Genomic DNA, 1,048,713 nt, shown 5'->3' on the forward strand with positions numbered 1-1,048,713 from the left:
CCAATGTGGTAACGGGGCAAGCCCTCGCTCTGCAACGCGGATGGTTCAGGAAAGAGGGAGGTATGCTATGAATGTCGACATCGCTTCGAAGCGAAAGATTCAGAAAGCTCCTGACCAGTGGTGCAAAGAGCTCAAATGGTTCTAAGCTCATCGAGCCTAAGAATGAGAGGTGTTGGACAGTGTTACCCCTAACGTGGTGTGATGTGATTCTAGTTGGTGATCTGAATCTCAACGTGGCTGATGACGGCGGAAAATGGCTTGACACAGTACGTAGCCTAAAGCGGCATATATCTCGCCTGATTGGCCCTTCTGGTGAGAATGGATCTAATCCGGAGCAACCCAAGTCTCGGCTAAACCTGCTGTCACATATGCTGAGCCACAGATGCACATACATCGAACTGAAGTGTCATCTCTATCTGATATCAGTCAAGAGGCCGGATATACTGGCGATGTTGTCAAAGTTGCAATACTAGCAATGTCTTACAAGTTGTGAGTTCTTGCCTTCCAAACACGTGTTGGTTGATCAATTGAAATGGAGAAGTGCGTCTGTTTCAAGTTTCAGTAACTTTTTTCTGTCATGAACTACTTCTGGGCATTTGTTAAAGAAGACTCATGTCCCTATTACCGTATACGCCTTTGCGGTGTTTCTCCAAATCAACTCCTAGAATAACTTTTCATTCATAGAAATAAGGTTGACACATCTACCATAACTTCTAATTTGTCATTACTCTCCATGAATGTATGTGCGAATGTACTTCTCCAATTCGCACTCGATGGGATATCCGTTGTGATATTCATGTTCCGACAGCCGCAATAGGATCATAATCACACCAAGCTACCCTGGCTATCTACGTGATTTCAGATGTCCAATTTCTCGTCTTTCAAGTGCGCGAGATTTGAATTGAATATGCAGTTCTATCTTTACAAACCAGACAGATAATGAAGTGCCCCTTGAGGGATTGGATGTGGAATCTCGTGAGCAGATGTGCGTAATAGACGTATTAAGTTTGGGCAACCTTCAGCTTGATCTATATCCACAAGCCAGACACGTTACATCTCGTAGGACAGAGTGGATTATGTAAATGTGTCATAAGCCGCATAACACGGGAGCCTACAATCAAAGGCCGAGACATTTTTCAATCGATGGTGATACATGATTCTGATATTACATTTCATGTCTCTATGGTTCCCCATCTAAGGCCGATCCCACAAGCCAGTAAAAGCCTTGCCAGCTCGATCAATTGCCCCCAACACCAAAGCGCCCGCTGTATCCCAGGTTTCGGTCACAAACAATTCGTGTTATTCTCTTCCCTCATTCAAGCCAGCTCCTCCAATTCTTGTTCCCGCCGCGCCTTGGCAATAGCGCACTTGCCCAACCGGGTGAGCTCCGCCACAAAATTGTCCACAATCTTGACGTGGGCGACTTCGTTCGGTGTTAGATGACGGTTACGCATGCTCTCGATGAGTTCCGGGACTGAATTGAGGAGCTCGATATCTTCCTCGGATTGGGGGTTCAGGGGCTGCAGAAGGAGACTGCAAAAGATTGTGAGGATTGCTGACATGGGGTAAAACACCACCATCCTGGAAATCAGACGTTAGCAACTTGACTCAAATTGTCCAAAGCTCAAGGTAAGCAACCCACCAGAATGCCACCTGCTCCACGCCGTGGATCGCTGCGCGGAGGAAGTAGAGCGTAGATCGGCTGGCCTGCACAGAGAGGGCATGGCTCGAGCTCACGCCTTCCAACCCACTGCCTTCGCGATTTGCCCAACAGCGGCATCGACCACTTGCTCGATGTATCATTGCCATCAAGTAATGATATTCAAAGTGAAGGATGATCTCCTCCATACTCAGCCGTCCCTTTCTAACGACCGCCGTGCCCCGAGGGAACGTCAAGGTCGGCCGGTAGGATGGTGGAACCGACGACCGCCATCGTTCGAGCTCATCATCGAGTTCGCGGATATCCCTGAGCAATTCCGCATCACCCTTTCTGAGGGCTGATTGAGAGTACAACTTTGTGGAAATCTGAGACTTGATGATGGTCAACTGCAGGGAGTCGGGTGCCAGGGCCGACGTGATAGTTGCCTCGTCGAGGAAAGACGGCGAGCCACCCGTGAGGTCATCTATACTCCGGATCCACCAATCCATCTTTGGCAAAGTCAAGTCGCAATGCTCATCATGGATACTGGGAGGCTGTCCCGTTCGAAGGGAGATGTCTTTGTCGAGCTTGTAGGATAACCAGAAGAGTCTACGGAGTTGATTCCTCACACGCGAGGTGTGGTCGTCTTCAGCCTGAGGCGTCTGACATGGAGTGGGACGGCTCGATCCGGGCTCGAGGTGTCCACCAAGCATGAACAAGACTCGACATGTGGCGGACTGGAACATGGCACCTTGTTGCAGGTGGCCGCAAAAAAGGTGATACATGCCCTATTGATAAGAAGCGTCAGTAAGGTTTAGAGTTGCAGACACTGTGGAAGATAGTGCTTACCAGCATGAAAACTGTCTCCAGGGCAGTGATGTTGGTGCCCTGCAGGATGACTGCCACCAGTCTCTGGGCGGCACCCGCGCAGGCCTCGCCGTCAATCTCGGGTGTTGAGTTCCATTCTCCCTGGAAGAGGGAAACGACGGCGAAGAAGGCAAAGACACATGCCTTTGCCGTCACGGCCTCGAGAGATGGTTTGCCATTGGATTGCTGATAAGCCAGCTCGATTGTCTCTTGGAAGAGGACAAAGTCGATTACTGGAAACGATAAGCCGAACTGGGATGCTCGGAAGAGGGCGAGATACTCTTCAACAACTGTCCTATCAGGAAGCTCTCCAGTAGCATTCCCTTCTGGGAAGTCTATAAAGATTGGGACTGGATGTTGTGTCTGCCACAACGGACCCATACCAAACAAGGTGTGAAAGGAGGCATCTTCTCCAGCGCGAGAGCGGATCCACTCTTGGCCGTCGGCGGAGAAGAAAGGAATACCATTGTAGGAGCTGACATCGCCCAGATAGTAACCGGCAAAGTGTAGCTTACCCACGGTTGCGCCGGAAGCAGCCCGGGCTGATGAGTCATAAGGTCGGTCTTGGGTTGTGTCCGGATTGCCGTCGGCGGCCAGCGGATCCGGACCAACAGTTGACATGGGCGCCGATGATGACGATGGGGAAGCGGTGGAATCATCCCGGGTCCCCCCATCCCCCCCTGCATCTTGGGTACGCCGAGCCGCTTCCAAGGCCTTTTCGATACGGTTGAGGCGTTCGACTAGGTCTTTTTCTGATCCCGCCCTGCACGGGTCGTAAATCTTTTTGTTAGTCTTGGCTACTTTCCATGGCACAAATTACTCAACTCTCCCGAACGGGTGGATACCTTTCAGGGATCCACGGGGACGGGACCGGAGGGGCGGAGGTTCTCTCACCTCGCTGTGGCCACACGCTTCTTCACCTTGGTGGCCCGGTTGAAAGTGCACGCCATTCCGTGGTGTTTGCACCAGTTGCATTGTGGGACTGCTCCATCACACTGAATCTATCAAAGTTGGAAGAAAACAAAAAAGATCAGCATTGTGTTTGTGAGACTGGAAACCCCAACATAACTCAACCTGAAAACGGGCCGGAAAGCATACCTTTCGCCTGTGACAGGAATCACACGCTCTCTTCCTCATATTGGCCTCTGATTCGACGAAAGGCCGCCGCTCAACGCGGCACGCAGCTTTTTCCAAGGAGGGAATAGAGCAAATGAAAAAAAAAAAAAAAAAAAAGGAAATCAGCCGCGTCGGGAAGATAGCCGATATGGCAACGTGTGTGTCTCTCACGCCAAAAAGTGATTGAGGAACCTGGAATTGGCTGACACCGGGACTGTCGTTCCCCCCTTTGGTTGATGTATCGAAATCCCCGCTGACTCAGCGGCAACTCGCCCTATATGACTAAGCGGCGAAGATGAAAAGCGGATAAACCTTAAATATCTCTCCGTGTTTGATTGGTTCCGAAACACAAAACCTTGACGCAAAACTTCAGGCGACTCCACCGTCATCTCCAGAACCAACGCCCGTGCCCGGCGCTTCAACACACGCCGCGCCGACCATGTCGGTGGTTGACACCATCCACACCGGTCCAAGCTAACAATCAATCCCTTGGCCCCCCTTCAAACGCTGGCAGCGCGGCCCCGACTTTCCACAAGGACCCCAATGGACATTTCACTTTTGACGAACTCGCCGCTGAGTCAGCGGACAAGATCTAATCAATGACACGTTTGGTCCGATCTTAGACACCAGATTATGAGGCTCTCGGGGACCATCCAAGGGATGGACCCAGTCTGCCGGCTCTGGCACGCCTGGCCCAACTTCTGGCTCCACGGCATCCCGCACACCTCGGACAGGGTCCAACGCCGAAGGAGCCACATGCCACGACTTGAGTTGACGTGAATTGCAGGGTTCGTCCAACAAACAATTTTGTTTTTTCGTCCTCTTATCAAGTCACAAGTGGGACAAAAACCACATTATTCAGCGGACCAGAGACCCCCAGAGACCGTGTTACCGCGCACTTCGGACTATAGCATGGGGTTCCAGAAGCTTTTTCGTCCGCACATCTCGTCATCATGGACGGGATGATGGGATACCTGGGACCGCCTAGGACGCCTAAGACGCCTTGTTACCAATTACCAATGGCCACTATGACCTGTCTGCCTACCACTATCTCTCCGTAGGGCCCGATTGGGACCCGTATTATACGATCAAGGGGGTTGCACAGAGATCTCAGGTAGTAATGAATCGGCATCCCGTCAGTCCCCATGAGGCCGAATCCGACTTGACTTTCAAGTCCGGCCGGAGCTAAGGGGCAAAAGGGGATAACAAACACAGTCAAGAACAAATAAGTGGCCCGGCACCCTTGATATACATACCATAAGCCTCTGTTACAACCTTCTTCTTGCCATTGCCTTCTCCCTTCAATGGTGACCCTTCACACCTGACACCTAAAGAGATACTATCAAAGCTCTTTGTCAACACGTGGCAGGCATCATGGAGTCAGACGGCACGCTGGGAGGCGGCTCAAACTATGAGCAATCTCTCGAACTCAGCAACCTACCCGACGATACCACTTGGTCCCTCAAACACAAGGTCGAAGCCGTTCGACAGAGAGATGAACGCTCAGGGTTCCCTGCCCGCGAGCTGGGCGTGACGTGGAAGAACCTCACCGTCCAGGCCGTCAGCGCCGATGCGTCACTTCACGAAAACGTCATCTCCCAATTCAACATTCCCAAGCTCGTCAGGGAGTCTCGTCACAAGCCTCCTCTGAAGACCATTCTGGATAACACCCATGGCTGTGTCAAGCCCGGCGAGATGCTCCTGGTCCTCGGCCGTCCAGGATCAGGATGCACAACGTTGCTCAATATGTTGGCGAACCACCGCCGAGGATACACCTCAGTCTCTGGCGATGTTCACTACGGGTCTATGCCCGCCGAGGAAGCGGAGCGATATAGGGGTCAAATCGTCATGAACACCGAGGAGGAACTCTTCTTCCCTACCCTGACCGTCGGCCAGACTATGGACTTTGCAACTCGCCTCAAGATCCCTTTCAACCTTCCCGAGGGTGTTGCCTCCAACGAGGAGCTGCGCGAGGAGAACCGAGATTTCTTGCTGGAGTCTATGGGAATTCAGCACACCTTCGATACTAAGGTCGGAAACGAATTCGTCCGTGGTGTGTCCGGAGGAGAGCGGAAGCGTGTGTCCATCATCGAGACTATGGCAACGAGAGGATCAGTCTTTTGCTGGGATAACAGCACCCGCGGCTTGGACGCCAGCACGTAAGTCTTTGCACGCTGTCGTGATGACCATGAAAGCTGACCCCCTTCTAGGGCCCTCGAATATACCAAAGCGGTCCGTGCCATGACCGACGTCCTCGGTCTCGCATCCATCGTCACCCTTTACCAAGCAGGCAACGGCATCTACAACCTCTTCGACAAGGTTCTCGTGCTCGACAACGGCAAGGAGATGTACTACGGACCCATGAAGGAGGCTAAACCCTTCATGGAGCAGCTCGGCTTCATCTGCTCCGACGGCGCCAACGTAGCTGACTTTCTCACTGGTGTCACCGTTCCCACAGAAAGAGCGATTCAATCAGGAAAGGAAAAGACGTTTCCTCGCACACCCGAAGCTCTGAGAACCGAGTACGAAAAGTCAGACATCTACCCCCGGATGATGGCAGAATACGACTTCCCGACCCTGGAAGAGACCAAGGAGAGGACGAGACTATTTCAACAGGGTGTTGCCGGCGAGAAGCACAAGCAGCTCCCCGCCAACAGCGCTCTCACGACGAGTTTCTATACCCAGGTCAGGGCCTGCATCACCAGACAGTACCAGATTCTATGGGGTGACAAGGCAACCTTCATCATCACGCAGGTGTCCACTTTGGCTCAAGCTCTCATCGCCGGTTCCCTATTCTACCAAGCTCCCAACACGTCGGGCGGTCTGTTCCTCAAGGGCGGTGCCCTCTTCTTCGCTCTTCTCTTCAACAGTCTGCTGTCCATGTCCGAAGTCACCAGTTCCTTCACCGGTCGTCCCGTCTTGATCAAGCACAAGTCATTTGCCTACTACCACCCTGCCGCCTTCTGCATTGCGCAGATCGCTGCTGATATTCCGGTTATCCTGTTCCAAATCTCGGTCTTCTCTATAGTACTGTACTTCATGGTCGGATTGAAGACGTCAGCTGCGGCGTTCTTCACCTTCTGGGTTGTCGTTGTGGCAACTACCATGGTAAGTAGCGTTGCTCTTCGGATTTTATGACTCCCAACTAACTCGCCTGTAGTGTATGACTGCCATGTTCCGCTCCATCGGCGCCGGCTTCCAGACTTTCGACGGTGCGTCAAAGGCCTCTGGTTTCATGGTTACCGCTTTGATCATGTACTGTGGTTACATGATTCAAAAGTCTCAGATGCACCCGTGGTTTGTCTGGATCTTCTGGATCAACCCTCTAGCATACGCTTTTGATTCTCTCATGTCAACCGAGTTCTACGGACAACTGATCCCCTGCGTTGGACCCAATCTGGTCCCGAACGGCCCAGGATACACAGACGCAGCTCATCAATCGTGTGCTGGTGTCGCCGGTGCCATCCAGGGATCAACCACCCTCACTGGTGACCAGTACCTCTCTGCCCTGTCCTACAGCCACAGCCACGTCTGGAGAAACTTTGGCATCGTCTGGGCCTGGTGGGTTCTCTTCGTTGCCCTCACCATCATCTCCACCTCGAGATGGCGCTCGACCGCCGAGGGCGGAGCATCCCTGCTCATCCCCCGCGAGAACGCCCATGTCACCAAGGCCATCCGCGACGACGAGGAAGCCCAGTCGTCCGAGGAGACCGCCGCCGAGAACGGCAAGAGCGACAACGAGAAGCAGGACAGCAGCAGTAACGACGACAACCTCGTCCGCAACACCTCCATCTTCACCTGGAAGAACCTTACATACACCGTCAAGACTCCCTCTGGAGACCGCATTCTGCTGGACAATGTCCAGGGGTGGGTCAAGCCCGGTATGCTCGGTGCCCTGATGGGTTCCTCTGGTGCCGGAAAAACGACGCTTCTTGATGTTCTGGCCCAGCGCAAGACCGACGGTACCATTCATGGATCCATCATGGTCGACGGTCGGGAACTTCCCATGTCCTTCCAGCGATCCGCCGGATACTGCGAACAGCTCGACGTTCACGAGGCGTTTGCCACTGTCCGCGAGGCCTTAGAATTCTCTGCCCTGCTCAGACAAAGCCGTGACACCCCGCGCGCCGAGAAGCTCGCCTACGTCGACACCATCATCAACCTCCTGGAACTCCACGACCTCGCTGACACCCTCATCGGAACCACCGGCAACGGCCTCTCCGTCGAACAGCGAAAGCGCGTCACCATTGGCGTGGAACTCGTCTCGAAGCCCAGCATCCTCATCTTCCTCGACGAGCCCACCTCGGGATTAGACGGCCAGTCCGCCTTCAACACCGTCCGTTTCCTCCGCAAGCTCGCCGACGTAGGCCAAGCCGTTCTCGTCACCATCCACCAGCCGTCCGCCCAGCTCTTCTCCCAGTTCGACACCCTCCTCCTGCTCGCAAAGGGCGGCAAGACTGTCTACTTTGGCGATATCGGCGACAACGCAAAGACCATCCGCGACTACTTTGGCCGCTACGGCGCCCCCTGCCCCGAGGAAGCCAACCCGGCCGAGCACATGATTGACGTCGTCTCGGGCCACCTCTCCAAGGGCAAAGACTGGAACGAAGTCTGGCTGGCCTCGCCCGAGCACGACAACGTCACAAAGGAACTCGACCACATGATCCAGGACGCCGCCGCCAAGCCCCCTGGCACCGTCGACGACGGCCACGAGTTCGCCCTTTCCATCTGGGACCAGATCAAGATCGTCACCCACCGCATGAACGTCTCCCTCTACCGCAACGTCGACTACATCAACAACAAGTTCGCGCTGCACATCTTCTCCGCCCTCTTCAACGGCTTCTCCTTCTGGATGATTGGCGACTCGGTCGGCGACATCCAGATGCGCCTCTTCACAATCTTCAACTTCATCTTCGTCGCCCCCGGCGTGCTCGCCCAGGTCCAGCCCCTCTTCATCGACCGCCGCGACATCTTCGAGACCCGCGAGAAGAAGTCTAAGATGTACTCCTGGATCGCCTTCGTTACCGGCTCCATCGTCTCCGAGGTGCCCTACCTCATCATCTGCGCTGTTCTCTACTTCGTCTGCTGGTACTACACCGTCGGCTTCCCCGGCGACTCCTCCCGCGCCGGATCAACCTTCTTCGTCATGCTCATGTACGAGTTCGTCTACACCGGAATCGGCCAGTTCATCGCCGCCTACGCCCCCAACGCCGTCTTCGCCTCCCTCGTCAACCCACTCATCATCGGTATCCTCGTCTCCTTCTGCGGTGTCCTCGTCCCGTACTCCCAGCTCCAGACCTTCTGGAAGTACTGGATGTACTGGCTCAACCCGTTCAACTACCTCATGGGAAGCATGCTCGTCTTCGACATCTGGGGCACAAAGGTCGAGTGCAAGAGCAAAGAGTTTGCCCTCTTTGACCCGGTCAACGGCACGACGTGCGCGGAATACCTGGCGGATTACATGCAAGGCATGGGCTCCAGCAGCAACCTCATCAACCCGGAGGCCACGTCCGGCTGCAGGGTCTGCCAGTACACCGACGGCAGCGATTATTTGAGGACGATCAACCTGATGGAGTACTACTATGGCTGGCGCGATGCTGCCATTGTCGTCATCTTCGCCATCAGCTCGTATGCCCTGGTATACCTCCTCATGAAGCTCCGAACCAAGACCTCCAAGAAGGCCGAGTAAACTCACTCGCTCACTCTTTGGGTTCCGAACTTTCATCTCTCTCTCTCTCTCTCTCTTATATCACGTAACACTAGATACCTCGTACGCAGCTGCAGCATCTTAGATTGCACCACTCTCGCGGGTAGATCTCGGGATCGGCAATGGGTGGTCTTCATGTGTATTTTGTCAATCGTATGCATCTAAGCCAATGCATCAAATATTTCTCTCTCATCTTAGGGCCGGAGTAGATCTCATTCGGGATGGATTCATTATTATTGGGTAAATATAATAGACATCAAGGTCAATAGAATGGGACAAATCAATGTCAATCATATCAAATCGTCAAATTCATTTGAGTTTCTTCCCACGCAAATTGAACCCCTTTAGTCAAAGATTTCTCGATGAAAGTGACTGCTTGGCGATGAGAGGGTCCATCTCATCAAGTTTGCTTCATTGTATTTCAGTACGTGTAAGGGGCTTCGCCGGCCCCACCTTTCCGAAACGGGCGTGGGGACCTTCACCTCACCGCCAACGACATCAAGACACCTCACACACAGACTCAAGACCAAACTCTTCACAGTTTTCAACCTTGCTTCATCGTTCATCACTCTCAAATCCCCAAATCAGTCGAAAATGCCTCTCAAGGGAATCTCCCCCGTCATCTCGCCTGACCTCCTCAAGGTCCTGGCCGAAATGGGCCACGGCGACGAAATCGTCCTTGCAGACGCCCACTTCCCCTCTCACTCTATCTGTCCGCCTCACATCCCCGTCCTCAGGGCCGACGGTAAGTTTATCACTACTTCAACTTTTGCACCCCTTTTTTGCGAGGCAACACGAGAGATTCTGACGAGGAATAAGGCATCACCGTCTCACGCCTGCTGGCCGGCATCTCCCCTCTCCTCGAGCTGGACAACTACGGCGTCGTGCCCGTCATCATGATGGAGGTCGTCAAGGGCGACACCTTTGACGCGAGCGTCGAGTCTGATTTCAGGTCTTCGCTCAAGTATGACGGTGAGATTGAGAAGCTGGAGAGGTTTGCGTTTTACGAGCGGTCCAAGAAGGCCTTCGCGATTGTGGCGACGGGGGAGACGAGGAAGTACGGCAATATTATCCTCAAGAAGGGTGTTACTCCCATCACTGAGTAGATCTTTGAATCATAAATACCCCATTCAATGAAGCAGACTCCCTTATTATTGCAATTAACTACATCACCTCCACTGTATTGACTCCAAGCTAGAAGCTAGAAATAAGGTAATCAGAGAAACCCGCGAAAGCCAAAAAACGAGTGATGGGTTGAGCTAAGTATATCTATGCTCTTGACATGTTAAGTAAGTATGCTCGGGCCGTGAAAAGAAGAAGAATAAGAATAAAGGCCCCCAAAACGCTGGTTCCAAGATTGATATTGATATTGAAGCCCCCCACGGGCACCTCGGCCCGCAGCTTCAGGCCCTCCTAGACCTGTTGGGCCGCCCCGACCAGAAATTCCCCCAGCCCCCCCCCCAGGCCAGTTCGGCTCCCCCCCGTCGCCGCGCCGCCCATTGCACTCGATCCGTGCCTAAGTCAGTGTTAGTGTGCAGCTGGAAGTCGGTAGGTAAGGCACTACGCAGCACGTACTGTTGGGCCGACGAGGGGGACTGGCCCGGCTGGATGGAGGCCGGGTTCCTTCCTTCTTCGGTCACGATGAACCCTGGGAGGGCTCCGGCTTCGGCCTGAGGAGTTCTTTTCTCTATATTTATATTGAGGCGAATCAGATTGAAGAGTCGTCTAAGAACAAGCGTTAATCCCAAGCGAAATACTCAGCAGACAGTGGGGAAAGACGGCTAGGGCAATATGGCTTACTCCATGATAAATGATAGGAGATTGTGGTAGATGTCGTAGATGGTGATAGTAAATACTTGGGGAACGAATTTTGGGAGCGAAAGTGAATGGTTATTGATGATTTTGATTGGAATAACCAAAAAAGCAGCGAGTGTGAGTGATGAGAATGCTTGAAAAGGAGAAAAAGAAGAAGAAGAAGAAGAAGAGGAGGAACGGGAGAGTGGGATATGGTGTCTATATAGTCTCTTTGTGACCTGAGCAATTGCCTTCTTCTCAACAGGTGCTCCCATGGCATCCGGCTCATCTGAGGAAAGTCAACGACACAATCGCGCCGGCACCTTCTGCGGCTCTTTGGAGATATCTCAGCACCGCAAAGGTGCTGCGTGCCGAGCAGCCCAAGCTCACCTTCCGCTCTACCAAGGTAATAGACCTCACAGCCCTGTGGCACCGTGCATGCTTTCTCCGTTGGGTCTGCCCTGTCCCACTTCTCTCTTCCCAGTGACTCCATAAAATGGAAGTGGCCAGCCACTTCTGACTTTCACTTACACCCATTAGCTCTTCATCCATCCAAAACAACACACGGCAACATTCACGGCAGCAACCCAACTCGGCCCTGCATCAATCACAACAACATCGAAGCACAACCTTCGAGTCAAGATTGGAAGAAAGAGCCTAGCAGCATGTCTCATCCTTGTACTTCCGCAGATGTCAGTCACGTCACCCATGAGCCTCCTTCTTACGATGCGGTTCAGCAAGACAGACAAGTCCAGAACTTCGACGCAAAAGAGTGGGAAAGCGTGCCGAAGAACCTGGTCATTGTCTACTCCCCTGTTCCCATTGGAGCAGGTGCCAATGTCAGCAGGAAAGGAATCAGCTGGGAAGCCAGGCTCCGAGTAAAGTCCAAGGATCTTCCGCGCCTCATGAGAGAGGGCTTCCACTGGACAGTCGCCAACATCCACCGAGAAGCCGGCTACATCGAACACCAAGCTAAGGAGCCCGCCATGGTTGGAGCTGGCTGGAACTGCACACGCAACTATTATCTCTCCGACCTCAGCCCGGATCAGAACTGGACGGCCAAGTTGACAGTCTGCGCCCGGGATATATGGGTCCTCTCGCAGTTTGACGTCGCCAAACTTCGCACTGAGCAAGCCTACGCCGCGGTTGCGTGGACAAATGTCCAGCCAAGCCAGTACATCTACAACTTTGACTGTCTGGATCCCAGAAAGAATTACAATGCGATTTACGACAATATGCCGCTGGAAGGATGGTGGCCATGGCCAAAGAAACAACCCGACGCTGGCGATAAGTCTTGAGTCCTGACGAGCTACAAAGAACCCATAACAGAGGTTGGGTGTGGTGTGAGAACTGAGAACACACCAACCTCTACACTCCTACGAGGACAAATTACACGTCAACAACAAATAGAATACAGTGAAGACCAAGAGTGATGGGACGTACGCATCACAGGGGAAGATCGTGGCACAGAGAACCGCAAAACATCTGTTGCATCCCTTGGGGGACAGTCGGCACGCGGTGGGAGGTGGAGAAGGATGGTATCTCGGATTCGGTTTGGAATGGCCGGGCATTAAGGCTGCGTTGGATATCCCTCTGCATATTACAACCGTTGTGTGGTGCCTAGAGTCAAAGGAGACATGAAGACCAATAAATCAAAAAGACAACAGTGGTCCGACCGACCGAGGAATCGAAGATAGACAAGATACTTCACTGTCTAGCCGGGGCTTTTGCAGCTCGATTAACCCCTCGACCATACTGCCCATGTGATTGTTGTTGAGATGCTGGTGATGATTCGTCGGCTATGAAGTCTCGCAGGCTGTCCGATCGTATTCTTGAGACAGTACGAGATACGATGCGAGGATCTTTTCTTCTAGATATTCCTTCTTGCTGATATCAAATTGAAAATGGGATACCCTGAAGTGCTCAAATGAGAAGCTCTCGCTATCGCGCCACCTTCCTCACATTGGCATACGTCTGCGTGCTTCCAGCACCAACGTTTGCTTCTTAAGGTCATATCGGTCAAACACCTGACCGCTTTGATGACCGGTCTTGCCCGTCAAGATCAGGAGCACAGATGGGACTGTAGCTGCCCAAATTGCGTAGACGCGCATTCCTGCCATGCGGTCGATGTATCTGTGACTCATGAAAATCCTGCTTCCTTAACATGTCAAAGGCTAAACGATAAATATCAAGATTTCTAACGCGCAAGCGCATACCAGGGACATCAAGAAACAAAAGAAGTGAACTTCAAAGGCATCTCAGTCCAAGGGTCCAGGCCTCATTCTCAATTCTGAAGAAGGCCGGGACACGATCTCTACGAACTGACCAAGCCATCCACAAAAGCCAGAAGAAATGGTAATCACAAATCACTCATTTGACGCTGAAAATTCGGCACACAAGTTCCTTGGTCGTATTGAGGGCTTTGATGAGCGTAGCACGAGCATCAGACTCACCCGTCTTTGTAGCAGCCAAGGTCTGGTAACGACCTAACATAGTAGTAGTTAACCCGATCAGTATCTTGGTACATGATTCTATCCTGCCGTCCGATACCCTCGTTAGGGCGTTCGTATTGTGCATCTAATATCCCCTTCATGATGAGGTACTTGAGGGAGCGCTTGAGTACTGAGACATGTAAGAGAATGAAAGCATAGGAAGTCTTAATGACAATTTATGCCGGTACTTGGTTTTCACTAACCAATTACTTCATATCATATTACCATTATATCTGGCATTTCGGTCTGTATGGCTTTTGCCAATCAAAATTTGTCTCTCTTGAAAGAGATAAAGTTGTTCAGCACCGTTTTCAACGTTTAGGTACGCCTAGATCTCATCACATATTCTCTTGGCATCCCCGTCTTGCTCAAGATACCTTGCCATAAAGATCAAGCCCGCCTTCCCGATACAGCCTCCTTTCCAGGGACATCTTCGTTAGTACGGTCGTACTCAGATTGAACGAGGCGCAAACCATATGTAGGCCGCATCCGAACTACCCGTTCAACATCCCAATTAAGCTCAGGGGGTCGCCAGCCATTGCCGCCAAGCCACACATGCGGAAGGTCCAACGGCTGGGCGCCTCAATGGTCTAAAAGGCTGCCCTCGGTTCAATGCACACTTGTGGTGCAGTCTGTCCAATGATGATCGGTTTGAACAAAATCAAATCTAGAGGCCTCAGATTTGTTTGGTCGCGGATGATATCGAATTGAAAGACACAAGATGCATGTGGCGTGCTTAGCCCTCGGAGGAAGTGGATCAGACTCAAGACACGGGTTCAGCAACACTCGACTCGTGCTGTATTTATAGCCTGGCCTAGAGGTCGGCCGAGGCATGTTGATTGATGCAAGACGGAAGTTGGCGGGATGTTTGCTTACAGCGTCGCCTTTACTGCCCACATTTGCGACTGAGGCGCAAAGCCAAAGGTCTGGTATGGTTCCGTAAGCTCAGTGAGACAACGTCGCAGTAAGCTCAAAAGGTTCCACCGAACAGGCGCAGTCGCAGAGCTCCAATGCTCCATCGCCAAGCTGATTCCTTGCCACAGTGGACACTGGAACACGTTTTTGTTGCGCAGACCACCCAGCGACCCGTTGCCGTCTGAACAGAGTTGTGTTTTGTGGATGGCGAGGGGAAAATCTGGGGATTTGGTGTCAAGTACGTAAAAGAAACTGATGTTACTTGGCATGCGGACCAGCGATTCAGTTCTCATCTCGTGTGCGATTCCACTTCCCCGGAGCAAAAGGAGCGTTGTCAATCGTGGCGTGCTTTTTCTCTCCTTGCGCGGTGGTGTGTTCCTTGACACGCTATTAGTAACGATAACTCCCCGCATCTCAGTCTCTAGGCGAACTCGAACTCGAGCAATACCTACCTAATGGCAGGCTACAGAAGATCCTTTGGCGCCTTGGGTATCCGTAATTAGCTGCAACTTGTTAGCCAAGAGGATGGACGCTGTTGGAAGCTCGCTTGGGTCGCCAATCGCAAGCCGACTGGGCAAGTACCCGTCAATATGGTATGGCCAAGGTGCCGTGATTCCATGGCTTTGCTCGGCGCATCCAATCGAGCCTGCACACCAAGACGATCGGAAGTCTTTGCTCTGGGTCAAGCTTTGGGCCCTGAGATGCCATGAAATGCCATGAGATGCCAAACTCTTGGATTTTGGGGAATCCCCAACGACATGTCTTGGAAGCTTGCCATATCGAACAGGACTCGCAGTCTCTCAGGGTTCTCATCACGGATGCGCTCCAAAAACGACTAATTTCGCAGAGTTCTTTTTAGACCTTTTGGCGAACCATTCTTTTTCTTGGGTGATGGCTGTGTGATTTTGAGTTGGAAGCAAGCGAGTGTGCCTTCCCGAAGCGTCGCTAGCCTAAGTGGATTGACACTCTTGGCGTCAGCGGTCGTGATGGTGAGAGAGAACTCGAAAGTTCGTATGCGCAACGGTCGAGATTTCAACCAGCTCAGGTATCTGGCATCTGGCGCATATTAGTAGGTCTTGGCTCGCGTCAATCGAAAACGCCTCATTCAATGAATATGACCGACGGATAGCCCGTTCCTAACCGTGACACCGTGGATGCCACTGATTGTCCAAACAAACCGCCGCAGTCTCGTAGCCACGGGGGAGAAATGGTGCTGATAAGCGTCGCCACCCCTCCCCGGATGCGCCCCGAGCGCTTCACGGATCACATACGCTAGATAAGGCCACAAGAGGGCACAATTGCCAGCCAAGACAATTGTCATTTTGGGTCAACCTTCAATGACATATTGAGGCAGATATCCGAAGCCACGGAACGCCAAATGACATTAGGTGCAGTCGCGAGTGGGTTGGCGTGCTCGGATGACACGACGGGAGAGAAAAGATGGGCCGTTTCGACCAAATTGAGACGATTCTGGTTGAGATGTCCTGAATCGTGGCGACGAAGTGGGCACGTTGCGAACTTTCGACCAACGAGGTTATCAAGACAGCACCGAGCGACAGAGCGAATGACGGCAGGGCCGACTCTGGTATCAGTGGCAGATATCGTGACAAGGGATAGTTGATGGTGGGCGAGGAGGAGCGCCAGGTTCGCCAGCGATGCTATCACTGTCTCTGTCTCTGTTTTGTTAGCAGATGCGTATGACACACGCACATCATGTACCATGTAGGATCGCCCATGAAGGACTGTTATCTTTGCCGAGACTTTATTCCCCATATTTCCCGCCAGAGAGGGGAATGTTGTGTGTATTGTAGACCAATTGCAGCACATGGTGATGCAACCCCCAGGGATGCGGACGGGCAAGGAAGAAGCATTGCGTGGGTATTCGTAGGCCCTTCCGTCAACTGGCAACCACCAAATAACGTAGCTCGAACAGTTTGGCGGTGGGTTGGGGTACACAGCGCGGCACAATCGAGTCGTGTCGCCCCAGATAGGCCAGGGATCGGATAGCCAGAGTTTTGCGAAATCAATCAAAACTTTGAAAAATATCAAAAGCGCCCCCAACTGGCAGTTGGAGCAGGGTGACAGGGTTGCGGCCGGAGATTGAGTGTCTTGTGTGTGACGCGATGGGAGGTGTGTGGTCCGTTTCGTTCCCTGAGTGGCTCCCCCTCAAAATATTACGGTTGGCTGTACGGATTTCTCGCTGTGGGAATAGGCGTATCGCATCACGAGACGGTTCCTCGAGGAATCGAGGGTGAAAAGGTTGATGGTGTGGTTTGGCGGCCTGGCGGCATTCTAGAAGGATTCCTTCGCATGATTAGCGGCGGCCTCCCTGTCCCGTGGCGCCCGCCCCTGCGAGGCCAAAGGAGGCGCCGAAAATCAATCAGCGATGAGTGTGACGATTCCCGTCAGCTCCCAGCAGACGATCGAGGGTCTGATACTGATAGGTATCCGTCTTGATCCACCGCAAGGGAGCTGCACTTTGCAGAGACGCGCCGACATGATGGAAGGCATTGGCAGCAGATGCTGGGCAGCCCTGGTCACGAGGCGCTGGGCCAAGAAGCGCAAAGAGGCAGGAGAGAAGCTGGAGACCGGTGACCGGGAACCGAGGAAGTTTAGCCGCGAGGGCTGGGCTGGTAGCCAAGGCGTTGCATCTGAGGATTTCGGTCGAGATTGGCTACAATAGGATTGAATGGGGATTCGTCTTCGTCGCCTCGCCTGTCACGAGCTGTTGAAACTTAAGAGTCGGGGAAGGGAGGCCCAGACAGAGAATAGCATTGAACGGTGTCCGTACATAAGACTGTATGTGAGAGGGTCGGACTGCTTCGAGGTCCATCAATCAAGCAATAACGCCCCAGTTCTTGGTCCTTCCCAAAGAGGAAGCTCGTCAGGATGGACTTGGATCGTGAGGTACGGCCAAGAGACACCAAGCCGCACAGCCCTGTTCCAGAAGACCTTGGCTGCAGGTCGGTAGCTCCAGGAGGGAGCCACGGCCTTGGCTTGAGTAGACGACTTCGCGTAAAGTTGAAGAGTTGTGCGTGTAAGAGACGGCGAGTCTCTCATGCCGAACTGGGAGTGAAAGAGCATGGATAGAGGAAGGGAAGAGAAGAAGCTAGATTCTGTGTGCTTTCTGTACCCAAGGTAAAGGTATTCGGAGGTGAGTACGAAGATACGTACATGTACAAGTGTACCTTTACCTCAAGTACGTATCGTGGTCTGCAGGAAGGATCGAGGCAGGCGGGCACTTGTTTAAGGTGAGGAAGGCATGCGGCGTGCAGGCGGCAGGTCGCGCATTCCAGTCTTGGGGAAGGTGTGGTGGAGCACCGTTCATCCCTTCAGTGCCGTCGCTGCTTCTCCAAACTGTCCAGGACTCCAGTGTCGTCGAAACGGCGATATACCGGGTCAGTTCATCTCACAATCTCACTCCTCATCTTGAAATCTTAAGAGTCTCATCTCAATGTTTGTTTCCCTCATCCCACCTCGATGGATCTTGCTGGCTCACAGACAAAGAATATTATATGGCTATCGCATGGGCCATTCCTTGCCCCGTCCGAGTTCTCATTGTGCCCCATCTCGCTCCCAGTCTCGTGGGTCACTCCTAGCTTGGGACGGATCTCCACTGATAGCGTGCCAGTGGAGTGAGATGGGTGTTTGTAGTGAGTGTGCGCACCCTGCTCATTGAAACGTCCCGCCCAGGCCCCGAACGAGTGAGAGTGAAAGTGACAGTGAGAGGAACAGTGAGACTGAGAGTCCGGGCCAGTCGAGTAAAGGGCAAATGCCCGGCAAGGTCCCACCCCCGCGCGCCGCTGCCAAATCACTCTCTTCCATTCTGCCAAATCAATTTCCATCGCATGGATCCATCAATACATTTTCCAACCTGAACATACAAATATCGCAACCCATCTCCAGCCGGCACCGTCCACCAGCCAATAGCCCTTCTGCCAAGACTCACCAAAAACCATGACCGGTTCTTCTAATCACTTGGCAACCCCCCAATTTGAACCGTCTGGCATCAGCAATCCCCACCGAGCCCACCTTCTGCTCTCAGAAAGCTTACTGGTTCCGCCAAGCCGCTGTGTTGCCTCTGATGGGACATATCCGCCGGCCGTCGACGTCTCTAGACCAAGAGACCCGAGGGAGACGCATCGTAACCTTCAAGAGGCATCGGGCCACGCGCCGTCGAGCGAGCACACTGTATTCCTCCCAGCGGGCAGTGAACAGCATGCGAGCCTTCGGATCAAACCTCTTGTCACAGATCACCGGCCTGCCTGATGGAGCCACCTGAAATGCCGCGTCCCACAGTCTGATGTCTGAATGGCAAGGCTCAAGGCTGAACCGACAAAAGCGGTGTTTGCCTGTCTACCGAATCTGCCACGTCGAGTGACACTGATGCAGCCCTTGGATGTGAGGCGAGTTGACGACGTCGCGCTGGGCTAGATATGTGAGATGCTTCGACGATCTCGTCCATCCCACCATCTTCCAAGCCTTGCCATCTTCGCCTTCCACGCAGCTTCCATTGCTTCCGAACACCCACATGATACCTTACATCCGCCATCCGCATCCGCATTCTCATGTACGATGGAAGTGTAGTGTAAACCTCTACCGTGGGCTTTACCTAGCTGTGCTACACTACACTACTGCTAGATGCCGGGCGTCCCCTTTCACCCCCCTTGACCTACCCTTCCTTCTCTCCCGTCTCACGGCTGACCGACCGGTCCAATCGCCTGCCAAGACTCTGCCGGAAAGACTCATCTACCTGTCCAGACCTCTCAAACTCTAGGTCACCTTCCTACTACCTCCTGGCATCTTCTGCAAGCTAGCGGCACAGCTATCATGGGTGATTTCCCGGGGAGAATGTATCCCGGAAACGAAGAAGCAGACGAAGAAGACGGAGAAGAAAAATAACAAGGGACTAACGTAAGACAGGCAAGGTGCCCTTGGCAACTTTTGTACTTTGTAGAAACAATGTACTCCCTCCATCGGGAAATCATGTACAATGTAGGCAAGGTAGGGTCACGGAAGGAAGAAGAGGAGGGGGCGTTGGGTCGTTCACTCAAGCCGGGGTCTCCCTGGTCTCCCTAGTCCATGTTGCAGCTTCCCATCTGTTGGATTCGCGCCGGTGAGCGCGTTCAAGTTGGTTGGTCCCCTTCTCGTCCAGGTCCAGCTCACCAGCTCCTCGCCCGAGCCATATGCTGCACCTCCCTATGTCTGCCTCGATGTCTCTCGAGTCCCGGCGTAAGTCTCGAGGGTCTGTCCCTCCTGTTTCCTTTCTGTGTATCCGTAAGGTTACCCTCCGTATCTTACCAACTGCCTGCCTGCCGTACCCCTACCCATCCCGCCAGGTAGTCCTGCCCATCCCACACACCTTCCTGTCTTTGGTCTGGTCCGTTTCTGCTTGTCCAACATCTTTACACGGTACCTTTACAGATACCTTACATGGTTTCTTTGCATGGGGCAATGCACCTGCATATGTCGTCGTCGTCGTCGTTGTTGCGCCTGGCTTGCTTCTCCCCTCTGCCTTAGCTCCCCCGTCCCCGTCCCCGTCTCTCATTCCGGGTGTTGTCTCGAACCTTTATTAAACGGCATCCCGCGCCGCCTCCCTCTCCATCTCGTCCCTTCCTGTTGTCCCTCCTACCCCTCATACTCTTGTAGTCCTTTACAGAGTAACATCAGCTTTGTTACTCTCCCGTCGTTGACAAGGGCAAAGGTCACGGCAAGCGCCAACGCGCACTACTTCTTCTTTTCAACCAGTCTCTAGCCTCTGTCCAGAGCTATCGAGCGATATCTTCATCATGACCAAGGACGCTGCCCAAGTCGGCGTGGTTCCGCCCACGTACGACTCCGAGAAGGGTGCCCGCCACACTGCCGGTGATGGCCACGTTCCCGAGAACTTTCGCGAGGATGACTTCATGACCCGCAATGGCTTGAATCTCAAGAGTTTCCAGCGTCGTAAGTCTAAACTCTCAATATCACCGGCATGAACTGCTTTCGGGCCTATCTCCTCACCCCCGCCTTGTGCAGAGATCTCTTCGTAGCTGGATCGCTAACATGATAACGTTAGGTGACTGGGGAACCGGTGACACTGAACTCGACCGCTCCATGAAGCCTCGTCACTTGCAAATGATCGCCATCGGTGGCTCCATCGGTGCTGGTTTCTTCGTCGGTTCCGGTAGCGCTCTTACCAAAGGTGGCCCCGGCTCTGTCCTCATCTGCTTCCTGATCGCCGGTGTCATGATCTTCAACGTCGTCTACGCTCTCGGTGAACTTGCTGTCCTGTACCCTGTCTCTGGTGGTTTCTACACCTACTCTATCCGCTTCCTCGACCCTTCCTGGGGTTTCGCTATGGGCTGGAATTATGTAAGTTACTTCTCGCGGCACAGCGCATCGCATCGCAAAGCTCTAACAAAATGTCACAGGTCTTCCAATGGGTTATTGTCTTACCACTCGAACTAACAGTCTGCTCGTTTACGATACAATATTGGAACAAGGATATAAGTGTCGCTGTATGGATCACCATCTTCTGGCTCTTCATCATCTTCATCAACGTTTTTGGAACCTTGGGCTTCGCCGAGGAAGAGTTCATCTCCTCTACCTTCAAGCTCTTTGCCACCGTCATCTTCATGGTCGTCGCCCTCATTCTTATCTGCGGTGGCGGCCCTGAGGGTGGAAAGTACGATGAGTACTGGGGTAACCGTCTATGGAGCGACCCCGGCGCGTTCCAGAACGGATTCCGTGGCTTCTGCTCTGTCTTCGTCACTGCCGCTTTTGCCTTCTCCGGTACCGAGCTTGTCGGTCTCGCTGCCGCTGAGTCCGCCAACCCCGCCAAGTCCCTTCCCGGTGCCATCAAGCAGGTGTTCTGGCGTATTACCCTGTAAGTATCTCCCACATCAAATGTCTTGGGCCCTGACTGATCATGATCATTAGTTTCTACGTCTTGGGACTTACTTTTGTCGGCCTTCTCGTCAGCTCTACCGACGAGCGTCTCCTGAATTCCGCCAACCCCTACGCCGATGGTGTTTCCCCCTTCGTCCTGGCCCCTCTTGATGCCCACCTCTACGGATACGACAGCTTCATGAACGTCGTCATTCTCGTCTCCGTTGTCTCTATTGGTGTCTCTTGTGTCTACGGTGGTTCCCGTACCTTGACCGCCCTCGCCCAGCAGGGATACGCACCCAAGATCTTCACCTACATCGACCGATCAGGCCGTCCCCTGCCTTCTGTCGTCTTCAACCTTGCCTTCGGTGGCCTGGCTTACGTCCGCATGGCGTCCTCCGGTGGTGTCGTTTTCGACTGGCTTTTGTCGCTTTCTGGTCTTGCCGCCCTTTTCACCTGGGGCTCCATCTGCGCCGCCCACATTCGGTTCCGCGCTGCGTGGAAGGCTCAGGGTCACACTCTTGATGAGATTCCTTTCCAGGCCATTGGTGGTGTTGCCGGCTCTTGGCTCGGCCTATTCCTGATTGCCATCTCTTTGATCGCCCAGCTTTTCGTCGCCATCTGCCCCCCTGGTGGTGGTTTCGCCTCCGCCGAGGACTTCTTTAAGGCTTATCTTGCCCTGCCTGTCGTTCTCTTCTTCTGGGCCTGCGGTTACCTGTGGAAGCGCAAGGGCTTCTTGAAGCTTTCCGAGATCGATCTCGATGCTGGTCGCCGTGAGGTTGACTGGGATGAGATTAACGCCTACCGCGCGAAGGTTGCCGCTTGGCCCAAGTGGAGACGGTGGGCAAGTACCATCTTCTAAAGGACTCGCTGCTCTTCAAACTTGCTGGATTATCTAGCACCAAAGGGGAGGAAACATCTGGGGGAAGATGTAAATAGGAGATGTTGGCCTATGAGCAGCTTTAGCTCTCGGCATTTCTCACTATCATGATACCTATCTATTTTCTGAACTTGTAATCAGCCATGATATCTCTATTAAGGGCATTAATACATGGGTTGTATTAAACCATATCTACTCTACTGCCATTTATGTGCCTTTCAAGATATTTAGTGGACGCTGATCTAGATCCATGCGTTCCTGATAGAGGACCTCCTGAATAATGATTGGAGAGGTTCTTGATTCCGAACTGGGTCATTTCTGTGATCTTGTGGTTTACAATGATCAAATCAGCGATGGCCAGAGCACCCTGAGATGACGACCACAGTCATGAAACCATGGAGGCCTTCGCACCGGAAGAACGTGTCTGCAAGGGTTCTTTCCATGGAAATAGGCTCGAATTCACATGTTCAGTCGCTGGTCGTTGCAAAAAGGTTTTGTAAGCGGTTTAGCGTGGGCTGACTGATGCCGGCCTACCCCCCGGAGCATGGAGGCTCCACAACGGCCCGAGGTGGACGACGCTATCGACGGGTGGCGTGGATATGTCGCGTGCCGAAGTTCCGGATAAGTTTCATGGGAAAAAAATACCGGGGTGGAGTTTGGCTTGAATTACTGGGAATTTGACTCTGCCTTGGAGACTTTGCTGGTCTAGTCTTACTCTGAAACTGAAGCACTGATTTCACGCGTGGAGTATGATGGTACAGGAAGGGGAGGTGAGAGTCCGAGGATGTCATGGATTACCTACTTATGAGATGTTCTTGCAATAAGACTCTGTTGTAATGCATACACCTTCACCCTTGACTTGTCCCTCCATTACATTCAACCTGCGAATAACAGTGTTCGGATTTGTTCTCTGATCGATCTTACGCACATCAAGCAGCTTTTCTCAACTGATTCTTTGTTTCCGGGGGAGTTTCCTCGGTCGGCCGGGGGTAGTGGATCCCTTTCCACATCGGCAGTGGGGCCGGGCCCGTTGGAGCTCCGGTACCGAACCAGACGTCAAGGGTCAGCGTCGACGTTCTAACATCGAGATTGGCGCCGAGATTCAACCTCTAGCGATAATCATCAAGTTGAAAGTAGCTGCAAATGCAATTGAAAGCTCTAACAATTGCTGCTCTGATCCTCGAAAAATGACCTCAATCATCACAACCACGACGAAGAATGTGGCTGCGAAGCAGAGCAGGCGCGTGTTGGCCTGCACCTTCCATACCTGCCACGAGAAGCCCTCATATACCCCTCCGAGTCCAATTCTGTCACCAGCATAGCAGGCACCTTCCTAGGTCGGTTGGTCAGGTCAAAGTGGCTAGGTGGTGGAGTGGTTTATGGTCAACAATTAAATCGCCAACCAGCCTACTCGACGACAGGCTAAGCGCATACGAGTCCCCGAGTTTGAATCCCAGCATGAGCACCAAGAGATGTAGTCACACCGGTGGTGAACTCTTTTTTTGATTTCTTTCGAATCAAGATCAGTCTGGGGGCGGCCTCAAGATGCTACAAGTCTCGACTCGTACCAATTCAGTTCATTCCTCCTACGTACACCGACTAGGAAAACGAATTCATATAGCCATTCACCTCTCAAAACAACTATAACCAACACACACTCACCCTCAAAGCTTCGACCCCTCCCGCAGCCCAACCTCAATAACCCCCTGCACCGCAGCCGGCACCCTCCAAATCTTGACGACCCTCAACCCAGCCGACTCGATCAGCGCCCGCCACTCCTTCTCCGTGCGCTCCTGCGCGGCGCCAAATGTCATCATGCTGATGTCGAAGACGGCAGCGTGCGGGTGGACGGCCTGGACGTTGTCATCCATGATTTGGTCGTGGATCAGGATGCAGCTGTATCCCGGTTTCAGGGCGGCTTTTTGAATCTCGAGGATTTTGCGGGCTTGTTTGTCGGGCCAGTCGTGAAGGATGTGGTGCATGTAGTATGCGCGGGCGTCTTCGTGATGTTTGTCAGTTTTCGTTAAGTACTTGAGGTTTGCCTAGTCGAGCAAGGAGATGGATGAAACGTACGCTTGATCGGCTGAGGCGTGTAGAAATCATACGCCACCTTATTGATCCCCTTCAACACGGAAGTTTTGTTATCCGCTATGACGGAAGGTAGATCCTCCAAGTACAACCTCGAAGCCGTCTCCGGATGCAACTCGTAAAACGCCTGCAGATCCTGTCCCACGCTGCCACCGATGTCCACTAGCAACGGTGAATTCGGGTCATCGCCGGAGCCGCTGTCCAAGAGCATTTGGCTGGGGAATATGGACGTCCATCTGGCCCTGTTGAGCGTCGTCGTGCGTTGGAGTGTGTTGAAGGCCTCGCCTTGCGCCGGGTTAGCTTCGAGGTAGGTGAAGAGGCCGCCTTGCCAGCCGTGGGCTGAGTCAAAGACCGTTTTGCGGGCGCTGCGAGGGTTTTTATAGGATGTTTCTTGGAAGAAGGTGGGCATGTGGGTGAACATGGGAACTGTGTGATCGTAGCTTTACTTGAAAGTTAGAAATTGTGTGGAAATCAAAAGGTTTAGCAGAGGAAAGGAGGGGGGATAGGGAATCTCCTTACTAGAATTTTGCGGTGGTGCCAAAGTCCGAGTTTGCGAGCTGAGTGCAGAATTCTGTGGGTTTGTAGGTCCCGTCGGAAGTCATCTCGACTATGTTGTTTGAGACTAGTAGACGGAGGAGTCGGTCTCGGAGCAATTTAGATACTGTTGCAATAAATTAAAGACGGCGGGTCTTACAGAGTAAAGCAGTATCACAGGGACCATCCGCGAGGCCTGAGAGCTCAGCGCAACTCATGGGTCTGCTCCCATTGTCTTTCCATTTCCTAAAGATGTTGAGATCTTGCAGTATTTTGACTGATGCTAGGACGGCCGACTAGTACATGAATCAGGAAGCTTCTTTCTAGAGCCATCGTACGGTAGGCACTTACGTTGCTCAAGAAGAGCCTGACAAACGTCTCCCAAGGAGATTCGACTTTACTTGTGAGCTCGTATAGCTTGAGAAGGACTCGCGATCTATCATCATCGCTGACGTTTTCAAAGGATATAGCGAGAGCTTCAGCTGAGCGCATGAAGTTCTCGACAGCATCATTCCTGTTCATCTTCGATGCCATTTTGAAATTTAGATCAAGTTCTTGCGTGTTTACGTCAAACCTCCGATCAAATTATCTGGTAGTTTCCTCGGTTTGAGAAAGGAATAGCTTGGAGGAGAGTGGAAAGCAGCGTAGAAATATCTGACGAAGCCCGTATGTTGAATATAACACCCAGACTGAGAGGTGGACACTTCCGAGGGTAGTGAGCTATTTATCATAAACAACCCACAACGTTGCACCAAGTCCTAGATCCCCGCCAAACACAGAGACTTGATTTGTAAGTATCATATGCTGTGAGTCTGTGATGGTGTCACCAATATCTACGCCAAGTAAATCCATTGATAAGCGGGGGTGAAGCGTTTGAAGCGGGAACGGAGTTTTACTACCAACCTTGCTCGAGAAAGTCAATTATCCCCGGAGCTTGGACACGGTTCCAAACTCAATGTCCGACGAAATGTTTTTTCATCGCTCTTGATTCGCTGGAAGATTAGATTAGAGATTGACAGACTCTTGATTTTGGAGAAGATGGCGTAGTGTGCGTATACAAACGTTTGTGATTGATGCCGGTGCCCGTTAGCTCCTGATAGAAGGCATGTGGCATCAACAAAGCCTTGCAGATCGGACGAGAAGGAACCGGAGGCTCGGGCAAACATAAAGAGGACTAGTTTGAGACCATTAGACACATTTTGATAACACATCTCAACGGGTGAATACGCTATGATTAGAATAGGACTCATTCTGATTCCGTGTATCAATTTAATTCTACAGACCCAACGCGGAAAACGAAAGGCGACTACGGCATTGCTGGTTTGGGCCACCCGAAACTCACCAAGTCCTTTTACGAGATAGTAGGAAGATCCTATTCGTGATTAGAGAATGTCATAAAGCCTATCTCAAACAGTTGATCTCGTTGTTGCATTCGCAACCCTAGGACATAGTAGCCACTTACACAGCTGCTTCTCGACAAACGGCAACACATTTCTCAATATACACGTCGAACTGGTTTCCCTTACGCATACTACAACATGAACGAGGCCTACCTCAAGTCTAGGCTCCGAGACATACAACTAAAAAATTCCTCAGCGAAAACACCAAGGCTAAAGTAAAAATGAGACCGGGCGCTAAAGAAAAAGAAAAAGGGAAAAGAGTTTGCCTCGATAGGCTATATCTCTTGGGCGCTCACGCTGGGATTCAAACTTGAGTACTCGCTGAGCCTGTCGTGTAAACGTATCATTAATTGTTGACCTTAGACTAATCCACCACCCATCTAGTCTCACCTGACCCGTAGACCTAGACGAGCGCCTCCTGGCTGGTGAGAGGAACGGAAGTGACCTGACCTCTATTACACCTTGGGTCTCCACTCTTGTAGTAATGTTTACCTGAGTGTAGGAAGCAACGAGTCAGCCACTCTTGATATTATCACCTTATACTGGGGAACGAATATCATTTCGGCACAATGGGAGTTAGTTGATCTTCCTCGTCACAGCCTCCGGTACTCTCTTTGCCGTCATGGGAAGTTCGCTACCTTTTCCCGGTAGGAGATGCGGACCTGCCCCCCCCCCCAAAAAAAAGGGGTCGCAACGGCCGCTATTATCCAAGGCAATAGCAGTCAGCACATATTTCTCATCGAGCACAGTCGTGATTTAGGAAGGCAAACGAGGCATTCATTCCGAAAAGAAAAGAGGGGGTGGGGGGGAAATAGCGAATCCTCTACCTACAGATCCATCACCTAACTTTCCTCTGGCCCGAGAAAAGTTTGAAAGAAGAAGAAAAAGATAAAAGAGTTCACCCCCCCGGTGGCGAACGGGGGCTACATCTCTGGACGCACAAGCTGGGACTCGAACACGAGACCTCTCTCTCTCAGCCTTCACCGATTAGGCTGTGTGGACTCGAACCGCCCCTCCACGCAGCCAATTTTGACCTGACCCCCAAAGGGGCCGCCCGCTGTGCTGGTGACGAGAATGGAGTTGAGGGGGTATATAGAGGCTTTGCACAGCAGGTAAGGGAAGGTATGGGAAGGAGCGACTGAGCCAGCGCCTGCTTTACGGTCACGTGGTTGATATTAAGCCTCTTCATGATATTGGCGTCAGATACTGTGGAAGGAGGGCATATGTTATTATCTCTATTCTCCGAGAGGCAGATAAGCCATTTTGTTCTACCCCGTGTTGACAGTATTCAGCTATCAACATGCGCTATCCGAATGGTAAAGATGGAATCTAGACCTCAACACCGCCTGATGCACAAATTGAGATGCCTCTATCTTGCCTTTCCATAGTCAACTACCCGTATCCTGACGCCACCTTCCCAAATCACTGCGTCTTCGGCTTTCTAAGCGGAGCAGTGATGGAGAAGGCGACTATGTTATACTCAGTCTTCTCGGCATCCCGCTTCTCGATAGCCTTCTTCTCCTCCGCGGTCTTCTCTTCTTCGTCTTTCTTCTTCTTTTCATCATCCTTCTTATCCTCATCCTTCTTAATCTCCTTCACAACGTTGCCGTCTCCATCGAGCTCGACGACGACGTCGCGTGTGTCGAGGCTGCCGTCCTCGGTGTATATCCACATTTCCTTGAGTTCGCCGCGCACGAGGCCAGTTAACCAGAGGGAGCTGAGAACGCCGGGGACGAGGTACAGCAGCGCAGGCTGGCCGTGTTTGAAGACGACGAGCATGACGAGGGTAGTCACCATGCCGATAGTGTAGCCGACCAAGGAGGCGTTGAAGTACGTCTTGCTGAAAGTCGATCCGCGCACAGTCGGCGGCGCCGTCTCCGTCGCAGCCTTGAAGAGGCCCAACCAGGACGGGGCGGACCAGAACCAATCGCCCCAGCAGTTGGTGATGTCGAGGTACGGGGCCTTTTGCGCGATGTGCTGGGTCTGGCTCACGGTGACCACGTCGCCAGATGTCGCGTCGTGCTGGTCGGACTTGAGATCGGTCGGGATGTACTTGATCTGGCGCTGGTAGTGACGCCACATGTCGAAGCGGAGGGCGAGACACATGACGATACCCGGGACGACGATGTCTCCGAGTCCGAGGATGCTAGAGCGAGCGGCGGACTGGAACTGTAGCTTGATTGGCACGTCGAGCTTGGTGGCGACTGTGATCATGTAAGGGCTGGTGAGTTGTTAGATGACGTGCGTTGAGGGGTTCGTCACAACTAGGTTGAGGGACAGCTTACGTGTAGAAAACCATGACAATGTCGTAGAAGAAGAGTCCGATCAGCACTAAGCTACCCGTCGCAAACGTCGTCGGGGACATAATGAGGAACGAGCCGTAGCAGAAACCGTAGCCCATGAAGTTGGACAGGAAGGGCGAGCCTGACATGAAGTAGGCCACCACGGTCGCGACAGCCAGGTTGAGACCAACGACGTGGAGGATGGTCATGTTGAACTTCTCACGGAAGACGCCATGGAGCTTCGCCTTCACCGTCCACTCGTCCGTGAGAACGTGGCGCAAATCCCACAAGAATCGGTTGATCTTGATGGTGTTCAGGCGCATGATGCTCCGTAAAGCAAAGGGCAGCGGGTTGCTCTTCTGAAGAAACTGCGCGTTGCTTCGGTCCGCCTTTTCGCCAGTGACCTTGACGAAGGACTCATCGTCATCGTCGACGTTGTACAGCGAGCCATCGTGGCGGAAGTAGTTGGGGAAGACGAATCCGGAAGCAATCCGCAGTGAGTGTGCGATGAGAGTCGTCAAACTGGCGATACCCATGACGGACATGTAGACTCGAAGAATCTTATTGAGGATGGCGGGGTCCTGGAGCCACTGAATGAGGTAGTAGAGGCCGATGAGCATGGTGCCGGCCAGGAGAGGGAAGAGAATTGCGTCGGTAGGCATGAGGCCCTCCGTTATAGGCTCATCCTCCTTGCGTTCCCGTCCATCCTTGCGCTTCTGAGGAGCAGCCGAAGGCGGGCGGCGGAGTGAGCCGTGGGCGCCGATGTAGATGATGGCCAGGGCGCTGAAGATGAGCTTGGCCTCCATCGTCAGGAAGCTGGCATACTGGGTGAAGCCCCATTCCACGACGGCAGCGGCGACATTTGCGGCTGTCGAGTTGCCCGTGAGGTTGTCCGTGAGGTTCTGGGTGAGCTCATCAAATGGAGGGTTGATGGGGCTGGGGACCGGCGAAGCCATGTTGCCGCTGTTGCTGTTGCTGTTGCTGTTGCTGTTGCTGTTGCTGGCAGTGTCGCTGTCATTCCCGAGTGCCAAGATGAAATAATCGGCCCAAGGGTGGTGATGAGGACACTCGTCCACGGCAAGTGAAGCTCGTGGTGGTGATCGAGATGAGGAAACAGAAGCTGAGTCTGAATAAACGAGTCAATGGCCGCTGTGAGTGGCAGGTAGAGAAGCTGGGTGCCAGTAATTTTATACCCTTGGATAGAGCCACTAACAGTCGAATGCTGTAGAAGAAATTAGAGAGATGTAATTCTTGCCATGAGTAAAGTGATCCTCACCAACTGATTAAAGAGAAGAATTGAAGCCACCTGTTTTGGAGATGGGGTCGGACCGGTTGATGAGGATGAAAGACGACACGGTGTTTCCTGCGCTGCGCTGCCCAAAGAAACAAAAGGTGAGAAGTCAATTCTGAGAAACGGTCTCTGCCCTAGCCAGGTCTTGCTTCAGGTGACAGGATTTTGGAGGTAAGATGGTGAGTTTACCTTTGGTTGAAGATGGAAAAGTGACGACCGGACCGGACGTCTTATGGAAATAAATTGCACCCTTTTTCCGTCTTTCCTCTTCAAGAGAGAAGACGCACCTTCCCCGTGTCCAAACTCTTGAAAGGCTGTATCGATATCCGTGCGGCGTGAGCGTTGCTGCAGGAGGTTTTCAGAGCGTGCGGGGAGAGATGGGCCCTTGAGGCTTCAGCTCCCAGGGGCCCCACCTCGACGCTATAATCCATCTGTAAGGTACCTACCGCCTCAACTTGAATGTCCATCATTGAATTAACATCTACAAATAAACCACAACCACTCCACCCGTACCGCTGTAGGATGGAAGTCGTTGAATGAAAGGCATGAGCAGCGTCTGAAATGTATACGACCTAGTGGTGGAAGTAATTGAGCGTAATTGGGTCCTGCAAAGGTTGCGAGTTCGAATTTGGTGGTCCTACATAATGTCACAGACAGCTCATTTTTTTTTGGCTTCTGTATTACCTACTTTGGAGACCTGCCCGGCTTCCAGTGGCGCACCTTCGCCCCGGAAGTGGCTGAAGCTACCCCCTGGCCACCCACCACTGACGGTCTCAATCGAAAGCGCAACCCGCAATCGGGCGCGCGATCCGCGAATTGGACCTGACGTGCGACCGCAAATCCTCAATCGCATCGCATCGCCAGCCTCGCCCCCAAATACTCCTTCGTGAACCCCTCCACCATCATAGCAACACCACACTCTAAGATACCCCGCGCAGCAAGCAAAGCTTGCCAATTCCTCCAAAATGACAACCAACGTCTCCCTCGAGACCTCACTAGTACGTCCATACATCCTTCAGTCCACCCTTCCCACGATCCATACATCACCATCAATCCATGCGACAAACCAAACCAAAAAACCCCCAAGAACCCCCCAAGAAGCCCAAGGCTAAATCCCACCTCCCCTTGAACAGGGCACGATCATCCTAGAACTCTACACCACTCACGCCCCCAAAACCTGCACAAATTTTGCGACCCTCGCAAAGAGAGGCTACTACAACAGCACCATAATCCACCGCATCATCCCAAACTTCATGATCCAAGCCGGCGACCCGACGGGCACAGGCCGTGGCGGCACCTCAATCTACGGCGAGAAATTCGCAGACGAGATCCACGCCGGCTTGAAACACACCGGCGCCGGCGTTCTCTCCATGGCCAATGCTGGCCCGGACACGAACGGCTCCCAGTTCTTTATCACCCTGGCACCGACGCCTTGGCTTGATGGGAAACATACCATCTTTGGACGGGTCAAGAGTGGATTGAGCGTTGTCAAGAGGATGGGACTTGTCAAGACAGGGCCGGAGGATCGGCCGCTTGAGGAGGTCAAGATTATCAAGGCTTCTGTCGTTGAGGAGGGCGGCGATGAAGCCTGAGGGATGGTGAGGTCCTACTTTTAGAGGGTCATATTGTCAGCATCTACGTGGAGTTTGGCGTTTGGTCGAGCAGACCGTACACTGGGGACAAGGTATATCCAGTTCTTCCCGTCTACCCTTTCACGTAGCGGCCTTAAGTGATAAACCAAAAATAAAATGGGAGATCACAAACATCCAAGTGATGGGGGGGAATCAATATCATTTGTCACAATGCCTATAAAATGTAACCGCAATCTCTAAACGCCGCCATCCGCCTCGCCAGGCGATGCACACGAATATGGAGGGAGGAAACCTCCTCATTCCTAGAAGACCTTCCCGACTGACTCCCTGACCATGCATTGTTGAGTATCGTGTATCAAGTGTCGATCTCTCGTCGACCAGGGCTTCAGTTTTTTGATGAGTACAAAGTGAAAGAAGAAGACGGCTAGGGGCCCGGCTCTGTGGCCAGTCCCACAACCTATTCTTTCGTCGTAAAATGCGGCCCAGAGAAGTAAGATATGCCCATCCCGGCTGATATCTGAAGCCGGGCCTGGGACATTGAAAGTAAAATGGGTGGTAATGAATACAAAGGAGCGATATTAAGAACGACGCCGTTTGGCGGGTTGTTTCTCATGCTCATCCGAGGCTCTTTTTTGGCCTCGAAATGGCGGCTGGGCCTCCACGGCAGATTGGCTTTTGACGGGCATTTTGCCGGCAGTGGGAGGCGCTTGACTTCTAGTTGTTTGGGGCTTTGAGACTCGTCCCGTGGAGCGAACTGTGTCTTGGGAAGATCCCGGCGACTTTGGCTTTGCAGAAGAACGACCAGAAGAGCTGCTTTGGCCAGGAGAATTGCTCGAGACAGAAGCCAGTCGCTGTCTAGTCGGCTGCGACTGCGGCTGCGGGGGTGAGCGTTTGATTGTCGAAGGCGGCGATGTGCCCTTCATACCCAACAACTCGCTTGGTCTCCTCAGACCGCAGCCGGTCGATCTTTTGATGCTGGTCATTGCGCTAGTCGTTTTGCCGCTCGTCGTACCGCTCTTGGTGCCGCTCGTCGTGCTGCCAGGCTTCTAGTTTGGCGGCGACGACAATGTGCCGGACGATTCTGACTCTGCGTCTTCATCCTTTTCTTTTCCATTCCGGCCATTCTTGGATAACGGCGAGGACAAGGGCGGCTTGGCGGCGCCAAGCTTGAGCTTTTTGGCCGGACTAATGCCCTTGGCCTCCTTCTTCTCCTTCTTTGGCGCGACCTCGACAGTAGAGTTGTCGCCATCGTCCGCCTTTGCCTCACGGCTCAAGAGTGAGTTTGTCTTCACCTTCTCCTTCTTAGGGCCTTTCGTTTTAAGGATGACCTTCTTTGTCATCAAGGGTGTCGACTTCAGCTTCTTCTTCTTATGGCTGTCTCCTGATTCATCCTCGTCCTCAGGTGCCGCCACCTCCTCGCTGTCGCGCTTTTTAGGGCTTGAGGCCCGCGATGCAGGCGCGGGTGTGGCCTTTTGGCTCGACGGGGGCGTTCCGTCGTGCTGGCTAGCGCCGTTGCTGCCATTTGATATCTTCGCCGCTGCAGCGCGACTGGCATTGCGTCCGCTATTTCCAATGCAGGAGCCCATATGGTTGTTGAGACGGGTGACAAGAATGCATCGTTTGCACTTGCTGCAGGTGGCGGAGGGGAACGAGAGCACGTTGGGTGGCCGCGCTTCTCCGGGGCCGGCTGACTCGATGTTGGGATCAGGCTTCATGTCCTTCTTCTTCTTGCCTCGACCGGGACCAGGCTGAACCCAGGTCTGTCCGTAAATGTCGAAGCCCGGCTTATCAATGTAGGGATGTTTCTTGCAGTAGATGACACTCGGATCGGGCTTTCGCGCGCCTTTGCCATCGGTCGGGTAGAGCAGGCGAGGCAGGTGGCATCGGGGGCATAGAATCTCGGATGTGGTCTTGAGGGGGTTGCCCTTGAGTAGAACCTTGCCGTCTTCGTATATCGCGGCGTCGGTTTCTATCCGTACGTCTGGCTTCGAATCGGGGGTGGAGCTCTCTGATGCATCGGAAGCCAGCTTCTCGACACGAATGGCAGCGGTGGACGCTCTCGCCATTTTCTCGTCGCGGTGGACTTTGAGCAGCAGGTCATGGACAATGTTGTACATGAGGTCGTCGAGGACAGCGTGTGCCTGTTGCCGAAGAACAGACTATGGTCAGCATCACGTCAAATCATCAGCCATGGCAAACAGTCGCCCAGCCCACCCGCAGCGATTCGTAGAAAGGCGGCGATGGGTTGACTGAGACTGGGGAAGGAAGGAAGGAAGGAAGGCAGAAGGTGAATGAAAGGTTGAGGGCAGGGGATGGGGGAGGACTTACAAGCTTGTCCATGTTGCCAGCGTCGTCGGGAGCGACAATCACTCCAGCTTTTCCAGTGTTGGAAGCCATCTCGACGAGGCCGACGGAACGGCGCACAGAGGCTGAAGGGAGTAAGATGCCGTCGTGATCGCAGCCTCGGAGGGCGGATAGCTTTGTGGTCGTGTGCAGGAAGAAATGTGGTTTGTGGAATCTGAATCGGGTTGACGGGTAACTAAAATAAGGTGCCACACGGCCGGTCGAGGGGCGGGTGAAGTGGTGGTTCAGCAGCCGCAGCAACTGAGCAGTGGGTGCAGTTGTAGGAGGTAGTAGCGGCAGGTGCAGGGGAGATGAGGTCAAGCTGAGCAAATGGAAGGAACGACTGACCGACGCCGCCGCCAGGGAAGGGTTAGGGAAAAAAAAGTTTCGGAACCTTGCTTTGCTGAAGTAATAAGGGTGCAACAACGATGGCGAACAAGCAACGGACACAAGGATTTGCGGTTAAGGTGTAGGTAGGTTGTCTCCGACGAGCTAGGGGGTCGACTTTCCCTTTGTCGTACCATGCGAGAGGCCCTATGCCGAATCTGGATAGGACTGGGGGGGTTGAAGGTGCGAGGCGAGAGAATCCGATGGTCGCAGCCAATGTCGGCAGTGTTGGTTGACGGCCGAAGAAAGGAGCTGGGTTTGACGTCTGAGTTGACAGGTAGACAATTGCTCGGGGTGAAGTCCACCGGGTAAGGAACCTCAGACTGTTGGAAGGCGAGGTGATTGATGATGGGGGGCTGGAGAGGAAGAGAGAATGTGAATTGGGAGGGTTTTCCGGATTACCTTAGCGAATTGCTCAGGCATCATTGGCAAGGGGATTTGCGGCAAAGAGCGACTTTGGTAAGAAGCCCGGAAGCAACTTCCCAAAAGTGTCAACGTTGATCTGCGGGCCACTAACGACCACTCGCAAATGGAGCAGGGACTCAATGGACCGCCTTACCTCCCTACACCTCAGCACCTTCCTTGCCTTTACTCAAACAGTGATAAAGTATAATTTGCAATGGAGCAACTCACAGTAGCCGACTTGCTTAGATCAAGCCATTGATCGTCCTTCCGAAATCGAAGCAAAATCAACAGAGACGTCATGAAATGGTTGAAGACATAAGCGAAGTGGGTGCAGATAACTGAGTACATTCCCCGGACTTTTAGTCTACCTATCTATCTCACGATCCTATGCGGAACCCAGAGTCTTTGTAAAGAGCAACGAAATGGCAATGCGCCAAATGCACTTGCAGTTACATCCACGCTGCCGAACACACTCGCAGAAGTTCGAGCAGGGAGACGGGGTTTGGATGTCATCCCATCGCATCCAAGGATCCCGTCATAGAAAACCACGGGCGGATACAGTGTCCCCATCGGCGCATGCATGTGCCTGACTTTAGTCCCCTTTTCGCCTAGGTACCATGGCCAAGGTGCACAGGGGTCCAAGTGACGAGACACCAGCCAACAACTATTATCCTCATCATTTCTATCCTTCTTTCCCACTAGGTATCTAACTAGAATATTCTAAGTATACCATTGAGTGGAAATGCCTAGATAACTCATTGGAAAGAGCAGTAAGCAGTACCACAGAGGTAGTGATATAGGGAACAAGATAAGTATAGACATAGGTAAGGGTAGTGGCAATGGCAATGGTAATGGTACCGATAGCAACAGCAAGAAACTTAGGAAGGGTTAAGCGGCAGGTGATTCTGTCATCCACCTGGCACTCTGGGGCTGAAGTCTCGAGCAGCATTCTGGGCAAGGAATGGACTTAGCTACTGGTATTCACTTCACAACACTTTTGACTGCCTTGCGTCTTCTGTTTATTTTTTCCGCCGGCACACTTCCAATGCCCAAGATAACACCCTGGCAAGCACACTGCAGATATCGTCACTATCGAGTCAAGACGACGGTTTACCAGGGGTTTGCCATTGCTTCATGATTCGTTCATAGAGTTTGACCATCCACCAATCTTGGGACGCCTCACTACCCTTCCATAGCTGATGCTGTAGTTCTAACACTACCACTCCCATCAGCCCCTCTAGTTGGTCTAGGTAGTCCACGGGTGGTCTTTTATATTGGATGGAAAGGAACCCAAGGTACATCATGTACGGGCATATTTAGCAGCAACACCGCCTCTGGCATTCGTCGCCCTGCCATTGCTCCTGGGACGAGCCGGTGGAGCCGTCGCTCTCCCGCCGGAGCCTCCAGAGCCGTGTCTGACCGCATCGGTGCTGCCCGAACGCACCTGCCCGTCTGAGCCTCAGAGGTTGTGCCTGTCTCTGTGTCTCCCTTTTCCAGAGACAGCCCCAGGGAGAAGGAGCCACCAAACCTAAAGCGAGTCACGACTTGCACCAGCTTCCGTCTCGCTGCAAGGAACCGTCCACCTGCCCTGCGTCCCGAGAAGAAGAAAAAAGTCGCACGCATTCAGAGACAGTGCTTCCGAAACCTCTTTCCCAACTCGCCTTTTCCCCTTTCCCTGCATTCAGTTACCGGATTATCGAAAAAAGACATCATCGCGTTCCCAAAACCAAACTTCTCACTGCACGCGTGTGAATGCCTACGCCTACGCGCACGCACGCGCATCTAAATTTCCATCCGCTCGGGAATTATTTCTTAGAGTGACATCCCTCCAGCTCGACCTACCTAGCTACCCTGCCAGCTTGCTTCTCCACACTTGCTTTTCCCGCCATCCTTCCCTCGTCAACTTAACTTCGAATACTCCCTACTACGTACATTTCCCTCATTCACAAGCCAGCAAACGAACGATCCTCCGCTCCGCTCAACAACAGCATGTCTCTCCCCCAGACTACAACAATGAAGCAACCACCGACCCAATCCTCCATCAAATCCTTCTTCCAACCGCGGCAGCAACCCTCCTACGCTCCGCCGCCCCCATCGTCAAAGTACACCCCCGCGCCGTCATTGACAGGAACAGCTGCAGCTGCCCCTCCTACGACCAAACCCCCACCATCGTCAACATCAACACCTCCTCCCCCTCCGAAATCCTCCGTGACGACGACAAACACAACGATATCACCGCCGAGAACATCGCCCCCAGCAACGACGCCGCAAACATCACAACCGCCAGCCTCGACGCCCCTTCACCCAAGCGCCTCGATCCGCCCCGTCTCAGACCAAGACCTACAACCTCTCCGCCGCATAAACTCCCTCCTCCTCCCAGTAGCCTACCCAGAAACCTTTTACGCCGCAGCTCTCACAGGCCCCTTCTCCCGCGTCGTCACCTGGCGCGACCAACCCACCACAAACTTCTCCCAGGAAATCGTCGTCGGCGGCGTCGTTGCCCGCATCGAACCCTCCCCCTTTCCCTCCGCGACCCCGACGCCGACCCGCCTCGAGCACGCCCTCTACATCCAGTCCCTCGCCCTCCTCTCGCCCTACCGCTCCCATGGCCTCGCTACCGCCGTGGTAGACCACCTCATTGCCGCCGCCGCCAACTCCTCCCCCGACGTCAACCTCCGCCACATCTACGCACACGTCTGGACCGACAACGAGGAGGGCATGCGCTGGTACGCCGCCCGCGGCTTCGAGCGCTACGGCGAGCCGCTGCAGGGGTACTACATCAAGCTCCGCCCAGACTCGGCTTGGATCGTCCGCCGCGCCGTCGGGCCTCTGTCCATCGGCGGGCAACAGCAATCGTTGTCTTCATCCTCGTCTGAGAGAGCCACCGCACCTCCGATGCCGGGTCCCACCGCCGCTGTCGCGAACCTGCCACCCATGAACGGAAGCAATGGCGGCGGCCCCGCTCCTCCACCGCTGTCGAGATCGGGCACATCCTTTCAGAATCGCCGCGCCGCGACAGAGTGGAACGACCTCCCCGACGAGATGGCCTCTGCCAAGCTTGCCCCTCCCAAGAGCAATGGCGGCTCAGGCGCGAGTTCCAGGAGCAGCTCCACAGTGAGGAAGAAGAAGGATAGGTCCTACCCGGCTGCTGCGTTCCAGGGCTAGGCGTGAGAGGGAATCCTACACTTCTATTGTGTCAGGGATGAGGAATTCCAAGACATTCAGACTCAAGAGAACTGAAAAGTCCCTATGGAGATCGGTTTCCAGGTATACGACAAGGTACAGAGTTGCAATCACATGCAAACCTGAATCCTCAGGAGTTCTCAGCTGGCCTCCAGGACAGGCAGGTAACTGCTTCATGTCCGACTTCGAAGCATCCTAAGTAGGCGAGGCCACTCGCACTCACTGTCGACATCACAGGATGCGAAAATAAAGACACACAAGATGCTAGAAAAGATTCGCCCCCAAAGTAGAGGCTAGCCAGCTATAGACGTTTTGAACTTTGTTTAGATAAGAAAAAAAAAAGAGACACAGTATTTAAACAGTTATGCATTTGAACAAAAACCTTCCCACGCAAGTTTTTTTTGCTTTGCTCAGGCCAAACTCCGGTATTTTCCCCTTTGTGTGTGGAATCATGAAGAAATGAAACAATTCCCCAATGCCAAAAAAAACAACAAGATGCTCACACGGATGGGGGCAAAAGCCAGCGAAGAGAGAGAAAAAACCCCCTCTTCCCTCGTCTATTGTCCCAAATGACACTTCCAGCCTTTCTCATTCCTCAGTCCCCACCCCATTCAATCATCTCTCTTTATACTTCGTTCATCATTGACGGTTGTACCGAGACCACCAGACGGCCGCAATGGCTGCAACGCCAACGAGGCCTCCGATTATCAATGCGGTGTTGGTTGTCGATACCTCTTCGCCTGTAACATACGCACAAAATGTGATTAGCCAACAGTCTCGCAATGCATGGCAGCAGGAAGTTCTTCACGCTCAAAGTCGCCCTTCGTCTCGACAACTCCAGCGACTAGCAACTTACGTTGTTCGGGGATGGAGTCGAGTTCCTTCTTGACATTCTGTCTGAACTCCATCAAGACGTCACCCTCCTTCTCCATGCCAGCTGCCACGAGGGCAATGAGGGCGGCGCCGACTCCACTTCCGTCCTTAGCGATGCCAATGCGGATCTTGTCAGCACCCTTGGGGCCGATGCTCTCAATGGAGCGGAGAGCCTCGTAGATCATGTCCCGGAAGAAAGGGTAGTGTTCAACCAAGCTGCCATCGACACCGACGTCAATGACCTCTTCCGTCTCGTCGTCGAGCTTGCCGGATTGGAGAACAATAGCACCAATGGCAACAGCTGACAGACGAGCTGCGCGGCGGCCGACGGAGCCGGCAACGGCCTTGAAGGCCTGGGCGTCCTCGAGGGAGGGGCTGTACACCTGCATCTCGGTCTCCAGCTGCTGTCTCAAGGTTGAGAGCTCGGGGGTGTTGTCGGCAGCGGCAACGGACATGATGGAGCTGTCCAGGCCCCACTGCTTGAACATGCCAGACTGAGCGCCGATGCTTGTTGTTGACTTCCAGTCGTTGAAGCTAGAGTTCTGGTCCTTGAACAGGGAAAGCTTCTCGTCCTTGAGCATGTCAAGGATGGTCAGGCGGACAATCTCGCCCAAGAACATGCCAGAGACACGCTTCTCGAACATCTGAATGCCGGGGTTGACACTGGCCTTGTCGAGGGCATCGTCCCAAGGGGTGTTGGGTAGCACGTTGAGCTGGTTGTCAAAGGAACCCCACTCGGTATTGACAACCATCTCGCCAGTCGCAGACTCGAAGTCGCCGACAATGGGCTTCTTGATGTTGGACAGCTTCTCGAGGTAAGCGCCGTTGGTGCCAGTGCCGAAAATGGCACCCAAGATGGAGCCGGACTTGCCGGTGGAGGTGTAGGATCTCGCCATCAGGGTTCCAACGGTGTCGTTGACGAGAGCAGCAACCCGGACGGGGAGGTGCAGCTTATCGATCTCGACCTGCAGCAGAGCGCAGACATCCTTACCGACGGCGTCGGGAATATCGAAGCCCTTGGTCCATCGGATCAGGTTGCCCTTGTTAATGCCAAGCTGCTGAACGGGGAAGCTGAAGGTGAAGCCCAGGCGGAAGACATGCTCGTCGCGGTAGCCCTCGGGGGCGCTGTAGGTTTGGCGGCGGCGAACGTGCTGCTCGAAGTGCTCGGCGTGGTGTTCGCGGAGGAAGAGCTCAATCTGCTTGGCGAGGAAGGAGAAGAGTTCCTCGGCGGTCTTGGCGACCATGAGCTCCTTGGGGATCGCGACCTTGCTGTATGTGAGGTTGAAGGTGGTGTCACCATTGAGCTGGACGGAGCACACGCGGAAGTTGGTTCCGCCAAGATCGACGGCGAGGTACAGGCCCTGCAACAGGTGTCAGTGAGTGGAATCCGGGGAGGGGGATTTTGCAAATTGCAAAGCTTCGTTGCTGCGCAATTTACCTTTTCGGTGCCATTGGGCACGCCAGTGACGTAGGTCGGAATCTGGCTCATGCTGGATCCATCCTTTTCCAGGCCAGTTTCTGTGAGATGCCGAAATCAGCTCAGTGTTCTTGGTGTATAAGCTGTCCAGCTCCAGCAGGCAGTTTAGTATTGCCGCGCAGGATTATTGTTCGCGCACAGTTTTGGAAGGCAGTGACAATGCAGTGATAATCCCCGCAGGCGAACACTCGCAAAAGACGAGAGCGTGAGGGAGATGGGGCAAGCTTACGCATTTGGCCAAGGAATTCGCTGACGGCGCGGTTGAGGTATGCATCGGACAGTTCGAACTGGTCGACGACGCGTTTTGTCTCTGCTTCGAGCGCCATTGTGAGAGGTATGGAGATTGGAGGCGTTGTTGGAAAAGGCGCTGGATTTTCGCAGACGGGCTCCTGGAAGATTTGAGCCGAAGGAGAGTAGAAGGGAGGAGGCGGGTAGAAGAAGTTGTGAGAGGGGGAGAAGTAGGACCGAAGCTGCAGTTGGAGGTGCGGCGGAAGGAGCTTGGCGTCTCGGAGGAGGAGCTGCGTGAGCTGTTTTTGGTGAGAGTGGGAATTAGTACTAAGTAAGCTTCGTCGTAAGAGGAGCACAAAGTGATTCTCCAAGTATAAGGGAATATAGATGTGAGGAGAGAAGAGAGTTTGATCTTGGGATTTCGAACGAGGCAGAGCCAGGTAAGGTAGGGTGAGGAAGGAAGAGGGAATGGGACAATGGGAGGAGGAAGGTCGGACAGAGCGAGGATGAGGAAGTTTTTGGGGGAGCTCTTCGGATGATGTATGTGACGAAATCGCAATGGAATGGACGGGGGATGGGGTTCAATTGGCATGGGAGCGAACATGGAGCATGGAGCAGATGTGGAGCACTGGGCACTGGAGTCTGGGACTCTGGGACTCTGGGCTGCTGGTCCAATGGAACAGGGCGACGCCGCGACAGGCATTGCTATGTATGTACTCCCGTCGGTACCTTGTCAGCAACCACCAGAGCAGTGAGGTAATGTCGTGGTGGGGTGACTGAGGTGGCCTGCCTTCGTGCTACTAGACACGATTGATTTTTTGCCATCTCCAAGCCTCCAAGACTCTTGTCTTCCACCTTGGGAAACATGACAATTGGGGGAATGTTGGCCATTATGACAGAGGTCGCCCAGAACAGCGAAGCCGAGGCCAAGGATACGGAGCAGGGACAAACGAGGACCAGGAAAAGCACAGCTGCAAAGCTACCTGCAGAGGGATTCCTGTCTAGGACCCTGCTACTGCAGTTGTCGTTGACTAACTCTCAGCAGTTGATGATTCCCCAGGTAAGCATGCGGGATGCAAATGCCATTGGGTCACATCCACCACGTCTGTCAAGTCTTCAGGTCTCGAGACCTTTTTTTACCCCTTCTAGATGTCGAACCGGGCGGAGCACCAAGCTGCGTGACGAGAATAGGCAGGGTCTTCTGCAGCAACTTACAGAGTAGACCCAGCCAGCATGCTGAACGGACGGCCTGGGCTGCTACAGCTGCGTGGTGTGAGGCGAGGTGTGTGGCCGCGGAAAGCTGGAAATGGAACTGAACCTTGGAACCAGCTGGGACCTGGGGGGGTGTTGACTAAGGTGCTGCGGGGAATCGTCCGCCCAATGTATCCGTAAGTCTCCAGACGCCTCCAGGACTCCAGTGTGTACGGATATTTCAGCGAGAGAGACCACCTAGAATTTGGCATGACGACAAGGCACCGGGCCTGAGGCTTACATTGCAATTGCACTCAGCGCAGGCGACGGCGACGGCGGCAGAGTCCGGTGAGGTGAGGTGTTCCCGTCCAGTTCCTTGGCCTTGGCCCTGCTGGCAAAAGCTCGGGAGCCGAAAGCAGCTCTGTTCGCCTGTCATTGGATCTTGGGATGAAGTTCGGCCCCGCCGTTGGCCCCAATCGGTTCCGGCGAGATCCCGATCATCGATGCCTCTCAATCTCATCTCTCGTGTTGCTCGCTCGCTCGATTTTCTCGCTTGTCGCTCACCGATTGCCCAGCTCACTGCTGTTTTTTCGGGTCTGGTCTGCTGCAGCTGTGCGAAGTTCAAACATGGCGGCAGACGGCCAACCGCTTTTCGTCCGTCATCCGTGGTGAACATTCACTCTCAGTCTCCAATGCTTCTCCCGGCGCAAGTCGTCTGCATGCTTCCCCCGTGGGCCATGCCATGTTCCCTCCCAACAAGCAGATTCCCCAAAACCTGGGCCCCCGTGGAAGTCCGCATGATGCCCCAGGGGACAAACTCCCCCAAGTTTGGGACATGGGATACTCAGACAACCACACCCTAAAGCCCCCCCGGCAGCCAGGCCACCACGCGCGCGACTGACGCTCGCGGCGGCTCACCACCACTGCACTCGCAGGGACTCTGACAGGCGACACTATCAACCCCCGGTCCCACGGTGGCCCACTTCTACGCCGAAGAAGCTCCCGTCCCCATCCACAATCGTCCACACCCGGGCGGGCCACCGAACATGCCGGAAATGGAGAGACTTTGGTAAAACACATAGGTACGCAGTAGGAAAAAAATCGAACGGAAAATGAGCGCATGCAACTAACACCACGCCGTCACCGGGGAGAAAACAAGGGGGTGGGGACGTTGAGAAAAGTATGTGTGGATTCAGGGCATTATGGATTGGCGTTCTGGGATTTAGGGTGCTGTGATAGGTTTGTCTGATGAATTGGATGGACAGGAGAGAAGAGAGAAGAATCTGCGCTGCTGCAGAGGTACTTACTAGGACGAGTGCTAAAAACACCACCGAGCAAAGGCCGTACCAAAATGAGGAGACCCCATGGGAGACCAGGAAGCTGCTCCTCCTTCTCCGGTGTCTTGGTCCGTGGCCTTTGACGTGACCGTCGCTTTTGTTGGTCTCGCTGCTGTTAGTTTCGACGTTGCCGCCATCGACACCACCGCCATGTCTCAACACCACCCCATTGTTGCTTATACCCTGGGAATCGTCGTCAAATGCCTCGTCTGATACAGCCATGACTGAGATGTTTTTCTGGCTGCCGACACTGTCTTCCCCGGCTTGTCCTTGACCCTGCTGCTGCTGGTCTTTGACGTCTTGATAATCGACACCAAGACCACCCGCGCGCCAATCAGCGCCTCGTCTCCGGACGTAGCCCGACAATGTGCCGGTGTTCGACAGGTTGAAAACGAACGGGTTCTCGCTGCGGGCGCGATGCTGCACCTCGCTGCGAAAACACTAGCGTTTTGCTGAGATAAGGTGATAATAGGCGCACTCCTAGATGGAAGAACGGCCAGGTGAATCCTCAACTCTCTCTTCTACGAGACCCAAACAAAAGTGAGGTTGCCCGGGACAGGATCTGGCTCCGGTGAAGCGACCGAATTCACCTTGGTGCGTGCAAGTGCAAGTGCAGCCTGCGAGAGGGTGCACGGCGTTGAGGTGCGGAATAACAGCGGCGAGCCGCGACCGGTGGTGGTAACTTTTGGTGCCGAATTTCTCCCTCTCGGCCCTTTGGAGGAGACAGCCTACGTTTAAACGGCCCGTCTGTAATTAGTTTCCCGGGTGTGACGCTGCGGATAGACGAAGAGGACCCAGGCCTGGTGCCCCAATGAGGTCATATATGGGGATCCCTGGTGTACTCCGTACCTGGACTGGATTCTCGCAAAAGGTGGGAAGACGCCTGCAGGGTTTGCGCCAAATTCTGATGTCCTCGTGTGCCGTATTCTCGTGGATTCGTGGGTTGCGCCAGGCGGCGGGGGCTAGCGGGGAATAAAATCAAAGGATGATAATTGTGGAATTATGTGATGAAGAGGAGTACGGAGTACTGGAGAAGAAAAAGTACGGAGAAGGCAAGGCTCTGGAAGAGTCCTTTCTGGCCTCGTGAGGAAATCGTAAACGCTTTGTCTCGTTCAATTGCTCGTGATAGTCGTGCGGTCGTCACCTTAGACCGATGATCAGGGTCCCTCGGTTATGAATCTGAGCTGAGCTGCTGGGTTCTGTGTTCTGGTTCTGGGTTCCCGGATCTTTGGGGTCTCAAATCTGAGTCGGTCGGGAGGTTCCCTGGTGCGTCTTGATGTTCGACTCGGATTGTTGGTGGCTTGACTTGGTATTAATAAACTGGGCTCCTCGGCTTGCGGCTGCTTCTTCCCTAGCTCTAGCACTTCATGTGCCAAACAAACGTCGCTCGGTCTCTGTCCTCTTTTTCTTCGCAGCTGCTTCCTCAGCTAGTGTCTGCAGTTGTATGTCATGCGACCGCGATGGATTTGGCTATCCTAGCTGGTCTTGTCTGAAGGAAGTTGGCAGACGCCGTAGTGTGAGGTGACGCAGTTGCCCAAGACGCAGCGGTCTAGCCCTTTTACAGACTGGGAGGCACGTCAAGGTGCAGAAGCAAGCTTGATAGCGAGGCGTATGAGATTGTTTCCTGGTGTAACGACCAGCTTCCCGGTTTATGTTTTGGAAATGGTGATTAGTAGCAGCCGTGGTGGTGGTGCGGATAGGTAGATAGGTAGTGTATAATTCTGATCAGAGTGTGAAGATCGAGCGCCGTTGTTCTGATTTGCTAGCGTCGACTGTCGCACAACGTGTAGTCGCCGCCGGCACTACTTATTGTCGACGTGGAACAAATTGAAGGCGAGATAAGACGGCCAGGTCTTCAAAAGTTGGTGGTTTCAGGAGGAAACAAAACAGTCAAACGAAGAGGCGACGGGTCAAGTTCAGGTCAAGTCGAGACAAGACTAGAAAGACAAAGAGCAAAGAGGAGGTTGGCGCGCAAGTCGATCCTTCTCTTGGTCCCCTCCACTCTGTCTCTCTCTCTCTGTCTCCCCTCGTCTCTTTCTCGTCAGCCGAGGCGGGTTCTCCTTCCTGAGCGCTTCTGTCGCATAAGAAACACTCCTGGGATTGGATTGGAGGAGGGGGTGCGCCGGATTGAGATTTTGGGTTGACCACTCAGATCGCTATCGAACCGTTGCAGGGTCCCGCCCAACTGTGCGGTGTGAGCTGCAAGGCCGGGGTGCTTGTCCAAAGTAGAGTCTGGATCGTTGGAGAGAAGAGGATCTTCAAGCGATCTTGCTGCGAATGACAGCCGGCCACGGGAGGGGAAGAGAGATGGCGCTTGGCCGTCTTGAGGATGGCTAGGTGCCGTTGGCCTGACTTCTTGGACGAGGCTTGAATAGAGGGACAAGACTGGGAAACAAGGCCAGAGACAAAGCACAGGATATTCCATGGATCGTGGAGGAAGTCACGAACCTTCCGTACATTAAGTAATTCACTGTGCATGGGGGAGTATGGGACTCTTGGACTGCACTGCAGGAACGGCTCTCCCGAAAGGGGAAGGAAGCTGGGAAGCTGATGAAACGGAACCCCCAGCGTGAACGGGCCGCCCCTGCCTCCAACTGGCAACAGCGATGGGGGGTATTTTCCAGTCTCTCCCACGACGTCGCTCCCCAGCATTTGGTTGGCGGCTATCACAAATTACCCGGCACTCAATATATCCCCTCTGGCTAGGGGAGCCTCGCACACGAGCCATGGCCTGCATACCTAGATATGACAGGACACTTTGTCTTCTTTTTGTTTAACTTCCAGAAATTTCCAGTCTATGTACCACACTGTATTCAGCCGTAGTCTTAATCATGTATCATCTACTTTCCTCAATGGTGTCCTCTACCCATCGCTGACCAACTTCGTAACTGCATTTTTGATCCCGTGATACTTCCTTGCTTGTCAATCTTTCCACTTCGCTCCTATGACGCGAACTCACTCTGCTCATGTGATATCGTGTCAATCATCAACATCCATCCAGACCTAGCCCTGGGCAAAGTTCCTCTTGACAATGAAGAAAGACATCATGAGAAGCGCGGCGCAAGTCATAAAGACGGTGTTTCGGTGTCCGTCACCTGGTTCTTCATTAGCAGCGACCTTGATACTTGGACGTGTCCCAGCAACTTACCTTCTTCATCCAAACTATGCGCAACGACAACAAATACGTTGAGGGGTAGCCTCAGCAGACTGTACACGCGACCACGAACACCGTCCTCAACAACCTGACTCTTCAGGAACGACATGCTTGGGAAGTAGGCTCCAATGCTGGCCTCAACCATGCACAATGCCCAAAACAAGAGCTTCTCATTGTCCAGTACGACTGCTCCAGACAGGCAACAACTCACCACGAGCACAACTAGCATCAGAATAAACGATGTCGTCTCCTTGGAGTGCGTCTTGGTGTAAAGCGAGAAGAAAGAAGATCCGGCCATCATCGCGCACATGAAGCTGGAAAAGATGAGTCCAAACGGCAGTTCCTCGTCTGAGCCAGCCTTGGTTCGTGCGCTTTTCAGCGCAGCAGACCAGAAGAACACAAAGAGGTACATGGCGCCCTCGAAGAAGGTCGATGTCAGGCCCAATGACAGGATTCGCATATCGGCCAAGATCATCTGGATACCGCTCTTGACATCGGCTAGTGAGCTCGTTGCCTGACCGTTCTGCTTCGCTCCGAAGTTCTCGCCCCATCCCTTGAAGATCAACCACATGGCAGCCCCGGAGCAGACCACGCTTGCCATGAAAGGCCAGACGCGGCCGCCCAGCGAATTGACCAAGATGTCACCAATGACACCGGACAGGATTGCAACGATGGAGCTGATGGTGGTCATGTTGCCGAAGATGGAGCCCAGCTTGAGGTTCGTCCGCGAAAGACCACGCTGGTTATACTCCGTGATCAGCCAAGCCTCGAACACGCTGTACAGCAGTGTCGTCGAAACGCCACCAGCGAATCGGCCGAGGAACAGGATGTATAGGTTGTCGGTAAGCATCGTCAGGCAGGTGAGGATGTAGGTAGCGCAGTACGTGAGGCAGGCAAGGCGGCGGCCATATCGATCTGCTAGCTCGCCAGCAAAGGACGCAGAAATGGCACCGGACACGAAGCCTGCAGCGTACAGAGCAGCCACAACCTTCTCGGGGATGTTCTTCTCGTATCTGTAGATGGCATAGATATGGGGACCCTATCCCAACGTCAGTCTGATTCCATTGCAGCGGTCGCAGGGCGCATTACCTGGAGCCAATCCGCCGCCATCGCCAGAGCGTAGACCGGGAAGAAGTCCAGCTGGAATTGACGAATGGCATTTCGAGATTCGCCAGGGGAGGAGAGCAATTGCTGATGCTCTACATCTTCTCCATCAGAACCCTCCTGCGAGTCGGCCGCCTCCTGCTTCAGCTCCTCGATGACTTCTTGTCCCTGGCGCTTGTACTGCTGGTAGAGCAAGTATCCGTTGCCCGCCGCGAAAACGGCCAGATTTATCTGGTAGAAAGCCATTTCGTCGCGAATGTGATTTTCCGAGCGATGTAGAAAGGTGTAGTCTTGCTCGTAGTTTTTGCGGGACGTTGAATTGGTATAATAAGGCTGTCGACGCGGGAGACCAGCATTCCACGAGCCAAGTATCAGCAGGCGTCACGTATCTTGGGATATCCTGACATTCGTGGTGTCTCAGCTGCCCTTTGTTCGGTGGCGCCTCAGCTTGGCAATAATTGGAGGACTCTGGAGCGGACCGAAATGATAGAAGAGACAGAGGCCGAGAATTGTTGGCGAAGGACGACTATCACATTGTAACAAGAATGGGAAGGGACACCTCACTTGGTTCCTTCTCTCCCATCGGCACCTACGGACCTGCGTTATCCCAATGAAATTGCTAGAACATCAGTCGGCAGCTGCGAAGGCTGAGGCGACCCTGTCTGGAAACGGATGAAAAATAGGGCAGGTTCGTCAACATGGGACGCCATGCTGATTCAGTGGCTTGGCTGCGCTATTGAATCTGTAACGCAGCCCCTACAGTTGTACCTGCCACGAATGCTATTTTGTGTGTGCAATCTGCCGGTCCCCTAATTGCCCTTCTCGATAGAGTTTGGCTGGCCTGGTATCCTGAGTTTAACCCAAATGCTGCTGCCACCGCGGGTGTTCCAAAGCAGCGGAGACAAATGCAGCGTGGAGGGACGGGAGGGAGAAAGCTGGGGCCAGTGAGAGGTCGGCCGTAGCTTCCTCCAGCTCTCGGCCCGAGCTCGAACCAGGAAGTGATGATGGCGGGCACTCGCCATACCCGACCCAGCTGCCAACATGGAGCTACAGACTGAGGTGACCAGCAGATACTTGATCGTACCTGTACATTCCTCTCCATTGACACTTGTGAAGGAGGCGTGTTGTCTCACGTACTAGAGCCTACCTTAGAAAGGGACTGGAAGGGAGAGAAGTGGCACGCAAACCCATGAGAAAGGCCTCCCTCGAACGGTCCTCCGCACTTACACAGAGCCAAAGGAAAACACGTAGGGCAATTTCACCACCCCTTGGCTTGATTGCAAGTATGCGAAACCACACGATGCATGAAATAAACAGGGGAAAGAAGCAGTTTCAAGGGATGCAAAAGACTCGCTGTAAACCAGATTTGAACCTTCACCAAGCCATGTCTGATACCTATATGTCTTGTTGCACTGACATCCGGTCGCCGGTATGTCAGAATACTGCCGGCCATAACGGCTCGGGTTTCAGTCGACAGGTCTCCAGTAATTCCCACTCGCGGGGAAGCGATTGGACACGGGCCCAACTTGTTCGGGAGCAACGGCCGGAGCCCCGAAGGGACCCAACGGCGCTCTTCCGGGGCACGTGGACATATCCCGGCCCACGGCGTCACGGCGACAGCGATACTAGGGCCTGTCCACGCGGCAGATACAGCCCATATTCTTCCATGTTCCTGGTAAAAGCTACTCGGACCTGGCCGTAGCCAGTCCGGAGCCTTCAAACTGCTCCGAGGAACGTGGGCCCACCGAGCGGACGGGATTGGGGGGGCAGTGCTTCCATTGGAATTACGCGGATTCGAGAAGCTTAGGTCGCAGTGGGCAAGGCGGAGAAGAATTGGCGGTGTCCAGGACGCGTGGGACCCTCGCAACGATTGTCCGCCGCACGAACAAAGACGACGCAATGAGAGCGTGCCAGCAACTAGGATCCGGGACATTGACAGCCCGACCGGAGCGACAGCATGCCGGGATGGGAATCGGTATGTCGTAATAATCACCAACCTAGCAAAACAACTCCAACCATCAGACCATTCGGAGGCTGGGGCGATGGGCAGTGGACACCAAACCATAGCGCCCTGTATGCTCCTACGGCACCGAGATACAGTTCAAACTTTCGAGAATTCTTGAGAAGGTGAGGCTCTCATTCAGCCGTGCTCAGCTCACGCCCCAATTGACGGGGGGCTTGGAGACTGGCAGGACTTCCACGAAGCCCACTCGATAGGACGCAAGTTTGGCGCCGACTCGGTAAAAGCTGATGAACCTCAATAGCGTTGCGGCTGAGCTTACGGAGGCCGATCAGAGGTGGGCGGCAGTAGGGGTGCTCCCTGTCTGGCCTATTACACGACCACGGGGCTTAGCATGGCTGTTGTGCTACGCCTCGCGACGGCTGGCTTCCATTCAGTATTGTGGGAACAGGATTGTCTCGTGTAGCGTTAGTACGATATGAGGATGGTTCGCAACGAGAGAGGTCTCCCTCATTTGTCTGTATCTGTCGATGGTATCCTCGGGACCAACTTTTGATGCATGTCGTAGTCGTACGAGGATGGGATCGGAGGTGCAGCTATGGCGTCGGCTGGTCCCAAAGCTGGTGCTTTCGAGACGGGAAATGATTGGCACGAGCAAGGCTTTCTTGCTTCTTTGATACCAGGCGAGCACTTGAAGTAAGCACTTCGAGACTTTTAACGGTGGCTGTTCTCGAGTCTGGAGTCTGGAGTTTGGACTGGGGAAGCAGAGTAACACGACCGCTAAAAGATGAGAGCGAAGAAGGGGATGAGGGATCCATTGGCCCCACCTTGTACGTCAGCATTCTGCGGGACTAAAGCAGAATTGCTCATGTACCTAACCTAGGGGTTTCGGGCATGGATTTCTCGTTGCGAACTGAATGTTCAGTTCGCCGCGCAGCCATATGTAATGTATCGAAGGCTCCCACAAGGAGACAGAAAGGTTGAGAGCAAGATATTGGATGGGAAAAGGGAATCTTGTTGTTCTTGCTTCCTGTCGTCTTACAAAGCCATAACAGAATGGGCAGGGACCCGAGGTTCTTGAGTGCTGACGAAGGAAGGCGTCCCGGGCAAAGAGGAAAGCGGCAGGACGGGCAGGCCCAACCAACCTTTTTTAGGTACTCTAAGTAGGCACAAAATACGTGCTTACCTTGATCTGGCGGGGTAGGCACGAGAGAAAGAAGGAAAGAGAGGGGAAACGTCCCGTCTGGTGCTTGCCTACCCTACCAGTACCTAAGGTATCTAAGCGTAGGTAGGTACCACCAACCCCCACGTTCCTCCCCCGATACGCTGACCAAGACAAAGGAAAGAGCCATGGATTGGCGATTGATCTGGTGTATCTTACCTACGGGCACTTCTAGACCAGACTCGCTAAGGGAAGATGATAGAGAGACAAAGGCGATGGCAACACTTTTCGACTTCCACTTCAAACCATCTCTCTCCGACTTCCCAGGTTGTCAAGACCTAGAGAGGGAGAGAGAGAAAAAGAAGCTACCAACCAGGTAAGCTCACACAGGCGGCGAGCTGCATGTGCGGAAGCCCTCCCCCGGCATCGAGGGCACATCATGTACCGTCGAGGTACTTCGTACTCCGTATCTGTACACTCAAGTCAGAAAGTCCTACGCCAAAAGTCCTGCATTTCGATCCTTGGTCCAGTCAGACTCATCCCTTCAATCGAATCCCGGCCCTGCCTTGCTTGCGTGCCCCCATCAATGATTCTCAGGGTTTGATGTGCTAGCATCCAGATACATACTCATCATGGTAGGTTCCATGGGTGGTACCTACACAGTAGTGGCCGTGTTCCTCTACGAAGAAGGCAAGCTGTGCCCCATGGCGCTTCCATTTTGTCCTTGACTGACCCTGACTACAGGCATCTGATGGGTGCCATCATCTGAAGCCCTGGAGTTCCTGCTAGAGGACATTGCCAAAGATGAACAGAGCTTGCCAGATTTCCGGGTCCCAACTCCCCGCAGCAACGTATTGTCGCAGACCGACGATTAAGTCCATACCTTGTCTTAGTTGTCCCGACTTCCCGACGCCTGGCAGAATACCCACGCACCGGGAATCCCGTCCCCATTTTTCTCCACGAGAGTCGCATCAGCCTGTTCCCTGCCCTGGCGGCGGGCGCTGGTTTGTCACGACATGTCAGCTGTCAGGCACATTTGACGGGAACGGCAGGGCTAAGGGAATTATTGTTTGTTCCTTTGTAGGCACCAAGATTAAAAACCTAGAACTGACTGTCCTTGACATTATGTTCGGTTTTCCCACAGGCTGTCTCAGTGTGATTGCTTGCATCCTTCATCATCAAGGTACAGCAAGTAGGAATCCGTCCGGGGGTTGAGACATTGATATTCAGCTCGAGGTTCGCCGTCAAGCTTGTTATGCCTTGTCACTGCAGGCTGGAGATGGGTAGACAAAGAACCCCAACAGACATCGTCCAATGTTTTGGGGTTCTCTGAGTCCTGACACAGGCACCGGCGAGAAACCAGTCTCGAGATGCCTCGTGTAAATGGCTACGGCCCCCTCCTCTGCCCGGGTCACAGACGTTGACAACGGCGACGGAAGACTGGACGAAACCCGTCGGTGATCTGATCTGGCCGCAGACGAGACGAGACCTGGCTAGTCAAGCACCCCAACGTATCTTTTCAGCTATGTCACGATGCTTTGTGTGCTGACATGCAAATACCTAGTGAGCGTCCTGTGTCACTAGGAGGTGAAAGTCCTACAACACATGTGCGTACAGATGGATACGTGCGAGGGGTACAAACAGAGGGTACTTTGTGCTTCAGAGCTCCGCACCGCACACAACTCGCCCTGCAGCCAGTTTAAACCCGCGCAGTCCAATCCAGAGACAGCATTGGGGCCATTGGGCACATTCTCAGCCTTACACTGCCTAGAAAGCGACCCGAGGGAGGTTCCTCCACCTAGCGCACCCGCAGTCTCGTTCTAGTGCCATCAGCTGGCTGGCGCGAGTATGTAGGTCCTCCGTACTCGTGGGTACCTTGGCAATACCATCACTTCTCAGCCACCGACCGGACCACCGCCTGGCTGAGGATCCCGGTCGAGGTCACTTTCACAGTTAACGGCGGCGGAGAGTGACATGTGTCGGATGGATTCCCCACCCCCAGGCAGACATCGCACAGGACTTCCTTCGCACCTCACTTCAAGGTTTCCTTCCATGCTGGATGCGCGCCAGAACGGGGGGCACAGAGCAGCGAGCAAGCGAGCAAGCACTCGTTGGAACTCGGAAACAGAGCAGCAGTAGCTTTTCATGGCAGCGGCAGCGGCAGCGTTAGAAGCAGAAAACAGAATGAGCAGGGGCAAACGGTGTGGTTCTTTGAAGCAAAGCGAGGCCGTAAAACAGAACGAAACAAGACGAGACAAGTCAACCTTCTGTGTGCTCCATGTACACAAGTAGACAGGAAATTCAAGTAAGAAAGGCAAGTATACAGCCAACCACACACTCGAATGCCCTTTGATTACGAAGTAGATCAAGATGAGATGATTCTCGTCATGTTGGCCCATCACGCCTCGACTCCCGATTCCTTTACCAGAAGAATCTGGAAAGCAAGACCAACAGCAGGCTGTGGTTTCTCTCCCTCTCTCCCTCTCTCCCTCTCATCCGCTTCATCATGTCTACTAAGGTATGCCAGTGTGTGCTACCTACCTCCTGCTCGTGTTGCTTTGCTCTTACGGATTCCATACCTACTAGGTACGCAGTACCATGGAAGGCACCCGACCCCGCGTCCACCCCGTCCAGCCCAGCGTGAGCCTCTTGTCATTAGGTAGAGACTAAGGTACCAAAAGAAGGAGCGTCTCGTACCGCCAACCCCCGTCGTTTTCCTCGTCGCCCTCCTCTGCATGCCTAGCCTGCCTGCCTGCCTGCTTCATCCACATCTTCATCCTCCAGCTCATCGTCACCGTTTCCGACTTCCGAATCTTACTCTCTTCGTCTTGGACACTTCAAATCTTCGTCTTCTTTGCAGCAATTGCACCCTTGCTTTTCCCTTCTCAACCCGCTGACAGCAAGCGAAGCGACGCAAGCTTACCATTCCGCGCCTGGGGCTACCTTACATCATCAACGTCTTGTTTTAAACGCCAGACAGCTTCCTCACCAAAGTAAGTAAACGAAGGGGGCAAAGGTACCTATCCGTAAGTAACTATCTGTACATCTCGTTGGTGCCTCTTCTCAAGTCTTCCTCTTGCTGCTTGTCGTCCTCCTCCATTTGGCAAAGAAGAAAAAAGAACTCGCATCCAATTCACCATCCCAGTCCTCCATCCCACCTTGCCTTACCTTATCGAATCCTCTCTCTCACATTTGCTCGCGTTCACTCTCACACAGTCTCCTCCCCAAGCAACTCTCCCGCGCCTCTCTCTCTCACTCACACACGCATTTCCCCTCGCTCTCACTCTGCGCATTTGCTGTGTGCCCGCTGCTACCTCACATTGCGAATACTGTTGTTGCTCCTTCTGTTGCACCGCTCTGCACTGCACCTTAAGCCCAACCCGCATCATCCCAGAAACGGCGGATTCATTCAAGCGCCCACGGTCCACGGAGACGGCCCACGCTGCACGCTCCACCCCCTCCACCCCCCCATTCCCAGCACCGCATTCTATTTTCTCACTCCTTCCCACCTATTTTTTTTCTCCCCCTTCGCCTTCCCGCCTTTCGTCCTCGTTTTCGTCCTGTCGAGCTCCGGACCCGTCCCAGCAGCAACAGCAGCAGCAGACAGACCCAGCAGCTAAGAGGAAAAAGTCCTAGACTTTTGGTCTCTTTCCCAGTCCCGGAAGAAAGTCTTAGCCAAGTCCTAAAAAAGCTCTTGTCTTCTGCTGACCTAAGGCTTCATTTCTCTCGTCCTTGGACCGTGACTTGACCTACGGATACCTGGTCTGACTTGACCCGGACCGGACCAGCTACCACCAAAAAATCACCACCACCTCACCCCCCCTCCCCCTCTTCACTCCCCCAACCCCGACACCCCGGCCCAAAAGTCCAAGCCCAAGCCCAGCAGCCGCAGCAACAAGTCCTAAAAGTCTAAGCCCAGGCCATCCATCATCCCGCCGATTATTACTCGAGTACGACCAAAAGCACGACCACCGCAAACCACCGCTCTCCTCTCTGCTGCTGCACCGCACACCCGCACCCGCACCGCACGGCTGCCGACGCCCTGCAACCCAAATCGATATACCCTCTGCTGGTCCTGCCCACCTTGGGCCCTCGCTTTTCTCCCTCTTCTTCTCCCCGACTCAGTAATCCCATATGAGCTTTTCCAATTCCCGCCTGAAAGGCTTTGGTTTCGGCAAACGCAAGTCAACTGCTAGTATCCAGACACCCGATCCGAACCAAACCCCAAGCCCGACCCCTCCTCCTCAAGGTGGTCACCCCTCCGGTGCCCCTCAAATACCGCAACAGATTCCCGTCCGCCCAGGCTCCATCGCTTCGACTTCTTCCGCTTCAATCGCTCCCATGAATCAACACCCAGGCGCCGGTAACCGGCCTCCGAGCTACTCGGCCAACTTTCCCCAGGGCGGTCCTCCTCCCATGGGTCGCACCAGCCCGATGACGGGTCAAGGTCCGGCTCGCACCCCGCCTTCTCAGATGGTTGGCGGTCCTCCCCCCATCAACACTGGTGCTCCCGTCGCCGGCTACCCCCCTCAGCTCCCTCCCATCGGCGGTCAAGGACACCCCATGGGTGGTCCTCCTCAGTACGGCGGCGGTGGCGGCGGTGGCTATCCTCCCCCGGGTCCTCCTCAGGGTGGCCCTATGGCACAGTACCAGCGAGGCGGCAGCGCGGCCGAGGTTGAAGGTAACAGCAGGAGTAAGGCTCAGCTGATTGTCGGTATCGATTTCGTACGTGGATTCCTTGGATCAAGAGAATGTCTGTCATATTTCGCGTTGCTGACATGACCCACAGGGCACAACCTTCTCCGGTGTGGCGTTTGCTTTTGCGACAAACAACGAAGCCAAGGAAGACATTATAACAGAGTGGCCCGGCGCTGGTTCATACACAAAGCAGAAGGTAGGAAAATATACACATCCCCAGAGAGACTAGGGTTCTTTTCGTTCTTGTCCTCGGCTGACACGGTTTGTCCCCAGATTCCCACAGTGCTCTACTACGACCAGTACCAAAAGGTTGTTGGCTGGGGTCCCGACATCGCCGATGCCCTCGCCCCTACTGGATACCCGAAGCCCGGCGTGCAAAAGGTCGAATGGTTCAAGCTGCAGCTCATGTTGTCCGGCAACACATATATCGACCCCATCAACCTGCCCCCTCTGCCTCCTGGAAAGTCTGAGATCGATGTTGCGGCCGATTATCTTTTCAAGCTCCGCCAGGCTATGCGCTCGGCTCTGCAAAAGACGCTCGGCGAAGTCTTCAACCGTGAAGAACGAAACATCCGTTACTACCTCACCGTTCCTGCCATTTGGAACGATGCAGGAAAGGCCGCCACCAGAGCCGCCGCTATTCAAGCCGGTTTCCTGAGAGACGAAAACGACAACCGGCTGACGCTAGTTTCCGAGCCTGAGGCCGCCGCCATTTTCTGTTCCAAGACAGGACTGCTGAACCTCAAGGTCCACGACGCCGTCCTGATTGTCGATTGCGGTGGTGGTACTGTCGATTTGATTGCGTACGAAGTCGAGGAGGAGAACCCCTTCACCGTTGCCGAGTGCACGGCAGGATCTGGTGATTCTTGTGGTTCAACAGCGCTGAACCGCAACTTTAGCAACATCCTGCGCACCAAGATTCGCAAGATGAAGCTGCCCGACGGATCCAAGACGGCGGGCCGCGTGTACGCCAAGTGTATCATGGACTTTGAGAACCGTATCAAGGCCGATTTCCGCAACAACGGTCAGAAGTGGGCCGTCGATGTTGGTATTGAGGCCGAGTTCCCCGAGGCCGGCATCGAGGAGGGCTACATGACGTTCACCAACGAGGAGATTCTGCAGTGCTTCGAGCCCGTTGTTAACCGCATTCTCGAGCTCGTCAGAAACCAGATCATTGCCATCCAGGCCCAGAACCGGACATTGCAAAACATTCTCGTCGTTGGTGGTTTCGGTGCCTCCGAGTACCTCTTCCAGCAGATCAAGCTCCACGTTCCTCCCCAGTTCCAGTCCAAGGTCGTCCGCCCCATGGACTCCGTGGCTGCCATCGTGAAAGGTGCCGTTACTGCCGGCATCACCGAGCGCGTCGTCACACACCGTGTTGCCCGTCGCCACTACCTCATGGCCACCTTGCAACCCTTTAAGGAAGGATACCATCCTGAGGCCTACCGCGTCCCATCCCTCGACGGCAAGGACCGCTGCAAGTTCACCCGTCAAATCTTTGTGCAAAAGGGTCAAAAGGTCAAGATTGGCGAGCCCGTCAAGGTCTCATTCTTCCGTCAAGTCGCTCCCGGCGCGACGCTCATGTATGAGGACATTTTGTACGCCTGTGACGACGATGTTTGCCCCGAGTATACTAAGGATCCTCGTAAGTTTAGAGATGTCCTTTCGCAATTGACCACTGCTAACCTCAGACACAGGCATCAAGGAAGTTGTCACCCTGACGTCGGATTTGTCGCGGAAGAACCTCGAGAAGGACTTTGAGAGAATGGACACACCACAGGGCACATTCTACCGTGTCTACTTCGATATCTACTTGACGCTTGACGGGTCCGAGTTCAGCGCAGAGTTGGTGTGCCAAGGCGAGGTCATGGGCCGCTGCAGAGCGCGCTTCAGGTAAAGAAGGCGGTGGACGAAAGAGAGAGATTGATAATGTTTGCTTGCTTGCATTGGGCATTTCGTTTCCATACACTCGGATGATACCTCGAAAAGGTGATAAGGGGCCAGAAGGACAGCCGAGGCTAATAATGGCCGAGAGTACATATCACGAAGAGACCTCCCAGAACAGATGACTGGAAGACGAGGATTGGATTTGGGAGGTTTTTATGACGCGGAAGGATTATGGCCTATTGTCAAGTGTTGTAGACGCACGACATTCCCCGCTTGGGAGAAATCAAGATTTTTTTTCCAAAAGAAAGCAGTGTCCTGGTCCAGATGAGGTCGTATGGAGCTCCAACAGGGTTCGGGGTCAGGTCGTATGCAAACCTGATGAGGCCATCACCCTTTCATCCCAACCTCCAACAGCCTCAGGTTCCCGGACACACCGCCCGCCGCCGCCGCCTCGATGCCTCGATGCCTCTATAAATTATGGCTTTATTCGACATTATCACCAAGGCTCATGGCGTGGCATGTTCAAGTCCCGTCATCTTCATGTGAAAATCCTTGCATCGTTACACCTGGGGCTGGTAGAAGTCTCCTCGGAATTGTCGCAAGTCCCCTTCCCCCTAGTGAGGAGGGCTGACCTTCTGTACTTTTTGGCTGTAATTGTAGACTATGTGGGTAGTATCTAAGCCAGCGCTTGACCAAGTCTTGGTCTGATTAGAACAAGACTTGCCAAGAATTGTGTTTTGCAAACTCGGTGCGCCACGTGGGATGGAGGATCATGGATGCCGGGCTAGCGGTTCTCGGAATCAAGACACACCCACCCAAACAACTTATCCTGTACTTGAGAGATGGTTCCATGTTCTATCTTGACGAGGCTTCCTAAGCTTCCTGGCCAAGGTCATGACGGTGAAGAGCAACGTTGTGGGGGCTATGTCGAGAGATAAGACAAGGACTGGAATGATGTAGTCCTCAGTGGAAGAACAGCGAGATAGTACTTGCAATGCTGACCGGTCCTAGCATGCCTCGACTCAGCCACAGCAACTTCATTGTGGAGACCGAGTTGCGCCCACGGCTCAGTTGGCAAACGGCGCGGGGAAAGGAAGAGAGCCAAGCAAGGAAGGCCCTGGTCGCTAAGGAGCCGAAGTAGACCAGATCAACCCCCGGTCAGTGCCAGCGGGAAACCGGGCAGCCAGTTGCGTCTGCGTCATCGTCTGAACATGAACCGCTGGGAGGTTCGACCCAAGGTCGGGCCCTGCATTTTGCACCATCGACTACTGACAGCGGCAGCAGGTAAATGGGACGGGCCAATGCCCCCTCAGTTGAGGGCAAGTATGTGGTGAATTCATGTGAGGTAAATAGGCATTGTACGGATACCTACTGATGAGATTGTGTGTTCTTCCCTCTTCTTGAAACTCGACATCTCACCAACCTCGCTCACTCGAGGCTATTCCTACAAAACTCGGCGACGTCCCTTTCTGCATCACTAGTGTCGGATAACGCTTGTAGATTAAGCGCGAAGAAAAATAACCTACTTTTCCTTTCCCCTGCCCTACGACCCAGTTCCTGTTCCACCCTTCCACGCCCGCCCAACCAACCTGCGTCTCCCACCTGGTCGACCTCTGACGCTACATCGCGTGTGCAGGGATAATCAGGAATTGGCCCCTGGATCAAGCAGGCCGATCGCCCTCTGGGCAATCCCGCCGCCCCTTGCTTTTGCCCATTCGCTCTCACGTCGACGCTCCCGTACGTCACTCGGCGCAGGTCCGTCGCAGACTATTGGTGGCGTCTAATTGCTCACCACTGTTGGGCGCTGGGCGGTTGTTATATCTACTCCAGATCGTCGTTCGTCCAGACCGCGGAAGCCTGGATCTCTCCGAACCATGAATTGTCACAGCATCCCGGCATAAAACATACATTGGATCCTTCGAATCGACGAATTACACGACGTGTTGTCACCATCATTTTGCTACTTCTCTTGGATTACACCAAAAGACTGTCAGAGACGACCAGCTTACGGAACCATGAGGCCGTCGTCTTCAAAGAGAGGCGAGAAGCGGCCTTCGAGAACAGGCCAGAGCCTCTTCGTCGCGCTGGCTATATCCTCGCAGCTACCCACAGCCAACGCAATCGTGTTCCCCAGCTATCACCCCAACTACAAGACCGACTACCTTCAACTAAACAAGCGGTACAACCCCGCCAGACGAGGCCCGCCCGAGGACTGGAATGGGAGAATCCCCTTGAAGGTCACTAACTCGTGCCCTAACACGATATGGCCCGGCATCACGACGCAGCATGGCATCGGCCCCGGCATCGGTGGTTTCGAGCTCGCCTCAGGTGACAGTCGAGATATGTGGGTTGGGCCAACATGGCAAGGCCGCGCTTGGGGAAGAACCAACTGTACCGTCAATGGAGAGTCGGCAGGCTGTGAGACGGGTGATTGCTTTGGAAAGCTTGACTGTGAATTCAGTGTAAGTCTCGCTATCCTAAATGAAATAGACAAATGCTGATCAACCCAGGGTGCTGTTCCCGCAACTCTCGCCGAGTTCAACTTGGCCGGTGGTGTCTCTGGGCGCCAAACATTTTACGATATTTCCCTTGTCGACGGCTACAACATCCCTGTGGGCATCAACTACATCCCCGCCGAGAACACAACCTACATCCCGCCAAACCTGACCAACTGTGCCTGCATCGCAACGACAGGCTTCCTCTCACAACGCGCGGCAAGCGGCACCGTTTACACCAACAGCACATACCCCGTCCCTTGGGAGCCAACTGAATCCAACGAGAGTTCTAAAGACTGGTGCCCGTGGCCTTTACTTTCCAACCCGCCAGACAAGCCTGGTGATGGTGTCTACCCGTACCCTGACGACAACATCCAACGTCCGACCTTCAGCCCGTGCAAGAGTCAATGTGCGGCCACGAATAAGGATTCCGACTGCTGTATAGGGAAATGGCATGACCCCAATAAGTGCAAGCCGGGCTTGTACTCCAGACACGCCAAGTCCCTGTGTCCTGATGCGTACAGCTTCGCCTTTGACGACCAAACATCGACTTTTATCATCCCGTCGGGCGGCGGCTGGGAGGTTGTGTTTTGTCCCGCTGGACGGAGCACTAACATTCTCCGCACCATGGGACCGCAGCTGTTTGAGCTTGCGAGCGCCGGCTTCTTGAGTCAGAAAAACCTGGATCTGGTTAAGAATCAATCCTACATAGAGTCTGAGAGTGAAAAGAACGCTGCTCCAGGCCTGGCTTCTTCGTCTCTATGGGCGATCTGCGCGGCGGCCGCAACCGCTACTATGCTGTTGGGTTGGTAGATTCCTTTGGGCTGTTTGCACTTGCTTTCTCTGGAATAAGCACGACGGGCTGGACCCACGCAATCAGACGTGCTTCTTTGCAACTTTGGATTTTGGCAATGGGATACCCTGGAATGATTGTACGAGGCATGGATGATAGATGCATGGCGCAGAGGCACGGCGATACAGTGGCTCAACAGTGTGAGCTGGAAGATGGCATAGCCGCAACCTTCCTTTCGAGTACCTAGAAAGCTTATACCCATGATAAATACAATATACTTCATACTTTGACTGATTAGACCGTGGTTTTCAGCGTGATGGAACGATTTTGAAGAGCCGCTGCCAAAATCTTGATGTGGAATGGGTATCCTGAGAACATACACTAGACTTCCTTCATCCTTTGGAAAAAAAAAAAAAAAGAAAGAAAAAAACCCCCACACAAACCAATGCTCAGTTACTTTTGTAAGGTAGCCGGTAGTTGTGTAACAAGCGGAGAGTTGTAAGCTTTTCGGAAGGGAAAGCGACGGAGACGGGGATGCGCCGCCGTGCAACCGGGAGGCCGTCCAGAGCTTGCATCAACTAATAGCAAGTTTAGATAGGTATTGCATCCAAAGCCAACCGAGTATGCTTTCCGACTCGTAGGACTTTTTGGTGGTGAGATCCAATATTCCAACACGAGAGACAGGAAAGTTTCCATGGCTTAAACCTGAAGAGATACAACTTATCAACGTCTGGAAGTTTTGATTGCAAATCGTACCTAGAAAAAATCAGCCCCGATGTCCCGACTCCGTTGTTCTATAACCGCCTCATTCCATCTCTCAACCCATGGTCCTCACCCCGTGTTCGTCAAGAGGTGGTTTTCTTCTCCATTTCTTTCTCGCTTTCTTTTTTTTCTTTTTTTCGTGAGATGATGCCCAGCCTGAAAACCCCTTGACCCCCATGATTGTGACACTTGAAAAGTCTAACATTTGTGGATTGTTTTTTTCTTTCTCTCTTCTTTCCTACATCGCCTGTTCCCCTCTCCATACTCCGTACTGGCCGTGTCATTTTTTGTACGTTGTCTTGACCCTTGCCCCCTCCAAGCATCTGCCGTCGAATGGGTGGAGGGTATTGGAAAGAGGCGAGGGGTTTGACATGGAAACAGATGTACCGGCGAAAGAAAACAATAAGTGCAACCAAGTTTGTGCTCAAAATTTGCAAAGCCCTCCTTCCCTTTCTCTCTCTCTCTCTCTCTCTCTCTCTCTCACTCACTGGGAGGTAATCAAAACGCCCCTACAGCCGGAAAGTATTCAACCTTTGCGCGCGGCACGCTCCTTGCGTCTCCGATCCCACTCGGCCCTCTCCTCGTCGTCGCTACCACTGAACTCGGCATCATCGTCACTCTCGTCGTCGTAAGCGTAGCCAGCAGACGGCACAGGCGGTGCGGCGGAATTAGGAATGGCAGGAGGCGCACCAGGAGGCGCCGACGCCGGAGCGGCACCGCCCTTACTCTTCTTTCCAGCGGATGAAGAGTCCACGTTGATGAAGTCGCCGGCGTTGAGCGAGGCGTACTCGTGCTTCTGGATGAGCTCGCGAAGGGCCGGGTTACGGGGGTCGACGAGCTGGAGGGGCGTGAGGCCGCCCTTGTTCTTGATGCGTGGGCTGGAGCCGGCTTCGAGCATCATGTCGACGAGGGCGTTGCCGAATTCGCGGTTGGCTTGGGATTCGTTGTTGATCCAGCGGATGGCGGTATGGAGGGGTGTGTCGCCTTCTTGGCGGTTGATGGGATCGCATTCAAAGTTTGGTTGGTCGAGGAGGAGGTCGATTATGTCGTCTGTGGGAGAGGGGTGTTGGAGTTAGCATGTTTCCTTTATTTGTAGGATCTCAGAGATGTGGGCAAGGAAGGGGGAGTCGGGCGTGTTAGAGGAAGGTTCGAGTGGTCGAGAGGAAGGGTGCGAGGGCAGGCGAGACGTACAGTTTCCGCGGGAGGCAGCTTCGTGGTAGAGGTGGTTTCCCAAGACGGTGGTAGTCTCGTTGAGGATACGAGAGAGCTCGTTCTCGTCCTTGATGCCGGCGATGACGTCGTTGAAGAGTTCGGTGTTGTCGCGCCGCGCGGCCTCGATGAGGAGTTCCTGGACGGAGGCGCCCTGCAGGTGTCATGTCAGCTCTTTACATTTTCTCACGGGAGGGTTGCCTCTGTGTGGCAGAGAGGTGGGCAAGACGGACCTCGTGCTCCTCGTGATCCCCTGCCATAATTGTGGTGGAGTCGTGCGTGGATGGGTGTGCGCGCAGTTTTGTTCACGATGAGGCTATCGTGTCGAAGGCGGGAAGATGTAGAATGACGAGGGTCTGCTGTTGCCGTGCTGTGCTGTGCTGGGTAAGGAAGGTGGTGTTTCGAATTGGCCTTCCGTGCTGGGCCGGGGAGGAAGTCGCTTTGGTGGGGTTCGTGGATCGGAGGTCACGGCGGCAAGGTAGAAGGACGGTGAGGGGTTAAAAGTATTTAGTGGTACCCTGGCGGTACTTCTTTTTTCAAGGTGCGTTATCGTGGGGGAAAAGGGTGAGGGGCGGCTTGGACGATAGGGTAAGGTACGATGGCTTCGTCCAAGGCGGTGAACGTGTGAGGTTGCGGGAGAAGAATACCAGTAGACTGGAGAGGAAGAAAGAAGGTGAGTCGCGCAACGTCCGATCGCGCTGTAAGGTAGATCTGGGTTCGGGGAGATGTTGCGAGTCGTCACTTGAACTTTGGGCTGCGTTTGGCTTTCGGATGAGGTGAGGTGCAGCTACGTAGGTACCCAAACTTAGGTAGGTTCCTTTGCAAACCTGAAGGCTCGTGGGGCTGAGAGGCTACGCGGCAGTTTCCAGGTTTGGGGGTGTCAAGGAGGTGGCGGTGATCGCCAAACCCCTGATTCACTCGGGATACGTAGCCGCCAGCTGCTGCCCATGTACCTACCTATTCTACGCCAGGAACCTAGCGTATTTGCCAGAGTATCCAATGCCTGAACCTCAGCAACCGGTAGCTTGTTGCAGTGCTTACAGTGAACAAAGGGCCAGCGATCCTGGAAACAGTCCGTTGACCCCGCTATTCGCACTTCGAGTGGACGGACGGGACGGGTAAGGCGGGGTGAGGACGGGAGCCTCTTGGAGGGGCACGGAACATTATTGCGGCGAGCTTCCGGCGGGACCGTTTCTCAGAGTTGTGCCAAGACCGTTTTTTTCCTGTGACGCTGGTCGATGGTGACTGTTCCGGCCTAAGGTACTAGTCAATCGCAGCTTCGTCCCCCACCGTCGCATCCGAGGCCCGCTGAATTTTCCAAGACGATCACACCGAGAGACGAGGTTCGCGGTGAGCCGAGCACATCACCAAGAAGCAAAGCACATTTCCGCGACCACACAATCGTTCACACGAACAACCGAAAACCACACCTCCCGCCAAGATGTTGCTCTGTAAGACCCTATCCCACTCCAAAGCTCACATCCTCTACCAGGCGCATTCGCTAACCAGACAAAACACAGTCTGCCCCAACTGCGCCAATATCCTGACCGTCTCCGCCTACGCGGGCGTGCGCAACCGCCTCGAGTGCCGAACCTGCCCCTTTGAGCATGCCATCACCGAGCCGATCTACTCCCGCCGCGACTTTGAGCGCAAGGAGCGCGAGGACGTCTTTGGCGGTCCCGGCGAGTGGGACAATGCCGACAAGGCGCGCGCCCAGTGCCCCAAGGACGGCTGCAACGGCGAGGAGGCTGCCTTCTTCCAGGTCCAGATTCGCAGTGCTGATGAGCCTATGACTACGTTTTACAAGGTATGCTCTGTTTTGGTCTTGTCGAAAGGGAGGGAATAGTAGAACGCTGACTTGATGTGATTGCAGTGTATGTCGTGCGGAAACAGATGGAGAGAAAACTGATGCTGGACGAGGAAATATTCTGGGATTTTCACTGGGCATTGCGAGGCGTTGGGGACAATTGGATGGGTGTATTTGTTCTTGTTTTATCTGCTACACGCAACCCGCTGTAACTGCAACTATCTGTTTCTAGAACTTGTTTAGAAACATGCCTTTCCTCTTGGGCCGCTCCGTAAAGCGAACCTTTTTCTGCGACTTTTTTGGATTGTACGTTGGCACTTTCCTGTGGGCCTTCCCTATCTAAGTCGTAATTTCGTGATATGTCTGCTGTGATGCTGCTTCACAGCCGCGCGCGATTCTTGGCTCCTCGATTCCACTTTCTCCATCTTGGCCGTGTTTGCGCGGCACATCTCTTGGGCGCCCAAGGCTTGTCATCCCAATCCATGAAGGGATATAAGTCGATCGCCGTGTTTTCGTGTACTCCCAGAACCGAAGGCGCATTCCGTTCAAACCCTTCAAAAGCCTCACGCATCGCTCCGGTGCCAGTCGACCGCAGCCCGCATCCCGTCGTCCATCAGCCTCTGCACGAGATCGGGACTGATGACATCCTGTCGGAACTGCTCCTGCTGCAGGAGCTCGAGGTGCTTGAGCGTCGGGCCGGGGTACATGAGGTACTTTAAGTACGGCGGGCGGGTCCAGTATTGCAGGTAGGCGAGGTAGGCAACAAAGTCGGGGCGTGTGAGGAGTTTCTGGGTCGCGAGATGGTTCAGGTAGAGGGGGTTCGCGAGGGATTGGACGAACTGCGCGCGCGCGAGGAGATTAGCAGGAACTCTTGAGAGACGGAGTGGAGCATGTTACCTCAAGTTCGATTTCGAATCGCGTGTAGCCGCCGTACACTGGTTCATTGTCGGGCGGCGGGGGCGGTTGGTCTGGTACTGTCGTCGTCATTGTCGCAATTGATGGTGTGTTCTGCGGGATGCGATTGTGAAGTTCGGGGAGATTGAAGTCGGTGGATGAAGTGGGAATTGGATCTGGAGCTTGGACAGGGGTCCACAACTTGCTCCTCCAACAGCCGATGGACAGTGACAAAACGGTTCTTAACGGAGGTACCTTGGCTTAATCCAGCCAGTCTTGCTCACTCTTGAGATTAAATCCAACTCAACCCTTAGCACAACGGAACTCAGCCTTCACAAGACGTGGTTATTAATTTGGAGGAATTAGACTGTAACAATCTGTTTCTTTGATATAGAAGCTAGTCAGCTTGGTAGCTTTCTCGGGCCACTTAGGTCTCCTGCCATCAAACTTTCATACGCAGTAGTTTCCGCGGGGAAGCCGCAAGGTCCCCTGCACCTCAACACCGCTCACTTATATCGATCGTTTGTATGTGTGTAACTACCTAGGCAATTGACAATTCTACTACTACAAATTCAACGAATTTCTTTCAGCGAGCCACAATCGATTGAAACATATCTCAACATTCCTAGTGATGAATGCATTTCTGAGATACCAAGGAAATGGGTGACGAGAAAGTCCGATCAGGCCCTTCCTCATCAACGTAGCCCTTGATGCTACCTCACTGGGTTTCTTGGAAATATTATGTAAGGAATACACTTGGAAAAATGCATAGAACCGATATGTTAACCTGCCCCTTTGGCTTATGGGGAGAACATGAAGGACCTAGAGCACTTAGTCGCCAACACAGGGGTCACTTCAGCGACCTGCCTTACAAAGCTGAAGTACCACAGGGAAAAGCCAATGTGCGTAAGGTTGACGAAGCGTATCTGATATTTGATGCTCCAGCGGAGCGGACCAGCTCGGCGAGCTCACGAGGTAATATATACTCCCGCCACGTCTCTATCCTAGCGATTTTACCCTCTAACATCTCACAGCCGGGAGTATGGGACTACAAGATCGATCGTGTCCCAAACGTTACCCAATAGCTACCAACCGAGAAAACACTAATATTATATTGGTACACGTATGTTGACGATGGCAACAGCACACTCGTGGAGGCCACAGATCTGATCTGTAAGGAGTGACTGATCCACGGAGCCCGAAGAACCAACATTGAATGAAGAAGTCGAGCTCATGATGTGCTGAGCGGCAGATCATTCTCTCCCGCTGGCGTCCAGGCATATTACCTTGGGCGTTACTCTCATTGTGTCTTTAGATATTCTGAGAGAATGAGTGCCCGAAGATGCGATAGTGAGAACCCATGACCAACTGGCCTGTTCAGTTAGAATGTGGCTGGATATGTTAGCTATAAGATTGTTAGTATGAGCTTTTTCAAGTCAGAATTGGAAGTATGAGGGAACAAATCGCACAAGTCGGCCAAGGGAGCGGAAATCCACTCCACTCAAGGGCACATCTTCCTATTTATATCTATAAAAGGGAATGTGTATTTTATAGGTACTTAGATTAGCCAAGATACCCAACCCAGTGATAAATACGAAAACCTTCTTAATCTCAGATTCCACAAAAAGGAAAGCAGGAGGGAGGGGGATAACATATTGTAGAACTCACGTCCCTGCCCGGGATCGGCCAGAGCGCCCCTCAGTCAACCCATACTCTGACTTCATTGAAGTATATGTTTACTTAACCACTACACCACGCACACAGCTTGACCTGACCCGTCAACCCAGACGGAAGCCGCTGTGCTAGTAACGGGTACGACGCTGAGTTGGTATGTATACCCTTAGGGTAGGGCCAGATCATTGGAGGTACGTGGCGGGTCTCGTGGCTGGATGAGAAAGGCTGAAGGCGTTGACCGATGATTCACCCAACGGATCGCGTTCAGGTCACCGCATGCAATAGTCCTTCTGGATCATCTCAAGTCGCATACTGTGCGTACAGTGCCATAGTGTTGCCGTTCCGGCAAATTACTCTAGCATCGTGGTCTAGCATGAGACAACACAGAGCTCGGAATGAGAGGAGATTCGCTGCAACTCCAAGATTCTGTCTCTTTAAGCCTTCTTCATTCTTCTTTTTAGACCAAATCATAGAATAACATGGTAGTCATTATCGGAGAGAGCAGAATGCAGTGTCATAATGAGTCAATATACCTCTAATCCTCTCGACAGTTCTAAGATCAAGTTGGTACGTATTTAATGCAATCTATTGTTCAGTGAAAAGTAACGAAACTGCAATGATTGGGCTTTATGACCATGATTGTTTCCAACAACCAACAAAAATTTGCAGCTGATGCCCCAAACGAACTTCAGGCGTTTAATATTGATTGAGCATGCCCGGCATACGATAGTGTTAGTATTGACGTGCTCCTGAAGACAGGACTGGATGTCGGAAAAGCAGCTTCAATGTCCCGAAGCCAGTCGGAAGGCTTTAGCCCGACGGCGCCGTTAACGCGGACCCCACTGAATAAAGACATTTCTCCACTGAAAAGTTAGGGATCAGCGCCAGGAGGCAGAAGCTCCAACCAGGGGGAAATTTCGCGACTCGTCGTCACCTTTCCCGAACACCAGCGCTGCACTAGAATCACGTCGCCAACTTTTCCTTGGCCCAATCCAAAGACATAGGCCTGGGCCCAGCGCAATAGCTCCAAAATCTCCTCGAAAGTATGGCCTCGAAACGTAGCTACGATGCCTCCGACGGCAACGACGTCGCGCAGCCCGCGCCCAAACGCAACAAGAACAAGGCGCGCGACCACCAAAACGCACATATCGACCCGACATGGGGACAGAAGTACGTCTTCTCGTCCGCCGCGGGCTCGACGACGGTGCCGGTAGACCCGGAGCTGGATTTTGAGGATGACGGAGATGCCATGGCGTATCTCAAATCAGTGAGGTAAGGAACCGCTCCCCTTTCCACTAGACTGTCTTCTTCCAATGTGCTGAACTGGTCTTCGAAGTAGCGCAAGGTGATGCTGATGTGGTGAGTATTCTAGGACGCAAGCAAACGGCATACCGCACCTACTCGTCGCGCCAAAAGTCCCAATCGGCCCGCAACTACCGAGAGAGCTCCAGTACGATGACGGTCACGGCGAAGACGCAGAGGAGGAGAACCGCGATCGCGACATCTACACCACAGGCGAGGGCGACTTCAGAGGATACTACGCCGACGGCGCATACACAGCACGACCCGACAACTGGGACAAACCACACACAACCAGCCACGGCGACGAAGTAGAAGAGGGCGAGTGGCCCGGCAACGAAGGCCTCTACGATGACCAAGACCAAGACAGCGATGCCGGAGGAGACCCCGAGTCCGCCATCCGCGAAGCCTACTTCGTCGCCATCCTCACCCGATTCAACATCCTCCGCAAAACCCTCCACTCCACCCCGCCCCCCTCCGCCGTCGCTGCCCTCCACCCCGGATCCCCCCACGACTTCCGCGTCGGTGCCTTTGCGCCCAAATCAGCAACCTACACAACTTGGTCCAACCGCCTCCGCGACGCGGACCCCTTACCAGCACAAGTCGCCTCCATGGACAAAGAAGGCGTCCTACGCGTCCTCCGCGTCCTCCTAGGCGGCGGCGCGTTCCTCCGCCGCGGGAGCGAGATGAAGGAGCGCACGAGCCGGTGGTTGTGGGCTTTGCTCGCGCGGCTGCCGGAGCGCGGGGAGATGAACCATGTGGAGGTTGGGTGGGTTCGGGATCTGGGGCGGCGGGCGGTGCTGATGATGCAGAGTTTGGCGGATATGGCGGCCTTGAGGGATGCGTTGGAGGGGGAGGGGATGGATTTGGGGGTGAATGATGCTGTCGATGAAAGTTCTGATGATGAGGAGGCGTTGAGGGAGATGGAGGTTGATGAGAGGGATGGGGAAAGGGAGGGGGAGGGGAGTGGGGAGACGACGCCGAACGGTAAGGGTAATGTCCGAGTCGTGGCCTCGAAGCGTGAAGAAGATCAAGTCGGTGATGGCGAAGTCGAGGACAGAGAAATCGACGACGACGACCAAAAGTCAGAGCCAATGGACGTCTCTGAAGACGGCGAAATCGACGAAGGCGAGATCGTGGAAGAAGAACCGGCACCAGCACCAGTTGAAACGCTCGAGGAAGCGCGCGCTCGACTCCTTGCCCAGATAGACACTGCCGCAGCCGTCGAGGATGCGCCGTCCGAGGCACCATCAGAGGAACCCATCGCGGAGGAGGCTATCCCAGACGGCGAGGGCGATGGTGAGGACGTAGCGGATCAGCTGCGGGCGCGGATGAACATGCGGGCCACGCTCAACATGATTCTGACCGTCGCTGGTGAGTTTTACGGGCAGCGCGATTTGCTCGAGTTCCGGGATCCTTTCACAGGTATGTAACATCAAGCAACGACCTTGAGCGAGGTAAGGTCAACGGATGGAGGGGTTCCGAGAGATCTTCTATCAAAAAGGGACTCGAATTTGCTGGGCCGCAAGGGGTCCGGGGTAACGTGCTAGCCTATGATACCAATACAATAAAAACACAATGGCGCAGACCATTAGCCATAGAAAGAGGCGTAGTACAATCCAGACTATTCATACCACCAACGAGCAAGAGACGACAATCTTTCTCGCGGTTCCTCCACGCACCATACTGAACAAATGTCCTCAAAGCAGCTCTTGCCGAGTACAAGTGAAACAGAAACACGCTCCGTGATTCTCTGCGACCTAAACTCCAGGCGCCCACTTCCGTACCGTCTCGGTACTCAGAACAATATCATAGCATGGAATTCACTCCCTTCCAAAAACCGCATAGAGGGAGCCCTCTCCCCTATGCGTCGCTCATATCAGTGTCAGGCGTGACGAGGAACTCCGCGTCTTCGAAATCGTCAAGGACGACGTTCTCCTGTCCCAGCCTAGTCTTCACACCGTGACGGCTCTTCCTCGGGACCGCCAGCGGACGGGCATTTGCCCATCCAGACGGTGCCAGGCTCCGCGGGCTCACCTCGCCCTCCAACCACGCCGCGCGGTCCGCCCACATCTGAACCGGCTCGTCGCTCTCCTCATCGTGAGCAAAGAAGCGCTTCTTGCTCCGTCCGTCGCTGGCCGTGCTCTCGACGCTTTCCACGCTCTCTTGGGAGCTGCACAGGCCCGGCATATCGTCCAATCCAGGCACGCCGCCACCGTTCTCGTCCTCGTCCTCGTCGCTGCTGGAGTGGACCGGCTGGCTGGATAGGCCACCGACCTTGTTGATGCCGCAGAAGGGCAGGAGTTCGCGCTGGGAGGCGGCGCTGCGGTTGCGGTGGGTGTTGCTGGTGGTGGTCGTTGTCCGGACGACGGGGGTGCGGCGGTCCGTAGCGTCGGTCCACAGCTTGAAGCTGCTGTAGGAGCCCGTTTTGTAGCCCTCCGGCACGGACTTGCGAACGCGCATGCCGACGGAGAGGAGGTTGGATTGCACGTCTGAGGGGATGGTTTCTTGGATGTTGGGCGAGGGACCGGCTGGAGGAGGAGCTGGGCCGGATTGGGTGCTGAAGAAGGAGGTGATTTGGCGCTGGGAGGGGTCGCTTGATGCCCCGGCGAAGGGACGTTTCGTTCTCGGGGCCGACATGGTTGCGTGGTCGTTGAGGAGATCAAGAATCTGGGTTGACGTTCGCACTGTCGGCCTTTTGAAGAGGTCGGAATTGACGTTGAGGAAGAAGTGAGGTTCGTTTTGGTGGCTGTGGTCCAAGCGTTGATTTCTTTTGGGTCGGCGCAGGTGAAAGTATCGTGAGATACGGGAGTTCGGTAGTGTAGAGTGGAGAGTTCCAATTCGTCGTCCAAAAATAGTCGGAGGAGATGGTAATCCTAGAAACGATCGCAAGCGAGGAATGACGTATAGAAGCGAGAGGAGATGTCGTGGAAGAAAGATGAGCGGGGGGGAGGGGGGAATAGAAGCGGTTGGGAAGATGATGGGAGATTAAGTTGATATGAGAGAAGGGGGAAGGAAGGGTTTGGTGGACTGGTGGTGGTGGGGGATATGACGGACCTGGGCCGCTGCTAGGTCGGGCGGTTTTCCAAGGTTGCAAGCCTACCAAGAGAGACGGAGGGACAACGCATGGGACATCCGACGATCCGCGGCAGCTGCGATTAGGCGAAAGAAAGCGCGTCTGGGCGTGTTTTTTCGCGAGACTCGCGCGGCCTGAACCCACTAAAAACCACTTTAGCTGCGCTGGTGGGGGACCATGTGCCCTGAAACTGACATTGACCGGCGGATGATTGGCGCCCCTGCGTTTCCATTCCCCCTTCCTTGGTTTCTTCCAGGTTTGCTGCTCCACGGGCCATACTCCAAAGGACGGGAGCCCGTTTGACAACGGGCGACACGGCCTTTTCAGCATCGGCCGAGAGGGCAAAGGAGGCGGAGTTGTATCTCAGCTGTGTTTTGTGTTGTATTCAGCTTTCGAACAATGCTTCTCATGATCATCGTTTCTCGATTCCATTCTTCGTCTTTTTCAGCGCCTGTAGGTGCAGTGTGTCCAGCATTGGCTTTGGATATCATGGTGCCAATTGACATGCCACTGCAGCAAGGTGACACATTTGATAGGCGATCATCATTGAGAACGGTCTTGATGTGCGCCTCCATCGTCCAATTGAGGCAACACACAAACAGGGCAGTATGCAGGCCGTGAGGAGAAGGAAGCTCTAGCGGTGTAACAGCAAAAGCGTTGTTCATGGCTCAATTCTTATCTTGTTCTGGTCTCAAGTTTCGGTATGTTTCCTATGGGTAGACGTCTCGTTCCATACAGAGACAGCTGTCAAGGCATCCCTAGACTACTACAACTCCGAGCCCCAGAGTGAAGCTCTACAATTTAGTAAGGTGTGCCATTGACACTGTCATTATGTTGCGGAGAGCATTGTCGCACAAACTTAAGATATGTCTGACGGTCTAGCCTCTTGGAGAGCCACGGAGAGGCCGGTGAGCTGAAACAAATCTTATGGTCGAGACACACAAGCCTACCATCACATCACACGAGCATCTACTTCGCCAGCAACTTCAACATAGAGAATAAGTGGGCGCCTGGTGGGGGCCGTCACAGATCCGTCAAGGTACACGCGAGCACGTCACTTCACCACATCAGACACATCACGAGAAAACACGATTTCAGAGGCCGGCCGGGGCGTTTGTGGAAACCATTGAATTTCGCAAGCAGTGCTGATTCCTCCGAAACTCACTGCACTCCGGGTATGAAGCGATCCTCAACCAGCGGTTCCACGTCCTCACGTCCAGGTCATCCCGTGGACCACCCAAACGCTCATGCGGAAAGCCATTTCCAGCTGTCCACCCCCCATGCAGAGAGACGACATAAAAACTCCCATTGTGTCGTGTACTGACTGAGCAAACGCAACGCATCAGAAGAGACGGGCGTCGAAACAAGACAGAGTAGAGGGAGTGTGTGTGGTGAGCGATTGGTTGCCTTTTTGATTGTTTGTCGGCCGCGCGAGGAAAGAGAAGAAAACTGAGGAAAAGATGCGTCGATTGGTGATGCAAAGGATATCCGGAGACCCCAAACGCCCCTGTGTTTTTTGGTCAAGAGATTTTTTGGAAGCTCCATCTTCTATCCGCAAAGGTGTCTGATTATGTTCTGTTCGAAGACAGCAGACTCTAAGAGCCCGTGCCAGGGTTGTCTATACGCCCATGCCCAGGTCGCTTGCTTTTGCAGATCCGAGATGTCCCACCAGTGATGAACCGTCCAAGTCGTTAATACCCAAGGGCTAAAAGAAAACCGTCGAGGCGAACAGTTTACTTTCTGCGGAAAGAGCAGCCCTCAGTGAGTCTCGCCTTACCACCGGTAGGCTGGCAGAGGACGGTGGTGCATCCCTGGCAGATGACGACGGTCTGGGCGTGGGAGAAGACGGTGGTGATGGTGAAGCAACCGGGGCACTTGACGTCCATGAAGAAGGAGCGGGGCGCGGGCACAAGGGTCTGTCCAATGTGTGAGCGTCATCATCTTCTTTTTCACCATGTCCATGGTGTGGAGGGGTAAAGGTAAGGTGTAGATGTCGTGAAGGCATCGTGGGTATTATCGTACCTTGAGCTTGTGCTTGCGGGCCTCGGCGGCCGGGGAGGGGTTGAGGAGATCAACGGCGAGAACCTGGGGGAGAAGCCATCAGCATGATGGTTCCTTCATCAAATATCGCATGCGCAATCGTCGTGTCCTTCCTCCACAGCCCAGCCGTAACCATCTTTTCCTTCTCTTGCTATGATTTTTTTTCTCGCCACTCGCGTGTTCCCAATGCGGTCGGTTTGTTCGGATTTCGTTTCGTCGGGGAGGAAGACAACATCACACGGGTGTTGCCAGGCATGAAATACCATAGCAGCAGGAGGGCCTTACCATCTTGACTGATCTGTTCGAGAATTGATTGATCGGTTATCGGATGCGAGTGCTGTCGGGCTTGACGGGAATCTGGTGGTGTTGAGAGAGCAGATTGTAGCACTCGCAAAAGAACGGTGATGATGGGGTGGTGGAATTGTGAGCCAGAGAGGGGACCCGTCCGCCAAAAATCCTCTCTCCGACGACCCACATTAAAAATTTAGGGGAGGACAGTGTGCCGAGGAGGGCTGGATCACGGGACCTGACGCCTACACTTCTGCCCCGCCTGTGATTGGCTCTAGACTCGCTGCCCCTACATCTTACCTAATACAAGCGCGTCCGCCAACAGCTTGGTGAGGGCGGGGTGTCAGTGTTGGGCTGGCCGCTGGTCACCTTCAGCCGTTTCCATGTTCCATGTCATTCTTTCCAGGCAGTTGGGTACTTAGGCATCTGCGACATTAACCTGTAGCCTGAAGTCACTGGCCATATCATTGATAGTCGCATCCATCAACTTACATTGAACTTCTGACTATCATCAATCACCCCTCTCTCGGACTCATTTCACCCACAATTGTCGCACACAAAACACCGTCACAATGGCAGCGCCAATGGACCAGAGGATACAAGTACCAATCGATGATCCCAATGCAGACACCGAGTGGTATGTTATCTCACGACAACTACTCGGCGACTCCTGACACGTGCTGCCAGGAACGACATTCTCCGGAAACATGGCGTCATCCCAGAGAAGCCTCCCAGTCCGACACCTATGATCGAAGAGGCCATCGCCGAAGGACGCAGATTAGCGCATGAGAACCGACTGGAGGGCAAGGATCTCGACGAGCTGGACGAGCTGGAGGACGACGAAGATGAGGCATTCCTGGAGCAATATCGTCAGCGCAGGATGCAGGAGCTCAACGAGCTTACCAAAAAGGCTCTCCACGGCACCGTCTACCCGATTTCGAAACCCGAATACTCGCGCGAGGTCACAGAAGCGTCCAACAACGGTCCGGTCTTTGTCAACCTGACGTCATCGCTGGGCACAAACGTCGAGTCCCGGGTGCTGTCGGAGCTGTGGAAACAGGCAGCGCAGGAATATGGAGAGGTCAAATTCTGCGAAATGCGCGCGGACAAGGCCATCGAAAACTACCCCGAACGGAACTGCCCGACGATTCTAGTCTACAAGAACGGCGATATTGCCAAGCAGGTCGTGACACTGATGCAAATGGGAGGCGTCAAGGTGAACATGCTCCAACTTGACAACCTGCTGGTCGAGGTAGGCGCTGTACCTGAGACGGACATGCGCGTGGCCAAGCGCCGGAGGCAAGCAGACGACGAAGAGGAGGAGAGGGCGATGGGCAAAGGCATCCGGCAAGGAAACGTGTCAAAGACCAAAGGACACGACAGCGACGATGATGACTGGGACTAAGAAATGTCCTCGAATTATCAGCGCGAGTGCCCCGTCATGGGCGGAAGTGGCACGGATGGTATGGATGGGAAGCTGTTGATACCTTGATCATCCGTAGGATCTACAGTACGCGCAACTTGACTCATTATGAGTTTTGCGTCACCATTCTTGCGAAGTAATGGCACTTGCAGGCCTCATGAGCCTTCCTTTTACACTGAGGTATCATGCTCTGCAAGACGAAGCTCGGCCTTTCAAGACTTGCCTCAATAGAAAGGTTCAGGCCGCACGTCGGTGCGAAATTGACACTGCACAAGAACCAAAGTTTGATCACCATATTCCTCTCGACCTCTAGGCGAAAATGAGATGGAGTGCGGGTTGAAGGAGAGCAATTTGGGCAGCTGGTGCTGAAGTGTCACCACATGAAGAGGGGCTAATCTTGGTTCCTGGATTTCGTGCATCTGATGCCCCGCGTGTTACCGCTGCGGAGACCCTGAAGACTGAAGATAACGGCTATCGATTGGCGTGTGCATGGGTGGAGTCCAGGGTGTTCCTGACTCCCGGGGAAAAAGCAGGCTAGGCCTGTTTGGGATAGCAGCTTTTCAATGCGGGAGGGCCACTGTGCAGAAGTTGGTCGCGTCCAGACGTAAACAATGCCCTTTCACGGCTTCTTGAAAGACAGAGCAAGTTGATGATTCCGAGGTCTTCTCAGCTTGAACTTTAAGAACACTCAGAACTTAGTACAAGGGTGTTCGGAGCTATCTTCGGAGATCGTGTGAGCGGAATACCCCTGTGGGACTTGATCCTGGCCGAACGCGTTCGACCCCCCCACTTGCGTCACGACGCGCTGTCCCACTCGCGGGCGAGGGTCGTGGTGGCGGGCCTCAGACGGGAGCTTCCCAATCTCTTGATGCCGGCTACCTCGCACACATTGCAGACTCGTTTCTCTTACATCTCTTTTCCAATCTTTCGCCATGTCCGACGAACCCAGTCTTCCCAGTCTGTTGCCGTCCATCTCATGGAACGCCCAGACCCAGAGTTTTAGCAACAATCCGAGAAAGCGGAGGTACAACTTTAAAAGCCACTCTGTCGCGCCTCCATCATGGTCCAACTCCAGTGACCCTGCCGTCTTTTCCAGCGATGACGACCCAGGTCTGGACAACTATGTCGAGGGACGGCGAAAGAAGAAGAAGTACGTAGGCTCTTGGTTCCACCAGCAGCCTGCATCTTCCGACTCTGCAACCGGAGAGCCGCGGCCAGCGCTGAGGGGCAAGCGAACCTTGAAGCGTGACCTGGACAGTGGTGTCTGGATGGGCAGCGACAGCACGGATGGCGACGAGAGCGTGATGATGCCCGATATGCCGACCCAGTCGAAGCTTCCTCAGATCAGCCGAGTGATGGCTCGGCGGCGCAATGTCATCTCGACCGAGGAGCTGGAAGCGCGGGAGAGGGTACAGCAATGTCTGGACTCTGGAACCGAGTACATTGATCTATCGTGAGTGTGCGATCCATTGCAGAGACCTGACTAGATCTGACTAGAAACAGCATGATGGGCCTCAAGACTCTCACCGATGCTACTATTCGACCCTTGTCCGAATTCTCCTGCATTCCGGTCGTAGCTGAAGGCGTGCCATTCGAGCAGAAGGATCCTGCTTTGCAGCTGTATCTTTACCGTAACCCTCTGCAGCGGCTGCCAGGGGCGATATTTGATTTGGAGCACCTGACAGTGCTTTCCCTGCGGGGATGCCGACTACGAGAGCTGCCTCCTGCGATTGGCAAGATGCGAAGTCTTCGCACCCTGAACCTCGCCCAGAACCTGCTTAGATACCTCCCGGCTGAGCTTCTGGATCTCATGGCAGCTCCCTCCGCCTTGGAAGAGTTGCTTCTGCAGGGCAATCACTTTTTCCAGGCGGCTGAGCGACCTGTCCTGGCTGACTTGGAAAGTCTCGAGAGCGACGCTTCGGGAGGCTCGGAACTGGCCGAGGCATGGAAACCTGGGTTTGACGGTGTTGCAGGCAGGTTCTTTGTGCGGTCCCCGGTCCACTACCTCGATAGCTCGGGCTTCTCGCACTCTGACTTCCGCCTTGATCCTGAGGGAGTTATTGTGCAGACAGAGCGACTGGAGAACGCCGGGGACAGCACGTCACTCATCTCCCCACCGTCATCGGCACCCTACCACTCCAAGTCCGCTGGAAGAAGCGTTTCGAGTGCAAAGGGTAGCCGCGTTCCCAGTTTGATGGAACTGGCGTTGCGCAGCGCTTACAAGAGCTCTGACCTCTGCGAGCTGCCCGACTACATCCCTGATTCGCTGCCTCACTTGCAAGCCCTCCTTGAGCGTGCTGCCGACCAGCGAGAGGTCGGCGGGCTTACCTGTTCTGCGTGCAAGAAGTCCTTCGTGGCACCCACAACACAGTGGCTGGAGTGGTGGCAGGTTTGCCTCGTTGAGAGTAGGCAACCCCAAGATGGCCACATCGTTAAGGCTCGTCCATGGACGGACCTGGATGAAGAGAACGAGGGGGCTGTTCCGTTCTTGAGGAGAGGGTGTTCGTGGAAGTGCGGCCCTGCCAGTCTGAAGGAGGGACAGTGGACAATTGCTCCCGCTGACAAGGCAGAGTGAGGACTGGAAAATCAAAGTTTGTTTAGGGGCATCTATTATATGGCGCTTGTCGTTGGCATGGAGTTGGAGGCAGACTGATTTTGCGTGCTCGAGTCCTTTCTACTTAGGTTCCAGTTGCGTTATTCGATATCCAGTTTTCTTAGCTGAAGCTCGTTCCAACACCTTTGCATACCGTCCCCTTGTTATACCATTCCACCGTAGGCAAGATCCCCGACGCCACCCATCTCGCCGTCTGAGCGTGCAAGCTGCCGTATCCGAATGGTTTATCCGTCTTGTCCTTCCTCATCCTCTCTAGATCCAACTGCGCCATGTCTTGACTCGCAACATTCACGTCATCACCACTGCCAGCTTTCGGCGCAGCAGCACGCGGGAACGACGTCGTCCCCTCCGCCAAAGCCTGGAAGATGACGAGCTGATCTTGCAGGAAATTGTCTATCGTTGAGCCCGGTGTCGAAAGCTCATCGACGAGTTTCGAGACAACACTGCGGCTGATTGCCCCGACAACATACGACATGTCAGACGATCTATGCTTCCCATGACAGGCGTGCCTGCGCGGTGGCCCAGACACGTAATCGTCCCTGCCCCAACATAACGTTCCGGAGGCGTCGCGGGCTACGAGGAGGACGTATGTCCGCTTCTCATTGTGAGAGTCCTCAAAGGGCTTGAAGGTGATTTTGGCATCGGGGAAAGCGAGTGCGATGTCCTTTGCCAGTGTCTCTTGCAAGGGAGCCTCCGAGTCTGAAGGGGCGATCATTGTGACGTCTATGCAGTGCACCACGTCGCGAAGGCCGGTGGGTGTGCCTTCGTGTGGGTTCTTCGGGGCAGAGGTCTGACGTAGAGTCTGACCTGGCTTGAGAGGATGAATCGTGAGCACGATGGAACCCTTGCCCTGCGGACCTCTACTCCATCCGCGCCTCACCAGTTCCCGGCCGACGTGTACGCCCTCGAACGAAGATTCTAGGCGCGGGATGAGGACTTGGTCTAGGTACTCGTACGAGAGCGAGAAGTCTACATTCGTCCCGCCCTGGATTTCTAGCTCTGTGGGTTTGGGCTTTGGCGTCGACGAGGTATCGCCGGTGGGCCCAGCGTCTGCGTCTCCGCCCGCGAAGAGAAGAAAGGGGAGGACGGCTTGGATAATCAGCAGCGTGCTCGCCGCGGTCGTGTCCGCCACGATCTTGATCTTGCGGGACTTGTACTTGTCTAGAGCGGCGGAGGGCGGTAGACGGGGGTTGAAAGTCAGGGTACTGCTGCCTACGGATAGGCCTTCTACCTCTGCGTCTGTTGCTTCTGCTAGCCAGCGGATCGCGGTGACGTGTTGTGCTTTGAGACCTGTTTTTTGTTGGTGTTAGTTTACCACGTTGGTTGAGACTGGGCTGTGTATGAATGAACGCGTGGTGCTCACCGCCTCCTTTTCTGCTGCCTTCGCCTGTTTTGCTGCTACGGCTTCTTCCTCCATCACTCGAATGACGGTTGCCGCGCACATTGGTGATGCGTACTGGTTGGGTTGTTACTGCTGCGAGGGCTATGGCGACACGGACTAATTGTCCACCTCCTTCTCCGGTCCGCCCGTCGATTTCGATGGGCTTGCGGGGCATGTTATTGCCGGATTCAGAGTGATTGAGTATATCGCCAGACTAGAAGTATGTTTCAACGAGGGTAAGCTGGCTGCACCAGTGATTGGGTGTGTTCCAAGACCTGTCGGCACGACCGTCTCACGTATAGCAAAGTCTCCGAAACCTAACGGCTTGAGTGAGATGTGAGTGATGCGATTGAAGTAAATAGATGAATCATGAAATGGCCTCGATGAGTCTTTATGAGAACATGAGGTTGAAGAACCTGGCTGAATAAGGCATGTTGATGGAGATACCGTCCGCTTTGAGCTCGAACGCCTGTTGACTCACACACCGAAGGGGTATTCGCGATCTTCCAATGTTGGTACAGTCCACTTGCACGGCCCCTGCGCCGCCAACTGGAGCGGCTAATCACAATGAAGGGACCTTTGCAAATAGGCAATTAGGCTTCCGTCAATTGATCCGACATGAGTCTGATCCTTCGTAGAAGGAATGTTGGAAGGAAAATCTTTTCGCATCCGTCTACTAAAACTAGAGACTCAGCCCCTGAGTGGGATGCTTACGAGGTAAAGTGAGGCAACGCTTGCATGTGTGTCCTGACGGATCTCGTATGTCCCGATACAAAAGAAGCCTCAATTGCTGATTTCTGATAAAGCCAGCGCAAACCGGTCTCTTTCATACCCGTGGACATCTTTTGTCATCAAACGGTTTGGTGCATTGTTTACCCGTTTGTAGCGCTAAGTTCCTTCCTTCCCTAGGACCTTGTTTAATGAATGACACCTGCCCCTGCAAACAGACAAAGTTTGCCCCGGCGTCAAAGGTCCGCCTGCCATCGGGGGCCGCTTTGACCTCGCCGACTCGCCGGAGATTATTTCAACTTCACCTCTTCTTTCCCTCAAGTCCTCTCGAGGCCTCCTGAGACTACATTTCTCGTCATTGTGTCTTTGATCCACGATACTGGCCATAGCACAGGCTACATCTTCAGCGCCGGCTTTTTTCTAGGCTCTACCGACGCACCCACGAAGATCTTGCTGCAGAGACAGGGGTTCACAGAGCCAATCATCGCTGTTCACCACAGCCTTTTTGAATGGTGTGCACCGCATTCTCAGGGTCGGCGTACAACCGAAAGGTAGCGGTTGTCTTAGCTGCGCCTTACAAGAATTACGAGGCCTCGGTCTCTGGCCTTACGAGATACCTCGGCAAGGCCTCTTCTGTGTAACTCGCGGACACGCGAGGACCGACTGCCGACGCTGCCGGAGGGAACGACTTTGAAGATAAGTAGAGAGGACGAATAAGTCGAGAGATGGAGGTGAGAAGCAAAAGAATCGGGAAGACCACTCAGCCTTCGATATAGAGAGCGACACATGGTTTTTATAAGCCACAGACTCCACGTAGTCTGCCCGGGACCCGACGGATTCTGATTCGACCAACGCAACTCGATGGCCCCAGAACAACCCTAAGAAACCTAATTGCAGCCACTCAGTACTCCAAGGCAGCATGGCATCAAGACGACGCATCTTAGGCTTCAATGCAGGACACGACAGAGCCACGCTGGGTGACTCACCCGTGTGACTACATAGCGGGGAGTCAGGAGAGTATAAAGACTCGGCCTACCTGACAAACATGTCGACGTCCCAGAGCTTGTGAGGTATGTGGTACAATTCTGTGGATCTACTGATCAAAACGCGTAAAGTGACGTTTAGTCAAGACAGACTAGGAGAAGCAAATGGACTAGCAGCCAACTTTCCAGAAGCTAGACTTTTGGCGAAGGCCACATCAGCCTCAGTACGAATAACAACTTCTTTCCGTTCACATAGTCATAGAATCAGCAAATGGGACACGAACGAACAGATACTGACAAGATAGAGAATCTGCCACTACCCGTGCTCTAGGAAGGCAAGGACGTGGGGTGGTGGGGGGTCGATGAACACCCAGGCAACAATGGTATTTGAATGCAATCACATTCACTTCGATCTACATAAAGCCCCTTTTACCTTTGATTCATGTCAGTATTGGGTTGGACGGAGCAGATGGATGGCACTTCAAGTTTGGATACGTGAATTCTCTATGGTAGGTGCATTCTTGTCCTTAGTTTCATCCGTCAATCCTTACTTCCGCAAACAGAACTCAGAGTCCGCTTGCCAACCAAATTCGGCTTCCGGTGATCCACCGGAACCTCTTGCGGGATCCTCTCAACTACATCTCTTGTCTAAGGAACTTCACGTTTCTTTCTGCTATCACTTCAATCATCGCGCTCTCTGAGGATTTCTCTAGACTTGCAAGGGACCCTGACTGCATCGCAAAACGGCCCAGGTTTCTTTTTCACCGGCACAGCCGAAACCTCATGCATCTACAGAAAGTTCAGCCAATCATGGAGAGCGACGCTCGTCGAGACACAGCGCAGATCGGGGCCGAAGGGTGGCATACCCGCTGCAGCCGGGTCCACAGCCCGGGAGATCTGCATCGGAGGGCCATATCACGATTCCATTCGATTAGACCGCCACCCGTAGTGCCGTCGCACTGCCTCGAAGATTTCCTTGGATTGGAAATTAACCCTACCAGGTAAGTCGCTCTAGATTCCCTTCAATACGTATGTCAATGGCGATAATGCGAAGCCGAGACCGACCATGGGGGCAAAGGGGCGAATTCTAGCAGAGGGGGGACGGGGCTTTATAACAACAAGGTGGCACTGGCGACTTCTCACACGAGGCAAGACAATGAATGATTCGACGTCGACAGCCATCAAAACAAGCTGCTTCCTTGCCTGACACGTTGCGCAGAACAATAATGCCCTCCAAGCAAGTCAAGACGGTCTGGGCATCAAGGTCATAGTCATTGAAACAAGAAAACTGATCCATGTCACCATGGTCTGATTTCGCCCTCGGCACTGGAAATCGACAGCAAAGAACGCCTCATTGTTGTGTCTGACTCAAGCCGGCTGCCCCGAATGAAACGTTGCTCATCAACATGGAGAAACCCTAGAGTTATAAAAGCCCTAGGTCATCCTGCTTCGCACTTCAGTGTTTTGGATTCGAAGTTCAAGTATGGTATATTGCAATACGGAAACTCGACGACATGATCAAGCAAGGACGCCTCCTGCCCGAACAATGAATCAAAACAGTCTAACCGAAGCCAACTCTAAATCGACAACTCATCTCGTTACATGCGATAACCACCGTCTTGGTATGCATTGTATTGTTTTCTTCTGTCAATGCTCTCGTCTTTATCATTGTCTTCTCCGTTTGCCCTTGCGGGTGTTCTTTATTACAGATGTCGAAGTGCATTTTTACTCAAAGAAACGCTCTATCAAACAGGGGTATAACATCGATGAGGTCGAAAGGAAAAGAATGGAGTGGATGACGATGATCAACAAAAGTTTGTGATCATTGGTTCCTATGCCTACAGAGCATGTCAGTCCGGGTATGGAAGCGACTAGTGGACCACTACCTACTCTGCCTCAAGCGATGCAAGAAGTACATATTCTGCCCGACGCCTCTACTCTCACCGCCGGGAAGACCGACTGGTAGTATCCCGGCGAGATGATGAGCTATTCTGGCGGCTGCTGCTTGGGATGTCCAAGTCATCGTTGAGCTCTGTGGCATAGGGATACGTCTGTGTCGACGGGGGCCGCTGGCCGTAGCCGGACACTAGAACATTGACATCTCTGAGCACCGCATCGTGGTTTCGCTGAGGTGGCTGGGCACGGGATATCGGCAGTCCAGGATGGCCTTGAGAGTAGGCTTGTCGCTCTGCCGGAGACCAACCTGGTTCTTGCAGGCGTGGCTGATTATTGGAACTACTATCAACATGTCAGAGTCACTCTTCAAGATGAGGACACATGGTGCACTCTTACCCAAAGCTGCCAGCTCCAGAGGCCTGAGAGTCGTTTGAGCGGTAAGAGTTGGCGTGGTTGCCCGCCTGCTGCCCGTACCCACTCTGAGATGGGCCGCTTGATTCCGGATACCAGTTTCCAGACCCGTTTGGACGAGCGTAGGACCCAGGATTTCCGTGGCTGCTTCCCATGGAGGAGTGCTGGCCATAGGAGTAGGAGGCCGATGATGAGGAGTGGCTGCTCGAGACATGAGACCGCTTGTTTGATGCCGAGTGAGTTTTGTTGCTTCGAGTCATGTTTGGATTGATGAGTACGTGTGGGAATGTGTGGTGTGAGTTGGATCTTCTGTCTTGGTGAGTAATTTCGTCAGGCGAAGCCGTGATATTTAAGGTGTTGTTGGAATACTGGTGGTACGCTTATGATTCTATATCGACACAAATGCGGACGCGGGGTTCTGAGGATCAAATAGGGGCCTGAAAGAATAGGAGTCACCCAAGGCAGCGACGACTAACCTTTGGCACTAGTCACTCCCCAAGCCGCAGACTTTGTCAACTTATTCTACTTCCTAGGACCCGTGCCGCCTTGTCTACTCGCCTCCGGGGGGCCGTGCAGACAAAGACAGCGGGGCCGGCTTCTTGCCAAGCTATCATCCGGCGGTGTTGTCACCAAGGTAGCTGACGTATCGCTCTCAGTTGCACGGCCTGAGTGTATGGATGCCATGACTAGGTAGCGAGCGTGGGTGGGTAAGTTCGTCGAGGCGACAGTGGTCGCCTAGGATGGTTCGCAAGGGACGATTCCCCTTTGGGCCCCCGAGCTGCTGACAGGAAGACAGATAATTGGTCGCGCTGAACGTTCGACACGAAGTCCTGGGCTGATGGGACTAGTTCTTAGACGAGTCTAGAACACGCGGAGCGAGAGACTCGCTCGGGATGCCAGAGAGGAGGAAAGAGAGGAGGCACCAACTTGTGGCCGAAAGACCGCCCACCGCTGTCGAAGCTTGCGGATAGCATCATAGTACCTGGTTAGGCCCAGCTGGTGCCTAGGATCCAGCTCGAGCACCGCCACACGGGGCAGGGCCTTGGAGGCTTGGGCACCCCGGAAGCTGCGAGTCGGCCCACGAGAAGAAGCCCGGCGGAGTGCCTCGGTGAACAGTCATGCTGCCGCTGCGGCGATGCATCTCGTGGCAGAGTCAAGCAAGAAGGTCGGGACGGGTGGCGAATATTAACTGCGTCAGAACAGACACGATGGCGGACGGGCGAAGTTCTTTATGCCCTCAAGTTTGCATTTGTTTGGCGAGAATGCGGGGTACATCACGCGTTCACCGGTGGAATGCGTGAATGGACGTTGCAGCATGCATTCCAACAACGCATACCTGCATGCACAGTACTGGTGGTTGGAACTGTCTTGGTAGAACCATGATCACCCGCACGACGGCTTATCTTGCGGAGAGAGTCACCGACTGGCAACATTATGGAAATCCAGTCTCAACAACGAAAGCAAGGGGAGATTCGTTCAGGTGCTGTCCGCTTCCTTCCTTACGCCCTGACAGCAGAGACATAGTTTACCTGTCTGCCTTTACCTAACATCGAGAGCCCAGCCGGCACACTCTCGACTTCGCCAGGGTCAGCCATTCGCTTACCACGAGCTCCATCTCACTGCTTAGACACACCCTCATAGCACAAGTGCACAGCCAGCAAGGCCGAATACGAGAGCATCGTCGTTAGGCTGAATTTGGACGATTGTACACTAAGAGCCATCGAGTCTCGGTGTCCAGCACAGAGCAGGCTGCAGGATCGGAAACCCTGTGCCCTGTCAATCAGTTATCTCTCGTCAGGGTGCTACGGTGTGCTACGGCGTGCTACGGCGGACTTGAAGACGACAGAGAAGCGCCCGCAGCATTGTACAGAAAGCCTGGGCTCAGCATGCTGATTTTTTGCCCTTCACTACTGTCAACCCACACACACATACTGTGGGTGCGCTAGACATGTTGAGCGAGCAAGCAAGGTATGGTACATCGTCATCACCGCCATTGCATGAACACATTGGGGGGAGGGTCATAAAGCGCAGCAAGCAGCCGTGTTCTGCATTGATCCCCAATGCCCACGTTGATCGGGCGTCGAGCTGGGCTGAATCGTCCCTTGTGTCACTCGTTGACGAGCTTCGCTGAGGGGAGACAGAATTGGAGAATGAGATTGGGGGCCGGGGGGCCACCCCGCTCGATGGCCTTATGTCCGGCCACGGCGTTCCGATCGAACTCGGCTTGCCCAGTGATGGATGTGGAAATTAACACCTAGACATCAGATCAGAGGCTGCCAGACGTCCACCTTAGGCTGATTGAAGCTTTGAAATGTAGGGATGTGCAACTGGATATGCTTGGAACGAGGCCCCCGAAGGACTAGACATGTGACAAGCACGACATAAGCTGATTTTGGACCCCAACGCGCCTTGGGAGAATCCGGCAACGCCAACTCTTCTTGACACGAGAGTGTCTATGGTATGTGGTATTCATGAGCCTAACGAAAGCCTTACCTTTATTTCCTCTGAAATAATCTGAAGTAGTGCGGAACTTGAGAGTTGACCGAATTTATGAAGCAATGCTTCCTTTCGGCCTCGCTCCCTACATGTACCATTGGAGGCTGGCTTGTTGGCACTGTTCTTCCCCGGCAGTTTGCAGAAGCTGAGAACACATACACACACCTGCAGCTTGGCGAGCTTATGTCATTCAAGATTACTCCTCAATCTTTTCGGCGCTTAACTCCTGAGAGCCTGGTTTCAATCTCACAATTCATCGTTATTGACAATCAAGCTAGGCATGGGGCAACGTTGAGTGGGACCAGATTCTCAGGGCAAGTATGAAAGGATGATAGCCGCCATTCGATAGAGAACTTTGCTATCTACATGCGCCCCCTACTATCTGATGGCGACGCGCCGTGTTCACGAGATGCTGTTAGGAAATGTCATCTAGCTGGGAGCCCTTTATGTGGTAGGGCGAACATGGTGAAGCATCTAGGCACGACAAGCCACAGGTGCTTCAGCCACAGCACAGCACAGCCACGCGACGTCGGCAACAGCGGACAACGTCGGCCGAGAAGCTTCAGTTTCGACAACGACAGCGGGTTGGGCAGGAATACACGAAAGATGACTGAATCGATTGGAAACTTTTAAAGGCTTCATTCTCAGTAATAAGGTACGAAAACTAATGGCTGCTCTACTCACGGCGCGATTTCGAGAATGCATCTGTCACTCGACCACGCGAGCTCGCATCTCACGATGGACAAGAATCAAGATCTTATCTCTGACTCCACTTAATTCAAAAGTCTAAAACACCACCACTCCAAACGCGACGCGTCGAGAGCACTTTAACACATCACGCCATGACGATAACCGAAATGAGATCATGGAGCAATCTGTGGATCAATTGATACAGAAAAGTATCCACAACTTCCGGGATCTGAGTCGGAAGCTTGAAACATACGGATAGATAAGGAAAATTTCCGCCTCCTGGCGCAAAACTACCGACACTGTCATCATCTCATCCACCATAGCTCTCCTCCTTCCCGTTCCACCTTCAAATCCGCAAAGATACACGTTACTGCCGTCACCATGTCTTCTACCGCCTTCGTTCAGCGCCCTGCTCCCGCCTTCAAGGCCACCACCGTCTTCCCCGGCGGCGAGTTCAAGGACATCCAGCTGTCCGACTACCTGGGACAATGGTATGTGGACACACCCTGAATTAGGCGTGCCAAAACGGCGGCCGAAAATGAGACAACCTAAAGCTAACATACCTTTGCTAGGGTCGTCCTCCTCTTCTACCCCCTTGACTTCACCTTCGTCTGCCCTACCGAGATCATCCAATACAACGACGCGCTGCCCCGTTTCAGCGCCATCAACACCACCGTCCTCGGCGTCTCGACCGACTCCCACTTCTCCCACCTGGCCTGGACCGAGAAGCCCCGCAAGCAGGGCGGCCTCGGCTCCGACCTCCAGCTGCCCCTCGTCGCCGACAAGTCCCACAAGATCTCGCGCGACTACGGCGTCCTGATCGAGGAGGAGGGTGTCGCGCTTCGCGGCCTCTTCATCATCGACCCCAAGGGTATCCTCCGCCAGATCACCGTCAACGACCTGCCCGTCGGGCGCAACGTCGAGGAGACTATCCGCCTCGTTGAGGCTTTCCAGTTCACCGATGAGCACGGCGAGGTCTGCCCCGCTGGATGGATGAACGGCAGCAAGGGCATGAAGGCTGACCCCAAGGGGAGCTTGGAGTACTTTGCCGCCCAGGGCGAGACCAACGGCACCAACGGCCACACCAACGGCAACGGCCAGAAGAGAGCGAGAGTCGAATAAGTATCCTTTTAAGTGGAGAAAAAGTGGTGAACGAGAGGACGAGTGTATAGACTAAAGATGTAGAGACTAGACTTGTAGAACATTAGAACTACTACTGCAGACATAGATGTAAAAACTACCACACTGGCTGCAACAAGCGGCAGCGGATTTCCCCGCGCCAAAGATTACCAGTCCCCTGATTGGCATCCAAGCAAGTGTGACGTGATGTCATATCGGGGATTAATGTAAGCTAAGGTGCTTGACTAAGGTGCTCAAGGGTCAAGTCAAGCAGAGGGCCGTGTCGGTGTAGACCCACCGGTGCCATCCCAGACCCATGTGTCCATGATCAGAAGCTTGAATTGTACGAACAGCAGTGTTGACCTGACTTACAACTACTGTAGAAAACAGCTATGCTATGCTGGGCAGGAAGGGGCGTTGTGGATGACGTGAAACACAGTAGTACTAAGTATACATAAAAGCATTTTACAGACACAAGGAGATACCGTCGAAAATACGTGCAATCTGCCATGCAGAAACAAGAAAAGACCCAAAATAAAAGCAGCCCGGCATTCGTGTGTACCTTGACAAAACGCAATGGTGGTTTGCTCAACCCCCCTTGACCTGGTATCTTGACCTCCACTCCACCCTACTAGGCTACTTCTGCTGGAATGACTTCAAAGTCTCCTCAATCTTTTTCTTTGTCTCCTTCTCATGTTTCCTCCGGGAAGAATGCCCACCCCTGCGCAATTGCTCTCGATGTCTTTGTTCCCTCTCTTGCTTCTTTACATATTTGGCCGTTTCTTTTTCTCCAGTGCGAGTGGAAGAAGAAGCATTGGTGAAATTGTCATCGCCATAAGGGTCGGTTCCTCCGTGGAAACTATGACCATGTGTGAGCAAATATCTTAACAACTGAGGAAGAACAACGTTGACTACCTTCCAGCTTCCGCTGTGTTGTCTGCATACTGATGGTAGCTTGGGCGTTGCTCGACGTATTGGACTTGGTGATATTGCTGAGTTGACGTCTGGATTGCGTTCGAGTAGGATGATTCTGTGTAAGGATACAGTTTTTCATCGTTTGCATTGTAGTACTGCCGGCCGTCTGTGCCGTAGTGGATAGGAGTCGACATGACTGCAGGATGAAGCGAGAGGAAGAAAATAATTGTGTTCTTGAGTCAAGAAGCCGCGTGGCACTTATTCGAAGAATCGTACTGAAGCAACGATGACCGAAAGGACGGTTCGTCATCGCTCGACGAAGCGTCGCCATATTTATAGTCCGATGAGTGGCACCAAGCTTGATGTGTGTCCGTGACAACCTTGAGCATTCTGTCTATCCATCACCAGGATCTGTAAAGCCCTTCCAGACATGGGTGATCGTACTCGAGCTTCGACATCGAATCGGCAGAGCAAGGCTAAAGGCTCTTGCCATGGATGAAGGGAAGTGTCGTTTGAGATTAGGGATGATCCCGGCCTCTTGTCGGTGTGCGAAAGCGTCGAGCTTCCTTGAATCAAATGTGCTAAGAAGGGGCAGTACCCGCTGCCAGGTTGATAGGTCAGTTCTTGCAAAAGGCAAAGGCAGAATTCAACGCAAGACAACGGAGGCTTACTGGCGCATGGGAGTTGATCAACAGCTTCATTTTTAGGTGCACTGGTAGCACTGCCGAGGCAGACTACTGCGGCCCTTCGACATGGTATTGCATGGTAGAAACCTACCCCCTGACCAAATCACTCTGCTAGAGAAGGGCCCGTCTTGCTATTTGCAACAACAAGGGGGGACGAGTGTTCACCGGTTGCTGACATTTGTGGACCGCCAAATCGCTTGCTCTATTATGACGGTACCCAGCCACAGGTAAACGGAGTTCTGTGCCGCAGATGAAGGAGCCGTGTTCGTTCCCGGTGTTGATGCTCTTCCGGGGGTATAGTAGGTTCGGAGAAGAATAACGGCCAGTGCGGGGGGTTCACCGCAAAAGAACCACCGAGCCCTCCTTGGTGGTGATACCCTCGATGCCGAGCCGTTGTGGAAGATGGAGAGTCGGGAAGGCCGAAGGTGAACCTGGAAAGATAATTTGGGACAACCTGGGGCCGTTGGGGTCTAATAACGAAGAACAGCAAGCATTCGGTAAGCTCTGCAGCCAGCGACCCGGATGTTGGAAAGAAATCAGTCGATCTTGCAGCAGGCTGGCGAAGGATCTGTGTTGGCGCCCATCACATGGATGTTTTCCTCCCTGCTAATGTAGCAATGAGCGGCTGGTAAACCCGACTCTGGATAGTCTCCCGGGCAGGGAACACGGAAATCTTGAAACGAACTTTCCATCAGCAGCTGCCATCCTTTGCGCCGGGAATAGTCAACTGAAAACATTGATCGTTAATGGTGTAGCCTGCAGGCATTGCGATCAGGGGGAGTACCAGACTTGGCCATGGTGGCACAGCAAACGGCAGAGCAAGGCCGTCTTAACTGACCGGCGAGTTACAACTGCCTGAAGCTCCCTGGGATGTTTGCGTCGTTGTAAGGAAAGTCTTGTTGAGTACATCTCAATCTTCCCCTCCAGCCCTCAGGCTGAATAATGGCAACAACCACGACGATCTTGCATTTGCTATTCCCCGCATCGATATCGAGACATGTCTCTCAACAACAGCTACGCGCGTGGGAGCCGTCGATCTAGCTCATCTTAGCGTTCCAGCTCCGCAGGCGCCTCAGCTATCTGCAAGTTTTCGGAGATCCTGCCCTCTGTCGGCAGGCTGGCATTCTCAATCGGTAGACCGATGTGACATGAGCAAGGAGGTTGAAGGAGACACAAAAGTTAGAGTTGATCATTCATCCTGGGAGCGGGAAGCCCCAGTGCCATGCCATCGGGTTTCTTCCTCCAGATTGTTTCAAGATCAACGAGGGTGCCTTTTTTCCGTGGGTCGGAATATTTTACGACTGTCCTTTTCTGATGCGATGTCTAAATTCCATGTTGTTTCCAGGAGAACGGGCCGCGGTGTATCAAGGGAGCCACGGGCCGGCCGCCGCTAATTATTGCGTGCCGAGATGAAATGTGGAATAGACGCAGGCAAAGGAGATCAATCACATTTATCGATTTCTTTTTGAACATAGCTGAGCTCTCTCAGGCGGGAAAATTGGGGGCTGTCTAAGTCAATGCAACCCTTATCGTTTGCAGTGGTGGTGGCGCCGAGCTTCCAACAAGCGAGAAACCTCTGCAGTCCATCATCTAGCCTACAGCTCTGAAGTATGCCGCGAGAGGTCCGTCGTCCGTTTTTCTGGTGGTGGTGGCCCAAATGATCCAGTAATCACGACGCGGAGTTTTATGATGTGGAAGCGAATTAGGCAGGTAGTTGGATACACATTGTATTGATCTTGATTGTTACACTGCTGTTAAGTTTAAGTCTGATGCATCTATCAAAAGAGGAATATCTAGCCGCGAAGTCTCGCCTTTCCACAGAAGATGTCCTTACAACACCAATCCATTATTATGAACCTCCTCTTCAGAGTCACGTTACATTCCAGCAACCACGCATCCCTCTTCCAACCCCCAATGCCTCGGCTCCATCTGCCTCGTAGGCGGATGGACGTAGGTGGATCACACCAGATATCATGCGCCATGGGACTGCGGCCAACATCTTGGACAGACTCCTGAAAGTAAAGCCCTATGGCTGCAAGTCAGTACAACGAAACGCAAGGTCACTTGTGTTGTGTCTACCCTTGCTAGCGCCCGGTGGAATCTTACCTGTCGGAGTGGTCTCAGCCTGATTCGAATCATTTGATGCGCAGCATCAGTGGCCCCCTTTCCCAGAGTCTCCCTTGTTTTCTCCACTGAGTCCAGTCATCTGCTGAGACTTTTGGCCGACCGATGGCTTGAGAGGTTGTAAAAGAGAATCCAACCCGGGGATGGCGCTCAACGCGTTTGCTGCAGCAAGTTTCCTTTCCATCCTGGCCTGCTTGCCAGAGGTGCTTCGATCTGCAAGCCTCTCATGCGAGCTCTGCACGGCATCCACAAATTCTGTGAGTGAAGGCGATGGGTGCCACATCTCTGCAGACCCATGCTTGCCATGGCTTGAACTGTCATCCACAGTGGTATTCCTAGATGATCTGGAAGGGTTTTAGACAAGCACATTTGTCAAAAGGGGTGTTACCCACGCTGCGGATCCAGCTTGGGCCCTGATACAGCTACCAGTACTGAGTGAATGACCTTGCGAGGCTGGAGTGGAATGACGAGTGTTCACCATCTTTCACCGCTAGATGTTCGTGATGGTGGGTGGGCGAGACTCTTCAGTCTTGGGGTCCAAGAAACGCGAAGCCACCTTGGATGAAAGGGTGTGAACGGGTTATGTATTGCCCGCTGTCTGCAACCACTCGCTCTCCCTATGAGACCAAGCCCGCTTCCAAGCCCACTTCTACCGACTGGAAATTCCCATGTATTCCTGATGGTTGAGGGGTGAGACGCACACCCCCATCTTGTGACTGACCTGCGTGAAGTCAGAATGGCTAGAGGCCTGATCCTGACCAGCGGCCACTCTTCCGTTGTGTTAGAAATCCACCTAGGAAACAAGCAGGTTGGCTGCCTGGGGAAGTCCTCAAAGGCGACATGTAGACGCGAATGAGACTAAGAGTACGCCAGAAGTCTTCAGATGGGAAGTTCCTGCCTACCACTCTGGCACATCAACGTCCCCCTGCCACAAACTTGATAGCCAGGCATGATCGAGCTAGTTTCGGAGTGAGGAGAGTGAGGCGATGTGTAGATAGAATACGAAGGTTGCCTTACCTTGGTATCATGGAACGAGCACCAGTATTGGATGAGGTAGAATGAGGAAGTACCTGCACCCTTTCTCGCACTGCCTCTAATGACATATATACATAGATGCTGAGACAGCTCTCACCGCTCCTGGTTGTTGTCACCTCCTAGTCTCACCCTCTGGGTCACAGATACTCAGACACTACGAACATTCGGAGGTGCGGTCGTGCATCCGAGCCGCCAACAAGGTCGGAAGCCCCATCCTTCTGCCTCGTTCTGGACCCCCTGGAGGGTCTGGAAGGGATGCTGAGCGCTTTTTCGCATTGCCAACACATCAGTGATACCTGTCCAGCCAAACTTGCTTCCCATCTTCACCGAAATATGATCCTCTTCCTGTCCGAACACTTCTCAGGGCTGGCGCTGCAGCGCCTCGCGCAGCGCCTCGCGCAGCGTCAAGCAAGGCGGCCTGGCCCTCTGGCATTACCAATCGAGCACTCGTATTGGCGTTGTTCGTGGTCGAGTTGAGGTGAACTCTCCCTCCCTGGCTAGAACAGTGAGCAGAGAACTTTGGGGCGTCGGTGGAGAGAAGGCTCGCGAGGAGGGGTGTCGATATCTCTGGGCTCTCGCAACGGATGGCAACACCCTACTGTCTAAAGTCACCAGGTACCTACGTAGTTACAACGCAGCTTTCAAGCGCTAGTCTGGCCAGGACACCAAGTCACGAGAGGCTGAAGGATGATGTCACCTTCCGAACCAAAATGACTGGTGATGTAGAAGTATCTGCCCTTGTGGTGCGAGACACGAAGTGGCGCCTATCATGGAAGCATAACAGGGCCCTGTACCTCCGAAATATTATATATAGGACGGAGAGAGCTTAACAAAATCTCATAAAAGTGCCTTATATACTATTACTACCAGCAAAGAGTCACAGCATTCACACAAATTGCGGAGTATCTGGTTTCCAGGAGATGCACTTTTTTAAAATTTGTTGCTATACCAAATACAAGAAACCATCTCCACTGTCTGATGCGCTTCAGCGACGGCCGACTTCTGAGATATATTTAGTCGAGATGACCAAACTGATGATTCATCCATCGAAACCGAGAAAAAAGAGCTTGGCCATGGTTATCTCCAAGTAACCGTCGTATTCTAGCCTGAGTAGCATCTAAGGGGTAATCTAAGGGGTAATCTTGATGACATCGCCAGGGCGCATAACACTTCCAAGGTTGTAGCGAGTGTCGTAGGTGTAGTCTCTGAGAGGGAAACCACCGCCAATCGGGTCGTCGAAGGCGAGCGGGATGCTACCAGGAGCCGGAGTCGTGCCGTCAATAGTCCAGTAGAAGACGACGTGGTTGACAGCCAGGTCGTAAAAGAGGTGAAGCAGCATGACGGCACCCTTGTAGGCGACGCGCTTGTAGTAGCTGGTGTTCGCAGAGAGAGTGATATCGGTAGCACGCTTCTCGATTTCGCGGACTTCAAGATCGACGATCTTGTCGGCGTCGAGGTTGGTGATGTCTCCAAGGGTGCGGATGTCATGGGCTTAGCTGTTAACAGGCGCAGCGACATCTCTGTTGGAGAGAATAGGACTGGCCTGATCGAGGCCAGCGACCTGCAGAGTAGCGATGAGGGCAGTGGTTTAACGCATCTTGAACGTTGGACGTAAGGGATTCTGTAAAAGCGTGAGTATAAGTGAGCAGTAGGGCCTGCAAATAAGAGTTCAAGAACAGGGAGCAATCTACCCTTTAAGCTGTGTTTAGAGGTAATCAGTAGTGATCGGATAACCGACGAGCAGAGAGTGAATGAAGAATGATCAAAGAACGACTGATGGATGAGAAGTGCCTGATGTGGAATGTGAAATACCAATATTGGCCGTGAAGAAAGATGCCTTATATACTAAAGCCATGTCATATGCCACGTGCGGATTCTCCGTGCGAGTCCCTGATATGCCCTTGACCAAGTTTCCAGACTTTCAAGATGGCACATGAAGTCAAAGATCACGCAACCTTGGCTCGAATCTAGCTCACGCTAGAATTCAGCCACCGTTTCTCAGTGCAAGGGGCCGGTTCAATTACTTAGACTTCGCTCTAGAAGCCGGGGCGGTTGTTGTTAAAACGGGCAAGGCTTAAGTTCTGAACTAAGATATACAACTCTTTCAACAGCCGGTGACTTTCGAAATTTCTAGTTGGAAATGGACTAATCCCATCGCATAGTAGGTTGTGAGGTAAACAGCCGATCGACACCTAGATAGCACAGAGACAGCAATCCATCTTTCAACCCTGCCACCAGTCAGTCACTTTAGTGTGAGAGCACATAGATTCAATTAGGCGGAACCTGCCTATTTGGGACCCAGACCATCGTGCATAGGCCACCTTCTTGGTCATCAACGTCGCTGACGCTCGATAATGGATGCCATACGCCTGATGTGCGCTCTACCAACTGGCGGTCATAACTTAAACTCCAGCTGCCCACGGTGATCAAGCAGATGATAGATCTGAGACAAGGCCTTCTGAAATTTCCTATTGAGTCCGAATGACGACATTGGCTCATGACACGGTATACTTAGGAGATCGATCGGTCAGTCGGTCGATTCGAGGTTTGGCGCCATGATGCCTAATTCGGAAATCTTACATGCAATCTCACGATGCGGGCACAGGCCGACTCTGGCAACCCTCCAGACGTCGGCAAGACCGTAAGCAATAGCGAAAACTTATACTTCAGCCTAATTGGAAAAGGCAACTAGACAGAAAGCTTGATTGAAGATCCTCTGAAGGCACTAAAACATAGTAGTTCATCTGGCCGTCCGGACTCCGGACAACCCCAGGCCCCTGTCTACGCCCTACTTACCCAGTAAGGTACTCATAGAGACCATTGCGATGGCCTAGGTAGGACTCGATCCAGAGTATCTGCACAGTTTTCCTAGTCGTAAAGTTAAGCAATCCCGCCAAGTGACCCCTACAGATCATCCTTCGGGAGCGAGGAAGGTCCGAAGGCTGGACTGATTCTCCTACGCGCGTGCTCCACTCATCGGTGCGTGAGAGCTCAGTTGAAATCATGTTCGTAAAGAAGGAAAGAGTTAAGCACATGTACGGATAGTTTTGCCGAATTGAGCACGTCTTAAGGATCCAATCTCCCTATGAAACCTTAGTATTCGTACTCCGTACAAAATAGGGATTCGCGGAGTAGTCCTGTTCCAAAGTTTTGATTTGTGGCTAAGATGGGGGTTCATGCTTTGTCCGGTGCCACCAGAGGCCCGAGCTGATTGATACCGAATATTAGGTTTAACCGGATCCTGTCTTCAATTAACTACCAGATGTTGGCAATTATATCAAAGTGTGCCTTCTCAGCGGATTTCCATGACACCAGGTTGTACATGGGCTGGAAGTTTCTGGACTCTGTCCTCAGCCTCGCACATTTGGCAACGTTGGAGTGATTGGCAGTGCTTTGCGCAAAGCTCTCTCAATCACATGATTGATAGGCCCAATGGTCACAAACAACCCCGGAAACTCTACCATTGTCTTCAGGGGTCAGGTATGGAGAGTTCCAGATTCCGGTCTCGTTCAACCCGCACCAGGCGGGACGCAGCGTCACCGTTCGGCCCGCGCCACTCATCTTGCTTCTCTTTCCTTGATTTCCAACCTGTCAAGTGCTATTTGGTGGACCAAGCCCACTCATATTTGTATGGAAAGAGGAAAAGCTTCGGCAGCAAGGGTTTCTTTCGGGAAAAAGGCCTACTGACTGGGCGCGAAGAGCAAGGGTGGCGATGCGTGCGAAGTCGAAGTTCAGGCCATTGATTGGGCCCCCATCTCTGCGTCCTGCCCTGGGAAAGCTTCTATGGGAACTAGGCAAGGTTCCGAGCCAATTGCATGAGAAGCGCCATGCAAAGAAAAGCAAAGACATTTGGTTGGGATGAGTCGAACGACGGATACCCAGGCGGAGAAGACGTATCCTGCTTGCTCCGCCTCACTTTCTTACCAGCCTTAGTCCAATCAATCACTTCAACTTCATGGGTCTTCAAAGCCTCGCTAGGACAAGGTGTCCTATTGGACAAAATATATGTGCTTGGCCGAGAGTCGCTTAGTATCTGACAGCTTCATTTCTTTTGACCATATAGCGCTAGCAGTTGTGGTAAGAGCCGAATGCCGATGTGTCATTTCATCCAGGAATGAAAGTGGAAAAACATTTTCAAGTTACATATGCTTCTGAAAGACAAAACCCAGGAGAATTGCGCTTTGAAACTCTACGGATAGTGCTAATGACAAAAGAAGAAGAGAACTTTTATCCTAGCCAAACCGTGTAAAGTGGATCTGAATACTATGGTGACAAAGGCGGAGCGAATCCGCAAAAGGAACCCGCGCCCGCCGGATTGGAAATCCACCAAGCAAGATTAAATTCAAGGAGATACAATCCAAACTAGTAAGTTCTTGTCTCACGCCTATTTGAGCCACTGTATTGTCTCCTTTCGCTGCCTTTCCTACTATCGTCCTTATCGTCATCTTTGCGATGCCGAGCATTGCTATTCTTTCGGTCATCATTGCACGATGCGGAAGAACGGCCGCCGTTTCTCTTTGTGTAGATGTCTACCTCTCTGGAATGACTGGGGAATCAATTAGAACAGGTTACTCAAGAGAGTCAATTTTGGAGATCTTTACCTGCTGGATCTATTTACCTCTGTCGATTCGGATCGCTTCGACTTGGATGGGAACTCGGTATGGTGCAGCCTACGCCCTTCGCGATGGTTTCGTTCAACTCGCGGCTCTTGATCATCTTCTATGGGTTGCCTATGGTCCCAGGCACCCACCCCCACGAGTGTGGGTGACAAGGGCTGCGTAGGCGTATTCGCTGCGCTGGGTGTTGTTGTTGCAGAACTGGCGGCATAGGCATAGCCGTAAGAGCTTGCGGCAGACGAGTGACCTGAAAAATCAGAATAAGACATCAAAGGGCTATTTGGATGACTGTGGTGCGGCGAAGATGACACGAACGCCTGAGTCGAGGCTGGCTGAGACCCGTACGACGGGCCACCATAGTTGGGGACCGGCGGCATGGGCGGGTAGAAAGTCATACTGTATGCTGGGGCGCTGTGTGAGTACAAGTACGCCATTGTGTTCATGTTATGATATGCAGGGGGGTAACGATCCGACTGCGTATATCCAACAGCGCTTTGTGTGCCAAAAGCAGGGAAGCCTTGCCCGGAATTCTCATGGTAGGGGGGCAGAGCCGATGGATTCGAGGGGTAGATGGATGATCCGGTCTGCACTGGGACTTGAGCGTATGGGGAGGTTGCCGTTGAGCGGTGCTGAGGTTGAACCCTGGCTTCGGAATGTCGCCTGGAGTTTTGTCTCTTGGAAGGTGAGTCCATACTGGATGAAATAATCCTTGAAGACTTCAGGAGACAATCAACGAGTACTACTTGGAAAGATCCTAGAGAGGGATGGGAAAGCATTATTGCCCAACTGCCGGGCTTTGTCAATATCTTAAAGTAAGTTGGCTGGCTCATGGATCAGACTGGCTTTGATACCTTACGCATATCACTGACCTCGAGACAACAGGGCCAATGAGTGGGCTCGATACGTTGGGCCTCACTCTACGTCCAAGATGCTCGTCGGGCCCAAATCTTCATGTCGTTAGCTTTCTGGCCCCTGGACCTATCATTCACTAATCAGCACCCAGCGACCTTTGATGTAAACCTATGTCAGCCTGCATGACGCGTCTTCGAAGGTTTAATTCAGTTTTCTGCCTAGACAAGACCGGGCGAGCAGTTGGCCGCCTTTTTTCAAATGATCAGGATTGTCATGGGGACATCTCAAGCCCTGGCGGCCCATGGCGGCTTACGGCACTAGAATTCTAGCTCGGAGAGAGTTGTGTACAGTATGCGGGCGAGAGCATCTTCAAACCCCTTACTTTGAGCTGGGACTTGTAGAAAGACAGGTCAGGGGATAGATCGTGTGAGAAGCATCAGTTACACTCCGGCCTAGGCCCCTTGCCATGCAGGGCTGTTCTTCTATTGAATTGTTATCAGACCTTTGGAGGACATGCCTTTACTTCTTCGAGGCGAAAATGCGAAGGAGCTGACCCTTTTTGAAAATCTTCGACTGAGCTAGAATTTGGGGTAAATGCCTCAATAAACAGCACTTCAAACCCCTCTATCGCGTCGGGATTGGCACTTCCAAGTAGGAGAAAGTGCCCTTTTCTGCATCTACCCGCTCGCTGACTGCGCGGAAACAGGGAAATTTTCTTCGCGCAAAGAGGTCCAGCCCAGTGCACAGCGGATCAGTTTCCGCTGCGGAGTTGGCAGCAGGTCTCATAACGTGGCATCAGGGTACAGGTAGGTAGGTACGTGATTCTCAATACGGCTCATCATCGAGATGATATTTTGACTGACACAGTACTGCCATAGCAAAGTCCGCAGGAATTTTCTGCAACGACAACACATCGCATTATCCCTTACCCTGTAGAAATATGTATCTGAACCCCATCAGGGTAGGTTAGATAGCTTATGTTGCTTCTCTATCAGTCTAAGTACCTGATGGTATGATTACCCCGATATCAATGATCGAAAACCGAGGTGCATCTCGGCGGGCCACTTTGGCTTGCAGGAAAACCAACACCATGGGGGCTTTTCGCATGGCCCCCAAGAGACCCCAAAGCTGGAGCCTCCGTGTCTACAAGTGATATCGCAGCCGGCCGACACACAAGCAGCAGCGTCGCAGATTTTCACCGCCTTGTCAATATTGTGTTCTTCTGGCGGCATGAGCGCTTGTCGCGATCACTTCGTTTTATTTCTCCCTGGGTGCCTAACCAGTTGAAGAGGTGATGGATTTCGTGACACATATGTACGGGACTTTGTTTGTGTGCCGCTTCAACAGCCCGCTGAGCGAGGTGATCTGCAATGCAGCTAAGAGAGAGAGAAATTGCTTACCGAGCAATGCCTTTTCACGTTTCTCTCATGCATTATCGTCGATCTAACGCCAGAAAATAGCTAGGCTTTGTCCAAAAAGTTACAGAGACACATCCGTGTATAGAATACCAAGCCGGCGACCCCGAGACGTCTTGAGAAGAGTGTATTGGTTGATGCTGCCCAAACCAGGCGGGCGGGCGGCACAGCATGTATGATTGTCGTCATCTAGAACACCTAGATGACGCTGAGAGGCACCTTACTCAATATGACTGGAACAGCGTTATGAAAAGTCTAGCTTCAAGACGACGGAAGGATTGAGATATTAGGACAAAAAGAACGGACGTGGCACCTCAGCAGTGGCCAGTCTTTCAAGCAAAGCCATGGTATGGAAGCCCAACCCGCCGTAGCCTTACTGAAAAGGTCACTTTGATGACATGAAAAGATTAGGGAAAATCCTTCCGTCCCGGTCGCCGGTTGAAATTCAGTGGCGTACCGTGTGTGTGTGCCCCTTGCATGCTCAATTATTAGCCAACGCACCGAGGCGAAGCAGTTCAGCTGGGCCACCATAGGAGCATTTACTGGACTAAGGAATCTTTTATATGACTGAAACTACTCATATGAAGGCTCATAAAGCAAAGCAAACTAATAAGCCATGGCTCGTGGGAAACTAAGTGCGCGTAGAATCGGGGTTTTAGCTCCATCTGTGAATCGACGCTCTGCTGTAAAACAAGCTGTCTACGGGCTTAGTCTTGTCTCAATCGTGTGGCACACTTAACGGCCCGATATATTCTAGCTAAGCAGGTATCCGATCCGAGCATGGCTTATACCTAGTCTTCATTACCGCTTCAAGAATGTCTCAAGCTATCTAGTGGATGTTAAACCGTGATGAGATCTTTTCTAACAGCAAAGGGGCACTCTATTAAAGCCTTGTAATAAGTTCAGGCCGCAAGAAGTAGGACGGGTGTCAGAAATGCTAGAACCTACGTAGAGAAGCAAACTACTGTTTTCCACTTCCTGCCTTTAGTCTTCAACAACGACAATGGAGGTGCCATATCAAAGGATATGCAGGTATCGCCGTGGAAACAGCCAATACCCCCATTCAACGTTACTCACCTGATATCATCGGTGTTTCCAGGCTCACATTGCTTTTGCGATTTTCTCAAATCGTCCAAATTGAGATCGCAATAGCCCAGTATTCAAAACTACCTGTAAAAAACAGTAGATGTCGGAAAGCAAACAAAAACCCGATGTGGTGTTCCTAAAAACATACAGCAGAACCTGAAACTAAGTTACTTAGTTTCGCAAAGGTGCGTATGACCTCAGTAATACAGCATAGTCTAGCAAGATTAAGAGACAACTGAATGTCAAAGCAGAGTCTTGTGACATCACCAAAATGACATATTTGAAGCTACAACCCGTGCACAGAACTAGAGAAAATATTAATTTGCGGTTCATGGTAAAACCAAGGAAGACTCCCAGAAAGGCCGCGCGGAAACGGCCATGGTTATTAGCGCCTGTTTTGATAGTATTACTCCTCGCAAGGGCCTCTGCAATATTCAGCACCAGGAGGAGGCGGGCAGCGCGCTCCGTCCGGCACTATTCCACTCGCACCCCCAGAGACGCCCTCTCCGTTGAAGTAGCACTTTCCAAGATCCTTCTCACATGGGTTACCCGGGCCAGGACAACAGTATCCATAGGCATTAATGTCAAAGTTGTAGCAAGCAACGGGGTTGACGGGAGCGGCAGTAGGTGTGGCAGTAGGCGTCACCTCAACGGTTGTCTCAGGTTCGGGCACGTCAGTGATAACCATGAGTGGCGAGGATGTAGAGCTCGAGCTGCTCGCTCTGCTCGTGCTACGCGCTTCCGCGGCAAGACCATCGTATACTGCCTGAGGGAACCCATCTCTGTCTGGTGATGCATCGCCTCCAGTGGGTACTGACAATGGTGGTCTAGAAGAACATCGGGTGGCTGGTTCCGACGAGGTAGGTGGTGGCCTCGAGGACGATGTAGGTGGAAACGACGTAGGAGAGGATGGAGGCTCTGAGGTCATCGGAGGATTTGATTCCGCAGGCTTCGAGTTCTCACCGTTGTTGCCATTATCACCGCCATTTCCGCCGCCACCACCACCGCCTGGGGGTACGATCGGGGGGACTGGCGCAACTGGTGCAATAGGTATGGGGATTGGAACAATGGGGACAATAGGAACTCCACCTTCCTCAGTCGTTGGCGGGGCTGTAGAGTACGAGTACGAGAATGAAGCGCCTGAGAAGGAGCTCACTGGGACAGGTGGCCTGGTGGTAAAGACAGGTCTTTGGTTGCTGGATCGAGGCCCTGAAGATGGTGGTCGCGCTGGGTTGCTGGACTTAGGTGCTGAAGATGATGGCCGCACTGGGTTGCTTGATCGAGGTCCGGACGATGATGGTCGTACTGCGTCATTGGATCGAGGTCTCGAAGATACAGGAGGCACAGGAGGCTTTGAACGAGAAGCCGACGCCGACCCGTTAGGCTTCTTCGAAGATGGCGAGAGTAATTTGCTCGAGTGAGCGGTCGAGACACGAGAGCTTGTGCCATTTCGGTGTGTAGTGATCCAAGTTGACGATGCCTTAGCCTGCCTACGAAGCATCGCCTCGTATTTTGCATCTGGGCTGTAATCTGCTCTGGCCATAAGGTCCTCAGGCCCTCCGAGCAAGACGCTGCCTGTGTCTCTCTTCATGATGGTGCATGACTGTCCGGGTGCTGCACCACTCTGGGGATCTGCCATGACCTCCAATGCAAAGAACGCCATGTTTTGAGCGTTTCTAATTTTATCGGCGCCTTTGAGCCTCGAACAGCTGGTGTTTTATTAGCAAGCTCTTGACAATACGAACGTGAAGAGACAATTGAGCAATCGATGCTTACCAGTTTGCGTCATAGCAGCCGCTGCCATCTGTTTCATTGGGATCAGGAACATCGACGCATCGTCGGCCATCACTTACGATCGCCCCCAAGTGCTGTACTTCGTGTAGCAACCAAAAGCCGGAGGAGGCGCTAAGTCTTCGCGTGTCCTTCCAAGTCCGCAACATGTCTTGCTGTGAGTTGGCCCCGAAGAACCTGTCACATAAGACAATGGAGTGGCCTGATAATCCTCCGGCTCCATGTTGGTGAGCCGCTGCAGCCATCCCGCCGGCGCACATGCTGTCATCTGCAGCAGCGCACATGTACGTAAGCCCGGTAGGGCTGAGGTTGTCTATTCTCATATCATCGACGCGGTTGCGTGCGCCTGGGGCTTTGAGAAAATCTTGGACAGGGTCGTAGTTAAGTGTCTTTATGGAGTTCTTTGTGGCGGCCTTGGTGTTGTCCTCTGCATTCAAATATTAGACCACCATAGTCCTACAGGCACTGTCAGATGCAGAAGTCTTGACTTACCACCAAACCAAAAGATGTAAGCGTCAGAGAACTCAGAATCTTTTTCAGCAAGTACGGTAGAAGCCATGAACGCCAATGCTTGCGTATCTCTGACGGCTCCCTCCAACGCGGCGATCTTTTCCTCGCTGCAGCCCCATTCACTTCCAGCCTGTTGGTCGATGACATAGAAACCATCTAAAGCCCGCTTACTGGACATGTGCATTGTTTGCTCGATCGATCTCTTGGCATGATCGGAAAGGCCATGACTCAAAGCGCCATGACCCGAGGCCAGGAGAAGCGAGCCTAACAGAGTCAAAGGAGTGAGTGACTGTAACATAGTGATAAACGAATGTGGGTTTGGAACGAGTGTTGGCTCCAAAAAGACTGATCAAACTTCTTAGCTTTCTTTCAGTCAGTCACCCGTTGATATTTGTATCTGGTCTCTCCGCTTCGTAATCGACATCTTTCATCAGATGATCCGGAGGAGCCGCAGGGCCAGATATGATCAGCTCAATCTATCCAGGCGGTTCAGCTTCTGGTAAATGAAAGGAAATTGAAGATCAACATTATTTTCACTTATTGTTAGAATCTGTTCTGTTCAGGCAAGGACAACCTGCGTTGTCAAAAAGTTTAATCAACTTAATCGAGGAGCGCGCGTGTCATGAGGCGTGGGTTGCTGCTAATTATGGGGATTGATGCGCGGGTTCCCTTGCCATCCCGTCCCAAGACTGCAGTAACGAACGGTGGGACGGCTACCGCGGCCGGAAATGTAGCCGACAATCCTTTCCGGTTCGTCTGGGGGCGTAACAGGTAGAGCATGATTCGTCTGAAGTTCTTCATCGCATCCACGGACATTGTCTTGGCTTCATTCCTCGTCATGCCTCCTCCGCAGGGCAAGCCCAGTTGAAGTTTGTGGATATTCTGTCTAGCTCCCTAAGATTTCTTCTTGTTTTCATTTTAGATGTAAAATAGGCTTTGAGCTGCGTTGTCTTGGCCTCTACTGCCATCCCAAGATCAGACGATTCGTACGGAGTACACCGGCTATCGAGACTGACTCGATATCATAGCGTGGTGGGGGTTTTGCGACGCAACGCCACACCAAGCCGCTGTTGTCCCTGTTTCAAAAATACGAGAGGCTAGAGAGTTCTGGTCCTGCGGCTGGAGTCGAATTTGATCACTTCGGTTATGTCATTCATTGGCTGCTCAATAGGCAATGTCATGGAGTGACGGCCTGTTCAAAGGCCTGGGTGCACTTCGATCTAAGATCTATCATCTAGTGGGGCGCCGATAAGTCGCATATTGTAATCTCTTTAGACTCTTGTTATCGTGAGCTTGTTTGCCAGTTGAGAAACCGAAGTGTCGGATCCGGCCCGGACTCGGGCCAGCCCCTCGGCAAATGTTCTTTGCCTTATATATAGGCGTCGTGCGCTGGAAGAGATACTTAGGGCATCGTTCAGCTGCATCGTGCAAAGTAGTGCCCTTAACAGTTCGAATTTACACAGAATGTACTTGTGAGCATGCAGCTAAGTAACTTCCACAATTGATGCGAGTTGTAGCACCTACCAACAGCTTGCCAGTCTTTTTACCCGAAACAGTAAATCCTCTACCTTCCATGAGAGGCCTATTGAAATCATTTTTCAACCAATAGTCAAAGTTGACTTCTATACGTGCTAATGTGAATTAATCCAAATCCTTCAGTGTCTCTCGCTCAACTTATCATCACTGTGATCTCTTATTGTACACGATCAGGCCTTGTATCTCCTTTCAACAGAGAGTTCGAGAACATCTTTCGGAGTGATGGCCTTGACTCTGCTGCCCCTGATGTCCTCTCTATCCAGGAGTTGCTGGTACAAGGGGGCAAATTCATCGCAGGTGTTTATGTGATATCCTGCCCACGCCTTCCTGATTTCATCGTCGACTTCGAATTGAACTCGGTAGGCGAGGTAGACCTCGTTGAAGCGGATGTTTGTCTTTTCATTCTCCCGAGACGCAGCAATGGCAAAGCTGAAGAGAGCACCTTGCGTCACTGCGGGAGCGGCGCGGAAACCATAGTCGCCTTGCGCACCTGTACACAAGGTCCAAGTGCTGTCGGCAAACCCTTGCTCAAGCAAGTAGGGCACTGTCGCACGATAGGCATCTGGGTGCATCATTAGTAACCAGGAAGTGTTCTACTCTTATCGTTGGAGCTCTCTTACAGAAGTATGACTCGAAGTTCACTTTCAGAACCTCACGAAGAGCCGCAGAGTCAATGTCCAGGATAGGAGTCTCCCAGTATATTCCTCCAGCTGGCATACAAGTCAGTTTAATCTACGTGAACCCAAAGTAAGATCGTCTCGTAAAATACTGAAATATAAGGTACGTACGCGAGGCCCACACATGCTGGAAAGCAGGGAGTTTACCAGCCCGAACTTGGTCGACAACTCCTCGGAGAGAGTCTTCAGAAGTAGGATCGGCTTCCACCACAGTGATGTTGTCACGACTGCCGACGTACTTGAACATCTTTTCAGCACTGGCTTGACTGCGCACAACGGCAATAACATGTCGCTTGGCTCGCAGAGCACCAATGATGACGGCCACGCCGATGTTGCCCGTGGCGCCGAAGACAAGAACAGTCTCAGTCATGGTGAGTTCGAAGCTTCGAATTAGTCAATTGGTCTAAGACTGTTGAGTCGATATTGGGTAGTGTACAGAGCCGTTGAGGAAATGCTGGTTGGTGATTGTGCTGTCTCGAGCAACGTGTTTCGAGATGAGAGGTGAATCTTTGGCTTTATAGATAATTCCTGTTGATAGGATTACCATGCTGCTACCTGTGAATCGTCTGATCCCTCGGATATCCTCGAGACCGAGCCTCATCACCGAGCGGAGAAGTGCATACAGATGTCGACTCTCCACCAGTTAGGAATTCCATCGTATCTCAAATCGGACCTGTAACGAAATTTAAGCCTGGTATCAGGCCGTTGAATACACTTTGCTGACCTTTTAGTCGTCAATTGGATAGTCAAAGTGTAGCTATTGCTGCAAAAGTTATGTAAGCGGGGTTGATTTGCCGTTTCATTTCCCTAAATTCCTGAATCTAGATTCTTCATTACTAATTGCACGCAGCTGCGTCATTCAGTGTGGCCTAGCTCATGGGGTTCAAGGTGCTCTAGTCACCCGAGTCGGGGTTCCAGCTCCGCCAATACCCGTTAACTGTCCGATGTCCTAGTCGCCACGATCGGACGCTGGAGCCCGGAGGCGGCTCATGCTGAGTAAGAACGGCACAACGCAGGTTCTGAATTATCGTGTTGCTCCGTTGATTCTATGTTGGGCAGGACTGCAGTTATTTCGCTGTTGATACTGCTCCTACAGGCTGATGCAGTAAAAGAAACTCTGTTAGCAAACTACTCGAGTTGAAATGATGATCAGTGCGAGCTTAAGGTAAAATGGATGCGTATGGGCTATGTAGTAAGTTTGCTGATATCGGACGTGGACATTGACTCGTTACCCGGTAGCGACATTATCCGCAACGCGGACTGTTGAAAAAATCTCAACGGGCCGGTTGCGATTTGTCTTGGCCACCGTTGGCCTTCGCAATTCTTGACCTTCCCCTTGCTATAAATCGGGATTCTCGAACTCCAAGTTAATATTTACGAGTTTTCTTGAACTCAATTCGTTCTTCGGTATCTATAGCTGACCAGTGATGAGAGTTGCGTCTGGAATTAGAAGTAATTCGATTGGAGCACGTTTCAGGCAAAGACCTTGCCGGGAGGATCAGAGTAGATCGCGGAAACAATCTCGTCACCCAGAGGAAAAGTGTAGAAAAACGGGGCACTTCGAAAGCATAACATTCTTCAGAGATGCCGAAACAGACCTTCATTCAGACCTACGAAGGTGATAATATCACTAGGTGAAATGAATTAGCTTGGCTAACCTTTCCTCATACTTTAAGCAGCTTGAGTTTCGCACATGTGAATGATATGTAATAATTGACGTTGGAGGACGAAGGCACAGAATACGAACAGGTTTTGACACCCTAGTAGTCTTTGCAGATAATAAAATCAACGAAGTGCTGGGACTCGTTCGTAAGTCACCGAGAGAACATGATCCACCAACTCTATCTAATCTAGTACATATGTATGTCTTGTTCGTCACTTAGGAAAGAGTACTTCTACTGTTTATTTCATTTGAAAGCCAGATAACGACGGTAGTCGATGAGTGAATGTAGCATAGTTGTAGCCCACTCTCATTACTCAACTTACAGAACTTTGGGGCCCTCCCAGAATCTTGCGATGCCAATTGTCGCAGAACAAGGGCATCTATAGCCCAGACATAGATGAAGACGAAATGATGGGGTATAATTCCTTCATCGTAAAGAGCCCATGCGCAGCTAGCAGGTGGTTTCTGAGTACTCTGAACTTTGTGAATCCGACTAAACTTCTAAGGCAGCACCCTGCTACTAGAGACCAACCAAAGTGCAGGAGTATGGTCTGTAATTAGGCCCCGCATGCATTGAGAATAGGGCACCTCGCACAGTCCAGATGGCTGGTGTGTTAGTTGTCACTACAGCCCACATACGTTCATGCTCTGAGCGAATCTCGTTCATTGAGAACTCTTATGCGAATTTTCCACGATAATTATTCAACTAAACACATACCATCATGGAGGAGGAAGAGATTAATACCCGCTATCTATGCCTATGACTGCACGATGCTTGCTTCCAGTGAGTTAGGGACCTCCTGTGAAAGATGCAAGTGCCGGCAACGATCCAGCACCACATCAACCATACTTTGTCAATGCATGTGAACGTACGAACCTTCGCAGTGACGGACTGGAAAAGACCCAGCCAGAGAGGGGCTAAAGTATCAGCTGACCGTCAATGACTAAACGGTGCCGACAACTAGGAGCACCGATCCAAGGCCTAGGGGCATCGGCCACAACCCCTGGTCCCTCGCGCGTTCAAGTATATATCCCGGAATTGAATGCACGTAAACTTGGCACACATGCCAATCCGACAAAGAAGAAATAAGCTACCTAATTAGAGGATCCCGGGAGGTGATGGGTCATGATACATTGGTCAGAAGAGTGCTGAAACTACATGTACTGAAAGAACGTCTCAGTAGTGCATCCCAAGAAGACGGGAGAGCCAGCCATGGTCAGGTAGTCTCCTCGGTTTAGATTTGTCAAGCTGTCTAGGATGTAAAATGTCGTTGCATGCATATGGAGCTATGGGCATAACTATGTTCCGATTGGATCACGCATCTACGGTAATCACGGACTGGCGTCTTTAAGGGTGGTATTTTCGATCGGATTCGAGGATATGAGGTCCGGCCTCGATTTCACACGGCACCCACCTAACATAACTTGACTTCGGTGCCATCTGGGAGACAAGGAAGCGAGCAGTCTCCTGAGCCATGTACCGAGATATGTCAGGCGGACCATGCCTGGATTGAGTAACCCATTACATGCAGCGAGCTTTAACACTCCGAAGGCCTCAAAGCAAGAGCTTCGCACGTATCCATGACCGCAACGCGCTAGTTTATTAATGGAGCTAATGGCATATACTGAGTCATTATTCTCCCCCTTTCTTTCTCTGACTTTCAATCTGAGCATGCTCTGCCATTACCCAGAGAAATTCACAACACATTACTGGTCTGGTCTAGGCTCTTGGTCGCACTTGATTATCAAGGCACTCCTTTCGGCACTTCGAAATATCCATCAAGCTGCGCTCGGATGATGTGAAGGGCTTCTCAATAGATCATGGTGTGTCGGCGCATCGAATTTCTGTCGGCACCTTAGCGTCGGCACCCGAAAACGACAGACTAGAAATCTTTGCTTGGCCATGTTTGCCTGGGCACGTGGAGTAACTAGACTAATTGAGAACGGTCTTCACCTTTCCTCAAGCGGAGGTTTCTCGGCAAAGTTCAAGGTGTTCTGCAATGGGACTCTCCGCGCGCTTATTTCCTTGCAACGTAGATTCAGAGTGAAACGGTGATCAAGAAGCTGTCCTCGTGAGGTTTAAGGGAGCCGCGGTCTTATCAAAGCTTGATCTTGGCCCACAGACGTGCTGCGCGGATGAGCATATCAACTGGTACCGCAGCAATCGCCAAGAAGTGCGCGGGCTTTTTCCCACGGAATGATGAGTCTCCTTCCAAAGAAATGCTGGCAATCGGGTGTGATATTCCCTGTCTTCATGCCGGCAACATGGTGCCGATTTGGATGTATAGGACTGCTGCTAAGCTGTCGGCACACCCTCCTCAAAGACGGTGACGAGATGATTGGCCAACCCCATGTAACACTGGGTTGGCTGCTTGACCTTAGCTCCAGTGATAGATTTCGTGAGAGCCTGTCAGATGAGCTGAAGTTCACCATACCCCATCTAGGCCTCTCTCCAGCTTTCCCCGCATTCTTACCCCCTGCCGTCGCGTGGGGAGAGCTCATAGAGTTCAACCTAGTGGTTCGGCTTTTGGTATCTGAGCATGGGCAGCTGCCGCGACGACATGCCGAATGTTTGAGGTTGGTCGACCCAGGATCATGGTAACACTAGACGCGTAGTTATACCGCCGACAGGTTGATGTCGCAGATCGCGTCGGTAATTCGACTGTATCGGTCGATGTGGCCACGCTGATGTCTACATTTATTGCCCACCTCCTCGCTCCGATGTTACAGCAACTGATCTCCTTCACCACTGTGACTTTTGATTGCATCACTATCCGAGACGCAAAATTGCTAGCCAGAAATACGAAACCATGTCGAAAGATCCGGAGAAGACAGCAAGTCCACCGCGTCTCGTAAACGAACTGCCGCTGATATCATTATTCTAGACCCGCGAGGAGATTGAACATGAGCTCCATATCGAGGTGGTGCCTGGCACCGAGGTCATGGCGGATGTTTTGAAGCATCATCTCATCAAGAGCGAACATTCTACAGTGGTTCTCGTCCCTCAACCATCCCAGGATCCGCACGATCCTCTGAATTGGAAAGCGTCTTGGAAGTGGTCTACATTGGGCGCGGTCTCTTTGATGACCTTCTCGCAAGGCTTTGCCCCATTGTCACTTGCGTCTATGTTTCCATACCTCATCCGAGACTACAACAGCAATCTTGAGGACGTCATTCAGTTCACGGGAGTCACAATTTTGTTACTTGGCTTCAGCAACTTTATCTGGTGAGATGGCAAGAGAAACTTTCGAGGCCATTGCTAACATTTGGTAGGGCTCCAATTTCTTCCTCATTCGGTCGACGCCCCGTCTTTATTGTTTCTCAGCTAGTCTGCCTTGCATCCCATGTCCTTCGAGCGAAAGCTACAACATATAGCTCGTTCATGGGTGCTTGCGTGTATGTGCCGCTTCTTTACCCACTAATGAAATCGATATTTGTATTGACAGTATTGCAGACTCAACGGTATCGGCGCTGGCCCTTCGGAGACTCTGCAACCGCAAGTCATTGCTGATATTTACTTTCTGCATGATCGTGGCCGCTGGAATACGCTATACTGGGTTGTGTATATGGGATCTTTGATGGTCAGTCTATCATAAACAGCAACAGCCAGGATTCCTGACTAATCTTCTCAGATTGCACCAGTTGTTGCGGGCCCGATGGCGGATCATGTTGGATGGCAGAACTTTTGGTGGCTCAACGTTGCGCTTACGGCCGCCTCCATTGTCTATGCCTTCTTTGGCTTCCCAGAGACAAGATGGCTTCGTTCTCAGCCAGCCCAAGACGCTGTCACGATTGAGGTTGCCGAGGAGACATTGAACCAAACTCGAACAACAGACATGGACCCGTACCTTGGCAAGGGAACACCCTCGAAACAGCAGTGGTACCTGTTCCAGCGCAACTCTTCGCCCCTCAAGACCATTTGGTTCGACCTCTGGACTCCCTGGAAGCTCTTTGGATTCCCCATTGTGGTATTTGCGTCGTTTGTTGTGAGCTGGAGCTGCAGCAACTTCCTCATTCTTAACCTCACGCAGTCTCAAGTCTTCGCTGCACCCCCTTATAACATGAGTTCGCAGTCCATTGGTAAGCCTCTAAACTCGTATCGGCATTCTAGCATCATTGTCAGAAATTGACTCTTGCAGGCTTTACCAACCTAGCTGTTCTTGTCGGTGCGCTGATCGGACTAGTCACCGCTGGCCCCTTCAGTGATTGGGTATCCGCACGTGCGACGGCTCGAAACAACGGCATCCGCGAGCCTGAGATGCGTCTCCCCGCCATGATTCCCTTCGTCATAATCATGGTGTTTGGCAACATTATCACGGCGGTTGGGTATCAGAATCACTGGTCCTGGCCTATCATTGTAGTCCTCGGCTACGCAAGCGCGGGCATTCAGGTAGCTGCTTTACCCAGTATTGCTAGCACCTACGCCATCGACTGCTACAAGCCAGTGACTGGTCCTCTTATGGTTGCCATCACGGTTAACAAGAACGTTTGGGGATACGGCATGGGCAAATTCATCACCCCTTGGACGATCGAGGCAGGGTTAGTCAAGTCACTCGCGCTGGGCCGATGACATATACTGACGTGAACAGTTTTATACCGGCCTTCATGACCAACATGGCGTTGACCGTGTTTTTCTGTGCTTGTGGAGCAATATTTTACTACTACGGAAAGACGTTCCGTAGGTGGACTAGGAACAGCACCGTTCACAACTTGTAGAAGATGAAGGATCTCTGCTAGAAATCGTGACCTGAGCTAGGCTCTAGAGACTATAGTTGTCAATAAGAAGCTGCATGGCGAAGATTTGCAGATTACCAAGTTTCCATTTAGTTCCTTTCGGTTTACGAAGTCGTGAAATAAGTTGACTCCCGGACAATCAAGGACAAAAAAAGGGCTCCATAGGTTGTTCGGTTCCATTCATGACTACCGGGAACAACCCTATGCAAGTGAGAACGCAATCCCGACTTGGGTCTTGAACTATTTCTAGGATCGTCACTCTCATGACGCTGGTGGTGCTCTCAAGGGAAATACATCGTCAAAGTAGTCGGGCTGGCGGGAGCTGGGAGAAAAAGTGCCACATTAACCAAACCAGGTAACGCAATCAGACATCCGATCACAGCCGCCTTGCACTTCGCCATATTGGCCTCGGCCGGGACTCGATTATCGGTTCATCGGTTATATCGACAAAACTATTCAGCAGGGGAAGGGGGCCTTCTACCCGAGGTTGTGAAAACCGATTAGAATTAAGGCTAGTCGCAGAAGCTTTCCGGGCCCATGGCGGATGACACCTCGGCCCTGATCTGACGTTTGCGTAGTGTCAATGTCCAATCTTTGCTCTCTGGAAACCAGTCCTATAGAGGGCATTTTGACACTCAACATGCTCTGAAAGGAAAATAATGATTCCAGTTACTAGATCATCCAGTCATTATGCCTAGATCTATGCTTGCTCAGAATCTGTGTCGCTGTCGCCGCTGTCATCCTCTGCCCCCCCTTCTCCATCTTCGTCGTCGTCGGTGCTATTTTCCGAATCAGCAGGCAGTTGGCTTATTAATCCAGCAAGAATTGAGTTGAGACCCGTCTTGACTTGCGGATTCGGTGTGGCATCGATGCGCTGCTTTAACTCGGCAATCCTTGCTTGAAGCTCCTCCTTATTCTTTTGAGCGATATCAATCTCCTCATCGGATTCATCCACCTCAGCTTCTACGTCTCTCTCAATGCCCTTTCCGAAAGCCTCTTCGAAGGCATCGGCCATGCCAGTATCCTTGATGGCGAAGACGACTTCTTCGATCCCGCTCCACGTCTCTTTGTGCCCCTTCCTTTTCCCTTTTCCGTCGTTTTTCGGTAGCAGTGCCTTCTTCCACGCCTTGGCCACTTCGGCGACTGGATTTCCGTAGGCGCCACATCCCCAAGCACCGAGCACGATCTTCTTGATACCTTTTAGCTGGCATATCCGCAGCACAATCTTCATTTTTTCCAGGATGAGTTGCCTATCTCTTTCTTGCACGTAGTGGCTGAAGCCAGTATCCTCGTCTCGCTCAATTTCCGGATTTCGCAACATGGCAGCGCTGACGCAATCCACGAACCAACGATCTTTTTTCTCCAACACGTCGTCCGCATCTCCATCTCGGAAAACCAACACATCTGGGGTATAAACAGCACCGAGCTCCGGCAGACGGTAGTACTCATCTTTAAGAGATGGCAGCAGCGTAGTCCGCATGCATAACGACTCTTCCTGACTACCGGCTCCGTTGACGAAGCCACCACCAGGCGTGAGAGGTGAGGCCATGTTGAGAATTGCGACCCGTGTTTCCTTGTTGCTTACGTCTGTCGGGCGATCTGTCCCAGCGTCCTTGGTCACTAATGCGTGAGCGGCTGTGAGAGTTTCGGCTACTTGAAGTCTGATATGAAGTGCCCCATTGGTCTCCGGAACATCGGCGCCTTCTGTCTTGAGGGGTCGGGTCTCTTTTGCCGCTGGCTTTGGCTCAGTGATAAGCTCAGCCGAGTCGATTCCGCGACGAGCCCGTGGGTGCGTAGAGAGGAGCGACGGAATCAGCTGGTTCAAGGTGACCTTGGCTTTCTTGGCTCGGGCGGCTTTCCGAAATGCCGCCGGTGGCTGCCCAACTGATGGTTGTGTTCGGCCCATTTTTTTTTGGTATGAAAGACAGCTGATTTTGTTTAGATGATGTTCTATCGAAGATTTGCTTTGATACGAGAGGTCTTCGCCGCGTCTTGAAGTCCGCCTTTAGTAGGAACCCCTTGCGGTGGGGCTGCAAGACACCTTGATGGCCCTAAGGCAGATTGCAGAGATTATGTCAGACTAGCACGTGTTGTGCGCTTTCCGACTGTTCTTCCCAGTATGATGCCTTGACCGGTGAACGGTAGGTCTTATGGTGAGATCGTGGGAGTGAGCAAGTTTACGATGACGATGAGTGACATGTTTGTGCTCGGATTTTCACCCAGGTGTTGCCAAATGGCGCCAGCTGCGGTAGTATGGTCAACGTACGGCTGATGAAGGCCGAGCCAGGACTTGCATGAGATATTAATAGGTGATCGATAATTCACTTTTGACGAGTTGAAAATTCTGCTTGTGGATTTATGTTTCCGAAACCTTTCTATTTTTCCTAATTCCAGATGCTCGCGTAGCTATTGCAGACTTCTTTCACACCTCACGGCAGCTTGAGACTGAGCGAAGTCGTCGGGACCCACCTGGGAAACATTCTCGAAATGGACGTGGCGCTCACTCAATATCATCAACTCTCATCTAAATTTACTCATCTCATCGTTCAGGCACCGTTGTCGGGGATCATCATCGATAACACTCAACTTGTCCTTGCGGCTGCCACGCTTTCCATCACCATGGCGTCCCTCCAGCAGCCTCGTCGTGTCGCCGAAATCATGCTCTCATGGCTGGGTCTCGAACTCGTCTCCCTCACTGAGCTTCAATCGCTTTGGGCAGGCTACGGCCACATCTGTGCCCTGACTGCAAAGCTTGCCGACACTAATGGTGCCGCCAATTCGGACCAAAAGCCGCTCCCGATACGCTCAGAAGAGGATGGAACATATCGCCTCATCATCAAGCTCATCTCACCGCCACGCGCAAAGGGAACAGATGAGGGCCACCTGCGCAAGATGTTGAGCTACGAGGTCGAGCAATATTTCTATCAAGAGATAGCACCAAAGCTATCAGATGATGTCGCTGTCGCAAAGGGACTCGCTTCCACTTTAGACATGGAGAGCAAACCCCGCAAGAAAGAACTTGAGGGTCTCACTGCCACCATCATCACGGATCTGCGACCAGAGTTTCCTGTGGCCGGTGAAAAGAGACTGGTTCTCAACCGCAAGCAGGTCAATGCTGCGCTGGACTGGCTGGCGAAGTATCACAGCATCTCTTGGACATCGTTGCCAGATGACCTTGGGCAATTTGTGCTACCCCCGCTTGAAGAAGCGAAACGAAGGGAGGCTGGTCATGGTGTCGCCGAGCCCAAGATATGGTTGAACGGAGGTTACACATATCTCGCTACCAGACGGAAGGAATACGGGTCGCTATGCCGAGATGACTATTCCGAATGGTCTTCGGCATTCTGTGACCCCGTCGAGGGTTCATCTTCCTCAATTGCCGAGCTAGTTGCCAGCTTCCTCACACCCTCCGGCAGGCCCTTTGAGACATACATCCACGGCGACGTCAAGTCTGAGAACCTCTTCACAACTAAAGCTGGTGATAAGGTGGCTTTCTTCGACTTCCAGTACGCCGGACTGGGGGTTGGCAGCTGCGATCTTGCCAAGCTGTTCACCTGTTCGGTACCCGTTGAGTTGCTCACCCACTACGAAGAAATACCGGATCAGTTGGCCATGGGCAAGGGCGAGAGAGCTATTCTGAAGCAGTATTGGACCACCCTCCTGAGCCAGAAACCACCAGGGAAGGGACCCGATGATTATGATTGGGATCAGTTTATGCGTCACTGGGAGACTGCCTTGGTAGATTGGTGCCGCTTCCAGGCATCTTGGGGCTTCTGGGGAAATACAGAATGGCTTGAAGCTAGAGTTAGACATATTCTTGCTGACCAAGAATGGCGAGATTGGCTCAAGAAGGAGACAATAAAGCCTTAGAGCGAGGCTTAGATGGTCATTGTTCTCTGGTAGATGATAGAGAAGTATCGTCAGAGTCATTGATTATTTTTGCCAAACTGATCTTTGGTACGAAGCTCTTAATTTGGGATATCTATTGCAATTTTGCGCTAAACGGACAGCTAGGGCCGCTCAATTGAGACATGATGAACTGCTCAAAGGACTTGTCCAAGGCCCTAGTCTCCTCTTTTCGCTTTCGTGCCTCCATCTCCGGAAGCGTCTCCAACCTTTCGAAGAATGGAATTTTGGGATCGGGTAACAAAACATCCGTGACGAGGAACACCATTCTGACGATGAAGATGATGATGGCTGCTAGCACGGGGTTGGCCGGCTCGATACGGAATGCGCTCAGCGTCGTTGGCAGAGACAGCGTCCGGGGAAACGCCATGCCGAACCATCGCAGGCCAGGGGGAAAGTATCGATAGGCAAAGAGGTTGAAGATAGAGAGACCGATATATCGAGCTTTCTCGTTATACTCTCGGGGAGAATGCTCGTACGCCTCGCAGAAAGCGATACACCCATCAAAGTCTGCTGGGTAGTCCTTCACAGTGCCTTTGCCTTCGACCTGGAATAGAGGACCCATATCCCGCCAGAAGTGGTGAGCAGCAATCTTTTGCTTTTCTGTGAAGCCAGAGAAGCCGAGCCGTATCCTCAGACGATGCATCAACACGGCGCTGAAGGTGAGTGTGTAGACGTAGTCCTCGTTGTGAGAAAACCTTCCAGGATACTGCCCTGCGAGGCCAGCGTGTAGCTGATTGATTCTCTCAACAGCGTTGCGGCAACGTTGGTCACTAGGACCGTAGTACCACCATGCCATGTTGTAGTGCTCCGTCTTTTCGACTCGGTCGACGGCTTTATGGACGACTTTGCCGCCGTCAGAGCGCCATACCACTTCTGCTCCATGCATAGGGATGACAAAGTTGGGGAAAGTGAGGGTGTAGACCAAGTTATTGGCGAAGTCTGAAAGCTGATAGCTTGATGTCAGACGCCATATATTCTCGTAGTCTACTTCGGGATCCAAAGTGTCGATTGCTTTTGAGATCCAGTGATAACCATCTTGGGAGATTCGGGAGTTTAAAGGCTTCATGGTGCAAATGTTGGATTTGAATGGTCTGGTTTCGGATCTGAGATAGTAAGAGTTGACAGCTCTTCTGAAATCAGTATCAAAGGTGGTCCTCAGTACATCTTATAACACGAGACAAAGGTAGCGGTGATCGTGTCCGGGGACTTAGGAGATAGGCGTGCTCCTCGCCTGGGAGATCAACTCGACTATCCTTAGCGACGGCATTGTTGCCTGTCCCGACCTCCGCACCCGACGCACCCCACAAAGTCTACCGGGCTTAATTTTGGCAAGGCTTTAATGGGACTTTGGACCCAGTTCAAAGGTTGCTTGAGTTAGCAATATGGTTGTATTCATTCGTCGGTTGGGTGAAGGTCTCTTCGACATTCCGACGAACCCGCTTAGTCATGCAACCACCATTTAATACACGAAGAACTCGAATCGTTCTCCAACAATCTACCCCCATAGATCGTGGTCTTGAACATACCATTCTCTGGTGTATGGATGCGTAGTCTAGAGTCATCGTTTCTGATATGGCCAAAACTTCGTAAAATCCGATACACCATGTTAGTACTGATGTATGATTCTCAGAACTACTGATGTCTTACCTATAAGCACGTTCAGGCCGTGGAGGATTCAGCCCACCGGATCTCAGTGATATCTCTGCTGTCAAAAAGATATATGCAGAAATTTCAAACCATCAATATGGGCTTCTTAACCTCAGTATCGAGAATGACTATCTATCCTGCACTTGAACTTGCCCAGAAGTTGTTATTCTCGCCGAGCTCCAGAATCATTTTAAGCAAGTGTTGGGAAGCAAACAAGTATATTTGAAAGCCTTTGAAAGCTAAAGTAGCAGATAAAACCCCTGATCGCGAATCGAACCCATTCTTTTGTCTTGAACTCTTACAACCACCCTATTCCTTCAACATGTGTCTCAGCGAGCTAACCCCTTAGTCCCAGAAAGTTATCCAACCATGAAACTGAAGAGAGAGACCTTCGAATTCTCTTACAAAAGGCCAGAGATGGGGATGCAAGGAAGCTGAACAGCAACGAGACCAGAAGCCTAAAGTGAAAAGAGTTAGCCAAATTCTGTGGCATATCATGTATTACTCAGTCAAAACTTACGGTGTTGCCATCGGACTTGCAGCAGGCAACATTCTGCTTGCACTTGCTGTTCAAGAGGTCATTGGCAACTAGTGGCTGTTAGTATTCGACAGAAATGACGGTATACCAGAGAATCCTCACTTCCGCCTCCAATGGAGGAGCATCCGTCGAGAAGCTTCAAGCCGCCGTTTCCGAGGACGCCGCCCAGGATACCGGAGAGGATTCCAGATCCGGAGTTGTCGTTGACATTGGTGTCGGCGCTGGCCTGGTTGCAGCAGCTGACGCTGAGGTTCTCACCGCAGACGTTCTGGGCTTCACCGTAGGTGAGCGTGTCGAGGGTCCTCTTGACCGGAGCAGTGGTGCCGGGTGCGGCGGTGACGGTGAGGGCCATGGCAATGGCAGTGATGGCGGCGGCGGAGAACTGCATTTTGAGAAGATTGAGGTTGACTTGAAGGTCGTTTTGGAAGTGGTAGAAGATGCTGATTAGAAAGGATGAGGATTACTTGAGAGTAAATAGAAGATGATGAGATGAGATGTGCTAGCTGAGTGTGATGATGAAGGGAAAAGAAGTCTTGTGAGGAGGGACAAGCAACGCTTTTTATACACTTCAATCCTACCTTCAGAGGGCTGGTTCAAGAGATACTATCCCCATACATTCGCATTGAAAGGACTCAAAAATCACCAGTAGATGCTCCGCTTGTCTCTCAGATCGTATGGAATGAGGGTCATCGACTCATCCCTGCATGGACTGTGTTCCTTAACGTTTCGGCGGTAAAGTGTCAAGATGACGGAGTTGTCGATGATCTACGTCGGTCCATAGCAGTCTCTCTAATCATTATGATTTTTCAATTCCAGCATCATACCGTGTGATGAAGCTTACTCCACACAGCAACAGTCTTGTCCCTTGCCTTCATTCCACGTACTGGCGTTTTACTCCCACCATCATGCCGAAGACCGCGCAAGGAATAGTAAGAGTATCCCAGTCACCTATTCGACTACTCCTGCACTCATGTATACCCAAGCAAATAGAAATCTCCTCTATTGAGGCTCTGAAGAGCATGTCAGAGCGCAGGGGACGAAGCAAACATTGACATTCTCCTTCTCATTCCGAGCAGATGTGTCCACCTTGAATTTTAGAGAAAGATCTACACAGCCGCAAGGGCTCCATTTCGAGTGCATCTCTGCATCGAACAGCAAGGGGCCGGCAGTCGGAAGGATCTTGTCCATTGCAACCCGCCATCATCCTCATCCAGTCATTACGAAGTATACAACAGGAACATCGATCGCAACGTGATGTCGGAGACTCGTCCTAGCGCTGGTTTTCAGCTGGGAGTATAGAATAATTGAGACACAACTAGAGTTCTATGAGAAGTGACAAAAGCCTAAGAACCCCCGAACGCTCCATGCGGCGAACGTTGAATTTTGCTCCTACTATCACTTCCATAGGTAGTTGTCAAAGTTCTCGGCACTAAGATTTAGGTAACGCATTCGGCCTGTAGCTTTCTTTTTACAGTAGGCTGGGGTTCACAGGATCCTTGAAGATTTAGCAGATCTTGGCGATCTGGGGATTAGCTCTGCCGAATGCGTTGAGACACCCATTCCCAGAGTTGTCGATCTCACCGTCTCAACTCTTCAACGTCTGCCCGGAATGGATGTGCACGGATGTCCAGTTACCGCAGGGCATTTTGAAAAATGTTTTATTGAGTACCGGCGTATCGGATCCAGGCCTCGCCGGCGCAGAGTCAGAATTCTGCATGACCCAAGTTCCGTTTACCAGGAAAGGCAAAGATCTGCGTCACGTCCCTTGGAACAACGTAGGGGAAGCTGCAGTCTGACTCTACCGTATATCTCATTGATTCCTGGGCGAGTATCATTAAATATGTTAGTTGACGTCAAAGCAGAAGAGTAATGCTGACGAGGTGATGTCTAACGCCTCGATGGGCCAGGCCGAGTATCCTGACCGTATTCGGGGCTGCTTCATTCGCCGTTAGAAACCGTAAGTTGTAACGGAAGCAAAGAAGAGTCTCACTTACTAAAAGCAATGACACGGAGGAATGCTGCTCATGGAAATGTTTGGACTATTGCTCCTTGATGCATACAGTACGGAGATTGAAGTCTTTGCAAGGCCTAAATTCTTGAGTGTGATTGGAGGTGATTCGTCAGGAGGAGGATGCAGACCAAGAATCCATGCCAGAGTTAGTTTTGTACAGGACACCCAAGCTGCTAAAGACAGGCTGCTAGAGTGCTAGGCAAAGATAGTTGCATGTGGTCCCGTTGGACTTTGGAGGCGTCTGGTGGCTTGCTCATATTTTGGAAATGCCAATGTCGGCGGGCAACTTGCTTCCCGAAAGTGAACATTCGAATTTCATTTGATTCTATGGTCATGGGAACAGCGCGTGGGGGCGATGAGCCCATCGATGCCTAAAGGGTCGAATGCGCCTTACGGCCGTGTTTACGTGCGTAGCTATGCCGCCCATGTGCAGTTATGCAATTGTTGGCAGCACTTCTTATCTTCAGCCGGGCCAATTGCGATGTTATTCTGGCACGTAGTTCTCTCTTCCCGTGTTGATTCAGAGGACTTGACATGTCGTTGTTGTTGCCTCCAAATGTCAGTCATATCCTGCATATGCAGCCCTAATAATGACGGGAAGAGCGAAACTTGAGCACCAAGATTCGAGCAGGGTGGGTACATGGAATTATTTAGTACACTTTCCTGCCAGCTCGTATCTTACAGTGGCTCAGTCTCACGCCGATAAGATATGACCCAAGTCAGATAGATTCCTTCGACTCCTTTCCGAAGCGTTGAAATTCCTCCTCAATCAGTGCCCAGCTTTCTTTTCTCAAAAACCCCTGAACCCAGTAATTTCCTGATTCGTCCTTGCCGTAGATCATAAAAGCGTCGCGCGTCTTGTCATCTGCGTTCATGGTGGCGCCCCAGAACATGACTGGTCTGACATGATCTTGCGCCGCATCCGCCGCAGAGTCCCCCACCACTCCAGTGCAGGGATTGTCTTCGCCAACGTCGCCCGAGGCAGCAGAGCTGATATCGGCGGCGTCCAAGAATCTTGCCTTGGTCCAGTTGGAGCAGGCAATCACTCGGGAGTCCCACCGCGCAAATAAGGGCATCGTGCCTAGAGCTGCGAACCACTTACGTGCGAGACGCAGGAGACTTCGAGTCTGCACGTCGCCAGTCTGCTCTGTGATTGCTTGGCGCAGATGTTGAGCAATTTGTGCCGTCGTGGCGCTGGCAGCCTCCTGTCTGGACAGGACAGTTGTTGCTGGCAGGATCAAGTTTTGTAGGTAAGGGCCTTCGGGAGCAAACGTGTTCTCCAAACGCCGTCGAATATCGAATACGTTGCATATTACTGCACTGCACCTCTTCCATGGTCTTGACGACATTACAAGGCGAGAACCCCAAGCTGTGATGAGATCCCCGTCGCTGACGAAAGGAGCCACCCCTCCATGTGTTTCCTTGAGCTCCTGCTCGACTCCTTGACGCAGATGCCTCAGATAGTTGGCGGGCAGATAGATGTGTCGGGACTGCACTGTCCGACGAGTCGCAATATCCCATACATATCGGGCAATGAATGAAATCAAAGCCAAGCCACGGGTTTGCTGACTTTCTAGAGCGAACTTTCTCTGCGAGGCTTCCTTGTCGAGCTTTGTCCCTGCCCAGTCAAGCACGTCTCGATAAGTGCCCTGGAGAGGCTTCACCAAATGACTCTTGCCCACTATGATGTTTGACCATGCTTTGAGCAACTCTGATATGCCCATGGCATCGGCGAGTGAGTGCGGATAGGTGAGCCCTACTAGTGTAGAGTCTGCAAAAGATGTAACCTGAAGACACAACAAGGGCTCGTCGCTCTTCAAATAATGGTCGGTGCTCTTGGGCAGATCAACAGGCGCAGCGAAAGACTTGAAGGCATGGCTACCCTCCTGTATAGATGGCGTAGAGCCGGTTGATTTGGGAAGTCTCGATGCAAGAGGGTGAGAATCGATGTTAGTGTTGAGGTGATCGACGTGAGAGAATCTCACAGCCGGACGTGTCTCGTTGAAAGTGCGTGGTACATGGATCTCGAGCTTTCCCTCGCTCTACGCAATAGTCAACACTGGCAAGAAAACAACTTTTTGGTGTTCAAGTTGAACATCATGACTTACATTGGCACGTAGACGACCTCCAACTTTACGCCACCCAGGCGTATGCACGAGTTGGACAAGACTTTCGTGAAGCTTTTTTGCGTCGAGTACTTTATCGTAGCGAAAGGTGTAGTTGAAGACGATCTTGCGAACAATTGCCGCTTGGTCTATGAAGTGAACGGGCAGGATTTCATCTTCATATAGAAGACGTTCGTCTTTTGCCGATTCGAGATCTTCGTCTCTCGTGAGCTTTTCGTAGTCACGCATTGCAGAGAGAAGACTCAAGATTCCCAAGAGATTATGACAAATTATGTTTCAATAGAGGGGCAGCCTGACAGCAAGACTGAGCAAAAGTGACCTCTTTGTGTGAAAGAACAGGTTGGTTTCCGAGGCCTAGTATCACTGCAAGTCGAACAGGAGGCGAGACTGCTCTTTGATTTATATGGCCTCAAGGAGAACGTTGTTGTCCGCCATCTTCCATCTTCGGTCGGGCTGGCTCTGGGGGCCAATCCTTCCGCCTTGATGCTGCCTCTTTTCGAGGTCATACGGCCTTTCCACAGCCATGTATCTTGACGCCATTTTGGGCAATGTCAGCCCTACTGGGCTAATACTTGTTAACTTTTGAGAAGCCAACGAGAGACGAGAGTGACGAGATGGGACATTTGGGTGTGGTGGAGAGACTCCTTATTGGCGATCCTACGACTTTGTCGGCTTGATGCTAACACAGAAGAAAATTCCTCTTTGGGAGTGTCTCCGGTGTGAGTCTTCACAAATCGCCCCGCCCCCCAATCGTCTGACAACACAGCCTTGCTCCGCGCCGCATCCGTCGCTCGTTGATTTTGCCAATTATCTCCCAGTATTGAGTGTGCCTGCCTAGAACCTCCGGTTTTAGTTGGACATGAAAAGAGAAAAAGGCGTGCCTAGTGCTCTTCATACCGTGTGACGGATTACTGTGCACCCTAATGATTGGTGTGTGGGCGACTTTCTTCCAGCCTAACTACCTTGAGTTAGGAGTCAGCCAAGTGTTTGTATCAAGTAAAGTTCCTGGGTGAAGGTTTTTAGAAGAGCGGTAGCGGAAACAGACCGAAGCACTTTGAATCCTGAATCTCGCTGAACTAATGCCATTGAGAAACGTGTGTATCGTCCACATATTAAGGCGGGAAGTTTGGAATTGTATTATTATCAAGACCATGGTAACATGTAATCGTTAGTCAGAAGCCAAGTACTGCCCTCATTAGGTCTGCATCCTATATTTGAGCATGGCGGCCAAAAGGTATTCTGCCAGAGAATACTGCCTTGAGACTTTCCATCATCACCCCGTCACTTGCTCTCTGCGCACCCTGTACTGTACTCGTCTCATCATTACATCTTTCGTGTTTCCATTTCATAATCTTCCACCCTTGATTCGTGAGTGATTGGCTTTGTAAGCATTTCGGTGTCGTCGCCGACGTAGGACTCGAAGCCCTTGATGTTGTACTTGGCGGCAAGTGGGCCAAGTTCGATCAATCCAGCAATGATAATACCGATGCTGACCTCGATAGCAGACCAGTTGAATACGGGGGCTGCGTCGACTGTGACCACAGTTAGTTTACATCAGCCAGACTGGAGACATCACCACATACCAAGTTGGTCCTTTGAGCCCTTGAGTTTGACCAGTGCCACAAGGCGAATGATATTCGCAATCGTTGCGCTAGCAATCTTGTCAGCAACGGCTTCATGAGCCCCTCGAGATAAAACTCACAGAATTCCCAATCCGAAGATGCCGTAGATGTACATCTTCAACCTTGAGTTCAGGTTGCGGCCTCTCATCATGAGCCACGGTGAAATCATCAAAAGACCATCCAGAGTTGCCGTTACAATGGACAGCGCATATCCCATATAGAGCTGACCAGTGAGTGGCAGGCAGTGTCCCCTTGCATCCGCATCCAGCATTCTCCATGCGAAATCAATCGGCTGGCACTGGACCAACAAGTAGATGATGAAGGCAAGGCTGATGGCCACGTCTAAGCCAATTGATACCCAAAAGAGTTTAGTCAGGATCCTCGAACGCGACAGCCGAATGAAGGTCAAAGCAATGCTTCCTTTCATTGCGGAAGTAAGAACAACGTAAATAATTTCCAGGAAAAAGAGTACTTTGAGGGCGCTAGCGATCCCGGGTAGCGTCGCCTGAAGGATGCTGCCACCAATTCCACCCTGGACGCCTAGAATCAAGAGAGCATAAAGAGCTGCAAATGCGGCCTGTAAACATCGCGTTAGACAAGACGAATCCATACACTGCGAGTTGGGATACGAACCAGAGCCGTGAGTAGTAGATAGTCATTGGGTCGGACATGCTTCGTGATAAAGATCCGAGTGTACATTCGCAGACCGACGAAGAAGGTGTTGAGGAACATCAATATCGCCCCCACCACGATCATAACCATGCCCTGTTCCGGAATCGCCATCTTGACGGTAGTGAATAGGCGTTCCGATGATAAATGGCGCGAGTAGTAAGGAGTTCGGAAATTGTGGCCAGCACGCGCAAATGTCTGACTTTGAGACCTGACCAGATTACTACTGATGTGAAGGATAAGAGGTGTGAAAGAAGTCGTGATGTCGTTACTTCCACGACGATGTAAATGGACAAATATCCAGCGGCGATACTTTGGGATTGCAGTTTCTGACATGAGTCCACACCAACAAATACAAATCGCCGCTACAGCACAGATCAAGGATCTGGCACACAAAGAAACCCTTACATGAGGAGGTAATTGGGGCTGAACAGTATTCGTATTAGAGTGTCGGGGCTCGCATGGTTTCGTGTGGTGTTTCAAAACCTGTAGAAATGGGAAACCAGTAAGCTTTCAATTGACGTCTGACCGAGGCTGACACAAGCTAGATGGCAGGCCGACAGCAGCAGTTCCCTGTTGAACACTGACCAAAATGAGTAATCCATTCGCGGCAGTGATGAAGATGGGACGAAAGAAATGCTGAAAATACGAAAACCCGATACCGAAGACGGCAGCAGTATGTGCGGGCCGATGCCGTGCTGCCGTAGGGGTCGATCCGTTCGCATTGCTCGCCGGTGACAGGCACGGCACGGTGATGAGAGGCAACCACTGGCAACCACAAGAAACAATAGTCCAATCTGCTCATGGAGGTCGGAAAGTTCAAAACATATCATATCACGAGCAACTGTTGGCCGGAAGACTGGGCGGTTGAGACATGCTCTTACAATGCCATAAAACCCTCCCCACAGATCGTCTGAACAAGTGTTCCAACAGCGGCTCGATTGTTCATTTCTTCGTAGCACTTTCTCTTTTTGAAGATGCGATACCGAAATGTCCTGGGTTCCTGTGCTGGGTATTGCAATTTGTCAACCTCTACTAAGATAAAGCTTCCTCCGTCATACCAGTTACTCACGCACTAAGCTCTTCCAAGGTGCAGTCTCGCCTTTCCCCTCGACACAACAAGGCCTTCATATTGCACTCTTTATGCTCATTTCTTTACCCATGTACATAAATTCTTCGTCACCTAAGATCCCAATAGTGAAGTATTTAGCTTGATCTATGGTTCTCTGAAACCAACTCATTCGGAAGCTCAAATCATCTATGCGACTATAGAGGTCGCCCTTTGATAGCAGATGAACACTCTGTGGTAGGTGCATGTGGCTTGAGATATTCGAGCCATGAAGCAGTGCAGCCATAGATTTCATGCTATGGAAACCATCAGGTGCCAAACCTTTCACCTCCATATCAAATGACCACGGTCTTCCGCTAAGGTACCCCGTAGTCAGTGACGCTAAAGCGATTCTCTAAGTTGGCGAGTTGAGCACCAATGAACCCCAAGTTATGTTTGAGGCCATCGAGAACGTTGCTTTCCTGACTAGGGTCACCCAATGCGCTGAGTGGTAGTTGACCGTATGGCTCCATCAAGACTGTGAATTGCCTTTGCATTGATCCAGCGAGGGGTTCGTTGAGGCCAACGCTTGGGAACGCATCACCCGCTTGAAAGTTGATGAATTGATAGTCGAAGTGAGGGACGTCAAATGGAGGATCCCAGAGCTTCGTCGCTGATAAATCGGGTTCCGGCGGTCTTTCGGGGTCGAGGATGTATATACTGTCTGACTCCATGGATAATGACACCTTGGTGCTCAATTCAACCCAGGTGTAGTTACATCTCCAGATAGAAAGGTGATCGAGATCGTTTTTGTCTTTGTTGAACTCCCCCCAAACGTAAGTCTGGAACCGAAATGGGGAGTGTATGTAGTCAAGAGCACTCATGTTCAGCCCAAGTTTACAAAGACCGTTGATAGAATACGTATTTTCCGGTGATTCGAGGATGTCCGAGAAGTATGAATGGCCGAGCCGGTTCGTAGCAGCACTCATAGAGATAATGCCCGTAAGCTGCCCTCGATTTCCATTGGGGCAATCGAACGACTCAACCATATGGACTTCGAAGAATTTGTCCTCCTCGGTGTAATTCTGGAACGTGATGTTGTAGGTACTGGCAGGCAACTTGGCGCAGATCGGGGCCAGTTTGGCAGCCGGAACACTGAGCTGGAAAGAAATGTTTGGAGAAACCTCTGTTCCTTCCAGTCCGTCAAGGATCGGGAACAGGAGATCATCGTAGGTGTTCCGCGGGTAGGTTAGAGCGCCATCGCCCTTGCGCAGAAGTAGGCTGCTCAACGAATTTCGCGTGGCTGTGAAGGACCCAGCATCATTCAACGTCATCTGGCGGAATCCGAACCATGTTGTCTGTCGTAGCTGGATATTCGTGGAGCTAGGAATCGGGTCTACGGTAAACATAACCGAAGCCAGAGTTGTAAGAAACCCGCAGAGGAAGATGAGCAATTGTGACAGGCTGACTGCCCAAACACGCTTTCGGATAGACCAGTATAATGCCCTCAGTCCCATCATATCGAGAAACGACATATCAAGTAGTCGTGCGCTGCACGGTCTCGGAGACAGGCATGAAAGTGTCGCTAACCCTCGATATGCGGAGTCGCAGCAGCCGACGTACAAAGCAACACAAAGCATTACCAGCGCTGGAACTGATGTCCAAAGCAAATGTAGGTACCCATCAGCGTCTATATAGGCAAGCCCTTCTTGTGTTTCGGAAATGCCCAAGGTGTAGTATAGTCCACCGATTATCCCAAGAATGAAGATAGAGATCGGCACTCGTGTCCACGTCCTCAGTAGTAAAGGGGTAAAATCGCAAGAGCTCCATTCCTTATCGAAGTTACGCAACTGAGATTCCATGCCATTGTTCGATAGACCCATGTTGTCGCGGAAGAAGAGCATATTGCCGAGAATTGTAGCGGGATCTCTATACCATACTGACATCCTGTTCCTGTAGCGAAGTAGGGCGACCAAGGTCAGGATAGCAAGTAGGAAGAACAGCGCTGTCATCAACAGTGAAACCCACTGGTTGATAACCAGTCTCTCGATGGTAACAATTGCTTTCCCGGTTGCTTGGGAAACACTTTCTTCTCGTAGACGGTAGTGGCCAATCAAAGGGGCCAGGATAGTGCTTGTGTTCATGACCGCGTCATAAAGAACTTCATTGGTGAACAATAATGGATCAGTGTCATTGTTCGTTCCTTTGCCGTTGAACTGGAAATTTGTAATGATCGGTCCAAAAATCACACCGGTCCCTGAGCCACCCCAAAGACCAGATGTCTCGGGGATGGAGCTCCCCAGCATGGACCAAAGATCCGCGTTGACTGTTGTTCTGGATCCGCCCGGTATTACCGTCATATTCGGGCTCACACCGTCGTCGACTATCTCCACTGGGGTTACCCAGGCCGTTGAGGAACACAAAATCGCCGCAAAATTGAGAACAGCAGGATGTGACGTATTTTTTGCTGACGGCCCGATACGAGTTGCGTAGTACAAAGATTGGTTGTGTTGTTGCGGCAAATTCGAGCAGGGCTTTGGCTCATCAATTAGGTTGTTGACATTCCAACTACTCTGCAACGTCATGTCATTAGGACTGGAATTGATCCACATCATTCGATCGGTGGTGACTGAAACTGGCTGATCACAACCCTCGAACAAAAGACTGGCGTTGAAAGCATAGTAGCTTCTGGCAGGACCTGTTTCCTTGAGGTCCGTATGCGAGTAGTTCCTAAGCTTCAGGCATTGCATCTCTGCAAAGTACCCATCGACAGTAACTGTGATCGGTTCTGTTTCTGTCCCTCGTCCAGAGCCCTGACGAAACGAGAATGTCTGATAAGCTCCCTTCTCGGTAATGCCAAATGGTAGCTTCATTTCAAAATTCTGCAGTGCTTTTGCAATGTAGTATGCACTCGTCTCTCTGTTTGACATCGCTGGAGTGCTGACGTTGAATGAGTTGAGCACACGAACCTCGACGGGCTGTTCAGCCTGGAAGCTGACCAGGCTGCATAAACTGGGGGCAAGAACAATCTGGATCTTCATTAGAAGAGACACCACAGCGATGATGAAGACAAGAAAGTGTCTTCTCCGCAAGGATTCATAAAGAATCGAGGGCGATAACATGGCCGTATAGTCGAGGGAGTATCCATCCTTGCCGATCGAGGGGTTATCGCGGTAAGCGATCCAAGGCATGTACCGGATAGCCTGTAATTCAACTCTAGACCAAATGATGGACAATAGAGTAAGGACTTGAAGATTATACATTAAATGTTTGAACTTCAAGTCTTCGCTGGTTTCACTTACTTGCAGTTGGGCCAAACCGCCACAAATAAACGAAGCTCTGCCGTGTGGTGACCAACCCATTATTCTGCTGAGAGAACTGAAACATCGCAAGGAGGGAAGCGCCGAAGAGAAGAAAGAAAGCGGTGAAAGTTAACAATGTCCCTGATCGAAGCCATGCTGGACACCAAGCTGCTGCGTGACTGGAAGTATCGTCTGCACTTCTGTCCTCGCCGCTAACGGACGTCTTCCCTAGGAAGCTATCAAGCTCAACGTCCCGTTGGAGAAGTGGTTGTGTTCCAACGACAAAAGCATTCTTGTTGTTCTCCGTAAAATCCTCATCAAAAAGACCTCGGATGTTTGTCGAAGACTGCGAATACTCCGACCTCGGCGCCATCTTGAAAGTAGCAGAGAAACAGGTCCTACCACGAATTGAATGAAGGCAGAAGGCTTTTCTCTGAAGGTGTTATTCATCCCTTGATGACGATCCTGGAAAGACGTTGCACCGTCAAGAGTGCCGAAGACTGGTTGCGTCAAGTGACATCAACAATTCTGCGATCGCCTGTTACAGTCGGGCGATGTCGATACTTATCTAGGTATATAAACAGTACAGCCCATGGTTCTCCGAGCCAGAACTCTAACCATGGCTGGTATTTCAATATGACCACGGGCATATAAACCCTCAATACTGAAAGAACCTTGTTAGATTTGTGTCAACCTAGGGGCAAACTCCGGGAGCCTTACATTAGTTTCCGACACTCTGATTTCAGCTCCCATTTTTTCTGGTGGCAGTTCCAAACTGGCACGAGTAGGCGCGTAACGGGCGCTTAAAGATGACTGCGTGATCCTTCGATGGCTGGTGGTTGGGGGGTAATTGGGTGCCTGATGCAACTTCGTTTAGCGGCGGGGGTCACTGATTACAGTACACACCCATTGAGTTTACCAAATGTTCGTCTCACCGCGGTTTGATCTCCCGCAAACTTCACAGTACAATAAGGAGGTAATAGTCTGAATAGACTGTAGAAGTTGGTATTGTACTGTCTCTCACTCAATTATGCCAGATATCCTTTCTGCCGTAACCACGCCTCAGCCAGAGACGGCCATTTCGAAACCGGCAATCCTTCAGTGTCCAAAGCAAAGCCGTGGGGCGCGTCAGCAAAAACGTGGAGCTCGACAGATCCATCCGCTGCTTGCAACCCCTGCGCAAGCCGGTATGCGTTTACTACAGGCACCACGGGATCGCTGGCAGAATACACGATGAAAGTCGGCGGCGCCGGGCGCAAAATCTGCTGATCGGGGATGACGACATCGTAAAGCTCCTGTTTCGCCGGCGGGTCGAGAGGCGCCTTGTTGGGAACGATGGTGTGCCCCTTAGCATTGGTAGAGATAGGTCCGTATCCGATAATGGCAAACTCCGGCTTCGGTACCGGTGCCCCGGAAGAAGACGCCCACGATGCCGGGTACTCGGCTAGCAACGCGGACGCAAGGTGTCCGCCAGAGGACAGGCCGCATACTGCCAAACCCGCCGGCGCCGCCTTCTTTTCTTCGATCAAACGCAACGCCTGTCTGGCATCGTCGACTGGAGCTTGAGGTCCTGTTTCGGCTGTCGGGAATCGGTGCACAAGTACGAAGGCCTCGAAGCCAAGGGAAGCGAGCCAGCGTGCGACGGCGACACCTTCGCGGCCAACCATGAGCTCAATGTAACCGCCGCCGCCCAGAATGAGCACCGCGCGCCCGTTGGGCTTCGTTGTCGGTTTATAGCCAAACACCCATGGTCTTGAGACTGCTCTGACGACTCCTTGATCGATGGTCCCTTGTGGAAGATTGAGTTCGAATGCCCCCTCGACAGGTTCGGTGTCCCATAGCGGCCATGCGGAGTCCGCCGCAAACGATGCCGAAAGGCTCATTTTGTGGAATATTCAACTTCGAAACGATACCGTTGATGGCAGAGCTCAGCGAAGCAAAGTGAAAATGTCAACCCCGCGTTTTTGGGTTGAGAAATGTGGCCTGAAGAGATCAATGGAGTGGTGTGTCCACGAATTGCAATGAGGAGGTTTTTCGTGTATTTGAACAAGCGCTCGGTTTGCTTTGCCCCGATCAACCGAATTCACCGCAATGTTTAACCATTGGAAAAGACAGCATCGTCATTCCAAACGATACACAGTGACCAAGAACAACCCTAAGATATCACGTTTCAATTTTCCGCGGTCTTTCCATGTCAGAATAGCGAAGCTCTACATGAAGATCGTGCCACAGATCACCTACGACATCCGAACTCCAAACAGAAGCCTCAACTCCCACAACGTTACCCCTACGCACCCAGCTTGCAGAGCTCGCAGCAGCCTAGCCGCTTCATAATACATAACTTTAAGAAGGAAAGATCAGAATGTGAACCGAGTTGACTCAACATAAGTTAACGAAGCACTATTTCCGCAGGACCAAGCCAGGTGCGGCGGGCATCAACGCTCCTGAAGCCAGCGTGTTCTTAAGCCTGAACTCATCGGCCATCTCAGCCATCGTCACAAACTCAACACCTTCATGGCTCTTCAAGTGTTCAATCAGCCTCAGAAGTCGTCAGTAACCGATAAGCCGTCAAATTCTGTTCCAAGGCCGAATGATTGTATCATACCTTTCGTGCATTAAGATAGCATGAGGTCTCCCTGAGACATCTGGGTGACATGAGATGAGGAAGATGAATTCGTCGTACTCGCGATAAAAGTATTCGAAGTGATCACGCCAGATATCTTCAACTTCACGCGCATTGACGAAGCCGTGGCTGTTGGGTGCCGACTTGATGAACATCATCGGGGGCAGGTCGTCGATATACCAATTGGATGGGATTTCGACTAGTCCCGTGTTCTTGCCCCGAACGAGAGGTTGCATCCAGGTCTCAGCCTTCTGAGAGTAATCGATCTTGGTCCAGGATTCACCTGTGTTGAGGAAGTAGGCCTGGCAGTCATGATGTGCCAAGCTGTGGTCGTAGTCGATGCCGTAATCGAGGAGAAGCTGAGCGCCTTCCGCACTGGTCTCCCACCTAGCTGCTAGTTAGGGACCGCACATTCTATCAAAACATCGGATACAGTCATACCAAGGTGCGACACATCCTCTCGGTGGTTTGCCGTCGCAGAAGTCGTTCAACATCCTGTAAGTCTTGTCTAGTACATCTTGTTGTTGCTCAATCGTCATGTCGGTCGGGTTTTCGTGTGAGTAGCCATGCAGGCCGATCTCATGTCCCGCATCTCTGACAGCAGCCATATCATCTGGAAACGTTTCGAGGCTGTGGCCAGGAATGAACCACGTCGTCTTGATGTTGTACTTTTCGAACAGCTTGAGCATCCTCTGAGTACCAACGGTGCCTGCAAATATTCCTGTCGCAATAGTTATTATCAACGATTGCCACATGAGGTTGAAGATTCTCTTATAGAAGCCTCGCCCGAGCTTTGGAGTGGGCAACTCCAGTAACGAACCTCTGCTGATGTCATTGGGCGAGTTGTCGCCGCCGTAGGAGCCCAGCCAGCCTGAGACAGCATCAACGTCGACATCATAACTGATGAGAACTCTCTTTTTGCCCATGGTCGTCTGAATTTTTTCGAAAGGTTCAGCTATGTTATCAGGTCGTAGGGACAGGTCAAACTGATCACGGAGAGTGAGAAGGGTTTATGGTGTCTCGGTTGAGGAGGATTTATACTTTTGAAGGCATCTTCAAGCCAGCTTAAACTGTCTTATCGCGCGAGCGGGGGAACTTGGGGTCGAACCGCGGGGTGTGAATGTCTTTCACGATGTACAACTTCAATTTGGAGATCCTAGCTGGGACACAGAGGGTAGGCGATTTCTCGTTCATACTGAGGCCTTGTGAGTGATGATAATGTACCAAGTGTAAGAACACGACCTTATCTTGTTGTGGTGCTCCACCTGCTTCACTGAAGCTTCATGGGCGCCGCCCTCCGGATTGGGCGATTCGTAATACCGGAGATCCGCCAGGTTGTCCTGGGACAAATGTGTACATCCTCGACTGAATGGACTCTTCAAATCACAACAAAATAGTCGCAGGTGAAACTAATCTTGCAGCAGTGGACTTTTCGATGTTTCTTTTGTAGTCCTTTGGAAATTTGTGATCTGTGCGAGATGCGGACGGTCTTTTTTTCGCTGTTGGCCTAGACGTCCACTGTGTAACTTCGGTATTGAGATCCGTGGCGCCAGACCTCACTGTATCTTCGGACCCTCTTTCACAGTCGAGGTTGCTCACTGATGATACACTACTACAACCCCATTCTTGCACAGATCTATCGAAGCCTCGCCAGTAAACCATTCAATCTTGGCTTGCTTATTTCGCGTCAGTATGCTAATAATTTGGAGTTATTCTCCAAATTCTTCGCATGAGTTTGTCTCGTGTTCCAAGATGGCGTTTAAACTTCGCTTTTCATAGTCGGCTACTACTTATCACTACTAAGTTACCGAAGAACCCGACCAGACAAGATAAGACTCAAGACAGCACGAGGAATTCGATAAACACAGTAGAAATGTATATTGATCAGGAGTTTCTCGTTCCGTAATTCAGATTGCATCAGTAAAGAAAACTTGATAAGAACGAAGATTCAGCTGCCTGCGCCAATTCTGCATTTGGGGGCCCTTTGCGATCTGGGAACGGACATAACCGTTACTGCGGGCAGTATCGATTTTAACTATGTCCTACGATAGGATTATAAGCGACAGAACTGTAAGCGCAAGGCCCGATTTTCGTGAGACACGCTCGAATGCCAGGCATTGATCCATATCATGGCATCATGATGGAAAGCAGCCGTTGCCAATGTTTTACACGAGGGGCGCTCTTACAAGAAAACAACTTTAGCGGAGGACACCAGTCAGCGCAGCAGCGGAACTTTTTCCGAATTCCGACCTAGCTCTGCGTGTTAGGAACCATCGGAAATTCCGCCAAGAACCCCGCCATCCCACCTTAACAGAGGCATTTTGGACACCGATGACATTCGATCGTTAAGAAGAACCTTCGATCCGCGCCTGCCCATGGTATCAGATCTCCTCGATTTGGACGAGAGTAATGTTTGGAAAGCCCTTTAGGAGTTACACGTGGCATTGACAGGACGTTGCAGAAAGTGTACATACCCATGACAAGCTGTTCACGCCTTTGTTTGCATGGGAAGTTCTTCACGATTGGATCGACCAACCTGCGAGCGAGACTTGTGTCTTTGTGGATGTATTATTATTCCAGTGTTAAGCTACACGTATATCTGATGCGCTCAACGAAATCTGAGGAATACTTAGGTACGAAAAGAGCCATATTGCGGCTTTCAAGTCGCAAGAGTTTTTAGTGAGGTGAAACCTGCGGACGCCGCCATTCCGCAACTGTTTAGCACGGGACTATCCATCCCTTCCAAGCTTAGTCCGGCTAGCAACCGAGTCATATGGGTTCCTGCACTTATCTCCGTCCCCATACGACCATCCAGTAAAGAAACTCCAATTTCTGAGTCTGTGTCTCCCTGTGGAACAAGACCTGGAGACTGAGGGATCAATCATAGCATCCTGATTAGCCAAATGGTAAACGCATGCCGGGAAGGATTTCGGCTGTGATGCCGGCTTTGACGGATAGTGATCAATCTCCACTGAAAGCCACCTTACCCCAGAGATCTAGCGCCTTTAGTTTGCGGGGTGGCGGGGGTTAATGTCCAGCCAAGATCCTTCAAAACCCCCCGGAAACCCTACCTCTCAAATTCCGCCCCTTTTCCCTCGACCTCTTTTATCGTTCGATTATCATTCGACTGCTTCGCTCAAAGAAGCAGGTCCCAGGAAAAAGAACGAAGAAAAGAAGAGAGCGGAAGGCGATCACGTGCTATTATTTTCACTTTCAATTGGAACATGGATTCTCCAGAATCTCCCAGCTCGGTCGGCGGCGGCGACGGCCCGCAAGCCGGATCCCCCGGTTCTCAGAAGAGCGGAATTCCGAGTGCTCCAAAGGCCCGGACCACTCGAGGGAAATACATTTCCAAGGCCTGGTAAGAAGACCCATATTCGGGATTCCGGTGTAAGCAGACGTTGGTTGCTGGGCTGTACGGAGTACTGATTACGTTTCGAAAACCTTGCAGCTTTGAGTGCCGGAAAAGAAAGAGCAAGTGCAATGGCAAGAGCCCTTGTTTCCGTTGCGCTCGTCAAGCATTGACTTGTGGGTTGATCGATTCCACACAATGCCGGAGCGGAGCGAGGAAGACTAACAGCCTCAGGTGCATACCCAGCCTCGAAGAAACCACGCAAAGACCGAGGAAATAGCGCGTAAGTCTATAGCTCGATATGGACACGGTACTTTATGTTATTGACTAACTTAGTAGTGATACCGATGCACAAGCCATTCAATCCCTACGGGATCAAGTCGCTTCTTTGCAAGGAGGCCTTGACCAGCTACGCCGGCACCAGTCCCAGCAACCGTCGGAAAATCAGTCAAGCCCTCTACATTCTGAGGTTGCACCAACAGTGATCCAAGATCTCCCTGTCTCATTGGACAATCCAGATGACCAAGTGGTGGACCCGGCACTGCAACCTGGCCCCATTGTCGTGGACGTTGAATCCTCCGCTAGCCAAGACGAGCCTCAACCATCAGCTAGTTACACTTTTAACATCAGTCTTGCAAGAACACATCTACGAGCACGCGGTATCGGCACCGCCGATCACGAATCCGGCGGTATGCCTGGATCTGTCAATCCAACTCGCCCACCTTCACCATCTATCCAAACAGCCTTTGGGTTAGACGTCGGGTCAATAGATCCTTTGTGGCTGATCAACGAAGAAGAAGCTGTTCGGCTGTGCAATGTGTATGAAGAAGAGATTGGAATTCAGTACCCCTTTCTCGACATCGGGTGGCTTACCGAACGAGTTCGAAGCCTTTACCATGCTATGAACAGCGGTTCTCGGCTTGGATTCGCCTTTGCTGCAATCCCAGGACCGACAATTATTGATCCTCAGGATCTGAGCTTGGTCAAGATGGTGCTATCCACAGCCCTGACCGTAGAAGCGGGAGGCTCAAGTCAGCTTGGCAGATCCCTATTCCTCGATGTGAGGAAGTCATCACATGACAAGCTATGGGAATCGGCGAGCATTAAGTCGACTATGCTCTACATCTTGCTCGTAAGTGGCGCCCACAGTTGGACTAGCTTATACAAGCTTGCTAACAAAAGCCTTCAGGCGGTTTACAGCTTCATGACTGGCGACGATTTGCAAGCCTGGAGACTTGTCGGCATTGTTGCCCGATGGTGTTTGGAAATGGGACTTCATCAATCAGCAACCATCAGCAAAACTTTCAAGGATGCTGGAAAACGTAAGATGGCTATGCGGCTATTCTGGTGTGTCTACACATTAGACCGGCGTTGGGGCTTTGGCGCAGGACTGCCTTTCGTGATGCACAACTTCGATGTTGACCAGCAATTACCAGAGCCAGTGAGTCACGCAACGATTAAGTGCGAATGTGAGAGAGACAAGTATTGACCTTCTCAACTGCAGGATCAAGATGTTCCGTATCTCAGAGCCATGGTTGAGTACAGCCGAATTGGCGACAAAGTTTGGGCGACATCGTACAACTCGGCGAGAGCCACGGGCGCCATTCGAGACGACGAAATCTCCTACCTGTTGTACCGCATAGATCAGTGGTATGAAGACCTCCCGGAAGATTTGAGGCTTTCCTCAAACGAGCAGACGGCGAGCCCCAATACGAACTCTACAACGTCTAGAGGTCTTCAACGGCTGCAGGTTCTGCTTCACCTGCGAGCCAACCAGATGAAGATCCTTCTGCTTCAACCATTCCTCCACTCAACATCCAGTCTCAAGTCCAACAAGTCCAAGGTCCAGTCACTTGTCAACCTGGCCAAGGACACCATCCAGATGCTTGACTCTCTCAACAAGTCAACAGACATCTACCAAAATCAACAAATGTGTTTCAACCATTTCCTTGTCTCAGCTCTGGGAGTCATCTTCCTAGTGGTAGCCCTGTCGCCAATGGAACACGGCGCTTCAGTCCGCGATGAATTCCATACCGCACTGGACTTGATCAGAGGTCTAAGTGCTCGATCGTATGTCTCTAGCCGGCTGTGGAGGAGAATAAGCGACCTACGGCTCGCTTGGCGAAAGCTGGGACTAAACGCTCCCCAGTCGAGGGAGACCAGGGAGCCTAGTACGCAGCATGGTCACGCGCTAGTCACACCACCCACCTCATCTGGAGGTATGGACATCCCACCTGGAAGCGTGCCGACAGCTGTCGATGATGGTTTGCGCGCACCGGAGCTCGACACATGGCCAGCAGGCTCGGGTGAGCCTTTCACCGAGGCTCAGATGGCGCAGGAGCTGAACGACTTTTTCAACTCGATAGATGGCGGGGGAGATTTTGGGATTCTTTTACCTGTTCTGGGTACTGACGGTGACGGCCTTGATCCAGAGCGAGGGCCAGAGGATTCGTTTCTCGTGGATGATATGAACACCTCCATGGGTGTGTCACACTTATTTGTCGATATGCTATAAAATGACCTGATGTATTACGAACCATGCAACCTCTCGACATCCTTATAAATCAGAATCCAGTGAACGCTAGTGTATTCGTCGACTCCTTTGAAGCTTGCCATACTTAACCACCATACTAGTAGTGATTCGCATGATGTTGGCAATAACTAATTGACAACAAGGCTGCTGCAACAACTCAAGCAAATGACATGCATTTCTAATAATTGACGAACTTGTGTAACATGCGATTCGGGCTGAGAGTCTGAAGCCGGCGATGAACATTCAGGATCCCGGCTCACTCACGACCAGTTCTCACCAAGTTCCTCGCCTTACAGCTTGCTCATTCTGCGGAACGCATGAAAGCCAATTGACTATAAAACATGATTCCGACTAATGCCTGCCTGTTTCCACCCCGAACTACCTTACTCCGTCCAATCCCACGTCATAGTGTGACCTGTGCGGCCTCCGCGCAACGCCGGGACGCGGGGGCGGAATTTGGAACTGCCATTCCGACGCCAAACCATGTCCTCGGGACCCCGCGATTTGGCCCAGGCCAAGGACAAGACAAATCGCGGGGAACTGTGAAATCTACTGTGAGATTTCCGCCCAATGAGTTATCTTACATTATAAATGATTTTGCTCATCTAGTCTGTCGTTGCCATTAATACCAACAAAGTCAACGATCCCTCTCACCAACAGCAGTCTGCCCATCATGCTCGTCGCAGAACTCGTACAAGGCCTCGTCCACGAGGCAACTCACCGACCAACCGAGTTTCTCGCCAAATTTCTCGGTGTCGCCGTGTTAGTGTACTTCATAGCAAATGAGGTTGTCAGATCGAAAGCCCGTCTATCCGCTTGGCATGGCCCAAAGGGACTCCCCGTCATAGGAAATCTGCACCAGCTCGGCGGTAATGCCTCGCAGGTGTACAAGGATTGGGCAAAGGAGTTTGGTGCCGTTTATCAGGTCCAGCTCGGCAACCTCCCGGTCTTGGTTGTGAACACTGCCGCCGCGGCCAAGGTCATGTTTGGAAACAACTCTCAAGCGACTGCTTCCCGGCCAGAGCTCTATACTTTCCACAAGGTTTGCATCACTATTAAAGCGCATTCAAGATGGGATCTCTAATATCCATGCTATAGATTGTTGCTAATACTGCCGGTACCACCATTGGCACATCTCCCTACAATGAGTCTCTTAAGAGGAGAAGAAAGGGCGCAGCATCCGCTCTCAACCGCCCGTCCATTGAGACTTACATCCCCCACCTGGATCTTGAGACCAGAGACTTCCTCAAAGATGCTCTCAACTACGGCAAAGCAGGCAAAGTCACCGTTGACCCCTTGCCCCTGGTCCAGAGACTCAGCTTGTCGCTGGCAGTCACACTGAACTGGGGCATGCGATTCCCCAGCCACGACGACGGACTCTTCAAGGAAATCACGACTGTCGAGGGCGAGATCAGCCGCACGAGGAGCGTCACGGACAACATGCAGGACTACATCCCCCTCCTCCGCTACAACCCCTTCTCGGCAGGGAAGCGCCACGCCGTAGAGATGAGAATCCGCCGCGACAAGTACCTGTCCAAGCTCAACGGTGACCTCGAGGAGAAGATTCGCACCGGAACGCACGAGCCTTGTATTCAGGCCAACGTTATGCTCGACGAGGAGGCTAAGCTGAATAAGGTCGAGTTGACATCGATCAGTCTCACGATGCTTTCTGCCGGCTTCGAGACGTTTACTGCGGTATCGACGTGGGGCATTGGGTTCTTGGCGACGCACCCCGAGATTCAGCAGAAGGCGTTTGAGGCGATTAGGGAGACTTACGACGAGGGAAACCCGTTGTGTGATGCGCACGATGACCAGACTATTCCCTACCTTCGCGCGTTGGTGCGCGAATGCTTAAGGTACGACTTGGACATGACATGCTCGACGACCTGCAACTCTGACTGACTTTTAAACTCAGATTCTTTACTGTCCTTCGCCTCTCATTGCCTCGTGCCACGAACAAGGAGTTCATGTACGAGGGTAAGCTGGTACCAAAGGGCACCGTAGTCTTCCTGAACTCTTGGGCTTGCAACATGGGTCAGTCTACACTCTCCACTTGGAAGTGAATAATTCATGAAACTATTTGCTGACTCTTCCTCAGATGGCGATCTCTGGCACGATCCCGAGGTCTTCCGCCCCGAGCGCTGGCTGGAGAACCCCGAAGCACCCATGTTCACCTACGGCATGGGCTACCGCATGTGTGCCGGAACCATGCTGGCCAACCGGGAGCTGTACATCACTTTCCTCCGCATGTTGGCCAGCTTCGAGCTGTCATCGACGGACAAGATCGACACTGATCCCATCACCGGCGCTGCTGATTTGACCAACCTGATTATTACGCCAGGCTCCTACAAGGTCACCTTCACCCCCCGCAACGAGGCAGCTTTGAGGAGCGCCTTGGAGACTGAGGTCGAGCACTGATTTGAGTTGAGATTTGGCATTAGCTAGCTAGGTATTGAGGCTGCTTTGGCATAGGTATATGGATGAATTGCAGAACGGAACGCAGTCCCGCTTTTGAACAAGGGTTGAAGATGGTCAGCGTCATGAGACTGGAGAATTCTCGCTTTGGTACGGAACCATGCATGGATTGACACAAAGGGAGGAAGCAAGGTCAAGTAAGATCTTCTAGGTAGTATTCTATCTATGTAAAATAGGTCAAAAAGCAAAAGATGAGATTCAATTTCCGAAACCGAGAATCGAACTCGGGGCTATGCCTAACCTCTCACGGAGATGAGAGGGCATCATGTTGGCCACTACACCATATCGGATTATTTGTTGCTAATTTGCCTCGAGATGGGACTCTTACCTCGCAGGCTAGGAAGCGGAGTTCTGAGTGCACGATGGGGTTCACATGAAAATTTCACTGTGGGTCAATCTCTCGAAGTCATGGCAGGGCGAGGCCTGTCTCGTGGTGGGGGCAGTCAAGATGTGGATAATCTCGAACTAGAGGAATCATGAAACCTCCAGCTCAGAAGAGACAATGAATGTCGTGTATTTGCTCCAAATCATGCAGCGCTTCTAAATCAAACGCATGCTCTCACTTGGTCAAGCTCTTCTCCGGGTTCTTCTCGTACCGATTACACCACTTCCGCCACTCCTTCGCGGCCTTGTGCATCACGACCTTCAGATCCTCCTTGACATCGTTCACCTCCCACGCTTCGTCTTCCCAGTTCTTCTGACCGCGTGTAAGAGCGGGAGACCAGCCGATCGCCTCTAGGCATTCCCTGAATCCATATGTTAGCTTTACTTTCACCGATGGACTGAGGTTTGGTGGGTAAGTTGGGGGCAAGAACTTACACTTCTGTGGGTGCAGACGTGTATCGGGGGAACAATCTCGAATCCACGCGGTGACACTCAGCCTCCAGGTATCGCGTCAAGACGTCGATGCGATTAGCCGGCTTGAAACTGAGATGGAGCTTGTCCTCCTTGGCCAACTCGGCCTCTGATTTTTCGGGGTCGATGGACTCGGGTTTCTTGGAGGAGGAAGTAATACGCTTGGTGACAGAGCGCGCCGTCTTGGAGCCCTTGATCGTGAAGTATGCCCATACAGCTATATGAGAGTCAGTAAGTAGATCACAAAAGGCTGGATGTTGAGTGAAGAAGACTTACCGTTGACCTCAAAGAGCCCAGAGACGGCAATCATAACCAAGTCAATAGCCAGCGAAACAGGAAGCAGACCAGTCGCGATGACGGCGTCGCGCTGTGCCTTGGACTTCGTTCGCATCATCGAGTTGACGAATTCCTCCCTCATGGCCTCGGGGGTCATGTTCATCGAGGGTGAGTACACAAATACAATCTCCTCTACGCCGACCGTCTTCTTGGTCTCATGAGACGTGTGAGCCGGGTCATCCTCTATGAGCTCGTCCTGCTCATCCTTGTCGACTTGCTGCGACTTGAAGTAATCTTCTTCCTCCCTGTCGCCCTTCTCCTCGGCCAACTTCTCATCCCTCACCCTCTCATCGAGATCCTTGTCCTCGGAGGACTTCTTTTCGTCATCGTGAAGGAGCTTTTCTGCATCGTCCCCCTTGACGTCGGAACTCTCACGCTTCTTCTCATCGAGGCTCTTCTTGGTCTCCTTCTCATCCCCTGAAGCGCTCTTGTCCTTCTTGTCCTTCTTCATCCTCCCCTTCAATGAAAGCTTGCGCGATATCGCTGAGGGTGGCTTCGCCGGAGGCGTAACGCGAGCTAAGTAATCCAAGTTACTTGTGGTGGTATATTGCATAGCCTTATCCACCCCGCGCGTACACTTGGCTTTGAATCCCGCCCAGCTGGTCGTCTTTGCGTCGCTCATCTTGGCCTGTCTGACCTCAGTCTGCCACTTCCGCTGCACCTTGTGGGTAACGCCCTCCTTCACGCCCTCAGGCGGCGCCTGGAGAGGCGGAGGCGGGGGTGTGTAGATGAGGAAGCGGGTGGGGATGGCGTCAGACGGCGCCTTGGAGCCCAGCCAGGGCTTGGGGAAGGGAACGAGGTAGGTGATGAGCTTGTGGGGGTCTCGGCTGTAGTGAATCGGGTTTGAAGGGTCGTCGTTGCCAAAGTCGGAGCCCTGACGCTTTGGAGGCGGCATGATGCCTTCTATGGAGGGCGTCCTTGAGAATGGAGGAGGTTCCTGACTCTGAGAGAGGAGTTCTGCCACGGCTTTGGGGTGAGGGCGGGCTGGTAAGGGGGGCGGGGGCCCGTTTTCTTCTTCTTCTTGGAGACGCTCAGCGAGGGCGCGGTCCTGATCTTCGGGTGATGAGAAGGGATTGGAGGAGAGGGGTCCGTTAATGTTCCATGCTGGTTGGGTGTGTCGTTGTGGAAGGGGCGGTGACTGGCCTTCTTCCTCTTCCTGAAGTGCTAAGGCCATTGCATAGTCGCGGTCTTCTTGCTCCTGGACCGCATGATCTCTACCGTAGCCACCATGTTCTTGAGCGTAAAAGTCGGGAACTTCTGATACTGGCCTGGGATTTGGTGCGGGCGGCCGTTCTTCATACTCCGGGTACGCCTCTGCGGCTTTGCCCTTGTCGATCGATGAACGGTGCTCATTGGTGTTTGAGTGCTCAGTGTTGTGATAAAGTACCGCGGGCTCCGGATGCGTCTCAACGGCTTTTCCTTTATCAAATGAAGAAGGGTGCTCATTTTGAGGAGAGTATGACGCATCGTAGTACCGTTCAGCGTCCGCAGTGTCAACTGAGTCTGCATGAGAGAATCCCGTGTCGTTGTGTAAAATAGCAGGCTCGGTCATGGGCGATACATTATAATCCTCATCCACTTTCGTCTGAGTCGGCGAGTCAAAGGTTGACGCCGTGTGGTGAGCAGAAACCTTGGACTGGGTGGGCGGTGTTGCCGGTCTATGAGTGCTCGGCGGATCGTAAATGTTATCTTCCTCCTCAACTTCGGGCAGCGCGCCGGCCGCCGCCGCCTGCCTCTCGGCATCCCTATCCCGCCAAGAGAGATTTGAGCGTACACTGTTTGAACGAAGGGTAGAGGGCGTAGCCGGAATGACATTCACAGCCGGAACTCCGCTCCTTGGTTCGACGGGTGAGTCGTCTTGGGCGTCATCGTGCCATCGGGGCTGATATTGCTGCTGCTGCTGCCGCCCAGACTGAGGCTGGCCTTGGCCTGATGGCGATGAGCCAAAGAAGAGCTCTTGCTCCGCAATGGAGCTCGTCGTGTGACGCTCCCGTTCCTGCGTGGTGTCCATCTTGGTGAAGACGATGTTCTCTTGGCGATGCAGATGCAACGTGTTTCAGAGAAGATCTTCCAAGTTTTCGAGAATTCTTAGAGGTTTACAGGCATGAAGTAAAAAAGGAAGAAGGTTCTTTGGATCACGTTTGACAACATAGGCGCGCATCACTGATCTGTCTCTGAACTTTAATATTGCGCCTCCCCATGAAGAAGGCGAACACACTTTCCAGTCTTTCAACGGCCTGGAAGGGAACGCGCAACACGGGCTGCGGCGTGGGCGAGGAAGGGGGCGGATGACGTGTTTTCAGATATTGAGGGTGTGGCGCAGTGCCATGGATTGTGGCACTGGCCCAGCAATTGGACTTTTGTTCCTAGCATTGAAGGCGATGGATCATGGCTGATTAAACGAGCTTACCTTGGATGGCAAGGATACAAGCAGCGGATACTGTGGCTAGAGAAAAGACGTTTCATAGCAGAGAGGGGGCGATGCGTTGTTCATTGTTTGTTGGGCAAGGCATAGTGATGTGATCCTAGACTCACTTGAATCTCAGAGCGGCCTATTCTCAAGAGTTGAGAAACCGTCACGTGATGGTCTCTAGATCCGACGCGACGGGCATCCCGTTTAAAGGTCTTGCCGTTCATGGAAACTCTGAAGGAAACCTGCTCGGTCGATCTTGGTGATATCGCGCCCCGATGGCCCGGAATCTTCACTACCGAATCTGCAGCTTTGTCGGAAATGAGTATATATAGTGACTTGGTCACCAGAAAGCAGCCAAGGTCTTGGTGGGTTTCGAGTGGGTTGCGATACGACGGCTGGGCTTGGTGGAAACGCGGGCGAAGCCAGAAACCCCGTGGGGATGCGACGTGCATTGGCAACGTAGTCCAATCGCTCAACAGATTTCGAGTTGCGATTGAAGACAGTGAGGCCTCACGATGAATCGAGAAGAGTTGCGGGAGAAAGTTATGAAAGGTCGGCGCCTATTGCAACACCACCTTTGCTTCCTGGGGAGTGAGCATTCAAAGATCTGTAAATAGACCGCCAGAGCAAGGCAATATGTGTGAAAAGCCAAGGAAACCCGCAATCTCCCTCCGATATCCTCCGTGCCTATCACCGACTAGATGTTGGAACTTTGGATGTCGTCCGGAATCAACTATGCAGGTAGCCCTTGGTAAGAGGCCCCTTCTGCCGTCTGCGTATAGGAACCGCCAAATATAGTAGTTCATTTCATCAAGCTGAGAACTCGCCGTGTCAATCAGTACCTTGTTACTTTCCGTACGAACACGCCATTCATCAAGCTACTAGTGGCGGTCATGGCCTCGACATCGGCTGTAGCTAAAGACCGACGTTCAGCGCAGGAAAGGGCCAAAACCAAACAAGCCTCCAACTTGAGGCGACAGCCAGCGTCCTGCGTGCGGAAGGTCGATCCTTGCTGCTGGCCACGGAACGTGTTTAAGCTTTGTCGAAAGAGTTACCGACGCTGCCGTGATAGCCATGCGCTCGGTCAACCGAAGTCCAGCATACCTCTACCACGGCGAGCAATAGATGAGATTGCTGCGGTGCATTGTGCTACAGCAAGACGGGCAAGGCGACCGGGGATGCAGGCTTGGTTGTCCGCGGGAGTGTGGAATTCAAGACAAAATAGCTAGTTGCAGGCGGTGCGGCGCGGTGCGATGCATGTCTGTCAGGGAGTGGAGTTTCTGGGAATTGCACCAAATTTAGCTGAGTCATCCCTGGATCTTGGGCCTTAGGTAAGGCAGGCAGCACGGTCCACTATCTTTTTGCACCAGGGACCGCCCGACCGGGCCCACTCCGGCCATCTCCACCCGGGGCTTCGATCCGCGAATAACTTCAACCCCCAGCATCGTTTTCCATTTTGGAACCTGTCAGTGCTTGTCTCAAGCCTCTCAAGCATCTCGAATCTTTCCGGTCTCTCCCGCTAGGTTTCATGGCAAGTGGTTCCAGTCTTTACAGGTTTAGATCATGAAGTTCCTCTCCAAGTTTACACGAACAGACTCCGTGGTCTCTGTCAATCTCACCGGTGTGACTTGGCACTACCTTTATGATGATCTCTAATAAGTCAGTGCAGCTCAACCTAATCTCTGTCAGTTTCTATGGTAGCCTTCTCGAAGATGCGGCTCTACCGTGGCACGCCTCGCCCTTCCTGAAAATAACTTTCCCTGCCTCTGTCTGAGAAGGGCCCCCCCACTGCGCATGGATGCGTTTCCGCCTGTTGCTCTGAGGCATGTTTCACCGTCATCCCGCCGCTTCTACTCGTCGATCTCCCGCACAGCACCTTTCCTTACCGCCGCACCGCTATCCTAGAACGAATGAGAGCAACAGAATCCACCACCACTTCCCGTCAACCTTTACACAGCAGCCACCGTAGAAGGGGAAAATGGATGGTCAGGATGTGTTCAAACATCTTCTGATTCGCCCACTACGTTTTGGCCCCCCTCTCTCCCGGCGCAAGAGCCTCTGTATCTCCTCTTCCACGTTTCCCTGGTATCGTGAAAAGGGATGTAGTAAGGCTGATGGGTCCGCTATGCTTCGGGACGGCCGCGCGCCGGGAGACAAGTGTCAAGCCTGCTTCCCGCGGGTCCTCCCACGACCAAAGGATCCACGCGTCCTGCACAGATAACGGGTCGTTACGAGGGTAGCAAAGAATGATGAAGTTGCATCAGGACACAAAACATAGCCGGGTCCATAAGAGACCCACCTCCGGTGCTTATTTTGGTAGTCGTATTGCAATGCTGTAGATGACAAGCCGAAAGTATTATCCTATGTGGTGGTGAACCGTCCGACCTTGGCAAAAAGTGTCAAGACAAGCCTCCCCCGCCTCTCGGACCCGGAAGGTTGGGTTGAGACTTGTCAGTATAAGTATTACTAGACGGCTCGTTCCCGTAGATCGTCGTTCTGGTTCGAACCTAAAATCCAAGTATTCAACCTTCCTTTCTTTTCTTCAACACCACCACCGGGCTGGCTTCCCGTTTCTCTTCGCCCGCTCCCGCACAATGCAGCCGACGAGCTTCCTCACGCTCGCCTTTGCTGCACTGGCGGCAGCGGCTCCACCTCTCACTGATGTGCTCAAGACCAACAACGATACCTTGAGTACTCTGACCTGTATGATCTTCCATAGGATAGGCTGTGTATGGGTAATAGAGTGGAACCACTAACACCAAGCAGCACTCCTGGCGATGGTACCAGCCCTCAACCAGACCCTCGTCAAAGCCAAGGACGTCACCATCCTCGCTCCATCCAACGATGCCTTCGCGAAGATGATGCAGGCGGACCCCACGTTTGCCCAAAAGGCGGCCAACGCAACCTTCCTCGCCGACCTCCTTAGCTACCACGCCGTCAGCGGCAAGACCACGGCCACGATGTTCTATGAACAGCCCAAATTCGCCCAGACTCTCCTCGAGATGCCCACTGCCAACGTCACGGGCAACCAGAAAGTCGAACTCATCAGGAAGGGTGACCAGGGCAGGGTTTTCAGCGGATACAAGCAGATGAGCGTCATCACAAAGGCCGACGTCGCTTTCCAGAACGGCGTGCTGCACATCATCGACACCGTCTTGACGTTACCCGGATCTCCTGCCGACACGGCTATGAATACGGGTCTCACGAGCATGGCGGGCGCGCTGATCAAGGCTGGGCTGGTCGATGGTGTCAACTCTTTGCAGGCTGCGACTGTCTTTGCGCCGACGAACGCTGCGTTCCAGGCTGTAGGGGCTACGGTTGCGTCGATGGAGCCTGCGGACCTTTCTAGAATTCTACAGTACCATGTTCTCATGAACCAGGTCCGGTTCACCACGGGCGTGGCGACCAAGATGGGATATAAGAGCTTGATGGGCGAAAAGGTTTCGCTGCGGAAGGAGGATACCACAGTCTTTGCCAACTCTGCCAAGGTTACCATCAAGGATATCATCACCAGCGACGGTGTTATGCATGTAATTGATAGGTAAGCCTCTTCTTGTTCTATTTCCAGCTCACAATATTTCAGGTTTACTAACACATGACAGTGTCCTCAACCCAGCGTCGCCCAAGTTGAGCCCGGGAACCTCAACGGCTGCCTTTCCCGGAGCAGTCCAAGCTGCCAATGCCCCCTTTGTCGACGGAGTCAAGCCGACTGCCAATTTCACTCCGGCCGGGGCCAGTCCGAGGAGCTTTGATGTCTCACTCAAGTTTGCTATGATGGGGTTCTTGGGCTGTCTGGCTGTTGCGTACCTGTAAGTAGAGACAACGTAGTGTCTCACAACAACTTTCATTCTTTGAAGCTCTGGTGAGCAGACATTATACTCGAGAAGAAGAATCATCTTGTTTCTCACATAATTACATTTAATTGGAGTGGCATACTGCGATGATTGACGCTTTAATCGTCCTTGGCAAAAGTTCAGGGTGTCATTGTGAGTGAGATGTCATGCACGAAAGAGGGTCGAATTCTGATAAGCGCTTTCCTGCTCCCCAGGGCTGTGTTGGACGTGAATGCCCAATCGCAGTTGTGGCAGCGTGAGACGGAAGGCACAGTTGGTAGTGAGGTACTTTACATCACCTCCACTGATGTCAAGTTGATGCCGTTCGGTGCGATTTCAACTTCACCACATCTTTCACCCCATCAATATCATTAGCCCTCACGCGCGCCCTCAAATGTGGCTCATCGATATGTGGTCGCGCCAGCTCGAAGATTTTACCGGCAGTCACATACCTTCCTACGCGATCCTCTATCACACATGGGGAGATGATGAAGTATCCTCCCAGGACATGGGGAATCCAACGTACTCGACTTGGAGCGATACCACTAGCAAGGCCGGCTTCGTCAAAATTCTAAGCACTTGCGAACTAGCTAACCAGGAATGGATCCCGGACGCCTGGATTGACACATGCTGCACCGATAAGTCGAGCAGTGCGGAGCTCACCGAGGCCATCAACTCAATGTTCAAACGGTACCGGCGCGCGGCTATCTGTTATGCCTGGTTATCTGACCTTGATATCTACGCCGACTTCGACAGTGATATCGATGGCAGCAGAATCTTTGACAAGTGTCGCTGGTTTACGCGGGGTTGGACCCTCCAAGAACTCATCGCGAGACCACCCGTGCCGAGGATGCCACGTAATGTCTCATGGGCATCTTCGGCATCAATATGCCTCTCTTCTACGGTGAAGAAGACAAGGCATTTCAAAGGCTTCACAAGGAGATTCTGCGCGAGAGTGACGACGTGACGATAAAAAGCTTTCTTGATAGTGCTGCTAGGATTCCCCGAGATAGAGGCTTCTGCCTACGATAGACTGAGCAATGTAAGCTCTCCTTTGCACACCTCTGCACCCACCTATCGGTGACAACACGAGTGCTTCTAGGCAGTGAATGCTGAAGAAGCAATGAGGGCGTCACTTACTGGTAGGGAGCAAGTGGAAGTCGCACGGGGGGCTTCGGCCCATCCATTCAAGTTAACCATCCTACATGCCACACCGTTACCTAAACTGAGCGGCCTATCATCTAGCTCCATACCGAGGGCAGACATCAATGATACGAAATACATAGTACTCAATTAGAATACACGTCGTGGGCAGAAGACGACATCTACCTAATCACATCGACAGGATCATACATGCATTATCATCACGATATTTCTTCAAGCAATGCTTTAAATCTGTATAATTACCTCTTTTAACTCGTAACCAGGTATATACATACATACGCAACTCACGTCATGCGAGACGGTCCCCACGGAACGAACGACCCGCCCCCGGGGTCCCCCGAAGAAGCAGGATGACAATAAAGAAAAGTCTGAGAGCCCCCGATCGTATCCAAAGGGGGGAACTGGAGGTAGAGTGAAACAAGACCACGCAGAAAAGAGAAGCCAAGGAGAAACAAGACTTGGAAAAAAGGGAAAGTAAAATGGGAAGATGCTTTTTGAACCGGTTATGACTCCAGATAAGTTTGAGTGTCCGCGCCGAGCCTTTTGTGAATCTAATCCGCTCCTTGATCATTGGACGCCAGTGCCCTTTACATGGTGGGAATACCCTCGTACTCGGCGTAGCCGAGGGCGAGGTTCATGTTCTCTGTAGTCAGAAATTAGTAAACGTGCTTTCATCAAATATCTCAAGACGCCAGGGTTGACTTACGAAGACATTGAGTCGCCGCGCCCTTGAGCAGGTTATCAATGGTAGCGCAAACAACAACGCGCTTGCCGCTGCTGTGGACAGCAAAGCCACCAATCTCAACACCGTGCTTGTTCATAATGTTCTTGACCTGCGGTGAGTCGCCAATGACCTTGACGAGCTTCTCGCCGGCGTAGCGGTCCTGATAGATCTGGCGGATGTCGCGCGAGGTGATGGTCTTGTTGAGGGGAATGTGGATGGTGGCCTGGATACCGCGGAACCAGGAGGCGACGTGCGGGGAGAAGGCGACATCGGTGCCGAGCTTGGCGCTGATCTCACGCTCGTGGATGTGATCCGTCAAGCTGTAAGGCATGAGGTTGTCCTTGAGCAGGTTGACGTCGTTCTTGGGGGAGGGCTTGGTGCCGGCGCCTGAGTAGCCGGAGATACCGAAGACGGACGGGGAGCCGCCAAGGTGCTCAACCAAGGGCGCGATACCGAGCTGGGCGGCGGTGGCGTAGCAGCCAGGGTTGGAGATCTTGTCGGCCTTGTAGATCTCGGAGCGGCCGGTCAACTCGGGCAGACCGTAGGTCCAGGTGTTGTCGAAGCGGTAGTCGGCGGAGAGGTCGACGATGACGCTGCGGTGGTCAGCGCCGGCCTTGCGGGCATCGGCGATGGCCTCGATGTAGGGCTTGCAGACACCGTTGGGGAGGGCCATGACCCAGCAGTCGATGGCGCCCTTCTTCTCGAGCTCGGTGACCTGGTCGGGGCTCAGGTTCTCGTAGGTGATCTCGCGCTTGGTGTAGCCCTCGAGCTTCTGGCCGGCGAGCTCACGGGACGAGACGTGTCTGAGGTCCATGTTGGGATGGGCGTTGAGCATCTCAATGAGAGCCTGGCCGGTGTACCCGCGGGCACCGATCAGGGCAACGCGGGAGGGGACGTCGTTGGAGGCGTTCTTCTTGCCCAGGGGAGGGTTGGGGTTGGTGGTCGTGTACGTGGCAAAGGTGCGCTTGCCGGAGAGGGCGGCAGCGGCCGGAGCCCATGTCGGGCGGCGAGCCATCGTAGAGAAGCCACGGGCCTGGGCAGGGGTGGAAGACTGGTTGAGGTTGCGGCTCGAAGTCTGGGCGGCGCGGCGGAGGCGGGCCTCGAGGTTGGAGTCGCCGAGCATGGCTCTACCATGGGCGTTGAACTCATCGGTCAAGACGCCGAGCTCCTGGAGGTTGTCGATGCCGTACCAGAAGAGCTGGTTGCCCTTGCTGGAGAAGCTTCCGTCGGCCTTGTCGAAGAACCAGGTGAGGTTCTCGTCCTCCTCGCTGACGGTCCAAACGAGCTTGGGGTGGTCCTTCTTGATGGCGTGGAACACGTTCTCGGTAACGTTACTCAACCATCCCTCCTTGGTGACGGTGAGGGTGGCCAGGGTGGGGTGGGATCGGTTCTCGTTGGGGGGAAGAACGATGGCGAGGCAGTTCAAGGGCTCGTCGTAGTAAGCCTTGAAGGGAGTGCCCTTAAGGAAGTCGATATAGCGGTCGACGGTGGCCTCGGCGTCCATGCCCTCGCGGTCACGAATGAGGGTCTGCTTCAGCTTGGCGAGGTCGGGGAACGATTCGATGCTGTCGGAAAAGGCGATCTTGTCTCCGCGGCGGATCAGGGTACCGGCACCGGAGTCGGTGAACAACTCCTTCTGAAGATCGCTAGGGTGGATGATGGCAACGCTGGAGCTGCGGGGCAGGGTCTCCAGAAGCTCCTTGATCTCCTTGATCTTGAGGCGAGTACCGTAGCGGCACCAGGACTGAGACATGAGGTGATCGTACTCCTCGTCAAGGTTGATGTGGGAGATCTTGTCGCCAGTCTCGCCGTTGAATAGGCCACCCTTCTCGGAGAGGTAGACGATCTTCAAGGGCTCCAACGCGCGGGCCAACTCAGCCGCGGCGACATCGGCGTTGACGTTGAGGATCTGGCCCTCGGTGGTCTCGGCCATGGAAGTGAGGATAGGGACGTAGCCCTGGGAGATGGCGAGCTCTACGGGCGCCTTGTCGACGCTGCTGATCTTGCCGACAAGGTTCCACTTCTCCTTGTCGAGGTAGTCGGCGGTGAGGACGGTGGTCAGAGGGCGGGTGCGGACGCCAAGGCTCTCGAGCTTCTCGACGAGCTTCATGTTCTCCTGGAGGAAGAGCTTGCGGGCGACGGTCAAGGTCTTGCCGTCAGTGACGCGGATACCCTCCTCGAATTGGGGCTCAACACCGGCCTCCTCGAGTAGACGGTTCAGCTGAGGGCCCGCGCCATGGACAATGACGGGGTACAGGCCAACCTCGTAGAGGAAGGCAATGTTCTCGCAGAGGTCATCAATGTAGTCTGTGAGAATGGCACCACCGACCTTGATAACGGCGAACTTCTGGGAGGAGACGGAAGTGAAGTATGAGAGGTATTGCTGGCCCTCGCGGCGGCTGCCGATCTGACTCAGTGTGCGGATGATGATGGCGCGGGTACGGTCGCGGTTGGCCTGCTCGGACTGGGAGCTGGTGGAGGAGAGGGCGCGGATGGCATTGAGGCGCTGAAAGGGGTTGTTGAGTCGGGTAACGGCGAGGTTCTGGCGACGAGCGACACGAGGCACGGCGCGGCGGGCGCCGGCCCGAAAAACGGCAGAGGTTGCGGAGAGCATCGCGGCTATTTGGACTTTTGGTGGGAAAACAGGTTAGCTAGGTTTGCGACGTAGGCGGAGAAAGCAATTGAGAAGCACAGGTATATAAGTCGTGCTCTTCCTCCCCATTGTCTACTCTTTCTCCTCATGCTCTCCTCTATCTGTATCGTATTCCCTCGTCCGCGTGCTGTTTGCGGTCGGCATGCCGAGGAACGGCGGTAGAGCAATGCGAACGAGGACAGACTCGACGATAGGTATAGAGGGGAAAGGGAAGACGTTTGGGTACAATTCAGGGCAAAGAAGCTCCTTCACGAAGCATTGAAGACCTCGAAAGGATAGAGAAAGACTCACACACACAAACACCTCACAACAGACGCAGGTAGATTAGCTTCGAACTCGGTCTGACTGACTGACTCTCTCTGACTCTTCTAGCTGCCGGGGAGAGTGTCCAATTCCAGTTCAATTGAACAGCCCGGGGGGGGGGGGGGGGGTATAACGGGTGATTGACGGGGAAGGGAAGAAGGTAGGAGAGAGCAAGAGAGTAAAGGAAGAAAGAGAGAGAAGGGAGAAGCGTAGGTGTAGAGAAATCGGAGAGACGAGGCTTTTTACTTTTTGAGGCCTGCGAGACTGTGACTGGACGTTTTTGGTGGTGTGGTGGGCGGTGGTGCGGTGCGTGGGCGACAGAGCCGGTATGATGCAGTGGAGGTGTGGAGGAGGGGCAGGGGCACCGAGCACCCAGCAACTGTGCCAGTCCCGTCACCCAGTGCAGTGCAGGGCCGCCGCAGGAAGGACCTGAGCGGGAAGCAATTGGTGGGCGGGCACCTTCCAAGGGAAAAAATCGACCGGTACCGCTCTGCTCTGTCATTGGCAGTCTGCATCGGTTCGCCGCCGGCCGCCCACACTTTGCAATCCGCATTGGAGACACCATTTGGCAGCTGGCAGGTTGTCGGTGACATGCGATCGCGGCCACGGGGAAAGAACAGACTACCTATGCGCCATCTACCTCAGCTATTCTCTCAACTTCCACGATGCCGTAGTCTTTTCTTGTCGTAATTCCTACTCTACAAACACCCTTCCACTGAGGGTTCCCTCTTTCTCAAGGCCACGAGAACCTCGAGTAAGTCAAATCCCGACCCAAGAAACACTCCCGCTGCACCCTCAGTCACCACTTTCCCTCATCCACCCGCAAACCTCAAAACGGGAAGAAGGGCCCCATCACGGTGGACACCACGGTTATTGGTCGGATCTGATAAGGAATCACCCCAGTACGTACAGATCACCAAATGCGTGCTGGGCCGCCGGGATCTGCAACAGCCATGCACTTTTTTCTTTCTCTCTCTTGCTGCACTGCAGACGGGACTAAAAGAGGCATTTCTGCAACCTGGAAAATGTTACTTGAAATTTTCAATTCTCTGGGCTAGGTGGAGCCATGGGGGAAGAGCGAGGTAACTGCAGCTTGCATGCCTGACACGAGCCGAGGCAGAACCAGACATCTTTCATCTATGATCTGTCGAGTGCTCCCGTTGAGGATGTTCGGGGGAAGGGGAGGGGAAGGACTGTTGACGTTGACTGTTGACTACCTACCTTTTTTTTTTTTTAACATCGTGACCGTGCATATGTAGCCCGGCAAATGTCTAGACCACACATGAAGGAACAGACTGACAACCAACCAACACGCATCTAAAGCAAACCATCATCTCTTTTCCAAGTTCCAACAAGTCTGATCCTCCAAAAAAAAAAAAAATAACAAAGACAACGGTTCAGCTTTCTGTACCCTCCCTCCTCTTTAATCGTTCCTGAACCATGTGGAAACGAAGGAAAAAAGAGTGGACATGTCAACTCTAAACGCCTTCTCGGATCCGTACTTTCGTACCACCGCTGGGCCCAAATTCCGACGCAATCCCGGGGACCGGCGCAGAGATCGCCGAGCTTGAGATGAACCATTCAGGACCTGGAACCTGCCCTTGCCGTGGGTTTACTGCTACCTTATTTGGCATGGCCCAGGGCAGTATGCAAGACTTGACTGACTGGCTGACCGGCTCTGATCTTTATTAACCTGCTACCACACATATATACACACCCATACGCACACCGCTCGAGATCGTGGCCCCGATCGCAGTCGTAGTAGACCCGGCCGAGCCCATTCTTCATTCTTTAAGAGCGGGCAGATCAGCCGAGACTGGCGAGAGTCGCCGTTTCAAAACTCCTTGTGGCCCCATTTGATAAGCCCCGAGATCATTGACCAAATTCTGACCGATTTGGCTCAATGACACCATTCTCTCTAGTCGAGACGTAATGAGATGCACGAATATGGATTCACAGATCAAGCATCAACGATGAACTAGAACCTCATAGTCACAATCCAAAGGATCACGGAAAGTTCGGACGCCGATATAAGATAGCTCGCAGTATTTCTGTGGAAAAAGACTCGTCACTTCATTCATATACAACAAGCGACCAGACTGGATATCAAAACCAGGGCCAGTGAGAATTCAAATTACGCAAACGCCTGCCATCCCTCATACATACATGCGGTTGATCCGCAGCCGGGCCGATGCGGCTAGCTAACTTCCTCGGAACGAATTCCGAAGCCGGCCAGCTGCAGGCCTTTGCATGCAGACCGTTGAAGTAGATCAGAGTCCGTTTCGAACAACCTGCGCGCTTCCCAAGTCATTAACCCATAGAGGTGGCTCTGTGTGCCGCCTCATCCCCTCGTCTCTCACGGTTGCTCGAAGCCTGCGAGATATCTGCGATTCATTTCCGTATCATGAGGGCGAACCATGAGCCCAAGGGGCTAGTATAATGCAAAAAGTGTGGTATCTGTTACTTGCGAGTAGCAACAACTGAGGTGGGGGTTACGTTAGCGCGTTGCGACGACTACAGTCATGACGATGATTAGAGCCACAGAACAGACAGACAGAAAGACGCGACCCAAAGGAATAGCGCTCGAGGAAATGGGGAGACATACCGGCTGGAATGACAATGATGAGAATGAGGATGATGATGCCGGCAATCAAGCACATGCGCATCTTGACGTCCTTCCACCACATCTGCTTGCGGACGCGGTTGGCGCCTCGGCGGAAGCCCTGGGCTGAAACGGCCAGGTTGTCGGTCTTATCTTGCAAAGCATCCAGACGCTCGCCTCTTTGGGAGACCTTGTTGATGTTCTCACGCATCACACCAACAGTGTCGTCGATTTGCTATAAATAGATCATTAGCACATGACTCTGGTGACACGGTTCCGAGTACGCAATAAGCGAAACAAATTTGCCCCTGATTGCAACGCCGACAACGAGCGACGAAAATCGAGAGCGATTGGTGTTCTTATTACTGAGTTACTGAGCGGTCGCAGAGAGTCGTCGAATTGCGGCGTGTTGAATTCGCTGAAGATTTCCAAGTTGCTGGCATCGATTGCGTTGGCCAGGAGACACGGTCGGCTTTCTGGCGTTCGTCACGGGGACGCAATTGACGTTGCCAGGTATGACGACTGTCTATCTCCTGCTCAACGGCGTACAATAATATTGCTTCTGATCAAATTCCCGCCGCCGAGCTGAAGAATTGATGCGATGGCCCAATCAGGCGTAGTTGGCGACAGCTTAGGTCGAACGGGTAGCTCGGTCGGTCGTCGTCATCAGGCGTCGGGCAATCCGGGGCAGAGAGTCGAACCCAAAAAAAAGACCACCTCGCGATGGAAACATCAAGAAAAAGTAGCGCGACTTACAGCTTGCAGAGCCTGGGTCCTCGCATTGCCGCCAGCTCCTCCTTGCTGTTGCGTACCGGCTGTGTTGGCAGCCTGGCCGCTGGGGATGTACGGGTCGTAGGGGGCGTCTTCGGGCATTGTCGCTGTGGTGACGGAGATGTGAGAAGGTTGAAGTTGGGGTTTACCGGCGGAGCTCGAAGCTGCAGCTAGCGAAGAAAAGTCTTGTTTCGGACGAGCAAGATTGAAGTGTGAGTTGAACGAGGTTCGGAGTTTGTTGGAGGATGTAAATGGCGATCAGTCGCGGTTTGTTGATTGATGGTCGAAGAGTGTGTGAAGTGTGGTTGGGAAAGAGGAGAAAAGGTGGTTGGAGCCTTGGAGGGTGTAGGCGGGCTGATGAGGTGGTTAAGTTCAGGTTCAGGTGATGAGACGCCTCCCGCTTGGGAAAAGAGGCGAGAGCCCAGCCGAAACAAGGTGCCCGTCTGAGGATTTGGGGGGGGATGCGCTGCGGTTTCTTGCCGGGGGGTGGCACGGGGGCACGGGGGTTTTCCAGGTTGGGGGGGAGGAAGACGGGACTCAAGACGGTCGGAAGGGGACAAGTTACAACCACGGCCACCTTGGGATGCTAGACCACTAATTTTAGTCGAGCTGGGAACGACCCAGCCACTGGAACAAACTAGTAGCAGGACCTTCAAAGGGTTGGAAGAGGCGCAAGAGGCGCGCGAGAAGGCAATAAACCCGGCCGATAGCAACAAAAAACGGGTGATTCCAGTGGGTGAGATGGGAGGAGGACGTTGGCACGGCCGCCAGGACGGAGACGGGGCATCGGGGGGGGGGCAGGAAGAGGGATGGTGGAACCGTGGATGAGGGCCAATCAAAACAGCCGTTTCGAGCAGGTCAGAGACGGAGTGCGCGGTACGTATCTTTCGTCCGGTGCCTGGGGAACCTGGCAAAAAGTGGAAATGCGCAGTCAGTCACCAACGCAGTGGCTTTCTCTTCTCTTTTCCCAACTCAAAAGTCTGCTGTTCTTTTTGACTCTCCCTGCCTGCGGGTGCCCATGAACATGACAAAGGTCCAGCAAAGGTTGTTCCCTGAATACGAGAGAATCTGGAAGAGTCTCCGGGCCAGCACTGCCATTTCCTCGTCGGCTTTCCCTGAGAGAGGAGAGGACCACTGTCGTAGTCACGCAGACTCGTTCCAGGGACTATGCCCATGGAGACCTTTGCTCCGACCTTCCCAAATTGCTATGCTGCTGCACTGCTGAGAAGGCTGGGCATTGGCGTCAGCTTTCTGCGCAGCAAGGTGTTTTCTGGCGCCTCCCAAGCATTCGGAGCCAGTGCCACGGACTCGCGGCTTCTGATGTAATCATCGAGGCAGTGCTGCAGGGTCGTCGCGACTCACAGCCTGGACCCCGACGGAACTGAATTGCCCCGGAGCCATGACTTGCACCATGCCACCATCTCATCCGATCACATCCTCAACTTCAAGGTTGGCTCCTTGGCGGCACGTGAAAGCTGATCACGTGATTCGCGCATTGTCCCCGAACACGATAGGCCTCTCGGAACCGAAGATTACCCGCTGAATGGTGCTTGACGCTGAGCGATGACCTTACGTAAGGAACACCTGGGTTTACGTTGTGGCGCGGCATCGTGGCGCAGCATCCTACAGAGCCTAATATCACAGGCCAGAGTTCCTCGAATGCCTTTCCTACGCAAAGATGCCCATCTTGGCGATTCGATTCGTTCTTGGCCACTGAGCGAAATGATAATACAATCCCCGTCAAAGAAGTTCACTGGATGGACGTCAGAAACACATGCCGCTACTCCAACATTCATCACGGGGACCTGAGGCCTAGATGAAGCCGGAGACATCAACACTACAGCACCTGTTACATCGCCACGAGCGCAAAGAAGGCGACGATATGATACCCTCATTTTTATCTAAGCCCGTGCCGCTTCCGCACGTCCTGTGTCGCCGTTGCAGGAACATCCCCCATGAAGCACGCTTCGAAGCTGATCTTACCGCTTGCGATATCTCGACTAACCCTGGACGGTCGCAACCTCGTTTCATCGGCCTACCGGTCGGGCTGGCACATGGCCATGAGCGTTCAATGGGGACAACTGGCAAGTCAACCTGATCAAAGTCGGTCGAACACATCACAATCTCAGGCTCGCTGTCAAGGAATGGACTTTCCGAGGGCAAATTGCGCTCTTCGTAATTAGCAATGCGGAATGATGAGACTCAATGCCAGCGAACCAGCCGGTGACAAAGCGGTCCACGTACCACGATGTTCCGCTGGCATGCTACTTTACCGTTGCCTAGGTCGAATGAAAACGCATTCCTGAGTTCCGACGGCGATGTTCGGAGAGGCTCAGAATGCGAGCCTGGCTACGTTCGCCATGCCGATGGCTTAATCACGGCCAGGTCTGTGAGTGGACCTTTTCATAAGATCGGCTCCGAATTTGTGTCTCTAAGCGCGCTGGCGGCTGACCCGATGCACAGATGGAATGGAGCGACCAAGTGCTGAAGCTAAATCGTTCGCGGAAATGGGCTCACTCGTTCGAGCAGCCGCCAAGCTTCATGTGTTTGAGTCTCAAAAACGGGCAGGGAACATGAGAACGAGACCATTCAACAACGCAGCGGGAAACGGTCATCCAATGTTCTTCGATTGTCTGCCCCGAAAGCATCACATCGCTCCAAGCAAACAACATCCGAACCTGAAGGAATCAAGACCCCTAGGTATTCTCGGCAGTAAACTTGGGAGATTCTTGGCGGCGGCCTGCGGCGATTCCCCCGCTCGCTACCAATTCTTACTTCCAGCCCAGCAGCAGGGCGGCGGCGGCCCGGACAGCTTTGGACTGTTTTGGTGCTTGCTGATTGGACCTAGTCTAAAGTCCGGGACCAGCGGCATATTGGCCCTGTCGCTTCCTAGCCACCCCAGAAGCTCTGCTGATCAACGACGTCAGCTAGCCCCGTTTTATTCAAGTTATTCATTCAAGTTATTCAAGCGGAACTGCAACAAGTGGCATCATGCGGTATGCCGCCGCCCAGAAGCAGAAGCAGCAGCGGCTGGCTACTTGCTCCACGCCGTCTAGCTGGGCAAGGTCGTAGCGCACGACCAAGGGACCGGAATAGTAAACGACATTGAGAAGACATTATGGTGTTCACAAAGTCAATTCACTCGAGTGCCGTCCGGCTTGGATCAGATACAAAGTCTAATTCGGATTTGAATAGCCACAAAGTCAATGATTGAAAGATGAACCAGTGGGCCACACGGCATTGAAAGCAGGCTTCAGGCCTGAGAGACAAGAAACACAGGTTGGAAAACACTGATAATTTAGTGTTTCTCGCAATAAACCTTGGGTCGGCAGCAGCACATGAGGATCCAATAGCCCCAGCGGCTCCCATCTTGGTCCGGAAACGTCACCAAGTTACCTCCCGCGATGCGAGCTGGGGGATGCCAGCGAACGGGTCAGCATTGTGCAGCACCAAGCTCATAGGATGGCAGGGTTCGGGCCACAGCCGAACGCGCTGTGGATGGGACGGTTGCACAAGCATCACAAGCATGTTGAACAAGCTTAGTTGCCATTTGCCAATGCTAACGCTAGAAACACAAGCAAGGAGGGATGGCCAAAGCCCAAGGGCAGACTGGCACTTTGGCACCTAGAAAGAAACAAAATACCTACCAATAGGCCACTGGCACTGAACGGCATCAAACCACGAAACCACAACAAGCACCCACGGCGGTGAGACATTGTTACCTGTAAGACTGGGTCTCGTTCAGCTGGTTTCGCGATTGCTTGATTACCCAGTCTTACCAGTCCCAAAATGCACTCGGCTCCCATGCCTCGGTGTCTGTCCTATTTGTTGTTCCCCAGGTCAACTTAGGCCAGAAACGAAGGCGAATCTCGTCTCGCTGGATCCTCTTTGCAAAGTTCGTATTGCTTTTTGGGAGCTATTAGTGGGCCTCCGCCGCTCCTCTACTTCCCTCGGTTTCTCGACTGAGACGGTTCCGTCTTTGTTGGTGTCTTCAACTGCTCCTGACCAAACTCGTATTTGCTTGGGGCTAGATAGAAGCTGCTTCTCCCCTCCCACCTTCGGTTTTTTTTTTCTTTTCTCATGAACGACTACGGCAGACGCAGACTTTTGATAGACACGGAAGCAGCAGTCAAACAGCACGGGCAGCAGCACGCGTGCGCAACTCCACCGTCATCGCTCCTCCTCGATCCTCCCCCGGTTACTTCGGTCTGGACGACGCGAGCCTGGATTCTGAACCTGGCAAACTGGGCTTGCCTGACCACCTCGGAAACTGTCAAGGTGCTACTGCTTCTTTGAGGGGTGTGTTCAACCTGCATGCACGTACATGCCAACATACAAGTAGACGCACTTTCCCAGGCTTAGAGCAGTTGTTGGTGTGTGTGTGTGTGTGTGTGTGTGTGTGTGTGGTGTGGACAACCCAGCCGTCATACGAATTCACCTCTCGTTGGGGAGGGGAAAAAACGCCAACCAACCTTGCCGGTTCTTAGCTCGCATCATCGGAGCTACTCCATTACCTCACGAACGTGGCTCGACTCCCATGCGCACCGTCTGCCCGGTTTATGCCAGAAAGTCTTGACATTGTGCAAGTTTTGGCCGCTGTCTTATTCTTACCTTGCGGCATCCACTCGTTCTTAATTTTGACACTTAATCGACGCTTCCCCCGGATTCCTGAATCAACAGTCCAACCTTTTATACGGTCCGTCCATCGAAGCCAAGGAACCCTCACACTCCGACCTCCCGCATCATGATCGCAATGCGGGGCCGGCCAAAATGGTCTGTAAGCCGGCTTTTGCCGGCATTTCTTCTGGCGACCATCCAGTTCACCACAGCATACAACTTGGACACAAGTGACCAAGGTGAGCGCAAGTGACAATCTAATGGCGATCTCAACTCACAAGTGTTATGCATAGCCGGTATCAAAACCATTGCGAGGTCAATGACTGAAGATCTGATGTCGTTCTACGACGGAGACAAACCTGGCAAGACCCCAGGTCTTCTTCCCGATCCATACTACTGTAAGTGCATATTCTAGTCCTTGGCCTGCTCCCCACTAAAACTGTGTCAGGGTGGGAGGCCGGCGCGATGATGGGCACCATGATCGATTACTGGTACTACACAGGTGACAGCACTTGGAATGATGTTGTCACTCAGGGTCTCCTCCACCAAGTCGGCAAATTCAACGATTACATGCCAGAGAATCAGACGCGAACCGAAGGAAATGACGATCAAGGATTTTGGGGACTCGCAGTGATGTCAGCTGCCGAGTATGGGTTCCCCAACCCACCGGATGACCAACCACAATGGCTCGCCCTGGCGCAGGCTGTGTTTAACACCCAGGCCGCACGCTGGGATCCCGACCATTGTAACGGAGGGCTTCGATGGCAGATCTTCCAGTGGAACAACGGTTACGACTACAAGAACACCATTTCCCAAGCCTGCTTCTTTGCTCTTGCCGGGCGCCTGGCTGTGTACACTGGCAACTCGTCCTACTCCGACTGGGCAGAGAGAACATGGGAGTGGATGGTTAATGTCAAGTTCATTTCCGACGATTACTACGTCTACGACGGCGGCCACATTCAGTACAACTGCACCAACATTGTACCATATCAATGGACCTACAATGCCGGCGGTATGATTCTTGGCGCTGCCGCCATGTACAACCACACCGGCAACGAGGTGTGGAAGAATCGACTTGACGGGCTGGTCAAGGGTGCAGATGTCTTCTTTGTTGGCGAGGAAAATAATATCATGCAAGAGGTGGCCTGCGAGACGGTTGAACTCTGCAACCTTGATCAGCAGTCCTTCAAGGCATACCTCAGCCGCTGGCTTGCGGCCATCACCAAATGGGCCCCGCACTTGACAGATGGCATCATGTCCAAGATTCGCGCTTCATCTATCGCAGCTGCTTCGCAGTGCAAAGGCGGTACGAACGGACGCATGTGCGGGTTGAAGTGGACCGAAAACGGGACTTGGGATGGAATGCAGGGTGTCGGACAACAGATGGCCGCGCTCGAAATCACGCTTGGCAACCTCATCGAAACTTCCAATGCACCTCATACTGCAGACGTTGGCGGCACTTCTCAGGGCGATCCTGGAGCCGGAGGTAACGACATCGGCCGGACGGTCCCTGCAGTCTCAACTTTACCACCATTGGGCGGTGCCGATACGGCCGGCGCAGCAATCTTGACGATGGTTGTACTGGGTCTCCTGATTGTGGCTGTCATATGGATGATGCTAGACGAAACGTCCAAGAAGCCCATGAAGGAGCGCTTCTTCGATTTCCGTTCCGCGCTCCTCAGTGGCGGTGGCCTTGCCGCGCTGAATGTCAGGCGGAAGAACGAAGAGATGGACGAGAAGGGCAAGGGTATCGACAATGACGCTTCCAGTGACAGTTCGCATGATAATGGGATATTATCTCCTTTACCGACGAAAGGATACACAATGAACAGCCACCAAGGCCTCCCACAGCGAGGAAGCGTGCTCTCTCAGATAAGCGGGACGACGGCGGTCACGGATCCGCCTCCAGGAATTCCCATGGTTCGAGAGAAGAGATTGAGCAGGAAGAGCCGGAACCCTGCGTTGCGCAACAGCATTGCGTCACAGCGATCGGCTCGAATTGAGTAGAATTTGGCTGGTTTCACGGTCGGGAATTGGAGCAAACTGCATTCAACATTAAAGGCGTTAATGGCGAGGACGAAAGGAGTGATGGAACATACTTGGATTTGACATATGCATTGGGTTGGCATCATCTGGCATTCATTGGAGAATAAAACCGAATAGCCATGGCCGGCTATTACGACACAATCGGGTCCAGAAAATCGAAAGCTGGGGAAGAGCCCACGACATTATGACGAATTGTACCTACATAGATGATGCCAATTGTAATTGAAGCCACTATTGGCCATTCTGATAACGAGAGACTCGCATAAAGTAACCCTGAGGATACCTAGGTGGTGTAGTGGAAGACTGCAAAGGCGTTACGTTCCGCTTGACGGAGCCGGCACGGCGCTGCTTTCACCTCCGTCCGCCGACTTGGCGGGCGAGTCTCACTGCGAATTCTGTGGCGTAGCTCTCCACATAAGCTTGGCATCAAAGCGACATCCGTAGAAGCTCCAGATAAGAATGAATGGGAACGAAGGATAGAGTTTCCAAGCCTTCCGGCAGTTAATTGAACCAAGGAAACGCCAGAACTTAGAACGGCGGAATGCTCCTTGAGTGAGGTAGCAAGACTTCAAGATACTACGTAATTGGATGGGGGTTTCTTGCGTCTCTCGGATTTGACCTCCAGGCGAGCTTGTCACTTTGAAGTCTGATAGCTCAACTTTGAACTCGCCGACTGACAAGACTGCACCCCTTGTCAGTGGTAAAACTTTCCCATGGATGTGCAAACACCAAATATCCGTACACACACTCGCACGCAGTTAAATATCTCCCCCGCTCCTAGGATATGTAGTTCGGCCAATGAATGGCTTGGTATTTCCGTTCACATGCCCGAACACGAGGGGGACCAGGAGGGATGTGGGGTGCGGTGGTGTTGCGTGTCTCAAGGACGTGGTTGTGTAACTGTGCAGGATCACACTGGCGGCACAATTACGGTATTTCTTTGGAGAATTGATAGGCTATGCCGAGGCAGTTCTCGTTCTTTAGAGGTGGTCTTTAAAGTCTTTCTCAGCGCTACCAAAGAGTATGGAGTGATCCGGTTGATCGGCCCTGCATGGCCATTTTGTTCACCAGTTTCATCGCCATCTTCGGTGCAATAGTAGTTTTTGCGGAGGAATCTTGGCTGTCACATCAATAGGCTATCTCAAGACTGTACGGACCACGAAGGCAAAGGGATTGGAGGGGTCAAGAGCTAGCTTGGTGGTCGTAGCGTAGCGCTGCCGCGTGAAAGGTTCCCGGTGGTGCTAGTTGAGCCAAACTGCCGTTCTTGGAAGGGGGTGGGCACTGAGATATTATGTCGAGAGCTAATTTAGGTCTGATTTCTGGACATGGGGGGATGAGGGGAAACCTGGGGATATTCATACGTACTACGAGATGGCGATGTTACATCATTCTACGGACTTGCCCCTCCTCGCGGGACGTATGTAGATGCACGCACATGGGATTGGGATGGGATCGACTCGGCGCGTCAACCATGTCTTTGATGGAGACATTTTGTATGAGATATGCACCTCTGGCCAGTCTAAGTTCTACGGTGCCTAGGCAATTCTAAGTTTTGGTCTTTTAAAGATTACTGATTATTTTATCTAGTGGACTGCTCCGTACCGAAAGCGAAACACAAACAAACTGGAGCCCTATTCTTTGGCGAGAGGAAACCCTTGGGCTACGCAGTCGGAGACCTTTTCCGTCTGATGTGGTACCAGCTTTCGTCGGACACACCGGCACGGACATTGGAAACGTGCGAGAGCTTTACCTGCGATTCAGTCTTGTTCATAAGCGTTGAGGGGTAGAGCTTCGATTTGAAGACGAGGGCCCCGACCTTGACCTCACTTCAATCTTCAACAGACGGTTAAACTTCTCGAACAGCATTTTGAACAACATGGCGCGAGAATACCTCTACGCAACTTCATCAGCTACTCTCGGGGCTTACATCCTCTGGACGCTGACAGAAAAGTACTTCACCTGGACCCACGGCTCCCATCTCACAGCAAACCACGCCCTCACCAGCCCCCTCCTCGCAACGCTCCTCACCCTACCGGCCCTCATCTTATACAAGAAAGCATGGTACCTCTTCAAGATGAAAGCCCTCCACTGCCGCCCGGCGCCCATGTACCCACACAAGGACCCGATCCTAGGCAGCGACTGGATCCGCGCCTCGCTCGCCCGTCAAAAAGAGCACAAGCTCCTCGAGTGGTGGCAGGACCTCTTTGGCGCGCTGGGAAATACCTGGTGGGTGAAGACACCCGGCGGATGGGTTCTCATGACGAGCGAGCCTGAGAATTTAAAGGCGATTTTGGCCACGTCGTTTGAGGCGTTTCCCATCATCGGGCCCAGACGGGAGGCGGTGCTGCCGATTTTGGGCGAGGAGGCGATTTTCTCGGCGAATGGGGAGGTGTGGCATGGTGCTAGGGCGATGATGAGGCCTAGTTTTGTGAGGAATCAGATTGCGGATTTGAAGTGTTTTGAGAGGCATGTTGGGGATCTTATTGGGAATATTCCCAAGGATGGGGGTACAGTTGATTTGCAGGCGTTGTTGTATATGATGACGATGGACTCGGCGACTGACTTTATGTGAGTGCTCAGAAAAGGGAAAGTTGGCGAGAGAAAGACAGATATACTAACTATACCTCGAAAGGTTTGGACACTCTACCAACATGCTCACAACACCTTCACCAGAAGCCCGCGACTTCACGTCGACATTCGAATACATCACCACCCGCTCCGCCATCCGCTCCCGCCTCGGCCTGCTCACCTTCCTCGACAACGACAAGAAGTGGTACGAAGGTCTGAAGATGATCCACGACTTCTGCGACAACTACATTCGCAACATTCGCGAAGCTGACCCGGAGAAGAAGGAAGACCCTGAAAGGGGCTACGTGTTCCTCAACGAGATGATTGGGAAGCCCGGCATGACGCCGGACTACATCCGCGCGCAGCTGCTGTCCATGATCCTCGCGGGACGGGATACCACGGCCTCGACGCTGTCTGCGCTGTTTTGGATATTGGCTAGGAGGGGGGATGTAGTGAAGAGGTTGAGGGGCGAGGTGGAGGCTTTGGAGGGACGGAGGCCTACGTGGGAGGAGATGAAGGATATGAAGTACCTGAACATGGTGCTCAAAGAAAGTGAGTTATCGAATTGTCCGAGAGGAGGGGACTTTGGAGATAGAGTGCTGACGGTGCGTCTTACTAGTCCTGAGACTGTACCCGACTGTCGCGAGCATGTCGCGCGGCGCGGCGCGCGATACGACGCTACCCGTTGGCGGAGGGCCCGATGGTAAATCGCCCGTCTTCATTCCGAAGGGCACATCCGTGCGGTGGTCTCTGTTTTGTCTTCACCGGAGGAAGGATCTGTACGGCGGGGATGCTGACGAGTTCCGTCCCGAGCGCTGGGAGGAGATACGGCCGTCGTATGTTTTAATCCCTTCTTCCCCTTGTCGATCTTTTTTTCCCTCCCCCGAATCTCTGTCTCTCTTGGTAAAATACTGGCTCAAGATGAGAGTTCTTGCTGACGGGATAACCTCACACAGATGGGATTATCTCCCTTTCTCCGGCGGTCCGCGGATTTGCATTGGGCAGCAATTTGCGCTGACGCAGATGAGTTACTTTGTGGTGAGGATCTTGCAGACTTTCAAAGACATTCAACCGAGGGATGAGAGGCCTATGTTGCAGACGGTGGGCATCACGACGAAGCTGCCCAACGACGTCTTGTTGAGCTTTACGCCGGCTTAGAAGCCGTTCAAGATACGGAAGGCTGGTGAAGATTGGTGGATTGGATGCCAGAGCAAAGAAACTTTAGAGGCAAAACACAAAGCACCGACGGATTGGTTTCCTTGAGCATTACATCTGTATCTGTTGCCTGACAATATGAGGACTTCGGCCGAAGAGAGCCATTGCTGGAGATGGTTTACTTACACCCCAACATTGAGTCAGGCCTTGGAGAATGAAAGAAGTACTTTGTCTTCACATCTATTACCAAGCGGCCGGGATTTTGGCTGAATTGTGTATGAGACTTAATCACCATGATGCATTCAATCTTGTCGTCGTGAGTGAGCGCCGTCAAATCTTTTATTCCCGATTTCCTATCAGTTACCCTCGAACTTCTATCTGCCCAGTCCTCCAACCTGATCCAACGTCTTTGATCAACTTCCATCATTGCTTTTCATATTAATGATCTTGCTGTTTCAGAGGTGATCCGTTTCGTTTCGACTGTGAGTCGTCCAAAGAAGAACTAAACAATTGCTTCATCAATTGTAACCCCCCCCCCCTTTTCGGCTCCTCAAAGTGTCACATTGAGGAACCACCCAAACGACTGCCAAGAGTGTCGACGCGGCCAGACGAGCTTCGGTCTGTCTGAGATCCTGTCCAATCTGCCAAAGATCTCGCAGCACCAAGGGCCTCGAAAGCGACAGGCGGGTCGCGTAAACGGGCATGCAGGTATCCCGCCTGCATACCCAAGCCAACGACTGAAAGTGATGCGCCGCGCACTGAGGTGGTTCGACCCCAGATACCACGATACCGCCAACTTGCACGAACACCCGCAGATGGGACGCACCGGTGACATGCTGGATCTCTTACACGCCATTTCGTTTCTCTCTCTCTCTTTTCCCCCTCATCTCAAGAAGAGTGATGAGTGGTGATCAGAGGTGCGTCGCATGGTGCCGGTGGGAGGTGATTCTGGTGGCACCTTCGTGCATATTACATGTCTTCTGGAAGCGAGAAGTTAATGAAAAAGAGTCTCACTTCTTCGTCTATCCCCAGCACGATCGGGCCAGGAAAAAAAGTTCCATGCTAATGTTGGTCACGCTTTGGCAGCTGCGCGGTCGGCGAGTTTGCGGATGCAAGGGCTTGCAGCAACCGAAGCCATGTCTCAAGCCCACCGCCTTACCCCCCCCCCCCCCCCCCCCCCCCCTGGTCGAGAATAAGAAAAGGATGATGGCCAATCTCCATCTCGTCCTCTGAACCGGTGTTTCTCCCTCGAACTTTTTTCTGGGACCATGACGATCTCGACCGAAACTCCTTCGTTCAACGAGTCATTAAAAAGGACGAAACTTTTCGTTCGGGTCAGACATGTAGGGGGACCGACGTATTGGTGCAAGGGCTCAGTAGACCAGATTGTGACTCGTTGCGTGACGGGCTAGAGATGACAAGCGGGAGAGGCTTTTAAATTTGGGCGGTGACAGGCTCCCGTTCTAGGAGAGGAGGCGAAAAGGCCGGCTCTTGACATCCACCTGTCTCGTGGGACCGGGAACGTCGATGCGTGTAGCCGACTCGACAGCTCTCACCAAGATCTCTTGTTCCAAGCTGGGGTATCACAGAATGAAGGGAAGCTGATTCGGTATTGCGAGGCCTGGCACCAAGGGGGAACTACGTGTGTCTTTCGTCTGGCATTTACTGATTCTTTGGAAAGAGGCCCGTCTCCTTTGGGCTTGTGCTCAGGACCTTCAGAGTCCACGGGAAATGTCTGTCGAGGTCCTTTTGCTAGGTACGTGGAGGACCCTCTTCCAAAACCGCCAGTTTCATCGTCCCGCCGGAGCAAGACAAGAGAAGTCAAGGCAATATCTTAGCTGGCAAACATAAACAGCCTGGCATTTTATATGATGGTGGAGAAAAGGTGGAAACCGCGTAACGGACAGCGGACGAGATCTAAGGTTATTGTTGGGTTGCGGAAAGGGAGGTAGACACCCATGCTCCAACATTTCTTACATGCCCCTTTGGGAAGCAAGCAAACCAACATATTTCTTCTTCCAACGCGATCTACAATTTTCGTTTGTCACGTTTTCTCTACCAAGGCTCCAGTCAAGAGAGTCCAGCGGGTAGACTAGACTCACTAGAGTCCTAGCCAGGCACAAAAAGATACGTTCTGTTAGTTAGCAGACAAACACCGCAATCTAGAGCCGCACAAACGACGGACCACCAAGCGGGAGTGCCGTCTCGGCTAGCCGCAGGTGGATAGGTTCCCATTTGGTGAGGAATTCCTCAAGCCGGTTCGTCGTTGGCGACAGAAGGAAAGATGAAGGGGTAACCGTAGATGGATGAGACCAAACTCCCTCACCCCCCTTTCTCGGGAGAAGGGGGTGAGAAGTACGTTCGGGTGCTCGCGTACGTAGACTAGAGAAAGCCGGGGTTGCTGAGAGACATGAACGGATAGTCCAACTTAACATGATCAATTTCCACAAGGAACTGTAGTCCGCCACTTCTCTCTTCAATCTACAATTCCGCTGCTGTGGGACGAAGAAGAAGCAGAAGAAGCGCCTTGTTTTCTCCCGGGACAATCCTTCATTCCTACAATATTCCCGGGCTTATGGTCCTGCTTCACCTACGGATACCCGTGTACGCGAAGAGCACCAGGACGCCCGCCCTTGAGATAGCTCCCGTCTCAATCCATGGTTGCCGGTGCCCCCCCTTCCATCCCCCGGACCGCCATCGAACGCCTCTCCCGCAACCCACGCTCCCTAGACCACCATCCGAGCGTCACTGCCGCTCAACGGGGCAGAACAAGAACACAGCACCTCCCTCACTCTCTAGCCGCAAGCCATGTCTTTCTATGAGGGAGACAGCCGCACCGGCCCCCAACCAGCGCCGCCACCACGAGCCCTCCAACCCGGCGAGATCGGAGCCATCATCGGCACTGTGACCGTCTTCATTGGCGTCGTCGGGGCGCTGTTCTTCTACCGCGCACACAAGGCCAAGAGGCGTCGGGCGGAGCACGGCGAGAGGGTCGACGACGACGACGACGAACATCGACTGCACGAGACGAGGCACCACAAAACCGAAGACGGGTTGTTTGGAGGAGGGAAAGTGGTGACGAAGCCGCTCCCGGCGAGGAAAAAGACGTGGGACCCCTATGAAGGGGCGAAGACGGATGAGTCGGATGGTAAGTTGTCTCTGTTTTTGGTGTCCGGATCATTGTAGGCTGACTGCTGTGAAGCTGAGAGAGGAGAGAGCCATGAGATGCGCACCCAGGATAGGGTGCGATCATAACATTCGGGAGACAGTCGTTGGATACCGCGCCACTGCTTTAGTTTTTGAATGCATCTAGCAACGTGTAGTTCGTCTTTGGTCTGTCGCGAAAATTGGGCTAAGATGGGGTCTCGTTCTTGAGTGCTTTAGAAGTAACTGTATGATAATTGGAATCAGCATTTCTTTGAGGGCACTAGCGCCTATTTTGTTTTCACGCAGTCGAGGATAGATGGGCGTGCTCGCGGTCTCTTCTGAACACCAAAGGCGTTGTGCTGTGATTCAGACATGGTCAGTCTTTGCAATAGTCAACCATGAAGACGCCTAAGTAACCGAATTGACACTTCCAAAAACATATTTGTATTAAACGCCAAATCTTATTCCAACAAACATCATAGACTAAGCAAAATGGACATTCTGACCCGCTTCGTGATCTTACCTAAAACGCCAGAGATGCTTCTCAACCCAACCGATTCATGTTCTACCGTAAAACAAGTTCTGATGCACATGCTGTTACTGTTGACCAGGTTTGGGCATGTAGCGGCTTCTAAACGCTTGACTGATGCTGAATCTGCTCCCGATGCCGCCGTCTTGCATCTTACTCGCGAGGGCTTCCTCGAGAGCGGACTGTGTCACAGAGGCGTCTGCTGTCTATTAGCGTTGCTCATCAGTAACGAGTGATCGCGGAGCTTACCGTCCAAATCACTGAAGCTGCTGCCCATGCTTGGCGTACCGTCGCTTCCGTCTCGCGAGTACCCCTTCCGACTTGGACTCTTACCAGACAGTTCAGCCGGGCGGCGCGGGGAGAGAGGACCAGTCGGGCGTCTCTCCCCTGTCGAGGGGCCCCTTGACACCATGGCAGGTGAGCTTGTCGACGAATCTGACGTCTCGGAGTGGTGAATCTTCTCTTTACCTTTCGGTGTCCGTCGGGCTTGTCGGGGATCGCCCCGTAATGTCGAACCCATGTCTTGTGCTGATGTGTTGGATGATTGTGGCTTATATTGGAGGAAAGCGGGCTCGGTGTCTTCATCTTCGTCTTCGAGATCGGTCGGTCCGTCGCGCTGCTGGAAGCGAGGTGGGCGACGGATGATGCGCGATTGCGCTGGGCTGGACTCATCGTCGGAGGAAGTGGGCGAGCTCAGCTCATCTGCGTCAGGCGACGTCGGTTCGGGGCTCCTGGGGGTGCTCTGAATAGGAAGCGATGATAGACGACGTCGCTGATTGTCGTTGGATGGCCGTGAGGTGGCGGGCTTGCTCTGGCGGGTCGTAGAGCCGCCGCCCAGGTTGCGTGTGATCGTACCTGAGGAGGCATTGCGTGTGATATTCGGCCGGAGAGAGCTTGTTATGGGCGTCGCTGGCGTGCTGGTATCGGTTCGAGGAAGCGGCGAATCGCGTCGGATGGATAGCGCAGAGACGGTTCGTTGGTGCGTGTGTGGCTCGGCGCCAGGAACGGGGGATGGAGCAGAGGAGCCCTTTGCGGCGGCTGTGGCTTTCCGGACCTGGGCTCGAAGCTGCGCAGTATGCCGCTCGGTCAAGTAGGCTACTTGTTGAAGAAGGAAATCGACGGTCACATCGAAATGTGCGGCTCTGAAGAGTGGATGAGCTCGATAGATTGGTTCCGGTTCCTGGGAAAGGACTTACAGTTCATTCCCTGAACAAGACCAAGTTAGCGATATTTAGAAGGTGAAATACTAGCCAGAACTTACAGTCAATCTCCTGCTTAGTTGCGCCTGAGATGATGTTCCATAGCACATCGTCCTTGGCGGAATCCCAGTTAACCTGCATCGTGGAGTCGCATCAGTGTCGGTCCCGCGGCTAAAGGCACCCGGACGGCTATGGGCGGATGGGCTCATGGACTCACCGGAGGGGGATCCGTGAACTCGCCCCGCAGAATGGGCAGTCTGACAAAGACTGTGTACGTGGGATCAGTCATTCCGATCGTGCGGTCGTCATGCTTGCTGGATCAGCTCTAGGAATGGTGACAGGCTTGGGTGAAAGCTTGGGAAGAGTGCGACTTGAAGGAGTGAAGATGACGGAAGAAGCCTGGCTCCCGTCGTCGTTGAGAGCCTTATCGGAGCTGCGGGAGCGATAAGGATCCCGTGGTGGGGCGGCTGATGACGGCTGGGGCCGGGTGGACCGTAGCTTTAGGCAAGCGTTTCGGGGGCAGGGCGACCGCTGGCTTTCGTCTCAGGTTCTCAGCATCGTCCCTTGTCCAACCACATGCACTCACACCAATCGCGACGAACCACGATGTTTATAGCAAGGTGCTCCTTGCGAGGTAGAAGTAATATCATCGACACCATCAGAAGAGCATCGTCAAGGGGTCTTTGCTGCGAGCGCGGCATTTACAACTTCAGTATTAGTACCTCTTTGTCTACATAATCAGGTCCCTCAAGGGGATGTTGATATCTGAAAGTCTTTAGAGACCGGACAACCCGTTCCTGAGTAGATCTTGACTGCCTGCACCTACCTCGGGAGTGGAGTCGTAGTTGAGGCCAGCGTTGTCATCACAGACTCACCTCTTGAATAACCAGAAGACACACCGGCAGGAGCCTTCACATACCCTCTCAATCCCATTCCCGTCACCACAACCAGCAGGCGCCCGTCTAGGCCGACAAGTCAGGTCAAACTGGGATAGGTGGGGGAGTGGTTAAAGGTCAACAGTCAATTACGCCCACAGCCTACTCGACGACAGGCTTCGAGTCCGAATCCCAGCATGAGCACCAAGAGATGTAGCCACACCGTTGGTGAACTCTTTTTTTGTTCAATCTTCTAGATTATTCAATGCAGCGTTGCCTGCTACGCAATACGAGCTAGCGTGGGATATCCAGGTCAGCTCACTAAGCACCTAGCTGCTGTCACCAACAACAGGCCGCGACGGCCATTGCTTCTCGTATAAAGAGGACAGTTAGTCTGTCAAAAGCTTAGTAGAAGCTAGACTATACTTATGGCATTAATAGTAGCAAGGCTAGATCGTCATCGCGTCTATTGCTAGAAGTGTTTGCGATACTTCAAGTCCTCTGCACTTTCGGCAGCCTGACACGATGTACAAATTGGAGCTGTTCAAGATGCCGTCTTATTCAAAACGGCATAAAGCCATGAGTTTCGGTCTTCTCGGTGGTTTCATCTTGTCTCTATCGCTAGTATACTCTGGTGCATCTGCATTCGAGGTCACTGGCTGGGGCGCTGAATATGACTCTGATTACATGTCCATTGTGAGTGTCCTACCAGAAAACAAACGCACTCATGGACGCCGTAATTGATGAAAGTTGTGTTATGAAGAGCCTCGGACCTTCATACTCAAGCGTGGGCATAATTCAACTTGGTGCCAGGAGGATACCGTATGATGGACAGAGTAAGCTTCCCAAAGAGGTTCTAGGAAAAGAGCTGACGACAGATGTATTTCAGGCTTTACCATCATGGGGTCAGATGAATCAGCACATCACACACAACATGATCCAAGTCTTTCAAGTGCTCTATTCGATTACAGGTTAGACCAAGGCCTGCCGTACTCTCTCTATAATGATGGTGAGCGCTAACTTCTATCAGTCATATGGTTTGCGATGCCACGGAGCCCGAGTACTTTTTACATCGAGCCATGAAACGCCAGATTTCTCGAGTAGACTTAAGCGCGAACTCTCACGAAGCTCACGTATTCAAAGACACCGTGATCGAAGCTCTCCAGAAACTCAAGAAGACGGCCGAAACCTGGACACTTGGGCCCATTGAACAGGCGGTCGTGACTGTGCCACAGTATTTCACTACGGAAGAGCGCATTACCATCACGGAGGCTGCTTACTCAATTGGATTAGAAGTGCTTCGCATCATGAACGCACCTATCGCCGCTGCTATCGGGTTCGGCATAGATAAGCTGGACGATGAGTTCCACTTCATTGTCTATGACCTAGGGAGAGAAACTTTCGAGGTATCTTTGTTCGAGTTCGATGCAGGAGTATTTGGATGTCTGGCCAGTATCAGTGATAACCAGCTTGGCAGAGAGGTAAGCGAACTGATGCAGAAAAAGCGGCTAAGAGGGAGCTCTGAGTTCGACGCAACCGAGATGGAGATATTGGAGAAGACACTACCCCTTCTGGACCAAGTCATCAAAAGAGCGAATCTTTCTAGCAACGATATCTCAAAAGTCGTTATTGTGGGCGGCTACACAGGAGCGCCACAGTTACGATCCATGGTAGAGATCATGTTCGGCACCGGAACCTCTGCGATCTCTGACTATCCAGGAAGTCTTCGGTCGATACCAGGCCTGGGGGACTACGACGAAATTGTTACGTTTGGTACCGCTGTATTTGCCGAGAATCTGTGCGGACGAGGAGTGTATGGTGACCTAGTCGGTACGCTTGAGTTGAACCCACGATCAATCCTGATCGAAACCATCGGAGGCGAGGCGCTGCGGGTGTTGAATCGGTACACAGTACTCCCATTCACTCGGACCATGAATATCACCACGACTGTCGACGGACAGTCGAGGGTCGTCATACCAGTCTTCCAAGGCGAGCTTGAAGACGCGAGAAAGAACGACAAAGTGCTCGTTCTCAGGCTGGAATGCATCCCGCCTGCACCTCGCGGAACTCATACCATCGAAGTTGCTCTGGAGGCGGGCGTTGACACGGCGAATGATGCGTACAGATTTCTACTCAAGGCGTCGGCATATCTCAAGGGTGGAAGGGAGCAGTGTTCGGACAATGCTTCCGGAGTTCTTCATGATTTCGGCGCAGTTGACGCACTCACTGGCGAAGATATTGAACTTGAAGCTGCTTATGTTTATGGGAGAGCTGAGCCCACCAAGTCCGGTACATGTATCAATAGCCGAAGCGAAGTTGATCAGCATTACGTCGCGGCAGCTGGTGAAGTCTCTTAGTAAAATACAACTAGCATCACCTCCTTCAGGGGCTGGCTGACTGATCCAAATCTCCTTCACGTTCCTGCAGGCTCAATCTTCAAAACCTGCCAACAAGGCACCTTGTCAAACCGTCGAGGGGAGTACTCAAAGCTGCGCGTCTCGCCATCCCTTTCCACCAGAACTTTGACTTCGCGATCTGGGCCGAGCATGGAGAATTCAAATCCGTCCAAACGCAGAATTCGGTCACCATCCCGGAGCCCACTGAGCTTTGCTCTTGACCCAGGCTCAATCGCAGAAACAACTCCCCTTTCCAGACTCTTCATCACATCGAATCCAAAGCACAACATCTCCTGGTCAACCTCGACAACGCGACTAGTGCCTTCCTTGGCACCGAAAGCTTCCGTCATGTCGTCAAGCCACATGGGGTTCCCGTTCATAATGGTGTCCTGAAAATAAGGTGCTGCAGCAACATCAATCATATCCAACCAATGCGCGACCCCATTCAACCAATCTACTGTTTGCATTTTGAGGCCACTTCGGCGCTTCTCGGTAAGGTCTCCAACAACTCCATCGAGAGGCCTCAACACGCCTGCTTCCGTTTGCACAGAGGCGCGGCGCGTGTAGCAATCCATCTTGAGCATGTAGATCCAGCCGCGGTTGTAGGGGATTGATGCGGTGTAGGAGTCTACCTGCGCGGAAACCTGGCCTTGACCTAATCTCGCTGTGAGTCGAGGACTGGTGTAGTACGCGGACAGAAACCCGTTGAGTGTCGCACGGAAGTAATCTGGACCCCTTTGACCAAACCTGTAGGGGAAGAAGATGGTGTACATCTGGGACAGGCCTACGCAAGAGTTGGTTAGATGATCTTGTATCGGGGCCAGAGGGAAGTTCAGGGCCAAACCTTTCGAGAACCACTCAGCCTCGGATCCGTTGTCTTGCGGGCCTAGTCGGGCCCATGATCGTACCATCAAATGGTTGAAGAGGCGCACGAGATCAAAGTCAGACACGCCCTCCGCTTGAGAATCGTACTCGATCAAGCTGCTGGCCTGGAACCCTGTTCCACCAAAGCCGTTGGGAACTTTGCGAATGAAGGCTCGATAGCTTCCTCGAGGATCTCGAAAGAATGCCGAAATATTAGGGAAGATCTTGCTACTGTATTCGGATAACTTCTCGAGATTCGTCGGAAGTTTGCCAAACCAGAAGGTCGAACCGGCGTTGGGAGAAGCATCTCCGGTCATGGCGTCAACACGTGCGGGAAAGCTCTGAACCGGCCCGACCATGTAGACAGAATCCAGCAGCATGTCGACAGTGCCTTCTTTGGTAACGGGCTCGGGTCCTTCCCCGTGACTCCAAACCGCCCGTGTTCCCGGAGGCGAGGAGGAAGTATCCCACTGCACTGTGATCCGGTATAGGATCTCTAGGTCAGCGGCTGGTCGTGGGATAAACCACTTTCCAGCACCCATCAGCCCCCCTTGGTCTTCCAATAGCTCTGCTCTACCGAAATCGAGACCAAGAGGAACAATGGATCTCCTGTGATCCTTCGCAGTGACCTGTACAGGCTGTACGTGGAGATGGAGCGATAAGTCACCCTCCGTGTTGCGCAAACCGTGCCATTCCTGCAGGTTTGCGTCGCTGGGGTTGTCGACTATGTTGATGGGGAAGTGGCCTTGGCTGTCGTAGGCCTTGATACTCGACAGATGGTATTCATGCGATGGCGCTCCTGTGCCATTGTCTCGTCTATTGTAGAGGAAAACTGGCTCGCCAGCTGCTTTGTCTGGGGATTGAAGAACCAATGTGACGTCGAGACCAGATATATTATCGCTGTCAACAGCGGGCGTTAGGGTCAGGGTTATGCTCGAGCTAGCTTTGGTAACCATTTTGCGTCCAAGATGTGATTCATTGGGATTGACTGAAGGTGATGTGTGTCTGCTGAATGCCTTATCAAACCTATTGGTGCGAGACGAGACCCTAGTCAAGATTCGGAGTTGTTGTTATCTGTCCCCCCGCCACCGATGCCAGCGTGTCAGCAGGCCAAAAATGACGGCTTCCTAAACTGTGTAGCTAACCGCCGCTCTCATACCTATTGAAGTATGAGTCGATTCATGAAATACGAAATGATAACAACGGTACATTCAATAAGAGTACCCTACATATAAAGAACCTGATTACGCTCTCGATTCAGGGGAATTCGAGCAACCTTCGCGGTTTTTGAACCTGGTTCGACGTTAAAATACTACTCGACATAACGTGAATCATCAAGCTGCACCTCATCTGAGAGAATCTGTCCCCTGAAATCAACTTACTTCTCACCTCCAACCTGGAAATGGTTGATGTGCCTCGCACTCTTCTCATATCCCGGCACATGACAAGCCGGCGATGATACCACCTATCCTTCATCTCCGAGTGCACCTCTACGCTTCATCATGACTTATCCACCAAAACTACATGTAGTTTCCAATACCAAATGACGCCATATTCCTCATTAGTATATCAAATGATGGTCTCTCAACTCACACGGTACATACATGACTCTGCTACAGCGTCTCACAAGCAGGAGTGCCAGGTTTGTTACCGCGAACGAGCTCTGGTCCGCTCTCAGAGTCGACAAACTTGACCTCCAAAGTCCGCGCCTGGGCGGCGATACGAGAACTATCGCTTGCCTCTCTCAAGAACACTCTAGACTCCACATCGAGGCCGTGGACTAGCGTCGCCAGCGAGCTTCCCCTCCATGCTGGGAGGCTCAGCCTCCTCGTCTCCCATATTGACAGTAAGCAGAAGACGCAACCCCCTATCAAGGCACCCATGGGCAGCGACAAAAATGCCCAGTTCACTCTGATCTTGACTACCCATTCTTTTATTGTACCATGGTGTGGTTCGCTCTTCATCGAACGATTTCGAATCCATTTCTCAGACTGGCGGCGACCATTTCAAAAGTTCTCGAGATATTCTGCGAAGCTGCAAACCCGGCAACAAGTTCCGTCGGTTCTTGACGACCCGAATCCGAAACCCAAGGCTACACAAGTAGTTCTGCGTCATCGGGTACGCTTGAAGCCGTATTGCCGAGGCCCACCAGTCTTACTACTATCCATTGGGTGAGGCTTACAATAGTGTTATGTGAGATGTTGAATTTCAGGTCATCCTCCAAGTTCAAGCCAGTAGCGGCGAGATAGTCGGCTCGGGAGACGACGAGCTGCAGATCTGTGCAGGGGGCATCCCAGTATCCGACAAATAGTGAGTGGTTCACAAAAGTGTTGTAGGCCTGTGACAAGGCTGGGTTGTTGGTTTTTATCGATCCTACTGATAGGAAAGAGTCCAGGTTTCGGTTGGCGTGAGAACCGACAACTCTTTCGTGTAGGACCTTTGGCTCGACTACTGTTTGATAGATGTTGGCACAGAAGTATAGAGCGCATTCTATGGCAATCACATCACTGTCTTCCCAGGTTGCCTTTCATAGGCGGAAGTCCTGGCTGGTTATCATAATTGAGGAGTATATCAGGGACTGGAGATGACCAAACGTCAATGTATGCTCGGGGTTGTACGTTGACTGCGCAGTAACTTCGGCACCTAACGTTCTATTATGATCAAGATAAAATCCCCTTAACTTGAGACCAGAAGGGTTAGATATGCTCAGATGCAGGTATGGGATCTTGAATGTAATGGCGCCGCCTTCATACTCCATCGTTGGTCCGATCGACTTGTTCATCGCATGCGATACATCGTTGCAGGAGCTGCAGACCGCAACGGATGCGAAAGTATCCCAGCTACAATTACCTGTTGGACAATCAAATGATGGCTTTGTATTTTCGGCTGAGCTGATGTTGGATAGGCCTTCCCAAAGTCACACTCAGACTTGATGGGTACCTTGGTGAAGACACCCCACAGCTCTGGCAACTCTTGGTCTGTGTGAACAAACCCAGAGACTGAATATTCGCCTGCGTCTAATCTCTCCGTTCTTCCAATACCGCTTATCATTGCAAGGTTTTCGTAGCTGACATCTTCTCCCGAAAAGGTGATGACAGCTTGCAGAAATGGTTCAAAGCCTACTAGTATGACCGCGGAGAGGGCTCCAAGAGCGATCCAGTGTCTAGAGAAATTAGCTTACGCGCCGTGGTCTGAATAAATGAAGTTTTCGTGCGTTAACTTGGTCCACCATAAGAGACGAAAACTTCCCCAAGGTCCTCGACTAGCTTCTTCGAAACGATCGAAAACCATGACATTCTCATTTCTCCTTCGGAACCAGTTCCACTTTCCCTGACTAATACAAGCGCTGATAGAGAATGCCAGGGAGGCCCGAGAAGTCGCTCCAAGAACAGAGACGACAACATTAAACGATACTGGAAAGGTCCAGGATGATAAAGGCTTGTTCACATAGAGGGGGAGGAGAATAAGAATTGCGGAAAAAGACGTTATACTAAGAACAATTGCTGATAGCTCAAGCGTCCAGTGGTACTTTCAGGACGGAAACAAGTGATATCGCTAATTACTAAGTCTTGGTTTCGCATCCCGTGAAGTTGACTCAGTATCTCCGCTAGACTCTGCATTTGTGAGCAGACTATAACGAGGCGCCGGGCCACTTGGTTCATGCTTTGGCTCAGTAGTTGGCGCACAGCGGGGAGGTATGATTATTTCTTCAGAGGAAGAAGAAGAGAACGTGTAGAAAGAAGCGGGTGAAAGATCAATGAGAGGTAATTGCGGTACATCAAGGCTGCCGATTCGGCCGTCCCGTGAGTTGCGATCCGATGAGATGGTTCCCCCCTATGCCGTTCCGTGACGCCATACAGAGTACGAAGGTATGATAGAGTTTGGCAGACCGTGTGGCATTCGAGCCATCCGTCTTGGAATGGGGACCAGCCTTATACTCATCTGTTCTCGGTCGCTTCCTCAAGTCAGGTCGTACAGCATGCTGACCTACTCTCGCCCTGCTTTCTGCAACACTTTTTTAGGTCCCGGGCTCTGCCTGCACCCTCGCCACACTTCTTCTCTATTGATACCGCCAATATCTCACTGCATTCTCGGGAGTGTATGCTTAGGTGGCCTCCAATAACCCCCGAACTAATCTGTTTGGCTGCCTCGTCGATAATGATGACACTCGTTCCCCTTGGAAGCTAGTGCCGCGTTTTCATGCTGTGCAACATCACGCAGGTAGTCGTTTCCGGGTTGACCTTCATCTTGAGTGAAAGTCGGGCCCCAGCCTGATTTCAAGTGGAACAAAGTAAGGTATGTGTTTTTGATATTTGTTTTTTTTTGGGGTTCAAATGGACAATCTTCAGCACGCAGTGTACAAAGTTAGTTGCCGGTATTCGAGTATATAAGTTCCAGTCGCCGACAAAAGCAACACGAGTTGGTCAAAAAGGAACAGTTACGGTCGAAACAGGGTTACTGGTATTAGTACATCAAGCACCCGCTTGGCTCGTATATAAAAGCGTGGGAGATCAGACGACAGCATCTAGTCTCGGTAGACCACCACTTTCGGTCCGGCTCCGAAGAGCAAACCCCGCCCCCGGGTCATCGTTTACGGGCAAAAACAAAACAAAAGTCTCTTGTCAAGGTCTTCTGCTAAGGATCTAAGTTGTTTTCTTCTTTCCCATCTCCACTATCCCCCATGATTGAATGCGGGGTAAACCCCTGCTTAGAGCTTTCTCCAAGACTCCACCAGTTCAAGCGGCCCAATGCCGTCACCAGATGCACCTCGGGGAAGTCGTTTCCATGGGGGGAATCCTGGCCTCGACCGGCCCCAAACCTTGGTTGAAATAGTTTCGGTAAAAAGCCCACCGCCCTTCGCCCAGGACCAACCCAAACGTAGCTTGGGAGCCGATGTTGGTCCATGATCGGATCGGGGTCGAATGACGATGCTCATTAAACACGAGGAAAATAACGGTGCGGGGGATGCGGAGCCGAATGAGCCATTGCCCAATGGCTCCGGGCCATCCATAGATGCGCCTAGCCAGTAAGTATCTTTGATGGCTGTTACGTCCTTTTAAGAGAGAGACCGTCCTCCTCTTCTTCGCCAGTGTAACCTTCTCTTTTCCCATTGCAGCTTTGCTTCTCACGTAGGTCTTTACGTGAGTCTCTGTTTCCGCAATGAAGGGTCTTGCCATCGCCTTTGCGGCGCTTGTGTCGTCGACATGCGCGCAGTACATGAAGACTCCCGCTTCGCCTCGTTATGGCTCTCACCAAGCCGTGAAGAGACAGGCCGGTAACCAGACTAGCGGCTCATGGCCCTACGCTCCCTTCAGTACCCGCGGACGTGACATCGTCAATGCCCGCGGTGAGGTCGTGACATGGGCTGGTACTAACTGGCCGATGAGTGGTACGTTCAACATTTAGGACAGTTCTGAGAGGCCACCAGACTAACAACCCACGAAGGCGAGACTATGGTTCCTGAGGGCCTGGAATGGGCCTCGGTTGATCAGATTCTCGACGATGTCGAGAGCGTCGGCTTCAACTACATTCGCATGTAAGCCTCCTTAACTCTCATCGTACAACTTGAACAACCCCTAGCTCACACTCTTTTCAGGGGCTACGCCATCGAGATGGTCGACCAAATTTACGACCGCGCCGGCGAGGACGTCCCCCTCGAGGTCGCCATGATCACAGCCCTAGGCTTCGTCAACGGCACAAAGGTCACCAACGAAATCATCCGCAACAACCCGACCTGGACCCGCGAGACGACCCGCTTCGAGATCTGGTCCGCCATCACCGAGGCCGCCTACGAGCGCGGCATCTTCATCTCCCCCGACGTCCACGTCGGCAAGGCCCAGTGGTGCTGCTCCCACACGGACGGCAACGCCTGGTTCGACGACGTCAACTTCAACACCACCCACTGGCGCCGCGGCCTCTCCTACGTCGCCAACTGGGCTAAGTCCCACCCCAACATCGTCTCCCTCTCCCTCCGCAACGAGATGCGCGAGTCGTGGAACGTGACGAACCTGTACTACAACTGGGAGACGCTCGTCGGCAACTTCTCCGCTGGCGCCGACGCCATCCACGAGGCTAATTCGGACGTCCTCATCCTCTGGGGAGGCATGCAGTACGGCCAGGACTTGTCTGCTCTCACATCGGGCAAGAACTACTTGACGGCGCCGTGCTACAAGTGCACCGCCATCCGCGATGCCTCTCGCCGCGAGCCAAAGGTGTTTGACCTCGACAGCCACGCCTGGGCGGACAAGCTTGTTTGGGAACTGCACTTGTACAAGATGAGCGAGGACGTTGACACGGGGACGTGTCCCATTATTGAGGCTGGTCTCTACCGCAACGGCTTCAACGCGCTGGGCATCAACAAGCCCGCCGCTTGCAATGTTACGAATGACTGCCCCAAGGCGAGCCGGTTGACGCCCGTCATCTTTTCCGAGTTTGGCAATGGTCAAGACGACACGCTTCGCAACGACACACTTCAGGTTTGTCTGAGGGATTACACCGTCAAGCACAACGTCAGCTGGATGGTCTGGGGTCTTGCTGGTAGCTACCGTGTGCGCTCCGGCGCTCAAGGTGTGCCTGACACGTGGGGTTTGACCAACTATGAATGGAACGGTTGGAACTCGCCCGAGACTATCGAGGATATCTGGAAGCCTTGGGTGAAGGCTATGAACCCGACTAGAAAGTCATAAACCACGGCTATAGAGTCCAAGTAGACCTTAATCCGAATTTTCATTAGATCTTATTGTCATTGCCACGAGGTCCATTGAAGTGATAGAATAGGAGTGACATTATCCAGTCTTGGTTCTAGCCTGGGAACGGCAATATTACGACGAACACGACTTCTGAGTGTGTCAGCCTAGATTCTGCAAAGCCGCCCATCGCTTCTCTGCTTCCACCCCTCGTTTCCAACACAAGGCTGGCACCAGAAGACGTCATCTGGGTCGACGGTCTTCTTGATCTCGAGAAGACGCTCGTAGTTCGTGCCCCAAAAGGTGTGTTGCCAGTCATCCTCGTACGAGAGACCCTGTACCATGTTAGTAGGAGATTCGAGACTGTTCCTTTCCCATGCTGTGTCTGACTTACCTCATTCAAATAGGATCCCCCGCCAGGTGTCAACTGTCGGAACCCTTCGACCGAGTCGTAAATGCTCTTCTCGGCCTCGCTGTTGGACGTCTCATTGAACGAAGTCCATCCTACAGCAGTGACTGTGGGAAACAATATTTAGCTCGGGTAACGCCTCTTAGACGAATAAATTCGACTTACTCGCATGAATATAGGCAGTCCTCCATGCCGGGTGAACCGCATCACTTCCGCCTCTAGGCTTCGCGTTGTGTACGCCCCTACCTGATACCAAAAAGGCATACATGCCGCCCACATTATCAGTGGCCGTCTTCACCGCGCTAGCAAGAGCGTCCAGATCTCCCGTCAAAGCCTTCTCGTCCAGTAAACGAGAAGCTAGCAGTTTGTTGATGCCCCCTTTATTCATGTCATAATTCTTATCGTAGAAGTCAAGCCAGGACGGATACTCGGTAGTAATCTTGGCAAAAGTGACGTTGGGCCAGCGTTCCTTGACAGTCTGGTTGATTGACGTCCAGATTCTGTTGACTTCTTCTCGGTCCGTGTCATCCTGCATCAGAGAAATGCCGATGACGCCAGCCGCGTTCGGTGGGAGGCCTGGGGAGCTGACGGGATTCGGCATGTGCGAGTTGATCAGGGCGTAGCCCGCGAGGCCCGCCTTCTCGAGGGAAGGGACGTTTGAGAGGAAGTAGGCAGCGAGATCTGGGATAATGGATGACCTGAGCTCAGTGAGCATCGCCCACGCTGTGTGAGTAATTGGGGGCGAAGGGTGTGTCGCGAAGGTGATGGAGGTGAGAACACCAAACGTTGACCCTCCTCCCTGATGAAGTGAGTACTGGTGCCAGGCTCTCAAGAGTGAGGCGCACTTACACCGCGCATAGCCCAAAATAGGTCAGAGTTCTGGGCCTCGTTAAGGGTCAAGATCTTGCCTAGGGGCGTGACAATCTCCATCTGCAAGACGTTGTCCGCAGCCAACCCGAACCTTGGCGCAAGCAGCGAGTGACCACCTCCGGTAGCGTATCCGCCGACGCTCACTGTCTTGGCGGTGCCGCCGACAATGGCCTGGCCGTGTTCGGCGGTAGCTTTGTAGAGGTCGTACATCTCAGTGCCGCCCCCAGCAGTCACTGCGCTTCCCTGGATGGTGATATCGCTCCCTACGAGCTTGAATTCATCTGCATGGTACTCGATGCCTGTCATGTAGTGCACCCAGATAGAGAGTGAGCCAGGAGCAAGCGATCTGCCCAGATAATCGTGGCCAGTACTCTTAACAACAAGCCTCACATTATTCTTCCTCGCTACATCCCGAGTCAGCACACAGATACCAAGCGAACACAGGAACGGAGGTAGATGAAGAGAAGGCAAACATACCAAAATCGATACCAATCTTGACATGCTCCGGCGTGGTAGCATTCACGACGTACGCAGGGTATCCGTCAGCGCTGCACAGATAAGCCGGGTCAGGAAGGCAGGAGTCATTAGCGAAGTTGCTCCAGACGACGGAGACGGGATCATCGACGTGGAGCTCGTACGAGCTCCAGCGGGCCTCGATGTCGGCGCAGACGGTTTCGTTGTAGGAGGCCTGTCCGGGATGACAGACAGCTCCCGGAGGAGACGGGCGGAGAAGTCGTCCCCCGCCTCCGAGGGACTCGCTGAGGCGGGCCCAGGTTGCTGCGGAGGGCCAGTCAGCGGTGCCGGGGTAGGATTTGCATGTTGGTTTGGAAGAAGAGTCTTGAGCTTGGATGATGCATGCGAGGGATGCGGTCAAGAGAAGAAGGTGTTTTGTGGCGTACGGCATCATGGTTTCAAGTGATGGGACTGAGAGTCTGAGATTCGAGGCTTCGGTCTTACCTGGACGGAATCATGAGTTTGAGGCAGAGGCATCATTCCTTTATAACGGTGGTGATCGTCGAAGGAAGCCTGGAGTGGGTGATGTTTGTGTAGCAAACAGGTCTGCCGAAGCGGCACGGAAAGGACTGGGGCTGAGACAACGAGGTTGCAGCGGGCGTTATGAGGCGTCGTCTCTAAAGGGAAGTCGTCCGAGATGGAATCTTGTTGGACGAGATGCTAGACATTGATCTTGCCAATCAAGGAATTCTTATTGTGAGCATTAAGCATCCCAGAAGATGCCGGTTATCTTTCAGCTCCTGCAAGACGAGGAGCGGTCACATTGGTGCAATCCCATCCACCTTGTATCGGGGCGCTAACGTGGTCTTGATGCGGAGTGAGATTCATCTAGCCGTAATCAATTGCAAACCATCAGACCGTTGGATCTGGCTGTGACCTGGTTTGCCCGACTCGAATATGGCACCATCGTGTGCTCGACCAGAGCCTTATAGATTTCCTTCTCAATCACGACCTATCTTGATCCACGGAATTGATGACAGGAGTACCACATCGCGTCAGCGATCAGGTTTCTCAACAGTGCAACTATATGGACATCGGATACATCGAACTCATTCATCACTAGACCCGAAAAACCGGATGAAGAAGTGAAGAAGTGAAGAAGTGAAGAAGTGAAGAAGTGAAGAAGTGAAGAAGAAGAAGAAGAAGAAGAAGAAGAAGAAGAAGAAGAAGAAGAAGAAGAAGAAGAAGAAGAAGAAGAAGAAGAAGAAGAAGAAGAAGAAGAAGAAGAAGTGATCAAACTTGGCAAACCAGTGACTGTTGGGGCATTATCGTCGTTGGCTGGGACCATCATATTACCGACGTCGACAAACTACATGCAGACACATCTAATCGGGCATTTCAAATCATGTCGGCAGTTGGAATTTCCTAGGATCTCAACCGCCCTTTTGTAACAATGATAAGGTGCATGAGGACACTTGCGATTGTTGTGCAGCCCCAATTACACATACCGAAGACTAACATGAAGACTCTTCATCGGCCGCGTACTACTGAACAATTTATACTAGGACCATCTTCTAGGTACACAATCGTAAGCAACCCTGTGCAAAGTGCCACTTTGAGGACTCTTCCCCATGGCTATGATCGTTAGACATACATCTATTACGCCCCAAAGTGACACAAATGACTATCACAATGCCTTCGATCCATCTCATCTGCTACGGGCCCGCAGTCTTGATTTCGCAACTACTCGAGCAACTCACAGTCCGCTGCGTCTACCTTTGAAAAGCCTGGGCAAGAAGGCCCCTCGGGCGATGCCTCGGTACAATCTACACAGAAGCTGCCTCCGCATGTTCATCACTATAAGGTGACTCATCCTCAACCCTCAAATCTGCGCCAGTTTCTTTGTCATCTAACGCGGGCTCGAACAGCATCCCTAGGAAGTAGTCTGTTGCTAGATCTCCCTTCAGTACAAAGACAAATGCTTCTCGACTTTAAGTACTTACAGATGTGTTTGGTTGTAACAGATGGGGTCCACTCGCGACCTTGACCATCAGGAACCCAAGAGACGTCGGAAGATGATGGTGAAGCCGGGGTAGGTGGTGGCGGTGAAGGCGGCGGAGACGGCTCCGGAGTCTTAACATATGGAATACCTACCAAAAGATCACAGCTTGCGTCCGTCGAATCTCTCAGCCGCGCCCGCTGGAGCCGTACTCCCAGCGGAATAACTAGACATACGCGTTCTAGGTGGTCCAAAAAGTACCGCTCGAGCACCGAACTGCCAGTCTCGCTTGTGACGCGGTCCCAGTTTGTCGCAGCAACAACGGCGTGTCGAAATCGACGAGACCTAAAGACGTTGAGAAGGCGTCCAGGTTACGAACTGCGTAGTTAGCATTGTTTAGATCCATGGCACGCTGGAGCTAGATGACGCCGTCCATTTGTCTGTCCATGGGTTTAAGCCGGCTCTTGATGTAGATGATTGTCTCTGTGTCTGGGATATGTCGCTTGTCGAGGGAGAGGCCGGGCGTGTCGATGAGAGGGATCTGGAGGTTCTCTTCATCGAGATTGGCTGTGTGTATGCTGATGTCGTCGTCTTGGGCGTCTACATAGTCGCCTGCATTTTCGAAAAGGGAACGAATGTAGGATGTCTTACCACAGCCTTTGGGGACGATAACTGCTAATATGAGTGTTTTTATTTTGCTGTTTTTGTCAGACTTTTTCTGTTTGCGAGTGCCTACTAGATGCGAATAAGGAAGGGTTGCCAAAGTCAGAAGCGACTTTGGGGCGTTAATTATACGACGAAGCATTCCTAGCTGTGTCTCTCTTGTCAGTTGTCAACAAAGTCAAATGCAATAAGTTGTTTTCTTCACAAGGGGTCTGAGTGGCGGACGACCTCAAGGCCAGACTGAACGGGTAGACCTGAGGAAGCCAGCAGTCTCTCTTGGGCCCGGAACAGATTCTATGATAGATGGTTGTGTTATTTCCTGTTGATAGTTGAATTTAGACAAGAAGGAGTAGACAAAGACACACTGCGTTTTTGAAGCTGTTTTGTCTCGAATACAAAGATGGTAACCTGAAGCAGTCGTTTCTGTCGACTTTGAACTTTACAACCTCCGACATTGTTTCCGTCGAAAGGAATATGATATACACTTTTGACTCTACTGGGAAAGCTTGAGGAGCCAAACAACTAGGCCTCGAGCTTGCTTGATACCCGAGCGGCAGAGACGGAAAAAGCCGATAATTTCGAGCGCCCGTAGGCCTGCAGACTAGTTAAATTGCATTCTGAGCTACACGGGCAAGACGGACATCTGAGATGTTCTCAATTGTCTGGCCGGTTGGCCCAATGGCAAGGCGTCTGACTACGATACACCGTGGAATCAGGAGATTGTGGGTTCGACCCCCATGCTGGTCAAAATCTTTTGCTTTTCCAAGCAAATCTACATTTTTGGCCTCTCTTTTCAACGGGCAATCGGTTCGGAGGTTCACTTTTCTCAAATCTCTTTGATTTGGGAGTTGGTGTGGGCTTAACCAGTGGTCTTGTGACTGTGGAAAGGGGAGCTCTTTTGGCCGACAACTCAACACCACTAAACTCTGACAATGGCGTTGTATAGTCGTTGCGGCCGCTGAAAAGACATGTTAGTGACTTCTGTATGCCCCCTCTATGCATCAAATCTACTTAGAGAGCACTTGCCAACTCATTCAATTCTCTTAGTTCTAAACTCATGATTAAAGTAGCGTATCGACCGTTCCATTTCCGAAGATAAGGAAGGTTTAGCTACACTACGTTGATTGCCGGAACGAGCTTGACTCGCTTGAGCATAGCTAGTTAGTGGCCGTTACTAGCCCTGCGCGGCAGACTTTCTGCTAACCCGGACTCAACTCTATCAGGGCCCCAGCTCGAACTTTCTTCTTTCTGTGTCTTCTAAGACACACTTGGAGGCCGACCAGCTCAGCCTTTCTGGATAACTCGGCAAGTCGACCTTCCCAAGAGGGTGTACGCCGAGCCCGCAACTATTGCACCAGACAGGGGGTGGGGGGGTTGGTTTCGTTGAGGAACTTGTGAGATGGGCTGCTGTGCCGCAGTGACGTACGACGTTGGCAGCTTGGTATTAAAGCGCCGCCCGGAGCCTTGAGGATAGTGATGCGGAAGCAATAAGCAGAGAGAGCACGGCTGCATGTATTACGAACAGTCCCTTCAAGTGGAATTTGGGAACAGAATCAGAGGAATGTTGTGTGAAGGGTTTGTGTCTCAGTGAAGAAACTCAAGGTTGGGGACTCAGCCCTGCCGATCGTCAGCAGTAGGCTGGCTGTAGCGATTGAAGATCACCTCAGGATTACTCCAAAGACTAGCCTAGACTCTATGTAGAGTCTAGAGAAGAAGCAAGTCTGAGTTGGATTGAATGATGGACGTTGTGGTAAAAGAAGATGGACGTGTCTTGAGCTTCCGCCCGGCTGCCCCATCCCCGCCCCGCCATCGTCCTTTTCCTATCAGCCCGAACCAATTGCAGACCTCAATGGGAGCGAGTCCGCCCACCTTGATCCTTCGCCCACCCACGGACTGCTGCAGTGATGGCTTCCATGTAAAAGTGAAGTGTGTGTAGGTACGAGAGAGTTGGGTCAAATGGGGTGCAGATCAGCAAGGTGCAGGTGCTGACGCCGCTGACGGGACAGGGGAGGCGCCCAGCAGGAAGTCGCAGGGGTCGCATGCCACGTCGCGTGCCGACTTTCCCAGAGTCGTCGAGCAAATTGCACCAAATTGCGGCGGATTACACCGAATCTGCACCAAAAATACTCGACTTGGCGACGCAAACAGCCCACCTCGGCTCCTAAGCCTTGAAGTGAGTCTGCCTACCCTACCAGTACCTAGGTAAGGACTTGGGTTGCTAAAGTCCGGTCATTTGGTGGTCAGTGAGGTGGTGGTGTCTTTTCGGATTTCTCTCCTCTTGGCGAAATCTGCACGGCATCCTCCATTCATCCTCCCTCCTCCCCTCGTTCCCGCCCAGACGTCTTGGTATTTTCTTTCCCTCATGTCCTGTCAGCCTGTTCCTTTTCAGTTGGCTTCCTCTATTGTTTGTTTCTTCCTATTCTTTTTTCCCTTCCTCTTCCCCTCTACGGATACTGAGAAGACGAGACTTTGGAGGCAATACATCTCCGACGACCCTAATTCTCCTAAAGATCCACGCATGCGCAGCCACCCCTGCTGGACGACGACGACGACTGCCCCCTTTCCGTCAATGCGATAAGATCGACCTCGACAAAAAAGATAGCGACATCCTATTTCCGTACACGCGGCCCCCTCCCAAGAATCCCATACTCTTGAACTTTCCCACTCCGGGGGAAAACCTTCGACACTGTCAAACCATCCGCATACGTCAAAAAACGATCCCGTCCCGTCCCATCTCCAATTCGTTCATTCCGGCGGCGCCACAAACCCGCACGCGTAAACCCAATCTCGAAACGAAAGCTTGCGGCGGTTTAAGCTTGGGTCGATAACTACGGCACGGGTAGGGAAAGGCGTAACCGCCACCATTCCGGATTACAAAACCCACGAGGCCCTCATCCTCAAAGGTTCAGGGTAGCCCGCTTCGATACCCTTTCTCCGAAAGACGACAAGAATCCCATATAAGTGGTGGTTCTCCCCTGTCTTGGGTTCAGCGATCAACCCCAGGCTGGTTCGTCTCGTCTAAACACTTTGCGTAGCGGGAACCTTGACGGCGAAAAAGGGGAAGACCTACATACACACATACACACATACACACACACACCACAAAATCCACAGAAGAACGAAGGTCACCATGTCGTTCCCGGCTCCAACCCGCCCGCGGCGTGCCGTAGTCTGCGTCGCCGCCTTCTTCATCCTCACCACAATCTTCCTCGCGGCAGCCCGCCTCGCCTCCCTAGACCTCACATCAGCCATCCGCCGCCGTCCCGCCCAGACCGTAGCCGAGCCTTCGCCCGCCGATGCGCCCATGTCCTACGGCGAGACCGCCCGCCCAGGCTTCACCGACCTCTCAGTTCACATCGCCACCCTCCCAGAGCGTCACCTCCCCTCGCGCGAGAACCCCAGCCGCAGGCTCGTCGTCGTTGGCGATGTCCACGGCATGCGCGTCTCCCTCGACAGGCTACTCGAGGAGCTGCACTTTGATACGTCCCGCGGCGACCACCTCGTTTTCGCTGGCGACATGATCAACAAGGGGCCCGACTCCCGCGGCGTCCTCGACCTGGCCATGCGCCTCGGCGCCTCCGCCGTGCGCGGAAACCACGAAGACCGCGTGCTGCTCGCACACCAGAACATGAAGACCACCTACGTTACCGACTCGGACGCCCACGGCAACCCCGTCACCAAGAGAGAGGAAGGGGAGGGACAATCCAAGGCTGAGGAGAATAAGGAGGACAAGAAGATAGAAGAACTCACCACCGACAGCGCCTCACCCGAAGACCAAGACCAAGACGAGGACGTCGACTCCGAAGACGAAGAAGCATCCCTCGAAGAAACCGAACAAGACGACCTCGAACCGTCAATCTTCCCCCACGGCGACTCCAAAGAACGCGCCACCGCCCGCTCCCTCACCCGCAAACAACTAAAATGGCTCTCCCACCTTCCCGTCATCCTCGACGTCGGCACCGTCGAATCCATCGGCGGCAACCTCGTCGTCGTCCACGCAGGCCTCGTCCCAGGCCTCTCCCTCAAACACCAAGACCCCTGGGCCGTCATGAACATGCGCGGCCTCGTCTACCCGCGCGAAGAGCTCCGCCGCCAAGAAGCCCACCGCGCCCTCGAAGACTACCGTCGAACCCACACCGCCGCTCCCGGCGTCACGGAGACCATGATCCAGCGCGAGCACGAGCGCCGCAGAAAACCCCACGATCGCAAGATCGCCATCCCCACCGACCGCCGCGACGGCTCGAGCAGCTGGCCCAAAGCGTGGAACGCGCACCAAAAGGCGCTTCCCGAAAAAGAACCCCGCACCGCGGTCGCCTACGGCCACGATTCGAAGCGCGGCTTGCAGATTGACAAGTTTACGTTTGGTCTCGACTCGGGCTGCGTCAATGGCGGGGAACTGACCGCGCTCGTCATCGAGGCTTCTGTCGACGGCGGCGTTACGCATTCCATCAAGAGCACCAAGTGCAACAAGGACGAGGGGCACAAGGAGAAGAAGAGGAACAAGAAGCACAAGAAGAGCAAGAAGGGCAAGAAGAGCAGCGAGGAGGTGGACGAGGCCAAGTCATAGAGAGAATACGTCTTCCTGGTGCAGGGGAATAGGGAGGAAGAAACTCATCAAAGCATATCAAACGGCACGTCCAAGACGGACACCCAGAAACGAAGGAGAGAGGCAACTGCATGTGTGTGGGCTGGCTGCCCAACACTTCCCCATCTCAAGGGGGGGGAACGACGCAAATGGATATACCTAGAAGTCATCGCCAACGTCTACACCACCGCCTGGAGGCGTTTCACTGTACAAAACAGGTTGCATCCAACACCAGGTTGGAACGTAACCAGCAGTTATTACCATAATGAAGGAAGCATCATCATCATGTTACTAGGCGTTTAGTCATTAGAGCAATACAATGTTCACATTGTGAAAACTTCAAAAAGACTGGGAGACCAATTTTCTCGGATTTTTTGCTACCAAGCAGTCTATCTTTGTGATTTTATGCCTCCCTCCGAAAAAAAAATAAGGTTGACTTCCACACAACTCGGCGCCCCTTCCATCACTTGACGCGCCGTTTGCTAGGGGTTTGCTATGTGTGTGATTGGGGGATTTGTTTGTTTTCCTTCTCATTAAGTCATTCTCACATCATGATATATATCCTCCTCCTAGCGGGAAAGTTGTCTCACCCGCAGGCGTGGTTTTTTGTTTTTTGGGTTACATCGCTTCCGCATCAGGACAGACAATTTATGCCTGGACCTTCTGCTTGATGATATCCTTGAGGGTGACAGCATCAGCGGCGAACTTGGAGATACCCTCACGGAGCTTCTCGACAGCCATCTGCTCCTCGTTGAAGTCGAAACGGAAGAGGGGCTCGTTGCTGATGTAGGACTTCTTCTCAAGGTCGAGGCTGGAGGCCGCGGCGGCATCGAGCTTCTTGGGGACGGAAGCGTCGGAGTTGAGGAGCTCCTCAAGCAGGTTGGGCTGGTGAGCGTGTTAGTTACTAGTTCTTTGCAGAGCACGTGGGAAGCAAAACTGGGTGGCAAACATACGGAGATGGTGAGGTAGTCGCAGCCGGCAAGCTCGGTGATCTCGCCAATGTTGCGGAAGGAGGCACCCATGACAATGGTCTTGTAGCCGAACTTCTTGTAGTAGTTGAAGATGGTGCCGACGGACTTGACACCGGGGTCCTCCTCCTTGGTGTACTCCTTCTTGTGAGCAGCCTTGTACCAGTCGAGGATACGGCCGACGAAGGGGGAGATGAGGTAGGCACCGGCCTCAGCGGCGGCGATGGCCTGGGTGATGGAGAACATCAGGGTCAGGTTGGTGTTGATGCCGTGGTCGCGCTGAAGGATCTCGGCGGCCTTGATACCCTCCCAGGTGGAGGCGATCTTGATCAGGACGCGGTCCTTGGAGATGCCCTGAGCCTTGTACAGCTGGAGTGGTTGTTAGCAAAGCTGCTCAAATCTGTTCAAAATCGGGAAAGTAAACATACGTCAATGATGTGAAGAGCCTTGTCGACGGAGGCCTTGGTGTCGAAGGAGAGGCTGGCGTCAACCTCGGTGGAGACCTTGCCGGGGACGACCTTGAGGATCTCCTTGCCGAACTCGACGAGGAGAGCATCAAGGGCGTTGTCGACCTGCTCGTCGACGGAGCCACCCTGCTTCTTGGCGAAGGCAACGGACTCGTCAATCAGCTTGGCGTACTCGGCCTTCTTGGAGGCAGCGAGGATGAGGGAAGGGTTGGTGGTGGCATCCTGGGGCTTGTACTTGGCAATGGCTGTAAAGTCGTAAAGTCAGCAAACGTCCTTTGGGGATTGGTATCATGCCACGACCCATTGACCGTGTTGGCCGTGATGGATTGAGGCTGTGGTGGCAAAGTGGTGATCAGGAAGTTTTTGAGAGATTTTGGGGGAATGGCGGGGAGGAAGAAGGCGGGGTGGACTGACAGGCAAAGTCGCCAGAGTCGCTGACGACGACGGTGCCGGTGGCCTTGAGCTGGTCGAGAGAGGTAGACATGGTGATGTTGGATGAAGGAATTGTGGCGGTTATTGGTGGGAGATTGACTTGAAGAGGAAGAGAAGAGAGAGGAGGGAGAAAAGGAAGAATGGGAAGAGAGGACGTGAGGTCGTAGAAGTAGTAGATCTTTGTTGAGGAACAAGCGTACCGTACCGTACCGTACCTCCCCCGGGTGACGGGGCGAGGGGTAATTTGTCCCTCATCCTCACACCTCGCATCTCACACGCCCGGACGACGGACGGTAGCCGCCCCCCCTAGTGTGGGTCCAAAAGTGTCACGTATCTGAGAGTACAGAGTACATCGCACCTTTGGACCTTGGTACATGACATGAGCGAAAACCGCCGCGCCTTCTCCGAAGATGGGAGAAGCTGACGGTAGGTATCTATTCTGAGATGGGTACATGGCTGTGGTGATGCTGCAGAATCCGTATCCATGAATATGGGCCCTGGCCGTTTAAAAACATGGACCCAATGTTCCTTTTTGCCATTTCAACTAACTAGGTTATTCAATGCAGTTTTCTTCTTCTTCTTCTTCTTCTAGAATGTCGATCAAATTCGTCTTCGACTTCTTAGAGACTGCTTGTACAGGCAGGTTGTTGGTTCATCTCTCGGCCCCTACTCCGTACCCCGTACCGTTTTGGATGCTGTCTGCTTCGAGTGCTTAGACTTACTTACATCAGCCATCGACCGTGACCGTCATGTCTTCTTTTTTTTCTCTTCCGCCCGCGTCCCACCTCACCGTTTGGCGGGGTATTATTACGTCGTGGTGACCCACACCTCGAGGACGGCCGTGAGTAAGGCTGCTGCAGACTTGCAGCCAGCCAGTGCCAGTGCAGGTGCTGGTGCAGTGCTGTGCTCTGTGCTGGTGCTGCAGTTGCTGCTTCAGCTGCAGCGATAGAGGTATCCGTAAGGTAAGGAGCCCCCATCTACATCCGCCCCTCCACGACCCAGAATCATCGTCATACCCCCAGTCTTTTGCGTGGGAACTTGATGCCAAATTATCAAAATAGGTGGTGATGCTGCCTCGCTGTCGGTGGCTCTTTGCTCTACTCATGTCACTTTTGCTGGATACGTTTTGCAATCGCATCGGCGGTTCCGCTTTTTGGCTGTCGCAAGTCCCTGTCGGATATCCTCAATGCTAGCCAAGGCTGGTTTCTAAAAAATCGCTCTCACGCTTCTGAATACCCGCTTGCTGCGAGGCTGCCGGCTCTACTCATGTACGGATACCTAGACTATTCGTGCACAGGCCCAGAGAGAGAGGGAACCGACGTAATGATACCCATAGAAAACGGAGAAAAATCGCGAATCGCGATCCGTGGATGGGAATTTCGAGTCGCTCAGGACAACCAACCCCATTTCACCAAACAATAACCATCCACCCATCGATCGTTCCTGATAGACAAAACCAAGGAAGACGTCGGCTGAGGCGTCAAAAAGGCAAATAAAGCAGCTTGCCCGGCAGCCCGGGCTATCACGAGATGGGGCAAAACAGAAAGAACCTGGATAATGAGAGATATGCTCTTTTGTAGGCCCGACTCGAGATTCGAGGTACCGTATATGTATCATCTCTTCGGTGTTAGGCGATGTTGTTACAACACTGGACGCCCGCCGTTCGCCATCGCCGTTCGCCATCGCCGTTCCCCTCCCGCCTTCGCCGCAGGTGGCCCCCCGTCCGTTCCGGCGACCTTCTAATCAGCACCCAGCCTCTCAGCAGGAAAGAATGCTACCTCATTACAGGCATCTGGCTAGCTACCTTAGCCTGAGACGTCCGTTGCTGTCGTTTCTTCGTCGTCGGAAATATGAGCCATCTCCTTCGGCCCAAATAACCCACCATCGCCGCAACCGTTGCCCCCATCTATCCGTACTAGACATTGGTTACCGTAGGTGAAGAGGCATACCGCCCGAAATCGTTTCAAAAGTCTCTAGTACGCTACTTGGGCCTGCATTCGTCTCAACCAAAGAAGTGACCCCAAGATTGGGCAAACCCCAAGTTAATTTGGCATTGTGACTCAGCCCATCCTCCCAACTACGAGAGTCCATCGTGCTTCTCGCCTTCAACCACGTGCTCACCATCGCTCTTCATTGGTTCCAAATACCTAATCCCATGTCAGAGACGTCGTAACAAGGTCCCGTACCGTATTGGCCAGGTCCTCGTCCCCCTTGGACTTTATCCGTTAGATCCGCCCGCCGCCTCAATTGCCCCTCGGTTGTCAAGGCGGGTTTATCTCGCAGACTTACTCTCACCGCGCGCACCCCCATGCCAGGACCTCTCAGAGAGAGACCACGGGTACAGTAAAAATTTCCAACAGAGGCAAAGCCCGTTATCGTGGGATTGGAACCATTGGATTGGGAATGCTCATTTTTACCGCCATTTAGTTCCCTTCATTTCCGCGCCAATGCCCGACGAGCTTCAGGCCACCACCAGCCAGTAGCCAGTGACCAGCACCCGGACTCTGCCCCCGAAGTCGCCCTCTGAACCCATCCATACCTAGAATGACCCCCACCTCGAATCAGGAAACTCCGGTTCCCGGTATTCTCTGACCTTCCACCGCCTACCAAACGGTTCGTTAATGCTTCGCCCTCGCCATTTCGCGGAGAGCGGCCAGCGCATCCAGATTCCGGGGCTTCTAAGCGCACTGTTGGCGGGCATAGTAACAATGGGAAGGGCCACTTCCCGCTCGGGACTCGGGACTGTAGGCCCAATTCCCAAGGCCGTACGTAGGTTCCAAGTCTGGTAACACTCCTCCTCACGATTCTCTCACCAAGATACGGAGTACTTATCCGCTTCTTCTTCAACCTGGTGCTGGCATTCTCTTCCAAGCCAAGTATACCAATCATCAAGAACGCCCGCTTCCGAAAAATGATGTAGCATTTCATTGCGGTCAACAATTGAACCTGTTGTACCGGCCAAAGCGGTATTCAACAGTCCTCGACGGTATACCCAGACTTTTAACCCGTCCCGTCATCTACCTACCCTGTCGAAGCACATCCCTCACCTGGGACTCTTTGAGCCGACCGGCCGACGATCCCGACCCAAACCCACCGCGGCACCGGGAAATTGGAACCCCCCTCCATTACGTAATTCCGAGGGCAGCTGCTACGAACATCGCAACATTTCAACTCAACGTCTCTGGAACATTATTATAATACATCACCTCTTGTTTCCATGATTGCGAGAGAGGGACAAGACAGTTTGACAAGGCTCCCATACAGCCTATTGATTCATGCAAGGCTATTGTGAATTATGTAGTGACTTTTGTGTTTTCCTAAAACCGCCGCCACCCTCCAAAGACTTTTCCTCCCAATGCCCATCCCACACCCGATGCATTTAGTCCTCAGTGATATCACCATACTCCCACATGCCGAGGCGCTCCTCCTTAGCCTTGGCCTCAACCTCCTTCAGGTGCTTCAGGTACGCAGCGTGTTGGCCGCTGCGCTCCCACGCCTTGAGCTTCTTGGGCACCATGGCCTGACCGTTGGCAACGACCTCCTTGTTGATCGAGTCGTTCGGGCCCGGCTTCTTGTCGCTTGCGTTATAGTCAAAGAGGGTGATGTAGCTGACGCCCTCCTTGGTGTCGACAAAGTCGAAGCTGGCAACTAGCTCCTTGCCCTCAGTCAACTCGGCAATGAAGCCGATGGATTCCGAAAAGTACTCCGGCGCAGTAGGCAGTTGCAGGAACGAGAGCGAAGCGTCGATTGCCTGGGCCTTGAGCTTCTGGGTGGTGAACTGAGGCTGGTCCAGAGGCCTCAACTTAGACCAGGGCTGCTTCTCTGTGTTACCGTAGTCAATGTAGACGACTTCGGCAACCTTGGCTGCGCGGTCGTTGGAGCGAATGCGGCCTCTGTACCATTCTCCATCGGCAGAGAACTTGGCGGCGACAAAGTCACCGGCCTTGGGCGCATCGCCGATAGGCTTGCTGTTTGACGAGTTCAGGTGGAACTTCTTGAAGTCGTTCATCAGGGTCGTCAACGCAGCAGTGCCCTTGCCGATTTCCTGGATCTTGATCTTTCCGTTGCCATCAATGTTGGTAATAACAACATCGCGGTAGTCCTTGGGCTTGTTCTCGTACGCCTCGGGGGTATCGTTGGTAGCCTCGACGGCCTCAACCTCCTCTTCTTCCTCCTGAGACGGGTCCCAGCTGTGCCACAATCCCTTGCGGCCCTCCTTGGCCTTCTTCTCGGCAGCAAGCAGCTCGGTAGCGTTGCCAGACTTCTCGGCGGAGTAGCGGTGGACAGATGCTAGACCCTCCTCGACAAGCAACTTTGCGATGTTCTCGCGGTTGATATACAGGTCACCTATGAAACCTCCAACCTTGTCAATGTCGTAAATGTCGACCTCAACATCGCGCTGGTTGCAACGACGGCTGGCAAGGTCAATCGCCTCCTGACCAAACTCCTCGCCGTTGTCGCCTCCACGGCCCGGGGCACGAGGAGCACGAATACCGCCCAATACCAGCGTCAGCTTAACGCCCTCGCGGGGGATCAGGATGGTGAAGCGAGAGCCAGACTTGACGAAATCAACGATAGCGGGCACCTTCTTTTGCCTTGACAGGCTACCGAGCTGAATCTTTGCCTTTTGCAGAGACTCGGAAGCGTCTGCGTATTGCTTAATCTTGGGGGCCTTGCCAGACCAGATGCCCTTCTTCTCTTCCTTGGCCTTCTCCTGGGCAGCAAGGAGCTCGTCATAGTTGGGAGAGCGGTCAGTGTCGTCCTTGCGGTGACGGATGACAGACGCGTACCCAGCCTCAACCAGCTCGAGACCAACGTTCTTGCCCTTCTCCGTGACCGTGGCAACCTCGCGAGCCTCGTAGCCGTCGGTAGCAGGCTTAGAGCCATCGATGCTAATCTTGACATGTTTGCCGATAATCTTCTTGCGCAGGAATTCCTTGGCCTCCTCCTTGTAGGGAGCTTCTGACGCCTCGTTTGTGCGAGGGCCGCGGATACTGCTAAGGTTGACTCTCTGCTCCTTGTCACCAGCCTTATTGCGAACGACAATGGTGTCTGCGCCGATAATCTTTGCGACAATCATGTCGGAGGAGGCGCCATCAGCCTTGGCAACGTGGTGCTGGTGAAGGCGCAGCTTCTTGCCCTGGGCCGTCTTCTCAGCAGCACGGAGGCTGGCCATCTTCTCGCCGAGCATGGTAGAATGGAAGTCGTTGCATCTCGCGAAACCCTCGGTAAGGAGGAACTCGGCAATGTTCTTGTTGCCGTTGGGGTGGATGATGGCTGCCACCAATTGTCCTTGAGCGCTGGCGCCGACAATATCAACCTTTACGCGGCGCTGGAGCAGTCTCTCCTCGACGAAAGCCTTGGCCTCGTTTCCAAACTCTTCAGCAGCCTGGGTCTGGCCGGTAGACTGTATCGTTCGCTCGGTGGTAGGAGTACGGACTCCTGCCAGGAGTGTCATGACCTGCACGTGCTTCTTATCCGAAAGGAGAAGTCGCACGAGCAGACGGTCGCCGCTCAGAACCCGCTCGACAATGCCGTCAACGGTCTTTCCCTTCCACTCGTTCATGAACTGAGGGCCGCCGAGGTCATTCTGGACCTGGATGTTGCCGCCGGTACCAGACCAGAGACCCTTGCCGGCATTCTTGGCTTCGGTCTCGAGTTGGCGCAGGTTGTCGAGACGCTGAATAGTAGCCTCGTCGTCATCCTTGCGACCAGCCTCTTCTCTGACCTTGAGCCATCCAGCCTTGAGAGCTTCGTCGGGGAGAGAAGGACCATCCTTAGAGAGCAGAGCAGTGCCGAACTCACGACCGGAAGGTACAGTGTAAGCTACTGTGCATTGGATCTGCTTGCCTACGACGAGTTCTCTGAGGTATTCTCTTGACTGAAAAGCGAATGGTTCATCGCCTTCCTTGTTCAGGCGAGGGGCCGTGACGTATGCGAGGGAGAAGGTCTTTTCGGCTCTTGGGTTGTTGGGAGCGGTCAAGACGAGGGTGTCGCCGCTAAGCACGCTCTTAACCTTGGCGAAAAAGGGCTTCGACATGATGGGAGAATCAAGGAGTGACTGGATGCTATTCAGAAGATATACTATAGAGAACCATAGGTCATTAGCCCATTGCCCGTATCAAGCTGTTTGCGGTGACCGTTGGATGTCTCGTGCCTGCCTGCCGTCTCAGACATTCTGAAGCAACAAGCTCCAGGCATTGGAAGGCAACACGGTAACTGCAATTGACAGCTCCCATTGAAGGCACAAGAAAGCTTTCCAAGATGACTGTGACTGTAAGTGCACAAGTGCATCAAAGACAAAGCCATTGTGCTCAGGTGAGGTTGTCTAGGAAGTGCATGGATAGGTGCAGTTCCCCCCGGGTAGGAGCATCAGCTTGCCGCCCTCCCTGAAGAGGGAAGCTTGATACCCGGATTGGTAGAAACCATTGGAAAGGGAGAAAACAGTAAACGTACCGGTAGATGAGGAAGAGCTTGGTAAGGGAAACGGAGAGAGAGGATGTAGAGATGATTTTCGGGGGATAGAGAGAGGGAGAGATGTTGGGTTGGAAAGGAGAGTTAGCAAAGGCGATTGTTCGATCAAACGTTCGACAGTCGTACCGCCTTTTTGACAGCTTGCCTCAATTTCGCCCGGTCTCGAGCAAGCAAGTGTGGGGAAAGGAGTTCAGGGACCACAGTCCACACGGAGGCATGGGTAGCAGCTCGCCGGTGGCCAGTAACAGTGGCGGGTGCTCTTAAGCGAGAGCGGGGTTGCAGCTACCTTATGTAAGGTGTCGCACTTGCGGTTTTGGTTGCTAAGGACAGCTTCCCCCTTGAACAACAACAATCCGTCACTTGAGCAAGGAATGACTGGTTTTTGAGAAGCAAACTACCTTACCTTATCTGTCAATGGCAGTGTACATAATTCAGGTTTTTTTTCTTCTTTTTTTTTCTGGTTTTTGGTTCTTGTTGGCGTACAATTCCCCACCTCTCATATGCCTTATTCAGAGATTGCCAGATGAATGGCGGCGTGTCGCAGCTGTTACCAAAGAAAGGCACCATCATGCCAGTATTAGCAGCGTTCACGTCATTTCCTACCCCTCACAGTGCAAGGACCAGCCAGCCCCGCAACTCCCGCTGGCGTTTAGGTTCAGGTCTGATGCCATTCACCAAGCCAATTCAGAGAGACGTTTTACAGTGATTTTTTTTGTATTACTTTTGAGGATGCCGTACTAAAGTTGGAAGCCTGCGACTATCACCATTCAGCTGCCTTCAATACAGTCGGCCAGCTTTGTGGAATGAAGCAGATAGGGAGCTTGATAACCCCACCTCAGATGACAATCCGTCCCAAAACAGTAGCTATTTAGGTACGACAAGCTTAGTTGGAGATACCAATAACACCTGCATTGAATGATTAGTATGGCCCGTCTGGTAGAAAGCATTGGTGTGTACATACCGCAGGCGGGACGGGGACCGGCGTTGCCAGTCTTGAGGGACTCCTCGTTGTCACCCTTGCCGAGGTCGTCGGTGCCGCCGTGGACAACGACGGTACGGCCGATGACGCTCTCGGGGCCGATCAGCTTAACGTGCTTGTCGGTAACGGTACCCTTGGAGTTACCCTGGGCATCGGTCTCGATGTTGCCAAGGTCACCGACGTGGCGGTTCGCGTCCTCGGGGGCGCCGTGAGTCTTGTTGTGGGGGTTGACTGCAGCGTTCCGTGGTTAGCGACCACGTCTAACTTGCTTCTCGCTGACTGAAGGCGTTGCTTCGGATATAACTCTCGAGAGTACTTACAGTGAGGGCCGGCAGAGGTGCAGCCGTTGGTGTTGTCACCGAAAGTGTGGATGTGCATGCCACGCTTGGCGCTGGCGTCGTTACCGGTGATATCCCAGGTAATGGTGGTGGGAGCGGACTCGGACTCCTGCTCGAAGACGACGGAGCCGGTGACCTTGGAGTCACCACGGACGACAGCGACTGGGAGCCAAAGTTAGCCAACTGATTCATCCATCATCTTGACAAAGCATGTGCCCCTTTGCAACCCTTCCTCGAGGAAAGCCATCTCCCCCCCTTTGGCTTTCTCCACGACGGGAACGACGGGAACCATCTGGATTCGAACCAAACGGATCGACAGTGGACAGCGCAAGGAACACGAGGATGGAGTTCGATCGAGCTTGAAGATTGGCCAGCGGTAAGCTGATTCCCAGTCGTAGGCACGTCGCGGAGCCATCAGGGTGTTTGCTTCTCCCACGTCGTTCCAAAACCCGCTCAATCCAGCGCAAATTGGATGGTCGGACTGCGGTTACCCCTCCATCCCCGGCACTGCGGCCCTGCACTAGGCCGACGGGGAAGGTTGGTATCCGTGTATATAAAGAGTGACACTTACCAGCCTTGACCATTTTGAATGACTTTGGTGTTGTTTTGGGTTTGAATTGGTTTTGTTGTTTTGCGGATGTGTTGCTCAAGCAGCGGATGTTGAGGAGAAGAAATGATGAAAGTTTAAGGTGCAAAGAGGGGAAGAAGGGGAAAGTACCTTATGGAGTCTCTGAGACGAGCCAGCCACCCAGCTCAGACGGGGAGAACACTGGGGAAAAGAGAGAGACACACAACACCTCACCTCAATACGGAATACCTCACTGTGAATGGATAGGGGCGGGCACTTACGGCCGGCTTGCACGAACTCTGTGGACGCCCAATGAGGGACGAGAAATGTGGTATTCCGTAGCCAGGAAAATGCACAATTCGGAATTCCGAGGGACAGAAGCTCGCCTCGCCTCGCCTTGTCTTCCCTCAGAGAACCGCTGGATCGCAGCAGCACGGCAAGGTTGCTCGTCTTCTCGCCCGCTGGCATTTCCCCTAAAGTCCGGCCAGTCACCCAGTCTACCCCTCCTCTCCGACTCTGACAGGTATTATGCCGTGGTCCAAGTCCCGATGAATGGACAGCCGCATACGCTATCACGCCCAGCTTGCGCTTGGATGGTGGGGGAAGCTGCTGCCCCGCTCCCACAATATCTCATTGCCGTCATCTTGGTCCAAGTGGGTTCGGGTTGAGCTTCATGAGCATCTGGTTGGCTAATGGTCTGGCAGTTCTCCGGGATGCTTACAAATGAATGGATGGTGCAATACGATGGTGAACGGGAAGGTACTGCGACTACGGGCATTCAACAAAGGAAGTCGCTACCTTGCCGTACCTTACCTTGCCTTGGATAGCTCAGGTGCCGTATTCTTGGTCCTGCCAGTTCGGTCTTTGGACATGCCTTCGAAAAGAGAGCCGGTGCTCGGCCTGCCATGCCCTGAGCATGGCGCGCGCGAGTGCCACAGTTGACAACTTGATAATCCAACAGAAGCCGATCCAACTGTGGCTTGAACAGCGGCGAACTCGGCGAATGGCTGCTGCAGAGTCAGCGGCGCCGTCAGCAACACGGCGGCGCACCTTACTTTATTGTCCGAAAGTTACGGGAGTGGCTCGCAGAAAAACCAAAGGCCACGGAGCCAGCCTCTTCACTCGGTACCGACTTGCAACTCGCAGGGTATAAGCCACAGTACAGCTTCTGGATGATGATACGGGAGGCAGCCAGGTGCATTCAAAGACTGGTCTGTGTTGATAGCCGACCCGGCACCGTGCGACTATAGTCAGATTTGGTCGATAGAGTTTGGGTGCCATCGAGAGCTTCAGCCATTATCCATTATGCGCCATACGTTATCATCAACGCTAGCGTGGAGCTCTGGCCATATGGCTGGCGGGGTCGTTTCGAGGCCTCTCTTGCGGACAACTTCTTTGACATCATGACTGCACTGCAGAGATCATGAACATGTCAAATTTGAAACATCCAAATCTGACAGACCTGAATGATGATCAGTCAAAGTCTGCGCTTCGATTATTCTGGCGCGCAGGAGAGACGGTTGCGAGCGCTCATTGAATCGTCGGGTGAGTCCATAGAGGTCGATATCAACTACCATCATCCCTGGAACCTGTGGTCAACCTCGGCACATAGCTGGAGGTTGACTATCAAGTCCCTATCATCACGCAAGTCGACATCCGCTTGGCCAGCACCGGCTTGTTCGGAACTAGCTGCAGTCGTGTATGTCGAGCAATGAAGACGGAGTTCCATAGAAGGACAATAGCGAGCAGCTGGAACAGACTTGAAGCATCAGGGGTGCCCGCCATGCCTCCTGCATGAGTCTGAACCATTCGACCAGTCAAGAAAGGCAGTTTGATGGCTAGGGAATGTAATGTTGACGGCTGCGGAGACCAATCCCGTGGCGCCCTGCCCTCCAGATGCAGTCAGCCCTACGGACCAGAGCTTACACAGTCCGGTCGCTTCTTGTGTTAGTTGGTCGAGTAATACCGGCTGTACAGTCTTTCCTCGCCATACTGTAATACAGAATAGCTGGTGCGCGTAAACGCAAGATGCCGAGAGAGATAATGCTCCATATGGCATCTCGTTTCCGAATGTGATGGGGCTACCAACTGAATGAGATAATACAGGAGATAGGCGGGCCAAGTATACGCGACGCGCGGGTTAGCAGCCACGGCAGCGATCCCGGTGGGACACGTGGTATGTATTACTTGACATTCTCCTTGCCATGCTTGCAGAGGTATGGTGTTCACTGTTAGGTACGTAGGAATTCCAGATTTTAGTCTGTGGTCGGTGCCAGTGGAGGAGAATCGCAACCGACCGAAATTCGGATTTCCAAATGGTCCATTCCACGGCCGAAATGTCTTCAGCGAGTGCGTCTCTGAGTGACTGGGAACAGAAAAGTTAATCGAGAGACGAGACGTTGGAAAAGCATGCGGATAAGTCGGGCATGGTCATTATGTTTCCTTTTTTTCGTTTCCAAAACGACGATTGATGAAGCTGGACCTCCCGCGGGCCGCGCAACACATTCCCCCTGTCGGACGTTGTGGGAGAATATACGAGAATGGGGTTCGCTAGCAGATTAATATCCACCCGGCAGGGACCCCGAATTGTAGGAATTTTCCGTGCGGCCAGGTTTTGGACAGGGTCATCCAACCGTCGTGCAGCCCAAGTGCGCGGTTAGTCGAAATACGAGACTGGAAGAAGGAGGTGGTAAATCGGGGGAAGCCGACGTGATGTGTTGCTGCTGGGATCATATGAGTACCTATAAGAGACTTGAGTGATCATTTGCTGAAGTCTTGTGCCCTCATTATTTCGTACTCATCGTCTGTCTGTCAGGTTGTCAGCAGTGAGCACAGCAGCAAACACCAAAAGAATGCGAAACCACCTAAGCGGGTGAGAATGTAGTGGTGAGGTGGTGAGGTGGTGAGGTGGTATTCTTCGGTGGTGAAGAAGGCGTGAATGTCGCAAGGCAGGAAACGAAACAGATCAACGTACGGATAGGCCATTGGCTCGCAGCCCCCGAGTACACTACTGTTCCAACTTGTCCATCCTGTTGGTAGTCTGTACGGGATACGGTCGTCGAGAATCACACGTACTCCGTACTCGAGCCAATTCAGCATTGACTTTGAGACTGGGCCATTGTGTTCATCTGGGACCGGAACGAAGTAAAGTTGATGGGAAGTTAGACTGGGAACATCAGACGGCTACTGAACCCCACGGTCCTCAATGTCTGAGAGTCGCTCACCTCTAATTCTACCTTGCCTTAGGTACACCCGGTCCTGCCGTCTTCTTCAGTGTCCCTTCCTTCCTTCCTTCCTTTTTTCCTTCCCCCTCTATTCTGAGTAGGTACGTAGACACTATGTATTCCAAAAAAAAAAAAAAAAACTTGGGAAAGAGCGATGAATGAAGTGATGAGTGGAAAGAAGTAAGTACGTATCTGGGCTCGTACCTTAATTGGACGTATCAATCAAGTCAGCCCAGCCCAGGCCACCTAGCTACACATGAGCAAAGTACCATCCCACTGCCCACAAGCCCTGAAGGTACTTCATTACACCCAAATGATCCAGTCAAACGTCCTCGCTCATCTTCCCCATCCTGTCCGTCCCAGTTCATTCTGGTGCGGCCAAGCCAAGACTCTCTCGGCCCAGCTTCAATTTCTTCTTCACCTGGGGCCTTTTCACAACACATGACGGCCCGGATTGCTAGGTACCTGGCTTAATTCCTTTTCTGGCCAGTTTGTTCCTGTTGGTGCCTCATATTTTGGACCCAGCGCCGCTCCCATACCTGCACTCACAACTTCTCATCAGGTACCTTACCTTACCTGAACCTGACCTTTACCGAACCTGGTACCCAATTCATCATTAGCGAAAAGAGAGTGAGATGTGCTGTCTCTCTTCTTCTACACACCTCACACCACAAAGCGACCGACACGAAACCATCGCTCCTCGTCGTCTGACTTGGGAAATATAGTCGGCCAGCCCACGGAAATTTCCCACCCGGTCGCCCACCCCGCAAACTCCCACGGGGGGTCAGACATCGAGGGAGAGGGTAAGAGCGCAACACACCGACGAACGCGGAACTACGTGCGACTTGACTTCCTGGTCTACGAGGAGAGGGGCTACGAAAGACGGGAAGAAAGAAACCAAAGACCTCAGGAAGACCAGCACTATCCTAGGAGAGAACCTCAGACACTCACTTTCGGGATTCGCAAGATTACGCTGCCCTGCCTGTACAGAGCACTGCACCACCGCCAGCCGCAGGCCAACCCCGACGATTCTGACCTTGCGACGGGACTCCTGTGACGACTCTCCAGCCCCGTTCTTGTGGCTTGGTTTTCGCTCTCGCCTCCAGGCAGACGCACCGTGTCGCACCGTGTTATTCGTCAGGTTGCTTCACTGCTTCACCTCTTCTCATCACCCGCCCAGCGAACAGACGGAGAGCCCTTCTGACAGCAGCCGACCATTATTTTCACTGGGCACTTGTTGGTCGAGGTCGCACCGCTCTTTTCACCACCTGACGCCCTTTCGACTGTTCAACGCCCCGTTTGCCGCGCGACGGTCGCCTTGAGCCTGCCAGTCCTAGCCCAGATCAGCCCGACAACCTTCTCCAAATTACTGTCGCCGCACATCACTGCCCAGAGGGTAGCCCCAAAGACGTCAGTCCTATTACCAGGCCCGCCTGCGCCGCACAACAGCACCACCCGCGAGGCTCACCCCGCGACCATCCGGACAAACAACTGTACTACTTACCATCATTCACTTCCCATCCCGGCCACATCGCCAAACATACAAAAACACTCTCTCCGGCGCATGTACAGACGAACCCGCGAACAACGAAACCGCACCGTATAACGAGCAACTGTCCGATCGAGCTCGCCGCGAACAGATGCAATCGAGCACAACCCGGCATTCTGCTTAGGTCGACGACGCAGCAGCTTGTCGCAGAGACGGATTTCTACAGCCAGTCACGTCGTCATTGTACTCGTCCTGCGCGATCACCATGTCTTTTCGAGGCGACGGTCAGCGCCGTTATGGCCATATCCCCCCGGTACAATACCCCACACCCGACCAGTCGCAAGATCAGTCGGCTTACCTCGGGCGGCGGCCGAGTTTCAACAACGGCGACGATGCCGCAATGTTCGATCAGGGCCGGGCGCAAGCTCGTGGTCATCAGCAGTCTGCCTCGAGAGGAGGCGAAGACGAACTCTTTTTGACAAGCCCGACAACTTCAAGCCATTCTGGAGGCCGGCACAGCTACGGATCGACAAACAATGCGCTTTCCGGTTACCAACACCAGTACCAAGCTTCCTCGCCTCCAACCTCTTCGCATTCTAGCTACAACCCGCAGGCCTTTGCGCGGACGCCTTCGACGGCCTCGACGTCTCTCCCATACCACCCCGGTCCCCCGAGTCGATACGGATCTGCCGCTTCGCCGACATCATACACAGCTCCAACACAATCTAGCTACCAGCCGGCGGCCTACAACCCGGCTGCATATGCGAGCGCAACAGCCCCCAGCGTCAACCGACATACTCCGGCTATAACAATTACAGTCAAAGCTACGGTTCTCCGACGGCTCCTCAATCCTCTCAGGGGTTCGGCCACTCACCTACCTCCTCATACCAGGGCACTTTCCCCTCCGCGCCATCCGCGACTTCGCCGGCACCGACCTATGACTCGACTTTTTCGCAGTCTTATGGCAACAACTATAACTCCTATCCAACAAATGGTAACAGCTCGGCAGCGTCGTACGCTTCGGACAACTCGCAAACACCCTACCCGATCCAGTCATCGATGCCAATCGGGCCAAACTACGCCGATCCCTCTTCCTTTTACAGCAGGTCTGACTCGGCAGCATCCCCGATTCCGTCTCCGCAGATTCAACAGCAGCACTCCCCCGGCTTGCAACGACACCCTACAAATGCCCCTCTACCCAGCCGGCCGATGGATGAGCCCACCTGGGACCCGAGCGCCATCACTCCCACAGACGAGGACCAAGCTCAACTACAAGACTCTCTGCTCCAAGACATTGAGGCTGAGTTGGGCGGCCGGCACCGCCCCATGCCCATCAACGGACAATTCTCCGACGACGAGCTTCAAGGACTCCGGCGATATAACTCAGATCTGGCTTCCGCCGGCATGGCACCCACCTCGAACGCGCCGCCTGCAAACCGGGCTCCGATTCCGACATTCGATTATGACGATGATGACGACGACCCAGAGGGAACTGCGGGGGTGTTGGCAATGCAGCAAGCGGAGCTGGACGACAAGAGATTCAGCAGCGTGCCATTTGCTTTCCCCGAGCCAGTCAATATGAACCCTCTTCCACCGCCACCCGAAGAACAGAGTGATGATACCGACTACGGCGGGATGGACTTGGGTGCGCTCGCTGGCGGGTATGCTGGCAACTTGGCATACGGCAGCGAAGTTGGCCCAACACCGGCCCAGGACGGATCACGGCCGCTGCCCAACCCCAACGACTACGATGTTTCTCACGAGGCCTACGAACGGGCTCCTGCTTTCCGAGATGCTGAAGTCGACTACGGCGGTACTGGCGGCCTGCAGGCACCGTCCGCTCACCGGCTGAGCTTCGATGATGGCGATGAACACGTATCGCTGCACTCGAAACAGAGTGGCAGCGAGTCACCGTACAAGGAGGACTACCCTGACCTCTACTACCATCCAGGTCTTTCCAATAGACCGCTTCCGGCGCTTCCCCCAGGCCCCGGTAGCGACACAAGCTCTCTACTCTCAGTTCACCCAACAACTCGCAGCTACCACTCCCACTCGCTCAGCACCGACTCGAGGACACTGCATGATGGCGGTTCGGACTACTATGGAGGAGGTTCTACTACCGGCCTCAACTCTCCATTCCCGGAGCGATCCATTTCCCTGTCGAGCCACAGTCACACGCCCCAAGTCCAAGCCCCGGTTCGGTCACGGACAGACGCCGCAGAAGAGAGGAGGAAGATGGCCCGCTACCAGACTCAGCAACAACAGCTTGCGGCGCAACAAGGCCTTCCATACGATGGGTATGAGTCGAATACTCCGTCCTCAATGACGTACGACGTAATTACACTACCTAGCGGCCGTAAGAGGAAGTTTGTGCCGTCCAAGCTTACTTCTGGCGATATCAGGAGGTGCTCTGAACCTTGGGCTCTCAGTGGAATCGCCTCATGGATTCGCGAAATGGCCGATGGCGAACCGGACTTAAAGCAGAAAACAGTCGAAGAGGCATTGCTCAAGCTGTTCACCGAAAAGGTTCCTACCATTAATGTTGCCGATGCTGAGCTCCTGAGCACACTCGTCTCACAGCTGATGCTGGACGCTGGAGTTCTTGTGCCAGAGGAGGAGTGGGTCAAGTTCGGAAGCGGTACAATATCCGGAGTCCTACCTCAATTGACGGGCTATGGCTGTTATGCTTCGAAATTGCATGATGACGACTCGCAACCTGGACGCTGCTACTCGCATCATTGCATGAGGACGCTTAGAAAGGCCAACCTGGATGATATGCTCCTCGAAGAGGTTAAGCCGGCGGATTGGAATGTTCATTATAAGATACAAGACGCCGAACTCGCCGAAAAGCCGAAGAAGGAGATTGAGCGTCAGCACGTCCTCCATGAGATCGTCAACAGCGAGGAGTACTTTGTCAATCAACTCGAGGTTCTCCGGGTACTTTACCGAGACCATCTGCGGAACTCCCAGCCTCCCATTATTCCACCCAACAAGATCGATAAGTTCCTTCAAGTCGTGTTTGGGAAGGCAGACGCCGTCCAGCTCGTCAACAAGGACAACCTTCTGGCACAGCTCAAATACCGGCAGCAAGAGCAGGGCCCCTGGGTGTCAGGATTCTCTGATCTCTTCCGTGAATGGATCCGGAAGGCCAAAGATATCTACATCGACTATGCGTCTCAATTCCCGTATGCAGAGTACATGGTGCGGAAAGAGTCTGACCGAAACCTTCTATTCCGCAATTTCCTGGAACAGGTCATGAGACACAAGCGCTCCGAACGTTTGGGATGGCAGCATTTCCTCAAGACCCCCATCACACGTCTACAGAGGTACTCCTTGCTTCTAGAAACGGTTGAGAAGAAGACTCTTCGAGACGATGAGGAGAAGGCCAACTTGGCCAGGGCAATCGCCGAGATCCGCAATGTCACAATGGAATGTGACACAAAGGTTGCCGAGATGCAAAAGAAGGTTGAAATGATGGAGCTCAACTCAATGCTCGTCCTCAGGCCTGGTTTCCACTCCGTCCTCAACCTTGACCATCTTGGTAGGGAGCTTATCAAGCAGGGCGATCTGCAGAGAATGGGCTCGAAGGGTGTCAGATGGGTGGACACGCACGCCTTGCTGTTTGACCACTATTTCATCCTCGCAAAGGTCGTGAGTCCGAAAGACGTCAGAGGGGAGAAGAAGTATGACGTATCAAAAGAGGTAAGTTAGTTATACCACCGACCCAAACATTGATGCTGACAGTTGTAGCCCATTCCTATGCCTCTGTTATTCCTCGACAGCATGAACGACGACCCTATTTCGAAGCAGAAGGGCATTACTGCTCCTTTGGCCCGCGCTGGCGGCGCAGGTTCAGATCCAAGGTTGAATCGGATTGCTACCAACGGCACTGAGCGCCCGGGACTGGAACATGTCGCAACAAGCTCTTCGATCGGATCGACCTCAGCGGCCAGGCTTACGCCGACAATGTCCAACGACCCTGAGGGCAAGATCCTCTACCCTTTCAAGATTAAGCACCTGGGCCACGAGACATACACACTGTATGCTACATCAGCTCAGAGCCGCGCTGAATGGGTTGAGAAGATTATTGAGGCCAAGACACGACACGCCAAAGCTCTGTTCTCTCAGAATGCTGAGCCATTCCGTCTACGCGTACTGGCAGACAGCGCATTCGTATATGATGCGGCTTCAGCTGTTGGCAGACAACCAGGCGTTCCCATCCGCGGCACCCCTCTCGACCGAGCTGTTCGGGAGATTGAGGAAGTGTATGGACCAGGCAGAGGACCAGCTCCCGTATGTAGAGCCCAGGTCAATTGTGCTTGCGGCTTCAATGCATTTGGCAAGTCGATCGTTGCCATCGGAACAGATTATGGCGTGTACATCTCCGATGCCACGAATCCCCGAGGCTGGATGAGGGTAAGTTGAAAGTTTGAACGCATAGCATAGCTGATTGCTAACAAGTCTACAGAGTGTGCAAACAAATAGAGTGACACAAATAGCTGTTTTGGAGGAGTTCTCCGTGTGTCTCGTTATTGCAGATCGCTCTCTCATCGCTTACCCCCTCGATGTAATTGCGCCAGTATCGAACTTCCCTGCCCCTGCTCACGACAACCCGAGACGGGCGCCACAAAGGTTAGCAAAGGATGTTGCCTTCTTTGCCACGGCGCGCATGAAGGAACGCATGTTGGTATTCTTCAAGCGGAAGGAAGGTATGCATAACACCTTCAAGGTAATTGAACCCGTCTTTCAAAAGGCTTCAGAAAAGAGACCTCGTATCTTTGGTGGCCGTAAGGGTTTGGGAGGCAGCACCGACTCCTTCCGCGACTACGACGAATTCTACCTTCCGACGGAATGCTATTCTCTCAATCTCTTCCAGAGCTATATCGCCGTATCAACGGCAAAGGGATTCGAGTTGCTTACCCTCGACAAGAAGCAGACAATGTCTATCCCCGACCTGAAACAGCCTGCCATTGCGAACATTGCAAGCAGGATACGGGATCAAAGACCTCTAGGCATGTTCAGGTTGAACGACCAAGAGTTCTTGCTGGCGTACGAGGATTGTGCAGTCTACGTAGACAAGCACGGCGACGTGAGTCGCACTTTGATTATGGAGTACTCGGGCAAGCAGAAGAAGGCTACGAGCGCGACAATGTATGGCCAGTACCTTCTCCTTTTCAACGGAGACTACGTCGAGGTGCGCAACGCCGAGAACGGTCGCCTCAGACAAATCATTGCAGGTCGCGATGTTAGGTGCCTTGACTTTGGCGTTAGAGGCCCGACTGGTGGCAATGCCTCTGCCTCACAAAACAGTTGGCTCGGCGGGCAGACACCCGCAGGGGAGGACTCCAAGGGAACAGTTAAGATATCCATGAGTCACCCAGAACAACACGGCGTCCAGGTCGTTCTCGAGATGCTTCTCAACAACGGGCATATGGAGAAATAGAACAGGACAGTACGGTGGTTCATATCGGACGAGATGCATCGGGATGCCATGATTGATGAGAGGAATACTTTGACGCTTCCCATGGCTGGGCTGGCGGTCAATGTCTACTGGCAAATTTCACAACCTTTGGAAAAAAAAAAGTAGCTCAGAGAGCCGTTTGTTTCCTGACTGGCGAGGATGAGTGTGGATATGATACTGTGCGCAGACCGCAAGGCGTTTTGGGTCGACAAGAATCATGCGAGGGTTTTTACCGTCCGTTGGAAAGGGTTGACTGGTGGCAGCGGCGGTGGCAGCGGACTAGGCGGATCATGTGCTTCCCAGGCCACGGCTTGGTTTATTTCTTCTCTTCTTCCTCTTTTCTTGTTCGATGTTCAAGTAAGGCAACCTTTTTTCAACTGATATAGCCTCGGGATGTGTTGTCCCCGTAGAGGAGGAATATAACGATTTCCACGTTGATTTACCTGTGTTTTTTTTTGATGTGTTGGTACCTTGAACTCGCACTTGCAGCTGAAGGGGCTTCGGATCCGAGCTAGACAACGAGATTTACTTGGTTAAACATACAATTGAATCGTACACGACCTGTCATGGACTAGAAGTCAAAGGTTGACATGCCCGGTTTCTGGTCAAAGGAGATCTTACAACGACTCGGATGGAATGGGAGAGCCTTGGCTTTACGAGAGACATGTACGAGTATTTACTTTGCCTCTTTTTTTTTGCTATCACCTGCCCTATCACCTAGGGAAGTACTTACCAAGATGGGTAGGTGCAAGTAGACAGGTTGCGCAGCCGCCGGGGGGTCATGGTTTCTTGGCTGCATCTAGGTACGTCAGTTGTCAGCATAAGCATCGGGGGTCGCGGGCAAGCAAGGTATTGGTATTCGGGAAGGTGAATCTGCCAACCTGGTGTGTGGGCAGCTCGCCTGAATAACTACAAATTGCTTGAAGGCTGGACTGGTGCTTGTTAATACAACTCGTGCTTTCATGAAGGGAATTGAGCGGCCTTGGTGTTGTTGTTCGGGGGTGGTCAACCCAGGTGAGGAACACTTACAAGGTTAGCTCAGCTGCAGTCACCTTGGAATACAGATCAAATTGAATTGAAGGAAGCTAATAGGGCTGCTCAATGTCGTTGTATCATATTTGTGCTTTCCATCGTGTCGTTTGGGCATTACCTACGCCACCGACGGGCCTTTTGTCAAAATGAGCCCCCCCCCGAAGAGGGTATTAGGTTGAGAGTCAGGAGAGGATCAAATGAGCAGCAGCCTTGGCATCCAAGTGACGTTCCATTTCCGCGCCCGGTTTCCGTGGGGTTTTTAGGGTCATTTTGTTCGAGGTAAGGCTGGTAAGCCCGCCGGGGTTTCGGCGGCGGGCAGCAAGCACGTCAAGGGTTCGGATCCTGCTGCAAAGTGCTGTGTGCAATGCAACGTGCATGGCATAACGAGGACGGGTATTTGGGCGCTGCCGCCATGGCTCGGTGCGGAAGGTCGGGAAGGACGGGCGGACTTCTAGAATGTGTGGGATTGTCTTCCATGCTTTAGTACGGCGTGAAGGAGGGTGGAAGCATGTGGCTAGAACTGTGTATATAACAGATGGATGCCCTTGGAACCATGATTGAGATAAGACTTGAGTTACGAGAGTGAAGTCGGAACGAAGTGAGTGAGTGAAGCACCACTCCCGTTCTTCATCTCTTGAGAAGTAGTGAGTTTCGATCTAATAACCCAAGACTTTGCGTACAACACTCGAGATGTATCTGTCAGACTAACACAACTTAAAGACGAAACCTCATCTCCCAAGAAAACCAAACCCCAACCTCATCCAACAATGCGCACCTCACTCCCCCTCCTAACAACCCCCTCCCTCCTAGCTCTTGCTCACCTCGCAACCGCAACACCATACCAATGCCCTCCCCTCGGCGCCGTCCTCCCCGCCGCAAAATTCCCCTCAACACACCCCTCCGTCCGCGCCGCCGTCGCAACCTTCCTCGCGGCCCTAGAAGCCGAGACGGCAGCCTACAACGCGTCCGCCATCTCCATCGGCGTCAGTTCCGCTTTCGAGACTGTTGGTACGGAACCGCTGGTGGATTTCCATTTTACGCCGCGGGATCGCGATGCGCTGGGCGCGCAGGCGGTGGATCGGGATACGGTGTACCGGCTCGCGAGCGTGAGTAAAGTGTTTCCGGTGCTGGCTGCGTTGCAGAGGGATGATGTTTTGCGGTGGGATGAGAGTGTGGTGAAGTATATCCCCGAGTTGGGGGAGGGTACCGTAGGAAGGAGTAAGGTTGAATATGTGGATTGGGGGGATGTTAGTGTTGAGGCTGCTGCTGTTCATTATGCTGGCGTTGGGGCTGATAGTAAGTCAAACCAAGAAGGAGGAGGAGGAGGAGGAGGAGAAGAAGAAATGGCCTTTGCCTTCTCTTCCGTCGGCTTTGAAGGGGATTGTTGGCTGACCTTTGAGTGTAGTGATGACGGATGGAGCGGCGTATTCTGGTGATTGGAAGTCTCTCGGCCTGCCTCCTGTCTCTGAGGAGGAGAAGCCCAAGTGTGGAGGATTCCTCGGTGTTCAGAGTTGCTCCAGAGAGGGTATGTGTTCCCGGATGATATTTCCAAAGTTTTTGGATCCAAGTTTCTTTTTCAAGCGCCTGCCCTAAATAACTAACACAACACGCTAGAATTCCTAGACGCCATGAAGAACCGCCGACCGCCCGTCTACCCAGCCTTCCAAACACCAGTCTACTCAAACCTAGGCACGACTCTCGTAGGCATGGCAGTCGAAGGCGCCACAGGCAAGCCCTTCGAGGAAGTCCTCTTCGAATCCATCCTGAGACCAGCGGGAATGAGCAACACCACATACGGCAAGCTCCCCGCGAACCTGGAGACAATGTTCATCCCCGCCAACGACACCGAGTGGTTCAACTTCAACCTCGGCGCCCTGAACCCAGCCGGCGGCCTCTACTCCACCACGGCCGACATGCTCCGCTTCGGCGACGCCGTCCTCCAGAACCGCCTCCTCAGCCCGGCCAAGACGCGGCGGTGGCTCAAGCCTTCGGTATTTACGTCTGCGCCGGGCCAGTTTGTCGGTGCGCCGTGGGAGGGTATACTCTCAGATAACGTCACGGCGGACGGGAGGCTCGTGGAGATGTATACCAAGGGCGGCGACCTGATACTCTACCATGCCGGTTTGGCCCTGGTCCCGGAGCACGGCATTACCATGTCGATCCTCGTTGCCGGGCCGGAAGTCAGCGCCGCCGCGTTTTCGTATTACACGCTCAAGATGAACGAGTTCCTGCCCCCTTTGCTCCGCGCCCTCGACGAGGCGGCAAGAGACGAAGCCAAGGCGAGGATCGCGGGGACGTATGCGGATGAGGTGAGTAATTCCACCCTCACAATCTCGTTGGACGACGGGTGGGGACTGTTGTTGGAGGATTGGTATATGAAGGGGTTCGATGTCGTGCCGAATCTGGCCCGGTACTCGTTTTTGGGGGTCAACCTGACGGATCTGCCGCCTGCAACGGGGCGGACAGCGAGGTTGTATCCTACTGGGCTGGAGGAGGGGAATGTCACGGCGTGGAGGGCGGTGTTTGATACGTTTACGGCGGAGCAGCGGGATGTGATTGATGATATGTTCTTCTTTCCTAACGCGTCGTGCGTGTCGTGGTTGTCGATGGATCGGACGACGTATAACTACAAGGGGCTTGATCATTTCGAGTTTACGTATGGGGATGATGGGAGGGTTGAGAGTGTATTGCCGAAGCCGTTTAAGCTGAGCTTGAAGAGGGTTGACTAGGAGGATATGGAGGAGTAGAGATGGGTTGTTGATAGGCACGTCTACAATAGAGCGAGGTAGATATCAAGACTAGTAGAGATGAGTTGGTCCTTTGAAGAAGATATGTTTCTAGCGAAATACCTACCTAGGTACGGTTCGCATAAGATCAAAAGGTGACTGCAACAGCTGTCAGCATGAGTTAGATAGGCTCGAAGAAGTCTTGGTGTTTGTTTTCCGTGGCTTGCCTAATCTTGCTCGATAGGTAGAAAGGCATTAAGTATCAAGTTCCAACAGGCCTTGGGTTAGCTAAGAGTATGTTGTTGCTATTTTCTCATAGTAAGACCAACCCGGCGTTTACTCTAGTATTCTAGCACAACGAGCATGCAAGAGTGGCCAGAGTAATAACGGTGCCGACAGATGGTGTGAGACCTGCAATTTACACATAACTACTCGAAACTTCAGAGCTACAAGACTTCCGAAGCTGCCTCGATGATACGAAGTCGGTCGGCACGTGAGTTGTGTCATTACGAGCTAGAAGCTATAAAAAGACCAATTTGTGACAATTCGCCCAGAGATCTCTACACTAGAGTAAGTAGTTCTCGACTCTGATGCTGGGAAGCAGTGATCCTGGGTGACAACTCGAAAAGGTGCTCAAGGCAAGTCGTCGTAAAGAGATTAGTGAGTCAAAGTAGCCAATACGTCACGAAGCACTGTCTTGCCGCTAGTATCTCTCGTCCAATCCCTCGTAATAGCTGTTGAATACGTCAGCGATGAGGAAGAGGTGTTAGGGATATGGTTAATGATGAGCTGTATGCCTCCTTCTCGATTTTACATACACTTGCCACTAGCAGCTAGCCTCGAACAACCACCACTGCAAGTCATCATTGTTGCAAACCATACACCACGATCAGGTCCTGGCGTCATGCTCTGGTGTTTCTAGGATTCCAGGAATGGGGCGGAGGATTGCTGTTTAAATAGTACCGGAAAGTCTGTCTAACGCACCAAAGTGTCCGGTCTTCATCTCTGGTGCTTCTTTCGTCTGGAAAATCTAGTGCTAGTCACTGTTCTGTACGATAGGACATTTAATTATCTGATTACTAGAGTCAACCGACGAGGAACATACCTTAGGCTCAGACGGCCATCCAAGCATGAGGTGGACAGTGACATGCATGGACAGATGTGAACGGAAACGCGGCACAACCCTAGGAAAAGCTTAAGCCATCATAAGCCCCCTCGATCATCCACCTCAGTCATCATCAATTACACAGCAAAAACACACACACCTTGTACTCGAGGAGAGTGGGTGAGCATTTGATATCCAGCTCAGCCCCCTGACGACAGCCGCGAAAACAAATCACCAATCAAAATATGGATACGAACGATCGGCCCTGCAGGTCAGAAGCCCTGCCTTGCTTTCCTATCCCCATTTCCCCCAGGCTTCCACTTCATTGCCCAGGCTGAGTTCAGCTGGGGGGGGGGGATTTCAATATCCCATTTCCGTATCCGTATCTTTCTTTGCAATTCATCGGCTTGGCCAAGTAATAGTAGTAGTTAGATAGGCAGCAGAACAAGAAATCATTCATCCCACGGTAATAAGAATGAGAACAGGGGACGGAGAGTCCAAGAGGACCAAGACTCCGGAGTAGGATCAACTGGGGTGTGCTGCGTTGGTTCCAGGCTCCAGCTCTAGGTTCACACGGCAGCGCTAGGGGACTTTTTTTTTCCTGATACTCATTTGCCATTTACGTGTAAAATCCCTGACGTCCTCTTTATTGAAACTCCATCGGCCCATCGGGAACCCGTTGAAATTGACAAGAGACGAGCCGTCTAACGAACCCTTGAGGAAGCTAAGCGATTGCGAGATTTACCCCCCACCGGATACTTGACGGTGGGCCGGCCGTAGCTGATGTCCGAACCCGAAAAAGATGCAGCAATAAATTAACATTGCTCGTGACGGGAACGATTGAACCGGGGTTCTGGGAAGGGGTCAAGGGGTAGAGGGGCACGAAGGAGGATCTCCAGGCTGCACACCTCACACATTCACGAGCAGTGACAGCGCAGCTGCACAGCTTTGAATCCAAGCACCAGCAATCATCAGAAGCTAGGCCGAGAAGAGTAGAGGGCGCTGCGGCTGTGTGTGTGTGTGTGTGTAAGGTGATCTGTAAGGCTAAAAAATAAACCTTGGCCCTTCTCCCAACCATCTCTCATTCCTTCTTTCTCACTTTCTTCCTATTCGATCCTTCGTTCCCAGCACAAGCAAGAAAGCAGACGGAGAGGAAAGCGTGGCAGGAGGAAACTCACGAGGGAGCAGCGACAGCATCACAGACAACATCACCTTCATGAGACTGCAGAAGCAGCAGCGCCGGGCAAGTCCAGACGCGACAATGGGCACCGGCCAAGGGAAACGACCACCTCCGAATCAGCAGCAGCAGCAGCAGCAGCAACATCAAGAGCAGCAGCGGGCGCATTCGCCTTACCCGCCGCAGCAGCGCTACTACGTCCAACAACCACAACCACAGTCACAACCACAGTCGCAACCACAACCTCAATATCAGCAGCAGTTCCAACCATACCAACCGCCGCAACAACAACAATACTACAACCCTCCCAAACAGCCTCAATACGCCTCGAGGCCTACCTCTCCGAACCCGCCTCATCGCAAGCAACCCCAGCCGCAGCAAAGGCAGCAGTACCCCGCACAGCAGCAGTTCCTCGCCGAGCTAGAAGTCCCAATCTCAGCCCCGAGACCATCTTCACCATCGACGTCATCACCCAACACTACCACAGCCGCACCGGTGCCGAGTGCCGGAACAGCCCAGCATGGCCCCATTGCCTACGAGATGCCTACCGACGACGCCGTCGTAGCCAAACCCGCGAACCAGATCCATAGGAAGCCACACAGGATAGCCTCTGCGGCTTCCGTCACCGCATCCTCATCAACGTCACCGCCTCCTGCATCTCCTACCGCAGCCGCAGCTGGAACCAAACGCGAAGACTCGGTCCAACCAAAGGACGAAGAGAAGGCCCAGCCGCCACCGCCGTCGCAGCCACCGCTCATCCAGGCAAACCCATGGGGGTTCTTTCTGGAAGATGACCTCCCCTCGCCGAGCAAGGAAGACGCTCCACCAGAGGTCCAGAAGCTATCAGTGCAGCCGTTGCGCATCGTCAAGACCGGTTCTACTGAAGAGTCTACTGGTCAGGGGAGCAGACCCTCGAGCAGTACCGCGGAAGATGTGACGCCAAAGCCGTTGCAAATTGCAGCAGCAGTGCCGACAAGGCGGGACAGTCCTGATACGGCCCAGCTCACACCGGCACCACTCAAGCTCGCTCGGCCGCAGTCCCCGGCTGTACAGCAACGTCCCTCTCGGACCCCGAGCCCGGCCATCACTGCCGCTCCGGCCCCTGAGGCACCCCAGCTTCCGTATCCGGCCGAAGGTCCGTCCATCCCCACGCCGGACTCGCACCCTCAGCACCAGTCAGCAGCACAGCCGGGGGCTCCGACGACGCTCCCCTTTGGCATTCGTCCCGCTGGCTCCCCGCCGCCTGTATCCCCTTCCTATGCGCCATCGCGTCTCTCGCCAGCGCCATCGGGCACTTCAGCACCGCAACAGCAACAACCGCAAAACCATCCTCAACCGACTCACACCCAAACCGCCCCTGTGTCTCCAGTCTTCGTCCAGGCTGCTCTGCCACCAACCCTCCCTGTGAGCTCCTACTTCCCCCAGCAGCCCTCCTACGTCAAGAAGGAAACCACCTCGCCCAATCTCTCGGCCCACCACAACCCAGTAGCCTCGACATCGAGACCGTCAACATCACAAGGAATTTCGCAGGCCTCCCAGCAATCACCGGCCCAGCCCTATGCCTCCCCTCCGCCTTCTTACACTCAGGCAATGTCCCAAATGCACCTATCGAACACCTCACCGCCGCCCACACAGACACAATGGCTCCCTCCACCGCCACCTCCGCAAGGCCTATCACCAAACCCGACCGGCGTTCCGCTGCCCCTGAGCCCACCACCGACGCAATACCCTTGGTCTCCCAACAATGTCGGTCCCCAATCTGCTCCTCTTCAACAGCAGTTCACGGGCTACAACATGCCGCCCCCCATCCCCCAGCCAACCTATGTCAACGGGACTCAAAACTTCCAACCGCAGCCGACGCAGACACCGCCGCCCCTTCCGCCTCGCAACTCCCCGCCCGTGCCGGGTACGCCGCACTCGGGCTTCGGTGCGCTCACACCCTTCGGCGGACCTCCTCCTCCGACCCGGCTAAACTACCAAGCCCCGCCACCCAAATCTGAATCGCGCCTCTTCAGCAGCGCCACGGCGCGAAAGCTACTCACCAAGACGACCGAGCTCGTGGACCAGACCATCACGCCTTATCTCCAGGACAACAAGTACTACCGCCCGCCCTATAACTGGTATCAGAACCAGAATCCCCAGAACCAGAATCAGAACCCTCAGAACCTGAACCAGAACTACCACAACCACAACCAAAACCAGAACAATCAGTACCCGCCCCGGCCGCAAACGGCAGCGGGATATCCGGCCCAGCAGCAGCAGTACTACTCGCAGCAGCAGCAGAGCTACGCCCCTTCTCAGCGTGTGTAACCTCGCCTTGGGTGTTCCTTCGTTGGCTACGAGACTGACAAACATGTAGCAACATACGCGAATTCCCAGTCACCACAGCAGAGCCAGGGGGTCACTCGTCCATCCTGAGAGTCCTGAAAGGAGTTTCTTATAAGAAAACAATAGCTGAACAAGGCGAGAAATTGCCCAACACTGCCAATTCCACATCAACACGAGCGAGATATGCAACATTTACTGCTACAGAGCTGCTAGAGCAATCACATCCGTCCCGAATTCGCTATGGTGGAAAATGTGGAAAGCCAACACACGACATGCCGATGATGTAGCTACGTCTCGTAGGAGTTCTTTGCCCTTCCCAGGGAGAAAGATGGAACGCTCCACAGAAGACGAGTTGTTCACAGACAGGGCGCAGCGATGAAGTTGTAGCCGCCGGATGGTTGTCAATGTTCAGACACAAAACTCTACGCCGGTGGAGCGTGACCGTTGGACCGAGCGAGACGCGCGCTTCCGTGGAGTGACGTCGAACTCACCAGGGTGTCGGCGTAAGCCACGCAACGCGACTCAGGATCTGACGCGACAAGTTGCGTCCAAAGCAAAAATTGTTTTGGGTTCTGTCCTGGCTGTGGGCGGCCGAGGAAATACAAATTCGATGTATTAATGTACCTTGCGGTCTGCTGGGGTCCATCTAGTGTATCGTAGATGATGGCTATCATGATGGCTGCAAATTCCATTTGACTGGAGGGACATATACTGAGTATATCACAACTATCAAGCATCATCTGCAACAATGAACGATGTTTCTGTGATGCAAGTCTGTAAGAGATAATCTGCCGCTCAGCAGATCCTAGGTTTCTATTTCTCCTACTACCACTGTCACTACTGCTACTTCTTTCGCCATCAGTCTCACTATTGACATCTTTTCCAACATGTTCTCTGAGTGATTTGAACGATACATCTAAAGAATCCAAGTGAGATAGTAGTAAGGATATCAATAATAAGGATGATTATGATAAAAATAGTAAAGGAAACATAGGTAAAGGGCCTATCTGCTAGTCGGTCAATTATTCTGTCACCGGTCGCAAGGATATAATGCCCGAAGGAATCGAATATCCATTGGGATCGAATTTCGAAAGGATTGGAATTCCTACCCTCTCTCTGAGTTGCGCACATGAATAGGAAAAGGAGGCCCATCAAGAGGATTAATACCAAAGACCCTGGCATGATGTCATCGATAACACCCCGAAGATCAGTAAAGAATGACACGATCCCTTTTAATCAGCGATAGCAACTCAAACTTTCGTACCTTTTTTGTAAGTCAGCGAGCCGCGCCAGTTCACGCGGTCCCGATATGCAGGGCCCAAGGCTGAGGTAGGGCCATCCCGGGCAGAACCGAGGTCCTTGGGAAAGTATCCAAGAAAATCATGGAAGCGGCCTCAATTAAAAGTTCGACGTTGGAATCGGGGTGGGTTTGGTTCCTTCCATAGCACCCGTGCATGCCGTGCAAACTATGCCAAGGCCATCGGGTAATCCCTCATCAGTCGGTGCCCGACGAAAAAGAGGGCAAAATGGAAACTCTCTTTTCTCTTCCTCCGTATCGCGTGGCCGTAGAGTTCATCTCAAGTTTCGAGGCGAGGGTACGGATATGATCCGTGTCAAGGTGGGCTTGACCCGAGTCAGTACGTTAGTAGGTCACCGGCAGATGATCTGGCAGATGATCAACCTCATATTTGCTGCCTTCTTTTTTCCGGAAGAGGTCACCGAAAAACACGTTACCCCGGCATGCGGCGATGTGGGATGTCGTCGTCGTTGAGAAATGAAATGGGCGCCGCAAGGGTTCCCGCGGAGCAAAAAGGAAGAAAGTTGACTGTTGAACAGAGTCGGGTGCCGGCGAAGGGAAATGGCAACCTCGGTGTCCATTGTAGCCGGCCTGAGCCGGCTTAGGACCCCCGGCCATGCTCACGTTGACCCCATCTTCCCGGTGATCCGGAAGGGTGGGCAGAGGCGTTCATGGCTTTGTGATGCGGCCCGGAGCTTAGGGGGGGATGGTCTGACGGCGTTTCAAGGCCCATACACCGGGCATGGGATGTGACTGGACCACACTGTGGACGTGGTAGACACCGGAAATCCAGAGGCAGCTTCAGGAGGCCGCTTCGGCGCTTGTCTTTGTTCAGAGTGCCGCCGTGAGTGCTTCGCGCGTCAGCCACCGCAGCGCAATGCACTTCGGCCATGGCCCTGTGTTGTCAGGTTTTCTCTGCCCCGTTCTCGCGAATCAGTAGGTATTCAGACTGAGATTGCCGTACCATGTCAGGAGCTATTCTGTTACCAAGCTCGGTGACATGCAGCCGCAGAGATCTTGTGACCTTAGGGTTCCAGTCGAATGGCTGGAAGCAGGCAAGATCAGGCAACTCGCACACGCTCAGTGAGGACAGCGCCAAGCGCCTCCCAGAGCCATTGGAACCAAGGGGCGGGCAGACCAGGCGATCGAAGGGCGGTGATGTGATGGAGGGCGTGAGGGCCCATTGATGTCGTCCAAGCTACGGGTGGATTGGCAGATGCGGGAAACCCGAGAGTGATCGGCACTGGCCAGAAGCCCATCGGCCTTTGCTCTTGAAGGGTGTTCTTCCACAGTAAGCCCTCGATTGCTTGGCTCTGCGGGGGTCTTGGAAGCATCGGCAACAGTGTGCTCATGGTTGGTCAAGTAATACGCAAATACGCAACAGCCTCTTTTAGCCTCGATATCTCACCTTCAAACCGTTTTGGTGAGACGTACTCCGTACGTCAATTCCGAAAGGCGGTTGACTGGTGACGAGTGCAGATCCATATCTCAAAGCCATGCTGGACAATGGAATTGACATGCCAAACACTAGGCTCTCTTTCCTGCAGAATCCTGCTGTCTTGCCGTTGGTTGGTGCCAGACCCCGGAATTAGAAGCTCTGCTGACGTTGGAATCCGAATGACAAGTTCTGGGAAGAAGTAAAAACATTGATCTCTCGGCCGGGACCAGTCTAGATTTCGGTAGTCTGGGCATCTCCGTCGTCCCAACTAGCCCAAAGGACAAAGCGAAGGGAACGCCCGTTGGCCTGTGGAAGAACGAGTGACATTCCTGAGCCGATACTACGGGGACGGTGCGAGGGACCGTCTCCTGCTTCGAGACGTGCGTGCGGCCTAATGTATCAAATTGTAGCCAGGGCGCACCATAGCGCCGCTAACGGCGGTGAGCTTCCAGAATTCCAATCCACCATTTGCCGCTTCTCGAACGTCTCTAATTTAGGATGTCAATATGCAAGTCACTGGAGCTGCCTTCCGGGGTTTGAGGCACGCTTACTCACAACTGACAGCCGAGAAGATATGGGGAGAGGCATTTAATTGCGTTTCCGCGGCCTCCTAAGCTCGTTTATGCCGATTATCGCACTGCACCTATTCAAGGCTAACAAAGCGCGGGTGTCGTTACTGCCACAAAGCCGTAGCTCACTCACAAATGTTGGTGAACGACAACTCGCCATCAGAGAATCATGCTGGCGGACGGCGGCTCAAGTTGATTGCCAAACGGACATGGCACCTCAGCCAGCATTCATGATGGGATAGGCCATCCTCAATTGTCTACTCTGTAAGTATCTTCTGGCCATGGCAAGCACTCGCGAGGCACCAGTCCCGTCGGGAGGCAGGGTAAGTAGGGTCGGGGATAGAGCCCAATTGCTCGGAGAGAAAGTGAACAAGAACTAGGGATCGTTGTCCAAGGGTTGGTGCCCAACTCCGACACAGTTGGCCAAATAGCGGACGGTTCGGACGTCTGAGTCGCGAGCTGAGGGCAAAATCCATATTTTGGCTGCCACTCAGGGCCAAAAAATATTGATCAGCAGACAGCGATGCCAGAAAATGCTGGCTTGTTTGCTCAAATTGCTCTGCATCCAGGGCCTTTGAAGGTTGACCTGCTCGTTATTCGGGCCCGATCGAAAGACCTGGGACAAGAGTGACGTGGGCGACGTCGAATAGCTTCCATGGCGTTTGACCCCATCCAACGCCACAGAGCGCTCCTCTAGCGCACGGCGCATCTGAAAGGCGGCAACGCCAGAGATGAGATGCTGTCCACGATGGGCGGTTACATTGCAGGCCATTCCTTTTCTTTTGTGCATCGTAGTCTGTAGACGAGGGGGTGGAGGGTCCGAGGAAGACTTCCCTTTTTACCGCCCCTTGCGGGAGATCCTTTGCTGTTTTAAGGAGAGATGGCCAAGGGGGCCTCTGGGTATCGGAATATAATATCTCGGATGTCAGCAGCGACATCCGACAGGTCGTTGTTGCATGACGAAGAAGGTGGTATTGTGCTGACTCTGGTATGCCTCCGAGCTGATGATAATGCCATCTAAAGGTACTTGCTTAATCTGGTCATTTTCACCTTTGCATTGTAAATTTGTAATGTCGACTTGAGGCTGGAGGGGTTAGCCCCTGTAGAGTACTGAAAATAGGCATCTCGATCTTGCAGCGTTGGTGCCCTCAACCGTCCGATTTATGACTGGTCTCCTGACCGATAGTCTGGAGTTATTTTTCCTGGTGGGTTCGAGCGTCGTGATCTCGTTGCGGGGGAGAGGACTAAGAGCGGTGAGGCTCTCGCTGGTTGATGATTAGCGCATCCTACTCTTGTGGGAGCAGTGTCACCTGAGGGATTAGTAGGAGTTGCTGGTAAATGCGGCAATGTCGAATTACGAGGGGTTGATATTGGTCCAGGACCTATATGCCGACTACGATTGAGATTGACATGACAAAGGCCTTGGGATTGCAGATTGGTGAAGTTCAGATTGATGCTGACACGCAAATGGCAAGTCGAGTCGATTCAGTCGAGAAGTCAAGGTTGACTTGCAAGGGCGTACGCCCGAAATCTCTAGCTCCTTGCGGTCCGTCGTAGGAACTTCAAGGCATTGCTTCAGGAGGGGGGTTCAAGCAAGGATCCTGAAGATGTGGTGGTTCGCGCTCTGCATGTACCCGCAGCCGTAGCCCGGCGACAAATGGGTCTTGGTCGGCTGCAGGTAATTTTCCACGTTGGAGCTGATTGCAGTTTGGCATGTTATCTCGAAGGAAGCCACTTGGTTCCATGGTGGGTATCGGGTTGCGATGACGAAAGCCCTGGCTATCTTGGGAATGCTGAAGAAGAACCGGTGCCGGACATGTTCTGCAATTCTGAAAGCTGTTCCGCGGCAGTGTCTCCATAGCAAAGAGCGTTGAGGTCGGAGATCAGCAGGTTTTTTCTTTGAGGAAAAATTCAGAGAGTATCTGTTCGGTGGGTTGAGTGGTCGATTCAGGGTCCTTGCCGCCGTCATGGTGTCGCCCCTCTCGCATCATTCCGTGTCATTGAAAGGGCCCATTGAGCGTGTTCAACTCGCGCTCGTTCGGTACGGAGTAACTTACAGAGTACGAAGTAGTCTGCCAGTGCAAGCTCGTCTTCCGAAAGCAGTGATTTGAGACAGGGTTCCTGGGTATTGTCGAGAAGGGTTGGGGGCGGCGGTAGCGGTTTTCAGGCTTCGAAATTTCCCCTTTGGAGCGGTGGAACGTTGGGCGGGTGGACCGTGGGACTCCAGGTCGGGCTGGCGAGGTGCGAGGGGAGGGGCCTACATGTCTCGACCAGGTATTTCCCCGTCGTTGTCCAGTTACCCGGCGGAGAGAGGTTCATTGCATTGAATTGCATGGCCAATGCGGTGTTCCAATTTCAAGATGGGCTCAAGATGAGGATGAGCCGGTGCTTGGCCAGGCCACAGATCAGCCTATGCGTACGGTACGGTACGGTACGGAGTACAGATTACTTTGGGCTCGGTTGACCGGCCAGGATGTGACGAGTGTCGCAATTGTAGTGGTTGAGCCTCCGCGGCTGTGTTTGTAGCATTGTGTCGGTATGCCGGTATGCCTTGGTAAAGACGTTTGGGTGAAGCTGTGCCTTGGTGAAGTCACACTTGGCTCGCTTTCTTTGCCGGTAGTTCTTTATCTGGGGTGATGCGAGAAGTGAGGTGAGGTGAGCTGAAGTGACCGGGGCATGGCATCTGCGACAAGCGCGGAAGCACGGGAGCTCAGGAGGCTGGCTGAGGCCATAGACCGGCTTGGATATCGGAACCGGCATCTGTAGGCAAATAGATGCTTCGTGATGGCGGTCGAGCCGGGTAGAGAGCTCGAATGTTGCTGTCGATGAATGGTTCAATAGACAATACGAATAGTCTACCACAGCAGGGTACCTTGGCTGACGTTATTGATGAAAGACAGGGTTACCTTATGGCTTATGGTGTCCGAGGTAGGTTAAGGTAGGCGGGATGTCGCCAGGTAGGTTGAGGGCGGGTGGACGGCTGGACGGGTAGCCACGAACCACCAAGTTGGCACCAGAGAGGCTTCCTTCCAGGTGCTGTATGAGTATCGGGTTGCTGCCGTCTCGTCAAGCATAAAGTACGGAGTAATAGGTACTATTAGGTGCCTTATGTAATGCCGTGTGGGAGACACCCGGGGATGGAAGGAAGGCCACCTGAAGTCAGGTAGAAGAGAAGTATTCGGACCTTGGGCTGGAGGGAAAGAGCATGGAGAGGGTACGTGCAACTCTCGGCAAATTTGGCGTGCATGGGTATGTACCTGCCACCGGAACTCTGACGAAGAAGATACTTCTCAGGCTGCCCAAGATAGGTACTTAGGTTGGAAGACACCGACCTACGTTAGGTACCTTCCCCTTACCTCAGGCCGTCTCCTTGGGGCCTTCTCTTTCCTTGGTTCTATTCTCCCCCTCCCCCTCCCCCGTCCAGTCTCCGTGTCCCATTCAGCTCCCAGCGCCTGTCCGCCCCAGTGAGGTGGTCCGCCGCCCGCTGCCCGCCGCCAGCCCTCCTGCGCCCTTTGCAACTCAGTGCTTGGGAAGGAAGTACTCCGTGGAGAGCGGGAGAGCCTGCCGCCTGAGGTGAGGGAAGGTCCATTTGCCTTGTCGCCTCCACTTTTGGGCTCCCATCCCATTAAGGTACCCTCCTCCCATCCTCTCTCGCTCCCTCCTTCCTGCCTTACTCTTCCTTTCTTCACCCCACGATCTCTTTTGCGAGCCACTTGATTGCCAAAGGCTTCTTGCCCGAACAGCACATCGTCACTGTCCCCTTCACTTTGGACACGGCTTTGGCATTTGGAGATTAAGGTACGCATACATATTCCCCTTCCATCACCATCAATTACAAATTATCCTCGACCGGCCCCCATCAATCTATCCGCCTCTCTGTCCATCAAGGCTTCGAAGAGAGCCCATACTGACCCCGTCCACCTCTTTCGTCACACAGGTATCCGTACCTTCAAACCATCACACACACACACACACAACCTCGCAGAGCCATCGACTCTTTCCTCCCCGCCGACAATACATACGCACAAACTCTCGACAGGTGAGCCACTTTTGTTCCTTATTAGCTATGTTTCCTCAACCTTCAATTACCTGGAACCTCAATCCATCGACAATCGTTGCATCCTCACACTGCACCCCTCTCGCTCTGCCTGGGGTTCACTCTTCGTCCGTTTTGCCCAGCCTAGCCTCGGGCTGACCGTGGGTTCTGGCGGTGGATCCGAGCTTTGCCTCATTCCATCCTCTCTCCCAAGGCCTCGACCAACTCTATCCACTCTGCAACCTTCCCACCTCTCTCGGTTCACACAACGTCCTCGCCTGCATCCACTGCCCTAGCGACACAGTTCAAAGGCTTCTTCTGTCTCATGCATCAATACTAATCTTTTACTTCTATCCAGCCCATCGCTTCGCTGTCGATAAAATTTTGACTCGTCCATCGACACCCAACCCACCAAACCAAAATCTGCATCCGAAAGGTGCAGAGTCCGCACACCAGTCAAGATGACCACAATGGTAAGCGAATAGTCGGGGGGACGGCTTCTTTCGACTTGGGATACAGGCTTGCCAGGAGCTACACATGCCCTAGCTCAAAGCGCCCAATGTGTCGACTGAACCGCTCTGTACCAATTGTCATCATTGCACATGGCTAATGAACCATGACAGGATCTTCGTGTCGGTAACAAGTACCGCATCGGTCGCAAGATCGGTTCTGGTTCCTTCGGTGATATCTACCTCGGCACCAACATCATCTCCGGTGAGGAGATCGCCATCAAGCTCGAGAGCGTCAAGGCCAAGCACCCCCAACTTGAGTATGAGGCCAGAGTCTACAAGTCCCTGGCTGGCGGTGTCGGTATTCCCTTTGTCCGTTGGTTCGGTACAGAGTGCGACTACAACGCCATGGTCCTCGATCTCCTCGGGCCCAGTTTGGAAGATCTCTTCAACTTTTGCAACCGCAAATTCTCCCTCAAGACCGTGCTGCTTCTCGCCGATCAGCTGATCTCCCGCATCGAGTACATCCACGCCAAGTCTTTCATTCACCGTGATATCAAGCCCGACAACTTCCTCATGGGTATTGGTAAGCGTGGCAACCAGGTCAACGTTATTGACTTTGGTTTGGCCAAGAAGTACCGTGACCCCAAGACGCACTTCCACATCCCTTACAGAGAGAACAAGAACCTTACCGGAACCGCCCGCTATGCCTCCATCAACACCCACTTGGGTGTCGGTATGTTATATTTCCACGCACTCGGCCCCGTCCCATTTCCCTCGTGGCCACTGACAACTCCGCAGAGCAATCTCGCCGTGACGACATGGAGTCCCTGGGCTACGTCATGCTCTACTTTTGCCGTGGATCTCTTCCCTGGCAGGGACTTAAGGCTGCTACCAAGAAGCAGAAATACGATCGCATCATGGAGAAGAAGATGACTACCCCGACCGAGGTCCTTTGCCGTGGCTTCCCCAACGAGTTCGCCATCTACCTCAACTACACCCGATCCCTCCGATTCGACGACAAGCCCGATTACAGCTACCTCCGCAAGATCTTCCGTGATCTCTTCGTCCGCGAGGGCTTCCAGTACGATTACGTCTTCGACTGGACCGTCTACAAGTACCAGAAGAATGCTCAGGCAATTGCTCAGGCTGCAGGAGCCACTCAGGAGGAGGATGAAAAGGCGCGGGCATCTCGCACGAACGCCGCTACTGCTGGTCAGCCGACCCCTCAGTCTGGCGCTAATAAGCCTAACGCCCTTCCCAGCTCGCGCCGCAAAGTGATTGAACGAGGATCTGGTGCTGGTGTAAACACCCCAGATACCAACCGTGCCGTCGGTGGAAGTGACAGGATGTAAGTAAAGCCGCCCAAGCAGCTCATCGACCGCTGGCTGTTGAACCCGTTGCTGACAAACACATGCTGACCTAGTGGACGATGATCTAGTTTGCGCTCGGCTACGAAGGGCGCAAGTCCAGCATATGGTTCAAGTTCCTTTCTGCCGAATTGATCCTCGACGGCGGTAAATCACATGCTTTCTGTCCAACACGTTGGAGTATGACCAGACCGGCTTACCGGCTTCATTCCTTCCGTGGCATGGCTCCCAGACATCACGATTGGTACGGGTTCTGCTCACCAGCAGGGTCTTTTGATGATACGCCTTGCCACGCGAACTGGTCGCATTCTCCTTACGCTTTCTCAACTTCGTTCTTCGACATATTTGGGTTGATTTCACGAATGACTCGATTCTTCATAACAGGACACTCGATTTCACAGACGCCCCGGTAGATCTTGCTGCCGAAGCTCTATGGTTCGATATCCATGGTAGGAAGAACTCGAACGGCACTTCCGGTACCTCAAGTTTGCGAGGCACCGTCGTCGGGCCGCCCCGCGAGACATTCCCCCCACCCCCAACTTGAGTGCCCTGGTCTTAGTACCTTGCACCTGGTCGATGCGTTGGAGCTGCGTTTACCGACGGACTTTTCTTTTTTCTTCTGTTCTATTTCTCCTACTTTTCCTTCGGTTATGCGCATTACGAGTTGATTTTTCATTCGAGGCTTCGCACTTGGTCAATCACGCGTCGAGGCCCGCTTCTGGGGAGGTAGTTAAAGCGAGAGGGGTCGACAACAAGAGAGAAACTTTTGCGAGATATCGGCCCTGCCGACACTGTCTGACAACATCACGACTCTTGTCAAGTCCGCAAAGACAGAAATCAGCAAGGGAACAACGGTTGCAAAGCTAATGAGGAAGAGCGCACCATCTTTTCTTTGACTTTTGGTTCGGTTTGGTTGGTTGGGAATTCGTTACTCCGACATTACACGAGGGGGAAATCAGGGCTGGTGACTAGTCGCCAAAACTGGTTCCTGGCAACTATTATGGGCTCTAGGGGATGGTCTAGCAAAGCTCTGGGACATCGACAACGTCTACATGGCTGCCTTGGCAGTCAACGGAAATTGTTGTCCTCAGGGCACTGTTGGACTCTCAACACTGCGCCTCCATCATCCGCGGGCTTTTACCGGCCTGGCAAGCTTGTATATGGTGGAGGCGGAGCACGAGTAGCTGTGGGCATGTCGATAGGCAGCGGAACCAACCAAAATACGCATGGTAGCTTTTCAATTTAACATTGTTGCGCGAATTTCGTCACCCGGAGCTTGTGAACTCGGCGGCGCAGCTGTCAGAAGAATACTGCAACAGTCACAGACTCACAGTCGTCGTATCCTATCGCCGCACAGCCTTGACTCTCATGCCTAAAGAGGCATGCTGTCTGAACAACATAGCCGTGGATATTTTCTAGAGTTTGGTGTGAAATGGTGTCGAAGTCATGAGACTGGGTTGCATAGCGGGTCAGGTGCGTCGTCGCTTGACTCCGTTTGGCAGGGCACGTATAACAGCTGACTGCATGAAACGCCAGAAGCCATACCGAATGGATGTCGTCAGGTACGAAGTATATCCGCACACATATGTTCGAATCATCGCGGCATATTCTTATCGTACTCAGTAAGATCTTGCATCACGATAAAACCTTAGCATCCTACACGAAAATTTGCAAAGGTAGCTGGAAAACCGAAGGGATGGGGACTTTCTTAGGTGAGTACACGGCGATTATTAGAATGTCGGGAGTGTCAGGGATGTCCCCCGAACTTGAAGATTCCTCAACCCCCCTTCAACTTCATAATCATCACTTTCTAGTTTGCACATGAAGTTGGCTTTGGCATTTGACAGCCTCTCATTGTGAGATTTTGGCAAGAACCAAGCTTGGAAGCGGGGCAGTTAGTGTGAGGTGAGCTTGTCTCGTTCTGATCAATGCCATTTGAAAGCTACTGGGCAGCTACCGGGCAGCTAGCGTGTGGCTGAGTGAGTGTTGACCGCATTTGCAACCACCCAACTAACACTTCTCAGGCGATCCTGCCAAACCATCTTGATGAGGACGGACAAGGACAACGTCAAGTCCTAACGTCGCGTGTGCTCTTTCCAACTCCGTAGTCTCCTCCTACATCTACTTCCTGAGCTCCTCTTATTCTTCTACATCTTCTCCTCCAAAAAATTTCTCAGTTCACTATTCTCCCTCATTACTCTAGCTCACAGTATCGATTGAGGCAACATTCTAACGAAGAGGAGGGGTAGAGAGCTGACTAACAAGGTAGACCAGTGACCTCCTCTAGCCGAGTAATCCCAGCACACCAAACTCGAGAATCGTCATCGGCGGCTATTACCTCCGACAGCTTTCAATGGCGACCCTTGTCGACGTCAACTCCACCGCACCCGCCGACAAGATGGCTCCCTCAACGCTTGACCTGTTCATGTTGACGTTCAATTGTGCCAAGAACTTCATCGATACTCACGTCTTTGCGACAAATCTCCACACAGCTTTCAAGCAGAGCGCCGCTCCCCTCCCAGAGGTTGTGGTCTTGTGAGTTGCGGTGGCCCCTCCCCTCGTGTGAATGATCTTGCAACAACGCTGACTAGAAATCTTCTCCCAGCTCCTTGCAAGAGTTCGCGCCGTTATCTTATTCCTTCATCGGCGGCTACTTCCTTAGCCCGTATCTCACGCGCTTCGAAGAAGCTCTCAACCTCGCTGCCACCAGATACACCAACGAACCCTCCTCGAGTACCGATAGTCACGATGAGGCGGACGACGAAACGATACTGGTTAAGCCTACCGCTCCTACCCCTGTGCGACCTTATACCCTGATCCGGACTCGCAATGTCGGTATGACCGCCATTATGCTCTTTGCGCGGAACCCCGAATCAATTTTGCGCGTGCAAGAGGCGGAGGTCGGCTTCGGCGCCGCAGAAATGGGCAACAAGGGCGCTGTGGCACTAAGGGTCTTATACGAGGGCACAACGGGCGATGGTGGGAAGAAGGAGACGGAGCTCACTTTCGTGGCTACCCATCTCGCAGCAATGGAATGGAATCTGCCTAGGCGAAATGCCAACTGGGCAACCATCATGCGTGGCCTGACATTCGAGAATCCGGAAGACATCCTGCACCCGAAGAAGAACAAGCCTAATACCCCTACACAGGGAGAGGGCCAAACCGACGGTGCCAGGGATGAAGCAGTGCACCTCTTGCACGACGAGCATCACGCACAAACGCTCGCTCTTCAGGAAAGGCTACAGGAGATATCTGTGTTCAAGCCAAGCTCCCATCTTTTTGTCGGCGGCGACCTCAACTATCGCATCTCAACGACGAGTCCGCCGCCAATGGCAACGTTTCCCAGTCTCGACCCCGATAGCGAACACCATTACTCCCGCTTCTTCCCCTTGGACCAACTCACGAGAGAACGCCAGGCGGGACGCACTTTGCACGGCATGAGTGAGGCAGAAGTCAAATTTCCCCCGACGTACAAGTACAATGTCCTGCCCACAGACAACACCCGCCTGAAAGTTGATGGTGTGGAGGATGTGCCTTGGGTGTTTGCGCCTCATCGATACCCCAGCTGGACGGATCGCATCTTGTACTTGGATGTCCCGTCGTGGGTCAAGGCCAAGCCCCAAAAGGTCGATGTCAAGACCTACGATGCCATGCCTGTGGTCCGCAGCTCAGATCACAGAGCCGTGTACATCAGAGCTGCAGTTCCCCTTCTCACTAAGAAGGAGCTAGCCCGATCATCGACAGAAGCTTCGACATCCAATGTGGTGGATCCTCGTCTCGTTCTCCCCGTAGCCATCGATCCCGAGGCCTGGGAACGACGTGCGGCAGCAAGGCGGAAGGAAGTCCTCGCTGGCTGGAGCATGTTCCTGTGGTCTACTAAGCAGGGGGCGATGATACTAGCCACACTGTTGGCCATCGGTGCAGGCATATGGTGGCTGACTTGAGCTGAGAGCTATTGGGCCAGCATGAAGGGAGGCGATTCGTAGTGGAGCTTGGAGATATACCCTGGCCTTGTTTGTCGTTTGGAGCTTCATGTACGTACACGAAAAGACGAAGGACGGGGACGGCTCCCAGCGATGGCGGGGTTGAAGGACCGCGAGCGATCTTATTTAGAGCGGAAGCATTAGTTACAACGCATCATGAACCTGAATATACTTAGATCTAATTAAGATTCTGGTTCTCGTATCGCAACAGCATTCATAATCTTTTGATTATCATTCGGTCTCAGTGGCTCAGCCTCAATAACTTATCCTTACAACAACAAGACCCTGAGCCAATGAGACCAAGTTAAAGGGTCAGCTCTTCTCGCTCACTATTGCGAAGTAACTATACCTCCAACTCAAGAAAGGACAGCGGGACCAAGGCATATCCGACTGACACGAGGAGCGAGTCAAAGTGTTTCCGACAGAATGGACAGAACGGGCTCGTCTTCGTCAGCGGCGTCGTGGCGTTATACGGGACTGGGGGGTTGGGGTTTCCCCAAGGCTACCGGGACCCGGGTCGAAGACCGGGACTTGAGATGGTGGCTGCAAGGGTTATCCCGAGACGAGTAAACGCCCACTCTTTGGGAGGGCAGCTGGAGGCGAGGGTTCTTTTGTTCAAGAAAGAGGAACGATGAGAAAACAAAGGACAAAAAAGACAGAAAGGGGCCCCGAGTTCCGGCCCGGGTCCGGGTCCTCCGTTTGCATTTCCGTATTGAAATATGGATAGGAAGTGAGGAACTCCTCCCGAGCATGGATGGATGTTGCTCTTGCCAGTCTTCCCTTTCTGAGCCGCGCGTCTCCGGAGAAGCCCACATCCAAAGACCGTATCCGTTGAAGAAGAACACGGACTGGCGCTGAAGGCTACTTTGGTCAAGACTACCCAGCCTAGAATTCAGGCTGTGAGGTTTGGGTCAACAGTGTCCCAGCTTGGCATCTCGTAAGTCGTGACAAATTTCTTCACGATGCATTTCTGTCTGTTGATTCAGTATGGCGTTGCATTCGCATTCGGCGGTTCAGCCGGAACTCTGCCAAGAGAGACACTGCGTGGCAGAGTGCACATAAGATCGCCAGAGGTTTTAATATTGTGCTTGAAATCCACTCGGGCTCCGAAGTAAAGACCTTGAAAGCCGGAGTACGCACGGAGTCGGGCCTCAAAATAGGTGAGGCTTCTCAACAAGACGTGAGGTTCGTTTGGACAACATATAAAGCGTTAGTTGATCCAACCAATCGCCGGATCAGGACGTGAGACCGAAGGCCCTAATCGAGCGTGATGGGAACTCATCTCAGCCTTACGCCTACACCGACCGTCAAAGGACTTTTCGAAACGCACTAGATTGCTGCAGACAATCGAAATCTGGCGTGCGACGAACGCCGCGATCCTCGGAAGCGAACGGGGGGGTTTCCACCTCAACAATGAACATCTTCATCTCTGCATTTGGGGCTGGAAATTGGTGCACATTTTAGTGACTACCGGCCGGGCGACCTGGGAATCCGGAAGAAATTTTCAATGAGAAGGAAACAGCGGTTCATTGGGGGCTGAAGTGACATAACTGTCGGGCCTTTGCCGCACTCAGGCATGGGCGCGACTCATGTAAAGGACGTAAAGGAAGCAAGACCCAGGCCAAGCCGCATGGCGCTGACGAAGGGCTGATGGAGGATCTTAGTGATGCGTTTCTGGTTGACTGGTTGTCGGCATACCAAGGTTTCGTAGTCCCCGTAATTGCCATTTTTGACATGTTGCCGGACAAACTCTCTGGGGATTGTTTTCAGGGTATAATTCTTTTCTTTTAAGCTCGGCCATGACGAGATATTGAGATCTAGTAGAGGTTGTTGCATTGCTGAGCATGGCAGAGCGGCTATGCTTCCCCGTGCGGTGGACAGTACGCGGTTGACTTGCCAGGCCATGGTAGATACGGCTCGGATTGCGAAGCCGAAAAGCATGGCGTACCGGATGTTCGTTGGAAAAGAGTCATTGAGCGAGAGGTGTGGGCGAGAGGTGGGATGAGATCGAGACGTTGCGTCATAGCCGCCGATAAGAGTCGCTTGCATGCAAGGTGTATCACTGATCAGGCCCTTTCCCTCCCCGCGGGACCGGATTCCGCATGGCCTGGGCGAGATCTGACTGACGAAGAGGCGGCCCTGTGTGAAACTGAATGTCTTGGATGCGATGAAAGCCTCGGGGGAGCAGCAACGGTTGTTGATGCAACAGCAACACCTCGATCAGCCGTAGTCCAGGCACATGCTCCGTACAGTAAGACTGTCTCTGTCAGTTGGTGTTAGGTCTTCTTTTTTGCCTTTACCGTCTTTTCATCGGCCTTCAAACGTCCGGAGCCCCGTCAGAGCCACTTTTCTTTCGCGCTGGCAGCCACATTTGCTACGCCACGGTGGTATGGTGAGGAAGACAGAGCATGATACCACCGCCGCCGCTTGTTTGTGGCCGATGGAACGCCGTAAATGCGCTACCAAAGAACCGGGAGCACGGAGACCGACCAAATACGGAAGATTATACGGCAAAGCTAGGTCGTGTCTGAGTCCGGGAGACTGTCCGCTGCGATACGGGCTTTGAATTAGAGCGGTGGGCATGATGGATGTCTCCTCGTTGCCTCGGAAGGCCCTATATCTGACATTGGCCAAAAGGCCCCTGAAGGCTAGAGAAGCATATAATCCACAGTCTCGGGGCGTAGCAGGGCTTCGGAGATTTACTCGGCTGTGGAAGTCAGGGTGTCTGTTCGTGAAAGATATCGGATTGAGAGCAGTCTTATGGATAGCTGGGCTGATATCAGCAAATCCGAGTGCAGATGGCCAACAGGGGGCGGCGGAGCTTTCTTGGTCTGGGGCTGACGGGGTGAGGACTGTAGGAGACTCGAGAATCGACAGCGAGAAAGTGAGACTGGCGGGCGAGATTTCAATATGATGAACAAAGCGAGATAGGTAGGTATCCGTAGATGGTCGGTGCTGGTAACGAATGTTGCAGAAAGAGGTGAACGGACCAGCAAGAAAGGGGGCCACGGGGCGGGTAACCCGTAATACTGCCGTGATGCGAGCTGAGTGCCAGAGCCCAAAGCTGAAGCGGTGCCATGTGGGGGGGTGACGGACAGCCTCCGTAGCTGACGGTCCCAGGCGGATGTTCCAGACGGAATGGAATGGTCGTGGCGATGTGTAGGGGGACCACGCGAGGAGTCGAGGAAGATGGTACTGTGTAGAGACGAAGAAGTAGCAGAAGCAGCAGAGGAGTGCGAGTGTGACCGAGGCGGGCCGAGTCGAGACATGGGCAGAGGAGTTACCGGATTTCCACCGGGTGGACAGTAGGCTATTCCCAAAGAGGAAAGACCATGTCGGTGGTTCCGCTGGATTACACGCCGCACCCGCTGCAAAGCTGCAAAGTCGAGACTTGTTTCTCCATCGACTCTACCGCAGTATCTGGGCGGGTGGCTAACATAGTTAGGTAGCGTACCTACGAATGATAGTCGTGGATTGGGATTGGACGGGCTGTAAGAGAGAGCGAGAAAGGCGGCAAAGATGCCCGTCAAAGTGCAGCTGTCGGTGAGGTTACAAGTGCAGGTTGAAGGAGCGACCGCCCCATCCGCACAATGCAAGTACCCATCCACACGGCCTTTCTACTTACCTAGGTTCCATAGGTTGTCCACGCGGTGAGGTGAGTGAGGGCAGGAGGTACTCGGGATACATCTTGCCTCATTTTGGGTAGTGGTGTCTAGGGTGAGAAAGAGGTATCACGAGGTATCGCGGTTGCAAAGTGGGAAGGAGTGAAAGTGGGCGGCGTGGGAGGGTACCCCCGTGTTGTCGGGTAGCAAAGAAGGCAAGAACCCACGCCTCTTGCCTGCCCATAACGTGGTGTTCCACGTCCCATCCCGGCAATCACAACCCAAGAGGCTAGCGGTCCCAGCAAGCAACAATTGGGAAGCAGCAACCCTCCCCCTCCTTCCTGGCCCTGCCCCATAAATGCTCCTACCGTATGTAGCTGTCTATTCTGCTGCCTTTCGTCATTGCCACAGCCATTTCGTCTGAAGGTTTTCCCTCTCTCTGAAAGTGAAAGCTGAGAGGCCCCAGAAGTCACCACCAACAAGAAGGAAGAGAAGCGCTCTCCTTCCACCGCATACCTGACCGATCCAGATACAGACACAGAACACCGACGGAGAGAAAGAACGGTATCATACATTACCCTCGCTTATATCAGACGCCGCGAACTATTCTTCGTTTTATTCGCGTTCGCAGTACCTAGTCAGCTGTCCCAGAGGGAGAAACGGTGCCTCCCGCCAGCTCCAGTTCTACAGCTCCGAACCACACATATCGATCCCCAGTCCTGGGCCTAGACCCAGCACCAGACGAAGCCTCGATCCGAACCGAACCCCTTTCCACCACCACAACTCTTTCCCATTGACCACTTACGAGACGCAACGAACACCACCTACCTCTTTCCCTCTGTCACTCATCTTCCAAAACCAAACCCACGACGGCTGGTCTACCTTGGCCTGTCTCCAACCGACTGGATCAGCATTTTGGGCCGTGATGGTGACGATCGACGTGCTGTCCAGTTGAACGATATCCATACCAAACAACTTCTCCTACTCGAACAGAACTCACCCTACTCTCTATGACGGGAATATCGGTCATCAACAAAAAACTACATGATATGGCGGCTACCGTTGCGCATGCGAGTCCCCTGTCGAATCAGGTTGGCGGGGGTTTATCCAAGATGATGGGCGGAGGCAACAGCAGTAATGGCCATGCTCAGGCGCAACAGCATTCCGATGCTGGAGCTGGACCTATCGCAAGTCGGATGTTGACCCCTCAGGATTTTCGCGTCGTAAGAACGCTTGGAACTGGTTCGTTTGCGCCCTATTTCCGTCCCGGTGTCTCTCTGCACCTACTTACTTTTGTCTCGGAAACCCGTTTGCTAATCTTGGACTACCGCCTTGCAGGAACATTTGCACGAGTGTGTCTTGTGCGCCCAGCGAATGCGACTGAAGAGGAGCGCGACACCGTTTTCGCGTTGAAAATCCTGCGGAAGACAGAGGTTATCAAGCTTAAACAGATCGACCACGTCCGTCACGAACGTTCAATTCTCGGCGATGTTGCCGGCCACCCCTTTATCACGAATCTTATCTCGTCCTTCGCCGATCGCGATCACTTGTATATGCTGCTGGACTATGTTCCTGGTGGCGAGCTTTTCAGCTATTTGCGCAAGTTTCGGCGCTTCGAGGAGGAGACGGCGCGCTTCTACGCCGCAGAGATTGTTCTCGTGCTGGAGTATCTGCACGAGCAACAGGGTCGCGTCGCCTATCGTGACCTCAAGCCCGAAAACCTTCTACTGGATGGCGAGGGCCATATCAAGCTGGTTGACTTTGGCTTCGCAAAGAGGCTGAGCAATAGCTCGGGTCAGCCCATCGAGACTTACACCCTCTGCGGCACTCCCGAATACCTCGCTCCGGAAGTGATCCATAACAAGGGTCACACGACAGCTGTGGACTGGTGGGCACTGGGCATTTTGATTTACGAGTTCCTGACGGGATACCCGCCATTCTGGCACCAGAACCCCATTGAGATCTACAAGCAGTGAGTTACTCCGCGGCCGGTAGGCCCCAGCTGTGGCTTCGCAGCAGCTACTAACAAAATGTTGCAGAATCGTCGAGAAGCCCGTCATGTTCCCGCATGACCCGCCAGTATCAGCCGAAGCTCAAGATCTGATCAGATCCTTTTGCACTGTAGACCGATCCCGACGACTAGGAAATGTCAGCGGGGGAGCGGCCAAGGTCAAAGAACACCCATTCTTCCGAGGGGTCAACTGGGAAGACATGTACCACCGACGAGTACGTGGCCCCATCATCCCGCCAATTCGATACCCTGGCGATGCGCAATGCTTCGACATCTACCCCGAGGACGACGGCAAGAGGGAAGCGTACACGGACGACATGGTCCAGAAATACGACCACTACTTCAAAGATTTTTGACGCAAGCTTTGTCAACCTTTTCGACCCGTCATTGTATGAATCATGCGTTCGGAGTTGGTCTTTACTCGGGGGAGTTGGCCTCTGTAATTCTTTCATGTGTTTTTTTTTATGATACTCCAACCTGTAATTGTACTGAATGTGAAATTGGTAGCGAGGGTCACGAGAGTGAGCGGCCCTTTCAGCGGCACTCCAGAGGCAGAGCTCGGACAAGGGGGGAGAGCTTTTGGGCTTTGGTCTGGACTTTATGTGTGAGGGAAATTCTGCTGGTCAAACCCTGGATAGGCATTGCTTGCGTTGTTTTGTTGATCCCATTTCACACGGGTATTTGAAGGCGTTAGGTTACGGTTGAAGGATTAGCCTACCTGCACCAGGGGCGATTCAGGAATTCAGGAACCTTGTATTTCGGAGGTAAGAGATACTCCGATCAAGGAATAGAAGACATATCTCGTCACTGTACAAGACACTGCGGTCATGCTACCGGCTGTTGTCTCTTCTAGTTGCCCCAGTGTCATAGCTACTTATGCGAGCGAGCTGCTATGCCTACTGGAAAGAAGCAAGTCAAGAGACAAAAGCAAATCGCAAGATGCTGCTGGTTGACCGGGTTGTCAAAGCGCCCCGTGAGCAGCGACTACAAGTAGATTGCTTGCCATGACAGCACGGGGGAGTGTCTCAGCTCCTTGAGAAGCTAACCGAGTTGGGCATGACACATGCTCGTGGGTTGTCACTCTGGTGATGGGCCAATCTCACGTCACCTGGACCAGGCGATGCGTTCCCTTGTTCTCAAACTCATCTCACTTCCATTGTGACTTACTGATGTGAAGCTGCGGGCACTTCTTATTTTTTTGCCCAAAGAATAGTGCCCGAGGGCCGATGAGGCTCCTTTTCAGCTGATGGAGGGAAGTGACATCATACGCACTTGATCTGAAGAGTTGACCAAACTGGAATGTGGAAGGTGGGAAAAAATGCCATCGTATTCGTCCTGCGGAAAAGCTAGTGAGCTAGAGTAGATCAAGGGGTTCCGAACCAAAGTGCGCATGATAGGTAGGTAAGTATGACCTCTGGTTGAGTAAGGGGGGGGGGGGGGGGGGGGGGGGGGGGGGGGGGAGGGAGCAGGAGATGAGAATGAGACTGACAAGGGAGGTGGAGCGCGGTGACCTAAGAATGGCCGGCGCAGGCGGGTTGCGAATAAGGTGCAGAGGGGTTAGGTACCCCTCTGCAGGGGACTGCCGGGCTGCGAACCGCCCACTATGAGGTGCCTCCCGTGCAGTCCGATTAGGGGTAGCCATCGTCTCTTGCCTTGCCTTGCCTTGCCTTGCCTTACCTTACCTTAGATAGCGATAGTGATAGTGACTGAGGACCCCGACTGCCGTTCACAAGCACCTAAAGTGCCCAGCTAGTAGGAACCTGGAAGTAATAGGAGGTGGGAAGTGTGAGGTGTGAGTGGTGCACCTCAGGTGGGCTGCCATGGCTGCAGGTCACTAGCAGTTCAGGTAGGGCAGACTGGCTCAGCAAAGGTAGGGTGGGTACGTACCGTGACCCTCGAGGCATGGACGGATGGAATCCTTGGCGGGAAACCTCCAACTATCCACTCCATTGCATTCAGCTCCAGTCCTAACCTCTGGCGCGCAGCTGCTTGCTTACCTTACTGCTTCTCTCCCGATCAAATCATCCAACGAAATCCTACTCTCCAGACTCTTTCCCACTACCGAATCGAACACTGCCTTTCAGTACTGAGACGTACTGATGCTTCAAGAACCATCTTCTCACTTGCTGTGACGCCAAAACATCCCTTCACTCCTTTGGCAGCCAGCACTCCGTTTTGGGCTCGAACCCCCCTCACCCTTCTAGGTCTGCGAGCCTCCGACCAAGACCCGACCTTACCTTACCTCACGCATCCCGCGAATCTTTATCTATCCGGCCCAAGCCGAGCCCTTCGATCCGCGGCCCCCTTTATATACCACTCCCCGACATGACCAGCTGAGTGCAACAGCTTCAGGATGTTCACTCTATCCAGCCTCGTGCAGAAGGCACAGCAGTTGGTCGACCCGACCCAGGGACTGAACCTGACCAACTCCGACAAGAACCCATCCAAGTCGTCGCTGTTCCAGAACCAGTTCCGTCTCCCCAGTACTCAGACGCCGCTGTACGAGATCAATGCCGAATTGACCATCCCGCCCGCCAATGCCACCTATGGAGGCAAGGACCACGATCGAGGCTACCACTATGCTGGCAAGCTACACCTGTCCGAAGGCTACATGTGCTTCTCCACGACCCCCTCAAGTTTCGTCCAGGGCGCCAGCACTTCAACAAGCTCTGCCTTTACTGGCCAAACACACGGCGGAGGCCCCAGCGGAAACGGCTTCACCTTTCCCCTCTGCGCCATCAGAAGGGTAGAGAGGCTGAACAGCCAGACCTTCCAGGTACGTTGCTCCAAACCCCGGGTCGTGACATTGACAGCAGTCCGTGCTCTATCCCCCGCAAGGCCATGAACTGACATGCTACTCTACCACGTAGTTTGCCTTGGCGATTACCACCTGGAATGGCATCAACCAGCAAGAGAAGAAGGACAAGGACAAGGAACCCGCCCCCGACAAGGACAAGGACAAGAAGGATGTTCGGGAACAAAGGATCACGATACATCTTGCCGGTACCCGCCAGGGCTGCGAGCGCTTCTGCGATGGTCTGAAGAAGGGACTGAGGGCCGGCGTCGGGAATGTTGGCAAGTACAAAAACGTTACCGGCGAGTGCTATTCCGAGTACCTACTCCGCTCCGACGACAAGAAGAATGCGAGCCCGCCCGACGCTGGCCTGGGCATGCTCTTCCGCTACCCTGGAGACCCTAAGAAGCTCCGCGACAGGGCCAAGATGCGTCTCTGGGCCGAGTACCTGCGCGACAATGGACGAAACATGACGCTTATCCGCCAGCCGACCTTCCACAAGCTCATCCGCGTTGGTCTGCCTAATCGACTGAGAGGTGAGACTTGGGAGTTGACGTCCGGATCGATCTACCTCCGACTCGAGCACCCGACACTGTATGCCGAAACCTTGGCCAAATATGAGGGCCAAGAGTCTCTCGCTATCGACGAGATCGAAAAGGACCTAAATCGAAGCTTGCCAGAGTATCCTGGCTTCCAAAGCGAAGAGGGCATCGGCCGTCTCCGCCGTGTGCTTACAGCCTACAGCTGGGTGAACCCTGACGTCGGGTACTGCCAGGCAATGAACATTGTCGTTGCGGCATTGCTCATCTACATGTCCGAGACGCAGGCATTCTTCTTGCTGTCTTCCATGTGCGACAGGCTAGTACCAGGATACTACTCTACGACAATGTACGGAACTCTGTTGGACCAAAAAGTCTTTGAATCACTTGTTGAGAAGACAATGCCTATTCTATGGGAACATCTGGTGAAGAGCGATGTCCAGCTTTCGGTCGTGTCATTGCCTTGGTTCCTGTCACTATACATCAACTCGATGCCACTGGTTTTCGCTTTCCGAGTTCTGGACGTCTTCTTCGTTGAGGGACCGAAAGTCCTGTTCCAAATAGGACTCGCCATCTTGAGGATCAACGGCGAGGAGCTTCTGGATGCCACAGACGACGGCGCCTTCATCTCCGTTCTCAAGGGCTATTTTGCTCGTCTCGATGAGTCGGCACACCCAAAGTCGGAGAACCCAAAGCTGCGTGCCGTAACCAAGTTCCAAGAGTTGATGGTGGTAGCGTTCAAAGAATTCTCAGGCATCACCCACAGCAGCATCACGGACCTGCGGTTGAAGAACAAGGATGCCGTGCTTAGCAACATTGAGAGTTTTGCAAAGAGAACAGCCCTTCGAAATTTGGGCCCCGACAGCAAGCTCCTTGCCGCAGAGGAGCTGGGCGCTTTATACGATCGCTTCTATACAATTTTGTACGAGAGACAACAACGAGAAAGCATTATTCAGCAGGAGAAGCAGCGTCGTGCGAAGAACGCACGGCCTAGAGCGCGGGATGTGTTTGAACCCAACGACGAACACGTCGAAAAGGGGCGAGTGGCCCTCGGTGCTAGCACCAGCCTGATGGATTACGATGCATTTAGAGAATTCCTCGCCAACATGGCAAAGTGGGCGATGTCCGACTCACCTACTACACCTCGCCGCGACACATTCGCCGATAAGGATAGGAACGCCTACACAAGCCGTCGTCAAAATAATGGTTTCCTTTCCCCATGGGGCTCGGGCCCAGAACCTGCCGACCACGAATTCATGCAGCAACTGTTCAAAAAATGGGATGTCAGCGGTGCCGGTGTGTTGACCCTGGCTGATGTAGTGTCAGGGTTTGCCAGAATCAAAGGCAAGAAGGACATTATGGGAACGATTACGTATTTCTTTGAACTTTACGACGACGATGGCGATGGCAAGGTTGACCGTGAGGGTATCTTGCGCATCTCTGAAGCGCTTCTCTTCCTATCCAGAAGAGGACTCGAGGGCTCATTAAGCCCGAGTGCCTCTACGCTCACGCTCAGCACGCCGACTGGCCAGGGCAGCGAGCCAAGCTTACCTGGTATCTCGACCAACGAAAGATTCTTGGGTAGTGTCAGCGCATTTATCAGAAGATGCTTTGAATATGCCGACCCGGACCACCCCAACAACAAAATCCACGAAGAAGAGGAGCCGAAATCTACGGAGAATAGCGAGGCATTTGCCATTGGCGACGATGAGGATGAAGAAGACCTTCTTGCCATGGATTCGCCTCCAGGTAGTCCAAGCAAGGCAAAGAAGTCGTCGTCCGAGTCACCATCATCACCAGCTGAAGAGAAAACTTCTGCCGCCGGGCAATCACAGCGACGTGTCTCAAAGGCGCAGTCAGAAGCGGCCAATGCTGCTTTGGACCCTGCGAACCCGCTACACATGACGCTCCCAACGTTCCGCATGGTTGTTCTCGCTGATGAACTTCTCGAGCAATTTTTCGAGTCATCTTTCCCCACCTCATTCCACCTCATCGAGGGTCTACCAACAGTGTCGACACCCACGTCGACCCTTACTACCTTTTCCAGTCTCAACTTCGGACGTGCACCCGTCGCAGCTCTCAATCCTGCAGCACAAGGGGCGACCCGTGGCCTACGCGGTGTGTTGGACAACATCGTCACGGATGGAATGCGTGTGGCTGCAGAAGTCCGTCGGAGGATGGAGGAGGCTCAAAAGGAGTTGGAAAAGAACGCTGTGCCTGGGCAACAAAGAGACGTCGAAGATGAAGAGGACGATGCGGACATTGGAGTCGAAATCGGCATCAGAAAAGGCACGGCCAGCGGAAGCGCGGATATCGAGAGACGGAGTGTACGGAGTGAAGACCGTGACCTTCTCGACGGGGCAGACGCCGAGGCTGGTGCCAACAATGGTAGCAGCAAGGAAGGACAGCTGGTGGACATTGAGCCCACAAACCGGAGCGAGACGAATGCCAAGGGTGTTGTTGAATTTGAGGGCTGATCGACGTTTCTACGCATGCAGGTAAGCACGCAAGAACCACGGCTTGTGTGATCCGTTAAGGGTATGCTCCGCACGGCAAGTAGGTGGGCACAGCCAGAACCCACATGGCGGGTTCGAGGCACGCAAGGAGCGGCAGTTGTCAGGAAGCTTTGGGAGGAATGTAGTGGAGATTAGGGGGGGACGGACGCGGTACGAACTCGACCTGGAGCAAGGAGGACGAACGGGCAATGTTTTCCCTCTGGTTGTGGCAGAAGGTATCTGTGGGAATTAGGACTATACCTATCGACGTCTTATCATGGAATCACGTTTGGGATTGTATTAGCTCTGCGGCAAGAAGACAAGGTCACTCAAGAGAAGAAAGATGTTGTCCACTCAGGCCTGGCAGTGTCAGTACGTCCTGTGCCATACGACCATTCAGACCTGGCAAAGCGTCACATCGACTGAGTGTATCGCTGCGAGCTATTGATGATACTGACATAATCAGCAGAACCGTTCGATGTCGAAGCCTACGTAGTATAGTCATGGATGCCATCTCCCTTGCTCGGTTTCGAAATCGGCGGGCATCGACGGTGGGGTCTGGCACGGAATCGAGGGCGTTGCAAAGACTTACAAAAAAAAAGCCGATGGAAAAGGCCGAATCGCAACGCCATTTGCATGGCTCGAGGGGCACTAAGAGCTCACGGCGTCAAGTTCCTCGTGGGAAGTATGTTATCGTTTGCAATCAAACTTTGGCATTGAGGGGCGTGGGTAACATGGAGCTCTTATGCATCATCGACATCAGCGAGCCAGTCTCTGAGAGGACGATTCCGACGAGTATGGACGGACGGCAAGTGACTTTCTGCCTGGATGGATAGCCAACGGGAAGGAAGAGGGAAAGATGGCCAACTCAGTATTATCATGTCTTGGCAGTAACAATTTGCGTGTAGAGAGAGGCTAACGATACTCTGAAGAGGTACGAATAGTGCGAGGGAGAAACGCGTTTCCAAGGAGGAAGAAGCAACACCGAAGCAACGTGGCTTATGCAGGGAGAGGACGGAGTATGTATTCCTTCCACTCCTTGCAAGGTGAGAAGATGTCATTGGACCCTTTCTTTCCCTCTTGGCCTCAAACGGGCAGATGTCACTTCAGCTTCCACCAAGGGCTACCAGAGGTCGACGTCTCTCACATATCCCTCGACTCGTCGCCATCCAACAGCGTCACTCCACATTCCAATATCTCGACGCCTTGCATTTTTTTCGGAGCCAGTTTCCAGGAGTCTGGAATTTCTCGACTCATGGTATGCCGGCGGAGGCCCCCCCGTCCGTTCCGTCTTCTCTGTTCACCTCTCTGCTTTCGTCTTCAAGTTTCCTTTCACGTGTCCCGACCTCCACTTCGCCCGCTCTGCACGACATGGCCACATGTTTGTGTAACACCGATCTCCCCCACCTTCGCCCACAACCCTTGTCGCCCAGTCGTACAAGCGTTTTGGTCCAGGGACTTGGGGAGCCGTTGGTTGCACAGGGACAACGACTACCACCCAATATGGATGCCGCGCTGAAGGTCTTGATCGGACAAGACTTCTCTGCTCATATTCTCACGAGACATTGGTGTCTCCTACTTTCCAAGCAAGCATAGCTATGCTCACACTGTACACAGACATAGATCCAAAACGCTCATCGGCAGGCTCTCTGAGCCCATGGTAAACTGTGTGGGCACTCAGGCACGTAACGCTTTCAACCTCAAGACCGCTATGCCTCCTCCGTCCCTCGATCAACGACGGCTCGTTCCCCCCTCTACATTCCGTACGTTGCATAGCCAGGCTTCTGGCCTCGCGCTTCAGTGTTTCTTCCCGCCGTTGCACAAGAACGTAGAGGAAAGTATGGCGGCCGGCCGGCATTCTCTTAGTTGTCCCACACACCCTGGCTTCCACACCAACGACGAATCCTACCAACAGGATGGAGGGGTTTAGGCTAGACCAAGAGTCCATCGCCGTTCTCGAAAACGTGCTTCGCAAAATTGCAACAAGCGGCCCCCGTTTAATTGTCTGATTTCAGCCGCAGGAGAATTCCCGCTACGGCCAGGAGGCAAGAATGATGAATGGAAATGTGCAAAGTAGCCACGGCTCTTGCGAGACATCGCCAGGCCATCCGGTTTCCTGGCTCCGAGTCCCATTGCTCGCCAACGCCCCCCTTTGCCCTTTTGCCTCTACTCCGTTTTGACTCCGGAGTGGGAGGGCGGTCGTCCGAGATGCAAGCCAGGCCAGACACCCACATACGTCGACCGAGTATTGCGTGGGAGGAATGACTGGCGTTCAGGGGAAAAGCGTCGCATACGGCTGGACCTGAGAATCGTCATTTCAAACATTCCAGGTTCCTGAGAGCGAGCCTATGCTCTCACCCGGCAGCCCTAAGGTGGGAAGGGAGGTGGAAGATCCAATGCCACCCGTGTTGTTGGAAGTGGGCAAGAGGCGACAGGGACAGGATTCTTGGCCCTCACGATGAGAAGCTTTCAAATACGGCCAAGATTCTCCTCCCAGAATACCGGATTCCCTTTCTTCTCTCCACCGCGCTTCGACTCACACTCGCTTCTCTTTTTCGTCCGTCTCAACCTGGTTTTTCTTCCGGGGGCAAGTTTGGGCAGTCATTCGTTCTTGTTGCTTGATTCTTGCTCGCGCTCGTCACTCTTTAGGGAGATCGACATCCCTTTCGTCTTAATACTCCTCTCCCCTCTTCCGCCTCGACTCTGCCTTTTGGCTCGCTGTATTTCATCAGTCATTCTTCGAAAGCTACCGACAAGATGGGTTGGATGAAGCAGGCGGCCTTTTTGGCCGCATTGTCCCTGGCTGGCGTCGGCCAGGCGGCAATCACCGCCGCCAGCGGCAACTGTTTTCCCCCGGGTACGCAGTCCGCCGCGACCGAAGTCATTACGAACATGACCCAGGAAAAGTGTAGCAACTTCTGCCAAGGTTATGCTGTATTCGGCATCTACGAATCGAATAGCAGCAACAGTACATTCACCTGTGGCTGTGGTCCTGCCCCTACGAACGCTACCGCTGTCAGCGACGGCAACTGCAACACGCTCTGCCCTGGTGATGCGACTGCTACTGAGAACTGCGGTGGTACGGCTGGTGAAATCCACTTCAACGTCCTAGTCAACTCAACTTCGTCCTCGTCCTCCAGCTCTACCACCAGCTCCTCGTCCTCCTCCACTTCAAGCCACACTACAACCACCACGGGCACCTCGAGCCACTCCACTTCGACTACTTCCACTGCTGGCCCCACGTCCAACTCGACTACTACGTCCTCGTCCAGCAGCTCTAGCAGTTCCAGCAGTTCCAGCAGCTCTAGCAGTGACACCTCCAGCCACTCCACCACGAGCTCCACTACCGGAACTTCTTCGTCGACTGGATCCATCTCTACTTCCGCTACGTTGAGCACCAGCGGCTCCACCGCCAGCTCGTCCTCCTCGGTTGCCTCGGTCGAGAGCTCGTCGTCCTCCGCTGCCGCCGCCAGCTCGTCGTCTGTTGCTGCTGCCAGTTCTTCGTCTTCTGTTGCTGCCGCGAGCTCGTCGTCTGTTGCCGCTGCTAGCTCCTCCTCAGTTGCTGCTGCCAGCTCTTCTTCGGTTGCTGCTGCTAGCTCTTCCTCGGTTGCTGCTGCCAGCTCTTCTTCGGTTGCTGCTGCTAGCTCTTCTACTGCTGCTGCTGCTGCCAGTTCTTCTGCTGCCGCTGCCAGCTCGTCGGCAGTTGCTCCCTCCTCTACTGCTGCTCCTGCCAGTTCATCGGCCGCCCCCGCTACATCGGCTGCCGCTACCACATCTCCGGCTCAGCCTGGTCAGTCCTCTATCGCAGTTCTCAGCCCCGACCCGGTGCCCTTCTCGAAGGCCCTTGAGATCCAGCCCGGTGAAGCCGTTGTTGTCGAGATCCCCAACACCAGTGGTAACGCGGAGAAGTTCGTTGTTCAGTCCATGGGTTGCAGAGGTGTTCCCGCTGGAGAGTCGCCTTTCGAGAACACTGTCAACCCTCTCAATGCCGCTACCGCACCTGCCTGCGCGGTTGCTTGCGCTTCCCAGTCCTTGGCGCTTACCACCGTCATCAGAGGTACCTGCTTCTGCGGTTCTGTTCTCCGGACTTTGCCTCTCATCCCGGCTGACCAGTGCGCCGCCGCCGCGAGCAGCCGTCGTCGCAGCTTCTTCAGACGCCAGGCTGGCACTGTTGATCCCGCTACGATTCTCAGCGTGACTCCTGCCAGCCAGGTTAACCTTGCTGCTGCCTCGACTACCTTGAGCTCATCCTCCGTTCCTTCTGCCATGGTGAACACTGACACGAACCTTCAGTTCGTCCCTACCAACACTGGAACCGCTGTTGCAAGCCAGAGCTCTACCTCTGGAGCCTCTTCCGGAACTTCCACTGTCTCTGGTTCGACTTCTGGAACGGTCTCTGCCTCCAACTCTGCCTCCAACTCTGCTTCCACCTCTGCGTCCAACGCTGGCTCCAGCTCTGTCACCAGCGCCGCCGCGGCCTCTGCGACTGACTTCATCCTCGCCATTGTCGGCGGAAGAGCCCCTACCAGCTCCAGCAGCTCCTCTTCTAGCACCGCCACCTCGTCTTCGAGCTCTTCCACTCGCAGCAGCAGCTCCTCTGGCAGCTCTTCCAGCACCGCCACCTCGTCTTCGAGCTCTTCCACTCGCAGCAGCAGCAGCAGCAGCACCTCGTCTGGCTCCAGCTCCAGTTCTTCTGGAACAACCACGTCTGCTAGCACCACGGTTACGACCAGCACCAGCTCTTCAAGCTCTTCTTCTAGCTCTTCTAGCGCTCCATTCCTCAACACCACCAATTCTATCACCATGAGGAAGCGTGGCCCAATCATGGCCCAGCTCATGAACCGCCAGAGCGGCGCAACCACCTACGTCGGTACCACTGGACAGACCAACCCCACCAACTGCAACCAGGCTGCCGTCTTCAGAATCGGCGTTTCTGGCACCATCACCGTTGATGGCAATGCCCTCGGTGTCAACCCCGGTACTCCTTTCATTGCTCTGCGCTCCGGCAGCACCGGATCGATCACCGCCACCTTCACCAACACCAACGGTGTTTTCGCATGGAAGAATGATGCCTTCACTGGAGGTCAGGCTGGTTTCTGCCAGGACAACAGCGGTCAAGTTTACGCTACCTTCGGCACCACTGTCCCGCCTAACTGCACTCCGGTCACCTTGAGCGCCACTCCTCGTAAGTCAAGCGTCAAGCCTCGCATGTCTAATGATCTCGCTGTTAACAATCTCTCCTAGGTTCTTCCTGCACGGCAAGCGGTACTACTTCCAGCCTTCCCGCTTCCACCGCCGCTACTAACTCTGCGACCACCACTCCCGGCGGTGTTTCGGCCTCTTCTACCGTCAGCCCTGGATCGACTCTTACCTCCAGCCCAACCACCACCCGCTCTGGCACGACTACCGCTCCTACCGGTGGCTCTACCTTTGTCAGCGGTGGCTCAACCTTCGTGACCGGCGGTTCAACTGGCGTCTCTGGTGGCTCTACCATCGTCTCGGGCAGTTCCACGTTCGTTTCTGGCGGCTCTACCTTCGTCTCTGGAGGTTCTACCGTTGTCACTGGTGGATCTACCATTGTCAGCCCTACCACTGGTCCTGACGGCGGCGTGACGACCGACAGCACCGCCGCTGCAGCTACCTCCAGCGTTGCTCCCAACCCCGCCAGTGTTGACGGCTTCTCCCTTTTGGGATGCTTCAGCTCTAGCAGCAGCTTCCCCACATTCTTCCTGGCCCTGTCGGATGCGTTGTTGACCCTCGAGAAGTGCACTGCTGCCTGCCCCGCCAGCTCCAGACTCGCTGCCTTGTTCGGTACCGACTGCTACTGTGGTGACATCATCGACAACACTCTCACCGTCCTCGTTCCCGAGAACCAGTGCAACACTGTCTGCCCTGGTAACCCTGCCCAGCGCTGCGGTGGACGCGCCTCTGCCGTCCGCCTGGCCCGTCGCCAGATCCCCACTGATGTCCGTCTTACCGTCTACGTCCGTCTCGACGTCTCCCCGCCCGTCGTCTCCACCGTCACCAGCGTCAGCATCAGCACCGGCGCCGGTACTACCGTGCCTGTCACTGTTGTCAACACCGTCACCCAGCCTGGCACCACCATCACTGGTGCGCCGGTTCCTACCAGCACTGGCCCCAACGTTGCCGGCACCCTCACGCTGCCTCCCGGTCTGTACACGGCTGGCGCTCCTTTGCCTGGCGGCGAGGTTTGCTACGTCGTCACCCGATCCTGGTTCATCGGACAGACGTCGCTGCTCCCTGCCCTGCCCATGCCTACCGCCTGAGCGTGACTTTTCCAGCACCGAATCACGAAGTCATTAGCATAAGATACATGTACGGTTCACATATAGACTAGGGAGTTCTCTCCCGCGGCTTATGGGATTTGTGTGAAATTTTGTTCTAACTAGCATGGGGAAAGGGAACAGTTACGACTTGTACGAACTGTATCACTGGGTAATATTAGTAGGAGATGTTTTGTAGTTTATTTTATCTTCTTTTGTCGTGAACTTGGTTTAAGAGAATAGATGATTAGGACTCCAACGTTTGATTCACGCTGCTATTCGCGTCTGATGAATATGTGACTGCTACGCATAAGCTTGAGTGATTTTCGAGTTTCCATTTTCCTGGAACTGGAACCGCTCCTTGTGCCCCTTCCTCGTCAATTGCATCAGTTACCAGATACAATTTCGCCAGACTGCCACGAAAGTGATGTTGAGTCCTTCACCGGGGTGTATCTAGGGCAACGTCTTCAACAGTATTGCTTCGCACGAAGAAGCATGAGAATGTCTCGACTGAGGCATGTTGAGAAAAGCTTCATCCCCCTCAGCCACCAAGGTTCCATGATTCAGCCGTAAAAGCTACAGGGAATGTTGGCGTCATATCGTCGTCCCGGTGCATCGTTTGGAAGGCGTAAGGCGTTGGTATTTGACATGATAAACTTCAACATGGCTTACTGGCGGTTGTCAGGCAGGCAAGAGAGAGTTGAAGACTACATTGCGCCCGCACCAGTGGGGACTGTTGAGAGGCCGAGTAAGCACGCGGGACGAGGTGTTGGTTGGAAGTGAGGTATATACTGGAGGAAAGCAGAAGGTGCGGTGGTTGCTGTAGCTTGATTGGTCTTCTAGCCCTACCTTAGTCCGGCTGCTTGAGGTCGGGGACTAGGCTGGTTAGAGAGAGTATTTAAAGCATCTTTGGCTCACAGAGTTTTGGGTTTTGGAGTAACGGGATTCGAATCTGGAATGTGTGGGTGAGATCGATTGGCTCGAGGGACGGTATCTTGCTTCTTCAGCATACCTGAGAAGGCGTGAGGGTACCCATCCAGCGAAGATGTCGCTATGACGGGGATAAACAAAGAAGCAAATCTGGGGTTTCTCTACATCAGTGCTTTTTGCTGGTGTTGATGAATTCTACTTGTAATACTTTACAGCTAGGTCGGAAGTATAGAGGGATATTGATAGTCGACTTTGTGCAGTGGAAAGTGTAGGGGTCTTAATGGGAATAGGGCATGGTGTGTTATGTTAAGCGCTCCTTTGATGGGACCCTACATTTCCTGGGTTGACGGGGATAGAATTTATCTTTTGCCAGGAGGAGCTGTTGTTTACATACTACTTCCTCGCACCGCCTCAGTCCAAGGAATCACTTTGGGGTATTTCTTTAGTACAGTCCGGTTTATTTTATCGTATCGTAAGAGGTTGTCGCCCCTTATAAGTAGCCTTGATTTGTGCCAACTTCTTGTTTAGAGGAACTCAAGGACAGAGGACACCGGTACAATGATACTCGGCAGACTATTATGATGTGATTAAGTGAGTCAGCGACAGACTCGAAACGACACGGTCTTGGTTCATATCGCGAGAGGGGACAATCTGAGTGGCCATGGGCCCGGCGTCAGCTCTGTCATGGAGACGTGTTCTGCTAGCTGACGCTATCGTTCTCGAGTAAGCGGGTTGCCGGCTCTATACACATGTCAAGATAGTCGGCACTTACTAATGCGTCTACTCGAATGAATTCGTTGGCCGTATGTGGATTTAGATGTGTTTTTTTTTTTTTTTTTTTTTTTTTTTTTTCAAATGCGGGCTCCAGCTCAATAATTCGATTTGCTATATAAACGAGGCCCGGGGACGCACCTGTGGACGCGTTTAGCCAACCCATCTGTGTGGGTTTGCTTATTCCACTTACTTAGAAATGACTGAGTCGAGAAAAGACGTGTACGAATCAAGAAGGATGGTCAGGCGGTTCTGGGCGCGAGGCGAGCCAGTCGCGCTGGGACAATGAGCGGTCTCGGGTCGTAGTCTCGATATAAGCGAAAGCGCGGCGGAGAACGTACTCAATGTCGTCCTGAGAAATGTCCGGGGAAGCATCGGGCCAGGAGATTTTATTGTCCTTCACTAGTTCTGGTGTATTCTGTCTGTCATATTTCGAGGCTGTGGAGCGGTGAAGAAAGATTATGGAGTTAGTGTGCTGAAATAGACTGGGGTGAGTGCACTTTGGCTAGATGGTAAACTCAGGTAAGAGGAGGGGAGGGTGGTGAAGGCCGGATGGGTGGCTTGACGTGGACTCTTGCATCGCGGCCCGTGACATCTCGGTGCTAGGCTTTTCTCAACGGAACTCAGTGTACTTTTTATATATTTGTGCTTCATCACGCCGATACTGGCAGATCAGCTTGAGCCACTTCGGTTCCATAAAGACCATTAGACACATCTGCTTACAGAGGTAACGCCTAGATAAGATGACAGTTCGCGGCCTGTTGGGTATCGACTTCAAGCCGTTCAGTCGGCATCATAACACACTACTCAGTTAGATATGGGAATTGCCTCCATGTTACATTTGGTGCCCAATTTGTTCTGTCCCACGGGAGTGATTCGGCCGGTAACTGCCCCGCTTCTCCGATCCGCGACTTCCCCGCTCCGAGCATGGCAGTCCGTCCGGACTGAACGGCCAGCCCACCAATCACCAACAGTATCCTCCACTCAACCCCTTGCACATCACTACTCAACTACAACTAGCCATCAGATGCCAGATTATATGCATAAAAGTCAAAGGAGACTTCCGGCTTACCAAGCCATCAGACGATGGTGGTGGTAACACTTGAATGCTTTGCCCAACGTCGAGTCCTTCTTCTCTTCCACCTCCCCTTAGCAGGTCCCCTCCATATACGGCGTCGCATCCGCTGTGCCGCTGTCACCCCGCACACGCTTCCCTGTTCATCACACGGATATGCGAGTAAGAGGAGAAATGAAGATCTCCGTCTCTACCGCCGCTATTCAAGGCCTTTCCCCGCGTTCTCTGTTGTCACCTTCCCGGTACCCCAACCGACCATTGGGGTTGCATTACATATCGGACCATGTCTCTGAACGGGATCTGTCACCGTCTTGGCTCCCTTCTTTTAACTTTTCTACTTCCTTTCTTGGTACGCGAAAGGCAGTCCTCTCGATGTAAGGCAACCTGCGATACAACTCTATGTTCCTGGCCTGGTGATCTGGATGACCTGGGTGACGTTGGACCTGCCGTTGAACCAGGTTTTCTGTTGAGAGAAGTGATTGTTTCCCGGCATCACATGAAAGCTTGTTCGAGGTCCGCGGCATTTGCTCTGATGGAGCGTTTGGGTTGGCAGTCTTACACGACCTATGTAAGTGTAACAGTGTAGATAGTGGTAAAAAATGCTGTTATTATAAGTGAACGACACGTTCATCCCATCTACACAGCGGGTTCCTAAGTTCTCGTCCTTCTTGCCAGGGACTTGAATACTCACATCTCCTACTACTTGCCTTACCTTCAAGACGGGCTGGATCAAGCCTTCCCCCGGACGACAATGCCGTCTCTACGCCCCCTCCCCCTCATAGCGACGCTGCTGCTCGCATCAACAACCGTCACCGCAGCCCCCTACAACACCTTCGACGGCCCAGGCTTCCCCGCCTGCAACGACGTCGCCGCAGTCCACAACGCAACAAGCGTATCCGATATCCAATCCCTCGTCAAAGACGCCATCGCCTCGGGCCAAAAAGTCCGCGCCTCGGGAAAAGGCCACATGTGGTACGACACAATGTGCTCCGACGACGCCAACACGGTCATCATCCGCACCGAGGACGTCAACGGCATCTCCGAGTTTGATCTCGAGGGCGGGAGCGTGGTCATCGAGGCCGGCGTGACCTTTTTGCAGTTGGCGGAGTATCTCCATGATCGGGGCGCGTCAGCGGGATACACGCTTGTGAATTGGAATATTACGCTGGCCGGGTGTGTTGCTATGGGTGCGCACCGGTCTTCGATTCGGGAGGACTCGATGGTTGCTGCTGGTGTGTTGGAGTTGGATATTGTTGATGGGAATGGAGAATTGAGGCACCTTGTGAGGGATAATGATGATGATACGTGGCTTGCTGCGTCAACTTCGCTTGGGTTGTTGGGTGTTATTGTGCGGATGAAGTTTAAGATTTATCCCGACTTCAAGGTTTACGCTCAGCAGAAGACGTAGGTTTCCCTCAACATTGACATGCCTCGGCTGAGCTAACAAGATCGTGAAAAAAGGCTTGAAGAAAGCGAGGTGCTTGACGGTGACATTTACGGCATGATAGCTCCTTACGCAACAGCCAACTTCTGGGTAAGTCTACTTCGCAATCACACTCCCTTCTCCATATGGATATCCATAGACTAACAACTACGCAGTGGTGGCCCTACAAGCGCAAATTCCACCACCGCTACTACGACGTCGTACCAACAAACATCTCAGACCAACAAGGCTTCCAAAACACCTTTTCCGTAACCGACCTCGAAGGCACCACAGCCCGCACCCTCCTCGACAGCGGCCGCTACCTCCCGACCTCGAACCTCCTCGCCGAAGAAATCTTCTTCGGCCTCTGGTCGAAACCCAATTTCCGCGAAAAGACGACAAACGTAGCCATTGAAGAGTGGCCCGTCTACGGCTGGAACTACGACGTGCTCATCGGCGGGTTGTACCCGGACCAGAAGCCATTGTGGGAGGTGGGCGTGCAGGGGTACACGCTCGAGCTGGCGTTCCCGATCACGCAGGCGAATGCCATGTTGAAGCGCGTGAGGGCGTTGTTTGATGAAGAGGCGAAGAAGTTGATTGTCATGACGTCGACGTATCGGAGCGGGATTAACATCAAGTTTGGGAGGCCGTATTTTGATCTGTTGGGGCAGGTTACGTATGGGACTGCTGATGGGGCGGATTGGAGTAAGGGGGTGATTATGCTTGATTTTCCGACATTTAGACCGACTGTTGGGGATCATAGCCGGTTCAACGAGCCTTTCTGTAAGTGGTTTCCCCCCGATGATATGCTCTGTCTACTACCGCAGCTTCTCGATGAAGAAAGGATGTACGCTGACTCGAGCCGTGTTAGATCACAACCTTGCCAAGGTCCTCATTGACGAGTTCCCTTGCCGCCCGCACTGGACCAAGAATACCCGCGAGGTCTTTGCCCAGGCCGCAAAGAACATTGACCCCGATGTAAGTTTGATCCATGTCGTTGATGTAGACATAATGGTCGCTGACAAAGAAACGTAGCATATTGCCCGCTTCAAGGCTGTCAGGGAGCAATTCGACCCGAACGGTATCTTCAAGAGCGTCGTAGGCGAGGCCATTGGGGTTTACTAAGTAGGGAGAACTAGAGAAGTACGATGTGGTAGTTTTAATTTTCTTTGTACCTAGTTTCACGCCAGTATGACGCAGGGTTGGTTGGAGTAGTAATTATAATCTTGACTCTCGTACGAAAGACACATGCAAAGTATCGAGCTCTCGACAAACGTAGCGTCTGAACTCTGTGTTGTTTTGGCCACGAACTCCCCTTTCCAGGCAGGAAACTCATGGCCAGATAGATGATGTGTCAGACCTTCCCGGCATCCCCTACTCGTCAACCCAAATTTGATCGGCCTAGACTTCCAGGATACCCAAACATATCACAGCCCCTTCATACGTCCCTCTGAACAGGTCTCAGCGTAACCATTAAAGGCCCCTTCTCCCACGTAATATAATTCCTCTGCACAACCCACGACTCCATACCGGGGCAAAGCGACAAGTCGTAGTGCCACAGTGTCTTGGCTAGCAGCAGACGGAGTTCCAACCACGCAAGACTAGTTTTAACACACAAGGGCTCGTCGTCAGCAACGAGAGCAACAATGAGAAGTCGCAAAGGTAGGGTAAGGAGTAGTCTTGGGTTGATACTCACTTCTTGCCGAGACAGTTCCTCGGCCCGTAAGAAAAAGGCTCATGCACATCCCTCTTATCATCCTTCCACTCGGACGCATCCGTATGGGTCCACCGCTCCGGGAGGAACTCGTTCGGCCGGGCCCAGTTCTCCGGATTCGTAAAGGCCGAGTACGGGTTAACGGATACCAAAGTCTGTCATCCCACTGTAAGCCACAATACCACTCCAGCTCACCTAATATCGTCTCCCATCACGTAAACGCAAACAAGAGAAGGAAAGAGACTCCAGAACTTACACCTTCCGGTACAAAGTCCCCACAAACCTCCGCCCCGCCCCTCGGCACGATCCTCGGCATCCCCGCGCCGCCGGGGTTATACAACCTCAACCCTTCCATCAGTACCGCCGTCAAGTACTCCAACCCCAAAAGCCCGTCAACACAAATATCCTCTGTCCTCTTGAAAGCACCCCGAATCTCTTTCGTCAGAATATCATACACCCGCGGGTTCCGCAGTAGGTAGTACGTCGTGCCAGACAACACCGTCCCCGACGTCTCCGTCCCGGCAACCATGAACATGGCCGCGTTGGCGTGCATCTCCCTATCCGACAACCCCTTCTCCTTGCCCTTGGCTCCGCCGTCATCACTGCTGCTGCTGCCGTCATCGTTATGCTTGAGCACAAAACTCCAAATATCCGGCTTCGGATGTTCCTGCCTCTCCCTCAACCGCCGATCAACAAGCTGCCCCGCGAAATCAGTATGCTCCTGCGCCTTCTTCCTCAGCGGCGCAGACGTGACAGCCTGCACCAACGGACCCAGCACCGGAATCTCAAGAAATACGAGCCCGTAAATGACAAATTTTAACCCGGCAAAGACGTTGCGCACCCAGGGGGTGTAATCGCCCCTCTTGAGCAGCAGAAGCGGTTCTCCAAAGGTTAGGTCCGCCATGATGTCAAAGGTGGCGAAGTTGTAGAGGTCTACAATGTTAACGGACCCCAACCCGACTTTGTCAGCATCACCATTTGCGTGCGCAAGCTGACGCTGACGATCGGCTTGCGAGCCCATTGCCTCGACCATTTGATTGGCATAGTCCACCAGCAGCGTCTCCTGCGCCTTGAGCGCCGTGTTGGAGAAGGCGTGCGTGAAGATGCGGCGCTGGCGGGTGTGGTCTTCCGGCCTTGTCGTGACAAGGCTATCGCGGCCGAAATTCTCGCCGCCGAAGAAGCGGAGGTCTTTTGCCATTTCGGATTTGAGGGGGCGGCCTAGGATGTCTTTCCATGCTTGTGCTGGTTTTCTACGCGTTAGTATTGAAGACACCATTCAGATCATAAACATCTCCGGGGAAGATAAGGATGAGTTTGAGGCTGCTGTTTACGTTGGATGTAGGATAGCTCGTTGGGAGCTACGCGAACGGCGCCGGAGTAGGTCTCGTGGATTTCACGGGCTTTGACGGCGTATTTGCCTGTTAGGAGGGAGATGTTCTTTGGGATTGGACTGAAGCGCCATAAGAATGGTCCTGGGTAGTGGCGGAGCGGATGGAAGTAGACATTGTAGATGCCGAGTAGGAAGTACTATGAAATTGAGTCAGTTTGAGATTGACTCCAATATCAACGTCTAAACACTCACATATGCAATTGCAATCTCAGCGATGTCTAGGGCGATAAGACCGTAACTTAGGGTGGTCATGTTTGCTAGATGTTCTTATGCTCAGTTCAACATGGGAGTAGTGAAATGGAACTTCATGAAGAGATCAAAGACTTCAAACTTGATGTGCAATTAAGCACCTTCTCAGCTGTCGTTATCTAGGGACACATTGGAACGAATACGAATTCGATGCGATGGTTCATAGCGGCGAACACCACCCATTTGCCTCATTAGGTGAACCCAAACGTGTCACTGCGCAAGGATGCTACCGAAAGCTAACTAGCATCTCAATCGAAACTTAGACCGCGTGGTTGGTTTCATGAACCGTTTGTCGGCACTTGTTTTGACAGCTCGCCATCCATTCAGTCGGGTATCGCGCCGGTTGAGATCGTAATAAGACAAAGTTTACTTCATGCTCTTTTCAGCGGAGGCGGACTATGCTTTAGCCATAATCTGTATCGGTTGACTAATGCCCTTCCATATGCCTTTCCAACAGCTTGGTCGTGATCTGCTCATGATGGCTGCAGCTTTGCCGCCAACAGAAGCACCGACTATATTTACCTGGCTTGAGTTTCTGTATAAACTCAACTCTTCCCACCAGACAGCGTTTGATCATCAGCAGCTTTCTCATTGCTAATTGAGAGTAAGGCGCCTCATGATAGAGAGAGGTTCGAGGTTCGAGGTTCGAGGTCCAGACTATGGATCAGTCAGCAATCACCCCGTCACACCAACTTTATCGATAAGACGTGATTCCAGGCCCCTCCCCCGCCATTCACAGTGATGCGACTCGCCATGCATCATTGGGCCAGTCGCCAGTAAACTGCGACACCTACGTCACGATAAGGTAGCTTAGCTTTTGCTCACCACTTCCTCCGTTCCCTCAACATTCCTCAACCATCTCCCTCGAAGCCCCTCCAATTAGTTCTCCAACGGGTGCCGCATTCCAGCACTGTTTGAGAGTGAGCCGGAATAGAACGAAAATAGAACACAAATACCGGCAGATACAAATCCTAAAGATAACCAGGTTACCTACTAGCTTGCCATGTCTCCTGTGTTAGTCGTCGGCGGCACGCGAGGCCTTGGGGCGTCCCTCGTCAAGCAATACGCCGCGGACGCGGGCAACACCGTCTACGGCACCACGCGTTCCGATGAAGGGCCCGAAGGCTTCTCCGATGCCGTAAAGTGGTTGCCAGGTATCGACCTGATGGACGAGAATGTCGGCAAGACCCTAGTCAGTGTGCTTGGTGGTTCGAAGCCGTTGTCGACGGTGGTATGTTGATCCCTCTTATTCATCCGGCCCGTCGCCCCTTCACCGAGCCGGAGCGTGTGTTTGATAACCAGCGGGGAGGCAGATCATCACGGCAGGCTACTTTGCGACGGAGGATTTCAGCGCCGATAAAGGTCCAAACTGGGCCGAAGAGCAGCGCATGTACACGACGAGCTCCATTGCCCCCGTCTTCATCGTCCACGCACTCGCGCGTGCCGGCCTTCTCCAAAAGGACTCCAAGGTCGTGCTCGTCTCGTCCGAGTCCGGGAGCATCACCCTCCGACACGAGAAGGAGGGCGGCGGCAACTATGCCCACCACGCATCCAAGGCCGCGTTGAACATGGTGGGCAAGCTGCTGAGCCTCGATTTGAAGGATAAGGGCGTTATCATCAGCATTGTGCATCCAGGTTTCATGCGTACAGAAATGACCAAGGGCGTGGGGTTCGATAAGTACTGGGACGATGGCGGTGGTAAGTATTTCATATCCTTGTGAACGTACCCGGCCCGACAATAGTTTCATGGGAGTCAATAACGTCTGAGTGCCGTAGCCGTCACGCCCGACGAAGCCGCCGAGAGTCTCATCAAGTGGACAACACAGCTTGACATTTCCAAGACGGGGGAGTACTGGGCGCCGAGAGGTCCGCGTAAGTACATGTACCGACGAGCGGTAACACCTGCTGGCAGACAAGACACTAAGTATTGACTGACATACGCCCTCGTAGGTGACATTGGTACGGCTGAACCGGTTCTTGGCAAAGAGCTTTCAACACCGCTCCATCTCCCTTGGTGATGGGTTGGAATGTTTTCTTTCTGTTTGACCAAGGCAAGAGATCACATCGGCAGTCTGCCATTACGCGCAAGAGACGTTGGACACGGAACACCCGTTGTCCAGACTTCGTCCCTACTCATGCAGACAAGGTGATTCCTGTAGGATCTGAACAGGCTTCATGGATGCTGAGTCGGGTTGAATGAGTGTGAGAGGATTCGGGCTTGGTAAGGGCCGTGACGTGCATATCCATCTACTATGCAGTGTATATCCGTACAAGGAGCAGGTCTGTTCTGGTGTCGCCAAATGCTCTCTCAGATGGAATTGGGCTCAGACTCGGGCTCAGCGGGCCTGAGTGGGTTGAAGGGGCCAGACCGGGAGGTGGTCACCGTAAAGAAAGCCGTAATTGAGACGAACGATTTCCCTGATTGTATCCCCGCAATTCCCGAAGGTCAAAGTGGCGGAAGAGGTTCCCCCAGAAAGCCGGCCACTTTGTCCGGAATCGCAGTTGTTAGTCTGAGTCTGAGTCTGCGACTTGTAAGAAATTAAGAATAGGAGACCCAATGAGGGTCGCCTGTCGCGATCCTTTCGTGGCAGGCTGACAGCCCATCCGTGATGGAGACAGACGGAAAGAAGAAGTAAGAATTGCGCTGGCCCCCGCTGGGCCTAGAGCAATCTCTGGGAGATCGAGTTTTTGCACTACACAGACCAGCCCCGTGCAACAATCACTCATTCTGTTGTGGGGTCACTCACTATCGCAGGTGCGGCTGGTGCGCAGCTATATCCGTAGTGCAGTTGTATCCGTACTTTGCAGATATTAATCAAATTCCCCATGATCGTCTGCTCATATGAACAAGCCCCATCAAAAAGATTTTGCTCCAATGCTCTCGCCCAGGAAAGGCTCGCTTACGTTTCAGATTGGCGATGAGGTACCAGGATGATGCTGTCACGCTGTTCCCTGAGGGCTCAGGCTTGAGTCTTGTTCGACGGAGGACCGTGACGAAGGAAGGCGGCTCCCCAATCCGATCAAGACGCGTTGTGAGTGAGATGAAGAAAAGCAAAAAAAAAAAAAAAAAAAGGAGACGGGGAAAAGAATGACCTGTAGACCGCAAAAATCGACGTCAAATGAGGTTTTAGGTGCAGTCCGAGTGAAGCACGGTCTTGCTGGACATTTACAGCAACAACATTGGCAAATACGGTCGATGTCTTCAAACTACTGTATGTGTGTTGTGTCTGCTCCCGCGTTGCTGGCTGGAAGAAGCACAGTATCCCTTCTGGTATGCCAGGAGAGTCGGATTTGGGGGCTGATCGAATCAGATCGTCCGAGGCTGAGATTGGAGGGCGTTTTGTCTCCCTCTTCGGGGAGCGCCATCTGCCCGTTTGGTTACCCTGCCCGAGGCTTGGCAAGGCAATACGGCAAGCTGCTTTCTGCTGGTTGCTGAGTGCGTGCCCGTATCGATCTCGAATGCTGCAGAAACCACACCAAACGGAATACACGACGGTGCTCTTATCACACTCCAAACAGTGCGGGTCTGTTTCGCCATCCAGCTTCCATGCGTAAGGGTATCCGTTACGTCTCCAGACTCCCCTCGATGCATTGGCTATGAGAGCAGTGGATGTATTTTGCGCTTGGATGACAGCTGAGATCGAAAGGTGAAGTGAATTGTCCGATGGTGAGTGACTATTGGGCGCCACCGAGATGTCCGGGGCCTGCGGGGGGGAACCAGCGAACGGGCTGAAAGTGTCACGCGTCAGGCGGGAGACGGGCTCGAGTGATTGCCATGATAGTAGACTTGGAACTGGGTTGGCTGGCACTGTCGGTAGCAGGAACGGAGCAACGCCGAGGCTGATGGCGACGAGCGAAAGCTCGAGAGACTATGGACTCTGCAACCGAGACCTAACATAAGATTTTGGCTGCTGGCCTGACGTTCGAATTGATGCACCCCATGTTCCCTTGGCGTGGTTGAGACGACCAGGGGGCCCCAACACGAGGTTGCAATCCAGCGAATTTGGAAGGGCGGGCAGGTTGCAACAACCAGGCCCCTGTGCTACCCTTTGTGATTCCGTCTCGTCCAGCTGCTGGAGAGACCAGGACCAGGGCGGACGAACAGCTCCATCCCTCATCTTGGTCCCAGGTGAAGATTTCAGTGGTGGTGTCATAGCCGGGTTGTGGACTTTGTCGTCAAGGACATACGTTCGCAGGCAGGCCACAGACAGACGGGTTCGTCGGGAAGAAGGTGGTTCTGTTCATTACGTATGTGAGCTTTCTGGTCAAAGAAAAAGAGAGGAACCAAGCAACAAGAAGCCGAGAGTCCGAGTGGAGGAGCACGCACGGGAGGATTGACAGACAAGTCTGACCCTGGGTGATGTCAGGTACATGCCACAAGTACCTGACAGACACGGGGCCAAGTCAAGGTGTCCGTAGCTCAGAGAAGGCCCGTCGGTAGTAGCCGGTGTGTGCATACACACACAGTACAAGGCATGGTTTGGATGGCTGTGACCCGGTGGAGGGGAAACGACCGAAGCATTGTCGGCTAGATGGCTCAAGCGCCCACAATTTTGCTCGTCGTCTGTTCCGGTCCGTCCGTTTTGTTTCCACGCGCAGCCCGTCGATTGTTAAAGGACGAGTGGTGCATGTCGCAGACGCAGAAGATGGTCAATCTCATCTCTCAATTGTTCGTGGCCGGCTTGTTCTGCGGAACTCCATCGGAGGCGAGTCTAGGCGCATTGCACCCTGTCATTCAACCGTAGGCCAATTTGTTGAATTACCTTAGTTTAAAATAATTAGGATTATTAGGGGTCCTGGGGTGTGTCGTCGGCACGTCTCGTCTGCACCCCGGTCAGCCGAGGAACATCACTCCCGCGTTTGTCATGGCTAGTGTTTCCAAAGACCCCATGCCGCGATACTTGTTCGAGTGTAGAGCGGCAGATATGCAGAGCAGCGGTGGCCATCCGTGCCATCTTTTGGTTGGAAACTTGGTGATGGATCTATTATATCTGGGTCGGAATGGCGAGATGGAAATGAGAAGAGAAAGAATCGCGCCGTTGAAGCCCAGTCCAGTTGGAGAGCCGTGTACCCTACGGGAGATGATGGAATAGCTAGCGTCCATGGTCCATGGCAGGGCAAGGAATAGCCGTGTAGGTCATGAGGTCGAGGAAAGGTATTCTGTTTGAACAAGTTCGTTTTTCTCAGTGGGTAATGAACAATCCGCCAGTCAACAAACTGTCAACCCTCTTTCTCTTGTTGTCACTGCTAATCTCGTCACTGTTGTCTTTGTCACTGTCTCAAAGTATATCCGCATTCTCTGAACAACATATGTACTCGAATACCTAGCCAGCTAGAAGGAGCAGTGACAGGGGTAGAGGCAGTGATAAAGGTAGGAGTGTGATGGACGTAGAGGTACTAGTATCCGTAGTAAGGTAGGCGGAAGTAATGGTAGTAGGAAACAGGATGTGGTTACCCTGGTATTGAAGGTCCAGTGCATTGGTAGAGGCATGAAGCACGAGGTTCCGGAGGCCATGCTCACCGCCCACAATGCAGCCACAAATCCGGGCTGAGGGGCCCCAAGCTGAAGGAGGCGTCTTCCCAGCCAACCGTATCCGCCGTCGTCAGCGTCTCCTCTTCTCTGTATGATGTTCCTGAGGGAGGGAGGGAGGTGAGCTTACAGGAAAATAAGCTACCCGTACGTACAGATAGGTACGAACGGGTTTGGTGCCTTAGATTGAGGTTGAGTGGCTCATGTGCCAGACCGGGTCCAGGTCCTGGTCCAGTTCAGGTGCCGCTGGCAGATGAGGGTGATGGGTAATACCAATGGGTGATGGGATGGGGATAACATCCATGGATGTCGAAATGGAGAGGAGGCGATCGGAACGGGTGGAATGCGCGGGGATCGGGAGGGCGTCGTTAGGTCGTTGGGATGTTTCTTGCTGCATCGTCCACGTTCTGTTTCCTTTTCTACTTGCCTTTCTTTCTCCTCCTTCTTTTTCTCTCTTCTCCGTTCCAGAACTCCAGAACAGCTTGTCTCTTTCACTTTCTCATCTTTCGTGTCTTCTTTTCCCCCAAACGACCAAACGGCGAAAAGGAAGGAACCAAAGTCGACTAATACTAATAAAACCATCGCTCTTGCCTGCCCCTCCTCAGCTGCCCACTTCACCTGCCTTAGCTGTGGCTTCCTTCTTTCCTCTTACTCGATCACCCAGTCCTTCCTTCCCGTTCGAAGCTACCTTACCTAGGTTTAGGTAGAAACCTCCTTCCACTTGCTCAACGACTCGTGGAGTGCTTCCTGCCTTTCAACACCAAGCCTCGAGTTTTAAGCCTCGCGCCTTCCTTCCTTTGTTCTTGCCATCAACGGGAGGTACCTTCCTCTTCCGCCTCGCAGCTCCCCTTCCCCTCGACGAGTGGACCAGCGGCCTCACCTGCCTCACGGGACTTTCGGACTTTCCACTGCCCTGCACCCGTCCCTCGTTTTTCTTTCGCCGACATCCTCTCGAGTTGAACGGGCTCTCAAGCAGCATCACGTCTCTCGCTTCAACGTCTCGTCCGTTCTCTCATCCATTTGCCTTCATCTCGACTCACCATCTCATCCGACTTCGCATCTCATATCCAGAGACCACCCGCATTCTCTAAGCGTCCGAACACGACTAGGAACAGCGACATCACATTATCATCCCCCCAGAAATACTGCACCTTCTTTTTTCCCTGTCACGTCTCGCTTCGCAGAGACACGGTCATCCCGATCAAGGGAATACAGTACACGCCCAGCGCCAACTATTGACGACTTGGGGTTCGAGAGCGCGATCCAATCCCGTTGGGACCTTCGTCCGACTTGACCACATCAAAGCGACCCAGAATTTGGGACAAACCGGGTCCGCAGGCGCACCGAGCCCGTGTCACATCAGACCAGCGACTGTAACGAGCTGTCAAGCACCCTCACTCACCACCGCCCCGGATCATTTTTTGGGGTATCTCGATCGCACAGCTTGACTTACCTAGTATCGACTTATTAACCCGTCGAAACGCCCTCTTGAAGGAGAGACGACGTTGCTCCGCACCTCTGACAAGGACGTGGACTGAACCAAAAAAGAAAAAAGAGCAACGGACGAACCTAGGTCAAAAGAGAAGGTGAGCTTGCATTTCCCTTTCTGGCCCACTCTTCAGACAGCTGCTTGGCTCGGTTGTCGCGCGTTCATCCAGTCGTCGGCATCATCCAGCCTTTTGGTCGAGTGCCCGCCCAATCCTGTCCAAACCCAAGCAGCCAAACCCCTTCATCCTCGCAGTCGTGGATGGTGCGTGGACCCCAGATCCACCACTTTACCACCCAAAAATTCCTAGCCACCTAGCCAAACTACTCGCTTCCCGGCAGACCAGCAATCTCCCCCTGAATTGGATGATTTGGATCCAATCCATTATCCGATAATCAATTCATCCCCCCAAACCTATTCACCCCCTCCAGGCCCAAAGGAATACTTTTTTTGAGCTGACGTCGGATCCAGCAGGAGAAAAAGGCACCGCGCTGCACTACAAACCAGACAGACGCGCATTGCCGACTATTATCGAGGATCTACGATATTACAATTCACCCCTATTTTCTTCTTTCCAACCCACGCACCCACCCACCTACGACTCTGAATCCCGACCGCCCTCTACCTTACCGCAGCTTGCTTGCCCGCACGTTGCCACACACACATTCACCGCGCACCGCAACGCACAGTGACCTGCCGAGGGACCGTCGGGTGGCTCCTCCAAAAACCCGTCCCCCCCGTTGTTGTTTGTCCCTGCAGAGAGGCATGACGCTAGGAACGGCCATTTGACAGCCAAAGAAAATCAAGCTTGCTAGCAACGCTCGCCGCTCTCTCCTCAATCGGTCGGATAGCTCCCCTTTTTTTCGCGGGAAAAAAGGCCGATCCCTTGACTTTCAATACGACGCGCCTGTCCATCATCATTATCCATATTCTCATCTGGTCATCCCTCCCGTCGCGGGTACCACACCATCCCACACGGTACACCTCACAAACTACAGCCAAAATGTCTACACAATCAGCACAGCCAGGTAAGCCAAGAATCAAACATTGATATGGATGTAGGGGATGAATATGCGCCGGCATGTCCTATCCTACCCAACCTTCATCCCTCTTCCCACCCACCCCTTTCAATGCCTGCCACCATCTTCCCGGATTTCCCCCCCTTTGACTTTTGCCCTGTCCAACGGGAAGAGAGCCGCCCTTTCTCACGGATTGCACTGCCGCCCAAGCAAACGCAAGCACCGCGCCCGCTCCACCCAGTTGTTGAACCTGCTGTGTCATGTATACCTCCCTCATGTTTCATATCCCTTCCCCCCTCGCCGTCATTCGCATGCACGGAGCCGTCGCTGTCTCTCTCCTTCCTCCTATCGAGTGCTAACTTTACTTCCTTGGAATAGGCCATCAACCTAGCAAATCTGCTGGTGCTGGCTTAACGCTTAATCTCTCATCCAACAACCCCTTTCGCAACCGCGCTGCCTCCCCACTACTCTCCGGCACTACGAATACCACCTCGCCCGCTTCGCCTTTTGACGACCCTCCCCGACCTGTCTCGCGCAACCCATTCCTCGATCCATCATACTCGAGTAGTCAACCGAATTTGATCGGAGCAGGCACCATGTCGAAATCGCTGGATAACAAGGCATCGCCTACCGCTGAGGAGCTGTTTGTACGTGGCCCCCGATCAATCAATTGATGCAGCCCATATCGATCCCTCGGGCGCGAGTCGAATCATTTCCGCGCGTACGCTAGGCTTTGTCAACTTACTGACATTTCGCTCGACAGGATGGTCTCACCATTAACGATCAGAAGCAGTCCCGACCTCCGACGAACCGCCCTCCTGGAGTGCCAGGGCGTGAGAACGTGCCGCCCGGAGCTCGTCGCGGTCCTCCGCCACCCGGACACCGCCCGTCGAGATCTCAGGAGGAGGCGATGAGACAGCGACGCCTTCAGGGCAGCGGTGGTCCTCCCCGACCTGGCGGAGCCCCAGGATCGCCCCAACGCCGACCTCAGGAACGCCGACCGCGCAGAAACTCCGAGTCGTCCGTTCTGATTGATATCGAAAAGTCACCTACCGACGAAGAGAGGAAGGCTAAAGAAGCTAGACGTCGGGAGAGAGAGCGCCGCGCCCGGGAAGGAAAGGATAAGGACCCCAAGAAGCCCAGTCGCAAAATCGACATCATCGACCAACTGGATGCCACCAGCATCTACGGTACCGGACGTGAGTAAACGACAATTCTGATGGAGTTCCTAAGGCTAATGTCATGTAGTATTCCATCACGATGGTCCTTTCGACGCAGCCAACCCCCACCGTAATCGTAAGGGTAGCCGACGTGCACCGATGCAAGCCTTTGCCAAGGACTCCCTCAACATGTCCCTTGGCGGCTCCGGTCCCCTCAATAAGCGCCCTGACCATGCTGTCTTCATGGGCCACAACGACGGCGAGGCATCTGCAGACTTTGCAACTGCTGCGAGACTTGCCGAGCGAAAGAACGATCCCGCACTTTTCGACCCCCGATCTCGCGGTTCGATTGTTTACGGAGAGGAATCCATGGGCCTCGGTGCTTCGACCTTCTTGGAGGGCACTCCTGCTGCCCGTGCTGCCATCCAGAAGACTCAGGCTGAGCAAGCCCAGCAGTCGACCTCCGAAGGCCTTGGGCGCAGCAAGTCCATTGCCCAGCGTATTCGTGGAATGAAGCGGGAGCCTCGCGAATATGGTCCTTCTGGTCGGATCACCAACCCCGAGGGAGCATACACCTCTCGCCGATCCCCTGATGCCAATGGACCCTCCAGCAGCATCTCGTACACTGGCGAGCGTAACCCCTTCTTTTCGGAGTATGGAAAGGAGCCGGAGACAATTTCTGTCAAGCGAGCTGATAACGGTACCCGATCGCCTGGTGGACCTCCCCCAGTGCCCCGACGCGGCTCCGCCAATGGCCTTGAGCGTCGTGCCACAGCTGACGCTATGTCACCGACAGAAGATGGACCTAGCAAGCCTTCCGGAGGCTTCATGGCCAGAGTCAAGAGTCTGAAGGGTGGTCGAAGACGCCAGGCTTCTGATGCAATGGCACCCCCTCCTGCGCCTGGGACTGCTGCCTAGTGGTCACGCAGAACTTAGGAAGCTGGACACGAGCGCATCGAGTCGCAGCAAAAGACACACGAAGACGAATGCGAACGCATACGGCGGGGAGAGTCCTTGTCACTTTTTAAACGCCTCACTTCAAGGCGATCAGTTTCAAGAAAGGGGAAGGGTGTAGTCTATGCACCCCAAGAACGAACAACGTGAAGTTGTTTGAGCCAAATCTGGTTACAATGCGAACACATTGGGCTACGGATCCGATAATATCGAGTTCTGGATCATTTGAGGAGGGAGTCAATACGGTTGGGATCTCGAATTGGGCTGGGTGGCTCTTGGAGAAGCCACCAGGACGAGAACTACGAGTGTCAGGGCGGAGGCGGTCGCACATATGCGTCTGGATTTTCACACCACCCGACAAGTGATACCTTTCTCGTGAATAATCATATTTCTTTGGGAGGAAACGAGCCTCATTTTCTGCCTCTTTTGCTACAAATATTCCAGGGCCGGCAGAGGCACTTTACACAAAGGGAAGGCATAGAGCAGGCATTCAACAGTCCGTCGGCAGATTGTTATGAATTAGCTTTACTGAAAATAGAGAACATTGAACCTCGCGTGGCCCTCACTGGCAATGTGCAGTGCATTCAACGGTGATAGTGACAATGACAGCATAACATGTGCATGGTATTTTTGGAACAAGGGATCAGCTTATTGACACGAAAAAGCACAGAAAGCATGACTAGTCCCCCTAGCAAGGTTTTGGTCTGGCGAAGTCCGGATGGGGATGTGTTGAGTAAGATAAGGTAAGGAGTGAAGAAGGCTGCATGAGTGACAATCATGCAAGACACAGGGGTGATGTCATTGAGGTGGCTGACAAGGCCCTGTCCATTGTGCCTGTTGGCCCTGAAAGCGCCGAGACCTGATCGAGATTTCCAGCGGAGAATTTACCTACATCAGCTCCTCCCTAGCCTGGAACCCGGAATTTTGTCCGCGCAACTGTCGACAGCTGCTGTCATGTGACTTGACGATACCTTTCTCACCAGCATTATTCAAGCTCTGGGGATGCAAACGCCAAAGTCGACGAAATGAACAAAAGTTGAAATGACATGGAAATGACACATTTCGATTTTGTCATTTGTCTCGTTCTAGGACGTCCAAGGCCACGGTGAGCCCCAGGCGTGCGTGTACCGACGAGGAAGGAAGGGAAAAAGGCATACAACACACCATGGCAGGAGCCGGCAGCCATGACGGCGGTGGTGAGATGACGGTCTTTCCAGCGTCGCAGGCGAGTTCGCATTTCCCTCTCGAGCCAGTTTCCGCGGCCGTTCTCTGCAGTCGGGAGACGAAGCGGAGAGACGCGGCGATGGCGAGGGGGAAAGTGCATGTTGGGAGCCGGGAGGTCGATGAGGAGGTTCTTGGTGGCGGGTTCGAGAGGGGGAGTGTTGTTGGGCTTAGTTCTGAGAGTGAGCAGATGGGAATTCTGGTGAGTTTTATGGTGTTTTGCTCTGTCGGTGGTCTTATGGTGGGATTGATCTATATCAACATGGAGAGTCATGAGGTTTGAAGAGTGGGGGGGACTCGGCTGACATTGTTTGTTTCTAGATTTCGATGCAGGCGCTGGCGAAGACGCTATGCGGAGACGAGTCTGTAAGTGACAGAGGAGGCAAGGGAGCGAGGGTGGTGATTGTCACGACGCAGCCTCCTGCGGCTATTCTCCCGCCGTTGAGGAATGCTATTCGAACGGAGCTCATGGTGCGCGGCACCGCTGAGGCGGATGCGGATGTTGTGACGAGGTTGAGGCGGTGTCTGGAGAGAGTCTCTGTTTCGAGGGTGTTTGATCTCGAGGGTTTGTGGCAGGTTCTCGGCGACTTGGACATTCCGCCCGACAGTCCTGAGCCGCGGGTCTCTTCCTCCCCGCCGGGGTTTCGGGCACCGTCTGGGGAGAAGCGGTTGGAGAAGGATGATGACGATGAAGATAATGCGGTGGGCGAGACGAAGGATGAAGGGGTCGCGGAAGGCCTGGTTGGTGTGGAAGTTTCTGCTGAGGATGCGGCGATCTCGTCGAAGGGACACACTACGCCAGAGAGGATTGTGTTGCCGGAACTCAAGCCGCCGCCTCAGCCGATCAAGTATACGAGGACAGAGATCGCCGACAGCGACGATGAGGACGACGCCATCTCGCTGCCATCTTCTTCGTCATCTTCGCTGTCGCCGCCGCCTTCGACGATTCGGTCCCCGACACCCTTCACGGCCGCAGAGTCTCCCGAGAGAGCGGATGAAGAGGAAGGAATCACTGAAGGCACAGGGGTGGAACAGAATAACAGCTCGGAAGAAATACCAGAACAAGTCACAGAAGAGCCTCACGAGGAGGAGACAGCGAGCAGACCAACAGGAGACGAGATCCCCGACGCGATTCCAGCCGTGGCAGCACCCGAGAGCAGATCATCAGAAGACGATTCGAAAGGTCCAGCCTTGCCGGACATCATCCTCATCACCCACTTCCACAGCCTCATGACGGCCCTCTTCACCCGCCGCGACCGTCAATCTGCACACGACTCGCTGCAGCACTTATCCTCCCACCTGCGGTATCTATCCAGGAATTTAGAGACTAGCCCGTTGATCATGCTCCTCAACAGCACGAGCTCGTCCAAAGAGTCGGCGATATCCAAGACCTCCGCGAATGTGCAAGGTGGTCCACCGCCGCCACCGCCGAATGGAGAACATGGCATGAGCAGCAGTAGTAAGGCGGTGGATCCGACCCTCCGATCAATCTTCAACCCGCCTGCGTTGAACATCACGGGCTACGGCTACGGTGGAAACCAAGCGGCGTCGAGGCGGAATAAACCTACCTTTGGGCTTGTGTTTTCGCAGTTTCTTGATTTGCACCTGCTTTGTACCAAGATACCTAGGGATAAGAAGGATGCTGAGAGGTTGTATGCTGCTGCGCCTGGTGATGGTGGTGGGGAAGGGGAGGGTGATGGCGCAGGGGTGAGGTTTGTCTGGGCTTTGGAGGTTCTTCTTGATGAGATTGGGGTTTGGGAGCACGAGACGGGAGCGGGAGCGGGAGGGAAGAAGAGAGGCGCGAGGAAGAGCAGAGAGCAGAGATGGGGTGTTGTTGATGTTAGAGGCGGGCGGGTTGTTGATGCGTTTGAGGCGGCGGAGAAGAGGGTTGGAGAGATTCGGGTCGTTGGCGGGTTTGGAGGCCCGAGAGTGTGAGTTGAGCCACAGAGCTCGAAAGCAACATTTCCAAGTCGAGCATCTCTGAGATGAGACAAGAGAGGACGAGACTCGAAACAGTCTGGGGGTTCGTTCCGACCCCGGACCAACACACGAAGCCTAGGAATCCATCATGCCTCTTGGACCTGGCATTTTCATCGACTCAGGTGACGGCAACCTTGTTGTCCTATACAAACCGCCAAGACAACGTTTTTCACATGTTTAACCAGTCACAGTCTACGATGGGTCTGGAAATAAACATGTACCGGGAAGAAGTGGAACAACATGCAGAGCCGCCACGGTGCGGTGTACGTCAAAAGTCACCGCATCGCATATGCGGACCCTGATGGCCCGCCGTGATGCTGCTGCCCGCCCGCCCGGGGGTGGACGGGAACCTCTATGTCTCCGTCCGAGAAGTCTACATCAGCGGAGCCCAGAGCATCAGCGCCCCTCCTATGCATGTGTCTCATCAAGGTCTCGATGTCTCAGGCCCCGTTCTTTGTTGAAGAATTTATCACAATTATTATTATATAGGGACTATGGTCGGGAGCGAGTACTTCCCCACGGGGTGTCGAATACAAATCTGTTTCAACCCGTCTACTTCTCTCCGTCGAAGTCTCTCTGAGAAGCTTATACGTCACGTTCACTCGTCATTGGATCCTTCGCCAACGTCTGTAGATACGGCTTTGAAATTGGGTACCGAAGATTGCGAGGATATGAAGGGGAGTTGTGTCTTACCTTTGGCGGCTGCGGCTGCTTCGGCCTTAAGTCTTCCAGAGAGTGTCACACCCGAGCAATCGACCTTACAAGTTCAGAATGTGGGCTCGAAAACTTCAAATCGGGACGGGTTACAGGTATGGAGTGATGACAGGTCGTCGCTCGACGATGTAGTCAACGCTGTCGGCGGCATGTTTTATCAAGCTGCTGGGGCTGTGGCTCGGGCTGGTAGACGTGTGATGGGACATTCAGCCGGCGCCGACGATGCCGAGACTGGCCTGGTAGCCCTGAGTATACAACAAACAGCGAATAGCGATCCGGAAACAAATCAGCACGAAGGTCATCTTAGTGCGGCAGACGAAGGGAAGAATCTCCTGACGATCATCAAGGAGAGCAGCATACAGACCGAATACTTCACCACGCTCCTTGACACATACGACAAGATCCACGACATGCTTATCGGCAACAACGACGAGCACACGCAGGAACAACAGAAACCCACAATCTTCGTCCCCACGGACTCGGCCTTTCAGAAGCTGGAGGGCGTTTTGGAACATAGTCGAGCGGAGCTGCTGGGCGAGATTCTCGAGTACCACGTCCTTACGGGGCGGTATACCGCCAAAGACCTCCGTGGGCTGCGGACGGCGGAGACGGTTCTCGAAGTCGGTGACGGCCGTCGGCGGCAGCGGCAAAGGGTGAGGATCGCGGATGGGTCATCGGGGGCTGAAGTCAACTTTTACGCCCGGGTGCTCGCTTCTGAATCTAGAGAGACCGGGAGTGGTATTGTGCACTTTGTTGATGAGGTTTTGATCCCGCCGCCGCGGTGGGATGTGCTTGTTGGTGCGTTGGCGGAGGAGACGCTGGGGACTTTTGGGAAGGCGATGAAGAGGAGCGGCGTGGGCGAGGAGCTTTTGCTGCAGCGTGGCTCAGGGCTCACGGTCTTTGCGCCATCAAATGATGCGTGGGATAAGTTGGGTGAGGAAGCGATGGACTTTCTCTTCTCTTCCCCGGACGGAGGGCGGTTTCTGAAGGCCTTGGTGAAGTATCATTTTGTTGGTGAGGTGGTTTATACAGACCATGTCCAAGACGATGCGAAGGAGATGGAAGAGGAGATGAAGATGAAGACCGACGGGGGTGACGAGCTCGGGGAAGACGCCGACGGAGTGGGGCAGATGCTACGGGAGATTCAGACTTTGCTCGACGGGGCGAGAGTCGCGCTCTCGGTCGAGGCGGCGGTATTTCGCAGCGCGGATACGAGTATTCGCGCGGGACGTACGGGCGGCGGTGGGTGGCCAGTAGAAGTCAAGATGAGTGTCAATGGGGCGGCGGTATCAGCGAGAGATGTGCCGGTCAGGGATGGCGTTGTGCATATCCTGGATGAGGTACTTCTGCCTCCAGCGCCGCCGCTGTTATTGTCGTCGCCCTCGTCTGAGGAAGATATTGTTGAGAGGAGTAGTGGTGAGAAGATCAGTGTAGAGGAACTTAAGAGGCGGCTGGTCCGCTTCCTTGAGGTGGGAGAGGAGGGCGGTCAGAGCGAAGAGTTGTAGGATGTCTTGAACGTCAGCGTAGTTTGTCAATGGCACCTCTTTATGTGTTTTGTAATCAGATGACTGAGGACCTGGGATTTTGATTGATGTCTCCATTCTTTGGAAATTGATTGGGTTGATCACGACTAGGCTCAACAGCCCACGCTGTCAAACGCTCGGTCACCGGCGTTGATTCTCCGTTGAAAATCAAGACACCTGGTGGACGTTTTATTCCCGGAGAAAAAAGTCGCCTTGGCAATCTTAAAAACAGTGGTGACGCCCTAGTACAGATTATAGTCATGAACCTTGAGATGATGATCCCTCGTAACTCGAAGCACGGCCTTCTCGCCACTACTGCGCAAGTTCATTTCCAATGCTAGACATTGGGCCCTGCGCCGTACAGCCGTGCTGGAGACTGGGGCTTTGAGTCGTGTTCTATGGCTAGACAGTTTGCCATAGGCTCGACTCCAGCTTTGTCCCCAGTCATAACGGGCTATCATGTGTTCATGTGTCAAAGCATTAGATTAAGGCCCTGGCTTTTGTTTGCTCCACGCGTGGTTATTTCCCGAGCCGGGTTGCGAATGTCATGATTCCCGACTCGGGGAAATCATCAACACCGGCCCTGCCGCACCCTACAACTTATGAGCGTATTCCCAAAAATGAACTATGATATCTTGTATGGACATGTCCGCTTATAAGAAGGCGAGAGGGGAAGTCGACAATTAGCCCTTTAAGCAGCCCCCCTCCTTCCAGCAAGCAGGATCTTTCCTCAGAGTCTTCCAAAGCCCCTCAACACCTCGAGACAAGTCGCCATCATGAAGCTCGCACCCGTCCTATCCATCCTCGTAGCTGGCCTCTCCTTCGCCAGCGCACAGGTCTGCCCCGACAAGAACCTGATGGAGTGCTACGAGTACTGCGATACCAACAACAAGCCCAATGAGGCGTTTGTAGCGTGCACCCATGCTCGTTGCACTTACTGCCGGCCGTAGATGAGAGATCAAGACTCTAGAATGAAGAAGCTGTGAGTCGAGTTGGAGAGCCTGCATATTCTTGATTTATACTGACTCAGCGGCAGCGTATCAATTGGTCAGGATACAGGTACTCAGTACATGACGATTCCAGCACAGAATATACCCAGAACAGGTGGATGGTGGTAATGACGATAGGCGTCAGGATGATATGTAGTACGAAGCAAAATGGGGTCGCCATTCTTCATAGAATAACAATCACAAGGCCTTACATGCCCTGAATTACCTTAAGATCTCTTCCAGATGCCGTTTAATTAAGAAGGAGTCTCCACTGGAAAGCGCTCAGAGCGTAGAATTGCATGTCAGCCCATACGTGAAGTCATTCTGTCGAGAGGGGTTATGCTTGTTTGCCCTTTTGATGGGATGACTCTGGACGTGACCGACGTCCCGGCGAACGAGCGCACCCAAGCCACTCCGGAGTCCCGGCCTCTCGGCCCCACAGCGGAAGAGGCCCGCCCGGCAAAAAGCCCTCCGCGCAGTCTCTGCGTCTAACCAGTCCAACTTGGATCTCTTCGCCGGTCCGTTTTCGAGAGGCTCTAGTCGATTGCTGCTACCGCGCAGGTGCAATAATACCGCGTGTTGAAGATATCCAGACTCCAGCCTGCCGGTTGTTGAGCCTGTTGCTGTGATTGCAGCAGCGACGGCTTCATACTGCAGTGGCTTCTAGACATCCGCGGTCGCCAGCAAGCGTAGAATTGAAGTGACAGTACAGCTTAAACGAATGTGGTCGCGGATGTCACTGCGTCTTTTTTTTCCGACAGAAACAACCAAGGAGGAGGCATAGCCTTCGCAATAGGACTCTCCAAAGGACCTCACCGTTCCGAAGAATGAGGGGCTTGGATGATCGTGATGAGAAATCATTTCAATCGACTGCGCTGCTAGAGACGCCTTATATCTCCCGTCTACGCCAAGGAAAGGTTCAGCTCGGGGTCTTGACGGACAGCGACGCGGGATACCATGTTTCTCACAGACTCATAATTATAGCTCGGTAGTGTAAATTGTGGTCCAAAGTTTGAGAACCAGAATAGCTTATGCGTAAGATAGATTGGGCGTAGCCCTGGCATTTCGCTGCGCCATACAGTCTTTACTCCTAAGTTTGCGCCCCCAGTCTAGGGCTCTAGGCTACCGAATTGTTTTTTGCATGCTAGACTTAGTCATGTATCCGGCGTTGATGGGTAGCTGAAGCACAAGATGAACGTTCGGATCACCCGTTGGCGGGCGTACTGGCTTGTAACGTCCTAGAGCTATAGAGCAAAACCCGCTACGGACCAATCCGGCTCCGAGAGATTTTCCCATTAGAGTACTCCGTACGGCCAAGGCACGGGCTATCCGTACACAGGAAAGGAGAGTAACGGGATTTAGGCTCGAGTATTTCAATATGGAGTAGTCCGCTGTACGGATCCAAGTTTCTAAAACTTGGGAAGCCTGAGTCGTGCATTATCTCGATTAGGTTATCCGTGTTCTGCTGCACTCTGCTGCCTCCCGCACCAGATAGAGATTGGGATTTCGATTATCTTTTGCTCGGACGCTCTCCACATGTATCCAATCTCGTCCGACTCAGGAACAGGCCCCACGAGATGAACTATGTACCGCAAGATCAAACGACTCCTTTTTTTTCAGATTCTCCAAATTAGAGGGTCTAAGCCTCTAAGCCTGGTAGGGCTAGAGCCAGGCCGCGATCGCTGTGCGAAGTTGTGGGAACTGCAGTTGATGATGAATGAGGCGAGTTGCGCGAGTCTAGGGGCCGTAGGAATATGGAATTAGACATAGAGCTTGACTTCAAACTGGCTTAATCTAAGTAGATCATTGTAGAGAAACTAGTGTACTCTAGAGATCCATCATCCAGATATTCGGCGTTCCAGTTGTGAAGTTGAAGAGGAATGTGCTCGTTATAAAGAGGAATCGATTCTCGCCTGTAGAGTTGGAAATAGCTTGCAGTCATCATCGCCTTACCTGCTCATTCTGCAGCCTCTATATTCGTTTTCACAACATACTAGCCATCCACTCTCTTTTCAAGATGCACTTCACCAAGTTCGTTCTGGCAGTTGTTCTGCCCTACATGTAAGCACCACCATGTCTACCTTTCTCAACTTCCAAGTCCCCTGAGCATCTACTAATCACAACGCAAACAATAGGGTCGCCGCCAACACCCACGTCGGCTGCAAGTGCAACACGGGCGACGGCACATGCCTCGAGGTCGCCTGCAACGCATACTCTGGCGCCGGTGTCTTCTTCAACAAGCCCAAGGGCCACGAGGATACCGTCTTTTCCCAAGTCAAGGATGGCGTGAGTTTATTTTTTCCCCTCTGAGATCAAGAGGTCGTTGTATTTTACGGTGACTCACTGCGGAAAAATTCTAGAAATGTTATGCCGTGTACAACAACGGCAACGAGTTCTTGACGTTCGAGGGACTCGGCGGCAAGGAGTGGAGGGCCAAGTGCGAGGAGCACTGCAAGGGTGGCTCTACTTGCTAAGTCGTGGCAGAGTTACGGTGTTTCTCTTTTTCGCGTTGAAATTTTAGTTGCCAAATACCAAAGTGATGATTTGATCAATAACTGCCTCTGCGTTCTTGTGATGTTGGCCCACATGCCGTCGTGGGTCTGGTGTTTTTAAGCCTACATTGCTGAAGGTTGGTTGGCACGGGCTGAGTTTGAAAGTTAAAATGACGATCCAGATATCAAGGACAAAACTTAATCACGAAAACGAAAACGGAAAAGGCACGATACCTTATTATGTAAAAGTTTGTCGACGTTCGAGGATTGATATGGCGAAGGTCATTTGCTAGAGGACCATAACTAACTCGATTCGGTTCATTCGGCAAGACGATTCCATCATCTTTGCTTTCAGTCCAGGCCTCTCCTTCACTGCTTTCGAGCCGCCCTTTCACTCCCAAAGCCCCGTTCTTTTCAGACTCGGGCTGCATCACTCCCGCGAACCGACGCGACTGTACGAACATGTCCCATACTATGTGTATGAATGCTGGCAGCTTCAGCAGACCCGCATCGTCGGCAAGTTTCGCAGCGAACAGCGAGAATGCTGTGATAGTCAAGGCCACCACAGCAGTGATGATCATACTTCTAAGCGTTTCGAGCCTCGGTGCCTCACTCATACTGAACACACCAGTCGCGAATCCCAAAGGCAGGAATACAACGGTCACATATGTGAAACGTTGTATATCTCCAGCACGTCGTTCAATTCTTTGAACGGCACGTTCATTCGAGGCAAGCAACTTCTTGATAGTGGCACGATATCGACTCTCGTCGTGGTAGGTCCATCGTGGTTTCTCGGCGTCTCTATCCTTTTCTCGGTTTCCCCACTGCACGATTTGTGCAATGTTCTCTTCTAGATCTCCTTCTACCAACTGGAGAATCTGCTGAACTTTTTTAATCAACTTCGTCGTGACGAAGTAGCTGTACGTTGTGATGTCGAGAGCGTCGTAGTCTGGTTCCTCGGTCTCCTCCTCAGGGATTCCCTCGTTCTACGTGCTCTCCTCCTTTCTGCACATACACAACCACGCCTGGGTAAGAATATTATTTGCGCCTTCATGCATGCGCCTGATGATCTTTTCGAATAACAAGAGCTCCAGAACTCTTCGTCGTTGCCAAGGAGTTTGGTCAAACTTAAAGGCGTCCATCAAATCGACACGCCATCGGTACGACATGATCCATTCGGTGCCGCTCACTTTTGGGTAATCCCCAATGAATGTCCTTTTCACCCTTCTGGCGGCCTGGAAGTAAGACCTCTTATAATCTTTGTTAGCTTGGTTCCATACCTGACTTGCAGCCTCTCGATACTTCCTCGCAGTTGGCTTGTCAGCTTCCAATACGCGACATGTCCAGTATCGATCCCAAAAGTCACCCTCAAATTGGAAGCTCATGACAACTCTGGTAAGTTCACTCTCTTTAGATCCTCGGCTCCCAGCAGCAGGCATGGTGAGAGCTTTTGCCTGCCGCACCCTCGACTGCCCCCAAACTCACATCCGCTATGTGAATCAAGGTCGTAAAAGAACAAATGGAACTCGGTTGTCCAAGAATTCAATGCTGCTGCTGTTTCTTCTATGAAGTACTTTTAGTAGGATTTGTGCCTGTTGAAAAAGGTGTCGATGCTTTCCGTTTCTGTGGCTGCACAAGTTTCGAGGCAGATTTTGTTTCCCAACGGCCTTGAGGAGAAAAACTGCCAAAGCCTCTTTTTGGCTTTCGCCGGCGTCCTTCCATCCTTCATCAATTGCCTTATATCAAATGCTGCTGCGACCTTAGGTTCCGGCGAGGTCCTTTCTCCTAATTCCCCCGTCTTCGTCTGCCTTGGAACGTCAACCACATATGCAAAGAAATCGTTGCTCGGATTGTGTCTCAAACTGATACTTCCGGCTTCAGTGCCTATATCGTCTCCAGTAGTCGTATCGTTTTCCACTTCTTTTGGCTTGACGAAAAATGTAGGTTCTCCATAGAGCCAATCATCTTGGAGCTCCACAATGTTGCCTACCTCGACCGTGTTGCCGTATGGAAAGTACCTCTTCATTGAATAGACATCTGACCTCTGATGCTCCGTTGAGGAGGTTTGCCTAGGAGTTCCCTTGAGGAGCGCGTAAATTTGACCAGAGGAGTCGGATATCGATTTAAGATGGTTAGCGATAATTCGTAACAACCCAGAGCCTTCATCTATGGCCGACTCCGTTAGAGCGCTCGTGTGATTGCGCTGTTTGTGACAGTACTTCCACAATGTGTATGGAATCTCAAAGGCCGCCCCCCAGTAGTTGTTTCGTTTGGAATGGTCGTCGTACCAGTCAATCTCCGGTCTGCCGCTTATCTTTCCAGAAAATAAGCCGGAGGCTGCGGAGTCCCTAATCAAGGTGGCGATGGCATGCTCAAAAGTGGCTTCTATTGGTCGCATGTTTATACGTCTTTCGTGTTGTGCCATGATGATGGATAGAGCGAATCTCCGTTGGTCATCCAATCTGTGTCATCGTTATCCTCATGAGACTTCTGGGAATCGACAATGTTAATCCATGGGTCGATCTGATACTGCCAATCTTCGTTCTTCCAGCTTTGACTCTCCAAGTCAGAGTTGCGCTTGTCGAAGAAGCCCAACTTCATTGAGCGAAACAGCGGGGAGTCTTTAGACCGGAATGCAAATCTAGTTTGTGCAATGTTCCGAGTTACCGCAATCATTCGCTTTTTTGACATCGGATTTTCCGTAGTGAATCTCCTTAGCATATTTTGTTGGAGAGTCTTTCACGAGTAAATCGTTCCGTTCGAAACTTGAGAATCAATTTTGATGTTCATCCGTTCTGCAGCTCTTAGAGCTTGCCAAATTAACGCGTGATCGGTGAGATAAAATGTCTGCGTTTGTGCGTCGTAGTCGCGGGGAAACGCGTAGAGCCCAAGCCTGTTGCTTCCGTGGAGGTTTTCGATCCATGCGTTGACAACCTCTTGAATAACTCCACGATTCTGCCCTAGATCCCCAAACGCATCGTAGAAGTCTCCAATTTTAATAATCTGAAAAGGAGTATTGGCAAGAAAGTTGTCGGTCTTCTCAACTTTGTCGCCGTTTACCCAATAACCCCCACAGAAGAGCCTCTCCTGTCTGTTGGCTTGTTCAAGAAGCCATTTTATATATCCCCTGCATACCCTTTCGATGCGTTCTGCCATCTTGTGGATGTAACATAGTCTCGTTGTGCGGGAGGGCTTCTCATCGTGTTCAAGGGTTGATACTTCGTGTATCCGGCGTTGGAAATGAAACCATGCCAGTAATGAAAGCTCGAATTCGTAGCTGAGATGTCGTCATGAGTCAAATATTTTAGTTATTCGTAAATTTCATAGACTTACAAGCTAGCTGCTGTACTAATGCGATGGCCATCAATGTCACCACATGTGAAAGCAATGGCAGGCGATTTCCCATCCCCAACTGGGATGCTGCACACAGACAGTATGTGTTCGAAGTTTCTTCTCAGACAGAAGTATAGCTCAGGGTATTCAGTGATGGATTGTGCCTCGTAAGTGCTATATAGAACTTCGGAAATGTCTTTTGGCGAAACTTGAGGAGGCACGGTGGATTCGCCGCATAGGAGGGTGTAAGCTATCGTGATAGATAGCGTCTGACGGTTCTTCGGAGTCGATAACGCGGTGTCATCTAAGTCAAGCTCGAAAACGTAATCCCCGATGTTTGAGTCATTTTTGTCGCTGCTGGATTTGATTTTTCTAGCCCAAGGACCAAAGCGTTCCTGCTATTCGAATGCCGTGATGCAGAGCGTCGCTTTTTGCCTTCCCACTCATGTGTTCGGACAATGCATCCATTGACAAGGTCCGGCGCCGTGTAGCCGTTGATTTCCATCTTGCTTCCGTTGAAGGTGTCCCGATTGACGTAGTCTAGAGTTCGTATCAAGACATCGCCCCTGATAGAAACAACTGGCGGGACCATGGTGTCTAGTTTCTCCACATCGCAGTCTTGGTAGTCGAAATGATACGTCTGGAAAACAGTGCATGGTCGATAGGTGATACTACCCTAGCTCGTCAACTACTATCAGCGCCTGCATGTTTCGACGAGGATGTTCTGCTGCCTGCCAGCAGGATATGCGGCCACGCGGAGTACAATCCTACGTGCCGCTCTTATCAGGCTCTCTCTTCTGGCTTTGACGCCTAAACTCGCTGCACGGAAGCTGGAATGGTTTGTGCTACCTACTTACTTACCTACCTACTTAATCTTTAGTTCGTCTGATATGAGGGTACGGATAGTGATGCCATTAATAGACAAGGGAGTCTTGGTTTAGAAGTGCACAGGCAACTAGGCAATAAGGATGCACATGCATCGCGTCAATTCAACACTGTTGTTCATTATGGAAGCCCACGATGTCTCTAACGGATTGACGTTGACACCGTTGACTGTTGCGTGACGGTCTTGGTTTGCTCTGGCAGACGGATTGTCACAGCACGTCTATTCAACGAATAGGTCCACACGGAAGGGTGGCCGAGTTGGTTATGGCGCCAGGTTAAGGTCAGCTTAACATCTGTTTCCTGGTGGGGCAACCCGCGCGAGTTCGAGTCTCGTCCCTTTCATTTTTCTTTTTTGTCGGAAGGTATCAATCAGTATATTATTATTATCAACCTTTTGCTGTTCACTGCCGTCGTTACCACAACTTTGGGAAGCGCGGGGCAATATGGACGAGGTGTTGGATCCTTCAAGTGCTCGCGTATCAGTCCCGAATGACCGTGACCTTGAGTCAACGAGTGAAACTGTCCGTCGCATGGATACCATAAAGGTTATGCCAAGGTTCAAGCGAAGAAACATCAAGAATAGGGATACAAGTTTCGCACTGGGAACTAGATTCGGATCATGATAGTGTGTTTGTTTGGTGGAGTGAAGACCAAAGACGCAAGACAGTTTGCTAGTAGAGCGCTAGACCTGTCGTCTTGAGTTTGACAAGCGCCCGGCGGTGAAGATTGGGCCTCGGGCGCCTCATGCAGCTAACACTTGGGACACCCGCCTCATCATCTCTCACCGAGTCCGGGGACATGGCATGTCAAGGCTAAATATGACTGCAGAAATACTTGAAGATGTTCAAAGTCTGGCTCGAGACAATCAACATGTTTCATAGTTAGGTGAGAATCGACGAGGAGAATAGCAGCATCAAGGACGAAGGAGAGGACTGAGAGATGTTTAGGTAAGCAAACGGCCGGGCTCCCCTGCAGCCCAGCCACTCGAAATGAGCCCCTGTCATGAGGGGTGGCGTTGAGTCGTCGGCGGGAGAGGTGGCAGCGGATATGGAAACCTGCTGCCGCCGAGTGGAGTCCCCCGTCCGTGGTGTTCTTTACCCCCAAGTGTCACTCTCTCATTATCAGGCACAGATGCGAGTCCCAAGCAGAGAATTCCTGACACCCGAATGGGTTGTTTTGTGTGTTGTCAGGCACATCGTATTCTGAAGTTGGGACATGTATGTACCTACTGTGTATGCAGGACAGCTGTACTGCAGGATACGTACCGTTTCTGTCATCTGAAAACTGCCCTGCTTGTTGGTTGTTGGTTGTACAAAAGCAACATGGGACGAACTGCAATCACGCGATACACTTTCAGTCTTTTTTCCAGTGATTATCTGAATGATGTCTTTTTTTCCCTCCCTCCCATCTCTTCTCTCTATGTAAAACAAAGACATCGTTTCTTGTTCCTGACGACCTTAAAGGTAAGCTATTCTGTTCCTAATCTGGCACTGGTTCCTGCATCCGGGGCGCTACGGGGCCTAGCGCCCGTCAGGGACCCCCGGGACCCCCAGGGTTTTCGGTGGGGTTTTCGGTGGCTGGGAGGGCAACGCCGCTCTCTCCCAACCTCCAACCTGCAACACCATCGCAACCAACCAAGGGTGCAATCACCAGTCACAACTCCTGATGATGCATGCTTTTCTTTGCTTCCCAACCACGCATTTTCAACAAACAGCAAAAACCTCACCACCACCCACACCATACACCCAACCACAATGCACAGCCTTCCCTCTCTTCTCTCCTTCTCTCTTGTTGCCCCCCCCCTCCCTGACCCTTATTGCAGTACGGATATGCGTATGCAACCAGTCTATTGCAGATACCTCCGCCCTCACTCTTGCTGGTAATTGGTTCCTTTCAAAGTGGAGGCTCATCACGCCGCAGCAGCTGCAGAGAGATTCTCACGATATCCTCGACGACAACGACGACCCATGAAATAGGAGGAAAGGCGAAGGCGCAATGTATCCTGATAATGCCAATCCCGACAATGCCTATGTGCAACATCAACGTATGTCTACACCCTATATTGCAACTTGTCATTCTTTTCCCACTCCTTCACCCACCCACACATATACTTCCCCTCACACACGTCTTCCTCTTTCCCTCTCTGCTTCATCATCGTCAGCTTCATCTGCAACTCCTTCACACCCTCATCCTTCCCACCCCCTCCAACTCACGACAACCCTGTCTTCCCGCCTTCTTAACTTCATACTAACAATCTCATCGTAGGCGGCCAATATCCTCCTCAATATTGGTCTGCTGAGACACCATCACAACACTCATCCACACCAAACACCCTCCGCCCTCACCACGCAAGACAACATCATGCGCACGGCGTAGAGCGAGAAGAAGAAGAAGAAGAAGACTCCAGCCCCCGGGATCCCCTCTCTCCGCCGCCGTCTTTCGTGCCCCACGCTCCCTCACCACCCTCCCAGCAGCAACTTCACCCGAATCCGTATCACCCGGAGCAGAACAACTTCCCCGCCCCCGTCGTCATCGGCAGCATGTTCTCCTCTCAGACCCAGGACCCTTACACCTCCCAGCCGGCGGTCCACTTCAACGAGGCCCAGCTCGCCGTCGACGAGGTCACCAACCGCGCCCGCGGCAAAGGTTTCCGCGACGAGCTCACCATCGCCGCCAACGGCTCCGTCACACCCGGCGTCGACGATACCCCTTACCTCCGCTATGCCTTGGAGGCCCTGACGAGAGAGCATGGCCACAGCGGCGGCTTCTCCCCCCCATCCAGCGTCCCCTCCCCGGCCGAGAACACCGGCTACTACCGAGCTGCCGGATACCTCCCGGACGACCTTCAGAGCCCTCTCATCAGCGGCGACCCTGACTCCGGCTTCTCTCCCATGGTCCCCGTCCCTACGCACACCCGGGACTCGGTCCGCCGCCAGTCCCGGCCGCTTTCTAACCCCGGCGGCAACGAGAGGCCTTCCATGTCCCTCGGCACCCGCATCATCTCCATGTCGCCGCCGCACTCTGCAGACTCGAGGTATCAGCACAACCAAGCCCAGACCCCGGCCGGCGCAAACCCCACCGAGACCACGCCGAAATGGCTCCCCGTCAGCGAGAGGGAGAGCGTCTTCCCAGGCATGACAAAGATCGACACCATCGACGAGAAACGCGCGATTTACCCCCGCCTCAACTTCGTCCCCGCGATCCTGCGTCTCCCTTCCCTCATCGCCCTCACGATGCTCTGCCTCATCATGATCGCCTGCCTCATGGTCGCCGCCATCTACTCACCAATCCAACCCGGCCTCCTAACCTACGGCGAGACAATCTACAGCGGCAAATACTTCCTTTTCCGCATCCTCCCCCAGCTCTTCGCCTCCCTCATCTTCGTCTACACCCAGTGCGTCGCAGCAGCAACCCTCCGCATCCTCCCCTTCGCCGCCCTCTCCGAAGACGAACCCCTCCGCCGCCGCAACGCCCTCTTCCAAAACCTCTACGCAAAGACCCTTCTCCTCCCGCAGCTCGCCGGACCCGTCCACGTCAAAATCGCCCTCGCCATCCTCTGGCTCTCGGCTTTCGCGATCCCTCTCGCCAGCGCCTCCTTCACCGTCATCCTCGTCGACGTATGGTACTGGACCGCCGTCAAGGGCGTCGTCTGGACCCTCGTGGCCCTGTATATCCTCATCCTCGCCGCCGTCCTCGTCCTCCTCCTCTTCTGGCGCAACCGCGTCACAGGCCTCATGTGGGACCCGCGCTCCATCGCAGACCTCTCCGTCATGATCGCCAGAAGCAATACCCGCGACGCCTACCGCGGCGCAGAAGTCGCCCCGACGCGCAAGAAGCTCCGCTCCCTCCTCCGCAACCGCATCGTCGACCGCCTAGGCTACTGGATGACGGACAACAACCAAGAAACCCCCTGGTACGGCCTCGGTACAGAACACTCCCAAGGCCATACCCCGTCCGACCTCCACTACGACATCAAGAACGAATCCTCCTCTTCCTCCTCCACAGACGACCGCGAAAACGACAACGACCGCCGCTCCGTCACATCAACCCTCCTAGCAGGCCGCTCCGCAAACCGCACCTCAAACCGCTCCAGCCTCGTAGAAACATACACGCTCCCCTGGTCCCTCCGCACCCCCCAAGTCCTCTTCTACGTCGTCGCCTCCACAATCCTCCTCACAGCCCTCTTCGTAGTCTCCTTCCTCCACCGCACCTCCCTCACCGCCGGCTTCCGCCCAGGCGTCCCAGCAGCACCCTCCTCCGCCCGCGCAGGCGCCTTCTCCGCCGCAAACTTCCTCTACAGCTTCGTCCCCAGCTTCCTCGGCCTCGTCCTCCTCCTCGCCTTCCAGTCCCTCGAGCAGCACTTCCGCATCCTCCAGCCCTGGGCCGACCTCCTCACCACCACAGACGGCGCGCTGGCCTCCCGCTCCGTGCTCGCCGATTACGCCGCCTGTCTGCCGCTGCAATCTACCTCGCACGCCCTCCGTAACGGACACTACCGCGTCGCCGCGCTCTCCGCACTCTCCCTCCTGCTCACTTTCCTCCCGGCCCTCGCAGGTGGGCTCTTCATGGCCCTGACCGCCACCCGCGCCCAAGAAAGCGGCGTCCGCATGTTCCCCAACGTCCCCGTCTTCGCCGTCATCTTGGCCTTGTTGGTCCTCTACCTCGCCGCCCTCGTTTCCCTCCTCTTCGGCCGGAACCAATACCGCCTCCCGCACGCCGTCACCTGCCCCGCCGAGATTTTCTCGTTCCTCGCCAACGAGGACTGCGCCGCGGACCCGGCGTTCCAGGCTGCGCCCCGCTCGGCGGAGAAGCTGCGCGTGTATCTTGGTGCCGGGCCCGGTAGCTCTGCTAGGGGTGCGTCGGCAGCGGCGGCGGGGATGAGTCAGAGTGTTTGGGTGTTGGGGTATGCCCCGGCCGAGTCGACTCGCGATGGGGGGAGGCGGCTTGGCGTGAGAAGGTTGAAGAGGTTTACGGGGGATGGTGGTGAGAAGGGGCCTTTTGGGAGGCCTTCTTCGAGGGGGGATATGATGGGGATGGTTTGATGACCGAATTGGAGTCCTCTCGAACCATCTCAGATCCGATATCTCCGCTGCCTTTTTCCCGAAGCATCTGATTCTATTCCCGCGCCGCCGAGTGATAAAAAGTCTGGTTTTCTGATTGTTGACCTCGGTTTCTAATGTTTCCTGTTTTTGGTATCTCTTTTTGCTCATGTATCGGCGTTTACTGGCATTTTCACGGGTCACGTTTTCTGGGGTTTCTCATTTGCATTGGCAAGGCGTTTTATCGGTTGGGCATATCCACGAAGTTTTTCAAGATGAATGAAAAAAAGAGAGCCAGAGAGAAGAGGGGAGGAGGGGGGGTACTTACGAAATGAGTGTACGGAACGGTTTACATGATAGTCACGATAGAATGTCTCCACGCATCAAATGCATTAATGTCATCTCATCTATTCATCATCATGATCATCGTCACCCATCTTCCCATCGCGTGACTTGCCTTGTCTTTCGATCCATGTGCTGTCTGAGAAGCCTCTAGTAGCGAGTCGAACGTCCCCCCGAATATGCACCTCCAGACAGACTGCCTTACAGCATACCTCACCATCCCGTTTTAGAAGACGAAAACTCTTTTCTGCGATTCTGAATTCTAGGCACAGAGACTGGAATTCTCGCTTTCCAAATACTCGCCCATCAGACTTTCCCGCCAACGACCCTCCATCTTCCCTCCTCAGACCTCGTCGTAATTCTCGCGGAGCCTCGCCATCTTCGCTATTCTCGCCTACGGATACAATCCCGCCGAACCGAAGCGAGCTCACCCCCCTCCCTCCACCCTTTCTCGGCTCCCTCCGGCTTACACGAGAGCGGAAACCAACGAGCCAACGAAAAGGTTGTTTATTTGTCCCAACGCCCGTAAGCGGTTGTCTTCTCCTCCCTCTACATGTCACACCGTCGCGCATTGCTCCAGCAACTCAGAGTCTAGATCTCTCTTTCACGTGGGGGGAAAAAGGCTTCGCAACAAGTCGAGAATTGAGACTCGGGGTGGGAAAACGAAAAAGGGGGGGAATGGGACCGGTCGGAGTCTGACCCGCCGCCGTGGGTGTGTTACTCCAGTTCGCCTGAAAGTCAGCTCTCTAACCAATTCCTTCTCGACTGGGAGAAGAGGAGCGACAAGTGGGCAGCTTCTATCGTCATGTTACATCATCAAATACTTCGAGTGTGGCGATGAGGTCGCCTCGACAGCGCTGCGAAGGCAACGCACAGGTGCCATTTACTTGGGTTGTTTGAACAGACAGTTGGAGCAAGCATTTGCTTTCCCACTCTTAGTTAGTCTACCTTGTGGAAACCATCCTATCTTATTGTTATTGTTGATTTGTTTTACTCTTCCTAGATGGCCAAGTCGTCAGACAGGACTTGTGGACTGACGACACCCTCTGCTCTTGACGAGCAAAACAGGAGACGGAGTCATCTCCGAGCTCAAGGGCTGTTTCTTCATATTGCGTTCCCTTACGAGGAGACTAACAAGTCTACCCCGCTCTCACCGTAATTTTTGGTCGTTCGTCGTTGATCCGTCTGACTCATTGATCCAAATTCCTCCTCCCTTCCCCTAACCCATCCCTTTGGAAACCTTCTTTTCCCCGGGGTCCACACGGATTCTCATCCCTTGCTGGGACCTCCCCGCGCAAACCGCCTCCAGATGGCCAGCGTACATTGTGTTTGTCCTCCTCTTGCCGACTAAATCCTCCTCTTGTTCCCAATTGTTCCTAGACCGTATTCTTCTTCATGAGATAATGATAAGCATGGCACTAATAATGAGAACATTTCAGGCGTTAACGTAGAGCAGGAAACATAACAAATGAGGATGGAAGCAAATAAAACAACGAAACAAAAGAAAGATGAACGAGTAAACTGCAATCGCTGCGCTGAAATGCAAATATGCCGGCTGATCCGACGCCTCCCGTCGTAACTAGGCCATATGCTCGTAATGCGCAATTGATCTAGATGGTCTTCATGCGTTTGGAGATCTTCCATGCGTGCGTCCAAACATGCGTCCAAAAACGGCACCGGACCTCTTGTGTCGTTCAAACATCATCTGGTTCTCCCGAATCCTCTCGGCCTCAGTCTCAACGCGGATCTTGCGGAGCTGTGCATCAGCATAGGCTGCCCCCTTGGCGCTCCGACGAGTCTCGCTGGCGGTCCGCTTATGCAGCGTCTTGACGAAGCGAGAGATGGTGTGCTCGGGCTCTTCGTTATCAGAGTCTGAGTCGGAGTCAAAGTCGAAGAAAGATTTAGGCGTGTCCAGACCCGAAGATGTGCTTATTGTCGGTGTCTGCGGCGGCAATGGAGCAGAACGGGGGTGGGTGAGGTCCGCAGTACATGGGTAATAGTTCCCATGCGAGGTATGAGGTCTCGTGTAATCAGAAGGCAGGGGAGAGTACAGAGGCGATGAGAGAGGAGAAAACAGAGATGCTGTGGCGGGAGAGTAAAGAGGAGCGGCGGTGGCCGTGGCCGTGGACATGGGCATGGAATGGAGGTGGATGGGTGGTGGACGATGTCCCTTGCGAAGATTGCCCATACTTGGTCGAGTTGAGAGGGCAGAAAAGTGTGGTGGGGGTGGTGGATGATAGTTCGGGGCTTGAGGCTGCGTACGAGGGAAGAGGCTGTAAGAAGAGCGGACGGCACGAATGGTCCGTCGAAGTTCCGGAGGGCTCCGAGGCTCAGGGTCCTCGGGGTCCTGAGGAGGATAAGGGACCAGTGACTGTGGCATACTTGTAGGTGGTTGGGGTTGTGTCACGGGGTCCTCGATGGTGGAAGGGGTTGGCGATGGTGAGTGCTGGACCTGGATGTTATACTCAACAGGTCGGGGCGGTAGTGGGTAAGCTTCGTAGTTGATGCAGCCCGTTTTCTTCGCCCTTCGGATATGTGGTGACGGGATCAAGGCGGGATACTGGGTCTTGGCTTTTTCTGGAGTCTGCTGAGTCTTTTCCTCATCAATAGGCCAGAAGGTGTCCCAGAGCTGAGATGCGGAAGCGTGGTACTGATAGTCGTCGTCGAGTGAAACTTCGGAATCAGTCCGATCATCAATGAGACTGGGTGCTGAGCTATTGGAGCCTTGCGAGCCCATGGAAGTACGATCTCGTTTGGTTGGTGTTTCCGGGCAAGCTAAGTCGTGGTGGTCGAAGTCTTGAGTAAGATCTTCGGACGAGTACGTTTGCCCGGCTCTTCTATACGGATTGCGAGTGGGAGTGCCGTCGGGTCGAGGGTATGAAAAGTTGGCGTATCCGTAATACTTGGAAACGAGCTTAAGATGAGCAAGTTTTGTTTGCCGCTCCATACTTGATGGCCGAGATGATGGTCGAGAAGCTACCGTGATGTCAAGCTCCTGTGCGTAACCGATCATGTCCTCTTGAGCGCCAGACATCGCTGCGGTCAGCGTCTGCAACACCGGCTTCGTTCAATGCTGGATGTGAAATTCTGGGATTAATAACGTCACGATGGATATACTGGCCGGAGCGCTCATGGTCGAGGGAGAGGCAACGATATATGCATGGACCGTCTTGAGCTGAGCGGAGCCTGTCTCCCTGCCCCAGACAAGTTGTGAGAATGCCTCCTCTGCCACGGCTGGCCCGGCGGCACGAATCATATGCCTTCCACCCAACGGTGGACAACAACAGGAGCACAAATATGCAGCACCTTGTCTTGGCCTCTCCATACTCGAGGTCTCGTCGTGGCTTCTGGTCCACCCGGGTGGCTGATTATGACAACCAGACCATCCCCTGCAATTCTCAGACATTCCTCGCCTAGGGGCCATCCCTCGTGTGATATGCACACTCGGTGACAGATGAGCCTGGAGCCAATCATAGTCCCGGCAAGACACCGAATGTGGCCCGGTGTGTTGTGGACGAGTCGGTGGGCATCGGATGCTGCATGGCCTCGACGGCTCTCGCAGGAATGGTAGATTGCCCGCTGGTGACTTCCGTCTCGAACGGAATGCATAGTGGACAGAAAGGGTTTGACTTTGGGTCTCTGCATTACTCGAGTTTGTTCAGCGTAGCAGCAAACGCGCTCTGAAGTAATCGCGTTGGTGTGTCGTTTACAACAAGCGAGGAGTCTGCCGGCTTGGCCTCCGTGAATCGAGAGATCTTCATGTTTTCCCTTTTGGCATATTCAAGCATGTCGCCGGAAAGAGTAATCAAGATTTCTTGCAGCGTCAATAAACCTGCGCAAGGGACGAAGAAGCAATGAAAAAAGCGCACCCTCATGCGGGGAAACCGATCGGAAAGAGCCTCAACAACGTCCCTGCATCCACAGACTTCTTCCTCAGCGTCCGTCATCCGTCTAGAAAACGGGGTTGATGGGGAAGACTAGTACTGCACTTCTGCAGCTGGCAATCGCTTGACTAGCAGCCGAGAGGGTACTAGTGAAAAAGCAAGGCGGGAGAAGATTTCGTATGGGAACCAACCCTCTGGAATGTGTCGACCTCCTCGTTGTCTCGCTTCCACGGTAACAACGAACTACTCTCCGAGCCGATGGCGCCACAATGAGCTTGGAGGTCCTTCTCGGCCTGCGTTTGCTACAGCAAACTTGCGAGGGCCGGCCTAGAATATCCACCTTCTCTTTCTCTTCAACAGGCACTGCCAGAAAAGGGTAAGTAGTCCAGCCAGAATCTCACGAGAACTTGACGTAATCCAGGCTTGAAGGCTACGATCTTGTAGGATGGTCTTACAGGGAAGTATTTCTGAAGAGAAACGAGACACGTCACAGTGGTTCGTTTGTGTGGCTAAAAAGCTGATGAGCTCGCCAATCCTCGTCCGGAAGAAAACCAGAGTGACAAGCGAATCTCAGTATTGATCATTCAGAGCCTCATGTGCGATCTCGATCTGTCTCTTGGTGGAGATAACTTCTGCTACGATAGCGCAGCCATCTTTCTCAGCGTATTCTTTGGCGGAGCGCCTCTACTGTGGGGCTTACAAGACGTTGATAGCCACAGCCGTGGATGACGGAAACCGCGTTCCCCTGATCTTGTTTGTTTGGTGGCAATTTTAATGTGCGGGCCATTTGTTTTGATACTGCCGTTTGCGACGGACCACAGGCATGCGGCGTTCCGGAGCAACAGCAGCCACCGTGTGACAAACCGGCTGATGCATGGCTCGATCGATCGGATGGCGGGACTGTGCTTCAACGACAACTCGAGCTGTAGGTGCCTGTCGCCAAGACGGTCAGAATGGTAGCAGACGGGAAAAAGCCTTGACCGCAGCGGGAATTTCAAGAATTTGTATTGAAGACGTCATGCCGCCTGCCATACGCCTCATGCCGTTAAAGGCGCATTTGGCTGTTGACCTCAGAAAATCATTGATATCAGGCTTCTGAAAGACGTGCATCTGGGTGGGATGGATGGTTTGTTCGGGGAGCAAACGGTTGCGCGAAGTCAAGCGTTAAAGGAAGCAGACAGTCTTTTCCGTGGTCTTGGTCCCCGAAAGTTAGGATGCGGGAGATCGTCCGCAGCCAAGGGCGACAAGTGATTCAGGCCAGCCAACAAGTGGTGACCCTTGAAAAGAGCTTTCCCATCAAAGATGGGGACTTCTTGATTTCCTCGACCTGGCAATCCGATGGGGGCCTGAGCAGCTGGGCGATCGACAGGGGACGATCGCCCCTAGCATACCGATCCCTTTCTGTCAGCTAACATCACAAGCCAGGGATGTTGCTATGCTCCGTGGCTCCGGAGGATTGTGTGCGGGTCGGAAATATGAGTGTATGGTTAGAGACATGCTGCAAGGGAGGTCGAAGAGAAGTGAGCGACTTTTCGGGTTTCCTTGATGGCTTCGAGTTGCGGTCCACTAATGCTGAATGAAAGTGCAAAGATTTTAGTCCGGTTGGAAACAGCGTGCCCGGTGCTTTGTTACATCTGGGCATCGTCCCGAGAATCCCCTCGCATTCGAAGCTCTACACTTCTCCCTGCGATATCTCGCAATGGTGCCTGAAGGGTCCATTGTCTCGCACGAGTCGATTGGGTCGTTGGCCTTGTCAACGAACTTCTTCACTGATATTTTCGAAAGGATGTGAATCAGGGGCAGGGTCCGATCTCGATCTCGATCATGTTGAGTTGCAGACGCGCGAGACATAGGTAAGGTGGTTAGCTACCAGAGCGGTTGATTACCGGTATCGTGAGGGTTTGGTGCCAGCGCACTGGCTGGCGTAGGGTTTGGGCCATCCCTGAGACCGACTTTGACCGTTCCCGCACCCTCTGATCGCGAGTGATTGGCAGCTGTCAGGATGCCAACGATGGAAGCAAACTCAAGTTTTTCTTCGTTGGTTGCTGAATTTTAGGCTTGAGACTAGTCGAGACCCGAGGGTTCAGATAGATAGTGGGAGGCGGGTATCTTAGACTTCAGAGATTTCGAGAGTGTAAGTGAAGCAGGGAGGCTGCTTGGAGTAACGGCAGATTGGGATAGAGACGCCGAGAAAGGATGGCCCTTGGTCGTCGATTAGGAACGGATGATTTGGTCGAATCGGTGGGCAGCGATGGGCAGAAATTGGATGGGTGACGTTGAATTGAGCAGTTTAAGATTTCAAGTTCAAGGGGCGCGAAAATTGCTTCACAAAGGCGTTGACACCGTTGCAGATGGAAGTGAAGAGTCACAGAAGATCTGGTCAATGGCCCCCAAGTCTTAGGTAGGAAGTTGCAACCGTGATTGAATGGAAGCATCGCACTTGCTTCGAGCGTTCGGTTCCAGGCCCACGAGGCAGTTGCGAGCTTATTCATGGGGAAGGTCCATTGAGCAGTCTGATTGGATCTTGCAAGATCAGGGAACAGGGGGAAGTCATCGGGAGCGACCCGTTGTTTCCCAGTTTGATCCCCGTGCTGCCTTTCCAGCACGGGCCACCCTTGCTCTTTCCTTCTTTGCTGGCAGATGGGTCCAGGCCTTTCCCTTCCAGGTTGAAATTCGAATCTTCCATTACCTAAGCATGCCAAGCTGCAGGTTAAGAAGGCACAACCAGACAACCTGGAAGGTAGAGATGGACGGTCCGTGCAAGCACCTCTCGCAACTCAAGCATAAGCATCCATAGAGGTTGGAATTGACATGTTCTCTTAGGAACGCCTTGGCTATCATAGCTAGGGAAAAAGGCGCAACGCTCGGTGAGTGTCAGCGCTCTTCCACGTTTCCAGGACCGTTTCCTTCTTCCTTGATTCCATCTCAATGCATGGTTCAATGCACTGCGTGTGTGTCAGATGCCGGACGGCAGAACATCGAGAGAAGGACGAACGAACCTCGCGCCAATGCAGGTCTTACCGCGTACCCGATCGTCTAGACATTTCATCGACGGAGAGGGCCGCTTGTTTCTCCAGACCAGGCACGTATGCAAAGCAAAGACCTTTTAGTTCGTTTGATAACCGCGTACCTGCAATAGCTTGTCATTTTCACTTCTAGACGAACTGTTTCGGATTCAAGATCCTACTGTATCCAGACGTTAACGACACAATCTATCCCACATTACCTGAGAAAAGACAAGCATCCTTACAGGTTACCCCCGAGGTCCAGACGGGGTCCTACCGGGCAAATACCATCCCATTGGGATTGCTGAAGAAGGAGAGAGCCCAAAGGGCGGGTGATTGGCAATCTGGGTGGGTTTCGTCACTGCGCAGTGACAACTCACACTCACCCACACCTCGTTTTCACACTCACTTCTGAAGCCCACACTCACTTACTCTCCGTCTCTCATACAGTTCTTGAAAGTAGCTCACTCTCACCGCCGGCCTACGAGTGCTCTTAGATCATGAGCTTGCCATGGATCACCTCGTCATTCATCGAAGCCGGTGCTGTAGCCACAATCAAGGTCGAGGCCGAAGTCAGAATGCGCAAGATTGGTCGACACTAGGGCTGATTGGGCCAGCTTCTGGTGTTTCCTCATCCTCTCCGGCCGAACCTACGCCCACTTCCTTGCCCATGCTCACAAGCTCACAGGCTACAGCTCACCCCGGTGCGTCTCCCACCACACGTCCCCAGCCCCCCGATTTTCTCCCACTGGCTCAATCTCAATCGTCGGCACCGCGGCCACCGCAGGCAGTTTCCCTGCCTCTCCGAGCTTCCCTGCCACGGCTGATCGGTCACTGGTCAATCCCACAGGTGAGGCGAGCAGTTCCAATCTCTCATCTCTCATCTCCTATCGTGGCCGCTGTCGTCTGGTCGCCCATTGTCTGGCCCATCCTCCCGTCACTCCGTCACTCCGTCCCAATTGGCACCCAATGCCCGATATGTCAGCTCATGTCCGGCAGAGTCTCTTTGGGGTCTTGGGCAGGTCATGTTCCCATAAATCTCAATGAGCAGACGGGATGTTCCTGGACCGGGTCGCGCGTGGCCGTCGATAACCAGGCGGCCTAGGCTGCACATCCCGCGATCCCATGCGCGTAATGGCAATGATGTTCAGCGGGGAGAGCCATGCACCGGTCAGACTTAAGAAGGCGCCGTTAAGGCACCCCGAGGGCCCAATCCTGAAAGCTGCAGCCATGTTCCACGCCGGCGCTGCAATAGACGACAGCTCAACGCTCCACACGGCGCACATCTCAATGTACCTGGCCGGCTCTGGCGTTGGATGGCAGAGCCAAGGCGTCAGACCAGTTACCTCGAGACGGGGAACAATCTGCAAAGAGCTGTAAAAGCCTGCAAATATCTGCACGTCGTGGATTGATGGATGCTGTACCTTGGCTGGGGGCGCGTCAATGGAGGAAATTGGCCCACGTTTATGTTGTCCACCTGCGGGAGATGTTGTTGGTACTCTGCCACTCTGCATCCGTGTCCGTACACCAAGACTAAAGTAAGTGAAGTATTAATGTACGTACGAAGTAATACCTCAGGACTCAGGTTCGTACGGATGCTGTCTGATCATCGACTGTTCAGTGCAGTGTCTAGACTACAGTGTCCCCTCAGTTCCATGCCGAGATGGTTCGAACCCTGCCTTGTCCGCCGGGTCGTGAGAAGCGAAGCTCCGCCGCGGTTCGTAATTTGACGCGATGATGGGTTGGGTGTTGGGTACGATGCCGGTGCCCTGCCGAAACAATTAAAACCCGTCACCTGTCCCATCCCGTTTTGTGTCCCACGTCTCCGTCTCCGTCCTGCTTCTGCCCTGCTCTTGCGCGACTTGCATCATCAGTCATCCTGACCTCGAACCTGATCGCGCGCATTCGACATCGACCGCCCACCCACTTAGCCGTCAATGACCTCGACACCCACATTCTGACAGAGGTCGCATGGAGGAGGTGTTGCTTGGTGAGCTGCCATAGGTCCGTGTTGGCCCAAGGTTGCAGCAGCAGCAGCAGCAGCAGCAGCAGCAGCAACAACAGCGACAGCAGCCACCAAACAATTCTCACTCCCGTCAGCCCAGTCAAGCACGCGTGCAGCAGCACTGACATTGACTGAGCTGAGGCTGGATGTGGTGAATTGGACGAGCACTACCAGGGCAACCCGAGACAATTGGCGTTGCTATCAATCAGACAGTCTGAACGGCCCGAGACTGAGATTGAGCTTTGAACTGGAAACGCGTCTTTCGAGGCTGTCTGGCTGACTTTTTGGGCGGCTTGTTTGGCTGGTGGACGTCTACCTGGCCTGGTCGTCGCAACCCAACCTGCGCGACCAACTTCCAGCCTCCGAGCAGGTCGCATCCAATTGGATTGCATCGAGGAGGAACGCCTCGCAGAGAGGAAGAGCAGCAACCTGAAAGTGGGAGAAGGTTCAAGGTACCTCAGCTCCTGGTTACCTCCTGCCTCCTTCTCACTCCCAGATTGTGTCCCTTCCTTTGGAGTGTCCTACGTGATGCTCTCCACACCTTCCTCGCCTTGGAGTTGAGACTGAATTTCAAAGGAAGGTGCAACTGGGCAAGAAAGGCAATAACCAACCACCACTGGTCACTGCCCAATTGACCGCTTCTTCCTTCACATGAGATTATTCTTTTTCTCACGCCTCATCCTCATCAACAAAATAACCTGCACGAGGGGGGAAAGAATCCAAGTTGACAAGATCTTTTTTCTTGTCGTCTTTCTTTTTTCCCCCACGCACAATCAGCAGGCCTCCCAACTGGGACAACCTCTTCTCTGTCACACACGCACCTCACTCTTATCCTTACTCCAACATACTGCTGTCTTTTTCCTCTTACTCAAACCACCAAAAATCTCACATCTTCAACTTCGCCATCTTCGCCATTTCTCAAAACCTTCACTGCACGCAGCAGCAGTTTCAACAGAATTCAGTTCAGAAGAGACCGCTCTGCTCAATTCGACCAGTGGTAGCAGTGAGGTGGCTCCAGCTTCACTGTTATCCGTCAGATTGCGCTCCTTCCAATCTATCCGTCCAATTCCGCCCACGCTGCCAAAGCGCATCGTCGCCTAGCCACCCTCTTTTTTTCGAACCACGCTCCAACCTCCAGCCTCTCGAATTTCTTCACCTCAGACCTCCGGCTAGCACCCTTCTCTTCTTTTTTGGACTCCATTTCTCTGGACCCTCACTTCTCCGCCTTCAATTCGTCTCTGCTGAGCAGCTGTAGCATCTTTGCTCATACAGACCGCCTTCGACAATAGTTTTGGGTGTGGTATCAGAACCCCATCATCAAGATACCACCCTACCGAGTAAGTAGTACCCTGTTCCCTCCAACCTCACCCATTTTTTTCCCGGTTTCCATGTAACCCGACTTTCGCACAATCCACACCACCTCGATGTTCCTACCTTTCGGTACTTGCTGACTCTTACTGGATCAGCATTCCCCCAGATCCTCCTCAACACCACCCACACTACCTCATACCTCAAGTCCGAATCACCACCAACGTGGTGATAATTTCAACTTGTCTATCCCAACAGGTCAGATCAGTGACCTGGACAACATCGTCAAGTTGACAGACCAAACTTCCCCCACGCCTTCTAACGACCGTCACGAAATTCACGAAATCACGATCCCTTCTGCGCAGCGCCAGCAGCAGCGGAGGCAAGCGCGAAACATTACCCCAGATCCAGTCGCTGAGAGACCGACCACTCCAGCTTCGTCCCAACTCTCCCACCGCACCCTTCGACGTACCTCGCGATCCGTTGCGACCCCAAGTCCTACACCGCAGTCTGCACGCCAGGTCCACATTGAAGCCGCATCAGTAGGTTTCAGTCCCAAGCCTCAAATTGTGACCGCGCCTGCGCCCACGCCAGCACTTGCGCCTGCCCCGACTTTCAATTACGATTACCCTCGAACCGTCGCTCCCCACGACCGACGAAATTCCCGTGCACGAAGAGTTCTCTCACAGGATCTGAGCGAGGACTTTGACGAAGAGTCCTCCGACGAAGCTCTGTTATTCCGAGACCCGACATCATCGTCTTCTCACACCCGACGCGAGTCTCACCGACCTCATCGCGTTTCCAGAAATACTCGCAGTGCCATCCTCTTTGCTCTTGAGGAAGCGCTTCGGCAACCCAACTTGTTCACGCCCGACGAAATCGAAGAAGGCGCATCAATGGCTGACCTGATCGGAGGTGGCACTGCCGCTTCCAACGGTAATGCCTCGGCTTCCACCCGCCAGCGCACCACTGGCGCTCCTAACCCTACCAGCTCGCCCTCTGGAATTCGTGGTCCTAGAATGATCATGCAGGAGCGCGCTGCTAGAGAGGCAGCCCGTCAGAGAGCCGAACAGGAACAGATGCAGTTGGAGAGACAGCGAGCCGAGCAGGAAGCTCGCCTATTGGAGGAGACGCAGAGACGGAATGCGGAGCGCCGAGCTGCCACCGCCGCTACTGGCGCTGCCGGAGGAGGAACAGCTGGTGGCGCCGCCAACGTGCCCCAGCAGGACCCCACCTCTCACCGGCGACCCGTAGCCACCGATACCCCACAAACCCGAACCAACCCGGGAGGAAGTTCCCGCCAACCTACGACGACTCAGCCGCAGACTCGACACGGCCGAACGGCGTCAACCTCTCAACCCGGCCAGCAACCCTACAGCACAGCCCCTCAGGCCAGCACCACTCAACAGCCTGCCAACACCTCTGTTCAAGGAGCCCAGGAGTCCGGCGCTGCGGGATCGAGACCTAGAAACTCATTCCCCCACGCGTTTGAGCGTTGGGAAACCTTATCAGCTCACTGGGAGGGTCTCACCAGCTTCTGGATTCGACGACTTGAACAGAACAACCAGGACATTGAGCGTGATCCTGTTAACCAGGCGCTCTCTCGCCAGGTCACCGACCTTACTGCAGCCGGTGCCAACCTTTTCCACGCCGTTGTCGAGTTGCAGCGCCTCCGCGCTAGTTCCGAGCGCAAGTTCCAGCGATGGTTTTTCGAGACCCGGGCTGAGCTGGAGCGTGCTCAGGAGGTCAACGCCATGTTAGAGTCGGCCCTTGACGAGGAGAGACGTGCTAGAGAGAACGCTGTTCAGGCAGCCATCCAGAAGGAGCGCCAGCACTCCGCCAACGATGAACGCGTTAGAGAGATGAAGAAGGAGCTCCAGATCTCCAAGGAAGAGGCTCGCCGCGCTTGGGAGGAGCTTGGTCGCCGTGAGCATGAAGAGCGTGAGCGGACCCAGTCTCTGCAGAGCGGTCAGCCTACCATCCTCGGCGGCGTCCAGGTCGTCCCGATGACGCAGGGTGTTCCTAGTCGCCACGGCAGCTCTCGTGAGCAATATGGTGGCCAGCAAGCCGGCTACGCTGGCGATTATTCCCAAGCCCCTGGTGGTCAATCCATCCCCGCTACCTCTGGCAACCCCTATGCATCCGGCGACGCTGGTCAGGAAGGCGTCACCTACACGGGTGCTGGTTCCGAGGGTGGATACTCTGAAGGTGAGTACGCTATCGATGCGCAAGGCCACTTCATTCGCGATTCTCAGGGACACAAAGTTCCCTTCATAGCTCCACCTTCCCCAGTTTCTGACGAAGGTATAGAAGAGTATGAAACCCCCGCGACGAACCCTCCCAGTGCCGGCTACCTGCAGACCCCCACTACGTCTGCTGGAGAACAACCGCAGCAGGGAGCCACTCAAGACTATTCCGGCTCGGGCTATGCGGCTCCAGGCTGGGAGACTGTCCCTAGACATCATCACCCGACTCGCCTGAGCGATGTCATGGAAGAGGATGAGCGCAGCCGCGCCAGCAACAGTCAAGTTGGCCGACACTAGTACTCCCCGGTCCGAAAGCACTAAGTTCTTGAATCATCGACCTTCGCAGTGCTTACACGACTCACATTGCCCCTGAAGAAAATAAGGGCGCCGGAGCTCGTTTTGCACTACACGTTTTACATCGATGGCACGGCATCACCCTGTTCCCTCGCGCATCTCCGCGGCAACAGCTACACGCTTGCAAGACTGTCACGTCTTGCGAGCACACATTACATCCATGCCAATGATGGCACTAAACAAGTTTACCTAATTCTTCTACACGAACACACGACTTCGAGGCGGCTTCGACGAGTCACGCGTCATGGGAGCACCATTGATCAGGGTAGACTTCACGGACGTTTCAACATGGCCTGATATTCGTCCCTCATCGTTGGTACGGAACTAGAAGAATGCACCTGTGGCAAATACGGACTGTCCACCTAGACCTTGTTGGAGTTTCTCAAGCGCGACTTGACGACTAATTTTTCTGTTTGGCATCACACCTTTTTTGGCGACCTTTGCGATAAAAAAAAAAGAAACGATTCTGAGAGATGGTTTGACACGGCGACGGACGGGCGGGCATGAAATGGTCAGCATGGCATGGCATGGCATACTTTTTTTCTTCGTTTTGGCGGCAATCAATCATGACTTTCCTTCCGACTTCGATCCGAAAACTTCCTCGAGTGATTGAATTGGCCCATTTGTCCGGCACCAGAGACGCAGGCTCTCAACAGAGCCAGCCTCAGACCAGAATATTCGCATTCAGCCAGCCTCGGCGGCAACTCCATACGTGGGCTTCAGACTTGAGAGGAGGGAGAAGGGATGCTCGAGGAAGGAGGCATGAGCAAAGAAGAACAAAACACTTGGCGTATGGGCAAAGGAAAGGGGAGGAGGAGCCCTGTATTTGTAGTAGACAAGATTTTTGTAGGAGATAATGCATTGCATCGAGTACGTGGGGCATGTACTATGCGCATACTAGCTAGCATCATTGCCTGGAATGCGAGCCTTGTGATGTAAATGGCTGGGCCTCCGTGGCCGGCTTGTTGCAGAGTGAATGCATTTACTGCGTGTTGGTTGGTGGCGGGCGTGGTCCGGCGGCTCCAGCCTGCTTGCTTACCAAGTTGGTGACACAATAGTTTGCCGCTCGATTTCCTACCTCTATTTCTCCCATTCCTATTCCTACTACTCTTACTACAATTATTGTCATTTTTGTAATCTTTACTTTCTATGTCTACCTTATCTGTTCCTTTACAATACTCTTCAAAAAGCTTAAAACCTAGTAATCATGATACAAGAGGTGTTCATTAAGCGTCGGCTTGACCAGCATTCTGGTTTGTCACCCACCTGCCAACTTAGTACACTGCCGTGCCTGTGTGCCTGTCCATCGGGCACGCCGCATTCCTGAGATCAGGCTGGAGGGGGGGGGGTTGTCTCATCACCAGGTAAGACACTTATTTACGCGATCAAACTCTGAGCTCCCTTGAGAATGTTCGAGCTCGACTTGTTATATGAGAGCCATCTTGATGCCGGGAACCTTCTTCTTGAGAACATCGGATAACCGAAGTGCCGGGTCCCTAGCCTGGAGTTTCGCCAACATTCTCTTCGTCTTTTTGCTCTTCATGTAGTAGCCGATACTTCTGCCTTGGTGCGCTTCTTGAGGTGCATTAGTACGAGAATATAGTAGGGAAACGAAGCAGAGATGGAAGCTCCCTCTTAGTGGTGGGCAGCTATCAAGCTGACTGCTGATGTCGAGGATCTACCCGCTCGCGCCTCGTGCTTAACGGCCGCACTTTTTCTTCTGCCAGGTGAAGGAGGCTCTCGAAAATTTCATGATATTTGCAGATTGATTGCTGTCTGTTTTGAAGGCTTCCAATTTGGCGCTATATATCCGTATAACGGACACTGCTGCTAGCTTGTCGGTGTCCCGTCTTACTATCGCTGCTGAGCTGGGCTGAGCTGGGCTGAGCTGGCTGCCTCGTGGTTCGCCTGACAAGACATGAATGCGAGGGCTACGCCATTTTGGCCGGCCAAAACTTGCAGACGTAGCCTCGAAAACAGTCAGAGTTCATTGGTCTGCCGCTTTTGCGTAGGATGAGAATTGCGAAGTTGCGATATTCTGCGAGTTTCATATAAGCCGCCCCCCCCGCGTCTTTGCACCCTTCCTGAATTCCGAAAGAAATTGGGTCTTTCTTCGAGCATGTACTGTCCTCAAAACAGGATCATTTTGTTGTAGATTTCCCCGAATTTTGAAGTTATCACCAATTAGCATGGGAGATGCATGTTGGGATGCCCCGCCCGACCGGGACTTCGATCCTACTGATGCCCTGACGCACCGGTTTTCGGTCCTGGGCTTCCACGAACAGGCTCCGGCGCCGATCGAGAGGTCGACTAGATATCACGGTGGCTGGTATGATGGCGGGTTCCGTAGAGCTCGTCTGCCGACGCCGCCTCCACCACAACAGGTTGCGCCCCGGCCAACCAGGGTGGATTCAGTCCCGGCTCCGGCTCCAGAGTCAAACAGATGTCAGGCAGGAAACCCGTATTCGGCGTCCTGCCCTCCTTGGTCTGTGCAACAGCAACCTCCAACCTTGGGGTCATCTCAAGACCGCAAAGATGTTGGTGTTCAAAATGGAACCGGTAGTCCCTCTCTACCCGACCCCTTTGAATTGCCACCGAATTGGCCCCATCATCCGTCTGACGATGATGACTTTCCCGGGCGGACTCCAAACAACGATTTCAACCGCCCATCTACGTTTCACACTCTTCGGGAGTCTTGCGGAGAGTCTGAGTTTCCTCCACTTTATCATCAGGATCGGGGTCTGGCATTCCGATTGTCTTTCGATCCGCCGCCCGAGCCCTCACACGCGCTGCTGATGGCCTGTCCGTATCTCAAGTACGATCCGTCAAAGTATGGCCAGAAAAGGGGCTGTCGGGGGGCGGCGTTTCCTACCACACACCGGTTGAAGTGAGTCCTCACCCACCCGTCTTCTGGAGTTGTCTTGAAAACCCTGCGAGCCCACAGTGTCCAGAATTGTGATGACTGAACCGGACGTGGACGTAGAGAGCATTTACACAGGACACACAGACAGAAGCCGAATTGCCCGCGCTGTCGCAGTCTCTTCAAAACTGAGGCTGAGGTAGGGAATCATCTTAAGGCGCAGGCGTTGTGCAAAGTTATTCAGGGCGATGGTGATGTCGAGGGATTTGATGCTGCCCAGGAGAAGCTTCTCAAAAGTAAGAAGCGCAGAAAGGGAGTTGACACGGAACAAGACAAGTGGAAAGAGATCTTCAAGATTCTCTTTCCCAGTCATCAAGATATACCAGATCCTTGTGAGTACTTTGAGTACGAGTGCGATTGTGAGAACTAACTGACACTGAGCATAGTCTACAAAACGTCTCTCGATGACCAAAATGCCGCAAGCCAGGTGCCAAGACAGGATCAAGACGATGTCGAAAGCATTTTCACCAGAGACATACCTTCTTCAGTAGAGGAGGAGACCTTTTCTAAGATGGAGGAAGCTGTGGGGGAACGCTTGACTAAGAAGAAGCGAAGGAACCTCATGAACGTGTTCAGGGGGTTCGCCGTTAACATGCTCCGCCATTCTACGGAAGGAGACACCAAGGACAGGGCCATCACACCCATGTCAAAGTCTAGTCAGGTTGAGAGGCCACGGTCCGCTGGAGCTTCGAGGGAGAAGCTTCAGTGCGTGAAGGCTGATGGCAAACCGGACGAGAAGTTGGAAAGCAAGAGAGATGATGCGTACGTGGCTCAGGAAGCAACGCAAATCTCCATGTCTGGGCCGCTGATAGACCCGGTCATGACTCTGGGTTCCTTGCCGTCGGTGGAAGAAACGGTGCAACGCAGCATTCCATTGGACTCACAAAGCTTTGATCTCGGCATGGACCCGACTGGAGTTTGCTGGCAGGCCTGGGCTGCCAATGGCAACGGAGATGCGTGGTTGGAAGACTTGCTGGGTATTGGGACAGCTTTACCTGGAGTTCTCAGTCAGGGACAAGACAAGGTATTTAGGATTGAGCCTATGAATATTTATGACGGAGTCGATACTATTCCAATGCGGGCACAATACGTCGTAGGCGAGGACGCTACATATTAGCAAAGATGCCTAATACTCAAATGAACGATGCCGAGGAAGATATTTATGCCCCCATGACTTGCTTCCTAGACATTTGTCGGATGATTATTAGTCGGAGGCTGCGCCTAGTTGGAGTATTTGTTCATCTTGAGAAAATGCGTGAATGTCTGGGTATTATATGACTTCCATGGACCGGTGGCAGTGGCATGACGCACAGGTACATATTGAGCACATGCATGACTGACGTTGCTTGCTGCATCTCATCCAACCACCAAACGGCATCCCCTAGCCTTGGGCACCGCAACAACCAACTATTAGGCAGCAGTGACTGGGCATGACTTGTGCAGCAAAGGAGATTTGCGAAATTTCGCAGAACAACTTCTTGACGCCTTACGTCCCAAATAAGAGCCTGTACTCCCTGATTTCTGTTAATTCATGATTACCTTTCAGTTTCACCAGGCTGCCTCATCTCTCTAGAGGCTCTCGTACGTTATTTATCCGTAAATACACTTCAGGCAACATGTCTAGTTCAACCCGGAGGGTTTCTGATTATATCCGCGCCGGTGGATCAGTTGATGAGGAAGAATCGACATGGGTCGCACCCCGCCTGATTCCAATGCCAGGTGATGAGGGCTATGATTTCGATAGATCGATGCCATCTATTCGCGGCCGGCCTCGGGCAAGAGGTAAAAAATACCAGGGGAGGCACTCGATGGGCATAGGAGGTCGTTGGACTCGAGATTGTGATGAGGGCTATGATCTCGATAGATCGATGCCATCTATCCGCGGCCGGCCTCGGGCAAGAGGTAAAAAATACCAGGGGAGGCACTCGATGGGCATAGGAGGTCGTTGGACTCGAGATTTTGATGGAGAAGGAGGAGGAGGGTCGGCAGGAGGAGCAACAAGAAGAAGAAGAGAATTCGAAACTCCGGTCGCGCCTGAACCGGTAGTATCAACATCCCCAACGATAAACCGCAGCAATCGGCAACATGAATTCGAGTTCCATGACGCAGTCACACTATCACAACAGCTTAGCCAGTTAACACTTGGCGCGTCAAACGGATCAAGTACCTCCACAGCGATCCCAGGACAGCCCGGGAGCAACGCTTCAGGCAAAGCGAAGTCTGGCTTTCCTTCCAACGACTATGTTACCAAGTTCGTGCCTGTTCCTCGTGGTAGAGGGCCGAAAAATACGGCTTCATTTGACCTAAAGAAAGCACCGAAGGACGGCAAGAGTTCTGCTATTCCGTGTAAAACACTTGCTATGGCGATACGCGGCGAAATCACTGAGAGAAGAGCAGTTCCTACGCAGGACGATTCATTTCAGCCCGCTGAATCGCGTGGGCTTTCAACAGATAACATGAATAAGATCAAGCCTCGTGAGTCGTCTGCTACGACTGGCGAGAAACAGGCCCGCACGAAGAAGGATCTTCCCCAGACACCAAAGACATCTAATGATACTGGCTTCTCTGGGCCACCGTGCTCCGACCCGACCAGGCTTCCAGCAGCATCGCAATCTAAGGGAGTCAAGCTAGCTTGCCCATACCTCAAGTTCAATCCGGCAGTGTACGGAGAAACTCTGTCGTGTACTCGCCACTTTCCCTCCACTCACAGACTGAAGTAAGTTTCTCTTTGCAATTGGCAGCTCGCCGAGACTAATGATCGGTGGTTTTGCCTCTAGAGAGCATCTATACAGACATCACGAGCAAAAAGCCCACTGCCTACGTTGCGGCAAAGTCTTCGACAATCAAGCTGACTCGGCAAAGCATGCTCAGCTAGATGAACCATGCAATCTTGTCAAAGATTTCTTCATCGAAGGCTTCAACAAAGACCAGCTGAAGAAATTGAAAAGCAGAAAGCGGGCAAGAGGAGATAGATCGGAGGAAGAGAATTGGAGGAAAATTTACCGCATACTATTCCCGGACTGTACTGTCATTCCAGACCCTTGTACGTTTTCACCGGTTCACGCATCGATATCTTTGGGGGTTGATGAGAAGAATTACTGACATTTCCTACAGTCTACAGGATACAGTACGATGACGGCATTGTGCAACACAGTCATCTCCAGAAGATATTCACCCACGATAATGACTCTGGCATAAATGAACGGTTCTTCTCAAAACTAGAAGAAATTGCTGGAGCCTCCTTCGACAGCGCCAAAAGGCGTGCAATGCTAGGGTTCTTCGAGACATTTGCTCAAGAGAAGCTTGCTGAGACGAAAGAAGACCACGGCCCACAGCATCCAGGAGACGACTGTACTGTATCAAGAAAAGCCCTGCGCTCATCGATCATGGATAAAACTTCCGGCGCGGATTGCGTTGAGGATCTGACTTCGTCAACTCCCCGAGACGCATCTGTCGTGTCACTGGTACCAGAGACCGGCACAGAGAGAGTTGATGACCCCCAAGGCAGTGCTTCACGTCTTGCTACGTTCGATCCAATTCACGAATACGACTTCACTCAGGCGTTATTGGACGATCAGATCCGGTTATCGACACCATGGCAAGAGGTCAATTTGAGCTGGATCGAGGGAGGATTTGATCAATTATACAGTAATCCACCCAACGGATATCCGGACATGGCCACTGTGCAACCATGCAACAATTACACCCTGAATGGAGAGAGCAGCGTCTGTAACGTTGCTGGAAAGCATACGGCATCAAACTCCGCGCGAAGAGGACGTCAGCATGAACGATGATGATACAGAGACAGACATTAATAGAATGTGTGCCAGAGACAGATGAGAGAAGATTGATTATCCCAGGCATCGGCAAGTCAGTGGAAAGTTGGGCTACAATGTCATCCTGAGAAAAGATGAGGCAAGTACCTCGTCAAACCCCCACCACACCTGGGTTCGCCCCTTCCACGTCCTCTATAGATGACTTCTGTATTTAGTCCTGAGAAAGAACAAAGATGATTTCATAGATAATACACGGTTAAGAAAAGAAAATGGAAACATTTCGTGACCTGACAGCGTACACCATTGTTGGAGATGGAAAGGGGGGCTTGACAAGTTCAAAGTAGGTAGTGGTTTGAACTCAGGGATGCTGAAAATCATAGGCAATGTATTACCAATGCCCGCGTCTCAATTTCAGCCATAAAAACACAACAGTCCCGAAAAGCACCAGCAACAGCCCGGGTGTTGTGTACAGAGAACCTTGATTCAGTGGGCTCTCGACCATACTAGGTCTGTAAATGACCTTCTCCGTCAGGCGGTGAGCTGCTTGAGGGTCGTGAGCAGGGAGCAGCACAACGTTTTCGCTTCTAGCGAACTCTTTGATTTTCCTGAGAGAATCAACTGCCAGCGCCGGGTTGCTGTTGACACCATCCGTAAGCTCCTGGTCGAGTAGTTCCTGATCATATGTAGCATCCCCAAGTAGGAGATACGAAACATCATCAGCACGAACAATGACCGAAAGATATCCTGGCACATGGCCTGGTGTGTCGACAGCCACGACCTTTCCATCTCCAGTGATGGGATAGCTCTGGTTCCATGGACCAATGGGGCCACCGGTTGGTTGAAGAATGAAAGGTTTGAAAGATGCTGACCATTGGTTTGGAACGGCTCCTTCCATTGTAGCATGAAATGGCGTCTTGTACGCCTGCCAATGTTCTTCAGTGATCCAGACCGGTGCTCCGACGAGGTCGGGCAGCCCGTCACCATGATCATGATGAAGGTGGGATTAAACAACTGCCTTGAGGTCACCCGGTGTAAGGTTGTCTTGCTCAAGTCGGGAGCCAATGCCCTCATCTTTTCCTACATCGATATCGACAGCAAGATGGAAGAAGGGCATCCAGAGTGGGAAATAACCGGGCTCCATACTGTGTGGCGACTCGCCGGAGTCGAACAGAATGGGCCCCTCAGGATGATCGATCAAGTATGTGTTGATAGGCAACGGATCTGTCCAGGATGTGTCCAGCAAGACTGACAGGCGACGCAGGAGTACAGCTTTATTGGCAGGCTGATGACGGTGGGAGGGGCGGATTCGTATTGACCCTGTCTGGAGAATCTTGATGCTGATGGCCATTTTGAACTTACAATGAAAAGGTATGAATAAATGTAGACGAGTTCATAGGACTTGATTCATACGGAAAAGAGATAGAATGGTGTTGATGTGGATGGATAGTATTTCTTTGAGTCCGCGAGATATTGACTTTGGGCGTCTGAATGCAGCCATGTACTTTGTACCCCTGGGCACGATGAAGACATTCATGCAGGTGGGATATGTGTCATGGACCAATGGCCTTAGACGCTCTGGCAGCACGGCGATTGACGAACGCCGTTTTCCGTGATCGGAGGTGCTAGCTACCGACGTTCGACTTCTGAAGATTTACACAGCATCATGTATATAGGCATCGCAGATGGATGTGCCAGTACGGGCCCAGTCTCATCCGAGGCCCGACTTTCGTCTTGTAAAAGCCTGCCCTTTTCAACCCCGTCGCAGTTGCTTGGCCAGGATCTCCCGGTCGCCGACGGAGACCCGCGACAGGGACGCTTCGATCAAGCAGTACGTGTGAAGAATGTCGCTTGGACAGCACGCCACTTATGCGAATCAGAAGGACTGAAAGGTGGAAGAAGTAATAGTTATTCGAATCGCGTAACGCGCACGGGGTTTAAGGGAGAACAAAGGCGCCTCCTGTTCCACAGGTAGTTCAAGGATAGCCCGAGTTTCCATCTAATCATTGCCGAATTTCGCAGAAAATCAAGGAATTAAACATAGTCCACAGACAGACGCGGAAGTAAAAGTAGTGACTTGTGTAATACCAGATGTTTGATTTTGTGGAGTCTCGGGTCTTGCTTGGTTTGGCTGATTCCTCTTGACTGGTTTCTTGTGACGCATTTGCAGCAAGCGGCAGGCGTTATCCAATACTCGAATGGCCCTTGATATCGGCCCCTGGGGGAGAGCTAGTTGACTACTACATAGGACGCAGCTCGATTGGCTATAACATGTTCCGCCGTCGCGAGTTCCAACACTGGTTTGCTATACGAAGCTTCCTGGGGCGCAAATCTGCTCCACCAGCCTCAACCAGAAGCCACCACCTGCTGGCTTTTCTGGTAACTCCGGATAACTGAAAACAAATTTAACCCCGAAATTAAACTACTGAAAACACAGAGAATGAAAAAAGGTCGTTGTGGAGTTGACTTGTGTCTCTCCCCATGTGGCGTCTCAGCCGTCACAGTTCCCAAGATCTCACGATACCTTCACATACGACCATACCCATTGGAAAATTCGGGATCCCGTCCGCTCTCCCATAGACAAGCCAATGAGGGCCGGATTAGTAGTTGGGTCGGTGACGACCAGCGAATACCTGGTGTTGTATGTTTTTGATGTTTTTGTGAAGCTATCGTGGTCCACTTGCGGGCGGTCTTGGTGGGGGACGCTACCGCTGGCCCCAGATGAAGTACACCATAGAAAAACGCCTGAGTAATAAGATGACTTGACCTTGGTCTTCTTGTTGAGTAACAAAGGGATATTTCTTTCTCAATATCATTGTAAACCGTTCCTCCGGTTCCAGTGGTACAGACATTGATTCTCCCCATGTCGTTGGTATACGTTAGCTTTTCCCCCAAGCAGCCGTCGAATGAATGACCTTACCTTGGGTATAATGGGCTAGAAAGCCGGAATAAAGAATTTAAGTCTCACATTTCACGTCGACGATTCGAACTGGATGTTCGGAAAGTTGGCTGTCGTGAGTTTTGGCTGATCGAGGATTCTGGCCCTCGAAGAGCTCGTCGATAGGAAGAGCATGTCAAAAGGTTAGATCAAGGGAAACATCAACCAACTATGCAATCAGCTGCTTAGCAAGCTTCTCGACATGGCCAATACTTATCTAGACAACACGCTCACCATGACTGAGTAAAACAGAATCAATCAAGATGTAAAAGTATACGGCTGAGGACCACTCCGGTACTAGCATTAGTAGAAGTGGTACAGGCAGACAAGTAGAGCGAGTAGACCGTCGAGACCGTCACCGCTGCTTCAAGGATGGGTATTTGCAGCTGTGAAGATTTTAAGACAACGTCAGGTGGTGGTTGGTTAGCCTAGTTGGGGGCAATATCAGCAGGACTCCTCGACTAAGGTACGATGACACTTTCAGACATAAGGTAAGGGCCTTGCGAGTACTGTTGGCAAGTCGCAGTCGTTGCTTCCCACAAGGTTCATCAAATTCATACGCTTGATGCTTGACCGATTGGCACGGTTTTCCAGCAGATGTTGGCAGGCAAGGATGTTACATATGGAGTTGCGAGTAGCTCATTTCGTGCAATGACTAACTCCCCAATTCGGATAGAGGCAGTCTGCAACCTGTCCAAAGGCGATGCCTATTCTGAAAGAAATAATGTTGAAATTCCCAAGACTTCATGTTTCAGTTGAATTAGAGCTTTTCGGATGACTCTGATCCCCAATAGCCTCCTTCTGCCCAGCAATCCCATCTCGATTCGCCCTCCACACGCCCTCTTCGCCATGGAACTCCTCCCGCTTCCACACCTCAACCTTTGCCTTACACTCCTCTAGAGCCTCCTCTCCAGCCCTCCATGCCGCCTGTCTATGCGGCGACGATACCGCGATCAAGATGCTCTCTTCGCCGATAGGAACCGTTCCCAGGCGGTGGATCATGGCGACGCCCTTTAAGCCGTGCTTCTCAAGGATGACCTTGGCGATGGACATCATTGTGCGGAGGGCAAGTGGTGTGTAGGCGCTGTACTGTAATTCTTTGACGGGCTTGTCGCCGAACGTGTCGCGTGTTGTGCCGGAGAAGAGGACGATGGCGCCGGCTTGTGGTGAGCGGACTCGGTTCATGATGGCTGAGGCGTCGAGGAGATCGTAGGTGAGGGCAACGTAGCAAGAGCCCTCGGAGACCTCCCACGGCCCTTTATCCTGGTCCTCCATGACTTTACACGATGGAATGCGCGAGCAATGGAGGCGGCAAGGATGTTTTTTGGTCTTTTGAGTCGTAGTTGATGACAGAAGTAGATGGTGGGGTTCAGACCGTGTAAGTATCCAAGATGACGACGAGCCTTTTGAAGTTGAAGAAGTATAGTCAACACGACTGAACTCTTAGTTGAATATTCAATGAAACGTCTTTCAAATTATCAACAAGCCTCTCTCAGATACCAACAGCATGCTCAACTCTTTTATGATATTGGGTTAAAATTACCTCACACATGGCAGTGCTGAGCGTGGGGAGGACGAGGTGTATGGGTACGTAGGTACAAGGTACAAGGATGAAGGAGCGCGGATCAGGGCCATATCAACCTTACCTTATCGACGACCCCGCTTGACTAAGCAATAGATAAGGCGTAAGTCCGTCAAAGGCAGCCGCAATTCGACCACAAATATGGCCAGGGTTGAGCTTCTGCCAGGCCCAGCGTGTGTGGACCATCCCTTCCTCATTCCCGCCTTCACGCATGCCCGCAGCCCATTGCAGAGGCCCGTCGCCCTTTGTCGTTCCACCAATACCAGGTTGAAGCATAAAGGCACGGTCTTGTCGTTCGCCTCACGAGGGACAGCACCGCGCCTTACTTACTCTTCCTTTTCCTCCTCTTCTACTTCTTTCCGGACCACATCAAACCCAACCAAGTTCACGCCCGAATCAGCGCGCATAAGAGACCGGACACACCCCTTCCTGCGATCCGCGACCATGTACGAGGACGACCATCGCGCGCGCGAGAGGGGACCGCACGAGCGACGAAGATCCCCTCTACGAGATCAACAACAGTATTCAGACAACGACGGCTTTCGAACGCGGCAGGGTAAAGAGACTAAGCTGAGCCTGCGGAGGACATGACCATCTGCAGTACATCTGGCTGGGTTGAGCTTCTGCTAACTTGCCCACGGGACGACGAGACTCTTCTAGGTCTCCCCCCAGGAATAACCTCGAGCTGTCATACGACGACGACAGTTACGCCTCTGAGGATACCCGTCGTCGCGAGCGCGACTGGGATCGGGACCGGAATTGGGATCGTGAGACTGCAGAATACCGCGCGAGAGACTACGACCGTTATTACCATGGACCGCCGCGTGAGGCCCACGAGTCACGTCCTAGATCGGGAGATCAAGGCGGTGGTCGGGATGACTATATGGATCGCCGTGATGAAGACGCTGCGCTACTTCACCCACATGACGGCGACGACCGCGGATCACGTCGTTACGATCGAGGTGGCCGGGGCTACTCTCGCCCTTACTACGACGATGGCACTCGCCGCGATGATGCCCGACGTGGTCCTGACGAGGATCTTCGTCATTTTTCCGCCTCTCCAGGTGGCAGCCCAGATCGCCATCCTCGTCGCGATCGTTCTACATCGCCTCTTCGACAAGCTGGTACTCCGAGTGATACTGTGATCCTGGAAGGCCTTCCCTCCGATTTGTCTCTCGAGACGCTGCGAGATTGTCTCTTTAAGCAGTCTGCTCTGTCACAATATCCATCTGTAGATGTTCGCATTCCCTCGGCTGGGCGAGGTAAGCCACCTGTCCCTCAACCCACTCACTCACCCACACTTTCTCACACGCATACCAGGCAAGCGTCGCGCTTTCGCGCAGTTCGAGCATGTTGAGCAAGCGGTCGAGTTTGTCAAAGGAAATTACCCTAAGCTTGTTATCAACTTCTTCAGCGGGGAGGTTGATGATGCCACGGACGGCATGACCCTCATTTATATCCACTACGCGAGGAACCGCGATGACGCCGAGCGAGAAAGTCGCGCTGGAACTGCCGCTAACTGGAGCTGTCCGACTTGCGACTTTTCAAACTATGCGACAAGGAGCCGCTGCAAAAACTGCGGTGGTCCACCCACAGGTATACACGCTCAGCAATCCTTGCAGAAGTTGAGACCCGTACTGACCCGACCAGATCCGTCCCAATACCGGTTCTTGTTGACTGGCGAGAGCGATGCATCGGATACACCTTCTCAAATTTTGGTTTTCTTCCCTTTGGCGCCCTCCGTTACCGAGGATGTGTTCTCGGCGGGAGCTGGAAAACTGGAGCTCGTGCAAAAGCAAGCATCAGCAAAGAACTCGGGCGACGGGCCAAAGCTCAAGTCCACTGCCCCGACTGGCGATGCATCTGGCTACGGCGCAAGGCCTGGCTCCCTGCACCGCACATTCTTGATGCGTGACCAGGAGACGAACGAGTCATTTAACTTTGGATTTGCTGAATTCTGGACCGTGGAAGATGCGTTGGCGGCCATGAAGAAGTTCAAGATGATGCGCGAGTTTACCATTGCCTCGAAACCAGTGACAGTTTCAACCATCCATCTCGGCGTCTTCGTGCCGGAATTGAGGGAAGTGACCAGGTTCAACGACCGAGTATCCTTCAACCCGCTCTTCAACCCGGCTATTCGGGTCAAGTACTGGGAGCCTCACGTCTATCCCAGCCAGAAAGTGATTACCGAGGTACCTCCCGGCGGCATGTCTGGAGACGGAAGCAAAGGGGATGCTACGGAAGAGGCGAAGAAGGGCAAGAAACGCAAGGCAGACGGCAGCCTGCCCGCCTCTTCCACCAAGAAGTCGGTGCCGATGGCTGGACAAATGGCGTTTTGGCAGAAACGGCATGTTGAAATACACGAGGGAAAGCGAGCCGCCGCTGCCGTTGGTGAAGATGGCCAGTCTGAAGAGCGCGCGCCGGTAAAGATCTCTCTGTCCGGCGCGAACGCGATATCTACCGGCCCTATCAAGATTTCTTTAACAGGCGCCAGTCTATCGAAAGCCCCCGCGCCGACGGAATCGCCCAATGGGGCTCCTACGGTTGAGGACCCCGCGACATCTGCGCCTTTGCCGGGAGCTGGCGCCTCAGATAAGACATCCACGCCAGAAGCGCCAACATCATACGTGGACCGCGAAAAGATCTGCTGCTTGATCTGTATGATGAAGTACAAGTCTCTGGATGATCTCAACACGCACGAAAAGTCGAGAAACCACAAGAACGCTACAGCAGATGAGGAAAAGGTCAAGGCAGCCAAGCCGCGACTAGCTGCCCGCGACAAGAGGATGGCGAAACAGGCAGAGGAGCAACCCCCAACGACAGCGGCGAACGAAGAATCGGCACCGCAATACCGCGATCGCGCCAAGGAGCGAAGAGAGGTTTTCAACCAGCCCGCGAAACCCAAGGTCCCCCCTGTGCAAGGCGGTGCCAAATCAGCGCGCAAAGACGACAAGTCGACCAACCCTCCGGCAGCGACGGCGGCGGCATCCAAGGAAAAGACACCTCCACCGGCGCCTCCGAAGTCCAAGGGCGCGGGAATGCTGGCTAAGATGGGCTGGACTACGGGACAGGGCCTGGGTGCCAACGGTGACGGTCGCACCGAGGTGATTGCCACGCACGCGTACCAGGAGGGTGTCGGCCTCGGCGCCGAGGGCGGGAACCTGGGCGACGCGGCGGAGCTGGCCCAGCGCAAGACGACGAATAGCTATGCCGAGTATGTGAATACGGTGCAGGACCGGGCTAGGGAGCGGTATAATAAGATGAACTGAGGTGCTTTTTGGGGGGCAATTGCGATGCTGCATGGCACTTGCTAGGGTACGTTGAGGAAATAGAGAAGCTACGCCCAATACAACACCTTGCGACGACTCTTTTCGCTTTATGGCATAGAAATACATCAGATGCGCACTACAGCCAAACAACTCGCATTACTACATGACTTTTGCCTTTGAAATTTGGTATATTGTGAACGGTTTATGTGCAAAAGAAGGAAAAAGTTGGCTCGTCTCGCTGAACAAGGACCTTCTAGATAACTTTCAGTAATCCACAATCTTGAGCCGGGCCTGCACGTCCTCAGGCAACTCCTCCCTCTTCACAATCCCCATGAGCACACAATCGCCCAAGAAGAAGAAGGCGCGCTCCTGCGCGTAGCCCAAGTAATCGTACTCATCCCCTTCATCCTCGGCCTCGGCCTCCGCAGCAGCCTGGACCTCGGCTTTTGCGTCCGCGTCGCCAGCCGCCGCGGCAGCCTCGTTCTGCGCCTGTTTCTCCTGCTGCTCGATTTCCTCCTGGGACTCGAAGCCGGGGACTTTAGCCTGGATGACGCCCCACGCAACCCACTGCGCGCTGTTGATGCCGCGCCAGAGGCGGGTTTCTTCGTAGAGTTCCTTGATTTCGGCCTCGACTGCTTCTTCTGCGCGGCGCTCTTCTTCTTTCCAGTGGTTGGGCGGGACGCGGGCGTCGAGCATGAATTCGACAATGGAGGACGAGGAGGAGGTGGGCAGGAGTGCGGGGGTGCTGGCACCGGTGCTGCCGCTGCCGTCGACGGGGACGGGGGTGAGGCGGGGCGTGGAGGCGCCGCCGTGGGTGTATTGCGGGCGGTGCTCGACGTAGGCTTTGAGGAAGCGGCGCTGTTCTTGGATGGTTGGGTAGACTGCCGTGTTGCAGACGAAGGGGAGGGACTCGTGGTGGTAGTTGTAGGACCATTCTGTGAAATGGTTTGCGAATTCGAGGCCGGGGACGTTGGCGGCTGCGTACTCGAAGTCGATGACGACGAGCTGCTTGTGCTCGTTTGCCGGCTTGAGAAGGGGGGATTTCTCGTCTTCGGGGCGCATACGGAGGATGTTGCCGTATTGGGTCTGGGTGAGCGTGTTAGCTGGTGATTGACTTTGACTTTTAGGGGGAAAAGAGAGAGAGAGAGGTTGGGTGTACTCACGTCATTGTGGGCAAAGACGAGACGCTCGCGGATGGCGTGGCCCTTGTAGGCGCTGAGAGCCAGCTCACGATACTTGTCGTAAAGCTCCTTAAACTGCTTCCACTCCACACCGCACACGTAACCGCGATCGCGGAAGACGCAGTTGCCGTTCCGTACGCCCTCGTCGAGAGCGCAAATCTTCTTCTCGACGTTGCCGAGCCAGGCATCCCAGTTCTTGAGCACCGCGGGACCCTCGTCCTTTTCCCTCTCCAAGACGTCGATGCCAAAGTGGAGCTCCCGCATGCGCTTAGCAATCTGCTTGGAGGTATCGGGATCGCGCAGGTCATTGGGAGTGAGGGTGATGGAGTTGAAGTACTCTTCGAATCGGCCGTTGGTGAAGCACCCAAGGAGTCTGGGGCCAATTTTCTTCCGTGCCAATCGCCGGAGCACGCTGAGTTCGTTCTCGCGATCGATGAGGGCTTCCAGTCCGTAGATGCGCAGAAGGAGCTTTGGCGGGGGCTTCTTGCCGGGTACTTCCTCGAGATCCTCAGGGGGAGAGACGACGTAGACGGCGTTGGTCAAGGCTCCGCTGAGACGTTGCACCAAGACGTTGTTGCCACTGTCCAGGGGGACTCTCCTCCAACCCTTGATTCTCAGTGTGTGCGCCAGACGCACGATCTCGTTCTTGAACGTTTCCCAGGCCTTCTCCTTCTCGTCCGCCTGGCCAGCAAGGGTCAGATCATCGGTGCTCTTGCCACCACCACTGTAGCTGAGAGTCTTTGAGTTATCGAGAATTGCGTCGCAGGTTGGTACCACAACGTCATCGCCAATGTAATCGGTGTCGGAGCTCGCCGTCCTATGAAGCATGCTACGCGACAATGATTTCTTGTGGCGAAGAGAGGGGCGCCTGCCGACCTTGGGACTCATTTGAGGGACCGCGTTGATTCCCATGGAAGCCATGCTGTCCTCGATAATCCTCTGCAGCCTATCGAACGAAACGTCGCTGGAATCGGAGTCAATGGAGTCTGAGCGTGAGCGAGGAGCAGCGGCTTGAGCTGTGGGGTCTGCTGTCTCTGATGCCGAAGATCGTTCCTTCTTGCTCTTGGACTGCGGCGAGCGGCGTCGAGGCGAGGTCTTGCTCTTGCGGGCAGCCTTCTTCTTTTTTTCATGCTCCAACCAGTCGTTGAGCTGGGCGAGTAGCTTTTGACTCTCGTAGTGGGCCTTGTGGCCGTGGCGATGATGGTGGTGAGAAGGTTGAGCGGCGGCGGCAGCAGCAGCGGTAGCATCGTCGGAAGACGGACCAGGCGATGGCTCCATGACGGGGGAAGAGCGAGAGGATGAGGAGCTGGTGAGGCCCATGCGACCTGTCAACCTCTTGGCCATGTTGGCGGCGTACTGTCTCTTGTGGTGATGATCGGAAGGCGGGGCAGTTGGAGGCGGAGCGACAGCGTCGGCCTCTGGCTCAGCGATTTGAACGACTGCGAAATGGTTAGTAAATCATGTAGTTTTTCTCTCAAGTCATAAGCCCAGCAAAGATACCAGTCCATCAAGCCGTGTCTGCGGGAAAGTGTGATGCGGCGGCATGCGGCAAAGTATTCCTAAGTGACGCGGGGCAGGCAGGCAGGCATTGACATGAAAACAAGTCACTATCGTGGCTCGACTGCCAGCCGCGTATGCGCGATCCCTCATTCTCCCATCACTACCGCGATGACACGATACCACTTGATGCGGATGCCGAGCCTGCAGACTGTAGATAGGCAGGTAGGTTTTAAAATGGGACGAAGCCAGACGTTTATTTGGACTGACCTTTACCAGGGTTGGAAGCGCACTCTTCATCCGTCTTCATGGCTGATCGCAGGGGCTGTTGCTGTCCAGTGATCTGGGGCGAGGAAGAGGACGACATCTTGGCAGGCGAGACACACGAAGAAGCGGGCGCAACAGTATTTATGAGAGGCTGAGAGGAGTCGCGCGCGCAAAGTCGGGTAGTGCTAGTTCGCGGCTATACGGATAGAGAAATTGTGCTCGCGTGAGACGACAGGGGATTGCAGTGTGCGTCGGTGAAAAAAATCGAGGTTATCCTCCTTTGGGGAGGTGAGAGGTGACAGTTTGCGATTGCAGGTTAGGCTCGTTGCCTATGAAGGAGGGGAGGGGGGGGGTGCCAGAGAATGGGAATCCCACGATAAAGGGCGAGTACTACGGAGTCGGGTGCTGGAAGTTCTTATCGGGCCCGGCGTAAGGTAAAAAAGACACGGAGGGGTTTATCGTGGGGCAGGCAGGCGACACGGGTCAGATTGGACCCCAACTGTGAGGGGTGACGGGGGGAGGCCTGCAGGTTGGGTTGGCTTGGAAAGTTGGGAGGGGGGTTCTGGAAGAGGAGGATTTACGGAAGAAGAAGAAGAAGAAGGGTGTTCAGATGAAGTGAAAAGGATAAACAAGAAGGACAAGACAAGGCACAACACGACAGGTTGAGAGCGGTCGTTTAGGCGAATTGCAGGCGCAGCAAAAGGGCAACTAGTCGTGTGGTGCGAGGTTGACAGGTTTCTGGTGAGGTTGTACTCCGTAAGGTACTTACTTACCTAAGGTAGGTTAGTTATTGGATGGGCCCGTTGCACGCTTTGGTTGACCGAGCCGTGGGGACGGACGGGGACCACTGGGGAGAGCTCCTGCAGTGGACCTCCACTACAAGCTTGAAGTGGTCAGGTGCACCCTCGCCGCCATCCCTGCTCGCTTCCAGTGGATTGAGGTCCCGATCATGTCATTGGTCCCAGTTTCTTGTAGCGCACTTTAGACCGTACATTGTCCCGCAGTGCCGCACCTGTACTTCGTACCCGACGACAACCGCACAACTTTGGTAGGTATCCCACCGACTTCCGCCCACCTCAGCTCGGCCAGTTGCACATGTTAGCTTCGCTTTCTGCCACAGAGCAAGGGTCGGGTTGTTCTTATCGTCGCACTAACACCAATTCGCTCTTCCATCACCACCAGCTAAAACTCTCGGGAGGATTCTGTCACCGACTTGACATCTCACGAGGTCTCAGAAAAACATAACCAACATCAAGTACAGAAATTAGCATCCGACATGTCAGCCCAGTTCCATGGCAATACCACGCACCCACGCAACCACCCCCTAAAAGACAAGACTAAATGTGACGTCAGGGGGACCCTACTGTACCAGTCGGGAGCTCCCGACCCTTGCTTTTCAAGGCATGGCGCGCGTCTTGCATGTGACGTACATGGCGACACACACACACACACACACACACACACTCGCCCCCAAAACAGACGCTGGCTAGCAGCACTGGGCGAAATGGCATTTGGGTAGGTTCTCCAATTGCCATGCCGGTAATTACCATGTGCTGAAATCAACCGTCCAATCTCTTCCTCTGAACAAACACGATTCCATGTCACTGGGAGAAGACTGTTTGCGAGTCCAAGTCGCAATATCTTGCTTTGAAAGGCAGGTAAACGACTTGCCACTCATCACATCCCGAGTCTCTACCTTATTCTCACCATCATCCATTTGTAGTAGTATTACTATCCATTCTCACTGCTTCGTCTTGCTTGTTGTCTCGGTTTGTTTTTCCAAGAATATACTCTACAAAGCTAAATAAGACGATGTCAAGTATGACGATAACAAGTATGACGATAACAAGGATGATCCGAAGTACGGAATTTAATAACAGGAGGTATTAATTATGTCCTGACCATCGGATTACTCTTTCACTCACTTGATAGATCCACTTGGCATATCTCTCGAGATTGAGCTCTATCTTACCTTGTATTCCACGCTCAAGTCGAGTACTGATACATTTCACCCCATGCCATTCATCGATGAGCTACGGCTACCTAGATACGATACGCTACTTGGACCATCCGCTGGAGCCTCTAGTATCAACATGCTCCAACCCATGCTCAGATCCTGGTCGACCTTCCCTCCCTCTGCAACGCCCACTCAACCGCCGCCTTGACATCATCCACAATCATCGTAGGCTTATGCGTAGGCGCGCCCCTCGTCTGACTCCAAACCCCCGTCTTCACCAGCAACGAAGCCCACTCCGTCTCCTCATTGCTATAATCATTCGCGCCCCGGATGTCGCTCTCCGGATTATCTCCCACCATGTACACCGTCTTCAACGGCGGCGCCTCCCCGTTGCCGCCGCTCTTCTGACCCAGCAGCGCCCGCCGATGCGCATCAAGCACCCGCTCCGCATACTGATACGTAGTCGCAAACGGCTTCCCAAACACCGTCCTCTTTAACTCCGCCTGCCCCGCCGTCACCTCCTTCCACACCCCCGCCACAGCCGCCTGGAACGCCCCCTGCCCGAACCGCGGCTGGTGATACGTCGTCGACCAGAATAGGTCCGCATTCGAAAAGATAAGCGGCGGCTGTCCGTCCTGCTGCCACCCGCCGTTGGGCAGCGACGCGTCGCCGTTCTTGGGCGAGTACGTCCCCAAAAGCCCCTCGCGCGAGAGGAGCAGGTCGGTGATGATTTGGATGTCGAGAGCCCAGTCGCGCGGGTCGTTGAAGACGAACATGGCGTCGATTTTGAGCGCGTCCGCGTCTGCTACGGTGCCGTCGTGGATGGGCTTGGGTAGGGGCTCGTGGGAGTCTGCGTAGACTGACTTTTTGAGGAGTTCAAAGGGGAATACCTCCGGGTGGGCGTGGATGATGTCTGCTGGCGTCACCACGTTCTTGAAGCCGTACCTTGTTGGAGTTGTCAGTTGATGTTGAGTTCGCCGAACGAACAAGCTCTCAAAAGGTTGCTGACTTACAGCTTGGCAATTTCTCTACACTTCTTTGCATCCGCACCCGTCAGGAAGATGGTCTTGTCCCCCAACCCCTCCGGCCCCTGCACTAGCTCCTGAAAGGGAGTGTGGGATTGGACAAAGTTGTCCACCGACAGCTTGACCCCGAGCTTGTCGCTCAAGTCCTTCACCCGGACGGCCTCGGGCTTGCCTCCGCCATTGGTCAGGAGGATGAAGGGGATGTTGTTGTCGTTGAGGTACTGGAGCGACTCGGCGGCCCCGGGAATAGGCTTGGCCACATGCAACAGAACGCCATCGATGCTGCTCTACCGTTAGTCACGGTAACTTCATGGTCATTGGTGGGTTTCTCGATCGTAATTTTCTGGGGCTCCAGAGCCATACGTGGCTCCCAAAGAGCTGCACGACCTCGCGTCATTGGGCTTGACTCACTCAAAAGCAAATGCAAACGACGGAGCTTCGCCCGCCTCGAAAACCGGCTTCTTGCTACTATACCACCGCCCCGCGCCGACAGTCTTAACATACGATAAGCTCGTCGAAGGCAGCGTAACTCTCCTCAGCCCGGAAAGCCCTCTCTCGTGACGCCCGATACCGGCAGCTGCGCATCTAAATGGTGTCGGTGAAGTAGTGAGTGGCCTCAAAAGGAGCCGACCGAGGCCCGTAACCTTGACTGCCTGTCTCATGACGTATAATGCAATTCCTTCAAATCAATTCGGGTATTCCAATATGCCGCATGCTAGAACGTGAAAGGAAATGGGTGTTGCTTCTGGATGTAAGAGTGATGATGAGTCGAGGTCGTTCGGCACGGTTGAGGTTGGAACGGCGGGCACGGATAACGGATAACGGTCAACACTGACTGAGCTCTGAGGTACCGTCCCCTGCAGGGAACCTACCCTTGCCGTCCAATGCTCTCCGCTCGCTAATTTTAGCGGCCAAGTCTCGACCTCATGTCCTGCCCGCTGCAGTCTGCAGAGAGCCGCGGGGTGCGTCTTGCGCCTTTGTTGAATGCAACGGTTTGAAACTAGCCAGTAATAGATGAGACTTGGTCATCGAGAGTAAGCTGTTTCTCGGTACATCTGAGTAAATCTTGGCTCAAGTCTTTCTTGACAACTTCTTTTCTTATTTGCCTGCTCGGCATTTTGCATCAATGTTGAAGGGTCGCAGCTTGGACATGCCCTGCTTGAGGAAATAATTTCCCGAGCTGTAATTGCTGGGCATCCATTTCCGTATCCATGTCCACGAGCAATACACACTGAATCTCCAATAAGTAGTAAATCGATAAGGTCATGAGGTGAACCCCGAAAATGGTTCTGTCGGCTGTGTGCTTTCAATGGTATTACAGTGTGATTGAGTGGTCTTGGAGCAACGATGGCTCAAAGGTCTATCCATAGAACAGCTGATGGTACATATTACACAAGTTGATACAGCCGCGCCTTCATCAAGTCTTTCTTCCAGATACTACCTACTCCTTCTTCCACCCTCCCTGCCAGTCGTTCATATGATCCAGAATAATCTTGGCCGCCTGGGACGGCGAGTGCTGCCGCCCCAGCGCCTCGACGAAATCGCCCTCGGGGTCCATCAGGTAAAAGTATATGCTGTGGTCGACGAGGTAGTCCTGGCCCGGCTTGACGTGCTGCGGCGTGCTGAAGTAGACGCGGTACAGCTTGCACATGGCCTTGATCTCGTCGTAGGTGCCCGTCAGGCCGATGAACTTGGGGTGGAACTCGGAGAGGTACTCCTTGACAACCTTGGGGGTGTCGCGCTCCGGGTCGCAGGTGATGAAGAGGGGTAGGACGGAGCCGGGGCGCTGCTTCTCGACGAGGTCGTACATCTGGGCCATCTTGTCGAGTTCGTCGGGGCAGATGTCGGGGCAGTGCGTGAAGCCAAAGTAGACCTGTGGCGAAAGGCAATGTCAGTCTTCTCTCCCGCCCCTTTTCTTATCTATCTCCGTGATAGAGATACCATATGGCTCCACGTACCAGTGCGTAGCGGCCCTTCATATCCTCGCTAGTGAACTTATTGCCGTCCTGGTCTGTCAACTCGAATTGTCCTCCAACCTTGGGCCGGCCCATGCCCTTTGTCGCCTCCGCAATGCGCTTGCGCTCCATGCGCTGCTTCTCGGTCTCAAAGTACCACGTCAGACCGACACCGGTTCCGACGAACAGCATGCCCGCCTTCCATGAAAAGGGCTGGTTCAGAAATCCAGTCAGCATGGCCACTCTCAATGGCAACAACACCCAAGTACGCTGGGAAGAGACCATACCCCTGCTCTGTATCTGCTCTTTGCCTCCTCCACAGTCTTGTACGCTTTCGTCCTCCTTTGCGCCGGCGAAGGTCTTATCTGGAGCATGCTCGGCGCGGCGGCAGTCGGCCGGGTCTGCTTAGGGAACGTCGCTTGGGAAATGCATCGCCGGCATTGTGTCGAAGTTGTAGAAGAAAGGGACTTCCACAGAAGCCTCGTGGTGGCTTGCGACATGGCTGAGGTAATTGAAGGCTTAATCAACGAGGTGCTCTAATATGACCGGGAAGTCTGGGATCCTTCGTCATTGGAAAATCGTAACACTCCAAAAAGCTCTCGGTGAGCTCGGGCCATCTTCCAAAATATTGTGGGTCGGAAGAACCATTGATGCGGCGTTCCTTCCCTCCTGTGTAGTTCACCGAAACAGACCGAGTACATGCCCATTTCACCGAGGTTGTTGTGGGTCTTTCTTAATGGGCCCTTCACTCTCACTCTCACTCTCACTCTGTAACTTCACTCAAGTGAACCTCAACACCCTCCATCGCGCAACAAACAAAACTGTCTTTCATTTTACTTTCTATCAAAGTCATTGTTTGTTCTTGCGCTACGATTCTAATACGCATGTTCCACTTTTAGACTGTCGCTGCTGTAAAATACATGTTGGAAGCCATGGATTCAGACGTGGAGCCAAAGATCAAAGGCGGCGAGGATGAGGATCTCGAGATGGCAGACGCGCCCGGCCATGCTCCCACCATGCTTCAAACGACACCTCAAAATGCAGAGGGAGAACAAACGAATTCAAACACTGCTCCTTCCTCACAACCCGATTCTTCGCTTCCGCCTCCAACCAGAAGAGCTCTCTCACCTTCCACCATTCTGGAAACCACCGAGAAGCCATCGGAATCTCAAAAGATGGGCCCGAAGAAGAAGGGAACCGCTGCGGTCAAGAAGGTTCCGAAGCGACTCAAGGGCGGTCCCTCGAAACCAAGCAAGCCCAAGAAGCAGACTGACGCGGGGTCCACGACATCATCTGCAAATCTACACGACGACTTGGCAGGAGGCTCGGATGAGGAATCTGACAACGGACCGTATTGCATATGCCGAGGTCCAGACGACCATCGATTCATGATCTCGTGCGACATGTGCGACGACTGGTTTCACGGCGAGTGTATCGGCATGAGCAAGGAGGTCGGCGAGAACCTCATCGAGCGTTTCGTCTGTCCTAACTGCTCAGACGGCGACCAAAACGTCAGTCTCTTTAAGAAGACGTGCTCCTACCGGAATTGCATGAAGGCGGCACGTCTCTACGATGGTCCGGAGAACAGCAGTGTCTTCTGCAGCGATGAGCACGCGCATCTGTTCTGGGAGAAGCACATCGCCGCCCTGCCCAAGAAGCATTCGTCCAAGAGTGGTTCACAGAACGGACTCACACAGGAGGAAGCTATGGGTCTATTAGCTAGCAAGCTTGCAGCCATCGATCCGGACGATGGCAGATGGAAGGTCCAAACCAAGCCGTTTGCTTCAAAGAACGTCGGAGGTACGTAAATGAGCTCAACGGCCCAACTGGAGTGCGGATTTTGACTAATTACTCATTGCAGCTGAAAGCCCGGAATCCAAGACTAAGAATCTTATACCGGCATACCTCACCCAGGAGGAGAAGGACATTCTCACAGTCTCGGCTGCCGAACGCAAGAAGCTGGGCGAAGAGGTTCAGCTCTGCCAAAAGATGCTCCAGCTCCTCGAGTGGTCCAACGACCGGCGAAAGGCCCTCATCGCCTCCAAGCAGTTCGAGGACGCCGCGTGCGGCTACGACTACCGCCTCGACCAGGTGGGCGTCGTAGGCCCCTTTGCCAACTGGCTCAAATCGGACGAGGCCAAGGAAGTCTACAAGGCGGGCAACCTGGACGTCGGCAGCCGGCTGAGCGGCGAGGATAAGAACATTTGCGACAAGAAGCGCTGCAAGCCCCATCAAGGATGGTACTCGATCCACACTAGAGATGTGAAGTATCAGATGAAGCTCCTGGCCGTGGACGCGAATACAAAGCTTGACGAGGAGCGCCGCATCAAGGAGGCGGCGGCGGAGCGGAAGCTGAGGAAGGAGGCGGAACACAACACTGTGCAGCTCGTCCTGCCGGATGGAGCTCTGGGCCCGCCCATAGCTACCTGAGATGGCACCTCGTTCCGATTTCTGAGATTCTTCATTGCGATGGCGTGGACAGGCGTTTCTGGGGACAAACAAGCTTGAGATATGGCAGTGTACAGCTAGACTATCTAAGCTGTGGCTAGATACTGGAACAGAAAGGCGATGTAGCCTAGTCACTTCGGAATATTTTGAACAGAATCACAAACACGGTTTGATACAAGCCCCAGCATGGTCATGATAGATGATGGCCTTGTTGAGTGCCTTCCCGTAGGGGCATGGGTACTATTCGGATTCCTAGATTCCTTACAAGCGGTAAATGTATCTCATCAGCCGACGTGTTTGTCCAGCATTCATAGTTCAAGGAGCAAAACAGATTATCAAGAGGTTAAGCATCTTGTGTTACCAAAATTCTGGAAGCAAGGGATCAAACACCCATCGACAGGTTGTTCACCTCGTAAAATCCCGAGTGACTAAGCACCCCGGATATGCCAAGATGTCAAATCGGCCCGCGACTTGTCTCTGCTTGTCTTTGATCCTGCAACTTTCCCACCAAATAGTTTCACCCATTTCACATCATCTCATTTAACCACTTACCTTACAACTTGTGTTGGCATGTTCCCCACGTCATCCTCCCAAGCAAAATCGACCACACAAAGAATGCGACAAGAAAACAACAAAGCCCCTGATTGCGAGCATTCCACCTCGTGTCCATCATGATATCCCACCCATGGCCCCATAGCCCCATTTCCCTTGCCGCCAAGTACAGAGCCGAGGAACCCGTCGTGCCCATCTTGGGTGTTTTGCTGTGCCTCTCTAACCTTCTCGGGGCTGGCGCGACCAGACTATCAACCCCAAATCTCCAAATCTCGTAAAAACAACGAACCCTCGAGGTGGCGCCAGGTCTATTATGCAGTCAGGCTAGCTCCAACGGCCCAGGTAGCCCTGCCAGGCGTGGCCACAAGAGGCCTTCTTCCCCATTTTTGCGGCTGTACTAGGAGCTCCCGCCATTGCCATTGACAGAAAAGGACGTGCGATCCCGTCGCCGTTGGCATCTGACTGTCCGGCCGGCGATACCCTGCCTTCTTCCTTCACCTGCAGTCTCGACAGCCTCCTGTTGCTAACGACCCATATCCCCGGTGTATCGAATACCTATACAGCCGTCTGCCAGGGTAAGCTTCTCCGCATAGGAAGCAGTCTGCGGGGGTGGAGCAGACATAAACAACAAGGGGCCCCGATCTTCAAGCCGCAGGCAACGACACCTAGTCTCCGTTTCTCGAGGGAGTGTAGCTTTGGCCCCCTCCCGTTCACAGGGATGAAGCTATCCACGACGCTCGCCCTCGCGGCCCTGGCGTCGGAGGCCATCTCACAAAAAGTCATCTCGGCCAACTTCCACAAGATCCAGCTCCCCGTAGACCTGGTCCAAATCACCCGCCGCGATACCCTCACCCTCGCGGCGCTCAACAACATCACGGGCGGCGGGTACTACTCGGAAGTCGAAATCGGCACACCGGGGCAGAAGGCGCTGCTGCACGTCGACACCGGCAGCAGCGACACGTGGATCGTCGACAAGCAGGCTGACCTCTGCACGAGCACGAAGTTGCAGCGCCAGTATGAGACGGGGTGTACCGAGACGTACAACTCGACCGACAGCTCAACGTACAAGGTCGTCGGCCGCAATGGTTTTGATATCACATACCTTGACGGCAAGAACATCAAGGGAGACTACATCCAGGATGTCGTCAGCATCAATGGGAAGACGGTCAATGATCAGCAGCTTGGCTTGGCGATTCAGACGGTCAAGGGCACGGGGTTGATTGGCCTGGGGTTCTCGCAGACTGTGGCGACGAAGCGCAAGTATCCTACCATTCTCGACAACATGGTCACGCAGGGCGTTATAGGTAGGAAAGCCTTCAGTATATGGCTGGTAAGGGAGCAATCATGCAAACGTCACTTCTTCAGAATGTCCACTAATCGTGACTGGTAGAATGATCTCTCATCATCTGAGGGAACCTTGTTGTTCGGCGGCATTGACACGGAGAAATACATCGGCTCACTCACCACGCTCCCCCTCGTCAACGACCACCATTCCGGAAACATGACAAGCTACAGCGTATCCATGACCGGGGTCGAAATCGAAACGCCAGACGGCAAAACGGTGGAGATGGCGGGGGACAACTTCAACGCAGCGACTGTCCTCGACTCCGGGTCGACGGTGTGTCTCCTCCCAGAGCAAATGGCCAAGTCAATCTGGGTCAAATACGACGTTGTCGATGCCGGATACGGCTTCATCGACTGCAAGTGGCGAGGCGCCCAAGGCGAGGGGATTTTCTTCGATTTCGCTTTCGCCGGCGTCAAGATTCGCGTCCCGATGGAGGAGATGGTCTTGGATAATCTGGACCCCATCATGGACCAGCTCAAGGGCCTCACCCCCTTCGACAAGCCCTGCATGTTTGGTATACAAAACAGCGCCACATTCGACGTCAACAGCACAGAGTTTGCGCTGTTGGGCGACACGTTTCTGCGGAGCACGTACGTTGTCTACGATGAGGCGAACCACCAGGTCGGCATCGCGCAGTCGAATCTTAACGCGACCCGGACCAATGTCATTGAGCTCCGGGCGGGCGAGACTGTCTTGCCGACGGCCACGGGCGTGGCGAGCCAGGCTATTACGCCGGCACCGACGTCGATGAAGGCCGGGACGGGGACGACGACGGGGACGGCGGCTGCCGGGATAGATACGTCGGTTGTCTCAGCAGGTGTTGCGACGCCGTCTTCGAGCGAATCCCCTAATGCCGCATCACATCCTGGGCTGGTGGCCTCGGAAACGGATGGATTTTTTGTAATGATGCTCATGTCTGTGTTTGCTGTCGTGGGCGCGGCCCTGATGGCGGGTTAATTCTCATGTACACATACTTACTCACACTTTTTGAATGATAATGTAATTTGACGTATTCCACGAGTTTGGGATGCCTTCAGAGCGTAGCCTGCGTGGCATTCACTGTATATCTCCTCAGTCTGCAGCTTGTTTTTGAGACATGACTTTCACTTGAAAATAATGAATAAGCTCATATAAGGTAGTCAGTGAGATATGATTCAGACTGCCGTCTCAACCTGCGGATGTCACTGGTTAAAGTTCGAACCCATCAATGGAGGAGGGGATCGGTGGAGCGGGTGCACCCGAAGGGGAAATTTTTTTCACGCCGGTTTTTCGTCACCCGTGCCGAGCGGACGGTGCGCCGCGACTTTTCACCTCTGAACGTTCCCATCTCATCCCGAACTCGGCTTCAAAACCTGACTCATCCTCGTCTTCAATTCACCAAGGTGCGCCAGACTACTGTCTATAAGGCTATAACTCAGATCGCTCACGTCTCTAGACTTGAACCTCCGATTCCTGCTGCGCTATAACAACTCGACTGCCCCTCCATCGAACGAACCCCTCCAAATTTCAACCCCTCCACCCCACCTCAGTCAACTCATAACCGGCCCTCATAATGGCCACCGCTAGCGTCACATCCGTCGACCTCACCGGCCTCAAGAAGATCGGCCAGGGCAAAGTCCGCGATGTCTTCGAGGTTGACGACAAGACGCTCCTCTTCGTCGCCTCTGACCGCGTTTCGGCTTTTGATGTCGTCATGAAGAACGGTATCCCTGACAAGGGCGCCATTCTCACCCACGCCTCTGTAAGGCTCACTCTCTTATCCCACTCCACTCACTCACACTCATTCCTTCTCACTCCTCGTCACCCCTTTTCTGTTTATGTTCTCAAAGATCATGTCATGTTAGAAGTCATATTTGCTAATACGACTGCCCAACGGCACATAGGCCCACTGGTTCAAGGTTCTCACCGACCGAGTCCCCGGCCTCAAGACCCACTTCATCACCCTCGACCCCCCGGCCGGCCTGCCGGCCGCCGACGCCGCCCTCATCAAGAACCGCGCCATGCTGGTCCGCCGCCTCAAGGTCATTCCCCTCGAGGCCATCGGTATGTTCCAGCCGCATCCCTCTTATACTGCACCTTCTCGTGATGTAATGTTGTTGACCATACCCCTCAGTCCGTGGCTACCTCACCGGCTCCGCCTGGAACGAGTACAAATCAAAGGGCACCGTCCACGGCATCCCCGTCCCCGCAGGCATGCAACAGTCCCAAGCCTTCGCCACGCCCCTCTACACCCCCTCCACAAAGGCAGAACAAGGCGAGCACGACGAAAACATCCACCCAGACGAGGCCGTCAAGCTCGTCGGCGCCAAGTACGCCAACCGCGTACAGGAGCTCGCCCTCGAGCTCTACGCCGCGGCGCGCGACTACGCCGCCGAGCGGGGCATCATCCTCGCCGACACAAAGTTCGAGTTCGGCGTCGACCCGGACACGGACGAGGTCGTGCTCGTGGACGAGGTGCTCACGCCCGACAGCAGTCGGTACTGGCCCGCTGACAAGTACGCCGTCGGCCGCGACCAGGAGAGCTTTGATAAGCAGTTTATCCGCAACTGGTTGATTGAGCAGGGGCTCAAGGGGAAGGAGGGCGTTGCGTTGCCCGAGGATGTGTGCAAGGCTACGGCGGAGAAGTATAAGGATGTGTTCGTCAAGTTGGTGGGGAAGAGCTTCGATGAGGTTGTTGCGTGAGGAGGGTGTTGAGCAGTGGAATTCGTCTTTATTATCAGTTGCTTGCTATATAAAAGTCATTAGATTTGCCACTCTGTCTTCGAAGGGACTGTAAATGGGATGCGAGAGGGAGAGATGTTTCTTGCTGAGGTGTGGTTAGGGGGCAGACATGCCCACTGGTTTATCAGAGTTATCAAGATCATCCGCCAGGCAGGAGGTACAAATGAGACTTGGTGATTCAAAGAAAACCCTGCTTCATATCCCCAAAACTGATAGCAGCAGCAGTTGACATGTCTCACGGGGACCTGACAACATCGAAGGACTCAAGACTGAACCAACAGGCAAACATTCAGTCATCATTATCAGCTACAACGTGCAGATAAACACGTGATGCTTGCAAGGGTCTCTTCAACAGCGTCTTTGTCCACAATACCAACCAACACGAGCAAAGGCGTACTATTAAACCCCTCACATATTGAGTTGAGCATACCCAGCCAGAATTACTGAAACAAACCTGCAATGACCACTTCATTCAAATTGACAGTGTACTAAGATGGGTTTTCATAACGACCCGGAGCCATCGACACCGGCGATTGCCTTTGGAACTGAGATCCGAGAGCAATGTTTCTCTTTTGCCGAGGGTTACCATCCTCTCAATCACGGCTCATTCGGGGCTTTTCCTAAAGAGGTCCGGAATCACCAAAGGCGATTACAGGACGCAAGCGAAGCAAGGCCAGATACGTTTACACGATATACCTATCTCAAGCTTCTCAGAGAAAGCAAAGCAGCCATTGCACCACTCCTAGGAGCAGAGCCCGACGAAGTTGTATTTGTACAGAACGCCACCACGGGTGTCAACACCGTGCTCCGAAACTTGGACTTCAGGCCCGGCGATACAGTTCTTCACTTTAACACCATCTATGGTGCCTGCCTCAAGACAATTCAGTCGCTGTCAGAAGAATGTCCAGTTTCATCACACGCAATTGACATTACGTATCCAATCGACGACGACGAAATCTTGAGGCGATTCCGATGCGCGGTGAAAGAGATCGAATGTCGACAAAAGACGCCAAAACTGGCCATTTTTGACACAGTCCTCACGTTTCCAGGGGTGAGATTCCCATTCGAGAGACTAGTGGCGACCTGCAAGGAGCTTAAGATCTTGAGTTTCATCGACGGAGCTCATGGTGTCGGCCATATTGACCTGAGTCACCTTGGTGGCGTTGTTAAGCCTGACTTCTTTATCAGTAATTGTTACAAGTGAGTCAATCGCCCTAAACAGCTCTAAATACTTCAGGCAGTTAATCTCTAGTTCAGATGGTTGATGGTGCCGAGGGGATGCGCCGTCTTATACGTTCCATACCGGAACCAAGAGAAGATTGCTTCAACGGTGCCCACATCCTGTGGCTACGAGATCAAAGCGGAGCGAGATAAGTTGGAGTCGCGACACTACTTCTCGAAGTTGTTTGACAAGATCTCTACAACAGACAACACACCGTACTGTTGCATCCCCACGGTGCTTGAATTCCGTTCCAGAGTCTGCGGCGGCGAGGCGAAGATTAGGGAATACTGCGAGTACATTGCGCGTCTGGGCGGTGACAGTATGGCAGAGATCCTCGGCACGGAAGTCCTCGGCGCTTCATCCGCCTCATTTCGGAGCTGCTGCTTCGTCAATGTCCGCCTTCCCTTGACTCTGGCGGAACTTGACGCCTATGCGTCAGCGGGACGAGGGATAGCGAAGTGGATGCAGGAATTGATGCCAGCCGAGTATGAGACGTACATTCCCATCAAGTTCTATGCTGGTGGCTTTTGGTGCCGGATTAGTGGTCAGGTGTACTTGACATTGGATGATTTCGAATGGGCGGCACAAACTCTGCTCGATGTCTGTACACGTGCGAAGACTGGGGAATGGAGATGAGTATCATTTGCAAGATACTCGAACTAGGGGTTTCTCATGATCTCCAAGCTAGATTCATCAACGAAGTTTATTGGTATCATGCCTGTTTCCCACTCGTTCTGCGTGATCGACCGTACTTGCCCAATGCATGTCTTAAATAATGTTCCCTGACCGATGGACTGCATGTTGGACTCCACCTCGTGAGCTTCAAATGACTACGACTTACCAACAGTGCCTAGCCGAGCCATGGACTGGGGAAGCTACCCAATTTGAGAGCGTTTCTGAAAAGCCTCACAGTGCAAGTTCAGCAGTCTTGGTTATTTCAACGCATTTAATGTTGATAATAGGATTGTGGGCGTTTCAAACTACCGATCCTGTGGTATCCTACTGCACTGAGGAATCTATGCATCTAGCTTCAGACGATCCAGCATGGTATCGATCTTTCCAAGTAGGATCTGGTAATTGATCGCATCTGAAGCGAACTCGTCCTCGGCCACCTCACCGCCCAGGGTCTTGACACCCTCCCCGTCTTCACCATTCTCAACGGCTGTAGCAGCAGGAGGATCGGAAGCGGTTTCCTGGGAGATAGCACCGGCCTCGCGCATCTCCTCATGCAGCTGTTCGCTCTGCGCAGCAATCGCTTCGGCCATTTCGGCGTTGATTTCCCCCTCTTCGTCCATCATTTCCTCGAGATTGGCGTCCTCGAAACGCAGTCGGAAGCGCTCGCCCAGGTAATAGCGGATATCATCCAACAACTCAATGGTATCCGTCTCTTCACGATTCTTGAGCCTCTCCGCACTCTCCTTGATCAGCTCCGCAAACTCGGCTTCGTCAATGTAATCCTCTAAGCGGTTGGCCAGGTACCGCGCAGCAAACTCTTCCAGGCGCTGGACGCGTAGATCCCACGCCGCGTGAATCACGTCGTAGATGTTGATGGGCTCCATCTCTTCGTCAGGACGGTCCTCTCCGTCGGGCCTGTGGGTGCGATCAGCCCAAATGTTGCTCGTACCGCTTCCCAGGGTACTGATAGCCTGTGCTGCTTTCGTCTTCAGCTTGTCGAGGAACAGGATGTCGGCCGTGTATAGCAAGTCCAAAGCCAGCTCGAGGGGGCAGCCCACCTTTTCGGTGTACAGGAACGTGAGCACGATCTCGAGGACCTCGGGCATACAATCCACAGTGACAACATGCAGGTTTTCCGAGTCTTGAGCCTCCCTGAACTCGCTGGAGAACATCGTCTCGAAGTACGGACTGCGAATGAGCATCGCCTTGTGAACGGGGTAAACCACCGACGTTCGAGGTCGTTTCTTGGGTTTATCGCCGTTGGTCGCAAGGCCTAGCGGAATGCCTACAGCATGTACGACACTCTTAGAGTCCTCCGCATCAGTCTCGATTTCGTCAGTTTCCGGCTCGTGCGCGCAAAGGAGGCAATCCGCGAAGATCGAGTTGTCGTGACGCCATTTCACCTCGCCGACCCTCTTCGTCTCCACGACCATCTTGTGGCCCAGGACTTTCTCCCGGTAGAACCGATCAACCTGGACCTGCGCACGCCTCACCTCGTCCTCGTATCTCTGGCGCGCCAGTCTTCGGTCATTACCCACAAGGATAGCCTCCCATAGTTGTTCGATCTCGAGCTGCTTGCTGAGCTTATCAACACCAGTGAGAACCTCTTCCTCCGTCACGGTACTGCGAGCGTTGACCACATCCTTGGGTACTTCTCCTAGATACAGATAGCGTAGGGCAACTTGGAAAGACTCGAGCGGGTACGTGGTTGGGAGCTTCCATGTTGCGGTATCGGGTGCGCCATCCAGCTTCTTCCTGAAGTACGGTGTCCGTGCTGCCAGGAGAAACTTGTGCATGTCAAAGGACTGTGCTGCTGCAATAAGGCTAATGTCGGTTGTTTTTGGAACGGCCTTGGAGAGTAGACTGGTGATGTGTCCAGCCCAAGGCTGGAGCGGGTCTGTAGATTTTGAATAATCATACTCCAATAAGAGATTTCGTATCCTGTCGTTGAGGGCGTTGTAAATGCATCGTTCGCCCTGAAACGTGTTCCTTTCGGCCAATGCACCTTTCACATCGGTCAGTCGCAGGATTCTCTCGGCATATCAACACACACAACCCACCAGACTCCAAAAGTAGTTGTACGAGTTCCAGATGCCCACATAGACTAGCCTTGATAACGATCGTCAGTGAGGCCTCAGTCCGAGGTACGGTGACCGCGCACTCACAACGATCAACGGTGTGTAATCAAAACGGTCTTTGCCGTTGATGTTTATGCCGGCCGAAATCAGCTCCTGACATGTCTTGAGGTCGCCTCTTCTGCACGCCAGCAGGAAAGCCTCAAACTCGGTCGTTTGATCTAGAGGGTTGTCCTCTCTGAGCACGCCATTTGCAATCAACTCATGCTCTTCCTTGAGTTGTACTTCTAATTCATCTTTTCGGAGGACCATGATGACGGCTTGAATCAAACGTCTAGAGTCTCTATAGCCTGAAAGTCTAAACGACAAACGATGATATGAAGAGAATGCATCAAACAAGTAAGAAGTTCAAGTTCGCCTCCACAACTGGGACATTGAAGATCTCAGTGAAAGTGAAGTCCGATAAGTCCATGAGGTCGCCTCTGCACGGGCCACCTGGGACGTTCCTTACGTGACGGCTTCTTGTTCATCATAGGTGCCCCACCATGGAACCCCTCCACAGTCTTATCGATAAGAAATGGAAGAGACCCACTCTGGGGGAGCTGGAGCTGGATTATCTCAGCTCCGTCACTAGCGTCGTTGCCATGGCATCGGTCCCCAGTTGTTTACCCGAGCTCGATCTTGTTAGTCCCATGCAACCAAGTTCACAGCTTTGACTTGCAGTGCACCTTTCCCGGTCAACCACCACCAACAGCTCGGATACTAACATAACAGGTTCGCGACCGTCGTCTTTCTTTGCCTCTCAATTTCTATGGATACATACAAAGATTCACTTTGATCAAATTCATTGCGCGTTGTACCCAAGATGTCTTTGGAGGCGGATAAGTATGAGGTGCTGGAGAAAATCGGTAGGCACCCCCATTCACGACCTTTTCACGTTGCGACCGAGCAAAGAATCTCTTGACTGACCAAACAATCCAATAGGCCATGGTTCCTTTGGAATCATCCGAAAGGTTCGAAGAAAGGTCGATAGCCTAGTCATGTGTCGGAAGGAAATCAGTTACCTCAAGATGTCGCAAAAGGAGCGCGAGCAGTTACACGCCGAATTCCAGATTCTCTCAACCCTCCGCCATCAAAATATCGTCGGCTACTACCATCGCGAACACCTGAAATCGACCCAAGACCTCCACCTCTACATGGAGTACTGTGGCAATGGCGATCTCGGCCGGGTCATCAGAGATTTGGCCGTAAAGGGCCAACGTGCGCAAGAGTCATTCGTGTGGAGCATTTTCTCGCAGCTGGTTACTGCGCTCTACAGATGCCATTATGGCATCGACCCTCCCGAGGTTGGCAGCAATGTGCTGGGCCTCTTCAGCACAGCATCGAAGCCCAAGACACCACCGGGCACCATGACCATTCTGCATCGCGATCTCAAGCCGGAGAATGGTATGTTTCATCGCCCAATCAATCGACGTGACATGTGCTGATTGAAACCAGTGTTCCTTGGAGAGGACAACTCCGTCAAGCTTGGTGACTTTGGACTGTCCAAAATGATTCAGTCCCACGACTTCGCCTCCACCTACGTCGGCACACCATTTTACATGTCGCCCGAAATCTGTGCTGCCGAGAAGTATACCCTCAAGTCGGACATCTGGTCCCTGGGCTGCATCATCTACGAGCTCTGCACGCGCGAACCCCCCTTCAACGCCAAGTCGCATTTCCAGCTTGTTCAGAAGATCAAGGAGGGCAAGGTCTCGCCTCTTCCCAGCTGCTATTCCAGTGAGCTCATGGGCACCATCAAGGACTGCCTGAGAGTCAACCCCGACCACCGTCCGGACACCGCGCAGCTCCTCAACCTCCCTGTTGTTCGATTGATGAGAAAGGAGAGAGAGGTTGTTGAGCTTAACAAGGTCGTTCAGAAGAAGGAAGATTCACTGGCCCGTCGCGAGAAGGAGTTGAACGAGAGGATGGCCGATTTCGAGGCCGACAAGGCTTCGGTCAGACAAGAAGTTGACAGCTCGCTGCGAAGAGAGTGGGAGGTCAAAGCTCGTCTCGAGATTGATCGACAAATCAACTCGGAAATCGAGGCCCTCCGGAAGCGATTCGAGAGCGAGGTTCAGTCTCGCGTCGACGCTGAACTGCAAAAGAAGACGATTAGCCTGGTTGCTGAGCCCACGCACGCGCTCGATCTTGCAACATCGCAAACGAAGTCAGAATACCCGAGGTCTTCCGTTGGTAACGGCAGCGGAGACGACGAGCTCTCATCTTGCACTGATCTCACCGATATCTCCTCAGACAGTCCTTTCACGAGCAAGAAGGCTACTCGCACCCCATACAGCAGAGCCCAAACCATGTTCGTCGGTGGCCAAGGCACTCCCATGGATATTGAGATGGCATCCCCCTCACCCATCGCCATCGCCTCGCTTTCGTTGTCGCCTAGACGCCATGCCGGAACTCAGGTGCCCAAGCTTAACAACGGAAACCTTTTCTCAGGCAATGCTGCGTCTGCTGGCGACCCTATGTGGGACGTGCCTCGTGACATTATCAGCATCGACTCCGACGACGAGGACATTGTTCCCTCCCCAACTCGTAACATCAAGTCGAAGCACAACCCGTTCACTTCCAAGAATCGGCCGGTGTTGATGTCTCAAAAGACCGCTCCCATTACTCGAGTCAAGCCTCAAGGATCGGCAACTGGCTTGAACCAGAACAAGACGCTGCCGTCTTTGCCCAACATGGCATCGAACCCCGACCTCAGCCGCGGACTCCGTGAGCGCTGTCAGTCACCTAACCGCCGATTGAGTAAGATTCCTTCGGCGGCGAATTTGTCGGCTGCAAACGGTAGCGAGTCTCCCGGCGGTCTTTCCCGCAAGAACTCCACCAAGAAGGATCAAGAGCCCCTTGGTAAGGTTGCGGCGAAGAACAACATCAAGGGCAGAACGCTGGTCGAACTCCAGCAGGCCCGAGCAGGAGGTCGTCCCCTCTCTGCTGTCATGTCTGGTGGCGAGAACATGAGCCCTAAGAGGGCATTCAAGGATCGCATCGCGGACCGTCGGGCTAGTGGCGGCGAGCCTGCCGCGGTGTGGGATCCTGAGCGGGACGAGATGCCCAGTCCGTTCCTGATTAGACGCAAGCCCATGGCCAGAGTCTAAGATCATTTCTTTTCAGTTGGCATACAAGAGCGTTGGGTGGCGAAGATACCATAGCATGCACACGGGTCATTCATTGGTTGTTATTGTCGTTGCTCATTTATCACTCTCTTTTGTTCTGGCGGCACCGAAAAAGTTGGAGGATATCTTCCGATGGAGGTAATTGTGGGTGTTCATACACAGCAATCCTGAGTCCTGGTGATGACCAGACGGGACTCTTGACTTTCACACTTATGAAGATGGATTTTGGAGGTGTTGGGTTGGAACGGTACGGTGTTGCCGGACTCGGCTGGGGGTTTCATTTTCAATGCAGACGTTGCTACGGCGTTTGGTAGATTGTTTTGTTGGCGACTTGTACATGTTGCATAAGGGGTTTGCAGGTGTAGTTTTATCACGCACGAGACAAATATTCATCTTCTCAAGTATGTCTTGATCTCTTCGTACCTTGCAATGACGTTGTGAGCTCCAGGATGACCGATCTCGTTGTACCGGACACGGCATGCATATTGATGTTGCTCGCGCGTCAATAGTTGCCAACATGAGCGGCACGTTGACGAATGACTTACTGTAACCGTATGTGGTACCCGTGGCATCCAAGCACATTGCTTCCGCTCTAGTCTCGTTTCACACAGGAAGAAGTTCAAGACATCTGGGGTTGACCAAAGCAGCGTGGCCAGAACGGCCAGCCATGTCATATCTCGCTCAAGACAATCCACATTCCAGATCGCTTCGAGATCCTACCTTATGCCATGTTGTCTCCTTTGACTCGTAATCGATGATGCCCCCCCCCCCCCCCCCCCCCGTTAGATTTCTTCTAAGCGAGACCGAGAGAGCCCGAGACAACAAACGGCGAAATAGCAAGAAGTATTGGACAATGTTTGCTTTTCGATTTTCGTTGTAAGCCTTTGGTAAGCATGCCGTCTCTGAGAGACTGAGACCCCCCTCCCCTGGATAATAGCGCAGAGTTTATTACAACTCACCGTAGAGACGACGAACCCGTCCTACCACCCGTTGTTCATGATGATCTCATCACTCTCAATGCCAAAGGAAGTTTCTGTTTCAATGAGACGTCCGTGATGTGATAGAGGGATGGAAGGGAGGAGGGGGGGGAGTTGCCCGAGTGCCGGGTCTTTACCGGCCTGCATGTCTCAGAGGACACCGGTCCGCAACCGCATAAGCGTGCGTTCTTCTTGCTGGCCAGAGTCTCTTTCCCACGCTAGGTGATGCGCTGTGAGGAGGATCAGTAAGGGTTATGTGATATGTGAGGGGGGGGGGAGGCCGCACGGCGGCCACGGGGTGAGAGGCACGGAAGAGGGAAACGGGAGAGGGGGGCCGCGCTTGAGTACGTTTGCTGATCATCGATGCGCGGTCATCATGGCGCTGAGACAGACATGATGGGCGACGTACGTGATTGCGGGCATTTGCTGCATTAGCTTCACCAACTTATTCTTTTCGACGACAGGCGGGACGAAAGACGTAGGGGCACTCCCTGCCTGCTGGTGGCCGGTATCATCGCCGTCATCGCTCTTAGTCCTGCTCTGCGGGTGGTTTGCGGGAGTATTCCGGATGTAGAAATGTGCTTTTGCTTTTCCGAATGCCCTCTCTCTCTCTCTCTCTCTCTCTCTCTCTCTCTCTCTCTCTCTCTCTCTCTCTCTCTCTGTCCTTCTCTCTGCATGTGCATCTTCCTCTCCACCCACCCGCGCGCCGGGGGTGCTGTTCACGGTGACATGGTATCGGGACACAAGCTGAACCCGGATTCCACCCGTGAATGGTTCGTTCATCAGCTCATGATGTTGGGGGCCAGTGCGGTTTAGGGTTGGTGTTTTCTTGATATATTTGCTTTTTCCCTTCTTCGCTTACTACCACCCACACTTCTCACGCACCCCCTTAAGCCCACATCAACATCGGCGACTTGCCTGAGACCCCCCCAGCAAGCCCATCTTGCATACCGGGGAACCGATAAACACGAAAGCACCGGACACAGAGAGATCCCGTCTGCGGGAGAGAGACGCAGCTTGGGTTCTTGGACCTTGAAAAGCCCCGAAAAGAAGAAACAAGCACTCCTACGCTTCGTCCAGCGCAAGCAGCAGAACGAAGGAGGCGCGGGCGGGACTTTCGGGAGGCTCAGCGGGCGGCAGATTTGTTCTTCCTCTTTCACTATATTCTTGCCGTGTTGTCACTGATTTTGAGACACTTTGGAAGGGCAGAGCTAACGAGGTGGTTGTCCAACTTGGAATAGTCCTCCGATGAATGATACCCCAAAAGTTCAGGGTCAGACAAGGGGGTTTACATTGCACTTGCTTTGCTTTGCTATCAAGGAACGAGACTACCGCTTTCGGACGGGCAACGGCCAGATTTATCACATCGTCGTAATCACGATGGAACGAGATCTAGATTAGTGCTACGGTATCGCATCTCGTCTCTCGGACTTTGGAGATTAGGTTTCCGGGGGACAGAGAAACGGGCCTGGTATTCTTCGTGTTGTCTTAGCCCGTCGAGAACTAACGAGTACTGTCTTATGAGCTGATGAGCAAGGGGAACGTCGACATTCCGTGGCTTCCCCCCGTTGCGGCGAAACGATTTCCGTACTGGCGTTCTTAGGAGGGACCCAGGACCGAACCTGTCATCGAAAGAAGAGAGAGCTAGGCTTGAAGCGATCTACGTTCAACGTAGGGTTCAGGCGAAGAAGGGATTTAGCTCTTCTGAACGCGGTTGTCTCAAGCCACGCGAAGCAGCGACGGCTTCTAGTCGAGACTGGTGAGCTTCGAAGGGTCAGCCACAACGGCAGCTAGAACATCCGCGCCCACGAGGGAGCGGTTTGGCCCCTTCTTCGCTTCGTGGTAGAGAGACATCCTGCGAAACACCCATGTATATCGTCCTTGGCTATCCCACCACAACCCCATGATCGCTGGCCCTGTCTCGCAGAGTCGCAAGTTGTTGGCAGAAAGCAGAGCCCGAAGGCACAGAAACAGAGGGAAAGTGAGCAAGAGAGAGACAGTGGCCAGCAGCAGCCTACGAACTAACAAACCCCCGGACGTTCTCCGCTCTAGTCGAGACATTCCAGTGTCTCTCCGGCTGAAGCAGACGTTTCTTTTTCCCCGGATGGCCCTACCGAGAACAGAAGTGACGTCCGCGTTGCGGGATCGCCAAAACGTTCGTTTCTTGGGTCTTGCAAGCTGCATGATGCAGCCCGCATGCAGCGTGCATTTACAGGGCACGGAGCACCGCGGGAAGCAAACAATACTTTCAAAAAGATTGCATGTACGAGCACGTCCGCTGTAGGGTAATTCGGGAGAGCAATATATCGCTCTTTGTTGCTTTTCCCTTTTTGCTGCTCTCTGTCCCCAAAGGGAGGGGGGGGGGGGGGGGGTGGAGGACGCACGAGGGTATCATCCGGTGTCTAAGAGCTGGCTGCTGTTGGACTGGACTGGATGATCGACCGCCAATATTTAGCTGCTGGCTCGAACTGAACCCCAGACCAGACGTCCATCTGCATACATTCCCACGTCTAAGGACATGGATAACCGCGCGCGCAGCAGCCAAAGGGAGAGCGAGCACGGAATCAAACGACACCAGACCCAAGCTTGACAAGCAGCAGGCCCGTGATGCACTGCGCAGGGGACACGTCAAGGGGAACCCGCAGCCGCGTAGCCGCTTCCCACGACGAAAGCTCGGAGCGCCGTATGACCCCTTTCCGGGTCGATCTTTCAAATGTCCAGGCCAAGAGGCGCGTCTGCGGCACAGCGGCGGGAAACGAACCTCGAACGGTGACCATTCATGGGACCGGACGGGCTGGGCTTGACGGACGACCAGAGGATCGCCACCAACCGCGGACGTGCATGGTGAGGGAATCACCACACCTCTTTTGCTTTGCCTCAGCACGGGTAGCAGTCTAATCTCGGGCCGCGTTACGGTTTCCGGTCATGGTCATTACGTTTGCCTTCCTCCTATCCTCCTCCCCGTCGGAGGAATGGGGAGACATTGGAAAGACATCACGCGGGATTGGGGAAAGCAATGAAGCAGCGGGCGCAAAGACGTTTGGGGCTGGAATTCATCACTGACAACGTCAACCGTCCAGCCCGCACCCTCCTCCGTCCGCTATCCGCCGTTGACGGGATGTGAATGTCTTGTTGGCCCGGATTCTCCTCTGAGGAGTTTGCTAACTTGCTGCTGCCGCGCCGCTTCGGCTTGTTGCCGTGTGGCTGCTGACTATTGGAACGTATGGAAATGCCACCACACAGACACACACGCGCCTTACATCTCCCGCCAATCACTCCTTACGTCGCCAGCCCTGTAAACGTTGCCATGACACTAAGGCTTCTAGACTCTAGGTTCGAAGCATGGAGTCATTGATTGTGGCGCCTGCGGCCGCGGTAATTGAGGGCATGTAAGGGCGTTGGGACGGGATCTTTTGACAATCTAGGCTTTCTTCCACGACTGCCTCGGTTGCCAAACTACGAGGAGTGGTAGAAACTTGAAGAGAAACAACCAACCCAGAAGCGATAGCATCAAGGAAGAAAGACGGGAAGAGAGGTATGGATAGCATACGAAGTAGAGGCCTTTGAAATTCTTGGCCCCCACCCTCAACTTGAACGAGACCCCCCTTCCACTTCCTCTGAAAAGACCGAGCCAGTTGGAGGCAGGGCATGTTGGCAAAACAGGCAGGCAAGTAAAAGTGGATGAAGCTATATCCTGCGAATACCGCGGCCGGCAGTGAGACTTGTGACTGGAAAAGGCCAATGGGCCGAACCAAGACGAGGTCGAGGGACCACTCTTTACGACGAAGATTTGCGAGCACGATCGCACTTGTGGGCTGTCACATTTTTTTTCTGCTTTCTACTGGCCCTACAGGCCTGCAGATGACAGAAAGTGACTGATAGGGAGGATGGAAGGTTGGAAGGATAACTCCGTCCGGCTCTCTCGCGTGTCTGCGGGTGGTGGATTCTCTACTTCACCGCTGCATATCACGAGCCTTTGCGGAGTATCCATCTTCACATACGTCCTACACACGCCCCCTCCTCCGTGCTTAATCATCGCTAACGGCTGTCTCGTCCTGAGTGATTTTGCCTCCTGGACTAACGACTAGAGTCTTGTCCTGAAGCATTCCAGCGGAGTTCATCATCGTTTAAGGCATGGCCAAGGAGGAGGAGGAGGAGGAGGAGGAGGAGGAGGAGCAGCGGCGATATAGGAGCACAACGTGGATGCGTAATGAGATGTCTGCAGGATGAGAGTGAAAAGAGGCGGGGACCGGAGCAATGGTGGTTGACGTGCTGGTTACTTTTCCGACACACCCATGGCCATGCGTTGGTGATCACCCAAGTGATCTCTGGTACGGCAGCCACGGAGCGCATATGCGGCGTTTTCCATACGGATACTTCCATTTTGCCCCATTTCCTTTCCCCGTAGGCACGAAGGAGGTGGTGTCGAGGATCTTCACAGAGATGGGGGGCCAAAATGCCAAATGCGTAGGTGAAAAGGGGGCCTCCTGCGGAGTTGACGCTCTCCGGCTCCTTTGGCTTTGTGGGAATCGCACCATATTACCTGTGCCAAGCGGGAATGAACGTTAATGACCTGTGGAAGGCGAGCCTTCGACCGTTGGGATGCCACGATGCCTAGGTTCTTAGTGGGTGCCGAGAGAGGGGAGCCCACGGGAGATCTCGAGGCATGAGCTCGCGAAGTAGGCCAACGAGGATGCGTTTCTCCTCAATATACGAAGGGGGGGAGTGGGCAGCTTGGACGCTAGACCGGCCGAGATCTTGTAGAGAGTGTTGAGCGGGACAGAGTTGATGTCAGTACGCAAGGTTGGTACTGGGCTTACGAAGGTTACAACGAGGTGGTTCATCTATCTGCTGGAATGAAGGTTGGATGAAGGGCTCGAAGGATGCTGATCGTCACTTGTTTCGTTCTTGGAAGAAGAAGAGTAACTTCCATGAAATACCCGGACTTCACCCCCTCACCCCCCTTCAAGTGGACTCTGTATGACAGCATGCGCGGTGGACGGCAGACCCCAGACTGCTGGATCCGCTCGGTCAGGTTGTGTTCAACCAGGAAACCAAGGCCACGGCAGCGCATTTCTGTTCCCTCGGAGGGTTTTTGTCACCGCGATGTATCTCGCCGTTCCCACCCACTGAACATGCTCATCTCCCCTCGTCGAATATTGAGTTTCCTCGGTATTATGCCTTCGGGGAATCGGGAAGACGCCTGCGATTTGCAAGATCCTGGGAAATGATCCTCTGAATCGCGGAACCTCACAGCTTACCCCCCCCCGTCCCACGATTTTTGATACGTATGCAAGCACAGCCTCGCTGCCTCTTTTTTCTTTGCTTGCCAGGGTATATGGAGAGGGGAGCAGCAGCAGTACGCCGAATCGAGGTTGAGCTCGATTCGGAGTCCTCCCGTTTGTGTCATGAACCTGCCTCTGCGTCTCCTCTTCCTTTTCTCGGTCAATAGTGGTGATCGTATTTGCAGTGGGTTGTGTAGTACGTATCGTGGACGCAACGCTTCAAAGAGCCCACAAACGGTCACGGAAAACGTGTCTCTGCTGGGATCACCCCTTTGCTTCGAAATCCTGGCGTATTGGTTGAATAGGGGGATGGATGGATGGATGGATGGATGGATGGATGGATGAATAGGATGTGTGGACTGTGGACTGGGTTTTCTGGATATGCATCCACTGAAGCTAAGGCAGTTCCCTGCGAATAGAGTCCACCGAGACAGATACGTTGAGAGTTCGTAATGGAAGCTTTCTCCTCTTGGGATCTTTTTCTGCTCGCCCGTCACCATTTGACATACGACTCCAATTTTTACCCAATCTTTGTCCGGTGTTCAAGATGCCTTGTTCCCAGTTGCCAGGAAGGAGGGCCCCAGAGGCTCGGTACTGACGGAGCCTCGCCCGCGATGAACGACGTCAAGGTAATTATTCAGGACGGTGATCGGTGGGACTTGAGACTCCAGTGCCGTGTAACGTAAAGCACACCGATGAGAGGCGGCATCAGGGGGTGCGTTTTGTTTTTGCTTTTTGAGGGGGATGGGAAAAGGCCAAGAGGGCAGGGGAAGAAGACTCAAGGCCACGATGCAGTTGTCGATTTGGGGATAGGTTGGTAGAGGGGGGGGGATCCCAGTATGCATGCTCTTCTGCTTTTGTCTCGAAGAGATGCCTCTCCCACTCGGAGCCGGTTTTTGGTCAGCAAGGACCATTGGGCAATATCCGGAACTCGCCCGACAACTCGGGACAGACAGGCTCGAGCTGGTGCTGGTGCTTCTGCTTGATGCTTATGCTTGGTACTGTTGCAGCGGTGCTGGTGCTCCAGCCTCCTTGAGTGTGCCTTGCCTCGCATATCGTACCCTCTCGATATTGAATGGGACCCTCGTGAGTTGCCCTTTCTTGCAAGCTGCATGTTTCCGTCTCAGCCCTCGGACATTGACCCTTGAGTTGACCCAACCGCTCCGAGGGGTGTCACACAAGCAACGACACAGGTTGCTCATGAGCAGCGAACCGCTGGTATAGAGTCGCAATATCGATATACACCAGAAGCCCCATTCACCGGACGAGAAGCCCATTCCTGATGTTGTTATTGCTCTTTTTCTGTCGTCTTGTGTCAGGCAGCTGTCAAGAAAAAGCAAACCGGAACGCCGGTTTATTCTTTTGACTCTTAGTAGAAGACCGGTATAGGGACCACATGCAGGGGTCCGGGGACTGGCTTAGCAGCAAAAGGCTCATTTCGCCAGTCCGCCTGCATTCCTGTTGACAGGGCTGGAGGTGAGGGGGATATCCCTTCTGAGAAGTTCCCAAACGGTCGTCTAGCCTCAATGAATGAAGGCAGGGAAGATCCTTTTCTCAAGCCATGTGGCTTGCGAGTCATCAACGTTCCAACTCCTCTGAATTGTCGTATTGCAGTTCCCCGCAAGGCCCGCTTGCGGCCGACTCGTTGAGATGAGGCAGGGCCTTTGCTATGCGGATTTGCATGTCTGTCGGACGCGTAATTTTTTCTTCCGGGGGTATTCGTAAAGAGGCAACTGAAGGGAGAGGTAATGCGTTTTGGTGATATCGCACAGCGCGGAGGGCGGCAAATGCAGCAGCATGGAAGTCCGTCCGCCTCCCCGAGTCTGGACGGCCTGCAGACTTTGCCGGCGGAGATTTTGGCATTGCTCTCGGTACATGAAGCTGGACCAACTGGCAGCAACCATCCTCTTTTGACAGGCAAACATCACCGTACTTTACCGTACGTACTGTGTAATGCGAACCAAGTGACCCATGCTCTCTAGGCAGCGCGCCTTGGTACCGGTATTCTTGTCCCCGGCCGATGCGGCAAACTTTGACCGGGAGCAACAGAAGTTGCAGAGACCGAGGTACGGAGATCATAGCTGGAACCGATCCATGAGACCTTGGTGACATACGAGCTAAGCTCGCAGCATGCTCCCTGCCTGTCTCCTTCCGGCTTGCGCGTTGAGCGGGATGGGGAAGAACGCATCCAAAGGGTGACTGACCAGAGTTGCTGGGGTCTGTTCGGTGGCCTCGCGTTGCACTGCAGGCTACCCGACAGCCATCTTGCATCTTGTCTGTCGACGGGCTGCTGCTGCTCACTCACTCACTTGGTGGCTGTAGCAGGACCGAGGACGGCATAGAGGCACATGGGCAATGAAGCCTCGAGCTTTTGATGACGGGCGCACCACCGATCGACGTGAGAGTTGGTTGCAGTTTGAACGGTACAAGCGCGTGCGTGCCATTTGCTGGCTTTTCCTTCAATCCCAGCAACGGCATTCCACGGGAGAAGCATGTGCTGGTCATCGACGTGGCTTTCATTGCATCTTGTTGCATCCTTCAGCCGCCTGCCACCCCCCATGTTCCCGTTGAACGGCAGCATTGAAGGAAACAACCCCCCCCCCCCGGCTCGTTCTGGGTCGAGATCTGCCCCCGTGGCATGGAGGTAACCAGCCAGCATGACAGCGTGTCGACATGCTATGAAGCTGTGGCGGAGATTTGAACGCGTACAACAGTTATGAAATGGAAATGAATAAAAAAGCCAAAAGAGACACCCGGGGGAAACGTCGAAAAAGAGAGCCATTGTCGTTGGCGTTGCAGGGCGGCGAGACAAACTGATCAAGAAAAAGCAAAATAAACAACGAGAAACATAATTGGACATCGCATCCCGGACATGGTCCAGATTGGGCAATCTCATCGCATTGACAGGTTTGCTGGGCGTTATTAATAGAAATTTGAGAGAGGGAAAAATCCAGGCTTCTGAATCGTTCAACTCGCAGCGCCCGTTTTGGAGAACATGGGAAAAGACAAAGAAGCAGTAAAAGAAGAACATTGCAGGCAGATTCAAATGATGGCGGTTTCAAAAACATAATTCTGTAAGGGCGAGGTCATCATTAGTCTGAAGGTAGAGACAACATGTCGTCGACTGGAATGTTTGTCAACCAAGCGACGTTGGAGAGATGAGCGGCTAGGCTCTAGTAGGAAGACTGGGGGTGCCTCATCGAGGTGTGTGTCTGTGTGTCACTGAGCTACTCAAAGTGTGGCTGATGGCATTTTGTTTCCCAACCCCAAAAGAGGAGAGTCTCTAAAGCCCCCAGGGGCAAGGCGGAAGCACGGGAAGAAGGCTAACGGCCAGAGTCAGGCCATGATGACGCCTGGAGGCTTTGAACGGGATTTAAACAAGCACAGCCAGACGGCGGAAGAACAAGAAAACGGTAAAGAGTGACAGCGCCGCAGCGCCCATCCCGACCCTACGTGCCTACTTTGACGTCCGGATGGGCGATCGCCTGGAGGGGTGGGAGAAGGGCGTGGGAGGGCCTGCCAGGGGCATTTGCAGTTGAGCGTTCTCGACTGGCCTGGAAACCTGGTAAGGAGGAGAAAAGCCAAGGAGGATTCGTCGACGAGGGCCACGGATCTGGTAACCCAATCCCGTGGTGGAGAGAAGAGAGAGACAAAGATGGGTAAATGCAGATGGCCAGGATTGGCAACTTGGTTGGACGGTCAGCCGACGGGAGAGAGATAGAAGACACAACATCAGTACTCCGTACAGATCCAAACTCCCAAAAGGCCTGCGAGAGTTTGATAGACCCGCGAGATGGGCAGCAAAAGTGCTCCCCAGTCGACGAATGATCTTGACCCATCCCTTCTTAACAAGGGGCCCTAATTTTTCTCTTAGCGTGATGGGTAAAGAACGGGTTTCCGGGTATCCAAGAAGACCAGCCAGCTCATTCGACCACGGTTCTTCAATGTTCATCTAGGACGCTTTCAGAAGAGGTTGCATCTCTTCGCGTGGTGGTTCTTCTCGGGTCGTCCAGTCAAGAAAGAGTGTGTTGGCAGGGCAGGGGGAATCCTAGTTGATCGTCACGGAGGCTGGAGATCACAGGATTGTCCCGTGGGCCTCTGCTTTTCTGTTCTATCCGTACCCAAGCCCCAGGTCTTCTTCACACCCCTTGGATCCGGCCGTGTGCGTAGGGAACTTTCGGGAGGATTCGAGAGAGGCGTCCAATGGGATGACCGACCGGGTAGAGGCAAGGGAAGTGCGAATAGGGAACACGGTGCTGGGAGGGAGGGAGGGAGGGGGGCATGTAGATGAAGCAGGGTAGGTTTACCTACTGTCTATCCGTATTGTCTGGAAAGGTTCATGTCGGTTCACTTTAGGATCAATTAAATTTCGTTCGAGAGACTGTAGACTGCAGTAGAGACCAGGAAAACTAAGCTACAGCTCCTGTAGTCGGAAGTTTGTGTGATGTGGCTTTGGGAGAGCGGCGGTTCAATTTCTCTAAATCTCTCAGACCTAGGGACGCCATAGATGATGCGCGGCCGCCACAGCTCTAGCCGAAACTCTCGGTTAGTCGTCTTTCCAATCCGCACAAATCTGACGCTTCTTTTGGGGCCGAAGCGAGATCTAATCGAGATTGTCCGGGTCAGTCGCAGGAGGCACTAGCCGTCCTATTAAGCTGTGAGAGTTGAATTACCAAATCTCTCGAGATGGGCCATTCTCAATGCCGCCATGGGCAGAAACCTCGGCCCTCAGGGCTTACGATGGTAGGAGCTGGCTCCGATCTCGAATTGCCAATGGAGCTGTTCCCAGCGGCCGACGTTTCTCGGAGGGCATGGGGAGCAAGCTCTGGCCTGTGCTTCTTCTTCCCATTTTATTCTTCCCCCACTCTCGGAAATCTCAATATGGTCGAAGGAGTGGCCAAGTAGGGGATCCAGGGGTTGGTTTGTCGTTCCACATGCTCTAGGGGCTTAGCCAAAGGGGACAAACTGTGTTGATCGAGCGTTGAAAGGGAAGAGTCTCGACTTTGAACAACAGGAAATGATTTACGAGGCGAGACCGGGCGACGAAAAGAAGGATAAACTAGAGCCCTTTTTTGCAATTGAAGACACATTTCTCATGGTCTTCAACATGTCTTGCTAAATTCGTTTGAGTTTTGAGCCCCATTTCCCCTTCAACTAGCGGCATCCTCTCCTTCACGCCGTTTTCGTCATAATTCTCTCGTTTGGAACTTTCGACTCTTGTTGAGCGATTAAGAGAGGCTGAAGATGGATGGTGATGGTGGAGCAATCACAACATACTTTGGAACCGGTTCCCAAAAAGCAAGCTGATGGGATGAGGGCCAAGGGTTGGGCTTGGGCGGATGGCCACCCCTGTGCTGATCGACAGATCCTCTCTACGTCCTCGTCCGCGTCTGGGTCCCGCCATCCCAATCAGCGTCCCTGCCGCTCTTCGAAAGGAACCTGCCGCAGAGAGAGGTCAGAGGAGGATCTGGTGACGCCCGTTGCACCGGTACCAGGCATGGGATTCATTGGCCCAGACGCACGCTGGCGGCGGGATTGAAGAGGGCGACATCATCGATCCCGTTATATTTCTTACACTTTACCAGTCCAGGGTCACAGGGTCCCTTGGACGTTAATTAGTGTAGGCAACACTCACCTGTATCTCGAGATCAAAGTTTCGAGACACCTTCATACGAGGACCCGGATTTGACTTTGGGTAGTAATAGAGACGGCGCCCTGCACCTAGGGTTTAATGTTCGCGAACAGTTGCTCCGATTCCGAGCTCTTCGGACGCTACCGCCCTCGTCGTCAAAAGTGCCGAATGGCTTTGCTGGAGACGAGGCTGCCGGCGCGTTACTACGACGAAACCTACTACAATAGTGCGCGACGCCCAGGCGGTCGGCAGTTGCGTAGTGTCTTTACAGCTCGTGTCCGCCATGAGCGATTAGCATGTTGGCCATGTGGTGCAGGGCTGGAATTTTTGTGTTTGTGATTACTGGTGAGACTTTACATAATATTCTGGAGCTACTGCAGCGCGTCTTTATGTGCTCCTATGTTCGAATACGGAATATATGTGTGTGATGGGGGGCAAGTATCAAGAAACATGACGCAAACAGGATTGAGCCTTGTCTTATTGCCACTTACCTCCTCCCAGCCATCAGCTTATACTTACATACGGAGCATCCATACGAAGTACTGCTATGCCATCTTGGCCCGTTGGTCTCTGCACAAACTCATCCTCTCACCCCTGGTGAGTGAGCGGGTCGGTGATGGATGATCTGCAACTGGCAATGAAAAAAGCTGGTAGGGGCTGAGGAATCGGATTCGCGACCGGCATTGATGGTCCTCGAAGGCTGAAGCACAACCCGTACCAAAACACACACATCGGTCGGCTGCCCGTTCCGTGACACCACTCGTGCTTCAGGGACGATCTTGCATGCGCCAAGCAGCGCACATGGCACACTATGAGTTGCAAGACAGGCAGCTGCCATTGTTTGACTTTAGAGTTGACCGAGGATTGATAGCAGAGGGGATCCGGATGGCACTTCTCCGCAAGAGCCAAGTGTTCGCGGGGTTGCTATTCCAAACATTGACATGGCGGGTGAGACTTGAGAACGCGTACGTATACTGGGTGGTGAAGATGACAATGATGGTGATGATGTAGGCGGTGACACCCCCATGCTCTCATCTGGATAAGGAGGCCCTTGTGACCCTCATCGTCGTCGTTAACAACCATACGCGCCCAATGGAGTCAGAATCGTCTCTTGTATCCACGGCCGTGGCATTGTCCTGGAATTCTCCGGCTGATCTTGCAAGTTGCCATTGAAAACTCACGACCGGGGGTTGCCCAAGAGGACGCAGTGCCGGCTGCAACGACATCATCGGCCGTCATGGTTGGATCAACTTCCCGTCCGGGTGCGCGGGTTATTCTTCGAGATCGGCACGACGGTACCTAGCCAGAGGTAGCGGCGCCGCGGCAGACAACGTGTTCAACCTGCGCTCCTGCTGACCAAGGTTTACCAAGAGAGTGTTTTTGGGACAATACCCGAGGCACTCGAAGACGATCGCCGCGCGGGCACCGCGTTAGTGCCCTTCGGTTAGAGGTAGTCTTGGACAAGGGGGGTGGGTTGATGGTCGAGGGGGACCAGCCCAGCCCAAGGTCCAGCCCTTCCCGGAGATTGGTCGGTGACAGGTGAGCTGGAAAGACAAGATTGGCCCCAGACGGTTGTTGAAGGCTAACGCCTAAAAGTGAATTACCTACCTAGAGAGGCACAGTTGATCCCATTCACAGATCTGCTTGCGTGGATGATGACCGCTCGTGCAAGTTACATCGGGGCAAGCTGTACCGTGGTCCGAGTCCCCGTCTTCAGACCTCACGTCTCGGAGAGGATGGACGATCTACCTACCACGTTCCATCACTACGAATAGCCGGACTGCCAACACAAAAAAGGCCCGGCGTTTGGTTTGCTTACTTGTAGGCGTCCAACCGCTACCGCTGGATGGACGGGTACATCTGCCACCCTCCTCACCTGGGCTGGCTGCGTATACCATCTGCTCCCATATGACGATACTGGTACAATCAAGAGAGGCTCCGAAGTACGACCGCTTCGCGCCGTAGGGTACCCCATACTGCAGGGTCGACACGCAGCAGCTTTGCATGCGCGCGGGGGACGGACGACGACAAAAAGAAGGGATGCCTACCGCAGTACGTCGATACGAAAGGTCTGGCGGACGCCACACACTGTACCCGATCTGGATGGACGCCGTTTCGTTTGGCACCAGCTAAGCTCAGGCAAGCCTAGGGAGCTTGTTGCTACCTTGCACTTAGCTAGCCGTGCCTAGGTGCCCAGGTAGCTACCTAGACCTATCGCTCACCCGCGGAAGTCCTTGTCCACACGAGAGAGCAAGAGAGACGGAGAGGCAGAGAGATCTGACTGATTCCAGGAAGTTGCCGTTTGACAGGATACGGCGGAGGAGGCGGATGGACGGACGTGCTGGGGTGGGAAGATGCCCAGGCCCGCGCTAGCAGAGCTTCAAAGCCCGAGGACCTGGGTCAGTTCAAAGCCCGATCACGAGACTTGCGGTCCATGTCTTTTGAATGGGGGACCTCCTTCTCGTGCTTTTCCGACGACATGGGACTACGGGAGCAGGGCAGAGGAGAGATCGTCGCCCGCCCGTCGCGAGGATCTTGACCGAAGGCCACGAGAAACGGGATCGGATGCTGGGGTTGTGAAAGTTGTAGAGTGACGGGGGCAGAATAATTCCGTCGAAACAAAATACCTTTCCAAGGTTTTACGATTTCATGCGGGTGCTGAGTCGGTAGGGTGCTGAGTCGGTGGCAGATGCTCGCCAAGCCTAGCCAAAGTATAAAAAAGATTAATCAAGAAAATAAAGAAATAACGAGTACGGATACTCCGTACGGACACCAGGGACGTACGTGGGTGGCCGGCCTCCCGGCGATCTGCAGCCGCTGCAAGGCTCACGAACTATCTACGAACCGCTTCAACATCTGCGTGTTGCTCTCAAAGTTTATCGTCTAGCTTTCATTTCCCATCTCGAGGCTCTAAGATATTGCTCAGCCACAAAGAGGTTGAGGGGAATTACGTAGCTTCGAGGGGGTTAACCAACACCACGGACGGCCAAGAGACTATCGTGATGTCGGGTTCTCGCACATCACGATCCTCTCCCCACGGCGGGGGAGACAACCAGCTGCTGCCGATTGGCGAATGAACGAGATGTTACACCGATGGGAGATGGAGATTGGGGGGGCATCCCACAACGGTGAGCAACGACGCGCGCGCTGCAGCGCTGCAGCGGGACTTTCATCCGCAAGCATGGTGCAGCAGGGCAGAGCAGGGTTAAGTGAGCAGACTCTCATTCGCAGAGTCGTCACTCAGCATACTGAACATAGTACCCTCAGATGCGGACGGACTGCGATAGAGTGTGGACGGGCTCATCGTTGCATTGTGTCGGCCAGCGGCCCAGCAATGTGCAAGTGCCAGTCGCAAGCAAGGCGTTGGCAACCACTAAAGGATTCCATGGCGGTTCTGGTGTGAGTCTAGCGTGCTTCGCAACGGAACAGACAACTTGTTCGGTATTAGCACGCGGCATAGCGGTAGCCATTCCATTTCGTTTCTGGTGATGGCTTCGTCTGGGAACATGGGCCATGGACACCGGTGGTAGGAAAAAAGCAAGCAACGGCCGGACGGTTCCTCCTCTGAGCCACGCAAGCTTCACAAGTCCTCTCGTCACATACGGCCCGTCTGCGTCTACTAACATAGTGTGGACCGAGGGAGAAAGTCTTCACTGGCGGTGGGGACGCTCCTCTAAGACTCTTGCTCTCAGCTACACTAGACATACACACACACACACACAATAGAAGTGTTTGTGTCTCTCACTATGTTTCTGCTCCTTCACGTGCTAGGACGCTAAAGTCGTTCGCGAAGTTTGACACGGAGACACTAGACGACGCCGTCGCCAGCCATCTTCTCAAGCGAAGTCTGAAGTCTGCACTTTGTCTCAACGTTCCCCCGTTTCCCCGTTTCCCCGTTCCCCGAGCCTTGCAAGCGTACCAAGGCAGGCCTCAAGCCTCTTGGGGTCTGGGGAGGGTATTACGTGGTCGTCGTTTCTCCAAGTGCCATGCCAAGTTGTCGTCAAGTCTCAGGGAGGCTCTTCTGTCACAGGGCAGCACACATGGCAAAATGCAGAGTTGCAGACATGCAAAATACGAACGGGAATGCAAATTCTATCAGTGTCGTCGCAGACACAGACACCCACTCCGAAACTCTGATCAACAACGACCACTCACTCCTAATAATTGGTACCCATGCACACACACATGAGGATGGAGGAAACTGCTGCCATAAGCATATTAAAGCAGTCGCAAAACATCAGAGCGACCGGAGCTGTCACGGCGGAAGACTTGGGACGACATCGGCGGGACAAGACGTGATGGAGCCTGTCATTTGGTCTTTGGCAAGCAACAACGGACGAGTCACCGCTTCATCCGATGCCATTCTGTTGCACAATTGTGCCTGAGAAGTTCTCGGAACTCGAGGCCTTCTTCATGCCTTGGCCCTCACAAGTTAGGGATTCCCCAACCCTCCCCCCTTGAGTCTTGACCCCGGGCCTTTCCCAGGAACTCCGTTGCCGTTCCGTCTGCATCCCATTCCATTCCCAAACTCTTTTCCTCCCATCTTTCTCGACCCTCGTCTCCAGGTCGATCACGGACCCCTTCCTTTCGAACCAGGGCAGTAGGAGCCAGAGAGAGGCAGAGGCACCTTGCAGAGGACAGGGTATGTGCGAGACATCATGGTCGGGGCCCGGGGGGGGGATCAAATGTTTTGGGAAAGCAAGCACCAGGCCAAGACGATGACCACACAACACACCTGCGCACACCCATGGGCCGTTCAAACTCAGAGAGCGAGAATCCGAGCAGAGAGAGCAGAAGGAGAGAAAGAGCCGACGCCAAAGACCAGGCTTCATCTCTTCCTCCCCTGCGACCCTGTCCTTGCAAGGTTCAAGCCACCCTGCGCAAGCGAGGGGGGCTTTCCTGGCGCCCGAGCTAAACTGAAGATCATATTGAAATTAGCCTTTGTTTCCGACTGTCTGTTTCCCTGCCCCCCCCCCCCCCCCCCCCCCTTTCCACCCCCTTCACACATCTCACATTTCTCACACCCTCATGCCATGCCAATATGGAGTCTTTCCCACCCTCCTCCTCCCAGAAACAGTGTCCCGGCGCCCCTGATGCCCCATTCCCCTATCGATGCCGTGCCGTCTCTTTGACGCCGCCGCCGTCCGATCCCCTCGCAAAAAGCCCACAACCAAGATGGGGGGGGGGGAAAGACAAGATGGAGTTATGTCAGAGCACACTGACCCAACAGCAACAAGCAGCAAGCAGGGCCAAATGGAGGAGGCTAGCGAGTCGCTGACAGCTACCTTCAAACTTGACGTGCGTAACCCTTTCGCACGGCCGCCGCTGCAAGCGATGTCGACGGCGCCGAACCTAGCGACAGACGCCAGACCAGGAGCTTTGCGGCGACTGCGGGAGAGCTTCGCTGGCGGCTTTTCCCTGGGTGCCACAAAGCCAACCGCCCCCCGAGTCGAGTTGGGCTGCAGTGATAAACTCTATCTAGGGGTGCGTTGCGTGGTGTTGAATTGCGATCATATGGGATCACTGGGGCCGACTTGCCTGGGCTGAACTCAACTTGAACAGTTTCTGCTCCATCCAATTCGGACTGATACCCGACCCGAAAGCCTCGCGGACGGTCAATCCATTCACACATAGATTTCCGTGGCTAACTTGTGAATGGCCAGAAGGCCACTCCGGGATGCAACTCTGGCACTCAGTGCTAGGTAGTTGGTCGGCATCGCCAAGCGGCAACTGCCTGAAGGTTGCAACGCACACGACACAGTTGAGAGTTGTCTGAACTCTGAACTTGTCAAAAAGTTGTCGTCCAGAGTTGGCCGGCTGTTGCCGTTGCACAAGACGGCTCTCACATGAGTTGACGCAACGCGACGCAACGTCTTGGGTGCTGTTTCTCTCTTTCATCCCGACGACTCCGCATGAGATGCCAAGAGCAGGCCGCTTTCCCAGCCCGTCAACCCTTTTTTATCATTAAGCTTGTCTTGAGAGCAACGTGATGAGCGTCAATCAAAACAGCATCCGGCCTTAATGCTTGCCACTCCTGCCTCTCAACCCTGCAGTAAATCCGGAATATTGTTGCAATTAATGTCCCATGATCTGGGAAGGGGTTCTTCCGTGCCCCGGTGTATTGATATTCGTATGCCCCCCCCCCGGATGCGCGGCCGAACATCATAGTAGTAGAGAAACAACTCATTATGCTGGGAAGAGCCGTTGAGACAAGATTGGGATCATCTCGCGTCGTCGGCAGATTGAGCGAAGTTTGGATCTGACAATCTGCATCATGGGCAACTTGCAAATCAACACCTCTGGACGATTCTGGAACAAAGACACCAGTCATCCGAACATGGGACCCAGCACGGCACGTTGAAGCACCGTGTCCCCCCTCCTTTCTGAAGTCTCGCAGCCTTGGGATGACGTTCTGGCATCTGCATATTCGAGGCAGAAGCGACGAACGGCATAAGATCACTTCGACAATCCGGTCGCAGCACAGGGCTGGCAGGGTCTGATGAAGCTCTTGGGGCGTCACACGCCGCACGCCCCCCGACGTCAGTCAGGCACAGAGTCGTTGCTCGTCTCAAGTGCGTGCGTGTGTGCGGAGCAGTGTGTGTCTGTGGTGCGTGCCTATGGCTGGCAACCCCAGTCCACGAACACCACAGTCCATAACGAACATCTCTCGCTCTCTCTCTCTCTCTCATCGTGCCTCTTGATCTTCTTCCCTTCTACACCGACCCCTCGGGCCTCCGTCCCAAACACACAAGCCTTCATGACAGGACAGGGGTCAGGCATCCCAGACTGCCCCGTCCTCGGAACGGGAGCAAGATCCAGATTAGGAAGTGGTGGCCCGAGTGGTGCCATGCATAACAGCACTGGATCCGGATTAGCCCTCGCTAGCCTAGCGGCCCACGCACCATAGCCGTGGGAGGGGAGAACCGGGGAGGCGTGGTCTAGGGTGTGCCGGCAGCGTGAGAGTTCGTGAGGTGAGGTGAGAGAGAGAGCGAGAAGAGTAAGAGGGCGTGTGGTCAAGACATGTAGGGGACTCTCTCTGTACATTCCCGTGTGGGAGAAGGAGGAAGAGGCGTTCAGAGCAGGGACCCGACGAACAGCCAGGACACACGGCTGGGGTGTGCTCTCGAGCAACAGACCCTGCCGTTGCATAAACCAGTGACCGTTTGACCTCGAGCGATCCCATTGACGTTGATCCTAGACGGGGTCAGTCGCCTTCGATCTCACCCGCAATCCCGGCTACTGCTGCCAGCCAGCCAGCAACACGGATACACCCATTACCTACTGCTACTACTGCTCCTACCATGTAGACGTACGAATACACTACGACTCTTTCTTTCTGCCCACGCCAGACTCGAGATCGTTGTTGTTATGATTGTGGTTCAGGCACACAACCAGCATCGCTCAGGATCCCCCGATGCACCCCAAGTAAGAGAACCGTCCATGTATACATACCCTTGCCCCGTCATCCCATTATCCAGGAGGCGCTATAGCCAAGCTACAGATACAACGAGAGACAGGCATCGTGCACCTCCTCTCCTCTCCTCTCCTCCCCTCCCTCTTCACGGCCCCCGGTCTCATCTACCTAGTACCGATGACCCCGTCTTCCTCCCCTTGTCGTTAAACCTCGCAGTACGACTGGGTAGTACGTACCCCGTAGATGACCCAAGACGAGGACCTTGAACCGACCCTTGCTTAGCTACCATCAGAACCGCACACCCCCGTCGTCGCCGCCTTTCGTCTGGTCCCAGGCCTGGCGTAACGGTCCCAAGACTTATCCCACTCTCTCTGCCTCTGACCCACACACAATTTGTGACAGGCGATTGTGGCATCTCATCGTCCAGGGATCATCGTGTGGATTTACGCTTGATCACCCATTCCACTCTGCTTCGGGAGATCTGATATACCTGCCTCCCCCATCTGCCACCTCTACTCCATCCACCCACCAACAAGCTTCTTTCGCCAGGCCATTTCATACTTAAACTACCCACCCTCCCCTTCCCCCTCATCGTCTTGGAATCTTGAATAACTCCTGAAGCAAAATCAATCTCTAGTATCCAGCTGGCACTTGGGGCTAATCACTACTCTACATCTAATACCTGTTGTGTTTCTTAATATTCAACGAACCTACCACCATCACCACCACCACCACCACATCAACCAACTCTGTCATCAACTCATCGACGACAAGACCGAAGACAAACTACAAGGAAAGGAGCAACAATACCACGCAACCTGCACCACAAGCACACTTCAAGGTTTTCAAAACTCTAATCAGCAACAATGGCGAGCGCTTTAATATCGAACCCGTACGCTGCTCAGCAAAGTGCACACTACGGATACGTCCAACCGCCTCAACCTCCCCCATCGCCTCCCATGGACGAGACATCAAAGTGCTCTCTCCCCTCCATCTCGAATCTCCTCGGCCTCGCAGACCAGGGCTCGCCCACATCCGAGACGCACCCTCAGATTCCCCAGCAAGGTACGGATAGGATGGAAAGCGCAACGGACAACAGCAACAGAGTACTGACCTCCCGCATAGCATCCTCCCAAAAGTGTGAGACGAGACCAAACTCTTCTCACTATGGCCGCGGCGGACTTCCTCCCACGCCTCCCATGAGCTCCGACGCTTCTTTCGATGGCTACAACTCTCCCTCAACGAGATCCATCAGCCAGCTTTCCGTCGTCTCCCAACCTCAGAGCAACTACTACTATGAGTCCACGCCGCCTCTGGAAGCCGAAGCCCACCGCCACATGGCTCCCATGATCCCAAGAGTGCCCGTCCAAGGCTCATACGCCCAGGCTCAACCGTTCCCGCCTGCCTACATGCCTGCCCATAACCCCATGGCGGCTTCTTACTACCCTCCCATGCAGCACACCCCTCCTCCTCAGGCTCAGATCTCTGGCATCTACTACCAGCGCCCTCTCCCTCAACAGTTCCCGCCCATGGCCCCCGTTCCCGTCGGCATGGGCCCCAACGGCACCAACCCGTGGCAACATCACCACTACATCTCCCCTTCCTCCGCCGCATCCTTCCCCCAGAGCCAGGACCGCTACATCTGCCAGACCTGCAACAAGGCCTTCTCCCGCCCTTCATCCCTTCGCATCCACAGCCACTCCCACACCGGCGAGAAGCCCTTCAAGTGCCCACACGCCGGCTGCGGCAAGGCTTTCAGCGTCCGCAGCAACATGAAGCGTCACGAACGCGGATGCCACAACTTCGAAAGCGGCAGCACCTGCAGCAACTGATCGACAATTATAATTGAACGGTTATTTCTATTTACTGTTATCATGATCAATACGACCAAAATCCTGGGGTAGAGTCGTCAAACGCGCAAAAGAGCTGGAACGGCACAGGGGAAGGGGTTCGGACCGGTTTCAACGGGAAAGATACCACGTGGTAGAACATTGTTATCACTTCTACCGCAACTGCAACAACAAACGAAATTCAATTTTTACATCATAATCAGCAACGACGAAAAGATTCAACAAAAAACCCAAACAATCAAATCAAGGTCTTTTCAACGGCGTTCAACTACTACAAAAGAGGGTTCCCCACGGATTGGAGAACATCATCCACGGGGCGGTCCTTTGGATTCGGGGAAGATGGTCACTCAAAGGCAGAGGAAGAAATATGTTTCTTCTCAACATGTGTTAAAGTTGGCTTGTCTTCTATTTCCCTTTTTCGTCTGCTTTTTACTACCGGAGCAAGAGGCGTGAATCATGGCTGGGGCAAAACTGGTCACGGACAAGAAGTCCGGCCAAGCAACGAGAAAACTTGGCATTTACAGGCGTTTTGAGTTGTATACGGGGGGTGGGGTGGATTGTGTGTGGTAGTGGCACGATGTCTATTGTGTGTGACTAGTTCTCCGTTCGGAGGCAAGTCGAGAGTCAAGGTTAATCCTGTAAGGATTCCTGTCTTGGCAGTGTTTTGGGTTTTTATTTTCTCTTTCCACTATTATTCCGGTTCTTGAACGATTACATCAAAATGTACGATTATGTGGTAATGTATATAGAAAGGAGAAGCCGCACAGAATCGAACAGAGGAGAGGATTAAAGATCATCATCAGTTTCCCATACTTTGCACAGTGACTTGGTGGTTTCGTCGGTATTGGCCACATCTTTTCGTCCCAAGACGTAACATGTGTGGGATTGGCCTTGTGGGTTGGTTGTGTCGCAATGAGGCGAACTTCGTCCCCTTGCAACACAAGACTGGACCGGAGCACGTAGGAAAGCTCGGATCAATCCGGTTGACTTCCTTCCCATCACTAACACATCACTAATATTTTGACTACCGATATGTGTTTCCTCACGGACTCACAAATTCGGAATGGTACTCCGATACAACAACATGAAAGCATAGTTGCTGTGAGCCATTTCTTACTACGTTGACTGCGAGGCTTGAGACCGGACGGAAAAGCCGCCGATCGCAACATTGTGAGATGGCAGCTGCTGATGACACAGGTACACCCGTTAAACTCCACCAGGGTGGGAGGGGAAAGCCTGAAGGGAGGGGGCTTTCCCATTTTCTCTATGGATCTAGCAATTCTAGCCTCTAGGTAGCTCCTCCACTGTCTCCATTGATTGAAAAGGAAAAGAAGAGCCAAGTTCCAGAGCGGGAACGTTGGGTCTCGGGGAGAAGTGCGAAGCGATAGAGGAGGCGGTAGGGCGGAAGACGGCAATGATTGACAAGGGGAAACCAGCCGGAAGAAAGAAAAAAAAAAAAAAAAAAGAAGAGCAGATGGTCGACGCTGCAGAAAGGTGCCAGAGAGTTGGTGGTGCCCTTGGGATGAGACAGTCAGAAGATTTACGCTTAAAAAAAATCCACCGCCTGATTTTCTTGTGAGGTGGTATGTGCCTCTCTACCAGTTTCTCTCTCACTCTGTTGTATAAGGTGTAAGAGAAGTGAGGTCAGTGTTGCTTTGCATTTTTGTTTCGGCCGGTCTTCTGCAGTTGATCATCTCCAAGGTTGACCGATGGAACCCAAAATCTCTCCAACGTCTGAAGAGGCCAGATTTTATTTCGTCCACGGCAAAATAGCCGGTGGTGCTGAAGGTCATGCGGCCAACCCATCATCTCTCTTCGTCTCTTATTCTTCAGCAAGGTAACTCCCAAGTGTGTGCTGTCTCCGTTGAGTCTATTTTGCCTTTCGCTCCTTCGCCTCATCGCTACTTGACACGAGACTTGCCCGACACTATTTTGTTCAGACCGATGAAACGAACCGGAGACCCCAGCCCGAGCGTTGGCCCTCTGCTGACCGACTGAGATTTCATCCTTTCTTTTCGAGATTTTGCCTTTCCGTTCCTGATCCCATCCCTTCCCGCAACCGCAATGCGGCTGAAGTGTGAGGTTGAGAAAGTGTGTGATGTGACACCTGACTGGGGGATGAGAGTTGGCTCTTGCACTGCTCTGTCAGCCATGTATAATAGGCTCGAGGCGTCTCGTGCACGTCACGGAGTGGGCTTTTCTTGACTTGATTGTTTCTACGCTGCGGTCTGTGTGTTCGCTTCACACGGCACGGCATTGAAGAATATCAGGCATGGTATGTGCGTGCATACATGTAGTACACACGGCACATACACACACATACAGTACTTCCCGAGCCAGTTCTGTGTTTACGAGTGACTGATTCGGGGCCTCCTTGAAGGATGATGACATTGAGAGTTTTAAGATTGCAATGTCTTAATTCATGAGATGTACTCTGTAGCTTTTCGAATTAAGGAGCTTCCACCTGTTGGTGGACTACCTCACAAACAGTACGTGGCCCTGCTCGGGAGCTTATGTTCCCAAATGTTTAGTTAGCGCCACCGAACCGGAGCAACTGAGCCTCCAAAGTCCGAGTTGAGAAATGGCCGGCCCGCTGCCCTACGGAGTACGTGGGTTTTTGCTTGTTCAGCTTTGCTATCCGAAAAGGCACAGAGTGTCAGTGACAAGACAAATCAAGGCCGATTCTCGTTGATCTGACTAGCGTCGCTGGCTGAGTCGATGGGTCTCTGGGCGGGGAGGGCTCGGGAAGTTGGACGATCGAAACTCTTTTGCACCATAGAAGCGCCGATGGCCACACACACGTACGAAGTACTCCGTACATACACAGAGAGAGAGAGAGAGAGAGAAACAGGGTCACATACACTATCCGAACCCGCGTGAACCAAAGAAGAGCAAAGTCTGTTATGACAGCGCCGGACCAACCCCGGGTAAAGAGGAAGGGAAGGGCAAGGTAGGGGTCGGGGAAAGGGATGGCTGTCAGGATTGATGCAGCCAACGCCGATCTGCGCTGCGATAGAGAGTGAGAGACGGCAGGGGGAAGAAACAAAACCTACAACTCTAAACCGGGGGGTTAAGAAAGTTGGCCACTGTGACTGGACAGAAAGGGGGGAAAGGGGAGAGGCTTTGCTCTCTTGGATTGCGACGGTAGCATCGAGGGACACGGGGACACGGGGATGGGAAGATCAAAGTACGCAATTTGGGGACAATTTCTCGGGGACAAGGTCGGAAAATGTCCATTTACGACCTGTTACGACGTGGGCGAGTTTCCCATCGCGGCTCCAACGGTGCAACGGCGCCAAAAGGGGGAGACAATGGCGTAGCATCAACGGCTGGGGACTCAGCTTTATTGGCCTGGTGGCGCGAACTACTTTTCTGCCGCCATTTGTCTCTTTTTTGCCGGACAGGGCAGAAGACGGAGAGGCATATCGGCGGCACATTAAGCTTCTCGTGTCGTCCTGACTCGGCCTGCAACGTCAAAGTCTCTCAGGTGTCATGCTGCAATATTGACAAGAAGCTTTCTGGCAAGGTGTGTTTGTTTGTCAATATCGATCTGTCGTTTCTCGCCCCCCCCCCCCCCCCCCCCCCCCCCCCTTTCTTTTTGTTTCTTCATGGTGCCCGTAATATAATGAATATTAATGTTTTCACCCTCGTTTTTCCTTTCATTCAGAGCGGCCCCTTTGATCTGACAGGGTTCGTAGAACTCTATTGATATGATTTGCAAAGGATCAAGGCGCCCTTAATTGCAATTATGTTATATTATCCCGCGTTTTACCCATCGAGTCAATCTTCTGCCCATCATGGGCACTCGTTGTTTTGATGGATGGATCTCCGGACCCTTAATTCATCGTACTCATACTACGTGCGTATGTAATACCAAGCTTTTCCTTCGCTGGCATCCTGTTGGAGAAAATGGGGACTCTCCCCCGAGCGGGGTTGTTGACTTACGAGTCTAAGACATGGCTTGACAAGCTTGTCAAAACCCCCCGAGGAAGCCGGCTTGTTATGGGAAGTCCAATCTCGGGAGTCGGGCGGACGCGGTGTGGATCGACTGGCGCTCCGAGATGAGGCTTTCAAGCGCCGCTGGCACGGATGTACGGAGTAGTCCCTTCTCCAAGTGTAGGTGTTTACTTTACTCTGGTGTTTTGGGGCATCGCATCGGAATGGTCTACTTTGATGACGATGCTGTTGTTATTATTGTTATTGTTCATGCCCCCTTTCTACACCCGTCTCCCTCAACAAGACCCTTCCCAGTTACCGAAGAGAATGGATTCGACCCGCAAACGGTGATCACCATTCCATCTCGCAGCGCAAAGAGGGACAATGCCTGCAGCGCCAGGCACAAAATCCACAGGAAAACAGCGTGGGAGCCCGGCTCTATGCAGAGCCAAAAGGAACTCGCCCGACGCAGGGAGGAGGGGCCGACGACAATGACTCTCTGTAGACTGTGGGTAGAGTGAGCCGGCAACCGTTTTCTCCATCAAGAGCCCAGTACTCCGTAGTGTGGTCTACATACGCCGCTACGGATATTCCGAAGAGTGTGAAGGGCTGCTTTCAACGTTCACCTCCCACCGTCGTCAGCCACAGGGCAGTGCTTGCCTTTCTGCCCCTCCCTGTGCTTTCACTGCAATCTTGGAGTTGAAGGTTAGTCTCTAATAAGGCAATACAAGAGTGCCGCTGGAGCCCGGTAAGATAGATAGCACGGCTAGTTACTAATGACTCTGTCCTCACGCTAGACGCAGACCAAAATCCTTCTAGCGCTGCGCGCCAGAAAGTCAAAACCAGGGTCGAGGGGGGGGGGGGAAGAAGGTACACACCTTTCACCTCTCTGGCGGAGCGATCTTGGCTAACGATAGTTTGGGGCCCCTCCCTCCACCTTTCCGAGCCCCCTACCCTGCCCGGCGCGCCGGGAAGAGTGGCAGCGGTGGCCTGTCCTTGCCGACGTTCGTCGGGAAGCTTGCGATGGCCCTAGTGAATCCGTGCTCTTTGGCTCTCTTTCTTACTCTCACTCTCTCTTGCTTGTCGTAGCTTGCTGGCCATTGGCTCCTCCTCTTCTTGGCTGTTCGGCGCCGAACGAGGACTGAGGCTTTTGGCTGGGAGGATGAGCCTAAACGAACAAGAGACACTAGAGACTAGAAAAGTTTAGGACGGATGGTGCCAAGAGCTCTTGATGGCCTGATCTACCCCATGGCGTCATGAGGACCGGCTCTCACTGTGAGGAGACAGATCCCTTTGGGCATGAATGTCGGGTTATTGGCAAATCTCGCTCTGGGACCGGCGATTCGGTACAGGTCATCGCCCCGTCCAGCGTATCGTCAATGATGGACTTGATCGTGTCGCGTGTGAGGTGGGATAACGTAGTAATCAATATTATCGAGAGGCGTTCGCCAGTTATTGCATCTCATGTTGCATTTGGCATGCTCTCCAGGCTTTCTCGCTGCCACCGTCTCAACCGGCGATGCCATTACCTGTAAAGAGCGCAGGTTCTCTCTGACTGACCGCCCGAGAAAGCGAGGATTACAACTATTACTGGGCAGTTGACTAGCTAGAACTTCGGATGGGATTGGGGAGGGGGGGGGGGTCGGTCACTCACTGTGCCCACCCCATCTGGCCGGTCCCAGCTCCGTCTCATTGTCATCAAAAAGTCGAAGTCAAACAAGCAGAACCCTTGCAGGACATTCGAGCAGGGGATGCGTGCCGATCACGGGCTCCAGCTGAGCCTGTTCCTGCAGAGCCGACGACTCAGGATCCGGCGTGCTCGATGTCCTTGACCGGGCTGGGGCTGGGAGAGCCTGGGTCGATACTCGAAGACTCAACGACCAGGGACCGGCATTCCTTGCTTGCAGACCTCAGACGATTCATATCCTTTCTTGGCGGGGATCTCTCTTCTCTTCTTCCTTGGAGACTTGGAGTCTCGTGCGTTCCCTTTCCCCCTCCCCCTTCCCTTCCAATCGTGCAAACCCCCCCTCCCCAGTCCAGCCCTCAACCCTTCAACCCTTCCCACATCACACTCCCCCGGGCCTATCTTTCTGTAAACGTGCGTTCGATGCTACGCAGCGGGCAGTCTTGCCTGGGAAATCGCACGCTACGCCGCTAAACCAGCCTACCACGCTTGAACCAGTCCATCACCGTTCCCAGTATCGCGGCGGTGGGAAATTTGGTTGGCTCATCGTCCAAGTTTCTGAACCCGTCACGACGGAGAGTCCGTCGACTACCACGTTAGCGCGTCCCCTCCGAATGGTACCGGCGACGGACGGCAGGAAACTCTGTTCTGTGCCACGCCCATCCCACGAGCATTATGGAGTACTCTCGTAGTATTGACTGTACCACGGTATTCGTAGAGTGAGTGTATGGGTAGAGTGCAAACTGGACGCTCACGCAACTCAGCTAGACGGGGAATCCCTTCTTTGGGATGGTTCAACCGCTCAACCGAGACGTGAGCGTCTTCGTCTTAGTCGACAACTTATTGGCCCGTTGAACTTTGTCTTCAGCGGCGCTCACACCACCTTCTTCCACGTCTTCTTCTTCTCGTCCATTCCTTTTCCCTTCCCACTCCCCCGGTGTGCGGTGTGCAAAGGTCAGAGAAAAGATGATGGCCACACGTTGTGTTTCAAAGCCTTTCATCTGATCGATGAGCAACCTTACACTCTAATCCACGACACGCCGAAGTACAGCCTTGCTGCCCAGACACACCTTCCTACCCTCCCTTGATGAGCCAAAATCTGAAAAAAAGAGTCCGCGCCGCTGGCAGGCCGCTGCTTGTCAGTTTGAGCCCAGCGGCAGAGGAAGGAATGACGACCGGTTCAGACGGACGAGCCACTCTGCCATCGCAGAATCCAACTCAATGCTGCGATGACACTCCCCTCCATTTCCCCCAGTCGCCCACCATCTTCCCGGCAACAAACCACATTGCTGAAACAGTCAGATGAAGGAAGGACTGGGCTGTTGTTGTAGTTGGCGCTTTAGGTTGCCTCGCTTCAGTCTGCGAAAAACCGTAACACCAGAGACGTCAGTGTTTGAGCCTCGCCAAGCGAAGAGAAAAGACACAACATGGCTTGTGGGTTCAATTTCCTCACTGCTAGAAGCCTTCTGCGACATCCATATCGTCTGCTCGCCGCTCGGACGGCAGCATTTTCCTGAATGACACCTAACGTTTCCCGCTGCGACGCCAATGCACTAGTAAAGAAGTGACACTCGCAGAGCAACCGTCCACAAGACGATGGTCCGGGTTTACGGACGAGAGAGAGCCTGACAGAGTCGAGAAAGGGAGGGTCAGAACGAACGGCATCCAATCTCTGTCCCTGCAAAGGGGAGAGAAAATCATCAAGACATCCCAACTATTATCCCGATAATAGCCCATCGTGCCCATCTCCCCCTTCCCTTCTGTGCTGCTCCCTACGGAGAACTCCCCGGACGATCCCAAAGATCATCTTGATCAACATGATCAACCACCTATTCCGAACAGCTGCCGACGGCCTGGGCCCTTTCCCTCCCCCTCCCCTCCTTATCTCTTTCGCAGATTTACGGCGGCAGCGGGTTGCTGCCCGCTGCCGATTTGCCTGTTAGGCTAGTCAACTGCCGAAGGATTCCTGGTGTCTCTCTTAGCAGTCCCTCTCAAAAATTCCCTCACAAAAGTCACTAGTAGCCTAGTGGTAGAATAGGAAAAACGATAGAGAAGGCGGCAGAGCCACCACGGCCCGACTGTGCATACCGAATCCGAGACTCCAGAAGACTAGTGATCGTCGACCAACGTCGCAGACAGCCAACGACGTTACGTACGCATCCCGAATCTCCCAATATTGTCACTTTGAGATTGAGAATGGACATGGCGGCCGTGGCCCTGGGCAATTCCGCATGGTTCTTGCAATCTTTTGCTGTAACTCCGCGTGCTCCGCATTCTAGCCTACGCGTTACAAGACGAAGAACACCAGACAACAAGTCGTGGGGCAAGATGTCGAAAAACGTGGTAAATAATATCCGTAGGTTCAGAAAGTAGAGGCTAACATTAAGATACGGCTATTGCGGCTACAATGACCACGAGGCAGACAAGGCTCTATCATGTAACCAGACCAAAGAGCCAATGGCAAAGAGTCTCAAACTTGGCCTTGGTATCCAATCCAAACCGTGGTTATAGGAAGCCCAGATGCGATGGAACTCTACAGATACGTATCGCTGACTCCCCCTGCCCCCCAGAAGGAGAGAAAGACACCCTCGTCCACGTCTGTGACAACCCTCCCGTTTCAGGTGGCTTGGAGGGGTTGGGGGAGACTGAGAAGGGGGAGGGTAAGGTAGGGTAGTTAGGTAGGGGCGTGTGGTGTGTGGCGTGTGAAGGCTGGGCTGGGCTGGGTTTTGCGGCAACGTCGCCTTCACTCTGAATCTTGACAAGCGGGATCGCGGACGCCGGTGCGAACTCTGTGAGCTTCATTTACCACCATAAGTCACTGCGAAATCACCATCATTATCAACCCGCGCTGGGAGCACCCGTGGAGATGTGCCGTGGTGTCCTCCAGTGTTCGCTTCAGCTTCCAACGTCGCCCGAGTGTCTCTCATGTCGGTGGTTTACTAACAGCTTTGTCAACCAACACCAATCCACCCGTAAACCTTTTTCCATGTTTTTTTTTTTGTTTCCCCCCCTTCTCCATGTCTCTGCCTGCTTTTCTTTTTTCCGCGTTCGCTCAGCCAGAAGGAGAATATAGCCCCGAGACAGGACAATTCTAATGTTCAAATGTTGACTCGAGTGCAATACCTAACTTAACCAGAGGGCACATCACATCTCACACACACACACACACACACACCAGGGAGCGAAACCGATCGACGAAACTTTGGGGCGTGGGCTGCTTGTCTTCCCCTTCTAGCTCGTGGATCGCCGGACGCTAACGCATTGCCGGGTGTGTGTCTGTGGGGGTGAGGAGGGCAGAAAAAGGGAAAGACAGTAACCACTGGCAGATTCAATAGGGAAAAGGTAATAACGACACCCAGTAATACGAAGTAGACTCTAGAGCAAGCAAAAAGAGTATGGGTTCAATAAGATGACGGAGGCTCCCACGCGCGCCACCGCCAACCCCCACCCCCCTTGCCGGGACGAACGACAAGCAGTCGGACAGACCAAGGCCAACGAAGAGACGACATGAACCGCAGGTTGGCGGAAGATGCCGTACCGTACCGCTTCGTGCGTTGGGCCTCCAATCGGTCATGACTTTCCTATTCTCGCATTCACGGCCGGGCGTCGGTGCGCCAGGCTTCGTCCCTTTTGAGAAGAAGTCTCACGACTCGAGTGTGACGCACGCATGGCCGCCGTCTGGTCTCATGGTCTGGCTTGGCCTTTTTCCTTGTTCCCCTTGTCTTGTCTCTGACTCTCTCTCTCTCTCCCTCTCTCTTCTTTTCGTCCCAACTTGGAGAGTCCCCGGGCTTTTGGCGCAAAGCTGGGGTATCCCGTTACGCTCATGGATGACTCCGAATGGTACATGGGTCTTGCCAGACCGTCTTTTGGCAGCGTTCCGTTCCCAGCGTGGTACGGATACTGCGGTACCAAAAATGTGAATATCCTCAACCAGGGGGTGGTTAGGGAAGTGGAGTGTGTCCATCGAGGCTCCAAAAAGACTCCTCCCAGGGACGACAGCTCCGCACAGGCGCTTGCGTTCATCAATCATGATGTAGGGGGCTTCACGGAAACGAAGCTTCCGTGAGGTAAAGGGAGAGATAACTAGCCAGGGTATTGGGAAAGCGGGAGAGCAATAAGACCCTGAGTACCGGGGATTTGCAGTTTGGTAACGTGTTTCGAGAATCTCCTGGTTGAAAGATCGTCGATAGAGTGCGTAAATCCCCCGAACCCTAAACCGGATGACCACAGGGCCATTCACCTCAACAGGCGTCCAGCATCTCATACATGATGCGAGCCGGGACAACCGTCAAGGGGGTTGAGGCGGTGAGAAACAAAGTCTGCCCACATCACAGGATCCTGTGTCCCCTGGCAGGGGCGGCCGGCTTCTCGCAAAGTGCAAGCGATGAGCAGCTAGGTTATGGTCAAGTTGCAAACGAGAAGTCGATTACGGCTTCATAGTCGCTGCCATATCATGCGTTGCCTTCCTGTGACCCGTCGTTCGCCCTGTCAACTACCTGCCATCAGACCGTCAAGTTTCGTCTGTATTCCAAGTCAGACTTGACACAAGCTTACCGCCACCGCTTGTCAAGCGGGTTGAACGCGTGGCATCCCATCTTCATAGGCGAATTGCCAGGCATCGCTTAGTCCTTCACGGTCTCAAGTTGTTCAGCCTACCCACGATCTGACAGCCGAGCCTCATGCACATCGCCTCGATCCTTCAAGGAAAGTGGGATGAGCCAAGCAGGGTCGAGGCGTCAGACGATGCATCTTTTTCGCCTTCCCATGCGGTTTGTGGTGGCCAAGATGCATGATATGCTCCTGACCCTCAGGGTAGCCTTGTGAGGCTGGCCCCTGACCCATGAGGCATCTCAAACAGTATCCGCGCCAGACACCTGTCAACCCCCCGAGTGGGCTCTCCCGATGCGGGGGACAGAGGTCGGAGGCTGGCTCGCCCGGACGCAAGAATAGCATCCTCTGTGACGATACAGTAAGATGTCGCCGGGTCAAGGGCCCCTGTTGGCATGAAAGATCTGTTGAGGCTCAAAGCTTGGCTTTCAGTCTTCTTTTGATGTCAACTACTGTCATCACTTTTGACGGGCGGGTCATCGTGTTTCGACTCGCCTGGCTGCGGTGGCGGCGTTTCAACTCGGAAAGTTGCTGGTATATCAAGGTGTACTATAGACTATAACAACAGATGGCGTTTCTTGACATATGTGCCGTCTGGCCCGAGGCTGCCTGTGCCATGACTTTGTATCTCCAGAGTCCTCGTTTGTATAGCCTTCAGTCTCAAGGGGCGTCTTAATAGCTAGACTGATCGTTCCAGTACAGGGTCTCATGGTACACCCTGTCATTGGGGGGTTAGCATATAGGATGTCAATTTGCCTCCTCGTCATGATCCGAGGGCAATGCAAGCATATCGTGAGAAGGCGTAACCCGCAAAGGAAAGATCGAAGCATGGAAAACTCACTCGGGTCCGGTAGCATACAGGGGCCAGCCGAGCTTCAGAGTGATGTACTGTATCAGGTGGCTCGCGACCTTGATCTGGCCGACATCCGTCGGATGCCACTGTGGCGCGATGTCGTTGTGCTGGAGGATACCTGTGGTGTTGAAGAAGTGCACGAAGGGTGTTGCTGGTTTGCCCGTCTGCTCGGTGGTATTTGTGACAGCATCCCAAGTTGTCGGGTTACTTAGGTATTCTTCTGTGTTGAAGTACTCGTAAACGCTATACACTTCGTCTCGAAGGTCGGTGTTCTGGCCATAAGTGTTGCCATCCTGGAAAAAGCCCTGCCACATTTGCTACCGCTGCACTTAGTGGGCTGTAGATACTGGCTGAATAGTTGAGCGTACCATGACTATGACCTGAGCTTCGGGCCACTTTCCGTGAATACCCTGGATGAGTCTCCTGTAGTGTTCAACGTAAGTGGCTTTGGTGACATTGTTTGCAGCATTCGCATCATTTGTGCCGAGGTTGATGACAGCGAGGTCGGCAGGAGGGTTTCTGGAGAAGTCCCAAGGCTCTGGTTCATCTGCACAGGTTGCCGTCAGTATCATGCCTTCCAAGATTCGCCCGGCGGAGATCTGAGGTCGATTTGACAAGGCCATGTTTGCCCGGTTCCCTATTTCGAACTGAGTACACATACCTCCCCATATTTCGTTTGCCCGTCCGCCTGTGTCTGATGTATAGAACCATTGGTGAGATTGTCCTCGAGGGTTGCCCCAACAGTCTTGGTCGGCGACGCATATGCCCGGATAGGCTGTAATGGAATACTCGGTATCTCCCAGACCCGCGCCGACACCGTAAGCAAATCCCGCGAGGGCCTCGTAAGTATTATACATGCCTGCTGACAGGCTATCACCAATAAATTCTACTCGACGAGGATAGTCGGGAATCTTGACGAGCTGCTCTCCAGAAGCCACATGAACCTTGTCAATTTGGACTCCATAAGCCCAGTTTGTCACTCTCATCTCGAATGTAACTGGGCTGACAGGACCAGCTAGCTCGATGCCTGGAGTGTCGGAGCTCACGAACTGATGAATGCCGCCCGCCGTGACGTTAGTGTGCATCCAGTCTAGACCGGCGATTCTGTAGGCGACGAGAGTATTGTTGATAGTCTGATTACCGAATGTGACCGCGAGTGTCTGACCGGTGAAGCCGAATTTGATGCCCGGGGCTCTACGCAGCCTGAGTTCATGAATAATTGCCACAGTCCTAGGGTATACTTACGCCCACCACGATATCTGCTTTGAATCCCATCGACCTTTGTACGATATCTCTTCGGCATCGGCATCGTATGTCTTGAACTCGGCAGGAGTCGGGTCCACCTTCGTATCTATGAAGCTCGTTACTCTTGGGCGGCCATTCTCCAAGATGGTTGCGGTGACGGCAGAGATACAAGCCAGTGCCGTTGAGAGTGAGCGTATCATCATCATTACGGTGTTCTCAGCAGCCAATTGCCTAACAAAGACGCCCGGTGAAAATTGCCCAGCAAGAAAGGTGTACACATCATGAACAGAGAGATATAAGCTTCTTATATTACCTCGTGGCCTATGAATCTGAACGAGGGTAGTCGTGCCGACCCCTCATGACGATACGGACTAAGAAGCTTGTGCGGTATGAGATGGGCCGAAATGAGCGGAAAACACAGTACCTCCCCGACCAGAGTCACCTTTGGATTGGAGAAAGCATACCGGCTAATCGGGTCGTATGCCGTCCCGATATTCCAGATACCGATAATTGTGAAATGAAGAATTACATTCCACAACTGCTCCTCGCGCATACAGCAAGGCGATACTCTCTTAACATATGAGCAACCTCAACGTGTATGTATATGAGGCTGCTGGCTCTTTGATCTGTGACATCTTCTGAGATTCGAATCTGTCCTGAAGGCGAGGAGTCCTCGATCTTCTGCCCGTTCGTCCGAATATGCGATACCGACGGGGGAAAGTCGTTGGGTATCCGTAGGTGTATTCCACGGAGGGAGGAGCTCCGCGGGCCCGATTGGTGAAAGCGAGGTGTGATGAAATGTGGATCTTTCGGTGTGGGGTACCCGCTGTGGCCCGGCATCCGGAGAAAGGTGCTGTCTTTTCCGGCCCGTTAGGTCGGAACGTTGTGGGTATTGAAGTTCGGGGACTAGGTTGTTACACATTCCGTAGGTGTTTAGTTTAGACCGCGCCGATTATCCCGTCAGACAGTTGACCGTTGACCTGCGTTACGCCGATGGCCAACAAGAAGGAGATCCCGCCTTCGGCTTGGTTCTACAGTCCCGACAACGTAAAGAGATAGCTCGGAAAGCGGCGTTTGAGAACTATTATCCTGCGTTGAAAACTATCATCAGACACATGAGAGCAACCCCTTGCGTATCGGGGAGACACTTGAGCCGACCTGTTTCACGACAATTGAGGTTGAGGCATAGATCTGCCCAGTGTTGGATAAGGGGGCTCCATACCCGAGGCAAGTGTCATGCAAGGCGTGATGTGATGTGCATATCGTTGCTGCGTTGAATCTCGTGGCGCGACCATGTGCATACGTCTCTGCAGCATCCCACAGCGCGGGAGCTGCAGCACCTCTTCCTCGTCTTCGGCGCACAATCGTATTGGTGCATCGGCTCGTCTAGGCTGCGCCGATGGAGATGTGACGTATTCCCATGTGGTGGTTGATCCGGTCAAGCTTGACATGTGTCTTTGGTGAAAAGAAAGACCATGCCGACACCAGCACGAACGATAGTGGTGCTAGTAGCAACCGAGAGGTAGCATGAGTTATATTTGGTCTGCCGAGGAGTTGGAAGCACGGAAAAGAGGCTTGGGCTCTCCTATCGAACTCTGAAGGTTGGTAGAACAAGGTAGGATGCGGATGGGATGGAATGTCACCTGTCCGGCCGGTCCTAATGCCCAAGTTGTATCCGTTCCTTCGTGGTCGGGGGCCTCGGGGCGAGGGTCAATCACGGTGTCGTCTAACCGTACTTCGTAACAAGCCGCATTCCCCGGGATGCCGGCGGGGGGGATCGCTCAAAGCTATCATCCCTGCGGCAGCGAACCCAGCGTGACGGACTCCAGGGTAGGCACTGACCGCTCAGGTATCCCCACGGGAAAGGAAGAGATCCCTTTGGACAGCGTAGACGATGGTTGATGGTTCCAAGGTTTCGAAGCGCCAGACCGCTGAGTTGCAGTCGTTCGGATGCTCCATAGAGGCCCATGTTTCTTGTTGACCGAGCCTACCTTCGTTGCGCCGGCCGGGGGTCGTGTTGTGGGCAAAGTAGAAGAAAACACGGTGAGCTGGGCAACTCAATTTCGGGGAGAGCAGAAAACGGTATCCGGAGCGAAGCAATTGCGGCGATGAGGAGGAATCTAGAAGCAAGGAAGTGCCATGAAAACAAGAATACCTCATGGAGTCAGCAGTACGGTGAAGGTTGTGCGAGGGAGGACGTCAATCACACGCGCAACTTGGTGAACAGACGTGGAAGGAGGAATGCGCCGTGAGGTACCTGCCGTTTGTAAAGGTCAAAACTTTGGGAAACAACCTGGATGTCCGGCGCATCATCGTCACACCGAGCCACGGGAGACTGGTACTTCTTTCCTCGCTGGAATTGGCACAGAACCGAGGTACCTCGTCGACCGTGCACATGCATCTCCTGGTGTAAGGGGGCCATCCATCCAACAACTTCGTCGACTTCCATTGCAACTTCATTTTTCGATCGATGAGACCTTCAAATAGTAAACCATCCACCGCCAACATACTGAGCACTCTCTCATCCTCCTTGGCGGTTTGTGTCTCGCTCTCGAGTCTCGCATTTAAGTCTGGTTCCATCCGTCATCGGTCCCCCTCCCTTCGTCCGCTTCTCGCATCGCCATCGCCATCACCATCACCTGTCAACCCCTCAATTGCCTACCATCTTTCGAACCATCCCTAGCAATAGCGTTCATCGAGCCGTGGGTGTCTTGGGCTTCTCCGAGGTAGTAGATAGCGATTTCGACACCCATCACACCCTCCCGGAATCCATCATCACGAGCCCAGCAGCCCTCCGTCCAAATAGGAAGGCCAATAATCTCGCAATACCACCACGGCGGAAACACGGCGCTTGTCTTGAATTAACGATATCGACCGAGGGATGCCACACCGTTCCTGTCCATTCACACACCACTTACTCTCCGCTCCTGTCTGCCGCGTGCGCTACTCACCTTACCTTACCTTACCTTACGATTCGCGAAGGGGACTTTGGCACGGAACGAGAAACTGACAATAAGGCTGGCAACCAACAATCCTCGGCTACAAACTCCTTGTCGGCTCAATTCCCGTCATTACTTTGCCAGAATCAGCCATTGATTGCCTACCCTTATTAGCCTTGCAGCCACCTCCCGCCAAGATTGCTTTTTGCGACCTCCAGAGCATCGCTTCCTGCATTGTCGCTGCTGCTAGCTGCTGCGGCGCCCCAGAGATCGACCATCAGCTGATACCGAGCTTTCCCCCATTGTGCAGGGGAAAAAGAAACCGCTTCCCACGCTCTGGATACATCAAATCTCTCTGCACAAGAAGCTGTGTTCTGTCGCCAGGGACCATCCCGTTCGCGTGCCCTTTGCGACGGCGCCTTTGCGCTCTTTTACCCCCAACAAGTCAAAGCGGCCGAGACCTGGGCTGGGTCTGAGCCTGGGTGTCCCAAAACCGAGACCTGTGCGGGTAGCAGCGACTAGCGAGGCATCGCGGCGGTGGAGGGTGCGGACTCACCGGTTGTGTATCACCAAAAAAATCCCCAACTTCGAACACTGTACCTCTGTCTCTCTCTTTCTCCTTCACCTCCCCTTTCCTTCTGTACACAACTTCGCTCAGCCTTCTCCCGCCCATTCAGATACTTCGACGACACTCCTTCGATCCGATCTTATCTCATGGTTTCGAACCTTACAGCGATACATTCTACCCGTTGCGACATCACGAAGCTCCAGCCATCCTAACAGTCCCTGGCCAGTCCGAACTCAATTCGCCCGCGCGCTGAGCTCGCAGCCCGATCTGACAGCAATGATCTCCGTTGGCGCTACGATATCATGACTTTGCGCGCGTTACCATCGCCCAAACAAAGGCTACATCACTTGTCGGCTCCGAGCCACAGCTCATGCTATTCGTCGCGCTCGCATCCGCAGCTGCACCTCTCACCTTCGCCCCCGACTGTCGTCAAACCCCTCCTCTCCCTCGAACCCCACCTCCGACAGGGACAATACCCCGACACTTGTCGCCGCCGCCGTAGTGTCGTACGGCAATCATCCACCATCGAACACAGACAACCCCAACGCGAAACAACCTCAACCGCAAGCCTTGCTTTCGTCCAGCCGCGCACGGTGCGTTGCACCGAGCCATGTCGACCACCCAAGCCAATGCAGTGCCGGACACGCAACTGGGGTTGAGCTATGAAGAGATACAGCTGTTGCGTCAAGGACAAGCGGCACTGGGTCAAGGAACTGGAGGAGGCGGTTCGAATTCGTCACGGGCAGCAAGTCGCGCGTCAAGCCAAGGACTGCTGCTGCTGGACAGCACCTCATTAGCAGCTCTAGGACGATACTTTGACCGGGTCATGAACCAGATCGAACAACAGATCATCTACCTCAGTGAACAAAGCCAGATGTTTACCATGGCCCAATTTGATCGAGCTGGCAATCTAATCGAGGGTGCCGACGCCGAGATCCAGCGGTATCACGAGCTTCTCCGGCAACTCGACGAGTTGGAGCTCGACTTCGACCGAATAAGGCATATCAAAGAGATTGTACGAGGGTACAGATCACGAGTTGAAGAGATGGAGCGTGAATTGGAACGGAGTGGCTCATCTTCCCGGCATAGAGAAGGACACCATTCTCACCGGCATGGCCACTCGCATAGTCACCGGCATGGGCACGAGAGTTCTCGTCGACACCGACACTGAACGATTTATATCCGCACAACAAGACAAAAGCGCCCCGGAGGAGTCCTTCCTAGGTTCGAAAAACACCACTAAAAGCGTATACAAACAAATGTTGAAGGAAGGCAGCAGAGAGTGTCTCAAAATTGTGGTGGAGTAGAATACATCGGTCACACGACCGCGACAGGATCTCACAAGGCTCAAGGGTTGGCTCGAAAACGTTCTACCCCGGCGGGAACATACAGCACCACGGGACTGAATTTACGAGTCATGACGAAGAGCAGCTCTCTTTTATCTGGTCGTGCGAACTAGCGACCATTGGCGGTCCTAAGACGGAGAGCCTCGCGGCTGGACAAGATGGAAAAGCCTCACGGCTCGGTGGTCTTATTTCAAGGCGTTTGATTTCTTCGATTTACCTCTTGTTAAAACAGCGGGGATTGCTTCGGTGCTTCACGACTGCCTGTTTGGCTGCCATCGGGAGGCGTTGCGCAATCTTCTCGAGCTCAAAATACCCATCTTTTCTACTGTATACGGAAAACCCAAAGCTACGCCTCACGGCATTGTACTGATCTAGGTACATGGATCTTGTTGGCATATTCGATTTGTTTCTCGAGGTTACGATTTATGTCTCTTTTTATTTTTTTAGTTTATGAATTCTTGGCCTGATCACGACAGATATTTACTTCATCCACCTACGGGACGACCATCGTCGTTTGCCAATTTCAAATGTACCAAAAAGTATAGTAATTTCCGCTACGAGCTCATAATACGGATAACTTTCACCCAAAAGGCACTTTCAACGGCACAGACAGATTGGGCGCTTAGCCAGGGGCCAGGCACAGTCTTGTTTCAAAAGCACCCGGAAATGAGGCAACTCTCGATCGCAATTGCGAACGACTTTGGGCACACATGTTGGGCGACGAGCGCGCATTATTCGCCCGTCCGTAAGAGCCCAGTCTCCCAGTGTACTTGGCGCTTTTCATTCCTCTTGTCTCTTTCCCCGCTGGAGCCGTTCCAACCTTGGATATCTTCGCGAGACCATTCGTCATACTGGGAGTATGTTACCCTAGAGCCCCGCCCCTTGATGCTTTTCCGCTTTGTCGGCGACGTCCCCGTCTCCGTGGCATAGGTACAACGTCAGGTGAGGGATAGAGGAAGGTGGAAAGGAGGGAAGCGCGAGGGAGTTGGCACACGGGGTGGTGCGCTCTACGCTAAGTGGTGCTACCTATCTTCCAGTTAGTATACCATGTCCCCAATGCCCTCAATCGTTGAGAGGCAGAAAGAGATTGATTTACCCATGGTAAAAAAATAAAAACAATAAATAAAAGATGATTGTACTACATATAGCAGTAGATGTATACCAAAATAATACGCACTCCCTTGACTTAATTCTTCAGCCGCTTTAGTTCACGCCGCAAACGAAACCACTATGAGAGCTGGCGCATGAAGATACGCCTTTGCAGATTTTTGACGACATCGACTGCCACCCCCTCCCATTCGTAGGTGATTCCTATATTGGCTGGGCAGGTTCATGGCGGAACTTTATGACTCGTAAAGTCTCAGACGCCATCGAAACGTGGCTGTATACACGTTGCGGTGCAAGTTAGCAAGCTCGACAACGAAAAGCCGACGACATGTGACGACGAGCGTTTCCGCGCCCAATACTGTCGACGCCGTATTTGGGTTTCTTCTTAGTTCTGTGTTAGATTGCCTGTCTTGGTGGTCGTTATCTTGCTGGATACAAGTAGATTGAGGCAGGTCGATGATGGAGGCACTCATGTCGAATCCCACGATCACGAGAAATTTCTTCTCTCACCTGAGCGCCTCGCACTACTTAGCTGTCTAGTTTCCGAATGATAATCAGCCTTGCGTGACTTTTGTCTTCTGGTCTTAATTTCAAGATATGGATTGGCTGGCGTGGTCAAGAACACGGCTCTGGAACAACACCAGAAGGGATCAAGGTTTTTCGGCGTGTTTCGATATCTTCACATTATTTGTGACCATACTGGAACCTTCATGCTTCTATAGTGAGTACTCTTCATTGAAGATATACTTGAAGGTCACGCTCGCCGCTCTCAAGCCCCCCGGCTATCCCAAAGACTCCGAAACCGTGATGCCTGAACCAACAACTCCTTCGGCTTGCCAACCTCCACCACCCGACCCTCATGCATCACGACAACCACATCATACCCAACTATAGCCTCCAACCGATGCGCAACCTCAACTACAGTAACACCCGCCTCCCCAAACACCTCATCCAAAACCTTCCTAACTTCCTCATCAGTAGCATGGTCAACATTACTCGTCGCCTCATCAAGCAAAACAATACCCCCCGACCGCTTCCTCAACACCGCTCTGGCAAGGCAAAACAGCTGCTTCTGTCCCGCACTCAGCCCCGTTGCGGACATTTCCGTGTCTAGACCGCCGCCGGCTCGCGCTTCAATGGGCTCCCATACCTTCATCTCGCGCAAGGCGGAGATTAGGTCGACGTCGGGCGTGTGACCTCCGGGGTCGAGGTTCTCGCGGACGGTGCCCGGTAGTAGGACTGGATCCTGTGGGAGTGTGGTGAGGGATGTGCGGATGGCGGAGCGGGGGAGGGCTAGGAGGGAATGAGAGGCGATTCTGAGGTCTCCTTTGCCTCCTCCTTCTCCTTCTTCGGACTTGAGGTCGAGAAGACGGAGGAGTGTGAGGAGGAGGGAGGATTTGCCGGAGCCAGAGCGTCCGCAGATGCCAATCTTTTGGCCTGGTTCTATCGTCAAGGATACATTTCTCAAGACGGGCTCAGTTTCGTTACTGGTTCGGATATTAGCCCACGTCAAGCTTCAGCATCAGGAACCACAACGCGAAACTTGCCTATACGCAGCCGTCACGTTCTCAATCTCAATCTTCCCACTTCCAGGCCATGCCGGCGGCATCTCGTTCGTCTCCCCATCGCGGTCTTCGCGCGGGGTATACCGCACAAAATACTTCAACCTCGCAATTGCACCAAGACTCGTCTCCAACATGGTCCACATTTCGATGAAATCACCCAGCGTCTGATTAAAGTTGATGATATTCACCATGGCGAGACCAATGGCGCCCATGGTCGTAGCATTCGTGAAATACAGCGCAAACGCCACGAGAACGACAGCCATACCCGCAATGAAAAGGTCCAGCACGACGTTGAGCCAGCGCTGAACGCAGAAGAAGAGGTAATACGGCCGCTGCGAGGCGTCGAGCAGCGCGTGGTTCTCGCGGAGCATGGCCGGCGACCAGGCAAAAGCGCGGATGGTGGGTAGTCCCGCCAGGACCTCGGAGAAGTGGGTGAAGAGCGGGGACTTGGCTTCGAGGTCGATGTGGCGGAGCTGGCGGGAGGTGCGGAGGTAGTACTTTTGTAAGAGGTAGAGGGCGAGGAAGGACGGGGGGATGAGGGCGGCGATGTAGGAGCTTCCTGTGGCGATGATGGCGGTCTCGGCGAGGACGGTGAGGAAGCTGTGGATTGTGGCCCAGGCGGAGATGGGGAGGCGGTGGTCTATGAGGGCCATGTCTTGGCTGAAGCGGTTGAGGGTGACGCCGCTGTCTGTTGTTGTGAAGAAGTAGAGGGGTGCGCTTGGGAGGGTGTTAGTGTTGATGGGAGACTAGGTGAGGCAGGCTGGTCAGGAGGGCTGGGATGGTCTTACGCGAGAACTGCTTTGAGAAGGGTTTGGTGGAGGTGATTCGCGGATCGGGGGATGGCGAGCAGCATCCAGAAACTTGAATAGTTAGTAAGATGAAATAGCTGAGCGAGGTGGATGCCGGAAAGCTCACCCTAGTGCTACGCCATTGAGGACGATGCAGAGGAGACCAAACATGACGTAGATTCCGAAATGCATTGCCGGCCGGTCGTTCGTGCCGTGTTCAGTCCAGATTCGTAACCAAATTTCTACAGTCCCGGTTAGCATTGCAACTATTCCCTACAAGACCGAGATTGAACAAGAAAGGATACTAACGAGGCATCTTTGTGAAAGCAACAAACATGACGTTGAGGATGAGAAACACAACCAAGATGGGCCACCCAATGGAGTTGAAGTACATCCGGTAGCACTCAGTGTCGCCCGTCTGCCTCGTCAACTCGGCCTCCGTGGCTCCGGGAGCGACGACGACAAGCCGATCTACTCTAGTGGGTTTTGAGTCTTTGGCGAGACTCTCAGCCGATTCGACGTCCTCGTCGGGGCTTCTTCCTTCGGTCTCTTCCTCAACGAGATGGCCCCATGCGGACTGCGGGATAGAGTCGAAAGAAATCTGGTTATGGAGGATAGTACCATCTTGAATCATGGTGATGCAGTCGGCCGAGCGGAGGAAGTTGACTACGTGCTCGTCAGTCATACATCTTCGCCACTGGTCTATTAAGTGGTAGACTAGACTTACCGTGATTGGTTGCGAGAAATACCGTCATGCCCGCTTGATGTAGAAGCCCATCCGGACCTAGAAGACGCCGGAAAACAGCCTTACATGTTGAATTATCAAGGCCACTGAAGACGTCGTCAAGGAGAAGTAATTTCTTGCGTGAGTAGACTGCGCGAGCCAGAGCCTGTTACGTTTCGGGTGAGCCAACCAGTACGAACACATTGATACCGCTCATGTCAGTAAGTAGGTAGTCAGGACTCACCACTCTCTGCTTCTGGCCACCACTGAGTGCTACACCACCGGTGCCGACAATGGTATCCTCGGCCTCAATAAACAGCGCAATGTCTTCATCGAGCGCGCAGGCTCGCACGACAGCGGAGAACCAGGCTTGATCGAAAGGTGACTGGCCTATGATGTTGTCCTTGATGGAAACGTTACGTAGCCAGGCGGACTGATCGCAAAAGGCGACGGACGAGGTGTGTATCGTGATGCTGCCGGACGAGATGCCGGTTTCTCCTAGCATGGCTTTCAGTAGCAACGATTTACCGCAGCCTACGCGTCCGACGAGCATTGAAATGGTAGCTTGTCGGAGGGCAAGGGACACATTCTTCAACATCTCGGTGCCGTCTTTCAGGACCAGTGTTGCATCACTTATGGTGACCACGGGCTTGTTGGTATCGCCTGAGGTAACGGAGGAAGTTCTAATCGTTTCCCTCAAAGAACAAAGCTCAATTTCGGTGTTCTTCGTCGACTCGGCCGCCCGTGGAGTCAGGGGCTGCAAATCGGAGCTGTGGATACTCGGCAGCGGGCGGTTAGACTCCAAAGAGGCCTTGGAAGAGCCAGTGATGATCTGCCGCTGGTCGATAATTTCATCCAAGAGAAGAAACTCTTGGATGCGCATGAAGCAGCCGAAGGCTCCCATGAGCTGCATGATGGACGAGATGAGCTTGATGAGGGGTTGCGAGACCAGCACGATGATGGACAGAGCTGTGAACGCTTCGGCGATGGTGAGGCCTTGCTCCGCTCTTGTCCAGAAGACGGCGGCGGCGATGATGACGATTGGGGTGAATTGCTGGGCGATGCCGGCTGAAAGGAGACGCTTGTCTTAGTATGTTCCCCTTCATCGAGCGATGTTCCATGGTAGAGGGAGGGGGATATACCGATTACACTCAGGATGGTGACGAGGATTCTGAACTTGGTGGAGAGCTTCAGCTCCGAGACGCGCAGCTTCTGGATGATGTTGGAGAAGTGGTCTGTTAGACCCATCATTTTGATGCCCTTGATCTGCGTGAGCATGGACGATGTGATGGAGACGCGCTTCTGTACGCCTTGGTTCCATGCGACGCGCGCCGGTGCCATGCGCGTGGAGAGCTTTGTTGTAAGAGCAGTACAGACTGACACGGTGATTAGTACGTCTAAGACGTCTTCGCAAGAAACAGAATAAGGAGTTAGAAAGTGAAAATACGACATAACTTACCTAGGCCTGGGATGAGCAGGAGAAAACAAGGAGGGCCGACCTGTCGGTACAGCAGATACACCCCTACCGGGAGTTCAACAGCCGCAGCCCAGACGTCGTGGATAAACGTCATGGACACGGCAATATTTTCAATGTCGACGCTCATAAGCGTCACGGGCGCTGAGTCTTTAATCACCGAAGCGTCGAGGCTGAGCGTCTTTTTAAAGATGAGGGAGACGAGGCCGCCGCGGAAGAGCGTCACGAGCTGGAATGTCATGTGCTGGTACCAGCATCTTGAGACCTGGAAAGTGCATTTGTTAGCTGAGCGCCGAGATGGCAGTGTTTTATGAGCGGGGGACTCACAGCGATTCCACAATTTATCAACGCCGTTGCGCCGACAAGACCGCCGGCAATGTTCTTCGAACTCTCCGTTCGGGGACTCCCAACAAAGTTTACAATCTGATTGACGAGAAATGGCTGGGAAAAGATGAAGCCCGCGAAGAGGATGCGAGGGAGGACTGCTGCAAGAAAGGTGGTCCTGTATGCCCAGAACACACTTCTGATGAGACTCCATTTACTGTTTTTCTCGGCTATCTTGTTGTCAGTTTGGTTTGCTTGCCCCCTTTTCCTCCTTCATGTACCGCGAAGAGACAGGTCAGACTCACCCTTGGACCATACTCGGTCGAGTGTGTCAAGCAAAACTGCCGAGTCAAACTTGGGATCAATTGGCCCCAGATCCTCCAGCCCGATGAGCAGCCTGAAGCCCTGGAAGAACAGACCATTCAACCACCAGAACAGGCTTCGGCTCACGACGCCGGTGGTGCACTCCACCGCAACATATTTCTCGCTATCCGGCAGGTACGCGCGCTTCGGCGTCTCTTCCAACACGAGCATGACGGCCTTGATAGCGAGCGAGGCCGCGAAGACGCCGGCGATGGGGGTAAGACCGTCTCGGATCCATAGTGTCCTGGCATGTGCGGTGTCGAGAATGATGGCCAGGACGAGGTAACCGCCGAGGAGCAGGGACGGCCTGACGGAGCGCTTGTGTTCTGTGTACGAGAGGGCGCCGATTACGATGGCTTCGATGAGGCCGAGGGCGCTTTCTGCTGTCGAGGCTTTTGTGTTGGGGGTGGTTGGGAGAGACCATAGTGTAATGAGGGCTATTTGAAGGCATAGAAACGTGGTTACGGCTGACTGAGATATCGTCAGGCTTCTTCCTTCACCTATCCAAGCGTCAAGAATCAGTTGAACATACCAGCTTCAGCCACAGGAGTTTTCCTGAGTCAACGCGGATATTATTGCGTAAGAGCGAGGTGATCCTGATCGGGACTAGGAGGATAAAGAGAGCGGATGGCAGGATGGAGAGGATGCTCTGTTCGAATAAGACGGTGAAATCAAAGTAGCCACGCACCTGCGGGCCGAAATAGTCGTCGCTAACGCTCATTGCGAGGAGTCGTTCATGTCAGTGCAATCGAGTCTAAGTCGTTTACTGAGAGATGAAGTCGCTCGTTGACAGAACCCAAAGCTAACAAGCCTAGAACACAAGCTCATCACGAGCTTTACCAGAGAGGCTGTGGTGTTTCTTATATCATTGCTGAGCCGACTTCCGAGGATGGCACCCCTAAAGGCAACGAGATTGTGTACCCAGCTGCCTGTTTGGGGTCGAAGCCTATGCTGACTGTCTGGACAAGGGGAGGGAGTGTTGCGCGTTGGGAGTTCGAGACAACATGGAGTATCCAATCATCGCCCGCGGACTTGTACGAAGGATTTCGTGCTTGCGCAAGCCGTATTCGCCCCGATCGGGAATATGGGTCTTATCGGTGCCAGTTCGCTCGTGTAACCATTTCCAGGCCGTTGATCTGACCCTGTCCCTGTCTAGTACACCGATACAGAAGATGATGCGACGAATAAGTTTCCCGTTGTATCTGTGTAATTCGGTGCTTATATGTACCTGATGATATGCGTCGCGGTTCGGTCTGATATCGCCGCATAGGTAGGTGTCTCAACCAACCGGCCAAGATACGATGTTTACTTGGTGCTTTTCTCAAAATCTAGGATACGTTGTTTCTAGGGCTCAAATACACGACCGCTGACCGTGTCTGGATGTAATACGTTGATGGTCCATAACGGAAGTTCTCTCAAACTCGGTCCGCTCGAATACACGCGACCAAGCATCTTCTCACGATACCATAGCCCGGCAAACATACTCTCCGGATCAAACTCATTCCTCACATCACGCCACGCCACGTCTTCAGATCCTGACAGAACACTCTTCTCGAAAATAAATCTTGGCTCAGTGCGGTCTGCGGCCCATCTCCCTCCGTCAACCGCCTAAGCGTCCTTGTCCCAGTCGTTTGGCATCCTGGCATCCGCCTCAATGGTTGGCGTTAACAGCAGTGTGAAGCCGGGCAAGGGGCGAAACGTGTGACTTGCGTACTAAAGCCCAAAGCTCCCAGAGATAGGACCGCAGCGCGGGTCGAATAAGGCGTAGAGGCGGATGCCGTTCTGAATAACCGGCAGGCCTGTTGATTCATCAAGCGAGAGCACGGGATCGTAATTATCAAGGTGTGTGCAGGTGACGCGGGGAGGGCGAGTGGCCTGAATCCTCACCTCATCTATTCTTTTGAGAATACGCCACGGCCGAACCTTCCTCACATTGCCACGAGGAAGCCCTTATACCCTCCCTCAAGTCCATTCCTGTCACCAACGGCAGCAGGCGCCTCACAGGCCTGTGAGGTCAGGTCAAACTGCCGTTTGGCGGGATGGTCACGGGCGAGCCTCCTCAACTGGCTTAGCCTACGATAGGCTTCAGGTTCGAATCCCAGCATGTGCACCCAGAGATGTAGCCCCCGTTCGCCACCGGGGGGGTGAACTCTTTTGTTGTTTCATTTTAGTGATTAGAAGTGATTAAGTAATCTGTGTTTAGGTAGTTGAGCATAAGATGAGAATTATCTAGAAGATTTTCGAGGGCCTTGGAGTGTATCGAGGGGAACGCAGCGGCGGTCCGTTGGTCATGGCTTGTTTATTAATGGGCATTAGAGAACTGTGAAGGTACTTGCCTACTCTCAGGCTGATGATACAAGAGGAGCACACCATCTTGAGAGATAACATGATTGAGCGTCCAAGAACCCCGTTTCCTGCTAGGAAACATGATCTCGAAGCTTGAGATAACAGAGAGAGATGACGCTGTGCTTGGACCGTACCCGACATGCTGAAATACCACTCACCTCGACCACGAAGAATTGCCCTCAGATTAGCTCTCTCATGTTCTCACGGACAACGGCCGACGGATGTAACCCTCGTGCTGTCTGCAACTTTGGCTTATTTGGACTATGGTCATCACCGGGCAATTCTATATCGTGTTGCTGCGTAGGCCGCTAGGCTGGCAGTTCTCGAAATCTGCACCCAACGTTAGCTCTTCGTCTCTCTAGTATGAAGCTGTCGAGGATGTTGTCAACGTACCGGCCAGCTCCGATTGAAAACTATCTTTTGTCCTGTCATGAGCAAGAACTCTCCAAGGCAAATACGGCAAGCACCCCCAAAAAGAGTGCCTACTGTGACCCACAGAGAGTAAATACTTCTAGGTGTTGTGACTTGTCGTCATTGCGGCACGGGATTTCGAGGAACTGGTGCCAGCTGTTGCAGCAAAAGCAGCGATAACATTCATGCTGGGGAATCCAGATGGGTGCCTGCTCAGATCTCTGTTCTTTGGTGCTGGTCTTGCCATCGAGAGGAGGGTTCCGTTACGGAACCGCAGAACCGATGGTCCCGTTACCGTTTGTGAAAGCTTTCATCAATGCAGGCAGAGTGGGGGAAGGGAGAAAGGAATATTGGGTACGAAGAAAATGGCAAATAATACTGGTAAAGCATGGTAAGAACAAGCTGAGAGTCAACTTGACATTCCGCGAGAAAGGTATAGAAAGAGGGAAGGTGGGAAAATCCCATACGCGCTCCTGGGAGAGGATCTTGCCAGATCTCACTCGAGAAGCTGGGAACGTAGCTGGTTTGAGTCAGAGCAAGGACTACGAGAAAAGAATATTCCAATAACTTCAAGGGTTTGTTAAAGCTGAGGTTGGAGAGTGGCTGCTGGGATGAGGTCAGTCAAGATCGATTCAGTGTTCTACACGAGATAGCTCACCTGTTCAAGAAAATGAACTTTGACAGCAGAGATACCGAAGCCAACAGGCCTTGATGGTGATTGAACTCTGAAATGCCGTGTCCGTCAGCTTTCCGTTAACGGTGGCAGAGTTGGCAGTCGGGAAACCTTTTTGGTTGAAGGTGGAAGAAACAAGTCGCGACCGAAGTGCAGTCAGGCGCGCCACGCGACGACGGGACGGGAGCTTGGGCGCCCTCCACTTTAATCTCGCACCGCCACACCTTGATTGCACTACCAGCCACAACTCGACGTGCTTCTTGATGTAGCCTTGATAGTCAACTCATTCAAAGACAATATAAGCAATCATGGAGTGCTGCAACATGGACCCAGTAACCAAGCCTTGTCTACATCCCGTGCATGTTGGTGATTGATGGGACTTGAGATATTACTGTACGAGAGAAGGTATTGAATGTGCAAGTGGTATCATTGACATATAGATTGTCGAAACAATGTTGTTGTACATAACTCCCTGAACCCTCTGCTCCCATTCGCAGCACCATTCTCCATCAAACAGCACCTCCTACACCTGAAGCAACGAAGCCAACCCAGCAACAGGCGGCTCAACCTGCACCAACAACTCCCTAGTCCGCCGTATCCTCTCCTTGACGACCTTCTCCTCTGCCGCCCACCTGCTCTCCTCCGTCTTGGTCTCCGTCCAGAATCCAAACGCCGATTTCGTCGGCTCAGCCCGGTTCTTGACCTCCTCTTCGCGAGCCAAGCTGGCCACCATGGCAGACCAGTTCTGCAGTCCCGTGCCCAGACACTCGCGGCACGTCTTGCGGGCCTCCTTGTCGCCGCCGATCGGACCGAGCTTACGCAGCTGCTCCTCGGCGAGGTCGACGGCATCGCGCGTCCACGCGAGGCCCTCGTCACGGTTGGCGGCCTGCTTCTTGGAAGAGGAAGAGTCCTTTGCGGCTGCGGCGGCCGCGTAGATGATTTCGCCAATGTAGAGGTTCAGCCCGGCCTCTTCGCAGAGTTCTTTCGAGTGGCGCCAGGGCGCGCGGGTGCCGTCGTCTGGCGGGGCAGGGTAAGTAGGCGCCTGCGCGAGGTTCCATATCCTCTGCCAGAGCGTCGAGGGCGTCTCTGTGGGACGTTCTTGGCCCGGGAGAGGGACTACGGGCAGGGCACGGCGGGCACGGAGGACGGAGATGAAGATGGGGAGGGCGGCGTTGACGTCGTCGTTGCGGGCCTTGTGGAGGGCGATGGAGGTGAGAACGGTCAGCACGTTCTCGGACGGCTGCGTCGGCTTCTTGTCGTTGATGGTGTAGGTGCGGGGGTCGACGAGGGGAGGGTCGCTCGGGGCGCTCGCCGTCGCTAGGGTGAGCGCCCACTGGTACATGCGTTCGGCGGCGTCGGGCATGTTTTTGTAGTCGAGGAAGGAGCCGTACGCGAGGGCGGCGTCCATCTTTTGGCGGTCGGTGAAGCCCTTTGTGGTGAGGATGCGGAGGTAGTGGTTCTCGGCGGGCTCGTAGGCGACCTCGCAGTCCTCCTCCCGGGGCGCGCTCTCGGCGCCGGCGGGGATGGGTTTCGGGTGTGGGTTGGAAGGGCCCAGGACGACGTCGGCGGGGAAGATGATATTCCTCGTCTTGTCCTTGACCCAGCCGTCGAGCTGCTCCGCCGCCTGCGCCATAAGCATCAGAACCTCGTAGTAGCCCCGCCTCCAGTTCTCGCTCTTGGCTGAGACGTCCTTGCCCGCGTTGCCGATGCCGTCGATGGATAGAGGTTCGTCGAGCAGCTCCCTGATTGCGGCACCGTCGATATCGGGGTTCTCCAGCCTAGCCAGCGCGCGCCTGCAGGTCACGATGACCTCGACCCAGTTCACGCTGTTGCCGGTCGAGTCCCGGGCGGCGTTCTTGGCCCCGCGGACGCCCATGCGCGTCAGGTAGGACCACTCATGCGGCGTGGGGTGCTCCTTTTCCAAGCCTTCCTGGTTTAGCAAGAAGATGATGCCGAGGATGCAGAGGGCGCCACCCCAGATGGAGACATTGTAGCGGAGGAAGAGGCGGCCCTCATAGCGCAGGAAGCGCTTCTTTTCCGTGGTGAAGTAGCGGGCTCGCGGCGAGGTGACGACGGGAATCGAGAGGAAGGGCAGCTGTGGCCTGCTGCGGGAGGTGAGGGATGTGTTGCTCGTGAAGGGTCGGGTGGTCTGGAGCCGGAAGAGCCTCTGGAGGAGGATTCTGCGGAGGGCTAGGCGCTGGCGCATCGTGGCTGCGGGCCGGGGAAACTTCAGATCGGGAGGATTGTTGTGCTCATGCGGTTGTGAGGGTCATCGATTTTGGCAGGTGTCCGTCGTCGGTGGCTGTATCGAAGTTGGGTTCTTTTGCGGTGAGATTAAATATTCGGCAAGCTCAGAGCTTGAATGACCAGGGAGCTTTCATCCTGAGGTGGCCGATCCATCCAAGATTCGATGCCGAAGTGGGGCCACTGCTGGCCGGTGCGGTCGGTGGTGTCGGTGGGCAAATGTTCCGCTGTCAGCTGGAATTGGGGGTTCTGATTGGCCGCTCACCTGGAGCAACTTTTCTCTGTGATCGGAGATGGCGCAAGTCCAATTTTGCTGCTTAGACCCATCGCCGGTGACTTTGAGAGGGTCCTTGTGAAGCGCGTGTAAGACTGGCTTGATAGAAAGTCACTCAAGGCACTCACCCTCTTTGTTGACTTTACAATTGAGTAACCTCGTCATCTCGCATGATGAGTGTGCGAGATTGAGAATGTCTTCCTTTTTCTCTAAAGCGGCGTCAAGTCCGCACGCTCAACTGGCCGCTACTGCCTTCTTGTCAGGCGCCACGGTAGCATGTCTCATCCTCGGCTACCAAGCATTCGAAAGAAAAGAACGAATCCAAGATCTCAAAAAGTCCATCCCTCCTTCTGCTGAAGAAGCTGCCAAGGTTCATACATTTCATCTATACCAATTCACAGAGACAGTAAAAAAGACTAATCACACCTCACAGCTCACTCGGTATGGCGCCGCATCGCCCCCAGTAGACAAGGAGGATGCCCGCAACCAAGCCCTCGCGAGACGAGCCCAGGCCGGCGACTTTGACGAGGAACTCATCCTCGAGCAACTCGCCCGCAATAGGGTCTTCCTCAAAGACGACGGCCTGCAAAAGCTCCGCAACGCCTTCGTCATCGTCGTCGGCTGCGGCGGCGTAGGCTCCCACTGCACCGCCGCTCTCGCCCGCTCCGGCGTCTCCAAGATCCGTCTCATCGACTTCGACCAGGTCACCCTCAGCTCCCTCAACCGACACGCCGTCGCCACACTGGCGGACGTTGGTATCCCCAAAGTCCAATGCCTCTACCGCCGCCTCATCGCCATCGCCCCCTGGGCCAAGTACGAGCTCAAGAACCAAAAGTTTGAAAAGATTGCCGCCGACGCGCTGCTTGCGCCCTGGGCTGAGAACGGACAGAAGCCGGACTACGTCGTTGACGCGATTGATAACATTGACACCAAGGTTGCTCTGCTCAAGTACTGTTACGATCACGGCATCCCCGTCATCTCTTCTATGGGTGCCGGGGCCAAGGGCGACCCTACGCGCGTGAATGTCGGCGATATCGGGGCCAGCACTGACGACGGGCTCTCCAGAGCCACTCGCAGGAAGCTGAAGCTGCAGGGCGTGACGGGCGGGATTCCTGTTGTGTACTCTACTGAAGTCGCCGGCGAGGGCAAGGCCGCCCTCCTGCCGCTTGACGAAGAAGAGTTCAAGAAGGGCCAGGTCGGCGATCTCAGCGTTTTGCCCACTTTCAGAGTCCGAATTTTGCCCGTACTTGGAACCATGCCCGCCGTCTTTGGATACATCGCCGCCAATCACGTCATTCTCAGCATTTCAGGTAAGAATCATGAAGCGACTACATCTGTCTCATAGTGCTAACAAAGCTTCTAGGATATCCCCTCGATTACGTCCCGGCCAAGAATCGCGACAAGCTCTACACAGATATTGTCGCATTCGTCCAGGGCTCCGAGACGCGAATCGTCCACCACAGATTCGGCATCGAAGAGTCCAAGGGACTCCGTATCCCCGTCTCCCTCGGCGATGCCGCCTTTTTGACCGAGGAGCTGTGGAAAGGACGGAGTGCCGTCACCGGTCTCATCAACAGACTCGTGCTGGTGCGGTGGAGACGGCCCGAGGGCCAGACTAAGCTGCGCATCGGCGAGGGCGCCGAGGAGCAAAAGTGGTCCAACATTCGCTTCCGCGACTTGGTCTGTATGACGAGAGATGAGGCTCTCCGCCACGAGAAGGAGTACCTTAAGAAGGATGATACCAAGTTGGAGGACCTGTACGATGCGGACGTGATTGCCCGGATAGAGGCAAGATTGGAGGAGGCCGTTGAGGTTGAGAAGGATAGACTTTGAGTAAAGAGTACATTTTTAGAACCAAATCACGAATGTATGTATGAATGATATGCGCAAAACGTCCCCTATGCTATCACGCCACCCGTCGCCCATCAATCCTCCCTCAAGATCACTCCCATGTGTTGTCCTGCCTCTCATTCTCTCCAACCGCAAGCTTCTGAATACCCTCTAGGACCTCGCAGTGCTCATGGTCCTCAGGCGCCATGGCATATCCGAGACTCGGCTTCGCAAACTCGGGTATCTTCTCCCACTGCTCGTCGAATCCTCCCGCGGCCCACTCCTCCTCCGTCGGCATGCGTGGATCGACGGCGATAACCTCCGGGTGGCAATAGTCGGCGCCAGCGAGAGCGACCTCCTGGACCCAGTCGAGCATGGAGACGTGGCTAGTGATGAGCATGCACTCGACGAGGTAGGCTTCGCCTGAGCTGTAGACCGTGCAGCCGTGCTGCGTGAAGGAAGCCGTGTTCGGATTGCCGCCGGGTTGGGCCATGGGTGTGAGTGCGGGCGCTTCATCTGTGATGTACGCTCGAGCGCGGCGGGGGAGGAATTCTTTGAAGGGCTCGTTGGTGAGTTCCTCGATGTTGATCGTGCTCCCGAGTAAGGATAAGGTGTTGATGCGTTGGCCAAGAGTAGACCAGGTCTCGGGTGTGTCCAATGCTCTTGTTACGTAGTCGGCGCCGAGGCCTATGCCGATGATGTCAAGGCGAGCAGTTGGGGACAGAAGGGAAGGAATAACCTCGTTGAGAACGTACGCAATGTGGGCTCCGGGACTCTCGTTCTTCGGGATCGCATGGTACTTGGAATTATTGGCGCGGCCGTGGTGAACCATGCTCTTCCGGGGAACAGCCATGGCTGAAGTCGGGCTCAGTGGCTTATTGCCTTCAGGCCACCACCAGAGCTCGCCTGTGTTGGCGAGAAGGATTCCAGGGGGTCCATCGTCGGAGGGTGAAACTCTCTGGCGATTGATCTCCTGGACGACCGAGACCATGCTGCCCTTATTGATGCCGCCGGGGCCGTTGACGACGCGGAGTGCCAAGTTGCCGAGATCCTGGCTGGGCTCGCCGAAGACCACAACGACGCGTGAGACAGAAGCCAGGTTGGCACTGGTGAAGATGGGCATGTTGGGCGAGGTTGGCTCGGTGCCGAGAGGTAAGAAGACCTTATTCAAGCCTTCCTTTTCGAGACGGCTATGAACGATGTCGCGGATCGCTTCTGGGGGGGAGTTAGGAGCAAGGCGCAATTGAGGTAGGTAAACAGCGATGAGGAACTTGCCGTTGAAATGGAAGCGCTGACGATCATTGACTCGGCCGTTCTTGGTGAGGTAGTACTTGAAGTAGTAATTAGGTTCCTTGATGTTGCGGATCTCATCTTGATCGTTGATGAAATAGCTGCGAAAGTTAGCTCTTGTCACAGTTGTTACGGGAAGTGCCACAAACCCGAGGTCCTTCAAGTTAGATGAGAAGATAGGGTCTTTGGGAAGACCATCCCAGCGACGGCGGAACATGATGGCGGCTGGTGGGATTGAGGAAGGGAAGTCGGGCGTTGGGTTAGAGGAGGAAATATGGCTGAGTAAGGCGGTGTGTTGCCTTTTTGAAGAAATTGAAATCTGTCTTGAGATAGCGTGAGTTGGATGAGCAGGCAGGAGAGGGGTGGAAAGAGACGAGAAGGTAAGAAACGAATCAAAGGGATGTGAAAGAAAGGACTCCAGGCTCAACGACAGAAACCAAATCCAAGGTCTCCAGTAGAAAATTGAGAAGGCAATCGCACTCGCAAGAGTTCCTGCCTTTGCACGGCATCCAAGATACATCTTCCCCCGTTAATCATACCTGATTCGCACATGAATTTGAGATGTGTTGTACATTGTTTGCCAGTATTTGTATCTGTACATATGCTTCTTGAGGTGCCAATATGCAGCCAAACGCCAAACCCCTAATCGTCTATGGGCAAGCTCCCGAGCGTAGCATGCCATTTAAAAGGCACACAAGTCCCTTTCAATGTATCTTACAACGGCCTTCCTCTTTTGTATATCATCATCCGCCGTCTCCCCCGTTTACCAACTGGCCTTTTTGACACCGGGAATGTTACCCTCGTACGCTTGCATACGGAAGTTGAACTGTGATATCTTGTCAGCTTGCGCGATTCAACCCCGGATTTGACGGAGAGCAAGCGTTTCTGACATACCCTCGTCATCTTAAAGTCGCGGAAGACACCCCTAGCCTTGCCACCCAAAATGCATCGGTTCTTGATCTGCGTCGGCCGGGTGTAGCAGTGCATCTGACCCAGCTGCAGCTGCGCCTCGGCGCGCACACGGCCGGGGAGCGTCGTGTTCTGGATAATGTATCGGAGAGCTTGTCTAATCCACGGTGTTCGCGTCAGTTCCAGCTCGATTGCGTCGTTGGCTTTGGGGGTGCGAGAGTTGCTAACCTCTCGGGCTCGTTTTGCATAAAGACCTGACGCTTGGTGTGGTCGCGAATCGTCCGGATGTTGACGAAACATCCCAGATCAAGCTTCTTTGCGCGGAACATCGACATTTTGGCGGCGGTTGTGACGTAGTGAACAGGAAGACGCTGGTCGTGCAATCGCAAAGGTTGAGCTTTCGAAGCTCGAATTGAAGTTCGCAATGGGTCACGTGGAGTCCTTATCTTATCTCTCACCACGCTTCACCGACCACATCAAGGTTCTTGGAGGTCACCCTGCTAGGACCTCACCCCCAGCGATGTTGCAGATGATGGCAAGTGCTTTGAAAGGCAAATACTTGGATCAGCATAGACTTCATCTGAGCTCACAAAAATAGCATTTTTGGTATTCGATTAGCCGTAACCCCTCCAGAAACGCCAGCCGTCATCTCAGGCTATGACTGAACCCCAAACTTTGCAATATGATACAGCAGCGACACAACCTCTCGAAAAACACTAATGACCTTCCAAAAGATCAATGCAGTTCTCATCGTAACCGAAAAGGCAGCGCGCGGGTTGGCTGCTATAATTGGTCCAAGAGCTTCTGCCGCCGCCTGTTGATCAACTCTTCCTGCACCTCTTCCAGCGTCGGTAGCTCCCAGCCCTTTCCATCGCCTATGTCGCCCGGCAAAGCTTCCCAGTCAGGCGGTAGTTGCTGCTTCCCAGTCTTCGCCATGTGCGCGAGGGCCTCTTCCTCCTTGGCGAGCTCATACGCTAGCAACTCCGGATCCTCCTCATCTGGCGCGTAGCCGTAGTACGCCGCATCGACCTGTTTTCGCAAGTCGTCCCTCGTCTCCAGAGGTTTATCGTTCGTGGCCTTTGCCTTGGCTGCGTCGAAAAGCTCTTTGACTCCCGGCAGGTCTCGCGCGCGACCAAAATATCGATAGCCTTTGCCGCCTCCTGGTATCTCTCGTCCCTCTTCGTCGTATATCTTGCCGCCTCCACGCATGTAATTGGGTCCGCCGAGATTCCGTATTTGCACCTCCCACATGTACTTTTCCCTCATGAGCTTATTGATTTCGTCGTTGAGGTCGCGAATCTGGTAATCGCTGAGGGCGGTGTCTTGAATCTTGGAGACCTTGCGCGAGATCTCCTTCAACACTTGGCCACGCCACTTCTCGCATGATGGTATCGAGTCGACTTCGGTGATCACTCTTGGTCGTCTTGTCCGGCCAATGTCGATAATGCCTAGGTCCGCTGCCTGCGCTTCGCGAAAGCGAAACAGCATGGACTGCGCCTTTTCCGAGTTTCGCGCCTACACTTATTAATATTTCACATCAGATATCGAGGGGAGATTCAAGTACCATTATGAGAGCTTCGGCAACGGGCGAGGGCGCTGGACTTCTTACGAGTGTGGTTTGGTCTGGCTCTGGTGATGAAAGTCGCAAGGCAGGGCGTCGCCGTCTTTCAAGCTTTCGGTCGTCAATGTTGCGCGCCTGGCACGGGCCTTCCCCCACATCCAATCAGCCACGCCTCCAATGGAAATATGTGGCGTCCGCTGTGGACGAGGTACGCTCTGCTTTGTACACTAATCGTACAGCACTGCTCCCACCACTGCTAACCACCACCAAGTGACGTGCGAGCTTCACACACTTTTGGAGCTGTTCCAACTCCACGACAAGCTCAACACACCACCCCATCACCATGCGCCTTACGACGCTGCTTCTCGCAGCTACGTCGCTCGTCGGCGCGGTGTTCGTCGACGAGGTCGGCGACATCGATTATCACCACGAGCTCATCGGCGTCCCCCAAGTCGAGACTACCCTCTTCCACAAGCCTCGGCGCGACGATAAGGCTTCACTACTCTACACTCTCAGCGATGTTGGCGTCCTCGGAGCCGTCAACCCTAGCAACGGCGGTGTCGTCTGGCGCCAATTCTTGACGGGTAACATTACAAATGGAGGTGGACACTTGCGAGCGGCCGAGGACGAGGATTGGGTTGTGTCTGCGTACGGCAGCTCAGTGCATGCCTGGAACGCCTTGTCTGGCAGGAACGCATGGTGGATCGACTTCGTGGGCACAATCAAGGATCTGGAAGTCATGGAGATGACGGAAAACGGGCGCAAGGATGTCCTGGCGCTTTTCGAAGAGGAGGATGGCTCTACCGTTCTTAGAAGGCTCAATGGTGCTGACGGGACTGTGGTATGGGAGAACAAGGATGCGTCCAAGACCATCCCGCTGCAGGTTTCCAATAACATCGAGAAGATCTTCGTTGTCAGCCTTTACGGAAACGACGGTATGTGGGCCGTGAGAGTTTCCGTCCACGACACCCTCACTGGAAAGCGCATCGACGACATCAGCCTCGGCAGCAAAGGCGACGTTACGGATAAGAGGGATGTCATGTTCGTTGGCGCCAACTCCGCGTCCCCCATCGTCGCCTGGCTCGACAGCGATCATACAAAACTCAAGGTCAACGTTCTGGGCACAAAGTCGAAGCAGGAGTTTGCTCTCCCGTTCCCCAGGACCCTTGATGTAGCTATCCATGCTCCGCATCACCTGAACGCAGAGCCGCATTTCTTGGTCCACAGCAGATCCTCCGATAGCCACAAGGGCGAGGTCTACCACGTCAACATCAAGAACAATGCCGTCACCAAGCACCACGAGCTTCCTGTGCTTCCTGGACTAGGCGCTTTCTCGACTAGCTCGGAGGGTGCCAATGTCTGGTTCACACGCATCACCGAGGAGGAGGTTATCCTTACTTCGTCAAACTCGCATGCCATCCTCGGAAAATGGGCCTTCAAGGAAGGAAACGAGAGATTTGCGTCTCTTCACGCCGTATCTGAGGTTATCAAGAAGGCTGCCGACAACTTTGCTGTCCGCTGCGCCGCTGTGACTACGCTGGATGACTGGGTTCTGGTCCGCAACGGTGAAGAGGCCTGGGTTCGCCCCGAAGGTCTCACTGGAGGTGTCGCTGCGGCCTTCGCAGAGATTCCCGAAAGCGAGGACCTCGCCAAAACCCTCGAAGCTGAGGCACACGACAACGTCCTCTCTGCCTACATCCACCGTGTCCAACGTCACTTTGACGATCTCGCCTACCTGCCCGACTACCTTGCCTCCATCCCACAGCGCCTTGTTAGCAGCATCACTGGAGCTGAACTTGCGGCTAAGACTGAAGGTCTTTCTCGTGATGCCTTTGGCTTCAACAAGATCGTGATTTTGGTCACCAGACGCGGCAAGCTTTTTGGCATTGATATTGGCAAGCATGGCAAAGTTATCTGGAAGCTTCACGCTGTCGATATCGCCCCCTGGAACACCTGGGATATCAAGGGCATCTTTGTTGAGGATGCCAAGTCGACTGTCACTGTTCGAGGCTACTTCGGCGATTACGTGGTCGCGAAGACAGACACTGGTAAGATGATTGATTCCATGCCTGAGGGCTCATGGGTGCAAACTCAGGCTGCCGTCATTGTTGACAGCCCTTCGGGCCCATGGCTCGCCCCCGTCGGAGATGGAGGCGCCATTGGTGACGTTCCTGCTGCTTGGATTCCCACACAAACCGTCGTCGTTCGCGGCTTGAAGGGCGAAATCAAGGGCCTGACCTACATCAACGAAGAAGGCACTGGCAAAGAGCAGGTTGCCTGGGAGTTCTCTCCACCAACGGGCTACGAGATCGTCAACATCGCAACCCGCCCTGTCCATGACCCTATTGCTTCCATCGGACGTGTTCTCGGCGACAGACGTGTCAAGTACAAGTACCTGAACCCCAACACCATTGTCGTTTCTGCCTACAGCAACGCCAAGTCTTCCCTCACCATCTACCTGGTCGACTCGGTCTCGGGCGCTGTCCTCCACTCCGCTACTCACGAGGGAGTCGATGGCGACAAGAACATCGAGTGTACTCTGGCCGAAAACTGGTTCGCTTGTTCGTTCTTCGGACAGTACGCTCTCAAGGACGACGCCGGACAACCTCTCTCTGGACAAACCCTGAAGGGCAACCAGATCGTCGTCTCTGATTTGTACGAGAGCGAGTACGCCGATGACAGAGGCCCGCTTGGTGATGCTGCCAACTTCTCCTCTACCGAGCCTGTCGATACCCCGACCGGCGTGCCCCTGCCCTCGGTCATTAGCCAAGCCTGGATCTTGTCTGCTCCTCTGGCCGCTCTTGCTGTCACGCAGACTCGCCAGGGCATCACCAGCCGCCACGTCCTAGGCTATCTGCCAGAGTCTCATGCCATCGTCAGTCTCCCCCGCCAGCTTCTGGAGCCAAGACGTCCAGTCGGACGTGACCCGACTCCCGCGGAGATGGAGGCCGAGGGTCTGATCAAGTACCATCCTGCCATTGAGATCGACCCGAGACAGGTTATCACCCACCAGCGCGACGTCATTGGCGTGCAGAAGATTATTACCTCGCCCACTGTTGTGGAGAGCACCAGCTTAGTCTTCTCCTACGGCGTCGACGTCTTCGGAAGCCGTGTCGCGCCTAGCTTTGCGTTTGATATCCTCGGCAAGGGCTTCAACAAGATTAGCCTGATTTCGACTGTCCTTGCGCTCACTGTTGGTGTCGCCGTTTTAGGACCCATCGTAAGTTTTCTGTCCTTTTCCCGCAAATGTTTCGAATCTCTACTTACCAAAGAATAGGTTCGCAAGAAGCAGACCAACTTGCGTTGGGCGTAGATAAAAGCATTGTATGATATCATGATATAATAGAGTCGTTTGAGTTTGTGTATTGACGGTCCTGCTTTTCTCCTTTGAATCGTCGTGATCTTGTGACTGAGTGCTGTTGTCGACCAAAACTTGCGGAATAAGTTGTTGTCGAAGATGCACCAGCACTGCTTTGCGAGGTATTTTGTGACTTGGCTGCATGAGACTGTACCTACATGTAGCCCTAGTCCCAGGCTTTGTTGTAGGTTGTGGCATTGATGCATCGGCTTGCTAATCTTGTTCTCGTTGGCAATAGTCTGATCTGTGGATCTTACTGGTTTTCTCAGCAGATGAGTGTAAGGATTAATATATCCAGGGACTCATATATCTAACGCTAATCCATGCTGGCCAAAACAATGAGTCACGGGTGCTATGGGTACAAGCTATGAGAGTCGGAATTTATCTGTTTGCCATAAGCATGTATTAAGGATCAGTTGCCAGGATGACGCCTGAGTGAAATCGGTAATGGCTGCAGCATTTTACTCAATTGAACGCAACTTCGGCCTTCCAGTCGATTGACTGACCTTTTAATCTCGCGATTTTGGCCGAGTTTTTGACACCGCCTTCTCCTTATTGTTAGCATACACGTGTGACGTCAGGAGTGCAGGGTCTTACGGCTACCTACTAAGTAGCGATATAAAGGTCGACAACATGTATTAAATTACGTACAGATATCAAACAGGGAAGGAATAGATGAAGCTCATCAATTGCTTTGGAGTAAAAGTAGGTAGCTGAAAGGCCGTTTGTAACGGCCTAGACTACCTTGCAACCTCAAAGTTTTTGTCCATATTCTACTTCTCATAAGTCTGCTAGATTGGTTGATAGAGTTGGTCAACTATATCAACTTGGTACTGGAAAGAAGTCATTTTCAGTGCCCGTTTGCTTCTACCTAGCTACCACCATGGCGGTAAGACTTTTAATACATAATGATAGTGTCCAGGCTTGAAAACCATGATGAAAGCGGAATGAGTTGAACGCCACTGGCGTTCGCGGTAGACTAGATTTCTGTCTCCCTCAAAGGCAATAAGATGGATATCGGCCCCTCGGGAGCTTGGGCTTGGAGAGCTTAGCCGGTTACCGCTGACTCAAACCTTCACAGAACGGAGATGCGAACTTCCCCAATATTTGTAGACTTGTCACATAAGTACCTGATAGATGACAGCAAGGACTGAGGTACTCCTTAGAGCTACGTGCCAAAGTCTGTATCGCATTCTTTCGTGTTCAGTATTGCCATGAAACATGGTTCCCAAAGTACAGAAATAAATCAAGCAACTTATTGTGAGCAATCAGTTCAGGCAGCCGTCATATTGATCGAGATTTAGACTCATTGCTTTCGTCTTACACTCGCGGTATGAAAGCCACGTTTTAATCACTTCATATGTATGTTTAACGCATGCCATGATACTTCACACTCAACAACGCCGTAGAACATTGCGATTTAAGGTCTGTTTATGTCGGGCCATTGAATGTTATTCAGGGGTTCTGACCTCAGCTTTGCACAATACCCTAGAGCATTGCCCGAAATGTGTTGAACAAAAATAGATTACACATGAGCTAGGTTTTCTGATGAAATTGCTATTATACTGAGACAAAAACCTCACAACCAGTGGGAACTACTCTTTTGAACCAGCAAGAAGTCTTATACGTTGTCTTCCATACCCCATCGATGTTACAGATAATGTCCAATCCCACTTTGTTCTCTTTGCAACTTGCAAGCAACAATGGGGTTAGGCAAAATAAGCCTAAAACATCATCCCGCTGTTCGACTATGGTCCATCTGAAGCTGCCATTGACCTTTCGTCTGAACAGCCAGTTCGGCTTTCACGTTTCCAGGACAAACATCAGATGTAAGCTACAACTCATTCATTACGTAGCAAGGCTTTGCATATTGGGAGTACCGTCTCAGCCTATTGGTTTTCTGACCTCCGTTTCGGTGAAACATCACGTAAGGCTCCATTGTAGATCGAAAGCAGTGTCAGAAAAAAAAGTAGAACATGGCAGTGTCACAGGACGCAATCCTGCGCCTAAGAAAGCAGCTGAATGCGCTATTTTCTTTCATATGATCTCCGCGACGCCCAAGGCAAGAGGCGGTTGTTGGTGATTTTGCAAGCCAACGGTGTAGCCTCTTTTCAGGTGAGGCGGAATGGAGGCTGGGAAGCCCAATCACCCCCGCCATTAAGCAGGCTATATTTGAAAACCCCCAAATCATCGAGTGCAAATGCCACAATTCGAGCACTTTGACAATTATTGAAGCACCTTGTATATCGGTTGTTATTGAATCTTGTGCCTTTCGTTAGCATGTAGTGACACGTGATTGGAACTTACGTTTTGGCGGGCGTAGACCTTCGTCACCTTTCCCAATAGAACGCACCAAGACTGCACCTCATGAAGCTAGACCCGCCCCAGTGAGAGCTCTGAAGGGCAATTGAGGGGGTTATGAAGATCTAGTGTGATCTGGTTGCATTAGTGGAATGGTTGCCTTACATGGTGGAGAATCATGAGAAGCGACTTGACGATGCTTTACAACATACGCATCCCAAATTCCAGGCGTGCGGTTCTTTTGTTACGTTGGCAGCGCATTGACCCTTGTCGATGACAGCACTTAATGCAATACGAATGTGGGGGTTTAGATAAGTAAATAATCCATCCCAACGGGCACATTTCTCTGGTAACATTTCCCCTCAAAGGGCACTGCCAAATTGGAGTTATTCACCCAAGTGAATGTCACTGGTGTCTATGTGTTGGATTTGAACGCCATATATTCGAAGTCATTCATGAGATATTCAACTCATAGCTTGACACTCGGACACGGGCCACTCATGACAAGGGTGCTTGCCTTCGTAGGCGAAAACGAGGTGGCTGGTGTGATATCCCTGACTCCTAGATGAATGTTCTGTTCACCGCTCTAAGCACAGCATTTTAGAAGAAGTACTAGCCAACACTTTTGAGCTATCGCCTTGGTTATCATGACTGGTCCTGGTTAAACCAACGAATGACAGAACACATGATTAAATGATCAAGCGCGCTTATCGATCGCATCTTAAGACTGTGCCGTTATTGCCTGGCCCATTGTTAGCGTCTTTCTTTCCAAGGTCGGCACGGGACTTTGAAATTACCTTAGAGAGAGAATGACTCACCGCAAGTTCAAGGTAAAAGTGAGATATCGGTCACCTCCAAAATGCAGGTGTGTTCATAGACGCATAAGATTGCAACGTGAGGTCACTGTATGCACTGAAAGACGCCTGGTTGCCTGCTCATGAAGTGCAGAGGGCATTTTCGTCAATTATAAGTGGTCTCACATGCTTCACCTCGATATGAAATTGAAACCCATTGATTCACAAATCAATCTACAGGATCTTGACTCTGCCATGTGAGGTGCTGTAGCAACCGGTCCCACAGACCTTGAGTTTTTATACTTGAGGACGCCTTCAGTATCTAGATGACGCCAGAATGTACCTCGTAAACCTTTCGTGTACCACTTGAAATTATTCGGTCAAGATCTCATGCTTAACAAGCTGAAACGTCGTACTACCCGATATTTGTTAGAGCGGACCAAGTTGAACACCATTGCACCAATATGCACTTATGTATGCACTTCGAGATCAACGTCAGACGAGAGCGCCAATTTCAATATCCACGCGCATACATGCAATTTTGCGTGTGACTGCTGTATCACAAAGCAGGATATGCCCCTCGTGTTCGCACCGGAACACCTTCCGCTGCGGGATACCTTGGTTACTCACGTCGGGACTCGGGTGAATGTGACGTTCTCAACTTCTTACCGCGGTACTATCAGCAAAGCAGGATAAGCAACCAAGTCCTAGGTCACGAAGTAGTGGATCGCCTTATCTGAAACTTGATGTCTTGATTAACATGCCTACGTTCGATGAGTGAATAGAGGCAGACCGGATGCCTTGCGAATCCTCATACGTCTACTGGAGGACGGCAGCCCTGGTCCCTACACGTTCCCGTGCCCCGGACCAAGACGCAACGTTCTCGAGATGGATTGAAGATTCGCAAGGTACATCCCAGCGATCAGTCTCCATCCAATGCCAAAACAGACAATTCGGCTGCCTAGAAATCCTTGCCATCACTGATCTGACCCCGACCTTCTGATATTCACCGAAGGTATACAATGCTAGGCACCTCCTCCTCACAAAGCCACAAGGTCCTGAAGATCCTTCATAAGCCAAGGCTAACAACGTGTTTGCCTTATCCCGCCTGAATCTCGACTTTCTTCTTTACCTTCTCAAACAGCTTCTGTAGCATTTTGTGATTCGAGACTCGTCGCATTCCACCACGATCGTCGTATATGTCCAAGTGCCGACACCAATGCCCAGACTAACGCGAGGGAAGACCACTAGGAGTCTGGTATCGAGCTGGGGCTATCCCGGGTCGATGGACCCCGGTCCCCGGGTGAGGCGGACGGATGCGGGCGCGCGGAAAGAGGGCCCGTTGAAGAATCACATCTATGTTCCCAACGCTCCAGGGTTAGGCGGACAATTTCGAGCTATAAGTTCAGACGTACATCCAGCGTGCGTATTCGTACGGAAACATCGTGTCATTAGCATTGGTATGGATTCCCCGAAAGATCCTGGACTCCTGGATGCCCAACGGCCCTAAGCGGCGACCATCTGCCGACCAATGGCCAGAGGTCTTATGCCCAATACCCTGCGGTCCTTGACCATTGCAGTTTGATATGCATTAAGACCCATGCTGACTTCCAATATGCGTCAGCGCTCCAAGATGGGCTCTAATCAGACGTGCGTGGCTTATGGGGCTGAGCTGTGCCATCTGAAGCCCATTATGTGGCCTATGTTCCATTGGACGAGGACGCTGTCTTAGGGTCGAATCAACTTTAAATTGCCTGTGATGTCCTTCATGCCTTGAAACTGAATGACGATGAGAATCCCAATAATACTCAGCCAAGGTAGTAAGCAAACACCACAACAAGAAGGGTGAAAAGGTACCTTGTTACCCTTGGGCTCTCGTGCGTGGCCGCCATCTTTGCCCGAGCAGAACATTGGAGTTGCAATGCAGCTATTCTACCCACCAGTCCGATCGAACCGGCCTAAACTGATTGGCTCGTAAGCCCTGTTTCGCCTTGATTTCAAGTATAGGTCTTATATCGGGTCAGAGATGGGCTCATCTTCCAGTGTCCACCTGATATCCTTCGAATAGCCAAATGCCACGATCGCAAACACTGCACGATGTCGGCAGTACAGAAGGAAATCCTCATATCGAAGACACTAATGTCCGTGTTGAAGTAGGCGTCCCGTAGGGCAGCAAGTGAAGCATGATGCCACGATGTGCGGCAACGTGTTGACTTGAGCGACGGATCATGGACGTCTCGACCGAGAGACCGGTGGAATTGCTTCAAGGCGTACGGGAGGCTTTTCGGTGGGTAAGCAATTCGTTGCCAGTGTTTCACTCTTCCTCGTGGCGTTGTTGATCCGTGGAGGGTCATTATCGTCTTGGGCTCCAATTAAGCCCCGAGGAACAGCAGGCTGAGGGCTGTCTATATGCCTTTTGACGGACCGAGCAATGTCTGGGCCGGGATAGTCTCCAGCGCGAGACCGAATGCCCCGATGAATGGTGGACAGCAGAAGTCGTTGCGCGCGCTCGTGTGACATCGGTCTGATCTCCTTATATGTCAAGCCCTGACCCAGATGGTGAACGTTTCGCGGGGGAAACCTGGAGCACCAATCAACTTTCGCAGTCAGACGTTGAATGATCTCGATATATGCCTATCCGGGTCCTGCTCCCACTCAGCGTTGAGCCATTCGCAGACATCCAAGGGCAGCGATAGGCATGGTGGCGTTAATGAAGTGTAGCTTACTGGGCAGATGGGCTCCGAACGGGGCGAGTGGCACACAAGAAACCGGTCTTTGAACAGCCCCGTAAGGAGCTCCGTCGATCGGGTCCGAGTAATACGATCCACTCATCGAAATCACTACCGAAAGCCTGAGATGTTTATCGCGCCGGCAGCCGCCTGCAAGTAGCCGCTGTATTCCGTAGACGTCCCCCGAATCGGGACATGTTAGAGTCGTACACAGTACGAGCCAAGATGGGCATATTGGAAGAATGTTCATTCGGGAAAGTTGCTTCGGTCAAGCTGACAAGGGCACCACCACGCTCATGGAAACCAAGGTCTTGCCAGCCTTACAGTAAACCATTGTTGCCCACTGCAAGTGCCTATAATAATTAATACGGGAAGTGAAGTGCTTCCCCGGGCATCTCGACAAATAGGATGACATCCGTGACTTGCAGCGGCATGAGCGGTAGAGTAGCCGTACAGGGATAGCTCAGTATTGCGGAACACTTGCAGATACGTGAAGTCATCACGAAAAAGAAATAATAAGTCAGGGGCAGACATGGCTTAACCCTTGCGAAAAGATCGCCCCCAACTGCGCACACCTTTTTTCTCACCCATGATCATCCCTGAGGGCTTGTGCTCCGTAAGGCGACTCAATACCCAACGCATATTAGATAATGGAGATGAGGCCGGAGTAAGGGAGGTCATGAATTTGGTTTGATTGCAAGACGGGGGGTGGGATCGGGGGCGCAGCACCCAATTGAAAACTGTTTGCAACCTTGATGACCAATGGACTGCCTAGGAAGACGTGAGCGTCGCAAAACGGGAAGCCCCTATTGGGACAGTTGACGCCTTACTAGCATAAAGAAAAACGGGCGCCAGCGCCCTCAGGAGTGAAGCCCGAGTGAAGCCAAGGCTACTAAAGATAGTTGGTTTGCCTATCGATTCGACAACAGGGTATGAAAGCATTCTTGAGATATTCAGGGCATAATGGGTGTAGCCAAGGGAGAGATAGGTGGGGAGACGACCAATTGAATTGTAGAGGAATGGTTTGATATGGTTACCCTGCGACCCCAGTCCGTTCTGGATTACAAGGGTGTTTATTGAAGACGTCTGCCTTGCAGAAACAAACTCAAGGGAAGACTCATAGGTACTGGTACTGGTATGGAACTGCCTGAGACGTCGTACCGGGTCTCAAAGGCAGTTCGACGCATTGAGGCAACCAGGTGGCCAGCCTTGCGGCATGTCGATGTTGGATATTAGCGTGTCGATTGCATATGGTGCTCATCCGTCATAACTCGGAATGTCGGTAGGCGGCCCCCGGATCAGTAAATCGTGTCTAAGGTAAGACGCGATCAATGGCCTTGACGGTGAAAGGCGCTTGCTCATGAGCCGTCACCGTCCGTGGCTGTTCGTGAGGCGTCGCGTTGCCCGCAAGCTTGCTCAGTATCAACCAACCGCAGACAGGTTCTTTGAATGAACACAGGTTTGCTGGCGCGGTTTGCTGCTGACCGCCCCTCTCCTGTCGATTCGCCCTTAATCCTAGATCGCGTCTGGCGAAATTCCTTTCTACCGACGGCGCAGTGCCGTTGGTCACGACCTCATGCCTCGCTACCACACAGGGCTGAATGCCGGGTCCAAAACGGGGCCGGTGAAGACGCCTTGCTGCCTTCACCAGCCTAGTCATCTAGCCGAGATAACGAGGTGTCGCTTGGCCGGGAACAGCTTCAAAGAGCTCCTCACCAACAGGCGCCGGGCGCCTTGGGCAGGTCACCGGTTCCTTCGACCCAAGCAACGTAGCCAAGTCGGGTCGAGATGCGTGATGGGGCGCTTAGACGGTCAGGCGCATAGTTTGCCTGTTAAGGCAACTCGATTGTGCCTCAATATCAGGAGACTCCCATGACGCCTCGGTGAGGAAACTTTGAAGACGAACAGTAGTCTGCGGCGTAACGTTGGTAGGGTAAAGCTTCTGGCTTTGTCTTGTTGTTCAATGTCGGGAACGGATGTTGGGTGTGGAGATTATGACTGCCAAGCTGCATCGAGTCTCCCCACGGTAAGGTGATGCGGTGACTCAGGAAAAAAACATGTGCTTTGTTTATCGATTTCAAATTCGGCATCGCGTTCAGCCTGCAGAATCTCGGAGTCAGCTCTGATAACATGCCACAGCGACTGGTGATGAAGATGTTGACCTAGCTAAAGGCCATAGGAGATGATATTTCGCTCAGCCCACGTACTCGGACCTTGCTTCTTTTAATAGGGCCACAGCGGAATGAAACATTCAAATGCCGCCGAGCCACACCGCGGGTGATAAGGGGAGGCGGCATGACGTTTTCATCATGGGATTGCGATTGGGGATTTGGACCAATTAATCGTCAAAGTCACGGCAATGGCATTGGCGAATCACGAATGACCATGCTAACGGGAAAGGGTCACCAGGGTGTCAATTTCGGTTCCACTTGAAATAAGGTAAAGGAATGTTGGTAGATGCCTCATAGGATGGCTGCGGAAACAGCGGATCTACATGGCAGGGATGTGGCCTGGACCTACTAGGTAATTTGGGGAACGAACGGATACCTGTGTTCCCGTTCCTTGCAGCTACGTATGGTGCTAACCTTATTCATGGATGACTTCACTTGAGTTCTAAGCCATCTCAATGTTTCGATACAGTAATATTCGAGAGTACCTAGAATTGATGTGATCATGTTCAAATTAAAGTCAATTCCTCAAGGAAATATGTGACGCAGGCAAGACACGTGCACCTATCGCACATAGCCTCAACTTCGAAGCGTGTAAGTACGTAGATTGCACTGAGTTCGATAGCATAGGGTACCGGGGTGGTGACAAGAGCGAGGAAGCTCTTTGGAAACAACGCACAGTTCCTCACAAATTCTTTCCAGACACGAATGATGACAGCGCATGTCATTGAAGTAGCCTCAACTCACCTCATTTAAGACGTAGACCCTCAGGCCTCACCCAAAATGTTGGATAGGTAAACTGCGGTTCCGACGCTAGCCAGCGGCATGTCGGCCTGGCCTCATTCTTTCTGACCCCTTTCGTGCGGCAAACAGTTGGGCGGCACATAGCATTGGTTGGGCCTTTATCACGAGCAAGGTTCGCTTATCCAATGCTGCCTGCCACGTAGGCGGCATGATGCAGTTCTTGTAATTTTGACTGGATTGATACGCCAAGGAGTTAAAGTCATATATGATTGCTTACGCCTGTATTCTTTGAATGAATTGCATAGATAGTAAGGCACAGCTTGCCATTCCAGGATGGTTGCTGACTTGCTATGCGGCTACATCCAATTGTTAATTTGTTATAGTATTGCACATTCTTAGTAAGTTGATGCGTGCGGGATAAATGTTGCTCTTGTACCGGATGTAAGCCTTTGCGTTTTCAAGACGTTTAGAAACGGTCACCTCGAACGGCTTCTGACTGGAAGCAACCACAATGCGCATGTATGATGTTGCTTGAGATCTATGTTCCACTCTATGCATGTGCTGGATCCAGGATCTGAAGCTAAGATTTAGCCCTGTTTTATTGGTTTGTTCCGTTGGCTTGCTGTATAACAACAGTTGGTTGTATCATTATAACAACGAAAAAGCTAGTCCGATGACATGGAAAGTATTCTGTTATCTGGTTTGAGAATTAAGAACCACATATCTTGACATGGACCAAATTCTAGAATGTTCCTGATGATTGAAAATCGTTTGACGTGTTAGCAGCCGTAAGTCCGCAAAAGCCGGTGGAAGATCTTTGGTTGTATGACATTCGACATTGGCTTCTCAGTCTATAAAGCCTCAGGCCGCTCTAAGATCCTCGACAAGGCTTGAAAATTTGCCAAAAGAAAAAGTTGGGGCTGGAAAGGTACTCTGCAGTCGTTAATGCATAGTACCATTTTGTATGATTAGTTTCGCTTGAAGTGATGTAAACCTGTCAGCGTGGAGAAGCCTTGTTCAGGGGGTTTGATCTAGCCTCGCAGCTTTCGCCAATCATTGTGGTCAAAATCAAGACTCCAAGAGTCATGAATGCAGCTAATAGAATCGACCACACCATCATGCGTTGCTGTTGAGAGCTCTGCAATGGTTGGTGATGATGCATTCTGCCTCTGCTGCCTGGGAGTTGCCCCATCGTTGAGCAAACCCCTGCCTCTTGCTTACCCCTGAGAGCCTCAAGGAAGCTGACATTAGTAGGCAGTGTAGGCAGACGCAGCAAATAACGAGATTCACAGGCCACCTCACATGACACTTCACTCCGAACCATCGGTGTAGAAAAAGCACCAACTCGTTCCAGATGCTTCGAAAACATTGAAGGCAACTGGAACCTTGGACTAAGACAGCGATGAATCTTGATATCCAACCTCAGCCCAGAGTTTCAGATGGCTTATGTGAACGTCTTCGAACGCCTGATCCAACGGAGTTCCACAGGTCTGTGATTGAGCAACCAGCCACACGGGGGTCGGAAGAATTGGCCGCTTTTGTCAGGCTCGGTGCTTAGAAACCCGGCCAAATTCTCTATCCCCCGCATGCCAGCTTTCTTTGCCCCCAGAAGGCCCGAATATGTCTTTGTACGGAACGAAGACATCGTCGTTATGGGTCCAGTCGGCATATGAGTTACGAGTATCGGTCATGTCATCAAGTCAGCAGCTCAGCCACCCTTGATCAACGCTGTCGAGTTGCCTTGTCTCCTAACGTATCTACAAGTCTATCAGCTTTCAGCTGTAAAAGGGGTAGTGTTCGTGGAGAAGGCCTCCAAACCATGTCATGATATTGGCCACCAGAGTCGACCTCGCCGCTCGATCAACCCACCCGACGGACCGACACGAGAGTCGGGATTTGATCAATTCCGTCGAGACCGCAGAAATTTCGTTGAGTGGTGGGCAGTACGAGAGTTTTATGGGGTTCTAAGTATATGCTCGTAATTGTTGCGTTGCTTCACAGCAGTTCACGGAGGTGCCGGCATACGACTCAGCACACCGGGTGTGGCTGAGTTTTCGTGGCGTCGAGATTGGTCGCCACATGACCTGGACAGATTTGTCAGAGCAAGAAGACGACAGAATCGAAAACCCATGGCCGGAAGCAATTGGTTTGCCACGAAGCCCTTAACTTCAAGGACATTTCACGAGCCCATCTCCAGCACAGAAGATGAAGATGTCTTTGCGCTGAAATGTTCATGTAGCTGTAAATCCAGTCGAGTGGTAATTCAGCGCAGCCCTGCCCACTTGGACGAATAAGAGTGCTTCTGACAGGAACCAATAAGACACCTCAAGAATCGCATCCATAAGTACCAATACCATCGAAGCCTGATGATAGCAGAATAAAGGAAAAAAACCTGGCACGCCTGGCTGCCAGAAGTTGGCCTGGCTGCGCAACTTCGGCGCCGAAGGCTCAATGTGGATAGTGAAATTAGGAGCCTTGTCCTACATCCACGCACGTGTATTCTTCATGAACGGGGAAATGTAGAACGTATGAGAAGAAGCATTTTCCACACCTGTCTGGTGGTACATTGGGCTGAAAGACTTCGGCCAGCAGAGTCAAGCATTTTAGGAAGCAAAACACCAGGTAGTAAACTTGGTTGAACAGGTGGGCAAAGAGAACGATTATGTATGAAGAGCGAATGATGGCGCAAAAAATCCATCTTTATTATGCTGATGGTGGCTTATGTAAGCCGGGTCGAATGATCACGAAGCACGCTGTGAAGGACGTTGTCTTTGGGCGACGATAGATGCACTATGGTTGGGCCAGACTTGGCCCCCAAAGTTGGGCCATCAAAAGGCGCCTGATACCCCAGCACTGCATGCCATGAGTCCATATCATAACTCTTTTCTCTTTGCCATCTAGGCGGGTTACAACGCCCGTCAGCGACGGCTCAACCCGTTCACGAGTCCCTATTTCCGCAACAGCGTAAGTTGGAGCAGGAAGATCGGGAAGTGCAAAAAAAGCATCCTAGGTTTTGGTCTGGGGCGTTAAGATGCAGTGGATTGTGCAGGGCTAAATGATTGTGGTGGGCGGGTGGAAGGGAGGTTCTTATACTTGAACAAGCTCGTTCACCCATTGGGGAGATTGGGCGTGGAGGCAAATCCTCAAATCTGGGGCGGGAAGGAAACCCCCAATTACTCAGAAGAGGGGAGGGAAAATGGTTCGCACCCAATTTTGAGCCGCAACGAGGCGTACCGGAGCCTACAGGCTACAGGTGACTAAAGGGGTGTGTGGGGGGGGTGAAGCAAGGGATGTCGTGCGCCCACGCCCTCGCCTCGTTGTAAAGATGGTTGTTTACGGACAGCTCTCCCAGATTTCCTCTCGACATTTGGCGGATCATTCTCGTTCGCATCCCAAATAATATGAACGGCGATGAAGCCGGTTTTAGTGTGCTGTTGGGTTTCTATCTTTTCACTCTCTGCGGCTCAAAAAGCCCTCAGGATTTACTTTTGTCCGGAGCTTTGACGTCTATCCTGTCTCTCCGCGAGTTTTAGGCGGAATCAGCGCGAATACGTTGAATATGACAGAGAAATCCCGCGGCGTTGGCCTTGACCTTGACAGGAGGTTTAGAAACGTTCAGCGAGCGAACGATTCAAGTCAGCGGAAATGCCCATACTGCGACAATTTTACGTTTCCTGTACGTCTGACGAAAGACAACGTGGACAGCCATTTCGAAGACAATGGCCATAGCAAACACGACAGCGACCAAAACGACTTAGTAGAGAGGACCTGGTTACAGTAATGCCGTCAGTCGCAGAGCCGCATATTCCAATGCTAATGTTGCTACTTCTCTAGAATCAAAGGCATACAAACGCGACCAACATCAAACCAGCCAGCCCCCGTATCCGATAAACATACTACACCTTCAAACCAACACTATACATGCAATGATGACCCGAGTACACTGTCGTCTGTTGCGGGACACGATAGGCAAGGAGCAACTAGTCCATCCTCGGAAAAGAACAAGCGGAAAGACAGCGATTACAAGTCGCTTCATCCGAAGCGCAGTCGGGCCCGTCAGCCAACACAAGCTTCTGGTGTCAGCCGGACTGAAGATAATGACTTCCAAAGAGATCCCGTGCACAAGTCTGGCAGGCTCTGGACCCCCGATGAGGGGTCATCTACCCCTCGCCGGCCTGACGGCGGGCGATCCACGGATAAAGATGTTGCGGACCCTTCCCGCGCTGTTCCCAATCGTTCTTTTGAGCCACGTCCCGCTGAGTTCGATAACACTGAGATAATAATCAAACAACCAGAGACCCGTCCCATCAGCCAAGAACAGCTCGTTGCGGAAGTCAAGGGCATATACGCTGGTCTTGTTATGGTCGAATCAAAGTGTATCGAAGTTGACAACGCTCAGAGTTCCAATAACGAGAGCAATCCCAAGCTAAATAATGAGCAGTGGCAAGCATTGATTGCTTTACATCGAACACTGCTACATGAACACCATGATTTCTTCCTTGCGTCGCAGCATCCTTCTGCTAGTCCGGCATTACGTCGACTTGCGAGCAAGTATGCGATGCCGGCGCGCATGTGGAGGCACGGAATTCACTCATTTTTGGAGCTTTTGCGTCACCGTTTGCCCGCCTCGCTTGAACATATGCTCACGTTCATTTATTTGGCATACTCTATGATGGCTCTTTTGTACGAGACTGTTCCAACTTTCGAAGATACTTGGATTGAGTGCCTCGGCGACTTGGGCCGCTATCGGTCAGTAAACTCAATGAACTTGTTACCAACCTTCCCTGTAGTTACATATTGACTCTTTATTATAGTATGGCCATTGAGGATGATGACCTTAAGGATAGAGAGGTCTGGACCTCAGTGTCTCGCCATTGGTACTCAAAGGCCAGCGACAAGGCTCCTCAAACAGGTCGCCTTTACCACCACCTCGCAATTCTGGCCCGCCCTAATGCCCTACAGCAGCTTTTTTACTACACCAAATCTCTCTGCGTGCCAGTTCCCTTCCTGTCTGCTCGCGAATCAATCATGACTCTGTTCGATCCGCATCTCAATGGCACTCCGACAAGGCTGCAGGAGATTGATGCAGCCTTTGTCCGCTCCCACGGGATCCTCTTTTCGGGGAAGAACACCAATCAGCTCTCATCGTCTATAGACGAGTTCATCGACAACTTGGACAACCACATCGCACGTCACACCCGTCGCTGGCTTGACAGCGGGTACTACGCCTCTATCGCATTAGGCTGCGCACTTCTCGAATATGGTAGTGAGAGCAATCCTATCATGAGAGTCATCAAATCAGGCCGGGCAGACGACGCCGATGTTCGGATGGACGAAACCGAAGCTACCATCGCTCCAACACAGAAGTTCCTAGACGCTCTCGACTTTGCTGCTCGCACCCACAATGTGGTTTTCAGACGATTCGGCGACGACAACATCAGACCCTACTTACACGTCACCCTCTCTTTCCTCTACCACATGTCTCAATTCCCCGCTGCAATGGCACTTGTGGAAGAAAAGATGCCGTGGAAACTGATTTCCTTACTCCTCAACACAATAATGTCCAAAGACGTGTCCATTGAGACCATCGAGTCTGAGGAGTTTCCTCGGCCAGATAAGGGTGATCCTCGTCCTCTTCCTGACGATTTTGCGCAGCGGGGTCTTCTGTGGGTTGATAATTATTACCCCAATGACTGGTTCACGGCCACAAAGGTAGACGACGACGAGAAATACTTTGAAGTCGCATCAATGATGGAAGAGCGTACATCCCGTTGTCTATGGCTGGGTTGTCGACTAGCAGCGACGGGCAAGTGGTTGACTTACAACAAGGAAACGAGCCAATTCGGCGTGGCGTCCCAATATGAGATGGATACTTCTGACCTGAGCCTCGACGTCACATCTCCTCATAATGGAGGTGATGACGATGTGATCATCCCAGATGCCCCCGACGCAAGTCAATGACGGTGGTGGACTGGTGATGTCCCTTGGTGGGAGGCGTTGCGTAGGATTCTTTCGTCTAGAGAAAGGGCGTTTTTCAGGCGTTCTGGTTGTCTGTTCTGTTTGTTTCTGGGTTTCGTTCTTGTCAACTGCAACGCTTCCTTCACCGAAGGGAAACCAGTCCTATGGGCTACAAATCCGTTACCTCTGTCTGAAGATCATACCACAGACAAGAGATCAAAAAGATCAGCGAATGTCTACACAATCGGCACAACATCTTCGTTGCTCCCGCTACATATAATCCGGCGAACTCACATTAGGGTGCGGCTACCGAGTCGCTCGCTTCCCAAGTGTTGGAAATATGGAGAAAAGAAGCGCAGGTGGGTCACTCTGATTCCGTTTGTGTCCGCTTCAATTTCATATCCGACTATATGTATTCTGCCTAAAGTAGATATTTGTAAATGTGATTTTTTCGCGAGTGTGACGTTCCCGTAATCTGATTCGAATGAGACGGCCGTGAATCAAGCCCCGGTGCGGGATGCAGATCGGCCCGGCACGGGAGATCAGCGCTGCATATGTCAACCGGCCGCAGTTAAGTGAATTAGATCAATCCTGGGCCTGCGAGTAGTTTTTGAAACTAATTATAGGGACTCACTGTGATACAATGGCGAGAAGAGGCGTTTCAGGTGTTGTATGTACGTACTCGGGATATTCGAGATATTCCGTCACCCGGGGATCGGCACCAGAGTCTCTCCGCAAGGGCTCCGGCCAATGAAAATACCCAACTGTATACTACTATGCACCCAGCAACTGCTCGCATCTTTTGATTATGCGGTCGTTTGCTGGCTAGTAGTTCACCAAGGTTTATCCGGAGAGGAATCGTGTGGATCGCCGTTTAGATAGTTGATCCTCTCGTTGTCGTGCATGTATGAGAGTTGTGACAATTAACCTGCGGACTCCGGAGTTGGCTTGGTTGGCAAAATTACGCGCCCAACCTTTCTGAGAACCTTTACACAAACACAGCCAACAGGCATCCAGATTTGTATCATTATCATTGAGGTAAAACGTAATTTTGCGAGGCACCACGCCATTGAAGTCAGACGTCGGTGAGGATGCTGGGCGTGATGCAAACCCAGCCACCCTGTTGACGAAACCGTCGATATACGCCCGCTTTCTCGCCCCATCATACCTTCTCGACCGACGAGGCAACTGAGCTCCGACGCCCAGATGTGTAGGAGGATGGCGGGTCTTTCGTAATCTTGCGGCGGAGCAGAAGGCAAATCTGGGGCAAACACGACGGGAGGCACAGAACATGCACCTGTGCGAAACCGATAATTACGCAACCCTGTCAAAGACACTTTGGAGCATGCCATACTTGCCGAAATACCTTGGGTGACTAAAGACTAAGGCAAATGTTCATGTCAACGACACCTCGCTCTGTCCAAGGTCGGGCTGTTGGGTGATTCTAAATATTCCCAAATGTGCCGCGGGTTGTCCGGTCACGCCGGACGGCAGACGTCCGTCAACCCGGGTGTCTCCCTAGGAACTATTCCGGCATGCTGGGAGCCAGTGGTAATGTTCAATTCACTAAACGAGCGCCGGATTCCGGGGATCGCGAACGCCAGGAGTGCACAGGGGGTGTCCGCTTGGGTCGGCTCTTACCCGAAACTTGCAACGTGTTACAACGGCGGTTGCCTTGCGGTGCCTGGACATAGCCTGGTTGCCTTTGCCTCGGATTTGCAGCGGACCCGGAAAGTCCGCCTGCCTAGCGTTCGACCCCAAGGGTATCCTGTCTGATTACAAAGGGATATCATCTTCCGCCGGACTCATCAGTGGGTATTATTCTCCTCGTTGTAGCGTCGATTTTGACTTTAGTATTGCTTTATAATGGCTGTGCTTTGGGATTAGTTCCTTCGTGGTGCTGTGGGGCTAACGCTGCTTATATCTCTCCGCCGTCGTGCGGTCGTCATGGGATTTGGTTGTCAGCGCACTAATCTCTCAGGACTTGTCAGCGCCACCCGATCTCGCAGCCATCTTGCCCGATGGATTTTGTACGCTTTTCCTAAACCTCGAAGGACAAGTAAGCGCAGCAGTAAGACCCGTTGGAAGGCGGGATAGTCGCCCTTCGACGGTCTGCACATCATCAATTACGGGTATTAATTCGGCTGATTGCAAAAGATCATTCCCGTTATGGAGTTCATGAAGTTCATCATGATGACCTCGCATTGCAGCCTAGATCTCCCTCTGCAAGTCCCATGCCTAGCTCAGACCTGGGTTTTGGACGCCTTCTCTGGAGAGCGTTTGCCTTCTATCCCTCGTAAGTCGTTCCTATATTAGTTAAGACGAAAAGGGACACTTAGGTGGAACAAACTGTAATCCATGTGCCTTCCTCGTGCATAGAACGAGCGGAACCCCGCCAACCATGGTCGACAACTTACCTCGGTGCAAGAACAGGCTATTAGCAACCCTCAATATCTCATTCAACTATTCATTCGGTAGACATTCGCCATAAAGCATGGTGCAGTGAAGCAATTATCCACATTCAATCAACGACTTTTTACCTCTCTTTCAATGGCCTATCTGCTCAACTGCACTAGGTGCTCGAGATGCTCTGGTGGTATTGCCTCGGTGTTTCACTGTTTTTAGAAAGGTATGTACGTAGTTGGTTCCCATCAATTTTGGAATTTGGGGGGGCACTAATATTGCACTTATCAACGCCCGCAGCATCAAGCAAGGCATGCACCCTCTACTTGGATTGAATAGCTCACCCGACACTAAGGAAACCCTCCAATCGAGCTCCCCCCGGTGAGACTTTTCTAGTCATTCTACTCGTCATTCTACTCGTCATTTCGCACCGAGATTGTGTTTCTAAATGTACTGTCCAGGTGGTATCAACATCGTGATTTAAAACTACAAGCTTGAATTTGGTTGAGACGAATCTAATCATTGTCACTACATGTATTAGTGAACAAAGTTGCGCCAAGTGAGCTTACTGATAAGCACAGGATCTCTTATCGGGGAGAGAAAGATCGTGATCTCAGAAGAGCTTCCATCCAAGCTCTCGATGAGGGGCTGGGTGCACAGACTCAATGCTGCGCTAGCACAGGGGACCAAAAGGTAGCTGCTTTTATCCATGCAGCCAGGCCAGGCAGCTGCATGTACCCTTCTAGTACACTGTCACCAAAACTCGATGTTGTTTGCGCCAGAATTCGATAGGTTCAATTTTACAAGGAGCGGAGAGCAGACATCTATTCTTTTGGGTAAGAGCGGTGGCGGTATATAGGGAGAGGCACTTTCTTGGTCATTGGCTGACATGGGCTCGATAACTTGACCGGTCTTGACGATCATTTGTTGGAACAATGCGGGGAACATGCACGCATGCGACATTTGACCCGGTCATCAGCAGTGATGTGATGATTGCAGGAGCCTGCATCAAGAACGGCCTATCATCTGCGAGCAGGAAGAAAGATCAAATCAGGCTGTCCCGACCTTCCGCGATAGGCCAGCCGGGCCAGGTCAGAATGCAGTTTCGCCGTTCGGTATGGCGTGCTTGCCATCTAGATCCAGTGGAAGATGTCCGCAAATCAGATCATCAGACTCGCTAATGTTGAGCAGGATTTGAGACAGCACGTGTGTAAGCCAATGAGATACAAATGAGTAGACACTTGAGGTTCTTGAAGTGTTGAATGAAGCAGGCTCTGCGAGGCGTCGGAATGTTTCGGCACGTGGCAGAGCCTTTGGTGCCAGAGGACAGGCAGACACAATCAAGTGGAATATTGCTGGTAGACTCAGATATGATACTGCTCTGATGCTGCGCAATGTCACACAGAATTGAAAAGCGCATTGGATTGGACGTGAGGGGGGGGTGAACGAACCGGCAATCCCAAGTGTCGACATGGAAGCATAATTCTGAATTGCATGCCTAGCTAGACTGGATTAAGTTAAGATCGATGGAAATCTGCAAAACATCAAGATTTGAGGGAAAGAGGGTGTGGATCGCGAAGTAATTCTCTGCCCAAACCGTCGAGTATTGATGGGGTCGCACATCAGGCTTTGCACATTAGACATCTGTACATGTGTGGTTTAATTCAAGGCACGACTTGCCTAGCCTCGTCTTCTCCACAGCATACCTTCGTAATGCAGCTGACAAGAAGGTGATCTGATGAAGTGTGATCTTATGAAGACGTCACGGAGAAAAGAGAAGCGCAAGGCAGCTACACTCGCTATAGAGATGGTATGTAGCCGGGCAACATCTGCTTGGAAATTGCCAAGATTGCTTTGAGACAATCTGCGGCTGAACTTAGGGTATGTTCAACGCACACATAGCGTCCGTCCTACACTAAGGTAGAAGCAGGAAATGAGCCAGCAAGAGCAATCTGCATGCCCAGGAAATGCATATTAGATGAGCTTATCCCGGGTAAAAGCCCATGTGCACATATGTGCCAAGGTACCAGTTCGAGACCAGGCTTAGAACGGGCTGTCTGGCTAAAGAGCAGTCGCATGCTTGGGGTATGGTGATGTACGTAGCCCCCATGGACATCCACACGTTCAATAATAAGATCACGCACGACATCAAGATCGCGAACACATTCCAGATCTAGGAATAGCCCACAATCTTCTTCTCTCCGGAATAGACAAATCGGAAATTGGCAGGGCGTTCCGGTCAGGCAACTCAACGGCGTTCATGAGTCCGAAAACTGCCGCTCACGGCGCGGGAGATTGCATATTGGTGCCACGTATTATTTCGGTCAAGAAGCTTCGAAATACAAAAAGGAAATTTGTAATTTCCAAACGCATACGATCTTCAAGTGTGGTGGAAAGAGGCAGGCTGCGGCTGGGGGTCGAAAGGCCTCGCCGCCTACCGACTTTCGGCCGCCAGCCTTGACCCGGATATGGGTGTGAGATGGGAAAACATCTGGCTCGCAGTAATACGAAAAGTTCCGGAGAAATTGAGGAGCTCGACAGAAAGTTGGATGTTTGCTTGGGAAGGGCATACTTTTGAGGAATTGATAGAGTCCGTTGTGATTCAATGATATTTTGCTCAGCGCCAGTTCGTCATGATATCTTATTCACTATTAGTAAATTCTTATGCACAGAAAGTAATCGAAAATATTCTCATGACGAAGACAGAAACATGCCGTGGCATTTGATGTTGTTGAAGCCGACGTCCGACTTGACAAATACGTCGAATAAGTTTCTAGACATGTTAATCAAAAGAGACACAATGCTCTTTGTGTGAGTACTCAGAGATCTTGCAACGCATGCTTCAATGTTCGTGGGCCTTCAAACATGGTTATGAGTATATCACTCCTATCCTTTACAATATTTTTCCAAGAGCGATTCTTGATTAAGTGGTGTTTGCATCGCCGAATTGAATAGTGCAGTACGGCTGCATGAGAACTTGAATTAAGCTAGGCATTTGTAATGTCTCGGAATTTTCAAATGTCTTCGAAAGGGAGAAAGTGCAGCTAAGCAATATTTTCTCAGAAAACACCAGAGCAGCGCCCTTACATGTAGTAATAGATGGCGCAAGAAAATAGCTTGTGAGTAATCCGAGATTTGAAAGTTGTGATCTTAAGTCCAAGGAGAATGAATAGGAGGCCGATTACCTGCAAGAAACTTCCTCTAAGTATAACTTACAATTATACGTTGGCTGAATTGGTGCATCAATAATCAAAAAAACAAACAATGTATGAAATTCCAGCCCAAACTCAGAGCAGCATATCTAGTTTCAAATAATTTCTATTTCAACTCTTGATTTATTCATACGACTCATGAGAGGCTGGAAATGAAGGACGTCGGTATCATCTTCAGATTTCCTTAAGAATGCTAGAGGCTATCTGATCAGAAAATAAAGTTGTAGAGCAGAAGACATTCTATACTTTTATTTCGAAAGTCATTCTTATGGGGGTTCTACAATGGTTCATTAGGACGTGAGTTTTCTCCTAGACAGCTAAGTCAGATTGTCATTGCGGAGACAATTCATGCAACCCTTCAAAGAGGACGAACCGCTAATGAAATGCCGGCTGCAAGCTTTCATGATGTTGGAAGTCTCTTATTTGATATTTCAAAATCAGGAAATCGAAGGGTTCTGAGTAAATCATAAAGAACTTGCTGCTTTAGAAAACGATGAAGGCCCCAAAAAGTAGGACCTTCGTCTGGAAGTTTCCCAACACAAGATTGCACTTAACTTGAAAAAGCACTTCTATACCATATAGGTAACATTTGATCTCAGCCAACTCTCTAATTACGGTTCCCAAGGTTGGCGCCCATTAGTATCATATCTCAGGTTACGATGATGCCACAGATTGAGACTAAGCGTGGATAAGGGGATACTTTGTTTGTCTTGCAAACCAAGTCATAGAGCCGAAAATGGATTTCTCGTGGTTAACCTACCTTACTTTGTCAACCCCAAGTGCCCGAACTCATAGGTACTTAGGTGAAGATCGAAAAGCGTCGTCTTCTTTCAACATTTCAGCAAATGCCTTTATCTGGAAGCTATGAATGAGAGGGTACTCAAACCAATGTTCATTTTCTTTTGTTAAGTTGAGGTTGTTGAACTCCATCAAAAATAACTCCTTGTGCCCTAGTACTTCACAATCAAGTGCATTATCAACATCTTACCATCTTCAGATTTTCACTCTTCTAAGGGGATTGAAAGAAAGAAGCATCTTCGGAAACTCCTCGTTTTAGATCTTCATCCACCCGGGAAGGAAACAACAGAGCCTGAGGTACTTCATATCACACGGCCGAGCAAAAGTCAGTCGGCGTCTACCTGATGACCTCAAGCTAGATAGGGGCTTTCCCCCCTCGCTATGGAAGCAGTGCGAGGAGCAGTCAGAGCTCCCTTCCTGCTCCCACGAAGTAGGAGAGAGGACCAAAACATAGCACTTGCCTCGAGTTTCTCGCACTTGCCTTATGGACTCTTCACCCCTCCATCTCGCCAGAATTCCTTCTTCCGCCACTCCCCCAATTTCAAGAAAAGTCATCGCAAAAATACTCCAAACTCGCAAAAACAATCATCGAGCACGCATTAATCGGGTACAAAATGGCGACCGAGAGCGAGGAAGAATGGAACATCGCTCTCGCAGCGGAACGGAGAGCGGACGTCGTCGAAGGAAGGTTGAAAAAGCTCAAGGTCCCTCGCAGATTTGGCATCGAACGCCTCCAGGCTGCGAAAGCTAAAGAAGCGACTAGATTACTGATAAGCCAGGGCCGCGAAAATGTTTCCACTGCATGGTTCGCCTGGTTTGTGGACTTTGAGGTTTGGGACTTTATCCATGAGAAGTGTTAGTACCATCGCACCGGTTCTCCCATACATCAAGCTCGAGATCTTCTGCTGACATTCTTCGAAAATGCATAGTCGCTAAAAATGGTGACCACGAGACGTTCCCGTGGGTTGACCTCGAACCCGCCGTGAAGCCTGTGACCCCCGAAGACGCCTCTGCCTGGTGTAACGGCTTGAAGGACGCCATCAAGCAACGGTACTACCTCCCCACCTTGGAGCGCAAGAGATTGGGTCTTTCCCTGATGAAGCCGGAGCCTACCCTTTTACGTGACACCGACGAAGCCACTGTGGCTTTGCGTCAAGAGATCTGGAACAACGTCTTTCCTGGAAGAGAGCATCCCCACAGCAAGGCTTTCGAAGCCGTCATCCCTTCTGCCGTTAAGATGTCCTCGGACTTGAACTGGAACGTATTGCAACATCAAAATCGTTTACCAGATGCAGTCTGCTTCTTCACGGTCGGACGAGTCCACCGTCGTGGTCGTTTTGCTATGGCGCTTGTTCTCGGATACAATCCCGGTGTCATCGACAATGAAGCGAATAGATTGATTTTGGCCAAGGCCTACGATGTTGTCTTGAACTGGGCTCAGGTAATCGTAATCACCGGCAAAAGCATAAAGCTTACTAGAGCCTTCAAGGGTTTCGGCCTGCGGGACCCAGACCTTGATCGTGATGGAGAGGATACACGCATGGGAGGAATGGAAGAAAACACGGAGCTCACGCAGGACGACTTTTGCGTCGAGGAGTTTGACGTGATGCCGTTGAATTCTGTCGCAGATTACGCTGTCTTCCGGGTGAGTGAATGGCTTCAACAGGAGGTGGGCCGCACTCCGGCAGAGGACCGTTGCCGATTGCTCCGGGATTGATGCCAGCTTGAAGATGGCAAATTCCACCAGAACCTCGAGGGGATGACTCGAGATGCACTGCAGAAGGCTTGCCATGAAGCATGGATGGGCAAGACTCATGACTGGAAGGAAACCTTGGACATCACCGTGTGGTCATGGGCCGAGGAAGTGTACTGGGCGAAAAGGATCGCGGAACCTTTCGACTCTTGAAGGAGATGGTACACGACTGACGGAGAGAGATCACTCAGAGCATGGTAGTCTGGTGGTGGTTGGACAGGGGGTGAAAAGGACATTGTACAAGTAGAACTCGGGAATCATGAAGGCCGTTTTGTATTCAGTGTTGTATCAATCATGTCTATTATTCAACAACCACGCTTTCCGTCCATTTCCAAAAGCCGCCATACCTCAGATGACATTCTTCAATGATTGACTAGCACGGAACCGCCTCAAGTTGTACGCAATCAACGCCTCAGCACCCTGCGGCCGACCACCAGCAGCGTGCGGTGAGACAACCACATTCGGCGCCTTCCACAGCCGGCTCGACTCAGGCAACGGCTCCGTAACGAACACATCCAACGCCGCACCGCCAACCTCGCCCGCCTCGAGCGCATCCACAAGCGCTTCCTCGTCGATGGAGGTACCGCGGCCGACGTTGATGATCCACGCGTGCTTGGGCAGCTGCTTGAGGCGCGCGGCATTCAAGGCGTTCTTGGTGGAGTCTGAGCCGGGCAGGATCATGACGAGGGCGTCCGTCTCCGGCAGCAGCTCGGCGAGCTTGTCCTCGCCGTAGATCTCGACGCCGTCGCGGATGCCCGCGCTGCGCGCGACGCCCTTGACCTGGGCGCCGAGGCCGCGGAGGTGCGGGGTGAGCGACTTTGCAATGTTGCCAAAGCCCCAGATCAACACGCGGGCGTCGCGGAGGGTGGTGAAGGCGTTGGCGGGGCGGTCGGGCTGGGGTCCGCCGAGGTGAGCGGGCCACTTGGACTGGAGCTGGTAGTCGCGCATCTCGTAGAAGCGGCGGGCGGCGTTGAGGAGGAGGCCGAGGGCGTGCTCTGCGACGGTGTGGTCGTGGAGGCCTGATCCCGTGGTGACTGTTACCTTTGAGGTGTCGAAGCCGGCGCTGAGGACGTCGTTGGGGCCGGCGGCGAGGGATTGGATCCACTTGATGTTCTTGAGGCGGGCGGCGGCGTCCTTGAGGTTGTCGGCTGAGTTTGTCCAGGTGACGAGGATCTCGGCGTCTGTGTGCTCCTCGGGGATGGTGGTCTTTACATCGTAGGGGACGAGATCGACGGAGAAGCCCTGGAGGCTGTCGACGTCGAGCTTGAGGGAGGTGGGGTAGAGGAGCTTCATAGTTGTGACGTGTGTGGAGGGTTTATGAGATCTAGAAGATGAGATGTCAGTGATTTGGTCCCAATTGGAAGCTCGGGGAAGCACAAAAGGCCTTACATTATGAGGGATAGGAGAGAATAATCTGAATACTGAAGAGATCGTGAAGAAACATCAAAGAATGAGACCGTCTGGAAGAAATGAGCGAGGGGTCACGTCTGGTTTTACCTAACCTCGGGGCAAGGCATACCGATGACGGAGAGACCGCGATCCAATAAAACACAATGCGCTCGACAGCTTTCGTGTAAGCGGGGGTGAATGGATATCCATGAACCATGGACGGGTTGGATGGGGTGGGATGGTGGGGGAACAGCACCAAATCCGCACCAGGTTCCACTCGACGACATCAAAAAAACGAAGCCATCCGCTTGTCGTTGGCGTCGTCAAGGTGGGGGAGGAGGCGGGGGAGGGGAAAGAACCCCGAACTTGGTTGCTGACATGATCCCAGGAGCCATTTGCGTGATGGCACTCAAGAAGAGGAAGAAGAAGAAGAAGAAGAAGAAGAGGCCCCCCTCGTTGCCCCTCTACCTCTACGTAGAGACTTCCAGAGCCCAAATTTACCCAGATGGTCCAAACTAAAGTAGCGCATTGCATGTACACGGTACTGACTCGTCTCATAAACCCGCAACTTTCTGCGTAGCAACACGTGTAGACGTGGAGTTGAGTTCGGAGAAATTTGCTACTATTGGACGAAAGCGTGACCATGGACCAAATTCAGCGGCTATTGAGCGGCATAAACACCGATAGTTGCGGCAACTCACCGGATACTTTACCGTTCCATATCCGCCGGCGAAACGCCTCTTTGGGGGGTACCGGGGCGTTGGCTCTTTTTTTTTTCTTTTTTCTTTTTTGAGATGACATCGTCTGGTCGTGTGATTTGCGAGTGCTCTGAATCTTATTGTGGCTATCGAAAAGTCAACTCCAGATTCCCTTGCGGCTTTTGATCGAATTTCTGATTGCCGTCAGTCGGTCTGACGTCTCGATGTCTGTCTCCAACGAGTTTCGGAGAACTTTCTGGAGTACCCCAACCTTGAATAAAGGCCTTGGCAATGGCTTTCGGTTCGGAACCGAAAGCTTGAACGCCATGAAGATTTTCTGGTTCAAATAGCTTGGGTTGATAGCCGAATTCCGACATGCGCGATGATGCACTACATTCAGTCGGATCCAACATCATCTAGCTCCCTGGCTCCCTAGCTCCCTAGCTCCGCGGAACCGAGTGGGGTATTGTCTCCAACCATCGCTTTCTACATACGGGGAAGAAACTCAAACAAGGGCGAGCAATACCCATTGATGACTCTTAAGCCGAGTTTTAAGCAGTCCGGGTATATTTTCAAATTCGGCTTGAAAACGAGTGCGAGATACTCTGCGGTTCCCTTTTGAGTTGGTGCCAAAAAATAGCAAGTAATGCTCGGGAGCGACGTGAAACTCCAGATTTAAGTGTTGTTGTGGACTAAGTTTTTGAAGTATTTCCTCTTCCCAATGAACCTATATCGTTGAAGTTGGCAAAATCTCGGTGACTGGGCTTTTTGTCACTTGCCGAGCTCCTAGCAGGAACTGAGGAGATCTTATTACCCCAAACCTCCATCACTAACAACACAGGCAGTCATATTCGGCCTAACTAGAGTCCTCCCAATCCTCACACAGATGGGCATTCCTATGGGGCTGTAATCCGGTAAATCGACTTGATAAATATCACAAACACTGCGAGGTCTGGAATGAGCAGCACTCATCCAGAGTCAAGCTCTAAATTAAGACTATTTGTGGTCATAGATGATAGGCTACTAGAGGTGCGTATCTCGTGGGGCTAGCATCAGGAGAGGACGCATGACATGATGAACATATTACATGGTATCGAGGAACATCGACATATGCAACATTGCTTAATTTGGTTTTATTCTTTGTTTAAAAGTTTCTGTGCTCTAAGTCATTCATTTGCCGCTTCCTCTACACCTTTCGCTCGCTATCTTCTATCCCCAGTGGCGGAGCTCGCACTCTCATGGCTGGAGTCATTGATACCTTACTTTACATAACTCTGAGATATAAGAGACGATCTACAAATGGCTAATCATCTCGGCAGTCTTTCCCAACCAGTCTTCAAAGAACTCCTTGGCGTGAATCTCGGCAGAGGATGCGCTTCCGTATTGAAGACGACCTCTGTCAATGGCATATAGTCTACCGGCGAGAACAGCAAGTATAAGTATTTCAGAGTCTCGGCCTGCAGTCGGCAACGTCAGCTCGATATCAACTTTGTGGGTAACTTTTAATCAATTGATTTAGGCACGACTTACCAGCCAAAAAGACTCCATGTTGTCCCTTGTTGTCGCAGGCACCGTCCGCACATCATTCAGACTAGTGTACCCCTCTCCGTCGGGCACCAGAGTATGCTTCTGAAACGACTGGAAGATCTTCCAGCCCCATTCTCGGTACATGGAGTTGCCAGTGATGCGGTACATCATGAACAGACTCTCTACTGTCTCGGGCCTTTGCAGGTTGTGAGCGTCAAGAGGCTTGATGATGAAGTCTTTCTTCCATTTCGACAGTGCTATGCATTTTATCAGCATAAGGCCTCTTTGCTTGGGAAGGTGGTGAGAAAGACGACGACGTACCACTGCTTTCTTTGCGCAGCCATCTATCGCCGGGCCGGGGCTGTAAGTCCGCTTCACTAGCGTTGAACCACGCAATCTCGGGGGCGAGACCCGTGTCAGTGACGGCGTACATGCCCCAGCAGGTGTTCATGATCTCGATTGCAAGTTCGATGTCGTCTTCATGCTGCTGTGTCCAGCCCGGGTCGCGACGGGCTTCCGCAAGGGACCGCCCTTCTGTTGCCTGTCACGATGAAGTTTAGCCGGCACATCCCTATAAAATGATACAGTGAGAGACGTGAGAGACTCACAGCCATGGCGATTGTGCCCGGAATGAAGCAGACGAGATGATCCATCTTGGGAGAAAGCGCTCCTCCCACACCGTTAGGAAGCTCCGCGACGAACTTCAGCGCTGCATTCCGCGTTGTAGTGATGAGGTGTTTTGCGATGCCGCCCAAAGCGTCGTCCCACATGTCGCGGTAGATAGCTTCGCCTGTTTGGAGGTACTGCTTCGCAAGGTACTCTATAGGGTATCAATCTCAGGGTAGCTCGTAAAGGGGTGCTTGCTCCTACCATAGTACGAGTCACCTCGACTTCCGAGCCGAATCTCCCTCGTCGTGAACTGTCCGTGGCTTGGATGTACGAAGATGGGAAGTAGACCGCCCTCCATCTTCTGGTCATCCAGCACCTTCATGACGCGCTCTGCTTTCTTCCAGTAGATGTCGTTCCCAGTCAAGTGAGAGAGGTACTTCATCTCAAGCTGCACGGTAGCAGCCTCAGCTGTAGACGATGCCCCACCATCTACATGCGAGACGATGCCCTCCCTCTTGCCGATATTGACACTCGCATACGGGATCCCAGAGTTGGAGTCAAACGCGACCAGGAGCCGGTCTGCTAGATCGATTGCCTTGGAGAGGTAGACGGAGTCTCTCTTGGAAGCGGCATGCGGCAGCTGGGTCGAGAGATAGTGTGCCGAGAGGAGACCGCCCAGCATGCGGATTGTGGTCTCAAAGGTGTTAACGTCTTGGTCTTGATCCCAGGTCAGGCTGCGGTGCAGCCACCTTCGGGCGTCGGCGAGGGGCTGGGTCAGATTCATGAGCATCATCGTGTCCAGGCTGTCGACGATGATCCAGCCTAAGCCCTTGGGGGACATGTTTTCTCCTCTCTTGGACAGGGGATGAAAGACATCATTGCCTTGGAAAGAGTCGATAGGTTAGTTGCGTTCGGACGATGTGAAGATTTACATGTAGATCAACTTACCCCATGCGTGTTTCTTGTAGGCATTCCAGCTTGTCAAAAACGTATCTCTCACTTCCTCTCTTCTGTCGTCCCAATCGACGAACTGGCCCTGCGGGCTGTACTGCGTGTGCCCGAGAGCATTATCAGAGAAGTATCCTCTAAAGCATACGACAAGTATTCCAGAGATGAAAGCGCCAATGAGGACATTGCGTATCCTCCGTTTCAGTGAATTCTTTCTCTCGTTGGACAACTGTATGGCGATCCGAGTATTGCGACCAGCCGAACCAGCGGCCTTGGATCGTGTAGGTGAGCTGCGGCTTCGTCGATTCGGTGAGGAGCCCATCGTGGTGTTTTTTTTTGTTTTTTTGTTTTTTTTGTTTTTTTTGCTGCGATCAACGAGCGTGTTTGATTCAGGACCATTCGACCGTTCTACCAGACCGCAATGAAGGGGAATCGGTCTCATTGAAAAGGACCGGAGGGATGGACATGTCCTCCAATTCAAAACCAACAATCAGAAGCGCCAGGGCTTAGCGCCCTGGGCCTTGCCTGCAGGCTGGGAAGAGGTACCCGATGAACAACGACACCAACGGGCGCTAAATTGCAACCATGTTCCAAGGATGAAAGAGGAAGTTTCCTCGGGAGTTCGCTTTCAGGCATTGTAAGGAGACAACAAGCGCCTTGCCATTCAATTGGATACCAAAGAGTTGGTGACGACCTGATTAAATCTTGGCATCGCGAGATCTCACGATGTCCATTCGCCGGGGTTCCACAAAAATGCACGATGTTGGAAGTCGTTACGGATATTCGGGGATTCTTCCTGTCTTGTGCCGCGCGCTACGCTTGGGCAACTGCGGCCGTAAGACTCACAATCTTTGCACCGCTTGTTGTCCGTTCTGGGTCCTTGTTTTTCGAAATGCGCAAGCGCTGGACATTTTCTTCAGAAACTACCTCAGGCCAGGCCAAATTATGGCCTTCATCCACAATGCAAGCAAAGATGAACCCCCTGTCGTCTAAACGTGGGAATCGAAGTCGGAACCAACAAAGAAAGACAGCGCAATCTTGGAGGGACCCATCATGTGAAAACGATGCAAGAGTGCCAACATGCCAGTTCCATCGGTTTGGAAGGCAAGCGGGCGTTCAGCCTTCAGTATCGGCAGCAGATAGATCAACTTCGCCTTCGTCGAATCCTCTGAAAGAAAGCCCTGAGCAACTTCATCATCTTTCCCCCCTCATCATCACTATCTCAACATATGGATAACACAGCTTGGAGGCTTCGGTGACAATGGCGACAGCATATCCCGCTGTGACAGACGAAAACGGCACCGTCACGTCCTTCATAGCGCTCCCGACCACCTTCACACCACCGACGAGCTGTTCGACAATCTACCGCCTCAACGGCTTCTCCCTCGCGGCGTATGACCCAGGTTACGGCCTCGGTATTGACGCCAGAGTGAAATGTGCCCCGCCAGCAGTCACGACGTGGTGGGAACAAGGTCGTCTAGGCCTCAACTCTGGCGAGGGCCATACTGCTATTAGTATCGGGCCTCTGGTATGTCCTGAACGATGGGCTACGGTTGCGACTTCGGTCAAGAACGGCACCAGCAGTACACTTGCCATGTGCTGCCCACGGTGAGTATCATCGATGCTTTTCTGGAGGGCTTTTAGATACTGATACGTCGCCGTAGAGACTACACTCTGATCGGAAACATTCCTGGATTGGTTGAAGGAGACTGCCGTTCGGATCTCCTATCTGGAGCGGTGATTACCTACGCGGCGACGTCCGCTCCTAACACTCTGAGCTGGAAAATGGTGACATCAACTCTCACACAGCCGGGCTTCGTCGGTGCTATTGCAGTACTAGGTTGGACTTTCGGGGAGACAGCAGCCGCTTCAACAGCAAGCATCACCGGGACTGACGCAACTCCATCCGCCACAGACGCAGTCAACAGCATTATCCCCGCCCTTCCTCGCAAAACCGCATCAACCATGACACGTTCGCCCTCGGCACCAACGTCCACGCCCGAGCCCACAGGTCTCCCGTTGTCTACCACTGTCGGAGTCGGCGTAGGCGCTGCGGTAGGGGTCATCGCGCTGGTCATCCTCGGATTATATGTGCGGCGCAGGAAGCGCAGACAGAAGCGGCTGGTAGAAGAGACTGCACCGGACGTTGAAGAGCATCATGCAAGGCCTCTCGAGCCGGACAAATTCACGTCTCCTACTCCACAGTATCATGAACTCTACGTTCATCAGCACGAAAGGCACCGTCGAGAAGTGACAGAGTTGCCTGTTCCACAGTACTTTGCTGAGCTGGATGGAAGCAGGCCTGCGTCGAGGCTAGCTGAGTTTGGCCGGGTCAGAAGGTGAAGGCGTGATGTTTGAACAAGAGCTTTAGAAATCAGGGAGTCATGAAGCAGAGGTGGAGTCATTTTTGGCCATCTTATGGGGATAGCATTGGTGTTATTCGTCTTGTAGGGTTCTTTTCTATGCGTAGATGATGTAAGAGATACCTTGATCATAATGTAATAGTTGAAATGCGACTTCTAATTGTAAACATCTAACATGATACCGATCATAGCTCTAGCTTCGTCAACTCACTCTCCAAACTCACCCTCCACGCTCTCGCCTTCTCCCCCTTCTCCCTAGGACAAACCTCACAAATCGCCCTCGTAAAGTTCACAACTCTCTGCACCGTCTCCTGGACGCCCTTGTAAGGCCAGCCAGCCACAACCTCAACCTCAACTCCCTTCTCCCGACAAACCTCCCTCGCCCACCCCCTCATTCTCTCCCTCTCCGCCTTCGCAACCATCTCATCATCCCCTCCGCCCCAAGGAAACAAGAACGCATTCGGCGGATCCCACCTCGGTCCGGGCACCACGCCGCCAAACTCCCAATCCAATATCCCCGTCACCGTGCCGTCCTTATCAACCATGACGTTAGCAAGATGCAGGTCCCGGTGCGAGAGAACAAACAGCGTATCATCCATCTCATCCGCATGAACCCCAACATACTCCCGATACGCCTCCAACCGCGGCATGAGATCCCTCATCCACTCCAGCGAAGCATGCCTCCCAATCGCATAGACATACTTCTCAACACTCTTATCAAGAAGCTCCGCCCACCCCGAAAACGCACCTTGAGCAGGATTCAACGTCTTCGGCGTCTCCCCATCCCAATACATTCTAATCTCAGGCTCCATCCAAAACCACTCATCCACGACCGGGCCCGGCACAATCTCCCCCCCATCACCGACCCTCAACCCGCCAACATGCCTCCACACGCCCCTCGACCTCTCCCACAACTCCGCAAGAAACCCCACAAGCTGCTCAACAAGCCTCCTTCTCGCATCCTCTCCCATCTCCCAAAACACCTTATCCGCACTACACCCAGGGACCCGTTCTAACAACGTAAACTCATACCCCAGCACATTCGCACACGAGGAATCCCAGCGTAGTACGGCGGGGACCGGGACGGAGGTGTGCTCGCGGACCCAGCGCATCATGGCGACTTCGTTTTCTGTTTTGATGTGTGGGAGGTGGGGGCCTGCTATGCGGAGAACGAGGGTTGTTGTGCCGTCTGCGTTGGGACGTGCTGGTGCGAGGTAGGCGGCGGCAGACGGGGGGAAGTGGAGGAGGTAGATGCTGTGGAAGGCTGCTGTTACTGATAGGGGCTCTGTGTGGGTTGGTGGTGGGAGTTGAAGGGAGGTTGTAAAGGCGAGGAGGCGGGTTGGTGTGAAGAGGGGTGGGAGGTGTGCCGCGGGGTCGACCATCCTGAGAGTTCTCGGGCTTGGGTTCTTGTAATTCTGGTGATTTTACTATTAAGGCGGAATATGTCTGCTTGAGAGAAACACAGAGTCGCGCTCGTGAGTCTTTATATGCTCTCTTCTAATCGAACTCTTCCTTCAGCCTTCCTAAAATTCGAAAACTTGCCTTCTCGATGAATCGTCAGTGGAAGGAAATATTGATGCGAAGTAAGCGCTACCGTCCCGGCCCCATACCTCTAACCAATACCGGGCCCGGCGCCGATGGCCAGGCCCACTTTTCCCGATGAGCCATCGTGCATCACCCGCCCACCGGCTACGCTTGCAAGGAAGTCGCTCCATTAACTACAACTGCCATCTATCCGTATCACAATGCGAGATCAAATATCATAGATGGCCAAAGTGTCGTCCCTCCTCTTCCAAATCATCATACAACGATATCAGCAATGCAAGAACGCCTCGCCGCTTCCTGCGTTGTTGCCAGCCTTACGATTCTCCCCTCAGAGCCCAGCCACGCGGGTTGAGATATGATAGAGCTATTTACCAAACCTATAGAAAGATAAAAGAATGAGCCAGGGAGCAAAGACTAGTGTGCTTCTAGGCGACCCGGGGCTTCTTCTAGAAAGCTCTAGCTACAGACAGGTATCTAACCCATGAAGTCCCAGATTGGATATCTCTGTCCTTTCTGGACGGGCAAATTACTCATAATTGTATGCCATTGCCCTCAGTAACATTCTGTATATACCGTCCCTTTATTCCCAAGATAGAGAGCAACGATACTTTGCTAGTACCTGAACTGATATCCGACAATGTTAAAGCTACGTCTTCCCTTCGATATATGAAACCATCAACTGCATTGAGTCCACGCCAGAGCAGTGATGCGCATCTGCCGAGGGAAAGATTTCGTGGGTGCACTGCTGTGTCTTCATTGCACCAAGAACACGATCGAACTCTCCTTATATACTACCCTCTACCACAAGAACCCCATGCAAAAGCAAATTCCATCCGCGTCAACTTCAGCGGCCGCTGTTCATCAACATAGGGCACTCTAGTTACCTCATCGTCTTCACTTACCTTTAGGTACTTAAACCTTGTTTCCAATGCAAACGTTCAATCTAACCGCTACAAACACAACACACCCCAAGCAAAACACCCGACACCTTGGTCCTTGGCCCCCAAAATATCCTCCAAAAGCAGCACGTCCCCCCAACACACCACGTGGGAAAAACATCGTCACCGGCCAGCCGGCACCTTTTCTTAATCCTCCTTCTTCTCCCCCCTTTCGCAATCACCCCCACTTGGGACATTGAGGGTGCCGAACCGACCGACCCGGACCGGCGCATCAGTGCCTTTCCTGTCCAGCCACCACGACTCACGTCTCTAAAACCCTCAAACACCAAGCACAGTTCCTCTCAATAGTAACCTAGCCTATCCTTGCGAGCCAAACGCGAAAACGGGCAGACATACACCAAGGAGCATACTTTAGATAAAGCGGCGCATAACAGATCTCAAAAAAAGCCGCGCAATCAATCAGTAGCCGCCAAGCCGGCCACCAAGAGCGTTTAATAAGATGCGCTCTGCACGGAACCTTCTCCCTTTTATCAATCAAGTACACTGCAGCTCTTGAAGTGTCTTGAACCTTCTCCCAGATTGATTAGATTCAAAGCATGACAATGACGCTTCTATTTTCACCTACCTTGGTATCTTGGCCAAACACCAAGAGCTTTCTCTTGATGGGTACATCTTCGCCCGTGATCTACGTGGGAACCTCGTCCTCGTCAACTCGGAATTCCCGACACAACATTCACCTGGATCCCGGCGTCGGGACACATGGTCACCTGAACTACTCCGTGGGTGCGATAAGCTGCAGTTGACTCGTGTTACTTTTTGTCTCTGTCTATCTATCTATGCCCATCTTATCATTATTCACCATTATGCTTCTTGACTCAGTATACTGCTATGCATTGGGACTCCAGAGCCCCGTGGTATCTCCCCCACTGTCCACTGTCTCGATATCGTTCTCTGCACTTGGGCCTATTGGGACTGGGCGTCGAAGAGGCATCGGTAATTACAGATCAACCCACATGCCACACAGACAAGTAAAATCCAAAGACAAGTGCCCAGGTACAACTTTCCATCAATTAGTCATGTCTGTACAAATGCGCGCAGCTGGCTGGTGTTAAGGTTATCTTGTCCCAACTGCAAATGCATCGCCCGAGGACTGCTTTTCCGTCGGCCATCCTCCATCCATCGGCATGCCACCAGGGTACACGTGAACTCAAAACAGGCATCGAGCATCCTTGCACATCCTGGCCCAGCCTACTGCGTCAGCTGAGTCGCAATGGTTCTTCGCGACACTGATTCTTTCGCTGTCCTCGTCGACTGCCGGCTACAGATCATCTAAGCGTGAGCGGCCGGGGCGGCGACGGGAGCAGCTTCCTTGGCAGCCTCAGCAGCGGGGGCGGCGGGCGCAGCGGCAACGGGAGCAGCGGCAACAGGAGCAGCGACAGCGGGAGCAGCAGCAATGGGGTTGGCAATGTTGGCGGTAGTCAGACTCTGCTGGGCGACCTGGATGATGTTGGCCTGGCCGAGGGTGTTCTGGGGGAATCGGGCGTTGAAGCCAATGACATCGCGGACGGCAGTGAAGGTTTGGGGCTGGACCATCAGACGTTGAGTTGAGACGAGCCATTGAACACCCTCGGAGCAAGGAGGAGTGGTGAGGGAACCCATGTAGCTGCAAATGAGTTAGACATTGGAAACCAAAGGAGATTGACAAACACGGATCCTACCTCTGGAAGCTACCGGCGGAGAGCAGGGTAACAACTTCTTGCATGTTCAGCGCGCCAGTCTTGGTGACGGTACCGGGCTCCTTGATGGCATCGAGGGAAGAGAAGACAGTCTCAAGCAGGTTGGAAGAAGCAGCCTCGGCCTTGATAGGGTTGGTTCCCATCGCGGGGATAGCCTTCGGAGCCTCGGCCGCCGCTTCAGTAGCAGCGCGGCGGGCCAGCTTGGTGCGACGCTCGGCAGTGGCGTTTCCTCCAGCGGGAGCAGCTTCGGCAACAGGAGCAGCCTCAGCGACCGGGGCGGCGGGGGCAGCAGCGGCAGCGCCCTGCTCCAAGTCGATGTAGGTACCAATGACAGCAATCTCCTGGTTGGCACCCTCGAAGACCATGTGCATCTCCATAGCCATGCTCTTTCCGGCATCGAGATGCTCGCTAGGCAAGTGGAAGTGGAACTGCTGCAGGGTGAAGTTGCTGCCTCCAACTTGCATCGATCCACCCTTGGCGATAACCTCGACGGTGGTTCCCAGGTTCTCGAACTCGGTGCCCTCGGCCATGTCGGGGATCTCGAGGTTGATGGAGCTTCCGGGGAGAACGTTGAAGGAGCCGGCGACCATGTCGATAGGGGATTGGGTGGTTCCCGTGGCGCACAGTTGGTTGGCAGTAGTATCCAGAGCGACCCAGTTCAAGGGGCCCTTTGAGAAATCGTTAGTCTTGGATATCTATCTAAACTCTTGTGAAAATATACCACTTACATTGCTGCCGGTATAAGCAAAGTTGTTGACCTTGACCTTTCCCTCCTCAGCGCGAGGATCCAAGTGAGTTCCGTAGGCGCACGAGGCCAGGACCTGAGAGATGGAGGCGGCGAAGAAGCCGAAGGTGATGAGACGGGAAGACATAGTGATAGAGGTAGGATACGGGACCAGCGCGTTGGGGGCCTACAAAGGATCGAAGGAAGGGAAGAATAGAAGCGAGTTACAAAAAAGTAGATTATTGAAGGGAAAAATGTATGACCAGCCCTCTAGGGGAAGAAACGAAACGAACGGGAAAGGAAGTTAAAGGTGAAGAAAAGACAGATGATGAAGATGAGAAACGAGATGAGCCGAGAGAAGGATTATGTTTGCGTCAAGATGGCATGATGTCTATATACTTTGGATCTGTAAGACTGGAGTCGAGGGCTGGCTATCGTGACGATCTACCTCACAGGTCCAAGAATAGCATCAATAGGCAAGAACCCATGCGAAGATGGCCGGGGCGGATAAGCAGCGAGGGACGGAATCATGGTGAGGATCTTGGCGTGTGCTTCATCCAGGGTGTTGAGGAGCAGTGAGAGGCTCAGAAGGAAAAAGAGAACGGGTTGATGAATGAGGTTGAGGGTTCCCTGTGTGTTTGGGGATGAGCGCCTCCGTTTCCCATGGTATCGCGGGCGTGTTTCTGGCGCAGAATGGGAGGGGGCTTTCAAGTTTCTCCATCCAATGCGACTGCATGTCATCTGGAATATGGACCAGGATTGATCATCGAGGACAAGCGGCCAAGGCCGGGCGAGGCTATTGAGACGGAGGAGGAAGAGGGCCGTTTGGACAAGAAGAGCGGAAGCCAGGGCCCTGTGACCCTGGTCGAGTTGACAGGATGGGAGCCCGTCGCCAGGGTGAAACTGCCAGGCTCCGGAGGGTTGGACGGGGTGTGGGGAATATGGCCACTTTGTGATTTTGGTGCTTGGCCAAGTCAACGGCTGTAGACAAGACCCCTGCGGTGCGCGTTCCACGAGTCTCCATGTGGGAGTTGAAGTGAGGGCTGGGAGAGAAGCGCTGGTTCGGACGGAGACGAAGCCCCCTTCCCAAAGATCATCTTAGCGGTGATCTTCTTGAGACGACCAGCTGGATATCAACACCATCATGCTCGATGATGCTGAATGAAGGCATTCACCCAAGTAATCTCCAAGAAGCGGGAGGATGGCTAAAAATAAGCATTTGGAAGGATCGACGACAAGAGCGGCTTTGGCCAAGTCGAAGTCGGAAGAATATGCGGGAGTGATGTCTAGGAGAAGACGGGAGTCAAGAGTTGAGGCTCTTTGTCCAAGAGGCCGAGCAATGCATCCAAGAGAATACCAAGAGCTTGGAAGGCGGGGAGCAGCACTTGCCACTGCCCCAGCACGAGACTCAGGCACGATGGAAGGTGCCATGGCAAGGTGGGCCATTGGTACGTATCTCTCGGACTTTCCCTGGACCACGTGTAACAGGCTGGTTGAGAAGGAAAGGAAGGGACTGCTCTTTGCTGAGTTATCCGTGCTTGCCTACCTGGGAGGTATCCGCATGTGTCTCCTTCCTCGACTAGGTAAGGGCGTTAGAGATGTAAAGAAAAGATGGTAGGTGCGATGCCTGCGGTAAGGTATGGTCTGGGTAGCAACTTCAGGGCAAGGTATCCCCAAGCCTGCTCTTTCCTTCCGTCTTAGGGACGCACATCCGTAGGTAGGTAGGCACCTAGGTAAGTCAGGTAAGGTGAGCCTGGTAGAGCTGTAAGGAACCATCTAGTCGTTCCTGCTCTACTCGTACGCGTGGCAGCTATGGCAAGAGTAAGGTAATGGCAAGAAGCAACCAGGGATGAGGCCGCCGTCAGAAAAAACCTTGTTCACCATTGGTAGCGCTCTAAACCTTAACAGCCTTTAAGCCATGCACAACCTCCTGCTCTTGCCTGTCTCTGTCACGCTGAGTCTGTTCGGACGACACATGGGCATTCGGACCCGCTTTTCCCAACCGTCACCGCGTGCTGAGACGACGCACGGGACACACAGCAGCCAGTTCCAGACCGCAGCAGGAAAGAGCAAGTTGACCGCATGGCAAGACCCGGTACAAGCTGAAGCACCTCAGATGAAGCACGTTCCTACCTTTCGGATACCGCAGTCCAGATCACTTCTTTCTTCCTTGCGTTGCAGCCAAGCTACAGGTAAAGACTGAGGAGAGCCCGACAACATGTCTGACAGACACGCTAAGACTGAAAAGACGTTGGATCCCGTCGAGAGGTGAGAGGTTTGTGAGAAGGGATGACAAGAAGAAGGGGTAGAGTGAAGAAAACAGCTGATTTTTGCAGGGCCAAGAGGTTGAATGGTTGCCAAGTCAAACTGGGGGCGGAAGTGGAAGGGGGGGAAGTTGGTGATGACTGACAATATCTGAGCCGCCACCACAGTGAACGGGAGGTTCGACTTAACCTCAAGTCCGCACCCAACTGACTCGGCGATGGAAAACTGCCAATGAGGAAGCGTCGTGATGTGGGAGCGCCTGGCCGGTGTGTACCCTAGTGTTCCATTCAGGCGGTACACCGCTGGAAACATCTTCCCTGCAACGGATAACCTGCCTTTAACCAGGTTTCCTAACCGCTAATCCCCTCGCTTAACCCCCCCCACAGCGCCTCTACCTGCTGTAGGCCGCCTACTAACGGGCCGCTTTAGGACTACATTCGCTGGCCGCGCCTCTCGCCAAGTCTTGCACCTCCTGATTTCTTCTGGGCGCGTCTCACGCCTTTCCAAACTGCCGGGGCCTGCGACAAACCTCCACCTCCGCATCTCAACTTCACCAATTGTCTTCAACGATATCGCCTACGCGGTAGTATTCGTCTGCTCTTCAACCCCGGTCCCTCCCATTCTCTACCAGCTACGCCAGTCTACGAATCAACCTACCTTGTTACTTGCCTACATCGTCAAAGTTCGGACTTCTGCAACCCACGCAACTGTCCATCACCAGTGCTACGCCTCGCCGCGCCCCCATATGTCAGCCATGCCATCCCTCTCCGCGCTCCCGCCGACCGTCTCGACCTCCCCGTCGGCACCGCCTGCCTTCATCTGAAGCTCCTTGGCGCGCTCCAAACGTCAGATGGCCCCTCCTTTGGCGCCAAGTCCCAGCGTCTACCAGAACCGCGTCTGATGTTTTAACGACGACATGGGAATTCAAGAAGCTATCCCCATCTTCTCAAGTCTCTACAGGCTCACTGCCATGGCCTTCGCCCCAGTACTTGCCTGCCGGCCAGCCATTTGACAGTGGTCCCGACTGAACGACCTGATTCTTGAACCCACCGAGAGCAGAAAGACTTACCCTCCCGCTGGGTAGGCCTGACGCCCTCTCTTTGCCTAGACCACTCGATGGTCCGTCCTCGGTGTCCGGCGCGCAACTTGCTCAACTCGACATCGGCGCTGGTCTTCGCTTTCGCTATTCGTTTGGGACCTCATCTTTGCCGACGACTTGCCAAGTTGCCCAGCGTTTTCGTCTCCATCATCCACAAGAGAACTCAATCTGAATGCGACGTCGCCCATAAGGTCCAACGACAGTCCTCAGCAGAGTCGTCTTGGCGAATCCCGAATGCCGACTTGGTGACCAAGGGACGTCGTCATCTCTATCATCACCAAGGGTTTGTGGCCAGTTTCCTGCGACGCATAAACCACGCAGCCGGTGACTGGTCACAGGCGAACGTGAGCCAAGACGACTTCTCCTCATATTTCGTCAGCACCGCCCGCAATATTCGGCCTGTCAATCGGTTCATCCAACATCCGCAAGATCTGCATTGTCTACGCTGTCACTGTCACTTGACCCAGGATGAACCGCACCGCGGCCGGAACGTCTCAGCGAGAAACACTGGCGTTACTTCTCTTGCCACTTAAGAGTCTGTCTACATGGAACTCGTGTATCGGTTCTACGGTGCTGAGCATTTGTCTGAGGAGGGACCTAATGCATCAAAAGGCGGCAAGAGAATGGAAACCCGCCACTCCTTGAAAGAAAAGGGCTCTATAAGCATGACGATGCCGCGGCGACAGCACTCATGACTGCGTCTTTCCAGAGTAGATCAGCTTGGCTGGTAGTGAGGACGGCAAAATACCCCTGGGCATGAGGTTTTCTTTATTCCAACACGGAGTTGAAGCTGAACATACGCATCCCTCGCATCCCTCGCGTCCCTCGCGTCCCGCAGCAGACTGGTCGCCCCAGTTCGGATGCCACTTCTCCGTTCCGTTGCAAAGATGGGCTGGAAAACACTGCATTCGCATTGCGGGTACAAACGCCGCCAAGCACTTACCGTTGCTTTGAGAGTAGCTAACGTCGTACTAGAACTCTTCTCCGCATGTTGCAACCTCAGCAAGCTTGCTTCTATCCCTTGTAGTGAGACATCCTTAATTCTTCCAGGGCTGGAAATTGGCGATTGGTCCTGTCCAGGTCGCACTTCTCGGCGTCTGGACGTTCCATCGTGCCCTGCAGCACTTGGCGCTTGGCTGCTTGTCCCGCCGTGCCTCTCCGCTCGCTAGTGCAGGCCTCTATCGTCCGCCGAGAGACACCAGCAAAAATAAGCTTCTATTGCCCAGACCCTAATCGCAATGAAGTGTCGACGGTTGCTGCAAGTGAACAGCACTAGGTTGAAAAGATCGAAGACTGGCGGTCGAAGGTGGACATCGCTTTTTTCACGGCCACATCAATCACATATAAACCAAAAGTCATGCCGTCAAATGATGTTTTCTTTCCGCACTTTTCAGATTTGGGTCATGTCATGTACGAATACTCAGCCCATGATCGCCGACTCGAAACGTGGAGCCCCCTTGATGATGGAGAGCGCGCGCGACCCCAGCCGCGTATCACGAAACATTGGTCTTTCTCGCCAAAATTGCTTATTGGTGGACAGGAGGCGAGGAGGCCAAGGGTCTTTTGAAAACTTCAAGACTTTTGACTCGTCTCCTGGCGGAGGGTTTTCAGTTCGCTTTGCCTGCTCTCACCCCGCTGACTCATCAATCTAACAACTTACAAGTCGAGGGGTTTGATGCTGACCTGGAGGATAGATGACGCATAGTCGTTGCGGCGAGGTCCTGCCTAAGTAGGGTTAATGCAGATGTCTAGCCATCACTCGTATAAGCCATTTCGCACTAACATTTCCCACTCATCTTGATTTCTCCGACGGGATAGACTAATCCCTAAACCCGCTGGTTCTAGATCTTGACCCGTACGGCGTCCTAAATCGCTTCCCTCAGACAACTCTCCAGTCCGGACAACCATCTCGTGGGCTTGATGATTTTTCCATATTTCAATAATCTTGTTCCCGTGGCCTGAGAAGAAGATGCCATTCATCATATATTCCTCCTGAGAGATTCTCGCTGTCGGGAGGCACACTCACCGGCCGGCGACCACGGAGAAGTGGAGTGCTTCGCTTACCGGATCGGGAATGCGAAGGACCGTACTCCACTTCCACGCCCGCGCCCCGGATAGTCGGCGTTGACACAGGCGTCGTTGGTCAAACACAGACGTTCTTGATGGATTGAGACGGGGGTTTTGTGGTGGGCTGCCAATTGAAGGAATGCACAATGATAAATCCCCCCAGTTAGTAGGCAGGCAACCCAGAGATTGATGCTCCGATGGCTTGCGCCTACGTTCGGTACTAGCGTGGTCCGCAAACTCCGCTTTCTTGTTATCCCGGTGGTGCTAACCCGGTGAGGAATGCGAAGCTATCCGAAGCTTCGATGTCGTGGTGTATAAAGATGATTGAATGTTTCACCGAGTAAGGGAATTGATTACCACTGACTTTGTTTTCTTACTCTTGCATTCGTAAGGGCGCTGTTCCAATATCTTCTTCATTCAAAACTTCCCTTACGACTTTAATCACGCCAAAAAGAAATATGGTCACCCGCGCGCAAGTCCAACACTCCAACGCCGCCCTCACGGCACAAACCGCGCCCCGAACGGCCGTCTTTTTCGGCGGGACATCGGGTATCGGCAAGCTCACTCTCATCGAGCTCGTGTCCCTCGGCCATCCCATCCGGGTCTACATTGCGGGCCGGAAAGCAACAGAGCCGGCGATGAGGCCTGTCCTCGAGGACCTCAGACAGAAGAATCCCCGGGCCGAGTTGATTTGGGTTGAGGCGGAGATTTCGTTGCTGGCGGAGACGAGGAGGGTGTGTGAGGTTGTTAAAGAAAAGGAGACGAGTCTTGATTTTTTGTGTTTGACGGCTGGGTATGCGCCTTTTGGGGGGCGGAATGGTGAGTATAAGTGTGGCTTGTCTGACTATGATGAAGTCACGAACGTGGCCGCATGAAGTAATAATGCTGATCTTCTTGTGTTTTCGATGGTAGATACCTCGGAAGGGATAGATGTCTGCCATTCTCTAGAGTACTACTCCCGCATGCTCGCAACCCTCCACCTCCTCCCCCTCCTCCGCGCCTCCGCATCCACCTCACCCTCCCCGGGCCCCACCCCGCGCATCCTCACCGTTCTGGCAGGCAGCATGCTCTCCACCCGCATCGACGCAACAGACCTCAACCTTACGCGCTCGTCACCCAGCAGTGGCGGCGGCAGCGGCGGCGGCAGCAGGCTCTTTGGCTTCAAGACGCAGACACACATGGCGACCATGAACACTCTCTTTCTAGATAAACTCGCCGCCGACCCGGTCAACGCGGGAGTCGGGTTCGTGCATAATTGGCCTGGGGCGGTGGATACGGGGAACATGGCGCGGTATCATACGCCGACGTGGTGGAGTCCGTTCCCGTTGACGAACTTGTTGAAGCCGTTGTTTTTGGTGATGGGGTTCGAGGAACGGGAGGCGGGGGAGAGGCATGTTTATTTGGGGACGAGTGAGCGGTTTGGGGGGATGAAGGAGGGGGACGGCAAGAGTGGTGATGGGGTGGGAGGGTGTAAGAATACGAGGGGGGAGGAGGGCAGGAATGGGCTGTTTCTGGTGAATCATAAGGGGGAGGTTTCGTATAGTGAGAGTGCTTTGGAGGCGTTGAGGGGGGATGTGCAGGGGAAGGTTTGGGAATTGACGATGGAGATTTTGGGGCCGTTCTTGTGAGGTGCCTTTCTGTCTTCGGGGTCGAGGGAGGGTATACCGGGACTTTTGAGGTATGGATGAGAATGTTGGTGCAAGGCTTTTGTGGTCACGGCCGAGGTCATCTACGCAGATGAACTATCTCCTAGTATTATCTTGATGGACGATGCCTCAATATCTTAATCTGGGTGAATTTGAATTGATTTTGTGTATTTTGACAAGGCTACGACACAGGATGAGTGAAATTGGTTGGTGATTATCTGGCCATGGTTGTGTTCTAATGCCGAATCCAGTCTTTGTATAAGAATCCTCGTTGGAGCATTTCTTGTATTTTGTTGAAGCTACGTTAGTAGCCTTGCCCCAACTTCGGTCTGCAAATGTCGCGTTGACCGTTTATTTTTTGTAATAATGTTGAGGGAGAGCTTGTAATTCTTAACTTAATGACGCGCCATAGACCGAGCAATTCGTTCAACACCACTAATTCCTGTTTGTGAGAAGATCTGACCAGAAATGATAAAGTCCTTACTCAGCCTACGTCTCAGATTTTCTGGACACAGATCTCAATCCCTTGGTCTGCCGTCTATCAAGTCTATCTGTCGATTTACCGGTTTCTTTGAGTGAACCCACTGGTATCCATGGAATAAGCACAGGCAGCTTTACCCGGGTACTCACTCATATAACTGCCATCAAACACCTGTAAGACATTTCAGTCTCAGACGCATGCAACGATAAGGCCGAGGCTGTGTATATGTCGAGGGCCGAGAACCGTCTTTCTTGACTTTTCGTTCTCAAGTTCACTTGGATGTAAGTACTGAAGCCCATCTTACTCGAGACCCTTTTTATCACACACCGATTGAAGCACACATCAGATCCGCATTTCCTCCGTCGTTCTGCTCACCGAACGTGTAGTCCGAGGACGAGATGGTTCAAAAACAAAGCCAAGGTCCATTGCCGCAGACACAAACTCATCTCCGAATCCTATAGTACACCAGCAAGTCTGTATGCTCAAGGGCTTATGAACCCTGATATTTCCTCAATCCTTGCGTCTCCTTCAACTCCTTTGTCTCTTATCGTCGATAACTTTGCGTAGCCCTCTATCACTATCAAGTACCCGACATCCCAACCATCCGTGGTAACTCGACTTAAGCTTATTTGTAAACTCCTCTGTCTGAGACAAAAACGGGCCTATCCGGCGCCGGCCGGCCGGCGTCTGACACTCTAGGTGGGGTAAAGTAATCGGGAATCCTAAGATGCGGAGTAAGATTCAACGCCGGCGCAAGTTAGCGTTGGTAGGTGGGGGTCCAACGTCAGCGCCATCGTTCGCAACGGCTCCAAGCTTGGCTGCGACTTCACATGCACGTAATAGCGTCGGGTTGGAGGGGAAGAGAGAGGCTGGGAAACTTTGGAGGCCCGGAGAGCTACATACACTACGCAGTGATAGAGGAGGGAGGGGCAAAAGGAGGGCGGGATGGAGGGGGGAAAGGGTCAGCCCGCAGCAGGATGCAACCCTGCAGCCCAAGGTCATTCGGACGGTACTTTCTTTGATTGTTTGCATGTATTTTGCATGTTGACTGCTCCTCGCAACGGAAATCCCGGTTCATCATATTGTTCAGTTCTTTCTTCATCGTCACTGACGGGGGAAAAGAGCTCCGAACCATGCCATCCTCGTCCTCGTGACAAACCGCCGCCGGAGGATCTCGACCACGTCACCAGCGTGAGGCTCAAGGCGCCTACCAGATCAAGTCCAGCCAAGATAAGAGATCCACGCCAGCTGCCACCTTCAAAAGCATCTTCATCGTCAAGCCTTGTCTTCCCCAAGGCTGCGCACAACGGCGAACAAACAAGCCCGACCAACACGACCAAGAAGACCATGCCCTTCCCAGTCCTGTCTAAAGAACCCATCCCAGGCCTCTCCCTCTCGGCAGCAGGCCTCGTCGCCCTCGCAGACCTACAAACCATCGCCAACCGCACCGCGCTGACGGGGACGTCGTCATGGTTCGACGCCCTCGTCCTCGCGCCGGGGTTGCACTACCAGCAAGCAGCCGATAGCGTCGCAGGGAGCAGCGGTGCTGTCACGGCCCAGACGTCCGCTGCGTCCGGCTACGGAGGTGGCGCTGCGGGAGGGAACGGGAACGGCGGCGGGGGCATCTTTGGCACGCAGGCACTTCCAGGAGGGAGGAAGAAGGATGTTAAAGTGACGAATCCGGGTATGCTGCTTTTTCTCTCGCGGCTTGGGGTCCAGGAGGAGAGGGCGAGGGAGAAGGAGCTTAAGAGGAGGAAGGTATCCGGTGGCGGTGGAGTCGAAGCCTACGGCATCGGGGCCGGGGGAGGAGGAGGAGGAAGCGGGGAAAAGATCATCACACTCGACGTCGGCACCCTCTCCACCGGCCGGAAACGGAGCCGGAGCCGGAATCGGCGCGGCCGGGCGTTTGCGCACGATTCGGAGTGGGAGTTTGAGCGGGGGAGTCACCTGCTCTACCTCGCGAGCCCGGTCCTCACGTTTGCTGCGTTGACTATCATGATTTTATTGGCGGACTGTAAGTTTTCTTCCAATTTGTTCAATTTTTCTCCCGTCTCCCTCCCAGGCCTCTGGCTCCCCCCTTCTGCATGGTAACCCACCTCGGTCGTTCGATTTCCACCAACCCCCCTGGTTTACGATCTCTTCTCCCACAATCAATCTCAAACCAGATCTCACGGTGGAGTAGCCCTTCCAGCAACGAAACTAACGTCTACAAAGGGTGGGGTCTCGCATCGATCCTAGCACTCATCACATCCCGCCTCCTAAACATCTACATCATCAAACAACGCACCCCTCCTCCTCCCTCTCCTCCTCCTACTCCGGCCCCAGCCCTGGCACCCTCTGCGTTCTTCACCAGCACGAGGAACAGCAACGGCAACGGCAACGGCGTAATACCACCGTCAGAGTACCTCATCCCCCTCACCCCAACCCTCAAAATCCGCATGCGCGGCCCCGCAGATGACCTCGCCGCTCTGACAACAGACGCCTGGCTCCTCGCAAAGACAGCGGTACAGGGCTACCTCGAAGCAACGGCAAAACTAGCCGTGTATGTCGTCGCCATCTTCAGCGGGAACGTCTCGCAGGCGGGGAATATTGTGATGCTGGTGCTGTTGCTGGGGAGTGCTGGGCTGTTGGGGCTGAGTAATGGGTTCATGAAGGGGGTTCGGGGCAAGGGGCGCGTGGCGAGGGTGTGGCATGGTGATTATGGTGATGGTGCGGGAAGTGGGGGGCGAGTTGGGAGGGGGCATGAGATGGGGAGGACTAGGCCACGCGGCGGACGGAAGCGGGAGGAGGCTGACGAGGAGAAGGATGGAACTGGGGATCCCGATTGGGATTCGCAGGTTGGGAGGGTTGTGCGGGATCCGTATCCTTTTGAAGGGGGTGTTGAGTATTCATAGGATAGAAGGGTGTGGGTGAAGTTATTCGAGTTGTGGGTGATGTAGATGGTGTTCGTTAGACGAAACGAATGTAATGGAGTTGGAATGAAGACTTGATGTAATGATCTTGGTAGGTGTAGGCTAAGCTACTTATAATCATCGACATCTCTCACCCATTGAAGAAGTCATGTCGAGTAGTGCTCGAAGCTAGAGTAGAATCTCGGGCTAATGATAGTACAGAATGCGTTTCTGCGCCATAGTACACATGTCCATACCATGAGAGTTGCAATGATGGTCATTCTCTCGAATTCTGGTAGCCGGCCGTCTTGAGCTTTGGAGAAATCGTCTTCTCCCAGGGAAATCAACAACAAAAGAGTTGACATCCCATCCTCTTTTCTCCAATAACCTCAACCGTCTCCAGAAGCATCTATAATGAGAATCACCAGACAGGCGCATTACCATTCACCACCTGCGGACTAGGAACTCTCCCTCTAGTAACATACACAAGACGCATATCACCTCCCCATTTGCCGCGCTTACGAGCCATATCCGACAGAATATCTCTCGCAGCACCCCACCGCGCCTCCTCACAAGCGTAATTCCACTCACGCTCCGTATGCTCCTCCGCGAATACAGGACAGCCGGCCTCGACGAGTATCCTCACAACTTGCTCATCCCGCATATCCCGATCTCGGATAAACGCCAGTCGCTACTGCTCCGTTATACCCCAAGGCAAAATGCCGTAATTACCCTGCAGCGCGAATTCGAGCGCGTTGACCTCGTCTTGGTGCGGACGTTGGTGCCATGAGGGTTGGAATATGGCCGCCCTTCTCAGGGGCCGAGATCGGCCCTGGACTGGGGTGCGGTCGTTTTTGAAGCGGTTCGCTGTGCGACGTACGTCGGCGCCGCGGTCTAGTAAGAGCCGGAGGGTAGTGAAGTCGCGGTTGAAAGCCGCCCAGTGGAGGACAGTCAAGTGCGAGCCCGTCGGCATAGGGCTCCCAGAGATTTCGATGTTGTCGGCGGCGAGGGATGCGTCGATGCCGTCGTGGGCGTTGATATCGGCGCCGTGGTCTAGGGCAGCGATGACACCATCGGTACAACGTTTCCTTGCCGAGTAGATGAGGACGTAGGAGTAGAACCAGTTTGGATCTTTGCTTGTGCTTGTGCTTGTGCTTATGCTTGTGCTTGAGGTGGATTTGCGCTCGTGGGCTTGGATGATGGGTGTTACAAGGTCCCGCAGTCTGTCGTTGAGGGTGCTGAGGTAGACGAGGGTAGCGAGGGCTGGCATATTTGGTTTGCAGCTGTTGCTTGGTGGTGGTGAAACTGCCCTTGGTGTTGGTGCTGGTAGTCCCGGGAATACCAGCGTCGGCATGGGTGGCGGCAGTTCGCGGCATTTGGTCTTGGACTCGAGAATCTGCTCCACGATGTCGAGGAGCACTTCTGCGGGCAGATGCTGGCAGCGGACGCGCAGACTGCCAATGCCGTGTGAAATTCGCCATGTTGGGTGATGGAAAGGCTGACAATCCATGTCTTGTTGCTCGTGTGTATTTGCCATCTTGACTTTATTCCCCTTGTATTGTATGTGTGATAGTGAGGAAGGTGGTAGGTATTCTTCGATGAGGATAGAGTGGTTGTTGTGTTGGAAGAGTTGTATGATTGCTGTGTTGTATTTAATTAGAGAATTTGAGACTTACTGGGAACCAACCTCGCCTTTTTGTAGTTGGATATCGCAAAACTTCTAAGACGAGTCAAAAGCCAAACCATTCGGAGATAGGAACTTGATCTGTGGTGTGTCTTGCAAGGTAAAGTAGGTATGATACCTTGTGGTCCTAACTGATCCACACTCTTGACTTCAAGAAGACATAGTCCATCACAGACTGCCAGATATGAGAAGGACTATGCGAACGGTAAAGACGTACGAAAGCGCTCATCCTATCAGAAAAGTTCTGCGTAGTATGTTGTGGACCAAGTTAGTCACTCATGACATCCTTCCTACTCTTTGTTACCGACATCATTTCATCTCGGGCTTCAACTTGGACAGAACGAGGCAAGTGTGAAAAGAGGCGTGTGGCCATTCGATTCCCTTTCCTTCTAACCATTACCCTGAAAAACACCATGCCAAACTCCCCCGCAGGCTTTTTTGTCTTTTGTGACTGACCAACCCCTTTTCTACTCCTTGCTTGAATGACAAAAATGAAACAGGGTATATATACCAAATTCCAGAACAAGACTCGCGCGCTTCCCTGATCCCTTCCCTCTCAGCGCCTCATAACTACCCAGTGTGCCTCAAGTCCGCTTGAAAGAGGTTCATAAAGCACACGAAAAACAAAACAAAACTCTAATGGTATAGTAAAGATGGAAAAAAATGTTGTTACAAAGACCGATCACTCGTCATGCTCGGCGACTCCTCGCAGCACTTTACAATCTCACACAGAGATCGCATGACGAGCGGATCAACCTCGTTGATCAGGTCTCCTCTCACCATGGACCCACCAGATCCCCCGGCGCGCAACGTCGTTACGAGGTGCGCGATGCACCGAGACAGCCCTTGCAGCAGCTCCCGGAGGGGAACATCGGAGACCGGGGCTGAGTGTGCTGCCGGCGCCATGGTTGGCGCAGCAGCAGCAGCAGCAACAGCAGCAGCCGGCATTGCAATCTGAGCCTGTCGCGACGCCGAACGGGTCCCGAGACCGAGGAACATGCTGGAGCGCTTCCGCAACGACTTTGGCGGCGGCGGCGATGTCGTCATGTCCTGCACCCCTTGCATACTCTGAAGGCCGAGTAGAGTGGCCGCCTTTTTGGGGATGGAATCATCCGTGATGATGCTACTGTTACTGGGACTCGCGGGTGTAGGTGGTCTCGGCTGCGACTGCGTCGTACTGTTCTGAACCATGGGTGCGAGATAGTTGTAGGCGACAATGTGGGCGTAGAGGGCGTCGCAGAGCCAATCTGACCCTTGGGGAAAGACACTGCGAATACGAGACCACTGGGGCGGGACGAGGGTTGCCGTTGACGACGGCGATAGGGAGGCAGAGGAGGGGAGATCGAGGTTGGAGGAGGATGCGCCGCGAGAGCAGCAGCGGCGGTTGAGGTTGGAGGTACGGCGGGAGCTGAGCCAACGCCAGCGTTTCGGAGACGTGGGCGGGGTGTCTGGGCGGAGAGCCTCCGGGGCGGCTGGTTGTCTGACCTTGCGGGAGTAGCTACGGATCGTCTCGATGGAGAGGCTGGAGCAGAGGAGCGTTGTCTCGGGGAAGCATGTCACGGAGACGCGGAGGGATTCCATCACGTTGGGAGGAAGGGGGATGCGGCGGCTTTGGTCGTCCGAAGGAGGGGGCGGGATGTCGATCGGGTCCTCGAGCCAGGTGTAGGATGTGCTCAGAGACGAGGTAGGCCGAGATCTTATTTGAGCCTGAGACCGGGGACGAGGGGTCGGGGTGGTGTATGCTCTTGAAGGACCGCCGGCGCCGGAGCGGGAGGTCGGACGCGGTGTTACGAGTAAAGGGGGGGCCAGGCCCTGGCGAGAAGCTGGCGTTGGCGTGTCTTGCGCGTCGAGGTAGCGGAACCATGGCTCGAGCTCCTCCTTGAGGTCCGAGATGATGGAGCTGCGATCTGTCCCCGGCGCGACGACGTGATCGGTTTGCAAATGCCGTGAAGACGCATGCGAACGCGAACGAGACCGAGTAGAGATGGCCTTGCGAGCGTCATCAGTGAATGAGACGCGGTGCTTGAGCGATGAGCAACGCGTGGGCACGGCGATGTCGACCGGGTGAAGTGAGTGAATCGAGTGTATCGAATGGCGGTTCTGGTCCTTGGCGGCAGCAGCCACGGCCGCCGCTGTCGGGTCCAGATGCAGGCTTCGGGCCCGGCTTGTGGGCCGGGTGTAGCCCTCAAATGGGTTGGACAACCGGCGCGTAGTGGCTGCGGCATTGGCGCTCTTGGCCCGCGGCGGTGATTCGTTGATGGACCGGTCACCTAGTCGAGATAGCGGCCGCATCGGCTTGATGGGTGTCAAAACGGGCGATTGAACTAGGCTCTTGCCGAGCTCGGGATGATCCGCCGGCGCGTCTGGCTCAAAGTCCATCCAGCTCTCCAAGCTTCCGTCTGCTTCACCACCGAAGGAAACAACTCGTTTTTGCGATGAGGATGATGCGACCACAGGCTGGCTCGAGGCGGAGATGGTAGTGTCTGCAGTAAGAACAGAATGTTGGCGAATGTGAGGTGACTCGGCGGCATCATCTTCGCCGTCAAGGTCGCCTCCGGCCATGCTAAAGGAGTCACCGCTCGAGCTTGAGGCAGCATCTGAAATGTCATCGTGGCTCGCGTCACTGGCCGAGCTCTTCTCGTCAATGGCACCGAGAGGCTGGAATTGGGCTACACCGTTGGGATGACATGGTGCGCCGAGGATGGTGGGAGGTTCGGCGGTGTCGTCGTCGTCGTGCCAGTCGTCTTCATCTGAGGCGAGAGCAGGCGAGGGCGCGCCGGCAGTCATGTTCTTGGCGGCGAAGATGAGGGCAGAGAACTCAAGGTCCTGAGCCAGCAGCTCCGGCAGGTTGCAGTCCATGGTCGGTTCCGCGGCTTCGGCCATGGCGCCGGCTCGGATGCATAAACGTCCGGGGTGGTATCCGTACGAGAGGTCGGTATGCGGCTGGGAATGCGGATGGTGGTGATGGTGGTGTGGTTGAAACTGGGTTGGCAGCGGTGACGAGACAGGACGACAGATGATCGGCTGCGGGCTGAAGATGGAGCTAGAGCTTGAGCTAGATCTGGAACTTGAACTGCAGTTGGAGCTGACGTTGGAGCCGGTGCTAGAGCTGGAGGGCAGGGTCAGTGGCAAGAGGTTTTTCATGCTCCGGACGGAGCGTCTTCGCCCCAGGACCGGCGGACGGGATGTTTTAAAGGTTGTTGGAGAGATGTTCCTTGCAGGGAGGGCCTCGGTCGCGTGTGGGGCAGGGAAGGGAGCTGGAACGTCTAACGCGAACATGGGGTGCATGCCACATGGGTTGATGCTCATGCCATTGGGCGAGCCTCTGAGAGAAAAGGGGAGAAACTCCAAGAGCCAGGGGTGGTCGTTGCTCACGAGGATGCTGGCCGCCTGGGAGCTGCTCAGCCTTTAAGCTGCCAGGGCTGACGACAGGGAAGGAGATGGGGATGGGCCACGGGCGTGTATTCGTAGCCGTGTGTACCACGTCCACAATGCTCCAGTGAGGATGGACACCCGTCTGCTCACGTCTGTGGGCAATGGGCAGAGAGGACGGAGCAGTAGGGCAGAAGAAGGGACTCTCGCTAGTGGGGATCCGAGGGAGGACCTTGTTGTTCGATTTCCACTGCTTCTATTCTGCTTCTGTTTCTTGCGTATGAGAAGAGGGGGGACGGTATCCGTAGGCAAGGTACGATGTATCCGAATATACAATGGCCCAAAGACAATTGTGTGGTCGGATCCGGGATCCCCAAAGAGGGCACCCTGTGACCGTTGGAGAGCTGAGTAAGAGTGAGAAAGGGCCCACGACGTGACGAGGGAGATGAGATGGGAAGGGGGGTGTGGCGGCAGAGAGCTCCGTCTCCGAATATCTCGAGGGTGACGACGAGGAATCGAGAATGAGAAAGATTGCTTCCCAGATTGCCGGAGGGGAAAGCTGCGTATGCCGTGACACCTCGAGGGCCACAAGAATAACAACAACAACAACAATCAATATAGGTGCGATACACGTCGCTGGGTTTGCTGCGCCATCTCAGACAACCGACACGGAGGGAGGCTTTAAGTATTCTATAGATCGTAGGTCCGTAGCAAGACAAGAATGCCGACTGCCACTGTTAGTTGTGAGAGTGAGACACAAGTTCGCCAGGCAAGGTGCTTTTCGCCCTTGCGTCGTCCGCACCTCAACTATGCATGCGTAGTCTGTACAGAGTGGTAGTCAGGGCCGTCGTCCCTTGGCTATGGTGTTTCTTTTCTTTTCTCTCTTCCGGGGCGTGCAGAGTGTCTGCGAGCCAAAGCATACCTACTACCCGGGCCGTCCACTCTGCGTCCCCCGTACGGCGTGATACCTCACTCTTCTCGCGAGACCGTTGCGATTTGCGAACCAGCGAGGGAACAAGTCCAGCGGGACTCCGGAGCTCACGGGATGGAGACACCTAGAATGACCGGGTCAGGGGCAGCAGGCCTCCTAGCGTTGAGAAGCGAGTGAGAAACGGCAAGCATCACGTCCCCGATTTTCGGTCCACCGAACGAACAATTACAACTGAGGTACGGAGTAGTGCACGGAGTACCAATACAGAGTCACCGTATCCTGTATCCGTATCGTCGGACTGTCGAATATTCGAGGAGAAAAAAAGAAGAAAAAGCAATGTGGGCGGGTGTGGGCGAGGGTCTCTTTTGCCTTCAATAATGCTACGCTGTTAGTGGACTCTCTGTGCACATCTGCGCTGCATACGGCAGTTCGCTGCCACACTGTTGCAGAAGCAATATTGGCCTTATTTGGCGTCGAAGCTTGGAAGGTGGGCTGGCGTCTGATTGTGTCTGAAGGAAGCATGCTTCGCCTATGAAGTGTCATAAAGTGTCCCGACCCAAGTGCGTGTTCATGACACATGGCCGTGTCCACCGTGGCCTGTACGATGGAGGCTTAAACGGCTGCGACAAAGAGGTTGAAAGAGTTTTCTCCTCGAATGAGTTGTCTTCTCCGCGAATAATATCCACCACGTTGCACTGGGATTTCCGCAATCAAATGTTGGTGAAGGATGACACAGAGGAATCGATCACAAAATCGAGTTCCGAGGGATCGAAGCGAAGGGTCCGCGAAAGAACAGACTGGACTCCAAAGAATCGTCCAACAATCAGCGACCAACGACCAAGAAGGCGGATCGGATCCCTGGCAGGCCGCAGAGAGCCCCATCGCGTATTCCATGTATTTTCTTAGTGCAACCGGCCCAGGGCGGCCGAGGCGTCTGTGTTGCTGCGTCTGCAGCCTGCATCTTGTATCCGTACGCAGTACCCGCATGTGTACTCCGTGGACAGGCCTTGTGCGGCGGCACGCACACGATCGTCGCAGGTACAGCAGCTTGCAATGCAAACCGTAGCACAAGAGGTCCTGACATCTGCCTGGAAGGCTTGAAGTACTATTCTTTCTGCTATTTTCGTTTCCTCTTACGACAGTGTCGGCGAACACCAAGTCTCAGCAAGTGATCTCTGTGGCAGATGGCAGCTCTCTGTCTCGGCACTGCAAGCCTGGACTTGTACAATGCGTGTCTGCGGCGTGCGCATGTTTTTGTATGCGGTATGGACTCGATATGTGTGTGGATTCTGTATCCGTACGAAACGATTGTGTGTGCGTGTGTGCATGTGGCGACTTGGATTCGTCTCTCGGCTCTCCCTTTTTTGTTGTCCCCTTCCGGATTGACTGGCCCTGCCGAGATCAACAGGAGATTGAGGGGCGGCGCAGCAGACCAGCAGTGAGGCCAACCGTGATAGGGTAACGAGAGGGTCGATTCCCTGGCATCGTACTGTATAAGCCAGGAAGACCGGCGATCTGGTTCCCTCGCCGCACGCTCGGATGTCTGAGAGTTGGGGTAAATGAACATCGCAGTGCCGACCTTTTCTCGATTCATTCTTTCTGAACGATCATCAGCGGAACACCTTCCTCCGCCGCCCAGTCTGACCAGTCTGTACTCTGTCTTGTTTTCTCGTCGTTGATGGGGTGAAATTGGAAGGTCGCATCGCATGCCATCTGCCGCCTTCGCAAGTTGCATGCGTCGCGCACTCTGCACAATGCTGTAATTTGTCGACGCATCCCATGCTTGCTGCTCCTCCGGCTCTTGGGCAGACAGGGCTCTGGAAGGTCATCATTGGATTAAAATGCGACATCGATTCGTACCCTCCCCCGGCTGTTCAGGGCAGCGAGCATGGGTTGGGGGCCTGCATGGACCAGGGCATTTAAGCCCAGCAAGCTGTCCCTGGACATAATTGAAATTGACGGCCCAGAGCCAACCGACTTGAGAGATCGCGACTACGTACGCGTTTATGGCTGGAGCAGCCGAAAAGTCGAAGGGCGGCTGGCAATCTTGTGACGGGTTGATGACCTGCTTTGGTCAATCGTCATCTACCAAACAAGAGGATCGTGAGGGACGCAATGGGTCCCGCAGGCTCCCTGGCCCTCGTCTCGTCTCACATTCCAGAAGGGGGCGCCATTGCTGATGTCGTTGCCATATACAGCAAGGCATGTGTGAGGTACTCTGTAGATTACCGGCATATTGAATCAGTGAATCAGGACCGAGCACAAGTATCCGTAAGTGCAAGGCGACGGCTGAAAGCTTAGGTATCCGTATTAGATTGCGGGATGTCTCGAACCTCAACTGTCAAGACTCAAGCGGCAGCAACTTGCAGGCCTCCTGTTGGCGAGCTGCAGATGAATTATGATTGTATCATGGATGCAGATGGCAGATGCAGCCGGGGCGTCACGTCAGACGGATGCCCGAGACCCAGAGCACAAAGCTGATGAGATAGCCGGCGATCCTCTGATGGAAAAGAAAGGTCTGGCCCGTGGCGGTGAGTGATACGAACAGGAGGCGGCTGAGGCGGTATCGAGCATGTAAGACAACAGAAGTCGTGGCCGTTGGCGGCTTGTGAAAGCAAAGGATTGCCTAGGTAGATTCCCGCTAGAAACCAAGGTTGAACGGTGGAACTAGAGGAGATTGGCGAATCAAGACAATACGGTATGGACTCTGAGACGGGCTTCGTGGCGTACGCTAGAAATGCGAAAGGAGAGACATGTCTTGTGGAAAAACATGGCATAGAAAGGTTTGATGAAGTTGAAGTGGTGTCGTTGGTAGTTGGCTGTAAGTCGTTTGGCGATGTTGCAAGCTCGCGAGATGCAGGAAGTAAGGGAGCTCCAGGTAGCTGCACCTGCCAAGTTGAAGCTGCTGCCCCGTGCGCCCCTTCCCTCCCATAAGCCAAACCGCGTGGAGACCGTTGTTAGTGTTTCTAGGGAGAGAAGTTAGCGTTCCTAGAGCTCCATCTCTGCTGTAAGGGTGAGTTAGTGGCTGAATTATAGGCAAGCTACAGGTCGAACCCCTCCGTGGCGCCTACGCGAGACAACGTCTGGCGGTCATCGGCTGTTAGCGTATCTTCTAGCCGCCCTATCTGCACTATCAACTGCATGCACTGCACTGCCAAAGGCCCTTGGCCACCTGAACCCAGGCACCTACCTTAGGTGCCAGGGGGGGCCGCTTCCGTGGTGGGGCCGTTTCTCGATCGCTATCGATAACGCACCTCGGGAAAAGTGGATTCGAATTTTTTCATCGTCCTTCTCAATGTGACAACCAGCCGGGTCTTCAGCCTCATCACATCTCACGTCCAACCTCACTATCAACTTTTCCAAATCTCATTCTCGGCTTTTCCAGTCTCAACGCCACAAGCACACCAGTGTGTCGTAGACGACTCGAAGAAGGAAACATTGCTTGGTGCTAACGCCAGCCATTGATCCTGTACTCTCGCTCCCGCCCTAGCTCTTGCTCTGCTTCTCGCGTTCGCACTTCCAAAACCTGGAGAGATCTGAGTCCAGTATCAAGCCCTTCAACGTGGTTTCGAAGACTCGAACAGTTCGCCTCGACCGATCGACGCCACGCCCATCTCGCAAACTCGTGGCACTGATTCACTTCCCGACCACGAGGACAGAGTCTTGTTCGCCTCGTGGCTCTAGGCAACGTCGGCTTCTATTCTCGAACCCTGCCGTTGATTCGCCTGGTCTATTTCACCCCTTGCGTTCACTCACCCGAGCATCCGGAGTCAGAACCGCTCTCGGATAATCTCTGCAGCCTCAGATTCCGACGAGCCCGCGGCCTATCCGGCCCTCACCACCCTTCCGGATCCCGCCTCGCTGTTACTCGCCCTCCACCATGTTATCGGAAGAATTCTACTCCTGTATCTGCGGCCCGCCTATTGCGGCAAACACGGCCGTGTCCAAAGATATTGGCATCTACGCCCATACTCTCAGCCCCAGCTACACCGTCAAGTCAACTCTCAAGAAAAGCACTACCCCGGCTCACTGCTTGGCTGTCAGTGACTCGCATGTGTTTGCCGCCCAGCACGAAAAGTCCCAGGTCCATGTCTACTCAAGATCGCGGGGCATCCAAGAAACAGTCATTACCTTTCCAGAACGGATTCGGAGCTTGGCGTTGATTGACGATGTCTTGGCGTTAGGGACCTCCGAGGGCAGGCTGATCTTGTGGGAGGTAAACATCTTCTATTCCCGGATCGAATCCCAAACTTGTTGTTGTGGCTAACGAAACAACAGACATGCACTGGTCGCCAGCGGGTCACACCACCTTGCCATGTCCAAGCCGTTTCGTGTCTGGCTGTCACGCCCTATCACATCCTCACAGGCTCCGAAGACTCCAACATTCACGTTTGGACATTGTCCCGTCTGCTAGAGCTGGATGCTTCAGTGGAGAGCGAGCCAGACCGTACGCTCTCCAACCACAGGGCTGCCATCACATCGCTCGCTATCAGCGGGAGTGTCAACCCGGAAACCAACATCTGCGTATCGTCCAGCAAAGACAAGACCTGCATCATCTGGAACTATCAAACGGGTGATATTCTGCGTACGCTGTTGTTCCCCACGGCTCCGCTGTGCGTTTCCATGGATCCCTGCGCTCGTGCCGTCTTCGTTTCATCTGAGGACAGGGCTCTCTATCTCGTAGAGCTCTTTGGAGACAAGCCGCTCATTGGCCCGAATAGCACTGAATCATCGTCGACTGTCGTTCAAGTCAATTTACCGATTGGAGTCGCTGATGAAGATGCTGGCTCGGCTTTGTGCTTGGCACCAAACCATGATGGCACAACAATCTTATCCGGTCACGCAAAAGGCAAAATCTTGCAATGGCAGCTGGCCGAAAACGGACACCCCACAGAGTTGACAGACCTTAATGCCTCTGTGACGAACTTGCTGTTTCCGCCATTGCTGCAAACACCTCGATCCACAAAAGCTGTTGCAGTTGTCAGGCCCACTCAGACCGAGCGGCAACTCACCTTCACATCTCAACTAAACACGAGTCTCGAACAAGAGACGAGATTCGGCAAGATGCTTAATGGCTTTGGCTTGCCTGATGATGCGCTTGAGGCGGCCATTCTCTCGTTCCAGGAGTCTCATGCACAACAATGTGCTACGGATGAAGAGGCTCAGCAGGAGACTAAAGAGTTGTGGGATATTATCAACGAGCAACGGGCGCTACACAAGCTGACTATGCAGCCGTACCTCGAAGCCAAATCATCTCATACCTGAGAGCGTTTCATCTTTCCTTCAACCAAAACCAGACGGCGGCTCGAGCCTTCAATTGACCTTATCCAAACTTTTTTTTCCCTTTCGATTTCTCCTTGTCTTCGCCTCTCGAGTCATTTCAGGAATTGCATCGGAACCCCATCCATCTTGAGCAGAAGAATCCGTGAAAGCTTGATGATTCGTCTCGCATGACCAGCACGAATCGGCCGCGAATCATCTTTGTTTAGCAAACGCCTAGAACCCGTCATGCTGGGGTGGTCCGGACCTATATGAGACGATTGTTTGGGGTACCTCGCGCCTCAAAGCTTAACCTTCGGCTATCGGCCTGTTGTTGATCAATCTTTCACACAACTTCCCGATATGAGGCCAGCCTGGGGAGCCACGAAGAGATTCCTCGAACCGGGGTCCGGGGGGGTAAGAAACTGCACTTGTCAGAGGTGTTCCCGTCTTTGCCACAGGATCCCATGCGCTCAGGCTGCCGTTCACCCAAGTGTTCGTTTTGGGTTGTCACCACCAGACAAACAGCCCACAGGATCCCATTGAAACCGGTTTCGCATTCGTCAGGTCTGGAGCTGCTACCTTGCGTCAGTGGGATTCGTCATGACTGGACGACAGCTACTAAAATATCAACAAATAGCCAGCCTTGTCGCTCGGTTCTTCTGACTTAGGTTCGACTCGTTGTGTGAAGTGTGAGAGAGAGGAAGACGTTTGACGACGAAAACGACCCGAAGATACACGATGAAGCTGAGCGCTGTAGCCACCCTCTTCACCGCCCTTGCGGCGGTGACCATTGCAAACCCGGTGACACGGTCGCACAGCCACGTCGTGCACGAGGCGAGGCATCCCGCGCGAAGAGAATGGGTCAAGAACCACAAACTACACACTATGGCCAGGCTGCCAGTACGGATTGGTCTTGCTCAGTCAAACCTTCACCGCGCAAACGAGTTCATGAACGACGTGGCACACCCCGATTCGCCCAACTACGGCAAACATTGGACCCACGACGAAATCGCCGAAATGTTTGCACCGAAGCAAGAGTCCATTGCTCTGGTCATGCAATGGCTTGAGAGCGAAGGCATCCACCGGAGTCGTGTTGAGCTCACAAGAGGTCGCAACTGGATCCAATTCAATGGCACAGTAGGCGAGATTGAGCGGCTCTTGAAGACTGAGTACCACATGTACAAGCACGAACAAGGTCACAAGCACGTGGCTTGCGACAAGTACCACGTCCCAGAGCATTTGGTTCAGCATATCGACATGATTACGCCCACTGTTCACTTTGATCAACGCATTGGAGAGCAAAGAAAGAACACCAAGCATGACCTAGAAGAGCACCACATTGAAGAGCTCAAAAAGCGGCAACTCAGGAAGCGTGAGCTCGCCAAACGAGACGTTGCTACTGGCGGCAAGAACCCGGCCATTCAGGGCAGCCCGGACAGCGGCTTCGGACCCAAGCAGGGCGCAGTTGTCATGAACGCTCTCATGGATCTAAACCAGTGCGACTCCATGATCACTCCGGACTGTCTGCGGGCACTCTACGCCACCCCTCCCGGGTCGCTCAAGTCATCCAACAATACTCTTGGCATCGTCGAGTACACACCACAAGCTTTCCTCCAGTCGGATCTGGACATGTACTTCAACGAGTTTGAGCCTCGTGCGAAGGGTCAGGGCCCGATTGTGAGCCTCGTCGGAAATGCCGTCGTACAGACTACAAACCAGAGCTTCCGCTTCAACGGCGAGTCTGCCCTCGATCTGGAGTTCGCCATGGCTATGATCCATCCTCAGACGACAACTCTGTACCAGGTCGGTGACCTCAATCAGGGTGCCAGTTTCAACAACTTCCTTGATGCCATTGACGGCAGCTACTGCACTTTCCAAGGAGGCGGTTCCAAGGACCCCAATATTGACGGACAATATAGCCAAAAGGTCTGCGGCTCCGTCCCCATGGTCAACGTCATCTCCACAAGTTACGGCTTCAACGAGGCAGATCTTGGCAAGAAGTACGTCGAGCGCCAGTGTGCCGAGTACATGAAGCTAGGCCTGGCGGGCGTCACAGTACTCTACTCCTCTGGCGACTCTGGTGTTGCCGGCAACGGCCAACAATGTATCGACACCCAGACTGGCGCGTACAATGAGGGCAAGCAGGGTATCTTCAACCCTTCTTTCCCTGGCGGCTGCCCTTGGGTCACATCTGTTGGTGCCACTCAGGTTCTGGAGGGCTCGACTGTCCACACCCCGGAAAGTGCCTGCCAGAAGGCTATCTTCTCTGGGGGAGGCTTCTCCAACGTGTTTGCGATCCCCGACTACCAGAAGAAGATGATGGAGCAGTACTATGCCAAGAGTGCGCCGCCATATGGCGCAGATCGATACAACAACTCCAAGACGGTGCGAGGATTCCCGGACATTTCCGCCAATGGCGCCAACTATGTCACTGCCGTCAACGGCAAGTTTTCGCTCTCTTTCGGCACCTCAGGTAAGTCTCTCAATCATTGTATGCAAACTCTTTGCCACAAGGCCTGATGCGTTTGCAGCATCGGCGCCGGTTGTTGGATCTATTGTCAACATGATCAATGAGAAGCGTATCGAGGCGGGCAAGAAGCCTGTCGGCTTCATCAACCCGACGCTCTACGCTCACCCCGAGATTCTCAATGATGTGACCAACGGCGACAACCCAGGCTGCGGAACCAAGGGCTTTTCTGCCGTGGCAGGATGGGATCCCGTCACCGGCATGGGGTAAGCAGAGCACTTCCTTCCTCAACTCGGATTCTGCAAACACAAGACTAATCTCGAACATTAGGACACCTAACTACCCTGAAATGGAGAAGCTGTTCATGAGCCTACCCTAATTGCAAAATAATGGCCGCGCCATAGTAGTGGCGTTTGGCGACGCAAAGAACATACACACTACCACACACACAATGTCATATATAGTACTCTCAAGAGGCATATATTCAAAGACGCGGGACATTTCTTTCTTGCCCAACCCCTTTTTTTGTGGCCGCGCAGTGTAGAACTGGTCAGCTGCAGGGTCAGGATACCAGGAACGGGGGGGGGCAAAGCATTGTAGATCATTAAGCATTAATAGAGGCACTTTACGAACATTGCAATGTGTCATTTGAGTTGTCTGAATGTGATGGTCCCGGAATGACCAGGATCTCTCGTGGTGCAAAATGGAATGGACACTGCGAATAGCCCGGTTTGAAGTTCATTTCGCACCGGTAACTAACATTCAAATTGTCTCCAGTGTTGTGATATAATCTTACTAGAGTAAAAGGTGGTTGCTTGTAGATTCGGCTGTGTCTGCTTCGGGATTGACAAAAACCAGAGGTACAAGGCGAGATCGGCCATCCGGCACGTTAGGTTGGGGCGGCGCAGCGGATTAGTAAAATGCCGCGCCCCGAAGGCCGCTAAGCTAAACGCCGAGGGGGGAGAAGGAAACCGCGTTTGCATCATAGGTCCGTTTCCCGCCCCGAAACCTCGAGAAATAATTCCCATTTACGCCCTTCACTGCCGACAAGTATCTGGTGGTTTTTTTTTCGCAACCGCAAATCGCACTCACGACGACCGTTTCCCCGTGGGAAACTCCACACGAACTCGAGGCACCGACAAGATTGCTACGTACGGCACATATTTCCACCCAACCCAGCGCACACGATGGCGACGGCGATGCAAGCTCTCAAGGGCGATGCGCCACAGCAAGCTCGGTCTCTGGTACGTCTTGAAGCAGCAGGCCACAATTTCCCATTATCTCTCCCGACATATACGTCCTTGGATGCATCTTACTGTTGCTGGCTTTCTAAATCGAAACGCAAAAGAATCGATGCCAAGAACATTTTCTTCAATGTGTATCTGAGCAAGAGCTTTTTGCTAACCTTCTGCGCCAAAAAATATAGTACCGCCAGCTGTTGAGGACGGGCGACCAGTTCGCGGCGTACAACTTCCGCGAGTACGCGAAGCGGCGGACGAGGGATGCATTCAGGGAGCACCAAAAGGTCGAGGACCCGAGGCAGGTGCAGGAGTTGATTCAAAAGGGGATTGATGAGCTTCAGAAGCTCAAGGTTAGTGGTCTCCTCTCCCCCTACTTACCCTGTTTCACGAGGTCCACCCCACTGTCCTCTTCGATAAGCCTTTTTTGCATGACGACGAAGATGGAGACAAGTATTCCAGGAGTACGGTCAGAAAGACGGAGGTCTGGGGCTAACGGGTCAATAATAGAGGCAAACCGTCGTCAGCCAGTTCTTCCAGTTTGATAGGTTAGTAGTCGAGGGCGGCGCTGCCGGCAAGCAAAAGGGCGACAAGGGCGGTATTGTCAGGCAAAAGGAGCAAGGGTAAGTTTCTCACTCCGTCGTAGACAGAAGCTGGGGGAAGATTGGAAAACTGACATCCACGTCCTTAGCTTTAACTAAAAGAACAAGAACACCGGAACGAGGAGCGGAAGCGGAAGCCAACCTAATCACATCGCGGGCTCAAACGAAACGATGACTCGGGATCTTTTTTTGTACTATATACTCAAATGGGAGGAGAGAAGGCAAGACAAGAAAGAAAACGGCGGAAGGGACGGGGTGTATGACCATCAAAAGGGGGCGAGGAGTCAAGATATTCTCTCAGCTTTATGAAAGAAAAGGGGGGAAATCGGCGCGGCGGCAATTACTCCCCAAATGATAAAACACTTCTCTCTGGAGTGTTGTCTTCTTATTTTTCTAACCAGGGCTTTCTTTGGAGCATATAGACATGGCAATGGAGTTTCTATGACTGGGGAGCCTTGAATTCCTCATTGGGGGTCAATTTCTTACTGGTGTCCTGAAATCATGAAAGTCCCGGTGTGATATTTGAGACGGAGAACCGATGCTGAGGATGATTAGCAAAGTTCGACGGCGGCTCATGGTCGTCACCGAACGAAGGCTTGCAATTCTGAGGGATGGTGGGCGGCAGATGGTGAATCTTTGTTGCGCAGAGGTACATCACGGGATCTTGTGAGAAGGACATGATTGTTGTCTCCGAGTCTCAGTTACGCGATATGATTTGCATCAGACTCGCCATCGAGTGCTATCGAGGTCGATGGTCTCCCTGGTCTCGCATACCTGCTGCGCACATACACTTTGATCGAGACACAGCTTACGGTATACTCAGCACGCAAATATCTCAATCATACTAGTTTCAAACCTCATGACGCATATATCGAGTTGGTCAGCAAACAGAAATCATGGTTGCTGTCCTCTCGACTGCTTGAGGTCCAAATTTCGATTCCACACCGAGATCTCACCGAAGAATAGTCTCGGTGTACACGATACAGCAGCTGACTAAGCAAATCCGTTCTTGCGCGCTTGCCACCTTTAGAGTTCGCGACGAGGCTGCATCTCTCTGTGGAGCCAATCCCAGGCAGTCTACGGCTACCTTACAGCAGCTCGTTCATCAGCGAAACAACATAGCGTCCGCGCGCGTCGCATCAATCATTTCCGAAGAGAGGCGCGCATTGCACTCTCTCCTTGGCAATTAGCCTGCGCTGTCGAAGTCATCGTTATTTCCGGCCCTTGACTACTTGTTCATCGTCGCTCATCTATTTGAGCTTCCGCTGCGCGCGACCCTGCATCAATTGGAATTGGACCAGCTTCGAACCCCTCTTGGATACTGTGACCGCGGTCGTTACCTTGGATTCGCGTTTCAACAATGGCACCAGGAGTAAGTTCTTTTCTTTAAAGAAGACTTGAACTCGAGTCGAATGTATCTTGCGACCAATGGCAAGCATGTCTAACAAGTGAACTCGGTAGACTCGACGCGCGAATCGTAGCGGATACACCGAACACGATGACTTTGAAGGTCTCCCCGTGCGCCAATGGCGTCAGGAATGGGTGAGCGTCGAGCCCCCAGCGCCCGCCGAGACGACGCAGAAGAACGACATTTGGGACGTCGAGCTCCCCTGGGGCATGCCCAAGGACGCGGGTCTCCTGCCCCAGCACAGCCAAGACCTCCTCCGCGCCGCGCGATCGGGTGTCCTTTACAAGAGGCCCGCGCCGACCGAGGAGGAAGAGGCTGATGCCGACGCCGTGCCCGACAAGCCAGAGAAGAAGGAGGACGAGGCGGAGACAAAGGGTTTCCAGATCAAGGTGTGGAAGCAGATCAACCGTAATTCGGAGGGGTCACCCGTCTCGCACCTGGCCAAGCGCAGGAAGGGCACCGTGACCATCTCGTCCAAGACGGTCTCGAGTCACGTTCCCGGCGCGACGGTCACAAAAGCTACTGTGCGACGAGTCGATGCCGCAGGAAACCCGTATACGCAGGAAATTACGCTGCAGGAGGGCCAGGCGGTCGAGGGCGAGATCATCTCGACGACTGTTGTGGCCGTCGCCGCTGTTGATCCCGCGCAACAAGCGCCGCAGCGCGTCCGGCGACCACCGCCACCCAAGAAGAAGAACAAGCCTGGCCCAGGACGCGGGCGCAAGAAGAAGGTCCTGCCTTTGCCTGCGCCGGCGGCGCCTGGCGCACCGGTTGCCGTTCCTCCAGTAGAGGGTGCCCCTGTAGCTCCCAAGGTCGAGGGAGCGGATGGAGCAGACCCTGTAAGTTTACCAGAATACTTTTCATTCCGATCATGTGACTAATTGGCTTCTAGGCTGTCAAGCAAGAGCGGGAGGACTCGAACAACCCCGACAGCGAGATGGCTGACAACGATGATGACGAGGGCGACGACGACGACGGTGACGATGGCGACGACGGCGACGAGGAGCAGCGCGAAGGCGAGAACACAGATAGCCAAGACCAGGAAATGACCGACGCATCTCCATCTGTGCCTACACCGACTGTCGACACAACGGCGGAACTGACCGACCCCGAATCACCCGTACCGAAGCGCGCTGCGCCAATGGCAAATCCCATCAATCTCGCCCCTCCCAACATGCACCTAGCAAATTCCTCTCCCAAGGGCAGCCCTCTCAAGAATGTTGTCTTGCCGTCCCCTACGGAGCCACCGGCCCAATTTTCATCCCTTTCAGAAGCACTGGCGCCTCCAGCGGAGCCAAAGAGCGAGCCTCTGCAGGCTGACTTGCCGATGGCTGATGGGCCTGAGCCCACAAAGGAACCCTCCCCGCAGGCTCCTATTGAATCACTGGATTCACTCGTGCCTGACCAGCTACCTCCTGCCGACACTTCGGCGGAGCTTCACGATGCATCGACAGCACTCCCGCCTGCCGAAAAGGTGGGCGACATTGTCTCGCCCATGGCAGAGACAAGATCAACTTTTTCGCTGGCGACGACTGCCGAGACCGATGCTTCGGGCACTAGGTTAGAAAGCGGCGATCAAACTGTGGCGTCTAATGACGCTGCACAAGACTCGATGATGCTTGACGCTCCCGAGGAACGTCAGCCATCTCCGGTCCCCGAGGCTCCCGAGGCTCCCGAGATTCCGAGGCTTTCTGAGGCTCTTGCAACCTCGGAAGTACCGCCGCCTCCTGTTGAGGCGCCAGCGCCTCTTGTTGTGAAGGACATCTCAGAAAAGAAGGAAGAAAGTCCTCTGGCTCCGCCATCAAGCAAGGTAGAACCTGTCGCTTCCATTCCTGAGGCCGAGCCCGCGACACCTGTGGTTGAGGAGATGCCACTCGCGCCCTCCATTCCCGAACAACCCGTCGAAGCCGTCGCATCACCGGCTAAGTCTCCAGTCAAATCGCCATTGAAGTCGCCAGCGATTCCTGCAGTGGAGTCACCCGTCAAATCACCCGCTCCTCTGCTGGAACCTCCAGCTCCTGTGGAGCCCCCTATTGTGGAACCTGCCGATATCCCACCCGAGATCCCGGTCGAGGTACCTGTCGAAGCACCTGCTGAGGAGCCAGCAGCCTTGCTGCCGTCAGGACCCCTCGAGCCACCAGTCGAGCCCCCCGTAGCACCTCTGGTCGAGTTCCCGGTTGAGATTCCGGTTGAGATTCCAGTTGAGGTGCCTGACGTTGCAATGGAGGAGGCACCGGCAGAAATTCCCGTAGAGAAACCCCTCGAAGCGCCAGTCGAAATCCCAGCCGTCGAGATCCCCACAGCCGAACCGGAGTCAGTCCCGTCAGCGCCTGCTGAGGTTCCCATGGTGCCAGAAGACGACGGCCCGGATCTGCTCGCCGGTTTGGAGACGGAGCTGGATCGACAAGCCGAGATTAGCAAATCCCCACTCCCCGAACCTCCTGCGGCCCCGCATCCGGAGCCAGCGGAGCTCCCCGAGATTGCCAACCCGGTGCCGTTGCCCGAGGTCCCGCCCATTGAGCCTGAGAAGCCCGCGGACAAGCCGACAGAGGTGGCATCCGAGAGTGCTCTGGCTCCCGAGGTTTCGGAGATTAAGGAGGCAGAAACGGTTCCCGCTGCGCCTGATGTGGCCGCGGAACCGGCACCGGCTGAGGAAGCTGTCGCCCCCGCTGAGACGGCACCTGAGGAGACGGCACCTGCAGAGGAGGAGCCGGAGAAGAAGACGGAGGAGAGCTCGACTGATGCCGTTGTACCTGCTGCTGATGCTTAGTTTGCGTTTGCTAGAGTGGATTTGTCGAGGTTTACTTGTCCGGGGGTGTTGGAAGCTATTGGGGTCTGAAACGGCGTAAAAGGTGAACTAGCAGGCTCACGGCTTGCCTTGAGTGTAAACTATATGATGGAGTATCGTCAGATGTGTGATTTTGGAATACGAATACCGTTAAATCGGCAAAATTGCCCTCATGATCGTTTTGCTTGAAGTTATGACTCTTTCAGTGGTACAATCGATGATGTGATGCTTGAATTCTTCCAGGGAACATGATACATGCTCTCACCGGGTATCATTTGATTGATCAGATGTACGGATATTCCAATTATGTGCAAAGAATTGTATGCCATTCCTTTTTTCCCCCTTTTTCCCCCTTTTGCTGCAGCCAGCAAAAGAAGGAGTCTACCATTCCAGAACAATACTATCCCAAATGAAGCCCCTCCACGTCGTATTGCGCGTAAGCTGGAACGTAATTTCGTTTTCCCCTTGCTTCAGCAACGCACCGGGGACAGGGAACTCAAACAGCCGCCACTCGCCCGCCGCCGTGGCGCTGCGGTACACGGACGGGTCGTTGAGCAGGCCCGAAGTGGAGTCGACGCCGACGGCGCCGCTGGTGAGGTTTCCTACTTGCTGCCCGTTGGCGAGGACGACGCTACTTGCTCCCGTGGAGTAGCCCGCCAGGGAAACAATCAGGTTCGCGGATGTAGGGGCCGGGGTGGGTAGGGTGGGTATGCGGAAGGAGATTGTGTAGTTTCCCTTGTAGGTTTGGCCGTAGCACCAGTCCGAGGTTTTGCTTGCGGAGCAGGAGCTGTTGCTGCTGCTGCTGCTGCTGCTACCGCTTGCGCCGGCGCGGAAGACGATGTTCTCGGGACACGAGGCGATGATGGCGTGGCCGAAGTAGGGGTCTCCTCCGTGGGCGAAGCCAAGGGATGTGCGGTCAAAGTCGCCGACCTGGAAGAGCTTGGTGCGTTTTGAGACGGCCCAGTTGAGTGTTCCGAGGTCCATCGTCTGGTCTGCTTCGGTGACGTGGACGTCGTTGAAGAGGATGTGCGTCGTCACGTCAGCGAGGGCGGCGCCGGCGGACCAGGCTTGGAGGGCGTAGCCTGCGGCCGTGGTGCGGACATGGGGGATCGAGAAGGCGCCTGAGGCGTCGGCGTAGGTTGTATAGTAGTAGTCTGAGCCCATGTCGAGGGCTGTTTTGTTGGGGTGGTTGTCGCCGAGGAAGACGGCGGCGCCGGCGGCGGGGCGGCCGTCGGAGAGGAGGAGTTTACCTTTGACGGTGCCGCGGGATTGGTAGGGTGCGTCGTCGAGCCAGGGGTAGGGCCAGGAGGCGAATTCGGAGGCGGCGCGGGATTCTGCGTCGGATTTGGAGCCGTCGTTCTGTGGGAGGGTGGTTAGTTTTTCTGAAGGGCGGATAGGGGCAAGGAGGATGGGTAGTCAGGGGAGGGTGTTCACGTACGAGGTACCAGAGCCAGGGTCCCCACATCTTGCCGACGGGGAAGACGTCGACGGCGGAGACTTGGAAGTGCGTTCCGTGAACCATGTTGAGTTGGACGGCATCGCCGGTGGCACTCTCACGGTGGACCTAGGGGATGTTAGCATGATGCTCTTGGGGTCGCGTTCACGGATCAAACACATACCATGAGCTCCTGCTTCAAGTGGTTGCCGTTGTAGTAGTCCTTGCCAGCATTGATATACCAGCTTCCAACCTCATCACCATACACGCCATAATACTTTTGCGTGCGAATGAAGTCGGAAAAGTCGTACTTTGTGATATACCCTGTGCCATCCGGCGTGCGCCAGGTCTCGTCCTGGACCTTGTTCTCTGGCAGGTAGTCGGCCAGCTTCGGCAGCGGCTTGTCGTGGAGATCCGTCTTTCCGTTGGGAAAGGTAGTGTTGTCGAGGCGCCAGAGGGTGCGGAACTCGCCCAGGGTGGGCAGGTTGCGGTTGACAAAGTACTGGTAGGCGCCGGCGAGGCCTTGGAAGATGACCCAGTGAAAATCGCCGTCGTTTGCGGTGAACTTGACGTCGATGAAGGAGGTGCCTTTGTGGGTGCCCTTCTTGGCGATGGTGGCGGATGACCAGGCGATGTCGTTTGCGGCGCCATCTAGGGAGGTGGTGAATATCAGTTCTACGACTAGGAAGATTCGAGAGTCGAGATGAGGGCATTCACATACTGTAGCTCACATAGTGGCCGACGGCGTTTCCAACGAGGTCGCGGTCCTTGTAGTACAGCTTCACTCCGTACTTGAGGCCTTGGGTCATGTTCCACACATCGTTGCCAATGATCCACGTCTGGTTGTCGACCTGCCTGAGAAAAGGTTCGGTCTGTGTCGGGGCCGCGAAGGCATTGGAAATCAATCCCCCGAAGGCGGCGGCGAAGAGACTGGTTCTCATCTTGGCAGACAGAGCTTCAATGTCACGCACGTCTAGAGAGAGAGAGAGTAACGACGACAAGAGTCCGCAAGGCCTACTACTCTCTTGTGTCCTTTTACCTACTCAAACAAGCACCGAGAGAAGACTAAATAAGTCATGGCGATTCAAGACCCTTACTCGAGCCTATCCCAAACAAGCATTGAGCCGCGCAACCGGCACGCCGGTGCCGCTCTTCTCCTCATTCCTACCTCTCGTGGTTCGTGGGTTCCGTGGGGAAGAGGAGCCCATGGTTCGTATTGCTTCTTTTCGCCTTGAGGATGCGGAGTGGTGAATGGTGAATGACTGGGGGTGAGTCGACGTCAGTCGGTCAAGATTGGGGCGGGCGGATATCGCAAGCAGGGCACTACCCCGTTCCCCGCAATCCAAGTAAGCTTAGCTGCTAGCAAACGGCGAGCTTTGATGGGTGGAATTTCACATATCAACCTAAGCCTGCCTCGCTCCTTTCGGGAGAGCGGGAGATTGGGAACTGGGGAGTGGCCCGGACTCTGAGCTCTGAGCGCATCTAGGTTTTTTTCCTTTCTCTCGAGATCGCCAAGCTATCCCCGAGGACGTGTGGTGCTAGCTGCTGCAGCCGCCTGCATTTGCTTGAAGTTGGGGGAATTATTGGGCATGGGGTAACCCCGACTTCGGGGTACCATGAACCGAGGGTTGGGGTAGGTGCGTGGTCCTATAAAAATTGACCTGCCCGAAATGCTCGTTGTGCAGTATCTCGTTGTCATGAACTGTCATGAGCTGCAATTTTTGTGAGCGAGATTGCCGGTCAGCCGATTGGGTTTTGGGCTGAGATCTCCGGAGATGAAGGCATTGAGTTGCGGTCCGACTTGCTTGGAGTAGAGGTATCGTAGCAGAACAGGAGATCAAGGTAAGGGAGGCAGGACGGACCACGCAGGGCAGACGCTGAAACCAAGTCAATGAGGGACTATGTATAATAAATTGTGCAATCTTACCAATATTTGCTCACCCTGCGTACAATGGGACAGATCAAGTATCCGCTTTGCTGCGGCCTGCCAGGAGGGTAACGAACTTTCTGTAGACACTGCGCCTTCAATCTCGAAACGCATTTGAGAGTATGGGCAAGGAACATGAATAGGGCGTGACAGAATCCGAGCTCACGCTCTCGGGCTATGAAAACGTTAATAGGTAGAGTGTTGTTGACTGGAGTGTAACTATACAGAGTACCTACCTTGCACAGGAGTAAGGCAACATGTTCTTGAGAGAAGATGGCGAGTCAGAAAAGACACCAGCCACATAGTGCGTGCACAGACCAAGGCTTAGGTTACAGTACCTGTGGCTGAGTTCACGGCAGATGCGGTAGCGACAAGGGAGGTGCCGTCGGAGAGCTTCGGGAAGGCACCTTACTCTGCAACAAGACAAGTCAATCCAACTTTTGATTAATCAGTCATGACAAAACATCGGGAAGGAGATGAGGAGGTTCATTACGGAGTAGACGAGAGAGATGTTCGTACATGATCAGCCTAGGAAACTACCATGGAGGGGGATGAAACTGCGCTATTCTTTGAGCCTGCCGTGCTTGCCCGATTTCTTGCAGCTTCATGGGGAGTAATGCTGCTCAGTAAGATCGCGTCGGGTACGGGGTTGCCCCTTCCTCTTGTCAGGCTTCTGGTCGGTCCTTCTCAAAGGGTTATGCATCGGGATATCGCAGGCACGCAGGATGATCTGGGCTTTTCCACAGTTTTCTGCTCCAATGTTTTTTCTCCTTACCATCAGGTAGTACAAATGCTTAACGTCAATATCAAGTGCAAGATCTACAAAGTACCAAAAAGAAAGAAAAAAAATACACTCCTTCGGGTCACGTCAATACAAGCTCCCACATAGCGCTGGGTCAGGATCGACGGCTACCCGAGAGCGAACCTATCATGACCACATCTCACAGACCTCTGGAAGCTCAAGCGAACGCACAGAGGGACCCTTCCAAGTTCCCGCCCGGAGGTCTTCCCCATCCGTGTCAGTGTCTCACGGCACAGCAATTGGTTCAGATGGATCCCGAGCGGTCGGAACAAGAGAGACGCCAAGTCGGCGATGAATGGATACTCAACGGCCCGCCCAATGGAGACCAGCCAGACAACGCTTTCGGCGCCCGGCATGATGGGATGTTGAAGACTCCAAGTCGCCAGTCGCCAGTCGCCAGTCAGCCAGACACGGCCTACGGAGGCCGAAGTGAACGCCAGAACGGCCACCCGCGGAGAAGGAGATGCCAGGGATCATGGCAACACGGGTGTTGACGAAACTTTCCACCAAGAGCAAGAGCTTAAAGTGTGCCCATCACGCCACTCACCACTGTTGCAAGCCCAGTCCTATTATTGTAAACCGGACTAACAGTAGCACTATGAAGGATTCGGCTTCATCCGTACCGTTTGCGCGACAACGAAAGAGAGTTTGCGTTCGACCTGCACCAGGTACAGTCCCTGCAGGGAAAAGGACGGTCTGGCCTGCCACGTCTAGCTCGACTGGTCCAAGTCTCCAGACTCCAAGAGGCTATCGTAGCCGATCCAAAGTACGAACAGGCCCCAGCGCGTGCCGCCGCCGCCGCGGCGCCGCGTAGCGTGGCGCCAATCGCATACAGAAGAATTCTCGCTGATATTCTGGTCGCTTCATCCTTTGCACCTGCATACCGGAGCTTCACTTTATATCACTTACATTTTGCCGAGTGCGACACCTACGCTGTATACCGTACCGAAAACTCGGCACATTGCATGACTGCGTAGGTGAACTTAACAGGGGCCCCAGGGCGGCGGGAAACTTGCCGAAGATAAAGGAAACATGAGGGAGAGGAAGGTGACGGTGATCGATCCTATACGGCTCCGATCCGCGGTTGTGGACATGCCGTTTTTGGCCCCCATCCGACGCTACCTTGTGCCGCAGACTCAGAGTGAGAGGCATCCATTCGGCGGTTCTTTCACCTTCCCTGGCAATGGCAGGCCTGGATGAGACTGGACAGTTCCCCGCCGCCTTTTTCTGCCTTTCTCAGTTTCCGAGGTCCTCTCCGCATGACGTTAATCAAGCCTCATCCAAGACTGACTCGCAGAGCCTGGCGAGACGCCATTCTCTCATTTATTCGTACGCCCGTCATGCCCTATCCTAGTCCTTGCGCCAGAGGAACGGCCATCGGCCAGTCCCATGGTTGCCTCACTTCCCGCACCGTCGTGCGACATCAGACGCTCCCCAGAATGGCCAACCTCAAGTTCTCAACCTACCTACCTTACTCTCCGTACGCTACGCAGCTGTGACAGCCACGCACCCACGGTAGTCTCTTGCAGCAACTCAAACCCCCACTGGGGTGCCCACCGGGGTGGCTGAAAGTCAAAGTGGCCGTTATTCTGTGTGTCTCGTAGGTTACACTCAACAACGTCCGAATCCCACTGGGTCATCCCCTGTGCCAACCCTCATGTCCATGGTCTGTGCAGCTTCAAAGAGAGAAACGCATGGTCCACCTCGTCCAAGAGCTTGGCATGTCCCTCGATATCGCACGTGGGCGAACCGGCACCGAAGAGGTTCACCAACCATCGACCGACCTTTTTCAGCTTGTGTGTGTCTATCCCAACTTATTAACGCGTGGGGCCCGTCAAGGATCAAGAAGGAAGTTCGAATCTTCGACCCTCTCTCCATTCACTCTATTGATTAATCAAACAAAAAGGATTCCATCAAAAGAGTAACGTAGCGTCTCGCCCTTCGGGATTAGGGTCCGCTTCACGCCATCGAAGCCACGGCAGACACCAGTGCCGATCACTGACGCGCCTCGAGCTCGCAGCCGGTAAACTCTAATCCCACGCTTGAACCTTTCAGGGGGACCAACGAGGGCAGAGCCTAACTGTTTGGGCCTTCATTTTGATTCCAGACCTGCGAAAAAAAGAAAAAAAGAGGATTACCGCCTGGATGGAAATACCCGCTCTTGTGCGTCCCTTTACGAGCATCTGGACGTGGAATGCCATCAAACAACGCGACCTCCTGACAAACTAATCATATCATATTTCCCTTTCCCACCTTCTTTTCCGCCTACACTACCTATAGTCGTCCCTTGGCCCCCACGCCCCGTCAAGCGGTCCCGGCTCCCGGAACGTGTGGTCTGCTTGCTTCTTCATCGACCGATTCCGTTCTCCACGAAATCCTTCACGGCCAATCCCCAGGTTTCCCGTTCCCACCGGTCGTCAACTAGTTCCACATCCCCGCAGCTTCGGTCTACTTGACTCTTGTCTGTCTTTTGTGGTTTGCGTTTTGCCTGCATACAACCCAGGCTGGCAATCAACCTGGCAGACCCGCGAGGCTGGGCGCAGTCGAACCCATGAGCGATGGACTTTGATGAAGAAACCAAGCCAAACCTGACAACCTTGAACATGAGCTCCAACGTGAGCGTGAGAAGCGAGTCTATCGGCGCCTTCGACCCTGCTACCCAGCAGCAGAATGGGTCAAAACCACCCATCAAGCGCAGGTCTCCAATAGCCTGCCGGAGGTTCGTCCTGCTCGCCAGTGCGGCGGACACATCGCGAATTTGACGAGCTAAACAGTATTCCAGATGTCGCCGAATGAGGAGCAAATGTATACATGAAAAGGGACAGCCGCCGTGTAAATCCTGCGCCGAAGCGGGCATACCAGCGAGTGAATGGTACCATCAGCACCAAGCAACGTCAGTGACGCGATCTCGAAGCTAATCAACGACAGCATCTTCCCCCAGCGAGGCCAGCCAGATCTCGACCGCGAGTATCGTCACCCTCGCTTGAGGGCTGAGAAGGCTGCTAAACGAGAAGCCGACAAGGCTCGACGCAGCGCATCAGATGCGCAAGTGCCCCGTGGTCCCGGCGCGCCAGCTCTTCGGAAGCCCGCAGACGAATGGGAGCTTCTCCCACCGCTTCCCGAAATCATCGACGCCGTCCACGTCTTCACTCGGAAGTACTTCCAGCTAGGCTTCATTCCGAAGGAGCTCTTGCCCCAGCAGCTGCAGCGAGACCACCGATCCGTCAGCGTCTTCCTTCTGCTTGGCATTCTCAGTGTCTCGGCTCGCTTCTCACCAGCCCTGGCCCAGAGGTACCATGGGGAGATGGAAGCCGTCGACTTCTTTATGGAACGGGCCAGCAACCTCGCGCTCAACGAACTGTATCAAGAGCCTACTCTGGAGAGATGCCAAGCCTTCTATCTGTTGAGTTTAGCGCAGCAAGGTGGTGGTATGAGGAACAGGAGCTACGTGAGTTCCCTGCATGGAGTATTATCATGGGCACTGCTGAACTTTTGCTAGATCAACATTGGCATTGCCACGAGGATGGCCGTCTTGATGCACTTGCATCGCGAGGAGTTCTACAAGATGAAGAATCCCACGAGGGAGATGATTATCAGGGCGGAATCTGCGCGCAGGACTTTGGTGAGTTGTTCATTGTATCAAAAGGAGGAAGCTTTGCTAACAAACAACAGTGGATGCTACACAGTCAGTGATCGCGCGCGAACGAAGACGAGTCGGCTTTCGCTAACAACATGTAGGCCAGGACAACCTTCACTGCGGCGCTCTTTCCCCCGTATCACTCGCTGCAAACGACATCACGGCTCTGCTCCCCAGCAACGAGGAAGACTTCGCATACGGCCGTGAGCCATTATCGCGCGCTGCCCTCGAGGATACACCACCAGCCCGCGAGAACCCTTCACTGATCCATCAACCATCTCGATCGCTGTTTGCGAGTCTGATGCAAGCACACTACTACTGGGGGAAAGTCGCTCGCCGGGCGTTGGCGACGATGAAGAGCGCCGATCCTTGGGACCCTGCGAGCGAGTACGCCATCACAGCAAAGCAGATCCTAAGCTGGGAACAGCAGCTTCCGCAAGACCACCGTTGGTCTATGGTTCTTCTCAAAGGGCACAAGTCCGTTGGCGAAGATCTGGTAGGTGCCGAGGATCACTACAAATGGACTTGTGATTGACATGTGCAGGCCTACCTCGGAGTCACCATGATAACGAAACTCTGCAACATTGTGCTGAGGCGTGCGTATCTCGAGAAGTAAGCTTAACCGCCATCTATCCTACTACTTCTTAACGTGCTGACCGGCACAGCATCATCAAACCAGGCGAGAAGGATATGCAACGCAGGGCATTTTTCGCAAACATGTCGGACGATCTCTTCCGGAATGTGCGAGAGTTATACGAGCAAATCGATGCTCAGTTCAGCGTCAGATCCTCAGAAGAGGGCGTAGGAGCCCAGATGGCGTCGTTCTGCGTCTACAGCTGTGGCCTTTTCTCGACGTACCTGGTCAAGTACCGGAATAGTGAGGACTAAGAAGCTGTGGATATGACTGCATCGTGCTAACCATGACTAGTTTGTTCCGACAAAAACATCGTCGCGCAGGCTCCGAATATGCTCCAACGGTGCATGTCCATTCTCATCGAGTCCAAGCAGACCTGGCCTCTCGCCTCCCGCTGGCTCGAATCTCTTGAGCGCTTCTCGCGCGATCCTAAAGCGGCCGCCTTTAGTCTTGAGGGCAGTATGGCTGACGGCGTAAGTCACCAACCCTTATGCCACCCACTGGTGCTCGAAAGGAAAAGCTGACGCGTGTCTTGACAGAATGACCGGACTCTCCGACCGCTCCATCCCTCGCCATCCAACTTCTCAAAAGGCCCACGCGCCGACGCGCCAAAGTATCAGCTCCCAGGCCCGCCGGCAACCCCCTTGAACGAGAAGAAACCAGTGCCACCACGACACAGCAGCATCAGCAGCAACGCATCCAACAACGTCCTCCCTCCCCCAAGCCCGTCACCAAGCCTACAGCAACAGCAGCAAATGCACCAGCAACACAACTCCGCATTCCCTCTCCCGCCGCTCATGAACACCACCCACCAACAGCAGTCCCAGCTTCATCACCAGCAACAGCAGCACCAGGCCCAACATCATCAAACCCTCTCGCCACACCAACAACATCACCTGCTACAACACCAACCGCAGCCACACCACCAACTCCAACATCAGCAACGCCACCAACATCCTCCGACACCTCACATGCAACAATCACAACATCAACATCTACCCCCAGAACTACATCCGCAATTCTCTCCACCGCTCTACTCCCAAGCCCCTCCCCCCTACAGTCCAAACAACGGCATGGGCATGCTTGTTCAAGCTGCCTCCTTCGATACCACAAGCCCGATCCTTGGTGCGCCGGCGCAGCCTCCGCCGTCGACGAATCCTTACGATCCGAATACGGCCGCGGCGGTGGCGGCGTTCTACAATTCACCTGGATCCACCTCCATCGTCCTCGGCCCTGGCACGGATGGCTTCGAGTGTGAGCTCCAGAGCTGGTTCGATGGCACTGCGCCGGTCCAGGCAACAAGCTGGATCGGGAATGGGGCAGCCGGGCTGGGGTGGTTTGGGTCCACGTGATGTATACGGCTGAAATGGCCTCCATTGAGGCAGAAGGAGGTGGGAAACAGGCAAGACTCGGAGAAGAAGACGAGAGAGAGGTTGGAAAGCTTGTGCGTGTGAGAAAGAACACTTTGGGTTTCGAGCGTTTATATCTGAGCGATTCGGTCGTTTCCTTTTTTTTTTTTTACATCAACCTATTTAATCATATCTAGAGATTGGGCGCCACGTCGGAAAATAAGGAAGGGGAAAAGAGAGGAGAGTCAACTTTGATGCACAAAAACCTCGGAGGGCTGGCGCAAATCATAGACGGAAAACCTTCGGGTCATTGGGTCATTTTGGAGCCATCTAGCCGTCATTATTCTCTGTTTTTGGCCATCTTTTCGTACCCCCTTTTCGGGTTATGTTTGGCTTATACATATTTCTAGATCGAGATACCAGAGTGAATTAAGTGCGTTTCCCCATCATATTCTTGTTTCTCAGGAGACGGATTTCGTGTGGAACGATCGCGTGCCATCATGTGAAGCGCACTATTTGTGCCAGTCCGCGGAGGAGACTGAGGATCTGAATCAAGGGGCGGGGGGTGGATATCGTCCTTGTCATGTCGGCTGAGTAGCATCGATATCCATACTCACGAACTCAGGAGATAAGGGCACGTAGTTCACTCCGGGAAGAACCGGACGAGCCCAATATACTTTGCTCATGGAAATTCCCAGATCATCCATCAGACTCATGGAGTTTGTCTTTGGGGCTCGTTCCACAAGAGTACACATGACGCTTTCGAATAAGAATTGATTGAAATCAATATATAAAAGCATGAGGCGACCAATACATACTCAAGGGGCTGCTTTCCGCAGAAAAAAGTCGAGCTTCCCTACTTCAATTCTCGAGAATTGCAAAACAACTTCCCTTCCTGGAGTAAAAGAAACGTACCCGAGAGGCAAACTTAATCTCGTTGCGGTGAAAACGCACCGAAACTCAGCACCGCGGCTTGGGCAAATGCAGTCTGAATAGAAAGGAGTCGGTGGAATTCTACACGGTATTCATAGGCTTGTTGGCGGGATGATGATGTCGTCAAAGGATAAAGATACCTCCATCATCGTAGCAAGGTAACGCAAATCCATCGATAAACTTGGGAGACATCTTCCCCGCGAAGGATAACAGTCACGACATCCAAGTACATCTCATCTCATCTCAACACACCACAGTCATTCACTTCCAAAGATAAAGGGGGCAAAACTCATTGAACTTCTGCGACTATCAATCAGTGCCAGACATGAAGCCACTTGGCCTCGTCATAAGCGCGTTGTGTGCCGTCTGTTTCTTCCTCTGCAGGATCCGTCTCTCCTCGCTGCGCCTACACTCTCCTGTGATTTGCCCATTTCGCAAGGCCCTTTCTTCTCATCCGCCCGCCTGGTGCGCGCAAGTCTTCTTTTCCAGTAAAGGAAAGAGGCTCCGACGAAATCGCATACAAGTATGGCCTAGAGCAGAAGCCTCCAGAGAGGCTAAAGACTCTTCCTTTCCCGGCCCACCTGATCACTTGACCGAGTGGGTTCTTCCGAGTTGGGATATGGCCGACTCCGAAATGTGTATTGACGTTGTTCATTTCCCCATCTCTCATTGCTCTCGTTTCCCCGTCGAAGGATGAAATCAAACTCCATGTTCCATCTGAGGGAAACTCCTTCTACATGACTTTTAGGTCGCCAACGCGCTTTCTATGCGAGGCGTACATGACAATGAGGACTCCCGCCTTCTCTCTAATCCAGCCTTCCGTCGCGAAAATCAAAGTCCAGAAGATAACAGCCAAGGGGTAGGTGAAGTGATTGAATAAGGGGGTGCAGTTTCGTGATGTGATATGGTGTGCTGACAAGGGGTATTGGGTGAAATTAGTCCTGGGGTGGTGGTGGTGCAAGGGTGTCTATATACACGCGAGGGAGCTCCGTGTCTTCGATGCTGTGTTGTGGCAAGAGCTGGGATTGGCTGTTCTCTCTCTCCTCCGTTTGACGCAGATCCAGGTTTCGGTAGAGAAACCGGCTGCTCCAGGATACGTGCTGGGCTTGGGGGGTTGGTTGGGTGTGAATAATCAAACAAGTCGAAATACAGCGTCAGCCTCAAGCTTTACAAAGCTCAAGTCTGCGCCATGACGCTGGAAGAACCGCCAAGCTGACGCTTGACCTGTTCGCGTGCCCAGCGAGCGGTCTCGATGGTTCGGGGCTGGAACTCGCGGTTGGTCTTGGTCTCCTTGATGAGGGCGGTGAGCCACTCCTGGCGGAAAACGTCGACGAGCTCGCCGTTGGGGTAAGCCTCAGCCAGGTCGCCGATAACACCCATGGATGCACGCATGAGCGCCTCGCTACGGTTCATGTCGCTGGCAATCATGTTCAACAACTGGAAGATCGAAGGCACGTATTGCTGAAGCGCCGGAGCTGCAGAGACTTGTTAGCGGACGCAATGTAGATGGGCAGAAGTAGTTATCGGATGAGACTCACTCTTACCACCGGACCTCATAGCTCCGATGATACCGCCCCAGGCATCCATGATACCCTCGCGAAGAGAGATGACGTAGTCGTACATCTCGTAGGGGCCCTCGGGACCGGCGTTCACGGTCGCCGCCTGCTGCAAAACCTGAGCGATGACGGACAGGTAAGTCTCAAAGTGACCACCAATGGCGCCGGCAATGTCACCGAAGCACTGCAGGATCGCAGGCTTGAACTGGTTGCTCAAGGCGGTGCTCTGTGAGAATTGTTAGCAAGACTCTTACACGCATGTTGCCGATCCAAAGCCACATCCACAAGAGTGAATGAAAACACTTGAAAGTCAGTCGGCAGCGATAACGTACCTTGAGGTTGTGAAGCAGGTGGTTCATGAAGTTGTCGCAGTACGGCTGGCTGCGCTCGCCAAGGGATCGCGTCAGGTCGCTAACAAGACCGATAGCCATGGAGCACAGAGCGGGCTCCTCTTGGTTCGACAGAGCGTTGTAGAGGAAGGGCGTGAAAGCCTCCATGTACTTGGAGAAGTCCTCCTCCATAGCGTTGGCCAGAGCGCTGATGGTGGCGAAGATACCATCGGGAACGCTGGACTTGCCGCCCACAGTGCTCAGAATCTGGAGAAGTGTCTGCATGATTCTGTCACCCTGGGGAATGATCTCCTTGTCGAGTCTCTGGATGATAGCCTGAAGAACGGTGCACAAGCTAGTTTGCATCTCCTCCAGCATGATCCTGTCCTCGACGCTAACGACCTGGGTCTGCATGGGAATGGTGCCTTCGAGTCGCTCAATCACGACGCCGGAGAGAGAGGCAATGGGCTGCATGCTCTCACTAGCAGCGTTCTGCACAAAGACGTTGAGAACCTCGTAAGCGGCGGTGCGGACGTACGAATCGCAGTCGGGGCGGGCCGTTAGGCCAAGCAGGTTGGTGACGCTCTGGTTGAAGTGGGGTGTCAGAGGGTTCTGGGCGGCACCGAGGTCGCCGGAGAAGCGCTCGGCCAAGTTCATGAGAGCCCAGCAGCACGAAGATGCTATCTTTGCGCTGCTCATAAGGCCGTTGAACAGGGAGCGGATGAGAGGGTCGAGGTGCTGGTTGGGGTCGATGCTGTCGGACACGCTCTCAGTGATGCGGCCGAGGGCATAGGCGGTCGAGTCCTTGACGTGCAGGGAGCTGTCGTCCATCATGCCGATAAGGATAGGAAGAGCCTGCTTGACGATGGGGTCGAGGACCTTCTCATCGGGGCCGTCCATGATGGCGCCGAAAGCTGAGACGGCGGCATCACGGTGGTGCCAGTCTTCGGCACGCAGGTTGCCCTCAACGAACTGTAGCACGGGGCTGATGATAGCGGCACCAATGGCCTGGGCGTAAAGGGCGAGACACTGGTAGGCGGCGCGGGCCAAGTTGTACTCGTCATCGGCCGCATCCTCGTCCTGCTTGGTCAGAAGCAGAAGAAGGACGGGCACAACCTCGTTGGCTGCTACGCGAGCGAAGTTGTAGAAGGGTCTCATCTGGTCGGCGCTCTCGACCTGAGCGTTGTCGTCCTCGATACCGATCTCCTCCTCGCAGACGGTGCTCCAGAACTCAACAGCCAGCTTGGCAACATCCTCATCCGAAGACTTCATGCCCAGAATGGTGAGGCCAAACAGAGCCTTCTCCATGTAGAAGCGCATGTTATCGTAGTAGAGACCCATGATGCGGTTGAGGCATCCAAAGGCGCCCTGCTGTATCCGGGAGTCATCGGCCTGGGTGGCCTCGCAAACAACCTGCATGATGTAGTTGCGCTCGCCCTCGTGCTTGAAGTTGTTACCGACGAACTCGAGCGAGTCTCCCAAGGCCGTGATGGCAGCCAAGCGAACCTCGAGGCTCGTCTCCTCCTTGCGGGCACCCTGAACGACGGCGGTCAGGATGGCGTTGGAGTGAGCAATGAGAGCCGTTCGCAGATCGGGATCTTGGCTTTCGCAGATGTAACCGATCGTGGTCAAGGAGGCCTGCTTCTGGTGTTCGCCACCCTCGCTAATGTTCTTGACGAGGATGCCCATGAGGTCCTGCCACTGACTTCTCGGCAGCTCGATCGAGGCGATGGAGGAGATGACCTGAGCAGCTGCCTGACCGGCCTGGGAGTTGGAGGAGCCGAGGGTCTGCAGGGTCAAGTTCTTGACCTGCGTCTTTGTCTCGTCGTCGGTCTGTTGGAGCCATTTTGCCTGGAGCTCTTGGTGACGGGCAAAGTCACGGGCAGTGAAGGCGTTCTTCAGGGCGAGACCTGCGGCGGCACGAATGGAACCATCGGCGTTGTCGTTTGCAAGCTCTTGAACGAGGGTTGCGAGGTATAGGGGCTGTTGGGAAGGATGGTTAGCAAATTTGCCAGCGGCGGTGGGGGGAGGGGGCACTCGGGATGCAAAAGTGGGCGGGCACATACGAAGTTGTTGTCGGCTGCTTGTGTAAGTTGCTGCTCGGCAGCGTTGCGCAAGTTCGCGTCTATTCAAAATGTCAGTATGATCATGGAGGTTGTGGCGGTTCGGTGATGCGCGGTGTGAAGGAGGAGGCTAAGAAAGAGTAGGTTCTGTTCCATTGCCCTGGCGACAATTTGGGGGAGAGTAGGGGGTAGGATTTGCTGGCGATGCAAAACCTGGCAGGTGCCGCGAAGAATGAACGAGGCCAAAACCACGACGAGGACGCAAAATTGCTTACCTGGCGACAGCGAATTGGCCAAAACCTGGTTGATCTCTGAGCCCGACATGTTTGCCGCTCTCGATGTGTGGTGGTTTGAAGGAGGTAAGGCTGAGCCAGTGCCGATGTTTGGAGAGGTTCGGAGGGGGGCTCGTTGACAAGTTGCACGTGTCAGGAGGTGGGAGGGAAAGGGTTCAGCAAGGCACCGCAGCTGAAGTCAGAGCAAAAAGCGGGAGACGCGGGGGTGTTTTGTGGCGGCGGGTGGTCTAGGCAGAGAAGACAGGACCAAAGGTTTGGTTGGCGTAAGGTGGTGTGTGAAGCGGGCGCCAGGGGCAGGGTCGGCAGTGCGTTGAGAGCGGCGACCTTGTGAGTGTAGGTGGGAGGATGGAAGAGAGAGAGAATGACCGGAACCGAACGGACGGCAGAGAGAGGTAGAAGGAAGCGAGAGAATATGCCTGTATCGTATCTGTGTGAGAGAGAAACACGGCAAAAAAGGATTCGCTCTGGGTTCCGAATTAAAATGATGCGCCAAAAGACGATGTCTTGTGGTAAGGCCTTTTGCAAGAATTAGAGGGCGTACCGCAAAGAAAAGATGGTTGCGACAGTAAACAAACGCGGGAACCGAGTGGTGTAATGTGAGGATTTTTATGGTTTTATTTTTTTTCCCTCTCTGTTTCCCTTTGGGTTGGTGAAGGAGAGGAAAAAATAGGAGCGGGACCTGGACGAGGTTGTTGACGATCTCAGGCTGCTGCCCAGTTACAGTATTGAATGGCCCGCTACGCAGTTGTGGTGCACCGTAATAAGCCAGGTAGGTACCTCAGCCCAGGGACGCAATTAAAGCAGCAGGAGCAATAGAGGAGAATCCAGGAAGGGGGGGATGGTGGTGACAGCGGGAGCATTAGAGACAGCATACAATGGGCGGTGAATACGCATAGGTAGGTGATCCCCTGAGGAAGGTCACCAGCAGCAGTGGATGTCTAGTCGTCACCTTTCTGTTTTTTTAGTTCATCCTCTTGCTTAGGTGCAGCAAGGTCTTGCGCCTTCTTTTCTACGGAGTACTGATACCAAAAGACAATACCTTACAGTGCGGGATACGCAGCTCCAAGAGGTACCTGGCATGGACATGTAAAACCGCCACTTTCTACAGGCTGGCAAGGTGACCCGACGGTGGCCAGCCGATAGGAGCAAGGGTAAAAAAGAAACGACTGAGGAAAAAAAAATAGGACGTTAAATGAGTGTGGGGAAGGAGAGAGGTTTCTGATGCACAAAACCGAAGAGGGGTCGTTTCCGTCTGCTTCTAGCTTCGTCTGCACCTGCACTTTTAGAAATTGTTGGCTACCTTACCTCCTTGAACTGACGAGGAAGGCACGGAAACGAGAAACACTCCTTCTCCCTATGTCTGTGGACATTGTTACATCTTCAACGGCACTGCAAGTCCGTTTGGATGTTGCTTTTCAGGCGTCTCTGGATGGACCGACCGTTCACACGAGCCGGGGGGGATACCTACTGAACTTTCGGCCAAAATATGAATCAACCGAGGGCGGGGAGGGGCAGAAAGTGAATCAAAATAATGAATGAGGCATTCTGTTTTTTTCCTTTCCTATTGCGGCATGTCTTTGACACCGTGTGGTCCCGCCTCTCCTGTACGTATCCGACGGTTCCCTGGGACTAGGTAGGAGTTAGGCGCTCATCCCTCCATACTTTTCGTTTGGCGTCTTCAACACCAGAATACAAAGTCTCTTCAGATCCCACAGTATTGTGTCTCCAGTCTCTACTCCCATCTCCGCCCGGATTCATCTCACCAACACCGAAAAGACAAACAGTGAGGCTAACCTCATCAGGCGAGAAACCCCACACAATAGACGGGCAGACTCACAATGGGGCGTCAGGGCTGCAGCTGCGCCTGGCGTTGCCGGGCTGCCCTTTGCCCCCTTCGCTTCGTTCCCTCTCAGAGTCAATGGAAGAGTCAGCTATGTTTTTTCCTGACAGAGACACGGCTCGTGGAGAATGCATAAATTCAAAACTGAAATGGCCTTTATTCACTGGACTCTAAAACTGCAGCAAAAAGACACAAAATACGAGATGCCCCTTGCTCAGCCAGGTTGATGGTCAGCAGCCCAATCCAACGCTGCTGCCCCTCTTCTCGGCCCATGTTCCGTGCCTACCTTACTCTCGCTAGGGAACGGGAGACAGGGCAAAAAGTACCGACGGTGTTGAGATAAAGACCACATTCGGGGGTGTCTTGAGACGACTGTTTGCTTCTTACCGAACCCAAATAATGCAGGTGCGTAAGGCTGCTGCTTTGTGCCCTGTGGTTGCTGCCGGTCCGGTTGGGGTGACAGGCACCATCCGAGCCCGCAAAAAGGTGTTAGCCCGACGTCATCTCTTTCCCAGGCACCTGGATCCGAGCGCCTACTCGCCTGCCTTGGCTCAAATTGAACCCCCGCGACTCACTTCGCAACTCCTGGTCATCTGACTATTCTGTGGGCACGAATCAATGAAGGATTCAATAAAATTCCGTGGATCTTGGCTTGCTGGAGTTGAGCCGATTACCTGGTTGATGAAACCCTACTTGATGTTGGGGGCACGATACCAAGAAGGTCAAGGTCGGTTTCCGCAATATGAATGGCCCGTCAAGTACGCCTCGTGATATGCTCTGAAACGTTTTAATGATGTAGATACTTGTTGTTTCCATTCTCAACTCGATTATGTTTTCCGGGCATAGATACCTAGGCTAGCTCCTAAGCTCACCCGGCACTTCACAAGGTATGTACTCATGCATCCTGAGGTCGGAAGACATCATCAGTAGCAACGGCCGGCTGCCTGTCGCACTCAACACTCATTCGCGTCCTTCATCCCTCATTTGCAACAACAGTGTATTGAGAGAATCTCAATTCGGATGCATACCTCGCCACACGTAGTCTTCCAAAATCCGCATTAACCATGCCATCTTGTGTGCTCTTCGTGTGATTTGACTCGCCGCAGTTGAGAGGGGCGAAGCCCAGGTCAAGAGTACTCGGGCTCTGTAAAAAGACTCATGGTCGCCGTCGGAGATGAATGGGTGGCAGCCCCCAGACGCTATTGAGCTGCTCCAGCCTTTCCAAGAGGAACAGGAGATGAAGAGTCATCCATTCATGGTAACTTCGCACAGGTGACGTATTGTAGGGAGTGCGATGACTTTTGAAGCCCAGCTCAACCCCTAATCCCTTGCAAACACTTACCACTATGGCAGCCTGTCATGATTTTGTGTCTCCATTCCTCATTATATCCCATGAAAATTACTTTATCTATGATGGAGGCCTGCTCTTACAAACACTACTTTTGATCCTCTTCCCTTGATTCTTATGCTCGCACTTTCTCGTCCACGACCGGAATCTCTGCGCTGGACGGACTTCAGTAACAACGCTGAGCCGAATATGCTCTTCCTAATAACACCGAGCCACAATGTTGGCGTGCTTGGAAGAGAAAGGAACCCTGAGCGCGGGTCAACCTCCTTTATGTTATGGAGGAATCCGCTCTGATGTGGCGAAAACAAGCAGTACACGTCTTAGAATGAAGAGGGGGGGAAGGACCAGTGTCGTGAGCAAAGACTGATTGACCCAGGACTCCGAGAAGAGGTTGGATCTCTACATCAGTAATCGACAGGCATCTGGTCTTGAAGCACAGCGCGCGTCCATTACCAGGTGATGGAGCAAACGCGAACCATGGCATGATCATCGGCCCCCGATACGTCCTGGGACTACATCGAGCGAAGTCTGCCACCGACGCTGCTGTTAATCCAGGATCCCAAATATCAGTGTATGTATCTGTATTGGGCTGAATAGTCCCAATGGAGGTCGGCCCAGACCTATAAAACCCCTCTACCGCCACATCTATTCTTCCCTCGCCAGGCTACCAGCGAAGGCCCAGGTGCAAGACGAACATTGCGTCTTGACGTGTGATCGACGAAGTCATTTCTTTGATTCGATGCCGTCGATGTCCACTTATGGTGACATGGGCTATCTTTGTACTCTCCATACCAGATTGAAGCTCCAGGGCAACTTCTAAAAGCACATTGACTCCTACCTCGTTCTTCACTCTAGGGGTATTCATCCTAGAATATAGTGTAGGAGGCAGATAGAGCGTAATTATAGACACATAAAGTAAGGTACCTTCTGTTACCTACCGTGTACATCCTCAAGACGACCAGCGAGGTCAGGCAAGGCTCTGTCTAGCGAAGACCAGGAAGATTGATTTCTCGCAGTCGCAGCGTCTGTCTTAGGCCTTGTACACCTAGAAACCAAGCGTTGCCAAGGTGCTTGCTGGGCTCTGATTTACTTCAATTATCCTGTATTTATGTATGAGTAAGAAGACACCTACGAGAACTTTGGGACCTCATCGCAGTCGTCCACTGAATCCCATCGTTGATCGGAGAAGACAGGAGATAGCTAGGGAGAAAAACAGATACGCGAGGATCTCGAAAACATGAGCTCCGTGCGATCCATGTCTTCGATTCCCGTCATCTCACCTTCAGCTCCGGGTTGGTCAATGAGAAGGAACCTATCAGCAAGATTTGAGACGTGCTTTCCATTGATATAATCAACCAGTATAAGAGAACACAGAGCTTTTCAGCCTTGCTACTTCATCACCGGTAATCGACATGCGACAGAATATCATCTCATCATACATGCCATTCATTTGTCCTTTTTGTTCTGTGACCTCTCTTTCTGCCCCGGATATGCATTTTGAACCAAACTTTTCTCATGTCCCTATATGCTTGAAAAACAAAACAATTATCCGTTACCGTATAGCCCTTCCTTCCCTTACAAGCCGTTCGCCTTCTCTTCCAGGACGGAGACAACACTCGGTACCTCGCCGTTGGTTCCGTTCGGTGTCTCGAGGTCCAGCTCCTGGCTCAAGGATCTTGAGGGAATGGGCTTCGCAACGATGGGGCTTCCGGGACGGCTGCCGACAAACTGGAATGACAATGATTAGAACTCATGAGAACACCATGTAGAGACATCAAAGAGGCTTGACTTACGTTGCTGGCAGCACTCAACAAGGCCGTCAGAGAACTCTGGACCACATCCTCGTGGATACCGATACCCCAGTACTTTTGCTTGGTGCCCGTGGCTGTGCACTCAATGTACGTGGCGGCTTTGACATCACGGCCGGCACCAATGGCGTGCTCCTTATAGTCCTCGACATCCAGGGTGACGCCCACGCTCTTGAGGGCGTTGGCCAAGCTGGAAATCGGACCGTTGCCGCGGCCGCGCAGCTTGTACTCCTTGCCGTCGATGGAGACGACGCCCTCAAACACACGCTTGAGGTTCTTTGTGTCCTGGGTCTTGCCGGGCTGGGGCGGCGCCGGAGACTGCGAGCGGTCGTTTGCGATGCTGTAGTCGAGCATGGTGAAGCGCGGGTTGTCGTGGAGGTAGTATGTCGACTCGAAGAGGTCTGTGATCTCGTCCGAAAGGAGCTCGCGACCGAGCTGGTCGGCCTTGTCCTGGACGACCTTGGAGAAGGCGACTTGCAGGCCGCGGGGGAGATCGAGCTGGAGCTTGCGGAGGATGATCCAGGCGGCGCCGCCCTTGCCGGACTGGGAGTTGACGCGGATGATGGCCTCGTAGGTGCGGCCAATGTCGGTGGGGTCGAGGGGCAGGTAAGGGATCTGCCAGTGCTCGTCGTTGGACTTGACGGTCGCGTCGCGGACTTGGAAGCCCTTCTTGATGGCGTCCTGGTGGGAGCCGGAGAAGGCGCAGACGACGAGGGAGCCGCCATAGGGGGCGCGGGGGTGGACGGGAATCTTGTTGCAGACCTCGACCATGTCGATGACGCGGTTCAGGTCCGAGAAGTCGACGTTAGGGTGGACGCCCTGGGTGTACAGGTTCAGGCCGAGGGTGACGAGGTCGACGTTGCCGGTGCGCTCGCCGTTACCAAAGAGACAGCCCTCGACACGGTCGGCGCCGGCCATCTGGGCCAGCTCTGCAGCAGCGACGGCACATCCGCGGTCGTTGTGTGGGTGGAGGGAGACGGCAATCTTCTCGCGCTCGGTGACGTTTCTGCAGAAGAACTCAATCTGGTCGGCGTAGACGTTGGGGGTGGACATCTCGACGGTGGCGGGGAGGTTGAAGATGATGGGCACCTCGACGGTGGGCTCCCAGGCGGCCTTGACGGCCTCGCAGATGCGGACGACGAACTCGGGGGAGCTGTCGGAGAAGGTCTCTGGGCTGAACTCGAACTGCCAATTTGTGCCGGACTGCGAGGGGTCGTCCTTGGTCAGGGAGCGCACCAGCTTGGCGCACTTGACTGCGAGCTCGACGCTCTCGTCTTCGGTGAAGCCAAAGACTACCCTCCGGAAGCACTCGCTCGTGGCAAGGTAGATGTGGACGATGGCGTTCTTGGCGCCCTTGAGGGACTCTACTGTCCTCTTGATGAGGTCCTCGCGGCAGGGGGAGAGGACCTGAAGGTATACATCATCGGGGATGGCGCCGGGGGTCTCGATGAGGCGGCGGGTGAAGTCGAAGTCGGTTTGCGAGGCAGAGGGGAAGGAGACTTCGATTTCCTTGTAGCCCAGGTCGCACAGCATCTTGAAGTAGCGCCACTTCTCGTCACCGTTCTGTGCAGGAAAGCCATGTTAGTGTCGCCTTTACGAGACATCGGAGGGACCTTGGGGAAGACAAACCATTGGGTCAACCAAGCTCTGGTTGCCATCGCGCAAGTCGGTCGACAGCCAGCGAGGGGCTTTTGTGATGGTCTTGGAGGGCCATTGACGGTCCGGGAGGTTAAGAGCCGGGAAGGGCTTGTACTTCTTCCACGGTTCCTTGAGCCTAGCCAGATCAATGTCAGTCTAAAATCTCCAAGGCAGCTTGTGTCTGGTTTCTCGTGTGGTTTTTGGGCGGCAATTGAGTCACCTACATGGGCATCTTGGGCGAGTGCGGGGCAGATTTCCAGGTGATGAATGGAGGGGCGGATCTGTTCCTGGTGGGATGGCGTCACAGTTTGGTTTGGAGAAGACGAGAGAGAGAATAGCTTGACCTGCGGGTAGAAGCAAAAAAGATCAGAAGCTAAAGAGAGTATTTGTAGAAGAACAGTCGTTGGGATTGTAATTCACAGTCAGGGGTGGAAGGGAAGAACGGGAAGGGGGAAAAAAGAATTGAGTCACAAAGTTCGTAGTCGCAAAGATCCGGGGATTACGAGCACGGAGGACGTGGAGAGCCATGGCCGACCCCCCCCTCCATCAGAAACGGCTTTACGGGAAGGGAGTGGCCCAGACGTACGTACCTTTCCTTACACGCCGGCTATGCTTCAATCGCTTGCTGTTATGCCCATTTCAATTTTTATTGTGCTGGATTGGATGGAATCTTGTCATTAGAGCGGCCACGCGCATGTCTGGTCTGTCCCATCACTCCACTTCCTGTCGTTCCATTGCCTGTCACCGTACACCTCAGAAGACGTCTATCCCGTCCCGCATGCCGGCCGGGGAAAATTGAAGAAGGCACTACGAAGGCAAGTATTAGCTATTGGATGGATGCACATGCAATCTGCCCTTTCCCGCAGCGCAGGGCCGCAAATCGCTGCCCAGCTCCTTCGCATTGGACAAAGGCAGTCGCACCAGCCGCAATTGCCAAACCAATCTTTATTTTTTTCCTCAAAAAATATTTTTTACTTTTTTTTTTTACCCTCCTTCGCTCTTTCTCCAAATTCAATGTCAAGGCGGGGCAAGTGCCCGTGCACACAGACCCCACATCACGCCCTCTCGGACGCCCTCTGGACGACATTCAACGGCCCTAATTGGCCGGTGTCACCGGTTGCGGATGGCGGGGTTGGAAGTTGCGCAAACTGCAGGCGGGCAGCAACCGTCCACGACGGGCAGGCTAGGTATGTTGTCATCGCGACCAATGGGCTGTTTTAAGACGGTTATTACTCGGCCGTCACGCCAACAATTGTGTGTACTCAGAACTGCAAACTCCTATCGGTTCTGCTCTGGCCTTCGTCTGATTTCTCAAATCCTTGGTAGAGGCTGCATGAACTGACTCGTTCTCACCATCCAAGGTGCTCCAAGAAGACGGTCACTCCTTGCAGAGCTCGGCCACACAATGCGCTTCCAGAACACTTGGAATCCACTACCTACAGCAGCAAGCTCGCTATTCAATCTGAAAGCCAAGTTTGATAATCAACAGTGCAAGGGGACGACTTCTCATTGAACATATGCCGAACCTAACCGTCCGTGTCATCCCAAGCCATCTCCGAACATCGCTCGCAAATTATTCAAGTTTTCCGCAGGAACCCCACGGTTCAACTTATCGTGTGCCATGTGGTGGTTCGGAGAGGGGCCGGGTCCCACACCCTTTGAGCCCCCCCGCCGATGACCGGCTCGGTTTGCATCGCACGTTCAACCCCTTCACCGCGACTCTCCAGGATCGATGAGGCTGATCGAAGGGAACCAAACTTTCCAATGGATGAGGTTGGATTTGACTTGTTGCGGCTGGCTTGCAGCCTTCTAGGTTCTGGGGTCTCTCACAAAGCCGATGCTTTCCACGATGGATAACCCCACAGCCTGTCAATGAGGGTCATTACCTCCCGGCTGGTAGTCTAAAGCCCTCTTTAAAGATGTAATCTCAACTCCCAGAGTACTTACGTCAACTACAGGACCTTGGCAGTGTAGCACGAATTGAATCCAGGATCGGATTGCAATGTATGATATCCGCATGAAAACAGCCATCCTCGTGCTACTCCAGCCGCTTGGCTGACTTGGCCACGCCAGCTCCGTCATGGACTGAGTCACAGCTGGACTAGATGAACCAGATGTCTCAGACTCCGCACATCCACTTGCGACTTCCTTATTCGAGAGAGTGGTAGTTGGCAACGTCGTCTAGCAAGTGCGACCCTAGACACTATGAGTAATTATGATGCGGAGGTTGTGGCTGACAAGTCGCCCTCTGAACTCCCTTTCTGGGGCCACACAGGCTAACCTTGACTGAGAACGCGTGAAGCGACGATATCTGATATACGTTGAGAAACTAGAGCTACAGTCGCCATGGGTTACTTCTTCGTCACGTTGGTCAGAGTACACGCGAGGTCACTTAATGGTCAGCCAGGGAACGGCAGATTTGTTTGAAATCTGATTTGACGTCTTCGTCTAGGTAGGTCTATCTTCATGGCAGGCGGGTGCTATTTACAACGACAGGGTCACATCAACCCTCTGCTTTGTCTCGCAGCGGGAGATGTAAGTCTGTGTGTGGGGGGGATATATACGTCCAACAATTAGACAAAATGTCTTCCCAGAAAACCTGGGGAGACCAGAAAAAACTGCCAGAGGCAACCGTAGAGAGAAAGGGTGTCCAAAGTCCACCTTTTCATCCATGTGTTCAGCCTCAAAGAGTTGGTGTGAGAAATATGTACACAGTTAGAAGAGAGCGAGCCATTAGAGACAAGGCATCGGCCGTGAGAAGCATGTCCTGTCGATCTGATCCTGATGATCCGCAATAAAAAGAGATGGTAAAAACACTGCGCTTTTCCCCGCTTGGTACCGTTGACGCCCAAAGATTTGAAAATCATGTCCACTTCGGATTCGTTGTGGGGTATCTTTCTTCCTCTTCTTCCCTCTACCACGTGAAACTCTCCTCCACAAAGTCAACTACTGTGCCCTCATCTTGCACCTCTCTCACAGCAGATCTCACATCGTCAGCGAGAGCACCGGGGCCGCAGATGTGGACACACATGGCGCCCTGCTGCTCCGATACCTCACGCTTCATAATCAGAGGGATGTTGGGGCGACCAGGGAACATCTGAACCGTGTTGGATGCAGAAACAATCTGCTGAGAGTTCTGAGGGCGAGTGATGTATAGCTGGATACGGAGGATATCCTTCCGGTTGGGAAGGCGAAGGATAGTATCCATCCAGGGGCGAACCCACTCAAGGGCCTCGTAGTCACGGACGATCCAGACGAGGGTGATGCGTCTCGTGGCAACGCTGCCGTTGTTGTAGCCATCGATGAGGGGCTTGAGGTAGGAGATACCGTGGGTGATGCCAGTGGCGCCAGCGAAGAGAACAGCGTGACCGTATGAGTCGAGTGAGTGATGGCCACTGTAGGGACCTTCGACACAAGCCTTCATGCGAATGGCGCGGTCACCGCTCTGGCGGGCAACGTTGTAGAGATCGCGAGTGAAGCCGCTCTGAGCACCAATGATGAAAGAGATGGAGGTCGTCGTGTTCTTCTTGTCAATGGCGGTAAGCGTAGCCTTCTCCTCGTCCACGCCGAGAGGCAGCGAGCGGTGATCAGGGATGTGCTCAACCCAGCCAATGGAGAAGGGGTGGCAGTCCCAAGGGCGGATGTCTTTGAAGCGCAGGTAGGCGTGGGTGCCAGGCTTGACGTCGACGTAGCGTGGGAGGTTCATGGTGACACGAGTGCACTCGCCAGGGACAGCCTCAACAATGGCGTCGGTGGTACCGCGGTCAGACCAGTTCATGTAAGCGACACGAACAATGCGGGCCATGCGCTCAAGGAACCAGAGGATGAAGATAGCAATCATCCAGGGTAGTTGAGGAAGGCCACCCGGGAGACCAGCGACGGCGCAGTGGATGTACGTCATCAGGAAGATGAAGAAAGCGAGGATGATGTGGACGTTGAGGAAGGTCTCGTAGAAAGCGTGGCGAACGGGGGAGAATGACAGGATCATGATGACGATGAGAGCGAGCGTCCCAGCCATGCCCGAGCCGATGAAGAGCTCGTTGGACATTCTATGCCAAACGCCATCCCATCCGCTGTCGGCGATCTGGACAATCAACCAGGCAACAGTGTGAAGGACAGCCTCGATGACGGACATGCGACCAACCCAGCGGTGGAGAAGGTTGTAGGTGTCGAAGCTGACGTGAAGCATGCCGATCAACGGGTTGTTACGGCCGGCAAGAATGATGAGCGGCACCATGTTGACGACGGATAGGGTGCCGGAGCGACCACGGAGTTCGGCGCAGAAAGAGTACAGGTTGGCATTCTCCCAGTTCAGGAAGAACATGTAAATCATGTTGCTGGCGATGTAGAATCCGAGGATGACGCTGTGCATGCGAGAGGGCAACGTGCCGATGCCAATAGCGCTCGAGAGCTTGATTTCCTTGTTGTGGCGCTTGTTCCAGAGAGGAGCGTACATGAGATGTTTCTTTAAGCTGGGCATCCAGTTCCACTGAGCCGTCTTCCAGTAGTTTTGCCTCTCACCCTCAACAGACATGGCGGAGACGTGACGAAGCTGGGCCCAAAGAATGCGACTGATGGTGATGACGAGGACGAGGATTGCCATTCCACCGAAGCTAGCCCAGAGCATGTCCTTGAACAGCATGTTGACGGGCTGGTTGACACCGGCAAGGTTGGAGTGGTAAGGAGAGATGGTGGAGGAGGCCTCGGCCGCTCCCGTCGTGGCGGCGGCATGAGCACGCTGTTGAAGGATCTGGGTGGGGATAAGATCCGCCACCAGGCCGGCGATCCTGCGCCGGTGAGAATCCATTTGGTCGGATGTGTTGTTTGTGTTTGCTGTAAATCTCAAAAGTCGAGTATGAAAGGTGAAGGGGTATTCGTTTCTCCCGAGGAAGTGAGCCAGATAGCCTCGTTCGGTTTGGCTAGGCTACTACTTAGTCTACTAGAAAGGTCCTACAGGCGCGAGAGCGAGAAGTCGGATTGTTATCGATAGTGCCGGTCGGTCACAATATCATTGTGCTTCGGATCGAGAGCAAAGTGACAAAGAAAGAACGGGGGATAGCAGGCCTGTTCCGAAGAAGTGAAGCAGAAGCCTTTGTAAGTATCAGCACAGTGTCGACGGTGACGTGTGATGAGTCGAGGTGCTGCAGGAGACCGAGTCACTGAGGAATGCGTCCAACCTCGAGGTGAGTGATGTGCGAAGCTGAATGACGGTAGGTCAAGTCAGCCAGTGGAAGAAAAGTCCGGATGGTTTTTGCGTCGATACCCTTGTGCTGATCGTTTCTCTGGAAGCGAGAGCGGTCGGAGTATTGGCGATCCAAATCAAGGCAAGGTCGATCTGAATCTGGCCGAGCAGCAGCCGGTTGAACAGATTGAGAGAAGGCAGGTGGCTGAAGTTGACGTATGAGAAGACGGGGGACGAAGCAACGTCAATATATTGTGCGTCTCTCAGGTGGTTCCTTCGCAGTGTCTCGTGCCGCGTCCTTTTCGGAATTGAGGAGCCGGAATTTCTTCTGTCGAGTGTGGAGAATTTGAGCAGGTGAGTGAGTGATGGGGATTTTCAAAAAAGCTGAAAATGCCCGGATTGCTGGATGACGAAAATGAAGTAAAACAAGACAACGAAGACGTTGACAATGGCTTGAATGTGATGCGTAGCGCGATCTTTTTTGGGTGTTGTCTTGGAATGAGAGAAAAACGAGTGTACACCGCCGCTGACGGAGTTTGGATTGAATGGGAAAGAACGAGCGTGTGGTTTGTTCGATATTCGAAAGCAGAAACCGAGCGCTGATTTGCTGAAAGGGAGGGGGGGCGTGTGATCAACAAGCGACGTATCTCACGTGGTTTTTAGTGAATGTGGAAAATGTTTTCAAGGAAGGTGCAAACGGTGCAAAGAGCAAGAAAAAAGAGCGTGAGGGAAGGAAGGTGCAGAGAGGGTGGTGATGTGGTTGTAAGTTCCAGAGTGAGGTTGGAAGGGTCGGGTTCAACGGTCGTTGTTTCCGTTTTTGCCTGGCGTTTGGTGTTGGTGGTGGTGGTGGGTGTTCGTCCAATGACCTCAGATGTTCGGTTCCCCCTGCTGTATGTTTCGCGCTCTTGCTCTGTCTCTTTTTCCTATTGCTCAGTCCTTTGTTCCTCGAAACAAGTCCAAATCGGTATCCACCAAAAAAAGAAGAATACGTGTGACGTCGTCGAGTGTTGTCCAGCCTCTCTTTTGCAAAGAAGAAAATAATAGTTGAATTCCAGAATTCCAGTCGAAAACGTACCGTCTCACCGAAAGGAGACCGAAGAGAGTCAGCGTGACAACGGGCGAGGGAAAAACAGAGAGTGGTTGGGATCACCGGGCGTGGAGAGGGCGATTAAGGTACTTTTAAGAGACTGCCTGGGACGGGCCATGAAGGACCTCCTGCGAGCCACGACGAGGCCGGGGGGGGATCCACGCACCCACGGTAGGCTGGTAGCGCCGCCGAGAGGCTCCTCTCCTACTATGTACCAAGGTCCAAGACTCCAAGGTACATAGGCTCTGGCTCCTCTTGGGGCGGCCTGGACTGGATGCTGCTGGGCTCTAGCTGGGAAGGGCAACATGGTCCATTCCCAAATCCCCCTGGATCTGTGGTGGCGTGCAAGGGCAAACGGGAATGACTGGATCGACTGGACCTCACAGCCCACGCTTGACTGGTTTCTGCCAGCTTCTTGCTCATCTATTCGCAGGTACACGCAGGCTCCAGCACTCCCAGCTGGCTTCGGCAAGTATCCGTTGCCAAACCAGGATACAGATACAGATACGGGGACTCCTGCGCCAATGACCTGCCGAGCATTCGCACGAACGAGACGACGAACCAAGGTCGGGCATGGCATGGCATGGCACAGCTTGGTACCTGCGTTGCTCTCACATACGCGGTGCGCTAGCCATGTACCCCTTTTCTCACTCCGCGGCTACGTGCGACTTGCCTTGTCAGCTTGATACCAATTCCAGTCCTACCACCTGAACCGTATAGAGTACTGCAGACGCGCAATTCTCAACTCAATGGTCAAAAAGAGGAGCAACTCCAAGGGTACCAAGACCACATGTGCCCACCGAGCTGTCAGTCTAACCCTCTTCCGATCCTTTGGTTGCTGGAATGGAATCACTGCGCCTTGCACATCGACCCACGCACCGGTGTTGCTCATGCCAGTGCCAACTGATGACCCCAGCGGAGATGGCCAATGGAGAACGAAACGCAAGTCAACGACGCAGGAACAGGACTAACCCAGGGAAGCAAAGGGACTTCGCGCTTTGTGCAAGACTGAGGTGAGAGTGGGATAAAAAAGGAGGGGGTTCATGGCCAGCGGTCAAGAAAAGGCAAGTCGCTCACGGGCAAATGCAGGGATGACACTGACCGGGGGATACGTACTCCGTACACAGGCACTTTATTCTGTACACGCAGGGACAGGCTCAGAGGGAGTCGATCCCTGGTCGCCAATCATTGAGATCCAGTGTTACCGTTCGCTGAGGCTGAAGGGGTGGCCCCTGGCTACTCGGCCGCGTTGATTACCATGATTTTCATTCGCTTCCCTCGTCTGTTGACAACCCGGCACCTTAATCGTTCTTCCGGGGACCATTCGTCGTCGAATCTCTGTATCTTGGGACGGATGGAATGCTGAGGGATGGCATGTTCTCTCCTTCATCGTCATAATCTCACATCGCAACCGGTCTCACCCTACGCCTCGGTCATCCCAAAATCAGGGATTCGGGGTCTTCAGTGTCTACAGATCAAAGGCACTTCAATCTGGCCCACGCCAGAACAAGGTGTGCTCGCTGTACACTACAATTGCAGACTCCGTTGATTGTTAATGGCTCGGTAACTCAGGACACCGCTGCAACTGGCCACTGCAGCTCCCTTGGCTTCTGCTGGGCGATTCCGCCGAGCCATCGCTCCTGGCCAAACGCGCAGTCTGAATGGCACAGTGTTTCCAGGCTTTTCGCCATCGTCCCGACCCCTGAGCGATTTGAGTGGCCAAAATCAGTTCTTTGGCTTGACAGTGTGGCAGCGTTGCTGACTGAACTGGGCCAACTAGGCCTCTCAGAGGGCTTGACAGCCAGCCAGGGGCCCTCATCCAGGGGCGAACAGACACAGGCTAGGAAATGACAGGGGAAGAGACCGGACGAACAAGGATGGGGGTTCGGGTGAATGCTCGCCCTCGACCAGTCGACCTATCGGCTAGTGCTAGCTGGGCCAGCTCGCCCAAGATGCCAAGCACAACGACCAATCCTTTTCATGAGCCGTTGCTGATTTGCTGCTGCTTCCATGGGTCCGACTGAACCTGAACTCGACATGCCTTCTCGGCTTCGCACATGGCACGAAGCTGCAAGACTTTTCGACTTGCACCGAAGCGACCGAACACGACGGGTCTCTCGGGTCTCTTCTTGACCTCTCATCCACTGTCCAACAAGGCTCTCCTCTGCCCAGCCGCCAAGGAACACGTTGAGATGAACCAAAAGAAATTCCAACCATTGGCTGGGCCACCGACATTTCAATCCAAAAGACCTCGTGCCCTTCGTGGTCTCCTCTTTGTGATCCCATAGGCCAACCGTTCGAATCGACTTGTCCAGCCGGCCGATGTCTCTAGAGGCAGAGAGCCAAAACCAGAGACATCATTGATAGTATCCGCAATACCTCATCCGTTTGGATTCCCGTTGGTCCCCATCGGTCATCCGCATCTTCGGGCTCTGTTTGGCGCCAGGCTTCATCTGGTTCACTGAGTTGAGATCCAAGCCGAGACCAAAACCGTTCGGTCCAGCGCCACGAGGCCACCAACACAGGCTACTCTCAGTTCTGCATACTAGTGTATCAGAAGGCATCCGGATTCCGATGTGGTGTGGAACGGTGACACAGACGTTGAGCACAAACCGGGGCCATAACATGCGCAGCTATCGTCGTATCCATTTGGGACCCAACCATTTCCCTCCCTCCCGGAATTCTGGAAGACACGGCAATTGACGCTCGGATGATGACGAACTGATGGACTGATGGATATCCAAAGGAGAAGGGAATTCCCAAAGGAGTTCGAAAGCCTAACCCACCACCCATTCATCACTCAAGCTGTCTGAGCATGTGAATCAGCCCCTCATCTAAGTCATCAATTCGCGTCTCAGGCATAACGCTGTGCCGCCCCTCTCGGCCGATTCTGCCGTGGCATTCACCTCATGGTACCGCTCCGGAGTTAACCGTGCTCTCAACTCATCTACCAGACAACAAAGTATCCGTAGCCTTCTTCCTTTTACCACCACGACTGGTATCAACGATATCCCTTCCTCATCTCCCCTCTAACCGAGGGATCGCAATCGAACGTTACCTAGATCTCCAGCACTACTAAACTCATTCGGTCGGCTGTTTGACAGACGTTGTCTACCCCTCAATGAAATTTAAACTCACACGCTTGTCAGCGAGGACTGCTGTCACTCCTGCAGTTCGCGGAGTCTGTGTGGCCTGCCAGGAGCCAAAGCTCAGTCTGATCTTGATAGCAATCAACCCTTTTGGCGTAGGGCACCCCGGCCCTCGCATGGCCCCCGAACAGCAACCAAGCAAAAAAGCCTAGATAGACAGTACTTCGTCGAGGGTATTCACAAGGAGCTCCATCAGAGAGACGGGGCGATGAGCCGACTGGGCAACCCATCCCACGTTCTCGTCCCCTTCAAACCACCAGCGAATTTTCTTCAAGTGCGCCTTTAGACCTCGCAATTCTCGTCCAGCCGCATACAAATTGCGGGATGTGACGGCGCAGCCGTGCCCACCGGGGGTCCAGCTCAGTTCAGCGGGGAGTCCCTGTTAAGCGTCGTTGCAAACAAATTAACACACCCGAACATCCCAGCACTTGGCCTCGGAGCCAGATTCCGTAAAGAGGCTTCCTCCCTCTTCTGGGCCAGGCTCCAAGTTCAACGTCCACCATGGATACTGGGCTTCCTCGCAACCGCCTGGCCGGGTCGACCAGATGGGCCGCAGTATCTAGAGGGGCCGAGGGGATTCTGCGAAGGAGGCGAGCCGCCCACTGCAAGGCGTCAGCAACCTACCAACATGCCTAGTAGGAGAACTCGGAGGAGACCCAGGAGGAGGCCTGGAAGACTGCAGACGTGCGGTGGGCGAAGAGGGGATGCCCCCATGAAGTCATTTGCTTGTTCGGTGACCTATCGTTTCAACGATATTGCAGGCCCCGTCCGCTTCAGGTGAGCGTTGACATGCATTAGCACACAAACGCGTGCAGATGAAGCCGAGATATTCGGACGGTTCGTGAGATTTGTTCAAATTTCCTCATCTTCACTTGGTCACTCTAGTCTCTATCTGTACGCAGACGCTTCTCTTCTGCGACTAGCTCCTCATCACGATATCTTCTCCTTCCTTTTTTCCCCTGCCGCCCTCTTGGCGCCGAAGCATGCACACCTATCTTGGGCTCGGTAGCAGCCCAACGCCCATGGGGGAGTTCGTGAGCGCTTCTACTCGGTGCGCTTCATGGATCTGACCGAGATAGCCGTGCTGTCTCAATCTTGATGAACCAGAATGCGAACTTGGATAACCCCCCATCTGCCAACTCCGCCTATCTGTTGACTGCGATCCTTGAAACATGATGGGATGATGAGATACCTAGTCCAAGGGCCGCGTGGTAGGAGCGCGGGGGTCATTGATGTGGATGTGGCCGGCCACTGGTTAGGGAGATAGTGCTCGTCTCCAAAAGATTCCAGAACAATGTTCAGAAACTGCGTGCTGTGGGTAAGACAGTGTGGGTGGACAGTCAGAAATCGGCACCAGTCCGCAACAGCTGTCCGAAAACTCACGACATCTTTCTGGATTGTGGCCCGAAATCCCGCTGTCGGCCGTAAATGCCTTAGGTAAGCAGACAGCATCAAGGGATGGTGAATGATACCATAACGCTCTGGCCCGTGCCAGTCTGATGACTAAGGTCGTCAAAGGCAATTGCTATCACGTGCACCTTTGCCGGCCCATCGGAGCTTGCAGCTTGACGACCGCATGTCACGGTCCGGAAAATTCCATACCATCACGGCCAAACATTCAAATCACCTCTCTCAGCCATTGAGGCCGCAATCATGGGTGTCAGCGAGTCCAAGCCGTCCTCCAGCACGCCTCCACATCTGTGGAAGGCGTAAGTTCATCCCAATTGCCCCCTGCGTCGGGTGCACCCTCTCCGTTCAACAGAATCCGTTCGGCTGATTCCAAGATTCGCGCAGCAGCTCGCCCAGCGGCATCTCCCACGACCTCGTCGAGTCCCTGCAGACCAGCCATGAGGTAATTACCACCCTCCTCCCAATGAACCGAACATCTCCCGATGAAGAGCTCTTCATCATTTTCCCAATCGGACCCTAGCTCTCCGTTTCCACCTTCCATACCTCCCCCCTTTGGGGGCGCATCTATTCCCGCAAGAAGCAGAACATCCAAAAAAAAAAAAAAAAAAAGGAAGAAAAAGCTAACCACCGAGCTCTGTTCTCTCGCCGAACAAAAACAGACCGACGCATCCCGCACGCAACTCACCGAGATCCAAATCCAGCGCCGCGTCGCCGAGGAGCTGAAGCGTCTCCAAGCCAAGGAATCCGAAGCCCTCCGCCTCGCCCACGACAAGATTGCCGGCGAAGACAAGCCCGCGCCCGAGGGCCAGCGCAGCCACGAGAGCGTCAAGAAGGAGGTCGAGGCCCTTCGCGCCAAGCTGGCCGAGCGCAAAAAGGTGCGCGATTTGCCCGAGGCGGTGGAGACGGCACGCGGTAATGTTGTGCGGTGTCTGCGGGATAATGATCGCCGGCCGCTCGATTGCTGGCAGGAGGTTGAGGCTTTCAAGGTGGAGGTGAAGAGGTTAGAGAAGGGGTGGGTTGAGAAGATTGTTTCGTGAGTTTGGGGAATGGGAGTGGGGGGTCGTTATTGGACTTCTTCTCTAGGTCTGTCTCTGCAGAGTGGGAGACGGATTGGGAGGGGTTGGTTTCTTATTTGCGTTTCTTGTGAGCCATGAGGGGAGGGTTAAGAGAGATACGCTGGATCAAGAAAAGAGGCATGGCAGTAGGACGTGAAAGTGTAACAACATGCTACTGGCGGGCAAACGATATGAGAGAAAACAAAGTGTATAGATGGCGAATGAATTTTGGTTCACATCACAAGTTCCTCCTAATGAAAGTCTTTATTTCTTTTGCTTCATACTTCAGCTACGAGCTCTATCGGGTCCTGACCCTCTGACGGAGCCTGCTGCGTCATCTGCTGTCTAGCAGCCAACACCTCCTCCTTCCGCCTTAGACCCTCAGCCCTCTTCCGCTCCCTCCTGGCATCGGCCTCCTCCCACGCGGCACCGCCCTCGCCCACTTTAAGCGGGGGACCAGCAACGGCCTCCTGCAAAGCGGTGCGGAACCGCGCGATGCGGGCGGCGTTCTCTACGAAGCGCTCGTTGGCGATGTGGAGTAGGTCGCGGAGGTAGTCTGGCGTGACGGTGCAGTGACGGCGTACGCTGCCCTCGGCAACATCGTTGACGTCTTCATCGACGTAGCCGATGAGAGATTCGAGGGCGAGGCCCATTGTTCTCACGCCTACCATCGGTGTCACGGGTGGTGACGACGAGGCTGAGGTTGAGGTTGCGGTATCGTCTTGTGATGCGGAGGGGAGGAGGTTCAAAGCGCCGCTTTCGCGGAAGCCGGCTGTGAGGGCGCATTTTAGGAGGAGCTGGGCGTGGGATAGAGATGCTGTGAGGACATGAAGGATCTATGCGGGGGAGATGTATGTGTCAGTCATGTGAGTTTCATTGCTGCGCAGGATACGTGTGTAAGGAAGGGGACGTTTGGAGGTGTGACATTGCCTCGGCATGAGGACGAGTGAGGTTAGTAGTGTATATGTAAGAGTAAATGAAATTATGCATGAGAGAAATGGGAACGGCCTTGCATACCATGGGTTCGAATTTGAAGTGAACAAGCCGCTTCCGTCGCCCAGACTGAGAGCGACCCGATACTCCGACAGCCTGTCCGGGTTCTTTTCCTGTTCCTCTTCCCGCGTCTTCGTCCACGAGACCAAACAGGCGCAGTAGATCCTCGTCGTTGTCGTGCGTTTCGGAGACGGGATCGTGCGATACGAACAGCCACGTGCCTCCGCCTCCCTTTCCGCCGGGTCCAGCTATCGTCTCTAGGACTGCGGTGGTAGGGGCAGTATCATCATTGCCTTGATCGTCTTGAGAAGATGATGAGACTACAGCTGCTGCTGTCCCCTGGTCCGTTCCCGCAGCCCCTCCCGCCTTGCGACCCTCGAGAAACACGCTGACGCGCCCCGCGCAGCTGCTAGTTGTGACGAGTCCGTCGAGGGCGTTGAGCTCGTCAATCAGCTCGCGGATGCCGACGTCCACGGATCCCTTGGGCGAGGCGTCGGTGTACTCGGCATCAGGCACGCTGAGCTGTTCCAGAATCTTGTGTTTGCGGGAGGTGAAGGTTGCCGGTGGGACGGGCAGTTGTTGGTGACCTTGTTTCTTCTGCTGCGGCGCCATGGTATGTTCCCTGTGCCTTGCGTAGACTTGGTAATGGTAGACGGGTACGCGACTTGAACTTCGGGTTCCTTGTGGTGGGGTTTCTTCAACGGAGAGGGTTGTGCTCCTTTGCTTCTAAACCTGGGAAGAAATCCTTGATGGCCCTGAATAGTTCCTTTCTGCAGCTTGACTAATTCGGTCGCTGTGAGATGAAGAAGACAGGGGGGTCGGGCGTGCGTTGGGCGTTGAGATGGTTTTCGTCACCGGACTGCGTGTAAGTGAAGTCTGCCCGCAGTCAGACTCATGTGAGATGAAAAAGTGTGCGGTCGTGAGTTCTGTGAGGTACCTCTACCGTGTGAAACGTGACCTCTATACACGGTGTGTTTTCGGGACGGGAGCCGGTGAACCAACCCAAGCTTGTTGTATATTACCCTACCATCCGATGCCACCCTGGGAAAGTGAACCAGAGAACATCTTCGTTGAATCAAGTTATTTGGCGCGAATGGTGTTGTGTTTTTAATATATAATCTGACTTGACCTCTGCCAAGTCGGTGATCGATGTACCTAGCTTTTGCGTGTAGATGCCCCCTCATTCGCCCGACGGCGCCGGTATCTTGGATGTCCAGAGCCTGCGGTATACTACTCATCGAATGACTATGATTCAGTGTTGTTGATTGTTTTCCTGGTTTGATACAGGGGAGAACTCGGGTGAGTCTGAACATGCGGTGCACTCCATTGAGGCACGTCCGGATAAATGACTTAGAGACCGCGGGTGTCCGTTGCATCATCTGATCTCGATGGTGCCTACAAGAGCATTCGAATATCCTGAGGTCATTCAGGTGTTGAATTAACGCTATTCTAGTATTGGCCGAGAAGAGAGATCATTCATAATAGACGCAGAAGGGATTTTAATGAGCGAAGATATCATGAATTCTTGTCCTATGAGCTATGCAAACTGCTTGAACATTCATCGACTCGTTGACTGCCACTTATATCTCATGACTAGCCTGGAAAAGAAACAGCACTCCTTTTCGGATCTCATCGTGCATGATCGTTGGAAGGCAGTGAAGTCACATTTCTTACAAATTTCAAAATCTGCCCTGGCCACGAACATCATTCATTGTTAGTCAGGGCCGACCGGGGGGCTTTGAGCAGAGAACATCAGATTTCATCCAAGTTGGGTGAGACTTGGAAGAGAGACTACTCTGTATGAGCAAATAGTTTCCTGTGAGGTCCATTCATGAGTTTCTCCTAAGAAACTCAGAAGATGTTTGTAATCCAGCTTAATATCCTTTCAGTCTCGTCATCCTGGGGCTATGAATGAAGTCTAAGCATTTCGTATTTTCTATCCAACGCAGTGATACACCTGTTGTTCCTGGGGTTAAAAGACATCCAAATTTGAGTAGGGGATAATTATACGATAGCTACAATGTGATATGAGTAATCCATCGTGAGTGGGTTTGGAAAGTGGTCACGAGATGTCATCTGAACCAATCTAGATATGAAAAATTAAGCTTTGTAGACCACATGTCAGTAGTTTATCTTTGCCACACCAAGTTTACACGCATTTCTGTTACGGTCTTAGGATATGCTGTCCTTGGTTTCCACTAATCCTCCGAATGCGGGGTCTCTGTGGGACACAGAGATTAGAGCCTCACCACGTTTCTTTCTCACGTCACGTCTCACTCAAGATCTCTTAGTTTGATCGATGTGATTGATTCATAATGTCTTTTGCTTATGCTATCTACCAAGTAGAATCTAGTATCTGCTGAATGCGAGATACCTCCTGGCCCTTGGCCCGGATCCATCCGGAACGCCTGCATGCTGTCCCGTACCGTCCCTTGACTTTTGTTGTTTGCTCCCTAAACGCCGTCATGCATCATGTATATACAGGTCATTAATAAAAACAAAAGAACATCCGAAACCGCTCGCGACAGAGCCAAAAGCGCTTCTAGATCGACGCGATAGCCTGCTCCTCCTTCTCGGCCTTGACGACAGGAGCGATGGCCGCCTCGCCCTTCTCTGCCGCCTCAGTCGACGACGCAGGAGCGGCGCCCTTGGCCTCGACGGCCTTGCGCTCCATCTCCTCGAGGTACTGCGCGTAGCGCGACTTCTTGTTGTGGATGCCGCACTCGGTCTTCTGCTGGCCCTTCCAGCGGCCGGCGCGCTCGTCCTCGCCCTCCTTGACGGGGACGGTGGAGTGCCAGTCGCCGACGGACTTGTACCCCTGGTCGAGAAGGTCGTTGTAGGGGACGTTGTGGGTCTTGATGTACTCCTGGACCTGCTTGAAGGACCAGCTGGCCATGGGGTTGATCTTGATGACGCCGCGCTCGTCGTCGACCTCGATGACGGGCATCTTGTCGCGGGCGCCGCCCTGGGAGCGGCGGCGACCGGTGAGGATGGCGGCGACGCCGAGCTCCTGGTAGGCGCGCTGGAGGGGCTCGACCTTTGCGATCCAGTCGTACATCTCGGCCTCGGTCTCCCACAGCTTGGGGCCGTACATGGCCTCGAATTCCTCGGTGGAGGCGACGCCGTAGGGCTTGAAGATGTGAAGGGCGACGTTGGGGTAGCGCTCCTGGATGCGGTCGACGAGGGTGTGGGTCTCCTTGAAGTGGTAGAGGGTGTCGAGGAAGATGAGGTCGACGTTAGCGGCGGAGGGGTTCTCCTTTTGGATCTTGGAGAGCATGTCGAGGGTGACGAGGCCAGTGAGACCAAAGGCCGTCGACTGGAAGAGGTTGGGGAACATAATCTTTGAGAAGCGAAGGATGTCGAGGGGGTGCATGTTCTCGAGCTGGTCGTTGAGGTGCTTCAGGTGGGGTTGGGTGAGGGAGATCAAGGGGAGCGCGGGGATGGACGACGACGTCGATGAGGCATCTGTGGCGGAACCGTATCCGGACTCGACTTCGGTGCGATCGAGCTTTGCAGCGTCGACGGCGTTCAACCGAGGAGACGACTCGACGGAGGACGTCTGGGTTGTGGGCTCAGCAACGGCAGACATTGTGTGTGAGGTGGTGTAGAGTTGACGGAGGGGGGTTGACGAGCGGAACAGAGTGTGGTTGCAAGGCACCACGGGTATATGACGAGTAGTGGTTGTAAGAGGGTGTGTGTTGAAAACCCGGGGTATATTTCACTCGAGAAGGCCTGGATCAAGAGGCAAGATGGAAAAAGGTAAATGACGCAAGATGCTGGAGTTGGGGAAGAGTTCAGATGTTCGGATCAGAGAAGAGGAGGAAGGCAGTAGTTGTTTTATGAGGACAAGAGGCACTTAAGGCAGGCAGAACTTACACCGCGAGTTAAAGAGGCGGGAAGAGGAGGATTTGTTCATGTTGGGCACAGGGCATCACCAAGCAACATTACTAATTTGCTTTCCAACCCATTCTCAGACAACAGCCTCCGATCAAACCAAAGGCCGAGAGGGACTGAGGGAAAAGCGACGGACCACCAGAGCCCGCTTCCCAACTATTGCGCAATCGCAGCTTGTTTGGAGCACCGCATTGAACAAGCGCTGAGGAATTTGCATCTCTAAGCAAGAGGCGTGGTCTGGGAGCAATCACGACATCGACGCTAAACCTTTCGTGATGAAGACTGTGCAGTATGATTGGTTATGGGTCGCAGGGGTTGCTCCGTACCGTCGAACATCCCGCAATTGCGCCATCGCCCCGGACGCCGGAGTGGATGTTGACAATGGCAAACTTTCCCCAACAGCCGGCCCCGAAAGCCGGGAGCCGTGACGTTCAAAGTATAGATATTTGGGGCCGGGCTCCTCCTCCGTGACTACCGAAGTTGATGATCTCCTCAGTATCTAATTCACGATGAGCGCTGTCGAAAATAGGGGCTCAAAGGAGGGAGATCTTGTTGTTGAACAGAAACGCTGGTGTAAGTTCGCCATGATGATGCCATAAGACGTGATTCCGCCCGGGCCACTAGTCGGCTTGGCCTAGTGTATGTGGTCCCGGCAATCGGTCCTGACAAAACACATCGGCGCGGCACGGTAGTCGGTACCCGCCCGGCCGTCGGTGTGGGTGAGCCGGAGGAGGTGGTCTTGCGCCTCTCGTCCGTGTCAGCATCCCACGCTGGACAACGTATCTCCATCGCTCAACCAGTCACCATACGAGTTTCGACTCCCGATCGAGGGCATCATCCATGATTGCCCGCCCGCGAAATTTTCTGACAAACCCACAGTTGGGTTTCAACACCAGGCGCGTTTCGACCGTTAACACCGCGGAAACGCCCTTCGTTTACCGACTTGTTCCGAGGGAAGCTTCAGTATTCGCCGCGTCCAGCGCCTCTTAAAATGACTGGAGTACGAGCCTCTCTCTCTCTGTCAGTGAGATGTTGAAGACGCTCTTTCGTTCCAATAGAGTCCAATGACTCGGAGTTGGTACTTCAAACAAGGAACTGAACAGACCAAGACTTCTTGGACCCTTTGTTTCTTGGACAACATCTCGACATCTACAAGTAACTAGGAATGAGATGGTAATGAGTCCTGGGACAGCTGAGAAGGCTCTCACTTGGGTGACCACTCATTCATCCCGCCGCCTGCGCCGCTCTCTGTCTCCCTTCGCCAACGCAGAGGCAGACAGACATGCCGATTACGGCTACCTGCGCCGTCCTCAAGAGAGGACGTGGAGTATATGCTCCGGAGTCCGGACAGATGACATGTGTCCTAGTCTCCTGGATGCGGACAGTGTATGATGTTGGGTGTCTGGTGCAAGCGTGCGTCTTATTTCCGCGCGGCTCCGATTCTTTATCAGCGGAGCCAGCTCCTGAAGCAATGATCAGTTTTCGGTCGTCGCGGTGACTGGTGGATGACAAACTTACCAGCAGACAAAAGGCCAAGACGAGCCTGCACTGCGTGACTGCTTGCCTGCCAACAACGCAGGTGGCCTGGGCTAAGCCATGGAAGGTAGGCCAGTGCGTGGTCCTGCGTATGCTAGTACGGCGATAGGGCTGTCCTGGCATCCCTCTCTGACGTCCCCTCCCCTTGATGACAGGCGTCGGTAGATCCAGGCGAGGCTGATGGTCCCGCAGATCGGCGGGAGTTCGCTCTCTTCAAACTTCCCTACTCACGTGTTCGGACTTCTGGCCAAAGTTTTCTCCTTTCACCTTGATATGAACCTGGAAAGTGACTGACCGACCTCAGAGTGATGTAATTGAGCCTCACCATGTCATTCGGACCGGGCCTCCCCCTCCCCCTCAGCATATCAAAAGTTCAGAACAGAAATTTTAGAGGGGTAACCACGTGATACTGGCGTCCACTTACGGGAACTTGGGAAGCCACGGCCCACGGGAGAGCTTGCCCATTGCGACACCAGCTCAGCCAATCGCGCGCCGCCCAAGACGTCGGGACACGGGAATTACGGGGCTTCGTTCGGATCCGGACCAGTGACGGCGAGGCGGGGCACACAGTCAGACTTCACAGTGCCCAGCGACCCGCGCAGCCCTCCGCCGCGAGTCCCCCATCCTCTCCTCTGGCCGTCTGTCGTCCAACCACGCAGACATGTTTTACCTTTCGAAACAATGAGGGCTGATAAGTTGAGCTGAGTCTTTAAGCTTTACGTTTACCACGACGCGGGCTCCGAGCTTCTGTCTTTACCCCCCTCTCCTCTCTTCCTGTCGCGCTTCCTTTCTCTTTCTCTCCCCGCAATCCTCCAAGCCGCCGCTGCCGTCGCCGACAGCTGTTGCTGAAGGTCCTTCCTCCTCTTCCTGCATCGTCCGCTATCCGTCCCGTCTCTCAGTGCCTCGTTCCCCCCTCCCGTCTCAGCCTTGTCTCCGTCTTAGTCTACCGTAGTTTGAACCCCGCTGTAGAGGAAGAGACCAGAGAGAGAGTATTTCCGCCATGGCCGACGCAAGCCCCGCCAAGTCGACGACGTCGCCCCGACCTCAGCTGACCTCATCTATGAGGAGCAGCTCCTTCCTGCGCGAGCACCAGCAGTACCGGCCTCCGCAGCACCCGGAAAGCCGCTTCGGCATCGACACTGTCGTCGAGGACCTCAGCAACGTCTCCGTCTCCCCGCCAAAGCAGCACAATCACAGCGCCAACCACAAGCACTATGCGGGCTTCAACGGCATCCCCTCAGAGGACAACCCGCCCACCATCCGCAGCGGCCTAAACCACAGCTACTCGCACCCCAACTGCGCGCCCGCGGCTGGAAAGAAGCAGTCGCGCCTGGTGGCCACGCTATTCTATAAACCGAACGGCGGCGACCACCACACGGCGGCCGCCGGCGGTGGACAGAACAAGAGCGGCGTCGCATCCCCCCCGACCCTCACCTCCGACAGCGCCAGCGGCAAAGAGTCCCTCCCGGCCAACTTCGCACCGACCCAGGACCCCGAGTCCTTCCCCCTCGAACCCCCGACCCTCGAGCCCGAGAAGCTCGACCACCTGTACGGCTCCCACGTCTCGCCCATGTGCGTGACCTCGTTCCTGCACCTCATGTCGACCTTCCCCCTGCCCGCCGGCGAGTCCGACTACAGCTCCTCTCACCACTGCCTCGACAGCCAGGAGAGCCCGCGCGTCGTCGAGCTGACGCTCGACCCGGCCCCGTGCCAGAGCTACCTCAGCTTGACGGACCTGCGGCGGCATGAGCTCATCTACCGCTTCGAGAGGGAGTGGAGCGTCGACGTTGCGCTGCAGCCCGATACGTTGTGGCGCCGGCACCCAAGGCTCGTTGTCTTCGACATGGACAGCACGCTCATCACGCAGGAGGTCATTGACCTCATGGCCGCGACGCTGAAGGATCCGCCCGACCTGGGCGCGCGCGTCGCCGATATCACGCACCGCGCCATGCTCGGCGAGCTCGAGTTCGAAGCTGCGTTCCGCGAGCGCGTGCAGCTCTTGAAGGGTCTTCCGGCCTCCTGCTTCGAGCAGCTGCGGCCTGTCCTGGATGTCACCAAGGGCGTGCCCCGTCTGATCAAGGCCCTGAAGCGCCTCGGTGTGAAGACCGCGGTGCTGTCGGGTGGGTTCCTACCCCTGACGAGCTGGTTGGCTGGCGAATTGGGCATCGACTATGCGCACGCCAACGAGGTTGTCATTGACGATGCTGGTAAGCTCACTGGGGAGGTCAAGGGTCTCATTGTGGGCAAGGAGCGGAAGCACGACCTCCTGATTGAGATTGCGGCCAAGGAGGGCATCGATCTGTCGCAGGTCGTTGCCGTGGGCGACGGCGCAAATGATCTGCTGATGATGCGCGCGGCGGGCTTGGGTGTTGCGTGGAACGCTAAGCCGAGGGTGCAGATGGAAGCCGATACGAGGCTCAACAGCGAGAGCTTGTTGGACTTGTTGTATCTCTTTGGGTTCACGGGAGATGAGATTGAGCAGCTTGCCTTGTAGATTGGCGGGGGGACTTTGTGTAGACTCTTGTGTGTGTGGGAGTGGTGTTGTGGGCGTAAGTCGAATGGTGTTTTGGGGAGTTGGGTGACACCGAGGGAAGGCATGGCTGTTTTTTCTTTTTGGGAGTATTCTTTACTTGCCCTCATGATTCAATTGCATGCCATTGAGTTTCCTACTGCAAATATGTTCAGATGAAATCTTGCTTCATCAGTCTCCGAGCACAGAAAATCGGATAAGGTAGCTTGATGAGCCGCATGGCCGAGTGGTGCAGATTCAACTTTGGAGATGCTGTCCAAGGTAGAAAAACGTGGATAAAACTGAATTCTCCCTATCTACACACGAAAACCACCTTCCGCCCATTGCACATATTGTGCAAAAACACGTCTTCTCAACGTAGGTATCTATAATTCTTTAAGGGTAGCCGTCCTTGCCCCACTTGTTGTACTTTTCGTGCAATTCCTGTGTCATGAGTGTCAGCCCGGCTATTTCCTCCGCTACAAAACCCGAAGAATCCCGGCCATTGAGTAAAGTCGAAGTCCCACAAAGGAGAGTCTCTCTGCCGTGGCAGGATAAATCAGAAGGTATATACAACGTACCTTGGGGAGAGTGACATCGGGAATGATGACAGTGTTGACGGCGCTGGGAGCGTCTCTGGGCTCGTTTGCGGGGTTGCCACCGGGGTGGTATTTGTACTTGCCCTCGCTGTCGGTCTCCCAGGGCATACCGGCCTTCAAGACGGGGCTCTCAGAGGTAGAGGAGGTGGGGGAGCGGCCTTCGCGAGGGGAGAGAAAACGTCAATGGCTGTTCAATCGTCGATGATTGTTCTTCAATGTTTCCTAAGACGTACCGAAGTAGAGGCCGGCACCGCCGAGGGCAGCAACCATGACACCGCCGAGAATCTGTATGACAAAAATTCGATTAGCCTTCCGTTCCGGCTCTCTTGCATGCCATGCATTTGTTTCGACACCGCTTCCAGCCTGACCGCCCGCATCCCTCTGCATGACTATCGCTTCTTCGTAGACTAGGCGATACGTTCTGGATTGCCCATCAAGCTCGGCTTCGCGGGGAAGGGATGCGGCGGGCCGTGGACGGCGGACGGGTCGATTTAAGGGCATCTCGGCTGGATGGACGGGATATCACGCACGAGGGTCTCGGGGTTGCGCTTGGACTCCTGGGTGAGGGTCTGCTTGGCCTGCTCGTCAGCGAAGCGGCGGATGGAGGTAGAGAAGGCGCGGCGGGCGACGAAGGAGGCCATTGTTGCGGTGGTGGACGGGGTGTTGTTGGGGGTGTGGTGTTGTGAGTGATGTCGGCTGGTCGTATGATTTCGGAGCTTCAGGTTCGTCGAGGCAGGATCCCAAGGTTGAAATTCGGGAGAAACGATTGGCCGGGTGTAGGGGTGAAGGTGATTGGTCAATCGAGGGCGATGTGGGCATTACCTCATCCTACGCCCTCTAGATGCATTCTTTCGTGTAGAGCGGCTATTGCACTAAAACATATATCTGACTAACGGCTCACTGCATGCGAGAGTCCTGTTCAGCGAATATCTACTTGACACGCAACATCGAGATGCCCTCACTTTGAGCCAGCTTATTTTCTCAGGATTTTTTTTCCTTATAGCAGTGACTATGGGCAGAATTATGAGAGCCATGGAGAAGTATATCAGTCCAGATCGAAGCTACACAAACCAAGGCTCGTGATGATCAACTGCAATTTAACCTGATTCTCAAGTCTCTGGGCCTCACGCTTTGCGATGACAATGAACATCGCATGGGTAGAGATGACAGTCTCACATAGACCAAGAAAGTTTGCTTCGCTATCTTTAAATGGTTGGCGATCGTCCCGAGATCGTTGTTAAAATACAGAGCTTATCTTGAGCAATCAGGTTCGCAAAGACCTGCGTGCTTCAAGCCTGCCCGTGCGGTGCGCTACCCTCATCGAAGAGTTTATTCGTATGGCCGAAAAGGGACGCAACGATGCATCAGTGATACATGCCGATAGGTATACTATCGAATAGAAGGAATCGAAATTAAAGCGTCTGTTGACATAGCTGATCGACCTTGTCTTGAGCATCTACTGTTTCAACGAGGTGGTGTGCACGAAGCTGGAGACTGTAGAGCGCAGTTCGTCCGCAGACACGTGCGTTCGTTGTCAAAAAATAGTCATAAACTGTCAGAAGACCCGAATTGGTCAGGGTATCCCATGTCGAGCAAACAAGCCATAATGTGAGGGACAGGACAGTGTTGGCGCTGGCGATGGCGGCATAATCGTATTCTCCGATGTGTTAAAGCAGTGAACCTCATGGACGAGGATCGGATTCAAGACGTCTCATTCACTGCAGAGCATGCTTGGATTGTGTACGATTGGCCCTATTCATGCCGTGTTCCAAGCATTTCCCCAGCGATGCTGCTCGGACGAAAGTCTTCCGAGCGAGGACCAAGCTAGCAGAGCAGGGAGATCATTCCGGGAACCCTCAGCGTTGCAGCAGCTCAACGGCGTTCAAAGGAGGGGCGAGACGCGTCTTAAGCCACAGAAAATAAGTAAGAGCAAAACAACGGTTTAGCATTCCTCATATGTCAGCGATGAACATAGAAGAACGGGAGGCTGAGAAACATGGCCAGTTTGGATTGGTATTAAGTAGAGTCGCAAAGCAAAGGCTAGAACAACCTTGGCCTGTGCGTTTTATGCTACTTGGACCTTGGTGTCCGTAGGGCAAAGGCATCGACGGGTACCTGAACGAAGACACGCTTCTTGGTCCTTCGTGCTCCTCATCTCATCACCCCAGCACTGCAGCAGCCATTGCGGCGCCGCGTGCTGTTGGGCTGTCGCTGCTGTAGCAATTTAAAGCTGGGACCCAGATCCGGCAATTGTAATTAAATTGGCCTGGCCTAGTTGCACCGGCGCCTGCATAAAAACGCGGCCTAAGCCGTTCCGCAGGGGGCTTGAGCGTCAGCACTATCGTGAATGAGCAGGGAGACACGACAAAGGATGTTAGTGATGACAGACGGCAGCTACATCCTGCGCTATCTGATCTAAACCAAATCAGGGCTATATGCAACCTTCCAAATGCACAAAGCACGGATACCCAGGTTGTGACGCCCCTTACATTGGGTCGCAGTATCCGTAAGGTAAAGTCTTGTAGCGAATCCAGCCCAGCACCCAGAAACCCCCCCCCGTCCGACTTGCGCTGCGGTGCACCAATCCCTCTCCGTCACTGTTGGGCAATCCATGCCTGGTCTGGTCGCTTTCTGGTCTCGAAAAAGCAACACCAGGCACAAGACGAGAGTCTGAGTCTTGTCCGACGTCTCTTCGTTTCGCTCATTCATGGCTTGCTCGCCAACCCAACCTTCCTTTCTCCGTCTCTCTCTCTCTTCACGATACAATACGACAAACGATACCAACCGATTCACTCCCTCGCCTCAATACACGGGCCTTTTCCTATTCCTTCGCACGACCTCTTTTTAATACCAGATTCCGACCGCAGACTTTTGCGCTTCAGCCTTTTCCAAACCTTCCACGATCCATTCTCCGAACCTACCGAACCCTTCGTCCCGCGCAATAGTCATCACAACCTCATGTCAAAGCGCCGATTTTAAGACCGACCACCACCCTTCCCCTGGAACGCTCTCGAGAGGCTCTTCCCCAACCTCACAATATTTGATCACCACGTCCAAAAAGCGATATGTTATAGCAGAGGAACCTTGCAAACTATTAAAAATCGTTGCGCCGCCAATTCGACTGCGACAATATCGCACAAAATGACCTCAAAAGAACAGGCCGGTGGGCCCACCACGCCTACCGACGATGGCGGCTTTCCGAAACCTCAATTTCCTGGACGCTCCGACCGACCAGGCCCGCCGAGTATCATCTCGTCGCGAATGACTGATATCGCGTCCGACGACGGCGGGGAGGCCGTTGCCCAGACCTTATCCGAACACCCGCGCAGAAAATCTGGTCTGCCTTCAGAAACTATGTCGCGGCCAGGCACGGCCAAGACTGGCATGTCTGGACCCCTCGAAGGCCGGAGACGAGGCCCGCCCCCACGGATGAACTACATCACAAGTCTCAACGAGAAGAGGGGAAGTATCGGGGGCGGCAGTACCGCTGGTTCGATCAGCAGCAGACCGCCCAGCTCGACAAGCCGAAGCCACGTTCCGTCTCTTACATCTTCAGCCTTCTTTCGTCCCATGAGTTCGCAGAAGTTACAGGCCCAGCGTGGTGGTTCACGACCTGCGACTCGCCAGCAACCTACATTGGAAGATACCGAACCTACGCCTGAACACAACCAGAGTGCCGCCGCAGCAGCAGCAGTAGCCAGTGGTGGACCAAATGCTCGGCACAGCGTCATCTCAAACCCGGTATCGAATCCCGTTGCACGTCTCCAGCGGCAGCTCAGCGACGACGACAATATGAGACCGCCGCCGTCTCGCGGCACCGAATACACCGACCAAGGAACATACGATCGAATCACCGCAAATACGAGCCCAACTCATGGTCACTATGCCGCCGGTAGTATGTCCGAGAGCGTCACTCCGCTGCAACGGAATCAGCGCAATAGCCGAAACCTGAGTGTCAATATCGATAGGGGCTTTAGAGAACGAGGCAACCAACCTAGCCCCATCAAATCGCCACGATCATTCCGCTCGAGCTTTTTGCTGCCTGGTAGAAGTGACCAGAACAAGTCTAATCGGACCTTACCTGGCGGCGAGAAGCTTTCATCGACCGCATCGACACCGCAGCTCAATCCCGTAGACTCTTCGAGACCTGCCGACAAGAACAACTTGAAGAAGTCCAAGACCAACCTTGGCTATGTTTTCCAGTACTTTGAAGGCAATACCGTCTTCTGCTTGGGAGGCCGATTCCAGAACACCAAGCATAGGCCAGTCAATGTAGCCACTGGCTTGTTCATCATCATTCCCGCCGTCCTCTTCTTCGTCTTCTCAGCTCCTTGGATATGGCACAACATCAGCCCGGCCATTCCCATTACTTTCGGATACGTCTTCTACATTTGCATTTCCTCCTTCCTACACGCATCCTTGTCGGACCCAGGCGTAAGTCGTCATTTTTATTGATTTCCAAAGACGTATAAGTAACCGCGCATAGATTCTACCTCGAAATCTGCATTCCTTCCCACCTGCAGATTCGACCGAGGACCCTCTCCGGCTCGGGCCTCCAACCAACGACTGGACGCTGATCAAGTCAGCAGAGTCGGCGACGGCCGCCATGGAAGTTCCGGTCAAACATTGCAGAACATGTAACATTTGGCGACCTCCCCGGGCTCATCACTGCCGTCTTTGCGACAACTGCATCGAGACCCACGATCACCACTGCGTGTGGCTCAACAACTGCGTCGGAAAACGCAACTACCGATATTTCTTTGCTTTCGTCTCCTCGGCAACGTTCCTCTCTCTCTACCTTCTCGGCGCCTCTCTTGGCCAAATCCTCGTACACATGCACCGATCCGACATTTCTTTTGGTAAATCCATCGACGACTTCCGCGTTCCCTTCGCCATGGTCATCTACGGCTTCATTGCTTTCTTATACCCTGCTGCTCTCATGGGCTACCACATCTTCCTCATGGCGCGAGGCGAAACAACAAGGGAGTACATCAACTCCCATAAGTTCATCAAGGCAGAGCGGTTCCGTGCCTTCACTCAGGGCAGCATGCTCAAGAACTGGATCGTTGTCCTCTGCCGACCGAGGCCTCCTACCTACTACCAATTCAAGAAGAGGTACAGTGGTGGTGATCAACGCCTCGGTGCTCTCCGGGATCAGAAGGTCGATGTCCAGGGTATGGAAATGCAAAACGTCAGACCATCAACAGGGTTTCAAGGACCCGTCTCTTTGCGCAACGAAACAAACACTACCGCGACATAATTACCCTTTTCTTTGATTGTTTTCTGCGTGGCGTTGTTTAGGAGCCATCATACGTTTCAATGGATCCTGGATACCTGTAATGTATGTTTTCTAGTATACCCAGCTTTACCTATCAAAGCAGGTAAACAGGCATAAAACGCCGGTTCCTCCCCCCCCTTTGGCGCAGGGGACGAGAGTCCGTATTATTTTATCGCGGCAATGCGCTACGATATCGGAGCCAGTACATAGACGTTTGGCGCAAATTGCTGTGCTTGTAACAAATGCTAGTTCATAACCCGAGTTGAATGCTTCCCCAATCGCGTGACGTGTGTGTCCTTTTCATTCCTGAATCACATCTGCTTGCCTCCAGCAATCAATGATCAAACACGCCTCCACATCACCGCTATGCTCAAACACTTCGAGACTGTGAATCACTAATTCGTGCGACCACTAGCAAACAAATAAATAGGCTGACTTTCTTCTATCTACGTAACATCTGCTGCCACAAAACTTAACTTGGACACCAGACCAGACAGTAGCATCAACCAACCGAAAAGAAGCTCTTGAATCTCCCAAAACTTTTCACGATTAAGAAGTCTACGTAGGCAGGGAGCTATCAAAACTACAATGGCCTACGTATTCGACGGATACTCCGAAGCCAGCTCGGGCCGGAACACACCTCGTGGCCAGCAAGGCCCTGGCAGCGGAGGAGGAGGAGGGGGAGGAGGGGGAAGCCGTCAGCAGCGACGTTATGGCAGTGGGGACATTCCCGTCGGCGGCCTACCTGGAGGGATATACTATGGTACGGGTCGCTTTTACGAGGAGAATTTGCGGACTGAGCAACGGCGGCGGCAACAGCAACAACAGCAGCAGCAAGAGGAGAATCAACAGCGACGGCAACAGGGACAGAATCAAGGCCAACAGCGGCACCGGCATGATCCACAGTGGCGGCAGGGAGAGCAAGGGGGACAGCATCGAGACGATATGAGAGAAGCTTCTGACGCTGCTAGGGCGTTTCTTGAAGCGTTGCAGAGGGATTATGACCGGCGGAGACAGCAGGAGGCTGATACTGGTGTTGGGGGGTTTGGACCGGGTCCCAGTAGCGGGTATGGTGAAGTAGGTGAGGATGACTTTGGGCCGATGGAGGAGATTCGGTTTGAGGATTTATTTGGAGATTTGTTTGGTGGATTGGGAGACGGAGGAGGAGCAGGTATGGGCGGCAACGTAGGAGGCGGTACTGGTGCGTTCGGTCCTCATTCCGGCCCTGGATCCGGTCAAGGCCGCACCGATCCTGGCCCCGGTCCCCGTCACGACCACGAGGAAGATGGTGGCGGTCGCGGCCCCGAACCGGTTCCCGGATGTGGCAGAAACGGCGGTGCCTCTCGGCCGGGCTACGAACAGCCGCCAGCTCACTACGGAGGTGGATGGTACGATTATCGTCCCGGGACCACGGGTGCTCGACGTGGAGGCGGTGCTGGGATGACCTTTGCTGATTTCTTCGAGCTCTGGCAAAGCTGGCCTGGTCCCGGTGGTAATCTTGGGCTTGACGACTTTGGGGAGATGCCTGAAGCTTATTTTTGATTATCAGGTCTTCCGAGTCGTTAGTCGGAATTGAGAGGTCGCGATTTAGAGGTAACTTGAAAGTCAAGTACCAAGTAAGATACCCAAGTAACTAGGCTAGGCGTTCAATGTTCCTAGAAGTAAAAAGATGCGAACTAAGCATGTTTCGGTGTGGTGCCTCGTCCGAGAAATGTCTGTGGCCAAGATCTTCCTCTTCACCTCAGTACACTCTTTCTGTCACCGATGAGCTAACAGCAGATACCCTCGCCGTATCGTGGCTTGGGTTTGTTGCTGATACAGGTTTGACAATGGTCAGGATACGACGTCGATCATCCCACTCGGGCCGTCATCATTGTTGTACAACATGCACATCACTTTACGTTGGTACCTACACTACATGTGACGCATAGCTACCTACGAATGGAGTTGAGAACCAAATTGATCATTGGGAGGTTCGCAGTCTCTCAGTGGAAAGGGGCGCTGGTTCGACACAGCCCCCAAATCCTGTGCCCCCAACCCGGCGCAGCACGGTGTGATCATGTCCATTTAGTTATAATAACGTGTCTAAAACGTACCGTGCATATCTACCATCAGCTTACGGCTGAGAAGGTCAGACTGTGCCATAGCCCTGCTCATTACTTGAGGAGTTGAAATTGCTGAAGATTGGTCTCTTGGGGCAAGCCTTACATTGGTTTCGTATGCCAGCGAAGCCTTGACAAGAATTACCACAATGCTCACACAGGCGCCGAGACGAGAACCTACCTCCTCAATTGCGCAACTTGCAAGGAACTTTTGGCACACACTATGATCACTCTTGACTCTTAGCACAACTTGTGAAAGGCCTTCTTAGTCTGAGGCCCATCTCTCATCAGTGAACCACAAACGCACGCTATGTGTCCTCCATCTGGGTTCCAAGATGTCCATGGCTTGGCCGCTGGCAAGACATATGCAACTGAGAAGGATTGGAAACGTATGCAGCCTACTATCGCTAGGCTCTACCGAGATGAGAGCAAGTCCCTGAGACAAGTTAGGGAGATCATGGAAACCCAATATCATTTTAACGCCACGTGAGTCAGTCTCCAGCTATACCCGCGACCTACTGACCCTATCTCGTCTAGAACTAAGATGTACAAGTCAAGACTGAAGGTTTAGAAATTGGACAAGAAGCTTAAAGAAGCCGAAGTAGCGGTAATGCTTCGACAAACGAAGGACCGCGACGCTGCCGGGAAGCGCTCTCAGTTCTTTCTCCGAGGTCAAGAAGTCAACTGGGAACGTGTGGTTCAGTATCTGAAACATAGGCCGGACTTACAAGATACAACCAGCGTGGATATCGCACAATATACGAATGCAAACTTGGATATAACATGCTCTACACCCTCGCCGACCTTATCCAAGAGCGAAATCCCTCGTCGGATAGAGCTGCATTCGGATTTGCGTTTGCTCGACGATTCTATACGGATCATACGTTCCTACCTTGATGGGGCATTCGAAACAGGCTTGGTCGTCATCAATGGGCAAATTCTCTACGGACCAAACGGGAAGCAAGCAAAGCAAAGGGTCCGGAAGTGGCATGACGACATGGCCGACATCCATGCATTGTTTAGCAGCCAGGAAGTAACTGCTGCCTTCCGCCACCTCAACAAGCAACTTGATTCACTGAAATATCTCATAAGGGAACAGGAACCTGAGCTGCTAATACTAGCATTCAACGACATCTTCGACCTGGAACCTAAACTCTCTGAGACACTCCTTCTGTTCGTTTGCAGGATGCATCAGGCCATATTTGGCGAACAACACCCGCTCAGCCTTATATGGGATAAATTAGTTCGCTTCACTGCAAGGGCCCGCTTGCATGCTGTGCTGAGCATGGCCACTTTCACTGCAGATGTGATAGAAGCGAGGATGGGGGCTCAGTCTGCGATGGTTGAGGCTCTGGAGTGCCTTCAGGTGGACGTGCATAAGCAAAGAGGCTTCAAGGAGACCCTCGGGATTTCAGAAGTTTGAATTATTTTCGGAGAGAGCTTCTGACACGCTTGATCGGGACCAACAGTGCACCGACAAGAGTAAGGTAGTCGAGACTTGGGCCCTATCATGGAGTTCTAGCGGAAGTGCTTTCACGGTCTGTGATAATAGCATAGGGATAATGTGGGAATTTTCAGCGCAGTGGCGTCTCTCGGCCAACAGATTGATGATAGCAAAGGTCTTCCCTGGAGCGGTAACCTGTTGAAAGCTGCTAGTGGTAGAGTGCACATACGAAGAGAACCTTTCCCACCCTACGTCTATCCCAAACGGAAACGACGCCTCTGCGAAGCGAATGGAAGCCCAGAAAAGGGCAGATTCTCAGGAATTTGCGATTCGTGTGAACCCAAGTCTTCGATCCTCATAAACGCTAGCAGCCCTATCCTCACGGTGAGACCCGGGACAGACTCGAGAACTATAGCGCACGTCGCAAATTCCAGAGGTGAGCAGCATATCGCCGTGAGTCTTCGGCCGAGGAAGGTATCTTCGTATACAAAGTCTGGAGTAAACTTCACCACAAACTCCCCTTTCCCATCTAGAGGTTTGCGTGTTGTCGGAAGATAGAACATGTCGTCGTGCGCGGTGCCTGAACGCCGCTTGATCTGTCGATAGCAGAGGGGTCCGGTCTCGAAAGACCAGCCTTCGATGTGAAGATACCTCGTACACTGCAGGATTGACGCATCAAGACCACCAGATTCATAGAATTTAGCCCATTTTACGACGTCCCCCTGAGGTGTTTCCACCCAAACCTCCGCGTCGAACTTGTCCGTTAGTTCCACTAACTTGGGGGGTCTCAGGTGAAAGTAGCCTTGGTGGCCAAACAACGTCTTCCCGTTTTGAGATACCCACGACCAGCTTGGGAAGGCTTCCAGTCTCGCATAGTTCTTTCCTTCAGGTCGGATCTCCCATTGCAGCCCGGCGAGAAAAGCGCGTTTCGAGGCAGTGGCGTCTACAGCAGGCCAGCCGGAGGCGACTATCGGAATGCCCCAGTACGAAAAGCACCCTGAGTTGACTCGTGACCACTTCTTCAAAACTCCGGATACAGCGGCCAGCCTGTCGCTTGAGTATCTGAGCTGACGATCGCAGTACTTCTGGATTATTGCCCAGATACCGTCTGGAGTATTGAGAAGAGTCCATTCGGGCCTCTCATGGTGCTCCAGATTCCCCTGCAAAGCGAGAGGACGCGTGAGATTTTCGAAGCACATCATATCGTGGCACTCGAATGAGACCTCGTAGTTGGAGAAGTAGAGTCTTCTCCTGGAGAGACACGTCTCTTGAAACGTCCAACCCCGCGTGGACCACTTTGATCTCGAGATCTGATCAAGTTGCCACTGATGGCTAAAGTTTGTGACGATTTTCTCCTGGCCAATCGTTTTGGTAATGGGACTGTGTTGCGTTCGCCCGAGGGACAAGCCCGGCAGCCCGTAGCTTGGGTCCTTGGCACCGATGGCGATGATACTGAGTTCTGCGTCTCCGTAGATCTGGTCCATCTTCTCCACTTGGCTCATCTTATGAGTCTCGTTGTTTTGCCAGATGCAGTATCTATCGATCCAAATATACCGGAAGCCAAGCTTGATGGTGGCCCTCATGGCATCCTGGATGACCGGCGGAAGGCTGTCCGGCAGATCAGGGTATGTGTACTTGTCAGGCTCCGCATCTCCCCAAACGTAGCTTAACGCAACGTAGCGATACCTGGTACCTGGATCCGTGTTGATGATCCGACGGAATTCGCAGTCTATGAGCTTAAAGTGAGGGAGAGTCTGCCAGTCTGGGCTGGTACGACATGTGTCGTGGTGATGCTCGCATAGGTGTATCCATGATCGGATGAGACCGTAATCGATTTTCTCCTCACGTAAGGTTCTGCCCTGCATCGGAAGGTCCAGAAGAAAGTTGGGGGGCTCCAAGATGACGGTGGACGCAAGAGAGACCAGACTTCCCGGCGCCTCCCGATGGGCGAAACGGATCCACGCTGTCAAGCCACCGCCGGCGCTGTTATTGCCAAAGTACTGAGCGGACGCTGTCTTATAGTGGGAGGGGTTCATGACAAGGAGGAATACTGAGGTATAGTCTGAAAGTCCATCGCTACCCGGCCCCTTATCTAGAACAGCAAAGTTGTAGAGCAGATTGGCGGGAATCGCTAGTATGATCTTGTCCTTCTCGGCCTTAGGGTAGCGGGCGAGATTGAAGCCGATGGAGAAGATGAAGTCACAGAAAGGACAGCTTGGAATAATGCCTGGGGGGTATTGACTGATTCTCTCCTCCCGGGTGAGCGGTCTCCAGTCTCCAACATGTTGGATGTACTTGGTCCAGCTAGTTTTGTAACTCTGAACCGAGCCGATGACTGGGAGACCGTCAAACCGAGCCGGGTCAAAGATTGCCTGCAGACCTAGCTTGGTGCAGTTGCGACAGAGCCGATCGTCTGAAAAGGACATGGTGAAGTCGTATGAGTGTCTGCTACTGTAGTCGAGGTGAAGAAGCGAGGTTGACGAGGCTCTGCAGTCCTGCCTTCGCAGGTGCGTACTGGGCGTAAGCCCCCCTGTCGCTACGTTTCGCCCAATTATATCCATTTGATGCTGCAGCAGCGGCTGGCCAGTAGCGTCGCGTAAGACATTGAATTCAGGACCCGTGGATCACCCAATGACCCGACTAGGTTCACGCTAGGAACATGAATACAGGCCAAACTTCCTAGGTGATCTTGAGACTACGAGACAATATAGACGCTACCCGGTCCTGTTGGGATTGAAGTAAAGCGTATCCGTATTCAATAGATGGTCCCAATTGCCTGGCATGGGCTGTGTTCCCGCGGCAAATACCCAGTCGAGATCCAACCTCATGTCCATATCGATGCCCTCTTGATCTTCCCGCTGCTCCTCTGGCTGAATGGGAGATATGCTCTGGAAACTACCGATGCTCTTCGGCCCGGCCGGGCTATCAGTACGCGCTCGTTTCCGAGACCCCTGCTCGCTCTGCCGCAATGCGCCAAGTCCCAGGGGCAGCATGGGATTGCGCGAAGGACATTGACTCAGCCGGCGAGACCGCAGCTCCCACTTGCGTTGAAGCATGAGGAGAAAGTCCCGGGACCGCTTAGCGCACTCCCAAGAGCCTGAAAGCTCCTCCAGAGCTCGGAAGCATATACTCAAGTGTGTCGCAGTCTCTGTAGTCCTCTTCCGTCTGCGGCGGGATATCGATGCGAAGATGAGGATGATAGCTGCCGAGAAGATGACGGCAACGCCTTGAATATGGACTCGCTTAAGGGAGTATTGACGTTCATAAATCAAGATCAGCTTTGCTATCGCGGCTGCTGACTCAATGCACATGTGCTGCGCGTGCATGGAGCCTGGACCTTGAGGTGGCTGTGGCTGGATGTAGCTCGACGACATCCACGGCCTATGGGCATGTATTACGTTTTGGTAGTATTGCATGCTGCAGACAAAAACGTTAGCAACAGCCGCATGATGACAGTAATCTGCAACATGGACTTGGACTTACTGTAACAGAAGAACATGAGGAAGGAATGACCCCTTTGAGTCTTCTAGGTCGATTTGTATCGTGCGTGGCAAGTTCTCCTTCCAAGCGAATAATATTGCAACAATCTTCTCGTTGCTGGCCTGTAATATATCCCGCGGGATCCGAGAGTTGCCATACCTACCAGAACATCGATTAGTCTCACTGACCTTGACGGAAGGATTGATTTCCGGGCGATTCACTCACAGCGTATGGCCAAGAGGTGCCATGATTTCGCATAACTCTATCCTGTGAAGACTGACAGCCTCGACGTGGTCATGTAGGGGCACCGATGAATTGCCGTTGCTAAAGGGCGAGACGTAAGGCAGCCATTGCTCGACCCGTCCATCCAACGAGTCTTCTGTCGGTTTCTTGACTGTAATATCGTCCATGCTGATACGGAAAGGTCGACCTCTGTAGAACCCGAGCGTCCTGGAAAGGTTGGAAAGTCAGAACAGAAAGACCTCAGCAACGGCAAAATGACAGTTCAAATGACACGAGAAGCTTACTGATCCATTGTGTATGCGCCCCAGAACACAGTTCGACGAAGCTCGGCTTCGGGAGGCTTTAGAATTCCGTTGGTAACGTATGGTGTCATATCCTTGTGTAAAGCCAAATCAAACGCAAGCCGAATCGCCATTCCTGAATCGAGAGCAGTTAGTTCTTACTCTTCCGTATTGCAAGGGGGTCGCCATTGGGGCCACTCTACCACTATACAGCCACCCACGAGAGTCCCTGTTTGCCCCTATCTCATGACTACTAAGAACAATCATTGCTTGTACCGTAGAGACCGAAGGTGAATCTAGTTCGATCTCCAGAAGGGCCTTGGCTCGTGCGGCGAAGAAATCCGGAAGAGACTTTGGGAAGGTTATAAAGCTCGGGTGGTATCGTGTTTCGAAAGTAGCGCCCAATGAACACCTACAAAGAGTTAGCAAGCAACTTGAAAGCTGAAATTCGCGTTGACGAACATTGCATTTCTGAGTGCCTCAGAGTAATATGGGGTATCTTCCTCTTGCTCGTGCCAACTATGCTTCGCTTCGTCGTAAAGAGTCCGGTCGACTACATGCTGAAAGGGATTCTGCCAGGTAAAATATAGGTTGATAAGATGATCTTCGAGATCTTGCGGCACCGATTGGCCGTATCCCATGTTGTCTAGGTGTTCCTGGCCGTCGTTGCGTACAGTCCGATCTACAGCTAAACTATCGGTTCCCAGAGGTAGTTCCATTAAGCCGAAATTAGATGTCGGCCCAAAATACGAGATACGGCCATTGGGGCCAATGTGAAGAGATCCTAGTCTATCAGACAATTGATTGACGAGGTCCTCTTCCGTTGTGCCCGAACCGGCATCGTCGTCTTCATTGTCGCTCAGAGGAACCTCTTCGGAATAGCTGCGCAAAAGAGAATGGGTCGGTGCCCTGACGTTGGCTACGTCGACATCAGTTGTGATGACGTTGTCAGCACTCTCAGAAGGGCTCCATTCCCAATCGGCAATAGCTCTTGTTGTCAAGTTCAGCAGCCCGTCTTGGACCGGCGGAGCATGCCCTGTGATACTGATTGCGTCATGGCTGAGATTGAAGGAAGAGGGGTCGAAGGGCAGTGAAAAGTCTAGAGGAAGTTGGTCCGGCGGTAACAAAGTGTTGTTAGATGGGGCGCAGGGTGCCAATGGTTGCGGCTCTAGGGATAAAGCAGGGTCAATCGGTGGTGTTTTGTCGCGTTCTAGAGCCACTTGGACCGTCGAGAGTCCTAGAGTGTTTAATATCCGGGTCAGACTTTTGGCCTCTTCTGAAGGCATTGGTGGAAGTTGGAGGCCATTCTGATTGATAAACTGGCAAAGCTGGTCGACTCTGCTCGACAGTAGTTCGACTGCAACGCGCAGGGAGAGTCTAGCATTTGTCAGCCCCGATCAGTCCGCTCGAATTCAGAAGACTGCAAAGAGAACCTAACTTGCGCTTGTCCTCTCCGGCTTGGTAACGGCAGTCTCGACGCTTAGTCTTGCAGTTGGAACATGAAGGAGTTGCGCCGTCACACTGTAGATAATCTGTCAATGCAATGCAGCAGTGCTCAACCTGAAGCGACGGTCGTGATATCAAGTTGAGGCATGGGAAGACAATAACAACGAGGTTGAGGGAGACAGCGCGTACCTTGATCTTGCTTTCCCGACAGGAAATGCACGCCGTAGTGACATGCCTCCTCTTGGCGTCGGGCTTCGATGATTGGGGCATACTGCCTGTCTTCTCTGGAATTTGTGTCCCGAAATCTGTGCTGAAGGAGTGGAGGATGATGAGGTTTGGCTGGGGTAATCTTCGAGAGAAGACGGGGCGGTGGACACCTCTTGGCCGCTCCGAGGCCCACTGCTAGCAGGACGTTCTTTTACAGCATGAACCCCGATGTGCTAGCTACCTGGCCCATGTGGCTTTGTAAGTTGCTTCGGCCGTGTTCCTACCGGTAGCGCCGACCGCGGGGCGCGTGGGCGCCACGCCGAGATGTACAGGGGACTTGCCGGACGCTAGAGTGACCAGGTATGCAGCACCAATTGTGCACTAAAGTTCATTCCAGATGTGGGAAACGCACACGGGATGGTCGTGATGCGATTCGATGGTCTTTAGCCAGGGATAGGGGAAGGATGTTAGATGTGTCTCCCTATTCGAGTAGTACCAAGTATGGGAAATATTCTGGAGGAGAAACCTGTTCTTACCACGCAGTATATGCATCGTTCTCGATCTGTGCGGATACTCGGAGTCTCAGGACACCCAAACAACAGTGGTTCAGGATATAATTGGAAAAGCATCAGAAGCAAGCGTTTGTAACTACAGAGTACAGGCCACTTGTCCATGAAGCAAGGATCTACAGCTTTAGAATTACACTTCGTGTATCTTAATCGACGGCCGAAACACGCGGTAATGCTAGTCACATACTATTGAGGCAAGATCCAGTCAATCTAGCTCGCACAACTCGGCATACCGAGTCGTCCATCAGCATTCTAATGAATCGTAGGGATGGTGTAAAGACAGATGGCCCGTGCTGAATCTTAATCTTATTTGAAGTATACCTACGAAAGAACGCCGGTGCCCTTTCTCTGAACATGAAATATTGACATGTCCGAAAGAGCCGGCCCGCGGGATTCCCCGCGTCACTCCAGCTTCCTCAAATTTGCAGCATGACAGTGATCTCGGTTTCTGAGACGTCTTTGCAGCGCAACTCTAGCCGAAAAGCTGCAAGAAATGACAGATGTGATTTAGCTTCTCCTAACGTTGGCATTTAGAGATTGGAGCTGGAGACTTTACGTAGCGTCCTTGACTCACCGGTTTCCATCGAGGTAAGGTGTTCGTGATGTGTCCTTGCTCTATTATGGTACGGAACTTTCTCGAGACGGCATGATGGAGTAAATACCTTACCTTCAAAGCCGATTACTGTAGCTTAGTTGTAATTATTGAGCCTCTCAGTACCCGTACCGCACGTGCTCAAATCCAAACGCCATTGGCACGTTTGAGGCGTTCAGGGAGCTCGAGCACGTACTTTGGTTCGCAAGGCCAATGGGCCACTCCGGAGAACGCCTTACTCGAAGGAGAAGTCACATCCAGACCAATGAAAGGCGTTTCTTCATTTCTGCCTTAGATCTCGCTAACAATAAGCCATGGAACAGACCAGGCATTAAAGTTTGACTTCTCGGTACTGTGCCGAAATGATTCCAGACGAACTAAATGATCGAATCTGATAACCCAAACTCTGGCCTGAGGTGATATTGCGCTGTTCGTTAAAGTCAAGCCCCTTAGTCGGGAGCGTAGCAGTATCCACGTGATTCCAGATTTGACGAGAATTCGAGCGGCGACAGGTGTTCCTTCGAACCATTTACTTCATCCAAGTACTCTTTGCCAAGACGTCGCCATTGGGTTGTGATGAGTAATGATATGATGAAAGCTTAGTCGGAATTGTAGTCCGGGGAAGATCTGAAATCTGAGCCGCACTAAGATCTCATAGGACATTCGGAAATCGGTTTCCGAAGTCTCCACCAACTCGGGCCCCAGAAGTCAGGCAGACCCAGAGACAACTGTAATGCAACAAAGTCCAATTTCTACGTTCGTCGCCGAATATCGACTCACAAGTCGAGATGTTTCCCCAGGTGATCAGCTCGCGGGGGGCAGATTCTGTCACGTTGAGCATCTCCGTATGGGGCCGTTCCTCGGCGGACCCATCCGGAGCTCAATCGGGCAATTCTGACCGGCAGAGGGGCGCCCGATTACTGTCTTGACCTCGTCAGACAATGCCCTTTTCGGACTTCTATCATTGTGCGAATCCTCGCGATGGAGAGGACCTCCAACCCGCGTTTCCGCATAGGCTGTGGTTGAACTATCTCTATGGACTTCTAACGTCAGAACTAAGTCTCGAGTCTCTGCCGAATGTGGGGAACGCCAGCCCACTACACGTTACTCTCAACGCATAAATACCCCGCGCTTCTTGCTCCATGACCGACGGAATGTTATCAGTTGGTATCGCTAGATACCTTAGACTACAGCAGGCTCTTACCCCTATACTAACGGCACAAACAAGTACGAAAATATGGCTATTAAGAACGAACAAATGAACGACAGTCACTCTCCCAGCCCGACGTCCTCCCGCCTCTTCTCGAAATCGGAAGCGACAGCATTGGAACGATTCTCAACCGCATGTTCCCAACGTACCTCTCCAGAAGACTACCCGCTTGCTGCCTCGATCGAGAAGAACATCCCCGTCTACGACCTCCCCGGACACTCCAGCTTGAGCGACATACAACGCTCGGAGCTCCAGGACGAGTGGTACCGCGTCCTAATCTCCGGCCCGGGCGTCTTCGTCACAAAGGGCCTCTTCCGCGACAAAGCTTTGATTCAGTCAGCAAACGCAGCTTTCGCATCAATCATTGAGGACGAAAGGAAGTCAGGAACCGCAAAGGGAGACCACTTTGCCAGCGCTGGCAAAAACGACCGCATCTGGAACTCGTTCAGCAAACACGGCCTGAAGGACCCGGCGTCCTTTGTCAAGTATTACTCGAATCCTTACCTCGGCCTAATCTCGAGCGCGTGGCTCGGACAGGGCTACAGGATCACGGCGCAGGTCAACAATACTAAGCCTGGCGCCTCGCCACAGGTTTGCCACCGTGACTACCATGTTGGTTTCCAGACAGCAGAAGCGGCCTCGCAGATTCCACGGGCCATGCAGGTCGCCAGCCAGCTCCTGACGCTGCAAGGCGCCGTCGCCCACTCTGAAGTGCCTCTCGAGAGCGGCCCCACGCGGCTGCTACCATTCAGCCAGACGTTTGAGGCTGGCTACATCTCGTATCGTCGCCCCGAGTTTAACGAATACTTCTTAAACAACTATGTTGCGTTGCCACTGGAGGTGGGAGATGGTCTCTTCTTCAACCCCGCGCTCTTCCACGCGGCTGGGAAGAACGTGTCGACCGATGTGTACAGGATGGCGAACTTATTGCAGATAAGCAGCCCCTTTGGAAAACCGATGGAATCTGTGGACGCCGTGCCTCTGGTGGAGAAGAGCTGGGATCACTTGATGAAGTTGTACGAAGACGAAGGCTTGAGTGCTAGGGTCCAGTCTTTCATAGCGGCTGTGGCCGAGGGATATCCGTTCCCGACGAATCTAGACAACAACCCGCCAAGGAATGAGGGCATGGCGCCAGAATCGGAACAGGATAATATTACAACGAGTTTGGTCGAGAAGCGAAGCAGGTCCGAGGCCGTCGAAGCGCTGAAAGCATTCGCAAAGAGATCATCAGCATAAGAATCCTGTACATACGTAGATTTCGCCTGTAGGGCAGACATCTACCTATTCATCGCGATCATCATGAGATATAGGTAGAGTCCACTAAAGGCTGTACGGTCTTATGCTGAAGTGCGATACGGAAGTTGAAGATGCCCAATGGGAAGACAAAGTGAATTGACTAAGGTGACCATAGATCGCATCAAGTCTATCCTCGAAAGTTTTGGGACCGATGGAGCATGGGTGACTGGGTGCTGCTAAACCCAAGCGACTACTTGGTAGGTATTGCCTCTACGTTGATCGACAAACCCCACATCTACGAGGGATCCAGATTGATGATGCACGTCAGCCAAAGTGCATACGCCCTGCTTGAAGCACAATGAGGACGAGCGCATTAGGATACATGAGGGAATGGAAATCAGTAAGCACCAACGGATGCCGGCGCCATGGTTCCGTCAGCCTCAAAACGTGCATCTACAATAAACGCGATTACTTGTCGTGCTCCCCACGTCTGCATCCTGAGTGGATCGTTGCCGCGTTGCCGAAGACAACCTGTGATAGCTATCTTTTAGTTCCCGCCATTTGTCTGCCTACTTAAGCTTTGCTTTAAATAGCTTTCGAACGTGACGTTGCTTCTTGTTACTTGCTTCTTGGTCTACTGCAACTTTCGTGTTCCGGCGTTGTCCACGTAGGCTTTGGCCCACGCATCATGTGTCTTTCGTCAAACGGAATTCTGTGGGATTCAAAATACCATCGTCAATTGGACCACACCGAACACGGATCAACCAGTCGGAACCGGGCCCTGAACAACCATCGGTTCCATTCCCCAGCTGTCGTCGGGCAACTAGCGTCGACGGACACGGGGGATAGCAACGTTGAGAGTGACATCACATGTGAGACCTCCATTCCTTCTACTGCCGATACGAGGTTTTGCGCACGGAAACGTTGGGGGGCCACACAGGCGCACATTGACCGCTAAAATGCTTCTTACGGGATCTGCACCGCTGAGTGGTGATCTTCCATGCCCACGTCTCTTGTGGCGTGCCAATGTCACGATATTTGACAGCTTTTCAACGTTCCCAGGGAGAGGTTTTCTTGTATTTAGTGAGACATGAGTCCCCACCTCTTTGCAGGGTCTGAATCAGTTCCTCACCGCGCAAACGATTCACCCAAACACATTTATCATAGAAATACCATCATCTTCCCGCAAGCATCTCCGAATCCTGTCACACATTCCACAAGTTTGCGTGTCCCATCAATGAGATAAACCTCCCCTTACATATTTTAAGCCAGACTTCTCGTCATAAAGAGAGAAGCGATCAATCTTTCCTCGACCCGCACTTATCAAACTCTCAAGCACGCCAGAATGTATGTCAGCAACTTCATCACCACTTTCTCCGCCCTCATCGCAGGCGCCTCCGCCGCCACTCTCCCCCTCCGGTGGGCCGGTGTCTCGAATAACGCCGCGATCACCGAGCGTCGACAAACCGACGGCAGCGCCATTTATCCAGCAGCACCAGGAAACGTCTCCTGGAGCGCACAAAACTACATTTGGGGCTGCTCACCAGGCGGCTGCAGTGCTCGCTTCAACGTGAGCGCCCCCGCGGGCTACAGCCCCGGGGCGCCTAGCTTCAACGTCGTCTGTAGCCCCATCTACATCCAGCAGGGTTGGCTCCCCTGCCTGAACCCAGACAACAGTCCCCTCGGCGAGGATTCACAGGTGTTTACGATCTGGACGGCCGGGGCAGACCGCGAGCGCATGTACCTTGGTGTCGAACACATCTACAAGCGCCAGGAAGATGGGCTCACCTGGAACGCCACTGCTGGGACAGACATCCTTCCTGTGCAGAACATGAGCATCACGTTCCCTGTCAACACTGTCGTGGTTCTTGAGTCTTGAGTAGTTGCGAATCCGCAACGGCGATCAGTCCGTTCTTTATCTTACACAAGGCATGCATTCAGCAAGGCGTTTGGTTTATGGACATTTCATTCATGTAATTACTTGATGTACACATCTTAATGCTTAATTCGTTGTCTAAGCACAGATTCTCGGTTCGTCTTGCAGAAAAGGGGCCCTAGACCATCCTTGCCAATCGGGTATCTACCACGGTTTTTCATTAATCGGAGCGAGAGGAGTCTGGCACTTCGCCGCCAGAGCAGCCTTTGCCTCATCACTGTCGATGCTCACACATGGTGTGTCAATGCCGCCGTCGACGCCATCGCAAATGATGACAGGATCCCCGCCACACGGCGATGTGACGTTGAAGTTCTTGAACTTGATGTTGTGGCAGACTGCATCGGGGTTCGTGGAGCATGTTAGCTTGGCAACGGCGTTCCCGTAGATGCCACTGGTGTAACCGGTGAAGTTCTCAAAGAGGACATTCGAAACATTCATGCCGGACGGGTATTGCTCGCAGGTAGTCTCGTTGATCTGCCGCAAATTAGTTAGCGGATCGGAGTCCTTTCGCATACCATTGCGTCAAGATGCAGGGTGAGCTTACGTTAAAGTAGCACGAATCAAGAATGATTCCGTAGTCCATCCGAGCAACCCAGAAGTTCCTTTCATTCATGTTAGGGACTTGACCACGACCATCAAGACGGACAAGTACTCACTTGTAGGTGATGTTGTCGACGAAACCGTATCCCACGTTAGGGCCAGCCCAGGTCTTGATGCGAGCACCCGAGTACTAATATCTAGTTAGCATACGACCGATCAGAATAGCCGGGCTCAACGCACATCTCCGTTCAACATCCACACGTTCTCAATATGAACGTCCTTGACGTAAGACATCTCCCCGGCGTACTGTCCTAAGGAACCGATCGACTATGCCAAGTTAGCAAGACAAAGACACAACTGAGGCTCTTCAGTGCGTTTACCTGTCCATGGGTACCTTTCATGACGTTAGCCTGATGTTTACGTACAACCAAGGGTCATAAGACATACCATTGCAGTACATGGTGTTGACGTAAAGGTTGGTGTTGTTGGACTTCGGGGAGAAGCAGTCATCGTCGATGTTGACCCAAACACGCTCAATTTTGACGTCTTGAACATCCAAAGAGTCGAAGAAGTCGGTGTTCTTGGGGATGATGCTGCCGTTATTGGTGATGGCAGTGGCAATGACATCTCTGTACTCAATGTTGCTCGCTGGCACATAAGTTATTAGCCAAGGTCTCATATCCTAGGGAAATTGAGTAGCAGCTGCCAGAACTCTGACTTACATCCGACGATGAAGTTGGTCCAGCAGGGAGAGTCCTTCATGTGGATGCCCTCAACCTCGAGGTTCGTGGTGTTCTCCACATAGAAAAGAATAGGCCGCAGATATTTGTTGTCGGGGTTCTTAGCCGTTAGCTGCTTGTAGTACATGAAAATAGGCCAATGTGGCTTCATACCAGAATCCTGGAGGCGGTCAGCTTGGTGCTCTGATGGGGTAAGGAGTGAGTACTGACGATCCAATGCCTGAGTTAAACTCATTCCACCAGCGTTGGCTATGCAAAGTGTTAGACATGGGTGAAAATCAAGACTATCCTGGTCTACGAACCCTTGTCCGTTGATGACCCCATCACCGTAGATTTTGATGTCCTTGCCACCCCATTTCCCTATTCAAGGCTGTAAGCGAGGCGTCCGAGTATGTGAATTGCCAGTGCCATCTTACAGAACATGATTGATTTCTGTCATGTTGCATCAGCAGGGGTTCACGACTGCATGAGACCGGATCAGGGACTTACTTGGAAGGGGTGCGTGAACGCATTTGTCTAGAGTCAAGCGTCAGTAACGCCGCATTTCTGCAGTCTCTGCGGATGCCTTATGTCCGTAACTTACTTGCCAGTATTTAACATCATCGGTAAACTAGGCCACTCTATTAGATCACCTTCGACAACTTCCACGTGGCTAGATCTTACCTTGATCTCTCCCTCTAGACGGACATGGATGTCATTGAGGAAAGTCAAGTCAAGAGCTTTCGCAATAACAAACGTTTGGTTCTTGGGAAGGTACAACGTCCCACCATTGTTAGCTTCCTGAAGACCCTTTTTCAACTCCTTGGACACGTCGTCCGTGGCGTTCCGGGACGCGCGGATCGTGAAAGTTTTGCGTCCACACCCTTGGGATGGGGGCGTGTAGGGATGCTTGTCACGGAACTCTTCCAGAGATCTGGGTACGCCGGCCGGCAGTTCGACCCCGTAGGAGGAGGCCACGCCGGCTATGGCTGCGAGCAGGGCAAGTGACCGGGAGAAGCGCATGATGGAGAGATGGAAGAAACGTCAGAGGGTGGATGCGATGCAACGATGCTGATCCGATCTCGCCTTCATGTGAGATGGTCCGAAGACAGCAACATGAATTAGAGGGCAGCCTTCCCCATCTTTAATGCTTTCAAGCGATCCGTAAACTCGCTCTTGGGGAATGCAGTTCAAGTGGGGACGACGAAGGTATTCCCACTTCTCTTCTCTTGTCTTCGGAGAGCATCACATCGGACGGAATGACGGAGTACTCCCCCTAGACACGGAAAAGTCAATTGAACGCATTGGACACTGCAGGGCTTAGAGTACCAGGCACGGCAACTTTGATTGTAGTTGAACTCGGAAATAAGATTGCCTATGGGACGAGAAACCCCGCGCGCGCATCGGAAAAGAGTCCAAAAGGACCCCCGGCTTTCGAGCGCACATTACAAAAGCATTAACTGCGAAGCGGTCTGGCGTTCAAAGATTGTCGAAGATCGCGTGGGGAAGCGTTGGGGTTGAGTCTTGGAATCTTGGGGGATGTGCGGGGGAGACCCTAGGGGATGTTGTAGTGCAGGGCTCGGCAGAGGCCTATTGGTGGGAAATTCCTTGGCCTAGTCCAGCGACGTCGGAAAAAGACACCGCACCGTCGGTAGCTGATGAGCCTGATCTTGTGAGGCCAACGGCCGTGGACTTTGAGTCAGCCGGAGATCCGCCTTGTTGGTACCGAGGTGAGCGGATGGGGAGGTGGCGGGGTTGCTACGGAGGTAAAAATGACGCTGACGCTTGCTCGGTTTTGGTCTACATGTATTCGGGGAGGGCACTGTCAGAGCATCATTCAGATTAGATCACGACAATCTGAAAAGAACGAAGATACGAGATAGCTGAAAAAGCTCAGAGCTATGCATGACAGACAATACATGGGAGTAGAGTTTCCTTATACCATAGCGATAGGAGTGGGAGTGTTATGAGGAAGTTACGATTTTACTTCATTGAACAGTAATACCTTGCTACATCAATGAAGCAGAGCCTGTTGCTCGTGGCTAGATGAATTCTTCGAGGACAGATTTCCCATCGGAAGTTCTGTTTCAAGAACGTACAGCATCGCGAAAGCTACACCCTTGCTGCGTGCGATTTTTCATATGCCTCAAACACACCTCTTGCCGGCCTGAGGCAAAGTCTACTTCTAGTAGGACGGCCCCAAGAGCGCTGCAAATGTGACCGCCATCTTGGGTCGTTATCCGTAGCCCCTTCCCCAAGATCCCTCCAGCTAGTCAAGATCACCATGCGAGCCTTGGATGATGGATTGGTCCAAAACTCGAACGAGTAGTCCATCCAGCACCGCTTACAACTGAATATCTTCCCGTTGTTTTCGACAATGACTTTTGGGGGCTTCTGCCCATACTCCCAGATACTGCCTTCATCGGGGTGCTTTTTGTTGGACTCAGTGGAAACTTCGAGTTCCCTGGCAGTGTTCAAAACCACTTCGAAGGCGCCGGCTGTCCAGGTACGGTGACTGTGAGGGCAACACCCGCTGAGGTACCAGAACCTGTCGTCCTTTCCTAGGAACTTTCCCCTGTGTTTGACCCGGTGTATGCCACTTTTCAGCTGAACGAAGTCCCGAGTCTTGAGGAACAGGCAACCATCGATGATTCGTCGTTCAGTCAGTCGCTGTATCCAAAAACTCGGAGTTCTATAGAACTCCTTGGAGACAGGTACAGCTTTTGCAATGGACTCTGACGACCGTAGGCGTTGGGATCTCAGGATCCCGGCAACCATGTTAAATCGCATATTCCATGGCAGGAAATTTGACCACATCTTGGCACCAATGTAGAGGTGATCTTCGGGGAGGGAAACTTTGGGTGCAGCGCATGGTCGCAGGTTGTACGAGTGAGAGTTAACGACATGGTGTTGATGTCCTGGCCTGGGCGGGACGGATGATGAGGGAGAATGGAATGTTCCGCAGTCTTTGCATGCAATATAGAGAGGTTTCGCATGTACGCCGTCGCATTCGAGTAATTGTAAGAGTCGATATTGGGCCTCCTTGCTTAGAGTCATGGGCTGATGCCCGATTTTGTTCCGGACCATGTGATTGAGGAGTGGGAATATCGCCTGGGATTCAATTGGAAGAAGCCCCTGGATTTGCAACAGAATTTCAGCGGGTAAGGTGTCTAAAAAGCCCATTGCTCGAGTTCGGCAAGCTATGCGGGTAATCGTAGAAAGTTGGGACTGAAGGGTTAAAGATTGAAGACCAAGCGTATCGACGATGTTGAAAACACAGCAAACATTTCTTCTTCTTTGAGGTGGAATTGAATGAGGTTATATCAAGATGTCGTTGGGTGCCTAGACAGTCGTTGGGCGTTGAGCTAAGGTCTATGACAAGCCGTCCAAATGGGTCTGACACTTTGAGTCATCCTCGCCACTTTCAAATTTCGGTGGTCGTTCACCACATCATTAAGTAGGCTTAGCAGTATAAGTAGACGTCAATCCTAAAAAAATCGATCAGCGGTTGGAAAGAATTTCGCGTCACTTCTTACGTGCGTGAATGTATGTTGACTACTGACTTCTCAGTCATCGTCGGCATCGGCGGCGTGGCGCTTACTGGGGTGTTGCATGTCACCAAAACTATTGGTTTACCAACGACTTGCGGTAAGCTCTGCCTTGCCTCTAACACAACCACTGCACCGAGAATTAGCGTGGTTTTGTTTGCAAAGTGAACAACACCTTTTCATTCTAGGTAATCACCATATCTATCATTCTTTTGGCCGATTGACTCTTTCTCGTCGCCGCGGCCTGAGTCCCTTTTCTTAGTTCCGTACCTATATGGACAGTCCTTGATTCGAATCAAATACTTCTTCGCATAAGATGGGTTTGATACATCCCATCTGGATACATAACGAGTTCAAATCAAGCCAAAAATCTCAGGAGAGTGACCGAGTTATTGAACTTAAGGGAGTAGTGTGGAAGCACAGCAGAGCCCAGAATGACGCATCTTGCTCGTTTTACGGGCAATTCGCGATGTGCTTGCGTAGGCGTTTTTCAACAGACTCCCTTCGTAATTTCCTAAGGCTTGCTGGTCTTTCTATGGCTTCGGTCATAAAACTGTAAGAGCATTTTTACATCCTCCTAGTTAAACTTGAAATCATTAAGACTATGCCCTGTAGGGCCACATGCGTCCTTGGTGTGGCATGGAGCAAGGTCTCCATCTTCGGGCGCTGTGGCCCATACATTTACAAGGGTTTACGGCTCATGAAATGTTTTCCCCGGACATTTGGCCCATTCTAGGTCTAGAAGGGCATTATTGCAACGTTGGTACAGGGATCCGTGAGGTGCCATCCCACCGGCTTCAAGCTTATTCTACTTTAAATCTGTGTCATTGAACCTGCCATTTTCATACAATAAGCTTAGCAGACCCCCGAAGAGACGCCATGTCCAAAGTATCCGAGCTTGATCTGGAACAGAAACAGAATCTGATCTTAGTACCTTAGAATCAAATGAATAACATCACTTTTTGGCGTCAACTTACAGTCAATGTCCGAGAAAACCCAGTGAACTAACAGCGAGTCAAGAACTGCCGGGTAGTGGGTTCCACCCCTGGTCGCAGTGTGCATACGCAGACCACGTCCGCTAGAGAATTCACAGAGATTTCTCTTCACTTCGCCGCAGTTGAATCATTTTAAGACCTTGCTTTGGTCTTCTGACTTGAAGGCTTAGACCTTCCGGGTATGTGAAAGAAAAGAAGTGTCAAGAACGAATCGCCAATATGGACGTCTCGGTTCTTTCACTCTCTTCTATGAGCCCTGTCAACTGCGCCTTGTTGGTTTTGTCCTGCGACGTTATGAATGAGTGCCGCTGCTGTGTTACTGTCAGACAGCCATCGCTTAGTGCTGACCGCTGCAGCCCGATCATACCTTGCCCTGCAACTCCATCACTCCGCATATAGTGATTTTGGAGCATTATCCCAACGTTGAACACGCTCGCCTCTCTTGGCAGCAGAGATTTCATAGTATAAGATGTCCGTAGCTATATGAAAGACGAGGAATCGCGGCCGTTGGTTGATCATCAACGTCTCGAGTCCTAGTGCTGTGGTCTCCATATCATATTCATACCCGCCCAAGGTCGCCAAGATCTGGAAGTATCAATACAAGCACCGTGGAGCAACTAGTAGTGACTAATACCACTATGACCTACGCAGGTATCGGTGCGGGGCTCTTGGCTGTCTCGACCTTATTCCTTCCCGGTGTCTGCTTCGCAGCTACCGACAAAGTTTCCAACTTAGGAACGATCTGGTCCACTGCAACATCACGCACCGGTATTCCACCTGTATGTTGTTCACTCTGAATGAGATACTGTCCTGTGTAGCCGCTGACAAAGTTATCTAAAAGTGTGATGCTCTCATCGCCGCAGGGCTGACAGACCGCCTGGTTCTCGCAACAGAAGCAGGCTATGAGGCACGTATCTCGACATACTGGTCTGTCAGTGCTCGTCTGCGGCCATGGTGTCTCGTTCAGCCACGGGACACCAGCGAGGTATCAAAGACTCTGACTACATTGTTAGAGGCTGGATCGGGTGCCGGTGACTGGCACATTGCTATTCGTGGAGGAGGTCATAACCATTGGACAGGCACTAATAATATCGCCAATGGAGTAACAATCGACCTTGTCTACCTCAACCAGACCTCGTACGACCCGGAGACCAACCTTGCCTGCGTTGGCCCCGGAGACCACTGGAAGGATGTGTATGCCAAACTTCTCAAGAGCAATATCACCGTGACCGGTGGCCGCGATGGAGGCGTAGGTGTCGGTGGCTTTCTTCTGGGAGGCGGTAACTCGTACTATACCGGTCGCATGGGCTTTGGGGCAGACTCTGTGAGAAACTACGAGGTCGTCCTTGCCGATGGCAGCGTCGTCAATGCCAACAAAGAAACCAACCCTGACCTCTTCAAAGCCCTCAAGGGTGGCAGCAGCAACTTTGGGATCGTGACGCGTTTCGACCTCGAGGCGTTGCCGGCGAAAGACGTCTACACGGGCATCCATATGATGACCAAGGATAACTCTGATGCCGTCGTCAGTGCCGTTGTCGATTTTACCAACCACGACCAGAGCTTGGCCGACGACGCAATGGTCACTGTCTATACCCATAACACTGCTTTGGGCGACGATATACTCATTGCCGCTTCTCGCGTCAACACGCAGGGCAACTCGAATACGACGTCTTTCGCAAAGATTAGCCAGATTCCTGCCATCAGTAGTGAGATGACTCATCGGAGCATGGCTGATCTGGCGCTGAACTCCCAGATTCCTGCCGGCTCTAGGTTGGTTGATTATATTCTTCTCTCTACACTCTGGAAGCAGCGCTTGTACTAACCTTGCGGTCCAGGTCTGTGTGGTTTACGTTGACATTCAAAAATGACGAAGCAATCTTGAAAAAGGCTGTTGAGGCCCACCAGGAGTTCGTCGACGCGATGAAGCTTGCCGTCGGGGCGGATGAGTTCACTACCCAGATGGTCTTCCAACCTCTACCCACCTACTTCGCAGCCATTGGGACCGAGAACGGCGGCAATGTCCTCGGCCTTGACGCAGAGAAGGATAATGCGATACTCTGGCTTGGTCTCGTTACTATCAATACCGAAGCCCAGGAAGCTGTTGCTCGGGCATACATGGCCTCTGCCTCAGCCCAAATCGAAGACTTTGCTATTTCTGTCGATGGAAACATCCCCTGGCGCTACCTGAACTACGCTGACCCAAGCCAAGATCCGATCAAGACATATGGCTCTGCCAACGTGGACTTTATCCGCGAGATCGCGGCCAAATATGACCCGGAAGGAGTGTTCCAGAAGCGGATCCCTGGTGGCTTTAAGGTCTCACGCGTGGATTGAGTTGGACGGTCCATGTTCACCTAGCTCTGCTGGAAGTTCTCATCGTGTCAAAAATGTGGTCACGGTGGAAATTTGCTACATCAGAATCGTCGATAGTTAGCTGTCAGGTAACTAAACGGTTAACAAATGGTCTCTTTCGGAAATGACTGACGATGAAAGTGCTAGGTAATACGGAGAAGAGTTTCCATCCCCGTTAGTTAGTGACCAAAAGCCCTAAACCCTCTCCTTACTTCGAGCTCCAAGTCCGGAATAACCGAATTGCTTGGGTTAGGTAAGATGCGGCGAAACTTTCTAAGTAAAGAAACCATTACCGCCCCGGCCCCATGTTCTCAAATCCCGATACCCACCCCGGCGAGCGGCGTGGAAGCCGCTGCCAAGTCCTGCCCCTCGCATCCACATCGCACCTACGTCGGGACCGGGGTTCCTGCAATTGGATGTAATCAGCCTCTTATGATTGGTTGACTCTGACAAACAACATCCCTCGAAATGCGTCAGAGAGTACGTACATGTGCAAAAGCCGTGGCTCATGCAGAGCTTGTGCACCTTTCACGCGGATTCAGATAAGAGTCACCAGCACCGAAGCTATCTATCCTATCTTCCGCGGAGATGTTAAGTAGGGTGTTGAGTCACCAGGTTTGACCGGAAACTGGGCTCATCCATAGCGAACGTTGAGTCGCAACGGAGACTATCTAGGTCGTCATTGTTACACACGAGGCCGCTAGCGAAGACCATCAGATTATAAGTAAACAAGGCCATCGGAGCTTATAGCCCTCGACGCTGTGGACATACATCAACTCACAAGTAAGTACAGATGGTGTTGTGATTTGCCACGCCAATTTTGCGGAGACGAGAACTTCCGCACCTGGCATCAGGACAGAAACCATAATTAGTGGATCGCATGCACGCCCTTTCAGACACATGTCATATTACGTTTCGACAGGAACTAGAGGAATTACACGGAAGCGCCCGGCACTAAAAAGCCGGTAGACCGACATAAACCGCCTTCATAAGACCAACCACGACACTATCAACTTCTCCCATCGACATCGACAAGCACCGAAACCATTGCATCGAATCTCTGTAATTATATCCCATTCTTCGACAATATGCAGCTTCGGAAAGACCACGTAGAGAACAGCATCCCGGTGCTTCGTCAACTCATTAAGGACTATCCCCTCGGTGTCCTAACCACAGCCATCCCGTCCGCCGATCACCCAGTAATCCAATCTAGCCACATCCCCTGGGTGTTGGACGTCCAAGATGATTCCAACGAAACTGAGTTCGGCGTTCTGAGAGGCCACGTGGCGCGCGCAAACCCCCAGTGCAAGGCAATTCTCGATTCACTCTCAGCAGAAAACCGGACCGGGACCGGGAACGTTCTCGATCAGGAGGTACTGGTCCTCTTCACCGCGCCTGCCCACTCCTACGTTACGCCAAAGTTCTACGTCGAGACCAAGCCGACAACGGCCAAGGTCGTGCCGACCTGGAACTATGCCGCGGTCCAGGCGTACGGCCGTGCTAAGATCTTTTACGAGTCCAAGACCGAGGAGACGTCAAAATTCCTCAACAGGCAGCTTCACGATCTCTCACAGCTTGGAGAGCAGTCGATCATGGGATACACTGGTCAAGGTGGCCGTCCTGGGCCATGGACAATCTCAGAAGCACCCCAACGATACGTCGACCTGTCCAAAATGGCTATCATCGGCATCGAGATCACCATTGACAGGCTGCAGGGCAAGTTCAAGATGAGCCAGGAGATGAGCGAGGGTGATCGCCAAGGTGTTATCGCGGGATTCAAAGCGTTGGACTCCGACTTGGGCAACACGATTTCTGAGATGGTCAAGGAGCGCGGCGAGTTGAAGCAGAAGTCTAAAAAATAAAACCCACCAATGGTTTTGGACCAAGAAAGGATGTTTGTTGCATTATTCCCACTAGGTGATTACAGAGTGAAATTTGAGGCCAGTGCATCTAACGTCGCTGGTATTAGATACTGCGTCGCTGAAAGGTTTGGCAGCTTGATAGTTGCATCATTCGTGGCGGGAGTCCTAGCTGCTTCGACCTTGACATATCTTGAAGATCTTCTTTGCGTGCCGGCCCGGTGTTGATCTTCTTTAAGCCAACCAATTTGCCCTCAAGAGTTCCGTTATGTAATTCATTGCCTTGTGTTGGTGGTTCAAAGACTAGACCTCGGCTCTTGGCCCAAAGCCGGCCCGGCCTAGGCCTATTAGCCCTTGCGAATTGCGACCCATCATTGGACCCCGAATTTACGCCAAATACGCGGGGACGGTGCTAAAAATAGGCATAGCTTGTCGTTTACAAACTTGAGTTATGTCCGGCCTGCTTGCAGCTTCATGTGTGGGAAGTTCATATCGCGACTTCATGCCCTTCACAACATGGGAAGAGTTGGCCTAAAGCTGATTCTCATATTCGATACAGCATTCAGTTTTGTTCTCCTTTACCGATGAGATGTTACTTCAAATGACATAGAGATCATACCCCATGTGGAAGACATGGCACTACTTACTTTTCATGCAAGTTGACGTATGTCTACCCCCTGGCCGCGATCATCCTCGATAGCAGAAAACTTGTGGAGAACATTTCCGCAGACTGTATGTAGTACCTCACATTTCACCCAACCCTTAAGATGTTTGGCTCTCGGAAAATCTATTCTGTCGCGCCTTCAAAAACTACCTCTTCGCATATTTCTACTCTTGGCATCAGCTGCAGCTTAGAGCTCCTGGCAGCTACATAAATCCACCACGCGCACGGGAGTTATCAACAGCCGCTTCCCGCACTTCCATGAAACTCCCGCCACTGACTACACCCACTCGCAGCATCCACGGCAGCTCTGCCATCCTTAACGATATCCGTGGTCCATCCAAGCGAGCCTCGAACAACCATAACATCTCCGCTATGAGCAAACAATGACTTCTCGTCGGGCTCAATGACCTGTTTGTAGTAAGGGTCCGTGTAGGCGGACAAAAACTTCTCGATGCTCGAGACGATGAAGTCGGCCGCCCCGTCGTATTGTAAGAGGTATTCGTCCGGCAGCCTCAGCGCCATTTGAAGAGTTGTGCGGTTTGCCTCTGTGGTGTGGTACTGGAGAATCCGTCTCGGTGAGTTCAGAGGTCTCTGTTTCTGAGGATTAGGTAATGATAATATGTCACTCACCTGGGTGTACCGGTTGACGCCGTACTGGAGAGCCCATGGCACGACCAGGGGACCATGCGTGTTTGTCCAGTGATCGTGGAACTCTTGCTCCGTCATCCCAGCCTTTCGGGTGAAAAAGGTGATGATGCGAGCGGATTCATCCGCCAAGCCAGGAGCGAGGAGCGTGAGAAAGGCGCCGAGGCCACACGTTGTTGGTGTGAACTTCATCGTATACTTTGATTATCACTTGCACCGAAAGAACCTTGGGTTTTGATTCAGGTTGCAACAGCCATGATAATTACCCTCTCATTTTATACTACCGGAAAGCTCAGCGACCTAAAGAAGAGATAACCCACATTTTGGATGGGTATTGGTATCGTGCTGAGGATCGGGGGTTACAATTCCCGTCAGACTGGCATGGCATCGCCGAGCACGTCTTGTTCATCGGTCATCCCGAGCCGGGGACGTATAGTGAGCAAAAGACAAAAATGGCGGCATTGTGAGGATGAATTGATAATGTTTAACAATCTCAGTGTGTGGCAGGCCTCTAAAACGCCGAGTACGACATCGAATCGTTGATTTGTCGATTTTGAGTCTCCATTCGTACACGACAGGGCAAGCGCTTGCGAACTTAATTTGTTCGCACATGGGTATGGCAGGCAGCAGGCTTTTGTTCAACTCCATCATGCTCTATAATTACCTTCACCTCACATCAACTTGTCTCCAGGGAATGGGGACTGTATTACTGTTTCCTTTCTGCGAAAGAAATGTCCTCTGAGACTAGACTTGAGATCTTTCCATTTGGAGGGGCCTGGGGAAGGCTCTTGCCCATTGATCGGCAAAGCTGAACCGTAAAATTTAGTAGCCGAGAGCTTGCAGATTGTATCATGCTCCGAGGCCGCTTCTTCTATTTTGCTAGACGGGTGACGGGCTATTGGTTCCCGTTGGAGCTCAAACCGTTGAGCAAATCGGAAGAGTCCCTTGAATCCCGACGCCGTCCCTTTCCCATCCCGCTCTTTGCACGTGAGAATTTGATAGCAAAGAAGGATCGGCACCGTAGCCAAATAATACTCGTGGAACAACTCACAGACATGCTTTATCGGTGCGAATCAAGCTTCACCTTATGCAACTCGCTCACTTTGGTATGCCGCTTTTCGGTCTCGCGTGCGGGGGAACGGTTGGGGGAGCTCGGGTGTTTATACGCGCGGGACAGGCCGCCCTGCGAGGGAGGGGTTGAGAAACTCTGCACGCCGGGCGGCTGGACGGAAAAGAGTTGACGACATGGACTCTATTTGGGATGAAACTAAAGCTTGTCACTACCGATATTGACGACGCATTACGTTACCTTACCACCAACGAAGAAGTCATTGATGTATTATCCACAACGCTTGGAAATACGACAATCGCTCCCAAATAGCTGTGATCTGGGTCCTCCAACCTCCCTTTGGCTCCAGAAACCCAACTAGTGTTTAACACAAATCATAATGGCGGAGGAAATGAGAGCAGGGGATGTCAAAGTCCTCAGCAAGAATGGCTCAGTCAACGATGAAGAAATCGGTGGATCGCACTCAGAGGCGCCCCTCGAGGTCCACGGAGACGAAGACATCGTAGCGCGGATGAACAACCTCGATCCTCCCGTGACACCAGAGGAAGAGAAACGCGTACGGAGAAAGATCGATATGCGATTGCCCCCTTTCCTACTCATCCTCTACATGTTCACCTGGCTGGACCGCGGGGCGCTGGGCAACGCGGCACTGATGGGGATCAAGGAAGATCTCGGTTTCACGAGCAGAGACTTTTCTCTCGCCGTGAGCATGTTCTTTGTCGGGACGGCGATTTCTGACCTGTTTACGAATATTGGGATGAGGTATATCAGGCCTTCGGTGTATCTTGCTACGGCGATGGTAAGTCTGATGCGCAAAAGGAATGATACATGAACGAAAGCTCACGGGATTCGCAGATCATCTGGGGTGTCTTTGCGACGCTGCAAGCCGTTGCCGGCGGTCCCAGTGGCATATTTGCCATTCGATTCTTCCTCGGCATCTTTGAGGCTGCCTTCATCTCCGGGGCGCCGTACCTGACGACCGTACTCTATCCCAGAGCCGTAAGTTCCCCCCTCTATACCCTCTTGGCCCTCCCAATTCCTGACGTAACATCACCAAGGAATGGGGCCGTCGCATCAGCGTCTACCTCTCAGCAACCCCCCTCGCAGGCGCCTTCGGCGGCTGGGTAGCCTACGGTGTCTCCAACATCTCCAACCCTCTCATAAAGCACTGGCAAGCCCTCTTCATCATCGAAGGCCTCGTCACAATCGTCTTCGGCGTAGCCTGTATCTGGGTTCTGCCCGACCGCCCGCACAACACGCGCTGGCTCACCCCGCGCGAGCGCGACGTCGCCACCTGGCGCATGATGCGTGACGGCAACCGCACGCACGGAAAAGTCCACTGGCGCACGACGGCGACGCAGCTGACGGAGGACTGGCGGCTGTGGGTGAATATCGCGATTTACATGGGCCAGGTGCTGCAGACGTACACTATTGCGACGTTTACGCCGATTATTGTGGCGACATTTGGGTATGACAACGTCAAGGCGCAGTTGATGACAGCGCCGCCGTATTGTGTTGCGTTTGTCATGGTGTTTGTTGTCGGTTGGGCGAGTGATCGGGTTAAATCGTGTTCGGGGCTGTTGGTGGGGTGTTCTGTTGTTGCTGCTGTTGGCGATTTGCTGCTTGCTATGTTGCCGCACACGGCTGCGAGTGCGAGATACGGCGCGACTTTTCTGATTTTGTCTGGGATCTTGTCTGGTGTCACGTTGAGTGTGGGCAATATTACGAGTAATTGCTGCGGAGATATCAAGAAAGGGATCGCGACGGGGTTGTTTCAGTCTTTTGGGAGTACGATGGGCATCGCGACGGGGTATCTTTTCCCTTCGAATGATGGACCGAGTTATAAGAAAGGGTTCTGGACGTTGTTTGCGGCGACGTGTTGGACTGGCATTGGTGCTGCTTTCGTGACCGTGATGAATATCAGAGAGAATAGGAGGCGCGATCGCGAGTTTGGGAAACCGCCTCAAGATGTGGTGATTGATTATGATGAGGATGGACAAATGGAGAATCATCCGTACTGGAGATTCTACCATTAGACCTTGGGTAATTTCTGGAGACGAAAAACACTGGGTTAGAAGATGCAAAGCCACTGTTTCAGAACGCTCAACAATAGAGGGGATTGGGTTGACTTAGATAGTTGTCTTCGAGGAGCCTCATATCAAAGACTTGTGTTCAATTACTATCGGCAGCTGTCTACTCTCCTCGCCTCCGACCTATAGCAAAGTCACCCGAATAACGTCGAGGTCGATTCGAACGCGATAAAACAAAATGGAGGAGAAGTATAGTCTCGACAACCTGCCCATTGAGATCCTGCGTCATATCTTCGAACCCTTTACCGCCGTTCCAGACCGTACCTGAAGACATATTGAAGTGCCGCAATTCCGTCTCTCACGGGAGGGTGAGCAGGTACTGAGGAACGTCTCGCAGACCTGCCGAGTGCTACATGAAGTCACACAGCCCCTGCTGTTCCGACACCTCTGCTTCTCCGTGCAGCAGCCTCCCGACCTCGAGCTGTATGCCATCCTCCACCGGTGGGCAAGCCGTCTGTGACAACCGCTGATGGTGTAGTCTCTCTTTACTGATGCCAAACAAAGGGAGTCCAGTCGGCCCCGGAACGAGGATGGGCCGGCGCTCAGGGAAGTCGGAGATGGTGTTCCTGCAAACTCTCGCGGAGCATTTGGGACTGCAGGTGACAGACAGTTGGCTGCAGCCCGGTTTCCAACGAACTCGGGTCTTGGCGATGATGGTCCTACTGCAGGTTCGCAATATTCACACGTTGGAGCTCGGAATCAATATTGAACGGCTCTTGAAATCTCTCTCCAAAGGTGGCATGGGATTTCCGACGCGCTACGATGCGCTTACGGACATTTGGCTTCACCAGAACACATGGGGAACGTAGGTACTATGCGTGAAGAAGACCCGTACTCCGATGTCAGCGGCGCGAGACGTCTGCTGGAATTAGCACCGCGGCGCGAGACAGTCCATCTTAATTTCTTCAGTAGCAATGATGAAGCGTTGTCTGCCGTGGATTGGTCCGGCGTCAGAAACCTGGGCTTACAGCGCTTTGCAGCTTGCGGTGATGACGACGATGGGTGGACGCTTCGTCGCATTGTGTCGGTTTGTCAAAAGCTGCGAGAGGTGTCAATTGGCCTGACGGGCGGCGAGGGCGCCGCAGAGACCGACGTGCTCCTGCAAGCCATAATGGAGCGCACAAGGGCTCTCTGGGCGGTAGACTGGAGTCGGTTTTACAGTCATCACATTCAAGAGTTAAGAGAGATGGCGAGAAGATGCCAGAACCTCGAGGTGGTCAACTTACCGGACACGGGGAGAAGCTTGTGGCTGATCAATGCTCTTCCCCCATCGCTACGTTGGCTGTGTATTCCCGTGGGGCATGGGACACTTGAACACAGCTTGACAGCAGAGCGGCTTACCCAATTATTCCACTTGGTAGCTTTGCTCAGAAGGAGGGTGTTTGATGTGAGAGATCTCCCAGACTTCCAAGGGGTGGTCATCCCAGCCTTCGAGTGTCAACACGGCCGGCGGTGCATGCCTGCGCTACAAAGCGAGCTCAGCATGGGCCTATTGCAGAAAAGCCCCCTGCCCATAGGCGATGTTTTCACGTATTGTGAGCTAGCAAAGAATGTTCGACAGGAATTGTTCATGCTACTCAACGCCAGACTTCCCTGTAGCGTGGAATTCGATGATTTCCGTCACAAGCTGGAGATGTGGTTAGATACTGTGCCTGGCCGGGACGATCCCGGGCTGTGGGTCAAGCTCAATCCCAGCACAACGGATGGTGGACTTTGTTGATGAGCAAGAGGAGAGGATCATGCTTCGAGTAGTTGAGAGGACCGGAAGCGTTGTGAGGATATTGTATCTTGGAACATGACGATAAGGTTCGACAGTGGTCTCTGCGGTGGTGCCACTACAGAAAGTGGCAGGCTACAAACACTGCTCCAGTTCATGTCGTCCTTGTGAAGTCATGTGAGAAGGGACTGGGCGAGTCGGGGGCCACCTGAGTCGATCGAACCGTTTTGGCACCAAGGAAGAGCGAAGATCAGCTCGGTAGGGCCGGGACGGGCGGGAGACCAGGCTAGTAGCTGGGATGTTTGCTTGCGTTCTGAACCATAGGCAGCTGAGACAGAAATGTTGGAACTTGAACGGCGTAGACGGCTATCACATCTCGACATCTGTTTGCTTCTTGGCGGTTGGTGACGAGGAATGATGTGCTTGCATGGTATCTGCATCTTGAGCATTATCTTGGAAAGTTCATGCATGAGAACAAAGTGCCCGACCGTATCCGTATGATCGTGGATTCGAATGATGGGATACATGTTAGCAGTCGCCAACCAGCCATCGAAGGTGGACATTTTTGTTGGCGGCCCAATCTATTGGGACCAGGGATTCAAGGAGATTCGTCACACCTCGGGAAAGACTATTGGCGGTTGGCGGTTCTGGGCGACAGGGTCGAATTCTGTTGCTTTCGCCTGTTTGGGATGCATGGCAATCTGGACTTCCAGATCTGGATAAATACATACTGTATGCTTTGACTCGGGTAAAGACTCGACTGCCATCATGAAATGCCGCAATAGTAGCAGAGAGAGGGGGGAAAGAGTTCTTGGACCAGTACTCTGTACAGTTGACCATGCCTTATGCCGGCGACGTTGGAACGGGCACAGTAAAGGGGTTGCAGGTTGGAGGTTTTTGTTCTCGGCGGAATGTGGTGCATTGCAGAACTCAGGTACCAGCCGGTGAGTGAACAAAGGATTTGATGCAGCAGAGAAAACAACTGTTCATCCAACGGAAACCAACGGAAAGCTTGTTGTCAAAGAAGTACTCCGTACGGAGTAAACCATATGAGGTGGTTAAAGGGACGGATAGAGTGAGGTGCAGTTGCCAAACATTCGTTCAGGGCAGGTCCAGTCGGGTGGTGTTGGACGGAATGCGGCGGAAGCTAGGGCCGGAAAGCTTCATCAGGCAAGACCCAACTACCAACCAACCAAAAGTCAATGGGAAAGAACCTGGAAGCTGCGGGCGACGGGGCGTGGTTGGCCCTGGCCGATACGTACCGCGGTGTGACTAGCGCAAGGAGGGGCACACAAACGCGCATAGTGGGTAATAAATCAACATCTCAGCCAACCAAAGCCACCGAATTACCGCCCGTAGTGGCCGGGGTCCGAACGGGAAAGTAACCCCACTGGAGCTCTCCCTCTCCCAAATCTGCGAATCACGTTGCAACGCCGGGGGGTCTCCCGCCTTTTTCGACCGTCCCCGCCGTCCCTCGTCGTCCTCCTTCGGCCATTCTGTCAAAGTTGTCAACCACTTCTTTGCCCGTCACATCCTCTTCTCACTCTGCTATTCGACCGCCACCAAGAACTTCAACCGCCCCCAATATGCACCTGTCCACCATGTGTGCCGACCCATGCAGCTTCTGCAGGCCCTCGCCTTGCAGCTTCTTGGTCACCTTTGCCAGCTGTTGGTCAATTCCATCCCAATGTTTCCTTCGGCGGTCAACTCGATGACCTGGTCGCACTTCAGAATGCTCTCCCGTCATACCGGCGTTGCTCCAATGACAGTTGGTCAAAGATGAGTGGTACGCATTCCGGCCCTTCCCATGATCCCATCATCTCTTTGCATGACTGAACCAACAAAACCCAGTTCCAGAGGTCACTGAAGCACAGTTGCGACCGTCAGCAATCGCATCTTCCACGCTGGGGTATGCCGCAACTGCCGCTTACGTTTCTCGATTGACAATCTCCGGGTACACACACCCCTTCACAAAGGACGTTACCTCGACTGGAATCCGAAGTCGTCCTCTGTTTATACAGCTGCCTACAACCACCCTCGTTCAGGTGCTTGAAGACCGAAATCGACAAAAACTAGCGCTGCGGCGACGTTAGCAATCTGGACATCTTACCTCCCGCCGATCACACTCATGGCGCCCGGAACCAACGCATCCATCCCGCTTGCCATCCCTGGTCTTCATCTTCAATAGTCGTTGTCTGCCGAGCAAACGGCCGTACCTTTACCCAAGAGCTTGCAGCTTGCTCCTGCATCGCATCCACACCTCTAGCGCCCACGCACCGGCCTGCATTGTGTGACATCCGCCCGCGGGGAACGACCAGAATCGCGGCCAGCCAATATTAAAGTACGGTCAGCCGCTGGGCCTCGTGCCATTCACACTCTGCTATCCGACCCAGAGAAGCCCTTCATCCCTCATCTGGCCTTTCATTGCACGACCCCATCGAGGCCGCAGCCCATCCGACCCCCTCCACATGGAAAATTCGCCGCCCTATCACATATCCTCCATCTTTACACATGTCACCACGCTCAACTGAATCCGCTTCCCGACCGAATCTGTAGGCAACGTGACGAGACTGTCGATAACTGAGGTGTGCTCATCACGCTGCCCACACCCCAGAATCAAACCACTGGGACCTATCCGCCTCGGAGCGTCTCCGATCTCACCTCCATATATCCCCTGGTGGCGCCCCCAACCCGCGCTTTGCCGCGCTCTCGTTTGTCTTCTTACCGGTCACTCGTTACTCCGCCAAAGCATAGCATCACATTTTATCGAACCTACTCCTTTTGGCCCCGCTTCCAAGGTATCTGGGGCACATTGCGCAACAATCCGAGCCTCGTAAGCTGGCACAACAATCAACCGACCAGCGAGGCGCAGGTATCTTGCTATCTCGACGACTCTCAGCCATTCAATTTTCTTAAACTGCACCGTATGTCGACATAACTGTCCACCTCCGCGCGCAGTCGCCTTATCGCGCAGCATAAATCGGACTTCATCGCCTTGGAGCAATGGCTACTCGTATCCGTGACCTGGCAGATGCTGCCACCAAAACGGCAGCGCAACTAGCTAAGCGGATCGCCATCACCCCCAAACCCGACAGCCCGCCCGGCTTAATTGAGGCCTTGACAGTAGATCCTTGGGCCAAGTCTGGAAAATATGGAATGGGTTGGACTTACTTTGCGCTGGCCCTCATGGGAACAGTTCTGTTGATGCGATCTTGGCACTTTTGGCAGGACAAAATCCGCCAAGCTATCTACAAGCAGGAAGTGGAGGAATACTATGCCAACCTCTACAACACTGATCCCGACTACGCGCACGCCGTACATACAGGACAAGCACAACATTTCTTCCCCGACTCTGAAGGGCTGGGTGAGAAGCAATTCAAACCTAGGGCTCACTTCTCCTCGGTTGGCTTCGTCAACGATACCTTGGCCCTCTTCCGCTGGGTCTTTTACCGGCCAATTCCCGACTTTGTTTGGGGAAGCCACCGATTCACATTCTCCTCGCTCGCCGTAGTTACCTGCGGTCTCATCGCCTTGGCTTTCGTGGCGCTTTACTGCTTTCTCCAGCAACCGCTATACTGGCAGAGTATTCAATTCGGTTCACCACCCGTTGCTATTCGAGCCGGAATGATCGCTGTCGCCCTGACACCTTGGATCATCGTCACCAGCATGAAGGCAAATGTGTTGTCCATCCTTATTGGCATTGGACCGGAGCGCCTCAATGTCTTCCATAGGTGGGCAGGTTACCTCTGTCTGTTTCTGTCGCTCGTACACACCATCCCATTTTATGTTCAACCGGTGTGGGATGACGGCGGCATGGATGTGTTCTCCCGTCTATTCCCTGGCGGCAGCGGCGTCATCTACGGTACTGGTATAGCCTGTCTTGTGCCTCTCGTCTGGCTTTGCGTCGCATCTCTGCCCTTCATCCGCCGAATCGCATACGAGCTCTTTGTCATGCTGCATGTGCCTGTTGGCATGGTGTATGTTGGGCTCTTGTTTTGGCACACCAAGAATTACCTTGCTTCTTGGGACTATCTCTGGGCAACAGTCGGGATCTGGGTACTCTGTTATGCCATTCGCCTCATCAATCTCAACTGGACAAGACCATGGCGTTTGAGCTTCATGGTCGGTGACGAAGCAGCCATTAGCCTCCTCGCTGAGAACGCCATCAAGATTACGATTCCAACACAGATGAGGTGGAAGCCTGGCCAATATGTTTACCTCCGCATGCCAGGAGTCGCCTTCTTCGACAATCATCCTTTCACCATCTCATCGCTTTGCAGTGAGGATTTCCCTTCCGAGTACGGCGAGCAGTACCGTGATTGCGTGCTGGTTTTCAAGCCTTATGGTGGCTTCACGCGAAAGGTCCTCGACATGGCTATCGAGAAAGGGCCATTCCACACATATCGCGCCTTTTTGGACGGGCCCTACGGTGGCATGCGAAGAGATCTCGCAGCCTTCGACACCTGCATTCTAATTGCAGGCGGGAGCGGTATTACTGCATTGATGTCGCAATTACTCAACTTAATCAAGCGCATGCGTGATGGAAAAGCCATTACGCGGAAGGTGGTAGTGGTTTGGGCCCTCAAACGTCTTGAGGCCATGGACTGGTTCCGTGAAGAGCTCAGAATCTGTCGCGAGTCTGCACCGCCAGAAAGCGTGACTTGCAAGTTCTTCGTCACTTCAGCAGTACGCAACCGGGCCATGATGATGGAAGGTCACGAACGTCCTGCTCCAAGGGCCCTGAGTCACATGTTTCATGACAAACTGGATGGCTTCGTGGCAGGGATCGCTTCCAAGCGCAATTCAGCTCTCATACAGTCTGTTGCTCAAGGTGATCCTGACCGAGAGCAGGAACTCCGCGCCGAGCAGGAGGATAGAATCACCGCCCTGCCGCAACAGAAATATTTACAACCCCATCAATATCCTCCTCCACCCCCAGGACCGCCGCTCTCTAATCGCTTCTCTGCCCAGGAAGAGTCATTACGCAAGCTCGAGGGTCGCGAATACGACGACGACGACGAAGAAGATAGAGATTCCAAAAAGCGCGAGTTCCATTTTCCTCCCATCAACACCAAAGGCGAAGTGCCGCACTTTAATTACGCTCCTGCCTCCCCAAGGAAGGTCCCCGACACCAGCCCGCGAAACTCAGATGTGCCAATACGACCTCCCGAGCTGGCTCATTTGAGAACCACCAACCTCCCGAGCGCAGGTCAAACCCGACCCACCAGCACATTCGGCCCGCCTTCAGGCTTTGACTTTGGCTTCCCGGAGACGCCAACGGAGTTTCAAAAGAGTCTGATGCGATTTGCCTTCCCTGTGCCCCATCAGATCGACGGTGGCTGGAGCGTCGAGTACGGCCGGCCGGACTTGGGATACATGTTGAAAGAATGGGCGACGGGTGGTGCTGATGGAAGAGGCATCCTCGGCAGGCGGACGGCGGTGTTTGTGTGTGGGCCTCCGGCCATGCGTGTTGGTGTAGCCAACACGGTCGCCCGGCTTCAGGCAGCGATATGGGGTGACGATATGCTCGAGGAGATTTACTTGCATACTGAGAATTACGCCCTCTGAATCAGGGGCCTGTATTTGTAATGACTGGACGGAAAAGATACCACGGGTGATACATTTTACATCCATAATTACGAGCCTATTATTTCACTTCATACCCGCTATTGGATTTGCTTCTGATGCGAATTTTTGGACATGGACGCGCGGGTCGATTTGATATCCAGCATGGGTAAATATTTTTGGTGCGATGAGGTCTGGGTCGTACAATCCCTTGAGGTTTCGGCCCTGGTCCTTGTTCTCGTAGAAAATCACAGCGGATGAAAGATCAGGATGACGGAGATAGACGTGGGCTGTTTGAGTACGGAGTTTGACCTTGAGGTACCATTTGTGAGCCAATATCATAGCATGTTGTATAAGGATCTTAGTTGTATTTTCGTACTTATGGCTGACAAGAAATTGAATCTTGGTTTCCTCGATAACAAGGCGCCTAGAGAACTTAACTCCATAAACCATCATGACGCCGGTACCACAGTAATGGGGGAATATATCCTCTCAACTGCTAAATGGCGTCACTACATCCGTCTCCAGTCTTTCTCTAGAGACTGTCACTCGAGAAAATCCCACTCAACCCAACATCAAAATGGAGAAATCTATTGAGCGCTTAAGTCTTCTCACCTCTGTTAGTGAGGCATCACGCCGACGCCTTGTCGAATCGTCCACCTATATTCTCTCGGGGGCCGCGCTTTTGGAATGATGAACCCCAAAGCCTGTCCAAAAAACGACGTTACGACGTTAGCTGTAGTTGAAGGGATTGTCTGCCAGGAAGCGCCGTTATCAGAAAAGTCATCGAGAAGTGGTCCAGCAATACCACTTAGACCTTCACATCACGCTTGGGGCCAACCTCGACAGTCAACGGCCCTTGGTCTACGTATCATATCCGGCACGAGTGAGGTTCTTACCTTCGATGTCCTCTCCAAGAATCCGTTGGGGACATAGATCGGTTAATCATCGACAAGTCAGCCAAAAAGCCCCCAGCAAGGTTGGCTGCCCGGGCTGAACACATGCAGAAAACGCTATGGGTTCCAGCTTCTTCCGCCAGGGTTGAAGGACTAAGAAATGTCGTTTCCTCGTCGCGCTTCAGCGACGAAGTTAGAAACTCTACGGCATCTTACAGGACATCGGGCTTGAACTTGCCGTGTTGCACAAAAGGCGCATCACCTAGTAGTACTGCTAGTTAGTTACCTTACTACAGTTAAGGATGAAATCAGTTTCCCCGAGTTTTCTCTTGTGATTTGCCAAGTGGGTGATGCCATAATCTGCCGCTCCATACCTTTCCTTTAGTTCTCCTACCTATTTGTGATCATCACTAATATTGTTACTATTACTGCTGCTACTGTTATCATTCATTTTATTTGCTACGTATTCCTTGCAAAATACCCTTTAGAAAGCGTGGCATGCTGTTCACAATAATGATAGTGGTGATAAGAAAGCAGCTAGCCGTGCGATGACAGATATCCCGATTCCTATTTTGTCACCCACTTGCTCGCTTGGCTCTCTGCTTATCTTTTTCGCCCACTCCAAAAACTGCTATCGCAATTGCGGATGTTTGACTTCCGCACACTGGAGTTGGGGGTTGACAAAGAGAACACCGATAGTTCTTGGCACTGCGCCGGCCCTCTAGCCCCAGCGCCACCACATTCTGCTTCATCCAGTGATTGATTATCAGAGCAAACCAGTAGTTCTGCAGCAGCAAAATTCCAGGTTCTGGTAACCTTTGGTGGGCAGACCAGATCCAGGGTGAATACCTGGATCTTTTGCGCCCTTGCATTGACAACGTCATTTCCGCATCCCGCGGCGCTCTGTCAGCAAACCAGGCAAACTGGAGAAATCCTGAGTGCTTTGATTCGCCCAATGACCCAACGACCCCGCGGAGATCTAATCAAGAGGCCGACACATGGAGCAAGTTAGCAAACGTCGATCAAAAGAAAAGGGTCTATACATTTCCATATCCCCACGGCGCCTATTACCTTACCGTGCTTACCTTAACCAGCAAACTAACCCCGCACATCTATCATGACAGACAGGGAGGAGGAGTAAGAGGAGAAGCCCAGCTTCCTTGTTGCCGGCACTAACGCTAGCCGAAACTCTCAAACACGTATAAAAATGGCGATCGGACGTCTGTACTGTACGTTCCCCCTCATCCCAAATGGATAAAGTCAGCCTATTCCAAACATCTCTATTTCGCTACGTCTTTTACACCTTGTTTCTACACTCTGATCACTTGTTTACTGATTAGTATTTCCATACTTAATTGCACAAAATGGGTCTGAAGGGAAGCTGCATGTGCAAGGCGATCAAGTACGAGAGTGCTGGTAAGCTGAACTAGATAATTGCGACAGCTTGTGAACCAAGCTGATAAGAAGCAGAGGACCCTCAAGTCACCGCGCTGTGCCATTGTACAGATTGCCAAAAGGTAAGGCCCAACAATATAACTCTCATCGAGTTAATCGCTGATCAAACGCAGTGGAGTGGTTCGGCCTTCACCTCCAACGCCGTTGTCCCCCGTGCATCTTTCAAGGTCACTCAAGGTATAACATCTCTTCCTCCCAATTCTTCTCCGAACATGCACTCAAACGTGAGAATCTAGGTGAGCCCAAGTTCTACGACATCACTGGTGACTCGGGCAAGAACAACAGGCACTTCTTCTGCTCCAACTGCGGGTCTAGCCTGTACACCGAGCTGGACTTAATGGCCGACGTCACGTGTGTCAAGGCTGGTGGACTCGACGAGGGAAAGGCGAGCTTGGAGGGAAAGCCTGCTGTTGAGTTTTACTGCAAGGATCGGGTTTCGTACTTGGTCGACGTCAAGGGCGCTGATCAGAAGCCCGCCTTTAGTTGAACGGTCAGAAATGTACATGTAGTTCAGGGGGCTGTTTGTTTGGCGTGCGTTGAAGTTGCATGAGAAATAGAGTAAGTCAGTTCATACCATGCACATTTAATTCTTTTCCTGCGTGTAGTCCGTGCTACTGTCCCGAAATATTCCGTCCCGTTTCCACTTCTCTGGCACAGCGTTCGAGCATCTTTCCCGTGCACAAAACAACTCAAACCGTGAGGCTTCATCGCCATGGAACGTCTCAGGGTCAAGACACCTGATCCAATTCTGAAGACTCAATTGATCAAGCTTTGGTTGGATTCCGAAATGATTTTTGCTGATCTCCAAAAGGAAAGTATCTAAAAAGAACTGCTTCTTATGCAATAAGACTTGACGCCCATCCAAAATTCATTCATAAATCGTTGGGCAGCATGGGCATGTGACGAGATGTTCACAGCCATTGCCGCCGGCCATGAATCTGCCCATCAAATCGGGCTTGGAATGATTACGACACGCGTAGCACCTGCAAGCTTTAAAGATCTCTGGCTTGTGCCAGTGCCAAACTCTGCCCGCGTCGGATGGGTTTTGGAAGCAGATACAGTATCCTCGTTCGAAGGGCCGCATGAGCAAGGGATCATCGAAAGCCACGTGAGGGCATAACAAATGGCTGAGCGGCTGTAGCTCACGCAGAGATTGCAGAAGACGCTCTTTGGTGAGCACCTCTCCTCAACTGATCTTATAGATCGGAAGTTTCCGTCGTGCTACCATTGAAGGTGGCTGAAAGCATTTGGTGAAAATGTGCGACCAGGACCCAGGGATCGTGTAAATACCCGGGGCTATTCGCCACCAGTCTTGAGTACAGGGGCGCAGATCTGACATTCAAGTAGTTGAATATAATAGTCACCCGAGTACAGCATTTTTATAGATACCTCCCCAGATATATTCCCCAGAGACTGTTCGTGGTGTGGGCAAAGAGTAAGCTTCCCTTCGCGTAGGATATGATACATAACTAGGTTTTCGGAGTCAACATTCCACCCGAGAACCAAGTACTCCAGTGTCATTCTGCAGCGGAGACAGAACAGGCTGCGGATATAGAGGAGTCTGCCACATCTTCCTCTCGCCTCGCGCAAAGCGTGGTCTTTGTAGAAAGTCCTCCTTCGGACATGCTCTCTGAGCTCTTAATCTTCACAGCCGCTTTGAAGATTGAGGAGACCAGCTACCGATAAGGGGCTGTAACCAATACCGAAACGTGTTTTTGATTGTAGTTCGTCAAGTGACCCGCACGAACCCCCAGTGTCTTTCCCAGATGATGTTATGTTACATCAGCAATGAGAAATACATGGAACTCCCCAATAGCTTCCACCGAGCCAACTCAGCTCGTCGGAGGGAGGCTACATTCAATGTAGTCTAGCTCTCTTGGACCTCCCGGACGATCTATCTTTTCATTAGATCCGCTTTCACACTCTGTTTAGATAGAATGCTCACCGAGTTCCGGCTCCCTCCTCACTGAGATTCTTCGACTCCACCTCCTCGTCCCACTCGTAGTCGTCTCTTCCCTCCTTGCCAGCGCCGCGGAACAAGACCTTGACCTCAAGCCTCTTATCAAACCTCTTGTACGCCTTGGGAGCATCGTCGAGGTCATATTCCGCCGTAGCAATAAAACCAGGTCTCGCTTGTCCGCTCTCAACCAGTTTCACCAGCGCAGCAAATGTCGGCTGCCCCTGAACTGTGCCACTCTTCATCGTGAGAGCCTTGATCCAAAAGTCACTCATCGGCAGACTTAGGTTCTTCTTCATCCTCTCCGCGTTAGGTGCACCTGCACTTTTCTCTTGAGCCCAGTAGACACCCGGGATCCCGATTCCGCCGCCGACAGATGTGACAGCGATGGCCTCACGCAGGATGTAGTCCTGCTGCGGCTTCAACTCGGCATTGACGCACTCCTGACCGCAGCAGTCGACGCTACGGTTCACACCGCCGGGCCTGAGGGCTAGGATCTGCTCTGAGGCCGAGGCGCCACCCCTTGTGAAGTTGATGGGGACGGCGCCGATGCTGGCGGCTTTGGCGAGACGCTGGGGGACGTGGTCTACGACGTAGACGAGACTCGCGCCGCGGATGATGGCGCTGTAGGCGCAGAGCAGGCCTACGGGACCGCCGCCAAAGACAGCGACGGAGTCACCTGGCTGGAAGCCCGACCAGCTTAGTCCTTCCCATGCGGTGGGGAAGATGTCGCTGAGAAAGAGCCACTCCTTGTCGGAAAGCTTCTTGGGGATCTTAATGAGGGAGCTGTCTGCGAAGGGTACCCGGACGTACTCGGCTAGGGTAAGGTCAGCTTTCTCTTCTGTTTTCCGAGTAATACTTGTAGTGATTGATGACAAATATTCACCTTGAAGACCTCCTAGGTCGCCAAAATCTTTGCCAAGACCAAATCCAGCGAGCTGAGGGAAGATCTGGTTGTCAGTGTCGATGACGCCGTCCTCGGGCAGACCGAAGACGACAACGCGATCACCGACTTGCAGATTGTCGACGGCGTCGCCTACTTCCTCGACAATTCCCATGGCCTCATGGCCTACGGGGTAGGGTACCTCGGCGCTGGACATAATGCCATGGTAGACGTGTAAGTCGGTGCCGCAGATGGCGGATGTGGTGATGCGGACAATGGCGTCTTCGGGCTCCTTGAGATGTGGAACCGGAATGTCCGCTTTGACAGCCATCTCATAGGGTTTGCCTTCCCAGACCACGGCACGCATGGTCTTGGGGCGTGAGGTTTGATGATTGGTCATGTTTGTTGCTTCTGAGGGAGAGAAATTGAGGATGAGCTGAGAAAGATGGCTTTTGTGGCCATCGTTTTAGGTCTTCTCATTTCTACGCCTTCTTATACATTTTGAAGGTTGTTTGATTGAGAGGCGACTTTGTCAAATGCTGATCCCTTCCTCAGCAAGGTGAGTGCCATTGAGACCAAACGGGACATATCTGATCCCTTTCTCGGACCCCATCATCCACAAATTACCATTTTGGTGGCGGAAAATATCACCTGAGTACGATTAGCCAATTGCCCATGCCTAAGCCTCCTCGTTCAGCAGGGTTGAATGTCAGGTATGCTCGATGTAGAAAGGCACCTATGCCGAGAATCAACCTCGTGAGACTGCTTTGGGTATGATTTATCCAACTCACTTTAGTCAGACGCCTAGCGAGAGCTGAACGAAAGTTCCTCCTTGTTCAAAGTGAGACACAGCCTGTCCTTGATATCACGTAGGGCTGACAGTGACGCGGTATTACCCCCGCGGCTCTTGGTCCGATGAGTTATGGTAAGCTGACAGCACCCCTCTCCATGCAAGGGCGCCCAGCAACCATGCATGAACGATCGATGGTCTTCGCACCCGTTTACATTCTGTTGGAATCTCTATACGAGAGAGGCTCGTAGCTGACATAGACGTGATCCACGAAAGGCAGGTGGACCCACCTCGGCCATCCTTAGAGTAAGGAAAGTTTGTAACAGACATGGTGACGGCCAGGTGTCTGGAAGAGTGGGTGTTCATTCAAAGGGCGCGCAGTAGCTGAGGTGTCTATGATACAGGTAGTAGTACATAAATGAAGTTCGTTGCCTCTCTGTGGGCGATGAAGAATGAGTGCACGGTAATGGACCTGGTCTCATTTACTAGCGCTCAGGCTCAGAATCGAACGCGGCCCTTTGTGAAAGCCAAAGCAAGCCAGCCAGCAATCAGGGCAAGACCACCAATCGGGGTGACGGGGCCGAGGAACTTGAGGTCGGGGTTGAGGATGAGTGCGTAGATGCTACCGCTGAACATGGTCGCGCCCGCCGTGAAAAGACCGGCGGCGATGGGGTTGGATCGGGCGATGAGAATGGCAACAGAGTGGACAAGCTAACGGATTTTCCAAGGTAAGCTACTGATCAATGGTGTAGGTTAGGTGAGGCAATGCGAGAGCAACTCACCTGGTAGTGAGCGGCGGTGGACCAGCTGGCAATCTTTGCGGGATCAGAGATACGGTTCTTCAGGCCGTGGGCTCCGAAGGCTCCGAGGCCGACGGCGGTGGCGCCGAAGATTGCTCCGACTCTCCAAAAGGCCTGGCTGCTCATTGTCTCTTCTTCTTCGGCGGTAGTGTCGTAGTGATTGGTTCGCGATGGCAAGAGCGACGTTGTCTCGTTTGCTTGAGCGCTGGACATTGGAGCCGTGAGATGCGAGCGAAAGGTAAGATGAACTGATGAGATTCGGTGGTTCACTTCTGAAAGTTGCGTGATAGGCCGGCGGGCTGAGAGCGCGAAACGCCGAAAGAGCGACCCCATGGCATTTGCTTAGATAATCAGGGAGCTGGATGTTCAGCTGGTACCGACTGGCATACGTTTCGCTGGCTCCTCTGGAACTCGGCGAGAAGCAGGAAAGAGAACTTAAACACCCGGACAAGAGAGCGAAGGGGGATTCTTCACAGCCTATCGTTACACTACACTGCAAAGGCTTTCTCCAGCCGGCGCTATCCGTTCGGACTAGGTATTGAATGCCGGGCCGGCACCTGTGGACTCGGTGGTCTCCCGTGCGGAGCTCCGTCTGCAAGTCGAGCTATCAACTCCACCAGGGCTCATCGCGCCTCCATTGCAACCACACTAGAACAATTTCCCGCCAACATCTTCAACAACCTCATATGGTCTGGTGGTGTAGTTGGTTATCACGTCAGTCTAACATTTCGAATTGGTCACACGATCATCTCACTGTTCACTGAAGGTCTCCGGTTCAAGTCCGGGCTAGATCATCCAACTGGGCGATTGGTTTAGTGGTATAATGACCGCTTAGCATGCGGTAGGTCCTGGGTTCGATTCCCAGATCGTCCATTGTTTTGTTGTAATTTTGAAATAGGCTTCAATATTGTGTTACGACGCTGGTACTGGCTTTTTTTGGTGCGTGTGGGTGACCACTCTAATTTGGGACTAAAGCTCTCTGAACAGAAGAGGTTTAGACCTGCTAGTACATAGTAGAGATGCTCAGAGAGAAACGTTGTTGGTCGTGTCAGAGAGATGGGAAGGAATAGAATAATTTGCCAGCGATCAACTCGGGTTTGTGATGAGAAGTGGGCGGAAATAAGACCACGGACAGATGAGGACAATGAAAATCATCTTCTCGGATTGTTCTAGTGCGCACCCACATTGTGGACACCCCGTACTTAAAAGGCCGCAATTGGTTCGGGTTCGCACTGCTTACTTTTGTCCAATCGCTCACTTTACAATACGTGCAGGGATAAATACGACGGACGCTAAGGTGGGCGATGAAGCTTCTTCGAGGCGTGTCACCCAGTGACGGTCTTATATTTTCAAACTGTGGAAGACATAGCTAACGAAGGCATGTTATTAGTCTCATGAAGCGATGCCTGAATTCTCGAAGCAAACACATTTAGGCAGTTGCAGCATCAGATTGTCAGTATGTACCAAATCGGCTCTTATCATCCGTCCACGGGGCGTCACTTTGAGTTTGGCCGATAATCAGATGAACCATCCATTCGACTCGGAGTCCATACGAGCATTACGAGACCTCGCCGTCAACTCACGACATACGCGTATTTCAAATTCCGTACGGTTGACAACGCGTCCACGAGACGGTTTCTTCGAAGTCCTACCAAAGCTATCCGTAGCACAATTGAGTATAAGATCTCTGACCACCTTCGACATTCTTTCTCAAAAAATCGCCGTTCTGCAGTGATTCCATTCTTATCGAAACGATGCAGTAGCACTTTTTCAATGAAGCTGGGTGAGCTGGAAATGTCTCCCTGGGTCGCACAGTGCGTGACCCAGGGATATGCTTGCTAGCGGGTCTTGGGGCTGGACCGAGACTTTTAAGGAGTCTTTGTCCCCTTTCCGAGCGTGTTCCCAGTGTCATTGATAGATTGATTTCCCTCTTGCTTTGTGAAGCCACTGGTTTCCTAGCATCTTTGCATGAGACCAGCTGCTTTTGGTCCATATTCGCGCAAAATTTCGGAAGCGAAAACCCCTCGAAGATTATCGGCATCTTCATTCTCCAGTTGCATCACTTTGCACGACTGTCACCAGAAGCACGTCGCAGAATGCGCCAGCGGACACCCCATCGGAAGTCAAGATTCGGGTGCAAGGAGTGTAAGCAACGTCATGTCAAGTGTGACGAGTCCCGGCCGGCATGCGTCAACTGCACGACTGCTCTTAGGAGATGCTCGTACCTCGACACCGAGGCAGCAATACCATCATCATCCACGTTCTCGTACCAGTGTCCCAGCCCAGTAACATCAATAGCAAGCCCAGCGGTGCCCGTCACTCCAGAACACTCGAATGGTCGTGATAGCCATGCGCCGACAGAGCCATACGATTTCCGGCATATGGAATTACTCTTTCATTTCGAACATAACTTGGGCTACACCCAAGGGTTCGGCGATAATCTTACGCGACAAAAGTACCAACAAATGTCGCTAAAACAAGCTTTCCGGGTGCCATTTCTCATGGACGAGCTTCTAGCCATAGCTGCAGCGCATAAGAGCACATTACCAGGAGAGGATCAGACATATTATAGGAGCGAAGCAACTCGACTGCAGACAAGGGGCCTTTCACAATTCACCGTGGCCAACGGCGAGATATCTGATGAGGACTTCCTAACAGTGTTTCTGTTCTCCACCTGGCTTGGCCAACACGTTCTCTTCGACACTTTCTCGGTTCCTGCTGATTTTCCAGTAATTCTGGATAAGCTAGTCCACTGTATGGGTCTTCACCGAGGTGTCCGTACGATCGTAGGGGGCTCATGGGAAAGACTCCGAGCTCACTTCGACGCCCACCTGGGTGCCGGAAGCCGCTTCGTGCAGAACATGATAATCAGGCCAGACCGTTACGAAAGAGGCGACGAGTGTAAACATCTGCTGCACCTCTTTGACACGACCGATCTCAACGATGCGTCCAAAGCAGCGTGTCGGGAGGCTGTCGAGCATCTGCAGCTAATGTTTAATATACACCGCAACACGGAGATACCCGCAGGCCGTAGATACAGCACGGTGCAGGAGTGGTCGATCCGGGTGCCCACCGAATACGTCAGCCTGCTCGACCAGAGGCGGCCCGAGGCGCTGGTGGTGCTGGCATATTGGGGCGTGTTGTTGCACAAGGCGAGAGAGTGCTGGGCTTTTGGGGGTGCGGGACGGACTCTTGTGCGGTCTATTGCGGCTCATCTTGGCTCGTATTGGGGCGAATTGTTGGCGTGGCCAAGGGAGATGACGGAGGCCCCTGTCATTTCGGTATCAAATCCAACCTAAGTCTTGTCTATAGAAGGTTACAAAGGCGGAAGTTTGTACAACATGCAAGAATCTGTGCCGCGGGGAATCTTTACGACCGCCGCCTCGCCCTCGATTGCGACATGCTGTGTCTGAATTCGGGTGCTGCCGACCCTACGAAGCTTCACTTCCACATCCCCACCTACACCTCGACGACCCATGTCATCTTCTTCTGGGTTGATAACCTTAGAGTGCCACTTAATCAATCACCATGGAGCCTATTCGCGGGGCCCGTAATTGTTTGGCTTCGGGATGATCTTAGAGGGTCCGGCTCATTCCCGAGCCTTCGCTGAAGCACTCCAGAGCCCTGTCTCGCTGAGGGGCACAGACAACCCTGCCTTGTAGATTAAGTGGGAGGTGTGTGGGAGTTGCGGGATTGCTTAATTCCGACTATAATGCGGCCCTTTACGCAACGCATTTTGGGGTCCTTTGATATCCTTCAGGAGAGAGATCCTCAAGTACTCAACGTCACAGTGTCGCCCTCGACGATAAAAGCTCGGATGTAGTAGAGAGTGATGACGCAGCTGAAGCATATTAGTTGATCGAAACCCCAGATATCTGATGTTCATGAACAATAGTTGCTTTGTTTCGTTATATCGAAATCCTATTTCAGGAGGCCTCTGACTGGTTTTCATTTGCGCCATGCTGACACGTGGGTGCGCCGCAGTAGACGAGTAACCGATCCAACGCTAAACAAAGATTTCAGAGAGGCCCCCGCCCCCACCTACTGGATAATGCATCGATTATGATGACTTGGCCCGCGGGGAAAGATGAACTTTCATCTCCGTCTTGTGCCAGGTAGTGAACATCTTTTGCCTCCCTAGCCAGCCTGCGCTGTCAGCGTGTAACTTCATGTCAAAGTTCCACACAACACGGGCAATGATTGTACGGATCTCGGCATAAGCCAGACTATAAGGTTGGTTAACCATATTCAAGAGGGGGGGTGGAGGGAGTCTTGGCCTTACTTCTTTCCGATACAGTTTCTTGGCCCGAATGAGAAAGGCTGAGCCGCCAACTTCTGGTCCGATTCGTACTCCGGGTCCCCAAGCCACCTCTCGGGGTGAAACTCGTCGTGCTTGCTGAAGTGAATTGGCGACCGGTTGACGGCTAGGTGGTGAACACCGACCGAGTACCCAGCAGGAACGAATTGTCCACAGACCATTCTTCCGCCGTCAGGCACCACACGAGGAAACGTCCCGGGACCAGGAGGTCCCAGGCGAAGAGCCTCTTCGATGGAAGCGTTCAGGTAAATTAGTCCAGCTGTGCTCTGGATGGTGATATCGTCCTCGCTCTCAAAGGTGCTGCGGATTTCTGACGTGAGCTTGGCCAGAGTTTGCGGGTTCTCGCAAAGGAGGTAGGTGGCCGCGGTCAGACCTGTCGCCGTGGTCTCACTGCCAGCGACGATGAGGACTTGGGCTGCCGCGTAGATCTCCTCAGTTGACATGCCCTTCTCGTCGCTGCCTTGTAGGATGTAGTACACTGCAAATCTAGTCAGTGGGTCGCCTTGATTGAACTACCTGTGTGGGTTGAACCTACTGAAGTCAGGACGATCAGTCTCTTGCTCGAGACGGCGGTTCACACGCTCAACGCCAAACTGGAACTGAGCAACTCTAGTCTTGATGAGGCGGCGGGGAATGAGAAGCAGAAGTATCTCGGACAGTGGCGACGGGAACCGACGGGCAGCACGGAGGTAGGTACCAGCCTGGAAGATATCAAAGACGGCATGCAGCCACCAATGCCACTTAGCATCGCGGAGGCAGTAGAAGGGCTCGCCAAAGGCTAGATCGCCAATGATGTCAAAAGTGGTAAAGTTGTACCACGAGTTCATGTCTACGACAGCCGCGGAATCAGTGCTCCCGCTCGATGCCTGCCCATGGAGCTTGTGGATGAGGAGCTTGACATAGCCGGTGATGACGGATTCTTGGGCCTTGAGGGCTTTATCCGAGAAAGCAGGGTTTTGGAGGCGGCGCATGCGCTTGTGGCCGGCGTCGTCGGCCGTGAGAATGTTCTCGACGCCGTTGACATTCTTGTTCCACCACTGGGCATCTTTCTCAAAGTTGCCAGTGCCCTCCTTGTTAGGAAAACCTTCATGAGTATTACGTTAATGAACGAAATGCCAAGACGATGATGGCCACTCTGGACGTACCATAAACCGTTTGCCAAGCCTGACCGGAAGTGTAAGACAGCTCGCCTGGGGCGATACGGACCACTTTGCCGTACTTCTCGTGCCACTCCTTGACCTTCCAGTGGCTTACTCCACGAACATCAAAGAACAGGTAGTACGCCCTCGTCACGCCGGCGAACTTCGGACCGGGGTAACGGCTGAGTGGATGCAGGAAAGCATTGTAAAAGCACTTTGCCACGACCCCCAAGAATGCCTGCAAAGTGCCCTGAATCAGTGGTCTATCTCTGCTCGTCTCATGGCCACACCTACTGCGAGAGCCAAAAGCCCCAAAAGCGCCATTTTGACTGCTTTGGTCGGTCGTGGTTGTAAGACCCCGCTGGTTGTATTGCTTCCGAGGGGTCGTCGATGAAACAATTGGATCAGAGGAGTAACGCGGCAAGTCGAGTCTCTCAGGAGAGAGCACGGGGGTTCATACAAGGAGTAGATCGGAATGTGGAAAGGGCGGCATGGCGACCCCAAGGGGGGGCGGTTGTTCGATGATATGACGCATAGCGATACTCATCGGATCACTTTACGCCCGCATCGCGAGTCAGATGGCAGGTCTCTATCAAGGAAACAAATCGTACGCGGCCCAATTGTGAACTTATCTTTTCCTATTAAGCAATGCTTAAACTTTCGGTGGATATGTCCCACTATTAAAGTAACCCCACGGCCGAGCCATCGAGAATGGGAGCGGACGAGCCCAAGGGCAGTTGAGCTTGCTTCCCTTCTTGGCAGGCCGACGTCGATGCTCATCTTGGCTTCTGGGGTAATCGTGGAGTGTGCCCTGACTCGTCGGTAGTCCTGGCTAATATATTATACTTTGACCGAGTGCCGGGCCCGGTTTATCGTGCCGATATGGATAGATACCAAAAAGCTTCGATTTGTGGAGTCTTCCTCAGCTAGAATGACAAGATTGCATTACTGCAATCCGAGCTGCAGGCTTACGGCAAGGCAATCGTCCAGCGATTGTGCCAAGCCATGTAGTCAAAAAGATAGCGTGTGGAGCAGACTATACTCATCGTATAATCAATTGTGATTAGCTTCGAGTATGGATTATAAATAACATATACCTGTTTCGCGACATCTCTATAACTTAGGCACTTTGAGCGAGCAGATTGGCTTATCTCACCCCCACTTCGACCGTTTGACAACCCAGCGATACATATCCCTGGGTGCCGGAGCATTCCTTATGGCCATGAGGCCAAGTATGCCATTTAGTGGCTGTTTAGGGTCCCATTCTCTTTGGATAACGCAGAGACTAGAGTAAAGGACCGGTGCTCTGGGAACGTATCCGTATCGAGATCATCAGCCCCCCTTGCCTCAGTCTCTCTATCATATCCATATCCGTATAGGCCCTATTAAAAGAAGACCAGGAGTTACTTCGGCCGGGACGTAATCTGACCAACAGATATCCCAGATGTCGTCTCCATATATACGCGGATGGCACAGAGTAGTATGTGACTGTTATGTAATTCATCTTTGTGTTTAGCATGACTTGACTCAGTTTTGTGCTCCATGGAGGGCTCCCGCCGGCAAACAACAGCCAGCCGGCGACCATCGACCTTGAAAACTGCGTTGCCATCATGGATCGTCCAGGATCCCCTGGTCGGGTCAAGCTATCACGGAACTTGACAGGCCTATGCCACACATTTACCTTGTCATCCTACGAGTCGATGACTTTGAACCCCAGCCTCAACCTCCGCATCAGATGAACCAATGAGCTAGGCAAGAATCGTCACCTACGGATAGACCCCGACGGTGAATTCGATGAGATAGCAAAGATCTGGGAGCTGAGGAGCCACTGCAGCGGCTGCTGTCGCGGGGTTCCTGTCGCGGCATGTGATATAACAGCAGCTCGATCATCCAGGGGTTCAAGTTCTGGTGAACCGCCTTCGCTCTTGATCTTTACCTTCTTGTTTACCCTGATTACCAAGTCCTGCGCCGCTGCACAACGTTCAGTATGGGTGAAATGATCATGTCCAATGAGCCCTGGGACTTCCTGAACTCCGTCTTGAGGTTCAGGGACGATGACTCTCAGTTCTGGTGGGACAAGACGGGACGCATGTTCTCCAAGCTCCTAAAGTACGCCGGCTACAGCGCAGCAGACCAGTACCGCGAACTCAACTTTTACTCTCTTTTCGTCGCTCCTGAACTCGGCCCTTCACCAGACTGCCACGGCAATGTTAGAAGATGGAGAAGCCCGGGTACACCAGACTCTACTCCCATCGACTTCAGCTGGGAATGGGGTCGCGACAATCAAGCCGTTGTTCGCTACTCCTTTGAGCCCATTGGCCTCCATGCCGGCACAGAGCTAGACCCTCTCAACAGACACGCAACAAATGACTGGATCTTCAAGCTCCAACAACAAAAGCTGGTTCCCAATCTGGATCTGGAGTGGTACAATCACTTCACCAGACAAATCCTGCCCCATGGCACCCGGACAAAGACCGTAGACTGCTTCATCGAAGAGACAACACCCAAGGCAGGCACTGTGGTGGCCCTCGACATCGAGAAGAGCGGTCCTGTCATGAAGATCTACATCTACCCAGGACTTAAGGCCGAAGAGCTCGGCATCACGAACCTCGAGCTAGTGGAGCAGTCTATCCGCAGCCTCCCGACCGACCAATTCCTATCACTCGGCGCCGAGCCACTCTTAGACTTCCTTAAGGAAGGCACAAAGAAATACAACTTTGAGACAGGCATTCTCGCCATCGACTGCCTGGCGCCGAAAGATGCTCGCATCAAAGTCTACATCAGAGCAAAGCACACAACCTTTGAGTACATGATGGACTGCCTGACCCTTGGAGGCAAGCTCGACATGTCGGGTGAGGCAATTGACGACCTCAAGGACTTTTGGAAGACCTTCCTCGCGGACGCACCGGATGTGCTCGATGATGAAGCCCCTGGACGTGCATCACCGGGCTTCTACTACACCCTCGGTTGTGGTAAGGCAATCTCACCAAAGGTGTACATCTCCCCCAACTACTTTAGCAAGAATGATATAGATGTCCTTGCCCGCCTTCGCAGTTTCTTCTCTACTCGTCGGTCGGACTCAATGATGGACAATTACGAACAAGCCTTGAGCGATATCTTGTAAGTCTCCCTCAACCTACACATCGATTGCAGTTGCTAACGAGTCTCTCAGTGGACGCAAAACTCTGGCATCTCGTTGCGGTAGCCATTACTACGTTGGATGCGCCTTGGCCAAGGGCCAATTGAGGGTGGTGACATATCTCAGCCCTCAGTCTTTTGACTGCGAGAAGGACATGATTCAGGCTCGGAGGCCATGACAATGAGTGATGAGATACTTGGTTGTTGCATAGTGGCTTGGCTCTTCTTTTTAACTTGATATCCGATATATTTCATGATGTTGGTCACTTGCATTTGCTCCATCTGCATGTCGTAATGTCCGAGCTTTCCGTCGAGACGAACATTTGGTCCGTGTTTAGAAGTGGTGTTGAATTTGGTTTTTAAACTTCGCATTATCTGCACCATGTCAGCGTACAACGTTGTATCACTTCTTGGCAAAACGCTGACAGACAGAATACTGACTGGGTTCGTAAATTAAGACACGTGTGGTGCAAGCGAAATGGTACTTTGGGGGAACAGAGTTTGCTGTCAACCTGTCCCTGCGCGGATTTCAAACTCTATCATTTCTGGAGAGGATCTACGTCATTACACTTGTCCTCGCCCGGGTTTGTCTCTATGTTCTTCCCGTCGAGGAGCTGAGCTCTACAGCCGCCTTTTCTAACAAATCGCACGCCATCTTGGCACCGCCTTGTGCGTTAAGCTCGTTTCCAATTCTAGTCGCATTCTCCTTGTAGCTTGTCTCGTGAAGTACTTTGTGAACCGCGTTGCGAACCTGGTCCACTGAGGGAGTATCGGTCTTCAGATCAATACCTGCACCAACCCAAGTAACCCGCGCAGCTGTGTCCTTCTTGTCTTCCGAAGTTCCGGCGCAGACAAGAGGAACGCCGTGCGAAAGCGCCTGTGTCACGCTACCGTATCCACCGTTCGTTACGAGAAGGCGGCAGCGTGGAAGGAGGAGATCATAGGGAACCCAATCCGCAATGCGGACGTTATCCTCGACCTTAACCTTGTCGCGAATCTCATCGGCGAGTTTTGAAGGCACAACCAGCAAGTGGCTCTTGTCGTTCTGAAGCGCTTTGATGGCGGGAATAATGAGTGAGGTTGGGTCCATGGCAAATGTGCCCTGTGTGATTCCAATGATGGACTTGGCGTCGAGAACGTCTTGCCACCAGGTTGGCACACCAACACTTGCACCTGCAAGACGCGTAACCAGAGGTCCGACATACCGAGCTTGAGGAAGAATAGGCTCAGGGCCCTTTTGGAATTCCAGGGAAGGACACGACGCCTGAATATGCAGGAAAGGACTGTAAGAATATGTGTCCGTGACTTTGAGGGCAGGCAGTCCCAATTTCTCTCTTTCCGGGTTGATCGTAGGCAGCACCAGTTGTGGTTGACTGATGAGTAGTCCTAAAGCAGATTGAGCAGCATGGTCGATGGGCTCGGGCCCTATATCTGGCAAATACAACGGAACAACTCCTAGAGTTGCATACTGAGGAATCTCCCCTAGCTCGTAGAGCGCTGCAACGCCTTGAGGCAGAGCGTCGTTGAGAACAAAGTCGGGCTTGAAGGTCTTGAGGACGCAGCGGATATCAGTGACTTGCGCCGTGACACGCCCTCGAAACATGACCTCTGCCGTCTCGGCCATGTCTTTGGGGTTGGCGCCCTCCAAATTGGCATCTACTTTGACGACTTCCTCTGCAGCGACGAAGGTTGCCCCTGATGCAAGGACTCGCTGTTCCTGCGGCGCTATTGTCGTCCAAACGACTTCGTGGCCACGCTCAATCAGCTCCCTGGCGACGGCTTGCATTGGCAAAACATGGCCGGTGGCGGAGAAACAATGTAACAGAAACTTTAGTGACTGACGAGTTGTCGTGGCCGTAGCAGTGTCCGCGACCATGGCCGCTCCGTCTGATTCTGAGAAGTGCATCGTGTTGATGGGGGCGGTGTAGTTGAACAGAGCTGTTGGGAGGATCTGCTGAACTGGGTGATTGGACGAACACCTGGCGTATTCAGTTGGCACTGCAGAACGAAACAAAGACACATAACTATTGCATCTAGCAGGTATTATGAACCTATCGATTCCCCTTGAACTCTAAAGCATCTGATTCGTTCATTCGCACAGATTTGTCAATACTAACAACACACCATATAACTGAGGGATAAGATCACCCACAATCGGCATATGGCAAGGATAATTCTAGATAGCTATCTTGACATTATCTTTGCAGAGCGCTAATTGAAAAGTGCCATGCGGGTCGAGATACGACGTTACAAACTCAATTATTACCCCGGACATTGGGAACCCACACGCATGAGTCGGCGTGCATCACGAGTCATTAACGTATCGACGTCCGTTGATAACGAGCCGGGGGCAGTTGGGGTAGGTAATACGGCAGTTTCGATGGAGTCTATCCGCGGAGTGACATTTGAAGGCCACGAGTAAAAGGGTCAGCGACACCACGCCGCTTGCATTAACGACCAACAAACTTTACTGCATCCTCCACAGATCTATAAAGATGTCCCGAGCTGTCGATAGACTTCCCGCTCCCGCGGAGGGCCGTTCAATGAAAGTTATTGGACTCGGTCCTAGCCGGTAAGAAATAAAGGAAAAGCGCTACATCTAGGTTTAGAATCATGCGGCTCATCTATTTACTAGTACTGGAACTCTCGGACTATGGCAAGCATTGAAGATTTTGGGGTACACCCCCTTCCATATCTCAGAGCTCTTGCCGTATGGCTTCCAGCAAATGAGGGCACTTCAAGAGGCTATCATCGCCAATGACAGCGACAACCCATTTCAACGGGCCGAATTTGACAAGCTCTTCGCCGGCTACGACGTAAGTTGGAATGCTTTTGTCAGCTAAGCAGAAAAAAAGACTTCATCTAATATCGTTAGTGTATTGTCGAAAGCCCCTGCTATCTTTGTCCAAACATCATCAAAGAGTACTTGGAAGACCCAAATGTCAAGTTCATCTTGACAGAGCGTACACCAGAGTCTTGGGCTAAGTCGATCGCGGGATCCCTCGGAGCCTATCATGCAAAGCTCGCGAAGCCGCCTTTGTCGATCGCTAGGTACTTTGACAGCTTCATCTGGGAGCTGACTGCGCTGTTCAAAGCCATGACGCACAGATGGTCGGGTGGACTGGAGCCCAGTGACCCTGGTTTCAATGAAGCGCTGTCCAAGAGCTATATAGAGTAGTAAGTCATAGCCTTGAGTTTTCGGTATTTACAACAAGCAAATGTTAACAGTTGCGATAGCCTAGAGAGCGTAAAAGCTCTTGTGCCTGCTGACAAGCTTCTGGTCTTGAACCTTGAAAAGGGATTCGGCTGGGAAGAGATCTGCATGTTCTTGGGGAAAGACGTTCCGGAGGAACCATACCCGCGCATCAATGCCATGTCAGACTTCCATATTGCCGCAGAGATGGTGGTATCTCCCGCAATCAAAAAGACGATGCGGATTCTCACGTCGTCAGCAGTTGCCGTTGCTGGTGTCGGTATTTGGTTTTGGCAGAGGAGGAGGTAGCGTTAGGGGTCTGAACCCAAAGAATCATTTGCAATAGTTACGTAGTCATAAATGCCTCAATAGATACTCTTGGCATGGGTGCTTGGTGTCCCAATTCAAAAACATGCGCCCAGAGGGGTCCAAGACAACTACCCAATGGGGATGGTGACAGCAGCCAGTTCACAGTTGTAGTGAACATAATCATCATTTTCCTGGCTTGTCCAAATATCTACAACAATCAAGATTTGTTCATGAGCCTATCCGGCCCTGAGGATCGTAGGCCGAAACTTCAACTTCGACACGCATACCAGGCTGGCCAAGCTTTGAGGCTCCAATACCTGTAAGAATCGGCGCATGGTTCGGAGTCCACTTTTTCATGTTCTCTACCATTCGGCCAATGCCATCCTCATTCCAGGCCTCGTCGAGGGCATACAAGCGGATGCGGAAGACTTGGGACCATCCTTGGCCGCCAGCTTCCTTCAGGTTAATATTGACGTTTTCAAATGCTTGGTCGATTTCCTGCATGAGGTCACTGGGAACCATTCCAGTCTCTGAGTCCCAGCCTCCTTGAGTTTGAGATATGAGTCAGCGGGAGTTCGAATAACTAAACATCTTGGATTCTTACTTACCCTGGCCGGATATTTCAATGTTGTCTCCAACCCGGACTGCTTGGCTGTAGTGCATCTCCCGTAACAACTTCTTTCCGTACCCTTTGTACGAGAAATATTTGAGACCCGACATCTTCAGTTTATCGGAGTCTTTAAGTAGTTGCGACAACAGGAGGAAGTTGTGCTCCGTGGAGGAAAACAGACTCAGATAAAAGTAGTTAAGGTCAGGTTGACAAGCATTAAGTAGAAAGATTGATTACTCGTGGTAACAACTCGCCTTTCAGGATAACTTGAAGAAACTGCCTAATGCTGCAGAATGTCTCTCAAACTCTTTAATACTCTGGCACGAGGTCCTTGAATAGGTTTTAAATCATTTCGTTCTAATTTGGTGCCGTGTTCTTTCGGGCACGCTGCCCAATTCACTACATGTCCATGTGAGCATCGTAAATTAAAGCTTACATCATTCGTGACACGGCTTAACTCTCGTAGCCGGCTTAATAATGTTATGAATACTTGGCTTGCTGAGGACTGTTGCGCTAAGCACATTTCCTCCGATTCGATACAGGTCCAGTGTGAGTTGCACCCGGACAAGCTTAGTGCTGAGAAAATTGGCGGCGGACGAGTAGCCAAGAATTACGTCTTACTAATATTGAGGAACCGTGATGTATTAGATCTTTGAGATTCCCTTGACTTTCGGGCACCATCTCAGTCCGAGTTCGTTTTGCGGCGAAGCTAGGCAGCAAAGGAAGCGAATGCCAAGACGATTATCAAAGCAGCCTACGGGTCACTTATTATGGGCGTATGCGAGCTTTGCTACCTACAAATGTTGTCATTCCTTAATCTTGCCGACATTCCTTATGCAGCGTAGAATTCGATGGTCAATTTCCGGCTTACATTTTCACATTTTTGGACAAGAGGGTAGACGCATTCAAGTGTATGACACAACAGTTTGCCGCTCAACAAAAAGTACCTTAGCTGTATTCCAACTACTCCTACGGACACTGCTGCCAATCATGCTACCAGTACTGCTATCATTACTGCGACTGCTTTCTATTTCTAATTCATTCTCCTCAGAATATACTTAGGAAAGTACAGAACGGGAATAATAATGAAGTAGGAGTGGTAACAATAACAATAACAGGAATGGTAGAAATAGACAGAACTCGGGGAATTTAGAGACATCCCATTTTGTCACCCACTTGACATTGCAGCAGTTTACCCAGATCTTGTTCATTTCTGAATGCTTGTCCTACGTCGCTTCCGTCTGGGTGATGGCTCGGCTAAGTCGGTTGGGATAGAGTGAGACATGGTTTCACCTCATGGGTAGAAGATCTGCCTTTCACGGGCCGAGCACTGGGCGCTGAGACCTTGGAATCGTGGCGCAATCAACACGGCCAGGAGTGGATTTGTAAACGTTTTTGTCATTCCTAGAAAGAAGCTAGCGGCGCCACATAGATCACATACAGCGCGAGGAATCTGAGCCGGCGCTATCGGCGTACCACGCCGGCCCTGTCGTCCTCGTCTCGGCGATGCGGCCCGGCCCCGAAACAATCTTCGGCGTCCAAGGTAATCCTGACGCACGGTTTGACCACATATCATGTCCAGAACCTCCAGATTTTCATGAACGCCAACGCGATACCAGAGGCAGCTACCGGCACGATCAAATACCTCGCCGCAGCCATCTGTCCTCTCCTCACCTCCCTTTGTTAGAAATGATTCATCCACAGCTCGAACTCTTTGCCATCATTAAGATGCGGAAAAGCCTTGTCCGGTATTTTTTTATCGAGAAACTCGCACAAAGTCTCCCACCCAGACCCAAGCTTGTACTCCAAGAGACGGTGTTTAGCGACAAGCTCCCTGATCTTCTCGGAATGCTCCTGGCATATCATCTTGGCGTTCCTTTGCCATTCCGCTTGATTCTTACATCGAAACATTGCGTATTGTAGATCCCGCGTAACAGTGACGGGCTTCAGCCTCTGGAGAGGCTCAATGAGATTGAGGACAGCCCACATCTTCCAGGTAAAGAAAGACCTGATGACACCTTCGTCATATGACTTGCAACACTTGTTCAAATCTCGATCGACAAGCAAAACTTTGGCCGAGATAGGGAGGTAAGCCAGTTGATCCTTGGAGTTACAAGTAGTAGCTAAGTACCTAGGTGTGGCTCAGTTCGGGATAGATTCTGAGAAGCTCCTCCACAAAGCCAATCGCTGGGTTATCTGAAACGACAGCCCAGTCTCCGACTAAGTCATCAAAATCTTCAGCTGTGAAGGGCTTGCCCTTCCCATAGTACTTGGCTTGCACTGCATCAAACCAGCGGAGATGATCTTCAGGTCTCTCGATATATACGAATCCGTGGTAAGTAGGCATTCCAAGCTCTTCGTATGCAGCCTTCATGGAGAAGGGTAGACTCATGTGCAATACTTGAATCCTGGATTTTTTCAACCATGCTGGAACTCATTTGTGACCGAAAATGACAAGAGAAAGAAAATGCTCAAGACTATCAATTTCAAGACTTTGAGGAAGTAATTGCTTTTTATGTGAAGCTTCTGCGCCGCTGCCCACTGCCCGTAGATCTTTGTAAGCTGACTGCAGCCCAAAATTTCTGTGATGATAAGACCATGATTTTCTATGCGCTCACAGGCGTCGGGTGACCTCATCTTTGAAATTCGTTCCCAATCCAGATTCAATTGTGTTTCTACATTTGTTCCGTCCAATCATAACGAGTCAACCGTGAGTATCGTGACGAATTATGTCAAGTCTTCGACGCCAAAGCGGTTAATTTTATGTCAACTCGACCACACTTACTCTGCATGATTGGATGTTCGAGCCTCGAGTGCACTGGGTTCATTATCGCGTGCACTGATTTATTTACTAGTTGTCGTGTGAGATACTTGGGAGGTTAGAAGCGGGGAAGGAAGGGGGGAAGGAAGGGGGGAAGGAAGGGGATTTGTACTCTAGACGCGGGAAACAATGTGATAATCATATTTTAAAATCAGATCGTCTCGATTTGCGATCTTGTAAACCACTCAATATATTTATGTGTACTTTAGGTCGGTCTCTTTTACGCAATACAAGACGGCTGAGCCATTGAATCAGACTTTAAATTAATTACATGGCTTTCTTTCCTGTTGGACTGCGGCATCTAGCAATCTAGTATTTGGTACAGTCGTCGGTAGAAAATCATCCGCGGCGACGCGCCTGCTCCCTCCACATAAGAAACTTTTATTACCAGCAACCAAATCTAATGGGTACGCTCCTTACCTTCAAGTTGAAGAAGTGTCTACCTATCTACCCATGTGAGGTACGTTGATACTTTACCTTGGTGTTTCTTTGCACGTGACTGGAAACCCTCTGGCAACCTTGTTGCCTGGATCGCAGCTAGATTAGACGCGCAAAGACTGAGTCTCCGTCCAACTACAACGCTCTCAACGTCCCACGCGTGTTTCACCTTATTCTTGCCTCCCTCGATCGCTTTAATCTCACAGAATAACCAATAGAGAGAAATACGGACCCATTATGTCTTCGTCTCCCACACAGCAAGACGCGGAGGAGCTCACACCGATCGTGCAGTCATGGCATCAATACGAGCCAACGACCAATTCGTGGGAGACAGTCGAGAACCACAGCATCAATAATCCTCCACCAACCCCTCCCCAAGATACTACCGATTTAAGCCCTCGTTTGGTTCTTGCCACATGGAACGTGGAGGCATTTGATCGAGAACCTGCCCGCCGCGTCATCGCAGTTTTCGATCATCTCATCAACCATTCACCCTCGCCGGATGCTATTTTCCTCCAAGAAGTGTCGAGACCGATGCTGAGTGCGTTGCTGACCAACGACACAGTTCGCGAGAATTGGATCTCAAGCGAAAGAGACACAAAGAACTGGATCGGCGCTCCCCTCATGGCTTTCGCCACCATGACTCTTCTATCAAAGGCCAAATTTGGTCACGTTGGCAGAGCGGCTTTGGCGGGTCTCGGGCGGGTTTCGAGGATCAAGTATCGATCTTTCTACAGACGGGATGCACTATGCAGCGAGGTTTTTGTGCCATCGCCGCAATCGGGAACTCAAACGACCACGTTCAAGCGACTTCAGTTGGTCAACGTGCATCTGGACTCTTTATCCAACGGGGCGGCATGTCGTCCAGCTCAACTACAGTGTGTTGGATCACTTTTGCATGATGTCGGTCACGGGCTGGTAGCGGGAGACTTCAATCCTGTCACTCCACATATCGATGCAAGCCTGGTAGAGGATAACGACCTCCTCGACGCGTGGAAAGAGTTGAAAGGGGAGGAGACTGGATACACATGGGGGGTTGACGGTACCGAAAGGTTCCCTGCAAATCGAATGGACAAAGTCGCCATGGTGGGGTTAAGACCACTGCATATCGAAGTTTTGCATCCGATGCAATTACTTTTGCCTGGCGAAGATAGATCTGTTTCTTGGAGCGACCACTCGGGGCTGAAGTGTACTTTCACCCTTGCCTCGCCTTAATGATTCAAATCACTAGAACTGAATTGATACGAATAATCTAGATGTTTGGTACCATCTTCGCAGAAAGTCCATCTCTCGTCGTTGGTGTGTCGTCATTACACTGGTCCTGGTGCTCCAGCGGTGTCAGCGCTAGCACCGATGTCAGCAATAAGCAATGTAGCTGCCTAGTGGCCCCCTCGCAAGGAGACAACGAGCTATCACGGAAGCCGCATGCTTATTGGTTTACCCCAGTTTTCCTATGGAAACTCTTCGCTCCTTATTTCAATATGTAAATTCTATGATTATTCTCACACATCTTTTGCACAATTAGTTTTACTTGATGTTGAAAAGGCCGGTGCTACCCACGACAATTGCGTCAGTTGATTGTCTTGGGCGACTCGATTCATGGGAATACTCCAACATCGTGCGTTTGTCTCGTCATGGAGCATCTTCCGATTCCCCGCGACCCAATCGGTGGGCACCCGATGATAAGTTTGGGCACCAAACAGTTTCACGAATCTGGCCCTTTCCTCGATTATCCAACGCAGCATGACGAGGTTCTTAACGCACACTATCCACATGTTCCCACTCAAGCCGATGCCCTTCAAGGACGGTTCAAAGCCGGAATATCGCATATGCAAGTCATTGACTATTACCAAGGCTGGCTGTTCTACTCTTTGATACGAGATTTCCTGGGAGACTTGTACAAATGGCAAAATTACACGTCTTGGAAGCACGACAACCAAGGAAATTTCGATACTGTCAGCCTGTCTACACGGACTTTGCACGAGGACCTTGCAACCTTGCGCGCCAGTGGTCCGCTGGCATCCATCCGATCTGGCGATACATATGAAAAACACCTCAAAGAATGCTTGGATAGGGCATTCGAAGCCTTTGATGAGATCGAGTTCAGATTTCCGGGCTTCTCAGCGGCATTCGCCGAGGAATTTCTGTGCCTGGCCAGCTTAGCTGAGACATTAGACTCCGCGGTCCAGACTGCCCTTGTCCACGGACCAGTCGCCGGTAAGTCACACGTTCTCCAGTGCCCTGTTGAGCTGAGCCCATTAGAAACCGGCAGGGTCCAGGCCCCTGAACGAATGCTGATGTGACCTCTTCACACAGGAATGGACCAACGTGTACAGCACTTCCCGGAGTCCGCCAAGCGCCCCTGGTTCTCCAAGGTCGCCTCCTTGCTTGATCTGTCTTCGGGAGACAACAAGCTCGCGATGATCAAGGCTGGCTGGTGCCCTGGAGATATCACTAAGATCGGTGACAGCTTCAACACCATCGCCGCCTTCTACTACTTCAGCAAGTTCAAGGCCGATCCAACCGTAGCGGACTTGCACGAAGAGTGCCCCGAGTATGGCTGCGGCCTCAGAATACCAGCAGAGCCTAAGCACATGAGCGAAGGTTGCGACTGCCCGGGAATGGTTTCATTCGAAGAGGAGAACCTCATAGAAATCTACGAAAAGGGCGATGTTCCTTGTTTTTGTATTGGAAGACTTGAAGACGGCAGTCTGGGTATTGCTTTGAGTTCCTGCAGCATCGACGAGGAGTCGCAGAAAGACCCCGATAATCACTATGTCGCTCTCTCGCACGTATGGTCAGAGGGGATGGGTAATCCGTCGGCGAACGCCTTACCCTTTTGCCAGCTGGCTTACGTACAACACCGGGCGATGATGGCATATCAAGTTGTGGAAGAGAAAGAAACAGACGGGTCAAAGGATGGCAGCGGCATCTTGATCCAGACGAAACCAAAAATACGCCAGCTCAATATCTGGATTGACACTATGTGTTGCCCAGCGACTCCAGGATACGGAAAGAATCTTTGTCTCTCGATGATGCGAGAGATTTACTCAAATGCCAATGTTGTCATGGTGAGAAGCGCAGTGCTTGAAGCTCTTAACATAGGCGATATTGTACGGGATCCCTCCAAAGGGGTGATGGACGTTGCATCGCAGGTTTATCTGTCTCCATATATGCGCAGAATGTGGACACTACAAGAGGCAGTCCTAGCAGGAGCTTCCAGAGCTCGAGGTATTGGTGACCGGCTTTGTCTGTCATTCGCTGATGGCATTCTTTTGCTCGAGTCAATCATCAACCTTCTGAAGCAAGCACCGCGACAAGAAGCCTTGTTGGCATACCGCTTCATGGCGGAGTTTCGGGACCTTAGCACTCACATGTGGCAGCTGAGAGACGATGATGATGGCAAACCGATGAAGCACAGTCTGAAAGGATTCGACTTCTTCTTGAATATGCTCACCGTTGCCTTGAAGTACCGCAACGTTACAGTCGCGTCAGACGAGGTGATTTGCCTAGCTACACTGCTCAACCTGCGTATCAACAGCACAAAGGGAGTGGTACCTCTTATTGGACATGGAGAGACTCCAGAGGAGGGCATGTGTGAGTTGTGGCGGAGGCTCCAGGCCCTCGGCGGCAGTCTGCCATCTGACCTTATTTTCTCGTCTATCCCACGTGTCCAAGCACCGGGATACCGCTGGGCTCCCGCAACTGTTGTCCAGTATGCAAAACACGGCAATCTCTATGTTTCTCATTCCAGTGCGTATCCAGCGAAAATCACCGACAAGGGTCTACACGTGAGGCTTCCTGGGGCGCGACTCATGAGTCCGGCTGCCACTGCTGGTACACTCGGCAGGTTGTTACCAAAAGTACTAGTGAACGACGGGAAGCAAGCCAATCCGGGGGACGAAGCTATGCCCCCTTCGGTATTCATGGCAAAGCTACAAGCAGAAGAAGGTGGATGGTTTGCTGTCAGAATCCATCACGTTGACAATGAGACCCAAGAGTCCAGATCTGTACATGCAGGAGCGCGCTCCGAAACAGATCACAGACCAAGGCTTCTTCGACTTCTCAAGAGTAGGTCTGCAGCGCTGATATACCAGAACGCCAATATCAGCGGGCCAGGCCTGCTCGTTTCCATCGACTCGCCACCATCAAATCTGAGCGCTCTCGACATCCTGAGTCTGAATCCGGAGCCCTTGCAGACTACAAGCGAGTTCCCGGTAAAGATAATGCCACTGAGCGGTGGTGCCTGCGTCATTGCCGAAGCAGCCAACACCTGTGTCGAAGAGCTTAATCGGGCTGTGGTGGCTGAATCTAGACAGCGGGGAGGCGAATATGCCGTTAACAATGTCTGGGAGAATACGGCTGTCATTACCGAGCTTTTCAAGCAAACGGCCGAGAGAATTGTGGAAGACTCCAGTTCAGCCCTGAAAGAAGCCTTGTATTTCGAGGTCCTGTCCAGCAAAGCCTCTGTCACTCATGAGGCTGCCATTGAGCGCTTCATGCAATACGTGCGCCAGGTGGCGTACTGTGGCGGCGGTATAAGGTGTGAGGCTTTTCCAGAGGACCAAGACTGGTATGTGGATTGATCCTGGTCAGGATCAAGGCTGGGCCCTCGTGGGGTTGGTACATCAATTATTACTGCTTCATATTAGTCATCAGAGCTTGAGTCCTTTCTTTCAGGATGAAGTTGTGATTTATCAGCTGTAAAGCACATGTAACGGAGGGTGACGGTGTCAAGAGTTGAATGCCTTCATGTGACTCTTTTCCAGATGGATGGCAAAGATCGTTGCTGGGGTTGATCCTGATGCTGATCGAAGACGGTCCCTTCGCGGGCGTTGAACCTGAGCTCCAACTTGATCTAGCCTCGACGCGAAGGTCCGCTCTTTGAATCTGGGCTTCTCAAGCATTTTTGGTAACCCGAGGGCCCGAGTGGGGAATTCAGAATTCGACCTGAGTTGACTAAATAAAAAATGGGAGTTTCTCTTGTATCCCTGTCTTAAGTAGCTCGTTGTGGCTTTGAGACAACTAGATAGCCGAGGGCATTGGCCGACCTGCGGGGCCACGGACACTTCCTCCGTATCTTTCTACTTTAAACATGCTCATGACGTTTAATCACGGAAACAGGCACGACAGGTACCTCAGTTGAGACACGGGTGGCTTGGCAGACCGGCGAGATTGGATCGCATGCTCGATCACGATCCGGAGAAGCTTGCCCAGCATTGTGACAACTCAATGCAGACAACATTTGACCGCTTTCCGTACTTCAGGCCAAAAGCCATGGTTTTCAAGCCTTCACGATGAAAATCATCCCATCACAAACCAAGTGACTTAGTGACTTAGTGACGTGGAGAGAGGGGCATTAACTGGAGACTCCTCGCCGCTCCGGGCGTTCGGCGAGAACACCCGTCGTATCCCGACTGTCTGGTGCTTGTTACTGTGTTACACGCGCCTTTGAGACATCCAAATGTACGAGTCATCCGAGTTATCCGCGGAAACCTTTTTAACAGTCGTACAGTCAACACCTCTCTCAACTCACCCTCAATACCCCTTTGTGCCCTTCACAAGTAGGGACCTCGATCGCAACCGGCCATGCAGTAGCCACCGCCTCAACCGGACGTCTTGGTAGCTTGTGCCACACCCATAGCTTCCCCGTATGGCGCATTGGAATCCGATCTACATCTTTCATTTCGTAACACAAAGCACTCGCATGGAGTGTTGGCGGGTCGCCGAGCCACAAGAGCTTCCATTTTCTGCGCTCTAACTCAATCGGTTTGCCTAATGAGGATATTATGTAGGCGATCAAGTCGAGATACTGATCCGGGTCTTGAACATAACATCGCACGTACATTCCTGTCATTTTCAAGGACCTCTCAACAGTCAATTGGCATTGACCCCATTGTTCTCTTTGCTATGGAAACGGCTGCTTGGAGCCCATCTGCAACCGGATAATCAGATCGCTAAGACTTGACGTTAGAGAATTAACATGTTGATACGGTCGAGATGGTCATAGACTTTCCGCCTGGACTTCTCCGGATCGATTTGAACGCATTTAGAATGGTCTTTCGACGATAGTTCTCTATGAAGTGATATCTGCTGCCATACTCGTTGCTTTCTATTCTTAATGGAGGAAAGGTGTTGCTCAGGTCACCGAAGAGTGCTCCAGGGAAGATTGATGGGAGTTTCCCTACCCTGCGCCCTTCAAAGACAAGAATCGAGCCTTAGGGTATAGAACACCCAGTTCGTGACCCAATATGTCGAAAATGCCAAGCTTATGGAGGTTTATCTTGCCATCGCTGCTACTAGGGGGCAGCAGTCTGGCACAGTCGTGCCTTGAGGCACTCAGCAACGACCAGGTCGACGCGTGTGTTTGCTACTCTCTAGAGTACGTCGTCAGTTATGTCGCCTACATTGCCGTTTCTACGTCATACACGTCAAACTGCGAGGCTCTCCCAACGATCGCGGCCACCACATCCGCTGCTCCCCAGCATTTAGGGAGCAATCCAGCAGGGGGCAACTATTCAGGGTACGTGACAATTAGCAATGGGGTTTACACGGGCACAGGTATCTTGGCCGGGCCGACTACGAGAGCAATTCTGGGACTCGATGGATCAGGGACGCTGGTAGTGGAGGATCCGCCTTCGTATACGACAGTTTCTCGAACTGGTACGGCAACGGTCGTCCCTGGATCGCTCCCGAACTTCGTTAACTCCACGAGTTTTCTGACTACGAACCCCATTACGGCACCGCGAACCATTTTTGTCGCCAACCCCACGCCGGGGGCTTCCATAGCTTCCCGAGGAACTGTGGTCGTCGCGGTGCCTGACCCGAGATTATACAACACAAGCACACTCGCTTACTCTGGGACCAATTCCCTAAGCGCAGCTCGAACGACCATTTCGACTATTGCTGAATCTGGCTTCGTACCTGGCACCTATGTTGTCGCTGTCGCGACAACAACAGTACCTGATGTGTCCTACGATGTTTCTACCGTTGCGTATACTGGAACAGCCGTTCTTTCGGGTCCAACGGTAGTGTCAGTTATCCAGCCTACAGATGGAAGCGGTCGAGGAACAGTGGTCATTGGAGTTCCACCGACCGGGCTTCCTCCTCCTCAAGTGACGTCTATTGTTCCGTATGAGGGCACGAATCCCATTACAGGACCGACGACGATACTCAACAGGCCCTTCGATGGCACCTTGCCTGGAACCCTCATAGTCGGACTACCACCAGCGTCTTTCATCACCCAGACTGTGCCATTCACAGGCAAAGAGGCCCTTACGGCCCCGATAACTATCTCGATAGCACCGCCCAGTGATTCTCAACTCGGTACCGTCGTCATCGGAAGTCCATCAGCCACATTCTTGGCCAGCTTCGTTCCTTTTACCGGGTCTTCTCAGGAGACACTGTCTGTGATCCAGCCTACAGACACATCCCCAGGAGTCGTGATCATTGGGCAGCCGGTTGATTCTGATCCAGATGTCGAGGATCCCACATCTACGACTTCAGCGCCTCAAGTAACGCCGACGCGATACGTCACGTCGATTGTGACCTACACGCCCGCCTCAGATGCTCCCAACACACCATCCACTTTGGCTGTAATAGACGGTACGGTTATTATTGGGCTGCCCCAAATTATATCCCCAGCTGCGACTGGCTCAGACTCGTTCATCACTTCGGCGAGAAGAGAACCCTTTGTCACTTCCACTGTCAACTTCACTGAAGGTGTGGACTTACCTACAACTGTTGACCCCGTAGGAACCGCTCCTGGAACGGTCTTTGTTTATGCCTCATCGAGAGGCGGGGATTCGAGACCTTTGTTTGTCACTTCAGAGGTCGTCCTGCTAGGAACAACAGCTGGCTCGGCGCCTACAACCATCTCCGTCCTGCAACCAACAGATGGACTCCCTGGAACCTTGATCATCGGCAGGCCGGCTATTTTCGTGACTTCGACAGTCCCTTGGACAGGATCAGTTCCTTTGCCATCTAGGACAACAGTTGCAGTTGTGGCTCCTTCAGGAGACACCCCCGGAACGGTGTTTGTGGCAGATCCCACGACACTAGGTAGACAGTTTTCGACGTCCTATGTCCGCCTTTCTGGGACTCAAGAAGAGGGCGCTGCAACAACGTTGACCCTGATCCCAGGCGAGGGTACTTCGCAACCCGTCATCGTTATTGGAGTCCCCGGCGACTACATTACTTCCACAGTTGACTTTAGTGGCACAGATATACTGACGACGAGAACCACACTCTCGACTTTGCCGCCGAATGGTGTGGCACCAGGCTTCATCATCGTAGCCGACCCACCAACGTCTGTTTCTCCAGAAGCTCCTATGATAACAAACGGGGCCCCTGGTGTCACTCAGCCAGACTTCATCACTTCGACGGTGGTGTATGAGGGCTTGACTACATCTGTTTTGACCAGCATCCCACCCACAGGCTCCGACAGGGGTACGATCGTGCTTGCAGTTCCCTCGATGGCCTCGTCATCAAGAGCTGGAGGAAACCCCGCGTCGCAGGTAAACAGTATAAGCGTGGCTCTGGCCTCGTTCGTTACTTCGACCGTAGTCAGTCTAGTCGGTTCCTCTGTTGGCTCGCGAACTACGATCTCAACGGTGACTCCCGACGTTGCAAATTCCATCCCTGGCACTTACATCGTGGCCTTGCCCAACGCCTACGTCACCTCCACTGTGCCTTGGACTGGAGCAATGCCCTTGTCGACCTTGACAACAATTTCGACCTTAACACCTTCCGACTCTGAGCCGGGTGTTTTCGTTGTGGCTGCTCCGAATGCGATAGTCTCATCCATCCCACAGGCAGTGGGTAGTGGCACAGTCCCAAGTCCAATTCCTCCAAGCAATGCTTCTCCTGGAGACTCAGCTACACCGCTTCCTGTCACACAACTAGCAGACCAGACACTCTTCACAACCTCGACAGTACTTTTGTCGGGCAATCTCGGAATTTCCTCAGCAACTATTTTAACTACCCTGAAAGCTGATCCGGGCTCACCATCCACTGTATTGCTTGGCGTTCCTGATCAAGTCGCAAGTACGGGGACCTCCATCGCAGGAGAGACACCAGAGGCTACCCCTGATGTGAACGCTGGGTCTGGATCACCCAGAAGCTCAGAAGCTGCAGTCTCATCAAATTCGTCAGGCAATTACATCTCGACAACCACTCCCACTGAATCTTTGCCTTCGACAACAGCTCTCGCCAACTCTGCAGTTGGCTCCGTCGTCACTTCAGACATCTTTTACAGTGGGACCAACTCGTTCACCTTGCCCATCCCGCTGACAACTCTGTCTGCTAGTCTAGGCAGTCCTGCAACTGTGATACTGCTGCAGCCGTCATCAAACCTTGGGTCAACTAGCAACCCTGCAGGTGGTTCCGGTTCTAATCCGCTGGGAACCGCTTTGTCGCTTACATCTAACAACTCACCTGACCCAACTACCGTTGTCTTTATTCAATCTGGGACAACGATTCTGTTGCAGGCTTCTTTTGTCACATCTACTCTAGATGCGGGCAGTAGCTTCTTGGAGGGATCTCAAGGGCTTGTCCCCATTTCTACCATCCTACCGAGCGCAGGTCAACCAGGTACCATTTTGCTAGGACGGCCAGGAGCGACAGCCACATCGGCTCCAGATACGATCTCATCTTCGGGATCGAACCCAGAAACTACACTTTTTGCACAATTGTCGACCTCAGTAGTTTCATCCGTAGCTTCTTCTAGCCCTTCCCAAGCCTCAGGCCCGCAAGACCCTACCCCGAGCTCGCAGACTGAATCAAGCCCGACAACCAGCGCTTCTTCTTCTTTTAGCGGCACAGCTAGCACAACGCTTGCAACTGTTGCCAACACAGCTGTCCTTGCGGACTCCAGCACTAGCACTATAGCTTCTTCTGGGCGCTTTTCAAACCAATCTCCTTTTGGTACAGCCCCAGACTCGGCAGTGACGACTCCTTTTACCACAGTCTTTGTCGACTACACAGGCACTGGAATCCCGAGCGAGTTCTTGACGCTCAGGACAACTTCGGGTACTGTAGTAGTTCAAAGACCGCGACCTCTTACAACTGTGCAGACATTCATCCCTGGAAGCATTTCCACTGCAATTCTTACAATCATCCCATCCGGCACCGAGCCTGTCACCATCGTCTTTGGGATCCCATCGCCGGTGGACACAACACCTGTTACGGTGGCAACTTTGTCGAGCACAACCTCGGTCGACATACTTACTTCTGCGAACCCTCAGATAGCTATTAGCAGCACCACTAACACGGGAACGTTAGCATCTCAGCAGGATGTTCCAACTCTACCTATTTCCACGTCAACCCCCGCATCTATTTCGACTGACCCAAGCTCTCGAAGCTCATCTGGGTCATCAGTTTCTGGAAGTACAACTTCGGTGGCTGTCAACTCAGGCCTTTTCTCCCCGGGGACTCCGTCCGCATCGGGTTCGGCTTCGGCCTCCTTGTCCTTGGAGGCGTCTGCTTCTGCGAGTCAGACTTCTACGGAGCTGATATCAGACTCGTCTGTCCAGATTCCAACAATCTCTTCATATCAGTCTGCTACCTCTAAGACTCCGACCACATCCGGCATTTTTACCACAGACTTTGCCACGCTTTCTGTAATCATCTCTCAAGTCTCCGGAGCTTCGACAGTGGCAGATTCGACCTTGAACCTGTCTTCATCTCTGGCAGCTCAGTCACAGCCATCCTCGCTGACTAGCTCGACGACTTCATCAACAGATGCAGACCCCAAGCTTTCGTCGGATTCCATCTCCGGTCCAAGCAGCTCGTCTTCCGCCTCTGTTTTTCCGAACCCACTTGCTTCGCCCAAGTCTTCTTCTCAGAGCACCAGCACCGAGACCACTAGCTTGAGCCTTACTAGTGTAGATGTTTCGAGTTCAGATTTATCCACAGGAGCTTCTGTACCGTCCGATACCTCTCTCTCAGGCACATCCGGCCCCACCTTATCGAGCACATCAATTTCGCTCACAGGTGACCCAAACCTGATGAGCACACCATCTTCCGCCAACACATCAACATCTTCAGAATCCTCGCCTAATTTATCTCAAAGTACTTTCTCCCAGGGAGCTTTGGTGCCATCAACGCCGGGTGCGGTTTCTAGAAGCACGTCTAGTACAGAAACATCAACTACCAATGCTCTCACGGCAGTGCCAGGGGTACTTGCACCAGGCACGTCGTCTCTGTTTGAGTCTGCTACTACAACATCAACATCTCCTAGCTCATCAGCCAGCATTCTACCCAATTCCCTTTCGAGCAGTGCATTGAGTAACACTGCACCTACTTCAGTGACAGCTACTCCGGTTCAATCAAGTGTCCTTCCTTTCACATCTACATCTGAAGCATCCTCTTCGACCGATGGTAACAGCTTGTCTCTTTCAACCACTGCCGACATATCCACCGACTTGAGCATCTCCTCAAATGCCACTGGAACATCTTCTAATTTTTCCACCGGCTTGAGTACTTCGCCCTCTTCTACTATAGACATTTCCAGTAATGAGCCATCTTTCTCGTCTTCCAGTATAGTTGAGTCACAAACCTCGAGTTCGACAGACACTGCAGCTGGCTCGTTGTCAAGCTCTGAATTCTCAACCCAATCTGGGTTTTCAATCAGCTCGTCTAGCACCGAAATTGCGACCACTTCTGAAATAATCATCCCGTCTTCGGCACTTCCTAACATTCTTAGCTCTTCATCACCGAGCACAGAATCACCTTTCTCCGTTACCCCTCCCTCCTTGGGGGCTCCCACTTCTTCCAGAGCAGATTCGACCACCGCAACAACTGACGTTGTTTCCAGTGACTTGTCAGCCCTAGACTCTACCTCAACCTCTGCCCTCTCACCTAGTTCTAGCATCTCTTCGTCCGACCTAAGCACAGACATCGACTCTAGTAGTCTCTCTGCTTCACCCACAACATCTAGTTCTAGCTTGGTGACTCCAACAGCAACCTTTGTGACGTCTGTGGTTTTTTTCACAGGGACTGAGTCCTTCACTGGCACAGGCCTAGTCCCTCTCACCACTATTTACCCAAGCAACGGTAACGCCCCAACTGTGGTTTTTGGCGCGGCTAGAAGACTCTTTGCTTCTGTTGCTGTGCCTTATTCCGGTACGGGTATCATCACCGGACCTCAGCAAGTAAGCATCGTGTTGCCAAGCGGTTCGGACTCACTAGTAGTTGGAACAATCGTCTACGCAACACCTGACCCTCTTGTCACGTCTGAGGTAGACTACACAGGAATAGGCACCCTTACCTCGCCTCTTCCATTGACCACCATCTATCAATCAGGCACTGTCCCCGGGACCGTGATTTTGGCAAGACCGGCCATCTTTGCTACGTCTGAGATCAGTTCTACCGTCGGTTCCAGTACTTCGAGCGAGTCCTCTACTCCTATCGATTTCAGTACGACATCGCAGTTCACAAGCTTGGTCGGAAGTAGTTCGTCGTTAGAGACGAGCTCCGATTCAACATCCAGTTCACCGCTTTACTCTATCTCAGCCTCTGTTTCCTCTAGAAGCTCATCAGGACCGAGCGATGTTTCCGAGTCTATCACCTCGAGCTTGCCTACTGTCCTAGCTGATTCCAGTACATCGAGCGAAGTACAGCTGGGACCAAGCAGCCTTGCACCGGTTTCCTCATCAACTTCATCCGATAGCTTAGGCTCGATGATTAGTGATCTGAGTTCTTCATCGATCATCTCAGTCTCCTCAGTTGATTCCACTTCAAGCCCAGAGCCGACAAGCTTTAGCACAACACCGACGGGTGTCAGCCTCCCAACCAGCGGCAGCATCGATCCGGCGTTGCTGAGCATATCTTCAAGCTCGACAAGCGATGTAATTTCGTTAATCTCCACGAACGAAAGCTCCGCTTTTTCAATCCCAACGACAACACCAGCTGAGCTAGATACCACAGTGGCCCAAGCAACATTGCAGTCGTCTGATACAAGCATCGGGGTGTCTTCTCCCAACACCATCGAGTCGAGCGACTTTGTGTCTTCATCCCTTGCGATTACATCTTCTACTACTTTTTCTCCTGATATCAGTTCTACCACTGATACTTCTTCGATCGATGTAACGACTTCCATCGAGGTTCCTTCATCTTTGGAAAGTGGCTATTCATCCGAAAGTACCATTCCGGTTATTCCCTCAACCTCGGATCAGACCGACATCTCTAGTTCAGCCCCGACCGCATCTGCCCTCTACGACAGCATCCAGATACCCTTCACAGGTACTGATCAGTTATCCACTCCGATTCCTGTCAGTACAGTACCTCCGAGCGGGAGCATTCGCGGAACCATTGTCTACGCCGCGCGGTTCCTCACCTCGACAGTGTTGGGTCCGGGTCAATCCACAGTCACCCTTTCGACTATGCAGCCTTCTGGAACACAATCTCTTGGCTTGGTAGTCATTGCAGTTCCTGCCTCTCCAGAGCCGTCGACGGCGCCGTCTATCACGTCTGATAATGGAGGAGCCTTCTCCAGCAAGATCAGCTCTGAGTCATCAGCCACTTCACTCACAACTTCGGTAATTTTGGCATCTTCAGCAGCTGAGACAAGCAACACCAACTTGAGTGAAAGCACCGACAGCACTGGAACTATCGAACCTAGCACAATTCTTGAATCAACCAGCGTCACGACGACATTCAGCGAAGTCGCAAGCACGAGCGCCATCAACACCGGAACAGATACATCCTTTGCTTCTCTACTTACGACCAGCAACTCGAGCTCTTTGAGTGACGCTCTTTCAACGTCTAGCCTAAGCAATCTACAGAGTAGCAGTACCTTCTTCGAGGCCCTTAGTATCGAGACGAGCGCTAGCACTTCGAGTACTATCAGATCAGAAGCAAGCAGCTCCATTTCTACCAACAAAACCTCAACTGACGCCAGTTCTTCGTTCTCTTCCACTGTCTCGAGCTTTTCCATTGGGCCTCTTACTACAACTACGGAAGCTGACAGCAGCGACAGCGTCTCAATGACAAGTAGCACCAGCGACTTCGAGACAGTTCCCACAGCACTTGCTTCTCTGATATCCACCACCGATTCCAGCTCCGTGTCAGGCTCATCCACTACAGTGAATGACATTACTTCAGGGTCCAGCAGCTCAATTGAGGAAACCGCCAGTTTGGCCTCAAGCATTGAGATCTCTTCGACAGCTTCTTCAAGTCTTTCATCCGAGACAACCAGTATTTCTCCTGACACCACTACCATAGATGCTTCTTCGTCCCTTTTATCGACTAGCCCTGATACGAATACCTCCTTGTCTTCGGATTCCACGAGCAGCGGTCTAACAGCAACCGCTTCAATCCCTTCTGAGACTACGCAACTCTCAAGCATGTCAGAATCTAGGGACACTGCTTTTTACGTCACCTCGCAACTCATCTATACAGGCCCCTCTTCGCTGTCTGAGCCTTTCCCATTGAGCACCGTCCAACCAACTAACGGATCTCCGGGTACTGTTATCTTGGCAGTCCCAGCCTCGTTCTATGCCACTTCTACTTTGATCTATACTGAAGGCGACTCCTATATCGTTCCGTCTGCTATCAGCACAGTTGCGCCGTCCGGAACAGCTAAGGGCACCGTCATCTTTGCCGCTCGCTACGCAGTGGCTAGGGTTGCGTACTCGGGAACTTCAGTCATCACGGAGCCCATCCCCATTGCCACATACCCGGGCAGCGGGACAGACATTGGCACTATTGTCTATGCCGATCCTCCGTCAAGCTCAGCAACATCAGAGATATCGCCTACTACATCAACATTTTCAAACTCTCTTGATTCGATCACTTCCTCGGTCACCTCAGTTTCGTCAATTTCCTCCGACGCGGAATTCTCTTTTTCGTCGACGAGTAGCGCATTTCTGTCTGCTATTTCTTCGTCACTGGAGGCTTCCACTGAATCTTCAACATCTTCGAGCGTCAGTATCGCATTCAATCCTAATACATTGCTGCCGAGTTCAACGTCCGAGTTGACGACGGAGGAGCCGACAACCTCGAGTACACTGCTTTCCGGGGCGACATCATCTTCATCAAGCGACTCGGCAAACTCCGTAGGTACGACAGCTTTGTCTACGACTAGCCCAGATGGCCAGCAGTCGTCTACCAGCACGTCATTGAATGCAGAGTCAGCTACTTCAAGCACTTTGATCACTGGACCTACCTCAACAACAACAACCACTTCATCGTCTTTGCTATCTTCAAGCTCTTCGGAAACTACTGGCCTCGACACGCCGTCACCTATGTCGAGCATTTCGTCATCGGGCGTGGAAAGCAGTGCTTCGACTACCTCATCTAGCGATTCTTCTCTGTTCACTCCTACATCCTCATCTGACTCGAATTTTACAACCAGTAGTGACCCGCAAACGCCATCAGTGACGCTTACTCCTAGCTCAGCCACCACTGTCACATCGACAAGCGACTCTGTGGATGGGACCTCGACCAGCTCTTCGGCGGGCTCTTCGTCATTATTCTCGAGCATAGCGACCACTACTGAACCCGATACGGTACTTCGAACATCGACCGGTACATCCACCAGTGAAGGTTCCTCTGTATCGAGTATCTCAACTTCAGGCCCGAGCCCTCCATCAATATCGAGTTCTTTTGAAGGTTCATCCTTATCCACGAGCACTCGGAACACAGTCGAGATCAACACCTTGCTGTCAACATCTAGCGACTCAACAACGACAAGCTCAGTGTCCTTATCTGATATTTCTTCTGTATCGAGTAGTGCAACTTCAGAGCCCATTTATCAGACGACCTCAAGCTTTATGGACGACTCCACATCTTCCTCTAGCACTCAGATTACTGCTGAGATAAATACCTTGCTACCGACATCTACCGGGTCAACAACGGCAAACACCGAGACAACTTCCTCGTCTCTCGACTCGAGAAGCTCATCCGGAATTCTTTCTGCATCAAGCTCCACTATTGCCTCTGATACATTATCATCCATCACCAGCACCACGTCTACGAGTAGCTCATCATCTGCTGCTCCAACAATTGACCCCGCTAGTCTTGCCTCGACGTTTACAGAATCGCCGACGACTGGTGCCACTTCTCCTCTTTCCTCGAGTTCAAATCGAAGCTCGTCGTCCGTATCCGATTCCGAAAGCTCAACTGAGGCCACGTCCAGTTCGTCGCTTTCCTCTTCGTCAAGTTCGACCGGGCTGTCTCTTTCTTCGAGCCCAACGATTGATCCAGCTAGTCTGATCGCAAGTTCAGAGTCATCTTTCTCAAGCTCAACGACATCTTTCGCCAGCTCGACCGCCGAATCCACAACTACCATTTCAAGCTCGACTTTGCCCGCATCTTCTACTTCTTCCACCTCTGCGTCCTTCAGTACGACAAGCGATGCAGCAACCCAGGTCACTACGTCTGAGTCATCATCGGCAAGCACTACGAGCACCTCTTTGCTAGCGTCTTCGTCGCTATCCACCTCTTCGGCCGCACCAGGGGTCACTCCTTCAGCCTCATCTGAATTGTCAGTCATCTTGTCTACGTCTTCAAGTGCACCAATAGATCAAGCAACGCTACTGCCTACTTCGGCGGGGTCAACGACAAGTACAGCCGGAGAACCAAGCTCCCTGTCGCTCACATCTTTATCATTGGCCTCCTCCTCCTCAAGCGCCCCAGATGCCACTTCCTCAAGCTCATCTGATTCGATATCCAATTCAATTGCTTCCTCTACTTCTTCGAGTGTAGCGTTCGATGTAGAAACTTCGCTTTCTACTTCAGAAACATCGTCAACTAGCAATTCGATCTTCCCATCATCGTCAACATCATCCTCCACATTTTTATCCAGCTCTTCCTCTGGACCTGCTACCACCCCATCTATTACATTTGTGTACACGACTATTTTCCTCACGGCCTCTGACTCGCCAGACTCAACCATTATTGCTTCAATTGATCCAAGCGGTACTCAAGCTGGCACCATAGTTGTCGGAAGGCGGGCACAATTTGTCACTGTCACTCGCCCATACAGTGGAACAAACACTCTGAGCGGCGGTGCAACCACTGTCAGCATTGTTCAGCCGCAAAATGAACAGCCCGGGACAGTCTATGTTGAGACGACTCCAACTGCGGCAGTCTCTACTTCTAGTTCGACATCGACCAGCCCCCAGTCAACATCGTCAACCTTGATTTCCACGAGCTCTTCAACGTCTGAATCGCTTGCAAGCGCTTCTTCCACGAGTCCTAGCGCTTCGTTGTCAAGCACAACTAATGCTGTTGAGCCAAACACTTTGCTGTCGAGCACGAGTTTTTCTTTGATGAGCTCGTCTTACAGCTCAGACTCGCTCTCGTCGACCTCAACTTCGGAGGTGCTGTCGACTTCAGATAGCACTTCCGAAGGTAGTACTGGATTGTCTTCTGTGTCGACTTCCATCACATCTCCCGGTACCTTGAGTATCACGTCCTCAACTCCATCCAGTACTATCGAAGCGAATAGCCTGCTGCCGATCACGAGTGTTTCTTCGATGAGCGCCTCGTCCAGCTCGGAGCCCCTGTCATCAACTTCTACATCACAGTCCTTATCTACGTCTACATTACAGTTTTCATCGACATCGAGTAGTACCTTAAGCCAGTCCCTCAGCGGCAGCTCAAGTAGCCTGGTGAGCGGGTCCTCCAGCAGTTCACTCAGCAGCTCTTCTTCTTCTTCTTCTTCTTCTTCTTCTTCTTCTTCTTCTTCTGCCAGCTCAGCTTCATCGAGCCCGGCTGCCAATCCCGCAACTTTGTTGTCGACATCATCGACTGCCGCGTTGCCATCAAGTACCAGCACAACCGAGTTAGCTAGTTCAAGCTCAGTTGGCTCTTCCAGCACTTCCACGACCACAAGCGTTTCAAGCACATCGTCGACGTCCTCGCCAAGCAGCTCCCCATCATCAAGTATCACAGTCGACCAGGCCACATTGCTGCCGACCACCACTAGTGCTTCTTCGACATCGACTCCGGGATCAAATTCCAGCTCGACCGCATTCTCTTCCTCTGGTTCCTCCAGCACGAGTCAAATATCAAGCTTATCAACGACAGCGAGAGCCTCATCGACGTCGACGTCTTCAAGCATTACGGTTGACCAGGCCACCTTGCTGCCGACGACCTCAAGTGTTTCTTCGACGTCAGCGTCAGACTCAAGCACTAGTTTATCCGTGACGTCCTCTTTAACTTCGTTCTCGAGTCTCTTCAGCACAAGTCAGAGCTCATCGTCGACCGCACCCACATCACCGACACAGACCTCAACGAGCAGCTCCGCAAATAACTCATCTCCCACAAGCCCAACTACGAATGCTGCTACGCTGCTCCCAACATCGACTAGTACATCATCAGATCAAAGTTCGAGCTCCTCTAGCGCATTTTCGACGTCTTCCAGCTCATCGATCAGCATTTCTGCTTCTCAAACTTCGTCTTCTTCAAGCAGCCTTCTCACCAGCTCATCGTCCCCAAGCTCATCATTCAGTAGCTCTACTTCTTCCAGCGTGTCTGTTAACCCCGCCACATTGGTACCTACAACTTCTAGCACTTCGACGAGCAGCTCTTCAAGCAGCTACCAGAGCAGTTCATCGTCAACAAGCACCTATTCTAGCCCCGCTATATCTTCATCTGCGTCCAGCGGTACCTCAACGCCAATCAGTACCTCCTCGTCAATCATCTCAAGTACATCTTCAGTCAGTGCAACGGCGAACGCCGCCACGCTTCTTCCCACAAGTAGTAGTACAATATCGTCTTCTTTGAGCAGTTTCAGTGGCAGTTCTTCTTCTTCTTCTTCTAGCTCTGCAGTCAGCGGAAGCTCCACTACTAGCGTTACATCATCTAGCAGTAGCTCGTTCAGTAGCTTTTCCTCTGCCAGCCCAACTGCCAACGCCGGCACACTGCTTCCTACGACAAGCAGCGCAATAGGGTCGTCTTCAAGCACTATGACTAGCAGCTCGTCGTCGCCGTCGAGGTCAACGTCTATTTTAGGCTCCACTACCGGTAGTACCATCTCTAGCAGCACTTCCTCCGCCACTGCAACAGTCAATCCAGCTACGTTGCTGTCACCAAGCATTAGTTCAACAGCCACACCATCGAGCAGCTCCCCAAGCAGCTCTCTATTCTCTCTCAGCTCGTCGACCAGCTCAGCCACAGTTGTCTCTACTAGCAGCAGTGCAATTGCTAGTAGTAATCTGTCTAGCACGTCTTCTTCTTCGTCCAGCGCAACAGTCAACGCAGCCACACTCCTTTCAATGACCAGCAGCGCTTCTACAAGCAGTCTTTCGACCATCTCATCTTCATCTTCAAGGGCAACGACAAGCTCCTCATCAATTGCGACGAGTATCTCTTCTGTCAGCACTACATCGTTCTCGTCTTCTTCATCCAGTCTGACGGTCAATGCGGCTACTCTGATATCCACCTCCACTAGCGGGACGCCCACGAGCAGCAGCTCTGCCACCAGTTCGTCCCCCAATATCGCAGCAAGTTCTTCGAGTTCAATCTCCACCACCAGTACCACTTCTACGAGTACGAGCAGGTTCTCGAGCAGCTCTTCGACTGGCACTTCGTCTTCTTCAAGCCCGACGGTTGAAGCAGCCTCAATGGTATCCATCACTAGCAGCACATCTACAAGCAGTAGTTCTCCTACCAGCTCAGTATCTCCCACTGCTACTAGCTCTTCGAGCTCGACATCCACGAGTAGCGGCACTACTACTAGCCCATCATTTAGCAGCTCTGCTCTTAGCTCTTCTTCCACTTCTTCGAGTGCGACGGTCAACGCAGCCACCCTGCTGTCTACAACGAGCTCTACAACAAGTGCTTCGCCAAGTGCCTCAACAAGCAGAAGCTCGACATCTACCACGGCGTCTGTGAGCAGCTCACCAAGCAGCTCTTTTAGTAGTTCTCCGAGTAGCTCTACCACTGCAGCTACGGCGAACCAAGCAAGCTTGATCTCTACATCCAGCAGTGCCTTTATTAGCGGTTCTACCACCAGCTCTACCACTAGTAGTTCTACTACTAGCAGTATATCGAGTGCCTCTTCGAGTTCGCCTACTAGTGTCACGGTCAACCCCGCAACTTTGATTCCCACAACAAGCAGCAGTAGTAGCAGCAGTAGTAGCACGACGAGCAACAGTATTCCCACGAGTAGCAGTAGCTCGAGCAGCATTCTTTCAAGCACCTCATCTTCGAGCGCCACAGTTAACGCGGAGAGCTTAGTCTCGACTACAAGCAGCCCTACAACATCAACCACTAGGACCTCAACCTCATCATCACTCTCACCGACCTCGAACAGCTCTTCCTCAAGCACAGTTGCAACTTCGTCGTCGTCGTCTTCTCCTTCTTCTTCTTCTTCTTCTTCTTCTTCTTCTTCAAGCTCATCTGCTAGCGTTGCGCTCAACACCTTGCTGACTTCATCGAGCGCTTCCACATTCTCCACACTGACGAGATCGTCATCTTCCTCGACGTCTTCATCTACTTCAAGCAGCTCTTCTTCGTCTTCTCCAAGCAGCGTTAGTGTCCAGGCAAATACGCTGGCCTCAACTAGCTCGATAAGCAGCACTTCCTCAACGACAATCACGACAAGCACCACATCGACCTCATCGTCCTCCTCAAGAGCCAGCAGTACCTCGACATCATCTTCAAGCTCGACGACCTCTTCTTCTTCACGAACTACTACTTCAACTAGCAGCTCGTTCAGCTCGAGTAGTAGAAGCACGAGCACTTCATCGACTTCGTCCAGAGTTGTGGCTTCAGCGACGCAAGGCCCCGCATTCTCGTGCCCCACGACCGGATTCCTCATTCAGTCCCTGACCCTATTTTCACTGAACCTGGCCACCGGTGAGCGAACCCAAATTGCTGACAACGTGGGCGGAGACTCAGCCCGCAACATCAACGCCTTGGGCTACAACGCAAGAGAGGACTACCTCTACGGTATCTCCCAAAACGAGGGCGCAACTGACTTCAAGATCATCCGCATCCTGGCCAACGGCACAGGCACCTACGTCTCTACGGTCAGCAAACTCACAACTGGTCTGTTCAACTCGGGCGACATCGACGAGAACGGCCAGTACTGGATCTCAACTGGTGGCACCGACTACTACCAGTACAACTTCGCTCCCGGCACGTCAAACTACGGAGGTCTTGTCAGCAGTGGTAGGCTTAGCGGTACTGGGGGTTACACTATTGGTGACTGGACAGTCGTGCCTGGCGTCGGGGGTGGAGATCTATGGTCCATCGGCGTGAGCGGTCAATCTGCCTACCTGTTGCGCTGGAACCGGTCTACCCACCTCTTCACAACGGTTCGCAACTTGGGCAACCTCACAGGAGCAAGTTCCAGTACGACGCCTTTCTGGGGAGCCAGTTATGCCACCACAGATGGGTACCTGTTCGCGGTCGAAAACGGCACAGGCCAAATATGGCGTATTGCTGTCGATGGCTCTTCCGCCCCCTTGAGATTGAAAGATGCACCAGTCAGCAGTCGAAATGATGGTGCCAGATGTTTGGACTCTGGTGCCATTATTGTTGGTAGCTAAGCGTGGCCTGATGTCTCAATGGATTTTACTTCTTCTTTGTCTTTGCAAGGCCTTCGTAACATGTAATGTTTACCTAGGGTAGTATCGCATTGGGATATGTTTTGCTTCTACAAAGTTCATCGCGAACGATAGTTAAAGAACACGACTCAGACACTGAACCGAAACACAATGATAAAACTTCAGTTGGAAATATCCGAAACCAAGTCGTTTATAAATGCCAATTGCCAAGAGTCGGTTCCGAGGCGTCTGGTTGCTATCTCGAAGGCTCCATTACCGCAGTGTATCTTATCCAGTGCCCGTATGAACAAGACCCTGGTGCCAGCAGAAATTTCCCAGGCAACTAAGCCACATATGGTCGCATAAAGCACCAAATTTCCCACAGAGACTAAATATGGCATCGATGCTTTCGAGTCGCAGTGAAGATCAAGCTACTTCACTCCGAGACCCCAGGCCGGTGCTGGCAGTAGACACCAGACCTAAATGTTATTCATTTCCAAAGTAACAGTGCCCGTACTTAAAAGGGTGTCTGAGCAACCCTGTATTCTTCGGAACCCTGATTTATTCACTTCCAGGCATCATCACCTTGCATATATACCTGTATGTATAGATGTATATATACGAGGAAGTATCTGAAGACATGCGGTTCTTGTGATGGGATGATTATTGTAAGAGGTCAATATCGAGTTATGGCACGATCAAAGGCCCTACCTCCAACTATTCAATACGACCCAACCAATACGGATACAGTTACCATGCTCAACGTAGCTATGTGCAGGCATACGGATCCTAGGGAACCTCATCACCAGGCTGTAAATAACTAAGTAACTACGAAGTAGCGAGAGTTCTCTACACCAAATTCACGATAATATCAGTGGCTGAGATTGTTACATAGCACCAACACGCAGGGGCATTGAAGCCTAGCCATGCCCGTGCGATCAGCCAGCACATGCTAATTGATTAAGTTTCCGACTTGTTTAGCACAACGATTCGAAGAGTCAGCCTTTCTACATGTGCTTTCGAGTGTACAAATTCAAGTGAGGGCATTCCTAAAGAAATTCTTACTCCAAGGTGTAAGGCTGAAAGGTAGGCACGCAATAATGCTTAGTGCGTCTTCAAGCGTAACTGGCAGTTCTGTGCCCGTTTCAAATAGGACTGCATGCTAGCTGCAAATAATCCCCAGATCTTCAATCCCGCGTTGCTGATATAGACTTTAGGGTTATACCACAGACCAGCATCAGTCAAGCTTCAACTTGGTCACGCGGGCTTTGAAGTCTCCCGAGTCCCAAAGTTCCAACGAGTCAAGACCCATGCTAATTTTGGCACAGATTTGGCACTAGAGGATCGAGTTTCTCTCCGTAGTTACCCATCACAAGGGTCGCAAGGGATCCCAGCCCGCCTTAAATTGCTTAAAATGCATCCCCAAGACAACTGAAAACTGTGAAAAATGACGCTTTGTGCTGTAAATCATCAGGCTTAGCTTTACATCCACGGTCGCTATGAACTCTGACGTCGCCGGTTCCGCACAACAACTTGATTTTCCTCTGCCTCCCCCATCTTCAGAATTTTCGCCCGTTGGTTGAGAGTCATTCAAACCAACAAATATCATATCACACCGGGGTCACCGGATGTCACGCCACATATAGCATTGTTTACCTATTCCCACTCCACTGCGAAAATCGCCAAGATGCCAAAAGAGGAGGAAAAAAGGGGTTCGCCATTCAAATTGGGTAGGACCCGGAGGGACTTACATGGGGTCTCCACCGCGGATTGACCGTTACACTGCCGGCAGCCGAGGCTCGGGATGAGAGGTTGAAGAACTACATAGACGGCGATGGTTCCTCACTCGCTCGTTTTTTCTCTCTTTCGTCTCTCCAGTGCCATCATTGATTGCATCCACACTCGTTTTCGGCAGTCGTTCTTTGAGTCTGGATCAAGATGAGCGCCGTCACTAAGTTTGGGTTTGAGTATCAGACTGCCATTATCAATGGCGTCGAGTATAACTACATTCACGCCGAGCCGGCAGGCAAGGTACTGGGCACAATCTTCCTCATCCACGGGTGGCCCGATATGTCCCTGGGATGGCGCAACCAGATTCCTTACCTCCTGTCCAAGGGCCTCCGGGTCATTGCTCCTGACATGATGGGATACGGAGGTACCGATGCGCCCGCCGACGTCGACTTCTAGTGAGTCTCTTGCTTCCAATTCCATATCTGTGTCGACGAGTAAAGCTTGGGCAATGACTAACCAACGCAACCAGCACATTCAAGCGCGCCTCAGATGACATTGCCGCCCTCGCCAGCCACCTCGGCCTCTCGCGCATCATCCTTGGCGGCCACGACTGGGGCGGAGCGGTCGTCTACCGCGCAGCCCTCTGGCACCCGGAGCTGATCTCGGCCTTCTTCGTCATCAGCACCCCCTTCGCGCCCCCGCGTCTGGCATACGTCGATCAGGCCACCGCGCTGCCCACACTGCACTACCAGCTACAGTTCCGCACCGATGCCGTCCAGGACTACATTGGCCTCGGCGACGTCCAGAACGCCACCCGCGTCCGCCAGATCCTCAACACAATCTACGGCGTCAGGCTGCCTAGCGGCGCATCGGCCTTCAACTCCAGCGGTGCCGGATTCGACTTTGACTTGCTCGATGGTGTGACGACGGACACGTCGTTGCTCAGCGAGGAGGAGCTCGACTACTACGTGGAGAACTATGCCGGGAGCGACCCGTTCAACAGGACGCTCAACTGGTACCGCACCGGCGAGCTCAACTGGCAGGACGAGCTCGCGCTTGTCCCTAGCAATACTACCGCATACACGGCCAAGTACTCGCAGCCTGCGCTGTACATTGGCGGTTCTCTCGACTCGGCGCTTCCTCCGATTTTGTCGACGGGTATGGAGACGTACTTTGATAGCTTGTCCAGGGGCGAGGTGAATGGCACGCACTGGGTCATGTGGGAGAAGCCCGAGGATGTGAACAGCTATGTTGGTAACTGGTTGAGCAGCTCACTATTGGGAAATTTGAGTATCGGTGTGAATGCCACGGCTGGGAGCGCTCTGGCTCTGCTGTGATCGGTGAGATGTCGGTAGAGGGCCTGGCCTCTGAAAGGACAATGATGCGTATGACCATAAAAATCAGCATTTAATAGAAGAATCTTACCATGACTCAATCTCAATCCCAAGAAGCGCCGCTGTGAAGTCTGAACGCAATTGATCGCCTGAACTCATGATTTGAAGTCATCAACGCTGCATCTAATGGTGGGGTGAGGGATGTGCGATGATGCAGCTGCAGGAAGGGACCATGCGTTCACTGCCCGCAGGCCCAGCTGTTTGAACCCCACCGGAGCCACTTACGCCGACCTCCGACTCCACTCAAAATTTCTAGCTCACACTTCATCCCACCTCAGACAAGTCCAAGATCACATCGTATTGCGCCTCAATTGAGAGGATTGCCTGCTTTCTCGTTGGCCCAACAGATATCACGACAATGGCTGCCTCTAAGGGCCTCCCTCGCGACACGTTCGCCAAGCTCTCCCCTCACCCCTTCCTCCTCGCAAATCTCCAGCCTCCCGCGCCCGCCAACGCCGCGAGAAGCAACGGCCGCGCACCCAACGAGGCTCGAATCCCCAATGTCAACACTTCCAGCTTGACCCACGCCAACGGAAGCGCCGTGGTGCGTACGGGCGATACAACCGTCATTTGCGGTGTCCGTGCTGAGACACTTCTCGCCTCCGATATCCCCAACTTCCGCACCGCCGCGAACCTCAATAACGACAGCGGCAAGCCCAGCTCAGAGCTGAAGGACTACGACTTGCTCGTCCCCAACATCGAGCTCGCCACCGGCTGCGCGCCGCAGTTCCTCCCCGGCGTACCTCCCACCACACTCGCCCAGACTCTCAGCACGAGAGTATACTCGCTACTGCATTCCTCCAACCTCGTTGACCCAGAGAGCCTGAGAATATGGTACACTCGCCCTACCGAGAACGCCGGGGCGGAAGACGATGATGGGGATGATGAGATGGACGAGGACGAATTGAAGCCCGAGGGCGAAAAGGTTGTTATGGCGTACTGGGTTTTGTACATCGACATTTTCTTCATCTCCTTCGACGGCAACCCCTTCGACGTTGCCTGGGCCGCTATCCTGGCCGCTCTCCGCGACACAACAATCCCCGTCGCGCGATGGGACCCAGACCGCGAGATGGTCGTCTGCACCCGAGAGAGCCCCAAGCCCCTGACGCTGCACGGCTTTCCCGTCGCCTGCACAGCCGGCGTCTTCACAGGAAAGGAGACGACGGACCGGCCCGCCGCCGGCAAGTTCTGGGCTCTGGTCGACCCGGACAGATTGGAGGAAAGTCTATGTGATGAAGACGTTACGGCGGTGGTGGATCGAAGTGAGGGAGAGACGAAGGTATTGACGATATCAAAGCATGGAGGAACGGTACTGCAGCCGCAGCTCATACGGGAGTTTGTGGGTGTTGCGGAGCAGAGATGGGAGCAGTTTTACAAGGCCATGGCATGAAGATAATGATACCCACCAAAAGGAAGACACAAAAATCCAAGACGTTTGGGCAAAGGAAGCTTTCCCCTCTGATGTATCCTCAGGCTATGCTCGACCCGTGCAAGGTGGTAACCGATTCCCCCTATCGTGAGCTTTGGTGTGCCAGCCGCCTTTCACCCACCAGCCGCCTTTGGTGCGGCCCGGGTGAAGGTGAAGGCCCATACCTGCTTGAGCCCATCAACTTCCATTATCTTTTCTCTGACACGATCTTCTAAAGCTCCCAGGCCTCTTTCCTTACATCACCTTGCAAAATCAGCATTGCTGGAGGAAAGATAAAAAAATCATCACTACTTTCTGGGAATTTTATTCCAGAAAAACCAAGCATCATCATCCAGTCATGGCCCCCATGCATTCTCGAATCCAGGAGGCCTCGAAGGAGGAACTCGTCATGGTCCTCAAGGCCGTCTGCAGCTTCACCGGCACCCACTACCACGTCAAGAGCGTCCTCGACTACCTCGATGAGAAAAAGCAGTCGGACGCCGCGGCCGCCGCCAGCCGTCGCCTTCGGCAGTCTACCCACGCCTCCTTGTCTATGAAGAGTTGGGCTCAGCCGGTTCCCAAGGTTGTGAAGCGCAACATCAAGATGTGCTGCAACTGCGAGTTGCCCTTCATCGAGAACGAGAACACTGATGAGTCTTGCCGCCATCACCCTGGTGCGTTGTGATCCAACCAAAACACGCCCCCTACTTCATTTTTGTTCGGTATGGAATGGAAATATGCTGACGAAGTACCTTCAACGCAATAGGCAAGTGGCTTCTCGAATGCGAGAAGGGCGATAAGATCGAGTTCGTGGATCTTGACAAGGCCGGCGAGGAGTTCACTTCCAACGAGCAGGCCCTGCGCATCCTCGACTGCTGCAACAGCGAGCGTGGCGTCAGCAAGGGTTGCATCGCGGGCAAGCACGTCGCCATGGTCGCGGGTGTCGACACCAGCGAGGTCTCTGTCTCATCCAACAACGGCCCTGCCGACAACTAAGGGCAAACCCGACAACACGATAACGAGACATGATTATGATACCACAAGAACCAATGAAGGGCACTTCTTTTTGGGGGTATAGGTCAGCTTGATTATACAGAGTCGTCGATACCTGAGTAAGGTACAGCAAAGTTGCGCTAGGAATTGTTACGAGGCATACGAACAGGTCACGGCAGGTTTTCGCGAGGTGACAGAGGACTATCAGGAGGACTGGACGGAGGCCTGGTTCATTTACTTCGGTTCATAAAATCAACTAAGCAAAAGCATAAAGCTTCTTCATCTCTATAAGGATCGACAGAGGTCTGCAAAACACACCAGACACACAATGAGCGTGACGCGGTGAAGATATGTATTCCACAATTCGAGCCACCTTTTCAGACGTTATTCTAAGGCGGCAGATACTAGGGAAATTCCTTCTACCGCCCGGCGCCGAGGAAGCCTAATGAAAGGCCCTCATGAGCTGCGAATCTACAGAATGTTGACTCGCAGCTTGGTTACCGAGCGGATGGTGAAAGAAGGAGAAAAGTAAGAAAGTCGCGCTTTCCTTGCGAAATTTTAGGCGAGCCAGCTACAGTGCCGAAAGGACAGTGCCCGCTATGGCTTTCACACATTTCAGCCTCCATTTCCAGGTTCCCCACCACGGAGCCCCATCGTCAATCTTCCAGGTTCCAACCTCAGCTCTCGACTTCTACCGCAAATTTTCCCTCCTCGCTCTTCCTTTCGACCTTACACTTCCAACACCATGGAATCGCTGGCCGAGCAGACGTGGGATGTCATACTCCACGGCACTGGCCTGCAGCAGTCGCTGCTAGCCTTGTAAGCTCCTCTTCTTCTTGGCCTCTCTTTTCTTTCCCAGCCCAAGTCGTCGTCGTCTTTCGGCATCGTTGTTTCTTGAAAAAGCCTCGATCTGACTGACGCAGTCTCGCTTGGCCGTGAAGAGCCCTCTCGCGGTCAGGAAAGCAAATCCTGCACCTTGACCCCAACGAATACTACGGTGGCCCCGAAGCCGCCTTCAGTCTGCAGGAGGTCGAAGAGTGGGCTGCTGCGAACGCCACTGTCGCCGACGATGCCACGGGATCATCGCGCGTCTTCTCGTCGGCGGTCGTGAGCAAGCCCGAGGTAGCGACAGGCTCTGGGCCTTCACTTTCCTTCCCGAGAGCCTACACCCTCGCTCTCGCGCCACAGATCATACACACCCGCTCAGAGCTCGTGAAGCAGCTCGTGTCGTCGCGCGCGTTCCGACAGATCGAGTTTCTTGCCGTTGGGACCTTTTTCATCTATACTCCATCAGTCGTCGGCAGCGGGTCCGAGAATGGAAGAGCGAGCCTTGTGCCAATCCCCTCAACTCGCGAGGCCGTCTTCTCCACGACCGCGATCCCCGCGAGGGCAAAGCGGTCGCTCATGAAGTTCCTCAAGTTCGTCTTCGACTACAACTCGGAGAACAACAAGGACATATGGGCTCCACATGCTGAGAAGCCTCTGTCGGAGTTCCTGTTGTCCGACTTCAAGCTGGACGCTGCGCTGCAGACCTATGTCGTCACCCTTACCTTGAGTCTGGACGGCAAGGTCACGACCAAGGATGGCTTGGCCGCTATCCACAGGCACCTCTCTTCCATGGGCGCCTTCGGGCCAGGCTTCGCCGCTGTGTATCCCAAATGGGGCGGCCTCTCCGAGATCGCGCAAGTCGGTTGCCGCGCATGCGCCGTCGGTGGTGCAGTCTACATGCTAGGCACGGGCATGAAAACCACGCGCCAGCTCGACGAAGGCCTGGAAGATGGTGCTCGCTTCGAGGTCGACTTGACCAGCGACGTCACGGTGAAATCCCGGGCGTTGATTCGCGGCACCGAAGAGGTTGCCTTCGACAGCCAGCGCGTGAGCAGGTTGACTGCAGTCATCAACTCGCCGCTCTCATCTCTGTTCGAGGCTGTTGTCGAAGGATCACCTACACCAGCTGTCGCAGTCATTGCATTTCCGGCCAACTCCATTGCCGACGTTGCATCATCATTCCCCATCTACGTCTTTGCTCACTCGAGCGAGACTGGGGAATGTCCAATCGGTCAGAGTAAGTTCACACAAATTTCTCCTTTTTCCTCACAAGCCCCTCCCTCGTACACATGATGATTTCAGAAAAAACTTATCTACATTGCCTGAGCCTTGCTTTGACGTTAACTTCTGTGGAACTGATTGTACACATCCTCTTCACACTTTGACCTACAACATATCGTATGATTGTTACACAACTAACGTGGTCACTGTTTAGGCGTTCTCTACTTCGTCACTCCAAATGCATCAACCTCAACCGAAGCCTTGGAAAAGGCTTTGGTGTCGTTTCTCTCTGCCCTCGGTAATGGCGAGGACAAGCCAGAGGCGATTTACAAGGTCGCATACCAGCAGGCACAAGCGGTTGCGGCAATTTCCGCGGATGTATCAGACGTACTTCTCAGCTTGCCGCTCGATCTCGCCTTCAGCGACACGGCTCTAGAGCCTGTCAGGGACGCTTGGACGAAAGTCATGGGTCCTGCAGCTGAGGATCCCGACGTCGTCTACATGAAGTTTGATGATCGGGAAGGCGTCGGCGATGAGGAGGATGATGTCTACGAATAGTCTCCATCTTTTCAAATGAATGCACGTAATAATGAACCACGATGACTTTTTGAAATCAAGTACTTTTCTTGTGAATGTGGCTAATGTGTGTGTGTGTGTGTGTGTGTGATGCTTAGCAATTCTGAGTTCCCAAATTCTCCTCCCCCGACTGGTACCTTGATGGCAGAAATTCTTGGGCGTCTTCCCATCTTGAAGATGAAACGTCTTACTTGAATGACCTTTCCGGATGAAACCCCTTCATCCTGACCCGAAAAATCGAATGCATCGCGCGGCAAAGTTGAAAATCAAAGGCGCAGAAAATGAAAAACGAACCTCCCTTCCCGAAACAAACTTTTCAAGCGAGCAAATTTCTTCCCCGATTCTTACGTCCAAGCAGCTTGCAGCATTTGACACCCCATCTCGTTATGTCTTGTAAAAATCGATCGTTGAATACGTCGTTCCGTCGTCACTCCTCGCTGTTGATGTGCGCCGTCATATCAATTCCAATTCGAATGGGACCGAAGGGCTGAAGGTCCGCGACATGCTGCTCGACCGTGATGGCGTCCTTGGTCGCTAGAGACAGCACGTGGTAGAACGCCTGGGCCGCGACGACGTGGTTCTGCTTCGTGGGCTCAATGAGATCATCGAACTCGACCCATCGGCGGTTCTTCTTCACATCACCCTCCTTAATCTGGCCCGTCTTTTTGGCCTCTTCCTCAGTCCATTGCAGGAACTCCCCACTTGCGGTGTCGAGCATCGATCGCATCCATTGAGAATCGTTCTCGCCTTCCTGCTGGGCATCGACCAGAATCCCGGCCGGTCCTTCGGAAGCCAAATCCTGTGACGCTGGCATGTCGAAGGGAAGGGCGTCGAAATCATCCGTCTGCTGCGCATCATGAAGCGGCTCGAACGGTGGCATGCTGCTTCCGCGGATGCTGGCAGACTTCTGACGACTATGCCGCTGAGCGCTGTGGCTGACAACGGAAGAGCCTCTGCCCACCGAGGGGGTTTGGGCCCAAGGCATCATGGAGGATGAATGGTTGTCGCGCATTGGCTGGCCAGCTTCCATGCCCATCTCGGGCATTGAATCATCGCCGACTTCCATCTCGAAGCCAATGTCGTCGTCCATAGAGCGGCCCTGCTGTGGAGTCTCGTCGACCCTGGGCCGAACGTTTCGGTCCATATTTCCATCGCCATCCTCTCCAAATGCATCGCCTGCTCGTCTTCGACGGCTCTTGGGAGAAGTTGTCTGAGCCTCGCGCTCTTCTTCGGTGGGTGGGCCGTAAACGATATCTCCAAGGCCTTTGCCCGCGAACATTTCAGCCAAGGGGAAGTCAGCCCCATAGGTACCCACGCCTCCAATGCCCTTTCCAAAAACAAAGAAGTAGGCGTTTTCTTTCGCTTGGATGGCACTGCCTTTGCGCCTTTTGTTTGCTCTTTCCGCGTTGTCGAGATAGTTTTCCTGCCAGGATTTGAGGGTTGAACGGGAGAGTTGCGTGCCGTTATCCAGCTTTATAATACGGCGGCGCTTCTTGGAAGGAGCAACAGCTTGATCACTCTGAGCTCCCCGCGGAGTTCTAGGGACCAATGACGCATCATCCGAGACTGGAAGAGGATCGCTTCCGAGCAAGGGAACAGCATCTTGAGCGTCGACAGCGGAGACATCGCCAGCAACCTGATGCGCGTCCGCACCCTGATCTTGCCGAATTGGAAAGTCGGCCTCATCCATATCGATTCCTGCAAGCACGGCTAACTCGAGCTCATCTTCGTCCAGTATTACTGCCCCATTTTCGTCAATGGCTAGCTCCACGCCGCCAAAGTTGTCGAAGTCATCCAGAGCTCCAAACGGGTTTGCATTCATGTCGAGTTCCATATCGTCCCGAGATCGAGGAAGGAGCGTCTTCTGTGCAGATCCTTGCGCGAAGGGGGAAGGCAAGCGGAAATCCGGGATATCTGGCGACTGGGAGAAGTCGAGTTGGAAAGGCGAGTTTTCGTGACCGCTGTTGTCAAAGAAGTCAATGGGATCAGGAAACGGACTGAGTTGCGACTGCGACTTGTTTTTGGATCCCGAAGAAGGCTGACTTCCAGCAACGAAACAGGGATTGCCGTCCTCGCCGATGGTGAAGTAGGGCATGACACTTGTAGGAACGAATCCTGGGTCATCGCTCAAGGTAATCTGCTCGCGCCTACCAAATTCAGTCAGCGTGTTGAGTCGAATGGCAGTGTTTGGTCAGTTTACCTCGCTCTTCCGGCTTTGGGGTCAGTCTCGTTGTTGGCAATGAGTCTGAGAAAGGTTCTCATCGTCATCTGCACCTTCTCTGTATCGGTGAGCATGTATTTACACTGCGATGAGTAGACCCGAGAGACGCCATAGAGAAGATTGCTCTGCAAGCGCAGAGAAATGGGCGCTCCCGGCTGAATGATCTTCTCGCAGGCCTTCCGAATATCGACATCTTCGATGGCCCGACGAGACACCTTTTTGTGAGTACCGGCGCCACGAGGACCAACGGTGGCGATGACCCTAGAGATAAAGAGTAAGTATCAAGACTAGTTCAAGCGATCAAGACATTTACTCACCAGATTGTCGCAACGCCGAACTGATGGCTGGTGAGGACTGCTTGGTATTAGAGACTTCTCGGGCCAGGGCTGTAAAAGAGATGACCAACTCTCGTGGCTATAGAACATGATGGCTTCTACACAAGAGCTTAACGCCGTCGTGGCGGGGTTTTGAGGCTTCGAGACAACTAGACTTGGCGGAAAGCAGGAGGTTGGGCGTGGTCTTTGTGATGTTGATGTGGAATTGACTGGGTGAGAGTGGAAGAAAGAAGAAGGAACGACGCAGAGGAAGTACAAGTAGTCGCATCGTCTCGTTTCGACGGAGGAGACAGACCAGGGATGCCTTCCGTATTTGAGCTTCTTTGCCTCGCGCTTACCCAAATACTCCTACCATGTCCAGAGTTCCCCAACGTCAGGAAGACACATTGGCCAGCGGGTACCTACCTCGCGTTGCAATAGATCAAAGTAAGGTAGGTGGGTACAAGGAGCCCAAGCCCAGACTATCTGGCTTACGTCTGCACTGGTGCTTCGGAGTTCGCCTCAAGCATCAGATCCAAGGCGTCAGTCCGGATGCCCCTCTCTGAAGACCCGATATGTAGTCTAGCGGACACATCAAGACTCACTTGTTATGAAGACTTGGCCGGATTTATGCGCTTTATAGTTAGATAATGATTTCTCAAGATTCGTTAATCTAATTATTCACACTCAGACTGTTGATGCCCTGATCTTGGTCGGCCGTCGTCATTGTTGATACTGCTTCCTCAGGCATGGGTACCTTGGTCTCAGAAACTTGATCTGGCCTGAAGTTATTGCGACATTTTCAAGCATCATATGGTATAGCTTACTGGTGCTTTTGGCACCTTCAAGAAGACATGGCATCGGTACCTAGCTACCGTAGATTAAAGTGTTGGTGTGGGATTTCTACTTGAACGGAGTCCACTACCGTGAAATGCGTGAAGATGGGAGGATTCGGTGCCTTGGAGACCACCAGAAATCTTCCTCTCCCCGAGTCCTGAACCCAGAGATCAGGCTATATATTTACAGCATTGCAACGCACGAGATGGCGCCACGTCGTGAAAAGATCCGCACTCATGTGCAACGAGGACAGCCAAGGAAAAAAGCAGAGCTTCATTTATTTAGTAATATTGCCCCTATATCGGATTACCAAGCTTCGACTCAAGTTTGGCCTTGTTCTTCAATTGAGACGTGTTTCAAACTTTCTCAAGAAGATAAAACTATCTGAAAATGTAGTACTTTTCTATAAAACGCTTTATCACCTAAGTACTCCGCGAGATCGCTAGTATTAATTCATCCTTTGATTGAAGCTGCAATTGAACTCCGGATGACATAAGCATTTGGCGCTTGCTTGACAGATCCGCCAGACGAGCACAGATCCTGAGACCCCTGCAAGGTCCGACCGGGCCCACCTCACCTCAAGTAACCCCCGGAGGTCGGCAAGCTGATATTCCGCAGGGTCGTTGCTGGGTCAGGCCTGGATGCCTTTTCGCATTGGAAAATCATCACCACGGACCGAGTAGAGTCGACCATAGCAAGGCACTTTCTTTGTCCCCCAGAGCCAAAGACATAACAGCACCTCGGCGACCACCACACACTCCTTTTTCCAGCCTGCTCTACCTCCCTGCATCTGAGTTAGAGTACGATTGTTTTGTGTTTGCCTGCTTCGAAGCACGTCGTAGCTACCCATACCGCCGCCTCTGCGACAGCTACCCCGGACTATATTACTCGACGCGGCAGCATCATCCTAATCCCAACAAAACGATGGCGCCCCTTATCCTCCACAATGTTCCTGACGAGGAGCTTTACATCGGCGATGACGGTATCAAACGCCCTTACGCCATGGTTTTTCCGCAGTACGTCTCACGCCCAATGGCGCGCAAATGCAAGCTCAATGCCACGCGCAATGACATGCCGCTAACACAGACTTTCCTACTCTTAGACAAGAAGGCCTTCCTGGGGCCCGTAACCGCCGCGGTGTAGCAGAGACAGGTTCCTTTGGCAAATCCACACGCCGCTCGCGGTCACGAACAGGAACCCCAGCTGGCCGTCGCGAAAATCCAACAGTAGTAGCCGCCGACAAGATCTTTGGCGACTGGATCTCCTCCCAAGCTATAACATCCAACTCCAACCTCGCTCCCTCGTCGGCAACAGGAAGCGGCGCAACGAATGCCTCCGCCTCCGGTGCCAACGCCGCACCTCAGCGCAAGACCTCTGGCCTCTCGCAGCCGCCCCTCCTCGCGGCCGACGACGCGCCCGCTGCTGCCGCCGAACCCCGCGTCAGCCGCCACGTTCCCACCGAAGTCGTCCTCCGCGGCTACCGCTCCCCGTCGCAACAGTACGCCGCAATCTCCCACTACGAGCTGCTCGCCGGCCTCATCTGCGAAGACTACCCCCGCGAACCGCCCCTCGAGCAGCGCCGCTACAAGTCGGAGCTCCGCGACCCGGCCTTCACCCGTCGAAGGGCTCTCACACCCGAAGAGCGCGCAAAGGTCAACCGCGCCGAGGGCGGCCAGCACTGGATCAAGGTCACCTTCGAATCCGCCGACGCCGCCGATGCCGCCGTCTATGCTAGCCCCCAGCGCGTACAGGGCTACCTCGTCTACGCGGAACCCTACCACGGCCACCCGCCCGCCCGCGACGAACCCATCCCGGACGTCGACTCCCTCGTCCCCAGCCACGATGACCTAGGTCGCTCACAGTCCGTTCCTGGAGGCAGCTTCGGCACCCACCGGACGCCGCGCAGCAAACACCGCACCGCATCGTCCAACAAGCCCAGCGGGGGCAACCCCTTTGCCCTCCCCAACGCCCACTCCACGAGCGACCTCTCCCCGCCCACGTCCCTCACCTCCTCCAACACAATCGAGACGGCCACAATCTCCAACGCGACAAACTCGTCCGCAACAGTGACCGCCGACCCCTTCTCACAGCAAGGGTTCTCATCAGCGCTGACCACCGCCCCAACCACCGAAGACAGCCTCTTCTGCCGACGTATCCCCACCGCGCGCAAGGCTAGACTCCTCCCCGCCGAGCAGGCCCTGCTACCGCAGCAGAGCTACACCCAGAGGCTCGTCAACATGGTGCCCTTTTTGAAATGGTTCAGCGGCTCCATGATTGGCAACGAGGTGCCGCGCACCGATAACGGTGACTTTGACTGGAACCGCGCCAGCCTATACTGGAAGGTCATTTGCTGGCTCGATGCGACGTTTGGGCTCTTTGGCGGCGAGATTATGAGTGCCGACAAGGACGATTAGGGGGCAGAACAACGAAACGTTAGGGGTGGACTGGAGACGAGTAAGAATTTTCAATACAGGGGACTTGTAGATTTAACTTGACGGGTGAGAAGGACGGCGTTCGGAAAGGAGGGCAAACGGGCGGGTTTTGAAAAAGTTTCATGTTCTATACGAATACCACGCGCATAACTACTTGTTTATAGTTGATAGATTGGGCGAGCAGAAGCAGGTTCGGTCAGAGACCAAATACCGAAATAGAGAAAGATTCAAAGAAGCTTAGGCGAAAAGATACATAACAGTTTTGAGACTAAGAATCGTGAGGTGCGAAATTATGTGCAAAAAGAGTTGGTTAACCAAAATATGTATAACAGACTATGTATCTATGCCAAGCGCCAAAAGGGGATGACGAGAGAGAGAGGATCGTACCGTCCCCTCAATCCACCAGGTAAGTAGAAGATAAAACAACGCCGCCTCTAAATGGGTATAACAAGAATGAATCATGAGTTTTTCCTGCCACCGTTAAAACCCCCTAGCAGAGCAACCACCGAACCTCGGACTGAAAGTAAAACATCTAGGCGTCGTCTTCATTTACACTCCACCGCCGCCCCGGCCGCCCTCTCTCTTCCGAACCGCTTGCGAGTACCGCCTCGTCTTGCTCGGTTGTGTCTTCCACGACGGCAGCTTCTCCCAGCAATGTCGCAGTGTCGCCTTGTTCTTCTTCTCCTCTTTCGGTAGGAGTCTTGGAATCAACCGGCTCGTCGCCCCAATTGGGCCTCTCCTCAAGAGTCTCTCCCTCGTCTTCCTCCATGAGCACATCGTGCTGCCTCTGTTCCACCTCATCCTCTGCAACCTTGTCTTCCTCGCCCCTCGACTCCTCACTCAGCCCGACCCCCAAACTATCAAACGTAACGTCGGTAGCGTGCCGCCGGATAGGCTGGGGCGAAAACGGCCTCACGCCTCTGGGCCGGTTGAAATTCGTCTCGGAAAAGATACTATCCGTATCGTTATCGTCTCCACCGAAGCCAGGCGACGGCCCTCCCGCGGCAGCCGCAAGACTCTGGTACCGCTCCGGATCGCTCAGCAGACTATCGCCCCTCACGTGGCCCCCTCGTCTCGTCATATCCGACGCCGCGTCCGCGAGGATACTCTTGGGCGGAAGAATGCTAAACAGCTTCGCCGTCTCAGCCGACCCGCCGCCACCGCCTACACCACCGCCAATAACGCTCCCCAGGCCAGAGTGATCACCGACCTCGTCGCTGGCAAACAGATCCGCGCCCTTTTCCAATAACTCGTCCAGCCCGCCGCCACTCCACCCCTTGCGCGCAAGCGACTCAAAGATGTCGACCTCGGCGCGCACAAGACTACACGACGACTCGAGGATCCGGCCGCTGGTATCCTGGCTCTCCCTGAGCAGCGTCCGCGCGTGCTCCCCGTGCAACGACGTCAACCCATCGAGCCTCGTCGTCAAGTCCACGAGGTGCGCCCTGAACTTGCCCACGTCCCGCCTGCGCTGCTTATGCAGCTTCAGCCCTTCCTTTTCCAGCTTCCTGATCTCGGCGTTGCGGGCCTTCACCTCGCGCACGTAGGCCTCCTCTTCGTCGTCGACGCGCTGTCGCCATTGGTCTAGCTCGTGAAGTAAGGGGACCTCAAAGTCGCGGTACACGGTCTCGGAGAGGATCTGCTGGTGGTTTGCGACGAGGTGGTGGACGCCCGAGGCGGAGAGGAGCAGGTCGGCGGTGCAGGAGCCCTTTGGTCCACCGGCGGTGAAGCTCGCTGATAACAGGCCTCCGCCACCGCCGCCTCCTCCGCCTCCCGAAAGACCGTTTATGCCGCCTGATAGAGACTCGGCGCGGGCTTCTTTTAGTCTTGCGCAGGACTCGAGTGCGGAGCCGAAGGCGGATGCGGCGGTCGAGAGGGAGGCGAGGGCGATGCGGTAGGCCTTTGCGGACTGGATGAGATCGGTGTAGGCCGTCTGGGAGGACTCGAGGTCGGACTTTGTGAGGACGGCGTGGACGGGCTGCGGTGGTGGCGGGAGGGGCAGGTGGTAGGAGGAGAGGGGGTTCGCGGTCGAGGCGAGGGAGTAGACTGGCGACGCGGGGACGGGCGGGAGTTGTGAGGGCGTTGGGGTTATGGGGCGGGAGTCGCCTGGTGCGCCTTGTGATGCCATCGTCGGGCTTGGAGCTTTTTATCGTAAGTTTGGTGATGGCCTTTGTCTCTCTTTCGCCGTCTGGGCGCGCCTGCTTTTCTTCTTTGTCCTGTTGACGATAGCAACGGCTGCGGGGAGTATGGTATCTTTGGGGAGGGGAGGAAGATCTCGGGGCTTCGGGGTTGCGATGTGCCGGGGGGTGTGTGTGTGTGTGTGTGCGACGAGACGTCGAGTTATGGGCTTTGTTTTGTTTATCGTGCTCTGTACAACGCCGGTCCGGACGGTGACATGTTCGGGGGTTCGGCGAAGGCCCAATAATAGATGAAAAAAAATGATTGAGAGCTGGCGATGAGAAGTGCTCCCGCAGGATCGATGAAGATAATAAAAAAGGGAAAGAAAAGGAAAAGTTGTGGTTGGAGATCTTTTTTGGAGAAATGCAAGACGAACGCCGCCGCTGGCTGCCCGGGTTGCTGCTGGATGCACCTCAGATGCAAGCTGCTGCAGCTTCCCAGGACGGACAGCACAAGGTCACCACCCGTTGGGATTTGGGAGGGTTCCGGCTGGCTCAGACTTGGGGCATCTGGCGCATCTAGCGCACCTGGGGCCTCCTGGGCTGGCGTCTTTTTGGCCATCCATGGGGCCCATGGCGCTGGGAGACCTTGTGATTCGGGGGGGACGATGGCACATGGGTGGGGGGAGGAGGGGGACCCGCAGGTGACCCTGGAAGCTGCCCTGCTTTGCGGCAGGCGGGAGTGGAAGCCCAAGGCTAAAGACCAGTTGCTGCGGCACCATACACCGCAGTGAAGAGTAGAGGTGAGATAAGACGACGACCCTTGGACGAGACAACGCTAGCGCCATCCAACGGCGGATGAACGAGCTTGCCACAACTTGGTTAGCTTAGTCTGACATGGTTAGGTAAGCTGTGTCTACGTTTGCGTGTGCTTGCGGGTGTGGGTATACGTGAGGCAAGGAGACCCTCTCACTGAGTAGCTTAATGAGAGACATTGTCCATGAATGTCACTGAGCGTGATCCCACTCTCATCTCTCACCAATGCGTCTACGGGGCCATTTGAAACGGAAATGATTCCAAAGTATTCATCAAAGTGAAGGCAACTCATATCATATATTCGACTTCTTTCGCTCAGGCTTAATGCCCCAATACAATCTCATCGAGCTACTGGCGTAGTGATTGCAGGCTCTTGTTATTGTAGATGATGTATCATGTTGTTTACCATCATCAAGATTGAGTCTATCGAATTTCTTCTCGGTCGAAGAAGACCGTTCCCGCTGGTTCCTGGGCTCTATCTACTAACCCGTTGCCTCATACTCTTCCCTCATACATGAACACTCCTTCCCGCCAATCTTTGAGAAACTCCTGCCAACAGCACACTATTTCTGGGTAGGCGGGAGTCTCTCCAACAAGAAGGCCTCGACGTCGTCCAACTCCTCAGGGCAAGCAGCGTGGCCCATACCCCTGTATGTGATGTCAGTATTCCTCTCTAAATGGAATCCAGCCCTAGTTCTCCAACGAGGATGAACAACAAAGTGAGAGAAGGACAAGAAATACTCACGGGTAAAGCGTTCTCGAAACCTTGTACCCAAGCCCCTTCAAAGCATCCATACTCAGCGCCCCCAGCTCAGGCCTTACAAGCGGATCCGCATCCCCGTGGCCCAACCACACAGGCGTCTCCTGGTTCGCCTTCTCCGCGGGCACAAGCCCAGCAAACTTGTTGCTCATCAGCAGCCAGCACGACAAGCCCACGATACCGCCGATCCGGTGCTTGCCCGTTAATCCGGAAAAGATGGCCATGGCGCCGCCCTGGCTGAAGCCGCCGAGGACGACGCGCTCGGCGGGGATGCCTGCGTCCACCTCGGCCTGGACGAGCTGCTGGAAGTACTCTGACGAGGCGAGGATCCCCCGCTCGTCTTCGGATTCGCGGAGGGCCTCGACTGTGCCGTCGAGGACTTTCTGTGGGGTGGGGGTAGTGGTTAGCTTGGGTGATGATGCTGATGATGATGATGCTTGTGCCTGTTGTTGGCGGTGGCGGTCGAAGATTGTAGCGCGACTTACAATGTCGAACCAACCCGGCATGCGCATGCCCCAGTTCTGTACATAATGTTAGTATTCATTCATGAACGAACACCTCCAGAAACGATTTCTTAGGAAAGAATACAAGTCCTGAAGCTGCGGCAGTAAGTGAACTTACACAGGTGATGGGGATCTGAGGCGCATGAGGCAGCACAAACTTAACCTCATCAAGCCTCTGCCTCCGCCGCCAGTTCTCAACGGCGCTCGCCCACCCGTGGCCCGTGTCGCCGAGGCCGTGGGCGAAAATGACGGTGGCCGTGTGCTTTCCCGCGGCCGGGAACACGAGCGGGGCCGTCCGGGCGACGGAGGACGACATGGCTTCGTAGGTGTTGGGGGGTGAGATGTCGATGCCTGCGAGAGGGGGGTGGTGTTGTTGATGCTGAGGTGGCAGGGGGTGGAGCTGGTCTGCCTCAGAAAGCGGATCCTTTTGCTGTAGGTCCTCGAGGCGTTGTTGTTGTCGGTCCTGTTGGGGCGTCGCGGCGGTGAAGGGCGCGAGGAGGGTGAGGAGGATGGTTGTTGCGGTTACTCGCGAGACGAGCATTTGCGGGTTGTGTCAAGCAAGGGAAGAGACAACGCGGCGAAAGCTCGGGCGGCGGGCCGAATGAGATGTGGGTTTTTCTCACACGTTTCTCCGATGGCGTCAAAGCATGCGGGGCGCTGATCCGGGCTCTGTCAGGTCTTATCCGTAGAACTGGCCGTCTCCCACCGTAGCCTGTCGTCAGGGAGGCTGTGGGCGTAATTGATTATTGACCTTTAACTACTCCGTCACCCAGCCCAGTCTGACCTGATCCGTCGACCTAGACGGGCGCCTTGTGGTTGTAGTGATGGGAATGGGATTGAGGGGTATATAAAGGCTCATACCAGTGTGTATTCTGTATGTTCCTGGAATTTCCTGCTTACGATGTTGTGGTGTAAAGTCGTATGCACAGTAGCAGCAAACAGCCTTGGCCTCACCGGCGAACAGGGGGAGCTCGAAGCTCATCTGGAGCTTAGACTGCTCTAGAACTCGAGCTTCACACGGCGTCAGGCCATTGGACCCGTATATGGTCCCTGCTTAAGTATTTTCAAAGTTCTACCCATAATCCGTGAGTCGTCCCTCTCCTACGCCCACCGGATAGGCTCAATTAATGCTCCCAGGTGCATGTCAGTTCGTGGTCCTCAGAGCTGAGGAGCTTGGCCAAGCACTCCGATGCGGGGTGGACAAAGTGTATACCTATGGAAGCAAGTAGACGTTGTCTTGTTCTAATTGACGCTTCAGGGCAATACCTCCTATGGTTATTGTTCTATATTCACTACTTTTGATCTTAGGCATATTCCTTAGAGAATACGCTATAGAATAATAGAATAGTAAGGTGGATGTAATGATCGAGCGTTGACCAGCATCCTACCTTATTTCGTCACTCACCTACGGCCCTCCCACCCCGCCCGCCCGCTAAGACAACAGTGGACCCGGCCGCGCGCGACGAAAACAACCACCCGCCATCCGGCCCCTCCGACCCCCCGTGCCGCATCCCTCATCCGGTCCGTCGGATAGCGCCTACACAACCTCCGGGAATCAAATATACTTCAACTCCCGTCATACTCCAAGCCGTTCCTCAACCTCACATCACGGGCGTACCGATAACCCCAAACAACCGTGCCGCAAGATGCCTCGTCTAAACCCCCTCTTCCTCTTCTCCCTCACAGTCGCCTTGACAGCCTACATGCTCTCACCAACCCTCCGCGCCTTCCTCACGTCAGTGACGACGAATCTCATAAACTCGCCCTCCTCTCAAGCTCCAGACTCGTCAAAAATGAAGAAGCCTCGAATGCCAGTCTACTTCTTCTCCCACGGCGGCGTAAGCAAAACCCTCCCTCCCCTATCTCACTCTCATCGATTCCGCACCTCACCATAAAACCCTCCCCCATCATACTAACATCACAAAGCCAGACGTGATGTACAACAAAGCCCACCCAGTCTACCCAACCCTCCAACACATAGGGCGCGAAATAACCTCCCTCAACCCCACCGCAATCCTAGTCTTTTCAGCCCACTGGCAATCCCCCTCCCCCTCCACAATCTCAATCAACGCCGCACCCGGCCCCGCGCCCCTAATATACGACTTCTCAGGCTTCCCCTTACACTATTACTCAGCAACCTACCCAAACACCGGCAGCCCCCCACTCGCATCCCGCGTCTGCTCCCTCCTCTCCGTCTCACACGGCAGCAACATCACCTGCGTACCCACCACAGACCGAGGCCTAGATCACGGCGTATGGGCAGGTTTCCACGTAGCATTCAACCCCTCCGCAAACCCCCTCAATGTACCCTTAGTCCAGGCATCCCTCTTCCGCTCAGAGGACCCAGATGCCCACTATCGCCTCGGCGCCGCCCTCTCCGCCCTTCGTGACGAAGGCGTCGTCATCATCGGCGCGGGAATGTCCGTCCATAACCTCTACCACATGAGCAGCGACCCGCGGCCCATGCCATATGCCGTCAGCTTCGACGACGCGCTCCAGGAGGCTGTCGAGGTCGCCAACATCGGCGACAGGCAGGATAAGATGGCCCAAGTTTGCAGACGACCTGATGCCAAGCAGGCTCATCCGTACATGGATCACCTCATGCCCATTCACGTGGCCGCCGGTGCTGCGGGAGACGACCGCGGGAAGCAGCTGTGGACCATGAAGGAAGGCAGTTTCGCATGGGCTCAGTACCGTTTCGGGGACGTCCCGAAACTTGTGATATGATCACGTCAAAAAAAAGCGCCCTTGTAAGAAAACCATGTGTTAACATTGAACTTTGTAACAACGCATTTATACCCATACGATTCCCAAACGTCTCCGCATCATCTCATTTTGAATGGTTCGGGCGTACAAAACTAAGTATGCGTGCGTCATCTACTAGGGAATCGAGGCCTTTCGAAGGATCAAGTCTACCTCATTTTGTTATCATCCGACTTGCCCATGAGTCATTATTAACCATCATAATTTTCTGTTCACAGCCTTGTATGAAGGGTTCTGCTGAATCAGACGCGCGGTACGAAAAATTTAGTGTCTCTTTTCACAAGAATGCCCCGTGAACTGATGGCCGCCGCCTGCTGCTTAGAAAGTTCTCCACCATGTGATGGCTGCCAGCTGCTTCGGCCTTCCAGTCGTCAAGGCTTGTGGTATCGGACCTCTCGTCGTCGCGTGAGTCGCTGTCCAGTAATCGACGAACTGATCCTCGCCTCTCCCTGGGAGACCCGCGATTAAATTGTTGGCTGGCTAACATGGGGCCGGAATGTTTCTCGACGGCCGTTGTAAGCCCCGGACTGGAAGCAGACGATTGGAACCCTTTCTGTAACCCAGTTCGTCTGACTAATTTGACTGGAGATCGTGTCCTGGATGGGAGAGGGGCCACCAGATCTTGGGCCTTTGATAAGACGTCCAAGCTGCGCACCTTGGAAGCCTTCCTGTCGACCGACATGACAGGTAAGTTGCTATGAGAAAGACGCGGTTGCATGAGCGGCATCGAAGGAGTCGCTCTCAAAGAGCTTCTGGGTGGAATTGGTGGAGGATTGTAGATACCACGAAGACGTCTAGTCACGCGTCCGTCCGTCTTAGGGATCGTGTTCTCGTCTCTAAAAGGCGTTGAGAACTTTGAATCGTCTATGCCAAGCTCTATGCGACTGGCGGACGATACTTGACGCGGATTGTGGCTCGTCACTCTAAGTGGCGTTTGGAATTTCGTCTTTCCTAGGCCCGTCGCCACGTATAATGCCGGAGACTCAGAGTCTTCAATTTCGGCGCGCTCACGCACATGACCCAAGCTTTTGGGCATACTTGGCTTGGCGTAACGAACTTCCGTCAAGTGTTGGGTTAGTCCGGTATTGGTTAACTTGGCGTCGGTATTCGCCGCATTTGCAGAGAGCCAAGTCTTCCACTCTACAGAACTTGCGTTTGAGACTGTTCGACCCTGCGGCATTGTCGGTGTATAAGTATGTGGGCCGCCTGGTAAGTATCGTCTTTGATATACATCCGCCAGAGGAGTAGTGTCAGAGCTGTTCTCCTTCGCAACAGCCTCGGAGTTGTCGGACGTAGAGGGTGTCTGCTGATGATCAGGATCGGCTGCTTTATGGTTGGGGTGTCGAGGTGGCACTATTGGTTCTGTTTGTTCTCCCAAGCCCTTTGGTATTGTACGTGGAGAGAGGATGTCGTCAGAGTAAATACTTTCAGAGTACGCAAGTCGGGGGTCTTCCTTAGATAGACTCGGGCGACGCCTTGTGGGGATAATGTCCAGGTTCAGAATCGAAACCGATGGGGAAAATAACTGAGCTGCAGCTGGAGCTTCCGACTCTGATTTGACCTTTTCTTGTAGGACCTTGCGGTACGGACTTGTTGTGCGGAAAAGATGGCAAGTCGGGCTGCCAAAGAATGCAGAACTGCGAGTGGACAAGGCTCTTGGGGGACTCGCGGCGTTGTCGCCGTGCAATTTGTACGGCTTTGGGGGCGAGTGTTCCTGTCTATCCTCGGCCGTAGGTCTTTGACGAGGCTTGTAAGATTCAATGGTGGTCTCAGAAGCCGAGTGCTGGCGATGGTGCATTGTACCATCAGATGAGGATGTTGCTTCGTCACGACCCGACTGAGGGGCCTCGGTTTCGATCACTGTTTGCAATGTTTGTTCCCACAGACTGTCACGAAAAACGTCGTCCTCTTGCAAGACACATCTTATGGTTTGAGGGTCTTGATGGCGAGCTTCGCCAAGCTCCTGGCCGCCGATGGAGTTTGACAAATCTATTGTGCCGTATCCCTTAAGGCCGGTACTCCCAACGCTGCTATGCCGTAGCTGCTCTTCTCGTTGACCCTTTTGCTTACATTCGTTCAATCGCTTCATGAGGGCGGAGTAGACTCTTGCGCTATCAACGGAGGGACCAGAGCGGGCCAGTCCATCCTGGGGCGTAGATTGTGTTTCGGTCTCAAATGGGTTTCGATCCGCCAGACTCGGTCGCTGGAAAGAAGACGAGGACTTGTGTGGTCCAAGTTCTTTGATGATAGACAGTCGCTGCCGTTCCCGCTCCCCACCCCAAGTACTTTGACTGTTGAGTGTATGGGTACCTGAGCTCGTCCAACTGGTAACGCGAGACTTCTCATCCGATGCCTTTCGTTCACTCCCAATGCTCTCTATGCTTCCTTGACGCGAGCGAAGTTTTTGTTTTGAGGTGGCATCGTGAAGAGACGGAACTCGCGAAAGTACTTGCGAAATTGAACACTCGTCCAGCAACACGGGATCCGTAATGTCCATGTAAGCATCATCCTGTTCGTTCTCGTCGCCGATAAAACCATGGACCGCATTCGAAGCCTCTAGCTGAGATTTTCTTGCTGTCACAACCAAATCATCCTTCTTGTTTCGTCGGAACATTTCTTTCAGCTTGGTTTTGAGACTGCTTGAAACTTTTCGAGCCTTCTTTCGAAGAGAGGCGTCCTTGTTGACAGCCAAGCTATCTTCTACACCAACAGATCGAACATCGGCGCTGAAGTCTCTCATGGATCGGCGTAAACTCAAAGACGCCTGGCCCTTCTTCGCTTTCATGAAAATCGTCGAGGGTCGCGGATTCAAATGCCGTTGCTCTTCAATGTCTTTGCGGAAACTGTCTTCAGCTTCTTGGACTGCCAAATCGATCTGTTGGCGGCTGCCAATTCTGTCAGACTCCAGAGCACTCCGAATCTTGAGAAAGCTCATTGACTTCGGGTTTCTTAGCCCAAGCGTCTTCTTTGGCGGTGGTTTGCTGTCCTTAATATCTTGCATTGACTGTCGTCGCAACGCAGGCTGCACATTCTCCTGCTCCGGAGATTCGCTGAGATATGTCTTACTTGGTCGGCGCAGACCTGTCGGATTTAGAGGGGAAAACATCGAGCGCGACTTGCGAAGTCTTCTGTAAGATGCTGGAGCAGGTGCACACTCATCTGGAGACACGAATGATTCGCTCGGGGGTAAGGAATTGATGTAGTTGGTCGTATAAGTGCTCACAAATGGCCGCTCGACAGGGTGAGAGATTCGACTAGCAGGCTGGTTGACAACATCTGTGAGGACACCCCGGTGCCGAATAGTCCCCAAATCAGAAGAGTCATCGTTGATTTGGCTTTGCAGGCGCTTAGTTCGGGACTCTTGCTTCACGAATCGAACACTCTGCTGCCGTCGTGGACCCCCGTAGTTGTGGCCGAGCTGATTGAATTCGTTTCGAGGCGGACTTGAGGGATTCTCTGGCCATGTCTCCATGTTGACAGACCGCTGGCACTGTCTCGAAGTCTCAAGTCCCATGCCCATGTCGATATTGGGATTCGCACGGGAGAAAGATAACGTGGCGGCGATATGTGCGTCCCTTTCGGCAGTGGCTGGGTCAATATGCTCTAGTCGTTGAACAGCCGAGCGAACGGAAGCCGTAGACTTGCTTCGAGTCAGAGTCGACCTCGACTTGGCACTGTTATGTCGCCGCATAGGGTGGGCTTGAGTATATTAGGAGGATGGTCTAGGCGGAAGAGGCGCCAAATCTCGCGGCGGCTTAGGTATAAAGGGAAGTAGAGAGATTCAAGTGAAACTGCTATTTGTCGGTCGAAGTTTGGGACTTGGCCTGGGGCTAACCAAAAGCGAGCTGGGAGACTATGGAGAAGTATCGTCGAGAGTGTCAAATGTTGAGCCGTGAAAGTCTGATGGAGGATGTGGAAGAGTGATGTCGTCCCTTGAGCAGGGCCATGAACAGCAGCCAGCATTCACACCGACGACGAGCTCCATGACTGCTCCTTCTCCGGTGCTGAGTGAACTTTGAAAAGAAAAGAGATGGGAGGGCACGTCATGTCCAGGCGAAGGAAGGAGAGGAGCTGACTGATCCCTTCCCTTGGCCTTGGGAAGGCAGGTATGAGGTGGCACCTGGGCAAGAGCCTGCCGTTGTGTCATTCCTCCCGTGGAAAGACCGGATAACATTCCAATCTCCCCTCCTTCCCTTCTTTTCGCCCTCGCACAGCGAATGCAAGGTGCAGACAAATCGGGCAAGCCAAGATTGGCTGGGTATCCAGAACTGGGTTGTTCAAATGCAATGTCTCAACGCCAGATTGACTCAGATGACGGAAACTAGCCATGTGTTCCAATCCCCTATGCACCCTGTGTATCTATGTGCGCTCACATCAGTCCTATTTTAGATTGACAACCTCAACTTCAACCGCATGGCGGGCTTACTCATGAACGTTGTTAAACTTTGGGACAACTCAGACGTGCCCAACTTTGTGAGAGCACGGCCTATGAGACCATAGCAACAGTCGCTTGGCAAATATCGACAGTCAAGCTGACCTAAACTGAAATCGGTTGCATTTAAGAAAACTTATTGGTTGTGCTATGAGATCTGTATGTAGCTATGAAAGCGATGCATCCATCCTATCCCATCCCGCAATAACCCTATGCGTACACTCTCATGGACCCAAAGAAAAAGGAAATAAAGAACCAGTCTAGCGCTCTATTACAACGCTTACAAAGAGGTCTCCCTAAGGAACTCCTTAAGCTCTTCGTCGACCAAATTGTGGATCTTCTTGGCGAACTTCTCGGCCTTGGTGCCGACGGTCTTGGCACCCTTGACAACCTTGCCAGAGAGAACCTCGAAATCCTCCTCAATGGCCTTCTCGAGGTCATCGATGGTGGTCTCCTTGGACTCCTGCTTGACAGTGTAGCCGCCGGCCTTGACGATGGCAGTGTAGTTGTTGCAGCCACCGCCGTTCCAGGCGAGGACGTTGGGGGTGTCGCGGGGAATGTCGCTGAGGGCACCGACGGTACCGACGGCAATAAGAGCCTCCTTGAGCTTCTTGGGGGTGATGGGAGCAACAGAGTACTCGGAGTCAGAAGCGGGCTGGAGGGAAAGGTAGTAGGCCAGGAGACCGCAGATGTGGGGGGAGGCCATGGAGGTACCAGAGATGGTGTTGACGGCGTACTTGCTGCCAATCCAGGTGGACTTGATGTTGGTGCCGGGGGCGAAGATGTCAGTGCACTTTCCGTAGTTGGAGAAGTAAGAGCGGCGGTCACCGAGCTCAGTGGCACCGACAGTGACGGCCTTCTCAGCAGCAGCGGGAGAGTAGTTGCAGGCATCGGCGTTGTCGTTGCCGGCGGCGACGGCGAAGTGGATACCAGCATCGACGGCGGCGTTCACAACGGCATCGAGAGCCTGGGTCTTGCCACCACCAAGAGACATGTTGGCGACGGAGCCCTTGAAACCCTTGCGCTTGCCATCCTTGGTAGCCTGAACCTGCTCAGTGTGGGAGGTGGCAGCCCACTCAACACCCTTGACGACGTCGGACATGGTGCCGGAGCCGTTGGAGCGGAGGACCTTGACGGCGTAAACATTGGCCTTCTTGGCGACACCGTACTTCTTGCCGGCGATGGTGCCGGAGCAGTGAGTGCCGTGACCGTTGCCATCGGCGTCCTGGTCACCAGAGGGAATGGTCTTTCCCCACTTGGCGCGGCCCTCGAAGTCGACGTGGTCAACGTTGGTACCGGTGTCAATCACGTAGGCGTCAACACCTTCGCCGGCATCCTCGGCATAGAGGTACTTGTCATATGTGCCGAAACCAAGAGACTTGCGGTGGGAGACACGAGCCAGACCCCAGGGGGCCAGCTTCTCGAGCTCGCCGTCACACTTGTCCTCAACCTGGGACTTGACGGGAACCTGAGTGTGGACAACGGAGTCGACCTCGATGAACTCGACCTGTGAATAAGCATGTTAGCACTTGTTTCGAGAATGCTGTTGGGTAGCCGAGAGCGGCCGAGCCGAGCTTGGGAGCCCGAGCCCGTCAAGGTCCGACAGCCAAGACCGCCTCGGCCGTGAACTGCAATGATTGTGGGTCCACGGGTTTGGGGTGCGTCTTGGATCTCGGGAGGAGGGTATCAGGGTCGAACTTACGTCAGGGTGCCTCCGGACCTTCTCGATGGTAGCATCGTCGAAGTGACCGGCGTAGCCCAAGAAGTCCTTGCCAATCTTGTATGTGTGCTTCAAGCCGTGGAAGACATCATCAACCATGGGCTCTTGGCCGCGCTTGCGCAGCTCGAGACGCTCATCCTGAGCGGAGGAGTGAATGTTCTGGACCCAGTTGTGGTGGTCCGAGGCGCCGGAGTCCGAGACGTGCTTCTTGAACTTGACGATGTACGAGTTCGGGACAGCCTCGGCATTGGTGGAAGAAAGAAGGGGCGCAGCGCCGTCGTGAACAGTCTCAATGGAGAGAGAGGGGGAAGCGCTGGCAACAGCGGCCAGGCCGGCCACAGCACCGATGAAGCCTCTCATGATGGGCGGTGTTGTGGTGGTGAGTAGAGTCTACCGGAGACGCTGGTTGTGATGACAGAGAAGGAAACTGAAGCTGCGAAGGACGCCAAGGACAGACGGATACTCGATGGAATTGGGAGGATGGATGGTCGATGAAGGAGGGGGAGGGATGGAGGAGAGATGGAGCAGAGAGATAGTCGATGGAGCTGTTGGAGAGCGGGAGCGGGTAGATATAAAGGGAAGGCAGCGACAGCGGTTGCGTGCGCACAGCTGGAGGTGAGGTATCGGCCTTAGGATGGTTGCGCCGCCCCAGTTGCTGCTATTGTGTGACGCAGCCAACCAAGATAAGAGCTGGAGGGTGGCTGACGGAGCCGAAACCGGCTTAGCGCAATGGCGAGAGAACCAATGGAATGACTCGATAGGGTTTCCTCGGCAATGCGATAAGGGAGGTACTGGGACAGTCTGGGAGGGTCACGTTTGGGGTTTCCCTGGGACCAGTCCCCGCCTACAGGCAACAGGTACGTACCCAGTACCTTACCACTCTAACCCGAGCAGCTTGTCACTTGTTCGATACGGAAGGCTGCTTCAGAAGAGGACCTGACGGCACGACGGGGGATGGGATTGTGAGATGGGCGATAGCAAGTGACTTCCGTGGGTACTTCTTCTTCTCCTCTTTCTTTCCAGCAGCACGCTGCATCCGCCAGGAACACAACCAATCCGGCCTCCGTCTGTTGGAGAAGCTTCACCCAGGCTTCCCGCCGTCGACAATGTGTCTGCCATGCCATGCCATGCCTTGCCATGGTGTTTTTCTATCGGCTTCCAACGTTCACGCTCATCTGAAGCTTTAGACAGCCTTTCTCCCATGTCTCTGCAACATCGTCGGATTCTTGTGGTTGCGACCGACAAGGAAACACGGATGACCGACCATTGCACCTTGAGAGCCAGAGTCAGAGCTCTGAGGGGGCGACGTCATACCCTTCCTACCCCCGAGGCTATCTGCCCAAGTGCTAACAGCCAAGGCCGATACGGAGGCAATCAGAGACAGCAGAGCATGGGCGGGCAATGTACTCCGTGCTTCGCCCTACCTTATCCAACAGCCTCGGAGTCTCGCTCTTCCTGACGAAGACCCATGGCTCATGAATGATAACCCATGGCCATGAGGGTGCTTTTTTCATTTCTAAGGAACCTTCGTACGGATACGGTTGACAGCTTCCAATCGACCATCCCAAGCATCCCCAAAGCAACGGACGATCAAGCCAGCACAGCGCCAATGCAATGCCATACGTGCCAGGCACCAAAGGAGCAGTACAGTGGCACAGCCTACCAATCAGTCGCAGCTTGGGGCGCCAGCTCCATGGTCATGAGCAAGTCGAGAAGATGTACCACGCTATCAGCATTCCTCAGACATTCTTCACCCACTTCTACTAGTCCACAATCAAGCTCCCCCTCCCGACCTTCCAGAGCACACCCACACAGTCCGCATATCCCGCATAACGCTGCATGCGATAACGCGTAATGGACGATTCACGGAGCGGAGGGCGAGGCAGATCTATCCGGAGGACCCTGGAGCTTAACAAGCGCTGCCATCCCGTCTTATCTCGACAGCCGAAGCTTTCGTCGTTTTGTTGAGCTCTACGGTCGGCCATTCAAAGAAAAACAGACCACACTCGTGCATGTTGTGTGCTGGCAGTCTACTCCGTATGCATTTGTCGCGTGTGTCCGGATCTGATACTGCCTGCCTGGCCTCGGGATGCAGGACGGCGTCTCGGTTCTTCCTAGCCTGCTGGGCTGCCGGCTGCCATATTGAGTAAGGAACCTGCTCAACGATGATGCGATTAACTGTAATAAGGTGTCTGGCGCAGCTGGGTCTTTGTGTGGATAAGACCTACCTGGGATTAAATCCAAGGCGAAGAGGGTACTAGGTTCCGGAGCCACTACCCAAGCGGTTGCTTTGTTGGTCTCCTCAATGCCCCCAGCACCCAAAGACTCAAGGTGATGCTGGTCGGGCGGTTGTCGCTCAGGTGGTCCTCGATGCTTGAGCTATCCCGCAAGGTACCTCTGCTGCCCTTGCTCAAGGGCAAGCTCCTAGGCGGAAGGGGTTCAAGAGCGGCGAGCTGTCTGACTGGAACATGGAGGCGGGGAGACGAGGCCCAGCACCAACGCTATGCTGGTCCGAGCTAGGCCATACGCCTGACCCACGGGTCAGATGAGAGCGTCCCCGTGTGGTGCCTGGCACGTGCCTCTATCCATTCCCCTGTCTTCCCGTCATCGGGAGGCCGTCTGGCGTTGGTGGAGGACCTGCTGGAGACGGCAAGTCAGACATGCCAGACATACCAGCCGCAGTTTGGTACGAAGAGCCAACCTGCCAACTGCCAGCCCCGAGCTCTAGCTCATATTATTCGAAGGACTCATCCGGGTCCTCTCATTATGGGAGGCGACAATGGCGGCGGCGGCGACGGCGGCTTGCGTTACTCGCGCAGGTCAGCAGAGCGGAAACATTCGTCCGAATATGATAATTGCCTTTTGTTTTAGTTCACCAACCGCCCATCGGCTCAGGAACGTCTCTGTGGGTGTTGCATATAAAGGAAACGCCACGAGCTTGCGAGTCAATTGTCAATGCGAAGACTACCTCTCAGCACACCATCTTGATCCATCCGCAAAGGCAATTGGATCATTCACGCCAGTTCGATATGGATGTCTGCGGTACGCGTGTCGTTGTCCATGGACGCAATAACGAAGCTTGACACCATCTCGGCGAACATGTCGGTGAGCATCGTCGCATTATGAGAACATCTTGGGACTGTATTCAGTCTATCACATTCAAGCTTGCCCATGTCTCGGTGTCATGGAGTTGGGGACGAGGCAGACTGAAACTGCGCATGCCGCCTAAGCTTCCTCCCAGATGCAGCAGTGATCCTCCGAAAGGATGGCCAGCGCCTGAGCCGATGATCGCCCAAGCAAACCCCGGTCAACGGAGTCATGACACATGGGCAGTTGACCGACTCTCTGTCTGTTGTTTACCTGCATTGTCATAGTCATCTAGCGTTGAAGGCTGGCCACTGACTCAAAGAGCTAGAAAGACTGATAGGCCGCCGTCGACTGATTCGTGTTTCTATGTCTTTGAGGTCTTTCTAGCTTTTGCTGGTGGGTTTCATGCATCAGTGAGGGTGTTCTCTTCAACCTTCCAGCTACCTTTTGCGATTATTCAGTTGCGAGTACATGTACGGATGTGTACACCAAGCGATTCTTCGTCATCCCAGGCAAGCAAGACAACTCGCGTCAGCTTTGGGCTTGGGGTCCGAGCTGCCGACCAAAGGGCACGACATCCATCTACTATCGATTCGGTACTTGGCCATACGGATACCTTGGTGTCTATATTTGAGAGTGTGCTCGATCGGGATGAAGCAACAATGTTTCATGGGGTCCACTCTCGTTATCCCAGACTCCCAGTCCACTGTTAGTGTTAGCACCGGAAGCTATCCGTATCTCTGCCTGCACATCTCAGTTTGGCCGCGATAAGCCAGGGTTTATCTGCACTAAGACGCACCTTGTTTCTGAAGCTCAGCTATAGCTTGTCGGCATCAGGCTCGCATTTTGGAACATGTCACTGTAGATATCCGCGATGATAGAAGGTAGTAACGAATGTGAGTATCTAATTAATCAAAGGTTCATCAAGGTAAATAAGATCACCATGCCGCCTCGTATGTGAAGCTGATAACCAAGAAAGTGAAAAGTAGCCCTCACTGTGCGCTTCATGAGAATCTCACGCAGTATGAGCCGTTTCCATGAATAGCATGGGGGCAAGGCGTGTCACCATCGTCTCTGCGCAATGCAACGGGACCCCCAAACTGACGGGAACATGGACGTGGTGGTCTGCTTCAGTGGAGTACGGTGTACCTAGCTACCTAGCTCACTGGGGAGTCGTGGCAGCATCCTCCTTTAGCGGTGTCGGCCTTGTCGGGTCCGTCCACGATGACTGAGCTGCCGTAGCACCGCCACCATTCCTACCCCACTCCTTCCCAACGCGGCCGGCACGTCAGACGTTCCTTCCTACTTGTGCGTGACAAGGCGGCCACTGAGGGCGATGCAAGCCACACTTCACTGCTCAAGGCTGACACTCACAAGCATCAGCTCCGTCTCCGTCTTTGCGATAACGCGTAGCTGCAACACGGGGAAATCGAAGCAAATTCGAGGTGAATCAGCTTTTTTTGCTATCGAGATATTCAAGAATTGCGGTTTCTTCTTTACCCTGAGATTATACTATTCCACCACCTCAAACCTCCACCCTTACATCCACTACACTCACTCCTCGAATCCCCCACCGACTAGTATCCTCAGCTGCGAGCTGCCGTTCCATTTCACGCCGCATCCTACTTTCGATGCCGACTAGCTTGGACCGTTGCCTGGACCCTCGATGGGTGCTGGGATTGAACGTTTTGGAATGAGGGAAACGCTGCAGTAGCAAAAATCAAACATGTCGACCTTGCAAGTGTCGAGGCGTTATCGCTCCTCGACTTCGGCGTCTTCTAGATCGTCCAGCGCCGCCAACTCGAAGGCTCTCGAAATCCTGCGCGGCCTCCTCGATACCCTCACCTCCAACACGCAACGGCGGACCAACGATGGATACCCCGAGTTTCCCGTGCTCATCAAGAGCTTGCGCCAGATACGACAGCACATTGCCGCGACCGAGCCCCCGAGCCCGCCTCAAGACGATTTTAGGCACCTACACGGGTTTAACAGGCTCCTCGACGTGCTGAGATCCTATTCGGGCTTTTACAACCCCCAACGCCGGACCAAAGAAGAGAAAGAAGGTCTGTTCGGGTTACTCGAAGCTGTCTTGGACGTCTGTGCCGCTGCCTTTTTGGACCATCCGGGAAACAAGCGCTATTTTCGCCACAGGGTAGAAGGTGGCGGATGGGAGGCTCTCGAGCAGACTATTGCCAGCGTTGGCCTTGGCGGAAGCGACTCCGACCTGTGGACCAACTGTCAGATGTTTGGGAAACTGCTGGCATTCTCGCTTGGGGACAAAACTATGGATGCCATTTGTCAGTCGGTTGCGACAAGTTCAGAGTCGATGGACGAAGATAACAAGACAACGGACCCAGAAGAGCCTCCTGAGGACGGAGCCCAGAAAAAAAACACGGCGTCAGTTCCAGAACGAAAAGACATAGTCCAGGAATTGCGCGACGCCATGCAGAAACGGGCCATCTTTAGAAACCCTGAGATTTTGCGTGCTGTCGTGGGCTTCTGGGAGTCTATCCCGCGAGCGCAGGACATGCCGGCTAATTCCTGCTCTATGGCCGTTCTGGAGATCATGTCAAGCGCGGTTTCCGTCTCGATGTTCAACCTTGCAGCTCTTCACGCAACCGGAGTATTATCACGCTTCCTTCGTGTGCTGTTCAGCCCTGCTGTCAAACTCGACCAAGCAGAGAAGGACAAGCTCCTAATCATGTGCAAGAAGCTCATGTACTTGGGATTCAACCAACCCGCGGATACCCAGTTCTTGCTATCGAGCACACTGCCGGAAGCATCAGAGTTCTGCTTGGAGATGACTTCGACGTACAGTGGGCCACCATTCTTCCAATTCGACCTTTCTCTCCATGGCCACTCGTCTATCGAACTACCCACCCTCGGCCGGTCTTTCCCTCCCAGCTCATCTCCAGGCTACACCTTTACGGCATGGATCCGCGTGGATCGTTTTGACCCCAACTCTCATACAACCCTCTTTGGCGTCTTTGATGCTAGTCAGACATGCTTTCTCCTCATGTATCTTGAGCGAGATACCCGCAACTTCATTTTACAGACCTCTGTCACTTCCAGCCGGCCAAGTGTAAGGTTCAAAGGGATGTCATTCAAAGACAAGCAATGGTACCACATTGCCCTTGTTCACAGACGACCCAAAACAATGACTGCTAGCAAGGCCTCGCTGTACGTCAATGGCGAGTTTGTGGAGCAGATCAAGTGTGCATACCCCTCGCCGCCACCTCTCGCCAACGCTAGTACCGAAAGCTTCGCATCATTTGCGTCGACGAACGCAAAGCAACACCCTGTCCAAGCATTCCTAGGAACTCCAAGGGATCTTTCCAGCCAACTTGGTTCCGGATTGGTCTTTTCAAAATGGTCGTTGGCTTCGGCACATCTATTTGAAGACGCTTTGAGCGATGACTTCCTCGCCGTTCACTACGGCCTCTCCCCAAGATACCAGGGCAACTTCCAAGATAGTCTAGGCGGATTCCAGACTTACGAGGCCTCGGCGAGCTTAGGACTACGAAACGAGGTTTTCCACCCAGGAAGGGATGAGAGTTCTGATATTATAAGAGCCATCAGAGACAAGGCTGGTAGCCTCCTCCCAGAGAACAAGATCCTCCTCAGCATACTCCCAACAGGTGTCTTCAGAGAGGATGGTGTTTATCAAGATACTCAGCTTTACCGTGCACTGCCTCGGCCTGCGGCAACGAATCTTATCCAAATGACCCACAGAAGCGGTTCGGCCATTGCGATTAACGCTGCTCTGCCATGCCTACTGGATGCACTGGCGCGATCCCAAGGGGTTGCTGTCCTATCTGGCAACCCAGTGGTGGTGATGCCCTCCTACTTTGACGACAACTTCTGGCGCCTCGCGGGCTTCACACCTTTGGCTCTGAAGATTGTTGAAAGGGCAACTTCAGTGGAAGAAACAGTTCGAGCAGTCGAGATGACGTTCCTGTGCATCAGAAAGAGCTGGAGAAACAGCGAGGCCATGGAGCGTGATAATGGCTATGCTATCCTCGGCATGCTTCTCAGAGCCAAACTGGGCTATACCGTCAACTTGGGTGCTGACAGCGCCAATCTACGCCTACCGATTTCAAGTGAAGAAAGGGACAGATTGAGCTTCCAGCTTTTGAGCCTTGTCCTCGAATTCGTGGGCTATAACCATGCGGAGCCTCTGGAGTCCTTCATTGTGAATCCTCTGGCGTACCGCATTTTACTTATCGATTTCGATACTTGGAGACGATCAGCTCCCATCACCCAAGAGCTATACTACAAGCAATTCGTGACGTTTTCAGTGAAGAGCAAGTATCATCAATTTAATAGCAGAAGATTAATGCGCATGAGTGGGTCGACCCTCAGATCAAAGACATCGGCACTGCTGACAAGCGACTTGAAAGGAATCGTCAAACGGCTACTTGATGCGATGAAAGCAGAATCGATATCCGAGGAGGTGCAGCCACACTTCATGGCGGCTTTGGAGCAACTGGTGAAATGCAACTACACAGCAGAGGTGCACAGGTCACTCGCTTTGTTCATCACATATGCCTTCCACTCGCCAACAGCCTCTCTGATAAGGTCACCGAGACCGGTATCTGCAACTGCCCGAACCCCTGCCTCCGGGTATTCCAGACGGGCAACCTTCGACTCCAACAGCTCATCGAATACGTCCCCCTCCCGGTTCCTCACAAAGAAGCAACTCGGTGCCAAGATTCTTGGAATGTATTCAAACCTGCTCTGCGAAAAGGGCAACCTGGCCAACATCCGCAAGTTTGCAAGGACAGTGACGAACAAGGTGAGACCACCGTTTGGAGAGAAAGAAAAACAGTTATATTTATTGAGTATGGACCAGTGGCTGTTATATCTCTTGGCCAACGACGACCCCGAAACAGTAGTATATGGCAGCAAGATCCTGGCCAGACTCCTCATCACGCACGGCTCCACGTACACGGCCAAGTTCTCCGGTAAGACTGGTGGCTTCACTATTATGGCGCATCGACTCAAACGCTGGTGGTATATTCCCTCCCTTTGGCCGATATGCTTCAGCATCTTATTCGGACTTGATGTGGCGAATGTCGACTTAGATCGGAATTTTGAGTTTTCAAGCTTGCTTGACACGTTCGGAAGAGCTCGCGTCCTCTACCCTGAATGTCTTCAAGTCGTGACCTCAATGGTGCAGCATGGCTTGAAGGATGTCATGAAGCATCAGGAGGACCCAAATTCGCCTCAAAAGTCTCATCATCTTCAGGCAAGTGGGTTTGAAGGCTTAGAAAATCGGCCACGGGCTAAGTCTATGGAGACTAGGGGCCTAGATGCAAGAAGTGAGTCGTTGCCTTAGTATGGGATTCAAGAGACTGACGTCCGCTACAGTAGCGGAGAACGGACCGCGTGACAGCGAGCGCATAGCAGATCACGCACCCATGCTGCTGACGGTTATCCGATTCCTGGGAGACTTGCACTCCCGCTCTTCCGACTTCAAGGACTTTGCCTTGACGTCCGAGTACGTGAGGTATCTCTTGTGGGCATGTTATCCGATAATCGTTAGCACCGATGCTGTCACGCCAGATACTGAGCTCAACTCTCGAGACTCGGCTCTGACATTTGAGGGCGGGGATGTGATGATTCGCCCGCTTGCCGGTTCTCAGCCTGGCCCCATCGTGCGGACGACGAGCACAGATGCGGTTGCTGCGTTGGCAGGGAACCCCCGTGGAACCCCTCTACGGAAAGCATCTGGTTTCGTTCTGCTCACCAACCAAACATCTCCTCAGGCCCCAAGCCCGGTCCGATTTGCACCTGTCATGTCACCGAAGAAGAAGGTCGCTTCCCAACAGTCAAGCAGCGCTACACTTGATAGCATGGTGGACCTGGTCATCAATGTCTTTATAGACCAGGTCTTCACTCGCAAGGAGTTCCCTGGTTTTGGTCTCTTCCTCAAGATCCCGCCAGGATTCCAGGAGCACCAAGCCTACTTCGAATCCTTTGTTCTTAGGAAGACGCTTCAACAACTGGGAAGCCATGTCCAAGCAAATCAGAAGGTTCTCAGCGAACCCAAAGTTCTGACCAACATGGGTAGACTTGTAGCACACGTCACTGATACTATCTTTGAGGGCTGGTTCATCAACGGTACTGAGCCCATGCTGGAGTTTGCTGGCATGGTACTAGAGTACCTTCAACGTCCCGAAGTTTCGACCTTGAAGAGTGTTCGCTTGTGCAGCCAAGCTGTGGGAACAATTCGCCAATCATTCTTGAAGCTACTTTTGCTGCGGTTTTCCGAACTGGGTGATCCAGATACACCGGACGCCAGCGCAAAGGAATTCATGAGCAATATTCTCTACTGGCAAGCCCCGATTCTAGGCTGTCTTGCGAATGAGGAAGAGTACATGAAGCTTTTCTGGTATCAATTGTACTCGAAGCTGGTCGATTCCCGCGCATCCATCAGGTCTGCCGCGGCTACAATCATGCGCATCATGCTTGTCCAGAAGCCCCATGAATCCAAGGTGCTGTTTAGACAATGCGTAGCACCAGACCAGCAGCACTTGGCGAAGGATTTCGTTGTTAAGCTCACCGAAATTGACGACGAGGCTTTTATTGAGTGGGTAGATCAGCACCGTGCATCACTTGATGCATTCTTTTTCGGTGGCATATCAAAGATCTGGGAAGAATTCGTCGTTGTCGAAAACCAGCGAACGGTTGATTCGGCTAAGTTCCGATTAGCGAAGCGCAGAGATCGACTGAAAGCATGGCAGACGGAGGCACTTACTGTGGATAATATCCTCCTCCGCCACGACATGGCGAACGGGGCCTGGATGAAGAGCATCTTTACCAGCGAGCACTTCAAGCACCAACGTCTGACACAAGACCAGCAGGATGATATGGCATTCCTGGCTGCGGCTTTTGTCAAGATGGATAATGATTTGCGACGCCCAGGTGCGGTCTTTAGCGAGCTGGCTCAACTTAAGTGGAAGCTTGATCGAACGGAAGGACGTAATCGGATGCGTCTGAGACTTCTGCCAGATTACTCCAAGAAGCATTCGGACTACCAACCGAAGAGGAGAGCAGGAGAATCCTCGACTCCTTCGGCTCTCAAGGTCAACACTGCTATGGCTCCTGCGCAGATCGCCCCGTCGCCCATCAAATCAGCTACGCCGGCATCATCACGTGTACAGTCCATCCCGAGCCTTGATGGTGCAAAAAATCCGGACACCCCACCGGATGTTGACCAGGACGCGGAGGCAAATGAGTCTGGAGTAGGTGCCGAAGAAGACTTTGAGCTTGTCGACGATCCAAACGATGCCAACGAAGGCGACGAAGGCTTCGAGGACAAGAACCGCAAGGTAATGAGACGGCTCGAGCAAGGTGATCAAGTCCAAGCCGTATACAACATCTCCCGGATCGTCGGTCTTGAGGGGTGCGAGGGTATTCTCATCATCGGCAAAGATGCCTTATATATCATGGACAACGTGTTCCAGTGTGCTTCTGGCGAGATTGTCAATGCCTGGCAAGCTCCTCTCGAGGAAAGAGACCCTTTCTCAGAGATCATCACGGACGCCAAGACGACTGAGCAACGCCAGAGCTCAAGCCGAAGTGAACAGGAATCTCGCAGCTGGAGATGGCACGATGTGATCAGTATCTCCAAGCGAAGATTCCTGTTCCGAGACGTTGCGGTCGAGGTCTTCTTCACGGATGGACGCAGCTACTTACTGACGTCCATGAACCCGACCCTGAGAGATGAGGTTTTTGGCAAGCTGATGAACAAGGCGCCGCACACAAATTCCGCAAGTTCACTTCCCAATCCCGAGGATGCCTGGCGTCTTGAGGCGCTGAAGGTCTCTGAGGAAATGCCTCAGGGCTTCGGTTCGAAATTCGGAAGCATCTTCAACTCCACGCCCTGGAACCCCGCCATGAAGAAGTGGCAGAAGGGAGAAATGTCCAACTTCCACTACCTCATGTTGGTCAACACGATGGCAGGTCGTACGTTCAACGACTTGACTCAGTACCCCGTATTCCCTTGGGTCCTCGCAGACTATACGAGCGAGGAGCTAAATCTGAATGATCCGGCAACTTTCAGAGACCTCTCAAAGCCGATGGGTGCGCAGACGGCCGGTCGTATCTCAGGCTTCAGGGAGTCATACGATGCCCTGGCTGAAATAGGGGAAACTCCATTCCACTACGGCACGCATTACTCGTCCGCTATGATTGTGTCATCATATCTTATTCGCCTCCCTCCCTTCGTTCAATCCTACATCCTTCTTCAAGGTGGATCGTTCGATCATGCCGACCGCCTGTTCCAGTCTATCCCCCACGCGTGGAAGTCTGCCTCATGCGATAACAAGGCTGATGTCAGAGAGCTGATTCCGGAGTTCTTTTGCCTCCCAGAATTCCTGACAAACATTAACCAGTACAACTTTGGCAACCGCGAAAGTACAGGAACAAAGGTTAACAACGTTGTCCTGCCTCCGTGGGCCAAGGGTGACCCAAAGATCTTCATTGCCAAGCACCGCGAAGCACTTGAAAGCCCCTACGTTAGCCAACACCTGCATAACTGGATCGATCTCATATTCGGATATAAGCAGAGAGGGGATGCAGCTGTGGACAATCTCAATGTCTTCCATCATCTCTCGTACCGTGGAGCAACGGACTTGGACAACATTAGCGATCCCCAGGAGAGGCGTATTACTGCTGGCGTCATCCACAACTTTGGCCAGACTCCTCACCAGGTGTTCACTCGGTCTCACCCCGGTCGCGAGCACTTCTCTTGCCCCATACGGAGGTTAGATACCTCGGTCTATGCCTTGACCAGACTTTCCCACCCATTACTCGGTATGCCCCATCCCACCACAGTCTGGTTTAAGCTAACGGTTGTTCTAGAATCTCACGAAAGAGTCGCATCTCTGATTTACTCGCCAAAGATAGATCGCCTAATTTGCGCCTCGCCTTTCCGTCTGAATGTGGCTCCGTATGACAAGTTCCTTGAGTGGGGCTATGCCGACAACAGTGTCCGCTTCTTCTTCAGCGACAACCGAAAGGTAAGAGAGCCTGACAAGACATTTAGTGGAGTTTTGCTAACAGCCACAAGCCCGCGGGACTGTTTGAGAATCTTCATATTGGACAGTTATCTTGCGCCATCTTTGCAGACTCCAAGACGCTCATCACAGCGGGAGAGGACTGCGTTATCTCTGTGTACGCTGTGCAGACTGCGCCTGGAAAGGTAGTTGACCTTCTGCCTCGGTCATCGTTGTTTGGTCATCGGGCTCCCGTGACAAGCATTGCTGTATCCAAGTCCTTCAGCACTTTTGTGTCAGCATCGACAGATGGACAGGCGTTCCTCTGGGATATCAACCGTCTAGAGTTCATCCGCAAGTTGCCCCTCTCACGACCTGTCGAATGCGCCCGCATCAACGACGTCTCTGGCGAAATCATGCTCGGGTCCGGCCCGAACGTCATCCTATACACCATCAACGGCACAGTCCTCGTCGATCAGAACGTGTGCGCCGAGCCCGATGACTACGTTCACTCGTGTGCCTTTTATGAAAGTGCTGGCGACGAGTGGCTTGAGAATTGCCTGATCTTCACCGGCCACAAGAGAGGCCGTGTGAATGTCTGGAAGAAGTGCGTCAAGAACGGCAAGTGGGTATTGGAGCTGCTCCGCCGCTTGGACCATACCGATCCACGATCAGAGGTGGGAGCCAATTACGACGCAGGCATTACATGCATCACGCCTATGCCACAATGCGTCTACACAGGAGATGATGACGGGCGAGTGGTAAGTCTTGACAACCCGTCGCACTATCAAAGTTGCAATTTCTAACACTGTTGCGCAGTACGAATGGAACCTTGTCCAGCGGGACAGATAGAGTCTGGCCATTGCCGGCAACAACAAAAGTTATGGGAAGGGTGGGAATCGCATCCGATCAAGTTTTTAAGGGGGCATAGCGGATTTCTACCAGGCTAGCATATAATTGGCGTCCTCTCTCTCTTTGTCTCTGTTGGTAAATGAACATTGCCGCATTTGAACACTTGAAGTGGGCCACGAGTGAATTGCAACTTCGCGTGACTGGTAGTGTACAGCATAAGCCTCAAAGCAGAATCATCTCCTGCGTGGCAGTTCAACCCCGCGAGCTGCACCTCCGGTTCAGCAGCTCGCCCAATAGCCACTTCATCCCTTGTTCGCTGTCTAGAGCCCGAACGCCGTTCATATTTACAAAAGCTTCTCCCCCCGGATGTTTTCGATTTTTCTAGGTTTGTCTTGCGGCGGAGGTGTTCATTCGTCGTCGTAGCCCGTCAGCTGCTTCCTGGGCCCTGCGGGAACTGATTTCATTCCGTGACGTTAGCATTTCTCCATTTCCTTTCACGTTTCCAGGGGGAGCAGCCTTATTGCCGTTTCGCGGTTTTCGTGGTTCAAACTCACCAGGGTATGTGACGGGGATGGGCGGCGCGTTGTAGTCGCCAATGAAGTTTCTGAAGGGAGGGACGACGGCCAGCTGAATGGGGCCGAGGGCGCCGAGGACGACGGACCAGAAGTAGGCTGGCTTCTCGCGGGATGCCCAGCGGCAGTAGCGAATGGGCCCGGCCCAGAATCGGGGAGATGCGGCGGAGGACATTGTTTGGGGTACTGTGAGATCGGCAATTAGCAATGCAATTGAATTTGAGGAGGGTATAAGGTGGTTTCTGGGCGTGACGTACTCAATTGACCGTGTCGTGTGTCGTCAAATGATTGTTGCTATCGCTGGCGGACGTCTTTCCACGATGACCGAAGCTCAGAATGGAGTCGCGGGAGCCCGGGGTCCAGAGTCGGAAAAACCTCGTCGGAATAACTTGGGTTGGCCTCCGGCAGGTACCTTTGGGACCCCTGCCAAAAAGCGAGACGGGGAGCTCAGGGCACCTCAGGTCCCGGAGGGATTGGACCTCCCACCCACCTGCCGGGGATTCTCCGACCGCTACCACCTTAGCTTGGCAACGGCTACGTATCCCCAAGCTTCAAGACACATGCACCGGATCCCAAAAGTGCATGTCAAGCTCTCCCGCGCAGCCAGCTACGCCAACGCAACGCACCCCAGCTGTGCGCCCAACTTTCTCTTTTTTTTCTCGAACCTCCCAACCCACCACCCCCCTCCTCCTACGAATTTGTACATTGAATTTCGTCCATCATGCGGTCTCTTCTTTCGCTTTGTCTGCTGTTTCTAGCTGCCGCTGTGCACGCTATTAGCGTCACCGGCGGCCGGCTTCTGGCGATTCTCGACGATGTTGCTGAGAAGGAGGGATACTCCAAGTTCCTTGGAGATTTGGAAAGTACGTTGAATCTTAATTCAAGATCATGGGAAAGCTTGGGGAGAAGAGCGATTGTAAGGTGAGAATGCGATTAGCTAACCAATTGATCGACTTAGGCCGCGGATTCAGCATCTCATACGAGACGCCCAAGAGCGAGTCTCTGCAGCTGTTCAAGCTCGGCGAGCGTGTCTATGACCATGTTCTGCTTTTCCCCTCCAAGAGCAAGGGTATGCGACCCGATTACATTCCTAGATCTACCGAGTCTATACTTACAACGCTTCCGCAGGTCTCGGTCCCAACCTGACCCCCAACATCCTCCTCCAGTTCGTCAACGCCAAGGGCAACATCCTCCTATCCCTCTCCTCCGAGTCGACCGTCCCAACCTCCATCGTGAGCCTCCTGGCCGAGCTCGATATCGCCCTCCCCGCCGACCGCACCGGCCTTGTCGTCGACCACTTCAACTACGACACCGTTAGCGCCTCCGAGAAGCACGACGTCCTCGCCATCCCCGCTCCCAAGTCGGCCCGTGCCGGCGTCAAGAACTTCTTCCACGAGGACGGCGAAGTTATTGCCTTCCCTAGTGGTGTCGGCCACGTCCTCGGTGCTGGCCAGCTCCTCACCCCGATCCTGCGCGCTCCCAAGACGGCCTACAGCTACAACCCCAAGGAGCAGGCCGAGGTCGTTGACGCCAGCGACCTATTTGCCGCTGGCGAGCAGCTCGCTCTCGTCTCGGCTTTCCAGGCGCGCAACAGCGCCCGCTTCACTCTTGTTGGATCTGCCGAGTTGCTGAGCGACAAGTGGTTCGATGCCAAGATCAAGCCCGCGGCTGCTGGCAAGGAGGTAAAGACCTGGAACCGCGAGTTCGCCAAGAGAGTCGCCGGCTGGACTTTCCAGGAGACTGGTGTCCTTCGCGTCAACAACATTGAGCACTACCTCAACGAGGCTGCCAACGAGACGAACCCTGAGCTCTACCGCATCAAGAACGAAGTCGTAAGTTATTCTCAGCGAGATGCTTAGAGAAGTATGAGAAATGGCTAACCCCCTGAGCAGACCTATTCCATCTCCGTCTCCGAGTACTCTTGGGACAAGTGGACCTCCTTCACCCTTCCCAAGGGTGACGACCTCCAGCTCGAGTTTAGCATGCTGTCCCCCTTCCACCGTATCCCGCTCGCCGTCAAGGCCAGCACCGCCGACGCCACTACCTACACCACCTCCTTCATCCTGCCCGATCAGCACGGCATCTTCAACTTCAAGATCAACTACAAGCGCCCCTTCTTCACCAACGTCGAGGAGAAAAACACTGTTTCTGTTCGCCACATGGCTCACGATGAATGGCCTCGCTCGTATGTCATCTCGGGTGCTTGGCCTTGGTTGTCTGGTATCTTTGCTACCGTCACCGGCTTTGTGCTGTTCTCGGCTGTGTGGATGTACAGTGCGCCTTCCGGCACTGCGACTGCGACCAAGAAGACACAGTAAATGTCTCGGGATCATGAGGTTCTTCAGTTAGAGAACGAGGATATGCAGATACAGAGATGCGGATTGTGAGAAGCCATAGCCACTCATGGGGATCTCGGGATAGAGAAAGCGAGCACAAAATGAGACCCGGATTTCACAACCATGTGATATGATCTGGAGCGTGTAACTGTAGTGTACATCTGGCTATAGGATTGCCTCCTGATGTGAAGGGGGCCAAAAGCTTAGATATCAAATGACTTTTACGTTTAGAGCGTCTTGCTGTGATTGTGATAAACACTTATTTTACTTTCATGGCTGATTCTGTCGTGGAGTCCCATCGACGAAGCGTTCTTCGCGAGTTCCCTTTTTCTCACACCTGTGGAAGAGCTTCTAGCATCTTGCATTATGGCAACCAAAGAGATGTAGAAGACTGTTTGCTGTTGCCTCTCAATTTCTCACATCGTCCCTGGCCATCTGCATTGCTTCTTCCACAAAACGCTACTACGGTGTACTGCTCCATATTGGAAAAAGGAAAAGAGAACCAAGGAAGGGGGGGGGGGGGATTATCCCCTTCGTCTGGGACCCTGGCGAGACTCGAATCCCTGGCAGAGCACGATCTCTCAACCAGACGCTTGATGGGGGAAACCTGGATGAGAGAACTTTGTTGGTGGTGGCTTGGTATCTTGTGTGGGTAAAGCCACGAAGACATGGAGCGGTCACCGAAGGGGCACTCCACGGAAAGTCTACGACTCCAACTAGGCTAAACACATGGACCAACATACAAAGACCCTGATTGTAAGAGCTACAAATTCCTTCGAAATGAGAATGATCATACGGCATCTTCTAAGTTCTCAAGAATTGGGGTAACTAAACCGAACCGGAATATCCAACAATCCACAATGTAGACTCGAAAAAGAAACCTCGACGAAAACGTTGCTACCACTGTTTACGAGACTGTTCCGCCATCGAAACATGTCCACTTCCACCCTTTGCCAAAGACTCTTGCTTCATCTGCCGGCGTAGCTCCTTGTTGTACGCCGGCGTCTTCATGTACTCGGATCTGGGGCGCGCCGTCCAGCCCTTGCCGTCGTCGATGAAGCCCCACCAGTAGGAGTCGCTGCCTTTACTGCTGGAAGAGCCCATTTTGGCTGGCTTGTTTGGTTTGCAAAGTGTGAAGTTGGGGGTGTGTGTGGCAAGTACTTGGGATGTGATACAATTCTTTTGGAGGAACGCGTTAGTGAAAATGTCTTTGGCTTGCTCTGAACCGCACTTACGGGTTGAGTTTTAAGTCAGAAAGAGTTGATGTTTGATTCTTATCGTGTTGTAAACAACGAGAAAAACGCAGTTTGGATAGGACAGTCTCTCCATTCATCTCCTCTGAAATGACTTGTCCGTCTAGCCATACTTAAATGCATCTATAAAGGCTCTAAGACACTGGCTGGGTTGACGTCAGCCATCACGCATCGTCGTTACCAAGGCGCCAGGCACTTAGCATTGTCGATCTTTGCGGGTGTAAGTGGCTCAGAGCTGGTTCCTTCACTTGCCGTATTGAGTAGTAAGAATGGCCAAGAAAACGGCAAGCTGTGCCTCCATTGGTCAGAACGTCTCCACCCCTCCCGACTTCCATCATTATGTCCTCTTTCTAGACTTCATCTCTCTGATTCGGGTGAAACAAATGCAGATTCTCCTATTGGGATTGCACTAGACTTTCTCATGCAATTAGTCAGGTCTGGGCCTGCTTAGTGTCAGATGCCATGTGAGCTTGAATGTGGTATGGGCGCACTTGGACTGTTGCTCCAAGCCGCCGATCTGTATACGCGTGTAGGTGGTGGCTCAGGGACTTCTGTAAGCTGTGCGTCACTGACACGCGAGTTCATCACGAAGGTTTATTTCGCCAACGAGGCATTCTATCTGCCTGATGGCTTCTGCTATGAATCATGATTGTATTACTGGTGCCGCACAGGTTCTAGCAAACGCAGGTAATGGGTAACACAAGTTACACGACAGTCTGCCGCTTCAAACTTTTCCTCATTTCCTTATTTTTTCTCACAGCATCCTTTTTATTGTTCTCTCTGTGATTTCATCTATTTCTTAGAGAACGCTATTTGGGAAGCGTGCTAAAGTTATAATAAAAAGAGTAGTGGCAGTGAAAACATCGAAGACAGCTGGTTTTTCGTTGACCGGCATCTTGTTCTGTCATGCAGGCCTCTGTCTGTGTCAAACTTCGAGACTAGACTCATATGATACCGACTATTAGGCATCCATCGAAAGATGGCCCTCTACTGACCAATACCACGTGCGACGGTACGAGGCGCCTTCTATACAAGAAGCAGTGCATAATAATTTCGCCGTATCTATGGAGGCCAAAAGCCAGTAAACTCTCAACGTGGATAGTTTTTTTTACTTCATACAGGAGATCAGGTTCATTAAACTCTTGACTTCAAACCACTGACTCTGCAATTTGTAAAAAGACACAGCCTTATTGAAATGCCACTGATTCTCATACGGGAACGGCGGTGGGCAGCTAACTTTCGGGCTTTGATCCCCGGACCGGCGATTTCGGGAAAAGACCTGTCAGCAAAAGTCCCCGAGGCTGCCAGACTCGAAAGGCAGCACAGCAACAACGGAATAATCAAACACAGGCTAAAGGAATTCATTCATTACCTGCTTTGTACTATTTAGTAGAAACTCAAAGTCCGTTGTCCTGGCTGGCGATGGAGCTTGTTGACGGCTAGTGCGTGTATACGGTATTATGGTACGGTTCTTGAGCGTACACGTCGATCATTGCAATCCCTTAACTGCAGTCTCCTGAGTCAACTAGATAATTACATTTAAGTGACACTTCAAATCTGGAAACTTCAACTGTCTATGGTTGTTTCGAACGAGCTCGTCTGATGGAGTCTTTCCGCAATGCTGGGCTGCCAAGGAGATTCCTCTAAGGTCGTGGTTCATCTCACTTGCAGGATATGCCACATGGGTGGAAAAGGCCTGTAAATTCTCAAGGGTTTGGTGACGGAATCTAAGCCTTCTTATTTCTTTTTATATTTTTTTTTTCAAGTTTTCTGCTCTACGATGAATTATGTCGAGGCAGTCACCTACATACTCCGCGGGACGGGCCAAGCTTTTACTTGCAATCTAATAGACATTTCTATGTGGAAAGCTTCCTATGTGGACCCCATGCTGTCACACCGGCCACGCCGAATGATCGTGGGAGTTGCGCGAAGACCCTTGCCTTCAGTGCCTTTAATCAAATTAACGACAGTTTTACAAGAGAGGGAATGAATACATAGTTCCCTTGGATTCCATAACTATATATCATCGTGCCACTATCAAACAGCTCCGGGGAGTTTCTGTCTTTAGATCCTCCTCTCGAGTACCCTCATTGATAACACCAGACCAAAGGATAATCACAATGAAGTTCGCTGCGGGCAACGTTTTGGCACTCCTCTTCGCTCTTGCTAGCGCTCAGCAGGACCCTCAACACTACCGGCACCTCAACGGTAAGAGCAGTAACTGAAAGAGAGATTCTGAGTAATCTAACGTTTGTTTGTATAGCCGAATGTGTCAAGAACCGCGATTGCTGTCCGTGTGACACGGGATCGGGGGCTTCTATGTACTGCCTACGTGAGTAATGATTACTAGTTTGTGCTTGTCACGCAACTGCTAACTTAGTCCAATAGCGGATTCTACCTCCTCGACGAAGTACCGCTGCCTGCACTTCGGAAACCCTTGGGCTTTTTGCCAGAAGAATAGAGGCCAGTGCGGCGATTGGGATCACCTGCAGTAAAGCAGTAGGGACGGCATTATCGATAGTCACTGTGTTCGCGCCGCCTGGTAAGGTCGACTGGCTCAAAGCTTAGACCTACCGCTCATCTGGGTGGACACGAACATTTGCAATTTGATAGCCATCTTTCGAAGTCCAAGCCTTGCGAAAACTGAACCTGATTCTATCCGGAAAAAACATAAGTTCCTCCCTCGATATCCTCGTCAACTAACTCTGCTGGACATCAATCGATCTCATTGGGCTGCCCTATCATAGCTTTGCGCCTCGCACATTTTCTTGTACATCCCTCCTTGCTCGATGAGCTCATCATGCGTCTCGGTCTAACAATCAGACCGCCATAGAAGACACAAATCTTGTCGGCATCGCGAATTGTGGACAGGCGAAGCGCCACAGCAATGGTGATACGGTTGCCCGTGCCCGCCGCCTCTAGTAACGCCTTCTGAACAACCTTCTCGGACTCCGTGTCTAACGCAATTGTTGCCTCATCTAGCAGGATGACATCGGGGTTGCGCACCAGGGCCCTTGCTATGGCGATCCTCTGTCTCTGGCCACCGGAAAGTTGACTTCCGCCAAGTCCGCACGGCGTGTTGAGCCCTTCGGGGAGAGAACTGACAAAGTCCCAGGCATTGGCTGCACGGCACGCTGCTTCGACAACGCTGTCATCCGCCGCGGCTTCCTCGTGGGCCTCGAAGTCGATGCCTGCTTTGATATTCTCTCTGATGGTGCCAGGAAATAGTGTCGGCTATTGTTGGACGAGTGCGAGTTTGCTGCGGTACAGTAGCGGGCTGAGGTCCGTGAGGGAGTCTATGTCGTCGACCAGGATGGAACCGCTTGTCGGGTTCGTGTCGTAGAAGCACTCGAGGAGAGCGATCATTGTTGACCTGCCACAGCCTGAAGCTCCAACAAAAGCCACAAATTGTCCCCGACCAATCTTCATGAGGCATCGAGTTAGCTAGTTTTCTCGAATTGTCAATGTTGAAAGCCCTGAAATCACATACATTGAGTAAAACGCCCTTCAGAACTCGATGGTCGGGTGCCAATGGATACGAGAATTGCACATCACGGAAGTCGATCGAATGGCAGCCGACTGCAAGACCCTCGCCCTTGTTTTCGTCTTTTTAAAGAATTGTCGGTACGAGATTAGAAAGCCAAAAGCAGTAGTTGGCAGCAGTGTTGGCCTCGGTAAAACCTTTCGGGAGAAAATTAGTATCCAATCTGAATACTGGAATGACTCTAGCTCATAGACGCGAACTCACTGTATGAATAGCTGAAGAATGTTGCCCCAGCCTGTCCAGAAAAAAAGATGCCAATGAAAGAGACGATGAATTGAGAGTATGTAAGTTCTCCGTTCGCAACCAATTTGTACCCCTATCTAATAGGAAGTCAACGTGAAAGGAGACGGACCAGGACTGAAGGACGAAACATACCAGAACCCAAGTCCGAGGATGAAATATTCGACAGATTGAGTAAGCGCGAACCAGACCATCAACTTGAACAGAGGCAAGGTCGAATTTGATACCGTATCATCGAGCTCGCTAGTCTATCTTCGAAGCATGCTTCTCTCTATCGCTAATGATGAAATAGTGCGAATATATTTTACGGTTTCCGAGGCAATTGAAGCGCTGGCGGAGAACTTCGCATCGATATCGGCATCCATCTTCTTCTCGATGCGGATGCGAGCGTAGCCTGAAAGCAACAACGGCGGCACGTCGGCGAACGCTTCCACAAGACCGAGCTTCCAAGAGACGGCGATGGAGAGTATGCTGCTTGCTAAAACGTTAATCAGAGCCATAAAGCACAAAGCCACGTTGAATCCCATAAGCTCAGTAATGGCCTGAGCACTCGATTCAACCCGGTGGCCCAAGATGTACCGACTAAGCCATTGGCAATGTTATTAAACGCCGTGGCGTTGAAGAGAACAGGCTCTTGGAATCAGTTAGTCACATGAGCATCTGCAAGATGGAATGATAGAGGTGAAGACTGTTCGTCAAAGTATTCGTGACTATCCCGTAATATGGGTATTTTTGACCTGTTGAACAAGACGTATGTTGGTCCGAAGCCAATCAAGGCTCAGAGTCCGGATCTCGATGCCATCGAGCTTGATGAGACCAGAATGGGCATCGTACCATCTCTCCAACAAGCCGATGATAGTACTTTTCCCAGGTCCGCTTGTACCCTGTTGTATTGGTTAGACTACGATATGCCGAAGGTATCGTCCGCTACACAAGGTAGGGGAACACGCACAATAAAAGCCGTGACTTTGCCTGCGGGGACTCGAAACGAGAAGTCCTTCAGCACCTGCCTGGGCATCTGGTCTGGTGGGGTAGCTGAAGCTGACGCTGTCGATGTCGATCGCCCCGGATACTTTCTTAGGCTTGGTTCCTGACTCACTGAAAGGGTCAATCGACAAGTTTCTATCAATGAGAGCAAAAAGCTTAGAAGTGGCAGTGACTGGGCGGCTGAACACAACCATGTGGGGTACTACTGCCGTGATGATTGTAGAACCAACGAGGACAGAAAACATAACACTGGTGTTCTCGTCGTCATTTGTGGGGATGGCAAGTACTAAGGATTGAAACTCACGTGAGCACTGTCCCAACGCCGTCAACCTCTTTACGTGCTACCATTTCAATTCCTTGCCAGAAGGCGAGCCCTGACCCGCCATAAATGATAAAGTACTGTCCACCGAACATAACTCCGTAGAGAGGGCTTTTCTTGTTACCCAGTCGACATGCGGAAACGAGGTAAGTTGTGTACTTTTGGATGATTCTGGACTCTATTCCGAAAGTCTTGACAGCTCGGATGCTGCCCAAAATGCTCTCTGCATAAGTCGCCGCCTGCGCATAGATCGGAAAGATCTTCGAGACGATCATGGCGTCGGGGATCGCAACTGAGCTCACCATAATCAGCAGAGCCGGCATGATGCAGCTGATGATTAAGGTCAACTTCCATTGCGTCACAAAAGCAATGATGAAAGTAGCCAAGAAGGTTGTGAGGTTTTGGAAAACAAGCCCATGCTTTTCAGCAATACCTGGCTAGATCATTTTACGACTGGAGGCTGCCTGCATAGATATAGACCCAGCGGTGCCTTGATCGAAGAAGCTGACTTCTTGACTCAGGGCAGACCGGAGATAGGCGCATCGAAGATTCCGAGTGATGTTTAATGCGATGTAGGTAAGAATTGTTGCGTAGATGTACATGAGAACGACTCGAACGAGACCGATGTAAACGAAGTAAAGACTGAGATGAAGACGCGTTAGTTGAGAAGTGATTTTGGAGATATGTTGCTCGAACAACTTGCCAGAATTTTCTCGCGCCAGTTGTGGACTCCTCAGACGAGATGATACCAGTGGTGTAGTTGGCGATAATGTACATAAACCGGCCAAGAACGAGTTCCACCAGCGCCAAGCCTACTCCAGACCCAATGGCAGCAACCACGGCGACAGTTTCGAGGACATAGTCTGTCGGTCCGCCGTATCTGAAGATGCGCTGCACTGTATCATTTAAACAATGAGGTGTTTTTCGTATGGACTTTTACAAAGAACCCTCTCAGTCCGTTAGGAGCCTCGGAATAGCTGCGGCCATGACTGTCATTAGATGTATCAATGCTTTCGCGCTTGGAAAGCACTTCTCGCTTCTCCATGATCAAGTGGTGAACAGGCTGCGACCACTTCCGCGCAGTGTAGATGAGCAAACAAATTTTGGAAAACCGTTCTACAGACGGCATCTTTTCAGTCCAAGGACTCGTCTTTTGCTAGTTTTTCTTCTCGAAGTGAAAGTGTGAAGACAACAGTTGGACGATGCCCTGATACCTTAGAGCTACGTCAAGCTGAAATCAGGCCAAGATCCTTCCAAGCTGGCCGAAGTTCAGTCAAGCAATGGATGGGAAAACACTGCCGAGAACATGAACCCGCCCGTGCTTCAGCCCCGATCTTTCTCACGTCGCCGGGAGCAGCCTCCGAGTCACAAGCTCTCGGGCCGATCACCAACCTGTCGGATGACAGGAACTTCGGAGGTGCTCTCATTGACCGCGAGCAAGAGAAGGAGGGTTGGGCCTCAGGTTCATACTAGATGACTAGAAACTATCCAATGGAATTAGATGACTATGAATCGCAGCTGGGAAATTGGTTGTACATGAACAATCAGATGATCAGAGCACTTGAGTATAATTACTTTGGGTAGTGACTCGAGAGATTAAGCTGCATTAGCTAGCTGTTATCATGAGAGGACTCTTCTTTGTTCCAATGATCCATCATTCATTTGATATTTGATCATCGAGCAATCATTCCAAATCTTTTCGAAACATTACACAACAAGAGCACCACTGTCCGTCGCCGCTACAGTTCCTGTGACGTTGCGGTCCTTCATGAGCCAAAGGTATGCCTCGGCCACATCTTCAACAGTGCCAAACCTCCCCGTCGGGACCTTCTCTTCAACAGCTTTGACCATAGACTTTTTCTCGTGCGTCTTCATGCTATCCCAGAGTTCAGTGTCAACAAACCCAGGAGCAACGACATTGACCCTCACGGGCTTCAGTTCAACTGCAAGTTGCTTGACTACACTTCGCAACCCGCCAGCGAGGTAAGAGATCACGGACCAGCCAGGCGTCGACTTCTGTGCCGCACTGCCGCTGGTGATAGTAAAGGACGATTCATTACTTTTGGGCAGGTACTTTTCCGCGACTTTTGCGACCATCAGAGGCGCAACGAAGCGCATTTGACAGGCGGCAAGAATCTTGTCGGGCGTGACATCTTGCAGCATCATCAGAGAAGGCGTGTTCGCCGCCGTGAAGACGACGTGATCGATTGGGCCAGCTTGCTGGAAGACGGCCTCGATATTGGCTTCGGCATCTGGTCCAGAGAGGTTGGCTTCGAACTTTTGGATCTTTTGCTGCGAAGAAGATGGGATGGCTTTTTGTAGAGATGAGACGACGGCAGACAGCTTAGCAGGGGAAGAAGACGAAATCGTCACATTGGCGCCGCTGGCAAGAGAGGCTTCTGCAACGCCAAGGCCAATGCCAGATGAACCGCCGATGACGAGAACATGTTTTCCTGCGAGTTTGTTGTATTTGGAGGCCATTATCGCGGATGGTAGAAGGGTTCAGAAGGGTTCCTGCGATGAGATTGGAGGTTAAAAGTCGGCAATGGTATGCTGGGAAGCACGGAAAGTGTCTATAATTTGAAGGAGTTTGGATCAGATTTATGCATTTCCCATATTCCTTAGGTAAGGTGATGTTATCGTAACGTAGCGGTGATCCGTACATGTCGGAGTTCTGCCCTCACTCCATTCGTCATTAACCCCGCGTAAACCCCGAGCGTCCAGTTTCGTCCCAAAACACTGAGTAGGTCACATCGTCCGATGGAGTTAAACTGAGCTTAACTAATGCAAGCCCGTTAGTCTATATCTACAATCGTTGTTGATCTCTCAACAGCACTGTGTTTTGCAACGGACTTAAGGAGCCATCGTAAGGTAGTTGAGCCTCAAGTCCGGCACGCGAAGTCCGATGACTACGCATGCCAGACTACACTAAGAGCCATCCATATTCGCGGTTTCGTGCCGACTTCGGGAGATCTCTTGTCGAATGCGTCACACGTTCCTTCTTGAAGATTATGGAAAGGCTGAAGTTCGCAAATCGACAACTACCTAGCGAGGCCTACATGTTGCTTAGAAGATGCACCTTGAGCGGACATGTCGTCTAGTTGTATGTCGCCCACGACCCAATCCTTAACATCTCTTGAAGTGACCTTGCCACTGCGTTCAACACACACATCTCGCTTAACATGAATGCCGTTCTCAGAAGTGACAACGTTTTCGTTCTTTGCGACTCCATTGCCGTTCACGTATAACCCGTCAGTAGAACCTTGCAGGCTGTTGCTGTCTTCAAGGCGCTCAAACGAGCCGTCGAGGTCGTCCTCTTCTTTCGATCGCTTCATATGGCCGCCGCCTCGGTTGGACATTTTGCCAATGGTGACGAGAGTATTAAAATTCTTGGAGGCCGACGATTTCCCCTGTGCGTCAAGCCCCTTCTTCCTGGCGGAGCGGGAGCCATAACGATCCCCCGAACTAACGACGCTAACAACTCCACCAAGCCAGCGGCGAAAAAGAGGTGCGCAGGGTGGAAGACATGCGCCAATTATCGCTAGGCAGGTCTCGACAGCGGAAGCGGCGTGGGGTATAATGACCGTTTGACTGATGTTGTTGCCAGTGGTTCCTTGCCCGGGCCGGTAGATGGCGAATAGTATGAGACGTGCGACGGATGCGAGCACGACGCTTTCCGAACAACTCGCGTTAGTCATCATCATTCTGTGGCTTCACGATGAGGGTCGACTTGACTTACCTGCCTCCTAGGAGAAAGACGCCGCTGATAGCAAGCTTTTTCTCCCTCCCCATCTGTAGTGCCCAGACTTCGCGAATGGGAAGCACGACCGTAAGGATGTCAAAAATGATATTTGGAACCGTGATGCCAATGAAAACGTTGCTTGAGTTGATGCATGTTCCAGGGATGGTCCGATCCCAGAAGCGAGGAATCGGAGTACAAGAGAAAACTGTTTAGTGGCGTCAGTACAGAAGAACCGTGCCACAAAAATGCCCCGTGAGAAACTTGACTTACTGCTGACCATGATAACGGCAATACTCCATCCAATGAGCATGACAGTGATAGTCCAAATACTATACCGAAGCAATTTGGATGCGGAGAAGATTCTATAGAACATCGCTAAAACTGCCATCTTCGACAATGGGCACGCAATAGCATATTGGATCTCCAAGACAAGTATACACTTTGGAGGTGTAAGTCAATGTTCAAAAACTGGCGCACAGGATTTTGAAAGGTTGTGACAGCTACCTGCCCTTAAGGTTCTTGCAAAGAGCGGTATGACATACCTTCAAAAACGCTGAAACACCGCCTGGATACGATGCAACTATCTGATTAACGTCTGTTCCGAGGCCATACTCTACCGCTGCGATTGAGGCTTTGTCAGTACGACGGGGGCAGGTGCAGAATGCTACGGGCCCTGATAGAAGAGGTGGTTCGAGAACTGCAAACAGTAACTTACAAATGCCTTCAGTAATTAACATAATGTGATTGGCAACCTGTATGACTTATCCATTAGCGATGCTAGGCTCTTCATACTATGGGCCCTTCAGGATATGAGCCCTCTCACCAATGCTACGATGACGACATGTTCGTCAAAAGTCCATGGTGACTTGGCGACAACTCTGGTGACATAAAGTCGCAAACCAACTAGGACGGTTGCCAAAACACTGAAAACAGCATGAGGCACAATTAGAACCCTTGCAATATTCTCTGCGGAAGAATATGTAACGTCTGACATAATGTGCTTTGTGACGAACCTAGCACAACTTGTCCATTCAGTCGGGAAAGTGATTTGCTAAATGCCTGGCAAAAACACCGTTAAGAAGCAGTGAGAACTTTGTAATTAAGTAAAAATGATATAAACTCACTGGCAGCCCGAAAAGAAAAGAGACAGCTATACGGAAAAGGACCCTTCTTTTGCTGGATTATGCTGTTAGCGAGTATAATTCCGTAATCAGGCCGGCGTCGCGAGCGGAGCTGCGCCGTTCGATCCGGTACCTGGGACCCATGTCTTCCACCCTTGAATCCATTCGTCACGATGCCGCGATCCGTGGACCGCACCACAATAAATCCTCGCGATGCCGTATGTAATTGTTTATCCCGAGTCAAGCAAACTCTCTTTACCATACCTTGGAACACCCAAAACCATCTTATCACGAATTTTGTACAAAATCTTAGCGTTGCCAGAGTTATTCTTATTTATCTTGCCGCCTCTTGAAGGTCGGTGCCTCCTGATTCGTCAATCAGTTCCAACTTAGCAGAATTCAAACTAAGAATGAGGCTGTTGGTTGTTCAGAAATCACCGGTTTCAAAACGACCCATTAATACCTTTGATTGGGCTGCTTATCGCGTCATCCCCATAAATGAAAGCAGTTTCTTCTGGGTGTTCGTCCCTTTGGAGAAATGCCACATTGCGTCGCATCATTAAGCGACTTCCTTGTCCCACCAAGATTGCAAGGTTAAAACTAATGGAAGTTTGGGACCCGTCCATAAGATGATCAACATTTCCCTCACAGCTCAATTCTCAGTCTTGAGTCAGATTTGTCTGCCCGAGCAACAAGACGAAATACTTGTAGCAATTGTGGTGTTAAAAATTCTGAAGCCGCGTCCTCACTTCAACTCACATCATTCATCCTCAAAGAAGATAGACCTTGATCTTAAAGCACAATGTCGGCAGTATCAAGCCCCTCCAGATCACTGGGCATTGTTTTCGCCCACGGGGGCTTCCATCTCCCCGCTTGTTTTGACCTCGCCAAAGCTCGGCTGGAGAAGGCAGGCTATTCTCCAGTTGTTGCAGTCCGCCACCCCAGTGTGGGAACCGATCCCAAAATCACCGTCGACGACGATGCCCGGAACATCCAAGCCGATCTTGCCCCTTACCTAGAGGAGGGGAAAGAGTTCCTTGCTTTGGCTCACTCATACGGCGGAAGCCCCTTGACCATCGCAGCGAAAGGTTACTCGGTCAAGGAAAGGGCAGCTTCGGGTCTCAAGGGCGGCATCCGCGCCATCGTCTTCGTAACAGCCAACATGCCCCCTAAGGCCGGCGCCAGTGCACTGAGCGTGCTGCCCCCCGGCTTGGACATTGTTGATATGGCTGATGGACTGGTCATGGCAAACGCCAAGGCCAAAGCCGCATTCTACGGCCCCGATATGGACGACAAATTGGCTGACGAGTGCATGGCGGCACTGCTGCCGCAGTCGCAAGCGGCTCTCTTGGGTCCGGCATCTGTCGGCTCCGAGGAATTGACGGTTCCAGTCTACTACATCCTTTGCGAGAAAGATCAGACAATATCCTCAGCCACGCAAGAGCAAATCATCTCGACCATTCCTACACTGAAGAGAGTTCTGAGAAATCCTGGCGGACATTCGGCCTTCATCACTGAGGTGGACAAGTTTGTTGAGCAGATCAAGGAGATTGCTAATGAGGTAGAGAAAAGTCTCTAGAGATCAAATGCTAGATGGAAGACTCTTTAGACTAGGTTAGGGCAGGCCCGTCCTTCGGATTAGAACCTGAACACCAAGGTCTACATAAATAATAGGCCCACTAGTGCAACTGTCGTTGAGCGGCATCCATGATTTGCTTGAATAATTCGTCAGAGTCGGGTCTGACGGGATTAGCCGCCTATAGTGCTTGTTGACAGTCGTCAGGTGTGTATATCAACCTTTGATTGATGAATATCTTTGCCTGCTTTGCCAACTCCCCCGAGAGGTGTATCTTTCTATCCCAACCACTCGTGACCACAGCACCCCATGCTCCAAGATCAAGACAGCAATTGTACGATTCCTGTTTATACTCGAACAGGGGAATTCCCAAGAGGTCTGCAGCAGCGTTGTATCCCGAGACCGAGACACGACCAAGCTGAAGCGCGTGCTGACAGGACATCAGTGCGTAATTCCCATTGCTGTCAGAGGCGGCATAAGCAGCATCGCCAGTGGCAAAGATGCGCTCTGATGACATGGCGCGCAGGTAACGATCGACGTGGAGGCGTGATAGCTTATCCTTGGGCCCGGGGATTGTCTGCGTCAACAGTGTTGCTCTCACTCCCGCGGTCCAAATCGTCGTCATAGTCTCGATCCTCTCTCCGGATGCGATTTGGACACCCTCTGAGTCGACTGCCGTAATAGGCGAGCCGAGTCTAAGTTCGATTCCAAGCTCATCCAACGCTTGAGTGGTCACTGGTCGAGGACCAGGTCCCAGCTCTGGACCAAGCACTCCCGCTGCCTCTACCAAGATTATTCGCGGGTTCTTGATTAAAGTGAGACGTTTGAACAGTTCAGTCGCCAGCTCAATTCCAGTAAAACCAGCCCCGCATACGACAACGGTGTTGCGAGCACAGCTCGATGGGTACGCTCCAAGATTGTTGAGATGCGCTTCGAGCTTGATTGCGCCTTCCAGTGAGTCCACATCATGTACATGCTGCTCGAGTCCGTGTACTTGCTGTGGTCGAACAACCGGGCTTCCAGCTGCAAGGATGAGACGATAATATGTGACGTGTTGCCCAGTGCCTGCACGCGACTTGTACGATATCATATGAGAGTGGGTATCGATATCATCGACGCTGCCATGGATGAATTCGATACCAGATGCCTCGAATAGTGGTCCGATATCTTGACTCATGTTAGACGGATTTGCTTCGTACAGTCGTGGTCGCATGACAAGGCATGACTGCGGTGCTATGACGGTAACTTTGAAGGCTTCGCCCTGTTCGTGGATCTTGATGAGGCGTTTGGCAGACAGGGCGCTCCAGACACCTGCGAATCCGGCTCCAACGATGACGATCCTGCCGGGCATGTTTGTATGAAAGTGACAGCCAGGATTGAAACTCTAAATGGTAAATGTAGGATGAAAATGTCGAGAAAGTAGCTGCGATACGAGTGAGAGATTTTGGGTGTGTGGTTCTTGAGTTATTCTTTGATGTGAGTAGTCCCGAAATTCGCAGATTCTTATGCGTTGACAGTCGACCTTGGGATTCCCAAGAATCTTGAGCTACTAAACATGCTTATTTTTGTAATTTCGATCCCCGAGAGCTTGGACTGGCAGCATCCGCATCCTGTCTCAGCGGGCTCCTGTTGTGCCGTTGTTGAGCTCTACCACGCTAACCTGCTTGGCTACACGGCTTTGTCGTGGACGTGGCGGCCGGCTTACATCGGGTACCCGATTGATTTACAACGGGTCCCCTAATACCCGAGTCCCCGCAACGGTCAAAGGGTACGGCGGACATCCGATTTTCTTCTCAGTTCCAAGTTCACACACCCGCAAACACGTGCACCGATGACCCCCTCTACACACTTGAATGGCGGAGCATCCCGCTCATCACTGGCCTGTTTGCCATGCCGTTCAAAGCATTTGAAGTGCGACGGAAAGCGACCCCGATGCGATAGGTGTGCTGGCGCCGTCAAAGACTGCCGATATGCTCCATCACGACGGGGCGGGCTGGATCGTGCAGCACTAGCAGAGCGAAGAAAGCGTCTCGCCTTAACGAACAGTGTTGAAAACAGCAGTTCCGAATCACCCGGAAGTGGTCCATCAAATCAGTCACTGGAGTCGGAATTTTTCGGCGAAGACTCTCTCGCCGAGTTAAACATTGGACTGAGTATGCACGATGGCATAAGTCTCGTCTCTCATGTTCCTCCATCGACTCTGCCCAGACCCTCGATCATATGAGCAGATGATGCTGAAAACGACACGCTTCTCAACGCATATTATACCAATTTCCACAAATTCCACCCGTTCCTTCTACCGCAGGAGCACCTTAGGAGACTACATCAAGAACTTAAGTGGGTAGTACGACTCAAACCACTAATGAACACTATGCGTCTCGTAGGGCACATTTATACTGCCAGAAAATGGTCTTCTGAGATCCAAAATGACGCCGAATGTCAATTTCTTGAAGCAGCGCCGACTGACCCGGTTATGGTGCAATGTCGGCTATTGTACTCCATAGCCTTGTTCTGGCACAGCTTCAAAGCTGAGGCCAAGGACCAGATGGACCTCGCAGTTCGCTTGGCACTGGACTTGCAAATGTTCCAACAGGAATTTGCAGCAACTCATGGAGACGGCTCCCCGGTGCTGATGGAATGTTGGAGACGAACATGGTGGACGCTGTTTATCATCGATGCTTACTACGCTGGAACTCTTGGGACCATGAATTTCGCAGTCGTGGACGTGGAGTCCAGCGTAGAGCTGCCCTGCACAGAGGCTGAGTACGAGTCTGGGGTGATTACCACCCTTACCTTAGAATTTGAGAGATCAACGTCGCTGAACCCGTGCCAAATAGGACATCCCGGAGCCACAGACTCTCGAGGGATTCGACTGTCGAGAATTTGCTTCGGAAGATGAGTCTTTCTCTTCCTTTGCGTACCTCATAAGTGCTGTAAAATGTGCGGCCTTGGCTATATCTACGACACCGAAATTAGTTGCCAGAGGAGACTCTATGCGCATGATTGTACAAGCTGACTCAATCATCGACGGCTGGTCATTACTACTGCCAGAAGATCATCGCAATGTCATGTCCAAAACCGGAGAGGTTGATGAGCTAATGTTTCAGGCCCATCTCTTGGTAAACGTGTAAGATAAAATTTGATCTCTTGTAAGGCCTGTTTCAGCTGATATCCGTTCGATCCGCTAGGGCAACCATCGGTCTACATCGACCTTTATCAGACCTGAGATTCAACCCGGTAGAAGACACCTCAAGCTGCGCCAGGGAGCCTCCCAAAGAAAATCCCGAAACGGAGCTCGTCAATGTGCATACCGTCAGAGTCCTTCGGGCAGTACAAGCACAAGTGAGGCTTTTAGCGCTACCGACTGAAGGATTCCATCACAGCCCCTTTACCACGTGTATGGTCAGTGAAGGGGCCTTGGCGCTGCTATCGGCCTGTAGCTTTCTGCTCAAGGGGAAAGAGCTCGTTTTTGCGCGAGATCAGATCCGGATGACGATTGGTTGCCTCAAAACTTTGGGGCAGGTGTGGCCAAGAACAGCAAAGAACGTGCAGGAGATTCAGACGATTGCTCAGCATGTACTGGGTCTCAAGTCCAAGCTGAACAGAGGGAGAGCTGCTTCAAACACTGCCAGATCTCTGGCAGTGTTTGAAGGAAGCAGTGCGGAGACTTCGGGTTCCCATTCATATTTGTCAAGCAACGAGAGTGAAATGTTCGCTCCATTGGGCTCCATGGATGATGTTTGCGGCTGGTATAACATGGAAGACCTTGGCCCACAGCTCTCGCAATGGATGCAAAATGACGCATAGATATGTGTTAAATAGTCTCAAACAGGACATATTTGGAAGGAAGTTCTTCGAACAAGTTACATGCGTGAGTAAACATGGCCTTTCAATCGAGAAGTTGACGGAGGCACTAGGCATCTGTGTCGCACACATGCCCACAGCAAGACTCAACAGTGTTAAACAAGTCTCATTGCTGATGAATCTGTCAAGTTATAAGAATCACATGTTGATAGGTTTATCGAAAATCAATGACTACTTTATGACCTCTTCCCCTCTGCTGGGAACACTCCCAAGCTCGCACCACCTCTATAAGAGGAAACGACTTTACCATTAAAGCTTGCAGAGCGCCCGCTTCAACCATCCCAGATGCCCTACACAACCTCTCAGCATTAGGAGAAACAATGAAGTACTTGTACCGAACTCCAGGTCTCCCAAGCGACTCTTCCGGCACAACATTCCCGAAAGCCCATGGAGGCGGTGGATCAGCGACGGTAATAATCATCCCATCTTCAGTCACAAGCCTCCAAGCATCGCTAAGAATACTCCCACCCACTGTGTCGATAACAATATCCACGGCACCAACCGAGGGGATCCAGTCAGTGTCATTATAGTCCAAGACATCGGCATCTAGCTGCCTCAAGCTTTCGTGATGTCGGGGTGAAGCCAGCGCAAGGACACGAGCTCCAGTAAGCTGTGCAACCAACTGAACCGCGATGAGTCCAACCGCGCCAGAGGTTCCGGTGATTAGGACAGTCATATCGGCGTTAATATCTCCGTGGTCGATGACAGCTTCCCATGCCGTAAGAATCGGTATTGGAAGTGCGGCAGCTTCAACATGAGAGATAGAAGCAGGCTTCGGAGCAACCTCGTTTGGCAAGCAAGAGACATACTCAGCCTGGCATTGTCCGCGGTCTGCCGAAGTGAATGCAAAGACTTCTTGGCCGATGACGAGGTCTCCGGTGTAGTCTGGGCCTACTTCATCGACCGTGCCCGATAGCTCGTGGCCGGGAATCCGGGATGCAGTCTGGTAGAGCTCAGGCCAGCCGAGTTCATCGCCAGTGACTCCGGCGGCGTGGACCCGAACCAGTATTTCGGCGCCTTGAGGCGTGGGCTTCGGTGTTGCGGTATTTAGAATGATGTTTGGTGACTTCTTGTCGCCCAATATTTGAATCGCCTTCATCTTATCTGCCATTGCTCTCTCCAAGATGGGATTGATGGGCGAGTCGCTGAACGGAGTTTGATAAAGCGTAAAGTATGTTAAGGCAAAAACGGTCGCTCATGCTACGGAGATGTCGTAATGTTAATCATAGTCAATGTCAAAAGAGAATTTCCTGTTGTTTTACCGGCTTTGTCCTCCCAGTTTGACGATACTTCTCCCGGGAACCCGTTTGGACGGGATTCGCTCACGGCGCTTGCGGGTATCCGCAAGTACGTACCACCTCCCGGGTTCCCGTTCACTCGGGTATCCACACTTCTCGACGGTGCCGACCCGGGCCGGGCTTCTACGATTTCGGGATCGTTAAGGTGCCTTACTAGGCACATTGAGTACGAGCTTCAGCCTATATCTTCTGGGTCCAAAACCTTGTGTTTGATGACTTGAAACTTGTAATCATAGTGGTCGTTACAACGCTTTTCACCCGCGCATTACCGTCAAGAAAAACAAAAGAAGTCATCGTTACGTGGTATTCAAGCCTCCTTAGAATTGAACTCAAAGATTGAAACATTCAGATAGCTCACAGGAGCAGCTCCCGTCTAATCCTGTACTGAAAATTTACAAGTATGACGCGACCCCGCGAAACAGTCAAAGTCATCTACGACTACAAGCTCGCCAATGCCGAGGGAAAGTCGATAGTCGGCCTCGAAGTGACCTACCCACCCAATAGTTACACTCCTCCCCACCGACACGCCGGCGCCGCGGTCGTGGTGAATATCGTCGAGGGGAGTTTTCTTAGCGGCATGAATGGGAATCCGCCAAATATGTATGAGGTCGGGGAAGGCTTCATGGAGCTGCCCGGCTGTCACCATACAGTGGGAGAAAATCCCAATAGTGAAAGTCGTGTGGTCTTTGTTGCTGTCTTCATCGTGAACACCAAGGTCTTGGAATCGGGATACGAAGCCCTCACTGTGCTGGATGAAGGATATTGAAGAGCGGTCTACCAAAGCATAGCTGGCATATAGAAGCCGTGTATGGGGTATACCTTCATGACTTAGACAGGTAGCACCGCTCTGCGGTATTGATTACATTATAGTGATCATGAGATGTTATGACTGGTAGGAATGATACATACTGGTGCGGATCCTGAATAACATAAATCAAACAGCCCAGTAGATTTCAACCTTGACACTCTCCACGTAGTTGGCCCAGCCACCGAATCTCGCCTTGCCCCATACCGTGACCACGTCTCCCAGCTTCAGTTTACGAACAAACTGTCCAGTCCCGGTGCCCTTACCGCGACCTATCTCAGCCAGTCTGTCGGCATCGGGTGACTCTGGGTGAATGTCGTCGGTCCAAGACCATACCACCTCATGGTCCATAAAGTCCCTATTAGCAGTCTTGTTGGTTTGTATCTTGAGGTTCTCCAGTGGTTGGAGGTCATGCGAGTAGGCAAGCTTTCCGTCGGCAGTGGGTTCGACAAGAGGACATATCGATTGAAGGCCGCAGGTGCAGAGTTTCGTTTCGTTGGTGAAGGGTGCCCGTTCGGACTCGGTGTCGGAACTGTCTTCTGCTGTGTTGCAGGATCCATCGCCTATTTCGTTAGTATTTGCAGACATTTCATTCCACAGTGTAATACTAGCTTACAGGTGCGCTCCTTATCAAACTTCTCCAAGCCAGCTTCAAACCAAGACCAGGATCCTCGGTAGGACCCACGATCGCCATGTCCACCGCCCCAACCTTGATCTTTGCTCCGCAACTTGAAGACGATCTTCCGCACCGGATGGGTCAAAGTGGGCGGCGCCTTCATGGAGCCTGTGAAGTATTCTCTCGGAGGCCCAGAGACCACTTCGGTGGGCCTCGAAGTGGTTTCGAGGAGCGTCAAATTGCGGAGCGGCTCCGTAACGGGAGACCCATCGCCCGACTTTGGCGGGAGCGGAGCCGTCTTGAAAGCCGTGCCGACCTTTTTGAAGTCGGAGAATCCGATGGGCGGACAGCGCAGGATGAACTTGTTCTCGTCTTTGGTGGTACCGACGACGCGGAGGGCGTCGCGTAGAGGTGTGACTGCGTGGTAGATGCTGGCTTCGGAGTGCGGCCAGTATTCGGCCTGGTCGATGATGAGGTCCAGGAGCTCGGGAGGGAAGTTGAAGGCCTTTTCGAGCATCACACGGACGACGATGACATCGGCGTGCGAGGGCTTGTAGTTTCCGGGCTCCTGCGGTGCCGGCCCGTAGTGGTCGTCCTGGTTGTCTGATTGCATAATGCCGACGGCTCTAGCGATGATAGCACCGGCTGCTACTGTTGCGAAGGTTCCGGCGTATTGTTGGAATTGGGTGAAGAAAGACATGTACGGATTGGCGTGGAGGAGTAACTTGGGGACGATTATAAGAGGAACGGTGGGAAGAGGGGTAAGAAGATGTGTAGGCACTGTTTGCCGTAGGGATCTCGTGGTTGTGGTACGTGTGGAGGCGACGTCAGCTAAGGCAATGTGTCTGGCAACTTTCAAAGGTTCCCGTCATTTCGGGGTCGGTGCACGGAGGCCTGCAGCTTAAATTGACGTCAGTGGGGAGGTGGACCCGATGGTGGGGTTGCGAAATGTCACTGAAGAGGACCCTTGCTCGATTCGATAAGCATCTCTTATCGATTAGCATCACGTGAAATTACACCATCGCTAGCCACTGACCGAAGACGATGGGTCGTCGATGGAGGAGCTCCGGCTTACAAACCGAGAGCCGATGGCGTTGATATTTCTGTCGCAAGTGACCTGAAAGATGGTCCAAAACTCTTCATAGTCCCCAATTGCCATTCTCTTGTCCGTTTTTTTTTTGTCCTGATGAAGTGCCAAAGAATCGCCTCGCAGGCCCTTCGCCAGGCCCGCACACCAGCATCGCGCGTCCAAGCTCCCTCCGTTTTCCGGAGCTCTCAAGTCGCGGCGGCCGCTCCTCTTGGCAACCGACAATGCGCCCACCAATTCCACTCCAAGCCGGCGCGAAAGGCGTCAAACAGCCCCGGCGATGCGTCGAACCCGGCAATGGCATTCCCGTGCCTTGACGCCCTCGAGAACCGATCAGCGAGCCTCGAGGCACGATACGAATCGAGCGGCCCCGAACCGTCCTACACCGCCGGCGCGACAGAAATATACCACTGCAAGGACCCTCTCTTGCTCGACTGGGGTGGTGTCCTACCTGAATTCGATATCGCATACGAATCTTGGGGCAAAATGAACGGAGACAAGTCTAATGTCATTCTTTTGCACACTGGCCTCTCGGCATCCTCGCACGCGCATTCGACCGAAAGCAATCCCAAGCCCGGTTGGTGGGAAAAGTTTATCGGACCTGGACTGGCCTTGGATACCGACAAATACCATGTCATCTGCACAAACGTAATAGGAGGCTGCTACGGCTCAACAGGACCGAGCAGTATCGACCCAGCAGACGGACAACGGTATGCGACAAGATTCCCCATCCTGACCATGGAAGACATGGTACGCGCGCAGTTTCGCCTGCTAGACGGCCTCGGCGTAGACAAACTTTACGCCAGCGTCGGCTCGAGCATGGGCGGCATGCAATCTCTCGGCGCAGGCGTCCTCTTCCCGGACCGCGTCGGCAGGATCGTCTCCATCAGCGGATGCGCCCGATCACACCCCTACAGCATCGCGATGCGGCACACGCAGCGGCAGGTGCTGATGATGGACCCGAATTGGAACAGAGGCTTCTATTATGGCAGGGTCCCGCCACACGCCGGGATGAAGCTCGCGCGCGAGATCGCGACCGTCACGTACCGCTCGGGCCCGGAGTGGGAGCAGAGGTTCGGCAGGCGGAGGGCGGACCCGAGCAAGCCGCCTGCGCTGTGTCCTGATTTCTTGATTGAGACGTACCTGGACCACGCGGGTGAGAAATTCTGTCTTACGTACGATCCTAATAGTTTGCTCTATGTCAGCAAGGCGATGGATCTTTTCGATCTCGGCAGGGAGAACCAGGTCGCTGCCAACGCGAGGAGGGCGGAGCGTGAGAAGCTCCTGCAGTCTGGAGAGTCGCCTGCGCGCAACGATGCGGCATGCAGTCTCACACTGCCTGAGAAGCCCTACGTGGAGCAGCCAGAGTCCAATGCTGGCGCGGCTGATCAGCCCGTCAAAGTATCCTCCAGGCCTCCGGAAGACTTAATCGCGGGTCTGGCACCTCTGAGAGACACCCCTGCTCTCGTGATTGGCGTGGCAAGTGACATTCTCTTCCCTGCCTGGCAGCAGAGGGAAGTGGCCGAGGCTTTGAAGCTCGCGGGCAACAGGAACGTCGCGCATTATGAGCTGAGTGAGGAAATGAGTTTCTTTGGACATGACACATTCTTATTGGATCTCAAGAACATTGGTGGGAACTTGAAGAACTTCCTAGGATAAATTAGCTAGGAGGGAGACAACGGCCGGGAACGTGTAAAAGGCGGTTGGAGTTGAGGAAAAAGTAATGCATGAAATAGGTTTCTGGGAGATGTCCAACTTGCATAGTATGTAGTCTTGTACAGCATCCAGACATGAAAAGCATTGATGATGATATATTTGTGGCCAGTATTTCTGTGTTTGCGATCTCTTCGTGTAGTCGAGACTTGAATGCCTTGAGGAGGCTTATGAGCTACTTCGTTACAACGATATCCACATATAACTAAAAAGGAGTTCACCACCGGTATGGCTACATCTCTTGGCGGTTATTATGGTGCTCATGCTGGGATCGTATGCGGACTCGAACTCGTAGCCAGTTGAGTAGGCAGAAGGGGTAATTGTCGACCATTTAACCATTCCACCATCCAGCCAGTTTGTCCTGCTCCCCCGGCTTAGAGGGGCGCCTGCCGTTGCTGGTGACAGAACTAGGACTGAGGGGGGTTATATGGACTTCTGATGTATATTCACTTATGTGGAAGGAACGGCCAGCCAGCACCTGCCCTTCTAGACAATGTGGCTCCTGGGGCGATGATTCAGGACGGTGGCGCCATCATCCAAGACCTTCTGTACCCTTCATCTGTAGGTTCCTCACTAAGCCAAGGCTTCTAATAAAGCGGGAAGGTTCTAAAGAGGTCAGGTACGCTTCAGCTACCATCCGCACATCCTGGGCCAGATGCAAGAGTAGGTGTCTGCATTGGGGAAGGTTCCTGAGGTATTACACTTTTCGTTATTCTTCTTTGTGAGTAAAGGATGGGACGTTCTATCCGCTAGCAACAGGAGAGCAGATAATTAAATGAATAATTGAAATGGGCGAAAGTGAAGGGGTAGCAAAGTCTAGTTATAGGTCGACAGAATGAGCCTCGGATATCTTTGATTCACCTAAGATGGCCACTGTTGATCAACCGCGAGCCTCCGGGTTGTGCAGGGGCAAGGCTTTGGGTAACCCCGGTCAAACACTAAGCCGGAGGAGGCCCCGCCAATCCGCTTCATTAGTCTGACGTCAATCGACTCATCTACATCAACGCTAAAAGGTTGTAGGACGGCATCTTCCATAACAATCTCAATGAAATGAGAGTAGCCGCACTTGTTTCTCGACAAACTCTCAATCATCTCAATACGAGACCAAGGTTCAATAACTTTCAATCAACTCTCACTCAGCCAGGCCTTCCCAACACGCATCGAAGTATCATCATACGAACCATGTCGACAGTCACACTACAAGACAGCGGCATCCAAGCGAAGCTACCCAATGGCCTCTCAGAGGACCAACTCCTAGGTTTCCGACCCTTCAACGTGTGAAGCTGCTCCTCGGAATTCTTTCCTCAAGGGTCAAAACAGAGCTGACCGTCAAGCCAGGATTGGGTCAAGGGCCTCAGCAACTCCCTAAGCCTGCAAGCCAAGAGCAAGGATCACCCATTCCACCAGGATCCCTACCGCCTACGCGGCATCACAGTCCAGGCCTTCGACATCTTCGGCTCCGGCCGCGTCGGTTTCCTTAAAGTCGTAGCCGACGTCAAGAATGAGGCGGGAGAAGGGCTGCCCGCCATCGTTTTCCTTCGCGGACCCAGCGTCGGCATGCTGGTGATGCTCATCCCCGACGACGCGCCGCCCGATAGTGACGAGCGCTACGCCGTCCTGACGGTGCAGCCCCGCTTGCCGGTCGGCAGCCTGTCATTCGTGGAACTGCCCGCCGGCATGGTCGACGACAGCGGTAGTTTCGCAGGCGCGGCGGCAAAGGAGATCAAGGAGGAGCTTGGCCTGGAGATTCACGAATCCAAGCTGACGTGCTTGAGCGAGCTGGCTGGCGCGGGCAGATCGAAAGGAAACGAAGCCGAAGAGGGCTTGGCAGAGGCAATGTACCCCTCTGCCGGCGGATGCGACGAGTTTGTGACGCTTTATAGCCACGAGAAGAGGATCCCACGCGAGCAATTGACAGAATGGAGCGGCAAGCTGACTGGGCTAAGAGATCATGGGGAGAAGATCACGTTGAAGCTCGTGCCGATGAAGGATCTGTGGCGGGAGGGCGCGCGGGATGCAAAGTGTCTCGCCGCGGTGGCTCTTTGGGAGGGTCTCCGGCGCGAGGGCAAGTTATAACTTGGACGGAGGCAAGCATTGGCAAGCATGTAGCACCGTTAAAGCTTGAATTTCTTTGCTAATTCGATGCCTTCGGCAATGGTCCCCACGCGAGCATCGATCGCGTAGCCCTCCTTCCCGAGACGGACGCACTCTGCCCAGAAGTTGGACAGCGGCACGGTGAAGACCTCAATGAATTCTCCTTCTTCTAGCTCGGCCTTTGGGTTCTGGTTCTCGGGGAGGGAGGTGTCGATAGTGACGTGGATCATGCGAAGGTTCGTGTTACAGAAGCCGGGGTCTAGGAGTGATGGACTTTAGGTGAGCTATTCCGGGGCTCATACGGAGTATAGGTACTCGAGCAACATACCATTGAACATGATCGGCGTGGTCTCAGATGCCTTGCCAACGTATCCTGTCTCCTCCTTGAGTTCACGCACGGCAGCCTGCTCGGCCGTCTCGCCTTCGTCGACGAGTCCCGCGGGGACTTCAATGCAGACCTTGTCAATGGGCGGACGGTACTGCTTCTGCAGGATGATCTCGGGTCCGGTGGGCTTTTCGAGGATAGCGACGATGCCGACGCCATCAATCTCGCCGTTCTTGGGGCGGGTGCGGCGCTCGGCGGATTCCCAGGTGCGGGCGTTGCCGTTCTGGTCGTCGTAATTGATTTTGATGAGCTTGATCCAGCGGGCTTCGCCCTCGCCCTGCGGTTTTACGGGTCAGCTGAATGTAGATTGTAGACCGGGATTGCTTGAAGTAAGTTATGCTTACCAGAGGGCTGGTGGCGGTCACTTTGGCAGACATTGTGGTGACGCTTGTCTTGGAGTTGGAGGAGAGGCGAGGAAGCTCCAGTGTGATGGCGGGGTAGCTTCTGTCACTGCTCCGGGCTGGCTAGTGCTTGCGGCCCCGCGGTATTAACCTCCTTTAGTCATCATCCAGTTCCTGCCGACAGGACATTTCCACCTGAATATGTGAGGAATGCAGAAGGTACCGATATCAAAGTCATACGGCAATTGCTGTCGGATATCAGCGCTACCTTGGACTTCGCTTGGGTATTACCCGCATGATCGCCTCAAGACTGTTGCAGACAATGCGTGTAGCTAGAATGTCAACCACTTACTATTCACTTTCGCAGCCAGGATCCCGAAGCGTCCAGCAGAGAAATCAGCGACATCTCTTCTACTTTCTGAGACGGTTTGTTTTGCGATACGAATAGAATGAGAGCGGCCTCGGTCCGAGAAAGCTATGTTAGCCTCGCAGGGTAGCATCCTATTTCAACATTCCTGGACGCGTCACCACGTCAGTCTTCAACAAGCTTTTTGACCACCGTCCCAATTCTAGCGATCTCCAAGGGACCCCCGTTCGAAAAGTACCCGCCGGGTCGAAGTGGGAGATTGATGGTTCTGAACGTTTGGACGAACCTCCCACAGATCGTCGAGTAGCAATCATGCAAGAACTTCTGAGAGACCCGCCCGACATAGAGAGGAGAGGATAAACGCGGAGTCGAGTTCGGTCTAGTAGGAAGATGGCCGTCGTCATGGTCAACGAACAAATTTGCTTCTTCGGGCTTCTATTGCGCCGATGAATGTAAGACGCACGAGGCCCTTGACGACGACCTTGCGTTCCCACCACGACTAACTGCATGCAAGGACGGCGCCAGGATTACCAACCGGTCGGATTCAGCCCAAACAACGACTAGCGTCAACGCCGTACAAGCGACAGACATAGCCGGCCAGCAGGGACTCGGGAGACATTTGCAAAAGTTTGCAACGGGGGGCGATAACGCGCTATCGCAGAGCCCATTCGTGTCATGTCTATCAGTTGTGGAAAGGGTTCTCCGCGGTGTCCAACTGGCAGTCTGACTCGTATTCGTTGCTGGCTCAGCGTGTCTACAGGGACTGGCCAGCTCGGGCGGTCCACGACCAGGGTCCGATTCCTCCGTATTACAGTTGAGGGCCAGCGACTGATTAGCGACGCGACACTCGCATACCTTCCATCGACCTTCCTCTCCGGGAAGTATTGATGCTATTACACCACACTTAGCACCGCACCCGATAATATCTGAGGCTCTGTCTTCAGAGTAGACTTACACTTCTTCAAACTTCTTTTGAGACATCCAACCTCTTCTTTTTGTACGCTTCTTTCTCTTTTCTACCACTCCTTTAGTCACCACGAACGACACATCACAAGATGGCACCAACGAAAGCGGTTGACGATCGCAACGGCGACATCGAAAGCAGGCCTGAAGAAGAGACGTTGTTGTTGCCACACGATTTGCCACTTACAGTCGCCCCGAGCAGGATATACCAGCTTAAGGTCATTGGTCTGGCAATGACCTTTATTCTTATCGTCGAAGTTGGCGCCTATCTCCAGATCCCGCCTTCGTATCAGCTCATGGAAGAAATCATCTGTCGCAAACACTACCCCGACCACATCATGTCGGCAGAGGATGATGATGTTTGTAAGGGCTCTGATGTACAGGGCGAGCTAGCCATGATCAAAGGCTGGCAAAACTCATTCGACTGTGTCCCGTGTGCGTCTCGCTCTCTAAACCTGACTATCAACCCCGGCTAAATTTTCATTTGCAGCATTACTTACTGCGATTCCCTACGGAGTCATTGCAGACAAGTATGGCCGCCGCCCAGTCCTGTCCCTGGCCATGCTGGGTATCACGTTGGAGCTTGCCTGGATGTTGCTTCCCCGTAGGACTTCCAAATGCCTTTTCTGCCAATCAAATTTGCTAATTGACAACAGTACTGTGGCCCAATGTTCTCCCTCTCTGGACTATGTGGTTCGGAGCTGTCTTCCAATTCATAGGTGGAGGCGCAGGCATGATTCAAGCTATGACTTGGACCATGATCTCTGATGTCGTCCCCATTTTCAGCCTGTAAGATTTGTCCACTGCCAATACCAGTCACCCGAAAGCTCATATTCGATAGGACCGCGGTTTACTACAAGATTGGCGCAATTGCGCTAGCGGGAGAACTCGTAGTTGCGCCCCTGAGCGCCTACCTCTTGAGCAAGAACCCATGGCTGCCTCTTAGCGTCGGCATGGTCCTTTTGATCATCGGCACATGCCTGCCGCCCTTCATCCCAGAGACGTTGGACCTCCGCCGCGCTGCCGATCAGGAGGTTGAGCAGACACTCTCGCGATCCGAAGAAGATGCAAGAGACAAGCGCACACTCAAGCAGCAGATCGTCTTCGCCGTGAAGAACGATATGAGTCATGTCTACACCTTTTTGATAAAATCCAAGAGCGTGATTTCCCTCGTGCTCGGTTTTAACCTTACAGTTATTGTAAAGTATGTCAAGATAGACATCATGTCCCAATACGTGCACAACTTATTGGGGTGGTCTTGGGCAAAGGTGAGTAGCTATCGCGCCGTCTCAGTCTCACACACACTTCATGGTCCCGTGGCTGACGATTCCTTTTTACTACGTAGGCAACACTTCTTGGGACCGTCTCAACAGTTACAAACATGGTCATGCTACTCGCCATTCTTCCGGCACTGAGCTGGCTGATCACCAAGCGTACGGGCGTCCATCCTCTGGTCCGGGACCTGTGGCTCACCCGAATGAGCGGTATCCTCCTGGCTATCGGTTGCTTCATGGTCGCCGTTGCATTCGCGCCTTGGTTCTTGATTATCGGTATGCTTGCCCTTGTTCTATCAACTAGCCATCTGCACCGGGCTGGGCCAGGTCCTCAAATACCCAGATTGCTGACCTTTGACATAGCCCTCATCATCTTCTCAATGGGCACCGTTTACACAAATATCTGCCGAGCAATTCTCAACGCCGTCGTTGAGCCGCACACGATTGGCACACTGAACACAGCCATCACCTGGGTAGAGCAGGTGAGCTTGCTCGTTTCAGCGCCGGTGATCTCGAGCTTGTTGAAAGCCGGCAACTCGGCAGGCGGCATCTGGCTTGGTCTGCCGTACATGGCGGCGACTGTCATGGCTATTGGTGGTACTGCGATTGCGTTTACCTATCGTCTGCCTAGAGACAAGATCCGCTAGATATGGATCATGTTGGTATCTGGGAGGGATAGACCTCGATTCAAGGAAGACATAGATACCCGCCAGGACATAGAGAGGTGTATAACCTACATATAAATGCGCTCAATGTGTATACAAAATCCAACAGTCAAAGTTGCAATAGCCAGTGATTTTTGCTCTCATTGAGAATTACCCCTTTTGAAGGAAAGAACCAAAGTTGATATCTTCAGTATTCTCCATGTTGCGACTAAGACCAATCCAGGGCTAAAATAATTTAGATTCTCTTGACTGCCAGACTTACTCATCCCATTGTTACGAGTTGCTCGAAGATGGCAAGATTCGAGGTCATTGATAGACAAAAACCAACACCCAATGAGTATTTACTGACTATTCTAGGTTACCTGCCCGTATTCCCGGCCTTGATCCGCGCCACCCGCCACCGTTATAGGGCTCATCCGATAACGATAAGAGCTCCAAACGCCCGAGCACGACGCTAAGGGATGGCGGGGGTGGGGTCACCGCATGATGTAACGGCGAAGCGAGCCAACGACTTTTTTGTGAGTTGCCGGCGAGGCAAACAGCTGCCTCTGACCATCCAACCACACCTCACATATCACCTGCTTTGCGTCACTCTCTAGGCTACCCTCGCACTTTGACCGAGACATTCTCACAGAGCTTCTTTGGTAACGCGACACAAATCTCACGAACTGTTGTAAACCCTCCTCTCTTCAACAGCAACCTGCACCACATCACCAGACTTTTCTCCCCGCTATCCCCACCCACCAACCCCGCCAATCTGCCCATCATAGGCCGCCGACGCCGCGACAAACACCCCAAGGGCCGGCCCAACCCCAACCGGCCGCGCAAGAAGATGGGTAACGAGGAGTCGACGATGCTAGACGAGAGCGTTCAGCCCAAGACGCTCGATTCGCGCTCGCTTGATGCCATTGCCGATTACATCAAATCCGGCGATGTCAAGAAGATTGCCGTCATGACCGGCGCCGGCATCTCCACAGCCGCTGGCAGTATGCACTCCTCCCTTTGACGCTACTTGAATATCCAGACTACTATTGAATACTGTGAGTAGTCTAACAAACCATCCTCTAGTTCCCGACTTCAGATCCCCCGGCACCGGCCTCTACGCCAACTTAGCCCGTCTCAACCTCCCCTACGCCGAAGCCGTCTTCGACATCTCCTACTTCCGCAAGCACCCCGAGCCCTTCTACTACCTCGCCAAGGAGCTCTACCCCGGCAAATTCCACCCCACCGTCTCCCACGCCTTCATTGCCCTGCTCGCGAGAAAGGGCCTCTTGCAGATGAACTTTACACAAAACATCGACTGCCTCGAGAGACGCGCCGGCGTACCGGACGACAAGATCATCGAGGCGCACGGGAGCTTCGCCACCCAGCGCTGCATTGAATGCAAGGACACATTCCCCGCCGACCGGATGGAAAAGCACGTCCAGGACGAGCATGTGCCCAAGTGCGATTCCTGCGGCGGTCTCGTGAAGCCGGACATCGTGTTCTTCGGGGAGGCCTTGCCGGAGACGTTCCGTGACAATACGCATCTGCCTGCGATGGCTGATCTCATTATTGTCATGGGTACCAGTTTGTCGGTCTATCCCTTTGCTGGGCTAGCCGAGGCCTCGCGGTCTGGCGTGCCGCGGTTGTTGCTCAACAGAGAACGTGTGGGACAGATGGGTCGTAGGGCGGATGACGTTGTTGAGTTGGGGACGTGTGATGCTGGGGTTCGTAAGCTTGCTACCCTGCTTGGCTGGGGCGGTGAGCTGGAGGCGCTCTGGCGCGGTATCGTGGGCAAGAAGGAGGCTGAGAGACAGCTTGCATCGGCTGCTGGCGAAGGAGAGGAGGATCTGGAGGAGGAGATCCGGAGGGTCACTGAAGGCGTTGACACGGCGCTCAAGCTCGACGACAAGGAAGAGGAAGAAGAAGACGAAGAACCCGCCGCGAAATCTACCAAGGAGGAAGAAGAAGTCGGCTTCCCTCTACGGCAAGACGGCGGAAGCGACACCGAGGACGCGAAAAAGAGTATTCCCGAGGGCGTCGTCCAGAGAATGTCCAAGGCAATCCAGGGACAAGGCGGGGAGATTGGCACAGACATCAAGGACGATCGCGGCCGCGAGGGGAGGTTCATCAATGGATCTGAAGGCGCACCGCAGGACGCCAAGGACTTCCGGATCGAGGCCAAGAAGAAGATTCAGCTTGCGGCGCAGGGGGCCGCCACCCCTCTCGACGAGGTTGCGATCATTTTCGACTCTAACGCGCCTGTTGCTGAGATGAAGCACGAGAAACCGAAGAGCGCTGATTTGCTGAGTGGAGTATCGCGGTATGAGGAGACGTCCGCGCCTGCTGGTAGTGTGGACAAAGAGGCGCCAAGTGTCAAGGCCGAGTCGGCTTCCGCTTCTACAACGCCAGCAACTCCGGTGACTGCAGAGAAAGAGGAGAAGTCATCCTCGGGTGACCCAAAGTTATGATATTACCAACGACACCTACTCTAACTCTTCCTTGAAAATCACGACAACGGCCGCAACCGCACCTTACATGACAGTCAAGTCTTCTATATCTCGCTTATACCCACATCGCGGATTCGCGTTGGTTGCACTCAATGCCTCTTGTATTCAAGAGGTACATAGATATCTATATCTCGTTCCTGCCTTGATTTGCCCATCCACGTGTGTGACAGTTGTGTATACCCCAACTTGTCAAACGACTATAAATCCTGAACATCGGAGGGAGGTGCCTCGCAGAACCATGAGAAAGGGTTCATCAACAGGGATTCGAACAAAAGGTCAGGTTATCAGAGGCTCGAGGACTTTCTGGTTGTTACTTTAACCACCCCATCATACACCTCGGCCACCTTCCCGGACCTTTATGAATGAACTTGAGATTCTCAGGCCTAAGCACCTTTCTCCCCCTTGCTCTAGGGAGTATTCGAGACCTCTAGAAGACCTTTAGATGAGATGGTGGAGCATCATCCAGCTTGGCTAAGCAAGGACAACACAACGGGCGGTTAATCGAGTAGCTAATCAAGTTTCGACTACTTATAGATGATTTCTGAGGCCTTGATTACTTCCATGAACATCTCGGTCTCTGCAAAGTTCCCACAACGTCTGCTTATCGCCTGGGCCAAGATCCTTCCAAAAAAACCTGACGTTTCATCACACTCATTCCGACGCCCACTCTCACCGTGGAAGGGCGAGCCCAAGCATCCAGTCTGTGACGCAACACCACTACCTAGAAACAACCCCCAGTAATGTTAAAACGGGTACAGAACCTCATCAAGTCTCAATATCCTCCATCGGCACCTCCTCCCGCTCCTTCAAACACGGCGTCTCAGCCCACATCCCGCTCCAGCACCGGAACCAGCCGTGCCCGCACCTATGAAGCGTGATTTTGGGCAGGAGCCGTAGGCACCGTATGTCCTGGTGCATGAAAAGGAAGTGCCCGCGATTCGTCTCGTAGTTAAGGCACTGCGATATCAAGAGCTTTCGGGAATGGGAGTTGCGGCAGCCGTGGTTGCCGTTGACGGATTGCCGACCGCCGTTGAAGTGGAAGAAGCTGTCGACGCGTTCACAGGATTTGGGGTCCCAGGAGTGACAGCGGGTGTTGACTACGATGTAGTCGGCGGTGCAGGTTGTGAGGAGGATGGTCGAAATTAGGGCTAGAGTGAGGCGCATTGTGGTGTTTTTCGTTCTCCGTGCTTCACGGATTCTCCTCTGCTTGGTGTCTCGGAGGGTGGTGCCCCTATCCTGATTTTTACGAGTCTGTTGGGTTTCAAAGTTTGTAGTCTTTAGGAGATCGGGATGCTTTGCCTACTTTAATGAAAGTTGAAGATGGAGTCTTCTCATGGACGGCAAGACTTCATCGACGGTACATTATCTGAGGAAGACGCGGTGTTGCTCCGAAGATTTCCCACTGTTCTTTTCAGCATCTTGTGCGTAGTCTGCGTCCAGCAGTGCGCTTATGTACTGGCTCACCTTTTGGACCCGTTCGATACTTTTATTTGATGTCGAGAGGCGTAAGTGCAGTGTTGCAGATGATATCAACGCCTCCAACCGTTGCGGTATGTAAATAGGTTATGGCGGCGCCAAATCGGGCAATGAGGACCCGGGTGACCAGGCTATCAGTCTTTTTTTCACATTATGTGCCTCCCATGGAACGGGCAGGGCCGATGGGCTAGTATCATGTTGCAGCGGGTGAACAATGCTCAAGGTCGTCCTCCCACTGCTGATGAAGTTGATCTTGAAAGCACCGTTCTGGTCTAACACGACACACTCTAAGGAAATAGCTTTCTATCCAATGCTGACGTGTGGTTTATTATCTAATTCTACAACAGACAAATGGAAGAGGAGATGGATAAGAAGTAGATAGTGTTGTGATCAAAGAAAAACACGCCGTCTAGTGAAGGTTCTGCGCCATGTAGCACCCTAAGTTCAATCCCCCGCGTCTTTCTTGTTTTCATCACCGGAAACTTGAAATCTTCTCCATCACCCGCGAGAGCAGCATCGATCCACCAACACCGTTCTCCTGGCGAAGAACGCGCGCTACCATGAAAGCAGTCAAGGCAGCGACAGGGATCGTAGCGATGACGCTCGCCTTGCTTAGAGTCATAGCCTTCTCCTCCACAGTCTTCTCCTCGCTATAGGGCCACTCGTGGCCCGAAGAAGGGGGCTTCACACCCTTCAAACTCAGGCCACCGGCAATTTGGTCGCTGTAGAAGTCGAGCCACTTGGCGAGCGGCATGAGGGGCGCAATGTACTGGTGCACCAGGCGGCCCTTCCAGGTATTCCAGGCCGACATACGCATGGCCTCCTGGCACTGCTCGACCATGAACGCCAGCCTCTCCACGCGCTGCTCCTCAACGGCGACGAACGCCTTTGAAAGGGTGGGCAGCTTCCACGTTGCCGCAGAAGAAGCACCCTTGCCGATAATCCTCTGTTCCTGGAGGGCGTTGACCAGCGAGGCGCAGGACTCGATGCAACTGTTGCCACCCTGGCCGACAAGCGGGTTAAACTTGTGCGCCGCGTCACCGAGGATGACGATGCGCCCGTAATGCCACCGCCTCATCACAAAATGCGGGAGGGCCGTGACGCCGCTGTACTCGAGGTTCTTCACCACCTCGCGGAACCGTAGACCGTTGTCAGCGACGAGGGCGTCGACGCTGCGGTCGAACTCGCGCTGCTTGTCCTCGTCCGTGAACCGCGGGATCTCGTCGATCGGGTACGAGCGCTGGCCCTCGGGCAGCGTCCAGAACCAAAAGACAAAGACCTCGCCGCCGGGGCCGCCCATGCAGCCGGCCACAGTGCCCTTGCCGCTAGCGGCAACTACCTGGCCCGGGGCCACGCCGGCCATGGGCTTGGCGGTGCCGAAGATACAGGCGTGCTCGCAGGAGATGTTTTGTCTGTCGCGGGCCGGGATGGCGCTGGAGTCGTCGTTGGCGTCTGCGTTCCTCCACATTTCCTGTCTGATTGTGCTGCGTACACCGTCTGCGCCGACCACCATTTGTCCCTCAAAGACGGAGCCGTCTTTGGTATAGACCAGGGCGCTGTCCTTAAGATTCTCCACTCTTTGGACTTTCTGGTTGAGGAAGATCCTGTTCTTGTCCTTCAAGTGCTCGTACAACACGTTCAAAAGTTGGAAACGCTCCATGAAGATGCTGGGGTAGCCGTGTCGTTTGGTGAGGAGGCTTCTTGATTTGCGGGTCATGATGCGCTTGCCTGTTGTGCTGTTCCTGACAATCTGCTCTTCGACGGGCTGGCCTCTGGCGAGGATGTCATCGTAGCATCCGAGTTGATCGAGAATTCGGAGGCCGTTGGGAAACAGGCCGATGCTAGCTCCGACGTTGGGTGTAACTGTGCCGTAAGCCTCAAGGAGCACATAGTCGACTCCGAGGTTTTGTAGCATCAACGCCAATGTCAGGCCCGTGATGCCACCGCCGACGATGATGACTTGGCGCTTTTCGTCTTGGACCGCCATGGCGTTGATATGGAGCGAACTAACAATTCGCTGTAAGTGTTCGAAAGAATCTAGTTTGTTTGATGTTGCTGATATTGATGACCAAACTGGAGTAGTGAAGGGCGACCGAAGCTCTTATATCTCGGGTATCTGCCAAGCTGCGAGATCTGCGATGCTATCGTGAGCCGGACTTTAGAGTCGTGCAGTCCGTCGTCGTACCGCAACACTTCAGAAAGGGTATCATTGAAGCGGGAAGTTCATGGGCCCCGGAAATGAATCTTCCCTGGGCTTGTAGGCCGGCGGGAGCGATGCCACGCACCCAGGCCCACCAAGCGCTTACCATGAACTCCATAGCAGCTGCCGGGTTCGCCACATATTGATCCGTGACATCGACGTTATCTGATTCATGTAGCAGGGATAACAGCACAGGACACCATGGGCCGTTTTATCACCAGTTCCACTTGTTTCGATGAAAACCAGCACGCATTTTGTCGCATCCGGATACAACCCACCTATAGAACGTACGCAGGGCCTTCGGGTTGCGGACTGCGGACTGCGAACGTGGCATACCGGCGATATCGCCGTGGGATGTGTGGCCCGAACCTTAGGAGGCCGAGCTTTTCGTCATCGGTCGGCACTGAGAGCCCCGTATTTTACAGTTCAAGGGCCGTCTACGGTCCGCTCTTAACCTATCCTACATGCCTGAACGATGTGGGTTTCGCCCGTGTGAGGCGGGAAATATCCGTGATCAAGGCAGGGTGAACGTTTCCCCTGAGAATGAGATGCGCGTCTTTCAAACTTAAACCATGCAGGTTTGCCTCGGACTTAGCGTCCTAGACAAAAATCCGAAAAGCAGTTAAAACTCTCCGAGGACAAGCGCATTCCCACTTTGGTCAGTCTTTTTGCTGTTGCCTTTCTATCACTAACCTACAGCAACACATGTACATTTCACGTATTTCGAACCGAAATTCAATGGTCCCGCGGCAATTCTTCAGTCAACAGGCCCTTGGTGTAGGTAATTATCCCATTCCAGCAGAGACTCACGAGTCCCTGTCTACTTCATGAGACAGATGCAAGTCTGCCACTTCCGCCCACATTATGGGAGAAAAGCTGCCTCGAGATATCCCAAGATAGTATCGCTGCCGAAACTCAAAGCAATGCATACGTATAGCTTTCACCGAGCCTCGACGATGTATTGGCGTGAGTCTCAAACTCTGATCCGTCTTGTCAACCGTGTCGCAGACCAATCTTCACAGGAAACCCATCTGCAGGATGTGCTCCGCCTCCACCCTTGTGTGCTTGATACGCCCTATTGCCATTGACGCTGCGAATACCGGATTTTGGATAAAGCTTATCCCAGTCTTCATATGCAGGCTTGATGACGAACTCCCGCACAGTCATAACCAACGCTACTCTCAACTCGATCATTGCTAATGTCTGTCCGATACAATTCCGTGGACCCCACTCAAAAGGCCGCCAGGCGCCCTTATGGGGATACAATGGATCTCCCGGGCCAACAAGCCAGCGCTCAGGGATGCAAGCATCGGGATCTTTCCAGTATTTGGGGTTGTGATGTATGGCCTGAACAAGAGTCCAGACGTGGCAACCTTTTGTGGGGAGTACGCGACCATCCGCGTCGACTATCTGGACGTCGGGACGTCCTTGGCGCATAGCACCAGCAGGAGCGAATATGCGCAGCACCTCTTTGATGAACGCGACGGTGTAAGGTATCTGGTTGAGAAGTTGCGGGTCTCTGTGGACTTTATCCTGAACCTGTGACGGGTCGGTTCCGAAGACTTTGTTGTGTTCAGCTATGATAAGAGATACAATCTCCGGATTCCGAGAGAGGAGATAGTAGCAGTACAAAAGGGTGCTGCTAGTCGTATCATGACCTGCGAACAGGAAGAGCCGTACCTGAGGTGTGATGATGTGTTTGATCTTCCAGGTGGTATCGGCGTCCTCTCCCTTGTCTAGGCCCTCCTCGTCCAAGTCCTTAAGATACTCGTCGATGAATAGTGAAGCTATCGACTTCGAGCGCGTTGTGTCGTTTGAATGGGACAAGTTTGCAGAACGGTCCGCAAGTATTTGGTCGATCTCTACAGATAAATACTGATCCAGCTTCTTCCCGTTGAGCCACAGGACGAGCGGACGGATGTTGAGATACCTTTCTACTGGATTTAGTGGTTCACGGAAGGACGTCCATTCTATCTGTTTTCGAAGAGCTGCTGCCAAAGGGTGGTCCCGAGTCTGATGACCAAGTCGAGTATTCCTATCATCGCATAGGTAAGTCAGCATGCTGCACAGAAAGTCGTAAGCTCAGATAAAAGGTTACGATACTTACAGCACAACGGACCCTATGATATCAAAGGTCATCCTCAAAGTCAGATCTTCAAGTAGGAACACTTGGCTCTGTCCAGTCTCGCATTTCGCCAGGAGCTTCTGCCGGTAAAGGGCCACTTCATCTGCGATGACAGGCGCCAAACCCATCATGTACCCGGCACTGAACCCCGGGTTGAACAAGCGTCGCCAATGCTTCCACTCATCTCCTTTCATGGTCAACAAGCTCTTCCCGCCAGTCACCTTCTCGATAGGGTCGATGATGTCGACTCCTTTACTGAGTGCCCAGCTATCGAGCTGAGACGCTGCGTCGGCGTCTGCAAGGACCATCATAGTGCCGCCGAAAGGCCAAAGGCTCAGATAGAAGATACCGTTTGGGTAGTCTTCTGATATCTTCCACATGATGTTGTGGATGATACTGTCTGACGGTAGAGTTTCCATGATCTTCTTTATGAGCGGAAAGTGCCCGCCCAGGGAAGAATAATCCGGTGTTGGCTACAGCGATCGTTAACACGGATGATTTGTGGTAGAAATTGGGGGAGTTTTACCAATCCCGCTTTTTGCATTCGCCATATCGTCTGACGTGCAGCATAGAACTTCGAAAAGAAGTAGATAAGCGCCGCGATGCATGATGTAATTGCTATGGACCAGAGTCCCCTGACCATGTCCAATGGCAACACCATTTCGTCGAATTCTCGAGTCTCATAGACCAACTGAGAGGCTGGTGATGAGGCTGAAAAAGCCGTACGTCTTGTATGGGCTGGAGACTAGGAATTTGGAAGAAAGTCAGTCATCCCTCTACGGAGAGCTCTTGTCGGTGGTTTCCAAGGCCATGATACGTAAGGCTGAAAATGAAAGAGGTTGGGCTCCTCGTTTTCGTGGAACATGAGGTGAGACAGCCCGTGGTACTGTTGAACTTTGATGTCAGCAGAACGCCCATTTGGGGGAAGCGTCATCGCTAGCAGTTCAACGAATCAACGTCCCCATATCCTCCCTTGCTGAAAACTCTATCCCGTCTTGTGATGCAGATAACGAGGTAGGCATATGAGCAGACTTCGAAAACCTCGTGGCCGACTTGTAATTGCCTACCTGAGATACTTACCTTACTGCTTTCTTGCTTTCTCTCTTCAGCACCAGAGTTCAATCGGAATACAACTTTCCTTATGGCATTTAAGAACTGTCACAGATTGACCACTTACAAGCTTTCACCTTAGAAGGCTCCGTAAGCAGAAGTACCTCGAGTTCTGGGAGGAGAACCCTTCAGACTATATACATTTGCATGCACTGATGTGGTCTTAAGATTATCACGACATGCGTAAGCGTGTATTACCTTAGTCGTTGCCGCATGTCTTCAAGGCCGACCTTCACCTTGGACTAAAAGATATTGGCGGCGCGTCGAATTTAGCTATATTACTACCAGAACTTTTATCGACAAGGCTATTCAAATAATTTGATGCAACTACTGGAATCATGAGCGCATCAAGTGGCTGATGAAATAGAGTGTCAGTTAGCACATTAGAATCCTGTCCCTGTCCTTGGGTACTGTTTACAACTACTATTGCACCTTGTATCATTTTCTCTCGGCATCTCTTGAGCCTTCATATTTCATTGATATATCACTTTATGTAAGTGACAGATGTTATGATGGCGATAGGAACCAGGGCCAAAGAGAGGTGAGGCACTATATCTAGCGTCAAATCCTTCTCGCTAACACAGGCGCCCTTTTTTGCTGCGATGGTGTTCATGTTCTTGAGCCCCTCAAGGGCTTGAAATCCATTACTGTTCAAGAGTTCAAGGCAAGATTTCTTATGCAACTACAAATTGTCCCGCTCATGTTGAGGCGTGGCGTGATGGCAAATACGTCTTCGAATCTCCTCAAAGTAGCTATTATCGTTTTGTAGTCTTAAAGCGAAACAGCTAAGTTATAGGATCTCACAAAAACTCTCGAAGACGCTGGCCTACACCAGCGAAATCCTCAAAGACATGCCAGTGGCCTACGTTTGGGAGCACAGTCTTGCGAGAACCATTTATTCTCTGCACGTAATCTTTGACCACCGCTGGGGACGATATGGAGTCCTCTTCTCCCGTTACCAGCAGAGTCTCCACATCAAGCCCTTCGAGCCCTTGGAGGTCAATGGCCTCATTCGAAGCAAAAGCTGAGCATGCCTTGGCGTAACCTTCAGGGTTTTGACCGGCGAGACTGAGCTGCACAGCAGCCACCGCCAAAGGGTTGTTTCTCTTGGTATGACCTGAGACTTGGGTCGCGACTACGTTGTCGATAATTTCGGACAAGCCCCGAGTTCTTGCGAGAGCCGCAGTTCTGATTAATTTCTCCTTCTCCGAGGAAGGTAAAGGCAAGGGAGGTGGCCCCAAGAGGACCAATTTTTTGACGCGTCCGGGATGCGCGAGGGCATAATTAATGGCGATCAGGCATCCGAAAGAGTGAGCAACCAGAGTTGCAGGTGAAGTGCCTGAATTCACCTCGGCTAGACTGAAAACTTCCGAAAGATCTTGTGAAAGGAAGTCGGTCGTGATGGTGTCCAGAGGGTGCGTTGGTGTAAGGCCATGTCCTGCAAAGTCATACACGTGTACCGAGGCGGAGTCTCCGAGTTCAAGAGCAGTTATCAATGGCAGCCAGTAGTCTTTGGTGCCTCCAAGACCATGGACAAAAATGATGTGGTCTTTTCCCACACCAAAACGCTGGTAACCTGCCCCGAAGCGACCGACGTTCTTGTTCAGGCCGAACTGAGCTTGCTTTGACTTCTCGCTGTTTTCAAGGCGAAATAGCTCGGTGGACTGTGCCTGGACTTTGACTTCAGTGGGATTCATCTGCGAGTGCTCGGCAACTCTATTTCTCAGGGTACCAAGGCCAGAGATGGTGACAGCGAGGTCATCGCCAGGTTTCAAAAAGACCGGAGGAGCCTTGCCAATACCAACACCGGCAGGCTTCAGTCGCACGTAATTAGCATCATTTGACCAACATATCACAGGTAGTCTGAGAGCGGAGACTTACAGTGCCCGTAGCGATAACATCACCTGGCTGGAGGGTCTGGCCCGCAGACAGCGTGCTGATAAGATGAGGGATGGAAAAGATCAGATCCTTGGCCGTGGCATCTTGTCGAAGTTCTCCATTGACATGGGTCTGCAAACGCAAGGACCGACCCCAATCCGGTAGGTCCTCCTTCCGTACAGCAATAGGGCCCTAGCCAGGAGGCATCAGCTTGAATTCAAACTTATAAGTTGAGTGAAACGCATACCATGGGGCAGAAAGTGTCTGCAGATTTTCCAATGTAGAACTGCTTGTGGTCTCTTTGTCGTTCCCTAGCAGTAACGTCGTTGATAATGGTGTATCCCCATACGTATTTCCAAGCCTTGTTCTCACTAATCTTGTACCCTGGTTTACCAATGATTACACCAATTTCGCCTTCGTAATCGGCGCTCTCGGTGAATCCCTTGTGGATGTGTAGTTCATCTCCATGGGCTATAATTGAGGTTGCACGCTTCGTGAAAATTACAGGATGACTTGGCAAGTCCACCTTGTCAGAGCTATCGTAGCCTGAGCTGTTGAATTCCTTCGCATGCTCCATGTAGTTCTTGCCAACAGCGAGGACATCCCGCCCTGAGATAGGAGGCAATAGCTTCACATCCTGCATGCGTAAGACGGGACCAGAAGCTTTGTATACGTGTCCGCCCGCCACGATGACCTGATACAAGTTCTCAACAGGTGTACCAGAGTCGAAGCTGAGGGGCTGAATACTATGCGATTTTGTGTCGAGGTGTCCAATCTGGGGGGAAATGACACCTTGCTGCTGAAAAGCAACAAAGTTGATTGGGTTTTCGATATCCGTCGCCATGGCTGTGAGTTCCTTTGTTCTGAGACTCTGTTAAAGTTTCGTCGAGGTTGCGAAGCAGCAACTAGGATTTACCGTAATGCGGATGTGTTGTAACAAAGATAAGGGCTCAAGTCGATGATACCATTTCCCGCGAATCTTGTCATGTTCTGTGACCCACCCAGCAAGTCTTGGCCCACTATTACATGGTTGGGGAGCGTTGCATCAACAGTGAGTTGGAGAGTTCGACAACTAGAGTTGACAACTTTGCTACCGCAACTAAGCACTCTAGATTTCGCGTTCGCTCGCCTTCTTGTCTTTCAGTAACCGCGATTGCGCAGTGGCGGCAGATTGTCCTTCACTTTCTCGTAGAGTGAAACTCCATGATAATCGTATTAATCCATCATGTGGAACTCTGACTTTACAAGGCCGGCTGCCACGTTTGTCGTTGCGTTATGAATTGGGTACCAGAGTCCCGACCTTGTATTCTGCTATTCAGAAATGTGGTTGAAAGACAACTACGTGATTGAAAGAGTATTTTGCCAAGATGCAGAAGACACTCAGAGGCCGTGAACTTACCCCCGCAAGTAGTCAACATAAGGTCAAAGTGGGCTCAGGAGCTGAAATCTTGTTCCTCGCCTATTGCACCTCTCCAAGATTTGAATGAACGACTTGAGGAGTTGTTTCATCGGACCCTCCGAGCCTATTTCCCTAGGTGGCGTCGCTTTTTCCAAGTTTCGTTGGTGATTATGTCGATCTCGGTGTCTATGTTCGGCATCCAATGGCCACCAATATCGGCGTCTGAGTCGGTGTCTGGCATCGGTGTTCGCTGCAGTCGATTATGAGAGCCCGGGCGTCCCTTCGCTCTTCGCGAAGACCGATTACTTCGCGCTATGCCGGAGTTAAACAATCAAAGGTCCATATGAAGGTGTTTCAACGTGGGGTCAACGAATTCTGATTGTACCTGACAATAAGCGCGATCTCTCCATTTCTTTTTGCCGCTAAATTGGTCAACGTTATTGGCTTTCGTGACCAAGCATTTTCATCTGTAACTATAAAAGGCTTATTAATCCGTAGTGTTCGCACGCCTGGCTCAAACACATCAGGAGGCGGTCCTGTACTCTTGATCAGCTTTTCGACCTTCGGGCTTACACTTCTCACCTCAAGCGTCAGCAATTCAAGCTTCGATCAGCCAACACCACCGTCACAATCATGGAGCATAACAACTCATTCGTTCTCAAAGATGTCAAAATATTCACTGGACACGAAATGATCGACAAGGGCTATGTGTATGTAAAGAATGGAATCATTACCCAAGTTGGTATCGGTGGCTTTGCCGGAGATACCAAGGACGGGTTACTGGTCATTTCGCGGCCTGGTGATACGGTGATTCCCGGACTGATCGATGCTCATATCCATGCACTTGGCGGAGATATCAACAGCATCGAGCAGTCCTTGAGATTTGGTGTCACTACGGTTTGCGATATGCACAACGAGCCAAGCGAGAACGCCAAACTGAAGGACGTGAGTTCGAGACCTAATTTCCCTTGACCAAAGGATCTCAGGAATGTTCTGACCATCCAATAGTTGGCCAATCTCTCGGAGAGCAAGTCGACCTATGCAGACTTCAAATGCGCCGGCTTGGGCGCTGTGATCGAAGGCGGATGGCCTATCCCTGTGATCAGAAGGGTATTCGCCGACAACCCGTGCGGAGATCACATCGTCGACCAAATTGTCTCGACGTGGCCAATATTGTACAAACCAGAAGATGCGGAGCCCTTCGTCAAGCAACAGGTTGAAGAGAACGGAGCATCTTACATCAAGATGTTCCACGAGATTGGCGACACTCTAGGCATGGATCTTCCGCGCCCTCCGATGGATATCCAGAAATCCGTCGTCGCTGCCGCGCACAAATACGGTGTTGTAACCACAGGCCACGCATTCAGCTACGCTGGTGCCATGGACCTCCTCCGCGCCGGTGCTGACGGATTGAGCCACATGTTCCTTGATAAGCCACCTAGCGATGACTATGTCCAGATCATGTTGGACAACAAAGCGCACTGTAATCCGACTCTTGGACAGTGTGCCTCGCAGACGGCAGAAGGCCAAGACTTCCAAAAATCGTTCTTTGAGGACCCATTTGCCCAAAGAATGCTCATCCGCAAGACAGCCGGAGAACCTATGGGGATGGCAGCGAAGCAGAAGCCCACGTCCTCTGTGCTGAATGCATATGCCAACACCAAGGCTTTGTATGAAGCGGGGGTTCCTCTCGTTCTGGGAACTGATGCTGCTGGTGGAAGCGTCGGTCTACCTTACGGCCTTGGCATGCACATGGAGATGCGGGTGCTTGTTAAAGAGGTTGGCATGTCACCATTGGATGTCCTCAAGTCTGCCACATCGATTACTGCAGAACGTTTGAAATTCCCAGATCGTGGAAGGGTCGAGAGCGGGAGAAAGGCAGATTTGGTGTTGGTTGAGGGCGATGTCCTTGAAGTGCTGTCCCTGGGTGATGGTAAATGTCTTCCCATCAAGGCAGTATGGAGAGAGGGGTTACTCTCATCGAGTTTCACTCTATGAGGCTCCCTGTCTTTCAGGTCAAAGAGAAAGGAATCGGGTTGGCAATATCGGTCATGGAAATTCAGCCATAAGATAGCGCAGGGACTGCGCGGGACGCAAGAGTTGACACATGGAACATCATCTTCTGTGATATATACCTCTGATCAGAAACTGAGAATCGACCATTAGCATTTTGAGTATCCATGATAATTCAATAGATAGCGATCGAGAAAATTGTCCAATCGATCAAATCGCGCATTTTCAGCCGGCCCTTGGGTAAGGACCTCCAAACTTGGCTCTTGGTGCAGGATTGTGAAGGTTTTGAACCTGGCGCATCTGCAGTTGATTTATCGGTTGTTTCACAGCATATCAGTCTGTCGTTTGACAGTTTGACTTAAACTGGGACGACAAGAGTTCAGTGTGGATAATCGTCGCTATCACTAATACAACGTTATGAGACAAGAGATGAGTCTATACATAGAGAAATTCGAGGAACGAACCTCTTGGCGTTGGCTGCAAGTTTCTGAGCTTCCCTAGTACTACCTACCTACTTTAGCGTATTGTCGGGCATAACAAATCAAGTATTGTGGGACAGTTGGGTCTCGGGGAGACAAATGGGTTAACGGAACGATGTGCCACCCAAGCCGCATTCACGTCCAAATCCTTGTTATCACTGCTATTCGCACTATTGTCGCTGGTGCTGCTTTTCTTTTGAAGGAAGTTGCGATAAGACAGAGAGTAGTGATGGGAAAGGTGGTAGAAAGGTGGTAATGATGGAAAAGCTGGTGATGGTGGGTGGACAGGGGCACTTGGAAGGGTGCCGCTAGGCGCCACAGGGGCTGACGCGATGGGCACCGTTTCGGCCTCCGCGGAAAGGGCTGGCAGACCGTTTCTCAACAACACCTCGTCCTGAGTTCACCCATACTCTGTCCATTCTCGGCGAATCAACTCAGTCCCATCGATGCGTACCGACGCTCCTTCTGTCTAAGTCACGTATTGAAACCCCAAATAAGAACAATCGAGGTTGTAGCAGAGCCGTCACAGTACCGCCCATACCAATGCCATGCGGGCAACTTGATCAGCGCCGTGCTGGACACCGCTGCGCCTCTTGCAAGAGGTTACATGCAAAGGTTTGAGCTCCTCCTAAAACCAAAACCAAGTGAGCAAAACTAATCTCTGCCAGTGTAACGGTGGCCGGCCGTGTTCTAATTGCGTAGCTCGCGGCCTGAAGTGCGCCTCAACGGAATCGTCCGCAGGCTTTCAGTTCGTCCGGCAGCAAGCCTCTTCAGTCCCTCGAGCGCTGGTGCAAGACTCTTGGAAATACATCAGCACATACTTCCAGTCCGTTGGATGCTTGACTCAGGCGTCCGTAATGCGGAGTGCCAGTGTGACAGAACTCTCCCATAGTGATGAGAACGTCAGTCGCATGTTGTCAATTATGGGTGGTCTCTACGCCTGTCAGAACCCTCACGTACTGCGAGTAAGCCCGAAAGAAAGAAAGGCACTGTTGGGTACATGGGTAAAACAAAAGACTTTGATGGCGACAGAGTTGAAGAAGCCCGACTCATCGTCCTTCAGCTCGGTCCTACTAAGCACCCTCCTATTGGCAGTAATCGAGGTGTGCCTCCAAGTACCTACCCTTTTGTGTGCAATTTTAGGCTAATAGTAGATGTACAAAGCTGGTCCTTTGTGCCGAAGATGGGGCGTTCCAGAAATGGCTGCAAAGAATCTCGGACTACATTGCACAACATCTAAGGGCAAAAAGCTATGCAGGCTTGACCCAGTTTGAAAGAAGTTTGATCCGATTTTTTAATTTTCTCAACACGCTCTCGGCTATTGCCCTTAACTTGGAGCCATCAGAACGTCTGGTGGAGTTGGAAATTTCATCGTCACGTCCAATCGCCCCTGGAACCATCTCAGACGAAGACAAAATAGACGATATGATCTCATCCCTCAATCAGTGGGCTAGAGTGCAGTCAAGGTAAGCTTCTTGAATCGTCGTCGTTCCAGGGTTTGCAACAGATAGAGAACAGAGTTACTGACAATACGAACTTCAGGATGGTTGAGTGGGCCCTCAAGTCGGAGAAGAGAACCCCGAAATTCCAGTCTGAGAAAGAAAACTACCGGGAAGCCATAGACCTCAAGGTACAGGGCCTCGACATCATCTGCGAGGCATCGGCTTTACAGGCTCGTGTCATAAATGATCTCCTTCAACTTTCAGAAGAGCCCGATAACCAGGTCTCCATATGCATCACTCCTTACTACCATTGGACTCTCACTGGCTTATCTCACCGGTTGTATGACGAAGCCTGGAAATCACTCATGTGCGAGCTACCGGTTATGCCGGCTGAAGCACTTCATCAGCAAGCGCTAGTTACGCTAAGCTGCGTTGAAACGCTTGCCCGTCAGTCCGGTTTTGATGTCGCGCTCTACCTGCCTTTCGCCGACTTCATAGGAAGAGAGATGGAAACCCCGACGGAGCAGACGCGGATACTTGCGTTCCTAGAAATCGTCAGATGTCGCGGCTTTGGACTGGCGAATGAGTACAGGAAAGGCTTGCTGGAGACTTGGGGAACTGCCGCACCAGATGAAGTTTCTCAACATTTGTTGATCTGTGATTCGAATCGTGGAGGACCCGGAAGCTAGGTTGACAACAACGCGACAAAAGATGTTAAATTTGATGTCTTAAAATATGCAAGTATTGCTAGTAAGATCCAAAATGTCCCGCTTTTTATTCAGAGGCGAGACTGCCTCACTATGAGCAAAAGCCAGAGTGGAATTTTAAATCTCACCGTACTGGCCGTGAGTCTCTCCCTTTCCTTCGGCCGACGGAGCTCGAATTTATGGGTCTGCGGACCAACCGGTAGGACCCACCCGGGTAGAGCCCCACAGTCAGCTAGCGCCGCGAGATTTTGTCCCAAAAAGGCAAGATTGACAAGGATGTCAAATGTCAGACTGAACCCATCACCGCCCTTTAGCGCAGGATATCCACGCGTTTCGAATTGGATGTGAGCCTAATTCACAGTAGCTTTTGTATCTTGTTATTGACTGCTTGGGGAGTCATTCGATTTTTAGTTGCTCAGGGAACTCATATCTTTCATGTAGGCAGATGAAAGTCTTGTTCACGGAATCTGATTGGTAAACCGTAAGGCACTCCACCACATTAACCGGGCGGGCACGATGTTGGCCAAGCTTTGCAGAACCAGAACTGTTGGATTCCACGTAGCCTGCCTGCCAAGTGTTACTTCCGTATCGCAGCTGAGGTGATGGCGACAGGATACGTCGAGAGCAGGTGTGTCTCGTTGTTGACGAGATCCCAATAAGAACCAGAGGATTAGCGGCTAGATTAGATAGCTCAGGCCTTGTCAGGCCATAGGAGGTTGCGACTAGACACATGTAGGAAGTGGGCCACAACGGAGTGTGATAAGCCACGTCCTCACGCGCGCTGTACCTGTGCGAGGCGGACTTGATGTATCGGACACCATATCTGCCCGATTCCTGCGGAACACCGGGGAGCTGGGTCATTGATGACTGAGTAGACTCTAGCTGCCGATTTTTCTAAGTCCCGTCTCTTGGCATAATGTAAGATTTATAAAACTTTCTCCATGCCGACCTGTCCTGGATGGTGATGCTGTCATTACCGTGCCCATAGTGCCCGACTTTTTTGCAATTTTGTCATCAGCTCCAACACTCACCTAGCCGGTGCATTTCTCAGAATGGCGGACTTACCTGACGGCCTCATCGCTTTCGGGCCTCAAGCCAACTGCACACTCGACATTTGTCCGATAGAATGGAGTATCCTCCGTTACCAGCCTTCTGTTCCCGCCAGCGGCACATTTATCGGGTTCTTCTCTTTAGCCCTGGCTTTACATGCCATCCTGGGGTTCAAGTGGAAGACTTGGGGGTTCACAGCAAGCATGATCGGTGGTTGCGTCTTGGAAATTGTCGGTTACGTAGGGAGACTATTCATCCATGACAACCCATTCGACTTTAATGGTTTTCTTATGCAAATCAGTCAGTGTTCTTTTCCCCTGGGGCATTCTTCTTGAGTTGCCGTGTTCACGTCAACTTTAAAGATCTTGGGGCTAAATTACTCTCAGTCTGCATCACAATAGCTCCAGTCTTCTTTTCTGCCGCCATATACGTTTTACTTTCTCAAACGTAAGAGCTTACAGCATGGTCATTGCCCAAACCTTGAATACTGATTAGACCTTCTCTCAGCATCAACTTTCTCGATCGGTCAATCTCGCGATTTTCACCTCGCCTGTACTACTGGACCTTCATCCCTGTCGACATAGTCTCTTTGATTCTTCAGGCCGTAGGGGGCGCGATGTCCTCCGTCAGCACGACTAAGGAGGCTGCGGATCGAGGCGTCAACATTTCACTCGCTGGACTGGTGCTGCAGGTTGCCTCACTTGGGGCATTCTGCGGACTGTTTGGAGATTACATGATCGCCTACACTCGATCAAAGACTCGCCCGCCAATGAGCAGAAGACTCATGATCTTCCTAAGTTTCTTGAGCCTCGGTACCATGTTGATACTGCTGCGTTGCGTCTACCGTATCGTTGAGTTGCATGAGGGTTATTTCAGTCATTGGTTCCGAGACGAAACACTCTTCATCGCACTAGAGTCGGCGTAGGTAACCCCCTTCTCATCTTCACAGGATTGGACATTGACATTGTGTAGTGTTATGATTTTGGCCATCTTTTCTTTGCTAGTTGGACATCCAGGACTGGTTTTCAATAACAAGGAGAGAGAAAGACTTGACACAACCGGTGCCCTCCATCTAGAGTCGCGCGAGGGCCGTGGTAACAATAATAAACCCGAAATCAACGGGGCCACAGACGGGAGCGACACCTCAGTCGAAGATCCAGCGCCAGAAGCAGCTAGAGAGAAGTCGGCATTGTCCGGAACGGTTTAGAATGCGAAGTTTCGAGATTAGAAGTCATATGCGGGATATAGTGACGGAAATTACTTGGATAAAGGAGAAGCATACAAGTACGACAGGATAGAAGTAATTGTCCATCAACTACAATATGTATCAATCATTAATGGAATCTGAATCACTGCCTGCCCGTAGCACCCCATTTACGATGTCATAAAAGGTTTGCCACGTCGGCAGTCGCGCGGTAGTGCAGGCAACATACACTACCTAGATGACTTGAAAATATACATACTGCAGTACTAGGAGTCTGATCATGCAGAATCATGCCTGCTGGTCTTAATTATGCGACCGCGCGTGAGACTGACCGCACACAATTAAAAGGGCGGTTATTCTCACCTGAAGACTCTCGATTGTTGGTTGCATTGTGGACACTTAGTTTAGTCACGTAGCGCTGTGTTGGTTGAAGACTACGCTCCTGACTGCTATCTATTCTCGATGGTGGGCTGTGTCAAATTGCGGGGGGTCCATCGACTAAAGTTGTCGGCATATATGCTTCCCTCCCATCACTCCTGCTGTTTTCTCAGACCCCCCCCTCGTATTCTTTATTGACGAATTTCCCTACATCCTTTGGTTTCCAAACGCAATCATAATCGTTTTAAGGATGCCTTTGATCACATAAATCCCTTGTGAGCTGGTGTCTTCTATCTTACAAAGTCTAGACGATTTCGAGACTCTAGCCTCAGCCGTTCTTACGTGTCGCTACATTTGTTCATCTTTCAAGAAAAGCCCTGGCATTGAAGCAGCCATTCTACATCGTCAAATAGGATCCGATCTGCTTCCCTTTTTAGTCGTGACGCTCATGATGTTGAGTTTGGTGAAATGAGAATTGACTATTTGTCGATTGGCGAAATAAACCTTCAAACACAGAGATGGGTTAGTAACAGTCGAGATCGAGATGGCCTATCGCGTATCGTCTCAGTGCTGATCAATTAACAAATAGCTAAGTCACGGACTTGGCTCTCTGCATCGGCTGATGTCCGAGGAATCTTACGAAAGTAAGCGAGCGTTACTACAATCGACCTTTGAGGACGACACCTGCTTAAGCGACCTCCCCAAGGCGTTGGGGGATATAATTGAAGAGTTTTCCGACGCTACATTGGAAAAATGAACACGATTAAGCTTGCCATGATGATCCCTATCCGTGAGGATAACTGGGATACAGATAAGGGCCCTTACGCAGCTTGGTATGCCGCCCACACATGCGTTCCGTCAGCCGGATGGATCATGCTTGGCGAGAATGCCTGGTTGCGAAGGCGTGCATATGTGCTCTGGGACTGGGCTCGTATTCAAGAGAGAGATTTACTAAAGATCCTCGCGACCATAAGAGATGAAGACTATAAGCCTTCCCCCAAAGATTTCGAAGAGATGGAAGAGTCCTTCGATCAGACATCAGAGATATATGAAGAGAGGGGTACAGGGTACTGGAGCAAAGATGATACCAGCCGCATAGTCTGGCCAAGTCCATAGCGTGATCTTTATTCGCAACTACCCGGCTCCTCATAGTTCACGTAGCACCCCAATGAACATAATTGCTGAGAAATCGTTCTTTGTTTATGAAGTAACTTATGACCAAGTTTGGTTCTCAACGAACCCTCAACCACGTTTCTTAGGAAAGCCTGGAAGAAGCGTTAATTTGAAGCAACGCCTAAAAAGAAGACGAAAAATGGCACTGCTTTGGACAAACAGCTGCCATGTGGAAAATGAGATAGAAGTCTGGACTCCGTTTACAGTAATACGGACGTGGGTTCGGACCTTGAACCCCACCCCGATCGAGCTTAGTCATGCACCGGCCCTCGGTGAGTTGACCCCAACGTTCACCGAGACAAGAAGCTCTCCAAAAAAGCCTACGAGCTCCATGAAACAACGTCACAGGTCAGCCATTGCAGCCACATGTCTTCTCACGTTAAGCTCTCACGGCTGAATCTACGGCCACTAAGCTCAAGATGCAGCGCGCAAGCTATACGACAGCAGAGACGCTCACACCATGACTTCAATCACTTCGTGCGGCCAGGTATGCGACAGCTCGTCCATCCCAACCTGATTGCGCCACAGCTAACATAAAGACGCAGATGCCTACGAAGCAACGACAGCTGCACCCGAAGCAACCCTTGAGTCGGCGACCGAGTTCAAGCTAGCAGTGAAGGACAATATCGCGACCCAAGGGCTCCCGACAACATGCTCCTCCGCCATCCTCTCCTCCCACAAAAGCCCCTACGAGGCCACCATCGTGCGCCAGCTACGAGAACGAGGCGCCCACGTCGTCGGAAAGACAAACATGGATGAATTCGGCATGGGATCCCATTCGATGAACTCTATTCACGGTCCTGTCCTTAACCCGCTGTCTGTGACGCCTACCTCTGCTGGCGGAAGCTCAGGGGGCAGCGCGGTCGCGGTTCAGACTGGTGAGGCGGACGTTGCGCTGGGGACGGATACGGGCGGGTCGATTCGCCTTCCTGCAGCGTACTGTGGTGTTGTGGGATACAAACCTTCCTACGGCATGCTGTCAAGGTTCGGGGTCGTTCCGTATGCGAACTCCTTGGACACTGTTGGCCTACTTGCTAGGGAGGTTGATGTTATCGAGAATCTGATGTTCAGCACGGGGCTAGATGAGGAACACGATTACCAGGACCCAACGTCCCTATCGAAAAGCTTTCGTAAGAAGCAGCAGGGCCAAGCGGCAGCTGGCCGGTCACGGCTCAGAATCGGCATACCCTTGGAATACAATATCGAGGAATTGGACCCCAAGATCAAGATGGCCTGGTCTGGCGCAGCAGACCTCTTACAAAGCTCAGGCATAGAGGTGGTTCCAGTATCATTGCCGTCCACAAAACACGCTTTATCAGCATACTACGTCATCGCGCCAGCAGAAGCATCTTCCAACCTCGCAAAGTACGACGGCGTCCGCTACGGTACACGCGGCGATGAGAGTGACGGCGCAGGCGAGGTCCTCTACTCCAAGACTCGCGGCCTCGGCTTCGGCGAGGAAGTCAAACGCCGCATCCTCCTCGGCGCCTACAGCTTGAGCTCCGAGGCAATGGACAACTACTTTATCCAAGCGCAGCGGGTGCGCAAGCTCGTCCAGCGAGACTTTGACCGTGTCTTCAGGCTGGAGAACCCCCTCTACGACGAACAGCAATTCGACCTGAGCGATATGAAGGACGACGTTGAACTTCAGGATAAGCTTGGCCCGTCGCAGGTGGACTTCTTATTGTGTCCTACTGCGCCGACGTTTGCACCGCGCATTGAGGATATTAAGCGGCAGACGCCGGTGCAGGTGTACATGAATGATGTCTTTACGGTGCCGGCCAGTCTGGCTGGGCTGCCGGCCATCAGTATTCCTACTAAGATTAAGGCGGGAGATGAAAACGTGGACGGTAGTCGAGGTATAGCGGGGCTCCAGCTGATCGGTCAGTACTGGGACGACAAGCGGTTGCTCGGCGTGGCGAAGGACCTTCTTCGTCAACTGTCTGCTTGAAATTGTAAGCCATCTTCTAGACGGCTAGCAAGAGCAGTTTGTAAGACTACACGTCGCTATGTGAGAAGCGGCGTCCTGGAAAATGTACTGTGCAATAGAATATAATGGAATATACCCTGGGGGACCAATCCGCCCACCCTTTCATCTGATCCTCGACGCCACGAGAGAAGGCTCTATAGGTCAGGTTAATTCCATTCTCGTCACCAGCACAGCATGCGCCCTCTAGGTCGAGGGTCAGGTCAAGCTGTGGCGTGGTAGTGGAATGGTTAATGGTCATCAATTATTCACGCCAACCAGCCTACTCGACGATAGGCTCAGCGCATACCCGAGTTCGAATCTCAGCTTGAGCACCAGAGATGTAGTCCCCAGTTCAGTACCGGGAGGTGAACTCTTTTGCCTTTTGGACCTTTGGATGCTTGGTTATTTTTGTATGATGTACAAGCTGGAGATTCCTCAAGCACCAAAGCCCACCTGCTCTATGCATCCAAATCATGCTTTTGTCTATTGTGTACTCTGCTCGGTAGGAGCAAGAGATTGGGTATCATCTTTTGCTATCGCCATACACTCAAGGAGACCGATCTCTGCTCCTAGACCTCGATCTTGACCTCGATCTTTCCACATCCATTGGCTCCCCAACACCGCTCCTATCCTCCGCCACCTCTCCTTCCGACTCGTCCGCGCCATTCGCTCCCGCATTCTCCCCCTCATTCTCCTCATCGTCATCCAGAAGCTCGTCAATATCACCCAAGGGGCTGATCCTCTCCTCAAGCTCGCCCAAATCCACCAGGTCAACCCTCTTGGGCAACTCCCTAAAACTCGTCGCACACACCCTCGTCTTGGTCAACAAATCATCCACAAAATCATCCATAAACGTCAAACTCGTCCCCTGCCGTCCCTTCCTCCTCAACTTCCTCCGATCCTCCAAAAACGGCTCCAGAAACAAATACACATCCTTGGCCTTCCTCGTCATGCGCACATAGAAACACGCCAGCGCGCGCAGGTACTTGAACTTCTCCCCGCCAAACCCCAAATACGTCTCCAGCACCTCGTCCGACGGCGCGAGCTGCAGCAGCTTGAACGCGAGACACAAGAATGGCGTGGGCTTCTGCGTGACGCCCGAAGTGCCGCCTATAAATGTGACGTGCTCGACGACGCGGTCGACAATGTCGGCTTCATTGACGGCGAAGCACTGCTCTTTGTAAAAGTAGGAGTCGATGATGCGCTCGCGAACGGCCTTTTCCATGATTGTGGCTGGGTTCTCGCCATTGGGGGCTAGGGAAGCTGAGGAGCCGCGTTCGTCGAGGAAGCGCCGCTCGTCGGCGTAGACGAGGTCGGGTTTGCTCATCTTTTCGATTTGTCTGGTTTCGGGTGGGAGGAGTGGGAGGGTTGTCGTTGAGATTCGGCCTGACTGTTTTGCGAATTGATCTTGATGCGGGAAGCTTCAATGATGGCTTGGCTTCAATGGCTGGGGGATTAGTCGCGTTTCGTCGAAGGGTAGCTCTTCGGGTAGTGGGGTGGGCAGTGATGCGACGGGAGCTTTCGCGAGTGACGCAGGTTAAGGTAGAAAAGTTGGGAGGTTTGGCGGAATTGAACTGTGCTTATCGATTGTTGCCGTGCGAACCAAGTAAACAGCCCACTTCCAAGTTCACGCTCACGCCGCGCATCTCTAACGACTGCGACGCTGGCAAAGGTGTGAAAAGCCGACGCCCATCAACAAATCTCTAAATCATCCAAAAAATCATTCAAGTCATTGACCCAAATCTTCTCCAAGCTCCTGAAATCCAACAATAGCCGTTTTTCTGTCATAAAATTCCAGTTGCCATGGTGCTCCTCACCTCCTCCCAAGTCTCCGTTCTCATCTCCTCAGCCATCGGTAACACCCGCCCTCCCCCGTTCCCGCATTCCAGTCCCGCTTCCCCAAGTCAATCATGACAAACGGCTAATATCAGCATGCGTTCCTGCGCGCGAGGCGGCGAGCAGCCGCGTTTGCGTACAAACGCATTTTCCTTGTAATTAACAGTCGTCTCATGTACTGCGGCCCTCTTCCTTAGCGGCTACGTAATCCAACAGCGCACCCTGAGCCAGCTGCGCGAAGCCATCAAGCCCGAATCGCGACCCTCCCCAAAGGCGTCGTACTACGTTCCCGAACACCTAAAGGACGCAGCAGGCAACAAACAGAATGTGCCGCTTTACGGTGCGAACGGGAAGCAGGAGCAGATCATCATCGAGGTGAACCCTACGGTACCCGAGAAGCAACAACAGAAGCAGCAGCAGCAGCAACAGACGAAGAAGCAAAAGGCTGGACAAAAGTCCGCGGGATGGACGTCCGACATGTGGCAAAAGATGACGGGCCCGCCGGAAAAGGAGGACAAGGGCGGGGTCAGCAGGGAAGATCTGGAGAAGATGAACGAGAGGGAGAGGAATATCAACGGGTGGAACGTCAAGGACCAGGCGAACCCGGACCCCGAAGCGTCGAACCAGAAGCCTATTAGCCGGGCCGAGAGGCGGCGGCTAATCAAGGAGGAGCTGAGGCGTTTGTCGGAAAGCGAAGAGAGGGTTTACTACCAGCGACGACTGTGGTAGATACGACGTTGGATGGGATATATGCGGCATAGGAATTGCGTTTCCATGGGAATACATACGGGAACTCTGGCGTTATTGGTTTCTGGGAGGTTGATCATGAGGGATGTTAACGAATTCGATATATATAGGTCGATCATATATACTCATATAGATGGGAGACGTTTAACAGAAGCAAACGAAACGAATGAAAGTGCTGGACCCAATCAACATGAGTTTTGTATTGTTGTGCCGATGAGACTACTCGATAACCATGTGCCGAACGGTCGTTTTCATCAAAGCCAACCCCACCACGGCTCGTGAGCCGGATTCATGCATTCGTCAGCGTTGTAAGAATCATCATCTCTTTGTCCCAATGTACCCTGAACGCCAAACCCCAAAACAATGCGGAATCAAACGCAGTCAACGCCTATTCTTTTCCTTATGCACACGTAGCCTAAGCGTGGCGGTTGGCGGCATCTTCAAACGCCTCTCTCTGCATCCTCTCCAGCTCCTCGAGGGGTATCTGGCTGTTTTGGAACTTGTTTGCCTTCTTCTCACGTCCCTATACAGGTGTCAGCTATCAAATTTCCCATCATACAGGTCACATTGGGGCGTTTGGCATACCTTTTGCACTTCTTTGTGCTCTGCCGCGGCTTCTAGTACGGCCGGGACGTAGTCTGCGAAACCCAGTTGCTCAAGGGCCTTGGTGATGTGGTCGCATGCGATGGTCTTCTTTGCCTCCTTCTCTGAGATCTCGTTGGCTTCCGAGGAGATGAGGGTGATGAACTCGACGCAGCATTCAATAAGCAGGTCACGAGCCTCTTTGGCAAAGGCAACGCCAGCTGAGGGCGGCAGAATCTCGGTGACGATCTTTTGGACGGTGGCTGTGTAGCGTATTAGCTTGAGAACTCTTGAGAAAAGGGTAATCAGAGATGTGCCATGGGAGAGGCATCTATTGGGGGTGGCGTTACATACCCTTGGGCAAGGACAGGTCATCGTTGCCTAGTAAGGTCATGTCAGCATTTCAAGTTCGAGAATCAGGCTGACTGTACACCGAAAGATACCCAGAGGCTTCTATTCGCCGTGCGTTTTGAACAGCATGTTGCCTGCGAGGTGTAATGAGAATGTCACATAATGCAAAGCAAGCTGCGGCATGCGACATCTTTTACATCAAGACCGTCACCAGGATTTGGCCAAGCTTGCAGGGCAGGCACAAGTCGCTTGTGATGTCCAATTGTGAACACCAGGCAGGCACAACGGCAGAGCGAACAGGAAGTCCCGTGGAGAACGCTTGGACGCTGAAGGAAAGATCGATCTAGACTTACCCGCAATATCGTGGTCAGACATGTTTGTAGTGTGAGACGAGAGCGTCGATGAGACTGGGAATGTGGGCAAGATTGGAGAGCGTGGTCGATATCGTGGACTTTTCAGCAAGTATTGTGGTGTTTGCCTTGATAGTAATGCGAAAATGTAGAAAAGATTCTTGTGGTTCTTGACCGTTGACTTATACGGAAATTGGTAGCTGGGTGGTGAAGAGGACGCGGTGGCGGGGTGGACATGCAAATTGATTAGGCTATCTCCGACAGGTTTGTAGGTCTGGCTCGCTCAGTCTCCGACCGTGTGTTTGGTGGGGTCTTTTATGCTCCTTGGGATGCGGGACATCGAGTGCATTTGAACCCCCCGCGCGCCTTCAGAAAGCAGGGGCCACTGAGACACAGAGTGAAGGCTCAGTCACTGCCTGGTCCCGCCCGTGGTGGGGCGCACTTTCCACAGTGAAATTCCATTCAGAGCCAGCGGTAAAGTACGCGCGCCGGCGAAAGATGTCTCCGTGATTCCGCACCGCACGGGCCAACACTCCCCAATCACTCCAAATTTTTCTTAGCCTTAAAAGACGAAATATTCCACAATGGTTCAGCCTCTTCTTCTTTTTCGCATCAGCAAACAGCAGAGCTCAGGAAAAAGCCATGCGCTCCTATGTCAGGGCAGCTGGCGGCTCTGCTGCTTGCTGGGATTGAACTTGGTAGGTCTTTCCTCTACTTTACCCTCCATTTCGATATGATGAACCTTGTTGTCGCCCCAAACTTACGAGGAATAACTCCCCTCATAGTGGTGAATGACCTTCCTGCCAAACGGATATTATCTGATCTATCACCATGAATCTTTTGTTTTTGCTGCAGTTCTAGTCTTGGATCGCGTTGCTAACAAGATTCCCAGACACAGAATATGCACATGCCGCCATCTCAATCGATGCCCTGCTATTCACACGCATGCGCCAGCGACGATGGACAACTCGATACTGGGCGCCTGATTCACACCTCCCTGGATTGGTTGGAGAAGCTGGGTGCCTGATTGAGCTTGTCATTGTGTTGGGACGCGGCGATTTTTGCTCACCGATCCACGCCAACAGATTTCTAGCTCAAGGTAAGCCGCAAATGCGAAATTTTTTCTTTCAACGTCGCCTGCGAAGGCTTGCCAGTGATGATGACACATATTCCATGCTAATCCTGAATAAACTATGTGGAATCAAATATGAGCTTTTCATCTTTCATCTGAGGCATCTTGTTATCAACGATTTTCTATTTACACTTCAAGGGTAAAATAGTTGCTAACAGCCAATTTCTAGTGAACTATCCTACTCTGTGTCATGATACGCCGAAAGCTCTCCGGCTTGCCACTTGAAGTACTTGCCCGAGAGGTCGTGCTGAGGCTCGACGACAAACCGCGCCATGACGTTGCCAGGCTGCTCAGGCTTGAACAGCTCTCCCTTGTCAAAAGCAGACACGAAGGAGGTGTGGTCCTTGTCGGCCATGTGCCCGGCGCCCGTGTCACGGATGACCTTTTGCATGGCAGTGTCGACACGGCCAGGGCTCATGGCGATGCTGGTGATGTCAGGCTCCTCCACTGCCAAGTGCGCAGAGAGGTGGTTCATGGCGGCCTTGGATGTACCGTAGGCTCCCCATGCGGTGTATGCGCCAGTGGCCGCGCCAGAGGACACCCAGAGGACGCAGCCCTTGGACTTGCGCAGCTCAGGCAGAGAGGCTTGGACCTTGGATGATCAAGATTAGAAAGAGTAGATGAATAAATCAGAGTTTTCACTCACCAATGCGAGCCCACTAAAGACGTTGACGTCGTATGCCTTTTTCCATTCCTCGATTGTAGAGTCTGCTAGTCGGGTGACGGGCTCCAGTACGCCGTGGTTGATGACAAGTCCGTCGATTTTTCCAAAGGCCTTGACTGCTGCCTCGGCAATTTTGGGGATGGTCTGCATGTATTGTTAGGTCTGATACCTTCGATAGAGTCATCTTCCAGTCCTACCTTCAGATCCCCCAAGTCCCCAGCAACGTACTCAACCTGCCCAGGATGAGCAGCCTTCAGAGCCTCCAACTGATCCTTGGATCTCGCCGCCAAGACAACTTTATGGGATTCCTTGATGAGGTGCTGGGCGATGGCGAGGCCAATGCCTCGGCTGGCGCCGGTGACGATAATCACCTTTGAGGCCATGCTGTGCGATGATTTGCTCTGCGAGAGATGCGACGTTAAGCTTGGGGGCTTTATCAAAGTTGTTTCACGGGTTAGGATCAGCTGAAGGAGAGCAACAAGCTAGACAAGATAAAATAAAGAAAAGACTCTGCAACGCGAAGACGGACTGGGAGGCTTGCGCCATTCCGAAGCAGCGGAGCGGTCTTGCTGTTTCTGTCCTGCGTTGTGCAGTGGAGCGGGGCCTGGAGCATCGAGTGTCCTTATCTTATCAGTTTGGCGGGGTCGAGAGCTCCGGTCTGCTTGAGCTCGAGCTCCCATGACATACGTCATTGTTCGAGATTCGAGCTTCAAGCTTCGAGCTTTAGGCTTCCTTTCAACGGTTCACAAGCGCTGTCTCTTCTCTGCTACTGCGACAATGAGCTCAACAGTGATACTAGGATCTGGCATCATTGGCCTGTCAATCGCATACTACCTCGCAGACCACCAACCAGGCTCAACAATCCACCTCGTCGACCCTTCACCAGAGCTCTTCGCCTCCGCGTCAGGGTACGCAGGTGGTTTCCTCGCAAGAGATTGGTTTTCCCCCGCCTCGGCCTCCCTCGGAGCGCTGAGCTTTGACGAGCACAAGAAGCTCGCCGAGAAGCATGGCGGCAGGGAGAAATGGGGTTGGTCTTCGAGTACGACCTTTAGCCACGCAGCAGCACCAGTAAAGAAGGGCAAGAAGGACGCCGACTGGTTGCAGGACGGCGGGAGCAGAGCAGAGGTTGTCGAAGCCGTCGAAACTCCGAGCAATGGGCCACCATGGCTGAGGAGGGAGCATGGGGATGACGTGCAGATCATCGGGGATCCAGAAACCACGGGCCAAGTGTGCGTCTCCAGTCCAGCCTCATGCACTCATGCACATATATGATGTACACACCCTCTCTTCCTCTCTCTCCATCAAGCTGGTCCAACATGCTGTCTGAGCACGGAATCTGACTCCAACCACCAGGGATCCCCTCCGCATGTGCCAATTCCTTCTGCAAGAGTGTAAATCCGCCGGCGTCCACGTCCACCACCCAGCCACAGTCCTCTCCATCCACACCGACCTCCGTGACGAACTCTCATCTGTCCGCATAGGAGAAACGACGTCGTCTACAGAGACAGACGTTCCCTGTACTCGCCTCGTCATCGCAGCCGGGGCCTGGTCGCCTCGCGTCTTCCCCCAGCTGTTTCCCGGGACATCACTAGAGCTGCCCATCTCCAGCCTCGCGGGACACTCGCTCGTCTTGAAGCCCAAGCCCACCCCCTCAGACTCAAGTGATGATAACCAAAAGACAACGACAGCCTGCCACGCCATCTTCAGCACCGACGGAGCCGGCTTCTCACCGGAGCTATTCTCGCGGGTCGGAGGCAACGTCTACATCGCGGGCCTGAACTCACAGTCCATCCCTCTCCCACCTCTACCAGGCCAAGCACCCATCTCCGCCGAAGCCATCGCCAAACTCAAAAGCACAGCGGCACGCATCATCATGAACAGCAACGACAGCGAAACGAACTTGGAAGTCGTCCGGGAGGGTCTATGTTTCCGCCCGGTCACGGACTCAGGCGCTCCCATCCTGACCCGGATCCCGGATGACCAGCTCGGGGGCATCGCGACGCGCACCGGCGCCGAGGGCGGGGTGTTTCTTGCGGCCGGGCATGGGCCCTGGGGTATCAGTCTGAGTCTCGGGACGGGCAAGGTGATGGCGGAGCTTATGCAGGGGCGGAAGCTGAGCGCCGATATATCGAGGCTTGCCCTGACGTGAGGCACCTAGCCAGTCAGCCTTGCTCAGCTAGCCCGCTTGGTTTAGCTGTTTTGCAGAACCCATCGTGGATTCGATGATGATGATGGTGACCACGCGCCCAATGCCATCTCTCACATGGAAACGAGGCTTCTCCAGAATTTCCTTGGAAAATATTTTCTGCCCGAGACCCCGTGAGTGCAGTGAGTCTGAGTGTCTTTACCAGATCAATGAGGCGACGCCGATATCACGATCAGCATCCCACATCCACATCGCCACTCGTGACTGCGAAGGAAAGCCCACACGCCCACGGAGGCGGCCTTCATAACGGCGCGGGTGCTATGACAACGCCCCAGGAGCCGCCGTCACGCTTGCGTCGTGAGGGTGTGAGAGCATTGACCAGTCTCCATCGCGGGACAGCACTTGCTCCTCAAAAGCCGAAACGTCTTTGGGGAATAACAGGCTGGCGCGGCTAGACCGGCTGTTCTATGTTATTGGAGTGCTAGGCAGAGGCAATGAAAAGCCCACCAGGCTCAGCATCCATCATCACGAGGCGGACGCTGGCGGGGAGCGATGTTTTGTCGGCAGAAAAGGGCAGATGCCATTGTCTTCTGCCCATCGTATCCCTCGTTTCTTTTCGTAAAACAACGCAGAAAACTCTCTTTTCGCCCTGTCCAAATCCCGCCCAGAAATAGCCGCCCAACTTTGAGTAGGAAGACGAGAGTACCCACCATGTGAACTAGTGAGGCGGCGGGAAAGAAAAGATGATGGGTCACTGACCAAGGTGTGATCCCTCCCGAGGTTGTCGTTGTCGTCGTGGGGATTAGTGAACAAGTATGAGATGAACAGCAAAAAGAGGCCACCACGGACCTCGCGCCAGGGCTGGGCTGACGAGGTGGACTGTGAAGTGCGAACTGTATTCGTAGACCACAGGTAACCAGACGAGAAATCTCTTCACCGAAACCATTGGCTGTAGCCGCGTGGATGGCGAATGGCACGCGAATTGGAAAATGTAGCTTAATTACTGGAGCAGTTTGGTTGGGTCGGACATTGCGATCCCTGGGCAACGGAGCGAATTTTGTGGAATTTACGTCGCGCTCCGCGGCAGTTCCAATTGTCTCCTCCCAAAGGGCCAATTGTTTGGCCAACTCACGCTACTAGGCGGATTTAGAGGCTCCCAACGTTTCCATCATAACTCCGTATTCCCACCTTCTTCCCATCCGTCGCTGTCATCCCTTGTTCCTAGATTCTGGGCCCAATGACCCGTCATCCCCTGGTCTAGCAGTCATTCACACGTGCCGTGGAGTGAGAATTCACATCAGACGAAGCAAGCTGACTGCATCGGTGAAAACCGATAGTTCGGTTCTGATAATAACCGCGCCCCCAATCTCTCATCATTGTCCCAATTCGTAGCCCCTGTCAATATCCTTCCCGGGCCAACAAGCCTCATTCTGCAATCAGAGCCATAGGCTATAGCCCTCCCTTGCAGTGTCCCCGAGGACCTTTCCTTCCAAGTTCCATGTCCCTGGGATAGAACTACTGCTTTCTTTTTGAGGCTCCGGTGCGTGTCGCATCCGCGAGACTCTCCAATTTGCCACAGTTCAAGCAAGGGGCGCCAAATCACACAGCACGAGCCCACGGGTACCTGCATGTCTGGTAACTCAGCCTCACATGCATGCTTGTAGGTTGTAGGGTCTCTGTCTCATCTCCTTTTCTTGTTGCTATATCCGTATTTCGAGGATAGTATTATGACCTATCCTCTACTCGGCAGTCATTGTAAATTCCAAGTTTTCGGCCTCGACACCTCGCCCACCATGAAGCGGCAAGAGTGGTGATGTTCATCTCATCAATGCCCAGCAGCAGCCCAAGAAACCCTGACGTGGACACGGCAGTGATGTGCCGTGTTGATGGAAATGTGATGCGTCAGCAACGGTCCTCCAAGCACGGGCCCCCTGTTCTCTAGAAGCTGTCGCGACTCATGAACACACCCGCTTGAAGTTTCCCGCGATGTCATCCGCCCATCACATTTACACTACCATTGTCCGGTGTGCATCTGTAGTGCACCGTACCCAGCAGCCCGAGCGGGCCCCACGGCGTGCTGGAGCGAGATGAAGTCAGTCATCCATCCACACTGGAGCTGTCAGCTTTTTGTTGGTTTCCAAGGCTCTGGTAGCTATCCGTATCCAATGATCCATTGGACCCAGAGGATGAAGATCATCGCCCACACAATCACACACACCGCTAAGGTCCACGAGAGTGAGTCCATTCACGCACGACTCGTACACACGAGCTAGCATCGCAAGTGCCTCTCAAGTCACCAATTCTAACGACAGAACCAACCCCCGCTAGAGCCTAGGCGTGAACCACTCCTACGACTCCAGCTGAAGAATCGTGAGCATCCACTACGGGAAACGACCGTGCCTCCCATCCATCCTATCCCATCCTCCTCCCGAATCGATTGGCTACCTCCCGCGAGATCTCACCAAATGCACCTTCTGACAAGCGCAAACGGTCGTCCGGATCCGAAGAGATTTTCCTGTACGGATGGGGTACGGCGTGCTCGGCATTGCGGGTGCCTTGGCTAGCGCGGCCTCACTGTGCCGGTCAGCGTGGCAGCAAACTATCGATCACGAGAAAGGTGTCTCACAGTCAGTCTCACGGACGAGATCTCCATGTTCATCCCGGTAGAGTTCAAACTTCCAAAGACCGAAAAGCCGTCTTCCGGGAATTACGGTCGTAACGCTTCGTCAGCAAGCCTATTTTGCCAACCCAACACCCCCTCGTGATAGAAGGTTAATTCTGGGAAGCTTTGACCCTTCTACCTTTGGACAAACAATTTACGCCCCTGTCGCGCTGAACTCAAAAATTGTTTCTCAAAGACCCCCAAGGCTCGAAGCTTCAACCTCGTCCTTTCAGTCTTCAGTGCTACCATGCCATGCCAAGCTTCTGGTTTCCACTATCAATGAGCTGTCGAATCCGAAAATTCATAAGCACCTTCACCATAAGGTGGTATTATCGGATGAGAGCTGGAGCTATTTGTCCGCGCCGCCGCCAGCGCAGCGGGGTCACTGGGTGTTTAAGCTTCTGTGCCTGTCAGGCACAGCCATCCCAGCACTTCCGCAGCGTCGCATTCAAGAGCCAACACAGCCATGTGGTGGTGACTGGTGAGAGAACTCAAAAGAGCTGAGAAACCGAAACGCGAGCACGAGGTGCAGAAAGTGAGAAGAAATGCTGCGCCACGAGGTTTGTATGTCCACGTGGAAACATTCGATGGCATCCTGCAACCAGCCTGGGACCGTGCCACCATCGCGGGAAACGGACAAAACCCCACTCGCAAAGATACCATGAAGAGTCCGGAGTTATGGACTAGCACGAAGAGATTCGTAATCGACGCCTGTCCGGCATCTTGGTATGGCCTACCCCCAGTGAATACACACGGCGAGAGCGAAACTTATGAAGCTGAAGGTGTACGCGGTGGATTGGGCAATTGTCCAATCAGCGTCCAGAAGTCCTACATCCCCGAGAAGCTCCGGGCTTGGCCGGCTCACGTTTTCTTTGTTTGCAAAAAAGTACTCCGTATGGGAGACTTCGGTCAGTCGGTGGGAAAGGCTCGGCTCATGTCCGTCTCTCCCCCTAAGAGCGGGCGCCGGGTGGGTAGCTCGCTGGGCTCATTGATTGGCAAAGACTCGAGACTTGAGAAGTCGAGGGATAGACAAGAGATTCGGGCCTATGTGCTGGGGTGCTGGGCCCCCAAAAACAACCTTCAAGGCTAGCTGTCCCGTCTCTCGTCTTTCCATTGTTTGCGGACGGTCTAGCAGCAGTAGAGCACCATGTCTCCCGTGCGTAAGGTAGAATGGTAGGTAAGAAACTTCTTGAAAGGGTTGCACTCGCAAGTCCCGTCGGTGTAAGGAAGAGGCCCACGATGGGTAACATGTACGGATACCGTAAGGTCATTAAACAAAACTACACGCCCGTGCCGCCGTGGGTTCCGTGTTCCATCAAAGTTCGGTCGGATCCGGGGGCTTTCCCAAATTCCTCGAGGGCGGCCTTACGGGCTTCAAGCTGTAAGCCTAAAATGTTCTGACCCCCCCAAGCAAATTTTGTGGAGTGGGTGTTTTTTCTTTCGGTACCTTGCAGCGGCACGGCAAGGAACAGCGCGGAAACATTCTTTTGTCATTTTGTGCCGGGTATGGATAGGTAGAATTGTCGCAAGGGTTGATGGGACGATTTAGAGATGCCCAACCGGCAAGCCAGGGGGTTTGAACGGGTAAAAAGGTTCACTGACTAAGTTCCCGTCTCTGCGGAACCCAGTCAATCAATCAGTCAGGTGCCCAATTGTTCGAATTCATTCTTCCGTCATTCTTTTTTCGTAGTTCTTGCCTATGGGCAGCTAGGGGGTTGATGCTTGGCATTGACTCGGCAAGAGACCTCAGACGGAATATGATCGTCATAACAGGGTCGGCGACAATGGTAAATAATATTGGGGTAGAGTATTGGACAGCGCGACCGTGACGATGAAGTCAGAAACATGAAATGCATCGCATCAGATTTTACAATGGGTATGCGTCCGTGTAAGGCCCTTTTTTACTTCCAAGGCAAAGTGCCCGATCATGGCATCACTACTTCACATTATCGATCATCGGTACCAGAGTAATTGTGTGATGTTGTGAACCAAATAGAAGAACCCAGCCGCATTCAAGATATGCCTGCCAGGTTTTTTTCTTTCGTGAATAAAATTACAATATGAAGATGATGCTATATCGGGGGCGTGTATCGTGTTTTTGTCGACCAGCCCGCTCGCCTAAACCAGTTCACACCCCTCCCCGTGTTGCCCCTTCAGGCTCGGTGTCCTGCCGTAGTAGGCAGGCCTAATTCCCATCCTTGCCTGGTTGACAGTTCGCCTGTGCGTGCGCGTGCGTAAAAAAGGATCCCCTTTTTTTTTATGTATACCCCAAAAAGATGAACCGCGTCCCGAAAAATGACGTCAATGTGAATGCCCCCTTCCGTGCACCTTAAGTGCCGTAGTCTTACACAAGAAATTGGTGGAAGGGATTCAATCTGAATAGCCCAAGATAGGAAGAAAAGGGATATCAGATAGAAGTAAGACGTGAAACAAGAGGCTCGCTGGAAAAGAGATATTGAAGGAAAAATAAAGCAACAAAAGATGCGCCCGCTGTCGTGAAAGCCGTTAAAACCGCCCTCCTCAGAGGTGTCACTCGCCGTTTTTGCTGCCCTAGACAGATGATAGGAAATGTTTGAAGAGTGGATGATGACGATGAAGTTTGATGAAGTAGTCGATGGTGAGTTTCGGTGAGACGTTGTAAAAGAAAATGATATGAGTAGAGTAGGTAGATGTTCCTCAGAACAATGTGTTGGAAGTTCGGGCGGCTTCTTGCTCAAAGACAATGCCGCGCCTCTTCCAGCCGCCACGCTTGATAAAGTCCTCGACGCTATCGAGAGACTTCATTGCCGGTCGTCGTACAGTCGAAGGAAAGCTACGCTTGATAGAGAAGTTTTGCCATTGCGATTCCCTCACTGGCCTCTCCTCATCGACGAAGCTGCCATCCTCGGAGGAGTCCTCATCGTCGTCGTCGTCGTCGTCGTGCTGAGATGCCATGGTGTTGACGGTGGATTCGGACCAGTGAGACCGCGGCAGCTGCGGTCTCGTCGAGGCGATGTGCTGCTGAACCTTGAAGAGGAAGTAGTCGTCGCCCTCGGCGGCATGTTCCCGGGACCTCTCCTGCTGTTGGATCGGCGTCCGTGGTGAGTCGACTGGCGGGACGGGCATGTCGGGGATGGCGGCTGCGAAAGAGGCCTTTGCCTTGTCTTCGGCAGCTGCCGCTGCCTCCTGGCTAGAGAAGTACGAGTTGATGACCTCGTCCTCGATGGACTGGGAATTGTGGATAAAAGGCCTCTCGTAGAGCCTTGGTGGTGCATGGAAGGTCGGGTGTAGTGAGAGGGGGTCGAAGTCAAGGACTCTTGTGTGGCGCATGGTTGCTGTTGAGCGGGTTGATTGTGTTGATGAGGAGTCGCTGCTGGAGACTGAGTTGGTGAGGGAGGGCTTGCGGGTGTGGAGAGCTTCCGGGTGACGGGCTCCCTTGATAGATAGTGGTGAAGGCATCGTGATGATGTGTATGTAAGAGCTAAGTGTAACTCCTTCGAGATGGTAGATGGCCTGTTGGCGTATACCTTTTGTCGTGGTCAATATATATAGTTGTTGTTGGTTTTATTTCCCAAGCCTAGTCGTTCCTTTGTTTCCTCCCTTGTGTATCCGGACTGTTGGTATTTGATGTGCCGGGAGATGAAATACGGTGAGAGAAGGAAGCTTGCCAAAGAAAGAAGAAAGGTAAGGGTGAGGCTGGAAGGTAGGATGCTGTATATATGATATGTTACCACACACTTTATTCTTTTTTCCCACAAAAGCGTGTAATGGATAATCTTCAAGGAGTGTGGTTGTTATATGGTGACAAGGGTGTCGGGTGGTTGAAGGGAGATCCGGGACAGGGCACTTCACAGCTTGGGAAACGAAAGCGGGCATTGGTCTTATTATAAAACTTCATCATCCATGACGGCCGAAACCAGGATTTTCATGGGGAACCACATCTGCCTGCCAAGCGTGGGGATGAGCAAATCGGCAAGCAGGCACGACAGGCAGGCAAGCAAACCACCACCACAATCCACACCCCCCCAAGGCAGGAAAAGCGAGCGGACGCGAGGATGGGTACGCTACGCTGCAGAGAGACAAGACAGGTACACGCACGCCGCACACCGCACAAGTGGACTGGGCACACCACGCCGCGGAGACCAAGGTCCCTGACGATCGAGGCTGAATAGAGGATAGCCTACACAGACGTGAACGGAGCAGGGGTGGGAAGAGGAACGAGGAACGAGGAAGTAGGACTCACACGCTAATGAGTTGAGCCACTAGCTCTTGCCAGGGTGGTGGGGGGAAGGGTTCTTGAGGAATGAGAGAGAGGGTGCCTTGCAGGTTCCGCATGTCGAAGAGGAATTTTGGGATGGATGGATGACGGGAGTGGGAGGGGTTCAACTCGGAGGAAGAGGCTAAGAGGATCAGGCGCATGCCACGCTGAGAGATAATGGAGGGTGGTATACGTATCCGAGGTGCTTGTGTAGGTTGTAGATGCTGCCAGAGAGACCGGACACACGGTAACTCTAGCAGAGACAGAACGACGGAGAGGACGAGAGATCTTCCCTGCTTTACAGAGAGACGGAGAAAGAGATCGAGAGATCTCGTGAGAATGGACGCCGCCCGTCCCGACCGGCGTGAATGTCTATTGCTCACCGCCGTGGACGCGAGTCGAATCCCAAGGACAAGGCTGCGCTTGCGTGGCGCTACCTGTTCCCATCCCTAGCTCGTTGCTCAGACCTTACCGAATTGTCGTATCGCAAAGTTTTTACATTACACCCAAGAGAAAGCCAAGTGGACAGAACAAAAAGGAAGTCGTCATTCCAATTCCGACTTCTCGGCGGTCAGATGTGCCGTCTGAAGTCCTGCTGCGGATGGTCGTGCGTGGCCTTCTTCCTCCTGGAGGAACAGCAACGAGGGAAGAATGCCGAATGTGTGTAATTGGAGTCCTGAATTGTCCCGGACGAGAGACGAGGCGAGACTAGCGTTCCTAAACGGGGTGAATGCGTTTGTGGTTGTTTGGTGGTTTCTGCTTGGGATTTGGAAGGCTCTGGAAATGCCCACCTCGAAAAAACGAAGCACACGATGGAGCAATCACCAAATTTAGTTCACAGCAAAAAGAGAGTTCCGGGGACGGGGACGGAAACAAGAGAGAAGGAAGAAAAGAATTGACCAGGCTGACAGCCGATTGAGGCAGATAGATGAACAGGGGACAGGGGGTTTGGCAAGGCTGTGTTGGTCAGCCTGTGACTCTGAAAGTCCTTGGGCAGCTGCTTTTCCAGGCTCACCTGGTCAAGAAACTCCCGTCTCCTTCCTGTCCTTCCCTCTCGGCTCTGGAAAGTTAATTACCGTTGGTTCCAGCAGGAGCAGCAGCAGTATCAACTTGCTCGCTTCTTTCTGGTTCCCCAAGTTCAGACCCAGGGCAATGATGATTAACGATACGTACCGAAGTATCCGGCGAGGGCACGTCCACGAGGACAAGGTATACATGACCAAGTCCCCCCCTCTTATGGGCTTAAAAGGCACGAAAGGGTACCTCTTACAGCAGGTGGCCGTGGATCTCAGGCGGATCAGCGGAGGGCACGCTCCCAAACGGGCGCTGACGGCGACGTTACGATACGTCATCCGTTCATCGTTCCGTCTGAACAAGCATAACAAATTTCATCAACACGTCTGATCTTTTTCCACGCTCGTTCTACCGCTCCATCTGCCTTCTACACTAGGTACGTGTCTGCTATGGCTTGTCAGAGCTTTCTAATCGAATGGAGGCTGAAAGAGATCGCAAAGGATACGCTACGGCTTCAGATACGTTCCACAGGCGCGAGGCCGTGTGTTTCATCTTTCTTGTAATTGCAATCTTCGATGCTGATCGCGATAATGTCTCTCCCGGCGAACCTGTAAACTTTGAAGGGGGCAAGGAGCACAAGGGGAACCCGTCTGACGGTACCCGAGACGACGACAACAGAGACATTTTGGCGACTCACCTCGACTTCTCAAGACATACGTAGACAGAGAGAGACGGGGCAGCGCGCGCCCTCCCGGAACTTCACTTCGCCTTGACACACTTTTCTTGTGATCCCGCTTGCGTAGGTAGAGTATATTCTCCGGACGCACAGCAACCCTCGTCTTCTTCTTTCGCGTTGCCGGTTGCCCCGGGTGGTGATGTCTTGCACTTTACGGATACACGTACGATTACAACAGTATGTCGTGAACACCTGATTTCTGATCCCGTCCCTGCCGGAGAGGCATGCAGGCCACGCAGCCAATTACCCGTCGTCATCCAACATTGATATCTCGGGGCCCTTGGACGCACACCTACACCGACGGGAGGGGAGGTGGGGTGTATGTGCATGTGTGGCGTTGCTTCTCCAGCTCGTCTGCAACATAACCCATCCTCAAACAGTCACACAAGCACGACAAGGAAGTGGGATGAGGCCTGTAGAGACCCTGTCAGCCAGCAAGAAGCTGCTTCTGAAAATGATGAATTGACAACCAATCGGCCAGTGAAGATCACCGATCAAGTGGTTCCTTGTCGTGCTGGTGTGGCTGATCAACACCGCAGGCGCTCCTGCGATGACCACTGATCGCCTTGGAACACTCCTTGATTTTTTTTGCCCACCGCTTCGAATCCCAGTTGTGCTTTTGAGTTGCTTGATCCTGGGATTTTTCTTGCAACTTGTTCTGCGGAGTCCGCTGCGTGATGCCCTCGCTTCCATCCCGCATTGTGCATCGGGGGACCCTTTTTTGCCTATCTGACCCCATCACCAATGCTATGCCATGAGGTTACGGGTGATCATCAACGGCCGTGAGTTTCCCCCTTTAGAAAAGTTCAAAGAAACGCGATGTCGGACCGAGACAGGGGCACCACCCTCAGTGCCTCATCCGTCCTTCAACACCCATTCACTCACCTCCCAGCTTCCTCTCCCTTGCCTCGGAAAGATAAACGCTGCTGACGAACCCGATACCATGACCGTGATCGTTCAGCAGGACACGCCTGATCTGATCCTGATCTAAACCCCCCTCCCTCCCCCCAAACGTCGACGATCCCACCTGACCATACCCAAAGAGTGCAAAACGCTACAAAACGCTGCCACCTAGCGTGAACGGAAGTGGGAAAAGGGAGGGAGGCGCTGGGAGAAGATGGGAAAAGAACGACAAGCCACTGCCGCAGCTGCTGAGTGGCTGACGAATCTCGAGATGTTTTTTTAAGTGCGATGGGCACTCGTCTCAGCCTCTTTAGGATTGGCGCGGCGGTGGATGGCAAAAAAAAAGGGACACGCCAAACTCACACACACACACACACACTCTCTCTCTCTCTCTCCTCGTGACTTTTCTCCTCTTGGTAGTACATCCGCTGTACTGCGGAAAGAAGGTACACTTACCACGCAAGTTTCTGGTCTGATGTGGTGGTGCCTGAGATAGAGCCAAGGAAGCTGGAGACTAAGCCGCGAACGGTCGGCATATTCATCGTGTTCCTGCAGCTAAATGCAAACGGTGCAGAGATCCGTTGATAACTTGTCACACTAGTAAACAGACGAGATTTCCCCTCTTTCTCTTTTGCGTGATGAAAGAAGCGGTCAGATTTCAGAAATGCGAAATGCGGTCTTTACAGAAAACGGGTCGGTAACAGCCGCTGTTCGCATGATGAGTTTGCTTAGAATCGAAATGGTAGGTGAGTTCTTCAGATGCGCATTTCTTGCAACCGCCGCTGCCAACTGTTCATCGCATGTCCTGCATGCAATGTCCTTCATCCGCAGTGAATCTCACATTTTGACAGCTCATCCGTTTCACTTACCCTGTTGCTTCATCCTCACCTTCTATTGTTGGCAAAGCCTTCCATTTTACCAATTGTCATCCCCGATCCCGTCGGGATTCTTTCGTTCCCACACACCGTTCGGCCTTGGGTAGGATTTCCCCACGCCCTCCCGGGCACAGCATCCGACGCCATCCGGTCTTGACCCCTCACTTCCAGCTGATCAAGCAGCTTTCCCCCAGGAAAAAGGGTGCACTTCCTCATTACCATCCCTGGGCAGAATTTTGGCTAGCTTCAATCACAAAGTCCACAACCCACAACCGGGATCCATCATCCTAGCAAGTTCGCAGCTCAGCTGATGTCTTCCCCCCCCATCGTGATTCCATCGTGACGGACTCCAACTTCCAAGAACCGTTCAATAGATTTCGATAGGTTGAAATTATTAGGTCCGGAGGAATTCCGAGGAGGTCACAGCACACACTTCCATCTCGATCTCACGATCGTGTTGGTCGAGTGCAAAGACCCATCCAAGAGGAATCCAGGGAGCGGTTGCCCTTCTTTCACATCATAATCTTGTAATCTGCTATCTTGTAAAAACCGGTCTCCGTGTGGTGGTGGTGTCCAAGAAAGCCCCAAGAAGCCATTCACAATCATCTATTGGAGGTTCCCAGGTTGTACACTGAGCCAAGTCCACCAGCCCGTCTCATCGCGCACACCCTCTCTCTTCAGTCCAGCATTCCTCCTCCCTCAATCGTCAGATTATCTTTTAACCTCCCTTTCCATATTCCGCCATTTCCTCCCCCCACCGCCCGTCTATTAGGAGCTTTCCTGACCGTCTCGCCAAGAAGTCCCACTTGGTGATGCTCAGACTCGGACTGTGTGTGTTCCCAGTGAATCGGAAGGGCGTTGCAAGGGAAGAAAAGAAGCGAACTCATCCCGATTCCCGACAAGCGCGGGGGCAAAAGTCTTCGACGTGCTATACCCGGAGTTTCGAGTTGAGACTTCTCCAGCGGATCCCTCGACTCACCTGCGATTTACTCACTCCACGCATCGTATCGTGATAATGCCCAGAAATAGAAGATCGTTCGGCTTCTCCCTCAAGGCTGCGCGGCACACACATCACGCTACTATAGTCAGAGTACAGCCTTGCGTCAGCAATCCACGACGCAAACGAATCATAAGCGTTATAGTTGTGTTAGTCTCACTGAAAGCGTTAATGCGCCACAAAGAACTTCCATTTGCTTCAGCCAACGGGATCCCGTATCAACGGGGGGTTTCGATCCAAGAATACAGTCAGGCTATTTGATGACTCAACCAGGCCACTCGATGACAGTCAGAGCTACTCGAATGACTATTATTACCACGAACACGAAGTTTGCGTTCCGCGGGCGCCGTACGATAAGCTGCCAGACCGCAAGCTAGTTCGTCCCACAAACGCTCTTACCGCACACCTCGTGCAGTCAGTCTGTCAGCCCTTTGGAATCCACCGAGCCAAAATGTCGTGCTCTCGTTCCCATCAGAAAAGTAGGGAAAGTGACCCGCGACCCCCATCAGGACCATGCTGCCGGGCTCTACACTACTATGGGGGTGGTGGGAACGAAGTGACGGCATGGCAATGCCCCGTCGATCCCGATCGACAAGACTTCTTCTATGGTTTCCCTCGTCCGCGGTCCTCCGTCTTGAGACGCCGGCCTCCTGAATCTTTCTGTGACATGTTCGCCACTGGCTCTTGGGCTACTTGTGCGACTGTTTCTATCCGGGCTTTTGTTTTTTCTCTCATCTCTCTTGGATTCATGGTGCGACTGGATCGACCGATGAGAACACGAAGACGTTTCGAAACGGAACAGCCACCCCTCCCACGCTAGGGCAGTGGCTTGATTGACAGCTTCGTTCGGCAGAGGCTGATGTTGATGCGTGCGACAAGGAAACCGTTGCATTTCACCGGCGGTTCGGTCAAAACAATAGCACCTCGATCGTGATGGGGCCTCATCCATTCAAGGTCGTCGTTAGATCCAAGCCGTGGCTTCCGATGGCCAGAGGACGCAGGGCAGGCACTGCTGTCTTGTGCATTGAATATGTGGTCACTCAGTTATATGCCAAAGAACGTTCAATGACCCAAAAGTTGGTATTCCCATGCCACTAGTCGATATCGATTGAGACTTGCTTTACATGTATGATGTTGAACTTGAGCATCAGCCTCCGTCTGGAATGTGCTCTAGCGTGTCGCGCGTTGTGAGGCTACCAAGGGAGCTGGCGTCAGACTCTTCCCGGTGCATAGGGGCTTGCTTCACCCGTACCCAGACACAGATTGACATGACAATAACATCAAACTTCCTTCCAAGTTCCCAAGTTTCCCGAACGTGTCTCTAATAGATCAAGACAGATGTTTCAAGTTCGTACACTCGACAGGGAGTGGCCGCGCTCACTGCGGCCACCCCAGATCGACCCGCGGGTGCGTCATCACGCGTGCAAGCGCCCAAAGGGAGCCGCCCGGATGTTGTGCATCTTGGTTGTCCCAATAACAACGGTCCGACGCTTTCCCCCTAATAGGGATCTTCTTGTGCATGCCTCCCGTCCCGTACCACAGCCGCTATGGCGGCCGCATGAGACCTGCCAGATAATGATTGACAACGGGGTTCGGAAGTGACGTTGAAGGCGACGCCTAGCTGGTCTTGAACCCTTGGTGGCTTGGAGGATTGGGTACGAAGTGGCTGATTGTTTTTGTGCGCATTGATCAAGGTCAGACGCTGCCGAGATGAAGATGTGCACATTCTTGCGTCAACAATTCTGCCACAACAAGCGCCTTGCCGCGGTCGCGTTCTTGCTTGGGCTGAGACTTTAAGCGAAGGAGTTGGCCGCAATGATCGTGACAGCGATTGAAGGAAAATAAACCCCCTTGATTGAGTTCTTCGAATCCGTTTCTTCATCCAATCTCGATGCACGTATGTTGGCGAGCCTGGCATTTCGAAGTTGAGCCAACGCATCATAGTCCTTCAGTCGATCAAGATCAAGCTCATCGCGATGGCTTCTCTATTCGCCAATGATGCCGTCGTGTTCGCCGGCGAATCGCTTGACACGCTTCTGCTCCCAGTTGTCGATGTCCTTGGCCGCAAGTCGCTGTTATCTTCCGTTAGTCCTACTCCATACACGTCTTCATTTCTTACAACCCGCCGAGTTGCTTCAATATTATGACTTACGTAGTATTCCTCCTTCATGTCAACCTTTCGCGCTGACCGACGCATGTTCAACTCCTCATCCCTGGTAACCTGTCGCACCCTTCTATCGTACTTTTCGTAGCGGATCGCTGTAGCTGGCGTTAAGACGAACGAACCAGCGACCATGACGGCCACGAAAGGCAAGCCAAATAGGAGGAACGGCCTCTTGGCCATCTGCGCCCGGTACTTGGCAGCGAAGGTGTTGGTAGCCGCCGAGGACTGGAACTTTTTGCTGTCGAAGACGGCCATATTGAGTGACGCCTATCGAGAAGAGATGATGACGCGATGTAATTAGACGTTCAGTTGGTGTCTTGGTGAATGGGGCTCGGATCAAATGGCATTCGGCGGAGGTGTTTTCTTGGTCAATGTGTGTATCGTGGGTTTCGCCAGTGGCTTCAATTGTTCGCCGCGGACGTGCAGCACGGAGTGGTCTGACCTTGGATTAGGATGATGCGAAAAAGTACCAAGAGATGGAACTCGAACCATGCGCTGAAAGTTTCCTGGAGCTCCCAGGAGAGTTGAGCTCGGATCCAGGGGCCCCACTTGCCTTAGCCTCATTGCACGTGCCGCGCCTTGCTATGTCATTTAGTCGGGCCGGAGTTATTACATAACCATTATCAGCTGGCATCGTTGGTCCGCTTACTCATCCTGCACCTACTCGCGGATACTCACTCAGTCGTTCATTCACTCGATGAATTGAACATATATCCATTCATTACACTTTCATACCTCTCTCCTCAACTTTCACAAGCATAGATAGACACACTCCTTATCCTCATCGACACTCGAATTCATTGGCCATTCACAAGGCCTGCCACCTGAATTCCAAGATAGGAGCCGCCGCCTTGAGGCGCCGTAGCGGCCCGCATCGGTCTATCGGCTTGCTAGGAAGGGTGAAGGTACCCGTGGCATATTATCTGGTCTTGATTTAGTCCCCTCCGGCCCCTAAAGTCTCTTTTGTTCCATGCTTTGGAGACCTGACCCGTATTATGAATGAGATCATCAAACCACAATTCCGCCAATCCTTCCTGGACTTTATAGCCCTATCTTGACTGAACACCATTGGACTGCTGACGTGGAACCCCTCCGAACGGTCTCGACCAGCTCCATCCGCATAACCTGTGGCCGGGCAGAGGGTCCCCCGTTCTCCATCAACCTCAAGCAAGGCTCAACCTGCCGTTGTTTCCCCCGGCACACCAACTGTCATCACCACAAATAGCATTTCCGTACATACGCTTGATCTGAGTAGGTATGCCGCACATGCGAGCGGGCCCGCTCTCCAAGAGACCGTACACGTACCCTTCTGAGCCACTCCGTCCCTACTTTGTGTGCCATACTCTGCACTTCGGTCTCATCTGAAACCAAGCACGCCTAGCAAACGCCTTTCGCCCCCAACTACCACCAGCCACGCCCAGCGATGTTCCCCGCAAACCTCCCTAGCAGTGGCACGTCTTGTGTCTTGGTACCGTCCTGCCTACTTGTTTCTCGTCGTCTTGAGCCGCCAATGTTAGACGTCGTGAGTCGGGTCGCTGCCCGTCGTCAAGAGACCAGCCCCACAGCCTGCCACAAACACAAACAAGCGCTATCTCCCTCAAACTAGACGGATCCCAACAGCGTCAGTTAACAACCAGGAGGTAGGAACATGCAGCAGCAACTAACAAAGGGGCCAAGGGGAACCAAGGGGCACGCTGGGTTCCCGGAAAGCTGGGAACCGTGCCGGAGAAGCACTGACCAAGCAGAAACTTTGGCCCAATGCCCAGCACAGCGTAGCACTTGGCCCGCAGGGCTTCAATACCGTCCCCTCTTTTCCCTCTTTGCTACACATGGTGTCCATGGCGGTGCCTACCTATAGCTCTTTAATGAAAGTTGGTCCGGCCATCCCCTCCATCCCCCCTGTATGACACAGTGAAAGCCATTTCGTCGGATGATTTTTAGGCTTAGTTCTGCTTGCCTGTCGGGCCACAAGCCGGCTAGGAGCTCCTGAAGGGGGCAGCCCTGGACAGGTGTCACGGTCTCCGAGGCTTGTTTCGTTTCGTTGAGGCGGACGACGCAAAGCGAGCCAAGTGGCAGTGGCCTGCTACCTGCTCTGCTGCCGCAAAGAAACTTGCCGGACTATCCAAGAGCGTGTGTGTTGTGTTATTAATGGACCTTCTCCGTTGCCAGCGTCTGGGCGGCGGTGGCGTTTGGGGCATGTATAAGTTTCTCCCAAGTCCTTCTCCTCCATCTCGTTACAAGTGCTCAAGCGACTTGGCATTCTTTGACGTCCCGCGAACATCAGAAAGATCTGCTCAATCTCCCATCGTACCCAGGCTGGTCCATCCCTTCGAAGTTTCGAGATCCACTCTACTCCCTCGCACACGTCCACCAATTCAACTCTCAATTATTTACACCTCCAGGGCCTCACACATTTACACAATTATCATAATGGGTTACTACTGCTCCAACTACTACGTATGTCTATCCAAGATCGCGAGATGGCACGATCAGCTGGCTTACGTGACTCTTCACAGGGCTCCATCCACTGCCACAACACAGTCTCCCGCTTTGGCGATAGATGTCATCTCTGCGCAGTATGTGAAAGCTTTTGAACTACTGTCAGCCTTCCATGGTCTCACATTCTCCCGTCACAGGCATCAAAAAGAGGCGCTTCCATTAAAGATGGTCTTCTTTCCGAGGCCGAGCGATGGGGTTCCTCCACCCCCCGGCCCACCCACGGCGATCGCCGGGTCGAGCGGGCCAGCCGGCCGGCTCGGGATTCAAGGGTGAAGAACTAGGGCAACTACACGGATGATTTGACGCATAACACTTTTAACGACCAAAGATGAGAGAAATTAGAAAGAGACGAGCGAGAAGCGAGCAGTCGGCGCAGTCTAGGGCGAGGAAGCATATCCAACAGCCGGGACGGGACGGGTGTGATACACAGGCGTTCAAAAACCAAAACAGGACCCCGCGATGCGAGACGGTCCAAGCATTGTTCTTTCATTTGGGACACAACATTGGAATGAGGCCTTCCAACCCATGAGCCTCTCATTCAAGCTATTAGAGAACCACATACCAATTTCAGTGTTTTGCCATCAACATCAACTTTTCATCAAACCTGGAATCACAAATACCCCGCTCGAACATGTGGACTTCCATGAAGCCCTGATGCCGCACGCTGTGTAATCCCCGTAGCCGTGACATTGTCGAGTCAGAGCACCCCGCTAACTCTAAATTGACGCGCCGCTGTGATGGCAATGATCTCTCACAAGAACTTAGGTTCTCATGTCACTGGGCGACCAACTGATGTCGAGAGGGGTCGGTATCGACAACTTTAGGAAGCCGATGCTCGAACCTTGGACAGGACAACTTTCAACCCAGACTCAATGAGGCAACGTAAGCAAGGCATCTCAGAGTCCGTGTGCTGGAGATGCATGGCCACAATGCCCGTATTTCCAAATCTAGGGACCCGTAACCATGACAGGGGTGTGCCGTGTCCCGAAACCACATCACACTAAACAAAACCAGCTCAGTTGAACTCAGAAACACCGCCCCAACAGTTCGGCTTAGAAATATCCACCATACAACTCTACTGTGTGGATAGTAAATGCCTCCCCTTTGCCGATGGAAAGCAGACTTTTTGAGAACTCGAGTCAAAGTTGAAAGTTCACAGAGGAGCAATCCTGTGTCATGGAAATCTCAACTTGTCTGATCAATGGTTAGAAAAAGGTTCAAACCATGACAGGTGGGCCTATAAAAAGGGTTTGTTTCAGAATCTGCGGCAGATCCACGAACAACGTATTACTATGCAGCACTCCTCTCAAACATTGCACGTGATTCTCGAACATCCAGCTGTCAGAAGATTTGCGTGGACGGCCCGAACAGCTATCAGTCATTGCTTTCCGAGGGGAGGATCAGAGATTGCCGCCGGGACGAGTTGAGACGATCACGCCATGGCCAGACAGAGCCCGGACCGTCCAAGATCATGGATTCTCTGTGGCTCTCGACTGGAAACTTCGGATGGTGCTTTCCGCTCTTGCAAGTCCGACGTCCCTTTGGACGGACCTTGTAAACCGGCTTCTGGGCGATGATCACGCCTTGATAACAAGTCAAGGGATGCTGATATCGGATATGAGTTTTATGATACCAGCCCATATGTCAACGCGGAGTAGGTTGTGACTAGCAGGGGAACACTTTGAATCTATGCATAGGTATTGGAACAACGATTCTGGCAGATCGACAGGTAGATGATTGAACACTACGGAAAGCCGCTCTTATGACTTCTCGGATTCGCTACAGCAGAGACCTACGGCCCGACTGACTTATGGGTCGGTTACTTTGCATATGAACCTGCATTATCTGCCCATCGTCCAATGTCGATCGTACGCCCGTAATGCCACGTGGTGGAGCAGACCCCTAACACAATCGAGGTTTGACTGTCATATATCACGCTTCAATGATCTGTCGTTTACTGGTGGCATCAGCAGGCACAACCCGCAACCTCTATATTTAGAGTGCACAGTGCACAGCCAGCATGAATCAGGATATCAAGAGCAAGGTGTCCTGGATGTTGGGCGTAGTTCCATGAGATACGTTAGACGAAATTTGTATTGTCTTTCAACATCAGCCTGGATGAGGTCCGGGACTGCCCTCCCATTGAACGTGTCAAAATTTACTTTCTGCCTGTGAGAGGGGCTTTTCATCACTACTTCCAGTCCATTGAAGTCAGAAATCACATCTGGCCTTTATCCACGACTGGAAGAATTATCTCTCGGTAACCCTCGCTATCACATACTATCCATCTTACATGATGGTTCATCAGTGGCTCCAAACGTGCGAGGAATCGGCTCTGTATTCGAAAGTTCATGCGCTAATTCTCTCAGTTGCGTTTAATTATACCTCTTAACTCCATAGTAACATGAACCTACCACAAGCTAATCATTTGGACACAGCCGCAGAAACTCCTGCTACATTCCAAATTTTGCCCACAGTCTGATATCAGTGACGGTCCATGAACAATACATATAAGATTAGCGACACCAATGGTACCAGTCCATAATCCACGTTGGTCCGCCACACGCGACTCTCAAGGCATTTAGTGAGGACCTGTATATATAATTAAAGTATTTTGCGTCGTGTGTTTTCTTACATCTTTTACCTTACTTACGTGTGCGCAAAGGAATCAATGTCAAAACACTATGTCAAGAAGCAATCCACCCCTATCTCCCCAACTCAACACCCCAGAAACAATCAAACAACTGCAAAGTACTGGTATGGAATCCCATTCGAAGCCACCAGAGACCAGTGCTATGATACCGCCAAAGACACTCAACTTAGCTGGCATATTCCACAAGTTCCCGCGCCTACCTCTGGAATTGCGTCTTCTCATCTGGAATTAGCTCTTTATCAGCTAGACATGAGGGCGCAACCACTGTTTGCCAAGCTCCCGCAACACTTTGGAGAAAGAGGCTGCCCTCTTAGAAATATTTGAGCACACCACGGAGTCCTCAAAATTCGTCGAATACTCAGAGCATGCGCCCAGCAATTGCAATTAAGTCTGGATGCACGGTACACCTTCAATGCATTTCGTTGATGTTAGCATTTGGCTGGCGTGTAAGGAGTCTCAAACGGTGTTGAAGCAGGCCATCAAAGACTGTATTCGCAGTAAATCCGAAGACAAGAGGGCCAAGACTTCTGGTAGTGAAACATTACGAGAGATGCCAGTTTCGGACAGCAGCTCCGCCGACGCCACATGTTCATTCACCAGTCAAAATTTTCAACAGAAGACTGATAGATGGGCATCTGCCGTGACCTTCAACTGCGAGCTCTTCTGCTATCAGCTTAGGAAAGACAAGGAAGCGGCCATACCTAGGCCGCCTCGCTTCCCTCTTGAATCCTTTGCTGACGACTTCCTGAGAACCCTGGGAACCCGGGGTATTGTCTTCGCGTACGATTACTCATGAATGTTCAATTCGATTAGAGAATCGGTGTTCGATAGGATGGACCAGGAAAATATCAGAGGTTCCTTCTTAACAGCCTTGGACGATACGGATGATGACGGGGAGGCGCAAATCTATCTCATAAACTATGGTCTCTGCCTGAAGCCTGGTGCTCGGATTTCTAAGTGTTTCGACGGCGGTGACCGCAGGTTCAATGATTTCTACTATCTTGATATTGACCTTGATAGAAGCAGATTTTTGGTGGCTCTGGACTTCCTCGATGAGATCAAGGATTGGGAACAATCGATGTTAGACAGATCGGGTTCTGGGACGACCGATGACTTGCTTGTGCGGCCACCAAGCTGGAAGAAATACGTCAATGTGCACATGCTTGTCCGTGTGCTCGCTTGTGAATTAGCTCAGTAGTAAAAGGCTAGGAATCTAGGGTTGCATAGTGTTGAAAAGTAGAAGTACTGAGAGGTTATAAAAACCATCATACATCATTCTCATTAATCCACTAACTGCCCACAACTTGTCAATACTCAGGTACTATCTTGATGGGATATCAGATTGCTTCAGAGTCACCCAGCTCTGCCAATATTTCACCACCTTTCCACACTATCAATTTCCTCGGGGTTAGTCCCAGTTGCCCTCAATTCTAAGGTAGGAACTACCGATTCTTCAAAATCGTTTTCATCTCCCTTCCTTGGACTAATCTGGTACGCTGTACTACTCTACATGAGCAGGCTACCTTGGCAGGCGGTTCGACTTAGTTATGAGAGCCTGCCGCTTACGGCAAGGCATCCATTACACGAAGCTGACACACTGGACGAGGGGCTAGGAGCAGTCCGAACCAAGTCTGCGATGGCGGAGGTGAACTTGAACGATTTGCTTGATTGGATGCCGGTCAGATGCAGTAGGTATTATCACACAACCCGTCGGTGAGACAAGTGATGCAGGTAGAAGTGCCGTGCATGATAACGCTGACAAGCCGTGCCAGCCTGCTGGAGCGGGGTTTTGTCTGACATCCAACCAGCTCCAAGACGACCGAACCGATGCGCCCGATCATAGCCGGTGAGAAATCAGGCGACCAATTAGGTCGTTATATATGGGAGGTCACGTCCTGCAGGGAACAGCCGGCATGTAGGATTCTGGGTCCCCTGGCATGGCCTGTTGATACGGGCTTGTGGCGATGTGGTCAGTCTCCGACCCTGATCATCGAGGCAAATCGACACATTAATTCTGGGGCTCAGCTCTCGCCATTCCTCAAAATGTGCCTCGCTGTTACTTTTCCTCTTTTGTATCGAACCCCGCATGGGATCATCGAATTGATAGCGCAATGATAGTCTCGACAATCAATGGGTACAGAATGCGACGAGATGCCCTTGAGGCTTGGCTCCAGAGTTATCTAGGCGCCGGCAACTTTCACCTCACAGTAAGTACTTGAGCTTTTTCCTTCAACCAATCTATAAGGAAAGAGAGGCATGTACGAAAGTACACATAGAAATACACGGTTACGGGTAGGCAGAGACCTAGAGGAAAATAGGGACAAAGACAAAGGACAGAGTGGGAGAGGTAGAGAAATGAGGGGAATAGATAGGAGCAGAAAAATAGAGCTGACTCTGGGCAGTCCAAGGACGGCGACTATGTGATAACGGCCGCAATAACAATCACTCAGGTAAACCCGTATACCAAGCCCTAATGCCGCTCTAAACTAACCATAGCGATCTGAAGAGCAATGTCCAGCACCTGGTAATACCTCAGAAGAAGAAGAAGAAGAAATCGATGTCAGGTTAGGATGAGCGATCAGATCAAGAATGGAGGTAGAAGTTGGACACACAACATGTTCCTGACTCGTACCACACTCAGACCTCACACTGGGAGTACAATAGCCCAGGAAGCGGAGGTGTGTGTTTGGGGTCATAAGCAGAGGGGATTTCAGTCATCGACATCTACCACGTTACCTAAGGCAGAATTCTGCATGAGCCCGGTCCTGCTAATGTGCAAAGACGGGGCGGTGTTTGAGGAGGTCTGCAAGGCAAACCACACGCGCAGCCAGTAAGAATCTGGTGACCTTCAGTAAGCCCCGCCACCTGGCTGGAAATGTAGACATTACCTTTCTCTAACTTAAATGTCACATATCTTCTTCATGATCGGTCTGAGATAGCGCGCGTCCTCAGAATAATCAAGAATATCCTTAATTGTACTAGCTCTCTATCTGACGTTTTATCCGGATCATACATCTGATCCCGGGGTATCGAGACGAAAAGCTTTCACAATGCAGACACATGACGCGTACGATCGTTTCATGGAACTTTGTCGTGATTCTAGTCAATATCCTCAAGTACAGCTCGGAAAACAACAACCTCATGAAGCTCTTTACGGGGAACGGCAATACGAAATCCTCCAAGAGAGGGAATGCTGTTTGTTTGACCGTGCGGCATCTGTGATAACATTCTGGGAAACTGGAAGAAGAAATCGTAAGGAACGAATACCTAAACTTTTCTAGGGTGTTGACCTGATGCCAGTAGAGTTCCCAGATAAGGAAGAAGTCATTTGGGACATGGAATCCCTTTGGTTGCATCTCAATCGTGTTGACCAAGATCCACACGTTCGCCATGTGTAAGCTACAGTATTTGACCTTCTGACATTCAAGGCGCAATTTCTGACAAGCCATGAGCAGTTTCGTTGGCGCTGAGAACTCGAGATCGCCGTTGAGTTGCTCTATAGACATGTTCAAGCTCGTCTGTGCCTATCACCAAGTCAATACCTCTTTTTTGGAGCCGGTACATGCCTTTGGACGACAAAGTGAGCCTCTCGATCTCTGCCTGGCCCAATTCAAAGGTAGTGACACACTCGACTGCCCCACTGAAGGCTTCCCGGAGCTTCCCAGGCTTGGCCGTTCCGGTCGTGAGATTCAGTTGTCTTATCTTCTTCGCTCCGTCGAATCTTCTGAAAGTGGTAATGGCGTCTGGGACTGGCAGATTCGTCAAGTTGCGAACTACCACTCTTTTGATGTGGAAACCGGAAGGACCTTTTGGTTTACCATCAAGGCAGACGATACTTTCGAAGATCGAATAAAGAAAACAAGTCCTCTTCTCAGGATTCCAGCAAAGACTGAAACAATAGATGGAGATGTGTCTCTCTATCTTCAGGCATCACTGGCTACTCACTTGGTTTACTTATCCTGGTGCGATGAGAATTGGCGACAGTTTATCAACGAGACCGAGGCAGGAATTCGAACGATTGTAACACCAGCCAGCAAAGCGATTGTCGATGACCTCATTGGCAGAGAGTCCAACTGTTTGAGCGCATACCCCAAGCCTTTGAGAGACTCCCGCAACCCGACTATGTACTCACAAAGTCAATCAGTGTCTGGCACTCTAGCCACCACTCTTGATTCCGAGAAGAACAAGATGTCGATGTTATCTCGAATGACAAACGGAAAATGTTCAACTCTCAGCTCTTGGCTCAGGCAAGAGAAGTCCAAAATGGCGGACCCGGAGATTGGTGCCCAATACCCTACTAATACGTGGACAATGGACACAAGTCCACAGCCTCCCCAGCCAGATACGTGGGAAATTCTCAACCAGTTCCGGTTCAAAGACATTCAAACCTTGCATAAGCACTCTGAGATCATTCATCGAGCTTCTCTAGCTCTGGAACTTGACATTGTTGTCCTTGGTGACATCTGCGACTTCTACAGCCAGATCACAGCCACTGAGTTTCGCGGGAAAGTTGCATGTGAAAGAGCAATCAGCAACTTTATCAAAGAGATCCAATCTATTGTGAGGAGATTGGAAACACGACTGCAGCAAATGCGTTGTTTGGTCATCACCCTCAATCAGAGTATACAGCTGGTAAGCATACCTACTGCATGCGTCCATGAGCAGCATGATAGAAGACGTTCCTTAGCTAACATGAAAACGCAAAGTACGAGCGATTACTCCAGCAACGCACAAATCATATCGGCAATTGGTTCGCCGAAATTGCTCACGAGAACACGAAGCAGATGCAAGTCATTACAGACAAGACCTTGAAAGAAACATCGTCGATGCATGTCATCACAATTGCGACACTGATTTTTCTACCGGCCACCTTCGTTGCAGTAAGAACTGCTTACCCGAGTCTTGCCAGCCTAATATGAACCTCTGACGCGATGGCAGACCTTCTTCCAGAGTGGAGTGTTGCATTGGAACAATGACAAGACGGAGGAGATGGCAGAGCCGTTTGTTTGGAAGCGTGATAACTTAATACTGTTTTTGAGCTTTTGCGGTCCTTTGACTGCGGCCACTATTGGCGGCTGGTTATTCATGTGCGTACGACTAAGGAGAAGCGCTAGACGGAGACGTTAAGGGCTCGGGATAAAATTGCTGTACGCATACATAGTAAAGAAGTAACAGGCTGGTATATATTTGTAGTTTAATGCATCACGCAGACTTGGTATAGAGCTGAAAGAGAGAGGAGTAAAGGGGCAACTTTACACGCCTATGCTAGAACACAAGACAGTCTGTAGGGGTACAGATCCTTCTATCCTCTTAGTGCAGATTTCGGGTCCTTTGGTACATTATAATTATCATTCAAACTAGTTATACGTTGAAAATAATATTTTTACCTCTTCGATAAGTCCGAGGCTAAGAGACTCGTTGCCCCGATCCATAGTCTCCGATGAGGGCTAATTTCCAACTTTCGAAGCGGGCTAGCTGCATGTCATACAACATGGCCGAGCCATGCAGTGAGCCGATGCTTCCGCTCAGCAATAAGCAAGGCACACCAGATGTGACACTTCCAGCCTATGGCAGATGTGACAGCCCAAACCAACTATTGATCGACTCATGATGCTGGGACTGGCTAATATAATCCAGACCCTCTAGGCAGGCTCCCTCTCTATTCCCACCCTGTCAAACGAAACCCGACCAATGGTGAGAGGACGGGTTCTCCAAAAGCAGAGCAGGCGCGACAAATGTGCTCCAAAGTTGACTGGAGTCGATGCCTAACAGCCACTCGTTGCCTCGTTAGTTCGCCTGAGCGGTCTTACACTTACATCGAAAATGAAAAGCCGCATTGGGCGTGCTTGCAACTTGCGTGGAAACAGTTCCCTCAGCTTCTGACCTTTCTCATACACCAAATAAACTCCAACCCGCCTGCTCTTGCGACGAGAGCTTTTTGTGCTCATCTTGGTCTTGACCGGTAATCACCTTCATCTTGAGCATATCTCACAACTATTGCTGTCGAACATACTTCACGTCCAGATTGGAGTTTTGCATGCGTGGCTTAGCGACTCGCTTAGAATTCCGACCCGTTCATAATTCCTCGAACCGCCTACCCCCTGTCGCCAGGCAACGGGAATATGAAGCGAGACGATGTGATTGCTGAATTCCGGCGATATGTCGATGAGTACGTCCAGAAGCACAATATCTACGGCATCAGGGGATACGACTCCTACGAGGACAAGCATGTGCCATTCGTTTCACGGCGTGCACTCGAGACTTTCTGGACAGAGGATAACATGAGACGCGTTTTGTATGGTCGAGAAGACTGGATCAAAGACACTTCTTCCATCATCCAGCCGCATTACCTCATTGTTTTCTCCATCCTCGTCTATATGTCGCAGCCACAGCACATTACACTGTTCACAGGAGAGTCCGTCGAAGACACGTCTCTGCCACTGGAAGATACACCACACGCGTATTGCGAGGGAGAAGGTTCAGAAGAGAAGAGGGTCTTTGAGGAGTTCCAGAAGGAACAGTGGAAGTTCTGCCCCTTCTTGTTCAAGACTGAAGGAGGGGGCAAACCGCGGAAGAGACATCTTCCGCCTCTACAGATTATTCCTGTCATCGCGAAAGAACGTATCGAGCACTCAGGGAATATCCAAGACGACAATGTTTGCGTTTATCGAGCAAAGCTACACCCGCATTGCTTTTCTGAACAAGTTAAAGCCTCTCTTCTCAGAAAAAACATGGTTCAGCTCTAACGGTGTTCTATTAGTACGTGGTCTTCAAAACTTATCGCGACGTAAATGCGGAGGTCACGCAGCTTTATGAAAACGAGGTAGATATGTACACGCAGCTCGACGACCAGACTACATCGTATGATTCCATTATCAAGTACTATGGCTCATTCGAGATTCCCTCTTTACGGACGATCATACTTGAATATGCTCCAGGCGGAAATTTGCAGTCTTTCTTCAAAACATATCCTCCTCCTTTGGCTCATTCAGACCGAATCATCTTCTGGGACAGCCTGATGGGCCTTTTGGGCGGTCTGGATGCAATTCACAATCTCAGAAAAAGCCATGGGGGCAAGGGAAGCTGGATACTCAGAGGGTCTGTTATTGCCAACATACGCCTTCAGTCTATCCTAAGCTGATATCTCAAATTGCAGAACTCATCAAGACATCAGACCGCAAAACATTCTCATATGTCCAAGCTCGTCTAACAACATTTATGCTGCAAGATTCAAGTTCGCAGACATTGGAAACGGCCACATCAACAGGGCAAGATATCAAGGATTAGAACTGAATGCTGAGGACAATTGGGGAAATGGGATGTACAGTAAGCGTCACTTCATGTATGACCGCTCTGTCAATCATCTAACTTAGACTTTTATAGGTGCTCCAGAAGCATGCCGAGATCAAGGCGACTCGAACTCAATTCGAGGGGAGAGCGATGTCTGGTCTCTTGGTGCTGTTGCTAGCGAAGCTCTAGTTTGGACAAGATGGGGAGAATATGGACGTGGCCGATATCAAGAAGATCGAGTAAAAGAAACCCGCGCAACTGTTTTGAAAGGTGGCGTTCATGAGGGCGCTTTTCATGACGGAGCTTTGATAGGAGCTTGTCTCCTGGACGCAGTGGATGACTGGCATCGGAAAGCAAGCAGCTACGCCGGTGAAGAGTCTCAATGGTTTTCGGAAGTAAGCGATTTTCTCTTATCAGGCATGCTTATGACAGACCCTAGAGAGAGACTCAAGGCTTTCGAGCTTCATGCTGCATGGAAGAGCAAGATCATGAACGGTCCTAGCCTGGTTGAGCAACACAAAGAAACAGAGTATGATCTGATTAGGTCTTCGAGGCCTCATTCCCCATCTCGGAGGAGGGAAACCAGCCCGCTGAGCCGGACCAGCCGACATTCTGAAGGTCAACCTTTCGGCAGGATGGTTGCAACACAGTCCACCGGATCGGATTCGGAGTACACTCCCGGTATTCTGTTGCATTCACCAGATGAAATCCATGAAGAGACAGGTTCAGGAAGCCTTCCCGAGTCCCGAACAATACCCCAAAGAGTTCACTCAGTACCTGATCGACCTAGGCATGTGCCCGGAAGTTTGTTGAACCACGACCGACATTTGTCGGTGCCAGGCGCTGCTCATACAGCAACCGAAAACAACCACATATCTTTCACACGGGAAAGACCACTAGAGTCCGTTCCAGTCGAAGACGTCACAAACGCTCTGAATATTGAAGCTCAGGCAAATGCACCGCCAGATGACAGAGCTCAGTTGATGGGAGCACCTAACCAACCAGCAAGGTTACAAACCGCCATTGATGTCACGGCGCATAGTTTCACAAATGAGGACTTGCCATATCGACGGGAGAGATTGCCATCCTACAGAGGACCTGGCCTCGATCTCTCTCCTCCAAGTCATTACCAGTGGAGTCCGGAACACATGTCTCCACAAGATCTCAATGATGATGTATTAACGATGGAAACCATTTGGAACGTATGCATAGAAGGAAAGTACCGCTCACGTTCGCCATTCGGAGGTCTCCGGAGTAGGGGAAGCACGAGGTCTAAGTTCAAAGGCAAACCTCTAGAGGCCTTCCCGCAACTGAATTCATCCCTTCAGAAGTTGAAAGGAGAGACAGGCCGTGATCAGGTAAGAACACACTCTAATTGCTTGTTTGGCGTCAACTAATGTCTGCTTCGTAAGATCTTTCTCGTGGATGACTCTAGGTCGATGGAGCCTCATCAGAAGAAGGTAGCCACGAGTTGCCAAGTTCTCTCCTATTTGCTCAAAAAGGGAGGAGTTGACCCAAATTTAACTTTTGAGGTCTATTTCACCTCATCCGAACCTCCTCTCCAGTCGACCAGAACCTCGGAGCTCAAGGAAAGCATCGAGGGAATGGCGTTTCGTGAAGAACAATGCAACATGGGCCCGAGTTTGGACGGTGTCGTCAGCAAGGCTATCCAGAACAAGAAGCCGGTCAGCATATACGTGTTGACGAACGGCCACTGGAATCTCAGGAACCAGGATAGTTTCTGTGGTGTCGATGGCCCGATCAAACGACTGGTAACTCATGTTCAACGAACCAATGAACAACACAATTGGATCGGTGTTCAGTTCATTCGGTTTTCTCACGAACCGGCCACCCCTGCTGACAAACTTAGGGAGACTCGGTTGAAAGCGTTGGATGACGATTTGAAGCAGGAGACTGGACTGTGAGTTGACGGTCATCTTCGTTTCAAGTTGGCAATCACTACTAATTCCCAGCAGAGACATCGTCGACACTCGGAACTTTGACGCGGATGTGCGCAAAATTTTACTCGGTTCAGTCGTACCAGATGAGGATAATTCTTGAATATTTTGGGCGTTGGTTCGCTTCAACTGTGAGGACTTTACCGGTATGAACGGCTGCCATGGGCGCGGCGCAAGGAGCACGATCGTACAAAAGCCCGTTTGTCTTTACCTGAGGTGCCATACTCGGTGTTGGTGTAATTGATCATTGATCTTCTCTTTGTTTTAGGCCGTATGTTCATGTGGCAATACTCGGCGAGTAGGGAGCGCATACTTATCTCCTAATCATTACTGAAAAGTCTATAGAGACTGTTAGATTGCATTGCCAAAATCAACGAGGAAACCACCTAGTCTTACCTTAAGCAAGCTGTCACGTCTATCTGTACCGTTTTTGACGGTTGTGAAGGGTACCAGAAAGAAAAAAGTAAAAATGACTGGCGTCCAAACTAATTTGGCTATCAAGCTTATTTTCGGCTTGGGAACAGTGGAAACCAAAAGCATGTGGCCGAAAGTAACTGCGAGATCGACAAGTAACGATGACCCTGCTCCCTACTTTCCTTTTGTGGTTCTAGAAGGTACCTTGGCTCTGCAGAATATACTTTTGGCGGACCGCGGACGCACCATAGACGGCCCACGGGACTCGGGAGCATTCATGATCAATTGACAAGAACTCAAATAAAGCAGTCCCGCTAGGTTTCGATAGTGTGTGAAAACAGGTTCCTACCTATTCGTACTCGGTATCCGTACTTGTTTGCTTGCATGTGCTTTCAGCGAATATCTTCATCGAAGACCGAGATAACAAGTGCCCTGTGTGCCTGTTGTACTGCAGTATGTCTTTAGCAATTAATGAATGGACGCGTTGAAGATTTAACCAACGCACTAATCCGATCGTTGATGCATTTGAAAGGTTTTGGAGAGAGGATTCCTTCAATTTCATCATAGAAAAGTGAGTTACTCACAGAGCGCACAGATCATTTCCTCTCTATGAGTGCATTGACCAAGCTCGTTTGCGCCCCGCTGTCTCATGGCGTGGCATCCTGAGTGCCAAGATTAACGGTATGTAGGAAGAGTTGACGCTAATAGAGTCGAGAGGAGAGGCAAAAATAGCATAAAGGGGCGATTGGGCAGTGACGGCTGGGCGAAAGTTTCTTTTCACAGTGAAGGACAGACAAGTATGGAGTAGATGCAGACTCAGATCTCAGCTATCATCAGCCGCAAGACGGCGAAAACCAAACCGCATTGAAGACGCGAAATTGAAGTAAGCCTTTCAGTGTCTGAGACTGTGAGACAAGAGGCCACACTAGGGGAGCTATCAGCCACGCCAACGCACCAAGTATCACCATCCAGAAGAAGAAATGAGCTGCTGAGGTAATGAAATATGACGCCCATGGTAGCATTCTGGACCTTACGAATGCGAGCTGTCCGGAGCCCTGGCTTGCCTTGTGATGAACTCGTCTGTTAGGTTGCTCCAACAAACAAGCAGCTAACCCCTGTCCTGCCCCTGACAGCTCGCAGCGACGCCCAGCCCGATGTTCCTTGCAAGCTCACCACCCATCGGCGATGTCTGGACTCTGATTCCCTGAGAGCCTCCGGCGGCCCCTCTCTTGTGCGGTGTGCCTGATGTTGGCTGACGGCGTTGGCTTACGTTGGTACGGACTTGGCCCCGTTGCCCGTGAAAAGATCTTTGGTTGTTCGTGCAGCAACATCAGGCAATAGACAGGAACCAACATGTCTGCGACAGAAAATTATGTTCCAAAAAAGGAAAATGCGACGCCGCAGGGCTGCTCAAATTACCACGTTGCTCAATGTCGGTTGTGAAATCATCAGAGATGCAGAGGACGCACTTCATCAAACATCATCGGGGTGTTATTGGTGATGGTAGCCACAATTCGATATTGTGCTGAATCACAAACCCCAAAGTGGGCGCGCCGATTCAGACCCAGTGTTTAAACCTTCGGAGAGGCAGAACGAGGCCACAGCTTTCATCTTATACAGATGGCGCATGGAGACCGTCTCCGCGCGCGCGCTTCAACGAGGGTGGGCTTCTCCGTTTCGTTCAGCTTCGGGGGGTTTTCCACCTGCCCGTTGAACGGTTGAAGGGTGATCTTGAAAGTTGAAAGAAGGCTAAGAGCGGCGAAGTGCCGGAGCAGTCGGGCCATGCGCGCGTCCAAGTAGCATTAAGCTAGTTAATAAGGATATCGAAGTGGGCTTACACCGAGTCATGCGGGATCTCATTGGTTGGATCGAGGCTCTTGAGATTGACCAAGAACAACTCGAAAAGTCAAACTGGCGGAGACAAAGCGACAACACCTCAACCTGCCATCACCTTGGTTTCTCTTAAAAGCCAGACCCGCCCTGATTTGGGATTTAGTATCTTGGCACCTCCGTTTGTTATATCGTCCATATTGAGCGTCCGCTCGTCGTCATCAGGCGTCGCCAACAGCGGCCGCCACTTTGGGGGAGGAGGAGGAGGCGGCGGAGGAGTAAACTAACGGTGACTCGTGAGACGGACTTTGACGGAGAGCACATATTTTCCAACACCGTTGCGCGGATGATGGGCCAACCAGTGGTCCCTCATCTTATCTCCCGCAACTTGCAGGCACTTCATGTACGGGACCTTTTCGACCGACCTTTTCGACCTCTTTCCCATTTCTATTTCCCAGCCAGCTGGGCAACTCTACGGATGCCAAGCCGAGCTAACAAGGTTGCTTTGCTTTTCCTGCAGGGCTATGCAACGCCCAAGCGAGGAACCCCAACCATGACTCGGCCTTGTTTGGGGAGTTGGGAACTTGGGACTGGAGTTCTTGGCCGTGAATCTTGGCAATTAAAACGGGATGAACATGAATGGGGTTGTTCGTGTGCTGCGAAGCTGACAACCCGCATGGGCGCATAGGGGGGTCCATGAAGACTTGGCAGAGTTGGATGGGATATATGGGCGGCTCGCCGTGTCGAACTTGAGTAGTTTCCCGCTTTCCTCTCTTTCTTTACTGCTAGTCAACTGTCTGTCTTCTTGTTGTAAGACACCGTCACTCGTTTCTAACTACCAAAGTCATTCTTTTATATAATACTAGTCATTCTTTCGCATCATGCATATCAAGACCGTTGCCACCTCGCTCCTCGTGGCCGGAGCGGCTGCCTCCCCCTTCCGCCGCCAGACCTCGAACGAGACCTTCTGCGATGAGGACCTCCCCGTCCCTCAGCCGAGCAGCACCAAGGCTCACTTCCCACCTTACCCCGTGAACACCACCATCCCCGGTGTTCCTTCCACCCCCGGCGGCTCTTATCCTCCCCCGTCAACCCCTGGAAACGGAGGCAACACTGGTTCCGGCTCTTCTGGTTCTGGTTCTGGTTCCAACACTGGTTCCGCTGGCTCCTCCGGTTCCGGTTCCGGCTCTAACACGGGCTCCAACACTGGATCCAACACCGGCTCTTCCACCGGATCCTCGACTGGCTCCAACACTGGTTCCAACACTGGCTCCAACACTGGCTCCAACACTGGCTCCAACACTGGCTCCAACACTGGCTCCAACACTGGCTCCAACACTGGTTCCGACAAGGGCTCCGACAAGGGCTCCGACAAGGGCTCCGACAAGGGCTCCAACAGCGGCTCTTACCCCGGAGGAGGCAAGCCTGGATCCGGCGGCTCATGGCCTTCAGCTGCTCCCTCCGCTGCTGCCTCTGCTCCCGCCGGCAACGTCCCCTCGTACCCGGGCAAGCCTGCCGCCGGCTCTTCCTACATCCCCTTCCCCCAGAACACCAGCATTCCCACCGCTGCTCCCTCCTTCACCACCATCCCCGGTGTTGCTCTTCCCACCGAGCCCATCGCCGTCCCCAGCACCACCGTCCCCGCTGGCAACAACGACACTATCCCGGCCTCCACCTCCAGCACTGCCTCCGGATCCGTCTCCGCCAGCGCCACCGCCCCGGCCACCAACATCCCCTACGGCGTTGCCATCACCAAGTGCACCGTCGAGGGTGACTTTGCTCTCACCTTTGACGACGGCCCATTCACTTATACCGACCACGTCCTCGACCTTCTCGCCGAGGCTGGCGCCAAGGCCACTTTCTTCGTCAACGGCGAGAACTTTGGCAACATCGACAACTTCCAGGATGTCGTCAAGCGCATGGTTGCCGACGGCCACCAGATCGGCTCGCACACCTACAGCCACCCCGACCTCGCCACCCTGGGCGATGCCGACATCATCCCCGAGATGACCACGCTCGAGGATTCTCTCTTGAACATTATCGGAAAGTACCCCACTTACATGCGTCCTCCTTACTTCAGCTGGAACGACAACACCCTCTCCATCCTCAAGGCTCTTGAGTACCACGTCATCCACGCCGATGTCGACTCCCTCGACTACGCCAACAACGCTCCCCTCGGCAACCTCACCAGTGTGGGCATCTTCGAGAAGGGTGTCGATGCCGGTGGCTCCATCGCTCTGGCCCACGAGGTAAGTTTAACATGATTTCACTCAGAAATCTCATTTTCATTTACATACTAACGCCCGCTTCAGGTTCACCAGAACACCGCCGAGTACCTCGTCCCCGAATTCCTCCGCATCATCAAGGAGAAGGGCTTGAACGCTGTCACCGTCGGCGAGTGCCTGGGCGACGCCGAGGCCAACTGGTACAAGACCAAGCGCACCTCCACGCCCACCGCCACCGCCTCCAAGATCGTCGTCTCCATCACCAGCACCGCCACTCCCACCGGCGTCATCGGCCCCGACGGCGCCTGCGGCGGCTCCAACAACTACGTCTGCGAGGCCGGCGCTTGCTGCTCCGAGTACGGCTTCTGCGGAACCTCCCAGGCCTACTGCGGTACCGGCTGCCAGCCCCTCTTCGGCGTCTGTGGCGTTGCCGGCCCCGTTGCCTCTGGCGGTGATGCCACTTCCAGCGCCCCAGCTGCTACCCAGACCGCTGCCACCGGCGGCGTCAGCCCCGACAGCTCCTGCGGTGGTTCCAACGGCTACACCTGCCCCGACAGCACCTGCTGCTCTGAGTACGGCTTCTGCGGAACTACCACGGCTCACTGCGGCACCGGTTGCCAGCCCATCTTCGGCACCTGCTCTTAAGCTGGCCGCATAGTAGGGGGTTGTGTGTGTGTACATGTAATAATGGTTACATTAGGTTGATGTGGTTATGGAACAAAAAGTTTCCTTTATATATCCTGTGCATAGAGTCAATAAAGTGTATCTGTTACTTCGTCTTTGGATATAGCCAACCTAGCCATCGGAAACCCCGCCAAACATAATGTTGCCCCGTTTCGACATCAATATTCATGTGATGTTGTGATCGAGCTGGCAAGCTGCTAGGTAGTCTGCGGCTGAAACGGTCAATTTCAAGCGCTCAAGCCACGAATCTGCTCAGATTCATGAGGTTATTTGAGGAAATCCACCATAATCGTGCCATGTAACTATTGACCAGGCTAACGAGAGTAGGCTCGACGAGCCGCTTGAAGACAGCGATTATCGCGGAACTCTGTAAAACCTCATGAGGAGGTGATCAAACCCGCATCATAGAATCCCCGACGACTTGTCTTTGGCAGTCGTCGTTCCTGCAGGAACCCGAGCTGTGCATATTACGGAATCCGGGGCATCGACGGCGGGCGGATGCTGCCTTGGCGGGAAATGACTTAACCATATCTTCCGCGAATGCCCACCTATGATTATACGGCGTTGTAATCCGCTTATCGTGCAGAATCGGGACAAGCTGCATCGGGAAACGGGTGCATATTGCGGGGTCGGCCAACGGGATGATAGCAGTGCGGAGGAAGGGAAGCCCATCCACCCCAGATATTACATGTACATCTGGGAATATCGTGCTCCGTACATGGGGTTTCGTGCTTTCATCCCCCGACGGTGAGTGACCGCGATGAAGTCCACCAGTTGCATGCAAGACCGATGTAGGTGGCGGGATATGTGTTCCTGCAGAGATCGGTCTTCCTGTTCACGAGGTTTCCTTTCATTGTCTTTAGTCTCTCTCAATGAATTGTTTCTACATGAGGAAATCATCGTCATACGGTCATACTGCTTCATTGAGCTTCGCAGAAGCTGCAGTTACTGCCAGCGAATGACACCCTCATCGATCATCATTATGCCGAGACCTTTGGGGCAGATGCTAGGTAACAGTGCATGCTTTTCGTTGATGGTCGTCATATCGTTGTCTCTTGATAGTTGTATAAGTTGCACCGATCACATAGCACTGCCCTGTGCTTGAGTCATCTTCAACTCCTCATCGATTCAACTTTGAATGTCGGTTGCCGCGATGCTTCCCAATTTTGGTTTCAAGTGGTCTGTAGTCCTGTTCGCCCTTCTTGGCCTTTTGTCCTCAACCTTGGCTTCCCCAAAAAAGATCCTCGAAGACAGAGCCGTTTACACTTGCACCGTTTAAGCCAACAATGACGGTTCCGATGATTCACCAGCCATCCTCGCAGCCTTCAAGGAGTGCCGCAAGAATCGCCGGATCATATTCTCCAACACGACGTACAACATTCAGAAGATGATGACCACGACTGACCTGGAGAACACCCAGATCGAGATCCATGGGACGTTGCTGGTGAGATTACACAGCATCATCCTTCTGGTCGTGAGCCATCTATAGGTGCTGATAACTTCTACCTAACACACAGTGGAGCAAAGACACCGACTATTGGCTCAGCAACCCACAGCCGACCGGTTTCCAGAATGGTTCTGCGGCGTGGTTCCTAGGCGGAAAGAATGTCACAGTCGATGGTTTCGGGTACGGGACCTTGGATGGCAACGGACAGACATGGTCAGGATCCCGCTTCTCAACAAGATTCGTCCAACTCGAGCTGACATCCACCGTTCAGGTACAACTTAGTCAAGGGCCAGTCCAATTACCCTGACCGCCCTCATGCCCTAGCAATCTGGAAAGCCTCAGACATGACGGTCAGAAACGTCCGCATGGTCCAGAGCCAGATGTGGGCCATGGCAATCATGCACTCACAGAACGTGCTGTTCGACGGCGTCTATATCAACAGCACTACAAACAATGGGTACCCTGCTAGGAACACGGATGGCGCAGATACCATCGACTCGGACCGCATCACGTTCCGTAACATGTACATTCGAAACGGCGACGACGCGATCGCCATCAAAGGCAACTCTACCAACATTCTAATTGAAGATTCCACCATGGATCACTCCCTGGGTATAGCCTTTGGAAGTGTTGGCCAGTACAAAGGCGAGTTTGAGCGCGTTGAGAACGTCACTGTGAGGCGTATCAAGGGTTTGGGAACTCGGCACGGCGCGTATGTGAAGACGTGGACTGGAGATCAGGTGTCTTACCCACCGAATGGAGGTGGAGGCGGTGTCGGATGTAAGTGAAAACCGAGAAGCTTCTCATCTTGTCCCTTGAACCTAGATAAGACTTGCTAATGGACCCGGGTCAAGATCTCAAGAATGCGAGTAAGTCACCTAATCTCCACCGCAAAGGCCTTTCAAAAAATAGTCGTAGGAACCTGCTGATAGCATCGATAGCCCTCCTCGACTTCGATCTCACTGCAACACGAGAGGCGCCCTTCCTCATTGGCCAATGCACCAGTTTCAGTGGTCAACAAGGTGACTGCGAAAGCAGCACGTTCAAGATTTCAGACATGACGATACGGAACTGGGTAGGCGATGGCGCGTCTAGCTACGTTGCGGATATGAACTGCAGCCAAGGCTCCGGAGGTTGTGAAGACATCACTATTGAGGACGTTGACTTGAAAAACACCACAACCGGGGCTGATGTTACCAAGTACCGATGCCGAGACGTTGTTTCTGTACATGATTTTGAGTGTAGCTGAGATACGCGAGGGAACTCAAGTGATCTGCGCGAGCTTACGATAAGCTGAGCCTCTTCCTTCAATGGTGTCAACTCAGAACCTTGGATGTTGATAGCGACGTCACGAAGCCTCAAGATCTAAGTCCTCAGTACGCAAGTGGACGGCTCCGTTACTCCAACTAGACTATTCGAAAAGTTGAACCTCGACCGATGATCCCGAACGTTCCTGCGAGCCGTGCCCCTCCCCCTCTTGATGTCGGTGGACAGACTTTCAGCCCGACGAAAGCAGTCATTCTCGTCTGTGACAGAAGCTTGGGTCCATCTCAACTTTCATTCATATGCCAGACGCAGCGACATTACCCTTTGCGCATATATGACGGAGCATGCTAAATAAAGTATGGAAAGAGGAAATGCCATCCGGACATGGACCCAACGTTAGCCGACGGGTACCTGTTGTGCTGGCCCAAGCTCAACGCCTCACATCCAACCAGGTACGTACCCAGCATATGCAGGTCCCGGGATCGTTCCGGGCACGTGGACCCGCACCCCCAGCTCTGCCCTTTGGCGCCGTGACAGTTTCAGACACCTTGCTGCTCGTATCTGTTAGTCTTCTACCCCCGATCTCACGCTTATCAGTACAGATAAGCGAGTGGTATTCTAACAAGAACCTTGAGGGATCGTCGCTGACGTAGCGGGTCAGGTTGTCCGGGGCACCCATCGGAGACAGCTTCAAGGAGCTCTCTATCTGTCCGTAGCCGTACCTTCAGGCACCCGTGACCGTGACTCGCCAACGCATCACGTCAAACCCGCCTGGCCTCTCAGCATTTCCATTCTCCTTTCCCCGCAAGAAGGCGAAGCGAACGGGGTGTGGTATTCTATTTCCTCGAGCTCCTCCGCTTCTTCCTCCTTCCTCCTTCCTCCTTCCTCCTTCCTCCCATCATCCAAACCTAGCAAACACATACAAACACCAACAACCATGGCGAAACACCGAACATCACCACCTACCGTCCTCACGGCCGCGGCCGCTGCGGCAGCAGCCCTCTACCTCCCCCTCGCCTCCGCCGCTCAACCCGGCGCCGCCTCTCCGGTCCCCGCCCCGATGCGCGACCTAACATGGGGCCAAATCAACTTCCTCCACACCACCGATGTCCACGGCTGGCTCGGCGGCCACCTCCTCGAGCCACAATACTCGGCCGACTGGGGCGACTACGTCTCCTTTGCCGAGCACATGCGCCGCAAGGCCGACGAGCAAGGCGTCGACCTCCTCGTCATCGACACGGGCGACCGCGTAGAGGGCAACGGCCTCTATGACGCCTCCTCCCCGAAAGGCCTCTTCACCTACGACATCTTCAAGGAGCAGACCGTCGACGTCATCTGCACAGGCAACCACGAGCTCTACCAGGCCGACGCCGCCCAGCGTGAGCACGATATTACGGTGCCGAATTACAGAGAAAACTACATTGCGAGTAACCTCGACTATATTGACCCAAATACGGGCGACCGCGTCCCGCAGGCCAAGCGCTACCGCAAGTTCAAGACAAAGAATCAAGGGCTCAATGTCGTTGCCCTCGGCTTCATCTTCGACTTCACGGGTAACGCAAACAACACGGTCGTCCAGCCGGTCGAGGACACGGTCAAAGAGGAATGGTTCAAGACGATGCTGCGCGAGGAGAAGCCCGACCTCTTCGTTGTCATCGGACACGTCGGCCTGCGCATGCCCGAGTTCAAGGCCATCTTCACTGCTCTGCGCAAGGAGGCCTGGTTCGCGCCCATTGCCTTCTTCGGCGGCCACGCCCACGTCCGCGACGCCCTCTCCTTTGACAGGGAGGCGTATGCCATTGCCAGCGGTCGGTACGGCGAGACCATCGGGTGGATGTCCGTCAACAACGTCAAGAAGAAGTCCAAAGCAGATGCTGCCGACGACGAGGTCTACGACGAGGCTGCATCTTCAGTCTCCTTCTCGAGAAAGTACATCGACAACAACCTGCTAGGGCTCTACCACCACACCGGCCTCAACGAGACGACCTTCCCAACAGAGCACGGCAAGAACGTCAGCAAGCTCATCACCAAAGCCCGCAAGGCCCTCGATCTGGACTACCAGTACGGCTGCGCGCCCCAGGACCTGTGGGTGAACCGCGCCGCCTACCCGAGCGACGACAGTCTCTTCACCTGGCTCGAGACGCAAGTCCTCCCGGACGTGATCCACAAGGACGACAGGAAGGACGTGCCGCGCCTGGCCATCGTCAACACGGGCGGTCTCCGCTTCGACATCTTCAAGGGCGCCTTCACAAAGGACAGCACCTACATCGTCTCTCCCTTCACGAGCACCTTCAAGTACATTCCCGACGTGCCCTACCCCGTCGCCAAGCGCGTCATCGACCTTCTCAACAAGGCCGGCAAGATCTTTGCCGAGACGGCGGGCACGAGTGACGTTCGCTTCATGAATATACCCGAGATGATGTACCCCAAGGATGACATGGTCATGCTCAAGACAGAGGAAGACGCACAAACGGCCGGCGAACCCCGCCGCCTGGAACTCCGCCACATGCCCGCCGACAACCAACAACCTCTTTCCGACAACGACGACGGCGATGACAAGTCCAAGAAGCCGGACCTCATCGGAGGCTACACCACAAAAGACGATATCGGCACCGACGGCGACGACACGGAACACTCCCCCATCACATTTTACGAAGTCCCCAACTGCATCCAGACAGAAATCGGCTTCCCCAAAGAGGGCGAGCCGGAGAAGGTGGACCTCGTCTTCATCGACTTCATCCTGCAGTGGATCATTGTCGCGCTCAAGTTCAGCGGGGGCGAGTACAGCGAGAATGACGTGCTGAGCTGGTCCGACGAGACGCTGACGTACAAGATGGGCGAGTGGATCAAGGAGAACTGGAAGGGAGACTGTTGAGACGGCATAAAACTAGTAGAGACAGATCGTCTCCTTGAGATATTGCCTGCCTGGGTTTTTGTTTGCATTGTTTATTTGTTTAGATTGATTTTCAAGCCTCAGGTAAATGGGGTCACTCGGTATTAGCTAGCTAGGAGTTTTGTTTTGCAAAGGGATCTGAGTCCCGAAATTTTTGCTTTTCATCGGGCTGTAAACAATTATTACCCTAGTCTAGACTAGGCCAGACGTTTATACTACGAACGTGAATGTCGGCACGGAACCGGGGAGATTAGGGACAGGATCATAAAGTATGCCACATGAATGGGATGGATTGGATGGCAACACAGGTAGACCGGTAGACTGGGCAATGAACAAGCATAAGACACACACACTCACCCATCACGTTGCGGTCTCAACAATGCCGAGTCAGAATACATTGTCACCTGGCGCTGGGACTCTTGTGCTCGGTCGCATGTTTTTTTTACTGGGCACATGTTTAGTTCGTCGCTGTCGACTGTCGACGGACCTGTCAGTGTCACTCACCCACCTGAAGGACGCAACTGAACCTCGTATCGGCCGCTCACCGGCAGACACGATGTCGTCCGGGTCCGACTCCATCCTCTACACCGTCCAAATTGCATGTGAGCGACAGCGACAACCCTCTGCGCGCAAATCCTCCTTTTCCCGCCACCCCTTTGCATGCTTTAATCGTCTGCCGTGTACCACTGTGGCGCACGGCAGAGGCCGCGAGATGAGGCAAGCCACGCAAGCCAACTTGGCGATATCAAGATTCACAGAATTCGTTCGCTAGAGAGTCCAGACTCGCAACTGTGTCAAGTTTGGATCTCTCCTGCTAGCGAGTGAGAGATTTCTGGTCTCTTTTGGAAGAGCCATTTATCCAACCGACGATGGGAAGCCCGAGCGAAGTGCATTAGTCGTCGTTTAGCTGGCGCGGGCCGTCCTCTTGTCTTTTTTAGGGGCAGTGGCCATCGCGGGCGGCGACGCTATTGACAAAACTGTCAGCTGAAGCGCGGCGCGAAGTGAGGACCAAAAGGATGCAAAGTCGTCCGACTAAAGCCTGGTGGGTTTCCTTCAGTAATATGGGTGGTCGGGAACCAAGGGGGTGGATGATGGCGCCGTCGTCCTTTTTCATGCGTTATGCGTCTCCCTAGATCTGGGCCCTGGCCTGTGTGTTATTCTGGTCTTGCTACACCAAGATAAGGGACGGCATGAAGAAGAATCGTACTCTAGAGTCTAGCGTGACCCAAGTATCGTAGAGGACGCATACATGCGTGTGCGTGTGGGGGGGCTATTCAAGAAAGACGAATGAATCGGCTCCCGAGTCCGCCCTTAGCAAGACCGCTGCCCGCGTAAGGAGGATTGTCGATCCGGCGGAGGGTTTCTTGTCCCTTGGATATGCCCACAGACTTCTGCAGGCAATACGAGAAAACAAAAGGTGTCGTGCTCGCCTGTAGATCTTCATTGAAGTTTGGACACGTTTTGACGTCGACGGTCCACCTGTGACGGAGAGAATCTGATGTCACTTCCCTTGATAGATCGTGGATATGCCTTCCCACCTCGGCATCGAGTTCGTCGTTAGGGAGAATCGTGCCTCGTGGTCCAGGGGATTATTTGGGCTTCTAGGGTATCATCGGGCTCCATCGACTCCATGTTTGTTTCGTTTCGTCAATTGACCAACACGGCAGTGATGTATGAACCTGGCCGGGGGAACAAATAAGTTTCAAGGTCTTTCGTTGCTCGGATGGAGAAGCCGGCCCAAAGAGAGCATGCAAGCTAAAAAAGAGCTTCTTAGTCCAGGGACACAGGGGGAACCCCTTTTTCTGTGAGCTACGTACCGTTGGTTTGGCATCGCATCTCGTTTCTTCTGAATGGCAATGGCCCTGGCTAAAATGCCCTCCCCCCTGCCTAGGTATTTACCTACCCCCCTCCCCCGAATTAGCACACCAAGCATAAGCTTCGCGCAATTCAGGAATCGTAGGTACGGTGAGCATCTCGAGTAATGTACCTTTCAGTTGGCCGAACTCTGCAGAAATGCAGAACCTGCAGACATTAAACCTGCGGTCGGTAGTGGGCTAACGAAAGATTTTCGAATGAGAGAAGCCGTAGAAACTTCGAAAAAGAGATGAGTCTGCGGGTGTTGAATCTCGCACAACCCTTGATCCTGGACTCAATTGGGGTGGTATTTTCCGGGGGATTGCGTCTTATCAAACTGTATGTTCCTTATCGTGGGACCTCCAAAGTGGCCCATCACGCGTTCTTCCATTGTCCAATGCCTCCAGGGTTGGAAATCGCACAAGGCTCGTCATATCCTTTTTTTTTTTTTTTTTCCCAGGGGTCTTAGTCGTCTCTCCCTTTGCAGTTCATCCGAACTTCGTCACAACTCGAGCCGGCTATGTGCGAGTTTGTGGGTGCGAATCTGGATGAAGTGCCCAGTGCCCACAACCTCCTTGCAGCTGCAGCAAAAAGGATTCCATTTTGTCACCCCTTCTTCTTCTTCATTGCCCCCCCTTGAACACATTTGGTCGACCTCCCCCACTCGTGCTGTTGACGTGCGCGCGTGGAGGCCCTGCCCCCGATGATGTGAAGCTACGTCAAAGGGGGAAAAGTGCGAAATTGCACACACAATTGCCAATACGGCCACCAATCCCCAGCACGAGGGACGTGTGCAGCATCGTTGTGTGTCGCTCTCTCACCCGGCTGCCGTTTCATTAAACACCAATCCAAAGAGGGAAAATGTGCCTGGGAGAGGGCCTGTTCTCATCTCCACACTGCAGTCGGTCGCGGTCCACCCCTCGCTGGCGACAGCGGCGACGTCGCAATAGCTCGGTCTGCTCCGGTTCATGTCCCCATCGCAAGTTCGTTTCCTTAGACTTTTGTTTCCCGTCCTTCCTCGTCTCAGCCCTTCACGATCTTCCACCATCTCTTCGTTCTCTCGACTCCTTGCTGGTGGCTACTTCTAGACCTGTTTTGCAAGGGATCGATATCAGTCTCATCGCTCTTTATCACAGACATCCCGCCAAGAAGAGACTCACCACACTTGTTGCTTTTCCGCTCATAAACGCAAACCCTCACTCAACCTTGTCTCGACCCAGAACCCACTCCACCGGAGCTCTGTCCTGTCCACTGATCTGGGCAGCTCGTCCATCCTGGCCTCCCTCTTCGGGACGTTATTACTGCTGGGCCCCTGATCTTGTGACGGATCAACTGTCTTGGGGCCGCGAATAAGGATCGTCGCCCTTGTCCATCACTCAACGCTACCTCCACAACTCGAGCACTTTCATCCGGAAAAAGACGCGACATGGCCCGTATGCAATAACCACCACCGCTCGTCCTCTCTTTTCACGACACCGTTGTTCCTACTCGGTCGCCTTCCACGCCTCCGAGTGCTCAACATTGGAGCCGTGGCAAGCACTTTTCACCAATTGTTCAATCCCCTCGAACTGGTTCTTCCTTCATTTCGCATTGCCAAACTCGTTTGATTGTTGACCTGGACGTCCATTGCCGAGATTGGGCCCATTCGCTCTCTCTGTGCATAGCTCACAGCTGTTTTATGCCCTTCTTTTGTTCTGTATGCCCCTCACCACCACCCCTCCATCTCGCTTCATGGGCCGATCCCGCTGACCAACACAGTTTCTTGATACCCTCTTCATAACGCAACCATGGTGTCTTTTTTCGGGTTGAAACTCGGGGCCGATAAGAAGAAGTACGCTTCCAGCTCTCTGTCGTGGGAATATGAACTGACTTTGTAAAGGAAACCCGCTGAGAAGGCTGAGTTGAAGCCTCAATGGAAGAAGGTTGACCAAAATACTCTTGGTCAAGGCCAATTCTTCGGACAAGATATGGACCGTCCAATTCTAATCAACGGATCCCGCCCCGGCACAGCCATGTCGAACAAGAGCTTCGCTGCTAACTTTCGTCATCCGAATGCGCCGTACCTGAATGGCGGCTCATCTTCTCTGGTCGATCTGGGTGCACCTGGCGTCAAGGGTATTCGACCTGTTGGGTCTGAGGCTAATTTGAATATGCGCTGGAACAACGGTTCTGTGACCAGCCTGGGCAACATCGCATCTTCACCGATCATTACATGTAGTAATGGATCAGGAAGCAGACCGGGGACACCAAACTCAGCCCGGGCCAAGGCTTGGGTCAACCCTCTCGACGTCCACTTTGCTCGTGATAGTGCTGGCTCCAGGAGCGACGGAGCTCTCAGCCCGGCGCCGAGTGCTGCACCAAGCGGGTATCACTCTCCAAACAACATATCGCCTCTTCCTACGCCGACCGCAGCAAACGCACCTCGAAGCCCTCTTGGACAGTTTGAATTCAACCTTAACCCGTCAGACTCGTCGAAAGATGACAAGCTGACTCCGGCTCCGTTGTCGCCCACCAAGGCCTTGCCTTCGCCTCCTCAATCGATTAATGGTTCTCTCCCGCCATTGAGGACAGATCTTAGACCAAAGACGGCAGTCACCGCCGTTCGTGAAGCTCACAGGCCGCGGCCGGCCGCCCTTCCGTCCCCAACCGCATCTACAGGACGCTCCAGCGACGAGGACCATTTCTATCCTAGGCCAATCATCCAGAATGTGGCCGCAAAGAGGGACACCCTCACTATCACCACGCCAAGAAGGCAGAGCTTTTCCATGGATATCGACAATGATCCTACTGCACTCGATTTTGGTATGGCGGAACGAGGACGCACACTTGAGCGAGAGAGCCCAGTCATTCCAATAAGTCCTGTTATACCAGTTAGCCCGCCGCCGAGGAGCGCCAGGCGACCGCGTCCGCCAGAAATGAAACTTCTGCCGCAACCTCCCAGGAGCGCCGGCTTGCCGCCACCCAGACCGCAGCAGGTGCCATATGAAGGACCGTTGCGGAGCCCTGCCCGGCCTCTGGACGATTGGCCCCCTGCTAGACAGCGTCAGGGTTCGGATGCACGAGAGATGATCTCTCCCATTAGAGACGGGGAACGTGCCCAGTACGATAGCCGTGAACGACAAGTACCAGAGCTCAGAGAGAGAAAAGATTCCGGCGGTCGATCTCGCGATGATCTTCCTTCCCCGCCGCAGGGATACCTTGGACCCCCGCCGACATCGAGACGGGTCGCCCCAGGCGAGGGCGAGCGGAACTACGGAGTGACACCCGCAAACCGTCGACAGCCTCCGCCTCCCGTCGAACTTCAGCGCAAGGCATCAAACCCGCAGCAATATCAGCCGCCCAGCTGGGACGATCGGGACGTCCATCACGGAAACTTCGCAATGGTCTCACCTCGCATGCAGTCGCCGCAGCCTCCCACGCCGAACAGCTTGATTCCCGAGGCCTCGAACGATGCGAACTGGCCGTTGCCGAGCCCGCTGGCAAGTCCAACATTCGGAAGCCAGAGACCGCAGACACCGAAAGAAAAGGCAGAGGCTCAACAGATGAGCCCGCCGCCAGTAATTCCTCCGCCTCGTGAGCGAGTTGACGCGAGGCGGCCAGACTTTGGACTGAGGGCCCCAACTGGTATTGCAGATGAATTCCGGGTAGGATTCATCTAGATCTCAGGAGATGGAGCCTCGTAAAAGTGTCAGCAAAAGATGCAACCCATCATGACGCTGCAGTACATGTGTCATACCTGGAGACAGGGACAGGATATATCTCGGAAAATTTGAGTTTTGGGGCAATGAAGGGCGGAAACATTTGGACTTTTTTTTTTTTCTTCGCATCTTTTGATGTTGGTTGGGGAAACAGAATGGCGAACGGAGCGAGGTTCGACGTTGGAGTTTGGTTCGCGAGGTAGTCATCAAATGATAATGTAATCATCCCAATCCAGGCCAGCCCGGTCGTGACTTCTGTGCTCTAATTAGGTAGGTCCCTTCCTTGTTATTCTTCAACAGACCGTAAGGTACGCGCCGGGGACATGACAAGTTACGGCATCATATCACGGCCCGAACAGCTCGGTGGCTCCTTCCCCCACGATCACAGTTCGCTAGAGATGTTGGAATCAACCGTGAAGTAAGAAGATGACAAGCTTCTAATTCCGAGGAAACTCCAGGGCTTTCAAACCAGATACTCTCATCAAGATCCTGGTGTTGTGTATATTTATCTCATGCTAACGTGTTCAGCAGAGGACATCAATAATGCCAAGTGAGACGTGAGCATTCGGTGTGGTTACTTCCCGATGACTTCCAACCGCAGTATGGGGCCGTCCTCGGAAGGTATTCACGAAATTTACATAAAGATCTAAGTATAACATTCACTGTCGGAATTTTCAACAGCGGCGGACATAGCTCAGTTGGGAGAGCGTCAGACTGAAGTCAACTTCAATCACTTAATCTGAAGGTCGTGTGTTCAATCCACACTGGCCGCATATATGTTTTGATTTTTTGACTTTTGAGTTGGCCAAAAGCTTTATCGGGTTGATATTCTGCAGACAGCACGCATTTTTAAACTGATCAGTAAAGGTCAGGTAGGGCATACTATATTTGGCATTGTCTCTCTTGTTTGCACTGATCTCGAACTGATTGTTTTAGACTTCATCCCCGGCGGCCCGTGTGTCCGTCCCTCCTTGCCAACAACATCACTTGTTTTCTTTGAGACGACAAGGAGTAAAGTGAGAAGAGAACGTTTGCACCAAATCCCAATACATGGAACTGATTAACTTCAATTCTACCGGCAGCAGCATTTAAGTACATTTGTCTACCAAGCCTTTCAGAGGAGAGCATCCACAAGCGCAAACTCGTCATTCAAGACAATTTCTGAACCGGCCGAGCCCCCGGCTTGCACGACATATTTCTTCGCATCTTCATACAAGCCAAGTCAAGATCTTCTAGACTCGCGACAAACCACAATAGGCGCCCCCGGGCAGCACCCACATTACGTGCAGATCGGACCGCGCAACACGCCTGGCTCAGCTGTCACAGCTCAGTCGAAACAGGGGAAAATGCGGGGGGCTAAGGAGCGCGAAGTAACGTCAGAGAAACCGTGAGGCTCTCAGGAATCACCCTCTTCCCTCCTTCTCTCCCTCTTGCTCGACCACAGCAACGTAGCCGTGAACGCGACCCAACTGCTAATTCCCGCCCGCTGCATCTCGAAGCCTGGGCGGCTCGGTAGACATGGGTTTCCAAAACATGTCCCGCTGCACGTCGAACCCCGCCACCCGACGGGGCCCGGGTTCGGGTGTGCGCCCCCTTTTCCCCAGAGAAATAGCCATGAATTGAAGCTTATAGACGCCCTCGCCAATGGGTCGACAAGGCTAGTCGCGTGAGGTGCAGTGGCCCTGGATTGGATACGTTTGATTGTTTGCCTTGTCACCTTTAAGGTATTGAAGGTTTTCCATCACATCCGACCAGGGTGACGACGTAGGTGTTCCATCCAACAAGGGGCGGAAGAAAGCACCCCATGCCCATGTTTGAGGTTTTCCGGACGACGGGCATGCCATCTAAACTTCCGATGTAGCGGAATGCTTGTCGTGATGTTGGCCAAGATCGGATGTCTGACGCCCAGCCGTCTGGTCTTGTGGACATGAGCGACTGGGGCGACTGGTACTGCTGCTTGGCTGGGTGAACTCCTTTGGGCCCATGCGATGCCCTTTCGATGGGACGGCACTTGAGGGCGGAGTGGTGCAGGTATAAGGATCGGGATGTTCTTCGAGCTGGGACTGACTTTTTCTTCCTCTCCTCTGCTCTTCAGTCACTGCGTGATCCAAATTTGTGCTTTCTTCTTGTTTGCAACCTTTCATTTCAGTGCTGTGCACTTTTTCGATTCAGTCAATCCCATCTTTATTCAACCTACCTGTAATCCTCCTCCATTCCTAGGCACTTACAGGACTTTGGCACATACTTCAAAATGCGTTACACAACTATCACTCTCCTTGTCATTGGTCTTCTCACAGGCAATGCCTTGACAGGTAAGCCCCTCGCTCAGTCTTTCTCTATCCATCCTCTTCTCAAGACTTAACAAGACTGACATACGTTTCGTACAGCACCTGCTCCTCAGTTCGGCGGCGGCGGCGGCGGCTTTGGAGGTGGCCGTGGTGGAGGTGGTGGCGGCGGCGGTGGTAGAGGTGCCGTAGGTGGTGCAGGCGCAGGAGGCGGCGGCGGCGGCCGAGGAGGATTCGGTGGTGCCGGTGGTGCCGGTGCCGGTGCTGCCGGTGCTGGTGCTGCCGGTGGCGCCGGAGGAGCTGGCCGCGGGGGCGGCGGCGGCGGCAACAGAGGTCAGAACGGCGGCGGCAACAACAACGGCGGCAACAACAATGCCAATGCCGGAAACGCCAATGCCGGCAATGCCAACGCCGGCCAGAACAACAATAACAACAACCAGGATGATGCCGCTGCAGATGACGCCGCCGCTGATGACGCCGCAGCTGATGCCAATAATGGCAACGCGAACAACAATAACAACCAGAACAATGGCAACAACAATAACCAGGACAACGCAAATGACAATGCGAACGCCGACGACAATGCCAATGCGGATGATAATGCCAATGCCGACCAAGCAGCGGACGCGGACGCGGCGGCCGACTTTGTTGGCCTGGCTTGCACCGATGGAACTGGTGCTGGCGCTTGCCAAGCAGACGGCCAGTGCGATGTCAACGGCGACGTCAAGGTTGTCGCTGGGCAGTGTGGCCAGGCCGCTGCCGACGCCTAAAAGCAGGCGGTGTTACTATTGTTGTTGAGTGTAGCCAAATGGTCAGTTAATGGAGGAGGTTTTTATATTGTGCCATGGCTCTCACCCACCTTAGGGTCTCAAAAGGTCCATAGTGTTGAATATAGATGTTGATTGAAGGAAGAGAGGAGTTCACCACCGGTGTGGCTACTTCTCTGGGTGCTCATGCTGGGATTCGAACTCGGGTAGCCTGTCGTCGAGTAAGGCTGTGGGCGATTTGATTGTCGACCTTGAACCACCCCACCACCCAGCCAGTTTGACCTGAACCGTCGACCTAGACGGGCGCCTGCTGGCTGGTGACGGTAATGGAATTGAGGGGATCTATATGGAACTTCCTGTGTATATTCAGGTGACGGATGGTAGGAGAGTTACGTGGAGGAAGGCACGTTGGTGTCAATCCCCAAGGCTTCGCGAGCTTGACCACTTGGACCCTTCACCCGACGTTGATTAGCGACCGACGCCGAACATGATACAATCGGACAATGGGAACTTTCGCATTTGCATTCGTATTAAGGCCATTTCACTGCTTAGGCACTTGCAACAACATTAATGTTCATCTCTTTGAGCTGCAGTCGTTCTTGATTTACGCAGTCCGGATACCCCTGAAACTACTGAATCGAGAAGAGTGGTATTACAAGACTTGCGTCCCTGTCGTCTAAGTGAGTTTTACATAGTGTACAAATCTAAAAGCCTTTCTAGCTCAGATAAATCTTGATGGCTTCGTAACAGCCAATATACAACCCGCCCCCAAAAGCCGACGCCAGAACCGTAACAGTGACACCTCTAAACAACCCACGAACGCCTTCTTTCAAGACAATCCCCTTGGCTACTGCAATCGGACCAATCTTTGCCCGAGCCGAAGTACTTGCTGTCGTTCCAGCTCCATTCTCGCCAGTCACCTCCCCGCCAGCCGCGAGCCTCATCCTCGTCTTGACAACATCAATAGGCACAAACAAGCTCGAAGATACGCTCCCAGCCACAGCAGCGCACAGCCCGCTCGCGAGAACCTGCTGTGGCACGCTCCCCTCCTGGGATTTCGAATCCCCTCCGAGGAACCGTTCCTTGAGAGTCTCATAGAGACAAAACATCAATGTGGTATTAGGCAAATCACTCGCCACAAGCGCCGTATACCCAGCCCACAACTTGGTCGGCTGCTTCGCGAAACGCCTCAACGTGGCAATAGTAGGAGACGCACCGCTGCCACTGCCCTTGTACACCTGCGCATTCTGCTTCAACACCTCGGCAGGATTCGTGATAGCACAGCTAACAAGACTCGCCGCCGCGCCGCTTGCACCGTACAAAACAGGCAACGGCACGCCCGAAAAGCGGCCTTCCTCTTTCGCACGCAGCGAGTAGCCCTTGAGCCCCTCGTAGATTGTGAAGAAGGCTGCCGACGATGGAATACTGGTGATGATTGTGGGGCCGAACCCCTGGTACAGCCCGAGGAAGAGCGTCCGGCTGACGGCGCCGTTGACGGATTTGTACTGCGTTGTGTACATTGGCGATTGCATCCGCGTGATGAGCGTATCCATTGGATGGATAAGAAAGTCCACGCTCAATGTGGCACCCGCTGCGGCCTGCATTTTTTCGATTAGTGAATCCGTGACGGAAAGCTTCTGAGTGTTGTGGTGAATTTACCGCGACAACCGCTTCCATCCCGATGGCAGACGTCATTCTGGCCACCAAATGCTAGAAAGCAATCAAGAGCTTCTCGGTTTGTGGAAGCCTTCGTTTCAATGCATTTTTGTTTCTTTCTCCCTATTGAGCACAAGGTTCCTAGATAACAAGTCGCAGTAGCGCGCGTTGATGAAAAACTCGAGGTGACGTTTTTTGATGCCTCAGGGGGCGGTACCCGAGAATTCCGCCACCCGCCTTAGATTTCAGGTCTGTCCCTCCATTATCAGCCAATTCAGTCCATTGACGATCGGTAAGATGGAACTAATATACGAAGGACGATTAGGACCGAGAAATTGAATACTTCCTTGTTCATTCGTTGCCTGCTAAGATAACTTCTCATCGGCTCTGCTTGTCTCGGTTTAAGGCGTCTTCACCCGCTACTCACCGAGAAGACATGATTCACTCGGAAAGACGCAGCGAAAGGCCGCCTCAAATGCACCATTTGAGACTCAGTTCTTGTTGTAGACAAGTAGTCATTAGTAAGTTGTAAATGGTTGAAGTCATTGAAGTATACTAAACTCAGACTGCCCGTCCAGTTTACGTGCAGCTTCGGTTAGGAGAACACTATTTCTCTTCGTTTACCCGTCGCTCCAAAGCATTCTGAAAAGAAAAAAAAAAGACGATTTCTTTACCGAAATTCAGATTAACTCCTTTCACCCAGCTGCCTTTGCTTGCATTGTCCAGATGATTGGTCGTGGCAATCAGAGGTCTTTCAATCCAAAGCACCATGCGTAGACCACTGAAAGCTCTGGTCACTTCACAATGAACGTGATTCAGTAACAATGGTCTTGTCTTGGATACAGTCTTCAGTCTCCCTCATATAAAGTCAGGTGCATTTCCTGCTCCCTTGGACAATATTCCGCACACAAATCATCAACCCAACCAACAGGCAACGCAACAATTAACACTACACTACACAGCTTTTGTCCCAACAACCTTAGCTAACAAGAAACCATGTGCGGCATCAAACAAGTCGTCGACGAGTGCAGAACCTGCCGCGGCATCGTCCTTATAGAAGAGGTCCCCATCATATGCCAAAGGAGAACATGGACATTCCCTGACACCTTTGGACACGCAAAGACCTACTGCCCCGACCAAGGACGAGTATACGTCGAAAAGAAGCCAAGAATCAACCAGTGCCGGGTCTGCCGCTGGGACTCACTCAATATCACAACGAACCTGGACATGCCCTGCCACCAGCGCTCAGATAGCAGCCTAGGTACTCGCTCACTATCCCACGGTGTGGAACAGAGCCGATCGACGAGCCCTTGCCAGAATGATAGTGTCCTTAGTGTACCGACCGAGAAGGAGCCGAAAGGCATGGTTAAGATGGTGAAAGGTTTCTTTGGTAAGTATCTTTCCAAGGTTATTCCTGGGGTTCGTAGGTCCTCGCAATCCACTTCGTCTTGGTCGGCTCTAGACCAGTGGGAGGATATTTGTGGTGATGAGGACACCAGGGACAAGAAGAAGAAAAAGAAGAAGGCTTCGTCTATACCGACAGTGATTAAGGTGTAAGTTCTTTAGAAATATCATTGGTGGGCTGACTCTTGTCTGCTCTTCCTCACACCCAAAGTAGGAATCATCTTGGAACATCCCTTTGCTACGCTACCCCGTGGACTGTGTTTTCCGAATATTGGTCTAGTGGTTGGTCTATTCAAAAGTTCAAACTGAGTCTCCAATCCCTCAACATGGTGACCTCGCTTTCGCCTAGGAATGGTCTTGCATGACAAGCTATTAGGCGAGAGTTCCCAACGCTGACCACGGCGCAAGTCCCATATTCCGCTGAACAAAGGCTTGCCGAGGCTCTACGTAAGTATTACTCAGACCTCGGATTCAAGTTGATGTTTATGCACAATACTCTCCAGACGTTGGTTTATGCTATTGCTTTACGATGGAGATCATCTCACCGACTACAGGGGCTACCTGCAACGGTCCCCAATCGGCACCAGCGAAGCCAAAACATCCAATCATCATCTGCCAAGGCCCTCGAAGGGTGCGTTCGTCCCATCAAGAATTGAAGAGACCACGACTACAAATCAATAAGTGACGGGCTCGGGTAGTTGCAGACACATCACGATTCTGGTATGAGAAACCCGAATGCGAGATGCGAACAGGGGGAGCAATCCACCGTATTCGTATCGACTTGCAACCATCGTGCACCCGTCATCCAAAAGCGCTACAACCTCATGGCTCAAGCGTAAATGTGATCTGCAGCCAGGCCCGTCATTCGAGCCCAAAGCCGAGCATCGCTTAGGATAATGTCTGCCTAGTACTCCGTACAGACGATAAGTCACGATGAGGGTCTTCACATCTACCTAGCTTAGGAGGGGCTTCAGCGGCTACTTCCCACCCTGCATTGAGCATCGATTCTACCGTAAAGTCCCATCAGAAGCACACATGGCAATGAAAACTTCATTCTCATGATAAGCACAGCGACATATGCAACAAGCCAGGGCCAGTGAACCGTGCCGCACGGGATGATCCCAGCCCAGATACCCGGGGCTTCTGAACCATAAGGAGTGGGGGTGGAAGCGAGGCGGGAAGCGGGGGGGGATTCCCATGAAGATTTCGCGGGGAAGCTTCTATTGGGAATAAGGTAGGCCAACCTCAAAACAAGAGAACATGGCCAAAAAGCCAAAGTAGACATAAGCCCAGGGAATTTTGCGAACATTGCATTGTCCCGGAACCGAATACGATGTCACTCTCCAAATACCAGGGGTAAGACGAGAAAGAAGTCCTAGAGGGTTCCACGGGCACGTCAACGGCGCCGAGGTCAGCGCCCAATCGAGACGTCTCTTTTCCTACTTCCCCCACCAAGGATCGCCCCGCAACAGCCCCTCCCTCCGTCTGACGATGCAGAGATGTACATAAATGGCCCACGGCGGCGACCTTCAATGACGCACGTGGAGGAGCTCTCTCTCATTAGAATCAAGAGCATCTAGGACAACATCACTCACTCTCATTCTCATTCCTCACTCCTCACTTACAACCCACTCACGACTCAATCACGCAATCTGCCTCGCCACTTTATCAATCTTATCTGAGCTTAAAACCTTTTGCAAAAGTCAGAATAGCACAACTAAACCTTCAAGGTCTCATCCCGCAATCTAGCAGCACTCGGGCCAAGCCCCCCTCTCACCAAACACCTATTCACCACTCACAAATCACACATCACACACAATGGCGACCCGCCTCCCCGGCACGACCGTAATCGTCACCGGCTCCGGTGGCGGTCTAGGCAAAGCCATCGCCGAAGCCTACCTCGTCGCCGGCGCCAACGTCGTAATCTCCGACATCAACGAGGACCGCGTCGCCGCTGTCACCTCGGAATACCGCGACACCTACGCCGGCAAGCTCCACGGCATCGTCGTCGACGTCACCTCGGAACCCTCCGTCGAAGCCCTCATCAAGGGCACCGTAGAACGCTTCGGCCGCCTCGACGTCGTCGTCAACAACGCCGGCGTCATGGATAAGTTCGACCCCGCAGGCGACTGCGCCAAGGAGACATGGGACCGCGTCCTCGCCATCAACCTCACGGGCCCCTTTTTGACGACGAAGCACGCCGTCAACCAGTTCCTCGCCCAGGGCGGCGCCAGCGGCAGCGGCGGGCCCGCGGGCCTAATTGTCAACATTGGCTCCAACGCCAGCTACCGCGGCCTCGCGTCGGGCATCGCCTACACGGCGTCCAAGCACGGCGTCATGGCCGTCACCAAGAACACGGCGGGCTTCTACGGCGACAAGGGCATCTACTCGGTCGCGCTGCTGCTCGGCGGCATGGACACCACCAATATCATGGACGCCTTCGCCGAGGGCGTCAACCAGGCCGGCATGACCAAGGTCACGGCCGGTATGCCCGAATACAAGCGCGGCGAGACGGGGCTGGACCCGGCTGCTGTTGCAAAGTACTGCGTATTCTTGACAGATAAGGATATTGCGTCGTCGGCGAACGGGAGCTGCGTCGTTCTCAACAGGAACTGGCCGCACGCCTGAGCCTGACTTCTCTTCATGGAGGTTTGGAGAAGAAGGGAGGGGTCACGGATGGAAAAGAGAGCCACGGATGCAGTGCGTAAAACGCTTGGAGTTGATGAGATTGGGTAGTAGCTTGAAGTAGCTTAGTTATAGGAAAGATACCTTATGAATGTTATTAACGATTACCAAACATCATCACAGCTAGCATATCATCGCGATTGGGAGGGCTACGACTCATATATTTAATCAAGTGGAAAATTTGATGGTGTTGCTCCTTCCGACCCAAGGAACAAACAGGCTTCAATTACACAAGGTCCATGAAATAATCAAAAATGCCTTGGCAGGTGAGAGAGAGAAAGATTACGATCAAAAGGGTAAAAAAGACACCTTGCCGCTTGATGAGCGGCAAAATAGAAGATGCGGCCAGTGTGGATTGAACACACGACCTTCAGATTAAGTGATTGAAGTTGACTTCAGTCTGACGCTCTCCCAACTGAGCTATGTCCGCCACTATCTTCGAGGATGCTGAGCTGGTTCAGGGGTCAAGTGGGCTTGCACAGCGGGGCGCGATCCCCATCCGCAAGATCCCCACCTTCGGGGGCATCATCGTCAAATTCGAGGGGTATCGTGAGATTGCAGAAACAGCTCAAAACGGACAGGAAGATTTTCCCTATTGTGGTTTAAACCCAAACTTTTGGAAAAGGGTAACGGATGGCACCGAGGATTGAGGGGTACCACCCGTCTAAGCTTCTAGGCTACTTCCCTGGTCAACCTAATTCTTGACGGTGGCAGATGATCGGACGACGCCTCTATTCAACCTCCCGTCTTAGGCCCGGCTCTCTGGATTGCTAGAGCTGTGCTAAAAGGTACCAACTTCATTCATCACCACAAACCTATGTCTATATTTATATTATCCATGATTGCTTCTCAGGATGCACGGTTCGTGACGCTGTGACTAGCCTCCACTCTCCATTACATCTTTCCCGCTCTCCGTCCGAATGAGCTGCCTGTCTCTATATCTCGTGAGCTTCGTTGTAGAGTATTTCCTTACCCCTCATTTCCTACCTTATTTATGTACTGGGGTGGTATCCCGAAGACGATACTTCGTCTTTCCCGTAAATAGATAAAGAAACTCCGCGCTTGATGCCACCACCATTAATCCTCCGTACTTAACCCTGGAGCCCACGATGAACGCCTTTAAACTCCCTCAAGCCCTCTCACCCGTCCCCTGGCAAAAGCCCAACCCTTCTATCCCGCTCATCTCGAAGATGCTTCTCCTCACCCTCTAACAGCATCTTTTCCTCCACAAACACAGTGTCGCCAGCCCGGAACTTCTCCCGCATCACCCCATTCTCCGCATTCAAATCAGACCCAGACCCGGACTCGAGAGGCTGTGATTGCACCCGCCGTGGCGAAGAAGATGGCTCCCGCACAGGCGGCACCATCACCTCGGGAGGCCACAATATCCGCCTAGCCTCATCCTCGCTCAACACCTCACCCTCGTCCTCCGAGCTATCATCAAATGCAGAAACATCGCCGCCGCCGCCTCCAGGACCAGGCGACGAAGGAACAGCCAAGAACACATCCGTGACAGTCTCTTCCATACCCTGCGTCCGAATCAGCTGGCCCCCCAAATCGCCGTCAGAGAACACACCCTGAACGACCTCTGCCTCCGTCTCCGCCCTCATAGCATCAGCCTCCCCCTTGGGCACCTTATTCTCCCCCGCCGCAACAACATCCATAGAAGTCAACTTCATCAACGTCCTCAACCTCGCGTCCCCGACAAACCTCCCCATCAACACCGCCTCATTCTTCCGAAACGTCTCATAAAACCCTCGATTCACCATCGCCGCCGCACGTAAGTCCTCCACGCTGTCCACACACCTTTCCAAAACCAACAACCGTACTGCGTCAGACCTCTCGAGGACCTTGCCCTCATCCGTCTCCTGCCCCCGCTCCTGCTCAAGCTGAAAAGCAAGGTTCTTCTTCTTCTTCCCATCCGAAAAACTCCTCAAACCCCTATGCAAAACAGCCTGCGGCTGCGTAGACCGGTGCCTCGACAACCCCCATCCGTGAGCCCGCCCACTGACATCATGCAACGTCAACCCAGACACGCTGTTATATATATCATTAATGGCCGCGTGGAACGCCGGCGCGGGATCGCATACCCCGCCCTTGTGAACCGCCAGCGGCGGACTCGCAATGGTCCGCAGCAGATCGACGAGCTGTGCTAGGCTTCGACGGGGTGGTGAGTGTTGCTGCTGCTGGGAGCCGCCGCCAGCTAGGTGCCCAAGTACCGATGGGTTCATGATGGTGGGCAAAAGCTCCAGTTCGCCGTAGATGAGCATCAGCCAGCCCAGATTCGTCGCGTCGCAGCCGTGGCTTCCCTTGGGACACCTGGGCGTGCTGGTGAACATCAAAGCCGGGACAACATTCGCGGCCGTCGTGGTAGCGGACGAAACTTCGGAAGACGACATCGATCCCGGCACGCGGTCTCCAACCTGATGCGACGGCACCACACCATCACCCCGACAGCCCGGCCTCAAGTACTCCCGAATCGTACTGACGCAACACTCCTCAACCTGCGCCATCTTGGCCCCCCTCACCCCCCAAACCTTGTCTTTGATCCTCCTCGGCCACTCCATCCCCTCCAACTCCTCCTCATCCACGAGATTCAGTATAACAGTCTTGGACATGCGCGTAAACAGCTGCCGGAATCCAAACGCATAGCTAATCAGCAACCAACCCCTTGGCATCGCCTCGCTGCCCCGGTGGATCCACTGCGGCAGCCAGCGGTGCTCGACAAACAGCTCCAGCGGCGACGTGCACCGGTACCGCAGACATACCTCCGCCAAGGCGACGAGCTGCTCGAAAGTCACTTCGCGCGGGATCTTGTCGTTGTGCATGTGTGCTGCGTGCAGGAGGATCGTTAGCGCTTGCTCGCGGTCGAGCTCGAGCTGCGGCATGCGGTAGAGTTTTGCTTCGGTGCCGTCCGGGCAGATGTATGGTGTCGGCGGGGGCGCGAGTTGAGTTGTTAGGTCCTCGTCGTCGTGGACCTCGATGTGCGCGTGCTCGGTGAACATCCTCTCAAAGATGGGCGACGTCTCAGCTAGCAAAAACGACGAGACACGATACCGCAGCACGGGTAGCAGCGCTTCCGTCTCGCCGGCTCCGATATTCGCAAACTCAAGAACGGCGTCCCCTCGCGGCGCGATATTAAGCTCCTTCACCGGCCTCTCATCCGTAACACCCGACTCTCCCAGCTGCAGAACACGCGTGACCTCGACAAGATCCTGCTTCACCCGGTCGTGGTTCCTAAACCGTATATCATAAAGCGGAAAGAAATCTGGGCTAGGCGAGAACGTCTTGACGATACTGGTCCGCCTCATCTGCTGGATCGCGGCGGCGCGGAAGACTTTATCCTGGAAGAGCGACTTCACCATGCTCGGCGTGGCATCTGGCTCGTAGTTCCGATACGTCTCTGATAGCGAGATCTCGAGCGCTTCCACGAGCGACTCGATGCATCCCTTCCAGTCGCGGACGGCAGACAGGCAAATCTCACGCATGGCTGGCCCTGGCCCTGGACGTGAACCTCCGGCGCTCTGGCCGGTCGTCACTTCCGAAAGACTCCTCCCGCTAAAAGAAGACCGAGTAAATATCGACGCAGGGCTCTGCGGCACCTCAAGCGACGACTCCCGTGACGGTTCCCGGCCCCCCTCCGCCCACGCCGCCCCGATCATCGCGTGCCCTGGCGGCCCGGGCGAAGTGGATGTGTGCGCGTGCGCGGGCGCGGGCGTGGAGTTGCGCAACAGGGCCCGACATAAGGCTACATGATCCTTGACTTTGGCATACTCCTTATACGCGGCGTCGGCGTCCTTGCTTGCGAGCGTCGAGCCGACACGTTGCGTAGATTGCTGAATCTGTCGAAGGTTGACATCCGAATCGTTCACGGTGCCGCCGCCGGCGGAGATGGACCCACGGGACGAATCTCCCCCGCCAATCGGCTCCCCGCCAAACTCAAAATCGCCAAGTCTCTGTCCTCGCAGTGTAAGCGGCGTCCGACAGCTCGAGCGTCTCATCGCCATTGCAAAACGTCAGAGGGGGTGATGAGCCGGTGAGTGGTGGTTGACGAAGGAAGGAAGAGGATGGAAGTACGCGCAGAAGTGCTCTCTAGTGTTGGCTTTTTCCCAGGGTAAGGTAGTGGGGATTTCAAACTCACCGTGCTGCTGTTAGGCTTACTACCATCGTCCTTTGCCGAGCTGATGCTCGATATCTTGCGCAGCGCATTGCTCAACCGCCTAATCTTAGGAGACGTCGAGGCAACATCGCTCCGGCTGCGTTGGCGCCCCATCACTCAACGCCCGCCAGCTGCGACCCCAGATGCGATGCGATGCGATGCGGCAGCAGCAGCAGCAGCAGCAGCAGCAGGGGACGGCGGCGTCCGAACCAAAGGGAGTCGAAAACGCAGGGATCACTTCATTTCCCAAACATCCACCGATGCCGAAAGGGGATGAAATGGGGAATGGGCCAGTGGTAGAGACTTATCGTTAGTGTACGTGTGTACCTGATAGTCCGGTTCTCAGAAACAGCAAAAAGGCAGCGAAACGGACGGTTTTCAGACTGCGTTTCATGGGTACAGACGAATTGCTTCTGCCTTTGGGGGGGGGATAAGCAGCTGTATCCTTTGGGGGGGGGGAGACCTGAGGGGCAAAATACGAGACATATTGGGGGCCATCCGGCCGGCCAGGCCACGTTGGGAATTTTTGCCTTTTGCCAAGCAGGGACCGCGGTGGCATTGTCATTGGAGCCCCGGCCACCTGAGGTGAAATAAGGCTGATTGCGGGGTTCAAACCATTGCATCCCGATGACGTAATCTTGCGTCCCCTTCCGAGACCCTTATCCTTGGACCTGGGTTACGCAACCTGATGATGGCTTCACACTACGTTCGCATATGTAATTCATCACTTGGCATCGCATCGTCCGTAAGACTGACTCCCAGCCTGGTGTTCACATCAAGTAACATATCCCGCACATACACATTCTCACACGCACAAACAAAGTGCTATGAAATGATGGCCTTTTTTCTTAAACGCTTCCCGTCTATCTGCTTACACTGACACTGATCATTGATGTCTTTTTTCCACTCCTTTGATGCGGTCATGCTGGCTTCCTCTGTCACCTCTCTTCAGAGACAGATGCCCAACCATTCCCCGCCGGGTATTTCATGACAATCGAAGCCGTCCTAAATACAGCCCTTGTTGCGTTATCATCCACACACCGTCTTGCTTCCTCTCCATGTACCCTATCCCCCCCCAATGGTATGACTTTGTTGACAAAAGGAAACTTGATGACGCATGCCTAACCGTAACCCATTTCGAAGACCGTTGCTGCAGATGCGATGAGACAAATAATAAACCCTGCCGCCCGATATAACGCAACAGTGTTCCCCCCTTGCCCTTGAGAGACCTCGATAGGGGGGAGACGATAAAAAAATACGATTGAGGCATTGCTGTAGCCCCTCCAACTTCCATGCTTGAGCCAACACCGTCTCGCTGAGCTGGCCATCCTCCTTGTGCAATTCATCCATGTGTTGCTCTCCGCACATCCTCGTGCTCGTTCGCTGATCTGATGTTTGTTTGCTTTTGCCAGTTGCGGCCCACCTTCGAATAGGACTTGACCGCTACAAGTCCATCTAGTGGAGGGTCTTCGCCCCCATACCAACTCGATTTCTGAGCTCTTGCCCACCACCTTCAAGCCACAGGTGCATTGCAGCATATTTGCTACAACCGATGACCAAACTCATTGCTCTAATCCAGAAGCTGCGTGTCCAATACTTGGGCGTTGCCAGAGTTTGCAAAAGGGTAGCATCCGCGTCTGCAGAGGCCACTCATCTTGCCTGTGCCCTATCCAAGAACGCTTGAGTAAGCCTTCTGCCGCGCAACGAGAACCGTAGACGTATGCAAATGCGGCGTGTTGAGTCTTTCCCATACCCTTAGCCGCCCTTTCGGTCTGCGTCGTGCTTGGGTGGCTGCTCGCTAGTCGCGGATCCGCCGTGGTTCTTCGTGTCAGCACCCTTCTTGCGGCCCTTCGTAGCCTTCTGCCATGAGCTCTCAGGGCCGTGGCTTTCACTCTTGGCACCGCGAGTGTGGCCATTCTCTCGAACGCCGTTGACCCTGGAAGATTGGGCCTGAGCCTGACCAGAGGTGTGTGGCTGCGCCTGAGACTGAGCTGTAGCTTGAGATGAACGCTGTGCGGCCGTCGAGGATCGCTTCGGCGAATGAGTAGATGCATGGCCTTGCCTGGATTCCTTTCCGACCGATCCCTTGCTGTCGTTTGATCTGTGCCCTGAGCCAGAAGGCTCAGCGTGAGCCTTCGGCGTTGAGCTCTGTGAGGCCGATGGGAGCTGATCGGCTCTCGATGCAAAGTCATTCTTTCTCACAATTGTCGGTGAAGGAGATCTGGTCTCGTTGATAGGTGAAAGGTGCTGTGCGTCAATGCTCAGCTGGTGGCCATTCATCCTGTTTTCTCGAGTTGCGAGATCGAGTGGCGCTATTGCTCCACTTTGCTGTCTCGACAGCGCCCTCTGACGAAGGGATGTCTGCGTTCCGTTTACGACATCTGGATATGGCTGCGTTTGCACTTGAGCTTGCGGTGACCAAGCATACTGATTCATCGACATGAGTGCAATCCTGTCACGAAATGAAGCGTCGTCAATCGGCTGGGATGCAGACTGCTGGGGCGCAGAAACAGAAGCAGGTGAGGCCGAGGCAGTCGCATTGGTAGTCGACGATGGCGTGGTAGTACCGTTGACAATCACCGGGGTCCGCTCAGACACGGGAGTCTGGACTGGTTCAGACCTGGGGAAAGCTTGGCCATCCAACTGCTCTGGGGTGTAGCCGCTGATTCCGAGACCTTGAACTTGCAGCGTGTTTTCTTGAGATGAACGGCCTTGGTCGTCAGCTGGCGTTGGTTCCGTCGCATTCACGGCAGGATTGTGACGTTGTGATGGCGTTGAACTCGTGCGCAGAGATAATCCAGTACCGTTGACTATCAAAGGCCGCGAAGCTGCTCGGGGACCGTTTGTACTGCCAGAAGCAACCACTGGAGCGGGTGCTACAGAGTTACCTCCGGAGAACGCCCGGGCATGGCCAAGGGGAGACGGTGAACGAGATGTTCTTCGCATTCTGCGGTCCAGGATAGTCTGCGGGACCTCGGTCGACAACCGACGACGTCCTTGGGCTGGCTGAGTCGTGTCCGCAAAGGCTATGGCGTTGGGCGCTACTTGGGAGTGCGCCGGGCTGGAGGCATCTGAAACGTAGTAACCCAAATAAGCTCCTTCGTCAGAGGCAGGCGAATTGCTCGCTGGGGCCTGAGAGGCTTCGTCATATTCCACGTCACCTGGAACGCCGTTCGAGACCGGGATTCCATTCACTTGCCGAGTGGGATTTGAGCTGGTGTTCATCGGCGTGCTAGTTCCTGGATAAGCCTGATTGTGCTGTGCTGTTGGGGCAGAGCGGGAGGCAGGCTGCGACTGAGACCTAAGTGAGCTTCCGGAAGTCGAGGCGCCCGACTCTGTTGTCACTGACGATCTTTGAAGACCTCTTCGATATTCTGGCGTGGTAGTTGCCACCGTCGCCGGTGAAGAGGGATACGCGAAGTTTGACTGGCCGTAATACGCCGCCATGGGTACTCCGTACATGCTGTACCAATCTTGAGGGCCAGCGATGGGAGCACTCAGGGGCGGATTGTCGAAAGAGTTGGTCCTAGACCGTTCCGGACCCTGCTGCGTTGCTGAGGAAGACCCCTGCATCCTCTGAGCAGCGTGCATTTGGGCGGCCATCTGGGCCTGGACTTGCTGATAAACCTGGGATTGTGTATAGAGCTGGAACCGAATGTTATTTTCTTGCTGAACCTGGGCGGCCATGGCTGCACCTACAAGCGCGGGGTATTGCTGATGAGACTGTGCCTGTTGCGCGTACCACGCAAGATCCTGGGGAGTCATAGCCACTTGAGGCATGTACATGGTGTTGGTGTCGTAGGCAACGCTTGACGAAGCTCTCCTGTTCGAGTTCGTATTCCGCTGAAAGTTGTTCGAGTGTCGGCCTCCACGGAAGTTTCCACGACCTCTGCCAGAATGCTGCTGAGAAGAACTACGGATCATGACGGGCCTCGAGGTATTTGGAGGGCGCTGGAACACCGGTGTCTCTTCCTTGGGGTAGACGTATTGCTCGCAGCATTCACCCAGTTTCCCTTCAGAAATCAGGTCAAACGCTCGTCGCAACTCCAGGTGGAGACCACGGAATGAGTACTCATCCGCGGTGTTGCCCAGGTTGCGAGCTGTGTTGAATGGCTCCTCCACGCACAAATAGTTATTTATGCCAATGTGCCATTTCTTTTCCATTCTCGTTGCTTTCCGCCCAAGACGAATCGATATAACGTACTTATCGTAATCGAACTCGTACGCGTAGAAGCGGAAGAACGCGAACAACAGCTCACCCAGAGACGCCTCGTTCTTGGCGCCGAATCCGCTCAGCTTGTCCATGTCATCGGCGAATGCACTCTCGGGCCCGCCGTTCTTAGGGAGCCGTTGATGCTGTCGCTGGTGGAGCGAGGGGAGCACCGGCGGGTCGCGAAGCTGGAGAAATCCGATAATGAGGCAGATCCACGTGTAAGAGCTGAGGGTACCACCGAACGCTGTTTCGATCAGTAAAATGTGCGAAGAGTCAAGGGGGCATAGCAACCCATACCAGCATCGTTTACGATCCTCTGCCGCGTCCAGTACTTGATGACCATGGCTAAGGGCCGCACTCGAGGATCGATCTCTACGTATGTTCGGACCATTCTCGTGTTCTCCAACGCCAGAGTATTGTTCACGTTCATGTCGCATGCGAGGCCGAGCTCGGGGTCCCAGATCTTGACGATGGGAACTTTGGCGCCGGAAATGCAGACCACCTTTTCCATGCCCTCTGTCGTGGTTCATGTCAGCAATGTTTCTCTCTGTCCAAGGGAATGGTTGACGTACTCTTCGCAAGCAGTGCTGCAATCATGCAAACGTACTCCAAGTCCTTCCAAGGCGTTGTGATGCAGATATCGACTAATGAGACAGTTAGCATTGCGTCCCCAAGCACTAATCCAACACTAAGAGAGCCCACGAACCATCAGAGTCGTCCGAGCAAAGCAAGTTGCCCGAGGAGCCGAAGAGGTGCACGCGGATGTCATTTCCAGGCCATTCCTCGTTGAACAACTTCTCCAGCTTGACGACAAGCTTTTGGCGGTTTTCCTCGACCTGCTCAGTCGGTCGTAACCGGTCGTACAGCTCCCGCATGTCTGTGGTCAGCTTCGTCTCCACATCTGCCGACAATTTGCTCTTGATCGTGTCGACGCTGGTCTTATCCAGCTTATCGCTTCCTATGCTGTAAGGCATTCGCCTCTTCGAGTTGATCTGAGAAGTCTCATATTTGCAGCCACCAAGCCGGGGGGGAAGGGGTCGTAATGAGGGAAGGTTGCTGTTCGTCTCTGAGTAGGCAGAGCGAGGGGAGTGATTGTTTGTGGCCGTTGGCGAGGGTTCTCGCGACTCGAAGGAGAAGTTTCTAGCATGCTGCTGAGGAGTCGAGGGCATGGAGTTGGAGTGCGACTGTCCATTGCCGGTCCTGGCCGCAGGGCGTGCAGGAAGTGGATGTGAAAGCTCCGGCTGTTGCTGCGATGAATGCTGCATCTTGGGCGGAGCGTCCTTGCCTGTTACGACAGCGCGATCGCCTTTGTCTTTATTCTGCACGGCTCTATTCCCATGGCCTCCTTGAGAACCCTTGGTGGAGGAAAGTTCCTTGTTCGAGACCTTGGAGGATGATCTGGACCGAGGGGCCGCCTGGATCTGAGGGGTAGCCACCGTCGCCTGAGGAAGCGCTTGAGGTTGGTGCAAGCCGCCTCCTCGTCCCGGTGAGACGAGATTAGTGTAGTGTAGCAACTGCGCTTGGTAGACCGAGGCTTGCTGCGGAAAGAGCAAGGGCCAGAAGTCTAGCTGGGCCGGAACGCGAGAGGAAGCGTCGCCGAAGTAGGAACCCGAAGTAGACGATGATATCGTGGGGGCTTGGATCCAAGGAGACGTTGGATATGTATGCTTGGATTCTGTTGTGGCAGCTCGACTTTCCATGGAGCGAGTCCTGGCTCAGCTTCCGTAACGAGGGTGAGCGGAATGAGTCGGGCGCGGGCGCAGGGCGACAAGAGAGGGAGATCGTCGAAGATCTGGCAGCAGGCGCCTTTTCGTCGCGGGTAGAGCAGAGCAGAGCAGAGCCGAGGTATGTAGAGGGTATCGAGGATATCGAGAAGGCAATAGGAGGACTGAATTGGGCGCGGTCGAGCGGGAGGCAGGCGCTGTTCAGAGTGGTCGGATCTCTTTCTTTTTTCCCACAAGATTGAGCCTCTGGTGTAGACGAAGAGGGAATTTGGGAGGGAAAGAGGGTCGGGGATTTTGTGATAGCCGCTGCTAAGGCAAGTAAAGGGCTGCTAGAGGAAGCCGAATGTGCCGAAAGTATTCATGAAGTTTCGCAGACTCGGTCTGGTGTAGTCGGTGCAAGGAGGAATTGCTGAGGCAGAGAGCACACTCCTCTCTCTGTGTGGTCGTGTCGTGGAGATGGTGCTCTTGGGGGGGAAACCTAAGAGAGAGAATGTCGTCGACGGCAGGAGGCGAAAGGAAAGGGTGTGGAGTTTAGATCGGGGACGTTGGCCCAAAAGCGACAGGACTCGGGGGGGGGCTCGGGCGGTGGACCGCGAAATAACGCTGGGGGTGAGAGAAGAAGGGTCTAAGGGGGTGATGCGCACTGCGTAGTTGCCGCCACGGGGTTCTGCGAGGAATTGTGATGCTGAAGGTCTGTGAATCTGGTAAGCAACAAACGAGCAAAATAACCAGCAACAGACAGAATAAGGCAGAGGAGGAGGATAGAGACAAGAAAAACAATTCTCAGAAGAGTGAGAGAATTGAATGATGTCCCGGAAGAGCAAGAGCGAAGGAAAGTGTGAAGGGGAGCGTTTCGTTTGGGTGTGCAAGGAAGGGAAGGTACCTCAATCCAGGGAAGGTACCAGGGGTGGGGAGGAGGTACTTTAGCGGTGGGTGGTGCAAGTACTCTTTACGCGAAAATAAGAGTGCGGCACTGGGTGCGTTTGGGGGGTACCTTTCTTAGGTAAGTGAGAAGGTACTCTGACTGGGCGATCAGTGAGGAGAGTAGGTAGGTAGGTAGGTAGGTAGGTTGAGATGAGGTTCCTGAAGCGGCAAGGCCAATATCGGGAAAGTAAAGTAAGGTAAGGCAAGGCAAGGTAAGGCGAGGTCAGGTAAAAGTAAGGTAGGGACAGGTCCAGATCGCGGTACCTTATGAAATGAGGGCCAGTCGAGTGAAAGCGTGGTGGTGGTCGAGGACTCACTCGTCTGCGAATACAGCGAGGGGAGAGGACGATGAAGAGAGAATGTGTGTGTGTACGGAGTATGTGCATGTGTGTATCCGCATGTGTGCCGCGGCGAATTGAGAATCGCACACACTGTGCAATGAGAGGAGCGCTTCTGTCTGTGGAAATAAAATAAGCTGGGCAAGAGGCAGAGGTACCTCCTCAGAACCAGGGAGAGCGGGGAGTGAGTAAGAGTAAGAGTAAGGTAAGGTAGGTATGAGTGAGTGAGGCCGCAGTTCACTGCGGATTGCACCAGAGTCAGTCTCGGTCACGGTCCTGCTGGTTCCAGTTCAGTTGCAGTTGCAGTTGCAGCCCTGGTTCTTCTTCCCCGTCAGACTCTGCAAGGTCCAGATCAGGGCTCAATGACTTCACCGAAAAGGAGAGTTGGGCAATGCAAAGTAAAGTGATGCTGAGATTCAGGCACGATGGGGGTTCGGCAAGGCACGGAGCGTAGTGTGCGGGTGCTGGTGCAGCGTGTGTGTGTGGTCACTGTGCCTGTCTGTGGTGGTTTGGCGGCACAATTCCTGCGACAGTTCCATCTGATTGCTTAGTAGTCTCGTCTGGTGTGTGGCCTCCGGTGCACTCTAAGAGGAGGGGAACGTGAAATAAAGCGTGGCAGGGCAGCAGCAACAGTCAACTTGAACATCAGCATCAGCAACAATAGCCAACTCGCCGGAGTGACTGGACGAAGAGTGATTACCGGTCCAACCATCTTTTCTTGATTGGAATATGGTAGCATGCCCAGTGAGCAGTGCTGAGTCGAGCCGGTGACATTCAACTTGTTGCGAGGCAGAATAGAATTGACTGTCTGTTGGAATACTTCAGGTGCCAAATGTATAGTGATGGAAGTGATGTAGGATACTTTTGTACCTCCTCAGGGACGCCAAGGTACCGCAGTACAGAGCATGTCACCTTCAACGTAAGAACTACCTTAGTCGTGGACAGGAAGGGAAGGAAAGCATCGCATCATATTTTGCACCTTCCTTCCTCGCCAAAGCCATATCATGACGCAGCAACGGCTGTTGGAGGCATGGGAACCAGACAGTCGGTTATTAGTTTGCTTCACGGGTTTACTCCTTCCCTTTGCTTCGGATTGCCGACTCTAGATTCTTCTCTCCCGTCTGTCATTTCCTCATTCAGTCGACATGGCCACGGTACTGGTTGACGCCGGGGACAGCATCAGGTAAGGTACTTCCAAAGGTCAGATCAGTTGTAGCTGCAGCTAGACACCTTGAGGGGTTCACTCACTAGTCGTTAGGCCGCCTTCCCTTTTCCCCTTCTTTACCTTACGATGTCTGGTAAGGATAGGTAGGCAATCTTGATAACATGGGAATTACATTACCGACCCGAGTAAGGAGTGCTCGAGGGTCACTATGGTCGCATCCCTTTACTGCGGCGGAAGAAGCTACGACCACGGGTTGTACCATGTTCGACCCACAGTGTGTGCACGGAGCGCGCGCGAGGAAGCCGCAAGAGCACCAGCTCAAGTGGGGAAAACGACACACACTCTGGATATTTCTGGTGGAAGAGAGTGCACATGCGGGAAAGAGACCCTATGAAGACAGAGACTGAGAGGGACTGGGGACTATGATTAGGGGAGGAGGGGTCATTTCGCGGTCCTCGCGGCCTCGCGGGAGTAAGGGCTGGCCGCTTGACTTCCCAAGTTCCCAATCCCACCCTCGCATTGTCACCTGCATCATCCGCCCACGACGACTTTCTGCCCAGCACCTACCGTGCTTCTCAAGGTAAGGCCAGGTACGGACGGATATGGCGCCTTGAAATTACTTCCCATTACTTGCTCACTCGGCGTGTGGGATACGTACTACGTAGTTGGGGCCAGACTCCAGACTCCAGACCTCATCCAGATTAGGTACCTAGCCCCCAAGATGGGCAAAGTACTTGCAGCTGCCGCTCCGCGAGTCCGTACCAACGTCGTGGTGTAAAACGGGCTACAGACAGGGGTTAAGGGGTTAGACAGGCGCCACACGCCCCCCTCCGACCACCGCTTGTCACTTGCTACTTGGCTCCTGACAGGCCCTTTCTCTGTTGGGATATGACGTCGCAAAACCCGGCTACCTGTGGCTTGTCTTGGATTTTGGCGTTCTGGCCGGCGTGGATGTGTGTGCGTGTGTGTGTGTGTATATACGGATATTGGATATGCGTGTGTATACCTATGTGTGTGTGTGTGTCTGTTGTGTCGTGTCGTGTCGTGCCGTGTTAGATTGGACACTCCTCCCTGCTATCCAGCACTATGTAATTATTTGTGGTCCGCAAACCGAGGCAGGAAGCTGGGGAGAAACCTGAAAAGAAAGTAGCATTTATGCGTGTGCTCTCTGTGGCTCGGCAGCTGTCTCCCGCAGTGGGGGAATCTGCCCTCACGTTGAATTGATTCCTGGTCTATGACATAAGATACTGTATTCGTACTTTCTTTACTTTGAGTATGTCCCTCCCGTCCGTCTCCCGCCTGCCACATATCTTAAGTAAGGTAGGGCGTACCTCAGAGCTCGGCTGTTGACAGGTGCGCCCCGATGTATCTTATCTTAGTAAGCGTGCAGAGTGCAGACAAGCAAGCCCCGCTTGAAGCACTCAAGCCAATATTCCCAAAGTGAGGGATTTGGCAATGTCATTTGGGAACGTGGATGTGGAATGGGGTCCTGCCTTCCTCATGTCCCCCCGCCTCCCAGTGGAAGGAGGAAGGAACTTTCTGGGACCGGAGCATGTGCTTGCCCGCTTGCTCAGGCACCTGCTTGGTGCTTACCTGGGCTGCATCTGCTCCTGCGCCTGCGCTGCAAGCCTGTAAGCCTGCAAGCCTGCACCTCCCCTTGCCTTGCGGCTTGCCACGCACGTTTCGACCGCGACCGCGCCCATGACCTTGGACGTGCTTGCCCAGACATAGTGAAGAATGAGGGCAATGTCTCGAACAGAGAGAACACCATGCATTTTCACATAGTAGTGAGGTACTAGATATTACCTACTTCGTATCAACAACCAAGTAGAGAAATCCACATTCTAGACGCTCGCTTGATTTCCGAATGTCGGGCCCGGACGACGCCTGCACCTCCCTTTTTTCTTGTCCCGCCTCGTGTTGTCGTTCATCTTGTCTTGTCTCGCGTCCTGTCGCTTGTTCGCTCCCTCTTATTTTATTTCCTAACGGATATTTCCATTTCCCATTACTCCCGCCGCCCCTGCCGGCATCATCTATTTCCACCACCTTAAAATTATCAGGGTCCCGATACTATGGCCACCTGAATATCTTTCTAGGAACCCAGCAGCTGGTGGGGTCTCTCCGTACACATCCTGGCTCCAAAAGACACAACAGCGTCTGCCGCCACTGCCTGCAGATACCTCGAGGGTTTGTCAAGACTCGAGGAGTCTGGTACTAGAGGCCTGTCCGGCAACGCTTTCGACGACCCCCGATGCCATGGGCCCCAAACCGTCCAAAGCCGAGCCAACAATGGACCAGAATCACCAACGCGCTTCCCAAAGCCCGGTCGTGTTTTCGCGTGTTGCCGGTCTCCGCAACTCACCCCGTCTTCCATTTCCTCGACCGCTTTCTCGTCTTTCTCTGATCACTCCTGATCCAATTCGTCTCGGACCCTCCCTCTCCCCGGTCGACCCCTTCTCCGTGCGTCTCGTCCATCATCCATAGCCTGCCATCGCTTAGGTATTCTAAGCCCCAAGACCCGGTATGAGGGAGCTTCGTCCTTTCCGATACCCCTTCGCCGATCCAGTCATACGCCGAAGCTTCCCCCGCCAGACCACGCCATAATACCATACGGCTCCTCCAGCGTGTCTTCCTGGCGAGTCGGTCAACCCAAGCGGTCTTACAATGCCGACGCCGACGCCCGGAATACCAACACTGCACCAGGAGCGTCAGCATTAGCGTCAGCGACGACACCTGAGGCGGCACAGGACGAGAGCACAAGCAGCAGCACCTTTTGGGGGCTGACACTTGACTTTCCTCAGCTGAGGGAGAAGGATTCGGCTCTCCTCCGACCGAAGCCCTCAAGTGACTTGGGACTCGGAACTACGGCCGAGTTGCCCCTCACTTTCGAGCCAGCCGTCCATCAGCTATTCGCTCGTCTACATCAACTCCTCGGGGGTTCAGCACAGCGTCTCAAGCGCTCTGAACGGGTCGTCATATTGCTATGTCCCGGCGCCTAGCAAACCTCTCTCTCTCCTTTCAGAGTATATTGCCCAATCCAGAGGCCTCGGATCAAAATTGCGTGGTGTGGCAACTTGCACGCGCTTACCTGCTCCGTCGGTTCAACGTGATGCTCTAATTTTCCGGTGATGAGCTACTACAGTGAGACATTCACTCAGCTTCGAACGAGCAAGCCAGAGTAGGTATCGCCGCGCCCGCTCATCACAACGCTTGACATCACGATAGTTCATCACAGCTAGAAGTAACCCACGATGAACATAGACCCGACCTGCCGTTAACCTATTTCTATTCGAAGCAGTGGGCTCCCGTCAATGTTACTTTCTCCGTTGTGGATTGGTCGGGACGGCCCTTTAGCTTTGCGGCTGGCTGGCAAGCCACTTATACTCATCCGTAGCCATGTGGCTCCAGGTTAAAGAAGGGCTGGGAAGCGGCCACGATCCGTGAACAGACGAGCAAAGAGGGTGAAATGTCTCTGAGAGATGCTAGATCGAGAAGCGGCCGAAGCTTGGCGGCTGAGTTACCTGTCTTCGTCCAGTCTTACCGCCTGAACTAAGACAATTCCCCTCTCTCATCGCATCGCAACTACTTCCACCCGATCTCTCGTTCGGATTTTCAAGTCACGCTCTTACGTACAGCAGCCTGTGGCATCTCACTTCGTATCCAACCATCACAGAGCATCGCCAACTAAGGTGCCAATCGGGCATTGTATGCCACCGCCTTTGCTGATGACCTGGGATGGGGGCCTGTCTTACCTCGATTGCAACTGCAAACAGTTATCCAGACTGGTCGAGACACCCCATTCAAAAATCCCATCCGCAAGTCCAACATTGCCATTATGGAACATTCTACTTGTCAACACATCGTTACTTTGTCTGCGCTAATGTCTTAAAGCACCAACTTGCTAAGGCTGTTAAAATAGTTCGCCCGTTTTCAACCATAACTTAAAGTTGAACAGCACTTGTCGGCAAGTTCCAATGCCCCACATTGAAAGGTGAAGGCTCAGGACATCACACATCCGAGAGAAACGAAAGATCCCAAGCTGGACTCATGACCGAACTTTGCGGCTGACTTGCGCAACGTGGCTGCTGTTCATCTCAAAAGGATGGCTGACTGGACGCCATCACCGACGTCATTGCTTCGACTCGGACGGTATCCAATGTACGCATTGATGCAGCCTCGGGTTGCTCAAACTACCACTTTACTTGAGTCGCAGAGAGAAACGAAACAAGCTAGAAGTGCGTCTTCATTGGCCAGGGCCTAGAAATGACCATTACGCTTCGAGCCCACCTCCCTACAATACCGTCGCCTCCATGAACTACCTAGAGTGATGAGAGTCTTCTGCAGGCGCCCGACCGAGCGGGACCTGTGTGATGAGAAGCAGAGGTGCGCTCGCGGCTACTCGTTCCCAGATGCAGTGCAACCCTCCGTCGGATGGCTCCCACCGCGGGGCGCAGGAGACATACGTATTCTGTCAGTGAGCTATTATTGCGCGGACCTGACATGGTAACCTCAAGTGCCATCTTTGCTCGTCTTTCGAGAATAGCATCGGCAGTCCGGCTCGGACTGCCAGCTCCGATTTGGGGTTTCCCACCTTTCCGTTCCTGGCAAACACGAACCAGACGCAACTGTCCACGCTTGTTCAAGTCTCACGGAGCAAGGAGACAGACTTGATGGCGTCAACCAAAGAGATTTTCTACGTGGGAAACGCAGCTTCCAGACCGGTTAAAGATGAATCTACCTAGCACTCGGAAGAAACCTATAACAGTCAATAATCTCAGCCACCCGCACCGCCGTGCCGCTTGTTACAAGGTTTGCCAACTGAGACCTCCCGCCAACTCAACTGTCTTTACGATACGTCCGCAATCAAAGGTACGGCGGAAGACGATCCGTGAACGCTTCCCGCTCCCCACATTCCTCCCGCCGCTTTGCTTGAATCTAGGGGTGCGCAGATCGACGTCAGTTCCACCAATCTGCTGTTTGGACCAAATTCTCCTTGTCGGACGGGGCGAGTTCCAAAAGCTCCGATTCACCCAAACATTGGGCTTCTTCGGATCTTGGCACATTTCTTTCGGCTTCAACTTGCCGGCGGTCCTCCGGTGACTTCAATGCTGCAAATGAAGCGACCACGATAATATCGAAGTTCAAGAGAGGCTGCGTCTGTGGTTGCGAGGAGTCCACTTCAAATACGGTAAAGCGATGACATTCACTTTAGACCTCCACGTAACCTCCCTGCTGTTCATGTGGACCATTGCAGCTGAACAGCACCATGTTTCAACTGTTGATTCCTGTCTCTGTATGAGATTCTTCCCAGTCAATCAACCAGTGGCAAGCTAGTGGTCAAAACCCTCCATGACATCTTCGATGCCTGTAGCATCAATGGCACTGTCTCCGCAAGACTCCGCCTAAATTCCTCCACGGACGTCGGGACACTGTCAATTAACTGGCGAGTTGCTAAATTGTAGCGATACGGCCAATTTGCAGGGAGTCCGGACGGCGCTTTCGTCATTTAAAGTTCGGTGAGCTGTATCGAGCGGTTCAAGTGAGTCGTGCATCAATCAACATCTACATGTTTCGACGGGGATTGGCCATCCAGAGAATGCGGGTGTGGGTTCCAGCAAGGTCGGCACCCCTCGGACCTCGGATCGCAGCCTTTACAAGACTCAGTCATATCTTGATCTCTCTTTTGGGTTCCTAAGGCCTGGCTCAATTTGCGGCATCTGGCCCGCCTCAAGGAATGGCAAGGAAAATAAAGTCAAGTAACTTGTTCCCTGAGATTCCCCGAAAAGGCTCCCCGAAATCCGGCGATCCAGAATCAAACGGTATCTTGGCCTGAAGTCGCTTTCGTCCATTTCTATACAAGCTCCCGCATCTTTAAGTAGAAGCGAAACAAAGGTCTGTTCTTCTGGAGTCTCTTGTTTCTTCCCTCGCGAGAGGCACAGGGCGCGGAGAATCAGAGGGACCGATCTTCTGCAACCCTTGGAAAACACCAGGCTGAAAATCAACCATCCCAATCCCCAGCGCAACGATGAATCTGAGCGGAGAGAAACCTCCTTCCAATCAGGGGTTTTTCAAAGGTCAAGTCAAGCCAAGCCGACAGGCGGCTTCAGCCTCGCGACGTGGTTCTCTCCGTGGTTCGATCAGGAGCTCAGGGCGCTCGCTAACCAAACATGCGACGCACCCTGTATCAAAAGTTTCAGGAAAGCTCGCCAGAGCTTCTCGCCGTCCCCCCTCCCCCCTCCCCCTCCTCCCACCAGTTTCTCAAAGGTGGTCTCTTTGGGATGCCGCCCGCCGGCGTGCGCATGCCGGCCATGGTTTGTCTCCTCTTCCTTTCCTTCTTCTCATTACCTCTCTGCCATCTACGTAAAGTCAATCTTGCATTTGCATTACATCTGCACGCTGTCTCAACCCAATTGATCCTTGCCGGCTTATTGCTTCTTTCCCGCACCGCCTGTTCCTGCAAGCCGTTCCCGCAGAGTCGTTGCTTTCTTTGCCTGAGACGTCTTTGGTCTTGGAAACAAGATACATACTATCTTTCGCATTGCTATTACCCACATTCAACGCGCGCATCCACACACACACACACACACACCCACTCATATACACGCATACCAAGAAGATTGTCACCATGTTGTCGAGCTTGACGACCAAGATTGCCCTGAGGAAGGTTGGCCTAAACAGCAAGAGCTTCGACTTTAGCGGCGGCGGCGCTTCGACAGACTCAAAGAGCAGCAAGAAGGGTACCAATGCGGGCCTCGACGACGACGCGACCGAGGGCAACGCGGGGGCTTGGCCGGCGTGGATGTCGATGAAGTCGTTGCCCATGACCGTCGCGCCGTGGTTCTCCCCGCCGCCCCCGCCGGTTCCGATCGGCGAGGTCCCGAAGATTGGCGAACTAGCCCCGTTGGACCGCGATAGGCAGCTCGAGTTTGGCCGCGGCCGTCCCGTCCTCGTTGTCTTTTTACGCTGCGTCGGTTGTGCTTGTACGTTTTGTTGACCCTGTTGCCTTCCCATTCCCATCTAGTCACCATGTGACTTACACTACACTACATTTCTTCACAAACCTCTTCGTGACTAACATATGCCCCTTCCTAATGTAGTCGCTCAAAAGACCTTTCTTGCCCTAAGGGCGTTGGCCAACAAGCACGCCCGCACCATGACCTGCATAGCCGTCTCCCACTCCTCCCAGGCCGCGACCAACAAATGGATCGACATGCTCGGCGGTGCCTGGAACGTGCAGGTCGTCATCGACGAGGACCGCGCCATCTACGCCGCCTGGGGCCTGGGGCTGGGCAACGTGTGGTACGTCTTCAACCCGACGAGCCAGGTTCAGGGGTGGAAGGAGAAGGGGTGGTTAGGGGAGAAAGTCGCGGGGGCGATTCAGCGGACGGGCGGAGCTGCAGCTGAGAATGCTGCGTATGCCGCTGCTGCGAATGCGAAGAAGCAGCCGCCGCCGATGGAGAGACGGGGCACGGGGATGAGCGGTGCTTCCGCTGTTAGTGTTGGTGGAGGGGAGGAAGGGGAGGGAGGGGCGAGTACGGTTATGGGGAATAAGTGGCAGACTGCGGGGGCGTTTGCTGTTGATGGGAGGGGGACGGTTGTTTGGGGTGGGAAGGCGTTGAGGGCTGATGATCCAATGGATTTGGAGATGGGGGTTAAGGTGTTGGGGGTGTAGATGGATGCGGTATCGGGAAATGGGTCTGCTCCAAGCGTGCGCTCTAGATGTATTGGGGATGGATCTGGACGAGGCAAGTTTGTATGATGGTGAGGCGTTTTGATAAAGGTTTGGATGGAAGGGGGCGTATTATTGGTTTGATAGCGCGTTTTCATTTCATACTTAAATGGTATGCCCAAGACTAAGATGCTTCGTACCATGTGGCAGTATATCGTATTCGTTGGTCATATGAGATGATAGTATTCTCCATTCCACGATGAAGGCTATCCTCGTGAATGAGGTACGGAAGCTGTTTATTCAAAGTCCTTTAGCCGGTGACGCTCGGCGGTTGTTCAAGACGAAGAATATCGATTAAAGACCATCTGATTCATCGTATGTACTGTTGTTAGGACGTTAACTTACTTCCAACGCCGGGACGGGCTGACGGAAGTTGAAGTAGAAAAAAGATATAAGGAACAGCATTCTATGGGAGCCCGTTTGATGGCACGATGTCAGATCAATGTCGTAGATAGCTTAGGTTCCCTTGCGGGATGTGTTCCTGGTGGCTGTGGTGGTGACAGAAGCCAAGGCATCTTGCTCCTCATTCACACGGAATATTACCGGCGTGTATAGAAGAATGTGGAAATGTAAAAAAGGTTAACGGCTCATAGTCATAACCAACTTCTGAGGCCGTCATATTGGATTTTGTTGGATGTTTTCATCATACTCCCATGTTTCTTTTGTTTCCAACACGCATTGAGAATCGGACGTCCAACAACTTGTAACCTGTCCTCAGGTAGAAACGAGAACCTTCAGGTTGCGTATCGGGAAGTCATTCTTTCCTTCTATCTCTTTCCAACTCAAATTCCAACGAGATTGTCCACATTGAGAACCATGTAAGGGGCCCGGGGGAGGGGGGCTGGCGGCGCCTTCTCTCAGGAAGTGGACCCTCAAACCAGAATTACATGCATCCACAACATGCCCGAAGCAGTGGTAGGTAGGTGGTACCTTAAGAAGGTAGGAAACTGGAGGAAAAAAATGTACAGAAACATTCTGGTTTAAAATTGAGCGGTGACCCGTAGTACGGTAGCGAGGGCCGCATAAGACGAGACTGAGACCAAGACCGAGACCTCCGTTAGTCGTTAGTCGTTGGTACGGCCGCCCCCAAATCCAACCCGACCACTTCGACGGGAGTCCTTCTCACCCCGCCCCGCGGCCCCACCCCTTTCCTCCGGCGCGGCCCGGGTTCCACCCACCCGGTTCTCCAACGTCGTTTTTTTCCCAACTTGGTCCTGCATTCGATGTTGGATGGGCCAGCGACCTGCGGCCGCAACTTTGATGACTATATCCGTTTGCAGACAAGAAAAAAAAAAGAAACAGGAGAGCCTCGGATCGTCTGGATAGAACCAGTCCTAAGCGGTGGGGTACCATTCTGACTCCCAACTGAAATCTAGATTCCTTTGTCGAATTGACATGAGGAAGGAGAGGGTTCTTCATCACAAGCTTGTGAGGGGGGATTAATCAAGACAAATCAGTCAAAGAGCCTCTCGAGTCGTGAATAGCAGTTTCCTCAAAGTCCTTTCCCCGTCACTATCAACAGCCAACATCCCTCCGTCACCTCCCAGCCATGAAGCTAGGTACCTTACATATATCAAAATGTCCAATATCAATAACACACAGCACGTAAAGCATCCCTTCCCAACAATCAATCAATTCAAAACCACACCAAACCACGAAAAACCTTTGAAACCCGCCTGGCCTTTGCCCTCCCCTAAATAAATAACCCCCGCGAGACCGACCGACCGAGCGCCTCCCCCCAAAAACGGGTTCCAACGGGCGGAAGCGGCAACGGAACCTCCCGCAAGCCACCGGCCCGGACCCCCTTCCCCTTTCACCGTTCACCCAAATGAGTAATCCCCCAAAGTCCCCCTTCTCACGGATCATGTACCCGAGGCAACCACACACACATGACAAAACAGGGCACATCATCATCACACTTCATCGTCCGAGCGGGCTCATGTTCGAATTCATCATACTCACATACACTACGATGGATGGCTCATTCCCAGTACCTAGTCTCTAATGGGACGGGATCACTTCCTCCCGCACGCTAGAATGTTCAACCCCGGCCCATCACACCCGCGTCACCCATCATCGAGAATAGACAAGAGTCTAGGCAAGGGAAAATACAAACTACCGGCCGTAGATCTTACTACCCTCCCATCCTTTAGCGTGAATCTCCCCTCACCTTCTCCTCAAGGTTGTGATGAACAGACTCAAGGTTCGGGCCTCTCCGAACCAAAAGATAGACCTTTGGGGAGTATGCTCTCCCGTGACCCCGTCACTCATCGTCATCCTTAACCTATCTCACCATAAAGACAACAATCCAAGACCAAACAAACTTGGGAGGGGAGACCAAATCCATGTATTTTTTTTCATTAGGTTGCTGCTCTGTCCTGAGCGAGCGTGCGTGCCAAAACAAAACTATAAGAAAGCAATCCCCCATCCGATCCCTTCTCCAACGCAAACCCATGATGATGATCTAATCCGCATCTTTCCCAGCAAAAACCCCCTCTTGATGCGGTCAAGTTTCCCTTTTCTTTTTCCATGTCGAAAAAGAACCACGAAACCCCATTATTAGCCCTGGCCGACCCTGGTGTCCCAAGAAGCGGTCGAGGGCTGAAAAGGCAAGTGAAGAACTCCTGCGGCGCAACCTTCCGGTGTAGAACCCCCCGTAGCAGAAAGATAAGGAAAAACGGATCCCCCCCAAAGTAAGAAAAGCCAGAAACACCCCGATTCCCAAATCCCTGATTTTTTGTGTGATTTTTTTCGCCGTGTGAAAAGAAGAGTCGTCTTGTGTGCTTGTACCAACTCCCCGGATGTGCGTTTCCCAGTCCCAACCCATTCGAGTCAAACCAGATGTCGGAATCCACGCCCACGCCGTATTGTATGCTCGCAATTCGAATCATAGGTTGCCCTCCGACGCTTTTGGCACCCGAATCATTCCATGCCCAGCCCCGAACGGACAACTGCCCAAAAGAACAGAAAAATAAATTGCCCTGCTCCGTGTTCACAGTCGCCTGGATTTCCCAGATCATCCGAAGCAGTTCCTTGACGCTCTGATGTCCTTGCCAACACCCCAGACAACTGCTGATCCCCCTCTTTCGTGTCTCTGTGACATGCATCTCCTTTTACCCCGTAGCAATACTGTTCGACTCCATGGTTGCAGAATGCGGCCCCTGCTGATGGTGTAAAAAGAAAACTCCTCAAAAGATGCCGAAAGACACCCTCACTCCGAGTACCGTGTTGAGCCCGAGGTATATATCAAGTTTTCCGTGTCCGTGGAAAATCAATCGATGTTGAAATCAAGCTGAAACCCCACCCGCGCAAACCTCCTAACCATCATTCTCATCCTGTTCAATTCCATAATTGCGCCGACGTTTTCCAAAGACATGATGCCGTTCAACGCGCGGAGGTGTTCCACTAGCCCCAAACGCTAGCGGGAGGCTGGCTCAGGCCGGAAGACTGAGGGCCCCAGACGCCATTACCACGGCCCCAACCGCCAGGGGATGCCAATGGAGTGGTAGATCTCTTCGAGGACGGGTTCGAGGCTCCAGCCTGATTTCCCGAAGGCCGGGTGCCGATGGGAGCAACGGTCTGGCCCGATTTGGCTCCGGCCGGAAGCTCCTGGCGCGGCGGGGAGCCGCCTGGCGACGAGTTGTTGGTGCGAGCCGCAGCCTGACTAACCGCCGACTCAAACGCACTCTTGTTGTTGCTCGGGGCGTTGGGCTGAGGGCTGGCAATGCTGCCACCGCGGGAGCCTTGTTCGCCCGGGGGTCCAGCAATGGGGCCGGGACCGGCATCAGTGGCCGAAACGGGAGTGTGAGCATCACCGTGGGGAGGCGGGCCGCGAGTCGGGTCGTAGGTCAAAGGGGATTGGCCGCGCAGGCTGGAAGGGCCGCTGTGGGTCGGGACACCAGTGCGCACGACTCCGTTCTCGTCGACATAGCCTGCCTTCTCAGCAAACGGACCCTCGCCGTACAAGGCGCTCCGCTGACGAGCAATCAGGTCGCGAGTCTCCTCCTCGGACATGGCCTTGGCACCGTAGGGGATGTCAGAAACGACGGCTGCGCGCACAGTTGATTAGCATGGCTTCCTCCGAAATCTCTCGGTATTACGGGGAAAGGATGGACGAAGGATCTTTCAGGATAGCATCTTTCGACAGTGACATGACGGGGCAGCAGGATGCGCATGATGGTGAAACCCCTCGGCCTGAATTATCTATTTTTCTGCTTTGCTGGTTCCCCCCTGGCATATGGAGTACGTGTGCTATACAGAAGAGGGCGGCCTACTTCGTTGGTATTGCTGCTCAGTGTGCAGGTTTCGCAGTTCCCGCTCCCGTTGGGCGGCCATCCTTCTCTTGGCCTGCATCATCTGTTCCGCGTCGTTGGAGCCTCGGGAGGGCTGGTGGCGCTGGGAGGCGTAAAAGTTCTGGAGGTTCGAGTTGGGGTGGCCTCGGGCATCATCGAACTGGTTCATCGAGTGCGGTCTGGGTCCGGGACCGGCTCCGGCTCCCATGCGTCCAGCTGCGCGGTACAAGTTAGTATCGGGAAGGCTGCGGTGATGCCCGCCAGTTGCGGACAGACTTACTGAAGTCGAGGGATTTTCTGGCGGGACCATGACCGGCGGGACCCATCTTGGGACCACCAGGGGTTGGGTACTCACGTCCGCGACCGCCCATGCCGTATGACTTCCCGCCCTTGGCGAGATTCTCGTAGGCACGATCAACCTCTGTAGGCCTAGCAGTCAGTGTCCGCACCACATCTGTAGTAATCATCTTGTTAGCAAGGCTCTTCCTGCGCGCGACAGATTGTAGGCGCGGGTCGGTCCACGATGGAGAGACGCCCGCGCCACGTATTTGATTGCCGCGCGCCGAAGATTTCGATATGACCTACCCTCGAATTGGTAGAAGAATGCAAAGTCGTCCTGGGGCGTTGGGCCACTGGCACCTGTTGGCGAGAACCTCGAGTCAATTCCGGCGTCCGGTTTTGCGATTTGGTGCTGTTGCGACAACTGGGCCGACTCACCAGCACGGGCAGGAGGCGCTTGGTGTTCCCAGTTGTTCTGGCCGGGATTGGACCATTGCGGGTTGTTCTCGTAGTAGGACATGGTGACGCTTGTGGTTGAGGGAAATGAAACCGGGTTGGCCACAGTTGTTGTCTGAGAGGTCGAGACGAAAGTGCCGCGCGGAAAGACCGGTCGAGAGATTCTGATCCTTTCTGAAAGAAGGGAAAATCAGTTCAAGTCTTCTCACGGCGATGTTCGAGACCAGAGGCGCGGTTGAGAAGCCTCAGGGGGAACGGTGTCGCAAAGGGATGGGTTGAAAGACGGCGCCGCAGTGTCAGGGGAGAGGCCAACGGGAAAGACAGGGAAAATAAATTTTTGGGTATGGGCGGCGGCGCGGTTAAATGTCTCGCGGCTTTTTTTGCGCAGGGGTTGTAGCGGACTGACAGGGTAACCACTCACCAAAGGGGAAAAGAGGGACGGGGTTTTCTTCTCGAAGTCGTTGCGCGGACTCGAGTCAACGACCAACGGATATGAAAGCAGGCGGTAGGTAGAGCAAAAGAAAGACTCTTTTTGGCTGGGAATGCGCAAGAAGAGTTTCCTTGCAGCGGACTTTGGTGCGAGGGCACTCGTTTGGAGGTGGCGGTAGTCGACTGGTGCGGTTTGAAGTGATGGAGGGAAATCAGGCGAGTGCTCCGAGGATGGAGGAGAGTAAAGAGGTATGCGGGAAACGAGACGACGGCGAACTGGCGGGTCGAATCGGACGTATGGGTGATTAGGTGGGTGGGTAGGTGTGAGGTGGTCTGGGTATTAGAATGTAGCGGCCAGGTCGGACAACCTAAGGTAGAGTGATGCGCGGTAGCGATGTATCTTTTTTTGGTCTTTTTTTGCTAAAGGCTTGTGCCTTGGCTTAACTTCGGACCGTGGCAAGGCGACGTGGAACTTGAAGTAGTGAGGAGGAGTTGAGCAGTACAAGCCAGCAGAGCAAGGCAGGGAAGAAGCCACAAAGAGAATGATGATGATGACTTTTGTGATTGCTAGTGCAGCCAGTCCCGGGGTGACAGGATTAGAAAGAGACGAGTGTGGAAAACGAAATCGAGAATACAAAATACAAGAAGAAGAGTGGGAAAGACTACGGGAGTGTGAGAGGGAGGAGCAGTTGCCAGCGACAGGGAGGTACTTTGCACACTACGGTGGCAGCGCAGCCAAGCCGATGCGGAAGGAAGGCCCAGTTGGCAGTCACGCAGTGGGTAGTGGTCTGGTGGAGGAGGGCGAGGTTGAGGAGCAAAGGATGGGACAGACAGGAGGGAGCGGCAGGTTTGTCTCTGCACAAAGTACTGCTACTTGCTACTTGCTACTTGCGACATGCCGTAGGTACAGTTGAGCCGACTGCAATTGGGGGAGTTCGGCAGCGACAAGTTTCCAGCCAAGCACCAGAAGTGGAGGAGGGGGAAGGAGAATACCAATGTGAGGTAAGGCAGGCTTGGGAACCTTGGGGGGCACACACCGGGGCAGCAACGACTGCGAGGAGACGAGACAGGGATGGGAGGGTGGACGATGGGGGGGGTGGAGGGGCGAAGGAGATGGAAGTCGAGGAAGGTGCCAACGGGATACCGTACCTTAGTTTATTACTGTGTACGGGGTACGAAGTGACCGTGCTTCATCTACTTAACACTAGCACTGCGCAAAGAGGGAGGAACCCGATGCACAACCCGCACATGCCCTTGCCCATCTAACACTTTTACACGTCGAAGCTTCAAATTCCTATGTGCTGGATGGGCACTCTGTTCTCCTTCTGCCTATAGGCAAGTGCGTATCTACCTTACCTACCTTACTGCAGGTGCCTTGCTTCACCTCAGGTCGTGGAAGGAACCTAAGGTACCTACCTACCTTACCTTACCTTGTTGCGGATATGCAACAGGTAGAAGGAGCAAAGGGGAAGGGCCGGGGAGGAAGGGGGTGCAACCCTCAACATCAAAATTGCTGGGTGGGAAAGAACAACTGCGACTGCAACTGCAACTGCAACGGCGACTGGGACACCAACTGGGAATCTGGGACCAAGGGGGGCCAGGGACGAGAGACGACATTGGATGCTAGAGTCCTGGACTTTGAGCAACGGGACGCTAGCGCAACTTGACGGGAACTCCATCGCTGGGAAGGAGGAGGACGGGGTGGGGGTGGCCGAACCGGAGGAAGGTACCGATACACACTGCTTTCTCGGACGTACCTACCTTCAACTCTTCATGGAAAGAGGTACGTTTCACGCTTACTTTTCTTCACCTGGGATTGTACTCAATGAATTTCTCGATATCGTCACTCTTCCGGATGGGTATTCTTCTTTTCCCTCAATCCCACGAGCACGAGGTCTGATGTCCGGCGCATCGTATCAAGGCACAACAGATTGTTCGCGGCCAACCACCCTTCCACTTGCTGGGCCAAGTCTACGCGCTTACCTAGAATTCCTCCGAAGCTTCTCCCTTCCACTCCGTTCCTCGACTTGGAATTCCCCAATGCTGAGCGAGGGAGCCTGCCGCGACACGGTCGAGGCGAGACGACAACTTGAAGCGAGACACCACAAGAGGCACGTACCAGTAATCAGAGACTGAAGTTGGATGGCACGCCTTCGTTGGGCAGTACAATCTCCAGCTATCCTCACTTGTTACTTGCCGTCTCACTGTCCATGTAAGCATTTGGCAGCGCTTACTCAACAGCCAACAGCCTTCATCTATACCCTCAGGTCGGCTCTCCCCATAGAGCAGCTGGTCCGCGGCAACCTTCGATGAGGTATTCGAATTACAGGGCATGCAGCGTGACTGCGTGGAAGCTGCGTGGCCGTAGGGATATGCAAGTAAGGTGAGGTACGGATATTGACCTCCTTCTGTGATTATGTATCTCAGTGGACCTGAGTGAATGGAAGAGAGGGGGGGGCAGGACACGGGGGCGTGTGGACGTGGAAACAAGCCGAGGGAGCTTGTGGATGGGATCCGTCCAGTATCTTATCGAAAAGTGGCCTGCCCCCTGCCACTCAGCATCCGGAACCCATTAAGGTAGGAATTGGAACGGATAGCTAGTGTGATGGAAGGCCATGTCATCGTCGGCGGTCGCCCGCCTGCACCTGTAGGCTGTAGGCTGTCGCATGCGGTCTCGGGGATAATTAACATTTGGGAAATCGCGTGGGTAAGCACAGCAAGATGCCATCAGTTGAACATTATCTCTGCCACTGGGTGCTCCAGCCTCCAGCTTCTCAGTGCTCGCGCTCCATCCCATCGGGCTTGCTGCTTCAGCAAGCTTCCAAGCCAGGCTGGCCGGGGTCGGCAGGCGATCCACTCGATATTGGAGAAGCACGAGAAGGAGATTGGCATTTCGAGATGAAAAGAGGAATATGCACACTCGTTTGTATTCAAGCCTTCCGCGTCAGGTACCATCTCGCCAGCCCTATCGATTCATTTCTTGCCGTTGGATCCCCTGGGGCCGGTCTCCAGGTCTCTGAGAGGGTGACGAGACAGCTGGTAATACGGCTGCCAGTTTCCGGTTCTTCGTAATGAGGTAAGAAGAAAAAAGGAAGGAGAACGACCAAAAAAAATTAGAGAGGAAGGTGACCCGGTACGTAGTTCCCCGTCGAAATCTCTATTGTTGCGTTAGCGTCGTTTCGACTGGACGGTATCAATACATCTCCGTGTCTTGGGTTCCCGCCCGCGCCGTTCGTTCTTCTTCCCGAGCATTTCCATGTTCCTTCTCTCATTCCACGTCGCGTCTTTTCTCTCATCCTCGTCCTTCTCCCGCCCCTTGAATTCTCGATGTTGAGATTCCAAGGGACTGCCGCGGCTTCGCCAGAGCTAAGGTAGAACCGGCAAGGTGTCTTTGACCGAGATGTCTACAAGATGACAACCGCAGCAAGCGAGCCACAGAAAGGAGAAATCCCACATGACTGCTGTGCCTCTCTTCGACTTTGGTCAGAATCACTCACGCTACGTGCCTGCGCACCAGGACGGACTCGTCAGCGTCACTATCGAAGCAAGCAGACAATCTCCAAGGAACCCGAAATAACGACTGGGCCAGACACAGACCAATGCGTGGGGAGCACCCCTGCCAACCACTTAAACCTCTGGTGATCCACCCACGCTACAGAGCAACAAGTACCCATGTACCTTGCCCTTTCCGTGATTGTCATTACCAAACAGTACGGGGCACGTGCCTTATCCGTATCGCCGCAGCCCACTACCTTACAGAGCGGTGCCAACAGTTTGCGTTCAGGTTGCATTGAGCCACATAAAACCCACTAACCTACGCCTTTTTAAGTCCTAATATCTCTATAACTCAAACATTCATATAATATTTCTAAAAAATCTTTTTAAAAAAATTAGCTTATAAAACGTATTATAAGTGTTTTCATATATTTATAAATATTTTATATTTAAATTTTATAGTACAAAGTAGTAAAAATGTCACGAAAGAGAACTCGAGGCAGGTCGGAACGCTGCTGTATTGACCTAATAGACGTAACTCAATGTGAACAGGGAAAAAGCAGGACAGTGGACAGATTCTGGGGCGCTGGGCTTTTGGGCTCGGCGGTCCAGAAGTCACGTGACCATCAAGGGGTCCACTGGGTGCTTAAGGGGTTCGGGCCCACAGAGGTCCAACGCCCAGTGCCGTGACAGAAATAAAGTATTTAAAATATTCTTATATAGTATAGTACGATTAATACTAACAGTACCCTAAAGTCCACTACAATAAAAAAAAACACTATATAACGACGTTTATTATAATTTTACATAATTAATATATTTTAATTTAAAGTATTTTAATACTTTATTCTTATTTTTTAATAGTAAATTTATTTTTATATATTTGTATAAATCAAAATTTAGGTTAAAGTCGTACTAATATTGCCTATCCTGGTAAGAGGACTTTTGGTGAGAACTGTGCAATGAACGCAAGTTGTAGTACACCACCGTACCTTATTCTGTACTCCGTACACAACTGACCTGCAGATGGAAAGAGTGGCAGTGAAAGATGGAAGATTTGTATCTCTCTTTCAAGGTATTCTAGATACAGAGCACTGCCAATTGGACATGAGCTCCGAGAAGCCGTCCTCGTGATACTCACTTCAAGGTTCAGGGAAAGGACGTTTGGCTAACTGGATTTCTCGTCAGGAACGTCCCAGTGGTACCTACCTCACACATCTGCTGCACAACGCTCCTCCCTAACTCTTCTCTGCTCACTGCACTCACATTGTAATTTGCATGAACACCTCTACGGCCCGTCGTTGCGGACGTCAGTCTCGGTCATGTGAAGTTCCGAACAAGTTGGCCATTATGGACAAGCAACAACCAGGCGCAAGCGAATTCAGGACATACACAAGCCTGCCTCTCTCTCCTCTCGCTTGCAGCACACCAGAGGACTGAACGCTCTCATATCGCGCACCTCGTGCTTAGCGACGATACTTCCACGACCTTCAGCGCTGGCGGATTACTTTCAGCGAAGCTCCTTATCACCAGTATCCAACACAGTCCCTTTCGCATAGATGAAGATTTCCGCGAAACGAAGAATTGCACTTCAGACTCTTGTCGTCACGTACCAGCCCTCTCTCCAGTCTCTGTCAGCTACGAATACCTCAAGTGCAAGTCTAGGCGCTCAAAACTTATTGCAGCGTCTCGCTGACGCCCATCTAAAGGTTGATATTTCTGCAGACCAAACAAACAATTTCAGCCACCGACGCAAAAAGCAAGCCATTGCCACCAGTCCCGTACTTCTACTTCTGCATGTTCTCCATGCCTGCTATCCCAAAGAGCAAACCCCATGGTCAAGGCCGAGACCGTTCACCAATTTATACCCTAGGTGCCAAGTGGACCGCAGATCTGCTCTTTCGCGCGCTCTAGCAGCAATAAATCTCTCGCCCTGGCATACGGGTCCCTACACAAACTCACACTCGCTCCCGCGAGCCTGCAGATAAACCCCTATTTCATCACGTTGGAACGACATTCTCGAGGCTCGTATGAACGTGCCATGCTTGCAAAACCTCAACAAAGAAGCATCGCGTCGGTAATTGCCCTCTATGCTACGGACACTTTCTCCCCTCGGACGCATCTAGCCTCAGCGGCTACTCGCAGCTTCGGGTCCAGTAGTTACGTCAGCTGAGGCCGCAACCCGCCTCTCTCGAAATGCGATTTGATCGGTTAACGTCTTAGATGGTCGCTCTTCATCTTTCTTCGCTGCCTTTCTTCGCCTCTGGGGGCCGCCCTAGTCCGACTTGCCTACCCGCTAACCAGGTACCGACTCCGGAGGTGGGTGTCCTTGAACCTCATTGCCTCGCCTCTCTCTCCGAAACCTGGCAACCACTACCTACTTACGAGAGGCTGCAACCACGTTACCAACAGACTATCCGTACAGTTAAACAGCTAGGCTTGTCGACAAGGATGCACCGCCTAATTATGGCTTGCAACCCTTTTGGCCAACTAAAACTGACACGTCGACATACCGTAGAAACTCGAGCAACTCGAACTTGCGCTAGCCCGTGCCAGCCCTGCTAGCGGCCCACACTAAGCCCTTTCGAGGGATCAGTTTTATCCGATTATATAATCGACTAAACCGTATACGGAAGGCGGTAAGTGATTATTTTCCATTTTTTACTCCTACCCAACTGCCCACTTCCACCGATTACATCACCGATTTGACCACCAATTATACTGTCAATTATACCTCCAATTACACCTCCACCACGGGCCTCGTCGACGTGCCCACGATGCCCTCACGACGGGCCCTTGCCGAGAAGGATTCGAATACGGCAAAAGTGCCAATTACACCTCCAGCAGCTAAGCGCCGCGGGCCTGCTCCTACCCCCATCAAAGACCGGAAATATACACCGCGAAGTGGCCCAATCAAGCGCCGCCAGCACCACTATACCCACGATACCAAAGTCAACGTCCTGATGTTTTTAGAGCATCACCGCGTGAGGAAGCTCGACGAAGAGTCGATTTGCCCCCCGAGGCTGCGCCAGGGCGAGACCGAGCTCCCAGGGATATACAGACGTCCCACATACCAGGAAGCCGCAGATTGGTTCAAAGTCCCTCGAAGCACGGTTATCTCCTGGTATCAGAACCGCGAGTCAATCGTCAATCGGTCCTCCAACTACGCCTACCACCCTCAGTGGCCAGAGCTCGAGACAGCGCTATACGGCGCCTTCCGCCAGCGACGAAGTGAGGGAAAGCTCGTTAGTACCAGTTGGTTCAAAAGGACCGCTAAGCGGATTTTCGCCCAGCAGAACCCGAACAGCAAACATCTTTTTATTTTTTCCCCCGGTTGGTTTCGTGGCTTCCAGAATCGTATGAGAATTACCCGACGTCGACTTACCAAACAGGCAACGAAGTTACCCACTGAGTACTTCAAAGTTGTCAACAGCTTTCTTTCCTTTATCCGACGAGTTAATCAAATGGCCCTGGCTAAGGTGAAGCGGTCTAACGTCGGAGATTTACTCGGAAGTCCAGCCCGTCGATTTCCTAACTCGCGAATTCTCAACCTCGACGAGACCCCAGTTCCTTTCGAATACCTAGACGGTTACACATACGACGACGTCGGGGCCAAAACCGTGGCTGGCAAGAGCGACCGCAGCGGTTGGGGCAAGCGGCAGGCCACATTAATACTCTACATCTTCGCCGACGGCATACAACGAATTAAACCGAAAATAATATTCCACGGCAAGCCCGCAGAGGAAGGGGGTCAATTATGGAAAAAAGAGGGCCTATTATACGCAGAAGGAGTGACAGTTGAGTTCAACAAGACTGCCTACAACAATGAGTACTTGTTCAAAAGATGGATTGAAGAGGAATTGGTAGCGCTGACTAAGGGAGACGAGTACCTATTGGTAATGGATGTCGCTTCCTTCCATAAGACAGATTCCATCCTTGCGCTATTACGTCAGCACCACATCACACCCTGCCTCATACCGCCAGGGACCACTTCCCTCCTCCAACCTCTCGATACCGCAGTCAATAAGCCCTTCAAGCAGTGGCTTTCAGAAGCAACCGACGCTTACGTACTCGACGAGGAAGAAAAAGCGCTGAATAAGCAGGAGGAGCTCAAGTGGGAGACGGGTATGAAGAGAATAATGGTCACCAAAACAGTCGAGACGGCAGCCGCTAAATTGGCCCACGAGAAGGGCTCAATGGTCAGCCAGGCCTTCCTGCAGTGCGGAATATCTATTCGGCCCGATGGCAGCCAGGTCGACGAGATCCGGATCAAAGACGTGCCCGCCGAGGCCATCGATTACACTGGGTGGGAGCTCTTCGACGTAGAAGCCCACATTGAGCAGGAGACGCTGCAAGAGGAGATTCCAGACTTCGCTGTTCTGAACGACGGGTTAGAGTACATTTTCACAGCAGAGGAAGTCCGTGATGGCATCAATGGGCAGTTCGTCGACCCGACAGTCCAACCGCCGTATGAATAGGGGCCCGTTGGAGGCAGTGGGCCAGGGGACAGTCAGGGGCTCGGTTGCTTACGTACGACTGCTTCCAATTGACACTTTTGCCCTTTTTGCCAATTCGACGAGAAAAGCTCAAAACCGACGAGAAAGCCAAAATAATTATTGAATTATATCAATTGTGGGTCCGGCCTCGACGGCGAGCTCTCATTGGTCAGATCGATCGAAATGTTAACCTACGCCAAAAATAGGTGGCGGCCGCATTTAACCACTTTAGGCAGTATTACGATTCTGCCATAGCGCTAGCAGGGCTGGCACGGGCTAGCGCAAGTTCGAGTTGCTCGAGTTTCTACGGTACCGCCATGCTGTAGTTTGTAGGTGTCGTCAGCATACCTGCCCTACTCTGGAGGTTTCCTAGCCGGTCGCTGTCAACGTGATCGGCCTTGTTCTACGGAGCACCTTTTATTGATTTGAGTTGCGGAGGGCTTCTTGAACAAGAAATCGAGCTTTTTACCCCGCACAGTGCTCGTTATCCACACTTACGCACTATCACCGAGGAACCATTGGATCCAACCAAGCCGCCTTCCTCACAATGGACCGAACTCCCGCCGTGTTCCCACCTCCGTTCCTCTTCCCCCACAGCCACAGGTCATGCACAGGACTTTGCGGGCGGCGGGATTCCGTCGGCAACGGTACGCGGAAACACCATAGCCGGCATATTCTATCACTTGCTGGGAGAACATCAGTTCGATCACTGGTATTGGAGTCTCAGAGAGCATCGGCATTTTCGGACCAAAGAGGGCCCAACTTTGCGGGCAGATCACTGATATAAACAGTTCGGCAACTTTCTGATCTTCGGGTCGCCAGTGTTCTAGAAGGGTACGAACTGACAATTCTCGCCCCCAAGATGAAGAGCCCTGTGTGCCCTAGAAGCGGCAATCAAACATAATTCTCCCGGACTGCTCCAGTGCTCCTCCCTTCAGGGCGTGAGGTTCGCGCTGCGGCCCCATTCGCTTCAGGCAGTCAGCGTCCCGAGCTTCAGACCGCGAGGCCAGATCCCTCAATCTCTGGTGATCCACACCTCGTCCTCCCCTGATCCCAGATCCCTCAAGCTTTACGATTCAAGGCGCTGGCAGACTGGCAGCTGCGCCGTCGCAATGTCAACGAATCATCAAAACCGTGCGATGGGATCAGACCATCATGGCCGATACCAGATAGTAATGTCCGCGGAGTCTGTCCTTCTTTGGCTTTCGCTCGGTTGCTCTGAGGCCCAGTGTCGAAACGGTCTTGACCATGATGCGACGTGATTCGGTCCAACGTTCCGAGCAAGTGGACGACCTTGTGATGGAATTGACGAGAATTACGAGAGACGTGGACACGCGATGAAGTGAGGGTGATTGGGTACTAGTGACGACTCTACCACCACCACCGCCACAGCTATTGCCAAAGATGCAGCAAATGGCTGCCGTGCCGTCATATCTGCAGCCCGCGCGGCCTGCAGCGGGTCATCATAACACGCCTATGCATCAGGTCGCACGCTGCAAGCCTGCAAGGCTGTCCCAGTCCTGGTGGCTCAGCTCTCTGAATAGGGGACGACTAACCCGTAAGTGGCTGCAGAATGGCCACCAGTGCGCGGCAAAAAGTCGGCATCGATATCGATGGCATCTTGCCGATGTCTCTCAGCGATCCGTCGGCTACTGGCGCCCTCCCTGATGGAATGGAAGACGCGCCGCTGATTCTTGAAACTTCAATGGAACAGTTTCTAACTCTGTTCTCTTGTCGACTCGGGAAGTGGATCCATCATAGGATCCCTGAACCTGCTCCTTCCATTGGAATCAACTTTCGTCTTGGCTCTTCACCTGTTTGGACCCTTTTAGTTCTGGCTGGTACGATTTTTCTCCCAGCCGGAAACTCCTCATTACCGGCCTAAGGGATCTTTGGGCCGACTGGGGGATACGACAGAACGATCCGTCACGTCCATTGGACGTTCGAAATCGCCACGACGAGGAACCTGCGATGGTACAGTGTAGAGTTTTGATTCTGTCTCGACTGCGACAGCCCAACCCGACGATCTGGATTGTGATGGTCTGATGACAGCCCGCCGCCCGAGGGACCTCGCTCTCATCCCGTCTCGCCGAACCTTGGGGTCTTCCACGAGAAATCGATGACAGGTTCTCCAGGCTGAATCTTAATGCGCCGTAGGGCCGGCTGATACCGCTTAGACACCGTGCTGCTGAGTACCATCTTGACCTGTCAGGTGTAATGAATTGAACTGAGGACCTCACTTGTAAGTGACCGACGCCACAAGTGCACGTTTGGCCCAGCGCGGCCAGTCAGTCCATACAACGAACGGGCTGCCAGTTGTCTGTTTTTGCCTGCCACACTACAGTTGGCATAGCTGCTACGTGATGGCCAAATGGTTCTGTTTTTTCTCGAAGTAATATTGTCCCGACAATGCCGAGAGGAGCAATGGCGTTGGCAGATGGCGTCCAGTCAAGGCCGACAACGTCTTGCAACACAGTCCCACCTTCCTCACAACTGACCAGCTATCCATACGTAGGTAGTACCGGTACGCTGCGACGAATTCGGTCTACTACTCAATTGTCAAACTCACCTTTCACGTGGGGTAATAGCGTCAGACATCCTTTTTAAAAAGAGATCGAGTCCAATTAGGTGATTCGCGGGGTTACGGGGAACCAAGTTACGGACAGGTCCCCGAATTCGCGCCGTTACCACTTGGAATGGGCATTCGTCCACGATGGCAACGCTACACATCCGTTCCACAGCTGATGAGGGAGGATAAGTCGGTTTCCAGCAGTCATGAAGTCGTCGCCTCGTCACGCAAAAATCAACAGAATCTTCGAGCAGCAACTTGGGCGGCGCTGTCTCTCCCTCAGCCTCGATCCCGAACAGCAAAGAGCAGTGGCCTGACTGGTCTGGGAAACGGTGACCAACACCAGGCCGAATCTAGGACGAATGCCGGCGCAACACTCCAACGGCTTACCTTTGTGTAGCCTCCCACAGCTTGCTGACGAAATTAATAGTGCTGGGCAGCGGGAAACATGGGGGTAATCCCGCTTGGCTGCTCTTGGATTCGCCGCTTGGGGACCACTCCAACAAAGCACTAAGGCTGCATGTCACCAATTGCACCGGGGCTAATTTTCTGGAAGCGCCGCGGCCCGTCATTGTAGGACGTGCGACTCGTACGACATGCTGATCGAAATGGCAGTACGCAATCATTGCCAATTTGGCCCCTCTGGATTCCGCTCTGCGGTGTTGCTGCGCTAGCAGTTCTCAGAACGGCGGATCCGATACCTTTCGCAAGACGGAAGACAGCTCGAGGCCCCCCCGGGAAGATATCACACCCTCCGGCTCGGATCTCGGGGGCCACTCGATTCGGCAGGCCAGTGAAGTGAGGCGTTGCCGAAAGCCCGGAATGCGTTACCGGAGGAAAACCGGAACGTCGCCTTGAGTAGCAGATATCAAATTCGAGGACCTCCTGCTCACCCAGGGGCAACCGAGAAGGAGACGTTCTTCGTTTCCATATCATGGGGTCTCTGGCCATAAATACTGCCGGCTCAGCACTGCCATCGCCATCAGGCCAGCCTCGTTCTTGATGGCAGCAGCAGGTGATGCAGGTGGAAAGAGGGTCACGTAAGAGAGGTTGCAAACCACGCATGCACCGACATGCAGGTTCTTGCATTTGGTCCTTCGGCATCACACCTGGGAAGCCAGTCAGAGATGGCCAGACATGGCACATGGCGTCCAATCCAGCGCTTGCAGGTTGGGCACACGGTTCACGGGCAGACGGGGAAGAGCGTTTCCCCACGTAGACTGCCCTTTGGCATCAGGCCCCGATCAGGGACCGAAAGGGGGCAGATATGCCCATCTCGGCCCAACCTTCTTGAGCATTTTCAGGTCGTTCAAGTGTGGAAACTCAAAAGGTGGGGTGCGCCGACCAATTCAGTGTGCCTCCCCCCGGTAGATGTACGCACTCTCTTGAGTCGAAACTTCGGATGAACCCGGCTGACGACATGCTTTTCTTTCTATCTGATTGAGAAGACTTTTTTTTCTGTTTTGTCGTTATTTCCCCGCGTCCAACTCTCGAGAGCACTAGCCACATGTCAACTTATCTCCAATAGCTTTATTGTGTGCTCCGTGCGTGGCGTGTCCGCAGGCTGGAGTAGGTCTCGAAGCTGATATGCCACTCGGCAGCTTGGAGGAGAATCACTTATTGGTTTAGGCGAATAGAGTGGTTTAGATACCGAGAGCTTACGAATGAATAAGTAGTCGACGGGTCTGGACTGGGCACACACAAGTCGTCATTTCTATGGGACTACTGTTCCCATGGCCTTCCGTCCTCTGACGGCAACCCTTCGACTTTGTTCATACGTAGAGATTTGTATACACCATTACATCGCTCAATAATGACGGATAAGTTTAAAAGACCTTCATGACGCTCCAGGTATAAAGGTCTCAGTGAAACTGTGCTATGACGGCCAGTCAGTTTCAAGGTAGAGCCTTTTTTTCTTGAAGCAGGACGTGGGCTATAGCAGTTTATACAGGTTTATATCAACATTGGTGCGTAGGTCATTCGACATTGTCTATGTTAGGCTAGAGTTCGGAGCTTTACATAGTGATCTTTCCTATCTATATCGAAAGCCGGGGTACTAGCTACGACGTGGGTTGGAATTCTGTAGCAAGTCTACTATGTAGAGTCACCATCCCATAGATCTATCTGTGGACTTTCAATATAGTCTCCGGCTATGCTGCCTTGATCTGCACTTAAAATACTGTGGGGAGATTGTAATTTAGAGGGCTATACTTTGGACGACTGATGGACTAGGATCCTAAAGCTATGAAATTAAGAAAGTACGGACAAAATCTGGACATAGTGAAAGCTGATTAAGAACGCCGATTATTTTATATAGAAGTTATTCATTTGTTCCTCTGGGACCATGTAATGTTTGACTCCTTTCGTAGCTGGTGATGAAATTTTCAACTGGCTGTGTGGCTACTGTGGCTGTTACACGACACAGCCCACATGAACAGGGCACTCAAGATGTGGAAGGAGGGAAAGACTCCCATATATATATCTACCTGTAAGAGGAGTAAGTGATCGACTGCAGTCCTGAAAGCTAGGCTTATGCGAGGGGAGGGTTGATGAGTTTGAAAATTTCCTTGACGAGGCAAAAACATGTACCATGGAGGATCCGTTAGATTCGAGTTGCAATATGAGCACTGGGGCTCATTATTCATTAGAAATGATCCCGGAACAAGTCTGACCTTGCAATGAAGGTATAGGTATCGTCAAGGTATGCTGAATGGAAAGGGACAGGGCAGATCTTCCAAGTGAATCGGTCTGATGAAAGTCTTTTTCCTTTCTCGATTCCTTTTCAACAGTAGTTCTTTCTATGAAATGAAGCTTTTATGTGGTTCTTCCTTTATCGACTCCGTTTTGTGATGAGGCAGGCGCAGACAAGGTAAATACTAAGTTATTGGCATGGATGGGTATGTTTGCACTCCGTTTCCTCGCGCGTTCCCAGAATCTCAATGGGCGGTAGATAAGTACCGGTTGAAAGAAAGACCACCGATTGTGAATAGATGAAGCAAAATAGATGACTAAGAAAGTCCAAGGGTGATTGATTGGACAGAGTAAAGAAAGAAAGCAAAAGGGGGAAAAGAAGGCCAAAAAAGTTGTACCGACGGCGGGACTTGCACCCGCAACCTTTGGCTGAGACTCCACGGACAAGGTAGGAGGCCAATAAGCTACTATTGCTCCACGACGGCGTGTGTGTAACCATTCGACCAAACTGATCTTTTTCTGGCTACTGTGTCTTTGTTGGAGTTCAGATGGCGGGAAGGCGCCCTATGAAGGGGGAGGGTGAAGGGGTAGGCGGTGAAGTGTGTGTATTCCGTTTGTTGATGTCCTTAGGCGACAAGACTTTTCTGGAAGGTCCTATAATGGAGCGACAGAAGGTAGTCACGAATATAGACTGTCCGTTGATCTGAGATCTGATGAATCATTGAGGATTCGGAAGGTATGAAATCTCATCGCGACGTGTTAATGATGGTATAGTAGTCGAGAGCTGGGCATTTAGTACAATAAGTGATCGGCGCGGCCCTATGTCAATCAACCCCCTCTGAAACTGGTACGAGTGACTGGTCACTAATCTCTGTATGATGGTCTCTTGGACTACGATAGGCGAGTAGCGAAAGGAAAGGCTTTGGGTAGACAGGAGGAGGCCACTCGCACATCGCCTATATCATCCAAAATATATCTACCGCTTAAACGATATGGGACTGTAGGTTTGGTGGTTGAAACAATACGCTTTAGTTTACTAACTTGGAGCATGAATTCATTGCATTGAGTTCCGTAATTCTACACACGAAGGTCGAACGTCAGCAACTACCCCGGATTATGAGCCTCGCGCAGCTCAGGGGTAAGCAAACCTCATTCGGTATAAGAATCAAAGAACTTGTTTCACATTCAAAGAGAAGTTATCAAGGAGACGTTATTCCTTCCTTAATTCTTCATCAACGTCTTGCGCGCTTTTTAGCACATATCGACAGCAGTCGTCTCACAACCCAACCCAAGCAAGCGATTTCTCCCAAAGCAAAGTAGCCTTCTCAACATCATACGCATGCTCGCCATACCCAGGACCCCACTGCTCCCCAGCAGGATCCCACGGCCCAATAACCTGACAATCCTCAAGATACAACCCCCCCTTACCTTCCAACGCCGCCGCCGTCGCAGCCCACACAGACGTCGACGCCCCCTGCGGCGCCGTCTTGAAGATCTTGGACAGGTAAGGATGCTTCGCGAACCCGCCCTGCTGCTCCTCGGGCATATGCCGCATCAACTCCGTAATCACGCCTCCGGGCTGCAGACTCAGCGCGTGGATGCCCCCCCGAGCCCCCCCGTACCGCCGCTCAATCTCGTTTGCGGTCCAGAGGTTGGCCGTCTTGCTCTGGGCGTAGGTCGCCATGGGATCGTAGCACCCGTCGTAATTCACATTATCAAAGTTGACCTGGCCGAAGCGGTGCGCGACGGAGGAGACGATGACGACGCGGGAGGCGTGGGCTGGGGTCGTTGCTTTGAGGAGCGCGGGCTGGAGGAGGTTGAAGAGGAGGAAATGCGCGAGGTGGTTCGTTCCAAATTGCGTCTCGAAGCCGTCCTTTGTGCGGCCCTCGGGGGGCGTCATGACGCCCGCGTTGCAGATGAGGATGTCGAGCTTGTCTGTGCTGGCGAGGAAGGCGGTGGCGCAGGCGCGGACGCTGGCGAAGGACTCGAGGTCGAGTTCCAGCAGGTGGACGCGCGCGGTGTCGTTGACCATCTCGTCGCCGAGGGCCTTGCGTGCTTTGGTGAGGTTGCGGGCTGTTAGGTAGAGGGTTGCGCCCGCGAGGTAGAGGGCCTTTGCAGTTTCCGTGCCGATGCCGGCGGAGCAGCCTGTGATGAGGGCGGTTTTGGAGGCGAGGCCTGAAGGGACGAGGTTCTCGTCGCGGACGATTTGTTCTGCCGTTGGGCGGGCGTCGCCTGGGCCCTTGGGGTCGGCGTGGATTGCGATGTAGCGGTCCGCCATGATGGTCTTTATTCAGGAGAGAGAGGAGGGAGGAGGAGTGAGGGTTTGGCTGAACGAGTTATTGCTTTGCTCCGGGGAACGAGTTGTGAGGTTGAGTTCTGATCATCCATCTTATCGCCGTTACAGGAAGCTTTATAAGATATTCGAGTTGCCATTGTCGACATGTTGAAAGTTTGCTCCCATGACGTTACCGAAGCTCAAGTATGTACGGAATTAACGTGGCTAAGGGTTGTCATCGAATCCACATGTGGTGTTTTGTTTTAGCCTGCTCTGACCCAGTCAGCAACTAGCTGACTCGCAGCCATATGTCCGTTCTCGTCCGACCTATTAAGACCTCATACGCTGCCAGACTCGGAAAGTATTCGCCGTAACTCTGGCACTTCCGTCGACGAGATGGCAACGATGCTGTCGAATGGACTTACGGGACAATGCAGAGTTAACGGGCCCCGAGGAGCCCGCGCATTGTTTGCTTTCCACTGAGACCTTAACCTCCTTTCTTAAGTCCGAGAAATAGCTACATCATTCCCAACTTTCGCCGGAGACAGGCTGTGATGTAATGTAATGCAATGCCATCTTCAAAGTAGGAGAGCCCGAAAGTGGAATATCATTGTAACTATTTCACAGTCTACTCAGGAACAAGAGAAAGATCTCCAAATCCTATCCCCTTTCACCTGCTACCTACCATTTGCCCGCCAAACCAAAATAACCATCTCCTTCCCCCGTCTTCATCCAAATAGACCCCCTCAACCACAAACATGACCCAATTAGTCTGGCTCATCACAGGCTGCTCCTCAGGCCTGGGCCTAGAACTCTCCCGCGAGGTCCTGAGAAGAGGCCACCTCGTAATCGCCTCCTCGCGGTCCCTAGAAAAGACACCCCATCTCGTCAACGAGATCCAGCAAGCAGGTGGCCACTGGATCGCCCTCGACGTCACAAAGGACAGTGTCCAACAACAGGTAGATAGTGCAGCGCAGATACACGGACGGATTGACGTCCTTGTGAACAATGCCGGCTACGGCATCGCCGGCGGGTTCGAGGACCTGAGGTAGAAACTCCCCTCCCCAACCAAGCAAACACCCATTCCATCAGGAGGAGAAGAGCCGCATATCGCCAGAAAGTATCAATACAAATTTAATAACAACCGCGAAACAACAGCCTAACCGATTTCCAAACCCTCTTCAACACAAACCTCTACGGCACAATCCGCACAACCCAAGCCGCCCTCCCACACATGCGCGCCGCCCACACCGGCACAATCATAAACATCTCCTCCACAGGCGGCCTCCGCGGCCTCGCCGCCGTCTCCGCCTACGCATCCTCCAAATTCGCCCTCGAAGGCCTCTCCGAATCCCTGGCAGCCGAGTACGCCGCCGACTTCAACATCCGCGTCGTTCTCGTCGAACCGGGGCCCTTCCGCACTCTTTTCCGCGACCAGCCCACCTTCTCACCCGCCGCGGGGCGTATGAGCGAGTTCTACAAGGGTACGGCGGCCGAGGGGGTGCTGAAGCACCTCGAGTCCGGGGGCGGGACGCAGGCTGGGGATCCCGTGAGGGCTGCGCGGCAAATGTTTGATTTCGTGGCGGGGCAGGGGTTGGCCGAGGGGTTATTGGGGGGCCAGGAAGAGGAAAAGGAGAAGAAGGGAGGCAGGGTTTTGAGGCTTCCGTTGGGTAAGGCGGCTGTTAAGACGGCGAGGGATAAGGTGGCGGATCTGGAGCGGAATATTGATGCCGTGGCTCATATTGCCAATGCTTGCGACTTTGATGAGTGAGAGAGAGCTAGGCAAACGTCTGGAACGACGTCAGAACCTCACTACTGAGAATCCGGAAGATCGTTATAAAGTGATAATGGGCTGAGAGGAGCCGCCTCTCTGGAGTGGGACTTCACAGTCGTAACACAAAAACTCGTCAACTTTGGGTCGCCGCCAAGACTATGCGAGGCATCAGAACTGAGATACAGAGTCAGAAAGACGGCATAGAGCTATGCCGGTATCAACTTACTAGTCTCCAGCCTCTCGAGATATTTGAAGCCAAAACCATAATGCGCATCCCATCCTACCTGTACTCCATCTCTCGTTACGCCTCCAACATTAAGCATCACTTCAAGGCCATGCAGTATGATTGACAAAAAAGAACATCATATACGTTTAGCTCCCTGAGTATACTACACTGAACCTTGTATCAGACTCCTTTAAAATGCTCCCCTGTGCCGAGTACATGTACAGTAGATTGAATATCAACACAAAAAAAACTTCTCACACAATGCCTGACAACAGACTCTACCTCACTGTTTTACACTCAAAAGCAGTCTTACGCTGCCTTCTTCTCGGCATGCACCTTCTTCAATGACCCAGGCGGCGTCTTGAGACCGGCGAACACCGCAGCTGCCACGACAGCCATACCCGTGGCACCCATGGTATACGCAACTTCACGGCCGGCCCACCAGTAGACGCTGGTGAAAAGAATTGGTCCCAATCCACGGCCGAGCTGGCCCCAGCTGCGGAGGATGCCGAGCTTGCCACCGCGCTCGTCCTCAGCTGCCTCAAAGCTGCTCAGCGTGTTCAGACCCGAGACGACGGTCGCGGATGTGACGGCGAGACACGTCGCCGCAGCGTACAGCCCGCCGGTAGTGGTGATGCGGCCCAGGAGGACAAAGGACGCCAGACAGGCCACGACACCAATGCGCATGGAGAGTAGAGGCGGGAGGCGGCGAGTGACACCACCCTGAAGGATGGAGGCAACGAGACCAACGAAACCGAGCAGGCGGCCGTTCTTGGCGGAGCCAAAGGCGAAGAGCTCGTAGGTCATGAACGAGAGGGAAGATTCCATGCCGGAGAAGAAGAGCAGGAAGACAAAGTGGACGGCGTTGAGGAGGAAGTGCGAGTTCGTTCGGACCAGAGGTGTCGACTTCGGTTTCGCCGTGCTCTTGTCATGCTTCTTCGTGCCGCGGCCCTTGCCCGTCAACGAGGGGAGGGTTTCGGGGAGGCAGAAGTAGAGGTAGACGGTCTCGGTCAGGATGAGGAACAAGCTGAAGCCGGCGGCAGTGGCGAAGGGGTTCTCCTTGACAGTGCTGATGCTGCTCAGCCATGCGCCAAGACCCGGACCAAAAGTGAATGCAATAGAGAAGCAGGCGCCGATGAGGGCCATGGTGGAGCCTCTGCTCTGCTCGTCCGAGATGTCCGTCGCCATGGCGGTGGCGAGCTGGACGTTGCCCTCTGACAGGCCGCCGACGACACGGGAGGCGACAAAGGTGCGGAAGTCGACGGCGACGACCCAGAGGAGCACAGAGAGTATGTTGCCGCACATGGAGGCCAGCAGGGCGGTGCGGCGGCCGTGTCGGTCCGAGAGGTGACCGATGAGCGGAGAGGCAATGGCCTGGAGCAGACTGAAGAGGGAGCCGAGGGCCCCGCCGAGAAGAACGATATCATAGCGGGAGTCGATGGGGCGGGCAAAGGCGGCCTTGTAGCGGTTCAGGCCGGAGAGAACGGACTGAAGGAGGGTGGCGGGGCCAGTTGCGTTCGCGATCTCGGGGCCGACTTCGCGGTCGCGGTAGAACTCGAGTAGCTTCGGGAAGAGCGGGAGGATGAAGGTGAAGGAGATCTGGAGGGGGTTTATTTGTTAGTTTGGAGAGGTCCAGATGACGAAAGACAGACGGCCAGAGCAGCTTGAGGGGGTGGAAGAATACCAAGTCGAGAAGCAGAGAGATGGCGATGACCCTGAGCACACGTTTGCGCGTAGAGGGGTCAACCGCCGTAGAAGGCGACGGTGATGTCGCTGCCACTGCCATTGTCGCGAACCTGCGCTAGTTGTCCTATGCGTAAGAGTGAGGTGAATTGAGTCGTGGAGGACGTTATATTCGGTGTTTGTGAACGGGATGACGGGTTGCCGTTGTATAGAGATCAAGTAGATCGGGAGAATGAGCGTGGGGTAGTTGGAGAGAGAGTCGAGTCGAACAGGGGAGAAGTAGTGAATCAGCCAAGGCAAGAAAAGAAAGGCCAAGTCTGCATTAGGAAGGGTACACGGGAGTTGAAGAGGAGAAAGCGAAAACGAAGACAAGAACAACAATAGTATGCAGAAGTAAGAAAAAAGAATTCGAGGTGGGACGACAGGTGACAACCAAAGACACTGGAGGGTGGAGGGGAACGGGGCAACTCAGTAAAAGGAACAACGTGGAAGTCGCGGCGCGCGGTGTCCAAGCTCCCCCGTCATTGCCGTCGGCAGGTGCAGTACAGCACTTGGCTAGGTCGATATCCGTAGTGGTGGAGAGTGCAGAAGGTGCAGAAAACATGCTCTTTCTGCCCTTGTCCCCTGAATTGGTGCAATGGTGATCCAGTCGGCCCAGTCCGATGTTTCAGGGTCAGGGGCTGACGCTGACTGCCCCCGTGGCTGCCCCAGTGGCTGCTTCCACTTTGGCACTTGCTGCTGTGCTGGGATTGGGTGGGGCCCACCCGACCTTCAGTGCTCCTGCACCTTGCGGCCCACGGGCTTCCTTTCCTTCTTGCGCTAAACATCGGACGGCATCCACGCCGGACCGGGGATTTGTTGACTTGGCCGAGTCCGGGGTGGGCCACAGGTACGTATCCGTAGTCAGCTATTATTTGGGGCAATCTCATTGGACACTGCTTCACAGGCACTTTGACCTCCCGTTTTCGTGTACCTTCTGGACCTTAGCTAATGTAAGCATGTAAGGTAGGTACATCAACAGGCGCGAACTTGGACCTCATCTTCTGTCAGTGTTCTTCTTCTTCTTTGCGTTTACGAGAAACGATCCGATCTCTGAAAGCTATCATCTATGTTCTCACATCTGATGAGATGCTGCGGCTATGGCTCATTCGATCCCATCTCACCTCATCAGATGACAAAGTCTCCCGTCAGCATTTCTGTCTATGCTACGCATATTGCTGGGAGATGACGGGCAGCCGAGGGCCAAGACCTTTGTGCTTGTCCTTCCCGAATTGACGCCAAATTCCCAGACTATCGCAACTCTAAAAGGTCCGGCGATGGGACAATGTCACACTGACACACACGGCAACCGTATTTCCCGAGCTTGCTCAGCCACCAATTACGTTAGGTCCTTTGTCCAGACCACAACACCATCCAACTCTCAACTGCCCAAATTGCACCTCACCTCTCCTCAACACACACAATGTGGGATCGTCAGTGCTGTCTGTCAAACACCACGCGGATCCCCTTGGAGTTCTAGATTGCTCGTCAGTCACCACACACAAATTGCGATCCGTCAAAACATACCGTATAGGGAATCGGAATAAAGTAATCCGCCGCCATCTCGCAATCTCTCACTGTCGTCTCAAAGATCCTGAGCACGCCCACATCGCCCGCCCGCCGGTCCTCTCCTCCCTTCCCGCCACCGTCCACGACGCCCGCTCCGCCCCACCGCCGGAACAGCTTCGCAAGCATGAGATATAACTCCGCCTGCGCGAGCGCCATCCCGAGACACACCCGCGTACCCCCGCAAAACACGGTCAAATACTTCTCCAACCGCTCGCCGTCCTCGACCCACCGCTCCGGATGGAACCCAAACGGGTCATAGTAGATACGCGGTTCCGTCTGCGTCTTGTACGTACTCATCCCAATCACCGTCCCCGGCGGGAGGTGCACACTCCTACCGCTACCGTCCTTGTCGTGATACACCAGCGTCTCCTCAGGACACACCCTCGCCAGCCGCGAACTCGTCCCGAACCCAAGCCGCAGAGCCTCCTTGACGACGCCCCGCAGGTACGGCAAATTCTCCAGCTCCGCCAGCGGCACCACGGCATCCCGGTCCGGGATCGCGGCAAACAGCTCATCGCGCAGCCGGCGCAGCGTCGAGGGCCGGTTGAGGAGGTGGAATACGGCCAGCGACAACGTCCACGACGTCGTGAGCGTGCCGCCCTGCACCAGGATCTGTCCGTCCTGCGCGAGCCGTGAGACCGTCTTCTCCGCGGGCGGCAGGAGCTTGGAAGAGAGCATGTCGTGGAAGATTGTCGGGTGGCTGGCGTCCAGCTGCCACTTTTCCGTGCCTTGCGTGGCTTTGATCTCGCCGATTTGGTCCTTGATGTCGTTCTTCATCTTGAGGAAGCCGCCCCAGCCTAAGTGTAGATGTTATGTGTAAGTGATGAGCTTCTGTGAGCAGACAGGAAGTTGTGAAAAGACAAAGAAACCAATACTTACCGGGAATGAAACGTCCGGAAAAGGACTCTGGTAGGGCGTTGACCAGCGTCAGAGCCCAGTTCATGTGCTTGATCATTGGCCCCAAATGCGTGCCCATGAGGAGGTTATCAGTCACCACTTTGCCAAACGTCTCGTCCTCGACTGTGAAAATCCCAATTAGCTCCCAGGCTCGATACCTGCCAATCTCCAAGAGCGTGCTACTCACTGAGATGGTCACTCCTGGCGAAGCTGTATTCATTTATGACATCTGGCTGTCGTGTCAGTGACTAGAACTCCACACCCATTTGGCAAAGACATGTGAAGAAGAGTTGCTTTACCATTTGTAAAGGCCGAGAACGGATACATCACATCCAGCGGCTCCTTGGACCTCTTGCTGAGCTCTAAAAGACGATCAAGCAGCGCGTCGACCCGTTCCTCGATGACAGGCTGCAGCTTGCGGACCGTCTGCGTAGAGAAGAAGGGGTTCAGCGCCGCGCGCCTCAGTTTGTGATGATCATGGTTCACAGTCGCCAGCGCGCTCTCTCCATTTCCCATTAGCTCATGACTCTATCGTCGAAACGATTCAACTCCCATTAGATCAACTTACCAGGAGATCCAAACTAGAAAATCCAGTCAGCAAATCGTATTCTCTCCTCTCTTTTGCCCCCCCTCACCACCCCCCTCTCCCAGAGAAAGATCAAAGTTATAACAGAATAAACATCACATTACCTGCTGCGTATAAAACCCCCACTTCTCCCTAACCCTCCCCGGCCCCGTATACAGCTCCGAAAAGAACTCCGGGTCGCCGACGTGCACCTCCCACGGACTAATCCGCACCACGGGCCCGTACTGCCGATGCAACTCAATGATTTTGAACGTGTACTGCCCGCCCAGCACGATATCGTAATAAAACTCGTACAGCTGCGTCAGCGCCGCGAGACGCGGGCCCGGGACGTGGGAGATGGGGCTGAAGTAGAGGCGGCGGACGCCGAGCTGGAGGGCGTAGAGGAGCCATAGGCCGGAGAGGAGAGCTGCGAGGTGGGCTGGGGTGAGGGTCGGCGTCAGGCCTGACAGGAGGGTTTGTATCGCCATCTTTCTGTTTGCGCTTCCGGTGCGGACGGATGGATGAGTGGTCCCGTGCGATGAGAAGTTGCTGGAAGCACGGAGAGGATGAGAAAGTTACCTTTCTCTATCTCGACTCGAGTAGGTTCTTGCTGCATCTACCCGAGAGGCCGGGTCCCCGTAGACCATATAACAGACCCGACCACCACCGCCGCCGCCGCCGCCACTACCATCACCTCACACGCACACACACACACACACACACACACACACACCCCAGTCGTCCGCCAAACTGCCCTTACCTCGTGCCGGGTATACGTGCTTAACGGGAACCAAAGTGGCGCGAGCTTGCGGTGCCGCTGAGAATAATGAGGTTTAGCAAACCTGCCTAGCGTCGCCACTAGTATGGGGGGGTGGGAAGGTGATGGGGGAACAAAACTAGCTTTGGTAGTCGGGCTTGCGTTGATGCAGCTTTTTCCGTCATCTTGGCAAAAAGATTGTGGGCAGTCGAAGCTGAATCGAGTAGCGGGCACCTCCTTTTCTTTCTTTGCTGCCCGCCAGTGACCGTGTTGAAGACGAAGAAGAAAGTTTCGGGTGTCCCATCAAATGGACTAAGTTTTGCGGCCGAAGCAGGGGGGGGGGACTGTGGCTCGGATGCCCGAGTCGGGGGCGCGCTACGACTTGAGTTATCCGTATACCTAGTTTGAGTAAGAATATACCGGATGAAAAAAGTTAATGGCTTTCTCAAGGTACTCACTCTCCGTCGTCTGCATGCCATCTGGCATGACATCTTTGATCGTGTTTTTTCAGATAGAGATCTCTGATGGATCGTGTTTGGGGATAAGAATGGGGTTCCGGAACCGATCGATACATTGTGTTTGCTCTGTGCCTCCAATCACGAGGAGATTATTACCCTCATTGAGCAATGCAAATCGAGTCTTGGGCTTCGCAAATAAGTGATACCATGGGAACTGGTCGTCATACACAGATCCCACCGTCAAATATCAGACAGATCGGATAGATCGGACAGATGGGATCTAGCCAAGAGGCAACGTGCCGCCCAAACATTGATCGTGATTAACATTAAGAGTCCTACGATCTTACATGGCAAAGAACCACATGTCGTTTGTTGCCACGCAAGACTGAAACCAACAGAAACACACACAAACAGAGCCTCATGAGTTCTAGACCTAGGCTTTAGGTTTGGAAGCAAGCGAGCACCGCCACAGAGGTGCAGCATACCCTACGTATGTTACGAAGCACGTGAGGTCTTAAAGTAAGGTAAAGTTACGAACAGGCCCACCCCGTTTCCTGGAAGCCGGGGGCCGGATGAAGTTGAATTTTGACTTCCCAACGGCAAACACCATGCCCGTATGGAGGGTCCTAGAGGAAAGACCACCGAGATCCGGGCACGCTTTGTTTCGGGGGGGTTTTTGCACCGGGTTCGCCGCCCATCCGCGGAGACCCGTTGCATGAGAGGTTCAGGGTTGGGCAATAGGTACTTTGTTCTCACATAATCATTACTTGGCTCCCATTTCTTCGCGGATGATGATTTATTTCGTCTCTGGCCGGATTTTGCGTCTTCTGTCGTCGTGGAAAGCTCCAAGACACCCAATGAAGAATGGCCCTGCCGAGTTGCCAAGAGTTCAATAGCAAGAAGGGGTCAGCACCACCACCACCACCACCATCATCACGCCTTTGCGGATTGGTGGTACGGGTAGAGATGACGGCATACTGTGTACGGCAGCAGGCGATCGGTGCTGTGCCGCAGATGAAGGAGGGACTTGAGAAGGGGAAGAAAGGTCCCCTGAAGTCTGGACCAGTCGAGTTGCAAAGTTCAACGTGTGTCGGGCGGCGATCTGCGAGTGAACATGAAGGGTCGTCACGGAAATGACGTCGCGACCGCCTTCTTGTCGTTTTGCAAGTTTGATCGTCTATCGTTCTCCTTCTCTGTCCTCCAAGTTCCGAGAGGTTTTTGAGGCTGTAGATGCCATCATTGCCAAGGATTACAATGTAGGTAGATGCCTAGATGTGGGATCATTTCCGTAAATTGTTCCTGAAAGAAGAGCATTGGCGCCGACTACCTACCTTGTCCGTATGAACACGCCTTGAGAACGGAGTCAAGTGAAGCACATGGAGAAATAAGCTTCCAGGGAACATGGCACGACCGTTCGTCCCTCCTTCCGGTAGCCAGCCCACTTGCCCACTCCGCTGGGATCGTGCCCCCTGTACAAAGGTACGATAAGCTCCGGGGGAGGCATTGATCCCTCCTCTCGGGCTGTCACAGCCCTCTGGTTGCCTCCATAGAGCTCCGGTATCCATGGCAGAAGGGTGGACACCGCCCATGGTGAGTCCGTAAGGCTGGTTGAGCCTGGAGAGCCAGGTTAGGTCCCCTACTATTGACGCCGCCAACTGGGGTCTTGGTCTTGTTCATGGTCGGTCTCCAGGTCCAGAAGGGGGTCATCCCTCCAACGGCGCCCACTCTACAGATACCATGCCCTTGGTAAAAGAGCACCGCCCAATACTGTGGTGACCCGCGATGCCCAAAGAGGAACTATCAAGTCGTGACTTCTTCGACTTCCCTCTCTTCTATGGAGGACCTACAGGCTATAGACGGCGCCAAGGAAGAGGCCTAGCGGGGTGTCAAGGTGAGATTACCACGCTACGAATACGTCCCTCCGCACCGCTGTGCCTCTGCGCGCAAATGGACGAATAGCATCATCTACGGCTGAACTTTTGCCAAGACCAGACTAAGAAAATCCTCAATCACCCCTTGTCACGTCGGTCTCCCTCGGTCTCTCTCTCTCACCAGCCAGCCAGAGTGGCAGAGACGTGACCGTCGCCGTCTGCCGGTCACTGCCAGCTCACGAAATCCTTCGAGGGACTTTGCTGAGCTGGTTAAGCTTGTCTTTTTCTTGGTAATACCAGGTACCCTTTCTAGCTCCAGGGTGTGATGTCCGCCTTGCGCTGCCTCTCGGTAGAAGGCCAAGGTTGTAGACCAGAATGACGAGAGGGGGCCGCCGCCCGCCCACCCAACCAACCAACCACTCTTCACCCCAGACTACCTATCTGTATCTATACAGTGTGACGGTGTAACTAGCAGGGCTCATTTTAGAGGACAATGTTCGGTGGGTGGGTGGTGGTGGGACTAGGTAAACCGCCGGCCACCGGTCGAATGCACGTAAGACGGGCACGCACCGCTTGCGGGTGCCTCTTATACTTAAAGACTTGGCAGCCTACCTCTCTCACCCTTCACTTCAGCCTCGATTCAAGTCTTACTTTCCTCCCCCGTCAAACAATTACTCTATAAAATCTTCCCCTCGGTTCGAGTGTTTTGTGTGTAACAGCAGCCATCTCTCATAACCAATCAAATATCTCTTCAACGAGGAAAGGAACCAATTGGGGCCCAACATACATTTACAAGCGCCCGCCTGATTACAACAGCGACAGCAACAAACCCAACCCCCAAATGGATCTCATCCTCGAGTCCCGCGTCCCCAAAGGCGGTGGCTCCAGCGGTAGCCGCGGCTCAAGCGGCGGCAGCAAATCCTCAAAATCATCAAAATCAAAGAGCGGCAAAAACAAGTACAAAGGCGGCGGCCGCGTCGGTGCCGCCGGCGGAGGCGGAGGAGGTGGGGGTGGGGGAGGCGGCTTCAGCGCGCTTCCCCTCTGGGCCCGGATCCTCATCATCGTTCTGATTGTGTGGTTCGTTCTGTTCCTGGTCTCGCTCGCATTCTACACGGTCAAAGGTAAGACTTTGCGTCTCCTCTTGGGGGTTGTTGAAGAAGTATCTAGACGGCCAGTTTGACTTACACTACACCACCAAAAAACAGAACTCAAGCGCAAAAAGGAAGGAAAGAAATTCCGCATCGGTCACGTCCTCGGCCACGCCCTCCTCGTCTCCACGGGCCTCTGGATCCCCTTCACGCTCTACAGAAAGTTCATCTCCCGGCGCAAGGACAAGTCCGGAGGAGGTGGCGGCGGCGACGGCGACGAGACGAAGCGCTCCGCTGGCGGCACGTACGCCAAGATTGAAGAGGGTAGGAGATCCGATGACACGGGTAACCGGGACTCTTGGTACACCGGAGCTGGAGCCGGCACCCACAACAACGCGGACAGCAAGTACGAGCCCATGGGCTACGCGCCGCATCATCGGGCCCCGTCTCCTGCTCCGCCCCCGGTTGGTGCTGCTCCGGCGCCCTCCGGCGCGGCGGCCGAGTATTACATGCCGCAGCCGCCTTCTCATACCGCGCCGACTCAGCATCCGCCGCAGTACAGCTAAAGAGTGTTCCGGTCGGACGAGATCACGGAGCCGTGATTGTATGATGATGGCCAGGGGTCTAGAATGATACGCCTTGTCTCAATGTTTTGCTATTTCCTTCTCTTCTCTGGATCGATACCCCTTTTCCTCAATTTAGCGTTTCTCGCGTTGTTGTTAGAGGATATATGGATGGATGCTCGTCATGGCATAGTACATAGAACAAAACTTCAGAAGAGACTTTACGGCTCAGCTCCTTTTTGTGTATATCAATCCTGTATGACTACTATATGTTTTGCAATGTTCCAAACCCACAATTACCAGTTGCCGGAGCAAAAGATGCCTAGTCCACGCACTGCAATGCAGTTGGATCCCGGCTGTGGAGGCAACACAGCCCGGCTCCCGTAAGCTCCTAGATGATCAAACCAATAACTTTGTCATGCTCATTATCTCGAGGATAGTGGACCGTCCCTCGCGTCTCGACCTCCAGCCAGTCGTGAACTGTTGATAGACGACGGATAACAGCAATACTCAATCCCGCCCATCTACTAGGCCAGGACACCTTAGCCAGCGCTCTTCTGGCCGGAACCAGAGTATCGATTCATGTGGTTACCTGCTTGATCCCGTCAGCGCGTCAATACCTTTTTTTTCTCGCTCTCCTTCAACTATCACTCACACCGCGCAGCCAAACTTCAGCTCATCAAAACCTTACCCAAGGCGGGCCCAGTATTTATACCGATCGGATTTGAATCTGACCAAAATTATCAGCTCTTAACACCCCAGACAAAAGACGAAAACAACGTGAACAAAAACGTACCTCCCAGCAGACCTTGGCTCACTATCACCACCCTCTCTCGATGAAACCCATCAACCCGGAATCCACTACCTCTTGGCCGCAGCCCCGCCACCACCGCACTCAGCCCGATTCTTACTCGAAGCCGACGCCGATGCGGAAGCAGAAGAACTCGACTCTGCGCCGTACCATCCTCCCGTCTGCGAATGTTGTTGTTGCTGTTGCTGTTGCGCCATCTGAATCTGCACCTGCCGCTGCATCATCGCCCGCTGAGCCGAGCCACCGTATTCACCGCCGTCATTCTGAACGGGCATGTTGGCCTGGGTAATAACACCACCACCACCACCACTAGTACTAGTACTAGTACTAGTACCAGCAGATCTCGGCTTCTTCATCTTTGCAAGTCCTCCCAAAGCCGTGGTATCGTACCCGCTCCGACCCATTCTGTCCGACACCCCCCCTTACTTGCGTCCTTGTCTCGTTGACGTCCTTGAATTCAAGTAGATTGTGCGACTGTTCGTCGAGTGGTACGTAGGTGGGACCTAGCTATATGAGAGGGTTTCTCACTTATACCTGTGGCTTCCGAATACAGGAGGAATCTGGTTCAACAGTCGCTTCGGTATGAAAAGCGCTCGTCTGCGCCAAGCCGAAGTCGTGTCTCTTCAAGCCTCCTTGCGGCAATGAAAAGTGAGCGTTCCTTATTACAAATGCCCAGTCTGTAGTGATGAGTTCTTCTCGTGGATAGACACAGTTTAAATGGAAAGAGTGCGTCAGCGCGGCCGTGGATGTAAAAGAGCAAGGCCCCGGCGGCACCCTAATATCGTCTCGTAAAGTATCGTGTGTTTGCTATTCTCTCTTGCGAATGACATGGTCTGAGTTTAAAATGGCTCAAATCCCTGCTTGAAGAAAACCAGCAACAAGACGATTCAACGATGACTCTGGTTATGGTTGATTTTGAAGCCAAGAAAGCTAGTCAATAGTGACTGATTGTTGATATCCGCCGTTGACTTTCCCCCAAACAATATGGTGTAAGTGTGTGTATGCGTAAGTGTGAGTGGTGTAAGTCTGTGTAGTGACAAAAGTCGCTAAAACCACTCAACTTCTTCGATCTCTATGCGTCTTTCCCCTTTGCTTTAAATAAGCCAAATAACCAATTGTAGAGTCGCAAATCCCGTATTGCTTGCCCAAGTTGTCTTGCTGCTTGCTCCAAAAGAGACCAAGATTGCGAAATTTGTCCCAGACTTTTCTTGTATTTTGTTTGCCCGTCACTGACTCAGCCTGTCTCAGGAGAGTTTGTCTTGTTGTCACTTTCTCCAAAAGGGATACCCAGATACCCAGGAAAGGGAGATCAGCAGGGACCTTATTCCTCATTGTTGCTGTGTGTTTTTTTGCTTTTTGTTTTTGCTTTTTCCTTTCCGCCCTCCCGTCCTCTCCCCTTCCCCTTCGCCTTCCATTTCCTTTTCCCTCCTAGACGGACTGCAGATGTACTGTCGTTGTTTCATTGTACAACCAAATCTTGGAAACTTAGTGAGACAAGTGTAATAGACCCCATCCCACTGGTATTTGTTGAGCAAGGGAGGTGGTCCACCTGCATTGGCATGTCTCCCCATGCCCTTGACCCCCAGGCCCCCCTCCCCATTGTCTGGACTGACACAAAGTTCCGAAAGACAATAAAACCTCCAAGAGACAAGCAACAGTACACAGACGCTGTCAAGCTTGTCAGACCCATTCGCAAATCTCGGGGACACCACGGAGATGAATCCGGCTAGGTGGTCAAATGGGGCACGGCTGGGATTGGACTGGGACCCGCTCCGCGAGCATGACGTCCCCTTGGTAAGTTCCGTTCAAGAGGCTCAAGTCAGACGTTCTTCGTTCCCCTGCGATGATCATGATGATGAGGGATGCAGCTCGCCCCCAATGAATCAGAAGGATTCACTCGCTAGACATCGGAGGGCGATTGGCACTTATAGAGGGCTCTAGGAGTCAGGGCTCACTAGTCAGGCACACCGCCACCAGGAGATGTTGTCTCATTCCGTCACGGAAGGGAGTCCTCTGCATCATTACCATCGTGGTTTTCTAAATGTAATCATTAGCGACGAGATCTCCCATACTCCGGCAAGCCGAGGTGACGGTAGCTCTTACTACGGCCTTAATCCAAGGAAACGTCAAATCGAAATACCAATGCTTGGTGTCTCAAATTTCGAGACAAGTTCCCTGGAGCTATCTTGCCGTGTGTTCCAGCGCCGGGCTGCCGGCGACAGATGGTCGGGCATTTTTCTAAATACCCAGAATCGATCATGCCTCGAGCATCTGTCAAAGGTAACAATTTGGCATTCATAGGAAGAGAAGTGTATTAGGATTGGAATGAGGTCCACCAGAAAGGAATCAACTATACGAAGATGTACCAACTTACACCATTCATCCACACCAGGAGCAGACCGACAGGACCTTGAAGCTTCTTTACGGGCATTGTCGCAAATACCCCCAACAGCTTCGTACTGCTATTTGCCAATCTCCGTTATCAAGGCGTGTTGAGCTATTGACCGAAAGCCGCTCATTGCTTCGTCGTATCTCCATTTTCCGTGGATTGACCAGCTTCCTTCGGTTTGTCGGTCGGCTCCTCCTTTTCCTCGACTCGATGTTGTGCGAGGGCGTCTCTGATAGCCTCTGTTATTGAACTAGCTCTGGAGTCCAGACTGACGGGGTCAAAAATGGCTGTACGTACCTGAGAAAGTTGCGGCAGCTGGATTGAGGCGTACTCCCCTTCGGTGAAGACAGATCAGCCTTGGCTGGTTGAGAATCCTGCTCTGCCATGGCATCTTGCAGATCAGACAGCCCTGACTCCTCGCTCTGCATGGTTTGTGTCGTCTGCCTGTGGCTGTATGGCGACTCGTGACCACCCCTGCCCTTGTCCCCATCCCGACCAAGAAACCGTCGAAGTCTAGCCCGAAACCCTCTCTTCTTCTGCTCCTTCCTCGCCGCCCTCTTCTTCGGCTTCTTGCTGGCACGGCGCCGAGGGTGCTGCGGCTCAGAACCAGAAGATGGCTGTGCCGAAGAATCCCAATCATCCGCCAAGATATTCGGCGGCAGCTCCAGGTCTTCTACATCGTCAACGTCGATATCCAGGTCCTCTTTGGAAGAAAAGGGCCCCCGGGACTCGGTCGATGCCCTCGACGTCCGCACACCTTGCGACGACATCACACGCGGCACGGGTTTGGCCTGTTTCTCTTTCGTCGATTCCATGCTCCGACTGGAGTGAGACTGCAGCCTCCTCAAGCTCGCAAAGAGGCCCTGACCTCTGGATCCACTGTTGGTAGGAAAATGTATCATGATTGGCGGTGCAAACGTCGAAGCAGCAGCGATGGCTCCGGCTCCGCAATCTGCCATTGTATCTATCAGCGAACCTTTGGCGGTGACGAGCGCCGTCAGGACGGTAACGGCGCTGGTGTGGTCGAGGAGGATGCCGATGAAGGGTATACTGTTGGGTACATGTACTCGTAGTGATGTGATGTTCCGTTGCTTCAAGTCAAGCGGAATACGGAATGCTGAGAAGGTTGGACGATGGAGCTGGAGATTCCAAGTCGGTGCGTCTGTGACGGATGCGCCTAGGTAGTCAGAGGTAAGTGAGCTTCTCAATGTGGTGCTCCTACGCGGAAGGTGAAAACAATGAGAACCTGCCCAAACAGCGTCGAGTGTCGAGTTGAGGAAGGCGAGCCTCCAGCCGAAGCAGATAGCAAGCCTGTGCGCCGCCATTTCCATTGGGAAGCTGCGTTGTACACCGAGCACAACACTAGAAGAGACCCCCCCGCTATTTTGCAGTAAGTGGCACTCTCACAAACCCATAGACAACTGGAAATAAGCTGCAACGTCAATCTTATCGTTGATTCATACTTATAAAATAGACGGGCAAGTAGATTCGCGCCGAGATATCATCAGCCGTACAGACAATCCTCGCATCAGAGCCGTGAAATAATAGCAATACCCAAATACTCCTCCCCAAGGGCCGTGAGACCGTGGTACATACGTTCAAGAAGCCACCAAACTCCTATATCCTTATCCAACTGAACATCATTAATACGCTTCTCAAATTTTTACATCCTCATAAAATCCTCAAGGCCAAACACTGGGGCCAATGATCTCGCCAGGGGCCACTTGCTTCCTAATTGCCGTGCCCTTCCAGTCCATCGTTTCAAATACATCAACATTACCCCACCATTGTGGTGGCCTGGCGGATGTGAGGTACAACGTGAAGAAGATGATGAGCGTGGCCACGATGAGGCCACAGTCGAGGGCCGCCGAGGTAATGTAATTGTACTGCAACCACCAGCCGGTGTAGCGACGCTTGATGAAGAAGTTGAAAATAGTGCCAACAAGCGCCCAGCAGAGGTAAATGTAGACACTGGCAGGAGGGAGCCAGCCAGAGCCTCCGTACAGGAGCGGCGTGTTAACGTAGCGCCAGATGCTCTTGGGCCACTTTCGGGCAAGGAACCAAGTGATGACCGGTGTGATGGCGCCAACGAGCCAGAACCACTGGAGGGAGGCGTACAGCGCCTGACCGGAAAATATACGGGCGGGACCGATCGCACCCCAGATGATTGATGCGGTGAAGAAGACGCGACCACCGGGGCAGGTGTAGCTGTTGGGTTGATCGGGCTGGCAAACGTCGGGGATGGTGCCGAGGGCCCAGTTCATGACAGCAATCTGAACAATAGCTGACCAGAGTGATGCGACAAGTTGAGAGGCGAACATGGTACGAGGGGGTACCTTCATGTAATGACCGAGCTTGAGATCCTGCGCAAAGTACAGCGCTTGCGACATGCAGATGTAGCCGTAGTTCTTAAACATCATCATCGCGAGGGGGCGACCCGGCACCATGTATCCGATGATGAACTCGGTCAAGACGTTGAGGCCGAGCTGGATGTTAGTGATGGCCTGCACGATGCCGATAGGAATGATCCAGAAAACGGGAATCAGAATGCACACAACGTAGGCCCACGCCGGGAAACCAGTTGGCCATCCAGCAACAACACCAAACGAGATGGCAACCATGACAACGAAGAGTGCTAAGAGTAATTGTCAGTCTAGCCCAAAGGAGGATACCATTGATTGGACCTACCCAGATACCACCAATCCTCAGCGTCTCGATACTTCTTCATCAAACGCATGTGCACGTCATCCTCTTGATGGCGCGCCAGTTTGAACTGGCCCCAAATCTCCGTGCCATGGTACAGAACAACGTGAACGACAACGGCAGCCACAGCGGCGAACGAAAGAGCGTAGGCCAGAGCGAATTGAGTCGGCAGGTAAAGAGGAGAGTAGTCGTTGTAGGCGGTCTCGTTGAACTGCAAGTTTGCGTCGAGGATTCGGGTGACGTTGTAGACGGCGCCGGTATTGTCGAATGATTCGGAGCTCTGTACGGGGAAGTAGTCGGAATACCAGGTTCCGGAGAAGTGGATGCCGGACGAGACGATGACGAAGAAGATGATGATGCCCGCAATCACGTTGGCGATGGCGTGGAAAGGCGGGATCAGCGGCGACGTCAGGTAACCTGAGATGACGGTCCAGTCAAATGAGATTGGCATGAGTCCATAACCCGAAAGGCCACCAAAGACCTTGTTGACAATCTCGTTCTTGGGCGCAACCCAGCAGATCCAGGTAAAGTACGAAAGTCCCTGGAAAATCCAACCGGGGAACCAGTACCAGATGAAGGCACCACCGCTAACGATAAGGAACCAGCGGTAGCGGCCAATCTTCCAGCCGTTGGTCTTGGTCGGATCAGAGCCAGAGTGGTCGTGGAGGGTGTAGAAGAGAGCACAGTTGACCAGGTTCGAGGGCCAGATCATGGCAGAGGGCCACACAAGGAAGCGTCGCGCCAGACCGGCCAGACCGTATCCAGTGCAGAGGGTAGTGATGCCGAAGAGCAACTGGAAAGCCCAGCCAAAGTGCTGCTTGTAGAAGAGCTGCTGTGCAAGCAGAACATCGGTCGCGTACAAGACACCACCTCCATACGCAGCCTAGTAATCAGAGTTAGTTCTGTCGTTGGACTTTTCCTCTCTTAAGAACCTCTTTTTCCTCGACTCGAAATCTTGGCTACTGCTCTTCTCCAATCTGGGGTATCGACAGGGGCCCCGCTCCTGATAAAAATCGTCCCAACTCACATTAGACATGGCCACAATGATAACGTGCTCCTTGTAGTTGAAACGGCCGGGTTTAAGGTTGAACTTGACACCAAAGACATTCTGCTCCTTGTCGGGCATGACTAGATCCCAACCCAGACCAATAGGATAGGCGATGAGCTGGACGACATAGGTGGTGATGGTGACACTGGGGTTGCGGAGTGAGAAGAGCATGTTGACACCAGAGCCGACAGTGCAGAGGAGCATGCCGATGACCCATGCGCGAATCGTATTTGCTGGCAAATCGACATCGTAATTCCGTACTACGGCGCGGACCTTTGTTGCAGCGGCGCATCATGTTAGCGACTTGAACGAGTTTCTCGTTTGGCACTGTTCTTCTGCCCGTCCCTCCTCCTACGGCGATACTAGTTCTCGATCCTGAGCGGAGTTTCGCGACGTACCTCTGGATAGGGCGAATTGTCCTCCATAAGAGCCTGTTCGATCTCGAGACCCTTCTCGGCATTTCCGGTAGCGAGCGCGGTATCGACATCGTTGAGCTCATCAATTGGCATATTCGGATCGAGCTTGTGTGCCTTCTCGAACTGAGCCAGAGCCTTCAGCGGCTCGATGCCCGTGGCCTCGGCATCGTCGTCAAGGGCGGGGTAGGGCGTGATCTCCTCGGGCTCGCCACGTTTGCGAAAAATGGACGGCATCGTGACGACTGTGCCTCTCTCCTTCGCTCTACTGTCGACGGAGTAGATTGAAAGGTGAGAGTTAAGGTGCGCCGATTGCGGATGGGCTGAAGGGCGACCGACGAGATAAGCAAAAGGACGAAACGAAGGCCCCAAGGCCACAACGGGGGAGACTGGGGACAGCGGGCGCCAAGGGCTTTTTCAATCAAATCAAGCGAAAAGATGGCGGCGGCGGCGGCGAAGGTGGTGCCGGTCGGCAGTTTGCAGGCTAACAAGACACCAAGACAATGTGACAAGGTAGAGTCAGCCCGCCAGACGAGTCAAAGTCCCACTTCCTGAAGATGTCCAGATTGAACACCAACAAGAGGCAAGATGACTTCAGGCCTTGATGTAGTGATCTCCAAGAATTCTGCAAAGGAGAAAGTGTGTGCCCGTTGTGTGTTTTTGGGTTGAGATTCGCCGCAGTCGAAAGAATGGAGCGCCCAACGGTACCCATGAGTCGACTCTCTATTACTCCGTACCCTCACTATCCCGTATCTATCCCCCCAATATCATCCCGTGTATGTGTGTGTGGGTTCCTCTTTTGGGGCCTTGTCGGCGACTTGCGGCACTGGAAGAGACGGGGGACCCAAGGGGACCAGAAGAAATCGGTCCTCTAGCGTGCTATCACGACACCAAATGCAGCAGCGACGCGACAGCCCGCAGGCCCAGCGGCCGTTTGTCGACCTTCCTAAATTGGGGTAGCGACATCCGAGGGGCTGTGGAGGAGGCGAGGGGAAAAGAAGAATGGTTCGCCGGGGGCATGGTGACATTGGAAGGACAATAGGCGACAACTCTGATCCACACCTGTCGACCTCTAGGCTCTAGTACAAGTCGGGGCCGGGGGATACCTAAAGCTGACTCTCTGTTGGTCCAGAGTCGACGCCTTGGTGGCTCGATGCTTGTTGGTCTGGCTGGCTGGAAAGACGAAGGGATTCTGGCAGCCCGGCTTCTTCCCATATCGAGCTGCTCTGCCTCCCATCCTTTGTCCGAGAAACGTGAGGATCAGCAGATCACAAAGCTGCCGATGTGCCCCTGCCACCGATCCGGGAGTTGGTGCATGCCGCTGATCGTCCGAGGAGCAAAAACGGGGAGGACGAACAATTGACGAACCAACTGCAAACGGCTTCAGGTAACCTTCGTCTGATGTCTGGAGTGTCCGTACTTTGGCACGTTTAGCCTGGCTGCCTGGCCATCGTTCCCGCAGTTCAGACAAACACTGAGCTGCCAGTTCGTGCCAGTTCGAACTTGAAAGATTACCTAGGTGCCAGGTGCCCTGTCCCAAGAGTCCTGGGCTCTGAGTCTGAGTCTGTGTGAAAGCCACGGCTGGCTGCCAGCGCGCCAATGCTAATGCCACTGTAGCCGTCCATTCGGCCCAGCCGCGGCCATTGCGCGAGACTTGGCGAGTCACTGCAACGGGACTTTGGTCGAAATAAGCCGTATCGACCAATCAACAGCCGTTCTTTTCGGCCGGGAAAAGCTGGGCTTCCTGGGAGAACCTGGCTTATCTCTTGTTGGCGAATGAACCAATGTGAATGCACACTGGGAAACCCCCGTCAGCGCTGACAATCTAATCTTATTTCCGATGGTGCCTTCTTGCCTTCTCCCGCTGTTGTCGGTTCGATGAATGTTCACCGGGACTTGATACTCTTTTAAGGTTTATCGGACACGCGTTGTTGGACGATCCACAGATTGTAGTCTTAGCTTGTGAACCCCTGGATTTGAAGCGTCGGTTATCGATGGAAGATGACCTCGGTGGGCTATCCACCAGACTTGCGTCGTCTCCTGGCTCCTTTCCTTTGAATCATGGGTAACATGGTGTCATTGGACCTTCTGGAGGGCTCTTGTAGATCAAAAGAGGACCTCTCTCAGTCAATGTCAAGAGGTTCAGACAACCCAGAATCGAAATGGCAATTCAGTCCCCTGGCTCTAGTAAGTTGAAGGTGATGCCCGGGACTATGTAGTCGGGCGCTGTTTGAGGGTATGCGCTTTGTTGAGGAATTTGGTCTTGCAGCGAAAGTTGTCAGCTTCCTCTTGAGTCAACTCATGATGCGTCAGTCTCAGATGCCTAGGCTGGATACTATCGCGCTGTGGTTCGTAGCCGTTGTAGCCTAGGTACGGAGTACGGAGGTCTATCGTCGAGGAAGATGACAGTCTGCTGGGACGACCTCGCCTAGAGAGACGACTCGACATTGTTGAGCAAGAAGATGAGAAACATCGAAAAATAGCTTGATCTGGGTAAGGTGAGGTAGGTAAGGTATCGTAGGCAAGAAAGGTCTAGGAAAGAATGATCGCCTCCGGATTCCACGGTAACCTCTTATTTTGGGTTCCTGCCGTCTGCCGCCTGCCGGCGTACCTGCTGCGAAAGTGCAGTGCCAAGACGGGAACGGGGCCCACCCGAGCTGCCACTGGAGTCTGGAGGGAGGAGCGGAAGGAGCCCCCCGGCTATTCAGGTCCGGGCCCCAAGTCGCAGCTTCCCAATGTTAAATGCCGTCACTCATCCACTCTGTAGGGCCAGACCGTCTGAGCATTGGATCGCAGATCCAATTGTTCCTTCCCTGCCAGCCTGCATTTTGCAAGTTACCTACGAATACCTTACGCACCTACGGTGCCTCACCAAACATGTCAGACATGTCATAGCACGTAACAGAAACTCCTTCTCCTCGGCTACTCGTCCAGCGGAAAAAGCCAATTCTCAGCTGCACTGGCGCGACACGCAAGTCATCGACCATATTCGTACCTACGTACTTGATCAAAGAGGAACTCCACCGGCAAACTCGGCATTGGATCGTACCTGCTCCAGTCCAGTTCTCCCCCCCGTTCACTGTCTGCTCCACGTCCCCAGCAAAAGTTGACGAGCTGATGCTGCACCACCAACTTGACCAACTGCAGTTGGCCATGGCCTTGGCAGAGAACCCTGGAGGCCCTCGCACTAAAAGGTCAGAGACATCATTCCTGTCTAGCCCATCGCGATTCCCTCCCCTCTTCGGCCCGTGATCTGGGGCTATGAGGCGTGTCTTTCATGCACTTGGAGCTACCATTTCCGACAAAACTTGACCATAAGGAAACTCCCGTACTCCGCTCGGTCTACCGTATGTCGTCATTCATCCCTCATCATCGGCTTGACGGTCACCTTAGCTACGGATGCCTCCAATGCACATCATTCTTCGTGGTCTGCGGCCTGCTGTTATATTTAAGCCTCAAGCAGTGATCCCCCAGACTTGGCAATCTTGATCAAAACATCAATCCATCGCATCTTCCCCTTCCAGTGCATACCGATTTCCATTCAGATCCTTGATACGATATCCAAAGCTACCAAACGTCAATATGCCTCTCGCAAGCCACGTAGGTCTCAGCTATCATCCTTCACCGATGATTGATGCATCATACGATGATACTACAACGGAATTGACACCATGTGCAGGTCAATCCAGAGGACATTGTCCAACGCCTCCAGGCAACTCACATCACAGCCGCGGGCAATGACAATGCTCTCAGTCAAAGCACATCATCACATATCCAGCCCTATGACAGCCGATACACCAGTCAAACCAACATTCCCAAGTATAAAATCCCCGATGAAGGCGCCCCGGGAGACACCGTCTTCCAAATGATCAGGGATGAGCTGGACCTCGATGGCAAACCCAACCTTAACCTGGCTAGGTGAGCATCCAAGGCATTCTCAGCAGGAGCATTCCAACTAACAGCATGCCCAAGTTTCGTGGGAACATGGATGGAACCCAATGCCACCCAACTCATGCAGGAGAACCTCTCCAAGAACCTCTCAGACGCAGATGAGTACCCCGCCATGATGGAGATGCACCAGCGCTGCATCAGTATCATTTCCCACCTGTGGGGTGTCCAGCCCGGTGAAAAGGCCCTCGGCTCCGCTACCACGGGCTCCTCCGAGGCTATCCACCTTGGCGGTCTCGCCATGAAGCGCAGATGGCAGCTGAAGCGCAAGGAGCAGGGCAAAGACACCTCCAAGCCCAACATTCTCATGGGTTCCAATGCGCAGGTCGCCTTGGAGAAGTTTGCCCGTTACTTTGACGTCGAGGCCCGCATCTTGCCCGTCAGCAAGAAGAGTCATTACCGTCTGGACCCAGCGCTTGTGAGAGAGAATGTCGACGAGAACACCATCGGTGTCTTTGTCATCCTCGGCAGCACATACACGGGACACTACGAGCCCGTTGAGGAGATTTCACAGATCCTTGACAAGTATCAGGAAGAGACGGGCATCGACATTCCTATTCACGTCGACGCCGCCTCTGGAGGCTTCATCGCCCCTTTCACCCACGCGGGGGTTGGCGGCTCCAAGTGGTACGTCCCATCGAGTTGTTCTCAGTCTGCCATATGCTAACATTCCGCAGGAACTTTGAGCTCTCCCGCGTCAAGTCAATCAATGTCTCAGGTCACAAGTACGGCCTCGTCTATGCCGGTCTTGGCTGGATCATCTGGCGAGACCAGTCCTTCCTGCCAGAGGACCTCATCTTCGAGCTTCACTACCTCGGAGGCACAGAAAAGTCCTTCACTCTCAACTTCTCCCGCCCAGGTGCCCAGGTCATCGTGCAATACTACAACCTCATTCATCTAGGCTTCGATGGCTACCGCTCCATCATGGAGAACTGTCTCTCCAATGCCCGCCTACTCGCACAGAGCCTCGAGGCCACGGGCTGGTACACCGTCGTCTCCGACATCCACCGCCGCGCACCTCACAAGGAAGCCAGCGGCGCCGTGAAGAAGATTGTGAACCAGGCCGCCACTGCCGTCGGAGGCGAGAGTGCCGCACCGGGGGAGACATCGGCCGACTACGTTGCCGGTCTGCCCGTCGTCTCATTCCGTCTGACGGACGAGTTCAAGGCCAAGTACGAGCACATTAAGCAGGAGACCGTCTCCCTCATGCTTCGTGCCAAGGGCTGGATCATTCCCAACTACCCGCTCCCGCCCAACGAGGAAAAGATTGAGATCCTCCGTGTCGTTGTCCGCGAGACCATGACGTTCGATTTGCTTGGGCGGCTATTGACGGACATTGTCGAGGTCACGGAGACGCTCATCGAGAATGATGAGATCGATTTGCAGGTTCTGAAGAAGCATCACAGCCGCAGACGGGTGCGCGTCAAGGGTGATGAGGAGAAGCACAAGAAGGAGGGTACTGCCAAGAAGGCTGGAGAGGGAGTCAGAAAGATGGAGGATGGAATCCATCGCGCGGTATGCTAAGGCATAGCTGCGTCGGCCTCAAAAGATAGTATTGGTTCAATGGTAGCAGCAGCGAAAATTTCTGACTTGTAAGCTTCGGAATTATATTGACAATATCTAAGTCATTGGCAAATCCATTCAGAGACACCTCAGACCCTCTCATGCTCCGCTCTCGCGGCTATCACGATGACGAGTCTGTGTTCCACGAGAATTGCTCTCCTCGCCGCGTCCGATTCGGGGCAAAGGTCACCAACAGCCATTGACAGGGCCTGGACTAGACTGTGGTGGTAGCTTGGGGCTAGGCGTCCAGTTCCAGCTTCTTCTGGGAGCATCTTTAGCTTGATGATAGAGCTGATCTATAAGCTACGCGCTTTGCGGGCGATTCTAACGTCACTGTTAGCAAGTCGGATGCTTCTCTATTCTCAAATGACTCATACCTGTTATAAGATTACGCAAGGGTTATGGCCTCTCGACTTGCGGCAGAACCTCAATAGGCTGCACATTTCAATGTGGGAAGCCCGGTCTCTTCTGCCTCGGAGGCTCTCGACAGCGGCTTACCACTCGGAGACCACTTGGTGGGCTTAAATTCCGGTGAAAAGAAGACATCAAACTCTCATTCACCTCCAGTCAACTGAGCAGACCCTTCAGCCGTCGTGTCCACCATCATCCCGTCCGTCCTGCCCTTCACCACTCTTGGGTTCCCTGAACGGTCGTCGCTTCTGCCGCGGCGCGCTGACCGGAAACCGCTTGACATTGCCGCAGGTCCTGCACTTCGTAACCATGACATCGGCCCAGGGCTTCTTTCCGCCTTTACTCAGATTCTCCACCGTCGTAGCGCACGATTTGCCCTCGATGAGCAACGAGTCACAGAACTTGCACATCATCTGCTTGACCGACGGGCTCGGGCGGATCTGAGCCTTGAGAGAGACGGCTCGGATATCGGAGACGAACCGACGAGCGACCTTTTCGTTTGTGGAGCGTAGCTTCTGGAGCCTGGCGGCGAACTGATGAGCGTCTTTGTGAGGTTGTGATGAGTCGGCGTCCGCGTCCGCGTCTGGGATTTGGACCTGCACAGTCGCTAGGTAGGAGGCGGCCTGGTGCAGGTAGGATACCCGTGTGTATGCGTGCCGGTTTGGCAGGCTTTCGCTTTTGGGCTTTGCCATTTTCTTCTCTCGTCTCGTTTGGTTCCCTCCCTTGCGAATTTTGTCCCACGTTTCAGAGCCTGAGTGGCATCGAAGTCTTGCGTTGCAACGAGAGTCAGTTCGGACCTTTGTTTTAGAAACTTTTGCAGGGGTGGTGAGGTTTATGATTGCCAAAAGCCAAACATGAATGTTTCTCCAAAGCAAAGGTTAAGGTTGAAGGCGGGCGTCCACCGTGTATGTACATGATATATGGACACGGTCTTCCCAGAGGGTGGGAATAAATTGACTACATAAGGTAATCGGGCACTGTGTACCAGTAGCAACCAGGCCTATCTAGGTACTATTACTACTACCACCACCAAGATGCTGTCAGAGCACTTATGATATTAACGGCAAGAAATAAGAAGGAATTGAAGGCCAAAATAGTCGTCACTTAAAACAGATGTCTGCTTATCAGGACTGGAGGATCGTTCAGAGCGATTATAGACGTTACAAGAGTAAGAAGTAGTAGCGGTGGTGGTGGTGGTGGTGGTGGTGGTGGTATGCGTGTATGCGTAAGGTACCCGAGGTGGGAGCGAGGCCTGACTGGCACACAGTGAATTTAGGTGCAGTGCTCTTTCCAAAAACGGGTCTGGTCACATGACGTCGCCTTCGGGGAGGGACTCAGCCGCCTTTCCCCTACGCGAAAGCTTTTGACCTGCGCTGCCCGCCTCACCTTTCGCCTCCAGTTCCACGTCGTCTTTGGATCTTCCACTTCCACATCAACTACGGCGCCTCCTCCCAACACGCCTCCCAACCCTGCAACTCCAATTGCCATCCGCTTTTAATCCCACCGCTTGTCGTGCATTTTTCTCGACACGAACCCGCGGTTTTTTTCCTCCTGCGATTTTTATAGTCTTTCGACGCACCTTCCTCTTTACGCGACACAGATCTTCACGTCTCCTGACACCCCAAGCTTCGCATCCGCAGCCTTGGGACCTTTTTCGTCGTTGCGCATCAGTACAACGACCCTTTACCTACCGACACTTCAATAACGACACCCCCGACAATTGACAACATGTCTGCTGAGGAGGATCTCATCGACTACTCCGACGAGGAGCTCCAGACCAACGAGACTGCGGCCGCCTCCAACGGAAAGAAGGCTGACGCTGCCGCCGGTAACAACGTCGACAAGAAGGGCAGCTATGTCGGCATCCACTCGACTGGTTTCCGCGACTTCCTCTTGAAGCCCGAGCTTCTCCGCGCTATTGGCGATTGCGGTTTCGAGCATCCTTCGGAGGGTCAGTCCTGAGTTTATGATACCCTAACCCATACATCATCCCCTCCCCCATCAGCAAAGCGTCCGTCCATCTCGCAAGCCACGCAAGAACAAAAAGCCATCGACGTCGCCACCGAAGAAGAGAGATAGAAACGTACCGAGAAGCGGGAGTCAAGTTGGGCATCCAAGTTTTTGTACGGGCACTGCTCGCGAATCCACCGGTGACAGGTGGATTATACAAGCGGCCGTTTCGGGGGAAGCGTGATAGCACCCCTCGGCCGCGCGAACATTGTGGTGTTCCCGAGTGCACTTCATCTGGTCGGTCTCGCTGCTAGAGCCTTGCCTCCCAGCGGTCTGGCTTCTTTTGCATCACAGCCGCGAGCGACACAGAGCGCAAATGACGCCGACGCTCGCGACTCGTGCTCTGCCCCAGCCATCATCTTCATTGATCGATTGGCGTGTTGTTGTCGGTGGAGGAGGAGACCAACTCGACAAAATGGCTTCTTTGCGCAGATGGACGGGCCCTTTGCACGCCCTCTACGTCGTTCTTCTGCTCTTGGAACACATATCTAACTTCGGCGCGATCCAACAGTCCAACAAACCTGTATTCCTCAGGCTCTCCTCGGTGGAGATATCATCTGCCAGGCCAAGTCTGGTCTCGGAAAGACGGCCGTCTTCGTTCTGACGACCCTGCAACAAGTTGAGCCTGTTCAGGGCGAGGTCTCCGTGTTGGTTATGTGCCACACTCGTGAGCTCGCCTTCCAGATTCGCAACGAGTACAACCGTTTCAGCAAGTACATGCCCGATATCAAGACTGGTGTCTTCTACGGTGGTACCCCCATCCAGAAGGACGTCGAGACGATCAAGAACAAGGAGACCTGTCCCCACGTCATTGTGGGCACCCCTGGTCGACTTAACGCGTTGGTCCGCGACAAGGTTCTCCGCCTCGGCAGCGTCCGCATTTTCGTCCTCGACGAGTGCGACAAGATGCTCGACCAGATTGGTGAGTTACGGCCTCGTATCCGCCGCCGACCAGTCTCTAACAGAAACCAGACATGCGCCGTGACGTCCAGGAGATCTTCCGCGCTACCCCTACCCAGAAGCAGGTCATGATGTTCTCGGCCACCTTGTCCGATGAGATCAAGCCCATTTGCCGAAAGTTCATGCAGAACCCTACCGAGCACTACGTCGACGAGGACACCAAGCTCACCCTGCACGGTCTTCAGCAATACTACATCAAGCTCGAGGAGCGTGAGAAGAACCGCAAGCTCAACGAGCTCCTGGACGACCTTCAGTTCAACCAGGTCATCATCTTCGTCAAGAGCACGCTGCGTGCGACCGAGCTGGACAAGTTGCTGAGAGAGTGCAACTTCCCCTCCATCGCCGTTCACTCCGGCGTCAGCCAGGAGGAGCGTATCCGTCGCTACAAGGAGTTCAAGGAGTTTAACAAGCGTATCTGCGTTGCTACCGACGTCTTCGGCAGAGGTATCGATATCGAGCGTATCAACTTGGCCATCAACTACGATCTGCCCGCCGATGCCGACTCGTACCTGCACAGAGTCGGTCGTGCCGGTCGTTTCGGTACCAAGGGTCTTGCCATCTCCTTTGTGAGCACTGACCAGGACCAGGAGGTTCTCAAGGCTATTGAGAAGCGCTTCGAGGTTGCTCTTCCGTAAGTTTCTCTCAAACCTATGCTTTTGTTGTCAAGTATCTAACGCGTTTTTCAGTGAGTTCCCCAAGGAGGGCATCGATGCCAGCACCTACATGGCTTCTTAAGCGTGCCCATGTCACGGTTTTGGCAGGGCAGTCTGCCGGTGTATTTTCTTGGTTCTGGTTTCGGGAAATTGCAAAATTTGGACGTGGGTGACGCACACGTAAAGCGGTCACTCAAAAGGGAAAAGATGAAGCTGCTTTGAAAGTGCAAATGAGAAAAAGTCTATCAAGCCTCTCGCGGAGAGGTCTCTTGCTGTTTGTACAGAGTAGTTGTCAACATGGAATCAAGACTGGATCACCACGCTCATTGTAATTCATTGCTCGCATGATATGTCCCCACGACAGGTTCGGTCCGTGGGATATCATTGCTAGATCATGCTGTCACTCTGAGCGGTACTCAGCTTTCCTGGCCTGGCTATACAACTGTTTCTCCCATTATCTTCAATAAGAGCCCATTTGGACAATGTGAAATGCTCCTCGAGGTTCCTGCTTTCCGCAATGCCGCTACTTTGAGCAGACCTGCCAGTTCGGGGCCTCACGATGTCGACGATCCCTTTTCTAGCGCGCGTATATTTGTTCCCAGCCCTCGGGGGGTTCAATGTATGTCTCCCTGGTCTGACATTCTCCGCCTAACTTGTAGTAGCCTCCACAGCCACCTTTCCTTGACCGCTTGATGGAACTTTGTGGTCAAACTCTTGTATGTACCAGGTTCTGTATTTGCCCGCAATCTGTACCGGCGTCGAAGATTGAAGGGGGACGGTCGCGTGTAGATGCGTGAGCTTATCACATCGTTTCGCGGCAACGGCGCGGCATTTCGCAATGTGACTTTGGAGTTCAACCAATTAAAGGGCCTTTGTCAACTATATTGGATCGTGTCGTCGTCTATCGCAGGTTGTTTGGGTGATGACCATCTCAGAACGGAGCGCTAGTCCCTCTTTCGATTGAAACCAGAGACATCCAGCGTGACTTTGCATGGCCTTCAGGTTCACGATCTAGTATCCCACCTTTGCTACATTGGAGCTTATTAAGTAGGCGGTCCATTCTGACGAGGAGTGGCAAACGGTACGTAACGCAAGGCAGAGGGATCTTCTCTCTCCTTCCCTACTCAAAGGCCTCCCATCGTTTCATCAGTGACTCTACAAGGTCCATAGGCACGATGACAGTACAGTCCTTAATCTACTTCTACAACAAAAGCGCAGCAGACGCTTTGTTGATGGGGGAGGGGATGATGTATGAGTTAGGGCATCACATATTCGTCCACTCGTCAACTGAATAGCTACAAGCAGGGCGTCAAGAAGGTCGTCCACGGCCCAGATACATCGCAATATTGCCCTTGGTGACGCGACCATTTTTAATCATTGGGCCAAACGGGTTATCGATGTAAGGGTTCAGAAGTCCCCGGGGCGATGAAATTATCTGTGGCATGACGTTCGGCGAAAGGTCGTAGATGCCACCGCCGGTGGGCTATTCGCCGCCAAGTAGTGCTCCTTTTCGTGTATCACTATTGGAATGAGCAGCTAGCGACTACTACTATTATGAACTTCCTGCTGTTCTTGTCTTGAGTTGATGATCATGTGGCACTCAATCCTCTCTTGTTTCTCCATCTGGCTCTCACATCATCCAAGACTTCTGTCATTTACACCCACGGTAGAAACGAAATCAGGTACAGGGTACACTACCTAGATATAGTTGCGAATCAGGGCTCAAAGATCAGATCATGGCTTGTTGTTCTGTCTATTAAGCAGTATGGTGGAGGCATTTACCCTGCCTATTGGCTGGCCCGTGATTGAGAGGCAGTGTTCTGAAGTCGCAGGTCCAATGAAAGCTGGGAGCTTCTGAGCTGACTTCCTCCGCACGGCGTGTTCCATTGAAGGAAAAATTATCGAAGAGCATTTCTTACGGCAAAAAATGGCTTGAGATCAAAAGCAAACGCGACTCGATATGTCTCAAGGTCGTTGGATTGCTCCTACTTGTTACGATGCGGGGACATCTACTTCTCACAGCATAGATGTCTATACTGGAGTAGACTTTTCAGGCAAACAGCTTCGAGAGTAGTTGCCCCATCTCAGAGCTGGCTTATCTTGATCGTCTCCCATCGTCAGTCGCTATTCAGTGTTACATCACCCGCACGAGAACAGAGAGAGTCCATTACCATTCTGTACCATACCCAGAGTTCGCCGGTCGGTTCCCGCGATCAGCTTCATTAGTCTGCCGTTAACACCTACTAGCTCTTCAACACGTCTTCGACATGAACTTGAGCAAGCTTGCCCTGCCCGTCACTGAGATGCGACTACGCCGCCATCTACGAGAGCACGCAGGACGTCATGAATGGGATGATACACAGTCTCACCCCACACCTTCTGGGCATTTCTCGAACCCGCTGTATGAGTATACAACAAGCACCTGCCCCACCGGCGGAATCAGATTCAATCAATCAAGTTATTAAGGTGAAGTCTCGAGCGCTATTTCGGTGCTGTGACCTGGACTCGCGAGAAGTATATTTGCAGGGCTCTTTCATCGTCAGCTTTCACTATCCAAGAAGCCATAAGGTGTGCCCAAACTTCCTTCTTCTTCTCCAATTGCGCTGCCAGACGTGATGGTCGCCGCCCCTCCGATGTGGCAGAGCGTCGATTCACATGCTTGGAACATAATCCACTGGGTCCATCCACGAGTATTCTCCCTCCTGGCTATATCGTATTCTACACGGAATAAGTGACTAGCATAAAATAGCACATGGCGGATAATAACGGAAGACGCCGAGGATCCTAGTAGGAACAAACTATCATCACGAACTTCTCATACGCAATCATAAACGCCATGTTCTGTGCCGCCAGAGCAGGTTCTTGCCCAAAGTCAGAAACAGTCAAGTCTCTACAAAGACAGCGGGGGACGAGTCCCGTTGCCTCCCCCGTTCTTCTATATATATACCGTCGATTCCAAGCCTCCTTCCTCGAAGGTACGGACCGATCAGCGTTGATACCCTACCGTTGGGCTGGGAGGGACTCACGCCGTACGCGTCTCCAGTGACAAGGGGTTTGGGGGCAGCACTACCCTCAGAACTGGTAGCAATATACTTACTCCGTGACATAACCCGCCTCTGAGTTGTGAGACACAGAGGATATCATTCCATAGTCAGGACCTTCTGCATCCCATCACCTTAAAGTCCAGCAAGACAAGTCTTGACTTGATACCTGCGGCTCTACTACGAAAAGCTCAATCCTCACCTTGCCATGAAGAGACCAGCCTCACAAATGTCCCAAGCAAACGGCTTCGCCCGAAGCATGCATACCCATCAGCAGCAGGAACCAACACACTAGACCCTGCGTGAATGCTGTGGATAGCATCGTCGATACACCATCTCACAATGACGCTCCTTATACCAGCCCAGCTCACACCACCCCCCCCCTCCCCAAATCTCACTGACCTCAGGAGAAGAATTCCCGAAGAGTCATCACCTACCAGACGTATGACACTCAAGAAAAAACTCTTCAACCACGCATGACTTGCACAGAAATGGACACAAATCCTTCTGTCCCTCCACACCACTCTTCCTCTTCGTCGCCGATCCCAAGCGAGGCCAATCCCCCAAGAGACCACCTCACTCGCCGAAGAGGCCAGGCCAGGCAGGAAACACCACGAGGCCTCAAATGATGATGATTCGCACGCTTATCCTTCCCCCATACTTCCCCTGCTCTTCGAAGAAAGGTGGCTAGCCTCGGATCTGAATCGGCCTCGTTGCCTGCCTGCTCACATACCTTCGCATTTACGTAGCCAGCCATTGCAAAGGATATTAACAGAACCCCTTACAAACCTAGACGCCTGTCACGAGATCACATACGACGTATCAAAAGCCGCGAAAGCTACTATACGCTGGTCCATCCCAGTCCATCACTCTCAAATCTCCCAAAGACAGCCTTGGCCAAAAGTCAAAGTCAGCCTACATACCAAACAAAGCCTCGCAGCCTGACACCCTCCAAAGCGGCTGAAAGACATACTGCCCAGTCTGCGAGACAAGCCTGCCGAACATACGCAACAACGTACAGGGCTTGGCCAACACAGCGCCGCAAACACATTCAACTTGCTTAGCATATGGCGGCAACCTTGGCATCCTGCCGTGCCGTGGTGGGCAGCGTCATCCAGCCTAGCTTCGCTCCGCTCCGCAATGAAATCCAGTGTAATGTAATGTAATGTAACGGAACAGCCTTTGTTAATCTCATCAATAATTGCAATTTTCCCTCCCAGATCTGCCCTCCCAACCCGCCAGGCGCATGCGTTTCTCTGATATTGCGTTTCTCATGTTCGTCGCAGCGACAAAAAACACAGCCACAAAAGGAGGCTGAATCAAGCACTGGCAGCCGACCTACTTTAAAATGTCGACATTTTTTTTCCCTTGCTGCTGTCGAATGCTAGCTGGCTGGCTTTCCTGCTGCGCCTGCGCCTACGTACGCCGCGCCTACATTGATTGGGGGAGAGCCGCGTCCGCCGTGCCTCGGTAAAACCCAGCTCTCAAAATTTGGGTCCCCCTACGAAATCACAATCAACTATCGTGGACTCCGTACGAATCGTTGCTATAAAAGAAAAAAAGGTACTCCGTAACACCGATTACTCTAAATTAAGACAAAAAAGGGGACCCTGGGAGAGCCGGGAGCCTTCGTCACTGGAGAGAAAGCACTTCTGGTCGACGAGTCGTGCGCCGAGACCCAAGATCTGGGGCAAAAGCATATCCGGCGGGGAGGGGAGGGAGGGCCAAGACTCGCAAAGGGCCGCAGGGCCGCAGCGAACTCCAGCAAGCTGTCACGCGGGAGCCGGATAGGTGGGCGGTGGAGAAAAAAAGTTGTTCAGATTGCGCAAAGCGGGAATTATTGCAGCTAATCGACGAGTTTCGACAAAAGAGTTCGGGACACCTTGGCAGTTGGCACTCTTGTCTCCGATCCATTCAGGCTCGCTATCAACGGAAGAGGTCGGGTTGAGAGCGAGAGAGAGAGAGAGAGAGAGAGAGAGAGAGAGAGAGAGAGAGAGAGAGAGAGAGAGAGAGGGCATCGTAGGTTCACCGTGCTCCGTCCAGGTCCAGTAACAGGACCTTTCCGGACCTGTTCCCCCCCACCGCAGTGGCCATATTGGCGGTGATAAGGACAGCACATCGTAAGAGTCATTCTCCGTGGACCATGGCGGCGAAGATAGGTTCGCTTCCATGTTTGACACGTCGGCGAACCGGTGACTAAATCGCCCACGCAGACGCTGTCCCCCCTATCGCCGACACCGGTCCATTTCCTCCTCTTGCAGAATCCACAGCGCTCTTGCTACCTGAGGCTGCTGGAGCGATTGCGTGCACGCGTTGCTACCTGGCGGGTTCCGACAAGGGCCGTGGCGTTGGTGTTGTGAAGCTTACACGATGCTCCGCGTCGCTATGCTGGTCCAGCCCTGTCCCCAAAGTTCCCAGGTAGTCAGTCATTTGGCCGAGGCTGGGGGGACGCACTTGCGTCCTCGCATTTTGTAAAACCCCATGTGGTTCAAGGAATTTCTCGCTTCATGACGTCTAGACTAGGGACTAAAACTATCTGTCAGCCGCCGGTGCCCGGGGGGATCAGATCTGAGATGAGATTCACGCAGTATGCCCATGCAAGGCTACTGTTCAGCTGCCTGCGCGTGAAGAATTGCACAATGGATGAGGGATGGCTGGGCTGCCTGTTTGACGATGACCTGTTGAGAGGTTTTCATAGGCTGCCGTGCCGAGCCCAAAAGCCAATCAGTTTCCATACAGCGTAGGGCCCCTCCTACGGTTACTGTTCCCTTGGTGATTTGCCTTGTGGTGCCGGTGAAGCTGGGGTCGCAGACGGGGTTGTTGTTGGTGGATGACATCCAATCCATGCTGCTGCCTGGTTCAGGATTTGAGAGGAGAGGGCCCCCAAGGGCTTGGTGATCCCTCGCCCGTAGGAAGTGTGTGAGAGCGGTCACCAGGAATAGACAGAGAGATCCATTGATGAGGCAGGGTGGCAAGGTGATTCGCCCGTCAGCTCTTCTCTGGGTCCGTTTCCCATGCGAGCATGTCTCATCAAACGGTGCCCGACTAAGAGCATCTAAGGCTGTGGAACTGGACGCCTCGGCCTTGATTATTCGGATAGACCTCCGGAACCCCATCGTTGACGCCAGCTTCTCTCCATAATAATGCCTTTCGGATGACGACCAGAGTAGTCGGACTTTGGGACGTGGCTGGAATAGCCCCCAGATCGTTAGCAACGCCGCCTACCGAGCTGGAGGGTCACGCGAGGCGCCGCTGTCGCGTCTCTCCAACATCTCAGCTCACGGGTAGCCATGAAACCAGGCTCAAGTTCCCACAGGCTGCGCCGCCAGCGCCAAGCTGTCTTAGTGATGGCCTCGCAGAATCGAGGATCGAGAGGGGCGAGACGCTAGCAGGTAATCTGACTGCTCATGATAGTTCACATCTTGCTTACAGGAAACAAGAGACAAAATGTCCCAATCACCGACACTTCCGGGGCAGCGGACGGCTCCCCACTATCCATAGCTTGGCGTGGAAATGCGCTTGGGTTGCGGCTTACATGCTTGCCTCATCTTGAACCGACAAGACAGTGCTGCGCGCCGTGCACAAGCAGGCCGTTCAGACAACTTTGCCAGTTTACACACTATTAGCCAGGTGGGGAGGCAAAATGAGGGGTTCCGTCCGCCACCAACAGCATGTCCAACGTCAATGCTGGCCAACCTTCACCCGCTAGCTGACTTGAGTGACGGCAAATCGCCGGCGACGAAGTGTGACTGAAGCCTAGTGGTGCAATCGCCTCCCCGCAGTTGATGATTATGAGTTAATGGCGTCGACGAATGACAACTTCTCGATTTGACAAGCGCTGTTCCGTGGGATCACGGTGACGGAATAACAGCAGACGTCTCTCCACAAGTCGAAACCTCCGCATCACGAGTTCGCGTTGAGTTTCTCACAAACATGCCGTTCAGTATCACCATCGAGTGATGTCTAGAACTCCCCGTTCACTAAGACGCGGGATATCCCGGCTGGGATATTCAATATCTCCAGACTCCAGTCTCCAGACTGCAGAGGGCACGAAGAGATCACGGAAGGGTCTTGTCGCTATCGCCGATGTCCGTAAGCGAGCCAAATTGGGGGATGTTTGTGTCGTGGGGCCTTAGTCATGCTGAAAAAGAGCGAGATCGTCGCTCGGATGAGCTCTCGGGCGGTGCTGAAACCCAACGCAATTCCCGTCCGGGGGGGGGGGATCATCACCCCATCGTGCCCATGTGGTGTGCCAGTCGAGCTAGAAAGCCGCGATCTTCTCGAAGCCTTCCGCTTGAGACCACTCGAGGCCCTTGGTTGGTCTGGACCAACCGATTCTTTCCAGCAGGCAACCAAATTTTGTCTCGGTGACTCCTTTGGTGTGTCGCACTCTGTGGTGTGTTGTTCGATATTGGATGCGCACCATCAGAAAAAGTTTTCAATAATCCGGTGCAATATTGATGCGAGCTTTACCGAAAGCTAGAACGGCGCGAGCTGATATAGACCCATACGAGTATTCGGTTGCGCGTCACGATGTTCGAGGCTTCGAGCTGGAACGCAGCTCGCCGTTTGTTTGAGTCGTGTGCATCAGCCGCGCGGCAAACCACGGCAGCGGCATCCTGCAACTTCCCGCGATCATCTTTCCTCAATAGTAGTATTGTGTTCCCGTTGAAACGTCGTGAACATGACATAGTCATAGCATGAGCCTTGCGAAAACCCCTTATCCCGTAAGCAGAATCGAGCGAATCCGAGCATCCACAGACATGCGTAAACGAAGCCTCGCTTTCCATGCCACGGCGCGGTGGAGACGCAAGTCTTCTAGCCGCCACCTGGAAACGAAATCCTTTGGTTCGCGAGCTGTGCCACATAAGTGATGAGCGCCGCCTTGCTTCTGAGATGTTGGTCTTTGTCGGGAGGAGGCCTGAGACGTATTGGAAGCATGAGAGCCTGGCCAGCTAGAGTTGACTCATCGAGGTAACTGTATGGCCACGTATCGGCGCTCATTGGTCTAAGGAGATCACATATTACCGGAGGAGGCCAAGGATGTTAAAGCCCACTTGCAACGAACTGGACAACAACAGCCCAACCGGTGTAACAATTTGCAAGGTGCGCAGGTCTATGGCTGGATGGAGGACGTCCACGGTCCACAGTCCACTGCAAGACAGCGAACGTGTTGCAAGGAATCCGATCATGTGTACGGATATCGTGGAATTTAGTCCTGGCTTGAAGAACAGCTCCACGCTGTGGTTCTGTTCTCGGATTAAGCTCCTCGGGCGAATGAGAATTCGGACAGACAACGGTGAGAGTCTATCCAATGAGTGCAAGCTATTTGTTCTGGCCCCTCTTCATCCTCCCTTCATCGACGCTGCCCTGCTGCCGAACGACAATCTGAGTTCGTTGGCCTGCATCCAAGACGGCAATGCTGGACAGGTTGAGAACAGCCCTCCAATGATGGCCTGCCGCGGGACGGAGCGGGGCTGGCTGCGACAGAGGTGTGTGACATGGCAACACCAGTGAAGCTGCAGAAAGCCTGCAGCTTGCAGCTAGACCGAGTGATGCCTGCGAACTGCACAAGGGGGCGGTGGCCAGATGACGGCATTTGGAAGGAAACAGACTCGAATCTTCACGTCCCCCCTCCTCTTCTCGCGGGGCCAAACTTGATGCCATTCCCAGCCCCCAACTTCTAGAAGATTCATAGCCACGACTACGTTGGTGAGGAGAAGTTGCGAAATGTTGGGGGTTCCTGTTGTCAACCCTGGGCATATTCTTTACCATGCAGCTTGCTTGAAGCGTGACAGGGCGACCTTTCGGCCCTGGTAAAATGCTGGGCAATGATGCCAAAGTTTGCAGGTTCGGTACGAATCGGAACAAATCTCGTGGTCGCCGGGGTCTAAACTGGCGGTCGGTCTCCCGTGCGCCCAGTCGTCTCCAGTTTTGACCAGTACCGAAGCACGAGTGTTGTCCGGCGGGCGAGATGAGCTGATACGTGCAGTCGTGTATTCAAGGCGACAAGGCTAAGACCATCAGGCGAATGAAAACCACCAGCCGCCCAGGATATCTGACACTGATTGGCTGCTTGTCTTTCCCACAAAGTAACTCGTAGTGTACGGAGTACTTCGTGGCAAACAGAATGCTCCCTGTACTGCTCCGTACCTGTGCTCCCTCGCCCCTGTCCCCTTTGATACCGACACTTTGCTCCATTGCGTCGTTGTTATCTGGCACTTCTTACATCCAGCAAAGCATAGAGCAGCACCCATGCACTGCTTGGGTGACTTGTGCACATTGTGCACCTTCCTCGAAATGAAGATATGCAGCGTGTGGGGGTTAGCTCGAAGGTACTGCTTTAGGTCGTTCCAACATGATTGACATCGCAAAAGTGTATCAGGGTTCTCGCCTGTGATGTTTCGACGTGTCTATTTGAAGGTCAAGCATGTGTAATTTGTTTGAAGACCAGGCAATAGCAATGCATCGCAAACATCTCATCTTATGGCGTTCCCTATGGAAAAGGATTGCTTTGATGCGTGGAAGGCCTGGCGCTTTTTCGGTACTCCGTGGACAGCGGCGTCTTTCAGAGAGGATGCGACGTGCAGGCAAGACGCGTAGACGGGATCCTTGGGTTGTGGGAAGAGGGACAAGACAAGCCGGCCATATCGAGATGGAGGATTATCGAAGAGGGAGGCTTGGTCTGTGGAGCCATGATAGACGATACGTAAAATGAGATGGACGCTGGTGACAGTGTGGCTGAATCCACCGGATGCGATCTATTCCATCATCCCCGAGACGTCCGTGTTTTGCGAGAGTCCAAGACCAAGTTGGTGCATCCGTATCACTGTAGCTTAGTAGACGGGCTGACAAAGACGTAGAGCGGCTGAGAAATCGCTCCTGAGGTCAAGGAAGCGCCGGAGACGCGCAACTGGCATGCCTCCGTAGGCGTCTCTCTTTTGAACTTTGCAACAAAGCTCTGAACCTGAAGCGGAGTTCGTGGCGGAATTCGAGGGGGGGCGCACTTCGGTATCTCGGGGCTCGAGGATCCACTGAGTCTGACTCTGACGGAAGCCCGCCTTCGCCGGACAGGCAGGTATCAAGGTGCAGCGCGGTATCCGTACTCTGGCTGGAGGATGAACCCTTTCTCGGCGACGGTTTGTCATTTTCCAGGCTTGCAAAGACCACTGAGCCACTGGGCTTCGAGCAGTGACTGAGTGCGTATGAGGTCACTGGCCAGGGCAGGTTCAGAGGTCCACAGGACGACCCGTACAGAGGCCCATCGTTCCTGTACGGATACCTAATGGAGACTCGGGAGTCGACCTCGGTAGGAAGTGCCGTCGGCTCTCGAGCAATAGCCCGATAGCGAAATTGGGGTGATATCATCGTTCAACACGTTGACGGCATTTCGGTGGTAAAGTGCTCGCGATGCCAGGGCCCCGATGCCCTTTGGAAGTCGCTTTGACGTTGTAAGCCGAGCAGCAGTATTCGTACACTGAGTATTGCCCCCGTCAGTGGTCAGGTCACTGTCTAGAGAGATGAATATGGCTGTGTAAACTCGACTCGGCAGCCCATCGAGATCCGCCAACAGCGGTGACTGGAGCTGACGGTTTTGTGTGGTGCGTGCGCGTGTCGGTATCTCTCGCAGGCGGTTTCTGCCTGTGGCTAAGGTAATCAGGAGTGTCGCGGTTGGCTGGCTTGCTTGCCCCGATTCCCCGAGCTCTCAAAGGGTGTGTAGTGGCATGGTGAGACAGGATGGCACGCAATCCCTCTAGGTATTCCTTTGGACCAAAGCTTGACCATCCAGTGGCGAGACTTTGGGCGAGACAGCAGCTGTTGTCAGTCGATTTTTTGAAGATTGTCGCATGCGCTGAGGGAACGGGTGGGATCGCTTGCAGTTGGCCGGCTTAAATCGAAAATATCGAATGCCAATATTTCGTGAAAGCCAGACTCGTGATACCCTCATGAGCACAAGCCGTGGCGTGTTCATGCTTACACGAAAGACACGGCGTGCTTCATCCCAAGGTTGCAAGGGTTGTTGAGGGTCGTCTCCTTCATCCTACAATTCTAGGTTTGTTGCCTGACTGTAACTGCAATATCCAAATACAGGTGGCGCTATAGCTGGACGAGGTGTGGATGGACGGAAGAGAAGGCATGGATAGGTTGTTGAGAGAGGGCGTCAATGTCTGCAAATTTCGAAGTCTACACTACGGCACAGGAGGAGGAGGATCGATTGCGATGGCGTGGCGGAGGGGGTATGAGCCTTGATGGTCAACGATGACTCTTTTTTTTTCTTCTCTTTCTGCCCCTCCTTCCCTCTGTGCCTCCTTCCCTACGAACTTGGACGAACTTGCCTTGCCCCGGGGGGGCTCTGTCTCTCTCTCTCTCTCTCTCTCTCTCTCTCTCTCTCTCTCTCTCTCTCTCTCTCTCTCTCTCTCTCTCTCTCTTGCAAGGTGCAACTGCTCCTGCCTTGCCGGCTAGGGGCTGGGCAGCAGCAGCCATTCAGCAGTGCAGCTTGCCAGAAACCACAAAGGCTGGGCCACTGCTGGGCCACCGCGGAGGGTGTGTTGCTGCCGCACACGAGTGGTTGAGCAGCCATTTTAGGCTTGGCGGGGCTAACCTCAAACGACATGGCGTGGAACAAGTTGAACCAATCAAGAAGAAGGTTACGACGTGAGCAGCCACTTGGCGACGGAAGATGCCAGAGCCAAAATAGTCGTGCAGAATATTTGATGCAGGCCGTGAGGGGGGAGAGAGAACTTGAAGAGCTCCAAGCTCCAAGCTCAGGCACCGGAGCAGAAAGCCAGACAGACCCCAAGGTTGCTAGGCATCAAGGGGTGGGATGAATGCATGGAACGAAATGGAAATGGATACCTTATTTACACAGTCCACCACAAGGTCACAGTGTTGCGTTTGGTTTGGTTGGTGGCGATGGAAGGTTCGGGCATCATCTCGGGCGTTTGGGCCGGGTGGGAACTGAAGCAGAGATACCTAAACGACCATCGGGGAGGACAAGCAATGAAGCAGGTTGAGATGCAGTTGATGATTGAGCAGTTTGGGACCTTGGGCAGAGAACAAGCAGACAGCAGACAACGAGCTGAGAGGACACTCAGGATAGCAACACTGGAACAGAACACATGAGAGGTGGGTAAAGTGGAGTTTGGGGGATATGCAGCTGTCAATATGTGAGAGAGTGTGAGTAAGAGGCAAGGGGATTTGGGGGCCTTTGATGTGTGTGAGAGGTGTGTATGAGCAGCTGGAAGAGTATGAGCAATAACAGCAAAGATGAGTGAGGAGCAGCGAGGGAAGACACACACTCGACTCCAAACGAGAAAGAGAGGCGGATGAGAGTGTGAGTCTGAGAGCCATGGAAAAAGAGTGGAGACGGTGGCTATTTTTTTGGTTTTCAATATGCCCCTCCACCCCGGGAAGGAGGACGAGATGGTCCACTTTGTATCACAGCGTCAGCCAATGAAAAGACAGATGAAGAAAAGACAGTGGACGGATGCTGAGACTCGCTGGGTGTTCCGGGCCCCGGCTGCATCCTCCCCATCTCCCCTCTCTTTTTCTTTCCCTGGGAAACCGAGTGAGGTGAGGTGCGAGGTGGTAGTGGCCAGCAAGAGGTCGGTGCAAGGCACTTGCAAGTGGCAGGCTGGCAGCAAGTCTAAGGTATCCCTCTGCTCTTTCCCACCCACCCTTCCACGCCTTCCAGTTCTTCGAATCAAAGGGTGTACAAAGTCCCAGGTCCCCGTTCTCAGTGGCTCAGTGGCCCACACCAGTTTCCCATACCAGAATCCAGTGTCCGGTACCTGTCTCCATGTACCTTTCCCCGTCCCGTCCAATGTACCTTTTCCTTCTTGCTCTTGCCTGTATCCGTACTCCATACTCCGTACTTCGTACCGTCGCGACGACAGCGGGCAGGGTCAGAGGAAAGAGAGAGTGGGAGAGACTGCCCGTGGAGTCTGGGACTCTGGGTGTGTGAGTGGCAGAGTGCTGCCCCCCAGGCATTCAAAACTATCGCCGCGCCCACATCGCCGTGCACCTGTGTCCTCCCCCCCTTCCCTTTCCTTTTGATCCATCGAACAATCGCTATCGCCATGTTCGATTCCAAGGTCTAAATTTGTACGACAGCGACTCTCCGAAGTCTGCTAGACGTGCCTCATCTCGGGACTCCCTGAGAAGAGACTCTAGACCAACTCTCCGCTTATTCCTTTGTAAACTTGCTTTCAAGGTCGTGTAGCAACACGTCTACTACGCCTCTCACTCTCTCCTCTCACTCCGACCCAGCAGATCAGTCACTCACCGTGTCCTAATCTACCGGATCCCTTACCCTCGCCTCCAAGAGTCATCTCGGCCACCGTCGGTCACGTTACTCATCGAGCATCATCGCAACACATCATCATCATCATCCTCAACACCACACGACAACCGCCTAACCCTCGCCATCTCTAGGCTCCCTTGTTTGCAACCGCAGCGGCATTCACTTGTTCCTTGCGGCTAACAAAGGCATCAACCTACGGATACTTTCCATTTTCAGCGCAAGCTCCACCATCAGCAACCACCATCACGAAGCAGCCCAGGCACGCAGGCTTTCAATCCCTCTTACGCTGGGATATTTTGAGATCGGATCACGGCTTCAATAGAGTCATACGCCTTTCTCATCGTCACCCAACGGACCCTCTGCTGCCTACCTGCCTATCAGCGTTTTCACGCAAGCACTTGTCTCTCACAGTTACTCATTTTCCTGCCTTTCACAAAAAAAAAGATCTCTCCGATACCCTGCAACTATCTCATTCGGCTCTTACACCTTATACTCATTCCTTTTTAATCACTTGCCCCGGCAATATCCACGACAATAGCTCACACGACGATTACGACTCATCTTTCAACCTGGCGTCTCATCAGCTGACCCAGCATCTCCTTCGCCACACTCCTCTGTAGTCGCCAAGAAACATCTCCATCCGAGGGACTCAAAGCACTGCCTGCAAGGTTAGTACCAAGCCCAGTTTGATTTTCTGCACAGCATTTCTTCCCCCAGCCAGCACAAACACGTCGAGCGCCGCAAAAGTGGATGAGAAGCAGACAGCGTGAGTGAGTGAGTGAGTGGAGGTCACGAAGAGAACCAGAGACACAACGCGACCAGACTAGCAAAACCCAGCTTTGCACCAGCAACCTGGCTACCTATCCGGCCTGCCTGTCACTCTTTTCCCCTTTGGCCTCTCCTGGTTCTCGAGAGAGCGATCACGCACTCAACCGGACCACTCTTACCCACCCCCTGTCCACCCCCGGGGTCTCCTTCTCGGCCTTCCCTAGGCTGCCACTGCCACTGCCACCTTTTGCACGTCTCTCACTCTCTTTCCTTCCCGCGCGCACGCACTCACACGCACTTTCCCTTTCCCGTTCCCCTTCTCCCCCCTCCATCTTCACACCTGCCCGTCACTTGGAGCCATCTGCCTGGGCGGCAACCCAACCAGGTTCACCCCCCTTCGCCACCCCAAACCCGAAAGAGTCATCCACACCCAATCTGGGGCCCTCGAGCCAGACTTGAGCCACCCAAAGGGTCCTCCGACTTCGTCACGCCAGGCCAAGTCGCCCCTCTGAACACGTTCAAGATACCACGGGCGGCGCAAGGCGAAAAAGAGTCACACCTCATCCCACCTGCTTGGATATAACCTCTCCTCGCAGCCACACTTGGCTCAATACCTTGCCTCCCCTCACCTCTCCCCTCACTCTTCCCTTCCGACTCCGACTTCGCCCTCCTTTAATCAACACCATCAACTCTCCTCTCAACCCTTAACCACCCTATCACCACTCACCTATTATACATCTAATATTACACACTTGTCGCATCGCATCAATGGTGGCTCTGCAGTAGCTCACCATATAATCAGGACCTTTTAGCTCTCCTATTAGATGCATTAAACCTACGATGCCTCTTCGAATTACAAAATCTACTCCAGTCGCCCGTCTTGTTTCGTCTTCCGGTTTGATCCTTCGTGTAACGTCGGCTGTGGACATTTGCGTCTAGAAGCCGCCTCCCCTATCTACGACTCTCAAAGACTTTACAACAGTAATTATTAGCTGTTGTGAAGTTGCGCGTTTCTGATACGGAATCACGATCTGCTCATACGAACCCTTTACGGTTTACCCGGTTTACTTAGCTTGACGGCGACTGGAGGAATCTCTCCCATATCGAAGACCCCCCAAACGCCAAATACCATCCACCACTTATATCCAAGATGAAGTACGCCACCGAAGATTCGTCGGCTTTCATCAGCACCTACCAAAACAACACCTACAGCTCCTCTCTCGAATCCCTGACCTCCACATCGTCCGGCTCGGTTTGGTCCGCTGTATCCTCTCAATCATCCACCTCGACATCCCCCACCAACACCTCCGACTCCGATTCCGCCGACGTATATTGCTTGTCGCGACCCTCGGCCGCGTGCGACACTGCTGTCAGATTTACAAGCCCTTGGGCCAGACAACCTAGCCAGCAGGCCGCTGCTGTCATTCCCCAGGAGTTGCGACAAAACCCCAGACGAACCAGTGGGAGCGCAACCCGCTCTGGAGCACCCCCGACTCTGGTTCGCCAGGCTGAGCGCAAGGTCAACTTCGTCGATAACCTTGTCGGTAAGCAGTATTGAATATGCATGTAGTCGTCCAGTCCCCTAATCCAGTTGTTCTTTTAGATTCATCGACACAGATTGTCGAGGCTATCTGGCCCCTTTCCTCAGTTGTTTGCCGCAATGAACTCGGTAACAAGGCGGTGCTGCCGCTGCGCACCTTCATTCAGGAGACTCTGCGCCGCTCCCGCACCAGCTACTCCACCCTCCAGGTTGCGCTGTACTACCTGATCCTGATTAAGCCCCACGTCCCGAAGCACGATTTCACCATGGAACAGCCCGACGACAAGCAGGAGTGCCGCGCACTTCAGTGCGGCCGCCGCATGTTCCTCGCTGCTCTCATTCTCGCCTCCAAGTACCTTCAAGATCGCAACTACTCTGCCAGAGCCTGGAGTAAGATTTCCGGGCTCAACACAGGGGAAATCAACCAGAACGAGATTGCGTTCTTGCTAGCGGTCGACTGGAAACTGCACATCACCGACGAGGTCTTCCAGCGCTGGACAGAAATCGTCTTGAAGTACACCCCTCCGTCTCCCCCCGCTCCCGGAACTTCCGCCCAATGGTACGCGCAACAGAGCTCGAACTGGAAGATGGTTATCCTTAAACTCAACCCTGAGCTGGATAACATCGAAGGTTTGATTCCCATGGCGCACATCGCTCCCAGCTCTCGCACCTTGTCCCGTCACCGCACCATGCTTCCGGCAGCGCAAGAGGTTATGGCTGCGACCGGCGCCTGTGGAATGGGGTACGACTCAACCGAGCTTACCCCTACCCCGAGATCCTACCAAACCCCGAATATTATGGAGCCTTCCCCGGCCACTATTTATACTCAGGGCCGGCTGGCTCCCGCTCTCGGGCTACTTCCCACCCCGCGTCTGACGCCCCAGTCGAGCGGATACAGCACTCCTGCCGTGGGTGCTGCATCCCATCTTAGCAAAGGCAGCGCAATGGGCCTCGCCATGGCCCAGGCTTCTTGCGTCAGCGCAACTCAGTGCCTCGACCGCTGGCCTGTTGCCAACACTTCATCGCCTCAAGGTTACTTTCCTGTTCGCCGTTCTTCTCTCGCCACCTCAATCTCAACCGCGTCTTCTCCCGAATCGATGGTTTCTGATACGTCGCGAACCTCTCGCTCGTCTTCTATCTCATCTGCTTCCTCACTGGTCAACGCGCCGGCCCCTCTGGGTGTCCAGGCGCGATTCCGGTCCGCGAAGCTGTGCAGTGAGAGGTCAAGCTTGAGACCGGCTATCACCTCGGTTCCTGAGGACTACGAAGAGAATTGCATCACGTCTTCGCCTGAGTCCTATACCGGCCCGGTTGGCAGACTCTGCGAAATGTCGTTGGATACTCCACTGGCTCAGAGAGAACACGAATTGGATGAGATGACACACGACCCCGCGAACGACGCCGCTCGGGCACTCCAGGAGCTTCAGAACTATCGTTCCGACGACTCTACTCCTACTGCCTTATCCTCGCGTAAGCGCGCTCGAGGTGTTTCGATTGTCGACAACTGCCTCCAGGAGAACGTTCGGGACATGCTTTCGAGCAACTACTCGGGCAAACAATGGACCCAGAATCTGGTTCGCCCAAGAAACAGCCAGATGGGCACAAATGACCGAGGCTCCCCCCGCAAGCGCGTGTGCTGCGCCAGCGAAGCTGCTCCGGTTCACGAGGCATCAATGCTTCATTCAATCGACGGATACCGCGGACCGGGCATGTGGGAGGGGATTCTCAACTGAGCACATTGTGCAAACCTCCCGAGATACCCACTGGTCAGAAGTTGAACACACCTTGACCTCCTTGTGCAATATCCTCCATTTCCTTTGTCAAAAACGAAACAATTACGGGGCGGCGGGGTACGGAAAGTGCTAATGATACCACCTTGGCGGTTCATCGAGTCCTTAGAACAGCTTAGATGGCGTCAAGGAACGGCACGAAAAGCGTGATAATCTTTGCATGCATCAACGGATCAAGGCATATGGGGCGGTGTGTGGCGAAGAAACTATGGCGGCATTTTCGCCGCGTCTTGTGTTTGTACGATCACGCTGAAGAAGAGAGTCGATTTGCGTTTTGAATTTTTTGCGTTTTGTTAGCCTGAGAACCGAGCTATTGCTGATTCTTGAGCTATTTGCACTCTGGACTGGAGACGAAAGGGTCTTCCGAATCGAATCGCCCGCGATCAGAGTTTGGGAGAGTGTGATTGGGCGCTCGATGGAAGATCCGAAAGGGGCGACCAAAACGAGCCAACAAGAAACACCATCTCATTCGCTGCGCGTGGCATCTGTGATCCGTCGCGATTCATCGGATATGTTTCATCACACACAAAAGGATGCAAACGACACGGCACGTGTTACTACAACTTCATATGAAAGCGATGAAGCTATATTCGAGAGATTCATAGCTAGCTTTTCGACCACGAGACACAAGTTGTTTGCTTTGTCTGGCCTATCAAATCAAGAGCTTACCAGATTTGGAACCGAGTTCTCTTCAGTGTACCCTTCGCGCTGGAAACAGCCTTGTTCACAATGTGCTTCGTGAAAGCAGGTACCTATAGTGTACCTTGCGAGTGCTTATTCATTGAACGGAGAACTTCCGATGACCTGCTAATACGGTGACACCAGGTTCGTGTTGAGGTTGTCGCTCAGATACTGAGCTCGGGGCTCTCGAAACGGAGCTGTCAACGGCCTATTGACCGTGACCAAGCGAGAGACATAGTTTACCTCAAGTCTAGACGGTCCGAGACGGAGCTCGAGACGGGGAAGCCTGATGCAGAGAACACAAAAACCGGTTGACTGCTTTGACAACATTTGACCCATGAAGAAATGACGAGATGTCATTTGGCGGTCGCCGCGGCGGTGGTGCTACCTAACGCCCGATGGTTCATCGGCGATAACGCGGGTGCGCGGCGCGCTGGGGGGTTTGGTCACGGTGAGCGATTGTGAGGGAGTGTGAGTCATACCGCGCGCCGCCCAGCCTATGCTCCGGCCCTCCAACGACACCAACACCCACCACCATTGGCGGTTGGCGACCACTATCCAACCGTTATTCAGTGGTGGGTTTCCCGCTTGCTGCTTCAGGAAAGTCCATTATGGACTTTTTGAGCAATAATTTTTTTTCTTCTTCTTTCTTCGACACTACCCTTGTCACGCATTGGGGGTGGCTAGGTAAGGTAGGTCTATGCTATAGGTTTGTCATGTGAAGACTGGTTTTGCCATTTTTTTATTTACAAGACGCTAGTAAGTGGCTAACGCGGTATATTGGTGCTCTTGTACCTAGGGACTAGTTAGTCTGAGAGGGCCATGTGTGAAACGGTGCCAGGCATCCCTTTTCGGAGGTTTAGGGAGGGAGGGATGGATGATTCAGCATGATGTTGAATTTTGTGTATCACGGCCCGCTTACACGGAGGGAAAGAATGGGAGTCACTCGCCGGTTTTCCTTTCCCTTTGAATAACGGTGTGAGTGAACGTAGGTGACTAGTATCTCCTGCGTAAGAGGGGGAACTCATGGAGCAAGGAGATGAGAAATGTCGCCGAGTGGTGGGATACAAACACACACGCACACAATCCTGGCAAGTACTTATGGGTTTCACGGGTTCTGGGTTGTTATGTGCCTGATGAGGAGGCCTTACACGAAGAGGTTCTGGGCCTTTGGTTCCTTTCTTGGGGCGGGATGACGAGTGTCTCGAGTTGGATGGTAGGGATGGTTCTTGGTTTGTCACGACGAAGTTCGAGGAGCCTGAGCTCCGAGGGTTTGGCCACGCTGGATGGCTTGTTTGGGTTGGCTTCGCAGGCAGGCAGTCACTGATGTCGTAGACGGCGACGATGGGACTGAGGGCGAAGGAAGGGGGAGGGGGGGCTGGTTCGTCACGGTGTTTGACGCGACTGCCTGGCCCCGTTTTACCCGCCTGTTCTCGAACGTGGCGATGATGCATGCTGATTCTCAGAAGAGTTTCCGGGGGTTTGTTGGTTCGGTCTGTGTAAGTCTGTTGGAGAGTCATCGAAGTGAAGATGCTTTTTCGGGATGCGAAAGGGCGTTCAGAGATTCCACTACACTCAATCTGGGACGCCGAGATGATGTGCTTTCCGGGGAAGGAAAACAGTCATCGGTGTAAATGATGCCTTTGCAGTCGGCGACTTTTGAGATCCTGATCCGGATATCCCGGCTGCGATAACTCTCCCTTGTTTTGTTTGGCCGTCTTGCTCACCCGGTCAGCGTGCCCGGAGTATGCTTCTCGCTTTCTACCTACGTTACTCTTCCTGTGACGGGAGTATACCAAGATTGGAGGAGGGGTAGTCAATGACGGCCAGCTCGATTCAGCTCGCCGATCGGGGGGGTTTTTATTCAACACCCCGTCTCGGTGAGATGGTTTGGGGTCAAGTTGGACGGGAAGAGAAGCATGCCAGTGCGTGCCGCGCGGATGCCGGAGGCCGACGACCAATGTATGCATGCGCATGTATGTATTCGCCGATATGTCAATCCTCGCAGCCCGGCATCGTGGGGCGGGGGAGACACCGAAAGATCCGGTGGTTTGAAGGGAGTGGGTATTCCGGGATCTTGGGATGTTGTGCAGAGTTGTCAGGAGATGGAAGGTTGATGGCCTGTAGATGTTGGCGGAGGGTCAGGTGAGATTGAGCTCGGATGCTAGATGCCGGATGAGCGGATGGACAGGAAGGGTGATGTATGAGCTCAGGGTTTCCTGCTGCTGCTTATGCTCTTGATCAATATCAAACCTCGAAGGTGATGATATGCGTACATATTGAGTAAGGGCAGTGAGCTTGGTAAGATATGTTTTCAAGTTTTGTCTGTGTCTTTCTCGATGCTAGTCTTCAAGGGACTATTCAATGCACGGGGGCCTCTCACTTGCTTGCTTACTTGCCTCTCCCAAAGCGGAAAGTTTCCTCGAGGTTCTGTTTTCTTAGCCGGCCGCTCTTGAACTTTATGCTACGGTATCATGATGAAGCCCTGGCGAAGGATGAAGGCGTCGTTTCCGGAATCATCTGAAAGGTATCTATCTATACTTGGAAATGCCTGAAGTGTTGGGCGAGATGGGCGAGATTAGCTGTATATCAATCTTTGCGTGACGTTCACTCGACTCTATTCTCATGTCTTCATTCAACCAAGCATAAACTCATTAGAGATCATATGTCCTATTCAAGATATGTCTCACATAGAAGCCTCTGAATTACTCCAAAGTCCTAGATCCGATATTCTTCGATCTTCTTGAAGAGAGTTGATTCCAAGCCCCGGTGTCTGAAGTCTTCTCTCTATGCCTGCCTCGTGGGGGGGTTTCTACCGAAGCTCGGGAATTATTAAATGTCCGATGTCGACTAGAAAAGAGTTAGAGCATTGCGAACAAAAGAAACTCTGATTCAGAAGGTTCGAGGGTTGAGTCGTCTGTAGAATGGGAAAAGAAAAAGGCACAACCCTTGCATCCAAACGAAACCCTAGACCATTAAATGAAAATTGCCCAGAAAACCCAGGACGAGACTGCTGTGAGTATCAACAGGCATCATGAACCACCCTCCTCGAATTGTCCCAAGCTCCTTACATCTACTTCTGGTTTACCACAATGCCACAACGAATAAGCTTTGCGCAGCACTGTCCAGATTCCACAACCAAGAAAAGTAGGTCTCAACAACAACCTCGATCCCATCTCTGCTTTCGGTAGCCCCCCAACAAGCAGACAAACTGAAAAGCCTGCACCAAAACCACTCCGAAACCGATTCCAAAAAGGAAGACATCCATAGAATGCCAAAAGATAAAGTTGTTCTCCCCTTCCAGAATCGAACTAGAGACCTTTCGATGACAATGTAACCATTACAGTCGAACGTGATGAACCAACTACACCAAGGGGAGGATCGGAGCTACTGCTCCGCTCGGTGATGGTAGTTGGAGACGCAAGCTGCTTGAAGTAGCCCCACCCCATAGCCTCATACCGTAACGATGATTTTCTAAATTTACCACGGCTGTTCCCAAACATAATTTTACCTGAAGAACTATTCCCGGCCTTCCTACAACCTTTTCAGGCTTCAACGAGTGTATTATTTCTGGAATAATCCAAAGAGCAGAGAACGCAGCAATAGTAAAAGCAGCGGTGGTGGAAATAAGAACTCGGGCAGCGAAGGCGGCAGACCTTTCTGGTCCTCCCCTTGGTGTAGTTGAAGCAGGGTGCATACAATGATTGGTTTTTCTTTTTCTGTCGGTATCTCAGAATCAAGATCCCACTCGACCATTCACGTCAAATCTCGTTCCATCTCGAGGACCTCGCACCAAATCCAAGTGCTGCAACATCCCTCGTCCGTCTCGTCGCTCACACTCTCAGAATTACATTACAATAGGCATGCAAGTCCCGTAAACTCATAAGTCATACACAGCACCAACCCAAGCTTTTCAATCGCATAAGCTGTCCCTTTCCGTCCGAATTATTCAATGGTTCCGCGGCTGAGGTAACAGACCAGCAGCCATGATCGAAGACGGCACCAACCGATCATGACGGCTAAGTCTCGACGTAAGCAGATCGACCACGCGGCGGTGGTACTCAATCATCCGCTTCTCGAGCTCAATGAGCTCGAACATGGGTCCCGCGGTGCTGCGAGCCCTCGCTGCTAGCAACCGGCCAACTTTGGCGTGCTCCTCTTCCAGGATCTCGAGCGGCCACAGCGACGGGTTGTCTTCCAGTGCGTGCGAGGGGAAGTAGTCTTCCACCAGGAGGAGCATTTCGATCAGGCGCCCGTCTATGGTGCCTGGACTGCGATGCGTGACAGCATTTTGGAGGCCGACGCGAAGAGTCTATGTTGTGTCAGTAAAGCCCCTTTTCCCCTTGATGCCAGTACAACGCATTTGGCTAGATATCAACTCACTTCCCAAGTCTGACTTTCCGGCTGAATCTTTGCGCCGCCTCGCCGTAGCCAGAAAAGGAGTCTCTGCTGCTCGAGCGTCCACGGGCCGGTGAGGAGGTCGTCAGGGATCGTCGTCTTGGGGTGTACATCAATGTAAAAGTCAAGCGCCGGTTTGGAGCCGTTGAGGCCGTAGGAGAGCCAGTCGTATTCGAAACAGCCACGGGAGTCAAAGTGCCCGAAACCGCCGACCCGGTCGTGAGGCGATTCGAGGGGGTTATCCTGCTCTGCTTCTTCTTCATCTTTCAGGCCCACGTGGGAGTGTGAGTACCACCTGTTGCGGGCGAAGCGCCAAGCCCAGATGTGTCGAGCCTCAAAGATGATGTCCACGTTGATCCATGGACTGCTCAGCAGCGAAGACTGACCACAAAGTCAGCAAAGTGAAAATCTTGGGAAAGACATTGTGGGCTCGAACCTGGAATTCAGCGTCACCTGGAAATAACTCAGGGAAGCTCTCATAGCGCCATAGTCCTCGCGCGTCGTCTGCGGCGCCTTGTTTCAAAGCCGTCTTGATCACTCGCTTGTCGACACCGAACCAACAATCCCAGGTCGGATGGAAAGCGGCGATGAGAATATTGACGAGAGTAGATCGCCCAGAGAGCAGAGCGCCGATGCGCGGGCTGCAACGAGGAAAATTGAGATTTTCGCTGAGTATAAAAATGTGCTCGGCGATCTCAAGGGGAAAGTTGAGTTCAAAGAGTGAATGGCGCTTGGCGACTGGACGACTTGAAAGGCGTGACGCCCGTTTCTGCGTCAGTGATGATGAGTCCTTGGTGTGTGGTTTGGAGTAGGAGGAAGCGGCTTTGCCACGCTTGCCTCGGACTTTGATCGGGGTCAACTGCATGATCTGCCCATGGACAGACAGCCACCTTTCTCCCCGTTTGCTCTCTCTGTCTGTCTCGTATCCCCAGGCGGGTTCTATGTCTGCGGTCTCATTTCAGAGATGAGAGACGAAAAAGAATTGCCCAGCTTGATAGACCTTTCTCTGAGAGGGGTATCAATGAGGATGGTTCAAGGGAAAAGCTGGAGCTGAGGTAAGAATGGTGTAAGTGAAAAACCTTGTGCCTCCAACTATCCAACCTCGTCTGGACTTCAGAGGGGACGATACGCTCGGCAGTTGGAAATATTGCGCTAAATCTCAAGAGAAACCTTGTGACCAAACAGACTGATTTCCAAAGATATTACTCACCATGGGGAAAACCCTTCAACGGGTGTCATTTTTCTTAACCCGCTAATTAAGTGACTGGAGTCTGGAGGGTCTTCGAGATCCCCCCCCCCTTGTGGGGTTTTGTACTGTGCGAGGGCCGTGTCGAATGACATCAAAGACTGTCCGTGATCACCTGGACCGTGCAGTCGGCTGGTCCCAACTTTAAACTCGCTGCGCGGTAAAACGATCAAAAAAAAAGTTGGAGAGTGACGACGATTGAGAGCTTTCGCGTCGCCAATTCCGCCCAGCAATCACCGCGCAAAGCAAGCCCGACGACTTTCACGAGAAATTCGTATCTCCAAGCTTGCGGTGTAGGTCCTCTCTCGCCCCGCGATGCCTCCCGCGATGCAGACTCGAGTACCCTCGACAAGCCTGCTCCGGTTCCTGCGATCGCAAACGGAGGCCTCAATCTTCAGCCGGAACCAAGGCATCGAAGCCTCCGCTTGTACCTCTCCATGCGGCGGCTCCCCTCGACCGGCTCAGAATCCCCGATGCCTCGCAAAGCGAACCCCAAAGACGACGGGCACAAGATCCCTTTCGACAGCGACGACGAGCTGCAGACGACCCGAACTCCACATCACCACCGCCCGGATATCCCGCAGGCAAAGAGCTCTGGAACCACTAGCGACAGCATCGTCGTCGCCCTCGACGACCACCGCCGTTGCCGCCTTCTTCAGCACAACTCGCGCGAGACAAATTTCATGCGGCGACGACCCCTCTTCGCCCCGTCAGCGGACCTGGAAGGAGAAGCTCTGGGGTATCAGGAGCTGGGGCGGCGCCAAGGCGCTGAAGCCCAACGACCTTCCCTTCCACGACGAAGGGGGCGCGGGTTCCATGTTCAACAACCGCCGCGTGCTGACCGCCAAAGCCGCGCTCGAGCCGAGGCTGCGATGTACCGAGGTGGACGAGAACGGTGAGGTCATCCTGGTCGATGGCGAGTTCAAGAAGACGGAGCTCATCGCAAAGGTTAGAGAAAGTGTCCCATGGGAAATAGACAGCAAGGGGCCAACTTGATGATAGAGGCAAGGCGCTGACGAAGAGATACTGCTAATAGTACGGCCTGCTGCCCCGCGACTTGCGAAAGATTGACTCGTCAAACCTCCCCCACATCTTTGTCCGCCAGTCCGCCATTCTCCTCAACCTCCTTCACCTCAAAGTCCTCATCAAAAAGGACCGCGTCCTCCTCTTCGACGTCTACGGCTCAAAGACGTCGTACCCGCAGTCCGCCTTCATGTACGACCTGCAGGGCAAGCTCAAACAAAAGAACACCCAGGGCGGCGGCAACGGCGTCGGCGGCCTCCCCTACGAGTTCCGCGCGCTCGAAGCCGTTCTCACATCTGTGACGTCGGAGCTCGAGGCCGACTTCGAGTCCGTCCGGGACCCCGTCATCCGCGTCCTCAGCGAGCTCGAGCACGATATCGACCGCCACAAGCTGCGCGTCCTCCTCATCTTGTCTAAGCGCGTGAGCACCTTTGAGCAAAAGGCCAAGCTGGTCCGCGACGCCATCGAGGAGCTGCTCGAGGCCGACGACGACTTGGCGGCCATGTACCTCACTGAAAAGGCGCACGACCTCTACCGCGGGGTGGATGACCATACCGAGGTGGAGCTGCTGCTTGAATCGTACAATAAGCTCTGCGATGAAATCGTCCAGGAGGCTCAGAACTTGGTGTCTGGCATCCGCAACACCGAAGAGATGTAAGCCCCGCCTTTTCTTCTTCTACTTCCACAATCAATCCTTCAGACTTTTGTTGAACACACCTCACTAACATCAAAACCCCCAACTCAGTATCCGCGCAATCCTAGACGCCAACCGCAACGCCCTCATGCTCCTAGAACTCCGCTTCAGCGTCGGCACCCTAGGCCTAGCAATGGGCACCTTCCTCGCGGGCCTCTACGGCATGAACCTCGAAAACTTCATCGAGGATACAAACTGGGGCTTCGCCGGCGTCACAGTCACCTCGACAATCTGCTCACTCCTCGTCTGCTGGTACGGCCTCGTCAAGCTCCGCAAGGTCCAGCGCGTCAAAATGATGTTTGACGAGCGCGGACCCCTGACGCGCAACACCCGCTCTTTGCTCTCCTCGTCACCCTCGCCTTCGTCGTCGCATGCCCAGCAGCAGGCCGTCGGCCAGCAGCATTGGTTGGACGACGGGCCGGGGAGCCTGCTGGACGCGAGGAACCGCGAAAAGATTCGGCGCGTGACGAATCAAAAGGCCGCTGCGGCGGCGAATGCCAAGAGTACGACCAAGAAGTGGTTCCAGTGAGCGCCAAGCCCGTGTACGACAAAAACGACCAAGAAGAACAAGGAAAGAAACGAGAAACAAGAAATCATTCCCCCGACGGAGCCCAACGGGCAGGGCATAAAACAGAGGAGAAACAATGATAAAGCCCATTCATCGCCTTCCTGCGTGTGCCGTTTTCTGGCCTTGCGCATAAGCTGTAAGCGCGCGGCGGTTGCGTCCTTTCCCAAGAGCAGGGGGGAAGAACAGAAGATCACACAAGCCTTTGACCGGTGAAAGGTAGACTGTTCGAGGATTCAAGGGCTTGGTGCAAAAAAACCTTATCCTTGGAACGGACTGTACGATAGGGGCGGCGGCGGCGGCGGCGGCGGCGTCTCCGGAAGCAGATGCAAGGCGCCAAGGAAGAAAAAAGAGTTACCCAGTATACGAAGCGCCACGAGCAACATGTCCTCAAACGACTCTGCTTCTTCCTCCTTCCTCCCTCTTTCTATTCTCCCATTCGTAACTATGTACAACACATTGCGGCCTTTGTATATTTGTCAAGGTTCCTCCTTCCTCTGCGTTTGGGACAGGACCATTCATCTTCTCAGCTCATTAGAAGAGTCTGTAAAACACTCGATACCTGGCTAGAACACACACCCCTGTACCAACAGAATAGCAACTATGCCCAATACACAACCCCCAATAGATTCGATAGATTCCATAAATGATATTTCTCAGTCCAACGAGATTGACTGGCGTTTCTTTGACGTGATCCTCAAGGTATGCCACTGTTCTTTTCGGCCTACGTATCGTCGACCTGTCCATCTCCAGCCGCCCTACCCGACCTTTTATTCGACTTATACGAGCACTACAAAGTGATAGTCTACGGCAAGTCATTGGCCGCCTCTCTTGACAAGTGACTGGGGCATGGCGCCCCGCAAGCTATGAAGGCAGCAGCACCGCCGCTGGTGGCGGCTTCAAACTTCCCCCGACCATTTCCCAATCCATCGAGATGGGCGGCGAAAAAGAAAAAAAAAAGATGTCCAAACTTGGGGAAAAGCCGGTGATTGCACAAAAGACGCTAGAGTTGAACGCTTTCTTTTGATCGGCTGGAACAAGAAAGAGAGTCGGCCGGAAACGTCAAAGTCGGTTTCCGAGCTAGACACCGGTATCGGTTCGATGGTACTTGATGGTGGAAGCAAGATGACAAGGCTAGGAGGAAGAGAGAAACCTCTAATGACTTCGTCTGATGGCATCAGGGAGCATACGGCTGCAGAAGAGAAGCTACCCGCCCCCTCTCTGTCGTGATTCTAGGCCAGCCCAAGTTCTGCATGGCAGGTGTTTTCGAGCGAATCAGCCAAATATTAGTACGGCTGCCACGAGGGGATTCGCTGGTCCGCGAAACTTTGGCAGGTTGATCGGAGTAAGCCACTACTAGTACTAGCCGCATCGAAAGGCTTGCCGGGCATCAAAGGTGAGAAACGGCGTGGAGGGCCAGAGCTCCCTGGACCAAAGCAGAGGGATGAGAACCTGGTTTGCTGCTGCTCTCGACTGGTGAAGGACGGGTTCGGGAGTCTGTGACTACTTCAAGGTGCATCGGGCAGACAAGGGCAGCTGGGGCCACCCTTACCCTGGCTTTCGTGGAATGTGTACGGTCTGATGTATACGACTGACTCGAGTGTAGGGTTGTATTGCATTCCGGTATGATGTTTGCTAGCAAACGGCCTGAGAGGAGGCCATAGAGTACTGCCACGTAGTGAAAAGCGGTGTACTTCGAGACCTTGATAGCTTTCCTTCGTCACAGTTGGGTACCATGTCTGGCAGAACCCTACTCCCGGCTGCGTAGGAGAGCCTTGTTTAGATAGGCATCGATGACGAGGAGAAATTGCTAATGAGGAAGCCTCTGCCCATGAGACACGGTGGCAGCGATGATGCCCCCGGTTCAAGTATCAAAGAAGAGCCTTTCACCATGCCGCTTACCCAGAGTTAAGGTATGCAACGCCATGATTGATTGGGGCCATGTGTCCCGATGTGTGGCGACGGATATCGGGCAACAGGTGAGTGATCTAGACAGGTAAGTAATATCAAGAAGGAGACAAAGGTAGCTTTGTGCAGTTTTATGTTGTTCCGGAGGCGAAGAAGGGTTGCTGTAGTATGTGCATCTTCATGAGCACCTTCATGAGCTTCTCGCAGCAGCAAATTTGAGAGTAACCTTTGTTCGCTTCGGGGGGTTCTAGGAAGATAGAAAAGCCGGGGGAGAATTCCTTATCAACGGTCGACCAGTTAATTGGAAAGACTTGGCTAATGTCTGATATAACTCGGAAATCACCTGAAATCGTCATCAGTTAAAAAAGTGGCCGGGAAGCTGGAGCGGTGACTAGCTCTTATGTCAGACTATGCTCAACTTCGCTGGAGAGTAGAGGCTCGAGCTTGACTTTGCCTTTTGCTTCTGGGTGGGGGTTCTCCTTTTGCCTTTGGCCCTTTGTTGTTTTCTTTTTCTGTTTGTGATGAGGAAAACCAGCCATCGCCAATTTGAGACAGCTAAAGCTTCCTGTCGCCAACGAACAAACGATCATCATTTCCGATGTTGGGAGCCTTATCTTTGGCGCCTGCGCGTGGAGATGACATAGTTACGAGTGTGGAAAGTCTAGGTCTCACGGTGAACGTGAAAGAGCCCCGGCTGCCCGGATATGACTCCGGCAGCGGACCGCGTAGTGTGGGGCCGATGCGGTGTAGCACACGGTGCTAGAAGTGAATACCGTGTGTAGCGCGAACTCGGACTCGAGTTGTCGATGCGGGGGAGTCGGGGAAAGGGGCAAGAGAGCCATGCAGCAACATGCTTCCCGAGTGCAATTAGAGTTGTGGAGGAGAATCTCGATTGGAGTTCCTTTACCATGGTCGAGAATCCGTTGGCGAGTCAAGGCGTTCGCCTTTGGGGGACATTGGAGGTTTCTTTGGAGTCATGGATGAGTTTGGCCCTGTCAAGAAAGCTGTGCGAAGCTCAGACCATCGGCCGACCTTATTATCGACCTTATGAGTGTCACGGACGTTTCCAAAGCTTAAGTGGCGAGCATGCATGACCTATAGTTTCGCATGTACTGCTCATATAGTTGTTGGAGACGCGAAATCTGACATTGTGTTGTGGGCGTCGAGGCCGTCTTGAGGCTGCGTGTCAAAATCCAGGTAGTTGCCAGGCGACCATTCTCGGGATTCGATGATGCCATGGGCGTAGCTGAAATGGACTCCAAGCGACTACCTTGTCAGTTGATGTGTAGACTCTTTTCTCAAGAACACTGCTTCCCATCAGCCCTAGATTCCTAGCACCAGCCTTTGGTTGCGTTGTTGGCGCATGTAGAGGTTGACCGCACGGATAGGCAGAGGGTAAATGCACCATTGGAAGGGGGAAACGAAACTTCGTGTTGACGGAGCCTCTCAAAGCTTCCCCCCGGTCGGCGGGAACGGGACGGGGTTCTTTCTTGGAGAAAGTGGGCTGATATCTGCCTACGTACTTGGTACGGGTACCATGGGGACGGATAGCTTCCGGCGTTTCCTCCAACCGGCCAAAGCTCATGATGCGATGCGAAGCGAAATGTTACTGCAAGCTGTATGCGGATTGACTCTCGGGTTCGGCAAAACTAGAGCTGCAGACGACGGATGCTATGGATTGTGACTGGATGCCAACGGTGTCTGAGGTTTGGGGAAACGGCCGGCGACCTGGAGGCTGTAGGTGAACGAGCGTGGCTTTCCCAGTGCGGCACATGCAGGAAAGTTGGATCTCTGATGGATGTGCCGTTAGTAGTCCATAATAGCAGGCCAACCAAGCACAGGGCTTATTGGCGATGACAAGGAAAGGGGGGGAACAATAGCTCAAAGTGCCTAGGGGAGGTCAGATAACACATGTTGCAAACGAATGAGATGCATTTCCGAATTGGCCTTTACCTTGATCTGGGCTGCTTCAAAGCTTGTATCCGGGGACGTTTACATTTGCTCACCGCTAGGCGTCAACGTTGCACATTAATAGTGTGGCACGTCGACGTGCCACATGGCAGGAGCCGTATGATGGCAGTAGGTGGAGGGAGCGACAACGAAGTAGAAGCCGAGGAGTTTTGCTATCAGCAGGCTTCCGTCTGTGATAGTCAAGTTTGTGACATTGTCCAAGTCTGTCTTCCATCTGCTCATCGAAGACCGGAAGGCTTGTCAAGGTGTGAGGAGTCGCTGGCGGCGCTGGCGGCTTGGACAGTCCATGGTTGACATGAGTTGGAGATTGTGGTTTGACTGGGGAAGCTTCCTGAGGTAGATTTGTCGTTGTTGAGGTCCAAGCTGATCAACGCAGAGGGAAGCATTGCTGTACTCCGCAGATGCAAATCTGCCTCTAGCCAAAGGTATTTTGATGGCAGGTCCATGTCTCCAAGTACCTTCCTCAGCACGAATGAGAAACCTTGCACTGGCACACTGGAAAGGCAGGCACAGGTCAGGCGCACGGGATGTCATGTACTCCGTACTTCGTACCCAAGACGGGTTTGGGAAAGGGAAGGCGCCATGCCCTTCTCCTTCTCCACTAGGGATCCAATGTGCAGCACTGCAGGAAGGATGGGACGGAACTCGGTACGTATCTGTCCGTGGCGGCGGCACCGGCGGGGCCTTTGAGAGTTGGAAGACAGGAGCAAGTACTCCATACACCATCCATCTCAGCACCTGCCTTCGCTGCTTCTGCATCTAATCTCACCTAAGACAGATTTCCACGGAGGACGGTGTGTTTGCTGCCGTATATTTCTTATATGACGATGCATCCAGTCCGATACTTCTCAGCCGTCGAGGGGAAATCTTTCCACTCTCAGGCACCAGTACTGAAGCAATGAACACAATCGAACGACTACGGTAAGTACAGAGACCAGAATTAGTGCAGAGTGCGGACGGGAGTCGAGCCATGCAGGAAATGGGGAATCAGGTCATGTCGGATGTGGCGCCAACATCCGGAAGCGCCCAATCCCATGTCACCATGTCCCTCCATTGAGTCCATTGTCCAGTTTGTTCCAATCTTTCCCAAACCAACGGTTCTCACCTGCATCTTATCAGGTCTCCCGAGTCCCGTCCTGTGGTCGCGCTCTCGTCACCGTCACACATCAGCCGACAAACCACCAACAAATCAAACTCCAGTCCCGCTCTTACCCAACTCTTCCTTGGATTCGACAAAATTGCAGAGCAGCAGCAGGGCAAAAGGACGCGGCAAGCATCCTCTCTTTGCCTACATTCACCTGCGCCGCTGTTGTCTATGGATATCTCTCTCGCATTCCACCGCTTCACCGTACACCTGCCTGGCTTGAACCGCACTCACCGTTCGGCCCTTGACTCGAAAACGTTAGCATTGGGACGTTGATTGTCGACCACCTTGGAGCCCCCCCCCCTCCCGAGTCCCCTTTACGGTCTGGTCTCTCTACCCGCCCGCGACTCGCCCGTCTATCTCACAACCACCACAGCGTCGCAGCACGACCGCTCGCCTCTCCCCGCTCCGTTTCTAGCCTGCCGTGGGACGGATAGCCCCCCTCGTCATTCTCAAGGGTCCCCAAGATCTGCGCTTTCTTTCGCCCCTGCCATCAGTCCGCCCTTTCACACTCAACCCGTATTTCCGGCACAGCGACGCTCAGCTCAGCTCGGCTCCCCATCCCCTCCTCGACAATCGACAATCGACACCACTCACCAAACCTTGCATCATCCTCCTATCCCGTCAAGTCACGTTCGCGGTCCAGGCCGCATCCCAATTCGCCGTTTCGTCTCTCACACCCAAAAAAGAAACGACATACACCACCCTTTCGCGCCCTCTACCAATTCAGAACATCCCACCGCACCTATTCCTGCTTCCCGCCCTTGGGCCTTCCTTGCCCTTCACCACCACCTGCAAACCTTGGCTCTCCTCTCGTCCTATCATTGCCGCTGTCCATTTCGCCTACTCGCCAGAGCTTGTGGTTGCCCTGCCTCGTGGGTTCATCCTTTCTCCGGCCTCACTTGATCCGTTCGATGTCAAGTCAGTACCTGCAACTTCCGTTTCAAACCATCTGCGCATTAATTGCCAATTAATCGTACCACCTTTGTCTGCTTGACCGGCCGGCGAGGCCCGGAGAGCTGTCAACCACACCGAGCCCCGAACCACGATGCCTCTGCTCGCGCTGCCCTGACTTGACGATTTCCTCTTTTCCGACCCCTCTGCCCGCCATGGGTTCGCTCGCTGGCCAGACGAGCTCATCTCCGGACATGGCCCGTCCGCCGCCTCTCGTGACTGCCGCAGACGATGGCGAGGCAGAATATCGCGCTCAAGTGCTGCGGCTGTCGTCGCAACGGTCAGAAGCAGACGTGGAGGAGGAACTGGTCGCAAAGGCAACCGCCCTGGGTATTCCCACGTCCCGATTTGCACACGATAAGCGCAATACCTCGAGCGCGGAATCGCAGACTTCGACCATCGCGACGCAACATGTCCGAACGTTTTCAAATGCCTCGCGGGATTCGGCCAGCACAACCTTGACGTCTCATCCGTCTTTACATGCGGTTCCGATTGCCGCCGATGTCCCTCCACAGTCTCTCGCCAGGAAACGCTCCAAAAGCCTCAGTTTCTCTCATTACGACAAGTATCTGTCGCAAATAGACCCCAACATACACCAACCAAAGATCCAAAAGGCACCTCCAGCAATACCACACGATACAACCGCACACAGCCTCTTCAGCGTGACTTCAAGAAGAAGCTACTTTAGCATCAAAGAGGGCATTAGGAAAATACGATGGAAGCGCAAGTCTGGCTTGCTAGAATCCACAATGTGCGTAATCCCCGTCACCTGCCTTCTTTGTCTGCTTGCTAACCAACCTCGAGTTCGTGCATATGTTGTCGCAATGACTTCAACAAGTCGAATGCCTTGCACAGCTTGCCTTGTGGCCACACGTACTGTGCCGAGTGTCTCAGTATCATGATTCAGCAAGCTACGACGGACGAGTCCAAGATGCCGCCTCGATGCTGCACACAGCCGATTCCGGGTTCCATTATTCAGAAAATACTCAACCGAGAGGAGCAGCATGCCTTTCTGAAGGCTGTTTTGCAATTCAGCACGCCTTGGGAAGCTAGAATCTTTTGCCCAAATATGGCCTGTGGTGAATTCATCCCTCCTCGCAACCGGGTTGACCCGAAACATCCTTTCGACGTGGTGTGCCGTAAATGTCGGACACGGGTATGCGTAATGTGCAAACGCAATGCCCATCCCGTAGGCAAAGATTGCCCTTCCGATTGGGAACTGGAGGCTGTTCTCAAGATGGGCGAGAAGTCCGGCTGGCGACGATGCTACAAGTGCCGAACACTAGTCGAGTTGAGTCAGGGCTGCACACATATGACTTGCAGATGCAAAGCTCAATTTTGCTACATCTGTGGCGCCATCTGGGATCCGTCCGTCGGTTGTCCCAACTTCTGCAACGGAGACGAAGAGTTGGAGCGCAGGAGAATGGAGGAAGAGGCCAGGGAAGCTGAACTCGAAGCGGAAAAGGTTGCGCAAGAAGCAGCGGCAGCCGCCGAAGCTGCCGAAAAGGTCGAGGCGGAGAAGCGGACTCGCGAGAACGCGCAGTTCTCCACGCTGCAAGGCGATATGAACGAAGAACTGGATCGATTCCGGGTGTATCTGAGGAAGAAGAAATGGGTCATGTGGACGCGGCATGCCGAGAAGAAGCAGGCCTTGACCGACCGATACTCAGATCAGATCGAAAAGATGAAAGAGCGTCACGCGAAAACGGCTGCTCACCTGGAAGAACGTCAGATTGAGGCTGAGATGGATCTACGGTCAACGCTTGACCAGAGCGAGAAGAGCGTCAAGATCCGCCTCAAGCACATGGAGGCATACTGCGATGGGCTTGGTCGTACACAGAATGCCGACCTGCCACCACGAGTAGTCACGGAGAGGGACTTACGTCTGCTGGGACAACAGTACAATGTGCGAGACGGCATGGAGCGTTTGCATCAAGCCAAAATCAACGTTTTGCGAGACCGGCAGGCCAAGCGCATGGAGGAGCTATTGGAACGACAGGAGCAAGAACTCGAGAAACTGACCGACAAGAAAGAGCAGGACATAGAGAATCTGGCAACGGATTTTGCGCAAGAAGAAGATACCCTGGTCAAGATTTTTAATGACCGCAGGCAGAGACTGCAACGACGTTGGTTGATTGCAATCGAAATACTCCGAAAAGAATTGGAGGAGCAGACTGGCGAGCAGTACGCGTCCCTCGACCTACCAGCATGGCCCGACGACACCGAGACGCAGGATGAGATCCTAGCATCACTTCCCGAGTCTACCTCAAGCAGGGACTAATATGGTTTTGCCGCCGGCTCGCATCAACGCTTACATTCGATTCGTAGCATCATCTGCAACCGACTTTTCTTTGGCTTCGTACGTCGCGCACAGATACCTAGGATTTTGATGTTTACAACAAAGGAGTTTGGAGGTTTTGGGACATATCGGGCATGGATACCACTCATTGGTTTAGCACCTGCACTAGCATTGGTTGCGAATGTTTCCTTGAGTCGCCAGGTGGAAAAGGACTTGACTTTTCTCAACATCCTTTGTTACGATGACGGGTGGACGGATGGCAGCATTTCATGACACAGACAGGCGGATCAAGTAGTGCTGGTTAGCGAACGCGATGAAAGGGGGAACCGGACACGAATGGACGATTTATTTCACATCCTTTCACTATCGGCGGACGTCTGGTGTTGAGTGCCTCACTGACAGCACAGCAACTTTTGAATGAAAATCCGAACAAGACAAACATGTTACTAGGCTTTTGGGATTCAAAGATTGGCCCGAGGCTCATCCCATGAACGGCAGCTTGTGAAAGCGGGCCGAGAGTGGCGGTGGAACATGGCGGCCCACGCTCCGCCTCTAGTGAATATTCATCCGTGTCGAAGCATGTTTGGAAGATGGATGGATGTGAAGAAAACTTGGCGTCGCATCAGAAGGTATGACTCTCGTTAGAATCGGATGTCGGGGCCACGAGACAGTCGGCGTGTTTGCCATGGATCGTCGACGACGGGCCTTATGGCAGAGTATGGGGTAAATTGTAAGATTGTACGTAAGTCGAACGCCGGCTCATTAAAATAAACCTCTAGGTGTTGGTTTTTTCGAATTCTCCGAGCGCTGCGATGCCGTTGGTCTACTGAAAAGTTGCCGCCCACTACCGGGGTGGGCTGCTTTGAGGCTCAAGGCGGAGAGACAAGGGTTGACCTTGCATAGACTATTGTGGTGGTGTTTCAGCTCGAACCAATTCGAGGCCAACGCACCCCTCCATCGCAACAACTCAAAACCCTTCGCCGTATCTGAGAGTTTTACAACAGTGGGATCGTGGCGGTTCAGGAGTGACCCAGTGGTCGACGGTGCCGTCACTTTGCAACCATCCCATCTCGAGTTGCTCGCAAGGCCCGTCCTCTTCCAGTGATGAGTTGACGAGGGCTTTCCCAAAGGATGGCATGGCAGTCTTTCTCTCCCTCTCCCTCTCCCTCTCTCCTCGGGTTGTCGTGCTTACCAAAGTTCATGTTGGTTGTCATCATCATCTCACTTTCTCGTTGGTCCGTTCCAAAAGAGACTGTGTCTGTTACTGTCTTTTACGGTAGTAGAGGCGAACCAAACACGACCATTTTGTAAAGCTTGTTCGTTTTGGCTCAGCGCGGGGCAGATCGACTGAGGCCCCATTGTCTTGTTTGTGTGGGCTAGCGGAGGGCTATAGAGTTGTCAAGTCTTGCTAACTAAGACCCAGGTTGACGTATTGCCCGAATAGGCTCTTCACCAACAGATGCGAGACCAGGATTAGGTCGATCCGATGCCGCCCATCCCACCCAAATCAAATCACCCCCCAAACATCCGCATGAGTTGACCAATTTGGAAATGCTTCGAGTCTATCCCTTCTTACCACCCCGTACAGTGCTCCGTGCGCTCAAACAGTTGCGCAGTTGCACACATCGGCCTTCGTCTCAGATTAGACTGCTCGTCTAACCGCGGCCGGCCTATGACAGAGCGCTCGCCCCTCGTGCCAACCTGTCACCGCACGGCGACATGCAGCAGTATATTTCCAAACCCTCGCCGCCGTCCATCCTTCTCGAGATTCTTGTTCCCTTTTCTGGCCAGACGACTAAATTCCGCGGGGAGGAATACGAAAGCGACTCCGTGATCAACAAAGATTTTAGAGATTGGAATTGGCCGATATACATCACGATACATTGTACTAGCACGGCGAAGACGACGACAATATCCGACATCTAGACGAGTTCCTTGGACAGGACTTTCAAGATGGCGTCAAAGAGCGGCTGGACCGAGTCTACGGATAACCTCGCCACGGTGCAGAGGGTCGAGACCCCGAACGCCCTGGTGGTGGGATCGACGCAGTTGTTCGAGGGAGGAGTCATTCGATTTGTGCCCATGCCCACGCCGGATCCCAAGGGTGAGTTTGCGACTATTGGAGCTACACGGGGAGGAGGGTTCGACTGCGATACGCAACTGTTTGCTGACACGATGTGACAGATCCCCTGAACTTGCCGAACTGGAGGAAATGGACGTCCATTGGCGCACTCTGCTTCTGTAAGTCTGGTATTAGTGGAAGAATGAACTCGGGTTGCCACTGACTAGTTCGTAGTCGGCTCTCTCGCCCTCGCGGCTGAGTTCATCGTTGGTGCTCTGGTACCTGTGTTTGTGCTAGAGTACTCCGGCATCGACCCTCACATTCTCAGCCAGATCGATATCTCGGCCTTGAACAAGCCCGGCGAAGTCAACCTCGACCCCGTCAAGCTGCTCGCTGGTCTCGGTGGACCACCCTTGTACCAGGTCGCCCTGTTGGCCTCTGTCCCATTGCTCGTCAACGGACTTAGCTCCTACCTTCTTGTTCCGCTCTCGGTCGCTGTTGGCCGTCGCCCTGTGCTTCTGCTCTCTGGTTTCCTGGCATGGACTGGTGGTCTCTGGGCCGGTTTCTCTCAAGGACTCGGCAGCCACTTGGCTGCTCGTTGCTTCCAGGGATTCGGTGCGGGTGCCGTCGAGGCTCTGATCCCCCTCATCATTCAGGATATGATGTTCATTCATCAGCGCAATAAGGCCATCTCTTCCGTCGGTGCCTCTCAAGGTCTCCTGATTGTGAGCTTGGGTATCATGAGGTGAGTCTTGCGAAACACTTGTCGGTTATGCCAGCGTATTTCACAGTGGCTAACTACTTGAAACAGTCCCATCATTGTTTCCCGCCTCTCTTGGCGCTTCATCTACTGGATCACCTCCGGCGTCGGTGTGCTTGCGTGGATTGGTCTTATCCTGCTCGTGCCTGAGACCCGCTGGATTCGCAGCGACGATGAGCTCGGTGAGTACCTTCGTCCTTGAATCACTGGATACGTCTGACGTATTGGAACAGCCGGTAAGGAGGTCTACCCCCTGCGCCCTGGCGAAACTCGTCCCCGCATTGACGAATCGACCTTCCGCCCTCGCTCCAACTGGGATGAGTTCGGCATCTTCAACTACGGCTACGAGTGGAAGGAGGCCAAGCAGTCGGTCATTGACATGTTCAAGACGACCCTGTTCCCCAACATCATCTGGGTCATCATTATCAACTCCATTCTCGTCTCCATGCAAGGTGCTGCAGGTCAGGTCGGTTCGTCACTCCTAATTGCCGCCGGCTGGAAGTTCGAGACGCTCGGTTTCGCCGTCATCCCCATTGTCATCGCCAGTCCGTTCGTCTGGTTCTTTGGTGGCTACGTTGCCGATAAGATATCCAACTACATTGCGAAGCGAAACGGAGGTCGACGTGAGCCCGAGGCTCATCTCATCAGTTTGGTGTTCCCGCTCCTGGCCTCCATCGTTGGCCCGATCCTTTTCGGTTACGCCGGCGAGAACATTCGAACTCTGCCTTCTATTGTCGTGCTTGTCTCCATCTTCTTGATCGGCTTCGGTTTGTTGACTGCCAACACCATCTTCGCCGTTTACTTGGTTGAGAGTTATCCCCGTTTTGCAGGGTAAGTTGTTGTTCATCACGTAATTCAAAATTTTCGCAATTAACATGTACTTAGACCCGTCCTGGTCAACGTCTCTTCATCCCGTCTCATCATCGGTTTCATCATGTCGTTCAACGTCACTACCTGGATCGAGGACCTCGGATTCTTGAAGAACTTTGGCATTTACAGCGCCGCGCTCGCGGGTGTTTCGATGCTGTTGCCCGTCATGTACAAGTACGGCAAGCCCATGCGTGCCTGGACCGCCGGCCGCCTCGAGCCCCAGGTCGCCCCGGCCAAGACGCTCGAAGACGACGACCAGTACTGGAACAACGAGCGGCCGCAGTGGCAAGACGAGAAGATGGGTACCCCCATTGGCATCGCCCGGCCCATGTAAGGCATACGCCATTTTCGAGGGAATAGCATCATGACAGTGGATGTATCCCTGCGTGACAGACGCAAGCGTACGACAGATTGTAAAGAAAACGACAGAATGTTCAACGCGAAGAGACAGAGGAGCATTTCAGCGTTTGCTGTAGAGGATGAAGCGGAGCAGACTTGCGGGCGCCATTCTTGGAGGCACGGTGTCAAGATTGGAAGGGCGCCGCGTGATGAGGTATAGCTGGAGCCTCTTGGAGGCTGAGCCCAGTGTATGGTTTTTCTACCATCGTCAGACCAGGAACTCGATTCGGGTCTGTTGCTCCATTTTTCACTTTTGGAGGAGAAGATGAAAGGGGGGATGTGTGGGTTGGCGGGAACGTGTTTTCGGAGCCTGCTAGACGGTAGTGTTTTTGTTGGCGTTTTCGCTCTGCTGTCCCCTTTTCACCGTCTCGCCTTCTTCTGGCTCTCGCAGCTGCAATATGGCGGCGCACCATGTCCAGGAGAGGAAGCGTCTCGACACTTTGCTGTTGTTGAGATGTTTCTAGCGGAAGACGGTGACTTGTTCATTTTTACTCCATGGAACTTCGTTGAAAATTGAGGGGCTGTGTTCTCTAAGATACTGTAGGAATAGCTTCTTCTTTGTCTCATCGGGGGGATGGAGGAGACTGGATAGTGGAATGAATATCAACCCTCTTTTTGTCCTGAACTTTTGACCTGTGCGTGACTTCGTTATGTTCGCGAACATGGCGTACAAGAAATCACCATGGTTAGCAATACTCATCGTGAGGCGATGAGATGAAGAAACACACACTCTCTAAACCTAAGTTACAACATCACGATAAGCGAGTCAAACCAACTGATCTCAGTGAGATTTCGAGAAACTGTTATGGACTTTCAACCTCGACCTCATCCTTTACATCAAAAATGTCAACTAGAGCGTGAACACGCTCAAGACCTCGAATACCCATCCAACCAGAAGGAGATCTACGTCAAAACCTGTATCCCCATATTCAATCTAGCATGAAAAACCCCCAGATTCTCACACGTCGTCGGACATCCTCCCCGTCCATGAGAAGAACTCCTGCAACCCGGGTGGGGGGAGGGGAGTAGGGGCCGTATGGACAGAGAGCATTGGACCAAAAAGAAGAGCCAGCGCGGGGTGCAAGTTCACGCCCGAACCGGACCCCACGTTTTCCTCCTCTCTTTCTTTTTCCCCGATCTCTTCTCGACGTTCTTTCCCCGAATCGAGCACATGTTCGTCCACGGCCTCGGTACCGGCGACGAAATGAAAAAGTCTAAGAATAACACCCCGGCTAGGGATGGAGATGGAAAGGAGCAGCGCGATTCGATCAAACCTTGAATTCTTTTCATCCCGTTGGCGTTTATCGGGAGTGTGGTAGGAATAGGGGGGTTACCCATGTAAGGAGTCCTGGGATGGATGATGAGTAAAGTCTGGGGTTTGGCGAAGACTGAAGACTGAAGAGTAGTGTAGGGGGGGTGAGGTGTCGGAGAGATCTCATCCGGGGGGCTTAAAGGGATTGGATGAAGTGGATGAGTTTGGTTGAGGGTGTGTGAGAGGGAGTGATGTATGGGTGGGAGAAGCGTGCGGGATAGGAAGGGACGAGAGAGGTTGCCTCGCACTTTCACACCGGCGTATCAGTATGAGAGGTGGTGGATGGGAGGGCAGGGAAGGGGGAGAACGGGATGGAGCTGGTATGTGCACGGCGCGCGCCTCTCTTGGTATGTTGTATGTGTGTGTGTGTGTACGGGTGGGATGAGTGAGATGAGTGGGAATACGATGTATCTATCGTCAGAGGAAAATCAAGAACCCTTTCTTCACATCTCAGCTCTTGTCCCGAAAGTTACGCTTTTGGAGGCATGATCCCTAGTTAGTATATGCTCTGGGTGATGAGTATGATGGCATAAGGGTCTACGCAGCGAATGTGGAGGAAGAATGGCGCTAACACACAACTTGATATACACAGCTTGGCAGCCCCAAAGCCTCAATACACTCGCCTCCCTCCACGTCGCCAGCTTATAGCGACAGGTCCAGAAAGCGAACAATCGAAAGTTGCCGTTTTTTCGTCATAAACAAGGTTACGCCCACACAACGTGCTATCAGAATCCCGGGGTGTCTGTCACTTCTCCGGATTCAAAGGAGAACACGTAGAACGCGAGGATCAACAGGGAGTGATATTGACTGGCACAGTAGGGGGGATTCAATAAAGTGTAGCTTACCGATTCGAGAAACACCCGGCCTGACCAATGTCTCCGTATCCCTCTACCGTACACGTCTCTATTCTCTATCTCTTCTCTTGAGATACCAGAAAAATAGAAGAAGCAAAACGAAGCCATCGTCGTGCAATGACCACCATTCGCCCCCTTCCCCCCGAAATCCACACCTCCCCCTCCGAACCTCCCAAACCCAGTCGTCCCCCCTAGTCCACGATCAAAAGAGAAAACACCCGTCAGACCGGTAACGAGCAGTTCGGGAAGGGGGGGTCTAGGGCCAGGATTACCTCGGATGTCCGGGGTCACCGAGCCGCGAAGTCATCCATCCCACACCCGCTCTCTTCCTCGTTCTCTCGTTTCTCTTGGGCCCCCTTCCCGAAGCTTGTGCTTTGATTGGAGTCTCGAGTCTTCTGGGTGTGTGTTTGGGGTATAGTACACACCAAACAGGACACCTAGGAAGAAGACGGAGGGAGAACGAAATTCTCCGGTAGTAACCTGGAGTCAATTTTGCCCACCCCCGTTGCTTCACTGCCACCCATACTGTTTCCGAACTTATTTGCCCTCGAATGTTGTTAGTCCCCCAATCATGTCCTCGTCTTCGGGGAATCACTTTTTTGATAACTACTTTGCCTGATGAGTAGGCTCTTTTCAGGTTGGCACGTTGATATGGTTCAGCTAGTAGATTGAGCTCAGCAAGTGACGACAAAACAATAGACAGACGGAGAGATAACACGTGGGAGACCCCCGAAATCACGTCACCAGATGGAAAATCATATGAAGTATACAAAGTGATTTTCAGTATACGAAATGCCTTGTAAATTCAGATAAACGCCTAGACCCATGACCAATTAGCGGGAGGAAAGAGGGGGAAAGAAAAGAATGAGCGCGTCCATATGTGCCAGTCTTTCCCATGTAGCAACAAACCGATCCAAAAGCAACTTCAGCCGAGCTCCCCCTTGGCGGGGGTTTCCGGACTGGGGCTTTCCCGAGGAGGAGTTGAGATATACACCCAACCCCCCAGAAAATAACAAAACAAGGGAAAAAGGCAGCCTTTAACTTCCTCCCAGCCATATTTATCCTCAAGCAGTACGGACCCTTTTCGTCCAGATTGTCAGCCATGGAAATATGTTCCGTAGCAAACCCAGCACCATATTTTCTCAGCACCTCACCATCAAACAATACGCTTAAAAGATGCTGTTGACAATGTTGGAACCAATAGTGGCACCGGCACCAAAGATAGCAGCGTTACCAAGCTTCTTTCCAAACTTCTTGCCCATCTCGGACCCCTTGCCGCCGCCTTCCTTGCCCCCCGTGCTCTGGTCCGCAACAGCCTGAGGCGGCGCGTCGGCGTTATACGGGTTCTGCTGAGGCGGCGGGCCCTGGGGCTGGGCGTAATGCGGCTGGGGAGCCCACTGCGGCTGCTGGGCGGCATACTGAGGCTGGGCGGGAGCCGCAGCAGGGACGGGAGCGAAGGCGCCTTTGGCCATGTCCTGCTCAACGAGGACGTATGTCTTGGGAAAGATGCCCTCCTGGCCGGTGCGGAGGTTCCGACCCATCCACCAGTCGGCGTTCATGTACTCGTGGATGGCGATGCGGTCGTCCCGCTCGAACGCCACGTCGCGGGCGTCAGCGCCGGCGTAGCGGTACAGCGCGCGGGCGTGTGCCAGGACGGGCTTCTCGTTTGTGCGGGCGGGCAGGGAGGGGGGTCCGGTCTGGTTGTAGGAGGGGGGCGCCGGGGAGGCGGACGGGTTGACGTTCATGGCGGCCATGGCGGCGGTCGGGGGCGGGGAGGTAGGGTTGTTGTGCTGGACGGGGGTCGCGGCGGCGTTGGGAGCGGCGCGGGATGCGGCACCGTGGAGGGGCGTCTCGGCGGGGAGGGTGGCGTGCATGCTGTCGTAGGCATCTTCGGAGATGACGCCCTTTTCGAGGAGGTTCTCGAGTTCCTGGAGGAAAGGGTAGGTTAGACGAAAGTGATTCTGCGGTTTCCGTGGGATTGCGGATCGGGTCGGGTATCGAGAGATTTGTGGTGGGAAGTGACTAGAGTCGACCGATGTCTTCCGCGGACTCTCGATAGCCTCGGAAAGCTGTCGGGAAGTGACCTACGTTCTTGATGGTACGCAGCGACCGGTTGGTCTCAATGATGGTTTGTCTGTCCATGATGCCTGTTGTGAGACTAACCCCACTTGAATCTAGATAGATGGGCTATCAAAGGTGTTGCTCGAGAAGTGTGTAGTGGAAGGCGAGTTTTGTCGTCGGTATTAAGGTGAGTAGAGCAAAGTGCTTTCTGGTGAGTCGAAAAGCAAGAGGGTATCAGGTAGTTCAACAGTTGGAGAAATCAAAGGAGGCGAGGTTGTTTCCAGAACAAACAGATGCGGTCGGAGTGAAGTAAAGGTCCGAACAGGAGATCAATACGGACTAAAGTGGCGCTCTCGGTGGATGGCCAAGTGGGAGGTACAGACTGTACGCCGTAGAAGTATCCGTAGGCAGGCTGTAGTACGGGATCCGTAAGTACCTAAGGTGAGTGGCAGTGCGGCTTAGGTAACACGCCATGCATTTCCATTCCCTCACCTTTTGGTGGTCCCTGTGGTTCTGTGGTTCCAAATGACACTCTGAAAAACGAAAAGTGTCTGGCCTGTGAAACGCAAAACAATGCCGTGACCCGAGCTAGCCGTTTCTCTTGTCTCCTCGTCTCCGTATCCACCGTTTCCAGGAGAAACATCCACTGAACAGAACCCACCTGGTTCAAGTCGCCCAGACTTCAGCTCAGGGAAGGGGGCTTGGCGATCATCAGTCATCTATCAAGACTTTGGGTGCTTGGGTTTACGGTGAAGCCAATCATCCCCTAAAGAGGTTTCGGGGAGGCTGTGCCCGCCAAACTTGGCCGTGCCTGGGTAGCACTTGTCCGAGTCGGGAGGGAGCCGTGAGAGCTTTCTTGCAGGGGAGGACTCGTCAGCGACAAGCCATTAGCGTGTGGCCAGTCGGGTGTCCAACAATACTCGTATTGCCTACAAACAACTTTCATATCCATGGTTCCATGCGCATAACTTCATCCTCTTTCCAGACAACCGCCCAGATGCACTCACTGGCCGACGACTCGTCGTAAACGGTGCCGACACAAGCACCACAACCCTTTACACCAGAGATGGACCTCTCCTGAGCGCCACAATACTATTTGTCAGATTTCCATATCTAAATCCTGTAGAAACATAACATCTATAGTATCCAATCTTTTCCTAAAATTCATTTATGCGCCACCGCCTAGACGAACTTGCTGTCCTTGGCAACATACAGATCGACATACTCATCCACAGGAGTGGCCTCCAACTTCTTGGGGTCCAGGCCAAGGTCAACAAGCTGCTTGACTCTGCCGGCATCGAAGTGGGGCTCCAAGTGCCTCTTGTACTTCTTGAGGATCTCGGGCTTGGCCTCCTCTCTTCTCAGGCGGTGACCGAGAGGTGCCTCGACGACAACCTCCTCGAGTACCGTGCCGTCGTTCAGCTCGACAGTCAGGGCGTTGGAGATGGTTCGGAGGGCGGGGTCGTGGTAGTCCTTGGTGAACTGGGGGTCCTCGACGCACTTGAACTTCTGGCGCAGGGACTCGACGAGAGGGGAGGTCGCGGCCTCGCTGCCGTCGACGTAGTCGGTAGCCTCGAGGCGGCCGAAGACGAGCATGGTCGCGGCCATGTACTGGATGCAGTGGTCACGGTCGGCAAAGTTGTCCATGGGCTTGAACTGCTTGTCGATGATGCGGATGCAGGCCTCGTGCGTGCGGCAGGTGACGCCCTTGATGTCGGCCGCTGACTTGCCCATCTCCTTGAGCTGCTGGTGAATCTTGGAGGATGCCTCGACGGCGGTCTGGGAGTGGAACTCGGCTTTTTCCTGGTCAGTTGACATGCTCGAATTACGGAAATCACTCCAAAACTACTTACCAGGGTAGGAGACCTTGAAGAGAACGTTCTCCATGACGTAGCTGCCGTACGGGCGCTGGAACTCGAACTTCTTGCCCTTGAACAGAACATCGTAGAAACCCCAGACGGGAGCAGACAGAACGGTAGGGATGCCCTGCTCGCCCTTCATGACCTTGAGGGCCAGGTTGACGGCGCGCTGGCAGGCATCACCGGCAGCCCACGACTTGCGGGACATGGTGTTGGGAGAGTGACGGTAAGTGCGCAAGCTCTGGCCGTCGACCCAGGCCTGGGTGACGGCGTCGGCAATCTGCTTCTCGTTGAGGCCGAGCATCTTGGAGACAACAGCAGTGCTGGCGACCTTGACCAGGACAACGTGGTCCAGGCCGACCTTGTTGTAGGAGTTCAGAAGAGCCAGGCAGCCCTGAATCTCGTGGGCCTTGATCATACCCTCAAGAACATCCCGGATGGTGAACTGCTTGCCGCCAGCAATGTTACCGCCGGCCTTGTTGGTACGAGTGATCCAGTCGGCCACGGCCAGGATGGCACCCAAGTTGTCGGAAGGGTGTCCCCACTCGGCGGCGAGCCAGCAGTCGTTGTAATCGAGCCAGCGGATCATGGCACCGATGTTAAAGGCAGCATTCACGGGGTCGAGCTGGAAGTCGGTACCAGGGACCTTGGGGCCATTGGGGACAACAGTGCCGGGGACAATGGGACCCAGGAGCTTACTGCACTCCTTGAAGCGGAGGCCCTCAAGACCACAGCCCAGAGTGTCCAGGAAAACCCATCGTGCCGTGTCGAACTGTTGTCATGAAAGCGGCGGTTAGCGGCGGTGGTCTGGTTGTGACGCGGGGTAAAACTCAGGCGGGTCTTGCCCCGAACAGCAGTGGGAAGAAGGGGATGGTAAGAGGCAAAGAAAAAGATACTCACAGCAAGCTCGGAATCGACGTTGTAGCTTTGGACGTAGTTGGCAATGTCCTTGATCTCAGGATCGTATTCTCTTGCTTCGGCCATGACTGGTGCGGCGCTCTGTCTCGCAGATGCGGTGGTGAAGTTGTGGGATTGTTGAGGTGCGGAGCGGGCGGCAAAGTTAGTGGAGGCGAGGCCGGCGCGGAGAGGAGTGGCTAGGCGGACGCTTCGCGATTGGAGACGCAATGATCGGGAAGCTGTCCTGAGACCTCGGTTGACCGCCGCAGACATGACCGCGAGGAGGTGTATGCAGGTCAATTGATTGGGAGAGGAGTGGTAAGATGTGGATGGCCTTGAGGGGGATATAAGGTATCAATGATCTTTGGGTATCGTCACAGTCTCAATGCCTCGCGTTCTCTCTCCTACTTGGTCACTCGAATCAGGAGGAAGGAGAGTTCAGGAAAAGAAGGAGAAATTCACAAAGCAGTGTTTTCTACGCCGTAGCAACTGGAGCTTGTCTCGCTCGAGTGGAAGGGAAGGGAGGCAGGGTAGGTACGGAGTACTGCCGCTCGTTGCCGAAGCTTGTGTGGCTGTTTGATCCGAGGTTGTCTGCGCTTACCCCTGGCGGGCCATGATGGCATTTGAGAGCCACAGGGCCTGAATACTCCTCTCTAGCCTGGGGCAGCGGCGGGGGAATGGGGAGCTTTGACATGAACCTGGACGAGGTTGGGGCCTTGGGGAGGAGTACTATGGAGAACCCCGGCCAGTACCTTTTGATTTCCCCCGCCGTTGTTCATCGATGTGACCTGGAATGTACGCGAATATAGCCATGATGTATTAATCAATGTTCGATCAATTGACGAACCAAACGCCTTCAAGAGTTGCACAGTGCCTTGAGCTATCAAGGCAATCTCATTGATGCCGAGTGAGATTGACAGAGGGACGCAAGGTGGTACAGTGTACGGAGTACTTCGTACACACAGAGGGGCATGTCAACCGAGCCGTGCAAAACCCGGATGTCTCCTCGGCTAGTGGCGGGCTCTAGATAAGAACGAACTCAATCTTATCACAAAATCTGGGGCTCCCGCGGATAACGGGGTACTTCTTCGTCGTCCCTCATCACCTTCCAGGTTGTCACTGGCAGCTCCGTAGTCGCAGTGAGTGTGCAGTGAGCTGTGTGAACAATGCTGAGGGAGTGCATTCCAAGAATAGATGTGCATTGGGAACAGCAATGCTTCATACTAGCCTATACGAACAATATGCGGTTGTCTCCATTCAGAGCTGGAACATAAGGCACTTCTTCGTACTGGCTAAAGGTAGTGGCGTTCAAAGCTGGGTATTCGCAGCGCAAGAGAAGTCGACTTTCTTCGAAAATGGGAGATCACGATGGCCTTATTTAGATCGTATTGCAGCACATTCTTGGATATGAGGTAAGGTAGGCTTAAGCGGAAGTACGCTACCGGCACTGTAGTTCCTCAAACGGATGAGTAAGCCAAACTTCAATTTGCCCAGCCAGATATTGACATTCGTACACACCTTCTGAGATTTGTTCCTCCCAAAGGCTATTCTTGTCACAACTCAGTAGCACAACTTCGTACCTAAATCCTCGGAAACATTCAGTGTTATTGCCACCACTGATTCAGGCGTCCAAACGTCAGCCTACCTTATCCAACAGGCAGACTAAGGTACGGAGGACAGTCACCAGCGCTGACCTGAGAATTACCCGTGGACCTGGAAATTGAATCGAGGCAATGGAACTGAATTAAGCGACGAGTGATCAGATCCGGAGGTGTAATTTAATCTCGTTGTGCTGTCTGCTTTACAACTCTCACACAAACATCCACGACAGAAATCTTTCTCTTTTGACTACCCCGATCTCCACCTCAAATCGCATCAGCTTTCCCGAATCCCATCACCTTTTTATCCGCCTATTCATACTTGTCGTCAATCATTCGTCCTTAGGCTTATGTCCTGCATCCACCACCCTGGTCAACGTGCATTTTTTTTTAGCAGTGCAACCCACCTGCGGTCTCGGCCTTTCCGCCTGAAGAGCTGCAACATCAGCGCACCTCACCCTCCGCGGAACAATTCTAAAGTTGCAGGCGACTCGTAGCGGAACCGCAGCGGCAGCACAGCGCAAAGGGACCGGCCCCAGTTCCCGCCTCTGTAAGGTAATCATCCCGTCTCCCCCCTACGAGGTCCCCTCTCCCCACTTCCCTTCAACGATCATCGGTCTACGCAGCACGCAGTACGCAGTACCGTCTTTCCTCCCTCCACTTCACTTTCCTCACCTTACTCTCATCACTCCCTCTTTGCGACAGGCGCCACAATGTCGGCTCTCCGTCCAAATCACAGGGAAAAGGCCCTTCCCAAGAACCTGAATGGCCTCATTGATCCGACAAAGACGGGAAAATACCCCGTCATCTTGAGCGACACTCTCCTCGGCCGCACCCAGAAGGAGGTCTTCACCTCTGTGCGATGTACGTAACGTTCCCACCAGACTCCATGATTGAAACACGATGCCGATGCTGGGACTGACACCTTCGCCTTCGCGCGTCCTCACTACAGACAATCATAAACCAGAACTAGCCTCCGAACCCGCGACAGCCAGGTTAAAACCCGAGACTCCTGGCAGCAAGTCCAGCTTCGACCTCTCCTTTCCCGACGGCAACAATGGCATGTACGGCTACGCCGGTACCCGTACCATGGACGATAACCAGTACGTCCTCTACTTCGACCCCAACAGGAAAGCCTTCATCCTCGACAAGGTCGATTCTACATTCCACATGAACGTTACCCGCACCCCGACCAACGACAACCCCGAGACCTTGCGCCAGCAGTTCGAGCAGCTCGACACCTCCATAACCGCGACTCCCGAGGTTCGCAAACCTGCCGCCGCCGAACCCAAGGACAAGGACAAACCCCTCGCGAAACCAGCCTCCAAAGCCACCGGCCCCAAGCGGCCCTCGGCCAGCAGCAACAAGAAAGCCCGTCCCCCGCCGCCGCCCAAGAACATCACCCTCGCCCTACCGACCAACGACGCGCCGCCACCGGCGCCCAAGGCCGCATCACCGCCCAAGAAGAAGGCCAAGGCGCCCGCGGGCTCGGATGAGGAGGACGACGACGACGATGACGACGACTTTGGCTTGACGATAGAGTACCCCGACGAGCAGAAGAACAAACGGGCCGACTTCTCACCTGCTTTCGCGCCCAACATCCAGGTTCGCAGCTTCTCCGACTTTTTGCGCGACTCCGAGGCCGACGACGCCGACGGCGAGTCGGATCTGGAAGAGCGCGATTTCGCAAACTTTAACCTGCCGAGCCCGATGAACGGCCAGCAGCGGCAACAGCAGCACCACAATCACCACGACCAGGATGAGGATGCCGAGGGTGAGGTGGAGCAGATGGACGTTGACTCGGAGCCCGACTTTGAGGACGCGTTGGAAGACGATTTGGAGGCCGAGCTGGAGAAGGAGCTCGAGGCCGCGAATAGTGGCGATGCTGAGGAGAGTGAGGTCAGCGAGGAAGATTAAAAGGCGCCACCGTCCTGGCCCTTTGCTCTTTCTCTTGAGAGCCCTATATTTGCAAAGCTTCTCAACCTCTGTTAAGGTGCCACGGGTCACTGGAAGCAGTGAGGCCTTATCGCGCGTGCTTGGAAAGAAAAATCACCCTCATTGGAAGTGGCACGTTTCGCCCTTGAGGGAGATATAATGACGGCGTTTTATTTTTACACAGCAGGAACCAAAAAAGGCGTCACTGTCATTTTGTTGGCTTTCTTTTTCTACATATCCAGGCGGCCTTCTTTTGCGCCGTCATTACGGAAGATCCCAGAGCGGGTATACCAAACCAGATAAGATGTCTCGCAGCTAGATGCGTATTGATGTTTTTGTTAATTCCAGCACAAGGGCTGGATAGTCACAGTGAGGACAGAATAAACCTCGTCAAAACAGCCGAGTCTTCACCTGACGTCGTGTTAGACGCAATCTCTCTGTCATGACGATAGTGATATGTAAAAGATGTCTTACTTCGGGTTGGCACGGGGGGGATCTGGTAACTATCTGCCTTGAACCTGCTTACTCTACCTTGGACCCCTAGCCAGGAAGCGATTTCACACAAAACGGCCATGCCCTAGACTAGGACTCAAGACGAGAAGAGAAGGCTTTCTTGGGGTAGAGGGGATGAGAGCGTGCAATGTGACTGGTCTCGAATTACTACTGGATATATTCACTCCCGTTTATCGGGCGACTGTCTTTTTTTTTCATCTTGAGGACAGCCTACCTTATTCTCTTGTGACTGGCTTGTCGTATATCAACAGCCCTCTGTTTGGGGGCCGATATCTCCTTTTCTACCTCGAGTCCCCCTCCTCAACAGACACTCTCCTCGAATCATGCTTCTATCCAGCTTTTGATTGGCACGTACTCAGACCTTTACACGGTCTACAACAAAAAAATGCATAGTACTGTTTCGCAGGAGATGTGCGTCATAGAGTAAATCCTTCACTTTCAAACAACCTCCCACCGCGCAATCCACCCGACGCTCTCCCCGGCATTCCGCACAATACACAATGTCCCCTCTCTCCCACCAGCACCACCGTCCCTCATCGCCTCAACAGACTTCTCGGCCGATAAACATCCAATCGCCGTCCCCCGTCCTTCGGCTAGACAATACGACCCCGTCGTCACGAAACCGAGCAGGTCTTTTTCGTCGGGGACGAGAGGGTGGTGTCCATTCATGTCCGTCTGGTTCGGTTTCGTGGGCAGCAGCAGTGATGACGACGACGCGGAGTCTCCTATGGACCCTACGGGTGAAGCGAGGAGTTTCTGGGCAAGGATTTGCTTTTGAGTTACGAGAGGGAGGTCGCCTTGCTGTTGATGATGTTTTGTTTTTCCGTTCTTCTTGGCCGTGCCGGGGGATATGGGGATGGTGGCGAGCCATTGGGCGCGGAGGTTAGGGGGTAGACTGCTGCTGCTGCCGCCTTGGACGGATGTCGTCGGCGGCGACGGCGGGGGAGGTACCGTTGCGGGGACTTCGGCGGAGGAGTTTGGGTCGGTGGGCGCGGGTCGCGCGGGTAGGCGGTAGATTCTTGCGCAGGCGGTGACGACGCCGCGGTTGAGGATGGATAGTTTGACGTTGATGACGGATCTCGGCGGTAATGGAGATGTTGTCGCTGACGATGGCGAAGATGTGTGTGTCTTGAAGGCGTCCTTGCGGATATGCTGCAAAGTCTTGAGGAACTCTCCCTCGGGCGCATCATCACCAGCAGCGGCTTCCCTCTTCTTTGCTGGAGAAGGCTTGTCAACGTCCATTTCATCCGCCTCCGGCGCAGCAGCAGCCCTCTCCTCCTCTTCTCGCCCCTTACTCGTCGCCGTCTCCTCCCGGAACAAGAACTCCACATCGCACGCCCATCCACAACCAACCTCCCCCTTCCGTCCGGCACCTAGATCCAACGAATCCCACGCGACCCGCTTACTCTTCGGCCGCCGCTCCCAGCTCGCCTTGCGCAGGCGCCGCTGCTCCACCTCCCACGCGGCACCGGCATCGGTGCCGAGGAAATCAAACGGGAAACACGGCGCGCCCCGCTCGAACGCGACCTGGCGGATCTGATCCAGCCCGGAGAAGCGCGGGTTACCGCCCGAGCTGAGGGGGAAGTGAACCAGGCTGTGCCATAGTGGCTGGATGCACCGCCAAGGCGCCAGGAGCGTCCAATTCCCTTGGGAGTTGTTCTTATTGTTTCCGGCCGCCGGCGCGCGTGATGCTACTAGTATCACGGGAATCGGTGGGTCGGCGTCCGAGACGCTTAGGTCTGTGCCGGGACGTCTTGCCCCTTTGCGTCTGTCGATTGACTTTTGCGAGGGGAGTCTCGTGGCTGAAGCCCGCGCGTCTCTGTGGAAGAGGGCGTGGGGCTTCAGTTTTGTTTCTGCCGGCCAGTTTGCGAGTAGGTCGAGAGAGTTGTCTTGCTCTTCCTCATCGTTGGGGTCGGGACGCGCGACTTTTCTTGGCGGGTATCGAAGGCGAGGGTCCATGATGGAGAAACCCAACGTGGCGTTGAGGGGAAGCGACGCGGGACTCATGAGGCTGGTCAGGCCGTTGAAGATGCCTGCGTGCTGTTCTCTGGATCCTTCTGCGGTGTGGTATGGGTGCAGAATGCCTAAGAGGGCCTCGGTTGATGCGGGGCCGGTGAGTTCGATGCTGCCAATCTCGAAGCGCAAATCCTCCATGTACATCCTGGGATTCTGCATCTTCACAAGCCGAAGAAGCTCGTTGAAAACCTCGAGGAACGCGGACGGATGAACCCTCACAAAGACCTGTCGCTGGACCTTGACCGTCTGCGCCCCGTCTCCGTCCTCAATAACCGGCTCAGGATTCCAGAGAATCATCGCCGGGCACACCTCCCGCCTCCCCTCGCCTCCTCCCCTGACCTCCCTGCTCAACAACCCGCTCCAGTGCCGCGTGCCCTCCCTCCACTTCCTCCCCCTCTCATTCCAACAACCCTCCTGCACGACGCCGAGCCGGCGCAGGACCTGCTCCACGCCCTTGGCCGACCCGTAGAGCCCAATCGTGCTCATGTAGCTCGTGTCCCAGACGACGGCGCCCCTGTCGCCGTGTGACCGGTGCGTCGCCCGGTACGTCTTCTCGTTGGGCGTCAGGGGTATCGCGAACCGCCAGAGCGGATTCACGGGCTCCGTCATGCGCGCCCGCTTAGCGTGCCAGAGGTGCGTCGGCAGCCACGTCTTGTTGATTTGCCGTTTTCTGAATTTGGACTTGCGCTGCGGCGGGTCGTTGAGCTGGTTCCGGCGGATCTTGGGCCGCGGCGGCCTCGTCGTGACTGTGACTGCGCCTTTGCTAGGTCCGTCGCCCGCCTTGCCCGTCGTCTTCGTCGTATCCTCCTCCTCGCCTTCCTTTGCTCTAGCTTTCGCGGCCTTCATCGCCCGCCTCCTCTTCTTCTCCGCAAGCATCCCCAACCTCTTGGCCGTCTCCGCCCTGATCCGCGCCCTCGCCGTCTTGGGCTTCCTCCGCTTCGAGAGCACCACGGGGGTATTATCCTCCGCCATCTCCTTCAGCGCCCGCCTGCGCAGCCTCTTGGGCACCCTTTTTGCATTATGGCTCGCCGTCCGCCGCCTCAGCCCGCGGGGCACCTGTTGGAACGCCCGGCTCGTGGCCTCGACTTTGGTGTGTCGCATGCTCTCCTCGAGCGCCCGGATCTCGAACTCGCGCGCGTTCAAAAAGGACTGGAGGTCGAGCTCGCCGTCGCGGAGGGCCGCGTCCGAGGACTGCGCTGCGATTTCGCGGTCGTTGCGGATCTTGACGCGCTTTTGCGCCCATCCTCCACCGCCGCTGCCGCCGCCTGCACCGTTGTTCCCGCCATTGTCGCCCGAGGATCCCTGTTTTCGTTTGTTGGCGAAGGCAGACTTTAGAGGTTTCGAGTTAGGACCTGCTGCCGACATTTCTGGACATGGTGCGCGTGCAATGACGTGGGATGTGGCTGTGGTCTTATCGCGTTGAAGTGACTTCCTTGAGCTTGGAAAGTTTGGAGGTTCGAAAAATGTCTTATCTTATCGGAGAAGCTCTACGGGTGCCCCCGAGGGTGGGCGGACGAAAATGAGGGGCGCGCAATGTGGGGTCTGGAGCAGCGACGTTCACTACCTCTTCAATCAGTCACTCATCAAAGATCTAATTCATGTTGTCTGTCATCTCACCAGCCCAGGCTGAACGAATGATCTGAACAGATTTTCCGTGAATCGGTCTTTCTGTTCTCTCAAGTTGGTACTCATAGAAGAAGCTCAGTAGCTTTTGCAAGGATTCCATGACGCTTAGCGCATCTGCTTCAATTGGACTCGTTCACTTACATATTCCATTCAGCTTCTCGATATTAATCTAATCAAGTGGCCATTGTATGCACAACTAGCGACCATGCTAAGCAAACATGTTTTTGAACAGAAAGATACTCTTCGTGTTCAATTTTCTGGGAACTAAGGGCTAAAAGCTGGGCTCTATTACAAAAGTCCTTGGATGAGCTCAGTCTTACACCACTCATGGAGTTAGCCAGGGAATAGTGACTCACTGGAACGGGCGACTTTTCAGGACCAAGCCGAACCAGGATCGAGAATCATTCACAATCTTTCCAATCAATGCCATGAAGAACGTTGAACACAATTTGTTCTACCATCATACCTCACTTCTCGTATAATCATTTCGCATCATACCTCGACAGCGATATTAGACTCGCCAAAATACTAAGATGTCCTCAAAAGCACCCAGACCAATCTTCTGGCTAGAGCCCTTGCACCTACAAAAGCATCTCCAAGGCTTCCACGAACTATCATCCGACAGTAAAGCGGCTCTCTGGAGGTAAATTGCTTTTTCTGATTCTACTAATGTCACTCAATCACACACCTTGCTCACCTCAGTCTCCCCCCACCCAGCACTCAGCTGCACACAACCACCCTCGAAGCCTCTAAAGAACGCATGGAAAAGGCTCTCACGAGTGAACCCTGGCACCTAAGCTGCGCTGTGATGGTCTCAGACTACGCGCCTCCTTCGCTACCGCCGGACGACAAGGTGGATGTCACCAGCACCACTAAAGAGACCAAGATGATTGGCATCATCAGAACGACAAGGGCGTCAGCGTGGGGGCTATCGATAGGCTACAAGCTGAGGTCCGACTGCTGGGGCAAAGGATACGCCACGCGCGCGATCAGGGCGTTTTTGGAGATGTACTGGAGTCGGAGGAGAATGGCTCCGAGGGAGGAGGTATTCGTCCCCACAGCTATCAAAGAGAAAGAGAACGAGATGGACGGGTGTGAAGTCGAGATTACGCACCTCATTGCGCAGGTGGACCCGGAGAACGTGGGTAGCATGAGAGTCTCTGAGAAGTGCGGCGGGAGGCTTATCGCCGTCGAAAAGGAGTGCGTCAAGGTGTGGCGGTTTGATGAGATGAGGGATATGGCTGTGTGGAGGTTTGATAAACCTTCTGACGGACATGCTGAGTCAGTTTGATGGTTGACTGGTATCCCATCGGCTCCTTCAGTGGGAATTCTAGGGGAAGGGAGATTTGAGCGCTGAAACATGGTATAGGAAGAACTTTTGTGTTTCAAGAGATGAGCTTCTCTTTGATGATCGGTCAATTTTCGAGCCTCGAATGTCTATAGGCATGAGAAATACGAAGCTATAGTATGTATATGCATGAGATCCACGTTTTCCCCTCGAATAAAATTTTGGACGGGGGTTACATGAAAGTAACCGGGCAAAGTTTCCCATTTCAATACAAGAAGGTAAAGTTCAAATATACAGAATAAAATTAAACAAGAAATCACAGGTCCAGCGGGGACTCGGATCTTCTAGCTCTTGGTCACCTTGGTGACGCAGTTGATGTCGAGAAGGCCAGTGTCCATGTTAACACAGAGCCATTGGGGGTTGCTGCCGCTCGGGGCCTTGACGTTAATCTTGGAGGCGTTGATGTTGACACATTTCTAGTTCGGCGTGTCAGCAAAGTTACGCATTAACATGGTAAGAGAGTGGGAAGAAAGACAAAACTTACGGCGGGGCTGCTGCAGACAAGGGATCCGACGCGCGGGTCGTACTTGGAGGAGGCGGTGCCGTCAAAGTTCTTGAAGTAGATGTCGCTGATGGTCATGTTGGACTAGAACAGATGGTGTTAATACTCCAATTCTCCATCTTTCTTCATCTTGGGACCAGCTGGGAGAAACTTACAGGGTACTGGTTGCAGATAGTCTGGTTCTTCTGACCGTAGCACTGATCAATCGTAATAGCATTGTCGTTGTTGTCGTTGTGGAAGGTATCGTAGGTGACGTTCTTGACGTATCCCGAACCGCCGCCGCCAGAGAGGTTGGGCTGGAAGGGGGTATCCATGCCGGGCCAGACCTTGATGCGGGCACCGTCCGAGGCGTTGGACATGCTCGTGTTGTAGACGTAGAGGTTCTCGACAACGTCAAAGGTGCCGACGTACTGGCCGAGGGAGCCAACGGAGATGCCGTGGGAGCCGTTGCAGACGAGGTTCTGGACGACAATGTTTGTCGAGTTGGGCTTGAAGGAGACGCAGTCGTCGCCGTTGTTGATGACGGAGTTTTGGATGACGACGCCGTCGGAGCGGTAAATGTCCCAGCCGTCGGTGTTTTTGGCCGGGTTGGAGGAGGTGGAGCCGACCTTGATGTCAATGTCGGAGATGAGGACGTCGGTGCTGTTTGCGATGAGGTTGAACCACTGTTGGGGGTTTTATTAGTGTGTGGGTTTTTCATGTGTGGTGGATGAGATTCATGTGATGTTGATGAGAGTGAGATTGAGTGAGTGAGTGAGTGAGTGAGGGTGTTAGTCTTACCTGAGGCGAGTTGACCATCTTCAAGCCGGTAATAGAACCGCCGTGAAGACCATCAGTGACGAACAGAATAGGTCTCTCGAGCGTAGCATTCGACGCGAACCGGTCCCACCACTTTTGGCCCTTGCCGTTGAGCGTACCGACGCCATTACCGTAGATATTGACATCCTTGCCGCCAAACTTCCACATGGAGGAAGAGATCTGGAAGGTGTACTTGTAGGTGCGGGGCAGCCAGTGGTCAATGTCATCGCAAAAGTTGACGGTGCCCGTGAGGGCAACATCCACGGCATTCAAGAAAGTGAGGTCGAGCGGGTTGCAGACATTGTACGTGGAGTCGAGGACGACGGTGCCGCCGTTGTTGCACGACTTGAAGGCCTGGAGGATGGCGGCCGAGTCGTCGCTGCCGTTGGTGCCGGCCTTGACGGCGCAGGTCTTTGTCCTCGGGGCCGAGGCGGGGAAGGCGCGGCCCGGGTGGAAGGGGGCGGCTTTGATGTCTGGGCGGACGGCGGCGGCGGTGGCGGCGTGGGTGAGGGGGACCAGGGCGGCGGCGAGGAGACCGCCGAGCAGGGTTGGAGCGACCATGGCGAACTAATTGAATTGAACAAGCAAGTGTTAAAAGAATGTAACGGCGGTCAGGATTGATTCTGATGCGCCAAGGACGATTGGGGGTAGTTTGCCAAGCAATTGGAGAAGCTGTACAAAGCCGTTTTGAGACTGCTATGCTGTGAAAGGGCTGGGAAAGGATTTATATTAGATCTTCCGGGTGAGTATTGGAGGCGAGCTTTCGGAGAGAGGATATGCGCCGATGCGGAGCAAGGGGGGGGGGGGGGGGAAGCTTCTCGGCGTTGGAAGGATATCCACCATGAATGACACGGCGATAGCTCGATTAGGGGTGACTACTGTAGGTGAAGCAGGGGCACAAGGGAAGGGGTCTACCGGCTCTAGCAAGGGGAGAGATTGGGGAAAGAGCACATGGTATGGGACCATGGGCTGCAATTTTTCCGTCCATATGAAGGGGTTCAAGGAAGAACGGAGAGGGCACATGGGGATGGTATGGACGGACGAGACGGCAAAGCGTCGCCGCTACTATTGCTCGGAGACCTACGACGGACACAAAGCACTAACCACGAGGGGACAAGGCGGGCGGCTATTCATCTGATCATCTGGGTGCGGAGTGAGAGGAAACGGCCAACAAAGTCAAGCTTTTTGTGTTTTATATGGCGAAACCAGGGACATGCTGGTGTAAGACGGCATGCGGTGATCTCCGCCGTTCCCGGGAAAAGCTTAGCAGGAGGAAATCTGGCGGGAGATGATGATCATGTTGGTGCGTTGGGTGAGTTTGGGCATGGAGGCCTGGGCGAGCTTCCCAGGGGAAATGATGTTTCTTTTGAAGGAGACGGAGGCTGAGAGAAGTTACACGTGCCGGTGAGAGTGTAATAAGGTACTCAAGTGAGAGTGAGTGTGAGAATAAGAGGAACGGGAATTGGAGATGGGCAGAAAAAGTCGACGGAAAAGAGAAATAGTGGGACGAGAGCAAGGCTTCCCGAGCGCCCATTGGGCAATTCCGGGTTTATCAATTACAGTGCGGGCTAGCGCTAATTAAGGGCCAACAGAGGGGCAACTCTCGCGAACTCTCACTGATTGGTGCCCCTGAAGGCGTACAGCGCAGTCGCTGCAGCGAGGTGGACTTTTTACTGGATTTATTGAGGATTTGAGGTGGAACAGCGGCCAGGGCTACCCCACGTACCCAGTGTGGGGGAGCTCGTAGGCCAAGCCGGTTGGCTTGAGCCCATGCCGCGTTTCCGAAGGCTTGGTTTTTGCTTGATTTCCGGCGCCCCCACCTCCCTTCATAACTTGACATTTCCCAGAGGTTGTTAACTCGCCGTTTCCCCGCGTCATTGACCACACGCCGTTGACACCGTTGATATTGCAGGCCAGGTACGCTAGCTCGTGGCTTGTGGCTAGTCTGAGTGCCTTGCAAGGCCCTGCACGACGTGGTTCGTGGAATCTGCCAGCTGCAGTTCTTCCATCTGCACGACTGCAGCAGCCCTGCAGAGCCCCAAAAGTTGGGGATTCGACCTCCTCATTTTCCCCAACTTTTGACCTTGTCACCTGCGGCAGTACCATGTGCTCATCATGTTCGTCCCATTGCCACGCCTCTTCTTCCCCATGGGACACAATCTTCCATTGACACGTCTGCCGGCGATGGGATTTCCGGGGTAATAACTCCGTCTTCTACCCCGCGCGTACGACCCGAGGGAGAGGGAGAGAGAGAGGGAAGAGAGAGAGAGAGGGAAGAGAGAGAGATTCGTAAGCCAGCCTATCTGAGGTAAGGTACCTTGAACAGACGAGCGAGGCCGCAAACTGCGAGCTATGCGAGAATTTCGCTTTTCTCCTGGAGGGGGCCAATATGGTATACTTTGGCGCTGCCACTGCAAGTGCCACATCTGTCTCCGCCCACAACACGCGCATTTGAGCTTTCCATTTGTGCCTGTGTGCTCTTTGCAAGTGTGTACTTGTGTAGCTGACGACCGTTGGTTTCTATTACTGCGAGACTTGAACCCGGGACAGGGGGCATACCCGGAAAACCTGCTCCCGCCCCCAACTCGCAAGTTGTCGAGGAGATTGTGACAAGCGTCGGGTAACATGGACAAGGGAAAGCTTGAGGTACCTCTCAGGTACGGTAGCACTGGCTACCTAGTCGAGGGTAGGTAGCAATGGGACGGACGGGAAGGATATATAGCATTCCCATCCAGATCATCGGGCCTCTTTGTTCAGCTTGTTCAGAAGAACACCAACTCAACCACCACACTCTTTTTGCTTGTATATATCTCCCGGCTCGGACGAGTCTCTTTCTCCCTCACCTCTTCTAGTACCCCCCTCTCTCTTCACTTTTACAAGAAACAGAACTTTGTAAGTGAGAGGAACCAGGACAGGCTTCAAGATGAAGGCATCCATCCTCCTCTCCGGAGCCCTCGTCTCCCTCGCCGCGGCCGCGATCCCCTCAGGCCCAGCAAAGACCTACGCAGCATGCCAAAAGAAAACCTGCAACAACCCCTTCGAAGGCTGCCCCCCAGACACGATCTTCGTCTCCAAAACCTCCAAACACGCAAACTTCACAACCATCCAAGACGCCATCGCCTCCCTCCCCCACGACACATCAGCCCACACAATCCTCATCGCGCCAGGCATCTACGTAGAACAGCTCAACGTAACCCGCCCGGGCCCCCTGACCCTCCTCGGCATGACCGACTCCCCCAGCAGCGGACTCTCGTATTCTTCCGTGGGCAACGCCACGGCAGGCAACGCCCAAAACGAAGTCCAGGTCCTCTTCAACGCGACGAACCACAACGTCCGCTTCCCGGACAACGCCTACACCAGCGTCCTCTCAGTCGGGCCCACGCTCAACGCCACCCTCACCGGCTCCGGACCCACGGGCTTCCCCGTGCCGGCCGACACCCCCTTCGGGTGCGCCGACTTCCGCGCGTACAATATCGACTTCCGCAACGACGAGTACCCGTACTCCAACGGCCCCGCGCACGCCGTCGGCGTGAGCAGGGCGAATGCCGGATTCTACTCGTGCGGCTTGTACGGATGGCAGGATACGCTGTACGTTGGGAAGTTGGGTAACGCGTACTTTTACGATAACGTGATTGCCGGCCAGACGGATTTCTTGTACGGATTCGGAACGGCGTATATTGAAAAGTCGACGCTTTCGCTGAGGAACTGCGGTGGTGGTATCACTGCTTGGAAGGGTACGTTTCACTCAAATCCCACCAGACCCCGTGCTTCATCCCCCCTCGATCGAATGAATGAGATGACTAACACGCACCCCGAACAGGAACAAACACAACCTTTGAAAACAAGTACGGCGTCTACATCTCAGACTCCCAAGTCCTCGCCGCCAACGCCTCCGTCGCGCCCACCATCCGCGGCGCCTGCGCCCTCGGCCGCCCCTGGAACGCCCAGCACCGCTCCATCTTCATGCAGTCCTTCTTTGACGCCTCCGTCAAGCCCCAGGGCTACATTGAGTGGCAGGCGACGGAGCCGCGCGTCAACAACTACACCTTCATGGCCGTGTACGACGACCGCGGACCCGGGTGGACGCCGGAGCAGATGAAGGCGAGCAATGTCACGATTGTGCTGGACGACAAGGGCGCGGCACCGTATAGGGAGCCCACGGATGTGTTTCAGACGCCCGAGGGGGAGTTTGGGTTTGTGAGCTGGGTTGATCAGAGTGTCTTGAGGGCGTGAGGTGGCCTCGTTCATTTCTTGGAGGAGACAGAGAGAGAGAGAGAGAGATGTTCAGCAGGGATGTTTGAGTGAGGAAGATATCAAAGCTGAGCAAACGAAAATTAATCTCAGAACTAGACTACAACAAGAAAAAAAGTAATTCCCTTCCTCTCATGTCCTTCCCCTTCGTCCAGTGCAGAAATCCGTTTTCATGGGTTTGGAAGATTCGTGCCATCAAGTCCGTGTCTCATAGTTTCTGAGAGAAACCAATGTTCAACACCGCCGGGCTCCCTGTTCCTGTTCCTGTTCCTTGTCCTGTACTATCGTACAACATCATCATCCCAGTCGTAAAAATCGTAGCAAGCCCGCAAACTATCCACCACACACACACACACACACACAATATAATCTTTCGCCCCAAGTAAGACGTAAACCCTTCAATCAATCACAATAGGCGAGTCCTTCACCCCAAACTGCACCGGCTCCGGCGAGGGACCAAGCGACATCGTCCTCGATCGGGACCGGTACCGGTAGTACGACAGCGGCGTGTCGGGGGTATCTGAAATCCTGGGCGCCTCGGGCACATCAGCCATCTCGATATCGGAGTCCCCGTAGAACTTGATCTCGATCTGATCATCCTCGTCGTCCTCGTCGAGCATCATGGCGTTGTCCTCGGAGTCTCCCTGGATACCCAAGGGCGATGGCGACATCGCGATCGGAGCAGGGACACGACGCGGCGCCGGGGCAGGCGACTCGGTCAGGATTACCACTTCTCTTCCGCCGATGCTGCGTCTCGCATCTCGAGCCGTGGAGAGGCCGTCTTCTGCCAGAAGCCAGTTCTTCAAATGCTCATAGAGGGGTCGCACCACACAGGCAGGGAAAGCATTCCCGATTTGCTTCTTCAGGGCAGACTTCGGCGCCTCGGCGAAGTGGTGCCAAAAAGGGAAACCTTGTAGATTGGCAAACTCACGAACCGTGTACGCTCTGGTGTTTGACCAGTGCATGTTTTGACCTCCGGAGCAGGTGACACATCTCTTCAGAATTTGGTTAGGATCGGAGACGACAGAACCGACAGGCAAGGTGTTCCTGATCTCATTCTCCGGGTTGTGAAAGGTAGAGTCGTCCCTGATGTTTTCGAGGGCTTCCTTGATGGTCACGTACTTCAACAGACCACCGGCACCCGTCTCGGAGTGAGTTGCTCTGGGGAAAGGAGGCAACTTCTCCCCGGGGCAGGCGCCAATCATTATCAGTCTCTTCCGAACTTGAGGGAGACCCCAGGTCTGGAGGTGGACTACCTTCCAGGTGACAGAGTACCCAAACTCGGTGAATCCTCCTACAAGAGAGTTGAAGAATGGGGCGTATGCCGATTGCATGATGCCGAAAGTCTGTTCCAGAGTGAAGACACGGGGCCGGATCTTTTCAACCAAGCTCCTGCATGCGAAAAGGGAGGCAATGTTGGCCTCGTCGTTCTGGCCGGCAACCGTATGGGCTGGTGACCACGTCTGGCATGGTGGCGATAGGTGTAGGATATCAGCCCTCATTGGGACATCCTGCTGAGTAAGAATGAACTCATCCACCGTCATCTCGAACAGATTGGTGTCGGGGAAGTTCAGGCGATAAGTATTACACGCCCTATCCCAGGAATCGACGGCGTATTCAATCTTCACGCCTGCCCGCTCGGCGCCTCTCGAGAAACCGCCGGCGCCGCAGAACGAGTCAAAGACTGTGTACTTCTGCTTCTCGGCAGGTTGTCCAAGCACCTGGGGTTGCGCCTCCGGATTATGTGCGCCTCCATGGATCGTCAAGCCTCTCCAGTCAGATCTCAGCTGGTCCTCGGAAACACTGAAATCTTCGCGCTTCACTTCCTCGGCTCTGACACGCTCCAGTGTCCAGTGATGAGCTTTGCCTTTCCTCTTCTCTTGAGCGTGTCGATAGTGAACGAAGTACTTCCACCGGCACACTAGCGGGCCTTCCTTCTCGACTGCTGCTACGTTGACGAAGGCTTTCGGATCGTAGCGATGGTGCGGGTAGAGAGCGTTTGTCATATGGAGGCTTCGGGGAGGTCCGATAATTGCCGAGAAAGGCACTTCGATGACCGCCTGCTCGTTGATTGTTCTGTCGTCGGTTTCATCCAGCTCGTAAACGATGGCCACCTCATTCAGCTTTCGCGGCAGCTTTGCCATCAGCGACCTCACCCTGACGAATGGCAGACCGCTGATGACAAAGTTGTTTGTGTTTAAGTTCTCAGTGATGCTATGCACCAAGAGGAACTGTGGGTCCAATGCTAATTTGGGGCATTGGCCCGGATCGAGCTCATACAGTCTCTTGAGCCTGATGGTGGTTTTGCCAATCTTTATGCTCTCGTGTTGACACTCGGGGTCTTTGGGGCGAGGAGCTTGACGACGCTTTCGAGGAACTCGGACGATTGGGTCATCGTCGACCGTAAGGTCAATCAGGCCCTCGAGCTCCTGGGTAGCGATGTCCTCTTCTTTCAGTTCCACCACATCGAAATCACTGTTGACGGTGATGATCGAGTTTACTCTGCCTTGAGGGCGGTAGGCGTTGACTCTGCGCTGCCATTCGTTTGTGGTTGGGTCCTCAAAAGTATGATCATCGTCGACAAGAATAGCAGCGGAGGGGCTACTGCCTGAGCATGCAGTAGTAGCCATTGCTGAAGGTTTGACGACTGGCTCTTTCGTCAGCCGGAGTTGTAGTAGAAAGTGAGGGAAGTTTATCACGAGGTCGCCCCTTGCCTGCGTTGGTGATGTGTAGGTCTCAGACAGGAATGAAGCGCTTCCAGAAGATGATGAAATGTGTATGAGAGGGAGTCCGTCTTCGAGTCCGACGAGCTGTTGGTCTCAGCCTGAATGATCCTGGTGAGACTACTCTTCTCTTGACTATAGTTGAACTGTTTGTTGAGCCTTGCCTGCAGATTGTTGATGCTAGACCAGGTCTGTGGTCACTCGAATCTCAGTCGCGCCTCTCGGGATGTTACCGAAACGAAAGGTCGAGGAGCTTCAGTGGAAGAGTTGAAAGTGGTAAACGCCTACTGGGTGTCAATTTCTCAGCCTTGAGAAGAGGATGCCGAGTAATTGGGCTTGAGGGGTGGAAGTTGCCCTCTAGGCAAGAGGTAGGGCTTCGACCTTCCAAGTAGAAGACGCGGTAGAGAAGAATTGGGGGGGGGGGGGGGGGGGGGGGTTGAGCGCTGAGAAGCTGTTGACACGAATCGAACTTGTGAAGAGGATCCGGATCGTCTAGGTTATTGATGGACTGCGTGAGATTGATTGGGAAGATCACTGTCATAAGGTACTTCCTCGCCTCTATTTAGACTACCCCGAGTTGCTCTCGCCCTCAATTCTCATTGCTATACGTCACCCCTTAACTTGAGAGCAGGGCAGAACAACAGATGTGAAGTCCACCAAGTCGAATATCACACATTTCAGTGTTACATCAAGGTCCAAAGCTAACCTTGAGCCCTAAGATTAGCAGGGTAAAAGGCATGTCACATTATGATGCCTTGAGCCCCACCATCGTATTCTTGATAAGGTGTGTTACATTTCTCTCAGTGAATCGGATATCAACAAATAGCTTATAGTGACTCAAACTGTCTTTCAAGTCTTTGTTTGCATGTCTTGAGTCTTCCTTGCGGGCCTTGGCTCCTTTCACTAACGATCACCATGAACGATCAAGGTGGTTCTGGAGGCCCTTTCTATACCATCCTCTATCTCTTCCTTTGACACTCAAATGCTGCTAGACTGACGCAGTAACTTTTTTTTGTCTCAGAAGTGCTTTACTGAGAATCATTGAGAAGTACAATACCGTCGGTAAATACCGAACGAAGAGGCAGAGACGAGGGAGATTAGGTACACACGCCCATTGGTACTTTCCTACGTAGCTCGAATCCCTTCCTTCCTACAATCAACTGAAAACCCCACCGGGCTACTGTCTACCTACCCAAGTACCTTAGGTAGGTACCCATTCGTCCCTTTGGACAAGGTACTAGGTACGTATTTAGGATTAGGAAGAAGACCTCGCTTATTCCATCAGTGATACACACCTGTGATTCACGCTTTCAACCAACTTCATCCCAACCTCGCCCCTCAAAGCGATTCACGACAATCCCTTCAATTTTTATACACCAACCCGAAGAAACGTCTCCGCAAACCAAATGCACGACATCTCAAGGACATTCGGAACATCAACCACAATCCTCGCTATCACGTTCCTATCCGCCACACATTCCCCTTTCCTATAGCTGTAAAGGAGGGCAGCTTGCATTCGCGCTATTTCACTACAATCGATCAAGACCTAACACTCTCCTTGGACTCTTAGTCTTTGACAATCTTTGAAGTCTTGACCTCCTGACCTCTTGACCTCCTGGCCTCTTGTCATTATGCAAACTCGAAGTGCTACCAGGCGAGCTGCCCGGGCACTTCTTCTCCCTCTAGTTGAAGCAGAAACGTCCAAACCGTCTCTTAGTAAGTGTGCCTCCTTGAGAGTGTTCTAGCTCTAATAGACAAAGCAGCAACACGTTCAGCAGTAGATGAGAGAACGATCTGTTCACCGGGAGATAAAAGAACAATCCAATTGCCAGTTGATGCAAGAGCAATCCAATTCCCTATGGACGCAGAAGCGACCAAATTGTCAATTTACGAAGAAATGATGTGTCCGCCAGTAGATGAAGTGGCGTTCCAACAAATTGCTACCCAAAATACCGCCCCAGAGAGTCTTTCAGAGCCAGCAGACCAAGAAAACGTGCGTTCACCAGAAGAAGGGGGAACGTTTAAGCTGACTTCTATCAAGCCCACTACCAACAAGACACATTCAGTGGACACAAGAATGTCCCAACCGACTGCTACTGGAGTGAAGAGACCCGCTGATGACAATGAACGAAATGGCGGTCATCCACTATCAAACAAGCGCTTGAAAGACGCAACCAAGAACATATCACCTATCCATGAGATCAGGGCAGATCTTCACCATGGCTTAGGGACTCACATCCCCAACCTGAAGGTCGCCAAAAGAAATGACTCCTCGTCGCCAAACAGCTGCTCTGAAGACTCTGCGCTGAAGAGACACAGTATGACTGCAGAAGACCTTGAGAAGGCTTCCAAGAGGTACCGGCGATCAAAGAAGTCGACAAAAAACAACACGAATATGATCGAGGCAGACGGAGAGGCGGTAGATCCAGCAGAAACCGAGTCAAATTCAGTGTCAGAGTCTGACTCAGTTGGAGACACGGATTCGGAGGCTGATCAGAAGGTCCCCAAGGACTACGGACTGATGCCAGGAGAGACGCCATACCGTGACTGGCCTGGACCAAGTGCAAGGGAGTGTCAGGTCGTCTACGACATCCTCGCTCAGGAATATAAGCAGAGAGAGCAGAGTGAAGAGCCTGCAAAGCGCAATGCACTCAACTTTATCCAACCAGCCAGGATACCGCCAGCTTCCGCTAACGTCGCTGGATGTGGAGAAGTGCCATGCTTGGTTGATGCTATGATAAGAACAATCATCAGCCAGTCTGTCACTCGAGAAAGCGCCGACAAGGTGATAGAGAATATTATCAAGCTGGTTGGTATGCTTGACGAGGACGGATCTGGTTCAGCGGGCATTAATTGGAATGCTCTTCGACATGCACCGAGGGATGCAGTGTTGGAGGCCTTCCGACCAGGTGGACTTGGTCCCACGAAGTATAAGGCTATCAAGACTTGCCTGAAGATAATTCGCAAAGATAATAAGAAGAGGGCCAAGACTTACCTGGAAGACAGCGAAACGGGAAAAACAGCAGGATTGGGACGAGACCAGAAGGATCACCAGCTGAGCAAGATCAATGCGGGCATACTGACACTGGATCACATCCGAGTCATGGAGCCACATGAAGCAATGCTGGAACTCGTCAAGTACCCCCAGGTTGCAGTGAAGACTGCTTCTTGTCTTCTTCTCTTCAACCTACAGATGCCCAGTTTTGCGGTTGATACCCATGTGCATCGGATGACCAGATGGCTGGGATGGGCCCCCATGAAGGCGAACCACAACGACACGTATATGCACTGCGACTTTCGGGTACCCGACCACCTTAAGTACGGACTTCATCAGCTGTTCATTGAGCATGGAGGAAATTGTTTCCGCTGCCAAGGGAACACTGTGGAAGGAACTGAGAAGTGGCACAGTACCGTCTGTCCACTCGAGCACCTTCTGACCCGTGTCAAGAAACAAAGCCAGGCGAAGGTGAAGAACAAGACTGTGAGAGATTCAGGCACCCTTGATGAGTGGGTGCAAGTTACCAAACCTGAAGCCGATGGATGAGCGGCGGATTAGACAAACTCATCGCTAGCCCGGGGGTAGAGATCATGGGTTCCTTGGGACCAAAAAAAGAACGTTGCATTGATTCTACGCGACTGGATCTATCCTCGAGATGGAGCATCCGCGAAGGATACATGGCAACAAAATAGTATATTCTAGGGGAGAAATCTGGAGATCTGTCATCAACTTCGGATTCTGATTCGCACTTACAGCATGATATGATGAGTCCACGAAGTTAGGAGGGTATTTGGGCGGTATATTTATTTGGGAGATTTGATTGCGGTTCGGTGGGAGACAAACAGATAGCTCGAGCAAAACTTTCCTGCGAACTGGCGGGGAGTGGCATAGATTTGAAACCATCATAGAGACTCCTTTCGTGTCATTGATATTTCGAAATTTCCACTATGCCACACATTCTTGTTCTTTTTGCAACGACATGAGCCCGAGAGACCTCCTTGCTGTTTGGGACAACTTCGTCGACGAGGTATACCTATAAGAGTGACACAGGTGACGGCTCATTGCTCCAGAGGTGGTGGAGTGGATAAGAGCGTCCAGTCGCGGATATCCAGTCATCTCGGCCTTTCGTGTTGCATTGCTGGCACCAAATTTGGACGAAAATCGGTGTGATCCAAGGAAGCCAGAATGAATATCTGGCTTTCAGAAGTCGGCATCCTTGGTGCATAGCTACCTTTATTGATCTCTGACACGGAATCATCATCATATGCCAAACTGAAGTCATTCATGGTGTTGTTGAAGAATGCAGGGTCCAAAAGCCCATCACGGCCCTGAGCAGTTGAATGCATGGAGGTGGTATTTAAGGTATGGTCTGTGCACCCACAGTGAAAGCCTCCTTGTTCCTGTGCCACAGCATTGTCAAAGTTAGCCACTGCACAAACTCAAGTACTCCGCCAGCCTGCCACACACCACCATCAATGAGGTACCTCACGATGGGTCAAGTCTCCACCCCCTGTCGACACGCTTTAATGGGAATTTGACGCCTAGCCGCGTCCTGGCCGGGCCGGAGCGTGTCACTGCCATTTTTGCAGCCCACTTCCCTGGCTTCACCTTTTAATTGTCGTCAACTACCTTCTTTTCCCCTCCAACAACCAACCTAGAAGATCGTGGGCTTTCCCTTTCCTTCCCGCGACCTTCCTCCCTCCAAACTCGTCGTTCCCTACAGAGGTCTCTTCCGCTGACGCCTACTCTTTTTTTCTCTTCGCGACGCTTCCTCCGTTTGCTTGACCTCGAGACCGTTTCTATCGCAACGCCAGGCAACCGAAGAGATACAGCCACAAAAACCGACGATCTATCGACTCGCCGACGCAGGACACATCACGTGTATCTCTCGAGCTGATATCCGCAGATTCTGACTTTGCTTCACTCTTGAATCGCGCGCAAGGTCCAGTCATCCCATTGCCTTTCCTCTTGGACGCAAGACCACGACGAGTCCTTCTTTCCGAATTCACCTCCACTACTGAAGCTCCTCCGCCTTGCGCGTCGCGATTCACCCAACGCAAACCATCGAGCTACCTTGCGCTTGCCCGAACTGAGCCGCCCTCACGATATGCCTCGACGGGCTCGATCACTGCAGTAAAATGGAGTCACAACCGGTCGAGGATATCCTCGAGGAGAGCTATCGGAAGTTCACCCAGATTCCCCCCGACTTCCACCTTCTCTGTCCGAAGGTCGATGAGGATGATTTTGAGGACTACGACAGCCTGAACACTGATGGCGAAGACATCACAGCTCTAGAGAAGAAGGAGAGAGTAGAAAAGTGGAAAGAGCGGCTCGACATTGCCTACTGGACTAGTCTTCTCCTTGCCTATGGCAAAGATAAGGCCGGTGTTTGGCTCGACGCCTGGGGCAGCCGGATGGCTATTAACCTCCACAACTGCGACAAGTGCGTCCTCAACTGGCACATGTATCGGAAGAAGTATCTTCAAATCTTTTCCGAGTAAGTCTAGACTGACCAGAACGCCACAAGAAATCGCCATGACCATACTAATCGCACCTTAGAAAATGGCCAGAGGAAGCCGTCGCTGGCATCGAAAACTGCCTCCACCGCTTCGATTTCGACCGAATCGACAAAGGTCTTCAATGGGCCAAAGACATCATATTGAAGGTTGAGAATGAGGGCCGCGCCTTTGCGAGAAGCGACTTAGGCGAAGAACAGGGCGCAGTCTTGCTCACTGTTTACGAGGCTCTATGCTGTATGGCATACGTCAGCGTGCCGGAGAAAAGAACTCTGTTCCAGTTCGTCTTCGTCCGCCTCTCTGGCAAGAAGCCACTGAAGCTGGGTGAAAACGTCCTGCTTCCCGCCATGACCCAGTTCCTTTTCGGAGAAGACAAGATCCGCCTCCAATTCGCTGAAAAGTCATGGGAGCGCCTCCGGCCAAAGTCTCTGACACAGGAGCAGTTCAACTGGGCTATCCACGACAACTTGGTGGTTGCCATTCAGTCAGTTTCAGCACTCAACCCCAGAGATCCCGCCTCCCTTCCGGAGATCGAGCGTTTCTGGAAAGCCGTCAACTGGATCATCAAGACTCTGGACGAGAAGCTCTTGTTGCACGGCATTCGGGGTATGGAGATCAAGCCGAGCATCTACGACTTGCTTTTCGTTCATATGCATTGCGAGTCGGAGGCGATTTTGCTGCTCATTATCCAAGCGTTGACTGTCCTGCTCGAAACGTCTCCGCAGGCTTTCTGGGACACCATCGGTGACGCGAGGCCATTCGTCGTCATTGAGCAGCTCCTCTCCCAGCCTTTGTTCAAGCAGCTGCTTGCGCAATCTTTGACCTTCGCCATCAGTTACGACGATGGCACGGGCAAAAATGACTCGGTCGAGTCAATCACGACTTCGTGGATCAACACATGGATTGCCTCGCTCAAGCGTCAGCAAAAGGGCGATGCCTGCGAACAGCTGCTTCACCTGCTTTTTGAGCAAGTCATCCACGACGCTAGAATTGGCGAGCAAGGAAAGGCCGCTTGCATTAGGGCTGGCTTAGATGCTCTAGATCACGTCCTACGGTCATTTTTGGACCCTACCATTGATGTCATTTCAGGCACCACATCCGTCTACATCAACACAATTCTCAACGTCACTCTCAAGTACAAGGATATCATCAACGAAGGAGCGGACACCAGAAGCACAGATCAACACACCCTCGGTGTGCCCAAGGCAGCCATGAGCGTGATCAGTGCCGCCTTGAGCTTGGACTCCAGAGTCACTGCTGAGGAGCATCTCGAACTTCGCAAGGCTACGCCCAAGCCAATCCAGACGGCCGTCACGCGTAAATCAGCAGACTTGTGGGACGGATTTCTGGAGAACCTTTACGAAGGCAAGCTCGTCCTGGCTAAGACTATGCTCATGGCCATGGCTCCTCTGATCAACGTAGAGAGATTCTATCCTAATAGGAAAGAACCTGAAAAGTTGGACGCGGCGAAGAAGAGCTTCAACACCCGTTTCCACATGGTCGCGGAGGCACTCGGACGCGTCCTACAGCGAATGTGCGAGTTTACATCACCGCAACTGAACGAGCTGTGTCTCATGGCCCAGAGCATTCGGCCCATCATTGCATTCACAGTCCACGGCGAGGATGAAATCAGTAGTGCCAGCGCCGAACTTATCAAGTTAATCACCGAACAACCCTCCAAGGAGGATGCACTCACCGTTTTGCTTGAACGGAACCTCAGCACCACTCTCTCTTCCATGATCTTCGCAATAAGAAGAATCATGGAGCCGTCGCACGCAGCATGGGGACCCGCTCGCAATATCATCAATACCGCCAAAGTTGTGCTCTCAGGTCTCAGTGATCTTTCGTCTGGTATTCTCAGGTCCAGAACTTTGGACAGCAATGAACAGATCGCTGTCACTGGCTGGTGGGTTGCTCATTGGAGATACATTGAGGTCGCGTTCACATCCACCGCCAACTGGTCTCATCTTGCCGAGATCAAAGTGATGCAGGACTTTTGCCGCGATGTCATCGAGTTGGCCGACGGCATGCTTGCCCAGGATGGTCTCTTCGCATCGGCGCTGCAAGCTACTACCGCGCAGACCGATGCGAAGCAGGCAAAGCCGAAAGAGGAGGAGCTGACCAAGATGCAACAGCTTCTGAAGGATCCTCAGCGTCATCTCTTTGGCATCGTTAGGATGCTTCGTCTGAGAGATACCTACCTGGTTGAAGTCACTGTGAAGGTTGTGGCCAAATTACTGACCAGACTGCGAGAGAACGAAATCGATATCCCCAGTGACTCCAAGACTTATGTTCAAGACTCTTGCGTCAAGTCATCCGCAACTGGCCGCTATCCAGTCTCTACCAACATGAACGACCAGCAGCGTGCCGAGCTTCTGAAAGCCCTCGGTGAAGATGATGATGTTGAAATCATCCAGATCCAGCCGGTTACCAAGCCAAAGAAACAGAGTTTCCTTGATGCTTGGTCGAAGTCTGGTTCTTCAACGCCAGCTTCCCAGGCCGCTCGGTCAAACAAGGACGACGTTATCGAGCTCAGCAGTTCCGTCGACAAGAAACGATCAATCTTGGACCAAATGGCCGCTCGCCAGAAAGCGTCGCCAACCATTCCCCGAATGGCCATTAAGCCCAAGCTTGAACCAGTGGTCACTCAAGCATCGAAGAACGCCCTCATTGAGTCGCGCAAGAAAGCCAAATTGGAGAAAGCTAAGAGAGATGCCGATGAGGTTGCAAGAGTTCGCGCTCTCCGAGGAGCCGCCAACGTGGGTGAGGGCTCGGGGCTGAAGGGCCTTAGTGGTGTAGTTGGCAAAGAACACACAGCGCAGAAGAGTCAAATCCTGGTCGACAGCGACGAGGAAGACGAGGATGATTCTGGAGATGAGGATCTCAACAACCTCATTAACAAGGGACAGCAAGGCCAAAAGGCAGTTGATGAGGCCCAAAGACGGCGCGAGCGGGCACTGCTTGAAAAGACGCGAGGCCCAGTCAAGAAGGTAAAGGTACAACGTTCTGCCAAGGATATGCGTGCGCGTTTGATCCCCCCGATGGATCAACTTCACCAAGCCATCTTGGAGTGGGACATATTCCATGAGGGCAATGATCCGCCTTCAACCTCGTCCTCAATGGCGATTACACGGGTTGCAAGCTCGTATGCTCACCCTCAGGAGTACAAGCAGACCTTCTTGGGTCTCCTGATTTCTGAGGCCTGGCGATCTTTCGTGACTGCCAAAGATGAGTCGACGTCTAAGCCGTACGGACTGAAGATTGCGTCTCGCATGAATGTTGATAAATTCCTTGAAGTGACTGCCAGCATTCCCAAGATTGAGAGCAAGGAAAGGATGCTGTCAGAGGGCGACATTATTCTGGTGTCAAAGAGCACTGATCCTCTGACGGACAAGTCCGAAGCCCATTCTCTGGCCAGAATTTGGAAAACCACGTACAAGAAGGAAAGGCTGGAAGTGACATACCGCCTGAATAGCAAGAACAATCCCTTGCTTGCCATCAATGCTCTTGGTGTCGGCTCTGAACTCCAAGCCGTCAAGATTACCAACATGACGACTATTGAGCGAGAGTATGCAGCCCTTGAGAGTTTGCAGTACTACGACCTCATGCTTGAGGTCCTCAAAGCCGAGCCATCGCCCATTTTGAAGTACGGCGACGAGGCTGTCAACGGCGTCATGCAGAATTACCAGCTCAATCCTGGTCAGGCCAAAGCTATTCTCGGTGCTAAGGACAACGATGGCTTCACTTTGATTCAAGGGTAAGGACCATTTCATTTTTCCCATTTCTGACCTACGCTAACGATTCGCAGACCTCCCGGTACGGGTAAGACAAAGACAATTGTGGCCATGGTCGGCTCGCTGCTCACCGGCAACATCCAACCTCCTGGGACGGCTATTAAGCCCAAGCTTCCTACTCAGGGCCAGGCCGCCATGCCGAAGAAGCTTCTAGTTTGCGCTCCCAGTAACGCCGCTGTTGACGAGCTGGTGTTGCGTCTGAAGCAGGGCGTTAAGACGATGACTGGGTCTTTCCACAAGATCAATGTGCTCCGTCTGGGAAGAAGCGATGCAATCAACGCCGCCGTCCGCGATGTCACTCTTGATGAATTGGTCAAGAAAAAACTCGAAGGTGACACCACGCAGAACAAAGCCAAGGAGGAGCGCGACAAGATGCACAACGACGCGGCCAAAATCAGAGACGAGCTGGCAGAGCTCCGACCCAAGCTGGACGAAGCTCGCAAAGCCGGTGACCGAAATCTTTCGCAAGCCCTGCAACGAGGCTTCGATCAGTTGAAGCGTGCTCAGATTAACATTGGAGCCAAGATTGACGAGGACAAGACGAGTGGCAACACAGTCAGTCGTGAAGCAGAGATTCGACGCCGACAGATCCAGCAAGAGATTCTTGACGGAGCTCAAGTGCTCTGCGCCACGCTCAGTGGTAGTGGTCACGAGATGTTCAAGAACCTAAACGTCGAGTTCGAGACGGTCATCATCGACGAGGCCGCTCAGTGCGTTGAGCTCAGCGCCCTGATTCCGTTGAAGTATGGCTGCACGAAGTGTATTCTTGTCGGTGACCCGAAGCAGTTGCCACCCACTGTTCTTTCTCAATCCGCCGCTAGATTTGGCTACGACCAGAGTCTGTTCGTCCGAATGCAACAGAATCATCCAGACCATATCCATCTTCTCGACCGCCAATACCGTATGCACCCCGAGATCAGCTTATTCCCCAGCTTGGAATTCTACGAAGGCAAGCTTGTGGACGGGGAAGATATGAGCGCACTACGTCGCCAGCCTTGGCACGCAAGCGCCCTCCTTGGCCCCTACCGGTTCTTCGATGTCGAAGGTACCCAGTCAAAGGGTAGCAAGGGTCGCTCGTTGGTCAACCATTCCGAGTTGAAGGTTGCCATGCAGCTTTACGAGAGATTCAAGACGGACTTCGGACGAAACTACGATGTCCGCGGCAAGATTGGTATCATTACGCCGTATAAAGCTCAATTGCAAGAGTTGAAGTGGCAATTCTCGCGTCGTTACGGAGAGTCAATTACCGAAGAGATTGAATTCAACACCACGGATGCCTTCCAGGGTCGAGAGTGCGAGATCATCATCTTTTCTTGCGTCCGAGCCGATCCTACCGGCGGTATCGGTTTCGTCAAGGACATTAGACGTATGAACGTCGGTCTCACCCGTGCCAAATCCTCTCTGTGGATTTTGGGAGATTCCAGGGCCCTGGTGCAGGGAGAATTCTGGAATAAACTCATCGACAACGCCAAGCAAAGATCACTCTACACCAAGGGAGATGTCATGTCGATGTTGCAGAAGCCGAGTGTTCTACAAGCGCTGCCTCCGCCGCCGAAGCCCGCGCAAAAGAATGAGTTTGATGTTGAGATAGTTGATCAGCTTCAGATCAAAGACGTTGACATGGCAGATGTGAAGCCCACGACGCCGCCCCAAAAGCCGGCTCAGCCAGCCCAGCAACCGCCAACAAAATACCCCGTTCCGGAGCGTCGACCGGGCTCTTGGGAGGGAAACAACCGAGGACAAGCACACCCCTCTGCCGCTCGAAACTCGGATCGACCACCAATCATTCAATCATCCACGGCGAAGCAGGAGTCCAAGAAGAGGCCATCTGATGCCAATGAAGGGCAGCGTGGTGCAAAGAGGGTATGTGACGACACAAGCATTGATAGTAGCAGACAGTCTTCTCCAGCAATTCCTAATACAACAATTATAGATGGCGACCGAACAGAATCGGCTGCCCAACAGACCGCCCCCGACGGGACCCAAAGCGATGGCCCAGGCCAAGGAGCCGAAGGCGGCGAAGGACCCTTCTGCCATGGTAGCCCTCGGTCTGACACCAGCCGCACGACCGCCGGCGATGGAGACGACGGCATCGTCTTCGAGGACATTGCCATCCAATTCCTCACTCCCGCAGAATCGTAATTTGCCACAGAGAGTAAGCTAGCCAAGAGACCTTTTACTGTTGAACGAGGCTAACATGAACTCTAGCCTCCTGGACAGGGTGGACCGAACGGACCAGTCATCCACAGAAAGAAGCAGAAGGCCGATCCCTTCATTCAGAGAAAGCCTCACAAACGTTAGGCCAGCCTAACGGAATTGCGACGCGACGCGACGATTCTTTTTCATTTTTTGTTAGAGTAGACTCGATACAGCTTGCCTGGCTTTGGGCACACAGAGGGTTTTGCATCACGGAGACAAGGGACATATGAGCTCCTGGCGTTTACAGGTTTTTCTTGAAGCAAGGGGACAGACATTCGGGCATCTTGTGACGGCAACAAGGATTGCTTGCCCTCTCGGAATTTCTAACTGTTGGTCTGGCCACGAGAAAGAAAGAAAAAAGCTCTGGCACGGGCATTTTGGGCCCCCAGGGCAAGGATGGATGCATTAGGGGAAAGCTAGGAAGCTAGGCACAGAGCGGGGGGGGGGAGGCGAGGCGAGCTCTGGTTCCCGGCATGAAGTTTACTTAGTCTGAATAATGATGTGCCGTCCGTATAAGGCACATTTTCATTCTACGCGCATGCTCCCTAACAATCTTAGGAAGAGGAAAAGGCAGGAAAGTGACATGGTATCAATGGGATGGCATCGTATCGCGCTGAGTAAACGGAACTTGCCAACTTGGTGAGGCGGCCACTTATGCAGGGGCCGGGGATAGTATCCCGCTCTCCCGTAGTCTGTGGTCCCAGAGAAAAATCGTTCTTCACAAGCGTCGGCGGGATGACGACGATGTATTTGTGTGTGTGGAAGGAATACATATCGCGGAAGCCACGCACGCGAAGCCGTAGAAAACTCTTCACAAAGGTCACGGTACAGGGCAGGAGTAGGGTCGGCGGATGGTTTAATATGGAACGTTAGTACAGTCTTTTGAAGTCTCCTACGCCGATTTTGGGGGGGGGGGTTCTTTTTTCTTTTCATTAAGTGAAGGGGTTTTTCTTTCCATCACGGCATCTCGAATGCAAACTGATACGGAACGCACTTCCCCGTTGGCCCCAAGACAAGCAGGGAAATCGAGGAAAGCGACGGCGCGGCTTTTTGGGGATTCAGGTTTAGATCACGCACTTGGAAAGAGGCGTCGTCGCGTTTCGCGTTCGCGTATGTGGCTTGAACACTTTTAGAAACAGCGGGAAAAGTGATGGGATGGGCAACTTGATTGGCAGCGTGTGTGAGAGAAAAGAGCTAGCGAGGCAAGCGTGGCTCAAGTGAGGAGCTTTCAAGCAGGGGAAAGAGAGTGACGAACTACGTATGTGAAGAAGAAGAAAACTTTAAACTTGCTAGGCTGGCCTCGCGTTGCAAGCCTCGCCGTTTTGGCGTTTTTCCATCTTCTTCCTTTTCGAGTTTCTCTTTCGGGTAGGAGTGTATTCATCGGCGAATACCGGTTTAGTTTTTGGTTGAATTTTGGACGAGATGGAAATTCCCGTCGGCCGTCGGGGGGTTACTCATTCGTACCCTGACGATGGCGTGAGTTTTGTCATGCTTTGCCTTTTGACTTGCGAAGGGGGGTTTTTAACTTGACGTGGTTAGTCGACACGAGACACGGACGATACATCGTACGGGTGGGATGACCCGTGTTTCCCGGGTTTTGTGACGGGACGCTGCTGGTGAGACTGGACCATCACCGGACAAGGCCGTTTTCTTCAGAGTCTCGGACAAATTGGCGAGGGGAGAGGTGTGGCAGGCGTGGCAGGCGTGGCAGGTGTGCGTGTGTCCCTTGGGCTGGGCGGAGAGCTAGGAGAAGACGGGAGGTTTTGCTCGGTGCCGGATGGGCGGGCGGTCAGCGGCGGCGGGCGGGCTTGGGGTGAGCTACCGTATATACTGCGACGATACTCGCGCCAGGTCCGGCGTTGGGTATCCTGCGGTGGCCGTCGTCTCGGACTTGTGATTCCAGATGTATGGTTGGCCCACCGTACCTGGGACTGGATAAGGATAAGATTGGCGGTGCCTGGTGGTAGCCGGAGGATAGTGTAAGTACTCGTGTGTGTATGTGTGTGTGTCCGAGTGCCGGCCAAAGGTTGTACCTTTTGACATTCGTTCTGGTGAGGTAAGTGGAAAGAAAGAAGGAGAAGAGAAACTGTGTGGAAAGAAGGAATTCAACGGCGCGGCAGGCAAAAGGGAAACAAACCGCAGCAAAGCAAGGCAAACGTGGTTCGGGAGCGGGAAAAACCACATGGCTTTTTGCTTTGGTCGCTTGGTGTGGCTTGTCATTCTGTCTCTACACGAAGAGGACGACAAATGATAGATCTGGGAGGCTTGGAATAAACAATTTGTGAGTCTTTCTTCCGCCCGTTTGGGTGAGCCTGGGTCGCCTTAGTAGGTGGTGACCCGACACTCTTGGGAAGGATGGGCGAGCCGAGAATTTGGAGGAGGGGGGACGGGTGAGTCAAGATTCGGTTGCTCGGTCGTTGTCTTTCTTTACTCAAGCCTCTGTGGAGAGGGGGTCTGCTTTCTTTTTCACATCTTGATAGATGGGTCATGGGGGGAATCTTGGTTTACGGAAGTCTGGAACTTGGAAGGCGAGATATTTGACTGACTCTATGGGTAACTTGGGGCATGATTCAGATGTTTGTGATTCGGATTGAGGGAAGGAATAAGAGAGAAACATTTTGTGTTGAACATACTCCATACTCCGTAGTCTATAGATCTAGGCAGAACCTGTTGGTGCCTACTCCGTACCAATACTAAGGAGTATCGTGTAGCTCAGGCGAAAAGGATGTGGAGGACGAGAAGGATGAGCGACTAGGATGGCACGGTGGATGTCAAGCAAGGTCAAGCTCGGGTTTCCTGGTTTTGTGGAGAGGGGAGACATGTGTCATTCGTTCGTCTGAAGGTTTTGACGGGCAGTTACACATTCTTTTGGGCTGGATGGGATGGAGGGTTAAAGGGACTTGTAAAAAGGGAGGACGGGGTGTTCCCTGTCTGGCTCTGCAAACCATGCCGTGAGTAGCTTAACCGTAGCTCACACCAACTCAGCAAAGTGCCAAGTTGGCAACACGATCCCTGACAGTGGTCCCCTTTTTAGGTGTCTCTAATGGTTGACGATGCTAGGCTGGCTTGCTTGTGTGCTTGTGCACACCTGGATCTCGTAAGTCTCGAATCTTGGGTCAGACAAGTTCGGCACGGCGCAGGCATGGGTTGTTTCTTGTTTCTGGGACAGATGTTTCGGCTCTCGCGCATGCGGAGAGAGTGAAAGAAAGGGTTGCAGAGCGGCCTGTGTTGCGGATGAGGGATGGGAGGTAAGACAGAGGGATTAAGCGGTATTGTTGAGCGGACCGGGGGATGGAGGATGGGGAAGGGGAGGGGGCCAAAGGAATGACTAGGAACTGAGGCAGGCTAAGGCTCAGAGCCTAGAAAAGCTAGGAACTCTCTAGACTTTGCTCGGGCGGAGTAGTTGACGATGGCGATGTGATATGTGTCGTGAATGTGATGTGTTTGTGATGGTTGGTGGACGGGGGAGGATAAAAAAAAAAGGGGCTGTGAGCCGTGCAAGGGAGAGCGAGAGAGATGGGGCCGAGAGTTCAGGTCGAGGTCGAGGCCGAGGCCGAAAGGCCGTGGTGTCTCCGGCAACTGGGGTTTCTTTGCGGGATACTACCTTGCCGTCGTCACCGTACAGTAGCATCACGATCCGGTACGGGGCATTGGGGGCCTCGCGGGAGGGCGATGCGATTATACGGTTGTCGTCGGGTAACGATAGGCCGGGTCTCTTGGTCAGCATCAGTTACAAAGGGAGAGAAGGGATAATACGGGAAAGCAGGTAAGAGAGTGCGCGAAGGAAGTCGAGGCTTTGGAGCGATGTGGAGGGATGGAGTTGAGCAGAAGTGGGAACAGCCAAACAGGCATTCGGATACAGGGTATTAACAGGCACACAGGCTCGGGAACCGGAGGAGCCTGGGAGGGCAGGGAGGAACCCTCTCGGGGGATGCGTCCGGCTGGACGGACGGGAAGGGGAGGGGAAGCTGCACGGAGATCTTTGGAATAAGTTTAGCGAGCGGGATGCAAGTTGTGCATGGATCATTGGCGGTGCAGTGCAGAGCTGGATGCCGGGCAGGGGTTTACGAAGTCAAGGGCATGTGCATGGTGACCCAGCGATCCGATGCATTATTCATAGCCGGGAGCAAGGGGGAATTCGAGAGAGGGCACGAAAGGGACTTTCAGCAGGGCATGGGCCACCAGACTATGAATGCACCGAGGTTGTATTGAAGCAGGGGGGGAAGAGTTGACGAATATGCAAAAGAGCTGAAATGTGCGTGCATTGCAGAATTTGTGAGGCAAGCATAGGCTGAGAGTGTTGGATATAAGTCTTGGTGTCCGAATATCTTCAGTAGCTTCGCATTCCTTTCCATAGATAGGTAGGTAGTCGACACGTCGGATGAGATCTACACAAACCCACGGAACTAATGAATGTAACCCTCGACCCAGAATATCAGCCAGATGCGGTTTGTGCGCTGCATAAGCCGATAAGCTTGGTTCATGCCAGATGCGCTGAGAATCTGAGACTCACTCCTGGCACTTGGGTCAAGACTGAAGTGAGGGAGTGGTGCGTGAGTTTAGGAGTGAGTGAGAGGCTCACGGTGACATGTCACGTCACTCTCGGGCACCTCGCACCCTTTTTTTTTTTTTTACTGGTGGTGGACCTGAAAGGTGCAGTAGGAATTCAGGACTAGGGAGGAGGAACTAGCGCTTGAGCCCGTTGCCGGCGTTGGGACGGCCGGGTTTTGGACTGTGAGATGTTTGTGAGTCGTCGCTGTTAGTGAGAGACTCTGCTTCTGTCCGACGACCTTGGCTTTAAGACATGAGAAGCTTTAGGAGGCTAGGCCGGCGGGAACATGCCGAAGCTCATTATGCTTCCATTATTTCCACCTCGCTCATTTGGCGGTGAGTTTGACTGACATTGTGTGTAAAGAATCCAAGATTGCAAATGAAATGAAGGCTCATTGTGTGTTATCAAACACAACGTACATGTGAGACATCATCAACCGAGAAAACGGCCGACATTCTCTGCATGCCTACCTAGTTAAAAGTATTTTATCTTGTATCCGTAGAAAACTCATAATTATAAACGGAAGACGGCCTGGGAGATGACGGAGAGAAGCCAAAACAAGCCACAAATGTCCTGCCACTCTTGCGGACGGACACGGAATCGACTTAGTTCCTTACTTAGTTCCCTAGTCACCACTCATTCGTAGCCATTCTCCTTCTAGCTGGGCTCTCGCCATATGAAAACGGTCGCATCATTGCCTCTTTCGAAACTCTGTTTTCTCATACCAATCTTGGATAAGCCCGTCAAATTACGTCGACAACAACTCGGGCCGATCAACATCAAGAGAGACTAAACCTCAGATGAAAACAATACAAGCAATCACAAGGCAGGCTGAACAATTGACAACAACGCCAAAAGAATGCAGCATCATTCCATTGAGCATCTGACACAAGAGGCTGCCGCCCCAGTGTTTGGTCACACCGAGGACAAGAACAAGACACCTCAGAAAGTAACACCAACCGAGGAATTCCGGCTTCTATTTTGCACTTTTCCACCAAGACAACTTCTCGCCGTGGCAAGAGAAGAATGACAACTTGACAAGTATCTTTCTAACAAGGCGGTCTCTCACAGGTCTGACCGTGATGAACACCCTTGCTGCACATCACCGCCCACCATTGAGAAGTGCAGCGAATCTCATCGCTATCGCTTCGCATCGTTGCATATGCTGCCACCGTGCGCGCTGTACCCCTACCGCATATCCCTGGCCAGGGTCACCCAGCGTCCTGGGCACCGTCAACTTCTCCTCGACCTCCAGGCTCCGAGTCTGGCTCTTTTTCTCATCTTCCGTTTATCCTCCTCTCCTTCAGGGATATGCCCTCCTAGCTTGCCTGGTAACCGAGCAAATGGGGACGAACGGGCTGGGTCCTTGTCCCACACACGCCAGATGTGATGATCGTCGTTTCTTTTTCTAACCCCCGGTCCACCGTCCGTCTGCCATCTTCACGCGCAAACCCGCTCTTGGTCTGCACTCTGCTGCCGGACGTAACCAGAACCAGGTTTGTCGAGCTGTCAACCTGGACCCGTCTGCCTGCCTGCTGGATTTCTTCCGATGACAGACTGGCAGAGAGCAGACAGGACAAGAAAAGCAAACTTCCCCTTGCAGTATTGCTCCGAACCCACTGGCTTGCACCGGGATGCTCTCAACCCGGGTGCTCCATCTGTCAAGTTGTCAAGTTTCCAAGTTTGTGTGTCTCCTTTCGCCGCCGATACCGCGTACTTGGTCACATCTCAGCAAACCCAATGCTGCGGCCTCGCTTCCGAATCTGGGACTGGAATTGACTCTCGTCTCCGCCCGAGCACTCTCCTCAAGTCAAAAGAGTGACACACACTGGGTACACTACACGTCTCCGAGTGGTGGACCGTCCTGGGAGCTGCAAGGCGCCGGCAAGAAGAAACATCACGGAGCTCCAGTGTGGCGCTGTCAAACTGGGTTATCCTTTTTCTTCGCATCTGGCTTTGGGCTTCCATAGGCATCCGTATCGTATCGTTCTTTTATTTGACTCTTCTGGCTCTGTTCTCTCCAAGACCTGCTACTTTTTTCTTCGCCGTCACGCCACGTTCGCGCCCCCGTATGTCCCAGATTTCTGCCACAAGTGTTGTCTCTGGGGAAGAAGCCTCGTGGACGTTCGCGCCCCGAAAGCTACCTTAAACGAAGAATAAGAAAAATAAATTGCGAGCAAAGGCCAGCCCGACCCCGAGTCTCAGCGCCACGAGTCCACCGAGCGGCCCCTAGACGAAGCGTACTAGACTCTCTTAGTGACGACGCCTTCTTCCTCCCTTGATCTACCCTGAGGGAGGTCCCTCAGGTTCCTCCTGTCCCCCCCCCCACCAGTGACCTCCACCTCCTCCGCCGCCGCCGCCGCGCCGCGTCTGCGGTTGTTGGTCTCTTCGCTTCTTCTTCCCTTGCGCCAAATTGGGTCCTTTTCTACCTCCCCCCCTAGGCCCTGGAGTTCCATCTCGCGAGCGACTTGTGGACGAGGTGAGGTAACTCGAGAAAGTCTGATCATGGCGTTCCGCCTTCGAGGCCGCTAGCTCTCGTTCCCAATTATTTTGCACGGACGCCTCCCCGCGATGGTTTGACGCTTCCCACTTCCACCGTCTGCCACCGTCTGCCTCCCCTCCCGCACTCTTTCGTCCCAACGGTCCGTCGCCCGGAGGGATAAGGACATATATCGATCCCCTACCGTCCGCAGTCCTGGCGTTCCCAGAGAAGAGAGAGCGAGCGGGAGATGATCCAAGTGTTGCTCCATGAACCCTAAGCCTGCTATTGTTTTGTTTCCGTTCATCTCTCTTTCCCACCTTTCCCAAAGGCTTTCCCTCTCTCTTACACCAAACCTCATTCGTTGCCTTTTCAGAGGTCGATGAGTAAACGTCACCCATAGACGCAAACAGTAAAGCTCGGTACCTACTTCGATCTCGCCTCGCCTTTTGCGTAACCATCATTCCACCTCTTCGACGTGTGTCGCCAAAGGACTCGTCTCAGCCAAATCTGTTTGCTGCGCCGCAGGCGAGTTACTAAGTCGAAAACACGCTCCATCCTTGTGCGACCCTCTCTCGCAAAACATATTGCGCATCCGGACCCTTTTCCCTGACTGGTCTCTTGGAGGAATAGCTTCGGGCATGCGGTCTCAAGGCAACACATTTCACAGTTGAAGCTTCCCGCCGAGGGGAAAAACAAAATGGTCTTTTCAGAGAATTCAGTCAACAGACGCAGCGGTGTCATGGTCGTCTCATCGAATACAGGTCCGCCACGGCTCGACCTCGCACTCGCCCGGGGCCGCCGCGGCACGTTTGACAGCTTCGACAGCGGCAGCGAACGCGGATTCCACCCTCGCACGGCGCGGTCGTCCAACGACCTCTTCACACAAGCCCTCAGCAGGATCGATACGGCAGATTGCGACTCGGAATGGGGCGCGGTGCGCGCGAGCGCCAGGGAGAACTGCGACAGAGGGGGCATGGCGGATCTCATCGACTTCTTCAGGACCACGTCGCCGCCGCCAGAGTTTCCTTTACAACAGTCCCTCTTTGAAGATGACGCCGCCGCCACCGTCGCCACCGAATCCCGGGAGCAGCAGCAGCAGCGGGACAGATGGGGACTGCTGAAAAAGTTGCGCCGGCCGCGCACGCGGGCTAGGTCAGAGTCGCCCGTCCGCCGGCCCCGGACCGCAGGACTTCCCAACTCTGCCGTCGCGTCCAAGACGAGCAGCGGCAACTCGCATATCGCAATCTCCATCCCGTTGGAGTACTGCCATGTAGGACCCGACTCTGACTGGGCCCTCGCCATCTTCAACGCCACGCCACCATTACCCCCGACTCCCCCGGTGAGAAATAGCGACGAGGAAACCAGAAACGGCGTCAGGCCTTATGCTAGTGAGCGTACGGTCACTGTCCTCAAGACTGTCAGCGAGAAGGGATCCATCTCTACGCTCGACACGATGAGCACCAGGAGGGGATGCAAGGGCTCGGTGTCGATATGGCCCAAGATCAACCCCAACCCCATGAGCCCGCCCAGGACGCCTTACACGACACCTCCGGGCAGCTTGCGTGGGCGCTCGTCAATGTCAAAGACTAGACGCGACCGGCTGCCTCCTCCGCCGCCTCAGTACGCTGAGCTGCCGGCTGAGCCCGTCCATGTAGCCAAAAACTCTTTCAGCGGTCTCGATAAGGAGTGCGGGTTCACTAGGGGTGAGGCTCAAATCCCAAATACCAAGAGACCCAGGGCCAGAACAACACCAAGGCGGCCCGAGAATATCGTGCTGCCGCCGAGGAGGTCGAGCATCAAGATCGTGAGGCCGCAATCGGATGCGGTCTTGGACAGTCAGAGGTCAATCGATGGCATCCTTGGCGGTGGCGGTTCGCAACGCCAGAGTGTGCTGTCGGACGGCCCTCAACTGAGCCCTGGGGCCTTTTCAGAGGCACACTCCATCAGTCCAAGCATCGCAACTACAGAATTGTCTGAGCCGGTCATATCGAGCGCACGTTCTGCAAAAGCATACTCAATGGCATCTATCAAGCAAGCCGACATGCCGGTTCTACCATCCCGGCAGTCCTTTTCTGTCCGGCCGGGGAGTAGCGACACAGCGCAGACCACTCTGGTGGGAGAGTCCCTAGCTTCTAGGAACCCCTCCACAAGGACTGCTGCCTCGAGGCAAAGTCGCAAGGAGCGTGTCAAGTCTCTCAAGCAAAGAGACATGGATGCGCTGCGAGCCCTTACGAGACAAGGACCCCAAGACGAGGACGGCGAGGTGACGCCAAGGCCCAGGACCTGCGAGACGGTCATCAGCTCCCTGCGCCTCCCTTCTCGAGATGGGACGTTCGGATCCAAGGATCACCTCCCGCAGACAAAGTTGTCTGCCACGAACTTGGCACACATGGCCAAGTCTCACAAGAAGTCGACAAAACATAACAAACACGGTACTGCAACAAAAATATCAGACTGGCAGGCCACGCAAGATACCGAGACGGAGACCCCGGGATGGGAGACTACGCAAGAGGAGCTGACGCCCGGCTGGGAAACCGCACAGGAGACGCCCACAATCGACTGGGAAAAGACGCCGTTCCTAGGGGACATCACGGCGGCTGACTATCGGGTCTCGACAGATACCGGCGCCGGCACGTTCGGAAACGGGGACGTAAGAGACAGCACGCTCAGCTCCGAGCCGCCTCGTCGGTGGGGGAGCCTTCACCGCGCCAGCTGGGCGAGCTCGGTACCGCTCTTGGACCGTATAGGAAGCTTCGCGCCGTCCGACGCGAGCGTCGCCCAAGCAGTGGAGATGGATGACAGCCACGCAGTCCCGCAACCAGCGCGCATGACGCGCGCCGACTCCGGTACTCTTTCACAAGCAGACGCGGACCGGCTGTGCTCAAACCGCTTCAGCTTCATCACGTCCGACGATAAGGTCAAGATCGACCTTGCGGACGACAACCAGTCTATCGCGGGTAGCATTGCCGCCTTTCCCAAGCCCGGCTGCGGCCCTCGTCTGAGCGCCATCATGCCCGTCGCCGAGGTCGTTCCCTCGCTTCCAGTCGACGAGCGGTGGTCTGCGTCGACGCTCAACTCGCCAGTGACGGTCATCGAGGTCTCGCACCCCCCCTTTGCGACGAGCCAACCGCCGGGACAGGCCCCGACGCACGTTGCTCGCCCACACACCGCGGGCAACACCAACCCAGTACTCTTCAACACCGCCAGGGCCGAGGGACACAACGACTCCTCCGACAGCAGACGGGAACTGACTACGTCGACCGACGACGGCGACGCAGACGAAACCGCAACCCTACGCCCGAAAAGCCTCCGCTCACAAGACGGAGAACCCGAAGCAGAAGCAAACCGGGACCCCGGCAGCCTACTCACAATGTCGGCCCGCGAACTCCGCAACCACTACGCCAACCTCCGCAGCGTCCAGGTCAACAACCTCGCGCACGATATGCTCCGCAACCAGGAACGTCTCGAGCTGCGCATGCACCAGCAGGAGCGGAACCAGATGCTCTTCATCGAGCGCCTCGAGCGCTGCATGAGCGACCTGCGCAGCCTCCCCGGGTCGCCCCTGTTCGGCCCCGGACCGCGGGGGACAGCCCTCGACTGGCCTCTCTGCGGCGGCGGCGTTGGCCTCGGTGGTCTTGTTGGTGACGATGGCGGAGACGACTACGTCTACGAAGAGCAGCACATCAGCCGCGATGCGAGACACGAGGTCCGCGTGCGGAGGACGGGCCGCATACGCGGGAACACCACCAGCACCACCGCCAGTAGAACATCCCAACGGCAGCGGCAGTCCGAGGAGTCCCACACTCGGGGGAACGGCGGTGCCGTTCGACGCGGCGGAGACTTTGACGACTTTGACGGGGACTTTGTGAACCTCATCCACCCCAGACAGAGGCGCCCGTCGACCTCGCACGAGATCACCCCTCGCACCAGCGTCAGCATCAGCGGTGGCGGCAGGGCGGTCCGGGGAAGCAGGCACCAGGCGGTGATGATGCAGCCGCTCATCACGCGCGGTGGGCTGGACGCCATGGAGCCGTTAATCCGGGAGCTGCAGCTTGCTTCGCGGGTGAGTCTGGAGGCGGCGCGGACGGATCCGAGGACGGAGACGCCGTTGCCGGATACGGGGTATTACTATAGTATGATTTGAGGCTTTGTCCGAGATGGCAGGGCTCTGTTCCTCATGTTCTACCTTTACTCATCTTGATTTTTCTTTTTCTTCTTTTCGTATCTCATCGTGTTTGATGAGGCCTTTTCTTTGGCTCGGAGGTGGGATTCGGCCGGTTGTTCGATGGCGTGGATTTCTTAGCCTTTATGATATGAAAGGTGTAAGCTATGGGTTAGCTATTTGATGATGACTATTTTCCTTTGTCTGGAGGGGGGCATGTGATGGGTTTTCGGTGTTATCTCAAGGAAATCAGTCACTTGTGGGATGGAGGATCTCAGGATGGCGGATCATGAGAAGTGAGTATACCCAGAGCTCACGGCAGAGTTTTAGTTTAGTGTTTCTTCCCTTCTTTTATTTACTCTTCTCCTTTGCTATCACACCCATATCATGAGCACTGTACACACATCTGCGCTGCTGATGCCAGCCGCGATGAAGAATGAAAAGATACCTATTTTTGCTTTTTCTCAACCACTTGTCCTGCACATGCGTGAGACGTATCAAATGATTTGTTATCAAAGTGAGCTTGTCGATGGAGAGTATCTATGCTGCCTGCATCCCCACGATCCGTAAGGTAGGCAGATCGACGAGATCGAGGTCCAGATCTGCTGTCTAAATCTCAACCAATGACGTCGTCTGTACATGTGATGGCGGGACCCTTGCAGTAGCTCGTTTCCGGAAGACGTCGATCTTCAATCATTCTTTGGGGGCTAGCGTTTTTTCTGGTTTCCCCATTGTATCAAAAAAGTCATGATGTCTTTGACCCGGAATCTTTGTGGAGCTCAGAAACTCAATTCAAGAGCTGGAATCTTGGTTTCTTTTAGATCATATGTAGCTAACCACTAAATTATCTAGCCAAATCAAGCTGATCCCCCACGACGCTCATTCTCCTATCTTCTTGCCAATTGCAACGTGGGACAGTCATTCTTATTCATCGTGACTTGGATGAGATACACACCATCATCCTCATCAGCTGAAGCTATACAGACCACATCCCACCACCTTCTCACGCCCAACGGCCAGAAAGCTCACCAAATACAAACACCACAGAGCAAACATCATGTCCCGCCCATGGATCCTCATCGCCCCCGCCTCCCGCGGCATAGGCGCCCACCTAACCCGCCACCTCCTCCGCACAACCACCGCCCCGATCCTCGCAACATGCCGCTCCGCCGACACCACCGCCGTAAAGCACTCCATCCTGTCCTCCCTAACCTCTGACGACGAACCAAAATCCCACTCCTCCCCCGCCGCCAAAGAAACAGAAGACCTCGCCTCCCGCCTCAAAGTAATCCGCCTCGACGTCACCTCGGAACCCACAATCGCCGCCGCCGCCGCCGAAGCAGCGACCTTGTTTCCCTCCTCGACGCACCACCTCCGTCTCGCGCTCGCTACGCCGGGGATCCTGCACCCTGAAAAGAGTCCCTCGCAGATTGACTATGATAACGCGCTGGAGACATTTCGGGTGAATACCCTGGGGCAGATGATGCTCATGAAGCACTTTTCCCCCTTCCTCCCCAAGAAATCCATCAAGCTTTCGACGTCAACGGATGATGAAGCGAGAGGTCTACCTCCATCCCACGCCGTCTGGGCAGCCATGTCGGCACGCGTAGGTTCCACGGCGGATAACCGCAAGGGCGGGTGGTACAGCTACCGCGCCTCCAAGGCGGGCGTCACGTCTCTTGCGAAATCGCTCGATCTCTGGCTGGCTGCGCGGAGCGGCGAGCGGGCCATGGCTGTGGCGTATCACCCGGGCACCGTCAAGACTGGGTTGTCAAAGGGATTCTGGGATACGGTGCCTGAGGGGAAGCTGTTTGAGCCCGAGTATGCGGTGGAGAGGATGTGTAAGGTTCTCACTGAGGAAGTTGGGATTGAAGGGAGGGGTAGGTTTTGGGATTGGGCTGGCAAGGAGATTTTGCCGTGAGAAACGGGAGCTTTCAATGTTGAATGAAGAAGAAAGGGAGACGAGGTGCCGTGGATGGGTGTTTAGACTCCCACAGGTGGGAGTGATATGATCGTTCAAGATATCAAAGGGGAGACGAAAAGGCAGATTTAGCATCGTCATCATTCCATGACAACTGATTCTATAAAAGTCGTGAAGAAACGGCTAGTTGTACACGAGACGCGACGACATCTCTGGGTAACTCCGTGCTGTGAAAGAACTCCTTCCGAATCACCTCCAATCATTCTCATCCCTCAAACACGAGATGAACCCCCGCCTCACAAGGCTACATCCTGGAAGGATGCGCCGTCAGGAGAGACGCCCGGCTTCTCCCCCTTTGTCGGATTGTCCTCGTCTCCCTTGCCGTCCTCGCTGTCCTCGTCCGACTCCTCCTTTGGCCGGTGCGCGAGGTTCTGCTCGTCCTTGTCTTCCAGCCGCACCTTTTGCTCCTCTTGGTCCACAATCCGCTTCTGTTCCGCCTCTCTCTCTTCGTCGCCGGAAGCCGGCTCTTCTTCCGCCTTGCTGAGGGGGTTCTCGACTTCGGGGGACTTGACGGACGACGTGGCAGCCGCATCACCGTTGCCCTCTGGCGTGCTGGCGGCCGGGGGTGTCGGCAGCTCCTTCTGCGTCGGTGGTGTCTGTTGCGGCTGGGGCGTCTGCTGGAGTTCGTCGCTCGAGGGTCCGGGTCTAAGGGCGTCGAGGTAGAACTTTGTCACACCCAGGATGCGTCCGTTCTTCTCGCACGCTTCAACCCACTCGGGGCGCACGACGGGAATGTTGGTCTCGACGGCCTTCTCCCACGCCAGGCCGCGGCCCTCGGTGGTGACAAAGTGCGTCGTATCAATGCGGACGCTGTCGACAATCTTGGCGCCGATACGGTCGACCGCCGCGGAAAGCGCCTCTCTGGTGGCAGGGGGCATGATGCCCGTGGTGATGGTGATGCCGCTGAGATCCGTCATCTTGTGGGTGCGCACGGTGACCTTTTCGGAGCTGAGGGTGCCGGCGGTGGTGCGCAGGACGAGGTGGAAGGTGTAGTCTGTGTCGACAGCAAGACCGCTAATCTTTGTGCTGTGCATCTGCAGAGGGCGGGGGATGTTGCCGGCCTTTTGGCCGTTGCGGTGGAGGGAGAGGGAGAGGATGTCGGCGGTGGCGAGCTCGATGGGGTCCCATTCGAGGACAACGGAGGTCTGGGTCGCGTTGCGGCAGCGCAGGACGGGTGTCGTGGGCGAGCTGGCGCCAAAGGACGAGTAGATGCGGTCCTGGAGCTCGCGGAAGGCATGCTCGGTCTTGGCCTCTGAGCCTAGGTTACGGGCGACGGTGATGTCGACGATGCTGCCGGAGGAGATGTTGGGAGGGAGCAGGATAGACGGGAACTCGATCTGGTAGCTTGGAATTAGTATAGGATCTCAAGAGTAGGCGAATATGATATTGATGAGTGGAATGGAAGCCAGGGCGGGAGAAAGAGCGCGGTGCCTTTCGACCATATGGCTTCCCTCGCAAGCTGCCCCTAGTTCATCGCCAAGAGTGCAGAGTGCATGAGATATAACGTACCAAACGCTTGTCCGGCGTCAGAAGAACCGTGACGCCGGCGTCAACCTTGCCGACGGTCAATGAGACGAGCATCGTGAACTGTGCCTGCTGGTGTTGATGCTTCTTCCCGGTTTTCGAAGCGTGGTACGTAATTGTAAGGTTGTTTGTGTTTCCCGTCTTCGGCCAAGGGGGGTATGTTGGTTCAATTGCGCAGGGTCGGGTGCCGATTCCGTAGGTCTTTCGTCTCGGCTCGGTTCCAAGGGCGGGTTATCGCGATGGGTTCGGTATGGAGGTGGCCAGGTGGGTGAGCATGAAATTGTTGCCAGCGATGCTTGTGTATGCGAGACACATATGCTGGATCGAGAGAGGTACAAACGCCAGTCACAGTTAATTACCAGGTTGGCAGCTCCAGACGTCTCGGCTGGCAGCTCTGCGCTAACGATATGATTCGTCGCCAGCAACTCTGCAACTGCCTTCCAAGGAGTTGAGGTGGCTGGGTACGTACCTGCCCCGTGCTTCACCTCAGTTATCATTCTTCAGTTCCCAGTAGGTATCTATCTACCTCACCTCACCTTAAGGCATTGAATTCGTCTTATTGTTCGTTAGATACCAGGATGGGATACTTTGCGGGCCATTTCAACTTCTTCCCTTTGTGCTTAAGATGCAGTGAGACATACTGAAATCCCCATCGTTGCGGACTCTTTCTCCTGATTGTGTACTGTGATGTAAAGACCGCTGCCTTGCCATGAAAGATATCAGTAACAAAGGCAGCCTTGGACCGTTTCCCTCTCTTCAAACAAAGTCATGGCTTCTATCCGGGGGTATCATTTGTAGAGTTATGTTACACAGACTCCAGCCGAGGCTGTCATCATGAAAGACTGCCCATACCTTCTGTCGATAATGAGACCAGATCTTTCCAGCTCCGAACGTCCTCGTCACGCCCAGAGTTGGCCCGATTTCAGGGGCCTTTCTGCTTCGATCCGGCGCTTCTCCTCAGCGGCCTTTTGTCTCCGCTCCTTCCGCCTGAGCTGCCTTTCCTCCTTGATTCGCAACTGTGCTTCTTCCCGCTCCAGTCTCCTCTGCCGCCATACCGCCTCCTTCTGGAACTCTTCTTCCCGCCATTCATCCTCTCGCCGCTTCGCTTCTGCTTTCGCCTCGTCTTCCCGTCGCTTCCGTTCGTCTTCCCGCTCAATCTCTTTCCGTGCTCTCTCCTCCAGCTTTGCATCGTACTCGCGTTGCCACCGCTCCGGGTTCTGCTCCGCGTCCTTGAGTTCAATCAGACGGTCCACGGCCACGTCCATGGCCGCTCGCAGATCGGCCTTGGGGAGCCTCTTTACCACATCGGCGGGTAGCCTGGCAGTAAGAGCAATCGTACCCTTCAAATCGCCTTTCAAGGAAGTGCCCTTCCCTGTGCCCCACTTGGGCCTTTTCAGACGTCCCTCGGGATCGTAGCCTCTGGCATCCAGGGCGGCGTGAAGCTCGCGCCTCATGGTCCTCCTGGCAGTGTTCACAACGAGTGGTCCTCCATGCGCGGTGACTCCGTACAGCCAAATCCAGAGCGGCATGGTCTCCTTCATCTGCTCGTACCTATGCCTATAGAGGACCGAGTAGGGATGCTCGCTCATCGTCTCGACAAAGTACTCCCTGTCCCAGTTTCTCATGACATGCCGCGGAGATATCTGTATCTTGAGTTGCTCGAACATTTGATCCAATTCGCCGGGGAGGTGCACCATTCGGTAGTCCAAGGCGGCCAGCCCAATGTCGAGGTCAAGGAATATCCTTTTGAAGCGATGTTCCTTTCGTAAAGTCTTGAAGTCGACCGGGTGCGGGGGTGGCCTGTGTGGTCGAACTGATGGGAGCTTTGAAGCGTCTTCCTTGGAAGCCTTCAAGTCTTCGCCGCGTAGCCGCCGTTTTATCTCGTCCATCTTGTCCTTGCGCTGTCTGCCACGTTCCTCGAACCAATAATCTTTATTTTCTTTCTCTTGTCGACGCCTTTCGAGGGTCCAACTTAGCTCCTTTGCAGAACGGCCAAGTCGTCTTGAGCAAGAGAACCAGGCCGCCTGTGTCGCCAGGGGTGTGCCAAGAGGCAGTCTTCGCATTGTGCCAGTGACATGTTGAAGCCGCATCGGCATCATCGCATGGGCGTCGCCGGGGGCGGTCCTCGGGTAGTCATAACTCGACGGTGAGCTCCGCCGATGGTATTGTAAGATACGGCCGATAGGTCAGTTCGATTTCGTAGAGACCGCTCTCTAGATTTCAAAAGGCGACGAGGCGCGAATGTGCCATCTGCAATCTGTAGGTAAGCTCCGACTGTCGAAGAAGAGATCCATTGTAGGCCAAGCTCTCCCAAAATGGCTTAGGTAAGTATCGAAAAGCTTAGACCACCAGAAAGTGGATCACTGGTGCCACGAATGGCAGGCCGACTGTGGCTCAGCCAAATTCAATGGGCTGATGGAGATTGGTGAAGGACACACCGTGACGCCCAAATGAAAATGTGAGCCACAGCGCACCTTTCTCAATTTGGTGACGGTGACCACATAAAGATCCCACCCCACTTGACTCATCTGCACTGCAGGAGAGAGAAAAAAACCGAGCCAGTCCGTTTCAACATCATTCGCCCCTTCCCACTTGAAAGAAACCCACAATCACATTGCACCTCACAGGCTCACAGAGAGCGGCAGTAGCCAGCCCACCTCAGCGACAGGACCCCCTGTTCCGTTAGATCACTGCCCTGCACCGCTCCTGCACAAAAAAGCAACCCACCACAGCCACACCTTAGAGCCCAAAGCCCAAAAGCACCACCATTTTTTGTTCGGGGGGCGCTTTCCAAACGCACAATAAAGCCCACCGCCCACTTTCGCACTTCCTTTCGACATCTCGCTCTCTCTCCCACTTCCAACCAACCCACCCCCCTTCACATCCTACCTATACCGCTGAGAACCGGAATTCTCACGAGTAGTCAAGATGCCCAAGAACAAGGGAAAAGTAGGTTGGCCCCTTCAAGCCCAGTTGTCCTTCCAGTCTCCCCCATCCAAGAAGATTTTCCCTCTCTACCTCTCTCTTGGAGCCGTGTGGACAGTCGAAAACCACCCCTCCCCCTGCTTAGTTGCGCGCCCCGCCAACAACCCCGCCCCCTCCTTGCTACTGCTCGATACACACACGACGCACATTGACGATGATGATGTTGATGATGCCACTGGTGATGGGAAATAAGACGCTTCGATCATGAAGACTAACAACCAAAACAGGGAGGAAAGAACCGCAGACGTGGAAAGAACGAGTCTGACCACGAGAAGCGTGAGCTCACCTTCAAGGAGGATGGCCAAGGTTAGTTCATCACTCATCCAAACCGAAAAAAGAAAAAAAAAAACATCGGACGCGTTTCCACCACCACTTCATGATACGGTAGAACACCTCAAAGCAAGAAGCGCATCACAACTAACCTTCCCCCCTCTCTCCCACAGAATACGCCCAAGTCGTGAAGATGCTCGGCAACGGCCGCCTCGAAGCCCAGTGCTTCGACGGCGTCAAGCGCCTCGCCAACATCCGCGGCAAGCTCCGCAAGAAGGTCTGGATCAACCAGGGCGACATCATCCTCCTCTCCCTGCGCGAGTACCAGGACGACAAGGGCGACGTCATCCTCAAATACACCGCCGACGAGGCCCGTTCCCTCAAGGCCTACGGCGAGCTCCCCGAGTCCGCCAAGATCAACGAGACGGATACCTACGGCGCCGAGGGCGACGGCGACTGCAACTTTGAGTTTGACGACGACCGCGACTCGGAGGAGAGCGAGGACGAGGGCGCCGCTGGTGGTGCCGGCAAGAAGGAGGTTGATATTGATGACATTTAAAAACAATTGTCCTCTTTTGTCGTTGCCCCCTCTTCAACACTCCACATCAGAGTGTTGAGACAGAATGCCCCGAAACCTTCCCACTTCTCAATTTCTTATCCGTCTTTCCTACCGCTAGACGGCGAGAGGTGGGAACGCTGTCTTCTCTCTCTCAAACACTGCGGCCGTTACATTCTGTTATCGGCTGTAGGGTTCCGCGACAGTCAAGGTGTCAAGGGTGGTGCGTTGGACGGGCCATGGTGGGAGAGACGTCATGGCTTGTCAAATCATCAGAACGATAGATCTTACCTCTTTGCGCTTGAGTAATTAAATTTCATTTTGGTCAGTGGCTTTGCGCCGCTCGCCAAAGTTCATCATATCTTGCTTGCCTCTCTCACTCAAAGTGACATGTCAGAACGAGCAGCTACTGGAACGAGGAGCCTGTGTAACAAGGAGATGGCGTGACGCATTTGAATTTTGTTTGGTTCCAATTTCTTACATGCGGCCAGCGGGCTTGCTACAATAGCAATATTGTCCTATTTCTACCCTACTGCCGTCTCCAGATGCGGCGGACACGCCGAGCATCTCTTTGGTACCCCGGGTTTGACCAACCGAAGAACTGTGATGCTTTTTGACCGTACCCGCCCGCCTAATCCCTAAATGTGCAGCTGTCACTCTGGATAGCCAAGAATCGAATACGATGTAATACTGCTTCAAATCGTCTGAGAAGCCTAGGTCTCGACTTGCGGTACCGTTTCGATATGGCCCGAAGGCTTTCTTTATACTCTTCCCTCGAGCCTCACGCACACATCGATCACCAGTCGTCGTTATCGCTCCTCTCATCGTCTAGTGATACGTTAGTAACGATATAATAGCAGCACACCTTGGGCTTTACTTACCACTTCTGCTAACTTTCTCCTTTCTCTTCTGGAGTGCAGCGGCGAGAGCGTTGGCCATGTCACCACCACCACCAGGTGCCACGCCGGCTGGAGGCAGGCCGCTTCCATGAGGACCACTGTCACTACCGCCACCAACTGTGGCATTGCTTCTGTCGCGGATCTGACTCCGATCCACCTTCTTCAGCGCCCTGATACCACCAGCCTTCTGAATATCTCCCAAGACGGCCGAGCGCGAAGAGTCCGGTTGAGGAACGGGAACACCGGATGAGTACCCAGAGTCTCGGTTGGGCATAGGGGGTGGTGGAGGAGGTCCGCCCAAGGCTCCCGGGGGCGGAGGTGGTGGCGGCGGGGGAGGTGCCCCTGCTCCGGGAGGCGGCGGAGGGGGAGGTGCCCCTGCTCCGGGAGGCGGCGGAGGGGGAGGTGCCCCTGCTCCGGGAGGCGGCGGAGGGGGCGCAGGCGGCGCGTTGTTTAACGGAGGTAGAGGAGGAGCCGGAGGTGCATTGGAGGAGGGCAATGGCGGCGGCGGGGGAGCATTCGATGTTGGGAGAGGTGGCGGTGAGGTGGGGAGAGGCGGCGGAGGAGGAGCGCTTGATGATGGCAATGGCGGCGGTGGAGGAGGCAGAGGCGGACTGCCAAGCGCAGGAGGTGGTGGCACAGGTCGTGAAGACAAGGGCGGCAACGGTGGTGCCTCTGACGCCGGAGCTTTCGGAGGAAGTGGCGGGCCATCCGAACGTGGGGGCGGCGGCGGCGGGACAGGTCCTCGACTCGGAGGTGGTGGACCCTGCCTTGCCCCGGGAAATGCGGGCGGTACGCCGAATTTGTGACCAGCAGGCCTTTCTTCCTCCTGCATTGGCGTTTTGGGTGGTCGTGGCGGAGGAGGGGGCCCAGGGTTTGCTGGCCCACCGCGTATGGCGTTGACTGAACCTCCCAAAGCATGTGCGAGTTTGCCGGCATCTGGTAGAGGAGGCGGTACAGCGAATCGACTTCTTGACGCTTCTGGCGCTGGAGGTTCGCTCGGGGGTGTCGGTTCTCTATTGACAGCAGGCGTCTCTGCTTTTCCTGACCTCCTAGCAGGCGGGGGTGCAGGCGGCGCTGCGCCGCGCCTGGGGGCGGGCGGAGGCGGTGGTAGGCGTGGGCCGTCTGAATGACTTCCCCCTGAAGGAGGCGGCGGAGGAGGCGCTCTTCCGTTTCGAAGTTCAAGACCATTTGTATGAGGAGCTGGCGGAGGAGGCGGAGGAGGAGCATGACTCCGAGCGCCAGCCATTAGTTTCTCTTGCTCCTCCTTCAAGAATTCAACAATGAACTCTTGGTTCTCCTTGATGAACTCATCCGTCAGTCCCTTATCTCGGAGATCTTGGCCGAAATTCTCCCGCCATTGAGGGTCGAAGGCATCAAGAACAGCGAATTCTGAAGATTTATGGCCACCATTCAGAGAAGGCATACGGCCATGTGGCAGGTTCGACCGCGGGGAGTCGGGAGGGGTAGGTGCCGCAGCATGTCGGCCACCAAAGAGACCTCCGAGTAAACCATGTTTGTGTGCGGCAGCCTGGGAGGCACCTCCAAATGGTGTCGACCTCGTGGCTCTGCTTGCGTTCTTTTCTCTATCGTCCATTTTCTTCTTGAATTGCTTCGCTTCCTTCTCGTCGGTGAAGGAGAGGCCGGCGAGACATTCTTCAATTTCAAAGCTGTGGAAGTAAGTGCGATCTTGATTGTAGCTCCACGTGTCGAATATTTCCTGGTCCCAGATGACACCGCGGTTTCCAGACTTTGAGCATGTCAGCCAAAATTGCAAGAGGCGCCGAGAGCGCAGTCACTCACTGAAATATCCACCATCTTGAGCCAGTATGTGTTGCCGACGAGATCATTTGACAGGACGATGGCGCCCTGAATTCCTGTTTGGGTCCATCTCGCGGGGTTGGGGTAAGCAACGTATAGCCTAGCAACAGCTACGGCCTGGATCTTGTTGGTCTGCTTGGGGACGAAGCGCTTGACCGTCTCCTTATCGTCGTCGCTCAATATCGACGGCATGGTGGCGGCAGGAAGAGGAGGGGTCGCCGGAGGGGATGGGAGGGGAGGGGAGGTGAGAGAGTCTTCGTTGGGACCGATCGGGTGAGGTGTCGTTGTTCGTATGTAGTTGAATCAAGGTGGAATTGGAATTGGGACGAGGTGGAGTGGTTGTATGGGTCGTGTGCTTGCAGGAGCCGCGGCAGCAGAGGCAGGAGCCACGTTTGGTCGTAGTGGTTTGCGTTGTACGCGTGTGTAGGCGATGGCAAGTGGCGCTTAGTAGTTGGTGAATGGGCTGGGCAAACAGACACCTCCTCTTTCGGGATGGCGCTTCGTGGGTTGATCGCTTTCAGTAGGTAAGGTAGCAAGGACGACAAGGACCCCGAGACAAGTCAACCAAGTGCCGTCGCTTGTCGGTGTTTGGAGGCAGCAGGGTACAGCGTACAGTACTTTGTACAGCACCTCAGGTACGGTAGAAAGGTACAGCTAGTACCAGGACGATGCTTCGCTATGCAATGCGGTATGTGAGGCAGCCACTCTGCGTCCGACAAAAAGCAAGCTGCGTGGGAGAGTGATAAGCTTGTGGTCAAAGATGCCAGAGCTTCCGGGTCCGGGGGCGTTTCATGAAATGTGGAATCGCATCACTCAACGGGGGAACCCTGAAATACCATGTAATTGGGCTTGCGGAATGGCTGAAGGAGGAGAAGGTTGTGCCGGGTGAGGATGAGGTCCGGGTGGTTGTATGTGAGATGGTGTGTGTGCGTGCAGTGTGCGAATGGATGGGATAATCGGCAAGTCTGGGACCTGACAGAATGGGAGATGAAATGGCGTACGATTGTTGGACTTACTTGGGACAGAATGACCGCCCAAAGACTCCTCCACTGGGCCTACCTTACGCAGCCCGCCCAGCGGAGGTTGGCGAGTGGGCTGGACGGAACTCGTAACCGGCCCTGGGCCACGGCGGGCTGGTGGCTGAGTCGTTCGTTTCAGTGGACTTTGGCTGGGATGTTTCTCTCCCCCGGGCGCTGCTCGGGCGTCTGTCCATTTGCTCAGGCCCCGGTCTCTCGCTGTCGGATTGTCCTTGCCGCGTATTAAACACTGGCACCAGCCACACTAGGTATGTTTGCACCGCCACGTGGAACGCAGAGGAAGTCTGTCGTCATTGTGGGACGCGCAACGTTCAGCGTAAGGTAAGGTCGCATTACTGCTTTCCGAAGATACCTACTAACGACGGGCATGGGTCGATACGGGAATAGAGGCGTCTGACGATCTCCAGAAGATTTCACGACCAATCTAACTACTATGCTGCCCTCTGGTCCATCCTCACCATATCCTCACTGAACCAAAAGGTATTGCAGTCAACGTTTCAACTCGTTTAGACCTGCGCGATGTTGATGGCCAAGGGAACCCAGCCCATATCAATGGTATCAGGTTATGTGAAATTTGATTCATGAGTGTATTGGTAGTATTAAGATGGCTTTATCCACCGACCAATTCCCGAGTCTCCGTGCTCAGTTCGTTTCCCATAGTCTACAATTCGTAACTGGTCATACAGGGTCATGCATCGCGAAAGATGCTGCCTCATCGTCATGTTGGTTTATTTGTTCAAAGCCTCCGCCTTGGCTCGGCGCTCCTCCTTGGTTCCCTCCTCTTGAGCGTTGAAATCCTTGGGGACGGCAGGGCCGGGATGCGCTTGGTGAGCAGCAAACTTGGGGTCGCCGCTGCCACTCTCCTGGATGGGCTGAGTGCTGAACTGCTTCTCCTTGTCGGAGTTCTACCAAGGTGTCAGCTTCGCAGCTTTGGGTTATGAATGAGGGGTAGATGCTACTCACGTCACCCTTGGTGATGTTGTTGACGAGTTCCTTAACCTTGTCGGCCATGTTGAATATTGTTTGATTGCTTGGGTGGTTTGGTTTGAAGAGTCTTTGGTGGTTTGATGAATCGGTATTGTGATGAGTAGTCAAAGTAGAAGCAAGCAAGAGTAGGACAATGGACTGTTTATAAACTATCTCTGCTGGTGGCTTACATGTGAGTTGAGGCAGGTCACTGCGGTACGTGGAAGGTTGCGACGGCCGATGACGTCGTCCCGCCCGCAGAGGGGTAGAGGCAGTCACAACCCCGCGAGCAACATCCCCGCTTACTTGGAAGGCCTCCTATGCAAAGACACTTTTGTTGCCTTTTGATTGTGCGATTGGCTCTCTGCGTGTACCGCCCGTAGCCGGGCCCCTTCAACAGCCATTGATCTTGGCGTATCTGGATGGGAAGATGCTGGCCAGATGCTGGCCAGACTCCTGCGCGTCACCGGCGAATTGCGTGCATATCACGAGGGCCGCTAACGTGCAAGAGGATGGGCCAAAAACTTGACAGGAGACGGCCGGCTTTCCAGTGACAAGCACGCCATGCTCCATAACCCCACGGTTGCATCTACCAGTGATCGCTGCCGGGTCTTGTCGATTCGATGCGGTGTTGGCGCAAAGCAGGATTGCTGTTGAAGATCCCAAGATGTCTTGTTCCAGTGACCACGGGGTGATTCTAAGAGCCAACTAGTCTGCAAGTGAAATAAGGTAGGTAGAGTACGAAACCCGAGATCATCTTGGTGGGCGTTGAGATTCCGAGTGATGCACCTGCTTCAACTGTGTAGAGCCATGTCTTTGGCAAAGTGACTGGACTAACACCCACCGCCCGGGCGTTCTAAGCTTACATGTTAGCGCGCGCACCTTGTCTCGAACAATAGTTTCTTGGGCTCGGTTGACCATGGCTATTTCTGAGAGGAGCCAGTACCTTATTGCCCGAGGGTACTTTCCTCATGAGTTCGTTCTCTCTCAGATGATATAAAGGAATAGTAGCCATCGCGGTGTAAATAGCCATCTGACTTCCTGAAGTTGAACGTCTTGCTTGAAGTTGTGTTGATTTTGTACAGTAAGAGTCGACTACACAACACTGTACAATCCAAGCCATCTGAGCTGTGCGCGGCACTGTATGTCAGCGGGAGTCATGGAACTCTAGTGGTGACCTCAGTCCGGATCCAGTCATGATCGATCCAAGCATGTCTCCCGGCAGCTTTCAACCACAGTCGGTGCCCACAGCTAGTCACGATGCACCATGTCAACCAACGCTCAGCCGGTCAAGCTCTCTCTTCCCCTTGTAAGTTCTTCACGTCAATTATCAGGTGTTTCACCAGACTGATCTCTCCCAGGAATACCAGCAGAGCCTCTTCCAGGAGCTGCGGAATGAAGATGAGCTCGTCGTCCTCGCCCGTGGGCTGGGGCTCATGAGGCTCGTCACAAACTTGCTTCATTCCTACGATGCGGCAGGAAACAACCTGATTATTCTTGTTGGGGCCGAGGATCGCGAAAACAATTGGATTGGAGAAGCCCTGGCCGAGCATGCCGCAATCAGCCAGTCGCCCAACGCGAGGGGGCTCACGGTCGTCAACACCGACTTCACCAGTGTCGGCGCAAGAGAAAAGATGTACACCCGTGGCGGCATCTTTAGCATCACCTCGCGCATTCTCGTCGTTGATCTCCTGACGAATCTTCTCGACACCGAGAAGGTCACCGGTCTCATCGTTTTACATGCCGATCGCGTCGTGGCCACGTCGCTTGAGGCCTTCATTCTGCGAATATATCGACAGAAAAACAAAGCCGGCTTTCTCAAGGCGTTCGCCGACAATCCAGACCCATTCTCGACCGGCTTCTCGCCATTGACCACCATGATGAGGAACCTCTTTCTGAGAAAGGCGTCATTGTGGCCACGCTTCCACGTGACGGTGGCAGAGTCTCTGGAGGGCAAGAAAACGGCAGAGGTGATTGAGTTGAACATCTCAATGAGCGAACCCATGCGAGACATTCAAAATGCAATTCTTGAATGTGTTGAAGTCAGCATCCACGAGCTGAAGAAAGGCAACACGGGCCTGGAGATGGAGGATTGGAACCTCGACAGTGCCTTGCATAAGAACTTTGACGTGATCATCAGAAGGCAGCTCGACCCTAACTGGCACAGAGTTAGCTGGAAGACTCGACAGATCGTCAACGACTTGAGCGTCCTTCGTGGCATGCTCTCGTCCGTTCTCTCCCTTGACGCCGTCTCATTCTTGCAACATTTAGATACCATCCATGCAGCACATTCGCCGCCTCCGGGGTCAACGAGGCAAAACCAGTCCCCTTGGTTGTTCCTTGACGCAGCGCAGACCATTTTCGAGACGGCGCGGCGTCGAGTCTACTCTGCCAGCGCAAAAGCTGCAACAGCAGATGCGAATATTGACTCACTTCGCCCTGTTCTTGAAGAGCAGCCGAAATGGGCTTGGCTGGCGGACGTCTTGACAGAGATTGATAACAGCATGCATTTTGACCCTCCGGCCCGCGACGATTCCAACGGCACCATTCTCATCATGTGTGGTGATACGAATACTTGCAGGCAACTCCGAGACTACTTGCAGACCATGTATTTCAAGCCAAAAGTCGAGAAGGACCCGACGAAAGATGATGACGATGAGGAAGACTCGGCATCAGCAGCTTTCATGATGAGGCGGAAGCTGCGCAACTATCTACGATGGAAACGGGAATTTGCACAGGTCAACGCTACGCTCTTTTCCGAAAACCAAAAGGCTCTGAATGGCGCCACCGATCGTAACGGCCAGCGGCTTCGGGGCAAGGCACCGTCAAACAAGCGGAGGCGCATGCGAGGCGGCGGTATGACTGGAACAGCCCAGGGGCGGGCCGACAACGGCAGCATCCTCCAATTCTTTGAGAAGCCCACGGATGTCGAAGACCTCATGGCCGAGGTGCAAATCACAGAGGAGGAAGCGGACCAAAAGCCAGAGATCGTCACCGACCCCCTGGAAAACATGGAAGACTTTTTCCAACTGTACGAGATGCAGGATCTGGTCGTCATCCACGCCTACGATGGGGATCAGGACGAGCACGTATTGGAGGAGGTGAAGCCGCGGTACATCATCATGTACGAGCCCGACGCCGCCTTCATCCGCCGCGTCGAGGTCTACCGGTCGTCCCACAACGACAGAAACGTCCGGGTCTACTTTATGTACTACGGCGAGTCGGTCGAGGAGCAGCGGTACCTGTCGAGTGTGCGCCGCGAAAAGGACGCCTTTACGAAGCTTATCAAGGAGCGGGCGTCCATGTCCCTGGTGATGACGGTCGACCCCCACGGCGCCGAAGATCCGCAGGAGGCCTTCCTGCGCACAATCAACACCAGGATCGCCGGCGGCGGCCGTCTCGCCGCCACGGCGCAACCGCCCCGCGTCGTCGTCGACGTGCGCGAGTTCCGCTCCTCGCTCCCCTCGCTCCTGCACGGCCGGTCCATGATCATCGTCCCCTGCATGCTTACGGTCGGCGACTACGTCCTCTCGCCCAACATCTGCGTCGAGCGCAAGTCCATCTCCGATCTCATCTCGTCTTTCAAGGACGGCCGTCTCTACGCGCAGTGCGAGACCATGTTCCAGCACTATAAGAGCGCCATGCTCCTCATCGAGTTCGACCAGAACAAGTCTTTTACGCTGGAGCCCTTTGCCGATTTGTCGGGCAGCCTCAACAGCATCGCGCCGACGAATGTGTCATCGGACCTACAGTCCAAGCTCGTCCTGCTTACGCTGGCGTTCCCGAAGCTGCGCATCATCTGGTCCTCCTCGCCGTACCAAACAGCCGAGATCTTTGAGTCGCTCAAGGCGCAGGAGGACGAGCCGGATCCCATCGCCGCGGTGCGCGCCGGGCTCGATAAGGATATGCAGGCCGAGGATCAGGCTTTCAACCTGGAGCCGCAGGAGATGCTGGGTGCTGTGCCGGGGATCAATCCCAAGAATATTATGCGGCTCGTGCTGGCGACGGAGAATTTACGGGAGGTTGCCAACTTGACGGAGAAAGAGCTGGAGCCGATGATCGGAAAGGAATCTGGGCGGCAGGTGTATGGATTTTTTAACCGTAATGTACTGGAAGACTAAGTATCATACCAAAATGAGCAATTGTGTCAACATATAATACCTTGTAGCAAATTAATTACTGTGGACAACACAGTCGGTCGGAAAATGTTAGATCTTCGAATCTCAGTCCAAACTATCGAACTTACTGCGATAAATCGATCCGCATATAAATTTTAGATTCAACACAATCTCTCCTTTGATATAACTCTGCAAAGTTATTACATTGCAAAGAATAATTCCAATTCCTTAAAAGATATCAAAAGTGGAAACGCGAGAGATGCCAGAGGACAAGCGTTCCAATATCATGACGGTACAACAAAGAATTTGTGGATATTTTGATATACCATTGAAGCTAGGCTAGTGGTATCTGGGTATCGTAAGGGAAAATAGAAAATTCGTCTGGGGGTATGCTGTCAAAGCCTGATTCGCGTCGCGCTCTTCATTAATCTTCATCCTCCTCTCTGGCTCCTCTTCCCCTCGTAATGTCTGCATAATCGCGAAAGAATTTCGAATTGAGGTCGTACATCAATCATGTTGGCTCAATCCCTTCCATCTCATGTATATGATTTGGGGTGGGAGGGACGGCTTAGACGTGACTTCTAGTCGTAGTCTTGTGGCGACGTCCACCGCCGCCGCGACGACCGCAGTATCCACAGGTGAGGAAGCTGATGATGATGTTGCAGAAGGAGACGATGCCGCCGATGATGGCGTGAAGGATGCCTCCGATGCCTGAGATGACGGAGGTGAGGCAGTTGCCGATGGTCCGGAAGACGGATTGGACCTGTAGGGGAGGCAAAGTCAGTTCATGGTCTCTGTGCCGTGGGAAAGTGCAACTAGAGTTTTACTTACACAAGAGACGACGGCACCCATTTTTGCGGTGTGATGGTTTGTTTGGGAGGGTGTGGATTGGTTGTAGAAGTGTTGGGAGATAACCTCGAAGGTGTCTGTGATGTTTGATGGTGTTGGCGTTGATGAGATGAGCTACAGTGAAAAGTCGAGGTAGAAGGAAAAGGAAGAAAGGGATTTATATACAAACTGAACGCCAAAGCAGCTCGGAATGCGCAACGGCAAGGCCACCCCCTTGTGACTTGCCAAGCAGACACACCTTACATCACAGCAGAGCGGTGACACCATTACGAAATAAGGTACCTACCTACATCCTCTCCTCCGTCCCCGCCATCGTCGATTTTCGACGGTCAGCGGTAAGGTAAAAGGAATGGTATCGTATCACACATTACCCTAATTTCCGGGTCGTTTTAGACGCTAGGAGAATTGGGGGAGGTGTGCGGGATGCCTGGGCCGCTGGGACTCTGACCTTGGGAGAGAGAGAGTGCGAGGCGTGCAAGTGCCTTCAAAGGGATCTGCTAGCCGGGACACCACATGGTGACGTCAATGTGGTAATCTCCCGTGATACATCACCTTTTTTTTTTTCTTTTCTTCTCATCCCTTCCCTTTACCTAAGATACTACGGCACGTACCTTACGGTACTTACCCCAGTCTTTTTTTGTGTCTGATGTACCCCCTCGGATTCCTTCAATGGGCGAATTCGGTCGGTATTGTCTCTAAACCAATCGGCCGAGGGAGACAATCTGCAGAGTTGCCTATCTCAAATGAGTAGAAAATTCGAGACGAGGTGTGATCACCCACTCACCCACACACCCCGGCCGCATCAAGGTTTCTGATCCCCATCACACGACGACATTTCACAGGGCCGGAGCGAATGCACCGTCCAGAAGGAGCGACCGGTTCGAGTCGTTGGACACAACGTTGGGACGGTTGGAGGTGTGAATGGTGCCCGTTTTGGGTGGCTCCCCTCCACACTTATTGCGACTACATCAGTAACCTTACGTTAGCCCGCAGGAAGATGTTCACTACGGATACCGACACGAGTCTGCATCGATGGAGTTTGATTGCACGTCGGGCGCTCCCAAGCTCCATCCATGATTGGAGACCAAACATGTCATGGTGCAGTTCGCAACCAAAGAAACAGAGAAAAGTACCTAGCGCCCTAGCCACGAGCTTCTGTGTGGCCAAGGAGACAACGTGGTGGCTGCTGGCGTCGCATTTGTGGCGGTCATTGCGGCTGTCTCATTTCCCATACACCCAAGGTAGTAGGTAGCTCCCTTCCCTCCTCCAAACAGGTTCCTGTGAAGAGATGACATCGTTCGTCTGGGCGTTCGGTGTGCGCTGTACAGAGTGCCTATGGGATAGGGATGAGAGGGCCATGACGTATGCGGCTCGGGGAATTCTTCACTTCTGCTGGGGACGGGAGGAGGTTGAGACTGGGATGTTGATTGAGTTTGTGTGGAGAACTGCGCTGCACTGCGTCACACTTCTCTCAGACTCTCTCTCTCTCTCTCCCCCTCTCACTGTCTCACAGACACAGAAATTGCTGTTGGGGGGCGACAACGGGTGACGGGTAGCGCGCCCCGGTGCGGCGTGACCTTGCTCATCCCGTATCCCCAGTCTTCCTAATTCTCTGGCCGGATGTTCAAACTTTCTATGAGGCGCCTTCCTCGGGAGGTTTCACGAAGGGTCTGGAATGGTCTTTGAGGCCTGGGCGTCGTACGTGATGGCTGGGGTGCGGTGATCTTGTCTCGGACGATGCACCTTCATACTTTTATTTTATTTTATCGCGGGCTGCGAGCTACAGTACGAGCTGCGATCCCGTGTGAATCCTTGAATCCTTAGGTCTTTGCAGTTCGCCGCCCTTGCCTTTCGGGATGGAGTGTTCATCTTGACGCAGATGTCGGCTTGTGCCGGCCGCCTGTGAGGACGCACCCGCTTGGGGAACCTGGAATGGACAGGGCTGCACCCTGGGCTGTTTGGGGACGATCTTTGGAGAAGCGCAATGGACGGCATCGTCACTGGCTCGCGGTGCTGCGTGCCTGGATAATCAGAGTTTGGGGATGTTCTGAATCCCCTGACCCTTGTCCGTTCAGATGCTTTCTGCTTAAAGGTTTTCTTCGGGTTGAAAGTTGACTGGCTACTGGATCTCGAGAATTGTTGGAGCTCTGGTCTACCAGTTTTAGATTTGTTGAACTCGGTAGGTTTGAGTGTTTTGATCGTGACGTTCCCCGGCTCACTAGGGTCTGGCGTTGTGTCAAGACGAACTCTCACTTCGGGCAGTACCATACCGCGGTTGACATCGAGTTGCCTGTTCGCTAAATGGTAAATCGATGCGTGTGGACATTGGATATGATATACTCCGTAATAACGGCAAAGGTTTAAAGTGGATCAGGGAAAGCTTGATATGTGGTTGAAGCCTTCGACTGACATCGCGAGGTTTAGGGCCATACGGGACGAGGACGACAGAGACTATGGAATAATTGCAGTTGCTAATGAACAACAAGGATACTACGACGAGAAAGCAACCAAGTGGGTGACAAAATCGTTTGCCGCTCTGTCCTCTAGCTCGACTCCTCCTATTACTGTTATTCCGACTATTCCTATTATTTCAATCTTTTCCAAGTATTCTTATGATTTTTGTTATTTCTGTTCCCATTCTCCTCTTATACACGTTTCTTGGAGAATACTCTGTAGAAAAGAAGATAAAGAATATTAGTGAGGCCAGCAGCATAATCGTTTGTTGACCAATATCCTAATTTGTCACCCTCTGGGCGTCTAAGTTACGAGGCAATAATGTTAGGATTTGGAAACAGCAATTCAGAAAGGCATCAAATGCAACTCGTCAGTGTAGACAGTAGAGTGCCACGATGATTGTGTGTATTGTGGCGCAGGCTACTAGTTGATAGACCCGATGATCTAGATGTGGCTGATTGAAGAACTCGGGCCAGGCACATGCCGCTACAGCGGTTCCGGTATCCGTACGCCCAGGATGCTGGGGCAGTGGTAGGTACTCGACGGAGTTACGTATTCGTTCGACCCTATCCGAAGTCAAACTCTCTTTCTTTCATCACCAAAAGAAGGAGAGAGCATCGACGCGACCTGATTCAAAACCACTTGACTCTGAGCCTTCTTCGCAGAGATACTGTCCCAAGTCTTGGACATCTCCAACCTCTACAGACAGCAGACCCCTGTTTGCTGAGTCAGTCCGCCCGTGGAGGACCACCTCAGGAGGGACTGGCAGTCTGGAACCCCGAATTCCTGACCACCCCCTGCGCTCTGCCGCAATACATTCAAGCCCATATCTGTCTCGCGCGCTCTCAGCTTCCATTCTATCGACGCCCGCGGACGGACGACGCACTGTCAGATAGACGGCGATTGGTCGCTGACCACGCATGCAATCTCAAGCCTTTCCTTCAGCGGACATATTCAGGAAGACTGCCCTCAGCGTCACGGCACCGGCATCCCGTTATCCATTAGCCGTACCTACTGTGGTTCTGCCCCTCTCAGAGCTCCTCTAGCTGCCAGCACCGTATTATCCGGCTGTCCCGAAACGAAACCGAGCGTCGCTGACAAGAAAGGACAAGTCTCTTCGTGTTGTTGGACTTTCCTGCACGCCTGCGCCTGCGACTCCGACTGCGACTGCGACTGCGACCACGACTGTGTGTGCCTTGCCTGCCCTTGCACACTACCATCTGCCTGCCTGCCCGCCCGCGCACTCTTACACACCTTAGGGTACCTACCTCCGAAGGCGCGCGGTCCTCACCAGAGGTGGCAGGTATTATTAACTTGCTGGTCTGAGGGAACCCAGCCAGCCATGCCTTCCATGAAACATGGCTTCCTTAAGTAAGCCTTTATTTGCTCCTTTCTCCGACTCGTCTTCTTTTATCATCCGTCCCATGTCGAGCTGATCTTTGTCGGCGTTGGTGTCCTTATTGTATTCTCTTATTTCACCTAAACATACACATTCCTTGTGACCACGTGGACTGCCTAGCCCTTTGCTCACCCGTACCTTACATGAGGCTGAGATCTCGCTGAGACAACCCCAGAGGGAGCTTGGTGGCTTTTTCTTCTCACCTCCAGCCCTACCTATCCTATTCACCTTTGCGCTTTAATCAACAACCTCGTCATTCCCATGTCTCTCCCTTGAAAGCACCTCTTGTTGGGGTCCGGGGCTTTTCAGTCCCGCCTCACTTTGCTTCTGTTTCTGTCTCCGTCATTACCATTTGCGCTGAGCGAGAGCGAATCACTCGCTCAAAATGAGTCCTCTCAAGAGCATGGCTAACGGGGGCTTCCTGCCCACAGTCAATAAGAACAGAAAGGTAATGCCTCCTCTCCGCTCCCACCATCCTGCCGTGGGAAACTCAATCACCCAAAGTGGAGGACTGTTGTTGGTGACCACTCAGCGAACCGGTTTGAGCTAACGCCACTTGACGCAGCCAAAGTTTGAGTTACATCTAAAGGTGCGAGTCCCTCCTAACACAGCATTTGCTGCATTCTGGCGAGGAACAACTCTTATTGACACCTCTTTCAGATCTTCGATTTGAACAACGTCCCGTTGGTATCAGGGACATCGATAGTAAAATGGAACCTCGCACACTCCATCCACGCCGAGCACCGTGGTCGCACACCGCAATGCCCCATCTCCAACCACAAGGTTGAGTACAACTACTCCAAGGTCGTCAGCCATATCCGGATTAGCATCGACAAGAACAACAACCTGACCGAGTGCCCCGTCGAGTTTGAGGTCCTGCAACAGTTTCCAGGCAGCGGTAGGGAGGAGAAGATCTCGCTCGGTCTCGTCAAGCTCAACCTTAGCGAGTACGTGGAGGAAAGTGATGGCCTTACCCGCGAGAGTAGCAGCTTCGACCGAGGTCACTCGCGCAAGCGAAGCAGCGGCACCAGCCAAAGCCCGATGTCGACGAGGGCGCCGGTGCTGGACGACCCAGACGTCGAGGATGGTATCGTGAGGCGATATCTGATGCAGGAGAGCAAAATCAACAGCACATTGAAAATCGGCATTTTGATGATGCAGCTTGATGGCGATAAGAACTATTCTGCGCCTCCCTTAAAGACTGCGCCTGTATTTGGTGGGATTGCCGGTATTATGGCGGGCGAATCAGTCGAGCAAGATGACGCTGGACGTGAGTCTCCCCCTATTTCCTAGCCCTGCACTTCTTGGCGGCCCATCCCATACTAATCTTTTCTCCAGAGCTTCCTACAATGGCCAAGTCCAGAGATGCCTCCGAAGTGCAGGACATGTACCGCCGCGCCCTCGCAGCCTCCTGGTCATGCCAACCCGGTGAGCTCCCCGCCGATCAGTGTATCGAAGACATCTTCTCCGGCGGCGACGGCTGGCAGGCAGGACGTACGGGACGCACCGGCAAGAAGACAACCACCTTTGACCTGGACAACGGCGGTTCTCTGAGCTCCGACGAAGGCGGTTTGAACGGCACCCTCCGGCCGTCGGACTTTCGCAAGTTGGAACGGAAGCAGCAGCAGCAGCAACAACAGCAGCAGCAGCTGCTGCTGGACCCGCCTCAGCAGGATCACCTGCACTTACACCGTCTGCATAACGGACACCGCCACCACTCGCGCAACAACAGCGGCTCCAGCGAGAAGAGTATGAGGAGCTTGCGGAGCATTAAGAGCATGGCCACCATCGTTACGGGCCGTGGCGATACTGCGAGCAGCACCGCTGGTGCGAGCAACGTTGCTCGTCGCGGCTCACATAGCCGGACAAGGGGTCGTGACGACGATCAACGTCTCGGAGTAGGAGGAGGTGGCGGTCACGGCGGCGGTATCGGTGCGCGCGACTACGGGCGCTCAAGGAGCCGCAGCGGTAGCATGGTGAGCCTGGCGCCGACGATGGGGAGCAGTGATCGCGGGCGCGAGAGCTCGAGGAGGAACAGGGAGCTGGAGGAGTTTGATGTTCGTGACGATCTCGTTGCGTGGAGGTTACCTGGTGCTGTCACATAAAAGGGGGCAGTGCGATATTCTTTTCCTGGCTTTTGTTCCTAGCAAGGTGTTAGTGGGCAGGCGTACATTTTATCTTGCATAGCTCCCTCCTTTCAAGGAAGCCGAATTTGATTACGATCCGGTTTGCGAATATGTCAGGAGAAAACGAAAAGTTCATTAACAGCATTTCGTTTCTACGTGTGTGTCACCAAGACTAACTCGCCTACAAAAAAGCTCGCTGTCTATACCTCTTTTTTGCTCTCTCTATGTTCCGGGTGTCCTCATTTCCGTTTTGATTCATCCCTTCCCTTTCCTTTCCACTCCCCACCACTTTGGATCTATAAAAAAACGGGGGTAGGCTTTATTCCATACTGCCGAACCGCTCCTCTCTTTTTACGCCTGGCCGATTTTGCGTTGCGATAAACGGCGCGCCTGTTTTGTAAAAGGCAAAGTCGTTACTGGTCTTGTTTCGATGTCAAGAGACGGACACCACCACTTCAAGGAGCGCTGATGGCGCCGCGGACACCGCCCTTGCCGCCAACCTCTCTCGCCGTTATCGTGACGCCCAAGTCGGCGGCAACGTTGATGGTGACCTCGACCTTGGCGCCCTTGCTGACGCCGCGGACGGCGGCCTCGGCGAGGGTGGGACCGACCTTCCAGACCTTTTCGCGGATATCCTCCTCCTCCTCGTCGGAGAAGTCCGAGTCGTCGTCATCGTCGCCGTTGGCCTCAGGCTTGGCGGCCTTGGGCTCGGGCTTGGTGACCTTGATGTGGGCGCCTCCCTCGACGATGCGGACGAGGACGTCGCCTCCGTCCTTGGGACCGGAAATCTTGACGGTGCGGCGGGCGGGGACGGCGGTCTCGGCGGGGACGACGGGGACGAACTCGTCGTTTGCGCCGACGACGCCGATGGCATTGGAGATGTGCTTGACGGTGGTGACGGCGGCGTGGGTGCTTTGGTCAATGTCCTCGGCGTCGTACTCCTGGATCAGCGAGGCCTGGAGGGCGGCGCCGCGGGCGAGGAGCTCCGAGGGGTTGATCGCGTTGGCGACGGTGGCGGGGGCAATGACCTTTGTGGACTCGGGGAAGAGCTGGGCAAAGTTTGCGGCGATGCGCGGGGTGTGGGCGGTGCCGCCGGCGACGATGACCTCGTCAATGTCGAGAACGTCGAGCTCGGCCTTCTTGACGACGCCTTCGACGAGGCGGTTGAAGCCGTCAAAGACCTTGCGGGCGACCATTTCGTAGCGTAACCGGTTGATGGTGGACTGGAAGTCGACGCCGTCGGCGAGGGACTCGACGCTGAAGCTGGCGTTGGCGCTGAGGGAGAGGGCGCGCTTGGTGGACTCGGACTCGGCCTTGAGCTTGGCGAGGGAGCGGGCGTTCTCGCGGGGGTCGGTGGTGTGCTTCTTGATGAACTCCTTGGCAAAGTAGTCGATGAGGACCTGGTCGAGGTGGGAGCCGGAGAACTCGTAGTCGTGGGCCGTGGCGAGAACGGTGTACATGCCGCCGCGGGAGGCGACGACGGCCACGTCGGAGCGGGTGCCGCCCAGGTCGGCGACGACGACAATCTTGTCCTCGACGACGGCCTCGGGGCGGGCGTCGTAGGCGAGGACGGCGGCAACGGGGTCGGAGATGACCTGAAGGACCTCGAGGCCGGCCTCCTTTGCGGCGGCGATGAGGGCCTCCCTCTGCTTCTCGGTGAAGTTAGTGGGGACGGTGATGACCGCCGAGGTGACCTTTTGGCCCAGGTAGTCGCTGGCGGAGCCGACGAGGCGGCGGATGTAGCGCACGGAGGCCTCGTGGACGGAGACGGTGGAGGGCTCCTCGGCGTCCACCTTGTCCTTGACGGAGAAGGAGACGGTGCCGTTCACGTCCTGGGGGTGGGCAGAGGCGTGGTTGTGGGTGGGGTCGATGGACTTGAAGCTGTTGGTGGTGGGATACGGTCAGTTCAAAGATGCTATCCGGGCAGCGTATGATATGGGGAGGGTAAAAGCGTACTCCTGTCCGAGGAAGTCCTTGAAGTATGCGATCGTGTTGGTGGGATTCCGGATGAGGAAGGCCTTGGCCTGCTGTCCGTAGTACTCGTCTCCATCAACGTAGGAGAGGATGGTGGGAATTTGACGGTCTGGCGGAATTTCGCAAGGTTAGCGGTTCACTTCTTCTACAAAGACTATGACCAAGTGCCGTGTTTCCCCCACCCCCAAGAGAAGAAACTCACCTCCGTCCTCGTTGGCCATAACCTCAGCCTTGTCATCCTTGGTGTATGCGATGGAGCTGTTGGAGTTGCCAAAGGTGATACCAATGACGGTACGGTCGCCCGGCGCGGGCCGCGAGTCACCGTTCGTAGCCATTTTGTGTGTGTATGTGTGTGCGTCTGTATATTCGCCGTGGAGGGGGAGGAGGCGATGATGTGAGGAGTCGAGAAAAGAGCAGGGGGGCTATTTATTGAACTTTGGTACCGCAACTCCAGTAGAGATCTCGGGGAGGAGGAATGTTTTCAATGGTGGTGGGTGGATGGATGGTGGGGGTTCCTCTCAAAGGCCAACTCGAAATTTTGGGCAAGGGAAAAAAAAAATTCCCACGTTCGCTGGTCGTCCAGTCGCAGTGGGGCACTTTGGTTCTCCACAACATGTCCCACCAGCCGGATTCCTATCAAATTCAATTCGCTGGGCGCGCACCGCCGCACACACGAAAGTGCCCCGCCAAAGCTTTCGACATTCAGTGACCACTGCTGCTGCTGCTTCTACAAGGCTGAAATCGAGTACCAAGCAAGCAGAACGGCGGCGCAGAAGGCGGGAAAAAAGTACTTGGCGTCTATTCCTCTTTGACAACTTCAATTCAACATCACCACCCAAACTCGCTTCCCGACGAACGAAAACACAACCATGGCCTCCGTCGGCCCTTACGTCCTCCCCGGCGATGTCATCGACGACTCCCTCATACCCTCGCATCAGAAACTTCCCCTGCGCCTCGGTCCTGGTCTCCGACATGTTCCTCCCAGGCAAATAGTGCCCACCATCGCCGGCAAGCTCGTCACAGATCGCAAGAAGAACTCGATATGGGTTGAGCAGACAAGTGGAAGGGTACGATACATCCAAATCAATGCTGCCATTTTGGCTCCAAGGAATAATCCAAAAAATAATAATAATAAAGTTAACAAATGATCCCAAACAGTATATACCCGCCGTAGGCGACCTCGTCGTCGGCACCGTCCAGCGCACCGCCGCCGAACTCTACTACGTCCTCCTCGCCGACTACTCAACACCAGCCATGCTCCCCCAACTCTCCTTCGAAGGCGCCTCCAAGAAGACCCGCCCCCAACTAGCTGCCGGCGCCCTCGTCTACGCCCGCGTCACCCTAGCAAACAAGCACATGGACCCCGAGCTCGAATGCGTCTACCAATCCACCGGCAAGAGCGACGGCCTGGGACCCCTCGTGGGCGGCATGCTCTTCGACATCTCACTAGGCATGTCACGGCGTCTGCTCATGCCAAAGACGACCGATCTCGTCGTGCTGGAGGAGCTAGGTGCCACAGGCGCGGCCTTCGAGACGGCTGTCGGTCGCAACGGCAAGATCTGGGTCAACAGCGAGAGCACCAAGATCATCATCGCGGTGGGAAGGGCGATCCAGGAGACGGACCAGCGTGGTCTCACAATCGATCAGCAGAAGAAGCTTGTGAGATCTTTAATCAAAGATTTGAGTTAAAAAAGGTTTCCTATGCAAACACGCCCTCCCGTGATGCTTTTTTGGCCTTGTTCTACAGTATTTACCCTGGCGGCAATCTCCGTGAGCCTCCCAACGCCCGACTGCTGCTATGGCAGCACCCAATGAAAGAATGTACCTGTGTTGCCTCCCTGTTTTGACTCCATCCTCAAGAGGCAACCATGATGTATATAACACATTGCCCATTGACAATAACAAAACGAATGATTTCTCGAGCCGTCGCTAGGCCCGATGGGAAATGACTCCTGTTAGAGGGTGCCTTGTTTAAGCAGCCGTACCCCCCTCATTCACTCCCAGTCCTGCGACATGCTCACTGGGAGCAAGGGCCGAAATCGCTTGCAAGTCACTTGTCTGTCTTTTCGATAGACCACTTCCCAAGCGTTCCCCCGCCTGTGGGGCAATATTGCCCCTTTACCCCCTGAGTCGGTGGCATTGTGTTTGCGTGTAGAGAACCTTATTTGCAACGCACCCTTATGTTCCTCCCATATTCTCGTCGACAATGTCGGGTTCCGGGTCGGCCAATGGCGTGACTTGATGGATATTCATCATATGCCGCCTCCAGTTGTCCTTTCTGGGGAATGACTTGCCTCCCGCCTTGGAATAGGGGCAAGTACTAACGGTGCAATGGAACTTCTTCGTCTTCTTGTGTTTATCGTTGATGTGACGATCCAGATGTGTCTTAGTACCGAACCTCTTTCCGCAGTTCGGATGGGCACATTCATGAGGTCTCTCATGGTATCGTTTGTGGTGACTAAATCTGTTAGCATCATATACGACCCAATTCCCATACATCGACTTACTTCAGCTTATGAACTTGGTCGAAAAACCTGCCACATTCGTCGCAAATAAAGGTCCGAGGGGATGGCTGCATTCCTGGGTACGGGGACGTGCTATTGCGGATATCCGAGCTGCCATCTGATCTTGGAGACGGACTGCTGTCGATTTGGGTGTTTGGTGTGCTTTGGTAAGATGGGCCGGAACTAGCTTGTCCAGCTACCGGCGGGGAGTGATCAGATGGGTCGGTCATTTCGCCATCGAGGTAGTGCTGGTTATGCTGATTATGTTGATCAGGCATGAGGTGGGTGGGATCAGGTAGGTGCGCGACACCGTTCATCTGTACATCTGGAATAGCGCCGTTTACATGGCTACCATTTGTGAGGTTCCAGTTGATCGCCTGGGATTGTTCGTTCCCATATAACTTTGATGGTCCATTTGCTTCTTGCTGCTGACGTTGAAGTTCCTGTTGCTGCTGTTGCTGTTGCTGTTGCTGTTGCTGTTGCTGTTGCTGGAGAATATACTGTTCCTGCTGTTCGTATGATTGTTCCGGTGATTGTGGCGTAAGGGCTTGAGTTGCTTGCGGCGGTTCTGATGTTGGCTTCGGAGTGTCGACAGGTGGCTTAGGGGGCGGATGCGCGATATTGAACAGCTGCTGGTTCGTGTTCCACTTGTGCTCTGTCGGATTTGATGGTGCCATGATGTCCATGGGATTCACAGTCCCAGGAGCCGGTACAACCGGAGGAAGAATAGGAGGGGATTCAGTCGGCTTGACTGCTCTTTTCTTTTCCAGCTCCGAAGCGTGGCCAGGGTCCTCCGGCTCCGACATGGGACTAACAGGTAGGTGAATGGGCGAATCCAGCTGAGCGGTTCCGAATGATGGACCAGTAAACTCGGTGGGAGAGTCTGACAGTGTTTCGCTAAGAACGGGCTGCGACGGTTGTGATGGGTGACCCTTTGAGCGAACGGTTGAGTCCTTGGTGCTCATGCGACGTATCATGCTTGCTAGGTTGAGCTTGAACGAGCTTCCTCGGGAGCTTGACCGTCTAGGAAGTGCCGCGCGACTTTGAGGCTCGTCGGTTGGAGGCGGCGTGACCATGCCAAAGGCCTCGGAAGGAATCGTCGGGCTGTAGTAGGTCGCGCTGTGTCCGTGATTGGCTTCGGTGTAGTCCATGCCATCGGCTCGAGTGGCAACCAGCTCGACACCCACGGGGGTCCATGGATAGGACGAGTCGCTGTTCCATGTAGGCGCATGTCCAAAGGAGTACTCGGTGGTGCCGCGTCTCGTCGTTACACTAGGTGGATGAGTGCTGTCGCCGGTGAAGCCACGCTGGTGCTGGTTGCTCACTTCATCGCTGGGAGGGCGGTCGGTGCCATTCTGAGATGATATGGTCGTATCCTTGGTAGACTGTCTCTCTGTACCCCTCAGGGTGTCGGCCTTGTTTCCAAAAGAATCTTTTGAAGAAAGACGGCTGTTGTATCCGGGTCCGGGTCCGGGCGCCGGCGCCTGTCCTGGAGGACCCATAGGCCCGGGGACGAAGGCCGTTTCCGTGTCAAGACGTTCGGGCAATTCATTTCTCCTAGCTCTTCTCCTCCGAACAATAAATGGGTAGGCGCAAACACCGACGAGAAAGACGGCGACAATGACACCAATAACGACCCCAGCAACTCCTCCTCCTGATAATGAGCGGTGCTCTAGTGTCGCGCGGCTGGTGAGGGATAACATCTCCCGTCTTGGCTTCAGTCGGTCCATGTCAATCGAGCGTTTTAAGAAGGATGAACTGTCGTCAGATTCGCCAAGGTCTGATTGGGCAGTAATACCCTCAGACGAGGCTGCTGGAGGAGCCATTTTTGGCAACCACGCGTCAGCACTCGCTGCACCACATGAACCTCCCCCAAAGAGACCTGAGACACTCGGATGACGTTGACGGTGGCGGCGGGCGCGAAGTGAGAAGGTGAGCTATAGACGCTACGTCGCCTGCGAATTGAGTAAAAAAGCAGTCCAGTCCAGATGGTATGGTTTGTTGAGACGATGTTGCGTGTGGACGAGCAGTCGCCGCGATGGCGATGAGCCCACAAGAGAGGAAGCGGATGAAGTGCAGTTGAAAGTCAGCACCGTAATGGGGGCAGTTGGATTAATTAGGCCGGTGCAATGGTAGTTCAGCCTCACCCAAGAGCAGGTGCGCTCAGCAAGCGGGCGCAGGAGAGTACGGGAGTACGGGGTGGGAGCTTGGGAGAGAGAGAGTGTGTGAGTGAGTTGGAGTGGACTTGCAGTCTGTGGATCAAGGAAGGTTGGACTGGGTTGCCTCCCGCCTCCACGTTTACCTGCAGATTAAGGGAGTACTTTGGCTCATCTGTGGCTCAGCCGGGTAAAGGTACGGAATACTTTCGGGGTGCTCACATAGAGCTGGTGACAAAGGGTGGAAATACCGGTACTTGATCAAAATTGCGCCCACGTGCAGGTCATTCGCTATCAAGATTTGGCTCCGCAGTACCGGCGCTTTGGCCAGAACAGACCAATCGTATTTTCGTAAAGCTTCACTGCCCCGCCACACGGCCTCTCCACGACCCTTGGTGTCTCCGTGTCTTGGTCGCAGGGAACTTGAACTCGAAAGTTAACAGCGACCGCCCGACAAGCTGGGCCCATTTCCTGCACAAGAATCGCAACGCTCCATCATTCGCGCCGTTTCGCCGCCACCAGTGACCACCACTGGTCCCTGCCACTCCTACCTAATCCCGCGGCCAGCGATGGGGGGGGGGAGACAGCCATCTCGTGCCTCTGCCCCTGTTTGCTGGGTCGTAAGGAATGGGAAGAAGCCCTTAGCTGGTGGGGTAGATCTCCATCACCGTTAGGAACTTTCAGGTCGGCAAGGACTGCCAGCGGAGATGATCTCAATCCGTCAAACCGACGTGCCGGCGCCAAAACCTGAACTTCGTACACAAATTCGCTCACATCGACGTCGGGCGTCTGACGTTGACTGGTTTCATCCTCCAATGCTCTTTTCAAAGCTAAGGTAAAGGAGATTCCCATCTTGCCGAAGCGGCATTGGACGGCATAACGACGAAGCTCGTGCCGCAGTTCGGCGTCCTGCGTTTACGTTCCAGCAACTGACAGCATCACCCTTGCGCCCCGGCTGGACTTGCTCCTCTGGCTGGGCACTGGGGAATGGTATTCCAGGGACCTGCTCCTGGAGTCCTGGTGTCGGCTGAACCCCTGTCGTGGCGGATCCTGCACGCTCGAATTAGTGCTAATTCTGCGACAAGGTCTTGGGCTAAAATAGCCCACGAGGACCCGGTCCAGCGGTTACTTTCCGCCGACGATGAGATGGCTTCGATATGAGAAGGGCAATCATCGTGCTGAACCAGGATGAACAACCGTCGGAAGAATCAAAACATGCTTGGCATTCGATATCTGTATAGCTAACGCATGTTCAATATGAGGCTCTCTCTTTCCAAGCGTCGATGGCTCTTGGTAGTTCAGACCCAGTGGCCAACCCAGAGTCTGCTTCACCGAGGCAAGGTACCGATGTCGAAATTGCCAACCTCGGAAACCCCCACATACCTCCACACGCCCGACTTCAACAACACGACATGATCGACCAGGCGATGGATGAACAAACCACTTGGACACACATTCGTATCATGTACGAGCTCCGCTTGATGGCCTTTGATGGCCTTTGATGTGCTTCAGGCAAGAGTCGAGACACGATGACGAAGCTCCTCCTTCCTATACTGCAATTGCCACAATGACGTGTTAGGTTTGTTCAATACCTACGACCTTCTTCGCTTCAATCTATTCACAAGTCATGGGAAGGAGAGACAGGCAGCTCGTAGGACAATCTCTTAAATTCTGCTTGCGTATCTCTCGCATGGCTCGAGTGGTTGCAGAGTGTTCGTACTTTGATAGGCAGCCAGTATCTGTCTATATGTTGACAACAGCCCATTGCCGAGATATGTACACAAGAACAAGTCGTTCAGTATTCTATTGTTGGTGTCAACTTACCTTTTTATCTGTGTGTGTCCTCGAGTTGACTCTGTTTGCCAAATAAACACCAGTAGCCAGCCTTCCTCCATTGTAATCATCGACGCTTCTTTTGACCACTATTTGACCTCTCTCGCTCAGCCCATTGGACCATAACCAGGCCAGAGTTTTGGTCAAGCATCCATGGAACGACTTACAGATGTCACATCTCCAGGAAGACTGTATGTTGCTGGGCGTGTTATCGTGCGTAAAGAATCTCAACACGTTCCCAGGCTCATCGAGCCGTCCCGTTTCCCGATTCTCCATGCCACTCTACCTTATCTTGAAGAGGAATGCTGTCCCGGCTGTGTATCCCTCCATATATCCTGCCCAATAATCTGCAATACTCTTACGAAGAGCAGGTATATTCATGTGAGGTCAATCACCACTGATTCACTCATGGAAGGTGGGCCTGACCTCAACTTCATCTCAGGTCGCGGCTGCCCTCTGTGAAAAGGTCGGCACCTTCCCTCCTTGCCCTCACCAGGTGTTTATTTCCTACTTCTACCGAGATACTTACTTACTTGGGCTTTCCTCTTCTTCCCATCACTCAGGTCTCGTCAGGTCGACAACGTCTACCAGATAACTACCCACCCACAGTCTGAAATTCTGGTCGAGCACTTCAACTTCTCACCTCTGCCAATCTTCGCGACAATCCTCAGTCCACCAAAATATCGCGGCCTACTCCTTTCTTCCTGATCACGCACCCGTACCCTTCCGTTTTGTACGCAATTCACAATAATTTGTCTGGCACGAAATAGAAAGCTGCGCAAATACGGCTTTCGACCTACCATTTAGTGCCTTCGCGGCGCTTTCACCATCCATAGGTTGTCTCGGCTTGGCACCATTGCGCATCCCTCGAGGCGACATACCAAAGTCGGTTATTCCAGCACTTGTGCTGCCGTTGACGAACTCTCGCTGAAAACAAACAGATGCTTTACGCGACCTGGAATGTCGGCTGCGGGCCCATCGACGACGTCCAGACTTCCCTTCTTCACGATCAGCTTGAGCAAGCCATGGATCTCACTGCTGCCATTGACGAGGAAATCCATACATTCCCCACGCCGAACAAGATTGTAAGCCTTCTCCTTTCATGCCATACCCGTTTTTTCCTTCCTGAAACTAACTTCACTAGCTAGAGCTGTCTAATAGAGACTGCGGCCGCCGAATGGTTCACTCTTTCAACAGCGCACATGAGTTCGCCCGAGTCCATCGTGAAGGCACCATCATAGAGATGTCCAACGAGGCATCTGCAATCAAGCGCTTCAATGAAGCGCCTGAAACCAGATACGCCTGGGTCATTGCGCCCGTACCAGGACCATACTCCCTCATCGTGTCAGACCTGCAAAGGCAGTGGATCGTTCTTGCAGAACTCCCCCCGACACCGGAACGCTACTTCCCTGATGAGGGCGACATGTGCAACATCTCGTTCAAACGAGATTTCATTTGCAGGGGCAAGAAATACAACCCTGGAACTCTGCCAGCGCAGCGGATTCCCAACCCGTACGAGACGATCCCGGAGATGTACCAATATTCTTTGCTGGCAGCTTTCAATGTGACCATGGAATACGTCGCCGACCCGGCCACGAAGGAACAGTACCACCCTCTCTGGTCTATTGCGGTCACGCAGGGCACAGATTGCATTCTTGGCCCAACACCTCTCAGTTTTCAAAATGCTGCTGAGATCAGCCTTCGGATCGACCAGAATCCTGTCACATATGAAGCTGAATTGACGGCATTGAGCATCTTGACCCAGCCGAAGAGGGAGGGAAACGAATTATCGGAAAACACCATTGGAACTTTCGAGTACTTGCTGGATTTCCGGAAAGAGCCAAGTTTTTACGTCAACATGTTCGACATGATTCCACATATGGACAACCCTTCGCGCCATTCGAACGCCTACCTAAAGTCAGTCTACAGCCGACTTAACTCGGACCACAAGAGTGTGTATGAGCAGCTTCGTCGAGTTCCTGCGGGGCTCGCGATCATTCTCGGTTGTCCTGGTGCAGGAAAGACGGCGTTGAATGCCTTCATCTCTGCCATGGCTATGTCTCAGTCTCGCAATCTTGTGCGCGACGATGGCAAGAAGATACGCAAGCCAGTTAAGATTTTGTATCTTCTCGACGTCAACTATCCCTGCGACGATGCAGCAGACAGGGTATACTTGACGTTGAGGGAAGCCGGAATCAATAAATCAGTGATCAGGGTCCGCGGCTGCGCTCGCGAGATGCGAAGCAGTGCAAAGCTTCACCCAGCACCCTTGACAAGTGAAGATGACGAGCCTGACTTCACTGCTGGATTCCTCAGACAAGCCCGTGCTTCTACCGGTCTACTGACCGGTACTCCTTCTCCCAAGGAAGCACGTGGCGATCGAGCGCCTTCTTTGGATGAGACTGCTTGGGAGCTGTACGATGCCGACCGGACAAGATTCAAGTCTTTAACAAAGATACTCGATAAGCTCTTGAACGGTGCGGTGAAGACCAAGAAAACTGCAAGAGAGCTCAAGGCTCGTGTAGCCAGACTCTATCTCTCCGTTATTGGAGATGCCGACTTCATCGCGACAACTCCTGTAGGAGCGTCTGGGTACCTGAGCAAAAGCTTCCATCCGGACATCGTGTTCCTCGATGAGGCTGCTCATGCAAGAGAACTAACAACTCTCATCCCGATTGCGTTGTACTCGCCGTGTGTGTTCATTCTCACCGGCGATACCCGACAAACCAGACCCTTCGTTGAAGGCGACAAGGGTATAGAGAACGAGAATGTCTATGCCAAGCAACTCATGATTAGCACCATGGAAAGAGCGGATCTCGCCGGGGCTTTGAAGAGCAAGCTTCTAATTAGCCACCGTAAGCACTGTACTCGAATGTTGGTTTAGACAAGATAGCTAACGGCGTCTAGGAATGTATGGAGACCTCCAAGCCTTGGCGTCAGAGCTGTTCTACGATGGGCAACTGACTTCAGGAATTCCTGAAGCTGAGCGTTTCTCTGACCCCGTACGTCACATGCAAAGATGGCTTGGTCAATTCACCAGGGGCCAGGAATGCACTGTACCTCGAATCCTCCTGAATCTACGGTACTCTAGGGAGATTAGAGACAGATCTAGCTTCTACAACCAGGTTCACGAGAACTTTATCAAGCAGCGCTGCTACGAGCTGCTTAAACACGCCAATTTCAAGCAGATCGGCAAGCCTGATCAACCTGGACGAATTTTGATCATCACCCCATACAAGGCTGCATTGGTTCGGTACAGGCAGTTCATCAAGACCATTCCGCCTCACTTCCGTGGAAGAATGGATGTAGAGCTACGATTTAATGCTCTTGAAGCCCGCACTGTGGACTCTGCTCAAGGACATGAGGCAGACTTTGTGTTTGTTGACACGGTCAGAACGAGAAGCGCTGGCTTCCTCGACGACCCAAAACGTTTGTGCGTGATGCTATCCAGAGCTCGGATTGGAGAGATGATTCTCATGCATGAGGGCATGACGAAGAAACGGGGCCACGACCAGCAACAGCACGATGCCAAATGGACCTCAAAGGTCTATGATTATTGTCGCAAGAATGGTCAACTCCATCACTTTGGCTGAATGAATGGCTGTGGCTTTGAAATGGTAGATCGATTGTAGAGTTTGGGTCAGGCAGCGGACAACATTCACGTTGCGGCAGCGTGTCAAATGTCAGAGGGTAGATACTGCGAGGGACCGCGTCCAAGAATACAATAATTGCAAGAAATTCTGAAAACCATTTGGTGATTCCACGGGCTCCTCGAGTATCTATAACACTACAGCCTGATCTGAATTTGGCCAAGCCAGTCCCGAGGTGGTAGCTGCCACTTCACATCAAGCAGGCTGCGGAAGAACGAAGACTGCGTCCAGAGTCTAACTCGCTACCAATGATAATCCTTTGGGAATATCTATACGACAAATTAAACGCTCAATGGAGACCGAACCGGCCAAACCGATAGATCCAAGGACTATCACGAGTGCGATGCCGCCTTGGGGTGTCACACAGCATATGTCCAGGTTATGTTCTACCCTGGTCCACAGCCTAATTTTGAGTACGATAAGAAAGCCATTCATTGGCTTGAGATGACTGACGTGCCATCATAGAGTCCTAAACAAGCAGTTCAAAGCCTGCCAAGACGATAAGCAGCTGCAAAGCGACCTCTCTGCTCGAGACGTGCATGCCGTTAAATTTGGGTTATAAAAAACAATGCCCCAGTTGAAATTCGACAGGAGACGCCCCGCAAACAAAGAAACACATCTATTTACAGTAGTAACATTGGCGAAGAGAAAACATAATTAGTCTTGTCAAAAAAAAGAAGAAAGAGACGATGTCAGATACGTCAATAAGTCCATCGGCCGGATCAATTGCCACTATTCTACCAACTTCGACCACTACCGTGCGACCCACGCCAACAAGTGATGGAAACGAGACTATACTCCCAGCTATTTTTTAAGATACCTGTAGTGAGTCTGTTTCGGCAATGTGCGCTCCATGGCTGACAGCCTCTGTGCAGATGATGCCTACCTTACGGTGCAAAATGTCGGGAACGACCCCTCTTCATGCAACCTCGGCTCGGACTTTGCGAAACTGCTCATCAAGTGCCAAGTTTGCTTCGAGGTCAATGGATACAAAGACCAATTCGAGACTTTCATTGGACCCCAGTTTCAACAGTACCTGGATCTATGTATGGAGGTGCGGACGACCACATACGCCGAAACTGTCACATTCTCTAACCGTGATGTTGTGTTGACGACCCGGACGACTAACATGAAGGTCCCCATAGATTACGATCCAGCCACTTCAACCGTTTCTTCGTCTACCTCTTCTACTTTATCTGCTTCCTCGCAAAATGCAACACCAACAAAATCAGGTTCTCCAGGTTCGTGACCGCCACATTGGTGTTTGATTGGAAGTCTCAAGACTGACTGGAAGACACGATGCGCCTCGAGCTATCCGTAGAGCTTGGATAGCCGGCCCCGTCATCGGCTGTATCGCGGTCATTGTTCTCCTCGTCGGCTTCTGGTTCCTCAGACGTCGGAGGCGACAGGCTGACCGGCCTTTGAGCGAAGGAGATGACGGGTACACCAAGGCACAGCTTCAATCCGACAGTCTACCTCCGAAGCCTGCTATGGAGCTCGAGGGCTCGTACCCAGATCCAGTACCAGAGATGAGCGCGAATGAGATCGCTGCGCAGGAGATGTCGGTCCTTCACAGCCGCCACGTTGCAGAATTGCCAGAGAGACGTGATTGAACGGGATGAGTACACACGGCCACGTGAGGCAAGGAGAGAGAAGTACACGAAGGACAGAGGAAAGTGGTATACCAAGCGGTATAGAAGAAGTAAAGAACTTCGTGCTACTCTTTCCAACCATGGTTAGTCTCCGTTCCATACACATCGCAACTACCCGCGTCGTCCTCAAACCTCCAGCAAACATTGGTGTAAGTCGACCAGAACTATAATCCGGCTCAATCTTCCTCCATTTTAAGGGGGCATTTTATGGTCACTTTGTATTTTCCCACGGGTAACTGAGTAGAGTACCCCGGACGCCACGTAAGACAAGCCATCGTACGGCCATCACCACGAATCACACTCTGGTCGAGTAACACTGCGTGACGGCACGCTCTCATTGGGCGCTTACCATCCACCACACACACTCTCACCATCCCATTCGGCCTGCGGGATCGTGCTTACGGACTGGCCGCACCGGAGATCACGGACTCCCGTCACGCGGCTCATACCCGTTGCCAAGAAGGGCAAACATCTCTGCAGCGGAACCGATCACTCTGGCATGGCGTGCCGTTCGCGGCCATATAAAGCCAGCCCAATGGCTCCCGTACATTGACGCTTGTCAGCATCTTCCACGTCTGACGCTCCTTTTTGCGGGGGAGGAACCATCATAAGTTACATCACGCCAAAGAAGAAACGCCAATGACCTGATTTAATCGGGCACTTTTACTCGACTGGACATGTCAGCTTCAACGATAGCGTCGAGGTCTGTGACGACTCTCTGGTTAATTAATACGGAATCAATGACGGCGACCCGCTCTAGCAATGGGTTTTACATGTCAGATCCAGCAGAACCTTGCTTCAAACGTTTCGGTACGCATCCCTTGAACCGAGTTTCTCGATCTATCGGAGTGGAATTGCGGCCAGCGACTGACCACAACTGCGTCTTAGAAGCCCTCTATCTTTATATACAGGCAGTCGGCAAACAGCCACTGATCTGCCACAAAGACGCGTACTTTCAGACAGAGTACGAAGCGTGTATAGATTGTTTATACGACACACTAGACATTGCAAAAACCTACATACCCGAGGAGATTGAGCCAAAATTCAAAGACTATCGTGACTATTGCAGCGGCAGACCTTCAGACTGGACGTACGCACCGTCACAACTGACTACCGTCACCCGCGCGTACTGGGGATCCCTTACAGATTGGTATGGTAACGTGGTGCCGGGGAACATCCAGACGATCACGGCGACGGAGTTCAAGGGTACATACAGCACTGCTACGGGTAGCACGTCAACCTGGGGGGTTCCGTCAGAGACGTCAATTGGAACTGGAACAGGAGATACAGGTTTGTGCCTTTTGAAAAGACCCTTATTCACACGATGGCGACGCTAAATAAGTGAGAAACAGGACCAATACCAGGGAACTCGGCATGGATAGCGGGACCAGTCATTGGCGTGATCACAGCCATCATGCTCGTCCTTGGCGCGCTTTGGTTTCTGAGGCGACGGAGGCAGCGGGTGGTTGATAAAGAGGAGTCAATGGCGAATGATGTTAGTACTGGTGGTACTGGCCGCGGGGGTTACGGCCAAGAGGAATATGAAAAGCCACAGCTCCATTCGGATTGTATCCCGCATCGAATCATCATGGAGCTCGAAGGATCGTACCCGATTTCGCCACTGCCTATGAGCCCTGCGTCCGAGATGACTGCAAACGAAGTTCCTGCTCAAGAGCTCTCGGTCCCGGGTAGTCAGCATGTTGAAGGGGTAACGGAGAAGAATAGCTCTGCGAGACCAGAGAGCCCAGTTCTTGGATGAATAAGGTTTTTGTTTTCAACCATTTCATATTTGATACGAGAATCCAATCATACCAACGAAGGTCTCCTCAGTTTTTCGGCAAAGTAGGAGCTGAAATTGAATCTCAGTTTTTGATATATGTTTCCTGAGAGGGCGTGGTATCAACATCATGCTTTCCCCAATACGGCCGCCAGAACTAGATGCAGTCCTTCTCAACCGATCATGTTCCGCCTCATCCTGCTCGATCCAGTGAACTGCAAGTTCTCATTGCCAGTTACACCAGTCAAGACATTACCAATCCCCTGCACCTCGCCGTTACCGCCCTGCATAATGGCCGCGTAGTTATTCGCAACAAGCTGAATACCCGACACGAACCCCTGCTCGTCGAAAGCGCAGTGCCCGCCATTGGGCGAGTTGTTGACCGTCTGCTTGGCGTTCACCTGGTCGGTGCTGAGCCCGGCATCCGTCGCAATCTTCTCGTACGCCTTGACGGACGCCGGGATCGCCTCTTGCAGGTTGGAGAGTTCCTGCAGCGTGCTCTGGAAATGAATCCTCGTTCCCGCGACAGCCTTGGCGTCGACAACATCAACCTGCGGGGGCAAGCCACCACAGTTAAGCAGCACACCATTGCCCGCAAAATTCTGCATGTGCGCGGGCATGAAGAAACCCGAAAGCATCAGCGACCCGCCCGAGACGCCGGTGAAGAAGACGTTGGACTGGTTAAAGGCCATCATCTGCGGCAGCGTCTTCTGGACGAGGTCGTTGACGGCCTGGGAGTGGGCTACGCCGTCGGTGCGCTGGAGCCCTTGGCCGCCGCCCCAGAAGAGGTTCGGGTCCGGAGCGAGGACGGCGACGCCGGCTAGGTTCTGTTGGACGCCCTGGTTGGGCATGTCGAAGAAGGATTGGCCGCCATCACCGTGGAGGAGGACGTTGAGGCCGAGGGTGCCCTGGGCGCCTGGTTGGGCTGCGGCGCCGGGGACGCCGGAGGCGGCGGTGAATTGTTCGGCTGGGCCGCTGATTTTGAAGCGGAGATCGAGGCCGCTGTGAGTGCCGTGTTAGTTCATAACTCCCACGAGTAGAATATATGAGTCGAGAGTAGCGAGGGACTTACTTGACGTTGGCGGTCATGTCCAGAATCATCGATCCGTCAGTCGCTTGCGAGATACCCTGTGGCACTGCCGCGGCCTGCTGCTGCGATGTCTGCCTGTTGGCGCGGCCGTTTCCGTTCCCGCCTCGGTTTCCGTTTCCTTTTCTGTTTTGGGGCTGAGGTGCGCCGTGGACGACGCTCAGCAAGCTGAGGACCACCGCGAGGGCGGCGACGGGGGAGCGGACGGTCAACATCCTGAGGTCAAAAGGGAAGGAAAGAAGAAGAAAGAAGAGTCGATATTAAAGACGGAAAATTAGAGAATGGAAGGTATAGCTGCCAAGCTTGCGGCGCGTCGCTCTCCCACGAAGATCAAAAATGTCTTGGAAGAAATTCTTGGTAAAGAAACAGAATTCGGAATTTCCCAGAAACCCGGGGAAGCAGGAGAGGAAAGGGGAGGAAGAAAACCCAAAAGGAAGGGATGGGGTGGCAGGTTAGGTTTATCTTAAAGAACCGTTTGCTGCATAAGCATCGACCATCCCATCAATGGTCATGGGTATCAATACATTTCCTCTCACTCGCGGTCTCGCCGTCCGAAATGACAACCAACGGCTTCTCCCCCCTGCCCTTTCGCCTTCGCTTCTGCACTGGCCAGCCATCGTGACTGGCTCTATCCCGTCTCCTTTTGGGCTCTCTGCATGGGGTTCGAGCGAAGCCCCCCGTCTTCAGACTGAACATGGGGAAAAGACGAGTCCATTAGCCAGCCAGCCAGCCAGCGGGGCCATACAGGCCACCCGCGAAGCGAACCATCTCAAGACTTGCAAGATGGAGAGATGAAAAAGAAGGGAGGGGATAAGCTTGTGTTGTCTCTGTTTCGCCTGGACTCGGTTGTGTGTGAGAGTTGGGACAAGTCAGTCTGGGTCTGATCGCCCCTTCTGGCTTTGTAGACGTGTAGTCTCATTAGTCAAAGACTTAAAAGGACGGGAGTGGCTTTCGATCTTCGACTTGCTAGGGGAGAAAAGGGGGAACAACATGACTGGTCAGTTGCCTTCGACATGGAACTAGGTTGTCCGGTGACAATAGCACCAAAAGAGCGCCTCTCTGGGCATACGCAAGTTACGCAGCCACCTAAGGTGTGTATGAGAAGGGAGGGATTGCCAGTGAGAAGCTCGACGACTGTTTCGCTTGGCGCTGTCTCTCCCGACTCGGGAGCAGAGCGATCCAGGGCGCAAGCTGTGCAACAAGGTGTCGCAGAGCGTTTGAGGTTTCTGGTCAGTGGTCGTCCAGAACCTACAAGCGAAACTCGAAACCGACCCCGGGCGCCGGGTCCACCCCTGCGAGCCGCAAGGCACAACCGCTCGGGCTGTCGCCTCAGACCCCGGTCCGGGGGGAAGGGGAGGGGTGGTCGTCTCCCACTCGGGAGGAGCCATGAATTACAGATTCTTTTCCTGATCTTCCCGCGTGCGACAGCGAATTAGAGGAAATTGTTTTGCCACGGTGAAATGCTTCCATGGGAATTTCCAAAAAGTTCCAGTTCTAGATCCACTTGCAAGTTACCAGAGGCGAAGGGCTTTGTTCGATGGGGTTTCTGCGACGTTGAGAGGCTTGGTTGTTTTGGATCCCTGGTTGCGCTAAGAGATGCTCAGCGACTAAGCATTGAGGCTCTTCAGGGGTGTTAGCCGATGAGAGTTCCGGTTTGGCAAGTCAGGATCATTGACTCTAGGACTTTGGCAGCCTGTCTAGGTACGAGGGACACCTGATTGGCGCTCCTTATACCCCGTAAGTTTGCAGCAGACACTGAAGAATATTAAGTAGGTTGAACGGCATGCTTTCGAAATCGGGGGGTTCGTAGTCAAGCAACTTAGGACGGAAGCCAAAATGATACATGTTTCTTCGACACTTGTTCACTTCGCGTTAGACTTTCACAAGGACGACAGCAGGGGCTCAGACGTCACTCGTTTCGGAGCCAACCTATCTGAACTCGTATTCAGCAAAAATAACCAGCATCCTGATTGATGTACAGAAGACGCTAAATATAAGCATTTCGTGCATTTCCGTAGCATAACGCACATCCCGAACGATCATCTAATACCCAGCATCACATCAATCCAACCCTTCTAAACACAAGACCAAATGTCGTACTCCCCTAGTCCGTAAAAGCACACGCAAGCACATTATATACTTCAAAGCTTGGCACCCTTAGATCTCCTGGCCTCCTTTTCGCGGTCGCGGAGGAGACGGCGCAGAATCTTGCCGCTGGGGCTCTTGGGGATGACATCGACAAATTCGACGCCGCCCTTGAGCCACTTGTGCCGCGCCTTGTGCTCCTCGACGTACTTGCAAATCTCGGCTGACACCTCAGCCTCGGGTTTGGAGGCATAGACCGCGGCGCGGACCACGTACGCCTTGGGCACCTCGCCGGCGCGTTCATCGGGGACCTGGATGACAGCCGTGTCGGACACGGCCGGGTGGGTGAGCAAGTGGGCCTCGAGCTCAGCAGGGGCGACCTGGTGGCCCTTGACCTTGATGAGCTCCTTGATACGATCAACAATAACGAGGTGCTCGTTGCCCTCTGCCGACTTGCGGACGAGGACCTCATCGCCAGTCTTGATCCAGCGGCCATCGTCATGCCATACAAATGTCTCGGCGTTGGCCTTTTCGTTGTGCAGGTAGCCCAGCACGACGGAGGGTGACTGCACCAAGAGCTCGCCGGGGGTATTGTACTCTGTGATCTCAACGCCCGTCGTGGGATCGACAATCTTGCCGCGTGCGCCGGGGACGAGGGAGCCTGATGATCCGACGTCGATGTCGATCTCGGAGGTTGTGCAGACGACTGTGCTAGTCTCGGTCATGCCTAGAGTTTCTTAGTAAACATTGCCAAGAAATTGATGGAAACGAAAAACTCACCGTATCCTTGGCCAACGTGCCACTTGGGATATTGCTTCTTAAGATCCTCCACAGTTTCCGCGCCAAGCGGCGCCGCACCTGTGTATACCCAGCGCACATTGGTAAGGTCGTATTTGTTGCAAAGATCTTGGTTGCGGATGACTTGGATGACAATTGGCGGGACCTGCGTGCGTTAGAGGGTGTGTCATGCTCGCAATACCGCAAATAGGAACTTACAACCGGGAGGCAGTTGATCTTGAAGCGCTGTACGGCATCGAGGAACTGCTTCAGCTCAAACTTGGGCAGGACAATGATCCCGTCGCCGCGCCAAGTGCCGCAGTGAGCAATGACAACCAGGCCGTAAATATGACTGAAGGGAAGAAGACCGAGGGTCGCTTGTGTCCTTACACCAAGCTTTCTCCTCGCGACGGTTTCGTATGTTGTGAATTGCAGGACGTTGGCGATAACGTTCCTGTGTGAGATCATTACAGCTTTCTGCAGACATGTCAGTCAGCAAACCTCCGTATACGGGCCCATCGGCCACTAGGAATGAGAAGTACTCACAGGTAGACCCGAAGTGCCGCTTGAGTAACACAGGTAAGCAACCTGGCGTGCTCCCTGTCCCTTGACCCACTTGAGAGGTTCCAGCTCCGGCAGAGCCTTGCCCTCTTGGATCAAGTCGTCGACAGTAACATAGGGTGTTTTTTGATCGGCGCCCGGTACTGGCAGCAGGAAGATGCGGTCGTTGGGGATTTTTGCGGCCTTCGCGGCCTTGAGCGCGGTTTCAAGCAGCGGAATGCAGGTAAAGAGAGCTTTCGAATTGGACGACAGCAGCTGATGCTCCAACTCTTGAGCTGAGTACGCGGCACTGGCGGGGGTAACGATACCCGACAAACGGTGAATGGCATGGGTGAAGGGGATGTAGTCGATCTATGCATTCTTTTAGTCCTGTGGAAATTGGGGTATTTGGGGCGCGAATGCTACTCACTGTGTTTAGGGAGTAGAGGCAGACGACCTTCTCCCACTCAGTACCCTCGTTTGGGCCAAACTCGAGCTTCTTGGAAATTCCTCTCGCCAGTAGGTCTGTTCGCTCCCTCACCTCGGATGCCGAGTATGACTTGCCGGTGAGGCCGCAGGTGTACGGGCTTCTGGATTCCTTGAGGGCATGGCGACCGTACTTCTCGTTGCTCATGAACTCTTGAATTGTGATTGAATCCGGAGGATCTGTGTTGTTTCAGTGAGCGCTGGTCACGGCAAAACGTTTGGCGAGGGCCCGAGGGCCCGAAGGGAGTATCCTACCGATGGGCAATTGAGGAACCCAGTTTGGCGAAGTGAATACCATCTTGAGCGACGAAGAAGGAGAGACGAATGGGGATAGCAAGTGAGAAGCTCCGTGTTCACGCGTTCAGAATCGTGTCTAGAAGCTATAACGCGCGCAGTAGGTTCGTCGTTGAGATGTGAAGTGCGAAGCGTTACTCAGAAAAAAGGTTCGGGGGAGGTTCGGACTTTTGAATGATGTCAAGTTGCGCACGAGGCCCGGTGGATAGCTTGTAGCTCAATTGCCGAGCAAGCGGTTTGGTTTGAAAGGAAAATGACAGCAAAGGGGACCGACCGGGGCGGGAACAGAGTTTAGATCTCTCTATTGCGTTGCGCCTCTGTGCCCCCGGTGACGGCCCCCCCCCCCCCCCCCCCCCCCCCTGGTCTCGTCGTCCCTGCTGCTCTGCCACTCTGCTCCTCCTCACAGCCAGAAGCAGCAAGAACCAAGACTTGGAGAAGCATAGCTTCCCCCACTTCTCCGCATTTCTCCCCACGTACTTGTCACACCTCGGCAGAGGCAACAGATAGTGCGGTATCTTCCCGCACTCTCCAGGAGGTCGAGTCATTCCGCGTACCCGCCAGCGTCATTTGGTGTAGATCCTGCGATGAGCATCAGGTCCCCGAACTGTTAGGACGTTAACTGTGGCTGACCTTGGACAAGATCCGTTGCCAGCAGCCGATGGTGGTAGCGCTCACACCTTGCCCCAGTCGCTAGATTGGCTCGCCCATTCTCTGAGCTTCACGTCGCCGAACCTTCGCTACTCACGACCCCCGTCGATTTCAAGGGGTCCAGGGCCCAGAATTTGGCCGAGCAGCCAGTGGCTGTGGATTTACCGGCTGCAGAAGGTGAGAGGGCTAGCCGGCTCCTGCGCCTTGGTTGGCGATTGGGTTTTTGGTGTGTCGCCCGTTTCATTATGTCAGCCACCAGAGAACCGAATTACCAAGGTAAAAACAATTCCGACCAACCGAAATTCTTCCGATGACAAAGCAAACACTCATCTTTGCCGACCACCTCAGGTTGGCCAGGTCTTTTGGGCCCGCAGCCCCAGTCGCACCCCGGAAGTCAATTCATTAGATCTCCGGCGCGGAATCTCACTCCCGCCCCGGATCCTCAACCTCCACCGAATGCCACAGAGTGGGTCGTGCCCTCTGTCATCCGCCGACCTCCGCGCCAAACGACCATGGTGATTCTTCCATTGTGACTCGGACCGGCAATGGTTCCTCTCTCAGCGCTTGACTGCCTCAAAACCTCGCCTGACAATCTTACATTCCTCTCGAGAAATAATATCGCGGAACAGCTTGGGTGACGACGTTGCACAGGTAGCCAAGAGCGGGACAGTAAAAAGGCTGTTGTTAAGGTGGTTGAGTCGAAGTTTGGCTTCCACAAAACTGCTGGGACTTCGCCGATTTTTGCAAGCCTGACCTGATGGCTTCATTTCTTTCACGCAACATACATGTGCTATTTCTTTTCGTGGCGGGATATCATTGTTTCCAGCCGCAATTGCTGCTTATTAGAAGTGATGTCACTGCACGATGATGCAGTGCCCTCGCCAAGCTAATTGGGACCTGCTTTGCTGCACGCCGCCTACCCAGCAATTGCTTTCGGATGACTCCAGTTTTCTCCAGGCCAGGTACCTACAATGACCCTCAAGGGTGTGGTCTTCATTGCCCCAACTGCTTCTAGGCTTTGTCAAATCTCTGAGGCGATCTCAACTATATCTTTACCTTGTGTGCTTGAAGAGTGCCGGCCTTTCTCCTGGACTTTTTACTCGAACCTGGATCTTCAAGATATACCCTATGTCTCCATGGAAGAATAACGTTCCTTTCGCGAAAGCGACGTAGGAATGAGAGACTGACCAGAATTCATCCCTTCTTCACATCTGAAGTTGCATTCATTCTACATTTCTTTCGTCCCCACTCAATCTAAGCGTATAGAGGACTGGTCTATTGACTCTGGGTAAGGTAGATTGCGAGCCTACTCTGCCTCATCGCCGGTATATCTCATAACCGGCCCCTGATTTGACGTAGCTCATTTTATCGACAGAGCACATTTCTCATAGGTATATATTGTACAACTTCTTCGTATATTTGGGCCTCGATGCCTGGGTTCCGAGTCTCGTAATAGTCTACAGACCCCCTGCTACCTTGATGTTATCCCAGAGCTGCATGCGCCCTCCTCCTTCGCAGTACCTACGCCAACACTTCTAAAATGGTGGAATTCACTGTTTCCGGTTCCATGACGGCTCTGTGACACTATAACTGTCCCCAGGGTTGTCCCTATCTGTCGAGAATGAGAAGTCCACAGGGAGTAATGGCATCTATTGACTCATTATTCCTATTGCCAGCCACCATGACTGTCGACATGGTAGCATGGGCAATGCTTGTGCCATCGAGATTTCTTCCACTCAATATTGATGGTAAGTAGTTTCCTGAATGCCACGATTACGAATTATCGTTCCTCGCTTTTACTGAACTATAGTGGCTACACAGTGGTATTCTGAATGCCCTGGGTGACTGAGCTGGTCTCTCTCATATTAGCCGACACTTACGTACTCCATGCTATGCCATATCCCCTAATAAGAAGCACGGGATGTCTCGTGTAGATTCGACTCCTCTGCATTTCCCCTTTCAACTTCACAATTGACAGACTTGAAGGATGCCTGATTTTTGTACTCGCTCTCAGAAAAAGGGGATAAAACATAGATAATTTCGAGATGAAACAATTATATGCTAGAAACGACGAAAGACATAGAACCATTCATGGCACTCCTCATCTGTCTTACATGAATACAACTGGTCGCTCCTTCTATTCAGTTCCTTCCACATGACTGAGATGAAGAAAAATTTGCCCCAGGCAGTGAAACATTCGCACCTTCCAAAGTTGCGACGCTAGCGTTCTTCGTTCTTTCCCATCGTGAATCATTTGCAACCATTGGGACCAGCTGGTCCTTCCTTGCTGTTCGATAAATTGCCCTCGTGGCCCACTGGAACCTGCTGCTTCTCCTTGACTCCTTCCTCACATTGCTTTTCTGCTGTCTTCGAACTTTCGAACCCTTCTTAGCTCCTTTTTCAGTTCGCATTGTGATCTTGCCTTGAGGCCTGCGGTCCCTTCTTCGCACCTTCTTCAGTTCGCTGTGCGATTCTGCCTTTAGCTCTGCGGTCTGTTCCCCGCTCCTTCTTCTTCATACTGCGATCCTGCCTTTGGACTTCCCACTACTTCTTCGTTCCTTCTTATAGTTGCCCTGCTACGCCCCGGAGGGTATTTGAGAGAGGCTTTCTTCCGCAATCGCACTGCTCTCTTGCACACACTCTCACTTCTCCCACACACACACACACACACACACACACACACACACATCCACACTTCCACTTCTCCCCCACGCATAAGGTACTTCCACTTCTCTCCCTCACACACTATCCAACTTTTCCCTCACACATACTCACATCTCTCATCCATAACCAACCACACATAGTCTCGCTGTCCAAGAGCACGGCCTCTTTATCTAACACAGCCTGATCGCCAGTTACAATCTTCTAATTCCTCATACTTCTCCCATGTCTTCTCAAGCCCTTCTTCGTACAAAGTAAACTCCCTCCAACCGTTTTCTGCCTCCTTTTACTTTACCTAGAATCACCATTCGGACCTTCTTTGTCCAAAGCCCATCTTGAAATTCACTTCAAGGCTGCGATCGTTCTTCAACCCACGTGACTTCACGATCGATAGCAGTATCCCCTCCGTTCTATCAATTCAAGTACCCGGCAAGCAAGATGGCCGACATCAACAAGAAGCCTGAGTCTCTTGGAAAACCCCCCGTTTGGGCTGGAACCCGGCAGGCTCTTTGTGATGCCCTGCCTTACTACAAGGCCCACCAGAGCAGTGCCCACACTAACAAAAATACCGTGGTGGGATTCCTCCTCGGCGGCTTTCCTACAGTTCGAGACCGCATGGATACAGAGGTCATCATCACTACGCTGTAGGTGATTCCCAAGTTCCTTTCGCTTAACAATTTCTAATCTATGACAGTGGTGGCGGTAGAGAGCGTGGTGCTGATGGCAACATGATCCGAGTCAGGGAGAGCAAAGAGAGAAACTGGTCCTCTGCCGAAGCTTCCATGATGGAAGCAATGCCCGTCGGCGTCATCTTAGGTAAGTCAATCCTTTGCATGAACACTATTCGGACGTCGTACTCATTCACAAGTAGATGACAAGTACCCCGACTTGTCCATTGCCACGGAGCACAAGTACAACGTCATGGCGTTCTTCACCATCACTGACCTTTGGTCCGAGAAGGACGCCAATGGACAGCTCTTTCACAAGATTCGACTTGAGAAGATCGACCGTTCTACACCATCTTGGTGGCAGGCAAAGGCTGAAGTCCAACACACTGTCAACCCTCGGGAGTTCAGTGACATTCGCCAAACCTGTGGCAAGTGCTTGAGAATGTCCAAGCAGCACTTCATCCAGAGCTGGACCTGCCTGAATGCTCGCTGCGAAGATTCATTCACCTTCTCTTCGGACATTGACATCATGGAACTTGCAGCCGCTTCTCACTATTCCGCAACCCTCGCTTGGTGCATCGACTGCCACCAGCACTGCAAGACAGTCTTCTCTGCCGGATGGACCTGTCTGAACCGCAAGTGCAAGAAGTTCTTTACGTTTCCAGCTGGAGTGGATGTTGCTTGCCTGGACTACTCAGAGAGCTTTCTCCAGGAGAGAACTTCATTTCAACTCCCCGAGCAGCCTCTTCGACCTGACCTTCCATCCATGGAAGGCTGTCTGGGCACTGAAAGTGAGATGCGGAAGGGCATTGTCTGTCCTCAGTGCCACGGCTGCTCGAGACGAATTGACTGGACACATTGGGCCTATGAGAACCCAGTGTGCAACTTTGTCTTGATGGCTAAGCCGGCTGCATTCCCTCTGCAGAATGTCCTCCAAGAGGAGGCTCGTGTCAAGAGGATCCTGGGCCAAGGGTCTAGACTCTTCGATGCGGGAATTTTGCAGCACCATGCCCAGATCAATGGCTGTCCCGTTGAACAGTTTCTTCTTCCGGATCCCAGCGACTCCAGTAAAATCATTGGCTCGGTCAGCATCATCCGCACGAACCAAGAGATCAATGCCCAGCCTGGCGGTCCTGATGAGATGTGGAAGATCTCTAACGAGTCTGTTGAAACCTTCGATCTATCCAGAAACTCCGTGGTTCATGCCGGATGTGGGTTCTCACTCAAAGCTCTTCCACAAAGCTCGTTGCTAACATGTTTTAGTACCCACAGAGAAGTTGACGAGAAACTTCCTCCAGAACTGGGGTGCCCCTTACAAGTTCGTTGTCGCGGTGGACTCCAAGCCATTCTCAGAGGCCCCTGAGGCATTCATCGGAGCCCTCAAGCGGATGGAGTGGGCTGGTCGAGTATCGATTGAGATGTCGAACGAAGTCCTGGGAACTGTTGACCGCCGCGCTCGACACACCGAGCTGACTCGGGACCCGTCTATCACTGCCGACTTCACCAACTTCAATGAGCTGTTGTCAATCGGTTATATGGAGGAAGACAAGATTGGCGTTAGTATCTCTCTGAAATCTTTGTGGACTTAAAGCTGACTTTTACAGTTTCATGATGATGGCGAAGATACCCTGGGCCCTACGGTAGCCACACTTTCTTTGGGAAGCCCGGCCATCATGTTCTTTGCCAAGAAGACAAAGAATGCGAAGAGAACAAAGAAGACGAAGAAGGATGAGGAGTACCGGCCGGTGGTTCTCAAGTTCCCTCTGTACCATGGTGACATCGTGGTCATGCATGGCTCCCGCATTCATGAGAAATATCTGGTAAGTGCGTCTAAGATCACTTTGAGCACAGGTTCTAACATTACAGCAGCACAAGGTCGACCCAAAGGGAAAGCGTCGCTTCGCTCTGACTTGTAGAAACATCGACCTCACGCACCCGAGTTTCACTCCTCAAGCCCGAGATGACGCTATCGAGAAGAGCACCATTCCGTCGGTATCACAGGTCTGGGACTACCCCAAGCCCGACGACAGTAAAGAGATCCAGACAAAGTTTTGCAGAATCTGCTTGACTACGGATCTCAAGCAACCGGCTGAGGCTCGAAATTGTGTGGTCAGAAGCAAGAACAAGACCAAGACTGTCGCAGGTGGCAGAGCCATGACGACAACTGCTCCCGCCAGCCCCTTGCCTGGAGCCAAAACCCCTGCAGAAAAGAGCGATATTCCCAAGCACCGTATCACACGCTCGCGTACCACAAAGCGCTCTGTGGCCGATAGCGACGATTCCTACAGTGAGGCTCCTCACACTCGCGCTGTCAAGAAGCGCAGAACCAAAGCCTAGCCATTTACAGCATTCCGTCCAGACGGACAACAGTACTTTTTCAACTTTGCGTTTTTCTATCATCGAAGGAGATGATACTGGGGCATATAACCTTAGATTCATGGTGTTCTTCTGCGGAACCTGCTGATTTCCGAGAGCTCGCTGGGGAGACTGGGGGCGCGATCGTCTTTGCTTTTTTTTTTTTTTCTCAATTTTCAATGCTTCATGGTTTCCCGGCTTCAAGAAGAAACCGTGAAGCTTCCAGCGACGGCGAGGCTGGAAAGACATCAGAGGGGTAATTTCGCTCTTTACCCAAGGGCAATTTGGGAACAGCGCGGCTGTTTCGGCAGTCTTGATGATTTGGCATTGATTGTTTGCACATAGAGCAGTTACTAAGTCCATAGTGGAAAATTTCCCCCAGTTTACAGTCTCATGTTGTTTACCATTCTGATGTGAAGCCTTTCAAAGACCGTCTGCAAAATCGCGGCGTACTCGCCGAAAGCAAGTTCGCACTTTCGTAACGGATCTCGATGGGGTTATTGGCTTCAAGCTGCGTGCGAGGCAGACAGGCCAAGAAAGGTGGTGAGCTCTCTCCCTCCCCGGGGATTGAGACACGTGTCTCGACTCGGGGATTGACGAATAAGAAGAGCTTCCACCGTCCAGCATCTCGGGAATTTTAGGGGCGTTCGGGGTTGAACTACTTTTGAACTCGCACAAACGCCTTTTTTCTGCAACTGGACTTGAGGAAATGGTGCCACCGGCGGGAAATAGGGAAGAAGACGGTAGTAGAAGGGAGACCTGAGCCCTGGATTTGATGGCTTTGCCTTACGTACTGGCACTTTTCCCGTAATGGGGGAGTGAGACATTTGACGGACGGTGTATTCTGCTTCCGGGGGTTCATTTTTATGAATTGTGGCTTACCTCAACTTGCGTGCTTGGATAGCTTGCCATGCTTGTCATCCACATCTTCGGGTCCCGGAACGGCGCATAGGTAAGCATTGAGAAGAGCCGGATGTGGTCTGGGATGGATGTCTCACCGGGTTGCGGTCATACAAACGGAGGGGGGCCTAGGACCGGGATGCTCAATTAGCTTGGCACTTGAGGTTGGCACACCCAGACAGAGAAAACATTAGAGACAGCTACGTCAGAGCAAAGAGCGAGCTTGGGAGAGAGAGAGAGAGAGAGAGAGAGAGAGGATGGGTAGATAGGTAGGCACACTCCAAGGTCAACGGCGTTTCCCGGAGTTAGTCCCGACGCAGTTCTATTCGGCTACACAGTAGTAGTCGGCCAACGCCCCCCGGTTTCTAGTGCTTGTCTCTGTGGTGAAGGCTCGTCACACAAAATTGACTGAACACAGACATATTCCAGGCCGGTGTGATGAAATATGTACGTTTTTGTGTTGCCACTCCCAGGTCGCAGTCACAGTCTAGTAAAGAAACAATTGGGGGGAAACAGGCAAGGAGTAGGTGGTTGTGCAACTTTCCTGAATTGGAAAAAGTTTAGGCCCCTCCGGTTTGTTTTTGGTCTTGAAATCTCCTCCTAATGAGAAGAAGACAAAAAACCCCGAAAGAAGACAGAAGAGGCCTTTTGTCATTGGTATCATAACGGGTCATCAGTAACGTCCTAGCTAGACTCCAGCCACACCTCCCAGCTTTGAAAGTTCCGTTTTTCAAAGCTCTTGGCCAGCTAGCTAGGGAAAATTCATACCTCTCTCTCTCTCTCTCTCTCTCTCTCTCTCTCTCTCTCTCTCTCTCTCTCTCTCTCTCTCTCTCTCTCTCTCTCTCTCTGTGTGTGTGTCTCGTCCGTGACAGATGAGACAGAACAAGAAGAGAAGGAGGTTTCCATTAATTCCTTCCCATCCCCAAATGTTCCATGCCGTTCTTGTGAATGCAAAAGTAGTAATGGGAATTCCCCAAAGAATGCCTCCCGAAACCTGAAACCTGAACAAAAGGGGTATCGTATCCTTAGCCTTTTCCTGTTGTGTTCCCAAAATTATTCAAAGTCAGACTTAGAACGCAGCCGTGGTGGCCAAGATGGCCAAGATGCTCATGAACAAGCCCATGAAGACCTGGTCGCTGCCCAAAAGGGACGGGGCGGCATTGTGAGAATCGGAGGAGCTCGACGAGGAAGGCTCGGCCGCGGTCGGGGCAGCGGTCGTCGTGCCGGTAGTCGTCGGGGAGCCACCGCCGCCAGTGGCCGCAGCGGAGGTAGGAGACGAAGCGGGCATCGTGTTACCGGTCGCGGAGGGGGACGACTGAATGGAGGACGTCAATGAGTCGTAATCAGAGAGAGTCAAAATCATCGGGGTCGGAACGGGGGGGTTTGTGTAAGTCGAGCCAGTCGGCGCGTCGGGGAACAGCCACGGGGAAGTGGTAGTAGCAGAAGAAGAAGGAGCTGCAGAACTCACTGCACCAGGCGCGGGCGCGACGCTGCCGTCCGGGGTGGCAGGTCCGTTGCAGAGTCCAACGATGCCGCTGGGGACGGCGTTCTCGCCGTTGGTGATGGCGATGATCTCCTCCTTGCCGCAGTTAGCGGCCTGAGCCATGTGGATCGCCTTGTTGTCCCAGTCGAAGACGAAGTAGCCGGCCTGCATCATGCTGTCGCCGAGGATCTGCTGGTCGGTGGTAACGACGAGACCGACGTAGCACTGGCCATCAGAGGGGCCCATGTCGAGTATGAAGTCGCTGAAGGGCACGCGGATCGTCTTCTTGCCAAAGGTGAAGCTCATGTAGGAGTCGCTGCCGCCGTTGGCGAGGCTCGGGGTGCGGTAGGAGCAGTCGGCGATCCAGTATCCGTTGTTGTCACTCACTGCCTTGAGGTCCGCGAGAATAGGACGCGCGAGGGCAGGATGAAGGCGTGTCAGAGTAGTACCCGAATCGAGCATAACGTTCGTGTCGGCCGCGCTGATGTCGTAAAACTTGGTAGGTTGGTTGGGCAGAGTCATACCGACAGAGGAAAGCTCAGCTGCGAGACTGGAGTTGTAAGTCAGTACGAGGGCCTGGTTGTATCTTCAATCAACAAGACAGGAGCCAGAGGCCTTCACTTACCGAGGCTCGCCTTTCATGCCATTAACCATGGGGACCTGCAGAAGCTCTCCGATGAACTTGCCCTTGTCGAGACCGCCGTAGATGAGCGCTCCAGAGTCAGAAGTAGCGTGACGGAGATCAAGCGAAAAGGCACGGCTGCCGATGACGTCCTGATCAGCCAAAGTGTTGAGGATCAGACTATAGGGCTTGCCCTTTTCGTAGCCAGCCTTGAGATCGGGAGCCAGGCCCATGATGCCGGTAGAGATACCATCGCTCTTGGTGACAACGCCAAAGGTTTGGTTGACAATGGCACCAGCGCCCATAGTGATGGTGTCAACGTAGTAAGCGATCTCGGCGCTAGTCTGAGTATTGGGGTCCGAAGCGTCTCCGTAGAAGAGTCTTCGAGCTCCAATAGGGCCAACGGCCGGAGTGCGGCTCCTGGACGGGTTGTACATGCCAGCGCTGCTGCACTCCTTTGCCTGGGCGGCAGAAGGAGCGGTGGAACAGTCCGGGTTGACCCAGAGCTCAGAGGAGCCGGTATCGAGCAGGATAGTCACCTGCTGGGCAGGAGTGCCGATCGAGACTATTTTTTTTCGTGTCAGTTCGCTCAAAGGGGTAAGAAGCAGCAGAAAAAAAATTACTCACTGTCAGTCGAGTAGTAAAACTGCTGATTCTTGAGGGTGACCTCGATGGCCTCTCGCTTGCTAAGGTGACTGTAGTCGGGTCTGACCTGTCTGACCGGCATGGCGATGAATCCCTGGCCTTCAGCAGCGCGAGGGAAGGACAAGGCCGTGACGGAGCTCACAGCCGCGCCAGCGGCAGTGAAGGCGATGAAGATTCCAGACTTCATCTTGAGCAGCTTCCGGTGCCCTCGTTGTGGTATTGTTAGGCTTGAATGAGATGCAATAAACCCAGCGATGAGATACTGAAGAAGAAAGGGTAAAGAAGGTAAAGGTGGGAAGGTCCCGAAAAAAGGATTGTTGAAGCTGAAGAGAACCTTGAAGAAGGGGGAAAAAGAGATGAGGCTCCGTGGATTGGGGATACCCAGCGGATAAAAAGAAGGAAGGAAGTGGGTGTAAGGTGAGGAAGGTAAGGTGTGGAAAAAGAAAGCTACACGGAATCTCCAGCTTCTAGGTCGTTAGTGTAAGGCAGAGCAGCTCCGGCTTGACCTTGGTGGGTCCCGGTCCCGGTCCAGGTCGTGGTCGCTTCTGGGGATGAGTTGGTGGATTCGACTTTTTGAGTAGGTACTAACCAGAGGTATCCGTGGCAGAGCCATTCGAGGAAGGAGCGCAAGAGAAGTGAAGGCTCCATGAGAGTCTTGAGTGTCTTGAGTCTTGCTGCATGCACACGCGCTAGCTGGCGTTGGCGTTGGTTGGGGCTCAAAGAAGACGACCTCATAAAGAGGAACATGTCTCTCCTCCATTTGCCGTCCCCTACTACAGCACTCTGCTTGCGGTAGGCTCAACACCAACATCTTCATCCCGACTTCCGGTTCCTTGGCTAGATTCCATGGCCGGTACCTCAGCACGCGTGGCAAAGTCTCTGGATGTTCTTCAATCTCCACCCTGGCTTACTCCAGCTGGCTAGAGTTACACAAAGAAAACGGGCAATGGACCAGCTTGCTTGCTGCATGCGACCTCTTTCCTGGGGCCTAGGTTTTCTTCCCATGTGGACTTCCACGTGAGGTTCTGGCCAACGACTCGCGAGACCACTGGTAGACTTGGAATCAAAATTGCGACTATGATGATGTTATGGTAGTTGAATATTTGCTTGAAGAAATGATCGTCAATCCTTCCTTAGTCGCAGGAATTCGGTCAAAGGCACGGAGACCGCGCTCTCTGGAAATGTGAGACATTGCCCCGAAGCCGGCGACTAACGGCCCGGCCGGCGCATGGTTCCCGCTTTGCTGGATCTCCCATTGCTTAATGGGCCACTAAGGTAGATATCTTGGCAACTTTGCTCTGGATGAACATCTCAATATCAATGCTTCAAAAGCCTTGTTTGGCTGGAAAAGGCATGGGATTCTCGTTTTCAATTTGCTAGTTTGTCACCTCTTGCAGCCATAGAATCTTGACACTAGCATCTTTCGAGGTGAGAGGATGAAGTTCCTCAATAGAGCAGTGCAGCGGTATCTACCGCCGGGTCGGTTCTCTCAGCTCAAGATGGGTCCGACATGTGGCTACTTGAGCCTCCCGGACTTGGATGATAGAGACGGGTTCAGAAAGCCACCTCATTTCTCGCGGTAAACACCGTTCGGCTACGTCATCGCAAAAGAAGCTAAGCTGACTGTAAGAAGAGAAACGAATATATATAAGATTGGCTCGCATACTCTTTCCTATCATGTTCTACGGATGTCATCGGTGTAGCTCGGTGAGCTTCACTGTCATCTTCAGATCTGTGATCGTCGAACGAGCTCCACCAGCAAGGTTGAGTTGTCTGGGGTGCGTTGCACTTGCTTGAGGACCAATCATCGACTGACAACCCAACTACCTCTCTCTAGACAGGTGTGACGTCGTATCCAAACACTTGTTTGACGTTAGCGACAGATGACCCCCCTCGATTCTGCCAGTGTCCGTGGGTGCGGATACTGAAAGAGATGGACGCTTATAAACATGAACACTGACTCTTACGCCCAACGACACCAAGGGCGCTGCGACAGACTGGATAATTATCCCATTGTGTACTACTCTTCGCTCGATACATCTTGGAACATGTAGCTGTTCAAGTGCTTGCGAATGTTGCCAGTATTCTGTGACGCTGCGGCAGGGCTCCAAACACCAGTGATATTCATCTGCGTCCAGGGTCAACGTTCCTGGTGAGATGCTTACGAAGCCTCGAAGGGCCGGAAGGTCCCATGCCATACTGCAGGTGATGCCGGTCATAGGATGGGCCGCCTCGGGATTCTCGGACTCGAAAGACTCCGGCCATCACGGGGGATGCGGAGCAGCGGCACGTAATGCGGACGGGCTGCATCGTGATTGGTCGTGGGCGAAGGGTGCACACCTATCGCAAAGTACCTTGGCAGGCCAGCTTGAAGAATCCGTCATTCTGCTTGACAGCCCGTCCTATTAGGGCAGCGTTGGCACCTACCTACATGCAAGTGACAGCCCAAAGTGGTGTAGGCGGCGGGCTGTCCACGGACGAACTGGATATGGGGAGCTATTCCCACTTTATGTACGACGGGTTGGAGGAGGCTATTCCCGGACGGTTCGTGAATCTGGATCCAAGGTGGAGGCCTTTTTTGCTGAGCTGGCAGATACAGAGAAATTCTGTGAGAAAATTTCGTTGGAAGCGTGGAAGCGAGAGCGTGCATTTCGGTTGAGGAGCGAAACTTGACGTGAGCCTGCGAGGCGACTACTGCCAAGGCACCGCCCCTTGAGCAGGCTCCGATCGTGAGGTCGGGCGTGAGGATGAAATCGGAGTCAAGGTGTCCCACATGGACAGATTGAACGACGGTGGACCTGAGCATGCAGGAAAGCTAGAAGGGGTGCAGTGCTGACGACATCAGACGGATGGGACGGCGGCGGTGACGACTGAGCTGGATGGGTCAAAAAGACGTATTTGTTAGGTAAGGCCGTCAGAACCTAGGAAATGACGCGAAATGTACGGATTCTTGAACAAGTGAATTTTGACCTTCTTCCACATGCCTCTGTTTCTTCCGTCCAGTTATTACTCCTCACTTGGGCCCAGATGATCGAGCACATGAAGAAATCTTGACGAGTTTCGACGCTCGACTCATGGGAGCTGGCTGGGTAGCACTGCTGTCGATTTCTCGCCTTGCCTGAAGTCAGCTAGACAAGGTTTCCAGGTTTCCCAGACGTGCAGATAGGCGGGCATGATTGGGGCCTGTGTGCAAGTGTCCGAGCACCTTGTTGGAACTCTCCGAGGGGGCGGGATCATCCCAGGCACCTGTCCGTCCCAAACACCGCAAAGACAACCCTGAGTGGACGGTGGACCGCATTCTCCCGTCTTCCAAAGCGACGCAAAAAAGACCAAAATAGACGGGGGAGATCGCTGTTTTGTTTTGGCCCAGTCAGTCAGTGTCTGGGAGCTGCGGCATCGTGAGTTCGCCCGCCGCAGGTCTCAGTATATACCAGGGTATGGATAGGGCATTCAGGGACTTGGGGGATGAATGGCATGTGAAACATGCGTCCAATGACAAGTGCGTCTGCATGAATTATGAAGAAACAATCAAGGCACCGCGCTGGCTTCATTCATCTGCGAATGCCTCGCTTGACAGCAGCTTCATTGATTGCTGTTCAACTCGAATACAGGGCTTGCATTCGTGAGATGCACATGTCCCGCGTTTAGGTTGTGTTGGCGCATTGCGGGAAGGTAAATAAAGCTTGAACAATCGTGTCAGTGCCGGACGGCATTTGTTGTGTCTTTGATGCCAGATTTTCCTCGTGTCTTTAAATTTGATGAGAAGCATGCTTTCATACCTGGGTGGACTAACGCGGCGACAATCGACCATTCCTCAGTAGACGTTTAATAGTATCACATGTATTGGGGTGCCGTCGAGCTTTTGCCCTGTACGAACACCATGAGGATGGTACATGGATACTGTATAAAATCGATACAAGCCCCTTTTGCCCCTCCTTCACCACAGGGCTGCAGGGGGACTCGAGAGCTCAGGCCAGGCGGCGTATATCTTACGGATACCTAGGTGAGAATCCCAGCCACCTCACTCCTGCAAATCGCACCAAACAAACAGCAAACGCGTATCCCGCTGGGAGCCGGTCTGTCGGACCTGGGGCGGTTCCCCCGAGATTGCCATTTCCCTATTCACACAGGAACTTGTCCCTCTTGGGTTCGTAATCTCATCTCTCATCGCATTTTCCTCTTCCACGTGTGTCTGGCAATCCCAGCAGATTGCTCAATTTTGATGTTATCTCGACTTGTACGAACTTCCAGCGAGCAGAAACCATGTTCTAGTCGTCTTCGAATATGAACTCTCACCCAGAGGCAGCGACACTGGTATTTCATCGAGTTGCATTGCCCTCGTTCTCGGGATGGGTCGTAAGGCCACATGGCGAAGGCCGGGTGGATGGATTGGGTAAAAAATGATGAAGACGATGCAGTCCGCAGCAGGTTGGCAATAAAGTGAGAAGGTGGTGCGGTGCAGACAGCAATTTCGGCCCATTTCACAACGATCAAGTCCCGTCGCAGTTGCACCACTTACTCCTCGAGCCAGTCAAGCACCCAGACACAATAGTTTGCCGCTCAACGTAAAGCACTTTGGTTCTATTACAACTGTTCCGACTGCCATCATTATCACTACTGCTATCTCTACTACTACTATTACTTTCACTACTTTCTATTTCGAGTATACTCCATGTAGTATATGCTTACAAGAGTGCAGTACGGAAAAATCATAATGATGACAATAGTAAAATAGGTAACGATGATAGTATTGGGAATAGTGGAAGTAGAGCCAGCCCAAGAGAGGAGCTGGGAGGTTGGTGGGCAAACCTAGGCAGTAACCCAGCCTGGAAAAGTACAAGATTCTCACAGGCCCAGCTTTCTCCATTGGCATGGATGATTGTGCGGTACACACATGGTAAGGTACCCATCTCAAATTCTCAATTAACCCTCGCGGTAAAGGTACCTGACGGAGCACGTCCACGCTGACCCCCCCGTCGAAGCCCCCCGTGCTGGCTTAGCCTGGCCGGGCCTTGACTGGAATCTGTTTCTGTCGGGTCTCTTGTCTGCCACACCCAAATTACTGCTCGCTGGCTTCTCCGTTACGCCTGCTCCCTTTCTTTTTTGACTTTGTCCAATGCCTCACTCTTTCCTTGCTTTTCGCGATTCAAACCGACGAAGACGGCGACTAATTTTCCAAACCTGACGCGACGCCTTTCACTTCCTTTCTCCAACCTCGATGCTTTTTCGTTCCCATCATCTACTACCCGCCAACAGGTAGTCCTCCGACTTCCCTCGCTCATCGGGCCCCGATAACCCCGGCGCCATGAACGCGATCCAGCAAAAATGTCGACCGAAGCACCAAGTGCTGGTCCTCAAGTGTTACCCAAGGACCAACAAAGGCGCTGTTGATGTCAAACCGAATTCTAGCGAGCTGAGCTACCTGCTGTTCTACGCTACCTCCCGCCGTTCCAAGATCCAGAAAATTGGCGCCTTCTTGGAGAAGAAGACGGCAAGCGATGTCTGGCGGCAGCGCATCGGGTTTGTGAAGCCCCCTAGCTATCGAGAGATCGCCTTGCTTACCAAACGTCTTTCAGAAATGTGCAAGTCACCCTTCGAATCCTTACGGCACTGATCGAAAAGGCCCCCAAGGATCTGCCGCTTGTAGCTCCTAATGTGCTCAAAATTCTCGACCTCATCCTCGGATCCAAGGATATCACCATGGTCGAATCCTCTATTCCTACCTTTGAGGCCTTTTGCGAAAACCACGATGCCTCCTCTTCCTTCGCAGACCAGGCTTATCTCGCTCAATACGAATCGATCGTCCGCACATACGCTTCACTTGCCTCGACCCGCGAAAACCCTGGGAAAGGAGCTTCTAGCAAGCCTGTGCTGATGCGATGGAGGAACGCTGGTCTCGAAGCAATCAGGAGCGTTTCCTCTTCGGAAGCTCTATCGACTGTCACTGGCCGCCAGTTCGACGTGATCGTTCCCGTTATTCTGGACAACCTATGGTGGGATGACGACGAGTTGCTCGACACCTTGCTGTCGCGGATACAAATGGAAGAAAAAGTACAAGCAGAGAAGCTTCGCCGTAGGACGAGTGCCGCAACTGTGGAAACCAATGATACTGGCGACGCCAACCCCATCGCTCTTACAGGCACTGCTCACGATGTGGATAGACTGGCGGAAGAGGACGTCGGTGTGCTTGCCATGCAGTGCCTGAAGCAGATCTTTGTGGCACCAAATCGGCCACAGATCCACTCCGCGACCGGGGCTCTTATCCAATTCATCGAGGATCGCATCGCGAACGGAAATACAGTTGTGAAGCCGGACGAGAAACTAGGCCAGGACCACGGATGGGCAATAAGCATGTACAGCGCAATCGCGAGATGGGCGCCTGTGCAGGACCGCTATGTCATTCTGGTGACGGCTATGGATCACCTGTCGAAAGCACCCGTCAAGGACGACAACCTCAAGCTTCATCTATCTCTAACGGCCATGATTGGGTCCCTGCTGCGGTCCGACGTCAACTTGATTGGGCTGAGCGCCATGGACGTTTTGCTCGGCCTTGTTCAGCACATGAAGAAGCTGATACAGCTACCCGGAGGCTTTGGAAGAACTGAGGGAGAGCCCGAAGAAGCACTCTCTACTCTTCAAGGATCTGGTGACGTGTTCGCCCAACGAAGAGAACTCCTCGAGCGAATTCAGCTCTGCATTGGCGACCTGGCGACACACGTCTACTACGCAGACCAGATTTCGGACATGATTTCAACGATCCTTCTCCGACTCAAGCCGTCCAAATCCTCGAGTACTAGCTCATCGCCACAGGCCGAAACCTCTGAGCAGCCCTCCTCCGACGATATGGCTGCCAGCCAGCCTCAGCTGGAAACGTACCTTTCCCGTAATGTGGGTAAGACGGCTGCCCTGAAGGCCATCAAATACATCCTCTTGGTTGCGAATCCGCGTGCGCAGATGTCCGGCAACCTGAACCTGTCGAGAAACAAAGTTCCTATCCGAGTTTGGGAGAACACACACTGGCTTTTGCGGGATCCAGATGGCGAGGTCAGGAAAGCCTACGCCGATGCGCTTCTAACCTGGCTGGACCGCGAGACAACAGCGGCCGACTGGAAGGCGCGAGACGAAAGCGCACAGCACCACCGGTCTTCTCTCAAGAATAGCCGCGAGCTTCAACCTGCCAATGTTGCTCAACGAGCCGCATCAAACGCATCCAACCGCGAGAAACCATCGAGACACCGCTCGCACTTCCTCCAACTTCTGCACATTGCAATTTACGACAATGCCTTGCAATACGTCGACTATGACCCGGATATCGTTCTTCTCCATGTGTTGCTTACCAAACTGGTATCCCAGCTGGGTGTCAATGCAGTCCAGTACGGATTACCGATGGTCTTTCGTCTTCAGGAGGATATTCCAGACGCAGAGCTGCCAGTGCAAAAGGTTCGCCTTGGCAGTCTTTGCCACGGCTACTTCTGGGCTGTGACCGAGAAGTTCGACATCGAGAACTCTGCTGTGGGACGTGCCATCACAAACGAAGTCATCCGAAGACGCAGCAAGCATTTCTGGACCGAAGGCGTGGCCATCCCTCCGCCTGCTCTAGAGCTTCTTGGAACGCCCGGAGTTCCCAAGTTGCAGACCAAGCTGCCCGCCACAGAAGTTGAGAGTGAAGCGTTGCTGCCCTTCGACGACCGCGCATCGTTTGTAGAGAGCATCGCCGTGAGTTATGCAGACACCAGTATCTCACCACCGAGCAGTCCTCCTCAATCTCCCGGGCGGAACTTTTCTCATCCCATTCTGAGCACCTCGATTTCAACAATGCCCGCGGCGCCCGGCTCGGAGCTACCAACTGCGTTCCGTGAGCACATGCTGACAGACTGGTCGAGAGATGCGGCTATGCTAGCCTTGCAGGCGGGAAGCAAGTCAGAATCGCTAGCTGGTTCGAAAAGTGGCACTATGGGAACCAACCGACACCACCTGACTGTTAATGGCGCTAACGGGCATGGACAAACGGGAGAGTCCTCACCGCTTGGCAGCCAGCGGAATCTTCGTCCGAACTCTTCCCAGGTTCCCGGGGGCTTGTCTCCCATGAGCAAGCTGCGCAAATCCAGTGTCCGAAGTGGCGTTTCGCCCTCACCGTCAGACTCAAGCCGAGGTGTAGTTACGTCCATTGATCAACTCAAGATGGTCTTGACGGGCCAGGTGCCGGCGACGCCCATTGGCACGTCAGCTGGCGTGCGCCATGACAGCGATAGCGACAGCATGGTCAGCTACGACTTTACCCCTTCAGAGCTCAGCTTCAACCCGGCGACATCTCAGCCAGAAAACAGCGACGGAGCCTCTCTTGGACGGCAGAGGTCTTCATCGGCATCACGCAAGGGTGGGCCCCTCAACTCCAACCCTTTGTACGAGCACAACGAAGACGAGGACGTTCCACCAGTGCCGCCACTGCCCGGTCACATTGGCGGTCTGACGTCCTCGGTTTCTATCCAGGATTACGCAGTGAAGCCAGCGAAACGAGCGCTTAGCAGTCGCGGTGGCGACAGTTTATACCACGGTTCCACGAGAGGAGATGGGACCATGTCAATGGTGTCTGGAGGAGGGATGGATTTACACGACCTTATTAATGGGATTGACAGCAGAGCAGGAGAGCTCAGTTTAGGGAACGTCACGAAGCCGCCTTACTAATGGATTTGGGCGAGGGATTGAAAAGTTTGTATTGGTACAACTTGGCGTAGATGTATAGCGAGGCGCGTAGCCGAGTTCTGACAGTTTAAGACAACAATTCTTGAGAGATCTAACAAGTTACTGGTCACTTTTCAGAACGTGTGAGGACCCCTGAATTTTTTAACCTCGTACACCGAGCCTTCACCGAGCTCACCTCCCGAGACCGTTCCGCACTCTGATGTCACGCTAGGCATAGGCCAATCAAACCCCTGTATAACCAACCGGGGCTAGCCGCGAAGCTCCCAAAAATTAAATCAACGACCACTTGTAATCTATGGCTGCAGCTCGCTCCCATAGCTCCAATCCACCACATTCACGCAACGTCGTTTTTGTGACAACCAACGAAAGGGGCTGCAACTACTATCACAATGAAGCCGTCAACACGCATTCCCCTTCGTCTCTTCACGGCGACGGCTTCGTCGCCATTGGCTTCGTCAGCCAGACGGTCCTGCGCCCTCGGTGCGCGCGCCATCTCGACGACGCCCCTCAAGCCCGCCGAGGTCGCGCCCGTGGTCGGCACCGGCCCGCCGCCGGAACCGCCCATTGCTGACATCGCTGCCGAGGACCGGGCCGCCGCGGCGCGAATCCGTGTCGAGAGGAGGAGGAAGCAGGCTGAGATGCTTAAGCACGCCAAGCGGATCCGGACGTCGGCGGAGGCCAAGTCGAGTAAGCCGGGTGCTTTGAAGAGGAGGTTTTGGAATGATGTTAGTGTGCAGGAGGTTGATGGTATGTCTCTACATTCGCGTCTTGATATCTAGTGCGTTTGAGTTGCTCGGAGACACGAAGCTCACGACAGTATGACAGGCGCCCTCCAAGTCCACCTCGACTCCCGTCCCCTTCGCCACCCCAACACCAAGGAAATTATCCGCCTCCCGCCCTCGAAGCAACACCTCGCCTCAGCCCTCGCCATCGAATGGGACTTCATCACCTCAGCCGAGCAGGCGACGAAGCAGCATCTGATCCCCTTGACCTCGCTCATCTGCCGCGCCATCGACATCGCCGCCGACGACGCCGCCAACGACGGGAAAATCCGCGAGACCGTGACGACCATGCTGATGCGGTACCTCGACACGGATGCGGTGCTCTGTTGGGCGCCGCCCGCGGGCGCGACGGACACGCGTAACGACGCCGGCGAATCGCTGCGTGACGTGCAGAAGCGGACGGCGGATGCGGTGGTGGGCGCCATGACGGGGCGGGTGTGGCCGGGCATCGAGATTAAGCCGGTGCTGGACGGGCATAGCATCGTGCCGCAGAGGCAGGCGGAGGGGGTGCGGGAGGTTGTGCAGGGGTGGGTTATGGGGCTTGATGCATGGGAGCTTACCGGGTTGGAGAGGGCTGTGTTGGCGGGGAAGAGTCTTTTGGGGGCGGCGAGGCTGGTTGTGGAGTGGAGTGAGGGTCCTGTTGGGGAGTGTCGCGATCGGAATGCGGGTAAGGAGGTTGGCAAGTTTGGTGTCGAGGAGGCTGCTACGGCGTTGAGTTTGGAGGTTACGTGGCAGACTGGGTCGTGGGGTGAGGTGGAGGATACGCATGACGTTGAGAAGGAGGATTTGAGGAGGCAGTTGGGGAGTGTCGTTTTGCTTGTTTCTGGTACGAACCGGAGGTGAGATGTGTACGCTCGTGCTCGGCTTCCTAGAGTGCCTGGCTGTTGTATTGATAGAGACTTGGGGGGTTGTACATCAAAAAAAATGAAGACATCTGGTCCCGAAAGACCAGGGATGTTTTGTAGAAGTAGTTATTGGAACAAAAGTTGGCATGGACAAATCTTTACAGTCGCCCGACACTCGAGAAGATCAGAGCCCGCGACCAGGGCTCATTGCCAAAATGTCTTTTGGCTGGTCCGCCGGAGACATCGTTGCAGCACTTCAACTACTCAACAAGGTCCGCATCGCTCTTAAAGACTCTGGGGGCTCCAAAATCGACTATCAAGATGCCACTACGTTCCTTGATCAAGCGTTGACTACGCTTCAAATGCTCCGGACACTCGACGGCATTCAGACCACATCCCCACACCCGGAGCTTCTCCAGGGTGTCAGCAACCACGTTGAACATCTTCAAAAAGAAATCGGTCAGTTTCTAGAAGCCATGCGGAAAGACTATGGGGAGTCTTTGAGCCCCTCCTCGACATCCAGCAAGGCCACAGCCCTGGCACGCAAGATACAGTACGCGCTCTCAGCTTCGAAGAAGGTCCAGTGCCTCCGCGCAAAGATCGGCCCTGAGTTATCGACGTTGCAGATCAAATTAATGAACTACATCTTGTGCGTAGCTAAATACTAGAATGTTCTGGATTGAAAGGCTTGAGGCTTATATATTGACCGCAGACTTATTTGCGCCAAATTACCATCGGATTTTCAGCGTCAGATGGAACATACCATGAAGGCGCAGTTGCAATCATACAACCCGAATCAAGAAATCAAAAATATCCTTCAGCTCTTTGAGTCCCGTGTAAACAAGTTGGATGGCTACCATGAACAGGTTATGAGGATTCCCCCTATCCTCGAAATCATACAGACCCAGTCTGAAGTACAAGATGAGCACCTCAGACAGCTAGCATCCTGGTCAAAGTCTTTGCCAAACACCAAAGATACGACAATCGAGAATCGTCTTGATCTGGAGCTTTTATCATCTATTCTCCAGCACAGTCAGCAAGTTGCGACGGGGCTGGGAGGTATCTTGAGAGCTGCTATGTAAGAAACCTTCTCGTCTATCTCAAAATTCTACAGCCATCTCTGACACTGATCAAACCCAGATGCCTACTATCATTAGCGATGGTCAAATGATATCAAAGGATCGCTCTTACGGTTTCAAAAAGATTAACTTTGTTGTTATCCGATCTCCGTTGCAAAGTGGGATCAAACTCATAGATGCTTTGGGGCGAAAGTCAACTCTACCGTACGAATGTGGAAGGTCTTGGGACGTAAGCAATTATCAACATCCTTCCGCTTTTTTGATGTTGGAGAGAGGAGAGTGAAAAAAACTTACAGAGTACATTAAAACTAGGATTCCAATAAGACGATCCAAGTGTGGTTCCGAGGCTGCCCAGGGGAGAATCTTGTTGCGAACGGGTTTTACTGCGTTGCTGACTCAAGAACCCCTTCTGGATTCTTCGCCCAAGAGTCTTGGTCTTGCTGTGTGAAGGACGGTATGACCATTCAAATGTCCGTCATCACCAACACTTGCACAGATTGTGGCAGCGAAATGGTCTGTGACGATCTGAACGAATACGCTCTCTGGTAAGTATGCAATCATCTTTTCCAGCCGTCCTCTCAGCGTCTCGATGTGTTCTTTTAGAGAGTTTCGGTTTTACTTCTCGAAGTTGGAGCAACACGAAAGCGGCCGTAGCAAGGATCCCATCTTAAGTTTCGTCTAACGGATTCCAATTTAGCTCGTCTTGCAACAAGCGACAGATAGCAGTCACACGTGATGCCTTTCTGCGCGCTTCTTCGAACATATTCTCTTTTGGTGGTAAGCAGAATCCAATTTTGTTGACAGATTAGTGCCAAGTACTTAATTTAAGATAGGCAACGATGCATCAGAACGTCAAATCCAGGATAGGAATGTTGTTAAGACGACTTCCCTATCCCCGCAACACTCGATCCATAAGCAATTGAAGCATGCTGTATTTTACGCTCCTCCATCCTACGGTTCGTACCAAATTACAGATGATGCTGGACCGTTTTATTTTGGAGAAATCGACACAGGAGCAGGGAGGAATTGCAAGCGTTTGGAAATGGCAGAAGAAACACTACGCGAATTCTCACAGTGCTACGGTTGCTACCTGATAGAACTGGAGAAAGAACTGGTACATGTACCGTATCTTCGGAAGAACTGGGGCTGTCCGGAGCCGTTTCTAACAAATGGCTTCCAGCATTGGTCAGAGTTTGGGTATTGATGAGCACAGCAATACGCACGGCGAATAATTGAAAATCATAATCGGTTGGGAAGTTGCACTCATGAAGTACAACCAGAGCGGTGAAAAGGCGATGATAAATCCTAGGTTTATTTCACCTATGTTTGAGAATCAAAAACCTGCAGATTCGGTATAATGTTTAATCATCGTACCCGGTCATGACTTATACTATGTTCTAAGTAAGGACTGTAGACGTCTCCCATCATCATCAAGAGACATGCCGTTATCATATACGTTACAAAGGTATCCAGCCTTATCAACAATCCTCCCCATCATTAACTCCAGGTCATTAAGGGATGACATAAGAATAAAAAACCTTGTCCCATCCCCCTTATTTTCTCCGATTCATCTTTTTTTGCAGATCCCGGTTGTAAAAACACAACAAAAGGGAAGGGGGGTTATGGTATAAGGTACAAGGGAAATGTCGTCTGTGACAAACTCAATGTGAGCTTGTTTACATCAAGCCGACAGCGGCAACGAAAGCACCCAAAGCTGCGCCGGCAGCCAAGACACCACGGTTGGCATCAGCAGGGGCAGCGGCATTGCTCGACCCAGATCCGGAACCACTCGTGGCCTGGGCGGCGAAAGCACCAGTGAAGGTCGTGAGCAGCGTGCTGCTGCCAGACACGGCCTGGGCGACGGTGGCAGGGCCGGTGGTGGCGACGCCATTAACGGTGCGGGTGAGGGTGACGGTGTCGGTCTTGTAAGCCCAGCCGGGACCCATGCCGCCCCAGGCACCGCCGGGTCCCCACCAGCCGTCGACGGGGCAGCCGGTGATAGTAACGGCGGCGGCGTCGCCGGTCTTGGAGGCACCGCCCCACCAGCCCCCGCTGTAGGTGAAGGTGCTGGTGCTAGCGCACGAGGTGAAGGCGTTGCAGACGGAGGAGGAGACGGAGGTGTAGGTGGAGAGGGCGGCGGCGTCGGAGGTGCAGGCGGACTTTACGCAGTCGTTGAGCTGCGGGGCGTCGGTGCAGAAGGCGGCGGGGGTGGGGGTTGCCGTAGCGAAGTGGGATGAGAAGCAGGAGCTCTGGTGAAAGTGTGTCAGCCAAGAAATTCAGAGGTAGGTAGAGTTCACGAGATTTGAGACGGAAGTTTCTGTAAAGCTGGGACCGAGAGGTTGGGATGAACAGTGGGAAAAACGCAAAAGCTTAGACTTACAGCGCATGATGCGACGCCGTTGCCGAATCCACCGGGGCCGAAGCCGCCGAATCCACCGCCGTAGGCGAATCCACCCCAGCCGGCACCGTTACCAAAGCCGCCGTTTCCGGGGCCGAAGGGGTTGGCGACAGCGGCGGCGCCCTGGGCCAAAGCAGCAGCAACGAAAGTGGCCTTCATTTTGATTGATTTGATTGTTTTTGTTGTGAGAGTTTGAGAAGAAAAGGATCCCTGCGCCTGCAGTTTCTAAATGTGTGTATATATGAGTTTGGCTGATGTTTGTTGCGATGGAAGAAGGAAGATGAGATGCAATCCCGATGTGATGGTTCAAAACAGCTTTCAGACAATGGACGAACGGAAGCAACGACTTTGTCTTTATATTTCATGGAAAACGACATGACCGCCTTCTCTCTGCTTCGCCCTCCACACACACGCCCGCGCACCCCCCTTCGACCACTTTGCCTTACTCCGCTAGTCTTACTTCAAATGCCGTATGAGGTACTGCTGATGGGTCATGGCATGGGGAGAAACAGACAGCTTCGGTCCCGAGCAGCCGCATGGCAAAAAGCAATGACATGGTCTTGGCGCATCGTTTCCTCCCCTTCTTGGTGCCTCCTATGTGAGTGGAGGCGAGGAGCCGCCTTCGTCCACAGTCCACGGACACCGCAGTTGTGACCTAGGTCTTGGAACCTCCGCAGATCCCACGGGATGCACAGGCTACCCTAGTGTTCGGATTTCTTTCAGTGCTGCACACCTCCCAAAGCCGTGTCCCTCCATCTCACAACTTTGTCTGCTTACCTTACCGACATCCCGAACAGCCTCAGCTTGCGCATGTCTCTCGCCCTGTCCATCCCTTGGTCAAAGCCCAACCGCGCGGCCCTACATGGCAGGATGCCCCGGGCGGTGTCACCAGGAAGAAAAAGGAGGAGGAGGGAACAACAGTGAGTTACACGAGTGTGTGCGGTGCGTTTGCCTCATGGACACAAGGAGCCTTCTTGCCCACAAAAAGTCAGACTTTAGCTGCTGCAGCAGTCGGACAAAAGACTAGTGTGCTCGTTCGGCAAGTATGCTTAGCTCTTAGCTTCAACGGGGGTCGTCGTCGTCGCGCATCGTCGTCAAGGGCGTTGGAGTACCTACCTAGGTAAAATGTGTGATGTGACACAACAGGGAAAAGGATTAGTCGTCCGGGATGGGGTTTGGGGAACACCGGTCCACCACCGCTAGCGTTCGGCTCGGCGATCCGTCATGTAAGTCCAAGCCAATCAACACCAACCTCCGTTTCAACCGCATTGGCTCTCGGTCCCCCGGGTAACTCCATCAGAAGGATAAGGTAAGGTATGGTAAGGTAAGGTACCTTTAGTGAGGAAACACCAAACGGCGAGAAGGGTAATCCTCCTCGTCTTGATTGTTTCTCTGGGCGTAGGTACTTTCCTGCGAGAAAGCGTAAGCCTACGTTTCCCACCCATTCGGGGTTTTCGAAGAGTCATAAAACAAACAAAAAGGGCTGATGTATGCCACTTGGACATCTTCTCTTCGTCCGAATGGGTTGCCTCTGCTTCCTGCTGCAAACGGACCCAGCTCGTTGGGAGCAGCGCGCGCACTGCACACTGCACTGCACCTTCGAATCGGGACGAGGAAAGAGAAGAAACGAAACAAACCAAAACGGCGTCAGCAAAAAAATAAAAAAATAAAAAAAAAAAAAAAAGAGAGAGAGAAAAAAAGGATGAATGATGATTACTGTCTTTGCGCCGAAAGGGAACGTGACCACCGAGCTGGGTCGAAGCGCACTCAATCGCATTTGTTTCAGAGTATGTGCTTATGCTGCTCGCTCGGAGCCGGCTGATCGACACACCACCACCACCACCACCACCACCACCAAAAACAGACCGTCGCCGTCAGGCTTTTGGCAGCCCCGATCGTTGGCTTAGCTGCCGTCATGCCGAGAGGCGAGGCTGGTCATATCTGCTTCAACTAAGGCAGGTACTCTCGCGGGGCTTCGCGCAAGCCTCAAAAGATGACGCGGACGGCGTTGACACTCCATTGTCGGTAAGTAAGCTGACCGGATGTGTGATAGGAAGAAAATGTCAATTGTTTCTGTGCGTGTCTATCGTCTCTAGTCCCACGTGTGTGTCGGATGTTCGGCCGTCTGCAACGCCGTCCCATCCCCTAGAATTAATCCCAACCGAAAAGTAAAGACCCTGCTTGCTTGATGCTGTGTTAGCAGGCCTGTCAACCTGAACCTGTCCATCTGCAAACTCCAACGCAAAAAGAAATGCCCGAAATCTCATCTCAAACATGCCGTTGCTGCAGGGCAGTCCAGTCCCAAACTCATACAAGTAGTCCCTCGCCCCCATCGAACACCGCCTTATGCTCCCCCAATGACGTCCGTCTCATCATCATCGTAATTAGAATCTTTGAGTTCCACTCTCAGAGGAAGCCTCTCCGGATTGTTGGCCGACTAAATTGCGTCCATTTCCACACAGGTCTGCCCTACAGCATCGTGCCGAAGGTGTCCTCCTCCTCCTTGAAGGGAATGGGTTTGCGCGGACTTGCGTCGTCCGTAGTCTTCCGGTGTCGGAATGTGAAGCCGACAAAGAGGCTCTTGCCCATCTCGTCATCACGGTCCGCCATAGTCTCGAGGGCCTGCTGCTTGTCATGCACCTCCTTGTACTTGGCCATGTCTGCCTCGTTACTGAAGTCATCGAAGTACCCGGCGTCCGTCTCTGAATCGAGCTCAGGCACGAATGGAGCCTTAGTGGTTCGAAGCGTGTCCCAGTCAACCTCGGCAAAGTAGTGGTGAGAGTTGATCTCCTTGAAGTTGGAAAAGCGCTTGGACCGAGAGTTGATGCAACTAAAGCGTGGTGTTAGATGATGTCACAAAACATGTCAACCGTGACAGGGCCCACTTACGTCGTGATGAAGTTCCAAGTGCGGTTGCTGAGGAAGTAGTTAGGGTCCTCCCAAACGGGACGCTTGAGCACCTCGCGCCAGTGCTTCAAGTTTCTCCAAGTCTCGTCAGGTGTGGAGCCCGCAAAGGGAGGGAATCCTGTCAGAGCCTCGAACAGCATGCAACCTAAACTCCAGTAGTCCACCGTGTAGTCATATTCGTCACCTCGAAGAACTTCGGGCGCCATGTAATCGGGCGAGCCAACGATGGACTTGGCGTAGTTCATATCCTTTGCGCGCATTGTTTGGTACCCTTCCCTTCGCTCAGCCACCGTTCGCTTGTCCATGGGCTTTCCGAAAGGCACCGAGGTCTCGGATGCCTTTTCGAGACGGACTCTCATAGATTCGATCTTGGCCGGTGCAAGCATACCAGCAGCTAGTCCAAAGTCTGTGAGCTTGACGTGTCCGGTAGAATCGACCAGGAAGTTCTCCGGCTTCAAGTCTCGGTGAATGTAACCAAGCTGGTGAAGAGCATCAACGGAGCAGAACATCTCGGCGATATAGAAACGAGCATGACGGTTGCTCAGAACGCCCGTGTTGTTGAGTAGGGTACGGAAATCTCCTCCTGGCACATACTCCATGGCAAGATAGATACTCTTGTCATCTTGGAATGAGTAAAGAAGCCGCACAAGCCAATCACTCTTGGCAGTGGTCAGAATGTCGCGCTCTGTCAACACGTGGCGAACTTCGTCAAGCTTGAACAGCAACTTCTTGCTCATCACCTTCAATGCGCAGACCTCCCGAGTATCCTTCTTCTGCGCCAGGAAGACCTGGCCATAGCCTCCCTGTCCAACCTGGGTGAGGATCTGGAAATCACCCTGGCGAAGTCTGACTCGTCTCTTTCTGAGGTTTGCACGCTCTCGTCCCTTGTACTTCTGCCACATTTGGTTGTACGTCGCTTCATCAGTCTCTGGTGGAGGCGGAATCTCCGACTGGAAGTTATTCAGGCGGTTCTGTCTAGAGCCGACATAGGTAAGAAGGTCGAAATAGTAGTCGAGGAAGTCTGCTATTGATCAGTTTTGCAAATACCAAGTTTGACGGAGTTCAACATACAGAGCTGCGTCACGTTGACGAGTCTTCGCACATTAGGGCGCTGCAGGATCTCCAGCTCTTCAGGAGTCAGCGCTCTCTGGGTGTTGAACTTGTTCCTAGGAGTTACAGCCTTCTCTTTGGGCTGGTAGAGCTCGTGGCGGGAGATGGCTGCATGGCTCTGTTGGTATGGCGAGTCGTTGCCCCCCAGGCGCGTGGGAGGCGTGTTCTCCTGTCCATGGGACTTCTTCAAGGGGCTGCCAGCTGAAGTCGCCCCCTTGTGCAAGACGCTGTCCTCGACGTTGGGGCTGTATTCGTTGCCTCTTCCCGAGGACTGCGGGGTCGTGATCACACTCAATGGGCGATCGAGTCTGGGTCTCTCCAGAACAGGCGTGCTCAACTTGAGCGCATTGTCGAAGGACTCGGGCAATTCGTGGGCGCCGGGGGGGTTCGTCCTCTTGCTTGGGCTGCCTTGGGGTGTGCTGGCTGGGTTGATGAAGCTGTTTCTCGTAGGCGTCTCGGGTCGCGATGCTGCATTGTTGTCCCTGGTTCCTCCAGGGAACAAATTGGCCATGAAGCCCGACATTGTTGATGATGTCGCCCAACAAACAGATCGGGGCTTGGATTGAGGGAGGATGCGGGCGGGGGGGGCGAAACGTAAAGGTAGCGACCAAACGATCAACCAATATGCGTGGAGGGGTAATCGAGAAAGATGTTTGGGGAGGATCGAAAAGCACTGCAAGGTACGAATAGAGTTGCGTGCTCGAGATAAAGCGTAACCAACGCGGGTTATTATGTTGTTATCTTCTCCGCCGTGGGGTTGACTTGGGTAGGAATCCAGGCGTGCCAGGGCGATGGATGGAGACAGACTGCCCAAGATCTACCCGACCTACGGAGGCTGACCACTGCACAGTCGATCGCTAGGTGGGCATTTGCGTATTAGGGGGAACAAGGGAACAAAGCGACAGTGTTATTGGGTACTGCGGGGCATCAAGTCAACAATGTTGCAGGGGCAACAATCAGGCCCCTGTCCAGCTGAAGTCTGCACGTGATGCGATAAGGCGATCGATAACGACAGCAACCCCAAATCATCTTATCGCTATCAGAGCAATTGATCTGCCAAGGTTGGCTTGAAGCTTTCTTGTGATATTGACATTCAACCTCCTACAACAAACCCCATCACGCCCATACGAACGCCCAAAATGCCGAAAGAAAAGAACTACAACCCAGTCAATGCTCAGCGCAAGGCCGACAAAGCGAAAGCTATCAAGAAAGGTAAAGCCTCCAACTTGCAAGGCATTAGCAAGTGAAGCTGCCACTAACCAACCACTCTTCCAGGCAAGGCCGAAGTCCAAGGCCGTCGCAACGAGAAACTCGCACGCCGCAACCCCGAAAGACTCCAGAAACAAATAGACGACCTCAAAGGCATTACAACAAACGGAGGCAAGCTCTCGCGCCATGAAGAGCAGGTCCTCGAAGGCCTCGAGAAAGAGCTACGCGCAGTGAACAAGGCGCGCGAAGCGCTCGGCGACAAAGCACCCACGTTTAGCCGCGGAGGAGGATACAACAACCGCGATGGCGATTCTTCCGGTGGAGTTCTCGGAAAGCGAAGGCGAGAAAACGACGAATTGACGAGCGACGACGACGTCCCCGACGACGTGAAGCGGATCCCCATGCCGCGAGACACACCGCCGCCGATCCCGAAAGAACTGATGGACAAGTGGCATGCAAAAAGACGCGCTAGGTGGCAAGCAGAAAAGGCAGAGAGGGAACCGCCGGAGGAGCGAGAGAAGAAGGAGAAGGAGGCAAAGGCCCCCGCGCCAGAGCCAAAGACCGTATACGAGGCGAAGCCGATGGTCCGGAATTTGACAAAGGAAGCTGTCACGGCCTTCGTGCCTACGCACGTCAAGATGAAACTGGACAAGGGCAAGGGCCAAGGCGGTCTGATGGAGCCTGAAGAGGCGGACCGGCTGGAGCAGGAGGGCTACCTTCCGACAAATGCATCTCTCGGAGAATCAGAGAGCACTAAACCCCACCAGGTTATGGTGGAGGATGCGGAGGATGAGGACGTCTGAGTGGGGCCGTATGGTTCAGAATGTCAACGACAATACAAGCCTTGATCATGGCCACGGGTCCGACAAGTCAGTCTCCATTGCTCTCAGCTGCCATATGTTACGCAGAGCAACGAGGACTGTTGCGGCTGGTAGCCCACTCGCACGCCCACAGCTCCAGGGAGGGGGGACTATTGATGAAGCGGACGGCGAGGGCACAATCCACCAGAAGGTTGCGAGGCCTCGGATACGCGGCACGCGTGAACTAGAATGAGGATAGCAGAGGGGTGAACGATGTTCACAGAACAGAACCCTATAGTCCGCTGTGGCTTCACTGCCAGAGTACACAAGTACAGAACAGAAGCTTGGACAGACAACCGGGCTCTGCACTCGGTGCGTCAGTTTTGCGACTCTGAGATTGCGCTACATGGAGGCCCCCAGATATCACGTCTTGTGAGACGGCCACGACCAATGAATGATTCGATGCGTCCATCTCAGTCGTTGCTTTTGTGCGAAGCCGCTTTCTGTCTCATTCACGAGCAACAGTATCTTTATAAGATAGGGTATCCGGCCATCTCCAAGGCTTAATAAACAAGATTCATCACGTGTATCCTGCTTTTCTATAACTATGACATGCGGAATTGGCAGTCCAGACGTTTCTATGTTGGATGGCAAAGTTACGGTGTCAAGGTCGCCAGCCATCGACATCCTAACCCCCTTTCAATCAGCAAGGTAGGTAGGTCAACCATCAACGGTCTCCCGGGCGCCTACAACTCCTCTTCCTCTTTTTGATATGGACGCTTACAGTGTCTCGTTACTCAATGGGGCAGTGTAGTTATCTTCTCCCGGCAGGAGATTTATGTATGAGCGACAGGGCCGTCGACATTCACATTTCTGTTGGTCAGCTCTAAAAGGACCTTTCCGCTGTGGACATGCAGAACGTCCAAGGCGTTCGATAATTGTGATATAAGGAGTAAGAAGAACATTCAGGTGCCGAGCATCCACAACGATGAGTCCATGAAGGGTGAAGTAATCTACCTCTCGGAGTTGGTGATCTCTCCGTCCCCTCAGATGCAAAGATCTGCTTCCAAAATCTCTAACTCCCCGAACAGAACTTTGACCCCCTCTTACCATTTCCACATATCACCTCCGCCACCAACCTTTTCCTCAGCTCTACGGTTTTAAATGATATAAGAGTGACAATGACATGTTCTAGACCAGCGTCAGATCATCGTTCATTCTGAGGTGGCGAAACGACCACCAGCGAGCAGAGATTCTGCACCCGAGTAGTGTTCATGTTGCTTTTGGGCCCTTGAAGAGCGAGCGGGAATAAGGTATTAGGCAAGTGGGTGGCAGACAGCATATGATGCCAATCAACGCACGACTAGCTAGCTGCCTTTTAGTTGTGGCTTCCATTATCATAATCACCTTACCACACTCTCTGAAGGGTATTATATCAGCAGTATATAAAGAATAGATAGAATAATAGTAGTAATGATGACAGCCAGAATAATAACCATAATGGGAGTAACAAAGTGATGGTAATAATGTAAATAAGAGAGATAGAGAAAATGTATGAAGCGGTAAACTGTTGTGCCACCCTACTTGGTAGGCAACGTACCAAGAGAAGCTTCCTTGGGAGAAGAGTACACATGCACCAGTCTTTCCATCTCTGTGGATTTTATGAACGGCTTCCCTGGCGCTTAGATTGATGAACAGCATCTATAACATGGCCCTTCTAGGCTTTCTCGCCCAAAGAGAGGGGGGGCGAGAATAGGGGCTACCTACCATAAAGGGGTAAAATTGTACACGAAAAAAAGTAGTGAAGGATTCACCCTTGATACGAAAGAACCGCTTCGAAGCTGCCTAGAATCGCATATAAAATTTCACTTCTCCAAGAGTCGTACTGATTTCTACTCATCCTTATCCAAAATTCAGCGAAAACAGTCATCTAGACTGACCCATACGAGGGGCAGACTTCCCGTCCCTCAACGCATCAAAAATACTCAGAAGATGGGCTCAGGAAGGTTCGAATCTCGTCCTCGAAGAATTGTGGCTCGGGCTTAGTACGGGAATATGGCAGGACATTGATTCTGCCTATCATCATCGGGCGATGCTTGCCCTTCCGACGCTCGACTAGGTCGAGGTACTTGCGACAGTCAACATGTATTGTTACAACATGTAGGCAAGTTATCTTTGGTCATGAAGGCGTGATGCTCCGCCGACAGCGAATGTGGTTGGGCTTTTCACATATCCTGAGGTGATGAACAGTGGCCCGGAACACAAGCCATCTAAGAAATTTGGTCACCTCTAAAGTCAGAAGCATCACCGCAAACCCCAAATGTTTTGCAAACACCGAGCTAATAAAATCCACGGAAGTGGCTTCAGGACTGGAAAGAATGAGAGCTTTTACCTTTGCTATTGACCAATTAACATCTTCAAGATGTTCAGATTGACATACCTGAGGGTAATAGCCGACGACGCATATAGTTCAGAGACCGAAACAGAACACTCTGCCATTCACAAGCAGGAGCAGTCGTCTCAAGAACCCCATCCCCCAATTGTCGCTCATCCCAAGGGGGTGTACACCCCCCTGTATCGACTTACAAAAGCCCTGATTGGCTGCCGTTCCTGCCATTCGATGTTCCGTCATACTTTAGTTGGCCACGCCATAAGCCGTTCAACAATTCTTCCGCACCATGCGCACACCAACTTCACCACGTCTGTGGACGTGAAAGCCCCCACTGCGGTCAGAAGTCGAAAAGTTCCAATGAATGCTATCAATCAGCTTTCGATCGGGAGGCCAAGCCGGTGTCTCGGAAGTGCCAACGATAGAAGCCATAGTAAGAAATCAGCAGGCTTAGGAACGCCATTAGGCTGGCTGTTGAAGTTGTTCCTGTTTCAAAGCCATATGAGAAGCTGGCCTCTGATCGGAGATGTCACCGGGCAAGTAGGATTCGACGGGACCCATAAACCTGTACCGAGATCCTTTCCAGGACATGCATGCAACTCTGCACGCAGGAAGTGAGCAGAGGCCAGTTCACCCACGCAGTAGCGTGTCAACACCCTAGAGGACGCCTTCAACAGACATCTGTATCTATCGTGATAAGTTTGATTGATCGCTGAGAAGCGGGAAAGAATCTGCTGGTACTTTTGGTGCCATTCCTGGTACGCTTGGTCGGGTTGTCCTCGCCAACCGATGTTATCTGTAATCAGAGCCTCTCTGGTTTGGCACGCTCAATGGACCTCGGGTTGCATTGGCCGCATTTCAAGGCCTAGAAGGATTTTCTAACAGTGGTTAATCAAGGCATAACTCGAGGCAAAGTGCTGAATCCCGTGGAACAGAATGGTGAGACACGGCTGCAATATTGGGATCCTAAGACTCCCCGACCTAGGCCAGGTGGCCAGGTCGATAAATCATCGATGTTGAATGTGTATTTTCGTCCGTGGCGTTTTACTTTCGTCTTCGGCAGTTCTCAGACGCTCACTCAGCTCACAAGCTGCATGGGAGTGCGTAAACGGTAAAGGGGGTGTTGTCAGTTTACCTTGCGAACTTGCATTTTCCATCTGCTATCCGGACCCGATTACCTTAACCGTTTGAAAGTCCGAAGGGTCATTCCAAGTCGTGTCGGGTACCACTGGAATGTAAAAACGGGAAGATTCTGGCGTGCATGTATCTTTCCGGGTCTCTGTTACATGATCCGCATGTGTGACGTTCAGCATCAGGGCTTCAGCATGTTGTTGTTGGAGGTATGGAAGTCTGGCGTTTGATCCGGGATAAATAATAGCATACCATTTGCATATGGTCACTGATGAAAGTGACATGATATAGAGTGATGTAGTGGCAGCCGTGTTTTCGCAACAATGCGTTACTCCAACAGTTGATCTTTGGATGTGTACTCCGTACCACCTCCCCTACCCCACGGCTGGCGCGTGACATCCAGGATTGATTCGCTCAGGCGCTCGTATCTCTGGCCTTTAGAGTAGAGTCGGGAGAAACGGTTGCGTTGGTTTCGGAGATATTCCAGTACTTTGAGGGAGCCATGCAAAGTGATGAGAGTCTCGGCCGTCGAAAATCGAGATACCCCTTATCCCCGATGTGCGGTATAGGTGCAGCCGATTTCGACCTTCTTGGAGAGATAATCGACGGTATAGGATACAATACGTAGTTGGCCAATTTCTTACAATGATTTCACTTCTAAAATCACACGAATGAGGAATGTTGTGATACTCGAGACGTGGTGCATGGAGATCGGATTTAATATTGGTCAATGGCGATGGTGTATGGTGGAGTATTATCCATGTAACTTAAGCGTGAGGCGTTTCGATGCTGCGCAGGGTAGCAGGCAAGGTACCTTGGGTGGGAGCAGTGTCATCGAGATCGTCGTGGCAATGAGTCGGATCGTTGACTCTATGGCGGGGATGAATTCGAATCTGGGCCGTCTGGCGAATTGGCTGCAAGGAATTGGGTTCTAGATTCTGTTCGCTCGCAGTAAGAGGTGCCTATGTCCTGCAATCAGTGATTTGAAACATTGCCGAGGGCCATCAATGAAGACGAGGATATCTGCGAAGCATCATGAGTTGATACCGGAGACAGAATGGAAAGGGGCTGGCCGAGATGCGGAGCTGGAGGATGAGATGCAGGTGAGAGGTTATGTTGGGAGTGAAAGCGTACGTGTCGTGCGTGTCTTGGAGCACTCTGAGGTGCGATGGCGATGGCGATGGCGATGGCGATCTTTGAGATGTTGATGATGAATGGGCATTACTGGAAACCGCACAGGCATCAGGTCATGATTGCATGTGATGAGCATGAAGAAATGATTGGAAGGAGTTGGAACCGATTGGCTATGAATTTTTCTTCTCCTTGACCACCCTGGTAGGTACGTTAAGGTAAGGGAAAGTGCGACGAAAAGCTGAAAGGGTACCGATACGTCGGTGGGGACTTGATCTCAACACGGTGCCTTGAGGAAGGTAAGTACGGAGTTGGCACTGCAGGTTCCCATGGAAGCCATGCTTAGCACACTGTGATAAACGGTACGAAAGGTGCAGAATAACCGTACAGCACCGACAGACGCACGTTGGAGCCGGTTATTATGCAGGATTTCAATGGAGGGCTGGACCTTCCCACAGCCAAGGATATGTAGACCAAGAAGATGCTTCTCCAGTATCCACCGTTCAAAGGTAGTCAGCAGGTGCGGCCAAGACATAATACACCTTAGTCAACTTGGTAAGCCACGTAAGGCATCTCGGGGATGGGCGACGCAAGTCATCCTTTTGCTCTATCAAGATTAGCAGAGCTAGGTAATACCAGGCACCGTCACCTTTACCTTGAGATGGAGTTAGGGGCGTGTGGCAAAGACGCGATGATGAGGCTTGACGAATGCTGTCGCGGCGACTGTGGGGAAGCAGAGCCCAGGATACCTACCCAGAAAGGGTAACTGAAAGAAACCGTTAGCGTTCACAAGGCGCAGGTGCGTCTGCAAGTTGTCAGTGCCCATTGAGTGTCATGCAGCAAGACAATGTTGTGCCAGAAGTAGTAAAGATTGGGGGACTGGGGAACGAACTACTGAGGGGAGGGGAGGGGAGGCGCCGGGCACTTGGGAAGGCGTCGATGAGAGGACCCGGGAAGTGAACCTTGGAAAGAAGCCAACCTGGAAAGGGACATGGGAGGAGCAACCTAGGCCGTTTGATGGAAGGCAAGGTACCTCCCTAAGACGACGGATTATTACCTCACCTCAGGCGACTCGCGAAGGGCCCAGCGCCTGCCACCTACCTGGATTTGCCACCTAGCGCCTTCCCCTGCCGGAGTTTGATCCGGCGGCCAATCAGCAGCATTGTTTCCACCGGATTGAGTTCCGTGACGTTGGGCATCCATCACTGGTCGACTCTCCATAATCTTCCGGAAACCACCTGCCCAACCTATCAAGATACAGAAAGAATCACTTACCTTCTGGCCTTCATTTCGCTCTCAAATCTTGCACATCCCATACATTCCCGTAAGCCGTCCGTCCATCGCTCTCCCTCGCTCTCCCTCGCTTTCCCTCGCGCAGCCGATGCTGCTGGCTGGTCCTTGGTCCAAAGTCACTTGCTGTTCAGTTTCGCTACCCTCACCTCCTCGTCTTCTTCCACCAACACCACCACCACCACCACCACCACCACCGTCGCTACCACTTGGCACCGGCGTCTCCTCTTCTACTTCCTCCTCGTCCTCGTCCTCGTCCTCCTACTGTTGTCTGGGCATTGTACATTGTCCACCAAGACCCATACGCCACTCGACCCTGTCACCTCTCGCAATGGCTGGCCTTTCCCTTGAGCCCACGGATACTCCCCCAAACTTGACTCTCAGACAAACTCCATTTTCGGCTCCGACTTCAACCCCATTGCGCTCCTTGACTTTTGGTCCCGTCTGCACTATGCGACCTCATCCTCGGCCGTCTTACTCTACCTTAGCAAACCACTTCTCAATATCCTCACATTTCGACTCTGGCGCCTTCTTACCATCAAAGCATTGCATTCAGGCCCCCAGTTCCGCTTCTACGTACAACCCCTCAGTTGTCGCCCTTGTGTCTATCCACCCTCCCGCTCGTTTTTGTTGCTTCGATACACACAACGCCGAATGTGACGACTGTGCGAGCCCTGTTCATCTCATAGCAGTACCTACGTCTTCGCTCCATGTACGCCACCCCATGTAGGTGTGAACGCACCGGCTGTCTTTCCTGTCCGTTGTTTGAGACATCTGGCAACTTAAGTCGCCTGATGTAAAAAGACACACATTGGGTGGAACAGCTGTAAATCTATTCTCTCACTTCATCCCCTGTCAGTTCCAGCCCCGGTAGAAACCCCCGACGCGCATATTCGCAGCCCTTCTCCCACGTCCTTCATTGGGGGGCCCGCTCAAATATCCTGTCGCGCCCCCATTCATCGGCATGGCACTTCAGCCCCAGTCACTTTGTTGCCCGTATCCTGTCGTAGACTTTGCACCAAACATACGCCCGACCCGAAGCCAGCAAACAGGAGTTCTTCCTCCTCCACCCCTGGTTTCCAAAACTAATCTTTTATTTTATTTTATTTTCATTCGCAACCATCTTCTGTCAGCATCTTCTTGCGGCTTTGATACTCATAGCCTCTCAAATTCAGATGCTAGCTGCTATCCAGCAAAGCCTTCGAGTTTTTCTTCAGATCTCGCCATCAACGCCGTCAAGACAATCTCCCTACTCGCCGAACCTACCAGGCCTAGCTAACCCAGAATGAGAGCCATCTGATGCCCATGCAGAAGGCAATATGACGGCTCAGTCAGTCTACCCCGAGTTGTTGCCAATGTATACTACACCACAGCAACCGCTCCTATCGCCCATAAACGAGTGTCAGCAGTGCCAGCGGTGGTCCGGATGCGATTGCTACGCGACTGACCCGGCAGTCTCTCCGGGTACTCCGGCCTCTTCGATGGCCTCCGTATACCAGGAGGTTGATATTCAGGCCTGTCAGATGTTCAACTCGGCGTCAGCGACTCCGTCGGACTTTCCAACGGCTAAATGGGCACCTCGATGCGAGGTATGGCCAACGTACCAGCAGTTGGACTTCCAGCCACCTGATTCCGTTATAAACAACCTACCTCATCCGTGGCCAAATCCCGTTAACACTACCCCTACTCTAGGCCAACACTGGCAACATTTGTCCGACAATCAACTCCAGGCTGATTTGAACCCGGGAAGAACGTCAACACGCCAAACGCCGAGGATGGCTTACGGTCGAAACCCGGAATCGATGCGTCAACCACCCATGAAGAAAGCACGTCTCGTGGCCAGAGAGCACGCCTCACGGATGGACACGGTTTCTTACGACGCAGACGCCAAGTGCACCGAGGCCGCCAACACGCACCAGCAAAGTGACCACGAAACCTGCTCTTCACCAAGACCGGAAGGGAAAAAGACGTATCGCGTCAAAAACCGAGCCGCCGCAAAGCGATGCCGCGAGAAGACAAAACAACATGAACTAGATCTCACTGCTCAAGAAAAGCAAGTTACACAAGAGCGAATGTATCTGGATGCTTATGTAGCAGCACTCAAAAACGAGATTCTAGTCCTGAGAAGCCAGATTCTTGAACACGGAGACTGCGACTGCGAGATAATCCGAGGATACATTGCAAGAACAGCTAATAATATCAGCATCGGGCTTCCTGGAGAATGCTAGTTGGCGTAGCGAGAGAATACAAGGGCAACATTTACTCATCCTGTCTTTCGCTGTTGGACGGATACAACGCCCGAAGTTCGAACAAGATCGAGGTCTTGAATATCAGGTATAGCAAAAGACTCTTGATGCTAGCCTCACATCTACACGATATGTGAATTAAGGTAGGCTTTCCTTCATTCTTTGCTCCAAGCACTCCTCCTCCTCCTCCACTTCTTCTTCTCTCTCCAGAGGCAGAGCAACAAGCTCTATGTTCGAGACCTTGGCCAGAGTCTGTTTACTTTGCATTCTTCCCGAAATTCCCACCATCTTGGACGCGGCTATTCTCTCGATACTATTCAGACCTCCCCCTCCTCTTACTAGACACAAGCTAACTACTGCTGTAGGCATATTGCACTGACCATGGCGGGTTTGTGCCATGTTCTCTCCATAAATCTCTGCTGCAATGTTGCGATGCAGTCAGCCAACCACAAGTACAATTTGGAGAAGCGCGCTCTGAGGGGGCAGAAAAACCCCCACCCCAAAGACGCCCCGGTTGGGCTTAACATCTCGGAACCACCCCCCGCCAATCAACGGCCGCCTGAGCCAGTTCCAGACGCCAAGACGACCCGATTAGCAGTGCCGCATGTATCTCGACCTGCTGGCGGGTTGCATTACAACTGGCGCCACCAGGGTCTTTGTGCAACCGAATGATCTCCTACGCTCAACTGTTTTCTTTTCTTCTTTCTTCACGCCTTTTCGTGTCTCCCCGCTTTATTCCCTTCGGCGGAATTTCATCGAAAGCAGTCGTAAGTTACTGATTCATTATCCGTTGTCGCCCGGGTGCACCAGGCTTGGGTTTTAGCAGCCATAAGCAAAGTGTGCAGATTGTCGGGAGTGTCTAATCCTAATTTCTGGCCGGGCTGCTGACACGAACCGACAGCTGAGCTGGGGTCCGATGCGCCAGCAAACTCTCGATAGCCACAGCGGCCACTCGCACCTACGACATCCTTGCATTTCTGTCCCTTCTGTGGATGGATGGATCGCGCAGCAGCAGCCTCTACCTTGCTAATGGGCTAGCCTGGCCATGGCCAGACGATTCCATGGCTTTGGGGAGCTTTGCGAGCCAAACTTAACCTCTTTTATGTGGTTTTCGTTTATTAATATTATTTTTCATTTCTTCCCTTTTTGGTTTTCTTATTTGCCTAGGGGGAATCGCGGCAGCTTTCCCGGCATCGGAACAATCCAAGTGGCCCAGCCAGCAACGGGCACGGGGATTTGGCCTGAGGGCCACCGTCTTGTCCATCCATTTCGTCATACCTGTCTACCTCACGAGCTCCCAAGAAATTGAGAAACTACTCGACGGGACGGGTCTTGTCAGCACTCCCAAACACCTGCAACAGCAAAATAACACCACGACGATAACGAGAACGATACAATCACTTCCAACATGGCCAGCGGGTGGGCAGTATGACACGCACCATCAAAACGACTGAGACTTACCAAGCGACGCGGCGGGCGGATCTGCTCTGGCGGTTGAGGCCCGCTCTGGCTCTGGCTCTGGCTGTGCCCTCACTCAATTCGTCCACCCGCGCCATTTCAATTGCTACGACGAATACGCAGACCTCGCCGTATCAGCTACACGCCTACGCCCATCATATCTACGCCTCCTTTTCCACTGTTTGTGGCCATCTCGGTTGCCTACCAGGCCTGCCCATGGTCCTGTGGCAACGCTCACGATGAAACCACAGCGCGAGCTTTTACCTGCGGGCCCAACAGCAGCCAGCAGCGCCTCATCGGAACGGGAGGCAACCCCGCAATCTGCCACTGGTACCACGTCTTCTGCACCAAGACGACGTCCCCAGACAAAAATTGCCTGCACCTCATGTCGCCGCAGGAAATCGAAATGCGATGGTCAACGTCCTGTGTGTTCCTTGTGCGCGGGCATGGGTCGCACCCGCTGCGAGTACGATGCCGGTCCCGACGTCACACGCTTCGCTGCCCTGAAAACAAAACACGAGGAGCTTCAACGCCGCCTTTCTCTCTTTGAAGAGCTCTTCCGCCTCCTATCTAAGCGCTCCGAGCCGGAATCCGTCGAAATTATTAGGCGGATGCGGACTCTGAATATGGAAACTGATCTGGACGACCTGGTTAAGTTCATCAAAAACGCCGACCTGCTCATCCAGCTGGCTTCTGCACAAGCTGAACCCCCTGCATCGGGGGCACCAGGTTCTGGCACGAACCACCAAGACCCTCCCGCAGAAGATCTTTCCTCCCTACTCGAGCTATTGTATATCACACTCAGCCTCATGGCTTCTCCATTCCCCGTGGCACTGGCTGACCCCAAGATATCAGAAAATCGGCGGTTTCCAAACTCGACGCAACGGCTCGCTTGGCCTTTCTTGATACGATAAGACTTCAAATCGAGGCCTTCATCTCTATCGAGCGTAGTCAGTCTGGCCCCGCTGAGTCGATCAAGATGGTAGGGCTGGTGGATGGGGAGATGGATGGTGCTGTGGATGGAGAACTACAGGACGGCGTCGATGGCGTGCACCGCCATGAGTCAGGGGTACCTCTCAAGCGACTACTAAACGATGATACGACGAAACCGAGATGATGCACGATGCATGTTATGGAAGGCCGACACGTCTTTGCATGGCAGGTATGACGGACGATGCTTACGAATGGGCGAAGCAGTTGGGCTCGCATGACGAAGGCGTTTTCAAAAACTAATCAGCAACGCTTGAGACGGCAATATCTACATATTGGCTGCGTATTACTCAGCGGCACGATGGGTCTAGGTCCTGCCCATGGCGATAGTCTTACTTCGACGACGGTACTCTGCATGGTATCCGGAGATCACGAGCCATTGGGAGTATCACGGCTGTACAACTTTGCACAAGCAGCGACGCCGGCCCTGACACATCATGGCTCGTTCAAGGTTCCACAACGGGACGAGGAAGTTGGAAAGACGGGTGCGGGAGGCATCGAATGCCGAAGTTCATGTTCAGCGGCTGCACGGGCAGAAAGGGAGCACGACGTCGCATCTGCGGACACCAAATATGCCTTTCGGAGATTTGCTATGCCCGGGAGAGGGGCAGCATGCAAAAGAAAAGAGCCAACAAGACGAATCTCTTGACGAATTTAAGGTATCGTGATATTTTAACGAACTCGAGTTATAAGGTATTTGCCGAGTCGCTTCGCATTACACAAAAGGAACAGTGAGCCTACTCTGGAATACAGAACGACATTATTCAGTGGTTCGTTCGGCTTAGGGTGAATACTTCTTTAGACTTAAGCATGTGACCGACCTTTCAGCTTACACACCAAGAACTGAGCTTTAAGCTGTCAAGTCGAGCCCTGTGACAGTATCACCCTACAAAAAGGTCTACTGGGATGAGATGGGCTGGCTTTCTTTTCAGCCTCTTCCGGCTGTACGTCAAATGAATGCGAATGTCTCGATCAAAACGTCATGATGCGCACTGATGGGAGGGTGTGGTCCATGCCGGAGCACTAAGGTAGTTCAGGGGTGTTTGTCCCTTGTACGTTGGTACCTAGTGAAGAATGAGGTATCCGTGCCAAACTACGGGGTCCTCTTTCTGGGCTAATTTTTGTTATATTTTGTTCTATTCCCCTCCGGTCTACGGTGTGCCTTTTTCCCTTCTCCAGCGGTCGCTCAAGGGTGACGGACGATATCTCATGTTCCCAGCCTTTCTAGCCCTACCGGGCGTGCAGGCGTACGACGCCTCGGGCCGAGTGCTGCATTGTAAACGTGCCCTTGCCTCTTACCTCTAATGGTCAGATGTTAATCACGGTTGGCCGATAGGGGAGAGAATATTGGACAGAGAGACACGATAAATCGATAAGTAATCAGGCGAGAGTGTAATTCCTGATGCAGCGTCAACGCCATTGAGGACTGAGAGTCTGTGGCACGTGATGTCTTTTCGGAAAGGGGAAGATTGATTCCATGAAGGCGTACGGAGTACCACAGTACGGACGGTTCCTTTGAATATGGGTACCTACACAAGGCTAGGTGCCGGCAGGCAACTAAACCAGCTGCAGGCGAGGGAAAAAAACAACAAAGGGCGGTAAGAGAATGGTGGCTGGGGAAAGGAGAAAAAGAGAGACACATGGGGGGACCATCAGAGCGATGAACCTCGAGGGCCAAGATCTCTTTCAGACGGCGCGCGTGTCTAAGAGCGGAGAGAGGGAAAAGGAGGATCACGATGCACTTTTTAATCCGTTTGTTGTTTGCGGCAGCAGCCAGCTAGCAGCAGTAGCGACAGGACCAGTCACGGGAGCGAGCGGTCGGTCGGTCAGTCTTCGGCCGACGTGGTTATCGGTTCCGACTTCCGGTTCCGAAAAAGTTCCAAGGTCCATGTTCCCTGAACTTTGAGCATGGTCAGTTAGACTTTTGGGAGCCTCAGAGCTTAGAGAAAAGGAAGGTTTGCCAGATTGCCATGAAAAAGACCGAGAAGAAGACTAAATATCGGTTCGACGGGTTTGCGATGGGCCCGACAACTTGCGAGTCTGCAATGCGACAGCAACCCGAACCCATCAAGTTCTTTCGTCACCCATGTTGCGTTCTTCTTTTGGCGGCTTGGTCCAGGTTTGGTTATTGCTCTACATTCTGGGTTAATGATCGGATGTTCTTCCGCGCACGTGTGTGCGTGTGCGATGTGAGATTACCTGTTCCTCTCAAAGAACCAATTGCAGGCTTTTCCCCTTGAGCTTTTTGCCTGGCTATGGAATTGGACGGATACCTACCCTCACGGATATTGAAGGTACACGTTTGGTGGTGCTCCACTTTTCCGGTTTCGTCCTAAAGAGGATTGGGGCCGGCTAGGTTGGCAGGTGCGGTTTAGTACTAAAGGGAAAGTAAGAGGGGAACGTGGGAAAGGAAAGGTGAGGGAGAGACCTGAGAGGAAGTGATGGCGGGGACGTGGAGGAGACAAGTCACAGAACATGCGGCGGCTTTTTTGGCGCGGGATTCTCCGTGCTGAGGGTGATGTGGATGTGAGATGGACGAGACGAGGCTGGCTGGCACGTGCCAGGGTAATATGGAAGCTGGCCAGGATCTTGTCACCTTGTCTATATTAGAGAGGAAAAGCGTTCGAGAGGCACGTGGAAGGTACCAGCATTCGAAAAGGTACTTTGGGAAGTTTGGGGTAATCCGTAACTTGATGAGATCTGGTTGCGGGTGGGCGCGTGGGTGAAGTACCTCGGGTGAGCCGCCATCATAGTACGGATACAGAGTATGGAGTACCAGGTAATACCTAATTTATGCACAGACCAGATTTGAGCGGTTGTATCCGTATAATGTAAGCAAATGAGGCTGGAGGCTTGAGGCTTGAAGTATTGTACCAGAGTGCGGCGGGAGAATTACTGTGGCATAAGGTACGTACTTTGAGCGATGGGGGTCGTTTCCGAGGGTTGAAAGCGGCCGGAGCCGGCGTGGGAGACGGGACATGCGAGGATTGCAAGGGATGCTGTGAAGCGTCGGCGGTTGGCGGGAACCGAACCGTTCGGGGGGTGTTGAGCAGTCAGAACTTTTGAAAGAGTGTGGTTCCGCTACCGGCCGGATGCCGAGTGTCTAGGTCATTAGTGCTTGATGACTCTTTTCCGTTCTCATATGTGCATCTCACTAGGTATGGATAATCTGGTATGCGAGGTATTGGCAGTCATACTGTTTCGTTTTCGAGCAGTCATGGATTCGGTGATTCAGTCACGGTGAAATCACCACTCTTTTCAATTGTTGCTGTTATATGGTTGACGGCGTCACGGACTTCTTCTGATTCGAGTAAAGATGCGCATTTTGTGTCTCTCCAGATCTCGATCGTAGAAAGACATGTTGTTGAGGGGGCAGCATTATTGGAAGATCAGAGGAATATTCCTTCCAAAGCACTTCGAGATAATGTCATGATTGCGTTGTTCGATAATCTGTGGTTGGTGATTTTTTGTGTGGAGAAGCGGGAGCCGGAAGACTAGGCAGTTAGGCGGGGGAATATCCGTAGGGGAACCAGAGAAATCTCGATAGTGCGGTATACCGCATATGCTCTATAAGGCAAGTTTCCCCCCCTTTAGAGGGGTAGGCAGTCGTCTTTGTCAGACCTTCTTGCATTATGCGGCTCTCCATACATCCAGCACCCAGGAGAGAGTGTTCCGAGTATGTGTCTGCTGATCTGCGCTGTCTTACAGACTCAGGCAAGTTCGGTGTTGGAGTAAAGATGTCATGGGTTCGGATGTGGTCTGCTGGGCCAAAAAATGATTCATGATTTCTTACCATTGTTTGGTTTCGGTGGTGGAGTTCTTAGAGGCCGAGAATCGGCCCAGAGTCCAGACCTTCCCGGGGCGAGGTTTTCAACGACTAATTGAAATACGCCATTGGTCGGTTTTCGACTCGCGACTTTCGCCTTGAGCCGCCCCGACGCCCTTGACTAACATGAACTTGTCAGTGAAGGGCACAGTCAACAGACAACATGACCATTTCCCCGGGGGTTGCTTCACTTTATTCCCACCAATATTACGCTAATAGCATTGATTCTATAACGCCCAAAAGGGAGAAAGCGGCGCACGGCATGAGGGATGCGTAAAAGGTCTTGTCGATGTTGAAAGACATGCGGAAAAGATGAGAGGGAAAAGAGAGGCTGACCGGGGTAGGATGGTTCGGTCAAATTACCCACATCAAATAATCCTGTGTAAAGAACGCGAAACCGCGAAGTCTTTCTCTCTTGTAATATGCTAATGCCTTACGAAACCCAAAGAGCTAGTTAGTTAGGTCCATGTGCCACATCCCGGCCTAGTAAAGGAAGCCGGGAACCTACCTTATTCACACAACGAGCGGCTATCGGTTATTCATCCCCCGTTGTTCGCAGGACCCCTGGGAGGCAAACCTGGGGTAAAGAAAAAAGTTTTCCCTCCCCTTCCCTCTAGCGTTCCTGCCGCTCTTTGCATTGCATGACTACATGACTTGTACACTTTGCCTCTTCCGAGAATGATTCCATGGTCCTTTTGAAGCAAAGTCCGTGTGCGTACCTTGGTTGCTTGATCTCTTGATTGGTTTGGAAATGACTGGATAATTGCATCAAATCACCTAACCCAACAACACACCTCGTCTACACACACCCAAACGAACGAGCGAACCCCTACTACTTACCCACCCACTCCTCCAGACACAGGCCCATCTCTAGCCGAAAGAGCGAAGAGGCGAAAGGGAACTAGTAAGAAAAAGTACAAGTAGGTTCGTTGATCCGCTTTCCCTCGCAACGGCCCGCGGAGGGTAGTGTTGGTATTAGTCGACACTCTTTCTCCTCCAGAGAAGAGCCTGTTTTATAAGAGACTGGCATCTGTTAAAGCTTCGACAACCTCGTTACCGCCAGTACTTTTGCACATCGGGTCTCGCTTGAAAGGACTGAGAGGCTTTTGAAGGCTCGGACTGAAGGTTGTGTACGGAGAACAGAGGATCAGAGCACCGTGTACAAGACAGCAACCCGAGGCAAAGACAAGTCAACGGAAGCAGGAGGGAAAAACGTGGCCAGCAGAATTGCAAGACTGCAAGGCGAAAGTCAAACCAGAAAGAGGGAAGAAGAAGATCTGAAGATCGAGGGGGGAATTACCCAAAAGAAACAGGCCAGCACGATACACAATACGGAGCCTCGCTCTCTTATTCTCCCTCTCTCTCCTCTTCTGTCCTCACTTCATCCAGCCGTCCATCCATCCCACATGGACCCAGAAAAGGCTTCCACAACCCGCCAAGGCGAGCACATTGCTCCCGAACCGGACTACAGCAACTATGACTACCCGCTCCCCAGCAAGACAGAGAGCGCAGCCCACGACGGCGCCGCGGCAGTCATAGGCAACGACCTGATTCCCTCCGTCTCCAACGCCGTCGCTGGCGCAGGCGGCGCCAACTACCACCAACAACGCAACAATGACTTCAACAACAAGAATGACAATGCCGCCTACAGCAAGGAAGTCAGAGGAGAAGGAGAACGGGGCGTCGGTGACACAACCGACGACGACGGCAACTACATCCACCGCACCGACACCGCGGGCGGTGCCTCGACGATAGCAGAGGAAGAGACCTATCCCGAGGGCGGGCTCCGGGCGTGGTCTGTCGTTCTGGGGTCCTGGCTGGCGCTGTTCTCGGCCCTGGGCATCATGAACAGCATCGCCATCTTCCAGACGTACGTTGCGACGCACCAGCTCAAGGGGTACAGCGAGGGAACGATTGGGTGGATCTTTTCCGTGTATACGTTCCTCTGCTTCTTTGGAGGTATTTATATCGGGCCCGTGTTTGACCAGTATGGGCCGCGGTGGCTTGTTCTCGCTGGGACGGTGTGTCTCGTTATCGGCGTTATGTTGCTGAGCATCTGCACTGGTAAGTCACACACACACACACACTCACAACACCAACCATGCTGCCTCATCACATCACTCCTCCCACCCAGACAGACCACCTTCGAACCACATCCCTGAAAGAGAGGACCCAAAACATAAAGACGCGCGCTAACACATCCCCTCACAAGTATACTGGCACTTCATGCTCGCCTTCGGCATCCTCTGCGGCCTCGGCAGCTCCCTCGTCTTCACCCCCTCCATCGCAGCCGTAGGCCACTGGTTCAAGCGCCGCCGCGGCTTCGCCACAGGCATGGCCTCCACCGGCGGCTCCATCGGCGGCATCGTCTTTCCCCTCATGATGAAGTCCCTCTTTCCCGTCATCGGCTGGGGCTGGACCATCCGCGCCGTCGGCTTCATCTGCCTCGCCCTCTGCGGCGCCTCCAATTTTCTGATACGTTCGCGCCTCCCGCCCGCCCGCAACGCAAGCCCGCACCCGGACCCGCGCATCTTTCGCAGCGCGGCGTTTAGTCTCACGACGGCGGGCATCTTTCTCATGGAGTTTGCGCTGTTTATCCCGCTGACGTATATCTCGAGTTACACGCTCAGCGAAGGGTTCAGCGAGTCCTTTGCGTTTTCCATCCTGCCTATCCTCAATGCTGGCAGCGTCCTCGGTAGGGCGCTGCCCGGGTGGTGGGCTGATAGGGCTGGGCCGTTTAATAGCAACATGGCTGCTATTGTGTTGTCCATTATTGCGTGTCTGGCGGTCTGGTTGCCCGCGGGTTCGACGGCGGCGGGCGTGGTGGTTTTCGCCGTGCTGTTTGGGTTCGCGAGTGGGAACAATATCAGTATCAGTCCCGTGTGCGTTGGGCGGTTGTGCAAGACGCAGCATTACGGGCGGTATTATTCGACGACGTATACCGCCGTCTCGGTCGCGTGTCTGATTGGTATCCCCATTGGTGGCGAGATTGTCACGGCGACGGGGGGCAAGTATTGGGGTCTCATCATCTTCACCGGGCTGATTTATGTTTTGGCCTTGGTGGCGCTCATGGCTGCCAAGTTTGTGTGCGTTGGAAAGAATATTTGGGCCAATTTTTAGACGAAGGAAAGAAAGAGAAAGAGAGGGGGATCGGCGTACTTTGGAGCAACGAAAAATCCCAGGTCTTGGCACATAAGAAGGGATGGCATATCAAAAAGGCAACTATGATGAGAATTGTACATATAATGAAGCTAGACACGAAGTAAATTGTAATGATGTAAGCTTACCTCACATTTGGCTGATTAGTTGTCCCATCCCGAACGGGAAGCTCTGATACTCGGCTATCGGTGCCGAATGAAAAAAAAAATAAAAAAAAATCGAATGATACCAGTTCTGAGTCACTTGTGTTGAGATTTGAGATTTGAACCGCGGTTGGAACGACGTGAAGGCCGACGGGACGTCGTTGCGAAGCCCCGAAGCAAGTACGTTCCCAGAAATCCGCAGCAGATTCCATCCCGGAGGTGCGGGTCGGTAGGGCACGGGCCTCCTTCGGCCCGTGCGGAGGAACCGAACCGGCGCCTGGAAACGACGGTTTAAAACCCTCGCTGCGTTCCCTCCTCTTCGTCGTTTGTGGTGTTTTTTATTTCTTTTCAATAATCTTTGTGGTACAAAAGCTTCGGAGATAGAACGTTTCGACACATTCCTCTCATACACGCTTCGAGACTGTACTCTTTGAACTTACAGAGACCCTGAATTTCTAAGGTGAGTTTTACGTGTAAGACACGTCATATGGAAGAGTGGGCGCCGGAGAACCGAGGTCCGGCGGAGGTTATGGGCTGAGTAAAGGAGATGGGCTCTTATCTCTCATACGCCTTATACGCCCTACGTTTGGACATCAATGAGGATGAATATGGCTACCGGAGATAACAAACTTGTCTATAAAGTTACCTACTAACACTTCCCAGGTCTTACTCATACGTCAGGATCGCCCTTATCACACCAACCAATTCTCCCTGTCACCGAGGTCTCATATAAATCTCACCACCACATATCACTCAACACATAAACAGCGCGGCTACTCGCCCGGGAGGTTTCCTTCACATCACCTCTTCATCGCAACACAACTCCAAAATGTCGCTCCCCACGGAAACGGCAGAACGCCAAGAAGACGCCTACTTCTCCTCCCAACCGCCCCCCAAAAACCTCGAATCCCACGTCGCCGCCGCCCGCTCCTTCATAGACCATCACGCCGCCTCCAGCCGACGCATCGTCCTCGTCACCTCGGGCGGCACCACCGTGCCCCTCGAGAAGCAGACGGTCCGCTTCATCGACAACTTCTCCGCGGGCACCCGCGGCGCCACCTCGGCCGAGTACTTTCTCGAGGCCGGCTACGCCGTCATCTTTTTGCATCGTCAGTTCTCGCTGCAGCCGTACTCGCGCCACTACTCCCACGCAACGGATTGCTTTTTGGATTTCTTGGCCGAGGGCGAGGATGGTACTGTTGTCGCGAACGCTGCGCATCAGGAACGCATGCGTGCTGTGCTGCGCAAGTATACCGCCGCCAAGAGGGGTAATATGTTGCTGATGCTGCCGTTTACTACGATTACGGATTACATGTTTGAGCTGCGCGCCATTGCGGGCTTGTTGAGGCCCCTGGGCCCGTCGGCGCTCCTCTACCTTGCCGCCGCGGTGTCTGACTTCTTCCTGCCTCAAGATAGGATGGCCGAGCACAAGATCCAGTCCACCAACGCCACGGACTCTTTCTCTGGGGCTGGAGCTGGAGCAGGATCAGCTACAGCGACTACCACAGCCAAAACCGCCGGAACCAGCACCAGCAACGGCGACAGCAACGGCAACACCTCCAACGCAGAAGACGAAGAAGCTTTCGACAACTTTGACTCTACCAAAGTAGCAAAATCCAAATCCCTCGTAATTGACCTCGACCCCGTCCCCAAATTCCTCCAGAACCTCGTCGACGGCTGGGCCCCGCAGGGCATGGTCGTCAGCTTCAAGCTCGAGACGGACCCGGCCATCCTCGTGCACAAGGCCAAGTACTCCCTCGAGCGGTACCAGCACCACCTCGTCATCGGCAACCTGCTGTCCACGCGCAAGTGGGAGGTCGTCTTCGTCGCGCCCGGTCGGGCGGACCGCTGGGTTCGCGTGCCGAGCGTCCAGCGCAAGACGCCCGGCGGCGGTGATGAGAGTAGTGGTGGTACCTGGGAGGATAAGCCGCTTGACCCCAGCGCGCTGCCGGAGAGTGACCCCGAGATGGAGATTGAGAGCTTGATCATCCCTGCTGTGCAGGATTTGCATTCGCAGCACATTGAGTCGCTGTAGGAGTAGAGGCAGAAAGAGAGAGAGAGTGTGTGTGTGTGTCAGCGACGGGAGCAATGGTTTCAGGGTTTCTGGCAAAGACGTTTTGGCAAGCGTCACGTATGTAACGGCATAGCGCGCATCAAATGGTAATAAAAAAAGTGTATCAAGTACAATTGCTTCTCTCTCTTTTCTCTCTGTCTCGCTCTCTATGAAAGGTCCTCCAAACCGTGCGCGCTTCGTGATGCTTTATATGATACATGTACACCCCCCCTGGGTTTTCTGCACAGCGCAAGCTTTTTTACCTTATTTGGACGACGGCGCCAAACGCCAAGCTCTCATGGGGAGTGACTGCAAATGCAGGACCCTCGGTCGGATGTAAAGCAAGAACGTGACCACGCCGAAGATGACGCAGATGATGTTGACAAAGTAGTATCCGTCGCGCACCATCTCACACGTGCCGCCACCGTTGACACACTTCTCCTTTTCTGGCTGTAGGGAGCAAGAAAAGGGGTCGGTGATAACGGGGCCCTTGAGAGCGTTTAGGTCCGCGGGGTTGCCGGGTTTGCAGGTCGCGACGGTGAAGTAGTCGACAAGACGCAACACGAAGAAGCGCGGGAAAGTACCGCCAAGGTTGCAGACGCTGCGGTGAACGAATTAGCAAGGAGGATCAGGTGAAAAGGTGCCCATGGAAAAACTTACGTAGCCAAGAGAGTCATATAAGTGCCGCCGATGACGGGATCTGCGATTCTAGCGTGGAAAGCAGAGACGGCGACAAACATGACCGTGTTTGTAAAGGTCGAAAAGACATGCTCACCAATGACGACGAGCATGTACCAAGAAGTAACGCCGCCAGCCGGGAAAATGGTAACAGTGAACTGGGCAATGAGAGCAGCGACGAGGCGGCCCATGAAACCCCAGCACCATAGGCGCATGGGCGTGTATTCCTGAGACCATTTGCCCGCGTAGTAGCCAAGAGCAATTTCAAAGGGGAAATCGATGAGAACCGTCAGCGCCATGTTCTCCTGGCCGAATCCCTTGTCAATGAGCTTCAGATTGGTGACCGCATCGTTGGCCTGGAATCCAATCTTGGCAATAAGATGAACAATGATAATGGTCTGGATGTTCTTCAACTTGAGAACACCCCACATGATCTTGTACACATCCCAGATGCCGTCCTCATTCTTGGTTCTCTCCTCACGCTTGAAGAGAGAGAGCCCGAGGGTGATGGCAATGTACGCCCAGCCCCAGAAAGTCAGGTATCCGCCAAGGGACATGAGACCATGGTCCAGGGGAGAGCTGCGGAAGTAGCGGTTTGCAAAGTCCTTGGAGTTGAAGGCCAAAAAGACTGTGTAGGACAAGAAGTGACCGGCAGTGAGGCCGACGGTCTGCGCAGTGGAGGCATAAGACACATTGCCGGGCGTCAGGAGAGTCAAAGCCCAGCCGTCTACGGCGATATCTTGAGTGGCGCACATAAAGACAAGGAAGAACCACCAGCCGGTGAAGTTCCACACGGTAGGACCTCCGGGCTTGCCGGTGTTGGCCATCATGTTCTCGACTGTAGACCCAAGCCAGAGCATACCCAGTCCTGAAAGCAGCTGGATGGGGAGAATCCAGCTCTTTCTGCGTCCGACCTTGGGGCTCCAGACCGCATCAACGATGGGACTCCAGAGAAGCTTCAGCGAGTATGGGTATGAAGCTAAACTAAAGATTCCAATCTCGCTGTATGACATGTGGTCCTTCATTAGGAAGGGCACCGAACCACCAGCGAGACCCATGGGCACACCCTGCAGGAAGTACAGGAGCACCAGCAAGAGGAAGTTCCTCTGGTCCTGCAACGGCAACTCGAAGAAGCCATGGTTATTGGCGATGGGAGTCTTCGGAACGGGGTCGTCGAGGGTGAAGGATTCGCGCGACATGAGGTTCGCAGTTACGGTGTCGGAGCCGGGAGTCGTCGCCTTCCGCCGGAACTCAACGTTGTTCTGGTTCATCGCGCCGTTGGCGTGACCGTTCGTGCCGTCTGTGTCTACAGCTAGATCGGCCAAAGCTTTTCGCTTGACGGACTTGTTTCGGCGTGTTCGGACGCTCATTTGTGCTTGGCTTGTAGTTGAGGGATGTCTCGGTTGGAGCTTGCGGCGCAATGCTAGTATGCAAAGGTTTTCGAGGCCTCGGTTGAGAGCGGTTGTATCGAAACGTGGGAGGTTGTTTGGAAGAAAGAAAAAAAGACTTTATGCGACAAGTCGGGAGTCGTGAGCAAAGGAAAAGGTTCTTTGTCTGTCCAGCGAGGACCACTTAAGGTAGACAGGGTCGAGGGTGGGGTGGAGCAGAGTCCGTGGCAGTCAAGGCGACGCGCTGTCTTAAACAATAGCTTAGACCAATGACAGTTGGTTAAGCGCTAGGCACCCAAGCGACCGAGAGCTTGTTTTTGAGCGCGCGGGTTTGGTTGGTAGAAGAAAGGGTGGAAAAGGACGATGTTCCGGGAAGAGTGGAATCGCAACCGTGGCCTTTGACACTTTTTGAGAACCACGCCAGTGGCAAAGAGGGAATGAACAGTGGTCGAGTTGGTCGTTACGCGGGTCTGGAAAATGATGGAAAGGATAGATAAGAATGAGATATGACAAGAAAAAGAACTCAAGTCCCAAGTGGACCGAGAAGTAGTGAATTTGACAGAAGCAGATCAAGACCACAAGAAAAGGTGTTTCTGTTGCGACGATACCTCGGGGGTGAAGCGAAGTTGGGGGAGAAGATTCAAAGAAGCTTATCCAGGTTCAGACGCGCTCCACTCGAGTGGGAAAGCCACCCGCCGCCCGGCGAGCTCCCTTGGGACCCCTGGCTCCATGCCTCATTTGGCGCCCTCCATTGCTGATAAGATAACAGCTTAGATAAGCTTCCCCGCGGGTCGCATTCCGCGCTGTCGGTACGGAGTACAGAGAACGGAGTAGGTACCTTGCATACCTTGCGTACTTTGCGCGCATCTTTGTTGACTGGGTTCAAGTGTCTTGCACTGCGCTGCTTGGCAACCATACCACTGTCAACTTCACCAAGACGCGTCAACCGCGTCGAAGATCCCCATCACGTCGTCGACGACTACGACAATTGCGCTCTCCCCGCCAAAGAAACAATACTTCCCTCTCTTTTTCACATCCGCGACAGGAAAAATGTCTGGTGAACTCCCAGATGCTGTCGCAGAGGCTCTGGAACAGGAGATCAAGGACCTTCGAGCTAAAGGTAGTCATTCCCCGAGACTGTTGTTGCCCAGCTACTAACTCGCGATGCGCCCAGCCGCCTCGTTGAAGAAGGAATTGAAGATCCAGGCCACATCCCTCATCTCATCCGATTCGGTACGGAACGCCCTCAAAGAAGACAATGAGAAACGCAGCGCGATTACACTCCCCTCAGAATCCAAGGTCGTCCGCAACCAAGTCCTCTCCCGATCCAAAGCCCAAGACGCGCATGACCAGCAATGTCTGTACAGAACCTGCGCAACCATAACGACGTTCAAGGTTAAAGACCCCGACCCCAGTGCTGTCGATCGAGGCAGCGTCCTTGGCATTCGCATCGAAATCATGTCCGACGCCAAGTTTCGACGACCATACTATGTCATGCTCAATCGACCGTACAAAGAATCGCGACATCTGCGAGTTCACCGTCATACGGTGCCTCCATGCATTCCGCTTGCTGCACTGGCCGCTCGTCATCTCCCTGCACCCAAGCCTGCCGACGCCGAAGATCAGAAGTTCCAGGATCTATCTCGCTTCGTACGAACGCTGAGGAGGGAAATTGTGAGATACCATAATCGCACTGCCGTGATTCGCGATCTGCAAAGGGCGGCTGGGCTGGTCGGCTCCGGCAGCGGGGGAGACGACTCAGAGCAGGCAGTCACAAGCATTGTTGCTGCCGACATCGAGGCCAAGCAGATCAGCATTGAATGGGCCGATGGCAGAGCGGGCAGATTGGTCATGAGCGAAGACGGGCAGATTCAAAAGCTCGTCATTCTTGGCATGACGGGACGTGATCGAGAGACCACAAGAGATCTGCTGGGTGACAGCCGTCGCGTGGAAGATGTCGCAAAGCGGCTGGCAGCATCTTGAGGAACTGAACCAGACACGACAAAGATGCTGACGTGGAAACGGACGCATGGATCAAAGACTTGTCGTCTGGCGACGATATGCAACAATGTCGAAACAGGCTCGTTCAGGAACTATATCCACGGCCTTCAACGAAGACCCTGCGGGATGGATCTCAGCTGAAGGCACCCGGGCCAGAAAAAGTCCGCGCAAATGAGAGCCTGTACTGTCAGCCGTCAGCACCGGAATACCACTTGTATCCGCTCGACTCATGCGCGGCCCTCCGAGCCATCCGCAACCTGGCCTGAACGCAAATACAAGCATATTGCGTTCAATCTGTGAGGTTATGCAGCCACAGATTCGCTCCGCAACTCAATCGACAATGCATCAAGAGTGACTTTTCACTGCGAGTCAATGGTAGAAGCAGTAGAGGGGGTCATGTCAAGAACAGATCGACTCAAGGTACCCCGCGAACTGAAGATCTGCCGTTGATCCGCAGCACCCGAACAGAGCCATGCGACAAAATTACGGCAGCCAGAGCAACGCGTCTTGGATGAGCACAAGGCTTCTGTATCTGCGACGGATACTCGCTGTCGTCATGATAGCCTGAGGTATTGAGCTTGGTTGCGAGAAATCGATTCCAAGATTCTGTCACTGGTTGCACCTAGTAGGAGTAGAGATCATGGAACAAGTATTTTCAAACAAAAGTACGCAACCCATTATATTAGCCTTAACTAATTAAGTTGGGTTTCTCAGACGCCAGAGTCAATATCCTCCTTCGCCCAAAGTTGCGAAGCCCGAGGAGCCAACCCCATCCTGTCCGAGTGAAACCCCCCCCCCCCCCCCCCCCCCCAAATTTCCGTTCGTTGATTTCCCAGTCATTAACCCCTATTTTGTCCCATTGTACCCAAAATTCCCATGGTATATCACCCTCTATGCCTGAAAACACAACCAAATTGCAAACATACTGTCTTTCTCTCTAGTAACATGATGAAAAGCAAGAAAGCAAGAGTGCTTCATTCAGATGAAGGCAGCAGCGGCAGCCACCACAGCGACCACGACACCACCAGCGCGCTGAACATTCTGCACGGCGCCGGCAGTGACGACGGCGCGGCTTGTGGTCGCGGTCGGGTTGGGTCTGGTGACCGTGCCGACTGAATCGGGCTTGGTCGTTGTGGCGGCGGGGGGAGCGGAGGAGACGGGAGGGACGGGAACCTCGGGGGGGCTTGATGAGACGGGCGGGATGACGACGGAGGAGAGGGTCTCGGGAGGGGAAGGGTTGCTGGGCGCGGGCTGTTCTGCGGGCGCGGTGGTGGCCGGGGGAGCGACGGGTACTGCAGGTGCGGTGGTCGGGCCTGGGTTGGGCTCGACGGGGACGGGGCAGATTGTCACGACGGCGGGGACGGTGACGGTCTCGTACATTGTGCCGCCGCCGTTGCCGGGGCAGTTGGGGACGCTGGGCGGGCAGCTGTAGATTGTGGAGACGGCGGTCTGGGTGATTGTGGAGGTGGTCCACTTCCATGACTGCGGCGTGGTGGTGGGCTCGGGCTGCTCCGGCTGGTCGGGCTGGTCGGGGGTTTCTGTGGGTTCCGGGGCCGAGGGGGCGGTCTCGGTCTCGGTGGGCTGCTCGCACTTGTCGCAGCCGGGCTTCTTTGTGTGCTTGGGCTTCTTCCACTTGTGGCCGCCCTTGTCTTTGTCGCCGCCGCCCCATTTGGGCTTGCCTGGGTGGATCCAGTGCCAGCCGTGCTCCTTGTCGCTGTCGCAGTCGTCAATGTAGACGTCTGGGTGGGGAGGGTGCCAGACGGAGATGCAGTCTGAGGGGGGACCTGTGAGGGGGCCAAAGGTCTTGATGTTGAAGTCTACGTTGCCGTTGGCGAGGCCGAGGGGCTCGATGCCTGGTGGGTAGCTGAATTGGCCGTCCCATGTTGCGCGGGTGACGGCTGCGAGGCCGAGGAGTGTGAGAGTTGAGCAGCGCATTGTATTGTGTGTGTGTGTTAGGGATACGGTTTACTCTGGATAGAAGAAAGAGTGAATGTTTACTATCAAGTAAGGGGGGAGTGTATAGAGTGGGAGAGTAAACGAGACGAGGGGCGGTATTGGAGGTATTAGCGAAAGTAATTGGTATCAGAGATACTGAAGAGAAGAAGAGGGAAAGGGAAAGATGAGAAACAGGGCGAAGAGCTCTTCCTTTTCTAGCCTTCTTCTCTCCATCGCGGGAATCTCATACAGGGGGTTTAAGTGACGATGGCGCAGACATCGGGGGAGGGAGTGGCCAGGGGCAAAGCCGCTAAGCCCAACATCGCGAATAGACTCACGGGTGTACCTTGGGTAGGTCGCCAATGGGACAAGCTAATTTGATTAGACGTCATGTCATTTTTTTTTCCGCCATACATAGTAGTATCCGTACCTTGGAGAGAAAGGCCTCCTTTGGACGCCCCATCTAAAGGGGCTGAAAAAGAAGCATCGCCCCGCAGGCCTCCATCGCATGTCGAAGATCTCCGTGATTGGTTAGCCCGTCTCTTGATGAAGATCCAGGGGGGGGGGGGAGAAAAACGATCACAAGGACGGGATCCCAAGCTTCGGATGGGCGTTTGCTAAAATTACGTTGCGATCAAGAATGGGACGACAGGTACGGATACGGGCAGAGGGGCTTGGAAGGGCCTTATTTTTCCCAGCTTTCCACCTCCCCATTCGGAAAAGAACAGAGACAAGGAGTGGTTAAAGAGCAGCGGCCGGCCAAAGATAGAGAGAGATACATAGAGATAGACGCAGCTGCTCCTCTACATGACCCTTTGATACAGGGACGAAGCATACTTCGGCAGATAGAATCACCCAAAATCCCTATATAGAGCAAAAGCCTTTTTCAGTCTTCTTCACCAAAGATATACCTCCAAGGAAACTCGGGAGAGGCTTAAGGAGGAGGAGCCTGGGGGGAGGGGGGGGAAGACGATGTCACCTAGTCCGACAACCAGGGGTAATGCCGCTCTACGCTAATCGTACATCCCTGCAGAAATCGTCTCGAATGGTGTTGAGCTTAAAGAGACCTTTGGACTCGGACTCAACTCGAGATGGGCTGACCCCTCCAATTATGAGGCAGCACAGCCCATCATCCGAACTTTCGAAACACCATCACCCTTGGTGATCCCATGAACTTGGCCAATTTCCAAGGGGGGTCAAAGCATGCAAAGGCAATTGAATGTGCAGAGTAGGTGTGACAGCCACTTTCTCTCCTTCGCGAACTCCGAGAAGAAGCGGAAAAAAGTGTGGGAATTTATTGCATAGTGGTCGCTGGTATGGTGTGGTTGTTGTGGGTTGACGTCAGTGAGGGTTTGCTGGTGGCCTCCCCTCCGCCTCCGAAGCTCTCAAGCCTTGCCCACCTGCGTGTATCTATTGGTGGCAGTGGAATCGACCATAGCTTCGGCGCTTAAGACGGATCTTCTAATGGTCCTCAGCCTCATGGCTGTCGGGTGGTGTACATATGGCCCATCTTCACGGTGTGGGAATCTTTCATGCAGGTTTATCTCCTTTATGCAGAGAGTAAGGTAGGTAGTATCGAGATTCATCCAGTTTCTGGATATGTGAGACCATGTCCAACAATTGTCCTCAATGACATTTGGTCATGAAAAAGCATTACAACCCGGCAACGTCCTCCCTTGTCGGTGTCGAGTTTGACAGGTGGTCATGACCGCATTCCGTCTAAACATTGTTGCTTGGCTGCCTCCCCTTCCCGTCCACGTCCTGTCAAAAATAGGAAACCGGCACAAAAGAGTCATGAGCAACGGCTAGCTTGGATGGTTCGCCTCGTCATGAACTGTAAACGAGCCACAGGAAGGCTTGAGGGTGTCGTCAAAATTTTGCGGCTCATATCCAGCTCCGGCTGGTATGTCATATACTCGCCACATGTTGGCAAGACAAGGAGGGGAAGGTCTTGCGAAATGGGGTTCTTGGTCAAAGTCCGATTTTAACTCTACTCTAGCGAGTAGAGAAGTCGGGGGGTTCCCGTTCCTTCGTCGTCCGCGGGAAACCCAAATAGCCAAAGTAATATCAGCTTGTAATATCAATGCAATTTGATCGGATCAGCTGTGTGGTTCAGTTTAGTCAAGTCCCCTCCCCACCTGGCATAGCACATTGACTAGCAACTTACTGGAAACTGGTGATGGCTCTTGCGCATTCCACATTTATAGGGCCCGGGCAGTACTGTAAGTGAAATGTCTCTCTTTGCCTCTCTCAGCGAGAGCGCCAGCTCGGCCCGAAGCCTCGCTTGCATGAGGACCTGGTGAAAATTCAATTGCCGCGAGCAGCGCGATGGCGGTGCTTCCTTGTGTGCCACACACAGCGGCAACCGCTGGCAGAAAGCAAACCTCACCAGTCGAGAGGTTTCTTGGTCTGCGGCACCGCGGAGCTCGGCGCCCGCTCCGGGCTCGGCTGCCTCTCGTGCTCCTGCGCATCGCCAATGGCCTCGAGGACGATGCTCCATTGCTCAATCTCGGCGTCGGCCACCTTTTGCCATTTGCGAATGAGGGGGTGGGCACGAGCCACGTCGGCGAAGAGGATCTCGTCACCACCATTGGTGCCCTCAACGTCAAACTTCCAGGTCCCGTCGGTGTTCCAGTACGCGGGTCCAAAGACGGAGTCAAGCTTCAGCTCCGCTTTGGCGTCGTCCAGCGTCTTGCGGGCCTTTTTTGCGGCTGAATCCTCGCCGTGGCCGTCCAGTGCGGCGGCGATGCCCTCGAGAAGGCCGACAATCTGGCCCGCGACGGAACCGACCTCGGCGCCGAGGCTGAAGCCCTCGTCGAAGCCCGCCTGGATGCTGTGGGCTTTGGCGGCGGATATGCCCTCGCGGTAGCCGGCGTTGGTGTGCTCGGCCTGCAGGCGCGGCATGTCGCCCGGGTGCGTTCCCATGGGCGCGCTCACGTCTCGGGCAAAGTTGTGGCTGTCGGTTGGCGAGCCTGGCTCCGAGCCCCAGACGTCGTCAAAGGTCTCTTGCGCCTCTGCCTCTGGCAGGATAGTGATGCGCGGGTCGTCCATGGCGCTGGTGAATGGCTCGATTTCAGTGTTGTCGATGGGTTGAAGATGCATGATAGAGGTGATATAAGAGAGGGCTCCAGAAATCCTCTACCGTCGTACTCTTTGGGGTTTAGGTATGCTGAGGTGACGGAGATATCTCGATAGGGTGATGTGATGTTGAGATTGGATGACAAAGTATGAAAATTTGGGAGTTGATTTACAACCAGATCCCCCGCACGTTACAACTCTTCGCACTGTTAGATGCGCGCCCAACTTGTTGGCTTCCATACAGTGATCGGCAGTATTAGTACAGTACGCCACTAAGGCCACTCAATCGCCCTGAGGTGGTCCACAACACCTTCACTTCACATCGTTCCCGCTTACCACTGTTCAAGTTCCATCAATCATCGTGATTTATTGAATTTAACGGATATTCTTAGCGGACGAGCGATATTACATTTGGAGACCAGCCGGCTGTGTGTATTTTGACGGCATCTTGACCTGGCTCCGAACCAAGTGCCTTGAGCAGGATTGATCTCGGCCGGCAGCCAATTATAGCAACAATCACAATATGAGAGAAACTCCAGTGGGGAGTGAGAAACATTCACTCCCTTCCCGCTTCTTCGCTTTCTCGCAGAATTGCAGCGCCGAGACCGATATACCGTGGTCGTCTGACGCCTTGAATGCCAAGTTCCTGTACCCCAGATTACCTCTCAGGGATATGAGATCCGTCTATTTCTAGACCAGCAGCATCGTCATGGGCCCTAGAAGAGGTTACCAGGATGGCGAGGTTCCCCGGATCGACGTAATTTCCAATCAAAATGAGACTATCAGGCAAGTATATTTGGATATATTTTGTTCGCTCATAAACAAATGTAATCTAGCACATGGTATTCCCTTTCGTTGTCAAAATTTCCTTTATGCCGTATCCAAAACAACAACCTCAGCCTCGGCCTCACCGATGCTCTCAACCTTCAACTTATCCCCAGCGTTGACCGCGTCGACAAATGCACCGTCACCCTCAGACAAGACGGCATCCTCGCGGCCATCAATCATAATCTTGGCCTTGCCGCTCTTCGTCATGGGCAGGTGCACAAACACCTTGCGCTTCGTCTGCTCCGTCGCCTTGCCGCCGACAACCCACTCAAACCCACCACCGGCCCCGGGCGCGATGATGCCCGCGCCCATGACGAAATCGGCGTGAATGGGAATCGTATTCGGGATCCTCGGCTCCGCAGCCTTCTCCTCCGCCGCCGACGCTTCGGGCCCGGCCTTGAGCGGCGACAAGATAGTCACAAAACCCTTGCGCTTATCCTCATCGGCGAAATGGCGCGTGTGGTACGTGGGCGGCAGGCCCCGCTTCCACGGGACGGCCCAAATCTGGAGAAAATGCACCGTGTCCTTGTTGTGCTCGTTGAACTCGGAGTGCGCGATGCCCGTGCCGCCTGTGGTGAACTGGACGTCGCCGCGGTGCATGCGGTAAAACTTGTCGCTCTGCCCGCCCTCGGCGCCCTTTTGCAGCATCGAGTCGCGGTGCGTGAGCTCGCCCGAGAGGATGTAGCTAAAGATTTCAAAGTCGCGGTGCGGGTGGGTGGGGAAGCCCGAGTTGGCCTTCACGCGGTCCTCGTTGAGGACGCGCAGGCTGCCAAAGTTGTTGAAGCGCGGGTCGTACCAGTTTGCAAAGGAGAAGCTGTGGTAGGTGTTGAGCCAGCCGTGGTCTGAGTGGCCGCGGGTGCCGCTGCGGTGCGGCGTGATCTTTGCGTGGTGGAGAGTCTTTGACATGTTGTTTTTGACGGCGTTGAGCATGGAAGAGTCAGGTGAGTCTGGGGTTGATGGCGAATACAGGTTTGTACTGTTTGTTGTGTTTGTGGTGAGTTGAGAGGTGATGTCTGTGAAGAAGCTCTTGAGCTGCGTGTTGAAGATGATGATGGAAATGAAGACAGCGAAAATCGCAGAAAGGGTCACGATGCGAGGCATATATACTCGGATGCTCGAGTGTCCCTCACGAAGAAAGATGGATAGAGCTAGTATGGTCGAGAATCAGGGATCGATCTGGTTTGAGGATTGTTGTTCAGCATTTGCAAATCTCGCGGGCAAGCTTATATGTGCCATGGCGTCCATCTGGATCTGGACGATCTACAGCGAGGGTCTTACACATGCCCCTGGTGAAGCTGTCTAAGCGGGTACCTAAGGGGGGCGCCACCGCGTGCGATGACTGGATGATTTTTCTAGCAAATGCGCTGCTTAGGATTGGATTATTCATGCTGACAGCTTCGAGAAGAACGTGGGCCCCGCAGCTGCAGACGGGAATGGGTCCGCCGGTACGGATGGAGTACCTGACAGGGGGGGCCTCTGTGACGCAAGAGGGCCATAGGCTAGCCCGAAAATCGGGGGATCATCGGCTGCGGAACGGAAGCCAACTTCAACTTCCCTTCCCCAGACCACGATCAAGGTCACTTCATATCGAAACTCAATATTGCAGGTGCGAAGTGAAAGTTTTATGTGAATTGTTGGTCTTGCGAATCGATACAGGCGACCGTAGAGGCCCGGCATCAGGTGCTCAGGTCATTGCTCCTTGGATTTGCTCAAGATGAAATCATCTTCAAGAATAAGTAGATGTTCCGTTGTGCTAGACTCGGGTAATTCGCTATCTACCAGATACCTCATGGTCCATACAAGTTCCCGCGTCAGGCCTTTCACTTTCAAAATTCCTTGTCGAAGCTGTATAGCAATTACCAAAGCCTCGATACTCAGACGCGGTGGAGATGGCAATTGTGAATTATCAAAAGGGGGGGGGAAACCTCAGGTGCCCAGTCCGGAATTCGAACTGAACCCTGACGAAATCCTCCATCCGTTGACTTCTTGGGATTTTATACCAAGTTCTGCACTAATGGACCAGGGCGTTATAACGCTCGACTATGGAGATCGATTGGGCCTGGTTGATGAATGAGGCCATGGACCTGAAGATAAACCCCAGAATGAGGCAACCGCGGTCGATGTATGGCCTGATTCCTTCCCATACACTGCTCCTAGTATCTGCCCAAAGGTGAACCGTAAGGAAATCGGTATTTTGACTATTTTGACTGCGCTGTCTAGCTACCTAGCTGTATTGTTTGTGAAATACTGTTAGCCAGGCCTACTACTACCACCATCACTACTACTTTCATCTCACGACACCGCGAATGGACTTCTGCTACTACCGGTAGGGATGAAGCAGGTATATCGAGAGTGAATATGGCTATGCAATTATAGTTATCTCAATACGAATGTATACTTGCGACCGTGAGCTGCGACTATGGTTGATTCGTCAATTAGTGCAATTTAATTTGTTAGATATGACCTACCAGGCAACTAAAGGCCATAAGTCTGACTAGTAGTGGCACACAGGTAAGATATCCAGACAGCAGAGTCAAAATAGTGCCTTCGCCGTAAGTCCTAGTGTTCGAAACTATCTGCACACCTGAAAATGGGCCTCTCGATATCGCAGTAGCATCAGTGGTGTGAAGTTGCATCAAGGGAACGTGAGAATGGAAAGGCCGTAGCAGTGCTCGTCGTAGCAGAAGCTAGGAGACCATACTTTGGTTCGTATGAGTAGCTAATCCAAGGATGTCAATTGCATGACTGGGACAACGTCGCAAGAGAAACGAAGCGGAGGAGGGGCAGTGATAGTGGGCGCTTATTCAGGCCAGGCAGCGAAAAGTCTCTCCCTAAGCCTCAAAATTTCTTAGTTAAGTAGGTCCTCGCAGCAAGAGCGATGTAAGGTAGTGGCCGCCAAATGTCGTTGCCGGGGAGATGGCCATCAACAATCACCAACTGAGGCTGGCGCAGCCACACACACGACTGCGCACCTTCCGCCCTCACCTTCCCATCCCATGAATCACAACAACCCGGGCGTCCTCTCCATGTAAGCCACCGTGAGCCACAATGAGACGGGACACCCGATATCCTACTTGGGGAACAATTTTGTTCATACCGTCACCAGCAGACAGAAGGCGTCCCATCCGGCGCGATGTGGTCAGGACAAACTGTGTCTGGGGTCGCCATGGTCGCAAACGATGAACCACCGGGGTTCGAATCCCGCAAGCACATACGTATACGTACACGAATCGACGACAACCTACCTCACCTGGACCCCCTATTGGATTACGGCAGATTTTCCCGGCATGTGCACCAAGAGATGTAGCCCCCGTTCGACACCGGGGGGGTGAACTCTTTTGTCATTTGGGTTGAAGTTTCATTTTTGTATTCTTTTGCCTTTTTGGGTATAGATGAGTTCAGTTTGCGTGTTGGAAGGAGACTGAACTCCCCTTCCACTATGTTCTCCTCTTGATGTGCCTTCATGTCCACTACCCAAGTACATTCGCATGGTTTTGACAGCAAGCGTACTCTTTGGAGATGTCTAGCTATTCTCGTAGGTGCTTTTTTTAACCTCTATCGAAATGGAAATTCTTCTCGATGTCGTGGATGATCACTTCATCGTGAACAAGGCTACTTTCGCGCCCGCCCAATTGCGATCGACCGCCTTAATAACAACAAGACCGGCGAGGGATTATGTTGCGCAGCTTCCGTCACGCCGAAAAAGAGGTAGTCGATGCTTCTACTTTCATCAAAATAGCACATTTTTGGAAAGCTAGTTGCCCTCATCCCCCCTTACCTACCACATACATCCATGGGTACGGTTTCGCTGAATATGAGAGCTGAGATCCTCTGCTTGAGGTACTCACGCGGCCGACTCGAGAAGAAGGAGGTGTCAACTTTATATAACCCATGCTTCCTCAGTCTCCCTACACCCAAACGTTGTGTGTAGAGAGAGCATGATTCGTGACATTGACGGTCGTCCACATCGAGCGGACGTCATCGTGACGGGAACTTTCACCTCACTTGTTAAGGATTTCCTAGGGGCTTGACCTAGTAAGGACGAAGCCTGTGAGTAGATACAAAGAACATACATACTTATCAACAATAAGGTCGACTGAAGACCTTAGATATAATAGGCCTTGCCACACAGCTGAAAAGGGATTAGGGAGGAGGAGCGGCGGTCCTTGGCATCAGGAGAGGAGTGGTAAACTATTAAGAAGATTGATTGAAAGCCCTATATTCATAGAGTCTCACCAATTGCTACGAACAATTCTGATCCAGCTAGAGACCTCTCGGATCGTCACTAGCTGAGTCTTTCCAATGTCCTGGCATCAGTCGACGCCTATAACGCTGAATGATATTGTAAGATTATTGGCCGTGTCGTGTTAAGAACAGTCGGTATGGGTCTGAATCCTAGACTTATATCCGGGTTAAACATCATAGGGAAAAACACAGTTGCTCACGCGGGGGACGAGACCAAGCCATCCAGAGTATATCACAGCAGAAATCTGCAAGGTCTTTGGAGTGGAAGAGGGTATCCTCCAAGTGTTGAAGGTTTTTAAAAAGTTAGTATGCATGGTAGTGACTTTGCGGCAAGAACTGAGTAAGGCGAAAGCATCTCGTCTCAAGCGGGGTCTGCAGTCGCTGAACGTGGATGTGGTCCCAGGAGGGATAACCTTCAAACTAAGTCGTAGGCCCCATTCGCTCTTCCAAGACCTGAAGCAGTAGACAGCTTTGGACAAGTTCCATCGCCTGGGCCCACTGTGATATCGAGGGATTGAACTATTGGGCTCGTTGAGGCTCTTGACCAGTGGATTCTAGGCGTCAACCCAGGGTGGGTAGCGCCAAGATTGATGAATCGTTTTTTGCACGTTGTGATACATGATGATCATACGAGGAGGAGATGGTATTCTAAATGAGAGCTACATAGTCGCCAGCAGATCAAAAGTAAAGACTCGAGATCATGCCGTGCCCTCATTTTTCGGGGCCCAGCTACGCTACCCAGGTTGCAGGTCCTTCAGTGACCTTTTGTGAGTACCACAGCGGTGATACTCCTCTTCACACATGGACGCACATGCATAGCTTTCAGAGTATGATGGGTACTCGTAAGCGTGTGGTTCTTTGGCTATGGGCGCGTTTCGAGTGTAAATCGTGATAAGAAGCATGGCTCTTCGGTGGTTAGAAGTCCACTTGGTGCAAGGAACATCCAGCAGAAAGGGCTCTTGCTCTCTTGATGCGAGGCTCACTAGAGCCTCAAGGGGTTCTTCTAATTTACCTGGTACCGAAGAATAAGTATTCTATTTCAGAACGTCTCTTTCTGAGAATGAGGTGTGTGAATGCGCCGGGCCTATAGTGCTTCGAGAGAGGATACTTTAGTTCGGAAGCTCTCGGGAACAGTCTAATCACTGTCTACTACAATTCAGGGCATCCTTTAAATCAAGCAAGACAGCTTCAATTCCCTGAACGTTTCAAGATCACGAAGAGATAGTTGAAAGGAGTCAGATTTCTGAGCCCCATTACATTATTATCGTAGCAGAACTCAGCTCAAGTCCATGCGTGAATGGCGTACACCTACCGCGATACTAGCTCAGCCTGACCTATAGAATTGGCACTTAAAATGATGAAACGGCGCGTATAGGCTAATTTAGTGTATTTTGTTCCTATTCAAGCCTTTTAACCCCTCGGAAAAGGCGTTCTACTTCATGTCGACGACAGAAAGGCCCTTTGGATCATACGTGGCAAGATTCTGGGCCCAGGGCAGCATAAAATGCTATAGTTCTCAATAGGGAGGAATGCAGAGTGAGCCAAAGTATCACAAGACCTCAGAAAAGCAACTACAGTACCTAAGGTCACAGGACTGGTTGTCTTAAGACAATATGCTGCTGTTTTGGGAGTCAACGTCGATGACACGTCAGATGCCCTGTATCAGAGTTTGTACACGTCCGAGTCTGGATGCCACTTGTTGACAACCCCAAGTGTAACTGTCATACTTTCTTGTCAACACGTAGTTTCTTTTCATATAAACACTGTAGGAAGTCATTAAATGGATCCTAGTCTTTGACGCGGCAGCGCAGCTTCATAGCAAGTACATAATTTTACTGCAAGTGCAAGGTGAAGTGAATCAGACACAAGTTTTCAAACAGACCGAAGTGGACAATCTATTTGCTCAACAAGAACTCAATTGTGATTTTGAACAAAGCCACAATCATGATATATGAGAAGCGGTTATCTGTCTGAGTGTCAGAGGGAGCGAGGTCACAAGTATCTAACACGATATCGTCAGCAAGAACATCCGAAAGTGGAAGGATGGAACGTGTATAATACGCCATGGCAGTAACCCGTGCAGCGAAGTAGGAAGTCCGGGCACCGTCTTTGAGTTCTTACTATATCATTGCAAGAAGCCGAAGGTCCGTAGGGAACGTACAAACGTGCTTGAGCGTGTAAGTCTATCGATCAGCACGACGATGACTAGGAGCTGTGGTCAAAGCTATCTGTTGATGTCTAACAAGCCAATATGGCCAATGGAGACGACCCGGAATTTTTCTATTTTGTTAGACCTCTCTACCCAAGTTATTCCCATTCATAGTCTATTTCCACAAAAGGGTACCTCCTCACCCTCCCCGTCGTCTTCCACACATCACCACCAAAAACCAATTCAAGCCAGCGGGCTCCGTAAACTCTCAATTTCCGTTACCGTTACCATCACCGTTTTTCCATGGAGTCAAGTACGAAGTCGAAGCCCGGTCCAGACCAGTCCTATACCCGCCATACCCGCCCGGCCCGTCTAGCCTAAGCGTAGATGTCTAGCAGAAGACAGCAGAGAGTCAAAGAAGAGGATCCCTTCTTACCCCGCCTGACAAGAGTGACAGTCAGACAGTGACAGTGTGACACAGCCCCGAGCAACGAGAAAGAGAAAAACCTAATCCCAACCACCCGATGAACCGGTGAGGGACTATAGGGCCGCAGCAAACCCCCAAAAACAAGCTCAAAGAACCCCATAAGAAAGACCACCCTGCCATTGAAGGGCAAAAACGAGGGGGAAGGGGGCGGGGGGGGGCAAGAGGTAAGGCAGATCGTCCTGGCGCCTCTGGAAGTCCCGAAGGAGGGGCTCCCTTCCCTCCATCATCGTCCTCGTAGGGCCCTTGGAGGGGTGTATGCCACTGTCACTGTCACTTCGCTCACCGCTGTCGCGGGAGCAACTACACCATAGCATCAGATCATCAAATCATCAGGAATGGCGAGGATGTAGATCCCAAGTACAGTGACAAGAGATTCTCCAAGATGCGGATATGGAGAAGGGGGAAAAGGGGGCAGAACGTTGAGCACACGATTGTGGTTGGCACTTACCGAAACCGAGAACGGGCACGGCCGCCGCAGTCGTTGTTCCAGTCAGCCATCTGGTATCATACCACCGCACTTCGGTCAGACAGAAAAGCCTGTTCAGCTCAAGACACGCTAGAACTCACCCAAAGAGCTGGTTGAAGCCTCGCAACAGCATCCAGCCTAATCCTCAAAAGGGGTTCAAAGCCGTGAGACCAAGAAAGTGAGCGATAAAGCGCCTACCCTAACCCCCCCAGTCTCACCCAAAAAACTCAGGGTCTCTCTCTCCGGTGTGATGGGGGTAGTGGTGTGTGAGGAAACACACAAGATGGTCCCCGTAAGGGTGTGTGGGGGAACGAGTGGGCGGTGTAATCCAACACACACTCACCTTGCCCATCACCGAAAAAGAAAGCTCACCACCATGCAAAGAAGTCGCCATCCCGCGCCCCTGGCCCAGGAGACTGGTTCCATACCCTCGGTTTCCCTCTGGCGATTTCCAGACCCAAAAGAGGTAATGACTCGGCATAACGGCATCTATTACGCAGGCGACGGGAAGAGGGAGGGGGATACCCAAGAATTGCCCCGTGCTTTGTGGGTTCTTGACTTCACGTCCTCCGAGAAGGGGAGCCCGTTGATCAACGGGCGTAGCCGCCGGAGCGGGATTCCAAAGGGGGGAAGAGGAAGAGAGAGGAACCCGTCAATCATCCCAACTTTTTCTCCCCCTTCGTTATCAAGCTTTCCGTTCGTTCCCAGACCCCGAAGTGCCAAGGTAGACAAAGACCGTAAGGTACGACGAACTCGATCACATCAGAAGACTGTAGCCCTTACGGGCTTTGCAGGGAGCCCCGTGAGTGACTATTGGGGTGGGAAAGTCCGTAACAGTCATCCACATCGGCGACGGTGAGATGACAAATCCGCGTTTTCGCCGGATTGCACCGGCGCCGATTAGTCGTCCATCGCTCGGACGAATGTTGTAGTTCACGTTGTGCTTACCATGCAAGAATGAACCACCACTCGGCGGCTTTTCCATGAGGTTCGGAATAACTTCACAGGCTCCACGCCGCGCGAGACGCCCGCCAAACTTCCGCCCAGCGCCAATGTAGTCGAAGCAAAAATCTCTACGCCTTGGACCTTCCCGCGCGCCCCCTCTACCCTCTTTGCCTTGTTACCTTGATGAATTGAATGCTTTTTTGGCTTCGGATACACGCCCGAAACCGAAGCTCCGCGCCCATCGCGGATGGGAAAAGCGGAGTAAAAGCCAAACCCTACTGTCCGGACCCCGGACCCCGGCCAAGCCCGCGGGCCGGGGATAGGACAAGATGAAGGCCGTGAAACCATGTAAGCGGCGAAGAACCCCTCCCTACCGTGGTCCATGTAAATAAACCACATCCAAACCCAAACGAACGCTTGTCAAACAGCCTCGCGCTTGGTGCCAGCATCTATCCCTGTGGACGACGTCGCATCCCCAATCGCTGCCGCTTAACCTTATTTCTTCCACCCCATCACCCCTTTTTGACGCGTCCCGTACCATGGAGACGGCGGTGCGCCGGCCATTTCGTTGTGACCGGGGTGGCCAATCTTTCGCACTTCTGTTTTGCCGTGCCAAGAAAGGATGAACCGCGACTCGCGCGCGCCCAATCCCAAACATCGTGAATAGACTTTTTTTTTCAAAGCCTACTGGACTCCTTTTTGAGTCCCAGTCACCGCTTTCGCCCACTTTCCTTCACGGAAGCAGGTCCGGTCTTCGATCTTCGATGTCAGATAGGCGGGCTGTATCCGTAGCCCCCAACTTCGTCTGAAATTTGACTTTCCTCTCTCTGCAAGGGTGAGATTATCGACAGATTAAAAGGCCTATATGCGAGTCAATAAGCTTTCTCAGAGGTTGGCATAGGGTTAGACCAATAATTAGCCCACATCTTCTCCAGATCAAACGACATTCCCCGTTGGTAGAGGAGCATACTTGCCTCCAAAACATCGTGGCTAGGCCTGGACCTCCCCACTGTGATCAATCTCCAACCTGCTGACACGCACGACAAGAAGCGGGCGTTGGTGAGCGGTGTCGTTTGTGCAGCCTAGGGATGCCAAATAGCCTATGAGTCTGTGGTTGAAGGAACGATGCCGCCATCAAGCTGATGCTCTTATCAAACTCGTGGTCCTATGTTCAGGGGGCTTCTCTGCTGCTGACGTGGGATTGAGCGAGCCCCAATCTCTGTTTGGTTCACTCCTATGGTCAAGATGGAGAGTTTTATCACCGGTGACTGGACGACAGTACAGACACCATAGGTTGAGTAATCGCGTAATCCGTCCGGCGGGTAATCTCTGTACAGCTGTCAGTGAGACTTGGGCAGACGATCTGCATTAGCCTCATTTCACTGCTTGCTGCTGGTAAGCTGACAGGCTTCGCGATGCAAAGGTCGCACACACTCTCTGTCTATCAACAGCGAACGTTATTTTTGGGCAAATTGCAACTGTAGAATGATGATTAAGGTGCTGATGGCGAATGGTAATTGTGGCTTAGCGTGACCCAAACGACTGGCATTGAGTTTGCCAACACGACGTCGGGTCTTTTGGAGTGTCCCTTGCAAAGTGTACGGATACCAAACCTATGTCTATCAGCACGCCCCGGTTCTGTCAATGGCCGAGAGAAGCGGCACATCGCGATGCCGATCTTCCAGCGTTCAGCGTAAGATTGTTCGATGCTAATCCCGGACTAGGCAATTGCAAGTGTTCAACTCTTCAATTCGACAGATTGTCGTTTCTTGTGAGATGACGACTAGGCAGAATTTTGTGCCCTACGCCACCTGACTCAATTCTCATGTGAGAAGGCAGACATACTCGTCTGTCAGACTGACAGTGGCGCGTCGGGTCTGGCTACATCAGGTAATATTTGGAATGAAAATTCCGATTTGCGAACGCCGTGTGGCCAAAGCTGTAATTGATACAGAGTAGTCCGCGGCATCTGCCTGGTTAGAAGCCCCTGTCATAATGTTAATTATTAGATTATTACTCCGTAACGGCGGCGTGATTATTGAGACTGGGGTCAACTCTCATTGGGATGTATTCGTCGAGGTACAGCGCCTAGCGTGTATAGGCCGCCTGGAGCCCAATATTGCGATGATCGCAAAGCCCGCGTTAAGGTTTCTGGAGGTTTCTGGTATGAAGACGGTAGGGCAGCAGAGTTTCCCATGTTCCAGGGCAGTGCGCGATACTTTTGGTGGCCGTCATCTGATAGTCGGGTGAAGAAGAATACTGAGCTGAGGCTGATTGGTGGTCCACTGAGGATGGCACCTTTCAGATGTCGGTTTATCGACATCAAGTTCCGCTACCGTCCTTGGCGGTGGTGACACTGTCAAACGGAGCCCATCGCGCTAAGCCTTGGGGAGATCCACGATGGGGGTTTATTCGGTTGCAGAGAGGTGCCATACATGGGAGTAACATGAAGAGACTTGAGAGAACTTGGGTAAAGTCACTCGAAGTCGACTCAGGTATCATCATTCCTTGGTCAACCCAGATGCTGCGCCAACGGCATTGGCATGAGCCTAGACCAACCCAAGACCGCAAGAGAGGTGCAATTTCCCAGACCCCCTCCAGTTACAAGGCTTAGGGCGGGGTTTAGAGGTTGGCATGACAGGGTGGCCGTGGTGTGGTTTGACAGCAAAAAGCATAACGATGTCTGCTCTCAGTGCTCTGGTGAATGACGAGATGCCAATACGGCGTGTGCAGGGCGCCAAGAGAGACACGGCCACCCGATTCGGGGCAGATGGGAGGCCAAGACGTTGAAATGGAGTCGGCGAGGGGCATTTCATTCGACAATATCTAATCAAGGTTAAAACATGCTCGCCCAGCTAGTAGGTATTGCTTGGGGCTGGTTTTCTGGGGTGCCAACCTGAGTAGGGCCACAATGAGATAGTCTTCACTCTGCAAGCAGCTAATCCGTGCCTTGGCTGGGCAAAGGACCCCTCGACAAGTTTCGTAAACTTCGCATCGTGCAATGGTTGGTGAGAACGGCTGCTCGGCATGGCTTTGCTGATAGCCTAACACTGCCAGCGATGGCATCGGTCGCAGCTTTGCAGAGAAACCACGGTCAGTCGCACCACGAGAGCGAAAACGAGGGCGGGCGAGGTCTATGCGAGAAATGCGAGATAGGTGAGGCGTTCCCAAGTTTCTAGGGCAGAACAGGCATGGGCAGATACGCCAATACGCGTGTTGAGTTGCGGGGAAGCGGATAGGGCCACAGCTCAGCCACTTTTCACCGAACTGAACCTATTTGCCAGTTGGAGACGACGTTTTGGTAGAGTGTGGGCCGTGGCGCCTCAGAGAGCGAAGTTACGAAGTACGAGTCGAAGAAGCCATGGGGAATGAGCTGTGAACGACGAGGTTGCCAGGACAGTCCTTGGTCGTTGATTGAGGTGAATGTACCCAGGTAGCACAGCACAGCAACTGGCACGAAGCAAGTACGTACCTGTGGTGTTGCTATGAATTGGACCTTCCCGGGCCAATCGTGGAGCTTTACTGCATCCTGCGTATTCCCATAGTCCAAACCTCGTCTCTTTAGATGCAACTCCAAAGTTCCCATGCCTCGACACCACCTACGGTCTACCTACCAACATGAGGTATTTACGCTGGACGGTTTCGGAAAGTACGAGAAGTGCAGGATGGTCCTCTGCTCCTCCAACCTACGGCTACTAATGCGGGAATACGCGCACAATCACCTCCTCACCTAACCACCATGGGTCAAGAGCGAGCCAGCTGTTCCAGGGTCCAGTGTCCCTTTGCGGGCGAAACCAGCAGCTGAATCCCGGGCGGATCGACGGAGGAATATGAGCTTACGACGAGGAGCAGGACTAGGGATAGGAATAGGAACAGGAGCAACTTCCCTCCACCTCCAGAGCAACCAAAGCACCTCCTCCATGATCCCACCTGCAGTATGCAGTGTACGTACGAACTACGAAGTACAGACTGCACGCAGCGCAACCTACCGCCGCCCCTTCCTTCCCTAATTCCTCGGACCCGAGGAACATCCGTCCCTGCGAAGTCAACCTGCCATTAACCCTCCATCACAACTTCAGAACTTCATCAGCCCATCGGATCGTCTACCTATCAACATCAACAAACGAGACCCCGCCAGGCAGCGACTATCCGTTTGGCAAAGCATGCAGACGACACCGGAGTTGACGTGGAGACGACATGCGAAATGCGGCCCTGACAGATCCTTGATTCCTTGGTCAATGTACTCCGTACGCGTGAAGAAAAACCCCCGGGAAAACGCAGTCCACGTGCACTCCCGCAACCACCCGCCACAGCCCCTTTACTATTGGGACCTTACGAGTTATGTTCGTACGGTACTCCGGATACCTTACGGATACTCCACCGTCGTCAATGGCTGCTGTTGAGTCTTGACCGATTGGCGGTTGACACTTGGGGATTAGTGGGCGATCGCAGATGCCATTTCAAAGATGTGTCCTCGACGGACGGAATTTGATGCCAAGCCGCTGGCACAAAGGACCCCAGAGGACACCGACTCTCTGGCACTCGGTCGTCCTCACGCACCGGCGCCCCGAGGCCGCGGACTGCGATTCCAAGAATACCAAGCAAGCCAAGACAAGCGCCAATCAAACGCATATCCATTCTACATTCTGCAAACAAGCGCGCCTTATTTCAAAATACCAATCCACTGGGCGCAGAAGCCTTCACCTTGTTTCTGCCCCCAAATCTGCCCAACATCATGTCGTTTACCTCGAACCCTAATAGCCCCCCAACTGATGGGTCCAAGATGATGGGTTCATGCGCAAATTCAAAGTCCTTGCCGGCCCTCCACACCCCGGCCGCTCCACGGCGGCGATGGCGATACGGCGTATACTTGCACTAGGGGCCGATGGACCCCCAGCTCGGCACCGTGAGCTGCCGAGGCTTGCACAAAAGCCGCGTTCATTTCATAATTTCAACTACAAGCGGCCGATCCTTTACGATCACCTGCCTAAAATACGGGACCCTTTGTCAGGGGACCACCAACCACGTTGGCGGTTGGTCATCAATAGCCCGTACGAAGTACCCATTTCTCTCCGATCCCGACGATGTGGACAGAGTGGGACGGGGCGAGACAGTGTTGCAGTCCGACTGGCTGCTTGCGTATGGAGTAAAGAGAAGAACAAATCGAGAAGGACAGAAAAGGAGGGAACAATATCACTGGAACAGCCAACATCCCGCACCACTGCGTTTCGGCCTTCTACTGACAGCGGAGCTAACCCACCGCCTGGACACTGCTAGGCAATGCATGCCCCCGTCCCATATGGACACAATATTCTGCACGTCGATAGAATCATCAGAGACTGAGGGGAGAAAAGTCTGGAGGAGGAAACCCGAATGCGAGAAACCCGAAATCTGCGGCCGAGAGGTTTCTCATCCTCGCTTTAATCCGACCCGTACGGAAACACATACTGCTTTCTGCTTTCCTCACACAGATGAGAGAAGCATTTACGACGTGTCCCACCCAAGGCCTGGCCCTGGGTCTCGACCATTGTATAAGCTTCCCATGTTGGGCAGTCTACTTTGATGGCAGTCGATCATGTCCACCACTGAAAGTCAACGAAAACTTTCGTCCAGGCTTATTTCCTGTCGGCCTGAAGAGAAGGAGCTTTGGTCCATTCAAAAGCAAAAGGCCCGCTGACAAAGCGCCTTGAACCCCAAAGCAACGCCCAAACCAGCAACCAAGGTTTTCCCAGCATCGTCAACCCAACTTAGACTATCCGCCCAGCCCAACACGTGAACTCACAAGGTGTCATTGCCAACACCTGCCCGAGCCCCTTCAGACATTGTCATCGGCCGTGTTTGATGTCCGTGAACAGCAAAATGCCCCCCGGGCTTACCTGGAGCAGAAATGGAAAACCAAAGCAAAAGTCCACCTTACTCAATCTTCGGACCCGAACAAAGACGATGGAACTAGTTTTTCACAAAAAAAATCGACTCATCATGGGTCATCCACTATCGGACCGCGGGGTTTACAACTTCCCGTCCCGCCCTCCGTCACAAACGCCGAGATCATAATTCGATTTCCAACCACTTAGCGGCCCCCCTTCTAACGCGCAAAGTGCTATACTCCGTAATCACCATGTACACCACGGAGTAATGTGATGCACAATTAACAGCAACGCCGTTTAACGGTCAACCTAAACCACCACCCCTCGACCCGCGCCACAACCCGCCTGGCATGCCCAAACGCAGCATCATCGCATGAACAGCGCCCTGAGCTTCCCGCGTTTAGTGGAACAAGCACTGTGGGTCGCCGCGGCGTGGGCTCTTGGGATCGAAGGAGATCGTAGGGCGGACGCATTCAGATGGTTTTCCGTCGTGTGTTTTGGAAAGTTTTTCTTTCTCTTGTCTCTGCTTGTTTGTCGCGAGACCAACCCTGCTTCATCCTGCACCTGTAAGCCTTTACCCGCCAGAATTGGATCCGCGTCTACAAATCTGGGTGTGTGTGCGGTATATGCGTTGTGTGCGTCTTTGCGCAGACCGTTGGCTTTTGCGCCCTGCCACTTACCAGCCCGCCGCCGCAGATGCAGAACCATCGACAACTGCTGGCGCAACCACACACCCTCCCCCTGTCACCCCTTGATCGACCAACAAGGATCACGGATGCTCCAGGGGGACCTTTGTCCAGAACTAGAATTGACCAAGACTCTACCAAGTGGCTTAGAGATGAGGGGCGTGACGACGCCTGACCGACTGCTCGCCCGCCTTCTCGGCGGACTTGGAAGATACATTTGGTCCGCGCCAACTCGAACCTGTTGATCGTTGCGTGTGGTGGTGCGATATACGACCAGAAAGCGGCTCATCTCACATGGCAGGAAACCAAGGCGAGGTCGGCAGTCTACGTTTGGCAGCATGGGAGCTTTGTCTAGTCATGCCATGTTGCACCATCGCTGTCATTTCGGCCCCCAAATCTCATGAGAGATGCTGGCACGGCTGCTGAGCTGTACGGTCGATCAAATCACCAAGTGGGGGGCCACCAGAAGCTTGAAGAAAGTATCACGTCGCGGTGGGAATTTCGCGGTCCGCAATCGTGTTAGGAGCTCGCTGGGAGGTCGCCGATGGGTACGGTGAGGCCATCTTCATCTCTCAATGAATGCTACCTTGCGTGACACTGACTAAAACAGCGCGACAGGCTTCTGACAGTTGTCTCCCTGCGGAATCTTAGGCCCTGCAACTGTCTTATTGTTGCTCGTCCGTCCCCTTCGGCGACGGCGAGAAACGATCTTTTTACATTCCTCCGCCGCCGACCTTCCCCCCCTGGTGAGAGTTATAAGTCGTGACGTGGAGACCCCGTGGCTCATCCCCTTGGCAACTCTGAGCGTCGCATTCGCTCCAAACCCTCCGGGGCGTCGGTCGCAGCGTTGGTAACCCTGAGAGCAACAAATTGGCATGCTGCCATGCTCGCAGGGCAATTTTGGGAGGGGGCCGACTTTGACTGACGGAGCTGGCTCCTGGTAAGGAAAAAAAGAACCCAAGTTCCTCTTTTAAGATTTTCCTCTGGGCTGCGGGCCTAGTGAAGAGAGGGTAAGCCGGGCGTGGTGGCACAGGGCAGGGCAGGTAGGGTGCCCGCTGATACGGTAGCGTAGTATGCCGTCGCCGATTCCATCCTTCTCTTTTGGGTTTTAGGAGAGAGGAATTGTATAGCAGTTCGTTCCATTTCCGGGGAACAGGTAGGTAGGTCGCCAGACAGAGTGTGAGACACACAAATAAGTAGACTTTTTTGTTTCGAGTCTTGTCACCGTCTTTTTTGTAGCGTCATGCCCTCTCCCATTACCAGAGTACGCTTCAGGTCAAACCTGGGAGGTTACAGCAGGGGGAGCAGTCGGCTAAAGTCAATAGAGCTTGCCTCTCTCGCTGCACACTACAACGACAGGCAGGAGAGCCTAAAAAAAATAAAAAAATAAAATGATTCGCCGACCTGGGGCTGCTGGGTTTGAAAAGCTCACGGACTATGTGTCTTACAATCCAAATTAGGTAGAAATTGCACGCCATTGAAAACGAGCCAGACATTGGCTGGAGAAACTCTTGGTACAGAGTATGCTTCGAAGAGTGGTGGTTTTGTTTTGTATGTATCCTGGTACTTTGACCTCTCCCAAACTCCCTCCCCCCAGTACAGCTTTATGCAAGCTTGTCCTTCCGTCCCAACTCTTGTGAAGGAGGGGTGGGCGGTAAGATAAACCTTTTTCTCTCTAAAAATTGTAGGAAAAGCTGCTGGACTCAGCGTCATCGGCCGTTACACACGAATAGGAAATAATAGACACGGTCAAGAAAAATTTGATACAATGGTTTCGATTTTTGTGTCGTCGTAACATGAAAATCGTCGCCTCAATGCTAATAATCTCCTTCTTCTCCCAAAGGCCGTTACCCGCCCACTATCTCCATCACTTTGAACGGTGGCGATTAACCTCATCCGAGTTGACCAAAATGAAGAACAAATAAACCACCCCCCCCCCAAAAAAAACAGTCATACGCCTTTTCTCTCTCTCGCGAGATGGGGGTCCCTTTCCTAGAAAAAGCAACGCCTTCGCGGTGTATCATCGAAACCCAGAATTCGCAAAACCCTTGACCCCATGTCTTCTGTGCGCCTAATGATCGAAGCCCGACCGAAGCCCAATTCTATAACTCGTAATCCGTACTCGAAATGCTCAGTGGCTTTTAATGATTGGGTTACAGTCGCATTGGCTCGCCGTCGTAGCCTCCGTAGATCATCGGGTCGCCCATTCCCATCATGACTTCCGGATTCGGACAGTTGAGGACGTGGGGCTTAATAGTTCCGAATTCTGACTCGATCAGGCCTTGGTTGAGCATATCCATGTTGGTGAGGGCGCCGGGATGTTGGAAGAATTGCTGAGCGAGGTCCATTGAAGAGGGTGCTGATTGCCTGGGCATATTCCATTGTTGGTAGGCGTTCATGGGCGGGGACTGGTTTTGTTGGAACATGGCGGCGGTCGGATCGATGGGTGAGGCGACTGAGTCGACATCGAACTCAGTGTACCCTGTAGAGAAGCTTTGTGGAGACATGGTCATCGGGTTGTTGTGGCTGCCAAAGACGGCTTTGCGGTAGTCGGCCTCGAATTCGGAGTGATCGATGTCGGAAGAGCTTGCGCGGTCTGAACGCTCGCAACTTGAGTTAGAATCGACCTCAACCTTCATGGCCTTTTCGACGTCGCGTTCCTTCTGCTGTTCCTCCAATTGGCGTGCCAGCTCGGCCAAGCCTGCCTCGTCCTCAGGGAATACTGAGTGAACTGGCAAGTCGATGTCGCTGTTGGGGCGGATACATCCAAGCTTCTGGGCAATGTTGTGGATGACGGGTTGTCCTCTGTCGTTGAGCTCGGGCTCACCAAGGTCCCATTGTTGTTGGTTCCTAACCATGGAGTACAACTTGTGGACGGTGGCAATAAGGGCGAATTGTGTGTGCTCGAGAACCTCAGCGTACCCTCTGGGCAGCTGCTTGTACTCGGTCTTCTTGCGAACGCCGGCGGTGCAGACGAGACCGTCGTCCTTACACCTTTTGCAGGGGAATTCTCCGTCGCACTGAGTAAAATTCCGAGTCAGATTGGCGTAACTAGAAGGTTGGGTGTGGTGGTGGTGCTTACCTTGGTCTTCTTCATACGACACCGTTCGCAAGCCTTCCATACTCTCTTGTGACGCCCATCGGCAGACATGGCTTGAGAGTTATGATCGTGATGTTGTGTCGCGTTGTGAGGGCTGGCGCGCTTGCCAGTGTGGCGGTTGGGCTTGATGGACTTGGAGCTGGAAGAGCTCTTTCTGGATTTTTGATCCTCCAAGGGAGGTGTGGGTAGACCGCTTCCCATTGTGATGAATGATTACTAGTTATTGGGGTAGTAGGTAGGTGGCAGTGAGGAAGGATAAGGTGTGGCGATGTGTGGAAGAGGAAGATGTTGTTGATGTAGAGCGAGGGGCAAACTGCGTATAAGTCTGGGTGAAGGGAGGTGAGAGCCGTGTAAGTGAACTATATATGATAGCGAGAACGAAGTCGACCCAGTTAAAGGGAAGAATCAACCAAAAAGGTAAAAGAGTCGGGATGACACAGCCAAGAGTCCGCGGCGCTAGGGTCAAGAGGGCGGGACAGTAAGCACGGCAAGGTACTGGGATGGAGGGCGTAGGCAAATTATTAATGTCGAGCAGCAACGGGGAGACGACGGGGAGTAGACGGGGTGCGTCTAATGTGGGCGCGCGAGATTATGTGATGCGCAGGGAAAAGGCCTCGGAAGCTTTTGGGGGTTGATAGAGTTCGGTCGCTCGCAATGCTAAGGAGGGCAGAGCAAGCAAGCAGTGGACTGTGGAGGTCGAGGAGGAGAGGAGAGGACAGGGCAGCAGGCCGGGGGGGGTGGGTGTGAGGAGTGTGTGTGAGTGTGCGGGCACGAGGAGCGGCGTGCGGCGTGGAGTTGGAGGACGAGGTTGCGGTTGCTGGTGCTGATGCTGGGTTGCTTTGGTGCGGTAAGGTAGGTACCTCTTGGAAACCGTACCTCTTTACGATGCTAGTACGGCGGTACGACGAGTACAGTGGAGGAGGGCAGGGCAGACTAGGTATTCGTAGCCTGTAGGGGATGTCTGGTCTGCTGGAGCTGGAGCGAGTGCGGATGCGGTGCGGATGCGGGTGTTCCAATGTTGTCCAGGTACCTTACGAATAGGTGGTGGTGCAGGGCGTGTGGTGTGGGTTTGCTGGCCTGGTCTTGCTGCGGGTGGCATTAACGGTCGGCGACGTCTTTATGTCCGAGTGCGCGGGCGGGCCCAGTTAGTTTGTGAAAATGAGACGGGCCTCAATAGGGATCCTAGTTCCGTTTTGTGCTCGCTCAATCGAGAATGTGTGCCAGTCACGCCAGTGAGGTAACTGTCGGGTCGTGTATCAAAAGTACGTCGGGTACGTAGCCAAGTTGTGGGATGTAGCTGGTCGTAGCAGCGCGCTAGCAGCCTTTTTTGGTCCCAAAGAGCTAGCCGCGAGAAGGAAAAGTCCGCTGCGGAGTTCAGAGGACGGCGAGGATAGGACTTTGGATAGGGATTGGGATTTGATTTGCAAGCCGGCTGCTGCTTGTGCAAAGTACGGCTTATTTCTTGCTGCTTTCCGTTGTTGATACGGCGGATTGCTGACTGCAGAACCGCGGACGTCTCTCGAGCGGATCTTGTTGCCGAGCCTGCTGTGCTGTTCCAGGGTCTTGGGTCTTTCGTTCTTTCTTGGTCCCCCTTTTCTCTATTCGTCACCAAAGTCCTTGATGAATTGCGGGCGGGTGGATGCGGGACGATGTGTGGTGGATGGCTTGTCTGTTTAGGCTGCTTCTTGGTGTGGCAAGATATGATTCTCTTCAATTTTGGTGTGTAAGATAAGACCTAGGGGCTTTTATTTGTTTCGAAGTAATGTTGTTGCCTTGGAGGTAGGTAGCAGTCTGAATCAATTAAATGTTTCTGGGTCGAGACGGTCTTTTAAAATAAAATAAAAATCCTTTTACATCAGATCACTGAAGCTGAAGGTATCGACGTCAGGTCGGCGGAGTTGGAACTGTGATGGTGATCAAGGTCCCCGATTCGAAACATGAATAGCTTCTGACTCCGTTGTAGGGGGATCCCAATCAGACGGGACAGCCGACCACATCTTATATTCAGGTAGCAGGGTTATCCACAACTCTGCCGGGATCAACAGATGGGATCTTTCCAAGCAATGAGGCTTGGTCATGAACAAAAGATGACATGATGCTGCGAGCATGTTGGCACGGGCCGAGTCTGGACCATTTGTCTCGGGGAACACTCGACAAATCGTGAACGGAACACTACTTGCTAGGAACCAAGCCGAGTATACGCCTCATGAAAGTGGGTTGCACGAGGACAAGGTCCATAATGGTGCTGTCAACTTTCAAGGGGTAGGTAAGGCAGGTTGAGCGGGTCCGCTCCTGTGACTGATCGGTACATGACAATACTTCGGGAGTGGAGGTTGCTAAGTCCCCGACGACCTGAGTAAGCTCTGCATGGGTGATGGGCCCAAAGAATGGAACGAAATACCTACCAGTCGACGAAGACATGCGAGAGACACTCAGGCAGACAAATCGCTCCGAGACTGACAAAAAAAAAATCACCCGCTCTCTCTCTCTTTCGAGTGTCTCTGTGCTCTCTGTTTGCAACCCCACTCGTCCGTTCGGGACGGTGAAGCAAGGTCGACACCAAACGTCTCTTCTCTCTCTTGTCTCAGATCCGTAGATTTGATCTGGCCGTTTTCGGAGTGAACGTGTAGTTGTGTACCTTCCCTTGCGCCGTACCATGCCAACTCGCTGAGCCGCGGACGCCATCGAGCAGGACACCTGGTCAAGGTTCAATGCAGTGAGTCCGATGACCAACACCGGGTTGTTCATAATCCTAAATTTCTCGACATTTGCATGCGGCGGAATCTGACGGGGCCGCTGACGGGGCGATCAGGGTGAACTGCAACCCCGTACGCCAAGAAACCGGCCTGTTGACGAGGCCGGCGCCGAGGGCGGGGTCTTGACTTTGGCTGCGCGTTCATCATCGACGATACCGCGATTCTACTATTCTAGATCAGTAGCTCGGAGCCGCGATGCTGTGCAACCCTCGAGACTCAAGAGGTTCTGGACGCAAATGGAGACAAGACAACAAGGCATGATTGAATTGATGACGCCAGAGACCGAGTCTGCCAACTGGCATTGCAATGCCTGGTTGGTCCCTGAGTGGAATGCCAATTTGGGCAAAATCGACAGGGTGCCAGGGTCGATGAATCATGAAAGACCATAACCATTGGGCTGGGCCAAAATCTGACCAAATTTGTCGCATTACCCAGATACGCCTTACAGGCACTACCACGGTCTCAATGCTCTCCTGTTCTCCTATCCGGTGCCTAAATTGGTCCAATGGCTCTTGTATGCCCGACGGGTAGTTGACAAGGTGCCGCCGGGAGAAAACAGCTCATCTTTGTGAGGAGCGAAAACGTCCCTTGTCCATAGGGCTCGAGCGTGTCAGTTGTAGAGTCGACTGCCTGCGAGACAGGTTCGGAGAACAGACAGTGGAAGACGTTCGAGCTCTCATCCATGCAGGGACTTCCTCGTTGAGGCCAACGGTGCCGACAGCCTCGTGTGGGATGGTCGCCGCGGGCGGACTTTTGTGTCATCCTAATTCACTCCATCGTGAAAGATCCCATGCTGTCGGTGCGTGCAAAGTCTGATATGCGCCAAGAGCGACAGGTACTACTCCGTAGTAGGCCAAGGTTCATGATGCTTCGGCGAGCTGCATAGAAGGCAGGTAGTCCCTGACCGCGAACTCTGTGAGAGCTCACGGGCGGTGCGGCTCAAGGCAGGTCGTTCAAGGTCGACTGACGGCAACACGAGGAGATGCTTCAGGCCAAACTTCTGGCCAGCGCAGCACTCTGTGCGGCGGGAGCGTGCAGTCGGATTGAGTCCACCATCAAACCCGTCTGATACCATGACACCGTCCGAGGGTGAAAAAAGTGTAAAGACGTCATGGCGTGTAGTTTCGAGCAGCAAACTTTATTTCAAAGTCAACATTTAAGAGCCGCGATAATGTTTCCCTGCCGAGCATGCCTCGGCCGCTTCCCACGGCGGCAGGCGGAGCCAATGGTTCGTTGATCGATCGTGAAGGGAAGGGTCGGGCAGGTGGACTGACACGAAGTCCGGCGGCGATGAGGGGAGAGTTGGGAGTTGGAACGGAGGGTGATAGCCTATTCGCCGACGGTGCGCGGAGGGATTGCGGAGCACGGACAAGATTTGAGATAGCGAGGCCGCTCTCTGGCCCGCTCCTCCGCCGGCGGTAGGTAGGTTCACGGTCAACCATTGACAAGCCGCCAAGACAGGTCTCGTGAGGCAAAGTGCCGTGCCGTGAGGAGGAGGGACTCGAGAGAGGTGTAACGCTGTACCGCACGGGGCAGAGGCTCGCAAGGTCAGCTCGAGGTGATCAAGGGTTGGTTTGAGCTGAAGGGCGTCGGCATGCAGTCAAGATTTATGCGGAGATGGTCGGCGATGGTAAGAAGCAGTGGTGATGATGTATCTGTGGCGGATCAAGTTGCAATGCATCAAGCTGAACCAAAGTCGAGGCACAGGAGTGGTAGGTAAGGTAGGTAGTGGTAGGCTGGTATTCTTAGTGTTTGCCATAATCCATCCTTTCCATGTGGAATGTGAGATCCAATGTCTGTCAGAGACAGCTGCCCCAAGTCCCAATGACGGTCAACCGCCACTACCCATTCGAGAGAGCTACACCATGGCTGCTTCCTTCTTGGGATCCTGGCTTCTGGGATCTTGGGGTTCTTTCTGATGTCTGAGACCGTGGGCGGTGGAGGGCCAACACCCACTTGCTTACTTCCCTGCGTCTTTGCCCTGCGCCAGCTGCCATGTTGTTCCAGCCCTGGCCCGCGTGCCAAGCATCGAGGGTTCCGTGTACGAATATCTTGGTGTGTGCTTCTCAGCTGGTTTGGGACCTGGAGTGTGTAGGTATGGATACCTTACACAGCACCTCGTTCGCATCTGGGGTAGCTGCATTCGTATCCGTACGAGTACGATGTATTGTCTTGTGCGGCGTGTGGTCACCGGCGTGCCTGCGTCCAAGCTGTCGGTCCCTTGCTCTTGTGAGGTTGGCCGCATCGGTTCCCGAAACGGTGCCCGGGCGGAGGAGGGCGAGAATAAGCAATGGAGATCATTTTTGACCGGACCAAAAGCCCCAGGTGCCCAGGGTAAACCGTAAGCTAGGGCAAAATTAGGCTACTTTGTCGTGGAGATGCAAAGCGGGAAACAACCGCGGGCGTGGATGAGGTGCGGTGCGTGGGTGCGTGGGTGCCAGCAGGCCGGGGAGGATCAGGCACGCTCCAGTGCCCCACTTGAGGGTAAAGGTGTGCGGTGGTGGGTCCCGTGTGGGTCTCGACAAGATAACGCTCATGTAATCGGCGAGGTATTCCCGCCGGATTTAACTGGCAGATTCTTCCTTCCTGACCACAAGCGCGATGGATGCTTTCAACGAAATAGTGGACATGCCCCTCACAACTATCACTTTTGCTAGTTTTGCTGCACCTCATTCTTCTCGCTCACGTCCGTTGCTCAGTCACTATAACCGCATGGCATGCTCGTTGTGACTCATCTAGACAACCCCCAATCATGACCCCGGATACTTATTGGAACACTGCATGGCTCTGTCTCCGGGGGGTGAGACAAATGCTCCTGTCAGGTATGATAATTGCACGTAACGTTGGCATCATTGTGTTGTCTTCCGTTACCCCATGCCGATCGGGCCTGGGCATAGATCCACGGAGCGGAGATAACAACTCCGTGTAAGTGGTTGCTTACCGACAATCACGCTAGGGTCTACCACAGACACAATGATACCTACGGGGACTCACCGAATGCCACGGCACCCATCCAGCTGATTTTCTAGCTCATCGCGATCGGTTTTGACACACCCTTCGCCATCTGCGGCGTCCGTTGCAAACAGAGCCATCAGGGTTCGACCGGGATAGTGTACGCAGAGAGAAGCATGGCTTCAGCCCAAGGAAGCTGCCATGTACCTCTGAAAATGATATCATGGTGGTACCATCAGGGAGCATCCTATCTACCTAGAACTCATAGCGAGCCGTCAACACCACTTTGTGCGCGGCGGTAACAAAAAGCCAACAGTCAACAGCTTTGGGCTGTCTCATCGGCCTGTGGCTGGCGCCGTCGCCGACTCCAATCGGCCTTAACATGGGACGAATTAGAAATCTCACGGCGGAGGAGCAGGAAAAGCTTAGTTAATCGCCGGACTGGGTGGGATGGATGGTTTGAAGGAGAGACAACCAATCATCCTAACCATTGATTACACAGCATCGAGAAACCGACTGTTACCTAGTATTAGTACCTAGTACGGAGAATACTATAGCAGCCGCATCCCACCCACCCACCATCGTCTACTACTTGCATGTACCTTTCCATCAACCCCCATTTCGTGTACGCTACGAAACACAGGATGTGCAACGGAAGCACTACCAAAGAGCGGAACATAGCCCGTCGGTCGTGACCTCATCCTCGCTCGCATACACCCCCCATCACGATAATGGGTGGAATCATCGTGGGACTGTTGAATTTTTCTAGAAGACGGTTCTTCCCCTCCACCGCACAAATGCCGATGGGTCATCTCCGCGTCTATATTAGACTTAGCGTGTATTCTAGCTCAACTGACTAATCGGCTGCACTGCTGTCAAGTGCCGCATCCACTTGACCCCATTCAGGAAAGTGCCGCTCACACGCGTAGTTGCAGTTCAACACTGATCTATGAGTACGTACCTTTTCAAGAATACGTTGAATGCTGTATTCTCCGAGTACCTCTACTGTCCCGTCCCATTGAAACTACCATCCATCTCCATGCATCATCTTCCAGAATCTCAATCTTTGTTTATCTTCGCGCAGCTTCTTCATGTCGCCTGACCATCGGGGATTTCCTCCGCCGTTGAATCCCGCCCGGGAATCGCATCGGTCTGGGTTTTCACGATATACTCCGGCCAATTCTGCTCAGCACGGTCTGCTATCAACTGCCTACCTACTTCCGAGGTATGATTCTTGATCAACGCCCGCCCGTTTGCGTCGTCAAATCAACCCAGATCTTTCACGAGGCATCGATCGCCCTGTTTCTCCTGAATCTTCCCCGTCTGGTCTGTTGTTGATGACGCCGCCTGCCCGCTGTCATCAAGGGCCACATGTTATCAATAATCTTAAGTCCGCCACGCCCAATCCGTAACACGGGGCTACCTACACTAATACTATACAGTAGGGTTGGCTCGGATCAGTATCCGCCAGGTAGCGCAGCCCGCCCAGGCCAGCGGATGCCTCCCGCTCCCCGTCTGGATTTGCATTAGCTTTCATAAAGTTATCCTGGGCGATCATGGGCTAATTGCATCAGCCAGCACCAGCCATCTCTCGGCAACGAAAGCGGCCTTTCGGCCTCCGACTTATACTCTCAACCACCGAACAGAGCTACCCCAACCCTGGCCCTCCTATTTCATTTTTCTCCTACCGTCTACGACGGTACGACCTAGACAAGTTGAACCCGGTCTGCTGGCTGCGCCGCAAATCTTCCATTCGGTACGGAGTATCCGTACGTAGTACAGATACAATCGCGACATCGAAACTTCCCTCTCCATACACCACGAGATCGGGATCCAAGGCTTTGGGCTCCCCTGGTCCCCGTCCCGCGGATACCTCCTCATGACCCCCTAAATCATCTCTTTCAGGGTCTTCCATCAAGGCCCATATTAGGGAGAAGCCGGAATCTTGAAAATGGCTCTCTTAGACTATTCGCCTCCTTTCCCCGCCATCACGATACCAACGCACCTGAACACGGGTGGAGGAAGGTACGAAGTACACTGCTCTACATACATTTTCGGCTACCACCTACAGACCAGGCCCTGAAGCAGGGATATCATCAGTATCGGATAGTCCACCGATTATTCTACCCTTGTACCCACTGTCTTCTAGGCGCCAGCTGCCCTACCAGCTTCCCTATGTATACGTAGGGCCATCGGTACGGTTCTACTCAGAAGCGGACTTCGGCTTCTGCTAATTTCCAGTTCGGCCGAGGTTCGACTCCACCACGACTGGCTGCATGACGTGTGGTCGCATTGGAGCCTCATTGCTTGTCGGCGCGGCGTTGGAACTGTCCCGCTACGCGATACCTACTTTGATTTGGTGTTGGTTCTCGACCTTTGTCGGTCTGAAGGATTTCCAATCGAGTCTCCTCAACGTATCAAGGCTTCCAAATCGGTTTGGACAGGCAACTTCGCGCCATGAAAATGGTCATCGGCAAACTAGACTATCATGCCACGATGACATGCGCAAAACCTCCCCTTCGTATCTAGGAGAAGTTGGGATGCAAGCGACGTCATCTAAGCGCACGAAGCTCTAGCTAGAGGCTTGAGCCTTGACCTCTGTGCATACCGGCGGAACATTTACAGTCCTCTGTCGGCCCGTATCTACACCTACCTTGACAACGCACAAACTTGGAATATCGCAAGGGTCGTGGATTTCAGATGCTGAACACCGGCTCAGGAACTAAGGAACCATCATCATGCTAGGCAGCATCCCTTCACATGGGCACCCCTTCTGACGATTCCGCACCACCCAGGACAAGCTCGTGAATACCGAACGACGTCTGCAGCACCGCCGTCTGATAGCTGATACGCACCGGGGTTGCACGTCTTCCCGTCCCTGGTGGATTGTTGGGGCGCATGATCGCGCTGTTTACACTCAAAATCGACAAGCTGAGTTCTCCAGCAACCGAGGCTTGTGGGGTTCGCTAGTAAAAGAGTTTTCCGTTATTGTGTTTCTTTGCTACTCCGTACGCAGGTGAGAGTAGACCTCGGGCCCGGGAAGACTCGCGAGCGGGATTGCGGAATTGAAGATACACGGATGCCGATGTGGTCTTGGCGCCCGGCAGCGGGTCCCGGAGCGGCGTCTCTTGATGGTACCCACGTACCCGGAGGACCTGTTCACAAAGTGCACCAGAGTTGAGGCCGTTGTGGTGTGGATCCCCACGAACGGAAAACAATTTCCAACAGGATCAAGTTACGGTTGACTCTTTCGGCGAACGGGAAAGCTTGAGACATGATCGGAACAAGTGGTCCGACTGACTCTATGCGCGAGCCCGCTGCCATGTTTACGTCTTCTTTTTCTTGGCCGACTCTGCATCCAGGGGGTCCTAAATCTCGATCTACAACGTTCCTCAATCGTTCCTCAATCGTTCATCCTGGGTATGTTTGGAAGGCAGCTGAATGGCTGGTTGCGGAGCAGACTCGCCTACGCCCGGGCGACAGTGAAGAGCGGTTGGACTGTCGAGTCACGCCACCGGCCCCTGTCTGCAAAATATTCGGGGGAGTGGATCTGGACCCCCGTTACTATCTCCGGGCTGAATCTGAGAATTCCATGGACATCTATGCAAAGACTTTCAGGAGACCTGCGACACAAGAACAGAAGTCTCTTACGACTCGGCAATTAAACTGGTCTCTTTCAGGTGGGCCATCCGCCAAGGGTCGAGAAGCGATAGTACCACGAGCAACAAGGCCTGAACGATTCGCATGCATGCACTGATATGGTTTCGCTGGCCTAGGGACCTGTCGGTCAGTCAGGTATGGGTTGTTGGCCTATCCGCATCGTACACACATCCACGCCTAGCTAAGCCCCAAGCATCATGATCCAGGGAGCGCATGGGCCTCTGCCTTGGTCAAGTTCGGCCAGAGCCTGTCAGTCAGCCGCTGCAACGGTGGGAAACAGATCTCGGATCTGCAATGATAGCTTGCCAAGCTTTTCTCTCTCGTACCTGGTTAGAAATCATGTGTCAGTTTGGTTTCCTGTTCCGTCACACTACAAAATGATTTGCGGATGTTTAACAGTCATCAGCAGCAAAAAGTCGGTGGCTGCCAAGGCAGTCCACGTTCGCACGAGTCAAACATGTCGAATTTGCGATCACGAAGTGCGTTCAGACTCCACACGATATCGAATTCTCTTATCACAGCTTCAAAAATGCCAGCGTTGGTTGGAGCAGTGCAGCAACCAGCCTCCCGTACACAGAAATACCTCATCGCTACCATTACCTCATAAGTTACGAGAATGGCAATGTATCGCCGGACAGGCCCAAAGATGAGCACGAAACCCTTTATTCACTACTGTATGCTGGTCACTTCCGTGGCTCAAGCGCGCCGCGATCTAGAGAAGGAAACGGTCACCACCTGCCCGAACGTCTTCCGACCAAAGTCCGCCCCACTGATGCCGAGAGGGACGCCCATGGTGTGCGCGCTCCAGTGTTACTATCGTGAGACTGCAAAAAAAATTAAAATTACAGTGGAGGTCATTGGTGATTTGTCTTGCAGTGGGGATGGGTAGGGCGGCTTGATTTGCAACCAAAAAGTCGTCGTACGATGAACCCCGATCAGTCATCCCGCCGTCACGGAGGAGTGGGGCCCCCACAGTGCATCCTGCCGATGCCCACGCCGGTCTTCTCCCGGCATCTGAAAGCGGCAGAGCGGTAGAGCGGTGACTGGCACCCGGGCTGGCGACGCAGTGACCCCAGTCAAACGCATGGCTGGCAACCGGAATCGTTATTGCCACGGCCGGTTTAATGATCGAGATGCGTTCGGGACTCGGACGGCGGTGATGGCGCGACCTGCCAGTTTCATCGGGATTGTCTCTGAAGAAAGCCCGTCTTCTCATGCCGAAACCGGCGGAATCGGCGTGTCGGATTTGGCAAATGCTCCAACTTGTGGGCCGAGAGAGAGTCTACATCGTCGGGCGATTCAGTATTCGCCCGACTCATTCTCGAGAACGATTCCCGCGAAGATGTCTTGCGCCCTCGAAAGACAAGTCCGACTTCACTGGAGTGAGTACATTCGTCTAACGTCTCCTTTCCCGGAGTGGTGCCTATAAGCGCTGCAAGTGTCAAGATTAACCTCTGCGTTTTACCGCGATCGTGCGCAAAGGCACGGACAGCCATGGATGACCCCATGATGGACCGAACTCAACTCGTTCTGTTCGCGAACAAGTGTTTGCAAGGCAGAATTTGATCAATGTCCCCGACGGGCTCACAGTCTCTAGGCTACCGGGCTGCCTGCTTTTGAGGTCGCCGCGGCTGCGCGCGATACTTTTGTCCGCGCACACAGGTACACAGACACACACACACAATAGGGTTCTGCATGTTGGACCCCTAATGTAATGCGGCAAAAGTTAGAGGAAACGCCGCGTCCTTTTCTTCAAGTATTTCGAAGACCACGGTCTAGTATTGTCGCGGAGCTGACTTCCCGGGGCGAAGGATGACCCTGTGTCCTGTTCAGGACGGACTCTTGACTGAGTAACACGGCCGCGTCGAACGACAACGCCCGTCTTTCTCGTCCGGATGACACTTGCCGCGCGGAGACCCGCGGGCAACCGGATCGGCGATTTGATTCTACAAAGTCCGGGCACCTTGCTCCGGGTAAGTGTGTTGGTGGGAAACCCCCGCGGAGCCGGTGGGAGAGAGAGCATCACAGAAAGTCTAAATCATGGACTTTTCTTACCTTGAGACGGACCTCGGAATTGGGAGCCATCTGCGTTTCAAATCACCGAGGTTGTAGGATCTATGTGAAGAAAGGTTCGTCACATTTAGAGTGAGAGGAGAGGAGAGTTGAGGGCGTTGGTTAGAGCTTGTGTCTTTCTGTTTTATTTTTCTCCTTGACGGCCTCGGCTCATGAAGGTCCAAGTCCGAGGGGGAAGAAGCTGTGCAGATTGGGGAGGGAGGGTAAGGTGGTGGCATGAACTGCTCGGGTGTTCACTAAACACTCGCAAACCATGTTTTGATTGGAGCTTGAAGGTTCGTCGTAAGTCGGGAGTAACTTTAAATGCTAAGGGCTGGGGTGTGTGCGAAGTTTTTGTTTAGACACTGGCATTGTGGCGGGCCTTGCTCAATTCTGGACGGCGATGTTTGCTGTTGTTTTTTTTCTGTCTGTCGGCGACGAATCGATTACTGTTTTTGGCAGGGACCTCGGCTGTCTTTCACCTTTGGAAGGGGGCGTAGGGGCAAAGGTGAGGTGAGGGAAAGCTCTGTAGATTAATCTTACCTTGGTGCTTACACGCCGGCGGGATTGAGGTAGCTTGGGCCACCGTATTGGCGGCGGAGGTTATTCGAGTTCTCCCTAATGGTGTTGCTTTTTTTGTAAGTAATCGTCTCGTTTTGCTTTTGCTTCGAGGCATCACCGCCCTCACTCCTCTCACCCCTGCGATGTCTCTTGTCTTTGACGGCGAGGCGGAAGGATCTCTTTGCGTCCCGTCAATGTTAAGTTTCTCGACTTCGCCGAGGATAAAGGGTATGGCTATTGGATACTTTCCGATACCTTTCCAAGGTTTTATCGTGTGTACTTGAACTGTGGCAGAAAGTTCATTTAGTGAGTTGCTTAGTGCCGGTGATGATTGTCGTGGTGTAAGTGGTTAAGCTGAGAGAAATGGGGCGAACGGTCTTTGGGAGAAAGGCGAAGAATAGCAGCGGTCCTTGTGATGAGACGAATGACGGACATTTTGGCATACGGACGGTTGAGACGCAAGTATGATAGTCCGTTGATGACGTTCCCGCACGTCGTTGGTCTCTTGGTTGTTTTTCCGAGCCCTTTTTCCTCATGAAGGACGCCTTGGTGGAATGTGGGTTAGTTCTGAGGGGTGGGTTTGGGTACAGTCAAGGTGGAGGGGGTACCGGATCTCGAAGCCTCTCTTAGCCTCGAACTTGGGTTCTGAGGTTGTAGTGCACATTTTGTTACCACTTTTGAGATTTCTGTGTGGAGATCTGCCCGTGACGGATGAGCTTGGGTCGAGTTGAGGGAATTGTTTTGCAATATCGGGCTCCGTAGAACAGTCACGACCACTGATGAGAGAATATGGTTGCCCTTCTCATTTCGGTTGCGGATGTATCGCAAGGATTGGAAGGTAATCGACCTGCGGACACTTCGCCTTGACACGCCCATTGAGTCGTTGATCTCTATCTCGCCAGCCTATCAAGGGCTGCTTCAAAGCTTTGACTTGGAGATAAAGGTGCGAGTGTCCAGATAACAGTACCTTTTTCAAAGAGGCGCATCATATTGCCACTATTCCTCATTATCAGGTCCTTGTAGAGCAAAGGTCATGGATAATGGTCGTGGACAAACGCTCGAGAGAGGTCTAGCAGCAGCAAAAACACCGGAGGAGCCACGGTCTTACCTGGCACAGAGTCTGTCTTGGTCGTTGGCATAGTCCTGCCATCTTTCGAGGTCGAATGCCGCGGCACGCTAGCCGCCACGGATGTCGACGTTACATAAATAAATATACCGGCGGGACGCTACTGTGAGTGAGGCTTTTCTTGAGGTTAAGGCAGAAATATGGGTGGTTTTCTTTTCTCGCGTAGCTAAAGACGAGTCACCATTTGCCGGTCGTCTTGAGTCCCTCGTCTGAGTTGGATGTCTAATCAGATTGGAGCATGAGCTGAGTATCTCATAAAAGCAGCAGACAGAGACTCGCAAGCGCTCTTGCATTCCCATTCATGTAATCTGAGGTCCCCCAGCTCAGATTGTTGCAGTTGGCCATGATGAGTATTGAGACGTCTCTCCAAGTGTCTTCCCCAAAGACCTATGGTGTCATATGTGACTCTCGAATAACATCTTCTCACATCGCCGTCATGCCCGAAGCGTCGTCATGTCTTCGGGCATGGCAGACTATTCGAATGAATAACTATCTAACCCGTATTGGAGACAGGGGCCCGCCTGTTAAAGATCCCCTGCCGTCTCATCGTGAGATACTTCAGACTTATAGTAGGCTCGAATATCAAATGTCGAAATCGTCTCTTTCGTTAGCCTTCCAGAAAGCGGGAGTATCTTAAGCGGCTTGCCTGACCATCTATGCGTAAAGTAATCATCAGACCACATAAAAAGGGTTTGGCTCTACGCCCCTTATAGCAGAACTATAAGGCGACTTTATCTATAAGCACATCGAAGACTTCGCAATATATACACGTTATTTCCTATCTAGAGGATTCGAATGAAATTAGAGTTCTTAGTTCTAGGTGATCAAGTATACTAGAAGGCTATCAGGACCATCACCAAGCAAGATATGACGCATATGCACATGAGCTGCCTTACTGGCCCTTGCAGACAGTCTTTTGCACCTCGTAACCCAACGGATCGGTTTGCTGCAATATGTGTGTGTGTGTGTTTGTGTGTGTGAGAGAGAGAGAGAGAGAGAGAGAGGGAGAGAGGGAGAGAGAGGGTTGAAAGCTTCAAGGGAATTCAGAATGAGTCACGTTTGTCCGATGACTTTACATCTAGTATCGGTGCCGTTTGTAGTCGTCAGGTATGAGTATTTCTTCGCTGAATCTACGAGGCGTTAGTCTTGCGGCCACCCTAATCAATAGTTTCATGCTCACAGAATCTCCGTATGCATTCATCCAGCTCATTGCTAACAGGCAATCAATGGCGATAGTCACGACATATTTCAACAGAAGCAGCACTCTTTGCAGTAATCCCACTACATGAAAAACGTGATGCCGTATTGCACCAAATCTCCAGGCTTCGCTCTTGTCACAGAGATGGACTACACGCGCGCTACTCTACTGAAACATGCTTCATAAATTCGTGCTAAAGTTTCATCGGATGTCTACACAACCAGCATCTAGAACTCTGCAGACACAGCAATGAAGCCCGTTGCCTTGCCCTCGGCCGCTTGCTTCATCAGCTCCTGGTAAATTGGATCCTTTGTCTGGTAGTACTCCATATCCCTAATCATGCCCGTCATCGTCAGTAAGATATTTCGCAATTTGATGCGCATGGTCTGACGATTTCACTCTAAGAGGAAGCGAAAAAAATGGAAGGATGTACATACGCGTCATTGGCAAAGGTGATCTCGTAAACGACGGACCATGCCTGGGATCCCGGGACGTCTGTGAGAACCTTGCACTTGCTAGCCTTTGAGGCAACGAGGTACGTTGAGCCGTCCTCCTAACGTTCCCAAAGAGAACAACAAGTCAGCAAACATGTCTTACAGGTGTTCATGGCGGTGAAGTCAAGCATGAGACTTGAACTTACCTTTTTGCAGTCATTGACAAAGTTGCTGAACCTCTTCACTGCCTCATCTTGCTGAGGGCCGTCGGCGAGGGCAATGAGTCCGATTCTGGTGATGGCCATATTGTATAATCTGTAAAGGTCTTACGGTAGAGGTAAAGATGTTATTTGGCGTCAGATGATTAAGGTTGTCGCTCAAAGTCTCCGTAGATGGGTTCGTAGGGAACGTTGTTGGTCGTGAAGGCCGTGAGTCTTATATAGACGTCCAGAACTCGGTCCCTTTCCAACAGGGGAAGTCATCGCCGTCTCTGCCTCGGCGCATCGACGTCTCATTATGCCGATGAAAGGAGGCGGAGCAAGGACACCCGTCCCGTCCGTCACCGGGAACAGAAGCCAGCTCCGCATGGGAGGTGAATTCTCCGTATGGGGCCCCTACGAATGGGAACCCACATCAATCGTCATCCGGGCTTTCCTTCACCTATCGCATCAAACCACAGGACAGGCGAATGGATACGTCGTCAATCGCCTCACCGACAGAAAGCAAGTCGGGGAACGAGGACTACGTAGTCACTAGTGAATAGAGAGAAAGAGGGGTTCACATTCCACTGATCTTCACTATCTTCAACGGAGACCGAACCGTATGCATAAGCCCCCTTAGCACGCTAACTACGATCCTGCCGAGGCATGAATTCCAAGTGTTCCAGGGCCCCCAATCAACGACCGGTACCGAGAGCTGTTTCCCCTCTCTCTCTCTCCTATTCCTTGGTCTGCGAAACGTAAGAACCAGGCGGCAGGACGTTCTCTGACGATTCGGCTGTAGTCAGATGCTCGGCGACGGAGCATATACCAATTCGGGTCGCTAGCTTGCGTCAGTTGCTGTCGTAGCCGGGCAGATCCCGGCTTCCCGCTAGTGGAGCAAATGAACCCCGGACGGGGGCGGGTCCGTGCTAGGCCACCGAAACCCCCCCGGTCCGGTAGACCAGTGATACCTGCTTTACCTGATATCTGTCCGCCGGCCGGTTCGGTGGTTGTGCTTGTCAGTATGCATGTGAAAAGTAGCCTGTATGGGCCCTCGGAGCCCGAGGAAGTCGGGCGGTCGGGTGGTATGGTTTGTCATGTCTTGTTCGCACACTCGGTCCCCATTCTGCGGGACATCGGTACATCACGTAATTGAAGGACAGTCAGGTTGTTGATTCAGTCTTTTGTCATTCATTCTATAAACATCATAAGCTTTTTACATGGCCAGCCCCGAGTAACCCCATATCAAACAGTCCCCCTTCGTTCACGTGGACATGTCTTTCGTGTACCCAATGTCCTCGTCACCCCTCCGTCTCCAAGCCCTTCACCAACTCCCGCAGAAACAATAAAAGCCTCGTAACAATTTTGAAATATGCTTAAGAGTTAGAAATTAAAGGGCCGTAATGTTTGAAATACATCTTCCAGCAGCCAGTTCGTCCCGAGAATACAATCGATCTCGCTCCGAGAACGCCTCGCCATAAAGAGATGCAGGATATCAAATGCTCGCTAGCTTGAACCAGAAAAGAAAACAAATAAAGATGAGCCATCAACACAGTTGAATGGCAAAAGGGGAAAAAAGCCAGTCAGAAACCAATCTATGTACGTGTCTAAAATCTTTTGTGTGGAATAGGAGAGGCCCTTCAGTGGCTTCCCCGTCGTCGCCGTTGATCCCTGTAGTTGAGGGAGTAAGGAGCGGGCCGCTCCTGGCGAACCGTTCGCCGGTCCGGAAGACCAGACCGCATGTCCGGGTAGTAGTTCGTCTGCGCTGGACCCTGGCCCGGCTGGAAACCGACTGGCGACCGCGGAGCGTACGCAGCCTGGGACATCTCGGCTCCCGTCGTTGGGTACAGGCAGTTTGGTGGCGGTGGCCGGAGGTAGAAGTTGCTCTCCTGCTGTGTCGTGTAGTGCTGAGGTGGGAGGCTCGACACAGGTTGCATCGGCCGCATCATCTCGACTGAGGTAGGAGGCGGGTACGCGTGCATTGCTCGATCTTGCATCGGGGCACCAAAGTCGGTGATGGGCATCGTCTGCTGCATTTGTGTCGGGAGAGGTTGCTGGAAGAAGCCATGGCCGACAGCATGTGGAGGCTCGGCGGGCGCAGAGTGTGTAGCCAACGGCGAATGAATTCGGGATGACGGCTGGCTGTAGCTGGTGGGAGCATAGTACTCTGGGGCGGTGTTGATGCGAGGCTCAGGACGACGGCCGTGAGCAGTAGTCATGTCCCGGAACATGCGGGAGCGGTCTCGGTTCAAGGCCATTGCTGCAGAGCGATCCGGCGGTGGTGTAGCTTGGCCGTCCACCCAGCGACAGGAGTCAGACTCATCCGCAGTGTGAGAAGAAACGGACGCGGGAGCAGAGGGTACTCGGTTCGTAGTCGTGACTGGTACCTTTTGGCTCTTGTCCGTAGACGCTGCCGCGGGGTCCTGTGCGCGCTTGACCACTTCGGGGTGAACTCCCTCAACGTACTCGATGAATTCCTTGAGGCTTTGTACCTTTTGGCTCAGCTGTTCGATGCTCTTGTTAGAACTCTCGGGGCCGTCAGGAAGCAGACTCTTGATTGCATCGACGATCTGATCAGCGATCGACTGAAGCCTCTTCTCTGTTCCTTTTAATGGGATACCAGTGATCGGCTGAAGCAGGCTGAGAAGCTGCAAAGCCTCATCAATGTTCCTTTGAGCAGCCTGAAGCGACTCGTTCGCTGGGCGAAGTTGATCATCACTAGCTTGGCTCTGCTGTAATTGCTCGTAATGGCCCTCTAAGGAACTGATGTGAGCTTGTGTGCTCTGTCGGAAGGAGTCGATAATTCTACTCGGTGTAAACGTATGAACGGGTTGAGCCGGTGCTCGGCGAGCTATTACTGGCGTCCCGCGTGTGCTCGAAGGTCGAGAATCGTCAGGACGCGGGCTTCGCCTTGGCTGTTGGTTTTGTGAAGTCGAAGGCAAACTGCCTTCCTGTACCGGGCTGTAAGAGCTCGACGGAAGGGGGTATGATGGTCGGGGTGCGGAGCGGTTGCTCTGAATGACGTGAACCTCTTGAGGCGCAGGGAACGAGGTGCCTGGGATCGGGAGTCTACTCGACTGTTCCGGATACCGTGGGTGTATTTGGAAATCTTGGAGGGGCTGCGAAGCGTTTGAAGGAGGAATCTGAGATGGCAAGTAGCCCGCGCGAGGGTCATTGTGCATGTGAACAGCTTCCGGTTGCTGAGAATGGTGCCCCACAGGTCCATTATGGTTGTGAGAGCTGCCTTGCTCCTCCGCAAGGCGATACTGTTCGTAGTAATCGGCATGGCTGACTGTCCTCGAGGGCAGCGCCTGTTGTCGCTGAGGCATTGGCAACTGTGGTTGCCGCATTTCCGGGACGTGGTGTTGTGGCATCTGCAAAGTATCCCAAGCATTGCCGTTATCTGCGTTGAGGCCTTGTGTGGCCCACATAGGCTCCTGGGCGTTGGCACCCGGCCTTTGCTGGTCATGTTGTCCAGGTACGTAGTTGCTACTCTCGTTCTGCGGCATGAAAACAAAGTTGACTTGCAGATCAGCGTCTGCAATCATACCGTCCATTTGATGCTCGCCAATGCATAGGTCCAGGTTGTCAGCAAAGGCAGGATCGAGGCTGAAAGATGGATCAATGTCGAAGCTGAACTCGTCATCAGATTCCAGATCTGACCAAGGGTTGCTTCCATATGGTCGGACTTTTGGTGCTTCAGCGACAACACGTGTGTTTTGCTTCGTTGCAAATGATGCGGTGGGAATGTGGAACGGCTTAGGTGAGGTGGACTGTTCAAGATCAAGAGTGGTCAGCTGAAGTTCTGGACAGTCGTGGCTTTCAAAGTAGAGTGCTCACCATTCGTCCCACAGAAGACTTGTAAATGGGAGAATCAGGGTCTCGAATTTCAATGGCAGAGTCTCGACGTCCTTGAACGCGGTAGAATCGAGGAGGCGGAACATCGTCCCCTGATTCAGAAGGGCTTCGAGACGATGCGCAAGACGACGCTGAAGGAGTCAATGCAGGCTGTTGCACATCCACGCTGAGAGAGAGTGCATCCCACTGGGCCGTAAATAAGGAGACTCTGTTGGCGGGCTCCAGGTTGACTCTCGATGCATTGCCCTCCAGCATGACTTCGCGTCCAACGTAGACGCACGAGCCATAGAGCGTTGCGATGCCACGATATCCCATCTGAGGGCGCTCCGAGGCGGAACGACGGAAATCCAGGCTCGGCCCGTACAATGTAAGCAGGAAAGTGGTTCCAGATCGTTGTTCAGTGTGAGTCGGAACCCAACAGACAACCTTCAAAGGCATGAGCATACACTGATTAGTCCGGAGGTTGAGAATATGAAGCGCATCTGAAAGGTCCTCTCCCGTGCCGTTCTCGATGATGGCCACCGGATCACCTCGTTGGTACTCCTGGCCGTCGAGGGATCGCCCATCATGAACGAGGGTGCCATGCGCTGGCTGCATGTTTGTGTTGGCTGGATCGCTATCCAGAAGCGTAGTATTTGCCATGTCGTCTTACAAGGAAGACTGCTGGTCGGATGAAAAGGAAGAAAGAAAGAAAGAAGGGGGCAAGCCGCGAGACGCAGATATCAACACCACCACGAGGTTAAATAGATATGGGTGTGGCTCATAGCTTGGTAAGAGTCGACGTTACGTTGGTGGATGTGTCGAAACCGGGCCACGCTGTGAATATAGAGTAGTAGGTGATGTGCAAAGACAACGTCGAAGTGTCAATATCAGGCAGAGTGATATAGGTGAAGAAACATGGAGGAGCGGTGACCAGAAGTGCTGACGAGGAAGTGACGAATTTTATAACACAAATCGGAATATGAGAGAAGCGTGAACGCATACGCCTAGGGCACTTGACGGTACCATATGCGACTTGGCATCGATTCGGGTCCGATACCCATACCATGGGTCATGGAGGAGCTGCAGCGGAAGCCTCGTCGCACATCCGCCTGTATGAACTCGTACGCAATCCTAGTCGACACCCTCCCATCTCTTGCGGACGTACCTTGGGGACAAGGGGTAAGGGCGTGTACGAAGTACGTGGAAGAAATCCCAGGATGCACTAGAGGGCGATCTGCTGGGTACCTAGGGCCGTAAGGTATGAATCCTTGTCGACGACAGACCAGGGATTATGACGGGGCAGGCCGGGACGACTGGGGGGGTGATTTGTATAGGAAGGCCATGGCTGTCTCGGACCCTTTCTCCACCCTCGAGACCTTGCTGCTTTGCACCGGCTTGTGTGGTTGTATAGGTATGCCAGCCAGTGCCTTCGCAATTGCGTACCAAGCACCAGTTTGTATCGGAACATGGCTTTCAGCCAGTTCGTATCTTCCACCTCTCTCGTCATTGGCCACTTGGACTTGGAACATTGCTGGTAGTCGACATGAGAAAGAGCTTCGAGTCAAACGTCTCGGGAGCGGGAAAAAGGCATCATCTGCGACAACTATATCCAAATGTTACACCTTTTTGACGCCATTGACGCCGTCTGAATAGCAAGAAATCCTTCGCGGCAGCGTAGCATGGCGCTTGTTCGGTGCAGGCAGAGAGAGACTCATTTCAAAAGAAATGTCATGAACATGGAACGCGAAATTCTGAGAAGTGATAGGGCGAGACACGCCATTGGTTGTTTGACCATGCCGGAACACCATCCAGACTGCGCAGACGTGGAGTAGCCGGACGCCTGCAAAACCTCCTCAGCCACTAGCTTCTAAGCGGTGACCCCGCCAGGATTTAAGTCGAACATGGACTTAAACCCCTTTTCTCCATGAAGTTATCGAGTCTCTGCGGTCCACAAATTGCGGTTCTGAGGCAGCTCTAAGACAGCATAACTGATCGCCCTATCCGTATGATGCCAGGAACGCCGCGATGCAGAACCCAGAGCCCCTTTGTAAACTTGGACCGAGGCCACCGAATCGCCGCCACAGGCTGAGACCACGGTCAATACCGCCGCCTTGGTGGCTTCACCATTTCGACAACCCCCTCCGGTCTCGTATGCTCACGAGTGCCACAGGAGTGCTGGCAGCAATGCTAGCTCAGGGCGGGCAGTGCTAGCTGTTCAAGCGCTTGATGGTGAGATGTGTCTTAAGGGGCGATATTCGCCTTATCAATTGTACATTGCGCCGCGGCGGGAACGAGCTGGTAGCATCCAAATGCGAGGCCTTCCCAGGGAGCTTCAACAGTTCGCGACGAGGGGTTAAGCATAAGCATGGTCTAGAAGTAGCCACTTCGCCGTCCTTACTTGCTTGTCTTTGGATTGGCCTCGGTCTTGGTGTCGTCTTGTGTTTTGCCCTCTTCCGGCATCTTGCCGAATTTTGTCAAAATATTTGCAGCCCATTCCTCGAACTCCTTCTCGGCCGCCTCGTCCGTCTGGCCAGCCGCTCCGCGGATGCTTCTCCTAGCCATCTCTCTCAAGTCGTCGACCGAAGATACATCAAATGCCCAAGCAGCGCCCCCAGTCATCATGATCGCGAAGCTCATGACGTTCAGTGTTGCCAGATTCAGAGCCTCGACGGCAATCATGCCACCCTCGGGGTTTCCTTGTTTGCCAGCGGCATAGTGGCTGGGTTGATAGAATTTCGGGAAGGCAGCGAGTTGTTTGCGGGCTACGGAGCGTCGGGTAACCATTGCCGAAAAGACGAAGAAGCCGGCTCCGGCAAAGAAGAGGCCGAGTTGTTTCGCAGCCCTCGATTGGAAAGGCGAGGATGTTGACTGGGCCTGCGACCGCGTCGGGCGAGTGTCAGGCGACTCATTCTGGGAAGCCATTGCGATCGGGGAGAGTTGCGCGAGCATCGGATTTTCCCCCTTTATTGAAGCTGTTGTCAGATAAAACAGACCATCGTGGCTTTCTCGGAGTAACTCACCAAGCTTAGAGCGGCATCTGCCGGTTCAATTGATCGAGACGGGTGTCGATGGAGTCCCTTGCGCGGTTGGTGTTGACGGACTGGGGAGGTAAAGCGGAGCTCTTGCGGGACAGACTGACTTGGGAGCTCCTCTGAATTGGAAGTCGGGGAAAGGAAGTTCCCGCCACTAAAATTTTCGGGCCCTGTACCTGGATATGCAACAAAGCAGACTTGGCGTCCCGTCTTGTGCATACACCACTGCTAATCCGGTAAGCTAGCAACATGCTGGGTGTATTATGTAAGGCTGGTACGTAAGCCGGAACAGATCGGCTTCAGTGCCGGTCAAGGTTTCCAATTGGCAAGAGACCTGGAGTTTCTTCCAGGTTACAGCGATGCTCCTGGCTTACCAGCTCATCTCCTCCCCTTATGTGGTGTTTTGCTTCCACGTCTTCTCAACAGCATAATGCACCTCGCAGTCACTGAAGAAGATGCTAATGACGCAAACGGACTCGCCCAACTCAAATTTAGAAATTTTTATCTTGTCAACACACCCTACTTTGCCTCGTATCTGTATCTTGCAATTTCGCGGCATGCTGGCAACTGACGAAATGCTACCGTTCGCTACGGACGAAATGCACGGTGGCCCACTGTCAACACAACACATCTTCCAGAAGCCACACATCCAGACTTGCCAGGTACACTGCGACTGTAACTACGACTGCGGCAGCCAAGCCACAGCGTGGACGGCATAAGAAGAAGGGCGGGGACCTCGAGATTGCGTCCGCGAAAGCCATCCGGCCTCCCCCTCCGGCCTTTGCAGATGACCTGCTGGCAATCGCAGTGGTCAAACATGCTCCTTGGCGCTACGGAATAGATGGCTGCGCTAAAGCCCTTGTCAAGCATTGGCACACAGCGCTCCCCATGATTACGATGCCCAATCAACATGGCCCGCAAGATACGACCAATTTTGCCTTTCACCCCATCTTGGGACGACAGCCCACCTTGCAACGGCTGCTCCCATCAGTCGAAATCACCTGCAGATGACATGCCAGTCAGATGGCCGGATGCTTTCCCCGGGGCTTGCCCAGCTTCGCTGATGGCTGCATCTGGCGAGATGCCTAGACCCCGCCGTCTATTCAACTTGTCCACTGGATACTGGGAGGCTTTTCAGCGACAAGTCTCTGTTCGAGACCGTCAAAATGACAGATCAAGTGTCGTTTCTCAATTACCTGCACTTACACGCCATCGACACCTCACGGGCCTACTTGTTTTACGATTCATGCCCCCAGCTCGGAGGCCTTCATTCGCCAACTGCAAACAGACCTGAAGACATGCTTGTCTCGGCAGCGATCGATTGTCCGAGATCTTGATTGCTGGATCGCTGATGGATTTTGACGATTTCGTGACACTCTGTCGGTTTTTGGTTGCACCAAGCTGCTGGGTTCCCCAGCGCATGCGCGATATGTCTGGTAAAGGCGCACAATGCAGGCTCGGCAAATGGCCAAACACCAAACGCGATCGTTCATTGACAACACTTCTTCTAATTAACCACCGTTGAAAAACCAAGTTCTTCATCTATGCTAGGGATCACAAGCACTTGATCCTGCTGATACCCGATGCGATGTCACCACAGCAAACTTACAACAGTCCATTCGCTTGCGGAATACCATCTTTTGCCTAGCTCAATGACCCTTGCTTGGGCAGACCTCACTTCACGCAAAACCGAAAGCAAGAATACCGCTGTCACGTTGTCGTCAATGGCGCTACGATGACAAAGGACCGGGTAGATTATGATCGTGGTCTTCGTGCAGAACCAGAGCGATCTAGGTGCTGAACGGGCGCATCAGGTTGAGAATCCGCAAAATGACGAAAACACTGGGTCGAGGCATCATGTGCTCATGAGGTGGATTGCGGACGATGCAAAGTGGGTGAAGCTATCGCATTCACGTTCGTGAGATGTGATTTCGGGTCGAGTCGCAAAAGAGAAGGTAGCCCATCGCAAAAAAGCATCATCAGCGGGGTGCGTTGTCAGTCGTTGTCTGTGGAGACTGCAGCAGAGTTCCCCTTCCTCCAGCATATGGATACGCTGGATCAAGGAGAACGGCGTCCCGACAGTCGGGCACCTGGTTCGACAAACATTTCAAGACAAAGAAGCCACAATCGATTTCGATGGGAGACATGTGTTGGCTCACGGTTACTGACGAGTTCCAAATTGACCGGATTGTCTCAGGTCAAACTCGGTTTCATCACAAATTGATTGTCTTCTTCATGATCAAAGAAGGATACCTGCAGTCTCACATCATGGGGGAGATGACTTACAGCGCGAGACAACTCTCCTGCGATGAACAAGGATGAGTCCTGTTCTTCAAGGTCAAAGCGACTGACGAGGTCAGATGTGCAGCGATCAATCAGGAGGTTGGCAGGTTTTGTGACGCGACAGACCTACGACTTCTCGGGTCCCGTCATATATCACTTCCTACGAGATCTAGCGCCTCAGCCAGGAAAGGCAATAGTCACGAAGTCAGCACCCAATTACGTCGAGGATCCAGCCAAAAGTGAGGCCTATCCACAGCAGAATATTTCTCTTGGTAAATCCCAGTTCTGAGTTGCTACTGTTGATGAGGGATTTTAGCAACGAACCAGATTTTTCGACATGCAGTGCAGTGCAGTGCAGGTGCGAATCTCCGCGATCGCCGAGGCGCGAGTTTATCGTACTTTTCCAACCTGGGGTGCCACGGTTCCTTTACCACAACACTGGGTCACGGATCAGATTGCCAGATTGCATCGTGTTATTGTCAGATTGATTAGATGGGCCAATGCGGCCGTGCTGTGCTATGTGCCGTGACGGCCAAGTTCAACGTTTGCCTATCAGCTATCAACAAGTGCCGTTTGACATGCAATGAGCCGATTGCCCCAACAGGCCACCCCAAAAACAAGCAACTTAGCATTGTACGACAGAAGGTTCGAAGGGGCGACGGGAGCAACCGCGTTACCGAAAGTTTGCTAATAACCGTCGTGGGTCTCTCGCGTAGCACCCTACCCTCTATACACTACTGTGTAAAGATCCCTAGTTCGTAACCGCTGCCCTTTACCCCCATCGACTCTTCCAATTCAGCGTTGTGGTCAAATTTAGCAAGCTCCAGGTCGCGAGAGCCGACAGGTAATGGCGCCAAAGCGACGGGACGCTGCGCACAGACTGAAATCCGACAGAGAGGAAAGGGATGCGTGTGAATCTTAGTCGTAATTGCTAGGAGCACGCCAGGCTGCAGGCTTTAGTCACGAGTACCGAAGATGTCAAGGAAAACCCGGACATGGCAGAGGGGAAATGGGATTTTGGTCAATTGTCACTTTCTGATGAAAAAGCAGACACAGAGACGGAGGCTGGCTGCTTGAGATGTGACGAAAGGCAGGGAAAGACAGGGAGGGTTCACTTTACTGTGAGTCCGTGACTGTGACTGGGAAGAAAAGGCGATTCTCACAAGATCGAGCGAGACCAATGCTTAGCGCTGCCCATCCATCCAGGCCCTGGTCCCGGCGGCGTCTCCCCCGGGCCCCCGGAGAAATGGGTCTACTTTGGCATGGGTCCACCGGGGATCTGAAGGAAAGCGGCGGCGGTCGGGTAAGGCGCGGCTTCCCAGGTTGGCACACGCCTTAAAAAAAAAAAAAAAAAAAAAGCACCGTCCACACTGTGAGCCGCACACAGTACCTTACCACCACCTGCCACGCCGCCACACAAGGCTACGGAGTACATTGATTGACCTTAGCGCCTGCACTTCATCATTCAAACCCACTTCTATCCATCACGAACCACTCAACGTCAACATCATTCTATTTTCTTTCTGCTGCCCACAAAGTCGCATTTCTCCCTACGCACGAAACCCCCAACTTGCCGAGAGATTGGACGTCATAATCAAAGGGTTCAGCCAGCCAACGAATCGCGATTCCACTCCCAGCATCCCTCATCCTGGTTTATCCACGCCAACTCTCACGTGGGTTGATATTCAGGGCTCCAACGACATCTCGGAGCACAAAACAAGCGCAACAACGATTTGCACACTCGATTCGGCCAATATTCAACAGCCAATCAACCGCTCGACATACATACCAGTCAACCCCTGCCCAACGTTTCTCGCAAAGACCAGCCTGTCGGCGTCCACGCCTCCGACTCTGCCACGCCACTTTGCTACATATTAGCGGGAGCCTCAGTCGTGTCCCAGACAGCCGTCAGGAACCATAAGCCACCTGATATTACTTGGCCCGCTGCACATCATCCCGAGAAACACGTTCCATTCTTTCTGTACGGCACAGCACGAACCCTATCTGTACTCCTTACCATGGGGAAACCCAAAAACACAACCGCCGGGAAGACAAAGGCCGGCTCTGGAACTAACAATGGCGGCAATGCAAAGTTGACCGCAGCTTCAGTTCCCGCCGCGCCGCCCGCTTGGCCTCAGTTCAAGCCGCCGCTACCTGTCACCGACCTGGCTGCCGACCAGCTCGCATCTTGCCCCGACAAGGTCCTCCTGATTCGCAACTTTTGGCCAAAATCCCTCTGCAGTTCTTATGTCACTTTTCTGAGGGGTTTACCGCTGATCACTACCCCTGGTCGGCCTAAGCGGGGAGAAGCGGTTAGAGTGAACGACCGTTTTCAAGTGCAGGATGCTGCCTTTGCTCAACGCCTGTGGACGGAGACTGGGCTGCGCGAATCGCTTGCTCAAGAAGACATTCAGGGTTTATGGTGAGTCCACTGTCTTCTGTTCCAACTCCCCTAGTCCCTGACTCCCTACTCATTCCATCCCCTGGCCCTCCGAATTAAACCCTGGCCACGAACAACGCATCCCACGCGCTTCCGGCTAGATCCGCCAGCGTCTGCGCACAATCAAATGCGTCCAAAAACAGTTATAACAAACATGAAACCCACACAGAAGAAGAAACCGCCTGCGTCGAGGTCTTTTTGCTGAGGGCTTGCCATGAGACTTACTTACATGGATCGATCGCTCTAGGGGCGGTGAAGTCGTCGGTCTAAATCCCAATATTCGCATCTATCGTTACTCCAAGGGCCAGTACTTCGATGCACATTGTAAGTCTCATAGTCAAATCATTTTCTTGTCATTCAACGCCACAGGCGCCGAGAGCACTAGGCACTCTGCCAGTCAACCAACAAGATTCCCGCCCCTCTATGCAACTAGGCCAGTGGCCAAGTGCTCTGAGGTCCTCGCGCGATTGCCATAGGCTGCACATATTTGTCACTCGTCGAAAGACTTCGATGTGCCAGAGCTCCACAAGTCTTTTTGTCTTGAGGGCATGGCCATGCTATTTCTCATGACATCAACGAAGAGCTCTCTCCACACATCGACAGTTCTGGGCTCCCGAAAATGGGTTGCAGAGACCGTTGCAAAACCACTGCCCAGGTCCGAGTGGACATCCCACAATGCCCGTCACTAAGCAGACTGTACGAGGATTTGGTCATGCTCGGTCCATACGTTTTCCCTTTCCCATGACAATTACCTTCATCGACCCATTCCAGTGGAGTGGACACTTTGTTTAACCACGGTTCCCTTACTATGCATGTCTCAACAACGTCGAATCCAAGACCAGTGTCTACGAAGCAGGTCGTGACTTACGAGTCTGCATGAGAAACCTGCTGAAAGATGTGAATTCGTTGAACCGCTAGCCCTTGAAGACGATGTTGGGACCCACAACAAGTGTCTGGACCAGCGATCTGCCCTTCAGATGATCATAAATGATATATGATATCTTGTCTCCTCCGCTCAGTCCTCTTTTGTTTGCACTTTCCTAGTCATCACGATCTTCCATCCGAGCACCAGAGACCCAGCGATTTGTCCCAGAAGCCACAACCCTGCGGATCGTTCCATCCCGATCCGCTTCATGGCGTTATCTCCCCCTGGATGATGTAGGAAGATGAGTCCGGGAGCCTGCGAGTCCGATCCAGCGATACCCCTCGACATCTCGCATTTTCCTATCCAAACAAAAAACTCGGCACTGAGAGAACCAGGACCGCCATGCCTTGTATTCCGGAGACCCTATGGTGTTCTTTTTGAGCTCTGACTCTTTCTTCTGTGTCCTTTCACTTGTCTTCCGTGCAGGCTTCCTCATCATCTCCAGCTTCAGGATCGACCTAGGCTGACCAGTGGACCCCCACTTACAGACGACGATTCTAACAACGTATCACTCAACCTCAACCCCTCCTCCGGACCCGTCACATGCAAGACAACCTGGACGCTGCTCCTCTATCTCACCTCTTCCACCGAGGGCTGTGTTGGCGGCGAGACCGTTTTCTTCCCCAACGACCGCCGCTCCGCCAAGGAGGAGATCCCGGTCGCCCTCGAAACGGGTATGCTCCTCTTACACAAGCACGGCGACGACTGCATGCTGGTAAGTCTCTTCTGTTCAGAAATTTCTCAGCCTTTCATACTTCCAAAAACTCTATGCGTCCTCCCCTGATCCCCGAACGAACCATGGCCATAGCCAGATGTACCTGAACCTGTCGTTTTTTGTGCAACATTAACCCTTGCCACCACGATGTATTCGTTGGCAATTCGCTCTCATGTACCTTTTTTTCATTGCTTTTAGTGGCGCGAAACGAGGACCCAACCACGGCCACCTCAGCTGCGGCCTCACTTCTCCATCTCTCTTTTTCTTCCTTTCTCACGCTCTCTTGCTGTGCCCCAATCCCATCACTGCAAAGTTCCCCTCCCAACCACCAAACTCGATATGCACACTCTGCACTACGGTACCACCTGGCAACCTGAGTAGCAGAAGAGGACCCCTGCATCCCTCCCGCCTACACACCTGTCCCTTGATATTTTCACCATACCTGGTCGCAGCAAAGGTCACTGCAGACTGACACATGTTCCACTTATCAACAGCACGAGGGGCGCGAGGTCAGCGCAGGCGAGAAATGGGTGCTTAGAACGGACCTTTGCATCA

The 1,048,713-nt window shown here is 53.1% G+C and overlaps 320 protein-coding genes and 9 non-coding genes across 329 annotated transcripts in view; 168 read left to right on the forward strand and 161 right to left on the reverse strand.

The window, feature by feature from the left end:
- Positions 1–1,009: 1,009 nt before the first annotated feature.
- On the reverse strand, positions 1,010–3,730 carry BDP55DRAFT_640072 (fungal-specific transcription factor). Its single transcript, XM_060573308.1, has 5 exons — positions 3,605–3,730; positions 3,401–3,507; positions 2,489–3,269; positions 1,643–2,427; positions 1,010–1,581 (listed from the first exon to the last, which is right to left on the reverse strand). Exons 1-5 carry the CDS (start codon positions 3,641–3,643, stop codon positions 1,317–1,319), a joined length of 1,977 nt encoding a protein of 658 aa, XP_060436729.1. The 5' UTR covers positions 3,644–3,730; the 3' UTR covers positions 1,010–1,316.
- A 1,266-nt stretch (positions 3,731–4,996) lies between these two features.
- Positions 4,997–9,311, forward strand: BDP55DRAFT_722253 (ABC-2 type transporter; the record flags this gene model as incomplete). Its single annotated transcript, XM_060578572.1, has 3 exons — positions 4,997–5,781; positions 5,833–6,730; positions 6,783–9,311. The coding sequence occupies 3 exons, from the start codon at positions 4,997–4,999 to the stop codon at positions 9,309–9,311; spliced, it is 4,212 nt and encodes a 1,403-aa protein (XP_060436730.1).
- A 612-nt stretch (positions 9,312–9,923) lies between these two features.
- Positions 9,924–10,435, forward strand: BDP55DRAFT_722254 (RbsD/FucU transporter; the record flags this gene model as incomplete). Its single annotated transcript, XM_060578573.1, has 2 exons — positions 9,924–10,074; positions 10,149–10,435. 2 exons carry the CDS (start codon positions 9,924–9,926, stop codon positions 10,433–10,435), a joined length of 438 nt encoding a protein of 145 aa, XP_060436731.1.
- Positions 10,436–11,215: 780 nt separating this feature from the next.
- Positions 11,216–12,421, forward strand: BDP55DRAFT_735865 (uncharacterized protein; the record flags this gene model as incomplete). Its single annotated transcript, XM_060580348.1, has 3 exons — positions 11,216–11,261; positions 11,389–11,529; positions 11,664–12,421. 3 exons carry the CDS (start codon positions 11,216–11,218, stop codon positions 12,419–12,421), a joined length of 945 nt encoding a protein of 314 aa, XP_060436732.1.
- Positions 12,422–13,961: 1,540 nt separating this feature from the next.
- BDP55DRAFT_4681 (uncharacterized protein) lies at positions 13,962–15,029 on the reverse strand. The gene is made up of 3 exons (XM_060567621.1): positions 14,492–15,029; positions 14,089–14,377; positions 13,962–14,032 (listed from the first exon to the last, which is right to left on the reverse strand). Exons 1-2 carry the CDS (start codon positions 14,941–14,943, stop codon positions 14,206–14,208), a joined length of 624 nt encoding a protein of 207 aa, XP_060436733.1. The 5' UTR covers positions 14,944–15,029; the 3' UTR covers positions 13,962–14,032; positions 14,089–14,205.
- Positions 15,030–20,341: 5,312 nt separating this feature from the next.
- Positions 20,342–22,560, forward strand: BDP55DRAFT_4749 (amino acid permease). The gene is made up of 3 exons (XM_060567626.1): positions 20,342–20,884; positions 20,944–21,398; positions 21,452–22,560. Exons 1-3 carry the CDS (start codon positions 20,576–20,578, stop codon positions 22,260–22,262), a joined length of 1,575 nt encoding a protein of 524 aa, XP_060436734.1. The 5' UTR covers positions 20,342–20,575; the 3' UTR covers positions 22,263–22,560.
- A 1,384-nt stretch (positions 22,561–23,944) lies between these two features.
- On the reverse strand, positions 23,945–24,905 carry BDP55DRAFT_699582 (S-adenosyl-L-methionine-dependent methyltransferase; the record flags this gene model as incomplete). The annotated part of the gene is made up of 2 exons (XM_060577898.1): positions 24,354–24,905; positions 23,945–24,279 (listed from the first exon to the last, which is right to left on the reverse strand). The coding sequence occupies exons 1-2, from the start codon at positions 24,787–24,789 to the stop codon at positions 23,945–23,947; spliced, it is 771 nt and encodes a 256-aa protein (XP_060436735.1). The 5' UTR covers positions 24,790–24,905.
- A 2,819-nt stretch (positions 24,906–27,724) lies between these two features.
- BDP55DRAFT_722258 (signal peptide peptidase) lies at positions 27,725–29,540 on the reverse strand (the record flags this gene model as incomplete). Its single annotated transcript, XM_060578574.1, has 2 exons — positions 27,725–28,523; positions 28,588–29,540. The coding sequence occupies 2 exons, from the start codon at positions 29,538–29,540 to the stop codon at positions 27,725–27,727; spliced, it is 1,752 nt and encodes a 583-aa protein (XP_060436736.1).
- A 959-nt stretch (positions 29,541–30,499) lies between these two features.
- BDP55DRAFT_640092 (cyclophilin type peptidyl-prolyl cis-trans isomerase/CLD) lies at positions 30,500–31,650 on the forward strand. The gene is made up of 2 exons (XM_060573309.1): positions 30,500–30,873; positions 31,009–31,650. The coding sequence occupies exons 1-2, from the start codon at positions 30,841–30,843 to the stop codon at positions 31,465–31,467; spliced, it is 492 nt and encodes a 163-aa protein (XP_060436737.1). The 5' UTR covers positions 30,500–30,840; the 3' UTR covers positions 31,468–31,650.
- Positions 31,651–32,513: 863 nt separating this feature from the next.
- Positions 32,514–33,864, reverse strand: BDP55DRAFT_538692 (transcriptional activator; the record flags this gene model as incomplete). The annotated part of the gene is made up of 2 exons (XM_060567974.1): positions 32,514–33,608; positions 33,796–33,864. 2 exons carry the CDS (start codon positions 33,862–33,864, stop codon positions 32,514–32,516), a joined length of 1,164 nt encoding a protein of 387 aa, XP_060436738.1.
- Positions 33,865–36,615: 2,751 nt separating this feature from the next.
- On the forward strand, positions 36,616–37,767 carry BDP55DRAFT_722261 (acyl-CoA N-acyltransferase; the record flags this gene model as incomplete). The annotated part of the gene is made up of 1 exon (XM_060578575.1): positions 36,616–37,767. The coding sequence occupies one exon, from the start codon at positions 36,616–36,618 to the stop codon at positions 37,765–37,767; it is 1,152 nt and encodes a 383-aa protein (XP_060436739.1).
- Positions 37,768–38,549: 782 nt separating this feature from the next.
- Positions 38,550–40,461, reverse strand: BDP55DRAFT_625247 (hexokinase; the record flags this gene model as incomplete). Its single annotated transcript, XM_060571440.1, has 3 exons — positions 38,550–40,019; positions 40,097–40,176; positions 40,365–40,461. 3 exons carry the CDS (start codon positions 40,459–40,461, stop codon positions 38,550–38,552), a joined length of 1,647 nt encoding a protein of 548 aa, XP_060436740.1.
- Positions 40,462–41,228: 767 nt separating this feature from the next.
- Positions 41,229–42,455, forward strand: BDP55DRAFT_625248 (uncharacterized protein; the record flags this gene model as incomplete). Its single annotated transcript, XM_060571441.1, has 3 exons — positions 41,229–41,423; positions 41,581–41,645; positions 42,008–42,455. The coding sequence occupies 3 exons, from the start codon at positions 41,229–41,231 to the stop codon at positions 42,453–42,455; spliced, it is 708 nt and encodes a 235-aa protein (XP_060436741.1).
- Positions 42,456–45,956: 3,501 nt separating this feature from the next.
- Positions 45,957–47,395, reverse strand: BDP55DRAFT_625249 (major facilitator superfamily transporter; the record flags this gene model as incomplete). Its single annotated transcript, XM_060571442.1, has 2 exons — positions 45,957–47,084; positions 47,135–47,395. The coding sequence occupies 2 exons, from the start codon at positions 47,393–47,395 to the stop codon at positions 45,957–45,959; spliced, it is 1,389 nt and encodes a 462-aa protein (XP_060436742.1).
- Positions 47,396–48,174: 779 nt separating this feature from the next.
- Positions 48,175–49,401, reverse strand: BDP55DRAFT_640108 (uncharacterized protein). The gene has a single exon (XM_060573310.1). It carries the CDS (start codon positions 49,212–49,214, stop codon positions 48,408–48,410), a length of 807 nt encoding a protein of 268 aa, XP_060436743.1. The 5' UTR covers positions 49,215–49,401; the 3' UTR covers positions 48,175–48,407.
- A 4,846-nt stretch (positions 49,402–54,247) lies between these two features.
- Positions 54,248–56,969, forward strand: BDP55DRAFT_5126 (uncharacterized protein). Its single transcript, XM_060567724.1, has 4 exons — positions 54,248–54,996; positions 55,061–55,165; positions 55,243–56,614; positions 56,667–56,969. The coding sequence occupies exons 1-4, from the start codon at positions 54,406–54,408 to the stop codon at positions 56,864–56,866; spliced, it is 2,268 nt and encodes a 755-aa protein (XP_060436744.1). The 5' UTR covers positions 54,248–54,405; the 3' UTR covers positions 56,867–56,969.
- On the forward strand, positions 56,902–57,678 carry BDP55DRAFT_5118 (uncharacterized protein). The gene has a single exon (XM_060567719.1). The coding sequence runs from the start codon at positions 57,072–57,074 to the stop codon at positions 57,534–57,536; it is 465 nt and encodes a 154-aa protein (XP_060436745.1). The 5' UTR covers positions 56,902–57,071; the 3' UTR covers positions 57,537–57,678.
- Positions 57,679–58,871: 1,193 nt separating this feature from the next.
- BDP55DRAFT_722265 (thaumatin family protein) lies at positions 58,872–60,164 on the forward strand (the record flags this gene model as incomplete). Its single annotated transcript, XM_060578576.1, has 2 exons — positions 58,872–59,318; positions 59,367–60,164. 2 exons carry the CDS (start codon positions 58,872–58,874, stop codon positions 60,162–60,164), a joined length of 1,245 nt encoding a protein of 414 aa, XP_060436746.1.
- Positions 60,165–61,432: 1,268 nt separating this feature from the next.
- BDP55DRAFT_722266 (uncharacterized protein) lies at positions 61,433–62,375 on the reverse strand (the record flags this gene model as incomplete). The annotated part of the gene is made up of 3 exons (XM_060578577.1): positions 61,433–61,956; positions 62,098–62,269; positions 62,349–62,375. 3 exons carry the CDS (start codon positions 62,373–62,375, stop codon positions 61,433–61,435), a joined length of 723 nt encoding a protein of 240 aa, XP_060436747.1.
- Positions 62,376–63,556: 1,181 nt separating this feature from the next.
- On the forward strand, positions 63,557–64,024 carry BDP55DRAFT_722267 (transcription factor S-II; the record flags this gene model as incomplete). Its single annotated transcript, XM_060578578.1, has 3 exons — positions 63,557–63,566; positions 63,636–63,922; positions 63,989–64,024. The coding sequence occupies 3 exons, from the start codon at positions 63,557–63,559 to the stop codon at positions 64,022–64,024; spliced, it is 333 nt and encodes a 110-aa protein (XP_060436748.1).
- A 461-nt stretch (positions 64,025–64,485) lies between these two features.
- Positions 64,486–64,909, reverse strand: BDP55DRAFT_722268 (RNA polymerase II transcription subunit 31 mediator; the record flags this gene model as incomplete). The annotated part of the gene is made up of 2 exons (XM_060578579.1): positions 64,486–64,761; positions 64,820–64,909. 2 exons carry the CDS (start codon positions 64,907–64,909, stop codon positions 64,486–64,488), a joined length of 366 nt encoding a protein of 121 aa, XP_060436749.1.
- A 2,626-nt stretch (positions 64,910–67,535) lies between these two features.
- On the forward strand, positions 67,536–69,222 carry BDP55DRAFT_688957 (uncharacterized protein; the record flags this gene model as incomplete). The annotated part of the gene is made up of 2 exons (XM_060576691.1): positions 67,536–67,762; positions 67,863–69,222. The coding sequence occupies 2 exons, from the start codon at positions 67,536–67,538 to the stop codon at positions 69,220–69,222; spliced, it is 1,587 nt and encodes a 528-aa protein (XP_060436750.1).
- Positions 69,223–69,652: 430 nt separating this feature from the next.
- BDP55DRAFT_722270 (ribonucleotide reductase inhibitor-domain-containing protein) lies at positions 69,653–70,429 on the reverse strand (the record flags this gene model as incomplete). The annotated part of the gene is made up of 1 exon (XM_060578580.1): positions 69,653–70,429. The coding sequence occupies one exon, from the start codon at positions 70,427–70,429 to the stop codon at positions 69,653–69,655; it is 777 nt and encodes a 258-aa protein (XP_060436751.1).
- A 2,169-nt stretch (positions 70,430–72,598) lies between these two features.
- Positions 72,599–73,171, reverse strand: BDP55DRAFT_688958 (ribosomal protein S27-domain-containing protein; the record flags this gene model as incomplete). Its single annotated transcript, XM_060576692.1, has 3 exons — positions 72,599–72,781; positions 72,888–72,950; positions 73,169–73,171. 3 exons carry the CDS (start codon positions 73,169–73,171, stop codon positions 72,599–72,601), a joined length of 249 nt encoding a protein of 82 aa, XP_060436752.1.
- A 594-nt stretch (positions 73,172–73,765) lies between these two features.
- Positions 73,766–74,598, forward strand: BDP55DRAFT_722272 (phosducin family protein; the record flags this gene model as incomplete). The annotated part of the gene is made up of 2 exons (XM_060578581.1): positions 73,766–73,830; positions 73,881–74,598. The coding sequence occupies 2 exons, from the start codon at positions 73,766–73,768 to the stop codon at positions 74,596–74,598; spliced, it is 783 nt and encodes a 260-aa protein (XP_060436753.1).
- A 950-nt stretch (positions 74,599–75,548) lies between these two features.
- BDP55DRAFT_625258 (leucine rich repeat family protein) lies at positions 75,549–77,191 on the forward strand (the record flags this gene model as incomplete). The annotated part of the gene is made up of 2 exons (XM_060571443.1): positions 75,549–76,069; positions 76,114–77,191. The coding sequence occupies 2 exons, from the start codon at positions 75,549–75,551 to the stop codon at positions 77,189–77,191; spliced, it is 1,599 nt and encodes a 532-aa protein (XP_060436754.1).
- Positions 77,192–77,330: 139 nt separating this feature from the next.
- On the reverse strand, positions 77,331–78,786 carry BDP55DRAFT_625259 (RNA 3'-terminal phosphate cyclase/enolpyruvate transferase; the record flags this gene model as incomplete). The annotated part of the gene is made up of 2 exons (XM_060571444.1): positions 77,331–78,520; positions 78,594–78,786. 2 exons carry the CDS (start codon positions 78,784–78,786, stop codon positions 77,331–77,333), a joined length of 1,383 nt encoding a protein of 460 aa, XP_060436755.1.
- Positions 78,787–80,539: 1,753 nt separating this feature from the next.
- Positions 80,540–81,369, forward strand: BDP55DRAFT_6671 (uncharacterized protein). Its single transcript, XM_060575153.1, has 2 exons — positions 80,540–80,832; positions 80,894–81,369. The coding sequence occupies exons 1-2, from the start codon at positions 80,686–80,688 to the stop codon at positions 81,326–81,328; spliced, it is 582 nt and encodes a 193-aa protein (XP_060436756.1). The 5' UTR covers positions 80,540–80,685; the 3' UTR covers positions 81,329–81,369.
- Positions 81,370–82,263: 894 nt separating this feature from the next.
- Positions 82,264–82,890, reverse strand: BDP55DRAFT_625260 (uncharacterized protein; the record flags this gene model as incomplete). Its single annotated transcript, XM_060571445.1, has 2 exons — positions 82,264–82,561; positions 82,616–82,890. 2 exons carry the CDS (start codon positions 82,888–82,890, stop codon positions 82,264–82,266), a joined length of 573 nt encoding a protein of 190 aa, XP_060436757.1.
- A 3,307-nt stretch (positions 82,891–86,197) lies between these two features.
- Positions 86,198–86,938, forward strand: BDP55DRAFT_538595 (AhpC/TSA family protein; the record flags this gene model as incomplete). Its single annotated transcript, XM_060567962.1, has 2 exons — positions 86,198–86,307; positions 86,389–86,938. The coding sequence occupies 2 exons, from the start codon at positions 86,198–86,200 to the stop codon at positions 86,936–86,938; spliced, it is 660 nt and encodes a 219-aa protein (XP_060436758.1).
- Positions 86,939–87,571: 633 nt separating this feature from the next.
- BDP55DRAFT_625262 (uncharacterized protein) lies at positions 87,572–88,044 on the reverse strand (the record flags this gene model as incomplete). The annotated part of the gene is made up of 2 exons (XM_060571446.1): positions 87,572–87,794; positions 87,851–88,044. 2 exons carry the CDS (start codon positions 88,042–88,044, stop codon positions 87,572–87,574), a joined length of 417 nt encoding a protein of 138 aa, XP_060436759.1.
- Positions 88,045–90,688: 2,644 nt separating this feature from the next.
- On the reverse strand, positions 90,689–91,141 carry BDP55DRAFT_625263 (uncharacterized protein; the record flags this gene model as incomplete). The annotated part of the gene is made up of 2 exons (XM_060571447.1): positions 90,689–91,004; positions 91,053–91,141. 2 exons carry the CDS (start codon positions 91,139–91,141, stop codon positions 90,689–90,691), a joined length of 405 nt encoding a protein of 134 aa, XP_060436760.1.
- Positions 91,142–92,003: 862 nt separating this feature from the next.
- On the forward strand, positions 92,004–92,544 carry BDP55DRAFT_640132 (uncharacterized protein). Its single transcript, XM_060573311.1, has one exon. The coding sequence runs from the start codon at positions 92,280–92,282 to the stop codon at positions 92,523–92,525; it is 246 nt and encodes an 81-aa protein (XP_060436761.1). The 5' UTR covers positions 92,004–92,279; the 3' UTR covers positions 92,526–92,544.
- A 2-nt stretch (positions 92,545–92,546) lies between these two features.
- BDP55DRAFT_762670 (uncharacterized protein) lies at positions 92,547–95,491 on the reverse strand. The gene is made up of 2 exons (XM_060580890.1): positions 95,157–95,491; positions 92,547–93,186 (listed from the first exon to the last, which is right to left on the reverse strand). The coding sequence occupies exons 1-2, from the start codon at positions 95,254–95,256 to the stop codon at positions 92,825–92,827; spliced, it is 462 nt and encodes a 153-aa protein (XP_060436762.1). The 5' UTR covers positions 95,257–95,491; the 3' UTR covers positions 92,547–92,824.
- Positions 95,492–95,766: 275 nt separating this feature from the next.
- BDP55DRAFT_640137 (uncharacterized protein) lies at positions 95,767–97,072 on the reverse strand. The gene is made up of 2 exons (XM_060573312.1): positions 96,297–97,072; positions 95,767–96,241 (listed from the first exon to the last, which is right to left on the reverse strand). The coding sequence occupies exons 1-2, from the start codon at positions 97,001–97,003 to the stop codon at positions 96,058–96,060; spliced, it is 891 nt and encodes a 296-aa protein (XP_060436763.1). The 5' UTR covers positions 97,004–97,072; the 3' UTR covers positions 95,767–96,057.
- Positions 97,073–99,986: 2,914 nt separating this feature from the next.
- BDP55DRAFT_762671 (uncharacterized protein) lies at positions 99,987–102,143 on the reverse strand (the record flags this gene model as incomplete). The annotated part of the gene is made up of 3 exons (XM_060580891.1): positions 99,987–101,373; positions 101,441–101,882; positions 101,948–102,143. 3 exons carry the CDS (start codon positions 102,141–102,143, stop codon positions 100,071–100,073), a joined length of 1,941 nt encoding a protein of 646 aa, XP_060436764.1. The 3' UTR covers positions 99,987–100,070.
- Positions 102,144–103,461: 1,318 nt separating this feature from the next.
- BDP55DRAFT_640143 (uncharacterized protein) lies at positions 103,462–104,930 on the reverse strand. The gene is made up of 3 exons (XM_060573313.1): positions 104,290–104,930; positions 104,122–104,211; positions 103,462–104,063 (listed from the first exon to the last, which is right to left on the reverse strand). Exons 1-3 carry the CDS (start codon positions 104,546–104,548, stop codon positions 103,672–103,674), a joined length of 741 nt encoding a protein of 246 aa, XP_060436765.1. The 5' UTR covers positions 104,549–104,930; the 3' UTR covers positions 103,462–103,671.
- Positions 104,931–108,336: 3,406 nt separating this feature from the next.
- On the forward strand, positions 108,337–110,659 carry BDP55DRAFT_569539 (major facilitator superfamily domain-containing protein). Its single transcript, XM_060570736.1, has 7 exons — positions 108,337–108,675; positions 108,727–109,067; positions 109,115–109,237; positions 109,296–109,422; positions 109,474–109,921; positions 109,981–110,380; positions 110,431–110,659. Exons 1-7 carry the CDS (start codon positions 108,652–108,654, stop codon positions 110,555–110,557), a joined length of 1,590 nt encoding a protein of 529 aa, XP_060436766.1. The 5' UTR covers positions 108,337–108,651; the 3' UTR covers positions 110,558–110,659.
- Positions 110,660–111,275: 616 nt separating this feature from the next.
- BDP55DRAFT_625269 (uncharacterized protein) lies at positions 111,276–112,481 on the reverse strand (the record flags this gene model as incomplete). The annotated part of the gene is made up of 1 exon (XM_060571448.1): positions 111,276–112,481. The coding sequence occupies one exon, from the start codon at positions 112,479–112,481 to the stop codon at positions 111,276–111,278; it is 1,206 nt and encodes a 401-aa protein (XP_060436767.1).
- A 408-nt stretch (positions 112,482–112,889) lies between these two features.
- On the forward strand, positions 112,890–114,501 carry BDP55DRAFT_6923 (phosphotransferase). The gene has a single exon (XM_060577099.1). It carries the CDS (start codon positions 113,063–113,065, stop codon positions 114,443–114,445), a length of 1,383 nt encoding a protein of 460 aa, XP_060436768.1. The 5' UTR covers positions 112,890–113,062; the 3' UTR covers positions 114,446–114,501.
- Positions 114,502–114,557: 56 nt separating this feature from the next.
- On the reverse strand, positions 114,558–115,550 carry BDP55DRAFT_625271 (uncharacterized protein; the record flags this gene model as incomplete). The annotated part of the gene is made up of 1 exon (XM_060571449.1): positions 114,558–115,550. The coding sequence occupies one exon, from the start codon at positions 115,548–115,550 to the stop codon at positions 114,558–114,560; it is 993 nt and encodes a 330-aa protein (XP_060436769.1).
- Positions 115,551–116,532: 982 nt separating this feature from the next.
- Positions 116,533–117,057, reverse strand: BDP55DRAFT_625272 (uncharacterized protein; the record flags this gene model as incomplete). The annotated part of the gene is made up of 3 exons (XM_060571450.1): positions 116,533–116,589; positions 116,652–116,719; positions 116,772–117,057. The coding sequence occupies 3 exons, from the start codon at positions 117,055–117,057 to the stop codon at positions 116,533–116,535; spliced, it is 411 nt and encodes a 136-aa protein (XP_060436770.1).
- Positions 117,058–119,346: 2,289 nt separating this feature from the next.
- BDP55DRAFT_6936 (uncharacterized protein) lies at positions 119,347–121,221 on the reverse strand. Its single transcript, XM_060577242.1, has 2 exons — positions 120,789–121,221; positions 119,347–120,722 (listed from the first exon to the last, which is right to left on the reverse strand). Exons 1-2 carry the CDS (start codon positions 121,032–121,034, stop codon positions 119,400–119,402), a joined length of 1,569 nt encoding a protein of 522 aa, XP_060436771.1. The 5' UTR covers positions 121,035–121,221; the 3' UTR covers positions 119,347–119,399.
- Positions 121,222–122,311: 1,090 nt separating this feature from the next.
- On the reverse strand, positions 122,312–123,068 carry BDP55DRAFT_640177 (uncharacterized protein). Its single transcript, XM_060573314.1, has 2 exons — positions 122,509–123,068; positions 122,312–122,457 (listed from the first exon to the last, which is right to left on the reverse strand). The coding sequence occupies exons 1-2, from the start codon at positions 123,036–123,038 to the stop codon at positions 122,379–122,381; spliced, it is 609 nt and encodes a 202-aa protein (XP_060436772.1). The 5' UTR covers positions 123,039–123,068; the 3' UTR covers positions 122,312–122,378.
- Positions 123,069–124,000: 932 nt separating this feature from the next.
- BDP55DRAFT_640178 (uncharacterized protein) lies at positions 124,001–124,607 on the reverse strand. The gene has a single exon (XM_060573315.1). The coding sequence runs from the start codon at positions 124,498–124,500 to the stop codon at positions 124,225–124,227; it is 276 nt and encodes a 91-aa protein (XP_060436773.1). The 5' UTR covers positions 124,501–124,607; the 3' UTR covers positions 124,001–124,224.
- On the reverse strand, positions 124,523–127,820 carry BDP55DRAFT_625275 (uncharacterized protein; the record flags this gene model as incomplete). The annotated part of the gene is made up of 2 exons (XM_060571451.1): positions 124,523–127,392; positions 127,448–127,820. The coding sequence occupies 2 exons, from the start codon at positions 127,818–127,820 to the stop codon at positions 124,523–124,525; spliced, it is 3,243 nt and encodes a 1,080-aa protein (XP_060436774.1).
- Positions 127,821–128,475: 655 nt separating this feature from the next.
- On the reverse strand, positions 128,476–129,330 carry BDP55DRAFT_722288 (Alpha/Beta hydrolase protein; the record flags this gene model as incomplete). The annotated part of the gene is made up of 1 exon (XM_060578582.1): positions 128,476–129,330. The coding sequence occupies one exon, from the start codon at positions 129,328–129,330 to the stop codon at positions 128,476–128,478; it is 855 nt and encodes a 284-aa protein (XP_060436775.1).
- Positions 129,331–129,847: 517 nt separating this feature from the next.
- BDP55DRAFT_538681 (polysaccharide deacetylase family protein) lies at positions 129,848–130,996 on the reverse strand (the record flags this gene model as incomplete). Its single annotated transcript, XM_060567971.1, has 4 exons — positions 129,848–129,986; positions 130,053–130,457; positions 130,512–130,791; positions 130,891–130,996. The coding sequence occupies 4 exons, from the start codon at positions 130,994–130,996 to the stop codon at positions 129,848–129,850; spliced, it is 930 nt and encodes a 309-aa protein (XP_060436776.1).
- A 2,630-nt stretch (positions 130,997–133,626) lies between these two features.
- BDP55DRAFT_735939 (fungal-specific transcription factor) lies at positions 133,627–136,289 on the forward strand. The gene is made up of 2 exons (XM_060580349.1): positions 133,627–134,863; positions 134,927–136,289. The coding sequence occupies exons 1-2, from the start codon at positions 134,114–134,116 to the stop codon at positions 135,935–135,937; spliced, it is 1,761 nt and encodes a 586-aa protein (XP_060436777.1). The 5' UTR covers positions 133,627–134,113; the 3' UTR covers positions 135,938–136,289.
- Positions 136,290–136,488: 199 nt separating this feature from the next.
- BDP55DRAFT_640197 (cytochrome P450) lies at positions 136,489–138,641 on the forward strand. Its single transcript, XM_060573316.1, has 4 exons — positions 136,489–136,997; positions 137,054–137,811; positions 137,871–137,989; positions 138,054–138,641. Exons 1-4 carry the CDS (start codon positions 136,629–136,631, stop codon positions 138,371–138,373), a joined length of 1,566 nt encoding a protein of 521 aa, XP_060436778.1. The 5' UTR covers positions 136,489–136,628; the 3' UTR covers positions 138,374–138,641.
- BDP55DRAFT_t16 lies at positions 138,634–138,720 on the reverse strand. Its single transcript has one exon. It is a non-coding gene; the product is annotated as a tRNA-Glu (tRNA).
- BDP55DRAFT_640200 (uncharacterized protein) lies at positions 138,699–142,121 on the reverse strand. Its single transcript, XM_060573317.1, has 3 exons — positions 139,562–142,121; positions 139,250–139,502; positions 138,699–139,176 (listed from the first exon to the last, which is right to left on the reverse strand). Exons 1-3 carry the CDS (start codon positions 141,630–141,632, stop codon positions 138,990–138,992), a joined length of 2,511 nt encoding a protein of 836 aa, XP_060436779.1. The 5' UTR covers positions 141,633–142,121; the 3' UTR covers positions 138,699–138,989.
- Positions 142,122–144,764: 2,643 nt separating this feature from the next.
- BDP55DRAFT_640205 (fasciclin domain-containing protein) lies at positions 144,765–145,984 on the forward strand. Its single transcript, XM_060573318.1, has 2 exons — positions 144,765–145,575; positions 145,637–145,984. The coding sequence occupies exons 1-2, from the start codon at positions 144,812–144,814 to the stop codon at positions 145,845–145,847; spliced, it is 975 nt and encodes a 324-aa protein (XP_060436780.1). The 5' UTR covers positions 144,765–144,811; the 3' UTR covers positions 145,848–145,984.
- A 165-nt stretch (positions 145,985–146,149) lies between these two features.
- On the forward strand, positions 146,150–147,107 carry BDP55DRAFT_640206 (uncharacterized protein). The gene has a single exon (XM_060573319.1). The coding sequence runs from the start codon at positions 146,262–146,264 to the stop codon at positions 146,832–146,834; it is 573 nt and encodes a 190-aa protein (XP_060436781.1). The 5' UTR covers positions 146,150–146,261; the 3' UTR covers positions 146,835–147,107.
- A 511-nt stretch (positions 147,108–147,618) lies between these two features.
- BDP55DRAFT_722294 (N-acetyl-gamma-glutamyl-phosphate reductase) lies at positions 147,619–150,369 on the reverse strand (the record flags this gene model as incomplete). The annotated part of the gene is made up of 2 exons (XM_060578583.1): positions 147,619–147,674; positions 147,738–150,369. 2 exons carry the CDS (start codon positions 150,367–150,369, stop codon positions 147,619–147,621), a joined length of 2,688 nt encoding a protein of 895 aa, XP_060436782.1.
- A 2,706-nt stretch (positions 150,370–153,075) lies between these two features.
- On the reverse strand, positions 153,076–154,309 carry BDP55DRAFT_640215 (synaptobrevin-domain-containing protein). Its single transcript, XM_060573320.1, has 3 exons — positions 154,070–154,309; positions 153,317–153,548; positions 153,076–153,191 (listed from the first exon to the last, which is right to left on the reverse strand). Exons 1-3 carry the CDS (start codon positions 154,184–154,186, stop codon positions 153,172–153,174), a joined length of 369 nt encoding a protein of 122 aa, XP_060436783.1. The 5' UTR covers positions 154,187–154,309; the 3' UTR covers positions 153,076–153,171.
- A 2,112-nt stretch (positions 154,310–156,421) lies between these two features.
- On the forward strand, positions 156,422–157,275 carry BDP55DRAFT_625284 (uncharacterized protein; the record flags this gene model as incomplete). Its single annotated transcript, XM_060571452.1, has 3 exons — positions 156,422–156,473; positions 156,548–157,080; positions 157,141–157,275. The coding sequence occupies 3 exons, from the start codon at positions 156,422–156,424 to the stop codon at positions 157,273–157,275; spliced, it is 720 nt and encodes a 239-aa protein (XP_060436784.1).
- A 1,182-nt stretch (positions 157,276–158,457) lies between these two features.
- Positions 158,458–161,000, forward strand: BDP55DRAFT_640219 (family 76 glycosyl hydrolase). The gene is made up of 3 exons (XM_060573321.1): positions 158,458–158,940; positions 158,995–159,099; positions 159,150–161,000. The coding sequence occupies exons 1-3, from the start codon at positions 158,829–158,831 to the stop codon at positions 160,706–160,708; spliced, it is 1,776 nt and encodes a 591-aa protein (XP_060436785.1). The 5' UTR covers positions 158,458–158,828; the 3' UTR covers positions 160,709–161,000.
- A 1,623-nt stretch (positions 161,001–162,623) lies between these two features.
- On the forward strand, positions 162,624–164,473 carry BDP55DRAFT_688977 (cytochrome P450; the record flags this gene model as incomplete). The annotated part of the gene is made up of 4 exons (XM_060576693.1): positions 162,624–163,315; positions 163,380–163,867; positions 163,935–164,151; positions 164,272–164,473. The coding sequence occupies 4 exons, from the start codon at positions 162,624–162,626 to the stop codon at positions 164,471–164,473; spliced, it is 1,599 nt and encodes a 532-aa protein (XP_060436786.1).
- Positions 164,474–167,278: 2,805 nt separating this feature from the next.
- BDP55DRAFT_722298 (uncharacterized protein) lies at positions 167,279–167,725 on the forward strand (the record flags this gene model as incomplete). The annotated part of the gene is made up of 2 exons (XM_060578584.1): positions 167,279–167,618; positions 167,673–167,725. The coding sequence occupies 2 exons, from the start codon at positions 167,279–167,281 to the stop codon at positions 167,723–167,725; spliced, it is 393 nt and encodes a 130-aa protein (XP_060436787.1).
- Positions 167,726–168,140: 415 nt separating this feature from the next.
- BDP55DRAFT_640234 (uncharacterized protein) lies at positions 168,141–169,727 on the reverse strand. The gene is made up of 4 exons (XM_060573322.1): positions 169,563–169,727; positions 169,408–169,480; positions 169,343–169,352; positions 168,141–169,288 (listed from the first exon to the last, which is right to left on the reverse strand). Exons 1-4 carry the CDS (start codon positions 169,632–169,634, stop codon positions 168,334–168,336), a joined length of 1,110 nt encoding a protein of 369 aa, XP_060436788.1. The 5' UTR covers positions 169,635–169,727; the 3' UTR covers positions 168,141–168,333.
- Positions 169,728–170,515: 788 nt separating this feature from the next.
- On the forward strand, positions 170,516–172,605 carry BDP55DRAFT_7664 (Hsp70 protein-domain-containing protein). The gene is made up of 3 exons (XM_060580968.1): positions 170,516–171,056; positions 171,110–171,191; positions 171,251–172,605. Exons 1-3 carry the CDS (start codon positions 170,948–170,950, stop codon positions 172,575–172,577), a joined length of 1,518 nt encoding a protein of 505 aa, XP_060436789.1. The 5' UTR covers positions 170,516–170,947; the 3' UTR covers positions 172,578–172,605.
- On the reverse strand, positions 172,606–174,488 carry BDP55DRAFT_7658 (uncharacterized protein). The gene has a single exon (XM_060580947.1). It carries the CDS (start codon positions 174,434–174,436, stop codon positions 172,634–172,636), a length of 1,803 nt encoding a protein of 600 aa, XP_060436790.1. The 5' UTR covers positions 174,437–174,488; the 3' UTR covers positions 172,606–172,633.
- Positions 174,489–175,440: 952 nt separating this feature from the next.
- Positions 175,441–176,531, reverse strand: BDP55DRAFT_625291 (uncharacterized protein; the record flags this gene model as incomplete). Its single annotated transcript, XM_060571453.1, has 3 exons — positions 175,441–175,572; positions 175,663–176,004; positions 176,331–176,531. The coding sequence occupies 3 exons, from the start codon at positions 176,529–176,531 to the stop codon at positions 175,441–175,443; spliced, it is 675 nt and encodes a 224-aa protein (XP_060436791.1).
- A 2,109-nt stretch (positions 176,532–178,640) lies between these two features.
- BDP55DRAFT_538070 (beta-1,6-galactanase) lies at positions 178,641–180,166 on the forward strand (the record flags this gene model as incomplete). The annotated part of the gene is made up of 3 exons (XM_060567909.1): positions 178,641–178,869; positions 178,926–179,016; positions 179,077–180,166. The coding sequence occupies 3 exons, from the start codon at positions 178,641–178,643 to the stop codon at positions 180,164–180,166; spliced, it is 1,410 nt and encodes a 469-aa protein (XP_060436792.1).
- A 167-nt stretch (positions 180,167–180,333) lies between these two features.
- Positions 180,334–182,352, reverse strand: BDP55DRAFT_688981 (FAD binding domain-containing protein; the record flags this gene model as incomplete). Its single annotated transcript, XM_060576694.1, has 5 exons — positions 180,334–180,501; positions 180,561–180,682; positions 180,741–181,374; positions 181,425–181,849; positions 181,923–182,352. 5 exons carry the CDS (start codon positions 182,350–182,352, stop codon positions 180,334–180,336), a joined length of 1,779 nt encoding a protein of 592 aa, XP_060436793.1.
- A 2,872-nt stretch (positions 182,353–185,224) lies between these two features.
- Positions 185,225–185,307, forward strand: BDP55DRAFT_t2. Its single transcript has one exon. It is a non-coding gene; the product is annotated as a tRNA-Arg (tRNA).
- Positions 185,308–187,640: 2,333 nt separating this feature from the next.
- BDP55DRAFT_640248 (Metallo-dependent phosphatase-like protein) lies at positions 187,641–189,493 on the forward strand. The gene has a single exon (XM_060573323.1). The coding sequence runs from the start codon at positions 187,691–187,693 to the stop codon at positions 189,125–189,127; it is 1,437 nt and encodes a 478-aa protein (XP_060436794.1). The 5' UTR covers positions 187,641–187,690; the 3' UTR covers positions 189,128–189,493.
- On the reverse strand, positions 189,494–191,243 carry BDP55DRAFT_640252 (transaldolase). Its single transcript, XM_060573324.1, has 4 exons — positions 190,995–191,243; positions 190,542–190,825; positions 190,099–190,482; positions 189,494–190,030 (listed from the first exon to the last, which is right to left on the reverse strand). The coding sequence occupies exons 1-4, from the start codon at positions 191,062–191,064 to the stop codon at positions 189,794–189,796; spliced, it is 975 nt and encodes a 324-aa protein (XP_060436795.1). The 5' UTR covers positions 191,065–191,243; the 3' UTR covers positions 189,494–189,793.
- Positions 191,244–194,391: 3,148 nt separating this feature from the next.
- On the reverse strand, positions 194,392–197,052 carry BDP55DRAFT_625297 (tudor domain-containing protein; the record flags this gene model as incomplete). Its single annotated transcript, XM_060571454.1, has 1 exon — positions 194,392–197,052. The coding sequence occupies one exon, from the start codon at positions 197,050–197,052 to the stop codon at positions 194,392–194,394; it is 2,661 nt and encodes an 886-aa protein (XP_060436796.1).
- An 884-nt stretch (positions 197,053–197,936) lies between these two features.
- On the reverse strand, positions 197,937–199,461 carry BDP55DRAFT_640263 (superoxide dismutase [Cu-Zn]). The gene is made up of 4 exons (XM_060573325.1): positions 199,375–199,461; positions 198,786–198,965; positions 198,448–198,696; positions 197,937–198,392 (listed from the first exon to the last, which is right to left on the reverse strand). Exons 1-4 carry the CDS (start codon positions 199,385–199,387, stop codon positions 198,370–198,372), a joined length of 465 nt encoding a protein of 154 aa, XP_060436797.1. The 5' UTR covers positions 199,388–199,461; the 3' UTR covers positions 197,937–198,369.
- BDP55DRAFT_7816 (uncharacterized protein) lies at positions 199,152–200,163 on the forward strand. Its single transcript, XM_060581219.1, has one exon. The coding sequence runs from the start codon at positions 199,461–199,463 to the stop codon at positions 200,037–200,039; it is 579 nt and encodes a 192-aa protein (XP_060436798.1). The 5' UTR covers positions 199,152–199,460; the 3' UTR covers positions 200,040–200,163.
- Positions 200,164–204,349: 4,186 nt separating this feature from the next.
- On the forward strand, positions 204,350–209,527 carry BDP55DRAFT_722309 (CNH domain-containing protein; the record flags this gene model as incomplete). The annotated part of the gene is made up of 4 exons (XM_060578585.1): positions 204,350–204,913; positions 204,976–207,786; positions 207,835–208,500; positions 208,553–209,527. The coding sequence occupies 4 exons, from the start codon at positions 204,350–204,352 to the stop codon at positions 209,525–209,527; spliced, it is 5,016 nt and encodes a 1,671-aa protein (XP_060436799.1).
- Positions 209,528–211,152: 1,625 nt separating this feature from the next.
- BDP55DRAFT_640279 (beta-lactamase) lies at positions 211,153–213,606 on the forward strand. Its single transcript, XM_060573326.1, has 5 exons — positions 211,153–211,221; positions 211,298–211,873; positions 211,983–212,102; positions 212,192–213,378; positions 213,434–213,606. The coding sequence occupies exons 2-4, from the start codon at positions 211,345–211,347 to the stop codon at positions 213,304–213,306; spliced, it is 1,764 nt and encodes a 587-aa protein (XP_060436800.1). The 5' UTR covers positions 211,153–211,221; positions 211,298–211,344; the 3' UTR covers positions 213,307–213,378; positions 213,434–213,606.
- A 2,018-nt stretch (positions 213,607–215,624) lies between these two features.
- BDP55DRAFT_625301 (uncharacterized protein) lies at positions 215,625–217,895 on the forward strand (the record flags this gene model as incomplete). Its single annotated transcript, XM_060571455.1, has 1 exon — positions 215,625–217,895. The coding sequence occupies one exon, from the start codon at positions 215,625–215,627 to the stop codon at positions 217,893–217,895; it is 2,271 nt and encodes a 756-aa protein (XP_060436801.1).
- Positions 217,896–223,500: 5,605 nt separating this feature from the next.
- Positions 223,501–224,148, reverse strand: BDP55DRAFT_640293 (uncharacterized protein). Its single transcript, XM_060573327.1, has one exon. It carries the CDS (start codon positions 223,975–223,977, stop codon positions 223,663–223,665), a length of 315 nt encoding a protein of 104 aa, XP_060436802.1. The 5' UTR covers positions 223,978–224,148; the 3' UTR covers positions 223,501–223,662.
- Positions 224,149–225,714: 1,566 nt separating this feature from the next.
- BDP55DRAFT_722312 (putative casein kinase I) lies at positions 225,715–227,138 on the forward strand (the record flags this gene model as incomplete). The annotated part of the gene is made up of 4 exons (XM_060578586.1): positions 225,715–225,726; positions 225,877–226,438; positions 226,504–227,053; positions 227,129–227,138. 4 exons carry the CDS (start codon positions 225,715–225,717, stop codon positions 227,136–227,138), a joined length of 1,134 nt encoding a protein of 377 aa, XP_060436803.1.
- A 1,817-nt stretch (positions 227,139–228,955) lies between these two features.
- On the forward strand, positions 228,956–231,022 carry BDP55DRAFT_640310 (endonuclease/Exonuclease/phosphatase). Its single transcript, XM_060573328.1, has 2 exons — positions 228,956–229,607; positions 229,678–231,022. The coding sequence occupies exons 1-2, from the start codon at positions 229,426–229,428 to the stop codon at positions 231,014–231,016; spliced, it is 1,521 nt and encodes a 506-aa protein (XP_060436804.1). The 5' UTR covers positions 228,956–229,425; the 3' UTR covers positions 231,017–231,022.
- Positions 231,023–233,362: 2,340 nt separating this feature from the next.
- Positions 233,363–234,742, reverse strand: BDP55DRAFT_625304 (uncharacterized protein; the record flags this gene model as incomplete). The annotated part of the gene is made up of 3 exons (XM_060571456.1): positions 233,363–234,010; positions 234,046–234,592; positions 234,681–234,742. 3 exons carry the CDS (start codon positions 234,740–234,742, stop codon positions 233,363–233,365), a joined length of 1,257 nt encoding a protein of 418 aa, XP_060436805.1.
- Positions 234,743–235,706: 964 nt separating this feature from the next.
- BDP55DRAFT_538015 (camp-dependent protein kinase catalytic subunit) lies at positions 235,707–237,024 on the forward strand (the record flags this gene model as incomplete). The annotated part of the gene is made up of 3 exons (XM_060567900.1): positions 235,707–235,899; positions 235,996–236,629; positions 236,697–237,024. 3 exons carry the CDS (start codon positions 235,707–235,709, stop codon positions 237,022–237,024), a joined length of 1,155 nt encoding a protein of 384 aa, XP_060436806.1.
- A 1,997-nt stretch (positions 237,025–239,021) lies between these two features.
- On the forward strand, positions 239,022–242,478 carry BDP55DRAFT_722315 (TBC domain-containing protein; the record flags this gene model as incomplete). The annotated part of the gene is made up of 2 exons (XM_060578587.1): positions 239,022–239,444; positions 239,539–242,478. The coding sequence occupies 2 exons, from the start codon at positions 239,022–239,024 to the stop codon at positions 242,476–242,478; spliced, it is 3,363 nt and encodes a 1,120-aa protein (XP_060436807.1).
- Positions 242,479–242,592: 114 nt separating this feature from the next.
- Positions 242,593–243,463, forward strand: BDP55DRAFT_8391 (uncharacterized protein). The gene has a single exon (XM_060581256.1). It carries the CDS (start codon positions 242,706–242,708, stop codon positions 243,330–243,332), a length of 627 nt encoding a protein of 208 aa, XP_060436808.1. The 5' UTR covers positions 242,593–242,705; the 3' UTR covers positions 243,333–243,463.
- Positions 243,464–246,114: 2,651 nt separating this feature from the next.
- On the forward strand, positions 246,115–249,053 carry BDP55DRAFT_640318 (uncharacterized protein). The gene is made up of 2 exons (XM_060573329.1): positions 246,115–247,681; positions 247,741–249,053. The coding sequence occupies exons 1-2, from the start codon at positions 246,421–246,423 to the stop codon at positions 248,781–248,783; spliced, it is 2,304 nt and encodes a 767-aa protein (XP_060436809.1). The 5' UTR covers positions 246,115–246,420; the 3' UTR covers positions 248,784–249,053.
- A 3,254-nt stretch (positions 249,054–252,307) lies between these two features.
- Positions 252,308–254,104, forward strand: BDP55DRAFT_625308 (uncharacterized protein; the record flags this gene model as incomplete). The annotated part of the gene is made up of 5 exons (XM_060571457.1): positions 252,308–252,960; positions 253,018–253,090; positions 253,156–253,762; positions 253,851–253,957; positions 254,015–254,104. 5 exons carry the CDS (start codon positions 252,308–252,310, stop codon positions 254,102–254,104), a joined length of 1,530 nt encoding a protein of 509 aa, XP_060436810.1.
- A 31-nt stretch (positions 254,105–254,135) lies between these two features.
- Positions 254,136–256,401, reverse strand: BDP55DRAFT_640322 (cytochrome P450). The gene is made up of 5 exons (XM_060573330.1): positions 256,276–256,401; positions 256,025–256,220; positions 254,950–255,935; positions 254,676–254,848; positions 254,136–254,580 (listed from the first exon to the last, which is right to left on the reverse strand). Exons 1-5 carry the CDS (start codon positions 256,333–256,335, stop codon positions 254,418–254,420), a joined length of 1,578 nt encoding a protein of 525 aa, XP_060436811.1. The 5' UTR covers positions 256,336–256,401; the 3' UTR covers positions 254,136–254,417.
- A 934-nt stretch (positions 256,402–257,335) lies between these two features.
- On the forward strand, positions 257,336–258,350 carry BDP55DRAFT_538985 (oxidoreductase; the record flags this gene model as incomplete). Its single annotated transcript, XM_060567993.1, has 4 exons — positions 257,336–257,563; positions 257,646–258,030; positions 258,109–258,204; positions 258,283–258,350. The coding sequence occupies 4 exons, from the start codon at positions 257,336–257,338 to the stop codon at positions 258,348–258,350; spliced, it is 777 nt and encodes a 258-aa protein (XP_060436812.1).
- A 6,511-nt stretch (positions 258,351–264,861) lies between these two features.
- BDP55DRAFT_8543 (Pal1 cell morphology protein-domain-containing protein) lies at positions 264,862–266,503 on the forward strand. The gene is made up of 3 exons (XM_060581271.1): positions 264,862–265,014; positions 265,131–265,566; positions 265,616–266,503. The coding sequence occupies exons 1-3, from the start codon at positions 264,964–264,966 to the stop codon at positions 266,443–266,445; spliced, it is 1,317 nt and encodes a 438-aa protein (XP_060436813.1). The 5' UTR covers positions 264,862–264,963; the 3' UTR covers positions 266,446–266,503.
- A 950-nt stretch (positions 266,504–267,453) lies between these two features.
- On the forward strand, positions 267,454–269,907 carry BDP55DRAFT_8499 (uncharacterized protein). Its single transcript, XM_060581261.1, has 2 exons — positions 267,454–267,904; positions 268,024–269,907. The coding sequence occupies exons 1-2, from the start codon at positions 267,647–267,649 to the stop codon at positions 269,635–269,637; spliced, it is 1,872 nt and encodes a 623-aa protein (XP_060436814.1). The 5' UTR covers positions 267,454–267,646; the 3' UTR covers positions 269,638–269,907.
- BDP55DRAFT_8500 (Fasciclin domain-containing protein) lies at positions 269,908–272,031 on the forward strand. The gene has a single exon (XM_060581262.1). It carries the CDS (start codon positions 270,177–270,179, stop codon positions 271,899–271,901), a length of 1,725 nt encoding a protein of 574 aa, XP_060436815.1. The 5' UTR covers positions 269,908–270,176; the 3' UTR covers positions 271,902–272,031.
- Positions 272,032–274,925: 2,894 nt separating this feature from the next.
- BDP55DRAFT_625314 (uncharacterized protein) lies at positions 274,926–275,382 on the forward strand (the record flags this gene model as incomplete). The annotated part of the gene is made up of 3 exons (XM_060571458.1): positions 274,926–274,969; positions 275,044–275,194; positions 275,269–275,382. 3 exons carry the CDS (start codon positions 274,926–274,928, stop codon positions 275,380–275,382), a joined length of 309 nt encoding a protein of 102 aa, XP_060436816.1.
- A 771-nt stretch (positions 275,383–276,153) lies between these two features.
- On the reverse strand, positions 276,154–276,817 carry BDP55DRAFT_640339 (uncharacterized protein). Its single transcript, XM_060573331.1, has 2 exons — positions 276,495–276,817; positions 276,154–276,429 (listed from the first exon to the last, which is right to left on the reverse strand). Exons 1-2 carry the CDS (start codon positions 276,783–276,785, stop codon positions 276,370–276,372), a joined length of 351 nt encoding a protein of 116 aa, XP_060436817.1. The 5' UTR covers positions 276,786–276,817; the 3' UTR covers positions 276,154–276,369.
- Positions 276,818–279,861: 3,044 nt separating this feature from the next.
- On the forward strand, positions 279,862–279,960 carry BDP55DRAFT_t3. Its single transcript has one exon. It is a non-coding gene; the product is annotated as a tRNA-Leu (tRNA).
- A 1,322-nt stretch (positions 279,961–281,282) lies between these two features.
- Positions 281,283–285,060, forward strand: BDP55DRAFT_569620 (uncharacterized protein). Its single transcript, XM_060570737.1, has 2 exons — positions 281,283–281,662; positions 281,884–285,060. The coding sequence occupies exons 1-2, from the start codon at positions 281,614–281,616 to the stop codon at positions 284,658–284,660; spliced, it is 2,826 nt and encodes a 941-aa protein (XP_060436818.1). The 5' UTR covers positions 281,283–281,613; the 3' UTR covers positions 284,661–285,060.
- A 1,560-nt stretch (positions 285,061–286,620) lies between these two features.
- Positions 286,621–288,033, reverse strand: BDP55DRAFT_722325 (uncharacterized protein; the record flags this gene model as incomplete). The annotated part of the gene is made up of 1 exon (XM_060578588.1): positions 286,621–288,033. One exon carries the CDS (start codon positions 288,031–288,033, stop codon positions 286,621–286,623), a length of 1,413 nt encoding a protein of 470 aa, XP_060436819.1.
- An 8,064-nt stretch (positions 288,034–296,097) lies between these two features.
- On the forward strand, positions 296,098–297,744 carry BDP55DRAFT_538874 (uncharacterized protein; the record flags this gene model as incomplete). The annotated part of the gene is made up of 1 exon (XM_060567985.1): positions 296,098–297,744. The coding sequence occupies one exon, from the start codon at positions 296,098–296,100 to the stop codon at positions 297,742–297,744; it is 1,647 nt and encodes a 548-aa protein (XP_060436820.1).
- Positions 297,745–298,757: 1,013 nt separating this feature from the next.
- Positions 298,758–299,020, forward strand: BDP55DRAFT_640373 (uncharacterized protein). The gene has a single exon (XM_060573332.1). It carries the CDS (start codon positions 298,778–298,780, stop codon positions 298,994–298,996), a length of 219 nt encoding a protein of 72 aa, XP_060436821.1. The 5' UTR covers positions 298,758–298,777; the 3' UTR covers positions 298,997–299,020.
- A 970-nt stretch (positions 299,021–299,990) lies between these two features.
- On the forward strand, positions 299,991–301,967 carry BDP55DRAFT_736034 (uncharacterized protein; the record flags this gene model as incomplete). Its single annotated transcript, XM_060580350.1, has 3 exons — positions 299,991–300,688; positions 300,839–301,053; positions 301,108–301,967. 3 exons carry the CDS (start codon positions 299,991–299,993, stop codon positions 301,836–301,838), a joined length of 1,644 nt encoding a protein of 547 aa, XP_060436822.1. The 3' UTR covers positions 301,839–301,967.
- Positions 301,968–303,441: 1,474 nt separating this feature from the next.
- On the forward strand, positions 303,442–304,770 carry BDP55DRAFT_8831 (uncharacterized protein). The gene is made up of 2 exons (XM_060581292.1): positions 303,442–303,764; positions 303,836–304,770. The coding sequence occupies exons 1-2, from the start codon at positions 303,476–303,478 to the stop codon at positions 304,513–304,515; spliced, it is 969 nt and encodes a 322-aa protein (XP_060436823.1). The 5' UTR covers positions 303,442–303,475; the 3' UTR covers positions 304,516–304,770.
- Positions 304,755–305,845, reverse strand: BDP55DRAFT_699630 (metallo-beta-lactamase superfamily protein; the record flags this gene model as incomplete). Its single annotated transcript, XM_060577899.1, has 3 exons — positions 304,755–304,864; positions 305,002–305,451; positions 305,524–305,845. 3 exons carry the CDS (start codon positions 305,843–305,845, stop codon positions 304,833–304,835), a joined length of 804 nt encoding a protein of 267 aa, XP_060436824.1. The 3' UTR covers positions 304,755–304,832.
- A 2,120-nt stretch (positions 305,846–307,965) lies between these two features.
- Positions 307,966–309,019, reverse strand: BDP55DRAFT_640380 (Molybdopterin biosynthesis MoaE). Its single transcript, XM_060573333.1, has one exon. It carries the CDS (start codon positions 308,705–308,707, stop codon positions 308,177–308,179), a length of 531 nt encoding a protein of 176 aa, XP_060436825.1. The 5' UTR covers positions 308,708–309,019; the 3' UTR covers positions 307,966–308,176.
- Positions 309,020–309,897: 878 nt separating this feature from the next.
- On the forward strand, positions 309,898–312,283 carry BDP55DRAFT_538191 (uncharacterized protein; the record flags this gene model as incomplete). The annotated part of the gene is made up of 3 exons (XM_060567922.1): positions 309,898–310,276; positions 310,335–310,610; positions 310,665–312,283. 3 exons carry the CDS (start codon positions 309,898–309,900, stop codon positions 312,281–312,283), a joined length of 2,274 nt encoding a protein of 757 aa, XP_060436826.1.
- Positions 312,284–312,547: 264 nt separating this feature from the next.
- On the reverse strand, positions 312,548–314,808 carry BDP55DRAFT_538046 (choline/ethanolamine kinase; the record flags this gene model as incomplete). The annotated part of the gene is made up of 2 exons (XM_060567904.1): positions 312,548–313,369; positions 313,447–314,808. The coding sequence occupies 2 exons, from the start codon at positions 314,806–314,808 to the stop codon at positions 312,548–312,550; spliced, it is 2,184 nt and encodes a 727-aa protein (XP_060436827.1).
- A 2,333-nt stretch (positions 314,809–317,141) lies between these two features.
- Positions 317,142–319,320, reverse strand: BDP55DRAFT_8876 (HAD-superfamily subfamily IIA hydrolase). Its single transcript, XM_060581295.1, has 3 exons — positions 318,622–319,320; positions 318,199–318,492; positions 317,142–318,130 (listed from the first exon to the last, which is right to left on the reverse strand). The coding sequence occupies exons 1-3, from the start codon at positions 318,870–318,872 to the stop codon at positions 317,338–317,340; spliced, it is 1,338 nt and encodes a 445-aa protein (XP_060436828.1). The 5' UTR covers positions 318,873–319,320; the 3' UTR covers positions 317,142–317,337.
- A 189-nt stretch (positions 319,321–319,509) lies between these two features.
- Positions 319,510–320,728, reverse strand: BDP55DRAFT_640392 (SCO1/SenC). The gene is made up of 3 exons (XM_060573334.1): positions 320,453–320,728; positions 320,169–320,378; positions 319,510–320,083 (listed from the first exon to the last, which is right to left on the reverse strand). The coding sequence occupies exons 1-3, from the start codon at positions 320,663–320,665 to the stop codon at positions 319,652–319,654; spliced, it is 855 nt and encodes a 284-aa protein (XP_060436829.1). The 5' UTR covers positions 320,666–320,728; the 3' UTR covers positions 319,510–319,651.
- A 369-nt stretch (positions 320,729–321,097) lies between these two features.
- On the forward strand, positions 321,098–322,595 carry BDP55DRAFT_722331 (PHD-finger domain-containing protein; the record flags this gene model as incomplete). Its single annotated transcript, XM_060578589.1, has 2 exons — positions 321,098–321,965; positions 322,027–322,595. The coding sequence occupies 2 exons, from the start codon at positions 321,098–321,100 to the stop codon at positions 322,593–322,595; spliced, it is 1,437 nt and encodes a 478-aa protein (XP_060436830.1).
- Positions 322,596–323,883: 1,288 nt separating this feature from the next.
- On the forward strand, positions 323,884–325,467 carry BDP55DRAFT_538323 (eukaryotic aspartyl protease; the record flags this gene model as incomplete). Its single annotated transcript, XM_060567935.1, has 2 exons — positions 323,884–324,495; positions 324,556–325,467. The coding sequence occupies 2 exons, from the start codon at positions 323,884–323,886 to the stop codon at positions 325,465–325,467; spliced, it is 1,524 nt and encodes a 507-aa protein (XP_060436831.1).
- Positions 325,468–326,062: 595 nt separating this feature from the next.
- Positions 326,063–327,192, forward strand: BDP55DRAFT_625330 (phosphoribosylaminoimidazole-succinocarboxamidesynthase; the record flags this gene model as incomplete). Its single annotated transcript, XM_060571459.1, has 3 exons — positions 326,063–326,251; positions 326,394–326,553; positions 326,624–327,192. 3 exons carry the CDS (start codon positions 326,063–326,065, stop codon positions 327,190–327,192), a joined length of 918 nt encoding a protein of 305 aa, XP_060436832.1.
- A 532-nt stretch (positions 327,193–327,724) lies between these two features.
- Positions 327,725–329,163, forward strand: BDP55DRAFT_597739 (pyridoxal phosphate-dependent transferase; the record flags this gene model as incomplete). Its single annotated transcript, XM_060571009.1, has 2 exons — positions 327,725–328,431; positions 328,489–329,163. 2 exons carry the CDS (start codon positions 327,725–327,727, stop codon positions 329,087–329,089), a joined length of 1,308 nt encoding a protein of 435 aa, XP_060436833.1. The 3' UTR covers positions 329,090–329,163.
- Positions 329,164–329,342: 179 nt separating this feature from the next.
- On the reverse strand, positions 329,343–331,794 carry BDP55DRAFT_640401 (BTB/POZ domain-containing protein). Its single transcript, XM_060573335.1, has 3 exons — positions 331,294–331,794; positions 331,189–331,237; positions 329,343–331,133 (listed from the first exon to the last, which is right to left on the reverse strand). The coding sequence occupies exons 1-3, from the start codon at positions 331,513–331,515 to the stop codon at positions 329,470–329,472; spliced, it is 1,935 nt and encodes a 644-aa protein (XP_060436834.1). The 5' UTR covers positions 331,516–331,794; the 3' UTR covers positions 329,343–329,469.
- A 116-nt stretch (positions 331,795–331,910) lies between these two features.
- BDP55DRAFT_8983 (G2-specific protein kinase nim-1) lies at positions 331,911–334,469 on the forward strand. The gene is made up of 3 exons (XM_060581302.1): positions 331,911–332,111; positions 332,188–332,649; positions 332,701–334,469. The coding sequence occupies exons 1-3, from the start codon at positions 332,069–332,071 to the stop codon at positions 334,353–334,355; spliced, it is 2,160 nt and encodes a 719-aa protein (XP_060436835.1). The 5' UTR covers positions 331,911–332,068; the 3' UTR covers positions 334,356–334,469.
- Positions 334,470–342,036: 7,567 nt separating this feature from the next.
- On the reverse strand, positions 342,037–343,017 carry BDP55DRAFT_9000 (uncharacterized protein). Its single transcript, XM_060581303.1, has one exon. It carries the CDS (start codon positions 342,904–342,906, stop codon positions 342,214–342,216), a length of 693 nt encoding a protein of 230 aa, XP_060436836.1. The 5' UTR covers positions 342,907–343,017; the 3' UTR covers positions 342,037–342,213.
- A 7,174-nt stretch (positions 343,018–350,191) lies between these two features.
- On the reverse strand, positions 350,192–351,189 carry BDP55DRAFT_640415 (uncharacterized protein). The gene has a single exon (XM_060573336.1). The coding sequence runs from the start codon at positions 351,097–351,099 to the stop codon at positions 350,617–350,619; it is 483 nt and encodes a 160-aa protein (XP_060436837.1). The 5' UTR covers positions 351,100–351,189; the 3' UTR covers positions 350,192–350,616.
- Positions 351,190–354,547: 3,358 nt separating this feature from the next.
- BDP55DRAFT_689011 (uncharacterized protein) lies at positions 354,548–355,513 on the forward strand (the record flags this gene model as incomplete). Its single annotated transcript, XM_060576695.1, has 1 exon — positions 354,548–355,513. The coding sequence occupies one exon, from the start codon at positions 354,548–354,550 to the stop codon at positions 355,511–355,513; it is 966 nt and encodes a 321-aa protein (XP_060436838.1).
- An 833-nt stretch (positions 355,514–356,346) lies between these two features.
- BDP55DRAFT_640420 (uncharacterized protein) lies at positions 356,347–356,946 on the reverse strand. The gene has a single exon (XM_060573337.1). It carries the CDS (start codon positions 356,788–356,790, stop codon positions 356,533–356,535), a length of 258 nt encoding a protein of 85 aa, XP_060436839.1. The 5' UTR covers positions 356,791–356,946; the 3' UTR covers positions 356,347–356,532.
- A 9,545-nt stretch (positions 356,947–366,491) lies between these two features.
- On the reverse strand, positions 366,492–368,254 carry BDP55DRAFT_9088 (GDSL-like Lipase/Acylhydrolase). The gene is made up of 3 exons (XM_060581311.1): positions 367,858–368,254; positions 366,981–367,806; positions 366,492–366,929 (listed from the first exon to the last, which is right to left on the reverse strand). Exons 1-3 carry the CDS (start codon positions 368,061–368,063, stop codon positions 366,597–366,599), a joined length of 1,365 nt encoding a protein of 454 aa, XP_060436840.1. The 5' UTR covers positions 368,064–368,254; the 3' UTR covers positions 366,492–366,596.
- A 3,720-nt stretch (positions 368,255–371,974) lies between these two features.
- BDP55DRAFT_625337 (uncharacterized protein) lies at positions 371,975–372,535 on the forward strand (the record flags this gene model as incomplete). The annotated part of the gene is made up of 1 exon (XM_060571460.1): positions 371,975–372,535. One exon carries the CDS (start codon positions 371,975–371,977, stop codon positions 372,533–372,535), a length of 561 nt encoding a protein of 186 aa, XP_060436841.1.
- Positions 372,536–374,478: 1,943 nt separating this feature from the next.
- BDP55DRAFT_597755 (putative ABC multidrug transporter) lies at positions 374,479–379,981 on the reverse strand. The gene is made up of 12 exons (XM_060571010.1): positions 379,588–379,981; positions 378,998–379,526; positions 378,696–378,922; positions 378,354–378,633; positions 378,037–378,270; positions 377,139–377,962; positions 376,898–377,060; positions 376,480–376,836; positions 376,298–376,412; positions 376,171–376,242; positions 375,365–376,099; positions 374,479–375,304 (listed from the first exon to the last, which is right to left on the reverse strand). Exons 1-12 carry the CDS (start codon positions 379,774–379,776, stop codon positions 374,587–374,589), a joined length of 4,443 nt encoding a protein of 1,480 aa, XP_060436842.1. The 5' UTR covers positions 379,777–379,981; the 3' UTR covers positions 374,479–374,586.
- A 2,912-nt stretch (positions 379,982–382,893) lies between these two features.
- Positions 382,894–385,026, reverse strand: BDP55DRAFT_640441 (uncharacterized protein). Its single transcript, XM_060573338.1, has one exon. The coding sequence runs from the start codon at positions 384,689–384,691 to the stop codon at positions 383,009–383,011; it is 1,683 nt and encodes a 560-aa protein (XP_060436843.1). The 5' UTR covers positions 384,692–385,026; the 3' UTR covers positions 382,894–383,008.
- Positions 385,027–385,196: 170 nt separating this feature from the next.
- BDP55DRAFT_722343 (ThiF family protein) lies at positions 385,197–386,836 on the forward strand (the record flags this gene model as incomplete). Its single annotated transcript, XM_060578590.1, has 3 exons — positions 385,197–385,373; positions 385,437–386,313; positions 386,367–386,836. 3 exons carry the CDS (start codon positions 385,197–385,199, stop codon positions 386,834–386,836), a joined length of 1,524 nt encoding a protein of 507 aa, XP_060436844.1.
- A 68-nt stretch (positions 386,837–386,904) lies between these two features.
- BDP55DRAFT_640443 (uncharacterized protein) lies at positions 386,905–388,105 on the reverse strand. Its single transcript, XM_060573339.1, has one exon. The coding sequence runs from the start codon at positions 387,954–387,956 to the stop codon at positions 386,946–386,948; it is 1,011 nt and encodes a 336-aa protein (XP_060436845.1). The 5' UTR covers positions 387,957–388,105; the 3' UTR covers positions 386,905–386,945.
- Positions 388,106–388,145: 40 nt separating this feature from the next.
- Positions 388,146–388,744, reverse strand: BDP55DRAFT_569671 (uncharacterized protein; the record flags this gene model as incomplete). Its single annotated transcript, XM_060570738.1, has 2 exons — positions 388,273–388,744; positions 388,146–388,224 (listed from the first exon to the last, which is right to left on the reverse strand). Coding segments are annotated over exons 1-2 (450 nt in total), but the record flags the coding sequence as incomplete, so codon positions are not given.
- Positions 388,675–389,539, reverse strand: BDP55DRAFT_640446 (ribosomal protein S14p/S29e). Its single transcript, XM_060573340.1, has 3 exons — positions 389,261–389,539; positions 389,018–389,189; positions 388,675–388,949 (listed from the first exon to the last, which is right to left on the reverse strand). The coding sequence occupies exons 1-3, from the start codon at positions 389,365–389,367 to the stop codon at positions 388,887–388,889; spliced, it is 342 nt and encodes a 113-aa protein (XP_060436847.1). The 5' UTR covers positions 389,368–389,539; the 3' UTR covers positions 388,675–388,886.
- Positions 389,540–389,815: 276 nt separating this feature from the next.
- Positions 389,816–390,670, reverse strand: BDP55DRAFT_597765 (pre-mRNA-splicing factor ISY1; the record flags this gene model as incomplete). The annotated part of the gene is made up of 2 exons (XM_060571011.1): positions 390,597–390,670; positions 389,816–390,547 (listed from the first exon to the last, which is right to left on the reverse strand). The coding sequence occupies exons 1-2, from the start codon at positions 390,597–390,599 to the stop codon at positions 389,816–389,818; spliced, it is 735 nt and encodes a 244-aa protein (XP_060436848.1). The 5' UTR covers positions 390,600–390,670.
- A 266-nt stretch (positions 390,671–390,936) lies between these two features.
- BDP55DRAFT_625344 (uncharacterized protein) lies at positions 390,937–393,906 on the forward strand (the record flags this gene model as incomplete). Its single annotated transcript, XM_060571461.1, has 2 exons — positions 390,937–393,813; positions 393,871–393,906. 2 exons carry the CDS (start codon positions 390,937–390,939, stop codon positions 393,904–393,906), a joined length of 2,913 nt encoding a protein of 970 aa, XP_060436849.1.
- A 5,208-nt stretch (positions 393,907–399,114) lies between these two features.
- BDP55DRAFT_9727 (uncharacterized protein) lies at positions 399,115–400,221 on the reverse strand. The gene is made up of 2 exons (XM_060581342.1): positions 399,773–400,221; positions 399,115–399,643 (listed from the first exon to the last, which is right to left on the reverse strand). Exons 1-2 carry the CDS (start codon positions 400,023–400,025, stop codon positions 399,273–399,275), a joined length of 624 nt encoding a protein of 207 aa, XP_060436850.1. The 5' UTR covers positions 400,026–400,221; the 3' UTR covers positions 399,115–399,272.
- Positions 400,222–407,359: 7,138 nt separating this feature from the next.
- BDP55DRAFT_722349 (uncharacterized protein) lies at positions 407,360–408,648 on the forward strand (the record flags this gene model as incomplete). The annotated part of the gene is made up of 2 exons (XM_060578591.1): positions 407,360–407,436; positions 407,502–408,648. 2 exons carry the CDS (start codon positions 407,360–407,362, stop codon positions 408,646–408,648), a joined length of 1,224 nt encoding a protein of 407 aa, XP_060436851.1.
- A 7,024-nt stretch (positions 408,649–415,672) lies between these two features.
- Positions 415,673–416,964, forward strand: BDP55DRAFT_722350 (uncharacterized protein; the record flags this gene model as incomplete). Its single annotated transcript, XM_060578592.1, has 3 exons — positions 415,673–415,913; positions 415,988–416,703; positions 416,839–416,964. The coding sequence occupies 3 exons, from the start codon at positions 415,673–415,675 to the stop codon at positions 416,962–416,964; spliced, it is 1,083 nt and encodes a 360-aa protein (XP_060436852.1).
- Positions 416,965–417,057: 93 nt separating this feature from the next.
- Positions 417,058–418,283, reverse strand: BDP55DRAFT_10036 (D-isomer specific 2-hydroxyacid dehydrogenase). Its single transcript, XM_060565288.1, has 2 exons — positions 418,201–418,283; positions 417,058–418,135 (listed from the first exon to the last, which is right to left on the reverse strand). The coding sequence occupies exon 2, from the start codon at positions 418,102–418,104 to the stop codon at positions 417,160–417,162; it is 945 nt and encodes a 314-aa protein (XP_060436853.1). The 5' UTR covers positions 418,105–418,135; positions 418,201–418,283; the 3' UTR covers positions 417,058–417,159.
- BDP55DRAFT_10032 (uncharacterized protein) lies at positions 418,189–418,797 on the reverse strand. The gene has a single exon (XM_060565287.1). It carries the CDS (start codon positions 418,756–418,758, stop codon positions 418,309–418,311), a length of 450 nt encoding a protein of 149 aa, XP_060436854.1. The 5' UTR covers positions 418,759–418,797; the 3' UTR covers positions 418,189–418,308.
- A 1,331-nt stretch (positions 418,798–420,128) lies between these two features.
- On the reverse strand, positions 420,129–422,306 carry BDP55DRAFT_597779 (family 47 glycosyl hydrolase; the record flags this gene model as incomplete). Its single annotated transcript, XM_060571012.1, has 6 exons — positions 420,129–420,355; positions 420,429–420,682; positions 420,747–420,966; positions 421,034–421,245; positions 421,296–421,916; positions 421,983–422,306. Coding segments are annotated over 6 exons (1,781 nt in total), but the record flags the coding sequence as incomplete, so codon positions are not given.
- Positions 422,307–422,758: 452 nt separating this feature from the next.
- Positions 422,759–424,430, forward strand: BDP55DRAFT_10045 (uncharacterized protein). Its single transcript, XM_060565289.1, has 2 exons — positions 422,759–423,590; positions 423,647–424,430. Exons 1-2 carry the CDS (start codon positions 423,244–423,246, stop codon positions 424,323–424,325), a joined length of 1,026 nt encoding a protein of 341 aa, XP_060436856.1. The 5' UTR covers positions 422,759–423,243; the 3' UTR covers positions 424,326–424,430.
- Positions 424,431–424,472: 42 nt separating this feature from the next.
- On the reverse strand, positions 424,473–425,738 carry BDP55DRAFT_640516 (phosphotransferase enzyme family-domain-containing protein). The gene has a single exon (XM_060573341.1). It carries the CDS (start codon positions 425,725–425,727, stop codon positions 424,531–424,533), a length of 1,197 nt encoding a protein of 398 aa, XP_060436857.1. The 5' UTR covers positions 425,728–425,738; the 3' UTR covers positions 424,473–424,530.
- A 2,380-nt stretch (positions 425,739–428,118) lies between these two features.
- Positions 428,119–429,397, reverse strand: BDP55DRAFT_538805 (alpha carbonic anhydrase; the record flags this gene model as incomplete). The annotated part of the gene is made up of 3 exons (XM_060567979.1): positions 428,119–428,452; positions 428,508–429,193; positions 429,254–429,397. The coding sequence occupies 3 exons, from the start codon at positions 429,395–429,397 to the stop codon at positions 428,119–428,121; spliced, it is 1,164 nt and encodes a 387-aa protein (XP_060436858.1).
- Positions 429,398–434,971: 5,574 nt separating this feature from the next.
- BDP55DRAFT_597781 (uncharacterized protein) lies at positions 434,972–436,473 on the forward strand. The gene is made up of 2 exons (XM_060571013.1): positions 434,972–435,499; positions 435,593–436,473. Exons 1-2 carry the CDS (start codon positions 435,139–435,141, stop codon positions 436,306–436,308), a joined length of 1,077 nt encoding a protein of 358 aa, XP_060436859.1. The 5' UTR covers positions 434,972–435,138; the 3' UTR covers positions 436,309–436,473.
- A 1,293-nt stretch (positions 436,474–437,766) lies between these two features.
- BDP55DRAFT_10117 (uncharacterized protein) lies at positions 437,767–438,985 on the forward strand. Its single transcript, XM_060565296.1, has one exon. The coding sequence runs from the start codon at positions 437,849–437,851 to the stop codon at positions 438,896–438,898; it is 1,050 nt and encodes a 349-aa protein (XP_060436860.1). The 5' UTR covers positions 437,767–437,848; the 3' UTR covers positions 438,899–438,985.
- A 1,281-nt stretch (positions 438,986–440,266) lies between these two features.
- BDP55DRAFT_10093 (uncharacterized protein) lies at positions 440,267–441,448 on the reverse strand. Its single transcript, XM_060565295.1, has one exon. The coding sequence runs from the start codon at positions 441,233–441,235 to the stop codon at positions 440,390–440,392; it is 846 nt and encodes a 281-aa protein (XP_060436861.1). The 5' UTR covers positions 441,236–441,448; the 3' UTR covers positions 440,267–440,389.
- Positions 441,449–442,051: 603 nt separating this feature from the next.
- On the reverse strand, positions 442,052–444,265 carry BDP55DRAFT_538967 (uncharacterized protein; the record flags this gene model as incomplete). Its single annotated transcript, XM_060567991.1, has 1 exon — positions 442,052–444,265. One exon carries the CDS (start codon positions 444,263–444,265, stop codon positions 442,052–442,054), a length of 2,214 nt encoding a protein of 737 aa, XP_060436862.1.
- A 1,164-nt stretch (positions 444,266–445,429) lies between these two features.
- Positions 445,430–445,984, forward strand: BDP55DRAFT_640531 (uncharacterized protein). The gene has a single exon (XM_060573342.1). It carries the CDS (start codon positions 445,568–445,570, stop codon positions 445,811–445,813), a length of 246 nt encoding a protein of 81 aa, XP_060436863.1. The 5' UTR covers positions 445,430–445,567; the 3' UTR covers positions 445,814–445,984.
- A 3,581-nt stretch (positions 445,985–449,565) lies between these two features.
- BDP55DRAFT_625357 (WD domain-containing protein) lies at positions 449,566–450,950 on the forward strand (the record flags this gene model as incomplete). Its single annotated transcript, XM_060571462.1, has 2 exons — positions 449,566–449,901; positions 449,964–450,950. The coding sequence occupies 2 exons, from the start codon at positions 449,566–449,568 to the stop codon at positions 450,948–450,950; spliced, it is 1,323 nt and encodes a 440-aa protein (XP_060436864.1).
- Positions 450,951–451,685: 735 nt separating this feature from the next.
- Positions 451,686–453,793, forward strand: BDP55DRAFT_538601 (Pro-kumamolisin; the record flags this gene model as incomplete). The annotated part of the gene is made up of 3 exons (XM_060567964.1): positions 451,686–453,420; positions 453,479–453,680; positions 453,745–453,793. The coding sequence occupies 3 exons, from the start codon at positions 451,686–451,688 to the stop codon at positions 453,791–453,793; spliced, it is 1,986 nt and encodes a 661-aa protein (XP_060436865.1).
- An 808-nt stretch (positions 453,794–454,601) lies between these two features.
- On the forward strand, positions 454,602–455,353 carry BDP55DRAFT_722361 (complex 1 protein; the record flags this gene model as incomplete). Its single annotated transcript, XM_060578593.1, has 4 exons — positions 454,602–454,658; positions 454,841–455,005; positions 455,163–455,275; positions 455,344–455,353. The coding sequence occupies 4 exons, from the start codon at positions 454,602–454,604 to the stop codon at positions 455,351–455,353; spliced, it is 345 nt and encodes a 114-aa protein (XP_060436866.1).
- A 1,261-nt stretch (positions 455,354–456,614) lies between these two features.
- BDP55DRAFT_625360 (uncharacterized protein) lies at positions 456,615–459,432 on the forward strand (the record flags this gene model as incomplete). Its single annotated transcript, XM_060571463.1, has 3 exons — positions 456,615–456,626; positions 456,716–457,501; positions 457,555–459,432. The coding sequence occupies 3 exons, from the start codon at positions 456,615–456,617 to the stop codon at positions 459,430–459,432; spliced, it is 2,676 nt and encodes an 891-aa protein (XP_060436867.1).
- A 241-nt stretch (positions 459,433–459,673) lies between these two features.
- On the reverse strand, positions 459,674–462,145 carry BDP55DRAFT_10211 (rhamnogalacturonate lyase). Its single transcript, XM_060565306.1, has 4 exons — positions 461,607–462,145; positions 461,070–461,536; positions 460,889–461,014; positions 459,674–460,809 (listed from the first exon to the last, which is right to left on the reverse strand). Exons 1-4 carry the CDS (start codon positions 461,824–461,826, stop codon positions 459,832–459,834), a joined length of 1,791 nt encoding a protein of 596 aa, XP_060436868.1. The 5' UTR covers positions 461,827–462,145; the 3' UTR covers positions 459,674–459,831.
- Positions 462,146–463,742: 1,597 nt separating this feature from the next.
- Positions 463,743–464,591, forward strand: BDP55DRAFT_625362 (uncharacterized protein; the record flags this gene model as incomplete). The annotated part of the gene is made up of 2 exons (XM_060571464.1): positions 463,743–464,101; positions 464,219–464,591. 2 exons carry the CDS (start codon positions 463,743–463,745, stop codon positions 464,589–464,591), a joined length of 732 nt encoding a protein of 243 aa, XP_060436869.1.
- Positions 464,592–466,172: 1,581 nt separating this feature from the next.
- Positions 466,173–469,237, forward strand: BDP55DRAFT_538152 (uncharacterized protein; the record flags this gene model as incomplete). Its single annotated transcript, XM_060567916.1, has 10 exons — positions 466,173–466,333; positions 466,397–466,486; positions 466,543–467,062; positions 467,114–467,236; positions 467,287–467,299; positions 467,353–467,747; positions 467,796–467,863; positions 467,917–468,128; positions 468,180–468,358; positions 468,425–469,237. 10 exons carry the CDS (start codon positions 466,173–466,175, stop codon positions 469,235–469,237), a joined length of 2,574 nt encoding a protein of 857 aa, XP_060436870.1.
- Positions 469,238–471,103: 1,866 nt separating this feature from the next.
- On the reverse strand, positions 471,104–474,604 carry BDP55DRAFT_10279 (armadillo-type protein). The gene is made up of 5 exons (XM_060565314.1): positions 474,391–474,604; positions 474,119–474,177; positions 472,056–474,035; positions 471,706–471,949; positions 471,104–471,642 (listed from the first exon to the last, which is right to left on the reverse strand). The coding sequence occupies exons 1-5, from the start codon at positions 474,437–474,439 to the stop codon at positions 471,344–471,346; spliced, it is 2,631 nt and encodes an 876-aa protein (XP_060436871.1). The 5' UTR covers positions 474,440–474,604; the 3' UTR covers positions 471,104–471,343.
- Positions 474,605–479,171: 4,567 nt separating this feature from the next.
- BDP55DRAFT_722366 (2-isopropylmalate synthase) lies at positions 479,172–481,274 on the reverse strand (the record flags this gene model as incomplete). The annotated part of the gene is made up of 4 exons (XM_060578594.1): positions 479,172–479,324; positions 479,390–480,967; positions 481,034–481,178; positions 481,267–481,274. The coding sequence occupies 4 exons, from the start codon at positions 481,272–481,274 to the stop codon at positions 479,172–479,174; spliced, it is 1,884 nt and encodes a 627-aa protein (XP_060436872.1).
- Positions 481,275–483,956: 2,682 nt separating this feature from the next.
- Positions 483,957–485,849, reverse strand: BDP55DRAFT_722367 (ferric reductase like transmembrane component; the record flags this gene model as incomplete). The annotated part of the gene is made up of 1 exon (XM_060578595.1): positions 483,957–485,849. One exon carries the CDS (start codon positions 485,847–485,849, stop codon positions 483,957–483,959), a length of 1,893 nt encoding a protein of 630 aa, XP_060436873.1.
- Positions 485,850–487,327: 1,478 nt separating this feature from the next.
- BDP55DRAFT_625368 (uncharacterized protein) lies at positions 487,328–487,891 on the reverse strand (the record flags this gene model as incomplete). Its single annotated transcript, XM_060571465.1, has 1 exon — positions 487,328–487,891. One exon carries the CDS (start codon positions 487,889–487,891, stop codon positions 487,328–487,330), a length of 564 nt encoding a protein of 187 aa, XP_060436874.1.
- A 2,717-nt stretch (positions 487,892–490,608) lies between these two features.
- On the reverse strand, positions 490,609–491,174 carry BDP55DRAFT_625369 (uncharacterized protein; the record flags this gene model as incomplete). Its single annotated transcript, XM_060571466.1, has 3 exons — positions 490,609–490,839; positions 490,873–491,019; positions 491,085–491,174. The coding sequence occupies 3 exons, from the start codon at positions 491,172–491,174 to the stop codon at positions 490,609–490,611; spliced, it is 468 nt and encodes a 155-aa protein (XP_060436875.1).
- An 858-nt stretch (positions 491,175–492,032) lies between these two features.
- BDP55DRAFT_640576 (uncharacterized protein) lies at positions 492,033–493,170 on the forward strand. Its single transcript, XM_060573344.1, has 3 exons — positions 492,033–492,169; positions 492,255–492,312; positions 492,530–493,170. Exons 1-3 carry the CDS (start codon positions 492,114–492,116, stop codon positions 492,905–492,907), a joined length of 492 nt encoding a protein of 163 aa, XP_060436876.1. The 5' UTR covers positions 492,033–492,113; the 3' UTR covers positions 492,908–493,170.
- BDP55DRAFT_640579 (methyltransferase TYW3-domain-containing protein) lies at positions 493,171–494,801 on the reverse strand. The gene is made up of 2 exons (XM_060573345.1): positions 493,943–494,801; positions 493,171–493,761 (listed from the first exon to the last, which is right to left on the reverse strand). Exons 1-2 carry the CDS (start codon positions 494,528–494,530, stop codon positions 493,204–493,206), a joined length of 1,146 nt encoding a protein of 381 aa, XP_060436877.1. The 5' UTR covers positions 494,531–494,801; the 3' UTR covers positions 493,171–493,203.
- A 1,659-nt stretch (positions 494,802–496,460) lies between these two features.
- On the reverse strand, positions 496,461–497,507 carry BDP55DRAFT_539233 (phosphoadenosine phosphosulfate reductase; the record flags this gene model as incomplete). The annotated part of the gene is made up of 1 exon (XM_060568015.1): positions 496,461–497,507. The coding sequence occupies one exon, from the start codon at positions 497,505–497,507 to the stop codon at positions 496,461–496,463; it is 1,047 nt and encodes a 348-aa protein (XP_060436878.1).
- A 2,841-nt stretch (positions 497,508–500,348) lies between these two features.
- BDP55DRAFT_538059 (phosphoserine phosphatase serb) lies at positions 500,349–501,842 on the forward strand (the record flags this gene model as incomplete). The annotated part of the gene is made up of 2 exons (XM_060567906.1): positions 500,349–500,671; positions 500,798–501,842. 2 exons carry the CDS (start codon positions 500,349–500,351, stop codon positions 501,840–501,842), a joined length of 1,368 nt encoding a protein of 455 aa, XP_060436879.1.
- Positions 501,843–502,253: 411 nt separating this feature from the next.
- On the reverse strand, positions 502,254–503,097 carry BDP55DRAFT_722372 (uncharacterized protein; the record flags this gene model as incomplete). The annotated part of the gene is made up of 4 exons (XM_060578596.1): positions 502,254–502,301; positions 502,439–502,614; positions 502,690–502,741; positions 502,987–503,097. 4 exons carry the CDS (start codon positions 503,095–503,097, stop codon positions 502,254–502,256), a joined length of 387 nt encoding a protein of 128 aa, XP_060436880.1.
- A 2,500-nt stretch (positions 503,098–505,597) lies between these two features.
- Positions 505,598–507,716, forward strand: BDP55DRAFT_538801 (DHHC zinc finger domain-containing protein; the record flags this gene model as incomplete). The annotated part of the gene is made up of 2 exons (XM_060567978.1): positions 505,598–506,890; positions 506,943–507,716. 2 exons carry the CDS (start codon positions 505,598–505,600, stop codon positions 507,714–507,716), a joined length of 2,067 nt encoding a protein of 688 aa, XP_060436881.1.
- Positions 507,717–508,322: 606 nt separating this feature from the next.
- Positions 508,323–509,276, forward strand: BDP55DRAFT_625376 (uncharacterized protein; the record flags this gene model as incomplete). The annotated part of the gene is made up of 1 exon (XM_060571467.1): positions 508,323–509,276. The coding sequence occupies one exon, from the start codon at positions 508,323–508,325 to the stop codon at positions 509,274–509,276; it is 954 nt and encodes a 317-aa protein (XP_060436882.1).
- Positions 509,277–509,925: 649 nt separating this feature from the next.
- On the forward strand, positions 509,926–510,363 carry BDP55DRAFT_640593 (uncharacterized protein). Its single transcript, XM_060573346.1, has one exon. It carries the CDS (start codon positions 510,147–510,149, stop codon positions 510,324–510,326), a length of 180 nt encoding a protein of 59 aa, XP_060436883.1. The 5' UTR covers positions 509,926–510,146; the 3' UTR covers positions 510,327–510,363.
- On the forward strand, positions 510,230–511,397 carry BDP55DRAFT_10696 (uncharacterized protein). The gene is made up of 2 exons (XM_060565354.1): positions 510,230–510,322; positions 510,374–511,397. Exon 2 carries the CDS (start codon positions 510,447–510,449, stop codon positions 511,257–511,259), a length of 813 nt encoding a protein of 270 aa, XP_060436884.1. The 5' UTR covers positions 510,230–510,322; positions 510,374–510,446; the 3' UTR covers positions 511,260–511,397.
- Positions 511,398–511,534: 137 nt separating this feature from the next.
- On the reverse strand, positions 511,535–513,743 carry BDP55DRAFT_709488 (heterokaryon incompatibility protein-domain-containing protein; the record flags this gene model as incomplete). The annotated part of the gene is made up of 1 exon (XM_060578130.1): positions 511,535–513,743. Exon 1 carries the CDS (start codon positions 513,704–513,706, stop codon positions 511,535–511,537), a length of 2,172 nt encoding a protein of 723 aa, XP_060436885.1. The 5' UTR covers positions 513,707–513,743.
- An 11-nt stretch (positions 513,744–513,754) lies between these two features.
- BDP55DRAFT_10719 (fungal-specific transcription factor domain-containing protein) lies at positions 513,755–517,064 on the reverse strand. Its single transcript, XM_060565356.1, has 8 exons — positions 516,920–517,064; positions 516,723–516,805; positions 515,747–516,661; positions 515,488–515,696; positions 515,288–515,420; positions 514,986–515,210; positions 514,764–514,919; positions 513,755–514,697 (listed from the first exon to the last, which is right to left on the reverse strand). The coding sequence occupies exons 1-8, from the start codon at positions 516,998–517,000 to the stop codon at positions 513,995–513,997; spliced, it is 2,505 nt and encodes an 834-aa protein (XP_060436886.1). The 5' UTR covers positions 517,001–517,064; the 3' UTR covers positions 513,755–513,994.
- A 2,292-nt stretch (positions 517,065–519,356) lies between these two features.
- On the forward strand, positions 519,357–520,544 carry BDP55DRAFT_538902 (phytanoyl-CoA dioxygenase family protein; the record flags this gene model as incomplete). The annotated part of the gene is made up of 1 exon (XM_060567987.1): positions 519,357–520,544. The coding sequence occupies one exon, from the start codon at positions 519,357–519,359 to the stop codon at positions 520,542–520,544; it is 1,188 nt and encodes a 395-aa protein (XP_060436887.1).
- Positions 520,545–521,889: 1,345 nt separating this feature from the next.
- On the forward strand, positions 521,890–522,423 carry BDP55DRAFT_722378 (uncharacterized protein; the record flags this gene model as incomplete). The annotated part of the gene is made up of 1 exon (XM_060578597.1): positions 521,890–522,423. The coding sequence occupies one exon, from the start codon at positions 521,890–521,892 to the stop codon at positions 522,421–522,423; it is 534 nt and encodes a 177-aa protein (XP_060436888.1).
- A 50-nt stretch (positions 522,424–522,473) lies between these two features.
- BDP55DRAFT_640605 (family 28 glycosyl hydrolase) lies at positions 522,474–525,248 on the reverse strand. The gene is made up of 15 exons (XM_060573347.1): positions 525,069–525,248; positions 524,424–525,015; positions 524,344–524,370; positions 524,250–524,276; positions 524,177–524,192; positions 524,063–524,120; positions 523,971–524,009; positions 523,914–523,920; positions 523,743–523,860; positions 523,468–523,668; positions 523,401–523,414; positions 523,261–523,347; positions 523,137–523,210; positions 523,025–523,082; positions 522,474–522,954 (listed from the first exon to the last, which is right to left on the reverse strand). Exons 2-15 carry the CDS (start codon positions 524,760–524,762, stop codon positions 522,625–522,627), a joined length of 1,395 nt encoding a protein of 464 aa, XP_060436889.1. The 5' UTR covers positions 524,763–525,015; positions 525,069–525,248; the 3' UTR covers positions 522,474–522,624.
- Positions 525,249–525,704: 456 nt separating this feature from the next.
- BDP55DRAFT_640606 (uncharacterized protein) lies at positions 525,705–527,161 on the reverse strand. Its single transcript, XM_060573348.1, has one exon. The coding sequence runs from the start codon at positions 526,920–526,922 to the stop codon at positions 525,852–525,854; it is 1,071 nt and encodes a 356-aa protein (XP_060436890.1). The 5' UTR covers positions 526,923–527,161; the 3' UTR covers positions 525,705–525,851.
- A 1,414-nt stretch (positions 527,162–528,575) lies between these two features.
- Positions 528,576–530,792, forward strand: BDP55DRAFT_640608 (uncharacterized protein). Its single transcript, XM_060573349.1, has 5 exons — positions 528,576–528,595; positions 528,652–529,061; positions 529,124–530,052; positions 530,118–530,723; positions 530,776–530,792. The coding sequence occupies exons 2-4, from the start codon at positions 528,921–528,923 to the stop codon at positions 530,614–530,616; spliced, it is 1,569 nt and encodes a 522-aa protein (XP_060436891.1). The 5' UTR covers positions 528,576–528,595; positions 528,652–528,920; the 3' UTR covers positions 530,617–530,723; positions 530,776–530,792.
- A 930-nt stretch (positions 530,793–531,722) lies between these two features.
- Positions 531,723–532,496, forward strand: BDP55DRAFT_538140 (transcriptional regulator PAI 2-type; the record flags this gene model as incomplete). Its single annotated transcript, XM_060567915.1, has 1 exon — positions 531,723–532,496. One exon carries the CDS (start codon positions 531,723–531,725, stop codon positions 532,494–532,496), a length of 774 nt encoding a protein of 257 aa, XP_060436892.1.
- A 784-nt stretch (positions 532,497–533,280) lies between these two features.
- BDP55DRAFT_722382 (EthD domain-containing protein) lies at positions 533,281–533,994 on the reverse strand (the record flags this gene model as incomplete). Its single annotated transcript, XM_060578598.1, has 3 exons — positions 533,281–533,321; positions 533,445–533,715; positions 533,788–533,994. The coding sequence occupies 3 exons, from the start codon at positions 533,992–533,994 to the stop codon at positions 533,281–533,283; spliced, it is 519 nt and encodes a 172-aa protein (XP_060436893.1).
- Positions 533,995–535,262: 1,268 nt separating this feature from the next.
- BDP55DRAFT_538787 (major facilitator superfamily transporter) lies at positions 535,263–536,907 on the forward strand (the record flags this gene model as incomplete). The annotated part of the gene is made up of 3 exons (XM_060567977.1): positions 535,263–535,670; positions 535,727–535,870; positions 535,930–536,907. The coding sequence occupies 3 exons, from the start codon at positions 535,263–535,265 to the stop codon at positions 536,905–536,907; spliced, it is 1,530 nt and encodes a 509-aa protein (XP_060436894.1).
- Positions 536,908–537,575: 668 nt separating this feature from the next.
- On the forward strand, positions 537,576–538,766 carry BDP55DRAFT_10889 (uncharacterized protein). The gene has a single exon (XM_060565364.1). It carries the CDS (start codon positions 537,758–537,760, stop codon positions 538,679–538,681), a length of 924 nt encoding a protein of 307 aa, XP_060436895.1. The 5' UTR covers positions 537,576–537,757; the 3' UTR covers positions 538,682–538,766.
- Positions 538,767–541,681: 2,915 nt separating this feature from the next.
- Positions 541,682–544,246, forward strand: BDP55DRAFT_538398 (ferric reductase like transmembrane component; the record flags this gene model as incomplete). The annotated part of the gene is made up of 1 exon (XM_060567940.1): positions 541,682–544,246. One exon carries the CDS (start codon positions 541,682–541,684, stop codon positions 544,244–544,246), a length of 2,565 nt encoding a protein of 854 aa, XP_060436896.1.
- A 2,114-nt stretch (positions 544,247–546,360) lies between these two features.
- BDP55DRAFT_640628 (glutathione-dependent formaldehyde-activating enzyme) lies at positions 546,361–547,203 on the forward strand. Its single transcript, XM_060573350.1, has 4 exons — positions 546,361–546,555; positions 546,610–546,656; positions 546,708–546,771; positions 546,831–547,203. Exons 1-4 carry the CDS (start codon positions 546,504–546,506, stop codon positions 547,079–547,081), a joined length of 414 nt encoding a protein of 137 aa, XP_060436897.1. The 5' UTR covers positions 546,361–546,503; the 3' UTR covers positions 547,082–547,203.
- A 1,080-nt stretch (positions 547,204–548,283) lies between these two features.
- On the reverse strand, positions 548,284–550,063 carry BDP55DRAFT_11088 (alcohol dehydrogenase GroES-like domain-containing protein). Its single transcript, XM_060565385.1, has 3 exons — positions 549,438–550,063; positions 548,540–549,368; positions 548,284–548,488 (listed from the first exon to the last, which is right to left on the reverse strand). Exons 1-3 carry the CDS (start codon positions 549,832–549,834, stop codon positions 548,452–548,454), a joined length of 1,263 nt encoding a protein of 420 aa, XP_060436898.1. The 5' UTR covers positions 549,835–550,063; the 3' UTR covers positions 548,284–548,451.
- Positions 550,064–550,722: 659 nt separating this feature from the next.
- On the reverse strand, positions 550,723–551,150 carry BDP55DRAFT_538832 (uncharacterized protein; the record flags this gene model as incomplete). The annotated part of the gene is made up of 2 exons (XM_060567982.1): positions 550,723–550,935; positions 551,007–551,150. 2 exons carry the CDS (start codon positions 551,148–551,150, stop codon positions 550,723–550,725), a joined length of 357 nt encoding a protein of 118 aa, XP_060436899.1.
- Positions 551,151–551,712: 562 nt separating this feature from the next.
- On the forward strand, positions 551,713–551,818 carry BDP55DRAFT_t4. The gene has a single exon. It is a non-coding gene; the product is annotated as a tRNA-Val (tRNA).
- Positions 551,819–551,825: 7 nt separating this feature from the next.
- On the forward strand, positions 551,826–551,897 carry BDP55DRAFT_t5. Its single transcript has one exon. It is a non-coding gene; the product is annotated as a tRNA-Ala (tRNA).
- An 869-nt stretch (positions 551,898–552,766) lies between these two features.
- On the forward strand, positions 552,767–554,323 carry BDP55DRAFT_597838 (Upc2 protein; the record flags this gene model as incomplete). The annotated part of the gene is made up of 2 exons (XM_060571014.1): positions 552,767–553,923; positions 554,065–554,323. The coding sequence occupies exons 1-2, from the start codon at positions 553,121–553,123 to the stop codon at positions 554,321–554,323; spliced, it is 1,062 nt and encodes a 353-aa protein (XP_060436900.1). The 5' UTR covers positions 552,767–553,120.
- A 633-nt stretch (positions 554,324–554,956) lies between these two features.
- On the reverse strand, positions 554,957–556,805 carry BDP55DRAFT_762776 (cytochrome P450; the record flags this gene model as incomplete). The annotated part of the gene is made up of 5 exons (XM_060580892.1): positions 554,957–555,250; positions 555,307–555,820; positions 555,878–556,426; positions 556,488–556,719; positions 556,776–556,805. The coding sequence occupies 5 exons, from the start codon at positions 556,803–556,805 to the stop codon at positions 555,085–555,087; spliced, it is 1,491 nt and encodes a 496-aa protein (XP_060436901.1). The 3' UTR covers positions 554,957–555,084.
- Positions 556,806–558,318: 1,513 nt separating this feature from the next.
- On the forward strand, positions 558,319–560,126 carry BDP55DRAFT_569755 (aromatic prenyltransferase). The gene is made up of 3 exons (XM_060570739.1): positions 558,319–559,601; positions 559,654–559,994; positions 560,061–560,126. Exons 1-2 carry the CDS (start codon positions 558,469–558,471, stop codon positions 559,796–559,798), a joined length of 1,278 nt encoding a protein of 425 aa, XP_060436902.1. The 5' UTR covers positions 558,319–558,468; the 3' UTR covers positions 559,799–559,994; positions 560,061–560,126.
- Positions 560,127–560,142: 16 nt separating this feature from the next.
- Positions 560,143–561,583, reverse strand: BDP55DRAFT_640645 (MGT family glycosyltransferase). Its single transcript, XM_060573351.1, has one exon. The coding sequence runs from the start codon at positions 561,523–561,525 to the stop codon at positions 560,212–560,214; it is 1,314 nt and encodes a 437-aa protein (XP_060436903.1). The 5' UTR covers positions 561,526–561,583; the 3' UTR covers positions 560,143–560,211.
- A 531-nt stretch (positions 561,584–562,114) lies between these two features.
- BDP55DRAFT_538171 (uncharacterized protein) lies at positions 562,115–563,121 on the forward strand (the record flags this gene model as incomplete). The annotated part of the gene is made up of 4 exons (XM_060567918.1): positions 562,115–562,191; positions 562,255–562,435; positions 562,495–562,796; positions 562,857–563,121. 4 exons carry the CDS (start codon positions 562,115–562,117, stop codon positions 563,119–563,121), a joined length of 825 nt encoding a protein of 274 aa, XP_060436904.1.
- Positions 563,122–563,349: 228 nt separating this feature from the next.
- Positions 563,350–563,841, reverse strand: BDP55DRAFT_689050 (endoribonuclease L-PSP; the record flags this gene model as incomplete). The annotated part of the gene is made up of 2 exons (XM_060576696.1): positions 563,350–563,666; positions 563,730–563,841. The coding sequence occupies 2 exons, from the start codon at positions 563,839–563,841 to the stop codon at positions 563,350–563,352; spliced, it is 429 nt and encodes a 142-aa protein (XP_060436905.1).
- A 585-nt stretch (positions 563,842–564,426) lies between these two features.
- BDP55DRAFT_640647 (uncharacterized protein) lies at positions 564,427–565,157 on the forward strand. Its single transcript, XM_060573352.1, has one exon. It carries the CDS (start codon positions 564,461–564,463, stop codon positions 564,791–564,793), a length of 333 nt encoding a protein of 110 aa, XP_060436906.1. The 5' UTR covers positions 564,427–564,460; the 3' UTR covers positions 564,794–565,157.
- A 94-nt stretch (positions 565,158–565,251) lies between these two features.
- Positions 565,252–565,834, reverse strand: BDP55DRAFT_640648 (uncharacterized protein). The gene has a single exon (XM_060573353.1). The coding sequence runs from the start codon at positions 565,718–565,720 to the stop codon at positions 565,415–565,417; it is 306 nt and encodes a 101-aa protein (XP_060436907.1). The 5' UTR covers positions 565,721–565,834; the 3' UTR covers positions 565,252–565,414.
- A 1,291-nt stretch (positions 565,835–567,125) lies between these two features.
- BDP55DRAFT_640649 (endonuclease/exonuclease/phosphatase family protein) lies at positions 567,126–568,257 on the forward strand. The gene has a single exon (XM_060573354.1). The coding sequence runs from the start codon at positions 567,228–567,230 to the stop codon at positions 568,203–568,205; it is 978 nt and encodes a 325-aa protein (XP_060436908.1). The 5' UTR covers positions 567,126–567,227; the 3' UTR covers positions 568,206–568,257.
- Positions 568,258–569,036: 779 nt separating this feature from the next.
- Positions 569,037–571,650, forward strand: BDP55DRAFT_11168 (uncharacterized protein). The gene is made up of 2 exons (XM_060565391.1): positions 569,037–569,207; positions 569,263–571,650. Exon 2 carries the CDS (start codon positions 569,309–569,311, stop codon positions 571,574–571,576), a length of 2,268 nt encoding a protein of 755 aa, XP_060436909.1. The 5' UTR covers positions 569,037–569,207; positions 569,263–569,308; the 3' UTR covers positions 571,577–571,650.
- Positions 571,651–582,792: 11,142 nt separating this feature from the next.
- Positions 582,793–583,485, reverse strand: BDP55DRAFT_722397 (uncharacterized protein; the record flags this gene model as incomplete). The annotated part of the gene is made up of 1 exon (XM_060578599.1): positions 582,793–583,485. The coding sequence occupies one exon, from the start codon at positions 583,483–583,485 to the stop codon at positions 582,793–582,795; it is 693 nt and encodes a 230-aa protein (XP_060436910.1).
- A 789-nt stretch (positions 583,486–584,274) lies between these two features.
- Positions 584,275–587,937, reverse strand: BDP55DRAFT_762782 (uncharacterized protein; the record flags this gene model as incomplete). The annotated part of the gene is made up of 4 exons (XM_060580893.1): positions 585,607–587,937; positions 585,418–585,534; positions 585,040–585,171; positions 584,275–584,985 (listed from the first exon to the last, which is right to left on the reverse strand). Exons 1-4 carry the CDS (start codon positions 587,758–587,760, stop codon positions 584,275–584,277), a joined length of 3,114 nt encoding a protein of 1,037 aa, XP_060436911.1. The 5' UTR covers positions 587,761–587,937.
- A 2,429-nt stretch (positions 587,938–590,366) lies between these two features.
- Positions 590,367–591,766, forward strand: BDP55DRAFT_640652 (Alpha/Beta hydrolase protein). Its single transcript, XM_060573355.1, has 2 exons — positions 590,367–590,676; positions 590,751–591,766. Exons 1-2 carry the CDS (start codon positions 590,429–590,431, stop codon positions 591,556–591,558), a joined length of 1,056 nt encoding a protein of 351 aa, XP_060436912.1. The 5' UTR covers positions 590,367–590,428; the 3' UTR covers positions 591,559–591,766.
- A 207-nt stretch (positions 591,767–591,973) lies between these two features.
- Positions 591,974–593,005, forward strand: BDP55DRAFT_538394 (exosome complex exonuclease RRP43; the record flags this gene model as incomplete). The annotated part of the gene is made up of 1 exon (XM_060567938.1): positions 591,974–593,005. One exon carries the CDS (start codon positions 591,974–591,976, stop codon positions 593,003–593,005), a length of 1,032 nt encoding a protein of 343 aa, XP_060436913.1.
- A 376-nt stretch (positions 593,006–593,381) lies between these two features.
- Positions 593,382–594,019, forward strand: BDP55DRAFT_625406 (uncharacterized protein; the record flags this gene model as incomplete). The annotated part of the gene is made up of 2 exons (XM_060571468.1): positions 593,382–593,697; positions 593,790–594,019. The coding sequence occupies 2 exons, from the start codon at positions 593,382–593,384 to the stop codon at positions 594,017–594,019; spliced, it is 546 nt and encodes a 181-aa protein (XP_060436914.1).
- Positions 594,020–594,666: 647 nt separating this feature from the next.
- BDP55DRAFT_640661 (rab protein geranylgeranyltransferase component A) lies at positions 594,667–596,678 on the forward strand. The gene is made up of 3 exons (XM_060573356.1): positions 594,667–594,835; positions 594,958–596,081; positions 596,280–596,678. Exons 1-3 carry the CDS (start codon positions 594,762–594,764, stop codon positions 596,621–596,623), a joined length of 1,542 nt encoding a protein of 513 aa, XP_060436915.1. The 5' UTR covers positions 594,667–594,761; the 3' UTR covers positions 596,624–596,678.
- Positions 596,679–596,742: 64 nt separating this feature from the next.
- Positions 596,743–598,846, reverse strand: BDP55DRAFT_640662 (uncharacterized protein). Its single transcript, XM_060573357.1, has 2 exons — positions 598,702–598,846; positions 596,743–598,585 (listed from the first exon to the last, which is right to left on the reverse strand). The coding sequence occupies exons 1-2, from the start codon at positions 598,763–598,765 to the stop codon at positions 597,069–597,071; spliced, it is 1,581 nt and encodes a 526-aa protein (XP_060436916.1). The 5' UTR covers positions 598,766–598,846; the 3' UTR covers positions 596,743–597,068.
- Positions 598,847–600,937: 2,091 nt separating this feature from the next.
- On the forward strand, positions 600,938–602,427 carry BDP55DRAFT_722404 (uncharacterized protein; the record flags this gene model as incomplete). Its single annotated transcript, XM_060578600.1, has 2 exons — positions 600,938–601,029; positions 601,116–602,427. 2 exons carry the CDS (start codon positions 600,938–600,940, stop codon positions 602,425–602,427), a joined length of 1,404 nt encoding a protein of 467 aa, XP_060436917.1.
- Positions 602,428–602,667: 240 nt separating this feature from the next.
- BDP55DRAFT_640667 (uncharacterized protein) lies at positions 602,668–605,005 on the reverse strand. The gene has a single exon (XM_060573358.1). It carries the CDS (start codon positions 604,571–604,573, stop codon positions 602,978–602,980), a length of 1,596 nt encoding a protein of 531 aa, XP_060436918.1. The 5' UTR covers positions 604,574–605,005; the 3' UTR covers positions 602,668–602,977.
- Positions 605,006–605,941: 936 nt separating this feature from the next.
- On the reverse strand, positions 605,942–606,957 carry BDP55DRAFT_689057 (phospholipase/Carboxylesterase; the record flags this gene model as incomplete). The annotated part of the gene is made up of 4 exons (XM_060576697.1): positions 605,942–606,026; positions 606,124–606,521; positions 606,624–606,659; positions 606,760–606,957. 4 exons carry the CDS (start codon positions 606,955–606,957, stop codon positions 605,942–605,944), a joined length of 717 nt encoding a protein of 238 aa, XP_060436919.1.
- A 1,330-nt stretch (positions 606,958–608,287) lies between these two features.
- BDP55DRAFT_722407 (Extradiol ring-cleavage dioxygenase, class III enzyme, subunit B) lies at positions 608,288–609,368 on the forward strand (the record flags this gene model as incomplete). Its single annotated transcript, XM_060578601.1, has 2 exons — positions 608,288–608,479; positions 608,568–609,368. 2 exons carry the CDS (start codon positions 608,288–608,290, stop codon positions 609,366–609,368), a joined length of 993 nt encoding a protein of 330 aa, XP_060436920.1.
- Positions 609,369–609,681: 313 nt separating this feature from the next.
- On the reverse strand, positions 609,682–612,876 carry BDP55DRAFT_722408 (uncharacterized protein; the record flags this gene model as incomplete). Its single annotated transcript, XM_060578602.1, has 2 exons — positions 609,682–610,575; positions 610,636–612,876. The coding sequence occupies 2 exons, from the start codon at positions 612,874–612,876 to the stop codon at positions 609,682–609,684; spliced, it is 3,135 nt and encodes a 1,044-aa protein (XP_060436921.1).
- Positions 612,877–613,942: 1,066 nt separating this feature from the next.
- On the reverse strand, positions 613,943–616,193 carry BDP55DRAFT_640683 (subtilase). The gene is made up of 2 exons (XM_060573359.1): positions 615,539–616,193; positions 613,943–615,343 (listed from the first exon to the last, which is right to left on the reverse strand). The coding sequence occupies exons 1-2, from the start codon at positions 615,914–615,916 to the stop codon at positions 614,117–614,119; spliced, it is 1,605 nt and encodes a 534-aa protein (XP_060436922.1). The 5' UTR covers positions 615,917–616,193; the 3' UTR covers positions 613,943–614,116.
- Positions 616,194–619,962: 3,769 nt separating this feature from the next.
- Positions 619,963–628,588, forward strand: BDP55DRAFT_762794 (beige/BEACH domain-containing protein). Its single transcript, XM_060580894.1, has 6 exons — positions 619,963–622,989; positions 623,044–623,964; positions 624,014–627,463; positions 627,512–627,669; positions 627,720–628,406; positions 628,465–628,588. Exons 1-6 carry the CDS (start codon positions 620,370–620,372, stop codon positions 628,495–628,497), a joined length of 7,869 nt encoding a protein of 2,622 aa, XP_060436923.1. The 5' UTR covers positions 619,963–620,369; the 3' UTR covers positions 628,498–628,588.
- Positions 628,589–628,904: 316 nt separating this feature from the next.
- BDP55DRAFT_722411 (NADH-ubiquinone oxidoreductase 9.5 kDa subunit) lies at positions 628,905–629,244 on the reverse strand (the record flags this gene model as incomplete). The annotated part of the gene is made up of 2 exons (XM_060578603.1): positions 628,905–628,951; positions 629,052–629,244. 2 exons carry the CDS (start codon positions 629,242–629,244, stop codon positions 628,905–628,907), a joined length of 240 nt encoding a protein of 79 aa, XP_060436924.1.
- A 273-nt stretch (positions 629,245–629,517) lies between these two features.
- BDP55DRAFT_569793 (dolichyl-diphosphooligosaccharide-protein glycosyltransferase 48kD subunit) lies at positions 629,518–631,637 on the forward strand. The gene is made up of 4 exons (XM_060570740.1): positions 629,518–629,932; positions 630,028–630,138; positions 630,198–630,901; positions 630,962–631,637. The coding sequence occupies exons 1-4, from the start codon at positions 629,791–629,793 to the stop codon at positions 631,385–631,387; spliced, it is 1,383 nt and encodes a 460-aa protein (XP_060436925.1). The 5' UTR covers positions 629,518–629,790; the 3' UTR covers positions 631,388–631,637.
- Positions 631,638–633,741: 2,104 nt separating this feature from the next.
- Positions 633,742–634,033, reverse strand: BDP55DRAFT_640697 (uncharacterized protein). Its single transcript, XM_060573360.1, has one exon. The coding sequence runs from the start codon at positions 634,021–634,023 to the stop codon at positions 633,793–633,795; it is 231 nt and encodes a 76-aa protein (XP_060436926.1). The 5' UTR covers positions 634,024–634,033; the 3' UTR covers positions 633,742–633,792.
- Positions 634,034–634,778: 745 nt separating this feature from the next.
- BDP55DRAFT_722413 (uncharacterized protein) lies at positions 634,779–635,153 on the forward strand (the record flags this gene model as incomplete). The annotated part of the gene is made up of 3 exons (XM_060578604.1): positions 634,779–634,866; positions 634,922–634,990; positions 635,047–635,153. The coding sequence occupies 3 exons, from the start codon at positions 634,779–634,781 to the stop codon at positions 635,151–635,153; spliced, it is 264 nt and encodes an 87-aa protein (XP_060436927.1).
- Positions 635,154–635,373: 220 nt separating this feature from the next.
- On the reverse strand, positions 635,374–638,071 carry BDP55DRAFT_625418 (uncharacterized protein; the record flags this gene model as incomplete). The annotated part of the gene is made up of 8 exons (XM_060571469.1): positions 635,374–635,892; positions 636,149–636,264; positions 636,407–636,417; positions 636,578–636,690; positions 636,751–637,024; positions 637,305–637,326; positions 637,395–637,678; positions 637,734–638,071. 8 exons carry the CDS (start codon positions 638,069–638,071, stop codon positions 635,374–635,376), a joined length of 1,677 nt encoding a protein of 558 aa, XP_060436928.1.
- Positions 638,072–639,165: 1,094 nt separating this feature from the next.
- BDP55DRAFT_699691 (short chain dehydrogenase) lies at positions 639,166–640,338 on the reverse strand. Its single transcript, XM_060577900.1, has 2 exons — positions 639,285–640,338; positions 639,166–639,232 (listed from the first exon to the last, which is right to left on the reverse strand). Exon 1 carries the CDS (start codon positions 640,227–640,229, stop codon positions 639,456–639,458), a length of 774 nt encoding a protein of 257 aa, XP_060436929.1. The 5' UTR covers positions 640,230–640,338; the 3' UTR covers positions 639,166–639,232; positions 639,285–639,455.
- A 451-nt stretch (positions 640,339–640,789) lies between these two features.
- On the reverse strand, positions 640,790–642,484 carry BDP55DRAFT_709529 (uncharacterized protein; the record flags this gene model as incomplete). The annotated part of the gene is made up of 5 exons (XM_060578131.1): positions 640,790–641,432; positions 641,488–641,695; positions 641,761–641,929; positions 642,033–642,242; positions 642,314–642,484. The coding sequence occupies 5 exons, from the start codon at positions 642,482–642,484 to the stop codon at positions 640,790–640,792; spliced, it is 1,401 nt and encodes a 466-aa protein (XP_060436930.1).
- Positions 642,485–643,385: 901 nt separating this feature from the next.
- Positions 643,386–644,190, forward strand: BDP55DRAFT_736193 (Alpha/beta hydrolase fold-1; the record flags this gene model as incomplete). The annotated part of the gene is made up of 1 exon (XM_060580351.1): positions 643,386–644,190. Exon 1 carries the CDS (start codon positions 643,414–643,416, stop codon positions 644,188–644,190), a length of 777 nt encoding a protein of 258 aa, XP_060436931.1. The 5' UTR covers positions 643,386–643,413.
- BDP55DRAFT_699692 (uncharacterized protein) lies at positions 644,172–645,819 on the reverse strand. The gene has a single exon (XM_060577901.1). It carries the CDS (start codon positions 645,536–645,538, stop codon positions 644,369–644,371), a length of 1,170 nt encoding a protein of 389 aa, XP_060436932.1. The 5' UTR covers positions 645,539–645,819; the 3' UTR covers positions 644,172–644,368.
- A 739-nt stretch (positions 645,820–646,558) lies between these two features.
- Positions 646,559–647,994, forward strand: BDP55DRAFT_625423 (C6 zinc finger protein; the record flags this gene model as incomplete). Its single annotated transcript, XM_060571470.1, has 3 exons — positions 646,559–646,963; positions 647,025–647,314; positions 647,376–647,994. The coding sequence occupies 3 exons, from the start codon at positions 646,559–646,561 to the stop codon at positions 647,992–647,994; spliced, it is 1,314 nt and encodes a 437-aa protein (XP_060436933.1).
- A 211-nt stretch (positions 647,995–648,205) lies between these two features.
- BDP55DRAFT_538817 (zinc-binding dehydrogenase) lies at positions 648,206–649,150 on the reverse strand (the record flags this gene model as incomplete). The annotated part of the gene is made up of 1 exon (XM_060567980.1): positions 648,206–649,150. The coding sequence occupies one exon, from the start codon at positions 649,148–649,150 to the stop codon at positions 648,206–648,208; it is 945 nt and encodes a 314-aa protein (XP_060436934.1).
- Positions 649,151–649,749: 599 nt separating this feature from the next.
- Positions 649,750–650,115, forward strand: BDP55DRAFT_722421 (uncharacterized protein; the record flags this gene model as incomplete). Its single annotated transcript, XM_060578605.1, has 1 exon — positions 649,750–650,115. One exon carries the CDS (start codon positions 649,750–649,752, stop codon positions 650,113–650,115), a length of 366 nt encoding a protein of 121 aa, XP_060436935.1.
- A 168-nt stretch (positions 650,116–650,283) lies between these two features.
- Positions 650,284–651,470, reverse strand: BDP55DRAFT_625426 (uncharacterized protein; the record flags this gene model as incomplete). The annotated part of the gene is made up of 2 exons (XM_060571471.1): positions 650,284–650,717; positions 650,771–651,470. 2 exons carry the CDS (start codon positions 651,468–651,470, stop codon positions 650,284–650,286), a joined length of 1,134 nt encoding a protein of 377 aa, XP_060436936.1.
- A 353-nt stretch (positions 651,471–651,823) lies between these two features.
- BDP55DRAFT_640708 (homoserine O-acetyltransferase) lies at positions 651,824–653,669 on the forward strand. Its single transcript, XM_060573361.1, has one exon. The coding sequence runs from the start codon at positions 651,957–651,959 to the stop codon at positions 653,514–653,516; it is 1,560 nt and encodes a 519-aa protein (XP_060436937.1). The 5' UTR covers positions 651,824–651,956; the 3' UTR covers positions 653,517–653,669.
- A 1,083-nt stretch (positions 653,670–654,752) lies between these two features.
- On the forward strand, positions 654,753–655,646 carry BDP55DRAFT_722424 (NUDIX domain-containing protein; the record flags this gene model as incomplete). The annotated part of the gene is made up of 2 exons (XM_060578606.1): positions 654,753–654,845; positions 654,909–655,646. The coding sequence occupies 2 exons, from the start codon at positions 654,753–654,755 to the stop codon at positions 655,644–655,646; spliced, it is 831 nt and encodes a 276-aa protein (XP_060436938.1).
- A 19-nt stretch (positions 655,647–655,665) lies between these two features.
- On the reverse strand, positions 655,666–656,746 carry BDP55DRAFT_11695 (NUDIX domain-containing protein). The gene is made up of 5 exons (XM_060565421.1): positions 656,743–656,746; positions 656,614–656,638; positions 656,394–656,541; positions 655,993–656,326; positions 655,666–655,923 (listed from the first exon to the last, which is right to left on the reverse strand). Exons 3-5 carry the CDS (start codon positions 656,424–656,426, stop codon positions 655,685–655,687), a joined length of 606 nt encoding a protein of 201 aa, XP_060436939.1. The 5' UTR covers positions 656,427–656,541; positions 656,614–656,638; positions 656,743–656,746; the 3' UTR covers positions 655,666–655,684.
- A 983-nt stretch (positions 656,747–657,729) lies between these two features.
- BDP55DRAFT_11672 (ATP synthase F0) lies at positions 657,730–659,983 on the forward strand. Its single transcript, XM_060565418.1, has 6 exons — positions 657,730–658,155; positions 658,247–658,324; positions 658,377–658,509; positions 658,562–658,988; positions 659,066–659,270; positions 659,358–659,983. The coding sequence occupies exons 1-6, from the start codon at positions 657,813–657,815 to the stop codon at positions 659,639–659,641; spliced, it is 1,470 nt and encodes a 489-aa protein (XP_060436940.1). The 5' UTR covers positions 657,730–657,812; the 3' UTR covers positions 659,642–659,983.
- On the forward strand, positions 659,950–662,112 carry BDP55DRAFT_625431 (DHS-like NAD/FAD-binding domain-containing protein; the record flags this gene model as incomplete). The annotated part of the gene is made up of 3 exons (XM_060571472.1): positions 659,950–660,061; positions 660,259–660,645; positions 660,728–662,112. 3 exons carry the CDS (start codon positions 659,950–659,952, stop codon positions 662,110–662,112), a joined length of 1,884 nt encoding a protein of 627 aa, XP_060436941.1.
- Positions 662,113–662,916: 804 nt separating this feature from the next.
- BDP55DRAFT_722427 (uncharacterized protein) lies at positions 662,917–663,315 on the reverse strand (the record flags this gene model as incomplete). Its single annotated transcript, XM_060578607.1, has 1 exon — positions 662,917–663,315. One exon carries the CDS (start codon positions 663,313–663,315, stop codon positions 662,917–662,919), a length of 399 nt encoding a protein of 132 aa, XP_060436942.1.
- Positions 663,316–664,099: 784 nt separating this feature from the next.
- Positions 664,100–665,614, reverse strand: BDP55DRAFT_722428 (uncharacterized protein; the record flags this gene model as incomplete). The annotated part of the gene is made up of 1 exon (XM_060578608.1): positions 664,100–665,614. The coding sequence occupies one exon, from the start codon at positions 665,612–665,614 to the stop codon at positions 664,100–664,102; it is 1,515 nt and encodes a 504-aa protein (XP_060436943.1).
- Positions 665,615–666,820: 1,206 nt separating this feature from the next.
- Positions 666,821–668,613, reverse strand: BDP55DRAFT_689075 (AflN/verA/monooxygenase; the record flags this gene model as incomplete). Its single annotated transcript, XM_060576698.1, has 3 exons — positions 666,821–667,862; positions 667,935–668,425; positions 668,479–668,613. 3 exons carry the CDS (start codon positions 668,611–668,613, stop codon positions 666,821–666,823), a joined length of 1,668 nt encoding a protein of 555 aa, XP_060436944.1.
- Positions 668,614–669,862: 1,249 nt separating this feature from the next.
- BDP55DRAFT_722430 (uncharacterized protein) lies at positions 669,863–671,784 on the reverse strand (the record flags this gene model as incomplete). Its single annotated transcript, XM_060578609.1, has 4 exons — positions 669,863–670,876; positions 670,944–671,132; positions 671,188–671,382; positions 671,446–671,784. 4 exons carry the CDS (start codon positions 671,782–671,784, stop codon positions 669,863–669,865), a joined length of 1,737 nt encoding a protein of 578 aa, XP_060436945.1.
- Positions 671,785–672,972: 1,188 nt separating this feature from the next.
- On the forward strand, positions 672,973–674,337 carry BDP55DRAFT_538556 (uncharacterized protein; the record flags this gene model as incomplete). The annotated part of the gene is made up of 2 exons (XM_060567957.1): positions 672,973–673,284; positions 673,348–674,337. 2 exons carry the CDS (start codon positions 672,973–672,975, stop codon positions 674,335–674,337), a joined length of 1,302 nt encoding a protein of 433 aa, XP_060436946.1.
- Positions 674,338–675,120: 783 nt separating this feature from the next.
- BDP55DRAFT_640742 (uncharacterized protein) lies at positions 675,121–677,108 on the forward strand. Its single transcript, XM_060573362.1, has 4 exons — positions 675,121–675,446; positions 675,500–675,934; positions 675,996–676,297; positions 676,374–677,108. The coding sequence occupies exons 1-4, from the start codon at positions 675,375–675,377 to the stop codon at positions 676,960–676,962; spliced, it is 1,398 nt and encodes a 465-aa protein (XP_060436947.1). The 5' UTR covers positions 675,121–675,374; the 3' UTR covers positions 676,963–677,108.
- A 268-nt stretch (positions 677,109–677,376) lies between these two features.
- BDP55DRAFT_625437 (uncharacterized protein) lies at positions 677,377–677,841 on the reverse strand (the record flags this gene model as incomplete). The annotated part of the gene is made up of 1 exon (XM_060571473.1): positions 677,377–677,841. One exon carries the CDS (start codon positions 677,839–677,841, stop codon positions 677,377–677,379), a length of 465 nt encoding a protein of 154 aa, XP_060436948.1.
- A 10-nt stretch (positions 677,842–677,851) lies between these two features.
- On the forward strand, positions 677,852–679,389 carry BDP55DRAFT_640747 (parasitic phase-specific protein PSP-1). Its single transcript, XM_060573363.1, has 4 exons — positions 677,852–678,330; positions 678,417–678,477; positions 678,538–678,951; positions 679,003–679,389. The coding sequence occupies exons 1-4, from the start codon at positions 678,033–678,035 to the stop codon at positions 679,235–679,237; spliced, it is 1,008 nt and encodes a 335-aa protein (XP_060436949.1). The 5' UTR covers positions 677,852–678,032; the 3' UTR covers positions 679,238–679,389.
- A 1,652-nt stretch (positions 679,390–681,041) lies between these two features.
- Positions 681,042–682,759, forward strand: BDP55DRAFT_11845 (amidase signature domain-containing protein). Its single transcript, XM_060565433.1, has 2 exons — positions 681,042–681,272; positions 681,331–682,759. The coding sequence occupies exons 1-2, from the start codon at positions 681,152–681,154 to the stop codon at positions 682,734–682,736; spliced, it is 1,527 nt and encodes a 508-aa protein (XP_060436950.1). The 5' UTR covers positions 681,042–681,151; the 3' UTR covers positions 682,737–682,759.
- A 336-nt stretch (positions 682,760–683,095) lies between these two features.
- Positions 683,096–684,275, reverse strand: BDP55DRAFT_640751 (PRP38 family protein). Its single transcript, XM_060573364.1, has one exon. The coding sequence runs from the start codon at positions 684,079–684,081 to the stop codon at positions 683,302–683,304; it is 780 nt and encodes a 259-aa protein (XP_060436951.1). The 5' UTR covers positions 684,082–684,275; the 3' UTR covers positions 683,096–683,301.
- Positions 684,276–684,328: 53 nt separating this feature from the next.
- On the forward strand, positions 684,329–685,595 carry BDP55DRAFT_11876 (uncharacterized protein). The gene is made up of 2 exons (XM_060565436.1): positions 684,329–684,609; positions 684,757–685,595. Exons 1-2 carry the CDS (start codon positions 684,558–684,560, stop codon positions 685,317–685,319), a joined length of 615 nt encoding a protein of 204 aa, XP_060436952.1. The 5' UTR covers positions 684,329–684,557; the 3' UTR covers positions 685,320–685,595.
- Positions 685,596–685,752: 157 nt separating this feature from the next.
- BDP55DRAFT_625442 (TATA-binding protein-associated phosphoprotein) lies at positions 685,753–686,645 on the reverse strand (the record flags this gene model as incomplete). The annotated part of the gene is made up of 4 exons (XM_060571474.1): positions 685,753–685,860; positions 685,923–686,182; positions 686,274–686,300; positions 686,624–686,645. 4 exons carry the CDS (start codon positions 686,643–686,645, stop codon positions 685,753–685,755), a joined length of 417 nt encoding a protein of 138 aa, XP_060436953.1.
- A 1,267-nt stretch (positions 686,646–687,912) lies between these two features.
- BDP55DRAFT_12034 (short-chain dehydrogenase) lies at positions 687,913–689,024 on the reverse strand. The gene is made up of 3 exons (XM_060565448.1): positions 688,614–689,024; positions 688,399–688,560; positions 687,913–688,344 (listed from the first exon to the last, which is right to left on the reverse strand). The coding sequence occupies exons 1-3, from the start codon at positions 688,797–688,799 to the stop codon at positions 687,931–687,933; spliced, it is 762 nt and encodes a 253-aa protein (XP_060436954.1). The 5' UTR covers positions 688,800–689,024; the 3' UTR covers positions 687,913–687,930.
- A 169-nt stretch (positions 689,025–689,193) lies between these two features.
- Positions 689,194–690,565, forward strand: BDP55DRAFT_689082 (FAD dependent oxidoreductase; the record flags this gene model as incomplete). Its single annotated transcript, XM_060576699.1, has 2 exons — positions 689,194–689,645; positions 689,770–690,565. The coding sequence occupies 2 exons, from the start codon at positions 689,194–689,196 to the stop codon at positions 690,563–690,565; spliced, it is 1,248 nt and encodes a 415-aa protein (XP_060436955.1).
- A 5,335-nt stretch (positions 690,566–695,900) lies between these two features.
- On the reverse strand, positions 695,901–696,662 carry BDP55DRAFT_722439 (uncharacterized protein; the record flags this gene model as incomplete). The annotated part of the gene is made up of 1 exon (XM_060578610.1): positions 695,901–696,662. The coding sequence occupies one exon, from the start codon at positions 696,660–696,662 to the stop codon at positions 695,901–695,903; it is 762 nt and encodes a 253-aa protein (XP_060436956.1).
- Positions 696,663–703,971: 7,309 nt separating this feature from the next.
- On the reverse strand, positions 703,972–704,405 carry BDP55DRAFT_625447 (cytochrome c oxidase assembly protein cox-16; the record flags this gene model as incomplete). Its single annotated transcript, XM_060571475.1, has 2 exons — positions 703,972–704,058; positions 704,139–704,405. The coding sequence occupies 2 exons, from the start codon at positions 704,403–704,405 to the stop codon at positions 703,972–703,974; spliced, it is 354 nt and encodes a 117-aa protein (XP_060436957.1).
- A 1,748-nt stretch (positions 704,406–706,153) lies between these two features.
- Positions 706,154–707,019, forward strand: BDP55DRAFT_11967 (uncharacterized protein). The gene is made up of 3 exons (XM_060565442.1): positions 706,154–706,607; positions 706,667–706,726; positions 706,787–707,019. Exons 1-3 carry the CDS (start codon positions 706,299–706,301, stop codon positions 706,928–706,930), a joined length of 513 nt encoding a protein of 170 aa, XP_060436958.1. The 5' UTR covers positions 706,154–706,298; the 3' UTR covers positions 706,931–707,019.
- A 5,194-nt stretch (positions 707,020–712,213) lies between these two features.
- BDP55DRAFT_640792 (uncharacterized protein) lies at positions 712,214–714,683 on the forward strand. The gene is made up of 4 exons (XM_060573365.1): positions 712,214–712,696; positions 712,758–713,934; positions 714,009–714,182; positions 714,241–714,683. Exons 1-4 carry the CDS (start codon positions 712,596–712,598, stop codon positions 714,427–714,429), a joined length of 1,641 nt encoding a protein of 546 aa, XP_060436959.1. The 5' UTR covers positions 712,214–712,595; the 3' UTR covers positions 714,430–714,683.
- Positions 714,684–714,989: 306 nt separating this feature from the next.
- Positions 714,990–718,969, forward strand: BDP55DRAFT_640796 (uncharacterized protein). The gene is made up of 6 exons (XM_060573366.1): positions 714,990–716,006; positions 716,063–716,400; positions 716,459–716,628; positions 716,686–717,950; positions 718,005–718,513; positions 718,569–718,969. Exons 1-6 carry the CDS (start codon positions 715,425–715,427, stop codon positions 718,651–718,653), a joined length of 2,949 nt encoding a protein of 982 aa, XP_060436960.1. The 5' UTR covers positions 714,990–715,424; the 3' UTR covers positions 718,654–718,969.
- A 2,706-nt stretch (positions 718,970–721,675) lies between these two features.
- On the forward strand, positions 721,676–723,664 carry BDP55DRAFT_538846 (uncharacterized protein; the record flags this gene model as incomplete). Its single annotated transcript, XM_060567983.1, has 3 exons — positions 721,676–722,051; positions 722,214–723,043; positions 723,107–723,664. 3 exons carry the CDS (start codon positions 721,676–721,678, stop codon positions 723,662–723,664), a joined length of 1,764 nt encoding a protein of 587 aa, XP_060436961.1.
- Positions 723,665–724,841: 1,177 nt separating this feature from the next.
- Positions 724,842–726,399, forward strand: BDP55DRAFT_689084 (glycoside hydrolase family 28 protein; the record flags this gene model as incomplete). The annotated part of the gene is made up of 5 exons (XM_060576700.1): positions 724,842–724,872; positions 724,984–725,147; positions 725,221–725,363; positions 725,422–725,930; positions 726,092–726,399. The coding sequence occupies 5 exons, from the start codon at positions 724,842–724,844 to the stop codon at positions 726,397–726,399; spliced, it is 1,155 nt and encodes a 384-aa protein (XP_060436962.1).
- Positions 726,400–727,257: 858 nt separating this feature from the next.
- Positions 727,258–729,754, forward strand: BDP55DRAFT_640805 (calcineurin-like phosphoesterase). Its single transcript, XM_060573367.1, has one exon. It carries the CDS (start codon positions 727,354–727,356, stop codon positions 729,289–729,291), a length of 1,938 nt encoding a protein of 645 aa, XP_060436963.1. The 5' UTR covers positions 727,258–727,353; the 3' UTR covers positions 729,292–729,754.
- Positions 729,755–732,950: 3,196 nt separating this feature from the next.
- BDP55DRAFT_722446 (uncharacterized protein) lies at positions 732,951–734,822 on the forward strand (the record flags this gene model as incomplete). Its single annotated transcript, XM_060578611.1, has 2 exons — positions 732,951–732,994; positions 733,043–734,822. 2 exons carry the CDS (start codon positions 732,951–732,953, stop codon positions 734,820–734,822), a joined length of 1,824 nt encoding a protein of 607 aa, XP_060436964.1.
- Positions 734,823–735,544: 722 nt separating this feature from the next.
- On the forward strand, positions 735,545–735,634 carry BDP55DRAFT_t6. Its single transcript has one exon. It is a non-coding gene; the product is annotated as a tRNA-Phe (tRNA).
- Positions 735,635–738,629: 2,995 nt separating this feature from the next.
- Positions 738,630–739,517, reverse strand: BDP55DRAFT_625456 (mitochondrial carrier domain-containing protein; the record flags this gene model as incomplete). The annotated part of the gene is made up of 1 exon (XM_060571476.1): positions 738,630–739,517. One exon carries the CDS (start codon positions 739,515–739,517, stop codon positions 738,630–738,632), a length of 888 nt encoding a protein of 295 aa, XP_060436965.1.
- Positions 739,518–740,565: 1,048 nt separating this feature from the next.
- BDP55DRAFT_709559 (uncharacterized protein) lies at positions 740,566–741,812 on the forward strand (the record flags this gene model as incomplete). The annotated part of the gene is made up of 4 exons (XM_060578132.1): positions 740,566–741,122; positions 741,350–741,420; positions 741,477–741,604; positions 741,678–741,812. The coding sequence occupies 4 exons, from the start codon at positions 740,566–740,568 to the stop codon at positions 741,810–741,812; spliced, it is 891 nt and encodes a 296-aa protein (XP_060436966.1).
- A 657-nt stretch (positions 741,813–742,469) lies between these two features.
- On the forward strand, positions 742,470–743,895 carry BDP55DRAFT_640821 (short chain dehydrogenase). The gene has a single exon (XM_060573368.1). It carries the CDS (start codon positions 742,792–742,794, stop codon positions 743,599–743,601), a length of 810 nt encoding a protein of 269 aa, XP_060436967.1. The 5' UTR covers positions 742,470–742,791; the 3' UTR covers positions 743,602–743,895.
- Positions 743,896–743,998: 103 nt separating this feature from the next.
- Positions 743,999–744,088, reverse strand: BDP55DRAFT_t15. Its single transcript has one exon. It is a non-coding gene; the product is annotated as a tRNA-Phe (tRNA).
- Positions 744,089–744,797: 709 nt separating this feature from the next.
- Positions 744,798–747,659, reverse strand: BDP55DRAFT_538463 (uncharacterized protein; the record flags this gene model as incomplete). The annotated part of the gene is made up of 2 exons (XM_060567949.1): positions 744,798–745,541; positions 745,611–747,659. 2 exons carry the CDS (start codon positions 747,657–747,659, stop codon positions 744,798–744,800), a joined length of 2,793 nt encoding a protein of 930 aa, XP_060436968.1.
- A 1,913-nt stretch (positions 747,660–749,572) lies between these two features.
- BDP55DRAFT_625460 (uncharacterized protein) lies at positions 749,573–753,730 on the reverse strand (the record flags this gene model as incomplete). Its single annotated transcript, XM_060571477.1, has 4 exons — positions 749,573–752,274; positions 752,328–752,546; positions 752,603–752,674; positions 752,737–753,730. The coding sequence occupies 4 exons, from the start codon at positions 753,728–753,730 to the stop codon at positions 749,573–749,575; spliced, it is 3,987 nt and encodes a 1,328-aa protein (XP_060436969.1).
- A 4,237-nt stretch (positions 753,731–757,967) lies between these two features.
- BDP55DRAFT_736277 (uncharacterized protein) lies at positions 757,968–759,180 on the forward strand (the record flags this gene model as incomplete). The annotated part of the gene is made up of 2 exons (XM_060580352.1): positions 757,968–758,641; positions 758,698–759,180. The coding sequence occupies exons 1-2, from the start codon at positions 758,438–758,440 to the stop codon at positions 759,178–759,180; spliced, it is 687 nt and encodes a 228-aa protein (XP_060436970.1). The 5' UTR covers positions 757,968–758,437.
- A 3,253-nt stretch (positions 759,181–762,433) lies between these two features.
- Positions 762,434–764,076, forward strand: BDP55DRAFT_736281 (uncharacterized protein). Its single transcript, XM_060580353.1, has 2 exons — positions 762,434–763,161; positions 763,279–764,076. Exons 1-2 carry the CDS (start codon positions 762,807–762,809, stop codon positions 763,851–763,853), a joined length of 930 nt encoding a protein of 309 aa, XP_060436971.1. The 5' UTR covers positions 762,434–762,806; the 3' UTR covers positions 763,854–764,076.
- Positions 764,077–766,232: 2,156 nt separating this feature from the next.
- On the reverse strand, positions 766,233–767,338 carry BDP55DRAFT_13030 (uncharacterized protein). Its single transcript, XM_060565504.1, has one exon. The coding sequence runs from the start codon at positions 767,015–767,017 to the stop codon at positions 766,271–766,273; it is 747 nt and encodes a 248-aa protein (XP_060436972.1). The 5' UTR covers positions 767,018–767,338; the 3' UTR covers positions 766,233–766,270.
- BDP55DRAFT_625463 (uncharacterized protein) lies at positions 767,316–769,001 on the reverse strand (the record flags this gene model as incomplete). Its single annotated transcript, XM_060571478.1, has 4 exons — positions 767,316–767,959; positions 768,185–768,418; positions 768,483–768,656; positions 768,788–769,001. The coding sequence occupies 4 exons, from the start codon at positions 768,999–769,001 to the stop codon at positions 767,316–767,318; spliced, it is 1,266 nt and encodes a 421-aa protein (XP_060436973.1).
- A 10,644-nt stretch (positions 769,002–779,645) lies between these two features.
- BDP55DRAFT_625464 (uncharacterized protein) lies at positions 779,646–780,498 on the reverse strand (the record flags this gene model as incomplete). The annotated part of the gene is made up of 4 exons (XM_060571479.1): positions 779,646–779,858; positions 779,880–779,886; positions 779,927–780,079; positions 780,317–780,498. 4 exons carry the CDS (start codon positions 780,496–780,498, stop codon positions 779,646–779,648), a joined length of 555 nt encoding a protein of 184 aa, XP_060436974.1.
- A 2,514-nt stretch (positions 780,499–783,012) lies between these two features.
- Positions 783,013–783,102, reverse strand: BDP55DRAFT_t14. Its single transcript has one exon. It is a non-coding gene; the product is annotated as a tRNA-Arg (tRNA).
- Positions 783,103–783,893: 791 nt separating this feature from the next.
- On the reverse strand, positions 783,894–784,895 carry BDP55DRAFT_538322 (uncharacterized protein; the record flags this gene model as incomplete). The annotated part of the gene is made up of 1 exon (XM_060567934.1): positions 783,894–784,895. The coding sequence occupies one exon, from the start codon at positions 784,893–784,895 to the stop codon at positions 783,894–783,896; it is 1,002 nt and encodes a 333-aa protein (XP_060436975.1).
- Positions 784,896–785,650: 755 nt separating this feature from the next.
- On the forward strand, positions 785,651–786,663 carry BDP55DRAFT_689093 (putative short chain oxidoreductase/dehydrogenase; the record flags this gene model as incomplete). Its single annotated transcript, XM_060576701.1, has 2 exons — positions 785,651–785,940; positions 786,051–786,663. The coding sequence occupies 2 exons, from the start codon at positions 785,651–785,653 to the stop codon at positions 786,661–786,663; spliced, it is 903 nt and encodes a 300-aa protein (XP_060436976.1).
- A 538-nt stretch (positions 786,664–787,201) lies between these two features.
- Positions 787,202–788,678, reverse strand: BDP55DRAFT_539155 (major facilitator superfamily transporter; the record flags this gene model as incomplete). Its single annotated transcript, XM_060568007.1, has 2 exons — positions 787,202–788,491; positions 788,577–788,678. 2 exons carry the CDS (start codon positions 788,676–788,678, stop codon positions 787,202–787,204), a joined length of 1,392 nt encoding a protein of 463 aa, XP_060436977.1.
- A 1,424-nt stretch (positions 788,679–790,102) lies between these two features.
- Positions 790,103–792,133, reverse strand: BDP55DRAFT_539030 (cytochrome P450; the record flags this gene model as incomplete). Its single annotated transcript, XM_060567999.1, has 5 exons — positions 790,103–790,980; positions 791,063–791,203; positions 791,268–791,309; positions 791,380–791,599; positions 791,771–792,133. 5 exons carry the CDS (start codon positions 792,131–792,133, stop codon positions 790,103–790,105), a joined length of 1,644 nt encoding a protein of 547 aa, XP_060436978.1.
- Positions 792,134–793,327: 1,194 nt separating this feature from the next.
- Positions 793,328–794,740, reverse strand: BDP55DRAFT_640889 (uncharacterized protein). Its single transcript, XM_060573369.1, has 2 exons — positions 794,192–794,740; positions 793,328–794,128 (listed from the first exon to the last, which is right to left on the reverse strand). The coding sequence occupies exons 1-2, from the start codon at positions 794,447–794,449 to the stop codon at positions 793,613–793,615; spliced, it is 774 nt and encodes a 257-aa protein (XP_060436979.1). The 5' UTR covers positions 794,450–794,740; the 3' UTR covers positions 793,328–793,612.
- Positions 794,741–795,572: 832 nt separating this feature from the next.
- Positions 795,573–796,385, forward strand: BDP55DRAFT_625469 (uncharacterized protein; the record flags this gene model as incomplete). The annotated part of the gene is made up of 2 exons (XM_060571480.1): positions 795,573–795,852; positions 795,937–796,385. 2 exons carry the CDS (start codon positions 795,573–795,575, stop codon positions 796,383–796,385), a joined length of 729 nt encoding a protein of 242 aa, XP_060436980.1.
- A 3,323-nt stretch (positions 796,386–799,708) lies between these two features.
- On the reverse strand, positions 799,709–800,907 carry BDP55DRAFT_625471 (uncharacterized protein; the record flags this gene model as incomplete). The annotated part of the gene is made up of 2 exons (XM_060571481.1): positions 799,709–799,869; positions 799,914–800,907. The coding sequence occupies 2 exons, from the start codon at positions 800,905–800,907 to the stop codon at positions 799,709–799,711; spliced, it is 1,155 nt and encodes a 384-aa protein (XP_060436981.1).
- Positions 800,908–800,969: 62 nt separating this feature from the next.
- Positions 800,970–803,983, reverse strand: BDP55DRAFT_699722 (OPT family small oligopeptide transporter; the record flags this gene model as incomplete). Its single annotated transcript, XM_060577902.1, has 4 exons — positions 800,970–802,217; positions 802,271–803,168; positions 803,313–803,606; positions 803,732–803,983. The coding sequence occupies 4 exons, from the start codon at positions 803,981–803,983 to the stop codon at positions 801,265–801,267; spliced, it is 2,397 nt and encodes a 798-aa protein (XP_060436982.1). The 3' UTR covers positions 800,970–801,264.
- Positions 803,984–807,092: 3,109 nt separating this feature from the next.
- Positions 807,093–809,379, forward strand: BDP55DRAFT_13590 (glutamate decarboxylase). Its single transcript, XM_060565534.1, has 4 exons — positions 807,093–807,346; positions 807,426–807,664; positions 807,719–808,321; positions 808,372–809,379. The coding sequence occupies exons 1-4, from the start codon at positions 807,329–807,331 to the stop codon at positions 809,216–809,218; spliced, it is 1,707 nt and encodes a 568-aa protein (XP_060436983.1). The 5' UTR covers positions 807,093–807,328; the 3' UTR covers positions 809,219–809,379.
- Positions 809,380–809,841: 462 nt separating this feature from the next.
- Positions 809,842–810,360, reverse strand: BDP55DRAFT_539260 (RNAse P Rpr2/Rpp21/SNM1 subunit domain-containing protein; the record flags this gene model as incomplete). The annotated part of the gene is made up of 1 exon (XM_060568016.1): positions 809,842–810,360. One exon carries the CDS (start codon positions 810,358–810,360, stop codon positions 809,842–809,844), a length of 519 nt encoding a protein of 172 aa, XP_060436984.1.
- Positions 810,361–810,953: 593 nt separating this feature from the next.
- Positions 810,954–813,773, forward strand: BDP55DRAFT_640912 (ATP-dependent RNA helicase SUB2). The gene is made up of 4 exons (XM_060573370.1): positions 810,954–811,619; positions 812,190–812,600; positions 812,651–813,269; positions 813,325–813,773. Exons 1-4 carry the CDS (start codon positions 811,397–811,399, stop codon positions 813,371–813,373), a joined length of 1,302 nt encoding a protein of 433 aa, XP_060436985.1. The 5' UTR covers positions 810,954–811,396; the 3' UTR covers positions 813,374–813,773.
- A 14,780-nt stretch (positions 813,774–828,553) lies between these two features.
- Positions 828,554–830,676, forward strand: BDP55DRAFT_539169 (cyclin; the record flags this gene model as incomplete). Its single annotated transcript, XM_060568010.1, has 2 exons — positions 828,554–828,947; positions 829,007–830,676. 2 exons carry the CDS (start codon positions 828,554–828,556, stop codon positions 830,674–830,676), a joined length of 2,064 nt encoding a protein of 687 aa, XP_060436986.1.
- A 4,029-nt stretch (positions 830,677–834,705) lies between these two features.
- BDP55DRAFT_t13 lies at positions 834,706–834,793 on the reverse strand. The gene has a single exon. It is a non-coding gene; the product is annotated as a tRNA-Tyr (tRNA).
- Positions 834,794–835,363: 570 nt separating this feature from the next.
- On the reverse strand, positions 835,364–836,677 carry BDP55DRAFT_538559 (uncharacterized protein; the record flags this gene model as incomplete). The annotated part of the gene is made up of 3 exons (XM_060567959.1): positions 835,364–835,726; positions 835,798–836,193; positions 836,249–836,677. 3 exons carry the CDS (start codon positions 836,675–836,677, stop codon positions 835,364–835,366), a joined length of 1,188 nt encoding a protein of 395 aa, XP_060436987.1.
- A 1,197-nt stretch (positions 836,678–837,874) lies between these two features.
- Positions 837,875–839,304, forward strand: BDP55DRAFT_538318 (mitochondrial inner membrane magnesium transporter mrs2; the record flags this gene model as incomplete). The annotated part of the gene is made up of 3 exons (XM_060567932.1): positions 837,875–838,006; positions 838,095–838,735; positions 838,827–839,304. The coding sequence occupies 3 exons, from the start codon at positions 837,875–837,877 to the stop codon at positions 839,302–839,304; spliced, it is 1,251 nt and encodes a 416-aa protein (XP_060436988.1).
- A 6,168-nt stretch (positions 839,305–845,472) lies between these two features.
- On the forward strand, positions 845,473–847,598 carry BDP55DRAFT_722470 (IBR domain-containing protein; the record flags this gene model as incomplete). Its single annotated transcript, XM_060578612.1, has 3 exons — positions 845,473–846,068; positions 846,122–846,456; positions 846,511–847,598. The coding sequence occupies 3 exons, from the start codon at positions 845,473–845,475 to the stop codon at positions 847,596–847,598; spliced, it is 2,019 nt and encodes a 672-aa protein (XP_060436989.1).
- A 1,635-nt stretch (positions 847,599–849,233) lies between these two features.
- On the forward strand, positions 849,234–851,770 carry BDP55DRAFT_14512 (major facilitator superfamily transporter). The gene is made up of 6 exons (XM_060565577.1): positions 849,234–849,720; positions 849,801–849,857; positions 849,913–850,423; positions 850,490–850,620; positions 850,672–851,269; positions 851,324–851,770. Exons 1-6 carry the CDS (start codon positions 849,570–849,572, stop codon positions 851,640–851,642), a joined length of 1,767 nt encoding a protein of 588 aa, XP_060436990.1. The 5' UTR covers positions 849,234–849,569; the 3' UTR covers positions 851,643–851,770.
- Positions 851,771–853,100: 1,330 nt separating this feature from the next.
- BDP55DRAFT_14493 (uncharacterized protein) lies at positions 853,101–853,541 on the forward strand. The gene has a single exon (XM_060565575.1). The coding sequence runs from the start codon at positions 853,215–853,217 to the stop codon at positions 853,506–853,508; it is 294 nt and encodes a 97-aa protein (XP_060436991.1). The 5' UTR covers positions 853,101–853,214; the 3' UTR covers positions 853,509–853,541.
- Positions 853,542–855,042: 1,501 nt separating this feature from the next.
- On the reverse strand, positions 855,043–856,015 carry BDP55DRAFT_538639 (uncharacterized protein; the record flags this gene model as incomplete). The annotated part of the gene is made up of 2 exons (XM_060567968.1): positions 855,043–855,801; positions 855,962–856,015. 2 exons carry the CDS (start codon positions 856,013–856,015, stop codon positions 855,043–855,045), a joined length of 813 nt encoding a protein of 270 aa, XP_060436992.1.
- A 1,068-nt stretch (positions 856,016–857,083) lies between these two features.
- BDP55DRAFT_640968 (2-methylcitrate dehydratase) lies at positions 857,084–858,830 on the reverse strand. The gene is made up of 2 exons (XM_060573371.1): positions 857,788–858,830; positions 857,084–857,730 (listed from the first exon to the last, which is right to left on the reverse strand). The coding sequence occupies exons 1-2, from the start codon at positions 858,380–858,382 to the stop codon at positions 857,117–857,119; spliced, it is 1,209 nt and encodes a 402-aa protein (XP_060436993.1). The 5' UTR covers positions 858,383–858,830; the 3' UTR covers positions 857,084–857,116.
- A 2,171-nt stretch (positions 858,831–861,001) lies between these two features.
- BDP55DRAFT_689108 (RNA polymerase II transcription elongation factor-domain-containing protein) lies at positions 861,002–862,205 on the forward strand (the record flags this gene model as incomplete). The annotated part of the gene is made up of 2 exons (XM_060576702.1): positions 861,002–861,152; positions 861,241–862,205. 2 exons carry the CDS (start codon positions 861,002–861,004, stop codon positions 862,203–862,205), a joined length of 1,116 nt encoding a protein of 371 aa, XP_060436994.1.
- A 969-nt stretch (positions 862,206–863,174) lies between these two features.
- Positions 863,175–866,117, reverse strand: BDP55DRAFT_722475 (POPLD domain-containing protein; the record flags this gene model as incomplete). The annotated part of the gene is made up of 1 exon (XM_060578613.1): positions 863,175–866,117. One exon carries the CDS (start codon positions 866,115–866,117, stop codon positions 863,175–863,177), a length of 2,943 nt encoding a protein of 980 aa, XP_060436995.1.
- Positions 866,118–866,911: 794 nt separating this feature from the next.
- Positions 866,912–867,669, forward strand: BDP55DRAFT_689110 (GNAT domain-containing protein; the record flags this gene model as incomplete). Its single annotated transcript, XM_060576703.1, has 2 exons — positions 866,912–867,021; positions 867,096–867,669. 2 exons carry the CDS (start codon positions 866,912–866,914, stop codon positions 867,667–867,669), a joined length of 684 nt encoding a protein of 227 aa, XP_060436996.1.
- Positions 867,670–868,010: 341 nt separating this feature from the next.
- Positions 868,011–869,587, reverse strand: BDP55DRAFT_625486 (polygalacturonase; the record flags this gene model as incomplete). Its single annotated transcript, XM_060571482.1, has 4 exons — positions 868,011–868,142; positions 868,211–868,312; positions 868,384–868,893; positions 869,009–869,587. 4 exons carry the CDS (start codon positions 869,585–869,587, stop codon positions 868,011–868,013), a joined length of 1,323 nt encoding a protein of 440 aa, XP_060436997.1.
- A 2,362-nt stretch (positions 869,588–871,949) lies between these two features.
- Positions 871,950–873,259, forward strand: BDP55DRAFT_722478 (pectinesterase; the record flags this gene model as incomplete). The annotated part of the gene is made up of 2 exons (XM_060578614.1): positions 871,950–872,760; positions 872,847–873,259. The coding sequence occupies 2 exons, from the start codon at positions 871,950–871,952 to the stop codon at positions 873,257–873,259; spliced, it is 1,224 nt and encodes a 407-aa protein (XP_060436998.1).
- A 32-nt stretch (positions 873,260–873,291) lies between these two features.
- BDP55DRAFT_709587 (C-5 cytosine-specific DNA methylase) lies at positions 873,292–875,907 on the reverse strand (the record flags this gene model as incomplete). The annotated part of the gene is made up of 1 exon (XM_060578133.1): positions 873,292–875,907. The coding sequence occupies one exon, from the start codon at positions 875,905–875,907 to the stop codon at positions 873,676–873,678; it is 2,232 nt and encodes a 743-aa protein (XP_060436999.1). The 3' UTR covers positions 873,292–873,675.
- Positions 875,908–878,395: 2,488 nt separating this feature from the next.
- Positions 878,396–879,544, forward strand: BDP55DRAFT_538526 (DNA glycosylase; the record flags this gene model as incomplete). The annotated part of the gene is made up of 1 exon (XM_060567954.1): positions 878,396–879,544. One exon carries the CDS (start codon positions 878,396–878,398, stop codon positions 879,542–879,544), a length of 1,149 nt encoding a protein of 382 aa, XP_060437000.1.
- Positions 879,545–881,136: 1,592 nt separating this feature from the next.
- On the forward strand, positions 881,137–887,450 carry BDP55DRAFT_538696 (helicase sen1; the record flags this gene model as incomplete). Its single annotated transcript, XM_060567975.1, has 3 exons — positions 881,137–881,495; positions 881,558–885,271; positions 885,323–887,450. 3 exons carry the CDS (start codon positions 881,137–881,139, stop codon positions 887,448–887,450), a joined length of 6,201 nt encoding a protein of 2,066 aa, XP_060437001.1.
- A 6,640-nt stretch (positions 887,451–894,090) lies between these two features.
- Positions 894,091–895,120, reverse strand: BDP55DRAFT_14821 (uncharacterized protein). The gene has a single exon (XM_060565596.1). The coding sequence runs from the start codon at positions 895,000–895,002 to the stop codon at positions 894,343–894,345; it is 660 nt and encodes a 219-aa protein (XP_060437002.1). The 5' UTR covers positions 895,003–895,120; the 3' UTR covers positions 894,091–894,342.
- Positions 895,121–895,238: 118 nt separating this feature from the next.
- BDP55DRAFT_538063 (uncharacterized protein) lies at positions 895,239–898,685 on the forward strand (the record flags this gene model as incomplete). The annotated part of the gene is made up of 1 exon (XM_060567907.1): positions 895,239–898,685. One exon carries the CDS (start codon positions 895,239–895,241, stop codon positions 898,683–898,685), a length of 3,447 nt encoding a protein of 1,148 aa, XP_060437003.1.
- Positions 898,686–899,452: 767 nt separating this feature from the next.
- Positions 899,453–900,780, forward strand: BDP55DRAFT_640994 (oxidoreductase). The gene has a single exon (XM_060573372.1). The coding sequence runs from the start codon at positions 899,761–899,763 to the stop codon at positions 900,622–900,624; it is 864 nt and encodes a 287-aa protein (XP_060437004.1). The 5' UTR covers positions 899,453–899,760; the 3' UTR covers positions 900,625–900,780.
- BDP55DRAFT_569930 (BRCA1 C terminus domain-containing protein) lies at positions 900,781–902,586 on the reverse strand. Its single transcript, XM_060570741.1, has 2 exons — positions 902,194–902,586; positions 900,781–902,021 (listed from the first exon to the last, which is right to left on the reverse strand). Exons 1-2 carry the CDS (start codon positions 902,263–902,265, stop codon positions 900,921–900,923), a joined length of 1,173 nt encoding a protein of 390 aa, XP_060437005.1. The 5' UTR covers positions 902,266–902,586; the 3' UTR covers positions 900,781–900,920.
- Positions 902,587–902,719: 133 nt separating this feature from the next.
- On the reverse strand, positions 902,720–904,722 carry BDP55DRAFT_640996 (uncharacterized protein). Its single transcript, XM_060573373.1, has one exon. It carries the CDS (start codon positions 904,305–904,307, stop codon positions 903,108–903,110), a length of 1,200 nt encoding a protein of 399 aa, XP_060437006.1. The 5' UTR covers positions 904,308–904,722; the 3' UTR covers positions 902,720–903,107.
- Positions 904,723–904,726: 4 nt separating this feature from the next.
- Positions 904,727–906,380, forward strand: BDP55DRAFT_641000 (uncharacterized protein). Its single transcript, XM_060573374.1, has 4 exons — positions 904,727–905,157; positions 905,421–905,499; positions 905,637–906,023; positions 906,065–906,380. The coding sequence occupies exons 1-3, from the start codon at positions 905,137–905,139 to the stop codon at positions 906,020–906,022; spliced, it is 486 nt and encodes a 161-aa protein (XP_060437007.1). The 5' UTR covers positions 904,727–905,136; the 3' UTR covers position 906,023; positions 906,065–906,380.
- Positions 906,356–908,978, reverse strand: BDP55DRAFT_699741 (uncharacterized protein). The gene is made up of 3 exons (XM_060577903.1): positions 908,719–908,978; positions 906,901–908,665; positions 906,356–906,847 (listed from the first exon to the last, which is right to left on the reverse strand). The coding sequence occupies exons 1-3, from the start codon at positions 908,926–908,928 to the stop codon at positions 906,816–906,818; spliced, it is 2,007 nt and encodes a 668-aa protein (XP_060437008.1). The 5' UTR covers positions 908,929–908,978; the 3' UTR covers positions 906,356–906,815.
- A 1,523-nt stretch (positions 908,979–910,501) lies between these two features.
- Positions 910,502–910,784, reverse strand: BDP55DRAFT_722488 (uncharacterized protein; the record flags this gene model as incomplete). Its single annotated transcript, XM_060578615.1, has 2 exons — positions 910,502–910,678; positions 910,737–910,784. The coding sequence occupies 2 exons, from the start codon at positions 910,782–910,784 to the stop codon at positions 910,502–910,504; spliced, it is 225 nt and encodes a 74-aa protein (XP_060437009.1).
- Positions 910,785–912,006: 1,222 nt separating this feature from the next.
- Positions 912,007–914,860, forward strand: BDP55DRAFT_538068 (DNA repair protein; the record flags this gene model as incomplete). The annotated part of the gene is made up of 2 exons (XM_060567908.1): positions 912,007–912,048; positions 912,101–914,860. 2 exons carry the CDS (start codon positions 912,007–912,009, stop codon positions 914,858–914,860), a joined length of 2,802 nt encoding a protein of 933 aa, XP_060437010.1.
- Positions 914,861–915,425: 565 nt separating this feature from the next.
- On the reverse strand, positions 915,426–915,709 carry BDP55DRAFT_722490 (uncharacterized protein; the record flags this gene model as incomplete). The annotated part of the gene is made up of 2 exons (XM_060578616.1): positions 915,426–915,620; positions 915,689–915,709. 2 exons carry the CDS (start codon positions 915,707–915,709, stop codon positions 915,426–915,428), a joined length of 216 nt encoding a protein of 71 aa, XP_060437011.1.
- A 4,235-nt stretch (positions 915,710–919,944) lies between these two features.
- BDP55DRAFT_538005 (N-terminal C2 in EEIG1 and EHBP1 proteins-domain-containing protein) lies at positions 919,945–921,664 on the forward strand (the record flags this gene model as incomplete). Its single annotated transcript, XM_060567897.1, has 4 exons — positions 919,945–920,007; positions 920,125–920,148; positions 920,220–920,829; positions 920,898–921,664. The coding sequence occupies 4 exons, from the start codon at positions 919,945–919,947 to the stop codon at positions 921,662–921,664; spliced, it is 1,464 nt and encodes a 487-aa protein (XP_060437012.1).
- Positions 921,665–922,140: 476 nt separating this feature from the next.
- On the reverse strand, positions 922,141–923,994 carry BDP55DRAFT_689122 (hsp70-like protein; the record flags this gene model as incomplete). The annotated part of the gene is made up of 3 exons (XM_060576704.1): positions 922,141–923,566; positions 923,642–923,768; positions 923,862–923,994. The coding sequence occupies 3 exons, from the start codon at positions 923,992–923,994 to the stop codon at positions 922,141–922,143; spliced, it is 1,686 nt and encodes a 561-aa protein (XP_060437013.1).
- A 534-nt stretch (positions 923,995–924,528) lies between these two features.
- On the forward strand, positions 924,529–925,348 carry BDP55DRAFT_722493 (exosome complex exonuclease RRP40; the record flags this gene model as incomplete). The annotated part of the gene is made up of 2 exons (XM_060578617.1): positions 924,529–924,726; positions 924,818–925,348. The coding sequence occupies 2 exons, from the start codon at positions 924,529–924,531 to the stop codon at positions 925,346–925,348; spliced, it is 729 nt and encodes a 242-aa protein (XP_060437014.1).
- Positions 925,349–925,837: 489 nt separating this feature from the next.
- BDP55DRAFT_722494 (uncharacterized protein) lies at positions 925,838–927,989 on the reverse strand (the record flags this gene model as incomplete). The annotated part of the gene is made up of 2 exons (XM_060578618.1): positions 925,838–926,117; positions 926,167–927,989. The coding sequence occupies 2 exons, from the start codon at positions 927,987–927,989 to the stop codon at positions 925,838–925,840; spliced, it is 2,103 nt and encodes a 700-aa protein (XP_060437015.1).
- A 3,406-nt stretch (positions 927,990–931,395) lies between these two features.
- Positions 931,396–933,745, forward strand: BDP55DRAFT_538414 (P-loop containing nucleoside triphosphate hydrolase protein; the record flags this gene model as incomplete). Its single annotated transcript, XM_060567944.1, has 2 exons — positions 931,396–933,007; positions 933,060–933,745. The coding sequence occupies 2 exons, from the start codon at positions 931,396–931,398 to the stop codon at positions 933,743–933,745; spliced, it is 2,298 nt and encodes a 765-aa protein (XP_060437016.1).
- A 2,120-nt stretch (positions 933,746–935,865) lies between these two features.
- On the forward strand, positions 935,866–937,309 carry BDP55DRAFT_15304 (uncharacterized protein). The gene is made up of 3 exons (XM_060565618.1): positions 935,866–936,264; positions 936,343–936,744; positions 936,807–937,309. Exons 1-3 carry the CDS (start codon positions 936,132–936,134, stop codon positions 937,211–937,213), a joined length of 942 nt encoding a protein of 313 aa, XP_060437017.1. The 5' UTR covers positions 935,866–936,131; the 3' UTR covers positions 937,214–937,309.
- Positions 937,310–937,404: 95 nt separating this feature from the next.
- On the reverse strand, positions 937,405–938,533 carry BDP55DRAFT_538011 (uncharacterized protein; the record flags this gene model as incomplete). Its single annotated transcript, XM_060567899.1, has 2 exons — positions 937,405–938,233; positions 938,304–938,533. 2 exons carry the CDS (start codon positions 938,531–938,533, stop codon positions 937,405–937,407), a joined length of 1,059 nt encoding a protein of 352 aa, XP_060437018.1.
- A 1,926-nt stretch (positions 938,534–940,459) lies between these two features.
- BDP55DRAFT_625506 (AMP-binding enzyme) lies at positions 940,460–942,504 on the reverse strand (the record flags this gene model as incomplete). Its single annotated transcript, XM_060571483.1, has 6 exons — positions 940,460–941,130; positions 941,184–941,346; positions 941,400–941,657; positions 941,727–942,092; positions 942,151–942,386; positions 942,462–942,504. 6 exons carry the CDS (start codon positions 942,502–942,504, stop codon positions 940,460–940,462), a joined length of 1,737 nt encoding a protein of 578 aa, XP_060437019.1.
- A 3,743-nt stretch (positions 942,505–946,247) lies between these two features.
- BDP55DRAFT_538712 (uncharacterized protein) lies at positions 946,248–948,814 on the forward strand (the record flags this gene model as incomplete). Its single annotated transcript, XM_060567976.1, has 8 exons — positions 946,248–946,453; positions 946,504–946,625; positions 946,681–946,884; positions 947,020–947,688; positions 947,741–947,883; positions 947,947–948,033; positions 948,082–948,297; positions 948,347–948,814. The coding sequence occupies 8 exons, from the start codon at positions 946,248–946,250 to the stop codon at positions 948,812–948,814; spliced, it is 2,115 nt and encodes a 704-aa protein (XP_060437020.1).
- A 1,784-nt stretch (positions 948,815–950,598) lies between these two features.
- On the reverse strand, positions 950,599–952,799 carry BDP55DRAFT_15347 (aspartic peptidase domain-containing protein). Its single transcript, XM_060565623.1, has 4 exons — positions 952,465–952,799; positions 951,841–952,402; positions 951,201–951,765; positions 950,599–951,047 (listed from the first exon to the last, which is right to left on the reverse strand). The coding sequence occupies exons 1-4, from the start codon at positions 952,667–952,669 to the stop codon at positions 950,802–950,804; spliced, it is 1,578 nt and encodes a 525-aa protein (XP_060437021.1). The 5' UTR covers positions 952,670–952,799; the 3' UTR covers positions 950,599–950,801.
- A 4,747-nt stretch (positions 952,800–957,546) lies between these two features.
- BDP55DRAFT_569964 (uncharacterized protein) lies at positions 957,547–961,281 on the forward strand. Its single transcript, XM_060570742.1, has 2 exons — positions 957,547–958,002; positions 958,059–961,281. The coding sequence occupies exons 1-2, from the start codon at positions 957,788–957,790 to the stop codon at positions 961,165–961,167; spliced, it is 3,324 nt and encodes a 1,107-aa protein (XP_060437022.1). The 5' UTR covers positions 957,547–957,787; the 3' UTR covers positions 961,168–961,281.
- A 1-nt stretch (position 961,282) lies between these two features.
- Positions 961,283–965,194, forward strand: BDP55DRAFT_709606 (uncharacterized protein). Its single transcript, XM_060578134.1, has 9 exons — positions 961,283–961,307; positions 961,403–961,932; positions 962,011–962,806; positions 962,898–963,461; positions 963,525–963,871; positions 963,927–964,120; positions 964,204–964,436; positions 964,589–964,668; positions 964,725–965,194. Exons 2-9 carry the CDS (start codon positions 961,575–961,577, stop codon positions 965,093–965,095), a joined length of 2,943 nt encoding a protein of 980 aa, XP_060437023.1. The 5' UTR covers positions 961,283–961,307; positions 961,403–961,574; the 3' UTR covers positions 965,096–965,194.
- On the reverse strand, positions 965,195–966,616 carry BDP55DRAFT_709607 (uncharacterized protein). The gene is made up of 2 exons (XM_060578135.1): positions 966,272–966,616; positions 965,195–966,140 (listed from the first exon to the last, which is right to left on the reverse strand). The coding sequence occupies exons 1-2, from the start codon at positions 966,446–966,448 to the stop codon at positions 965,568–965,570; spliced, it is 750 nt and encodes a 249-aa protein (XP_060437024.1). The 5' UTR covers positions 966,449–966,616; the 3' UTR covers positions 965,195–965,567.
- Positions 966,617–968,337: 1,721 nt separating this feature from the next.
- Positions 968,338–971,166, reverse strand: BDP55DRAFT_598050 (kinase-like domain-containing protein). The gene is made up of 3 exons (XM_060571015.1): positions 970,268–971,166; positions 969,179–970,217; positions 968,338–969,119 (listed from the first exon to the last, which is right to left on the reverse strand). The coding sequence occupies exons 1-3, from the start codon at positions 970,827–970,829 to the stop codon at positions 968,759–968,761; spliced, it is 1,962 nt and encodes a 653-aa protein (XP_060437025.1). The 5' UTR covers positions 970,830–971,166; the 3' UTR covers positions 968,338–968,758.
- A 279-nt stretch (positions 971,167–971,445) lies between these two features.
- Positions 971,446–972,318, forward strand: BDP55DRAFT_722506 (WW domain binding protein 11; the record flags this gene model as incomplete). Its single annotated transcript, XM_060578619.1, has 2 exons — positions 971,446–971,518; positions 971,582–972,318. The coding sequence occupies 2 exons, from the start codon at positions 971,446–971,448 to the stop codon at positions 972,316–972,318; spliced, it is 810 nt and encodes a 269-aa protein (XP_060437026.1).
- A 5,918-nt stretch (positions 972,319–978,236) lies between these two features.
- BDP55DRAFT_15726 (uncharacterized protein) lies at positions 978,237–979,455 on the forward strand. Its single transcript, XM_060565643.1, has 2 exons — positions 978,237–979,082; positions 979,432–979,455. The coding sequence occupies exon 1, from the start codon at positions 978,348–978,350 to the stop codon at positions 978,984–978,986; it is 639 nt and encodes a 212-aa protein (XP_060437027.1). The 5' UTR covers positions 978,237–978,347; the 3' UTR covers positions 978,987–979,082; positions 979,432–979,455.
- Positions 979,456–979,681: 226 nt separating this feature from the next.
- On the forward strand, positions 979,682–980,684 carry BDP55DRAFT_15684 (uncharacterized protein). Its single transcript, XM_060565642.1, has 2 exons — positions 979,682–979,845; positions 979,949–980,684. The coding sequence occupies exons 1-2, from the start codon at positions 979,827–979,829 to the stop codon at positions 980,482–980,484; spliced, it is 555 nt and encodes a 184-aa protein (XP_060437028.1). The 5' UTR covers positions 979,682–979,826; the 3' UTR covers positions 980,485–980,684.
- A 1,272-nt stretch (positions 980,685–981,956) lies between these two features.
- Positions 981,957–982,874, forward strand: BDP55DRAFT_538684 (uncharacterized protein; the record flags this gene model as incomplete). Its single annotated transcript, XM_060567972.1, has 1 exon — positions 981,957–982,874. A coding segment is annotated over one exon (918 nt), but the record flags the coding sequence as incomplete, so codon positions are not given.
- A 5,308-nt stretch (positions 982,875–988,182) lies between these two features.
- On the forward strand, positions 988,183–989,896 carry BDP55DRAFT_722508 (major facilitator superfamily transporter; the record flags this gene model as incomplete). The annotated part of the gene is made up of 2 exons (XM_060578620.1): positions 988,183–988,840; positions 988,989–989,896. The coding sequence occupies 2 exons, from the start codon at positions 988,183–988,185 to the stop codon at positions 989,894–989,896; spliced, it is 1,566 nt and encodes a 521-aa protein (XP_060437030.1).
- Positions 989,897–990,434: 538 nt separating this feature from the next.
- On the forward strand, positions 990,435–992,206 carry BDP55DRAFT_641092 (DNA/pantothenate metabolism flavoprotein). Its single transcript, XM_060573375.1, has 2 exons — positions 990,435–990,538; positions 990,742–992,206. The coding sequence occupies exon 2, from the start codon at positions 990,908–990,910 to the stop codon at positions 992,111–992,113; it is 1,206 nt and encodes a 401-aa protein (XP_060437031.1). The 5' UTR covers positions 990,435–990,538; positions 990,742–990,907; the 3' UTR covers positions 992,114–992,206.
- Positions 992,207–992,395: 189 nt separating this feature from the next.
- On the reverse strand, positions 992,396–994,179 carry BDP55DRAFT_625518 (acetyl-CoA transporter 1; the record flags this gene model as incomplete). Its single annotated transcript, XM_060571484.1, has 2 exons — positions 992,396–992,732; positions 992,792–994,179. The coding sequence occupies 2 exons, from the start codon at positions 994,177–994,179 to the stop codon at positions 992,396–992,398; spliced, it is 1,725 nt and encodes a 574-aa protein (XP_060437032.1).
- A 1,068-nt stretch (positions 994,180–995,247) lies between these two features.
- Positions 995,248–996,180, forward strand: BDP55DRAFT_722511 (cenp-O kinetochore centromere component; the record flags this gene model as incomplete). Its single annotated transcript, XM_060578621.1, has 2 exons — positions 995,248–995,317; positions 995,372–996,180. 2 exons carry the CDS (start codon positions 995,248–995,250, stop codon positions 996,178–996,180), a joined length of 879 nt encoding a protein of 292 aa, XP_060437033.1.
- Positions 996,181–997,503: 1,323 nt separating this feature from the next.
- Positions 997,504–998,133, reverse strand: BDP55DRAFT_524629 (uncharacterized protein; the record flags this gene model as incomplete). The annotated part of the gene is made up of 1 exon (XM_060567800.1): positions 997,504–998,133. A coding segment is annotated over one exon (630 nt), but the record flags the coding sequence as incomplete, so codon positions are not given.
- Positions 998,134–999,478: 1,345 nt separating this feature from the next.
- On the reverse strand, positions 999,479–999,878 carry BDP55DRAFT_15810 (uncharacterized protein). Its single transcript, XM_060565650.1, has one exon. The coding sequence runs from the start codon at positions 999,717–999,719 to the stop codon at positions 999,519–999,521; it is 201 nt and encodes a 66-aa protein (XP_060437035.1). The 5' UTR covers positions 999,720–999,878; the 3' UTR covers positions 999,479–999,518.
- Positions 999,879–1,000,518: 640 nt separating this feature from the next.
- BDP55DRAFT_538292 (essential protein Yae1) lies at positions 1,000,519–1,001,235 on the reverse strand (the record flags this gene model as incomplete). Its single annotated transcript, XM_060567929.1, has 1 exon — positions 1,000,519–1,001,235. One exon carries the CDS (start codon positions 1,001,233–1,001,235, stop codon positions 1,000,519–1,000,521), a length of 717 nt encoding a protein of 238 aa, XP_060437036.1.
- Positions 1,001,236–1,001,985: 750 nt separating this feature from the next.
- BDP55DRAFT_641100 (RmlC-like cupin domain-containing protein) lies at positions 1,001,986–1,003,351 on the reverse strand. Its single transcript, XM_060573376.1, has one exon. It carries the CDS (start codon positions 1,003,138–1,003,140, stop codon positions 1,002,082–1,002,084), a length of 1,059 nt encoding a protein of 352 aa, XP_060437037.1. The 5' UTR covers positions 1,003,141–1,003,351; the 3' UTR covers positions 1,001,986–1,002,081.
- A 1-nt stretch (position 1,003,352) lies between these two features.
- Positions 1,003,353–1,003,982, forward strand: BDP55DRAFT_641101 (uncharacterized protein). The gene has a single exon (XM_060573377.1). The coding sequence runs from the start codon at positions 1,003,383–1,003,385 to the stop codon at positions 1,003,755–1,003,757; it is 375 nt and encodes a 124-aa protein (XP_060437038.1). The 5' UTR covers positions 1,003,353–1,003,382; the 3' UTR covers positions 1,003,758–1,003,982.
- Positions 1,003,983–1,009,435: 5,453 nt separating this feature from the next.
- On the forward strand, positions 1,009,436–1,010,282 carry BDP55DRAFT_15851 (uncharacterized protein). The gene has a single exon (XM_060565655.1). It carries the CDS (start codon positions 1,009,637–1,009,639, stop codon positions 1,010,243–1,010,245), a length of 609 nt encoding a protein of 202 aa, XP_060437039.1. The 5' UTR covers positions 1,009,436–1,009,636; the 3' UTR covers positions 1,010,246–1,010,282.
- Positions 1,010,283–1,015,092: 4,810 nt separating this feature from the next.
- On the forward strand, positions 1,015,093–1,016,033 carry BDP55DRAFT_15908 (uncharacterized protein). Its single transcript, XM_060565662.1, has one exon. The coding sequence runs from the start codon at positions 1,015,217–1,015,219 to the stop codon at positions 1,015,892–1,015,894; it is 678 nt and encodes a 225-aa protein (XP_060437040.1). The 5' UTR covers positions 1,015,093–1,015,216; the 3' UTR covers positions 1,015,895–1,016,033.
- Positions 1,016,034–1,016,478: 445 nt separating this feature from the next.
- BDP55DRAFT_15906 (uncharacterized protein) lies at positions 1,016,479–1,017,307 on the forward strand. Its single transcript, XM_060565660.1, has one exon. It carries the CDS (start codon positions 1,016,572–1,016,574, stop codon positions 1,017,127–1,017,129), a length of 558 nt encoding a protein of 185 aa, XP_060437041.1. The 5' UTR covers positions 1,016,479–1,016,571; the 3' UTR covers positions 1,017,130–1,017,307.
- A 1,730-nt stretch (positions 1,017,308–1,019,037) lies between these two features.
- On the reverse strand, positions 1,019,038–1,020,185 carry BDP55DRAFT_538000 (uncharacterized protein; the record flags this gene model as incomplete). The annotated part of the gene is made up of 2 exons (XM_060567896.1): positions 1,019,038–1,019,904; positions 1,019,967–1,020,185. 2 exons carry the CDS (start codon positions 1,020,183–1,020,185, stop codon positions 1,019,038–1,019,040), a joined length of 1,086 nt encoding a protein of 361 aa, XP_060437042.1.
- A 3,491-nt stretch (positions 1,020,186–1,023,676) lies between these two features.
- BDP55DRAFT_15938 (uncharacterized protein) lies at positions 1,023,677–1,024,459 on the reverse strand. The gene has a single exon (XM_060565665.1). The coding sequence runs from the start codon at positions 1,024,180–1,024,182 to the stop codon at positions 1,023,850–1,023,852; it is 333 nt and encodes a 110-aa protein (XP_060437043.1). The 5' UTR covers positions 1,024,183–1,024,459; the 3' UTR covers positions 1,023,677–1,023,849.
- Positions 1,024,460–1,034,516: 10,057 nt separating this feature from the next.
- BDP55DRAFT_689142 (uncharacterized protein) lies at positions 1,034,517–1,035,028 on the reverse strand (the record flags this gene model as incomplete). The annotated part of the gene is made up of 3 exons (XM_060576705.1): positions 1,034,517–1,034,622; positions 1,034,727–1,034,842; positions 1,034,930–1,035,028. The coding sequence occupies 3 exons, from the start codon at positions 1,035,026–1,035,028 to the stop codon at positions 1,034,517–1,034,519; spliced, it is 321 nt and encodes a 106-aa protein (XP_060437044.1).
- Positions 1,035,029–1,036,563: 1,535 nt separating this feature from the next.
- BDP55DRAFT_625526 (uncharacterized protein) lies at positions 1,036,564–1,039,423 on the reverse strand (the record flags this gene model as incomplete). Its single annotated transcript, XM_060571485.1, has 2 exons — positions 1,036,564–1,038,696; positions 1,038,764–1,039,423. The coding sequence occupies 2 exons, from the start codon at positions 1,039,421–1,039,423 to the stop codon at positions 1,036,564–1,036,566; spliced, it is 2,793 nt and encodes a 930-aa protein (XP_060437045.1).
- Positions 1,039,424–1,041,157: 1,734 nt separating this feature from the next.
- Positions 1,041,158–1,041,685, reverse strand: BDP55DRAFT_689144 (uncharacterized protein; the record flags this gene model as incomplete). The annotated part of the gene is made up of 1 exon (XM_060576706.1): positions 1,041,158–1,041,685. The coding sequence occupies one exon, from the start codon at positions 1,041,683–1,041,685 to the stop codon at positions 1,041,158–1,041,160; it is 528 nt and encodes a 175-aa protein (XP_060437046.1).
- A 1-nt stretch (position 1,041,686) lies between these two features.
- BDP55DRAFT_16048 (uncharacterized protein) lies at positions 1,041,687–1,042,145 on the reverse strand. The gene has a single exon (XM_060565675.1). The coding sequence runs from the start codon at positions 1,042,012–1,042,014 to the stop codon at positions 1,041,742–1,041,744; it is 273 nt and encodes a 90-aa protein (XP_060437047.1). The 5' UTR covers positions 1,042,015–1,042,145; the 3' UTR covers positions 1,041,687–1,041,741.
- Positions 1,042,146–1,046,096: 3,951 nt separating this feature from the next.
- The window catches only part of BDP55DRAFT_538189 (uncharacterized protein), a gene marked incomplete at both ends in the record, with an annotated part of 2,625 nt that continues 8 nt past the window's right edge, over positions 1,046,097–1,048,713 (forward strand). The window contains 4 exons of the mRNA XM_060567920.1: positions 1,046,097–1,046,500; positions 1,046,766–1,046,842; positions 1,047,932–1,048,158; positions 1,048,653–1,048,713. The exon at positions 1,048,653–1,048,713 is cut by the window's right edge and continues 8 nt beyond it. Of these exons, the coding sequence (XP_060437048.1) occupies positions 1,046,097–1,046,500; positions 1,046,766–1,046,842; positions 1,047,932–1,048,158; positions 1,048,653–1,048,713 (769 nt within the window). The remainder of the gene's footprint in view (positions 1,046,501–1,046,765; positions 1,046,843–1,047,931; positions 1,048,159–1,048,652) is intronic.

The sequence above is a fragment of the Colletotrichum godetiae genome (assembly GCF_030913485.1).
Source record: "Colletotrichum godetiae strain CBS 193.32 chromosome Unknown BDP55scaffold_1, whole genome shotgun sequence".
Taxonomy (NCBI): Eukaryota; Fungi; Ascomycota; class Sordariomycetes; order Glomerellales; family Glomerellaceae; genus Colletotrichum; species Colletotrichum godetiae.

Excerpts from the sequence above, each read along its gene's own strand:
- BDP55DRAFT_640072 (XM_060573308.1), bottom strand. The coding sequence starts at position 3,643 with ATGAGGAAGAGAGCGTGTGATTCCTGTCACAGGCGAAAG. Across the intron at positions 2,428-2,488 it reads TGGAGACAGTTTTCATGCTG|GGCATGTATCACCTTTTTTG; the intron begins GTAAGCACTATC and ends TCTTATCAATAG. Across the intron at positions 1,582-1,642 it reads GTGGAGCAGGTGGCATTCTG|GATGGTGGTGTTTTACCCCA; the intron begins GTGGGTTGCTTA and ends TCTGATTTCCAG.
- BDP55DRAFT_4681 (XM_060567621.1), bottom strand. The coding sequence starts at position 14,943 with ATGCGGGGAGTTATCGTTACTAATAGCGTGTCAAGGAACACACCACCG. Across the intron at positions 14,378-14,491 it reads TGGGCAGTAAAGGCGACGCT|TCTGATCCACTTCCTCCGAG; the intron begins GTAAGCAAACAT and ends CCGTGTCTTGAG.
- BDP55DRAFT_4749 (XM_060567626.1), top strand. The coding sequence starts at position 20,576 with ATGATAACGTTAGGTGACTGGGGAACCGGTGACACTGAACTCGACCGC. Across the intron at positions 20,885-20,943 it reads TCGCTATGGGCTGGAATTAT|GTCTTCCAATGGGTTATTGT; the intron begins GTAAGTTACTTC and ends AAAATGTCACAG. Across the intron at positions 21,399-21,451 it reads GTGTTCTGGCGTATTACCCT|TTTCTACGTCTTGGGACTTA; the intron begins GTAAGTATCTCC and ends CATGATCATTAG.
- BDP55DRAFT_640092 (XM_060573309.1), top strand. The coding sequence starts at position 30,841 with ATGACAACCAACGTCTCCCTCGAGACCTCACTA. Across the intron at positions 30,874-31,008 it reads TCTCCCTCGAGACCTCACTA|GGCACGATCATCCTAGAACT; the intron begins GTACGTCCATAC and ends CCCCTTGAACAG.
- BDP55DRAFT_640108 (XM_060573310.1), bottom strand. The coding sequence starts at position 49,214 with ATGGTTTGGTGTCCACTGCCCATCGCCCCAGCCTCCGAATGGTCTGAT.
- BDP55DRAFT_5126 (XM_060567724.1), top strand. The coding sequence starts at position 54,406 with ATGAGCTTTTCCAATTCCCGCCTGAAAGGCTTTGGTTTCGGCAAACGC. Across the intron at positions 55,166-55,242 it reads GTTCATACACAAAGCAGAAG|ATTCCCACAGTGCTCTACTA; the intron begins GTAGGAAAATAT and ends GTTTGTCCCCAG. Across the intron at positions 56,615-56,666 it reads CGAGTATACTAAGGATCCTC|GCATCAAGGAAGTTGTCACC; the intron begins GTAAGTTTAGAG and ends CCTCAGACACAG.
- BDP55DRAFT_5118 (XM_060567719.1), top strand. The coding sequence starts at position 57,072 with ATGACGCGGAAGGATTATGGCCTATTGTCAAGTGTTGTAGACGCACGA.
- BDP55DRAFT_6671 (XM_060575153.1), top strand. The coding sequence starts at position 80,686 with ATGAACACCCAGGCAACAATGGTATTTGAATGCAATCACATTCACTTC. Across the intron at positions 80,833-80,893 it reads GGATACGTGAATTCTCTATG|AGTCCGCTTGCCAACCAAAT; the intron begins GTAGGTGCATTC and ends AACAGAACTCAG.
- BDP55DRAFT_640132 (XM_060573311.1), top strand. The coding sequence starts at position 92,280 with ATGGCAACACCCTACTGTCTAAAGTCACCAGGTACCTACGTAGTTACA.
- BDP55DRAFT_762670 (XM_060580890.1), bottom strand. The coding sequence starts at position 95,256 with ATGAGTGGCGCGGGCCGAACGGTGACGCTGCGTCCCGCCTGGTGCGGG. Across the intron at positions 93,187-95,156 it reads CCTGACCCCTGAAGACAATG|CCCATGACATCCGCACCCTT; the intron begins GTAGAGTTTCCG and ends TTAACAGCTAAG.
- BDP55DRAFT_640137 (XM_060573312.1), bottom strand. The coding sequence starts at position 97,003 with ATGGACTCACCTTCCAAGAGACAAAACTCCAGGCGACATTCCGAAGCC. Across the intron at positions 96,242-96,296 it reads GAGGTAAATAGATCCAGCAG|TCATTCCAGAGAGGTAGACA; the intron begins GTAAAGATCTCC and ends TTGATTCCCCAG.
- BDP55DRAFT_640143 (XM_060573313.1), bottom strand. The coding sequence starts at position 104,548 with ATGACTGAGACTGTTCTTGTCTTCGGCGCCACGGGCAACATCGGCGTG. Across the intron at positions 104,212-104,289 it reads CCAGCATGTGTGGGCCTCGC|CTGGAGGAATATACTGGGAG; the intron begins GTACGTACCTTA and ends CTTGTATGCCAG. Across the intron at positions 104,064-104,121 it reads GAACTTCGAGTCATACTTCT|ATGCCTATCGTGCGACAGTG; the intron begins GTAAGAGAGCTC and ends TGATGCACCCAG.
- BDP55DRAFT_569539 (XM_060570736.1), top strand. The coding sequence starts at position 108,652 with ATGTCGAAAGATCCGGAGAAGACA. Across the intron at positions 109,068-109,114 it reads GGCTTCAGCAACTTTATCTG|GGCTCCAATTTCTTCCTCAT; the intron begins GTGAGATGGCAA and ends AACATTTGGTAG. Across the intron at positions 110,381-110,430 it reads CCTTGGACGATCGAGGCAGG|TTTTATACCGGCCTTCATGA; the intron begins GTTAGTCAAGTC and ends TGACGTGAACAG.
- BDP55DRAFT_6923 (XM_060577099.1), top strand. The coding sequence starts at position 113,063 with ATGGACGTGGCGCTCACTCAATATCATCAACTCTCATCTAAATTTACT.
- BDP55DRAFT_6936 (XM_060577242.1), bottom strand. The coding sequence starts at position 121,034 with ATGCGTGACTACGAAAAGCTCACGAGAGACGAAGATCTCGAATCGGCA. Across the intron at positions 120,723-120,788 it reads GAGGTCGTCTACGTGCCAAT|AGCGAGGGAAAGCTCGAGAT; the intron begins GTAAGTCATGAT and ends ACTATTGCGTAG.
- BDP55DRAFT_640177 (XM_060573314.1), bottom strand. The coding sequence starts at position 123,038 with ATGGATTCGTCTTGTCTAACGCGATGTTTACAGGCCGCATTTGCAGCT. Across the intron at positions 122,458-122,508 it reads ATCTTCGGATTGGGAATTCT|CGCAACGATTGCGAATATCA; the intron begins GTGAGTTTTATC and ends CAAGATTGCTAG.
- BDP55DRAFT_640178 (XM_060573315.1), bottom strand. The coding sequence starts at position 124,500 with ATGGAGGTGAAAGGTTTGGCACCTGATGGTTTCCATAGCATGAAATCT.
- BDP55DRAFT_735939 (XM_060580349.1), top strand. The coding sequence starts at position 134,114 with ATGCCTGGATCTGTCAATCCAACTCGCCCACCTTCACCATCTATCCAA. Across the intron at positions 134,864-134,926 it reads ACCAGCAATTACCAGAGCCA|GATCAAGATGTTCCGTATCT; the intron begins GTGAGTCACGCA and ends TCTCAACTGCAG.
- BDP55DRAFT_640197 (XM_060573316.1), top strand. The coding sequence starts at position 136,629 with ATGCTCGTCGCAGAACTCGTACAAGGCCTCGTCCACGAGGCAACTCAC. Across the intron at positions 137,812-137,870 it reads TTGGTGCGCGAATGCTTAAG|ATTCTTTACTGTCCTTCGCC; the intron begins GTACGACTTGGA and ends TTTTAAACTCAG. Across the intron at positions 137,990-138,053 it reads CTCTTGGGCTTGCAACATGG|ATGGCGATCTCTGGCACGAT; the intron begins GTCAGTCTACAC and ends ACTCTTCCTCAG.
- BDP55DRAFT_640200 (XM_060573317.1), bottom strand. The coding sequence starts at position 141,632 with ATGGACACCACGCAGGAACGGGAGCGTCACACGACGAGCTCCATTGCG. Across the intron at positions 139,503-139,561 it reads TGGGCTCTTTGAGGTCAACG|CTGTATGGGCATACTTCACG; the intron begins GTAAGTCTTCTT and ends ACTCTCATATAG. Across the intron at positions 139,177-139,249 it reads ACGTCTGCACCCACAGAAGT|GGAATGCCTAGAGGCGATCG; the intron begins GTAAGTTCTTGC and ends ATATGGATTCAG.
- BDP55DRAFT_640205 (XM_060573318.1), top strand. The coding sequence starts at position 144,812 with ATGGTACCAGCCCTCAACCAGACCCTCGTCAAAGCCAAGGACGTCACC. Across the intron at positions 145,576-145,636 it reads GTTATGCATGTAATTGATAG|TGTCCTCAACCCAGCGTCGC; the intron begins GTAAGCCTCTTC and ends AACACATGACAG.
- BDP55DRAFT_640206 (XM_060573319.1), top strand. The coding sequence starts at position 146,262 with ATGTGGCTCATCGATATGTGGTCGCGCCAGCTCGAAGATTTTACCGGC.
- BDP55DRAFT_640215 (XM_060573320.1), bottom strand. The coding sequence starts at position 154,186 with ATGCCCGAAGACGCCCCCTACGACCCGTACATCCCCAGCGGCCAGGCT. Across the intron at positions 153,549-154,069 it reads GGACCCAGGCTCTGCAAGCT|CAAATCGACGACACTGTTGG; the intron begins GTAAGTCGCGCT and ends ATCTATTTATAG. Across the intron at positions 153,192-153,316 it reads CATCATTGTCATTCCAGCCG|TTGTTGCTACTCGCAAGTAA; the intron begins GTATGTCTCCCC and ends CCCCCACCTCAG.
- BDP55DRAFT_640219 (XM_060573321.1), top strand. The coding sequence starts at position 158,829 with ATGATCGCAATGCGGGGCCGGCCAAAATGGTCTGTAAGCCGGCTTTTG. Across the intron at positions 158,941-158,994 it reads CTTGGACACAAGTGACCAAG|CCGGTATCAAAACCATTGCG; the intron begins GTGAGCGCAAGT and ends TGTTATGCATAG. Across the intron at positions 159,100-159,149 it reads TCTTCCCGATCCATACTACT|GGTGGGAGGCCGGCGCGATG; the intron begins GTAAGTGCATAT and ends AAACTGTGTCAG.
- BDP55DRAFT_640234 (XM_060573322.1), bottom strand. The coding sequence starts at position 169,634 with ATGACTGATCCCACGTACACAGTCTTTGTCAGACTGCCCATTCTGCGG. Across the intron at positions 169,481-169,562 it reads AGTTCACGGATCCCCCTCCG|GTTAACTGGGATTCCGCCAA; the intron begins GTGAGTCCATGA and ends TCCACGATGCAG.
- BDP55DRAFT_7664 (XM_060580968.1), top strand. The coding sequence starts at position 170,948 with ATGGACGCCGTAATTGATGAAAGTTGTGTTATGAAGAGCCTCGGACCT. Across the intron at positions 171,057-171,109 it reads GATACCGTATGATGGACAGA|GCTTTACCATCATGGGGTCA; the intron begins GTAAGCTTCCCA and ends GATGTATTTCAG. Across the intron at positions 171,192-171,250 it reads AGTGCTCTATTCGATTACAG|TCATATGGTTTGCGATGCCA; the intron begins GTTAGACCAAGG and ends AACTTCTATCAG.
- BDP55DRAFT_7658 (XM_060580947.1), bottom strand. The coding sequence starts at position 174,436 with ATGGTTACCAAAGCTAGCTCGAGCATAACCCTGACCCTAACGCCCGCT.
- BDP55DRAFT_640248 (XM_060573323.1), top strand. The coding sequence starts at position 187,691 with ATGTCGTTCCCGGCTCCAACCCGCCCGCGGCGTGCCGTAGTCTGCGTC.
- BDP55DRAFT_640252 (XM_060573324.1), bottom strand. The coding sequence starts at position 191,064 with ATGTCTACCTCTCTCGACCAGCTCAAGGCCACCGGCACCGTCGTCGTC. Across the intron at positions 190,826-190,994 it reads CGACTCTGGCGACTTTGCCT|CCATTGCCAAGTACAAGCCC; the intron begins GTCAGTCCACCC and ends ACGACTTTACAG. Across the intron at positions 190,031-190,098 it reads GCGACTACCTCACCATCTCC|CCCAACCTGCTTGAGGAGCT; the intron begins GTATGTTTGCCA and ends CACGCTCACCAG.
- BDP55DRAFT_640263 (XM_060573325.1), bottom strand. Across the intron at positions 198,697-198,785 it reads CACCTCTGCCGGCCCTCACT|TCAACCCCCACAACAAGACT; the intron begins GTAAGTACTCTC and ends GGAACGCTGCAG. Across the intron at positions 198,393-198,447 it reads CGGTCCCCGTCCCGCCTGCG|GTGTTATTGGTATCTCCAAC; the intron begins GTATGTACACAC and ends CATTCAATGCAG.
- BDP55DRAFT_7816 (XM_060581219.1), top strand. The coding sequence starts at position 199,461 with ATGTTGAGGAGAAGAAATGATGAAAGTTTAAGGTGCAAAGAGGGGAAG.
- BDP55DRAFT_640279 (XM_060573326.1), top strand. The coding sequence starts at position 211,345 with ATGCGCACCTCACTCCCCCTCCTAACAACCCCCTCCCTCCTAGCTCTT. Across the intron at positions 211,874-211,982 it reads TGCTGGCGTTGGGGCTGATA|TGATGACGGATGGAGCGGCG; the intron begins GTAAGTCAAACC and ends CTTTGAGTGTAG. Across the intron at positions 212,103-212,191 it reads TCAGAGTTGCTCCAGAGAGG|AATTCCTAGACGCCATGAAG; the intron begins GTATGTGTTCCC and ends ACAACACGCTAG.
- BDP55DRAFT_640293 (XM_060573327.1), bottom strand. The coding sequence starts at position 223,977 with ATGCCGGTTCCGATATCCAAGCCGGTCTATGGCCTCAGCCAGCCTCCT.
- BDP55DRAFT_640310 (XM_060573328.1), top strand. The coding sequence starts at position 229,426 with ATGGCGACCCTTGTCGACGTCAACTCCACCGCACCCGCCGACAAGATG. Across the intron at positions 229,608-229,677 it reads CTCCCAGAGGTTGTGGTCTT|CTCCTTGCAAGAGTTCGCGC; the intron begins GTGAGTTGCGGT and ends ATCTTCTCCCAG.
- BDP55DRAFT_8391 (XM_060581256.1), top strand. The coding sequence starts at position 242,706 with ATGTTTTCCCTCTGGTTGTGGCAGAAGGTATCTGTGGGAATTAGGACT.
- BDP55DRAFT_640318 (XM_060573329.1), top strand. The coding sequence starts at position 246,421 with ATGGGTTGCAGAGGTGTTCCCGCTGGAGAGTCGCCTTTCGAGAACACT. Across the intron at positions 247,682-247,740 it reads CACCTTGAGCGCCACTCCTC|GTTCTTCCTGCACGGCAAGC; the intron begins GTAAGTCAAGCG and ends AATCTCTCCTAG.
- BDP55DRAFT_640322 (XM_060573330.1), bottom strand. The coding sequence starts at position 256,335 with ATGACCACCCTAAGTTACGGTCTTATCGCCCTAGACATCGCTGAGATT. Across the intron at positions 255,936-256,024 it reads CGAGCTATCCTACATCCAAC|CACAAGCATGGAAAGACATC; the intron begins GTAAACAGCAGC and ends GTAGAAAACCAG. Across the intron at positions 254,849-254,949 it reads GGGACTTTGTACCGGAAGGT|ACTTTGGTATCCGTTAACCC; the intron begins GTAAGTTCTGGA and ends GTGGGATGACAG.
- BDP55DRAFT_8543 (XM_060581271.1), top strand. The coding sequence starts at position 264,964 with ATGTCGAAATCGCTGGATAACAAGGCATCGCCTACCGCTGAGGAGCTG. Across the intron at positions 265,015-265,130 it reads CTACCGCTGAGGAGCTGTTT|GATGGTCTCACCATTAACGA; the intron begins GTACGTGGCCCC and ends TTCGCTCGACAG. Across the intron at positions 265,567-265,615 it reads CAGCATCTACGGTACCGGAC|TATTCCATCACGATGGTCCT; the intron begins GTGAGTAAACGA and ends AATGTCATGTAG.
- BDP55DRAFT_8499 (XM_060581261.1), top strand. The coding sequence starts at position 267,647 with ATGGCAGGAGCCGGCAGCCATGACGGCGGTGGTGAGATGACGGTCTTT. Across the intron at positions 267,905-268,023 it reads GTGAGCAGATGGGAATTCTG|ATTTCGATGCAGGCGCTGGC; the intron begins GTGAGTTTTATG and ends GTTTGTTTCTAG.
- BDP55DRAFT_8500 (XM_060581262.1), top strand. The coding sequence starts at position 270,177 with ATGGTCGGGAGCGAGTACTTCCCCACGGGGTGTCGAATACAAATCTGT.
- BDP55DRAFT_640339 (XM_060573331.1), bottom strand. The coding sequence starts at position 276,785 with ATGAGCTTCCAATTTGAGGGTGACTTTTGGGATCGATACTGGACATGT. Across the intron at positions 276,430-276,494 it reads CTTGGCAACGACGAAGAGTT|CCAGGCGTGGTTGTGTATGT; the intron begins CTGGAGCTCTTG and ends TAATATTCTTAC.
- BDP55DRAFT_569620 (XM_060570737.1), top strand. The coding sequence starts at position 281,614 with ATGTATCCTGATAATGCCAATCCCGACAATGCCTATGTGCAACATCAA. Across the intron at positions 281,663-281,883 it reads TGCCTATGTGCAACATCAAC|GCGGCCAATATCCTCCTCAA; the intron begins GTATGTCTACAC and ends ATCTCATCGTAG.
- BDP55DRAFT_640373 (XM_060573332.1), top strand. The coding sequence starts at position 298,778 with ATGCATTTACTGCGTGTTGGTTGGTGGCGGGCGTGGTCCGGCGGCTCC.
- BDP55DRAFT_8831 (XM_060581292.1), top strand. The coding sequence starts at position 303,476 with ATGATCGGTGGTTTTGCCTCTAGAGAGCATCTATACAGACATCACGAG. Across the intron at positions 303,765-303,835 it reads TACTGTCATTCCAGACCCTT|TCTACAGGATACAGTACGAT; the intron begins GTACGTTTTCAC and ends CATTTCCTACAG.
- BDP55DRAFT_640380 (XM_060573333.1), bottom strand. The coding sequence starts at position 308,707 with ATGGAGGACCAGGATAAAGGGCCGTGGGAGGTCTCCGAGGGCTCTTGC.
- BDP55DRAFT_8876 (XM_060581295.1), bottom strand. The coding sequence starts at position 318,872 with ATGAGACAGGCAGTCAAGGTTACGGGCCTCGGTCGGCTCCTTTTGAGG. Across the intron at positions 318,493-318,621 it reads TCGTTTGCATTTGCTTTTGA|CATCGATGGCGTTCTGTTGC; the intron begins GTGAGTCAAGCC and ends ACGGTAGAGCAG. Across the intron at positions 318,131-318,198 it reads TGTAGAGAAATTGCCAAGCT|GTACGGCTTCAAGAACGTGG; the intron begins GTAAGTCAGCAA and ends AACTCCAACAAG.
- BDP55DRAFT_640392 (XM_060573334.1), bottom strand. The coding sequence starts at position 320,665 with ATGTCGCAAGCCACCACGAGGCTTCTGTGGAAGTCCCTTTCTTCTACA. Across the intron at positions 320,379-320,452 it reads AGAGCAGATACAGAGCAGGG|CCCTTTTCATGGAAGGCGGG; the intron begins GTATGGTCTCTT and ends TTTCTGAACCAG. Across the intron at positions 320,084-320,168 it reads TGAAGGGCCGCTACGCACTG|GTCTACTTTGGCTTCACGCA; the intron begins GTACGTGGAGCC and ends CTTTCGCCACAG.
- BDP55DRAFT_640401 (XM_060573335.1), bottom strand. The coding sequence starts at position 331,515 with ATGGTCCTCCGAAAAGATGAATTAGAAGTACAACTCAAGGAAGAGCAT. Across the intron at positions 331,238-331,293 it reads ATTACACACCGTTGATCGTT|GCTAGTCTATGTGGGCATCT; the intron begins GTGAGTGCGCGG and ends ATCGTTATCAAG. Across the intron at positions 331,134-331,188 it reads ACAACTACTTTTGGAGTCTG|GTGCATTGGCCGAAAGGAAC; the intron begins GTGGGTTGTGTG and ends CCGATGTGAAAG.
- BDP55DRAFT_8983 (XM_060581302.1), top strand. The coding sequence starts at position 332,069 with ATGTCTTTGGAGGCGGATAAGTATGAGGTGCTGGAGAAAATCG. Across the intron at positions 332,112-332,187 it reads TGAGGTGCTGGAGAAAATCG|GCCATGGTTCCTTTGGAATC; the intron begins GTAGGCACCCCC and ends ACAATCCAATAG. Across the intron at positions 332,650-332,700 it reads CGATCTCAAGCCGGAGAATG|TGTTCCTTGGAGAGGACAAC; the intron begins GTATGTTTCATC and ends GATTGAAACCAG.
- BDP55DRAFT_9000 (XM_060581303.1), bottom strand. The coding sequence starts at position 342,906 with ATGCAAGATGGCTGTCGGGTAGCCTGCAGTGCAACGCGAGGCCACCGA.
- BDP55DRAFT_640415 (XM_060573336.1), bottom strand. The coding sequence starts at position 351,099 with ATGAAGCCTGGTCTTTGGCGTCGGCTCTTTCTCTCCTTCTGCTCTCTC.
- BDP55DRAFT_640420 (XM_060573337.1), bottom strand. The coding sequence starts at position 356,790 with ATGGGAAAGCCCCCTCCCTTCAGGCTTTCCCCTCCCACCCTGGTGGAG.
- BDP55DRAFT_9088 (XM_060581311.1), bottom strand. The coding sequence starts at position 368,063 with ATGATGATGATACGCTCACTCTCAACGGCACTGGCTTGTATCTCTGCC. Across the intron at positions 367,807-367,857 it reads AAGCAGATATCGTGGTGGGC|AGCCCCGGGCATCAAATTCG; the intron begins GTAAGTATACCC and ends CAGGCTGCGTAG. Across the intron at positions 366,930-366,980 it reads AAGCTCAGGTCATAGTCATG|CAAATGTGGCAGGGCTTTTT; the intron begins GTACGCTCAACT and ends GTGCAGCGGTAG.
- BDP55DRAFT_597755 (XM_060571010.1), bottom strand. The coding sequence starts at position 379,776 with ATGAGCGTTAGCGACGACTATTTCGGCCCGCAGGTGCGTGGCTACTTT. Across the intron at positions 379,527-379,587 it reads AACTCCTGTGGCTGAAGCTG|TCAGCCGTAACCACGTTTCT; the intron begins GTATGTTCAACT and ends ACGATATCTCAG. Across the intron at positions 376,243-376,297 it reads CTCAATGGCGTAGCACTAGG|TTTCTGGATGCTGCTCGCCA; the intron begins GTGAGCTTTCCG and ends TAACTATTCAAG.
- BDP55DRAFT_640441 (XM_060573338.1), bottom strand. The coding sequence starts at position 384,691 with ATGCGCCAGCGCCTAGCCCTCCGCAGAATCCTCCTCCAGAGGCTCTTC.
- BDP55DRAFT_640443 (XM_060573339.1), bottom strand. The coding sequence starts at position 387,956 with ATGCCCATCTTCACCAGTGCCAACCTGGCTTCTGTCTCACGCGTCGTT.
- BDP55DRAFT_640446 (XM_060573340.1), bottom strand. The coding sequence starts at position 389,367 with ATGTCGATGTTCCGCGCAAAGAAGCTTGATCTGGGATGTTTCGTCAAC. Across the intron at positions 389,190-389,260 it reads ATGCAAAACGAGCCCGAGAG|ACAAGCTCTCCGATACATTA; the intron begins GTTAGCAACTCT and ends ACCGTGGATTAG. Across the intron at positions 388,950-389,017 it reads GCGACTTTAAGATGACGAGG|TTCAACTTCCGTATGCAAGC; the intron begins GTATGTCAGAAA and ends AAGATATCACAG.
- BDP55DRAFT_9727 (XM_060581342.1), bottom strand. The coding sequence starts at position 400,025 with ATGAACATTCTTCCAATATGCCCATCTTGGCTCGTACTGTGTACGACT. Across the intron at positions 399,644-399,772 it reads GTTCGGAGCCCATCTGCCCA|TTGATTGGTGCTCCAGGTTT; the intron begins GTAAGCTACACT and ends TGACTGCGAAAG.
- BDP55DRAFT_10036 (XM_060565288.1), bottom strand. The coding sequence starts at position 418,104 with ATGAAGCTCCTCTACCCCACCTCCCTCAAGCTCGACGTCGACAGCCTC.
- BDP55DRAFT_10032 (XM_060565287.1), bottom strand. The coding sequence starts at position 418,758 with ATGAGACGAGTCAGTACCGTGTACATGCAATGCGCTACTTTAGTTTGG.
- BDP55DRAFT_10045 (XM_060565289.1), top strand. The coding sequence starts at position 423,244 with ATGGCGACAGCATATCCCGCTGTGACAGACGAAAACGGCACCGTCACG. Across the intron at positions 423,591-423,646 it reads CTTGCCATGTGCTGCCCACG|AGACTACACTCTGATCGGAA; the intron begins GTGAGTATCATC and ends ACGTCGCCGTAG.
- BDP55DRAFT_640516 (XM_060573341.1), bottom strand. The coding sequence starts at position 425,727 with ATGGTCGACCCCGCGGCACACCTCCCACCCCTCTTCACACCAACCCGC.
- BDP55DRAFT_597781 (XM_060571013.1), top strand. The coding sequence starts at position 435,139 with ATGGTCACCCGCGCGCAAGTCCAACACTCCAACGCCGCCCTCACGGCA. Across the intron at positions 435,500-435,592 it reads GCCTTTTGGGGGGCGGAATG|ATACCTCGGAAGGGATAGAT; the intron begins GTGAGTATAAGT and ends TTTCGATGGTAG.
- BDP55DRAFT_10117 (XM_060565296.1), top strand. The coding sequence starts at position 437,849 with ATGTTGACTGCTCCTCGCAACGGAAATCCCGGTTCATCATATTGTTCA.
- BDP55DRAFT_10093 (XM_060565295.1), bottom strand. The coding sequence starts at position 441,235 with ATGGCAAATACACACGAGCAACAAGACATGGATTGTCAGCCTTTCCAT.
- BDP55DRAFT_640531 (XM_060573342.1), top strand. The coding sequence starts at position 445,568 with ATGCGTAGTCTGTACAGAGTGGTAGTCAGGGCCGTCGTCCCTTGGCTA.
- BDP55DRAFT_10211 (XM_060565306.1), bottom strand. The coding sequence starts at position 461,826 with ATGAGAACCAGTCTCTTCGCCGCCGCCTTCGGGGGATTGATTTCCAAT. Across the intron at positions 461,537-461,606 it reads CGGCCACTATGTGAGCTACA|ATGGCGCCGCAAACGACATC; the intron begins GTATGTGAATGC and ends CCACCTCCCTAG. Across the intron at positions 460,810-460,888 it reads GACCCTGGCTCTGGTACCTC|AACGACGGCTCCAAATCCGA; the intron begins GTACGTGAACAC and ends ACCCTCCCACAG.
- BDP55DRAFT_10279 (XM_060565314.1), bottom strand. The coding sequence starts at position 474,439 with ATGTCGGGCTCAGAGATCAACCAGGTTTTGGCCAATTCGCTGTCGCCA. Across the intron at positions 474,036-474,118 it reads AAGCAGCCGACAACAACTTC|CCCCTATACCTCGCAACCCT; the intron begins GTATGTGCCCGC and ends CCTTCCCAACAG. Across the intron at positions 471,950-472,055 it reads ACCTGCTTCACAACCTCAAG|AGCACCGCCTTGAGCAACCA; the intron begins GTACGTTATCGC and ends CAATTCTCACAG.
- BDP55DRAFT_640576 (XM_060573344.1), top strand. The coding sequence starts at position 492,114 with ATGGGTGTCAGCGAGTCCAAGCCGTCCTCCAGCACGCCTCCACATCTG. Across the intron at positions 492,170-492,254 it reads CCTCCACATCTGTGGAAGGC|CAGCTCGCCCAGCGGCATCT; the intron begins GTAAGTTCATCC and ends AGATTCGCGCAG. Across the intron at positions 492,313-492,529 it reads CCCTGCAGACCAGCCATGAG|ACCGACGCATCCCGCACGCA; the intron begins GTAATTACCACC and ends GAACAAAAACAG.
- BDP55DRAFT_640579 (XM_060573345.1), bottom strand. The coding sequence starts at position 494,530 with ATGGCGCCGCAGCAGAAGAAACAAGGTCACCAACAACTGCCCGTCCCA. Across the intron at positions 493,762-493,942 it reads ACTTCAAATTCGAACCCATG|ATCCTTCATGTCCTCACAGC; the intron begins GTATGCAAGGCC and ends TCCCCCGCATAG.
- BDP55DRAFT_640593 (XM_060573346.1), top strand. The coding sequence starts at position 510,147 with ATGTGTCCTCCATCTGGGTTCCAAGATGTCCATGGCTTGGCCGCTGGC.
- BDP55DRAFT_10696 (XM_060565354.1), top strand. The coding sequence starts at position 510,447 with ATGCTTCGACAAACGAAGGACCGCGACGCTGCCGGGAAGCGCTCTCAG.
- BDP55DRAFT_10719 (XM_060565356.1), bottom strand. The coding sequence starts at position 517,000 with ATGCCCCAATCATCGAAGCCCGACGCCAAGAGGAGGCATGTCACTACG. Across the intron at positions 516,662-516,722 it reads GCCGGAGAGGACAAGCGCAA|ACTCTCCCTGCGCGTTGCAG; the intron begins GTTAGGTTCTCT and ends GACAAATGCTAG. Across the intron at positions 514,698-514,763 it reads CCTCATGTTCTTCTGTTACA|CATGCAATACTACCAAAACG; the intron begins GTAAGTCCAAGT and ends TTTTGTCTGCAG.
- BDP55DRAFT_640605 (XM_060573347.1), bottom strand. The coding sequence starts at position 524,762 with ATGCGCTTCTCCCGGTCACTTGCCCTGCTCGCAGCCATAGCCGGCGTG. Across the intron at positions 523,669-523,742 it reads GACCAACTTCATCGTCGGAT|CGAGCAACATTGAGTACAGA; the intron begins GTAAGTCAGAGT and ends CTTATGTGCCAG. Across the intron at positions 523,083-523,136 it reads GTCGACAACATCACCTACAA|GAACTTCTGGGTTGCTCGGA; the intron begins GTGAGTACTTGT and ends CATGAATGAAAG.
- BDP55DRAFT_640606 (XM_060573348.1), bottom strand. The coding sequence starts at position 526,922 with ATGGGCTTTTTAGACACCTTACCCGCTGAAATTCTGTTGCAAATCCAG.
- BDP55DRAFT_640608 (XM_060573349.1), top strand. The coding sequence starts at position 528,921 with ATGACCTACGCAGGTATCGGTGCGGGGCTCTTGGCTGTCTCGACCTTA. Across the intron at positions 529,062-529,123 it reads CACGCACCGGTATTCCACCT|TGTGATGCTCTCATCGCCGC; the intron begins GTATGTTGTTCA and ends GTTATCTAAAAG. Across the intron at positions 530,053-530,117 it reads CAGATTCCTGCCGGCTCTAG|GTCTGTGTGGTTTACGTTGA; the intron begins GTTGGTTGATTA and ends CTTGCGGTCCAG.
- BDP55DRAFT_10889 (XM_060565364.1), top strand. The coding sequence starts at position 537,758 with ATGGGGAACGTAGGTACTATGCGTGAAGAAGACCCGTACTCCGATGTC.
- BDP55DRAFT_640628 (XM_060573350.1), top strand. The coding sequence starts at position 546,504 with ATGGGTCTGAAGGGAAGCTGCATGTGCAAGGCGATCAAGTACGAGAGT. Across the intron at positions 546,657-546,707 it reads ATTGTACAGATTGCCAAAAG|TGGAGTGGTTCGGCCTTCAC; the intron begins GTAAGGCCCAAC and ends GATCAAACGCAG. Across the intron at positions 546,772-546,830 it reads ATCTTTCAAGGTCACTCAAG|GTGAGCCCAAGTTCTACGAC; the intron begins GTATAACATCTC and ends GTGAGAATCTAG.
- BDP55DRAFT_11088 (XM_060565385.1), bottom strand. The coding sequence starts at position 549,834 with ATGACCAATCATCAAACCTCACGCCCCAAGACCATGCGTGCCGTGGTC. Across the intron at positions 549,369-549,437 it reads CGACCTAGGAGGTCTTCAAG|CCGAGTACGTCCGGGTACCC; the intron begins GTGAATATTTGT and ends ACCTTACCCTAG. Across the intron at positions 548,489-548,539 it reads GAGGAGGGAGCCGGAACTCG|ATCGTCCGGGAGGTCCAAGA; the intron begins GTGAGCATTCTA and ends ATGAAAAGATAG.
- BDP55DRAFT_569755 (XM_060570739.1), top strand. The coding sequence starts at position 558,469 with ATGGGTGAAATGATCATGTCCAATGAGCCCTGGGACTTCCTGAACTCC. Across the intron at positions 559,602-559,653 it reads CAAGCCTTGAGCGATATCTT|TGGACGCAAAACTCTGGCAT; the intron begins GTAAGTCTCCCT and ends CGAGTCTCTCAG.
- BDP55DRAFT_640645 (XM_060573351.1), bottom strand. The coding sequence starts at position 561,525 with ATGCACTTCTCAGAATCAGACGGAGCGGCCATGGTCGCGGACACTGCT.
- BDP55DRAFT_640647 (XM_060573352.1), top strand. The coding sequence starts at position 564,461 with ATGCCAAGACGATTATCAAAGCAGCCTACGGGTCACTTATTATGGGCG.
- BDP55DRAFT_640648 (XM_060573353.1), bottom strand. The coding sequence starts at position 565,720 with ATGTGGGCTGTCCTCAATCTCATTGAGCCTCTCCAGAGGCTGAAGCCC.
- BDP55DRAFT_640649 (XM_060573354.1), top strand. The coding sequence starts at position 567,228 with ATGTCTTCGTCTCCCACACAGCAAGACGCGGAGGAGCTCACACCGATC.
- BDP55DRAFT_11168 (XM_060565391.1), top strand. The coding sequence starts at position 569,309 with ATGGACCAACGTGTACAGCACTTCCCGGAGTCCGCCAAGCGCCCCTGG.
- BDP55DRAFT_640652 (XM_060573355.1), top strand. The coding sequence starts at position 590,429 with ATGAGCGCCGTCACTAAGTTTGGGTTTGAGTATCAGACTGCCATTATC. Across the intron at positions 590,677-590,750 it reads CCCGCCGACGTCGACTTCTA|CACATTCAAGCGCGCCTCAG; the intron begins GTGAGTCTCTTG and ends CAACGCAACCAG.
- BDP55DRAFT_640661 (XM_060573356.1), top strand. The coding sequence starts at position 594,762 with ATGGAATCGCTGGCCGAGCAGACGTGGGATGTCATACTCCACGGCACT. Across the intron at positions 594,836-594,957 it reads CAGCAGTCGCTGCTAGCCTT|AGCCCTCTCGCGGTCAGGAA; the intron begins GTAAGCTCCTCT and ends TTGGCCGTGAAG. Across the intron at positions 596,082-596,279 it reads GGAATGTCCAATCGGTCAGA|GCGTTCTCTACTTCGTCACT; the intron begins GTAAGTTCACAC and ends GTCACTGTTTAG.
- BDP55DRAFT_640662 (XM_060573357.1), bottom strand. The coding sequence starts at position 598,765 with ATGACCCAGGATTCGTTCCTACAAGTGTCATGCCCTACTTCACCATCG. Across the intron at positions 598,586-598,701 it reads ATCGGCGAGGACGGCAATCC|CTTTCCAACTCGACTTCTCC; the intron begins CTGTTTCGTTGC and ends ACGAAAACTCGC.
- BDP55DRAFT_640667 (XM_060573358.1), bottom strand. The coding sequence starts at position 604,573 with ATGGCATCACAAGGCGCACCAGGCGACTCCCGCCCCATAACCCCAACG.
- BDP55DRAFT_640683 (XM_060573359.1), bottom strand. The coding sequence starts at position 615,916 with ATGAGAGGCTTCATCGGTGCTGTGGCCGGCCTGGCCGCTGTTGCCAGC. Across the intron at positions 615,344-615,538 it reads AGGTCCGGAGGCACCCTGAC|GTCGAGTTCATCGAGGTCGA; the intron begins GTAAGTTCGACC and ends GCTTATTCACAG.
- BDP55DRAFT_762794 (XM_060580894.1), top strand. The coding sequence starts at position 620,370 with ATGTCGACCTTGCAAGTGTCGAGGCGTTATCGCTCCTCGACTTCGGCG. Across the intron at positions 623,965-624,013 it reads TAGGGGCCTAGATGCAAGAA|TAGCGGAGAACGGACCGCGT; the intron begins GTGAGTCGTTGC and ends CGTCCGCTACAG. Across the intron at positions 627,464-627,511 it reads ACTTTCCCACCCATTACTCG|AATCTCACGAAAGAGTCGCA; the intron begins GTATGCCCCATC and ends CGGTTGTTCTAG.
- BDP55DRAFT_569793 (XM_060570740.1), top strand. The coding sequence starts at position 629,791 with ATGCGGTCTCTTCTTTCGCTTTGTCTGCTGTTTCTAGCTGCCGCTGTG. Across the intron at positions 629,933-630,027 it reads GTTCCTTGGAGATTTGGAAA|GCCGCGGATTCAGCATCTCA; the intron begins GTACGTTGAATC and ends TGATCGACTTAG. Across the intron at positions 630,902-630,961 it reads ACCGCATCAAGAACGAAGTC|ACCTATTCCATCTCCGTCTC; the intron begins GTAAGTTATTCT and ends CCCCCTGAGCAG.
- BDP55DRAFT_640697 (XM_060573360.1), bottom strand. The coding sequence starts at position 634,023 with ATGAATTCCTTTAGCCTGTGTTTGATTATTCCGTTGTTGCTGTGCTGC.
- BDP55DRAFT_699691 (XM_060577900.1), bottom strand. The coding sequence starts at position 640,229 with ATGGCCTCCAAATACAACAAACTCGCAGGAAAACATGTTCTCGTCATC.
- BDP55DRAFT_699692 (XM_060577901.1), bottom strand. The coding sequence starts at position 645,538 with ATGCCCGGCAGGATCGTCATCGTTGGAGCCGGATTCGCAGGTGTCTGG.
- BDP55DRAFT_640708 (XM_060573361.1), top strand. The coding sequence starts at position 651,957 with ATGAAGTGCCAAAGAATCGCCTCGCAGGCCCTTCGCCAGGCCCGCACA.
- BDP55DRAFT_11695 (XM_060565421.1), bottom strand. The coding sequence starts at position 656,426 with ATGTCTGCCAAAGTGACCGCCACCAGCCCTCTG. Across the intron at positions 656,327-656,393 it reads TGACCGCCACCAGCCCTCTG|GGCGAGGGCGAAGCCCGCTG; the intron begins GTAAGCATAACT and ends GTAAAACCGCAG. Across the intron at positions 655,924-655,992 it reads CACGCCGATCATGTTCAATG|ACCCCGGCTTCTGTAACACG; the intron begins GTATGTTGCTCG and ends CATCACTCCTAG.
- BDP55DRAFT_11672 (XM_060565418.1), top strand. The coding sequence starts at position 657,813 with ATGGCACCAACGAAAGCGGTTGACGATCGCAACGGCGACATCGAAAGC. Across the intron at positions 658,156-658,246 it reads CTCATTCGACTGTGTCCCGT|ACAAGTATGGCCGCCGCCCA; the intron begins GTGCGTCTCGCT and ends GAGTCATTGCAG. Across the intron at positions 659,271-659,357 it reads GCCTTGGTTCTTGATTATCG|CCCTCATCATCTTCTCAATG; the intron begins GTATGCTTGCCC and ends CCTTTGACATAG.
- BDP55DRAFT_640742 (XM_060573362.1), top strand. The coding sequence starts at position 675,375 with ATGCCATGCGGGCAACTTGATCAGCGCCGTGCTGGACACCGCTGCGCC. Across the intron at positions 675,447-675,499 it reads GCAAGAGGTTACATGCAAAG|TGTAACGGTGGCCGGCCGTG; the intron begins GTTTGAGCTCCT and ends AATCTCTGCCAG. Across the intron at positions 676,298-676,373 it reads TGGGCTAGAGTGCAGTCAAG|GATGGTTGAGTGGGCCCTCA; the intron begins GTAAGCTTCTTG and ends TACGAACTTCAG.
- BDP55DRAFT_640747 (XM_060573363.1), top strand. The coding sequence starts at position 678,033 with ATGGCGGACTTACCTGACGGCCTCATCGCTTTCGGGCCTCAAGCCAAC. Across the intron at positions 678,331-678,416 it reads TGGTTTTCTTATGCAAATCA|TCTGCATCACAATAGCTCCA; the intron begins GTCAGTGTTCTT and ends AATTACTCTCAG. Across the intron at positions 678,478-678,537 it reads TACGTTTTACTTTCTCAAAC|CATCAACTTTCTCGATCGGT; the intron begins GTAAGAGCTTAC and ends ACCTTCTCTCAG.
- BDP55DRAFT_11845 (XM_060565433.1), top strand. The coding sequence starts at position 681,152 with ATGTCTTCTCACGTTAAGCTCTCACGGCTGAATCTACGGCCACTAAGC. Across the intron at positions 681,273-681,330 it reads CAATCACTTCGTGCGGCCAG|ATGCCTACGAAGCAACGACA; the intron begins GTATGCGACAGC and ends ATAAAGACGCAG.
- BDP55DRAFT_640751 (XM_060573364.1), bottom strand. The coding sequence starts at position 684,081 with ATGAGCAAACCCGACCTCGTCTACGCCGACGAGCGGCGCTTCCTCGAC.
- BDP55DRAFT_11876 (XM_060565436.1), top strand. The coding sequence starts at position 684,558 with ATGGTGCTCCTCACCTCCTCCCAAGTCTCCGTTCTCATCTCCTCAGCC. Across the intron at positions 684,610-684,756 it reads TCTCATCTCCTCAGCCATCG|TCGTCTCATGTACTGCGGCC; the intron begins GTAACACCCGCC and ends TGTAATTAACAG.
- BDP55DRAFT_12034 (XM_060565448.1), bottom strand. The coding sequence starts at position 688,799 with ATGGCCTCAAAGGTGATTATCGTCACCGGCGCCAGCCGAGGCATTGGC. Across the intron at positions 688,561-688,613 it reads GGGACTTGGGGGATCTGAAG|ACCATCCCCAAAATTGCCGA; the intron begins GTAGGACTGGAA and ends CAATACATGCAG. Across the intron at positions 688,345-688,398 it reads TCTTTAGTGGGCTCGCATTG|GTCCAAGCCTCTCTGCCTGA; the intron begins GTGAGTGAAAAC and ends TGATCATCCAAG.
- BDP55DRAFT_11967 (XM_060565442.1), top strand. The coding sequence starts at position 706,299 with ATGGACCTTCTCCGTTGCCAGCGTCTGGGCGGCGGTGGCGTTTGGGGC. Across the intron at positions 706,608-706,666 it reads ACTACTGCTCCAACTACTAC|GGCTCCATCCACTGCCACAA; the intron begins GTATGTCTATCC and ends GACTCTTCACAG. Across the intron at positions 706,727-706,786 it reads ATAGATGTCATCTCTGCGCA|GCATCAAAAAGAGGCGCTTC; the intron begins GTATGTGAAAGC and ends CTCCCGTCACAG.
- BDP55DRAFT_640792 (XM_060573365.1), top strand. The coding sequence starts at position 712,596 with ATGCCAGTAGAGTTCCCAGATAAGGAAGAAGTCATTTGGGACATGGAA. Across the intron at positions 712,697-712,757 it reads GATCCACACGTTCGCCATGT|TTTCGTTGGCGCTGAGAACT; the intron begins GTAAGCTACAGT and ends AGCCATGAGCAG. Across the intron at positions 714,183-714,240 it reads TACCGGCCACCTTCGTTGCA|ACCTTCTTCCAGAGTGGAGT; the intron begins GTAAGAACTGCT and ends ACGCGATGGCAG.
- BDP55DRAFT_640796 (XM_060573366.1), top strand. The coding sequence starts at position 715,425 with ATGAAGCGAGACGATGTGATTGCTGAATTCCGGCGATATGTCGATGAG. Across the intron at positions 716,629-716,685 it reads TTGGGGAAATGGGATGTACA|GTGCTCCAGAAGCATGCCGA; the intron begins GTAAGCGTCACT and ends AGACTTTTATAG. Across the intron at positions 717,951-718,004 it reads GAGAGACAGGCCGTGATCAG|ATCTTTCTCGTGGATGACTC; the intron begins GTAAGAACACAC and ends CTGCTTCGTAAG.
- BDP55DRAFT_640805 (XM_060573367.1), top strand. The coding sequence starts at position 727,354 with ATGGCGAAACACCGAACATCACCACCTACCGTCCTCACGGCCGCGGCC.
- BDP55DRAFT_640821 (XM_060573368.1), top strand. The coding sequence starts at position 742,792 with ATGGCGACCCGCCTCCCCGGCACGACCGTAATCGTCACCGGCTCCGGT.
- BDP55DRAFT_736281 (XM_060580353.1), top strand. The coding sequence starts at position 762,807 with ATGTTGTCGAGCTTGACGACCAAGATTGCCCTGAGGAAGGTTGGCCTA. Across the intron at positions 763,162-763,278 it reads ACGCTGCGTCGGTTGTGCTT|TCGCTCAAAAGACCTTTCTT; the intron begins GTACGTTTTGTT and ends TTCCTAATGTAG.
- BDP55DRAFT_13030 (XM_060565504.1), bottom strand. The coding sequence starts at position 767,017 with ATGCATGTCACAGAGACACGAAAGAGGGGGATCAGCAGTTGTCTGGGG.
- BDP55DRAFT_640889 (XM_060573369.1), bottom strand. The coding sequence starts at position 794,449 with ATGGGCGGTGTCCACCCTTCTGCCATGGATACCGGAGCTCTATGGAGG. Across the intron at positions 794,129-794,191 it reads GGCGTGTTCATACGGACAAG|GCATCTACCTACATTGTAAT; the intron begins GTAGGTAGTCGG and ends TCCCACATCTAG.
- BDP55DRAFT_13590 (XM_060565534.1), top strand. Across the intron at positions 807,665-807,718 it reads CCCAACCTTAACCTGGCTAG|TTTCGTGGGAACATGGATGG; the intron begins GTGAGCATCCAA and ends AGCATGCCCAAG. Across the intron at positions 808,322-808,371 it reads GGGGTTGGCGGCTCCAAGTG|GAACTTTGAGCTCTCCCGCG; the intron begins GTACGTCCCATC and ends AACATTCCGCAG.
- BDP55DRAFT_640912 (XM_060573370.1), top strand. The coding sequence starts at position 811,397 with ATGTCTGCTGAGGAGGATCTCATCGACTACTCCGACGAGGAGCTCCAG. Across the intron at positions 811,620-812,189 it reads TTTCGAGCATCCTTCGGAGG|TCCAACAAACCTGTATTCCT; the intron begins GTCAGTCCTGAG and ends GCGATCCAACAG. Across the intron at positions 812,601-812,650 it reads CAAGATGCTCGACCAGATTG|ACATGCGCCGTGACGTCCAG; the intron begins GTGAGTTACGGC and ends AACAGAAACCAG.
- BDP55DRAFT_14512 (XM_060565577.1), top strand. The coding sequence starts at position 849,570 with ATGGCGTCAAAGAGCGGCTGGACCGAGTCTACGGATAACCTCGCCACG. Across the intron at positions 849,858-849,912 it reads CATTGGCGCACTCTGCTTCT|TCGGCTCTCTCGCCCTCGCG; the intron begins GTAAGTCTGGTA and ends ACTAGTTCGTAG. Across the intron at positions 850,424-850,489 it reads GTGAGCTTGGGTATCATGAG|TCCCATCATTGTTTCCCGCC; the intron begins GTGAGTCTTGCG and ends TACTTGAAACAG.
- BDP55DRAFT_14493 (XM_060565575.1), top strand. The coding sequence starts at position 853,215 with ATGGGTGGGAGAAGCGTGCGGGATAGGAAGGGACGAGAGAGGTTGCCT.
- BDP55DRAFT_640968 (XM_060573371.1), bottom strand. The coding sequence starts at position 858,382 with ATGATCCGCTGGCTCGATTACAACGACTGCTGGCTCGCCGCCGAGTGG. Across the intron at positions 857,731-857,787 it reads CTTCAAGGTCTCCTACCCTG|CCGAGTTCCACTCCCAGACC; the intron begins GTAAGTAGTTTT and ends ACCAGGAAAAAG.
- BDP55DRAFT_14821 (XM_060565596.1), bottom strand. The coding sequence starts at position 895,002 with ATGATGGTTACGCAAAAGGCGAGGCGAGATCGAAGTAGGTACCGAGCT.
- BDP55DRAFT_640994 (XM_060573372.1), top strand. The coding sequence starts at position 899,761 with ATGTCCCGCCCATGGATCCTCATCGCCCCCGCCTCCCGCGGCATAGGC.
- BDP55DRAFT_569930 (XM_060570741.1), bottom strand. The coding sequence starts at position 902,265 with ATGCTCGTCTCATTGACCGTCGGCAAGGTTGACGCCGGCGTCACGGTT. Across the intron at positions 902,022-902,193 it reads TGACGCCGGACAAGCGTTTG|ATCGAGTTCCCGTCTATCCT; the intron begins GTACGTTATATC and ends CCAAGCTACCAG.
- BDP55DRAFT_640996 (XM_060573373.1), bottom strand. The coding sequence starts at position 904,307 with ATGATGCCGATGCGGCTTCAACATGTCACTGGCACAATGCGAAGACTG.
- BDP55DRAFT_641000 (XM_060573374.1), top strand. The coding sequence starts at position 905,137 with ATGCCCAAGAACAAGGGAAAA. Across the intron at positions 905,158-905,420 it reads TGCCCAAGAACAAGGGAAAA|GGAGGAAAGAACCGCAGACG; the intron begins GTAGGTTGGCCC and ends CAACCAAAACAG. Across the intron at positions 905,500-905,636 it reads CTTCAAGGAGGATGGCCAAG|AATACGCCCAAGTCGTGAAG; the intron begins GTTAGTTCATCA and ends TCTCTCCCACAG.
- BDP55DRAFT_699741 (XM_060577903.1), bottom strand. The coding sequence starts at position 908,928 with ATGCCGTCGATATTGAGCGACGACGATAAGGAGACGGTCAAGCGCTTC. Across the intron at positions 908,666-908,718 it reads TCAAGATGGTGGATATTTCA|TCTGGAAACCGCGGTGTCAT; the intron begins GTGAGTGACTGC and ends ACATGCTCAAAG. Across the intron at positions 906,848-906,900 it reads GGAGAAAGTTAGCAGAAGTG|ACGATGAGAGGAGCGATAAC; the intron begins GTAAGTAAAGCC and ends ACGTATCACTAG.
- BDP55DRAFT_15304 (XM_060565618.1), top strand. The coding sequence starts at position 936,132 with ATGTCAGCTTCAACGATAGCGTCGAGGTCTGTGACGACTCTCTGGTTA. Across the intron at positions 936,265-936,342 it reads ACCTTGCTTCAAACGTTTCG|AAGCCCTCTATCTTTATATA; the intron begins GTACGCATCCCT and ends ACTGCGTCTTAG. Across the intron at positions 936,745-936,806 it reads AACTGGAACAGGAGATACAG|GACCAATACCAGGGAACTCG; the intron begins GTTTGTGCCTTT and ends AGTGAGAAACAG.
- BDP55DRAFT_15347 (XM_060565623.1), bottom strand. The coding sequence starts at position 952,669 with ATGAAGTCTGGAATCTTCATCGCCTTCACTGCCGCTGGCGCGGCTGTG. Across the intron at positions 952,403-952,464 it reads GTTTTACTACTCGACTGACA|TCTCGATCGGCACTCCTGCC; the intron begins GTGAGTAATTTT and ends GAAAAAAAATAG. Across the intron at positions 951,048-951,200 it reads TCGCGCCCGCGCCTGGTGCA|TCGTCCCCCTCCGCGACCGG; the intron begins GTGAGTTCTGCA and ends TCCTCCATTCAG.
- BDP55DRAFT_569964 (XM_060570742.1), top strand. The coding sequence starts at position 957,788 with ATGAACGCGATCCAGCAAAAATGTCGACCGAAGCACCAAGTGCTGGTC. Across the intron at positions 958,003-958,058 it reads GTCTGGCGGCAGCGCATCGG|AAATGTGCAAGTCACCCTTC; the intron begins GTTTGTGAAGCC and ends AACGTCTTTCAG.
- BDP55DRAFT_709606 (XM_060578134.1), top strand. The coding sequence starts at position 961,575 with ATGAAGCCGTCAACACGCATTCCCCTTCGTCTCTTCACGGCGACGGCT. Across the intron at positions 963,872-963,926 it reads AGTTGCGACGGGGCTGGGAG|CCATCTCTGACACTGATCAA; the intron begins GTATCTTGAGAG and ends AAAATTCTACAG. Across the intron at positions 964,437-964,588 it reads CTGAACGAATACGCTCTCTG|CTCGTCTTGCAACAAGCGAC; the intron begins GTAAGTATGCAA and ends ATTCCAATTTAG.
- BDP55DRAFT_709607 (XM_060578135.1), bottom strand. The coding sequence starts at position 966,448 with ATGAAGGCCACTTTCGTTGCTGCTGCTTTGGCCCAGGGCGCCGCCGCT. Across the intron at positions 966,141-966,271 it reads ACGGCGTCGCATCATGCGCT|AGCTCCTGCTTCTCATCCCA; the intron begins GTAAGTCTAAGC and ends CACTTTCACCAG.
- BDP55DRAFT_598050 (XM_060571015.1), bottom strand. The coding sequence starts at position 970,829 with ATGTCGGGCTTCATGGCCAATTTGTTCCCTGGAGGAACCAGGGACAAC. Across the intron at positions 970,218-970,267 it reads CGTCAACGTGACGCAGCTCT|ACTTCCTCGACTACTATTTC; the intron begins GTATGTTGAACT and ends GATCAATAGCAG. Across the intron at positions 969,120-969,178 it reads ACTTGGAACTTCATCACGAC|TTGCATCAACTCTCGGTCCA; the intron begins GTAAGTGGGCCC and ends ACCACGCTTTAG.
- BDP55DRAFT_15726 (XM_060565643.1), top strand. The coding sequence starts at position 978,348 with ATGCTGCTGGCTGGTCCTTGGTCCAAAGTCACTTGCTGTTCAGTTTCG.
- BDP55DRAFT_641092 (XM_060573375.1), top strand. The coding sequence starts at position 990,908 with ATGTCGCTCCCCACGGAAACGGCAGAACGCCAAGAAGACGCCTACTTC.
- BDP55DRAFT_15810 (XM_060565650.1), bottom strand. The coding sequence starts at position 999,719 with ATGAATCTCGATACTACCTACCTTACTCTCTGCATAAAGGAGATAAAC.
- BDP55DRAFT_641100 (XM_060573376.1), bottom strand. The coding sequence starts at position 1,003,140 with ATGCCTCGCATCGTGACCCTTTCTGCGATTTTCGCTGTCTTCATTTCC.
- BDP55DRAFT_641101 (XM_060573377.1), top strand. The coding sequence starts at position 1,003,383 with ATGATTTTTCTAGCAAATGCGCTGCTTAGGATTGGATTATTCATGCTG.
- BDP55DRAFT_15851 (XM_060565655.1), top strand. The coding sequence starts at position 1,009,637 with ATGGGGGTAGTGGTGTGTGAGGAAACACACAAGATGGTCCCCGTAAGG.
- BDP55DRAFT_15908 (XM_060565662.1), top strand. The coding sequence starts at position 1,015,217 with ATGGACCCCCAGCTCGGCACCGTGAGCTGCCGAGGCTTGCACAAAAGC.
- BDP55DRAFT_15906 (XM_060565660.1), top strand. The coding sequence starts at position 1,016,572 with ATGAACAGCGCCCTGAGCTTCCCGCGTTTAGTGGAACAAGCACTGTGG.
- BDP55DRAFT_15938 (XM_060565665.1), bottom strand. The coding sequence starts at position 1,024,182 with ATGGTTGACCGTGAACCTACCTACCGCCGGCGGAGGAGCGGGCCAGAG.
- BDP55DRAFT_16048 (XM_060565675.1), bottom strand. The coding sequence starts at position 1,042,014 with ATGCACAAGACGGGACGCCAAGTCTGCTTTGTTGCATATCCAGGTACA.